The sequence below is a fragment of the Macaca nemestrina genome, chromosome 7 (assembly GCF_043159975.1).
Source record: "Macaca nemestrina isolate mMacNem1 chromosome 7, mMacNem.hap1, whole genome shotgun sequence".
NCBI lineage: Eukaryota > Metazoa > Chordata > Mammalia > Primates > Cercopithecidae > Macaca > Macaca nemestrina.
Genome location: NC_092131.1, coordinates 57074604 through 58170390, shown reverse-complemented (window position 1 = coordinate 58170390; position 1095787 = coordinate 57074604). Strand labels below are relative to the sequence as shown.

General features: G+C 41.0%; 13 protein-coding genes, 4 long non-coding RNA genes, 1 other non-coding gene and 6 pseudogenes across 57 annotated transcripts; 7 read left to right on the top strand and 17 right to left on the bottom strand.

Moving 5' to 3' along the window:
- The first annotated feature begins 43864 nt into the window (after positions 1 to 43864).
- LOC105481853 (ARF GTPase 6) lies at positions 43865 to 47494 on the top strand. Its single transcript, XM_011741648.2, has one exon. It carries the CDS (start codon positions 44196 to 44198, stop codon positions 44721 to 44723), a length of 528 nt encoding a protein of 175 aa, XP_011739950.1. The 5' UTR covers positions 43865 to 44195; the 3' UTR covers positions 44724 to 47494.
- Positions 47495 to 52350: 4856 nt separating this feature from the next.
- Positions 52351 to 52449, bottom strand: LOC112426683 (U6 spliceosomal RNA; annotated as a pseudogene).
- Positions 52450 to 148055: 95606 nt separating this feature from the next.
- Positions 148056 to 155506, bottom strand: LOC105481851 (uncharacterized). Its single transcript, XR_011625365.1, has 4 exons — positions 155337 to 155506; positions 149177 to 149421; positions 148805 to 148873; positions 148056 to 148327 (listed from the first exon to the last, which is right to left on the bottom strand). It is a non-coding gene; the product is annotated as an uncharacterized lncRNA (long non-coding RNA).
- Positions 155507 to 158386: 2880 nt separating this feature from the next.
- On the bottom strand, positions 158387 to 162380 carry LOC105481850 (uncharacterized; annotated as a pseudogene).
- Positions 162381 to 187287: 24907 nt separating this feature from the next.
- On the bottom strand, positions 187288 to 256477 carry LOC105481848 (uncharacterized). Of its 9 annotated transcripts, none has more exons than XR_011625894.1 (8): positions 202695 to 204394; positions 201847 to 201991; positions 200474 to 200607; positions 197126 to 199827; positions 194226 to 196310; positions 189045 to 189215; positions 188575 to 188734; positions 187288 to 187743 (listed from the first exon to the last, which is right to left on the bottom strand). It is a non-coding gene; the product is annotated as an uncharacterized lncRNA (long non-coding RNA). The 9 variants fall into 9 exon arrangements; XR_011625889.1 differs by having other exon boundaries at positions 187289 to 187743; positions 196402 to 199827; XR_011625892.1 differs by having other exon boundaries at positions 187289 to 187743; positions 194226 to 197246; positions 197692 to 199827.
- Positions 207777 to 209473, top strand: LOC105481849 (PDZ and LIM domain protein 1 pseudogene; annotated as a pseudogene).
- On the bottom strand, positions 217490 to 229599 carry LOC139364294 (uncharacterized). The gene is made up of 3 exons (XR_011625896.1): positions 228720 to 229599; positions 221436 to 221542; positions 217490 to 221098 (listed from the first exon to the last, which is right to left on the bottom strand). It is a non-coding gene; the product is annotated as an uncharacterized lncRNA (long non-coding RNA).
- LOC105481936 (putative uncharacterized protein encoded by LINC01599) lies at positions 232524 to 244464 on the bottom strand. Its single transcript, XM_024792877.2, is given in 9 exon segments — positions 232524 to 234748; positions 235865 to 235961; positions 235963 to 236034; positions 239906 to 239980; positions 242230 to 242390; positions 242393 to 242470; positions 242473 to 242522; positions 243315 to 243382; positions 244447 to 244464. Coding segments are annotated over 9 exon segments (978 nt in total). The 3' UTR covers positions 232524 to 234389.
- Positions 256478 to 260057: 3580 nt separating the features above from the next.
- LOC105481846 (valosin containing protein lysine methyltransferase) lies at positions 260058 to 268779 on the bottom strand. Of its 3 annotated transcripts, XM_011741640.3 has the most exons (6): positions 268010 to 268779; positions 267792 to 267902; positions 267559 to 267631; positions 266031 to 266150; positions 264012 to 264116; positions 260058 to 261127 (listed from the first exon to the last, which is right to left on the bottom strand). In XM_011741640.3, the coding sequence occupies exons 1-6, from the start codon at positions 268273 to 268275 to the stop codon at positions 261113 to 261115; spliced, it is 690 nt and encodes a 229-aa protein (XP_011739942.2). In that variant the 5' UTR covers positions 268276 to 268779; the 3' UTR covers positions 260058 to 261112. The 3 variants fall into 3 exon arrangements, with proteins under 3 accessions (XP_011739942.2, XP_011739943.2, XP_011739945.2); XM_011741641.3 differs by lacking the exon at positions 264012 to 264116; XM_011741643.3 differs by lacking the exon at positions 266031 to 266150.
- A 79-nt stretch (positions 268780 to 268858) lies between these two features.
- Positions 268859 to 382285, bottom strand: LOC105481847 (SOS Ras/Rho guanine nucleotide exchange factor 2). Of its 5 annotated transcripts, XM_011741644.3 has the most exons (23): positions 381767 to 382285; positions 355178 to 355303; positions 349962 to 350093; positions 348696 to 348860; positions 336325 to 336528; positions 330741 to 330884; positions 328838 to 328948; positions 322430 to 322528; positions 313127 to 313254; positions 311053 to 311708; positions 310501 to 310582; positions 308302 to 308424; positions 304301 to 304404; positions 301249 to 301471; positions 296759 to 296878; positions 296452 to 296614; positions 291023 to 291140; positions 289740 to 289912; positions 285129 to 285245; positions 281624 to 281885; positions 281093 to 281134; positions 272010 to 272119; positions 268859 to 270580 (listed from the first exon to the last, which is right to left on the bottom strand). In XM_011741644.3, exons 1-23 carry the CDS (start codon positions 381851 to 381853, stop codon positions 270071 to 270073), a joined length of 3999 nt encoding a protein of 1332 aa, XP_011739946.3. In that variant the 5' UTR covers positions 381854 to 382285; the 3' UTR covers positions 268859 to 270070. The 5 variants fall into 5 exon arrangements, with proteins under 5 accessions (XP_011739946.3, XP_070956301.1, XP_070956300.1 ...); XM_071100200.1 differs by lacking the exon at positions 348696 to 348860 and having other exon boundaries at positions 381767 to 381923; XM_071100199.1 differs by lacking the exon at positions 355178 to 355303 and having other exon boundaries at positions 381767 to 381919.
- LOC105481842 (L-2-hydroxyglutarate dehydrogenase) lies at positions 355206 to 464761 on the bottom strand. 5 transcript variants are annotated; one of them, XM_011741631.3, is made up of 11 exons: positions 464557 to 464573; positions 463838 to 463983; positions 455689 to 455804; positions 454794 to 454945; positions 446895 to 447026; positions 434401 to 434563; positions 427575 to 427609; positions 417906 to 418073; positions 416502 to 416659; positions 414127 to 414258; positions 395610 to 396711 (listed from the first exon to the last, which is right to left on the bottom strand). In XM_011741631.3, exons 2-11 carry the CDS (start codon positions 463867 to 463869, stop codon positions 396516 to 396518), a joined length of 1284 nt encoding a protein of 427 aa, XP_011739933.1. In that variant the 5' UTR covers positions 463870 to 463983; positions 464557 to 464573; the 3' UTR covers positions 395610 to 396515. The 5 variants fall into 5 exon arrangements, with proteins under 5 accessions (XP_070956309.1, XP_070956308.1, XP_011739933.1 ...); XM_071100208.1 differs by lacking the exons at positions 463838 to 463983; positions 464557 to 464573 and adding an exon at positions 355206 to 355303 and having other exon boundaries at positions 396499 to 396711; XM_071100207.1 differs by lacking the exons at positions 463838 to 463983; positions 464557 to 464573 and adding an exon at positions 393696 to 395603 and having other exon boundaries at positions 396499 to 396711.
- On the bottom strand, positions 428411 to 429878 carry LOC105481841 (small ribosomal subunit protein uS5m pseudogene; annotated as a pseudogene).
- A 103-nt stretch (positions 464762 to 464864) lies between the features above and the next one.
- Positions 464865 to 489055, top strand: DMAC2L (distal membrane arm assembly component 2 like). Of its 4 annotated transcripts, XM_071100215.1 has the most exons (6): positions 465204 to 465413; positions 473567 to 473678; positions 474918 to 475126; positions 476364 to 476535; positions 484271 to 484356; positions 488352 to 489055. In XM_071100215.1, exons 2-6 carry the CDS (start codon positions 473572 to 473574, stop codon positions 488402 to 488404), a joined length of 627 nt encoding a protein of 208 aa, XP_070956316.1. In that variant the 5' UTR covers positions 465204 to 465413; positions 473567 to 473571; the 3' UTR covers positions 488405 to 489055. The 4 variants fall into 4 exon arrangements, with proteins under 4 accessions (XP_011739939.2, XP_070956316.1, XP_070956317.1 ...); XM_011741637.3 differs by lacking the exons at positions 484271 to 484356; positions 488352 to 489055 and adding an exon at positions 477721 to 479509 and having other exon boundaries at positions 464865 to 465582; XM_071100216.1 differs by lacking the exon at positions 484271 to 484356 and having other exon boundaries at positions 465205 to 465413.
- LOC105481844 (cyclin dependent kinase like 1) lies at positions 479178 to 548235 on the bottom strand. 4 transcript variants are annotated; one of them, XM_011741639.2, is made up of 10 exons: positions 548146 to 548235; positions 546653 to 547252; positions 511026 to 511147; positions 497098 to 497170; positions 494232 to 494322; positions 493132 to 493332; positions 491014 to 491096; positions 486662 to 486718; positions 484382 to 484552; positions 479178 to 482304 (listed from the first exon to the last, which is right to left on the bottom strand). In XM_011741639.2, exons 2-10 carry the CDS (start codon positions 546821 to 546823, stop codon positions 482197 to 482199), a joined length of 1077 nt encoding a protein of 358 aa, XP_011739941.2. In that variant the 5' UTR covers positions 546824 to 547252; positions 548146 to 548235; the 3' UTR covers positions 479178 to 482196. The 4 variants fall into 4 exon arrangements, with proteins under 4 accessions (XP_011739941.2, XP_070956312.1, XP_070956314.1 ...); XM_071100211.1 differs by lacking the exon at positions 548146 to 548235 and adding an exon at positions 548020 to 548142; XM_071100213.1 differs by lacking the exon at positions 548146 to 548235 and adding an exon at positions 547738 to 547882.
- Positions 548236 to 548571: 336 nt separating this feature from the next.
- Positions 548572 to 583685, top strand: LOC105481845 (uncharacterized). Of its 2 annotated transcripts, none has more exons than XR_011625895.1 (3): positions 548572 to 548659; positions 548803 to 548929; positions 583303 to 583685. It is a non-coding gene; the product is annotated as an uncharacterized lncRNA (long non-coding RNA). The 2 variants fall into 2 exon arrangements; XR_987218.3 differs by lacking the exon at positions 583303 to 583685 and adding an exon at positions 573286 to 574395.
- LOC105481838 (mitogen-activated protein kinase kinase kinase kinase 5) lies at positions 574517 to 681406 on the bottom strand. Of its 3 annotated transcripts, none has more exons than XM_071100203.1 (32): positions 681267 to 681406; positions 680730 to 680946; positions 654121 to 654178; positions 640010 to 640100; positions 639495 to 639559; positions 636286 to 636341; positions 630317 to 630364; positions 630185 to 630227; positions 629192 to 629264; positions 622666 to 622797; positions 620600 to 620662; positions 618093 to 618174; positions 616720 to 616836; positions 610302 to 610380; positions 602585 to 602643; positions 601205 to 601272; positions 599851 to 599893; positions 598820 to 598973; positions 597718 to 597815; positions 597508 to 597549; positions 596501 to 596585; positions 593610 to 593689; positions 593261 to 593321; positions 591131 to 591245; positions 590713 to 590771; positions 588356 to 588459; positions 587787 to 587964; positions 584220 to 584288; positions 583684 to 583776; positions 580917 to 580987; positions 578131 to 578186; positions 574517 to 575110 (listed from the first exon to the last, which is right to left on the bottom strand). In XM_071100203.1, the coding sequence occupies exons 2-32, from the start codon at positions 680835 to 680837 to the stop codon at positions 575023 to 575025; spliced, it is 2538 nt and encodes an 845-aa protein (XP_070956304.1). In that variant the 5' UTR covers positions 680838 to 680946; positions 681267 to 681406; the 3' UTR covers positions 574517 to 575022. The 3 variants fall into 3 exon arrangements, with proteins under 3 accessions (XP_070956304.1, XP_011739923.2, XP_070956305.1); XM_011741621.3 differs by having other exon boundaries at positions 681173 to 681319; XM_071100204.1 differs by lacking the exons at positions 654121 to 654178; positions 680730 to 680946; positions 681267 to 681406 and adding an exon at positions 653936 to 654006.
- Positions 681407 to 681500: 94 nt separating this feature from the next.
- On the top strand, positions 681501 to 788477 carry LOC105481840 (atlastin GTPase 1). 4 transcript variants are annotated; one of them, XM_011741624.3, is made up of 15 exons: positions 681506 to 681641; positions 708486 to 708658; positions 743729 to 743976; positions 746817 to 746951; positions 747414 to 747518; positions 749676 to 749726; positions 751372 to 751428; positions 769003 to 769095; positions 770108 to 770246; positions 776467 to 776594; positions 777698 to 777754; positions 779333 to 779404; positions 783881 to 784312; positions 785843 to 785857; positions 788033 to 788477. In XM_011741624.3, exons 2-15 carry the CDS (start codon positions 708625 to 708627, stop codon positions 788141 to 788143), a joined length of 1677 nt encoding a protein of 558 aa, XP_011739926.1. In that variant the 5' UTR covers positions 681506 to 681641; positions 708486 to 708624; the 3' UTR covers positions 788144 to 788477. The 4 variants fall into 4 exon arrangements, with proteins under 4 accessions (XP_070956306.1, XP_070956307.1, XP_011739926.1 ...); XM_071100205.1 differs by lacking the exon at positions 785843 to 785857 and having other exon boundaries at positions 681501 to 681641; XM_071100206.1 differs by lacking the exon at positions 783881 to 784312 and having other exon boundaries at positions 681505 to 681641.
- Positions 720560 to 720964, bottom strand: LOC139364293 (small nuclear ribonucleoprotein G pseudogene; annotated as a pseudogene).
- LOC139364292 (adenylate kinase 4, mitochondrial pseudogene) lies at positions 733553 to 737640 on the bottom strand (annotated as a pseudogene).
- A 963-nt stretch (positions 788478 to 789440) lies between the features above and the next one.
- On the bottom strand, positions 789441 to 825215 carry LOC105481837 (salvador family WW domain containing protein 1). Its single transcript, XM_011741618.3, has 5 exons — positions 824788 to 825215; positions 822111 to 822554; positions 801129 to 801399; positions 797096 to 797239; positions 789441 to 791174 (listed from the first exon to the last, which is right to left on the bottom strand). The coding sequence occupies exons 1-5, from the start codon at positions 824879 to 824881 to the stop codon at positions 790973 to 790975; spliced, it is 1155 nt and encodes a 384-aa protein (XP_011739920.1). The 5' UTR covers positions 824882 to 825215; the 3' UTR covers positions 789441 to 790972.
- A 45442-nt stretch (positions 825216 to 870657) lies between these two features.
- Positions 870658 to 979900, bottom strand: LOC105481836 (ninein). 8 transcript variants are annotated; one of them, XM_011741610.3, is made up of 32 exons: positions 979740 to 979817; positions 979205 to 979258; positions 970718 to 970921; positions 956394 to 956475; positions 945844 to 945933; positions 944070 to 944239; positions 930484 to 930523; positions 928415 to 928605; positions 924049 to 924195; positions 923400 to 923567; positions 922479 to 922615; positions 921999 to 922139; positions 921538 to 921712; positions 917992 to 918102; positions 917520 to 917609; positions 915242 to 915380; positions 913255 to 913376; positions 911325 to 911827; positions 907960 to 910101; positions 906252 to 906377; positions 906074 to 906143; positions 904044 to 904259; positions 899488 to 899601; positions 895673 to 895795; positions 894847 to 894960; positions 893006 to 893152; positions 890401 to 890580; positions 889235 to 889378; positions 886622 to 886723; positions 880661 to 880861; positions 877084 to 877197; positions 870658 to 874513 (listed from the first exon to the last, which is right to left on the bottom strand). In XM_011741610.3, exons 3-32 carry the CDS (start codon positions 970898 to 970900, stop codon positions 874304 to 874306), a joined length of 6492 nt encoding a protein of 2163 aa, XP_011739912.2. In that variant the 5' UTR covers positions 970901 to 970921; positions 979205 to 979258; positions 979740 to 979817; the 3' UTR covers positions 870658 to 874303. The 8 variants fall into 8 exon arrangements, with proteins under 8 accessions (XP_011739912.2, XP_011739906.2, XP_011739908.2 ...); XM_011741604.2 differs by lacking the exon at positions 945844 to 945933 and having other exon boundaries at positions 979740 to 979900; XM_011741606.2 differs by lacking the exon at positions 880661 to 880861.
- Positions 979901 to 993481: 13581 nt separating this feature from the next.
- On the top strand, positions 993482 to 993563 carry LOC112426686 (small nucleolar RNA U83B). The gene has a single exon (XR_003018070.2). It is a non-coding gene; the product is annotated as a small nucleolar RNA U83B (small nucleolar RNA).
- A 27356-nt stretch (positions 993564 to 1020919) lies between these two features.
- On the top strand, positions 1020920 to 1051503 carry LOC105481835 (abhydrolase domain containing 12B). 3 transcript variants are annotated; one of them, XM_011741600.3, is made up of 13 exons: positions 1020920 to 1021146; positions 1026840 to 1026967; positions 1027824 to 1027926; positions 1029525 to 1029644; positions 1032959 to 1032989; positions 1036605 to 1036650; positions 1036757 to 1036886; positions 1037631 to 1037668; positions 1039949 to 1040028; positions 1048299 to 1048381; positions 1049916 to 1049994; positions 1050604 to 1050722; positions 1050873 to 1051503. In XM_011741600.3, exons 1-13 carry the CDS (start codon positions 1021043 to 1021045, stop codon positions 1050898 to 1050900), a joined length of 1089 nt encoding a protein of 362 aa, XP_011739902.1. In that variant the 5' UTR covers positions 1020920 to 1021042; the 3' UTR covers positions 1050901 to 1051503. The 3 variants fall into 3 exon arrangements, with proteins under 3 accessions (XP_011739902.1, XP_011739903.1, XP_011739904.1); XM_011741601.3 differs by lacking the exon at positions 1026840 to 1026967; XM_011741602.3 differs by lacking the exons at positions 1026840 to 1026967; positions 1027824 to 1027926.
- Positions 1051504 to 1051751: 248 nt separating this feature from the next.
- Positions 1051752 to 1093558, bottom strand: LOC105481834 (glycogen phosphorylase L). Its single transcript, XM_011741599.3, has 20 exons — positions 1093249 to 1093558; positions 1085845 to 1085946; positions 1083190 to 1083268; positions 1079779 to 1079882; positions 1072582 to 1072713; positions 1069855 to 1069966; positions 1069439 to 1069521; positions 1063337 to 1063480; positions 1063013 to 1063105; positions 1062193 to 1062339; positions 1061702 to 1061865; positions 1061053 to 1061167; positions 1059519 to 1059620; positions 1058638 to 1058785; positions 1058460 to 1058518; positions 1058213 to 1058354; positions 1056411 to 1056618; positions 1055342 to 1055476; positions 1054785 to 1054851; positions 1051752 to 1052088 (listed from the first exon to the last, which is right to left on the bottom strand). Exons 1-20 carry the CDS (start codon positions 1093489 to 1093491, stop codon positions 1051924 to 1051926), a joined length of 2544 nt encoding a protein of 847 aa, XP_011739901.2. The 5' UTR covers positions 1093492 to 1093558; the 3' UTR covers positions 1051752 to 1051923.
- Between the last annotated feature and the right edge of the window lie 2229 nt (positions 1093559 to 1095787).

Here is a 1095787-nt window from a genome sequence, read left to right as displayed (position 1 = left end):
CTTCATAGTGACCCCTGCTGGTCGAAACAATTTTCGAGACAATTAACAGGAGTATTTCCCCACAGGCGGGCTGTAGGGCTCAGTGCAGAAGAGCAAGGACCCCTTGCTGCGCGCTTACTTTGACATAAGATTTTGAAATGTAACGAAACGGAACCGCTTCGGTCCTTCTAAGATTATCCTCAACTATCAAGGCGAACTCTCAAAACGGAGTTCCTATTTTGATGGGTCCTGCTCTCCGAAGGGGCATTCTGCAGTTGTTTACAGTATTCTCATCAAACCTCGGTCTTGGTACCCCTGAGACGCAGCGCAGTACCTGGTATACAACCGGTGCTCCATAAACACTTGGCAACATGAATATGCAAGTGTTTAGCTAGATAATGGTGAATACGATAAAAATAAAAATAAGATTCCCAACGGGAGTGGGGTGGGAGGGGGGATTCACAGTGTAGTGAGGAAAATAATCTTGTAAGAATGTAAATTTTGCATTTATTTTGTCTTAGGATAGATGTATGGGAAGAAAGGATACTTTATAAGGTGAGAACTCAAAAGAGGCAGGGTCTCACTATGTTACCCAGGCTGGAGTGCAGTGGCTATTCACAGGCGCGATCCCACTACTGATCAGCACGGGAGTTTTGACCTGCTCCGTTTCCGACCTGGGCCGGTTCACCCCTCCTTAGGCAACCTGGTGGTCCCCCGCTCCCGGGAGGTCACCATATTGATGCCGAACTTAGTGCGGACACCCGATCGGCATAGCACACTACAGCCCAGAACTCCTGAACTCAAGGGATCCTCAAGCCTCAGCCTCCCGAGTAGCTGGGACTACAGGCACGCGCCACCGCGCCCGGCGCTTGGCGTCGCTGCAAAGAGCTGCCCTCTAGAGGCTTGCAGGTTACACACGGTAGCAACCAGAATTCCTACCACCAGAAGGCGACTTTAAACAGAAAGGGCGCCGCTGCTATTTCAGAAGAACTGGTACCAGTGGATGCAAAAATGACTATAGCACATACTGCACAGCATTACTGTCAAACGGTACAGTAAACCATACAGAATGGCCCAAAATATGAAAGCATTGGCGAGAATGTGGAGAAAAGGGAACTTTTGTATGCTGCTGATGGGAATGTAAATTAGAAGAGCCATTGTGCAAAACAGTATGAAGGCTCCTCACAAAATTAGGAAAAGAATTACCATGTGATCTAGCAACAAAATCACTATCCTGAAGATACATGTTCATGTTCATTGCAGCTTTATTCACAATAGTCAGGATATAGGGATAATCTACTTTTCATCAATGGATGAACGGATAATGAGTGCAAATATATATGTACACACACACATACATACTGTGGAATATTATTCAGTTTTTTAAAAAGAAATAAATCTTGCTGTTTGCAACTGGCATGGATTTAACAACATGGATGAATCTGGATGACATTATGCTAAGTGAAATAAGCCGGACACAAAAAGACAAATACTGCATGATCTCACTTATACGTGGAATCTAGAAGTTTCTCATAGAAACAGAGAGTAGAAATGTGGTTTCCAGCACTTGGGAAGTGGGGGAAATGGGAAGATACTGGTCAAAATGCACAAACTTTCGGTTATAAGTGGAATAAGTTCTAGAGACTTAATGTACAACTTGCTGATTATAGTTCATAGTAATGTATTTTATGCTTGAAATTTGCACGGGATCAGAAAACCAACTACCGTATGTTCTCACTTATAAATGGGAGCTGAATGATGAGAACACATGGACCCATGGAAGGGGAACAGCACACACTGGGGCTTATCAGAGGGTGGAGAATGGGAGGAGGGAGAGGGTCAGCAAAAATAACTAATGGGTACTAGGTTTAATACCTGGTGATGAAATAACCTGTAAAACAAACCCCATGACACAAATTTACCTATATAACAAACCTGCACATATAACCCATGAACTTAAAATAAAAGTTACATTAAAATAAAAAACAGAGATTTGCTAAGAAAGTGGATCTCAAATACACACATGCAAATTGTGAGGTTATGGATGTGTTAATTGGCTTGATTGCAGTAATCATCTCACAGTGTATACATACATCAAAACATCACATGGCTGGGCTGGGTGGCTCACACCTATAATTCCAACACCTTGGGAGGCCAAGGCTGGCAGATGGCTTGAGCCCAGAAGACCAGCCCAGACAACAAAGTGAGGCCCCCTCATCGATCTCTACAAAAAAATAACAAAATTAGCCGGGCGTGATGACATGTACCTATGGTCCCAGCTACATGGGAGGCTGAGATAGGAGGATCCCTTCAGTCCAGGAGGTCAAGGCATGGTGGCCATAATTGTGCCACCACACTGCAGCAGGTGCCTCAGAGTAACACCCTGTCTTAAAAAAAAAAAAAAAAAAAAAAAAAAAAAGGCCAGGTGCAGTAGCTCACACCTGTAATCCCAGCACTTTGGGAGGCTGAGTTGGGTGTATCACCTGAGGTCAGGAGTTCGAGATCAACCTGGTCAACATGGTGAAACCCCATCTCTACTAAAAATACAAAAATTAGCCGGGTGTGGTGGCAGGCGTCTGTAATCCCAGCTACTTGGGAAGCCGAGGCAGGAGAATCACTTGAACCCAGGAGGTGGAGGCTGCAATGAGCTGAGACTGTGCCATTGTACTCTAGCCTGGGCAACAAGAGGGAAATCCTGTCTCAAAAAAAAAGTAATCAAATATGCACTTCAAATATATGGAAATTTTATTTGTTGCCATAATTCATTTTACACTGCTATAACAGAACACCACAAACTGAGTAATTTATAAAGAACATAAATTTATTGCCTCACAGTTCTGGAGACTAGGAAGTCCAAGATCAAAGGACTGGCATTTTGGAAGGGTTTTCTTGGTGTTACATCCCATGGTGGAAGGGCAACGAGAGAATGAGAGAGACAAGAGGACCAAACTCATCCTTTTATAAGGAAACCATTCCCATTTATTTTTTCAGTAGCCCTAAATTGAGCCCCAGGCACTGTTCCTTTTATAAGGAAACCATTCCCATTTATTTTTTCAGTACCCCTAAACTGAGCCCCAGGCACTGTCTTATATAAGATATTTTAGTCTCTCATAAGCTTAGCATTAATTGATTGTTTGACCTCATCAATAGACATCTGGGATCTAGAATGAGAGATGGGATTTTTCAGTCCTATGCTTATGTAGTAAATCAGAGATAGAATACTTTGTTGTGTACTGGTGAATCATATTTTCCCAGAAAGATATACAAATTGACCAAACAGAATAGTGAAATTCAATTGAAACCATGTAATGCAAGAAATAGTTGTGGTTCTTCTGGGTAAAAATAATGCTAAATTTATTGTTTATAAGCCTATGGGTTAAAGAAAGTACTAATGAGAACATTTTAGGGTAATGGATTAAATCTTCATATAAGGAAGAACTTTTTAGTAGTCAAGACTGTTCAAATACTATTTAGGGATATATTCAGGCATTAAAACCATTAAGAGTAATGAGCTAATGCCACGAAGTCAGAATAGTGGTTATTTCTAAGAGGGAAGGTATTGGGGTATGGGTTTCTGGGATGCAGGCAAAGTTCTATTTCTAGATGCCAATTATATAGTTTCTCACTTTATAAATTCCTTAAACTTACATTTTGTGTATGTCTTATGCACAGTTTCATATGTACGACACAGCTTACAAAGTTTAAAAAACAAAACAGCCAGGGGCAGTGGCTCACACCTGTAATCCCAGCCTTTTAGGAGACTGAGGCGGGTAGACCACTTGAGCCCAGGAGTTTGAAACCAGCCTATGCAACATGTTGAAATCCAATCTCTACAAAAAATATAAGAAACTAGCCAGACGTGGTGGCATGCACCTGTAGTCCCAGCTACCAGGGAGGCTGAGGTGAGAGGATCACCTGAGCCCAGGAGGTTGAGGCTGCAGTGAGCTGTGAGTATGCCATTGCACTCCAGCCTGGGTGACTGAGTGAGACCCTGTCTCAAACAAAACAAAACAAATTAAATTTTAAAAGGAAATTAAAGAGCCTGGGCATGGTGGCTCACACCTGTAATCCCAGCAATTTGGGAGGCTGAGGCAGGCGCAGATCACCTGAGATCAGGAGTTCGAGACTACCCTGGAAAACATGGTGAAACCCTGCCTCTACTAAAAATACAAAAATTAGCCAGGTGTGGTGGCGCATGCCTGTAATTCCAGCTACTGGGGAAGCTTAGGCAGGAGAATCGTTTGAACCTGGGAGGTGGAGGTTGCAGTGAGTCAAGATCACAACATGTGAATAAAGTTATCTTGGGCCCTACAAATTAGACCAGCCACCAGCTGAATACCACAATCAACTTCACCTGGAGCAGAAGAATTGTTCAGCGCTTCGCTCCAAATTCCTGACCCTCAAAGTCATGAAACCTAATAAAACCTAATTAAAAAAAAAAAAAAACTCCAGTTGGGTGACACAGCAAGTGAGACTGTCTCAAAAACAACAACAACAACAACAAAAACCAAGAAGTTAAAGAGTAGGTATGACAGAAATTAGAAATGGCCACACATTCTTTAACGCTCATGAAGTAGGTTCTGTTCTCTTCCCATCTTTGAATCTAGGCTGGCCTGTGATTCCTTTGACCAACAAAGCACAGCAAACGTAAGTGATACTACGCTATTTTTGGCTCTAGCCTTTAATAAGACTTGTAGCTTCCAGTTTGGCCCCTTGAAACTTGAGTCACTATGTTAGAAGTCTAATACCCGGCCGGGCGCGGTGGCTAACGCCTGTAATCCCAGCACTTTGGAAGGCCGAGGGGGGCGGATCACAAGGTCAGGAGATCGAGACCATGGTGAAACCCCGTCTCTACTAAAAATAGAAAAAATTAGCCGGGTGCAGTGGCGGGCGCCTGTAGTCCCAGCTATTCGGGAGGCTGAGGCCAGAGAATGGCGTGAACCCGGGAGGCGGAGCTTGCAGTGAGCCGAGATTGCGCCACTGCACTCCAGCCTGGGCGACAGAGCGAGACTCCGTCTCAAAAAAAAAAAAAAAAAAAAGAAGTCTAATACCCTACTGTAGAGAGGCCTTGAGACTACAGTGAAAGGAAGAGGAGCATGTCTTTACAGTCAAGACTGTCAAGGCAGAGGCATGTGAATGAAGTTATCTTGGGCCCTACAAATTAGACCAGCCACCAGCTGAATACCACAATCAACTTCACTTGGAGCATAAGAATTGTTCAGCAGAGCTTTGCTCCAAATTCCTGACCCTCAAAGTCATGAAACCTAATAAAACCTAGTTGTATTTTCAAACGACTAAATGTTGGAGTAGTTTGTTACATGCAATAAATTACACAAAAATAGGCAGATTTAGGCAAATACATTAAAAAAGAAAGTAAGGGCGGAGGCGAGGTGGCTCAAGCCTGTAATCCCAGCACTTTGGGAGGCCGAGGTGGGTGGATCACAAGGCCTAGAGTTCAAGACAAACCTGGCCAAGATGGTGAAACCCCGTCTCTGCTTATAAAAATACAAAAATTAGCCGGGCGTGGTGGCAGGTGCCTATAATCCATTACTCGGGAGGCTGAGGCAGGAGAATTGCTTGAACCCAGGAGGCGGAGGTTGTAGTGAGCCGAGATTGCTGCACTCTAGCCTGGGTGACACAGAAAGACCCCATCTCAAAAAAAAAAAAAAAAGAAAAGAAAAGAAGAGTTCTGCTAAATTAAATTTGGCCTAAGGCTGCTGCTGTACCTTGAGTCCCTCAAGACTGAACAACAATCCAATTTGGTACGTAAACAAATCGAAAGCTTACGAGTATATTCTTGTAACATATAGCTGTCTCAGCCATCACAGCTGCCCAGCTTCAGCTAATCATAGGCTGCTAATTGAGCCAACCATGTCCAAATAAGGCAAACACTGAGCTGTAACCAATCAAGCTGTTTCAGTATCTCACTTCCCTTCTCTATCTGTGAATATTCTCTGCCCACAATGTGGAACTCTCTGAATCTCTTCTGGTTCTGAGTGCTGTCCTGTTCATGAATCATTCTTTGCTCAGAAAAACTCTGAAAAATTTAATTTGTCTGAATTTTTTTTTTTTTTAACATTTCTCATATTACTAGTAAACAAATTTAAGCTGGGCATGGTGGTATGTGCGTATAGTTCTAATTGCTTGGAAGGCTGTGGCAAAAGGCTTGAGCCCAGGAGTGAGGCTGCAGTGAGCTATGATATATGATCACGCCACTGCAACGCAGCCTGGTGATGGAGCGAGACCCCATCTTTTAAAAAAAAAAAAAAAATTAGAGTTTTAGAATAAGAAAACATTGTTTTGGACAAAGAATGTTATTTTTATTGATTGACTGATTGATATATATTTTTGAGACAGAGTCTCACTCTGTCACCCAGACTGGAGTGCAATGGCACAATCTCGGCTCACTGCAACCTCCACCTCCCAGGTCTAAGTAATTCTCCTGCTTCAGCCTCCTGTGTAGCTGGGATTACAAGCGCACACCACCACGCCCAGCTAATTTTTGTATTTTTAGTAGGGACGGGATTTCGCCATGTTGGTCAGGCTGGTCTCAAACTCCTGACCTCGTGATCCGCCTGCCTCGGCTTCCCAAAGTGCTGGGATTACAGGTGTGAGCCACTGCGCCTGGCCTAGGAATGTTATTTTTAAATCAGTGAAGTATGTACTCTAAAAGATAAAAGTCGTAAACATTTATGTGAATATTTATATGCTCTTGCCATGGGTGAGACCCTTCAAAGCAAAACACTAAAAGCAGAAAACATAAATGATTAGATTAACAGATCTGAATACATTCAAGATGTGTGTGTGTGGTTTTTTTTTTGAGACCGAGTTTCACTCTTGTTGCCCAGGCTGAAGCACAATGGCTCACTCTTGGCTCACCTCAGCCTCTGCCTCCCGGGTTCAAGCAATTCTCCTGCCTCAGCCTCCCGAGTAGCTGGGATTATAGGCATGCACCACCACACCCGGCTAATTTTGTATTTTTGGTAGAGACGGGGGTTTCTCCATGTTGGTCAGTCTGGTCTTGAACTCCCGACCTCAGGTGATCTGCCCGCCTTGGCCTCCCAAATTGTTAGGATTACAGGCCTGAGCCACTGTGCCCAGCCCATAAAAGTTTAAAGTCATTGTATATCAAAATATTCCACCATAACCCTAATCTTAACCCTAAACATAATTAAAAACTTAAAAGTGTAGTATACACACACACACACACACACACACACACGGAAAAATATATCAATGTGAAAATGCGTTGAACTTAAAAGTTTTTATTTATTTATTTATTTTTTAAGTACAAGTACATTAAACAAGACAGTTACGGCCGGGCGCGGTGGCTCAAGCCTGTAATCCCAGCACTTTAGGAGGCCGAGATGGGCAGATCATGAGGTCAGGAGATCAAGACCATCCTGGCTAACACGGTGAAACCCTATCTCTACTAAAAAATACAAAAAACTGGCCAGGTGAGGTGGCGGGCGCCTGTATCCCAGCTACTCGGGAGGCTGAGGCAGGAAAATGGCCTAAACCTGGGAGGTGGAGCTTGCAGTGAGCTGAGATCCGGCCAGTGCACTCCAGCCTGGGCAACAGAGTGAGACTCCGTCTCAAAAAAGAAAAAAAAGAAAAAAGAAGACAGTTACTGGCTGGGCACAGGTTGAGGGGTTGAGGCAGGCGCATCACTTGAGCTCAGGAGTTCAAGAAGACAATTACTGAAAGGATACCTTTCTGACCTCTCAGAGTTTTGTCAGGCATAGACTGAGCTTGATTCCCCCCATGTATTACTGTCCTGTTCTGTGATAATTTGCTGTATCAAATTACCACAAATTTAGAGGCTTAAACAACATAAATGTATTACTATTATTTTTGAGATGGGGTCTCACTCTGTCCTCCTGGCTGGAATGCAGTGGGACACTAATGACTCACTGCAGTCTCAATCTCCTGCGCTCAGGCAATCCTCCCACCTCAGCCTCCCTGGTAGATGAGACTACAGGCACACACTTTCACACATGGTTAATTTTCATATTTTTTGTAGAGACAGGATTTCACCATGTTGTGCAGGCTGCTCTCCAACTCCTGAGCTCAAGCAATCCACCTGCCTTGGCCTCTCAAAGTGCTGGGAATTACAGGTGTGAGCCACTGCACCCAGCCAAATTTATTATTTAAGAGTTCTGGAGATCAGAAGTACCAAATGGGTGAGTAGGGCTGCATTCCTTCTGGAAGCTCTTGAAGAGAATCCCTTCCCTTGCCTTTTCCAGCTTCAGGGGGGCTGTCCACATTCCTTGGTTAGGTAGCACATAGATATCATTGGGGAGGGGGTCATTATGCTGCCTATCACACCTCAGTTCCACAAAGCTGAGTTATCCCAGAGGTCATAGAAGAAACTCAGGAAGTAGGAACCCCAGGACTAATAGAGGCAGCTACTCAAAAGCAGTTCTTACATCCATAGCTAAGTCATTCTGGGTCCAATTGAAGGATCCATTTAGTGAAAAACAAAAGAGATACAAAAATTAGCCGGGTGTGGTAGTGTGTGCCTGTAATCCCAGCCACTCGGGAGGCTTGAGGCAGGAGAATCGCTTAAACTCAGGAGGCAGAGGTTGCAGTGAGCGGAGATGGCTCCACAGAACTCCAGTCTGGGCGACAGAGCAAGACTCTGTCTCAAAAAAAAAAAAAAAAAATATATATATATATATATATATATATATATATATATGCCAAAATTATTTTGCTTCTTATTTTAAGGTTGGTGAGAAGGTAAAGTTGTTTTTTTTTTTTTTTAAAATAGCATCTCTAGCTATTTTCATTTAGTAAAAATGCATTCATTTGGAGGTGATTTTTTTAATTCTTGAAAAGTTGTCCTCTAGAACTGGAATAAGACTTATTCCACGTGGTTGCAGAGGGCAGACCCAGAAGCAGCCATGGGGGAGATATCTGCTCGATTCAAACAGGATCTTCTCTGACAGTTGTCCTTGTTCAAAATGCAGTGAACTACCTCAAAATAAATATATAAATAAAAATTTAAAAAAAGGAATACAATTAGCTTTATACACAATTGAGTACAATGTTTCTTTCCTCTTTCATTTTATAGATAGTGAGGAAAATCTGTGTTTAGTACTTAGAGTCTTTAAACTCCCAATAGATTATCAGATTAATGTTGAGAGTGATGTGAATGCTTAACCAATTTCCACTGGCCCTAAAACGCCTGAATTTAACAGTAAGTCCTCCAAAACTGTTATTTCATATAGATGAAATTTCTAATCACAGACCACCAAGAACTTTTGAAAAATTTAAAGGCTGTCTTCTTTCATAGCGTATTCACTTATTTCTTTTTTAAAAATGAAGCATGATTATGAGACATGCTCAACACAGCTCAGTGGAGGATGCAGAGGTTTTTGCTCTCTTTAACACTGGGTTCAAGACCCAGGCCGTCGGGCGCGTTCTTTAAACTCCCTTTGCTTCAATTACTTTTCGGAGTCTAGGTGCCGTTACCTTTTGGCAATCCGACGGAGAGCGAAGCGAGCAGGGAGACAAGGTGATGCATTCTGCCACGCTGGCCCCTTACCTCTGTCATCACAGGATGTTATGGGTTCCTCTGAGACGAGTTTTTCCCTTATAAGGAGGCAGTAGTGGGGTTCCTCGTCGGAAAGTTAGCCCTGCTTGTAGGAAAGTAGAACGAAAGATTTGTGTGAAAGACTGTAGATCAGCCCGTCTTTGGTCGATAGCATTCTAAAGCAAAAACCTTGACAGGACAGAGGTGAAAGAAGGTGACATCCGTGACAGGAGGTAGGGAGGGAAGCTCAGGTCAGCTCAGTGCAGGGGAATAGTGTTGGTAACTGCAAGCAGCATCCTGGACCGCCGTGGGAATATCTTGGAAATTCTTAAAGAGAACGTACTTTTTGCTCTTTGTGGTCCGGCGGCCATTTTTTCCGACTGGCTGTGGGTAAACGAGCAGCCCCTGTTGGCTCCGAGAGTAATAACAGCTTTTCGCAGAGACGTTTTGAAGATGCGCCGGTAGGGGGCAGCGATGAGGTGGTTGCAAGTCCCCGAGCATCCCGTCAACTGGTGGGTTTTAACGCTAAAGGAAAAGTAAAATAGTGGATAAATAGAAGCGTGGAGAGAGAAATCCGACTATGAACCTCAGTAATATCTCTCCGTATATTTTTGTCTTTAGAGGAAGACTGGGTTCGTCTTTAAATGCGCTCATTAGTATGCTTCTTAATACGTATGGAAGCAAACTTCTTGACACTATCCACTTACAAAGGTACCCTTAGTGAGCGAGGGGGGCAAAAGAGACAGGGTCTCGCTATGTTGCCCAGGCTGGAGTGCAGTGGCTATTCACAGGCGCGATCCCACTACTGATCAGCACGGGAGTTTTGACCTGCTCCGTTTCCGACCTGGGCCGGTTCACCCCTCCTTAGGCAACCTGGTGGTCCCCCGCTCCCGGGAGGTCACCATATTGATGCCGAACTTAGTGCGGACACCCGATCGGCATAGCGCACTACAGCCCAGAACTCCTGGGCTCAAGCGATCCTCCCACCTCAGCCTCCCTAGTAGCTGGGACTACAGGCACGCGCCACCGCGCCCGGCGGTTGGAAACGCTGCGAAAAGCTACTAGAAGCTGCACTGCGGTGACGTCATCGGGGGAGGGGTTGAAGGGGGCCCAAGCCCGGCGACGTAGCTTGGACACACCCACACTGGGCGGTCTGGAGGCTACGATAGTGTGGCGTCATCTGAGCTGGCGAGCCGTTAAGCCTTACAGGGTTGGGACCCCGGAAGCTACAGGCGCAGTTGCTGCCACGGCTCACGGTGTTTTGATCCGAATACCGCGTTCCTGCTTAAAAGAAATTGGTCAGTATGCGCTTAATGCTCATAGTGTGGCGTCCGGACACGCAGCGACAGAAAGAAAAACGCAATAACCTGGTCCCTCAGCGTTGCTTGCTTCAGCAGGCCTTAAATATATGCTTCATCTTTTGGGGGACGTTACTTAAGGGGCAACCATTTGGCTCGAAATCTTCCATTATTTTCAGCAAGCATTTAGGAGGTGACTGCATTATAAGGAGACTAACCCACAGTAGCAGAGGTTGGGAGTCTGCATGGTGCCGAGGCCAGCTCAGTCTTCACTATTTGAATGAAGGAAGCCTGGGGCAACTTTTGTTTTCTCTGCCCTGCATGTTAGTTGCCCGTTGTTTTTGGAGAAAAAACTAGTATCGGGTATATTGGTGGAAAAATTTGGATTTGGCAGCCCGAAGTCTTTTTTGAGACAAACTTAGGAAGGGATAGAGAGGAGGAAAGAAAAAATTTTCGACTATAGTAGATCTGCAAAAGCAGACCTTCTATTAGTCCTCTATCTATAGTCTTTCCCTCACCCCCTACCCCTTGTCTCCTAAAAACCAGTCTAGACTTTCCCCTCCACCTCCGTCCTTGTAGCAGATAACTTTGCTCCCTCCTTCATGGATAAATTGAAGGCCATCAGACAAAAATTTTTCAATTCCTTGCTACTCTCCCCGCTCTAAATTTACCTTTACAGCGTCAGAGAAGACCACCCTTCTGTTTTCCCCTCCTACCTCAAACCCAATAGGTCAAAATTCTTCCATCAATCATTTTCACCCATCCTATCTCTCTCTTTCACTTAATACAGATTCCAAGCCGCGTTTCTTCTTTAAAAAAACGCCTTTGACCTTGCCTGTCTTTCTAAATGAAATCTGTTTTCATGGCTGCACTTCTTCAAACCATGTTCAACAATAACTACATTCGCTTCTTAACCTTCTGTCGTCAGTCCATAGCCCACCAATACACTGAAACTATTCTAGCTAAGGCTGCAATACCCAAGCCTCCTAACTGGCAGGTCTAAGGAACCCTTTCTGACTTGGCTGACATAATTTACCACCAATCTCTGTCACTTGTGACTGCTATTTCCTCCCTGAACATTTCTTCTACCTGGTTCTTGTTCACAGCCCCTGATATTTCCTCCCAGGCTGTCTCTTCTGCCCACCCAGCAAATGTTTTTGTTCCCTACAGTTCCCTCATAAATGTTCTCTGTTCTCTATGTTCTTCATGAGTGATCTAATCAATTCTCAAGGCTTTCAAATCTATAGTTCCAATCTGATGCTGTTTCCAGAGCTTCAGATTCACATTTTTAGTTGCCTTCTGGATGTCACGAAATCATTCAAAACTTCAGTATTTGCAAACAAAACTGATCTTCTCTTCTTCCTCCAAACGTGTTCAATTTTCCTTTTTATCAATATGTTTGTTTATTTATTTATTTATTGAGACAGAGTCTTGCTCTGTTGCCCAGGCTGGAGTGCAGTGGTGCGATCTTGGCTCACTGCAACCTCCGCCTCCTGGGTTCAAGCGATTCCCCTGCCTCAGCCTCCTCAGCAGCTGGGATTACAGGTGCCCACCATCGCGCCCAGCTAATTTTTGTATTTTCAGTAAAGATGGGGTTTCGCCATGTTGGCCAGGCTGGTCTTGAACTTCTGACCTTGTGATCCATCTGCCTCAGCTTCCCAAAGTGCTGGGATTACAGGCGTGAGCCACCGTGCCTGGCCCATCAGTATGTTTAGTTGCTTACTTCAGAACTCTCAGAGTCATCCTTGACTACTGTTTCATTCATTTAATACCAAATATTTACTTTTTACTTATCCAATGACAGGCACTGTACTAGGTGATAGAGATGTGGTGGTGAAGAAAAGAGACACGGTGGAAGAAACAGACAAAAATTTAGCAAAAAAATTATAATTTCAAACTGTGATAAGTGCTGGTGAAGGAAGCACAGTACTGAGATATAAACAATGGTGGTAGGAAGCAGGTGGGGCACCAGGTTTCGAGAATGTAGTCAGGTAAGCCTCTTTTAGGAGGTATCATTTAAATTAGAGCCTGAAGAATGAGGCATCGGTTAAGGTACATTGATTGCAAACGAGGACTGTCTGTAAACTGAAGTAAACGAACCTCTCTTTAGGAAATTTCAGAAGAAAGTAAGTTATCTCAAGCAAGTTGGTCAGAAGAAAATGGGCTGATAATGAAATGTAAGTTGTCCCCCAAAGTCGGTTCTCCCCTTTTACAACGCTAATACATTGCTACTTGGGCACATGAAATGCCAGCTAGAGACCATATTGCCCGGATTTCCTTACAACCAAGTGTGGTCAAGTTCTCACCAATGGAATATGAATGAAAGTTGTATGTGCACTCTGCATCGCTTGCTTAAAAAGAAATCGGTTGCCCTCTACTTTCGCTCTTTTGCCCTTCTCCAGCGCTAGGTGGCGCCAGTGCAGATCCACTGCAGTGCCCTACCTTTAACCATGCAAATTAGGAAAAATACCAAGGGTCAAGAGGAAAGAAGGGGCAGGATTGGAAAACAAAACAAAACAAAAAACAAAACAAAAACCAACGAAACCAAACCAAAATAAAACCAAAACAGACAGAAAGCAGAGTCCATGGAAGAATTAATGAAGCGGATCCACTCTATAGCCTCCACCACTCCTACCTCTGGACTGTTAGATGAGAAATAAGTTTCCATCTCAAATCACTATATTTTGGGGTCTTTTTATTATTACAGCATACTCTGTACTCTAATAGAGGGAGGTTCACAGAAGAAAATCCTGGATAAGCAGAACTCAAAGAGCAGGAACCAAAAGAGCTCCAGGTATCTACAGGGCACCCCAATGGGATGAACCATCCTCAGTATCCTCTAAGAAGAGTCTGATTTTCTAGTTTGAGTTCTGTATTCTTCTACAATCTGTATTTATATGCATACCTATTGTTATTTTTATTGTTTATTTATTTATTTATTTTATGAGACGGAGTTTTGCTCGAGTTGCCCAAACTGGAGTGCAATGGTGTGATCTCGGCTGAAGGCAACCTCCGCCTCCAAGGTTCAAGTGATTCTCCTGCCTCAGCCTCCCAAGTAGCTGGGATTGCAGGCACGTGCCACCACAGTCGGCTAAGTTTTTGTATTTTTAGTAGTTTATTAGTGTCTTAGTTTAGTAGTTTAGTTTCACCGTGTTAGCCAGGCTGGTCTCCAATTCCTGATCTCAGGTGATCCACCCGCCTCGGCCTCCCAAAGTGCTGGGCTTATAGGCGTGAGCTACCACGCCCGGCCATGCATACCTATTTTTATAATTATGTTGTAAATAAAACATCTGTGTTTCGCTTTTCTTTCCCACATGTCACTATGCTTTTGGTGGCAGTATAATCTTTTATCGTTATTATTATTATTATTATTATTTGAGACAGAGTCTCGCTGTGTCTCCCAGGCTGGAGTGCAGTAGCGCGACCTCAGCTCACTGCAACCACCACCTTCCCGGTTCAAACGATTCTCCTGCCTCAGCCTACTGGGTAGCTGAGACTACAAGCAGGCGTCACCACACCCAGCTAATTTTTGTATTTTTAGTAGACACGGGGGTTTCACCATGTTGGCCAACCTGGTCTGGAACTCCTAGTCTCAGGTGATCCGCGCGCCTCGGCCTCCCAAAGTGCTGGGATTACAGGTGTGAGCCACCGCTCCCGGCCAGGTGGCCCTATAATCTTTTGACTTGATGCATCATAATTTGTGACTATTTAAATTGAACCACTATCAGTCACACTAATCACCACTTTACCATTCTATATTTTCACCTGTATTGTTTTATGAATTAGTGATTGGCATAATATCCAGTGCTAAGTCAGCTATGCACAACCTCGAATCAGTCGTTTGCTTTTTCTTGAGACATAGTCTCGCTCCGTCGCCCAAGCTGGAGTGCAGTGACACGATGTCAGCTCGCTGCAAGGTTCACCTCCTGGGTTCACGCCATTCTCCTGCCTCAGCCTCCCGAGTAGCTGGGACTACAGGCGCCCGCCACCACGCCTGGTTAATTTTTTTTGTATTTTTAGTAGAGACGGGGTTTCACCGTGTTAGCAGGATGTTCTCGATCTCCTGACCTCGTGATCCCCCAGCCTCAGCCTCCCAAAGTGCTGGGATTACAGGCGTGAGCCACCGCGCTCGGCCAGCCGTTTGCTTTTTAACAGTGGAAAGGACAAGGCCGTATCCGGCTGTATGGGGCTTTGCTTGTTCAAAATGTAACCTCTATACAGCTGCGCGCAGTGGCTCACGCCTGTAATCCCAGCACTTCGTGAGGCGCCGACAGGCGGGTCACTTGAGGGCAGGAGTTCGAGCCCAGCCTGGCCAAAATGGCAAAAACCCATCTCTACTAAAAACACAAAAATTAGCCTGGCGTGGTGGCGCTCGCCTGTAGTCCCAGTTATTCAGGAGGCTAAGGCAGGAGAATCGCTTAAACCCGGGAAGAGGAGGTTGCAGTAAGCCGAGACGTGTAACTGCACTCCAGTCTGGGCAACAGAGCAAGACTGTCTCAAAAAAAAAAAAAAAAAAAAAAAGTAACCTATATGAAAGTTAATTTTGTGGCACTGAACAAAGTAGGTAATAACCTCATCTCAAATGGGAAGTCTCTGTCTACAAAAAACTCCATGCCATGGAGCTCAAAAGTTTGTAAATTAGTCCTTTGGAGACGTTAAACAAAGAGCATGGAGTCATACGAAAAGGCTTTCTGCCCTGGTAAGGAAAGAAGGCTTGTGGGCAGGTTGAGTCTGGTCCTTCAGTTCTCAGCTTTCACCAGGGAAGGGGTACCAGACAAGGCTGAGGCTGAACCTGAGCTGCACATTCCCTAATTGCTGGGCCGTGAGAGAACACCCGAGGAGGGAGCCAAACGCAGCTGAAGAAAAGACGACGTGGAGGTCATAGACGACCAAGAGAAAGGGGCGCACCGCCGACACTATCGCCAGCCAGACCCCAGATCAAGAGAAATAGAAGAGGAGCCCCGGTCTCCAAACACAACAGGCTGGGGTCCCAGGGCAAGGTACTGGGCTGCCAGCGGAAGCGTGGGGGAGAAGCTGGGCTGCCGGCGGCGTGTGGGAGGGGCGGGGTCACCAGCAAGTGGACGGGTGGGAGGCGGGGCCACAGGCGGGGTATGGAAGAGGTGGGGCCGCCAGCAAGTGGGAGGGGAGGGAGGTGGGGCCGCCAGCAAGTGGGAGGGGAGGGAGGCGGGGCCGCCGGCGGGGCACGGTGAAGAGGCGGGGCCACCAGAGGGCCCGGCGGACAAATCACCCAGCGCGAGCTTGGTTATCTGGTTCCGCCCTGGTCTGCGTCCTCCCACGGCACCCGTAGTTCCCCCACCCTTACACTGCCTGTTCTTGGCAGCTCACTGCAGCGGAGTCGTCTGCTGCTGGCAGGGTTTTCTTTGCCACGGGTTGCTATGTGCATTTCAGGACATACCCCGTGGGGTGTCCCTGATTCCATTACATTTAATAAAGGAGCAGTGGATTAACCGGAATTACGGTTTGACAGAAAACACGTTTTCTTCTGGACAACACCCTGCGTGTAGGAAGAGCCTTTAATATGGTTGATACACACTATTTAATCGATCCAGAAACACATTTCTTGTGACAGGCTTTTAAATATCAGAATAAATCCTAAGAGTGAACAGTTGTTCTCGAGAACAGTTGAAGTTACTTATCCAGTGTTACACTGCTAGGCCTATAAATAAACTTGCGGGGTCTATTTTCTCCCATTTGAGTATGCTTTGATTTCCATATGACAGTTCTGCCGAAATGTTTTGACATCTTAGATCTTAATAGAACTCCATTACAGCACGACTATTTATTTATTTATTTATTTATTTATTTATTTTTATTTTTTTTTTTTTGAGACGGAGTCTTGCTCTGTCACCCAGGCTGGAGTGCAGTGGCCGGATCTCAGCTCACTGCAAGCTCCTCCTCTCGGGTTCACGCCATTCTCCTGCCTCAGCCTCCCGAGTAGCTGGGACTACAGGCACCCGCCACTTCGCCCGGCTAGTTTTTTTTTTTTTTGTATTTTTTAGTAGAGACGGGGTTTCACCGTATTAGCCAGGATGGTCTCGATCTCCTGACCTCATGATCCGCCCGTCTCGGCCTCCCAAAGTGCTGGGATTACAGGCTTGAGCCACCGCGCCCGGCCGGTACGACTATTTATTACATTGATTCTGATCTGACGTGTAATAAATCATGTCCCCAACCCAAAACTCCATACATTAATATCCTGATATTTAACGCACTTTATCCAACTATTGATTCTATCTCTTCACACCAATGTGGTAAAAGCTTTCTGTTGTATTTAATGTATTCATTTTGAAAATATTTTAAATACTTCTTTTTTAATTAGCTAACTTTGAAGAGTGCTTCCTTTGTTTGGGGACTCTGTAGATTTAGGCTAATGTCACACATTCAGAATAATTGGCAAATTGATTTGCCTTTCTTTGACTTTCTATTCTCCAAACTGATTATATGCTGGGGTTAATACATTTGAACTGGCCGACCAGGCGCGGTGGCTCACGCCGGTAATCCCAGCACTTTGGGAGGCGGAGGTGGGTGGATCACCTGAGGTCAGGAGTTCGAGACCAACATGGCCAATATGGTGAAACCCCGTCTCTACTAAAAATACAAAAAATTAGCCGGGAGTGGTGGCGGGCGCCTGTAATCCCAGCTACCCAGGAGGCGGAGGTTGCAGTGAGCCGAGGTCGCGCCATTGCACTCCAGCCTGGGCAATAAGAGCGAAACTCTGTCTCAAAAAAAAAAAAAAAAAATACATATATATGTGTGTGTGTGTGCGTGTGCATGTATATACACATATATATATTTGAACATGCCTAGGTTGTGGTAGGAAAACAAATACTTTAAATTGCATACAGTTTTCACTGATTAAGTTAAGAGAGGATCAGGATAACATTATTTGCCTGAACCACTCATTTACTCATTCAACAAATAAGTATTGAGATCTGCTATGTGCTAGGTGTCCCAATGTGTCAACTATTAGTTAATATGGGGGAAAAATAATAGTTTTGAGAATAAAAGTGTAAGAAAGAAACAATTTGCTTGACATGATGCAAGCATTCTAATCATATATAGGTTTATGTGTATTCATCTTGGACCTGGAAGAGAGGACATAATTTCTGAGTAGAAGAATGACTGGGTTAATGTCTAATTTTGCATGTCCTCTGGCCCCAGCCATGATTAGTATAAAAATCCTAGGGTTTCTCTAGATCTAGGGAAAGATATTACTCTCCTCACCACCTCCACATAGAGTAATATCTTCCCTAGACCTCCTCCCCTTATGAACAAACGGAAGAACATTGAGGCTGTAAATGGCCTTTTGAGGTTCAAATGACAGTCTACTTTCACTTCTTTTATTTTGGAGGCGGAAATTTTAAGCTTTCATGCGTGTGGTTTAGATAGTTTTTAAATATTACTTTGTTGAGAGTTTATGATGTGGTGGTTAAACAAATAGTACCACAGGTACTTGCTAGGGGATGCTTTACACATACAGTATGTCATCACAATTCATATTATTAATAATTAAAAATATATTCTGTTACACTATGGTTTATGTGTATGATTTGTTTTTTCCTGAGATGGAGTCTCACTCTGCTGCCCAGGCTGGAGTGTGGTGACGCAATCTCAGCCCACTGCAACCTCCGCCTCCTGGGTTCAAGCAATTCTCCTGCCTCAGCCTCCCAAATAGCTGGGATTACAGTCATGCACCACGACACCTGGCTATTTTTTTTTGTTTTTTCAGTAGAGACGAGGTTTCACTATGTTGGCCAGGCTGGTCTCAAACTCCCAACCTCAAGTGAACCACCTGCCTCAGCCTCCCAAAGTGCTGGGATTACAGGTGTGAGGCACCATGCCCAGGCAGTTTATGTGTATGATGCATTTCTTTTTTGAGATGGAGTTTCACTGTTGTTGCCCATGCTGGAGTGCAGCAGTGGGATCTGGGCTCAACGCAACCTCTGCCTCCTGGGTTCAAGCGATTCTCCTGCCTCAGCCTCCCGAGTAGCTTGGATTACAGGTATGTGCCATCATGCCCAGCTAATTTTTTTTTTGTATTTTTAGTAGAGATGGGGATTCTCCATGATGGTCAGGCTAGTCTCGAACTCCTGACCTCAGGTGATCCATCTGCCTAGGCCTTTCAAAGTGCTGGGATTACAGGCGTGAGCCACTGTGCCCGGCCTATGTGTATGATATTTTATGACCAAAGGAATTCACACTTCTCAGGGTTTGCTTTTAGGGCTAATGAACTGGAAAAGCAGTCCAATTTATACAGAGAATACTGAAGGCACAAGCTGCCTGTGCCTGTTCAACAGAAACCCCTTGCTGACAAGGCTCTAATTCATTTTGTGACACAGCTCATTTTCCAAGGGGGAGTATAGCCTGGGATGTGGCAAGAAATAAAGGCAAAACCACTACACATTAGTTAGAATATTGTTGAAAGAGACAGTCTATAGTCACGGCAATGTATGGATAAACAATATTGCATATTACAAGAGTATTTGTATAATCAAAACCATTATATACAAATGCTACTATGATTTATTATCATTATAAAAACAAATATTAATGTTCTTATATATTATAATAATAATATAAACTAGAAGAGTGATTTATCCCCTTTTGAGCATAAGATTTATTAAAATAGTAGGTCCCTTTGTGCATTCATTCATTCATTAACTCTACATCATTAGTCATTAGGGAAATGCAATCAAAACCACAAGAGATACAATTTCACACCTACTAGGATCACTAAAATAACAACAGTGAAACAGAAAATAACAAGTTGAATACAGGTGGTGCATGTCTGTAGTCCCAGCTACTCAGGAGGCTGAGATGGGAGGATCTGTTGAGCCGAGGAGTTCCAGGCTGGCCTGGGCAACATAGCAAGACCTCATCTGAAAACAAACAATCAAACAAACAAAAACAGCAAAGAAAAAAATAGGCCGGGCGCGGTGGCTCAAGCCTGTAATCCCAGCACTTTGGGAGGCCGAGGCGGGCGGATCACAAGGTCAGGAGATCGAGACCATCCTGGCTAACACGGTGAAACCCCGTCTCTACTAAAAAATACAAAAAACTAGCCGGGCGAGGTAGCGGGCGCCTGTAGTCCCAGCTACTCGGGAGGCTGAGGCAGGAGAATGGCGTGAACCCGGGAGGCGGAGGCTGCAGTGAGCTGAGATCCGGCCACTGCACTCCAGCCTGGGTGACAGAGCAAGACTCTGTCTCAAAAAAAAAAAAAAAAAAAGAAAAAAAAAAATAACAAGTGTTGGCAAGGATGTGGAGAAACTGGAACTCTCATACATCGCTGGTGGGAATGTAAAATAGTGCAGCTGCTATGAAAAACAGTTTGATGGTTCCTCAAAAAGTTAAACATACAATCACCATATGATTGAGTGATTCCACTCCTAGGTATAGACCCCCCAAAGAAGCAAAAGCAGGTACTCAAACAGATACTTGTGCATCAATATTTGTCACAGCATTATTCACAATAGTCAAAAGGTGGAAACAACTCAACTGTCCATCAACAGAAATAAGTAAACAAAATGTGATATTATAGAATATAATCAGCCATAAAAAGGATAAAGTTCTGACGCATGCTGCAACATAAATGAGCCTTGAAAACATGTAAAGTGAAATAAGCCAGACACTAAAGGACAAATAAATCCATTTATGTGGAATCTGTAGAACAGGCAAATATGTAGAGATAGAAAGTAGACAGAGGTTGGGAATTAGGGTAGGGAGTTAGGAATTTTAATCTTATCTTATTTTTCATTTTTTTGAGACAAGGTCCTACTCTGCCACCCAGGCTGGAGGGAAGTGGGACTGACTATCTTGGCTCATTCAGCATTGAAATCTCTGACTCAGGTGATCCTCCCACCTCCATCCTCCCAAGTAGCTGGGGTTACAGGTGTGTGCCACCACACCAGGCTACCTTTTGCATTTTTTTATAGAGATGGTGTTTCACCATGTTTCCCAGGCTGGAGTTACCACTTAATGGGTATAGAATTTCTGTCTGAGGTGTTGAAAAAGTTTTGGAAATAGTAGTGATGGATGTACAATATTGTAAGTGTAATTGATGCTCCTGAATTATACACTTGAAAATGGTTAAAATGGGTCGGGTGCGGTGGATCACTCCTGTAATGCCAGCACTTTGGGAAGCCGAAGCGAGCGGATCATATGAGATCAGGAGTTTGAGACCAGCCTGGCCAACATGGTGAAACCCCATCTCTACTAAAAATGAAAAAATTAGTTGGGCGAGGTGGCAGGCACCTATAATCCCAGCTACTTGGAAGCTGAGACAGGAGAATTGCTTGAACCCAGGAGGCGAAGGTGGCAGTGAGCTGAGATTACGCCACTGCACTCTAGCCTGGGTGACAGAGCAAGACTGTCTCAAAAAAAAAGAAAAAGAAAAAAAAAAAAGGAAAGAAAAGAAAGAAAAAGAAAAAAGAAAAAAAGAAATTGGTTAAAATGGCAAATATTATGTTTACATACATTTTAACAGTTAGGCATGTTTGTGTGGGTCCATTTCTGGGTTCTCCATTGTGTATCACTGATCTGCTTATCCCTCCATCAAGATGACACAGTCTTGATTACTAGCTATGTAATAAATCTTAAAATTGGGTAGACTGATTCCTTCCATTTTTATTTTAGAAAATTGTTCTAGCTATTTTAGTTCCTTTGCATTTCCATGTAAATTTTAGAATAATCTTGTCTATATCTACAAAATCTTGCTAGAATTCTGATAGGAATTGCACTAAACCTGGAGGAAATTGACATTTTTGCTATGCTGAATCTTCCAATCCATGAACATAATGTATCTTTCCATATGTTTAGATATTATTTTATTTCTTTTGTTTTGTAGTTTTTGATATATAGATATATACATTCTGTATATTTCTTTTTTTTTTTTTTTTTTTTTTTGAGACGGAGTCTCGCTCTGTCACCCAGGCTGGAGTACAGTGGCGCGATCTCCGCTCACTGCAAGCTCCGCCTCCCGGGTTCACGCCATTCTCCTGCCTCAGCCTCCCGAGTAGCTGGGACTACAGGCGCCGCCACCTCGTCCGGCTAATTTTTTTTTGTATTTTAAGTAGAGACGGGGTTTCACCGTGTTAGCCAGGATGGTCTCGATCTCCTGACCTCGTGATCCGCCCGTCTCAGCCTCCCAAAGTGCTGGGATTACAGGCTTGAGCCACCGCGCCCGGCCATATTTCAATTTTTTGAGTGAATACAAATACTGTATTTAAAATTTTAGTGTCCATGTGTTTATTACCAGTATATAAAATACAGTTGATTATTATTATTATTATTATTCTTATTGAGATGTAGTTTCACTCTGTCCCCCAGGCTGGAGTGCAGTGGCACAATCTCGGCTCACTGCAACCTCTGCCTCCCAGGCTCAAGTGATTCTCCTCCCTCAGCCTCCTGAGTAGCTGAGATTACAAGTGCCTGCCACCACACCCGGCTAATTTTTTGTATTTTTAGTAGAGACAGGGTTTCACTATGTTGGCCAGGCTGGTTTTGAATGCCTGACCTCATGATCCACCCACCTCGGCCTCACAAAGTGCTGGGATTATAGGCATGAGCCACTGTGCCTGACCGAAATACAGTTGATTATTGTGGGAGGTTGTGTTTTCAGATTTCTTGGGATTTTCTAGGTAGGAAATAACATCTTCTATAAGTAGCAACAGTTTTATTTTTTCCTTCCAAATCTATATGCCTTTTATTAATATTTCACTTTCTAGCCCTAATGCATGGCCAGAACTTTCAGCACCACGTTGAACGAGACCAGTGAGGTTGAACATCTTCCCTTGTTCTGATCTTAGTGGGAGAGCATTCAGTTTTTTACCATTAAGTATGTTAGCTGTAGGGATATTCTTTTCTTTTCTTTCTTTCTTTGGAGATTAAAAAAAATCAAATTGCGGAAGTTATTCTGTATTCCTGTTTTTCATAAAATTTTATAACGTGAGTAGGTGCTAAATTTTGTCAAATACTTTTTCTGCCTTAATATAAATGATCAAGTGAACTAACTTCCCTCCTTCCTTCCTTCCTTCCTTCCTTCCTTCCTTCCTTCCTTCCTTCCTTCCTTCCTTCCTTCCTTCCTTCCTTCCTTCCCTTCTTTCTCTCTATCTCTCTCTTTCTCTCTCTCTCTTTTTTTTTTTGACAGTCTCACTCTGTCGCCCAGGCTGGAGCATGGCAGTGGTGTGATCTCGGCTCACTGCAACATCTGCCTCCCAGGTTCAAGCAATTCTAGTGCCTCAGCCTCTGGAGTAGCTGGGACTACAGGCGCACACCACCAAGTCCAGCTATTTTTCATATTTTTAGTAGAGACAGGGTTTCGCAATGTTGGCCAGGCTGGTCTTGAACTACTGACCTCAAGTGATCTGTCCACCTCAGCCTCCCAAAGTGCTGGGATTACAGGCAAATTTTCTTCTTTATCCCATTGATTGATTGGATTACATGATTTCCAAATATTCAAACATTCTTGCATCCCTGAAATAAACTCCATTTCATGGTGGTATATGATTATATTCATATATTGCTAAATTTTATTTGCTAAGATTTTAAGATTTTTGTATCTGTATGAATTATTAATATAGATGGCTCACACTTGTAATCCCAGCACTTTGGGAGGTCATTTGAGGTCGGAGTTCGAAACCAGCCTGGCCAACATGGTGAAACCCCATCTCTACTAAAAATACGAAAATTAGTTGGGAGTGTTGGGGGGTGCCGATAATCCCAGCTACTCAGGAGGCAAAAGAATTGCTTGAGCCCAGGAGGCAGGGGTTGCAGGGAGCAGAGATTGTGCCACTGTATTTCAGCCTGGGTGACAGAGCAAGATTCCATCTCAATAAATAAATAATAATAATAAGAAGAATACAATATAAATACAAAAATTAAACAGGCATGATGGCACACACCTGTAGTCCCAGGTCCTCGGGAGGCTAAGGTAGGAGAATCGCTTGAACCTGGGAGGTGGAGGTTGCAGTGAGCAGGATCGTGACAGAGGGAGACTCTGTCTCAAAAAAAAAAAAAGAAAAAAGAAATATAGGTCCAGCCGGGTGGGGTGGCTCAAGCCTGTAATCCCAGCACTTTGGGAGGCCGAGGCAGGCAGATCATGAGGTCAGGAGTTTGAGACCAGCCTGGCCAACATAGTGAAACCCCGTCTCTACTAAAAATACAAAAATTAGCTGGGCATGGTGGTGCACGTATGTAGTCCCAGCTACTCGGGAGGCTGAGGCAGGAGAATTGCTTGAACCTGGGAGGCAGAGGTTGCAGTGAGCCGAGATCCCACCACTGCACTGCATTCTGGGCAACAGAGTGAGACTCTGTCTCAAAAAAGAAAAGAAAAGAAATATAGGTCTGTAGTTTTATTTTCTTTGTGTGTGTGTGTGCACTTATTTGTACTGAATTATCTGGTTTTAGTATCAACTTCACAAAATAACCGAGAAGTATTCCCTCCTCTTCTATATCCTGAAACTATTAAAGTGTTGGGTAGCAATCTCCTGGAACATAAAGGTGCATCCCATAACCATCTGGGTCATGAGATTTCTTTTTTGGCAATTTTAAAATTATAAATTCAGTTTCCTTAATAATTAAAGGCTACTAGGTTGGGCGCAGTGGCTCACACCTGTAATGCCTGTAAATCCCAGCAATTTGGGAGGCCAAGGCAGGAGGATCACCTGACGTCAAGAGTTTGAGACCAGCCTGGCTAATATGACAAAACCCCGTCTCTACTAAAAATACAAAAATTAGCCAGGTGTGGTGACAGGTGACTGTAATCTCAGCTATTTGGGAGGGTGACGCATGAGAATCACTTGAACTCAGGAGGCGAAGGTTGCAGTGAGCCGAGATCGCGTCCTTGCACTCCAGCTTGGGCCACAGAGTGAGACTATGTCTCAAAAAAAGAAAAATAATAATAATAATAATAGGCTACTAAAATTATCTGCTTTATATTGGGTGAGTTGGGATACTTTGCGCTTCTGAGAAATTGGTCTTTTCATGTGCGTTGTCAAGTGTATGTGTATACAGTTGTTTGTAGCATTCTGTTATTATTTTGATATCTGCAGGGTCTATAGTGATATCTCATGTTTCACTTCTGTTATTGGTAATTTATGTCTTCCTTTTTTTCTTTGTTAGTCGTGATAGCAGTTGTTGCTTTAATTGATATTTCCAAAGAACAAGCTCTTTGTCCCGTTGATTTTCTCTATTGCTTTTCTCTTCTCAATTTTATTGATTTCTGCTCTTATTATTATTATTTCTTTCTTTTTAATGCTTTGGATTTATTTTTCTCTTTTTAAAGTAGGTTCTTGAGATGGGAGCTTAGAATATTAGTTTGTGAGTTTTCCTCTTCTAATATATGCATTTAGTGCTAAAAATTTCTCTCTAAGCAGTATGTTAGCTGTGTCCCTATAATTATGATATGTTGTGTTTTCTTTTTCTTTTCCTTTTTTCTTTTTTTTTTTCATAGAGGTAGGGTCTCACCTTGTCACCCAGGTTGGTCCCAAACTCCTAGCTTCAAGCAATCCTCCTGCCTCAGCCTGATATGTTGTATTTTCATCTTTTTCTTTCTTGCTTTTTTCTTTTTCTATTTTTTGAGACAGGGTCTTGACCTGTTGACCAGGCTAGAGTTCAGTGACGTGATCATCGCTAGCTGCCACCTGTCACCCCCAGGGCTGAAGTGACCCTCCTGCCTCAGCCTCCTAAGTAGCTGGGACTATAGGCAAGCACCACCAAGCCTGGCTTTTTTTTTTTTTTTTTTTTTTAAGAGATGGAGTCTCACTATGTTGCCCAGGCTGGTCTTGAACTCCTGGGCTCAACAGATCCTCCCGCCTTGGCCTCCCAAAGTGCTGGGATTACAGGCATGAGCCACAGCGCCTGGCCTGGTATTTTCATTTTCATTTATTTCAATGTATTTTCATTTCCCTAAGATTTACTTTTTGGCCCATGGATTATTCAGAGGTATGTTGTTTATTTTCCAAGTGTGTAGAGATTTCCCTGCAACCTTTCTGTTATTGATTTATAGTAGCTGGAGAACATACTCTGTATCATTTCAATTTTTTTTTTTTGTTTTTGAGATGGAGTTTCGCTCTTGTTGCCCAGACCGGAGTGCAATGGCGCGATCTTGGCTCACTGCAACATCCACCTCCTGGGGTCAAGCGATTCTCCTGCCTCAGCCTCCCTAGTAGCTGGGATTACAGGCAGGCACCTGCCACCACGCCCAGCAAATTTCTTGTATTTTTAGTAGAGACAGGGATTCACTATGTTGGCCAGGCTGGTCTCGAATTCCTGACCTCAGGCAATCCACCTGCCTCAACCTCCCAAAGTGCTGAGATTACAGGCATGAGCCACAGTGCCTGGCTCCACGTCAATTCTTAATGTATTTGTTGAGGTTTGTTTTACGGCCCAGGGTATGGTCTATTTTGGTGTATGTTCCATGGGCACTTGATAATAAGGTGTGTGATATGTTGTCTTTCAGTCCTCAGTTTTTGCTGATATTTATGTTCTTTTATTCTTCTCTGCTTATAATTTTCCTTCTCTCTCTCTCTCTTTCTTTCTTTCTTTTTTTGACAGAGTTTCGCTCTTGTTGCCCAGGCTGGAGTGCAATGGTGCAATCTCGGCTCACCGCAACCTCCGCCTCCTGGGTTCAAGTGATTCTCCTGCCTCAGCCTCCCGAGTAGCTGGGATTACAGGCATGCGCCACCATGTCTGGCTAATTTTGTATTTTTAGTAGAGACAGGGTTTCTCCACGTTGGTCAGGCTGGTCTCGAAATCACGACCTCAGGTGATCCACCCGCCTCGGCCTCCCAAAGTGCTGGGATTACAGGCGTGAGCCACCGCACCTAGCCCTTTTCTTTTTTCTTTACAAGCAAGGACTTGAGCAATAATTGGCTTTACTATGCCAACTACATACATTTAGAACTATGTCAGAGAGTTATAACTTTTGCTTCAATCATCAAACATAATTTAGAAAACTCAAGAGGAGAAGAAAAATCGATTGCATTTACCCATATTTTTGCTTACCATGTTCTTTCTTGCTTCCTGATGTACCAACATTCCTTTAAAAAAAAAAAAATCCTTTCCTTTCTGTTTAGAGAAATTCCAACTTCTTTTAGCTATTTTTTAAATAATTGTAGAGATGGAGCCAGGTGTAGTGGCTAACGCCTGTAATCCCAGGACTTTGGGAGGCCAAGATGGGTGGATCACCTGAGGTCGGGAGTTCAAGACCAGCCTGGCCAACATGGTGAAACCCCATCTCTACTAAAAATACAAAAATTAGTCAGGTCTGGTGGCGCATGCCTGTAATCCCAGTTACTCAGGAGGCTAAAGCAGGAGAATCGCTTGAACCCAGGAGGTGAAGGCTGCAGTGAGCCAAGATTATGCCACTACACTCCAGCCTGGGCAACAGAGTAAGACTCTGTTTCAAGAAGAATTTAAAAATTAAAAAAAAAAAATTGTGGAGATGAGGTCTCACTATGTTGTCCAGGCTGGTCTCAAACTTCTTGCCTCAAATGATCCTCCTGCCTCAGCCTCCCAAAGTGCTGGGATTACAGGTGTGAGTCACTGTGCACAGCCCTTCTTTATATCTTCTATATCTCTGCTGAGACTTTCTATTTACCTGCTGAGACTATTTTTTTAATTGTTTCAAGTGTGTTCATAATTGCTAATTAAACCATTTTTATGCTGGCTGCAGTAAAAACTTTGTCTTATTATTCTAACATCTTTTTCATCTTGATGTTGACATTTATTATCTTTTTTTCATTCAATCTGTGATATTGTTATGATGAGTGATTTTTGGTGGTGACCTGAATATTTTCAGTATTATAAGACTCTGGATCTTATTTTTAATTTAATTTAATTATTTGTTTATTTACTTATTTTGAGATGGAGTCTCCCTCTGTTACCCAGGCTGGAGTGCAGTGGCAGGATCTCGGCTCACTACAACCTCTGCCTCCTGGGTTCAAGCTATTATCCTGCCTCAGCCTCCCAAGTAACTGGGATTACAGGTGCATGCCACTATGCCCAGCTAATTTTTATATTTTTAGTAGAGATAGGGTTTCACCATCTTGGCCATGCTGGTCTCGACCACCTGACCTCAAGTGATCCACCCGACTTGGCCTCCCAAACTGCTGGGATGATAGGGGTGAGCCACTGCACCCAGCCTAATTTTAATTTTTAATTAAGATTCCCCATCATTAAGCAATGAATCTTATTTATTTATTTATTGAGATGGAGTCTCACTGTGTCACCATCTCGGCTCACTTCAACCTCTGCCTCCTGGGGTCAAGTGATCCTCATGCCTCAGCCTCCCAAATAGCTGGGATCACAAACCTGTACCACCATACCCGACTTTTTTCTTTTTCTTTTTTTCTTTTTTTTTTTTTTTGGAGACAGAGTCTCGCTCTGTTGCCCAGGTTGGAGTGCAGTGGCATGATCTCGGCTCACTGCAACCTCTGCCTCCTGGATTCATGAGATTCTCCCACCTCAGCCTCCGAAGTAGCTGGGACTACAGGTGCACACCACCATGCCCGGCTAATTTTTTGTATTTTTTGTAGAGACGGGGTTTCAACATGCTGGCCAGGCTGGTCTTGAACTCCTGACCTCAGGTGATCTGCACTGCCTCAGCCTCCCAAAGTGCTGTGATTACAGGTGTGACCCACCCCACCTGGCCTCCGCACCCATCTGGATCTTATTTAAACTTCTGTTTTAGCTGGCCTCCTCTAACACCTCCCCAGCAAGGAAAGAGGAGCACTACCTTGTTACTGCCAGATGGGGGCAGATGTCCAGGTTCCTCATTTGGCCTCTGTTGACAACCTAGGAGTGCCTCCTTGTGACTACAAGGTGAGGGTGGGAGTACTGGCTCCCCACTAGGCCTCCAGTGATATCTCCCTGACTGGAAAGCGTAGGAGTACATTACTGCTCCCCACGGGGTTTTCACTGACTCTATACCACAAGGGAGGCTGGTATTGGGGGTGAGGGAGTAAGAGAAAAAAACCTGTTTTCCAGCGGGCCGCGGTGGCTCGCACCTGTAATACTAGCACTTTGGGAGGCCGAGGTGAGTGGATCCCTGAGGTCGGGAGTTTGAGACCAGCCTGCCAACGTGGAGAAACCTCCGTCTCTACTAAAAATACAAAAAATTAGCTGGGCATGGTGGCAGTCGCCTATAATCCCAGCTACTCGGGAGAGTGAGGCAGGAGAATCGCTTGAACCCGGGGTGGGGCAGCGGAGGTTGCAGTAGGCCTAGGTAGCACCACTTCACTCCAGCCTGGGCAAAAGAGTAAAACTCTGTCTCAAAAAAAAGAAAAGAAGAAGAAGAAGAAAAAAACCTGTTTTCCTGTACACTCATGACGCTTCTGACACCAAATGTGTGGAGTTTTCCCTCACAGTAAGCAATTCTCCAGCTCTCTAGATCCCAGTCGGGTGTACTACAATTATGACAGTAACTACCCAGAATTAGCACAGACCACACAGGTTAAGGGTTCAGTCTAACAAGACTATCCCAGTTCAGAAGTCAGTCTCAAATTCCAAGTTGTGACTTGTACTTCTGACCCACTGGCTATAAATCAGGGGCTCCTATGACTCCCTCCTGGGGTTTGATAATTTGCTGGATGGCTCGAGGAACTCAGGAAAGCACTTTACTTGCAATTACTGGTTTATTATAAAGAATACAATTCAGGAATAGCAAAATGAAAGAGATGAATTGGGGCCGGGCACAGTGGCTCATGTTTGTAATCCCAGCACTTTGAGAAGTGGAGGTGGGTAGATTGCTTGAGTCCAGGAGTTTGAGACCAGCCTGGGCAACACGGTGAGACTGTCTCAAAACAAAAACAAAAACAAAAAAAACAAAGAGATGCATTGGGCAAGGTACAGGGATGGGTTGTGTGAGGGTTCCATGCCCTTGCTAGAGGTGCCACCCTTCTAGCACCTCAGTGTGTTCACCAACCCAGAACCTCTCCAAACCTTGTTGGTTAGGGATTTTATGGAGGTTCTATTATGTAGGCATGATTAATTAAATCAGTAGCCATTGGTGACTAGCTGAATCCCCAGATCCTCTCCCTTCCCTGGAGTTCAAGGTGTGGGACTGAACATTCCATCCAGGGTTGGTTCCTCTGGCAAGTAACCCCCATCCTCTAAGAGTCACCTCATTAGCATAAATTCAGGAATGGTTAAATGGGGTTATTACTGTTAACTTAAAAAAAAAAATCACAAGATCTATAAATTTAGAAATGGAGACTTTATTTCTTGTAAAGCGTTATAGCCTGCAAGGTGGCTATCCCGGAGGCTGGGAAGCGCAGCCTCCAGTAGAGACCTGGAAACAGCCATTTCAAAGGAGGAGGGGCTGGGGTAGGAGCTTTATGCTGAAGGAGTTGGCTAAACATACATATTTAACAGGCTAGAGGAGGAGCTATGAATATTCATGAAGGTGGTTCTGGTGCATGCATGTTGAATAAACATGGATGTTACATATGAACTATGTTCACCTTGGGGTAGAGACTTAACATTTAAACGTATTACGGTTAGGTCCTATTCATCAAAGGTCTTTTCAGGACACAAAAGGACTTTTAAGTGTGCAGTCTCCGTGAACTGGCCAGACCCAGTCCTTGGTCAGTAGTCTCCTTATCAGGAGAAAGTTACTGAAATCAGTCTCTTGTTCAATCAGAGCTGTAGTTATGGCTTATGGAACAGAGTCAGTTGGTCAGCATCTGGTGGTTGTAAACTGCAACTGCTTCAACATTGTTTATCTCAAGGCCAGTGCTTATTTAGCTGCTAGAGAAAAAGACAAACCTTGTGGTGGTTAGGACATAGGTTTTTCTTTAAGTGTAGGAGTGCATGGCTTCATGCTTGCCTGGCATGGCCTTAGGTCCTGTTTATAATTTGTATCTTATTACCATAAAGATAATCCATTCTGTCAGTCTTTTTTGTTTTTGAGATGGAGTTTTGCTCTTTTGCCTAGGCTGGAGTGCAATGGCAAGATCTCGGCTCATTGCAACCTCTGCCTCCCGGGTTCAAGTGATACTCCTGCCTCAGCCTCCTGTGTAGCTAGGATTACAGGCATGCGCCACCACGCCCGGCTAATTTTATATTTTTAGTAGAGACGGGGTTTCTCCATGTTGGTCAGGCTGGTCTTAAAACTCCTGACCTCAGGTGATCTGCCCGCCTCGGCCTCCCAAAGTGTTGGGATTACAGCCATCAGCTACTGCGCCCTTCTGTCAGTCTTTCTGAGACAGCGTCTTGCTCTGTCACCCAAGCTGGAGTGCCAGGGCACAATCACGGCTCACTGCAGCCTCGAACTCCAGGCTCAAGCAATCCTCACCCTTCCAAGTAGCTGGTACCACAGGTGTGCACCACCATAACCAGCTAACTTTATTTTGTTTTACTTTTGTAGATGCGGAGGGTGGGAGGGTGGTCTCCCTATGGTGTTCAGGTGAAACCGCCATTGCAAAATTGGAACTGACACAGTGAAAGAGATCTGAACCTAACCAACTCCAACTTGCTTCTAATCTCCAATCTGTCCTTGTTCATTCCTGGGCATAGGCCAAAGTAACTTTGGGAGGAACTTAGTTTTTAGTTTATGGTTTAAAACAAAGATGATAACAGCCCTTTCCAAAAACAAACCCCCTTCTTGCCTGGAGACTAGGCTGCCTTTGTGGGACTAATAAACTAGCCAAAATATTAGAAATTATGGTTTAGGAGTCATGTAGCTGGAGGCGACAAGATTCTGACCCTTCCCAAATTGCTCCTGGAGCTAACATCACCATTGTAAAGATGCAGAGCAGTGCTTGAGATATTTTGCAGACTCTGAACTTGATGGATCAACTGGCACCACCCAGACTGATAAACTGGCTCATATGATCTTGTTACCCCCACCCAGGAACTGACTCAGTGCAAGAGGAAAGCTTCAACTCCCTTCATTTCATCTCCTACCTGACCAGTCAGCACTTGTGACTCACTGGCTACCCCTCACCCACCAAATTGTCCTTAAAAACTCCGATCCTGGGCTCAGTGCGGTGGTTCATGCCTGTAATCCCAGCACTTTGGGAGGCAGAGTTGGGCGGATCACTTGAGGTCAGGAGTTTGAGACCAGCCTGACCAACATGGCAAAACCCCATCTCTACTAAAAATACAAAAATTAGTACGGCCTGATGGCGCGCCTGTAATCCCAGTTACTCGAGAGGCTGAAGCAGGAGAATCGCTTGCCTCCCTTGCTGGGAGGAGGAGGCTGCAGTGAGATCGCACCACTGCACTCCAGCCTGGGCAACAGAGTGAGACTACCTCTGGAAAGAAAAAAAAAAGAAAAAGAAAAACAACAACAAAAATCCTACTCTGATCCCTGAATGCTCCGGGAGACTGATTTGAATAACAATAAAACTCTGGTCTCCGGCACAGCTGGCTCTGCATGAATAACTCTTTCTCTATTGCCATTCCCCTGTCTTGATAAATTGGCTCTGTCTAAACAGTGGGCAAGGTGAATCCATTGGGCGATTACACAGGCTGATCTCTAACTCCTGAGCTCAAGCAATCCTTTGCCTCTGGCTCTCAAAGTGTAGGGATTACAGACGTGAGCCTCCGTGCCCAACCTGTTCTGTCAATCTTATGATCTCTATTTTAACATTAATGCTGGTCAGTTGTGTCTAAGCTGCAACAGGGAGGGGGTACAAAGAGGCAAGTATGGCCTCCCATCTTATTATAGCCGGGAACTCAGTTTTTAAGGTTTCTTTAGGGTCCTCTTGGCCAAGAGGTGGTTCATTCAGTCAGTTGCGGGGCTTAGGATTTCATTTTTAGTTAACGTGATGAATAACAAAAGATGTTCCCCTCACATCTATCAGTCAGGAAATTTCAAGGGTCTCAGAAGTTTTGTGGCCGGGTGCTCATGCCTGTAATCCCAGCACTTTGGGAGGCCAAGGCAGGCAGATCACGAAATCAGGAGATCAAGACCATCCTGGCCAACATGGTGAAACTCCGTCTCTACTAAAATACAAAAAATTAGCTGGGCGTGGCGGTGCATGCCTGTAGTCCCAGCTAGTTGGGAGGCTGAGGCAGTGGAATCGCTTGAACCCAGGAGGCAGAGGTTGCAGTGAGCCGAGATTATGCCACTGCACTCCTGCCTGGCGACAGAGCAAGATTCTGTCTCAAAAAAAAAAGTTTTGTGCAAGAAACTGGGCCCAGAGACTTGAGTATGGGCCTTCAGGCACCTCCCCACCCATGTCTGGGGGCATTTTTTTTTTTTTTTTTTGAGTCTCTGGAGAGCAGTGGCACAATCTCTGTTCACTGCAGCCTCAACTTCCTGGGCTCAAGCAATCCTCCCACTTTAGTCTCCTGAGTAGCTGGGACTACAGGCATGCACCACCACACCCAGCTAATTTTCGTATTTTGTAGAGACAGGGTTTCACCATGTTGCCCAAGTCTCAAACTCCTGAGTTCAAGTGAGCTACCACTCTTGGCTGGTGGCAATTGTTCCTGACTAGCATTTTGTTCCTAATTAGCTGCCTCACCCATTGTCTTCATGTTCCTGGAACTTGTGATACAAAGAACAATGTATAGCCAATCAATAGCTTAAGTTATTTTAATGTAAATTCTTGGTAAACAATCTAGGAACTGCCTCTTTTATTTCCTTTAGAAACACACTTGTGGCCAGGCACGGTAGTTCATGCCTGTAATCCCAGCACTTTGGCAGGCCAAGGTAGGTGGATCACTTGAGGTCAGGAGTTCGAGACCAGCCTGGCCAACATAGTGAAACCCCATCTCACCTAAAAACACACAAAAAAGTAGCTGGGTATGGTGGCACATGCCTGTAGTCTCAGCTACTTCGGAGGCTAAGGCTAAGGCAGGAGGCAGAGGTTGCAGGGAGCCGAGATGGAGCTACTGCACTCCAGCCTGAGTGACAGAGTGAGACTCCGTCTCAAAAAAAAAAAAAAAAAGAAAGAAAGAAAGAAAGAAAAAGAAACACACTTGTAATGACTGCTAATCGGAGTATATTCAGGGAAATCTGGATCTATACTCCTGATTTGCAGTTCTCAAACTTGACCCAAGTAAACTCTCTACTTACATTAAGATTGCCTCAGTTTTTTTCTCTTTAGGTTGATAGCTCTCCACCTGGCCTTTATTACCATTGGTGGAAGTGGGGCCACAGATTTTTCTTTAGTGTTTGGCTGACATAGTTATTTTCTAAAAGTTTTCTGCCTTTCTAGGCTGTCTTCTGGTCCTTTGGCTGTCTGTCTTCCTGCCCCTTTCCTCATCATTTGGCTAAAGAGAGAAGGCTTTTCTTGGAGCTTCTTTCATATTTAAAGGTTTCAACTTCTTAAGTTCCAGGTTTGGAAGATATGAAGACAAAAGAGCAGCAAGAAACTTACCACTAAGTCATTCCTTGGGTCTCCAGGTCGCTAGCCAGCCTGCCTCCTTCTCTCCAGCTGGCAAAGTCTTCTTATGCTTCTTTTCTTTGTAATGCCTCGGGTTTTTTAGTTGTACTTAGAAAAAGAATTGGAAAAAGTATGCCTACTCTATCTCCCTGGAAGTGAATTCTATTGTATTAATTTTATGCTTACCTTTTGTTTAGGGCAAATGATACTGGCTGAAAAACTCCAGTGACTCTGTGATTTTTTTTTCCTATTCCCACATTAAGACAACTATTGTTATAGTGTGAGGAATACATTAAGTTATTCTAAGAGCTCTATAAAGCAATTCAAGCATAGGTCAAAAGGCAAAGTCAGGCTGGGAGTGGTGGCTCACACCTGTAATCCTCCTGTAATCCTAGCAATTTGGGAGGCCAAGGTGGGTGGATTGCTTGAGCTCAGGAGTTCCAGACCAGACTAGGCAACATGGTGAAACCCCGTCTCTGCAAAAACCACAAAGATTAGCCAGATGTGGCAGCTCACTTCTGTAGTCCAAGCTACTTGGGCGGCTGAGGTGGGAGGATCTCTTGAGCCTTTGAGCCTGGGAGGCAGAGGCTGCAGTGAGCCGATTGTGCCACTGCACTACAGCCGGGTTGATAGAGCCAGACACTATCTCAAAAACAAACAAACAAACAAACAATCCAGGACTTCAGTGCTCTTTATAAACTGAATTAGATTTATCAATAGCCCACTCTACCCCTTTAATTCTAATGGTGGTCATATACATATAATTCTCTTGAAGCATTAACATCTATGACTTTGATTCATTTACTTTAAAATTTTGTTTTGCTTGCACATTACTTTTTCTTGACATGTTTTGTAAAACGATTGCCTTTGGTTATATGTAACAGAAGCCAATTAGAGCTTGCTTTAGCGAAAAGAAAAGTAATGTGGCTGGCTCGGTGGCCCATGCCCGTAATCCCAGTACTTTGGGAGGCAGAGGTTGATGGATCACTTGAGGGCAGGAATTCGAGACCAACTTGGCCAACATGACAAAAACCCATCTCTACTAAAAACACAAAAATTAACCGGGCGTGTTGGCACGCATCTGTAGTCCCAGCTACTCGGGAGGCTGAGGCATGAGAATCGCTTGAACCACGAGAATTGCTTGAACCACGGGAGGTGGAGGTTGCAGTGGAGCCGAGATCGCTGCACTGCACTCCAATTGGGCCACAAAGTGAGACTGTCTCAAAAAACAAAACAAAACAAAACAAAAAACCCCCCAAAACTGGGGTGTTTCATGAAACTCAGTGATTGGTATGCAGACAGACCCTAGTAAGGGCTTGGAGCGTCAGGAATAGTCTCTGCTTCATCTCTGCTTTCTCCACACATCTGCTTCTTTCTTTCTCCCTGAAAACTAACCTCTGTCTGCCTCCCAGTACTCAAAACAGGAATATGGCTGTGACACAGTCTCTAGTTAGTAAGATGCATCCATTAGGAAAAAAAGGACTTGTACAGTATTTCTTCAGATCTGATTTTAAATTCTTAGGAATAAAAATCCAGGCTGGGTATGGTGGCTCACACCTGTAATCCCAGCACTTTGGAAGGCCAACACAAGTGGATCATTGGAGGCCAGGAGTTCGAGACCATCCTGGCCAACATGGTGAAACCCCATCTCTACTAAAATTACAAAAATTAGCCAGGTGTGGTGGCATGTGCCTGTAATCCCAGCTACTTGGGAGGTTGAGGCATGAGAATCGCTCGAACCCAGGAGGTGGAGGCTGCAGTGAGCCGAGATTGTGCCATTACACTCCAGCCTGGGCAACACAGTAAGACCCAGTCTTAAAAAAAAAAAATCCAATTGGCCAATTAGGATAATGAGTCTACCTGTGGTCCAGTTGGTATGGCCAGAGATGTACATGCTGAGGAATCCCACAGAAAATCCACGACTGCTAGGAGTCTACTCTTGTATTCCTGTGGATGGGGGTGGCAGTTTCTAAAGACATCCTAAGAGTGTTAAACACATTGAATAACTCGCTCTACTCCTAGAATCTTTGATACACTGTTGAAGATTTATCCACATCAAAATTGTTATGATGTTCCAGGTCAACCTTCTAACATAACTATGTAAGTACATTGAATTCATGATTTGTTTTTCCTGTAATGCTAAAAATACATAATAAGCAGCAGAAAGACCCATTTTTACATTTGGAAATGAAACTGCTTCAAAGGCTCTAGAACTTTCCTTTTCTGGCATTAATTCAGTTAATTTGGAATGTCGGCACACAGTGTAGCTGACCTTCATCCCATAGTGTGACAGCAGAGGAACTCTTGCTCTAATTCACCAGAGAGGGGCATAGCCCCAATGACCCACGTTTAAGAAACTGTAATGTTACCTCTGAAGCCAGTCTTGTTTTTTTTCTTTTCGAGATGGAGTCTCACTCTGTCACCTAGGCTGGACTGGGGTGCAACAGCGTGATTTCAGCTCACTGCAAACTCCGCCTCCTGGGTTCAAGCGATTCTCCTGCCTCAGCCTCCTGTGTAGCTGGGATTACAGGCATGCACCACCACACCCAGCTAATTTTTGTATTTTTAGGAGAGATGGGGTTTCACCATGTTGGCCAGGCTGGAACTCCTGACCTCAGATGATCCACCTGCCGCAGCCTCCCAAAGTGCTAGGATTACAAGTGGGAGCCACCACACCTGGCCTGAAGCCAGTCTTTAACTCAGCAGGTTATACTATTTGACTATTATTTGTGGACATATAATCGATTTTATTTTTGAGACAGAGTCTGTTTCTAACTCTACTGGAAGATAAATCTTTCTTACTTGAAACTCATAAATTGTGTCCGGCTTAGTCCTTGTAAAACTGTTGTAACATTTACCTAGGATTTTACAACCATTTCCACACTCATAAATCTTGGTCATTGTGCTCAAAACTGTATCTTAAAGTAGGAGCTACTACAGACAATTAAATGCTGATGGTTCAAAGGTTCTGAATAGCATAGAAGCTGCTCCATTGTTTGTTCTTGGTATATATACTATGTGTGTTTATAAAGTAAAATTTAAAAAGAGGATATGGAGCAGGAAATTTCACATGAACCTACCTGTTTATAATTTTCTAAGGAATTTTACCTTTCCAACCTAAATCTGGGTTTTGGATTAAGATACCGTTTACAACACTGCCAAGCTCTAAGCTCTACTTTTCAATACAACTCTCTTCTTTTCCTTCCTTCCTTTTCTTCCTTTCTTCTTGTTTCTTTCTCTTCCCCATTCATTTTTTATTAATTCATTTATTCTCTCTCTTTGAAATAGCACTATGTAGCATCTAAAGTTATTATTATTATTGTTATTATTTTTCAGACGGAGTTGCGCTCTTGTTGCCCAGGGTGGAGTGCAGTGGCACGATCTTGTCTCAATGCAACCTCCGCCTCCTGGGCTCCATTGATTCTCCTGCCTCAGCCTCCCGAGTAGCTGGGATTACAGGCATGTGCCACCGCACCCAACTAATTTTGTATTTTTAGTAGAGATGGGGTTCCTCTATGTTGGTCAGGATGGTCTCGAACTCCCAATCTCAGGTGATCCACCTACCTTGGCCTCCCAAAGTGCTGGGATGAGAGGAGTGAGCCACCACACCCGGCCTGTTATTATTTTTTGAGATGGAGTCTTGCTCTGCTGTCCAGGCTGGAGTGCAGTGGCATGATCATGGCTTACTGCAACCTCCACCTCCTGGGTTCAAGCGATTCTCTTGCCTCAACTTCCCGAGCAGCTGAGATTATAGGTGCCTGCCACTATGCCCAGCTAATTTTTGTATTTTTAGTAGAGACAGGGTTTTACCATGTTGGCCAGCCTGGTCTCGATCTCCTGGGCCTCAAGTGATCTGCCAGGCTTGGCCTCCCCAAGTGCTAGGATTACAGGCATGAGCCACCGAGACTGGCCTAAAGTTATTTTATTTATTTAGTTTCTAATATACAAACAGTTGTAAATTTGCTGGCTTACCAACTTTTTCTTCAGATTTGGAAGATTCTTTCCTTTGGGTTCTGTAACATGGAAAGTTCTTCTACCTTGCTTTTGCCATCAAGCTAGCTATCTGAAGGATTCCCTTGAGAGGCAGAACCTCTAAACAGCAAGTTAGGAAGTAAGGCAGATACAGTGCAAAATACTGTGCTAGAAGCAAAAAGTAATGTAGACAGCTAATAATGCGTGATGGCTTAGATTAGTTAATGTGTTTAGTACCATTGTGATCCATTCACCAATTAGTCAGTGTTTTGTTTATATGCCATTTCCTTCATGTATCTATAGGGGAAAACAAGCAAAAACAGAAACCAATGACAAAACCTATAGATTAGAACATTTTAAGCTGGAATCATTATGAAGAGAGGATAAGGATTTTAGCCCTCAGATCTTTGGTGTCCCTTAAGTTTCTTCCTGAATATCATAACATTTATACCAAGACATCGCTATACGGTATGTTATTGTATAATAAAATCACAACTGGCTGAGCACAGTGGCTCACACTTGTAATCCCAGCATTCAGGAAGGTAAAGATGGAAGGATCGAATGAGGCTAGCAGTTCGAGACCAGCCTGGGTGACAAAGGGAGACTCTGTCGCCACACACACACACAAAATTAACCGGGCATAATGCCTCATACCTGTAGTCCCAGCTACTTGGGAGGCTGAGGTGGGAGGATCCCTTGGGCCCTGGAGGTTGAGGCTGCAGTGAGCCGTGATTGTGCCACTGCGCTCCAGGCCCAACCACTGTTACTGTAAACACTACATGCACTTTTACTAATTACAAGGTTTGGAGTAGTCAGTCAATTAAGAAGTCTGAATGACTTCGCCTCTCTGTTTTTATGTTTTATTTTTATTTTTTTTTTGAGACGGAGTCTCGCTCTGTTGCCCAGGCTGGGGTGCAGTGGCGCGATCTTGGCTCACTGCAAGCTCCACCATCCGGGTTCATGCCATTCTCCTGCCTCAGCCTCCAAAGTAGCTGGGACTACAGGCGCCTGCCACCTCGCCCGGCTAGTTTTTTGTATTTTTTAGTTGAGACGGAGTTTCACCATGTTAGCCAGAATGGTCTCAATCTCCTGACCTCGTGATCTGCCTGCCTCAGCCTCCGAAAGTGTTGGGATTACAGGTGTGAGCCACCACGCCTGGCTCTGTTTTTATTTATTTATTTATATTTTTGTATTTATTTTTGAGACCTAATTAAAAAAATTTTTTTGGTAGAGATTGGGTCTCGCTATGTTGCCCAGGCTGACCTTGAACTATTGGCCTCAAGGGATACTCCTGCCTCAGTCTCCTGCATAGCTGGGATTACAAACATGAATCACTATTCCTGGCAGGATTAGCAATTTTTCTAAAGATACACTTTCTTATAACTTTTTATTTATACTTTATAGCTACTGCTAATAGATTTCCCAGGATTTATTCCTTCTTTAAAATACTTTTTTTTTTTTTTTTTTTTGAGACAGAGTCTTGCTCTGTCACCCAGGCTGGAGTGCAGTGGCCGGATCTCAGCTCACTGCAGCCTCCGCCTCCCGGGTTCACGCCATTCTCCTGCCTCAGCCTCCCGAGTAGCTGGGACTACAGGCGCCCGCCACCTCGCCCGGCTAGTTTTTTGTATTTTTTAGTAGAGACGGGGTTTCACCGTGTTAGCCAGGATGGTCTCGATCTCCTGAACTTGTGATCCGCCCGCCTCGGCCTCCCAAAGTGCTGGGATTACAGGCTTGAGCCACCGCGCCCGGCCCTTCTTTAAAATACTGTTCAATTCTGGGTCACTCTGCCTAAGGGTTTGAAATGATAAATGGGATAAAGTCATCATCAAACAAGGACATGGTCAGACCACCTTTGTCATGTGGTCAGAGTCATCCTTGCTCCTTGATGGGATAAAAAGAAATACATGACAGGGTCTTATGGAATGAGTGATTTTTAAGAGCTATAAGAATTCAGAAATTAGGGTAAACAGTGTGTGGTACTATTGTTACAGAATACATTAATTTCAATTTAAAAGCAGAGGGCTGGGCACGGTGGCTCATGCCTGTGATCCCAGCACTTTGGGAGGCTAAGGTGGGTGGATCATGAGGTCAGGAGTTCGAGACCAGCACGGCCAGTATGGTGAAACCCCGTCTCTACTAAAAATACAAAAATTAGCTGGGCATGGTGGCACATGCCTGTAGTCCCAGCAGCTCAGAGGCTGAGGCAGGAGAATCACTTGAACCCAGGAGACGGAGGTTGTGGTGGGTCAAGATTACGCCACTCAACTCCAGCCTGGGCGATCAAGCAAGACTCCATCTGAAAGAAAAACAACAACAACAAAAAAACAAGGTCTAAGCCATTTTTTACAAGTAAGCATATTTCTTATGAGATAGAGTATTGGCTGGGTGCAGTGGCTCAGGCCTGTAATTCCAGCACTTTCGGAGGCTGAAGCAGGATTGCTTGAGTCTAGCAGTTTGAGACCAGCCTGGGTTATAGTGAGGTCCTGTGTCTACAAAAAAAAAAATGATAAATAAATGAATAAAAATTATGGCATTTTATTTATACTATTTTAGTCAGGAATATCATAAACATATGTGCTTGTTGAAGAGATTAAAAATTATGAAATGGCATTCTCTAGGGAAGGCTGGTTTGCATGTAAATTCCAGAAATCTCTTCATTTACAGGCTTTGAGTCAAAAAGTAGAGGTTTTTCTATACTTAGCTGTTGGAGCATTCATCTGTTTAAAATTTAAAACATAACCCAGGCCAGGCCTGGTGGCTCACACTTCTAATCTCAGCGCTGTGGGAGGCCGAGGCCTGCGGATCACTTGAGGCTTGAGGTTAAGAGTTTGAGACCAGCCTGGCCAATATGGTGAAACCCCGTCTCCATTAAAAATACAAAAATTGGCCGGGAGTGGTGGCGTATGTCTATAGTCCCAGCTACTTGGGAGGCTGAGGCAGGAGAGTTGCTTGAACCAGGAGGTGGAGGTTGCAGTGAGCTGAGATCGAGACTGAGCCACTGCACTCCAACCTGGGCAATACATCGACTCCGTCTCAAAAACAAAACAAAAACAAAAAAACAAAAACCCAAAACACAAAAACATAAACCAGGTGCCTGGATAAAAATAAAAATTAAAAAAGGGCTGGGTGCGGTGGCTCATGCCTGTAATCCTAGCACTTTGGGAGACCGAGGTGGGCAGATCACTTAAGAGTCAGGAGTTTGAGAGTGGCCTGGCCAAAGTGGCAACACCTGTTTCTAAAAAAAAATAGAGAAATCAGTCAGGTGTGGTGGTGCACGCCTTTAGTCCCAGATACTCGGGAGGCTGAGGTGGGAGAATCTCTTGAGCCTAGGAGGCTGAAGCTGCAGTGGGCTGACATTGCACCACTGCACTGCAGCCTTGGTGACGGAGCGAGACCCTGTCCCAAAAATAAAAAGAGAGGTGGGGTTGGGGATGATACTTGAACCCCAATCTTTAGACTCATAAGCTTTTCAGTTTTATGACAGTGCTTCATCTTAAGGTACATGGAAAGTAAATGAAATAATTGTTAGAATATTAATATTTAATAAGTTTATTTCCGGATGAAATGACGTTTATAAGGTTATCATATACCCTATCTACCATTATCTAATTTTCTTAATTTGTGAAATAAAAATAGTATGTTACCATATGCTGTTTATAGCATCTTCCTTTCTAAACAAAGATACCCATTTCCTCTTTTTCTCCTCTTGATATTTGAAGGTTTCACGTTACTTTACTCTAAGTCTAATTTTATCATTAACCATTTGATATAAAAATGTGTCCTGGGCAGGGCGCAGTGGCTCACGCCTGTAATTCCAGCACTTTCGGAGGCCGAGGTGGGTGGATCACCTGAGGTCAGGACTTCGACACGAGGCTGGCCAACACAGTGAAATCCTGTCTCTGCTACAAATACAAAAATTAGCCGGGCCTGGTGGTGGGCGCCCGTAATTCCAGCTGCTCCGGAAGCTAACGCAGAACTGCTTGAACCCGGGATGAGAAGGCTGCAGTGAGCCGAGATTGTGCCACTGGACTGCAACCTGGGCGACAGAAACAAAACAAAAACCAAAAAACCAAAAATGTGCCCTAAAGTCTTCCACATTGTATTATTTAAGCCTCACTGGGGGAGTTAGCAAGGTCAGTTTACACGAGATAAACTTAGTAAGGTTAAGTGCCAGATCCAGGCCATACAAGCGGTCGTTCTATATTCTAAATCCTATATTTTACCGCCTAGGCTTCTTAAAGAATGGGAGGCCAGGCGCGGTGGCTCACGCCTGTAATCCCAACACTTTGGGAGGCAGAGACGAGCGGATCAAGAGGTCAGGAGATCGGGACCATCCTGGCTAACACGGTGAAACCCCGTCTCTACTAAAACTACAAAAAATTAGCCAGGCGTGGTGGCGGGCGCCTGTACCCCCAGCTACTCCGGAAGCTGAGGGCTACCCAGGAGGCTGAGGCAGAATGGCCTGAACCCAGGAGGCGGAGCTTGCAGTGAGCCGAGATCGCGCCACTGCACTCCAGACTGGGCGACAAAGCGAGACTGTCTCAAAATAATAATAATAAAAAAAAAGAATGGGTAGGTGGGTGAGAAGCTACTACTAACCATATAAAATAAAGTGATATTTAAAGATGAACAGATGTCGCATTCTAAAAAGGTGAAAACGCGGCAAGGCACAGGAACTCTTGATAAATACTGCAGTTTTTAAGAAACATGGGCTGGTCTTGACGAGACCTATAGGCAGACAGGGCTCAAACATTCAAAAGAGCTACAGAGTAAACTCAACTCCCCGAAAGCGCTGCACTGACTGGCAGATTCCACACGAGACACTGGCCTCCCACGTGTCTTTCAGAAAACACACAAAATTCAAGGGATAAAGAAAGCCAAGAAGGGGATGAGAAAAAGGAAAAAAAAAAAAAAGCGAACAGAGCTTCTCTGGGAAGTTGAGGGTGCGCGGAGGGTGCGCGAAGGCTGGGGCGGGCGGAGGGAACTCGCAGAGCATCTGGCGGGCACCGAGGTCTGGGAACAGGCCTGGAGGCAGCTCTGTTCGTGGAGAGAGTGGGCTGCCCGTGGGCCCCACCCTGTGGAGCCCCCCCAGTAGATCTGTCCCTTGGTTCGGGTGGGCAGGGGAGGGCAGAGCGCAGAAGAGAAAAACAGGGAAGGAGAAGCTAGAAGAGCCACAGGTGGGCGCCGGTCAGAGTCCGAGGTTGCAGGTCTCTGGGCCAACCGCACCTGCGGGCCCTCCGAGACGCCGTAGCCCCGCCCCTCCGGCGCGTGGCGCCCATGACGCTAGGCGCGCGGGCCGCTCTCCTTACAGAGGTCGCTCTTGTCCGAACGGTCGGCGTCTGCTGCGCCTGCGTGGTTGGGAGGGGAAGTGAGGCGGTTTCCTCGGCGCCTTTTCCGGCAGCGGCGGCGGCAGAACTGGGAGGAGGAGTTGGAGGCCGGAGGGAGCCCGCGCTCGGGGCGGCGGCTGGAGGTAACCCCCTGCACCGAGCTGGAAAGGCGGGCCACCTCTGTCTTCACTCCTCTCTGGATCTCTGGCGGTAACTCCCCTCTCCCTCTCTGTTTCTCTGCAGGCAGCGTACCGAGTTCCCGCGAGGATCCATGACCTGACGGGGCCCCGGAGTCGTGCTGCCTCTCGGGTGTCCTGGGTCGGTGGTGAGCCCAGTGTTTGCAGGCCGGCGGGCGGGCCGGAGGGCCGCATTCTCCCTCGGGGTGAGAGGAAGGCGGAGGAGCGGGAACCGCGGCGGCGCTCGCGCGGCGCCTGCGGGGGGAAGGGCAGTTCCGGGCCGGGCCGCGCCTCAGCAGGGCGGCGGCTGCCGGCGCAGACTCAGGGCCCGGGTGGCAGCGGCGAGTGGAGGAATCAAGTTGTGCGGTCGGTGATGCCCGAGTGAGCGGCAGTCCTGGGCCTCTGCCCTTAGGAGGCACCTCCCACGCAGGCCGCAAAGGCGCCTTCGCGGCCGGGAGGCTTCGTTTCGGTTTCGCGGCGGCGGCGGCGTTGTTGGCTGACGGGACCCGGGACACCTGAATGCCCCCGGCCCCGGCTCCTCCGACGCGATGGGGAAGGTGCTATCCAAAATCTTCGGGAACAAGGAAATGCGGATCCTCATGTTGGGCCTGGACGCGGCCGGCAAGACAACAATCCTGTACAAGTTGAAGCTGGGCCAGTCGGTGACCACCATTCCCACTGTGGGTTTCAACGTGGAGACGGTGACTTACAAAAATGTCAAGTTCAACGTATGGGATGTGGGCGGCCAGGACAAGATCCGGCCGCTCTGGCGGCATTACTACACTGGGACCCAAGGTCTGATCTTCGTAGTGGACTGCGCCGACCGCGACCGCATCGATGAGGCTCGCCAGGAGCTGCACCGCATTATCAATGACCGGGAGATGAGGGACGCCATAATCCTCATCTTCGCCAACAAGCAGGACCTGCCTGATGCCATGAAACCCCACGAGATCCAGGAGAAACTGGGCCTGACCCGGATTCGGGACAGGAACTGGTATGTGCAGCCCTCCTGTGCCACCTCAGGGGACGGACTCTATGAGGGGCTCACATGGTTAACCTCTAACTACAAATCTTAATGAGCATTCTCCACCCATCCCCTGGAAGGAGAGAAATCAAAAACCCATTCATAGGATTATCGCCACCATCACCTCTTTCAATTGCCACTTTCTCTTCTTTTGAATTTGAACTCTGGAGTTACTGTTCTACAGTTTGGGGGGAGGGGGCTTGGGGGTTTTCTCTTTTGTTTGTTTCTCTTCTTCCTTTTTTTTTTTTTTTTTGGCTTTGCATTAGGATGCTCTGATCTGACATTTGACATGAACACAAAGTTGCTAGATGCTCTTATTGACTTCCAGCAGATGGGATGGGGGAAATACAGCAGTTCCTGGTAAAGTCCTTTGTAATAATAGTTTGATTTTTTTATTTCGAGAGAATCTTTCATTTTCCTATGTATGCTTTTTTCCTTTTTTGCCCAGTTTCCTTATCACTTGCTGTAGATGGCTTATTTTGCATTCATGCAGACTATGTTGCAAGTCTGTTTCATCTAGTAAACTGAAAATTATTGCTTAATCAAACTGCCGTTTGTCTTTTATACTTAAGGCCTTTCCCCCCTTCCTTATGAGTTCTAACTTAGTAATTTCAAATGTGACCTTTTATATCTAAGACCAGTATAGTAAACTTAGCCCACAGTGGCGAGTAATGAGTAATATCATTGTAATATGTTCCAGTTGCACCTCAGTATGTTAAACAGGTAATGTAAGAGGTTCTCTGAAATGTCAGCAAATAAGTTCTGAAACATACATCATGCATGAGTAGGAATAAAACCCAAGTTCCCCACAAGGTAGCTAACTTAACGCTGCATAAAAATATGAAAGTGTAACCCATGAAGGACACTTTTTTTTTCCACTGCAAAGTTAGTCACTTTGCTGTTTTCCCTCTTTTTTAAACTTTAAAAATAGACTCCAGGAATTGGAACAATAATGGTGTATACCACACACAGATTAAACATTTGTAGATATTTTAAGTGACTTTTGGGCAAAACTGGAATGTATACTTTGACCTTGTTTCAAACGCCTGAGACCAGTAACTTAAAAATTACTAAAAGGTTTACTTTGTTCATTAATAAAGCATTTAGCAATTCAAATTATATGCACCTTTTACCTAGTTGAAAAAAATACACATTCCTGTTTTCACATTATAGCAACTGATAAAGCTGAAGCTATAAGTCATTTTTATAGATGAGTGATCCACATCTCCATCAATTAGAACACTGGAAAAGATGTTTTATAAAAAAGGTATTTAATTTTGTTTGTAGGATTAACTCATGCAAATAATGAAGATATCCTGTTGGTTCAATAGTACACTGTCTCCTTTAAGGAAGGAAGCGTGATGAATGCATGATGTGTAGACTTGAGGGATGACTATTAAAGGGGACGTAGGATGAAGAGAAAGAACCTACAGATGACAATGAATGTAAACTTATTTTTCTTCATATGTAAGCAGTGTGCTCGCTGGTGATATCCAGATCCTAACAAGATTACTTGGTTAGCTGGTTAGGACCAGTAACTGGATTGCGACCACTATGATAATATTTTGAACCAAATGTTAATGCTTGATGCAGAATTGTAAAGCAGCATCTGGTTCCTATATAACCTTAAGGATTAATTTTAGTGATCCTCAAGGAATTAAATAGGGAATTTCAGAAATGTAGACTGCAAATGCAGTATACAGGAAAAGGTGGAGTGGGTTTTGTTTATGAGGGTGTCTGAAAACTAAAATTGAGCGGGATATCATGGTATAGTTGGACAGTATTGGTCCTTCACGCTTTGGCCATATTGTGTAATGGAGCTTTTACCAAAGATGTATGAGAAGTGTAAGACTATAAAAAAAAATGAACTATTCAAAGTAAAACTCTTGACAGACGTTTTACTTAAAGCAGATGCAAAAGGGTATTCTCATGTAGGCTCCTGTTGGTGCAGAGGGATTTTTGATTTCAAGATGCAACTAAAGTACGAAGTTCTCAGTTTCACTTTAGTAGAAATAGCTCTAGAAATGAGGCTGATAAACACATCTAAGAATACTGGTTGCTTTCTAAAATTCCCAAAGCTCCACCATAAATGTAATTCTTAATGTTTTAAATGATTGCATTTTAAGGTATATAAATATGGGTTATCCAATATCAATGCTATAGTAACATCCTGAAACAAAACAAGCACAAAGGTATAAATGCCTAAACTGGAGGAAACTTGAAACCCTCATGTTAAATCTTAAATGTAGTATTTCTAACTTGTGAAGACAGATTGGTAGGCAGCCATTTTTTTGTGTCTTAAAATAACTGGGGGCATAGTTAAAATTTTATACATCAAGTGATTGCTATTATTGAATGTTGCAGGTGAGATGTGGTTATTTTTAGTTTATTTGAAATGTTTGACTGGAAAGGGGGGAGGGGGAAGCAAATATTTGAAATTTGGAAAACCCTAAACCTTTTGGTAAGAAATTGTAATTTTCACTTAAAATTTTCTTTAAGAATATAAAAGGTTTATAATTGATGTAGTTAAATTGAACAATAACCACTGGTGACTGGAGCAGGTAATTACAGCCTGCAGAAAAAATTATAATCTAAGAATTGAAAAAATAAGATCCTGAAGTTGTTTAATTGCATCAGTTTCTGTATTTGTGAATTTATAAACTGCAGTAAGTTTTGAATGAGGTTAATCTTGTTTAATATAAGTAAATGAGTCTGTAGACTGTGATCTCCCCAAACTAAAAAGTACAGTACTTGGAATTGTGTTTATGGTTGTAGTGTTGGTAAAGCACTAATATGCAGAAAATAAAGGAATTACACAGTGCAGTTTCTCACGTTACGTTACTCGCTTGAACTAGATAAGTGGGACATGTGGTGTGTTGGGCCATGTTATTCTCCAGGGTTTATGGTAAAAGGTGACTTAATTTGGAAGTTACCTGACTTTTGTAAGAACAAAAAAGATCAATTTGGTTCTTGTAAATGCTGGCTATTTGAGGTAGTTTGCCCTGTTTTAGTTCCACCAACTTAATCTGATTGATAATTTAGGACACAACAGTTAAACAGTTTTTAAAATTTGAGGTCCGATAGCAGTCTTTATTCTGCTGTTTTTTCCAAATTACAACCTTAGCATTTTTAGAAGTACAGAATTGTGTCTAAAGAATTGGCCTTGAGTCTTAAATTCAGGTCTTAATTCTTTATAGACTTCTGAATTTTAAAGTTTCTTTTAGAGGTCAAATTGTCCTATAGAAATGGCAAAATTGTATTCATTTAAATGTAAAGTAGTATACAGGATAAGGTCGGAAGAAAGAAAACGATGAATAACTTGTTGGATAAAAGAGTTTGAAAGACATTCTTGTAAGCCTATCCTCCTATATCAGCAATTTTTATAGTTTGATTTTAGAATGTCTTCATGTGATCTCTAGTATGATTTAATTCCTATGTTAATATTTATTAATGTATTTAGTACTGTGGTTAAGATACTGTGACAAAGTATCAATTTGTCAGTACTAGCAGTAGAAAATATTTTCCCCATTAATGAGTTTTTATGCTTTAATATAAGCTTAGAAATACAGTAGCCATAATCTGAATGGTGATGGAGCTTATAAAATTCCAAAAGTTATTTTCTTAATACCTTGCCAAATATGTATCAGGATTACAAGTAAGGTAAGTCTTGTATCTTTCCTTATAGGTAAAAACTGTGTTTGTAAAACCACATACAGCAATTATAAGAAATTTTTAAGTGATTAGTCACTGAACATAATATATTTGGAGTATAATATTCAATAGTATCTAGCCTTTTGCTTTAATCAAATGGTAAGGATTAGTAAAGGTTTCAGTATTAGAGTTTACAAAAATGGAATGTTGGGAGATGGAGCCATAGAAGAGGCAAAGCAACTTCTTGCTTTGCCAAACCAAAGTTGCCAGACTAGATTAGTGAGTTGAACAGGCAGGGAACACACAGGTGAGATCAAAGAAGGCAGAACAAGTCTGGAGAGTTTGAGGTAGTTTGCCCTGTTTTAGTTCCACTAAAGGAGAGGGATTTAGGAATTAAAACAAATTTGCAATTAAATATAACTCAAGTAATGGTAAATTTCAAGAGAATTAGACTAGGAGCTAACCTCATTTTGTGGGAAAATAAAATTTTTTAACTTTTACCCCTTTATTTGAAACGTTTTATGACTACTTGAAAAAATTTAAAAATGAAAGTATTTGTTTTGTCCTTGAATATCTTTTTTTTTTTTTTTTTTTTTTTTTTTTTGAGACAGAATCTCACTCTTTCGCCTAGGCTGGAGTGCAGTGGCGGGGTCTTGGCTCACTGCTAGCTCCACCTCCCCGGTTCACGCCATTCTCCCGCCCCAGCCTCCCGAGTAGCTGGGACTTACAGGCGCCTGCCACCACGCCTGGCTAATTTTTTTTTTTGTATTTTTAGTAGAGAGGGGGTTTCACCATGTTAGCCAGGATGGTCTCGATCTCCTGACCTCGTGATCTGCCCACCTTGGCCTCCCAAAGTGCTGGGATTACAGGCGTGAGCCACCGCGCCCGGCGAGTATCTTTCATTTGTTGTAGAATACATATTTAGTCCATAGTATTTGTTTTATAAGTGTGAGGGTAGATTTTTTTTATTGAGAGCCCACTAATAATGCCTGGCACTGTTTAGGTGCAGGAGATTGATAGTGAAGAAAAACACAAAAAATCTGCATTCATGGAACTTAAGTGGAGGATTGGGGATAGAGAACAAAGATCAAATGATAAGTAAAAATCTGTTAGGTTATATGCTATATGTTATACAATATATAATGTATGTACACATATCAGGGAACAGGTAGGTGTGTTCGGAGAAGATCTCATTGAAGTGATGTTTGAGCAAATACTTGAAGGAAATGTCAATATTGGTATAATTGACATAGTCACAGAAAGATAATAGTATAGTGTAAAGCAGAGGTGGGAAAACTGACCAAGGGCAAATCTGGGTGCAGCCTGTTTTTTATAGGGACTGTGCTAGAATAGTTTTTACATTTTTAAAGGATTTGTAAAGTTTGTAAGAAAAAAACATGAATATGTGACAGACAGTAATGGCCTGAAAAGCCTAAAATATTTACAATCTGGCTCTTAGGAAAAACATTTAACCTCAAATGTAAAGCCAATTTTTAAAACATTATCAAAATATATAGGAAATCGAACAATTGAATGTGAAAGACCATTGTTAAATGAATCTAATAAAAATTTTAGGACACACAGGCCGGGCACTGTGGCTCATGCCTGTAATCCCAGCGCTTATTGGAGGCCGAGGTGGGCGGATCACGAGGTCAGGAGATGGAGACCATCCTGGCTAACACGGTGAAACCCCGTCTCTACTAAAAATACAAAAAATTAGCCGGGCGAGGTGTTGTGTGCCTGTAGTCCCAGCTACTCGGGAGGCTGAAGCAGGAGAATGGTGTGAACCCGGGAGATGGAACTTGCAGTGAGCCGAGATCCCACCACTGCCACTCCAGCCTGGGCGACGGAGCAAGACTCCGTCTCAAAAAAAAAAAAAAAAAAAAAAAAAAAAAAAAAGGCACAGTGACATAGAATTTCCACATTTTATACATTTAGTGAGCTAACACTTGTTATTGAGTAGTCTAACCTGGATTATTTTTTTTCTAAATGAATTTAAATGCGTGAAATCAGTAGTTTCTCAGTTTTGATTTTAACATAGTTCTTTAAAACTGTGTGAGTCACTTCATTTTAAATATTTCTTTTATTTTTGTGGTAGTTTTACTGGTCTTTGGATTTAAGTTAAATGTGATTCTTTGTTAAGTGTCCTTTCTTCCAGATAACCTAGATTAGTTGGTGTAGGTTCAGATAACATCGTTTAACTGTGGCTTTTTTATCCATTATTACCATAATTAAGTCATGAGTCTATTATTTTTACGAAGAAAGTTTGTAAGGGGAAGTGTTTTGTTGACTTGGAAACTATTATGGTGCATGATAATTTGGTTTCTTCCAGTATTATTCCTCTAACCAATATAAACTAGGAAAATTTGCTTTACACATGGATTATTTCTTGCCTAGAGAGTTATATATTAATACCAAATAATACTAAATAATTACTAGTAGGATGAGAAATCTATATTTTAAACTATTTAAACTATTACAAAGTTGTGAAACCTGTAACTGTTAGACTACTACAAAGTAATCTAGCAGAAGTTATGGAAGTAAATTTTATTGAGGACATTTACAAATGAGCTTTAAAAAAAAATGAAAACATTTGTAGTTCATGGAAAGACCTATGTGAAACTAGTTATTTGTGATTATAAAAGTTGTTTTCCATTACAGCTGAATAGCCTGAGAAGGTTATAGCATGAGAGGGGGAAAAAAACCATTGTGGTAGAAGCAGAAATTTGGATCTTTGAAGTTTGTTATAATAAGGCAAACCAAAGTGCTTTCTCTGCATGTCTTTATTTTTTATTTTATTTATTTTTGAGATGGAGTCTCGCTCTTGTCGCCCCAGCTGGAGTGCAGTGGCTCGATCTCAGCTCACTGCAACCTCCCCTCTCTGGTTCAAGTGATTCTCCTGCCTCAGCCTCCCAAGTAGCTGGGATTAGAGGCATGTGCCACCACGCCCGACTAATTTTGTATTTTTAGTAGAGATGGGGTTTCACCATGTTAGCTGTTCTCAAACTCCTGAGCTCAGGCAATCCACCCAACTCGGCCTCCCAAAGTGCTGGGATTATAGGTGTGAGCCAGTGTGCCCTGCCCACGTGTTTATTTATCTATTTATTTATTTGAGGAGTCTTGCTTGGTCACCCAGGCTGGAGTGCGGTGGCACGATCTCAGCTCACTGCAACCTCCACCTCCCAGGTTCAAGAGATTCTCCTGCTTCAGCCTCCCAAGCAGCTGGGACCACAGGCGCACCACCACGCCTGGTTAATTTTTTTTTTTTGTTTATTTTGTTTTGTATTTTTAATGGAAATGGAGTTTCACCATGTTGGCCAGGCTAGCCTTGAACTCCTGACCTCAGGTGATCCACCTACTTTGGCCTGCCAAAGTGCTGGGATTACAGGTGTGAGCCACCGCGCCTGGCCCATGTGTTTATTTTTAAAAGTTAGTTTTATGAATAAGTCCTAGGTTGGAGTTAGGCCTAAGGAAATCAAACAGAAATATTCTAATAGTAAGAGTTAGCATTTACTGAATGTTTGCCATGTGTCAGGCATTGCTCTAAGCACTGAATGAGTATTAATTCTCTAAATCCCCACAGCCACCTTGGGAGATAGGGCTCTCATTTTATAGTTGAAAAAACTGAGGCATACAGAAGTATATGATAATAAGTAGAAGAGCCTGAATTTGGATTCAGATAGTCTCTGCTGTACTATGAATGTGACGAAGGTGAACCAGTGCTTACTCATGTTCTTAGTATTTTTTTGGTGTGTGTTTTCTTATAAATACCTGGCTTTAAGTAAATTTCCCATAATTTTCTTATTTTATCTTCAATAAGTTGTGCGTCCCTGTATAATTTCACTCTGCTGTACAGTGGAGAACAGTATTAGGTGCTTAACGGACTTTTTTTTTTCTTCTGTAAAAATCAAATTTGATTGCTTGATAGTGAATTTTACAGATCATTGTGAAAAATAGGAAAAGTTAAAATTTTCACTGAGCTGATTATTTGTATACTTATATATAGATTTCTTTTGATTTAAGAAAAGTTTTATATGGAATGCTTCACGAATTTGTGTCATCCTTGCACAGGGGCCGTGTAATCTCTGTATTGCTCCAATTTTAGTATATGTGCTGCTGAAGTGAGCCTCCCAGTTAAATTTCAATTAGATAAACTGTTTTTTAGTACAAGTGTATCCCAAGCAATATACTAAAATTATGTATTAAATTATATATACTATATATAAAAAATTTATATACTAAAGCTTAAATTGAAATTTAACTGGCCATCCTGTATTTTACCTACAATCCTATATCTGACTCTGAATGGTAGGAAAGGAGGTAAGATTGAAAACGGAAATTTAAAAATATATTTAGAAACTCTCAAGAGCTCTACCAAGTAGTTTGGATATTGTTTTGTGTGTAATGGGAGCCATTGAATTTTTACATATGTAAATTTATATATATATCTCTATGCATATATATATAGCTCTTTCTATGCATATATATATATAAACAGGAGAGAGTCACAGTGTTTAGGTGTATCTAGTAGCTTTGTATAGAATCATGTATCAAGATTATAGATAGAAGTTCGAAGAAAGAAGTCCCTTCAGGAGACTTTGATGATAATTCGGCTGAGAAAATGAGGGCCAAGTATAGTGTAGAGAAAATGAGAAAGAAGTGAGATAATGAAATAAATTGGTGAAATATGTTACTTGTGGAGGAGGAAAGAGTTAACAATTTTGATCTGAATTCTTTTTCTTTTTTTGAGACAGAGTCTTACTCTGTCACCCAAGCTGGAGTGCAATGGCATGATCTCAGCTCACTGCAACCTCTGCCTCCTGGGTTCAAGTGATTCTCCTGCCTCAACCTCCCATGTAGCTGGGACTACAGGCGCCCACCACCATGCCCAGCTAATTTTTTTATTTTTAGTAGAAACGGGGTTTCACCATGTTGGCCAGGCTGGTCTCGAACTCCTGACCTTGGATGACGCGGTGGCCTCGGCCTCCCAAAGTGCTGAGATTACGGGTGTGAGCCACTGTGCCCAGCCTTGATATATATATATATATATATATTTTGAAATGGAGTTTCACTCTTGTCGCCCAGGCTGCTGTGCAATGGTGCTATCTCAGCTCACTGCAACCTCTGCCTCCCAGGTTCAAGCGATTCTCCTGCCTCAGACTCCCAAGTAGCGTAATTACAGGCGCCTGCCACCACACCCGGCTACTTTTTTTTTTCTTTTGTATTTTTAGTAGAGACGGGGGTTTCACTATGTTGGCCAGGCTAGTCTTGAGCTCCTGACCTCGTGATCCGCCCGCCTCAGCCTCCCAAAGTGCTGCAATTACCAGCATGAGCCACTGCGTCCTGCCTGGCCTTGATCTTTTTTTTTTTTTTTTTTTTTTTTTTTGAGACGGAGTCTTGCTCTGTCGCCCAGGCTGGAGTGCAGTGGCCGGATCTCAGCTCACTGCAAGCTCCGCCTCCCGGGTTCACGCCATTCTCCTGCCTCAGCCTCCCAAGTAGCTGGGACTACAGGCGCCCGCCACCTCGCCCGGCTAGTGTTTTGTATTTTTTTTTTTTTTTAGTAGAGACGGGGTTTCACCAGGTTAGCCAGGATGGTCTCGATCTCCTGACCTTGCGATCCGCCCATCTCGGCCTCCCAAAGTGCTGGGATTACAGGCTTGAGCCACCGCGCCCGGCCTGGCCTTGATCTTAATTCTTACATAAAAGATAATGATAACACCATTGGTAGAAATCAGGATGTATAGCATATTTCAATGGAGAGACATTGATAATTGGGTAAAGTACTTTGTCTGCAGTGCTGAAAAAGTTTGAATCTGTTAGGCATTCTCTCTTTTGTAACTATTCTCTTAGAGCAATGCTGCCCAATAGAAACATAATGCAAGCCACATATGCAATTTAAAATTTTTAGTGCTCACATTTAAAAAATAGAAGTGAATTTAATTTTAATAATGTTTTATTTAACCCAATATATCAAATATATTATTTCAATATGTCAGCAGACTGAAATATTTTTTTTTTTTTTTTTTTTTGAGACGGAGTCTCACACCTCTGCCTCCTGGGTTCAAATGATTCTCCTGCCTCAGCCTTCCGAGCAGCTGGGACTACAGACGCCTGCCACCACGCCCAGCTAGTTTTTTTTTTTTGTATTTTTATTAGAGACGGGGTTTTCACCATATTGGCCAGGCTAGTCTCAAACTCCTGACCTCATGATCCACCTGCCTCAGCCTCCCAAAGTGTGAAATAATGATATATTTTACACACTTTTTTTGTTTTTTGGAGACTGGGGTCTTGCTATGTTGCCGAGGCTGGCTTCAAGGGATCCTTCTTGCCTTAGCCTCCCTAGTATCTGGGACTACAGGTGTGTGCCATCATGCTCAGCTCTACATTCTTTATTTAACACAAAATCTTCACAATTCAAATGTGTATTTTATGTTTAAAGCACATCTCAATTCAGACTAGCCACATTTCAGTTCTTCATAGCCACATGTGGCTAGTGGCAGTCATATTGGACAGCTCATTCTTAGAGGGTGATTTTTTTTTTCCCCATACTGTCCCTGCAACTTAAGTAACTATAGTAGGGGGTACCAGTTGAGATGATTTAGATGTGATGAATTTTTCTAGGCCAGAGGTTGGCAAACCATGACCTATAAACAAAATTGGTCCTACTGTTCTGTTTTTGTAAATAAAGTTTTATAGGAACACAGCCACAAGCATTCATTTGTGTATTGTCTATGGCAGCTTTTACACAACAGCAGAGTTTGTGACAGAGGCCCTGTGGCCCACAAAGCCTAGAATATTTATTATTTGGCCCTTTACAGAAAGAATTTAGACCCTAAAGTCTCTGGTATAAAACATATATCTTATACTTTTTTTCTTTTTCTTTTTTTGAGATGGAATCTTGCTCTGTTGCTCAGGCTGGAGTGCAGTGGCGCGATCTCGGCTCACTGCAACCTCTCCCTCCCGGGTTCAAGCGATTCTTCTGCCTCAGCCTCCCGAGTAGCTGGGATTACAAGTGCATGACACCACACCTGGCTAATTTGTGTATTTTTAGTAGAGACAGGATTTCACCATGTTGGCCAGGCTGGTCTCTAACTTCTGACCTCAAGTGATCCACCAGCCTCACCCTCCCAAAGTGCTGGGACTACAGGCATGAGCCACTGCACCCAGCCTCCATATTTTACACATTTAAATTAGGTTCCCCAAAGAAATAATATTTGAAATGACTATAGTATATATATTGATTCATTTATTCACCAAGCATTTACTGAAAGCCTACTGAGTTCCAGGTGCCATACTAGGCTCTATTAGCAAGATAAATTGGATTAATGACAGATCTGTTGAATCACAGCCACCATGTCCTACTGGACTTAATGCTTAAAACACACCCCCCCCCACACACACACACACAGCAATTTGTTAGGAGTCTCTCTTCCTCAAGGGTATTGTTTTGAAGTCAACAAGACTTAGGCTTGAGTACACTTACTAGCTGTGTATCGTGGACAAATAACACATTTTTATGAATCAAGTTTCTTATGTGTGAAATGGAAGATAATACCGCCTATTGTGCTGATCTGTGGTGAGAATTACATCTAAAACCCATAGCACACTGACAGGCACACAATATTTATTCAATAATGTGTACTGTTATTTAACTCTATACTCCGTGTTCTTATCCTGTAGGTATTTTTTTCCTCTAACTCCTAAATTACTGTGGAAGAAAATATCCTACAATTCAGAACTGGTGCTGATAAAGTATTAAACCTAAGTTTGCAAATATTAAGGGAGGTTTCATAGTAAATGTAACTGTATTTTAGTTAAATAGGGATTAAGTTAACCAGCATGATGCCTCCATATTGGAAATTCTTTTAAATTTCAGTCCGTGGCTATTTGATAAATACAAATAAATTTTGAGTCTAGTTTCAGCTATATCACTAACTGTTATGATTTTACTGGACAAATATCAAGTTACAGCCACCGTAAGCTCACTTTCTACATTTTTGAGACAGGGGACACCATCATCTACATTTGTAATTATAATGTGACTACAATTACTTGGACATTGTCATTCCAAGGGGAGTCTCTTAACTATTAAAAAAAAAAAGAAAAAAAAGCTAAGGGCATTAAGATTACTCCCCTTTTTTTTTTTTTTTCTGAGGCAGAGTCTTGCTCTGTCACCCAGGTTGGAGTGCAGTGGTGCCATCTCAGCTCACTGTACGCTCCGCCTCCCAGGTTCAAGAAATTCTCCTGCCTCAGCCTCCCGAGTAGCTGCGACTACAGGCGTGAGCCACCATGCCAGGCTAATTTTTGTATTTTTAGTAGAGATGGGGTTTCACCATGTTGGCCAGGATGGTCTCCATCTCTTGACCTTGTGATCCCCACCCTTGGCCTCCCGAAGTGCTGCGATTACAGGCGTGAGCCACTGTGCCCCGCCAAGATTACTTCCTTTTCAAATGAATTCTTTCTGCAATTTTTCCTTACCTCTAGAAAACTGAGTAGCACGTATTCCTCATTTTGCACTCCACCCCCAACCATCGATACCTACAATACTCACCTGAACAATGTTTTGAAAATTAAGTGACTCTCTTAAAGTGTTTTTATAAACTTTAACACACATCTCCCTCTGGCTATCACACCCTTAACATTTATCGTCTTCTCCTTGTCACCAGCTTTCTGGAACACTCCTATTAGCAGCTTCTCTACTGCTTCCTGTCTCTACTGCAAACTAGTTTCTGGCCATTTCACTTAATCTTTCTAACTAAGGAAGGTCCCAATCACGGTTTGTTTTATTTTTTTTAAGACGGAGTCTCATTCGCTCTGTCGCCCAGGCTGGAGTGCAGTGGTGCCATCTCGGCCCATTGCAACCTCTGCCTCCTGGGTTCAAGCGATTCTCCTGCCTCAGCCTCCCGAGTAGCTGGGACTATAGGCATGCACCACAACACCAGCTAATTTTTGTATTTTTAGTGGAAATTTTAGCAGGGTTTCACCATGTTGGCCAGGCTTGTCTCGAATTCCTGATCTCAGGCTATCCGCCCGCCTCTGCATCCTAAAGTGCTGGGATTACAGGTGCCCGGCCAGGTCCCAATGACTTTTTAATGTCAATTCTAAAGAGTTATTTTTGAACTTCAACCTTCTCTCGATAGGGTATGTTCTCTAATTTTTTCCGTTTGTCAGGTGCTTATGCATGCTCCTGAAGACAAAGCAACATTTTGGAGGGGCGGGGTCTTATTTGAAGTATATGAGGAAGGTGCTTCCTTGCAATGAGTGAGGGAGTTGGCAATTTTTAATAACCCCCAATCATTCTTCTTTATTTATTCAATAGCACCTGAGGGCCTGGTTGAAGAGAAAGACTTTGAGGTAGGGGGTGGGGCACAAGGGGCAGGAAAGCAGAGAGCAAACTATTGCTGTCTCCCATCCTGTGGTGTTAGGTAGGGGTACATCATATTATTATAGTAGAGCTACACCTATCTATGTGTTCTTGATGAAGGCATTGTTTGCAAGTTGCTGTTTTTCAACAGCAACATCAGTACCATGTGATTACTGAACCCTTTACAGTTTGTCTTGCCTTTACTTGGAGAGGGGCTAGATGTATCCTGTTTCTGCTATGCATTTGGCCAGCAATCATGGGCATGTGAATACGTGCCTTTGGTGTGTTTGTGTTCAATTCTCTTCATTTATTTTTGTGCCTTGGACTTTGTATTAGGTAAACTTACGAACTTATTCATAAGGAACTCAACATTTATGGTGTATAAATATTTAAAGAATACATGAAAAAACAAGATGAAGGACAGGCTTATTTTCAGAGGTTTGTGCATGGTAACAGAAAACATACATTTTAATGAAATTATCTTTGTGCCAGTGACCATTTGACTATTCACCTTTTATTTTTTTTTTTTTTTCTGAGACGGAGTCTCACTCTATCGCCCAGGCTGGAGTGCAGTGGCACGATCTTTGCTCACTGCAAGCTCCTGGGTTCATGCCATTCTCCTGCCTCAGCCTCCCAAGTAGCTGGGACTACAGGCGCCCTCCACCACACCCCGCTAATTTTTTTTTTTTTTTTTTTTGTATTTTTAGTAGAGACGGGGTTTCACCATGTTAGCCAGGATGGTTTCGATCTCCTGACCTCATGATCCGCCCACCTCAGCCTCCCAAAGTGCTGGGATTATAGGCATGAGCCACTGCACCTGACCTGACTATTCACTTTTAAGAAGTGGAAAAAAAATTCCTGAATTTTTTCAATAACTTTTAGAAAAATCTGTGTAGCATGTTCTGAGTTTGATCCACTGTTCATTGAATTATATAATAGGACTTCAATTTTAAAAGTGTATAAAAGCTTGTAGAAAGATTTGGCTTATTAAAAAGATTATGATGTGAAAAGCTAGCTCTAAAGTATTAAAGCTTTATTTTCTCCCCGTTCTGAATTAAAATAGGAAGGGAGAGAGGAAGACAAGTCAGTGTTAAGGCCACGAGGTTGAATCATCTAAGGAAATGAGTCAGTGACTACAAACCATAACTTTCCTTTTTCTGGGGCTTTGACTTGGAGGGCTTAATGTTGAATCATTTGAAAAATCTTGCTTGATATCAGTGAATTTAAAATAAGGTTCTTTTTTGTTTTGAGAAATCTTGTAATATTACCTGGATTCATTTATTTTTTATTTTTATTTTTATTTTTTTGTGACACGGAGTCTCGCTCTGTCACCAGGCTGGAATGCAGTGGCGTGATCTCAGCTCACTGCAACCTCCACCTCCTGGGTTCAAGCGATTCTCCTGCCTCAGCCTTCTGAGTAGCTGGGACTACGGGCCCGCGCCGCCAGCTAATTTTTGTATTTTTAGTAAAGACAGGGTTTCACCATGTTGGCCAGGATGGTCTCTATCTCTTGACCTCGTGATCTGCCCGCCTCGGCCTCCCAAAATGCTGGGATTACAGGCGTGAGCCACCACACCCAGCTGGATTCATTTATTATTTCAACAAATACTCAGTAGAAAAAAGTAGTAGGTATATTCTTCAAACCAAAAGACATGCAGTGATTTGAAAATATGGGTAATGTATCAGTATCTTTGTATGTATATTTAGCTCTAGGTAATCAATAGTGATTCTTAATCTGTTTTTAAAACAAGTTTTTTGAGGTTGATAACTGATGACTCATTATTGGACTTAGGATAAACCTAGAATGCTGGTAGCTATTGACACATCGTATTTCTATTTAATATGCTGGAGTTTTTTTCCTAGTCATGAATTGTTTCTTAGGAACCCTGAGCCCATAACTGAAATAAATGCATTGCATTTTTTTTTTTTTTTTTTTTTTTTTTTTGAGACAGAGTCTCGCTTAGTCGCCCAGGCTGGAGTGCAGTGGCGCGATCTCGGCTCACTGCAAGCTCCGCCTCCCGGGTTCACGCCATTCTCCTGCCTCAGCCTCCCGAGTAGCTGGGACTACAGGCGCCCCCCGCCTCGCCCGGCTAATTTTTTGCATTTTTAGTAGAGACGGGGTTTCACAGTGTTAGCCAGGATGGTCTCGATCTCCTGACCTTGTGATCCGCCCGCCTCGGCCTCCCAAAGTGCTGGGATTACAGGCGTGAGCCACCGCGCCCGGCCAAATGCATTGCATTTTGGCTTATTTTTGAAACTTTAAAAATCTCAAATGGTGCTGGGCGTGGTGGCTCACGCCTGTAATCCCAGCACTTTGGGAGGCTGAGGTGGGCGGATCACGAGGTCAGGAGATGGAGACCATCCTGGCTAACACGGTGAAACCCTGTCTCTACTGGAAATACAAAAAAATTAGCCAGGCATGGTGGCAGGCACCTGTAGTCCCAGCTACTCTGGAGGTTGAGGCAGGAGAATGGCATGAACCTGGGAGGCGGAGCTTGCAGTGAACCGAGATCACACCACTGTGCTCCAGCCTGGGCAACACAGCAAGACTCCATCTCAAAAAAAAAATCTCAAATGTAATTAATGATCAAGTCTGTGGGTAAAGATAGATAGGTCCCTCAAAAGTAAACATTGGCATATTATATAAAAAATTCTTGACCTTTTATGATGGATTGCTTATCTTTATGACTTGGACTCTTTTTATAAGATTGGGTTACATTTTTAATTCTCTACAACACATGGGTAATCTTGATTTATGACAGTAAATGCATTTTACACAAGAACCTAATATTTAGAAACTTAAGTATCTTAAATCCTATTTTTGTCATCAAGACAAACTTGAATTAAAGACTAAAACATTACATTTTTATTCTTTTTTTTGCTTAGTATAATAATATGGTAGTGATATCTTAGGGGAAATGTTTTGAATAAATACTAATATATATTTTTCTTTTGTTATTTCTTGGGTATCTTGTTGAATACAGTATGGATTTTAGACCAGCATGACAAGATTTCTAAATTGCCTTCTGGTCAAGCGTGGTGGTTCACACCTATAATCTCAGTACTTTGGGAAATCAAGATGGAAGGATTACTTGAGGCCAAGAGTTTGAGACCCACCTGGGCAATACAGTGAGACCATGTCTGTTTTTTTTTTTGTTGTTTTGTTTTGTTTTTTTTCATTAGAGATGGGGTTTTGCCATGTTGGCCAGGCTGGTCTCGAACTCCTGAGGCTCAAGTGAACCACCCACCTCGGCCTCTCAAAGTGCTGGGATTACAGGTGTGAGCCCCCACACCCAGCTAGACCACATCTCTTTTTAAACAATCAATCAATATGGTTGGCAGGGCTATTGTTTCCATATGCTTAGACATCCTAGTCATGTTAATTTTCTCCTTTCAAACCTATGGTAATTTCTAGGTTCTTTTTTTTGCTGCATGTCCCAGTCTAATAAAACCTAAAGTGTTACCTACTAATACACCTCAGAGTCCATGCTGCTTTGCTGAGCATCAAAATAGTGATTTAGGAAATTGTGATTTCTGGATTCTGGATTACAGTGTTAGAAATACCCAAGAAATTAGGATCTGGAAACATCCTATGTATGATGCTATGAAGGCCATTCACTGAATGGAAAGAGGATTGAAGATGGAAGAGAACCTCCTTTCCTCATATAAGCCATATATGATACTTCTTATCTTTTTTTTTTTTTTTTTTTTTTTTAGACAGTGTTTCACTCTCTCCTCCAGGCTGGAGGGCAGTGGCAGGATCTTCTTGGCTCACTGCAATCTCCACCTCCTGGGTTCAAGGCATTCTCCTGCCTTAGCCTCCCAAGTACCTTGGATTACGGGTGTGTGCCACCACACCTAGCTAATTTTTGTATTTTTAGTAGAGACGGGGTCTTGCCATGTTGGCCAGGCTGGTCTCGAACTCCTGACCTCAAGTGATGCACCTGCCTCGGCCTTCCAAAGCGCTGGGATTACAGGCATGAACCATTGCGCTCAGCCCGTCTTACCTTTTTTTTTTTTTTTTTAAACAAGAATTTTTAGTTTCCTTTCTGACAGGATTGATTTGGGAAAACAGCATTGAGTTTTGAGTCAGGAGACTCAAATAGATAGAACTATGTTTGAATTCCAACCCTGACCTCAACAACAATGCAGTTGGAGGCCATTATCCTAAGTGAATTAACACAGAAACAGAAAACCTAATACCGCACATTGTCACTTTTAAGTGGGAGCTAAACATTGGGTACACACGGACACAAAGATGAGAACAATAGACATTGGGGATTCAAAAAGGCAGAAGACAGGAAGGCAGGCCAGGTTTAAAGAGCTACTTGTGTTCACTACTTGGGTGATGGGATCATTAGAGGCCTAAACCTCAGCATCACACAACATACCCATGTAACAAACCTATGCATGTACCATCTGAATCTTGGATGAAAAAAGCAGGCCAGTAGCAGTGGCTCATCCCTGTAATCCCAGCACTTTGGGAGGCCGAGGCAGGTGGATCACTTGAGGTCAGGAGTTTGAGACCAGCCTGGCCAACATGATGAAACCCAGTCTCTACTAAAAATACAAAAATTAGCTGGGCGCAGTGGCGGGTGCCTGTAGTCCCAGCTACTTGGGAGGCTAAGGCAGGAGAATAGCTTGAACCCAGGAGACTGATGTTGCAGTGAGCCGAGATTGCGCTGCTGCACTCCAACCTGGGCGACAGAGCAAGACTCCATCTCAAAAAAAAAAAAAAAAAAAAAAAAATATATATATATATATATACACACACACACACACACACACACACATTCAGTGAAAAAGATATTCTCGATATTCTCAAGGTGATAAGAAACCGACTATTTGTTGTACCTTTTAATAGATGACAATTGAGAGCAGGCATTATTGATTCAAGAATGGTGTTAGTTTTTTTCCTTTAACTACACAGAATGTGTAGTCATCAATTCTTTGACTAAGAGGAAGGAGTGTCAAGAGGGAAGCCTGAAAAAATCTCGAAGAGGTTTAAATGCTTTTGTCTAATTATCTGAGTCACTCCTCAGGGTGGAGTTTCTGTGGCATGGCTCCCTGCCAGCATAATTTTCAGCTGGAAAGAGAGAGCAGTTGGGCAAACAAACACCGTAACCAAAATGACCACTCTGACACTGGAACCAGCTTTACATATAAACATTTTCTCTATTATCTCAGAAATAATCATGGAAATATACAAGCATTTCCTCTTCTGAACCATATTAATTTTCTAAGAATGCATGTATATTCAGTTACAAACGTAATTGAAACAATTCCAGAGAACAAACAAGCGTGGGCCACTTACTCGTGGGGATGTGGCTGTTCTGCACAGCTTTGAGATGTAGGAGAAAAAAAGTATGACTTCCTTCTGTTTAATGATTGTTTTAGGGTGCTTTGATTACTGCAGAAAGCTAAACCTACTTTTTAAAATTCCATGCAAATCTCGTTGAAATGAATTCCAGTGACTATTTGAGAAACTTTCTTGGAAAAAAGAATTACCATTGATATATTTAAACAACTGGTATTCATAATATAGAAATATAATTAGACTAATGTGTTCAGTATTTCAATCAAGCTTGATGTTCTTGATCATTAAAGACTTATTTTTCAGCCGGGGGTGGTGGCTCACACCTGTAATCCCAGCACTTTGGGAGACCGAGGCGGGCGGATCACGAGGTCAGGAGATCGAGATCATCCTGACTAATACAGTGAAACCCCGTCTCTACTAAAAACACAAAAAAATTAGCCCAGCGTGGTGGTGGGTGCCTGTAGTCCCAGCTACTTGGGAGACTGACGCAGGAGAATGGCGTGAACCTGAGAGGTGGAGCTTGCAGTGAGCCGAGATCGCGCCACTGCACTCCAGCCTGGGCAACAGAGCGAGACTCCATCTCAAAAAAAAAAAAAAAAAGACTTATTTTTCTTTGGGATGCCGAGGCAGGTGGATTGCTTGAGCCCAGGAACTCAAGACCAGCTTGAGCAACATAGTGAAATCCCTTCTTTACAAAAAAATACAAAATTTTGCCGGATGTGGTGGTGCAAGCCTGTAGTCCCAGCTACTCAGGAGACTGAAACAGGAGGATCTCCTGAGCCAAGGTCAAGCCAAGATAGGGCCACTGCACTCCAGCTTGGGCAACAGAGTGAGACCGTATCTAAAAAAAAAAAAAAAAAAGAAATAGGCCGGGTGCAGTGACTCACACCTGTAATCCCAGCATTCTGGGAGGCTGAGGCAGGCAGATCACTTGAGGTCAGGAGTTTGAGACCAGCCTAGCCAACATGGAGAAACCACATCTCTACTAAAAATATAAAAATTAGCTGGGCATGGTGGCGGAGCTGTAATCCCAGCTACTCAGGAGCCTGAGGCACTAGAATTGCTTGAACCTGGGAGGCGGATGTTGCAGTGAACCGAGATCGCGCCACTGAACTCCAGTCTGGGCAACAGAGCAAGACTATGTCTCAAAAAAATAAAAATAAAAAATAAATAAAAACAAAAAATAGGCTGGGCGCAGTGGCTCACGTCTGTAGTCCCAGCACTTTGGGAGGCCGAGGCAGGCAGATCACCTGAGGTCAGGAATTCAAGATCAGCCTGGCCAACATGGCAAATCCCTGTCTCTAGCTAAAAATGCAAAAATTAGCCCGGTGCAGTGGTGTGCACCTGTAATCCCAGCTACTTGGGAGGCCGAGGCAGGCTAATTGCTTGAGCCGGGGAGGCGGAGGTTGCAGTGAGCCGAGAGCCTGGGCAACAGACCAACACTTTGTCTCAAATAAATAGATAAATAAATAAATAAGACTTAATTTTATTTATTTATTTTTGAGACTGAGTTTCACTCTTGTTGCCCAGGCTGGAGTGCAATGGCACGATCTTGGCTCACTGCAACCTCCGCCTCCCGGGTTCAAACGATTCTCCTGCGTCAGCCTCCTGAGTAGCTGCGATTACAGACCCATGCCATCAAGCCCGGCTAATTTTTTGTATTTTTAATAGAGATGGGGTTTCACCGTGTTAGCTAGGATGGTCTCGATCTCCTGACTTCGTGATCCGCCTGCCTTGGCCTCCTGAAGTGCTGGGATTACAGGAGTGAGCGAGCCACTGTGCCCAGCCTATTTATTTTTAAAATTTATTTTAATTTTTTACATCTGGGAAGCTGTGAAAAACTTTTATTTATTTATTTATTTTTCCCTGAGATGGAGTCTCACTCTGTCACCAGGCTGGAGTGCAGTGGCATGATCTCGGCTCACTGCAACCTCCACTTCCCGGGTTCAAGCAATTCTCCTGCCTCAACCTCCCAAGCAGCTGGGACTACAGGCGTGCGCCACCGTGCCCAGCTAATTTTTTTTTTTTTTTTTTTTTTTTTTTTGGTATTTTTAGTAGAGACAGGGTTTCACCATTTTGGCCAAGGTGGTCTCGATCTCTTGACCTTGTGATCCAACCTCCTCGTGATCCACCTGCATCGGCCTCCCAAAGAAAGACTTTTTTTTTTTTTTTTTTTTTTTTGAGACGGAGTCTCGCTCTGTCGCCCAAGCTGGAGTGCAGTGGCCGGATCTCAGCTCACTGCAGCTCCGCCTTCCGGGTTCCCGCCATTCTCCTGCCTCAGCCTCCCGAGTAGCTGGGACTACAGGCGCCCGCCACCTCGCCCGGCTAGTTTTTTGTATTTTTTAGTAGAGATTGGGTTTCACCGTGTTAGCCAGGATGGTCTCGATCTCCTGACCTCGTGATCCACCCATCTTGGCCTCCCAAAGTGCTGGGATTACAGGCTTGAGCCACCGCGCCCGGCCGACTTTTTTTTTTTTTTGAGACGGAGTTTTGCTCATGTTTCCTAGGTTGGAGTGCAATGGGGAAATCTCGGCTCACTGCAGCCTCCACCTCCCAGGTTCAAGTGATTCTCCTGCCTCAGTCTCCCAAGTAGCTGGAATTACAGGCATGGGCCACCATGCCCAGCTAATTTTGTATTTTTAGTAGAGACGGGGTTTCACCATGTTGGTCGGGCTGGTCTCAAACTCCTGATCTCAAGTGATCCACCCTCCTCGGCCTCCCAAAGTGCTGGGATTACAGGCATGAGCCACTGCGTCCAGCCAGAAAGATTTATTTTTAAACAACACAATTAGGCCGGTTCAGTGGCTCATGTCTGTAATCCTTTCGGGAGGCTGCGGCAGGTGGATCACTTGAGGCCAGGAGTTCGAGACCAGCCTTGCCAACATGGTGAAACCTCATCTCTACTAAAATAGTCCCAGCTACTCAGGAGGCTGAGGCATGAGAGTCGCTTGAACCCAGGAGGTAGGTGGAGGTTGCAGTGAGCCGAGATCCCGCCACTGCCCTCCAGCCTTGGTGAGAGAGTGAGGCTCCATTTAAAAAAAAAACAAAAACAAACAAACAAAACAAAACAAAACAAAAAAAACTTTGGGCAAAGATTGCATAGGATATAATTATACTAAAAGATTATTAGTTTTTAAACCTGAAATTTAAATGTAATGAACAGTCCTGTATTTTATTTGACAATTCTACCACATGGATTAAACGAGGAAAGTCTTCATAAGTACTTAGAACAGTGGTGGTACAAGTAAGTGCTCAATAAATGGTAGTCTTTATTTTTTCTTTTTCTTCTGCCCACATGATCTGCAGGAATTATTTTTGAAACTAAAAATGATAACTAATACTTTACAAATGATGGAAAACTCAGGTTAAATAATTTGCATTTGGTTCCATAGATAAAAAGTAGTTCATCTGGATTGTAAAATGCTGCGGCCACTTTAGAAAAATAGTTTGGCAGTTCTTCAGAATGGTAAACAAAGAGTTAACCATATGACCTGGCAATTAAGTCCACCCACACTTCAGGGTAGGGGATTAAATAGAGGAGTAGATACCAAGAGGTGGAGATTATGGAGGGCTACCTTAGAAGCTGCCTACCATAACATGGGATGGTTGTCTGTCCAAATTGGGACTGAAGATACTTCTGTATGCCACTCTGATGGTGTGCTTAGCTTTTTTTAGATGGGAAAGCAAAAGGTTAATATATGTCAGTAAAGTCCAGTCTCTCCATACCTTGGAGGATGGAGGCCATTTTTTTTTAAACCAGTGGAAGAAAAGGGATTTGAATATGAAAATGCTGTACGAGAGTGACTTTAAAATTGCTTTATCTTCCTTATTAAGGTAAGGGACTTGCCTTCCTTATTTCATTTTAACTTCAATTTTTTTTTCTTTTCTTTTTTTATACAAGTGTGGCACAGATTGTCTAGCAATTCACAGATTTCATTTCCTTTCCTTCTTTTGTGTACTAATAGACTACATTTCCCACCCTGCGTCGCAGTTAGATGCAGCCTCGCAACTGAGTTCTAGCCAGTAGAATGTGAATCAAAGTGATACATATTGATTCCTGGTTTCATCCATAAAATCCTCTCTCAAGGTCTCTTCCATGCTACTTTCCTTTCTTCTGACTTTAATACAGACTATCACAGCTTATTTGAGGATGGAAGAGTCCTAAGATATAAGGAATAGGTTTTCTAGACGGATCTTTGTAGGAGGGCTGACCAGGAACTCATTTTGGACTAACTATGGGCAAGAAATAAACTTTTCTGGTTAAAAAATTTAGAACTTGGCACTCCCTATTCTAGTTTCAGTAAAGGAGAATAACTTAACCATATAACTACTAAAGAATTGAAATTCTCCCTTTAACTAAGAGAAGTGCTTTGTTATTGTTTGTTTTCGAGACAGGGTCTTGCTCTGTCGCCCAGACTGGAGTGCGGTGGCATGATCATAGTTCACTGTAACCTTGAACTCCTGGGCTCAAACAATCCTCCCACCTTGGCCTCCCAAAGTGCTGGGATTATAAGCATGAGCCACCACACTTGGCCTATACTTTTTATTTTTCAATAAACTGTTGGCTACCCTAGACTCTGTAAACCTCAGAGAGAATTGCTGCTGCAAAAAGCCATAATTGGTGGAATATATGTGTGCCTACACATTCTAGCTCGCTTCGAAAAACAATTTGTCATTAGATACATGTTTGAACTATCAAGTGAGTTTTTTTTTTTTCTGAGACGGAGTCTCGTTTTGTCACCTAGGCTGGAGTGCAGTGGTGCGATCTCGGCTCACTGCAACCTCTGTCTCCCGGGTTCAAGTGATCCTCCTGCCTCAGCCTCCTGAGTGTAGCTGAGATTACAGACCCACACCACAACTCCCAGCTAATTTTTTTTGTGTGTGTATTTTTGGTAGAGATGGGGTTTTACCATGTTGGCCAGGCTGGTGTCAAACTCCTACCTCAGGCGATCTGTCTGCCTCGGACTCCCAAAGTACTGGGATTACAGGTGTGAGCTACCAGGCCTAGTTCTTTTTTTTTTTAAATAGAGACAGAGTCTCCCTATGTTGCCCAGGCTGGTCTTGAACTCCTGGGCTCAAGGGATCCTCCCGCTTCAGCCTCCCAAAGTGCTAGGATTATGGTGTGAGCTACCACGCCCGGCCACTATCAAGTGAATATTAATCTTTGTGTCATAAAGACTCTCATGAATTTGTTGGCTATAGGGTGTGCTATTGCTTGAAAAAAAAAATATATATATATATAATGTGAGCATGCTGTATTGTGTGTATATACACACACACACACACACACACACACACACACACACACACATTTGGTATGTTTTCTGCAGCAAAAACAAAGACAAAAAAAAAAAAAAGATAGGCAATTATAGCTTAAACAGTTAGGGACTTATTTCCTGACATGGTAAACCCAAGAAATAGGCAGTCCTGGCCTGGTGTGGCTCAGGGATTTGATCAAGAACCCCAAAATGTGTGTTTTAACAGTCTGTAATCCTTAGTGTGCTGGTTTGTGGATTTATGATTCCAAGATATCTGCTACAGCTCTAAGTACTTGTGCTTGTTTTCAAGGCAGGAAGGAAAAGGAGGCAGAACCATTGGCCAGAATTCATTGCATGGCCTTTCCTAACTACAAAGAAGTCTCAGAAAAGGAGCACTTACCTTCTATCCTCTCTAGTGGAAGGGGATAGGATGAAAGGGATTGATAATGGGTTTTGAGTTAGCTTTATCAAAGAGAATCATGGTCAAAAAACCTGGCTGGGCATGATGGCTCACGCCTGTAATCTCAACACGTTGGGAGGCCGAGATGGGGGCCAATCACGAGGTAACGAGACCATCCTGGCCAACATGGTGAAACCCAGTCTCTACTAAAAATACAAAAATTAGCTGGGTGTGGTGTAGCACGCCTATAGTCCCAGCTACTCTGGAGGCTGAGGCAGGAGAATTACTTGAACCTGGGAAGCAGAAGTTGCAGTGAGCGGAGATCATGCCATTGCACCACTCCAGCCCAGCACAGAACGAGACTCCGTCTCAAAAAAAAAAAAAAAAAAGAAAGAAAAGAAAAGCTGGGAGACACTGTTTTAAAAGTTCTTTTGGACCAGATTTAGATAAGCCAAGAGTAGGAAATTCCAGGTAATGGGTCAGCATGAGCTAAGAATGGAATGATCATTGTGGGTTGGTTCACAGGACATTGATGAGCCCAGCCCTATTAGGTGGAGAATAATGTTGAGAAGCAATGGAAAGTGAGGGTGGGGCTTAACTTGGCTGTAGTAATTAGAAGGGCACCTCTAAAGGGTTTTGAACAGGAGAGTAAGATATGAAGAAAGGGTTTGGAGAAACATTTGGCAATACGAATTATAAGAAGATGAGCTAGGAGGTAAGGAATCCAGGACACTGCTGTAATAATATAGCTATGAGATGCTAATTATTAATGTTGAAACATTGTATAATTCCAATATTCAACCATTTTTGACCTATAATAGCATTAGATTCATTCATATTTGAGGTGATGGTAGGATGTCCAAATGGAAAAGTCTGATAAGTAGGTAACAATACAGGACTCAGTTTTTGAGAGTAGAATGTTGGAGGAAATTTTGAATTTCTTTATGAAAGTAGATACTTTCCATCCTATTTTATCTGGATTTCATTTCTTTTCTACATTTGTAGCAGGACGAGCCACAGACAAAACTCCTCAGACACCAGATTAAAGAAGGAAGAGGTTTTTTATTTGGCCGGGAGCATCGGCAGACTCGCATCTTAAGAGCCGAGCTCCCCGAGAAAGAAATACTTGGCCTTTTTAAAGGCTTACAACTTTAAGGGGTCCACGTGAAAGGGTCGTGATAAATCGAGCAAGCGTGGGAAACGTGACTGGGGGCTACATGCGTCAGCTAACAGAACAAAAAGTTTTACAATGCTTTTTTCATACAGTGTCTGGAATTTACAGATAACACAAGTAGTTTAGGCCAGGGGTTGATGTTATTATTATTACTTTGTTTAACTCCTAGGGCTGGGTGGTGGTGCCAAGGTTGTCTGGCTATTTATCTTACTTTTGTTTCTTTCTGCTTTCCTCCTGTCTTGTGAACTAGGCAAGGTGGGGGGAGGAGGGCAGCAGGAGTAGAAGTGGTCTCCTTCCTTACATTGAAGCTGTCACTTTCACTTGGTGATGGCTTTAGCGCCCACACTTCTTTTCTTCTTCTTCTTTTTTTTTTTTTTTTTTGAGACGGAATCTTGCTCTGTTGCCAGGCTGGAATACAGTGACGTGATCTCGGCTCACTGCAATCTCTGCCTCCTGGGTTCAAGTGATTCTCGTGCCTCAGCCTCCTGAGTAGCTGGGATTACAGGCATGCGCCACCACTCCCAGCTAATTTTTGTATTTTTAGTAAAGACTGGGTTTCACCATGTTGACCAGGATGGTCTTGATCTCCTGACCTCGTGATCTATCCACCTCGGGCTCTCAAAGTGCCGGGATTACGGGTGTGAGCCACCGTGCCCAGCCTTGACCCACACTTATTTCTAAGCTCCATACTCTTATATTCAACTGCTCACAAGGCATCTGCTCTTGGATATGTCAATAGACTCTTCAAACTCAACATATCTGAAAAAGATATTTTCTTACTTCCCCTTGCCTCATCCCTCTCATTCTTTTCTCATATTCTTTTTTTTATTTAGTGGTATCAATGTCCAACTAGCCGACTATACTCAAAACTTTGGACTTTTCTTTGATTGTTCCCTCTCTTTACCTCCTACATTCTTTTGCTCTTAGATTTGATAAATTCTGCCTCTTGAATCTATCTTTCCTCTTCGTCTCCTACTGCCACTCTCTTAGTTTAGGCTCCCATCACCTCTCACCTGGATTATTGAAATGCATCTTACCTTCTTAAGTCTTAGTGGGGAAATATTCACACGGTTACCAAAGGGGTCGTTTTAAAATACAAATATGGGCCGGGCGCGGTGGCTTACGCCTGTAATCCCAGCACTTTGGGAGGCCAAGGTGGGTGGATCACGAGGTCAGGGGATCGAGACCATCCTGGCCAACATGGTGAAACCCCGTGTCTACTAAAAATACAAAAATTATCTGGGCATGATGGTGCATGCCTGTAATCCCAGCTATTAGGGAGCCTGAGGCAGGAGAATCCCTTCAACCAGGGAGTCGGAGGTTGCAGTGAGATTGTGCCATTGCACTCCAGCCTGGCCACAGAGTGAGACTCCACCTCAAAAAAAAAAAAAAAAGAAAAGAAAAACCATAAATAAAATACAAATATGATCATGTCTCTTTCTAGTTTAACCCCTTTCAATGGCTTTCAATGCATAGTGGATAAAGTTGAAACTCATTAGCAGGGCCTAGAAGACTTTCCACAGCACCCACTTTATCTCCAGCTGTGTATCTTTGCATCTCCTTGCACTCCCCTAATTGCTCCACACCAAACTTCTTGTCCTTTTCTAGACATGCTATGCTGTGTCGTCATTCCATGCCTTTGCATCATTTGTTCTCTTTGTCTGAGATTGTCATTTTCACCTTTGAACATTTTGGTCATCCTTTAGCAATATACTTTTATGAAGACTTCTCAGATGTGTCATTCCCTTCTTTCTGTTTTCCTGGTAATTCACATTAATCTTTAGTAGAACACTTACCACAATATATTGTTGTTATGCAAGTGTTTTTCTCTGCATCATGAACAATGTGTTCTTGGTGTGTCCTGGTGCCTGGTTCACAGTTGGTGCTCAATATATCTTTCTTCAGTACATTGCCATGAATGTGGATAAGTTGTCCCCTGAAGATAGAAAAGGACAGGGTGGCAAGGACTGCTCAAAGAATGCTTATAATTAGAGGATGGAGAAAAACCAACAACCAGAGGATCAGTCAGACAAGAATAATTCATTTCCCATGTTATGGAGCCCTATACTCGGTATAAGGAAGTATACTGGCATGCTAAGCTAATGTCAGGTTTGTTTTGGCTTTACTTTGTCTCCAGGCTACAATCAGTACAGATATCTAAAGCAGAACTTTTCTCTGTTACTTTGATTTGTAATTTCAAAAACAACTCTTATAAGTACTGTTTCGTTTCTTTTTTTTTTAAGACGGAGTCTCGCTCTGTCGCCCAGGCTGGAGTGCGGTGGTGCGATCTCGGCTCACTGGGAGCTCCGCCTCCCGGGTTCACGCCATTCTCCTGCCTCAGCCTCCTGAATAGCTGGGACTACAGGCGCTGGCCACCACGCCGGGTTAATTTTTTGTATTTTTAGTAGAGACGGGGTTTCACCGTGTTAGCCAGGATGGTCTCCATCTCCTGACCTCGTTATCCGCCCGCCTCGGCCTCCCAAAGTGTTGGGATTACAGGTGTGAGCCACCGCGCCAGGCCTCATTTCTTAAAGGTACTCAACCATTCCGTTTTTGTACTCAAATACAAACTAATTTTAATTTGGTGAGGAAACACATGGAGGGAAAATGTCTGAATCTAGAAAGTCCAGGGGAAGGAAGTTCCCTCCTGGAGCCTCAGCGAGTTGACACAGCCCCTTCGTTGTATTTTGAAATCATATATACTTGCTGGGGATGTTACCGGCCGAGCTCACTGTGGGTCTTCTGACTACTCACTCCCAGAAAGTGAAAGTGAGTGCCAGACATGGCCTTTAGTCCCCTCTTACTTATGCTTACTGACCACAGAAGTGACATCATATTAATTTTAACCAGAGGCAAAAACTAACGTTATGCTCCAATATTAATTTCCAATTATGTATAACCTAGTGCTTATATTCCATTCCATGTTTAAAAAAAAAAAAAAAAAACTCCTTGATTTTTTGTGGTTTTATGGTCTAGTGATTAATTCCAATGTGTAATGTGTGTTATCCAATGCCTATGTAGAGTATTTACACTAATCTTCCTATTCTAGCTGTTATTTAGGTGACCACTATGTTCATATATTCTGTTGAATGTTTTATTTTTTACTTCCCATTGTTCTTGATTTCTAGGACTCTATAAACTCATTCCTCTTGGGTTTGTGCCATATATGTTTGCTTATTTCCTAATCCAATTTTCCAAGTCATAGCCTCACCAACTGCCTCTTCTTTCACTAACCTATCTTACTGCCAACATCTTTTTCTGACCAACCCCCAAGATACCCTCAGTAGACCCTGGGCTTAATTAGCCTGCCTATAGTCATCCTCTTTAATTTTTTCCTTAATTTTTTTTTTATTCTCTTGAATTTTCCTGTCTGAATTTTAACTTCTCTAACTAACCTCACATTAAGGCTTTAAAATTAGAAAAGTGAGCCGTGGTCTTTATGAAAAATTGGAAAAATATAAAAACACTGGAGTGGAGAAGAAAACAATCTCTAGATTCACTACCCAACGAAAACTACTAGTATAGATATTTTTATTCTTTTTCATTTTCTCTTAGCATGAAAGTGTGTTTCCCTGTGTTATAAACTCTTTAGAAATATAACTTGTAATGATACTATATGTTCCACCTTTAAGATTACAATACCATTCTTTTCTATTATGATAATGACTTAAAAAAGACTGTTGACAGCCGGGTGCAGTGGCTGATTCCTTTAATCCCAGCACTTTGGGAAGCTGAGGCAGGAGGATCACTTGAGCTCAGGAGTTTCAGACCAGCCTGGGCCATATAGTGAGACCCCATCTCAAGAAAGCATCAAAGAATTATCCCGGCTGGGCACAGTGACTCACGCCTGTAACCCTAGCACTTTGGGAGGCCGAGGTGGGTGGATCACTTGAGGTCAGGAGTTCCAGACCAGCTTGACCAACATGGTGAAACCTCATCTCTACTAAAAATACAAAATTAGCCAGGCGTGGTGGCACACACCTGTAATCCCAGCTACTTGAGAGGCTGAGGCAGGAGAGTCGCTTGAACCCAGGAGGCAGAGGCTACAATGAGCTGAGATCATGCCATTGCACTCCAGCCTGGGCTACAAGAGCAAAACTCCATCTCAAAAAAAAAAAAAAATTATCTGGGTGTGGGGGGCACATGCCTGTGCCTGTAGTCTCAGCTGTCCAGGAGGCTGAGGTGGCAGGCTTGCTTGAGCCTGGGAGGTCAAGGCTGCAGTGAGCCATGATTGTGCCACTGCACCGCAGCATGGACAACAGAGTGAGACCCTGTATCAAAAAAAAAAAAAAAAAAAAAAAAAGAAATAATCTAGTCTACTTCTCTCATTATTCAAATGAAAAAAAAAAAAAGGATCTGCAGTAAGTTGATTTGCCAAGTGTCACAGGCAAATGATGATAGAGCTAAGGCTAGAAGTTTAAGTTTCATAAGATGTGGTTCATTTTTCCCCATTCTGCTTCCTAACTTAGAAATTAAACCTCATTTTATATTAGATATTGTGTTAGCTACAGTTTTTAGGATGGATCAAAAGACATATTTTTTTTTTTTACAGACCTCCTTTAGTCAGACATAAAATTTGTATAACTGTCTTTTTTTTTTTTTTTTTCAAATTTCCAGAGTAGTTTATATCAGTTAGGATTGTGTGGCTGCAAATACAAAATTACCCAACACTGGTATAAAACTCGTATAACAAAAATTCTGATATATGTATAATCTAATGCCCAAAAGGTCATGGCTTAAATGATAATAATTTCTTCTCTCTCATGTTTTCTGCAGTTCAAGAATTCAGAAGCATCTTGGCTAGGTAATTCTGTCTTGGGGTCTCTGCTGAGCTTGCTATCAGCTGTCAGGGCTGTAGTCATCCAAAGGCTTTACTGGGGCTGGAGGATCCACTTCCACAATGGCTGACCTCCCCTCCTCCCTCTCTTCCTCCCTTCCTCCCTTCCTTCCTTCCTTCCTTCCTTCCTTCCTTCCTTCCTTCCTTCCTTTTTCTTTCTTTTTTCTTTCTGTCATCTAAAGGCTTGACTGTGACTGGAGGATCCACTTCCACAGTGTGGCTTCTTTCCCTTCCTTCCCTTCCTACCTTCCTCCCTTCCTTCCTTCCTTTTTTTCTTTTCATTTCTTTCTTCTTTCTTTTCTTTCTCTCTCTCTCTTTTTTTGAGACAGGGTCTCACTCTGTAGCCCAGGCTGGAGTGCAGTGGTGCAATCATGGTTCACTGCAACCTCTACCTCCCAGGCTCAGGTGATCTGCCCATTTCAGCCTCCTGAGTAGCTGGGACTACAGGTGCGTAGCAGACAGTGGCTCACTTTCATGATTGGCAGGTTGCTGCTGACTGATGGCAGGATGCCTGTTTTTCTCCACATGGGCCTCTGTACAAAACTGCTTGACTGTCTTCACAGGATGGCTGCTGGCTTTCCTCAGAGTGAGCAAGCCAAGAGAGCACAGCAGAAGCTGCAATGCCTTTTATAATCCGGCATCACAAGTCACACACCCTTGGCCGAGCATGGTGGCTCATGCCTGCAATCTCAGCGCTTTGGAAGGCCGAGGCAGGAGGATTGCTTGCGCCCAGGAGTTCAAGACCTGGGCAACATAGGGAGACCCCATCTCTAGGGTTACTTAAGCCTGAGAGGTCAAGGCTGCAGTGAGCTGAGATCATGCCACTGCACTCCAGCCTGGTCAACAGAGAAGCACCCTGTCTCAAAAAAAAAAGTCACGCATCCTCATTTCTGCTCTATTCTGTTGATCATACAGATCAGCCCTGATTTATTGTGGGAGGGGACTACTGAAAGGTGTGAATATCAGCAGCTGAGGGTCACAAGGGACCATCTTAGATGCTGGCCACCATAGTAGGAAATCCACAGCTTATAATGACTCAGGTATGCTATCATGGACCCAGGCTCTTTCTAATCTTGCTATTCTCCCATCCCTAGTTATAAGCCTTTGTCCTACCTGTGGTTGCAATATGGCTGTGGCACTTTCAGTTTTTTTTTTTTTTTTACATACAGTCTTGCTCTGTCACCCAGAGTGGAGTGTAATGGTGTGATCACAGCTCACTGCAGCCTCAACCTCCAGGGCTCAAGCAATTCTCCTGAGCAGCTGGTACTACAGTTGTGTGCCAACATGTCCTGCTAATTTTTAAATATTTTTGTAGAGACAAGGTCTTGCAATGTTGCCCAGGCTGGTCTAGAACTCTTGAACTCAAGCGATCCTCCTACCTTGGTCTCCCAAAGTACTGGGATTGCAGGCATGAGCCACTGTGCCCAGCAGGTGTCTTGCATTTCGGTGTCAGGCTGAAAGATGGGGGAAGTGAAATAAGGGGTACTAGTAAACTTCCACTTGTGGCCATCGGCCAAGACTGTCAAGTGACCACCCTAAGCCATACAGGAATCTAGGAGATTGAGTTTCTAACTTTGATAACTTCTTCAGTAGAGTCAGGCAAGGGAGAAGGGTGTTAGAAATGTAGGCTGGTTAGCACACAGTGTCTGTGTGCACACAGTGTCTGCCACAACCGCAAGTAGCTTTTGTTACCCTAGTGAGGTACTGATAATATAATACTTAATAATGAATGGGTACCCATTCAATATTTTATATAGATATATTTTTTAGCAAGTCTCGCTCTGTCGCCCAGGCTGGAGTGCAGTGGCACCATCTTGGCTCACTGCAACCTCTGCCTCCCAGGTTCAAGAGATTCTCCTGCCTCAGCCTCCCGAGTAGCTGGATTACAGGCTGCTACCACCACACCCAGCTAATTTTTGTACTTTTAGTAGAGACAGGGTTTCACCATGTTGGCCAGGCTGGTCTTGAACTCCTGACCTCAGGCGATCTGCCCACATCGGCCTCGCAAAGTGCTAGGATTACAGGTGTGAGCCACCGTGGCTGACCTCAATATTATACATTCTTGTAAGTAATTATGAAATAATTTTTAGGCCGGGCGCGGTGGCTCAAGCCTGTAATCCCAGCACTTTGGGAGGCCGAGACGGGCGGATCACGAGGTCAGGAGATCGAGACCATCCTGGCTAAAGCGGTGAAACACTGTCTCTACTAAAAAAATACAAAAAAAACTAGCCAGGCGAGGTGGCTGGCGCCTGTAGTCCCAGCTACTCGGGAGGCTAAGGCAGAATGGCGTAAACCCGGGAGGTGGAGCTTGCAGTGAGCCGAGATCCCGCCACTGCACTCCAGCCTGGGTGACAGAGCGAGACTCCGTCTCAAAAAAAAAAAAAAAGAATTTTTAAAATAATAAAACAGACTTTCCCTCTTAGAATTTTTAAGAGAAAGAAGTGATTAAAGACCCAACTTAAGAAGAACCAAAAAGATAATTGGATATGCAAAATAATGACTTATAAATGGTTTTATGTGTTGGTGTCTGCTATAACAGATTTATGGTGTTCTACATGTATTTAAGTGGTATCCTGAGGCTGGTGTGGTGGTGCACACCTGCAGTACCAGCTACTGGGGAGGCTGAGGAGAGAAGATTGCTTGAGCCAAGGAGTTTAAGGCAGCAATGAGCTTTGATTGAGCCACTGTACTCCAGCCTGGGTGACAGAGTGAGACACTGCTCTCTTAAAGAAAAAAAAAAGTGGTACCTTAGCATCATAAAAATGTGAGTTCTATTTATTTATTTATTTATTTATTTTTGAGACGGAATCTTGCTCTGTTGCCCAAGCTGGAGTGCAGTGGCACGATCCCGGCTCACTGTAAGCTCCACCTCTGGGTTCACGCCATTCTCCTGCCTCAGCCTCCCGAGTAGCTGGAGCTATAGGTGCCCGCTGCCAAGCCTGGCTAATATTTTGTATTTTTTAGTAGAGATGGGGTTTCACCGTGTTAGTCAGGATGGTCTTGATTTCCTGACCTTGTGATCCGCCCACCTCGGTCTCCCAAAGTGCTGGGATTACGGGCGTGAGCCACCACGCCCGGCCCTGTTTTTCTATTTTAATGTGAATGTTATGCTACCCATGATAGTATCACAACGTTTATGTTTATGCCATATTTTCTTCCCTGCCATCACTTTCTTAGTTAACATTTATTGTTGACTGAAATATATAAATTGTCATTGCCCTTGAGGAGTTTATAGTTAGGAGGTAATATATACAGAAAGTTTGAGATCGCTTGTCAAAATACGTAACAAAGGAAATATTACACGATTTTGGGGGAGAAAGTAGAAAATAATAAGTTTCAATAAATATAGACAGTTTGAATTTAATACAACTCAATTCTCCAAATTAAAGGGATCAACTCGGATAAGGCAGAGACTGAGGCAGAGAAAACAAACTAGAAAAGGCGATTTGCATTCTCTTAGCTCCATTATGAGAGGTGATGTTTGTATTTTCTGCTGTACTTCATCCCTTGGGGTTGTTCTGGCATCATAAGCCCTTATATACCTTTGGATTATATTGAGGGATGTTATATTTAAAAAGGTAATTTAATACTCAGTGTTATATTTATCATGGTATTATGAGAGTTTGGGCTATAGTATTACTCATTGTCTTCTATAGGAGAACCAACAGTCCCAGTGTCAGGGTCCTTAACGTAAAAACTCATTAGCTGTTGTCCTGACACAGAGTATTGGTTCTCTTACAGAAGACACTGAGTAATACTTTAGCCCAACAACAGCTATGTTTTTACCTTAAGGACAGCATACATCCTGTAACTAGTCATGTTTCCCTCTTTGTTTAGGGCACTAAGAAGCTCAGAGTCTAATCAAGTTAAGCACCTTTAATAATCATGAACCCCTTGCATTCACTTCTCTGTACTAATGCTTCCTGGCTTCATCATACTTATGGGCCCTTGTTCTTTCTTCACTTTGATTTTCATGGTCTTTTTTTTTTTTTTTTTTTTCATCTTATGTGAATTTTTTTTTTTTTTTTTTGAGATGGAGTCTCACTCTGTCACCCAGGCTGGAATGCAATGGTGTGGTCTTGGCTTACTGCAACCTCCACCTCCCCAGTTCAAGCGATTCTCCTACCTCAGCCTCCCAAGTAGCTGGGACTACAGGTGCATGCCACCATGCCCGGCTAATTTTTATATTTTTAGTAGAGATGGGATTTCACTATGTTGGCCAGCTGGTCTCGAACTCCTGTCCTCATGATCCACCCACCTCGGCCTCCCAAAGTGCTGGGATTACAGGCGTGAGCCACCATGCCCAGCCATCTTATGTGAATTTTTATAATCTGCTAACACGTTTTAGAATAAGGAAAAAAAAATTTTTTTTTCTCTTTTTGGCTGAGGATAGCGGACTTTATTGATGGTAGACGACAAGGTGGGGCTCCCAAGGCCCCTCCCTTTTCAGGAGGTCTGCATGGAAACTGCGGGAAGGGGAGATTCTCAGTGTGGTGGGGAACTGAACCCATCAGGGACTCCCCAGCAGCTGAGGGCCTCTCTCTTCCTCTGTGTTCTTGTTGGGGCTGGTGGACCAGGGGTCTTATTCCTTAGAGGCCGTGTGGGCCATGAGGTTCACCACCCTGTTGCTGTAGCCGAGAATAAGGAAGGATATTTTAACTGAAAATTAAAACTGCTTATATACCCACCAAAGTGTTTAAAACTAAAAAGACAACACCAAACATTGGCGGTGAGCTAGGGCAATTGGAACCCTCAAATATTGTGGTGGGAATGTAAAATTTACGACTTTTTTGGGAAAAGGTCTGGCAGTTTCTTATAAAATTAAATATACCTACTTGTGACCCAGAAAAATGACAACATGTTAATAAAAAGACTTACACAAAATGTTCACAAGCTGCTTTATTCATAATAGCCCCAAACTGGAAATAGTCAATGTGTCCATCAGTATGAGAATGGTATATTTGTACATGTGGTATATTTATACAGCAGACCACAACTCAGCAGTGAAAAGTGACTACTGACACATAAAACAACATGAATCTCAAAAACATTACGCTGGGCAAAATAAACCATGCACAAAAGAGTATGTATTCTATGATTCCATTTATATGACATTCTTGAACAAACAAAGCTAATCTATGGTAGAAAAAAATCAGATGGTGACAGTGTGCATGTGAGGGCATGAAGTGTGGACTAACTGGGCAGAGGGATGGGGGAACTTTTGGGGTAACGATAATGTTCTATATTTTGCCAGTGGTTTGAGTTACACATGTGTATGCATTTGTCCAAACTCAGCAAATATACATTTAGAGTGTATATTTCATTGTATGTACATCTTACATAAAACTATAAACAAATATTAAATTCTGTTTAATAATATGCATCCCAGAGTACTTAGGGAAAAATGTAGTGATGTCTAATTTTCTTTGAAATGCATCAAAAAATAAGATGAATTAATGATGAATAGAGGGATGATAGAACGATACGGGAAGCAAAATAAAATGGTAATGCTTGAATCTTGGCAGTGGGTACATAGGTATTCACTATAAAATTATTTCAGCTGCTCTTTAAGATTTTTCATAATAAAATATTGGGGGAAAATGCCCTTAACCTTTCTTTAGTGTGTTCTGGCTGGATATAACTTTTTCTATTAGTATCTCATGTAAGTGTTGAAACCTTTCTCCTCAGGGGGAATTTATGTCACACTTTTCAGAATTTATGTAATACCTAATTTAAGCTGTTTTAATCAATTAATGGCCTTTAATCTAGATACAACTTTATTTATTTATTTTTTTGAGATGGAGTTTTGCTCTGTTGCCCAGGCTGGAGTACAGTGGCACGATCTCAGCTCAATGCAACCTCCGCCTCGTGGGTTCAAGTGATTCTCCTGCCTCAGCCTCCTGAGTGGCTAGGACTACAGGCATGCGCCACCACACCCGGCTAATTTTTGTACTTTTAGTAGAGTTTGGGTTTCACCATGTTGATCAGGCTGGTCTCGAACTCCTGGGCTCAAATGATCCTACCACTTTGGCCTCCCAAAGTGCTGGGATTATAGGCATGAGCCACTGTGCCCAGCTCTTTTTAACTTTTAGAATATTTAATTGACAAATAAATATTGTATATATTCAAAGTGTACAACATGGTGATTTGGTTTGCATATACATTGTGTAATGATTTTATTTTTTCTTTTTCATCCACTTCTTTCCTGAACTCCGGCAGCTTATGTTTTACCTTCTTTGGCCATCTCACCTTCTCTTCTTCAAGATATTACTTCTGTTTTATGCTTGTTTTGTGGAAACAATTGCTTCATTACATTTTTAAAAAAATTTACAGCAAGAGGCCGGGCGTGGTGGCTCACGCCTGTAATCCCAGCACTCTGGGAGGCCAAGGAGGGCAGATCACCTAAGGTCAGGAGTTTGAGACCAGCCTGACCAACATGATGAAACCCTGTAGCTACTAAAAATACAAAAATTAGCTGTGGCTCATGCCTGTAATCCCAGCTACTTGGGAGGCTGAGGCAGCAGAATTGCTTGGACCTGAGAGGCAGAGGTTGCAGTGAGCCAAGAGCGTGCCATTGCACTTCAGCCTGGGAACATGAGCGAAACTCCACCTCAAAAAAAAAAAAAAATTTACAGCAAAATGTTCAAAATTTTAATCTGCCCTGAGGTAATGTTTTCTTTTCTCTCTCTCTTTTTTTTTTTTGAGATGCAATCGCATTCTGTCACCCAGGCTGGTGTGCCGTGGTGTGATCTCAAGTTACTGCACCCTCTGCCTCCTGGGCTCAAGTGATTATTGTGCCTTAGCCTCCCAAGTAGCTGGGATTACAGGTGTGTGCCACCACACCGCCAATTTTTGCATTTTTAGTAGAGAGAGGGTTTCACCATGTTGCCCAGGCTGGTCTCAAAGTCCTAACCTCAGGTGATTCCCCGTCCTCAGCCTCCCAAAGTGCTGGGATTACAGGTGTGAGCCACTGCGCCTGGCCTGAGGTAATGTTTTCATGGTGATTATTCATCAGCATTTGTTTTTCTGTTTCTTTTTCATTTTCTTTTTTTTTTTTTTAAGTGGAGTCTCGCTCTGTCACCCAGGCTGGAGTGCAGTGGCGCCATCTCAGCTCACTGCAATCTCCACCTCCCAGGTTCAAGTGATTCTCCTGCCTCAGCCTTCCAAGTGGCTGGGATTACTGGCACGCACCACTGTGCCCAGCTACTTTTTGTATTTTCAGTAGAGACAGGGTTTTGCCATGTTGGTCAGGCTGGTCTTGAACTCCTGACCTCAGGTGATCTGCCCGCCTTGGCCTCTCAGTGCGCTGGGATTACAAGCGTGAGCCACCGCGCCCGGCCTAATTTTTGTTTTTTTAGTAGAGACAGGGTTTCACCATGTTGACCAGACTGGTCTCAAACTCCTGACCTCAAGTGATCTGCCTGCCTCAGCCTCCCAAAGTGCTGGGATTACAGGCATGAGCCACAGTGCCCAGCCTCTTTTTCATTTTCTTCTTTAAATCTTTGTTGGCTCTTTTTTGACTCATCATCTTTGAATGAAGTGAATTTTCTTAGCTCAACTATTTACAGGAGATTTGTGTTGTGAAGGGGTCAGGGACATTTTCTGTATCAGTGGGAATTTTCCTTTTGATCCAGGATTTTGCCTATGAGATACTTTAGCCTTTTCTTCTTCACAGGCAATGAAGACAGGCAGCTGAATAGCTGTGCACACTAGGATCTCTTCTCGCTTCTCATGAACATGTGCCTTCCTGTGAATATGACTTTTGTGTGGAGTTTAGTCCCAATTTCTCTGCTACTCAAAATCAAAATGGGTCCAGAGAAACTGATGCTACCAGCCTACCCACCTGTGTTAGTCAGTTGGAACTGCCATAACAAAATACAACAAACTCAGTGACTTAAAACATCAGACATGTATTTTCTCACAGTTCTGAAGGCTAGAAGTGTGAAATCAAGGGGTCCGAGGGTTGGTTCTTCTTGAGGCTCTGAGGGACAGTGTGCTCCATGCTGCTCTCCTTGCTTCTGGTGGTTGCCCTGGCATTCCTTGGTTTGTAGACACATCACTCCAATCTCTGTCTCCATCTTTGCATGCTGGTCTCCTTTCTATGTCTGTGTCCACATTTTCCTCTTTTTTTTTTTTTTTTTTTCTTGAGACAGGGTCTTACTCTGTCACCCAGGCTGGAGTGCAGTGGCACAATCTCGGCTCACTGCAACCTCCACCTCCTGGGTTCAAGTGATTCTCCAGCCTCCGCCTCCCAAGTAGCTGGGATTACAGGTGTGCACCACCACGCCCAGCTAATTTTTTTGTATTTTTAGTAGAGATGGAGTTTCACAATGTTGGCCAGGCTGGTCTTGAACTCCTGACCCCAAATGATCCGCCCGCCTCAGCCTCCCAAAGTGCTGGGATGACAGGTGTGAGTCACTGTGCCCTGCCATTTTCCTCTTCTTATAAGGACACCAATCACTGTATTAGGACCCATCCTAATTTAGTATAACCTCACCCTAAGGATTACATCTACAGAGACCCTATTTCCAAATATGGTCACATTCACAGGTACCAGGGGTTAGGACTTTCATATAACTTCTGGGGTGGGGGCGTCACAAATCCGTAACACTGCCTTCTTCCCATTGTTGCACAAATGGGGCTATTACTTTTTTTTTTTTTTTTTTTTTTTTTTAACCTCAGTGTACGCATCTCACTGGGTGAGCTATTAAGCTCTTACTGAGCTCTTCTGGTGCCCACTGTCAGCCTCCTGTTGTGCCTTTCCTCGAATGCCTTTGCTTTTGGTACCCCTTACATTTATTTTATAGTTATTTTGTTTTACTTGTCTTAATTTTTTTAAAATTGAGATAGGATTTTCATTCTGGTCTCTTGTGTCCTTTGTTTTGGGAGATGATTTCTGAGGGATGATGGAATTACCAACTTTATGTGACATCTTCAAGCAGGAAATGCCTTGGGTCTTTCTCATTCTTTAGGGGTCTCTAACACACTGAACTGAATAAGAAAAGAAGATACTACCCAGGGCGCGATGGCTCACGCCTATAATCCCAGCACTTTGGGAGGCTGAGGCAGGCGGATCACGAGGTCAGGAGTTCGAGAACAGCCTGGCCAACATGGTGAAACCCTGTCTCTACTAAAAATACAAAAATTAGCTGGTCATGGTGGCAGGCACCTGTAATCCCAGCTACTCAGGAGGCTGAGGCAGGAGAATCGGTTGAACCAGGAGGCAGAGGTTGTGATGAGCCGAGGTCGTGCCACTGCTCTCCAGGAGTCTGAGCAACAAAGACAAAACTCCATCTCAAAAAAATAAAAAATAAAGAAAAAAAAAGGAAGATACTATTTTTAGTGCTTATTTCAGTAAGATGGTCTTCTAGTTGCTTAGTCTCAGCCTACCATGCCAGTTCTACCAACTCTGTGTCATAGGTAGGAATTAATAGAATTTTCTTACATAGAGACTTAAAAAAAATCTTGCATAACGATTATATTGAGCTACAATGCAATTTGAATTATTTTAAACTTTTCTATTATGGTAACAAAAACATAAAATTTAGCTTCTTTTTTTTTTTTTTTTTTTTGAGACACAGTTTTACTCTGTTACCCAGGCTGAAGTGCAGTGGTGTGATCTCGGCTCACTGCAACCTCTGCCTCCCAGGTTCAAGTGATTCTCCTGCCTCAGCCTCCCAAGTAGCTGGGACTACAGGCATGCACCACCATGCCTGGCTCATTTTTTTGTATTTTTAGTAGAGACTGGGTTTCACCATGTTGGCCAGACTGGTCTCGAACTCCTGACCTCAAGTGATCCACCTGCCTCAGCCTCCCAAAGTGCTGGTATTACAGGTGTGAGCCACTGTGCCTGGCCAAAATTTACCATCTTAACTATTTTTAGGTTTATAGTTTATTAGTCTTAAGGTTATTTACATTGTTGCAAAACAAATCTCCAAACCTTTTCACCTTGCAAATATGGAATTTTACACCCATTAAACAGCAACTCCCCTTTAATCCCCTCTCATAGTCCCTGGTAACCACTATTCTATGTTTGTTTCTATGAATTTGATGACTTTAGACACTTCATATAAGTGGAACCATACAGTGTTTGTCTTTTGTGACTGGCTGATTTCACTTAGGATAATGTCCTCAAGGTTTGTTCATGTTGTAGCACGTGACAGAATGTCCTTCCTTTAAAGCTGTATAATATTCCATTGTATGCATATAACACATTTAAAACATTCATTCATCCATTGATGGACATTTGGGTTGCTTTCACCTCTTGGCTATTGTGAAAAGTATTGCTAAGAACATGGGTGCATTAGTTATGGTTCTCCAGAGAAATGGAACCAATAAAATATATAGAAAGAGATAGAAAAAGACATTTCCTATAAGGAATTGGCTCATGCATTTGTGGAGGCTGAGAAGTCCCATGATCTGCTGTCTGCAAGCTGAAGGCCCAGGAAAACTGGTGATGTCATCCTAGGCCTCAGAACCATGGGAGGCAATGGTATAAGTCCTAGTCCGAGTCTGAAGGCCTGAGAACCAGGAACTCTGATTGAGGGCAGGAGAAGATGGATGTCCCAGCTCAAACAGAGAGCAAATTCAGCCTTTCTCTATCTTTTTGTTTGCTTCAGGCCCTCAACAGATTGGATAATAATGTTTTATCAGCTATCTGGACATCCTTTAGCCCAGTCTTTTTTTTTTTTTTTGAGACAGAGTCTCACTGTCGCCCAGGCTAAAGTGCAGTGGTGTAATCTTGGCTCACTGCCTCCTCTACCTCCCAGACTCAAACAATCCTCCTGCCTCACCCTCCCAAGTAGCTAGGACTACAGGCGCCTGCCTGATTTTTGTATTTTTTTGTGGTGATGGGGTTTCACCATGTTCCTTGGACTGGTCTCAAACTCCTAGGCTCAAGTGATCCTCCTGCCTCAGCCTCCCAAAGTGCTGGGATTACAGGGGTGAGTCACTGCACCTGACCCTAGCCCGGTCATTTGACATATAAACTACTGGATCATATGGTAATTCTATTGTTAATTTTTTGAGGAATCTCCACACTGTTTTCCATAGCAGCTGTTCCATTTTGCATTCCTAGCAACAGAGCACAGGGGTTCCAGTTTCTCCACATCCTCGTCAACACTTGTGATTTTTCAGTTTTTGATAGTAGCCATCCTAATGGGTATGAGGCATATTCTTTACTTTTATGCAACAACCATTGTCATACTGCTTTAATGTATGATAATTATAAAGTTAATATTTATTTTTATCAGTACATAGCAAGTCTGTTCGGGTTGTGTCTTTATCACTATCATGTGTTGAAAAAAGTTTTTGGAAGTTTTAATTATTTTTGCTCAGATTACTTATCAGCCCTGGGTGTACATTTTAAAAAAATAGACATTAAAAAAACTTTAAACCTATTTTGTCAACTTAAGGGACTCATTTCCAGGCATAGCCATTACTTCTTATATAGAATACAGTATTTAACAAATTCTCAGTCCTAAAATGTTCCTGGAATCTGCTGATTTATTGAGATTTATTCTTGCAATACTTACTACTGTGGTCTACTAAATACTTTATTTCATTGAATGCTAGTAACAGGTCTGGCTTTTCAAGTCTCTCCAACCTTACGAATTTTCAATTACTACCACTTCAACTTCAATATGATTCTTCTGAACTGCAGAGTCAGCAGTTACATTCTTCTTAGTAATGAATGCAAACTGCTCAGAATTACAGAACACTTAAAGCATCTCATTTTAACTATTTTTTTTTTCGCTGAAGATTATGAGAGGTAAATGTAGCTACATAAATGATTTTTGGCAGGGTCGGCATTTAGAGGGAATCATTTGTTTGCCTTTTGAGCAATATTCCTGGGCCACTATTAACCTAAACATGTGAGAGCCAATATAGCACAGTGTTTAAGAACATGAGCTTTAGAGCCCAACTGCCTGTGTTCAATTCTTGACTCTAAAAGCAGTGCGAGGAACAGGTGGGTGGGGTGGCTCAGGCTTGTAATCCCAGCACTTCGGGAGGTCAAAGCAGGAGGATCACTTGAGGTCAGGAGTTCAAGACCAGCCTGGCCAACATGGTGAAACCCCCATCTCTACTAAAAATACAAAAATTAACCGGACGTGGTGGCAGGCATCTGTAGTCCCAGCTACTCGGGAGGCTGAAGCAGGAGAATCTCTTGAACCTGGGAGGTGGAGGTTGCAGTGAGCTGAGATCATGCCACTGCACTCCAGCTGGGTAAACAGCAAGACTCCATCTCACACACACAAAAAAAAACCAGTTTGAGGTTAGGCAAGTTTCTTAACTGCTCTGTGCCTCAGTTTCTCCATCTGTAAAATCAGGATGCTGTTAGATTTTTTTTTCTTATTTTTTTAGATAGAGATGGGATCTCACTCACTATGTTGCAGGCTGGTCTCAAATTTATGGCCTCAAGTGATCCTCCCACCTCAGCTTCCCAAAATTTTGGGATTACATGTGTGAGCCACTGTGCCCGGCTGGGCTGTTAGATTAAATGAGTGACTGTATGTAAAGCACTTTGAACTGTGTCTGGCCTACAATAAGCACTCTATGAGGTTAGCTATCATGACAAGCATTATTGATTACCTTCATTTATTTCCTGGACCTAGCCAGACCAGCAGAGTGGCTGTTGACCAACTGTACTGATAATTATTAGTCTAGTTGGTGTTCAAAACTACTGCTGTAGGCCAGGTGTGGTGGCAAACGCCTGTAATCCCAGCACTTTGGGAGACTGGGGTGGGTGGATCACCTGAGGTCAGGAGTTCATGACCAGCCTGATTAACATGGTGAAACACCTTCTCTACTAAAAAAAAAAAAAAAAAAAAAAAAAAAAAGGTCAGGCGTGGTGGTGCATGCCTGTAATCTGAGCTACTTGGGAGGCTGAGACAGGAGAATTGCTTGTACCTGGGAGGCAGAGGTTTCAGGGAGCCAAGGTGGCACCATTGTACTCCAGCCTGGGCAACAAAAGCAAATCTCCGTCTCAAAAAACAAAAAAAATCTCCGTCTCAAAAAACGTCTCAAAACAAAAAAAACCCAACTACTCCTGGGGCCAGGTACGATGGCTCGCACCTATAATCCCAGCACTTTGGGAGGCCTAGGTGGGCAGATCACTTGAGGTCAGGGGTTTGAGACCAGTCTGGCTAACATGGTGATCTGGTTTGGCTATGTCCCCACCCACATCTCATCTTTTTTTTTTTTTTTTTTTTGAGACGGAGTCTCGCTCTGTCGCCCAGGCTGGAGTGCAGTGGCGCGATCTCGGCTCACTGCAAGCTCCGCCTCCCGGGTTCACGCCATTCTCCTGCCTCAGCCTCCCGAGTAGCTGGGACTACAGGCGCCCACAACCGCGCCCGGCTAATTTTTTGTATTTTTAGTAGAGACGGGGTTTCACCGTGGTCTCGATCTCCTGACCTTGTGATCCGCCCGCCTCGGCCTCCCAAAGTGCTGGGATTACAGGCGTGAGCCACCGCGCCCGGCCACATCTCATCTTGAATTGCCACGTGTTGTAGGAGGGACCCGGTGGGAGATAATTGAATCATGGGGAAAGTCTTTCCTGTGCTGTTCTCATGATAGTGAATAAGTCTCATGAGATCTGATGGTTTTTTTTAAAAAGAGGAGTTCCCCTGCACAAGTTCTCTCTTTGCCTGCTGCCATCCATGTAAGATGTGACTTGCTCCTCCTTGCCTTCTGCCATGATTGTGAGGCTTTCCCAGTCGCATGGAACTGTGAGTACAATTAAACCTCTTTCTTTTGTAAATTGCACAGTCTCAGGTATGTCTTTATCAGCAGCATGAAAATGGACTAATATAGTAAATTGGTACCAGTAGAGTGGGGCACTGCTGAAAAGTTACCTGAAAATGTGGAAGCAACTTTGGAACTGGGTAATAGGCAGAGGCTGGAACTGTTTGGAGAACTCAGAAGAAGGCAGGAAAATGTGGGAAAGTTTGGAACTTCCTAGAGACTTGTTGAGTGGCTTTGACAAAAATGTTGATAGTGATATGAACTATAAGGTTCAGGCTGAGATGGTCTCAGATGGAGATGAGGAACTTGTTGGGAATTGGAGCAAAGGTGACTCTTGTTATGTTTTAGCAAAGAGACTGGCAGCATTTTGTCCCTGCCCTAGAGATTTGTGGAACTTTGAACTTAAGAAAGATGACTTAGGGTATCTGACGGAAGAAATTTCTAAGCAGCAAAGGATTCAAGAGGTGACTTGGGTGCTGTTAAAGGCATTCAGTTTTAGAAGGGAAGCAGAGCATAAAAGTTTGGAAAATTTGTGGCCTGACAATGCGATAGAAAAGAAAATCCCATTTTTCTGAGGAGAAATTCAATCCAGCTGCAGAACTTTGTGTAAGTAATAAGAAGTTTAACAATGTTAATCCCCAAGACAATGGGGAAAATGTCTCCAGGGCATGTCAGAGGACTTCACAGCAACCCTCCCATCACAGGCCTGGATACCTAAGAGGAAAAAGTGGTTTCGTGGGCCAGCCCCAGGGTCCCCATGCTGTGTGCAGCCTAGGCACTTGGTGCCCTACATCCCAGTCACTCCAGCCATGGCTGAAAGGGGCCAGTGTAGAGCTCTATCCATGGCTTCAGAGAGTGCAAGCCTCAAACCTAGGCAGCTTCCACTTGGTGCTGAAAATCAAGAACTGAGGTTTGGGAACCTCTGCCTAGATTTCAGAAGATATATGGAAGCACCTGGCTGTCCAGGCAGAAGTTTGCTGCAGGGGCAGGGCTCTCATGAAGAACCTCTGCTAGGGTAGTGCAGAAGGGAAATGTGGGGTCAGAGCCCCCACACAGAGTTCCTACTGGGGTACCATGTAGTGGAGCTGTGAAAAGAGGGCCACCGTCCTCCAAACACCAGAATGGTAGATGCACTGACAGCTTGCACTGTGCACCTGGAAAAAACCACGTATGCTCAATGCCAGTCCATGAAAGCAGCCAGGAGGGAGGCTGTACCCTGCAAAGCCACAGGGTTGGAACTTTCCAAGACCATGGAACTCACCTCTTGCATCAGCATGACCTGGATGTGAGACATGAAGTCAAAGGAGATCATTTTGGAACTTTAAGATTTGACTGCCCTGCTGGATTTTGAACTTGTATAGGGCCTGTAGCCCCTTTGTTTTGGACAATTTCTTCCATTTGGAATGGCTGTATTTACCTAATGCCTGTACCCCCATTGTATCTAGGAAGTAACTAACCTGGTTTTGATTTTACAGGCTCATAGGTGGAAGGGATTTGCCTTCTCTCAGATGAGACTTTGGACTGTGGACCTTTTTTTTTTTTTTTTTTTTTTTTTGAGACAGTCTTCCCTCTGTCACCCAGGCTGGAGTGCAGTGGTGTATTCTCAGCTCCCTGAACCCTCTGCCTCCTAGGTCTAAGCAGTTCTCCTGCCTCAGCCTCCTGAGTAGCTGGGATTACAGGCATGTGCCATCACGCCCAGCTAATTTTTGTATTTTTAGTAGAGATGGGGTTTCACCATGTTGGCAAGGCTGGTCTTGACCTCCTGACCTTGGGTGATCCACCTGCTTTGGCCTCCAAAAGTGCTGGGAGCCACCATGTGTGAGCCACCATGTCTGGCCTGGACTGTGGACTTTTGAGTCAATGCTGAAGTAAGACTTTGGGGGACCGCTGAAAATGCATGACTGGTTTTGAAATGTAAGGACATAAGATCTGGGAGTGGCCAGGGTGGAATGATATGGTTTGGCTGTGTCCCCACCCAAATGTCATCTTGAATTCCCATGTGTTGGCAAAGGGACCCGGTGGGAGTTAATTGAATCATGGGGCAAATCTTTCCAGTGCTGTTCTCATGATAGTGAGTAAGTCTCATGAGATCCGATAGGCTTTTTTTTTTTTTTTGAGGAGTCTCACTCTGTCACCCAGGCTGAAGTGCACTGGTGCCATCTTGGCTTGCTACAAGCTCTGCCTCCCGGGTTCATGCCATTCTCCTGCCTCAGCCTCCCAAATAGCTGGGACTACAGGCACCCGCCACCACACCTGGCTTTTTTTTTGTATTTTTTTAGTAGAGATGGGGTTTCACCGTGTTAGCCAGGGTGGTCTCCATCTCCTGACCTCGTGATTGGCCTGCCTCGGCCTCCCAAAGTGTTGGGATTACAGGCGTGAGCCACCATGCCCGGCTGAGATCTGATAGTTTTAAAAAGAGGGGTTCCATGACTGGGCATGGTAGCTCAGGCCTGTAATCTCAGCACTTTGGGAGGCCGAGGTGGGTGGATCGCTTGAGGTCAGGAGTTCAAGACCAGCTTGGCCAACATGGCGAAACCCTGTCTCTACTAAAAATACAAAAATTAGCCAGGAATAGTGGCAGGTGCCTGTAATCCCAGCTACTCAGGGGGCTGAGGCATGAGAATCACTTGAACCCAGGAGGTGGAGGTTGCAGTGAGCTGAGAGCACACCACTGCACTCCAGCTTGGGCGACAAGAGTAAAACTCTGTCTCAAAAAAAAAAAGAGGAATTCCCCTGTGCAAGTTTTCTCTCTTTGCCTGCTGCCATCCATGTAAGACATGACTTGCTCCTCCTTGCCTTCTGCCATGATTGTGAGGCTTCACCAGTCACGTGGAACTCTAAGTCCAATTAAACCTCTTTCTTTTGTAAATTGCCCAGTCTTGAGTATGTTTTTATCAGTAGTTTGAAAACAGACTAATTCATATGATGAAACCCCATCTCTACTAAAAATACAAAAACTAGCCAGGCATGGTGGTGTACTCCTGTAATCCCAGCTATTCAGGAGGCTGAAGCATGAGAATTGCTTGAACCTGGGAGGCAGAGGCTGCAGTGAGCTGAGATGGCACCACTGGACTCCAGCCTGGGCAACAGAGTGAGAGTCCATCTCAAAAAAATAAAAAATAAAAAATAAAGAGAAAAGAAAAAACCGTTAAAATAAATCACTGACTGGATAACTTGTGTGTAAAGGAGGAACTCTAAGCTTGAACTTCAGTATCTACCAGACAGGAGCTTCCATTCAAGAGATAAGGTACCTGAGGTCTCCATGCACTGTGTCTGATACATGGGTGCTCTGTGACTGCCAGTTGAATCTGAATAGCTAATGATACCCTTTCAGAGTAAGAATGTTTGACCTCCCATTCCAACTATGGAGAAGGAAGGGTAATGTATTGAGCACCAAGAAGCAGAAAGGTTTTGTTAGGAATAAAACGACTGGTGACTCTGTAAGTGAATAAAAATTACTGGCCCAGGAAATAAGCCTTCAGAAAGAAATGAACAAGATTAAATAAGAGGATAAAGTTACTCTGTCTGGTCTGGTGTGGTGTGTTCCATGAATATTTTAGCTCTTGTGAATGAGTAAAACTTTTCTCTAGGAGAAGATATGACTTCTAACAAAAGTTCTGGGCAAAGTGCTTGGTTTCCACCTCTGCCTGAGGTCCAGCAGCCATGTCGGTCATTCCCTTCATATTCCCAACCCCTTCCCACTCACCTCGGCCAGTCACCCTTGAAGAGATATTTCCATTTCCTGGTGAAAAAACAAAGATATATAAAGCTATTTTTGTGTGGGTAAGAGGAGGCCTGGGAAATCAAGTGGAAAGTAAGAGCCCTGTTTAGTAAATAGGATGGTGCTGTGAGAAGAAAAAAGGCTTTGGAGTTATAGACTGAGCTTCCGATGCAGATTCTAGGACTTAGGAGGTAGGTGATTGCAGAAAAGTGACTTAACCTTTCTGAACCTCATTTTCTCCATTTGTAAAATGGGGGTAATATTACCTTCAAGGCTGTTGTGAGGATTAAATATAATCTATGTAAAATCCTAGGTACAAAGTAGACCCTCAACTAATCATAGTTTTTCTCATGATTAGCTGAAAACAGGGATCTGACCTAATTCTATTTTAGCTAGCTTGGTATTTCCTGCTTCCAGCAATGAGGTGAAAACTAGAAATACTGAGATTTTAAAAAATGAATACAGATTCTGTTCAGGATCTCTAGGGATCATAGAATATTGGAGGATCTAAATTTTTAGAAAATCATCAATTATATCAAATTATTTAAAAAACGGCCACTTACGATAAAACAAATGAGTTTTGATGTTAGCTGAGTAGCAGTATAAAATATGATTTACATTTGAAGGGTGGAAACAATCTTCTTTAGGATTCCCGGAAACAGCTGCTCTGGTGTGGTGCACACAGGAAGTACTGAAAAATGCTTGTTAAGTAGTTTACAAAAGCTCACTTAATACATATTTACATGTACATGCATTTTTGTAGCTGTTGTTTCTGTATCTCTGAGAATGAATCTTTAACGAAAAAACGTAGTCAAGGAACTTTTGATAGGATTGCTAAGGCTAGGTTTGACCACTGATTCATTCTTCATCATTGTCAAGAACGCCTAGTACTTACAAAACAAGTGTTTTGAAAGGTTAATGGGAAGGAAGTAAATGACAATGTGAACTGAAGTTCTGTTAGTTTTTTGCCTTTTATAACTCATGCTTTTGAAAAAGAGTTTTATTTTATTTTCTTCTACTTGTGTTTTAATTTTCCTTAATAAACATATTAGCTTTATACTTTAAAACCCTAATCTCTTCCCTTCAGTACATGGATGTATACTTCAAGCATGTATGTATACTGTCAACACACATACAATCTTTACAAGATGCATTCTGGGCTAGGCTGAAGCAAACCTAAAACATTACATATAGGACTGACAGATTGAATGAGAAAGTCCTCATTTCATTGTCCTCTTTGGACTTAAGCTACTGTGTGTTAGAACAAGATCTGAAGAAGTTTGGTTCTTGCATCCTATGGTTATACAAACCAGCCTTATGACCTATCATCTTGTCCATAGTCTTGAATTTGGGTATTGGTTAAAGATTCCAGAAATGATGTGAAAATATTAACATATTTTATTTTATTTTTTTTGAGACAGGGTCTCACTCTGTCACCCAGGCTGAAGGGCAGTGGTGCTATCTCAGCGCACTGTAACCTCTACCTCCTGGGTTCAAGCGATTCTCTCACCTCAGCCTCCCAAGTAGCTGGTATTATAGGTTTGGCACCATACCTGGATAATTTTTTTTTTTTTTTGTATTTTTTGTAGAGAAAGGGTTTCACCATGTTGGCCAGGCTGGTTTCGAACTCCTGGCCTCAAGTGATTTGCCCACCTTGGCCTCCCAAAGTACTGGGATTGCAGGTGCAAGCCACCATGCCCAGCCAGTGATGAACATTTGTTATTGTGGGTCAAGAATTTGGGGCAATTTTAGGTGGTTTGGGGCTCCCTCAGGGTCTTTCATGAAGTTGCAGTCAAGATGTTGGCCAGGGTTACAGACATCTGAAGGCTTGACTGGAGCTGAAGGATCCGGTTCCTAAGTGGTTCACTCTCACTGTTGGGAAGTTGCTGCTGGATGTTGGCAGGAGGCCTCAGTTCCTCACCATGTGGGCCTCTTCATGGGGTTGCTTGTATGTCTTCATGACATGCCAACTGGCTTCCCTCAGATCAAATGATCCAAGACAGATCCAAGGACAGAAACTGCAATGTCTTTTATGAACTAGTCTTAGAAGTCACACTTCATCATTTCCACAATATCCTATCAGTTACACAGGTCAGGCCTATTTCCTGTGGGAGGAGTCTACACAAGAGCATGAAGGCCACCAGATAAGAGTCATCTTAGAGGCTGGCTGCCACGCTTCTACAAAAGTTTGATGCAAAAATATCACCCTTTCACTCCTGTGGAGTAGAGATGGAGGGGGGCAATATGGGGAGATTTCCTTCTCTTCTGAGACAAATGTTTTCAACTTTCAGCTGCTTCTTTTGGTATGCCTACTTTTGATATAGATTTTTCTCTCTCCTTCACTTTTTCTCACCTCTTGCCCAAGTCAGTGTGCCTGTTTCAAAAATGCTATCTCTAGTCTTATTCAAATTCTAACCAGCTTGTATTTGTGCATAAATAAAAGTATCAGATGCTGATGAAGAGACTGTGATACCCTTCTACAAATAAAACATTTTTGTTCCAGGGAATCATTTCTCTGGCGTAACACCTAAAGCAAAACGTTTACAAATGAGACAGTGTTTAAAATAAGGATATACAATTAGTTCATCACAGAAAGAGCTAAAATGTATTATTTATGTAATAAAAACATTTGAGCCGCAGCTGGATATATGGTTTGGCTGTGTCCCCACTGAAATCTCATCTTGAATTCCCATGTGTTCTGGAAGGGACCTGGTGGGAGATAACTGAAACATGGGGGCAAGCCTTTCCTGTGCTGTTCTCATGATAGTGATGAATAGGTCTCACGAGATCTGATAGTTTTATAAAGAGGAGTTCCCCCGCACAAGTTCTCTCTCTTTGCCTGCTGCCATCCATGTAAGATGTGACTTGCTCCTCCTTGCCTTCCTCAGGCCTCCCCAGCCATGTGGAACTGTAAGTCCAATAAACCTTTTTCTTTTGTAAATTTCCCAGTCTCAGGTATGTCTTTATCAGCAGTGTGAAAATAAACTAATACAGCTGGGCGCAGTGGCTAGTACCTGTAATCCCAGCTACTTGGGAGGCTGAGGTGGGAAGACCACTTGAGCCCAGGCATTCAAGGGTGCAGTGAGCCATGGTCGGCCCCTGCATTCCAGCTCAGCCTGGGTGACAGAGTGAAGACACTGTCTCTTAAAAACAACAACAACAACAAAACTCCAAAAAACCAGGACATTTGCATTTGAGCATCAAGTGCTATGTAACACATTATGAAGTCCTATTTATTAGACATGATTTACTAGTCAGATTTATTAGCTACCACCTAGGGAAGACCCAAAATAAATGTAGATATTTGTAAAGACAGTTTGATGATGGAATATTAATAAAAAGAATACCTACTAGATCTCTATGTCAATCTTCTAGTAGATTCACATTTGCCAACTCTATCAGGCTGCATGCTGCCCCCAGTACCCTGAAGGACCCGCCTGGTGATGATGCCATTCAGAATCCACAGAAACAGGGCTGCTTGCTCTGAGGCCTCTTTGTGTGAATCAGGCAGTGAAGGAAAGGTCATGAGAAGGGTGAACTTGGGCATGTCTCGAGTTCCCACATCTTGCTTTAACAGATTTTCAGGCTCCTTCTAATTCTACTAGTCATTTATCACTGTTTTCTAGGGACAGCACCTATCTCACAGTCATTTCTATGTTTTTATTCCCTTAGAATTGCTGTGAACCAGAAACAAAATAACCAAGCACATTTCATTTATGTCTAAAATGGATATTAGGCCGGGCACGGTGGCTCATGCCTGTAATCCCAGCACTTTGGGAGGTCAAGGTGAGTGGATCACCTGAGGTCAGGAGTTCGAGACAAGCCTGGCCAACATGGTGAAACCCTGTCTGTACTAAAAATACAAAAACTAGCCAGGCATGGTGGCGCCCAGCTGAAGCACAAGAATCGTTTGAATCTGGGAGGTGGAGGTTGCAGTGAGCCAAGTTCGAGCCATTGCACTCTAGCCTGGGCAACAAAGTGAGACTCTGTCTCAAAAAAAAAAAAAATTAATAAATAAAATGGATATTAATACTATTAATAAAATGGCTAATTTAATACTAGAAATGGCAGTGTTTAATAAACGCAGACACTGGGACCACCTGGGACCCGTCCAGCTGCTGGGTGGAGGGAGTCCTATGCTGGGTGGGTCATGGTAGAAGAGTGAGGAGTTAACCCAGTTAAAATGCTGACCTGCTAGTACTGAGTTTCATATGCAGGGTAACTCCCAGGAAAGCCTCACTGGGTGTTCTAAGAGGGCCACTGCCTGGTCTGTGGGCGGGAGTCGGGGATGGTAAGAGCGGCCTCTGGACTCAGTCCAGCTCCTGCATTTACCAGTTGTGTGACCTTGAGCAGATTCCATAATCTCTGAAAGCCTTAGTATGAATTTTTTAAAAAAAATTTAGAATAATGGTACCTAGCACAGAGGTTGGAAAGGTTAATGAAAAAATGTGGCTGGGTGCAGTGGCTCACGCCTGTAATCCCAGCACTTTGGGAGACTGAGGTGGGCAGATCACTTGAGGTCAGGAGTTCCAGGCCAGTCTGGCCAACATGGTGAAACCCATTTCTACTAAAATACAAAAATTAGCCGGGCGTTGTGGTGGGTGCCTGTAAGCCCAGCTACTTGAGAGCCTGAAGCAGAAGAATTGCTGGAACCCAGGAGGCAGAAATTGCAGTGAGCCAAGATCATGCCACTGCACTCCAGCCTGGGCAACAGAACAAGACTTGTCTCAAAAAAAAAAAAAAAAGAAAAAAGAAAAGAAAAGAAAAAAAAACGTGCACAAGGTGCTTAGCACACTGCCTGGCACACAATAGATGGCACACAATAAGCATCCAAATGCATACTGCCATTTGTTAAAAAACACATACACACATCTTGGATCTTTGCTGTATCTCACATTGAGTGGCCCCTTTTTCTTTTTTAAATCAGTAAGGCACTTTAAAATGAGAAATCTCACTTCTTTCAGCAAGTTTTTTTTTTTTTTTTTTTTTTGCCTTTTGGTTACAGAACAGCAGGAATGAGACTAGACTAAGGAATAGCACTTAGCATATGATTATGAGAAAGTATTCATATGTACACACATTGAAGACTCTAGGGCTTTGGAAACTGTGGGTTAATGTGAGAAGTGTCCCTTTAAGAGTTAAACTTTGACCTCAGTTCAAAGGGCTAGAGGGGTCAGGAATCACTGGGAGGACATGGAGAATTTTAGGCAAAAACCACACAAGGAAGGAAGATAATCATCTAAATAACTTGGATAACAACTACGGAGGGGATGAGGTTAGGTGTTTATTAGTGGGGGAAACTTTCAGAGAAAGAACCACATCCTCTGTAGCTTAAACAAAAATGGGACTTGCTTAGCTCACGTAAGTGAAATTCAGGTTAATCTTGGCTCTAGGTAGGGCTGGATTCAGGACTCAGATGGTGTGGTCAGGGAAGCCCTCCTTCCCCTGCCCCCTTTCTCCTGGTAGGTTCTCTCAAGTAGTGTGCAAGACTCAGTGACCCGGGAAAAAGCTTTTTCTGAGAACTCCAGTAGCTTTCAGAGAGGCGTCTGGTATAACCTGGGTCACAGGTCCAACCTTCTCCCAGTCACTGTGGCCTTGGTGGGATTGGGGTGCACTGGGCAGGATCAGCTAGCTCAACCACATGGGATTGGCTCACCACCACCCAGAGGAGTTCTGCTCCCAAAGACAGGGCAGAGGATGCTGAGCAGGAGCAAGGACATATCCACAGCAGGTAATGCTCTGCCTAACTTCCCAACCATCTGCCAACACCCCATGGGCAAAAGTACCTTCTGCTTGGGCTTGACACCAGCCCCCCTGAGCCAGCCAACAAGACCACCTGAAGTGACTGCAGAGTCTCATGATCACATGAGTTCCTGGAAACTCCATCTTATAATGGGTAGTTGTCAAGAGGACTAAACGTAGAGTTCCTTTGTACCAAGAGGTTTGCAACTAGGGCAGAATTCACAGAATACAGGGTCGGCAGAGTGAAGAGTGGAATGAGAGTATTGCTCAGGTTGTATGCAATGAATGCAGCCACTGGGACCACCTGGGATCTGGCTGCAGGTTGGTGAGAGCCTCGTGCTAGGTAGTTGGTGATAGGACAGTTGTGAATTAACCTAGTTAACATGCTGACCTACTAGTACTGAGTTATGTATGGAGCTTTATTTCCAGCATCCTTCCTCTGTATCATATGTGGTCTTCAGTGGAATATTATTCTTTTCCCTAGTAGAAAAATCTCATGAATATTTTTAGAGACTTGCTTGTTTACAGTAGGAAGAAGCACATATCCTGTGCTTGACATGCATCCTTCAAAGACTTCTGAGTGAGGAGGCCTGTGGGGCTGGGGCATGAACCAGTGGAGAGAAATAGCACAAATTACTAGAATGCTTTAGAAATCCTTTTCTGCTTCAGATAAGTGGCTAATTAAATTTGGGGTTGGTTATTGGAAAAGTGCCAATTATGGAAACGAGCATCTGTTGATCACACTTTGCTTCAGATGCTCGGCTCCTTGCTAGAGCCGTGTTACAAAGAAAGCAGGGAACTGCTGCTAGCACCAAGACAAGCAGGCATGGTGGGAAGAGTGATTCATTATGTTTACTTTCAGGTTTCCATCTTAAAAAAAGATTAATTCAGTAGAACTCAAATTCCAGAGAAAAATGGACCATTTATTGTGTTCGATTCAGGCTTAGGCACAGCAGGTGGATTTTCCAAATTGCCTCATCTGACATTTCCTAGAAATGTAAGCTAACATTATTCCAATTTTTGGCAACTGGAAAGTTATATTTGAATATTCTACAAGTCAGTTGGCAGGACTGGAGATTTCAAACATTCAGCCATCTCTCTTGAGCTTGATTTTGTCAAGTGATTTTTAACTGTGAGACAGTCCTTTTTTAGACCTGCAAATAGTCTTAGAAAACTTAAGTCATTTGCCAAAGATCAGTGAATAATACATACATTAGAGCCAGGAACTGCAGAATATTGATTATAATTGAGTTATCTTCTATCTTGGAGTCACTTGTAGAAAGTGACCATTATTTGTGATGTGTATAATTTTGTTTAGCACATGAAATGAGTGAAGGTTCTTTTTAAAAAAATAATTTGGCCGGGCGCGGTGGCTCAAGCCTGTAATCCCAGCACTTTGGGAGGCCGAGACGGGCGGATCACGAGGTCAGGAGATCGAGACCATCCTGGCTAACACCGTGAAACCCCGTCTCTACTGAAAATACAAAAAACTAGCCGGGCGAGGTGGCGGGCGCCTGTAGTCCCAGCTACTCCGGAGGCTGAGGCAGGAGAATGGCCTAAACCCGGGAGGCGGAGCTTGCAGTGAGCTGAGATCCGGCCACTGCACTCCAGCCCAGGCTACAGAGCAAGACTCCGTCTCAAAAAAAAAAATTAAAAAAAATAAAAAATAAAATAAAAAAATAATTTACTTTTTTTTTGGTAGAATAGAGATGAGATCTTGCTGTGTTGCCCACGCTGATCTCAAACTCCTGGGCTCAAACAATCCTCCTGCCTCGACCTCCCAAAGTGTTGGGATTACAGGTATGAGCCACTGTGCCTGGCCATGTGAAGCTTCTTAACAAACATCCTGTCCTCCTGGCTCTTTTTCCTGGTACCTCTAGCGCTTGCTCACTGTGGTGTCTGCCTTTGGTAAGGTCCTTGCCATAAATGAGCATAGAAAGCTGCAAATCACATGTTCTCTTCTGGATGTACACTTTCCTGCTGTGTTGGGCAGATCCAACAGGCAAATCCACTTTTGAACAACAATACCATATTCAAGGTAATGACATCCTTTGATGTTTTCAATTGGAAATGGTAAACCTAAGCAAATTAAATCCAAGCAAATACCATCAGTTAATTATTTCTTAATTGTTAGGCATGTCTGGTCTTCACCAGTTGTCTCTAAGATACCATTTCACTTCCCTATTATAACATGTTTTTCTTTACTCCTTTGGAGTTTCTCTAGTAAATAATCTTTAGGTTATTCTTGAGTGTTTTTGCTTGTTTTGTTTTATGGGTATCACAGATTTTCCCTGTACTACTCTGTATCTTTGGGGTTATATACTATAACTGCAGTCTTTTTGTGATTATAGAATTTCTGATATTTGAAAATAACTTTTAGGTAGTTAAAATGCAGGCATTTTCTGTGGGTGGGGAGTGAGGGGTTAGAGATGAGACAAGACAGTGGATGAGTTTGGATTTAGACTTCTTTATTTAAGGGGCCTCTGGGACACCCAGGTGGATATGGCCAAAATGCACTTGGAAATGGTCTGGGACTCAGAAGAGAGTTCGGGGCTAGAGATAGATATTTGGAATTACCAGCTTATAAGTAACATGTGAAACTGTGAGAATAGATGTAACATCCAGAGGAGGAAGCATAAGTTGAAAAACGTTAAGGGCTGGGTAGAGAAAGACAACGTGAGTGGTCATAGAAACAGGAGATTTGGGGAAGAGTGCTGTTTTGGAAGTCAAGGCCAAGGTTGAGATAAGAGTCTGGCCATCAAGCAGTCACTGGCTTCAAAAAGCAATTTTGCAAGGCTGGGTGTGGTGGCTCACGCCTGTAATTCCAGCGCTTTGGGAGTCTGAGGTGGGCAGATCACTTGAAGTCAGGAGTTCAAGACCAGCCCGGCCAACGTGGTGAAACACCATCTCTATTAAAAATACAAAACTTAGTGGGGCATGGTGATAGGCGCTTGTAATCCTAGCTACTCGGGAGGCTGAGGCAGGAGAATCGCTTGAACCTGGGAGGTGGAGGTTTCAGTGAGTCAAGATCGCACCACTGCATTCCAGCTTGGGTGACACAGCGAGATTCCATCTCAAAAAAAAAAAAAAAAAAAGGCAATTTTGTGGAGTGGAGCAACTGAAAGCCACACTCCAGTGGGTTGGGTTGAGGCACGAATAGCTGCTCAGGGAGATTGGCAGTGAGAAGGTGAGTAGTCTGAGCAGTTTTTCATGATGGAGTGTTGACCGTGTTTCTTAGGCAGAAAAGGAAGAGGGGGATTAGTAACAAGGGAAAGAGCGAAGAAAGAAGAGAGCGGGGCCTGTTGATGGCTTGAGGTTTCAGGGAGATGGGGATAGCATCAAGAGAGCAGTGGTGAGTCTAGGAGGAGGGCACACATTCCTTCAGCTGGAACAAAGAATGCAAGTGAAAATATAAGCTGGGCTGGATGCGGTGGCTCACGCCTGTAATCCCAGCACTTTGGGAGGCCAAAGCGGGTAGATCACCTGAGGTCAAGAGTTCGAAACCAGCCTGACCAAGATGGTGAAGCCCTGTCTCTACTAAAAATACAACAATTAGCTGTGCATGGTGACAGGCACCTGCAATCCCAGTTACTCGGGAGGCTGAAGCAGGAGAATTGCTTGATCCTGGGAGGTGGAGGTTTCAGTGAGCCGAGATCGCGCCACTGCACTCCAGCCCAGGTGACAGAGCAAGACTCCATCTCAAAAAAAAAAAAAAAAAAAAAATTAGCTGGGCATGGTGGTGTATGCCTGTAGTCCCAGCTACCTGGGAAGCTGACATGGTAGGTTCGCTTGAGCCCAGGAGGTTGAGGCTGCAGTGAGCCAGTGAGCCAAGACTGCGTCACTAAGCTCCAGAGTGGTGAGACTCTGTCTCATAAAAAAAAAAAAAAAAAAAGGAAAAAGAAAAAAATATAAGTTGGGAGGTAGAAAAAAGGTGAGAGACTTATCCTGATGCCCTCTTTTCTCTCAATGAAGCAGAAGGCTGGGTCACCGCCTGAGTGTGAAAGGAGTTTGGGAGCATCCTTATAAATTAAAATATATGATGCATCTAACTTTTGTGGACCCCATACATTACATTTCGTTTCTTTTCTTTTCTTTTTTTTTAGACAGAATCAACAGATTATACCAAAAGTCATGGAAGGGCTAAGGTCTCAGTCCTGCTTGGAAAACTCACGCTGGGAATTTCTGACCAGCTGAAGGTTTGCTTTCAGATGTGCCTCTTGGTCTAATATAGTAAATCTACGCCAACTTATGCAGGTTTTATTGATGTGAAGATTGATGGCTGAGTAATTTATACCTTGAGTAACCTGGTAAGTTGACTCACTCTTTGAGAATGTTGTATCTTCTATGGGAGAGAGAGTGAGAACTCCTTGGGGTAGGGAGGTCCCCTGAGAACTGTTAGTGTTCTTGATGTAATAATACGCCTGAAAGCCTTTTATTATGGAGTGAGTGTGACAGTTAAGAAACGGAAAGAAAAAAATGTGAGTCACACAAAATCCCCATTCCAAGTTCTGTAGCTGTTGTCAATCATATTCAGGAAAATGTTGTGAGGAACTTAAATATTATATACTTTATATTTTATATAATATTTACAAATGCTATATACTTTAGCTTCACCTCTGATGGAAAAAGAGACATGTGCGTAGTTTCACTTTCCTCTTCTATTTTAATATGCTTGCACTAAATGAGGCAGAAACACCTTAGCAGAGTGATTGGCCATGAGGGAGGGGACAGGGGAGGGGATGTCGGCTTCTGCAGTGCAGAGGAGCCCTCAGAATTTAAAATTTCACTCTATTTTCCTTTGGGATGTCTTACCTTTGCCCCAGGTTTCCCATTTCAGAGCATAACGTGGAACAGGCTTACCCCACACAAGCACAGAATTCTGCAGGAGCTTGCCTGTTCTTGTCTTGGCTCCACACCGCTCCTCAGGGTTGGGTACAAAGTAGCTTTCCAAACCTCAGGTATGACCAGCCAGAACCTGTTTATTGCTGGCCACTGGCCAACTTTGAGGGCACTGATACTGTGGTTCCCAAGATCCTGCTAATGGGCATGTTCAGTTACACACAGGCTGGGGATGGCCGACAGTGGTAGAACCTAGGAGGATTTTGTACTTCCTTTGGCTGAACTAACAACGTGAGACCCTTAAATACAGATGAAGCTAAGTGAAAAAGCTAAGGAAAGTTAAAACAAGAAGCATCGGAAGGATTTTGCCTTTACTTAAAATTCCCCAACATTTTCCTTTTAAAAGAAAATTAGCTAATCAGCTTTTAGTGGTCACTTATGGCTTATAAATACTTTCTTTTTTTTTTGAGACGGAGTCTCGCTCTGTCGCCCAGGCTGGAGTGCAGTGGCCGGATCTCAGCTCACTGCAAGCTCCGCCTCCCGGGTCCACGCCATTCTCCTGCCTCAGCCTCCCGAGTAGCTGGGACTACAGGCGCCCGCCACCTCGCCCGGCTAAGTTTTTTTGTATTTTTAGTAGAGACGGGGTTTCACTGTGTTAGCCAGGATGGTCTCGATCTCCTGACCTCGTGATCCGCCCGTCTCGGCCTCCCAAAGTGCTGGGATTACAGGCTTGAGCCACCGCGCCCGGCGGCTTATACTTTCTAAGACTTTGTGGCACTTCCTGTTGCACAAATGGCAGGTTTGAATGTGCCTTTAGCTCTCACCTAGTATTTCCCTTTCCAGAGCATTTGTCTCATCTAACATTCCTGGATCCTGATAAACCTCTAGAAAAAAGGAGATGCTTTTGTGAGGCACAGATCCTACTCCAGTGCTACCAGATGTAAGAGAAGACCCATTTCCTGCCTGGACCTATGCCACAGGCTGTATCTGTTCACCACACTCATCACCCAAAGCTGGAGAAGCAGCAAGGAGCAATCATAGATGTGGGGTGATGTGTCCCCACCATTGTCGTGATCCTTTGGATTTATCTTCCTCCTGTACAATTGAGCAGATTTGGAGACAGTCTATGAACATCTTTTTTTCCCCTGTTTTTATGAAGTGTTCTCTGTTTTCTACTGAATCTTCAAACACAGCTTGTGTCTTATTTTCTGTTGGATGTATCAAGAATAGTATTTTCCCACTTCTGAAGAGCTTAAAAAATAGGCCATACTTCTGTTTTTCTGAGACTGTAGTTCTGCCTATAAGTAGGGAGATGAAAATAGCCTTCTAAATCTGTGGTCCTTAAGTTTATCTTCCCTTTTAACTTCATCAGGAAGCCAACAGCACCCATGTGCCTCAGGGTGGAGGTAAGAGTGAAAGACGAAGTGCAAAAGGTTGTTCAAACTTAGGTGCCTGGCAAGTCTTTTGGTCCCTGAGCCTGAGGAATTGCTATAGAAATCTAATCAGAGAAAGCAATCCAGGGCCAATGGGCAGGGCCAAGTACTGGGCAGGAATCAGGGTCATGGGTTACAAACTCATTTGAGAGTGAAATTATGAGCTTGCATAAAACTTTTATAGGGCTCAATCCTGGGAAATAAGTGAGTACCTTTACAAGGTAGTTAACTGAAAGCTGGAGTTTTCAAGACTTTAATGCTCTTTTCTTCTCCTGAAGTGGTTGGGAATGTGGTGGACATTTGTTAAGTGTGTTTATTTTTTGTTCAGCTTCCCTTCCTCCAATCATAGTTTTGGGGTGACACAGTATTCTACATTGTGTTCATAGCCAACCCTCTCCCTCTATTCAGGGACATCCAGGGAATGGTGTAGGACTCAAACTCAGCCAGTCAGAGCCTCCTTTCTGGACCTTGAATATCAAGGGAGGAAGCAGAGGGAGAAAAATAGTTTAGAGGCCGCTAGTGGTGGCAGTGTCATCTGTGGGCAGCAGTGAGGTGCTGGCAGGGGTAGACTGTCCTGTGGAACGACCTGGGCCATGCTCCTCAGTGCCCATTCTCCCTTGGTGTCCAGCGCTTTTCCTGATCCTCGTTCTCTAGCCTTCCCATCCATCTTGTGAACTATTCAGTATCCTTCTAATACATTCCAGCTTAAATCAAATTAGCCAGGGCTAGCTTCTGCTGCTTGCAACCAATAAATATATTGGGCCATCTGATGTTCCTGTCCTCAAATCTAAAGAGGTGTTTCCGGTGTGGCTAGTTGGATTCCACTTAGAATGGTCTGGCAGCAAGCATGGTATGTCCCTCTATGTGAAAGCAGCTGTACTTGGAGATTTTAAGACTAATCTAGAGTCCAGGGTTTCCAGCATGTTTCCCAAGTGGACATAACTAATTTGATGTAGAGAGAAATTCCACTGAGTATGGACTCCAAATAGTCAGTGTTCACAGGTATGACGCCCAAGCCACAAACCTATGTGGCAAGAGATGGTGAATTTCTTCATGTATTTAAATCAACTTAATTTCAACTTTACCTTTTCCTACCTAGCAAGAAGGAAATATATTCACAGGCACACTTGACTTCCCCTAGTGCCTCCTCACCCCGAAAGTTGTTTGGAAACCCAATGTCTCTAGTGCCAGCACGTGGGGAGGCCCTCTGGGCATCAGTCACCAGACCGCATTGGTGGCTGCTGAAACATCCATTGTCTTGGCCAGTGTGGTCCCTTCAAACCTAGTGGCTCTGTTTCTCCCCCTGCAGTGTTTGAAGCATGGGAGTCTCTAGCAAGGCTGTTTCCTAGAGCTCTGCCTGCCTAGGTGTGCCACAAAACAAAGCCTTTGAAGATTTGATCACCTCCTTAAGGCACGATTAGTCCACTTAGTGGGAAGGGCTCTAGTCCCAGATACTTAAGGAATCTATAGATTTCTGTACCTCCTTGTTGTTTCCAGGAATCTTTTAGTCTGATGAACATCCCACTTTCTTCATAGTTTCCTTACAGGATTCCCTATAACTACCTAATAAATTAATTAATGGCTTACGCTTATGAAAACAAAATTCAAGAAGGAAAATGTCCTGCAGGCAGTTTTTGCTTTCTGCCTTGCTACAAACCTCCTTTGAGGTAAGGATGCACAGAGCCTGTTCCTTGTTCAAATGGGAGAAGGGAGACGGGTCACTACATAGGGTGGGAGGAAAATTTTTAAAAATTAACCAATTTTTTAAAAGTCTTGTCAACAACGGCTAAAATTAATGAGGGGAAAAATAAAACAGAAGTTCTGAAAGCCTATCCGCTGCCAAAGAGAAGGATTAGTAGAATTTGTATTTGGTGTCACCATTTTTTTTTTTTTGAGACGGAGTCTCATTCTGTCACCCAGGCTGGAGTGCAGTGGCGCAATCTTGGCTCACTGCAGCCTCCAGCTCCCAGGTTCAAGTGATTCTCTGCCTCAGTCTCCCGAGTAGTTGGGATTACAGGTGCCCACCACCACACATGGCTATTTTTTTTTTTTTTTTTTTTTTGAGACGGAGTCTTGCTCTGTCACCCAGGCTGGTGTGCAGTGGCGCGATCTTGGCTCACTACAAGCTCCGCCTCCTGGGTTCACGCCATTCTCCTGCCTCAGCCTCCCGAGTAGCTGGGACTACAGGCGCCCGGCACCTCACCTGGCTAGTATTTTTGTATTTTTAGTAGAGACGGGGTTTCACTGTGTTAGCCAGGATGGTCTTGATCTCCTGACCTTGTGATCCACCCGTCTCAGCCTCCCAAAGTGCTGGGATTACAGGCTTGAGCCACCGCGCCCGGCCACACCTGGCTAATTTTTGTATTTTTAGTAGAGATGGTGTTTTGCCATGTTGGCCAGGCTGGTCGTCTCCAACTCTTGGTCTCAAGTGATCCACCCGCCTCTGCCTGATGGGATTAGAGGTGTGAGCCACCGCGCCTAGCCTCCTTAAAGTTTCATAAGAGATGCAATCTCATTTCTAAGCTATTCTGGTATGAATGTCACTCCCTCTTTTCTCACCCTAACCTTTTCAAGTCAGGAATGAGGAGTATTTCTTGTTTGCATTCTGGAAATCAAGTCAGCAGTTCCATCTCTAATTAATATGGAACTACTCTACTGAAAACAAATATTTGTGTTACAAATGAAAGAGCATATCATCCACAATCCAGCTTCTTACTCAGTCCCATGTTCCAGCTGTTGCTTTAAATAGAATCTACTTGCTATAGACTTGGATAGCAAGACGGCTTTGGTGAGGTATCTCTGTTGGCATGTGAGCCTAATAAATCACTGATATATTTAAAATAAGCATATACTAAAATGTTTTGTTCATTATAAATGCTGATTCCAAGCAGCAAAGAATTCACATTTTGGGAATTTACAAGCCTAATTCATTCCATACATTTGAGGCCAGATCCCGGTAGAATTGATGTCTCACTAGAAGAGGCAGTTGGAAGGGAGAGTTGGGTCTGCACAAACTCATAACCATTGTTGATTGCGAATCACAGAAACCCTGGCTCAAATGGGCTTAGACGAGAGACGGCCTTATCGTCTCATTTAACAAGGGCAGAGGTAGGTTGGTTCCAGGATTAGCCAATTCAGGGGCTTAGTGACATCATGGAGGACCTCCCACGCCCACAGGTATTGCCCATCTTTCCTCTCTGCAACCTTCTCTGCGGCTTCTCGCGACCAAGACATTTCCAGGCATCAATCGTAGCAAGATTTTGAGCCAGAGGAAAGGAGAGATTTATTCTTACCAATCTCTTTTTTTTCTTTTTTGAGACGGAGTCTCACTCTGTCGCCCAGGCTGGAGTCCAGTGGCGCAATCTCGGCTCACTGCAAGCTCCGCCTCCTGGGTTCAAGCGGTTCTCCTGCCTCAGCCTCCCGAGTAGCTGGGACCACAGGTGCCTGCCACCACGCCCAGCTAATTTTTTGTATTTTTAGTAGAGACGGGGTTTCACCGTGTTAGCCAGGATGGTCTCGATCTCCTGACCTCGTGATCTGCCTGCCTCGGCCTCCCAAAGTGCTGGGATTACAGGCGTGAGCCACCGCGCCCGGCCACCTGTCTCTTCTTAATAGCAAGAGAATTTCTCCCAAACTATGCTCCCTACCCCAGCAAATTTCTTTTCATGCCTCGTTGGCCAGAATTGAATCAACACCATACACTCAGGGCTTGACTCAGGGTGGCCTTCAAGAGCACATGGCCTCACGGGGAGGAAGCTGGGCTTTTCCAAGGAAGGAAGGGAAATTCAGGCAGGTAGTCAGCAATGTATATAATGCCACCTTATCCCTCAGGAGCTTATAAACAACATGTAAATATTCTTTATACATTTGCTGCTCCTGTTTTACTCGAGCCCCTCTTCATATTCCCTGGGCTCCATAGCTTCAGCAGCCCCTATCCCTCCCCTAACAGCCTTAGGTATCTTCTCTTTCCAATCCATACCCCATCAAATACCCTGCCCCAACTGCATGTCCCTAGCAGCCCTCTTCTTCTTTTTTTAATTAATTAATTTATTTTTATTTATTTATTTTTTTGTTTCTTTTGTTTGTTGTTTCTTTGTTTTTTTTGTTTCTTTTGTTTGTTTGTTTATTTTGTTTGTTTGTTTAAGAGTCTTGCTCTGTCACCCAGGCTGGAGTGCAGTGGCGTGATCTTGGCTCACTGCAACCTCTGCCGCTCTGTTTCAAGCAATTCTCCTGCCTCAGGCTAGCCTCCTGAGTAGCTGGGATTACAGTTGCCTATGGCCACGCCTGACTAATTTTTGTATTTTTTTATTTTTAGTTTCACCATGTTGGCCAGGCTGGTCTCAAACTCCTGACCTCAGGTGATCTGCCCGCCTCAGCCTCCCAAAGTGCTGGGATTACAGGCATCAGCCACTGTGCTCTGTCTCCATTCATTCATTTATTCATTCACTTAATATGTATTTATTGAGTATCTACCATATGTCAGCTTGTCAGGTGCTGAGGATACAAAGGTAAATAAAGCACAGTTTTTTGTTGTTGTTTTGTGTGTATGTGTGTGTGTGTGTGTCTGTGTGTTTTGAGATGGAGTTTCGCTCTTGTTGCCCAGGCTGGAGTGCAATGGTGCAATCTTAGCTCATTGCAACCTCCACCTCCTGGGTTCAACCTGTTCTCTTGCCTCAGCCTCCCGAGTAGCTGGGATTACAGGCATGCACCACCACGCCCAACTAATTTTGTATTTTTAGTAGAGGTGGGGTTTCCCCATGTTGGTCAGGCTGGTCCTGATCTCCCGACCTCAGGCGATCCGCCCGCTTCGGCCTCTCAAAGTGTTGGGATTACAGGCGTGAGCCACTGCACTCAGCCTCCGTTCATTCATTCATTCACTTAATATATATTTATTGCATATCTACCATATGTCAGCTTGTCAGGTGCTGAGGATACAAAAGTAAATAAAGCACAGCTTTTGACTCCCAGGAGCTCATAGAAGAAACAAGTAAACAGGCAAACCATCTAATGTGATGGTTGTTATAGAAACCAAGTTATAAGTAGAGGAATAAAGAAGTATTGATAATGGTGTTCATTGGCACTGTGGGAAAGATAAGCATTTGCAAGGTAGACTGGGAACCAAGTCACATTTCTGATGTTTCCAAGTTACTGGCTTAAAACATTAATTGTTGAAGAATAATCAATGTATGAGTTAGGAGTGATGTGAAGTATTCCATATTAAAAGGAAGGCATGGGTAGGAGCTTGGATTCGCTATCTTTTCAAAGCAGTTGGTGACTTTGTCATTTATTAATCTTATTAGAAACATTTCTTTTCTGGAGTTTAATTAGAAGAAAATACATGATCTTAAAACATACTCTACTAATTGCTGAGGGCCGGGTGCGGTGGCTCACACCTATAATCCCAGCACTTTGTGAGGCTGAAGCAGGTGGATCACATGAGGTCAGGAGTTTGAAGCCAGCCTGGCTAACACGGTGAAACCCCATCTCTACTGAAAAATACAAAAAACTAGCCAGGCGAGGTGGTGGGCACCTGTGGTCCCAGCTACTCGGGAGGCTGAGGCAGGCGAATGATATAAACCTGGGAGGCGGAACTTGCAGTGAGCTGAGATCCAGCCACTGCACTCCAGCCTGGGAGACAGAGCGAGACTCTGTCTCAAAAAAAAAAAAAGAAAGAAAAAATTAGCTGGGTGTAGTGGCGTGCATCTGTAATCCCAGTTGCTTGGAAGGCTGAGGCAGGAGAATCATTTGAACCTGGGAGGCGGAGGTTGCAAAGAGACGAGATCATGCCACTGCACTCCAGCCTGGGCAACAGAATGAGACTCTCTCTCAAAATAAATAAATAAATAAATAAATAAATATTTAAAAAAATGTATATACACATACACACACACATACACACTAACTGCCGAATGTTTCATTTGAACCTTCATCAAGTTTCTTTTTTTTTTTTTTTTTTTTTTTTTGAGACGGAGTCTCGCTCTGCCGCCCAGGCTGGAATGCAGTGGCCAGATCTCGGCTCACTGCAAGCTCCACATCCCGGGTTCACGCCATTCTCCTGCCTCAGCCTCCCGAGTATCTGGGACTACAGGCGCCCGCCACCTCGCCCGGCTAGTTTTTTGTATTTTTTAGTAGAGACGGGGTTTCACCGTGTCAGCCAGGATGGTCTCGATCTCCTGACCTCATGATCCACCCGTCTCGGCCTCCCAAAGTGCTGGGATTACAGGCTTGAGCCACCGCGCCCGGCCCATCAAGTTTCAAAATAAAATATTTCAGGATGAACACGTGAATGCTCTGGGTCTCTCTTACTTGAGGTTGTTTTTACTTATTCAGAGAATTGTTTTAGGAGCCAGGAAGATGTTGCATGATTTGGAGACTCTGAATTCCTGAGGAGCCTCCTGAATTCCCAGATGTCTTCCCTAGTTCCTCTCCAGACTCATCCAGCCTTGCCCTTTGTTCTTTGCAATTCTCTGAGCACACCCTCTGCCTGGGAGAGGGCATCTGCCTATGTGATATTCCTATCACAAGCATGCAAATTATGCCCATGTTTACAATTCCATTCCATCTCTCTTCGAAGTGCTAATCTCACATTTTCAAATGACTGATGAATATCTCTATTAGGTGTGTTGCTGGGAACTCAAATATCCTCCCTCATCATACCCTTTCTGCCTTCCCAATTTTTTCCCTAATATTTATTAAAGGCCAACTCAAACGCCATCTTCTCCAGAAAGCACTTTCCAATTTTCTTTCATCCAAAAGATAAATATTTATTGAGTGCCAGTTAAGGGACTTGACCTATTAGAGACCAGAGTATACAGTGGTGAGCACGCGTCCCTGTGGGGTGAAATATCAGAGTAAGTGACAACAGCTAGGAAGGACCTCATCTTGGTTGAAAGTGATCTCTTGCATCTCTGATCTCCTAAAATTTCACTGTCTAGATAATAAAGACACAATAACATGGCTTAACTTGAAGAGGATTTGCTATGCACTGAGTGCTGTCCTAATACATAATAACTCAATCTCCACAACAATCCTGTGAGATAGCACTGTTCTTCCACCCCCACTACCTTTTTTACAGAAGGGGAAACCAAGGCACAGAGAGATTAAGAAACTCATCTAGGATTACAAAGCTAGTAAGTGATAAGTGCGCTTCCATTAAAGCCAAGAAAGTAAAATTAGTAACAAGTTCTGTTTGGGGTAAAAATATTTAAACTTAACATCACGAGTTTTAATATACCCACTTTTCAGTTTCAGTATTTTCTCAATAACATTAATGTCCTGGAGAAGTATTAATGATTAAAAAATATACTAAGACACACTTATAGGGGTGCACACCTTTCCTTTTGCCTCAGGCTCCAATATGGTTTGGCACAGCATTGCTGGAGCTTGTTTCTTTTTCTTTTTCTTTCTTTTTTTTTTTGAGACAGGATCTTGCTTTGTCACCCAGGCTGCTGGAGTGCAGTGGCATGATCTCAGTTTTCAGCAACCTCCGCCCACTGAGCTCAAGCGATCCTCCCTCCTCAGTAGGTCTCCCAAGTAGCTGAGACCACAGATATACACCACCATGCTTGACTAAGTTTTTGTGTTTTTAGTAGAAATGGGATTTTGCCATGTTGGCCAGGTTGGTCTCAAACTCCTGGCCTCAAATGCTCCACGCACCTTGGCCTCCCAAAGTGCAGGTGTGAGCCACTGCACTCAGGTGGAGCTTGTTTCATTTAAACTTTTGCTATTTTGTATATCATAGATTTTATGCATGAACTTTTATTTTTAAAAATAATGCAGGCCAGAGGCAGTGGCCCACGTCTTTAAATCCTAGCACTTTGGGAGGCTGAGGCAGGAGGATCCCTTGAGGCCAGGAGTTTGAGAACAACCTGAACAACATAGTAAGACTCCGTCTCTACAAAAAATTTAAAATTAGTTGGGCATGACGGTGCATGCCGGTAGTCCCAGCTGCTTGGGAGGCTGAGAATGGAGGAAGACTTGAGCCCGGGTGGTGGAGGCTGCAGTGAGCCTTGATTGTGCCACTACACTCCTGCCTGGGCAACAGAGTGAGACTCTATCTCAAATAATAAAGATAATAATAATAGTATATCTTATTTAATAATGTTAAAATATTATTTATCTTGATTGCTGAGTTTTTGGAACCCCCTTCAATTTTGGCCTTGAGTGGTGGAGGTAATTTGGTTCCAGGTCTGCACTTCTGTACTCGTATTGTTTATTTATTTATTTTTTTGAGATGGAGTTTCACTCTTGTTGCCCAGGGTGGAGTGCAATGGCATGATCTCAGCTCACCACAACCTCCACCTCCCATCTTGGCTCACCACAACCTCTGCTTCCCAGGTTCAAGCGATTCTCCTGCCTCAGCCTCCGAAGTAGCTGGGATTACAGGCATGCCCCACCACACCTGGCTAATTTTGTTATTTTTAGTAGAGACGGGGTTTCTCCATGTTGGTTAGGCTAGTCTCAAACTCCCAACCTCAGGTGATCTGCCCACCTCAGCCTCCCAAAGTGCTGGGATTACAGGCGTGAGCCACCAAGCCCGGCCTGTTGATTTTTATGTCTACATCTACTTATTACTGTTCTTTCCAATTAAACTATAAATGCTTTGAGGGCAAACACCGTTCATCACACGGCCTTCTTAGATTCCCAAAGACATCTAGCATTGTGTTTGGCACATAAGGGTGCTTGGTAAAGATGGTTGAAAGGGAATCAGAATAGCCTCTTTTAATGTACTGAAATTTACCATCCTCACCAGCTACTTTTACCACAATTTGTAGTTCTGCTTCATTGATGGCAGTTTCCCTTTTATATGCATGCTTCATTTTAATTTTATAAAAATTATTGGCCAGGTACCATGGCTCATGCCTGTAATCCTAGCACTTTGAGAGGCTGAGGCAGGAGGACTGCTTGAGGTGAGAAGTTTGAGACCAGCCTGGGTAATATAGTGAGACTCCATATCTAAATTTTTTTTTTTAAAGGCCGGGTATGGTGGCTCACACCTGTAATCCCAGCAATTTGGGAGGCTGAGGCAGGCTGATTGCCTGAGGTCAGGAGTTTGCAACCAGCCTGACCAACATGGTGAAACCCTGTCTCTATTCAAATTACAAAAATCAGTTGGCAGTAGTGGCGCGCACCTGTAATCCCAGCTACTCCAGAGGCTGAGGCAGGAGAATCACTTGCACCCGGGAGGCAGAGGTTGCAGTGAGCTGCGCCACTGCACTCCAGCCCAGATGACAGAGTGAGACTGTCTTGAAAAAACAAAAAATTAGCCGGGTGTGGTGGCTTTTCCCCCCAGTCCTAGCTACTCAGGAGGCTGAGGAAGGAGGATCACTTGAGCCCAGGAGTTGGAGGCTGCAGTGAGCTATGATAACACCACTGCACTCCAGCCTGGGTGACAGAGTAAGATACTGTCTTAAAAAAAAAAAAAAAAAGAAAGATTAATGAACATATATTAATAAAAGGCTGGGTGTGGTGGCTTACACCTGTAATCCCAGCATTTTGGGAGGCTGAGGCAGGAGGTCACTCAAGCCCAGGAGTTCAAGACCAGTCTGGGCAACATAGCAAGACCCTGTCTCATTAATTTAAAACTTTTAAAAAAATTAAAAGTAAAAACATTGTGAAAATAAAATGCTTTCTTAAACCCAGTATTTTCTTTTCTTTTCTTTTCTTTTCTTTTCTTTTCTTTAGACAGGGTCTTGCTCTGTCACCCAGGCTGGAACGCATTGGTGTGATTACAGCTCACTGCAGCCTCAACCTCTGGAGCACAAGTGATCCTCCTGCCTCAGCCTCAAGTAGTTGGGACGATAGGCTCATGCTGCCATGCCCGCCTAATTTTGTATTTTTTGTAGAGATGGGGTTTTGCCATGTTGCCTAGGCTGGTCTTAAATTCCTGAGCTAAGCCATCCTCCCACCGTGGCCTCCCAAAGTGCTGGAATTACAGGCATGAACAACTGCACCTGGCCCAGTGTTTTCTTTGTTTTTGTTTCATTCTGTTTTGTTTGAGACACAGTCTTGCTCTGCCGCCCAGGCTGGAGTGCAATGGAGTGATCTCGGCTCACTGCAACTTCCACCTCTTGGTTTCAAGCAATTCTCCTGCCTCGGCCTCCCAACTAGCTGGGATCACAGGCATGCACCACCACACCCGGCGAATTTTTGTATTTTGAGTAGAGATGGGGTTTCACCATGTTGGCTAGGCTGTTCTTGAACTCCTAACCTCAAGTGATCCGCCTGCCTCGGCCTCCTAAAATGCTGGGATTACAGGCATGAGCCACTGCGCCCGGCCGCCCAGTGTTTTCTTTTTAGTGAAACAGTTTTCAGAGATACATACCCTTTGGGAAGAAAACCTAGAAGTTTTAGTTCTGTAAGTGGACAGATCAGCGTAGTAAAGAGAAGGCAGAATGTTCATGGACATAATTATCAGGCCTTTGGTAACAACATGGGAGTTTTTGAAGCACAACGGTTCTGTGATTTATGCCTCCCTGCACCTGGAGCTCGGCTCCACTCCTCCCACACCCTGCTGCGAAATCCTCTTCACCTGTGGCTGTGCCGGCTCCGTGTAGTAACTTCACGCCTGGTTGATTATATTTTCTCCAGCACTGCTTCCGGGAATGACAGGAGGGGATGAGTATTTTCTCTCTCCTGTCACTGAACTACTAGAAATGTGGCTTTTTAGGAGGGGAGGATTCATGATGAATGCAGCCATTTCTTCGGGGTGCATTGAGTAAAACACTTTGAGAGCCCTCCTCAGAGTGGGAGCCTTTTTTTACTGGAGAGACACAGCCTGCGGTGCAAAATGAAGACACATTCTCTGGGTGGGGTCTTGAAGACAAAGTAAAAGAAATGCATAGCACCAGGAAACATCCATACCTGGTGACTTCTGGAGGGCTCCTCCTGCGACCATTGTCATTGGGTCAGGTCGTGCACCCTTCCTGCCAATCCACTCTTGGGTTAGATTGAAAAATACAGAAATCACTTTGGGTTGTTTGGTTGTATGTTGAAATCCTCTGAGCAGGTTTAGTTTCTTTTGAGTTTTATTTCTTCTTCTTCCTTTTTTTTTTGGGACAGAGTCTCGCTCTTTTGCCCAGTGATCTCAGCTCACTGCAACCTCTGCCTCCCCGGTTCAAGTGATTCTCCTGTCTCAGCCTCTTGAATAGCTGGGATTACAGGTGCATACCACCATGCCCAGTTAATTTTTGTAGAGATGGGGTTTCACCATGGACTACAGGCCAGACTCTTAAAAATGAGGTGGCAGAAAATTTAAAGTTTAACCAAGACTGAAGTCCATTTTAATTTCTATTTTAATAATCTGAGCAGAAAAAATAGATTAGTAGGTCATCTGAGATTAGAGTGAACTGGTGAGAGACTCAGTGTCCAAATATATGAAGGAGAGTAGCAAGAATTGGTAGAAAGTGAGAAAAGAAGTTGACAGTGGTAGACAGGGGCCAGGCCCAGTGCCCAGGTCCTGGTGCTGTATGTTCCCTTTCTGTATTTTCAGGGAAGGCAGGGACGTGTTCAACAGCTAGGACTCCGTTTGAGGTAAGCTGGACTCAGATGAGGGTAAAGCAGAAGTAAAAAATCATCTTTTCTATCCTTCTGTATCAAGACCAAGTATAACAGCAGGGAGCTTGAAATGTAGAGACATGAGAGTTAAAGTTGATACCTAGTCTTAGATTTAGATATCAAAAGGTTAAGACTGTAAAAACTGGGGTGACCTGGAAGGATATGATTCAAAAGTCAAAGCTGAGGGCCCATTGTGGGGCCAGGTGCTGGCCCTGGGTCTGGAGACACAGACATGACTAGACGTAGTTCTGCCCTCCGGGAACTGTGATCTGTCTGGTATCATATATCTCACACTCCAGCCCACTACAGGTTTCCAGGATTAAGTGGTGTTAGATAAATTGCAAGTACACTTTCAGAACTACATGATAATACGTATGGAAATTTTAATTAGAAATGTGAACAGTGACAGAACTCCCTCCCCCTGACTTTAGTGGGGTGGCCACACTTCAACATACCTTTGTATTACTCATCATCCATGCGGTGTTTCCCCAGTACCTGCCTTGACTTTTCTCTTGCTGAGCTCTATTCTACCACACACTTGCCTCCCCAGATAGCTAATTATAAGCCTCTATTTTAGTGCCTGCTTACAACAAAAGCTGTGTCAAAAGCAGCACATACCCATATAGAAATTTAAAAGAGTACAATTCCTGAATGGTGATGAAGCAGTGCTCTGAGATGTGCTTCATCATCCAAGCGATGGTTCAGGGAAGTGGAAACAGATCTGGTCAGGTCAGCGCAGGCCAAGCGGGTGCCTAATAAGTGTTTACCAACAGTGACCTAGAATACGTTTATTAGGAACATTTTCTATTTATATAAAGAAGCAGAGACAGCTCCAGTGGTCATCAGGATCAGAGCTTGGGCTACTGCAGCCTTGCACATAAGTTCACAGCTTTGCAGGCCCAGAAGCGTTTTCACTAGCCCTTCTCAATCTTGAGAAATAATGTTTCTGATGTCACAGTGGTGTAGGCTATTTGAGCACTAGGTTTATGTGTAGTAGTTTTAAGTTTTGGATTTTTAGTCACAGGCTTTCTTGCTAATGCAATCATCTCTTTTAGGCCTTTGGTATCTGAGCCAGTTCTGTTTTGCTGGGATGCTATTATTGCCTCTTCTTATCCATTCCAGGAGTAAAGGGTAGAAGGGAGGAAAAAAGTAGAAATAGGAACAGCATGAATGTTTATCTACATCTTGGGTTTTGAAGAGGAAACTCATCATCTCTTCCAAATGGTCATCTATTCAAGGCCTGGAGTGCTAAAGAAATGCCCATCCTCTTAATATAAAACAAACAAAAACTATGTGGTCGGAGCTTCCATGTGCATTTGTGTTTACAGACGAAAATACCTGTGAGACTAAAAATCTTCACGCCTTATTGCAGATCCCTGGTTTCTGTGGGATTATATAAAACCTGTATTTCTGAAACCCCGCCTCCTGTCTTCCTTCCATCTTAAAGCAGGATTGAACCTTGTATTAAATTGACAGCCAGGAAATGTTTTACCTGCTTGACTTGTTCTCACTATTTTATACAGGTTTCAGTCAAATGTTTCTACACCCTGCTGGGCGTGGGAGGCCGTGACTCACCAAGAGAGAAGATATTCGGTTTGCGTATCCAGGGTGTTGCAGGATGATTGAGGACTTCGCAATTCAGGCTTGGTGCCATTTTGTCCCTTCCCTTGTTCTCTCTTGGATATTTACTTGGCTACTTGCTCCCAAGGAGAACCAGTCGGCTGAGTATTCAAATATTAAATTAATTCCTCTTTCTACACAAGTGGCCAAGCAAGTTTTTACTAGAAACATAGACTGGTGCCTGAGGAAGACTGGGGGTAGGGAGAAGAGAGGCTGAGTTTATTTATTTATTTATTTTTAATTAAGTTTTTTTTTTTTTTTTTTTTTTTTTTTTAATAGAGACAGGGTCTTGCTGTGTTGCTCAGGCTGCTCTTGAACTCCTGGCTTCGAGGAATCTTTCTGCCTCGGCCTCCCAAAGTGGTGAGATTACAGGCATGAGCCACCATGCCTAGCTAGAGACTGAGTTTAAAGGGCAAAGGAAACTGGGAAATAGTTTCTCTAAATATAAGTTTCGTGATACTTTTCCATTGTCCAAGATCTTTGTGCCTTTGTGTATGAATAGGCCAAGAAAATGTTTTAGAATAATTTTGAATTAATTAATTTGTGTCAAGAAACCTCCTCTTTCCTGCTGCAGCAGGGTCTGCTGGGCCTGTGAAAGCTCAAGGAGGGGTCTTTTATGACTCAGAGACATTTCCTTAATTTAAAAAAAAAGTGGGGAGGCCGAGGCGGGCGGATCATGAGGTCAAGAGATCGATACCATCTTGGCCAACATGGTGAAACCCCATCTCTACTAAAAATACAAAAATTAGCTGGGCATGGTGGGAGGTGCCTGTAGTCCCAGCTACTTGGGAGGCTGAGGCAGGAAAATTGCTTGAACCTGGGAGGTGGAGGTTGCAGTGAGCCAAGATTGCCCCACTGCACTCCAGCCTGGTGATGCAGCGAGACTCTGTCCCCCCCAAAAAAAAAAAAAAAAAAAAGAGGGAAAGGGGCCTTTGACTCCTGGCCACTCTTGTGAATCACATTTTGCACACAACACTTTCTCCTGTCATCCTCTTTCAGACTAAGGACTTGCCCAGAGCTCTGGTGGTTATAGACCAAGTACTACGGTTGGAGGAGCTAGCCCACCAGAGGCAGCTGCCATCAGGTGAAGGGTGGCAGCAGCACACCAGGGCACCCGTGCTGCTACAAGGCTGTCAACGATCTTCTTCTCAGAGACCCGCTAGCCCCTGTGTCCTTTAATTCCTTCCTGCAGGCACTTCTGGAGCGGGGTAGCTTGCTGACATTTCTTACTCAAAATTTGCTACAAAGCTACAGTAGACCAAGTAATGTGGTACTAACATAAGAACAGACATACAGATCAGTGGAATAAAATAGAGAGCCTGGAACCAAACCCTTGCCTTCAACAAACAGTGCTGGGAAAACTGGATATCCACTTACAAAAGAATAAAGTTGGACCCTTACCTTATACCGTGTGCAAAAATTAACTCAAGATAGATCAAGGACCTAAACTAAATCTTCATAATATTGGATTTGGCAAGATTTCTTGGATGCAACACTAAAAGCACAGGCAGTCAAAGAAAAAATAGACAAATTTGGCTTCATCAAAATAAAAAACTTCAGTGTATCAAAGGTCACTATGAAGGGAATGAAAAGATAGCCTATGGAATGGGAGAAAATACTTGCAAATCACACATCTGATAAGGGACTACTATCCAGAACATGTTAAAAGCCCCTACAACTCAACTACAACAAACCAAACAACCTAATATTAAAATAGGCAAAGGAATTCAATAGACATTTCTCCAAAGAAGATATACAGATGGCCAATAGGCACAGGAAAAGATGTTTAAAATCATTAATCATTAGGGAAATATAAATCAAAACCACAATGAGATACCACTTCATGTCTATGAGGATGGCTGGTATAAAGACAAAAACAGAAACCAACACATGTTGGTGTGTGGCGAACTTGGGACACTTGCACATTGCTGGAGGGAGTGTAAAATGGTGCGGCCACTGTGGAAAACAGCCTGGTTGTTCCTTGGTAGTAATACAGAATTTCCATATGATCCAGCATATTCCACTCCTAGGTATATACTCAAAGTAATAGAAAGCAGGAACTCAAACAGATGCGTGTACAACAACCTCCATAGCAGCACCATTTATAATAGCCAAAAGGTAGAAACAACAGAACCGTCCACCAGCAGATGAATAGATAAACAAAATGTGGCAAATGCATACAACGGAGAAGGATTCAGCCACGAAAAGGAGTGGGATTCTGATACCTGCTATGACACGGATGAGCACCAAAGACATTATGCTAAGTGAAATAACCCAGACGCGAAAGGAAAAATATTGTGTGATTCTACTTCTTTGAGGGACCTAGAATAGGCAAATTAACAGAGACAGAAAGTAGAATAGAGGTTTGGCAGGAGCTGGGGGAAGGGGAAATGCGGAGTGATTGCTCAACAGGTACAGAGTTTCTGTTTGGGATGATGAAAAGTTACATACAACATTGTAAATGTCCCTAATGCCACTGAATTGTATACTTAAAATGGCTAAAGTGGTAAATTTTATATTGTGTATATTTCACCACGGTAAATTTTTTAAAAAGTTCTAAATACACATTCCAGGGCCCCACCCTTAGAAAGCCTCAGAGGCGGCTGGGCACGGTGGCTCACGCCTGTAATCACAGCACTTTGGGAGGCTGAGGCAGGCGGATCACCTGAGGTCAGGTTCAAGACCAGCCTGCCCAACATGGTAAAACCCCTTCTCTACAAAAATACAAAAATTAGCCTGGCATGATGGTAGGTGCCTGTAATCCCAGCTACTCTGGAGGCTGAGGCAGAAGAATTGCTTGAACCTGGGAGGCAGAGGTTGCAGTGAGCTGAGATTGTGCCATTGCACTCCAGCCTGGGCGACAGAGCAAAACTCCATCTCAAGAAATCCTCAGAAGGTGATACAGTAAATATGGATGGGGTGGGAATCCAGAATCTGTATACATGTATTTTTAAATGCCTTCCTATCTTTCTCAGGCATAGCCAGGTTTGGAAACTTATGATTTAGTCTCTGCCAGTTCTTTCCAAGGGGCTGGTGCTTCTGTAAGGAAATGTTCATTAGTCTACATGAAATACGTGTGTATTTTTCATGAATCTGAGTGTGTTAAATTTGAAGTGCTGTTTTAACATCTGACATTGTCACGATTACATTGTTTTGGGGTTAAGGGGTCCAATCATCACCCACCATAAAATGATGGTGATAATAGTTCAGGGTGTTTTTTAAGTGTCTGTGCTTGGCAAAATAAAAGTGAGCAGTCCTATGTTGGTCTCTCAAAAGGTTTTAAAAATTTTAATGGTTTGTTAAATTCCAAAGACTGGGAACCATTGCTCCAGACACCATCCATTTGAAAATATTGAAATAGAAACTGCTTCTGCTATTTATTTTATTTGTGCCGGAAAGAAAAAAAGGAAAGGACCTATGCATTTTTCTGTGGTTCATAGGACCTGGAGCAACAAAGAGCAGTGTTGAAACTGACAGCATTGAGATGTAATTTGTCCTGCTGCCTGTTGGAACGTTCTTTTTCTGATGGGGGAGGAGCATGACAGAGGAGAGGTGGAGGTAGGCGAGAGTAATATAACTTCTCCAGGAGAACATCTGAGAGGGGAAGTTGCTTTCCTGCCCTGGCCCTTTCATCCTCCTGAGTTTGGGGGCTGTGGCGGGGCAGGGATTGACCAACAGCCATTCCTAGGGGATGCCTTTGCATTGCAGAGGGCAGCTGGCTGAAGGGAGTGCTGAGTCTGTGGGAGCCATAGCCCGCCCCACCCTTTAGGCGGATTAGTTAATTATTGAAAAGTGCCTCAGAAGCACAAAGGTCTGGAGAGACTCCATGTGCTATTGCTCAGGCCTGTGTGGGAGCTGGCATTTCTGAGGAGCCACTGAGACTCTTCTAGGAGGCTGTGGAACAAGAAACAGTTCCTTCCCATTGTGGTGCACTCCTTTCAGGTTTGGTGTAGAGATACAGCTCCAGAGAATTCTTGTATAGTGCATAGAAGTTATCTTAGGATTTGTAAAGTATTAAGATAAATGAACCACATCAGATATTTTCCCTTGTTTTAATTTTTTTTTCGTGTGGTTTTAATGTTTTAAGGACATTCAGGTGTTTTTTTTTTTAATGGAGTCTTGCTCTGTCACCCAGGTTGGAGTGCAGTGGTGCAATCTCAGCTCACTGCAAACTCTGCCTCATGGGTTCAAGCAATTATCCTGCCTCAGCCTCCAGAGTAGCTGGGACTACAGGTGTGCACCACCACACTGAGTTAATTTTTGTGTTTTTAGTAGAGACGGGGTTTCACCATTTTGGCCAGGATGGACTTGATCTATTGACCTCGTGATCTGCTCGCCTCGGCCTCCCAAAGTGCTGGGATTACAGGTGTAAGCCACCATGCCCAGCCCACTCAGGTCATTTATACATAAACGATCACACGACATGTTCTGTTCTCTGACTTACTTTTTTCTTTTACTTAATAACATTTCCTGCAGCTCCTTCTGTGTTAGAGTATATAGGCATCCCCCATTTTAACTGCTGCATTCCTTCCAGATGCATCATAGTTTCTTTATCACTATTTTAGCAAAGGATCACATAGGTGGTTTTCCATTTTTCACCATTACATACAATGCCGCAACAAACGTTCTTGTATACAAATGGGTGTGTGTATGTATGAGTGTTTCTGAAGGATATCTTTCTAGAAGTGGAATTTCTGGATAAAAGGGCATGCACATTTAAAATTTTTGTAAATAATAGAGTTTCTCCTCCAAAATTCTGTTCTGGTTTTTATAGCCACCATTATACTCATCAGCCCTGTACATTATCATTTTTTTAAAACTGCCAGCATCATGTCCAGAAAAAACAGTGTCGTTTTAAATTGCATTTCCTGGATTTGCCAGTTAGATTGTCCATTTTATCATATGCCTATAGACCATTTCAATTTTTGGAACTTTTAAAAATAAAAATACAGAAAAGGTGTATAGGCTGGGTGTGGTGGCTCACACCTGTAATCCTAGTACTTTGGGAGACCAAAGCGGGTGGATCACCTGAGGTCAGGAGTTTGAGAGCAGTCTGGCCAACATGGCAAAACACTGTCTCTACTAAAAATACAAAAATTAGCTGGGCATGGTGACAGGTGCCTGTAATTCCAGCTGCTTGGGAGGCAGAGGCAGGAGAATCACTGGAACCTGGGAGGCAGAGGTTGCAGTGAGCTGAGATTGTGCCACTATACTCCAGCCTGGGCAAGAGAGCGAGACTCCATCTCAAAAAAAAAAAAAAAAAAGAAAGAAAGAAAGAAAGAAAAAGAAAAGGTGTATAAATTAAAGGTGTACTGATCAATGCATTAACACAAAGTGAACTCTTCCTTATAACCATGTCCCAAGTCAACAAATAGAATATTATAAGACCTTCTCCCGAAAAGAAGACTCTCCCCTGAAAAAGATCAATCTCCTCCAAAGTAATTCCTACCCTAACATCTAAGTCCTATAGATAAGTCGTGCCTGTTTCCTACTGTCATATAAACAGACTCATACAAGCATGCACTCTTCTGCGTCTGGCTTCCTTCATTCAACATTACGTTTATGAGTCTTTCACGTGTAGACTCATGTGTAGCTGTAGTATGCTCATTTACATTGCTTATTGTATTGCATTATGTGAATATATCACAATTTATTGATTGATGGACCTCTGGGTTATGTCTGTTGCCAACTTTTAGTTATTAATGAATAATGTTGCTGTGAGCATTCTTGTGCATGCTCTTTAGTATACCTGTACATCATTTCTGTTGGGTATATATCTAGGAATGAGATTTTGGGGTCATCAGCATTGTTCTGTTCAACTTGACCAATTGCATTTGTGAATTTCTTATGAATTTTTTTCACACTTATTATTGGGTGGTTTGTGTTTTATTATTGACTTGCATCTGTCCTGTTTACTCTGGATGTTAATTCTGTTGTAAATATTGTCTCTTAGTCTGTATGTAGACCCTTTTATTTTACAAAGTTTAAAGTTCTTACACAGTCAAATCTGTAATTCTTTTTCTTTATGGTTTCTGGTTTTGTATCTTGCTTAGAAAGTCCTTCTCTATCTCAAGATTGTAAAATACTCTCTTATGTCTTGTCTCCTTTTTTTTTAGACAGGATCTCACTCTGTTTCCAGGCTGGAGTACAGAATGTGATCATGGCTAACTGTAGCCTCAACCTCCTAGGCCCAAGCAATCCTCCCCGCTCAGCCTCCTGAGTAGCTGGGACTACAGGTATGCACCGCCACACCTGGCTAATTTTTTTTATTTTTTGTAGAGACAGGGTCTTGCTATGATGCCCTGTGCAAGATGGTCTCGAACTCCTGTGCTCAAGCGATCCTCCCACCTCAGCCGCCCAAAGTGCTGGGATTACAGGTGTGAGCCACTGCACAGGGCCATGTTTCCTTCTAACACTCATTTTGATTTTTTACTTTAGGCTTTTTAGTCAGTATGGAATTTATTTGTGAGGGTTAGAAATAGAGGCTAATTTATTATCTAAATTAGGGGATGAGTAAAATGATGCCATTTGCTGCCTAGGTTTTAAAAATATTTATTTTATTTTATTTTTATTTTTGAGATTGAATCTGGCTCTGTCACCCAGGCTAGAGTGCAGTGGCGCGATCTCGGCTCAATGCAACCTCCACCTCCCGGGCTCAAGGGATTTTCCTGCCTTAGCCTCCCGGATATCTGGGATTATAGGCGCCCACTACCACGCCTGGCTAATTTTCATATTTTTAGTAGAGACAGGGTTTCCCCATGTTGGCAAGGCTGGTCTGGAACTCCTGACCTCAGGTAATCCACCCGCCTCGGCCTCCCAAAGTGCTGGGATTACAGACGTGAGCCACCACCTCTGGCCTAAAATATTTATTTTTAAAATCTCAAAATAAATTCTAACATCAAAGAGCTAAAAAACTATCAGGAAAAAAAATTTTTACTTCAGAATAGTCTCCTCTAAGTTAAGCCTGAGTTAGCTTCTAAATAGGGCAAATGTTCTAAGTCAGCGGTTGCCACCCAAAAAGCTCTGCATATAAGTGGTCAGTGACTTATTTATTCACTTACTATGTATTTATGGAATTTGAAGTGCAGTTCCCTTGGACTTGAGTGTCTAACGAGGAAGAAGGGCTTCATTCTGGGACCTTCAGCATAGCCTGACTTGCACACTGGATCTAGGTTCACGGGTCATGAAAACTACAGTGACTTTCTTCCCTCCCAAGTCTCCAGCTCCTCCCAATCTGAGCAAATGGCCCCCAAATGGATTCTATGTCCTGTGTCCATCCCCAGGACAGAGCGAGGTCCAGTTTGAGCTTTATTACAAATCCTGTAGGTCAGCTTTTGGTTATAGACGTGGCTTCCTCAGGCAAGGCTGCCCACTTGAGGGAAACAATTTTGTTGGCTGGCTGGGTGGTTGGTGTAGGGCTCACATTTGGGAGTTCACTCCTTTCTCTCCCTTTGTCTGAAACGATCAGCACCTTGTTGTGCCTGTTCACTAGCAGTGCTCGGCACGCAATTGTTTGTTGTGCTGACTCTCCAGTTGCTGACAGTGTGAGGTGGTTTTGTTCTGCTTCTTCCTTGTGTATTGTTGGTGAAGGCCGAGAACTTGCTACTTAGTTAACCGACATGTTATAGGACTGGAGCCTGAGCTAGGGTCAGGAGAAGAAACATCCCACTTAGCTTGACAAAGAGCTCGGTTTAAGGCTGGAGAGCTGACTGTGCAATTGTCTGAGCTGCTTTTCTTGGAAATGGCTCTCTTGGCTGAGCTCCAGAAATATAATCAAAAGTGGCCTGAAATCACAAGTTTTGCTGCTTGCATTCTTGGTTTCACAATTTAAGGATTTGGCTGGTGCCTGTCCTGAAAGCATGGAATTGTCTACTGTTTGTTACACATGACGTTGAGTGTGCGTGTGTGTGTGTGTGCACAGACATGCATGTGCAGGACACAGGGATTGTCTGCGTGGGCATGTTTTATAGTCCAGCTGTTTGTACCTTCAGGGAGCCAGTGATTAAAGAGCAGTGTATGGCAGATTTTCTTTGATTTCAAGAATCACATTTTGGTTTTGTAGGTTAGTGTCTTTGGAGAAGAGTGATGGAGAATCTTGCATAGAAGTACAACTGATTGCTTAGGCACAGTGGTTTTTGCCTTTCTTAAGGACTCTCCCTCAAAAATATGGAGATAATTTACTTAGAAGAAGGCAACGTGCCACTTTTTTTAGGAGCAGGTGTACTTGACCATGCCGTGGGGGAAGTGAAGACCTGAGTTTGAGGAAGTCAAGCTTGAGGCTGTCAGAAGCAGTTATTTATATCTGAGTGATGTGTATGAAAGCCAAGGCCTTTCATTCCACCACCGTCACGGAACTAGTTTAGAGAAGAGGAAGGGCGTCGTTTTTGCCTTGTTAAATATCTACTGCACTAAGAACTTCTGGTGTGGTTCAGATTTCTGGTAATCTGTACCCAGGCTCTATTATCTAAAAAAGAATGCTTACACACTCTTCTTTCAACCTACTTTGTGGATAAAACAGCTCACTTCCAGTTGATTAATAGACTGTCAACTGATTGTTGTTTCCTTTCCCCAGATGCCCCTCGCGTGGGCAGCCTTGTGTGTGTGTGGCGGTGGGGGTTGTGGTAGGGACCTTGCGTTATCTCTAAGCTCAAAATAAGGACATTGGACTCTAACAACTACCAAAAACCATACATCGGAAACTCTTGGGTTCATTATGATCATAAATGAAGTCTCACATAACTAGCTTTCATTTTCATACCTCTTGAGTTCTCAAGTTTCCCCGCCCCCCTCAGGCTCTTTTGGTTATGGGAAATGAGTGTGTTTTGGGACAAACATGTCAGGATTATGAGGGAGAAACTTGGCAGGGGAGCAAACTGTGCAATAGGCTTGACAAGACTTGAGAAACAATACATCTCAGATTTTTTCAGATAGTCCTCAATTTCTGGTTCAGAAATATGGCCCAGAAGCTACAGAAAGGGAAGCACCACTGCAGCTCCGCGAAGGAGGGTCACTGTCACTTAGACTTTACTAAGGAGCCAACAGAGGCCGTTTCTGCCCAGAAAGCTGAGGTGTCTGCAGGAGGGGAACTTAGTCCTGCTTCTACCAGGAGTACATGGAAATTGAAAAGAGAGGATTTATGGTTTTTTGCCTTAAGTGAGAAGAACAGGAGGTGGATCTCCCAAGGCAGAATATCCATAATGATAGAGCAGTGAGGAATACGAGGAGGGAAACATAGGCATGTTTGCATCAACATTTAGATTTTTCTGGGCTTGCCCAATCCCAGTCATTTGGAGTTTGTCTTTTACAAGGTTCAACCATGGTTGAGCAAATATTAGTTAACGTAATTAAAACCTGTTGAATTGAACAGGAAACATTCACGGGAAATCTGCAGGTGTCTGCAAGCAAGAGTGACACTAGAAAGATCTTGGTATGCCGGCTCCCTCTTCCTCAAGGGGAGTGTCCCTGGAATGAAGCCACCAGCAACAGGAGAGGAAACAGATGGGGTTGTAGAAAGTAGGAGCAGCAAAAGGTTCTGAACTTAGAAATAAGCTGCTCGCCCCAGGGTGAGTGTAAAAGGCATCTGGGGTATTTGCTTTTTTGTTTGTTGGAGGAAGGAGGGTGTCTCACAACACTTTCTCTCTCTTCTTTCTCTCTCTCCCCTTCCTCTCTCTCTCAAATTCATTTAGGACATGGAATTTCTAAGACTACTGCCATCTTAGGGTTTGAATCTCTTCTTAGCTTCATTCATGCATATTAAAGAAAGACAGCTCCAGTATGACTTCAGAAAGAAAAGCCAGGCTGATTTCCCAGATGCAGTGTTGCGCCACGGCTGAGTTTTCTTCCTGGAGTGAGCTATTTGAGTTTCGTCTTCCTTACCATCTTGTATTATCTTCATTCCAAGGCTTGGACACTTGAGGCAGAGAAGCCCTCATCCTGGGTGTCGGGGTGGGGGGTGTTCTCATCATGAATGGGAGGCGTGCCCAGCTCCAGCTCTGCCTTTTTTTTTTTTTTTTTTAACCAAACCAGAGTAGAAACAAATGGGTGTGTGACTTACCATGATCGACATAGCAAGTATGATACATGCCAGGAGAGAAAAAGAAAGTGCTGATGGAAAAATTAATCTCATTAGGGAGATTTGTTTGTGGTGACTTTTTTTTTTTTTTTTTTTTTTTGAGACGGAGTATAACTCTGTCCCCCAGGCTGGAGTGCAGTAGTGCGATCTCAGCTCACTGCAACCTCCACCTCCAAGGTTCAAGTGATTCTCCAGCCTCTGCCTCCCAAGTAGCTGGGATTATAGGAGCCCACCAACACGCCCGGCCAATTTTTGTATTCTTAGTAGAGATGAGGGTCTCATCATGTTGGACAGGCTGGTCTCAAACTCCTGACCTCAAGCCATCTGCCTGCCTTGACCTCCCAAAGTGCTGGGATTACAGGGGTGAGCCACCACGCCTGGTCTGTGGTGACATTTGAAATGAATCTGAAAAATGTGTAGAACATTAACAGATGGAAAAGACCGTCACTGTATTATTATGGTATTAATGCTCAGCAATATCTGTATCTAATAATATCATGCAGCTTTTGCAGGGTCTGCTCTTAGAATATGCTTTTGCTGGCAGAAGCACCTCAGCTATACTTTGGAGAAGCACCTTACTCTTTGTTTTTTGTTTATTTTTTGTGTTTTTGTTTTGATTTGTTTTGAGATGAAGCCTCACTCTTGTTGCCCAGGCTGGAGTGCAATGGCGTGGTCTTGGCTCACTGCAACCTCCGCATCCCGGGTTCAAGTGATTCTCCTGCCTCAGCCTCCCAAGTAGTTGGGATTACAGGCGCCCACCATCATGCCCGGTTAATATTTTTTATTTTTAGTAGAGATGGGGTTTCACTATGTTGGCCAGGCTGGAACCTTACTCCTACTCTCCACCTAGGAAGTGTGAGTGAGGCTGGCTCCACCCCGGGCTCCTGGTAAGTCATGCGACCCAGACTGGCCAATAAAAGAACCACATGCCTTTGGCATAGTGAATTGACTCAGGGAGGGAGAGTGACCCAAGTTGGGCTAGTCCTGGAGCTTTTGCTGGAAAAATTAGGGAAAAGGATTCCTCTTTCTGCTGGGGTTCCTAAGCTGATGGGTTCCTGTTTGAGAGCTTTAAGGGGCCAGTTTTGTTACCAAGGAGGGAGAACCTGAGAGATGAAAGGGAGATTCCTGAATCCTTCATTTGAGCACCTGGAGACAGTTATGCCTGAAACTCTATGCCTGGACATTTTAGTCACTCAAACCAATAGTTTGCTTTTTTTTTTTTTTTTTTTTTTTTGAGAGACAGTATCTCACTCTGTTGCCCAGGCTGAAATGCAGTGGTACAATCATAGCCCACTGTTACCTTGAACTTCTGGGTTCAAGCAATCCTTTCGCCTGGCTTTTTTTTTTTTTTTTTTTTGGAGACAGTGTCTCCCTCTGTCACCAGGCTGGAGTGCAGTGGCACGATCTCGGCTCACTGCAATCTCCACCTCCCGGGTTCAAGCGATTCTTCTGCCTCAGCCTCCTGAGTAGCTGGGATTACAGGCGTGCGCCACCACACCCAGCTAATTTTTGTATTTTTAGTAGAGACTAGGTTTCACCATGTTGGCTAGGCTGGTCTTGAATTCCTGACCTCAGGTGATCCGCCTGCCTCGGCCTCCCAAAGTGCTGGGATTGCAGGTGTGAGCCATAGCGCCCGGCCTCACCTGGCTAATTTTTTAAGTTTTTGGTAGAGATTGGTTCTCACTATGTTGCCCAGGCTGGTCTTGAACTCCTGGCCTCAAGAACTCCTGCTGCCTTGGCCTCCCAAGGCATTGGGATTATATAAATTTACTTTTTAAATATGCCGTCTTGTGCTGTGTTTGTGCTTTTCCCCTTGCAAACAAATAAACAAAAATGTTCTAGTCAATACAGAAATCTTTAGTGATCTGCTTAAACAAAGCTGTGGGAGCAAGAGGGTAGCAGATTCACAGAGCAGGTTCCTAGCAAAAAAAAAGTCTTTCTGCTGCTAACATCTTCCAGGTCAGCTTCCTAGGCCCCAGTGACTAAGACATTGGGACTTTATTCTTAACCTCCCTGGTCCAAGGCCTTTCACAGATCTAGCTGACTTCTGTGTGCTGGATATTTTTCCATGAATGAGAAATGAAATATGCAACATTGTAGCCACAAAGCAATGAAAACAGCTCATTTGTCTTTTGTGTCCCTCCAAGCTTTGTTTTTTTCTGGGTCACACATTATAAGTGAAGAGTCATAATGCTAATCCAGTCTGGATTTATTAACAGTTGAATAGACTATTGAGAAAAAACTTGTTAATCATCAGAAACAAATTCACTGCAGAAGAATTACAGACAGAGTGGGACAAATGCCTTGAGCCAACTAATTTTCTGCCCCTTCAGGGAAAACTCTTGGATATTGGAATTAAGTGTCACATCTGGAAATGCAAGAACGTAATTGCTTTTATTGAGTGCTTACTATGTCCTTGATACTAAGGACAGTATTTGCCTACATTCTCTCTTAATTTCATCAACTCTGTGAAGTAGGTCCTAAACCCCGTTTTATAGGGGGTGAATGACGCAGACATTACCAGTTGCTACCCAATGTCCATTCTCTCCTTGTTCCTTACAGAGAGACAACCCCAATTAGTGACTGCTTCTAGCTCAAAGTTCAGGCTCTCTGGTGATTTCTGTGGCTGCTACTGCAGCTGTGGACAGCCATGTGATCTGGTTCTGGCCGGTGAGACCTGAGTGGAAGTCTTCTGCAGATTTCTGGAAAAATGTTGTCCCTGGGATATGGGCATTGCCCCCTCTTCCTTGTTCCTTCCTTCTCTCTTTCTGGAATGTGGGTGTGAGGCTGGTGGCAGAGTAGCCATGCTGTGACCTTGAGGCAACTATGAGGAGGAAATCCACATTCTGAGGGTGGACGGGAAGGAAGGTGGAAAGAACCTGGGATATTGCTGACATTGTAAAGTCACTATTCCTCCCTGGAAGGCCTACCTTCAGACTTGTTATATGAAAGAAATAAACCATTGTTTGGTTAACCTGGTGAGGTTGGGTTTCTGTTACAGACAACTGAATGCAATCCCTGACTGATACAGGGAAACTGAGCTGAAGGAGTTCAGGTGAAGGGACGTGCTTGCATTTCCATATAAAGCCAAGTCTCAAAACTGGGTAAGACATGATTCCTATGCTTAAGGAGTTTATAGCCTAGTTTGGGATTCCACTGCATAAAGAAACAATTATAATATAACATATTTAGTATAATGGTAGTGATTTGCATAGGGTATCATGGGTGCCTAGTAGAAAAAAAAGGAAACAAGACAAGAGCAAAATGAAAGTTAGCGAGGCAAAGAAGAGAGGTCAAAAAAGAGATCATAGCTTGAACAAAAGGATGGAAGTGAGAAACAGCATGGCATACACAGAGGGCCACAAGCTGGTCTGAGTTGTTGGAGCATAAAGTATAAAGCAGGCATTGGTGAGAAATGCAGCTGGAGAGGTGTTTCATTTAACTATTGCTAAATAGTAAGCCACTTCCAAAACGTAGTGACTTAGAACTATTTTTATCATTTCTCATAGTTCTGTAATCTGAGTTGAGCTCAGCTTAGTGGTTCTTGTGTTCATGGAGTATCTGTTGGGGTTGGAATACCCAAGAAAACTTCTTAAGTCCCACGTTTGATGCCTCCAGCAGGGATAGCTGAAATAGCTGGCTGGCTGGCATCTTTCTCTCTCTGTCTCTTTTCATATTGCCTCTACATATGCATAGCTTGGGCTTCTTCACAGCATGATGATCTCAGGGTAGCTGGACTTCTTACATGGTAGATGGCTTCCAATTGAAAAGAAAGGAAGTTACCAGTGCATTTAAGGTCTGGGCTGAGAACTATCAGAACATCACTCCCACTGCACTCTGTTGATCAAAGCAAGTCACAAAGTCTGCCCTGAGTCAAGGGAGAGGAAATAGCTTCTATTTCTCAATAGGAGGACCAATATGCACATATAGGGAGAGATGAATCAACAGTGGACATCTTTGGAGACTATCGACCACCGATTTTATAAGGGCGCAGATGAAGGAGACTCTCTTCTGCTTCAGGTAGGCTGATATGAACACCAGACCTAGGGCATCTACCTTGCTTCGTATTTCGAATCTGAAAGGAGAATGCCCCTCAGGCTGCCGTGACTCATCAGAGTAAAACAGTAGTGTGATTAGGCAGAGGTAGGGCTGCGGTGTGGCTTCTCTGCTGAACCCCCTCCAGTTTTCATGTGGCATGAACTGGACTCAGAGGCTCCCATATGTCACGAGAGATGGTTCAGATAAGAGTTAGAGAGGCTACCTGGGGCCCTCAGTGGTGAAGGGAAGGCAAGCTCATAGTAATGACTCGGGGGACCTCTCAGGCCAGATGCTGGATGGTATATTGGCAGAAACCCTTCAGAGCCAGGGCCAAGGGAAGCTGAGCTATGCCTGAGTCTACCTGGGGAAATTTCTGAACCCTGGCAAAGCTGAGAGATCAGACAAGAAGTTACCAGCCACCCTGCAGCAGAGATTAGTGAGGATCTAGAGAACATAGTATGAACTCCAGCGCCTCATGGCGGACTCCAGTGCACTGGCGGACTCTGGTGCTGCCTTTTGTCACCCATAAGGCGACAAAAGACAATACCCCTCCTACTCAAGGAATTACCCTGCCGCCATCTTGGAGCACAGCAAGAGGAAGATGCAACGCCCTGAGAGGCTGGGAATGCACCTGAAGTGATGGCTGCTTTTACTGTCTTCATAGCATTTCCTGGACTGCAGGAAAATTTACCCAGCAAGAGAGTCTCATAAGGAAGAATAGATACATTATAACGAAATAAAGAAGCCATGTTACATAAAATTACAAAGAAAGAATAGGAGTAATGACAAATTCAGGACTGCAGTTACTCTATGGGAAAGGAAAGGGATGGGGGAGTCCGCAGGGAGCTTCAACTGTTTTGCTAAGGCTTTATTTATAAAGTTAGGAAATGGGTACATGTATGTTGTTACATTCTGTATGCCTTTTTGTGAGTTTTAAATAGCTCAAAATGTAACTTTTTAAAGGGCTACACTTCTGAACAGATCTGTGAGCCCCAATGCCAAGTTGAGGTCTTGAACAGATTGTATGGGAGTGGGGACATAGAAAGAAGCTTGAAACAGGACTCAGACCTACTTGCTAGAAAAATCAACCTGGCTGGACTTGAGGAGGACAAAATAGAGTCAAGGGAGGCAGTGAGGGGGTTGTCACACCAATGCAGTGAGAGGGGACGGTAGCCTGATCTCCCCAGAGGTGGTTGAGGTGGCTTAGAAAGTCAAATTGGTGGACTTAGTGATTAACAAAATGTGGGGTGGTGTGGGCAAGGTTTGTGGTTGACTGGATGGATGAGTCCCCTACCCCAAATTAACTAAGGTAAGAGAATACACCCAAGTGGAGGGTATATTTTGGTGCAGACATGAAGAGTTCAGTTAGGACAGATTGGTTTGGAGGTATCTGTGGGACATGCTGGTAGAGATGCCTGGACAGAGGGTGGATGCATGGGTCTGAACTCCAGGGAAGAGATCTTGGAGATCCCAGCACTGATGCAAATTGAAGTTGTAGAAGTGGGTGAGATGCTCCAAGGGAGAGCAAGTAGGGGGCCAGAAATGAAGATTCAGGGAAGTCTGGGGCACAGCACCCCCGTTGGCCTGAGCAAGGGTAGCCTACAGCCATTCCGGCTCTGCAGACACCCCCTTGCCATCCTATCTGGAGCCCCAACCTTGGTAAGCAGAAGAACTACCACCCACCATCATTCCCTCTGGCCTGCCTCTGTGGGGAGCAATGCATTCTCTGGACTCCTCCCTCCCTGCCCTTGTGCATTTTGCTCTCTATTTGCTGTTCAGGTTTGCCTGCCTGGCTTGCTTTCCTTTCCCTTCAGAAACACTAAAAGGGGCAGAAAGACCACCTACCATTCCCCACCACCCACCATAGGAGCATGAAACGATGGGAGCTGCTGAGGTGCAGCCTGGAGACCCCTTGGGTGCCTTGGCGTCTGTCTGCTCCCTCAGCTGCTGGGTACTCAGCCCCCTGCTAGACCCAGGCCTTTCAGAGCTGATGGCCTTGTTCCGCTTGTTCTCCAGACATGGTTTAGGTAATGCACATTCTTGTGGGACCCTGCCACAGTGCCTTAGACTTGAACTTCTGAACACTGGGCTCTGTGGAAACCTCTCAGCCCTGAGTAGCTGGCACTTTATTGGTGTTTCTCTCTCCTCTTTTGAAGAAGGGATTTAATGCTTTTCTTTTTTCAGGATGGGTTTGTTGCCAATAACAGGAACATGCAGAAGCTGCTCAGAGCAGTTTTGGTTGGTAGTGAGGTTTGAGGATGTGGAGGTGAGGGGGCTGCAACCTGGCCAGCCCGTTTGCATGAGTCCTCACCTTCTTTTTGTTGTTATTGTTGTTGTAATAAATGCAAGACAGCCTTAGCCTTTGTTTGTCCCTGTTGACAACTTGGGTATCCTCTCTTCCACCCAGACTCTGTCTCCTTGAACTGGAAATCTCTCTTTTTCTTAAAATTTGGATTCTCATGTGAAGTTTAGAATCTGAATTAGACAGAGGCTGCTCTGAGCTCTAGGACAAAAAAAAGGGGGAGGTTTCCTGCCCTAATTTGTAATTAAGGGAATTTGGGAAAAGCCAAAGCAACAATGTTGTTTCAGAAATATCAATCTCTCAAGACATTTCTCCAGAATTGAAATAGATTTCAATTATGGAGTGAAAATGTATCCATGGGAATGACAGAGAGTTTGGTTTGCCTAAAAATAACTCTGTAGTCAAGGGTAATATAGCTATGTAATAAGTTAATCAAGAAAGGAAAGTTTTCATATAGAAAGCACTTTAAGGAATCACTCCAAATTGTCACAGCATCTACTCTGAGATCTTCCAGATGCTTTCAGGGTGATTTACTTACCAGGACTTTGGAACTTACTAGTATAAACTGTAGCCTTCTGGTATAAAATTTATACCAAAAAGAATAGGTGTATACAAAGAGGCAATCTGCATTCTCATGATGTATCATTCCACCTGATAACTGGGCTTTCATAAAACTGTGCAGGAGATACAAACAGGTCCACTGGTTCATTCCTCTGCCTCCAGCCCTTGAACTCGAGCCAACTCAGACAGCAGGGCAGCCATTCCCCTCCCAGGACTCCTCTGGAAACCTGCTCACTGCTTCAGTTTTGGTTGCCTTATCTTGAGCATCTGATATTTACTGATGTACCTTTAGCTCTGATAACCACTCCTATGGTCCCCCCATGGCCACCATGCGTACTCTGGGATTGCCCTTCTGGGATGGTAACCCTGCCCAAGGCCCTCCTTCTGTCCTTATTCTGGGCCAGATGTTAACAGCTAGCCAATGGGATCAATACACTGGGGAAGGAGAGTGTTTTGGGAGTCTGGGAGTTGCATTTTCTAGTTAACATATTTGCATTTTAGTAGGGGTCTCCTGGGGCAGGGAATGTTAATTTAAAGAAAATTCCAGGCATTGAAACAAGCTGGTGTGTGTGTGTGGTGTGATGGAAGAAGAACAGAATAAGAAGGAGGCCAACAAAGAGGAAGAGGAGGAGAAGGAAGAAGAGAAGGAGGATGGAGAAGGGGAAAGGGAAGAGGAAGAACACTGTGGCCACCATCTATCAATTCAGAAAAAGAGCATAGAGAACACCCATTGTTCCTTCCATTCAGAGATGACCACTGCTAATACCTTGTATATATCCTCCCAAGCACCTAGTGTCATAGATATAAATGAACTTTCTTATCTCTAGCAGTCAAATTGAGACAATTTTATAAACTTAAAAGAAAATTGTGCACAATTTCTGTATGTACCATTTAGTAACACGTACGTTCCTTGTTCCAGTAGCTCCACTTCCAGGAATCTATCCTAAGGAGAAATCTAGATTAATAAAAACAACCTTAGCCATCATGTACTGAAGGTTGATTGTGTACCAAGGGTCTTACACACATTGGCTCATTTAATTCTTACACCAACTCTACCAAGCAGATAACATCATCTCTCACCTGAGACTGGAGAAGTTAAGGACCTTGTCCAGGGACCTTAGCAGGGACCTCTGCTAGCAGGTTAGTCTGGAACTGGAACTCAGTGTGCAGCAGGTACTCCAGGATAAGGCACCATCCATCTGGACCCTCTTAGAAGTCAGTGAACCCCCTTGTCCCGTTTCCTGTCCTCTACATATGCTCCAAAGGCCCTGGGGTAGGGGAGGAATGTGACCCAAAGTCTTGCCCTCACATCCAGTGCTGAGCAGCAGCAGGTAGCAGTGCCTGCTGGGCCTCCCACCTGCTTAATTTCCCCTTCCATGAAGCCTTCCAACATCTGTTAGACCAAACTTGTCTTTCTTTTATTTGTATTTATTTATTTAGAGACAGAGTCTCACTCTATCATCCAGGCTGGAGGGCAGTGGTCAGATCTCGGCTCACTGCAACCTCTACCTCCCGGGTTCGGCGATTCTTCTGCCTCAGCCTCCAGAGTAGCCAGGATTACAGGTGTGCACCACCATGTCTAGCTAATTTTTATATTTTTAGTAGAGAGGAGGTTTCACCATGTTGGCCAAGCAGGTCTCGAACTCCTGTCCTCAAGTGATCCGTGGCCTCCCAAAGATTCCAGGCATGAGCCACCGTGCCTGGCCCAATCTCGTCTCTCTTTTCTTTTCTTTCTTTTTTTTTTTTTTTTTTTTTTGAGATGGAGTCTCGCTCTGCCGCCCAGGCTGGAGTGCATTGGCCGCATCTCGGCTCACTGCAAGCTCCGCCTCCCGGGTTTACGCCATTCTCCTGCCTCAGCCTCCCGAGTAGCTGGGAATACAGGCGCTCACCACCTCACCCGGCTAGTTTTTTGTATTTTTTAGTAGAGACGGGGTTTCACCGTGTTAGCCAGGATGGTCTCGATCTCCTGACCTTGTGATCCGCCCGTCTCCCAAAGCGCTGGGTTTACAGGCTTGAGCCACCGCGCCCGGCCTCGTCTCTCTTTTCCATGTGCTCGTGCAGTGCTTCAGGGCTGCCTCCCTCTAGCACAGAAAACACTCTACTGCCTCCCCACTAGTTACAAGCTTGACAGTCTTAATCACAGTTATCTGGGGAAGTGGGGAAAGTGCAGACCTACTGAATCAGATTCTCAGGTTCAGATTTTCTTGTAGCACACTCACACGGGAGAGAAACTTCGCTGGCACACATCTCCCAGAGCAGGGACCTGGTCTCATTGCTCTTCCTGTTTTCCATAGCTCTTAGCACCGTGACGCCCAGCAGCCAGTGTCTGGTGAGCGTCCAGAGATATTTCCTAGGAAGAAAATTAAAGTAAGGAGAGTGTAAAGGTGGGGTTAAGAGTGCGGAACAACTGAAGAGGATGTAATTTGAGAGAAGAGCGGTGAGATGGGAAACCTCAGGGCTGATCCACGGTGCCCACCCTTGGGGTTCCTTCGAGTGCTAGGATAGATACTCAGTCAATATCTCTTCTCCTCCTTTTCTCTATAGACACATACTTTAGTCCCAGAATTTTTTTTTGAAATCTAAACTTTTGGTGCCAAAATGAGTAATTGTGCATAAAGTGGGTCACAAGGAAGTGATAACGAATGCACAGACTATTTTAACTGCTGAATCAGAAATCGCTCTGCTACGTTATGAAATATGCAGGAAGGAAAATAAGCAGATGATAGAAGTGGAAGGAATCCTAAAATAATATTTTCACAAACAAATTCTGACCCAACACAGGCTTTGGCGGGGGCGGAGGGGTGGCCGGAGCTTCCATGCTACACATTCCTGAGAGTTGAAGAATAGGAATAAAATTGCCAAAGTAGAAATCTTTCCAAATGACGTAGGATCTCCTGAGGCACAGCGCCACCCAAACCCGCAGCCCGAAAGGCTTCTGCCATTTCATGGAGGGGTCTTAGTCACTCCGCTACACAGCATGGGCAGGTCGGGATTAAAGAAAGCAAAGACAAAACAAAACCCACAAACAAAACTTAAAAACCGTTCTATTTTTTTCTTCCTAACACAAACAAACAAAACCCACTTTTTCGGTTTCATTTGTTTCATGGATTTTTAAAAATTGTGCTAAAACATATGTAATATAAGTTACCATTTTAGCTTTTTTTTTTTTTTTTTGAGGCAGAGTCTCACTCTGTCGCTCAGGCTGGAGTGTAGTGGTGCGATCTCCGCTCACTGCAACCTCTGTCTCCGGGGTTCAAGAGATTCTTGTGCCTCAGCCTTCCAAGTAGCTGGGGTTGCAGGCACCCGCCACCACACCCAGCTAATTTTTGTATTTTCAGTAGAGATGGGGTTTCACCATGTTGGCCAGGCTGGTCTTGAACTCCCAACCTCAGGTGATCTGCCCGCCTCACTGCCACTGTGTCTGGCCCATTTTAGCTTTTTTTTTTTTTTTTGGAGACGAAGTCTTGCTCTGTAGCCCAGGCTGGAGTGCAGTGGCACAACCTCACCTCACTGCAACCCCTGCTTCCTGGGTTCAAGAGATTCTTCTGCCTCAGCCTCCTTAGCAGCTGGGACTACAGGCACCTGCCACCACAGCCAGCTAATTTTTGTATTTTTAGCAGAGACAGAGTTTCACCATATTGGCCAGGCTGGTCTCGAATTCCTGTCCTCGTGATCTGCCCGCCTTGGCCTCCCAAAGTACTGGGATTACAGGCATGAGCCACCATGCCCAGCCAGCCATTTTTAAGTGTACAATTCAGTGGCCTTAAGTACATTCACAATTCACTTAATATTGTGCAACTGTCACCATTATCTATTTCCAGGACTTTTTGCATCATCTCAAACAGAAACTCTGTACCCAATAAGCAATAATTCCATATTCTCTCATGCCCCAGCTCCTGGTAACCACCATTCTACTTTCTGCCTCTATGAATTTGTCTGCTCTAGATACCTCATATAAATTGAATTACACAATATTTGTCCTTTTGTACCAGCTCACTCCTTCCTTCCCTCGCTCCCGCCCTTCCTTCCTTCCCTTTTCCTCTCTTTCTCTTTTTCTTTCCTTCTTTTGATGGAGTCTCACTCTGTCGCCCAGGCTGGAGTGCAATGGCGCGATCTTGGCTCACTGCAATCTCTGCCTTCCAGGTTCAAGCAATTCTCCTGCCTCAGCCTCCTGCATAGCTGGGATTACAGGCACACGCCACCACACCAGGCTAATTTTATGTATTTTTAGTAGATATGGGGTTTCACTGTGTTAGCCAGGATGGTCTTGATCCCTGGACCTTGTGATCCGCCTGCCTCCACCTCCTGAAGTGTTGGGATTACAGGCGTGAGCCACCGCACCTGGGCTTTTTTTTTTTTTCCAGACCTATTTAGTATCCAAGTACCACACTTATTTCACTCAGCATGACGTTTTCAAGGTTCATTTATGTTGTAGCATGTATCAGAATTTATTCCTCTTTATGGTTGAATCATATCTCTCTGTATGTACATGCTACATTTTGTGTGTCCACTCATCTGTTGGTGGGTAAATTGTTTCCATCTTTGGCTATTGGGAATAATTCTGCTATGAACACCCGTGTGCCAGTATCTGCTTGAGTCCCTGTTTTCAATTCTTTTGAGTATACATTTAGGAGTGGAATTGCTGAATCATATGGTAACTTTATGTTTATGTTCTGAGAAGCCACAGGCTGTTTTCCATAGCGTCTGCACCATTTCACATTCCCACCATCAATGCACAAGTATTCCAATACTTCCACATCCTCACTCACACTTGCTATTTTTCTTAAAAAAAAAAAAAATAATAACAGACATCCTATTGAATGGGAAATGATATCTCATTGTGGTTTTGATAGACTTGTAAGCAGAAATCATACCAAGGATACATATTACAGGTAATTCACATAGCTTAGGTTTTTCAACAAAAACTAGGAATCAACATGTACTGAAGATATACTAAGGATGTTTATAATTTATCTTATTTTGCACACTATCTTCTTGTTTATCTTATTTTTGATGTGAAGATCTAAACTGACCTCTTATATTCTCATTTTATGTATTAATTTTTCTTCTAGATATATGTTACAGTTTATCCAATGTTCTAAAAATGGTGTATAAGACATTAAAAAAATTTTAATCTGTGATGACAATTATCATTACTTCTGTTATCCTATTGAAACAGCCTCTGGAGATGAGTCAGTTCTTTTAATTTCTTTTCTTTTCTTTTTTTTTTTTGAGACAGAGTCTCACTCTGTCACCCAGACTGGAGTACAGTGGCATGATCTTGGCTCACTACAATCTCTGCCTCCTGGGTTCAAGCGATTCTCCTGCCTTAGTCTCCCATGTTGCTGGGATTACAGGCGTGTGCCACTATGCCTGGCTAATTTTTTGTACATTTAGTAGAGATAGGGTTTCACCATGTTGGCCAGGCTTGTCTCGAATTCCTGACCTCAAGTGATCCACCTGCTTCGGTCTCCCAAAGTGCTGGGGTTACAGGCGTGAGCCACCGCGCCTGGTCCCTTTTAATTTCATTATTAAGTTATGTAGTATTTTCCAGTTAACAGAACAAAAATGAGAAGAGAAGTTATTTCCTTGAGGTTGAGCTGTGGTCTTTTCTTAAGACAATTATTATAGTCAAGTGACAGGCCTGATGTATTGAAATATTTTCTGTTAAATGTTACCTTTCTTTGAATGCAACCAACACATTTGAAAAGAGAGACCTTTTGTGAACACTTGGTCAACAAATACTTGAGGGCCAACTATGAGCCAGTTATTGTTCTGGGTACTGGACACACACTGGTGACTAAACAAGCCTCATGGCATGTGGTAGAAGTTTCCAGAAATGGGATAGTTCTATTCTTATTGCCTTTTTTACGAACATCCTAAGGGTTAACTTTGAAGAATTCTCAGATAAATTTTGCTCAAGATTAAATTATACTTATTGAACTGATTTTTACCCCCCACCACATTTTTCCCAAAAGGATGTGAATTAGCTTACAAGGCATACATATAGCAATGTTAATACACAGGTAAAATCAGGATCAAAAAGAAAGGAAGGTAGCAATATATTAGACCTAAGTTGTATACGTTTAACACAATTACTATTATGTAGTTACTATGATACCATTTGATACACACTCTAGGGATGCATTTGATTGGGGAAAAAAAAATTAACATTGATTTAAACAAGTAGGGGCTCATTTATATCCTATGACAAGAATCCTGAAATTGTGCAATTCAGGGCTGGTACAGTAACTCTCTATCAGGAACCCAGGTACTGTTTCCTTTTGCTCTGCCCTTCTTAGCAGGCAGGCAGGCCTTTGTCCTCATGCCGTCACCTCATGGTTCCACAATGGTTGCTGCACTTTGAGGCAGGAAGGAAGGAGAAGGGCAAAGCAGCGAAGGCTTTCTCCTGCCTTACCTTTTTTTTTTTTTTCAGACAGAGTCTCTGTCATTCATGCTGGAGTGCAGTGGTGGTATCATGTCTCATTGCCGCCTCAACCTCCCAGGCTCAAGTGAGCCTCCCACTTCAGCCTCCTGAGTAGCTGGAACTACAGGAGCATGCCACCATGCCTGACTAATTTTTAAGTATGTTGTGGAGATAGGGTCTCACTATGTTGCCCACATAGGTCTTGAACTTCTAGGCTCAAGCCATCCTCCCACCTCAGTCTCCTCAAGTACTGGGATTACAGGAGTGAGTCACCACACCTGGCCTTTACTTTTTTTTAATCTGGAAGAATATCCTGTCAAGAACTATGAAGGATCTGAGACTATTTTATTTTAATTCGACTGTTTGCATTGCTATAAAAAGCCCCTCCTCCCTTTTTTGTTATTTTTTTTGTAGAGATGGGGTTTCCTCATGTTGCCCAGGCTGGTCTCAAACTCCTGAGCTCAAGTGATCCCTACCTTGGCCTCCCCAAGTGCTAGGATTACAGGCGTGAGCCACTGAGCCTGGCCTGGGTCTGAGTTTTTTTTTTTTTGTTGTTTGTTTGTTTGATATGGAGTCTCGCTCTGTCGCCAGGCTGGAGTGCAGTGGCACGATCTTGGCTCACTGCAACCTCTGCCCCCTGGGTTCAAGCGATTTTCATGACTCAGCCTCCCGAATAGCTGGGATTACAGGCATGCGCCACCACACCCAGCTAATTTTTGTATTTTTAGTAGAGACGGGGTTTCACTATGTTGGCCAGGATGATCTTGATCTCCTGACCTCGTGATCCGCCTGCCTCAGCCTCCCAAAGAGCTGGGATTACAGGCTTGAGCCACTGTGCCTGGCCTAGGGTCTGAGATTTTATCCTACTTATAACTAAGTTAGCCTGTTATGATTTCACGGATGCGGGCAAAAGACATGAGACTCTGGGGTCAGACACAATGAACTTTATTATGCACAACACAGCAGGCAGTATAAGCAGTATAAGCATCAGCATAGTAGCAGTGTCCTCAAGTCCCCCAGGGGCAATACAGAAAGTCCCACGCGAATGCCAGCACATGCAGTGAGTTCTTTATATAGGAGTGGAACCCTGAGCTTAAGGACCCCAAATTTTATATAATGGGCAGTAGGCAGGCCTGCCCTTTGCTCTGGAGGGAAACATTATCTATGTTTTCTAAGGTTCTAAGCAAGCTCCCCTTTTCTCTGGAGAAACAGCTTCTCTATTTTCCAAGCATACATGCTATACCAACATCCTTGGAAAATATGATCAAATAAAAGGCAGCCAGTGTGTCTGCTTGCAAGATATACAGAAATGTGGCCAGGCGCAGTGGCTCAGGCCTGTAATTCCAGCACTTTGGGAGGCCGAGGTGGGTGGATCACGAGGTCAGAAGATCGATACCATCCTGGCTAACACGGTGAAACCCCGTCTCTACTAAAAATACAAAAAATTAGCCCGGTGTGGTGGCATGCGCCTGTAGTCCCAGCTACTCGGGAGGCTGAGGCAGGAGAATGGCGTGAACCCGGGAGGTGGAGCTTGCGGTGAGCTGAGATCACGCTACTGCATTCCAACCTGGGTGACAAAGTGAGACTCTGTCTCAAAAACAAAACAAAACAAAACAAATACAGAAATGTGTGAGAACATGGAGAAATGTCTCCCAACAATATCCTTCTCAGGGATTTCTGTCTATGTATTACTGGCTGGGACTATAGCATATGGCCACCTCTCACTGCAAGGGAGGTTATGAAATGGAGTATTTTTGCTTGGGCACATTGCTGCTCTAAATAAAACTGTGGTTCTCTTAGTAAGGAGGGACAAGCAAAGGATGGAGTTTCGCGAGAGCAAGGCAAAAACCTTTCCCAAGGGTTTTTGTCTAATGTGTGGCCAACATCTTTTTCTCATGGTACAATGAATATTATGGCACCTTATTTACTGAGCCTTATAGAAATAATCTGTACAACTTAGACAGAAGAAAATTGAGCTTTTAGTCCCAATCAAGTATTGTTTTACCAATTTCAAATAAGCGATTGGCAGTTTAGTGCAGAATTTTAACGTCATGGCTGCATAATATCTAAGTGTACAAGCCCATAATTCCTTAGAAACTATTTTCATTTTTAAAAAATTCATATCAGTTATTTTTACAGACCATATTTTGGGGGTGAAAAATTGTTACCAATTCTCTTAATTCAAGAAAAATTCTGTGTCATGAATTTCCCCCAGTCTTTGAGTATGTATAGCTTAAAGAACATGTTCTACTTTGTGAACAGATAGGTGTTTGGTAAGAGGTTTATAAATATACTTTTTCTGGTTTCATTTATTTTAAGAGAATTTTTTTTCACCTCATGACAGTCATTTGGGGCTGACAATGTTACCATGGTAACCATGTTCCAAAATCCTGGTTGCTAGTGAATATTGATCCTTAGCACTTCAACACCCTTCACTACAATGTTCACCTCTCCACGTGAAGGAGGCTCTGCTCAGAGAGCACACTGAGGTCAAGGAGTCCTGGCTAGGTACTCCAGAATAAATCTGCAGAATTTTCCTCCCAGGAACCCCACCATCTAAAGATCCCATTGAGAATCTGACTCAACCCACAACATTCTGGCTTACGTTTTCACTGAAACAGATAGGAGCAAAACTTCTTTGTTTCCTTTTCAGCTGCATCTCGAGAGCTCAGAAGCTCAGTCAATGCAACACAGAAGGCACTGAGGGAAAATTTCAGATGAGAATGGATGTATCCTCTCCAGAGGCAAAGAAGTTTGCAAATTACTTTTTGAAGGCCTCACTATATAATTTTGAGGTTAAAAATGCTTTCCTTCTGGGAAGGAGAGATTTTAATCTGGGTTGTATGCTGGAACTTAATGATTGATCCAAATCAGAGTCCAGAGGCCTCCTGGGAATGATGATTGTCAGGGCTACAGTGGGGCAACTGCAGATGGAGCTTGCCCCTCTTCTCCATAAATGGAGAAGAGCCTCTCACCTTCAGTGAGGTTTTGTGCATAAGAAAGGGGAGGCTTGTTAGAGATAGCAGCTTTGAAAACTTGATTCTCCTAGCCAAGAACTAATGGACTGTCTTCAATGTGCATGAAAATGCGTCTGCACAGTGACCAGAGAAGCCAAAATGAGGCCTCTACAGACCTCATTTGGCATCAATTTATCTCCATATGAGAAAGTCTGGATGTACTTATTTTACTCTCTGCTGTAACCAAGAAAAAAACAAACAAAAACTCGGCAAAGGTTCATTGAGACAACAGTCGGTCACAAAAAAGGAATTTGAACCAAGATAACGTAGTTACATTTTATCCACATGTTCCTGAACCCAGTGTGCTAACAGTTAACAAATGCTATTTAGCCTTCACCATTAGATTGACATTTAACCAAATCAGCATAGACTTTGTGTGACTAAAAGAATCTACACACACACACACACACACACACACACACACACACACACACCCCTTTTTTTTTTTTTTTTGAGACGGAATCTCCCTCTGTTGCTCAGGCTGCAGTGCAGTGGCACAATCTCGGCTCACTGCAACCTCCATCTCCCAGGTTCAAGTAATTCTACTGCCACAGCCTTCTGAGTAACTGGGATTACAGGTGTGTGCCACCATGCCCGGTTAATTTTTCTATTTTTAGTAGAGACAGGGTTTCACCAAGTTGGCCAGGCTGGTCTCAGAATTCCTGACCTCAAGTGATCTGCCCACCTAGGCCTCCCAAAGTTCTGGGATTACAGGCATAAGCCACCACACCAGGCCACAGATTTTGATATCTCAAGAACTATGGACAGAATTAAAGAATTCCAAGACCAATTAAAGAATTCCAAGTGAGACAATTCATTTTTAGGATCTTGGTCCTGTGTTTGGAGAGGCAAATGTATGTTTTAGTGAAATGTAAATCCAGGGAGAAAGTACAGTAGAAGAAACTGCTCACCTGTCCTTGTAGTCATAGCTAACTTTTATGCAGCTCTATCAGCTAGGCAGTATTTACTCATCAGTTCCGGGAGGTGAGTGCTGTTATAATCTCCATTTTCCAATTGTGACAACAGAGACACAGAGAAGTTAAGTGACTTGCCCAACATCACCCAGCTAGTTTTACAGGACCATGCTCTTTGTATAAGTTGTTACACATGGTCCCCCTAGCTTTGTGGCTCACGATTCTCTGTGCAGAATGCTATTGTGGAAAGCAGGGAGAAAATCAAACTGTGGCATACTGGCAGGGAAAAAACAAAGGAAAGCTCTTAAGGCAACAACAAGGACAATGTCTCCAAGGACAGTGAGGTACTAGTCAGGCTCCCCAGCCTCAGAGGCCCATCAAGGGTTTCTTCGCTGCCAGAGTCATGCTGTTCAACTGCTCGTAGGGGTGCTTCAGCCCTGGAAAGGAGCCCAGGCAGTAGGGCTGCCAGAGACCTGGCTGGTCTACCCAAAGACAAAGGAGGATGCCATTCCTCTGTAAGTTCTCTTTCAAATGACCTGTCTGAGACAGATCCTGTCTGCTTTAGGGTGTGCCCTCCTCAGTACATCCTCTCCAGCTCCAAAAAGACACATCCCTTGATATCCATCCAGTTCTCCCAATGGCCTTGGATGCTTGTGACTGTGCTTTCCAGGGGAATGGAGTCATTCCTAGTTTCTTGAAGGATCTTATCAGAGTGAATGTGGTGTGACATTTGGGTACAGATTGGCTTATCAGCAAAATGCACCTTTTAAAATTCATGCTACCTGTTTTCCCTGGAAAATCAGGCTCTGTTTAATCCAAATAATATATGGAGAATGTTCAGAACTATGATGTTACTGTCTGTTGTTGGAGATTGAAAAGCAGAGAGGAAATACGCTAATACCTCCCTTTGGAATTTCTTCACCTGCCCTCTCAATACAGTAAAGGTCTCTTAGGTCTCAAACCTTTGTACCATTTATCATTAGGCCATTAAGATAATGAATGCCTGTGACCCTAAAATGTGCATTATCACAATCATTTGGTTTAAAAATATATGAATATCTCTAATAAAAGGGATGATTATATCAATTTTTAAAAACTTTAAAAATCCAATGGCAAGCCCTCTTGGTTAAGCCCATAATATCAGGTCTCATAATTTTATGTTTTATTTATTTATTTATTTGAGATGGAGTCTTGCTCTGTCACCCAGGCTGAAGTGCAGTGGTGTGATTTCGGCTCACTGCTACCTCCACCTCCTGGGTTCAAGTGATTCTCCTGCCTCAGCCTCGTGATTAGCTGGGATTACAGGTGTGTGCCACCATACTGGGCTAATTTTTTGTATTTTAGTAGAGACAGCATTTCACCATGTTGGCCAGGCTGGCCTTGAACTCCTGACCTCAAGTGATCTGCCTGCCTTGGCCTCCCAAAATGCTGTGATTACAGGCATGAGCCCCTGTGCCTGGCGAGGTTTAGTTTTAAACCGGTGATTTAAAGTATAATTTAGTTGTTCCTCTGAAGATTATAACTTAAAAAAAAATAACATTTGGAGATAATTGTTCACATTTGCCTAAGGATGTTTCCATTTGAAAATGCATAATAGAATGTAAAATTATGATTTATAATAGCTCTCAGTTTATAATTAAAATAAAAATGGGAACATTCAAGTAAATGAAACAACTAGATATTTCTAAAAGGTATTCTTTATACGAAGAGTCGAGGTAACATGTTTTGTTAGCATTCTTCGACATTGATTTAATTTTTTTTTCTGCTTTTGTGCAAGTGAGGTGGGGAGGAGCAGATGTTTTGCCTCTAGTGACACAATAATTTGCTTCATTACTATTGTTTGATTTTGCCTTGTTTGTGCCTGTGAATTACTATTAGAGGCTTGCAGCACTCTCTATGGGGCCTGAAATGTACAATAAGGGGCCAGAAGGCCTTGAGAGAGCTGAAAAAGAAATCATCACCCTAGCCTCACCCAGTCACCTGTCTCCAGGCAAAATAATTCCCTGTCCTTCATGATTCAGAGAAGACCAGCCCCACTCAGCTGCTGTTGCCAACCAACCACAGTTCTTGTTACCCTGGGCCACAAGTGCCTTATCCACCAGATTGAGAAAGTTATTGCCAGAGGGAAGTGAGAAACTAACTATGGAAGAGTGGACCCATGTTGCACAAAACATAGTTTTAGGGAAAGACTTGTGAACAAAGATGGGTGAGTATGAATGGGGTCTGGCTGGAATATGGCAGAGAAGAAATTCAACTATGCAATAAGATAAATCAAAGCAAAGATGCTAATGAAAGACTGATGTGGTCATTAAAAAAACATAAAAACAAAAACAAACAAACAAAACAAAACAACAGGCTCTTAGTGAATACTTCTAACTGAAAAAAATCCGAAGATGCTGGTCAAAGGATCCTCAGGAGGGAAAAAATCCGGCTTTCCTTGTTAAGGGCCTGTGGAGAGAGTAATTGCAGCTTGAATCATGGGGTCTCCTTGGAGACACAGGCACCAAGCATCAGATCTGAACACAGAAGCTGGACCAGTTTGTTAAGTAGGGTGGGGCAGAGGCTGCTAGTTGCCTATCCAGTATCCAGTCTCCTCTTTTTCCTTAGTCACATAACCCAGATTTTAATCTGGGTGGCAGTATGCTCAGCTGAAAGACTACACTTGGAAGCCACATTTGCAGCCTGAAGGCCAGTGAGACATAAGCAGAAGTTGTTGGGTAGTCTTCTGTGGACTCCTAAAGAGGTATAGACTACTGACACACTCCTTTTTCTCCTTCTCCTTTCCTCCCATGCCTTTCTGGAACAAGGAGATTAACGTGATGATTGGAGCTCTAGCTGCCACATTGGACCATGAAGTTATCTGTTTTGTTTTTGTTTTTTTTTTTTAATTAATTTTTAGTTTTATTTCAATAGTTTTTGGGTATAGGTGGTTTTTGATTACATGGATAGGTTCTTTAGTGGTGATTTCTGAGATTTTAGTGCACCTGTCAACCGAGCAGTGTACACTGTACCCGATATGTAGTCTCTTATCCCTCACCCCCTCTCACCTTCCCCCACACCGAGTCCTCAAAGTTCATATGTCATTCTTATACCTTTGCATCCTCATAGCTTATGACATGATCTTGAAGATGAAAACCGTATACTAAGGATGGCAGGACGAAAAGATAGAACTTTGATGACGCTGTAGCTCCCATACCAGCCAGACTCCAGCCTTCTTTTATATGAGAGAGAAATAAGCTTCTATTTTGTTGAAAACTCTCTTACTTCTTCATTCACCCAGGACATCACAAGCTTAGGAATCTTGGAAAGGCTTTGACAGAGGAGTGAAAAACTGGCGTGTTTTGGTTTGTTTATTTGTTTCAGTTAAATAAACTGTAAGATAAAGGTGATTTAAAATGACAAAATACAGTCTCTGAGCTCAGTCATAAAAAGGAATCAAGGGATTATGTAATTGCATTATGTGTTTATTTGGTCTAAACAAAAAAGAGCTTTATTCTGTCATGTAAGTGAGAAGTGCAGAGGTCACGTGGGCTTCAGGTAAGGCCTCATGTGCAGCTGGTCGAGTCAATGAAGACCCAGTGACTCTCTGTGTCTTCTTAGTCTACCATGGTGGCGGCTTTATTCTTGGGCTGTCTTGCCAGATGATCACAAGATGGCTGCCAGACACCACCTGCGTTATGGATGTTCTCATTCACGTTTCCTCAGAGAAAGGAAACTTCTTTCCCAGAAGCCCCTGGCAAAGTCACCTTGCATTGGCCTGCTTTGGGTCACTATCCCTAAGCCAATCTCTGGGGCTAGGATGATGGGGGTCACTGGTTGGCTTAAACCTCCCAAGGTCTACCCAGAGAATTGTGACTATGTGAATCCCTGCCAACAGCATGGCTGGGAAGTATGGGACCCTGCTAGGAAAGAGAAAAGAAGAAAAATGCCTGTGGGGAGGCCGCCCTATGCCCTATGTTTTTCCTGGTCATCCTCACCAGGTAATGTTATTTAAAGGACTTTAATTTTTTAAAAGGCAAATTGCTCCCAAAAGGTCTATTGCTCTCAAATGTCATTTTCAGTAGCCTGAAACCCAGTATTAGGCTTACTGGTTTGCGGTAAGGCGCGGGATTTCCTGAAAAACCTTTGCTTCACTCATTCAACTTACCTCATTCATTAATTCCTCGGTAGACATTTCTTGGGTGCTGGTACGTGTCGCACACTCTGCAGGTCTTGCCTGAGAGGATAAACACATCATAAGCTATTAGGATCGATGGCACTAGCACATGCGGCACTCGTACTCTTCGTGAAGGTCAGGAAGCAAGTAGGAGGGCACGGGAAATAGGACAGGTAAGTTTTGATCGTGAGGAGGGAACAGGCCTAGGAGTTGGGCATAGGGTGACGCCCAGAGAGACTGCACCTGCATGAGTCCCTCAGTGAGGACCTGGGGTGGGTTCTTGGTTCTCTGAACCTCAGAAAGGGAGACTGCTGTGAGGGCTGCATTTGGGGACTTGAAGCGGTGCCTGTTTTGCCGTCTTACCAGGGCAGGCTTTGTAATTGGGGTTTCCGGTCCCCCAGTTAGGAAGTCTCTGGGGGAAAGATGACTAGAGTCTGTGGTTCTTGATTTGGGCTTTGAGAGGATTTGGGGGTCAGATGCTAGGAAATGAGAGTGACATCTCCGAAACTTCCAGGAAGAATCTTCCCCAGTCCAGCTTGTCTGCTGCTCTCCTGACGCTGGAACAGCTTCTCGGGAGTTTTCCATTTTTCATGGCACAATTCTTTCTCCTGCAAGCATAAGAGAATAAGAGCTTCATAACCCAAATAGTTCACAGCGTGGTATTCGCCTCTATTTAAAATCATCTCCCACTGGGTTCAATTAACAATGTACATGTCAAATTATGTCACACCCATTACTTGCTCTAATTTGGTCAGGCTGGGTCAGGCAGTCCCTGAACTGATGGAGCTGTTAACCTCCCAGCAGAGAGTCACGGCTGCTGTGCCTACACTGCCCTTGGCCTTGGCTGTGTCAGGGCAGAACACTGTACTGGGAAAGTACCAGGCAGTGCTGCAGGAAAGGTCAGGTTCGTGACGACGGTGACCAGTCATCAATCCCTTTACTGGAACTTTGCTTCTAGAGATGACTATGTGGGTTGAATCGTGGCTCTGTCATTTAGCAGCTGTGTGATCTTGGGCACGTTAACTTTTCTGAGCCTCATTTTCCACATCTGTAAAATGAGACTATTATAACACTTCACTTATATTTATACTTTTAATTATATTGATATTTATTTCACTAGGGTTGTGGTGAGGATTAAATGCCATAATGCATGTAAAGTGTTTCGCATAATGCCTGGCACTTAGCAATAACTCAATACCAGCTATTTAATAGTAGTATTTAATTTTTTAAAAATCTTGGCCAGGCACGGTGGCTCACGCCTGTAATCCCAGCACTTTGGGAGGCCAAAGTGGGCGAATCACAAGGTCAGGAGATCGAGACCGTCCTGGCTAACACGGTGAAAACCCATCTCTACTAAAAATAGAAAAATTAGCCAGGCGTGATGGCGGGCGCCTGTAGTCCCAGGTACTGGGGAGGCTGAGGCAGGAGAATGGCGTGAACCCAGGAGGCGGAGCTTGCAGTGAGCCGAGATCGCGCCACTGCATTCCAGCCTGGGCGACAGAGCCAGACTCCATCTCAAAAAAAAAAAAAAGGAAAAAAAAAAGAAGAAAAATCTTGTTTGGTCCCTCAAAACTGGGATTCCATCTGAGATCACATTCAGGAAATATTTCATCAGCCCTCAAGAAACTAGGAGAAGACAGGCAGTCTTTCCTGGAATGGGTAGAGGGGAGCCAAAGGATCTGCAATGGTACCTAGACATCAGGATTATTGATATGTGTGCCAAGAGCAACCCTGACTTTAAGAATACCTCTGTGGCCGGGCGCGGTGGCTCACGCCTGTAATCCCAGCACTTTGGGAGGCCAAGGCAGGTAGATCACGAGGTCAGGAGATCGAGACCATCCTGGTTAACACAGTGAAACCCCGTCTCTACTAAAAGTACAAAAAATTAGCTGGCCGTGTTGGTGGGGCGCCTGTAGTCCCAGCTACTCAAGAGGCTGAGGCAGGAGAATGGCGTCAACCCGGGAGGCGGAGCTTGCAGTGAGCCGAGACAGCGCCACTGCACTCCAGCCTGGGCAAAAGAGCGAGACTCCGTCTCAAAAAAAAAAAAAAAAGAACACCTGTGTGGGCACAGAAAGTTTCTTTTCCTGCCTTGGGGTTTCACAGGTCAATCAATCTGTGTGGTCAATCTCTTTGTGGTCAACCTGCAGAGCCCCAAGGAAGAAGGTAGAAGGGTGTTGGCCACTCTCTCCATTTTAGAGGTAAACTGAGGCACAGAGAAGTCTCCACACACATGTACAGTACTTTTCATCTCCTCTCAAAAAACAAGGGAAACTGCAGTAATTGTGGAGCTAGAGGCAGAATCTCTTGCCCAGAGAGACTTGAGACTGAGGCCAATATTGGGGAAAATTACCTTGGTTTACAAGCACAAAGACTATGCTTCTTACCCTCTCTCCACATCCAGAAATCCCTGGGGCACATCAGCAGCCTCCTTTATGATACATCCAGGAGACACATAGCATGTAGTAGAAAAAGCCCTGGGTTGTAGTCAAGAAACTTGTACTGTAATCCCAGTCCCACGAAACCAGCGATGTGGCCTTGGAAATGTCACTGAACCTAGTACTGTACTTGAGAAACTGAATGGAAAGGTTTGGACTATATCAGTGGTTCCCAAACCTGGATGCTCATGAGAATCCATGTGTGTGCATATGTGCATATGTGTGTGTGTGTTGGGGCAGGGGTAGCTGGAACCTAGGAATCTATATTTTGTTTTTTGTTTGTTTTTTGAGACAGAGTCTCACTCTGTCACCCAGGCTGGAGTGCAGCGGCACAATCTCGGCTCACTGCAACCTCCGCCTCCCAGGTTCAAGCGATTCTCCCACCTCAGCCTCCCAAGTAGCTGGGATTACAGGCGTGAGCCACCACGCCTGGCCGGAATCTGTACTTTGGAAGTGTTTAGAAGATTCTCAAGAGCAGTCACTGTTGGGGACCCTGGAACAGATGCTTTCTAGAGTGCCTTGCTGGGCTCTAACATTTTCTGACTCCAAAGCCTCTTTTAGCACATCCCATACAATTCAGTCCAAAGGCAATGTCAGCCCTCACAGTCAGCTCCCATGAGCGAATCAGTGTGTGATCCCACGTGCGTGGGGCTGTCTGTGTGTTCAGGCCCTGGGTCCTGTCTGTTTCTCGGCTAATTTGACACTGAAGCCTGCATCTTGGGCTCACCTGGGGCCAGTGGTGCCTGGACCCTGACTTGCTCCAGAGGGTCTCGGGCCTTCTTGCCATTGTGCTGTGGTCTAGAACACCAGCTGCACCTGCCCTGAGTCCAAGAGCACATTAGGAATCCTGACCAGCCTCCCCCGCACCCTTGAGGCCAGCGTCCTTCACAGGAGTTTTGAATTCACAAAAACGTGTCTCCAGCTGTCTCAGAGTTATGAAAAGTCTCTGTGTTAATAAGGAGCTGTGGAATGCCAGGGCTAAAGCTGTCTTTAACTCTTCTTTCAAAACATTCAATCCTGACATTCTTTGGCTTAGTAAATGGGGAGGAGGCTTTTGCGTTTGTGTAGGGGCGAAGGAAGGAATAAACTGTGGCTCCCAGGGCTAACTTCTGTCCAGGAAACATGGGTCTAGACGTCCTCTGAGTCGCAGAGAGAACAGGAGAGTGGGGCTCTGTGGTGGGAGTGACACAGTGGCCCCTCGCCTGCAGGACACTCCAAGCAAGTGGGGTGGGGCTGCATGGGTGAGTGTTGGGGTGCAGTGAGCAGAGGAGGGGGTGCTGTGTGCTCACCCACCGTGTGCTCTTACCCGCTGCTGTTGTGTAGGAACACAGTCTAGTGTTGCCAAACACGGTGAAACTTGTGATTCTTGGAAGAAATCAGGAATCTCAATTTTACCTGAATTTTCCTAATTTTAAAATGATGGCACTTAATTTTTACAATTCCTTAGGCCGGGCATGGTGGCTCATGCCTGTAATCCCAATACTGGGAGGCTGAGATGAGAGGATCACTTGAGACCAGGAGTTCAAGACCAGGCTGGGCAACATAGCAAAACCCCAACTCTATTTTTAAAAAACAAAAACATAAAAAAAAAAATTCCTTAGACCAAGCAAATTGAACCTTCAGGCTATAGTCTGGGTAGAGTCCTGGCCGCAGGACTGGTCTGGGTGTGCTCTAATATTCTGCCCCCAAATAGGAAGAACCCAAAGGAGGTCCTTATATCTTAAAAGCCTCAATCCACTTGGTGGATTTAGGATAAATTATACTTGGTGACGTCCGTTGTTGGAGGGAGAAGGAAGGCTCTGGCTCTCTAAAGCCTTAGAATCCACTTTCTCTGCCGCTGTGTAACAGCCTACTACAGCACCATGGATCGGCAGTCCTCACCTTCCTTCTCCCTCTGTCTGTCCACTGCTCCCAATAAGCCCTGATGACAGCGGGCTCAGATGGTGCCAGCAGAGCACTCTCCCTGGCTCTCCTCAGGAGTGTAGCCAGGCTACAAGCTCTCACACTGTCTCCTTTCCCATTCTAGAAACAAATTTAAACCCAAGTAACAGAGAGGTACCCTGTAACACCAATCACTTTGAGCTATAATTTAGTTTTTAAAGGTAAATAATTTTTTTGAGACATGGTCTTACTGTGTTGCCCAGGCTGGAGTGAAGTGGTGCGATCATGGCTCACCATAGTCTCTACCTCCCGGGTTCAAGGGATCTTCTCACCTCAGCCTCCAGAGCAGGTGGGACTATTGGCATGAGCCACCATGTCCAGTTAATTTTTGTATTTTTTGTAGAGACAGGGTTTTACTATGTTGCCCATGCTGCTCTTGAACTCCTGGGTTCAGACGATCCACCCTCCTTAGCCTCCCAAAGTGCTGAGATTATAGGCATGAGCCACTGTGCCTGCCAGGCCAAAGGTAAATAATGTATGTACTCTGATACTATATCAGAAACTATTTGTGACACGTGTCACAGCAGATGAGTGGTGACAATAGAATTTCTATATAGGAAACTCTTGCGAGTGGCATTTTGTTTGGGAGGCTAAAGGAAGGCTAAAGGAATGGCTAAAGGACTTTATGTAAAGCTACATCGGTATTTGTTGTATATTAAACTCTTTTGATTTAAATTGCACTTTTTTTTTTTTTTTTTGTGACACAGAGTCTCACTCTATCACCCAGGCTGGAGTTCAGTGGCGCAATCTCGGCTCACTGCAACCTCTGTCTCCTGGGTTCAATCAATTATCCTGCCTCAGCCTCCTGACTAGCTGGGACTATAGGCCTGCACCTCCACACCTGGCTAATTTTTGTATTTTTAGTAGAGATGGGTTTTCACCACGTTGGCCAAGCTGATCTCGAACCCCTGAGCTCAGGTGATCCGCCTGCTTCAGCCTCCCAAAGTGCTGGGATTATAGGTGTGAACACTAAGCCCAGCCTAAACTGCACTTCTGTTTTAAAAACAAAGTTGTGATGGTTAATTGTATGTGTCAACCTGACTGGCCTGAGGTGCCCAGGTAACACCTTGTTTCTGGGTGTGTCTTGGAGGATGTTTCCAGATGGAATCAGCATTTGTATGGGTGGACACAGTCAGGTTGCTTGCCTTCCCCAATGTGAGTGGGCATCACCCAATCCTTTGAGGGCCTAAATAAAACAAAAGGTAGAGGAAGGAGGAATTTACCCCTTTTTTCTGGCCTCACTGCTTGACCTGGGACATTTTATGTGGTGAGCCATGATCGCAGCACTGAACTCCAGTCCTCCACTGAGATCTCATCCATCCGCTCTCCTGGTTCCCAGGCTTTCCAACTTGGGTTGTATTATAATATCACTAGTTTTCCTGGGTCTCCAGCTGGCAGATGGCAGATCACAGGACTTCTCGACCTCTATGACCCCAGAAGCCAATTCCTCGTAATAAATTTCCTTTTATTTACATACACACCACACACACACAAACACACACACACACACACCTCCTACTAGTTCTGTTTCTCCGAAGAACCCCAATAAACAAAGAAAACCTCCAGGAGCCACGCCTTGACACTGCCCCTGTGACTGGTCAGGACACATGGAAGGATATGAAGGTATGTAGAGACCCGCTTTGTTCCAGATGGGGAGGAAAATGGTCAGAATGAAGTCCCAGAACAACCCAGGGAAAGTGTAGACCCTACTGCTAAGGCAAAAATTCAATGTTGAGGGTGAGAATTTTCAGTCTGGTTCCTGAAAGTGTCCTGGACCAGGAAGATGCATTCTCACCACCACGCTGGGCCATTCTGGATAAAACCAAACCTGCTTCTTGGCAAAGGTCGGTGGTAATGTCAGTAGCGTCTCAGACACCTGCCCGTGGATGCCTTCTGCCAGGCAGCCAGATGGCTCATTATGACCCACATGTAGCCCTCTAGGCCGGGTGCCCTGGCTTGGTGACAGCAGATGGCCTGGGGGGCAGGGCCTTGGTCTCATTGCTCAGAGTGTTCCCAGAGACCGTCTTGGGATTGGCAAACTAAGACACTAAGGAAGATTTCCTTAGACCTGGGTGGACCGAACTTAGAGTTTACTTCTAAGTAACTTCTAAACTTGAGAAAATTAGAATAAAATGAAGTATACTTACTACTTGCCAGGAAGTGGTTGAATTCTTGCCGTTACCATAATGCTGCTATTTGGTATTATTTCAAGTAAGTAATCAGAGGGTTTCAATATTCAAAAATAAATAAATAATGGCTAAGTGTGGTGGTTCATGCCTGTAATCCCAGCATTTTGGGAGGCCAAGGCGGGCGGATCATGAGGTCAGGAGATCGAGACTATCCTGGCTAACACAGTGAAACCCTGTCTCTATTAAAAATGCAAAAAACTAGCTGGGCGTGGTAGCACGTGCCTGTTATCACAGCTACTCAGGAGGCTGAGGCAGAAGAATCACTTGAACCCGGGAAGCAGAGGTTGCAGTGAGCTGAGATCACGCCACTGCACTCTAGCCTGGGCGACAGAGCAAGACTCTGTCTCAAAAATAAAATGAAATGAAATAAAATAAAATAAAAATAAATAAATATACAAGAAAACCACTGACCCTTCACTAAATTGGTAGTTGTCATCACACTTAATCACTGCCTTGCCGGCATAGCATTCCCTTCTGGAAAACCCATCAGCAGCAGCTGGCAGGAACTCACACCGTTCTTAAATTTATCTGTTAATAGATGGTTTGACTGCAACTTTTCTTAACTTTTAAGCAGCAGCAAAGGAATGTGATGTTTATTGCTGTTTTCCCCCAGGAACAAAGAAATCTGGTAGGACACACACAGGTACAGCATAGAGCTGCTTTCGGAGTTATGCATAATGATTTTTTAAGTTGGAGTGTGTTTGGATGAGGAGGGACAAGAAAGCTCCTTCTGCAGGGGAGGTGGTCGCCACTGCAGCTTCATCTGTCCCTAGGCCACCTCCCTGCAGCCACCCCAGGCGGTTGTGCTGGGCGTCATGTCCTGGCTGCTTTCCTCTGAGTCACAGGACTCACCACAGCACTTCTTCCTCCACCTCCTTCAGGTCTGGCCAGCCAGGAAGTCACAACCACAGATAAGAGGTTCTGTGCTGAGCATCTTCATTGGCCCCCAAGTGAGGCCAGAGGTAGATGGTGATGGGTCTGAGGCTTGGGGCCACTTCACAGGACAATCATCTTTATACTTTTCATTTTGGTTTTAGAACTCTGTGGGATTTCTTTATCTCAAATGCCCTTCTCAGTCTACAGACCTCCTGAAGGCTCATGTGGTTTGCTAGGTATTAGTCTGCTCAATACAGATGACAAGATAGTGGGCGAAACAAGTGGTCTGGTAACGTAAGTTCCTGATGACATGAGATGTACACGGTGTATGTGCAATTTCTCAACACATGTTTGACCTAAACACTTGCAAATACACCATTCTGAGCTGAGAGAGTGACTTTGTTTTTGTTTTTGTTATTTTTTTAAGCAATGACATTAATCCAACAATCATTGGAGAATGCCTACTATTTTCCAGGTATTTTCACAAGACCACAAGATTCAATGCGAGAGATCCCCTGCCCTCTAGAGTTTTACAGGTTAATGGAAAGGGGTTTTTACCAAGAAGCGCAAATCCAAATTACTCTTGCTTCTTATGTTAGCAACCTCACAGTCAGGAGTAAGCAGCAGGCCGGGCGCGGTGGCTCACGCCTGTAATCCTAGCACTTTGGGAGGCCGAGGCGGGCGGATCACAAGGTCAGGAGATCGAGACCATCCTGGCTAACACCGTGAAAACCCGTCTCTACTAAAAAAATACAAAAAACTAGCCGGGCGTGGTGGTGGGCGCTTGTAGTCCCAGCTACTTGGGAGGCTGAGGCAGGAGAATGGCGTGAACCCGGGGGGCAGAGCTTGCAGTGAGCCGAGATCGCGCCACTGCACTCCAGCCTGGGACACAGAGCAAGACTCCGTCTCAAAAAAAAAAAAAAAAAAAAAAAAAAGGAGTAAGCAGCAGCAGCCAAGGGGCACACAGAGCCACAGGCTAAACACAGTCCACAGCTTCCTGTAATCAAAGGGCTTCAAAGATTTGGAAGACACATTTCTTTTTATTTTTAAAGCAACCACACACCTATTCTGGAATAGTGTACAAAAATCACATAGACCATCCTGACTCCTAACCGAATCCCCTCGTCCACCATGAGAGGACGAGGGCACTTTTTGGCATGATGGAGAGAAGGGAGGGGGCAGGGGTGGCCAGAGAGGCGGCTGGAGTGGAGGCGGAGGCACCATGGGAATGTAAACTGCAGGATGCATCCTGAGGCAGTCAGGGTTCAGGGCATTCTTGTGGGTGGTCACTTGGGCCCTAGATTAAAGGCAGAAACACAGAAATGCCTTGGGGGATGTTGTAAACTTCAGCAGCTCTATCTGTTGTTCCAGAAATGAGGGAGAAACATTCACCAGAAGCTTCAGACTGGGAAGAGACAGTCTTTGAAGCAACCCAGGGGCTTCTTAGCTGCAGCGGTGTCTGCTTTGAAGTTCAGTCCACTCTCCCCAGGAAGCCGGGAGGCTCTCAAGTGCTTGCAGCAAAGAAGTTTCATAAAACAGATAGAGCAGAGAGAGGCATGCTGCGCCCTCCAGCATGGCTGCCTGGCAGGAAGCTTTGCTGAGTAACTTTGGTTTTAGTTGGAAACCTTCTGTCATGTTCCTGTCGGGGCAGGGTGGGGAGTGTGGGCTGCACTGTGGCCGGTGGGTTAGATTTCCTCCTTCCATGCAGTGGACAGGGATGCAGGGTGGGGGCATGAAGCCATGGACAAGTGGAGAACTGACCTTGAGAAGACGGAGAGGTCACCACAGAGGGTTTCCAACTCACAAAAGCATTTGTGCTATGGGGAGGACAACGGACGCTGGCCTATAGAACAGGCCACTGGAGATTCCAGGGCAGAGCCCTGCCCAGGCCTCCAGACTTGTGGCTTTAATTATCCAGTTAGTCATAGGTTTACTGTCATCCAAGTTTAAGAAGCTTGACTGTGACCCATGTGCAAAAAAAAGTTGTTCAGGCTTTTTTTTTTTTTTTTTCTTAAAGCCACTCTGGGCTGCTCAGCAGGCTAAGGCAGGATCCTCAGAGCCCGCCAGCCCTGGAGAAGTGGGGACTGCCTACTTGCACTTTTTTTTCCTTTCTTAGGCACTTTTATCTTGAACGCAGAGCCTCAGGCATTGGCCAGTCTGGTTAATCTGGAAAAACTTAAGAGCCAACAGTTTATTTCTGCTCAGAGGGCAGTTTCACTAGCACAGAGCACGTGGTGAGCAGAGCCCAAATTACAAGGCTGGGGGGTGCAGGTGAGGTGCTTCGACCCTGATGGGCGCTGGGCTGCTCACTCAGTTTTACACAGGAAGTGGTAGGGCCCTGTCTCCCCTGGCCCCTGCCCATGCCCCAGGAGAAATGGGTATGTTTGGGTGGTACCCTCCTGCATGGGCAGAGGCAGGTGATTGTATCGCCAGCCCTGGAGCTCAGTGTGCACAGCTTGGGCTTCCATTTGGAGGAACCTGATCCTTGGACTTGAACACTCTGCTCTTTGTGTTTTGCACAACAGGAGTCCTGCTCCTCGCTTAGCTCAGCACAGTGAGTCCCCTGGTTTCAGCTTCCCTCCTGAGCACCTGATGGTTGTTGGTTTACTGTGACTCACTGCCATTATATCTGCCTGGGCTTATGTTTCCAGCATCTCACCAGAGCTGCTGTGACCCATCTCCTGGGCAAAGCCTTCCACACAGAGGCTGCCAGGCCAGCAGGACAGGAGACCCAATCCATCCATCAGCATTTGAGTAATTCCATCCACACATACTTCTCTTCCAAACACCCGGGCTATTTTCCTTTCCCTGAGCCATGCAAGCCCAAGGCGCCAGCAGGGCTGCGTGCTCTCAGGAGCAGGACACGTCACATCACCTTGAGTGCGCCAGGGGCCCTGCCACAATGATTTCTTTGTGAGGTCATCTTTGCAGCGGTTTCCTGAAGCTCTGGCCTCCTTCCTGGTATCTTCACACATTCTAGGTGTTTCAATTCAGTAAAAACATAAGGGCCTTTTGACTGCTCACTCCTGCACTTCACACTGGGGAGGATACAGAAGTCCCCAGAGAGTGCCCTGGATGACAGAATGTAGTTCAGAGGTATCTAAGGTAGGCTGCACCTAAAAGGGTCCTACAAAGAAAGAATTCCGGGGCCAATTAAATTTGGGGATCCGCATAGTCCATCTCTCTCTTGGTGATTCAAAACATGTATTTATACATATTAAAGGTTCTGAGAAGTCCTGTAAGTAAATCCTGCTCCACTTTTTAACCCACCATTTCCCAAACTCAGCATGATACTGATATTAGCATGCTACTCTTTTCATGTAACACCTACTTATATCTTAAGGAACTAATTGATCTTTTGAGATATATTTTAGGAAATGATCTAACAGTGGTTTTCAACCTAAGGAAACACCTCATTAGAGAGTGCTTGGGCATAGGAGGTGGCATTTTGGGTTGTCACAACGATGGGGAGGTGCTACTTGCATTTCATACACAGGGGTTGTGAGGGCGGGGGCGGCTAGTGGTTACAGTGATGATGCAATGCAGCCCGGTCCCAAGCCGGGGGCGGGGCACTGTCCTGCCCTAAATGCCCACAACTCTCCCCACGCCACTCTCCCACCCCACTGAGAAGCAGTGGTTGGGCCCACGCTCAGCATTGTGTTCCAGGCCCTCTCTGCGGGTTCAAACGCCTCTTGATGTCCTCTTGGTCTCTGCCTCCTTGCTTCTTCTAGTTGGGATGCCTGCACGCTGGAGAGAGTTAGGTCTTTTGTGGCTCTGGTCCCAGTAGGAGATGACAGACACAACCAGAGGGCAGGGTTCCATGGTTCCACGGTTCCATCTACTCTAGAGGTGAAAAAGGAGTGTGTGAAGTGGCCCCTGGGAATAAAGAGAAAGCGCTCACCTTTCTGAAAAACTTTTCACCTCTCAGGGAAAGGGGACCTGAGACAAGCCAAAGAGAGAACTCTGGGTGCTCAGCCAACTCTTTGAGAAGGAAAGTGAGGATGGAGGCTAAAGCCCCTTCCATCCTTCCTGGTAACTCAGCGGAGACGCCAACACCCACGATCTGCAACTCAAAGTCAAGGGATTCCGAGTCCCTGCTTGTGTCAACACTGAAAACGCCCATGGCAACGGGCAAGTGCGGCCTGAAACGGCAAAGTGTGTGTTTCACAAAACAGGGGTGGCTCACGGCTGCAGCAGCCCGGGGAGGTGCTGGCCCTGCCTTCGAGGGGCTGGTCCTCAGGGGTGGGTGCAGCTTCGCGGGGCTGGCTCGGCGTCGCGCCGCGGCGGTTTGGGCGGGGGAGCAGCTCTGCAGGCAGGCGCCGCGGGGTGGGCTGCGGAGATAGCGGCAGGGCGGGGCCCCCGGGGGCGCGGGGACGCCCAGCGGCCGGATATCAGCCGCCACGCCCGCGTGGGCGGAGAAAAGAGCAATTTGACTTTGGACGCCGAGGAGGGATGCGGGTAGGGAATCCACCACCGGTCCTCCGGCGACTCCCGTCCTGCGCGCAGCAGAGGCAGCGCCGCCCGTGAACACCCCGGAGCCCGGTGCACGCCGAGCCCCGCAGCAGTTCTCCGCACCTCCGGTAAAGGTCTCTGCAGCAGTCCGAAGGCTCCTCTCCCAACCCAGAAACGTCTGCAATAAATTGCTTCCATGTGCTGGCTTCCCGCTTCCTCTTTGTCTCTCAGGGTTAATGTAGGAAAAGGGAAGTGGCATATATATATTTTTTTTATTTTGAAAATGACCTTTAGGGCAAAGTCCTGCCAAGTGTGTAGTTCAATAGCTCATTTTATAGATGAGGACACCGAGCTCCAGTGAAATCAGATTCCAGGTCACCCGCTGGTGTGCCGCCAAACCAGGTGGAGAACCCTGGTGCCTCCGCTCCTTGGGCATTTTGACTCTAGCATTCATGTCTGTTTTCCCTTCTTTAATACCCACTACAGCAAAAATTTTGTTGCTATTTCCCTCTGTTAAGAATTATTAAAACTAGGAGGAGGGGAAGCAAAAAGTTCTTTCAATATTAAATTAAAGCAATGTCTAACAAGCCCATTTGAGTCATTTGGCTATCTAGGGGAAGGTAACTTTGACTTTTTACTATAAAATAGAGTCCAAACATTTTTAACTCTTAGTTAGGCCAGGAGCCCCGGCTCAGGCCTGTAACCCTAGTACTTTGGGAGGCCAAGACAGAAGGATTGCTTAAGGCCAGGAGTTCAAGACTGGTGTCAGCAACATAGCAAGATTCCCATATCGATTTTAAAAAATAAACAAAATAAAATAACATGAGATAGTACTGTGTAGAAACTGTTAAAATGTAAGTGCTGTCTGGGTATGGTAGCTCACGCCTGTAATCCCAGCACTTTGGGAGGCTGAGGTGGGCTTGAGCTCAAGAGTTTGAGACCTGCCTGGGCAACATGGTGGTGTGTGCCTGTAGTCCCAGCTACTCTGGAGGCTGAGGTGGGAGGATGGTTTGAGCCTAGGCGGTGGAGGTTGCAGTAAACCAAGATCATGCTACTGCACTCCAGCCTGGGGGACAGAGCCAGATACTGTCTCAAAAAAAAAAAAAAAAAAAAAAAAAGGTAAATGTTTTTCTGTTCTGCAGAGATGCAAATGATTCCTATCTCGTCAGATAAATTACCCCAAAAGTTACAGTTTTGCTGCCCTGTAGCACGCACGTTAACCAGTTTTGTATCTAACTTTGTGATCTTTTTTTCTTTTTTTTTTTCTTTTTTTTTTTTGAGACGGAGTCTCGCTCTGTCGCCCAGGCTGGAGTGCAGTGGCCGGATCTCAGCTCACTGCAAGCTCCGCCTCCGAGGTTCACGCCATTTTCCTGCCTCAGCCTCCCAAGTAGCTGGGACTACAGGCGCCCGCCACTGCGCCCGGCTAGTTTTTTTGTATTTTTTAGTAGAGACGGGGTTTCACCGCGTTAGCCAGGGTGGTCTCGATCTCCTGACCTCGTGATCCGCCCGTCTCGGCCTCCCAAAGTGCTGGGATTACAGGCTTGCGTCAGCATTCCTTTTCGTTCTCTGAGTTCACAGAATCTTTATTCTCGTAATCTCTTTGAATCAGTGTTGCCACCTTGCAAAGTCCCTTATTAATGAGTTACCTACCTCACTGATACATACTCACCACATCTTGTCAAGGCTTCATATTCCTCTCCCTGTATAGTCCCCACAAATATACACTATCAGCTTTCAGTGCACACCAAGCGCCCTGTTGATTCTCTGTCCCAAGTGGCTCCTCTGGAGCGTATGCATGACATCAGGGGGACATAGGGCTTTTAATTGTCAAAAGTGTACAAACTCAGCACATTATTCCAAATAATCTCTGCCCCTGACCCCTCATATTTTGATCATGCTGTATCTGTGATCTGGGGCTGGGGACTCTGGCCCTCAAGATGCCTACAGTGCTCTCGGCCCCTGCTAAGAGCCTCTGCCCACACACGGGGTCACGTGCATAACCCTAGAACTCTGCGCATGGCTGGATGAACTGTGGCGTGCACCTGATCCAGGCAGCAGCCCACTTCCCGGTCGGTCAGCCAGTGAAGGAAGGCTCAGCCCCACAAGGCCAGTGAGATTCTCTGTCTTGGCAAATTGCTTAGAGTGAAGACTTGGTAGTAAAGGAGAAGGAGATAAAGCAGCCACTTGAGGCCCTGAAGCAGCAGACACTTAAGCAGCAGGAGGAAGATCCCGGCAGAGACAGAACACCTGAGTTTTCCACATGGCCCACGGAGCTTGGAGGCACAGAGGGATGGGCCCCTCTGCTAAGTGGCAAGAAGACGAAATGTCTGTGTTGTAGAACTGTGTGTGATCTTGGAAGGCCTCTCGGTTCCTGAACGGCATCTTGGGTTCTGTCAGGCTCCACGCAGGTTCTACTGCTCCTCTTCCTCCAACAGGCCAAGGTGTGTGGCTTTTCCAGGGTTGCCATCCAACCTGTCACTTGGTCTGTGGCCCTTAGTTTCTTCTCCACATGTGGCTGTAAAAGAAACTCCACAATCCCAGAGGGAACTCAGTGGGCCCCTTCTTCTTCCAATCCAAAAACCTTGATTCACTCTTTTACTTTTTCTACCAACTTAATACGTTAAATAATAATAAAAAAAAAATTGTTACCTTTGTTCAGCCAACTCTCTCCAGGCTCATCAATGATTTTCTAGGAAATAATAAGTTTCCTTGGTTAGGCCTGCCCTTCCTCTCTGTCTGTCTCCATTCATGTTTGAGCATTCATTCATTCTCTCCACAAGCACATCATGGATTCTAAAATGAAGAAGGCAATATTTGCACTTTGAAGATTCTCACAATCTTGCATGTGCAGTGTTACAAGAGTGGGGCTGGTGCAGGAGTGAAATGGGAGGACGTGTCCTGAGATTTGGGCACCAGAACCTTGAGTGACAAGGTGGGGGTGGGGAGAGGAGCTTTTCCTCCTGGCTTTTCCACAAACACTGACTTTCATGCCTCTGGCCTGGAACCACAGGTAACCAAAGCCATATGTTCAACTTGCATTAACTAAATGGTGGCCTCAGCAACATTTCTGGTGCTGCTTCTGTTGCTTTGGCATTACGATGTCTTCAATATTTGTTACTGTGTGTCATTTGTCATGTTTAACCCAGTGGCTCAGGTTCTATTCGTCTGTAAAACTTAAATGTTGAGAGACTTCTGTTCTTGGTTTATTCCATGGGAACATATCTTCTATAGGTTGAACCTCCAACGGTCTTCCTTCTTGATTTTTCTGGGAGATGACTGTAATTTTTTTTTTTTTTTTTTTTGAGACAGTGTTTCGTTCTTGTTGCCCAGGCTGCTGGAGTGCAATGGTACGATCTCGGCTCACTGCAACCTCCGCCTCCCAAGTTCACTTCTCCTGCTTTAGCCTACCCAGTAGCTGGGATTACAGACATGTGCCACCATGCCTGGCTAATTTTGTATTTTTAGTAGAGACGGGGTTTCTCCGTGTTGGTCAAGCTGGTCTTGAACTCCCAGGCTCAGGTGATCCACCCACCTCAGCCTCCCAAAGCGCTGAGATTACAGGCGTGGGCCACCGCGCCCAGTGTAGTCTTAATTGCTTTTAGGAAATGGCTGTGCTATAAACACAAAATCCTACTAATACCCAGTTCTCAGCCCCAAACGGAAGAAAGATTACATTTCCAGTCTAGTTTCTAATCCCAAGTATCCAGGCACCCAGGATGGCAGGAGAAGGGAAAAGGTGGTGCCTTAAATGAGGGAAGGACATCTCAGGCTTGGCCAGTTCTTACTCTTCCCAGGGGCCACCCTCCAGCCCCACCCTGAGCAGGTAAGTGAGGCAGGCAGGCAGTCTGGGAACATGCGTGGGAGGGAATCCAATGGTGTTCTTCGGGCTGGGAAGACACAATGGTGCTGCAGCCCTGGACTGTGTTTTTCTCTCCCACAAAGACCAACACTGGTGCTGCTGACATCATGACAGGTTTGATCATTTTTATTATGGGACGAGGGAGGTGTTATGGTGATGAAGAGTCCTGTGAGCTTGCGCAGGTCCCCTCAACTGCAGGCCATCCAGGCTTCCTTCTCTACAGTAAAGACAAGGAGAATGGCTGCTTCCTAAGGTGATGGCGAGGTAGGATGAGGAGTGCAGATGGCCCACCCTGCTCCCGGTGGTAACTATGTGTATGATTTCCTTTGGAGAGAAGACAGAGATTGCCCTTCTGATCCTCCCAGCTGTAAATGTGGGCTGGGGCAACTTTTAGACACAAACAGGGCACTCCTGGCTATGGGGCCTCAATGTTTTCCTTGAGGTGGAGCATCTAGGCATTTCCCTGAGGTTTCTGAGGCCTGAGCGGGGTGGGGTGGGATGTGGCTCGTGCTGACAGGTGTTCCCCACCCAACTTTGTGCCCTGGGGAGGGAGATCTACCTGCACCTCCCGCTGCACTGGATCTGCAGGGAACTGGGGCCGCCCTTGGACACCTCAGGCACAGGCCCTCATCCCCTGCCCAGCTGCTCTTTACACCCATCCCTGTGTCCAGGAAGATTTTGCCATGATTTCAAAAAAGAAATGATTATTCAGAAGGCATTCTATATATTTCCTTTTTTTTTTTTTTTTTCAGACGAAGTCTCGCTCTGTCACCAGGCTGGACTGCAGTGGTGCGATCGGCTCATTGCAACCTCCGCCTCTGGGTTCAAGCGATTCTCCTGCTTCAGCCTCCCGAGTAGCTGGGATTACAGGCACGTGCCACCACGCCCGGCTAATTTTTGCATTTTTAGTAGAGATGGGGTTTCACCATGTGGACCAGGATGGTCTTCATTTCTTGACCTCATGATCTGCCCACCTTGGCTTCCCAAAGTGCTGGGATTACAGGCGTGAGCCACTGCACCCGGCCAGCATTCTTCTATGTAGTTCTAGGGTCCCTGCTCCACTGTACAGCAAGTGGCCACACCCTTAGCATCTTCCTTGCCTATCCCAGACCCTTACAGCACTCAGCTTGGAAAAGACCCTTACAGCACTCAGCTGGGAGCCACGATTATGTTTGTAATCCCAGTACTTAGGGAGGCCAAGGCAGGTGGATCGCTTGAGCCTAGGAGTTTGAGACCAGACTTCGCACCATGGCAAAACGCTGTCTCTGTAAAAAAAAAAAAAAAAAAAAAAAAAAATACAGAAATTAGCCAGGCATGGGGATGTACCTGCAGTCCCGGCTACTGGGGAGGCTGCTGCAGTGGCAGGATTGCCTGAACCCAGGGAGGTTGAGGCTGCAGTGGGCTGTGATTGTGTCACTGCACTCTGTCTTGGGCGACAGAGTGAGACCCTGTCTCAAATGAAAACAAAATTTCAAAAAAAAAAAAAAATGCATTCTTGCCCTTAGAGGCTCCATCCTCCCCTCCCTCTTCTGATTTCCCTTCCTGCGTCTCTGCTATGTGTGTCTCTCTAATAAAGAACACTGAAATTAGTAAGCCAGGTTTGCCTCCTGGGCAGGAACTATGAAATCCAGGTGGCCTTGGTTGTAATAGGGGGAAAAAAAATACCTTTATTTTGTCTGCTTAGCGTTGTCCTGGTTTTTCTTTACATATTCCGTCCCCCTACCCCCAAACTCGCTGTGCTGTTCTGATGAGGCTGACCCCACCCAGATTCAGGACTGACCCAGGCCTGGCCAGTCAACAAGGCCTTCAGGCACTGGTCAGTTAAATGAGTCAGTCCCAGGACTCTTTGTATATATATGTATGTAATATTTGCAACTATTGGGAAAGTGTCTAGCTTTCCACAGGGACATCTAATCTATTCCAGCATGACCCTAAGGATGCCGGTAGCCATCTTGCCACTCTTGGGAGAGAGAGAGCCACAGAGACAAGGCAACTCTGAGAGCTGAGTCCTGATGACCGGTTGAAGCACCCAAATTCAGCAGTGTGTGAAGCCCCGAACTTCCAGTTACATGTGCTGATGAATTATCTTTTTTTGCTGAAGTCCATTTGAATTGGAGTTTATATCATTTGCAATTTAAAGAGAACTGATCACCAGCTGGCTCAAGTCTGATGTATAAACTGGTTTCTAGCAATCAAAAGCAATGTGTGGTAGGTACAGTGGCTCCAGCTTGTAATCCCAGCACTTTGAGAGGCTGAGGCAGGAGGATCACTTGCGGCCAGGAATTTGAGACCAACCTGGGCAACATAACTGGACCCCTCTAAAAATACATAAATTAAATTTTTTTTTTTTTTTTTTTTTTTTTTTGAGACGGAGTTTCACCCTTGTCGCCCAAGCTGGAGTGCAATAGCACGTTCTCGGCTCACTGCAACCTCCGCCTCTCAGGTTCAAGCGATTCTCCTGCCTCAGCCTCCCAAGTAGCTGGGATTACAGGCATGTGCCACCATGCCTGGCTAATTATTTTGTATTTTTAGTAGAGACAGAGTTTCACCATGTCGGCCAGGCTAGTCTTGAACTCCTGACCTCAGGTGATCCACCTGCCTTGGCCTCCCAAAGTGCTGGGATTACAAGCATGAGCCACCACCCCTGGCCTAAAAATAAAATTTTTAAAAAACAAGGTATTTCTTCAGGTAAAAGAGAAAAGTGAGGCAGGAAGAAAGAACAGAAAAACCTATGAGGGGAGGCTTAGTCTGTAAAACACTGCCTTCCGGCTGGGCACGGTGGCTCACGCCTGTAATCCCAGCACTTTGGGAGGCCAAGGCGGATGAATCACAAGGTCAGGAGATTGAGACCATCCAGGCTAACACAGTGAAACCCCGTCTCTACTAAAAATACAAAATAATTAGCCGAGCGTGGTGGCGGGTGCCTGTAGTCCCAGCTACTCGGGAGGCTGAGGCAGGAGAATGGCGTGAACCCAGGAGGTGGAGCTTGCAGTGAGTGGAGATTGCGCCACTGCACTCCAGCCTGGGCGACAAAGCGAGACACCGTCTCAAAAAAAAAAAAAAAAAGTAAGAAAAAAAAAGAAAAAACACAGCCTTCCACTTTTCCCCTCTTTATTAAAACCATTCCCCTCCCTTCATCATAGCCAGGTGATCTGTCTCCACTGTGCTTTTAGCAACATAGCCTTGAAAAAGAGACTCTGAGAGATTCACTCAAGTCATGCAGAATTTTGGGACAATGTGAGGTTTTCTCCCCAGGGATCCCTTCCGTGTTTGAATCCCCACACTCCAAGAGTCGTTCAGCAGTGGCCATGGGGACTGGCGTCCAGATCCCGACCCATACTTGGAGTAAGTTTTCCACTTTCAGAAGTCTCTCAGTCTTCAGGCTGAAGTTGACTCCAGTGGGGCGGGCAACCTCATGCCCTACCTAGGTGCCAGTGAGAATTGGATTCAGCTTTTAAAGGCCCCACTCTCTGCTTCCAAATGGTTTAAACGAAGACAGAAGTGTATTTCCTTCTCAGGTGAATGAAGTCTGGACTTAGTCTTCCTGAGGTTATCATGAACCAGGATCTCTTTATCCTGCTTTCTCCCCATCCTTGACATTTGGCATAAACTTTCCACGACTCCCTTGCCTCCCCTCTTCTCGCCCCATGCTGCACATGCCACTCTCACTTACTTCATTGGCTGGAACATGGAGACTCCGACAGCGAGGGAGGCTGGAAAAGGCATTCTTCATTCCGAGTGCTGTTTCATGTTGGGGGCCCATCACTAAGGAAGAAGAGCAGAATGGATATTTGGGGGATACTAGGAGTCTCTGACCTCTCATGCCACTCCATGATGTGCCACAGCAAAAAATCCTCACTGGAATAACTCCACTGCTGGCGATGCCAATGAAGGCCACTGCGGGAAAGAATAATTAATTCCAGACACATCAGTAAAGACACCCTCCTGTTATAAGTGCTGAGAGAATGGCTTGGGACCCCCTGGGGAAAGCTTCCCTATCATTCTCCATCCTGACCATTTAGAGATCACTACCCTCAGGGAGTAAGGTCTCAAATCCCATGTCAATGCCTCATGGACAGCTGGACTTACAAGGATTCAGGCCCGCAGACACAGTTTAGGAAACTTCCAGGGAGCCAGAGATCAGGCAAGGGAGCTGCGTCCCTACGTGACCCCATCTCAGCTGAGATGAGACAAGAGCAGCTTTCTTTGTGAAAAACTAAAGTGGGAAGTGTTTCTTGATGTTTCACTACAAGTCTGTATAGAGGGTCCGTTTATGAATAAGAGAATTGTGGAATTCCACACAAGGTTGTTGGATCTCAGAGAGCTCCTTCTGCAGCTCGGGAGCACTGTAACTGGATTCTCCAAATACCACTTTGGCAGGTCATTGACAACCATGTGACAAACTATCTTTAGAGAAGGAATCCAACCTCAACACCTCAACATTCACTAGTTAACACTTGCAGAGTGCTTAAAGTGCCGGTTGGAGCATGGTAGGGGCTCAGCAAATATTAGTGAAACATGTGCCTAGACATTCTGGATAAGAGAAGCCATTATTATTATTAGATATTTATGATGCATTTACTATGTATAAGGGATATAAGCACTCTGAAGGATCACAGAGATAAAAAAGACATTGTTCCTGCCCTCAAGGAGTTTACAATCTAATAAAGAAAATAAGAGGCTGGGCGCGGTGGCTCACACCTGTAATCCCAGCACTTTGGGAGGCCGAGGTGGGCGAATCACAAAGTCAGGAGATCAAGACCATCCCAGCTAACACGGTGAAACCCCGTCTCTGCTAAAAATGCAAAAAATTAGCCGGGTGTAGTGGCAGGCACCTGTAGTCCCAGCTACTCAGGAGGCTGAGGCAGGAGAATGGTGTGAACCTGGGAGGCAGAGCTTGCAATGAGCCGAGATCGCGCCACTGCACTCCAGCCTGGGCGACAGAGGGAGACTTCGTCTCAAAAAAAAAAAAAAAAAAAAAAAAAAAAAAAAAAAAAAAAGAAAGAAAGAAAGAAAGAAAATAAGAATTATTTCAAAAGGTTGTTTATTTCATGTCAGTTTCTAAAAACCAAAGCAAAAAATAATCAAGGTAAGAATCTGGGTTCCTGCCTCCCACATTTATAATTGTAAATGTCTTTTTTTTTTTAAAGCAAGTTTAAGAAAGTAAAGGCATAAAGAATGGCTACTTCATAGGCAGAGCGCCTATAATTGTGTCTTTGAAGAGGCTGGTTTTAATTTTTTTCTTTTATTTGTTTATTTTTAGAGATGGGGGTCTTGCTATGTTGCCCAGGCTGGTCTCAAACTCCTAGCCTCAATCAATCCTCCTGCCCTGGCCTTCTAAAGTGCTAGGATTACAGGCATGAGCCACTGCACTCAGTTAAGGCTGGTTTTAAAATCCTCTCATTTCTCCTAGAAGATGGAAAAGATGTGATGTGGGTCACATGGGCCAGGCTAGGGGGGTCATGGGCTGCACGCTGTCTTTGGAAACAACAGCAGTGGTGCCTCCTGTTCCTCTTGCTTCCTAGCTGAGCCTCTGCCTCAGTGTGCCCCTCTCCAAGATGAGACAACTGCACGTACGTCCTCCAGCTCCCTCCCTTCCTTGCACTCCTAGCTGCTGGAAGCCGTCATATCTGTGAATCACATAGAGCTTCCTGACAACTGGGCTTACATCAAATCTTTCTTGGCAATATAAGAATGAAACATCTGGTTTTTCAAACCGGCTGTTTTGAATTCATCTTCAGATGAGCTTTTCTCAGGAGAAATGAGGAGGGGAGGACAGAGAGCAGAATAAAATGCCCACAGGAGAGTAAAACAAGATGCCAGAAGACCAGGAGGAAGACCACAGATTTCCAGAGCCTGATCCTCTGCCACCGCACCCTGAGGGCAGCGCTTTGATTTCTGGGCACTCGTGTCCTCCATTCCATGCCTTCGGCAGCCACCACCCCAACCCTGGGGTCGTGCTCCTCCACACTGCACGACAAGTTTACTGCCTAGCAAAGTATGGCCCAGATCAACGGGGGCTTCAAAACCATCCACACTTACATTTCATTCATTCATTTGCTCATTTATTCATTCAACACTCATTGAGCACCAGTAGGTGTCATCTAGAAGTCTTGTCTCCATTTGCTATCAGCAAGGGTATCACCTTTTCTATACAATGAGTCTCATTTCCCAAGAGTGGTTTTGGATTTGAAAGCAGATGTTACTCAGAACCTTTTCTGAGGGCAGTGTCTCAGCTCCTCAGGGAGGCCCCCAGTTCTCCAAAGGATCCTTATACATCCTTGGCCCAGGTTAGCATCCATCTCCCTGCACATCCTCACAGATACTAAAAAGGATCAAAGCATCTTTGGACAGTCCTGGGTTGTCCCCAAGGAAATCAGAGGCACCTGGATGTAACTAACAAAGACTCTTTGTGTCAGTGGGGCTGAGTCACCTGACAGGTCTGAAATGTAACTTCTTCCTCTGGGGCCAGGAGGATGGAATCCGAAAGGCTAGAAGGATAGATCAAAATGAAGATAAAATTTTGAAGGAATGAAAGTCGAGTTTTGTACTTAGTGATTAAAAGAGGAAAAGAAATGATGAAGGAAAAAGGAATCTGATTTGACGGTGTTGTATGTGAAACTGACTTACAGACTTTGGTTGACTGCAAGCTCAAGGTGAACTAAGGCCTGATGTGGCAGCTGGAAACCTGAATGGACTTTGATTGTGTTCACAGAGTCAGGAGTGTCTAGTGAGGAGACAGTAGCCCCCTGGGTTTGTCACAGGTCAGGCCATTTGTAAAATATTAGGCTTAGTTCTGGGTCCATGTTTTAAGATACATTTTAACACATTGCAAGGACTCCCAGAGAAAGGTGGTATAAGTGTGGGAACCACACCACACAAGAAGCCACTGATGTTCATCTGTAAAAATGATTTATGGACATGACCACTTTCTTAAAATATCTGATTGTCGAGATGTAAAAGGGAGCCTGGAGAACTGAAGGCTGAGAAGGACTTCATTCTCAGATTGTGGGAGAGACCTTCTGATGTGGACTTCCACAACCTCTGGCCACTTTACCTCACAATTTGATCTGCATCTTCCTCTTTCCCTTCATGTCCTCCTGTCTTAGAGGAAGAATCATTCCTCTGCCTTCCAGAGGCTGACTTCATCCTCTCCCATCTCCTGCAGAACATGCCCTGCTAATTACTATCCCCTCTAGAATCCTTTATTTTTCTTTCTTCCCATAAGCCCACAAATACAAGGGAGATGATGAGTTGGGTACTTATTACATGGCAGGTGCATAGTAGTTAATCTGCCTTATCTTGATTAATCCTCAGACCAACCCAATGAAGTAGGTGATATCCTCTCCATTTACAGATGAAGAAACAGAGGTTAGCCGGGTGTGATGGCTCATGCCTATAATCCCAGCACTTTGAGAGGCCAAGGTGGACAGATCACTTGAGGCCAGGAGTTTAAGACCAGTCTGGCCAACATGGTGAAACCCCCTCGCTACAAAAAAATACAAAAATTAGCCAGGTGTGGTTGTGCACACCTGTAATTCCAGCTACTCAGTAGGCTGAGGCATGAGAAATGCTTGAACCTGGGAGTTGGAGGCTGCAGTGAATCGAGACCCACCACTGTATTCCAGCCTAGGCAACACAGAGAGACTCTGAAAAAGGGAAAGAAAGAGAGAAAGAGAAAGAAAGAAAGAAAGAAAGAAAGAAAGAAAGAAAGAAAGAAAGAAAGAAAGAAAGAAAGAAAGAAAGAAGAAAGAAAGAAAGAAAGAAAGAAAGAGAGAGAAAGAAAGAAAGAAAGAAAGAAAGAGAAAGAAAGAAAGAAAGAAAGAAGAAAGGAAAGGAAGACAAAAAGGGAGGAAGGAAGGAAGGAGAAAGAAAGAGAAAGAAGGAAAGAAAGAAAGAAAGAAGAAAGAAAGAAGGAAGAAAGAGGAAGGAAGGGAAAGAAAGGAAAGGAAGACAGAAAGGGAGGAAGGGAGAGAGGAAGGAAAGAGAAACAAAGAGAAAGAGAAGAAGGAAGAAAGAGGAAGGAAGGGAAGGAAAGGAAAGGAAAGGAGACAGAAAGGGAGGAAGGGAGGGAGGAAGGAAAGAGAAACAAAGAGAAAGAGAAGAAGGAAAGAAGAAAGAAAAGAACGAAAAAGAAAAGAAATAGAAAGAAAGAAAAAAAGAGAAAGAAGAAAGAAAAGAAAGAAAGAAAGAAAGAAAGAAAGAAAGAAAGAAAGAAAGAAAGAAAGAAAGAAAGAAAGAAAGAAAGAAAGAAAGAAAGAAAGAAAGAAAGAGAAAGAAGCCTCAAGGAATTCCGTGACATTTCCAAGCTCACCCAAGTGAGCTTGGCCAAGTATGGAACTTGCAGAGTGCTTAAAGTGCTGGATGGACTCGATTCCAGGTCCATCTACCATTAAAATCCCCAAGCTCACTTGCTTCCAGGCTTTAAGTGTGCTACTTCATTCCCAGCCAAGTGCCTTTAAAGAAGGCTTTCTCTGTGGATCTACTTTCTTACCTCTCATCCACTCAGCCTGCTGCAGCCTGCTTTCTGCCCTCACTCTCTGAAGAAACGGCCTGCAGAAGGTGACCTAGGTTAATCCCACCAGCCTCTCCACAGTTCTCACCCCACATGGCCCTTTGTGGCATTGACATTGCTAGCCATACTCACCTTCCCCTACCCTCCACCCTCTGCCACATCTGGCTGAGCCCCTTTCTCTCACCACTTCACCTCCCATCCTATAATCCCCACCTCAGGTCCCTTCTTCCAGGTGTCATTGGCCCTTTTAAAGGACCTGAGGACTCAGCTAAAGTTGGAAATCAGGAATCTGTGTGTGGGACTTCCCTGGTAGGTGTAGGGGTGCTATGGGTCTAAATGTGTCCCCCTGAAATTCTCATGTTGAAGCTTAAATGCCAATGGGATAGTATTAAGACGGGGGCCTTTTGAAGGTGATTAAATCATGATTCCTTATGAATGGGACTGATGACCTCATAAAAGAGGTCCAGTGGAGCCTCTTTTGCCCTTCCCTCTCTTCTACCATGTGAGGACACAGCAATCATCTCTGTCTTCCTCCTCTGCTATGTGATGACACAGCAAGAAGGTGCCATATGAGAGACAGGCCCTCACAGACACTGAATCAGCTAGTGCATTGACCTTGGACTTCCCAGCCTCTAGAGCTATGAAAAAATAACCCTCTGTTCTTTATAAATTACCTAGTCTATAGTATTTTGTTGTAACAGCCCAACAGACTAAGACAAGGAGTAAGATGTGGGGTGCAATTCCAATGACCCAACTGTCCTCACACCTATATTGGGTGGAGTTATAAAGGGTGGGGAAGAGTTATAGGTCAGAAACAAAGGGGCCAGAGATGGGGATTGGTATTGTCTCAAAAAGCAGAGACAGCTAGCTGGGCAGAAGGCAGAGATGGTGAAGTTCAAGGAGAAAGCAGGCTGAGGCCCTGGGAGAGGGTGCCCATGATACAGAAAAGGAATTACAGATGTCATTGGAATTACAGATGTCAAGGAATTAAGACTCTAGATTGTTGGCCAGTTCATTGACTTAGACTCTGAAATCCCCTAAAATCATGACAGCAGGTGGATTTCACTTCCCTGACTTGTGTCCACAACTCATGTGAAGCTGTGTTCTCAGAAGCGATAAGATTTTGCATTCCCTAGGGCTTATCTTCCATCTTCCAGTTTGCCCAGAGCTCAGCATCCCTACTCCAGTTAAGCAGAGCCACAGATGCAATGCTGTACTGAGTAGGGTAACTCCAGTGGTGCCCTTCCCACAGAATACCCATTGGGGATCCCGAGGCCACTCAGATAAGCACTTATTTAAAGAAGAGATGAATACATTTCCTGTGCGTGTGTGTGTGTGTGTGTGTGTGTTTTTGATGGAGTGTCACTGTGTCGCCCAGGCTGCAGTGCAGTGGCATGATCTCAGCTCACTGCAAGCTCCGCCTCCCGGGTTCATGCCATTCTCTTGCCTCAGCCTCCCGAGTAGCTGGGACTACAGGCACCCGCCACCACACCCGGCTAATTTTTTTTTTGTATTTTTAGTAGAGACAGGGTTTCACTGTGTTAGCCAGAATGGTCTCAATCTCCTGACCTCGTGATCTGCCCACCTCGGCCTCCCAAAGTGCTGGGATTACAGGCGTGAGCCACCACGCCCAGCCTCCTGTGTGTCTTATTCTAATTCAATTCAGCAGCATTCTTTGAACCCCTACTGATACCAGGCTCTGTGTGATGGATTAAGACAACTCACAATGAGAAAAGGGGCAAAGGGATAGCCTGCTGCCCAAGTGCTGATGTCCTCATTGATTCTCAGGACAAAACCTCAGAGGGTTCCATATGTAGCCCTGGGCTGTCTCTTCTGGTCTCAGCATTTGCAAACCCCAGCAACTCTTTAGCTTAATAAATGAGAGGAGGATTTTCTTGGTGAGACCGCTCAGGAATATTTGGCATCTCTCAGGTCCTGGCCCACACACCCCCGAGTCACCAGGTGAATGAAGCAGAAACGTGTCTATCTTGGGCAGAGCTGTGGCTGCTTTCCCTCTTCATGGTCTCCAAATTGAGGGAGAGGGGCATTTACTGCTTTTCCCCTTGGCGTCACTCCTACCTCATTTCCTTCTACAAGGAGTCTCAGGATCTCTTTTCAGTTTCACATAGATACAACCCCTGCCTCCAAACCCTTGGAGTATTTCTCAGAGAATTCCATCTTGGCTGTTTCCTTCAGCATCGACAAAAGCTGGACCATCACAAGGGGCTTCTCCTCCTTATTTTTGAAAGAAGAGCACAAGAAAAGAGCCTTCCAAAGCGAGCCCCAAATGCTGACTTTCTACTCCCCCATTAAAGTCGGTGTTTGCCCTCACTCCGTCTTATTTTAAGCAGCGGTGCTTCCGTAGAGCAGAGCTAAAAATTCAGCGAGACAGGATAGATCTTGAATGGCTGCCCCCAGGTCTGCCCTCAGAGACTTCCAGAAAAGCCTTCCTCTCTGTCACTTTGCCTGATTCGCCATTAACATTCCTGCAGCAGATCCTGGGTACCCAAGTTCTAGCTACATGAGCTATAAAATCCCAAGCAGAACTGGAGCATCAAATTGCTGTGGGTTCACTTTTGGCTGGCAGGCCTCTTCTATTAGCACCATAACCACCAACACCATCCGCCCAACACACACAGAGAAATACAGCCTGAGGATAAGAAGCCACATTGAGGAGCTGAGGGTGCTGGTGAGGAGGGGACTGGTCCACCAGTCCATGGGGAGCAGTCCCTTTAAAAAGGGGCAAGCTTTGATGTGAGAGTGGAGCAGGGAAATCTAGAAACCCTCCATCAGACCTGCAGTCCCAGGACTCTGGTTCTGTTTAGACTCTTAGGTTAGTCCCCCTCATGGGAAATCCTGGAACTGGACCAGCTACTGTGATAACCTGCAACCCTGGGGACACATTCGGTTTGCAGATGTATTGCACAATATTGAGCAAATGTTGATTCAACATTTATAAGCTGGAAGTCACAGATTCACGTCTTCTTTTGGAGAAACAGTAGGTATTAGTACCCCAGGCCCTCGTGGCCAAATAGACTGGGCCTTTTAGATAGAGTGAGTGAGTGACAAGTTCGCACTTTCCACTGCTCCCTGTGACAGCCCTCATAAGAGGCCAGGTGCTTCTGACCTTGCACGTGCACTGCTGTTTATTCTTATAGTGGAAAAACATTTCTGTATATACTCTTTGCCATCAAACTTGATTTCCCATACAGGACCTCCGTGACTTCTGAAAGTATTTCATTTTGCAACCCCTGATCTAAAGTACCTTGATTGGCCTGGATTGTTTCAATCACAAGGGATGGAAGATAAACCCACCCAATTTAAACAAAAATAAAAAGAGAGGCTGACAGGCTCCCGGAGCTGGGAAGGATTCCTGGGCAGTGACAGAATGGAAGGAGGGACTGCAGGAATCACAGAAAATGGCCACTGAACTCTGCCAGGACTCTCTCTCCAGCTCTCCTTCCTGCCTGTCTCTGTCTTTGGATGTTGGCCTCATTCTCTTTCAGCAGAGATGCCTTTGCCACGTGGTGAGGATCATGGCCACCAGAAGTCCCAATTTAGAAATCCCAGTAGAAAAAAGAGCTTCCTGTCTGCAGTTCTGAAAATCAATCCCAGGAAAGGATGCTGGCCTCACTTGGGTCATATGCCATCGAGCTGCAGACTATTTTCTTTTCAAATCAAACACTTATGTAGCTAGTCACTGTTCTAAGCAGGTCACGAATATTAACTTATTTAAACCATATTTTAAAGAGCCTATGAGTTAGGTGTCATTACTGTCTCCATTGCAAATGAATAAAGTGAGCCCCAGAGATGTTAAGTGGCTATCCCAAGGCCACACAGCTATTAATTAATGAAGTTGACATTTGAAGCCAGGCAGCCTGGCTCCAGAGGCTGTGCTTGCACCCCATTGTATGGTTGTGCAGGTTTGCACCACACAACTCCAGGAAAGCAACCACTGAACTTACACAGAGCATGACCTGCACAGGTGTTGTGAAGAGCCTGCACGTGCCTGAAATTTAATGACCAGTCCTAGAGGTTGACCTGTTTTGGATATTCTGGCTCAGTTTCTACATCTGTAAAGTGAGAGGATAAGGGTTATCTTCTGGGATTGTTAGGATTTGGGGAGATAAGTAACCATCTAGAATGGCTCTTGGCACAAAGAATGCTCTAGAAAAGGTCAGCCATTAAAGACTTAACTTTCTTCCTGGCTCTCATGGGCAGGCGTCATTCCCAGCCCTCTGCTCTCACTTATGACAACATCTAGTCTGTACCTCTGAGAATTACACAGGCCCTGCCACCTCTCCTAGTTTAGCCTTGGCTTTTTAGGATGAAACATAAGCCCTGCTTCCTGTTAAGGAGGGTTGCAAAGGGCAGGGAAAAGGTTGGGTGCTGAGTATGTAGGTGGATGGGTGGGTGGCAGCTGAGGGGAATCAGGGCAAGTAATTGAAGAACACCAGGTGCTTTTATGATGAACCGTGATGTGGGTGAATGAGATGAAATACAAAGGAAAAGGAGCAGAAAGAGAGGCAGGGAGAATGCAACTACCAAAACAAGTAAAATTCTATGACTGGTCATTGTGTTTTAGAGTAAAGCAAACTTAGAGATGATCCGATTGAGAGGCTATTGAACGTTTTTTTTTAAAAATAAGATCTTATGCAGGACCCAATTCTGCAAAATGGATAGAGGCAAGGTGCCCTGATGGGTGAGGGCAGGGGACTTGGGGAGCAGTTAGTTTGCCTTTCCTGTTGCCTTCCATGCAGGGCTCCTGTGAACAAAGTTTGAAAACCTGACCTGGGTCAATCTAAGATCCAACAACACCACAAATATTACCTACTTTGTTTGTACTCTACAAATAAATTAACTCATTATTCATGCCACAACTTAATATCTAAAGCAACGGTCATTTTATTTGCTCATGATTCTGTGGGGCAACCATTTGGGCTGGGCTCAGCAGGGTGGTTTTCTAAAGTTACTTCTGCAGCCACTGTCATCTAGAGGCTCGAATGGAGCTGGATCTTTTAAGATGACCTCATTCACATGTCTGGGAGTTGGTACTGGCTGTTGGCTGGGCTTCTTTCTATGTGTGGTCTCTCATCCTCAAGGAGGCTATTCTGGGATTCTTTATATGTAGTACCAAGTTCTAAGAGGGCAAGAATGGAAGCTGAAAGGCCTCTTGAGCTAGAAAGTCACATAGAATCACTTTTGTTACATTCTACTGGTTAATGCGAGTAACAAGTTGCTTTACCCAGAATCAAAGAGTGGAAAAATAGACTCTTGATGAGAAGAATGTCAAAGTCACATGGAAAAGAGTTGTTTATACAGGAATGGGAGAACTTGTGACTAATTTTTTTTTTTTTTCGCAACCTCCAGCATTGCCTTATTTTCCATAACCTTTTTTCAATAAATTTGGCATGTATCTGGGTACAGAAACTTATAGTATGTGTGGGAGAATGTGGCAAACTCTGCTAGTTCTCTACTCATTATTAATTCTCCATTTCTTTTCTTTTTTTTATCCTTCTCCATTTTTTTTCTTATTAACACAACCTCAGTTATTTTTTCTCAGAGTGGCAATGTGCCCAGTTACAAATATTCATATCCCCAGATTCTCTCACAGCTGGGGTCACTACATGACCCAGTTTTGGACAATGAATGTAACTAGAAGTTTCCTGGGCAGGGGCTCCAGGAAGGCTGTTAATTTCTGGATAAAAGGGAACAGACTCAGTGGCAATTGCCTTTTTTCTTTTTCTCTTTTTCCTTTCTGTCTTGTTCTTGTCACATACGCCACATTTAAGGGTAGAGCAGCCATACTGAAATCATGAGAATAATGAAAAAAATGGCAGAATGGAAGAACTGAAGAAACCTGATCTCTAATGGCATCACGGGACCCCTATTCTGGTCCTGGACTCCCTACCTCTGGGCTTCTTTTTGTCTAAGAAAAATAAACCCTAACTGGTTAAGTCACTAGAGTTGTGGTTTCTTCTACTAAAACTGGAAGTGATGAGGAGATGAGGCTGAGAAAGAAGTCAGGAGGCTGACCACAAAGATCCATGACTATTAAGAAGACACCATAGCTGCTATGAAAACTGAAATGAGTTTCTGCCTTTTATGTGCATAGGGGTTTGTGTGTATTTGGATGTGCATGAGTCTAGACAGATGTGAGTTTGGGTGTGGGGGTGAATGTGTGTATGTAAGGAAATGCTATAGCTAGCTGGTGTGAAATTTAAAATCAAATCAGAGTCCAGATTTTCAAAAACTGAAATAAAAAGTTAAAAATGAAAAGGTGGCCAGGCGTGGTGGCTCATGCCTGTAATCCCAGCACTTTGGGAGGCCGAGGCGGGCGGATCACGAGGTCAGGAGATCAAGACCATCCTGGTTAACATGGCGAAACCCCGTCTCTACTAAAAATGCAAAAAAATTAGCCAGGCGTGGTGGCAGGCAACTGTAGTCCTAGTTACTCAGGAGGCTGAGGCAGGAGAATGGCGTGAACCTGGGAGGCAGAGCTTACAGTGAGCCGAGATCACGCCATTGCACTCCAGCCTGGGCGACAGAGCAAGACTCCGTCTCAAAAATAAATAAATAAATAAATAAATAAATAAATAAATAAATATGAAAAGGTAAGTTTAGTGGTGATGACTATAAACCTTATACTTGGAATTTAAAAGTATATCAGGATGGGAGGGCCTAGTTTCACAGCCTGGGGGTTTGAGTTGTCTGCAGAGGCTCAGAATGAGCTCAGAGTGAGCTGTGTCTGCCAAAAGCTCTGGTTCGCCTTCCAACTGAAATGTTCATCTAGGATCCAGAGCACGGGGCAGAATTCCCTCAAGCTCTGCATGGTCAGAGCTCTGGGGGCAAGCATCATATTTATCCCAGGATTGGTGAATGGAGCCCATCCAGAGGAAGACCGAGATGCCATCCAGGGATCTGGGAAAGTTTAAGCTGGACAAGAAAAGACTTGGAGGGGCCTGATAATAACTGTAGTATGTGTTGATCATTATCTACAAACCACGCCTAAAACCTGGTTTCTTAAACCAACAATAACCATTCATTTGTTCACAGTTCTGCAGTCTGGGCCAGGGAGCTTTCCTCTGCCCCATGTGGTGTCATGGTGTTGGCTGGGCTCCTTGATAGATTTGGGGCCAGATGGTAGGTTGACTGGGGCTGGAGGAGCCCTGATCACTTCACTCACATGTCGACGACCTCAGCTGGAATGGGCACCTCCCTCCTCATGTTCTTTCACCGTCCTTCTCCACAGAGCCTCTCATATTCAGGGAGGCTATCCTAGACTTCATGGCTTCTCAAGGCAGCAAGACAGTGAAAGTGGCTGCTACAGGGCTCTAAATGCCCGGGCCCAGAATTTCTGTTGCTTTCTACTGGACTAGGAAAGTCACAAGAGCAGCCAAAGTAAGAATGTAAAAAATGACCACACAAAAGTACAAATTCAGGAGTGTGACTGATTGAGGACCACTTTGTGACAGTCTATCAAAATAACTAGTATTTATACTTTCTATGGTCTTTATAGTTCACAAAGGACATTTACTTGCACTAAGTTAATTTTATCCTTACCACTAAACTGATATATGGTTAGTGGTGTGCTAGTAAAACAACAAACAAGCAAAAAGCCCTCATTGGTAGTATTTGCCAATTTCCATGGTGTAAATATTCCTACAGTACCAAGTTCAAGAGACCAATATGAGACTACTCAATGCAGAGGTATAGATACACTGCCTGCAATGGGGGGTAGTATCTCTACTTGCAAATGAGGTTATGGGACTTTTTCAAATTCACACACAATCAATAGGGGCGAATCTGAGACTCACCCAAGATCCAAATTGTATGCTTTGGTCACATCACTTTGCCTCATAGCAATTTTCTTCAAACATCTGAAAGACTGCTATAGAGAAGGAGTAGCCATATGCTGGGTTACCCCAGAAGGTAAAGTAAGAGTTGTTTTGTTTTGTTTTGTTTGAGATGGAGTCTGGCTCTGTCACCCAGGCTGGAGTGCAGTGACACAATCTTGGCTCACTGCAACCTCTGCCTCCTGGGTTCAAGCAATTCTCCTGCCTCAGCCTCCTGAATAGCTGGGACTACAGGCATGCACCACCACACCTGGCATATATATATATATATTTTATATAGATATATATATATATATTTTATATATATATATAAATATATATATATTTTATATAGATATATAAATATATATATATTTTATATAGATATATAAATATATATATTTTTATATAGATATATAATATATATATTTTATATATATATAAATATATATATTTCATATATCTATATTTTATATATATATATTTATATATACATATATATATTTTTTTTAGTAGAGTCAGGGTTTGACAATGTTGGCCAGACGGGTCTTGAAATCCTGACCTCGTGATCCACCCGCCTTGGCCTCCCAAAGTGCTGGGATTACAGGCGTGAGCCACCGTGCCCGACCTGTAAAGTAAGAGTTGATACAAGTGAGTTTGAGAGAGGCCAACTTCAGTATAAGAAAGTCAATATGGGCCGGGCGCAGTGGCTCAAGCCTGTAATCCCAGCACTTTGGGAGGCCGAGGCGGGTGGATCACGAGGTCAGGAGATCGAGACTATCCTGGCTAACATGGTGAAACCCCGTCTCTACTAAAAATACAAAAAACTAGCCGGGCGTGGTGGCGGGCGCCTGTAGTCTCAGCTACTTGGGAGGCTGAGGCGGGAGAATGGCGTGAACCCGGGAGGCGGAGCTTGCAGTGAGCCGAGATCACGCCACTGCACTCCAGCCTGGGAGACACAGCAAGACTCCGTCTCAAAAAAAAAAAAAAAAAAGAAAGTCAATATGAAAATCATTTCTACAATAATAGAGTCATCCAAAGAGAATGAACTGCTTTGTGTCATCCTGGTCTTCCTATCATGAAGGTGTCTGTCAGAGGCCAGACCCTTGAAGATTTCAGAATTAACACAGAGGTTAAATTAGATGGCCTCTAAAGTTCCATTTATATCTTGGATTCTGGTTGTTTAAGAGTGTTTTGAAATCCAGATCTGGAATCACTTAATGTCCTTTTGAGACTGAAGAAGGCAAGTGAAGGGAAGAGACAGGAAGCGAAGAAAGAGGGAAGGTGAGTGTTAAATTTTGGGAGGAGCTTGGCCAGATGAGAAGTCCCAGTCCTGGAGAGCTAGCTGTCCTGAGTAATTCAGGGATGCAACATGGGTCTTCACGAGGATAACTATCTCTGCTCCAGCTCACAGAGCCATATGACTCATAATATGAAAGCACAACCTTTATTTTATCCCAAGCCAGTTCAAATGACAGCAGACAGCCCCGATCTTGTGTCTGAAATGTTAAGATGTTCTCAGTGTAGCAGGATGCAACCGCAGATCTTAGCTGGCTGTTTAGAAATCCTCTTTCTTTCCAATCAGGCTTCTTTATTTTTTCTCAGAAGGAAACCTTGCTGAGGATTTTGGCAGTTAACTCTCTTTGACTCAAACAGAATCCAACTCCTCCTACCCCACACTGCCCCAGCTCAGTTCTGCAGGGGTCTTAGGGATCTGCCTGGAGTCTGGCAATCTCAGACACTCCCCGCTTAGCGCTGGGGGCTTCCTGGGCAGTTACAGGTTATGGTTTTATAATGAGAACTGCAAAACTGGCAACTTTCCTGAAGGAGCAGCTCAAAACTTGAGGATGAAATCTCAGCATTTGAGAATAAACACCCAGGATGTTTCCTGGGATGACTCAGGCGTCACCAAACGTGCCAAGAAATTACACGGATAATTGTAAGACTTTGGCACTTCCACGGAATGCTCACGATGGTTACTGAAGTAGATAACTCATCTCTGAGAACAAGCCATTCTCCTTGAACACTGCAAAAGTCCATGCATCTCCAGTTCTGAGGAGCTGGTATTTCCCTGTGCCGAACTCAAAGAAAGGAAGGCAAGTTGGCTGAGTGAAGCCTGGCCCTTCTCTTTCAGCAGGCAGCTCCCAGAGCAGAAGCAGCCCCATCAAAGATTTTTTCCAGCCTTGTATGGTGGCTCCTGCCTGTAATCTCAGCACTTTGGGAGGCCAAGGTAGGAGGGTCACTTGAGCCCATCAGTACAAGGCCAGCCTAGGCCTTGTACAAGACCCTGTCTCTAAAAAAATTTTTTTTAAATTGGCCAAGCATAGTAGTGTACACACCTGTAGTCCCAGCTATTTGGGGGTGGAGGCTGAAGTGGGAGGATGGCTTGAGCCCAGGAGTTTGAGGCTGCAGTGAGCTATGATTGCACCGCTGCACTCCAGCCTGGGCAACACAGCAAGACCCTGTCTCAAAGAAAAAAAAATTATAAGAGCACTTTAACATCGAGGTTCCCTGGTGCCCATTGAATAATATGCTCCATGAGGTCCAGCAGATCCCAGTTACCAGTAGGTAGAAGGGTCTGCAAGGGTTGGGCAGGATGTGAAATAAGAAGCAATGATGGTCTCAAGAACTGCTCAGGTGCTAGCAGTTGCTAGGATGACTATACTCCACTCTGAAAAAACATTTAGGCAATTAGGAAGCCCCATCATTTTACACACAAACTGGTGCCAGCTCTGTATACCAGGAGTGCCCTCTCCCCAGGCTCGGTGTGCCCTCACTTATTTCTGTTGGCTTGTGCACAGAAATAGATCTGGAAACCTCAGGGAACAAGGCAGGAGCTATTAAATTAGAGCTCACTGTTCCCATTTCCTCCTTCAGCAAACGGCAGGACTTGGGCATCCAGCCTGGTCCTGGAGCTGTGGAATCCACTAGGTCTGGGGCTTGGAGCCTGGAGCAGGCTCAGGGTTCAGGGCTCAGGCTGCTTCATGGGGCTCAAGTTTCTCTCTCCCTATTCTCTTCCCCTTCTTTACCCCTCTCCTCAATAATCTCTAATTGCAAATACCCCAGACTTTAGAAAAGTTAGAGATCATACTCGTCCAAATACCTGACTTTACAGGGAAGGCCCACAGATGTTGACTTTTGAAAGACACTAATCCCATTAATAGAAGAGCTGTTCATTCATTAGCCAGGTCATATCACTAAACTTTTCATTGCATGATGCTCTCCCTCGTCTTCTCTCCTTTCTGAAACAAGCCTCCATGATGGCCCCCAAGGTCCCTGCCTCCTGGAATTCACATCCTTGCATAGCCTATGCCCATATCAGCATTTCCTCTGTCACCAAAAGAATGTAGCAGAAATGATGGAATGTCACTCCTGAGATTAGGTTTTAAAGGACTATGGCTTCTGTCATGGGCTCTCTCTCCTCTTCCTCTCTCTCTTGGTTCACTCTGGGAGAAACCAGTGGTCATGTCATGAGACACTCAGGCATGCTGTGAGAGGCTCAGGTTGTGAGGAACAGATGTCTCTGGCTAATAGCCAGCAGGGAGATAACACCTTCCAACAATCACATGACTGAGCTTGCAAGCAAATCCTTTCCCGATTGAGCCTTCAGATGATGCCAGCACCAGCCAGCAGCTTAACTGCAACTGTGTGAGAGACCATGAGGCAGAACTGCCAACTAAGCCCCAGATTCCTAACCCACAGAAACTGTGAGATCATAACCGTTTGTTGTTTTAAGTTGCTTAGTTTAAGAATAATTTGTGGCTGGGCATGGTGGCTCATGCCTGTAATTCCAGCACTTTGGGAGGCCTAGGTGGTGGGTAGATCACAAGGTCAGGAGTTCAAGACCAGCCTGGCCAAGATGGTGAAACCCCGTCTCTACTAAAAATACAAAAATTAGCCAGGTGTGGTGGCATATGCCTGTAGTCCCAGCTATTCAAGAGGTTGAGGCAGGAGAATCGCTTGAACCTGGGAGATGGAGGTCGCAGTAAGCTGATATCTCGCCACTACACTCCAGCCTGGGCGACAGAGTGAGACTCCGTCTCAAAAACAAAAGCGAAAAAAAGAAATGGAGTTCCTCGTTGATGGCTGTTCTGTAACTTAAGGGGTGTAAGTTGACTTCCCATGACTCTGGTTTTCCATTTGCAATGGAATTTCCATATGATGTTTTCAGAGGCTACAGTAACGGTAGAACCTGCACTCACTATGTCCTCCCCATCCCTGCCCGCCCCCCATATTGGTCCAACCCTGTCTGCCCCACACACACCTCCAAAGAGAAAGCTCTTTGAAAAGTGCCTGTGCAGAAAGCATCCTACAAATGCACACATTCCACAGAACACGGTCACACGTGCTCTTTCTGACACACTTAGTCATTGGAGGGTCCAGAGCTGCAGGGTCCTTAAGCAACATCCTCTATCCTGCTCATCTATGTGCCCTAAGTTGAGCTCTGTCTTGTTTTCTCTGCAGAAAACCTGTAGCTAGAAGCAAAATTTGGCCTTTCAGGTGCCCAGCATCTGCTTCCTAAAATACAGCTAAACTAGGTTAATGCTTTTTTTTCTTGACCTTGAAGTGTAGATTCAGAGCCTTTGGGAAACTTCACAGCTTCTTGTTTTAAATATCCAACAAGAATACAGCTTTACCATCCTTTCAGCAGGGGTATTTCAGTTGAGTATCCTGGAACCAGACACACCAGAGCGGTAGCACTTGCTGGACCTCTCAGGCCAGGTGGAGACAGTGAGAGCTGCTTAGGCGTTCACTCAGCGATGCCAGTATGTCTTACTATACAAAGCAATGCTGAGTTAATTTCACACAGCTTGGGGAGGACTGGAGGCGCTTTTGGGGCCTATTGTGTGTGAGCCAACAACCTCATCTCTCCAGCTGTTCCTTGGTAGAAGCAGAAGTAGAAGTAGAAAAAATGAAGAAGTTGGAGCCAGAAGTCAGTTTCTGCCAACCGGAACAATGGGCTCAATTGTGCGTCTCACATAGCAGCAAGGAGTATTAAACAGAATTATGTACACGCTTTTACTACCATGAGAACCTTGCCATGGGAACTTCCGGATGTGCTTTTTTGGAATCCAGAGGATCTGGGAAGACCATTCCAGAAAAAGAGATTCCATAGAAATGTCAGGGAGTGGCCAGTTCTTGGATGACCTCTCCAAGCAAGAGAAAACACAAATGTGTACTTTAGGAGTTTCAAAAGCAATGCAGATCTTTCTTAGTGCAAAAGCCCTGTTTTCCCCTTAATATTAAAGATAGTCTTGGTCTTGTTTCTGGGAAGCTTCCAAGGACAGAGGCTAAACTGTGACCAAACTCACAGGAAAGAGACCCTCAGAGCTGGGAAATGATCACTTCAAGTGGTTTCTTGCTCCTTGCCTTGAACTGTGTTTGAGCTAAAACCTGCAAAATCTCCACATGGGGGACTTCTCCAAGGGAAGATGCAGGTGGAATCCCAAAGGCAATGTGGTGGTTGTCAGGCCTCTGAGCCCAAGTTAAGCCATCATAACCCCTGTGACCTGCACGTATACATCCAGATGGCCTGGAGCAACTGAAGAACCACAAAAGGTGACATTCCACCATTGTGATTTGTTTCTGCCCCACCCCAACTAATCAATCGACCTTGTGACACTTCCCCGGCTGGCTGGACAATGAATCTCGTGATCTCCCCACCCTGGACCTTTTGACCCCCGCCTCTGCCCGCAAGAGATAACCACCTTTAACTGTAATTTTCCACTACCTACCCAAATCCCATCAAACTGACCCACCCCTATCTCCCTTTGCTGACTCCTTTTTCCTACTCAGTTTGCCTGCACCCAGGTGAAATAAACAGCCTTGTTGCTCACACAAAGCCTGTTGGTGGACTCTCTTCACACAGACGCTCGTGACAGTGGTAAGAGACCTGCCTCAGTCACTTGAGCTGTTCACCCCAGGAGAGTTCCCTTGCTTCTCCGATCTTCTGTTCTCTACAATGGAGATGACACCTACCTCATGGATTTTTTGTGTGAATTTTTTCTTCTTTTTTTTTTGAGACAGAGTCTCACTCTGTCACCAGGCTGGAGTGCAGTGGCGCGATCTCGGCTCACTGCAACCTCCGCTTCCCGGGTTCAAGCAATTCTCCTGCCTCAGCCTCCCAACTAACTGGGATTACAGGCACGTGCCACCACACCCAGCTAATTTCTGTATTTTTAGTAGAAACGGGGTTTCACCATGTTGATCAGGCTGCTCTCGATCTTGTGACCTCGTGATCCGCCTGCCTTGGCCTCCCAAAGTGCTGGGATTACAGGCGTGAGCCACCGCGCCCGGCCAAACTTTTTCTTCTTTTTTACTTAATTTTATTTTTCAAAACTAGAGATGGGGTCTATGTTACCCAGGCTGGTCTCAATCTCCTGGGCTTAAGTGATCTGCCCACTTCAGCCTCTCAAAGTGCTGGGATTACAGGCATGAGCCACACCACGCACTGCCTTTTTGAGTAAAATTTTAACAAGAGTATGAATAAGGTTTGAACACTGAAAAAATAAATAATCTCTGAGTTGCATTTAGTTGTGCTGGACCCACCACATTAACAACCTAAGGGAGCCTTGCCCTGTGCCCCATGCCACGCGAGCCCTTGTCCTGGGCCTGCCTGTCTGGCTGCTCTCCCAGATGATGGGGGCTCTGTCCAGCGATCTCAGGTGGCAGAGCAACTCATTCCAGGGTCTGCCCCAGGCAGTGGAGTGATGCCGTTGGAAGATCTTTGTTTTCATTCCCTCCTCTTCCTTCTGTCCATCTAGGATTGAGGGTCCTCTTCGTGGCCTCCCTCCTCAAGTGTGGTGCTTCTGCTCCATTTCTCACAACCTGTTTGGATATATTTACAAACCAAAACACAGTTTCCATAGTCTGCCTCACCCAGATCTCTTTCTCTAACCCTGAGCCCAATCCCTAGTGCCTGCGGGAAATCACAAGCTACACGACCACCCCACCACTGATTCCTTTGGTCTAAAAGCAAACCTTCCCCTCAGAGTGCTTCCAACTCCCAACTATGGCAAAGTAGTAAATTAGGAGCTTTTTTCATCCTTTACTCTCCTTTGTTCCCTATTTCAACCTTTTCTGGTCTGAATTGCCCCCACAAAATGCGTATATTGAAGCCCTTACCCTCAATGTGACTATATTTAGAGACAGGGCCTTTAAGGGAGGAAGTAAGGCTAAATGAGGTCATAAGGACTGTGTCCTAATCTGATAAGACTGGTGTCCCTTTTTTAAAAAAGGCTGATTTATTTATTTTGAGATAGGGCCTTTCTCTGTCATGCAGGCTGGAGTGCAGTGTCACTATCTCAGCTCACTGCAACCTTCACCTCCTGGGTTCAAGCAATTCTCCTGCCTCAGCCTCCCCAGTAGCTGAGACTACAGACATATGCCACCATGCCTGGCTAATTTTTATTTTTTGTAGAGACAGGGTCTCACTATGTTGCGCAGGCTGATCTCGAACTCCTGGCCTCCCACCTCAGCCTCCTAAGGTGCTAAGATTACAGGTGTGAACCATGGCGCCTGGCCAGGACTGGTTTCCTTATAAGATCAGAAAGAGATACCAAAAATCTGTCTCTCTCTTTCTTTATACACACAGAGGAAAGGCCATGTGAGGACACAGCAAGATGGTAGCTGTATTCAAGACGGGAAGAGAGAACTCACCAGAAACCCATTCTGCCAGCAGCATCTTGATCTCAGATATCCAGTTCTCAGGACTGTGAGAATATAAGTGTCGGTTGTCTAAGCCACCCAATCTAGAGCATTTTGTGATGGCAGCTTGTATTAGTCCATTTTCATACTGCTGGTAAAGACATAGCTGAGCCTGGGCAATTTACAAAAGAAAGAGGTTTATTGGACTCACAGTTCCATGTGGAAGGCCTCACAATCATGGCAGAAGGTGAAAGGCACATCTCACACGGTGGCAGAGAAGGAAAGAGGGCTTGTTCAGGGAAACTCCCCTTTTTAAAACATGAGATTTATTCACTATCACGAGAACAGCACGGGAAAGACCTGTCCCCATGATTCAATCACCCCCAACCAGGTCCCTCCCACAACATGTGGGAATTCAAGATGAGATTTGGGTGGGGACACAGCCAAACCATAATCACAGCTCAAGGAGAATAACACACAACCTGTTACCAAAACCAGCTACATCTTCCTTTACAATGGCTCTCAGAGTCTCCTCCTTCTTTCCAGATCTTCTCGTTGCCTGCTTCATGTCTTCCTTCCCTGACACCTGGATTCCTGGTCCCACTTCTCATTACCGCTTCACTGCCCTCCTTCTCTCCCATTTATCTGATATACTAAAAACACAACATATTCCTTGTCTCAGTCAGGATAGGCTAGGTTATGCTACGGTAACAAATGAGCCCAAAATCTCAGTGGCTTCACACAACAAAGATTGACTTATTCGCATCATGTATCCATCATGGACTGTCAAGATTGAGCTCTGATTCTGCCCCAGGTTGTTTCCATTCTGGGACCCGAGCAGATGGAGCAGTCCCTATGTGGGACTGTGTTGTTCTTGTGGCAGAGGGAAAGGAGAACATGGTGAACCATGCAATGGTTATCAAAGCTTTTGCCTAAAATGACATACATCCCTTCTACTCACATTTCATTGGTAAAAGTTTCACACTACCAAGTGTGATATTATCTGGGTAGGAATGTAGAATCCTTCCATGGGGAAGGGAAGCAAATAATTTTGAAAACTGCAACAGTCTACCACCACAGCCATTCCTGCCTGTCAGCTTCCTCTTCTCTCCTATGATGTAAATGCTGTGTGTTGAAGTCCTGGCCATCTCAGTGCCCTGTGAAGTCTACTCTCTCTGGCTCAGAGCGATTCTGTTTCCTATGACCTTTAGTTGAGATTGTCATCAGGGACCCCCATCCTGGAGTTGTTTTAGGTGTCTAGCTGCCCAGAGCCCTTTAGGTGATCTTGTGATTATTCCTGGCCACATCTGACTGGACTGTCAGGAGGGACAAGTGACCAAGGATTGCTAAAACACAGGCTTACAGAGGCCTAGGAGCTGAGCCAATCAGAGCCTCTCCTGGGAATTAGAACTACCAAATACCGAAAGAATGAAGTACTTAGGATAGTAGTTGAAGATGAAAGGATGTCTAGAGGTGGAGACAGAATCCCGGCTAGTGAAGTCACATGTAAGTTGAGATTAGGAGAGAACAGGAGCTGAATGAGCAGAGGAAGCATCATTAGAGACAGGAGCAGGGGACAGATGCACAGAGAGAGCAGGGATCCTGAGGGAGGGGTGAGGTGGAGAGGCCTCCCCAGGCCTCGGAGCTGTCTCCATGACAGCACCAACCACGTACACTCCTACGTTAAATCCCTCCTTCCTTGAGACAAGTGGAGGGATCTCTGTCCTTAAGATCAGCACATCCTCAGTAAAGCCACTTTCAGTTTAGAGAAAGCTCAGTTGTCCACTTGCTTCACATAGAGGTTGACCTTCCCATTCAGACTTTAGGCTCCTAAAAAGCAAGGCTCATGTTTGTATTGTCCATGAGTCTACCACAGCATAGGCCCCAGTAAATGATTTACCACCAATTTCACATCCTTTTTTTTTTTTTTTTTTTTTTGAGACAGGGTCTCACTCTGTTGCCAGGCTGGAGTGCAGTGGTGTGATCTCTGCTCACTGCAACCTCTGCCTCCCGGGTTCAAGCGATTCTCCTGCCTCAGCCTCCTGAGTATCTGGGGTTACAGGTGCACACCACCACCACACCCGGCTAATTTTTGTATTTTTTCAGTAGAGACGGGGTTTCACCATGTTGATCATGCTGGTCTCGAACTCCTGACCTCAAGTGATCCTCCCACCTTGGCCACCCAAAGTGTTGGGACTACAGGCATGAACTACCATGCCCAGCCCAATTTCACGTACTTTTGCATCATTATTGTCATCATCCTCTTTGTTACCAAGTCTAGAAAATCAACTCAAAGCATTTTCATTGTTGAAAAAACAAAAGAGAAAATGCAAATGTCCTTACCCAGAAAACAGTCTCCATGCTGACTTAGCACACATTTCTGGGGCCTCCGTAACTGACATGGCGGATCGTGGGCATGGAGTGGACTTTTCAGAATTGCTGTAGCCCAGGCTCCAAGCCTCTCATTCAAGTTCCCCAGAGTAAATTGCTAGGCCTCAAATGCAGCCTCTTAAAAATGGGGTTAACATCTGGTTATGGTAAGGAATAAAACAGTAAAAATGAAGAGCTGTCACAGAACAAGTGGCACAGATGCTTAGTAGCAACTGAGTCTTCATTTCTGTTTAACAAAATGCCCCATGTAGGCTGGGCATGGTGGCTCACATCTGTAATCCCAGCACTTTGGAGGCCAAGGTGGGATGACTGCTTGAACCCAGGAGTTCCAAACTAACCTGGGCTACATAGTGAAACCCCGTCTCCACGAAAAGTTTTTAAAGTTAGCCAGGTGCGGTGGTGCATACCTGTGGTCCTCGCTACTCAGGAGGCTTGGGTGAGAGGATCACTTGAGCCTGGGGTGAGGCTGCCATGAGCTGTGATTGTGCCACTGCACTCTAGTCTGGGAGACAGAGTGAGACATGGTCTCAAAGAAAAAAAAAAAAAGCCCCACCCATGCCCAAAGCAACCTTAGCTTAGCCCTTTGTGAGGTGACATGGGTAAAGTAGGCAGTGGGAGGAGCCGGATGGTGGCAGCTTGGCCCAGTGGCTGGCTTTTGCAGAGCCTGTGGACATGCTTTGACCTTCTTCCCCCATCCCTGCGGACTTCCAATTCCACAAGCAGAAACCAAGCAGCAGGTGAGGTGGACGGAATCCGGGCAGGAGAGATCACATACAAAGTTTTTTCACGTGTGCATTTGTGCACATGCAAGAATCATTCAACAAAGAAAGGGTTTAGTTGGGGTTTGCAAAGACTGTTCATAAGTTCAAGGATGCCTACCCATTTAGACATTTAGATTTTCTGCCAGGAAAAGGGAAAAAAAAAAGATTAGATGGATGGAGAGACAGATAGATAGATAGATAGATAGATAGATAGATAGATAGATAGATGGATGATAGACAGATGATAGATAGATAGATGATTGATAGATAGATGATAGATAGATGATAGATAGATAGATGATAGATAGATAGATAGATGATTGATAGATAGATGATAGATAGATAGATGATTGATAGATAGATGATAGATAGATGATAGATAGATAGATAGATAGATGATAGATAGATGATTGATAGATAGATAGATGATAGATAGATGATAGACAGATGATTGATAGATAGATAGATGATAGATAGATGATAGATAGATAGATGATAGATAGATAGATGATAGATAGATAGATAGATAGATAGATAGATAGATAGATAGATAGATAGATACTCAGACAGACCTTGCCAGTCAGTGTCAGTCATGCTTTCTGGGACGTAATCTTGTGTACCATGACACCCAGGAAGTGAGCAGAAAAGGCCTTTCTGAAGGATGTGGTCTCTGTCAGGATACCCTGGTTGCCTGCAGGTGGAGAGAGGACTCGTTGAGCTCCTCTACTGAGGGGAATATGCAGGGGATAGTTCTGGCCCAGCCAGGCCAGGTAAGAGTTCCAGAAAATGAGCATGAGAAGAGAGGGGAAGCTGCTGCTTTGGGGTGACTGCTGTTTCAAGGTAGCCCTGACTGGGGCAGCCACCAGCCACCAGCCACCAGTGATGGACACAAGGGGTTAAAACACACACACACACACACACACACACACACACACACGCACTGTGGCAAATGACATGGCTTGGAAATGGCTTTCACTCAGCACACCAATCTCAATCAGGAACTACTGTGTCCAACACAGGATCGGATGGACTCCAGCTCCTGCACTTAAAGATGTCGTGGTTAAATGTGTGGACTCTGGAGGGAGTCTGTTTGGGTTCAAACCCCACCTTTTCAGCTGGGTGCAGTCACACCTGCAATTCCAGCACTTTGGGAGGCTGAAATGGGAGGATTGCTTGAGGCCAGGAATTCAAGACCAGCCTGGGCAACATAGCGAGACCCCAGCTCTACACAAATAAACAAACAAAAACCCCCAAATTTCACCTTCTCTACATATTAGCTGCTAACCTTAAGTAACTCACTTAACCTCTCTGTGCCTCAGTTTCCTCCTCTGTCACAATAACAAAAGGAATTAGAATATTAAAGCACTTACAATAGTTCCTGGCAAATTAGCAAGCACTATTTACATAGTTGTTACCGGTGCAAAGAACCTTTCTGAAAGAGAAACACCTGATGCTTGAAGGGATGCAGCGTTTCGAGGCCATGAGGCTGTTTGTGCTTTTTTTTTTTTTTTTTTCACTTTCCATCAGCTACAGAAAAATAGAAGAGGCCAGCTGCTCCCCATGTCTTCACTTCCCGATGTGAGGCTGCAAGGAAATCGCCTGAGACCAGCGGCTGTCACCAAACTCCTCCATTCTTTGGTACTTGAAGGACCTTGCCTGAGTTTGCTAGGGCTACCCCCACAAGGTATCACAAACTAGGTGACATAACCAACAGAAATTTGTCTTCTCAGAGTTCTAGAGGCTAGAAGTGCAAGACCAAGGTGTCAGCGAGGTTGGCTTCCCTGAGGGCTGAGAGGCAGAATCTGTTGGATGCCTCTCCCATGCTTCTGGTGGTTTGCTGGCAATCTCTGGTATTCCTCGGCTTGCTGAAGCTTCACCCTGACCTCTGCCTGCATCTCACATGCTGTTCTCACTGTGGATGTGTCTGTCCCCACCTTTCCCCTTTTCTTTTTTTCTTTCTTTTTTTTTTTGAGACAGAGTCTCACCTGTCATCCAGGCTGGAGTGCAGTGGCGCGATCTCGGCTCACTGCTACCTCTGCCTCCCCGGTTCTTCTGCCTCGGCCTGCCAAGTAGCTGGGACTACAGGCGCGCACCACCACGCCTGGATAATTTTTGTATTTTTAGTAGAGATGGGGTTTCACCATATTGGCCAGGCTGGTCTCAAACTCCTGATCTTGTGATCCACCCCCCCTTGGCCTCCCAAAGTCATGGGATTACAGGCGTGAGCTGCCACCGCGCCCGGCCAAATTTCCCCTTTTCATAAGGACAGGAGTTAGATTAGATTAGGGCTGACCTTAATGACCACGGTTTAGCTTGATTACCTCTGTAAAGACTATCTCCAAATAAGGCCATGGTCTGAGGTACTGGGGTTTAAGCCTTCAAGTTTTTTTGAGGCAGGGGCAGGGGGAACAGAATTCTATGCAACCCCAGCCTCATCCCACCCAAAGCCAGCATGCTGAGGCCTGCAATCACCCCAGACAGCCCCAAAGGTTTGTAACTAAACATGCTGACCTTCGCCCCTTGACTCTTGATGTCTTGGATTTGGTTAGCCAGAGACTGGGGAAACAGATCCATTAAATTCTGCATAGATTGAAAACCCCAAGGCAGGGCAGTTCAATTAAAGCACCTCCAATCATTCTTGTGGTTTCTCTAAAAGGGTGCGCTTTTTTCAGCTCTGCCTGAGTATTCTAACTCTTCACACTTTCTTGGGAAGGATGAGAAGGGGCAGGAAAGACCAGTTGCTTTGCTGGACTTTGTGTGATTCCGTGCCGCAGGACCTTTGCCAGGGCAGCCACTGAGGGAAGGTAGCCGAGGCTTGGAGAACTTTCGGGCTGTGAATCTCGTTCATTCCTGGAGGCAAAAGCACAGAAGGCAGGCCTAGCTGTGGTGTGGGAGTCAGGAAAGAGAGGAGGTGCAGGGCCGAGGGGATGATAAGGGGATCAAGGAGGTGAAGAAGGAGGCTGGGAAAATAGATATTGTAATCACAGACTTTTCTATAAAATAGGTAATTTATGTGTAGTGCAGAACAATGATCTTTTCATTAAGCTGAAAATAAGCCATGTATAGTAGTTAGGATTCTATTTGGTTGTGTATGACAGAAAATGTCAAAATAATAGACGCTTTTTAAAAAATTGACCTTTATTTCTCCCTTTTACAAAAGAAGTCGGGAAATAGGCAATCCAGGGCTCGTATCACAGCCCATGGCCATCAGAGAAGGAGGCTCCATGTAATACGCTGACTCTCCAACCTTAGCATGTCTCTTCATGGTCCCTAATGGCTTTTCAGCCTCCAGCCAGTACCAGGTAGCAGAAAAGAGCCTTTTCAGAGGCCCGGCACATTACCTCTGCTGACATCTCATTGGCCGAAACATAGTAAGGTGGCCACATAATTTTTTCTCTGGGTAGCTATGTACCTAGCAAAAACTGGGGACTTGTTACTAAGAGAAGACAAGTAGTTGGAGATCCACAGTGGTCTCCACTACACTGTATATGAAGGCAAGACAGTTAATTTCTACCTACATTCCCAAATATATCCTCAGGAAGAGAATGTTTCTGCAGCATAAATTCTTTGTGCATTGGAGGATCTTCCCTTTCAACCTTCAATTGTACTGCATGCAAACCACCCCTCAGGTTCTCAGCTTCAACCTCACTTTCTCGAGGAACCCTCCTCAGGCCCCTTAGTCTGCATTAGGCTTCCCTGTTTTATGTTCCCATTGCACCTTATGCTTCTGCTTCAAAGCCTCTGCACCCCTGTCATTATTGACTCATCTGGAATTACGTGTGTAAGTGCTGTCTTGCCTGTAATCTAAACTGTAAGCTCCCTGAGGGCAGACTCTGCTTCACCCTCCACTGTCTTCCAATGTGTGGCACCTAGTAGGCCCTCAATAAATATTTGTTAAGTGATTGAGTGATTAGAATATTACAGAGACCCCAGATTTAAGGCCATTTCCAGCGAGATATTTTTTTTTTGAGACAGATTTTCGCTCTTGTTGCCCAGGTTGGAGTGCAGTGGTGGGACCTCAGCTCACTGCAACCTCTACCTTCCGGTTTCAAGCGATTCTCCTGCCTCAGCCTCCCGAGTAGCTGGCATTACAAGCATCCGCCACCATGCCCAGCTAATTTTTGTATTTTTAGTAGAGACAGGGTTTCACCATGTTGGCCAGGCTGGTCTCAAACTCCTGGCCTCATGATCTGCCCATCTCAGCCTCCCAAAGTGCTGAGATTACAGGTGTGAGCCACTGCACCCAGCTGACCTTTTCTTTCTTTAACTAGACTTCCCCAGCTGAGACCAGGACAAAACCAGATTCCCCTGTGCTGTGCACCTGCCAGGACTGGAGCAGCCCAAAAGCCCATGGGAGGGCTGTGGACTGGGGCTGTCAGACCAGGCTCTCTGAGGAGGACTCCCACACCCATGGCCAACTCCACTTTACAAAACCAGCTCCAGCCAGAAGTATGCCTGGGGGGCAGGAGAACAGAAACTGCAGCAGTGTGGGTGGATTTTAAATCTGCGAATGCAACTGACTGCCCAATGTTTGGGAGATAAAATAGGTCACCATTCTCCCCTCGGTTTGGCGTCACTCGGCGTCACTCCCAGGCCCTAAAGGGGAAGGAAGAGTTTTGTGATCTTTGCTGTCACAGGCTATGGACAAATTTGGTTACACTCAGCTTTACAAGAACTGCCTACCCACCTGACTCCTGTTCACAAGACCCCTAAAAATTAGAAAAAGGTCAGTCCAGGCTGTTCAGTCTTTGGTTGTTCGATGGGGAATCTTCCTGAGGCCAGTTTTTAAAGAGTTCATTTTGACACCAGCCAAGACAAAAGGCAGGACCCAGAGTCTAGACAGCCCCCAATCCCGCCGTTTGCAACTTGGCCCATTAGGCTGGAGCCTTCTGTTCTCTGGCAATGAATCACAGGCTTTTAAAGTAGAGAGTGAGAAAGAGCAAGCCCTGGAGAGAGCCCCGTGAGGCCTTGGGGTAAGGGCTTCCAGGACTGTTCATGAGAAGCTGTGCATGTCTCCCTCCAACTTCCCCAGATGAGACACCAAGATTGAGAAGTGAAGAGTCATCTCCAATTTGGCAGACATCCTGACCCTCCACACTCACCATTCTGATACTTAGTCATTACCATCCTGGTATATTTAACCACTTCTCCTTCTGACTGAGAAGCTGAAAGTGATATTCAGCCTGGGTGTGATGTGGGGATTTTCTGGGACAGGGCGGAGATGATGAGGTGCTGGAGTTGCATGAGCTGGTCATTACAGTCAAGACTTGTGAACCAGTTGTGAAACCCTTGGTAACCTGAAATCTGCCATGGTGGGAGTATTTACACTACAGAAATTGGCCAATGCTGCAAATCAGGATTTCTTTCTTTTTTCAGTGAGACACTTGACCAGCACACACTGCATTACTCACGCAGGAGGAGCTCTGGGAGGGCTGGAGAAAACCATAGGTGAGCAGAGTTGAGGATGTTTGGTGCCTCCCCTGATGGCTTCATCATGTCATCTTTCTCGGCTCTTCACAGCCAGCGTTTTCTCTGTGGAAACACCAAGAGATTCTACCTCTGCTGCATCAGCAAACAAGGAAGTCATTGATTTTCATGGCCCCTGTGCTAGAGGACTCCAAGAGTCCAACCTCTTAGAGCAGCAGGCCCATTTTCTGGTGGAGAAGAGAGAAGGCAAAGCCAGGGAAGGGCATTTAATAGTGACAACTCAGTGAAAAAGCAGACAGAGGCAGCCCGATGATCAAAAGTGTCTTCCTTCAAAGCCCCTGATTGAAAACAGCAATCCATGCTTGCCAATGAAGGCCACAGGTGATGTTTCTTATGTGAGTGCATAAGAAAATATGACCCTCTGCTTTAGGTCATATTTTCAGAGGTCATACAAGGTTGAAAGGAAGCAAATCATTTTCATGAGAAGGATAATAAATGAGACCGGGATTGGTATTGAGAAAAGTATTTAGACATTTCCGAGCTGACCAACCTGGAGAAGAAAGTGCTTCTAGACACACAGATTTCCAGGACTTTTCCTGAGAGGGTTAGATTCTGGAGGTCTGCAGAGGGGGCCAAGAACCCGTGTTTTTACCAGCCCCTTCCTCACCCCATGATTCTGCTGATGGCAGCCTGCAGACCGCACTTTGAGGAACTGGTCTAGTGAGGGTCCTCAGAGGGCGTTTTGCAGTGGGTGGAACTGGCCTCTGAGTGGGACCCTCCTTCAGTACCTAGGCCCTGCCCTGCCATGGCTACGGGTCTTCAGGACTCATCCTTGGGGATAGGTGCTGGGTGTTATGGGAACAGCATAAAAACACAAAACAAAAAATTCCATTTCTCACCACTGGGGGTGGTGAGAAATGGGGGTGGAGCCTGGAATTGTGGTCATGGGGCTCCAAGAGGAGCAGCCGGGATGCCATTGCACAACCAGCCACCTCTAAGAGAAGCAGGACCAGGCCCAGGACTGAGCCTCCACAAGCCCTGCCGCCAGCCGCCAGCCACCAGTCACCCTTCCTCCCTGGGAGAGCCAGAAAGGGAAGCATAGTGAAGCGCTGCATGGTGGTCTCCATCAACAGGGAGGACCCTCCCCTCCCTCTGCTGCAGCCATCTTACCTGCAGCCAGAATGTGCCAGGGCCAAGCTGAGGACAGGGCGGCCTCTCCAGAATCCCTGCCCTTAGAGGACCTGCCAGAGACTGGTTTTTCTTGTTGGAGGCACCTCTTCACAGTCTGCATGTATAAGGCCTGATGAAACTCATCCCAAGAACCCAAGCCCACTTGCAAAGATGGGATAGAGAAGGGGCATGGCATTCCACTGATGGGCTCACTCTGGAGAGGAGCTACTGACCCAGCAGCAGTTCCCCCTCCCTCACCCCTGTTCACCACCCCCAGGAAGACATCCGACTCCCCATCAAATGGTCCCTGCCAAGGGCATTGTGGTAACGCGGGGAAAGAGAGGATGCCAAGTTGCCCCTCTGCCCATTGGACCCCTTCTCACCTAAGGAGAATTCCATGGCAGCCCCTCCTGGGCTGTGCTCTTTATGTCTCTAAGCCACTTCCTGTTTCCTTTTCTAGGTCATAAGCCAGGCTTATAGTTCGTGTGAGTCACTTACCTAGGAAGCCCAGAGCACACGGCTGCCTCTCAGGGAGGGAGCAAAGGATACAGTTTAGAAGTGCGAGGCATCGGTTTGCTCCTAAAACACACAGATTGTCCTAGGCTTTTAGCAGTGCTGTGTGCCATGGCCCCCAAGCAATGCAAGCCTTGGAGATCCGTGATTTGCCCGGTTTGCGTTCCTCTGCTGATGCCAGGCTTTCAGTTCCCAGGAGGCACTGGACAAGCATAATTTTGCAAATAAAACATTGCTTTGCCAAGGGGCTAGGCCTATCAGACATTCATTAGGCAACAGCCAGCAGGACCTGTGAAAGTCATGGCAAAGAAGCCATTCAAAAGCATTGTCTTCTAGTAACTAAATTTCAAAACCAGGAGGAAACCACAGCTCAGACATCGGCCGATGTTCAGCAACCTGGATTCACAGGGAAACGGACAAGAATAGACTTTGCACAAGTCTATTGCTTTCCCTTCATGACATCTAGGCAGTTTACTCCTCCTGACTTCCACTACTCACTGCGCGAGGATTATTCTGTGGTCACCAGAGTGCTAAGGACGAGGCGCTGGGTGATTTGGTCGAAGTCAATGTGCCAAGTCAGCATCAAGCAGCTATTTTTGCCTTCCCATTCCATTCCCTGAATTTTTTTTCTGTGAAAGTGTCTTGTAAGCTAGAATACACCTGAGGTGGCAGAGGAAAAGCAGAGCTCTAATCTCTTCCCTAGGCCTCTGAGTGAGTTTTGCATTCAGGGATGATACTGGGGCAAGGGGTTTGAAAGGTCCTGATGTTGCTGACACCCACATAAAACACTTTCTGCAGCAGAGAAGGGAAGGGGAGAGGAAAGAACAAGCAGAGAAAGACCCAGAAACTCAGATCAGCCTAGGATGAGAGTAGCTGTCCTCAAAACAGTCAGAAATCCAGAGTCCTGACTCTCCAGCAGGTATGGTCTGGATCCTAGTGAGATTATCTTCAAAGACAAAACAAACTCCAGTCATGCAGAGAAGCCGCATTATTCCGTGCAGATCTATAAAAACAACGGAAAGAGTGTCATCCCCTTAATTAATGAGGAAGTAGGGAAATAGGAATCCTTGTACCCTGCTGGTGGGAATATAAACTGGAAAAACTGAGTTGGGGAATCAACTGAGGCCAGAAGTTCGAGACCAGCTTGGTTAACATGGTGAAACCCCGTCTCTACTAAAAATACAAAAATTAGCTGGGTGTGGTGGCGTGCACCTGTAATCCCAGCTACTCGGGAGGCTTAGAGTAGAGAATCACTTGAACCCGGAAGGCAGAGATTGCAGTGAGCCGAGATTACACCACTGCACTCCAGCCCGGGTAACAGAATGAGACTCTGTCTCTAAATACATACATACCTACCTACATACATACATACATACATATATACATACATAACTGGAAAAACATTGCTGATTGGTAAGTTGGTTATGTTTGAGGCAGAGACAAAGCTTGTTCTGGGTCCCTTACACTCTTGTTTTCCTCCTGGACACTCAGGAAGACTATACTTCCCAGCCTTCCTTGCAGTTAGGAGCAGTCATGTGACTGAGTTCTGGACAATTGGAAGGTGGGCAGAGGAAGTGATGTGAGTCACCATCAGGCCTGACCCTGAAACTACCTGTGCAATTCTCCATGCTCTCTCTCTCTCCCTTTACCTATCAAGTGAAATCAGAGCATGCAGTGGAGAAGTCCAAGGCCGGGGCAAATGGAGACCCATCAGGTGGGCAAACCCTGGTTCCAGACGACCATGCAGAGTGCCTTCTACTCCCAACCAATGACTTGTGTTGAACTGTGACATAAAAGAGAAATACATCTTTATTGTGTTAAGCCACTGAGATTTTGGCTATGTCTGTTACAACATTTAGCCTGTCTGACCGATACACTATTACAATCCTTTAAAAGGTCATAAGCTTTGACCTAGCAATTAAATTCTTTGGAACATATACTAAGGAAATAATTAAGAATAATCACTGAAAATTATAAACAGACCGGACATGGTAGCTCACACCTGTAATCCCAGTACTTTGGAAGGCAGAGATAAGAGGATTGCTTGAGGCCAGGAGTTTGAGAACAGCCTGGTCAACATAGCAAGACCCAATCTCTAATAAAATTAAAAAAAAATTATAAACAACATTAATCTCCAATAATAGGCAATTCATTAAATAAATAATAATACAACTCTGCAAAGGAATATTTAGGCACTTAATATCATTTAAGTGTATTTATTGACATGAAACTATTTCACGATTTAGTATTACATGAAACAGAGTAACAAAGCAACATGGATGGTATGAGCCCATAACTATTTATATATGTATATGCATGCAAAGAAGAAAATTCGGAAATATACCAAAAAACAGTGATTATTTCTGGTAGTAGGACTAAAGATGGCTTTTAAAAATTATCTCTTTCTTGCAGTTTTATGCTTTTTCTACAATTAGCATATCTTTTTTTCAGTTAAAAAAATTTTTTGGCCGGGCGTGGTGGCTCACACCTGTAATCCCAGCACTCTGGGAGGCCAACGCGGGTGGATCACAAGGTAAGGAGTTCGAGACCAGTCTGGTCAATATGGTGAAACCCCGTCTCTACTAAAAATACAAAAAAAATTAGCCAGGTGTGGTGGCACACGTCTGTAGTCCCAGCTACTCAGGAGGCTGAGGCAGAAGAATCACTTGAACCCGAGAGGTGGAGGTTGCAGTGAGCTGAGATCGCACCATTGTACTCCAGCCTGGGCGACAGAGTGAGACTCCGTCTCAAAAAAAAAAAAATTTTTTTTAAAGTAGCCTTTTGGAAATGGATGGGTCTCCTTTGAACTTTAGGGCTGGCCTTACTCTCTCTAAGTATTAAGTGCAATGGGTGCAAAGGAAACGCAGGTCCCCTCCACTCTTCTGGGCTAAAATGCCACCATTCATAAGGTTAAATACCTATTTTATCCTCACCATTGAGAGCAACTCTCAAGCCCTTCATTCACTTAGCTTCAGGGCTCAGTTCTATTGACATAGTGCTCTGTCTTTAAGGAAAGATGTACCTTTTTATCACAAGGTTTTTCAGGATTTTCTCAGAGTTGCTGGGCCTCAGAACTCTCTTCTTTTGAGTCCTAATTTGGATAATTCGGGAAACTGCAGCCACAGTTCCTCTCTCTCTTGAGACTGGCTGAGTGAGGCAGACCACACCTGTAATGCAAAAAGCAGGGCAGGAAATCACACTCTAACCACAGGTCTTTATTCAGAAACCCAGCAGCCTCACTACCAAATAAACTCAGGAGCCCTAAAGCCTCAGTGCCCTGACCTATAAGATCAAAGAATCTCATGTGAGCTCTCCAAGTGGACTTTTAATAAAAAGTCGTGCTGCCAGTTTCTGTTTTGACCTTCCAACCACAGGATCATGCCAACATTCAGTAGTAACTCCATTTATTTTTTTTTCCTGCCAAATCGACTCCTTGCTCTTTTCAACACATCCTCACACAGAGGGAACAAGCCACTGAGGTTTCCTGTTGAGGAGGGTTCTTTGGTGTTCTGGGAGGGAACCATATATTCACAGAAACCATGTATAAGTTTTCCGTGTAGTAGGACAGAACTACCTTAATTTAACTGGATGTCTTTTCGACAAACCATGTACCCCTAAAATGAGGAAATGGAAGGAAGGTGTTTATTTTCATCCCGGCCCTTATTCTGCTGCATTGTTCCTGTGTACATTTCTCTTACTCCACGGAGCAGGAGCTTCTTGAGGACCATGACTGTCATTTATTTCTCCCTCCCTGCTCCTGGCACTAGCAGGACCTCCCCTCCTCCCTCTTAACAAAGTTTTCAGTGAGTGAGTGAATGAATGAACTTTCCCCTGTTTCCTGATGGGTTTCAGCCAGCACAGACTACCTACTTTTGTTCAGATGCGTCCTGTGTGTCTTTGTCTCTACGGGCACTGTGTTTGATGGGTTTCTTGAAACCTTCCCATGCACACAGTAGTATAGTGGCAAGATCAGCTACATACATTGCAGAACCCACTGAAAAATGAAAATGCAGGGCCCTTGTTCAAAAATTGTTTACAATGTCAAATTATCCAAAATTAATACAATTAATTCTCAAACGTTAAATTAGATAGTAAATGATTAAGAATTTCAAAGCTTTACAGAGTAGAGCAGCGCAGGCAAGCCTGGTTCTCGTCCACCACATGGCTCAGCTGCCTGCTCCTCCCCTCTGCTCAGAGTCAAGGTCCCGAGGCCAGCAGGGTGTTTGCTGATGAGGGCCTACCCATACCCTGCCCTGCATCCTGTCACCAGAGTTTCATTTGGAATCCTGAGCAAAGGTCTCCGATTGCTGATTCTCCTGCCAACAGAAAACACTCTCCCTCTTCTGAATGTGTTGGCAGGAAAACCAGATTTTTATCTCTCCAGGTCAGCCAAAACCTTGAGGCCAGTTAACTTCCCCAGTGATCTCATTTGAATCATCCTTCACTTCTGCCCCCAGTGAAACTGAGTCTGCACTCTGCTCAACTCTCAGCCCAAGTGAGGTGCCACGCCCACACCTCACTTGTCTTCCACTGAGGTCTTTCCTGACAACCCGTTTCTCTGGGTTGTCCTCTCCTGCCCTTGAGACCCCTGTTCAGTTGTGAACAGTCTCTCCATTCTATGGCTGCAGACTCTTCACTGAAATCTGTTTGCCTCCATCAAAACTAGATCTTTCCAAGGAAACCACCTGCCCCTGTGTGGCTCTCACAGTTCCCAAGCGGAATCTTTCAGTGCCTCTCCCCACTGCCAGACCTGCCATCACCCTGGAAAAGCTGAATTTTCATGTGTGAATCAGCCAGTATCCTGGCCTCAAATTTGTTCACCTCCTTAACTTTGGTGACCATTGTCTCCTCTCCACCTCAGCCATCTCTATATCCTGTACATTCTCCAAACTCGGAACTGAAATGGTAAACTTCAATATCCCTAAACTTATTGAAAACACACAAACTCCAATATCCCACATTCTCATTTCCATTCCTTGGTTTCCAGCATTCATACTGTCAAACATCAGCATTTTTTACTCCTCCACATGGCCTGTCTCCATGTGGAGAGCTTGGGCTTCCTCACAGCATGGTGGTCTCAAGGTAGTCAGACTTGCTACATGGTAGCTGGTCTCCAAGAGTAAAAGCAGATAGATGTTGACAAGCCTTTTGAAAGTTAGGCCCAGAACTGGCACAGCATCCTCTCTGCCTTGTTCCGTCAGTCAAAGCAAGTGATAAGAAATCATGAGGCGAGTCCAGATTCAATGGAAGGAGAAATAAACTTGACCTCTTGAACAGTGGAGCAGCATGTGTATACAATGGGAGAAAGATTCGATGGTGGCCATTTTTGGACACTGTCTACTATAGAGGAGAGAGAAAATAAATATATATAACAAACAGGAGAATACCAGATAGTAATAAGAGCTGTTCAGAGAATCGAAATAGGGTGTTTTGATGGAGAATGACTGAGGAGCTCCTGGAGATTGAGGGGATTGTCAGGGAAAGTCTCTATGAGGAAGTGATGTTTAAATTACAACTTGTGGCCAGGTGTGGTGACTCACGCCTGTAATCCCAGCACTTTGGGAGGCCACGGTGGGTGGATCATCTGAGGCCAGGAGTTCGAGACCAGCCTGGCCAACATGGTGAAACCCCATCTCTATTAAAAATACAAAAATTAGCTGGACGCAGTGCTAGGCACCTGTAATCCCAGTTACTCAGGAGGCTGAGGTGGGAGAATTGCTTGAATCCAGGAAGCAGAGGTTGCAGTTAGCCAAGATCGTACCATTGCGCTCCAGTCTGGGTGACAAGAGTGAAACTCTGTCTCAAAAAATAAAAATAAAAATAAATTAAAACTTGAAAAGCAAGAATTTCCAGCTGTGTGAAGGTCCAGGCAGGAGGAAGAGCCAGCAGAATTGCTCTAACATGGGACTGAGCCAGGCATGTTTAAGGAATAGAAAGACCACACATTAGGAGTATAGACAAGGACAGGGAGCATGGGCTAGAAAACAGGTCAGACAAGTGGGAAGGGCCAGATCAAGTGAATCAGGGGAAGGAAGCTGGACTTTATTCCCAGAACCATTCATGGAAACTGATTGAAAGGTTTACAGCAGAGAGTGGATATAATATGACTTACATAGTGAAAGGTCACTCCAGCTGCCTTGCAGAGAACAGGAAGTGTAAGTGTGGAAGCAGCAAGAGCAGTCAGGAGGCTACTGTGAGACCCCAGGGGAGATGGTGGCTTGTTCTGGCTGCTGGCTGTGGGGAGGAGACAAAATAGAGATAGGTTTGGTGGCTGGACCACCTGTACTGTCTTGGTTCAATTCCTCTTCATGCCCAGGTGATCACTGCAGAAACCTGGTTGGTCCTCACCCACACCTGGCTGTCAGTTAGTGTCCCTCCTTAGAGTTTTGTGGGGGTTTTCTGTTTTGTTTTGTATTTTGTTTTGTTTTGTTTTGTTTTGTTGAGACAGGGTCTCATTCTGTTGCCCAGGCTGGAGTGCAGTGGTGTAATCATAGCTTACTATAACCTCGAACTCCTAGACTTCAAGCAATCCTCTTGCCTGGCCTCTGGAGTAGTTGGGACTACAGGCAATACTACCATGCCCAGCTAATTAAAAAAAAAAGAAAAAAAAAAGAAGAAAAACTTTTGTAGAGATGGAGTCTCACTATGTTGCCTAGGCTAGTCTCGAACTCCTGGACTCAAGTGATCCTCCCACCTTGGCCTCTCAAAGTGCTGGGATTATAGGTGTGAGGCATGGTGCCTGGACCTCCTTAGAGTTTTTAAGATTACTTTAAATTCCATATCGTTGCACACAATGAGACCCTTCATGGTAGGCTCTGCTCCTTCCCGCTTAGACTGGTTTCCCATCTCTGTCCCACATAGGCCTTTGCTCCAGCCAGATCTAAGTCTTCACTGTTCCCTGACCTGTCCTGGTTCATGACCCTGTGCCTGGCATGTGCTGTCTCCTCTGCCTAAAATATTTCTTCTCCCTCACCTCCATTACTTTGTCTACCCAACTTCTGTTCCTCCCTCAAAATCTAACAGGTGTCACCTCTTCCACTAAGCCTTCCCTGAAACCCCAGTTTTATTTAGATTTCTATGCACTGGACACATAACAGCATGAATGTCCAACTCCTTGTCTGTCTCTTCCAATTGGTTGGGGTTTCTTAGAGGCAGAGACCATCCCTAGAACCCGGCACAGGGCTCCATAAGCTGATGCTATCATGTTCAGCACAATTTACCCTTGGAGTGTGAAAATGTGTCTTACAAGGTCAAAGCACAGCAGAAAGATTTGATAGATCCCCATAACGAGGTCCTCCATTCTCCCAGGCTGATTCTGGGAGGCTGGACTCATTACTTAAGAAGCCTGCAAGTCTTCAGTGGGAGAACTGACACAAGATCCGGACATGCTCCAGGAAAGGTCTGGTCCCCGCACGCGATGATCAGCATCACCACTAGTAATAATATTGGTTCTTGGCAGAATTAGTACTCAGACCACCGTTCTCCCCTCGCTCCCACCCATAGTCTCTGGGAAGATCTGAAAAGCCTACTGCAGCCAACATGAAGTTCACCATAGTGCTTAAAGGTAAATACACTACAAGTGGCTGACTCTAAAATCTATACCCAAACCTGGTCCTCGTTTCTGAACTTCAGACTCTCATATTCAATTGCCTGATGGACTTCTGTACCTAGATATCCTCCAAACTTGGCAAAATTGAACTCATCATTTCTCTTGCCCCCATATACTCATGAGTGGCAGCCCACTCGGAATGACTGATGGATGTCACTTGAGTTCATCCTCTCCGTTGCCATTGCCAGGATCCTGTTGCAAGCCCTCAGCTTCTCTGGCCTGCATAACCACCTTAGCCCTTCCCCAGCCTCCCTGTTCCCAGCCTCATCTTCCTCAGGTACCCAGAGCATCTCTCCAAAATGCAAATCTAATCTTGTCCTTCCTCTCTCAGAAAACCTTTAATTGCCCAAAGCAGATTATTAAACTTTAGTTTGCATCTGAATTGCCTTGAAAGCTTCTTAAAAATGCAGATTCCTGAGCCACCTCCAGACCTCCAAAAATCCAAAGTTCTGTGGGTGGAGTGATGCACATTCTCAACCAGTGCCCAAGGGCTTCTGATAGAGCTGGGCTCCACCTTGAGAAACACTGTCATGCACAGACGACTCCAGACTCCATCATTCACTCCACCAGGCCCTTCTCAGGCCAGGGACCCCCCAAGCGAGGTCTGTCTCATCCACTCCCTCCTCACACACCCTGCTCTTCATGGTACTGCTTACCTTCCCCCTTTGCTCTATTTTGCCTGGTGCCAAGAATGTCTTCTTCGAAAGACCGAGCCCCGTTTTCATTCTGGTAACTCGATAATCCTTTGGAATGTTGCTACTCAAAGCATCAGCACCACCTGGGATCTTGTTAGAAATTCAGAATTGCAGACCCCACCCCAGCCCTACTGAATCAGAGCCTTGGTAATTCCTATGCACATAAGAGAAGAAGAAGCACAGCCTTATAACTTGGCTCAATAGTCGCCTCTTCCAAGAAGCCCTCCTAGACTGACACTGAACTCATCAAATACCCATTCCTCCCAACTGACACCGGGCATCACAATCACAGTGCTTGTTGTGGGGAAAAGAAAGAGATCAGACTGTTACTGTGTCTATATAGAAAGAAGTAGACATAAGAGACTCCATTTTGTTCTGTATTTGAGATGCTGTTAATCTGTGACCCTACCCCCAACCTTGTCCTTGCAAGAGGCATGGGCTGTGGTGACTCAAAGTTTAACAGATTTTGGGCTGTGCAGGGTGTGCTTTGTTAAACAAGTGCCTGAAGGTAGTATGCTTGTGAAAAGTCATCACCATTCTCTTAATCTCAAGTACTCAGGGACACGTACACTGCCAAAGGTCGCAGGGACCTCTGCCTAGGAAAGCTAGGTATTGTCCAAGGTTTCTCCCCATGTGATAGTCTGAAATATGGCCTCGTGGGAAGGGAAAGACCTGATCGTCCCCCAGCCTGACACCCGTGAACGGTCTGTGCTGAGGACTAGTACAAGAGGAAAGAAGGCCTCTTGGCAGTTGAGATAGAGAAAAGCATCTGTCTCCTGCCCATCCCTGGGCAATGGAACATCTCGATGTAAAACCCGATTGTATGTTCTGTTTACTGAGAAAGGAGAAAACCGCCTTAGGGCGAAAGGTGGGACTTGCTAGCGCAATGCTGCTCTTTATGCACTAAAAAGGTTTATGGAGATGTTTACATATGCATATCAAGGCACAGCACTTTTCCTTAAACTTATGTCACAGAGATCTTTATTCACATGTCTTACTGCTGACCTTCTCCCTACGATGATCCTATTATCCTGTCACTTCCCTTTTTCTAAGATGGTAAAGATAATGATCAATGAATACTGAGGGAACTCAGAGACTGGTGCCGGAGTGGGTCCTCTGTATGCTGAGCACCGGTCCCCTGGGCCCACTTTTTCTTTCTCTGTTTTGTCTCTGCGTCTCATTTCTTTTCTCAAGTCTCTTGTTCCACCTAACGAGAAACGCCCACAGGTGTGGAGGGGCAGGCCACCCCTTCAGCTTGTAACATTTAAAAGTTAGGAATCTCGAGCTGCCGGGGCAGCCCTGCACACCATGCCACGTCCTGCCTGTCTGTCTCCACGGGTCGTCACCCACCACAGCCGCGCCATGGCCACCCAGCAGATCGTCCTCTGGCCCGAGGCCGAGGGGCTTCTGCTTCGTGGGCGACAAGGACTTCGAGCAGCCTCTCGCCATTTCCCGGGTCACTCCTCGAAGCAAGGTGGCTCTAGCTAATGTATGTATCAGAGATACAATCACAACTATTGATGGGGAAAATTCTCGCAATATGACGCACTTGGAAGCTCAGAACAGAATCAAAGGCTGCACAGACAACATGACTTTCACTGTAGCCAGATCCAAACATAAAGTCTGGTCTCCTCTGGTGACGGAGGAAGGGAAGTGTCATCCATACAAGATGAATTTAGCCTCTGAACCCCGGGAGGTACTGCACATAGGAAGCGCCCACAACCGAAGTTCCATGCCCTTTACCGCCTCACCCGCCTGCAGCACTGCCGCCAGGGTCACCACAAACCAGTACAGCAACCCCGCTGGCCTCTAGTCTTCTGAAAATATCTCCAACCTCAACAACGCCCTAGAGTCAAAGACTGCTGCCAGCGGGGTGGAGGCGAACGGCAGACCCTCAGACCATGCTCAGCCTCCAAGCAGCCGTGTGTCATTGACACAGAATCTGAAGTTTACAAGATGCATCAGGAGAAACAGGAGTTGAATGAGCCCCCAAAACAGTCCATGTTTTTCCCGGTTTTGCAGGAAATCCTGGAGTCTGAAGAAAAAGGGATCCCAACAAGCCCTCAGGATTCGGAAGTGTTGAAGCTCCTGTCACTAAAGTGGCTGCGTTGATTGGAAATGCTCAGAAGTTGCCTATGTGTGACAAATGTGGCCCTGGAATTGTCGGTGTGAAGCTGCGGGACCATCACCGCCACCCTGAGTGTTACGTGGGCACTGACTGTGGCACCAGCCTGAAACAGAAGGGCCATTTCTTTGTGGAGGATCAAATCCACTGTGAGAAGCATGCCTGGGAGCGAGTCACACCACCCGAGGGCTACGAAGTGGTCACCCTGTTCCCCAAGTGACCCAGCGGATCCAGCCGCTGTTCTCCAGCCGGCCACTGCTGCAGCTTTTTCTCTCAGTGTTCTAGGCCCTCTCCTCTCTTGAAAATTCTCTGCTTACTTTGGTTTTCCCCCTGCTCGTAAAACATTGAATCCCCTGCCTTGGTTAATTGACTCACACCGGCTGTGTGATGCCCGTTTTTATAATGAAAGGAAGACTGTTCTGTTCAGTGTCCCCTTGCCAGCAACACCATGTCCTTTTCTCCCCTCTGTTCTTCTCTGCTGCATTTGGACATCAGTCAAATTTGAACCCAGTCAAATATAATGTATCTGACATTGATTTTGTTTTTACTCAATACATTTATAGACTCCAAAAATAAAAAATAAAAAAAATAAAAGTTAGGAATCTCATAGTCCAGTCCCGGAGAACTGTCAGATTTAAAGAGTGGCCCAAAGAATAATTCTAATCCCATTATCCCCAAAGCCTGGGGAACATCCCCCCTGCTTTTTTTTTTTTTTTTTTTTTGAGACGGAGTTTTGCTCTGTCACCCAGGATGGAGTGCAGTGCAGTGGCATGATCTCGGCTCACTGCAGCCTCTGCCTCCTGGGTTCAAGTGATTCTCCTGTCTCAGCCTCCTGAATAGCTAGGATTACAGGCGTGCATCACCATGCCCAGCTAATTTTTGTATTTTTAGTAGAGATGGGGTTTCACCATGTTGGTCAGGCTGGTCTCGAACTCCTGACCTCATGATCCACCCACCTCAGCCTCCCAAAGTGCTGGCATTACAGGCTTGAGCCACTGCGCCCGGCTGGAACATCCCTTTTGTGTGCTTGCAGTCCCATGCCCTATCTTGGCACCTTTGCCCCCTTTCTTCTCTGCTGGTGTTCAGCCCCACAGGAGGTGTTTCCAACATGCCCGGTCCCCCTGCCTCATCTGGCCTCTGTGGCATGGTTCTTCTTCAGCCCTGTCTGCTTTTCTCCTGAGAATCTTGCTAGGTGGCTGCGTCTCTTCTCCTTTCAGAGAGTGGGGCAGGCAGAAGGAGTGAAGTGGGCTCCTGACCCCAAGTGATCCACCTGTCTCAGCCTCCCAAATTTTTGGGATTACAGGCTTGAGCCAGTGTGCCCGGCCAACACCAGGTTCTTATTAGGCTGTGCTCCCATATCATTGTCCGGTTTTTAATTGTGATGATGAAGCTCAGTAACTTAGGAAAATTTGAAATCATTGTTGATCCTAGAACTGAGAAAATTGTTGTGACCCTCACAGGCAGGCTAAATAAATGTGCAGTGATCATCTCCAGATTTACTGTGCAACTCAGACCTAAAAAAAAATGGCAGATTAGTCTCCATCCCATCAGTTTGGTTTTGTTGAACTGATGACTGCAGCTGGCATCATGGACCATGAGAAAGCATGATAAAAGCACACAGGAAAGAAAACCCTGGGATTCTTTTTCTGGGGATGAAATATATAATTACAAATTAAATGCTTCCCTCAATAAACAAAACCGGGCCGGGCGCGGTGGCTCACGCCTGTAATCCCAGCACTTTGGGAGGCCGAGGCGGGCGGATCACAAGGTCAGGAGATCGAGACCATGGTGAAACCCCGTCTCTACTAAAAATACAAAAAATTAGCCGGGCGCGGTTGTGGGCGCCTGTAGTCCCAGCTACTCGGGAGGCTGAGGCAGGAGAATGGCGTGAACCCGGGAGGCGGAGCTTGCAGTGAGCCGAGATCGCGCCACTGCACTCCAGCCTGGGCGACAGAGCGAGACTCCGTCTCAAAAAAAAAAAAAATAAAATAAAATAAACAAAACCGAGAGAAACAGAAAGGAGAGAGGAGAGAGGACAGAGAGAGAGAGAGAGAGAAAGTGAGCAAAGCCCCTAGTCAGTTGTCTGTCGGCTGCTGCTCTGAGTCTCAGCCAGAGCTCTGGATGAGGAGGAACTCAATCTCCTTGGCATCCCCACGAGTGCCTAGAGTGAAGACGTCTCCTCTGCGGCAGACTGGGTCTCTGGTACATGTGGACGTTCTCACTGAAGAATGTTTCAGAGCCTGTAGCAGACACAGAAGTACTCTGGCCATCCAGGGAGTTGGTCTCAGCTCGCTCCAGCAGAAGAGCGGGGACTAGGGACCCAGGAGTTAACATGCTTGCCTAGGACATCTATGGAATCTTTATTTTCTCTTTCTTCCTGCTGAGTGAGGCAAGAGAGTTCTTTCTATAAATGGGTATGGGGTCAAGGAACACATATTATTTTTGGAATAGTTACAAAGATCTCCCGGGCATAAATGAGACTTGGAAACTGGACGACTCCTCTCCTCCCCACTTCCATTTGATGAATGACAGCTCTTTATGTGTGACACACCTACCACGCGCCATGCACAGTATTAGATGCTTGACTTCTGTTGTTTTAGTTGGCACATTCTTTTCAGAGAGTTGAAAATGAGGCCCAGATGCTCACGTGATTTTTAGAACCTAGGGTAGAGCCTGGAGCATCTGACCTTCACCTCCATCTTCCTCACTCTGTCAGCCTTTCCCAAGGCATTCTTAGTAGAGCCCTAGTCTGGGGGGACCTTCTGTGGTCAGATGAATTGGTTGGGCACTGTCTGTACTTTATGTGCCCCTTGGTTTCAGGGTGCTATGAGCTGAACATCACAGGATATCCTAAGACCTAAACTACAAAGTGACAAACTCAAAGGGCCATTCTGGGGTTGGTTAATGCACAACTTAACAGCATCAAAGATCAAGATCCATTTCTCTGAGATTTTCTTGACTTTTCCCTCATGATTTCAACAGGACTGAAGTAGCGCCAAGCCCATGTCTTCACATGACAATGTCCTAAGGCAGGAAGAGGCAAGTACTCATCCTGTGTCATGTTTTAAGAGTCAAGAAATCCTTCCTAGAGGTTCCCAGGGCTGATTGTCTTTACATTCATTACATGCAGGACTGCAGCACATGGCCAAACTAAAGCAGTCACCGAAGGAAAATGGCTCAGACCTGTGAACATTTCTTCCTGGGATCAGGGAGGAGCCCGTGAGACACACAGGTGCTATAAACCAACAAAATTGAGGGTCTCTCAACAAAGGCATGTGGCAGGGAATGTTAAGCAGGAAACCAACACGGTTTTCCATACCCTTCTTGAAGATTTGCATTGCACATTAATATGTTTAAGGCTTTATTGTAAGGAAAGGTATTTTACTTCTTTTTTTTTTTTTTTTGAAACAGAGTCTCACTGTGTCACCCAGGCTGGAGTGCAGTGGCGTGATCTCAGCTCACTGCAAGCTCCACCTCCCGGGTTCACGCTATTCTCCTGCCTCAGCCTCCCAAGTAGCTAGGACTACAGGCACCCACCACCACGCCCAGCTAATTTTTTGTATTTTTAGTAGAGACGGGGTTTCACTGTGTTAACCAGGATGGTCTCGATCTCCTGGCCTCATGATCCATCCGCCTCGGCCTCCCAAAGTGCTGGGATTAGAGGTGTGAGTCACTGCGCCCAGCTGGTATTTTACTTCTTTTAACCCAGTGCTTCCCAGGTTCCTTTTTTTTTTTTTTTTCGAGACAAGAGTCTCACTCTGGAGTGTAGGCTGGAGTGCAGTGGTGGGATCCTGGCTCACTACAACCTGTGCCTCCCAGGTTCAAGCAATTCTGCCTCAGCCTCCTGCGTAGCTGGGATTGTAGGCATGTACCACCATGCTCAGCTAATTTTTGTATTTTTAATAGATTCAGGGTTTCACCATGTTGTCCAGGCTGGTCTTGAACTCCTGACCTCAAATGATCCACCTGCCTCAACCTCCCAAAGTGCTGGGAATTCAGGCATGAGCCACGGTGCTCGGCCCAGGTTTATTTTTTCTTGGAGTTCTTATTAACTCCCTGCAGACACTGTGAGCAAAGCTGGATCTGCCACGCTGTTTGTCCTCAGTTAAACGACTGTCCTGAGAGCTCTTTGGCACAGCCGCGCAGCCAGATAGTGCCCTTTGCAAACACCAGAGAACAATGAGAGCTAGAAGAATGGCTCGGCTTAGCCATTTGAAGGAAAGAGTTTTCTTTGGCTCAATTAATGGGAAATAAAGGCAAGAGTTCTCTCCTGTGGGCTTCTTTTCCTTTTGGTCATTTTAAATTAATAGGTTTAAGACATTACTTTTAGTTTAACTTCTTTCCATTACACTTTCAGTAGTCCAGTGCCACCAGAGAGGGTAGTAATGACTGCTTTTAATAGTGATTAAAGACAGACCCATGGTTAGGTCAAACCAGGCCTGCACCTCCTCCCATGCTGCACATGCACCGACGTCAGCAAAGCTGGCAAGAATGCTCTTAAGTGATGACGTCCCCACGGCCACTTGTCTGCAGCAAGCAGCCTGCCAAAAGCCGGGACAGCTGGCAGCCCGTGCTCACCAAGCACTCAGCCCTCAAAACCTCTCCTTCTCTCTCCTTCTCAGTCATCCGGTCTCCCCACCCATAGTGTCTAGCAATACATCCATTAGCTGTTTCCCCACTGCTAGACATCTAGATTATTTAAACTGCTTTTGCTGTTGGAAGGAATGCCTTCCTGAGCATGCGTGTGCAAAGGTAGATCCCAGAACGAGGAATCTCTTGGGTCACCAGGTTTGCACATTTAAAAATGTGACAGATACATGCTTTTAAACTGCTCCGGGCCGGGCGCGGTGGCTCAAGCCTGTAATCCCAGCACTTTGGGAGGCTGAGATGGGTGGATCACGAGGTCAGGAGATCGAGACCATCCTGGCTAACACGTGAAACCCCGTCTCTACTAAAAAATACGAAAAACTAGCCGGGCGAGGTGGCGGGCGCCTGCAGTCCCAACTACTCGGGAGGCTGAGGCAGGAGAATGGCGTAAAACCCGGGAGGCGGAGCTTGCAGTGAGCTGAGATCGCGCCACTGCACCCCAGCCCGGGTGACAGAGCCAGACTCCGTCTCAAAAAAAAAAAAAAAAAACTGCTCCATCACCTTGGTGCAGAATGGAACTCCTGAGAGGTAAAGTCAGCGAGATGATGTGTGTGGCTCTGAGCTGGCCGGTGGAGCACGTGTTCCCATGCGGCACTCACACCATGCAGTGAGAAGATGTGTATGGCTCTAAGCTGACGGTGGCCCGTGTGTTCCTGTCCCAGCACTCACACCGTGCAGTAAGATGTGTGTGGCTCTGAGCTGGCCAGTGGACCATGTGTTCCCATCCCGGCACTCGCACTATGCAGTGAGATGTGTGTGGCTCTGAACTTGCTGGTGGCCCACGTGTCCGCATCCGGCACTCACATCGTGCAGTGAGAAGATGTGTGTGGCTCTGAGCTGACAGTGGCCCATGTGTTCCTGCCCCGGCACTCACACTGTGCAGTGAGAAGATGTGTGTGGCTATGAGCTGATGGTAGCCTGCGTGTTCCCGTCCCGGCACTCACACCTGTGCAGTGTTGCTTCTCCTGCACTTGCTGATCCTGTAACTGATATAGGGAAGGGCCTGGCAATGGCTCGTCTCAGGGGGATAAAATGATTTCCCTTCTATGTTTCCACTCAGTCATTTCCTCTTCCGCCGGGGTGGGATGAGATAGGAACAGGAAGGGTTTGAGGAAAGAAGCCCTTTGTTTAAAAATAGCAGAGAAGTGCTGCTTGGTAATTTCCCTGAGTTTTACTCACTGAAGAACCTGATTTCAGCTCTTCTTGAGTTTGGGATGGACAATGGAATGGCTTGGCGCCATCCTAGACTCTATCATGCGTTCAAGCAAGAAGTGTTGAACATGTCGGGGGCGTAGCATACTGACTGATCAGGGCATCACTGGCCTTCATGCAGAAGTGGGGTCCTGGGAGCCCCCTACTATTTGAGTCAAGGCGTGTTTCATTGTCCTTGAGTGAATGTTTGTGTTTCTCCCAAAATTCTTATGTTGAAGTCCTAATCCTCAGTGCGATGGTATTTGGAGATGGGGCTTTTTGGGAGGTAATGAGCTAGGTGAGATCAGAAGGATGGGGTCGTCAGCCTGATGGGATTAGTGTCCTTTAGAAGAAGGAACACCAGAGAGCATACACGCTCTGTCTCTCCCTCCCGATGTGAGCACTTAGCAGAAAGGCAGCTGCCTGCAAGCCAGGAAGAGAAACCTCACCAGGAACCAGATTGATTCGCATGCTGATCTAGGACCCGGAACTGTGAGAAAATACATTTCTGTTGTTGAAGCCACCCAGTCGATGGTATTTTATTATGGCAGCCCAAGAAGACTAAGACAGCTGGGTAGCTGGGAGGTGCCATGGGGAGCACACAGGGACTTGGGGCAGTGACCAGTCACCCACTGGTATAGAAGTTTTCAATATTTCAACAACAGATACAAATATGCTAGTACCAGCCCTGTTCATGGAGTTTACATTCTAATGAGGAGAGATAGACAATATGCAAAATAAGCAAAATAAATATTGTGTCAAATGGTGTTATCTGCTGTGGAAACCAACAAGGCAGAGAGAGAATTAGCAAGTGCCTTGGAGGAGGGAGTTTGCTACTTTATGTTGTACAAAGAAGGAAAGAGGAGAAAGGCGCGCTCCCTATCCTTTAAGGCACCCTATCATTTAAGGGCATTTTCCAGAAGTTGTGCACACTTACTTAGACTTAAAGCTTCTTGCCAAGAACTTAGTCACACGGCCACACCTTGCTGAGAGAGAAGATGGGAAACACAGACCGAATTCTGGAAAACCATGCTCACAGCTGTGGGTCAGGGGAGGTGGGGGTGTCCACTACTGAAGGTGCAGAGACTTGGGAGGCCACCAGCCACAACATTACATGACTGGATTGTGTTGTGCAAAGATAACTTTTCAGGATCTGTTGGGAGACTGTTCTCCATGGGTCTCTCAGATTTGTGGGTGTCTTATGAGCAGGAGCACTCACTGCCTCTGTTCTGGAATCTCTTTCCAAAGGCACTTGAATAGCAAATAGGCTTGGAAGACAAGACTCCCTCTGGAGCAAAGTACAGGCATGCTTAGTGCCTAGTGTAAGAAAGATAATGTCTTTTGCAGAAGAGGTCAGAGACTGTTGCCGATCATAAAAGATGCTGATTCTCTAAGCTCAGCATTCCTCCCCTCTAACGCAACCCACTGTGTGTGCAGGTGCAACTGGGCCTTCTTTATGTTGACCTGTGGAAATTGGAGCCAAGGGAACCAGCATAAGAACATATATTTATTTTTTATTTTTTATTTATTTATTTTTTTTGAGACGGAGTCTCGCTCTGTCACCCAGGCTGGAGTGCAGTGGCCGGATCTCAGCTCACTGCAAGCTCCGCCTCCCGGGTTCACGCCATTCTCCTGCCTCAGCCTCCCGAGTAGCTGGGACTACAGGCGCCTGCCACCTCGCCCGGCTAAGTTTTTGTATTTTTAGTAGAGACGGGGTTTCACTGTGTTACCCAGGATGGTCTCGATCTCCTGACCTCGTGATCCGCCCGTCTCGGCCTCCCAAAGTGCTGGGATTACAGGCTTGAGCCACCGCGCCCGGCCAAGAACATATATTTAATTTCCACTTTACAAGAACAGATATATATATATATATATATATAATTATTCCCATGTTTCAAGGGAAAATAGTACCTTTACAATGAAGAGATCTGGCATATACCACCTTAACAAGGTGATCAAACTTAATACCAGCAATAACTGACATCGTGTGTCTCTTAATGTGATACACTGAAAATAATCGAGTGTATCTCTTTAAAAATATATAGCATGACTCTAATCATGAGGAAAAAGCAAATCCAAATTGAAGGATACAAAAAATGCTAGTGTCATGAAATATAAAAAAGGACAGGAAAACAATTCTAGATTACAGGGGACTAAACCGATATGACAACTAAATTCAATTTGTTATCCATGATTGGCTCTTGAATTGAAAAGGGAAAAAAACAACTATAATAATATCTTATATCCATATATAAATTCCACTTGGCAAAATTGAATGTGGATATATATTAATATTAGATAATACTATTATATTATTGTTAATTTTTCTTTTATTTTTTTTTTTAGACAGAGTTTCACTCTTATTGACCAGGCTGGAGTGCAGTGGCGTGATCTTGGCTCACTGCAACCTCCACCTTCCAGTTTCAAGTGATTCTCCTGCCTCAGCCTCCCAAGTAGCTGGGATTACAGGTGCCTACCACCATGCCTGGCTGATTTTTTTGTATTTTTAGTAGAGATGGGGTTTCACATTGGCCAGGCTGGTCTTGAACTCCCAACCTTGTGATCCACCCACCTTGGCCTCCTAAAGTGCTGGGATTATAGGCATGAGCCACAGCACCCAGCCCTGTTAAATTTCTTGAATGTGATCACGGTATTGTAACTGTGTAGGAAAATGTTCGCATTCTAAGGCAATACATGCAGAAATATGTAGAGGAGAAGTGTCATGACATCAGCAACTTATTTTCAAATGGTTCAGAGAAAACACACATACATGAATATACAGGAAAAAAGGGAACATAACTGTCACTGAATGCTAATAACTGGTGAATGTAGGTGAAGGTATGTAGGTATTCACTGGATTATTCTGTCAGCTTCTTTGTAGCTGGATTTTTTTAAAACAAAAAGTTGGAGAAAATGGAAAAGAATCCTGGTGGCCTGTGGAGGATGGATGGGGGGCGGGGGTGGACCTGGTTTGGGGACAGCTGCACTGGGAGCTCTGTCCCCTCAGGAAGTCTCTCTCCGCGGCTCATCACAGCTTCTCTTTGCAGTACCATGTCCCCTTGCTGCTGCAGGCAGGCTTTGCCAGGCTGTGGATGCATGGCCACAGGTTTCTCTGGATTCCTACCCTTCCAGCAAGCATCTAGAGAGAAAAGAGCCTGCTGCAGCTAGAAAAATCCTGGGGAAGGGCCCTAATGAGCTCAGCTTGGGTCATGTGCCCCTCCCAACTCCCACTCCTACCCCTGCCAACCACCCACTGGGTCAGACCCATGCACTCCAGGCACTGAGGGGAAAGCTATGAGGGAGAATCAATCAGACTGGGGGGGGGGGCAAGGGCAGAGCAGCAGAGGGCTAAAGGATGAGCCTATCGTTTCTAACTAGGGGGACTAGGGAAGGCAGCCTTAACTGAAAGAGAATACAAGACAAGCCAGTTTGGATGTTCTGTTTTGAACACGATAAATTCAGAAGCTTTGCGAGGATCTAGGGGGAGAATCTCACAAATTGCTGGGAATACAATTCTGTAGCTCAAAAACGCATTGGCAGTGCCTGCTGCTTGATGAAGGCATGGGTGTGCCGGCTTCATCTGGAGAATGCGGAAGGTTCCACTGTGCCCGGCAGGCTAGCACGGAGCCCCCTCTCCTTGTAACCAGGCTCGTTGGTGACAGAGATCCTGGCAAATTATGAGGAAGTAGAAGCTGGGAGCCATTCAAAGGCATCACATCCACATTTCTCTTCAGGGACTCAGCCAGGGCTGCTCCTGCTGCTTGTTCCAAGGCACACTGGGAGTTGTTGGGCAAATATTTGCACAACATTTAGGCCCTAAGCCTGCAATGGCCTGAGCTCCTCCATGACAGAGCCTCCTACTCGGGTGCAAGCAGCTCTCTCAGCTTCTCCATCAAACCGAGCTACAGCAAGGGCTGTTGAGCCACTCCAAGTTCAAGTCTGGTTTTCCAGAACAGACGGCCTGCCAAGAAGTGTGTTACTGAAGAGGGAAAGGGAAATATAACCAAAGGCCAGGGTACTGGCACCTTTCTCCTGTCCTCCCCTGAAAACAGGGACCTCTGCTTTCTTTTGCCTTCTTGTTCTGTGTTCGGGAAAAGTTGTGTCTGTGGTTAATCTCTCGAGATCCAGAGGGAGTTGGACATGGGTTTGAATTCCAGTTTCCCCATCCCTATTACTTCCTTGGGAGTCAGTGAAAGTCACTGAGGTAACACAGCAGAGCGCTTGGCACATGGGAATGTGAGCCAGATGTGGGCTGTTCTCTCCCAGGAGCGTGTCTGAACGGAGCTGGAGATGGACGCCTCCTTTCCTCATTGCTCTCAGACCTCCTGGGGTGGTTTCCTGTCACACAGCAGAAGCAAGTGCCTCAAATCAGATACCCAAGGATGCTGTGGGGAGCAGAGGCTAGAAGAGGGCGGCTGGGGTTTCACTTGTGTAAGCTGCACACCTAAAATAAGCCCCGGCAGGAGACTCTGGGAATTTCCTGTAATGTTCACTGTAAATGTCCTATTTATAAAGCTGAGTCACTGCAAGCCGTTATTTCACAACCACCCAGCATGTGGAGACAGGCCGGCACAGGAAACAAGGAGCACACCCCGAAACGCAGGCCTCACTCATAGGCTTTGGGGGTTCCCTGGGGTCAGCCTGGGCCTGGCTGTTCAGCCCCTGGAAACACCGCCACAAACTCAAGATTTGGGTCATTGGGCCAGACTTACGCTATCATCCGCCATTAGCCCTTTTTCTGGATTCTTTGCTCCAAAATAGACTCTTTTTTTGTTGTTGTTGTTATACGTTTACAGGTAAAGTCTTCTTCCAGAGTTGCTTACAGACAGTGCCAGGCCTGTCTCCGTTGGAGACACAAAGGGTCTGGCCTGAAGTGGGATCCAGGGCAACTCTCTGCTTTCCCACATGAATAGACCTGCCTGGATGCCTCTGCTCATCGCCACCTCTATAAAACAAACAGATTCTCCCAGGACAGATTCCATACGTTCAAGGCTCGGGGTGCCTGAACCCAGAATTGATTAAAAGCAGTGAAAGGGCAAAAACAGGAGCAGACGTCAGAAAGCACAACTGCAGTTAGCACGCTCACCTTTCCATCAGAGCTCCTGCAGGAGGGGCCAGGAGGGAACACAAAAACCTCCTCACTTCCTGATTTTACAATCACTCAGCCAGTGGCTACCATCAGGGTCACTAATCACAGCTGTTGAACCAGGCGGCCACATCCTGCCTCCAACAGCCCCGGAAGACACTGCAGGGCAGAAGGCGGCCGGCCCTTCGCCACTGTTTCTCTGGTGTGCAGAGAAGTCTCCAAATCAAAGCAACCTTAATGCTTAGCGACAGCTTCTCCTTAAACAAGGTAAACAGTGGTCCAGTGAAAACATTCTCACTGTTGCTGAGAATGTTTCCCTCAACACACTTCTTTTTGGGAGCCAGCTTGGAGACCCATCTCTGTGTGCCTTGTGGGTTCAGCTCTGATTTCTGGGAGCCCTGGGAATGTAGGAAGTTTGGACCCTGAGAAGTCCCTTGGCCGGCAGCGTTGGGTGTCAGTGTCAAGGCAGCACAGTGACATGGGGCAAGGCCTGTGTGAACTAGTCAGCGTGGGTGGGGTGGGAGGGCACTGCCGGGTGCCCAAGTCTATCTCCAGTGCCAGAGCTCCTCCCTCCCTGTCCCCACATTACGTGACCAAAGGTCTTTGGGTGTTGCTGTCAGATGGTGCGTCTTCTGGTCCAGCTGCTCTCTGACACCTGATGCCCTTTTATCACCCTCTGTCTTTCATACCTGCCAGGCCCCAGCCTGACCTCCAACCCAGGCAAAGTCCCCCGAAGTCCCTATTCCTTTCCTTATTCTGTCTTCCTTTTCGTCGCCACATCCTTCTCTCTCTCACCCCCATTACCAGATAATTTAGGCCACCTTTTCTCCGTCAGCGTGGCCCGTGGCCCGACAGCAAATATCTGAATGTGTGTGGCAGCTGGCACTCAGCTTCTCACGAGCTCCACGATGTGAGCTCCATCTATGGAGGACACAGGTGTTATTGTCACAAAAACACAGGCATTTTCCACCCCTGTCTAGTGGGTCACCCTTCCCCTAAGTGCCAACCCCCACCTATCACAGAGATTAACTGCGACTGGGGGAGGGTGCTTCTTATTGTAGCAGTAAAAAAATAAAATAACCTGTCAATTTAGAAAAAAATAGATTCAGGCCCAGTGCAGTGGCTCACGCCTGTAATCCCAGCACTGTGGGAGGCTGATATGGGCAGATTGCTTTGAATTCAGGAGTTCAAGACTAGCCTGGGCAACATGGCAAAACCCTATCTCTACAAAAAATTATCCGGACATCATGGCACATGCCTGTAGTCCCAGCCACTCCAAAGGCTGAGTGGGAGGATCAGTTGAGCTCAGGAGGCAGAGGTTGCAGTGAGTCAAAATCGCGCCACTGCATCCAGCCTGACAAAGACCTGTCTCAAAAAAAAAGAAGAAAAGAAATTAGAACTCATAAGGTTCAGCAATTCACCAGACAGAAAATCTACCTGCAAAAATCAACAGCATCTCTGTCCACCCACAGTAACTGCTGGAAAATATTATTTAAAAGATACCATTTACAATAGCAGCAAGAATTATAAAATATGTCTAGGTAATAGCCAAGAATACACAAAATTTCTATAAACATGTTTTAAATTCTAATAAGGAAATATAAAATGATCTGAATAAATAGAATACATTCCACATTTTGGGTGGGATGACTTCATGGAAGATGACTTATTTTGGATGACATTTATAAAGACCTAATTATATCAACAATGAACCTATACATTTAATGCAATCCTAATCAAAATTCCAACTGGATTTCTTTTTGAGGAACTCAGTAGAAAAATAATTAACTTTTACAAAGAAGAGTAGAGGGGAGAATTGCCCAATTACATACACTACAAAATCAGAATAACAGTAGCAGTGCCAGCTCTGTGGCAGTCCAGTAGACTAGCAGAAAAGCACGGGTAGCTGGGCAACACACTCCAGTCCTTTAGGAACTACACAGAGAGAAAGTTAACCTGGCAAACACAGGTCCTCAGTGGGCTCAGCCACCGGTGGAGGTTTTGCTGGGAGATTTTGCTACACCACTATCATTGCAACAAGTATAGCTAAGGAATAACAAAACATGTGCCTCAAGGCCCCCATGTGACTTCAAATGCACTACATCAAACTGGCTCTGTGGAGAGAACAGGACTTAACTGTTCAGCAGGCCTAACTCTTTGGAGCTGCCCCTGAAGCCAGCAGCAGCTACACATCCTTCATGAGGCCAGATGTGAAAAGCTGGGCCCAGAGAGCTGAGGTAGGTCCCTGTGCAAGGCCACAGGGCTTCCATCTCTCTCCACAGAAAACACATCGTGGAGCTCATGAGAAGCTGGGTGCCAGCTACCAAGAGAGCTGGAGGGTGAGCTGGAGGGTGAGCTGGAGGGGGTGGCCTTAGGTGGAGAGAAAGGACAGGAGTCCACAAAGCAGGCCCATTCTGAGTGTTCAGCAATGCTAGGTAAAATTCACAGGTGGAAATCCTAGCCCCCAGGGTGATGGCATTTGGAGGTGGGGCTTTGGGAGGTGATTCGGTCTTGGGGGCAGAGCCCTGAAGAGCCCTTTAATGGAGATGATTAAAGCTCTTATGAAAGAAACTCCTTCCGCCACAAGAGGACTCTGGGAGAAGGTGCTCTCTATGAACCAGACAGCGGGCCCTCACCAGACACCGAATCTGCCAGCGCCTTGATCTCAGACCTTCCAGCCTCCAGAACTGTGGGAAATAAATGTCTATCCAGTCTGTGGATTCCTGTCCTAGCAACCCAAATGGACTAAGACAATCAACTTTGACTTCAGCTAATTCATGCAGATGTTCAGTTCTCCTGAATTAGTAAAAGCATACACGTTTTTAAAAATACAGCATAGAAATCAAATCTCAAGCATTTTGTGTCCGTTCTCTTTAGCTCCTTGTCACTCATCTCGTGTTTCTATAAAACCACATTCTTTCTTCTTGTTTTAGGGAGGTCTGTCTGGGTTGTGCTGTAGCAACAAAAAATTTCCAAATCGCAGAGGCTTTATGCATTGATCATTGACATTTGAGCACCGATCATTGTTGAAGCTGAGTAATGGGTATAATAGGTTTGATATTATATGTATGCATATATATTATATTGCATATATACATATATATTTGAAATTTTCCATAATAAAAGAGTTTTGTAAATCTCCGTGGCTTAAACTCACAGAGGCTCGTTTCTTGCTCATCTTCCATGTCCCTCATGGATCAGCAAGGTCTCTACTCTACTTCATCCTCATCCAGAGACACAGGCTAGCCAGCCTCCGCCCTCCAGAGTATTACTCAGTACTGTAGCACCAAAAAGGAACCATGGGGAGAGCATGTGATGGTTCTTCAGGCTTTTGCCTGAAAGCGAAACCCATGACTTCTGTTCACATTTCATCAGCAAAGCCAGCCACATAGCCACACCTAATTTTAGTGGCTCAAAGACAAATGGATCTACTATCTACTCAGTAGAAAGGGAACTGGAAATATCTGGTGAACAGCACTAATGATGACCACAGCCACGAAGAGATGTAAGTCTAGAGATTCATTCAAAAAGAAACCCTGATATGCCATAGAGTTGTTCCCAATGGATTTCACCTCCAACCAAAACCAAACACTCAGTTTTCTCAATTTTAATAAAACATTCAAATTTATACCAAGACTGGGAGTTCCACAATGTCAGGGACAGTTTATATACCTTCTTTACTTTTCCAGTACTTCACAAACACAGCCCGTTGAGAACTGTCCCCGACATTGTGAAACTCCAACCTTGGTCTAAGTTTGATTGTTTTATTAAATAATAAGAAATGTCTTCTTGTTGTCCTCCCTCTGTACTGTTTGTGTCCCATTTTCCTCTTCCTATAAGGATGACAGTCGTCTTGGATTAGGGCCCACCCTACTGACATCTTAATTTGATTACCTCTGTAAAGACCTCATTTCCCCACACAGTCACACTCTGAAGTGCCAGGGGTTAGAACTCAGCATTCTGTCTTTAGCAGGTGCTAGATTAAGATCTGCTCAACTGAAGAGACCAGCAGAATGAATTTCCAGGCGTCCTCTAGAGAAGCCATTTCTCATCTTTGTTCTTACTCTTACCAAACTCTGTCTTATGACATTTCCAGGAGGAGACAGGAGGGGGCTCATGCTTTTCTAGGAGGCCACTGAGTCATTGAGGCTGTCCCAGGCGGCCAGTCTTTCTCTGCTGCGAACTCACCAAATGTCAGTGGGTGGAGAAGGGAGCCTTGGGATCATCCTACTCAAAAGCATGCATCTTACAGGTGAGGAAACTGAAGCCCAGAGAAGGTAATGACTTCTACCTGCTTTAAGTCTACCGTCTCTTAAGTCCCTTTGTATTAGCAATCTCTGAAAGGCTTGTGACTTTGAAACCTGGGTATCCTGGACCGCAGTCCAGTCCTGTCTGTGTCTGCCATATTATATCCAGCCATGCTGTACACTGCCATATGTTTAGTAAGGCTGAACTGAGAGAGAGAGAGAGAGAACATTTAAATAGTGTAGGTAATTCTGCCCATTTCACTCAGTGAGGGGATATGAATCTGATTTTCCCGATAGATGTTGGTTCCTGCCTCATTCTCGTACGCGAGCTCTAGCAAGCCTTTGTATAATACTAACATGGCCCCTAGACACAGGCCAGTCCTGCCCTGGGGCTCTACTGAAGAGTCAACACTCTGCTTCCACACCGGAGAGAGAGCCCATCCTATGCTTAGTGAGAAATAGTGTCAGGGTCTCCGACATGGCAACTTCTGAAAGGATTTGCAGGGGTCATTTGAACTGTACTCTCTGTCTTTACACCTGAAGCCTGGTGCGATGTGCTCTGCTGTGACCATTGCCAGTGCAGGGGTTGGGCTGCCAAGAAAGGACACATCAAGAACAGTGCCATGTATTAAATGAGCCTTCGGTGGGCTCTTGCTGGAGCATCTTATGAGCAATGAAGTGTGTAGAGAATAATAACTTGAACAAACCTATGCATTGCTTGACCATAGAAATCATTAAAATATCAAGGGATTTAAAGATGTAATGGCCCAGCAAAGATGGAAAATATGTTTAAATGCAGATCTCAGTCATTAAAAATGCATTTGGCACGCCACATTTGCCTCCTCTGAAAATGGGGGAAAATACATTTAGGGAAAGATGGCCACAGCTCCCCAAGAGGAAGGGTTGAAAAGAGAGAGACAATCCTCATTGGGTGCCCAATGAGGCAAAAGCTCTGAGGTGGTCAGATTGCCTTTCTGTGAGGGCTGGTGATGCTATCACCATTGGAAGCTGCAGCCAATTCGCCACTCCAGAGGCTTGTGAACTATGCGAGATGCAGGAAGCATTTTCTGAAAGAGAGCCCCTCTTAGGGGAAGATACCAGTCTGCTTACCAGAAACATCAAGAGGGGAGGCAGTTGCAGAAATGAATGTGGACAGAAACACTGAACGCAGCAATTTATAAAAGAGGCTACCCTGGTCTCCTGGATACATGTTTCTTTTTTCTTACCAGATCTTAATTACTGTATTAGTTTGCTAGGGTGCCCATAGCAAAGCACCACTGACTGGGTGGCTTAAACAATGGAAATGTGTGTTTTAGTTTCAGAAGCTAGAAATCTGAGATCCAGGTGTTGGCCGGGTTTGTTTCTTCTGAGGGCTGTGAGGGAAGGACCTGTCCCTGGTTCTGCCAGGTTTGTAGATGACCGTCTTATTCCAGTGTCCTTTTATCATCTTCCTCCATACTGTTTGTGTCCCAGTGTCCTATTCCTATAGGGACAACATTCCTATTGGGTTAGGGCCCACCCTGGTGACCTCATTTTAATTTGGTTACCTCTGTAAAGACCCCACTTGCCCACAGTCACACTCTGAGGTACCGGGGCTTCGAACCTCAACGTATGAACTGGGGAAGGGGAGGCAGGACACGGCTCAGCCCACCACAGTCACTCAATGATTATAATGCATCCAAAGGGAGGCTTCGAAGGGGTGTGTTCTGTCACATGGAGAAAACAAAAAGCTCACAGTGTACGCTCCTGTTTTTCTAAGGTGTTTGGTCAATGAAAGTCCAACTCACCAAGGACAAACTGCATAAACAGTGAAGGGCGAAAGCTGGGGCTGTTGGCTGTGAACCAGTTCTGTGATCTTGAGCACATGAAACCCTCCCATGACTCAGTGTTCTCATTTGTAAAGGAAAGGAATGGAGTTGGTGAGCTGGACGTGGTGACTGGCACTCCCACCCGCTGTGGGCCTTCCTGTATGACAGAAACAAGAACACTCAAAACTGTGTTTGCAGATTCCTCTGCAGCCAGAGTTCTGCTCAGGCATTAGGTGCCCCCGACAAGATGCACTGGGATGAGATCTGGAGGACCACAGTGAGGTAGAGGCCACCTCGTTATTGCTGCCTCTGCGGGCAAAGCCTGGTCAACTGTGTGGAAAGAAGCTATGGAGGATAGGGTTAGCACTCGGTGTCTCTAACCAGCCGGAGGGGCTGGTCTGGCTGGCTAGGCAGGTGTCCCCTTCCTCCCTCACTGCTCTGTGTGCCTCCCTCCTGAAGCTGTGCTCTCGCTCTATCCCCAATAGAGGAGGACTGGTCTTCTTTGGTCAAAGGTATATGAGTAGCTGTGCTCCCCTGCCAGAACCTCCAAACGAGCTCTCAAGATCGGTGAAAAAGCCAGGCACGGTGGCTCACACCTGTAATCCCAACACTTTGGGGAACTGAAGCAGGCGGATCACTTGAGGTCAGGAGTTCAAGACCAGCCTGGCCAACACGGCGAAACCCCCTCTCTACTAAAAATACAAAAATTAGCCAGGCGTGGTGGCAGGCACCTGTAATCCCAGCTACTCAGGAGGCTGAGGCAGGAGAATCGCTTGAACCCAGGAGGTGGAGGTTGCAGTGAGCCAAGTTGTACCATTGCACTCTAGCCCAGGCAATAACAGCAAAACTCCATCTCAAAGAAAAATAAAAAAGATTCGTGAAAAAAAGCAAACTGGAGAAAGAGGTATAAAGTACACTTCCACTTACAAAGGAGGGATACACATGTGTATTTTAAAGGAATCTCGGAATAATAAACAAACCAAAAAAAGGTAGTCCTAATGATCGCTTTTAATAGGAAAAATAGCGAGACTAAGATGTCAGACCCCAGACTCTGGCTGTGAAACTAGAAGCAAAGGATGAGTGGGCCTGTGTCTCTTTCTCCTGCTCAGTTCAGAATGAAGGAGGAGGAAACACATGGAGGGCAGGTGAGAAAGGGAAATTAGCATTTGCCGAGCTCTCTCTTTTAAACCACCTGGGCAAGGTACTTTAAGTACATTGCTTTCTCTAATCTTTTACAGCTTTGCTTTGTGGTAGGCATTTTTATTATCCCCACTTTGTAGATAAGGAAAGGAGAGCAAAGAGGAGTGAAGCCACGGAAATCAGATTCATAAAGCCAGGAGAGTGGCAGAAGGGGGCTTTTTGCATCCAGGCCATTGGACCAAGCTCTAGCATCTCTCTCTTGCTGGGTCCCCAGATTGAGCCCACAGGCAGTGGCCACAGAAGGTGCTACCTCCTTGGAATCCTGGTTTCTGTCTTCTTTCCTCACTCCAAGGCTGGGCCCCAATCCTGGATTTGAGAGATGGGCCCCAAGCCTAGCCAGGGTAGCTCCCAGCCCTCCAGCTTCTCTGGGATTGGCTGAGAGGAGGAAGGGAGGGCCACTAAGCCACTGTTTTTTCTTTATTTGATCGGCTATTGAAATCATTTGATAGCCGGGCCCTGTGGCTCATGCCCGTCATCTCAACACTTTGGGAGACCGAGACCGGAGGACCACTTGAGCCCAGGAGTTTAAGACAAGCCTGGGCAGCATAGTGAGACCTCATGTCTACAAAAATAGAATAAAATAAAATTAGCTGGGTGTGGTAGTGCAAGCCTGTAATTCTAGCTACTGGGAGACTGAGGTGGGAGGATCACTTGAGCCCAGGAGGTCAAGGCTGCAGTGAGCCAAGACTGTGGCACTGCACTCCAGCCTGGGCAACAGAGTGAGCCCCTGTCCCCCTCCACCCAAAACAGAAAAAAACCAATCATCTGAGGAGTTTTAAAAATGACTGATGCCCAAGTTTCACCCTCAGAGATTCTGATTTAATAGGCATGGGGTGCAGCGTTGACATGGGATGTTTGGGAGTTCCCTATGCAATCCTAATGTGCCGTAAAGTTTGAGAGTCCTTCTGGTTTTGAGTGTAGCAGGGGCCAGTATCAATGACACCGCCCACCATGTGGGAGCTTGTTAGAAATGAGAAATCCGTGGCCTACTGAATCAGAAACAGGTGGGAGGACAGGGGTAGAGGGAAGGGAACCAGTATTTTAACAAGCCTTCTATATGATTCTGGTGTGCCCAGTTTGAGAATCACCATTCTAAGCAACAGCTAGAGACAGATCGTGTGCCATGGTTTGCTTTGTCAACTGTCACATAACTGCTATGTTGATTATAAAACAAGCGAAATTTAATGGCCCCAGGGAATGAGAGTGTTCAGGACTTTTCCCCAAGAAGAAAACCTTGAGGCAAGTGAGAAAGTGTTTAAATGTAACTTGGAATCAACTCGTACTCACTCTAGCTTCTGAGAGGAGAGCAGCATTATCAAAACACGAGGATGCTCCTGAGAAACTGTACCACGAGCTTCCAAAGCCAGCGTGGATGCCTCAGGGAGAACGCGGCCCCTGAGGACAGAGGGGCGCGGGTGAACAGCCGTGGTGACCCTGGACCGGCAACCCCTCTTGCCAAGGCTTCCCAGCTTGATGGTATGTTCATTTCCTAGGGCTTCTGTGACAAATTACCACAAACTCAGTGCCTTAAAACAACAGAAGTGTATCCTTTCCCGGCTCTAGAGGACAGAAGTCTGAAATCAAGGTGTCGGCTGGGTTGATTCCTTCTGAAGGCTCAGAGGGGGAGTCCCTGCCATGCCTCTCTCCAGCCTCCGGCGGCTGCTGGCAACCCTTGCGTTCCCCGGCTTATAGACCCATCACCCTAATCTCTGTCTCCATCATCACATGACCGTGTGTCTCAAATTTCCCTCTCCTTTCTCTTCTAAGGACACTCAATGGACTTAGGGCCCACCCTCTCCTAATTTTACAGGTGCAAAAACAGAGGCTCCGAATGAATGATTCGGGGCCTTGAGGTCACTCAACTGTGAGATAGAGGTCAGAATCCAGCCTGAGCTCTTTGCACTACATCTTACCTTCGTCCTGATTTAGCCTTCCTTTGGTGGCTCCCAAATTTGCTACTTATCTTTTTTGTTTTGAGATGGAGTCTCACTCACTCTGTTGCCCAGGCTGGAGTGCAGTGGGGCAGTCTTGGCTCACTGAAACCTCCGCCTCCCAGGTTCAAGTGATTCTCCTGCCTCTCAGCCTCTCGAGTAGCTGGGATTACAGGTGTGCACCACCATGCCCGACTACTTATTTTTTAATTTTTTTGTATTTTTAGTAGAGTCAGGGTTTCACCATGTTAGCCAGGCTGGTCTCGAACTCCTGACCTCAAGTGATCCACCTGCCTCAGCCTCCCAAAGTGCTGGGATTACAGGCGTGAGCCACCATGCCCGGCTCTTCAGATTGGCTACCTCCCTTCTGCTTTTGCTAGGACTACCTTAGTCTAGACATTCACCATCTTCTTCCTGAATTGCTATAACAGCTTGCCTGCTAGTCCCTTTGTCTACTCTTTTCTGCTCCAATTTGCCTGTGCCCCGCTGCTGTATGCTTTTTCATATTTCAGCACATTTTGTTAATAGAATGATCTGGGCCTAACTCAGCAGGAAATTTATTTTCTAGCATCTAAAAATGATTTTTTCATTAGGTTAGGTGTCACCTACTCGTCTGCGCCTTGTTAAGATGGGGAGCGTAAAGTCATACCAGATCCAGACTAGGTTTATAATATAGTTGACTTTTTACCATCCTTGGTAATGACGGATAAGGACAGAACTCACGAGTTCATAGCTAATCTACAAAGCTTACTGTGGCTAACAACTTTAAATGCTCAGGCTGATACGTTTGCAGCCAGTTGTGTTTCTCTACCACTGTACAACTTCAGGTGGGGCCCAAAAGTCTCAGGTGTTAATGATCTACACACTAAACCCTCCAGCTGAGGTGGGAATCTTTAAAAGCCACAAATGCAAAGGAATTACTGAATTCTCAGGTGGCTTTGATGAAGAAAGTCAAGTAAGTTTAGGTTAACCTGAGTCAGGAGCACACACCTTGAGATGTACATTTCAGAGGGGAAGGTGGATTTTATAGAGTTGAATTCTATATGCTTCTCTGATGTAGCATTCAGGGAGGTATGTAAGTTCATATCATATGCATTTTCTTTACCAACCTGGGTTTAGATCAAAACAGTATGACGTTAGGAGGTCCCAGTGAAATATGGTAAATATCTTGCACAAGTGACCATTTGCAAGTTACCAGACATGAAAGCCACACTCGATTCTTCTCTGCCACAAGAGTGTCATTGCCAGAGATACATCAGGCTCTCACACTCTTTCCCATTAAGCAATTCAAAACATTTTGACAAATGTGTCCATTTGTTTAATATATTTATCATCTGATTTACCTGTCATACCACACAGCAAAGCTGTATGTTAGGTATATAAAACTCTAGTCAGATGACAAGGATGGTTAGACTCAGCATTGAAAATTCCTTCTCACTGAGAGCAAATTGGTGCAACCTCTTTGTGGCAGGTGCAAATATCAATTAAAATTTAGAATACAAATATTCTTTGACCTAACAATTCCACTTCTAGGATTTTTTTCATAAATAACAACGAAATCAGTCCAAGACAAAAACACACATGTGTGTAAATATTCATTTCAGCATTATCTGTAAGATGAGACACAATAGAAATATTCTTTTTTTTTCTTTTGAGATGGAGTCTTGCTCTGTCGCCCAGGCTGGAGTACAGTGGTGTGATCTCTGCTCACTGCATCCTGGGTTCAAGCAATTCTTCTGCTGCAGCCTCTCGAATAGTTGGGATTATGGGCACCTGCCACCGCGCCTGGGTAATTTTTATATTTTTAATACAAACAGAGTTTCACCATGTTGGCCAGGCTGGTCTCGAACTCCTGACCTCAGGTGATCTGCCTGCCTTGGTCTCCCATAATGCTGGAATTACAGGTGTGAGCCACTGCACCTGGTCTGAAGTATTCTTCAATATATGACAAATTCATATACATCCAGACTAGGCGTGGTGGATCACCTGAGGCAGGTGGATCACCTGAAGTCAGGAGTTCAAGCCCAGCCTGGCCAACATGGGGAAACCCTGTCTCTACTAAAAATACAAAAAAAAAAAAAAAAAAAAAAAAAGCCCTGCATGGTGGCAGGTACTTGTAATCCCAGCTACTTGGGAGGCTAAGGCAGGAGAATTGCTCGAACCCAGGAGGCAGAGGTTGCAGTGAGCCAAGATGGCTCCATTGCACTCCAGCTCTGGGCGAAAGAGCAAGACTGTCTCAAAAAGAAAACAAACAACAACAACAAAAAACTATTAATACTAAGCCTGGTGCTGCCTCCTTATGCCATTTATGGACTAAAGAGCAGAGCTAGTTCCTGCTTTTCTTCCAGCAGCCATAAAGTAAGGGCTGAGCACTGGAGATTAGAAAATAAAAGATCCCACCCACGTTTCTGCAGAATTTCCAGACCAACAGTATGGTAGGGCAGACTAGGGTGTTAGGCACCAAGAGGATTCAGCTCCATACCCTTAACCTTGGGATAGTAATGTGATGAAATGTACAGGTGCACAGGAATGTTTAATAGTTCTTAGTCTCATAGGTTTGGTACTTGGACTTTTTTAAGAGAGTAGAGAATGGCTCTGAAGCCAGAATCAGAGATTTGGTCCTGATGCTGCCGTTTACTAGCTATTTGACCATGAATAAGCTACTCTCTGGTCTCAGTGTTCTTATCTGTAAATGGGATAATTCTAGCACCTATCTCCCAAGGTTGTTGTGAAGATTAAACAAATAAGTAAAATACATACCAAGCGCTTGACCAATGCTAGACATTGCTATATATCTAAAAGCTAATCTATTTCAGAAAGAGAAAACAGTCCTATTTCTGCACAGCTGTGGCTCACGCCTGTAATCCCAGCACTTTGGGAGGCTGAGGCGGGCAGATCACGAGGTCAGGAGATCAAGACCATCCTGGTCAACATGGTGAAACACTGTCTCTACTAAAAATACAAAAACTAGCTGGGTGTGGTGGCTCATACCTGTAGTCCCAGCTACTTAGGAGGTTGAGGCAGGAGAATCACTCGAACCTAGGAGGCAGAGGTTGCAGTGAGCTGAGATCGCACCATTGCATTCCAGCCTGGGTGACAGAGCGAGATTGTCTCAAAAAAAAAAAAAAAAACGAGCTTCAGAACTCTCACTCTTCCTCCTTTCTCCAAGCCCCCTGAGGCTATGAATTAAAATAACAGACATGATCTTTGTCTCTGAGATTCTACAGAGGAGTTTTCCTAAGCAATGCTGTCTACTGCAATGCAAATTTTCTTGAACTATTCATTTCATCTCAAAATCATTTCTGAATCCCACAGTCATTAATTTCAAATCCAGACTTGCCTTTGGATGTAATTCTATGTAGCACTTTCTTTGATTTACAAAAGTTCGGGGGCCCACCGTGACGGTGCTGGTGGTCTCTGAAAAGATCCAGCCAAGCACTCGGTCTGCGGTGCGGGAACTCCCCTCTGCTGCTGCCTAAATGACTCGCAGTGGAGTTTCTGGGCTAAAAGCACAGCAGTTTCCCTGCTGTGTAGGCATGATACAGGATTCCCGAACAGGAGGCTGTCGTGGGATCCTGAGCAAGCTCTCACTTGTCTGGAGCTCAGTTTCCTCAGCTCTAAAACAAAGGGACTGAATTAAATGTCCTATTTTGTGCTTTCCAATTAAAAAGACTCTAAATATATAAGAACCCTGTCTCAGGAAGCTGAGCTCTTTTTTGTACTGTGCTGAAACCGCTCCCCCCGCCCACCCCAACCTCACCACCACACACTCAAGCACACAGAACCCGTGAAATAACAGCTCCCACTTACTGAGTGCAAAGTGCCAAGGGCTTTATATACATCATTGCACTTAATCTTCACAATACATCTGTGAGGTTGCTACTAATTTTTCAGATGCCCAGAGAAGTCAAACTGAAGGCCAAAGTGGGAGCCTTGCTTCTTCTTCGTTAGACAGGAACCTGGTCTGGATTTCTTGTATTTGTTTGTTAGAGATAGGGTCTCGTTCTGTCACCCAGGCTGGAGTGCTCACTGCAGCCTCGATTTCCTGAGCTCAAGCGATCCTCCTGCCTCAGCTTCCTGAGTACTGTAACTACAGGCCTGCACCACCTGCCCTGCTAATTTTTACTTTTTGTAGAGACAGAGTCTTGCTATGTTGTCCAGGCTGGTCTTGAATTCCAGGGCTCAAGCAATCCTCCCACTTTGGTCCCTAAAAGTGCTAGGATTATAGGCAGAAGCCACAGCACTGGTCCCTAGCCTAGATTATTAAAGTATCTTCTGGCTCTATAACACCCTGTAAATGTAGCTTCACGGTCTTCTCCAGTCTTCCAAGTCAGCTACACCAGGGGTGGGGGTCCAGGAACATGGGATTCTTCCTGACGTACAAGATGTGCAGTGGCACCAGATTCTACTTTTTGAATATGTTTTCTTCAGCCATGCTGGTTTTATTAATATAAAGCAGCACCCAAAAAGTTCTCCTGGAGCCTTTCAGAGCCTCCAGGACAAACAGAGCTTCTGTACACTTGATTCTAAACCTCCTCCTTGCTCTCAAAATGTCAGACCCCTCCAGAGTTTCTCTCAGGAGAGAGACTGAGCGGAGTTCCCCTCCTGTGGGTTTTTGGCTTGCATCAGGCCACTGAGCAAGGCTGAACAAGAGCAGAGTGATGCGACCTCACTTTCAGGTCTGGTTTCAAAGTACATATTAAAGTTTCTGATTCTACCACAGCCACACATTTTCTCAGTCTTCATCTTCCATCCCTGCCTTAAGCATTTCAGTCTATCCAGCCAATCTCTCTCTCTGTCTTTCTCTCTCTCACTCATACACACACATACATACACTCATACTCTCATTCATCTTATATTTCGTAGTTCAAAATAAACATCAAAATTAAGGCTGTTCCTGTGACAAGAAAGTATATACAAAGAAGTGAGAGGCTGATTTTGTAAAACCGCCTGCATTCAGGGCTCTTTGGAACCCTCCTCCTCTTTACAGGGCTGAGGGCTGCAATAAATAGAGCTCATCAGAGACTCAGACATACTCGGAATAAGAAGTGCACACATTTAATAGAGCAGCTGTGTTGGTCTGCGTTCCTGGAGGGGTGTGGGAGGAGCCTGGCATTCATTCACTGCTCTGGAAAGGCTGTGCCAACAGCACCAAAAGGAGCAAGGAAGTTCCCAGTGTCATGGGCGGCACCCACCAGGCATGAGGTCCACTGACTGAACCAGTCTCCTTGCTCACCCACCGGCCACGGCCACCAATGTGCTGGCCACCAACACCGTGCCCACCTGTGGGGTCTCCAGCCTCTTGGAGGCGAGGTGGGGCTGTGTGGGGGATTCCTCAAAACGCTCCCACCAGAACATCCAGGAGTGACTCAATCTGGTGGGAGTCTTTGAAGTGGGAGGGGCAGGACCCATCCTGGGCAACCTGCAGCTCCTCAGGGAGAAGGACAGCAAGACTTCGAGGCCATTGGAGGCCATCTCCCCACAGGAAGGAAGAGCCCAGGCCTCCATGTCCTTAAGGAAAAAAATCCTGCCATCTGGGAAAGGGAGGCACCACTTTACTTCCCACTGGGCCTTCACTTCCTGTTGGGGCCTCTGGATGGTATTTAGCAAACAGAAATACAGAACACTCAGTTACATCTGAATTTCAGATAATCGGCAAATCCTGTTTCTATGTAAATATGTCCCACATACTGCCTGGGGTAGATTTAAGACTAAAACATTATTTGTTATTTATCTGAAATTTAAATACAACTGGGCATCTTATTTTTATCTAGCAATTCTCCCTTCCTTACGGTCTTTCCTCTGGCCAGGCCTTCCCAGGTGAGAGTTTATTCTGTGTGCTCTCAAGCAGAAATTTGTTCAGTTCAGATTCTCCTGGGATTCCTGGTGAAAAGGCAAAGATCTCAGGCCACATCTGTTGAATAGTATCTCTGGGGGTGCGGCCCAGAATACACATTTTATTAAGTTGTTATCTAAGTGGTTCTGATATACATTTGTATTAGTTATCTACTGCTTCTGAACAACTTACCCTAAAAAGGCTGAAAACCAGCAATATGTATCATCTTGTAGTTTATATGGGTGAGGACTTTGGGACTGACTTGGCCTGATGATCCTGGCTCGTGGTCTTTCATGGCGCTGCAGTCAAGATGTTTGTCATCTCAAGCCTTCGCTGGTGCTATGGGGTCTGCTTCCAAGCTCACCTAACTGGGCCTCAGCAGACCTCGGGGCCCGGAAACATCAGCTCCTCACCACAAGGACCTGTCTATATGTCTGCTCACAGCACAGCATCTGGCCTTTCCCAGGGTTAGAAATGAGATGGAGGCAGGGAGAAAGGGAAGGGGAGAGAGGGAGAGAAAGAGAGAAGTGAGGGGTGGAGGTGAAGCACAAACACAAAAGTGAGCCCTGAAGACAAATCTACTCAAGGGAAGAGGGAAGAGAATTACCCAAGAGCATGAATGGCAAGAGGTGGGAATCCTGGGGGCTGTCTTAGAGGCTCCCCACCACCATGTTCAGGTTTGGGAATTCCTGCTATAGATGGGTCCTCGACGCACCGGAGCCAAGACCACACCGTAAACAATGGGGTCCAGTGAATTTCTCTCCCTTGTTCTTCCTTGCTTCCACTCCTTCTCCCTGTCCCCTTTTTGGTGATCTGAGACAATAACAATGAGGAACTATAAAGAAGTGAAGAAGGAAAAGAAATCAAAATGGCAATCTTAGGAGACTAAGAGTAAATTTTAAAATGCTGGCAAATACTGTTTGGGTAGAATGAAACCACACGCAAATCCCATGCGTATATAGCTGTGTCCTAAAATGTCTTAGCATTCAGTGTGGTTCTTGTAGAATCTCCTATGAGTACTAATGAAAACACAGAAGTAGGGTGACCAATTGTCTTAGTTTGACCAGGACTCTCGCGTGTCTGGGCAGAACAATATGTTTGGTTACCTTCATAACAAGGAGCCAATAAGTCATTGCATCAGCCTCTCTGCCCCCATCTAGAGACTGAGTGGGTTGGCCTCGTGATGGAGTGGAGAGGACACGGGCTTTGAGCTAAAGGCCCAGTGTGTGCCTTTAGCTGTGGCCCTAAGCTATCTCATCTAGAAAACAGGAACCATGCATCTGCTTGGTAGAACGTAAATGATACACAGGGGAGTGACTTGTAAATGGAGAGGTGTCATCTCGATTTTAAAAAGAGCCCCTCCTGTCAAGGAAGGTGAGATCAAAAATATCATCCCTTTTCACTTTTGCGACCAAGTCTGACATTTTCTCTTTTACATAGTTTGACCATGCTGACCTCCTGGAGAGGTGAACACAGCCCACAAAAGCTATATTACACTCGTTTAATTTTCATCTTAATTTGCCACTTAATCCCAAATTGATTTAGACTATTCCCTCCAGAAAATGCTCATCTCCCCAAAAGAACAGTCATCTCTATTATATCCTCAGTGACAAGTTTCCCAGGAAATCTGTACCAAGTCCTGATGTAACAGATGTGATTCATCTTTCACAGCTCTGGCGGTGTGACTCGCTCCTCCGAGGCAGAAAACTGTCCCCAGCGGCACTCTTTCCCTTGCCCTCCTCCACTGCCATTCCTCAAGGTTGGGGAGTTTTTTGGTCGTTATTCGCGAAAAAGACAGTAATATTTAAATTCTGTTAAAGTGCTCCTCCCCTCTCTTTTTTTTTTTTTTTCTTCTGTGTTGTCTCATTCTGCGGAGTAAATGTGCAGGCCTGCACATTTATATGACCCGAAATGGCAATACCATTTTGGATGAACTTCTCTATTTTTCTTTGAGATGGGCCAATTGCAAGAATGGCCATAATTCTCTTCTATCATGATTCTGTCCATCATTCCTCTCCACCCACCCTTGGACTCTAAGGCACCCAACAAAGACCTTGGACTAATGATGCAGAGGAAAGATGATCTCAGTCTGTTCTGTTCCCTGCCACTTTGCAGCTGTATGACCTTGGACCCCTCTTGGTCTCAATGGGGAGAAAGAGATCTGGCTGTCTTATGGCAGTAGGTGGTTGTAAGAATGAAATAAACAAGATTAATATCAATGAAGGTCCTTTCAAAACCTTAGAGTGCCATATAAATAAAAGGTGGTTAGTTTATTCATTAGAGTCCAGAGTCCTTCCATTGCCACACTTCAGATATCTGGCCAGCTGAGTATTCCATTAGAATTATTACTTGCATTGGTTACTGGGTGAGAATTTCTGCTTACTAGCCTTGGCAGGTTTACCTAATAATTTAATTAAGTTATTTAAATTTAAATTACTGGAGGTAATTTTAAAACTTTCACAAATCTGCTGCCTCATGCTTTTTGTTTTATAGTTTTAACACTTAAGAGGCTAATTTTTGGCTGGTCTGAGTGCAGTGGTGTTTACAACTAATTGATCACAACCAGTTACAGATTTCTTTATTCCTTCTCCACTCCCACTGCTTCACTTGACTGGCCTTAAAAAAAAAAAAAAAAAAAAGGCTAAATTTTGCCCCTGCACTTTGAGCGCACCACCAAGACCAGTTTACAAAGTATGTCCTTTCCCTGACATTCAAGATGGTGCGATTTCAGTTTTCACGGAATTTAATTTTTAGTTTTATACCATTTCTATACAGATATGGAATGTTTTTAAAACCTACTTTTGCAATCAGCAGTTCTACCTCGATAAAATTGACTTTAAAAAAATGAGCTAGGCTTAGCTAATGTTAAACAAGTACCATAATTAAAGAGAAGATTATAAACACAGCTTCCCTCCCTGGTTCCTTTAGTTGCATGCAAGCTTGTAGTTAATATGAAAGTAAAACATTACCACCATATCAAAAGAAATGAGGAAAGAAAAAAAACAAAGCTTCACCTACCAGCCTGATATCACAAGTGGACTGACTGAAAATGAAACAAAGTGAATTGCTTCATTAACAGCATTCTTCTTCTGAAAGAAAAAGGATGGGAGGGTTGGGTTCAAAGACTCAACCTTATCCTACAGCACTTTTTCATCTTTCCAGGGCATGTGGTGAGTGGGAGTTAAGGTCAGTACCTTGCATAAGATCTCTCAGCCAGCTCTTGATGGAGCTGGGCAAAGATACTGTGATGGTTAATTTTACATGTCAATTTGACTGGGTCAGAGTGCCCAGATATTTGGTCAAACATGATTGTGGGTGTTCCAGGTGAGGGTGTTTTTAGATGACATTGACATTTAAATTGGTTGACTTTCAGTAAAGCAGATGGCCCTCCATAACGTCTGGTAAGCCTCACCAATCATCTGAAGGCCTGAATGGAACAGAAGCCTAGCCTCTCCTGAGCAAGGAGTCTGCTAGCAAACAGCCTTCAGACCCCAACTGCAACATTAGCTCTTTACTGGGTCTTCAGCTGCTGGCCCACCCTGTAAATTTTGGACTGACCAGCCTCCACCACATGAGCCAATTCCTTAAAATCAATTTCTCTCTCTCTATACACATCCTATTGTTTCGGTTTCTTTGGAGAACCCTGACTAGCAGAGATGTAAAGCAAGAAGAACTTTACACAACAGGATAAGAGTCTGAGCCATTTCCCTCCTCCACAGTAAATTCATACACACAGAGACATGACTTTTAATCTGAGATAGGAGTTTTGACTATTTCAAGGACATTGACTAGTGCAGTGGCTGTCAGAAGTTTGCAGCTCTGCCCCGCTGGGAGCCAAAAGGCTGGGTTGAGTCCCCTTCCCACCACTTACTGGCTGGGGGGCCCCAACTGAGTCACTTAACTTCTCTCAGCCTCGGTTTCCTCATCTGACAAAACAGAAAGCTCTTTGTAAATACTGCTATAGAGTGTCTGATATTACTTGTACTTACCGTATTTCTTAAAGCAATAGTAATAGCTAACATTAGAGGACTTTATATGTGCCAGGCTTTGTGCCAAGAAGATATATTATCTCATTTAATCTATTCAACAACCCCATGAGGTGCATAGTACCATGTCTCTGCTTTACAAATGAAGAAACTGAGGTAGAGAGAAGTTGAGCTGCCTGCCAAGGTCACACTGCCGGGATGCAGCAGAGCTGGGATCTACACCTGCTCTATCAGAACTAGGGAGCACTCTCCCTAATGATTAGTGCTGTAACTGCAGACCGTTATTTAACCACTTTAAGTTCTGATATTCTTGTATGTGCCATGGAATACCTACCTATCTCCTAGGCCTGTTGTGAGAATTCAGGGAATGACATTTGGGAGTGACGTCTAGCACACTGCATGGTGTGCACTCAAAGAGTGTGAGAGGAATTTCTATTATAGGCACTTGTTATGTACTGAATGTTTGTGGTCTCCCCAAATTCCATGTTGAAATCCTAATCTCCAATATGATGGTATTAGGAGGCAGGGCCTTTGGGAGGTGACTGGGTTATGACGGTGGCAGGTTTATGAGGATAGTATTAGAAGGCAGGGCCTTCGGGAGGTGACTGGATGATGAGGGTGGCAGGCTCATGAATGGTATTAGTGCCCTTATAAAAAGACACAAGAGTTTGCTCTCTCTTTTTTCTCTGCCAAGTGAGAACACAGCAAGAAGACACCCACCTGGAAACCAGGAATAGGGACCGCCCTAGATGCCAGATGCAGGCACCTTGATCTCGGACTTTCCAGCCTCGAGAACTGTGAAAAGTTAAATAACAAAATTTCTGTTGTCTAAGCCAGCAGTCCCCAATCTTTTTGACACCAAGGACTCGTTTTGTGGAGGACAATTTGTCCACGGGCCGGTGGTGGGAGGCATTAAAGTCTCATAAGGAGCGCACAACCTCGATCCCTCACATGACAGTTCACAGTAGGGTTTGCGCTCCTGTGAGAATCTGATGCCACGGCTGATCTGGCAGGAGGCGGGGCTCACTGGAGTGCTGCTCACCTCCTGCTCAGCACCCCAGGTCTTAACAGGCCATGGACCAGTAGCAGTTCACGGCCCAAGGACTGGGGACCCCTGGTCTAAGTCACCCAGTCTGCAGTATATGTGTTATAGTTGCCTGGGTTAAGACAATGTCCCATGTCCCAAAACACCAGTCCCTTCACAGGGGATAATTTAATCCCATGTGCTAACAGGGGAAGAAGCCAGGGTTGCTGGAAATTAATGACTACTCTGCCATAGTTAACAAAACCTTGTTTTAAGAAATATTTTTCATGAAAAGAGTAGATGAATTTTGAATAAATGTTTAATGTTGTCTTTTGTTAAGTAAATATCTTCTTCTTGAATTTATTTATGATTAGTTTATTTATAGGGTCTAAACTACTCTATAACCCAGTTTTTGACATATCAAACAATCCTTAAAATGCTGATGAAATATATTTCATACTTTAATTTTTATATTTTATTATTTATTTATTTATTTATTTGAGACAGAGTCTCTCTATGGCCCCAGCTGGAGTTCAGTGGTGTGATCTTGGCTCACTGTAACCTTTGCCTCCTGGGTTCAAGAGATTCTCATGCCTCAGCCTCCTGAGTAGTTGGGTTACAGGCATATGCCACCACACGCAGGTAATATCTCATACTTTTTAAAATGTAGCTGTAAGATTATTGTATTAGTTTGTTGGGGCTGCCATAACAAAGTGTCACAGACTATGCGAACCAAAATCTAACTGCGCCTCTCCCATCTTCTAAGAATATCACACTGGTACTTGAGAGAGGAAAGCACACAAAGCCAGGAGCACCTACTGAACCAGTAACAGCAAGTAGTCACGTAGCCGGCAAAGTACACCATGAGGGAAGGAGAGAGGACTTCAGAACTTGGGGAAGGCCCGATTCAGGCTCCTGATACATGGGGTGTGAGTGGGAGAGGAAAGAAAAGATGGCCCTAGAGATAATTCCTATTTCCCCAGCTTTGCTCTCCTTTCTCCTCCTTTTCCCTTGATCTCCCCCAGTCAGGCCACATGGCCATTTCTGAGTCACATATGCCACCCCCAATCATCCCAGCAATGGATCCTTGTCAACTCTGGCACGTTAATGTTGGGGCTTACGTCCCCTCCTTCATTCAACAGTGAAAACCTGAGGACATTACGGTGAGTCACTTTCTCTTTCACGTCTGTGTCCAAATGTAGCCACATCTCCTTCTGTTCTCCTTTCCCTCCCCACCTTCACTTCCCTCCCTCTTCCATTAGTCTTGCTGAAGAGGTGACTCTTTTTTTCTGGAATCAATCTGCCTGTGCTCAGGTTCCCATTTCTTCCCTCCAGGCTCTACCACCCTTCGCTCCATCAATTATCCACCCCCTAGTCACCTCCATTTATCTTCAACCACAACCTCCCCTCCCTGTGCTCAGCCTCTCTCCTCTTACCTACCAAACTTGATGAAATAAGCTATTACTCTTTCTCCACTCTTTTGCCCCACTCTCCATTCATGTCTACTCATTTTTGTATTCTCTGTAGAACCTAGAATTCACATTGTAGGTGCTCAAGGAAAGACAGATGGATTAATTATGGAACTGGATAATCAAATATTCCTGAGCAATAAGTGTGAGGATGGTGCAAGATGCAAAGAAGATGCCATTCTTGTCTTCAAGGAGGAGGCTGTGGAATTTGTGAGTTAAAATAGGCACACAACAAGTCAGTAGATCTACACTGTTAACAAACAGAACAAAGTCTTTAAAATGGAGGCATCTGGAGAGAGGGACTGGAGTAACAGCTTCTTGTCCCCCTAGTGCTTATGTGAGTGCAGATAAAGTCATAGGTAAATCTGAATAAGGTTCAAGGACCGACCCCTGGGCCACAATTGGGACTTATATAAAATGAATGCCCGTGGTGAGTATCTGGGATCCTCCCTTGTTGAAGATGGACAGCGTCCCTGGAGGGAGGAAGCATCAGTGGGCAAATGGTTCGATGCCATGGACAGCTCAGAGCAGTGTGAATCAGTGGGGGGTACCCAGGGATTCCTGAGTATCTGAGTGATGGAAGCCGGAACCTGTTCCTGGCTTTCCCTGGCTGTGCACCCCATCTCTCCAGCTATAAAATGAGAGGTGATGCTCTGAAGACATGAAGTGTGAGCAGCAATCTCTGGGTGATTTTCCACATTCTCTGCCCACATCTTCCGTAACCTTCAGGGCTGCGCCCCTCCAGGCAGCAGCAGCACTTCCCCCTCTGAGCAGCGCTGGCAGCTGAAACACTGGTGGCTGTGACTGCTGAGCCTTCCCCTGAGGTTCAGGCTTGGAGGGAGCCCTGTCCCAGGGGCCAGGCTTTGTGAGACTTTGGCACCCTGGAAGCCCAAGGTCCCAATGCTGCCTGATCCTCTACAGCAGAGCTTCTCACGGGCTGGGCTGCTTTCAATCAGGTCCTGGAGCTCCCACAGACCAAAATAGCATTTACAGCCAGCCTGGGAAGATCTACAACCCTAAATTCTTTTAGGAACAATGAAATCAGAGTTTTGAGCTGAGGAGTTGTTTCATTTGACAGGTTGAAGGAATGAAAGGAAACACATTTGCAAAACCAGGTCACTCCACTATACTCCAGTAAGAAGAGTAATAATAATTGGTATCAAATACTTGGCATGTCCCAGGTTCTGTCCTGTAGTAGCCACTCCCTTCGGGAACTTGCTCCTCTATATAACGATGGGCAGCTGGTACCCAGAGCACCTGCCGCATGGCCTGGCCGGCCACATGCAGATAAGGAGAGATGATGACTCCTTGTTTTGGGTCACCTTCTGTGAAGAGAAAGCAGGAGGGGAGAAGATTGATAAGATCTGGTCCAGGATCAGCTAGGGCCTGAAAGGAAGCCAGCCTGGGAGACCGAGGGGAGCGGATTCAGAGTCTATCTCCACCCCCTGCCATGCAGCGGGGGCTGAGAACCCTGCTCATGCAGAGATGCAGTAGATCTGCAGACAGCTGCTGGAAGCAAAGGTAGCTGAAAGTCCAGGAGCCCCATTTATTATTTTCAAATGTGGTACACTGCTGAGAAGGGGAAAGAAGAAATCAAGTCGTTTGTCAACTGTGAGAAATACCCACAGGAACTCACATTTCCATCCAGATTTCAAGTTGACATTTGGCTCTGACATCTATCTTACTGTTGGAGAACCCTAAGACCTCCACGGGTGAACATAACAAATTTCACCACCAGGCCAGGCGTGGTGGCTCATGTATGTAATCTCGGCACTTTGGGAGGCCGAGGCAGGTGAATCACTTAAGGTTAGGGGGTTTAGACCAGCCTGGCCAACATGGCAAAACCCCGACTGTATAAAAATACAAAAATCAGTCAGGTGTGGTGCCGTGCACCTGTAATCCCAGCTACTCGGGAGGCTGAGGCACAAGAAACGCTTGAATCCAGATGGCAGAGGTGGCAGTGAGCCGAGATCATGCCACTGCACTCCAGCCTGGGTGACAGAGGGGAAACTCTGTCTCAAAATAAATAAAATTTAAAAACCCAAATGTCACCACCACCACTATCATCATCCCTGTCTCACAGGTGAAAAAACAAACTCAGACTGAGGGACCTGCCTCAGAACTCACAGCCAGTCAGCAGCAGAGGCAGGAGCGCAGCCTTCTCCCTCTGGCTTCTGTTAGTCCAGAAAGTACCCCCCAAGTGATGCTGAGGCAAATCTTCAATCAGAAGAGGGACAGGGTGATCTGAGGGGGTCTGCGTGGCCACGCTCCTAATCATAATCAATGATTGGCATGGATTGTTTGGAAAGATGGTAGCAAAATACTCTGGGGACTCGTGGACGAATCAGGGTCAAGGGAAGTGTCCTGTGGTTGGAGAAGAGTTTCTGGGGAGATTCACACACAAGCTCCTGACCAGGGGCAGCTGAACAGGCAAAACCCAGGCGCTCTCTCTATAGAATCTCACGCTTCTTGCCAGGAACCTCAGGGGAGTGTGAAAAATGAGGAGTTTTGTTTTTTGTTTGTTTTTGTTTTTGTTTTTTGTTGCAGAATAACAGTCACATTTTTCAAGGCTATCTGGAAAGTTATATCTGTCCTTTGGAGACACTAGTAAAAAAATAAAGTAATAGATTCCCCTCCAGCCTTTTACCAAGAATTACAAACCTACTAACAACCTTCACCCTTTCTCTCTGTCTGTCTCTCTATCTGTCTCTTCCTCTCTCCCTCTCTCTCTCTCTCTCTCACACACACACACACACACACACCCCTACCTCTGCTCCTCTGCTCATATTTCACAGGGCTGGACAGAGATCTTTATCTAACTGCATAGCTCTGAATTGCTAAGTGGCAGAATTAGCTTGGATCCTATGTTATCCCTGATCACATTAACCAGATCAATGAAGCAGAACTTCTATCAGAATTTTTTTTTTTTTTTTTTTTTTTTTTTTTTTTAGACAGAGTGTCATTCTGTTGCCCAGGCTGGTGTGCAGCAGCAAGATCTCGTCTCACTGCAACTCCGCCTCCCAGGTTCAAGCAATTCTCCTGCTTTAACCTACCAAGTGCTGGGATTACAGGCGCACACTACCACACCTGGCTAATTTTTGTGTTTTTAGTGCAGACAGCGTTTCACCATGTTGGCCAGGCTGGTCTCGAACTCTTGACCTCAGGTGATCCACCTGCCTCTCGGTCTTTCAAAGTGCTGGGATTACATGCATGAGCATCATGCCCGGCCAGCACTTCCATCAATTTTTGAGTCTGAAGCCCTCCCATACGCAACCCCAATGTTTAACCTGGTAAGCTGGGTAATTCTCCTACAACTTAGGCCAATCATCTGTCAATCATCAAAGCTGCCTTTAAGATCAACCTAGGACTCTACCATGGGAACGATAAGTGAATGTGGGGCAGGTATGTGTCCTATACCGGCCTCTCCACTTTCTGCCACCACACATAGGCAGTATCCGAGTGTCAGATTTTCCTGAAACCTAGGTGACTAAAGGGAAATACAACAGAAAAGGAAAAAAAATTGAAACTCCACTCTGAAAGTGGCTTTCCCCATAATCCAAGAGAAAAGCAACAAGAAAGCACCTTCAGTTTTAAAACTTTTTTTTTTTTTTTTTTTTTTTTTTTTAAAGCTAAGTTCATGCTCTGTCACCCAGGTTGGAGTGCAGTGGCGAGATCACAGCTGACTGCTGGCTCATCTCCTGGGCTCAAGTACTCCCCTCATCTCAGCCTCTCCAGTAGCTGGAACTCCAGGTATGTGCCATCATGCCAGGTTAATTTTTTGAAATTTATTTTTAGTAAAGACAAGGTCCGACTACATTATCCAGGCTGGTCTCAAATGATCCTCCTGCCTCGGCCTCCCAGAGTACTGGGATTACAACAAGCATGAGTTATGACACCTGGCCAGTTTTAAAACTTGCTCTGCTGGCCAGGTACAGTGGCTCATGCCTGTAATCTCAGCACTTTGGGAGGCTGAGGCAGGAGAACTGCTTGAGCCCAGGAGTTCAAGACTAGCCTGGGCAAAATAGCAAGACCTTGTTGTTTGTTTGTTTGTTTTGATAAGTTTAAAAAAAGAAAAAAGACCAGGTGCGGTGGCTCACGCCTGTAATCCCAGCAATTTGGGAGGCTGAGGCAGGCGGATCACCTGAGGTCGGGAGTTCCAGACCAGCCTGACCGATATGGAGAAACCCCATCTCTACTAAAAATACAAAATTAGCCAGGCGTGGAGGCACATGCCTGTAATCCCAGCTACTCAGGAGGCCGAGGCAGGAGAATCATTTGAACCCAGGAGGCGGAGGTTGCGGTGAGCCGAGGTTGTTCCATTGCACTCCAACCTGGGCGACAAGAGCGAAAAAAACAAAAAACAAAACAAAACAAAAAACACTTGCTCTCCAGATGGCAAACCTCACTGCCCAAGTACCTCTCCTAATACACGTTGTTGCAACTCTCCCTCCACTTCTCAGGAACCCCCACATCATGGGGGTTAGAATCAAGCCCAGAATCTACCTCCTCATGTAAGCTACTCATTTTCTCATCTCTTGAGTTATTCTCACTAAATAATGATCCCTTGATGGGGGGATGGAGAGGTGCAGGCTTGAACACTTTCTGGGTACAAAGAAGTGGATTTCCTCTTTTGTTACATTTAAATCAAACTACTCCCACAACAGGTTTTTGTTTCCTCCCTTTTACTTTCTGGTGAGTTTCATAACGTTTACTTTTGTAGTTTGATAAGATCTCCACAGTATGATCAGCAACCAACACTATTCTAGAAAGCTTCTAAATCAACTGTTAAGATGATCTGGTGGGTATCATGGACAAAATGCAAACTTAAAAAGCAGATTACTTTCTGGGAAGGTAATGATTGAGAAGGATCTTAAGGGTAGGGTTTAATGGGCTGAAAGGTTTGAATGCTCTGCCAGTTAGGATCTGATCCACTGCAAGGGAGAGAAACCCAGCCCCAAACCAGCAGAACAGAGTTAACTAGGTGAGGTAACTGGGAAGTCCAGGGGCTACGGTGGCTTTAGCTGGCTTCAGAGATTCAAACAGAATCATCGGGAAAATGTTCTAATTTCTCTGTTTGCTTCTAGACTCTGCTTTCCTCTGTCTTGACCTTTACTCTTGCGCAGCTCAAAACTTACTTTACCCTTGGCACTAGCTACGCCAGAAAAGAAGGGCCTCTTATCCAGGGGGGATCCTGTGGGTTAGCCTGGGTCAGGAAACCCAAGTCTGTCCTGAACTTGGTGGGCTTTTGGGAGTAGCATGATGAAAAGTCCGGAACCCCAGGTTAGGAGTGCGCTTTGCCACCACCGCCTGCACAGATAAGTGTAGAGAGATATTGAAGGTGGGGAGACAGAGGAGTGAGGCCCAACCTGAGGCAATGGCAGTGAAGATGGAAAGTGGGGGAAGAGCGAGAGAATCCATCGCAGGTAGATCAGTATATGATACGCTGATTTCATGTGAGGCAGAAGAAATTAGAAATGTTAAAAGAATGGTGATGCCATTAGTGAAACAAGAATATGAGGCAAAAGAGTCTACTTTTGCAGACATTTTGCTAAGACATACTCTTGGTTGGGCAAGCAAAGGAAGACATCAGGCAAGCAGCTGAAGGGGAGAGGTCAGACTTAAGAGAGGGGTCAGAGCCAGAGGTCTAGAGAGGGGGCCTCTACAATAAGCTTGCAGTTGGAATCATGAAAATTGCAAGATCTATGTGTGTAGAGGTGAGCGGTCAAAAGACAGAGCCCCAGGGAATTGTGAGTTAAGCGACAGGGAAGGAAAAGGAACGAAGGCGGTAACTGAGAAGCAACCAGACTCTGTGCGGAGAAAGACCTACTTAAGTCAAATAGGAGGAAAGTTCCAGTATCAAAAAGAAAAAGAAATAGGCCAGGCGTTGTGGCTCACGCCTGTAATCCCAGCAGTTTAGGAGGCCGAGGCGGGTGGATCACAAGGTCAGGAGATCGAGACCATCCTGGCTAACACAGTGAAACCCCGTCTCTACTAAATATACAAAAACTTAGCTGGGTGTGGTGGCGGGCGCCTGTAGTTCCAGCTACTCAGGAGGCTGAGGCAGGAGAATGGCATGAACCTGGGAGGCAGAGCTTGCAGTGAGCCGAGATCGCGCCACTGCACTCCAGCCTGGGCGACAGAACAAGACTCCATCTCAAAAAAAAAAAAAAAGAAAAAAAAAGAAAGAAAGAAACAGATCCCCATGTTCAACAATATTTCCAATATTGGTTCTATACTCATATTTTCCTCATTCCTTTTCACAAGTGGACTCACAAACTAAGTTCAGTGAGCAGCTATTGAGGCTACAAGATTTATTGCTTTCTGAATATCAGTGGCTTCCCTCCTAAGTTGTATTAATTTGAGACCCGAGTTCCTCATCATTAGTAACAACATATTGATTTGGGGGTCTTCTCTCATTTTTTTAGAACAAGGACCAGGTATTAAAACAGCTGCCCAAATACCGCGGTGCAAAGACGGCACTGCTGCAGATAGCTAAGCTGCTAAGCAGGCAGCATCATTATGTTGACTTGGGGGCAGATGTATAAAATCTAATGCTGGCAGGTAAAAGGCAGGTTGGAAGTCTCAGTGTATGAAGTACAAAAATGGGAGCTATATGACCATCAACCTTTTTGAGAACTGACTGTCCCTGGAGTCAAGGCAGAAGACATTTCGAGATTTCACCTTTAAGTGTTCTGTTTTTTTCCAATTATTTCTTGAATTTTGGTACTTCCCAGGGCCTTAATCTGGGCTTTTCTCCAATCTATACATTTAGGGTGATCTATAAGACCTCATCTTGGCTGGGCGCAGAGGCTCACGTCTGTAATCCCAGCACGTTGAGAGGCCGAGGCAGGTGGATCGCCTGAGGTCAGGAGTTCCAGACCATCCTGGCCAACATGGCAAAACCCCATCTCTACTAAAAATACAAAAATTAGCCGGGTGTGGTGGCACACACCTGTAATCCCAGCTACTCAGGAGGGTGAGGCAGGAGAATCGCTTCAATCTGGGAGACAGAGGTTGCAGTGAGCCAAGATCGCACCACTGCACTCCAGCCTGGGCTATGGAATGAGACTGTCTCATCAAAAAATAAAAACAATAATAATAAAAAAGACCTCATCTTTCTCAATCCACCCTCTCTTCTGCCCCCAAACCTACATACAGTCATCCCTCAGTATCCATGGGGAATTGATTCCAGGACCCCCCACAGATATCAAAATCCAGAGATGTTCAAGTCCTTTATATAAAATAGTGTAGTATTTGCATATAATCTACACACATCCTCCCATATACCTTATTACTTTTTTATTGGACTGAATTTTTTTTATCTTCAGCTTTTAAGTTCAGGGCTACATGTGCAGGATGTGCAGGTTTATTGCACAGGTAAGCGTGTGCCATGGTGTTTTGCTGTACAAATCATCCCATCACCTAGGTATTAAGCCCAGCATCCATTAGCCATGCGTTTGCCCTCCGCACCCACCCCCTACTCCCATATAGTTTAAATCATCTCTAGATTACTTGTAATACCTCATGCAATGTAAATGTTAGGTAAATAGTTGTTATACTGTCTTGTGTAGGGAATAATGACAAGAAAAACTTCATCTGTACATGTTCAGTACAGACACAACCATCCATTTTTTTTTTCCTGAATATTTTCAATCTGCGTTTGGTTGAAACCCATGGAACCACATATACAGAGGGCCGCTTGTGTTTAGCTGCCTATTACACACATGAAACCAGGGTCGCAGTGTGTTCTCACTAAGGTTGGGTACAGCAAAGAGCAACATCGAAAGGGGACACCATTCACATTGTAGATATCATTATTGTTTTGAAGTTAAAACCAAAAATTAAAACTGTTGATTCCAAACTTACATGATTTATATACAGGAAAATTTTCTGGCAGATGACAGTAAAGTCTCTAGTTCTAATAAAATTAATGTTATTATGACTCTTTTCAAAATAAAAGTGTTTTAAAGAAAAGGGACTCTGACCTGCAGAAGGGCAGTATGAGGACCGTAGAGGCCTTGACCCCATCAGGATGCTCCGCGGGCACCTGCACAACTTACTGTGTCTGCCTTGGGGGTCTAGCTCCACAGAAGTTCTCAGATCCCTTCCTCTTCATTCCTACTGCTACCGCCAGAGTTCAGACCCCACTCCTCAACATCTCTTACCTGTTCATTCTTCCTTCCTGATCTCTTTGCCTCATGTCTTGCCCCTCTCCCGCCCACTCTCCAAATTTGCTGTCAGAATAATCTTTCTAAAATGATTTGGCCAAGTGGCTTCCCTGCTTAAAGTATTGAAATATCCTCTCATTGCCTCCAGAATCCATCTGCACTCCTGAATACGCCACACGGACTCTGCACGTCCTTGCCCTGCCCTCCTGCCTACCCATTAGTCACCTCCTACACACGCCCTATGCTCGAGCCACATCAAAACCACATTTGATGCTGTTGCATGTGTTTGCCTAGAACACCTGACAAGCTGTCCAGTGGATTTCCATTCATCCTTCAAAAATCAACTTAATGGTCCCTTCATGAAATCTTCCCTGACCAACTGAGTCAGAGGCGACCACACCCTCATTGCACTGCCACTGTAGCTAGCTTATGCCTTTATGATTGCATTTCTCTGAGTTGCAATTTTTTTTCATATGCCTCTCATTACAGATGTAAGAGCTGCTTATGGGTATGGAATGCATCTTATTATTTGTCCCTAATATCGAAAAGAGTACTGATAGGCATCCCTGATACCTAGCACAGTGCCTGTCCGCTGAATTGAAGGAGTAAATAAACGTGTTGAATGTTCAGAAAAGTCATTGAGGGTGGATTTCAAAATGAGAGAAGGGAAGATAATTAAAATGTCTTGAGGATTTTAAGTTCCGGGATACATGGTGCGGGATGTGCAGATTTGTTACGTAGGTAAACATGTGCCATGGTGGTGCTGCACCCATCAACCCATCGTCTAGGTATTAAGCCCAGCATGCATTAAGCTATTTATCCTGATGCTCTCCCTCCCCGCTGTTGAGGATCTTTTATGTCAGGCGTTGTTCCAGACTCTTTACACAGAGGTCCTCAGTTTTGAGTTAACTGTGGAGAAACGTTAACAGCAAAAAGCCATATTTCATTTGCTGTCCACTTGACAGTATTTTGAGGAGTCTCGGGGAACTTCTTTGCTAAGTTCTGTTCCTGCCCTCTGTGGCCTGCACTAGTCTGCTGCATTGGGACCTTCGTGTTTTCAAAAGGGGAATTATTTCTTTCGTTTTGCTTTTTGTATTGCATTCTGCTGGAAAGTATCAAACCAGTGATGCCCTATGCCTCATTAAAGCCTTACGGGGATTTATTTTTTATTTTTAATAAGAGCAATCTCTCAATTATTTTCCCCTGTGGCTTCTCTCTTCCTATGATGAAGGTAGGGTCTAAAAGACGTGGTGAAGATGTCTGGTTGGAACATAACAGTAAATAACAGGCACACACCTAAACTTGGAATCCTTCATAACAACTGAGGATTGTTTTTCCTGGACCACTTATGTGTCATTTACTTGGGATGGTTTCTTGTACACTTCTCTAGTTTGCAAGAGTTTACCAGTCTGGATTCTCAGAACAGTTTTGACTTAAGCTGAGGCGACTGCTTATCTAGTTTAACCATCACCACAATGTTAGCCAGTAGATATTTTCATTTTACAGAAAGAGAAAGTAACATGCAGGGTTTAACTTGCCCAAGGACATACAGGTAGATTAGGTGGTAACAAGTGAGCTGTTTTCTCATAAAGCTTGGGAGCATAAAGGGAAGGGGATCGGATTTAGAACTGAACTGGAGCTGTCTTCCAGGGCTAACTGGGAATATTGTTCCTACCAGCCAGACTATGCCTCTCCTGTTCTTTGGACTCTCAGGTTAACAAGCAGACATTTCACAGGGAACAAGAGTAACAGACGGACTGTGGGTGTCAGATACGTGCTTGAGAGTGAAGAGTTTTGAACAACAGAATTAAAAAAAAAAAATCCATCCACTGCAGTGGCTCGCACCTGTAATCCTGGCACTTTGAGAGGCCAAGGTAGGTTGACTGCTTGAGCCCAGGAGTTCAAAACCAGCCTGGGAAACACAGTGAGACCCTGTCTCTACAAAAAGAAATATTTTTGTAATTAGCCAGGCATAGTGGTATGTTGCCTGTAGTCCCAGCTACTGGGAGGCTGAGGTGGGAGGACCATTAAGCCCAGGAGGTCAAGACTGCAGTGAGCTATGATCATGCCACTGTGCTCTAGACTGGGCAACAGAGTGAAACACTGTCTCAAAAAAAAAAAAAAAAATCCTTGTAACAAGATTTAGAAAGAAAATAGCTATTTTAAAACCACATTACTGGCTGAGTAGGTAATCCCAGTACTTTGGGAGACCGAGGTGGGTGGATCACGAGGTCAGGAGATCGAGACCATCCTGGCTAACACAGTGAAATCCCATCTCTACTAAAAATGAAAAAAAATTAGCCGGGTGTGGTGGCGGGCACCTGTAGTCCCAGCTACTCGGGAGGCTAAGGCAAGAGAATGATGTGAACTTGGGAGGCGGAGTTTGCAGTGAGCCAAGATTGCGCCACTGCACTCCAGCCTGGGTGATAGAGTGAGACCCCATCTCAAAAAAGAATAAAAATTTTAAAAAAAAGCATATTATTGTACCTACAGTCATAATTGTCACTGAAATCCAAAGATATTCTCTCTGGTTAAACATTTATTATTTGTGGGAGTGTGAAACTTGTTTTTCCTGTTTTTAAGTTTGAAGAAGCCAGTCCTTTGTTCCACGTGAATTATATGCCATGAGATTATTTACACTCATTCTAAACACAAGTGTAAAGTTTCTCATCTAAGCTTTGTATAAAAAAATAGTAATTTGTATATGTAGCACCTCAGTACATTGCTGTACTGTGCATGCAGCACAAGCAGGTTATCAGGACACATTCCTTAAAAGAACAAGGTTGGGTACTGAATGTAGATACATGAGATTGTTTGTACCGTATACATAAAACTCGGGCAATGATTTATCAAACAATCATGAGCCAACACAAGCACCTGGAACTCACACCGTTAATGCCTGCACTTCAGCAGATTAACAAATCTGAGTTAAAGGTAACTTTTAAAAAATTACGGCCGGGCGCGGTGGCTCAAACCTGTAATCCCAGCACTTTGGGAAGCCGAGACGGGCGGATCACGAGGTCAGGAGATCGAGACCATCCTGGCTAACACGGTGAAACCCTGTCTCTACTAAAAAATACAAAAAACTAGCCGGGCGAGGGGGCGGGCGCCTGTAGTCCCAGCTACTCCGGAGGCTGAGGCAGGAGAATGGAGTGAACCCGGGAGGCGGAGCTTGCAGTGAGCTGAGATCCGGCCACTGCACTCCAGCCTGGGTGACAGAACGAGACTCCGTTTCAGGAAAAAAAAAAAAAAAAAAATACTCAAGGCCAGGTACAGTAGCTCATCCTTGTTATTCCTAGCAATCTGGGAGGCCAAAGCAGGCGGATTGCTCGAGCTCAGGAATTTGAGACCAGCCTAGGCAACATGGCCAAACCCCATCGCTACAAAAAATACAAAACTTAGCCGGGCATGGTGGCACGTGCCCATAATCCCAGCTACTCAGGAGGCTGAAGTGGGAAGATTGCTTAAGCCTGGGATGTGGAGGTTGCAGTGAGCCAAGATTGCACCACTACACTCCAGCCTGGGTGACAGAGGGAGACTCTGTCTCAAACAAACAACAACAAAAAACCCAAAAGTATTTAAAAGCACTGACCCATCAAAAGACTGTCAGTGGTACCTCATTAGAACTAATAACCTGACTGGCCAGGCACGGTGGCTCACACCTGTAATCCTGGCACTTTGGGAGGCCGACCTGGGCAGATTGCCGGAGCTCAGGAGTTCGAGGCCAGCCTGGGCAACATGGTGAAACACTGTCTCTACTAAAATACAAAAATCAGCCGGGCGTGGTGGCGTGCGCCTGTAATCCCAGCTACTAAGGAGGCTGAGACAGGAGAATTATTTGGACCCGGGAGGCGGAGGTGGCAGTGAGCCGAGATCACACCACTGCACTCTAGCCTGGGTGACACAGCAAGACTCCATCTCAAAAAAAAAAAATAAAAACAAAAACAAACTGATAACCTGAAAGGAATTTGTTAACTACTGAAACGTTTAAGCCTATAAGAACTGCATCTAGGCCAGCTCTTTTACAAACATTTTAATTTTGCTTTGCAAGGAAGAAGAAATATCACTGTTTTCAACCTATGAAAATTAAAAAATGTGAATTCACCAAAAATAAGTTACTGTATTATAGGTAATGTATAAAGCTTTCTAAAAGTTAAGACCACGTATTTAGCATTCACAACAATCTTTTCCATTAATTGCAAACAGAAAGGGCTTGCAAGTTTAATATAATGCAGAAAGCAACTTTGCCCAGCCCACTGCTCATGGGCCGCATATGGCCCAGGACATCTTTGAATGTGGACTAACACAAATTTGTAAACTTTCTTAAAACATTATGAGATTGTTTTTGCAATTTTTTTTTTAAGCTCATCAGCTATCACTAGTGTATTTTATGTGTGGCCCAAAGGCAATTCTTCTCCTTCCAATGTGGCCCAGGGAAACCAAAAGATTGGACACCCCTCTGAAGTAAAGCCTATGTGCCACTTTACACTGGCTGATGGAGAAACAGACGCAATCCAAGGTTCTCTCATTCTGGTCTGTTAGTAAAGACATGGTCAGGCAGCCTGAGGAATTAGTTAAGTCTTGCATCCCACATGCACACTCATTACACAGTGAAAGATTATTTAGGCAAGAAGCAACTGCTACAAACATATTTTAAAGTCACATTGCTCTTTTGGAGTTAATAAATCTAAACTCTGAAAATATTGTTATGCAGATAGATCAAGTCTCAGACTTCAGAAAAATGACTTTTTGCTGTACTTTAATGGCCTGCTACCTAACTGGTCTCAGGTTTAGCAAAGAACCGTGGAAGAACTGAGTAAGGGTCCAGGGCGGTGGAAGGTTAATCTTGGAGCTCCAGCCAGCAAATCCAGGCTCCTATAAATAGAAACGAGGATTTGCTCTGTGCCTATTGGCCCTTTGAATGCTCGTGGCAGTTGTTTTCAAACTGTAAAAATGAACAGCGAACAAAAATTTTCTTCCCTGTATCTTTATTTTTCTAAAATTGTTTGTTTAAATAACAGTACATGTTGTGTAACAATGTTCTCAACCTCCTCCCATCCCAGCTGCCATTCCCGCCGTGACTGGGGAGCTATGTTTACATGCATCCTATACTCTCAAAAATATACCTAGATTTCACACTGCAACAGATAAAATTGACTTGCATTATGCATATTTTCTAAGTCCTCACCTGTAATTCCACCCCAACTACAGTCACATTTATTGAACACTTACTATGTGCCAGGTACCTAAGTACATTACATGTATCTGACTAATTTAATATCCACAGCAACCTATTATGATCTTTACGTTGCATATGAGGAAACTGAGGCACACAGAATTTAAGTAACTTCAAGGTCACACAGCTAGTAAGTGGCAGCACTGGGATTCAAACCCAGAAAATCTGGTCTCAGAGCCTCTGTGCTGACACTGCAGAATGCACGTGAGCAAAATATTATCATGGAGATAATTTGCTCTACCATATTTTAGGTTTATCATTTGCAAATGATAGCATCTTGTTATTAATAATCAATGACTTAGAATGTATCTCACAGTTGATGGGGGCTCACTAGATATTCACAGAACTTCACCAATACATAAGAACTTCAATGTCTTGAACAACCCCAAATGTCTAATGGTTTAAACTTAACTGGTGAAAATGCCTTGAGAATTTATTGCTTCCCTACCCAATATTATGGAAAGTAAAAACTTAGCTTTTCCATTAATTTTCAGTAAGATATTGTTGCAACAGTTTTCTTTATCTGTATTTCTATTAGAGTGAAGGTTTTTATGGTATGAAAAGTGAATATTCTCCTCTAACAATGTTTGTTATCAATGAATCAAAACTCTTTCAAATCCTGATGTTTCCTGAGAAAAAAGAAAACCCAAAAGTCAAACACCTGGCCTGTGCCTACAGGACTGTGGGAACCAAAGACAAAGCTTCAGCCTTCGGAAGTAAGAACACCACTTACTCTACTGAAGAAAAAAAAAAAAAACTGCTTTGAAAAACTAATTAAAATGAGAAGTTTTAAGTGTCTCAGATGTAAAATCCTGATTATGTAAAAGGTACTTTCAAGGTGAATTTAATTTTCAGAACATCACTTGAATTAATTTAGCCTGTTAAATATATGTCTTCTTTTCACAGAAGATATCAATAGTGGAGAAAATGTTTTATGAATTGTAATAACGTAGCTTTATGAATGATATTCAAAAGGCGTATCAGAAACGGAAAGATAAACCAAATACAATTTTACAAGAAAAAAACTTGTTTTACTTACCCTGTGTTATCTTCTGAAAGTAACTCAGAAGGTAGGATTATTTTTTTAATCTAATTTCGTTCACCTTTAAAATGTGATTGCATTTCAAAGTAGATTCTATTTTAACAACTTCCTTTCTATAAAACATTTAAAGACAAAGTCAAACAATGCCATCTACAGGGAGCCTTTAGAACAACAGATGTTTCTATAACCCATACTCTTCTTTAAAATACCTATAATCTGACATATCATATTTCACATCATTTAACAAGGAAATTTTCAAAAAAGGTAAAAAAAAAAAATTAAAAGATATGCAGTATAAAAAAAATTCCCTGCCGGGCGCGGTGGCTTACGCCTGTAATCCCAGCACTTTGGGAGGCCGAGGCACACGGATCACAAGGTCACGAGATCGAGACCTGGCTAACACTATGAAACCCCGTCTCTACTAAAAATACAGAAAATTAGCCGGGCGTGGTGGCGGGCGCCTGTGTTCTCAGCTACTCAGGAGGCTGAGGCAGGAGAATGGAGTGAACCCGGGAGGCGGAGCTTGCAGTGAGCGGAGATCGCGCCACTGCACTCCAGCCTGGGCGACAGAGCAAGACTCCGTCTCAAAAACCAAACAAACAAAAAACAAAACAAAAAAATCCCACTATCATTCTAGATTAGTAGTTCTTACTTAAAAATAACCTAGGCCGGGTGCGGCATCTCACACACATAATCCCAACACTTTGGGAGGCTGAGGCGAGTGGATTGCTTGAGGTCAGGAGCTCAAGACCAGCTTGACCAACATGGTGAAACCCCATCTCTACTAAAAGTACAAAAATTAGCTGGGTGTGGTGGCAGGTGCCTGTAATCCCAGCTATTCCGGAGGCTGAGGCAGGAGAATCGCTTGAACCTGGGAGGCGGAGGTTGCAGTGAGCCAAGATCGCACCGTTGCACTCCAGCCTGGGTGACAACACAAACAACAAAGAAGTAATTTCATTTCCAACTTCACCAAACATATGATCCATGGACCCTTGGTTGTAAACTGTGGCAGATTAAAATGCAAAGCTATGCAAACTCAGAGAGGTTTAAAGTTATAACTGGTGTACAGAAGAGACTCAAGTCATTGGAGACTAGACCTGCAACAATTTTTAACTGTGGAATCCCCCTTCCTTCTTGATTAGCATCACCTTTGCCTTCTTGGCCAGATTCTCTAAATTTTCAGATTATATTTATAGTCTATTTCAGTTTTCAAAGCTCAGTTCTGTTTATTTTAAAACCTCCTATTTCATACAAGATTCCACATCGGATTCAAAGTGGTTTTTTTCCGTATGTACTATAGGCCCACTCTATTCACAGATGGTTTGCTTTTTATATATTTTCTTCTTTCTTTGTTCTCTTCTCCTTGGGAAGTAGATGCTAAAAGAGGTTTCCTTGTTGCAGTGGTTCTCAATTTAAGGCTAAACATTAAGACCATCTGGAACCCCTTAACAAAAATACTATGCCTCTGATTAAACTGGACTGGGAAAGGGTTTTGTGTGCTTTTAATTTTTCACGTGCAGCCTGGTTTGAGAAACACTGCCTTAACTGTGGGATTGCAACCCTTTCCCTAATTGGCTATAACTGCATTCTGGTAAGTGGTTTACGGGCTCCACTGTGCAGAGGCAAGCCATACTCGCCCAGAGGCCAAGGCATTGGCAGTCCCTTGGGATTTGGGAATTAGCTATGTCCTGGCTGAGCCCCAGCTGGTGGCATCACCTCATCTGTTGCACTTGCCTTTTAAATGTCATCCCCTCCTTCATATTGCAGAAGTCTTCTAACCCTCAACTCCTGCATCATTTCTCAGGCTGGCAGGGTGCATCTTCAATACCCCTCAGCCTTACAGTTCCCACATCACTCCTCCAATTCTATCTCCGTGCTTTGGAATCTGCTGCTGGTGCGTAAACACAAAGCCAACCAGTAAGAGAAATACTGGTCTCCCATACTTGCAAGCATCTTGAATCTCTAGTAACTTCCTCAGGCCTTCCTCCTGTGGTTTTGTTTTTTCGAGATAGGGTCTCACTGCCACCCAGGCTGGAGTGCAGTGGTGCAATCATGGCTCACTGCAGTCTCAACCTCCCTGGGCTCAGAACCTCCCACATCAGCCTCGCTAGTATGGATGGGACTACAGGCGTACACCACCACACCCAAGTAATTTTTTGTATGTTTTGTAGAAACAGGGTCTTGCTATGTTGCCCAGCCTGGTCTCAAGCTCCTTGGCTCGTCATTTGCCTGCCTTGGCCTCCCAAAGTGCTGGGATTACAGGCATGAGCCACCTCACTCAGCCTCCTCCTGTGGTTTGTGAGTGCAGGTACAATCTGTTACTTCTCCACATTTGAAAGCCCAAAAGACTAAATTACATTCCCTAACAATGGACTCCACCAAGAGGAGACCTCTTCCAGGGCTCCCCAGCTGTCTGTGGAATAGTGGTTGGTGATGGAGCATGTTCTCTGAACTGGCAGCCTTCAGCTAAACCCTGTAGCATTCACTGGGCCTAACCACCACTGGTCTAATCTTAGAATGTGAGGATTGGCACCTTATGACTTCAGTTTTGGCTTTATTCCAGAACAGGAAAGATATCCTATTTGACTTTTTTTTTTTTGAGACGGAGTCTGTCACCCAGGTTGGAGTGCAGTGGCTCCATCTCAGCTCACTGCAGCCTCCACTCTGGGGTTCAAGCAATTCTCCTGCCTTAGCCTCTGAAGTAGCTGGGATTACAGTGCACGCCACCATGCCCGGCTAATTTTTGTATTTTTAGTAGAGACAGAGTTTCACTATGTTGGCCAGGCTGGTATCCAACTCCTGACCTCAGGAGATCAGCCCGCCTCGGCCTCCCAAAGTACTAGGATTACAGGCGTGAGCCACCATGTGGGGCCTATTTGACTTTCAATTACAAATTTCCTCTACAGTCAGTACTTAGGTGAGTTCTCCAGAAGCAAACAGAGAGCAATGTACGCAAACATTTATCAAGATAAGGAATGGGAATAGCCGAACAGGAAGGGGGAGGAAGTCAAGCAAGAGTGTGATTTTGGCAAAGTTGCATAGAGGCTGACTTCAGGCTAATTCCTCCAGGAATGAGTGAAGTTTCATTTTTCTGAACTAAAAGAGCTGGGTTTTCATATAAGTGAAATCAAGGGCTAAACTAAAATAAAGTTCAGGCTGAAGACACACAGATAGTGTGTATTAAAAGAGGGCCAGGTACAGTGGCTCATGGCTAGTAATCCCAGCACTCTGGGGAGCTAAGGAGGGTGGATCACTTGGGTCCAGGAGTTTGAGACCAGCCTGGGCAATATGGTGAAACCCTGGCTCTACAAAAAATACAACAAAGCTAGCCAGGCGTGGTGGCACACCTGTATTTCCAGTTACTAAGGAGGCTGAGGTAGGAGGATCACCGGAGCCTGGGAGAAGGCTGCAGTAAGCAAGACTGTGCCACTACTGCACTCCAGCCTGGGCAACAGAACAAAACCGTCTCAAAAAAAAAGTAGAGAGAAAGCAGGAGGGCATAAAAATTGGAGGGTGAAAAGACATTTAACTAACCTGGGTGGACTACTATAGTCAAGGTCAAACTTATTTTTACAAATTTCATAATGTTATAAAACAAGCTAAAAAGTGGTCATTTGTCCTAAGACATCATTAATAACAGCTAGCACTATCTGTACCTCACAAAGCACCATACATTTAGATTATACTGCCTTGCAAACTGCTTAATGAAATGCTAAGGGTAGTATGAACAAAATATTTTGCGGGGGGGGAACCCCAAAAATCAGCAATGGAGACTTTTAAGATTGAAATAAACCTGAAAAGAATGAACTGATTTCTTGACTTGTATCCTTAATGTCTCTAAATAGGCCTGCTTTTGCTCTTTCTGGAAAGCAGTTAACTGCTTAGATGTTTACTTTCTTCAGAGGTATTTCTGAAATTCACAAAGTCACAAGGTCTCAAAAACAATGTTTATTTTAAGACGTAAAATGTACCATCTAGCACCAATGCCTGTAAATACCAAAATTCTATCCGGTTACTACTCTTTGGAACAAATATGATTAAAGTCCTTGACAGATTATTGTATATGAGCAAATGGCTTCATAACATAAAACAGAGACACAGAACAAAAATTCATTTGGTATATACATACAGAACTACATTTGTAGTTATTCAAAAACCTTTCACTGTTTCATATAAACAATACCAGTATTTTTAAGCCAGATTTTCCTGGAACATATACATAAAGAAAAGTACATGAGCCACGTAAGTGCATAAGCCTGAAACTGGTCTTTCTATTCTCACTCCATTATCAAATGAAAAATCTGTAAAGATATCTTTTGTTCCTCCAATCTTCTGATTTGTCTTCTTAGCAACTCATTACAATATAATTTACTGATTAAATCACACAGATATGTATGGTGGAGGAAAAGAAAACTTTGGCTAATATAAGTATACAAGACAGTATCTCAGTTCTTCTTAAAATAAAAAGAACATTTAAGTATTAATATTTTAAAAGAAATGAAGTGGAAAATACAAATGATAAATATTGTATAATTATGTACAAAATGAAAACCTGTTAAACTTTGGAGACAAACTAAAATTTACTAGTTTGAATTTAAAACATTATTACATAATAGTAGACAGTTCTCTTCAGAAATTTATCTCTAGTTTCCTGTAAAAGGTCAAGTCAATCATACTGGTTCACTGTTTTTGGCAGATTTTAGCCTCGCCTCAAAACCAATTTTTATTTGAATAACTGATTCCCAACATTTCTTTTAAGTAGAACTTGATGCTGAACTAAGTAACCTAAGCTAGATTCAGGGCCATTGGCAGGCAGGCAGGTAAGCAGACATTTTTCGTATTGCAGGCAGCCCATTGTGGTCGTCATTTATACATCGGCTCTCTAAGGATGTGCCAGAAAAAAATCTGTGAACACAATCTTCCCATGCTGTATTCACATCTTTAGTTCACCCAGGTTGTTAGAGGCTTGGGTAAAATGATTAAAGGCTTCACGATGTAAATTTCTATAAGAAAAAAAAAGGAAACTTAAAAGATTGATTTACCACAAACTATTTACAGGGTATTTAATAATGCCTAATAGGCCTCACAATGCCTAGTATGCCTAACAGTGGTTACGTGCAATTCAAGTGAACAACCATGCATGTTTATAGATGGTTCCTCGCTGACACCTAACAGGCAAGTGAAGAAAGAACAGATGCACTGGACATTATCAAAATTAAAATACTTGTGCTTCAAAAGACACACCATAGGCCGGGTGTGATGGCTCACACCTGTAATCCCAGCACTTTGGGAGGCTGAGGCAGCAAAGCACTTGAGGCCAGGAGTTCGACACAAGCCTGGCCAACATAGTGAAACCCAGTCTCTACTAAAAACACAAAAAAATTAGCCGGGCATCATGGCACATGCCTGTAGTCCCAGCTACTTGAGAGGCTCACACAGGAGAATCACTTGAACCTGGGAGGCAGAGGTTGCACTGAGCCAAGATCATGCCACTGCACTCCAGACTGGGTGACAGTGCAAGACTCTCTCAAAAGAAAAATAAGAAAATAATAAAGAAAATAAAAGACACACTATCAAGAAAATGAAAAGACAACCCACAGAATGGGAGAAAATATTCAGAAATCATGCATCTGTAAATGTCTAGTATTCAGAATATACAAAGAACTCTCACAACTCAAAAGCAAAAGGACAAATAAATCAATCTGAAAATGGGCCAAGCATTTCTTCTAAATACAGAAAAGATACCCAACATCATTAGTCATTAGAGAAATGAAAACCACAGTTTAGGGACTATCTCATATCCACTGAGATGGGTATAATTAACAAATGTTGGTAAAAATGTGGAGAAAACTGGAACCCTCATACACTGCTGGTAAGAATGTATAATGGTATGGTAGATTTGGAATACAGTTTGCAAGTCTTCAAAAAGTTAAACAGAGGTCCCATATAACCTTGCAATTCCTCTAAAAGATTCAAGAGGTCTGAAAACATGTTCACACAAAAATTCGTAGATGAATGTTCATAGCAGCATTATTCATCTCATCAATGGATGGATAAGGTGTGGTATAGCCATATAAGGGAATATTATTCAGCCACAAAAAGGAGTTAAGTGCTAATGCGTGCTACAATGTAGATAAGGCTTGAGAATACCATGCTGAGTGAAAGAAGACAGGCACAAGAGACCACATAGTATGTGACTCGTTACATATGATGAGCAGAATAGGCAAATCCATAGAGAGATTAGTGGTTGCCAGCAGCTGGGGACAAGGGTAACAGGGAGTGACTGCTAATGGGTAAGAGGCTTCTCTGTGGGGTGATGAAATCGTTAAAAATTAGAAAGTGGTGATTTACACAACTATTTGAATATACTAAAAACCACCAAATTGTACACCTTAAAAGCATGAATTTTATGGTGAATTACATCAACTAAAAAATAGGTGTTTTTTTTTTGCCAAAAGAAAAAAAAAGCCTTTATATTCAGGAAACACAAAATCTTTATGTCTCCAAAAAAATTCTATTTTAAAACTGCACAACAGCTTCAGTTAAAATGGATCTCTTAAAGCACCAAGTTTTAATTTTTTTGTATCTTTGGCACCATGCCACATAAATGTTAATCTGAATAATCCCACTGCTGCCTTTTTACTTAGATTTAGTCCTAACACCTACTTTTGTTCCCTAAAACTTTTATTTGCTTTTGACTAGAATTCATATAATCAGAAAACTTTATCACAAACATAATCAAAGATGATAGAAAAAAGTGTGGGCTTATTGAATCTAGCATCCTTAATTCATAAAAGTAATCATCTCCCTGCCTTACACTAGGTTACATATACCAAAGGTGCTGGGAATACAAAAATAGATGAAAGGGCCAGGTGCAGTGGCTCAGACCTGTAATCCCAACAATTTGGGAGGTCGAGGTGGGCAGATCACTCGAGTCCAGGAGTGCAAGACTAGCCTGGACAACATGGCGAAACTCCCACTCTACAGAAAAAAATACAAAAATTAGCTGGGCATGGTGGTGCATGCCTATGGTCCCAGGTACTCAGGAGGCTGAGGTGGGAGGATCATTTCTTGAGCCTGTGAGGCAGAGGTTGCAGCAAGCTGAGATTGCACAGCTGTACTCCAGCCTGGATGACGGAGTGAGACCCAGTTTCAAAATAAAAAGGAAGAAGTACAATTCTTCCCTCTTTCTACAGGTTCAAACCCTAGGTATCACTGAGGCAACCTGCATAAAATGTGATTATTATACCAGGTAAAACATGCACCAAGAAGGGGGAAGATACATAAATTCTACTTAATTGAGTACATTTATCTTTTATGGACTCATCTGCCTTGCTATATTTCATTTTCTGTAAAAAATTTTTAATAAGGAAAAGTTCACAAAGGTAAGAGCTAGCATTTTAAAATCTCACAGAGATAAAAGAAACTTATAAATAGCTAATCACTTGTTTGAGGTAATACCCAATTATAGAGCTATACAAATTACACCTATGGAAAAGCTGGAAAAGGCCTTTAAAAGACAAGCCTGGCCACATATGGTGGCTGATGCCTGTAATCCCAGAACTTTGGGAGGCCCAAGTGGGCGGATCACTTGAGCCCAGGAGTTCGACACCAGTCTAGGCAACACAGTGAAACATGTCTCTACTTAAAAAATACAAAAAAAGAAAAAAGAAAAAGGAAAAAAAAAAAAAAAACCTGGCTTTAGAGCAAAAACCCAAGGCAAGATAGATTAAATTATCTTGACACTAAAGTTAGTGCCTGAGTCCAGTGAATCATTATAGCTGTTTCTCCACATCAAAATCAACGCCCATACCACACATATGCCCTGAAATAGTGTCCAGCTGATGAAACCTCCTTGGAGAATGAAGAACTGAGAATGTTATTTACCGACTTTTTCTTTCTGATGTATATAATATGAATATCTTCACTTCGATACTCTTCATCATGTTTTTCCAAAGGAATTTCTTCAAAGTCAAAGTCTAGCTGAAGGAGCTATAAATTTAAGAGACATACTTCAAATTCAGTAATATGAACTGACCTGTGGGTGACAGAAGTCAGAATGGTGGTTATCTTTTTTTTTTTTTTTTTTGAGACAGTCTCACTCTGTCACCCAGGCTGGCGTGCAGTGGTGCGATCTTGGCTCACTGCAACCTCCGCCTCCCTGGGTTCAAGCAATTCTCCTGCCTCAGCCTCCTGAGTAGCTGGGATTACAGGAGTGTAACACCACACCCAGCTAATTTTTGTATTTTTTGTAAAGAAAGGGTTTCACCATATTGGCCAGGCTGGTCTCGAACTCCTGACCTCGTGATCCGCCCATCTCGGACTCCGAAAGCGCTGGGATTACAGGCATGAGCCACCGCGCCTAGCCAGTGGTTACCCTTTGAGGAGTACTGCCTGGGAAAGGGCAGTGTGCAAACCTTCCAAGATCCTGAAAATTTCCTTTATCTTTATGTTGGTAATAGTCACTTGGGTGTATACACATGAAAAATTAAGCTCAGCACTTGACTGATAGGTATGCATTTTACATATGCTTTATCAGTAAAAGCTGTTTAACAGTAAGAAATTTTCATTATGAATCATTTCAAAACATGAGCATTTTTCATATTCAAGAAAAACATGAAAACAAAAAAAACATTTTAGTATATGTTACCTGAGGCAGTCATATACCTGCTGTCTCATTAAACCAAAGTAGTCCTTTCAGCAGACAAAACTGCAGGCCTATATAGATGTACCCTCAAAAGCGTACTCACAATGTGACAGTAGATAGAAATCTACTCACAATGTGATAGATTTGTGTCCATAAAAAGGGTTTGGGCTATCACTAGGGGAAGAAGGGTGACAGATACATAAAACCCTATATACTATATTTGCAACTTTGTGTAAGTCTTTTCTAACTACTTCAGAACAAAAAGTTAAAGAAAAAAAAAAGACCCTAAAAATAGACAGTTATCTAGGTTGGAGGTTTCATAAATATGTAGACAAAAACACAGAAGTAAAAACTTATCACTTGGCAACATGGGAAAACCCCATCTCTACAAAAAAACAAAAAAGTGAGTCGGGTGTGGTAATACATGCCTTTTGTCCCAGTTACTTGTGGGGGCTGAGGCAGAAGGATCACTTGAGCCTAGGAGGTTGAGGATGCAGTGAGCCCTGACTATGCCACTGCACTCCGGCATGGGCTATAGGGTGAAACCCTGTCTCAAAACAAAAACAAAAACAAACAAACAAAGAAAAACAACTTATCACCTGCACATTTCTTTTTTTTTTTTTTTTGAGACAGAGTCTCGCTCTGTCGCCCAGGCTGGAGTGCAGTGGCCGGATCTCAGCTCACTGCAAGCTCCGCCTCCCGGGTTTACACCATTCTCCTGCCTCAGCCTCCCGAGTAGTTGGGACTACAGGCGCCCGCCACCTCGCCCGGCTAGTTTTTTTGTATTTTTTAGTAGAGACAGGGTTTCACCGTGTTAGCCAGGATGGTCTCGATCTCCTGACCTCGTGATCCACCCGTTTCGGCCTCCCAAAGTGCTAGGATTACAGGCTTGAGCCACCGCGCCCGGCCTCACCTGCACATTTCTATCACGCATTCTCCAAAGGTAATACATACATCATTAATATGTTCCCCAAAGGCAGCATCATGTGGAATAAACACTGAATACTGTTCTTAAAAAGGAGTGGCACCAGTATCATTTAACATTCTTCTGTAGCCATAGATCAACTAATTAGAAATGAAATAAAGGATCAGAAAAGATGAAAAAGGGGAGCTCTGCAGAATCATGGGCTGTGAAGATCCTTTTCTCAGCTTCACACAATGTTTTCCCCACCCAAAATTACCATAAAATACTTGAAGAGTCACATACAGACTCCCTGAAGGGAAATCACTACAAAGATAGTACAGCACTTAATACTTACCTCAAAATATTTTTTCTCAATTTCTGGATTTTTTCCCATTGTTCGTTGTTCGTAACAACATATAATACAAGTTTCAAATCCACTGATATCTTTTAGAGTTTTCAGCAATGGCTCCAAAGACTATTTAAAAAAGAATATACTTTTTGTTTATGATTTAAAAATTTTTTCTACTCTAAAAGTGGGTTGAGGAGGTAGAGGGATATTTATAGCTCCCCTACAATTTATCCATCTTTGAATCAATCCAACAAAGTACATGTAATTAAAGCTCTAGGCTAGGTGTGGTGGCTCACACCTCTAATATCAACACTTTGGAAGGCAGAGATGAAAGATTGCTTGAAACCAGGAGTTCAAGACCAGCCAGGAAAATACAGCGAGAGACACCCCACCTCCACACACACCTTACAAAAAGTTGAAAAATTAGCCAGCATGCTGGTGCATACCTATAGTCCTAGCTATTGAGGAGGCTGAATGGGAGGACTGAGTCTCAGGGGCTCAAGGTTACAGTGAGCTATGCTCACTCCACCACATTACAACATGTGTGACAGAGCAAGACCCCTACCTTAAAACAAACAAAAACCCCTCTGTAACTAACGATTGGGTAAGCTCCTCTTAACTAAACCATGTGCTGATTTCGGTTTCCAGAAAAAGGATTCAGACAACTGCATTTTGGAGTTCTCATGGAAAAACAAATGTAATCAACTTTACTCAAGAGTTTAATTTTATGTAATTTGAGATTTAAATAATCAACAATTTACCCTACAAAAGTTAAATCTGACCCTAACTTGGTTCAATGCTAATTATTTTTAAAATAACTGATGCCCACAACACTATACAAACTGATGCACCTTTTTTTTTTTTTTGAGACGGAGTTTCGCTCTTGTTGCCCAGGCTAGAATGCAACGGCACTATCTCAGCTCACTGCAACCTCCGCCTCCCGGGTTCAAGCGATCCTCCTGCCTCAGCCTCCCAAATAACTGGGATTACACGCATGCACCACCACGCCAGGCTAATTTTGTATTTTTAGTAGAGACAAGTTTTGTCATGTAGGTCAGGCTGGTCTCGAACTTCCGACCTCAGGTGACCCACCCGCCTTGGCCTCCCAAGTGCTGGGATTACAGGGGTGAACTACCGCGCCCAGTCCAAACTGATATTTAAAGCAAAGAACAGTGAATTATTTACAACTTAATTCTCAATGTCATGGTTAACATGTTCCCTGGGAACAACCAAGGGAAAAAGAGACGATTTTGGCTTTTCATAACATCCAATTGACAAAATCCTTTAAAATTTTTACAGAAGCTGTGAGTAAAATGCATGTAACACTTTTCTCAACATGCTTCACCAGGCCGGTATGTTAATGATGAGCATATATACAAATGGTCCATGGTGACTTTTATCTTTTCTTTACTGCATCAACTATAAGGCAAATCCCGGATTCAAAGATGTTAAAATGTGAAGAAACGTGTGCTTCAGAATCCATGAAATATGGTTCATCTTCTAAATGAAGGTATTTCACTCACTGAATACTTACCTCTTCATAGTATATGCAGTCGGCCATCAGTATATAGTCGGGTGGAGAAGGAAAGCCTTCTATTTCTTCCCCCCTTAAAAATGTCAAACAAATATTTCAATTGTTGTTTTAATAATTCAAAATACTCTTGTTTTATAAAGAACCGAAAAGTCCCCGTCCATCCTTTTAATGAAACGCAATTTAAAACAAACTACAAATCGATATCTTAAAACAAGCTGAAAGGCCATACAAACCATTTCAGTACCTTGGCTTGAACAGAACCAGTGACAAGATGCTTGTTCATATTAATATTCATCTTCAGCAAGTCTTGCAATTCCTCAAGATCGGTGACTACAACATCAGCCCTGTAAAATAACGTCGACTGAGGTGTAAGCACAGGCGGGAAAACCTGTAATCTGGATTTCTCCAGCAAGAAGGTGCCCCCACATCCCGCCCGCCCGTCAGCTCTTACCCAAGGGTAGCGGCCATGAGCCCCACGGCCCCGGTACCCGAACCCAGCTCCAGCACCGACCGCCGGCTCAGCGCGTGGGCCCCGTCACCAGAAAACTCGGGCGTTTCCAGGTATTTAGAAAGGACAATGGCAGCGTCCCAAACAACGCAACCCACGCCGCCGGAGCCATACTGCTGTAGTCGTAGCACCGTACCATCCCGCTTCTCCAAAACGCGCACAAAGCTCCGCAGTGGGTCCTCCAGCGAGGACTCCGGCGTAGCCGCCATCGCGGCCGGCAACAGAAAGCGGCGCGCGCAGGCACGTCACATCAGCGCGCACCGCCCCGCCCTGCGGCTCCGCCCCCTCCCCGCGGCTGAGTTGACGCAGCAGCGCGCGTGAGTTAACAAAGCCCGGAAGGCGGCGTTACCTGGGCGGGGCCGAATGTGGGGCTCCGCCTTTCCCGACGCGCTTGGCAGCCCCCGCTCTACTCTAAATCACACGTTTGGCTTAATGAAGAGGCCGTTTAAATCACTTTTCTTGACAAAACTACTATTATAATCTGCTCTTTAAAAAACAAAGCCAACCTCAGAGTTTACCTAGTTGGAGACTTGATTTACAGAGTAGTTACAAGGCTTAAATGCAAGCAGCTTCCAAGATCCTACGAAAGATGGCTATAATCTTACAATCTTCCTTTTCAAGTTCCTAGTATGCTCCTAGTTTTTTGTATGAATTCAAAAAAGTGGTTGCTAGAAGCCTGCAGCTCACATTTAACACTGAAGAAAAATGTGTGTGTGTGTGTGTGTCTCTCTCTACAGGACTCAACAATCTCCCCCTTTGTTCCTTATAATGAAAACACATATTTTAAAAGTCTTTTAAAATTAAGACTGGGGTGATTTATTAATCTTGTTAAGAACTCTGATACAAAGCACAGTAAAAGGCCACAGACCAGTAAATAAACAACGTGGCTTTTGGCTACTTTACAACTGCTGCTACAGCACTATCAGCAAAACACTCTTTATCACTTTGAACAAAGACATCCAAATGGCAAATAAAAGTTTTACTCACTTATCTGATTAAAACATTTAATAAAGCTTTAAGTATTTGCTGGTTTAAATATTACCAATCTAAAAAATATATTTAAAAAAAAATTTCAGTTAACACGAGATTTATAGAGAAAGTTACTAGGTGTTGAAGGCAAGGCAGTTGGTTCCTATGCCATAGAATTTTTTTTGAATTTATGAATTAGTAAAGTAGCAGATTGTATTATAGGCCTCAAGTCACTTAAATTTATATAGATTAGCAGTATCTTTAAATATACAATATAAACAAAACTGTACATACATGGCATATTAACTGTTTTCCATAACAATAGGCAATTCATTAGCTAAAGACATCATAGTCTGCAAAAACAAAAGGCACATCTGAATGAGATACATGCCCTTTTTACCTCCATCATTGGGTTATGTAGTCTTTGATTACATTTTGACAAAATAATAAACACTTACAGTGCCATTCTATTATTTTCATCCTACTTTTCATTTTTGTCTTCAGCAGCAAATACCGGCATTTAAGACATGGAATTAAAGAGTTTAAGAACAGTTGGTGTTATTCACAATTCTCCTAGATGTAAAAACTAGAAGTAAAAACTAGAAGATGGTCAAAGAGGTTTAAAAATCAGTAACACCATATACCCCTCCCATATTTGTGTAAATTCACTGCCTTAAAAAGGCATCTATTACTCAAATTTGAAAAATTTCACAAAAGCACTATCCCTTTTCAGTGCAATCATGTCACTTTAAACCATATTTTTGCAGAGTTTACAGTGCAAATATAAATTCTTTATACTGGCCTTTTGGCAGCACTGAGGATCCAAGACAAGGCAATGCTACTGATCACCTGAGGATAATGGTGAAGGACTTTTGTATTTTTATTTTTCCAATTCTTAAAAGCTTATTTGATCAGTAGCATTTTTGTAAGAGCATTATTTGTAAAAAGTACTAAAATACTATGTCTTTTTTTGAATAAATTAAAAAAAAACTTTACAAATACCATTCCAGTGTCAATGACTACATATGGCTAAGGTCATTGGGGAGTTTCTGCATTTTCTACCAAAGGCAGTCTGTACAATGGGGGGTGCGAAAGCTCCCGTTTGTAAGTCTTTGGTGGCAGTTTTGGCAGATGAGGGCTTGAATTCTGCCTTGGTGGAACAGGGGGAGCTGGAGGATGAGCAAGATTATTCTGACTAGAACTGAGCACATAGCATCGACGTGGTACCCTTGGAGAGGGTGTGCTAGGAGGAGTGCTTGGCGAATTTGGACACGTACTAATGTCTCTGAGCCAGTCTGAATCTCTGTGAAGATGCCCCAGTGGAGGTGGCTGAAGATTAAATGGACAGTTTATAAAGTGTTCTGGAGGCCGAAGGGGAACCGGTGGAGGGGTATCAGGAAGAGGATCTCTTGGTGGTGGTGGAGGTGGACTATGCAGAGGCCCATCAAATGCACCAGCAGGAACAGGAACTCTGGGTTTTACCTTGGGAGGAGGAGGCTGTCTCGGTGGAATAGCAGGAGGATCATCATCAGATTTCATATTTCCCTCAAAAAAAAAAAAAAAAGTAATTAAATTATACCTCTATTCTCCCGAAAAATTTTTAAAAATGTTAAGTCTGAAAAATTCTTATGTATCAAGTTAAATTCAGAGGCTCAAAATAAACTAATCTGGGTTAATTATCAGATTATGAGTGCTCCTAGTTTAATTCAGGGCTGAATTTAATATTTTTATATATGAGATGTTTTAATTTAAGTCTTAGAACATAACTCTTTATCTTGCTTTGTGCATACATTTCAGAAATTTATATATTTTAATTATAATAGGTAAGTGACAATTTATTGCTTTATAGACATGAAAGGACATGATGCCAAGAGGATTTTAATGTCTAGCTTCTGCTTACTGGGCATCTACTGCTGCTTTCTCCAATGAGGCTTAGAGCAGTAGATCTCAAAGTGTGATCCAGGGACCAACAGCATCAGTACCAGCAGAGAACTTGTTAGAAAAGCAAATTCTTGGGCCCCATCCTAGACCTACTGAATCAGAAACTCTGGAGGTGGGGCTCCACAATCTGATTTTACCAAGCCTTTTAGGTAATTCTGATGCACCCTTAAAATTTTGAGAAGCATTAGTTGAAAGTTTGAAGAATGCTTGGAATACTACTAAAGGTTTTTTCCACCTGTACCAGAAAGAAATTTTACTTCCAGCCTCTTTTTCATTTTTAGTTTTTGAAATGGAGTCTTGTTCTGTCGCCTAGGCTGGAGTGCTATGGTACAATCTTGGCTCACTGCAACCTACCTCCACCTCCCAGGTTCAAGTGATTCTCCTGCCTTAGCCTCCTGAGTAGCTGGGGTTACAGGTGCCCACCACCATGTCCGGCTAATTTTTGTATTTTTAGTAGAGACAGGGTTTCACCATATTGGCTAGGCTGGTCTTGAACTCCTGACTTCAGGTGATCTGCCTGCCTCAGCCTCCCAACCAGTGTTTTTTTTTTTTTTTTTTTTGGAGACAGAGTTTTGCAATTGTTGCCCAGGCTGGAGTGCAGTGGCACAATCCTGGCTCACTGCAACCTCAACCTCCCAGGTTCAAGCGCTTCTCCTGCCTCAGCCTCCCTAGTAGCTGGAATCAGAGGCACCTGCCACCACACCCAGCTAATTTTTTGTATTTTTAGTAGAGATGGGGTTTCATCATGTTGACCAGGCTGGTCTTGAACTCCTGATCTCAGGTTATCTACCCGCCTCGTCCTCCCAAAGTGCTGGGATTACAGGCATGAGACACCGTGCCTGGCCCAGCCTCTTATTTAGAAAAGGTTTTTATAAGGATTAAACAACTAAAAGTATTTTTCAAATATAACAACCCAAATGTTGAAAAACCATAAATGGTAGCCAAAGTATAATTCACAGACTCTTTATAACACTGGGTATTATTTTGAAGATTCACAACTTTGAATAAGTTGGAGTAAAGTCCTGTTGATTACCTTAGAATTTGAAGCATCATGATCAAACTTTTTTCGAGGAGGAAGAGGAGGAGGAATCAGGGGCTCTTCACTTAGTTTATGTAAACTACCACATGAACTAAAGAAAGACTCTGGGGGAGAAAAAGACTAGTTTAACCACAATTCACAGTATAATTATAAGATAAACCTTTATCACAGCTTCTGGTCGATACTTCTACTATGGCATTTGTCAGACTATCGACTATTGGTTTACCTATCTTCCCCATCAAATTGTAAGCTTTCTGAGGGCAGTGTGTATTTATTTCTGTATCTCTAGCACCACCACAGTGCCTGGGGCATGATGGGTACTTTAGCTAAATGAAGGTATACCATTTAATTATGATTAATGAGATTCTGCTCCCTGAAAAGTCTTTCACAAATCAAAACATGTCTAAATATACTGTAGTAACTTCCAAAGAAAGACCATCCTAATCAGAGACCATATATTTTTGAAGCAGCTACGATTGGGCCCATCACCACACAGGTAACAAAACCCTCCATATAGGAGCCCATAAGGTAGTGTTAATATCACATAACTCTTTGTCTTTGCAAGTCTCTCATTGATAATGTACACGTTATATAATCACATTAAAGGAAATTTACAAAATGATAAATGACAGGAAAATACCCCTAAACAGATCAACCAGACATATAATAATTACTATCTTCATTTTTACTTTTTCTATAGTTCAACTTCCCATTTGATCTCTCTATATTCACACTGTTGTTACAAAGGCAGTAACTATGTCGTATTTATCATTATACTGAGATCGGGAACACAGGAGCTAACTGGGAAAGAAGTTGATGAGTTTAACCTTAAACACTCTAACTGAACTGCTTATGAGACATCCAAGTAGATATGTCAAACTAATTATTCTGTGTCAAAAATTGCTATCCTGATCATGTGGCTCTGCAGTTACCTCTGGGCGGGGGGCGGGGAGTGGGGAGGAGGGCATCCTGTTGGCTCAGGAGGAAACAGCTGATACAAAAGGTATGCTTATGATGCTTATGAGGTTGGCAGATGGTGAGGGGAGGTTAGGCAGAGGATGTTCCTCAGACCTGCCAGCATTGTTTGTGCGGTCTTTGGGAGAACTCCTCTCGGTGGTGCTACATCTGTCCCATTTGGTTTAGTTGGCCAATCCTGCCCAGGGCACCCCAATTCAAGCCAAGGAGTAGGCATGGGACTCACTTTCTTAACATGATCAGATTTTTATCTACCTCTCTTTCATGCAAGTAGCCATTTTTTTAGGGAAAGCGAACCTGACCCCTTAGCTCCAGGGATGGGGCCTAATTAGTGTAAATCAATCAGAGTAATCCCATTCCTTTAGCCAGAGTGATGAGTTTAACTGTAGGCATGTGACCTAATTCAGACCAGTGAAATTTAAAAGGAGATTTTCTGGGGGCTAATGGAAAGGAAGTTCCTTGCTCTTTTTTGGAAAAGCGTTGTCATACTGTCTTGTCTGTACTTCTCTCTATATATAATTTGACTGAACAAATAAGCACACAACCTTTACTGCTCTTGCCAGTTATGATTTTGAGGAAAAACAGCTTTAGATCAAGCTGATAATCTGGACAAAACAATGAAGAGTCAAAAAGAACCCTGGTCTTTAATTACATCATCGAGTCACTGAATCAACCAGTCTTAAAGCAGCCTTCCCCTAGGCTTCCAAGTATGTCTGAGTGTTTTCTTATTGTTTAAGCCAGTCTTAGGTGGTAACAGACGCACACATTCATGGAAGCAGATGATATGTGAATGATGGGAAAGCTATGAGAGTTTTGAATCTGGGTCTGACTCTACAGTCACCACTTAACTAGTATATTTCTCCATAGTAGGCAATCAATAACCCTTACTGAAGTGTGAATGCAATTTAATTTTCTATCAAGTGCATTTCCCTACAAGACTACAGTTTTTATGAACTTTTTTAGTGCCTGCAGTTATTCCAAACTGGTGAATATAGTAGAATTTACTAAACAATTTCTATAATGTTAGTTATCTATCTAAGTTAATTCTAATGTTCTGCCATTCATTCATTCATTCATTCAACAGTTATTGGGCACCTGCTAATACTGTCATGCACTGTCTGAAGCACTAGCAATATAACCGTGAACAAAATGCAAAAAGTCATGTCCTTATGGAACTTCTAATCTAGGTTAGGGAAAGATAAGTACAAGTATAATGCCTATAAATTATGAGAAGAAATATTTGGTTGGAAAGGGGTATAGAAAGAGGTGTGAGGGGAGCAATATAAATAGGGTGATTAGGGAAGGCTTCACTAAGGTAACACAACCTGAAGGCGGTAAGGGAGCAGGCTGTGAGGCCAAATGGCTGAAGAGTATTATAAGTAGCAGGAATGGCAAGAGCAAAGCATTGATGCAATAATGTGTCTATTATGTTAAGGCAGACTGACTGAAGGGGGAAAATAAGTGATGAGGTCTGACAGATTAAACAAACCCAAACTGTGTAGGGCCTGTAGGTTCTTTAAAGGAACCGGCTTTCACTCTGAGTGAGATGGAGAGCCACCAGAGGGCTTTTTTTTTTTTTTGAGATGGAGTTTCACTCTTGTCGCCCAGGCTGGAGAGCAATGGTGTGATCTCGGCTCACTGCAACCTCTGCCTCCCGGGTTCAAGCAATTCTCCTGCTTCAGCCTCCCGAGTAGCTGGGATTACAGGCGCCTGCAACCAGGCCCAGCTAATTTTTGTATTGTTAGTAGAGACGGGGTTTCACCATGTTGGCCAGGCTGGTCTCGAACTCCCAATCTCAGGTGATCACCCACCTCAGCCTCCCAAAGTGCTGGGATTACAGGGGTGAGCCACCGCATGCTGTACTAAAAACATACTAAAGTGGAGAAGATAAGAAGTTAGGATGCTTACTGTAATAAACAAGGTAAAAGTTATGGTGGCTTGGACCAGGGTGGCAGCAGTGGAGATGGTGAAAAATTGTTAGATTCTGGATATATTTTGAGAGTAGTCAAGATTTGTTGATAGGTCACATTTGGGGTGTGAGAAAGGGAGAGAAATAAAAGATACTTCTATTATAGTATTTTTAGCCTAAGGAACTGGATGCTTGTAATTAGAATTGAGATGAGGATGCAGTGAGAGGAACAACTTTGGAGGGGATAAGAAGAAGCTCAGTTTCAGAGAGGTTAAGTTTGAGATTCCTATAAAGATATCCAACTGGAGCTGTTAAATGGGTCATTAAATATATGAGTCTAGAAGTCAGAAGAGAGGTTCTGGCTAGAGATAAAAACTTGGGAATTATCATCATGTAAATGATACAAGACTGAACAACCAAGTGAGTGAGAAGAGGTCCAGAAACTGAGTCCTAAGGCCTTCCGATGTCAACAGTTTGGGAAGGTAAGGAGGAACCAGCAAGAGAGACCAAGGAGCGACAAGTGAAGTGGAAGAAAAGACAAGGGAGTGGGATGAATCTTCATGCATGTGACTTTTTCCAAATATTTATTGGGTATTTTGTATAAATAAAGGCAGAAGCTTTGTCTTTCTTGTTTGCCACTGAATCTCTTGTGCTTAGCAGAGTAGCTGGTACAAACTAAGTATTCAATTATCTGCTGAATCAGTAACATCAGAGGGTGTAAACATCTTTATGGTTTGATACGTTGTATTCAGATTGCTTTCCAAAAGGGTTATACGAATATACCAGTTTACATGGGGATAAGTAATGTACCTTTTACCATAGGCTTGCTCACAAAACAAACAAACAAACAAAAACAAACAAAAAACAAATGAAAAAACACATTAATTCAAAAGACTAAAATGGCAACTCACTATTGTGTAAAATTCTTCGGATTTCTAATGATGCTGAACTATCTATAATTACCTATGTTCCTTACAAGATATACTTCCTTTGATGTGAAGTACCCATGTTCATTGTGAATGGAGTCTTGCCTTTTTTCTCATTTCATCTGAGTACTTTTCACACTTACTATAAATATTTTATTTCTTTCTTTGGGGATTTATTTTAGAATATCCAGAATTTATGCAGTTATTCTCAACTTTCTATTAAATTTCAAAATGTAAAATTTTCTTATATGGAAAACGTATTTTACTATCATTCCAAATAATGTCCAGAATTCTTACTTCTACAATGGCAGTGTTACGGGTTGAACTGTGTTCCCCCAAAAGATATGATGAAGTCCCATAACCTAGTACCTATAATTGTGACCTTATTTGGAATATAGTCTTTGCAGATGTAATGAAGTTAGGATGAGGTCATTAAAATGGGTCCAAATCCAGTATGACATGACCAGTGTCTTTTTAAGAAGAGGAGAAGAAATAAAGAAACATTTCGTGACAAGACAGCCATATGACAATGGAGGCAATGATTGAAGTGATGCATCTACAAATCAGGAGATGCCAAGGATTGCCAGCAAATGCCAGAAGCTAGAAGCAGCAAGGAAGGATTCTCTTCTCCAAGTTTCAGAGTCAACATGGCCCTGCCAACATCTTGATTTTGGATTTCTGGCCTTCAGAACTGTGGGACAATACATTTTTGCTCTTTTAAGCTACTCAGTTTGTGGTGCTTTGTTATGGCAGTATTAAGAAACTAATAGACAGTGTAATGACATCTCCACCACAGAACAACAAGAAAAATAAGAAATATCAATAAACTTCAATAAAGCCAGGAAATACATGAAGCTGAAGCTTTAATTCATGAAGGTAGATTATAATGTATATGGAGACAGATGGAGGAAGATGAAACCCAAATGTCTGCAGAGAGTAATACTGACAAACAGCAGCAAATCTGCCCCCACAGAACCAAATAAGGATTCAGGAGCTAAAGGCATTTGGTACAAAGGAAGGCACGGGCATGAAAACAGAAGACTTAAAGGTTAAGTCTGGATAAGGGGCAGTTAGAACCCCATTCTCCTCTCCCCTACCTAGTAAGGTCAGGCAATGACCTCATTCCCACCTCTGTAGGAGACTGGCAGTTTTATTCTCCGGAGAATCTAAACCCCAGACTTGGGATACTAGTCTGAGCTGAAAACACAGATATCCATACTACATGGCGAGACTGCCCCAGGCAGAAGATTCAAAGATCCTTCTTTAGAGAAACTAAACATTCCTAAAGAAAATGCCTATAGATTCTAACATTTGGGGATTTCCTAAGTAAAAAGTTATCATTCCATCACTCTACAGTGAAACCCACAAGTCAATAAGTGCCCATGGATATAGATATAGCACTTCCCATCAGTTTCCCCCTCATTCGAAAATATGAACAGAAATACTACCAGACAAGAAAGGAAAGCCTCCAATATGAAAGACAAGAGACTACAACTAATACAAGAAAGAAGGTCAGAAAAGAGACACCAGAAACAAAACAATTTTTTTTTTCAAAAATACTATAATTACCCATCATCTCAAATATTCATCATTTCTTTGTGGTGAGAACATTTAAAATCTTCTCTTTTATCTATTCAGAAATATATATTAGTATTAACTATAGTCACTGAAACTTTGCATCCATTGACCAAAGTCTCCCCCCTTTCCCGGTACAACCCTGTCCAGCCACTGGATATGAGACTTAGATGATTTGATCATTCCACAATGTACACATGTATCAAAACATCAGATTGTACCCTATAAACATATACAATTATCTGTCAATTAAAAATAAAATTTAAAAATACTATAATTATTATCCTAAGAGAGATAGGAGAAGACAGTGCATCCATGAAATTAGAATAGGATGTTATTAAAAAAAAGGCATGATCAGAGGGAACTGAGAATTCTTAGAAATTCAAAATTATGACAGATGAAAAAAATAAGTAGAAAAGCTCAAAGATAAAGTGAGGAAATCTTCCAGAAAACAGAACAAGAAGACAAAGAGATGGACAAGAGGTGATAAAAGACAAGAAAATTGGAGGACCAATCTAGGATGTATGAGAATAAGAAAAAGGAGCTCCACAAAAGGAGTCAGAGAATATGCTGGGGGAAAAATTATTACCGAAGCAATAGGAAACATTTTCTGGAAATCAAATACTCGAATCTCTAAATTTAAAGGGATCATTAAGTAGATGGCAAAATGAAAAAAAAAAAAAACCCACATCAAAGCAGTTCACTGTGAAGCTGTAGATTATTAAGAATAAAGAGAATGCCTTAAAAGTTTCTTCAACATATTGTGGCAGACCCTGCTGCTTCCCAGTACACTTTTCCCTTTTTCCTTTTAGTAATAGGATCCCACGAATTTTGGCAAGGCAAATGGCTTCTGAGTTAGAGACATTTCTTAGCCTCCTTTGTAGCTAAGAAGGTCTGCATGACTAAGTTTTAGGAAGACAGCAAAAGTGATATATGCAACTCCCAGATCTTGTCTTTTTTTCTTTTTTTGAGACGGAGTCTCTCTGTCGCCCCAGGCTGGAGTGCAATGACACGATCTTTGATCACTGAAACCTCCACCTCCCTGGTTCAAGCAATTATCCTGTCTCAGCCTCCTGAGTAGCTGGGACTACAGGTGCATGCCACTATGCCCAGCTAATTTTTGTATTTTTAGTAGAGATGGCATTTCACCATGTTGGTCAGGCTGGTCTCGAACTCCTGACCTCAGGTGATCTGTCCGCCTCGGCCTCCCAAAGTGCTGGGATTACAGGTGTGAGCCACTGCACCTGGCCCAGATCATGTTTTTATAACAAAGCTCCTTGCCCTCCATCGTCCTGCTAGCCAAAAAATGGTAACAACTATAGCAGGTACTCAAGACAGAGATAGAAGTCATATCTTGAGAATTCTGAATTGCCCTGCTTAGCTGGAAAACCCAGTGGAGCAGTTTCCTACTTGGTCTGGCTATTGTGAGGAATAAACTTCTATTTCATTTAAGGCTCTGTATATTTGGGTCCCTTTGCTACTGTAGGTATGCTCTAGGTATTAGAAAAAAAAAAAGATTGAAACTGTAGGGTCATTGAGAGAAAGATATTTGTCTATTTCATTCACTGCTATCACTCTCACACCTAGAATAGTGCCTGCACATATCAGGCGTTTAAAAATTACGTACTGAGTGAATAAATGAATAGTATTAGACTTTTCAGCAGGAATTATGAAAGGTAGAAGACCGTGGAGGAAAATGCCTTCAAGATTCTGAGTCAAATTGCTTTTTACATTCTATATCCAGCTAAACTATTAACAATTAAATGTATAATAGGCTTCCACAAAAGAAAACAAACAAAAAAAGGTGTACGGGTTTCCATATACACAATAACTTAAAAAGTTTAGGTCTTACGTATTATCTTTTCTCACATAGCTACTAAAGGAGCTACTCCTATCAAAATCAGGGAGCATATCAAGAAAGAAGATGAGGAATCAAAAAACAATGATCCAACACAGGAGGGAGGCAAAGGGAACTTCTACGATGACAATGAAAGAAAGTTCTAGGATGACAGCACGGTCAACACCTGAGTAGCAACCAGTCCAAACTGGAGCAGGGGGACAAAAAGGCACCAGGACGGAAGATTCCAGGAAAGAAAGAAGGGAAAGGGAAAAGGAAAGAAAAGAAAAGAAAAGGGAGAACCCTGTTAGGTTCCCTGATTGGCCTGACTTTATGGAAAACTGCTATGAAAGGGCATGGAAAGGTGCTAAACAAACATACAAACAAACCTAAACATTGAGGCAATTATTAACTCCAGGAAACAGAGCTATACAAGAAAGGAAGCATAGCAGTGAATACTTGCCCCAAATGTGGTAAGTATAGACAGGGTAGAGCATGAAATTCTCATCCACTATAACAGGAGATCAGTAAACATTGTCTAAAATTAATGACTCAAGAGAGAATATAAAAACATCATTTAGAAATGTGGAAGTGTCCTTGGAGAAAAGGAGTGGGGAGACTTGATGTAGAGAACCATTGTTAATTTCATTTTAAGTGTTTCCGCATTATTTCCCTTTTAAATTCTATTAATATGTCACTTTGATAAAAATTTTTTTTGGTAGGGAGGACAGGGTCTTGCTATGTTGCCCAGGCTAGTCTTGAATTGCTATGTTGCCCCGGCCTCAAGTGATCCTGCCTCAGCCTCCCAAAGTGCTGGGATTACAGGTATGAGCCACTACATGGCCAGATAAAAATTTTTTAAACTAAAATTAAATATAAAATTGAACATTTAAAAGACTAACCTTATTTTTCTCATAAGATAGGGAACTTTGCTACTATGTATTTTACTATGCTCGGAGCAGATGTTCTCCAGATTGGGAGAATTATACCCAAAGGTGCTGTGTTCATTTTTGGGTTTTGTTTTAAACAAATGACCACAGAGAGAAAGTTAACAGCATTAAAAGTTGTAAATTATGAAATAATTAGGAATGATAGACTAGTACTAAAAATACTGCTTTAATTAAATAAGATGATGTAAAAAAAAAAAGTGATTGAGGATATCCTGGGAACCTGATAAACATTTAGTATATTATTCCCAGGGAAAAATGATTTGAAAAGGTTAAGGAAGAAAGACAACTGACATGAAATTACTATTCCTTCTATGCCAAGCAGTATATTAGGTGTTCTTTTTTTTTTGAGATGGAGTCTCACTCCGTTGCCCAGGCTGGAGTGCAGTGGCCTGAGCTCGGCTCACCACAACCTCCGCCTCCTGGGTTCAAGCAATTCTCCTGCCTCAGCCTCCCAAGTAGCTGGGACTACAGGTGTGAGCCACCATACCCAGCTAATTTTTGTAATTTTTTAGTAGAGATGGGGTTTCACTATGTTGGCCAGGCTGGTCTTGAACTCCTGACCTCATGATCTGCCTGACTTGGCCTCCCAAAGTGCTGGGACTACAGACGTGAGCCACCGTGCCGGACTAGGTGTTCTATATAGTTATTTCATTTGATCCTTAACAAGTGTGGGGAAGGTAAGTAATTTCTTTAAGGCCATACAGCCCTTAGAACAGATCATAAAAAATGATGAAAATAAACTATAGTGAAGCTTAAGTAGTACACAGTTGTAAGCAAATAATTACATTTATTTATAACTTTTCTTATTCTTTAATATTGCCAAAACCCAAAAGAAATATAAATTTAATCAACCAGATTATTATCTTTACAGTCATTTCATTAGAATGAACTTAAATCTTACTTACTTGAATGTGGCAAAAGCACTGGAGCAAAGATGCTATTGCTGCCTATTGGAATAAGAAAAATTAATTTGAAAAGGAAGGTAACATGTATGGTATTATTTTTTAATTGTTTCCATAAATAATATGTAATACATAGTGCAGAATTTTATCATAATCTTTTGCCATGTTAGTTTTTAAAAAAATTAACCCAGAACCTTCTGTACCTAGAATGGTTTTTCTTCTTAGCAATAAGTGGTTCCCCCTCTATCTCTATTTGTTTTCTTACTCACCATCTATTGCTCCCTTTAGACTGGTATTGGGACCCAAAAGGTACTGAATAAATCTTTGTTGAATGAATAAATTAGAAGATAATATGCATCAACAATGCACAAATTATGCTTTACTTCTTGTATTAATCACTATTTTCACATTTAGATGTAGCTTTTCACACTAACATAGTTTGCAAAAGATTCTACAGTTCCCTAATTAAAATGATAAGAATTATCTGAGACACAGGATTCCTTTTTTACCAAATGGTTTACATCAAATACTTACCACAGGAGCTGCTGAGATCCACATCTAAAAATACACTAAGGTCTGAAGAAGCAGATACTGGTGGAGTAGATGGTGTATTTGGAGAAGTTGGTGCTGACACTGTTGATTCCAGCTCAGTTTCAGCAATCCGACTAAAGCTTATTTTACATGGTTCTCTTTCTAATGGTGTTGGGTGACCTCGTAAAGTACCTGAGGTAGAGCCATGTCGGCCTGTGTTAGGCCTTATTCCAGGAGATTTCAAGGAGAAAGTTGATTTTCTAGGCTGGGAAAAGCAAACATGATTAATGTCACAAATTTGCATAGACAGCACTTTGTTTCTGTGACTTAGAGCTACCTTATTAAGTCTTATTAGTTCTTAAGCATACAGTTCTTAAGCGTGCAGTCCTTCAGTCTGCAATGACAGCCTGTATCATTCTAGTAGAATCTTCTGGATTTGACTGGCTTAATTTTAAAATGAATTTGAATATAAGTAAGTCTCTTTTCAGCGCTGCAGAAAAAAAATTCTTGAAAATTTATGTGAAAATCACATTTTGCTCCTAAAACATACCAACCTAAACTTTTCCTTGAAAATATCTATATAAATTTTACAAACATTTACTGGGAACATAATTTATGAAACATGCTACATGCTTCAGAAAAAAAAAGATAATTTTTTTCCTCTTCCTATACTAAATGATCAACCTCTACATTGGTGCTTTAATAATCTTTGGAGAAAATTCCTATCATTGTCCCCCACCCTCACCTCTGTCCCATTTTTCAAGTTCTGGCAGGAGTAATCGAATAAAAAACACCGAACTCAGATCAGAAAACTTGAGTTAAGATCTCAACTGTGCCAATATCTAGCTTTGCAGCCTTGAAAAACTTATTTAACCCCTTGGAATCTCACCATTTTCCTTTGTAAAATGAGAGTAAGATCTACGACGGGTTTTCAAAAACTGCATGGCAAATGTCTATTATGAAATAACTATGTATGACTTTCATTTTTTTCCATCAAAAAATAAACTCATACTAACTTATTATAACATGTCTGAACAGTACCTAGTTTGAGATACTAAGAAGGATAACACATCAGTTTGTAAAGAATCCCTATCAGAGGAACATGAATTCTGCCAAAATTGAAGCAAGAACAAATATCAAATTTATGATGATGCTTGGGTGGAAGAATGGTGAAATCACTAATATTTTATGAAAAGTTTATGGGGACAATGCCCCAAAGAAATCAGCCGTTTACAAATTGATAACTTATTTTAACAAGGGATGAGATGATATGGAAGATAAAGCCAATGGTGGCAGATCATCGACATCAATTTCTGAGGAAAAAATTAATCTAATTCCTGCTCTAATTGAAGAGGACTGATGATGAACAACAGAAACAATAGCCAACACCACAGATATATCAACTGGTTCAGCTTACACAATTCTGACTGAAAAATTAAAGTTGAGCAAACTTTCCACTAGATGGATGGCAAAACCATTGCACCCAGATCAGCTGCAGACAAGAGCAGAGCTTTCAACAGAAATGTTAAATAAGTGGGATCAAGACCCTGAAGCATTTCTTTGAAAAACTGTTAACAGGAAATGAAACATGGCTTCCCAGTATCATCCTGAAGACAAAGCACAATCCAAGCAATGGCTACCAAGAGGTGGAAGTGGTCCAGTCAAAGCAAAACCAAATCAGTCAAGAGCAAAGGTTGGCCAAGCACCGTGGCTCATGCCTATAATCCTAGCACCTTGGGAGGCTGAGGCAGGAGGATCATTTAAGGCCAGGGGTTTGAGACCAGCCTGGGCAATACAGCAAGACTCTGTCTCCATTTTTTTTTTTTTTTTTTTAAAAAGGCCAGGCATGGTGGCTTACACCTCTAATCCCATCACTTTGGGAGGTCGAGGCAGGTGGATCACTTGAGGTCAGGAGTTCAAGACATGCCTGGCCAACATGGTGAAACCTCATCTCTACTAAAAATACAAAAATTAGCCACGCATGGTGGCACACACGTTATCCCAGTTACTTGGGAGGCCGAGGCAGTAGAATTGTTTGAACCTGGGAGGTGGAGGTGACAGTGAGTCGAGATTGCACCACTGTAGTCCAGCCTGGGCGACAGAGCGAGACTCTGTCTCAAGAAAACAAAACAAAAACAAGAACAAAAACAAAACAAAGGTCATGGCAACAGTTTTTTAGGACGCTCAAGGCATTTTTCTTGTTGACTTTGTAGAGGGTCAAAGAACAATAACATCTGCTTACTATGGGACTCTTTTGAGAAAGCTAGTCAAAGCTTTTGCAGAAAAACAACCAGGAGAGCTTCACCAAAGAGACCTTCTCCACCACAACAACGATCCTGCTCATCCCTTTCATTAAACCAGGGCAATTCTTTGAGAGTTTTGATGGGAGATCATTAGGCATCCACTTACAATCTTGACTTGGCTCCTTCTGACTTTTTTGTGTTTCCTAATTATAAAAAAAAATTAAAGGGCAACCGTTTTTCTTCAGTTAATAATGTAAAAGAGACTGCATTGACATGGTTAAATTCCCAGGATCTTTAGCTTTTTGGGGATGGACAAAATGGTTGGTATTAGCACTTACAAAAGTGTCCTGAACTTGATGAAGCTTATGTTGGAAAATAAACTTTATATTTTTATGCTTATTTTTTAATTCCATCAAAAAATTTATCTTTTCATTCCATGTTCCCATGAACTTTTTTTCATTCTTTTCTTTTTTTTTTTTTTATATGGGGTCTCACTCTGTCACCCAGGTTGGAGTGAAGTAGAGTGATCTTGGCTCACTGCAACCTCCGCCCCACAGGCATGCACCACCATGCCTGGCAAAATTTTTTTGTATTTTTGGTAGAGACAGGGATTACAGGTGTGAGCCACCACGCCCGGCCTCTATGAACTTTTTGAAGTCCCCTCATATATCACACAATTGTGAAGATGAGATATCATGAAACTACCTGACTTCTTGCTTCACTCAAAGTTGGTTTGTGTTTTTATTTCCTTCTATATCTTGCTTCACTTTTAGCTACTTAGAATTTGTCTTCTACTAATTCTGTTGCCACTGCAAACTCCTGCAATAACTGGAAACAGCATCAAATTCTAGTGACAGAGGTGGGTTCCAGAGGCAACTATGGACCATGGAGCCCAAATGGCAGAAGTCATATCAAGTCACAAGAACCAAAATATATTTGCTTACTCCTTCCCAGGTCTTTTCATGTTTTTTGTTCCATTCAGCTACCTATTAAGTTCTCACTTTCTCACACCTTTTTGTATTATTTTAGGAGAGATCAAAAGTAGACACATAAATAAGCAGTACTAAGATAAGGCATAAACCAGATTTTATCAAAAGGCTGACATTTCCCCCACAGTATATGTAATTTTAGAAATAGTATATTACTGCAAACAAAACACCTATGAACAGCCATTCAATTACATTTTTAAGATAACAGGTTGTTAAACATTGAAAATAATATTTTTAAAAACAGAACACTTGCTTCCAAAATTATAAAAGACTTACAAATCGAGGTGGCTGTTTGCAGTTTCGAGGTTCAATTTCTAGTGACTTGTTGAACAAATAATCTGTAAACTCTTTTTCAGACGCATTTCCCATGGGGTTAAGGTTTTCAAAGAATCTCTGAAATTAAAATATCACAAGTGCATATATAATAAGTATATATTTTAGATCTTATTAAAATAAGATCTCATTAAAATTTTTTGCTGAAAATTACTTCATTATTTAATGCTAAAAAATTAACACATTAAGAGATCACAATATCTGAAAAGTTCACAAGTGTTGCTTATTCCAATCTCCTTACTTCTGAATAAGATTATATAATTTCTGTGGAAGTTATATTCTAGTCTTAAAGTTCTATTAAGAATATGAGTTTTCATTTATTACCATTTTAATGGCTCAGTAGTAGCACTACTTATTCCTTAGGAAACTTTATTCCTACTCATTGTAACAAATGATCATCACCAGAAAGCTACCAAAAGTGTTTAGAACAAAATTATGGTTATAATACACAATGAAGTTTTGATCATCAGAAAAAAAAGTGGAGATAAATTAGATTAAGGTCTGTTACTCCAATTTATAGATCATTCTTGATCATTTATAATTATTCTGGAAATTTCTTTTACTTTAAAAGTAGTCATTTAAATTACTTTAAAAGTAATTTCAAGAATGATTATAGGCCGGGCACGGTGGCTCACGCCTGTAATCGCACCACTTTGGGAGGCCGAGGTGAGTGGATCACCTGAGGTCGGGAGTTCGAGACCAGCCTGACCAACAGGGAGAAACCCCATCTCTACTAAAAATACAAAATTAGCTGGGCATGGTAGCGCATGGCTGTAATCCCAGCTACTCAGGAGGCTGAGACAGGAAAATCGCTTGAACCCAGGAGGCGGAGGTTGAGGTGAGCCGAGATCATGCCATTGCACTCCAGCCTGGGCAACAAGAGTGAGACTCTATCTCAAAAACAAAAAAGAAAAAGAATGATTATAAACTTAAACCTATCTGTGCTAACTTCTAGTATAAAAAATGTTTTTATCTGAGCCAAGTCATGTGGCTTACACCTGTAATCCTAGCAGTTTGGGAGGCTGAGGCCGGGGGACTGCTTAAGCCCAGGAATTTGAGACCAGCCTGGGCAACATAGTGAGACCTCTCCTCTTAAAAAAAACCTAATAAATAAAATGTTAAAAATTCTGCCTTTATCAAAAAATATTTTAAGCTTAAATTTAAGTTTTAATGTAGAAAATTTAGGTGATTTAGCACTGCCAAAAAAGGAGAAAAAAAGAAAAAGAAACAGTAATCTTACAAACCAGAAATATCATTGTTTACATTTAAATATTAGACTATCTTCTAATGATTTTACTGTGCATGTATATGCATGTATATATGTATTTATAATTATTAATATATATAATTTATATATATTTTCCTGAAAAACTGGAATATCAATTTTAACCTTTCTGAAGTTTATATTCAATTAACTTTTTTCCATGTGGTTTGCTTTTTTTTTTTTGAGTCTCACTCAGCCTCCCGAGTAGCTGGGATTATAGGTGTGCGCCACTATGCCCAGCTACTTTTGTATTTTTAGTAGAGACAGGGTTTCACTATGTTAGCCAGGCTGCCCTTGAACTCCCGACCTCAGATGATCTGCCAGCCTTGGCCTCCCAAAGTGCTGGGATTACAGGTATGAGCCACCGCACCCAGCCAGTTTGCTTATTTTACAAAATACAAATTTTAACTCTATAGTATTTAATCAGATGGCTATTCCAGAATTTAATAATCTCCATATAACTAGTTATCCATACAGGTACTTTCTAATTTTTTGCTTTATAACAATTATTTTTATTAACTCCTGTATATAAATTTTTCTGTACATTTTTTATTATTTCCTTAGAAAAATTCCTTAGCAGAAAATTACTGGATTTAGCTTTATTTAATTTTGAAGTGGTTTAGAAGCATATATTAAAACGGTACTGGGTTTTAGCTTTAGCAGTAGGCGAAATGAGCTTTAAAATTTCTAGTATAAAATTATTCTCATTTTTCAGGCATTCTGCCAATTTCAAGAAAATTATATTACTCCTTTAACAATACTGAAACAATGTGTTCTTATGTTCAGGTTAGCTAAATTAAATCATATTAGCCAATAGTAATTAAAGGATTTCAGAAAGTCATAACAGCAGTATTCTTGATATTCTCATCCTTTGCTCTATTTTTAAATATTATTTATTTAAGTATGATTTGAAAAGTGAATAGCTACTTTGTCTACATTTCAAACTTATTTTGACTCAATCATATAGAAGACATTTCCTCCCAAAAATGCTTTAAATGGTGGCAGGAACCCTAGACCACACCACAAACACCAATTAGCAGGTATGTTTCTGAGATATGAATACTAAAAGTACTATTTCAAGTATACCGAATTAAAGTGTAACATTATTCCTGTGGGGGCCGTATTTCCTTAGCCCTCTGAAGCCCCACATCACAGAGGGTGGGTTCAATGGTGAGAGGGGATGAAATAGGTCACCATCAGTAGGTTCCCGCCTTTTTTTTTTTTTAAGAGCAAGTATCTTTTTTTTTTTTTTTTTGAGATGGAGTCTCACTCTGTTGTCTAGGCTGGAGTGCAGTGGCACTATCTCAGTTCTCTGCAACATTTGCCTCCTGGGTCCAAGCGATCCTTCCACCTCAGCCTCCCGAGTAGCTGGGATTACAAGCACGTGCCACTACACCCAGAAAATTTTTGTATTTTTAGTGGAGACAGAGTTTCACCATGTGGGCCAGGCTGGTCTCGAACTCCTGACCTCAGGTGATTCGCCCACCTCAGCCTCTCAAAGTGCTGGATTTATAGGCGCTAGCCACTGTGCCCAACCTATCATTTTTATAAATGGTATGCTTTAGGTGGTCTTTTTCTTAGGACTTTAGGGTACTTTGTTTTGAACTGGGAACAAAGAAGTTACTATCTCATAATCTAGGAGGATGGAAGTAATGGTGGATATTTTCACTCAATATGCCCAATCTGCATGCAGACTATGCCTAAAAAGTTTAGCACAATTTTAAATGTGACAGGTGAACTTATTCTGGTTAATAGTTATAATGTGCTCCCAATTTCAAGTAAGTATAATATAATAACATTCGTTTAACATAAACATAATATCATAGTTTAATTTACAAGGTTATTTCATATTTTGTAGTACTACAGAATCAATATTACACACTACTGCTCAAAATAGAACATCAATTGAAAGGATGTGAGAAAAATCATCTTCTGCTAGGCATACATATACCACTTTCCTGATCCTTTTCCTATTTAAACACAGTGTTCTTATGAAGAAATGAATTATATATTATTTTGCTACATGTAAAATATCTAAAATGGCTATCAATCAAATCTAGCAGTGATTTTTCTCTTTACTGCATGGACATCATTCTACTTTGTCATTCACTTTTTATGGTGTAGCTTGAACCAACTACAAAAAGAAGCAATACTTTCAAAAGAAAGTACTTAGTAATAATATTAACAACTGCAGATAGTATAGAATGTCTAATGTTTAACCTGCTATCTACCGATTTTTTTCTATTATTTTCATAGCAAGACAAACAGCGTAACATGTAACTATAATATTTCTTATAGGTGACACAAGATCTAAAATTTTTTTTAAATTTTAAAATTTTTAATTTTCATGGGCATATTGTAGGTGTATATATTTGTAGGGCGTATGCGATGTTTTGATACAGGCATGTAATGTAGAATAATCACATCATGGAGAATGAGGTATCCATTCCCTCAAGCATTTATCCTTTGTATTATGAACAATCCAATTATACTCTTATAGTTATTATTTTTTATTTTATTTATTTATTTTTTTTGAAACGGAGTCTCCCTCTGTCACCCAGGCTGGAGGCCAGTGGCATGATCTCGGCTCACTGCAGCCTCCACCTCCTGGGTTCAAATGATTCTCCTGCCTCAGTCTCCCAAGTAGCTGGGATTACAGGCACCCGCCACCATGCCTGGCTAATTTTTTGTATTTTTAGTAGAGACGGGGTTTCACCATGTTGGTCAGGCTGGTCTCAAACTCTTGACCTCAAGTGGTCCTCCCACCTCAGCCTCCCAAAGTGCTGGGATTAGAGGCGTGAGCCACCACGCCCAGCCGATACTCTTATAGTTATTACTATTATTATTTTGAGACAGAGTCTTACTCTGTCACCCAGGCTGTAGTGCAGTGGCGCTATATCGGCTCACTGCAACCTACCCCTCCCAGGCTCAACTGATTCTCCCACCCCAGACTCCTGAGTAGCTAGGACTGCAGGCACCCAGCACCATGCCCAGCCAATTTTTTTGGGTATTTTTAGTAGAGACGGGGTTTCACTATGCTGCCCAGGCTGGTCTCCAACTCCTGATCTCAAGCGATCTGCCCGACTCAGCCTCCCAATGTGCTGGGATTACAGGTGTGAGCCATGGTGCCTGGCCTCTTATAGTTACTTTTAAACCTGCAATTAAGTTATTATTGACTATAATCACTGTGTTGTGCGATCCAATAGTATGTCTTATCCATTCTATTTTTTTTTTTTTTTTGGTACCCATTAACATGTTCTCTTTTAAAGATAAGCAAAGAAAATATTTACCCTCATATCTGGTTCTATCCGTAAACAGTAAGGCTGATTCTGATACTGCTGAATTTCTCCAGTAATTTCAGCTACTTTCCTCCTCTTACTGAAATTGATTAAATCTTTCCCTTTCTTTTTTAAAAAATCATTGTTCCCTTCTTCAGTCTTCAGAATATTTGTTAAATATATTCCTAGTAAAAAAAAAAGAATTTAAAGAAAAGTTATTTTAAATTTTATTTAATCAATTATTTGGGAAAAAAAGTAAAGTTGAAAGACATCATATACTATTCAGCAACTCTACTACTAAAATGTTAAGTCTCTGATAAACAATCATTAACTCTCCATAAAGAATTTTTTAAAGAGAAATAATTTAAAATAAAAAGAAAACAAAAGCAACTGGCTTATACAAACAGAAAGGTTGCTAATCTAAGAAATGGCAAATTAAGATTTTCTAAACCCTAATTTCACCAAGCGCAAGTTATGTTAAATCTATTCTAACCAAATGTTTTAATATTTGATTATAAATATTTAATGCCAAGTATCTTAAGTGATTATTAATCAATAAATTAATTTTAAGTCAAATTTGGTTAATAAGTCTATAGGCTTATAAACTAATTATGTTTTTTTCAGAGCCTTAATTTAGACAGAAAAATAATTACTTCTCACTCATGAACAATAAAAAAGTTTTTAGTCCCTTTTTCATACATAATTGCTGATTCATTTAAATTGGTGGTTCTCAACCCGTCCCCCAGGGGATATTTAGGAATGTCTAGAGACATTTTTGGTTACAACTCTGGGGGCTATTGGAGTGTAGTGAATAGACGCCAGGATGCTGCTACAGATCCTACCATGCACAAAACAGCCCATCACAACAAATAATTATTTGGCCCAAAATACCAAAATTGTTGAAATTGACAAAATTTGATTTAAATTATTCAATTTCAATCATACACAACAATATTTTAAATTTAAAAATCACATAAAAGCTTTTAATAAATTAAAGAGAAAGTAAATGCTGTAGATGTGACATAGTTATGATAAAAATAAGTTACCATTTATTGTGTGTGTCCTATGTGCTAGACTTACTAGGTAGTACAGATAAAATATTTTTAATCCTTATTTATAACAACCCTATGAGATATTATAGTCTTCATTTTATAGATAATAGAGAGTTCTATTATTTATCAATACAGAGAGCTAATAAAAGTAGATGATCTCAGATATAGAATAATGTGCCTCTGAAGACTATCACACACTATCACATGCTAACCCTCAAAATATACCCATATTTAGTAACTTACCAAAAAAAGGCACACAAGGTGGATTGATTGACTTAAGTTTTACTAGGTATTTTTTAAAGTGATCTTGACTTAATTCCACAGCTTCATCCAAAATTTTCCTTTTTCTTTCCTGCAGTGCCTTAAAGTATATATAAATTGAGTATAAATTGTTTGCAATTCAATCGTATTTTATAAATGCAAACCTTTAAATTTTATAAAATTTTGCAAATTATCTGGAAAACAATTTTTTAAATTAAGAGATGAGTGGTATTCCTTTGTACACTTACCTGAAGTGATTTCTCCTCTCTTTATCTATAAATACAAAACTCATAATTTACTCATATAAATTAGAAGATTAAGCAATAAAAAAAATTCTACATCATGCCTTGTGAGTTATTTTGACTAGCCAGGGTTTCAAGTCATAGCTGTAGAAGAGGAAAATTATAACCCCTGAACATTCAAATATTTTTCCACTGAAATATCTTTTGGGGCTAAGGGTTGGGGTTTTGGTAAGGAGAAGACAACTATCGGAAGGCAAGAAGACTTGAACAAAAATTTAGTAAATGAAGTAAACTAGAATTTCTTTTATACTTCATTACTAGATCTTCTTATTGAAAATTAATTTTTACTTCAGAAAGAATATACACAAACACGTAAACCCCAAAGCAAACATTATGCTTGATGGAGAACCATTCAGTCAATTTCTTTTAAATCAAGGAAAAAGCCAAGGGGACAACATTGGAGCTTTTATTCAATACTATACAGAAGTCCTAGCTAGCATGGACAAGAAAAAGAAATAAAGAGCTAGGGATTGGAAAGAAAAAAATCTGTCACTATTCACAGAGGATATGACTTCCCATGAAGAAGCTCCAATGAATCTACATATAGAATGTTAATGAGAGAATCAGCAATGTTGCTACATATAAAACCAATAGACAAAAACCAACTGCATTTCTAGATATCATCAATAAAGAAATCGTGATTTAAAAAAATATTCTGGCCAAGTGCGGTGGCTCACACCTGTAATCCCAGCACTTTAGAGAGGCTGGGGTGGGAGAAACGTTTGAGGCCAGGAGTTCAAAACCAGTCTGTGCAACATAGCAATGCCCAATCTCCACCTAACATTTTAAAAATTAGCTGAGCAGGGTGGCACGTGCCTATAGTCCCAAATACTCAGGAGACTAAGTCCCAAATACTCAGGAGGATTGCTTGAGCCTGGGAATAGAAGGCTGCAGTAAGCTATGACCATGCCACTGTACTCCACACTGGGTGACAGAGCATGACCCTATCTCTAAGGTTACTAAAAACAAAGTAATTCTAATCTAAAACTAGCAAAAGAGGTGTGCTATTTCTATCAAAACAAAAAAATCCCCGCAAAACTTTATTAACTGAGTAAATAAATGAAGAGATAAACGATGTTCATAGTTGAAAAGACTTTTTACTATAACAATGTCAGTTCTTCACTAATCTTAATTGGATTTAGAGATCCAGTGCAACTCCTATCAAAATGCCAATTTTAAAAAATGAAGCTTAAATTGATTCTAAAATTTATATAGGAGAATAAAGGGCCAAGAATAGGTTCCTCCTGAAAAACAGTTAAGATTGGCGAGGATTTGCCCTACTCTTCTCTATCAAGGACTACTATAAAGTTACGATAGTTTAGACAAGTGGCACTGGCACAAGAGTAATCAAATAGATCAAAGGAACAGAATGGAGAGACCAACAAAATGCCCACATATACAGGCATTCAATTTATGACACATTTATTAAATGGATTAATATTTCTTTTTTTTTTTTTTGAGATGGAGTCTTGCTCTGCCGCACAGTCTGGAGTGCAGTGGTGCGATCTCAGCTCACTGGAACCTCTGCCTCCGGGTTCAAGCGATTCTCCTGCCTCAGCCTCCCAAGTAGCTGGGATTACAGGTGCATGCCACCACGCCTGGGTAATTTTTATATTTTTAGTAGAGTTGGGGTTTCATCATGTCGGCCAGGCTGGTCTCAAACTCCTGGCCTCATGTAATCCACCCACTTCAGCCTCCCAAAGTGTTGGGATTACAGGCATGAGCCACTGCACCCGGCCTATTTCATAATATTTGACTAAGTATTAATACCTTTAATCTATAAAGTTCATACAAATCAATAAAATGCAAACATCCAAACAGAAAAATATACATATAAAGCAGTTTTTCCTCTATTCCCCTCTAATCACAAGCCACTAAAAATAAATAAATAAATAAATAAATAAATAACGTTAAAAGAGGAGTATGTATCCTCCCACATTATTCTCAATACTTATCCAATTCCATTTAGAGGTTTGGGGTTTGCTCTGCTTTGTTATACTAAAATGGAATAATGTTATAGTCATTCTGAAGCTTTTCCCCCACTAAAATATCACAAATGTTCTTCCACAATACACATATATCCCATTCACTTTGTTCTACAGCTGAACAATATTCTACAATATAGGTATAACAGGATGTATTTAATCATTCTCTTATTGATAGACATTCAGGTTGTTTCCTGTTTCTGCTACTACAACTAATGCTGCAGTAACTGTATCTTTGTACACATAACTTTATATTCTGGTGCATTTATTTCTTTACAATTCTGGGTCCTAAGAGTATGCATATTTTTAATTTTAATATATATTGTTAGACTGCTTTCCAGAAAGACTGTAAAAACGCACATTCCCAAAGGCAGTATTTACATGGCTGAGTTTCTAACTTGGTATCCTTTAGTTAAAAAAAGTCTTTCCAGGTGCAAAAGCAAAGGAAGAAACCATAAATGAAGAGACTGATACATGCAACAAAATAAAAATGATAAAACTTCCTTATGTCAAAGCATTATACATTTTTTAAATTAAAAAAGCAGATAAAAGACAAACAGAAATGAGAAAATATGTACAGTCTAAGTTTTAATATCTTTAATATATGAAAAATTCAGATAAATGAATAAAATGCAGCTGAGCAATGCTTGTAATCCCAGCTACTCAAGAGGCTGGGACAGGACGATCCCTTGAGCCCAGGACTTCGAGACTGCAGTGGGCTATGATCATGCCACCGGCACTCCAGCCTGGGTGACAGAACAAGACCTTGTCTCTTTAGGGAAAAAAAAAATAAAAAATAAAAATAAATAAATAAATAAACAAAATGCAAACACCCTCCCACCAAAATGAGAGAGGAAATGAATATACAAATCATAAAGTACCCAATAAATACATATTCAACCTCACTAGTTATTAATTTATTTATTTTGAGAACAAGTTTCACTCTGTTGCCCAGGCTGGAGTGCAGTGGGGCAATCTCTGCTCACTGCAACCTCCACCTGCCAAGCTCAAGTGATACTCCTGCCTCAGCCTCCTGAGTAGCTGGGATTACAAACAAGCACATGCCACCATGCCTGGCTAATTTTTGTAGTTTTAGTAGAGACGGGATTTCATCATGTTAGCCAGGCTGGTATCGAATTCCTGACCTCAGGCGATCTGCCCACCTCGGACTCCCAAAAACGCTTGGATTACAGGCGTGGGCCACAGTGCCCAGCAGTGGCTTAAGACTAGGCTGGGTTGGCCAGGTACAGTGGCTCAGACCTGCAATCCCAACACTCTGGGAAGCCAAAGCAGGCAGATCACCTGAGCCCAGGAGTTCAAGACCAGCCTGACCTCAGGTGATCCACTTGCCTCGGCCTCCCAAAGTGCTAGGATTACAGGTAAGTCACTGCGCCGAGCCTCACTAGTTATTTTTTAAGACACAATTTAAAAATGCGATTTCTGCCCCCCACAGAGGCATGCGCTACCACGTCTGGCTAATTTTTTTTTTTTTTTGTAAAGATGGGGTCTCCCTATGTTGCCTAGACTGGTCTTAAACTCCTGGGCTCAAGTGATCTTCCTGTCTCTGCCTCCCAAAGTATTGGGATTACAAGTGAGAGCCCCCACACCTGGCCAGAAGCTTTTAATAAAGCACATAATACCAAGGGGCATTTATCGTATCCTGCTACAAAACACCTTGGCAAAAGTATTAAAAGTCTTAAAGTATACAAATACTCAGACCCAGGATTTCCACCCCTAGATTATTTCTTGAAATAATCAAGCTCTTACAAAGACTTCTATATGTGAATATTCCATGATAAATTATCACAGAAAAAAATCAGAAACAATTGTCCCACAATCTACCATTGGAATAAATTATGATTTATCCATGATAGAAAACCATGAAGCCATTAAAACCTTGTTTTTGAAGATAAGCTAATACAAAAATAGAAAGCTGTTTATGAGAAAAAGGCCATAAAAATCTATGTACAATATAATCTCAATTTTGTTATTAAAAATATATATGCAAAATATCTCCCTATTTTCTATATCTCCTGAATTTTCTTTTTTTTTTTTTTTTTCTTTGAGACAAGAGTCTGGCTCTGCCGCCCAGGCTGGAGTGCAGTGGCCGGATCTCAGCTCACTGCAAGCTCCGCCTCCCAGGTTCACGCCATCCTCCTGCCTCAGCCTCCCGAGTAGTTGGGACTACAGGCGCCCGCCACCGCACCCGGCTAGTTTTTTGTATTTTTTAGCAGAGACGGGGTTTCACCGTGTTAGCCAGGATGGTCTCGATCTCCTGACCTCATGATCCGCCCGTCTCGGCCTCCCAAAGTGCTGGGATTACAGGCTTGAGCCACCGCGCCCGGCCTGAATTTTCAATAGTACATGTTAAACACATATTTTATAGTTAAAAAAATAAAATACTGGGTTTTTTTTTGAGACAGAGTCTCACTCTGTAGCCCAGCCTGGAGTGTAATGGTGCAATCTCAGCTCACTGCAAATTCCGCCTCCTGAGTTCAAGCGATTCTCCTGTCTCAGCCTCCCGAGTAGCTGAGATAACAGGCGTGCACCACCATGCCCAGTTAATTTTTGTATTTTTAGTAGAGACGGGGTTTCACCGTGTTGTCCAGGTTGGTCTCGAACTCCTGAGCTCAGGTGATCCACCCGCCTCAGCCTCCTAAAGTGCTGGGATTACAGGTGTGAGCCACCACACCTGGCCAAATTTAAGTTTTTGAAAGAGTTCTTCCCATATTATTTTATTATGGACTATCTAAAGGTGATTAGGACATTATTTGTATTTTTATATTTAAAATCCATCATTTGAGACTATCAATCAATGTGTCATTGAATAAATCCACTTGGAACTTCATTACATTTAGGTAAGTACATTACACGGCAGTGTAAGTCTCATATTCTTTATAAAATACTGATATATTTTCTAATATAAGCCTAGGATTCACATATATCACACTCATATATTAACTAATATATCAACATATATGCTAATGTATTTATATCACTGTGTTTAAGAAGCAAGGATGAATTCATAAATAATTTAATAAAAATGATAGATGACAGATGAAATTTCTTTTATGCTAATTTTATCATCCCCAAGAAAAATGAAAATGTTAAGCCTAAAACTTACCTCAAAGGTATGGTCTAGTCTGTATACTGACACTGAATTTACTGCACTGACTATCTCCAATACGCCATTGAAATTATTCAAATCTTGAAAAACTTGCAGAATTTCTATAACTCTACTTAGTACTGCAACCCGTTCTTCAAAATTTTCTGCTTCCACAATGCATCTAACAACAACAAAAATTCATAGCTTAGAAAAGTTTCTTCACCTCATTTAGAAAACAAGATAATTATGTGTAGCCAGAATTTTAGCTTAAATATGACTTAATATTATGGCTATTAGGAAGTTGTAAGAGTAAATTAAAACTTACTTTTCAAACCAGAGGGTGAGATTTGTGGTATGGCGAATCATTTTTAATAAATTTGGAGAATTTATTTCTTTATCTTCTTTGGTCCACACACTTCCTACAAGTTCAGATGGTTGAACTTTCCTATGGAATTAAAAATCAGGGCAATTTAATCTAGAAAGGATTAGTATTACTTAAAGATCTTCTAAAACTTAACAAGAAAAAGACAATTAACCCAAAAGATAGATGAACACATATATGAACAAGTAATTCAGAGAGGAATAGACCCAAATAGCTACAAACACGAAAACATACTTCATCCCTTACTCTGGGAAAATAACATAAAACCACAATGAAATCCCATTTTACTCTTATTAGATGAACAAAAGTCTGATAATTCAAGGCCGGGTGCAGTGGCTCATGCCTGTAATCCCAGCTTTGCGAAGCCGAGGCAGGCGGATCACCTGAGGTGAGGAGATTGAGACCAGCCTGACCATCATGGAAAAACCCTGTCTCTGCTAAAATACAAAATTAGCCAGGCATGGTGGCGCATGCCTGTAATCCCAGCTACTTGGGAGGCTGAAGCAAGAGAATCGCTTGAACCCAGGACACGCAGGTTGCGGTGAGCTGAGATCGCACCATTGCACTCCAGCCTGGGCAACGAAAGCAAAGCTCTGTCTCAAAAAAAAAAAAAGAAAAGAAAAGAAAAAGGAAAAAAAAGTCCGATAATTCCAAATGAGTAAAAATATAATGAAACAGGAACACCAATACGGAAGTAAAAATTGATACAACCGCTTTGTAAAACAATTTGGCAAGATCTCATAGTACTGAAGAGATACATACTGGATGACTCAGCAATTCGACTCTTAAGTATGCATATATCCTAGATAAACTCCGACACAAATTTGTAAGAGCCAGGTGCAGCAGCTCATGCCTGTAATCCCAGCACTTTGGGAGGCTGAGGCGGATGCATCACTTGGGGTCAGGAGTTTAAGAACAGCCTGGCCAACAAGGCGAAACCCCGTCTCTACTGAAAATACAAAAAAATTAGCTGGGCGTAGTAGTGCGTGCCTGTAGTCCCAGCTACTTAGGAGGCTGAGGCAGGAGCATCGCTTGAACCTAGGAAGCAGAGGTTGCAGTGAGCCGAGATCATGCCACTGCACTCCAGCCTGGGCAATAGAGTGAGACTTGGTCTCAAAACAAACAAACAAAAAACAAAGTTATAAGAAAATGTTTACAAGAATGTTAGTGAAGCATTATTTGCAAGAGTGAATAGAGGCTCATCATCCAAAGACTGGATAAATTGTGGAGTATAAATATAATGGAACACTACACAGCATCTATTAAGCTAACTAGAACTATATTCATTCACTTGAACAAATGCCAAAAACAATTTAAGTAAACAGCATGTTGCAGAATGACATGTAAGTATATGCAGTTTAAAAAATGTGTGAAACAAGCTGAGGTGCAGTGGTGTGCACCTAACATCCCAGCTACTTGGGAGGATGAGGTGGGAGGATTGCTTGAGGCAAGGAGTTTGAGACTATCCTGGGCAACCATAATGAGATCCTATCTCAAAAAAATTAAATAAAAAAACCAGGCACAGTAGTTCCTCCCTGTAGTTTCTACTACTGAGAGACTGAGGTGGGAAGACTGCTTGAGCCTAGAGTTTGGGGCTGCAGTGAGCTATGATCATGCCACTGCACCCCAGCCTGTGTGACAGAGTGAGACCCCATCTTAAACAAACAACAACAATAAAAAACCAGTTGGGCACTATAGCTCACACCTGAAATCTTGGCATTTTGGGAGGTTGAGGTGGGAGGACAACTTAAGGCCAAGGTCAAGACCATCCTGGGCAACACAGCAAGACCTCATCTCTATGAAATTTTTTTAAAAAAATTAGCCAGGTATGGTGGTGCATGTCTGTAGTTACTAGCTACTTGAGAGGCTGAGGAAAATTGCTTGAGCCCAGGAGTTCAAGGCTACAGTGAGCTATGATTGTGCCCCTGCACTCCAGCCTGGGCAACAGAGTGAGACCCTGTTTCTTAAAAAAAAAAAAAAAGTATACAACAATGCTATATATTGTTTATGAATCTCTGTGTATGTATATAAATTATAAAAACATAAAGAGAAATAGTAAACATCAAATTCAGGGTGGTGGTGATTTCTTAGGGGAAAGAGAGCAATAAGATTGGGGAGAATTATACAAAGGATTTCAATTTTATCTAAAATGTTTTTGTTGTTCATGAATATTAATTATATTATTTCCTATATTTTTTGAATGCCTGAGTATTTAATTAAAATTCAGACAGAAGAGCAGATTAAATCATTGTATACAGTGAATCAGAATTACATAATTTAAAAATTGGCCAAGTACAGTGGCTCACGCCTATAATCCCAGCATCTGGGAGGCCAAGGCAGGAGGATTGCCTGAGGCCAGGAGTTTAAGGCCAGCCTGGGCAATACAGTGAGACCCTATCACTATTTTTTTTTTTAACTGACCGGTGGCATTGCCATCAATGGCCTACAGACTTGGTTACTCATTAAAAAAACATTTTTTCATCAGTAGATTTGTGTACAAATAAGTACTTGCTAACAGTTTCTGAAATGTTTTCTTAAAGTGGCTCTATTATTTCATCAGAAATTCAGTTTACAAGACTGGGTGCGGTGGCTCATGCCTGTAATCCCAGCACTTTGGGAGGCTGGGACAGGTGGATCACTGGAGGTCAGGAATTCATGACCACCCTGGCCAACATGGTGAAACCCCATCTCTACTAAAAATACAAAAAATTAGCCAGGCATGGTGGCACACACCTGTAATCCCAGCTACTCGGGAGGTTGAGGCAGGAGAATCACTTGAACTTGGGAGGCAGAGGTTGCAGTGAGCCGAGATTGCGCAACTGCACTCCAGCCTGGGTGACAGAGCAAGACTCCATCCCCCCCTCAAAAAAAAGGAATTTAGTTTACAAATGATGTCAATATTGGGTATTTTTCTATGTCCTGAAAGTAAGTCCACATAAAGTGATGTGCTTTTTTTCTGATGTCCATTCATGTAAAACAATTACATTGTGAGAAAAAACATAATGCAGTACTATTTGCTTTTTTTTTTTACCTCAAGTAATAAGTACCTTCATTTCTACCTACCACAAATCCCACAACATAAACAAAGCTACCTGGATTCCAAATTACTTAAAATATAACATAACATTTTGAGTCAAGTCTGGTTCTGAATGGCATAGCCAGTGCAAACTAAGCAAATTCTAAAGAACATAAAGTAAACATAATATAGTAAAGGTACCTTACTATATTACCTATTATCACTAAATTTTATATAGTCTTGCTTTTCCCTGTGTAATCTTTATTTAAAAATTGGCTGCTTAATTCCTTGAGAATATTTTTATTTTATTTTTGAGATAGGGTCTCACTCTGTCATTCAAGCTGGAGTGCGGTGGCACGATCTTGGCTCACTGCAGCCTCGACCTCAAGTGACCTTCCCACCTCAGGCTCCTGGGCAACTGGGACTACAGGCCCGAGCTGCCATGCCTGGCTATTTTTTGCAGTTTTTGTATGACGGAGTTTGCCATGTTGCTCAGGCTCGTCTTGAACTCCTGGTCTCAAGTGATCTGCCCACCTCAGCCCCTTAAAGTGCCGGGGTTATAGGCATGAGCCATCATGCCCAGCCAAGCATATTTATATTTTAAAAGGGGGCTCCTATACTACTCACAATTGTGATACGGAATCAACCTAAATGTCCAATAACAGATTAATGAATAAAGAAAATGTGGTATATATACACAATGGAACACTATTCGGCCATAAAAAAAGAATGAAAGCCCATCATTCAAGGCGACATGGATGAGCCTGGAGGACCTTATGTTAAGCAAAATAAATCAGGCACAGAAACAAAAATATAACATGTTCCCATTCATATATGAAAACTAAAAAAATTACGAACTTATGGAAGTAGAGAGTAGAACTGCAGGTATTAGTGGCTGGGAAGGATTTGGAGGAGGGGAAAACAGGTTGGTGTAGAAAAGTTTTTGATGGAATAATAGTAGTGACATTTTTTGACAGAGAGCTGTTACATGCAAGGCCTGTACCCTTCGCAAGAGCCTGAGATGTAAATGAGAAAAGAAAACCCATCTCACACAATATTCTATTCATTTAGCTGCTAAGGGCCTAGCATCCATACTAACTGACTTGACTGACTGACCTCAAACTAAACCAAGGTGAGAAAGTATTAGGAGCTGGAGACAGGTGGTAGACTTGAAAATCTTCTTCCTGCCATTCCTCTTGTGATGGATTGCTAGTCCCCAGTCTAGGCCTAAATAGTGATATAAGACTTTTACTTGCAGGGCAGACTAGTTAAAAACTGTGCTATGACCTTTCCTCTAAGCCCATGAGAGTAGATGAGGTATTTTTAAGCACTCATGAATAATGTGCAAAATGTTTTGAAAATACGTAATGTTCAAGGTTCTTAAAAATAAAGCAAGAAATTAACATTAATTGTCTACCTGTAGAGATCAGACTCCAAAAGTGTCAGCTGACGTGCAATTTCTATTGGATGAAGTGTCATGAGATCAAATGTTTCAAACTGTCCTGGTTTGCTGATATGCCATTCAATTGCTGGAGGTGGACTTTCAAAGGTAATATTATGGCTTATTCCGTTTGCCTGAGCTTGCTTCTTCCTCTTGATGATCTTAGCGATTGACTCTACCCATTTCTTCATAGCTTTCCCTGGAAAAAGAACACATAAACAAAAATGTCTTTTACTTGACACACATGACTACAAATCTTCATTTAATCCTTAACTTTCGCCCAGCCTCAACAATTACCAATACACGGCCAATTTTTATTTTATCTAACCCTAAATATGACAGAACATATGTTATTCTGAAACAAATCCAAGACATCATATTTCATTCATATTTAAGCATCTTTAAAACACTCTTTAAAGTAATAACCACAACACCATTATCACACATAAAACTGACAACTTCTTAATACATTGTTGTCTTCAAGAATTTTGTCACTGTTCACATTTCTCTGATTATTTTCCTTTTTCTTTTTTTTTTTGAGACAGGGCCTTGCTCTGTGGCCCAGGTTGGAGTGCAGTGGTGCAATCTCAGCTTACTGCAACTTCCATGTTGCAGGCTCAAGCGATCCTCCCACCTCAGCCTCCCGAGTAGCTGGGACTGCACATACCACCACACCTGGCCAATTTTTGGTTTTTTTTGGTTTGTTTTTTTTTTGAGATGGAGTCCCACTCTGTCACCCAGGCTGGAGTGCAAAGGCGTGATCTCAGCTCACTGCAACCTCTGCCTCCCGGGTTCCAGCAATTCTCTTGCCTCAGCCTCCTGAGTAGCTGGGATTACAGGCACACGCTACCACACTCAGCTAATTTTGTTGTATTTTTAGTACAGATGGGGTTTCACCATGTTGGCCAGGCTGGTCTCGAACTCCTGACCTTGTGATCCGCCCGCCTCGGCCTCCCAAAGTAATGGGATTACAGGCATGAGCCACCGCGCCCGGCCTAATTTTTGTATTTTTAGTAGAGACGGCGTTTTTCCATGTTGCCCAAGCTGGTTTTGAACTCCTGGACTCAAGTGATCTGCCTGCCTTGGCCTCCCAAAGTGTTGGGATTACAGGCATGAGCCACTGCACCCGGCCATATTTTCTTATAGTTAGTCTGAAAAGGGATCTGAACAAGAAGGCACGTATTGCATTGAGTCAATGTGTCTCAAGTCTCCTTTAATCTACAGGTTACTGCTTTATTGCATATTTTTGCTTGCACTTTGTGGAAGAAATTGTCATTTGCCATGTTTTTCTGTCCTCTATATTTTCTGTAAAGTGAGATATAGTGACTTGGTCTGATTCAGGATTAATTTTATGACACAAATACTTGCCAAGAATACTTCTAACAGGAGGCATATCTAGTTACCTTTTTGCGATGTCACCCATCCACTCATGACAATTCCCTGGGTTTATTATTTTACTAGGAACTGAGAAATGTGATATTCTACCATTCCTTCTTCACTTACTAGTTGAAATACTTCCACAAAAATAAACTTTTCCTCATGAACGATTTGGTTATTCTGAAGTCTAACTAGTATAGGAAACAACTTTGGACATTAACATAACCATTTACTTAATTTATTCTAGTGTGTGTGTGTATTTTAGAAGCTTCTTAGATTGTGTCTAATCCAGTGTTCTCACTTAGAATATAAATTTTCGTTTTTTGTTTGTTTTGAGACAGGGTCTGACTCTGCCCAGGCTTGTGTGCAGTGGCGCAATTTCAGGTCACTGCAGCCTCGAGCTCTGGGCTTAAGTGATCGCTTCACCTCAGCCTCCTGAGTAGCTGGGACTACAGGCGCATGCCACCATGCTTGGCTATTTTTTGTATTTTTTGTAGAGACTGGGTTTTGCCATTTTGCCCAGACTGGTCTCAAACTCCTGGGCTCAAGCAATCAGCCCACCTCTGCCTCCCAGAGTGCTGGGATATTCTAGGTGTGAGCCATTGCACTGGCCTAGAATACAATTTGAAAATGTAGTATTATGAAAATTTTAAGGCACACATTAAAATGTATCATAAACATCTCAAATTAGAAACAAAGGAATAACATTCTTAACCTTAAATAATATTCCCCTTAAAGAACAAGTAGAACACGAAATAAGTTACACTTGTTATAGTATTTGTAATGCCCTATAATGTCAAATAAAACATAAGTGTTCTTGATTCAGTAATATACATTTGATGACACATTTGTTTAAATGTTCATGGCCTAGGATTTCATTTCTTGGGCTATGATTCTGAAACTTAAAGTAGAAAACTCCTCTCTTTCAGATTTCAGAAATACACCAAAAACATTTCAGAAGACGTAAATATTATAAGAAAGCTGTTAATCATTAAAATTAAAGAAAAAGATTAAAGAAAGAAAACATAAAATTACACATATTTTATTCAGTTGAAGAAATGGCAACCTTGCAATGAGATAAAATTAAATAGCTTAAATTTATTAAAGAGGACTTTTGACTTCTTTAAAAGAAATATTCTCCTCAAAAACTTGAAAAGGCAAAGTTCTGAGACCTCAGATGATTCTAAACATATATGAGCTTCTTGCCATCTATAAAAAACATTCCAAATTTTATTTCAGCTTTTTCAAAATGAAAAATGCTGGCCAGGCATGGTGGCTCATGCCTGTAATCCCAGCGCTTTGGGTAGCTGAGGCAGGTGGATCACCTGAGGTCAGGAGATCGAGACCAGCCTGGCCAACATGGTGAAATACCATCTCTACTGAAAATACAAAAATTAGCCAGGCGTGATGGCATGTGCCTGTACTCCCAGCTACTTGGGAGGCTGAGGCAATAGGATCACTTGAATCTGGGAGGCGGAGGTTGCAGTGAGCTGAGATGGCACCGCTGCACTCCAGCCTGGACAACAAAGCAAAGTTGTTTCAAAAAAAAAAAAAAAAAAAAGGAGAAATGTTTTAGTTTCTTAAAGTCACACAGATTTGAACATAAACTCATGTGCAATATAAGATTCAATCAAACCTTTAAATAATATACCTCTTACACTTGAAATGAAGGATTCTAGTCTTTCAAGCAATTCCAAATCTCTTTCAAAGTCATAAAAATGATGTTCAACCCAATGCCGAAATACATTTAAGATCCTGATAAAATGGAAAGAAACACATTTTAGTGAAACATAAGTGTTCAATTACACTTCTTCCTTCTCTAATGCCATGATGATAGCTTTATATACAAGAGTCAACATAATACTCAAAGACTCTCTAATTTGTATTTAATTAATACCTTAAGTGCTTCAACGACAAGAGGAGAGTAGGTCTCCAAACTGTGTATTATTTATTAATAAAACGTATACTTTTAACATATTTATAAGCATAAAAATAGTGGTTTCTGTACTTCCCATTTATGTTAAAGTACCTTTTCTTTATTCATATGTAGAAAACTTATGCTTTATATTACAAAAGCTATTGTAAGTTCATAAAAAGCACCTTTAAGATTTAAATTTTGATATTTTTTCATATCAAATGGAAAACCAACTAAGATGCTTAAAATGGAAAACCAACAAACATGCACTATATCTGGTTTTAAATTCAAGTACTATCATCAAATTTCTTTCTTTTTTTTTGAGACGGAGTTTTGTTCTTATTGCCCAGGCTGGAGTGCAATGGTGCGATCTTGGCTCACCGCAACCTCCAACTTCCGGGGGTTCAAGTGATTCTCCTGCCTCAGCCTCCCAAGTAGCTGGGATTACAGGTGCCCGCCACCATGCTGAGCTAACTTTTGTATTCTTAGTAGAGATAAGGTTTCACCATGTTGACCAGGCTGGTCTCGAACTCCTGACCTCAGATGATCTGCCCATCTCGGCCTCCCAAAGTGCTGGGATTATAGGCATGAGCTACCATGCCCAGCCTATCATCAAATTTCTATGTAATCTACACATAAACCTACAGTCTCTTATTTCATTTCAAAAGAAAAAAATAGAAGAACTGTTTTGTTTTACAGTATCACAAATATGATTACCTATAACAAAGAGAGATTTAATCAACCTTGCCAATGGAAAGGAAAGGAAAGACAAGGGGAGAGGGAAGAGGAGGAAAATGGAGGAGGAAGAAGGGAAAGGGAAAGAGAAAGGGAAGGAAAAAAGGAAGAAAAGAAGGAAACTAGTAGGCAAGCCATGGAGAGAAAATATTTGTAAAATGTTTATCTGACAAAGGACTGGCGTTCAGTCCTACCCAATTTACTCCTACAACTCAGTAATAAAAAGACAAGTATCTCAATAAAAATTAGACAGAGGACTTGAACAGATTCTCCACAAAATAAGTATGAATGAAATACCGCTACACCCAACAGTATGGGTAAGGCACAAAGACTGACATTACTAAACATTGATGAGAATATGAAGCAACTAGAACATTGTTGGTGAGAATGTTTGGGAAGTTTTGGCAGTTTCTTTCAAACCTAAACACACACATATCTTATGACCCAGCCACTCCACTCTGAGTTATTTATCCAAGAAAAGTGAAAAATATTCACAGTAAGACTGGTAAGATAAAGTTCACAGCGGCTTTATTCATAATAATAAAAAACGAGAAAAAGCCCATGTATCTTTCAGTGGGAAAATTAATAAACTGGTATATTCATATAATAAAACACAACCTCGTAATAAAATAAACCATTGATATACAAGCAAAACCATGGATGAAACTCAAAAGCATATTAAGTGAAAGAAGACACAACATTGAGTTTGTAAGAATGCATTTATGTAAGACTCTAAAGCAGGTAAAACTAATCTATGGAGGGAGAAATTGGAACACTGCCTTTGGGCGTGGGAACAAAACTGATGAGACGGAACGTAAGGGAACTTTCTGGGGTGTAGTAACATTCAATATCGTGAAAGGTGTTTGGATTATAGAGATGCATGTGTTAAAACTCAACAGAAGTACACTTAAGATGTGTGTACCTTCTGTCTTCAGTGGAAGCAAGGAAAAATGTATTTCATTAAATGCACATTTTAGAACAAAAGAAAAACAAACACTGAACTGTTAATGACACACAAGTTGAAGTATTTAAGGAGTGTACTTCAAAATTCATATAAAAGTAATGAATGAACTGATAGATGAATGATAAATGAACAGATACATGAATAGCTATGAATAGATGAATACATATCTAGGTGGAGGGTTTAGGGTGTTCATTTTAAAATTCTCAATTTTGCTGTATGTTAAAATTTTTCATAATAAAATGTTAGAAAAATTACTACCATCCATTTTACTAGAAATCTTTCAATATTTATATAACAGGTTTAATAACTTGGCCTGGATTTCAGAGTTTTCAACTCCATCCAATTCCATATAGGTAATCTCATCTACTACTTCTTGCATTCAATGCTTACATTCCTCTCAGGTCAATGTCCTTACCTGTGTCCTCAGCACACCATTCTTATTTCTGCCTTCTTACCTTTCTTCATACTATTTCCCATGACCCTGAATACCTACAATCACCTTTCTACCTATCTAAAGCCTATACATCCTTTAGGGGCAATCTCAGATTTTACCTTCTCCAAGATGCCTTCCCTAGTTACTCTGGTCTAATCTTTGCTATTCCTGAAATTTTATAGGGTTGTATTTTTTCTAAGTCACTTAAACACTCAAAGTAGAACAATACATAACTGTTTCATGTGCCTTTTTCCCCCAGTAAAGTCCCCAATAAAGCCATAATATCATGACAGTCTGTGTTATTTTTGTACTTAGCATAGTTATAAGTACAGGACTGAGAATACAGCAAATGCTTAGAAATACATACTTAAAGAGCTTATATGACTGAGAATCAAATATCATACTCCCACCTCTACCCCACCCAATAGCAACCTCATAAATGTATGTCTCATATCAAGGGATTTCATGTGAGTGTAGATAAGTACAAATGCATCACAGCTAGCAGAAAAAACTAATTACTTATTTATTGCTGATACATAAATAATCTCATCTTCTTATACAAAGAATGACATGTTAAAAGTTTTAGTGAAAGACATATAGCTGGGAGCACTATCATTCTTCTAAAACTGCATTTATTTGTGGCAATTATCCTGGGAAATAAATAACTAATATACTCAGTTCCAAAATTACAATTTATTGGTCAACAGTAAACAAGGACACTTGAAATTTACAGAGAAAAAATTTAGATTATATATAATTAATAAGATAACTTGGTTTCCAATGGAAGGGGGTATATAATACTTTGGTTACTTGGACTGTAAAGAGGGCTAATCAAAGGATTAGTTCTAAGGATTAGCAATTTTCAATGCTTAGTGGTAAACACACACACACACACATACACACACACACACACAGACTAAGAAAATCAGACATGAGTCCTGCCACTCTCTTCATATAACTTAGCTCAAATTACTTCATCTTGCTAGGTTTCAATTTCCTTATATATAAAGTAGGAATAGTAATCATGTTGTAAGAATGAGATTAAAAAGATAAAACATTTAGGGTAATCCCTGGCACATAGTAGTATTTATTAACTGGAAGCTTCTATAATCAAATACATTTTTAGAAATTATTGCAATGGTTTCTTAAACAAATGTCTATATATTTTGTGAGAGAAAAGTGGGAAAACGGCTAGAACTTCCACACTTCCACAAATATTATAAATTGTAAAAAAGCCAGGATTACTATATGATCGCAAAGGGAAATGAAGGAAAAAAGTGTGAAAAAAGGTTGACAGCAGGCAAGCTCATATGAAATTTTATAATTTTTACTTACTATAACAAATAGGTATCCTGCTACGTAAGCATAACATATCACATGCCAGAGATATGTGATGCAAATACAGGATATTTCAATGGTTGAATTTCTTCAGGGTATTTAAGAATACCTTCACTGAGAAAGAACTTTTTTAGTTTTACTTAACTGTTGTGAAATTAAAAATATTACCTATATTTGAATTAAAAGCTGAGAACTTTTGTGTTAACTATATATTGAAAACTGACACATAAAATATGTATACATATATATAAAATATTCAAACCAAACCTAAGTTGTACTGGTTGGACGTATTCCTTGCGAAATCTTTTAAGGTCTGCACTGATTGGCTGCTCGCCTTTCTCTATTGCCAGTTTGTCTGCGTCAGTAGGTTCTGGCTCTGGGATTTCAAACCTAAGAAGAAAAGCAAAAGGAGAAAAATCTGTTCATACACAATAAAAATACAAGGAGGAAAACATTGTGACCAAGCAACCTTCTTTCCTACCACTTCCATGAAAAGTGGATTACTGTTAAACTTCCCTTAAGGTATGGTATACTACAAAAAACTGTCCTTTGGCTATACAAAACTAAGGTTTTGTATTCTTACTTTCATAAAAACTAAAGTTTTGCTTTTTAGCACTGATCAATACAGAAAAGGTCCAGTGGAAAGAGCCAAGGAAAGAATTCATAAGCAATTTAAAGAACATGATAGAAATGGCTTACTTAATCTGTCTTTAATATTTATATTATTAAAATGAAAGTAGGCTAATAAATTTTTTTTTTTTTTTTTTTTGAGATGGAGTCTCGCTCTGTCGCCCAGGCTGGAGTGCAATGGCACGATCTCGGCTCACTGGAAGCTCCGCCTCCCGGGGTCAAGCAATTCTCTGCCTCAGCCTCCTGAGTAGCAGGGATTACAGGCACGTGCCACCACGCCCGGCTAATTTTTGTATTTTTAGTAGAGACGGAGTTTCACCAACTTGGCCAGGCTGGTGTTGAACTCCTGACCTCGTGATCCACCCGCCTCGGCCTCCCAAAGTGCTGGGATTACAGGCGTGAGCCACCGCGCCCAGCCATAAATTTCTTTAAATGAGTACAAATTCAAAGAGAGGGCCAAAACTGAATATTTAACAATATTTAAATAATTTACCTAAGTGGATAAGATAAAAATTAAAAAAATTGCTCAAAACATAGGAAATACAGCTAAACTATAAGTCTAACAAGTGTGCTTTCTTTTTCTGGACATGGAAACAGAACTAAGTAGATCTTTATAGCACATTACACTGATTCAGTCTGGTAAATTTAGTTTCATAAAACAACATAGTGATAGAGATCTAGAATTATATCTTGATAATACAGTTGATAAGCTTTGGTATAAGTAATAAGTTTTAGTAAGTTTTAAAATGTAAAACAAAAAATCATTTTGGAGTTCAGATTCTACATTTTAAACTATAAAACATTTAAAAAAGTATACTATAAAACAAATAAAAAAAATTCAACCCAACACTGATTTTTAAAAGTTAATCATAATAAAGGAATTGCTGATTTTTTAGGTTTAATAATGATATCTGATTTAAAAAAAATAAGAGTCTATATTTTCTAGAGATACATAGAAAAATATTTATAGATGAATTATGTTGTCTAGGATCTACTTCAAAACAATCATGGGGTGGGGTGTTTAAATTTGTAGGGAAACCGATGAAACAATGAGTTGATAATTACTGAAGGTGGCTGATGGATAAATGGGTTTATTATATTCTTCTATCTGCTCTTGTATATGTTTTGAAAGTTTTCATAACAAGTTTGTTTTAAAAGTGGAAAGTATTTGGCAAAGTAGTCTACAGTAAAAAAAAAAAAAGTGGTAAGTAGAAAAGTCTCTTTTAAGAAAGTATCATTTTATTACACAGAACAATATTCATTAAAATCTAGTGCTTTCATCCTCCAAAGTAGTCTTTCTGATTACCACTTGAAATTTTTTTTTTTTTTTTTTTGGAGACGGAGTCTCGCTCTGTCACCCAGGCTGGAGTGCAGTGGCCGGATCTCAGCTCACTGCAAGCTCCGCCTCCTGGGTTTACGCCATTCTCCTGCCTCAGCCTCCTGAGTAGCTGGGACTACAGATGCCCCGCCACCTTGCCCGGCTAGTTTTTTTTGCATTTTTTAGTAGAGATGGGGTTTCACCGTGTTAGCCAGGATGGTCTCGATCTCCTGACCTCGTGATCCACCCGTCTCGGCCTCCCAAAGTGCTGGGATTACAGGCTTGAACCACCGCGCCCGGCCCACCACTTGAAATATTTCTAAGAGCTGAAAAGATCTGTGTTATAAACAGATTTTGGGGAGTACTCTTATTTGAAGAGAATAGTAATACTGCCGATTTAATGCCAAATAAAATATGTTCAATAATTACTTGAGTATTTATTAGGTACTAGGCACTTTACAAAATACAGTTAATTTTTCACAAAATGTCAATATAAGTGAAATACATATTTTTCTTACCGTTCAATCAGTAAGCTCAGCAATTCCTGTGGTTTACAAAATGAACGATATGTGGTAAGAAAAGTACGAACAAAATTGGGATCTGAAAAGGCAGAGCATAAAACAGGTTTCATGTTTAATGTATTCAGTTTAATTAACTCAAAGTACCATATTTGGAGGCCTTCCTCCCTTTTTCTTTTTACTTTGGCTCCTCAGATTGTGGCTCTTCCTGACAATCATGGTACTGGCAGGATACCATAGTATCCCTGCCATATACAGAGAAATACTGACATAGAGAATATACTATGGTATATTCTTAATAAACGAGAATTGTTTTCAAATTCGAAATTCATAAATACATATATTTTATGAATATTCAATAATTAATGAAGTTAACAATATTACATTTTTACACATTTAATTCCTTCTCTTATTTATTCTTTTTGTTTTTGCAGTATTTTTGTATTTTGGAGGCAATCCGTTTTTTCTCCAAGCCTCAAATATTTTTGAGCATCCTTAAAAAGCTTTTGGGTCCCAGGCCCTAGGTCAGCAGGTGTAATGAGTTTCACATACCTGCATACATATGATATGTTAACCTTTCAATTAACTTCACTACAGTTCCTCCTTTAATAATGGGGATGCCACTTCTACTTTGCAAGTTGTCTTCAAAAACAATGTTTTCCTCAGAGTCTTTTACTACAAAACGATATACTTCAGGACTTGGTAATCTCAGTGGTTGCTCATTTTCTTCTTTCAGTAATACTGAATCTAACATTCGATCTAGAGTACTACGATAATGAAGAGAAATAAGGGCTGCCATCCAGTTGTTTTTTTCTTCAGCAGACTTAGCAGCAAATACTACGCTGTTCTCATCTTTGGATACTAATTCAAAAGCATGCTTGCACTCACAAGTATCTTCTTTATCACAAATTTGTATTTTCCTCATGACAAATTTTTCTTTTAACCTGTATTCTGCACTACTGTAACCTGGAAGCCGAGTCTGGCCATGATTAGGTTTACAACTGATCATTAAGCCATCAAACAGAAAAATATGCCGTTCATGTTTGGCACCGATTCTTGTCAATGGTCCCTCCATAATGAATTCATTACAACACTGTCCAATATCTTTGCCTTCCCATCCATCGATATTTTTCTGAATTTCATTCATTTTTTTGATAGCCAGGTGTTTGCTTCTTAATTGGTGACTATAAAAAGGGCAAACAGGATCTCTAAAAAAAACAAACAAACAATAGAGCTTATTCAATAGCTAGGCAACCCAAATGGTTTCAAGCATAAACCATCTCAAATCATGTGAGAAAAATATTAAATAACCAATCAGTAGCTTTTACACACAGCATTTAGTTCTAACTTTGCCACTAAATAATACATCCCTCAATTTCATTATTATGAAAGAGAAGTACTACTGGCTCTATAAGAACTAAAATTACAAAAAATCCTAAATTTCTTTCATAGATTATACTTTTAAACATTTATTAAGTCTATCCTAATAATATAACAGTGCTAATCTTTTTATTTTTTATTTTTTTGAGACGAAGTCTTGCTCCTGTCCCCAGGCTGGAGTGCAATGGCATGATCTTGGCTCACTGCAACCTCTGCCTCCCGGGTTTAAGTGATTCTCCTGCCTCAGCCTCCTGAGTAGCTGGGATTACAGGTGCCTGCCACCATACCTGGCTAATTTTTGTGTTTTTAGTAGAGACGGGGTTTCACCATGTTGGCCAGGCTGGTCTCGAATTCCTGACCTCAGGCGATCTGACCACCTAGGACTCCCAAAAACGCTGGGATTACAGGCGTGAGCCACTGCGCCCAGCAGTGGCTTAAGACTAGGCTGGGTTGGCCAGGTGCAGTGGCTCAGACCTGCAATCCCAACACTTTGGGAGGCCAAAGCAGGCAGATCACCTGAGCCCAGGAGTTCAAGACCAGCCTGGGCAACATAGCAAAACCCTGTTTCAACAAAAAATACAAGAATTAGGCAGGTGTGGTGGCATGTGCCACCCAGCTATGTCAGTCCCAGCTACTCCAGAGGGTTGAGGCAGGAGGACCACTTGAGCCCAAGAGATTGAGGCTGCTGTGAGCTGAGATCACATCACTGCTCTCCAGCCTGGGCAACAGAGTGAGACCCTGTCTCTTAGAAACAAGAAAAAAAGGTTGGGCACGGTGGCTTACACCTGTAATCCCAGCACTTTGGGAGGCTGAGGTAGGTAGATCATTTGAGGTCAGGAGTTCAAGACCAGCCTGGCCAACATGGTAAAACCCCATCTCTACTAAAAATACAAAAATTAGCTGGGCATGGTGGCGGGCTCCTGTAGTCCCAGCTACTTGGGAGGTGGAGGCAGTAGAATCACTTGAACCCAGGAGGTGAAGGTTGCAGTGAGCTGAGATTATACCACTGAACTCCAGCCTGGGCAATAGAGACTCCTTCTCAAAAAAAAAAAAAAAAAAAAAAAAGGAAAGGAAAAGGAAAAAAGAGTAAAAAGAGTAAATGACCAAGATAAAAGTATATAAAAGCATGACAAGCACAACTTTCAAGAATGTAACTATCACAAAAAATCACACTTCTTTAGAAAACCAGGCATCAGAGACAGCGAAGTAAGCAGAGGCATTCACATTTTCAACACTTTGGAATTACCCAGGTCGGCGTCTAGGTGAATGCTGCTTGTAAATTCGGTCCATGCTACCTTGGAGATTCATGAGAGCAGTAATAGCTTGGTTCAAACATTCTCTGTCTTCTTGTTCTTCACTACATGCTTTCAATTGCTAAGAAAAAACAGAAAGAAAAATCAAAACTGCACTGTTTGATTCTTCTCCCAACTTTCTAGTAATAGAGAAAGCAGCAACGGATATTATCAACTCTAAATTAATTTTATATATACTTAATAAAAACAGCTATAATTTTATATATACCTACTGACCTCTCAAACCAACCCTCTTTCTTTTTTTTTGGAAACAGGGTCTCGCTCACTGTGGTCTTGAGCTCCTGGGTTCTAATGATCCTCCACTCTCAGCCTCTCAAGTAGCTGAGACCACAGGCGAATGCCACCACACCCAGCTAATTTTTAAAATTTCTGTAGAGACAGGGTCTTGCTATGTCTCCCAGGCTGGTCTTGAACACCTGCTCAAGCTATGCTTCTGCCTCTACCTCCCAAAGTGCTGGAATTACAGGTGTGAGCCACCAGGCCTGGCCCAACCCTCTTTCTATAAATATAAACACAATAACACAATACAGATATAAACTAACATGAGCATAGCAATCAGGAAAAAAACAAACAAAACAAAAAAAAAACAACTGTAAAAACCATTTGGACATTTTTATTTTCTATTTTTTTTGAGACAGGGTCTCACTCACTCTGTCACCCAGGCTGGAGTACAGTGGCAGGGCTAACTGCAGCCTCGACCTCCTGGGCATAAGGCCTCCTGAGTAGCTGGGATCACAGTAGCATGCCACCACATCCAGTTAATTTTTTTTTTTTTTTTTTTTTTGAGGAGTCTCATTCTGTCGCCAGGCTAGAGTGCTGTGGCGCCATCTTGGCTCACTGCAACCTCCAACTCCCTGGTTCAAGGGATTCTCCTGCCTCCGCCTCCTGAGTAGGTGGGACCACAGGCATGCGCCACCATGTCTGGCTACTTTCTGTATTTTTAGTAGAGATGGGGTTTCACTATGTTGGCCAGGATGGTCTCAATCTCCTGACCTCGTGATCCACCTGCCTTGGCCTCCCAAAGTGCTGGGATTACAGGCGTGAGCCACTGCGCCCAGCCCAGCTAATTTTTTTATTTTTATTTTTATTTTTTGTAGAGACAGGGTCTCAGTAGGCTGGTCCCAAACTCCTGGGCTCAAGCTATCCTCCCACCTCTGCCTCCCAAAGTGTTGAAATTACAGGCGTGAGCCATTGTGCCAGGCTATATTTTCCAAATATACTAAAAAAGTTTAAAACATCTAAAGCATGAAGCTTACAACTTACTTTTATTCATTAGTGACTATGAATAGAGAAAATAAGATAAATAACTATAAACTATTTCATATTCTCTAATGATTACTTTGTTTTAGCAATTTCAAAAAGTTTACAAATCTTTGTTATATAACATAATCAAGTGTACTAACTTTTAACATTTCAATCCATCATAAACTTTTCTGTAAACTGCATCTCTCAAAGGATTCCACTGCTGTTTTACAACATGAAATTCAACCATTCTAGTAAATGTCAAGAAACCATGAAAATTAACATTCTATCTCAACCTTTAAGAAGTAAGATTTAGAAACTGACTTATTAATCCCTACAACTCTGGCTCTATTTCATTTGCCCCAAAATTTTCTCTTGTATTTCACTGTCAGAAAGAAAGAAAATTTACTTACAGTAAATAATTCAGAGTGGATTGTATTGTGCTCCAATGTTTTGACTTTTTTTTTTTTTTTTTTTTTTGAGACAGGGTCTCACTCTGTCACCCAGACTAGAGTACAGTGAGGTGATCATGGCTCACTGCAGCCTTGCCTCAACTTCCTGGACTCAAGTGATCCTTCCATCTCAGCCTCCCAAGTAGCTGGAACTATAGATGTGTGCCACCATGCTTGGCTAATTTTTAAAAAATTTTTTCTGTAGAGGTGGAGTCTCGCTATGCTGCCCAGGCTGCTCTCAAACTGTTTTAATCTTTTTGAAAGAAGAATTCAAACTGGAGCATCATATAGATATTATATATATTATGTATTTATAAATATATATTTATGCAAGGATATGGGGAATTAGATCACTTCAGAAAATTTTTAAAAACTTAAATCTATTTTGTGATCTTAAACTAACTTATTAGAGATTTTGTGATAAATTAAAATTTTCCTTATATTCCAAGAGCAATCTCAAAAGCATTCAGCAATGGTTCCCTTTCCTCAGCAAATAACTAACTGGATATTGTTTGAGAACTTTGTCCATTACCTTTTATTTATATGTCTTAGAAATTATTCTCTACATGAAGCGCAGAGCCATTTGATTTTATTTCAAGATACATGTAGAGATCTTGTCATCAAGAGATTAGCAACATAAATAATGTAAATGACTATCATTAGAAGTAATACCTTAATCTCTAGAGTAAGCAATAGAAAGGATGGAAGCAAAGTCAAAATATCAGAAAGTTTGAAAAGGGATCTGTGCTTGGTTATTCTGACTTCTACAGGTGAAAGTTACTGGCAAAATCACTTATTTTGCTGCTTTAAAGATTTCTTACAGAGTCTTCTTTAAAGATTTCTTATAGAAAGAGTCTACTCAGCTCCACTCTAAAATATTTCTTTAATAAATATGAATGTTGATATCAAATGCTTAATTAGAACTGTTTTATTCTTATTGTTTTTGTTGATCCAAATATCTAAATTATCACCAGTAGTGAGATTCTACCAAAAAGGTATGAGGATACCAAACTTTCATTGTCTACTTGGTCTTAAGGCTGCTCAAACTCTTCCACGCGTCATTTTTAAATAATCATGTAATAATTATAAGCTGTAAAGGAGGACAAAATTGAGGATATTTAGAGTGGGATTTTCTGGTAATGGAGGTATATTAAACAATGGCTCTGTTTGGCAAAATAATCCAATAATTTGCTAAATATTTCTTGAATTTTCAGCAGTGAGGTTTGCTAAACATCATATTAATGAATATCCAACTAATATTCTACAAATACTTAAAAGAATGTATTCCAAACATCTCACACAGAAATTACTGGGCCAGGCAAGGTGGCTCACACTTGTAATCCCAACATATTGGGAGGCCAAGGCGGGAAGATCACTTAAGCCCAGGAGTTCAAGACCAGACTGAGCACATGGCGAAACCCTGTCTCTACAAAAAATACAAAAATTAGCCAGGCGTGGTGATGTGCACATGTAGTCCCAGCTATTTGGGAGGCTGAGGTAGGAGGATGACCTGATCATGCGAGGTAGAGAATACAGTGAGCCGAGATTGTGCCATTACACTCCAGTCTGGGTGATAGAGTGAGACTCCGTTTCCCCCCTCCGCAAAAAATGAAAATAAAAATAAAAAACACAAAAATAAAAATACAAAACAATTAGCTGCACATGGTGGTGCACGCCGGTAATCCCAGCTACTCGGGAGACTGAGGCATGAGAATCACTTGAACCTGGGAGGCGGAGCTTGCAGTGAGCCGAGATCGCACCACTGCACTCCAGCCTGGGTGACAGGGGAAGACTGTCTCAAAAAAAAAGAAAAAGAAAAAAAGAAAAAGAAAAATTACTGTACTGAACTATGTGCAAATAAGTAATGCACTTTCATGCCCCTGTTAGCTTTCTACATATCAGTCTTTAACCTCCTCATCCACCTGGTGAATTTAGCTGCTAGGACACAGTTGAAATGCTTCCTCTTGAAGATGCCTTCTGATTATGCCTTTTCCCTCTTAAATTTTTTCTTTTGAAATACCAAATTTATAGAACAGTTGTAGTAAAAGTAACACAAATAACTCCTGTAATACTCTGAATCACCAATTTTTAACATTCTGTCACATGCTTCATCATTCTGTGTGCCAGTGTGTGCAGACTGTTTTTTCAGTAGTTTGTGATACTATCCATTCAGTTCCTTGCACAGGAAGGGGGACTATCGCTGAATGGTTTTGCAGTAGTTTTTGAAATATAAAGAAATGTCAAATGTATCACAAATTACTCTCAACTAGTATCACTCTCCTTTACTCCTTTAATGTTTCTAATAGTTCATCTTACAACAAGGATTTTGTTTTACAGAATCACGGTATAGTGATCAACTTCAGGAAATTTAACACTGACTAATCTGTAATCTCATCTATAGTGTATATTCCAATTTTGCCAATTGTTCTAATAACATCCTTTAAGGTAATATTTTCCCCCAAAACAGGAACTGGTCCATGATGCACTAAAGTGTCATGTTTCTATTGTCTCTTTTACTCTGCAGAGTTCCTCAGCATTTGTCTTTCATGACTCCCCCAAATAAATAAGGACACACACACACACATACATACCCACACACGCACACACTCTTTGCTCTCTCTCAGTAGGACGAATCCCTATATACCCAAAACCAATGTTTTTTTTTTTTTTTACTTTACTAAACAAAGGAAAAATTAATATGATTTTTTTTCTGACTTTCCTAAGCAGAGCTAGTAACTCCTGCTTTATTGATCTCATAGTACTACTTCTATTAGGCTCTTATAATATTGTAATTATTTGTTTGACATATATTTTCTTCACTAAATTGTGAACACCTTAATGCCTAGGGACATGTTTTATTCCTTTTTAGTTTACCTGCACGTGGTAGGTGTACCCACTAGCTGGTTGTCAGTAGTAACTGGAATAAATGACTACTGTATGATTTTGTTAAGTATTTAGACCAATAATGAATGTTTTTTGAGCTCTACTCTGGGCACCCTCTTTTATGTATTAGCTTATTTAACTTTTAATTACAACTCTGTAAGACAAGGTACTATTATCGTATGTTACAGATGAAGGAAATGAGGCACAGAGAAATTAAGTAATTTGCCCAACATAAATAAGAGAGTTTGTATCCAAACCCAGGAGCTCTGACCCCAAAGTCTCTGCTTTTTTGCTACACTAACACCCTGTCGCTCTACAATGACACCAGACACAGCTACGCATAACACTGGTCTGTGTCTAAATCTGATGACCACTGAGTTGAAATGGATTCTTTCTATGTTGAAAACAAACTGGATAACTACTGAGTTTAAGAAATAAAATGAAATGAGTGTACTTTGGAAAAGAGGTCAAAGAGAAAAGATACCCTTGCTATGTATGCTTAAAATTAAAAATAAAAGTGATTGTTTATTAATGGGTAATATCTTTCCTTTTTCTTTGAGACAAAGTTTCACTTTGTTAACTAGGCTGGAATGCAGTGGCACGATCTTGGCTTACTGCAGCTTCAATGTCCCGGGTTCAAGCGATCCTCCTGCTTTAACCCTCCGACCCCCTAGTAGCTTGGACTACAGGCATGTGCCACCACACCCAGATAATTTTTTGTAGAGATGGGGTTTGGCCATGTTACCTAGGCTGGTCTCAAATTCCTGAGCTCCAGCAATCCACCTTCCTTGGCCTCCTAAAGTGCTAGGATCACAAGCGTGACCTGCTGTGCCTGGCTTTAATGGGTAATATCTTATGAACCTAGCTGAAGAATATATTCCTTGCTACCTGATACTCATCATTATCCCTAGTTGTCTATAAGTGTATCCTGTCCAAGATTTTATATTTCATGTAAGTTTTTTCTTAATTATGTATGAGACTTCACTGAAATATTTACCCTGCTTTTGTTGAAACTCCTACCAAATGCTACATCTACTATGGACATGTGTGCCCATAGAAAAGGGAAATTCCAATAAATTATCAATTTATCTCTAATTCACTGTACTAGGGTCGTTTGAGCCCAGGAGATCAAGGCTGCAGTAAGCCATGACTGTATCACTGCACTCCAGCCTGGGTAACAGAGCAAGACCCTGTCCCAAAAACACCACAATAAAATAGATGATATACAAATAGTTAAGAAGCACATAAAAGATACTCAAGATCACTAGTCATTAAGAAAATTAAAATCAAAACCACAATGAGATACCACCTCATATCCATTAGGATGACTACTATTAAAAAACAAACAAACAAACAAACAAACAGACCAGGCATGGTGGCTTATGCCCATAATCCCAGCACTTGGGGAGGACAAAGCAGGTGGACTGCCTCAGGTCAGGAGTTCGAGACCAGCCTGGCCAACATAGTGAAACCCTGTCTCTACTAAAAATACAAAAAATTAGCTGGGCGTGGTGGCGGGCGCCTATAATCCCAGCTACTCGGGAGGCTTGAGGCAGGAGAATCGCTTGAACCTGGGAGGCGGAGGTTGCAGTGAGCCAAGATCGTGCCATTGCACTCCAGCCTGGGTGACAAGAGTGGAGCTCCATCTCAAAAAAAGAAAGAAAGAAAGAAAGAAATTAACAAGGTTTGGTAAAGATGTGGAGAAATCAGAACCTTGTGCACGGTTGGTAGGAATGTAAAATAGTGCAGTTACCATGGAAAACAGTATGGTAGTTCCTCAAAAAATTAAAGATAAAATTACCATATGATCCACCCATTCCACTCCCAGGTATACACATAAAAGAATTCAAAACAAGGTCTGAAAGGCGTATTTGTACACCCACATTCACAGAAGCATTATTTATAGTAAACAAAAGGTAAAAAAAAAATCCAACAGTCGGCCAGGCGCGGTGGCTCATGCCTGTAATCCCAGCATTTTGGAGGCTGAGATGGGCAGATCACGAGGTCAAGAGATTGAGTCTATCCTGGTCAACATGGTGAAACCCCGTCTCTACTAAAAATACAAAAATTAGCCGGGCGTGGCGACGTGCACCTGTAGTCCCAGCTACTCAGGAGGCTGAGGCAGGAGAATTGCTTGAATCCGGGGGCAGAGGTTGCAGTGAGCTGAGATCGCACCACTGCACTCCAGCCTGGCAACGGAGCAAGACTCCATCTCAAAAAAAAAAAAAAATTCAATGGTCTATCAACAAATGAATGGATAAATAAATATGGTATAACACACCAATGAAATATTATCTCTCAAAGTTTATTTGTAAGTGTCATTGATGTGTGTTGTTCTAGTGTAATTTTCTTTCATTACCTGAATGAACCACAATTTATTTACGCTTTTCTGGTTGGCAAACAGGGTTTGCTATTACTGACACCTGGTATAGACTTTCTTGTACATTTCTCTTGGTATACATGTGCATGCATTTTGTTTCTTTAGAGTATATATTCAAGGATGGAACTGCCTAGTCACACAGTATGCATATTTTTTAATTTAAAAGGTAATGCCAAACAGTTTTCCAAAGTGGGTTATACAGTTTCATTCCTAGCTGAATGCAAATAGTTCATGCTGCTGTTTATGGATATTTTCAGACTTTCAAATTTCTGTAATCTGGTGTGTATGTAATGGTATCCTGTGGCTTTAACTGCATTTCCTTGATTTTTAATGAGTTTGAATACACGTTTACTGCCATTTTGGATATCCTGTTTTGTGAAGTGATTCAAATCTTTTGCCATTTCTAATCTCTTCTAAGGCCTGTCTTTCCATTCCACATTTCCATTTGTTCTTGTTGTTGCTGTGCATTAATTAAAACTGAGTATACTCCATATTTATTCTAAGGGTTACAGTTTCATTGATCAGACATGGGTAGTTTCTCTTTATTCATTCCTTTTTTCTTTTCTTTTTTTTTTTTCTTGAGATGGAGTCTCGTTCTGTTGCCCCCTGAGTAGCTGGGATTACAGGCATGTGCCACTACGCCTGGCTAATTTTTGTATTTTTAACAGAGACTAAAAACATGATTTCACCATGTTGGCCAGACTGGTCTCGAACTCCTAGCCTCAAGTGATTTGCTCCCCCTTGAACTCCCAAAGTGCTGGGATTACAGGCATGAGCCACCACACCTGGCTCTCTTTATTCATTCTTTGAAGCCCAAAATTACTACTACCTAGTAATAAGAATATCTGCTGCCTTTGGACAAGCATGAGAACTCATCAATGAGTGTTTCTTTTCCCATTTCTAATTCCTTACACAATTTCCCTTGATCTTTTAAAGGTAGGAGTGATTACCAAAGTGAGCATATGAGAGATGGAGATTTTCTGGTAACAATCCATTCATTTATCTCTATCACTGCTACTGATTTTCACTGACTCTAGCTAACATCTAAGAACTTCTGTCTACTTTCAGATTATGGCTCCTTCTCAACTGTAATTCCTACATATCTTGCTCAGTAAAATGTTGTTTCTCAACTTTTTTTTTCTTTGACAGAGTCTTACTATGTTGCTCAGGCTGGCCTTGAACTCCTGACCTCATGTGATCCTCTTATCTCAGCCTCCCAAGTAGGTGGGACTACAGGCTTGTGCCACCATGTCCAGCTTCCAACTTTTTTACTGCTCTTTAGAAGCAAAGTATCTTTCTGCTTGATTATTTTGTACCTCTCCTTTAGGATACCACATCGTTGGTTTAGATAGATAGTTAAAACTTTTTCCATCTAATCCACGGTAGTAACATTAACATAAAAGCCAGAATAATTCTATGTGTATCTTGTAGGCATCTAGGCAAGGAATATATATGATTACTTCTAATGAATACTTATCTCTTTTTTATGTTCTTTTTTATGGAGTGCTACTACCCACAGCATTTGATGCTGGAGGAAGCCAGCTTTTATCCACAAATAGATGAGCAACTTCATTGTGTAAGTCTCCATGGATACTAATGGATCCATAAAGAACCCATCAAAAGATATGCAGGCTTCATATGAATAATATATAAGCAGCCCCACATGTATATTTGGATGCCTAAATTTTTAAAAATATAGTTTATGTCTTATTAGAAGTCCTATCATTAGTCTTAGAGTTGCCCTCTAACATTGCCAACATTTAAAAATGCTGGTTTGACCACATAATTTAAAAAAAAACTTTTCCCTTACCTGGATGATTGCTTTTTTAAAATCCCTGCTACTAGGTCTGCATTTAAGATCAGGTCATTGACTATAATGGCCTGACTCATCCTAAACCACAGCTACTTTTGCCACCAATTAATCACTAGCCTCCCAAACCCTCTTAGCCAATGTGACCAGGACTAGTGGCTGGCTAGTTAATTAAAATAGAGCAGAGAATCTTTTTTTGTAAAGTTATACATATATTTTTAATGTGTTACTTGGGTCCCAGCTAAGAGAGGAAGAATACAACACTGCACAGAAAAAAATATTAACTTCAAAAGTTATTTCTTTTATAAGATAAACAAGATAGAAATTTAGAGCAATGTTATATATAAAAGTTATTAATTACATAAAATAAGAACTAAAAGACTGATAATGTGTGTCTCCAACATTAATTTTAAAAAGTAAACTTTTCTATTAGATAAGTACTTTGAGATTCTATGTTATAAAATCTTACCTTTAGTAACTCAAAATAGTGCCAACAGTGATACACTGGCACCAGCATAAGACGTGGAAGGACATAACGAACTGCCTCTTTAAAGCCATCAGCAATAGACTGCAAAGCAAAAAGATATCACAGTATGTCTCTGACATCAAGGACATGCAACAGCAGTGCCTAACAGAAACGGCCACTAAAAATTTGAGATACAGACTTATCAAAACTACAACAGAATGCATGTTCTATATTGAAACTGAAGTGCTGTATATCAAGTTGTTCTTTTCTTCCTTTCCTCCTTTAAGTTATTAGAGAAATATATACATTCGTTTTCTTTTATATGGCTAAAATAACTTTCACAATAATCCTCTACAGCTTATGTTTTGGCTTCCATATACCCTAAAGGAATTCTGAGAAGCTATGTACCCTCTTGCAGAATTTTAAAATGTTTTAAATTTACATAGTTACAAAAGATGCATTTCAGGGGATGCTGTATACTGTAAATGTGATCTATATGTATTTCACCAAACAATAATTGAATAAAATTTCAGATTTAGCTCATTTATGAAAAATGTCTATCATACGACTTAATTGACAAAGCCGATCTTCACTGTCAAAATAAACAGTAACACCAGTCTTTGTCAGAAGTCAAACTTTATTGTTAAATTCAAACGAACATATTAATGTCATGGTCTGAAGGATTAGAAGCCTCTGGATGAAACTACAACTGCTTCTAACATATTACATCAAGGTATGAGAACTTTACAAGTTTCTCCTCTTCTTTATCCTAAATGATGATAAAGTACTTACAATAAGGTTAATATAAACCCTTGTGATAAGCATATCACGTCTTAATTCTTAGGCAGATAGATACGACATAACATAGATAGATATGACATTTTGGCTACCAAGAATTTTTACTAGCATCCCCCTATAACCTTCTTTTGCAAACTCTTTTGCTTTGTACTCAGTGAACTCTCCCATAGAGGTAATACTTTTTTTTTTTTTTTCCTGTTTGGTGCCCTAGAGGTTTTCACATCTTGGATCAATGCATAATGGGAAATACATACAGCAAAAGTTAACAAGTAAGAGAATTTGGAAAAGACAATGCAAAAAACATAAACAACGGCTCCAAAGACTAGAAATAGATTCCTTTAAAGCTCTCTGTGCCTTTACATATCCTGAAAAATCTTAGTATATAGCTTGGGATAGGTATACCCCAGTTTTGGAAACTACTGCAGAATAAATGGTTTTCTAAAATTTATAATGGATTTAACTCATGTTAATTTTAAACGTCTATATAGTTGACTTACTGGTATTTCTTGCCATAAGAAAAATACCAACCACACCAATATATAATGTGAGAAAGAATCTGGTAGGTTGCCTTCAAAAAATCTTCAAAAATATTCCCATAATTTTCACATTTTGTTAAAGTTAAATTATAATCTGTTCAACAGACATATTACCCAGTAACCAAACTTCTTAGTAGGATACACAAAAAGTGCCACCAATTTTCTTAAAGATTAATTCATTTTGACATTTGTTATGATCTGCATGTTTGTGTTCCCTCAAAAGTCATATATTGAAACCTAATCCCCAATGCAACAGTATTAAGAGGTGGGGCCTTTAGGAGGTGATTAGGATATGAGGACAGAGCCCTTGTGAACAGGATTAGTGCCCTTATAAAAGGGGCCTAAGGGAGCTTGTTTGTGCCATCCACCATGTGAGGACACAATAAGAAAGCACCATCTATGAACCAGAAGAGCAAACCCTCACTAGACACCATATCTGTTAGCCTCTTGATATAGGACTTTCCAAACTCAAACTGTGAGAAATAAATTTCTATTGTTTATAAGCCATCCAGTTTATGATATTTTATTAGAGCAGCCTGAATAAGACAGCATTAATCTAATTAACATAGTGAATTACTCTGGATATTTTATATATAGTGCTTGAAATGAAACCAATATGAAACTTCAAAATTAGTCTACAAGATCAACTGTTTTGCTAATTTGTACTTCAATGGCTGACAGAGTGCATTATAAAATTTTTGTAGCATGTATTTACAGTGTAAGGAGTCCTCTGACAATAATAGGAGCTACATTTGAGTATTTAATACACATCAAACATTATGCTTATGCTTTATATATATTACCCTTTAATTTCCTAATAACTATAAGAGATATATATCATTATGATCACCATTTTACTAATGAGCAAACTGAGTCTCAGAGATTAAGTGAATTGCTCAAGGTAATACAATTATTAATTGGGGCTGGGCATGATGGCTTACACCTGTAATCCCAGCACTTTGGGAGGCTGAGGCAGGCAGATTACCTGATGTTAAGAGTTTGAGTACAGCCTGGCCAACATGGTGAAACCCTGTCTCTACTAAAAATACAAAAATTAACCAGGTGTGGTGGCATGCGTCTGTAGTCCCAGCTACTCAGGAAGCTGAGGCAGGAGGACTGCTTAAACCCAAGAGGCAGAGGTTGCAGTGAGCCAAGATGATGCCACTGCACTCCAGCCTGGGTGAAAGAGCGAGATCCCGTCTCAAACAAACAAACAAACAAACAAACAAAAACTATTAATTGACCCAAAGCCTTAAGTTCTAACTTCAAATCTTATTTTTTTAAGTGTGCTATACAGTCCAGGCACGGTGCCTCATGGTCAAAAGAACACCCTAGCCAATATGGTGCAACTCTGTCTCTACCAAAAAATACCAAAATTAGCCAGGCGTGGTGGTCCATACTTGTACTCTCAGCTACTCGAGAGACTAAGGCAGGAGAATTGCTTGAACCCGGGAGGTGGAGATTGCAATGCACTAAGATTGTGCCACTGTACTCCAGCCCGGGCAACAGAGTGAGACACTGTCTCTAAATAAATAAAGTATGCTACACAGCTTCTAAAGATGCTTTTTGTTTTTAGTTTTATTAAGGAAGCGTTATTTTATCTTACACGGAATTTTTTTTAAAGTTAAAACAAGTGGGTTTGGCCTGAAAAAGGATTTCATCTAACTCTTCCAATCTCACTGAATATCTAGGGTGACAGCTTTATTAATAATTGGGCCCTTTAACATTCAAATTCCACAGCAAAAATTTCTAATAAAATAGGACTGAAACAAGGAATGTGTTGCAAGTGCTTTTAATGAGTATCCAAAGTTCTTATAGACTGTGTATTTAATGCATACTTTATGGTTTATAGGAAAATGAGTTAACTTTAAAAATATTCCTCTCTTGAAGTAATTTTGAGAAATAAGTATAATTTTTATTCCATGATAACAAATTTTTGAGAGTAGAGAAGTGGAAGATAATAAATAATGGGAATTTACAGTAAAGAAGGCAGGGAGAAGATGGTAACTTCAGTTTTAAACATGTCATATTTGAAGTGCGTTTAGGGTATCCAAGTGCATCAATTCAAAGCAGCTGGTTATATGAAAGTGTATAGACACACACACATATATACAGAGTGCTTAAAAGAAAGTGATGGTCTGGAAATACAAATAAGAAGTCACCAGTATATAGATATGGATGAAGTCACCCAAGGAGAGTACAGAAGAACAGAAAAACAGGGGCTGATAACAGAAGTTGGATAATAGCTATAATTAAGAGACTGAGAAGAAGAAATCAGAGAAGATGAAAATTGGGAACATGTAGTATCATAGGAGCTGATATGGTTTGAATTTGTGTCCCCGTACAAATCTCATGTTCAACTGTAATCCCCAGTGTTGGAGGTGGGGCCTAGTGGAAGGTGACTGGATCATGGGGGCGGATTTCTTCCTTTAATGCTGTTCTTGTAATAGAGTTCTCAGGAGATCTGGTTGTTTAGAAGTGTGTGGCACCTCCCTGCTCCTTCCTCCTGCTTTGGCCATGTGAAGACGTGCCTACTTCCGTTTTGCCTTCCGTCATGACTGTAAATTTCCTGAGGCCTCCCCAGCCATGCTTCCTGTAGAGCCTGTGGAACTCTGAGCCAATTAGATCTCTTTTCTTTATAAATTAACCAGTCTCAGGTATTTCTTTCTCTTTCTTTTTTTTTTTTTTTTTTTTTTTGAGACAGAGTCTCACTCTGTAGCCCAGGCCTGAGCGCAGTGGTGCAATCTTGGCTCACTGCAACCCCCACCTCCTGGGTTCAAGCGATTCTCCTGCCTCCAAGTGATCCTCCTGCCTCAGCCTCTGTAGTAGCTGGAACTACAGGTGTGCACCACACACACTACAGGCTTGTGTGTGTGTGTGTGTATCTCTATCTATCTATATGTGTATATATATATATTTTTTGGGTGGGGGTACAGGGTCTTGCTCTGATACCTAGGCTGGAGTGTAGTGGCACGATCTCGGCTCTCTGCAACCTCCGCCTCCCAGATTCAAGCCTCCTGCCTCAGCCTCCTGAGTAGCTGGGATTACAGATGCCTGCCACCACACCCAGCTAATTTTTGCATTTTTTAGTAGAGACAGGGTTTCGCCATGTTGACCAGACTGGTCTTGAACTCCTGACCTCAGGTGATCCACCCACCTCAGCCTCCCAAAGTGCTGGGATTACAGGCATGAGCCATCACGGCCAGTCTTCAGGTATACAGGAACCCAGAGACAAGAGGAGTAACAAATACTACAGACATAAGTATGAAATAAAAATATCTACTGGATTTGGCAATTAAGTTACTTGTCAAAGGCAATTTATATCCTCATTAAAACATACATGGTAGTGTTTTCATAAAGAATGGTAAAAAATAACATAAAGACAATTGGCTGTAAAGAAAAAATGAGAGAGGAAATGAAAAAACTTTCTTCACTCTAGTTACTTATTCTACTAAAGAAAGGTTTGTTCATTTGTTAGCTTGCTTGTTTTAGGACAATAAAAATTTCACCATATTCAAATGTCAAGGGGTAAAAAAGTCAGTTTATTTTTAATTTTTATTTTTTTTGAGACTGGGTCGCACTCTGCACCCAAGGCTGGGGTGCAGAGGCATGATCATGACTCACTGCAGACTTGACCTCCCAGGATCAAGCAATTCTCTTTGCATGCCACAGGTGCATACCACCACGCTCGGCTAAGTTTTTATATTTTGTAGAGACGAGGTCTCCCTATGTTGCCCAGGCTGGTCTCAAAAACTTGGGTCCAAGCAATCCTCTGACCTTAGCCTCCCAAAGTGCTGTGATTACAGGCACAAGCCACCATGTCTGGCTGGAAAAGTCAGTTTAGATGTAGAAGTTTTATACATTTAGTCAAGTATCACCTATGCCAACATAACTTTTTTTGTTTTTGTTTTTTGAGATGGAGTCTTGCTCATTGCCCAGGCTGGAGTGCAGTGGCGTGATCTCGGCTCACTGCAAGTTCCGCCTCCCGGGTTCATGTCATTCTCCTGTCTCAGCCTCCCGAGTAGCTGGGACTACAGGCGCCCAGCCAATTTTTTGCATTTTTAGCAGAGACGGGGTTTCACCGTGTTAGCCAGGATGGTCTCGATCTTCTCACCTCGTGATCCACCCGCCTCGCCTCGGCCTCCCAAAGTGCTGGGATTACAGGCGTGAGCCACCACGCCCGGCTGGAAAAGTCGGTTTAGATGTAGAAGTTTTACACATTTAGTCAAGTATCACCTAGCCAACATAACTTTTGTTGTTAGTGTTGAGATAGTAAAAATAAAATTTTATTGTGTGTATCTCTCCACGTATTTTCATTTTATCTAAGTGTATTCCTGAACCAACTAACTTGCATACTCTCCCTCAATACCGTATTTATCTCCTTTAAATAGTAGGCCTCATAGAAAAATCAGTATGAGTATATAGCAGGTTGAGGTTATCTCAACTTTTTAAGATTTCTCCAATTCTTCCTCCTATAGGGAACATAATCCTCAAATCACACTCCATCTTTATTTTTTATTTTTTTTATTTTGAGACGGAGTCTCGCTATGCCACCCAAACTGGAGGGCAGTGGCGTGATCTCAGCTCACTGCAACCTCTGCCTTCCAGGTTCAAGTGATTCTCCTGCCTTAGCCTCCTGAGTAGCTGGGATTACAGGAGCCCGCCACCACGTCCAGCTAACTTTTGCAATTTTAGTCGAGACAGGGTTTCACCATGTTGGCCAGGCTGGTCTAAAACTCCTGACCTCAAGTGATCCACTTGCCTCGGCCTCCCAAAATGCTGGGGTTACAGGCACGAGCCACCGCACCCAGCCAGATTCATCTTTACATCCCATATCTAGTATGTGCCAAATTCTTCTGGTCATTCAGTATTCGTGATGTTGTACTATAAAAGATTTCTACAATAAGAACAGATAGAACTCCAGAGAGAAAACAGAAGATAAACTAAAATAGGTTTAGAATGAACAAGATTTGAAGGATTAAAAGTATTCTAGAATTAAATATTTGAAGGATAAAATAGTGAGATATATATTGATTTGCTTTATAAACAAAAAGAAAACCCTTCAATTTAAGTTTACCTGAAAGTGTAGAGCAACTGCAGGTCTGGCCATCAATTTATTGAAATGTTCATTAAACTCTGGTGAAAGAATGTCCTGTGATAATGTTTCATAAGGATCAAATGCTTGCTCCTATTTTTTAAAAAAAGAGAAAAAGCATTAGGTTTAAAAGAATATATTTTCTACTAATATGGTACAGATTATCACTTGATCCCAAGAGTTCGAGGTTATAGTGAGCTATGATTGTGCCACTATATTCCAGCTTGAGCAACAGAGTGAGACCCTATCTCAAAAGAAAAGAAAGAAATGAAAAGAAAAAAGAGAAGAGAAGGAGAAGAAAGAAAGATTTCTTTTCCCATTAGACTGGCAAAAATGAATGGTATATCTGCAGAACCAGATATGAAAACAAAACAAATTTCGAAAAAAAGAATTAAAAAGAGAAAGAATAAGGTAATACCCAGAGTTAGCGAAGGGAAAGGGTGAAGAAAGAAGGAAGCTTACATACACTGGAACTTATCTGGAAGTGAATGTGGCAAAACGTTTCAAAGTTCTAAAACTATACCTAGTCTTTAGCACTAAAATTCCACTTGCAGGAATATATCCTTAAAAATGATTAGAACATATGGCTGGGCGCAGCGGCTCACGTCCGTAATCCCAGCACTTTGGGAGGCCGAGGCGGGTGGATCATGAGTTCAGGAGTTCGAGGCCAGCCTGGCCAACATAGTGAAACACTTGTCTCTACCAAAAATACAAAAAATTAGCCAGGCATGGTGTCAGGCGCCTGTAATCCCAGCTACTGAGGAAGCTGAGGTAAGAGAATGGCTTGAACCCGGGAGGCGGAGGTTGCAGTGAGACAAGATTGTGCCATTGCACTCCAGCCTGGGTGACAGAGCGAGACTCCGTCTCAAAAAAAAAAAAAAAAAAGGTTTGGAATATCAAGGCATAGTGCAAGCATGTTTGTTGCAGTGTTGTTTACAATAACAAAAAAAAAAAAAAAAAAAAAAAGAAAGAAAAGAAAAAACTCTACAACCTATGGATAATAGTTAAAATATGTTATGGTGTCTCCATATAACATCACATTATTTATACTTAAAAATTGTGTTGAAGTATATACATTAACATGGACAATGTTTATGATGCACAGAGTAAAAATAGTAAGTTATAAAATAGTAGGATCCTATTTTTGCAAACACACATACGTTTGCATGTATGCACAGAAAAATATAAGGATAAGTTATCTATGGGTATCATAAAATAAAGTGACTTTCATCCAATTTATATATCTCTCTATTTTTCTGAATATTTTTACAATGAGCTACATTATTTTTATAGTCATTTAAAAGACAACAAAAAGATTTTTACTTTGGAAAACATTAAAATAATATAAACCTTCTTTCCAACTTTAAGTTTAAAATCCACAGAAGGTAAAGAGCTATGGTCAATAAAATCTATCTTCCTTCATCTTGAACATACTTACCACTTAAAAAAAAAATCCAAATATTAATACTCTAGTATATAAACTTTTACTATAAATATTGCCATAAATACACTATAAAGAAAGTGTCACTATATAGGCAATGTGATTTTACTTTGTTACCGGTTAAATCTTAAATATCTTTTTAAAATGGCCAGTGGTATCTTCTAATTTTCATAAAAATTTTTTTTTTTTGGAGACAGGGTCTCACTCTGTCACCCAGGATGGAGTTCAGTGACACATCATGGGCTTGATCTACCAGGCTCAAGTAATCCTCCTACCTCAGCCTCCTGAGTCACTGGGACCACAGATCGGCACTACCATGCCTGGCTAATTATTTTATTTTTTTATGGAAATGAGGTCTCACTATGTTGCCAAGACTTGTCTCTAAATTTCTTAGTACAGCATTTAGGACTTTAATGAGAATATAAAGTAGTTTTGTAAACTTACTTCTGCCAAATCTTCAAAACAGCTGCCAGCTAAGGGATGAGGACTGCTTTCATCAGTCATTTCAACTGTGTCTTCAATCAAACCTAAAAGTTTCACAGTCAATTCATGTATATCTGAAATATTACTAAAAATCTTTTCAATATCCTGAAAAAAACAGAAGGAAAGGTTAAGAAATGTGAGATTGAGAATTCTGCTTAAAAATTACTAAATATAAAAAGCAATACAGGCTACTCTAGGCACACTGCCTACGGAGTAGCCCTGCTCCACAAGAAACAGTACTTCTGCTGCTGTTGTACACTGCCGCTTCAGCAGAGGTTCCTACCATTGCCATGCCTTTGGCTTCTTTCCTGGACAAAGCCAAGAACTGTCCCAAGCTAAGCCCCAACTTTGGGGCTTGCCAGCCCTGCACCAAATACATCATTTAATTTATGGGTGGTAATTGTTTTCTACATGTTTTTAAATTTATGGAATAAACTGTAGAATTTATTTAGCAAATATTTTATTGGGAGCATGATTAAAGCTGCTATCACTTTTGAACAATTCGCATATTATATAAAGCAATATATTTGCATTAAATGTCAACAAGCTATAGCAGAATTTTTGCATTTTGTTCTTGCATTCTACAAAAACTCATTCTTTGTAAAAATAAAAGTTATTATATGTGAATGTATTATCATTACAAAAGATTCAAACGCAAGACAGAGAGAGCAAAATATGAATGTTTACTATCATGCCCCTCTTACCCCCACGTCCCTCAGAGGTAGAAACTATTAATAGTTTAGTATGCATTATTCCAGTATAAAATTCCAACCATTTTCAAACATGTACATCTTGATGTTAATATAAGATGGAATCATAGTGTGTATTCTTTTAACTTGGGTTGGAGAGGTCTTTGGAAATAAAGAGATTTGCTTGTACAAAAAAACCAAACAATATGAGTTAAGGGTATATCTTCATTCAATCTCAGACTAATATATTCCAAGACAGAGTAAAAATCAATCATGAACAGGAAGAGAATTTTAAAAATCTCTTGGATAACAGACAGTAAAAATACTGCAAAATATAGATTCCAGATAGTTTTGTTAAATCTAAAACCTCCTACTGTGGATGATTCTAAGCTACTTTTTACTTAAAGAATTCTGGCATTTTGAGTGTTTTAAAACTGGCTAAGTCGCTTAAAGACTTGATCAAGGTCTTACAGAGCCCTAGGTTTTACTTATAGCTTAGGCTATATAGTCTTATAGGTTAATGATAAGAGCTGGGATGAGAATGAAGATAACTCCTAATCCTGCTACAATCTGGTTTCACAATTTGGAAGCCATCTCCTGGATCTGAGAAGGAATTACAGATTTCATCCAAGCTCCCATCTGTGAATTACAGCCATGCACTGCTTAAACACAGGGGTATGTTCTGAGAAATGCACTGTTAGGCGATTTTGTCATTGTGCAAATATCATGGCGTGTACTTACACAAAACTAGATGATATACTACAACACTTAGGCCACATAGGTATAGCCTGTTGCTCCCAGGCTACAAGCCTGTACAACATGTTACTGTACGGAATACTGTAGGTAACTGTAACACAATAGTAAGTATTTATGTATCTAAACATCTCTACATACAGAAAAGGTACAGTAAAAATACAGTATAATCTTACAGGATTACCGTCATATATATGGGTATATATAGTCTATCACTGACTAAAACATCGTATGTGGCACATAGCTATTATCTAGGATAAGACAGGTTCAAGACCTCTGAACACAAACATATCATATGACTGACCATCCAGGTTATGGCCAACTATTATACATTCTGGCATCTTATAATGGAAACATCACGGGCTTTGGAACCTGACAGACCTGAGCTTGGATGCTGGCTCTACCACATGTGGTATAATATGAAACATATTTTTGGTCTTTGTCCCTGGTTCCTGTCTTAGAGCCCCTAAAATGCTAAGAATATCCTGAGTGATAATAATGTCTTTTGTTATTCATAATGAGTCCCTTTGATAAATATTGAGTTTATGTTAATGAGGTTACTTACGGTAGGGCCCCTAGATAACTTCATGATAGGGCCAGTCACCAAAAAGACCAGATGATTAGAGGATTGAAGGGTTACTTGAAACCAAACTGACTCATGAAAAAAAGAAAAAGGATCAGAGGGTTGCAACTTTCAGCCCCACCCACTGACCTATAAAAAGTTGGGGAAAGACCCTGGGAAACATGGCAAAACCCCGTCTCTACAAAAAATCAAAAATTAGTCAGGTGGGGTGGTGTGTGCCTGCAGTCCCAGCTACTCAGGAGGCTGAAGCTGGAGGATCGCTTGAGCCCAGGAAGCAGAAGTTATGGTAAGCCAAGATGGTGCCACTGCACTGAAGCCTGGGCAACACAGCCAGACCCTGTCTCAAAAAAAAAAAAAAAAAAAAGCAGGGGTAAGAAGCTAGAGATCAAGCTCCGTAAAAATTCTTGATGAGCTTCCTGGTTGCTGACCTTGTGGAGGTGCTAGGAGGGTGGCTTGCCCAGAGAGAGCTTGGAAACTCTGTGCCCCCATACCTTGTCCTGTCCATCTCTTCATGTGTATCCTTTTAAAATCCTTCATAATAAACTGGTAAATGTGTTCCCCTGATTTCTGTGAGCTGTTCCACCAAATTAATGGAACCCAAGGAGTGGGTCATGGGAACTCCAATTTATAAATGATCAGTCTGCAGCACGGTTCACAACCTGGAACTTTCAACTGGTGCCTGAAGTAGGAGACAGTCGTGTTGGGACTGAGTCCTTAATCTGTGAGATCTGACACTATTTCTAGGTAAATAATGTCAAAATTGAGCTGAATTACAGGACACCTAGTTGGTTACGCCTGTCCAGAACTGTAGGAGGCCAAGGGAGGCGGATCACCTGAAGTCAGGATTTTGAGACCAGCCTGGCCAACATGGTAAAACCCCATTTCTACCAAAAGTACAAAAATTAGCCAAGCATGGTGGCACACATCTGTAATCTCAGCTACTCGGGAGGCTAATCCAGGAGAATCGCTTGAACCCGGGAGGCAGAGGTTGCAGCGAGCCAGGATTGCACCACTGCACTCCAGCCTGGACAACAGAGCAAGACTCCATCTCAAAAAAAAAAAAAAAAAAAAAAAAGATTAGAGAAGAAAAACTGTTTTTCCCTTTTACAACATGCCAGATGAATGACCTTGGATTAGGAATGAAAAGGACAATAATGACAGCTAACATTTCTTGGGCACATTATACTCTAGGCACTCTTCTAAGCACTTGAAATATAATAACCTAATATCCTTATTAGATAGGTATTATCATCATCCTCATTTTACAAATGAGGAAACAGAGGCATAGAGCAGTTAAGTAATTTGCCCATTGTCACACATTTGGTCTGATGATACCCAGCTCGTAAGCTTCTTAGGGTTAAATTAGATGATTTCTGTTAAATGCTCCTGGCACATATTAGGCCTTCCAGAAATGCAAGCTTTTTGAAAACACAGGACGCGGGGCAAAAGGAGTCACTTAAGATCATTTTTAAGTCATTCACTCCTTTAACATTTGTAGAGTACTATGCTCTGATTTTAGATAGTCTTTACCTCAAAAGTTTATATTTTACTTAAAGCTAAAAAATTTATAATAGATACAGAGATAGAGAGAAAAGGGATTCTCTCTTCCATCTGACCCTTTAGTATTAAAACAGACATTTTCTGTCATATCAGCACTAATCCAGTGAAAAGAGATCCATAAAAATTAATTCCTGAGGAATGAAAATGGATGGGACACAGAAAAGACAAAGATAACAATAGCTGCCAGCATTTATTAGGTTTTTATTCTTCATACCACTAGAGACAAAATCCAATTATAATGTGGTAGAAAAGAAGCCACATTCAAGATCAAGCTCTATAACTAACTTGATTAAGATGTTAATTTCCAGCTGGGCACAGTGGCTCAAGCCTGTAATCTTAGCACTTTGCGGGGCTGAGGATGAAGATTGCTTAAGCCCAGGAGTTCAAGACCAGCCTGAACAACATAGCGAGACCTCTAACTATATTTAAAAAAATAGTAATAAGGTCAATCTTCTTACAAGTAAAGTAGATATGATAATATCTGCCCAATCTATCCCTCAGGATTGTTATAAGGATCAAATAAAATAGATCAGTACTTTGAAAAACATAATGTTCTGACTACTTACGATAGTACTCCCAGTGGGAATTATTATAAACATTGTTAAACTAAACATATATCCAAAAGAAAAAACCTAATGGCCAACTAAAACACTTCCAATTATCATTTAAACTCCTCCTTTTGGAAAAGAAAAAGAAAAGCTAAATCTGTTCCTAACTTTAAATACTCAGCCACCTGTGTCTGAGTTCACTGTTATTTACTCACATTATAGTTATTTTGTGGAGGAAGTTAGGAGGTAAAAGACAAATAAGACAAAGGTTAAGTATCTTTTTTTGAGCTGAGGTCTTACTCTGTTGCCCAGGCTGGAGTGCAGTGGCATGATCATGGCTCACTGAAGTCTCCAATTCCTGGCTCAAGCAAACCTCTCACTTCAGCCTCCCCAGCAGCTGGGACTACAGACATGTGCCACCATGCCCAGGTAAGTTTTAAATTTTTTTGTAGAGACTGGGTCTTGCTCTGTTACCCAGGCTGGTCTCAAATTCTTGGCCTCAAGCAATCCTCCTGCCTCAGGTTCCCAAAACAGCTGGGATTACAGGCACGAGCCACTGCACCTGGCCAAGACTAATTACTTTTAAAGTGTGGGCCAAACATACAGATATGGAAAAATAAATCATGTGATAAAGAAAGAAAAAAACCTTTTTTGTTTGTTAAACATGGCATTCTGCATAAACTTTTATTTTTAAAAGTTCCACTGTTAAAACTTTATTTTTTTTAACCCCATATATTCTGAGCTTCAAACTAAAACTTTAAACTACTGCCTTAAGGTACTTACCAAAAGACAGAAAAATGCAGAGGTCTTTCTTTCCTAGACCATACATCTTTTTCACCAACTCCAAATGAATGACTCTAAATATCAGATACCGCATAGAGGAAAATGATTTCACCCCAGTATAAATATCTTTCTAATTTTGTGCCTAATTTTCATTGTCACTGTACCTATTATATTACTATAACAATTCACATGTTTATAAAGCCCACAAATACATAAAAGTATTTTTTATGTACTCATAAAGTATTTAAAGTTACTATTTATGGGCTGGGTGCAGTGGCTCATGCCTGTAATCCCAGCACTTTGGGAGGCCAAGGCAGGTGGATCACTTGAGGTCAGCAGTTTGAGACCAACCTGGCCAACATGGAGAAACACCATCTCTACTAAAAATATTAAAAAATTAGCCAGGTGTGGTGATGCATGCCTCTAATCCCAGCTACTCAGGAGGCTAAGGCAGAAATCGCTTGAACCCGGGAGGTGGAGGCTGCAGTGGTGCGAGCTGAGATCACGCCACTGCACTCCAGCCTGGGCGACAGAACAAGACTCTGTCTCAAAAAAAAAAAGTGACTATTTATGATTTTAAGCTATTTTTTGGGGGGTACACAGAATTTCAAACCCAAAAAGGTACTTACAGAAGGTTTAAACAGCTTTCTATCAGAAAGAAAGGCTTCTCGAAACACTTTTATGATCATATTTAATTCCCGTAGATACTGTCTTTCTTCTGCGATTTCAGTTCTGACAAGATCATAGTAGTTTAATTCACCGGAAGAACTAGGTTCATCTTCACAGAGAGAAACCAAGCCTATATCATCCTGATCAAACATGTCCATCAAAACCTGAGAAACAGAAATCAATAATGTTGATTTGTTTTATTTTCCTTATTTTTATAAAAACTGCCTCAAAGTACTTGAAATCTATACGTTATTAAACAGGGCTGGGAGCTGTAATCCCAGCTCCCTGGGATTTTGGGAGGTTGAGGCAGGAGGATCACTTGAGGTCAGGAGTTCCAGGCCAGCCTAGCCGACATGGTGAAACCCTGTCTCGACCAAAAATATAAAAAATTAGCCAGGCGTCATGGTGGGCGCTTTAATCCCAGCTACTTGGGAGGCTGAGGCAGGAGGATTGCTTGAGCCTGGGAGGTCAAGGCTGCAGTGAGTCATGATCACGCCACTGCACTCCAGTCTGGGTGACAGAGCAAGACTCCATCTCACACACACATATACACACACACACACACACACACAACATTATGAAAAAACAAGAGTTGTGCGTATTATAAGTAAATTTATATGAGAAAACCTAGAATAAAAGGAAAACTGAAGGTGGGAAATGTTCAAATAAAATCAAATAAAATATGGCAAAATAAATATTTCTGGAGATATGAACTAATGGTGAAATATGTACTAATACATATGCATATGTATGTGTATATATGTGTGCTATAATACACACACACACACACAAAAGAGCAAAAAAAAAAAAAAAAAAAGCCTGTTTTTGGGGAACAATAATCTGAGCCAAAACTCCCAGTTCAGCCACTACTTCACTATGATTATGAACACATTAATTCTTTTGAAAGTCATATTCCTTATGTGTGAAATGTAACTGATAAGAATAATTCACTGTAGTAATGTATATAAAATGCATACTACTATGTCTAGCAAATAGTAGGAATTCAACATAGTAGTTCCTTGCCATAGTATAAGGATGATAGTATATATTTAAGTAGGGTTAAAAGGAGAAAAGTGAAATGCTACTATGGTAGAGGCACACGATAGATCAGTGCGATGCATTTCTGATGCACATTTACTACAATGACCACTGCTATTATGTTCATTTGCTAAACCCAAACATCCCACAGATGCTTAAATTGTTGTAGCGACCACTTCTTTCAGAAATAGTAAAGATGCTACCACAGACTCAGGTCAACCAACAGGCAAGAACTAGCTGTAAATCAACAGAAACAGAAAGATGACTATATATATATATATATATATATATATTTTTTTTTTTTTTTTTTTTTGTGAGACAGAGTCTCTGTCACCCAGGCTGGAGTGCAGTGGTGTGATCTCGGCTCACTGCAACCTCTGCCTCCCAAGTTCAAGCAATTCTCCTGCCTCAGCCTCCTGAGTAGCTGGGATTACTGGTGCATGCCACCATGCCTGGCTAATTTTTTTTTCTATTTTTAATAGAGACAGGGCTTCTTGGCCAGGCTGTCTTGAACTCCTGACTTCAAGTGATCCACCCACCTCAGCCTCCCAAAGTGCTGGGATTACAGGTGTGAGCCACCGTGCCTGGCTGTGACCATACATTTAAAAATTAATAATAGTTTTTTAAAAAAATGATTAGACCTAGTTAATTATATATTTATATATTTAAAACTGATTGAAAAGCACTCAGAGAGTTCAGCTAAAAGGTATACCCTGAAAAGGAAACTCCAAAAAGTAAAAAAACTTCAAAGGGATGAGAGGAAATTCTGACAACACTATAACAGATATTCATTCGTTCATTCTGAAAAACATCTATTGATCACCATAAACTGTATCACACGTTGGTAAAATACGCTAATAAAGTAAACAGGAACTCTGCCCTCCTAATCTTTTTGAATCTAACTCAGAAATATCTTATAAGCATCTTTTAAATCTGGTCAGCTCTCTCCATCTTACTGCAGGCTTTAGATTACTCTACTAAACAATCACCATCTCTTACAAGGATACACAAGTTTCATAATTTGATCTGCCTGCCACAAGTCTTCCCAACCCGAGTTCTAAAATCATGTTACTAAAAATAAATGATACATAAAAATGATACTGGATTTCATTGCCTTCTACATAAAATCCTAACTTCTTTAGGATAAAGGCCATTCATAATTTAACTCCAACCCACCTTCCTAATCTCATGTTCTGTGACACTCTCAAATCCCTCCCTTCCCCAATGCTTGCTTCATGCAATCCACCTTCCTGTCATTGAAGACCATCATCCCCCCTTCCCAGCCACTTTTAACTTTAAAGAAACCAGTATGGCTACACAGGGAATTTGGTGATGAAATCTGATTTCAAACAGACATGCAAAATAAAGGAAGGCATGAGACATAAAAACACATAGAAGAGCTACCACCCTCTTCACTTCCCCACCAGAGACCCTTTTAGAGTAGGCCATACTTGCTAGCTATAACTTCTTGCTCCCATTCACTTAGCAAGCCCGTTACTATATTGAAACTGCTCTCACTATTGATCTAGTGTCAAATCTAATGGCGTGTTTTAGTCTTCCTACTTGTTTTCTCTAGTTTTTGACACAGCTGACCATTCTCTAATTCTTAAAACTCTTAACTCTCAGGGTGAGGCATGGTGGCTCATGCTTACAATCTCAGCACTTTGGGAGGCTGAGGCAGGAGGATCACTTGAGGCCAGGCATTCAAGACCAGCCTGGCCAATACAGCAAGATCCTGCCTCTACCAAAAGTAAAAAAAAATAATAACCAGGCATGGTAGTAGACACCTGCGGTCCTAGCTACTCTGAAGGCTGAGGTGAAACACTTGAGCCCAGGAATTCGAAGCTGCAGTGAGCTAAGATCGTACCACTACATTCCAGCCTGAGTAACAGAATGAGATCCTATCTCTAAATAAGAAAAAACACATATAAACCCCCCCCAAACAATTTTTCTCTTCTTGGCTTCTGATATACCATTCTGTCAGTGGGGCCTCCTTCTCTATGACTTACCTTCTCTACCACCCATTCCACGGTTCCAGTCTTAAAACTCTTTTGGTCACATAATACCAAAGTTCCTGAATTTAAATGCTACAGGGGTCAGGCAAGTAACATTATAATATACAAGGAGCAGTGGTAATTATGGCAAACCGTAAGGTACACGCACCTAAAGAGGAAGTGTGCCGCTTAGTGCCAGCTATTTTCTGTTAGGCATTCTGATTTTCTTTTTTCATGAAAAGTCTGGGATTTACATTTTTATGTACAACTTTTAGATCTGTAAATATAAATAGATGGCAAATAATTCAAAAATTTAAAAAACAAACCTGGAGACCCTATTCACTAGAAGGTCACCAGTCTGAAATGTCTGCTACACTGACAGAATGGTATATCATTCCTTAGAGTGAGCTCATTCCCTTAAATGATTTCCAATTACTATCTAGATGATAATGACTCCTAAGTGTTTATCTGTAGCCTCAGCATCTCTCCAGATCCTAGACAAATGTTACCAAAGGCTGGCTAGATATCTGCCTGTCTTAAAAAACCTGTATGTGTACACTCTCAGAATCACTAATAAACAGCATCACCTACTTGGTCTTCATAACTAGAAAACTTGTCCATCACCTTAGACTTACCACTTTTCCAACTTCTCTCCTGTATCCAAACAGTTCCCAAATCCTGTTGACTCTAACTAAGAAATATCCCTTACATCTGGTCAGTTCCCTCTATTTCCCTCTGTCTAGAATGTCTTCTCTTACTTCCTCTTCCCTCCCAACTCTCATTTATTCACCTAACCAATCTCTACCCATTTTTTCACCACTTAGCTCAAATACAATTTTTTTGGATAGCTTTTCCAAACTCTCCCTGACTCCCTACCAGAATCTCTTCCACTAGCATTAGCCCTTGATTAGCAACTTTCTCTCTTTCCTGTAGAAGCACCTAATGTATAAAGTCATCCCTTGGTGTCTGTAGGGGATTGGTTCCAGTACCCACCCCATACCCCCACAATCCTCAGATACTCGAGTTCCTTATATAAAATCACATACTATTTGCATATAACCTACACACATCCTCTTGTCTACTTAAATCATCTCTAGATTACTTGTAATATCTAATACAATGCCCACATGTCACTTCATTCACATAGATTAAATGTAGCACTCAGTTCATAGCAAATTCAAGTTTTGCTTTTTTGGAATTTTGTAGAATTTCTTTTTCCTGAGTATTTTTTATCTGTGGCTGGTTGAATCCATGGATACAGAACTCATGAATACAGAGGGCCAACTGTATTAAAATTTCTGTTCTATCTTTTCTCCTACTAAATAGTAACCATCTAAAGATAAAACACAGTGCTTTCGTCTTAAAATCCAAAGCACCTGACACACGGTAAATACACAAAAGATAACTGTTTAAACAGCATACATGTAGTATATGTATTTATAAACTATTAGACATGTAAAGCATTTTTTGGTCATGTTTATAGCATGAACAATAAAGTAGAGTCAGGCTAGATGCAGTGGTTCACATCTGCAATCCCAATACTTTGGGAAGTTGAAGTGGAAGGACTAGTTGAGCCCAGGAGTTCAAGACCAGCCTGGGTAACAAAGAGAGACCCAGCCTCTACAAAAAAATTTTAAACATAGCCAGGCATGGTGTTGGTTCAAGCCTGTGGTCCCAGCTACAAAGGAAGCTAAGGCAGGAGGATCACTTGAGCCCTGGAGGTTGAGGCTGCAGTGAGCCATGTTCACACCACCACACTCCAGCTTAGGTGAGTCCTTGTCACCAAAAAAAAAAAAGAGAGAGAGCGAGCGAGCTAGCTCTTGAAACAGATGGAGTAATACTACCATGAAAGAGAAAATATATTCATACCCCACTCCTGGTAGCTTCAGATTTTTCTGGCCAGCCATGGGTGGCTCACGCCTCTAATCCCAGAACTTTAGAGGCCAAGGTGGATGGATCACCTGAGGTCAGGAGTTTGAGACCAGCCTGCCCAACATGGCGAAACCCTGTCTCTACTAAAAGTACAAAAAATTAGCCAGGCATGGTGGCATGTGCCTGTAATCCCAGCTACTCAGGAGGCTGAGGTGGGAGAATCACTTGAACACGGGAGGCAGAGGTTGCAGTGGGCAGAGATTGTACTACTACACTCCAGCCTGGGCAACAGAGCAAGACTCTGCCTTTAAAAAAAAAAAAAAAAAAAAAAAAAAGGCCAGGCGTGGCTCACGCCTGTAATCCCAGCACTTTGGGAGGCCAAGGCAGGCAGATCACTTGAGGTCAGGAGTTCGAGACCAGCCTGGCCAACACGGCAAAACCCTGTCTTTATTAAAAATACAAAAATTAGCCAGGCGTGTGGCAGGTGCCTGTAATCCCAGCTACTCAGGAGACTGAGGCAGGAGAACTGCTTGAACCCAGGAGGCAGAGGTTGCAGTGAGCCAGCATCACTCCATTATACTCCAGCCCGGTCGAGAGAGCAAGAGTTTGTTTCAGAAAAAAAAAAGTATAATTCAATAGGTTAAAAAGAAAATACAGAACTCAACTGCTAGTACATCTAGATCTGGTGAACTAAGTTTCTTCAGAGCAGCTTTGTGACCTCTTATTCTCTCATTTTTTTTTTTTTTGTCCTCTATTGCCCAATGGCACAATAGCTCACTACAGCCTCAATTTCTCAGGCTCAAGCAATCCTCCCACCTCAGCCTTCCAAGTAGTTGGATGCACCACCATGCCCAGCTAATATTTTTTTTTACTTTTAGTAGAGATGAGGTCTTGCTATATTCTCCAGGGTGTCTCACCTTTCTTTCTTTGTTTCTTTTTCTAAATTTTTTTGTAGAGATGAAGTCTTGCTGTGCTGCCCAGGCTGGTCTCAAACTCCTGGGCTCAATATATCCTCCTGCCTCAGCCTCCTAAAGTGCTGGGATTACAAGCGTGAAGCACTGTGCCTGGCCTTTACCTTTCCTACACATCAATTTCCTTCTTAAGCATTTATATGTTCAACTTTTCCAGTTTAAATACTATTTTCCTTAATAATGACATATATACTAGAACTTAAATTCTATGGTTCTTTCCTATGATCATCTAATTCTCAGCAATCTTTGATATGCTAGAATACCTCATATAGTCAAATGTTGCTTTTATTTTTAAATGTAAAGAAATAGGTCTGGTTTCAAGTTCTCTGTCTGGCAAATTAAAGATATCCCTAGAAACCATGTATTCAAATAATTATTAAACAGATGGTTTGTGAGCTCTTGAACTAGTGATCTCTAGAAATCAGTTTGGATATACTAAGATCACATCATGTCATACAATCTCATTACTTATCGTTACATAACTAGACCCACAAATCAAGTCATCTGGATTTTTTTTTTTTTTTTTGAGACATAGTTTCACTTTGTTACCCAGGCTGGAGAGCAGTGGCACTCAGCTCACTGCAACCTCCGCCTCCCAGGTTCAAGCAATTCTCGTGCCTCAGCCTCCTGAGTAGCTGGGATTACAGGCAACTGCCACCGTCGGCTGATTTTTTGTATTATAGTAGAGATGGGGTTTCACCATGTTGCCCAGGCCGGTCTCGAATTCCTGAGCTCAGACAATCTGCCAGTCTTGGCCTCCCAAAGTGCTAGGATTACAGGCGTGAGCCACCACGCCCGGCCAAGTCATCCGGATTTTAGCTAAGCATATGACAGTCTCTTGTGACAAATAGGGGATCATGACAGGAATGTCTGAAACAAGGACCAGCAAACTACCAGCCAAATCCAGCCCACAGACTGTTTTTGTAAACAAAGTTTTGCTGGAACATAGCCCACGCTAATTCATTTATGGCTGCTTTCATGCTACAAGGGCAGAGATGAGTAGATGCAAGAAAGATGTATGGCGCACAAAGCCTAAAATGTTTATCCCCTGGGCCTTTATAGGTAAAGTTTGTTGACCCATGAATTAAACAAAATGTGAAATAATAGCTAATAAAAGGTAATAATGAAGAAAAGTGGTAACTTTTAACCTAGAAGAATGCCACTAATAACATATGCTAGAAATCTCATTTTTTATATAATCCTTTTCTCTCTCTCTCTCTCTCTCTCTCTCTCTCTATATATATATATATATATATTTTTTTTTTTTTTTTTTTTCTTAAGATAGAGTATTGGCTGGATGCAGGGGCTTACACTTGTAATCCCAGCATTTTGGGAGACTGAAGTGGGTGGATCACCTGAGGTCAGAAGTTCAAGATCGGCCTGTCCAACATGGTAAAATCCCGTCTCTACTAAAAATACAAAAATATTAGCCAGGCATGGTGGCAGGCACCTGTTATCCCAGCTACTCGAGAGGCTGAGGCAGGAGAATCACTTGAAACTGGGAGGCGGAGGTTGCAGTGAGCCAAGATCATGCCACTGCACTCCATCCTCGGCGACAGAGCAAGACTCCGTCTCAACAAAAAATAAATAAATAAAATAATATGGAGTCTCGCTCTGTCACCCAGGTTGGAGTGCAGTGGCACGATCTCGGCTCACTGCAACTTCTGCCTCCCAGATTCAAAGGCACCTGGCCTTTTCAACATTTTTACTAAATAATTTTAATTCAAGGTTTATCAGATCTGTACACATTACAAAAACGTGGGAAGAGTACCTAAAATGCTGAATGAAAATTCAATTTTTAAAATATCTACATATGCTGGAACATAACCTCAATAACAGTATGAAATTTTCTAGGGATAAATTCACGTTCATTCTTACAATAACAACAAAAAATCAACAGCACAAGTTGGAGAAATCAAAGACTTAACAAAATGGTACTTCACGTGGAACAGTCCTCGGAGTTTAGAAATCTGCAGACTCAGTAAGTACACAGAGTAACATGGTGCCAAAACATTAATGCTGAAATTATTAAAGAATAGCATATAGAATAAAGGATACGTACGTGCATTTCAATATACTCTGTTGCTCAGACCAAATCTGGACTATTGTCTTCAGTTTTAGAAATCAGTCTAAAAGCAATATAACAAGGGGATCTGAAAATCCTGCCACATGATTTTTTAAAACTCTGAAAAGGTGGAGATTTAGGACACAGAAAAATGCTTCAAATAAAGGAATGACTTATTAAAAAAAAATAGTTTATGGCCTGGTGCAGTGGCCCACATCTGTAATCCCAGTGTCTTGGGAGGTTGAGGCAAGAAAATCACTTGAAGCCAGGAGTTCCAGACCGGCCTGGGCAACATAGCGAGACCCTATTCCTACAAAAATTTAGAAATTAGCTGGGCATGGTGGCAGATGCCTATAGCTCTAGCTACTTGTGAGGCTGAGGCAGGAGGATTGCCCGAGCCCAGGGGTTTGAAGCTGCAGTGAGCCTGGGTGACAGAAGGAGACTCAAGCTCTCAAAAGCAAACAAGCTGGTGGCTCACGCCTGTAATCCCAGGACTTTGGGAGGCCGAGGCGGGCAGATCACGAGGTCAGAAGTTCGAGACCAGCCTGACCAACATAGTGAAACCCCGTCTACTAAAAACACAAAAATTAGCCAGGCGTGGTGGCGGGCACCTGTACTCCCAGCTACTTGGGAGGCTGAGGCAGGAGAATCGCTTGAACCTGGGGGGCAGAGGTTGCAGTGAGCTGAGATCACGCCACTGCACTCCAACCTGGGCGACAGAGCGGGACTCCATCTCAAAAAAGAAAAACAAAAACAAAAAAACAAAAAACAAACAACAACAAAAAATGCACATGTGTTTTCACTTACATGTGGAATCTAGAACAAACTCATAGAAGCAGAATAGAATGTGGTAACCACAGGCTGCAGGGTAGGGGGACAAAACCTCAATTAGGAGGAATCGGGTCTTTTTTGTAAGATTTATTGCACAGTATGGTGAATATAGTAAATAATAATGTATTTACATTTCAAAATTGCAAAAAGTAAATTTTTTTGTCATTTCAATTTTCAAAAGAAAGTTTTGTGGGTACATAGTAAGTGTATATATTTAAGGAGTAAATGCAGGCATTTAATGCATACATCAGAATAAAATGGAGTCTCCATCACCTCAAGCATTTATCCTTTCTTTGTGCTACAAACAATCCAATTATACTCTTTTAATTGTTGTAAAGTATACAATAAATTATCGTTGACTGTAGTCACCCTATTGAGATATCAAATACTAGATCTCATTCATTCTAACAATATTTTTGTACCCATTAACCATCCCCATTTCCCCGACTCTATCTACCCTTCCTAGCCTTATAACCATCATTCTACTACCTAAGAGTAAATTTCAAATGTTCTCACCACAAAAAATAAGTACTTGAATAAATGTTAATTAACTTGATTTAATTATTCCACATTGTCTTCATAATCATAACCTTACCTTGTACTCCATAAATATATACAACTATAATTTGTCAATTTATAATTTAATAAATTAATAAATAGGAAGGAGAAAAGAAAAGAAAGTGCTCAAATAGACAGGAACAGAAAAACCAAGCTAGGGCTCCTAATAACCAAATCTGGAACAACTGAAACTTTTTTTTTTTTTTTTGAGACAGAGTGCAGTGGCATGATCTCAGCTTCATGTAGCCTCAATCTCCCGAGCTCCAGTGATTCTCCCACCTCAACCTCCCAAATAGCTGGGACTATAGTTATAAGCACACGCCTGGCTAATTTTTTTTCTTTGTAGAGACATGTTGCCCAGGCTGGTCTCAAACTCCTGAGCTCAAGCGATCCACCTGTCTCGGCCTCCCGAAGTGCTGGGATTATAGGCATGAGCTGTGGTGCCTGGCCTGCAACATCTAAATAATGAAGGAACAGATTACGACCCATAGAATAAAATAATAATTCATTAGTCTATATTAAGATAAACAAATTTGAGTGTGATGAAGAATAAGATATGCAGTTTCAAAATACTCCACAAAATGTTCATTTATTAATTACAAAAGGGAAAAGAGTAACTTCACAGATGAGAAGCCTGGCAGATAATTCCCTAATCAAGTAATCAGTCAACATCACCACTACTAATGAGACACAACGAAATCATGTGCCTGTGTGCCATCTGAGAAAATGCAATGAGAAGAACACAGCACAATTTCTATGATATTCCTGCCAAAGAAGACCATTACCTGATTCTAACCAAGAGAAAACAACAGAGAAAACCTAAATTGAGGGACGTTCTACACAATAACTGACCTGTAACCCTCAAAAGTGTAAAGGTTATAAAACTTAAGGGAGGAGAGTTGATTCTAATGTCTCTCTCCCCAACCATGGGATTACACTGCAGTGGTCCCTGTACCTATTGCCATGGCCTCCCTTGAATAAAGTCAACTTTACTATCTTTTTTTTTTTTGAAACAATGTCTTGCTTTGTTGCCCAGGCTGGAGTGCAGTGGCCTAATCTCAACTCACTGCAAACTCTGCCTCCTGGGTTCAAATGATTCTCGTGGCTCAGCCTCCTGAGTAAGTAGGATTACAGGCATGTGCCACCATGCCCAGCAACTTTTTTTGTATTTTTAGTAGAGACGGGGTTTTGCCACGTTGACTAGGCTGGTTTGAACTCGACCTTAAGTGACCTGCCTGCCTCAGCCTCCCAAAGTGCTGGGATTACGGGTGTGATCCACCATGCCTGGCCTGCTTTGCCATGTTTAAAAAAAAAAAAAAAAAAAAAAAGTTAAGGGAAGAATGAGGAATTATTCCAGACTGAAGAGGATAAACATACATGACACATAAACAATATATGCTTCTGGAATGAATGATTTTGGTAAAAACATCATTAGGATATGTGACAAGACATGAATGATGTTTGAAAGTTAGATGGTAAAATGTATTAAATGTATTCATTTTCTGGATTTTGACTGTCAGTCATACTGTGGTAATGTAGCAGAATGTTCTTGTTTATAAGACACACTATGTTGGCAACTTACTCTCATATGGTTCAAGTGGCAAGGGCGTACTTTTTGTTATACTTTCAACTTTTCTATAAGTCTAAGATATTTTCAAAGTTAAAAAAAAAAAAGTAGCCATAATTTTAGAAGTCAAAATAGAGATAACAAGGAATTGCAACCACAATGTAAGTGAAAAGTCATTTCTGAAATTATGGAATCGTACAATGGGTCTCAGTCATTATAACTGCACATCAGAATTACCTGGAATGCTTTCAAAGAACACTGAGGTTTGGAGATCCAATCCAAGCCAATTAAATATCTAGGGGTGATATGCAGGCATCAGCATTCTTTAAAAGCTTTCTATTAATTCTGATGTGCAGTCAAGGGTGAGAACCACCGACATGTGCTAGGTCCTGGAGGTTGTTCACGCTGAGAGAGCTTCATTTAGGCATTTTCTCTGTAGTCTTTCTGGCCTCACCCATGCTAGAGTTCATTACTTTCTCCACTGTACCTCGGACTTATTAGTATAATAGTTTTAATCATATTGTTCTGTAATTATCTGTTTCTTTTTATTTTGCAGTAAAATAAATACCTTCTAATACAAGGATTGCAATCTTATTCAGTGTTATAGCTTCAGTGTGTGCAGTGGCTCATGTGTATAATCCTAACACTTTGGGAGGCCGAGGCAGGCACTTGAACTCAGGAGTTCAAGACCAGCCTGGGCAACATGGTGAAACCCTATCTCTCCAAAAAAACCCACAAAAACAGCTGGATGTGGTGATGCATGCCTGTGGTCCTAACTACTCGAGAGGCTGAGATAAGAGGATCGCTTGAGCCAGGGAGGCAAAGGTTGCAGTGAGATGAGATTGTGCCACTGCACTCCAACCTGGGTGACAAAGTGAGACCTTGTCTCAAATAAATAAATAAATAGGAAGAAAAATAAGAAGGTGAGAAAAGGAGTACAGAATAACATGAAAGACTCAATTTCTTCCCGCAAGTAGCTTACAGCCAGGGAAGAAGACAGATATAAAAACAAAAAAATGATCAGAGGGGAGTAACTTCAGCATTCAGCCTAATTTTCTCTCTCCCTGTGCCTCACTAAGCTAAGCTGTGAAACTAAAGTAGCGTCTTCAAAATTACTTACACTTAAAAGTACCTGAGTAGAACTCTATATATTCTCTTTCTGAAAATATAAAACTCAAACTACTTAAATTGGTTTGAGGCCTTGGATGTTTTTTTCTTGTAATAAAAGATTCTTGACCAAAAAAAGAGATCCCCATCCTGCCATATGCTTAAAAACCTGGAAAATATCATGGTTACTCTGTAAAGGCAGGATTTTTCTCTCTTCCAGTACTAGCAATTATAAAAATTACTTATCTAATAATGTATACAAAAAGATTGAGGCAGAAATGAGTATAGTTGCTATTCAAGTTAAGTTTAAATACCTTGTAACACTTACCTTATCCGCACACATTGACACTTTAATGTCCTGCTGAGATATTTCATAATGCCGGATATTAAAAACATAATTACCAGCCAATTTTAAAATATCAGCTGAGATATATTCTAGTACAGCCACAATGTATAGGGACACATGGTAGTCCACTTTGTACCCTAACACTTCCTGTGAAAAGATAAATAATTTAATTACAAAATGTAGCACTGTCAAGTATTAAACACTTTAAAAATTCTTATTTAATATCCTTGCTTATAAAAAAACTTTCTATTAACTATATGTCTAAATGTAGTTTATAAAATGAATCTCTGGTCCCTGAATTGGGGGCTTTTCTTCTTTTAAGAGACATCGAATCTAACAACTCTGCCTTTTATCAATCTAACAACTCTGCCTTTTAGAGATCTTGGGTTGCGCTCCACTAAAAGCCTCCTAATACATTAACCAAAACTCATCTGACAAATATTAAAATATCTGCTATCTTCAAGGACCCTGTTTTAAAACCAGTATCCTCTAATTACAGTAGTTTCTACTGAGGGGAGGAGAGGAAGTGTGTGTGTGTGTGTGTGTGTGTGTGTGTGGTGGGGGAGTGCGCAGGGGGGCGGGGTGCTTGAATTTGCTGCAAAACTCTTAAAATCCATATACATCAAGCATATTTTGCCCTATGCACTAATATGCATCTAGTAGGCAAACTAGGTCCTAGCCCACTTTTCCAGTATATAAAAAATAATCTGTAATAATACAAATTAATTTTAAAAACAGTTCTGCTCTGAACTCATAGTAGCTTCTGACATTATACACTTTCTTAATCAACAAATGGCTGAGAATCATGGCCTACTACATAGGAATCAGTCAGAGTAACAGTCATTGGAAGATGCCACAATGGGCCAGGCATGATGGCTCATGACTCTTATCCTACCACTTTGGGAGGCCAAAGTAGGTGGATCGCCTGAGCCCAGGAGTTTGAGACCAGCCTTGGCAACACAGCAAGACCCTGTCTCTATTAAAAAAAAAAAAAAAAAAAAAAAGATGCCACAAAATAATACTGATGCATTATCACTATTAATTTTAATATTGTTTGAAAAGCAAATTTCACCAGACTATAATTATTTTGTATACATATTTATATGACACGTATGTACAAGTATATACATGCAAGCGCACATATACACACTAACACAGACCATGCTACATTAATGCTTTATAAATATAGAAATAAAATATTATTTGTTATAAAGAACACTCCCCAACTAATGTTTAATCTTTTGTTACCTTCAACGAAGGATGGATTTTGTCCACAGGCAGTAAAAGAGGATTTCTTCTTTTTCGTTTTTCTATAGCAGATTGTGCATCAGCAATGGCCCATTTATCAATTGGGTGAGGAAAGGTCTTCTGAACTCGCTCCTGCTCAATCATAGCAGAACCATTGTAGTATTAATAAAAGTGTTTGTAAATAGGAAATTCATACAAAATTCAACTTGATCACTATTCTTAATGCTAGCAGATAATAGTGACAATACATTCTGATTCCTGTAATAAATAAATTTTTTGGTTTAAAAAAAGGTCAGGCCGGGCACAGTGGCTCACGCCTGTAATCCCAACACTTTGGGAGGCTGAGGCAGGTGGATCACTTGAGCTCAGGAGTTTGAGACCAGCCACGCAACATGATGAAACCCCATCTCTATTAAAAATGACAAAAATTAGCCTGGCATGGTGGTGCATGCCTGTAGTCCCAGCTACTTGGGAAGCTGAGGTGGAAGGATCGCTTGAACCCAGGAGGTAAAGGTTGCAGCGAGCCGAGATCATGCGACTACACTCCAGCCTGGGTGAGAGGGAGACCCCAACTGGAAAAAAAAAAAAAAGGTCAACAGGACTATCAAAATTATTCCACATAATTTTCATGGATAAAACAAAAAGGCAAAATTCAAAAAGAAAGCTTTAAACATAATTAAGGTGAACTGGAAAAATGAAAAAACAATACATAGGATATATAAGAAAGATTAAGAAAACATGAAATAGTGTATTAGTGATTTTAAATTAGGTTTCTAGAGTTAAAACTATTTACCTAGCAGAGCAAAAATTGTTCATTCATTTTTAATCATTAGTATACAGCCACTCTAATCTTAGAGCTTCAAATAAAAGGGATCATGTATCTCTTGGAAGATGAAGTGGGTTAGAGAGCTCAGAATGGCTTATGAAAATACATACCTTGACAAAAACAATCCTAGCCTTTGTGGTTCATCTTGGTTTTTTTTTTTTTTTGGAGACAAGGTCTTATTTTGTCTCACTTCTGGCTGAAGCGCAAGTGCAGGGGCGGCTCAGCTCACTGCAACCTCCACCTCCCAGGCTCCAACGATCCTCCCACCTCAGCAACCCAAGTAGCTGGGACTACAAGCACATATCACTACTCTTTGCTAATTTTTCTATTTTTTGTAGAGACAGAGTTTTGCCATGTTGCCCAGGCTGGTCTCAAATTCCTGGGCTCAAGTGATTGTGTCCGCCTCAACTTTCCAAAGTGCTGGGATTACAGGTGTGAGCCACTGCACCTAGGCAGTTCATCTAAATTTAATTTAATTAGTGATTCATTGGCATGAAAAAGAACTACTGAGATCTGAATTAAACTCTAATTTAGCAGGGTCTCCTATATTTACAATTATAGTCTCAGATTTTAGCAAATTTAGCTATTGAAAAGTATGCTTTCAGTGTATTTATTTCATGTTCAAAACTAGTAGCAGAGGCTGGGCATGGTGGTCCATGCCTCTAAGTCTCAGCACTTTGGGAGGTCGAGGTGGGAGGATCCCTTGAGGCCAGGAGTATGAAACCAGCCTGTGCAAGTAGGGAGACCCTGTCTCTACAAAAAAATTTAAAAATTAGCCAGGCATGGTTGCACGCACTGAGGCAGGAGAACTGCTTGATCCCAGGAGTTCAAGGCTATAGTGAGCTATGATCCTGTCACTACACGCTAGTCTGGGTGATAAAGCAAGACCCTGTCTCTTAAAACAAAACACAAGAAAACCCAAACAACTGGCAGCAGAGAACACGGGGAAAAATGCTTTAATTCCAAGAATCCTGGAAAATCTTAACAGTTCAATTGCTACAAATTAAGATTTCCCTTTATACTGAAATTTGTTATAGCTGGGCATGGTGGCTAACACCTGTAATTCCAGCACTTTGGAAGGCTGAGGAGGGAGGATCACTGAAGACCAGGAGTTCAAGACCAGCCTGGGCAACACGGCAAGGCCCAGTCTTTACAAAAATAAAAATAAAAATTAGCTGGGCGCAGTGACACATGCCTGTAGTCCCAGCTACTGGGGAGGCTGAGGCAGGAGGATCACTTGGACCCAGGAGTTCAAGGCTACAGTGAGCTATGATCATGCCACTTCACAAAAAGAAAGAAAGTTGTTGCTTATAGAAAAAATTTTCCAAAAAAAAAAAAAAAGGAAATGTAAACAGTATAGTATAAAAGTAATTTTTGAAAATACAAAAATTAGCCTGGGGTACACGCTTGTAGTCCCAGCTACTTGGGAGGCTGAGGCAGGAGAATCGCCTGAACCTGGGTGGCTGAGGCAGCAGTGAGCCAAGATCACACCACTATACTCCAACCCGGGTGACAGAGTAAGACTCCATCTCAAAAAATAAAAACAAAAATAATTTTTGATAGCTGTACTGTTAGACATTTGTTTTGTTTTTAGCAGGAGAAAAAGAATACAAATTATATTAATATTAATTTTATGTGCACAGGGTGCTTTTATACAAAAGAAGTAAAACTCTCCCTAACAGATATTGCTAAAAATCCAAAAATACTTCCATGTAACCAAGGCAAAACAAGTATTTTAGCACTAATTTAAACATAGTTTTTCAGAGAGATGTGTATATATACACACACATACATATACATTTTTTTAAATCAATGAGCAAATGTCCTCAAAATTTACACTAATCTTTTACTGAGGTAATACTTATATGCAGTAAAATACACAGATCTTAAAATGTACAATTTGTTGAGTTTTAGAAATGCTTATGTCTGTGTAACCATTATCTCAACTGACACAGAGAACATTTTTTTTTTTCATCTTCTTTGAGACGGTCTCACTCTGTCACCCAGGTTAGAGTGCAGTGGCACCAAGACCTCAGCTCACTGCAGCCTCCAACTCCTGGGTTTGAGTGATTCTTGTGCCTCAGCCTCCGGAGTAGCTGGGACTACAGGTGTGCACCACCACATGGGCTAATTTTTGTAATATTGGTAGAGATGGGGTTTCACCATGTTGCCCAGGCTGGTCTCAAGCTCCTGACTTCAAGTGATCCACCCACCTTAGCCTCCCAAAGTGCTGGGATTACAGGCATGAACCACCATGCCTGGTCTCATTGAGAACATTTTTATAACCCGGATCTCCAGCCATCACAGGCAACTACCATTCTGATTTCTACCTCAATTGGCTTTAGCTGTTTCTAAATTTCATATATATATGAAATTATACATATGTACTCATTTGGGTCTGGCTTTTTTGCTCTATATAATGTTTATGAATGGCAGCTATATTATTGCTCATATCAATAGTTCATTTTTAAATTTTTACTACTGACTAGTATTCCATTTTATGAATCTGCCACATTTATTTATCCATTTTCTTGTTGACAGAAATTTGACTTGTTTCCAACTCTTGGTTATTATGAATTAAACCGCTTTAGCACTCATGTGTGGGTCTCTGTGAATATATTTTCGTTCTCTAGGGTCAAATAGGAACAGAACTACTGGGTCATATGCTAGATATATATTTAACTTATAAGAAACTGACAGTTTTCCAAAATGATTATACATTTCATATTCCCACTAGCAATGTTTAAGAGTTATAGTTAGGCCAGGTGCAGTGGCTCACGCCTGTAATTCCAGCACTTTGGGAGGCCAAGGCGGGCGGATCATGAGGTCAGGAGATCAAGACCACAGTGAAACCCTGTCTCTACTAAAAATACAAAAAAATTAGCCGGGCGCGGTGGCAGGCGCCTGTAGTCCCAGCTACTAGGGAGGCTGAGGGGGGAGAAGGGCATGAACCTGGGAGGCAGAGCTTGCAGTGAGCCGAGATCACGCCACTGCACTCCAGCCTGGGCGACAGAGCTGAGGCTGGGGTCAATGGTTCACACCTGTAATTCCAGTACTTTGGGAGGCCATGGTGGGAGGATCACTTGAGCCCGGGAGTTTGAGAACAGCGTACGCAACATAGGGAAACTCATCTCTACAAAAACATTTAAAAGTGGCTGGGCATGGTGGCCCACACCTGTAATCCCAGCCACTCAGAAGGCTGAGAAGGGAGGATCACCTAAGCCCAGGAGGTTGAGGCTGCAGTGAGCTGTGACGTAATTGTGCCACTGTACTCCAGCATGGGTGACAGAGCGAGATCCTGTCTCAAAAAAAAAAAAAAAAAAAAAAAGGAAAGGAAAGGAAAGGAAAGGAAGAAAAGAAAGAAAGAGCTAGCTGCTCTATATTCTCACCAACATTTGGTGTAATCAGTCTTTAATTTTATCCTTTTTAGTGGGTGGGAAACAGTATCTCATCGTGGTTTTAATTTCTATTTCCCTGATCACTTACGAGCTTCAGCGCCTTTTCATGTGCTTACTGAATATTAGTAAATCTTCTTTTACATGTTTCTGTTTAAGACTTTTGCCCCTTTAGGGGAGAAAAGTGTCTTTTTCATTATTGATTTGCAGTAGTTTTTAATATATTCTGGATTCAAGCTCTACGTTTTCCACTAGTCTATGACTACATCTTTTTAATTTCTCATCTATTTTCTTCTTTGTTTTGTTTTTTTGAGACCGAGTTTCCCTCTCTCACCCTAGCTAGAGTGCAGTGGTATGATCATGGCTCACTGCAACCTTGATTTCCTGGGCTCAAGCAATCCTCTGCCTCAGCCTCCGAGTAGCTGGAACTACGGACACATGCCATTAGGCCTGGCTAATTGTTAAACTTTTTGTAGAGACGGGGTCTCCCTATATTGCCCAGGCTGGTATCAAATTCCTGAGCTCGAGCAATTCTCCCGTCTCAGTCAGCCAAAGTACTGGGATTACAGGCGTGAGCCACCGCACCTGGCCTTATGATTAAATATAAAGTACTATGTTTTGAATCCTCTCTAAAAAACATGTGCCTAACCCCAGATTATGAAGATATTTTCCAGAATTTTCTTCTAGAAACCTTGTATTTAGCTGTTGTCTAAGGCCATGATCCATTTTGAATTAATTTTTGTCTACGGCATGAGATAGGTTTCAAGGTTTTTTCCCCTCATAAATGCACCCAGTTGTTCTAAGACTTTTTTTTCTGAAAAATTTGCCTTTCCTCAATGAACTGCCTTGATGTTTTTGTCAAAAACAAACTGACCATATATCTCATGCATAATTTCAATGGTTTTAGTTTCCACAACAATTTAGAATGATATAGATACAAAAATTAATTCATACAGTGGTTGAATGACTTCTTGAAATGACAACATAATTTTTACCTCTACATCTTGAACAGTCCTTGGCTGGGCCATGCATAATTTATTAAGCAGCTGAAAAATCAGCTCTTCAATATAATAGAGAGACTCTTCATTAGCTGAGAGAGTGGGATGCACTTGTTCCTGAACCTTTAAAAAAAGTTATCAGTTAAAGTAATGGCAAAATAATATAAATTGAACAAAAGTCAAAGAGAATCTTACACATAATTAATATTTTACTATAATGGTTACTCAAAACAGACATAAAACACAAAATGAAGAAAAAAACTATTTGTTGGTCTCTGTAAACTTTTCTTAACCCACAGAGCAGTGGTTCTTAAATATTTTTGGACCCTTTGAAAAATCTATGGAAAGTCATTGAACCCTCTCTTCTCTATCACCAAAAAGCATATACACATAAACTACTCGATACAATTTCAGAGGAATTGTGGATACCTTGAAGTCAGCAAACCTACTTGAAGTCCATGCAGGTCATGAATCCCAGTAATAAAGGTACCTCTGAAAAACCATACTCCTTTACAAATTACAGAGGTGCTCTGTGAAATACGCACTACTCAGCTTTCACAATAGCATTGTCACCACCAGCTATGCTGAGCCCCCTACCGTTTTTTCTTTTCTTTTTTTTTTTTTTCTTTTCTTTTTATTAAGCAGCTGTATCCTTCTAGGAATGAGCCGTTTTTGTTTCTAAATTTTTGTCCTAAAAAATAATCCTGTCTGACTGGATATAAGAAATATGGTAAATAATAGTACCTAGCATACAGTAGGTGTCCTATAAATATTTGTTGAAAGAAATAATAAAAAAGTATTGCTTTCTTTTTTCTTTTTTTGAGACGGGGTCTCACTCTGTCACCCAGGCTCACTGCAGTTCTGGGCTCAAGTGACCTTCCCACCTCAGCCTCCCAAGTAGCTGGCACTACAGGTGTGTGCCACCATAACCTGGCTAATTTTTAAAACTTTTTGTAGAGATGAAGTCTCACCATGTTGCCCAGACTGGTCTTGAACTCCTGGGCTCAAGTGATCCTCCCACCTTAGCCTCCCAAAGTACTGGGATTATATGCATGAGCCACCACACCCAGCCTGTTTTAAATTTTTATGCCATGAAATCAGAAGCACTAACACAATAATAGATAACCTGAATAGCCTCATAGTTAAGCAAAAGTAATTTAAAACCCTCCCCACAAAGAACACAGAATTGAAGTTAACCATTTCATTTGAAGTCTCAAAATTTACCATAGAATTCTTCCTAACATCAGATCACATGCTTACCACTAAACCGACCATTGCCAAAAAATGATTAGCCTATGATTTAGACTTTGCCATTTCCTAAGGGATCCATGCCTGAACAAAATGAGAGTTTAAAAAAATTAGCATAGACACAGTGGCTAACGCCTGTAATCCCAGTACATTGGGAGGCCGAGGTAGACGGATCACCTGAGGTCAGGAGTTTGAGACCAGCCTGGCCAACATGGTGAAACTAAAAATACAAAATTAGCTGGGTGTGGTGGCGCGTGCCTGTAATCCCAGTTACTCAGGAGGCTAAGGCAGGAGAATTGCTTGAACCTGGGAGGCAGAGGTTGCAGTGAGCAGTGATCGCACCACTGCACTCCAGCCTCGGTGACTCCATCTCAAAAAAAAATAGCATAAAATTGTGCATTATAGCCTCATATTTTGTAAGTCTATAGGATTTATAGTAAAATCCCTTCTTTCATTCCTAATACTAGTTTTTGTGTGTTCGTTCTTTTCTTGATCAGCATCTCAGAGGTTTATCAATGTTATTAATCTTTAAAAGAACCAACTCTTGGCTTTTATGATCCTATTTTATGTTTGCTTTATATTTCATTTATTTTTGCTTAATCTTCATTATTTCTTCCGCTTCTTAGGTTCTTTTGCCAACTTCTTGAGATGGACACTTTGCTCATTTTTGTCAACCTTTCTTTTCTAATATGTATGTTTTCTCTAAAACTACTTTTGTAAAAACCTGTATTTTCATATGGAATATTTTTGTAATCATCCAGTTCAAAATACAGTCATCCTTCAGTATCTGTGGGAAAGTACTTGCAGGACACCTGTGGATACCCAAATCCATGGATGCCCAAGTCCTTTATATATAATGGTGTAACATTTGTATACAACCTACCCACATCCTCCCATATACTTTAAATCATCTCTAAGTTACTTATAACACCTAATACAATGGGCTGGGTGTGGTGGCTCACACCTGTAATCCCAGCACTTTGGGAGGCCAAGGTGGGTGGATCATGAGGTCAGGAGATCAGGACCATCGTGACTAACTCGGTGAAACCCCATCTCTACTAAAAATACAAAAACAAAATTAGCCGGGCGTGGTGGTGGGCACCTGTAGTCCCAGCTACTCGGGAGGCTGAGGCAGGAGAATGGCGTGAACCCGGGAGGTGGAGTTGGTAGTGAGCTGAAGCTGGTAGTGAGCTGAGATCGTGCCATTGCACTCCAGCCTGGGTGACAGAGCGAAACTCCATCTCAAAAAGAAAAAACAAAAACAAAAAACACCTAATACAATGTAAATGCTATGTAATAGTGATTATATTGTATTGTTTAGGGAATAATGACAAAAGAAAAGTCTGTATGTGTTCAGTGCAAATGCAACCATCCATTATTTTCCCAAATATTGTTGATCTGAGGTTGGCTGAATCTGTAGATTAAGAACCCAAGGATAAGAATGGTGGACTATAGGCCAGGCGCAGTGGCTCAAGCCTGTAATCTCAGCACTTTGGGAGGCCGAGGCGGGCGGATCACAAGGTCAGGAGATCGAGACCACAGTGAAACCCCGTCTCTACTAAAAATACAAAAAATTAGCCGGGCGCGGTGGCGGGCGCCTGTAGTCCCAGCTACTCAGGAGGCTGAGGCAGGAGAATGGCGGGAACCCGGGAGGCGGAGCTTGCAGTGAGCCGAGATCGCGCCACTGCACTCCAGCCTGGGCAACAGGGTGAGACTCGGTCTCAAAAAAAAAAAAAAAAAAAGAATGGTGGACTATAGTTTCTAATTTCCATTATGGTTTCTTCTTTCACCTTAAGAATCTAGAAGCAAATATTTTTAAAGGTTTTTAAAATTGATTTCTATAATAATCATGTGGTCAGAAAACATACTTTCTTTTTAATTTTATTTACTTAATTTTTTTGAGACAGAGTCGCATTCTGCCACCCACATTGGAATGCAGTAGCGCAATCATGGCTCACTATAGGCTTGACCTCAAGCTGGTCTTGAACTTGTGAGCTCAAGCTATCCATCCACCTCTGCTTCCAAAATGCTGGGATTATAGGCATAAGCCACCATGCCTGGCCAGAAAACAAATTTTCTATGATTTCAATCTTTTGAAATTTGTTGAGACTTGCATTATAGCCCATCATATGGGTCTACCTGGCTTCACTGACAAACTCATCAAACATAAAGGAAGTAATACAACAATCTTAAGCGAAAATTTAGAAATTTTTTTTTTAAAAAAGATAAACTCTCCAATTTATTTTGGGACTAGCCTTTATATAAAAACTCAAAAAGATGAAAATTATAGGCCATTTTCAGCTGGGCAGTGGTTCATGCCTGTAATCCCAGCACTTTGGGAGGCCAAGGTCAGAGGATCGCTTGAAGCCAGGAGTTCCAGACCAGCCTGAGCAACATAGCAAGACCCCATCTCTCCAAAATAAAAAATTAGTTGGGCATGGTGGCATGTGCCTGTAGTCCCAGCTACTCAGGAGGCTAAGGCAAGAGGATTACTTGAGCCCAGAAGGTCAAGGCTACAGTGAGCCATGATGGTGCCACTGAGCTCCAGCCTGGGGCAATGAGCAAGACCTCATCCCTAAAAGAAAAGAAAATTATAGGCCATTTTCACTTATGAATCCAGAAAAACAAAAAAGCCTAAGTATCACCTAACTAAATTCCATAATGTATACAAATAAGGTTATACTATCACAGCCGGGCATAGTGGCTCACACCTGTAATCCCAGCACTTCGGGAGGCCGGAAGTGGGTGGATCATCTGAGGTCAGGAGTTCGAGACCAGCCTGGACAACATGGTGAAACCCCATCTCTACTAAAAATATAAAAATTAGCTAGGTTGGTGGCACAGGCCTGTAATCCTAGCTACTTGGGTGGCTAAGGCCAAGCAGGAGAACTGCTTGAACCCAGTAGACAGATGCTGCCGTGAGCCGAGATCACTGCACTCCAGCCTAGCTGACTGAGACTCCATCTCAAAAAAAAAGAGAGAGAGAAAAAAAGAAAAATATGACCATCCCAATATATATGTAGAAAAGTCGTTTGAAAAAAATTCAACACTCATTCATGATAAAATATCTTTGTGGGCCCAGCACGGTGGCTCACACATATAATCCCAGCACTTCTGAGGCCGAGGCAGGTGGATCACTTGAGGTCAGGAGTTCAAGGCCAGCCTGGCCAACACGGAGAAACCCCGTCTCTACCAAAACTACAAAAAATTAGCCAGACGTGGTAGCAGGTGCGTGTAGTCCCAGCTACTCGGGAGGCTGAGGCAGGAGAATCACTTGAACCTGGGAGGTGGAGGTTGCAGTGAGCCGAGATCACGTGCCACTGCACTCCAGCCTGGGTGACAGTGAGACTCTGTCTCAAACAAACAAACAAACAAACAATCTCTTTGTAAACTTCTTTCATTTGATAAAGGATATACACTAAAAATCCACAATAGGCCAGGTGTGGTGGCTCCCACCTGTAATCCTAGCACTTTGGGAGGCTGAGACGGGGGGATCACAAGGTCAGAGTTTGAGACCACCTGGCCAATAAGGTGAAACCCCGTCTCTACTAAAAATACAAAAATTAGACGGTGTGGTGGCAGATGCTTGTAGTTCCAGCTACTCAGGAGGCTGAGGCAGGAGAATCGATTGAACCGGGAAGCAGAGGCTGCAGTGAGCTGAGATCACGCCACTGCACTCCAGCCTGAGCGACTGAGCAAGATTCCATCTCAAAAAAAAAAAAAAAAAAAAAAAAAACCTAATATAAAATCATAGTTAATGGTAAGACAAGACACTGACAACCTTCCTTTTGAGATCAAGAAAAAGGATATTTTCTATTACCATTTCTATTCCACATTGTATTTGGAGGTCCTGGCTAGTACAGTAAACCAAGAAAAAGAAAATTTAAGAATTGGTAAAGAAGAAACAAATTTGCAGATCATCTGACTGCCCATTGTGATGGTTAATTTTGGGGTGCCCGTATAACTGGTTACACACTATTTCTGGGTATGTCTGTCAGGGTATTTCTGGAGGAAATTAACATTTGAGTTGGTAGACTGAGAAAAGCAGACTCCCATCCCCAATGTGGCCTTATCCACTTGACTGAAGGCCTGAATAGAACAAAAGGCTAAGAAAGAATTCTTTCTCTCTGCCTAACTGTATTTGAGCTGGGACATCAGTCTTCTGCCTGCAGACTCAGACTCAGACTGGAATTTATACCATCAGCTCTTCTGGTTCTCAGGCCTTCAGACTAGGACTAGATTTATACTATTGGCTTTTCTGGGTCTGCAACTTGACAAATGCAGATCTTGGACTTCTCAGCCACCATAATCTCATGAGCCAATTTCCTCTGTGTGTGTGTGTGTGTGTGTGTGTGTGTGTGTGTGTGTGTGTGTGTGTTTCCTATTGATTCTGTTTCTCTGAAGAATCCATGCACCCATGGAGGACAAAATAACGCACCCATGCAGGACAAAAATATTGTACAGATAAATTATCTGAATTCATAAAAAATAAACTTTTCTATGTACCAGCAACAAAGCTACCAAACCTCTACAAAAAATTAGCCAGACATTGTGGCACACACCTGTAGTCCCAGCTATACAGGAGGCTGATGTGGAGGATCACCTGAGCCCAGGAAGTCAAGGCTGCAGTGAGCCATGATTATGCTACTGCACTCCGGCTTGGGTGAGAGTGAGACCTTGTCTCAAAAAAAAAAAAAAAAATTAAATAGCATTTACAATAGAATTTAAAATACTGTGCACCTTGAGTACATGATAAGGTACACATGACCCCTAGGGAGAAAACTAGACTTTAAGAAAAATAAAAGAGCTAAATAAATGAAAGATGATACCATGTACCATGTTGGTGAACTGTCAGACTTAATATTAATGTTGTATACCTCTGAGTTCTCTCAAAATTGATCCATGCAGTTATAAAATCACAATCAAAACCAAGCAGGTTGTTTTGCCAAAAATGTCAAGATAATTTCAAAATGTACATAAAAGTGCAAAAGGCTAAGAAAATCAGTCATATATTCTTTTTTTTTATTGACAGGAAAGTCATACGTTTGTAAGGAAGTACAAGGATTTGCTCCAATGGTTGTCAGGATTTATTACAAAGTTACAGTAATAAAGAATGTGACAATAGCATAAGGATAGAGAAAGAAATCAATGGGACATACAGAGTCCACAAACAAGCCCACATATATATAGACCCTTATTTCCAAAGATGGCACTGTGGAGTATGAGGTGGGCAGAGAGTTGTGAGGGAGGCAGGGAAGTGTATGAATAGTGTTGAACCACTGCAGAAAAATAAAATCAACGACTACTACTTCATCCTTTAACCAAAAATCAATCCTAGCTGCATGTTAGGCCTAACAAATAAATATACTCAATAAAGCTCTGACAGTGTAAAACTAGGTAATACCTTCATGATTTTAGGAATTGAAAAGGATTTCTTATATAGGACACAAAAAATTACTAGCTATGAAGGAAAGAACTGATAAACTTTATATTAAACTTTAAAATTTAGGTTTATGAAAAGACATCTTTAAGAAGGTAAAAAGGCAAGTTACGGAGTTGGAGAAGATATATGTGGTACGTATAACAAAAGGCTTATGTCCAGAATATATAGAGAACTCCTAGAAGTTCAGTAAGAAAAAAATGATAAAAATCCCAAGAGAAAAAAATGGGCAAAAAGCCCTTAAACTAGCACTTCACAAAAGAAGAAATTCAAATAGCCCATATATATATTTAAAAGTGCTCTAGCTCTTAAGTAATCAGAAAAATGCAAATTAAACCACCATGAAAACTATCCGCTTACCAGGCAGCAATACTAAAAATTCTGGTAATATCAAACGTTGGTAACTGTGTGGAGCAATGGGAACTATCACACACTGCTACTAGAATGTAAAATGGTTCAACCACTTTCAAACACTTTGCCATTAAAGTACTAAAGTTCAAGATATGTATACTCTATGACTGAGCAATTGCACTATAGGATATATATATTCAGGATAGATCTACATATATTTCTTTAGAACTATACCGTCCAATATAATAGACACTAGCCTCATGTGGGTACTGAACACCTCAAACGTACCTCCACTGAGTGGAAATGGGATGTTGGTGTAAAATACAAACCAGATTCAAGGATTTAGTATTAAAATAAGAAGTCAAATTCTCAATTTTTATGACACATGCTGAAATGATTAGATTTATTGGGTTAAATATGTTATTAAAATCAACTTCATCTGTTTCTTCTTACTTTTCAACTGTGGCTATGATAATTTTCTTTTTTAACTTTTATTTTAGATTAAGGGGGCACATGTGCAGATTTTGTTACCTAGGTATATTGTGTCATGCTGAGGTCTGGGGTACAAACGATCCCATCACCCAGGTACTGAGCATAGTACTCCCTGTCCATTAGTCCCCGGTGTCTATTGTTAACACCTTTATGTCCATGGGTACCCATGTTTAGCTCTCACCTGTAAATGAGAACATGTAGTATTTGTTTTTTTTGTTCCTGCATTAATTAATTCACTTAGGGAGGAAAATTTTTATTTATTTTTTAATTTTTGAGACAGGTTCTTGCTATATTGCCCAGGCTGGCCTTGAACTCCTGGGATCAAGCAATCCTCCTGCCTTGGCCTCCCAAAATGCTGGGATTATAGGCATGAGCCACCATGCCCAGCCTAGGAGGGAAAATTTAAAATTACATGTGTGGCTCACATTATATCTCTTCTAGACAGCACTGCTCTAGAGAAATGAGCACACATGTTTATCAGAAGACATATGCTAGGAGGCTCATAAATAACATTATTAATAATACCTTCCAAAACTAGAAAAGAATTCAAATATTCATCCAGAATGGGACAGATATATTGTGGCTTATTAATACAATGGAATATACACAGTCAAAAAAATGCAGTAGTAATGACAGCTAGATAAAATGTGGATGCACCCTGAAAAAATGTTGGCAGAAAGAAGCCAGATAAAAATACAGACAATGGGATTTCATTCACAAAGTCAGACAAAATTAAATACAAAAATAAAAAATAAACAAAGTCAGAAAAAAAAAATAAACAACGGTGTTAAGGGACACATGCTGAGATGGAAAAACTAAAGAAAAATCAAAACAGGCCAGGTGCAGTGGTTCGCACCTGTAATCTCAGCACTTTGGGAGGCCAAGGCAGGCGGATCGCGAGGTCAAGAGATCGAGACCATCCTGGCCAACATGGTGAAACCCCATCTTTACTAAAAATACAAAAATTAGCTGGGCGTGGTGGTGCACACCTGTAGTCCCAGCTACTCGGGAGGCTGAGGCAGGAGAATCATTTGAAACCAGGAGGTGGAGGTTGCAGTGAGCTGAGATCATGCCACTGTACTCCAGCCTGGCAACAGAGCGAGACTCTGTCTCAAAAAGAAAGAAAATCAAAACAGTGAATACCATAAAAGTGGTTACCTTTTGAAGAGTTATTCTGAGAAAAGTGCTGACAATGTTCTGTCTTCTAACCTGAGTGTTACATAGGTGTTTCTTAAAATGTGTATTTATCCTTTAAACATTTTCTGATTATATGTTACACTTCACCATAAATAAGGTTTTCAAAAGTTTGAGAATCATCTAGCAAACAGAGGAAATTGAGTGGGGAAATTATCAATAAAATAAGTCTAAAAGGCTTTTCTATTGCCCACGTCACTGAACAAAATTTAAATGTCAGGACACTGGAGACAAAAAGAATATCCTACAAGACTGGGAGGACAGGGAAGTGAGGAGGAGCAGATTATATACAAGAAGCAGACATTAGCTTTCAACAGTAATACTAGAAGCTAGATGGCAATGATGTTCAGCCTGGAATCCAAGACACCAACAATATCAAATGCCATGCTAAAATGACATTCTTAGATAGAATAAGGTCAAAAACTTTATCTCTCATGTAGCCTTTATCATTAAGCTTCTGTCATTTGTACTACACTAAAACAAGGGTATGAATCAAGAAAGAAAAAAATGGGATAAAGGAAATAAAGGAATCAATAGGGAAGAAAGGTCAAAGGAATGACCATCATAAAATGAAAGGAAATTATAGGATGAGAGCTGTACAACAGGAATAAAAGTGACCAGTCCACACTGGTGCAGGTCAGAAGGCTCTGGGAGAGACTATCTCAAGAAAATGAACTTGACAGAGTATATAATGGATGAAAATCTTGATAGGATATTTAGAAAACTGGTAAGAAGTTTCAATTTGGTAACAAGTATACTACATAGAAAAACACACAAACAAGAAAACAAGATAATTAATAACTCCAGTAAAAGCAGTGAGTTAGAAAAGAAAAAGCAGATTAAATAGCATTTACAGGCCGGGTGCGGTGGTTCACGCCTATGATCTCAGCACTTTGGGAGGCCAAGGTGGGGGTGGATCACTTGGGGCCAGGAACTCAAGACCAGCCTGGCCTACACAGTGAAACCCCATCTCTACTAAAAATACAAAAATTAGCTGGGCTTGGTGGCACGTGCCTGTAATCTCAGCTGGAACCCGGGAGGTGGAGGTTGCAGTGAATGGAGATTGTGCCACTGCACTCCAACCTGGGCGACAGAGTGAGACCCTGTTCCCCCTCCCTTCCTCTGCCCACAAAAAAACCCCCAAAAATAGCATTTACAGTCATAATAATGTAAACTTTGAATATTAATCCAACTCAAATTAAGATATAACTTGAAGTGGGGGAAGAGAAAATGCAAAGTGTGTGTGGTTGGAGGGGAATGTATGTGCATATTAAAGAATATTAAATACTTTGTGCCACTGCACTCCAGCCTGGACAACAGAGTGGGTCCCTGCCTTAAAAAAAAAAAGAGAGAGAGAGAGAGAAAAGAATATTAAATCCTTACCCTCCATGGTAGGAACTCAACAGAAAACATCCAAAACAGCAAAAAACAAACAAACAAACAAACAAAAAAACAAGAAATAACAATATAAGCACATTTTCTTTCTTAGAAATATAGAAGTAAATAAATCACTTTGAAAAGTTAAAGTGGTTTTCTTTAGGAAACAGAAAATTTTGTGTTTAAGGGGGAAGTAAGAGCTAATTATCTTTTTATTTATATAAATAATTTTGACAAAATACAAACTAATTGATAAAAATAATTTTGAATTGGGGAATGGGGAAATGGAAGGCCATGGTAAGAAAAGACTACTCTTTGAAGAAGTCTGGTCCAAAAAGTCTAACAGTAAGGCAGTTAGAAATTCACATAGGACCGATATCCAAAAAATCAGGCTTTCTAATATGTTTCTATGTTAGAAATATGTTTCTAACATATTTTCTAATAAATTCAAATTAGGTTTTGGGAAAATAAATATTTCCTCTTATACCCTGCACTTCTTTAACACAGCCAGAGATAACTTAATTACATTTTAACCATACATTTCTAATAGATCAATTGATTTTAAAATGACATTTTTGGAAAAATAGACATTTAACTGGGCATAGTGGGATACCTGTAGTCCCAGCTACTCTTAGTGGCTAAGGTGGGAGGATTCCTTGGGCCTAGGAGTTTCAGGCTTCCAAACATAATGAGACTCCATCTCTAAATAAATAAACATTTATATTGCAAGTGTGGCAGTGGACTTCATAAGGCCATTTCTTTTTTTTTCCTTTAAAAGATGAGGCCTACCTAAATTGCTCAGGCTGGTCACCAACTCCGTGGCTCAAACAATCCTCCTGCCTCCTCAGGACCCCCTCCCTGGGGCAAGGTTGTTTCTTACATCTTTCCATAAAAAGCCAGGGGCCCCACTCAGTGAAAATGATGAACATGAGAATTAAGATAATGTCTAACTGGGATGGATTCTTTTTCTGTGATTATGATTTTGTTAAATAAGCTACAAAGCAATTTGAACATCAAGCATCAAAGTTTCTTATGCCAAACTTCTTAATTTCAAATACAAAAACAGTCATAAAAATAAATATGCAATATTAAAATCTCACCCATAAATACTGTAATAGGACATCAAGTAGACGATGGAAGAGAACCATGCTTTACACTTCCACAGAGACAGTAAACATAAAATTACCACAACAGAACCAATTTGCCTATCATATTTTTTTGAAAGACTAGTCAGAAAAAGAGCAATTAAAATAATTTCCAGTCTTTAACAGTAGATTAACAAGTCAGACCTGTATTTTAGTTACACCATATTTTCAAATTGCCAGAAGGCATTTCCTTACATATAACACTATAAATAGAATAGTCTCATACTATAAATCCATGTGTAGACACACACAAAAGCACTTTAACTTTTTAACCTGATAAACCACTACACTTAACAAGTTATAGAAATGTTATTTCCTAATTTATATTTTTCAGTTTTTCATCTTCACATTTAAATTAAAAATCTTGCTAATACACTTGTTCATTAATTAACATTTGAGCTTCAGGTACAATGTGGAAATAAATCCTTTTGGATACACAGTCTGACTGATATTTATTTTTGCCAAATTCTTCATTCCATTGCCAAGATTTCCACAAGGATGCAAATATCTCAAATATCGATTAAGAATACTGGCAATGTTTTCATTATAAAATGTTTTGGGGTTTTGGTTTTTTTTTTTTTTTTTTTGAGATGGAGTCTTGCTCTATTGCCCAGGCTGGAGTGTAGGGCAGTGATCTTGGCTCACTGCAACTTCCGCCTCCCGGATTCAAGAGATTCGCCTGCCTCAGCCTCCCAAGTAGCTGGGACTACAGGTGCGCACCACCACGCCCAGCTGATTTTTGTATTTTTCAGTAGAGAAAGGGTTTCACCATGTTGGCCAGGCTAGTCTCGAACTCCTGAGCTCAGGTAATCTGCCTGCCTCAGCCTCCCAAAGTGCTGGGATTACAGGCGTGAGCCACCATACCCAGCCCATTATGAAATATTAAAATTCAATTTAAAAAGAAAATAATAAATTTAGTTGAAGGATATACACTAAAACTACAAAATACTGGCAGAGCACGGTGGCTCACACCTGTAATCCCAGCACTTTGGGAGGCCAAGGCAGGAAGATCACCTGAGTTCAGGAGTTCAAGACCAGCCTGGCCAACATGGTGAAACCCCATCTCTACCAAAAGTACAAACATTAGCCGGGCAGCTACTCTGGAGGCTGAGGTGGGAGAATCGCTGGAATCCAGGAGACGCAGGTTACAGTGAGCTGAGATTGTGCCATCACACTCCAGCCTGGGTCATAGACTGAGACTCAATCTCAAAAAATAAAAATAAAATACAATAAAAATGAATAAATAAATAAAAATAAAAATACAATATGCTGCTGATAGGAATTAAAGAAATAAATGAAGAGATAAGCTATGAGTTGGAAGACTCAACACTGTTATAATGTCAATTTCTCCCAAATGATCTGTAGATGCAAGACAATCTCAATCAAAATTCCAGCAAGCTTTTTTGTAGAAACTGGTATGTCAATTTAAAAATTCTTATGGAAATACAAAGGTCCTAGAATAACTAAAACAACTCTAAAGAAGAATAAAGTTGAAGGGCTAACACTACCTGATTTCAAAGATTTCTATAAAGCTATGGTAACCAAAACAGTATGGCACTGACATAAAGATAAGTGAAACGATCAACAGAACAGAATAGAGAATCCAGAAATAAAACCACACATATGTGGGCAACTGATTTTTTAAATAAAAGCATGAAGACCTTTAGCAAAGGAAAAAGAATAGCCTTTTCAATAAATGGTCACAGAAAAAACAGATAATCCACATGCAAAAAAACAAACATACCATATGCAGAATTATCACACCATATATAAAATGATTCGACCAGCATCATAAGACAGGGTGAGATATTTAAAAAAAAAAAAAAAGAAAGAAAAAGTGATTCAAATAGGTCATAGATATAAAAATAAAATTTAACCACAAAATTTCTAGAACAGGCCAGGTATGGTGGATCACACCTATAATCGCAAAACTTTGGGAGGCCGAGGCTGAAGGATCACTTTAGGCCAAGAGTTCGAGACCAGCCTGGGCAACACAGTGAGACCTTATCTCAATTTCTGAAAATTAAAATAAATAAATAAAAAATTTCTAGAAGGGAAAATTTTTGTAACCCTGGGTTAGGCAAAGATTTCCTAAATATGACACTAACGGCACAGTCCCTAAAAAAACAAACTGATAAAAATTTAAAACTTTTGTTCTCCAAAAGATAGTATAAACCAGGTGCAGTGGCTTATGCCTATAGTCCCAGTACTTTGGAAGGCTGAGGTAGGAAGATCACTTGAGGCCAGGAGCTTAAGACCAGCCTAGGCAACAGAGCAAGACCCTACCTCTTAAAAAGAAAAAAGAAAGAAAGAAAGAAAAAGATAAAAAGATAGTATTAAGAGAATGGTATATAATGAAACCTCCATAAAAAGAAAAAAAAAAATAGGGGGCCAAGTGAGATGGTTTATGCCTGTAATTCCAGCACTTTGGGAGGCCAAGGTGGGTGGATTCCTTGAGGCCAAGAGTTTGAGACCAACCTGGGCAACACAGCAAAACCCTGTCTCTACTAAAAATACAAAAATTAGCAGGGCATGGTGGTGGGTGCCTGTAATCCCAGCTACTTGGGAGGCTGAGGGGAAAGAATCACTTGAACTCAGAAGGCGGAGGTTGCAGTGAGCTGAGACTGTGCCACTGCTCTCCAGCCTGGGTGACAGAGCAAGACTCCACCCCCCGCCAAAAAAAACCAAAAAACAAAACAACTCAACAAAAATGGGCGAAAGATCTGAACAAACACTTCACCAAAGATATATGGAAGGTAAATAAAAACATGAAAGATGTTCAACATCATTAATCACTGGGGAAATGCAAACTAAAACCACAAAATACCATTACACTGCTATTAGAATGGCTAAAATTAAATTACCAAGTGTTGGCAGGAGGAGCAGGATCTCTTATATTGCTGGTGGGAACGTAAAACTACAACCACTTTAGAAAACAGTTTGATAGTTTCTTAAAAAGTTAAGCAGCCAGGCGTGGTGGTTCACGCCTATAATCCCAGCACTCTGGGAGGCCAAGACTAGTTTTATTTGAATAGCCAAGATCTGAAAAACGAAATGTACATAAATAAGTGAATGAATAAACAAGCCACAGTATATCTACACAATGGAATACACTACTGGGCAATAAAAAGGAATGAACTACTGATACATGCAACATAAATGAATCTCAAAATAATCATGCTGAAAGAAGCCAGATTGAAAAAAAAGAGTATTTACAGTATGATTCTATTAGTATTAATATAAAACTCTAGAAAATGCAATCGATAATGAAAGCAAACTGATTAGTGATGGCTTGGGATGTCTCCTGAGAGTGGGGAGAAATAGGAGGGAGTTTACAGTCAAGAGGAAATTTATGGGGCTGAAGGGTATGTCTACTAGCTTTATTGGGATGGTTTTACTGTGTATATACAACTTATCACATTGTTGAAAACATCAAATTGTACATTGTAATTGTATGCACTGTAAATACTTTATATCAATTATATCCCAATAAAGTTTTTAAAAATAATTCTAAAATGTAATATTCTAAGGCAACATTTTTCTAATCAAAGTGTATAAGCAAGAATTGAAACCACAGTTGTATACTCTAAACTCATTAAGATCAGGAATCACTTCTTCTTTGTTTTTTGGGGGGCAGGGGAGAGGTGTGGAGACAGAATCTTGCTCTGTCACCCAGGCTGGAGTGCAGTGGTGTCTCAAACTCCTGGGCTCAAGGGATCCTTCCACCTCAGCCTCCCTTGTGGCTGGGACTACAGGTGGGCACTACCACATCAGCTCCCATTTCTTGTTTTTGGTCTCCTCCTATTTCCCTACACCTGTATTCTTAGCATACAGGTAATCTAGTATGTCATTAAAAGAACAGACCCTGCATTGGGTCAGGCGCAGTGGCTCACGCCTGTAATCCCAGCACTTTGGGAGGCTGAGGCGGGCGGATCACGAGGTCAGGAGACTGAGACCATCCTGGCTAACATGAAACCCCGTCTCTACTAAAAACACACACAAAAAATTAGCTAGGCGTGGTGGCCTGTAGTCCCAGCTACTAGGAAGGCTGAGGCAGGAGAATGGTGTGAACCCGGGAGGTGGAGCTTGCAGTGAGCTGAGACTGCATCACTGCACTTCCAGCCTGGGCGACAGAGAGAGACTCCATCTCAAAAAAAAAAACAAAACAAAACAGACCCTGCATAAAGAAAGCACTCGGTAAATACTTGTTAAACAGATTCACAGCAGCAAACAGATCTCTTGGCCTCACTGAAATTATCTGGATACTGAAAAAGCTTTTAAACTCCATAAAATTTGTTTTCGTTTCACTGGATATGTATCTGGAGACCTGGTTCTCATACAACTTTATAAATGAGGGAATTCCCTCTCTTATGTTTCTCTATTCCTCCCACTGTCTACTAATACTTCTCAGAGTCCATGCTCTTAATTAGGTACTTTCAGCAGGCTTTCACAATGTAAGTTTATTTAAAATGCAAATAAGTACAGGCCAAGGAGCTATTTCTACTTAATATTAGGTGAGAACTTACCAAAATATAATCAAATATGCAAAAAAGATTAGCTGAAGCAAAACTTTTTGTCATCAAAGTTTTCTGTGAATGGCACATGACCTAGAAGCACCTTCCCATAAAGGCAGGCCATTTGCCTGTAAACCCAGGATAGTACAGGCTAGACAAATGGTTCCCAACTTGTTCCAGTGGCAGATCATTTGGAAATCAGTGTTCTTTGCAGAACATGAAATATTAAGACATATATTCTATCACAGCAGGGACAATGCTAGTAATGACTTTAAAACTTAAAATCAAACTACAGGAACATGTTTGTAAGACAAAAACCAAAAAGTATTAAAAGCCATTTTCCCTTTAAAACCTCCATTATCACTCGTTCACTTATTTTACAATCTTTCACTACTCACTAGCAAGTAAACTGCAGCAGACAACAAAGATTGTTTTTTCTAATTTATAGAAGAAAAATAAAATTGAAAAAAAATAGCTTTTTTCCCCCTGTGAACTGGGAAAAGATCACTATTAAATTTGTTTCATTCACTTATGTTTAATCAGTCCCGGGGCCAAACACCCACGTCTGTCAGGATACTTTCTAAACAGCCATATGTACTCTTTCCTAAAGAAGATCTGTCTGACAAGGTGTCTGCACACAGTGAGTAAAGCAGGGTCTCCTTTTACACCTCTCCTTTCACAGCTGCCCTTCCATTTTACTAAGAAAGGCGGATCTCTCACTTATCTTGAAATTCTCTATAGTATACACATGTTGCTCTGAAGTGCAATACATAAATCCTAGGACACTAAACAAAGAGACAATTACAAATATTTTCATTTAAGTATCTTGCCTCTTCCATCCTCTAGCCTACTGTCGAAAAACACATCTTCCTGAGGGGACAGGCCCATGAAAATAAAAAGAAAGCATCTCTAAGATTTTTTAAAAATTAGCCAAGTGTGGTGGCATGTGCCTGCAGTCCTAGCTATTCAGGAGGCTGAAGTGGGAGGATCGCTTGAGCCTGGAAGGTTGAAGCTGCAGTGAGCCATGATCATGCCACTGTACTCCAGCCTGGGTGAGTGACAGAATGAGACTTTAATAATAATAATAATAATTCAGTTCAAAAGACAGGTTTTAAAGCTTTACGGTCATAGGGAAAATCTTTTTAAACTCCGTATGTAGACTTTTTTGTGGTTGTAAAGAAGTATAAATTAAAAAGAGGGATTAAAGACTCAAGTCTAAAAATATTATATTAGAATTATGTAGGGGAAATATAATGAAAAAAGTTCACAGAGAAAAAAGGACAGTGTAAAATTTCCAACTTTTAAAGACACACTTTTCATGTGTATTTTTAAAAGATGATGGTGGATATCAAATTATTTTCGTATTTAAATTCCATTCAGCACATTTAAAAGACTGATGGAACTGTTTTTCCTTAAAACATGAGTATTTACAACACATATAAAATTACATCTACTGCAACTATTTAAATGTAAAATGGAAATTTCCAGATGTCAGCATAAAAATGTGCAAGTTTTTCAAAATTCTTTTGGGATACACAGCAAAAAAAGTTAGAAAACTCCTAATTTAGGAGAAAGAATCAAGTAGATTCAGTGATGAATAGATGTTAGAAAGAGGGGAAGAATGATGACTAGGTTTCTGGATTGAGAACTGGATATACCATTTATATTGGAGATACAGGTTTATGAGAGAAAACACTGTGAACATTGATGTGGGACTGTCTGGGAAGCAGGAGGATGTAGCAGTTTTAGATCGGCTGTAAGAGAAAATCTCTCCAAGAAAATGATGCTTGACTATAAAGACCTAAAGGAGGTAAAAGGGCCAGCCAGGTGATTATCTAAGGGAAGAGTGTTTCAGGTAGAAAATTCAGCAAGTACAAAAGTCCTAAGACTAAAACATGTCTATGTTATAGAAACAAGAAAGCTAGTATGGGGCAGAAGCAGAACAAACAAGGGACAATATTAAAGAGGTCAGAGAGGTAAAAGCAGGAGGTGGAGCAGTCCCAGAATGCAGAGGACCTAGTAAACCTTTGGGAAGACTAACTTTTATTCTGAGAAGCACTGAAAGGGTTTTGAACAAAGGAGTGAAATGATCTCACTTATCTCTATTGTGTTTGGGGGAAAAAAACCCAAAAACTAAATAGGGCAAGAGTAGATGAGCAGAGACCAGTTGAAAAGATATTTCAATATTCCAGGAGACTGGTGATGATGACTTGGTTCCAGGTGGTAAAAGTCAAAAAGTATAAAACGGTAACTATAGTTATAGTTTGAAGTAGAGCTAAAAGGATGTGCTGACAAATTAGATGTGTGGTATAAAAAAAGACAATATTCAAGAATAACTTAAGATTTTTAGTTTGAGCAACCAGAAGGATGGAGTAGCCGTTTATTGATATGTGAACCACTACAAAAGGAACAAGTTTGCGGGGGAAGAAAAGGATTCAGTGTTGGCTGAGATGCCTATGTGGAAATATCAAGTAAAAAGTTGGCCGGGCGTGGTGGTTCATGCCTGTAACTCAAACACTTTGGAGGCTGAGGAAGTAGGAATGCTTGGGCCCAAGAGTTGGAGACCAGTTTGTGCAAAGTTTTTTTTTTTTTTTTTTTTTGAGACGGAGTCTCGCTCTGTCACCCAGGCTGGAGTACAGTGGCCGGATCTCAGCTCACTGCAAGCTCCGTCTCCCAGGTTTATGCCATTCTCCTGCCTCAGCCTCCCGAGCAGCTGGGACTACAGGCGCCCGCCACCTCGACCGGCTAGTTTTTTTGTATTTTTAGTAGAGACGGGGTTTCACCGTGTTAGCCAGGATGGTCTCGATCTCCCGACCTCGTGATCCGCCCGTCTCGGCCTCCCAAAGTGCTGGGATTACAGGCTTGAGCCACCGCGCCCGGCTGTGCAAAGTTTTTAAAAAATTGGGCCTGGGTGCAGTGGCTCACTCCTGTAATTCCAGTACTTTAGGAGGCCAAGGCAGGCAGATGACAAGGTCAAGAGATTGAGACCTTCCTGGCCAATTGGTGAAACCCGGTCTCTACTTAAAATACAAAGAAATTAGTTGAGCGTGGTGGCGCATGCCTATAGTACCAGCTACTTGGGAGGCAGGAGAATCGCTTGAACCTGAGAGGTGGAGGTTGCAGTGAGCCGAGATTGCACCACTGCACTACAGTCTGGCGAAAAAGCGAGACTCCATCTAAAAAAAAAAAAAGAAAAAGAAAAAAAAAATTAGCTGGGGTGTGGTGGCACACACCTGTAGTCCAGCTATATAGAGGTGGCGGTGGATGAGGTGGGAGGACCACTTGAGTCCAGGAGGTTAAGGCTGTAGTGAGCTGTGATCTTGCCACTACACTCCATCCTAGGTGATAAGAGTGCAACCTTGTCTCAAAAAAAGAGTTGAGCATCCATGTTTAAGAAAGAGGTCTGGCCGGGTGCGGTGGCTCACGCCTGTAATCCCAGCACTTTGGGAGGCCGAGGCGGGCGGATCACGAGGTCAGGTGATCAAGACCATTCTGGCTAACACGGTGAAACCCCATCTCTACTAAAAATACAAAAATCTAGCCGGGCGAGGTGGCGGGCGCCTGTAGTCCCAGCTACTCGGGAGGCTGAGGCAGGAGAATGGCGTGAACCCAGGAAGCGGAGCTTGCAGTGAGCCGAGATCGCGCCACTGCACTCCAGCCTGGGCAACAGAGCGAGACTCCGTCTCAAAAAAAAAAAAAAAAAAAGAAAAAAAAAAAAAGAAAGAGGTCTGAGCCAGAAATGTAAATTTGGTAATTATCAGATATAGATTATATGTAAAGCAATGAGGTAGGATGGCATCTCCAAGGCAGTATGTGTAAATAGAAATAGAAGTCTGAAAAATGGCCAGGCGCAGTGGCTCACGCCTGTAATCCCAACACTTGGGAGGCCGAGGCGGGCAGATCACGAGATCAGGAGTTCGAGGCCAGCCTGGCCAATATGGTGAAACCCCGTTTCTACTAAAAATACAAAAATAAAATTAATGACATGGTGGTGCGTACCTGTAATCCCAGCTACTTGGGAGGCTGAGGCAGGAGAAGTGCTTGAACCTGGGAGGCAGAGGTTGCAGTGAGCCAAGATCGCACCACTGCACTCCAGCCTGGGTGACAGAGCAAGACTCTGTCTCGAAAAGAAAAAAAAAAAAAATATATATATATATATATATACACACACACACACACATATATATATGTGTGGTCTGGGGGAGGTCAGAAGGATTTGGTCAGGAAGATGAGGAAGAATCAAGGAAAGGGGAACTAGAAGGAATATTCAGGGAAAAAAAAACCCTGAAAGCTTGATGTTCTTCTGGAGTCAAATGAAGAAAGGATTTCAAAAGGAGAAAGAGATCAACTGTAAAATGCTGCTGATAGGTCAATTACGAAAGAACTATAATATACTTTGCATGTAAGAAGTAGTGTTTGGCAGGCAGGTGGCTCACTCCTATAATCCCAGAACTTTGGGAGGCCAAGGCTGGAGGATCACCTGAGTCCAAGAATTTGAGACCAGCCGGGGGACATAGCAAGACCTTGTCTCCACAGAAAAATAAGAAAATTAGCTGGGTGTAGTGGCACATGCCTGTAGTCCCAGCTACTCAGGAGGCTGTAGTGGGAGGATCGTTTGAGCCTAGGAGTTGGAGGCTACAGAGAACTATGATCATGCCACTGTACTCCAGCTTGGGTAGCAGAGCAAAACCCTGTCAAAAAAAAAAAAAAAAAAAAAAAAGAGAGAGAGAAAGAGAGAAATAGTGTTTGAGTTTACAAAATGACCTAATGAAGAAGAAAATTGGACTACAGAAAACTTTACTTAGAAGAGCTAATACTAGTCCTTATATCTAGATCTTGATATTATTTTCATCTTGTTGCTTCACTTCTACATGTTAAAATGTGAAGTGTGTAATACTTTATCCATTTGAAAAAACTTTGTACTAGCATAATTTTTATGTAAAAGAAGAAAATAATGTTTTTATGGACATGGGGGTCTCACTATATTGGCCAGGTTGGTCTTGAACTCCTGGCCTCAAGCAATCCTCCCATCTCAGCCTCCCAAAGTACTAGGATTACAGGCATGAGCTACCGCACCTGGCCCATGGAAGAAAAGAATTTTTGATTGTTAATTGTTAACATGAGATAATGCTAAATCCACTAGTTACATTAAAATTCCTTTTGATTCAAATATGCAGGATATAATCAAACTACTGTTCCCTTGAAAGAGAGTCCATGGTTAATATAAAAGACATATACTTGATTTATGTCAAGTAGTAACACAGGTAATGCTTTGAATACTCAGCATAAAACACTTTAATGGAATATTATTGCTCCAAATATACCATACCAAAATTAAACCGAAAATAGAAGGCTACTTAATCACGGCTGACAGGGAGCCAAGTACAGCAAGTTAAAGTACATTCCTACTGCTCATCTAGTTCTGGCTGAACTCTTCGGGTCAGTTTGGGTCATTATTAGTTTGGAATAATTCCAAATGACTCCCTCGAGTTCTACTGTTATATTCAGCGGCTTTAGGAATTCCACAACAGGCCTCATGTCACAAAAATCACAGGATCTCTTATTAGTTTTTGGCTTTGACTTGAAGTAATCTTTTCAAAACGCAGTTCTGATCGAGTTAATCTAATTACTTTGCCATGTAAATGCGAACCCAACAGGACTTCCTATTCTCAGGTGAAGACCTTAACTCAGTGTACCTACAGTCTACCATACATCTACTTATTCTTCTTGTTTTTTAAAATAAGTCATTAAATTCAGAATCTGAGACCTATTCAAAACAAACAAATCATGTTCTTACTTTCCCCTCAGCCTCAAATCCTTTCCCCCTGCCCCTTTTTTTTTTGTGAATTCTACTGATCTTTCAGATAATTGTTGACTTCCTTAGTGTCTGTCTCTCTGCCACAGCCATTTAGAACACAAGCTTTATGACAGCAGGGGCTCTGCTAAATCTTCCGTATCAGACACTGCAGAACAGTGTCTGCAGCCAGGCGAGGTAGCTCACACCTGTAATCCCAGCATTTTTGGAGGCCAAGGTGGGAGGATCGCTTGAGCCCAGGAGTTCAAGACCAGCCTGGGGACAGTAATATCAATATATCTGAATATATCATCCAGAAAGAAGCACAAATCTTGCTTTCTTAAAGTCTTCTTTGACTCTCATATATCAATGACACCAGTTATATTTTCTCAGATCACCCTGTACTTTCCTTGTGGGCCTCAGGAAAGATCCAGTGCTATCTTCTAAAACAAACTTCCAAGAGACATTTGTACAAACGCAGAAATACTAGGATCTCAGTAGAATTTCACAAAATCATTTTTAAATCAAAGCCCTTACCATTCTTTTTCCTTGCCCTAGACTGCTATTAATGAACCCAGACATTCTCTCACACCTCTTGCCTTTTAGATATCTAAGAGCAAATTGTCACAGGGTGGGGAGGTCGATATTTAACCTGAATCTAATTGGACTCAGGAACAAAGTAATTCAACCAATTCTTTCTACCTTTCTCTGACATTTATAACTACAGCTGGCAAGAAAACAGCCATATTTTTTTCTATGGCTAGCCTGGTGAAAAACACCTTACTGAAAAGACATCTACAAAAGAAATATCAGGGACTGTAAAATCTGACAAAATGATTTTGAGGTATATTTCCCATATGAAGAATGCTGATTTATCTCAACATACAATCAAATAACACATGCATATAGTACCAGGGCATTTCAAAGACACAGGTAATAAACTGCATTTACAAATATATACCATGCTCTTTTTTCCCCCAAGTAACACGATAGCTTCAATGATCTTGGGGAGTAGAGGTGAAGGCAATTATGTTCTTGGCTCTTTTATGGAAGATACATAATTTAGCAGTAATGTTAACAATCCATGCATTATCCATTAGTAGTGTCATTTCACTCTGCTTTGCAGCCCTCTATGTTTTTAAATGCTCTAGGTGAGGTTCTGTTTTAAAAGTTAAAGAACAAGCAAAAAGCTAAAGAACACTACATTTCTATTTCCAAAATTATTTTTCCATAAATCTATTTGTTTATCTCTGTGTTTTTCTTTCTTTCTTTCTTTTATTGAGACAGAGCCTCGCTCTGTCGCCCAGGCTGGAGTGCAGTGGTGTGATCTCGGCCCACTGTAACCTCTGCCTCCTAGGTTTAAGTGATTCTCCTGCCTCAGCCTCCCGAATAGCTGGGATCACAGGCATGCACCACCATACTTGGCTAATTTTTGTATTTTTAGTAGAGACGGGCTTTCGCCATGTTGACCGGGCTGGTCTCAAACTCCTGACCTCAGGTGATCCACCACCTTGACCTCCCAAAGTGCTAGGATTACAAGCATGAGCCACTGCACTCAGGCCATCTCTGTGTTTCCCTGTAATGCAATGAATACTTGAGGTTGATTTTTTAAAAATCCCTTGCATTTTCAATGTTGACAATGGTGACTGTCAAATACATATATACGGATATATATATGGATATATACATGGATATAGATATAGATATCCAGTTTTCATAAAAATTAGCCAAAACTGGAAAATAAGCAAAAGAGAATACTGGGTGTGTTTCAGTACAGTGCTATGCTTGAATCTTTTATTAATTTCTATTGATTGAGCTATTTTACACATCTATAAGATTAGGTTACAGATTTTTGGCACATAGAGATGCAAGTAATTTTTTTTTTTTTTTTTTTGAGATGGAGTCTCGCTCTGTTGCCCAGGCTAGAGTGCAGTGGTGCAAACTCGGCTCACTGCAACCTTCACCTAGCAGGTTCAAGTGATTCTCCTGCCTCAGCCTCCCGAGTAGCTGGGATTACAGGCACACACCACCACGCCTGGCTAATTTTTGGTATTTTTTTAGTAGATACAGGGTTTCACCATGTTGGCCAGGCTGGTCACGAACTCCTAACCTCAGGTGATCCACCAGCCTCGGCCTCTCAGAGTGCTGGGATTACAGGCGTGAGCCACCACGCCGGCTGAGATGCAAGTAATGTTTAGCCAGAGGAAAAGATAACCCAAAGCCTCTTCTTTTATGTTTCTTGTAGGATATTAACTAATTCTGTATGTAACCCAACAGTCTTAATATTCCCTTATTAAATTGCCTATAAATACCTACCTCCTCAAATTTTCATATTAAATGACTTTAACATCTTACTAGTTCCCTCATTAAGTAATGGGCTGAATCAAAATCATTGATACATGCTCATTTACATTTGCCTGGAAGTCATGACTTTACCTTTCTGAAAATTACATTCTAACAGTTTTAGACGTTCTACCAAGATGTCCAAGTTGACTAAACTGACACAGTCAAGTACATTGCTCCTTTCATAGACACACAAATATCCCTTATTGAACTCTGAGCTCAGAATCGCTATCTCATTTACATAAACCAAAACCTTAAATTTTAGAATTTCTGGTTTAGATGGTATACACCTTTGGAGGGGCCTTTATTTTATCTTTGTATTCTTAGGATCCAGCATCATGTCAAGTACCTAAAATGTGTTCAATAATGGTTAGGTGAATTAATGAAGCTAGAATACACCACATGTACAATGGCAACACCAACTGAAGGAGAGAGATATTCCAATCAAATCCTAGTTGTCTTTGTAACTATCTGGTCAGCTAGAGGAAGGATGCCAAGTTCTAGACACTCTCAATGTGAAGACAGAGACTCCCCCAAAATGGTAGAAATTCTCGTTTTACAAAGACAAGGTGGCTGATACATAACAGAATTTAAAACTTTCTGCAAAGAAAAGAGTGAACCTTTAGCTCCCTAAGAGCTACAGCTCTTACTTAGCAGGCACTATAGACCTACAAGTTGCAATGTCCTAAATACCACAAAAGTGGACATAATCTTAATTACTTTTAACAAAATTTTTCAAAAATATTTTTTAAAATTTCCATACAAATGTACTTCAATTCCATCATAACAGTAAGTTAACAGAAAATGTTTTCTGAATTCACCTCAAAAGACCAAATTTTCTTAGATGTATTTACTTTATAAAGAACATACTAGAACTGTGGAATATGACATAGTATCTACAAGGCACCTGAGTTCCAGGAAAGCAAGCACAATGTATAAATGCAAAGTAATAGCATCAAAGCAATGGACTAGGATTGGATGCTAATCTTGGCTTTGTCTCTAGCCTAACTTGAAAAAAAAAAAAAAAATCTGGGTCTGGTGCGAGGTGGCTCAGGCCTGCAATCCCAGCAGTTTGGAAGGCAGAGGTGGGAGGACTGCTTGAGGCCATAAGTTCAAGACCAGCCTGGGCAACATAGTATAACCCTTTCTCTATTTAAAGAAAAAGAAAACATAAATCTGTTTCGGGACATGAAAGATTATTAGAATCAAAGTTACCTATTGAACAAGTTATGCAACACACACTCAAATACTATTTGCTACCAGAAAACTATAAACGGGTACACACCTGCATCACACTGCCAACAATATAGGCCTACCTGATAACTACACTCACACTTCCCTGTGGTCAAAGGGCTAATTACTATCTACACATTTCCCCCTTTGCTTTTAATTCAGGCCAGAGTTCATTATCACCACTCAGCACACTTTTCATTTCTTCCCCTTTCCTTACAGAATTGGGCTGCACATGGAAGTAAGGTCAATTTAATACTTTAGCACTTAGTATACCAATGGAATAACTGTCTAGCTGCCACTAGTCATCTCTGCCAGGTTCTTTAAAAAGATACGACTTGGTGTTTGCCCTGAGGAAAGCAATACTTCCTTGTAAGAATTATGAAAATAATGGAAAATCTGCAACTCTCAACGCATGAGGAAAATGTCCTTAACTTTAAAATACACTACTTCCTTTCATTTATAGAAATTCAATGTATGAGGATATATTTTCCAAGTATAGTCTCTTAAATTAATCTTTATTTTTTCTTTATTATTTTAGAATGTATTCTTGGTTATTTTGCACAAAAGGCAGAAAGGACTAAGTTTGCATTAATGGCAAAGAAAGCCCCTGCTCAGCAGGCATGATAGCTGATCCCGCACCTATTCAGTCTTTAAATGTCTTGATCCTACAAAAGGATTTATTATAAAAATGATCATATGGTTAGTACCTAAATTCAGAAGAAGACCACCACCATCTACAGGAAAGATGCACCCTAGCAATGCACCCAAACGTGAAAGACTGATTTGCAGGAGTTGCCCCCTTTTTGTTCCTTAAAATGATTTCAAGTCCTAAATCGCAATTTGGTCGTGAAGACACCAAATTTTCTAAGGGTAATCTCTTGTAAACAGGTAAGACACCGTCTGCAGGAAGTGGGAAGGCGCTTTAAATTTACCTTTAGAACTGTAAAATGAATAAGAATATCATGACTCACTGACATTTCACACATGTGAAACATCCATATTACAAAAAACCATTGCCTCATAAGTGGATACCCTTGACAAGCAAACCGCCTAGGGGAAACACTCCCAAAGAACTTAATTAAAAGTAATTACCCGGCCTGAAAATGTGCTTTTGTTTTAGAAACTGTCTAAATACCAGCGGGACTTTCTCTTGCCCGATTCCAGCCTGAGGACAACAAATTGGTCAACGGCGGAAGTAGCCTGACGAAATGACTGCAACATGAAATCCAGTTTTATGATCATAACAAAACCTTCCTTCCGGGACCAGGCAAAAAAACTTAAGAAACGTCCTTCAGAATGCAACAGGCATTTGTGAGCCCCCATTGCCAGCCAACGAGAAACTGCTCGGCCCCGGGACTCGAGCCCTGTGGGAGGAACAAGCTGCTCCCCGTTAGAAGCCCAGGGGACCACGGGCCCGGCCCCCAACCCGCCGGCCGCCCCGGCCCCAACACTGACCTTCCGCAGGGCCGAGACCAACAGTCCCCGCCATTTCGGACTATTCTCCTCACTGAAGAACTCGTAAGGCTGCGGCGCCTGCTGCATGGCCCCGGCGACAGCGCCTCCGCATCGGGGGCAGCCCGCGGGCCGGGCCGGTGGCCTGACAGGCAGGGCGCGGGCCGCCTCGCCTCGCCGGCGGCCGCCGCCTCCCGCCCGGACCGAGGCTACGGCCGAGGCGGCTGGGAGGCGGCGCCGGCGGGCAGGCGGAGACCCCGGGGTCGACTTCCTCCGCAGGGGCGGCCCTCGCCTCCTGCAGTGCCCGCAGAGGAAGCGCGGCGATCCGCGAGTCCGGGCGACCCCCGGCGGTGACCTCCTTTCCCGGCGGCGCTGGCCCGCTTCTGGGGCGGCTCCTCCTCCTTTGTCTGGGTTCGCGGCCCGGCAGGGGTACAGCTGGCCCAGCCCCGCCCCGACTCCCGCTACGGCCGCGGCGGGCGGTGAGCAGCGGCGGCGGCTGCTTGTCTCCTCATCGCCTCCTCCCTGCCCTCCCAGCCGACAGCGCCGCCCGGCCCGGCCCACTCGAGTCACCTCCACAAAGCTCTGGGGACCGACCCGGAGTGCGCGTCGGGCGAGCGAGCCTCACTATGGCGCGCACAGCGCCGGCCGCCGCTGCCGCCCGTTTAGCAGCCGCACAGAGTGCCTCGGTGTCGCCGCCGAGCCCCGGGCCCCAGCAGCCGAGGCTCGGCCCGCCCCCTCGGCCCGGCGCTCATAATCCCGAGTAGCCCGAGAGGCCTAACACGGAGCATGCGCGCCGCGGAGCAGGCAGAGGCGCCTTCCCGGCGCTGGGGTGCGGGGCCTGGGGGCCCGGGGGAGTCCGCTTTTCCTGGGACTGTACCGGGGGCCGCTCCAGACTCTCCAGTTTGACTGCTTTTTCCCCATATGCCCCCTCCTTTCGACCTGCTCAAGACAATCCGAACTTGGTGCCACTCTTGTGGCGCCTCGAGCCCCAGGACTACCGTCTTGGGAGGCTGTACAGGGACGTGGAGGGAAAGGGTCATTCGGGCTGGACGGGATATTTAACGTATTTGTGCTCTATGTGGCTTGTTTTCATGAGTACTGTATGCTTATACAAATTATATACTATATATAGTATATCGTTAGGAGATATAGTAACTGTTTCTTAGGGTGATGGTGTGGGAACCGAGAGATGAGGCGTGGAAAGCCCTTGCCTGGTGGTAGGGCCAGAAGGGGCAGATGACAGTGACGTTGATCAAGCTTGAATTGAAAGGTCCGTCACTTGCACGGGCCCTTGTGCGTTCACAAAATCATATCGTTTTTACAAAACTTTCAAAAGATATTTTCGAATTGTTTTCTTAATCGTGTCTTCCAAATTGTGTAGGCTTCAGGTCCTACAAAACCTGGATTGGCCTCTGGGACACACTCATTAGCAACCCAGAAAAGATCTGACAAGCTTTTCAGTTCAAAGAGGCATAGGCTCTGGTAACTTTATCATTACCACGAATTTCATCCCACTAGAGGCTGAGCATATTACTTTTAACAGGTTGTAAAGAAGATATCTTACTCCCTGTCTCTAGCCACCAGCAGTGAGAAAGGGAAAAGATGAACAGGGTACAAAAAATAAGTCAGTACTACAGTTCGGTTCCGGCATCAGTAGCTGAGCAATTCTTCTCCCCAAAACATGCACCACTTTTTCATTTGGGTAAAATCAGAATGGCAGAGTTGGAAAATAAGATTATTTTTCTAATCCAAGTATCCACTTAATCAAGAATATCCTCTAATAAATGGCCATATCTATTCACATGTACTTAGGATAAAAGGTGGGATGGTGAAATGCTTGTATTTCTCCCATTAATGTTTCAGTCTGTGAGAGCAAAGACTTTGGCTTATATAGAGGGTCCTTAGTTTTCTCTCCTGTTCCCAGACTCCAGCTATAAACTACTATTCTGTCAAACTACTAGACCATGTATGTTCTCTTTACTCATAGGAGAGTAAAGTTGTTAGAAATCTCATTCTTGGCCAGAAATATCAGAAGGCTTTTCTGGGCCAAGTCAGGCCTGAAGACATATTTTGTTTAGCTAAGGCTGTATTTAAATTTAATTGTTAACATTTTAAAATCAAGGGGCTTCATATAAAAATCTGTATTTTCAGCTTCTCTTGACAAAGATCTGGCAACACTGGGGCCTACTGCATTCGTGCAAGAGAGTAATCAGCAGGCACTGGGTAGTGGCTGCCCTCTTTACAAAAGTATGCCATCCATTTCCAGTTGGCTATACTTCCCACCTGGCACTCTTCACCCTTTTATGTAACTTGCCTAGTCTGTACAGGCATCTGAGTTGTGATCTCTGGGCTGAGCAAACAGAAATGTGATCCACGTGCATGTGGAGGATAGTCCAAGAATGACAGCAGTAAAAAGTTTCGCATTCAGGACCGGGCAAGGTGGCTCACACCCGTAATTCCAGCACTTTGGGAGGCCGAGGCGGGCGGATCACCTGAGGTCCGGAGTTTGAGACCAGCCTGACCAACATGGAAAAACCCCATCTCTACTAAAAATACAAAACTAGCTGGGCAAGGTGGCGCACACCTGTAATCCTTAGCTACATGGGAGGCTGAGGCAGGAGAATCGCTTGAACCCGGGAGGTGGAGGCTGTGGTGAGCTGAGATCGCGCCATTGCACTCTAGCCTGGGCAACAAGAGCAAGCCTCCATCTCAAAAAAAAAAAAAAAAAAAAAAAGTTTCCCATTCAGACAAATGGGCCATCTAGAAAAAATGTTGGATCCATACCCTATACACTATACTAGCACAAACTCCAGATATGTCAAATATTTAAATATAAACAATAAAACCATACAATGATTCATTTATAACCTGAGCAGAAAAAAGACACTTTCACTATGACACAAGATCTAAAAGACTGATGAATTCAATTTTTATAAATGTATGAGCCAGGCATGGTGGTTCATGTCTGTAATCCCAACAACTCCAGTGGCCGAAGTAGAAGCATAGCTTGAGGCCAGGAGCTAGAGACCAGCCTGAGCAACACAGTGAGACCCTGTCTCTTTAAAAAAAAAAAAAAAAAAAAACAAAAAGGCAAAAAAATCACCAGATAAGCCAAAAAGAAAATGACAAACTGGAAAAAATACCTGCAACTCATTTTTGTGGGTTTTTTGTTTGTTTGTTTGAGATGGGGTCTCACTCTCTCGCTCAGGCTGGATTGCAGTGGCATGATCCTGGGTCACTACTACCTCCGCCTCCTGGGCTCAAGTGATCCTCGCACTTCAGCCTCCCAGGTAGCTGGAATCATAGGCATGTGTCACCATGCCCGGCTAATTTTTTGTATTTTTGGTAGAGACAGGGTCTCACCATGTTGCCCAAGCTGGTGCAATTCATTTTTGTAGTTATTTTCAGTAAAATATAAAAGAGCTCCTACAAATTAAAAGACTAAAATTCAATAAGAAAAACAAAGGGGCGAGGCACAGTGGGTCAACACCTGTAATCCCAGCACTTTGGGAGGCTGAGGCAGGAGGATCCCTTGAGCCCAGGAATTGAAGACCAGCCTGGGCAACATAATGAGACCCCATCTCTATTTTAGAAAAAAAAAAAAAAACTTGTAAAAAAATGTAAAACACACAGAAAAAAGAAGACATAAATATGGCAAATGAGACAAGGTGCTCAACATCATTGATCATTAGAGAAATGCAGATCAAAACTACAATAAAATATCATCTCCCCCAGTTAAAATGGCCTATATCCAAAAGACAGGTAATAACAAATGCTGTTGAGGATGTGGAGAAAAAGATAATCCTCTTTTGGGGGTTATACTGTTATCATTTTTCACCTATTAGAATAGCACAGATGAAAAAGTTTGATTACACACTATGATGGTAAAGATATGAGGAAACAAGCATTCTAATATGTTATAAGTATATTAGGACTGTAAATTGTAAGTATATTAGGACTTCTGTCTAGGGGAACGAGATAACATCAAAGTTTCCCTTTGACCTAGCAAATTCTAGGAATATGTCCTGTAGATATACTTGCTTTTATATGAAGTCACTTAGAGACAAGGTTATTCATTGCAGTGTTGTTTATTATACCAGAAGTAAAACAAAACAAAAAATGTCCTAGAAATAAACAGTTTAAATAATCAGTAGGAATAGGGGACTAGTTCAATAAATAATAGTAAATCCGTACAGTGGAACCCATAAAGTTATTTTAAAATAACCAGGCCTCTGTGGAACATTATCCAAGATATGCTGCAAAGTGAAAAGTGCAGGATGTATAGTACTGAAAGTATGGCTCCTCATACACTTTAAGCAAATGTTTATAGTTAGACTGGAAATTTTTCATTAAAAATACCTCTTAATTAGTGTTTTGAATAAGTACCATTTTCATGTGGTTGCAAATTCAAGTCACAATAAGGGGTCTGGACAAAGTTGGCTCACACCTATAATCTTATACTTTGGCAGGCCAAGGAGGGAGGCTCCTTGGCAGTATTTTATTATATAAAATACTATATTTTACATAATTTTATTATATAAGCATTTGACTCAATTTCTCTGCATTTATTGTATTGGTCTGTTCTCGCGCTGCTAATAAAGACATACCCAAGACTGGGTAATTTATAAAGGAAAGAGGTTTCAACAACTCACAATTCCACAGGGCTGGGGATGCCTCAGGAAACTTACAATCATGGCAGAAGGGGAAGCAAACAAGTCCTTCTTCACATAGTGGCAGCAAGGAGTAGTGCTGAGCAAAAGCCGGAAATGCCCCTTATAAAACCTTCATATTTTGTGAGAACTCACTATCATGAGAACTGCAGCATGGGCATAATCGCCCCCATGATTCAATCTCATCCTCCCAGGTCCCTCCCACAAACGTGGGGATTATAGGAACTACAATTCAAGATGAGATTTGGGTGGGGACACAGCCAAACCATATCAGCAAGGCTACAAAGATTTTTGTTGCCACAGGGATGAAAACTGGGTGGCTGGAGATGAAAGGGAGATTTTTCACTGTGTACCTTTTTGTGACTTTTGTTGTTGTTGAGACAGGGGTCTTGCTATGTTGCCCAGGCTGGTCTAAAAACACCTGGGCTCCAGAGAGCCTCCCTCCTTGGCCTACCAAAGTAGTAAGATTATAGGTGTGAGCCAACTTTGTCCAGACCCCTTATTATGACTTTTGAATTTGCAACCACATGAAAATGGTACTTATTCAAAACACTAATTAAGAGGTATTTTTAATGAAAAATTTCCAGTCTAACTATTAAACATTTGCTTCAAGTGTTAAAAAATAAAAAATTAGGCTGGGCGTGGTGGCTTACGCCTGTAATCCCAGCACTTGGGAGGCTGAGGCTGGCAGATCACCTGAGGTCAGGAGTTTGAGACCAGCCTGGCCAAAATGGTGAAACCCCCATCTCTACTAAAAATACAAAAATTAGCCAGGAATATTGGTGGGTGCCTGTAATCCCAGCTACTAGGGAGGCTGAGGCAGGAGAATCGCTTGAACCTGGGAGGTGGAGGAGGTTGCAGTGAGCCGAGATCACGCCACTGCACTCCAGCTGGGGCAAAAAAGTGAGACTCCATCTCAAAAAAAAAAAAAAAAAAATGCAAGTATTAAACACACTGATACTATAAGAGGAAGGGCATATGTATACATAACAAAAAGCTTAATCACAAATTTGTACTGAAATATGCTAATTATCATGTTAGTAATTTTTTTTTTTTTTTTTGAGACGGAGTCCTGCTCTGACACTCAGGCTAGAGTGCAGTGGCGCGATCTCGGCTCACTGCAACCTCTGCCTCTGGATTCACGTGATTCTCCTGCCTCAGCCTCCCGAGTAGCTGGGATTACAGGCAATCACCACCAAACCTGGCTAATTTTTTGTATTTTTAGTAGAGACGGGGTTTAGCCATGTTGGCCAGGCTGGTCTCGAACTCCTGACCTCAGGTGATCTGCCTGCCTCAGCCTCCCAAAGTGCTGGGATTACAGGCGAAAGCGACCGTGCCCAGCCAATAATTTGATGGATTGGAATTTTGCTTCCCTTTTAAAATTTTTTTTTTTTAAGAGATAGGGTCTCACTCTGTCACCCAGGCTGGAGTGTGGTGGCGTGATCATACTAGCTCCCTGCAGCCTTGAACTCCTAGGCTCAGGGGGTCCTCCTGCCTCTGCCTCCCAGGTAGCTAGGATTGCACCACCATGCCCAGCTAATTTATTTTGTAATTTGTAATTTTTTTTTTTTTTTTAAGAGATGTGGTCTTGCTCTGTTGCCCCGGCTCGTCTTGAACTCCTGGTCTTAAGCAATCCTCCTGCCTCAGTCTTCCAATGTGCTGGGACTACAGGCATGAACCACTGCAACTGGCTTTACCTTTTTTTAAATTTAGATAGGATTTGAGGGAAAATATGAATGATCTAAGCACAATTAAAATGTTAAAAGACAGTAATTTACCACTAATATTCTCCCACTTAAAAACATTTTCAAGAAGGACTTACTCAACATTTCTCCCATTTGCTCTCTCATACTTCCTCAATTTATTTAAAGCTACAAGTGCTACCAGTCAATTACGCAAAGCAAAGCAATGCCACAGGAAACAATCAATGTCGTTATCACTCACTTTCATGGGTTGCTGCCATAGCTAGCTCGGTCCTCTCACAGCCACCTGCCTGAAAGAAGTTGAAGCAGGCCCTCAGACAGGCCTTTGTCCTCTGACCCTCATGGGAGGCTTATGCCCAACCCCCTGTAAGAGACAGCATACCTAAAAGGTCTTCCCAAGAGGAACTGTAATTTTGTATGAAATTCCAAAAGATTGATTTAATATGCCTCCCCACGCCCCACAAAAAAGGCATTGTATGTTTATATGTTACATACAACCTGCTATTGAACAAATAAGAGTGTTTTCTGGTTCTCCAGAAAACCAAATGAAGATGCCACTGAGGTCATCCAAATATTGCCACCACCACCAGGTGGAAAGTCATTGTAAGTGGGGGAAGTAGCTGTTCCAAACACCATCTCCTATAATAAAGGTGAAAGGGCAAATTATTGCTGGGCGTGGTGGCTCATGCCTGTAATCCCAGCACTTTGGGAGGCCGAGGCAGGCAGATCACGAAGTCAGAGACCATCCTGGCTACAGTGAAATTGTCTCTACTAAAAACACAAAAAATTAGCCTGGCATGGTGGCGGGCGCATGTAGTCCCAGTTACTTGGGAGGCTGAGGCAAGAGAATGGTGTGAACCCGGGAGGCAGGGCTTGCAGTGAGCCGAGATCGTGCCACTGTACTCCAGCCTGGGAGACAGAGTGAGACTCCGTCTCAAAAAAAAAAAAAAGAGAGAGGGCAAAGCATCATTCAAATTTTTGTTATTTATGTTATCGCAATAGAATCCTTCAAATTCCTGACAGTTATAAAGTTGAGCTGTCAACAACAAATGTATTCATAATCTCTTCAGTACAGCTCCCAGCCTATCAGATACACTGGAGTGAGATATAGAAGGCAGAAATAAGCCCGGGTGCGGTGGCTCACGCCCGTAATCCCAGTGCCTTGGGAGGCCAAGGTGGATGGATGACCTGAGGTCAGGAGTTCGAGACCAGCCTGGCCAACATGCCGAAACCCCGCCCACTAAAAATACAAAATTAGCCAGGCGTGGTGGTGGTCGCCTGTAATCCCAGAGACTCAGGAGGCTGAGGCAGAAGAATAGCTTGAACCCGGGAAGCAGAGGTTGCAGTGAGCCAAGATCACACCACTGCACCACTCCAGCATGGGTGACAAAAGCAAGACTCCGTCTCAAAAAAATAAAAAATAAATAAGGCAGAAGTGAATTAGCAAGCACCATTCAGTCACTAGTTTTATGTGGCAGCAGCAATGGCCAGACTCATGCATGGTGTGGCAGTTCTCTGTGGATCATAATTGTTTTGAAATTACTCTCTTAGTGTCCTGGTTCTGTGATGTGGCTTTGGAACTTGTTCCTGAAAGCTCAACCAGAATCTACTTCATTAGCCTTCCAATGATTCTGTATTCTCTGAATGAACGTATTATTATTATTATTGTTATTATTACTTTTAGACAGAGTCTCACTCTGTTACCCAGGCTGGAGTGCAGTGGTACAATCATAGATCCCTGCAGCCTTGAACTCTTGGGCTCAAGGGATCCCCATCTCAACCTTTCAGATAGCTAGGACTGGTTGGGCGAGGTGGCTCACCACATCTGTAATCCCAGCACTTTGGGAGGCCAAGGCGGGTGGATCACTTGAGGTCAGGAATTCGAGACCAGCCTGGCCAACATGGCAAAACCGTATCTCTACTAAAAATACAGAATAAATTAACCGGGTGTGGTGACACATGCCTGTAATCCCAGCTACTCAGGACGCTGAGGTAGGAGAATAGTTTGAGCCTGGGAAGCTGAGGTTGCAGTGAGCCAAGATTGCGCCACCACACTCCAGCCTGGGCAACAGAGCAAGACTATGTCTCAAAAAAAAAAAAAAAAAAAAAAGATAGCTAGGACTCTCGCCATGCTGTCCAGGCTGGTCTCGAACTCCTGGCCTTAAGCAGTCCTCCTGCGTCAGCCTCTCAAAGTGCTGGGATTACAGGCATGAGTCACCACACCTGGCCCAAAATAAATTTATTTTTGTTTAGCTAGAATGGATTCTATTCTCTACCAACTGAACCCAAAATAATAAACCAAACAGGGCAAACCCCCTCCCTCTTGGGTAGGTTTATACTACTGTGTTAGTTTATATTACTAACTCATAACAAAGTGTTGTTTTGTTCTGTGATTACTATATTCACTGATAACCAAACTTCAGTTTTTTGACCCAAATATATAATCATTTACTCTCTACTTGGAAAAACAGTGTGATTCTTTGGTGTTATCCATTGATGTGATTTCTGGAAGCTAAGTAGCCTGGAATGACCCTCCAGATTCCCTTCAACTCTGTAGTTCTCACCTACCATATCCACTCTTAGAATAAATGCCATTACTATATGACTTTCATAGGAAGTTTCCTTCCAGAGGAAACTACCATTCTCTCAATTAGAAATGGTGGTAGAACCTTGAAATCCTCAATGTTGCATCAACCCTTTTAAAATAACATTTAACATTAGGCTTTTTCTTTAATTGCAGAAAACTTACCAAGTAATTCTGGAGACAATTCAAAAATAAAAGTATATTCAAAAATTCACCACCAACCACAAAATTCTAACATGCAAAGCAGAAGCAAAAACATCTTTATATCCCTAAATTCCAAAGCACAAAGTTGGATGTCAGAAGACAACATTTTCCTATTGGCCTGTAACATAACCAACATGCTTGTTTCTGAGTATTTAGAAGGATCCAGGAGGTCCCAGCTGGAATGATTGATCAAGAATCTAAGAAAGGCTGGGCGCAGTGGCTCATGCCTATAATCCCAGCATGCTGGGAGGCCAAAGCAAGTGGATCCCCTGAGGTCAGGAGTTCGAGACCAGCCTGGCCAAACATGGTGAAGCCCCATCTCTACTAAAAATACTAAAATTAGCCAGGCATGGTGGTGTGTCACTGTAGTTCCAACTACTTGGGAGGCTGAGGCAGAAGAATCGCTTGAACCCGGGAGGCAGAGGCTGTAGTGAACTGAGATCATGCCACTGCACTCCAGCCTGGGCAACAGAGTGAGATTCCGTCTCAAAAAGAAAAAAAAAAGGAAAAAAAAAGCGTCTAAGAAAAACATAGGCAAAGGTTAAGGATCTAGGCATTCTGGGAAAGAGCAATTAGTACGTGGCGCACGTGACTTGGGAAGCTACTCAGAGACCAAAACAACAACAAAAACCCATACAAACAAAAGAATCTGCTATTATTATAAACTGGTATCACAGCCAGGTGTGGCAACCCATGCCTGTAATCTCAGCACGTTGGGAGGTCAAGGCAAGAAGACTGCTTGAGGCCAGGAGTCCCAGACCATCCTGGGCAAAATAGTGAAACCTGTCTCTCAAAAAAAAAAAAAATTACCTGGCCTGGAGATGCACACCTATAGTCTCAGCTATTCAGGAGACTAAAGCAGGAAGATTACCTGAGCCCACGATGTTAAGGCTACAGTGAGCTATGATCGTGCCACTACACTCCAGCCTGGGTCCTGGGTGACAGAGTGAGACTCTGTCTTAAAAAATAAAAAATAAAAAGGCCGGGCGTGGTGGCTCACGTTTGTAATCCCAACTTTGGGAGGCCAAGGCGGGTGGATCACTTGAGGTCAGGAGTTCGAGACCAGCCTGGCCAACATGGTGAAACCCCATCTCTACCAAAAATATAAAAAATTAGCTGGGTGTGGTGGCATGTGCCTGTAATCCTAGCTACTCAGGAGGCTGAGGCAGGAGAATCGCTTCAACCTAGGAGGCGGAGGTTGTAGTGAGCCAAGATAGTGCCAATGCACTCCAGCCTGGGCAACAAAGCAAGACCCTGTCGAGGGAAAGGAGAGGGAAAGGAGGGGGAAAGGAGGGGGAAAGGAGGGGGAAAGGGAGGGGGAAAGGAGGGGGAAAGGAGAGGGAAGGGGAGACAAAAATTAAAAAATAAACTGATACCCCTAAAAGACATCTCTTATATTCCCAGTGGACAAATTTAAGGAAAATTAAATCTGAAAGGTGTTAAAAAAAAAAAAAAAAAAAAAACCACTGCTGTAGCCATTTCATTCTGCTTCACAGCAACCAAGTTGAAAGAGGTTTTTCTAAATATACAGTTTTAAGCAGAAGTTGGCTAAAATTCAAGGTTCTCTAGTGAGAGAGGTCCCTCTGTTACCACTGTCCCTCAGGTCTTTCCTAATATTCAAAGTTGGGCTTCCTGAGCAACCCAAGACCTGCCATCTCTTGCCATATCTAAAAGGTAAATTTTCTCATTTTATCCCAGGGACAAAAGAAACTTAAGATAACTTTAATGTGAGACCCTTCCCATAAGCAGAAAATAAAAGCAATTAACAACAACAACAACAAAGACCTACAATATTTTCTAGGATTTGAGGCCAGAAAAGTAGAGTTGGTTGGTATCAACACAGTTCTTCCCTTCAGGGCTTCAGGGTTTATTTCCATTCTTAAACTCTTTAATGAGTACAAACTATTCGAAAACATCTCGAGGCAGATTTTGCTTTCCCAACCATTTCATCCTGTCCTTCTACCTTAAGCCCTGATGAAGAGATTTCAAAAACTCCCTTTGAGTGTATTAGAAAAGCTTAGTAACTGACTTTACGACTACAACTCAAAAATGTTTACAAGATCTTTAGATAACAGTGTATGTGCAGAAAGATGAGGAAACCTCTGACCAAGAAGTCTAGACACAGATCAAGTGCCCAGGAGGGCAGAGCCAGTCCTTAAATATAGACACCATGCCTCCTGTGTTTACAGGGATAGCTCATAGTTACAGCCATCAGGGTTGGATTGCCTCCGAAAGCAGGTCCTACAAACTCCCAAAGGACAGGGCCTAGCAGTATACCCCACTCTCACCACCATCCTATGAAGAAAGTTTAAGAGTTAAGGTTATCCCACAGGTTACCAGGTAGATTTCCAAATGGCCTCAGGGAAAGTGGAATTCTGCCAACAGTAAAGGCAACTCCCCAAACAGTGCCAATGCTAAGAGGATCAAGGGAAGGACTTTGATATGCACATATATGCATGGATAAAAGAGTTAAGCTATGTAACATGAAACACCAAAAATATACTTGCTGGTACATCAAGAGTTTCTCACAAACACTCTGAAGTTAAAATCTAAAATGCTCCATTTTTTACCCAAAATATAAACTACTCAACCTCATTTTGTGTTATATACTAACACAGAAATGAGTTTTTTAAAAAGGTTGGCTGCTATCCTAAAGCAAACAGTTTATGTTTTACACATAAAAAATGTATTTGCATAAAAGTCTTTATGGAACTAAAAAATATGTTCTCTACAACACCAAGGATCATTACAATATTTTAAATATTAATATACATTTCTTCTGTCAGAAATAATAAAACTTTATTATATCAGTATTAAACAACAAAACCCTGTTGACATACATATAAAATGTTTTACAAACAGAATAACCTACATATTCAAAACACTTTCAACAAATTTTTCACTTTTATTTTTTGGGGTATTGTACAGACTCAAATGGATTGAGGATTGCTTCAATTAGGACAATCATTTTTTGTAATTCCAGTCTTTACAACTTAGTATGTATGCAATCGTACTGTTGATGAAATAGAAAATGATAATATTTTCCATCTCTTAGTAATCTTGTAACGGAACAGAAAACTATGGTGTGTTTGCATTTCTTGCAGGAATAGCTGTTATAAAGAAACATTAGGGCTTGCTTCTTCTGTCACTGATATCTGAATGCTTTTAATATGCTCATCTCAAGTGTTGAATAATGGCCTACTCTGTTTACCTGGGATGTGCTACTTCTTGAACACGAGCTGATGATGTGTAGCCTTTCACATTAATGGATGAGGTAGCTCAACCAATGTAATCATCAATGCTTGAAGTGAGGGGGAAAAGGAAGAAAACAGAAGCATTTTTCCTATCAACCAAAATGCACATCCTTCTCACCCATCCATCATACAGCTTTGGAGAGCTAAGAGGAAAGAAGACATACAGACTAGAATATGATTCCTGAGAGAGCAAATGAGAGACAATGGATGAAAACGCCTCACTTAAATGTGGTTCAGTACTCAAAATTCTGCAGTCAGGTCGTCACATTTTCATTTACATTTCTATTTTCTAACTTTCTAAATTACAAGAATCATTTCAACAGATACCACACAACACATATATACAGGATATAGTACAGCACTGGGCATCAACTTAAAATACTCATGAGGTACACATGAATGTAAGGCACTTTCGCGGTTTACAAAAGTGAATGCCTCAAAGTTAGATATTTATCAAAAATGGAAAAATATCCCTACACAACTTTATAGGAGCCCTGAAAAATCAAGTAGGTATGAATCATTAGCAATCTTGGCCAACATTTTGAGAGTCTTAGTGTGACTAAAGATCAGAGATATAATATATAAATAAACTTAAAATTAGAGTTCTATACATCAGTGTCAGGATTCTAAAACTGCTCTCATAAAAATCTATCTCTTCTAAGTTATTTCAGTTCTCAGCCACAGAGACTGAAGAGCAAGACAACTACTCAGTGTACCACTGTTTACATTTCATGATGATACCATACCACATCAGTTATAAAGAGACTGAAAATAATAAAGGTTTTGAGTTTGTTTTGTTATTTCTGACAAATATTATAACTAAGATAGAAACTTATTCAAACTACTCAAAAATGTAAATTTTATGTATTTTCTTGAAATCATGAATTTTTAATTTCTAAATACAAATATTGTTGCTCTAAATAATGTGAGTTTTGTGACTCTTCGAAATTAAAAGAATGCAACCTACAATATGATGTATTTCCTTGTCTGTGAGAGACCAAACGAGCTTAGGTAGTATAATGCTAAAAAACTGATTTAAGGAAATAACCCATTTTTATGCCATCGTTCTCCAAAATTCTTGAAAAGCTAAATCTTCTCTAGGTCATAGTTGGTAAGGACAGGTCATTAACAAAGTCAGGGATTCAGGGCTGGGTGCAGCGGCTCACACCTGTAATCCCAGCACTTTGAGGCTGAGGCGGGTGGATCACCTGAGGTCGGAATTCAAGTCCACCCTGGCCAACATGGCAAAACCCCATCTTTACTAAAAATACAAAAAAATTAGCCAGGCATGGTGGTGGGCACCTGTAATCCCAGCTACTCGGGAGGCTGAGGTAGGAGAATCGCTTGAACCTGGGAGGCAGTGGTTGCAGTGAGCCAAGATTTCACCATTGCACTCAAGCCTGGGCAACAAGAGTGAAACTCCATCTAAAAAAAAAAAAAAAAAGTCAGGGATTCAGGACAGATAAAACTGTATCTTGCCTCTTTATTCACAAAGTAAATAAGCATGGAATTTATATTTTGTTGTTGTTTTTATTTTTTGAGTCAGGGACTGACTTTGTTGCCCAGGCTGAGGTATAGTGGCATGAACACACCTCACGGTAGCCTTGACCTCCCGGGCTCAAGTGATCCTCCTGCCTCAGCCCCTCAGGTAGCTGGGACTACAGGCACACACCATCATGCCCAGCTAATTTTTGTATTTTTTGTAGAGATGGGGTTTCATTCACCATGTTGCTTAGGCTGGATTTATTTATTTATTTATTTTTTGAGACAAGATCTCGCTCTATCATCCAGCCTGGAACGCAGTGTCATGAACATAGCTCACTGGAGCCTGGACCTCCTGGGTTCAAGTGATCCTCTCACCTCAGCCTACTATGTAGCTGGAACTACAGAGGCACCACACCCAGCTATTTTGTAGAAACAGCGTTTTGCCATGTTGCCAAGGCTGGTCTCAAACTCCTAGGCTACAATCTACCTGCCTTGGCCTCTCAAAGTGCTGGCCACGGTCCCCAGCCTAACATTTTGAAAATTATTATTATGTTTTCTCTTGCTCTGTCACCCAGGCTGGAGAGCCAGCTCACTGCAACCTCTGCCTCCTCGGTTCAAGTGATTCTCCTGCCTCAGCCTCTCGAGTAGCTGGGATTACAGGCATGTGCCACCATGCCCAGCTAATTTTTGTAGAAAATTATTATTTCTATGTTATATCATTTTAACAATTCAGTGGTTATCTTTGACCTAAAAATGAAATTTTAAAAACCATTTTTTAGATTAAAGAATGCAATTAGTACACTCTTGTTGCTGACATGGAGATTACAGTGCATACCTAGCTCCTTTCATTATTTACAATTCAAATCTTTGTTGTACTTCATCTGCAATCATTCCAGAAATTGCAAGGGAAGAAGTAGCAGCAGGGGAAGGTGCATTTCTCACATGAAGAACACGATTTCCAATATTCCCAACTCCTGCATCAAATACAAAATCTTCTACCAGATTTCCATCTCTATCCAGGGCTTGGGCTCTTACTCCAGCTGGGCCCCTGCAAAAGTGAAAGATGGGAGTCAGCTGACTCAAAGACATAGGATACTTTACACGTCAGTGTTTCCAAAGAGTCTTAAAGCAATATTCTTCTAAATGCACAATTACATGGAAACCTAATGAGCTTATGTTTAACCAAAGGCTGTCAGTTGTAGCCTGTCAAACCTATATTGTTAACTTAGAGCCTAAAACCTATTATATAACAATAGTATAATAAATGCTTATCAAAGAAATACATAAAAACAAGTAAGTTACTTATCAATGTCTCCTCTTTCCAAAGGTAGTAGGTAAATCCACACTTAACTAGAACAGGTATATTTTTATTTAAATTTATAGAATGAATTTATTATAAAAATCAATCAATGGCTACAACGAGCCTCATCTGAGTAATACAAATCAATGAAAGCAGAGGTTATGTGTCAGTTGCATTCCTGTATCCTGTTCTACTTATTTTTGTATTTTTAAAATTCACACGGTTAAAATTTATGGACAGAAATATTTGCAAATGGCAACAAGTTCTTGTTTTGCAGTTTGTTTTTAACAGTTTACTCTTCAATATCAGGATCATCTTCAATTTAAAAAGATGATAGGAAAAGCATAAAAATGAAGTAATTTAGCAGCATATTAATAAAATGAGAATTTTTTTTTTTTTAATTGAGATAGAGTGTTGATCTGTTGCTCAGGTTGTGTACACAACCTCGCCTGGCTAATTAAAATTTTTTTTTTTTTTGTAGAGACGAGGTCTCACTATGTCACCCAGGCTGGTCTCAAACTCCTGGCCTCAAGTGATCCTCCCACCTTAGCCTCCCAAAATGCCAGGATTATAGGTGTGAACAACTGTAAAGACACTGATAGTCTTTATTACTTAAAATTCTATTTTATAACATTTGAGCTCACTGATTTTTGTTGTTTTTTAAAACAGTTAAAATTTACAGATGAAATTTGAATCCAATGTTTTTGAACTACAAAAAAGCACCTCTTATGAAACTTGTCCAAGGAAGCCCAGTGTGAAAAATTCTATCTTATACACACCAGCAAGTACTTGCAGAAGATGCAAAGAACACTATGAGGGCACTGCCCTCTAAGACTTCAGCTGGCTGAAGAGAGATAATAGTAATAGCTATTATTAAGTGCTTACTCTGTGCTAGGAATTACCTCATTTAATCCTCAAAACAACTGACACAGTTTATATTTAACAGCAAAGAAACAAAGAGAGATTAAGTAACTTGCCTGAAATCACAGAGCTATACTACTCATTCTTAGAGAGGTAAATAAGAATTATAACAATAAGAGTGAAAGGTTGTATGATAAATATAAGTGATCTTCCCTATAGAATCCTGCAGGGAATCTGGACAGGAGATTTTTCAGCTGTAAGAATTTCCGAGTAAGAATCAGATATGGGAGCAGGCGGAGCAAGATGGTGGAACAGAAGCCTACAAACATTGGTTCCCCTGTTAGAACACCAAATTTTTAACTATCTGCACACAGAAAAGCACCATCACAAGAACCAAAAACCAGGTAAGCAATCACAGTGGCTAGTTTTGACTTCATATCATTGAAAGAGGCATTGAGGAGGGCACAAAAGATGGTCTTGCATCACCAATGCCACCCCTTCCTCACCCCCTAGCAGCGGCCATGCGGTGTGGAGACAGAACCTATGCACTTGGGAAAGGGAGGGCACAGTGGCTGGGAGCCTGTACATTGAATTTAGTGCTGCCCTGTCACAGTGGAGAATAAAGCCGTGCTGGGCTCAGCCAGCGCCAGCACATGGAGGGAGCACTTGGACCCGCCCTAGCTAGACAGAAAGCATCCATCCCAGTGGCCAGAACTTCAGTTTCCCTGCAAGCCTCACCACCGTGGGCTGAAATACTCTGGGGTCCTAATCTTGAAAGACAGTCTAGGGCACAAGGACTCCAATTCCTAGGCTACTAGCACTAGGCTGGGCTTATAGTAATTAGACTAGGGTAGCATGTGATCTAGGGAGATACCAGCTGACATAGCTAAAGGAGTGCTTGCATCACCCATGCCCCAAACCAAGGCAGCTGCAATAGAAGTGACTCCTTTCTTCTGCTTAAGGAGCAAAGAGCAAAGAGTAAAAAGGACTGTCTTACATCTTGGATTCCAGCTCAGCCACAGTAGGATACGGCACTGGGCAGAGTTGTCAGGCCCGCATTATAGGCCCTAGGTCCTGAACAACATTTCTTTTTTTTTTCGAGACAGCATCTCGCTCTGTCGCCCAGGCTGGAGTGCAGTGGGTTCACCTCCTGGGTTCACGCCATTCTCCTGCCTCAGCCTCCTGAGTAGCTGGGACTACAAGCGCCTGCTATCACGCCCGGCTAATTTTTTTTTTGTATTTTTAGTAGAGACGGGTTTCGCCGTGTTAGCCAGGATGGTCTCGATCTCCTGACCTCGTGATCCACCCGCCTTGGCCTCCCAAAGTGCTGGGATTACAGGCGTGAGCCACTGCGCCCAGCTGCTCCTGAACAGCATTTCTATACCCACCCTGGGCCAAAAGGGAACCTACTGCTTTGGAGGGAAAAACCCATTCCTCGCAGGATACATCACCTGCTGACTAAAGAGCCCTTGGGCCCTGAATAACCAGCAGTGATAACCAAGGAGTGTGTCATGGGCCTTGGATGAGACTCTGAGATGTGCTGGTTTCAGGTGTGACCCAGCACATTCCCAGCTGTGGTGGCTACAGTGAAAGACTCCTTCTATTTGAGAAAAGCAGAGAGAAAAGTAAAGGGGACTTTGTCTTACACCTTAGGTACCAGATCAGCCACAGTGAGGTAGAGCAACAAGCAGGTTCTTGGGGTCCCCAAGTCAAGGCTTACACTCTTTTTTTGTTTGTTTGTTTTTGTTGTTGTTTTTTGAGATGGAGTCTCACTCGGTCGCCCAGGCTGGAGTGAAGTGGTGTGACCTCAGTTCGCAACCTCTACCTCCTGGGTTCAAGCGATTCTCCTGCTTCAGCCTTCCAAGTAGCTGGGATTACAAGCACACTCCACCACACCCAGCTAATTTTTGTATTTTTAGTAGAGATAGGGTTTCACCATGTTGGCCAGGCTGGTCTCGAACTCTTGACCTCAGGTGATCTGCCCATCTTGGCCTTCCAAAGTGTTGGGATTACAGGCGTGAGCCACCGCGTCCGGCCCAGGCCTACACTCTTGAACAGCATTTCTAGAACTACCCTGGGCCAGAGGGAGCCCACTGCCCTGAAGGGTAAGTCCCAGGCCAGGCAGCTTTCACCACAAGCTCATGGAAGAGCCCTTGGGCTTTAAGTGAATATTGGTGGTGGCCTGGCAGAAACCCTGTGGACCAAAGGTGGTGGCAGCCACAGGGAGTGGCCCCTCTGCCTGTGGAAAGGGGAGGGAAGAGTGAGAAGAACTTTGTATTGTGGTGTGAGTGGTAGTTATCCATAGTAGAACAGAACATCAGGTAAACTACTAAGATATTTGACCCTAATCTCTGGCTTCCCGACAGCATCTCTGGACATACCTGGGGCCTGAGGAAGCTTACTGCCCTGAAGGGAAGGGCCCTGGGCAAGAGCCAGTGCTGGGCTGGCTTCAGGTCTGACCCAGTGCACTCCCAGTGGTGGTGGCCACAGGAGTGCTTGCATCACCATAACCCCAGTTCCAGGGGGTTTAGCACAGAGAGAAAGAGACTCCATTTATTTGGTAGGAAGTAAGGGAAAAGAACAAGAGTCTCTGCATGGTGATCCAGAGAATTCTTCTGGATCTTATCCAAGACCACTAGTGGTACCTCTACATGTCTACAAAAATAACAGTGTTATTGGGCTTGTGACCCAAGTTCCTTTGACTACCTGGAAAGCATTCCCAAGAAGGACAGGCATAAACAAGCTCAGACTGTGAAGACTACAACGAGTACCCAACTCTTCAATGCCCAGACACCAAAGAACATCTACTAGCATCAACACCATCCAGGAATGTATAACCTCCTCAGATAAACTAAATAAAGCACCAGAGACCAATCCTGGAGAAACAGAGATATATGACCTTTCTGACAGAGAATTCAAAATAGCTGTTTTGAAGAAACTCAAAGAAATTCAAGACAATACAAAAGGAATTCATAATTCTTTCAGATGAATTTAACAAAGGGATTGAAATAATTTAAAAGAAACAAATTCTAGAAATGAAAAATGCAACTGACATGCTGACGAATGTATCAGAGTCTCAATAGCAGAACTGATCAGGCAGAAGAATTTGTGAGCTGAAAGACAGGCTATCTGAAAATACATAGTCAGATGAGACAAAAGAAAAAAGAATAAAAAACAATGAAGCATGCCCACAAGATCTAGAAACCATTCTCAAAAGGGTAAATCTAAGAGTTATTGGCCTAAAAGAGGAAGTACAGAAACATATAGCGGTAAAAAGTTTATTCAAAGGGATTATAACAGAGAACTTCCCAAACCTAGAAAAAGATATCAACATTTGAGTACAAGAAGATTATAGAACCCCAAGTGCATTTAATCCAGAGAAGACTACCTCAAGCCATTTAATAATCAAACTCCCAAAGGTCAAGGATAAAGAAAGAATTCTAAAAGCAGCAAGAAAAAAGAAACAAATAATATACAATGGCACTCCAATACGTCTGGCGGCAGACTTTTCAGTGGAAACCTTACAGATCAAGAGAGAGTGGCATGACATGTTTACAGTGCTGAAGGAAAAAATGCTTTTACTCTAAAATAGTATATCCAGTGAAAATATCTTTGAAGCGTGAAGGAGAAATACTTTCCCAAACAATAGCTGAGGGATTTCATCAACACTAGATATGTCCTACAAGAAATACTAAAAAGAGTTCTTCAATCTGAAAGAAAAGGATGTTAATGAGCAAGAAGAAATCATATAAAGGTACAAAACTTCCTGGTAACAGCAAGCACACAAAAAAACAAAGGATAGTATAACACTGTAGTTGTGGTGTGTAAACTTCTCATCTTACATAGAAAGACTAAATGATGAATCAATCAAATAAAATAACTACAACAACTTTTCAAGACACGGACAGTGAAACAACAAAAAATTTAAAAGCTAAGGAACAAAGTTAAAGTGTAGAGTTTTTATTAGTTTTCTTTCTGTGTGTTTGTTTGCATATGCAATCAGTATTAAGTTGTCATCAGTTTAAAATAGTGGGTTATAAGATAGTATTTGCAAGCCTCATGGTAACCTCAAATAGAAAAACAGACAATGGATACCAAAAAATTAAATAAATAGAAAGAAATTAAAACATACCATCAGAGAAAAATCACCTTCATTAAAAGGAAGATAGGAAGAAAGCAAAGGAGGAATTGAAGACTGTAAAGCCACCAGAAAACAAATAACAAAATGGCAGGAGTAAGTCCTTACTTATCAATAATAACACTGAAAGTAAATAGACTAAACTCTGCACTCAAAAGACATAGAGTAGCTGAATGAATGAAAAAACAAGACCCAATGATCTGTTGCCTAAAAGAAACACACCTCACCTATAAAGATATACACAGATTAAAAATAAAGGGATAGAAAAAGATACTTCATAACAATGGAAATGAAAAAAGAGCAGGAATAGCTAGAATAGCTATACTGATATCAGACAAAACAGATTGCAAGACAAAAACTGTAAGAAGAGACAAAGAAGATTATAATATAATGATAAAGGAGTCAATTCAGCAAGAGGACATAACGATTGCAAATATATATGCACCCAACACTGGAGTACCCAGCTATATAAAGCAAATATTATTACAGCTAAAGAGATAGACCCCAATATAGTAATTGCTGGAGATTTCAACACCCCACTTTCAGTGTTGGACAGATCTCCCAGACAGAACTTCGACAAAGAAATGTCAGACTTAATCTACACTACAGAACAAATAGACCTAATAGATATTTACAGAACATTTCATCCAATGGCTGCAGAATACACATTTTTCTCCTCAGCACATGGATCACTCTCAGGGATAGACCATATGTTAGGTCATAAAACAAGTCTTAAAACATTCAAAAAATTTGGAATAATATCAAGCATCTTCTCTGACCACAATGGAATAAAACTACAAATCAATCACAAGAGGAATTTTGGAAACTATATAAACACATAGAAATTAAACAATATGGTCCTGAATGGGATCACATCAAGTTAAAAAGCTTTTCCACAGCAAAGGAAACAATCAACAAAGTGAACCGACAACCCACAGAATGGGAGAAAATATTTGCAAACTACTCATCTGACAAGGGATTAATAACTAGAATATATAAGAAGCTCAAACAACTCTATAGGAAAAAAATTTAATAATCCAATTTTAAAATGGGCAAAATATCTGAATAGACATTTCTCAAAAGAAGACATACCAATGGCAAACAGGCATATGAAAAGGTGCTCAACATCACTGATCATCAGAGAAATGCAAATCAAAACTACAATGAGATATCATCTCACCTCAGTTAAAATGGCTTTTATTCAAAAGACAGGCAATAACTAATGCTGGTGAAGATACAGAGAAATGGGAACCCTCATACACTGTTGATGGGGATGTAAATTAGTACAACCACTATGGCGAATAGTTTGGAGGTTCCTCAAAAAGCTGAAAATAGAGTTATATGATCCAGCAATCCTACTGCTGGATATATACCCAAAAGAAAGAAAATGAGTATATCAAAGAGATATCTGAATTTCCATGTTTACTACAGCAGTATTCACAATAGCCAAGGTTTCCTTGGAAGCAACCTAGGTGTCCATCAACAGATGAATGAATACATAAAATGTGGTACCTATACACAATGGAGTACTATTCAGCCACAAAAGAGAATGAGATCCTGCCATTTGCATTAACATGGAGGTCATTATGTTAAGTGAAATAAGCCAGGCACAGAAAGACAAATATCATCTTTTCATGCTTATTAGTGGGATCCAAAAATCAAAACAATTGAACACATAGAGCATAAGACAGCAAGATTGTTACCAGAGGCTGCAAAAGGTAGTGTGGAGTGGGGTTTTACAGGGGAGGTGGGGATGGTTAATGGATACCTCCCCCCAAAAATAGAAACAATGAAATGAATAAGACCTAGTATTTGATAGCACAACAGGGAGACTATAGTCAATAATTTAGTTGTACATTTAAAAATAACTAAGAGTGTAATTGAATTGTTTGTAAGACAAAGGATAAATGCTTGAAGGAATGAACAACCAATTTTCCATGATGTGATTTACATGCCTGTACCAAAATATCTCATGTACCCCATAAATATATATACCTACTAGGCACCCATTAAAAACAACAACAACAACAACAACACTTAAAGAATCAGATATACCACATAGAACACAAAAAGAAGGGACAGGACTGAAAGCTGAAACTTTTTGGGGTAGAGATGCATATGTGTATCAGCTGGTATGTGGCCTATTTTATATACTATTTATACTTTATCTGAAGTCATCGAAGTAGCATTTCTCCCCTCAACATCAGGACCAGCCACTGATGTTGAGTGTCCAATGTAAAACTCTGCTGTATAGTTAGTTAGTCAGTGCATTCCCTTTGCTCCTTCTAAGCACATAGAGGTTACAAGTGATTAACCACAGTTAAAAATGTCTACACTTATTTTTCTTACAAACAAAAATTATGTTCTCAATGTCCCCTATACTCTTGTCCACATATTCAAAATCTGACAATCCAAATTTTAAAATAATAATAATAATAATGTTTTTCTGGCTAGGCACGGTGGCTCATGTTTGTAATCCTAGAACTTTGGGAGGCCAAAGCAGGCGGATACTTGAACTCAGGAGTTTGAGACCAGCCTGGGCAACATGGTGAAACCCCGTATTTACGAGTTAAAAAAAAAAAAAAAATCAGTCAGGCGTGGTGGTGAGTGTCTGAGTGTCTGTAGTCCCAGCTACTGGGCAGGCAGAGGTGGGAGGATCCCTTGAGCTCACAGTGGTAGAGGCTACAGTTGAGCGGTGATCACACCACTGCACTCCAGTCTGGGGGACAGAGTGAGACCCTCTCAAATAAATAAATAAATACATGATAATGATGTTTTTCTTAGGATCTCATTTTAGTTCAAACAAGTATTAACATGAAATGTTTAAACTTCCAAATTTTTCACGTTCCCTTTTCAGCACTTAAGGCAACTTCAGGGTTTTTCTTTGTAGAATTACATATGCTTTCCCCGCAGAATACTTCAAATTGAAATAAGTATTATTATTTGAAATCTCGGCCGGGCACAGTGGCTCCCGCCTGTAATCCCAGAACTTTGGAAGGCTAAAGCGGGTGGATCACCTGAGGTCAGGAGTTCCAGACCAGCCTGGCCAATATGGCAAAACCTTGTCTCTATTAAAAATACAAAAATTAGCTGCGCGTGGCGGCAGGCACCTGTAATCCCAGTTACTCAGGAGGCTGAGGCAGGAAAATCGCTTGAACCCAGCAGGTGGAGGTTGCAGTGAGTCGAGATTGCACCATTGCACTCCAGCCTGGGCGACAAGAGCGAAACTCCATCTCCAAAAAAAAAAAAAAAAAAAAAAGAAAAAGAAAAAGTAAAGAAAAAAAATCTCAGGTAACATAAACCATAAATGTCTTGAGGGCAAGTATGGCGTCAACATCCCTACATCGCCCACATGTGTAGATTTGTGTCTTGCACATAGTAGGTATTTAATAAGGCTAGAAACTTTTGGCTTTAAGTTAAAATTTAAAATTTCTATTTTTTTTAATTTTTATTTTTAAAGAGATAGAGTCTCACTTTGTCACCCAGACTGGCTGGAGTGCAGTGGCATGAGCACAGCTCATCTCAGCCTTGAAATGCTGGGCTCCAGTGATCCTCCCACTTCAGCCCACGTAGGAGCTGGGACTATGGGCACACACCATTGTGACAAGCTAACTTCTAATTCTTTTAACTTTTAATTGTTTTAACAACTGAAAGAGCCAGTGACTCAATAAGTTAATATCAGCAAATTCTCTTTCTAAAAATTTGTATAAATTTAGGGGATACAAGTGCTTTTTTTTTTTGAAACGGAGTCTCGCTCAGTCACCCAGGCTGGAGTGTAGTGCAGTGGTGTGATCTCAGCTCAATGCAACGTCTGCCTCCCGGGTTCACATGATTCTCCTGCCTCAGCTTCCCGGTTTCATGCGATTCTCCTGCCTCAGCCTCCCGAGTAGCTGGGATTACAGGCACGCAGCACCACCCCTGGCTAATTTTTGTATTTTCAGTAAAGACGTGGTTTTGCCATGTTGGCCAGGCTGGTCTTGAACTCCTGACCTCAGGTGATCCACCTGTCTCAGCCTCCCAAAGTGCTATGATTACAGGTGTGAGCCACCGTGCCCAGTCTGAGTACAGTTTTGATACAGGAATATATTACTTAGAGGTGAAGTCTGGGCTTTTAGTGTAACCATCATCCAAATAGTGTACATTGTACGTAATAAGTAATTTCCCATCCCTCACCCTACTGCCACTCAATTCAGCTACATTTAACATATCATTAATTTAGCTACAAATATAGCTAATGTGTTACATATTAGCCATGTATTTTGCTATGTTTGTAGCTAAACTTAATGGGAATGTACATCCTAGATGCTTAAATATATCCTGGGCAGGGTGGCTCAAGCCCAATCCCACACTTTGGGAGGCCTGAGGGGTGGATCGCTTGAGGTCAGGAGTTCGAGACCAGCCTGGCCAACATAGTGAAGCCTCCTCTCTAACTAAAAATATAAAATTAGCCAGCCATCGTGGTGCATGCTTGTAATACCAGCTACTTGGGAGGCTGAGGCAGGAGAATCACTTGAACCTGGGAGGCAGAAGTTACAGTGAGCCAAGATTGCGCCACTGCACTCCAGCCTGGGTGATAGAGTGATACTCCGTCTCAAAAAAAGAAAAAAAAAAATATGTCCAGAAACAAGAACAGGTGAATGTGTAATTAAATACACACATTCATGAGAAGTCTTGTATTACATTATTGTCATATGTCAAGCATTACACTACGGGTTGGGAAAACAGCTATGAAAGCTGTAACAGGCATCTTCAGCCAGTTCCAAATATGATGGAACAATCTAGTATTTTATAAAACTCTACTGCTAATCTAAAAATATAAGTCCAGACCAGGCAGAGTGGCTCATGCCTATAATCCCAATGCTTTTGGAGGATGAGGCTGGAGAATCACTTGAGCCCAGGAGTTCCAGACCAGCCTGGACAATATAGGGAGACTCTGTCTCTAGGAAAATAGTAATAACTAGGCAGGTGTGGTGGTGCACACCTGTTGTCCTAGCTATTTGGGAGGCTGAGGCAGGAGGATGGCTTGAACCCAGGAGTTGAAAGTTGCAGTGAGCTATGATCACATTACTGCACTCCACTCCAGCCTGGGTGACAGGGCGAGATCCTATCTTAAAAAAATAATAGTAATAAAAGCATTTTTCTAGCACATAGATTTTTAAAAACCCAACCTGATAATCTGTCTTAACTATTAAATACATTTACATTTACTGTAATTACTGATATGCTTGATTTCTACCATATTATTTTATGCTATCTAACCTGATTTTCTAAGGTTTCTATCTCCTCTTTCTTCACTTATTGAGTTTTCTATGTTCTTTTTTCTCTTCTCTACTGAATTGGAAGTCTATTTCCATCTTGTATTTAGTTTTATTTACTCAGATGGGATGCACTGTACATCTTGAATTTGATGTCTTTTTGTCAATTCTCGAAAATTTTTAAGTACTCTCTCCTCAAAGGATTGCCTCTTCTCAATTTCTTTGTAACAGCTATGAGAGATAGGCTGGAATCTTCTCAGTTTTCTTTTCCATGTCTTATTTTATTTTATTTTTGAGATGGAGTCTCACTCTGTCACCCAGGCTGGGGTACAATTGTGTGATCTCGGCTCACTGCAACCTCTGCCTCCCAGGTTCAAGCGATTCTTCTGCCAGGCTGATCTCACTATGTTGCCCAGGCTGCCCAAGCAACATAGTGACCAACATGTTGCTCACTATGTTGCCCAGGGCCCAGCAATCCACCCACCTTGGCCTCGCAAAGTGCTGAGATTATAGGCATGAGCCACCCTGCCCAGCCTCAATGTGTATTTATTTTTAAAAGATTCTTAAAAATTTTCCAGGTGCGGTGGCTCACACCTGTAATCCCAGCACTTTGGGAGGGCAAGGCGGGTAGATCACTTGAGGTCAGCAGTCCAAGACCAGCATCGCCAACATGGTAAAATCCCATCTCTACTAAAAATAGGAAAAAAGAAAATCAGCCAGCCATGGTGGCACATGCCTGTAATCCCAGCTACTTGGGAGGCTGAGGCAGGAGAGCCACCTAAACCCAGGAGGCGGAAGTTGTAGTGAGCTGAGATTGCACCACTGCACTCCAGCCTGGGAGACAGCGAGACTCTTAAAAAAAAATTTTTTTTTAAATAATTATAAACCAATAATTGCTTAGTGTCAGTAGTCACTTTGTGGCCAAATTACCTGATTTTTAGTCTTGCTAATTTATTTGAATTAGAGAGGGTGGGGAGGGAAGGAAGGGAGAGAGAAGGAGAGAGAAGAAGATAGACAGACAGAGAGAGAGAGAGAGGGAGAGAGATTGAAGCAGGATCCAGAAATGTCTGGCTCCACTTTTTCAGTTAATTTGTTAGCTTACAGCTCCTAAACCAAGCTGGTGGTATACATTCAAAATCTAAGCACTTCGAGGGATTCCAGATTTTTGGGAAGATTCCTCCTACTCCCCACCACCAAAATAGACAAAGTTCCTTAATACTTCCCAGTGCCAAGGGGAATTTTTTTTCCAGACTTCCTTTCTTCTGAGGGTATAGCCTTTCAAGAGTCTCTAGGGGGCCTTACTTAAGAGTCTCAGTTCCAACTTTCTACCTTGTATACACCCAAGATTTCTTTTTCAGCACTTGAGTGGCAATTAAAATACAAGTCCCTAATGTCCTATATCTTGTTTTGTGTGGTGGATATGGTTTGTACAATTACCAAAATTTACTAAGCAATTAAGATCTATATATTTTATATGTGAGTCACACATAAATTAAAAATATAACTCAAGCCTCTCAGTTATTAAAATTAGCAAACCATCCCCACCTCTCCAAGTCAGCATCAGCACCAACTCCTTTTAGTATGAATTTTAATTTTGTTTTTGTTTTTTGCTCTGGGATGCCCCTTACTTTCCCTTACTCTCAGCTATATGTACTTCAAGGATGTTTATCATATTTCCTCCAGACTCTTATTAGTATTTTGTAGTGTGAAGGTTACCAAATTTTCTACACTAGTGGTTCTCAACCAAGGGAGATTTCGCCCCCCAAGGACATCTGGCAATGTCGACACATTTTTGGTTGTCACAATTAGGAGAATGAGTCGAGGCTAGGGATACTGTTAAACATTCTACAACAGCCAGGCATGGTGGCTCACGCCTGTAATCCTAGCACTTTGGGAGGCCAAGGCAGGTGGATTACCTGAGGTCAGGGGTTTGAGACCAGCCAGGCCAACATGGTGAAACCCCATCTCTACTAAAAATACAAAAAATTAGCCAGGCGTGGTGGCAGGTGCCTGTAATCCCAGCTACTCAGGTGGCTAAGTCAGGAGAATCGTTTGAACCCGGGAGGCGGAGGTTGCAGTGAGTCGAGATGGCGCCACTGCACTACAGCCCAGGTAACAATGTGAGACTCCGTCTAAAAAAAAAATACAAAAAATTATACAATGAACTGGACAGTCCTCCACAATAAATATTATTTGGCTCAATATGTCAATAGCATCAAGACTGAGAAACCCTAATCTAGACCACCATAAGCCATTACAACTTTATTGTAGAAATGTTTGAGTTTTGCACCTTTGTGTTTCACACAGTCTAGTTATCACTTGCTATGAAAATATCTTGCCTGAAAGTTTACTCTAGAATTCCCCATAGGAGACATTTTCCAAATTGAAAAAGGGGAAATTGTAACATATATGTCTTCGTCTTTTACATCTATACGGTGCTAACAGATACAAACTGCTGTTAAGATTAACATGTCAAAATTAATTACAGAACAAATTTTTAAAGTTTAGAGCTATATATATACACACACACACATTTTTTTTTTTCGAGACAGGGTCTTGTTCTCTCCCCTAGGCTGGAGGACAGTGGTGCAATATGGCTAACTGTAACTTCAGCCTCCTGGGCTCAAGGGATCTTCCCACTTAAGCCTCTCTAGCAGCTACAACTAAAGGCGTGCACCACCCGCCCGGCTAATTAAAAAAAAAAAATGGTAGAGATGGCGTCTCACTATATTGCCCAGGCTAGTCTCAAACTCCTAGGCTCAAGTGATCCTCCCACCTCAGCCTCCCAAAGCACTAGGATTACAGGCACGAGCCACTGTGCCTGGCCTAGAGCTAACATTAAAAGTCTCAGAGACTCTTTTAAAAATGAGAAGTTTATCTAATGCAAATATTTAACAGATCATAACTTTATATTCCAATCTAATGTTCACCAGTAAATTATTGCCCAAAATGCTCTGGCTAAGCAATGAGAAGTCAACCTGGGTGCCCTTTAGTAGTTACTGAAATTTAAGGACACCATCCTGGGAAACACACCCCACTGAAAGTGTTGCTTCAACTATCTTTTACTATCTACTACTGCCTGATGTGCTTTCACTGCAATACTAAGGGCATTTATGGTTTAATATACTGGTTGCAAGACAAATGAGACAAGGCAAGACTTAGGCTTCAAGCTGTGGAAAAGTCTTGATCTTGGCCAGGCGCATTGGCTCACTGCTGTAATCCCAGCACTTTGGGAGGCCGAGGCAGGAGGATCACGAGGTCAGGAGATTGAGACCATCCTGGCTCTTGATGAAACCATCTCTATTAAAAATACAAAAATTATCCCAGCACCTGGGGAGGCCGAGGCAGGAGGATGATGAGGTCAGGAGATCAAGACCATCCTGTCTCTCGATGAAACCGTCTCTACTAAAAATACAAAAATTATCCCAGCACTTGGGGAGGCCGAGGCAGGAGGATCACGAGGTCAGGAGATCAAGACCTTCCTGGCTCTCGATGAAACCGTCTCTACTAAAAATACAAAAATTATCCCAGCACTTTGGGAGGCCGAGGCGGGCATATCACGAGGTCAGGAGATCGAGACCATCCTGGCTAACACGATGAAACCCCGTCTCTACTAAAAATACAAAAAATTATCCGGGCGTAGTGGTGGGTGCCTGTAGTCCCAGCTACTCGGGAGGCTGAGGCAGGAGAATGGGGTGAACCCGGGAGGCCGAGCTTGCAGTGAGCCGAGATTGCGCCACTGCACTCCAGCCTGGGTGACAGAGCAAGACTCCATCTGAAAAATCAAAAAACAAACAAACAAACAAAACCACAAAAATTAGTTGGGCGTCATGCCGCGTGCCTGTAATCCCAGCTACTCAGGAGGCTGAGGCAGGAGAATAGCTTGAACCAGGGAGTCGGAGGTTGCACTAAGCTGAGATCACACCTCTGCACTCTAGCCTAGCAACAGAGCGAGACTCTGTGTCAAAAAAAAAAAAAAAAAAAAGTCTATTGATCTTATTTTTATTATTTAATATTTCAGGTTATAATAAGGAACAGAGAATAACACAATGAATATCCAGTTTCTTCTCAAACAGCTTAAGAAATAAAGCATTACCAATATGATAGAAGCCTCTGTAGAACTCTCAAAATCCCATTCTCTTCCCTCCCCAGAGGTAATCACTCTCCTGAATTAGGTGTTTATCACTCCTCTGCTCGTTTTTATTTTCATACTACATGTGTAATCTGTAAGTAATATATGGTTTTGCTATACTTGTTTTAAAACTTATACAAATGGTATCAAACATATCTTCCCCCGAGAAACCCAAAAACGTATCTTCTACAACTTCCTATTTGTTATTAATAATTTCCTGCACTTAATAACTATAGGAATCAAGAGACGAAGCGAAAGTAAGTGCTGAATTAGTCAGTTTTTCTCTCTTTAAAGAGAGAAATCTGTGATTGGGTTGAATTTGTCCCCAAATGCACCTGCCTACAGTGCTGTGCCCGTTTCCACAACATGCCAAAGAAACTGGTAACTGAAATTCACACCCGTACAGCCAAAGACAGGAGAGTTCACTAATATCCACAAGCCCAAAGTCCAGTTCTACCATATGAAATCCAGTGGTCTAAAAAGTTTTCCTCAGGCTTCTATGAAAGGGTGGTAACTGAATACAGGCAGTGAATTCACTGCAACTATTTTTACACAGAATTCACTATGCTCACTTCATTTGCTTTCCAAGGAATATTAATAGCAGTAATAGAAACCAGATTTGACCAGTCTATTTTCAGATATAAAACATCACAAGTTTGCTAAAGCAGATCACCGAAAACATAAAAGCCCTTATTTATAAGTGAGTGAAAGAAAATAATGGCTACATATTTTTATTCCTTCTATTTCAGAAGGTAAGTAGAGGAGTGAAAGAGATAAGAGTAAAAACATTAACTGAGTTTTAATAGTTCTTCTAAGGATTCAAACATGCTGGTCTCAGAATGGTACATTAGAGTCAGATTTAAACCAGGACGCTCCCCCAAGGGAGACAGCTGACATGATTATTGCTCTCTTCACAGATACACAGTCAAGTCTGCTGACATTTTTTACCAGGCTAGTTCAGCAGCTGTTACAGAGAAAGCAGATATCTAGTGCTCAGAAGATTCATGGAGGGATGGACTGTAAATGCAGGGTGAGAGTACCTCAAAGTACACTGCTGATTAGGCCTAACAAATGGCTTGCTCAGGAAAAAAGGTGAACACTAAACGCATTACCAAAGAAGGAAAAAAAATAGGTTTGTGTAGAATTAAGAATAATCTACAGATCAAGTCTAGAAAATTTTTTATCTTTGTGTGTGTGTGTGTGTGTGTGTGTGTGTGTGTGTGTGTGTGTGAGACGGAGTTTTGCTCTTGTTGTCCAGGTTGGAGTGCAATGGCGTGATCTCAGCTCACTGCAACCTCCACCTCCCAGGTTCAAGCGATTCTCCTGCCTCAGCCTCCCAAATAGCTGTGATTACAGGCATGTGCCACCATGCCTGGCTAATTTTGTATTTTTAGTAGAGACGAGGTTTCTCCATTTTGGCCAGGCTGGTCTCAAACTCCTGACCTCAGGTGATCCACCCACCTCACAGGTGTGAGCCACCATGCGAAAAGTCTTTTATCTTTAAGAATAAAAGATGTGGCCGGGTGTGGTGGCCCACGCCTGTAATCCCAGCATTTTGGGAGACTGAAGCATGTGGATCACCTGAGGTCCGGAGTTCAAGACCAGCCTGGCTAACAGGAGAAACCCTGTCTCTACTAAAAATACAAAATTAGCCGGGCATGGTGGCGCATGCCTGTAATCCCAGGTACTCAGGGGGCTGAGGTAGGGGAATCGCTTTAACCCAGGAAGCAGAGGTTGCAGTGAGCTGAGATGGTGCCATTGCACTCCAGCCTGGACAACAAGAGCGAAACTCCATTTCAAAAAAAAAAAAAAAAAAGATGTAAGTTGTTCTTACTTTGCCCCATACCCTTGTAGCAAGGACTCTGATTGTTACCATGCTGCTTTCCACTTCTATCCTCAAAGTAGAGTCCCTGAGTACAATAAGGCCCAAGAAAGAACAAAAGAAGTAGAGAAGAAGCAAGGTGAGATGCCAGGTCTAGGAGTGTGTTTCTAACAGGTTTTAATGGTGTTGGAGGCTATTATCCTTAGCAAATTAACACAGGAACAGAAAACCAAATACCACGTGTTCTCACTCACAAGTAGGAGCTAAATGATGAGAACACATGAACACAAAGAAGGAAACAACAGACACTGCAGTCTACTTAAGTGGGGAGGGAGGGAGGAGGGAGAGAAGCAGAAAAGATAACTATTGGGTACGGGGCTTAATATTTGGGTGATAAAATAATATGTACAATAAGCCCCATGACATGTGTTTACCTATGTAGAAACCTTCACATGTACCCCCAAACCTAAAAGTTTTTTTTTTTTTAAGTTTTAAGAATCAATCAAAATACAATGTTTTAATGTGCTTATTACCTAATTAGTTAACACACTGATCAATAATCTTATATAAAATTAAAGCCAAAAGACTTTGGAATCACAAGAGTAACTGGCCAGAGAGATTTTTAAAAATTCAGGCAAGTTGTTTTTGTCATAAGTGATAGCTAGACAAAAAGGCTAAGGTAGCATCACAATAAAGCTGTCATGGAGATTTCAGATTAGAGTTGTAAGGGAGTCTAGATAATTATAAATGGACCGGCACTAAGGGCCATGATGTAGCAATGACCAATAAATGCACTGCAAAGGGAATTCAACAACATGTTGGGAAAGAGAGCAAACGAAAATTCAGTGCAATGCAGACTGGCTCTGAAATGGTGCTTACTAATCACCAAGTCAGACCCACCCCCAAGTTCACACAGGTCAGGACTGTATTTACACTCCTTATCACTTTTCCTTACCTAAGTATATCACTGACAGTAATTTCAGGGATGAATTTTTGAAGATACTTCACTGTTGCACCAAGAAAACACGCTTTATACATTTCAGTAACTCCATAGGAAAAATTCTGGGATGCCAGTTTAATCAAGCCACTGAAAACAAAGCAAAACAAATCTTTATGAGACAAAGGAATTCTTTATTACTCTAAAATACCTTTACAATTATTAGATTCTTTTTTTTTATGTCATCACAAAAATCTAGGCAAAGTCAGAAAAACTACAGATTAAAAGAAAATCAAGGCAAGGAGTGGTGGCTCACGCCTGTAATCCCGACACTTTGGGAGGTCAAGGCAGGCAGATCACTTGAGGTCATGAGTTCGAAACCAGCCTGGCCAACATGGCAAAACCCTGTCTCTACCAAAAATACAAAAATTAGCCAGGCATGGTGGTGCACGCCTGTAATCCCAGCTAATCAAGAGGCTGAGGCAGGAGAATTGCTTGAACCTGGGAGGAAGAGGTTGCAGTGAGCTGAGATTGTGCCACTGCACTCCAGCCTGGGCAACACAGAGAGACCCTCTCTCAATCAATCGATCGATCAATGAAAATCAACTTTTGGCCAATATAAGAAGCAAACCTCATCAGCTCAGGAGGTAAACAGAGCTGGGCATGGTGGTGTGTGCTTGTAGTTCCAGCTACTAGGGAGGCTGACATGGGAGGCTCGTTTAAGCCCAGGAGTTTGAGGCTGCAGTAGCCAATGATTGTGCCACTGCACTTCAGCCTGGGCAACAGTGAGACTTTGACTCAAAAAAAAAAAAAAATACAGAGGTAAACACCTTCTAAACTCAAATTCCCAAGGAGGGGTTTCAAACTAGAACTCTATAAAGCCTGCCAATATCAAGGCTCTCTAATGCAAATATTACATGCCTTCAACACACCTAAAAGGCAGTGTATGAAAGAAATGGGACATCTATCCTTGTTTTCCTTAGTCAGCCAGAGGTAAAATACTTTAGTTGTTGAGGCAGGGTGTGGTGGCTCATGTCTATAATCCCAGCACTTTGGGAGGCCAAGGCAGGTGGATTGCTTGAACCCAGGAGTTCAAGATCAGCCTGTGTAACGTGGCAAACCCTGTCTCTACAGAAAACACAAAAATTATCTGGGCATGGTAGCATCTGCCTGTAGTTCCAGCTACTTGGATGGTGAAGTGGGAGAACTGATCGATCCCAGGAGGTTGAGGCTGCAGCGAGTGACAAAGTAAGACCCTGTCTCAAAATTACAAAACAAAAAAACCTTTAGTTATGATTTTCAAGTGAGACTCTGCAAAGCCTAGATGCATATATGTATATATTTTTACAAGTACACGTGCCAGGAAGCTCCATCCTAAACTTTCTGTTTCAGAATCCATGGAGGGTGAAACTCAAGTATAGCTTTAAATCTAGTGATTTAAACATGAAAATCTAGTAATTTTCATGTGAAACCCTTTAGAGAGAAACATTGCTAAAAGGACCAAACAAAATACCTAATTCAAACTAAACACCTAATTCAGTTATTTCTTACAATAGTAAAGAATCTGTATCTTAGGTCAACACAATTGTATTGTTCGTTTCCTACACAAGGAAATTACTTTGGTCATCAGTAATTTCTCCAGTGGCTTACAAAATGATGGAGACTGGCTCAAAATGATTTTATTAAAATAGCCGTCTACTGATTTTGAGAGAATCTATTTTCCACCCCCAAATAAAACTGGAAAGTTAGCAATACAAGATTTAGATTGCCAGATATATGAATGACTCTTGGCCTTATCTTCTTTTCATTTTTTAATTTTTTATTGATTGATTGATTGATTGAGACAGAGTCTTGCTCTGTCGCCCAAGCTGGAGTGCAGAGGCAGTGATTTCAGCTCATTGCAAGCTCTGTCCCCTGGGTTCATGCCATTCTCCTGTCTCAGCATCCCAAGAAGCTAGGACTACAGGCGCCTGCCACCATGCCTGGCTAATTTTTTGTATTTTTAGTAGAGACAGGGTTTCACCGTGTTAGCCAGGATGGTCTTGGTCTCCTAACCTCGTGATCCACCTGCCTTGGCCTCCCAAAGTGCTGGGATTACAGGTGTGAGCCACCATGCCTGGCCGGTCTTATCTTCTTTTTAACCAAGACATTACCCTGGCTCATCAGAATTTTCTTGAAATAGTTAAAATGTTATGCTTATTCCACAAAGCTCTTTTTTTTTTTTTTTGGTGACTCCATCCACTCTAAAACTTTTAATTTGAATTAATACAAAATTCAATATACCAATCACAAAAATGGGGATTTACCCAATAAGTAGAATATCAAGAAAGACAAAACTTCCCACATTGAAAATATAGGCACATAAAATCATTTTTAAGAATAAATAACATTACCTATTAATAATTATATCCATAACATCTGTGGCACTGAAGTCAAAGGGTCTGTAACCCTCTCGTTTAAAGGCAAGAACTGCATTAGGACCTAGCCAAATACTGCCATCCATCCTTGGTGTGAAGTGAACTCCTAGGAAAGGAAACCGGCTATCTGGGACCTATAAATTTAACATAGTAAATAACAGCCTCATTTCACATTCCATGTTATCAGAGATGCAAACATTCAATTGGTAACATAAAACACTTTCTTCCCATGCATTTAATTTGTATTGTGAGCTGTACTCAGATATACTTTTCCATTAACATGCTTCTGCTTAGAAATGCACACAAGAAACCCTGATGCTGGCCAGGCACAGTGGCTCACGCCTGTAATCCCAACACTTTGGGAGGCCAAGGCGGGAGGATCACTTGAGATCTGGAGTTCAAAACCAACCTGGCCAACATTGTAAAACCCTGTCTCTACTAAAAATACAAAAACTAGCCTGGCATGGTGGTGTGCACCTGTGATCCCAGCTACTTGGGAGGCTGAGGCATGAGAATTGCTTAAATCCAGGAGGTGGAGGTTGCAATGAACCAACATCGCGCCACTGCACTCTAGCCTGGGTGACAGAGTAAGACTCTGTCTCAAAAAAAAAAAAAAAAAGAAACTCTGATGTTATTAACACTAATACATTGTTCCATCTATGCATCTTTCTGGATAAAGGGGAAAAAAAAGATGAACTGTCCTACTTCAGGTTATTCTCTGTCTTTCACAAGGGATGTCTATGACTGGAAAGTAAAATCAGAGCCGCCAGAAAAAAAATACACGTTCATAGCGCAGGCTTCTGCAAAGTACAAATACATGAGGTTGAAACAGATGAAATTCATGTTTTGGCAAGGTCAAAAATATCAAATAGCCAAATACTGACTATTTCATCTGGTTCAACCTAATATATTTTAAGAGATTCATCATTTCCAGGGTAGTTCCAGACAGAAAAATGAACTCTTCATTTAAATACCTCTGTCTTCTAGTCCCTGAAACTACAGAGTGGCCACATCCCTTTTCTGTACCTATAGATAGTGAACTGAGGAAAAGGGTTGGGTATCAGGGACTTCCATAAGGGAAAGTTTTCCCTTTCCCTCCACCAGAGAGAAGGAAGAATTCAGTTCCTTCCTGATAGCACTTCCCATAGTGCACTCATGCTTTCTGGAGACATGTACCTGCAGGCAATTAATTACAATTTAATAACCATGATACCAGGATAAAGATTTAGGGATTTAACCGCAAGAGAAACTGATGAAATGCTTACACAAATGGTCCTTCAAAATCGCTCTTATTTCTGACCCAAGTGAAAGTTGTTTTCATCTCCTTTATGACCACCACCTGCTTGAAAAAAATTAGAAGTAGGAAGCATCGTTACCTACCGGATAAATATTTCCTTTTACAAGATAACATTTTTCCGGCTTCAAGAGCAGGTAATCTCCCCGGAATGGTACAATTCGAGGATCAGGAGTGCAGCCACTCAACTCTGAAATACGGTCTGAGTAAAGTCCTGCACATGTCACAACATACTGACATCGAATTTCCTCTCCCTAGTGCAAAATAAAATAATAGTTATTTGTATAGAGTGGAGTAGACTAGGTCAAGAGGGGAAAAACAGGTGATAGAAAAGAAAACAAGGTACAGAAATAGAATTTTTTCTAAAAGAGGATATTCAATACAGGTATCAGCAAAATATGTTCTTTAGCATTTAGGTGGCAGCTAGAAACTGAGGACAGTGGCATGTAAGAGGATGTCACCTTAAATTTTGTCCTTTAAAGATAATAATGGTCAACCCAGCAAGGATACGTAGTAAGGTATACATGCATGCACACAAATACATACAAATCTGTTTATTAGGACCTAGTGGGGAGCTTCTTAACTATTTGTTGCATGAAGAAGCAAATGTCATTTAGATAGCCTCCACCAATTTTTTTTTGCTCCCCCACCCACCCCACAGCTTTTAATTTGGATTAATTAAAAATTCAATATACCAATCACAAACACGAGGATTTACCCAATTAGTAGAATATCAAGAAAGACAAAACTTCCTACATTAAAAATGTAAGCATACAAAAGAATTTTTAAAAATAAAGTTGTTACCTATTGATAATTATATCCATAACATCTCTGGCACTGAAGTCACAGGGCCTGTAACCCTCTCATTTAAAGGCAACCTCTGTATAGCAACCAGCTTCTCCTGTATCTGAGCAATTACTGTGTTACTCTTCAGTTGCCTCACACTCAATAATCCTGCCCAGTTGCAACTGTAATCTACCCACCAAGCAATTTCTCCTTCCTAATCAATATCTACTTTGCAAACTGAGGACACTTTAGAAATCTCATTCATTCAATGCACATTTACTGAGAGCACACACTACATTCAAGGTTTGCTTTAGTGCCTAGGAGACTGCTAATGTTAGGCTGTTATGATTTCCTATAAATTTTATTTTGTGATTATCATCTGCTCATTTTTAACTTTACTCACCAAGTTTGGCCAATTTGCCACCCTATATCCTAAATGACTTCATATTCACCACCACACTTGAATTCCCATCTCTTTACTTCTAACAGAGTAAACACCTAGCAATTCTGTTCTTACTCTTAGATCTTCTTCCCAGATGACCTATTTTTGAAGCCTCAGAATTCTCACCTGTCTCAACATTTTCTTTCTTTCCAGGCCTTACTGTTTAGCCTTACTCTATTGAGCTAAATTTCCACCTCTGTATGTATCCTATTTTTGCCCTTGCTAGAAAGTTAAGCCTCTTTTCAGGAGTTATACATGTCATCGTTTTTAGAAAAATTAGATGAAACTTCTCCACAAAGAATTCAAATTAGCTAGACTAAGCCATGATTGTTTTAAGACCTTTGAAGTCCAAAGGGCTGTCAAGGTCTTGCTGTCACCCAGGCTGGAGTGCGATGGCGCAGTCCTGGCTCACTACAGCCTCAACCTCCTGTGTTCAAGTGATTCTCTTGCCTAAGCAAACAGCTGGGACTACAGGTGTGAGCCACCACACCCAGCCAAAAATACCTTTTTCTAAATAGGTTAATATCTTTCCTGTTCATCTAGAGTTATATTCTAGAAATACGAGAGGTATTTTTGTGACATAAATCATCAGCTCCTACATAAAAGATTGGCAGTTCTTTTGTTCTTAGAACAAAAAAATGCAGATAAGTCTTATGATAGATGTAAAGATAGTAACAGAATTTATAAAATGGTACCAGCATGCAATAACCTAATAATTCTCTTTAAAAACTCAAGCAACAGTTCCCAAGAAAATTATCAAAAACTATCACAGATTTCTGAAATCATTTTATGCTATATGTTAAACAATAATTAAACTCAGTAACATATTAATTTTACTTCCAAATTAAAATTTAGGTAACCATTAAATGATACATCTGTTCAACATAAATTTCTTTTAGGCTGGGCACAGTGGCTCATGCCTGTAGTCCCAACATTTTGGGAGGCCAAAGTGGGAGGATCATTTGAGCCCAGGAGTTCAAGACCAGCCTGGGCAACACAGGGAGACTTTGTCTCCCTATGTTTTATTAGAGATAAAAGTCTCTAATCAAAAAAAAAAAGGAAATTAAAAAGAAGAAGAAATAAACCATGTATGTCTATTGCTCTTTCATAAGTGAAGCAGATTTCTCCACACCCCCACAATATCCAATGTATAAATCTTTAATTAGCAAATCCTACCTGCAAAAATTTATTTTAAAAATCCCTGGCCAGGCGCAGTGGCTCACACCTGTAATTCCAGCACTCTGGGAGGCTGAGGTGGGTGAATCACTTGGGGCCAGGAGTTCAAGACCAGCCTGGTCAACATGGTGAAACCCTGTCTCTACTAAAAATACAAAAATTAACCAGGCATGGTGAGACACACCTGTAATCCCAGCTACTCATGTGGCTGAGGCACAACAATCACTTGAATCTGGGAGGCGGAGGTTACAGTGAGCCAAGAGCATGCCTCTGCACTCCAGCCTGGGCAACAGAGTGAGATTGTCTCAAAAAGACAAAATTTCTTTTAACTTTTCATAAAACTATTTCAACCTGGTAAGTGGACCGCTCAATCTGAATTTGAACCCCAAAATTATACTTACTGAAAATGCCAAAATAAAGAGCGGCAACTCTGGGTAAAGTATATATCCACTGGTATGCCATAGGCCCCTGTGTATATTCTATCATACGATGCTATACTCTAGTGAAAATGTCCCTTAGATGAGGGCAGGCACAGAAACAGATTTTCAATTCTTCTTTGAATGGAAAGCCTGCCACTTGGGTCACATGACCCAGAAACTCTGATGGTAATCGAACTGTCTGCAGCAGATAGTCATACTTTATGGAGCCTTTGGAAGGCATATGTGGGCAAATCACAGCACAGAACTTCACGGTTTTTGGAGGAAAGTTATACCACCCTCTGCACATAACTAACCTCCTTTTGAGAAAGTGCTTCTGGCTTTGACTGAACACTTGACCACAGGTCACTAAGTTACCATATGAACTACCCATTATTAACTGGGTGGTGGTGTCTGACTCATCAAGCCACAACATTGGGTGTATATAGCAGCATTCCATCATCAAGGAAAATTGTAAGATAGGGTTGTACAGGTCCTGCTGGCACACATAAGTTGCAGAGGCAAGTGGTTCAAATTCCCATGGCCCCTATGCCTGCTAAATTGCCTCCTTCCTATCAACCTGCCTCTATAGCCCCACAGGGAGTTCTCTATGACCAGTTGACCTAAGAAGAAAAAATATAGGCCAGGTTTAGAAATGGTTCTGCACAACATGCTGGTACCACACACAACTGAACAGCCACAGCACCAGAGCCCCACTCATGAGTGGCCCTGAAGGACTGTGGTGAAGAAAATATTCTCAGTGGGCAGATCTCTGAACACCACACCTAGTTGTTCATCTTATTTTAGAAGGACAGATGGCCAAAGGTATGGATCTACACTGTTTCATGTGCAACAACTAATGGTTTGGCTAGATGGACAGGGAAACGACCTGTGGAGAAAGGTGTATGAATGGACCACTTCAAGACAGTTTCAGAGAGTAAAGATATTCAAGTTCCATATGAATGCTCACTGAAGAGAAATCTTGGCCAAGGACAATTTTAATAATCAGTAGAAAAAAATGACCTGCTCTGTGGATGTTAGTTAGCCTCTTTCTCCAGGCACCCATCTCATGAACTACATGATTAGGTGTAAAGATAGTCTCCATAAATGGTGCTGGGAAAACTGGATAGCCCCATGCAAAAGAATGAAATTGGACTCCTATTTTACACCATTCACAAAAATTAACTTGAACTAGATTAAATATTTAGATTAAAAGATTAAAGATTTTAGATTAAAAACTAAGACTCCCGGAAGAAAACATAGGGAAGACATTGGTATTAGGAATGATTTTTTTTTTTTTTAATAAGGCACCAAAAGCACAGGCACAAAAGCAAAACTAAACAAATGTGACTATATCAAACTAAAAAGCTTCTGCACAGTAAAAGAAATGAAGAGACAACCTACAGAACTGGAGAAAATATATCTGATAATAGGTTAATATCCAAAAAAATGTAAGAAATTCATATAATTCAAGAGCAAAATAACAAATGAGCTGATTAAAAAATTAGCAAAGAAAGGCCAGGCACGGGGGCTCACGCCTGTAATCCCAGCACTTTGGGATGCCAAGGCGGGTGGATCACCTGAGGTCAGGAGTTCGAGACCAGCCTGACCAACATGGAGAAACCCCATTTCTACTAAAAATACAAAATTAGCCAGGTGTGGTGGCGCATGCCTGTAATCCCAGCTACTCAGGAGGCTGAGACAAGAGAATCACTTGAACACGGGAGGCAGAGGTTGAGGTGAGCCAAGATCGTGCCACTGCACTCCAGCCTGGGCAACAAGAGCGAAACTCCATCTCAAAAAATAATAATAATAATAGATACAATAAAATAAATAAAAATGGGCAAAGAGGGCCGGGCGCGGTGGCTCACGCCTGTAATCCCAGCACTTTGGGAGGCCGAGGCGGGCGGATCACAAGGTCAGGAGATCGAGACCACGGTGAAACCCCGTCTCTACTAAAAATACAAAAAATTAGCCGGGCGCGGTTGTGGGCGCCTGTAGTCCCAGCTACTCGGGAGGCTGAGGCAGGAGAATGGTGTGAACCCGGGAGGCGGAGCTTGCAGTGAGCCGAGATCGCGCCACTGCACTCCAGCCTGGGCGACAGAGCGAGACTCCGTCTCAAAGAAAAAAAAAAAAAAAAATGGGCAAAGAAGCCCGGCATGGCAGCATGTGCCTATAATACCAGCTACTTTGGAGGTTGAGGCAGGACAGCTTGAGCCCAGGAGTTTGAGGCTGCAGTGAGCCATGGTCATGCCACTGGACTTCAGCCTGGGTGACAGAGACCCTGTCTCAAAAAAAAAAAAAAAAAAAAATGGCCAGAGGTGGGGAGGGCAAAGGACCTGAATATGTATTTTTATGTATTTTTTTCAAAGATATACAGATAGCCAACAGATACATGTAAAGGCATCCAAATCACTAATCATCAGGAAAATCAAAACCACAATAAGATATAATCTCACATCTGTTAGGATGGCTATTATCAAAAAGACAAAAGAAAACAAACATTGGTGAGGATGTAGGGTGCCCTATCGATGGGAATGTAGATTGGACAGCCATCACAGGAAACGGTATGCACATTCCTCAAAAAATTAAAAATAGAACTACCATAAGATCCAAATTAAAAATAGAACTACCATATGATTTCCTCTGGGTATATACCCAAATAAAACAAAATCAGTACCTCAAGGAGATATCTGCATTCTCATGTTCATTGCAGCATTATTCACAACAGCCAAGACATGAGAACAACCTTAAGTGTCCATTGACAGATGAATGGATAAAGAAAATGTGATATATATATGTGTGTGTGTGTGTGTGTATATATATGTGTGTGTGTATATATATGTGTGTGTGTATATACATACAATGCAATACTATTCAGCCATAAAAAAGGAGGAAATTCTGCCATTTGTGACAACATGGGTGGGCCTGGAAGATACTGTGCTAAGTGAAATAAGCCAGAGAGTGAAAGACAAATACTGTACAATCTCATTTACATATGGGATCTAAAATAGTTGTATTCATAGAAAAAGAGAGGACAATGATGGTTGCTACACACTGGGAGGAGGTGGGCAGGAATGGGATGATATTAGTCAAAGGGTACAAACTTTCAATTATAGGATGAATAAATTCTAGAAATCTAATATACAGCATGGTGACTATAGGTAATAATACTGTATGGTATACTTGAAATTTGCTAAGATAGCAAATCTAAGTGTTCTCATCACATACACATAAATGGTAACTATGTGAGGTGGCAGATGTGATATCAAATAACTTGATTGTGATAATCATTTCACAATGTAAACATAAAGCTGGAAAACATAGTTATGGTAGCAAGGTTGGAGGTGATCGGCAACATGGACTTATTCACCACTGCTGATCTGTCTACAGCTAATGCTGAGTGCTCAATCGGCCATAGTAGAGACCAAAAGAGCCACTGATATGGTCCCTGGACCACTTCCATCATAGAAAATGCAGCACTTATTTCTCACTTGCATAGACACTTGCTCGGAATATAAATTTGTCTTCCCTGCCTATAATGCTTCTGTCAAAGCCACCATGTGTGAACTTACGAGATGTCTTATTCACCATCATGGTATTTTACAGAGAATCATTACTTCTTTTTTTTTTTTTTTTTTTTTTTTGTTTGTTTGTTTTTTGAGACGGAGTCTCGCTCTGTCGCCCAGGCTGGAGTGCAGTGGCGTGATCTCGGCTCACTGCAAGCTCCGCCTCCTGGGTTTACGCCATTCTCCTGCCTCAGCCTCCCGAGTAGCTGGGACTACAGGCGCCCGCCACCGCGCCCGGCTAATTTTTTGTATTTTTAGTAGAGACGGGGTTTCACCATGGTCTCGATCTCCTGACCTTGTGATCCGCCCGCCTCGGCCTCCCAAAGTGCTGGGATTACAGGCGTGAGCCACCGCGCCCGGCGAGAATCATTACTTCTGATCCGTGAACTTACTCTGCAGCAAATGAAATGCAGCTATAGGCTCAGGATCATGGAATTCACTGATTTTACCATTTTCCCCATCACCCTGAAGCCACTGGGTGACAGAAACTGGAATGGGCTTTAGACGTAATAGCACTAGCTGGCTGGCAACTCCTTGAAGGGCTGGGGTAATTTCCTCCAGGATGCTCTACGTGCTCTAAATCAGTGACTAATATATGGTATTGTTTGTCCCACAGCCAGAATTCACAGGTCTGGAAATTGAGGTAGAAATGAGGGTGGTTCCTTACTATTACCCCAATCATCCACTACATGAAATGTTTGCATTCTGTCCTCACAACTTTGGTCTTATGATCTAGAGGTCTTAGTTCCCAAGGGAGAAGTACTTCTACTAGAGAATGACAGTGGTTCCATTAAACTGGAGGTTGATACTGCAACACCTGGCCACTTTGGGTTCCCTTGCCAGTAAATCAAAGAGGGGATTGCTGTATTGAATTGGATAACTAATCTTGACTCTCAAGAAAATGAGTTGCTACCACAACTAGTCTTGGGGATGATAAAAAGGAATATGTCTGGAATACATATCTCCTGAAGCTTCTCTTAGTAGTCCCATATACTGTTATAAAAGTTATTGGAAACTACCTCAACCCAAAACAGCCAGGGCTGCTAATGGCATAGACTTCAGGAATGAAAGCGTGAGCTACACCACCAAACTAGAAATCATGACCAGCTAAGATGCTTGCCAAAGGCAAAGAGAATATGAAATGCATAGTAGGGGAAGGATATCATAAATATTGGCTCTGGCCACATGACTAGTTACAGAAATGAGGGATGTTATAATCTGAGTATATCTTACTTTAAAATAATAAATACATTTCTCCATACATTACCTAATTCTTTATTTATTCCCATTGCTATAGACTGAATTGTGCCCCCCCACACACCCCAATTCATACATTGAAGTCCCAACCCTTAATGTGAATTTTATGTGGAGACAGGGCCTTTAGGGAGGTAACTAAGGTTAAATTAGATCATAAGGGTAGGGGCTAATCCAATAGCACTGGTGTCCTTACAAGAGGAAGAGATACCCAAGATCATGCTCTCTCTTTCTGGGCGCACACAGAGAAGAGGCCATGTGAGGACATAGTAAGAAGGCAGCCATTTAAGCCAAAAATCAACCCTACCAGCACCTTAATCTTGAACTTTTAGCCTCCAGAACTGTGGGCTTTTTAGGCCACCCAGTTTGTGCTATTTTGTTATGGAAGTCTGAGAAGACTAATATACTCATCTCTACCATTTCCACATTATCTAACACAGGGTTTCTCAACCTCAGTACTACTGACTTTGGGGGATAGACATTTCTTTGTTTTGGGGGCCTATTCCCCACACTGAAGGATGTTTAGCAACATTCCTGGTATCTACCTACCAAATCCCAGTTGCTGTGCCCCTCCCTCCCCTCTCCCAGTTGTGACAATCAAAAATGTCTCCAAACATTGCCAAATGTTCCCTGAGAAGTAAAACTGCCTCTAGTTGAGAACTACTTATCTAATACAAAATGCTTAAATAGTGGTTAACCTTATATCTTGGTATTTAAGTTATAGGATCTCAAAGCGGGAGGGTAACTCAGCTAGTAAAAATTAAACATAACCCAGGAGGGATAAAGTAGACTTTGTTTTTTTTGTTTTTGTTTGTTTGTTTTTTTGAGAGTTAGTTAGCATGTCTTCAGTCCTATGAAAGATAGTTACACCTTGTTAGGTGGAAGCATACTTTTACTTCTGTCTTTATTTGGAAGCTAAATATCATTATAAGGTTATAAGGGGCGTGGACAGATGTCAGGTTGACAAAGGGTAGACTGTAGGGGTTTGTACTGTGTCCATTTGGTTAAGCTAGGAACTATGCTTGACAGAATCCCCTCCTCTTCATGGTTCCAACTTAAAGTTGGTCAAAACAGGAGCTGCATATAATCTGGTGGCAGAGGGTCGGGCGCGGTGGCTCACACCCGTAATCCCAGCACTTTGGGAGGCCGAGGTGGGCGGATCACAAGGTCAGGAAATCGAGACCATCCTGGTTAACATGGTGAATGCCTGTCTCTACTAAAAATACAAAAAATTAGCTGGGCGTGGAGGCGGGTGCCTGTAGTCCCAGCTACTTGGGAGGCTGAGGCAGGAGAATGGTGTGAACCCGGGAGGCGGAGCTAGCAGTGAGCCGAGATTGCGCCACTGGACTCCAGTTGGGGTGACAGAGTGAGACTCCATCTCAAAAAAAAAAAATTATAATAATAATAATAATCTGGCAGCAGAAATAAATCAGCAGGTATTATTCTCTGAAGGTCATCCTAGTCCAAAGAGGTGACAGACAGATACCCACTGTCCAGTGAATTCCAGCTCCATATTCAGCTCTGTTTCCCAATTACTGATCCATCAACTCTCTTCTGAATCTACACTTTCCCAGAAACTTCCACAATTGTGTAAGGTCTTATTCTATAATAAATCCTAGAGCACTCATTAATGACTCTGCTCCCTTGACTACAACCTGATGCAGTGAACCTACAGGGAATCCACTGCTTCTATGCCATTCAGTGGTTCTTGCTTTAGGTCTATGTGAAGATGAAAAAAAGCAGTCCATCTCCCTCTGGAAAACCTGTGTACTCCCTCTACCGAAGTCTTCTAATTTATAGAGAGTTAATAAGTTAGTGGAGATCAGTAGGCAGAGTGATAAAATATCTATCAGTTTTGCCTTAAAATTAAACACTCCATATGCTTATAATCCTGTTCTTTGCCAGCACAGTCACTTAATTAGGACATTCCCAAGTTGAAACTCTCCTTAGAATAAAAACTGTTAAACCTCCCTAAAAGAAATTCTCTCAGAATTACTTTTACATTAGATAAATGCCATTCAACAACTTAAAATACAGCCCTGTGGGTTAATTTAATTTTTAATAAAGGAGAGGGAAATAAAGTAGCCAGCAGTTTTGCTTAAGAATCTTTACCTTTGTATTCTTTATAACAATCGGATATTGCATTCCTGAAAAAAAAAAGTAAAAAATTTATTTTTCAAAAGGCCAATATTATTTGAAATATTACACTAGCAACAAACTTAAATAACTTTTTTTCTGTCATTACTATGATTGTACCCTACAGTTCATTCTGAAACTTTTTACCAAATCACAATGAAACTAGTTCATACTTAACAACATATAAAACTCCAGCATGTTTTTAGCTTGGTTTTAACTCATCTAATCTATGCTTATAAACCATACCCCACCTGACCTCCAACATAGACATAGCTATTATAATCCTGGAAACCACACTGTATAATGGATCATCATAAACCAGTATGTATTTTCCCACAGAACTAAAGCTATGATATGAGAAACCTTGCCATCCACGTGTTGGTTACTGGATTCTTTGCAGGTTCTACATTGTTTAGAGAAGCAAGAGTTCTCCCAACACAAAAACTTCCAATAAAAAACTGACCATTTTTAAAATTAGTTCCCACTCAGATACACGGGATCTCAAAGTTCTATAAAGCATACATAGAGCAGATAAATATAATCTACTTGTACCATGAATTTGGTTTATTATGCTACCTACCTAAAAAAACTTTAATTATTTAACAATTTTGCTCATCATTTTAGAATTCAGAAAGACAGAATGATTCAGATGGCTTAGGTCTCCTTAAAAACCTGTCAAGGAAGAAAGAACAGAACACTACTTTTTTTCTCCTTCAAATTTCTCAACAGCAAATAGAAGCCTCAAAAATCTATCATTTGGACAAAAAAAATATTAATGCCCTCAAAGCAAAACAAGACAAACTCTTAATTGCACTTTTTTTTTTTTTAAAGCTGTTAATTATTTATTTCTGAAGAGTTTACAGATTAAACTTTCCTCAAAACAAACAAAAACCAAGGCCACGCCCCAAGCTGTGAGGGGCTGAGTCTCTCCTGGTCTCTCCGAGGTACAGGAACTGGCTGCACAAGGCCAGAGAGCTTACGTGGCGGCTCTCTTCAAATTAGCCCACACAGAGCGCTTCATCCCCTGCGCGGCCTTCACGTCTTGCCAGTCCAGTTTGATGTCTGGAACATCCTCTTCTGGCTCCGGATCCTTCCTCAGGGCCCCCCGGGGGGGGGGCCACCACAATGGGCAGAGGGCCACACTCCTCCCGGATTTCCACAACATGGAGACCCTTCTTATCAGCCAGCTGCTGATGGGTTTCCTGTCTGGAGAGCCCATGGAAGAGGCCCCGGGTGAGGCTGATCATATTAACAGACCCAGAGACCTTGGCATACATGTCTTTGATGCCAATGAGCCGGCAGATGGTGATGATGGCTCTGTGGCAGTGGAGGCCGTAACCTTTGGGTTGTTTCTTCATCCTGATACGCGTCCTTTTAAATCTTAATGAAATATCATGGAATATTGTATGGTCTTCATATCGTTCTATATAATGCAAACAGTGAACTGCTCTGTTCTTTGCTTTCCTGAAAGCGTCCATCCGATCAGTGGCTTTCCCAATAGCAAAACCTGCAGCTCCTTTTCCGTTCCCCACAGCCACCAGGACACGGACCGATTTCTTTCTTCCCTCTTTCGCTGTCATATTGAAAACATTTCTTACCTCCATTGGGGCCAGGGTCAGGGGGGCCAAGACTGACGCCTCCCCAGGAGTTTCCACTCCATCCTCGCTCGCGTTTAACCTTTATCTTCCTCTTTCGGTCCCACTCTTCTCTCTGCTGGATCATGTCGGCCTCCATCTTCTTCTGCTCTTCCTTGCTTCTTTGGGCGATGGTCTGCACTGCTCCATTTTTCATAAGAGGGACATTCAGACCAGGCCACAGAAAACCGTAATGCCCTTCACCAATGATCTGACCCCTATTCAGATCCTTTCTTTTCCTCTTTTTAGTTCTTTTGCTTCTTCCTTTTCTTGATCCGGCACCACTCTCCGCTAAAGCGCCTTTCCACAGCTCATCTGCAGTCAATTTAGTGAAGAAACTATATGGTCTATACTGCTGGCCCATCAGGTGACTGGGAGAAGAAACACAGCATTGTGTCTGCAGCACGTGGCTCAAGCTGGCGTAGGGATGGGTGTCTCTGGTTCCCAGTGATGACAAACAGCCATTGCTCAGAGCACTCTTCCACACCAAAATGGAAGCTGCTGGTAAGGTGCTTAGGGAACGCTGCCTCCCCAATAAATGACCTGCCGTCCCGCTACACAGCGCGGGCAGCCGGCCCACAACACGCGCCGCGGTCGCCATGCTGGAGCCCGAGCCTAATTGCACTCTTAAACTGTGTGGGGGCTGGGCATGAGGTGGGGGGAGTTCCAAATGACCAGGTCATTTTATGACCTTAGGCTGTCATTCTGACATTCTGAAACTTGGGTGTGTCTAAAAATCACTAAAAGCTTATTACTAGGTGCTATTTCCACACAGTCTGATTCAGTAAGTCTGGGTGATGCTAACATTTACATTTTGGGCCAGGCACGGTGGCTCATGCCTGGAATCCCAGTATTTTGGGAGGCCAAGGTGGGCAGGTCGTTTGAGCTTAGGGGTTCAAGACAAGCATGGACAACATAGTGAGACCTTGTCTCTTTTTATAATTAAAAAAAAAAAAGAAGAAGAAGAAGGAAGGAAGAAAAGAAGAAAAAGGATATTTAAAAAGATAGCTTGGATCCCTTTCATGGTTCTCGAAATACACAAGCAGGCTGAGCACAGTGGCTCACTCCTGTAACCCTGGAACTTTGGGAGGCTGAGGTGGGTGGATCACCTGAGGTCAGGAGTTTGAGACCAGCCTGACCAACATGATGAAACCCCATCTCTACTAAAAACACAAAATTAGCTGGGCATGGTGATGCATGCCTGTATTTCCAGCTACTCAGGAGGCTGAGGCAGGAGAATCACTTGAACCTGAGAGGCGAAGGTTGGAGTGAGCCAAGATCGCGCCATTGCACTCCAGCCTAGGCAATAGCGTGAGACGCCGTCTTGAAAGAAGAAAAAAAACAAAAGAAATATACAAGCAAAAGAGTTCTTTTGAAATTACTCCTTGGTGGTACTGACACCTCTCTAAGACTGAGCCACGTCGGTCACTGCTTTTTTTTTTTTTTTTTTGAGACAGAGTCTCACTCTGTTGCACAGACTGTAGTGCAGTGCACTGGTGCAATCTCAGCTCACTGCAGCCTCTACCTACCAGATTCCAGCAATTCTCCTGCCTCAGCCTCCGGAGTAGCTGGGTTACAGGCACGCATCACTACACCCAGTTAATTTTTGTATTTTTAGTAGAGACGGGCTTTTACCATGTTGACCAAGCTGGTCTGGAACTCCTGACCTCAGGTGATCCACCCACCTCGGCCTCCCAAACTGTGGGATTACAGGCATGAGCCACCATGCCTCCCAGGTCACTGCTTTATACAGACATATTTACAGCTGTCAACAAAAGGATCAATTCAGTCCTGTACTCTTCACAGAGACACAAGGTTTGCCAATTTTCCTACTGACTACATTTGCCATTTAGAGATACAGAACCTGAATAGTTATACCGGTAAACTGGACATCTGAGTCCCATAGGATTTTGCGAATTAAAAAAAAATTATTTTATTTAATTAAAACAAATTTTTTTATGTTTAGTAAAGATGGGGTCTCACCACGTTGCCCAGGTTGGTCTTGAACTCCTGAGCTCAAGCGATCCACCCACTTTGGCCTGCCAAAGTGCTCGGATTACAGGCGTGAGCCACTGCCCTCAGTCCTAAAAAAAAAAATTTTTTTTTTTGAGACAAGGTCTCACTGTGTTGCCCTGGCTGCAGTGCAGTGATGCGATTATAGCTCGCTGCAGCCTCAAACTCCTGTGCTCAAGCAATCCTCCTGCCTCAGCCTCCTAAGTAGCTGGAAGTACAGGTGTGTGCTACCATGCCCAGGGAATTTTTTAAAATTTTTTGTAGAGACAGGTCTCGCTATGTTGCCCAGGCTGGTCTTAAACTCCTGGCCTCAAGTGATCCTCCTTCCTTGGCCTCTCAAAGTACTTCTGAAAATTTTAACTTCACAATTAGATTTGCTGTCCAGACTTCTAAGGGAGAAAAAAAGGAAAAAAAAAAATTCTCCAGAATGGTATATGTTCCTTAGGAGTGGTAAAGTCTAGCACACTGGAAGACTAATTTACATGTTGATATATATAGACAAGCCAAAAAGGAAATGTCACGTCATATGAAAATTTTTTCTCTCCTTTCCAGGAGTATAACAAATTATCATTCAAGCTGGGTGTGGTGGCTCACACCTGTAATCCCAGCACTTTGGGAGGCTGAGGCAGGAAGATCACCTGAGGTCAAGAGTTTAAGACCAGCCTGGCCAACATGGTGAAACCATGTCTTTACTAAAAATACAAAATTAGCCGGATGGGGTGGCACATATTTGTAATCCCAGTTACTTAGGAGGCTGAGGCAGGAGAATCGCCTGAACCCAGGAGGCAGAGTTTGCAGTGAGCCAAGATTATCCCATTGCACTCCAGCCTGGGTGACAAGAGTGAAATTCTGCCTCAAAAAAAAAAATCAATAAAATAAATAAAATAAAATAAAAATAAATTATCATTCATAGTTATAAAATTCTGGTTTTATAGGAACTTTCAAAATTCTTCAGTTTATGGTTCTTTGTCCTTTTTTTAGTCTACTGGTTTATTTCTATTCCTGGTTGTTCAAACTAGTCTAACTGTAAGTCTAGAGCAATGGTTCTCAACCAGGAGTGACTCCTTCACCCCTAACTCTGAGGGAACATTTGCCAACGTTTAGAGACACCTTTTTTTTTTTTTTTTTTTTTTTTTTTTTTTGTCACAGAGTCTCCCTCTGTCGCCCAGGCTGGAGTGCAGTGGCGTGATCTTGGCTCACCGTAACCTCCGCCTCCCGGGTTAAAGTGATTCTCCTGCCTCAGCCTCCTGAGTAGCTGGGACTACAGGCGTAAGCCACCACACCCAGCTAATTTTTTGTATTTTTAGTAGAGATGGGGTTTCACCATGTTGGCTAGGATGGCCTCGATCTCTTGACCTCATGATCTGCCCACCTCGGCCTCCCAAAGTGCTGGGATTACAGGCGTGAGCCACTGTGCCTGGCCTAGAGACATTTTTAATTGTAATCACTTGGGGGCGTGATGGTACTGGCATCCAGTGGACAGAAGCCAGGGATACTGCAAAACATCCTACAGTGCACCGATAGCCCCCTACAACAAAGAATGATCTGGCCCCAATATCAATAGCGTCAGAATTAAGAAACCCTTTCCTAGACCTCCCCTCTACAATTACCTTGGTATCCTACTTTCCTAGTCCAGCCTCTTAGCTTCCACCTTCCTGTTGTGCTTCACAGCCAGTCTTTTTCCTTCATTCTAACCACCAATTTCTCAAACTCTTCTGTCTTCATTTAAACCAGTGAAGCTTTCCACCTGACATCTTTGTTAATCTGAAATTCTTGCTCATTATTCAGCTTGTGGGGAACATGGTGTGGGTCCAATATAGTTCAGTAATTAACTATGTGGGCTTTAGGTACAGACTGTCTGAGTTGAAATCCAGACTCCACCACTTACTACTTGTACAACCATGGCCAAGTTTCTTACTCTCTCTGTGCCTCAGTTTTCTCACCCTAAAAAAATGTGAGTAATAATGGTAGCCTGCCACAGAAAATTTTAAGAGTCAAATGAGTTAATACTTGGAAAGCACTAAGTGCTTAATAAATGTTAGCTATTGGCCAGGCACAGTGGCTCACACCTGTAATCCTAGCACTTTGGGAGGTCAAGTGGATGGATCACTTGAGTCCAGGAGTTTAAGAGCAGCATAGGGAACGTGGTGGAACCCTGTCTCTACAAAAAATACAAAAATTGGGATGGGCACGATGGCTCACACTTGTAATCCTAGCACTTTGGGAGGCCGAGAAGGGAAAATCACTTGAGCTCGGGAGTTCGATACCAGCCCGGGCAACACAGTGAGACCTCATCTCTATAAAAATTAAAATTTTAAAAAAAAGGAAAAATACAAAAATTAGCCAGGTGTGGTGGTGGCAAGCACCTGTAGTTTCAGCTATTCGGACAGCTCAGGTGGGAGGATCACTTGAGCCTGGGAGGCGAAGGTTACAGTGCGCGGGGATCACGCCACCGCACTCCAGCCTAGGCGACAGAGCAAGACTCTGCCCCAAGGAGAAAAAAATGCATTTTTAACAAGCATTGTCAAGAGATGCTGACTCTAACCTACAGGGTAGGGAAGTGTTTGGAGACGAATTTTCCATAAACAGCCTTGGCAGTTCAGATTTTAGCACCAGTCAGAAGTGTTGGACCAGGGTCTGGTTCTACCAGCACAAGACCCTCCAGGAGTCCCAGTTCTCTCACATTCAGTCTCATCCTTGTCCCTTCTGCCCCTACCTCTGGTTCTGCACCGTACTCTAGCCTAGCTCCTTGTGGCTCTCCCACCAGTACTAACCCCAAAAATATCCCAATTAAAAAAAAAATCACTGTAAGTACAGCTATTCCTTAGTATCCAAGGAGGATTGGTGGCAGGAACCCCACAAATACTACAATTCAAGGATACTTAAGTCCCTTATATAAAATGCATATAACATTTGCATATAACCTGTGCACAGACTCTGGATATTTTAGATAATTTCTAGATTACTTACAATACCTAATGCAATGTAAAGGCTATTTTTTGTTATACTACATTTTTTATTTGTATTATGTATTGTTCTACTGTTATTTTTTTTTTCCCAAATATTTTTCATCCTCGGTTGGTTAAAACCACAGACGCAGAACCCATGGATATGGAGGGCTGATCTTTTCAATAGAAAAGACAAGGATAGCTTACCATCTATACTTCTTGAAGGACTTTCTTTAGCCATTTCAATATCTTTTACTTCAAAATTAGTCAAGACAGAGCCACCTGCTTCTTGGAAATCCTGGGCAAATGACAAAGCCACCTGCCGATAGTCCACAATGCCAGTATGTGGACAATCAATCGCCATTAGACCCTGAAACAGAATTATGAAAAGATAACAGATAAGAGAAATAATACTTGCTAAATAACAAAATCTCTATAATCAAGAAACAATTTTGTCCTTTAGAGGAGTTGATTTTGCCAAGCTTTTCTTGCTGCTACAATGAGTTTTTCCATTTATTTATCCCTCACCATACCTGATTCTGATTTGATTCATATCTGATTCTGAGTTGAATTCCGTATCATCAAACAATTATGTTTTAAATAAGCTCTAGTGAGATTTTTCCCAGTAGCACATACTACGTTGTGCATACTTGGTAAGAACTCAAGAGTTGTTCTAGCTACTCACAATGTTTCCAGAGCATTGCTTTGACTTACTGCCCAGACCCTATCTTTGAGACTACAAATATGGAATGGAGATTTTATGTGGTTAACTCAAACTTTTTCTTCAGGTAATACAAGAAATTAATAGACTGGTTTTTGTTTGTTTGTTTCTGTTTTTGTCCCTAAAGACATGTCCAAATCAATGTTCATCAATCTGTAGGTGAATGACCTATATAACACATGCTTATTTTATTTTTTTAGAATAAATGTTGAACATGTCATTGACCTTTTCTAATTCTAAAGAAAAGGATAAGAGGAGAATTTCACACACTAAGTACTGACTACATTTTGGTGATCATTGTTAACAGCACCATTTTCTGTTGCCCTTTTTTGCATAACAGTATATCAGTTCTCCCAATCAATTTTCCCAAGAGGGTAGCCTGCTATCCAGGATAACATCCAGAAGGTGAGTGCTATTGATAAATTCTGCCATCCTCTCATTTGGCCAGCACAGCACTATCGTTGTTGTGGTTTTAAAATAATATCAGATATAATACTATTGTAAAGATCTCACTCTTGTATTCACCACCTGACCATTACCCCAACACATTCACCTGCTTGGCCCTTAGAAGATTTTCACTTTGCGGCTAGGTGCGGTGGCTCACGCCTATAATCCTAGCACTTTGGGAGGCCAAGGCAGGTGGATCACAAGGTCAGGAGTTCGAGACCAGACTGGCCAATTATGGTGAAACCCCATCCCTACTAAAAATACAAAAATTAGCCAGACGTGGTGGCAGGCGCCTATAGACCCAGCTACTCAGGAGGCTGAGGCAGGAGAATCGCTTGAACCCCGGAGGCGGAGGTTGCAGTGAGCCAAGATCACGCCACTGCACTCCAGCCTGGACAACAGAGACTCCGTCTTTAAAAAAAGATTTTCTCTTTGCTATCCAACTGTGACCAATGTTTCCTAATGACCAGGTCACACTGAGAGTAAAGACTCCCAAAACATCAACAGTCTCTTTTTTAACAAACTAAAAGCAATGTTTGGCAAACTTCATCATTTTCCTGACAGTCTCAATTCTAGAATACGAGAGTATTGGCCAAGCATACGAAATCATTCCTTCTGTTTTGATACAGTCAATAAACATAAGACTTAGTCATTGACTAAATTCATATGTCAGTAACTATAACTCAACTTCAACCTATAAACAATATTTTGGGTACAATAACCTTAGAAGCTCACTTAGGATAATACCAAGAGATTAGTCCATGAAAACTTCCTTACCTAGCATAAAATTATGTGACAAGTATAACAGAGGGATAAAAACATTCTGTAAAAGCGCTTCATTCTCGATCAATTGTTTTTTACAATTTCAAATAGCTTCCTTATTCATCTTATGCTCCCATTACCCAGCACAATGTCTGACACACTGAAGACACTCAAACATTTACTGAAGGATTGAATTTGAGGGCTGTGTTTAAACACATAAGATCCCCCTTACTCCATTCCAGACCTTCCCTAGAAGGCGTCCCTTCTTTTCTTTCTCTTTCTAGTCTTGGCTTTCCCCCTCCTCATGAGATGTTGGTGTTCCCCACCTATACATGTGTGTTGTAGAAAGGTGAAAAAAGTCATCATCACCAAGTGATCCAATGCTCTGGCCTGAGACTAGCTGCAAGGTAGAGGCTGCCAAGTTGGGGTAGTATTGGTGGACAGGCTGGCTGTGTCTGTCACCCAGGAGGTTGGGCATGAACTGTCCAGGTCAGCAGGTCAGAGATTGAAATCTGAGGCCTTGGCAGATCAGAACCAGGCAAGAACCAGGCAAGCAGGACAGGGAAAGTTGAGAGCAGATCTCAGTCAGGATACAGAGGAACAGATGAACATGTGATTGACCAATAGTATTAATAAAATGGCAAAAGCAGACCAGAGGTCAGAGTAGCAGTGAGGATTCGCTCAGAGAGGGAGCAGTCAAGAGTTATCTTCAGCTACTCTGGACATACTGCTTATGGGGTAGCCATGCTCTGCAAGAAGTACTTAAAAAAAAATAAAAAGAGCTATCCTCCCAAGTCAAAGTTTACAGTGGCAGTTTAAAATTTTCCAAGGGCCTCTCCCTGATGATACTTGGTTTTCTTAAAGGGACCTGGTCTAAAAAACCCTTTAGAGCTGCCCTGGTAAACTTCTTTCTAGGGGGCCTGGAAAACAAAGAAGTGACCCTGTACCATGGACATTTTATCCACTATTTTATCATATAGCAGTGGTGACATTTTATCATATAGCAGTGGTGAGGTTGGTGAGGAAGGAAGGACTTTATTCAAAACATCTTTAGAAAATAATCAAACTACATGTTCTACTACATATTGCCATCCCTAAACACATGTAAACACTAATGATTACAACTTAGAATCATATAAAGTATATCGTGGAGGCCTCAAAGAGAAGCAGAATATGCCTCTTTTATAAGTTATTTTACTCATTCATCTTTCAAGTGGGGGTTTGTCTCTGAGGGTTTCTTAAACAATTGTACTACGCTAAAAGCATTCCCTTAACATTGGTACAGGAGAGTACCAGCTCTATCAGAATACTTATCACTATATTAAGTTATATCTTCTTTTACACTGTAACCTCCTTCAGGTTGACAGCCATGCCTTATTCATCTTCTTATCTATCTACAGTGCCTAACACAGTATTTGGCACATAGTACTCAAAGAACCTTTGGTTGAACCAAACAGAAAAAAATACCAGTTCTGAGTCAGATCTTGGGGTGGGAACTCTTTGGGAGCTGTTTGACCCTGGGAAAATAACAAACAGTTTCTTCATTTATAAGACACAAAAGTATGTGTAATACATATAATTTCATTACCTATGCACACATATCTCACTGACCTCATTCCAAGGACCTGTGATGGTCACATCATCAGGTACAGAAAACAATATCCAGACTCATCCATAACCTTTACAACATCTGAAAAGTTTTTTTTTTCAGTAACGCATAATATAAAAAATCATGGGTTCCTGTTCCAATTTTTTCTATCTCTAAAGCCTTAACAAGTATACACAACGGACAACAATCAGATAGACCAATTCTCCACATTTCAGTATCACTAGGATACCAGTAATCCTGTTTTTCAAACTCTACAATTAAATTATTTTCATGACCAAATCTATCATGGGGCCAGCAGCTCAGATGTACGTTTTTTCTTTTTGATACCAATCTTAACATTTGAAAGACTTTTCAAAGGAAATAAAAATTAAAAGGTGTTAAAAATTGGCACGTCCTTTTGAAGGAGGTTATCAATTCTTTCATCCTTCAAGGCAATACTTGATAGGAGCACATCAATGAAAGTGTTTTTAAAAATTTTTTGAAACTTATTTTTAGTTGACACATAATAATTGTTTATTTATTTATTTTTGAGACAGAGTCTGGCTCGCTCTGTTGCCCAGGCTGGAGTGCAGTGGTGCAATCTCGCCTCACTGCAACCTCTGCCTCCCAGGTTCAAGCGATTCTCCTGCCTCAGCCTCCCAAGTAGCTGGGACTACAGGCACCCACCATCACGCCTGGCTATTTTTTTTATTTTTAGTAGAGACGGGGTTTAATCATGTTTGCCATCGAACTCCTGACCTCAAATGATCCAATCACCGCAGCCTCCCAAGGTACTGGGATTACAGGCATGAGCCACCACGCCCAGCCAATAGTTGTATATATTTATGGAACACAATGATATTTCAGTATGTGTATACAATGTGTAACGATCAAATCAGGGTAATTAGTATATCAATCACCTCAAACATTTATCATTTCTTTGTGATGTAAAAATTCAAAATCCTTTTTTCTAGCTTTTTGAAAATATGTGAAATTCTTATATTAGTTCACAATCAAATTCCATCAAAATCATATAAAGCTATGAAACAGCAATAGATTTAGTCTATTTTCAGGAAGGACATGTTTAATAACATATATAGGAAGCCGTTGTTTTGCATTGAGCTTCTGTATTAGGCCTCTACAGACCAAACCAAAAGGGAGTCACTCACACTAAAATTCCTCCTCACCAGATGGAAACCAAGTTGTTTATATGACCTAAGAAATCAGAAGAGATAACTAACAGCCAAGTTCCCAAACAGGCTGGTTTTAGCCAGCTTGATAAGGAAGTCTTCTCTGTTTTTTCTGGAGTCCAACGGCGCGATCTCAGCTCACCGCAACCTCCGCCTCCCTGGTTCAAGCGATTCTCCTGCCTCAGCCCCCGAGTAGCTGGGATTACAGACATGCGCCACCACACCCGGGTAATTCTTGTATTTTTAGTAGACATGGGGTTTCACCACATTGGTCAGGCTGATCTCAAACTCCCGACCTCAGATGATCTGCCCGCCTTGGCCCCCCAGAGTGCTGGGATTACAGGTGTGAGCCACTGCGCCTGGCCTCTGTTTTAACCTTATAAGGAAAGTAACTTTGAAACAACCAATCTGCTTTTCTTTAGGTAATACATAATATAAAAAATCATGGGTTCCTGTTCCGATTTTTTCTGTCTCTAAAGCCTTAACAACAACAACACAACAGACAACAATCAAATAGACCAATTCTCCAAATTTCAGTACCACTAGGATACCAGTAATCCTGTTTTTCAAACTCGACAATTAAATTATTTGGAGTGCAGTGGTTCTCTGTTTCTGCTTTCTTCAGCTCTTTTCTGCCTATAAAGGCCAACCTCCTCTGGTCAGCTCATCAGAGTGCCTTTTCTAAATCTTTGAATGAGATGCTCCTTGATTCATGAATCACTAAAAAAAGCTAATTTGGTCTTTAAATCTGTTGTAATTTTGTCTTTTAACACACTCAACAGTTTTGTAATGCACTGACTGCATAGCTAAGAAACAGGAAGTGGGTTTAATCTAAATTTTTTAAGTAGACTCTTTTTTAAGAGCAGTTTTAAGTTCATAAAAAAATTGAGCAAAAGTACAGAGATTTCCCATATACTCTCTGCTCCCACATACGTAACAGCCTCCTAATTTCTTAATTTTAATACTAGCATTTTTTTTTCCTTGAAGCATAACATCAGTCTAAACAACCAGCCCTTATATCAATTATTCACAACCCTAGTTTTATAATATGCCAGGATCTCTCTCCATTGTTTTAAAATAGGCTATCTCACTCTAAAAAAGACTGATATGCCTTAAAGAAAATAAAAAGAATAAAATAATAAATGTAACACATCAGGAAAAGGGGAAATACAAACTGGGGGAAGAATACACATAATTAAATATTCTTAATTATCTTAACAGGAAAATCTATTATCCTGTTTCTTATCTACACAGTGCATTACAAAACTATTGAGTGTGTTAAAAGACAAAATTACAACAAATTTAGTTTAAAGATCTAATTAGCTTTACTAACAATTCATGATTCAGGGAGCATCTCATTCAAAGGTTTAGAAAGAGCACTCTAATGAGCTGACCAGAGGAGGCTGGCTTTATGGCTTTAGAGGAGGCTGGCAGAAAAAAAGCTGAAGAAAGCAGAAGTGAAAACATCCCCAAATATTTCAAACAAAACCAATTTGAATTTACTAGGATTGTTTAAATAAGCATATAATAATATCTACCATTTCTTAAGGGATTAACATAAGCCGAATGCCTTATACATAGTATTTCATTTAATTCTCAAAACAATCTCCATTTTACAAAGGAGGAGTCTGAGGATTAGAAAGATTATAACCCACTCAATGTTAACAGCCATTAAAGAGGCAGATGTGAAAGTGGAGCTTATGTCTGTTTGACTTTTCAACAGCTACATTATAGTGCTTACCTTATGCTAGATCCAAGTTAATTTTAAAAAATGGAAGGATGCAACAAGATAAACTAAAGGATAACATGTCAAAACTCCCTTAAGTCTGAGAATTACTGGAATCAGATAATTCAAAAATAACAATAAGTGGCTTTGGTTCTCCTCTTCCCATGTCCAGTTCCATCTTACATATTCAAATTTGATAAACTTTGCTAAATTAGTACATTTTGACTGTCAGTGTTCTGTTCAAGTCCTTCAGTAGCTACCTGCTATTTAGATCAAGGGTAGGCAACCTTTTTTATAAGAGACAGATAGTAAATATTTTTGACTATCTAGGCTTATGATCTCTGTTGCAACTACTCAATGAGGCTGTTCAGCACAAAAACAGCTACAGACAATACATAAATGAATATTTGTGGTTGTATTTCAATAAAACTTTATGGACACTGAAATTTGAATTTCATATAATTTTTTTTTTTTTTTAAGATGGAATCTCGCTCTGTTGCCCAGGCTTGAGTGCAGTGGCCCAATCTCCACTCACTGCAACCTCTGCCTCCTGGGTTCAAGCGATTCTCCTGCCTCGGCCTCCCAAGTGGCTGGGATTACAGGCACACGCCACCATGCCTGGACGAATTTCATACAATTTTAATTCATCACAAAATAATGTTCTTCTTTTAATTTTTTTTAACACACTTAAAATGTAAAAAACACTTTTAGTATGGCCAGGCACAGTGGCTCACGCCTATAATCCCAGCACTTTGGGAGGCTGAGGCAGGCGATCACAAGGTCAGGAGTTCAAGAATAGCCTGGCCAATATGGTGAAACCCTGTTTCTACTAAAAATACAAAAATTAGCCAGGCATAGTGACATGTGTCTGTAATCCCAGCCACACGGGAGGCTGAGGCAGGAGAACTGCTGAACTCAGGGAGGCAGAGGTTGCAGTGAGCAGAAATCATGCCACGGCACTCCAGCCTGGGTGACAGAGTGAGACTCCGTCTCAAAAAAAAAAAAAAAAAAAAAAAAAATTTTTAGCTTTCAGGCCATACAAAAACAGGTGGCAAGAAGAATTTGGCCCACAGGACAGAATTTGCCAACCTTGACTTTGACCATTTAGAATTTGCTCAGAGTGTGAAATAAGCAGGTGGCCAAAATAAGATGGTCAATGAAAATATTCTACTTAAAAAAATCAGTCACTAATTCACTATCTCAGAGAAATAAGGAATATTTGAGGAGAGAAAAGGGAAGTAACAAGACCTAGTGTATCCCACAAGCAAAAGAGTTTGATTATCCTGACTGGGTGCCAGGAAAGGAATAGTGGCTTGCTGGAGACCAAGATGCTATAACCTTCTCTGCAGGAAGAACTCATTCAACATTATTTAGACTCCTGGGTACTATCAGCGTCTTAGGAGTTTTACATGAATTCAGAAAATCTTGCATATTTTGACCCAACTTTAACTTTACAACCAGAGATAAAGAGAAAAAATACATTTTTTTTTTCCTTTAAGCTTTTATTTGTCCTGAACTTGAAAAATACATTTCTATCTTATCTTTTTGCAGAAAAGATGAAGCAGTTTGTAAAAATAAAAAAAACACATATAAAACTATACAAACTAGGATTAACCATTGGATCAACCAAGTATATGAATTAGAAAAGAAGAAATAAAATAGTTATTTGAGATAAAATGTTTGGGTATAAAAAATCCAAAAGAATTTCTAGACAAATTATTTAGAACCAATAAGTAAATTTAACTAGAAAGTTGAATACAAGGTCAGAAATCAATTATATTTCCACATATACCTGCAACAAACAAATAAAAAATGAACTTTAAATAACAATACTATTAATGAGTATCAGAAAACATCAAATACAAATTATTTGTAGACATAAATGTAAGAGACATGCCATGCAAGACTTATATCCTGAAAATCATAATACATTATATAATAAATCAAAACAGATCCAGACAAAAGGAGGGATATATGAAGTTCAAGGATTGGAAGACTCCATACTACAAAGATGTAAATTGTCTCCACATAGACATACAGATTCAGTGCAACCTTAATCAAAATCATAACAGGTTATATTGTGGAGTTTAGCAAATTAACTCCAAAATTCATGTAGAAATGTAAAGATCCAAGAAAAGCCAAGACAACGTTGAAGAAAAAAACTGAAGGGCTTACTCTACCAGATATTCAGGCCCATTAAAAAGCTACTATAGGGCCAGGTGCTCATGCCTGTAATCCCAGAACTTTGGGAGGCCAAGGCTGGAGGATCATCTGAGGTCGGGAGTTTTCGAGACCAGCCTGACCAACACGGAGAAACTCCATCTATACTAAAAATACAAAATTAGCTGGGCCTGGTGGTGCATGTCTGTAATCCCAGCTACTCTGGAGGCTGAAGCAGGAGAATCACTTGAACCCAGGAGGCAGAGGTTGCGGTGAGCTGAGATTGCGCCATTGCACTCCATCCTGGGCAACAAGAGTGAAACTCCGTCTCAAAATAAATAAATAAATAAATAAATAAATAAATAAATAAAAATACAAAAGTTAGCCAGGCATGTTGGCGGGTGCTTGTAATCCCAGCTACTGGAGAGGCTGAGACAGGAGAATTGCTTGAACCCAGGAGATGGAGGTTGCAGTAAGCCGAGATGGTGGCACTGCACTCCAGCCTGGGTGACAAAGAGAGACTCCATCTCAAAAAAAAAAAAAAAAGCTACTATAGGCCAAGCTACTATAGCTCATGCTTGTATTCCTAGCAGTTTGGGAGGCCGAGGCAGGTGGATCACTTGAGCCCAGGAGTTCGAGACCAGCCTAGGAAATATGGTGAGACTCTGTCTCTACAAAACATTTTAAAATTAGCTGGCCATGGTGAGCTGTGATCACATCACTGCACTCCAGCCTGGGTGACAGAGTGAAACCCCATTTAAAAAAAATGGCTATTATAATTAAACATTATGGTAGTAGCACAGAAGAGGCAATGGAACAGAATGGAGTCCAGACATAGACCCGCCACATATCTGATATCATAAAGGCAATACTGCAGCACAGTGGGAAAATAATGGTTTTTTGATAAGGGATGCTGACTCAACTGGGTATCCGTTTGGGGAAAAAATATACCTTGACCCCTAACTTATACCATATATAAAAATCAATTCCAAATGGACTGCAGATCTAAATGTGAAACGTAAAACAATAAAACTTTTAGAGAAACACATAGAATATCTTCTAGACCTTGGGCTAGGCAAATATTTCTCTTTTTTTCTATTTTATTTTATTTCTCTTACAAAGTCTTTGAATGCATCCAGAAAATTTAACTAAAACGCAAAAAACACTAACCATAAAAAACAAACATAGGCATAAATTGGTAACATTAAGATTAAGAATTTCTATTAATCTGAAGACAATATTAGGAAAGTGAAACACTGCAATCCCAGCACTGTGGGAGGTCAAGGCAGGAGGATCACCTGAGCCCTAGAGTTTGAGACCAGCCTAGGCAACATAGCAAGACCCCATCTCTGCAAAAATACAAAAATACAAAATTAGCTGGGTGTGGTGGCACACACCTGTAGTCCTAACTGCTCAGGAGGCTGAGGCAGGAAGATTGCTTGAGCCCAGGAGTTCAAGATTGCAGTGAGCTCTGATCACACCACTGCACTCCAGCCTGGATGACAGAGTGACCCCCTGTTTCTCCAAAAAAATAAAATAAAATAAAATGACATGCTACAGAGTAGTAGGAGATATTTGTGATATGCAGTTTGTGTGTGTGTGTGTGTGTGTATATGCATATATATATCCAACAAAAGACTCATATCCAGACTACATATGTCCTAAAATGAATAATTAATAATTATAAGAAAGATGGTCAACCCAATAGAAAAGTGGGTAAAAGACTCAAACAGGTACTTCACAAAATAAAATATCCAAATGGTCAATAAATACATATAAAGGTGCATAAATGTGTGAATCCACAGGGAAATATAAATTAAAATCATAATATGATACTACTACATACCCACCAGAATGGCTAAAATAAAATCAATAAGCAATACCAAGTGTTGGTTGAGGACATGGAGCACTGGAATGGTCATGAGAGTATAAATTGGGACAAACACTTTGGAAAACTCTGGAATACCTGCCAAAGCTAAACATATCCATAAACTGCAAACTAGCAAGTTCCTTCATAGGTATATACCCAATAAAAACGTGTACGTGTGCTCACTAAAACATATGTACTAGAATTTTCATAGCAGCAATTTTTGGAAGAGTCCCAAATTGGAAACTGTCCAAATGCCCATCAACAGTAGAATGAACCATGCTACATTCATAGCGGTATACAGCAAGGACAACAAACAAACTACAAATATATGTAACAATATGGATGAATTTAATAAACAATATTGAACTTAAGAAGCCCAGACACAGCTGGGCATGATGGCTGACAACTGTAATCCTAGCACTTTGGGAGGCCAAGATGGGTAGATCACTTGAGCCCAGGAATTCAAGACCAGCCTGGGTTAACAAAAAATTTAATTAAAAAGTTTTTTTAAAAAAAAATTAGCTGGATGTGGTAGCACACACCTGTTGTCCCAGTTACTCGGGAGGCTGAAGTGGGAGGATTATTTGAGCTCAGGAGTTCAAAGTTACCGTGAGCTATAATAATGCTGTGCCACTGCATTCCAGCCCGGGCAACACAGCAAAACCCTGTCTTAAAAAAAAAAAAAGTTCAGATACAAAAGAACACATATTATATCATTCTACTTACCTAAAATTCAACCACCTATGATGTAAGAAGTCAGGACAGTGTTTACTCTTAGGGGAAACGTCCTAGTGGAAGGACATGAGGGGAGTACTGGGAGGTTGGTAACATTTGTTTGTTGTCCTGGGTGCTGGTCACACTTTGTGAAAATTCACTAAGCTATCCATTTATAATTTCCATTGTATGTTATGGTTCCAAGAAATTAGGGTAGACAGAAAAGGAGGGTGGAAAGGTAAGATGAAATGAAGAGGGAAGTTAGTATACAAAAATAAAAATGTATGTTTAAGGCCCTAGATATCTGGCAGGAGTAGGGCACAAATGTGTCTCTGAGCTTCCTTGCAGCCAAAGTACACAGGGCAATGCAATCAGTTAAATCACTCAATGTCCATAAGATAAAAACAAGCCAACTGTGGTCAGGAAGAATAAAATTATTCTCAGAACTAAGATCTGAGAGAAATGTCTCCTGCAGGTTCTCAGAGCAAGATGTTGTGTAACAGAGTGAATAACTTATGTCCTCAATCACATCCTCACAATGGAGGTCACAGTGATTGACACAATGACCTTCTCCATAGGCTGATGCCATAAAACCAAAGCACAATTCAAAGACAGTAATTGGGGTCAAGGGGTAGAATGGGAAAGACAAAACACTGCAGTGTAGACATGCCACTCTGAGAGATGTAGATGAACAAATAAATGGTCTAATAGTCTACACATTTTCCAGCCTATTTCCCATAGTGTTTCTCTAAACCAAGTTAAAAAGCATTGCCTGATAGCGAGTTCAAGGTCACATTCTCTGAGACACGTTCCGGAAGTCCAGCTATTGGAACAGTTAAATTTCTACCCACAGGAGAAAATTAGCCATTCATTGGAACAGTCAGTGAAACTGCGAAGTTGGACTAATAGTCTCTGAAAGGTTATCAGTGAAAGTTAACATGCAGAATAACTGTTATATTACTATTCCTGTCTCTTTCATGACTAAAGATCTGTTTTTTTCCCTATGGCAAGTTTAAGGAAGATAGTCTACAAGCTACTCTTCAAACTCATGCCAGCCTTATCCACCTGTGATATAGATCAGACACTACAGCTGCCCTCCTCCAAAAATGTTCAATGGCTCCCCATGCCTACTGGATAAACTTCAATGTTATTAGCATGAATGCCAAGCCCTTTATGTGGGCCTAACCCTGCCTTTTCAGTCTCATCTCTTATCTTTCCCTATATACCCAATGCTCCCAATCACACCTCACTGCTCAGTGTTTTCCAAACATGCCATGTGGTCTCAGGCCTCCTCCTGTCTTTGTTCATGTTGCTCACACCTGGTATTTTCTCACAGAGAAAGAAATCAGGTGTCCAGAGTTTGTGGCAATGCCCTCTTGTGTCTGTCACTTCACTACTTCTGTGACAGGATTATCTGACTGATTTTACATTATTCCTGCCTCCTATAAACTCACCCTCAGCCTCCATGTCACAGGACTAAGCCCTAAATAAAAACTTCCCTTTGAAGCTAGTTAATCACTTACCCTACAATATGGCTCCTTCTTTTTTATATCCTCCTGCTGGATCAGCCTCAGGCCCTGGATACCATTCTGGAGGCCTCTCTCATACAGGGCCTGAAGTCTGGGAATTTCTTCTTGTTCAACAGCTACTATAAGCTTCAAAAAAAAAAAAAGGTAAGGAGCATTGATAGAGGTCAATGGTCAATGTATCATCAGTGATGAAAGATAAAGTCAGTGGAAAATCATCAACTATCGTATGACCCAAACGAGGTTAATTTTTTTAAATTATTTTTTCTTCACATATCTAATTCTTCCTTTCTTCATGACTATTTTTTTCCTCCACCAAGAAAAGTTGTCTTAAGAAAATGGCATAAAAACACATTTTCCCTAAAAGTGCAATGTAGCCTCAATTTCCACTTCTGTTACCACAGTCTCTATGTGCATCTTGGTCATAAGCAACTCATCACTACCACACTCTCAATCCCAGAAGGGAGAGAAGCATAAGTTGCTTGGACTTCACTTCCCCACCACCGCCCCCCCAAAACAGAATGGCCTCCTTATTTCTTCAGGAAAATGTAAAATATCAGCACATCAGAAAGACAACTGGTATTGAATGTAATGGAATATAACTGACAAGACAATCCCTTTTATTTTTGGAATACATTATAAAGTATTTACTAATACATTCTGTTGCAAGGGGAAAAACAGTAAATTCATCAACTTATTTTCTATTTATTTATGGGAAAAATACCTGTTTGAGGTACAGTTTCTTCTTTACTTAAGGAAAGGGGCAAAGGAAAACACAGGTGCATATTTGAAGGTATTTTAGAATTCACAAGTCATTATTTCATACCAAAGAGGCAACCGAATTTCATGAGGTGACACTTTTAATCAAGGTATAAAGGCTTAAATCAATAAATAATTAACCTTAAAAACAGAAGTGGAATCAAAGGACTCTATCAAGTAATTGAAAAGATAACCCACACAATGAGAAAAAATATTTGCAAATCACGTAGCTGATAAAGATCTTGTATTTAGAATATGTAAAGAATTCTTACAACTCAATAAGAAAAACTGAAACTAGACTTTTATACCTTGCCTTTTTCACTTATGTCAGGCCCATTTTACTGAATTATTTTTTAAAATGTGGCCATGCACAGGGGCTCATGTCTATAATCCAAGCTACTTCAAAGGCTGAGGCAAGAAGACCACTTGAGCCCAGGAGTTCAAGGCTGCAGTGAGCTGTGATTGTGCCACTGCACTCCAGCCTGGGCAACAGGGCAAGACTCTGTCTCTTCAAAAAATTTGTTTCTATTTTTTAAATTTCTATTTTTTTTTTTTTTTTTTTTGAGACAGGGTCTCACTCCCATTGCCCAGGCTGTAGTGAAGTGGCCCATTCATGACTCCCTGCAGCCTCGACTTCCCAAGCTCAAGTGATTCTCCCACCTCAGCCTCCCTAGAAGCTGGGACTACAGGCATGTGCCACCACACTCAGCTAATTTTTGGTATTTTTAGTAGAGACAGCGTTTTACCACATTGCCCAGACTGGTCTCAAACTCCTGGGCTCAAGTAATCTGCCAATCTCAGCCTCTCAAAGTGCTAGGATTACAGGCATAAGCCACTGAGTCCAGCCCTACAATTTTTTTTTTTTTCTCAAAGCATCTTTTTTTTAGTATCACTCTTGTCACCCAGGCTGGAGTGCAATGGCAGGATCTCAGCTCACTGCAACTTCTGTGTCCCAGGTTCAAATGATTCTCCTGCCTCAGCCTCCCAAGTAGCTGAGATTACAGGTGCCCACCACCATGCCCAGCTAATTTTTATATTTTCCGTAGAAATGGGGTTTTACCATGTTGGCCAGGCTGGTCTGGAACTCCTGACCTCAGGTGGTCCACTCACTTCAGCCTCCCAAAGTGCTGGGATTACAGGCGTGAACCACCACACCCAGCATCTTTAATGGTGACAATAAGTTTTTATTCTTAAAAATTATAAGGGCCAGGCATGGTGACTCATTCCATCTAGATTTAGATGGAATCTAGACACACACACACAAAAAAAATACAAAAAAATTAGCTGAGTGTGGTGGTGTGCACTTGTAGTCCCAGCTACTAGCAGGCTGAGGTGGGAGGATCACTTGAGCTCCGAAGGTCAAGGCTACAAAGAGCCAAGATTGTGCCACTGCACTCCATCCTGGGTGACAAAGTGGGATCCTGTCTCCAAAAAAAAAAACTTACATGAAGAAGGGACATGACTACCAACATTGCAGAAATAAAAGGACTTATAAAAGAACACTATGAACAATTGTATGGCAACAAATTAGAAAATCTAGATGGAATGAACAAATTATTACAAAAACACAAAGTTCTGAAACTGATTCGACAAGAAAAACTTAATAAACCTATAACACATGAAGTGACTGAAAACTTCCCACATTAAAAAAAAAAAAAAAAGCCCAGGCTGAGAGGCTTTATTCACAAATGCTACCAGATGTTAAAAAAAAAAAAACTAATTCTTCATAAACTCTTCCAAAAAACAGAAGACTAAGAATCACTTCCCAACTAATTCTGTGAGGCCAATATTAGTTTGATACTACAACCAGTGCTCTGGTTTCTCTTCAGAAAGAAAAAGTATTTTGCCTTTTACCAAAACCAAATATCGTAAGAAATTGCAAACCAATATCCCTTAAAAATATTAATGCAAAACCCTGAACAAAATACTAATAAACTGAATGCAGCAACATATAGAGAGGATTTTACACCATGACCAAGAGGGATTTATCACAGGAATGTAAAATCAATTTAACATCCAAAAATGTATTAATACACTACATTAACAGAATAAAGGATAAAAACCACATGATCACCTCAATAGAAGCAGAAAAGGCATTTGAGAAAATTCAACACCTTTTCATGATAGAAAACACTCAACAAACTAGGAACAGAAAGGAACTTTCTTAATCTGATAAAGGGAATCCACAACTAACATCAAACTTAAGGGTAAAAGATTGAATGCTTCTCCATTAGATCAAGAACAATTCAAGAAGGTCCACTTTTACTACTTCTGTTCAACACAGTATTGGAGCTTCCACTCGTGGAAATCAGGTAAGCAGAATAAGTAGGTAAAAGACATCTAAATTGGAAAAGAAACTTATTTGCAGATGACATGATCCTGCATATAGTAAAGCCTAAGGAATTCATAGACAGACAGACAGACACACACACAATTAGAACAAAATGAGTTCAGAAAGGTCACTGGATTAAAAAAAAAAATCAACATACAGAAATCAATCATATTCCATGCATTAGCAATGAATTACAAAAAATTAAATTAGGAGAACAATTCTCACAAAAGCATCACAAAGAATAAACTACTGAGCACTACAGACCAAATGGACCTAATAGATATTTACAGACAGTTTCATCCAAAAGCCACAGAATATATATTCTTCTCTCCAGCACGTGGATCATTCTCAAGGATAGACCAATATGTTGGGCCACAAAACAGGTCTTTAAAAATTTTTTTTAATGAAATTATATCAAGTATATTCTCTGACCACAATGGAATAAAACTAGAAATCAATAACAAGAGAAATTTTGGAAACTATACAAACACATGTAAATTAAACAATATGCTGCTGGCCAGGCACGGTGGTTCACACCTGTAATCTCAACACTTTAGGTGGCCAAGGTGAGAAATCACTTGAGCACCTGAGCCCAGGAGTTTGAGACCAATTTGAGCAATGGAGGGAGATCCTAACTTAAAAAAAAAAAAAAAAGAACAACAACAACAAAATGATTGGGCATGGTGGCTCACACCTGTAATCCCAGCACTTTGGGAGGCTGAGGCGGGTAGATCACTTGAGGTTAGGAGTTTGAGACCAGCCTAGTTAACAAGGTGAAACCACATCTCTACTAAAAATACAAAAATTAGCCAGGCGTGGTGGTGTGCACCTGTAGTCGCAGCTACTTGGGAGGCTGAGGCTGGAGAATTGCTTGAACCCAGGAGGTGGAGGATGCAGTGAGCTGAGATGGCATCATTGCACTCCAGGCTGGGTGGCAGCAAGACTCCATCTCAAAAAAAAAAAAAAAATTAGCCAGGCATGGTGGTGCACCTGTGATCCCCATTACTCCAGAGGTTGAGGTAGAAGGACTTTTTTTTTTTTTTTTTTTTTTTTTTTTTTTTTGAGACAGAGTTTCACTCTTGTTGCCCAGGTTGGAGTGCAATGGCACGATCTCAGCTCACTGTAACCTCTGCCTCCCAGGTTCTAGCAATTAATTATCCTGCCTCAGCCTCCCAAGTAGCTGGGATTACAGGCATGCACCAAAACACCCAGCTAATTTTGTATTTTTAGTAGAGACGGGGTTTCTCCATCTTGGTCAGGCTGGTCTCGAACTCCCAACCTCAGGTGATCCCCCCTGCCTCGGCCTCCCAAAGTGCTGGGATTATGGGCATGAGCCACCACGCCCGGCTGGTGGGATGACTGTTTGAGCCTGGGAGGTCAAGGCTCCAGTGATCTGTGATAGTGCCACTATATTCCAGCCTGGGTGACAGAGTGAGACTCTATCTAAAAAAAATAAACAAGCAAACAAAACCAATATGCTCCTAAATGAAACAAATGAAAACAGAAACACAACATACCAAAACCTATGGGAAACAGCAAAAGCCGTACTAACAGGAAAGTTTATAGCTATAAGCACCTATATCAAAAAAGTAGAACTTCATATAATCTAACAATGCATCTTAAAAAACTAGAAAAGCAAGAGCATACCAAATGCAAAATTAGTAGAAGGAAAGAAATAATGAAGATCAGAGCAGAAATAAATGAAATCGAAACAAAGAAAACAATACAAAAGATTAATGAAAGGTTGGTTTTTTTGAAAAGATAAATAGAATTGACAAATTTTTAGTCAGATTAAGAAAAAGAGAAGACCCAGATACATAAAATCAGAGATGAAAAAGGAGATATTACAATCAATACCACAGTAATTCAAAAAATTGTTAAAGGCTACTATGACCAAATATATATGCCAATAAATTAGAAAACTTAGAAGAAATGAATAAATTCCTGGACACATACAACCTACCAAGATTGAACCATGAAGAAATCCAAAACCTGAACAAACCAATAACAAGCAATAAGAGCGAAGCCATAATAAAAAGTCTCCCAGTAAAGAAAAGCCCAGAACCTGATGGCTTCACTGCTAAATTTTACCAAACATTTAAAGAAGAACTAATACCAAACCCTACTCAAACTATTCCATAAAATAGAGGAGGAAATATTTCCAAACACATTCCATGAGGCTGGTAGTACCAATACCAAAACCAGACAAAGACACATCAAAAAAATGAAAACTATAGGCCAATATCCCTGATGAACACTATACAAAAATCCTTAACAAAATATTAGCAAGCCAAATTCAACAACACATTAAAAAGATCATTCATCATGACCAAGTGGGATTTAACCCAGGGATGCAAAGGATGGTTCAACATATGTAAATGAATCAATGTGACACATCGTATCAACAAGATGAAGGACAAAAACCATATGATCAGGCCAGGCGTGGTGGCTCACGCCTGTAATCCCAATACTGTGGGAGGCTGGGTTGGGCGGATACACAACAAAATACCAGTCATCCTTAAAAAAGGAGAAAATCTTTAAGATAATGAGAAATACTTAAGATAATATCCTCCATGTTCATCTCTATTGTCACAAATGGTCCATGCCACAAATGACAACAGAGATGAACCTGCAGGACATTATCTTAGGTGAAATAAACCAAGCACAGAAAGATAAATGCTGCATGATCTCATTTATATGTAGAATCTCAAAAAGTTGAACTCACAGAGGTAGAGAGTGGAACGGTGGTTACCAGGGGCTGGGGGTGGCAGGGAGGCAGGGGTGGTATGGAAAGATACTTGTTAAAGGACACAACATTTCAGTTAAGTAAGAGAAGTAAGTTCAGGATATCTTTTACGCAAAATGTTGACTGTAGTTAATAACGTATTATATTCTTGAAGACTGCTCAGAGAGTAGATTTAAGTCTTTGCATCATAAAAAAAAATAAGTATGAAAGGTAATGCATATGTTGGTGAGCTTGATTTAGCCATTCCACAATGTACACATACTTATTGAGACAGAGTCTCACTCTGTTGCCCAGGCTGGAATTCAGTGGTGAGGTCTCGGCTCACTGCAACCTCTGCCTCCCAGGGTCAAGCAATTCTCGTGCTTCGGCCTCCCAAGTAGCTGGCATCGCAGGTGTGTGCTACCACAGCTGGCTAATTTTTATATTTTTAGTAGAGATGGGGTTTCACCATGTTGGCCAGGCTGGTCGCAAACTCCTGACCTCACGTGATCCACCTGCCTCAGCCTCCCAAAGTGCTGGGATTGCAGGCAGGCGTGAGCTATCGTGCCCGGCCCACAACGTATACATACTTCAAAACAACATGTTGTACATGATAAATATATACAGTTTTTGTCAATTAAAAAATAATTTTAGGCCAGGCACAGTGGCTCACACCTGTAATCCCAGCACTTTAGGAGGCCAAGGCAGGAGGAGTGCTTGAAGCCAGGAGTTTGAGACCAGCCTGGGGAACAAAGAAAGATCCCGTCTCAACTTTTAAGTTAAAAGTAATAAAGTTAAAAAGTAATAATTTTAATTTTTTTTTTTTTTTGAGACAAGGCCTCGCTCTGTCCCCCAGGCTGAAATACAGTGGCATGATCATGGATCATTGCAGCCTCGATCTCCCAGGCTCAAGCAGTCCTCCCACCTCAGCCTCCCAAGTAGCTGGGACTATAGGTGTGCACCATCGCACCTGGCTAACTTTTTAAATTTTTTGTAGAGATGGGGTCTCACTATGTTGCCTGAGCTGGTCTCGAACCCTTGGGCTCAAGTGATCCTCCAGCCTTGGCCTTCCAAAGTGCCGGGATTACAGGCATTAGCCACAGTATCTGGCTAATATTTAGAAAATAGAACTATTTTCTAAAAAGGAAGAAATAAAAGACACTCAACATCATTATCCCTAGGGAACTGCAAATCAAAACTTCCACTAGGATGGCTAAAATAAAAAAGACAAATCAAAATAGATGTTGGCAAGGACATGGAAAATTGGAATCCTAATTAATTACTGGTGGGAATGTAAAATAGTACAGCGCTTTGGAAAACCATTTGGCAGTTCCTCAAAATGTTAAACATGGAGTTACCCTGACAACCAGCAATTCCACTCCCAGGTATATACCCAAAATAAATGAAAACATATGTTCACACAAAAACTTGTACATGAATGTTCATAGCAGCAGTATCCATAGCAGCCAAAAGGTGGAAACAATCCACATGTCTATCAACTGATGAACAAATAAACAAAATGTGGTATATTCATACAATGGAATATTGTTCAGCCACAAAAGCCATGAAGTACTGATTCATGCTATAACATGGATGAACTTTGACAACATTATGCTAAGTGAAAGAAGTCAGCACAAAAGACCACACAGCATATGAAGGTATTTATATGAAAAGTGCAGAATAGGCAAATCCACAAAGACAGAAAGTGGTTGCTAGAGCATCAGGGAAGGTGGAAATGGGGAGTGACTGTTAATGGATATGGGGTTTCTTTTTGGGGTGATGAAAAAGCCTAAAATTAGATAGTGGTGATGATTGCTCAGCTCTGTGAGTATACTAAAAACTGATCTGTGCACTTTAAAAGGGCAAAATGTATGGTGCATAAATTATATGTCAATAAAACTTTTATTTAGAAAATTACATAAAGTCACACCATCTTTTTTTAGTTCTTCCCTAAGATTAGATTTCAAAAATTACATAGATACAAAGAAACAAAATACCATATTTTTTAAAAATGTAATACTAAACATCACTAAGAAAACGCTAGTTGGAAATCAGTCAAGGCTCTGGTAAAATGCCATACCTTGCCACACTGCTTGTAGGAAATTCCCTTTTGCTGACAGTATTCATAGAGAAGGGCTGCACCTTGTACACATAATTTGGCTTTCAGAGACTCAGGTTTATAATAAATTCCACTATGTATGACACCACTGTTATGTCCAGTCTGGTGAACAGCTACAGAACAAGACAAACAGGGTATAAGAGTAAGTACATGATTCATACAAAACATAAGAGGTAAGAGAACAAACTAATAGTTGAAGCTATTAGAGACCACATCATGTAAAATTCTGCCTGAATTCGTTCAGATAACTGGTAGCTTCTTCTCACAGCCATCCCTGGTATCCATGTTGCATCCCTCCAGTCCGTCTCTTGATTTAAACTACAACTTTGGTGCACAAACTTACCTCTCATTACCAGCACACCACTTCAGGGGCCCACTATGTCTCTTTGCACTCTGCCTTGGGGCCTCTGCTAACTTTTTTAGAGAAAGGCACAGGGTGCTCAACATCACCAGCAGCAATCCTCAACCAGTAGGGACAGGAGCTGACGGATACGTGAGCACAATCCTGGGAGACATTATACTGCTCCTCAGAGGTTCCGGTGGAATCGAGCTCACCACAGCAATCTTGATGTGTTCTCATGTCTTTTCCTCCCTCCCTGTCTTACTTTCCTCACCCCCTCACTCCTGTTTCCTCAGATAACATCTCAAATAAATAACCTATAAACATGTCCTCTGTGTCCCACACTGCGCTTTAACCTCTCAAATAAATAACCTATAGCCATGTCCTTGTCCCACACTCTGCTTTTAGAACACAAACTAAGATACTAACATTGACATTCAGCATGAAAGATTCAGAACAGACAAAATAAGCAGATGCCCAAGTAAGCCCAAAGAACAACTTTGATTATATACATACCTAAATCTTTCTCCTTTTCCAGAACACCAATAGAAAGTGATGGATGTCGCAGGATGAGTGCTCTGGCAGAGGCAAGCCCCACAATTCCGCCACCAACAATGACTATATCAAACGAGCTTCAAAAGAAAGTCATCTTTAAAGTAATGCATATTTACAGTAGACCTCACCAAACTTCACATGCATAATTTTCATCATCAATGGACAATTAAACTATTAATTTGTAATCATTAAAATGTACTGGGCAGCCAGGCGTGGTGGCTCATGCCTGTAATCCCAGCATTTTGGGAGGCCAAGGCGGGCGGATCACGAGGTCAAGAGCTCGAGACCATCCTGGCCAACATAGTGAAACCCCAACTTTACTAAACATACAAAAATTAGCTGGGCGTGGTGGCACACACCTGTAGTCCCAGTTACTCGGGAGGCTGAGGCAGGAGAATCACTTGAACCTGGGAAGCGGAGGGTGTAGTGAGCCGAGATTGCACCACTGCACTCCAGCCTGGTGACAGAGCAAGTCACCATCTCAAAAAAAAAAAAAAAAGAAAAAAAAAAAAGTATTGGGCCGTGTGCTATTTGGTTTCACATGTATTTAAAAAAAAAAAAAAAAAAAAACAACCCTTAAAAGTTATACAAATCAAAGCTGGGTGTGATGGCTCATGCCTGTAATCCCAGCACTTTGGGAGGCCAAGGCAGGTGGATCACTTGAGGTTAGGAGTTCAAGACCAGCTTGGCCAACATGGTAGAACCCCATCTTTACTAAAAATACAAAAATTAGCTGGGTGTGGCGGCAGGCACCTGTAATCCCAACTACTCGGGAGGCTAAGGCTGGAGAATCGCATGAACCTGGGAGGCGGAGGTTGCAATGAGTCGAGGTCATGCCACTGCACTCCAGCCTGAAAGACAGAGCCAGACCCTGTTTCAAAAAAAAAAAAAAAAAAGTTATACGCATTAAAAAAAAAACCCTCAAAAGTTATACACATCGCTGGTCAGCAGGGTAATCAACTACAGCTTACTGGCAGGCAGGATAGCTGGTTGCCCAATCTGCTCTATATTTCCATAGCACAGCAGCCGGGCTGGTTACATAAGTGACTGCAGTCATGCATTGCTTAACCATAGAGATAGGTTCTAAGAAATGCATTGCTAGGTGATTTCATTGTGCAACATCACAGAATGTACTTACACAAACCTAGATGATATAGCTTACTGTACACCTAGGCTATATGGTATAGCCTATTGCTCCTAGACTACAAGCCTGTACAGCAGGTTACTATATTGAATATTGCAGGCAACTGTAACACAATGGTAAGTATCTGTGCATCTAAAAATGTGTAAATATAAAAAAAGGTACAGAAAAAAACAGGTATTATAATCTTTGGTATCACCATTGTACATGCAGTCTGTGGTTGACCAAAACGTTGTTATGCAGTGCATGAGTATACTTTGTGTTAAGCATAGTCATGCTTCTACTACTTATCCTTTTAAAATTCCAATGTAGTATTCTTGACAATGCGTTAGCACATTAAAGCTTTAACACTTTAGTGTGCAAGAATTTTTACATGTTTTTCTTTGAGAAGGAAACAACTCTGAGAAAATAAACCTTGGGGCAATAATTGGTCCAGAAATGGGCTTAGGAACCACAATCTTTGCCATGGCAAACCCTGATTATACAACCATTTACAAAATTTAGAACAGGCATGTATAATTTATATAACTCTGCAATTAGAAGCTTAAAAGATTACCTTTAACACTAACCTGATGGTCGACAAATATGGATCTTCTAGGAACAGTAGACAGAGGGAAATTTCAGAGATTAGGGCCTTTCTTTGAAAAGTGACCTAAGTTTCAATTTCAAAATCCTTAGCAAAGCACATAAATTTGATTAGAATTGTTACCACATCTATGGCTATATCTGGAACCAGAAACAGATACCTGGACAACTAGGAACTAACATGTAAGCTTGATAAATCAAATCCTACATCTTAAATTAATTTGGGGGTCATAAGTGGATAAAGTTCCCTTGGTCAGAGCATAAGCCTCATAACTTAAACAGGGAGAACCTCCAGGTGATGCTCAGCAGGTGGTTCTCCTGCAGCAGCTTTAGATTGGATAAAATGGTTGTCAAGGATAGTGAATGACACCTCATTTAAAAAGAGAGGGTATAAAAAGAGCAGCACAAGCAAAATGGGATTCTGGGTCCACTACATTAATACTAGTTATTGGCAAATGCTTACAGTGGTCAACTAAAAAATTACTAATATGATCAGAGTGTATTTGGAAGTCCAAGCCTTTAAACAGGTTTTTAAAAACATAAGTTCAGTAGATAAAAGGTATCTTTTATCTACTACATTCACATTCCACTGGAGTTACTTCACTGATTTACAGCCATTGACCCTTTACACAACTGTCACAATAAACAGATGTTTTATGGATTCTAAAATATCCTGGTTTTGAAGAATTCCAGAAGAATAACTATTGTTAAGATAGGCTTTTTAGTTTTCAAAACCTCTATAATCTTCCACTAACGTAGGTGTTCAAAACATTTACAAATACTTAAGATATTTGTATGTGTATTACTTGATCGTATTTTATACATAGTCATCCCTCAATACCCACAAGGGATTGGTTTCAGGACTCCCATGGATACCATGGGAAATCCGCATATGTTCAAGTCTTTTCTATGAAATGGCACAGTATTTGCATATAATCTACACACATTCTCCCATATACTTTAAGTCATCTCTGGATTACTTACAGTACATAGTACCATGTAAATGCTATGTGAATAGTTGTTATACTGTATTTTAAATTGTGTTATTTTTTATAGTTTTTTCCAAATATTTTGATCCATAGTTGGTTGAATCTGCAGATGCAGAACCCACAAAAACAAGGACCGACTGTTTTGACCGACTGTTTTTTTTTGTTTTGTTTTGTTTTTTGATGAGACGGAGTCTGGCTCTGTCACCAGGTTGGAGTGCAGTGGCATAATCTCGGCTCATTGCAACCTCCAGCTCCTGGGTTCAAGTGATTCTCCTGCCTCAGCCTCCTGAGTAGCTGGGACTACAGGTGTGCGCCACCAGGCCCAGCTAATTTTTGTATGTTTAGTAGAGACGGGTTTCACCATGTTGGCCAGGATGGTCTTGATCTCTTGACCTCGTGATCCACCCGCCTTGGCCTCCCAAAATGCTGGGATTACAGGCATAAGCCACCGTACCTGGCTGTATTTTTTTAATTTATCAAGTTGATATCTACATCAATTACATGGCTGTGTGTGTATAAGAGAGACAACTTTCACACTGTTTTTGTTTCTTACTTTCAAGTTCAACTATGATACTTTGCTTTGCCTTCAAGCCTCACTTTTCTGTAAAAGGTAGCATAACCTTGGCACTTACACAGGTGGTTTTGACTTCCATAATAATGTTCTCATCCTTGCTGCCTTTTGTTTTTTGGGTTTTTTGTTTTTGTTTTTTTGTTTGTTTGTTTGTTTGTTTGTTTTTTAGACGGAGGCTAGTGATTGAATGTTGATGTTCTAAAAGTTGACTCTGGCTGCTGTGTGTTGGTGGATGGGGGTAGTAGAGTGGGAGACCAGTAATAGTGATTGTAATTTCTTGTGAGTCATGTAGACAGTTCTTTTGGGAAGCTTTTCTTAAGGTAAGAAAAAGCAGGGCTAGTGTAAGTTTTGTTTATACTGAAAATGTTTAAAAAAATTTTGGAGTCAGGGTCTCACTCTGTTGCCCACACTGGAGTGGAGCGGCATGATCTCGGCTCACTGCAACTTCCCACTCCCAGGTTCAAGCGGTTCTCCTGCCTCAGCCTCCCTAGTAGCTGAGATTATAGGTGAACACCACCATGCTGGGGTAGTTTTTGTATTTTTAGTAGAGACGAGGTTTCACCATGTTGGTCAGGCTGGTCTCAAACTCCTGACCTCAGGTGATCCAATTGCCTCAGCCTCCCCAAATGCTGGGAATACAGGCATGAGCCACTGCACATGGCCCCTTGCTGCCTTTTGATAATTATAACACAAAAGCTTTTGGGGAGGTAGACCTTCCACTTAGAATTATTACCTTGGTACAGATTCCCAGCCAATATATTGTTTTTGCAGATTATATTACAACCATCAATAAACTCTTCTTATTTTCAAACATAAAACTATCATACTGAATATGCTTTTTCCAACTACATGTGCCACCCTTCACTCCCCCTCCTCAAATCTGAAGAATCACTGTTTTATCCAGTGACACAAAATCATTGAAATATGTTTCACAAACTAAAGCACAAATCTCCAAGCATCCACTACGGAGAAAGATGAACAGAACAACAGTCATAGATGAACACTGGAGGACAGTTGCAGGCTAAGCTAACCATGGAGGCTGAAAGGGACATCTTTCTCTACAACTCACTTAATCTCAAGTTAACCCCAATGAATGGTTTAACAGATAATTTTCTTAATCTTTTTATGGAAAAGTTCATACCTACACAAAGTTAGACAAAATAGTTCAATGAAGCCCCATATATACATCACCCAGCTTCACTAATTATCAACTCACAGCAAATCTTGCTTCTTCTAAACTCTATTTCATCCTCTCCTGTAGTATACTATTTTGGTGCAAATATTAAACATCACATTATTTCATCTGTAAATATTTCAATGTTATTTCTAAAAGGCATCTCTAAAAACACACACTACCATTATAGTTAAAAACATTAACACGAAATTTTTTATATCACCAAATATTCACTTTAAAATTTTCAGGAAAAAATAGGACAAAATCTTGGAACTTAGAGTTGACATCAAAAACATGATCCATAAAAGAAAAAAATAGATAAAATGGACTTTATTAAAACGTAAAACTTTTGCTCTGCAAAGGACTCTGTTAAGAGGATAAAAAACTAAGAGATTGGGAAAAAAAATACTAGGAACTGCATATCTCCCAAAGGACTCATACATAAAAGAACTCTCGAAACAAGCCATTTAGAAAATAGGCAGGCCAGGCACGATGGCTCACACCTTTAATCCCAGTACTTTGGGAGACCACAGCGGGCAGATCACCTGAGGTCGGGAGTTTGAGACCAGCCATGACAACATGGAGAAACCCCATTTCTGCCAAAAATACAAAATTAGCCAGGAATGGTGGCGCATGCCTGTAATCCCAGCTGCTCGGGAGGCTGAGGCAGGAAGATCGCTTGAATCCAGCAGGCAGAGGTTGTGGTGAGCCGAGATCACGCCACTGCACTCCAGCCTGGGCAACAAGAGCAGAACTCCTTCTCCAAAAAAAAAAAAAAAACAAAAAGTGGGCAAAAGATATTAACAAACATTTCATCAAACAAGACAGATACACAGATGGCAAAGAAGCACATGAAAAGATGTTCAATACCATTAGTCACTGCATTGTTCAAACACCATTGCATCAGAGAAATGTAAATAAAAACCACAATATCACTACATCTCTATCAGAATGGCTAAAATTTAAAAAGTGATAACCCCAAATGCTGGTGAGAATGAAGGGAAACTGGATTACTCACACATAGCTGGTGGGAATGTAAAATAATACAGCCACTCTGAAAGAGTATGGCAGTTTCTTAAAAAAAAAAAAAAACTAAACATGGACTTACTACATGACTCAGCAACTGCATTCTTGGGCATTTATTCTAGAGAAATGAAAACTTTTGTTCATACAAACGCCTGAATATGAATGTTCATAGTAGCTTTATTCATAATAGCCAAAAACTGGAAGCAGCTCAGATGTTTTTCAACTAACGTTAAATGGTTAAACTGTGATGTATCTATACCATGGAATTCTATTCAACAATTTTGAAAAACCCGCTATCAATACAGGCGACACCTTGGATGGATCTTAAGGACATTATGCTGTGCGAAAAAAGCCGGTCTCCAAAGGCTTGTTTTGAGAGTTCTTTATGTATTTTATGTAATAGTCCTTTGGGAGATATGCAGTTGCTGGTATTTTTTTCCCAATCTCTTGGTAGTTTTTTCATCCTCTTAACAGTCTTTTGCAGAGCAAAAGTTTTTCATTTTGATGAAGTCCATTTTGTCCATTTTTTTCTTTTAGAGATCACGCTTTTGATGTCATCTCAAGGTCCAAAGATTTTGTCCTTTTTCTAAAAGTTTTATAGTAAATATTTGGTGATATAAAAAATTTCAGGCAGGGTGCAGTGGCTCATGCCTATAACCCTAACACTTTGGGAGGCTGAGGCGGATGGATCACCTGAGGTGAGTTTTGAGACCAGCCTGGCCAACATGGTGAAACCCCATCTCTACTCAAAATACAAAATTAGCCGGGCGTGGTGGCACATGCCTGTAATCCCAGCTACTCGGGAGGCTGAGGCAGGAGAATCACTTCAACCCAGGAGACAGAGGTTGCAAAGAGGCGTGATCATGCCATTGCACTCTAGCCTGGGTGACAGAGCGAGACTCTGTGTAAAAAAAAAAAAAAAAAAAAAAAAATTTAGATTCACAGTTGCCAAGAGTTAGGAATAATGGAGAGGAAGGTGTGAATATAAAGAGATAGGTAACACAACAGATAACCTTGTGGCAACAGAATTTTTTTATATCACCTTTTTTTTTTTTTTTTTTTTTTTTTTTAAGAGAGTCTTGCTCTGTTGTCCACGCTTCAGTGCAGTGGTGTAACCAAAGGTCACCACACCTTCAACCTCCTGGGCTCAGGTGATCCTCCTGCCTCAGCTCCACAAGGACTACAGGAGCAAGCCACCACACCTGGCTAATTATTTTTTAATTTTTGTGTAGAGCAGGGGTTTTGCTGTCTCCCTTTGTTGCCCAGGCTAGTCTCCAACTCAGGCTCAACCGATCCTCCCAACTCGGCCTCCTAAAGTGCTGGGATTATAGGCCTGAGCCACCATGCCTGGCCACATTTTCATATCTTAATTGAGGTGGTAGTTACACAAATTAATACATATGATTAAACTGCATAGAACTACACACACACACACACACGAATACATGTAAAACTGATGAAAGCTGAACAATGTCCATGGATTTTGCCAATATCAATTTCCTGGTTTTGATACTGTACTACAGTTATATAAGACGTTTTCATTAGGGTAAATGGGGTGAAGGGTACATGGGATCTCTTTGTACTGTTTATTTAATTTTATTTTTTATTTTGTAGAGATGGGATCTCATATTTTGCCCAGGCTGGTCTCAAACTCCTGGGCTCAAGTCATCCTCCTGCCTCAGCCTCCCAAAGCACTGGGATTACAGGCCTGAGTCACCATGCTTGGCCTGTACTATTTTTGCAACTTCCAATGGATCTATAATTATTTCAAAATAAAAGTATAGGTCAGGCACAGTGGCTTACACCTGTACTGTCAGCCCTTTGGGGGGCTGAAGAGGGAGGTTCACTTGAGGTCAGGGGTTCGAGACCAGCCTGGGCGACGTCTCTACAAAAAATAGGAAAATAATTAGCTGCCTGTGGTCCCAGCTTCTGGAGGGCAGGAAGAGTTGGGGAGGGGGGCTGAGGCGGGAGGATCACTTGAGCCCAAGAGGGTGGAGGCTGCGTTATGATTGTGCCACTGCAAACCAGCCTTGGCAACAGAGTGAGACCCTGACTCCAAAAATTGTTTTAAAAAACATTTTAAGTATAAACAAAACTTTCACTAGCCCTACTTTTCTTTCCTTAAGAAAAGCTTCCCAAAAGAACTGTCTACATGCCCCACAAAAAATCACAATCACTATTACTGGTCTCCCACTTTACTCCCCTCATCCACCAACACGCAGCAGCCAGTCAACTTTTACAACATCAACATTTAATCGCTAGTCTCTTCTTTCTTTCTTTCTTTTTTTGCGGGACAGAGTCTCGCTCTGTTGCCCAGGCTAGAGTGCAATGGCGCGATCTCGACTCACTGCAACCTCCGCCTCCCACGTTCGAGCGATTCTCCTGCCTAAGGCTCCCGAGTAACTGGGATTACAGGGGCTCACCAACACGCCAGGCTAATTTTTAAAATATTTTTAGTAGAGACGGGGTTTTGCCATGTTGGTTAGGCTGGTCTCCAACTTCTGACCTCAGGCGATCCGCCCGCCTCGGCCTCCCAAAGTGTAGCCTCTTCTTAAAACCCTTTTAAATAGTTTCCCGTGGCTCTTAGAATAAAAGTTAACGTGTGGTTAAAATAAAATAAAAACCTTGCTGTGATGTAGTCCTTCTCCCGGGTCATTCCACACCATCTGTCTTCCACTAAGCTTCAGTCACACTCATATGGCCCACCTTCTAGTCCTCAAAATAGCCAAAACCTCTCCAAGCCTTACAGCCTTCACACAAACTGTTTCTTCTACAGAGGGCAGAGAAAGACAGTGGTTTCGAAAGTCACGTCCAAACTATAAATCACAGGACACTGAATTCTGCGGGCTTTGATTAGCATAAGAGCTGCTTCCGATGGGGGAAACTCTATGCGGGGTGTGCCAGGAACTGATTTAAGACTGTATTCAGATCTTCCAAGCAACGCCAAAGACGCCAGCTAATAAACAGCATATTTGATTGCTTACACTGTGTGCTAGGTCCTTTTATCCTTCAAACGACCACCTACAGGAGAGGCTAAGGTCCCATTCACAACTGAGCTCTTAAGGAGGTTAAGTAGCCCAGAGTTCAACAGCAAGTGAACGGGTTGCTCAAAGCCAGAGCTACTCTTGACCTCTACTCTATACACTGCCTTTCCTCCAGCCCGTAAATACAACGAATGAACCTGCAGGTTGGTAGCTCCTGGGATCCGAGGTTGGAGCGCCACAAGACCCCAACCTGCTCTCACCCCGGGACAGGGAAATAGGAACAGGGGCACAGGTCCACCACCAGGTGCCACTGCGAGAGGCAGCAGTGCAGGCGGCGGGGAGGACCAGCTGTCACTCACCTGGTGCTGGCGCTGCGGCCACCTCCACACAGCGGTCGGGGCCTCCCAGACGCCGACCCGCACGCCCCAAGGAAGCCCCCGGCGAAACCCCCGCGGGCCCGTCCGCAGGCACCAACCAAATAACGCAGCGCCGGCACCATCCCCTACGCTCCCCTGCCTTAGCGTTCAGAAGCCGCCACTTGACCCTCCACGGCCGGAGACCGGCGTCCTCTAGCCCCGCCCCTCATGCGGGGGCCAATGAAGTGCGCGCCTTCGCCCCATGTGGGAGAGGCTGCGGTGGCCAATGGGCGCGCGCGGCGGAGGGCGAAGGGCAGGCCAGTGCGCCGCAGACGCGCGGACGCGGGCTGGCTCCCTCCTTCCAACGCTGTGAGTAGAGGAGCTAGGCCCCTAACCGGGCGGTACTAGGCTGGTCGTTGTGTTCCGCCCTCGCTCTTCGCCCACGCTGGGCTGAACGAAAACCTGGCCCTTTAGGTCGCGCATCTTCGACCTTCACCGCCATGCGGATATGGGCCGCGGGAGAAACTTTGAGGGCGGGATTACGGTGAAAATGCTTGTTTGGGTGGGCCCAGCGGCTTCTTTCTCCCGGCTCGGCTTCGGCCCCGCCCCCGCCTCGCCCCGCCCCCGCTCCCGCTCGGCCCTGCACGCGGCCCGCGGGAGGGAGAGGGCCCGGGCACCCACCGTCTCCGTCCCGGCCCTAGCCGAGTCGAGCGTCCACTGGAAGGGCGCTCCCTGTCCGTCCCTAGTCCTCGGTCCTCACGGAGGCTCTTTGTCACAGCGAAGACTGACAGCCCGTAGTCTTCTGGACTTCTTTTATGGGGCTCCTGGCGGTGCTATTCATTCAGTCATTGATTCGTCTTGTAAATATCGAGCGCCTGCTCTGTACTGGACCCGGCGTTGGGTACCGGATGAACCAGACAGCTCGGTCTTTGCCACCATTTATCAGTCTGTGCCCTTTTCTCGAGTACTGAACCGAAATACAGTTTTAAATGTGCTGTGCGGGCTCTGAGCAGCGACTCACCTGTACAGGTCACTTCACCTGATTCCCATTCTGTAAAAATGAGGGCAGTGGGCTGCGTAATGTCTAAAGGACCTTCTAACTCCTTAAAATTATGTGATTCACTATCACCGTGCTAACACGGGTGTTACTAACGCCCATTCTGTATGCTTGATGGCAGTTTTTAATTTTTAGGGTTAGCACAGCTGAACATAACAAATAGAATGACACAAATTTATTACCAGAAGGACTTCGTGTGCCTCTTAGAATCTTGGTTCCAGTCTTTGGTCAGGTGGCTCCAGGAAATCACTTCACCTCTTTGCGTCCGACCCTCCTCTGTGAACTAGGAATGATAGCAGTGTCTCCCTAATCTTAGGGCCGTTGAGCAGATTACACGAGATAAGGTGTTTAGCACAGCGAAGCATTTGCTACGTGATGGCATTTATTATGATTAAAGGGTTTTACTACCAGAACAGTGGTACATAGTTTGCTTTATTTGTTAAAACAATGTAGAATATTGCCTGCTTGTTCCATCACAGATGAAAAAAAGAGATGGTTATTCAACTTTGTGAGGTAATTGTGGATTCCCATGCAACTGTAAGAATAGAGATTCTGTGTACCCTGTACCCAGTCTTCCTAGTGGTAGCATCTTGCAAAACTAGTACGATATCACAGCCAGGTAATTGACATTCACACAATCCATTGATCTCATTCAGATTCCTCATTTTGTATTAGTGTTCTCTGTGTATATTTAGTTATATATTGTTATCAGGTGTGTGGATTCTTGTATCCACCGCTACAGTCAAGGTACAGCCCAGGTCTATCATCACAAGGGTCCCTCCAGTTGCCCTTTTATAACCACAACTTCCCTTTGTAGCCCCACCCAATCTACTCTCTGTTTCCAAAATTTTGTTATATCAAGAACGTTACATAAATGTAATTATTGTAATTATACAGTATGTAACTTTTGGAGATTGACTCTTTCATTCAGCATAATCCCTTGAGATACATCCAAACTGTTACTTGTATCAGTAGTTCCTTTTTATTACTGAGTGGCATTCCATAATGTAGATGTACTACAATATTAATATGGTTTGGCTGTGTCCCCACCCAAATCTCATCTTGTCATCTTGAATTGTAACTCACAATTCCCATGTGTTGTGGGAGGAACCGGGTGGGAGGTGATTGAATTATGGATGTGGGTTCTTCCTGTGCTGTTCTCCAGATAGTGAATGAGCCTCACAAGATATGATAATTTTAAAAAGTTTCCCTGCACAAGTTCTTTCTTTGCCTGCTGCCATCCATGTAAAATGTGACTTGCTCCTCCTTGCCTTCCACCATGATTGTGAGGCCTCCCCAGCCATGTGGAACTGTAAGTCCATTAAACCTCTTTTTCTTCGCAGTCTCGGGTATGTCTTTATCAGCAGTGTGAAAATGGACTAATACAGGTAGTCCACCCTCTTCAGCCTCCCAAAGTGTTGGGATTACAGGTGTGAGCCAACACATCCAGCTTATTGTGTCATTCTTTTTTATTTGCTTATTTTTTTTTTGAGACAGAGTCTTGCTGTGTCACTCAGGCTGGAGTGCAGTGGCTCGATCTCTGCTCACTTTAAGCTCTGCCTCCCGGGTTCACACCATTCTCCTGCCTCAGCCTCCCGAGTAGCTGGGACTACAGGCACCCGCCATCACGCCCAGCTAATTTTTTGTATTTTTAGTAGAGACAGAGTTTCACTGTATTAGCCACGGCACCCGGCCTATTATGTCATTCTTATTCCTTTGCGTCCTCACAGCTTAGCTCCCACTTTTGAGTGAGAACATACGATGTTTGGTTTTCCATTCCTGGGTTACTTCACTTAGAATAGTAAACTCCAGGCCAGGTGCGGTGGCTTACGCCTATAATCCCAGCACTTTGGGCAGCCAAGGCAGGCGGATCACAAGGTCAGGAGATTGAGACCATCTTGGTCAACATGGTGAAACCCCATCTCTACTAAAATACAAAAAATTAACCAGGCGTGGTGGCATGTGCCTGTAATCCCAGCTACTTGGGAGGCTGAGGCAGGGGAATCACTTCAACCTGGGAGGCGGAGGTTGCAGTGAGCTGAGATGGCGCCACTGCACTTCAGCCTCGTGATAGAGCGCAAGACTATGTCTCACAAAAAAAAAAAAAAAAAAAAAAAGAATAATCCTATTCAGGTTGCTGTGAATGCCATTAATTCATTCCTTTTTATGGCTAAGTAGTATTCCATCATATATATATACCACAGCTTCTTTATCCGCTCATTGATTGATGGGCGTTTGGGTTGGTTCCACATTTTTGCAATTGCAGATTGTGCTGCTATAAACGTGTGTGCAAGTATCTTTTTTTATATAATGACTTCCTTTCCTCTGGATAGCCACCTAGTAGTGGAATTGCTGGATCAAATGGTAGTTCTAATTTTAGTTATTTAAGGAATCTCCGCAATGTTTTCCATAGTGGTTGTACTAGTTTACGTTCCCATCAGCAGTGTAGAAGTGTTCCCTTTTCACCATATCTACGCTAACATCTATTTTTTTAAATTTTTTGATTATGGCCATTCTTGTAGGAGTAAGGTGATATCACGTTGTGGTTTTGATTTGCATTTTCCTGATCATTAGTGATGTTGAGCATTTTTTCATATGTTTGTTGGCCATTCATATATCTTCTTTTGAGACCTGTCTTCATGTCCTTAGCCCACTTTTTGATGGGATTGTTTGGTTTTTTCTTGCTAATTTGTTTGAGTTCATTGTAGATTCTAGATGTTAGTCTTCTGTCAGATGTATAGATTGTGAAGATTTTCTCCCACTCTGTGAGTTGTCTGTTTACTCTGCTGACTGTTCCTTTTGCCATGCAAAAGCTCTTTAGTTTAATTAAGTACCAACTACTTATCTTTGTTTTTATTGCATTTGCTTTTGGGTTCTTGGTCATGAAACCCTTGCCTAAGCCAATGTCAAGAAGGGTTTTTCTGATGTTATCTTCTAGAACTTTTATAGTTTCATGTCTTAGATTTAAGTCCTTGATTCATCTTGAGTTGATTTTTGTATAAGGTGAGAGATAAGGATCCAGTTTCATTCTCCTACATGTGGCTTGCCAATTATCCCAGTACCATGTGTTGAATAGGGTGTCCTTTCCCCACTTTATGTTTTTGTTTGTTTGGTTAAAGGTAAGTTGGCTATAAGTATTTGGTTTTCTTTCTGGGTTCTCTGTTCCATTGGTGTATGTGCCTGTTTTTATACTAGTACCATGCTGTTTTGGTGACTACGGCCTTATGGTATAGCTTGAAATCAGGTAATGTCATGCCTCCAGATTTATCTTTTTGCTTAGTCTTGCTTTGGCTATGTGGGCTGTTTTTTGGTTCCATATGAATTTTAGGATTATTTTTTCTAGTTCTCTGAAGAATGATGGTATTTTTATGGGGATTGTATTGATGGGAAGACCAATATCCAGAATCTGCAGTGAACTCGAAGCAATTTGTAGATTGCTTTTGGCAGTATGATCATTTTCACAATATTAACTCTACCCATCCATGAGCATGGGATGTGTTTCCATTTGTTTGTGTCGTGATTTCTTTCAGCAGTGTTTTGTAGTTTTCCTTTTAGAGGTCTTTCACCTCCTTGGTTAGGCATATTCCTAAGCATTTATTTATTTATTTTTGCAGCTATTATAAAAGGGGTTGAGTTTCTTGATTTGATTCTCAGCTTGGTCACTGTTGGTATATAGGAAAGGTACTAGTTTTGTACATTAATTTTGTATCCTGAAACTTTGCTGAATTCATTTATTGGTTCTAGGAGCTTTCTGGAGGAGTCTTTAGGGTTGTCTAGGTATACAGTCATATCATTAGCAGACAGCAACAATTTGACTTCCTCTTTACCGATTTAGATGCCTTTTCTTTCTTCTCTTGTCTGATTGCTCTGTCTAGGACTTCCAGTATTATGTTGAATAGAAGTGATGAGAATGAGGCTGGGTGTGGTGGCTCACACCTGTAATCCCAGCACTTTGGGAGGCCAAGGGGAGTGGATCACCTCAGGTCAGGAGTTCAAGACCAGCCTGGCCAACATGGTGAAACTCCATCTCTACTAAAAATACAAAAAATTAGCCGGATGTGGTGGTGGGTGTCTGTAATCCCAGCTACTTGGAAGGCTGAGGCACAACAATCACTTGAAGCCAGGAGGCAGAGGTTGCAGTCAGCTGAGGTCGTGCCATTGCACTCCAGTCTGGGCAACAAGAGTGAAACACCATCTCAAAAAAACAAAAAGAAAGGGGGCTGGTGAGAGTCGGCATCTTTATCTTGTTCCAGTTCTTGAAGGGAGTGCTTTAAACTTTCCCTGTTCATATTATGTTGGCTGTGGGTTTGTCATATATGGCTTTTATTACTTTGGCATACCCTTGTATGCCAGTTTTGCTGAGGATTTTAATCACAAAGGGATGCTGGATTTTGTGAAATGCTTTTTCTGCATCTATTAAGATGATCATGTGATTTTTGTTTTTAATTGCGTTTATGTGGCATATAACGTTTATTGACTTGTGTATGTTAAGCCATTTGCGCATCCCTGGTACGAAACCCACTTAATCATGGTGGATTATCTATGGCAGCAGTAATTTAGTAGTGGTTATTTTCTAATTTGCATTTAACTGGGTACTTTTAATTTATTAGAGCTAGATTCACTAACTTACCACTAGAGGTCTCCTCTTTCCCTTTAGAAAGTGTTCCCAAAGGCAACTGCTTGGACTCAAGTAGGAATAATTTGCAAAATCATTAGCAAAGTTGCAGTTGAGAATGTAAAAACCTACCAATTTTTGTTAACTCTATTGCCAAATATAAATTTAATTTTTATGTTTAAAACATTTTAAATCTAGTATCTTGTGTTTTTAGAGATTACAGCTGAAGTAAATTTGGCCTTTCGTTTAAGCTAAATTATAAGATGGGTCAAAATGAATCAAGCAAAAGTAGTCAGTTTTCAAAGATCACTCTAATTCACCTGCTTAATAACAGTTTAACTGGTTTTACCTTTCTCCATGGAAACATGTCAACCATTTAAGACTATTAATAAACAAATATTTATTAAACTTTTGCATTATGCTGAGAAAAATTGAAATGAATGAGATGCCATCCTTGCTCTTTCTTTTACTTTGCATACTCTGTTTTCGTTCTAACTGGATTTTTTTTTTTTTTTTTTGCATATTCTGCTTTTAGACTAACTGAAAACTCTTAATCATCAAGACCCATTTCAAAAGACACCTCTGGTGTGAAGCCTTCTTCTCACTCCCTTCTCTAGGTTCTCATGGCATTTGTTCACACCTCTACTAGCCAACCACGTTGGGTGTTATTTATCTCTTTATGTCATCTGTCTGTATTAAATTATACATTCTATGAGGTCAGGAACCTTGTCTTTCTGTGTGTCTCTTTCTCCTTTGTTCTTATTTTTGTTTGTTTTGTCTTACCATTGTTGCCTTTGCACTAATATAGCTAAGTATAGCAGACATTTGCACTAAGTATAGCAGACATTCAGTAAACATTTTTTGAGTGAGTGAATGAATGAATGAATGAATGGACATGGCATTTGAGTAAGGTCTTGAAATTGGGTGAGATTTCCACAGATTGATGGTGATGGGGGAGGGAGGCTTAAGAGAAAACAGCCTGAGTAGAAACTGGGAAAGCCCTTATTTGTAAATAAGATTGACAACTAATAGAGTTATTCGAGGTGGGCACAGACAGAGAGAGCTTTAACAAAAAGCTGGAAAGGGTTGAGAACATGATAAGAGGTAGTGGAGCAGAGGTTTGCAGTAATGAAGACGGCTATGGTGGAAAAGAGATGAAAAGGGTAGTTGGTTCTGTCTTCAGTTCACATCTCTCACTGTTCCACAGCCTCAGCATCCTCAATCACTTCCTCAGCTCTAAGGTGTTTCCCACTCAGGCATCTTTCTAGCCCTCTTCTTTCTCTTGAATTCTAGCACCTTGTAATGATTGAGGAAAGGACCCTGGGCTGGTAGAGAACTGGGTTCAAGTTTCAACACTACCACCAATTAGTCATGAAACATTGAGCAAGTCCCTTTAAACACAGCATTTATTAATACCCCACCTTGTTCAAGAAAGGATTTAGGGTGTCAGGAAGTTACTTAACATCAGGGCTTCAGTTTCCTCACCTCTAAATGAGAGATTTCATCCAGGTGATCTAAATTCCTTATAGCGCTAACATTTTGTGACCTCTGATTCCAATGATTTTTCGTCATCTGCACTTAGAAATCCTGCTAACACTTAATATGTAGATTATGAAAAACTAGAAGAAAAAAATCTGAACCTATAACCCTGTCCTCCTGATGTGATTTCTTTTAATGGCATCACCATCCTACTACTAGTGACTCAGGGCCAAAACCTGGTGTCATTTTCAACTCCTGCAGCCCATGCCCCTACATCTCTCTTAACTAAGTCATACGGAACCAACTCTGTAATGTCATTCCCATCCTTCCCCAACTAGGCCCTTTCCTATGGCCTCATGTGATTGAAGCCCTTGCTGGCTGGCTATCCCATTCTGTTGACCCTTCATCTTGATGCTGCTGTCTGAGTAAATTTCTTGAAGCACAACTGTAACAATGCCAATGCTTTGTTCTATTTATTTATTTATTTATTTTTGAGACGGAGTCTCGCTCTGTTGCCCAAACTGGAGTGCGGTGTGGTGCAGTCTCAGCTCACTGCAACCTCCACCTCCCGGGTTCAAGCGATTCTCCTGCCTCAACCTCCGAGTAGCTGGGACTACAGGTGCATGCCACCGTGCCCGGCTAATTTTTTTTTTTTTTTTTTTTGGATTTTAGTAGACACAGGGTTTCACCGTGTTAGCCAGGATGGTCTCGATATCCTGGCCTCGTGATCAGCCTGCCTCAGCCTCCCAAAGGCCAGTGCTTTGTTCAAAAACCTTGGTGACTCTCCGCTGCCTACAGAATACAGTCCAAATTCCCTGGCTGAGCATGCAAAACCCTTCATGACCTGACTGCAAGTTGCCTGCCTCTTCTCATGACTCACATGTGCTAGTGAAACTGAAAATAACATGCCTTAAATGTTCCTGCTTCAGCTAATCTGGCATAATTTTTCCTGGCACCTTTGTTTGTTGAAATCCTTTCTTTCCTTATTTTAACTATTTTTCAGGCATTTATCAAGTTCTGTCACTCTTAACTACTTGGTAACATGTCTTAGCCCACTCCATCCTGCATTACACTGTCAGATGCTCAAAGCAAACACCATGTTTCATTTATCTTTGTCTCCCCATCCCCCCACTCCCCGCCGCACCCAGTCCCCTGCACACACCTAGCACACTACTAAGGAAACTTGAATTAAGGTAAATCAAATCGAAACCTACTCCAGGAATCACGTTCTCAAATTATGGTTATAGATTTTCACAGCTGGAAATTATCTAAGCAAATCATCTCATTTTACAAATGAGAAAACCAGAGGTCAGAGAGGTGAAGTTATTTGCCCAGTCTTTCCCAGCTGCCCTTAGTTTTTTTGTTTACACTGCTCTGGTGACAGCACTTGCAGCCTTGTCATAGGTAGATCTATTTTCATGTCTCCTCTTCTTTCCTGGATGCAAGCATCTCAACCTCGACACGTTGCTCTTTCGGTGATTTTAGTGTGTCATTTTGATACTGGAAATATAGATGGGGAGTAGAGCCAGCTTCAGCAAATTCATAGCTACAGCGCCTGAATGGACACTAGATGGCAGTACGACAGACAGACTCCAATTGAGGTTTCAACAGTGGAACTTAATGTTCAAGCCGGAAGGAACCTTAGACACCATCCAGTCCAACCCCTCATTTTTTTTTGCAGCAAACAAATAAAAAAACCCCAAGAACAAGAAACAGGAGTGACTTGCACAATAATTGTTGAGTGGCAAGTGAGTCATCAGCTTTATCAGTACAAGAGCATTGACTCTGAGGTTGTGAAGTAAGTTGCTATATGTATGGGACTCTGATGATGATCTAATGTAAGTACTATTTTGTGTGTCTAGATCAAATGATGCTGTTTGGAAAAGTTTCCCAGCAGTTGTGTGGCATAAAGAAACTCCCATGGTCATGTGATTCCAGATACTTCTGGGGCTGGTTGAATGCAGTGTTTAATAAGTAAGTGACTCTAAATAAAGTGAAGAAATGTGGAGATGGTTATGGCAAAATAAGTTCCCAGTAGCTCGTTTGGCTATTTCTCGTATTTCAAATATTATTTTAACAATTTGTGCAGTGTGATCCTAATTTTGTTTACAAACAAAACCCACACAAACATGGAAAAAACACCAGAAAAATGGATTACGAAATATTAACTGTGGCTGTTTGGGTTGCAGGATTTCAGTGATTTTTCTTACTTATCTGTCCTTTTGATACATTTCAAGTTTTCTAAAATAAACATTTATTTTATAATCAGAAAAACATAATTTTAAAATATTTTATTTTTATGGCTTTTTAAAGGAATGTAGTTAACCTTTTGAATTCTATCAAAGTAACTCAGGTTTTCACAAAATTAGTGGGTGGCACACTTAGAAATAACATTTTGAGCAAGGCACGGTGGCTCACGCCTGTAATCCCAGCACTTTGGGAGGCCGAGGCAGGCGGATCACGAGGTCAGGAGATCGAGACCATCCTGGCTAACACCGTGAAACCCTGTATCCACTAAAAATACAAAAAATTAGCCGGGTGTGGTGGTGGGCACCTGTAGTCCCAGCTACTCGGGAGCCTGAGGCAGGAGAGTGAGTGAACCCGGGAGGTGGAGCTTGCAGTGAGCTGAGAGTGCGCCACTGCACTCCAACCTGGGTGAGAGTATGAGAGTCCATCTAAAAAAAAAAGAGAAAAAAATAGCATTTTGAAGCTGATGAAACTAACCTCCTTCTGATTACTTAATACAGCATTATGATCCCTAGCTTGTGAAAAAAGCATATGTAGAAGTTAATAAATATCACTTAATGAGATTAATTTGAATACAGATTCAGAATTATTTTCTCTTTAATCTTTTGTTATTAATACAAATTTTAACCAAGTATAGTCATTCGTAGAATAGTTACTAAATATCTCTGGTATCAAGCACTCTACTATATGTGAATCAATGAAAAGTTGTGTCTGATAAATTCATATAAAAATAATACGCATTGACAGTGTTCACTTGGAAACAAAAACTAAACTAAAAAAGCAGATAGACTACAGGGTTTTTTTTTGTTTTTGTTTTTGGTTTTTGCATGGATCTCACTAATACATTTATCTTCCTCCTCAGTCACTTGAAAATTTGTTGCGTTCTGTATTATTTATGTCAGTTAATATAGTTAACAAGCTAGTTATTATTGTAAAAGCAAACTGTTTTTTTTCACTTGCCAACAGGGTGGATTATGATCGCATCAGGGATGTTGGCCCTGACAGGGCGGCATCCGAGTGGTTGCTGCGCTGTGGGGCCATGGTGCGCTACCATGGCCAGGAGAGGTGGCAGATGGATTACAACCACCTTCCAACAGGCCCTCTGGACAAATACAAGATTCAGGCGATTGACGCCACCAACTCTTGTATCATGAGCATTGGATTTGATCACATGGGTAACTACCCTGTCATTTTGCTAATAGGAAATGCAGATGATTTTGCAGTGACCATTTTGTTGCAGTTGACTCACAATTATAGTCATAGGTATGTCCTTTTTGCCCATTTCAGTATAGTCAAGTTTATTTCTTCCTGGGTTTGATATTTATTTTCAAATTAAATTGAGGTTACAGACACCTTCCTCTCCTTCCTCCTCTCACTAAGCTTGTTTCTATATGTCTCTAGTCTTTGGTTTATTGACTTAAAATTCAGGGCCTTGTTTATCAAACTATCTTTGTCAAACTTCTGTCATTGAGAAGCCCTCAGTAATGCAGGAATAATTATATCCACACAGCTTCTGCCTACGTGGGCATTTTTTTTCTTTCTTTCTTTTTTTTTTTGAGATAGAGTCTTGCTCTGTCAGCCAGGCTGGAGTGCAGTGGCACAATCTCGGCTCACTGCAAGCTCCGCCTCCCAGGTTCGTGCCATTCTCCCACCTCAGCCTCCTGAGTAGCTGGGACTACAGGCGCCCGCCACCATGCCCGGCTAATTTTGTTTTTGTATTTTTAGAAGAGAATGGGGTTTCACCATGTTAGCCAGGATGGTTTCCATCTCTTGACCTCGTGATCCGCCCGCCTTGGCCTCCCAAAGTACTGGGACTACAGGTGTGAGCCACTGCACCTGGCCTCCTTTTTTTTTCTTTTTTTTTTTGAGACAGAGTCTCACTCTGTCACCAAGGCTAGTCGCCAAGGCTAGAGTGCAGTGGCGCGATCTTGGCTCACTGCAACCTCTACCTCCTGGGTTCAGGTGATTTTCCTGCCTCAGCCTCCCAAGTAGCTGGGACTACAGGTGTGCACTACCACGCCAGGCCGATTTTTCTATTTTTAGTAGAGACGGGGTTTTGCCATGTTGGCCAGGCTGGTCTTGAATTCGTGACCTCAGGTGATTCACCCGCCTCAGACTCCCAAAGTGCTGGGATTACAGGTATGAGCCACCGGGCCTGGCCCTATGTGGGCATTTCTTTCCTCCAGTGTGTGGGCATCTGACTGTAGAATGGCCCCGTCCATCAGCACAAGCTCTGTAGTGAATTCCTTATATGGCTAATAGGGTGAGCAATCATTCCAGTTTTCATGGGATTCAGAGGTTTCCCAGGACACAGGACTTTCAATCCTAAAACCAAGTCAGTCCTGGGCAAACCAGGACAGTTTGTTATCTTAGTGGTAAAGCAGATTCTTAATCTGTACTTTTTCTCCCCAGTGGGCCTACAGCATGTTGAAAAAATAAGGCTGTGCAAGTGTCATTATATCGAGGATGACTGTTTGCTGAGACTTGGTCAACTTGAAAATTTACAAAAAAGCATATTGGAAATGGAAATAATATCCTGTGGGAGTATCACAGACAAAGGCATCATTGCTTTGCGTCATTTAAGGTAGATGATCAAAGCCAAAGTGGAAACTTGATAATGCTGTTAAGGTGAATAGGTAGAATTTAACTGACTGTGAGGGCTGGTGTCTATTTTTAGTTCTGAAAAAGATAATTTTAAAAAATGACTTCACTTCCATCTGTAATACTTTAAAAGAGCTAAAATGATCAATCTTAATACATTAATATTTTATTGAATTTTTTATAGGATATGTTTTTAAAAATTAAATCTACATTAAGCACCTAGCATGGTGCCTGTCACAGTAAGCCCTCAGTAAGCTTCAACGATTATGCTTTCTCTCCTTTTTTTTTTTTAAAGCAATTTCCCCTATGTTTTTGATATTTTCAGGACATTTGGTATATACCTATTAGCATTTTACCCTGTAATTATGTTGGTTGAGGGGAAAAAACCTTGAAGTATTCACCTTTCTGTGTTTAGAGCCTAGAACACTGCCTGACACTATAATAATCATCAAAAGCACGCATTCACTGGTTAGGAAAGCTTTTCTACATCCTCTTGTGCCACCAACCAGACCCATGCCATGGCCTGGAGCAACTCACCTAATTCCAAATGCAAAAACAGATAATACTAGCAAGGAATGTTTAACTCTAAAATTGTAAGGTTCTGAGTCTTATCAGCGTGATGAAAAAAGAATAGAAGTTTGTTTAATCAAATCTCTGTGTTAGAGATCCCAACATTCAAATTATAAATCTAATTAGTGTAGTTCTGCTTTAATATAAAATGGATCTACCAGTAACCTCAGTATCACAGGAAGTTTGAGAAATTTTAAACATTAGGACCACAAGTAGTAGATTGTCCATCTCTTACATTACTTGAGGCTTCAGAGCTTCATCTTTTAGTAGAAACTCGAGTATCTTTAAGAATTTTCCCAGTTTTTGCCCTTTTGGGGTTGAGATTCACATTTCATGTTTCACATGCAAAGGATATCTACATCATTATAAATATATATTTTATTTAGAATGATTCAGCTAGAAATATTGACATAACCTAAGGTCTGTGTTACTTCCTGGCATGAATTTCATCTCTAAGGCTACTGCTCTAAAAGTCATTTTGAAAGCATAGGGTGATATAGATTAATTTTCTATGTAATTTTCTTTCTTTAAGCCAGTGAATTGAGTTTATTTTTAATGCTCTTGGCTAAATTGAAGTGACTTTTTTCTTTATTTGCAGAAACCTCAAATATTTGTTGTTAAGTGATCTTCCCGGAGTAAGAGAAAAAGAAAATCTTATCCAAGTCTTTGAGACAGCACTGCCCTCTCTGGAACTAAAATTACAATTGAAGTAAAATAATGTGTCTTATTTCAGTATAAAGGATCATTTGAAACTGTTGATTCTAAACATCAACTAATATTATATAGTCATCAGTAGAATTATAAGGATGCCATATCATGACATTTACAAGTGGAGAGTGCATCATATTTAGAAAATGAATATTCAGATGTGACTCACTAATGTTACTAAGTTGGAAGTGAGAATTTATGTACATTAATTCATTTTAAGAAAAGTGCAGCCGGGCGCGGTGGCTCATGCCCATAATCCCAGCACTTTGAGAGGCCAAAGTGGGCAGATCACCTGAGGTCAGGAGTTCGAGACCAACCATGGCCAACATGGTGAAACCCCGTCTTTACTAAAAATACAAAATTAGCTGGGTGTGGTGGTCCACGCCTGTAATCCCAGCTACTCTGGAGGCTGAGGCAGGATAATTACTTGACTTGGCAGGTGGAGGTTGCAGTGACCCGCAATTGCGCCACTGCACTCCATCCTGGGCGACAGAGCGAGACTCTGTCTCAAAAAAAAAAAAAAAAGAAGAAAAAGAAAAATGCAAACTAGGTAACATTTTAATACATTCATTTAATATGTAAATCTATAGATATCTCTTGATGTAGATATTTATTTAGAATCCTTTAAAGTTATTTGTACAACAGATGTTTTTATTAGTAATTTACATTAAATTTAACTTTAAAGTTAGTGAAGCATACTACCATAAATGCACAATTATGAAAAATTAGAAGCTAAATTACAGATTCATTGATGGCGTCAATTATGCATAGTGGTCAATGGTGGTTGAAGCATGCATTTCATATTGCTTCCCAGGATTTGCATGCATTTCCCATGATCCTGCATTCTTGTGTTCTTGATAGCATACAGACTTTCTCAGAATCAACAGTTGCTGCTTAATTTGTCTATTTTGTAAGCTTAGGCTACTATTTTGTTAAAACTGGACAGATACTTGGCTGAATACAAATAGTTTTGCAGATTGCAATATAATAAAGGAAACAATAATAAAAACCAGTAGGCTATGCTTAGGTTTCTCTTAAAACTTAAAACTGCTTTAGGCTGGGTGCCGTGGCTCATGCCTGTAATCCCAGTGCTTTGGGAGGCTGAGGTGGGAGGATCACTTGAGACCAGGAGTTTGAGACCAATTTGGGCAACACAGAGAGACCCCATCTCTATAAAAAATTTTAAAAATTAGCCAGGCGTGGTGGTGTACACCTGTACTCTCAGATACTTGGGAGGTTGAGGTGGTAGGATCGCTTGAGCTCAGGAGTTTGAGGCTGCAGTAAGCTATGATCACGGCCACTGAACACCAGCGTGGTAGCCTGGGTGAAAGACAGAGACCCTGTCTCTTTAAAAAAAAAAAAAAAAAAGGGCTGGCCTGTAATCCCAGCACTTTTGAAGGCCAAGACAGGCAGATCATTTGAGTCCAGGAGTTCAGGACGAGCCTGGGCAACGTGGCAAAACCCTGTCTCTACCAAAAAATTAAAAAATAAATAGCCGGGTATAGTGGCACATTCCTGTAGTCTCAACTACTCAGGAGTCTGAGGTAGGAGGATCATTTGAGCCTGGGAAGTGAAGGCTGCAGTGAGCCATGTTGGCACCACTGCACTCCAGCACTCCAGCCTGGGCAACAGATTAAAACCCTATCTCAAAAAAAAAAAAAAAAAAAAAAAGTCAAAAATAGATAAAACAGGTCTTTATTGTTACCTGTGTGAAATGGCCCTGATTCTATTACTGTTATATGCCAGTTTGTTTATAGATTTCTGTGTGTTTGATTTGAACTTTTTTTTTTTTTGAGACAGACTCTCACTCTATTGCCCAGGCTGGAGTGCAGTGGTGTGATCTCGGCTCACTGCAACCTCTGCCTCCCAGGTTCAAGCAATTATCTGCCTTAGCCTCCCAGGTAGCTGGGATTACAGGCACCCGCCACCACACCAGCTAATTTTTGTATTTTTAGTAGAGACAGGGTTTCACCATCTTGGCCAGACTGGTCTTGAACTCCTAACCTCAGGATCCACCCGCCTCAGCCTCTCAAAGTGCTGGGATTATAAGCGTGAGCCACCGTGCCCAGCCTGGTTTGAACATTATTGAGCTGTTGAATATAAACTTGAAAATAATTTTCAAATAAACACTTTCTATGATACAGTTTTCAGGTAGAAAAATGAATTTTTGTTGTGTTTAAAAACCAGCTTATACAAATAGCACATAGTATAAATGGTAATTGCCGCTGTCATTTTAAAAATCAGAAAATAGTAAATAAAAGGATGTGGAAGAGTGTCATGTGATACAGTGGAGATTTCATGCTGAATAAAAGGATTATAAATATGGTTAAATTGAACATAAGCATAAATGTAATGGAACTCATTAGAGAAAAATAAGCCTTTTTTCTCAGGTTTGTTTCATTACTGTATGGTGAGACAACTGATTCACCACGATTTAGTCGAGAACTACTTTTCTATTCTGAATGGTTTTTGGTAAAACTATTTGCTGAATTATTAGGCAGTTATAGTAATCTGCCTCCGTCAAGTGCATTTTCTTGGGTTAAGGAAAAAAGAAATTTTAACTATTCATGGAAGCTGGATGTTCTTCCTTGTCATTTGAATCAAGGCTGTCTAACAGGAATTGAATAATTCAGGGACTAGCATTTAACCCATATCAGGTCTAGGCAAGAAATGACATACATTAGGAAGCCTTAGGATATCATTAAACTGCCTAGAGTCAAAATTATTGAACACACACCAGACCTCAGTGGATTACTTAAGTAAATGGGGTCAGATGTCATCGTGAAGAAAATTAACGGGAAGAAAATGAGAGTACAGAATTGTTTTGAAAATAGAGTGAAATTCAACTTTGAAGACCATGGCTGAGAAGTGCTAGGAATAGTGGCAGCACATCAACCAGAAATGGTGTTGAGCTGTAAGAAACAGACGTCAGGCTTCATATTGCCCTTGTGTCGGGGGAACAAGGATGAAAAAGCTTTTTGATTAAGAGCAGTAGACCAAATCAAAGCTAATTATGTCATTTTGGCCAGGCGCAGTGGCTCATGCCTGTAATGCCAGCACTTTGGAAGGCCGAGGCGCTCAGATCATGTGAGCCCAGGAGTTCAAGACCAGCCTGGGGAACATGGCAAAACCCTGCCTCTACCAAAAAATACAAAAAAATTAGCCAGGTATAGTGGCACATGCCTGTAGTCCCAGCTACTTGGGAGGCTGAGGTGGGAGGATCGACATATATATATGTCATCATTTTAAGTCTCACTGTGCAAGGCTATGAGTCCTCAATAATACTTTGGACTACTTAGTGTAATACATTAGTTGTTAGAATAGCATATACACACACACACACACACACATACACATATACATACATAAACATACAAAACATACAAACAGTGCAAAAAGATGTTTCAGGGAAAACATCAGTTTACAACATAATGTCTTTCATGGCTCAAGGAAAAGCTCACAAGCAATTTCTTCTGAAACCCAGATCACTTACAGGTTTGCCTATAGATGTACCAGGTCAAAGGCTGTGCCAGAGAGAATGATGTACTAATTATTTTCAGGCTGACAGGTTCAGTTCCTGCAAAGCCTGTAGATCTTGCTCTACCCTTTGACTGCCTTAATCAGCTGCCAGGCTTCATGCCATGGTTTGCAAGGGGAATTGGGTGAATAAATGTAGACAGATTACAGTAAATTCATCTTGCCTGCAAAAGTGACTAAGGTGCATCCTTTACTGATAAAGTAAGGATGAAATGTATAAACATATAATTAAATATATAAATTACCAAGTCTTTGTGATAATTCGTATGCTTTTAAATATTGCGAACCTGTTACCCTCAAAATGTTTTAAAATATAAAAATCAAGAAATAGAGTGCAGGAAATGGGATTTTAAACATTTTGATTTCAAGAAGTAGAACTTCCTTAAATATGATGCTGAAACAATCTGAGAGGCAGGAGATAGGACTCAAGGCAACAGATCCAAGGAAATATATATGGGCATTTTGTAGTCCGTTTTTCTTGTGTGGCATGTGGTACAACTGAAGCATAAATCTTTTTGGTATCATCTAATTTTGCCAGAGGTATGGGACAGTTCATATTCAGTCCATAAGCTCGGCTGCTTACATGAACTGAAATACAAGTGCAACTCCAAACAGGTTTTTTCTTTCTTTTCTGGACACCATCATCAAGCATGGAAGACTGGATCTGGAATTTCCCTTCATATCTTGCCAATTGGCCTCCCAGTTTCTTGCTTATGTTTTCTCCTGGTGTGTTTTCAACATTGTAATTGTTTTTGATCAACTGTATAAGTTTTATTTTCTTCAAAGTATTTATTGATTCCTTTTTAAAAAATCATGTCTCCTAGCTCCTTTAAATGTCTGGAAAACGGTAGTTAAGTTTCTTGGTATTACAGTAGTACTTCTTATTGTCCAAAGCTGGAAGGATGCTGCTGCCAGTTAGCTGGGGTAGGTATTGCAACTGAAAATGCAAAACACAGAATTAGGTTCAAAACTGTGCCATGCATTTTTTGTTTTCATTATTTAGAATATATCACAAAAGAGGTAATTAAGCTTTTTAGTATAGAAACACTTTTTTTGGCACAGAATCCAGGACTTGAGAGAGGATTAAATGTTTCAATTTGGTCTTTGCTTTTCCTTTTAAATGTTTATTTTATATTAAAAAGGAAAACGTGCACATTAAAGAAGATTTAAAGAATATGAAAAGGGGAGAATCTACATGTTAACATTATTGGGGAAAAAACAGATTTACAGGAGTTGAGAGCTTGCTGAGATCTTAGGGATCATTTAAGCCAATGCCTTGTCTTATGGCAGAGAAAACTGATAACCAGAGCACCTAGGCAATTTGCCTACTTACTCTCTTTCCTTAGTTAAAAAGGCAAATCAAGCATGGCACAGTGCACACTTGTAGTTCCAGCTACGAGGGAGGCTGAGGTGGGAGGATCCCTTGAGCCCAGGAGACCAGCCTGAGCAACATAACAAGACCCCCATCTCTAAAGAAAAAAGACAAAACTGCTTCCTGAAAATGTTTGAATTTATTGTCAATGTCAAATGAAAGTCAGAACACACCTGTATTTTTTGTATTGCACTATATGTCCTTAGGTATCCCTAAAAAGGAACTTTTTAGTACTTTTACTTTTTAGAAAAAATTTTTTCAGGCATTCTCCTCAGAAAAGGACTTTTTAGTACTTTTAAATCAGTTGATTCTTTCAGGATTTAAAAGCAGTACACCAGGCCAGGTGTGGTGGCTCATGCCTGTAATCCCAGCACTTTGGAAGGCCAAGGCGGATGGATCACCTGAGGTCAGGAGTCGAGACCAGCCTGCCAACATGGCAAAACCCCGTCTCTACTAAAAATATAGACATTAGTTGGGCATACTGGCGCGTGCCTGTAATCCCAGATACTGGGGAGGCTGAGGCAGGAGAAACGCTTGAACCCGGGAGGCAGAGGTTGCGGTGAGCCAAGATCACACCACTGCGCTCTAGCCTGGGCGACAGAGTGAGACTCGGTCTCAAAAAAAAAAAGCAATACACTAAATAGTGGAGTTTCCCTATTTTTTCAAGTAGAAATATTTCCATCAAAACCTTTTGCTCTTGAATACAAAGTAATGCTGAGATAAGGAATAATTCGGGGGTGGGGGTGGAGGAGTCTGTTTCTGGCCTGTTTTGCCACCTGGATCATACATGATGGAGAATAAAATTAAAACATTATTAATTTTGTAACTGTGATCTACATTAGGGCCCTGGAGTTCATGTTGTACTTGTTCCTCATGGACTCTTCACCCTTTTCCCTCCTCCCAGCCTCACACACAACACCCTGGTACCATTCAGCATGCTGGGCAGTGGAAGCTGCAAAGGGAAAGACAAAGGCAAGATAATGTATAGCTTAAGGAGTACCTAGGTAGATCCAGAGGTTACCCAGGATCAGTTGTGGTTCCAACAACAGTTCATTCTAAATTATTACAGCTTTTGGCTTATCACAAGATGCTTAATATGAGGCTATTTTATACCAATCAGGATTCTTCACAGACTCCCAGTGTGCAGTTTGGATGCTGGTCTCTGGTTAAATGTTTTCAGCTGATATCACCAAAAGCATTCATCACTGTATTTGCCCTAGCCAACTATGACAAAGGATCAGGGAGGAAAACGCTCCTTTTTTGGACAAACCTGGAGTGTTAGTTAATACTGAAGGTGTACATGACACAGAACTGCCTGGGAAAATCTGATTTCATTTTCCAAAGCACAAGAAGTGTGTTCAGCTGGACTCATACTCATGTATCTTGTTGAGACCTGTGCTCATGCAGGCCGGAAACCCTGGTCCCTATGTGACAGCAGGACAAGAGCACCTTTAGGATTCAGGGAGAGGGGACTTCAGGAGACAGATATCCCTGGGGCCCTGGCTGATAGACCCTGTGACCTGTCTCCTAGTGCTGGAATGAGGATGCTGGAGCTGAAAGCCACAACTGCCATCCTCAAGTCTAGCTGGAGTCATACCACTGTGTACCGGGTGGCAGGTAGGAGATCATTTGAAATTACAACCTTGGATGTTTCTGTAAAGCAGTGGTGCTTTCGGCTCTTTCTTAGGGTCTTTCTTGTTGGTTTGTCATGTTCTTTTGCCACATCCTCTATTTCTCTGATGTTTTCAAAATATGGGTGATGCAACAGCTGTTCACATGTCAGTCTCTCAGTAGGGTCCATGTGGAGACAGCCCTAAAAGAACAGAAAATTCCTTCTTCTTTAAAATTGTATTAACTTATTAATGTCATTTTTTTTTCTTCTTTGAAAGATGAAACTCTTCAGTTGCAATAATAAGGGGGGAAAGCCAGAAAAACACACCAGTCATGATTTTAGTTCCTTCCAGTCATTCCTAAATGGGCACTCACATATTAAATAAACAATTTCTAGAAGTAGTAATGAAAAATCATTTTCTCCACCTTATTCTGTTCTTGAGGCAATTGATACTCTGCCCTGGGAGAGTAAGATTTAGAGTTTGCCTCAGTGGCCAAATGGGGTAATCCATTTAGCTAGTTTGGTCCCCTGCATGTACTTTGTAAAAACTAGTGTTTTTATGTTAAAAATGATATTTACACATGATAACAAATACAATTCATACAGCAAAGTCTCCACCACTCTAGGTGTTCCATTCACCCCTCTAAAATCAGCTACTCTTTTTTTTTTTTTTTTTTTTGGTGTATCCCTCCAGAAATAGTTTATCCATTATAAGTGTATATGAGCATGTATATAAGGAGAAGCATAATGTACATGCCTTTATATTACATCATTGTTAACTATTTTTGTTGCCACTGAGTAGGCCATGGAGCTCATTCTTGAATAGATTAAATTTCACAACTACATACCCCAAAGAATTGACTCAATTTTTATTGGTTATGTCAGAGGTGTTGAAACCAGAGCAACTCCATCTTGAATAGGGGCTGGATAAAATAAGGCTGAGACCTACTGGGCTGCATTCCCAGGAGGTTTGGCATTCTTACAGGATGAGATAGCAGGTCGGCACAAAATACAGGTCACAATGACCCTGATGATAACACAGGATGCAGTAAAGAAGCTGGCCAAAACCAAGATGGCGATGAAAGTGATGTCTGGTTGTCCTCACTGCTCATTATACACTAATTATAATGTGTTAGCATGCTAAAAGACACTTTCACCAGCACCATTGACAGTCACCAGACAATACCATAGCAATGCCCAGAAGTTACCCTAAATAGTCTAAAAAGGGGAGGAACCCTCAGTTCCAGAAAATCCCTGCCCCTCTCCTGGAAAACTCATGAATAATCCACCTCTTGTTTAGCCTATAATCAAGAAATAACTAAGTATACTCAGTTGAGCAGGACATAGCACTGCTCTGCCTATAGAGTAGCCATTCTTTTATTCCTTTACTTTGTTAATAAATTTGCTTCCACTTTGCTGTGTGGACACGCCCTGAATTCTTTCTTGTGCGAGGTCCAAGAACCCTCTCTTGGGGTCTGGATTGGGACCCTTTCAGGTAACAGTTATCATTTATATTAACTCATTATTTAATACATTAGTAAATAAATAAGTTTTAAACCATGTGGGACATTGACTGTAACTTGCAAACAGTTGATACCATAACTCATTTTACATAAAAGCTATATTTTTAAATATATATATATAAATCAAGTTTTTAAATGTACTTCAAATGTACCAGGGAGTTAGCTATTTAAAAGGATCCTACAGCTAAGCATTTTCTGAAGAAAAGGTTCCCTTTGTAAAACTATCACCACCCCTCTGAAATTTCTGTTTTGTGTAAATTTAGACTTCAAATATAATGTTAGGTTTAAAGTGAAAAATACTTGCAAATGTTTTCACTTAATAGAATGTGATCCATTTTAAAACTTGAAAATATACTTTTCCAAGGATAATTTTTTTGTTTTTTTTTTTTTGAGACAGAGTCTTGCTCTGTTGCCCAGGCTGGAGTGCAGTTGTGCAGTCTCGACTCACTGCAACCTCTGCTTCCCCGGGCTCAAGCGATTCTCCTGCCTCAGCCTCCCGAGTAGCTGACATTACAGGCGAGTGCCACCATGCCCAACTAATTTTTTTTATTTTTGGTAGAGACGGGGTTTCACCATGTTGACCAGGCTGGTTTTGAACTCCTGACCTCAAGTGATCCGCCTGCCTCAGCCTCCCAAAGTGCTAGGATTACAGGTGTGAGCCACCGGACAGCCAGGAGAATTCTAAAAGGAACACTTTTCATTGCATGGATTGACATAAATAATTCAGATTCCCCAATTGATGACAACTGCTGTGTGCTTCCTGGTCTGTTGGAAGCCACGATTTTACCTTTAGGAGCCCCAGAGCAGGATAAGAGATGTTTGGGAATTTCAATTCAAGTGGTTCCTGTTGAAAAGAAAAGAGATTTTTAATTTACAGCATGTATTCAAATTAAGGTTACCTCAAATTAAATCTTTCAATAGAAACATTTTCCCGGCACCTTCCTCACCTCCTCCACCCTTTGCCCACTCCACCTGCTGCCTAAAACAATCTCCCTTTGCCTTTCACAAGCTTTCTCTCCCCATCTCCAAAATGCTTTTTCAAATTTGCTTCCTAACCACTCCCTTCACTTAGCAAATTATAAATAAAAATACTAATGAAAAACAAAAAACTTTCTGAGCAGCTTTTTCCTTTTTTTTTTTTTTTTTTTTTTGGCCTCAATTTATATAACTTGCCTTTCCTGAGAATAATTTTTGGCATTTATAGTGGCGTTTATAAAAAGGCAGCCGGCTGGGTACAGTGGCTCATGCCTATAATCCACTCAGGGAGGCCAAGTCTGATGGCTTGAGCCCAGGAATTTGAGACCAGCCTGGGCAACATGAAACCCTGTCTCTATAAAAAAAAAAAATGTACCAACAAACTAGCCAGGGGTGGTGGTGTGCTCCTGTAGTCCCAGCTACTTGAGAGGCTGAGGTGGGAGGATGGCGTGAGTTTGGGAGATTGAGGCTGCAGTAAGCCATAAATGTGCCACAGCACTCCAGCATGGGCGACAGAGCAAGACCCTGCCTTAAAAAAAAAAAAAAAAAGGCAGCTCTAATTATATAAAGGGAGCTGTAAAATAGATGTTTTTCCCCTACCCAGGTGAACAGATGCTTCTTGATTTTCTGGTATAAACACCGTCGTCTCCCACTAGAGCCTGCTGCTTCCCTTATCAGCCTACTGTTTAAAGAGTCTCCTGTGGGGCATTCATCAATCTCCTTTTGGCCATGTAAGGCTATTTTGCTCCAGTCATGTGCTGGAGACAATCAGGAATAACACTATAAATGGGAGGAATGCCGAATGTCAGGCAGACAAACAGGCCAGTTAAAGAGAGGTACCGCTGACAAAGGCTAATTGAGCAGAGAGGCTGAGAAAATAAGAGCCAGCCAAGCTGAGCAAAATAAATGACTGCAGTGCATTGTGTGTATAAAAGTGGCAGTGTGTGAACTGCCGGCTGGAGTGACTGGCCAGGCTCATCTAATCAAACACAGTCCTGGTGCCGTGGCCAGCCTTCACAGTACAGTATTATTTTGGACAAGGAACCAGCTCCCAATAACCAATTCTGGATTGTACACATTGATAAGAGTAGGAGAGAAGAGCCTCTGTTTTAGAGTTCCCTATGTTCAACAGGAGAAAAAAAAATTCTAAAGTAGATTTGTATTAGCCCTTGACAGTATTCCCTGTTGCACCTCCATACTCCCACTCATGCTCCATAGCTTAAATTCTCTTGTTCTTTCTGTCGGTTGAATCTGAGCATCACTGGGGATTGACGTGCTATTGCTATATCATCGAGCTCTGCTGTCCCAGCAACAATGTCTGAATGAGGCTGACTGGTTGCCTGTGATACGCTGGAGCCCATCCTGCCGGCTGAGCTAGTTTCCCAGCCCCAGAAGCAGGCAGGCCTCCCTCTGTCAGGGTTACTGACAGGCAGAGGGACTGGGGCACAGATGTTCAACCAGTGCAGCCCCCGCACTGCTTCTTCCTGTATTTCTGTCAACAGGAAATCTGCAGGACAATCTCTGGGAAACCATGGGAAGCTTTCTACATTTATGAAACCTGGGTTACTTCTGAGGCTTCACCAACAGACAAGAGAACAGGAAATCACTAAGGATATTTAGTACAGAACTGGGAATGTCCAGACCACAAGGAAGCCAGATGGGTCACCTCCCATATGTCAGGTGTCATTCCTGCCCCTCCGTCCCAGCAAGACCCACTTTGAATGCTAGTGCTGCAGGAGGAAGAGGCAATGGAGATGCAGAAACCTTCACTGTGGGACAAGCCAAGAGGTTAGGGAACAAATAAAACACAAGTGGTAGAGACAGAATTTACATCTGGAAACTGAAGGGTTTAGTGAGCAACTGGAGAGTTAGTTTCATTTTTAAGATACCTTCCTCAGACAGTGGAAACTCAAGATTTCACAAACCTTAATTATGCTCTGAAATGTTTTTGATTGCAATACAGACTCGTTAGAAGACACTCAAAAATATAAGAAATCATAAAGTTACCCCAAAATCCCACCCAAAAGAGATACCTGCTGTTAGTATTTTGATATATATCCTTGCAGCCATTTATTTCACAAATGTCAAAAAAGAGCTTGTGATTTCCCAGATGATGTCATATTATTGTGTATTTATATATGTAAATAAATATATATATATGCATTGTGTACATATTACATATTTATTAAAACTTGGTCAAATTACACATACTGTTTTTTTTTGTTTGTTTTGTTTTTGTTTTTGTTTTGAGACAGAATCTGGCCCTGTTGCCCAGGCTGGAGTATAGTGACATGATCTCGGCTCACTGCAACCTCCACCTCCCAAGGTCAAGCCATCTTCCCACCTCAGCCTCCCAAGTAGCTGGGACTACAGATGTGTGCCACTGTGCCTGGCTAATTTTTGTATTTTTAGTAGAGATGGGGTTTCATCATGTTGCCCAGGCTGGTCTCGAACTCCTGGGCTCAAGCGATCCACCTGTCTTGGCCTCGCAAAGTGCTGGGATTACAGGCATGAGCCACCATGCCCAGCCTACACTGTTTTCTAACCGTCTTTTTTTTTTTTTTTTTTTCACTGCATGATATTACTTACTTTTACAGACAGAATTTTGCTCTGTCACCCAGGTTGGAGTGCAGTGGCATGATCATAGTTTACGGTAACCTCAAACTTCTGGGCTCAAGTGATTCTCCTGCCTCAGCCTCCCAAGTAGCTGGAGCTATAGGCATGTGCCACCAACCCCAGTTAGTTTTTAAAATATTTTGTAGAGACAGGGTCTTGCTATGTTGTCCAGGCTGGTCTTGACCTCCTGCACTCAAGCATCTTTCACCTCAGTTGTCTCCTGGGTTGCTAGAACTATAGGTGTGGGACACCGCACCTGACTCTATATGGTATTTTTTTTTTCTTTTTTCTTTTTTCTTTTTTTCTTTTTTTTTTTTTCTGGAGACAGGGTCTTACTCCTGTCACCCAGGCTAGAGTGGAGCAGTCTCAGGTCACTGCAGCCTCAACTTCCTGAGCTCAGGTGATCCTCTCACCTCAGCCTCCTGAGTAACTGAGACTACAGGTGCATGCCACCATGCTGGGCCAACTTTTTGTATTTTTAGTAGAGACAGTTTTGCTGTGTTGCCCATGCTGGTCTTGAGCCCCTGATCCACCTGCCTCAGGCTCCCAAAATTCTGGGATTACAGGCATGAGCACACCTGGCCTGATGAGGTATTTCTATTGTAAGGATGTACCATACTTAATCCCCTACTGATAGCATACCGAAGGAAATAATTTCTATTAAATAATGCCACATCTTTATGCTCTTGGATAATGGTTTCACAGGAATAAATTTTTGGAAGTGGATTAGGGATATACACATTTCAAATTTTTCTGTTCTTAAAAAATGGACTTCCCCCATTTGGGTTGGCCATAGAGGGCAAGCACCAGAGTAAGACTGGCTAAGGAAGTTGTTGGTTTTTTTTTTTTTTTTTTTTTGGACAGAGTCTTGCTGTGTCACCCAGGATGGAGTACAGTGGTGTGGTATCGGCTCACTGCAACCTCCATCTCCTGGGCTCAAGCAGTTCTGCCTCAGCCTCCTGAGTAGCTGGGATTACAGGCATGTACCACCATGCCCGGCTAATTTTTGTAATTTTAGTAGAGACAGGGTTTCACCATGTTGGCCAGGCTGGTCTGGAACTCCTGACCTCAGGTGATCTGCCCATCTCGGCCTCCACAAAGTGCCGGGATTACAGGCCTGAACCATTTTGCCCAACCCAAGTAAGTTCATTATGATTTTTCCCATGGTCTGGAGACCATAGGCATAGTAGAGTAGGGAATTTGGACAATGCTGGGGAAAAACTAGTTAATTTTATCTGGATAGGTCTAGGTCTAAAAGTTGGTTGGCTCTGAGCTACCTAGGTTCAACTGCTAAAAAATGATAAAGGACAGGTGTGGCTCTGGCAGGCAGCTCTGCATTCCTGTGCAACAGGCTGGCTGGACTCTGTTATCAACAGCCTCTAAATTAGCATTGAGGCTAAAGTCTCACTAGCCAATTTGCTCCAATTTTCTTTTTCTCTCTTAGTCTGACCTCCAATGCAGGGTGAGCCATGGGGCTCAGGGAGGTGAATAACGACCAAAGCCTAGCTAGCCTGGCCTACAGAGCTGTCTCCAAAATGGGTCACTCACCATATCTTCAGGGTCTGGAATTTTCACTCCACTGAAGTACTGATTCGTGCTAAACACTTGCTGGTGCCTAGGAATGAGATCCCCTTTGGACAAGAAAAAAAAAAAGGTAAGTGAAATTGGTTAGCAAACACTGATCTATGGTTTTCTTCCATCAATGCTGTATTGGTCTTGCCCATGTCTATGGACACTGCAGTGTTCTCGGGCAATCAGAAGGAGAGCCATTCAGGCAACCCACAGCAACCTGTATCAATCCCTACAGTGGACAGCACACTGTGTTAGGCACAGAGGAGGCAAGCAACAGAAACTGAGGGCTACAGCTTCTTGCTCTCAGGTTCTTGTTCTCAGAGCCTACAGTGTACTGAAGGAACCCAAACCAAACAACTCAGAAGCACATACACACAAATAAAATAATGCCTTTTAAAAAACAGCAAAAGGGCAACAACCACAAATCAAAATCCTATTAACTGAATCCTGATAGGTCAAGATAAAATGTTATTGCCCTAGCACTTATAACAGTGTCTAACATACAGCAAGCACTCAATAAATATTTGAAGAAGGAAGAGAGGGAAGAAAGGAAGGTAGGAAGGAAGGGAGGGAGGGAGGCAGGGAAGGGGAAGGAAAGGAGGGAAGAAATCATGGATTTTCTAGCTAGAAGAAATACATTTCCACATTTGGGACCATCTTTTCTTATTTCACCAATTAGCGATCACTTGGAAGTGCCATTTCATCTACTGTTTAGAAGCGCTTACAATGTGACACCATGAAACAAAAAGAGTATTTCTATATTTCAGGGGACTCTAGGAAGCTCCTCCTGCCCACATTTCCGTCACATCAGCTAAAATCGCCTTTATGTAAAATTCTATATTACACTTGAAGAGGGATTTTGTTCAGAGAATATAGAGAGATACTCAAAGTGTTCTCCTGGGGCACAACCAGGCCCATTTCCCAGGGCACTGTGGGAGTTCCTACTCCGGGGTATCAAATTATCTAATTACTGATGCATCCTAGAAATTGACCTCGCACTCAAATGCAAAAACTGCTGCCTCACCTCATTTTGGGTGAGCAACCAAAAAGCACACCCTCTAATGCCTTGCCTCAGATCTCAGTGAGCTGCATCATGAGCACAATTCCTTGTACCTTAATAACCTTCTTCCTCCAGTGCCAGAGGGGTGACATGGGAAGGCTGTCCTACAATCACTAGAGGAAACACAGCCAAGAAAGGCTGAGTGCCCCTGGAAGGTCTACAAAGCACCTTCCATGTCACTCGACAAAGTCAAGCTATCAACAAACATTTATTGCCTACAATGTGCAGACACTGGTGGAGGGTAAGTAGAAATATAAGACATGATCTCACCATCAGGAAGTTTACAGTATCTTTGCGAAGATAAGATTACAAGGGAAGGCATGGCGATGGCAGTTGCTACAAGAGTTTAGAGGAGGAAAAGTTTACTTTAAACTGGGACACTCAGGGGAGTCAGGGGAGTTTATGTCTAAACTCCCTGACTTTGGAAGAGGGCAATCAATACTGATGGTTTTTTTTTTTTTTCTCTCACCTTCCCTCCCTTCTCCTCCCCTGCCCTTCCCCTCCGCCTCCGAGGTTAGAGAGAAATGAAAGGGCACTGGGGCGGGAAAGCAAGACAGGCTGCGTGACATTAGCACTAGCCTTCCTCCTGACACTTAGAAGGCTGGGAATCATCCTCCGTAGAGTCTGAATAATCCAAACTAGTCAGGCAGGCTGGGGTTAAGGACATTCAAATGAATGACACAAATCGTCATAAATGAGGTAAACCATGAAAGCATTCTGTAAACTGCTAAGCCCTTACAGAAATGTGAGTTTTTATTGTTGTTATTGTCATTAACATTTTAACTTGATCCAAACTGCTCAAGAATCTTGGGTTTTTTTGGACAATGAGTAAGTACTCAATAATTGTTAACTATTTTTAATTAAAACAAATATGGCCACCTTTAATGAAGTCATTTAAATGAGGCTTTGAGTTTTCCTCTTTCCTAACTAATGCCTTAAAGGGCATTAGGTGAGACAGGGAACTTGGCTCTGCCCTGCCCCAACCTGGGGAAAATACCCAGTTTTCCAAAAGGCAGGACGAAAACACCACTTACCCAAGGTCTTCCTAATCAGATAGAGTTGATCCACATCCGATTTTCCCGGCCACAGAGGCACTCCTGACAGCAGCTCAGCAAAGACACAGCCAATTGCCCAAACATCCACTGGGGGGCCGTACTGCGTGTCCCCCACCAGCAGCTCAGGGGAGCGGTACCACCTGGTAGCCACGTAGTCTGTATAGTAGTCACTCGGTCCAGCTGGCCAGTGATGGAACATGGAAAACAAAGAGCAGCAGAAGGCTGGAATCAAAACTGGGAGAGGGCGATCTCAGAAGTCAAGCCTGCGCCCAATCTTGTGGCCTTATTCTGTATCGCTGGTTCTCAAATCTAGCTGCACATTCAAATCACTTATATATATTTTTAAATTACTGATGCTCAAGCCACACTTCAGTCCAGTTAAAACAGAATCCATGGGGGAGGGTCTGGGGGTGTTATTGGGCGTAGAATTTAAAGTTCCCTGGGCACGGCAGCTCACACTTGTAATCCCAGCACTTTGGGAGGCCGAGGTAGGTGGATTGCTTGGGCCCAGGAGTTTGAGACCAGCCTGGGCAACATGGTGAAACCCTGTCTCTACAAAAAAAATTCAAAACTTAGCCAGGTGTGGTGGCTCATGCCTGTAGTCCCAGCTACTCAGGAGGCTGAGGTGGGAGGATCACCTGAACTGGGGAGGTCGAGGCTGTGGTGGGCTGTGAACTGTGCCACTGTACTCCAGCCTGGGCAACAGAGTGAGACCCTGTCTCAAAAAAAAAAAAAAAAAAGTTCCCCCAGGTGATTCTAATCTGCCTCCAAGGTTGAAAGCCACTATTCTAAAGTAGCACTTCTGAAAAGTATTATTTTAGCAAGAAATGGTAAAAATCAGGGAGGTAAGAAACTTTTTAATAACCGCTTTACTGTGGTATAATTTATGGATAGCACACATATGTAAACCACTGTATGTATCTACACGTTTTCAGGAATTACAAAATTATAATTTATGGCATGCTTATGCCCTAAATATACAAGTACTGGCTTGTATACTTCTAGAGCATTTAAATCCTTTATTGTATCAATAACTTTTCCATCTTTTATACTTAACAAAAGAAAATGTCAATACTCACTCAAAAGCCGAGCAAATCCAAAGTCACAAAGCTTAATCACGGAATGTTTTGTGATGAGGATATTCTCTGGCTTCACATCTCTATGTATGCACTAGTGTAACAAATCAAAACAAAAACAATATTAAGGCTGAACTATATATGAGATAAATGAAACACTTGACTATTTAGCAAATATTGGATAAATCATCTAAATCTCTCCTTGGCCTATTGGACAACAGCAAAAGAGCAGCCTAAAATAAATCTAGTACCAAGCCTGTCAGAGCCTGAATCATCCCAAATTCCTAAAAGGCCCAAAAGAACCAAGAAGGGTGAAAGGAAAATGAAAGTAGGGTAGCCAGTCTTAGCAAAGAAAAATACAGGACACCCAGTTACATTTGAATTTCAGATAAACAAATAATTTTTAATATAATACATACCATCAAGCACTTGGGATGTACTTATGCTAAAAAGTTATGCTTGTTTATCTGAAATTCAAATGTAACTGGGTGTCCTGTGTTTAAACTAACAGTACTAGGTGAAAGGGAAAATGTTGAAAGGTCCGGGTGAGGCTGCATCACGGTTGCAGGAGCTGCACATTGGTGCATAAGCAGAATTCACAATTCAGTTGTTTAACTGTGAACAGAATACAGTTGGCCTCGTAAACAGGACAAGCCCTGAGCCTGCTGAGATAAGCTGGAAGCGAAGGGCGGCAACCACAGCTTGCCAAGAGATCTCCCTTCCAGCTCTGACATTCATCCCAACAAGATAAACAAGAGTAGGCAGCAGCCCTCACCCTCTGGGGAGAGTCGCTAGATGTCAGCTCTGTCCCACACACAAGTGCTCTGAGAGCTGCAGCCATCCCTCAGGATATGGCCCCCCCTCCAGAATTTAGACTCAAGTCACCTGTGGTTTCCAGCCCACAGCCAACATTCTTTAACCGGGTGATATTAGAGAGAAGAACGTTTGAGAATCTTCACATGATTTTCTCATTACACGACAATTTCTTTGGTAAAGAACAAATCAACAACCTAATTAACAATTACATTTTTTTTTTTTAAAAGTTGGGTCAAAATACTGCTCAGGGTCCCTAATAATCTTCCTCTTTCCCAAGTGTTTTCCTCTCAGGAGGAGAATGCTAGATCGTTCTGCAACCTGAGAGACCCTCTTTGGCCTGCAGCCTGAAACCCTGGGGTTATCCTTAAGAACCTGGAGAGGACTCGGGTTCTTCTTGGACATGACCAGTTCTCACTCCAAACGACCTTCAGGATGAGAGATCAGTGTCAATGTTTGCCCATAGGTATTTATTATTCTGGAAAATTTGGGTTGAAATAAAACAACTTTGGGATTTTATTACAATCTATCTGGTTCTTAGCAATTAACATCCCTGAGATCTCTATTCTTTTACCAGTGGTTTCACATATTGCTATAAATGGGTACACCATGAATATCATGATGACATATGGTCAGAAGTACTTGTAAGCAAGTATGTGCTCCTATTCTGTTCTGGGAATTCTTTACAAGTTTCTGCACCCACCCCCATCAGCACATGGAGCCAAACAGGGCGTCTGGGGCTCTCCAGGGAACTGTGGTATGTATTATATTTGTTTTTAGCATCCCAGATCTGCCCTACCAGGGTCTTAGTGCAGTCTCTCTTGCTCCCCAATCCTAAAACCTGCTCTCGAGAGAGTGCTAAGTCACAGTAACTAACAATATGGGTGTCCACTCTCCCCTGTGTATGACAAGGATTATAGCTTTAGCTAGTTGGAGGCCCCTCAGGGAGAAGTGCTGTCTACTCTCATACTTCCTCCTTCCAAGAATGCAGCATCAGGAAAAATCATTTGGAACAATATAAAGAAGGAGATTTAGCCCTACCACCTAAATTGACCCTGGCAGTTGAGTAGGATAAAATATTGCAGTGAAATTGCACTCATGGTCAAAATGAAGCTCTAACTTTGAAATCTGGTTTCTATGCACAGGCAGTGAGCAGTGTTGTATTGGATGGAGCAGCAGGCTTCCCAGCCTCTGTGAAGTCACGTCACCTGGGCAATAGTCTACTATGCCTCTACCAGCCACCTGTGGCCAGAAGTGTCACAGGCTTTCAATGGGTTGCTTGGTTCCAGACTCGACACTCTTATCTCACCAAAGCAGGCACTAGCACTTTGCACTGGGTTTGGGGTTCCACCTACTGCAACGGGCATACTGCAACCAAGCAGGCATGAATCACCTGGGGTTTCCCCCAATTTCACAGCCTTTTGGGAGTACAAGATCACATAGACTCCAAGTGAATAGGGTTCTACCTTAAATCTGAGTAGTTTTTAAGCAGTATAAATATATGAATAATTTTTTGGGGTGTGTGTGTGTGTGTGTGTGTGTGTGTGTGTGTGTGTTTTGAGACAGGGTCTCATTCTGTCATCCAGGCTGGAGTGCAGTTGTGTGATCTTGACTCACTGCAGCCTCCACCTCCCCAGCTCAAGCAATCCTCCCACCTCAGCCTCCTGAGTAACTGGGACCACAGGCACACACCACCGCACCCAGTTAATTTTTTTTATTTTTTGTAGAGACAGGGTTTTGCCATGTTGTCCAGGTTGGTCTCGAACTCCTGGGCTCAAGTGATCTGCCTACCTTGGCCTCCCAAAGTGCTGGGATTACATGCAGGAGCCACCATGCCTGGCACTAGTTTCTTAAAATCATAAAAATGCATATTTTGTATAACCTGAGCAAGAAGGAATAGCTAAGTTGGCATTTTTAGCCTCTACTTACCCAATCAGGCTTATGAAGATTTGGGTAAAAAATTTTACCCACAAAAGTGTGATATAAACTTTGTACAAGGCTCCACCTCAGCTTAAGGGGAGCCTTCTCACTTTTCAAAAGAGATCATGAGACTTACATTGTGTTTATGGCAAAAATTTACAGCTTGCAGTGTCTGCCAAGTTATGCTCTTCACGAGATGTTCTGGTACCCTAATAAAAATAAAGCAGCACAAACACATTCTTTAGTGTAGCCATGGAATTCAGCTCAAGAAAAGAAAAAATAAACCAAGATAGGCTTTAGTAGTGAAAAACCCTAGGTGACACATAGTCATCTTACTCATCAAACAGTCATTCCGTGAATCCAAAATGTAAAAATATGTGACCAGCACACCGCTGAATTCTAGGGACAACAGGTTAACAAAAATGCAAACATCTACTTCTATAGGTAAGGATAAGAAAACCTACAGGGATTTCAACAAGTATTTATAACCACCTATCTCAAACATCTGTGACACTACTGGGAGACTGCCTAGTAACTTGAGCTCCATTTTTACAAGGAATTTTTTGTTGATGTAAAGTTAGTTACTATTCAGCACAAAAGATGCTGTTTATTTTCTCAAGTTGCCCCAAACCGATGGCCTTGAAGCAGGACTCATCTTCCATGTGTGGGCACATGGTCTCTCAGAGCAGCACTGCTGTTGTTTGTTTGTTTGTTTAGATAATGAAGACTTTACTGATTATAGCGAAGAGCTTTACATTGCAAACCATGTAACAAATGTTAATAATAATCTAATAACCCGAGGCACCCTGGTTCTTTCCCCATGCTGCCATGGCAGCCAGCTGCACCCCACTTACATCTTTCTACTCTCTTCTCCATCATAGCAGCTAAACTCCAAGCCACTGTTCCCAGTACTTCTTCCCTGACTCACATCTTATATTACCAGGGCAACCAGTAGTCCCAGCAGGTACTTCTTGTGAATTAGAAAGAGGCACATCGCCTGGAAGCATTTAAAACAACAACAACAAACCAAGGCAGGGAGTGTAAGAAATGAACCACAGAGAGAGTGCATTTATACCCACTGGCTGGACTTACTGTTTTGATAAATCAAACATTCCACAGTGTTGCTGTGGTCCTCAGCCAAAACGAATAAGTAAATCACGGAGGAAATTCTTGAGTAACTGTGTTAAGGGGACCACAAAAAGTCACTTCCAGCCTCTGAGAGAAGCTACAAGGCCACTGTTGTCACAGGCCAGAAGTTCAGGAAATCCTTTCAGGCAGATCGGGGGGTATTTGAGCAGAGAGTGGGATCACATGAAGGAAAGGAAGAGGCCATTTCCAGGAAGGCTAGTTGGGACATTATTGGACCAGGGCTGTGTCCCTGGGCTTGAAGTTGCTTCTCTCTAAATTCTCTTTTCCTTGTTTGAGCGGCATATACGCATAGACACTAGAAAAAGTCACTGTCAAGAAAAAAGGCTTAGAAAAATGCAACTAAGATGAGACATTAGCCTCCACTTTTTACTTCTTTTTAAGAGACAGCTCTGCTGCCCAGGCTGGAGGCAGTGGTGCTGTCATAGCTCACTGAACTTTGGACTTCTGGACTTAAGGGATCCTCTCGCCTCAGCCTTCCAAGTAGCCTCTACATTTTGTCCAGAAAAATGGAATATATCTTGATTATTCAATAAATTAGGTTTTTGGGTGTTTGTTTTGTTTTGTTCTGTTTTTTTGAGACAGAGTCTTGCTCTGTCGCCCAGGCTAAAGTGCAGTGGTACAATCTCAGCTCACTGCAAACTCTACCTTCCAGGTTCAAGCAAATCTCCTGTCTCAGCCTCCAAGTAGCTGGGATTACAGGCGTGTGCTACCACGCCTGGCTAATTTTTGTATTTTTAATAAAGACAGAGTTTCACCATGTTGGCCAGGCTGGTTTCAAACCCCTGACCTCAAGTGATCCACCCGCCTCAGCCTCCCAAAGTTCTGGAATTACAAGCGTAAGCCACCATGCCCCTCCTGCAAATTAAGTATTAATATAGAGTTACCAGTACCAGGCAACTTTAGTTCCTACAAATATTTCCCCAGATAAATTACATAAAAGGAGCATATAAAAGTAAGTTATAGTTGCATATCATTATTGCTCCTCTAATCCCCAGCACATTTAATCCCCAGAATTACAAAATTCTCAAATGTAAAAGCTCTGTACAAATTACTTAGCATCATCTTGAATTGGCTACTCACTTGACTCTTTATTCAGTTTCTTTTCTGGAATGCAGAGGCCTCAGCCTCTGAGATCCCTTTTAGCTGAAACACTCAGATAATAAGAGGGGCCAGGTCTTCACTGTTGGAGAAGAGAGTTACAACTATAAAAAGGCAAAAAAATAGAATATGTTCTGTGGTGTTGGATTGAGAGACAGAAAGAGAGAGAGAGACAGCGTGAGAGTGCTGTGCTAGAAGGGGTGGACCACCTTATATAGGGTGGCCCAGAAAGCTTCTCTGGTTAAGGGAACATCTAAAATAGTGGTTAAGGTGATGAGAAGTGGCCAGATTGCGGCTATATTTTTAAAATAGAGCTTCCAGGATTTTCTGAGGGATTGGATGTGGGAGAAAGAGAAGAATCAAGGAATGACATCAGGTTTTTAGCTTGAGTAACCGGTACACGGTGGTGCCTTCTACTCAGGAGAACACTGGAGGATAAACTGGTTTGGGGGAGGGGAACGCTTACTGGACACCCAAGGGAAGACTCTGAGTCAGCGATTCTACATTCAGAAGGAAGGTCAGGCTGGAAATATGAGTTTGAGAAGCATAGCATATGGGTGGTATTTGGGGCCTAGGACTGAATGAAGCCAATTAAGGGTAAATTCAGCTAAAGAAGAGGAGCTCGGAAGGAAGCTGTGACCCTTCACCACAGAGAGGGCAGAAAGAGGAAGGGGACCCCACAAGGGCACCTGAGTTGAGAGCATCAAGTGAGTAAGACAACACTCAGGAGAATACAGTGTCACAGAACCAACTGAAGAAAGTGTGTCAAAGGACTTCTGAATTAAGGTGATGGACTGAGCAAGCCCAGTTAATTTCGTTCCGTCGCGAAACCAGACTAGAACTACGCTGAAGACTTTTAAAGACAAAACCTCACAAGGTCAGAGATGACAGGGGAAGAGATAACAGCAACACAATGTGGAATCCAGAAAGCAACTGAATGAAAGATAATTAACTTAACAATCCTAGAAAGCGAAAATCTAAGCCAGGAGAGGGAAGGTGGAGAACCAACCAATTTATCCGGAAAGAATCCTCAAAAGGCTCAGGAAGCAGCAGCCAAGGTCTCTCTGGAACGAGGAGCTAAGGAGTATGGAAAAAACTGTTTAGGAAATAATTAAATCCCTAGATCCCCTCTCCCATTATTTGCCCACAGGGAAACACTCTCCACTACCAGGCAGAAGGCTGGAGCTTTGTTTCCGGAAAGGATAAAGCAGAGGCCATTTGGCATAGGTGAGATTGTGGATACTGTTCTGAAAATGTGGATACTGTTCTGAAAATGGGATTAAAGGACTGTACACATACGAAATGCTGAATGCTGAGATTCCCCATCCCTCTTCCCTTGCTGGACTCTGAGAAATCCAGCAGGCAGACTTCACTCTCTCCAGGCACAATATTCAAAGACTTCTTTGGGAGAAGCTCGGAGGGAAAGATCTGAAGATTCCAACACTGGAGTTCCGCCAGCAAATGGCCTAGCTAGAAAACCATAGTGAAGCTCAAAGCTTCCAATAGTTCCTTATTCTAAACTCTGAGCATACAACCAGAGATTATATGATGCCCAAGAAAAGCCTCTAGTAAGAAAGTGGAAGACTAGAACAAACAAAAAAAGCAACTTAAAAGAAACAGAAATTATGGAGGGTGAAGAGAACTTTTTAAAATACCATTAATATCCTCAGACAGAAAATGAAAGCTGTTGTATCCATGAAATAAGAACATGATACTACGAGAAAATGAGAGGACCAGCTCAAGAGTCCACACCCAAATAATAGAGGGTTGAGAAAAAGAAAATAGGTAAAACAATGAACAGGAAGTCAATAATAAAACAATTCAAAAAACTTTTTCTGAGGCAGAAAAGGCCCAGCAAGTGCCAGGATAATGGATGAAAATGAAGACCCACTCATGAGTTTCATAATCAAGAACACTGAGCACAAAGAGCTCCTACAAGTTTCTGGAAAAAGAAACAGGACTTCAAAAGAGAGCAGAAAATAGAATGGCATCAGGCTTCTTGGCACTAGAAGATAGAAGACACTAAAATAATGACTTCAAAATTTTGAAGGAACATTATCTTCAACCAAAAACCAACAAACAAGCCTATACCCAAACAAAATACCAATCCAGTGTGAGGATGGAATAAAGCATGCAAGGGCAAGGTCTCAACTTCTTATTTCTTCCTGTACCTCTCATCTACTGTTTCTCAAGAAGCCCCTCATGGATGCAGTCCCCCAAAAAGGAGCAGTCCATTACAAAGAAGATTATATGGGATGGAGACCCAACGCAGGAAGGAAGCAGCAGGAGTCTCTGGGAGGATGGCAGAGGGAGATGACAGGATAACTGCACTCCACGTGGCAAAAGCAACCCATTTGGACAGGACAGTGTGACACAAGAGTCAGGCACAGTGAGGGATGTCATTGCCATGCCCTCTGCCTCATGCCACCTCAAATAAATATGAATATATTCAACAAACTTAACAGTTCTGGAAGAGTCTGGGTGACTAGCTGGACCCTTCAGGCTTAGGCAGATGTTTTGATGTCCTTTGTTCTTCTCTCTTGTCTTTTTGTTGTTGTTGTTTTGTTTTGTTTTGTTGTTTTTTTTTTTGAGACACTGTCTCCATCTGTCACCCAGGCTGGAGTGCAGTGATGCTGTCTTGGCTCACTGCAACTCTTGCCTCCTGAGTTCAAGCAATTCTCCTGTCTCAGCCACCCGAGTAGCTCAGATTACAGGCATATGTCCACATACCCAGCTAATTTTTGTATTTTTAGTAGAGATGGGGTTTCACCATGTTGGCCACGGTTGGCCAGGTTGGTCTCAAACCTCAGGTGATCTGCCCATCTCAGCCTCCCAAAGTGCTGGGATTTCAGGCGTGAGCCACTGCACTTGGCCAATACTTTTTAAATTTTTGTAGAGATGGGGGTCTTACTGTATTGCCCAGGCTGGTCTTGAACTCCTGGGCTCAAGTGATTCTCCTGCCTTGGCCTCCCAAAACACTGGGATTATAGACATGAGCCACTACGCCTGGCCTAAGGAAGATGTTCTTAAAATTGTAGCTTGTGCTAGCCAGGCTAGGGAACTCATTCCACCTTAAGGTATTTGTTTCCACATTGGTGGTAAATAGTGGTTGTGGCTGAGCTCTAGGGCAGAGTGGGGAAGGGCTAGAACAGGCATGAAGAGAAGGGGCTCAATCCCCTCTCATTCTTTACTCCCTTTAATAGCTCTTCTAGCTCAAAAGCAAGCTCTCCTTTCAGAGCAATCATATATAAGCTCAACCTTAACTTATGAGAGAAGAAGGGGCATGAGCTATTCTCCTGGACCTGGTTCTTCTCTGCCATGGGATTAGGTGATTGAACTTTAGATGAGCCATATATATGCCCAGCTTTCCTTCCTAGTAAATAGTGCTCCAAGGCAGCGGGACAGGATCCAGCTCGGGCCTTTTGGACTCCCAGCCAGCTGGGCCTGGTCTGGTGGGCTTTAAACTCCTGAAGATGTCAGCTCGCCGGACCTAGATATGAGAGTCTGGGCAAGGTATGAGAAAATCAAGCAAGGATCCCCCTTTTCCTTTCTGTCCCACACCAAGACAGAAGGGGCTCAAGAAGGCACTTCTATAGGTAGTCAGGTGGTCTTCCTTGAGGTCTTCAGTTCAGTTGCGTTGTTGAGAGCTCCAGTTGCCCCTCCAGAGGCCACTGGGCTGTTGCCCAGCTACCCAGAGGCACTCCTTCTGGGGAGGGGGGAATGGAATCCATCTTTCGCTAGTCGGAAGATGTGGAGAACAGACACACTGCTGAGATCTCCACTGGTGTGACCTCGTGGCATTCTTCCTGCCTGCTTTGGGCATTTTATTTCACCCCTCAGGAACATAAAGGGCTCCCAACTGCTTGATTCTAAGGAAGGGTGTGGGCCAGGGGGAGGGGGGTGGTGTCATTTGAATTCCCTGGAGTCTAGATTTCTGTGTGATTATATCATTTTTTAACCAGTTAGAGATGGATGTACTTGGTCAAAATAAGCAAGTAAACCCAGAAACAGGAAGACAAGAAATCCAGGAAGTAATGAATCTGACCACAGAGAAATGCAGCAGGAATTACAAGGACGATGGCAAAGGGAAATCCAAGGGACACAGCTGGACAGCAGGTCTTGAGTACAACAAGCCAGACAGAAGGAGAAGGAGGCTTAAAGGTCAGACATTACCAAGAAAAAAATGGAACTGACAGATTACCTGATGCAACTATCCTGTGAAAATGTACATTGAGAGGCTATTAAAATGAGTGGGGGTGGGGCACAGTGAGTGGCTCATGCCTGTAATCCCAGCACTTTGGGAGGCTGAGGTGGGCAGATTGCTTGAGCCCAGGAGTTTGAGACCAGCCTGGGCAACATGGTGATACCCCATCTCTACAAAAAATACAAAAAATTAGCCAAACATGGTGGCAGGCACCTATAGTCCCAGCTACTTAGAAGGCTGAGGTGGGAGGATTTCTTGAGTCTGGGAGGTGGAGGTTGCAGTGAGCTATGATTGGGCCACTGCACTCCAGCCTGGGTGACAGAGTGAGGCCTTGTCTCAAAAAAAAAAAAAAGAAAAAAAAAAAAACCCAAAAATGGTGAGGGGAGGGAATTAGCAACAGGATTAAAGAATGTTAAGCACATTTTAAAATAAGACAAGTGTTAATTTGAGGAAAAAGTAGAAAAGGAAGCCATAGTATGGTACAATGCTCAGCTATAAGTAATATTTACATAGGTACAATAATGGGAACAGTGAACATTAATGTAACTATTTTGGAGGATTAGAATAGGAAGTAGAGGGGATAGTGATTTCAGGGAGCTAAATTTTCATCTGTCATAATAGAAAGCCTTTGATGTCTAAAAATTGATATTTTGAGATATATTAATCACTCTTTTATATTACATTATACTGCTGGATTTGATTTGCTAATAATTTTGCTAAGGGTTTTTTACCTAAATTCTTGAGTAATATTCATCTGTCATTTTCTTTTCTAGAAATGTCTGTCTGGTTTTGGCATCAGCATATAGTGGCCTCATAAAATCATTTGGGAAATGTTCCTTCTCATATTTTCTGAAAGAGTTTGGGTAGGGTTACTGTTGTTTCTTCCTTACATATTGATAAAATTCATCTATCAAATATTTTAATAATAGAACCTAAGGTAGCACGACTATAAGGAAAAAATTTATATATAAATCCATATCTTTGGTGAGAAAGTAAATTGGTTCCATTTGGCAAAATTTACAACTCAAGAGTACCACTTTGAGAACTTTTAAAGGAAAATTACAAAAGAAGAAAAATCTATTTTAGGAAAATTTTATACCAGAATCATTATCAAACCAAACACTGAAAATGACCTCAGTATCCAACCAGAGAGGAATGGTGAGACATAACAAACTTAATGTAATATTTTATAGTCATTGACAATAGAGCTAAAGATTATAATGCAACATATATAGAAAATACATAGAAAAGAATATTAAGCGAAGAATAGAATTGAGGGGAAAAACAGCCATCTCATCACAGAACACAGAGAATGTGGTGCTTCGTTTGGAAAAGCTTGGCTGCCTTCACCGTCTTCAGGCTTGCAGACACAGACACTCAATTTTGTCAGCACACCAAGACAGTATCCATTTCAAAGGGGCAAGTGAACATTAAACAAATTAACTAGCCTGACATATAAAACTTGAGTGCCATCATATTCACCCGTGCCCAAATTCTGAGTACTAGCTTATGCTTTCTTTGTAGACAATTTCATAAAGTCAAGTTATAATCAGAATGATGAGCAAAGAATTTGGATGAGGGAAAGTTGGCAATTTGACAGGTTATTGCTGTTAAACTGAGAGCACTTAACTACATCCATCTGCACATCAGGAAGAATTTATCATTAGATAAAACATAGAGTCAGTCAAATCTAACAAGCCTAGCAGTCATTCTGTCTCTTTAAGGTTGCTTTACATATCTCTGCCCTGATGCATTATGTGTTCGTTTCACAAAATAACTTTCAGAGAGCAATCTCTGTCTCTCCAAGTTTTTAGGGGAGGCTGTATTGTGACCCTAATGGTCCTAATAACAAAATTGGACAGAGAGAAATGTCTATATGAAAGTGAAGACATCAAACTGATTTTTAAAAATTCTTCAGAAATGTGAAATTCTTCCGAGAGGATGAAGAAATAACATATATCTCTGTCTAGCATTCTCAATTACAGAAGTCATTCTTTCCACTGCTGCTTGTCTAATATTTGTGACACAGATCATCAAACAGTTGGCATTCATCAAGACTTCATTTCTACACAAGGCTATCACAAAAATGGGAAGGGCTGGGGGTCTGGCCAAACTCTTGTAAAAAAAGAATATATTACTAGGAATTTATCCTAAAAAAATATTTACGAAAATGGTTGTTCACTGTAGCATGGTTAGTAATAGAAAATAACTGGAAACAATCTAAGTATTTATCAACAGGAGATTGAACTAAGAAATCATGGTATATTCATACAATGGAATTCTATACAGCCATTTTTAAAATATAAAGGTAGATATGTACAGATAGGGAGAAAGCTTCAGAGTACATTTTTTAAAAATGCAGCCTGATGTGGTGGCAGACACCTGTAGTCCCAGCTACTCAGGAGGCTGGAACAGGAGGATCTCTTGAGCCGGGAGGTAAGGTTTAGCCTGAGCAGCATAGCAACAAGACCCCGTTTCTAAAATTAACTAATTTATTTAACTAAATAAAAAACAAAATAAATGCAGAACAGTATGTAAAGCTATTGATTTTATTCATTTCAATTTTTTGTTTGTTTGTTTGAGATGGAGTTTTGCTCTTGTCACCCAGGCTGGAATGCAGTGGCGCTATCTCAGTTTACTGCCACCTCCGCCTCCCAGATGCAAGCAGTTCTCCTGCCTCAGCCTCCCGAGTAGCTAGGATTGCAGGTGCCCACCACAACGCCGAGCTAATTTTTGTATTTTTAGTAGAGACAGGGTTTCACCATGTTGACCAGGCTGGTCTTAAACTCCTGACCTTAAGTAATCCGCCTACCTTGGCCTCCCAAAGTGCTGGGATTACAGGTGTGAGCCACCGCCCCCAGCCCTTCATTTCAATGTCTGTGTTGCTTTAAAAATTTGCAACAAACAACGTATCATTTTTAATCTATAAAAGATAACATTTCTGGAATTTCACTGTCAGAAACTGAAAACTTGCGGTAATGTACATTACCCAGGAGATGTTCCTTGAACAAACTATGTTATTCAGAGGAGGAACTGGTGGTAATTAAATCTGTGCAGGAAAGAATCAATGAAGTCTTATGTCTGGCTGAACATACAGGTAGGCAGAAAAATAAGGAGAAAACATCCAAACCAGTTATTTGTAAAACTTTGACACAGGGAGATCAATCATTTATAGAATAATAGATTCAAAGCTTTTTAAGTTCTATATAAGACAAGAAATGGTTGTGATTGGGGACAATTATAAAAACATAAACCTAAGCACTGGGAATTATAATTGACATGTATTCATGTTACTGTAACAGGATACATATCTTGTGGTGTAAACTTGCTTGGGTTAGTAGCAACATGAAGTTGGATCTTCTCCAAAAGCTTTCCAAGGGAGTACCAGAAGTTACAAGCATGTTAATAAGAAGATGAATTAGTGTCCATTTCAGGTTCAAATGAGAAGTCTTTGAGTCTGATTTGGCAAGAATTATTTTTAATAACTAAACATTAAAACATTACTATAGTAATAAATTAAACATGAAAAATATAAAAGCACAAATAAAATGAAAAATATCAATAACAATCATAACTAATCACTAGTAATGTTCAGATTTACTTTTTTCCCATCTACATATAAATTCTATGAAAATGAAATGATATGTATTTTTATTACAGTATAATTTTTTTCATTTGACAAGCACTCATGAACTTTTTCCTATGTCAATATATGTTTTATCTATTAATATAAGCATTATTCTTAATGGGTCCACTGTATTCTATCATAAAACTTTATCATAATTTACTTAACTAATTCTCTATTGTTAAATATTTCAGTTGATGGCAATTTTTTCTTTATAAACAATACTTAAAAATATCCCATAACAATATATACTTTTGTAACTAAGTTTTTGCACATATATTCAAATATTTTCTTATGGTAAATCATTCAAAGTAGACTTGCTGGGTTTAAGATAATGCCTCTAAGACTTTTAATACCATACATTGATTGCCAAATTGCCTTCTGGACAGGTTGCTCCAGCAGTATACTTTATAATCTTTTTTGACAATAATAGGCTTTAGAAATTTTAAATCAAAGTAATTTTTAAAATGAAAATCCAAACCTTGTTATGATTATTCTTCTTCAAAATCATTTTGTAACTATCAATTTATTGGTTTGCTAATTCAGTCATTCTACAAGTACTGAGTGTACCAAGTGCCAAATATGCAGCTAGAAGACACTGAGAATACACAGGTGAGGAAGGCCCAGCTCTTGCCCTTGAGGATTGTATAGTTTACTGGGCAAATGGGATATGTAAATAAATAATCCCAGAAGATGTTATAGAGGCCAGTGTGCTGGCAGGCATCATAAGAGAGTCATATGTGAGCTGTAAGGACAGCAGGAGTTTTCCAGGCAGAGTAGAGGAAGTAGGGAAACCCATGCTTGCTAAGCAAACAGCATGTCCTGAACCCTAGAATGCAAGCAATTTGGTAGGACGGGCCATGTATTATGGGCAAACTGGTGGGGAGTGGGGTGGTAGAGTAAGATCTTGTATCTCATGCTGGGGGCATTTCCCCATACCAGTAAGCTTTGGGGAGCTATTAAAGGATTCTATGTAGAGGGTGGCATGCTCAACTTTGTATTTTAGAAATCTGTACTTAGAAATATAAGAAGTGATCACAGGGCATTCTGAGGGTGAGTATACTAACCTAAGGGGACCCCACCTGGCACCAAGCAGGCTGGTAACCCAACCTGGCAACACCAGCATCAGTAGCTTATCCTTTGTTGATATTGTCTAATAGATCAAATATGAAACTGAAAGATAACCGAAGTCTTCTGACCCCTAGCGTACTTGATCACCAATTCATAGCATTATACATCTAGAAGTCCCCTTAAACTTTCCCTAGTCCTAAACTCTCATTTTTACAGGTGAAGACACCTGTCAGCAATTTGCCCAAGGTCACACAGATAATGCTAACTCACCTTTACTGTCAATGTGCTTACAAAATTTTATTTTATAGTATGATGTCTCTAAATTAAAAAGTTTTCATATGATGGTAGACTGGATAAAGAAAATGTGGTACATACATACCATGGAATACTGTGCAGCCAGAAAAAGGAATGAGATCATGTCCTTTGCAGGGACATGGATGGAGCTGGAAGCTGTTATCCTCAGCAAACTAATACAGGAACAGAAAACCAAACACCACATGTTCTCACTTATAAGTGGGAGCTGAACAATGAGAACATATGGACACTTGGAGGGGAACAATGCACACTGAGGCCTGTCGGGGGCTGATTTCCTTAAGGAAATCTTATATTTGATTTCCTTAAGTAAATCTTATATTTGGCAAACCATAGCATTTTACCATTTGGAAATGAGGTTGCTTCTAATTAACCACACATTTACCTATAGGTCTTTCTGTTTTCTCCCACTCCCATATTAAAGCATTTTCTGTTTCCTGGAACATATATAACATCTTTTAGCCAGTGGAGTTTTTAAAAATCTGCTTTCAAACTGTAATCACCCTTTTTATTCTGCTCAAACTATATGCCAAAAAAAAGAGCTGACTTCCATTGCTTTTGACTCCCACAAATCAGTGTTCCCAAGTCATTCGACATGATTAATCAAATTCCCTGGAACATCCCTCTGCTACCACATAGCCATGAGTAACTTATATTAATAAGTTTAATTGAAGTGTCACTTGCAAGCCGTCAAAAGATCAAATATCAACATACGAAATGTTTTCTCCTTTGAAAACATAATTTCTCTGTATCGATGACTTTCTGAAGGGAGGTGTCTGTCCTCTTGGCTCTCTCTGGCTATGTAAATTAACATTCTGAAACATGAAAAGTCTGTGCTATGGTCACTATCAAACCACAAGCCACTTCCATTCTGTTTGCCTGAAGGTCATGGCAGATCATATATAACCATCACCACGTGGCAGAGCAAGCCCCTGGCAAAGACTTGAAAGAGTTGTTGGAGAAGCCTCAGCCTCCAGCCACTGAAGTGTGAATGGGAGCCATTCACATTCCATGGGATGGGACACCATTCTGTGGCTCTAATCTATAATCCACTCTTCATATTGTCCCCAGCCAAAGTTGGACTCCCAGGAACACAGCCAAAAAAGGAAAGGATGGGATATTTTTCATCCCTGGTTACCTTATCTAAAGTCTCCTCCCCTTTCAACTCCAAGGCCACCTTCACCATGAAACCCTCTTTGAATAGTATCTCCCAGGACCTGCTAATCATTCCGTCCTCTTCCTCTAGCCACAGTAACTGGCCCCACGGACAGTTGCGTCACCTGAGCTTAGCCAATCGGAGTTCCACTGGACTTAATGTGCAGATGCTACCTTCTTCTAGAACTTCCTTTCTTCTAGAACAGCTATATTGATTGATGTAAGCCTGTGGCCATTTTGTACTTTTCCCTTCCAAACTCCTTCCATCCCATGCCACCCACATGCCCTCCCAAATCCATCACATAAGGGAAGCTTATTTGCAAGGCACAATGAAAAAGAATTAGGGCTGGGAGAGAGTGAGAGAAAGAACAGGCACTACCTATGCTGCCCTGCCTGAAAACACCCAGCTGAGGAGTGGGTGGGAGCTGGAATCCAGTCTTCTCACCCTGCAAGAGGCTGCCCTCAACTGCAGGAAGGGACCCCCTCCTCCTTTTTTCTTTTTCTCGGACAAAGCCTCTGTCTGTTGGCCAAGTATTCTTCCAATGCATGCAAAGATGTTGCATATGCTAGAGAGAGATGTGTGGTAAGATCAGCTGAGCCCCCAGAGTCACTCCCACCCTTCCCAGTTACAGTCACAACACAATTGCTTTTCACCTATGCTTGCTTCAGTTGGGTTTTTGTCACTTGAAACCAAAGAAATCCTGAGTAATACAGCAGACTAGACACCCAGATTGTTTCTGATGAAATACTATGTTTGTTTTAGTCTCAAACTTCCTAGTAGCCATTGCTTTTGGAATCTTCCTTTCAATCTCCAAGCCCTTCTACCTCCCTGGTCAGGCACAGACTAACTAATATCCTTCCTTTTCTTAGAGACTGAGATCACTTCTATGCAGAGATAAAGTACCAAAGAAATCAAGTTCAATCTAATGATGCTTCTGCTGGTTTCTTCATTAAAATGACTATTTATTATCTCTTTTGTTAACATTTTTGGTAATTTTTCTACTGTCCACTTCAGCAGCAGAGTATATTGTCCAAACACTGGCTGTTTTTACCTAGTCTTTTTTTTTTTTTTTTTTTTTTTTGATGGAGTCTCGCTCTGTCGCCCAGGCTAGAGTGCAATGGCGCAATCTTGGCTCACTGCAACCTCTGCCTCCCGGGTTCAAGCGATTCTCATGCCTCAGCCTCCCGACTAGCTGAGATTACAGGCACCCACCACCACACCCAGCTAATTTTTGTGTTTTTAGTAGAGATGGGGTTTCACTATGTTGGCCAGGCTGGTCTTGAGCTCCTGACCTCAGATGATCCACCGATCTCAGCCACCCAAAGTGCTGGGATTACAGGCATGAGCCACCGCCCCTGGCCTTACCTAGTCTTAAAAAGAATCATTGCCACTTTTCACTGACAAATCCCAGTGTGTCTCTGTTTTGTTTGTAAGGGATGGATCACTCACCCTCTTTGGTATCTGTCCAACTCATGGAGAACTGTGTGGTCACAATATTCAAACACCAGGTGAAGCCTCCGTTTCCTCCTGAAGACTTCCAGGAGGTTGACAAGGTTGGGATGCTTGAGTTGCTGAAAACACAAAAAAACAAGGTACTAAATTTGACTTGTGAAAGACAGCTTTCTCTAATCTTGATCCAATAAAAAGTAAGTTGTTTGTCCTTTAAGAGTTTCATTCTTGGATTGAAGGAGGCTGTCAACAGTATCATCTTACCACTCTTCACAAGCTATATCTCAGTAGCTTGTAAGTGAAAGATGATTATAACCCAGGTGGTTGGTGAGGGCAAAGAGAGGTATAAGAAGGCTAGAAAATAAAAAAGAATGAAGACAGATGGGAGATGGTAATACAAACTCAGCTTTCAAGGTTCAGATCAAATGTCCCTTCCTAGGGTCTCCATTAATCTCCTCAAACTAGTTCAGTGCCTTGTATGTCTAAAAGCCCCCCTGAAGTATGACTCTTTCAGAATTACTAAGTAATTAACAAATAATATGTAATCCTTAGTAATTATTGTTCGGTTAATTGTTTAATGTCCTCTGGTATCAATAGCTACGATAGATAAATTCAATAGAATATACGAACGACGGCATCAGGGTCTACGTTCTTCTGTTTATCAAAATTGTGGTGGTGTACTTCCAGCGCCAGGCCCTGTACATAACAGGCATTCCATCATTATTTACTCTCCAATTAGATGTGCCTGAAAATGTGTGTCTAGGGGGGGAAAAAAAAAAAAAACCCAGGAGTGAATGTGAGCTTTGGCAGAGATAAATCTTGTACCTAGCTTCCTGGCCCTTTCTGGACATAATCCTATCAGAAACACTACAACTAGGCACTGGTCTCTTTTTTTCTGCAGATGAAAATAAGAGACTTACACTAAGAAAGACCAAAAAAATCACAGGAAAACGTATCAATCATGGAGTCCCTTCTGCAGTGCCCATTCACTATCAGATCACAATTACAGTCAATTTTACCTACTGTTGTACAGTTTAACAGTTGGTGGATTGCTCCTCTTTTTCCAAATATTCTTTGATAGTGCCACCAGATAATTTTCCATAAGAATTTTACAGTCAAGTGCTGCTTTATCACATTAAGTTTCCCCCGTTAACTCCCCATTCCTTCCTCCCCCTAGTGCCTGCCAAACACCATTCCACTTCCTTTTTATTTATTTATTTATTTATTTAATTTTATTTATTATATATATTTTTTGAGACGGAGTCTCACTCTATTGCCCAGGCTGGAGTGCAGTGGCAAGATCTCAGCTCACTGCAAACTCCGCCTCCCGGGTTCAAGAGATTCTCTTGCCTCAGCTTCCTGAATAGCTGCGACTACAGGTGCACACCACCACGTCCAGCTAATTTTGTACTTTGAGTAGAGACAGGATTTCGCCATGTTGGCCAGGCTGGTCGCGAACTCCTGACCTCAGGTGACCCCCCTGCCTCAGCTTCCCAAAGTGCTGGAATTACAGACTTGAGCCATCGCACCCGGCCATGAGACACCACGCCCAGCCTCCACTTTCTGATTTTTGACAAGGTACCTCCTACAGGTGGAATGATAGAGTAGTGTGTGTATGTGTGTGTGTGTGTGTGTGTGTGTGTGTGTGTGATTGGCTTATTTCACTTAACGTTATGTCCTCAAGGCTCACCCAGGTGGTAGCAAGGTTGAGCATGAATAATATCCCATTGTATGAATATACCACATTTTGCTTATCCATCCATCTTTTGATCTATGGCCATGGCTTGCTTCCACCTTTGAGCTATTGTGAATAATGCTGCTGTGAGCATGAATGTACAAATATGTTTTTGAGACTCTACTTTCAATTCTTTGGTTGCAGGAATGAGCCAGGCATATGTTTTGTTTTGTTTTGTTTCACCTACATTCCCCAGGTGATTCAATGTGTATTCAGAGGTATTAATCACAGACAAGCAGGCACTCCATAAGTAATAAAAGGTATAAGGAGGAAAATGGAAGTTCTTGAACTGCATGCTGTAGCACATTTGTGTGGGCAGTGACAGTAAAAGCAGCCCGCAAGGAGATACTAAAGAAGACAGTTCTTTTTTTTCTCATTTTCTCTGTAAAATCCCTCTGTATTTTCAAGATGTGAAATTCCTGCTTCAGATATTACACTTGATGAACAAGTATAAAACATTCAAGACATTTCTAAAGCCCATGTCTTAGTCCATTTGTGCTGCTATAACAAAATACCTGAGACCGGGTAATTTATAAAGAACAGAATGTTTTTTCTTATAGTTCCACATGCTGGGAAATCCAAGTTTCAGGTGCTGGCATCGGTGTCTGCTGAGGGTTGCTCTCTGCTTCCAAAATGGCACCTTGTTGCTGTGTCCTCACATGGCAGAAGGCAGAAGGGCAAGAGAGCACCCCCCTCAACCTTGAGTTCTTTATAGGGGTGCTAATCCCATTCATAAGGGCTCTGCCTCCCAACGGCCACACCTCTTAATACAGTTGCACTGGGGGTGAAGTTTCAACATGAAGTTTGGAGGGGGTACCACCACCATTGAAACAGAGCAGCCCATTAATCACCTTTGGATCTTAGAACTGAGGGCGCTCCAAGTTATAAAATGCCACATTTGTTATCATACCTGAAAAACCCTTAGCCTGAACTAACATTCTGCAAACACAGTAGAATATAACTGATTACTGTCTTAAACCTCCGAACTGGATTGATTAAGACGTCTCAAACAGAGAGCAAACAACCAGGTTAAAAGGGGCTAAATGCTAACTTTATGACAGAATTCGCAGAAAGCAGAGGTTTTTCTTTCAGACTGAAAAATAATCATCCTTAGGCTTTACTTTCATTTTCACACTATTTGCTCCCTTGACAGGATGTGATATTGAGGCCAAGACTTTGAATCTTAGAATTCTCTTTCCATTTTCCACATTCCATATTTAGTCCTCATGTCTCCAGCCGGCTCTTCTAACAAAAGTAGAAATGCATCAATTCTACCCAAACAAATCCCTCGATCTTCTCTGGATGAAAAGGCTGGTGCCTCCCACTTGCCACGTCCAATCCTGCAGTGATCACAGCAGGACACTGCTGCCCCAGGACAAGGCCCAAAGGTCCTCTCCATTTGGCCTCTGCTTACCTCTCCAGCCTCATCGCTTATAACTTCCTTCTGGACCCACTGAATTTCTCTCACTTCCTAGAAGGCTCACACTCCCTCTCATTTCAGGACGTGTTCAGTTTCCTGTCTCTAAAGCACTCCCTACCTCCAGATGTTACTTTCTCTGTTCAGCTTCCTCTGCCCCACCCTGACACAGCTGGTATGCACTGCAAGAGCTATGACCTTGGCACCCAAGCAAGGAGTAGCACTGTGCCAGTAAAGGACACTGTCACAGCCATATCCATTTGTCTGAATGGGACCAGTAACTATTATATTGCACCCATCTTGCTATGCTACTATACATCTTTTGAAAACCAAAGTTCTTAGCCAGGCGTGGTGACTCACACCTGTAATCCCAGCACTTCGGGGGCCAAGGCAGGTGGATGCCTGAGCTTAGAAGTTCAAGACCAGCCTGGGCAACGTGGTGAAACTCTGTCTCTACTAAAACTACAAAAATTAGCTGGTTGTGGCGGCACACACCTGTAATCCCAGCTACTCAGGAGACTGAGGCATGAGAATCACTTGAACCCAGGAGGCAGAGGTTGCAGCGAGCCCAGATTGTGCCACTGTACTCCAGCCTGGGCAACAGAGCAAAACTCTGACTCGAAAAAATAAAATAAAATAAAATAAAAAATAAAAAATAAATAAATCTGTCTATTTAAAAAAGGAAGGAAAACTGAGTTTCTGATAACTGCATGTATTAAATATTCAAATAACACGTAGGTTCTTTCCAATTTTTTGCTATCATAAATAAGGTTTTGATAAACAATTTACTAGCTGGTTGCCTCACTTGGACCAAGTTAGTTAAGCTCCCTAGGCCTCAGTTTTCCATCTGTAAGAGAAAGTGCAAGGGCTGTAGTGCCCATTTCACACAGGCACATACAACAGGGTCAGGTAAATATTAACCTCTCTATAAACATTAATTATTGATATTGTTACCTTTGGGTTAAATTTATTTTTATTTAGAATTATTTTTCTCTATTCATTTTATTCAACAATTATTTATAGATCTTAAGGTGCATATGGCACTGTGTTAGCCCTAAGGACATAAAGACAAATAAAGCATGTACTGCCCCTACCCGCCTGGGGATTAGAACCTAGGAAAGGAGACAGATGTTGGAGAAGTCATTACAGATATGATAAATGTTATAAAAATGAGGTAAAGAGTACCTGGTTTGAGGGTGAGGTGTGGTTCAGGGAAAATCTCTTTGAGGAAGTGGCCATTAAGTTAATGACTCATTAACTGAAAATGACCTGAAGTTAACTGGACACCATCTAGAGCCCCAGAAATATAGCTTTATGGCTCTAACTAGATACAGTCAAATTGCTTTCCAAAAGGATTGTGCATATTTACCCCTTGGCCAGGAGAAAGTAGTTTTACCATATTATAGGCAGCTTTAAGGAGCATATAGACAATTTAAGGCTTGTGATACATATTGCCAAATTGCTTCCTTTGAGGGATTACAGTGCCTCTGGCAACACAGGAAGGTGTAACTTGTCTCTCTCATCTTCCTCCATGAGATTATCTTCAAATAATTGCAAACAGCTGATAACTTATCTCTCAACCTGTTTTTAGAATAATTTTAATATAGAAAAATGATCATTAATACTAAATCCTAACTAGGGGTTATACATATTAAATTATAAATATTTTTAAATAAATTATTAACTTCCACTGGGTTGCCAGGATTCCAGGCAACCTGAAAATACTCCAGAGCAGCAGATATGAGGTCTGGCATAGCACCCTTATGAAGCCAGTACCCGTCCGTCTGGCTGTGTTCATACATTCAACAAATATCCCTAGAGCACTGTGATGGTTAACATTGAGTGCCAACTTGATTGGATTGAAGGATGCAAAGTACTGTTTCTGGGTGTGTCTGTGAGGGTGTTGCCAAAGGAGATTAACATTTGAGTCAGAGGACTAGGAGAGACAGACCCACCCTCAATCTGGGTGGGCACCATCTAATCAGCTGCCAGCACAGCTAGAATAATGCAGGCAGAAGCTGGAAGGACTTGACTTGCTGAGTCTCTGGCCTTTATCCTTCTACCGTGCTGGATGCTTCCTGCCCTCGAACACTAGACTCCAAGTTCTTCAGCTTTTGGACTCTTGGACTTATACAGTGGTTTGCCATGGGCTCTCCGGTCTTTGGCCACAGACAGAAGGCTACACTGATGGCTTCCCTACTTTTGAGGTTTTGGGACTCGGACTGGCTTCCCCGCTCCTCAGCTTGCAGACGGCCCGTTGTGGGACTTCATCTTGTGATCGTGTGAGCCAATTCTTCTAATAAGCTCCCCTTCATATATACATTTATCCTATTAGTTCTGTCCCTCTAGAGAACCCTGACTAATATAAGCACGTATTCTGCATCAGGCATTGGTGAATGAGACAGAGGACTCAGGCATTAAGCAAAGACATGCCATAAATAATCTATGAAATTAGGCTGTCTCAGAGAAACTGGCCCTGAGGAAGTGACCTTGAGCTGAGTCTAGAGGGTAAAGGTCTGACCAGACCAAGGGCAGGGGTGGTGGTAAAGGCACGGATGGCAGCTTTCCAGGCAGTGACTGGCCCTGAGCCAGGAGAGAACTTGGGTCACTTCAGCAACTGAAAGACATTGTGGCTGGTGGGTGAAGCTCGTGGAATCAAGGCCAGCCAGAGTGTCAGAAGGCAGATCCTACAGGGCCTTGCAGGCCCTGCCAAGCAATTCACACTCTATCCTAGTGTGACGTGAAGCCACTAGAAGGAATTTCAGCAAGACATGATATGATACCATGGGGCTCTTAAAAGCTCCCTACGGCAGCAGGATATAGAATGGCTTGGAGGAGGCGAAATGGATGAAGTGGCTGTTGACAGCTGAGATTGTGGTGACTTGGAGCAGAGCAGAGGCAGGGGAGTTGGTGAGAACCTTTGTCTTGAGATGTATTTTGTTATCAGAATAATCAGGATGTGGTGATCGGCTGGAGGTGAGGGACAGGGGAGAAGGAAGTGTCAAAAATGACACAAAGGTTTACATACTGGGGTAGATAGTGATGCCATCCCAGAGAGGGGGAGTGAGACTGGGGGAAAGAAGTCACTAGCTTTGTCTCATTGAATTGGTGGGGATCTGAGACACCAAAGTGGAGTTGTTATGTCAGCCAGAGTCTGAGCGAAGATAAAAGCCAGGGAGTCCGCATGTGTGTAAGCGAAGCCATAGGCAGAGGGAGGAGATTGCCCCGGAGGAGCGAGAGTGAGATGAGAAAGCCGTCTAAAGAACCCTCCCACCTAGATGTGTGGTTGATGAGGAGGAAACACAAAAGGGGAAAGGGAAGAAGGCCCCTTAAGATAAGAGAGAAGACAGCAGAGCAGGCTCTATGGGGGCATCATGGGAGGAGGAAGTGGTCAGTGTTGACAGAAGCTGCTGAAAGTTCAGATGGATACAGAGGGCTGAGAGGTACCTGGTGGGCTTCCCTGGGTTGGGGTCGAGTGACCTTATTGGAAACAGTATCAGTGCAGTGGTGAGACCAGAAGCCAGATTATGTGGACTTAACATCTCAAACTTCCTTACTTCTCTCTCTCTATTGACCCCACTGACCTCAGGGGTAGAACTCAAAGGGACACCTCCGATCCTCAAACCAGTCTGCAGCGAATAGCTGGAGGTGTCCATCATAGCCCCAGCATTGTGAATGTTTGCATTCACAAGGGTTTGGATATTTCTGCTTCAATGCTGAATGGAGTTCTTTAGGGACATACAAAGGAATTAGATGAGAAGAACCAAGCAACACAATGGACAAACTGTTTACAGGCTTACCCAACATGTTCACAGTACATACAAGTAAACTTAATAGACAGAACAGATTACATTACCATATATACCACAAAGATGTTTGGGGCTCATTTAATGGCAATTCCTTCCTATGTTCAAGCCTGTGAAGCCAAAGCCTCAGGTCCGGGGTGTCTGTGCTGGGCTAATCTTGAAGCTCTTGGTGCTCCTTACCAGGCCAGTATCACTTCAGCTATGCTCTATCTAGAAGCACGGGCTTTCTCGGACTCAGATTTACTTTCTCATGGACAAAAGTTTCCACTTTTGCTGCTGCTATTTTATTTTAGTCTTCCTTTTATTTTCTCTTTGTGTTTTTTAAAAATTTTTAAATTATTATTACTTTTTTGAAACAGGGTCTCACTCTGTCACCCAGGTGGGAATGCAATCACAGCTCATGGCAGCCTCCAACTCCCAGGCTCAAGGGATCCTCCTGCCTCAGCCTCCCAAGTAGCTGGGACTACAGATGAGTACAACCATGCCCAGCTAGTTTTTAAAATGTTGTGTAGTGACAGGGTTTTGCTATGTTGCCCTGGCTGATCTCAAAATCCTGGGCTCAAGCCAACTGCCCATCTCGTCCTCCCAAAATGCTGGGATTACAGGTGTCAGCCACTGCGCCCAGTCTATTTATTATTTTCTGAGACAGGGTCTTTCTCCATTACCCAGGCTGGAGTGCAGTGGCGTGATCGTGGCTCCCTGAAGCCTCAAACTCCAGTATCAAGTGATCCTCTTCCCTCAGCCTCCTGAGGAGCTGGGACTACAGGTGCACATCATCATAACAAGCTAGTTTTTTTTTTGTTGTTTTTAATTTTTTTTGAGACAGTGTCTCACTATGTTGCCCAGGCTGACCTCAAACTCCTGGGCTCAAGCGATCCTCTCACCCTAGCCTCCCAAAGTGCTGGGATTGTGGGTGTAAGCCACTGTACCCAGCCTTCTCTCTTGTGTTTCAAATACTGATGTTCCACATTATGTTGCCAAGTCAAGTATTTTCTGTGACACTAAAAAAAAAGACTTCATTTTTCTGAGGTTGAATTTAGCCAGAGCCCTACCTGGTTTCCCTGCAGAGCTGAGAATGCTACATACATATCCTACTTGGGCAGCTGTCTCTATCATCAGCCCTGTGTCTTCACTGGACACCCATCTGTTCTGATAAGTTCAGACCCTCCATCTTCTAAGGTTAATTGCTTGGCCTGTTTAGCCCACAAGATTTTGAAGAGTTTTGTGCTAGTTGCCAACATTTTTTAAATTTTTTTATTTTTTAGATGGAGTCTCACTCTGTCACCCAGGCTGGAGTGCAGTGGCGCAATCTCGGCTCACTACAACCTCCACCTCCCGGGCTCAAGCAATGCTCGTGCCTCAGCCTCCCAAGCAGCTGGGATTACAGATGTGCACCACCATGCCCGGGTAATTTTTGTAGTAGAGACAGGGTTTCACCATGTTGGCCAGGCTGGTCCCAAACTCTTGACCTCAAGTTATCTGCCCACCTTGGCCTCCCAAAGTGCTGAGATTATAGGTGTGAGCCACTGCACTCGGCCACTATTCTTAACCAGGAAATGTTACTTTAAAATCCTAGTTACCAGGAGTCTGTTGCAAATGCTGGAGATAAGCAGGTCTAGGCCTGTAGACTCTGTGGCACTAATGAGTTAGGGCTGAGAGCGGCTGTTCACTTTAGACAAGGCTTGTATGCTTTAGTTCACCGCAGTCCCCACCACTCCCTATTGCTCCCTGATCATGAAGCCAAGTGAGAGTTGCTCTTTATCATCACTTTTGCCTTATTGACTTTCTTATACTAGAGTTAAAAGTGAAATATTTGTGATATTTATTGTGATGAATATTAAAAGTGAAATAAAACGAGTTAAAAGTGAAATATTTAATATGTCCAATTTCTATCAAAAGTGGAAAAATGTACAAGCAATAGAGGCATATTTAATTTTTTGTTGTTCTTTTAAAACTATATTGTAAATCGTAAACTTATTGTAAATATACAATTTATAATTATATATAATACACACACACACACACACACACACACACACACACACACACATACACACATATAGTTGCTCTGTTGCCCAGGCTGGCGTGCAGTGGCATGATCTCGGCTCACTGCAACCTCAGCCTCCTGGGTTCAAGGAATTCTCCTGCCTCAGCCTCCTGAGTAGCTGGGATTACAGGCACCAGCCACCACCCCCAACTAATTTCTGTATTTTTTGTAGAGACAGGGTTTCACCATGTTGGCCAGGCTAGTCTCAAACTTCTGACCTCAAGTGATCCGCCCACCCCAGCCTCCCAAAGTGCTGGGATTACAGGCGTGAGCCACCATGCCTGGCTAATTATATATGTTTATGGGGTTCAAATTAATGTTATGATTTATGACTATAATGTGGAATAATTAAACCTAGCTAATTAACATATATCCATCACTTCAAATACTTACCATTTTTTTTTGTGGTGAGAACATTTGAAATCTAGTCTTTTAGCAATTTTTTTTTTCTTTGAGACAGAGTCTTGCTCTGTCACCCAGGCTGGAGTGCAGTGGCATGACCTTGGCTCACTCCAACCTCTGCCTCCTGGGTTCAAATGATTTTCCTGCCTCAGCCTCCCAAGAAGTTGGGATTACAGGTGCCTGTCACCACGCCTGACTAGTTTTTGCATTTTTAGTAGAGATGGAGTTTCACTATGTTGGCCAGGTTGACCTCAAGCTCCTGACCTCAGGTGAGCCACCTGCCTCAGCTTCCCACAGTGCTAGGATTATAGGCGTGAGCCCCTGCACTCGGCCTCTCTCAGCAATTTTGAAGTGTACAATACATAATTAATAACTATGTTCACCATGTTGTGCAACAGATCTTGGAAATGAAACTTACTCCTCTTGTCTAAGATTTTGTACCCTTCGACCATCATCTCTCCATTCTCCTCCTCCCCAGCCTCTGTAACCACCATTCTACTCTCTGCTTCTAAGAATGTATTAGGCTGTTCTCACATTGCTATAAATACCTGAGACTGGGTAATTTATAGGGAAAGAGGTTTAATTAGCTTATGGTTCTGCAGGCTTTACAGGAAGCATGGGGCTGGCATCTGCTTAGCTTCTAGGGAGTCCTCAGGAAGCTTATAATCATGGCAGAAGGTGAAACGGGGGCAGGAATGTCACATGGCAAAACCAAGAACAAGGGAGAGAGAGGGAATTGGTGGTGAGGCACACCTATTTAAATGACCAGATCTCACAAGAACTCACTGTCACAAAGACAACACCAAGTAATGAGGGATCTGCTCCCATGACCTAAACACCTTCCACTGGGCCCCATCCCCAGCACTGGGGATTATAATTCAACATGAGATTTAGGTGGAGACAAATATCCAAACTATATCAATGAGTTCACTTGTTTCAGATTTCCACATATAAGTGAGAACATGCGCATTTATCTTTCTGTGCCTGGCTTGCTTCACTTAACAGCATAATGTTCCCCAATTTCATCCATATTGTCACAAATGTCAGAATTTTCTCCTTTTTAAAGGCTGAATAGTACTCTATTGTGTATATATACTACATTTTATATATTCATCCACTGATGGCCACTTAGGTTAATTTTATGACTTGACTATTGTTAACAGTGTGGCAATGAACATGGGAGTGCAGACATTTCAAATTTCAATCTTTTGGGTAAATACTCAGAAGTGGGATTGCTGGACCATATGGTAATTCTATTTTTAGTTTTGTGAGGAATCTCCATACAGTTTTCCATAATTTACATTCCCATCAACAACTTTAAAGGTTTCCTTTTATCCACATCCTCACCAACACTTACCTTACATCTTTTTTATCACAGCCATTCTGACAGGTGTGTGATGATATATCATTGTGATTTACAGTTGCATTTCCCTAATGATTAGAAATGTTGAGCATTTTTCCATATATCTCTTTCCATATATCTCTGTTGGCCATTTGTATGTCCTCTTTTGAGAAATGTCCACTCAGATCCCAGGCTCATTTTTCCCCCCTCTTTTAGAGACAGTGATGGCACCAGTGGCCCATCTGGAGCAGCTGCTGCCATGATGTCGGCTGCAGTGGGGGAGACGCAGCCATGGCTGTGTGCTCCCTGGAGCTGGCAGGAGCTGGGAACAGATGGGAGCCTCAGGTTGGAGGAGCAGGAGCCCCACCCTCCCAGGCGCAGCTGCAGCCACCCAGCCATGGCAGCAGACCTGGGCATCTCTGCACACTTGGGGTCTGGGAGGCACCCCTGCCCCTGCAGGCTCAGAAGTGCCATGACTGATCCGACTCCCTGACCTCTCCCCACTCCTGGTGCCCGCTCCAATTTCAGAGCAAAGTTATGGCCAAGCCCAGGGACTGTCATGACCCGGTCAGGTGTGAGCATGCTGAGGGACATGCTGACACGCCAGCCCCCTGTAGCCTCAGACCCCTCTGGACTTTGGGCACCACTGAGCACATGAGGGAGACCAAGGGAGGGGAACATCTAGTTTTTGAGCTGTTTGAGTATATTATATGTTTTGGGTATTTTGGGTTTGTTTTGTTTTTTTTGAGATGGAATCTCACTCTGTTGCTCAGGCTGGAGTGCAGTGGAGAGATCTCGGCTCACTGCAACCCTTGCCTCCTGGCTGGGTTCAAACAGTTCTTGTGCCTCAGCCTCCTGAATATTTGGGATTACAGGTGTGTGCCACCACACCTGGCTAATTTATCTATTTTTAGTAGAGACAGAGTTTTGCCATGTTGGCCAGGCTAGTCTCAAACTCCTGACCTCAGGTGATCTGCCTGCCTCAGCCTCCCAAAGCGCCGGGATTACGGGCGTGAGCCACCACACCCAGCCTGAGTTCATTATATATTTTGGATACATATAACCCCTTATCAGGAGTAGGGCTTGCAAATAGTTTCTCCTAATCCATAGGTTGTCTCTTCACAGTGTTGTTTTCTTTACTGTGCAGAAACTTTTTAGTTTCATGTAATCCCAATTGTCCGTTTTTGCTTTTGTTGCCTATGCTTTTGGGGTCAAATTTTTAAAAATCACTGCCCAGACCAATGTTGTGTAATTTTCCCCCTATGTTTTCTTCTAGAAGTTTTACAGTTTAAGTCTTTAATCAATTGGGTTGATTTTTGTATATGGTGTGAGACAATGGTCCATTTTCATTGTTCTGCATGTGGACATCCAGTTTTCCCAACATCGTTTATTGAAGAAACTATGCTTTTCCCATTGTGTATTCTTGATGCTTCTGTCAAAGATCAATTGAGCATTCAGGTGTGGGTTCATTTCTGGGCTCTCCATTCTGTTCCACTGGTCAATGTGTCTACTTTTTTTTTTTTTTTTTGGCCAGTACCATACTGTTCTAATTACTACATTTTTATAAAATAGTTTGAAATCAGGTAGTGTGATGGCTCCAGCTTTGTTCATTTTTCTCATGATAGCTTTAGCTATATGGGACATTTTGTGGTTACGTATGAATATTAGCATTGTTTTTTCTATTTCAATGGAAAATAACATTGGAATTTTGATCAAGATTGTATTGAAACTGTAGATTGCTTTGGGTAGTATGGACATTTTAATAATATTAATTCACTATGTTTAAAAAAAACACTATAAACAATGCCAAAAGACAAATAATTGTCTGGGAAATATTCGTTAAAGTTACAACAAAGGGTTATATTCCTAATATTACAAAGAAGTCTTATTTATGTATTGTTAAGAAAAAGACAGCCAGGCATGGTGGCTCATGCCTGTAATCCTAGCACTTCGGGAGGCCGAGGTGGGCAGATCATGAGGTCAGGAGATCGAGACCATCCTGGCTAACGAGACAGTGAAACCCCATCTCTACTAAAAAATACAAAAAATTAGCTGGGCGTGGTGGTGGGCACCTGTAGTCCCAGCTATTCGGGAGGCTGAGGCAGGAGAATGGCGTGAACCCAGGAGGCAGAGCTTGCAGTGAGCCAAGATCGCACCACTGCACTCCAGCCTGAGCGACAGAGCAAGACCCCATCTAAAAAGAAAAGAAAAGAAAAGAAAAGAAAAGAAAGAAAGAAAGAAAGAAAGAAAGAAAGAAAGAAAGAAAGAAAGAAAGAAAGAAAGAAAGAAAGAAAGAAAGAAAGGAAAAGACAACTCAGTGGGAAAATGGGCAAAATAGTAATAGGTAATACAAAGAAGAGGAAATATAAATGATAAAGGGACATATGAAAAGATGCTCAGTCTCACTGGTTGTAAGAGAAGTCAAATTAGAGAAACAGCGGATGCCACTTATTTCCCAACCAGCAGGCAAACACGTAAGATTGGCAGCATCCAGTGCTGACAAGGGCATAGGGAAAGGGGTGTCCTCACACATGGCCAATTAGAGTGCAAACTGCTATAACTTTTTGGGAAAGGTACCAGCAATATTTATTATATGAAAACCAAATGCACCAAAAAAATGAGCAAAAGATCTGAGCAGATACCTCATTGAAGAAGATATAATACAAGTGGGAAATTTTAATCATATGAAAAGATGATCAACATCTTTCGTCATTAGGAAATTCCAAATTACAACCACAATGAGATACCATTACACACCTATTAGAATGGCTAAAATCCCCAAAAAAGCTGATAATACCAAATGCTGGTGAGGATACTGAGCAACAGGGACTCTCATTCACTGCTGGTGGTTGTGCTAAATCAGACAGCCACTTTCGAAACAGTTTGGCAGTTTCTTACAAAGCTAAACATAGCCATACCATACGAGCCAGTAATCACACTCCTAGGTATTTACCCAAATGGTTGAAAACTATGTCCATATGAAAACCTACATGCAAATGTTTTTAACAGCTTTATTCATAATCACCAAAACCTAGAAACAACCAAGTTGTCTTCCTAAAAGGATGAAAAAATTGTGCTACATTCATATAATGAAATATCATTCAGCGATAAAATAAGCTAGCAAGCCATAAAAGACATGTATAAAGTTTAAATGCATATTGTTAAGTGAGAGAAGCCAGTCTGAAAAGGCTACATATTGTACTATTCCAATTCTATGACATTCTGGAAAGGTAAAACTACACAGACAGTAAAGAGAATAAGAGGTGCCAGGGGTTCAGAGGATGTGGGGAGGGTTGAATAGGTGAAACACACAGGATTTATTAGGGCAGTGAAACTATTCTGTATGATGCTGTAATGGTGAATATGTGACATTATGCATTGGGCAAAATCCATAGAACTTTACAACACAATGTGTGAACCTTAAGGTATGCAAAGTGTTAAAAAATCATTTAGAAGGTTGGGGAATCCTAGGATAGAATGAAGACTGTGACAAAAAGAATCTAACTATATTACAAATGTATGAAACAACCTCACCAAAGAGGGTAGAGGAAAAGCTGATACGAGTTTCCAGATAAGCAAGGAGATGAGGCTAGAATAACCCATGAGATTCATGAGCTAAACCCATCTCATCTGTCCACAGATTATAGTTGAAGACATCAGTATGAACTCTTGTTTAGCTTAATAAAGATACAGATGATTACATATAGAAATAACTCTAGATATGTGTATGTACACAGGTTGGTATACACACATATCTTACCTTGCTCTGTCAGCTGAAAGGGCCTAGAACAAACCACACCCCAGTAGCAATATGTATATCAAGTGATTAGATCTTGTTTTTTGATACTATTCTCTAATAAAAGGAACCAGGGATCCATGGAGAAATACTCAACTTGAACAATGAGAACACATGGACACAGGGAGGGGAACATCACACACTGGGGCCTGTTGGGGGTTGGGGGACAAGGGAGGGAGAGCATTAGGACAAATACCTAATGCATGCAGGGCTTAAAACCTAGATGATGGGTTGACAGGTGCAGCAAACCACTGTGGCACATGTGCACCTATGGAACAAACCCACACATTCTGCACATGTATCCTGGAACTTAAAGTAAAAATTTTAAAAAATTTTAAAAAAGAAATACCCAATTCTAGAACTTGGGCAGGAAATATACAAGATGAACATGGAGAATCTTGTAGTGCCAGAAAATAATAAAGTGCTAAAACCCAAACCAAAGCAAACGCTACACTGATGGAGATATATCAAAGGGATGCAATATCCACAAATCCATACTACTATAAACAAATGATTGATTGGATGAATGAATAAACAAATAAACAAAAAGATAAGTAAATGGAAGAGAATAGATACATCTCCTATGTTGGAGAATTCCGAATAATTTATGTTGACACTCCACCTTCAATGATGGGAGCCTAACTTCTCCCTCTGTTAGGAGTGGGCTGCACATAGTGACTTCCTTCCAAACAGTGTAGAATAGAATGGTAGAAGAAAAGTCACTTTACAGTGGAGAAACCTGACAGTACTACCTCAGCCAGGTGATCAAGGTCAACATCAATAGCAGTAAGTCACTGAGGCGGGCAGATCACGAGGTCAGGTGTTTGAGACCAGCCTGGCCAACATGGTGAAACCACATCTCTACTAAAAATACAAACATTAGCCGGGCATGGTGGCAGGCGCCTGTAATCTCAGCTACTTGGGAGGCTGAGGCAGGAGAATCGCTTGAACACGGGAGGCGGAGGTTGTAGTGAGCCGAGATCATGCCATGCCACTGCACTCCAGTCTGGGCGACAGAGCAAGACTCCGTCTCAAAAAAACAAAGAAAAAAAAATAGCGGTAAATCATGTTGATAGTATGTACACTTGATGGGATGGGACATGGTCTTCTAGCCCATAACCCTGGTCTAATCATGAAAAAAACAACAGACAAATTCCAATAGAGGCACATTCTACAAAATATGTGAGCAGTACTCCTGAAAACTGCCAGAGTTATCAGAACATGTAAAGTCCAAGAAACTGTCACAGCCAAGAGGAGCCTGCAGACACACGATTACTAAATGTACTGTAGTTTCCTAGAAGGGATTCTGGAACAGAAACAGGAAATTCCACAAAAAATTAAAGATGTGAATAAAGTATGGATGGACTTCAGTCAATGATAATGCATCAGCATTGGTTCATTAATTATATAGTAAGTACACTGTGCTAATATAAGATGTTACTAATAGGTAAAACTGAGAGCAGGGTATATGGGAACTCTGTACTATCTTCTAGTTTTTCTGTAATTCTAAAACCATTCTAAAAATAAAATTTATTGAAAACACACACAGACATGTCCTCTTACTAACACTCCACTTCTGAGAATATACTGTCTATAAATAAAAGCATCACTGTATAAAAATGTCCATACCAGGATTCCAGCACTGCTTGTGGAGGCAAAAACTATGAAACAACATGAACATCCTGTAACAGAGGAGGACGGCTAAATACACTGTGCTATATTCAGACCAGGAAATAATAAATATTATGCAGGTATTAAAAGAGTGCAATTAAGAGAGGCCTATCTATTGACTGATGACCATGATGTATTGGTGTTGAGTGAAGAAGGCAAGCTACTGAGTAATTTTATTAAAAACATATGAAAATAAATTTTATTTAAAATACATGAAAATCGGAAGTATATGAAAAAATATTTTAAAATCTTTCCATTTTTGTATCTTCACTTGTCATATATTATTGTTAAGAACAGTATACTGAGCCCTCTGCTCTGCTGGACATTACTGTAAGATCTGGGATTATCTACTTAACAAGACTGACAAAAATCCCTGCTCTCGTGAGCTTATATTCAAGCACCTAGGTGTTGATCAGTCTTATGGAAAGAAACAAGGTGGGTAGGGGCATAGCGTGGTGGAGCGGTGAAATTTAAATGAGGGAAGCCCTCACTGACAAGGTGATAAATTAAAAAAGATCTGAAGAAGGTAAAGGTCGTAAGGATGTTTGGGAAAACGTTCCAAGCAGTAGGAACAATCATTCCAAAGGGTTTTATGTGGGATTCCGCCTGGAGTGTTGCTAGAACAGCAAGGAGGTCAGTGTTTTAGTCGCCTCTTGTTTCTTGTTTCCCATTCTCAGTCCATCTTTTAATTGAAGATTTGCTGAAACTGCTGCAGCAGCCAGCTTTGTGTGCCTGTAGCCTGACAGAGCCTCATCCCAGCTGCCCTCGGTTTTTGCTTTCTGCCCAGGCCTTGTGTGATGCTGAGGTGTGGGATGCTGCTGGGATTCTGTACTTGCGGGAGTTAACACTCCACTACGGAGCCTTGGACCTATGGGGAACAGGGTGCTTCAATGTCCTCTCTTCCGTTCCTTGGGCTCCTTAATGCGGCCTGGCAGGATGAGTCCCCGTTCCTGGTTACACTGGCTTTCCTCCTTCCTTGTTTTCTCTCCTGTCTCCTACTCCTGCTCTCTGGTATCACTTCCCAAAATAAACTCCGAATACACAGTTCCTGTCTCAGATTTTACTTTCTCGGAGGTGCACGGGTTAAGACGGTTGGTATCAGAAGTGGCCTTAGTTAGCAGACCTTCAGAATGGAATTCTGGAACTGAATCAATCATGGGATAGATGACAACAAGGACCCCACTGCTGGTGGTAAGTGGGGTGGGAAGAAGCCTGGGGAGCTGTAGCAACACAGTCACTAAGTCTTTTGTCAGGGCTGGTTTTGAATGGGGTGTAGGTTTGCTTAGGCACTGCAGTGGCACATGAGTGGTATGTGGCAATGGTCATTATGGGGAGTATTGAATAAGCTGGCTCTTGTTAACACCTTTAAATCATTGAAAAAAGAGAAAATGACAGGGTCAGGTTAGCCACCAACAGTCAACTGTGGGAGTCAGAAGGCCTTGCTGGCAGTATTCAGACATTTATCTCCTACAGACAGGACAGACTGTGCCAAAAAACCAATCTCAGGACTTAAAGAGCAGCAGAGCTACAAAGGGGATAATACCCAACCTCAACAGGTCTCTCATGTCTAAGTCAGGGCTATGGTGAGAAAAGAGAAGAATCCTGAGATCTAGGATAGGGACATCTACAAGAAAGAGCCTGAGAATCTGAAATTCTCAAATTTCCCTGAACCTTCAGGGCTAGGAAAAGCGACTCAGTTGCATTGCTGTAGGTGAGCTGCTTCCTTTACCTGCAGACACTAAAAATCCCTTAGATGATGCAGGTGCCTCCTTGGGCTGGTGGGGGGATGCCTGTCCTCCTTAGATTCTACCCCACCTCCTTCTAGGGCCCACGGACCTGTAATAGGATGAGGTTGTAGCAGTGTCTGTGTAGGGGAATAAGGTTCTTGCTCTGCGAGGAAATAACTGCACTCAAGAATGACAAGACCTACCTCATAGGTACCAGCAGCAGTCACGAAGGGGCTGGGCCATGACAGTAGTAAAATGTAAGGCTGGAGAAGGGGAAATTCATTGATACGGGAGCACTACACCGTCCCATAACTTGGGACTTAATTCTTGACAAGGATACCTGCAGACAGTTCTTTTTTAAATTTTACTTTTATTTTTTATAGAGACAGGGTGATACTCTGTCATCCAGGCTGGAGCGCAGTGGCATGATCATAGCTCCCTGCAGCCTTGAACTCCTAGGCTCAAGTGATCCTCCTGCCTCAGCCTCCCCAGTGGCTGGGACCACAGGCATACATGACTGGATAATTTAAAAAAATTTTTTTTTGTAGAGACAGGGTCTCATCATCTTGCCCAGTTGGTCTCAAACTCCTGGCCTCATGCAATTCTGCCACCTCGGCATCCCAAATTGTTGGGTTTACAGATGTGAGATACTGTGAGACACTGTGCCTGTCAAGAAAATCTTTTGTTTTTTTTTTTTTTTTTTTTTGAGACAAGGTCTTACTCTGTCACCCAGGCTGGAGTGCAGTGGTGTGATCTCGGCTCACTGCAACCTCTGCCTCCTGGGTTCAAGAGATTCTGTCATCTCAGCCTCCCCAGTAGCTGGGACTACAGGTGCACGCCATCACATCCAGCTAATTTTTGTATTTTTGGTAGAGACAGGGTTTCGCCATATTGGCCAGGCTGGTAACAAACTCCTGACCTCAAGTGATCTGCCTGCCTCAGTCTCTAAAAGTGCTGGGATTACAGGTGTGAGTCACAGCGCACAGAAGACAGTTTTAAATGTGCTGCTGGCATAGCTCTTTGAAGTTGGGCTTTTAGTAGATAAGGGAGACATGCTGGAACTGCCTTGGCAGAGTATTGAGGAAGGGGCCTGGGGACTCAAGGAGGTGGAAATGTTAGAAACGATGTGTGATGTGGGACTGCAGGACCCACTGCCTGATTATGTTTCCTTGGAAGGCCCAGAGGATACTCTCTCCACTAAAGCAGAAAGGAGCAGAAAGGAGCCCGGTGGCATCTTCAAGAGCTCATCGTCGGCTGTCCTCTGTGGGTGGGGTAGACGGGCTCGTCCTCAGTAGGCTGGAGATGCTACCACAGAACTAGGCTTTCTGGTTCTGATGAAAGTGGTAAGATTCCAGAGTGGCAGAGACCAGGTGCTAACAGTGGCAAGGTACATAAAATTACCATAATGGGAAGCACAGCCAGAACACCTTATTTCACAGAAGTCTGTGCTAATAATGCACAGATGGGATCTCATCATGGAGTTCCTATAGGTGAGACAGAAGGGCAGCTGGCTCATGTGTCACCTGACTTGCATTGCCAGAAGAAACCGAGCAAGCAGAAGGTTGGTGTCAACTGCTAGAGTGGAAAACTGCAGCTCCTTGCCCAGTTTCTAGATCTAAGTCAGTTCCAGTCCAAAGTGTTGCTGACTGAGTCACCTTGAAGGAGGATCCTGCAATGCCACTGTGAGTATTCTTCACTTTTCAAAGGGATCTGTGGCCATTTACCAGAGTAACTGGGAAAGGAAAATACTCAGACCTTTCAAGGGTTATGGCTACAAGGTCTGAGCTGGCACTGATATGTGGGGACCCCAAATGCTACCATGGCCTCAGGTTAGAGCACCGTTTCACAGTGGGCTTAACAGGTCCATGAATCCATTCTTGAGATCGTTTCCTCCACCTGAGAAGTGCAAAATTGGGATAGGTATGCTTAGCAGTCGGCAAACCCTCACATTGGTTCTATGACCTGTGCAGTAAGAGCCAATATGGCAGAAAGGGCCAAATACCAGCCCCTGAAACTGCTCTTCCTCCCTGCAACACAACCCTGGTCAAAATAGTAAATCCAAGGCAAAACTGCATCCCAGGAGAAAATGGCAGCGATGAGTACCACCATCAAAGACTTAGGAATGCCGAGGTAGTGATCCCCATGCTAACTCCCTCAACTCACCTGGTAGACTCCTATAAACTCAACCCAACTGTAGTTCCAATTGCAGCAGCTGGGCCAGATATGGTATCTTTCCTGGAACTGATATACACAGGCTCTGGCACTTGACATGCAACTACTGACTTGAATGTATTCCTTCCAATTCCAATCGGTAAGTTAGATCAAAAGCCGTTCGTCTTGTGTGGGATGGACAGCAGTTCACACTGTCTTGCCTGAAGCCTAAGTTAACTCTCCTGCGCTCTGTCATCATATAATCCACAAGGACCTTAATTGTCTTGACGTTCCACTGAATATCATGCTGCTCCACTGTATTGATGACATCATGTGAACTGGATCTCCTGGTGAACAGAAATGGCAAGTACTCTGGATGTCCAGTTAAGCTATGTATATACCGGAGCGTGGAAGAAAACCGTCTGGGGAATGGCATAGAAGTGATATTCTAGGAGTCCAATGGCCTGGGGCATGCTGTGACTTCCTTTTTTTTTTCTTTTTTTTTTTTTTTTTTGAGACAGGGCCTTGTTCTGTCTCAAGGCTAGAGTGCAGTGGCATGATCATAGCTCCCTGTAGCCTTCAACTCCTGAGTTCAAGTGATCCTCCCACCTCAGCCTCCCAAATAACTGTGACTACAGGTGGGCACCACCATGCCCAGCTGCATCCTCTTTAAAGGACAAATTGTTGCACCTTGTATCCCCTACCATTTAAAAAGGGGCATTGCTCCTGGTGGGTCTCTGGATTTTGGAGGCAGCTATACAGCTCTTGGGCACTGCTCTACCTAATTTACCAAGTGATATGGAAGGCTGCTAACACTGAGTAGGACAAGAGGGAACTTGCCACAGCAGGTCAAAACTGCCCTACTGTTCAGGCCATATGACTCGGCATTCCCAGTTGTGTAGAGGTGTCCAGCTCCTGGCATGTCGTTGGGACTTGGTAGAGCGAGCACCCAAATGTAGGACACCAAGTGACTGAGTAACCCGAAGCCGCCCACTGTGGGCTGGATAATAGAGATCTACTGTCCACCGTCCTAAGAAAACATCTGGAATCAGCCTCGAGCAATTCTGGAGGGAACAAGCAAGTGAAAAAAAGAGGTAGCCCCTTTTCCCAAGTCATCTGTGTTGCTGCCCTGTCACCTCTCCTTCAGTTTACATGTATGAAGAACAAAGCCTCATGCCTGGCTCTAGGTCTCTCCTGGATTCCTCTCCAGACTCAGCACAGGCCAGTGATGTGCACCATGGATGCTTGACCTGTTTTACTGACTAACACAGTATGTGGAAAGGACTATGAGAGAAGGAATAGTGCAATTGTGATGAAAATGAAAAATGGCACCGACACAGCCAAGAATTAATGCAGAAACCTTGTGATAGTTATAAAGTCAATTATTTCATTAGTTTTTATGTGTGGCTGATAACATCTGTTGATTTAGAAATTCTGTGTGGTTTTGTTGTTGTTGTTGTTGTTTGTTTGTTTGTTTAGAGAAAGGGTCTCAGTCTGTCACCCTGGCTGAAGTGTAGTGGTGCGATCATAGCTCACTGCAGCCTGGAACTCCTGGGCTCAAGCTATCCTTCTGCTTCAGCCTCCCAACGCGCTGGAATCACAGGAGTGAGTCACTGTGCCTGGCCAGCTTAGAAATGCTTAACCTTTCATTATTCCAACAACAACAAAAAAATAGATGGAGTTCAAAGATTTTCAACCAGGCAATTTTACCCAAGAGTATTTTTACTAGAGGGACTTTAAGGTTAATAAGCAATAAAGAAAGTTAATAATTAGCAAGAAAATATGCTTGTTGAAAGGAAATTTGTGGCCTAAATCATCAATTCTGCCAAGTAAAAAGGTGGATTAAAACATTTTTCAAAAATTTAAAGTGAAAGACACAAGCCTTGCCCCTTTAAGAATGTTTCCATTCATTCCATACAAAAATTACTCCTTCCTTCCCTCCCTCCCTCCCTCCCTTTCTTCCTTCTTTCCTTCTTTCCTCTCTTCCTTTCTTCCTCTGTTTCTCTCTCTCCCTCTCTCTCTTTCTTTCTTTTCTTTTTGGCCAGGGTCTCACTCTGTCACCCAGGTGCGAGTGCAGTGACTCAATCACACTCACTGCAGCCTTGACCTCCCAGGCTTAAGTGATCTTCTCATCTCAGCCTCCTGAGTAGCTGGGACCACTGGTGCACACCACCACAACTGGGAAATTTTTATACTTTTTATACAGACAAAGTTTCACCTTGTTGCCCAGGCTGGTCTTGAACTCCTGAGCTCAAGTGATTTGCCTGCTTTGGCCTCCCAAAGTGTTAGGATTACAGGCGTAAGCCACCATGCCCGGCCAATAATTACTACCTTTTAGTGTGGTTTACAGTCATTATTATTATTATTATTATTATTTTGAGACAGAGTCTTGCTCTGTCACCCAGGCTGGAGTGCAGTGGCGCGATCTCCACTCACTGTAAGTTCCGCCTCCTGGGTTCACACCATTCTCCTGCCTCAGCCTCTGGAGTAGCTGGAACTACAGGTGCGTGCCACCATGCCCGGCTAATGTTTTGTATTTTTTAGTAGAGATGGGGTTTCACCATGTTAGCCAGTATGGTCTCGATCTCCTGACCTTGTGATCCACCCACCTTGGCCTCCCAGAGTGCTGGAATTACAGGTGTGAGTCACCACGTCTGGCCAGTTTGGAGTCTTATAATAGCGATATGTAATACACACTGTCGGCTGGGCACGGTGGCTCACGCCTATAATCTCAGCACTTTGGGAGGCCAAGGCGGGAGGATCACTTGAGGTCAGGAGTTCGAGACCAGCCTGGCCAATATGGTGAAACCCTACCTCCACTAAAAATACAAAAATTAGCTGGACATGGTGATGTGGGCCTGTAATCCCAGCTACTCAGGAGGCTGAGGCAGGAGAATTGCTTGGACCTGGGGGGAGGAGGAGGTTGCAGTGAGCTGAGATTGTGCCACTGCACTCCAGCCTGAGCAACACAGTGAGGCTGTCTCAAAAAAAAAACAAACAAACAACGACAACAACAACAACAACAAAAATGCTGGCTGGGCGCGGTGGCTCACGCTTGTAATCCCAGCACTTTGGGAGGCCGAGGCGGGCGGATCACAAGGTCAGGAGATCGAGACCATCCTGGCTAACATGGTGAAACCCCGTCTCTACTAAAAATACAAAAAAAATTAGCCGGGCGCGGTGGCGGGCGCCTGTAGTCCCAGCTACTCGGGAGGCTGAGGCAGGAGAATGGCATGATCCCGGGAGGCGGAGCTTGCAGTGAGCCGAGATAGTGCCACTGCACTCCAGCCAGGGGGACAGAGCAAGACTCCGTCTCAAAAAAAAAAAAAAAAAAAAAATGCTGTCCACCTAGAAATTTTACAGGTTAGAAATAAAAATAATTTAAGTCGCAAAAAAGCAATAGCATAAATTATGTCTTTTATCAATGTAAATTATAAAGATCACTTATCCTGCCTCCTCCTGCTCTGTGATATTTTGTTTTCTAGTCTATGGTGTGTGGCAGGGTGTGTGTAGTGGCAGCAGGACACTGACAGATGGTGGTATGTGCTTAATCTCCTTGCAAACCAGGAGTCTTTAAGAAGGTAATGAGCCAGCTTGTTGATTTCTGCTTCTGTTGTTGTGAAAGTATTTGTGTGGCAGCTTTATCACTTAGGAGTTCACTACACAGCAGGAATATAATCTTTCTAGATAAACACGTCAAGAGCTAAGCCAAAAAATCTTCTAATAAGCAAACAAAGCAGCTTGTTACTATTTGCAGTTAGTATATTATCGTGTAAAAATAAAATTAAACAGGTCTCCACTTGTTGAACAAATAGGGAGAGATAATGATAAGAGGATTGTTTGGTTTCTATCATTGTGGGCAAGGGAATGCTCTGTTTTGTCTCCTAGGCTATTGACAACCAGTTTACATAAACTCCCAGCATCTATCTATACATTAGTAATGAACATCAATGGACCAGATCTCTGCGAGTCTCTAATGAGAACACCTGCAGAGAATGAAAACTGTCCAATCCCTAAGGCCCCAGACTGGCAGCTTATATGGCAAACATTATCTGCAGATGCGTTTTACTTGGCCTAAATGATGTTTAAAATTTTTAAAAATTATTTGTCAACATTTTAAGGTCAAGAGAGTTCATTCTGACTAAAAGGAACCAGGGGACTCTGGAGAAATGGCGGATACAGGTCTGGGGCAGGAGTTAGATGGAAGGAGCCGCAAATGCTAAATGTGTGACAATTCAGAGTCAAAAAGAATACTGACAGTGATGGTGTGTCACATATTGAATTTTTAAAAATCCATGAATCCACAGTGATACGAAAAGGAGGGGTTGGGGGAGAGGGGAAGAATATCTTTCTTTTTTTAACAGAAAAATGATAACTAATGAGTATAGAAAGAAGTATAGAAAAATAACTATTTTACAATCACTTTTTTACATCACCATTGGTTGATGCCGGGCATGGTGGCTCACATCTATAATCCCAGCACTTTAGGAGGCCGAGGTAGGTGGATCACTTGAGGCCATGAGTTTGAAACCAGTTTGGCCACCGTGATGAAACCCCATCTCTACTAAAAATGCAAACATTAGCCAGGCATGGTGGCGGGCACCTGTAATTCCAGCCACTCAGGAGACTGACGCAGGAGAATTGCTTCAACCCCAGAGGTGGAGGTTGCAGTGAGCCAAGATCACATGACTGCACTTGAGCCTGGGCAACAGAGCGAGACTCTGTCTCAAAAAAAAAAAAAAAAAAAAAAAAAAAAAGAACCATTGGGTGAAAGTTGTTGGGGAACAAGGTCGTCACAGTTTCAAAATATCACCCCACAGATTATTAAGTATAAAGGAGAAATCATTTTTACAATTGAGAAATATGGTAGACCCATCTTAACTAAGGAATTAAAACTGATAGAACCAATTAGGGGACAAAAATGACATCATATCCTTCCTGATGGGAGCTAGTGTGAAGAACATAGCTTCACCCATGCAGTGTTCTTACTGAAAACATTTAACCTGTATCAAATAATTTGGAAACAGCCAATTAGTCTAAGTCAAAGCACATTCCGCAAAACAGATGGCCTGGACTTTTCAAAAATGTCAGCATCATGAAAGATGAAATAAGAGAATAAAGAAGGTGGAAAACTTTCAGATGAAAGGAGACTAAAGAGGTATGGCAATGGGCCGGGCGTGGTGGCTTACACCTGTAATCCCAGCAGTTTGGGAGGCTAAGGCAGGTGGATCACAAGGTCAGGAGTTCGAGACTAGCCCGTCCAAGGTAGTGAAACCCCGTCTCTAATGAAAATACAAAAATTAACCGGGCACGGTGGCAGGTGTCTGTAATCCCAGCTACTCGGAAGCCTGAAGCAGGAGAATCACTTGAGCCCAAGGGGCGGAGGCTGCAGTGAGTCGAGATTGCACCAGTGCACTCCAGCCTGGGCAACAGAGCAAGACTCCGTCTCAAAAAAAAAAAAAAAAAAAAAGAGTCATGGCAATGTACAGTCACTGAATAGATCCTGGATTAAAAAATAACTATACACACACACATATATATAGTTATTTCATTATATATATAGTTATATAACCATTATTAGGATAATATGAGAAATTTGAACATAGAGTATATATTAGATAATAGTATTGAGTCAGTGATAAATTTATTGAGTATGGAAATCATAATGTGATTATATAGAAGAACATCTTTGCTTCAGGAGATCATGCTAAATATTTAGGTAGATGGCTCAGCCAAAAAAGTGTGTGTGAGAGTGGAAGAAAAAGAGATAGAGGCAGAAATAGAAATAAAGGAAGTGCAGGCACAATGGCTCATACATGTAATCCCAGGGCTTTGGCAGGCTGAGGTGGGAGGATTGCTTGAGGCTGGGAGTTGGAGACCAGCCTGGGCAACATAGTAAAATCTTATCTCTACAAAAAACAAATAAATTAGCCAGGCACTAGGGCTCACATGTCTGTAATATCAGCAACTTAGGAGGCTGAGGCAGAAGGATCACTTGAGCCCAGGGTTTCAAGAATACAGTGAGTCATGATTGTGCCACTGCACTCCAGCTTGGGCAACAGAGTGAGACTGTCTCTAAAAAGAAAGAATGAAAAAAAGACAGAAAGGAAATGCAGCAAAATTCTAACAAGTTGATGAACTAATCTAGCTAAGGGTATGCAGGTATTTATTGCACTATTCTCTGTACTTCTGTACATCTTGTGTTTTTTCTCAGAATAAAAGTTTGTAGGAAAACCCCCAGGACACTTTACATAAAATTCTGATTTCTGGATTTTTTAAAAAAGACTCTGGCTGGACATGGGGGGGGGGTCATGCCTGTAAACCCAGCACATTGGGAGACCGAGGCAGGAGGATTGCTTGAGCACAGGAGTTTGAGACCAGCCTGGGCAACAAGGAGAAACCCCATCTCTACAAAGAATACAAAGAATTGGCTGGGTGCGGTGGCTCACACCTGTAATCCCAGCACTTTGGGAGGCTGAGGTGGGTGGATGACCTGAGGTCAGGAGTTTGAGACCAGCCTGGCCAACATGGTGAAACCCCATCTCTACTAAAACCACAAAAATCAGCCAGGTGTGGTGGGCACCTGTAATCCCAGCTACTCAGGAGGCTGAGGCAGGAGAATCACTTGAATCTGGGAGGTGGAGGTTGCAGTGAGCCAAGATCGCATCACTGTACTCCAGCCTAGAAGACAGAGCAAGACTCCATCTCAAAAAAAAAAAAAAAAAAAAAAAGAATACAAAGAATTAGCCTGGTGTGGTGATGCATGCCTGTAGTCCCAACTGTTCAGGAGGCTGAAGTGGGAGGATCACCTGAGCCCTGGAAATTGAGGCTGCAGTGAGGCCATCATTGTGCCACTGCACTCCAGCCTGGGCAACAGAGTGAGATCCTGTCTTACAAAAACAAAATGGAGGGGGGTGGTGGGCCTGGTGCGGTGGCTCATGCCTGTAATCCCAGCACTTTGGGAGGCCGAGGCAAGTGGATCACCTGAAGTCAGGAGTTCACAACTAGCCTGTCCAACATGGTGAAATCCCACCTCTACTAAAAATACAAGAAATTAGTTGGGCGTGGTAGTGGGTGCCTGTAATCCCAGTTACTCAGGAGACTGAGGCAGGAGAATCGCTTGAGCCTGGGAGGCAGAGGTTGCAGTGAGCCCAGATCACATCATTACACTCCAGCCTGGGTGACAAGACCAAGACTCTGTCTCAAAAAAAAAAAAAAGACTGAAAACCCAGCACCCTAGGCTTGCAGTCTGTGGTGCTGAGCAGTGGCTGTCCACTTTAGATGAGACATGAGGACTCCAGTTTGCCCCAGTCTCCACCTCTCCATCTTGCCCTATATTCAGGCTGCTTCCCTCATTTATGTTAACAGTGTGATTCCACAGACATTTGGGTTTGTTAATCTATAATCCATAATAGAAAATGCTGACCTCAGCTAAAACAATAGACATATGTTATTAATCCACCTCAACAAGCCAATTAAACAATTTAAAGAGAGGGAGCCTAGAAATGACTCCTATTAGCAACAGCAGGACTAAATTCTTAAAGATGTTACAGGATTTTCCACAAGATTTTTTTGGTTGTTTTTGTTTTTTGTTTTTTTGAGACTGAGTCTCGCCCTGTTGCCCAGGCTGGAGTGCAATGGCTCTATCTTGGCTCACTGCAACCTCCACCTCCCGGGTTCAAGCGATTCTCCTGCCTCAGCCTCCCGAGTAGCTGGGGTTACAGGCACATGCCACCAAACTTGGCTAATTTTTTGTATCTTTAGTAGAGATGGGGTTTCACCATGTTGGCCAGGCTGGTCTCAAACTCCTGACCTCATGATCCACCTGCCTCAGCCTCCCAAAGTGCTGGGATCACAGGCATGAGCCACTGTGGCTGGCCAAGGTTTTTACTGAGTTAGGAAACACTCCTTCAGCTAATATTTGAGGAGCAGAAGCCCTTCCAACTGTGAAAGTTCTAATTAGATTCTAAAGCTAGCGAGCATTTACATGGTACTCTGTTAGCATTTAGTGGATGTGGCCCTGGCACAGAGCATATTCAATTAAGCACTTAATAAATGCTTTGGATAACAGGCAACTTTGACAGTCCTGCTTCTTAGAGCATGTGCCTGTCACCATGATGGTAATGTGCCCAGCAGGATTTCTGGTCTGCTCTTTGAAGACAGTGAGCCTCTTGGGGGTACTGTGTGAAGAGCTTTGTCTCTAGCGCCTCCATTGGCCACAGCACCACGTTAAAATCTCACCTTCTGCCTTTCCGTCTGTGCTTTCCTCTTCTATACTATTACTCCCTTTGACTCTCTACTTTCCTGCCCTTGCATCCTTGAGGCTGCTTGACTGCTGTTAGATGTTTGACCCAAGAGCCCTCTGCTCTCCTCAGCAAAAATTCAGCAAAGCAATGCCAAACAGGGACATAAATCATAGCAATAAGGTGGGCCAGGCTCCAGGAAGCACTAGAGCTTGCCCAAGGTCGCTCCACAGCTTCAAGCATGATCAGAAACTGAAGTCCCATGGCCGGATGTGATGGCTCATCCCTGTAATCCCAGCACTTTGGGAGGCCAAGGGAGGCGGATGACGAGATCAGGAGTTTGAGACCAGCCAGGACAACACAGTGAAACCCTGTCTCTACTAAAAATACAAAAATTAGCTGGGTGTGGTGGCGTGCCCCTGTAATCCTATCTACTGGGGAGGCTAAGGCAGGAGAATCACTTGAACCCAGGAGGCGGAGGTTGCAGTGAGCCAAGATTGCAGCACTGCACTCCAGCCTGGGCAGCAGAGTGAGACTGTCTCCAAAAAAAAAAAAAAAAAAAAAAGAGAGAAGGGAGGGGGAGGGGAGGAGAGGGGACCAGACTGCTGAAGTCCCTGACTGCAGCTCCTGTCCCCATTCAGTCACACAGCCCCTGTCCCTTCTAGAAGGCTACTGATGAAAGCGGACAGCAGGGAAAAAAGGGATGTTCTGGACATTCAGCAGGTTACTACTATTCATGATGAATTAAAATCAAATGAGAGCATACTTCTGGCATCTAGGATACACTCAGCAGTCCCACTCACCCACACCCCATGCACCTTTTTTCATTTCTTTCCCCCAAAGAGTCATTTTACACATTTTTTCTAATCACTTACCAATGAAATTTTAATATCACAAATATACTATATATCTGTATATGAACCATATGTATATCTGTGCTTTAAACAATAAAAAAGTTAGACTTTTTTGTCACCTGCCAAGAACCAATTTTCCCCCTTTAGGAGTGACCTTGTTCTCATTATTAATCTCTGCATTACGTTGTGATATTTATAATTAATTTTCAAATGGACATTTCCCCTCATGCTTATTCTCATCTTTGTAGGTGGCAAACCATAACTTTTAGCCTTCTAAAATAGTCCATAGGGTTATGGAATGAGAGATGGAAAGAACTGCTGCTCCAGCTAGAATCTGTACTCAGGCCTCCACAGAAGCCACGAATCTCACAGCTAAGGCCTTGCTGGAGAATGGGCAGTATAAATTCTGAGGACCAGTCATGGGGAGACTTCAGAGTATGGTGTTTGGTATAAAGTGATGGATGGTTCTGGTACGGGCAAACCACATGGCATGAACCTGGGGACAGAGAGAACTGTTTCTGCATTCCAGCCTACTGACCGGGACGCCTTGGCAAATCATTAACCACACTGAATCCATTGGTAAAACGGGATAACAATATCTACCTTCTAAGGTTGTTAGCAGTGTAATTTGTGCATCCCAGGTAACAACGACACTTGGCAGTTTGTCCAGATTTACTAGGTCCCTTGCCCCTACCTGCCACAGAGCAGTAGATGATTCCTTCTCTTTGTCTCTCTTGTTTTTCTTGTTTTCTGGAGGGAGACCTGTCACGGACAATGTCCCAGCTGCTGCTCTCAGCCCTCTACCAATGCTGGTCTAATATATTTTAACGCCCCCATACCACCTGCCATAGGTAGAACATCTGCCCAGAGATCCCACAGTGACACTGTCCTGTCCTTAACCTCCAACTCCGCTAGGAGCATCTACTTTTTCTGCCACTGCTGGCTGAAATTCTTTCTTTCCTCTTCCTACCATTTTCATTCCACAGAGAGAAGATTCAGCAGCATAGGGGCTTGGGGCCTTAGAAACTCAATTATTCTGTTGTATTACATTGTATTTGTATGGTTTGTATTTGTTTTGTATTGGTTTGTATTACTTTGTATTTGTATGGTTTGTATTTGTTTTGAAACACATAGCCCTTTCCTTGCTCCTTTCCGGACACACAGATATTCCCCTAAGGGGCTGTGTGGAGTTCAAGTGCATCCGCCTGCTTTATGCAGAACCACTGCCCACTTTCCACCACAGGGCCTGTGATGCTCCAGCCCATCATGCCTGACTTCTTGATTTTTTTTTTTTTTTTGGATACAGTGTCTTAATCTGTTGCCCAGGCTGGAGTGTAGCCACACAAATCACGGCTCACTGCAGCCTTGACTCCCAGAACTCAGGTGATCCTCCCACCTCAGCTTCCTGAGTAGCTGGGACTACAGGTGCATGCCACCACACCCAGCTAATTTTTCTATTTTTTGTAGAGATGGGGTTTCACCACATTGCCCCCTCTGGTCTTGAACTCCTGGGCTGAAGAGATCCGCACATCGGCCTCCCAAAATACTGGAATTACTGGCGTGAGCCACCACACCCAGCTCCTGACTTCTTGATTTAAGGTGATTTTCTTTCAGTTACATTGTCTCTCTCTGCAATCTGACTTCTGTTATGACCACCCTACCTCTCATCCAATAAATCCTTAATATATTTAAACCTGAGTTATGGAAAGGAGTTGAATTCACGTAGAGTCCGTGTATCATACGCAAATCAGAAGACGGTGAATACCCTGGTGGAAGAAGTTCCACCCCATAGCTTGGAGCCCGCTGTGGATCCTGTTACAGAAAGATTAAGGAGAGTGTATGTAAAGAATCTAGCAGTCTCACTCAGTCACCCAGGCTGGAGCACAAGGGCACGATCTCGGTTCACTGGAGCCTCTGCCTCCCAGGTTCAAGCGATTCTCCTGTCTCAGACAGGAGTAGCTGGGATTACAGGCGCCTGGCACCACGCCTGGCTAGTTTTTGTGTTTTTGTGTTTTTAATACAGATGGGGTCTCACCATGTTGGCCTCAAGCTCCTGACCTCAGGTGATCCGCCCGTCTTGGCCTCCCAAAGTGCTAGGATTACAAGCGTGAACCACCGTGCCCGGCCTAAATTGTCTTTTTTTATGCAATGATATTGAAGTTTGGTATGGTTCAGGTTAGTAACTCAAGGTCATGGGTCCAGTAATTCTCTCCCTCCTCCAACATCAAGTTTTTTCTCTACTGGATTTATTTACAACTTTAGCATACAAATGTACTTCTCACTTGTAGTTAAAAACAGCAACCACAAAAAAACCTCTCTTCAGCCCACATCTTTACAAACACCTCTGCCCCATTTTTGTCTTCCTTTTATAATAAAACTCTTCAAAACAGTTGCCCATATCACTATCTCCACTTCGTTCTTCTCGTCTCTCTTAAACCTCTGCTGATGAAGGTTTCATTCCTCTCCACTCACACAGCTCTTGTCAAGGTCACCAAAGACCCTCACATGATCAAAGCCAATGGCTAATCCTAAATCTACTAATGGAGACCTCTGACACCACAGAGCATCCCCTCACTCTTGAGCTATCTTCTTCACTAAGCTTTTAAGAACACTGTGGTCAGGCGCAGTGGTTCACACCCATAATCCTAGCACTTTGGGAGGCCAAGGCAGGCGGATCGTTTGAGGTCAGGAGTTCGAGACCAGCCTGACCAACATGGTGAAACCCCATCTCTACTAAAAATACAAAAAGTGGCCAGGTGTAGTGGCAGGCACCTCTTATCCCAGCTACTTGGGAGGCTGAGGCAGAAGAATCTCTTGAACCTGGGAGGTGGAGTTTGCAGTGAGCTGAGATTGTGCCACTGGTGGCAGAGCGAGACTGTCTCCAAAAAATAAATAATAATGATAATAAAGAAAGAACATTGTTCTATGGGGTTTCCTACCATGCAGATCACCTCTTCTTGCCTCCCTTGCTGGTTCCTTGTCATCTTCCTGACCCCCAAGGGCTGGGTACACTAAGCTTCCACCTTCAGTACCTGTCCCTCCATCCCACATGGTGACCACCTCCGGTCCCACAGCTTTAAATACCATCGATAAGCTTATGTACCCCAACTTTATCTGTCTCCAACCCGGACTTCTTCTGAATGCCAGACTTGTGTAGTCAACTGCCTACTTTACAAGTCTCTTTGGGTTCACAATTCAAACTTAACCTGTCCAAAACAGAGCTCTTTATTTCCTTTCCACCAACTTTGCACCTGGGTCTCTATCACAGTGAACGATCTCTTCATTCTTCCAGTCACTCAGTCAACAACCTTGAAATTGTTCTTGATTTCTCATCTAATCATTAGATTCCTATGTGCTCTTCTTTCAGAAGAAATCTAGAATATGACCTGATCCTGCTGGACCCTGGCTTCCCCCTTCCTTCTCTCCCTGGCCTGTTAGCACCCACTGGGCATCTTGGCCAAGACACTGGGGTTATTACCTGTGTTCCCTCAATATACTGTGCTTTCCACTTATGCACCTTTTCCTAGGATAGAGTGTCTGCCTGGAATGCCTTATCTCTCATTCCACGTTTCCCTAAACATTTCAAAGTTCAGCTCAAACATGCCCCCAGTCACTTTATTTTCACCATTCAACAAGCACCTAAAGAGTTCTTACCAGACAAGGGTACACATGCCCTGCTCACTGGAACCAGTCTATAAGGAGTGAGAGCCAAAGGACAACTCATCTTACCTCCCTTCCAAGAGCCGAGCTGCTGAAAGACAGGGTGTACAACTTTGCATAAACATCATTGTAGGCACAAATGGGACTCTATGAGTATTTACTGAATCCATAAATGGAGAAAATAAAATGTTCATTCACCATACCCTCAATTTACCTACTCAGCAAATATTTATTAAGTATCTTTATTTTATAACAGAGAGGGTCTCACTCTGTCACCCAGGCTAGAGTACAGTGGCCTAATCATAGCTCACCACAGCCTTGAACTGCTGGGCTTAAGCCATCCTCTTGCCTTGGCCTCCTTCCTAAGTAGCTAGGACCACAGGCATGCACCACCATGCCCAGTCTAGTACATATTATGTTAGGAATAGCATACAACTCTGAAAAGTTACAGCTTTAAAGAACAGACTCTACCTCTAATCTAGTCCCACCACTTCATAGAGATCGGGGGTGTCTACTTCTGTGCACTTAATCTGGAGAGTGGGGTGCTGCATGCTTTGAAATCAGGATCATGTGCACACAACCCCATCCTTTGGAGGATATCAATATTCAGTTCAGAGAACACATTTGACTTCCCAATTTATTGGCAACATCCACCTTTTTTTTTTTTTTTTTTTTTTTTTTTTTTTTTTGAGAGGGAGTCTCGCGCTGTCGCCCAGGCTGGAGTGCAGTGGCCGGATCTCAGCTCACTGCAAGCTCCGCCTCCCGGGTTTGCGCCATTCTCCTGCCTCAGCCTCCCGAGTAGCTGGGACTACAGGCGCCCGCCACCTCGCCCGGCTAGTTTTTTGTATTTTTTAGTAGAGACGGGGTTTCACTGTGTTAGCCAGGATGGTCTCGATCTCCTGACCTCATGATCCGCCCGTCTCGGCCTCCCAAAGTGGTGGGATTACAGGCTTGAGCCACCGCGCCCGGCCAACATCCACCTTTTTTAAGAGCTTATTTTGTTAACTTTTTTTTTTCAATCCAACAATAACATTTTTGGGAGGCCTAGATGTGCCAACTAGTGTGCTTTGGGGATACAGAGCTACAGAGGCAAGGTCTCCATCCTGGAAGAACTCAATTAATTTGGGGAGCTATCACTGTTAATGTAGTATTGATAAAGTGTGGTGAGAGATTTGAAAGGAGCATTCACAAAAGTAATCTTCAGAATCAGAAAAAGTATCTTTCTGCAAGAAACAGATTTTCTTTCAGGTCAATGAACCCTTTGAAATGTAATGATCACCTCCTCCCCTAGGAAAGCCTGAGGAAGAGAAAATGCCTAACAGCCTCTCCCTGTGTACAGAGAGGGTAAGGGTAGAGTGACCCGGGCAGGGGGATGGTCATACACTGCAGGTCTCACCCCTGCCTATGGGAGCACTCCCCTGGGGGACTTTGGAAGCATCTCCTCTCAATACATAATATCCTGTTGGCTAAGAACATTCCAAACCTAAATAGAGAAGTTGCCCTGTTATCCACCCATTTCAATTTGTCCAAAGCTTGCTGCTTTCCATTTAGGTTCCTTATCTAGAAGTGACCCCACACACTTATCCATGGGTAAAAGATTTGTAGAATGATCTGGAGAAACTGCAGAAGCAAGAATAATAGTAAATCCCCTGGAAGTTTCATTCATCTGTCTCTCACCATGTTGCTCTTCCCTTGTCATGTAGTTAGTTATACAGGTCAGAACACAGAGGCCATAACTGAAACAAAGTTGACCTCCACGGTATTCATTACATGTCACCTTTCACATTGGGATTTGGATTTCACCTTCACAGAAGTTCTGTAAAGAAGTCTCTCCATTAGAGGCAAACACACTTTTAGCTTGTAATAAATACCTTTCCCCCCTCCGATATCATGGTATTTTTAGGGTTAACTAATAAACATTTGAAAAGTGATCAGACCAGGCTCGTTGGATCATGCCTGTAATCCCAGCACTTTAGGAGGCCAAGGTGGGAGGATCGCTTGAGGCCAGGAGGTCCAGACCAGCCTGGCCAACATAGCGAGATCCCATTTCTACAAAACATTAAAAAAAAATAGAAAGTGATCATTTCACTTCTTTAAGAAGAACACTTCTTTTTAGAAATGAGACATGATGATGCTCAGCAGTAAATATATATGAGGTGTAATGAGACCTGTGAGCTTCCTGGCAGTGTGAAAACAGGTAAATGGTTAATTCTCTTAAAAGACTGAGTATACCAATAGAAAATACCTTAGAAGTTTAAAAATCAACAATGCTAGGCAAAATTGAATTGTCTTACATTCCTATACTATCAAATTGTGATGGTCCTTGAAAACCCAGGTCTACAGGTGGGAAACTATTGAGAAGAAAAATAAAATATACCATAGCATCTCTAAAAGTGAATGCCACCTTACCTGGCACTTTTGTTTCTGCTTTCTAGTTCATTATATAATTAGTGACTTGTGCACAGATATCCCATTTGTGTCACTGAAGTCAAAAGGCTATGAAGTAAGATGTAACCATGTCCCATGACATTCTTTTAACATAACATGACTCACTTTATTTCTTTCATCCCTAAAAATTCACTTTAAAGAAAAAGTGGAGCCTGGAGCAGTGGCTAGAACCTGTAATCCCAGCTACTCAGGAGGCTGAGGCAGAAGGATGGCTTGAGCCCAGGAGTTCCAGGCTGCAGTGAGGTATGACCACATCGCTGCACTCCAGCCTGGGTGACAGAGTGAGATCCTGTCTGGAAAAAGAAAAAAGGAAAAGTGAATCAATTACCTTGAGCATTCGGATTTCCCGAAGGGCGATTTTCTTTATGACAGGGTCGTCTTCTGATTCCAGAAACTTCTTGATGGCCACAATCTGGCCCGTGTCCCTATTTCTACATTTGAAAACAACTCCATAGGATCCTTCTCCAATTTTCCCAATTTTTTCATACTTCTCCATCATAGAGGAATAAATCTTCTTAAAATGGATCTTCAGCTGGGAGTGGTGGCTCACGCCTGTAATCCCAGCACTTTGGGAGGCTAAGGCAGGCAGATCACCTGAGGTCAGGAGTTCGAGACGAGTCTGGCCAACATAGTGAAACCCCGTCTCTACTAAAGATACAAAAAATTAGCCGGGTGTAGCGATGGGCGCCTGTAATCCCAGCTACTCAGGAGGCTGAGGCAGGAGAATCGCGAGAACCCAGGAGGCGGAGGTTGCAGTGAGCCGAGACAGCACCACTGCACTCCAGCCCGGGCGACAGGGCTAGACTCCGTCAAACAAACAAACAAACAAAAAACAGATCTTCACATAGTTTGAAAACGTCGCTTATAAAATATTGGCACGAACGGACTGCACTAGAGCCCCACCCAACGATGAGTGCTCGTCACGGGCCTAGAACAGAACAGGACATGTTAAGGAACGAAGCGTGGACCCGTGTCGGCAATGGCAACGCGATCAGGAGTAACAGCCTAGAGTTAGCTGCCTCCAATAACCCAATTTTAATCGCCCGTTAAATACCCTGTAAGTTAAAATGTAACTTGCCATCCTAAAACGAGCCGAGCTGTAAGATAATCTATCTTTTTAACGTTATCGTTCATCCGATCTAAGACACCTGAGCTGGCTGGAGCACGGAGAGAGCTAAGGGCTTCCCCGGTTCTAATTTCGGGTCTCATTTCCCTGCGGCAAGAAGACACCTCCCGGCTCTCCCCGGGGCGGCGGCGAGGCTGGGCCGCAGGGGACCACCACGCGCCCCTAGTCCGCGGGACCGGGAAAACCCTCCCGCGCCCGGACGTGCCCCCCAGCCGCGCCGCGCAGCGTGCAGCGGTGCCACGTGTTGGCCCGGCACGGCCCGCGCTCCTAGCCCGCCCGGGACTCACCGCGCCGCGGCAGTCTGGGCCGGGCCTGGCTCCCGCCTCGCCTTCTTTCGCCCGGCTCGGCTCGGTTCGGCGTGCCTCGGCCCGAGATCCCTATGGGAACCGGCCCCCGCCCCGGGTCGGCCTGGGCGGGGCCGCAGCGCCCCCGCTTCCCACCCCCTGCCCGGCCCAGCCCGGCCGCCGTCCCGGCTGCAGGGAAGGGCCCCGGGGGGCCGCCCTTAGTCCACGGGAGCTGTCCTGACCGCGGGCCGAGTCCCTGCACGTCCTGCTGCCGGGAGAGCAGACCTGCTAGATTTGCAAACTTCCGCAAGCCGTGCAAAGCGCAACTGTAACCGCGTCTGCGGGGAAGACGCCTGCGCTAGGAGCCCCTCCTGAGCGGTCCACATTTCCCTGGAACAGCCGTCCCCACACCTCAGAACCGCGGTTATTCCCTTTGGTCCCTTGGAGGCAGCTTCTGTGTCTGTGCTGATCAGTGCTGCGGCGTCAGTGAATGAATGAGAGGGAGAAAGGAAAGAAGAGGAAGGCGTGACCGCAGAAATTGGTTAAAGTCAGCACTTTCCTCCTACAGCAGGGAAGGTTCCACTGTAGTCTTCTGCTGTGGGACCCTTCTGGTGTGGGAGGTGGAAGCTTACAGAGCCTGCCTTAATTGTTTTCGGTTCCTTTCCCCCTTCCTTCTCCCGACGGACTCCTGCTGCTCTGATCTGACACACTGGCAGGAAGCGGATGGACCTGTGGAAATCATGAAATCATGTCAGTTGCCACTGGGCAGACTGCCTCACACTTTGTCATCCGCCCCGTTCCCGGTGCCAGCATCAATGCGGGTATTTGCCCCGGAAGCAGTACCCGAGGAGAGAAAATTAACACAGTGTCTATGAAACGGGAGTCAATCCCGTGTCAAGCAGCATGCTACTAAATGTAAACCCAGGTAGGGTTCAGAAAGGAGCCTGGAGCTGAGGAGGGAGGGCTGGTGGTTGCCCTGGAAACCCAGTACAGGGATGGCCTAGAGGTGGTCTGTCAACAGAAATTGTTTGCAAATGGCAACCACTGATCTGTTTTCTGTCTCTATAGTTTTGCCTTTTCCAGAATGTCATGAAAATGGAATCAGACCGTATGTAGCCTTTTGAGGATAGTGGATCTCCCCCGCCACCCCAACTCTAGTGAGCTTTCAGATGAGATTGTAGCCGCAGATGACAATGTAAGTTCAATCTTGTGAGAGACCTTGAGCCAGGAGCACCCAGCTAAGCCATACCTGGGTTCCTGACCTCTAGAAACTGAAATATGTTTGCTGTTATGTTTTGGGGTAATTTGTTATGCAGCCATATATATCTAACACAGAAGCCCTTTTATTAATAGGAGGCTGAGAAAGTTCACTTTCATTCCTAGTTTGCTTAGTTGTGTTTTTGTTTGCTTTTTAAAATTATGAATGGACATTGAATTTTATCAAATGCATTTCTTCATCTATTGAGATGATCATTTGCTTTTTCTTTCTTTTCTTTTCTTTTCTTTTCAACTGAGAGGGGGTCTCGCTCTGTCACCCAGGCTGGAGTGCGGTAGTGTTATCACTGCTCACTGTACCCTTGAACTCCTGGGCCTAAGCAATCCTCCTACTTCTGCCAGGCCTGAGTAGCTGGAATTATAGGTGTTCACCACCTAATTGTTTTTATGTAGTCTGTTGATACAGTGAATTACATTGATTTTTAGATGTTAAACCAACCTTTTGTTCCTGGGATAAACCCAACTTATTTATGATTTTATCATTTTAATATATTGCCGGGCACGGTGGCTCACGCCTGTAATCCCAACACTTTGGGAGACCGAGGCGGCGGATGACGAGGTCAGGAGATGAGACCATCCTGGCTAACACGGTGAAACCCCGTCTCTACTAAAAAAATACAAAAAATTAGCCGGGCTTGGTGGTGGGTGCCCGTAGTCCCAGCTACTCAGGAGGCTGAGGCGGGAGAATGGCGTGAACCCGGGAGGCGGAGCTTGCAGTGAGCCGAGATTGTGCCACTGCACTCCAGCCTAGGCAACGGAGCGAGAGTCCGTCTCAAAAAAGAAAAAGAAGAAATATATATATATATATATATTTTTTATTTGCTGGATTTGATCATTAATATTTTATTGGAAATTTTTACATTCATGTTTTGAGAGATATTGATGTATAGTTTTCTTGTAATGTCTGCTAATTTTGGCATCAGGATAATACTGATCTCAAAAAATGAGTTGGGAAGTGTTTCTCTTCCCTTTTATTTTCTAGAGATGTTTATATTAAATTGGTATTATTAATTCCTTAAATGTTTGGAAGAATTTTTTTTTTTTTTTTTTTGAGACAGAGTCTTGCTCTTTCATCCAGGCTGGAGTGCAGTGGTGCGATCTTGGCTCACTGCAACCTCCGCCTCCTGGGTTCAATCAGTTCTCCTGCCTTGGCCACCCAGGTAGCTGGGATTACAGGCATATGCCATCACTCTCGTTTTTTGTTTTTTTTTTTTTTTGTATTTTTTGTAGAGATGAGGTTTCACCACGTTGGCCAGGCTGGTCTTGAACTCCTGACCTCAGATTATCTGCCCGCCTTGGCCTCCCAAAGTGCTGGGATTATAGGTGTGAGCCACTGTGCCTGGCATTTGGAAGAATTTGCCAGTAAAGTCACTTAGGTCTAGAGTTTTCTTTGTTGAAATTGTTTTAATTACAAATTCTATTTTTAAAATAAAATATTCAGGATGTCTAATTCTTCTTCAGAAAGCTTTGGTAGTTTGTGTCTTTCAAGGTGTCTGTTTCACCTAAAGAATTAAATTTCTAGGCATTAAGTTGTTCAATATAATAATATTACATTATTACTATTTTAATGTCTGTAAGATCTATAGTAGTGTTCTAGATTTTATTCTCAATATTGGTAAATTTTGTCTCCTTTAAGGCCTATCAATTTTATTGATCTTTTAAGAAAACACCAGCTTTTGATTTAATTGATTTCCTCTATTGTTTATCTGTTTTTCAATTTTATTAATTTCATCTCTTTATTATTTTCTTCCTTTGCTTGCTTGGTTTTAGCTTTTCTTTTCTTTTTCTTTTTTTTTTTTTTGAGATGGAGTCTCGTTCTATTGCCCAGGCTAGAGTGCAGTGCTGAGATCTTGGCTCACTGCAGCCTCCGCCTCCAGGGTTCTAGCAATTCTCCCGCCCTAGCCTCTCGGGTAGCTGGGATTACAGGCGTGCGCCACCACACCCGGCTAATTTTTGTATTTTTTAGTAGAGAAGGGGTTTCGCCATGTTGGCCAGGCTGGTCTCAAACTCCTGACCTCAGGTGATCCACCCACCTCGGCCTCCCAAAGTGCCAGGATTACAGGTGTGAGCCACTGCACCTGGCCTAGATACTTTTTCTAGGTTGTTTTGTTTATTTGTTTGTTTTTAAGATGTAAGCTTAAAACATTAATTTTAGATCTTCGTGTGTGTGTGTGTGTGTGTGTGTGTGTGTGTGTGTGTAGAGGTCTCACTCTGTTGCCCAGGCTGGAGTGCAGTGGCCTAATCACAGCAACCTTAAACTCTTGGGTTCAGGCTCTCCTGTAGCTAGAACTACAGGCTCACACCACCCCACTTAGCTAATTTTTTTACTTTTTTGTAGAGATTGGGGTATCTCTATGTTGCCCAGGCTGGTCTCAAATTCCTGCCTCAAGCAATCTTTCCATCTCAGCCTCCCAGAGTGCTGAGATTATAGGCATGAACCACCATGACTGACCTGTTTCCTTTTCTAATGTAAGCTTCTTTTTCTTTCTAAGACAGTCTTGCTCTGCCACCCAGGCTGGAGTTCAGTGGTACAATCTCGGCTCACTGCAATCTCTGCCTCCCAGGCTCAGGCGATCCTCTTGCCTCACCCTCCCAAGTAGGTGTGCCACCACGCCTGGCTAATTTTTGCATTTTTTATAGAGACAGGGTTTCACCATATTGCCTAGGCTGGTCTCCAACTACTGAGCTCAGGTAATCTGCCTGCCTCAGCCTCCCAAATTGCTGGGATTACAGGCATGAGCCACTGCACCCCGCCTTCTAATATAAGCCTTTAATGCCATATTTTTTCCTGTAAGCACCACTTTAAATACATCACAGAGATCTTGATATGTTGTATTATCATTTTCATTCAGTTCAAAATATTTTCTTTCTTTTTTTTTTTTTTTTTTGAGATGGAGTCTCACTCTGTCACCCAGGCTAGAGTGCAATAGCATGATCTCAGCTCACTGCAACCTCCGCCTCCCGGGTTCAAGCTATTCTCCCACCTCATCCTCCCAAGTAGCTGGAACTACAGGCACGCACCACCACACCCAGCTAATTTTTGTATTTTTAGTACAGACAGGGTTTCATCATGTTGGCCAGGCTGGTCTCAAACTCCTGACCTTGAATGATCCTCCTGCCTTGGCCTCCCAAAGTGCTGGGATTACGGACCTGAGCCACCATGCCTGGCCCAAAAATATTTTCCTTGTGTCTTCCTTTTTGACTCATGGGTTATTTTTGTAGTGTGTTAATTTCTAACTATTTGGGGATTTTTAAAGATATCTTTCTGTTATTGATTTCAGTTTAATTCCATTATTTTCAGAGAACTCACTTTATATGACTTAAATTCTTTGAAATGTTTTATTTTGTTTTATGACCCAGAAAGAATATGGTCTATGTTCATGAATGTTTCTTTTTGACAATTTAAAAAAATATTTTGAAATGAAGTGAGAATGTCAGTGTGAATTTCCCCAGAGCTGCATCGTCTGAAGTTCATACCAGGTTAAATCAAGTTTGTGTGGAAAATTAACTTTATGGACTCCACAAGGTTCAGTACCCAAAGAGCCTGGAACTGTGCCAGGCCTAGTGGTAGTTAAAGTGGGAGCCAGTGTACTGGTTATTTATGCCCAAGTAGGCAGTGAACCAGAAAGCTAGCATGAGTTGCAGCTGCAAATTGTTTTGTTTGGAGGAATTTGAAACAAAATATTAGAGAACAACTTTAAAAAGGAGATAAACAGTCGCTGTCACCACTTAGCACGAAAGAGAGAAGGTAACATGGCCTCTAGACTAGTCAAACTGACAGTCCTTTCTGTTGGCAGGTGCGACACTGGTTTTGATATCAAAGAAGTATATCCTGGAAAGTATAGCTCTTGGGAATCTCAGAAATGGTCTGTTCTGTGGGGGCTTTTTCTCAAGCCAGTGCAAAGTGAAACAGCATTATATTCTGCTAACAGTGATCTTTTCTTTGCAGTTCTGTATAATTAGCAAGAACACTTCAGTGTTCTTAGAACAGTACAAACCGTACTATGGTATTTTAATCGTTTAAAGAAAAATAAACATTCAGTAGAGTAACACATAGTCATAGAAAAAGCCTGGAATTTGGAGTCAGAAGACCAGGATTTCTAGCTTCTTCCTGGTGTTTGATCTTGTGCAAGATAATTACTATTGCCTATACAATAACAATATTATTTAATGAGTGCTTACTTTGTGGCAGGCATTATGCTAAGAATATTTGACCCATGAGCCTCACAGTAACCCCAGGAGATAGGCAGTAATATTATCCTGAGCTTTCAGATGACTCTCATTGAGTCAGAGAGGAAAAGTAACTAGCCTAAGGACACCCAGCTAGTGAACTGTGAAGTCAGTATTGGAATGCAGGCAGTTTGACTCCAGAATCTTTTCTCCCAACCATTTTGCTAATACTACCTAATGCATTGGGGTGGTTGTCAGGATTATTGAGTTAATGTGTAGGACATTGAGAGCTGGTGCAAAGCACTTAAAATGATGCACAGTGTGGCACCTTCCTTCTTTGTTTTTAGGCTACTGGGAAGATGAGTCTTGTCTATATGCTTCCTTCTCATGGTAGCTCAGCAACTTCATGTGTGTGCAGCTCCAGCACCAGGAGAATGAACTTCCATGAGATTGGGCAGAATACTGAAGCCTCATCTGAGTGCAGAACCCAGGGCCAATGCTTGAAGCGTGTTTTTTTTTTTTTTTTTTTTTTGAGATGGAGTCTCGCTTTGCTGTCCAGGCTGGAGTGCAGTGGTGCGATCTTGGCTCAGTGCAACCTCTTTATCCCGGGTTCAAGCCATTCTCCTGCCTCAGCCTCCTGAGTAACTGGGATTACAGGCATCTGCCACCACGCCTAGCTGATTTTTTGTATTTTTAGTAGAGACGGGGTTTCACTATGTTGGCCAGGCTGGTCTCGAACTCCTGACCTCATGATCTGCCTGTCTTGGCTTCCCAAAGTGCTGGGATTACAGGCATGAGCCACCATGCCTGGCCAGCCTTTTTTTCCCCCAGTTATGTTGTAAGGAAAGGGGAGTTGAGTCAATGTCATCTTAAAATGACACTCTACAGCAGCTTGAGGAAATACTTGAATTTACTGTCTCTGTTTTAAGTGGAATTGGGAAAGAAATTGATTCTAGAGTCCATACAGACAAAAGCTAATAAGTACCATTTAGGGACACATTTCAGTCTCAGTATCCACATTATCTCTGATCTTTATGACAATTTTACATGGATTTGTTAACTCACTGGGATTATTAACTGGCCTATTTTATGAAAGAAGAAGCTGAGGCTCTGAGAGATTGATCAATAGAGACAAAGTCACCCTGTTATCAAGGGCTGAACACAGGTTTCAAGCCCAACTCTGCCTATTTCCAAAGCCCGTGTTCTTGCGGTGGTGAATAGAGTTAGAACAACTAAGAATGCCTTGAGAAGGATCCTCTGTCCTTGGATGCCCTAGAGAGCTAACAGCGGGGCAGACCTGCCGGTCCAATCCAAATTTACAACATCCTGAAGAGAAGCCAGGTGTCAGCTGCATTCTTCTTGACCAGTCACTGCTAGAATGTTACAAAGCCAGGCATGCAAATAACTTTCCCCTTACCTGGAGATAGAAAAGAATGCTGAATTGGCCAGGCACGGTGGCTCATGCCTGTAATCCCAGCACTTTGGGAGGCCAAACAGGCAGATCACATGAGGTCAGGAGTTCGAGACCAGCCTGGCCAACACGGTGAAACCCCGTCTGTATTAAAAATACAAAATTAGCTAGTCATGATGGTACATGCCTGTAGTCCTAGCTACCTGGGAGGCTGAGGCAGGAGAATCACTGGAACCCAGGGGGCAGAGGTTGCAGTGAGCCGAGATTGCACCACTGTACTCCAGCCTGGGTGACAGAGCGAGACTCCATCTCAAAAAAAAAAAAAAAAAGACTGCTGAATCAATGTAAATCTGGGAAAATCAATTATAAAAGGAGCCTATCATCTCTGATTTTATAAACAGGCTCAGCCAATAGTAAAGTAAAATGTCTCCATTCTCTGATTAACCTTAGTTATTCTGTATGTATTTTTTCCTTTTAAATATTTATTGTATTTATTTATTTATTTTGAGATGGAGTCTTGCTCTGTCACCCAGGCTGGAGTACAGTGGCACAATCTCAGTTTACTGCAAGCTCCACCTCCCAGAGTAGCTGGGATTACAGGCATGCACCACCATGCCTGGCTAATTTTTGTATTTTTAATAGAGATGGGGTTTTACCATGTTGGCCAGGATGGTCTCAAACTCCTGACCACACCGCCTCAGCTTTCCACAGTGTTGGGATTACAGGCGTGAGCCACTGCGCCTGGCCTTTATTGTACTTTATATATGGTGAGCTAGTCCTTTTAAAGCACCTTTTTTCCTAAAATCTTTTGTTTCTGAGTCTTTCTTTCTTTCTTTCTTTCTTTCTTTCTTTTTTTTTTTTTTTTTCGAGACAGGGTCTCACTCTGTCACCCAGGGTGGAGTACAGTGGTACAAGTAGCTGAGACTACAGGTGTGCGCCACCACACCCAGCTAGTTTTTGTGTTTTTTGTAGAGACAGGGTTTCACCATGTTGGCCAGACTGGTCTCGAACTCCTGACCTCAAGTGATCTGCCTGCCTCGACCTCCCAACAGTGCTGGGATTACAGATGTGAGCCACCACACCTGGCCTCTTTTCTGAGTCTTATTAACACTGTTTTTGCATTTCCAGGTTTTCAAAGAACCACCCAGTACTTTCATCAACAAACCCACATGCCAGGAGAGCTCAGCAATATTAACACTAAAGCCCTGGAAGGCTTATGTGGCTAGCCCTGGGCTCCCAGTGAGTGAGTCAATGAATATGATCCTCTCCAGGAAATAAGTCTCAAAACCTCAAGTTGCACATCTATTTGCCACTTTGGACAGTTGGTTGCTAACCATACTTAATCATAAGGCTATCTATGAACATTTCTGCACTATCATGACCTTGGCATCATTATATTCTAGGGAAAAGCCCTGCAAAAGGTAACTTTTCGAGATTGAATAAATAGGAAAGAACATTAATTACTCTCTGAGTTTAGCTTAAAACTGTAACACAGAATCAGCAGTTTGGAAAGCCAACTTTTCCTGCTGACATGTGTCAGACACCATGCTGGGCACTGGAGACTCAGAAGCCACTTTGTCGAGATGAAACACTGTGTTTCTTTGCAGAGCAAACCCTCCTGCCTCCCCCTTAGAGGGGTTCCTCCATGGAGGAAACTAGATAGGAGGACTTAGAGGGCTGGTGTTTACATTGTACTTTTTGTTTTGAAAAACACTTCACAAGAGTCTGTGAAGGAGAGAGGGCACATCTGGCATTTGAGGAAGCAGATACAGAAAATTTAAATGACTCATTCAGAGTCCAAAAGCAAATTTATGACAACAAACAGGCCTAGAACCTGGGTCTTAATTTCAAGTTGCATTCTTCTCACACTACTGTGCAGTTGACTTCAAATTAGGTAGCTCTAATTTTGGTTAAAGAAATATAAATCTACCTTAAAGGAACCCAATATTAAAATAGAAACATCCTTAATATTGTATGACAAAATGGGGAGGAGGGGAGGAAAGGGCAGGAAGTATGAATTATTTGCATTTAAAAATATTTCTCGCTTTACATAAAATACACTTAGATTTCTTTTCATACAGATTATCTTAGAAATTTATCCATTCCTTTTTTTTTCTTTGAAATGCTTTCATTATATTTTCTTGTGGTGAAAAACACGTAACATTAAATTTACTACCTTTTTTTTTTAGACATGAAGTCTTGCTATGTTGCCCAGGCTGAGGTGCAGTGGCTATTCACAGGCAAGATCATAGTTCACTACAGTCTTTTTTTGGCGGGGGGAGGGGGACAGGGACGGGGACGGAGTCTCACTCTGTCGCCCAGGTTGGAGTGCAGTAGCGTGATCTCGGCTCATTGCAACCTTTACCCCCAGGGTTCAAGCGATTCTCCTGCCTCAGCCTCATCAGTAGCTGGGATTACAGGTGCCCTCAACCACTGCCTGGCTAATTTTTTGTATTTTTAGTAGACACAGGGTTTCACCATGTTGGCCAGGATGGTCTCAAACTCCTGACCTCTGGTGATCCACCTGCCTCAGACTACCAAAGTGCTGGGATTACAGGTGTGAGCCACTGCGCCCAGCCTACAGTCTTGAACTCCTAGAATCAAGTGATCCTCCCATCTCAGTCCCCTGAATAGTTGGGACTATAGGTACATGCCACTGCACCAGGCTCAAAATTTACCATCTTAACCATTTGAAGTGTATAGTTTCATAGTTTAAGTACACTCACATTGTCGTACACAGATCCATAGAACTTTTTCATCTTGCAAGAGTGGAACTCTATACCGACTAAACAGGAATTCCCTCTCCCCTTAGCTCTTGGTTACTCTAACCCAAATCTTCATACTTTCTGTTTCTATGATTTTCATCACTTTAGGTACTTCGTGTGAATGGAATTATATGGTACTTGTCCTTTAGTGACTGGCTTAATTCTCTTAACATAATGTCCTTAAGGTTCATTCATGTTGCAGCATATGACAAGATTTCCTTCTTTTTAAGACTGCTTAATATTCCATTGTGTGTATACACCACATTTTCTTTTCTTTTTTCTTTCTTTCTTTTTTTATTTTTTGAGACAGAGTCTCCCTCTGTCGCCCAGGCTGAAGTGGAGTTGTACGATCTCAGCTCACTGCAAGCTCCGCCTCCCAGGTTCACACCGTTCTCCTGCCTCAGCCTCCTGAGTAGCTGGGACTACAGGTGCCCGCTACCACGCCCAGCTATTTTTTTTTTTTGTATATTTTAGTTGAGACAGGGTTTCACCATGTTAGTCAGGATGGTCTCGATCTCCTGACCTCATGATCTGCCCGCCTCGGCCTCCCAAAGTGCTGGGATTACAGGCATGAGCTGCCGCGCCCGGCCACATTTTCTTTATTCATTCATTTGTGGATGGATATTTGGGTTGCTTCCACCTCTGCAAGGTTTGGCTTTGAATTCTTCTGGGTATATGCCCAGAAGTGGACTTGTTGGATGATATGGTGCATTTTAAATTTTCTTTTTTCTTTTTTTTTTTTTTTGAGACGGAGTCTCGCTCTGTCGCCCAGGCTGGAGTGCAGTGGCACAATCTCGGCTCACTGCAAGCTCCGCCTCCCGGGTTCACGCCATTCTCCTGCCTCAGCCTCCCGAGTAGCTGGGACTACAGGCGCCTGCCACCTCGCCCAGCTTGTTTTTTTGTATATTTTTAGTAAAGACGGGGTTTCACTGTGTTAGCCAGGATGGTCTCAATCTCCTGACCTCGTGATCCGCCTGTCTCGGCCTCCCAAAGTGCTGGGATTACAGGCTTGAGCCACCGCGCCCGGCCTCATATTTTACATTTTCTAAAGAACTGCCTTACTGTTTTCCACTGTGGCTGCACCATTTCACGTTCCCACCAATGGTATACAAGCGTTCTAACTTTGCATCCTTGCCATCACTTGTTATTTTTGGTTCTCTTGATAGTGGTCATCCTGATGGATGTGAGGTGATATTCTATTGAGGTTTTGATTTGCATTTTCCCAAAGATTGGTAATGTTGAGCATTTTTTCATGTGCTTACTGGCCATTCGTTTATCTTTGGAGAAATGTATATTCAAGTTTGTTGCCCATTTCTTAACTGGGTTATTTGGTTTTGTTTTTGTTGTTGTTATTGAGTTGTGGAAATTCCTAATATACCCTGCACATTAATCTCTTATCAGATATATAGCTTACAATTACTTGCCCCTGTAGGCTGCCTTTTCATTCTGCTGACTGATTCCTTGGACTCAGTTTGTTTAAGTTCGATGTCCCATTTGTCTAGTTTTTCTTTCATTGCCTATGCCTTTGGTACCATATCCAAGAAATCATGGCCAAATCCAATGTCCTGAAGCTTTTCTCCTATGTTTTCTTCTGGAATTTTAATAATTGAAGATCTTACATTAGGTCTTTGTTTGATAATTGAAGATCTGCATTTAGGTCTTTAGATCTTACATGAAGGGCTTACATGTTGGCCATCTTGGCTTACTTTTTGTATATTGTGTACGATAATGTTCCAACCTTATTCTTTTGCTTGTGGATATCCAGTTTTCTTAACACCAGTTGTTGAAGAGAATGTTCTTTCCCCATTTTGTAGTCTTGGCATTATTGTCAAAAATTATTTGTCCAGATATGCAAGGGTTTGTTTCTGGCTCTCTCTTCTGCTCGCTTGGTCTATGGATGTCTATTGATACGGTTTGGCTCTGTGTCTCCACCCAAATCTCATCTTGAATTGTAATCCCCACATGCCGAGGGAGGAACCCGTAAACTCCACGTGTCAAGGGAGGGAGGTGATTGGATCATGGAGGTGGTTCCCCCATGCTGTTCCTCTGATAGTGAGTGAGTTCTCACAAAATCTGATGGTTTTATAAGGGACTCTTTCCCCTTCACTTTCTTCTCTCTCCTGCCACCTTGTGAAGAAGGTCCCTGCTTCCCCTTTGCCTTCCACCATGATTGTGAGTTTCCTGAGGCCTCGCCAGCCATGTGGAACTGTAAGTCAATTAAACGTCCTTTGTTTATAAAGAAAGCCTATACTCAGTCTCTGGTAGTTTTGTTTTTGTTTGTTTTTGTTTTTTTTTGAGACGGAGTCTTACTCTGTCGACAGGCTGGAGTGCAGTGGCGCGATCTCGGCTCACTGTAACCTCCGCCTCCTGGGTTCAAGCGATTCTCCTGCCTCAGCCTCTTGAGTAGCTGGGATTACAGGTGCCCGCCACCATGGCCAGCTAATTTTTGTGTTTTTAATAGAGAAGGGGTTTCACCATGTTGGCCAGGCTGGTCTCGAACTCCTGACCTCAGGTGATCCGCCCACCTCAGCCTCCCAAAGTTCTGGGATTACAGGTATGAGCCACTGCGCCCAGCCTCGGGTAGTTTATACTCAGTCTCAGGTAGTATTTTTATAGCAGTGTCAGAACGAACTAATCCATCCATCTTTATGTCAGTACCACACCTTTTATTGTTTTTAATTACTGTTGCTTTGTAGTTATAAAATTAAGAAGTGTGGGGCTTCCAACTTTGTTCTTCTTTTTCAAGATTGTTTTGGCTATTTAGGGCCCCTTGAGACTCCCTGGGAATTTTAGGATGATTTCTTTTTCTAAGAAATGCATCTATTTTCCAAATGGAGTTAATACTGTAAGTCCTATCACCTTTCTCCTCCCTTTCAGAAACTCTGTGATACTTATTCATTAGTGTCTATATAACTAGTTGTACAAACAAAAACCTCTGGTGCCCAAGATACATTTTCCATGACAGCCATTGAATTTTTAGGCATGTATTGATCAAAAAAGTCTACGTAGTTCCATAAGATTATCTCTAAACTGCATGCATGCCAAGGATTCTGTGAAGATCATAGTTAAAACCACATGTGAAAGTTCTATTACTGTAAATAGCTTTCATAAGAATGGCTCATTGTCAAATATTAGTAGTGAGATATTTATTGTGAGGCATCTAAAGTGAATCCACATGTAGGTCCTTGTAAAAAATATACATTTAAACAGTATTCCTCCAAAATAATAACATAAATCCTTCACCTTAAACAACAGCCTATTAATTTTTCTACAATATTGTCTGACCTGATTTCCCCCAATGAGAATGTGAACTCTGGAGCCAGACTGTCTGGGTTCAAATCCAGCTCTGCTAGTAACTGTGAGGACTTGGGCAAGTTCCTTAACTCCTGATGTTTCATATGTGTCGTCTGCAACATTGAAATGAGCTACCTCTTCACGTTCTTGTGAGGATTCAGTGCTAGATCCAGGTTAGCTTTTTTTTTTGAGATGGAGTCTTGCTCTGTTGCCCAGGCTGGAATGCAGTGGTGCCATCTTGGCTCACTGCAACCTCCGCCTCCTGGGTTCAAGCGATTCTCCTGCCTCAGCCTCCCGAGTAGCTGGGATTACAGGCACGTGCCACCACACCCAACTAATTTTTATATTTTTGGTAGAGACGGGGTTTCACCATGTTGGCCAGGATGGTCTCGATCTTCTGACCTTGTGATCCGCCCACCTTGGCCTCCCAAAATGCTGGGATTACAGGAATGAGCCACCGCGCCCGGCCCCATGTTAGCTTTTATGATCATGACGATGATAATCCCTGTGTATTATTTTCTGTTCTGATGAGAAATTTATTTACTACTAAAATGTATTCCCTGCTCCACTGAAAACAATTTAAATTTTAAGTTTAGGGATTCATTTCAGGCTTAGCAATCAAGGGAAAACTTTTATTTAGTCATTCAGAGTCCTAATCCACACTCCCAGGGTTTCTGCTGGAGAAACCCAATGTTTCCCACTGCCAGAGCAGTACTCTTGCCACCACATCGTGCATCTGCTCAAGGGGGAATCTCTAGAAAGGAGACAGCACATGGTGGAGGAGCAAGGGCCGGAGAGCCCACCAGACCCGGGCTCATATCTGGGTTCTACCCTTCCTTGGCTGAGTGAAATCAGGAAAGTTACTTTGTGTGTTGGTCAAGAATATGTCTAAAATTTTGTTGTTTTTTTAGAGATAGGATCTTGCTTTGGTTGCCCAGGCTGGAGTACAATGACGCGATCACAGCTCACTGCAGCCTTGAATTCCCTGGGCTCAAATAATCCTCCTGCCTCAGCCTCCCAAGTAGCTAGTACTATAGGTGTGTGCTGCCACACCTGGCTTTTAAGGTGTTTTTTTTTTTTTTAAATTAAACTTTTATTTTGAGATAATTGTAAACATCCAGGTGTAAGAAATCCCACATAGAGGGCCAGGCATGGTGGCTCACACCTATAATCCCAGCACTTTGGGAGGCTGAGGCAGGCAGATCATCTGAGGTCAGGAATTTGAGACCAGCTTGGCCAACATGGTGAATGGTGAAACCTTGTCTCTACTAAAGATACAAAAATTAGTTAGGTATGGTGGCGGGCACCTGTATCCCAGCTACTCGGGAGGCTGAGGCAGGAGAATCGCTTGAACCTGGGAGGCAGGGGTTGCTGTGTGCTGAGATTGCGCCACTGCACTCCAGCCTAGTGGGGAGTGAGAGACTCTGTTTCACAAAACAAAAAACAACAACAACAAAAAATAAATCACACATAGAGATCTTGTATACTATTTACCCAGTTTCCCCTAGTAATAACATCTTACAAGACTGGAGTACGGCATTATAACTGGATATTCGCATTGATAAAGTCAAGATGTGGAACCATTCCCTCACAAGCATACCACATATTGTCCTGTCCCCCACCCCTGACCCCTGGCTATTGAAGAAGTCTTTCAGTAGGCCTATGTGTTTTTTCTCTTGGGTAAATACCAAGAATTGAAATGGCTGGATTGAATGGTGAATAGATATTTAACTTTCTAAGGTATTGCTATATGCTTTTTCAAAATTGCTGTGTCACTTTGCATTCCCATCAACAACATATGAAACACCGTCTCTACTAAAAATACAAAAAATTAGCCAGGTGAGGTAGCGGGTGCCTGTAGTCCCAGTTACTCGGGAGGCTAAGGCAGGAGAATGGCGAGAACCTGGGAGGCAGAGCTCGCGGTGAGCTGAGATCGCGCCACTGCACTCCAGCCTGGGAGACAGTGAGGCTGCATCTCAAAAAAAAAAAAAAACATGGTAAATACACATAATACGAAATTTGCCATTTTTACCATTTTTAAGTGTACGGTTCAGTGGTATTAAATGCTTTCACATTGTTGTGCAACCAATGCCGTCATTCATCTCCAGATCTCTTATCATCTTGCAAAACTAAGTCTCTGTACCCATTAAAGAAAAGTCTCCATCCTCCTGACCCCTGAGAACCAGCATTCTATTTTCTGTCTCTATGAATTTGACTACTATAGGTACCTCTTGTAAGTGGCATCATACAGTACTTGTCCTCTTGTCACTGGCTTATTTCATTTTGCCTAATGTCCTTAAGATCAACTGTGTTTGTCCAAGGTATACGCAGGTAGCATATGATTTCCTTATTTTCTAAGAGTGCATAACATTCCATTGCACGTACATACAACGTTTTCTTTATCCATTCAGTTTCCAGTGGACACGTGGGTTGCTTCCGCCCAAGCTTCCACCCATGTTGATGAATGCTGCTATAAACACGTGTACGAATGTCTTTGCGACCCTGCTTTCAATGCTTTTGGGTATATATCTGAAGTCGAATTGCTGCATTTTATGGTAATTCCGTTTTTAATTTTTAAAGGAACTCCTGCTATTTTATGCAGCAGCTGCACCATTTTGCGTTCCCACCGAAAGTGTATACAAGGATTCTAATTCCTGCACATCTTCACCAACATTTGTTTTGATAGTAGCCATCCTAGTGGGTGTGAGTTGGTATCTCAATGTGGCTTTCATTTGTATTCTGGGATCTTAGTTGACAACTGCAGAAGTCTCTTCAACTTGTTTAAGCAGAAAGGGATTTATTCAAGGATATTAAATAGCTTGAGGAATCTCCAGAAGGGTCAGAAAGCCAGATGTGGAGCCTACACAGTTAGAAACAATCACAAAACTGTTCTGCAGGACTGCCTCAGCCAGACTTTAGAGCTGCCACTGCTGCTGCTGGCACTACACTTGGCTCTGCTAACGATGGATGCCATACACATGACTCTGCATCATTCCTACCCACAAAGGCCAGACTCCTCTCCACCATCCATGCTAGAAAAATGGTTCAGGACAGCACCTGCTTCCTTGTGCTGCTCTGTTTCAGACTGAGACTTGTGTGAGTAAGTCTGGTTGGAGGAGCCTGCACCCTAGCTGCTAGGTGCTGGGAAAGGGAGTTGAGCTTCTTTGGAGACACGAGAGTCACAAGGTGGGAAATTACTCTAGTATTGGAAGGGTTTTCAAAGACAAACACAAAGCATGAGAAGTATCTGCTGTATTTTTCTATTCTACTTATAAATAGGGATAATTATAGTTGCCTCCCTGACTCAGTTTGAAGATGAGATGAGATTTCTCATGCAAAATGTTTAACACAGTGCCTGGCCCAGAGCAGGTGCCAAAAATGTTGTTTTTCTCTTTTCTCTCAATAAAATGTAAGCATCACTTCCTGATGTGACATAAGGCTATTAGTGTAGGCAGCTGTATAATACAATTTTAGGAACCTCAAGGAAGCTCTATGACCCGCCTAATACTCTAACATAAAATTCCATGTCATTATTGTAGCTTAAGTTCTGGTCTGTAGAAATTGCAAGGCCACAATTCACAATTCAAGATGAAATTTGGTTGGGGATACAGCCAAACCATATCAAGGTTGTGAAATACTGGAGGAGATTTGCGAACTGGACTTTAAGGAATTTAAATGGACATTGTTATTCACTGTGGGTTTTCAGAAACCATGAACTGAGAAGTAATTATGGACTTGAAAGCTTGACACAGAGTCAGTGCTTTATGTAGATCACTTACATGTCAAATGGCCAGGATGCCCTGGCACCCTGACAGGTGCTCCATGATCAACAGACATCTCTGGATTCTCTTGTGCCTTTTAGTTATTGTAAGATAATCATGGTGAGGTAACTAGTCCAGGCAGACTTAGCTTTAAGAAACATGACCAGGATAAAGTCATATACCCAAAATCAAATGTCACATTTACAGTGTGCTAAATCTTACACTTAGCAAAATTACTGAGGAAAGAATATGTGGTTGAATATCATGATGATTTAATGAACCATTTCACTCAAATGCGGTGAGTGGTTTTGCTTTTTTTAAGCTTCACCGAGTGGTTGTTTATAGTACACAGGACATCTGGTGCTTATAGCAGTCCAGCATCCATTTGAAGGGAGCATTTGTCTGATAACCAATTAAGTTGAATACATTTTCACATATTTATTGATACTTGGATGCTGTCTTTTGTGGAATGCCTGCTCGAAATCTTTGGCTCCTTTTTCTACTGGGTTGTCTGCCTTTTTCTTATTGATTGTAGTTCTTTATGTCTTCTGGGAGATCTTTTGTGGCTATATGTAATACAAGTCTCTTTTTCCATTCTGTGGCTTGTCTTCATTTTTATAAAATGAAGATTTTCTCTACTCATCTTGAGTAGAGAATCTTAATTTTAATGATGTCTGTTCTACCAACTTTTTTTTTTCAAGATACAGTCTCACTCTTGTTGCCCAGGCTGGAATGCAGTGGCGTGATCTTGGCTCACTGCAACCTCCGCCTCCCAGGTTCAAGCAATTCTCCTGCCTCAGCCTTCTGCGTAGCTGGGATTATGGGTGCCCACCACCACGCCTGCCTAATTTTTGTAGTTTTAGTAGAGATGGGGTTTCACCATGTTGGCCAGGCTGGTCTCGAACTCCTGACCTCAAGTGATCCGCCCACCTCAGCCTCCTACAAGTGTTGGGATTACAGGTGTGAGCCGCCATACCAACATTTTTATAGTCAAAACTTAATGTTTTGTTCAAAAAAATCTTTGCAGATATCAAGTTCATGAAGATACTTTCTTTTAAAAATGCTGTAGTTGGTATCTCAATGTGGTTTTCATTTGCATTTCTCTAATGACCAGTGATGAGCTTTTTTTTTTATGTCTGTTGGCTGCATAAATGTCTTCTTTTGAGAACTGTCTCTTCCTATCCTTTGCCCACTTTTTGATGGGGTTGTTTTTTTCTTGTAAATTTAAGTTATTTGCAGATTCTGGATATTAGCGCTTTGTCAAATGGATAGACTGCAAAAATTTTCTCCCATTCTGTAGGTTACCTGTTCACTCTGATGATAGTTTCTTTTGATGTGCAGAAGCTCTTTAATTAGATCCCATTTGTCAGTTTTGGCTTTTGTTGCCATTGCCCTTGGTGTTCCAGTCATGAAGTCCTTGCCTATGCCTATGTCCTGAATGGTATTGCCTAGGTTTTCTTCTAGGGTTTTTATGGTTTTAGGTCTTACGTTTAAGTCTTTAATCCATCTTCAGTTAATTTTTGTATAAGGTGTAAGGAAGGGATCCACTTTCAGCTTTCTGCATATGGCTAGCCAGTTTTCCCAATACCATTTATTAAATAGGGAATTCTTTCCCCATCTCACACCAGTTAGAATGGCGATTATTAAAAAGTCAGGAAACAACAGATGCTGGAGAGGATATGGAAAAATAGGAACACTTTTACACTGTTGGTGGGAGTGTAAATTAGTTCAATCATTGTGGAAGTCAGTGTGGCAATTCCTCAAGGATCTAGAACCAGAAATACCATTTGACCCAGCAATCCCATTACTGAATATATACCCAAAGGATTATAAATCATTCTACTATAAAGACTTATGAATGTGACACTATTCACAATAGCAGTGACTTGGAACCAACCCAAATGCCCATCAATGATAGACCGGATAAAGAAAATGTGGCAGATATACACCGTGGAATACTATGCAGCCATAAAAAAGGATAAGTTCATGTCCTTTGCAGGACATGGATGAAGCTGGAGACCATCATTCTCAGCAAACTAACACAAAAACAGAAAACCAAACACCACATGTTCTCACTCATAAGAGGGAGTTGAACAATGAGAACACATAGACACAGGGAGGGGAACATCACACACGAGGGCCTGTCAGGGGGAAGGTGGGGTAGGGGAGGGATAGCATTAGGAAAATATCTAATGTAGATGATGGTTTGATGGGTGCAGCAAACCACCATGGCACATGTATACCTATGTAACAATCCTGCACTTGTTCTGCACAAGTACCCTAGAACTTAAAGTATAATAAAAAAGAAGTGCTTTAGTTTTATATTTGAGATTATTTCCGATCCATCTGGTATTTACTTTTGTGTGAGGGGGCAGTCAAAATTCATTTGATTTTTCCATTATTGTTTTCAATAAATTTTCAGTATAATTTACTGAAAAGGCTATCTTTTCTTTCACTCCACTGCGGTGTACCTTAGTCATCCATGAAGTAATGAAATGTGGGTCTGTTTCTGGACTCTTGACTGTATTGCATTTGTCTTGTGCCAATGTCATACTCTCTTAACTGTTATAGTAGCTTTATAATAACTCCTGAAATCTGGTAGCCTAAGACTTCTAAGTTTGTTTTTCTTCTTCAAGATTGTCTTGACTACTCCTGGTCCTTTGCATTTTATATAATTTTAGAATCAACTTGTCAACTTCCACAAAATATCTGTTGGGACTGCACAGACATCGTTACAATACCAAAGCTTCTAATTCATTAATATGGCATAATCTGCCATTTATTTTGGTCTACTTTCTTTCAGTATGTTTTGCAGTTTTCAGTGTAGAGATCTTGCATCTTTCATTTTATTGTTATTTGATAGGTTTCTATACTGTAAATGGTATTCTTTTAAAGTTGCATTTTGTTTATTACTGGTATATATGGTTTTAAATTTTGATGGTGCATCCAGCTGCTTTTCCAAATTTACTTAATTGCTAACAGTTTATTTGCAAATAATGGCATTTTTATTCCTTTCCAAACCTTTGATCTTTTATCTTTTTCTTAAGTTTTTGTTTCTTTGTTTGTTTATTGAACTGACTAGGACTTTTAGCATGATGACTAATCAGTGGTCAGAATGAGAATATTTGACTTGTTCTCAATGTCAACATAATAAATCCTTAACAAATATTTCTTGCTTTTCTCCTAAATGAGATCCATTTGGAACAGTTTGAAATTCTCAGTAAAACCTAGAATGATCCCTTCTGCTAGTGGTGGTATAGGAGTGTTTCTTGAACATTTGACACAGATATTGGTTATTTCCACAACAAAAAGGCATATAAGGAATTAGAAAAAAAATTTAAAAGCTCCATGCTAAGTCCACCAATATGTGACATACTGAAAGGAACAATTAAAGAATGAAAATATACCCTATGCCCTTAGTGAACTTCTTGGTGAAAAATAAATAAGCCAACTTTTTTTTTTTCCCTTGAGTTACTGCTATGAGCAGGAAACTAATCTACATTATGTCCTTTAATCCTCCTAACAACCAATGAAGTGGCCATTATTTCCAACAACAGAAAAAAAGATGGAGGCCTAGACAGGTCTGAATAAGTTGTCTAAGGTAAGTGCTAAGTGCTGAGTGGTTTGGCTAGTAATTAACAATTGAATGTTACACTGAAGTGTACAATCCATATGTGCTGTAGAAATTCTGAGAAAGAGAAAACGGTTTGGATTAAGTGGTCAGAGCTGTCATAGAAAAGTTATGGCTTGAACTGAGTATCATTAAGGTAAAGGATTTAAGTTTTGATAAAATAAATCAGAACTGCAGAATGAAAGAGCCATTATGAGCCCAGCAATGAAGCTGGAGTGATCATGGCCTCTATGTGCCAGTATCCTAGGGTGCTTGGCAGAATAGTGGGAGAGAAGGCTGGAGAGGAGGCTTAGCTAAAGAAAAGAAGTTTGATGAAAATACTTTTTCTCACAAGACCTTATGGGATTTACTTCACCTAGCTTTTTGTCCCCAGCTACTTTTGCCTCCTTCCACATGATGCATACATTAGCTACACTCAATTGATATTTATTGAATGCCTACTGTGTGTAAAGTACAGTGTAAGAAGCTGGCTTTGTCACACTGTTTTGGTCATGCAGGGGTTCATGCTTTTATTTAAAGTTACATTTTTCTTTAACATGAAAAAAATCAAATGTATGCATGCACATAGAGAATCAAATAGACCCGTAAAAGTTTGTTACTACAAAGCTTGCCCTTCCATCTCTCTCCTCAAAAACAACTTTTCATTATTTTTGCAGATTATATTATCCCCCTGCCACTAAATAATCTTCTTGATTAAAAAAACCCTCCTGGCCGGGCGTGGTGGCTCAAGCCTGTAATTCCAGCACTTTGGGAGGCCAAGACGGGCGGATCACGAGGTCAGTAGATTGAGACCATCCTGGCTAACGTGCTGAAACCCCATCTCTACTAAAAATACAAAAAAATTAGCCGGGTGTGGTGGCGGGTGGCTGTAGTCCCAGCTACTGGGGAGGCTGAGGCAGGAGAATGGCGTGAACCAGGAGGTGGAGCTTGCAGTGAGCTGAGATCAAGCCACTGCACTCCAGCCTGGGCAACAGAGTGAGACTCCGTCTCAAAAAAGAAAAGAAAAACAAACAACAAAAAACCCTCCTGAGTGAAAATTTGTATCCTTTAACCAACATCTCCCCATCCCCAAACTAAGATCCCCCAGCACAGCTCCGGGCCCTGGTAACACACTTCTATTCTCCACTTCCACGAGTTCTGCTTTTTCGGATTCCACATGTAAGTGAAACCACGTGGTATTTGTTGGTCAGTGCCTTATTTCACTTAACATAATGTCCTCTAGGTTTATCCATGTAGTCACAAATCACAGGCTGAATGGTATTCCACTGTGTATATATACCACATTTTTTTTTATACATTCATCCACTGATGGACACTTAGGTTGATTCCACATTTGGTTACTGTGAATAATGCTGTGATGAACTTGGGATCACAGGTAATTCTTCAACATACTCATTTCATTTCCTTTGGACACATATCCAGTAGTGGGATTGCTAGATGATACAATAATTCTATTTTTAATGTTTTTGAGGAACCTCCATACTGTTTTCCTTAATTGCTGCACTAATTTATATTCCTGCCAACAGTGTGCAAGGGTTTCCTGATCTCTCAGCACTTATTTTTTTAGACAGTCTTCGTCTGGTATCTAGGCAGGAGTGCAGTGGTGCAGTCATAGCTCACTGCAGCCTCAAACTCCCAGGCTCAAAGGATCCTCCCACTTCAGCCCCCCAAGTAGCTGGGAGTGCAGGCATGCCCACCACACCCAGCTAATTTTTATTTTTTTTAAAATAGAGACAGGGTCTTGCTGTTTGCTCAGGCTGGTCTCGAATTCCTAGCCTCAAGCAATCCTCCCACCTCAGCCCCACAAAGTGCTGGGATTACAGGCATGTGCCACCACAGACAGCCTCTTTCATCTTTTTGATAATAACAGTGTGAGGTGATATCTCATTGTAGTTTTAATTTGCATTTCCCTGATTAGTGACATTGACTATTTTTTCATGTATCTGTTGGCAATTTTTTTTTTTTTTTTTTTTTTTTAAGACGGAGTCTTGCTCTGTTGCCAGGCTGGAGTGCAGTGGCACAATCTTGGCTTACTGTAACCTCTGCCTCCCAGGTTCAGGTGATCCTCCTGCCTCAGCCTCCCGAGTAGCTGGGACTACAGGCGTGTGCCCAGCATGCCCAGCTAATTTTTTTGTAGTTTTAGTAGATACGGGGTTTCACCATGTTGGCCAGGATGGTCTCAATCTCTTGACCTTGTGATCCACTCGCCTTGGCCTCCCAAAGTGCTGGGATTACAGGTGTGAGCCACAGCACCTGGCCCTGTTGGCCATCTGTATGTCTTCTTTTGAGAAATGTCTATTCAGGTCCTTTGCTTTTTCTTTTGGAGACGGGGTCTTCATGCTCTGTTGCCCAGGCTTCAGTTGCAGTGTCACAATCACAGCTCACTGAACCTCAAACTCCTGGGCTCAAGTGATTCTCCTGCCTCAGACTCCTGGGTAGCTAGGACTGCATGCACCACCACACCCAACTCATTAAAAAATTTTTTGTAGAGATGGGGTCTCGCTATGTTGCCCAGGCTGGTCTCAACAGATCCTTCTGCCTTGGCCTCCCAAAGTGTTGTGATTACATGTGTGGGCCACCCAACCTGGCCTTGCCATTTTAAAATTGGGATGTTTCCTTGCCATGAGTATACTTCACTATGTATTTTGGATGTTAACCCCTTTTGAGATGTATGATTTGCAAATATTTTCTCCCACTCTGTTGACTGTTTCCTTTGCTGTGCAGATTTTTAGATTGATGTAATCCTTTGATTTTCAATTTTTACGTATTATCCACTGATTTCCTACTGTGGAAAATGAGAATTTGATAACTTTTCTTACCTTCACAATACCATGTCCTCTCCCAATACAGTTGTTGTCATTTTGATTAGATGAATATTTTGTTAACATCATTATGCCATTCAACCACTGGTCATAATTTTTCTTTTCTGCCCATTTTGCTTTCCTGGAGTTAACTGCCAGTTTTTTGTTTGGTTTGGTTAGTTTTTCTTCAGAATCACTGTCATCTCTGATTGAACCCTGGAGCCTTGAAAATCATCTCCTCCACCCACCTTCTGATTCCAGCCAGTATCAGTGGACAGTTCCGTGGGAACTGAAGACCCCTTTCTTCTCTTTCAGCTTTCTGTCTCACGGTCTTCTTTGACACGGAGCCTACTATGCCCATGTGCAAACTGCCCCATGTGCAAGGAGATAATGCCCCTGGCAGCAACTTGATGAGTGAAAAATGACAGTGTATAGATAAATGCTCTAGCCACTTGTCTTTCAGGAGGCAATTCGGGGAGCTATCACATAGCTTGAGGACCTGGTGGAATCAAGTTCCCACTGTTTACACAGAAATGACCTCAAAAATACACCATGTTTTATATTGACTTTTCCCCTTTCTCCTTCGCAGTACCACAAGTCCCTCACTCCTAGTTTCTGGGATCTCTAAAATAAACTAACCAATGTTCTTGACTCAGGCTTTGTTTCAGGAGGAACCTCTTACTTTGCTGGTTGCCTCACTCTTAAGATCTAAGATATGGCCGGGCGCGGTGGCTCAAGCCTGTAATCCCAGCACTTTGGGAGGCCGAGACGGGCGGATCACGACGTCAGGAGATCGAGACCATCCTGGCTAACACGGTGAAACCCCGTCTCTACTAAAAAATACAAAAAAAAAAAAAAAAAAACAACTAGCCGGGCGAGGTTGCGGGCGCCTGTAGTCCCAGCTACTCGGGAGGCTGAGGCAGGAGAATGGCGTAAACCCGGGAGGCGGAGCTTGCAGTGAGCTGAGATCCGGCCACTGCAGTCCAGCCTGGGCGACAGAGCGAGACTCCGTCTCAAAAAAAAAAAAAAAAAAAAGATCTAAGATACATCGGATATTTTATTAATCTTTCTAAAAACGTGTCACCAGGATCTTCTGATGTGCTTCAATGTACTCTCTGAGCCTGGTGTAGTGGTCATCTTTGGATATTCCATCCTCGGATATTCCATCCTCATCATCTGGGGATTTCTTTCATTTCTCTCCTGTTCTAAATCCCATTTCCTGCATCCTGTGTCATTTTGTTTGGTTTATGCCTTTTTATGAAGCACATCCTTTCGTAGCTTCCTGAGAAAAGATATATAGGAGGAACTTTTTTTATACTCTTCATTTGACCTTTATGTTACATTTAGTCAGATACAGAATGTTAGGTTGGACATTTCTTTCAGAAGTTTGAAGGCATTGCTTCTGTTGAAATTTAAAGCTATTCAGGGCTGGATGCAGTGGCTCACACGTGCAATCCCAGCACTTTGGGAGACTGAGGTGGGCGGACTGCTTCAGCTCAGGAGTTTGAGACCAGCCTGGGCAACATGGTGAAACTCTGTCTCCATAACAAATACAAAAAAATTTAGCTGGGCATGGTGGTGGGCGCGTGTAGTCCCAGCTACTCGGGAGGTTGAGGCAGGAGGATGGCTTGAGCCTGGGAGGTGGAGGTTGCAGTGAGTCGAGACTGTGCCACTGCACTCCAGCTTCGGTGACAGAGCAAGACCCTGCCTCAAAAAATAAAAATAAAGGTCTCCTGAGTCTTATTCCTTGGTATCTGACCTGACCTTTTCCTCTGGAAATGCAGATCTTCTTTTTGACTCCAGTGTCCTTGAAAGTTCATAATGATGTGCTTTGGTAAAGGTCTTTTTCATCCACTGTGTTCTTTCAATCTAGAATCTGATATTATTTAATACTGAAAAAATTATCGAAACACTCCAATGATTTCTTTTTGGAACTCTGGAAGATTACATATTAGGCCTCCTGGGCTGTCAATTTTCTTAACTTTTTTCTTTGACATTTCCAAATTTTTTTTTGAGAAATTTTAACTTTATATTCTAAGTCTTCTAATTGAATTATTCAGCTATGCTATCATAGGATTTTCTAAGAGTTCTTTTTGTTTTTTTGAAACCCAACTTTTTAAAAGTCCCCTGCCCTTGACTCATGGTTGCAACATCCTTCTGAAAATACTTTTTCTTTTGATGTTCTCCTTACCCTTCATAGTCTGTTTCCTCTAAGTGTCTTCCCTAGACTGTTTTTTCTCTTTCATTTATTTGTAATCCTTGGTTGTTTGCTCATTTTTAAGAGCACAGGACTCAAAGACTAACTGCAAGGTCTAGACACAATGCGTGGGCTAGTGGGCATGCCAACTATGATTTTCACTGCAGTGTTATGTAGCTGGGCAGTTTAGCTGGGACATGGCTGACATCAAGATCTTAATTAGGCCTTTTCACTTGCATTGGTCAGATTTCACAGAGAAGACTCTTCAGTATTCCGTCATGGAATGGTAAAGATCTGGCTGCCAGGATTCAGTAAGAAAAGGAGGATGCTGGCCTTCTTATCCATCATGTAAATGTCCTCTGTTTTGAGGATGGTCCCTCTGTCATCTACCGTATCCAGTATTCTTAACATATCCAAAATAAACAGCCACACACTTAGTGAAATCATATGTGCATTTTTAAAGAATAAATACCTTTATATTTCATTTGTATAACATTTTATTGTTTGCATATTGCATAGTGAAAAGAACAGAGTCAGAAGACTCATGGTCAGGCTCAACTGCTAACTTGCTGTGTAAATTGGGTAGATCTCTTAACCCTGCTAAACTCTTATTTCCTCATCTGAAAAATGGAGATAATACTTATTTTACAGAATTGCTAAATACTGAATGAGATACTTATACTGTTTTCCTCTTAGGTAATTAGTCAAAATAACTCTATAGTTTGCTACTGCTAACCCCTTGTTCATCATCTCAATGCTGTTCTCAATAAATGCATTAAGACAACAGGTACCAATGTAACACTTTAATTTTGAATATTAACAATAGCAAAGAAAAACAAACTCAAAAATGACCCTACCCTTTATTATTTTTAGAATACTGGCTTTTAAATACTTAATGATACTATCCCATCAGAAATTCAATTCATTTAAAGATCTTTTTTCTTCTTAAACCTACTCAAAATGAATACCTACGTATGTGAAAAACCCAAGATTACATGTGTAATTACTTTACAGTTTCCTCTCTGGCATAGTATAAGTAAAATACATATCATGGGCAGTTAAATACTTCCCCCCTCTACATTAGGGATGATAATATATATGAAGATTAATTCCTTATGCATTATCCCTAATGTAAAGAAAAATCACAGGTATTTTATACTGCTTGTCAAGAATACATACACATGGTAGACACGCCTAGACATACACACCCCTTCTAAGAATATTTCAACTATCATCAATATCTTCTGTATGATCCCTTACAACTATCTGTAGTTGAAAACATAAAACTCACTTTTAAGGTAATTCTGTATGAAACTGTATTATAAAATACTTATGTTAAGCAAAATTGCATGTGTGTGTTGAACCCCAAACACTCAAAGTACTTTACTACTCTTAAAAGATAAACAAAATTCTTATACATTATAAAAAAATTTAAGCTGCTCTGCAACCCTCCTTTGCCAAAAGTTAGATACATTACACCACTCCAGCAAGAGATTAATAAATAAGGATTAAATATTCTATTTTACAAAAACATACAGAATGGCCAATATAAAAGTGAAAACCTTGCTTGAGAATTTATCAAATTATGTTCATTAAGAAGGAATAAGACATGGTATAAAATGATCACTAAATTTATCTCTCTTAAGATAATCATGAGTTATCTAAAAATGCCATGACACCCTTGTTACAAACATTATTATTTTTTTTTTTTTTAAAAAAAGACTGTGTTTCCTGGAACTAGAGGACTATTTGTCTCTTAGCTTTTATTAAGCAAACTTGATATAACCACCACACAGTGGCAAGAGATAGACTAGCTGTTTCCAGCTGCAGAAAATACTGAATTCTACCCTAACGTACAGATCATTTGCAATATAACCCATAACAGTTAAAGCAAATCATAGTGCAGTTTGTATTGAGTTTCCTTATTTTTCCTTTCAGTGGAGTATATTCATTTTCCTGTCATTTGAGATCAGTTTCTGTTGCTTAGTAACTATTTTCATGTCCAGCCAAGATGTAGAGATTGCTGTGTGCAGTAGGATTTTCTGTTGGCCTACTTTCCAAAACGACAACCCTGTAATTAAACCAAAACAAAGGGCTTGTTTAAGAGTAACTACAGATTTCATACATCAAATACTAACATCAAACTAGGAAAGAATATCATTGTTCACATTTCAGTAAGATTACATAAGGATCACAGATGCACAATCAAATTCGGCTTTACATTTTACAGCTTTAAAACACAATAAGAATTGATTAATATAAAATATTGAAGACATTTTGGGGTAGTCTCATTATCTTATTCCAACTAAAATATCTGGGCTGGGTGTGGTGGCTCACACTTGTAATCCCAGGACTTTGGGAGGCTGAGGCAGGGGGATCGCTTGAGCCCAGGAGTTTGAGACCAGCCTGAGCAAGATGGCAAGACCCCATCTCTACAAAAAAATAAAATAATTAGCTGAGTGTGGAAGCCTGCGCCTGTAGTCCCAGCTACTCAGGACACTGAGGCAGGAGGATCCCTGGAGCTGAGGAGTTTGAGGATGTAGTAAACTGTGATTGTGCCACTGCGCCTCAGCCTGGGTGGAGAGAGTGAGACCCCTTCTCAAACAAAAAACAACAAACAAAATCTGCTTACTCATTTATGCCAACAAAAGGTATAATATAATAATTTAGGAATTTACACTAACAGGAAGAGGATGGAAGAAGAGCCAAGAGAATAAAATAGGACTCTTAAGAGACACTCGTCCAAACTGTTCTTCAAGGTATTTGAAATAGCTTTTTAAAAAAAGTATGAAATGGGGCCCCTCTCCCTAGTTGCGGAACAAAAGTGGAGAAAGAGTCCAATCAAAGGACTGATAGGAAAAAAAAAAATCAAGTGCTATTCCAAACATTTTAATTGTGGGGAAGAGAGTTTGAGAACAAAATAAAAAATAATATACCCACACAGAGAAAAAAGTTTCTAGAGGAGGAATGGGAGAAAAAATTTGCATATAACACTTATTTTTCTAGTGTATGAATTTTCTATAATTAGCATGTTATTACTTTAATAATGAAAACATTTTTAAAAAGTCATAGATACTTTATATTAGGCATTACAGAAAAGTAGAAAGGGAAAATATAATTACCTATAATCCAACTGCCCAGAGTTAACCGCTATTAAAATTTTGACATGCTTAGTTTTTTTTCCTAGACACAAATATCTATACTTAAGCAACAAAATAATTTTTATTTTTATTATTTTTATTTTTAGATGGAGTTTCACTCTTGTTGCCCAGGCTGGAGTGCAACGGCGTGATCTCAGCTCACTGCAACCTCTACATCCTGGGTTCAAGCGATCCTCCTGCCTCAGCCTCCTGAGTAGCTGGAATTACAGGCATGCACCACCAACCCCGGCTAATTTTTTTGTATTTTTAGCAGCGATGGGTTTCTCCATGTTGGTCAGGCTGGTCTCGAACTCCTGACCTCAGGTGATCTACCTGCCTCAGCCTCCCAAACTGCTGGGATTACAGGCATGAGCCACTGTGCCCAGCAACAAAATAAATTTTTAACCACTTTTAAAGATAAAACAAAACAAAAACTCTGTTTAGATATATATCTTAAAATCAAGGAGATGCCCATGTAAGAAGACAAGCAGAGCAAGGCAACAGTCTGAAGGAAAGTTTTTTGGAGCAAATAGTGATAGAGTGGACAGAGAATATGAACGGGGAAGGGAAAAGTGATAGAGAAAGCTCTGGGTGGAGAAGGTAGAAGGAAACAAGGAACCGAGAGAAACGGCCTCTGATGCCAACCCTCTACCAAGCTGAATTCTCTCATGCTTGGTCTCATTAAAGGATTATCTACACCAGGATCAATGGATGATCCACAATTTTTTTTTTTTTTTTTTTTTTGAGACAGTCTTGCTCTGCCGCCCAGGCTGAAGTGCAGTGGTGTGATCTTGGCTCACTGCAACTTCTGCCTCCTGGGTTCAAGCAATTCTGCTTCAACCTTCCGAGTAGCTGGGATTACAGGTACACGCCACCACACCTGGCTACTTTTTGTATTTTTAGTAGAGACAGGTGATCCACCTGCTTTGGCCTCCCAAAGTGGTGGAATTACAGGCGTGAGCCACTGCGCTCAGCCCACAATTCTTTTCTCAGCCCTTCCTGGAAAAGCAAAGAGCCTCTCATTCTAGTTCTAGAGTCATTTACCAGATGATTCTCAAATTCTCTTTCTGTTGGCTGGACTACTCACTAAGTTGCCATGCTTTGTGGGCTTACCTTTTCTATTCACTGAGGGTAGTCATCATTTTTTGAAAAATTTCTGTTCTCCTATAAAACTCTCTTCACAATTTTTTTGGAGTTATGACTCCATTTCCCTCTCCTTCCTCAAGTATCTAAAACTGAAGCAATGTGAACCTGAAGACCAGAGGTTCCCAATCCTTGTCTCAGGACTAATGCATACCACTATAGCCAATTTTGCTTTAGTAACAACTTTTGGTGGGAAAAGAGGAAGGAATGGGTATTTTATTAGTTATAGAAGTAGGCAGCTGGGCGACGGAGTGAAACCGTCTTAAAAAAAAAAGAAAAAAAAGAAGTAGGCAGTAGATTTTGGATATCAAAAGCTACAGCTCCTACCTTTTTTTCATAAGATGACAGTTTTGCAACTTGTCTTTTATTTGGGGTATAAAGAGACCACATAATTCTTTTTAACTTAGATTAACTTTAGAAACTGAATCAGGCATTTTCCAATATAAAAGCAAGTATCATCAGGAGGTACATATTCCTAATAGTTGACGGAAGGTAGCACACCAGGAAGAAATGAAAACATACGGGCCCAGAATAGCTCTCATGGTACTAGGGACATCAACATTTATACCAACACATTTTGTCTCAGCTGAATATAACTGTCTCTAGAATGACAATCCTCATGCTGACAAAAGATTGCTGGTCAACTTATTAAAATATTACTAATTCTCTCAGTAAAGACACAGAGAAATTTATCTAAGTCAATGAGCTTCTAAGAGTTTTGTTTGAAACAATTACAGACTGACAGTATAATTAAGAGTATGATCTTTGAACCTCTTTGGTAATTAAATTAATACAACCAAACTATTACCTGTCTGATCCTAATAAGCGGAAAACTCTTGTTTCATCTGAAATCTCCTGGGTAACCTAGGAAAGAAAAATACCTATCAGTAACATCTTACTCTTCAAATTGCCTTAATAATAATTTAAAATTAATTTAGACAGAGCAATTATTAACACAATAAATACTTTTTGGTAGACTTAAACCCTCAAATAAAAGAAATTTCAGTAAGTTTTTTTGACTGCATATTATCAGAAATGACCCACATTTATGTAACATCTAGTATGGGTCAGGCACTCTACTTAGAAGAACTCTGTGATATGCATTATAATTCTCATATCATTGAAGAAGAAACTAAGACTCCAAGAGGTTAAATAAGTTGTTCAAGGTCATATAATGGGTAGACTCAAGACTTGAATACAGGTATTGTTGGACTGCAGAGCTCCTTTGGGGGCCAACGCTTGAGGTCAGGATTTGAGAACAGTCTGGGCAACACAGTGAGACCCTGTCTCTACAAAAATATTTAAAAATTTTAGCTGGGCATAGTGGTGCATGCCTGTAGTCCTAGCTGCTCAGGAGGCTGAAGTAGGAGGATCGCTTGAGTTCAGGAGTTCAAGGATACAGTGAACTATGATTGCATCATGGCATTCCAGCTTGGGCAACAGAGCAAGACCCTCTATAGTCTGTTTTCTGCAAAGCTGCAGAGCGTGCTCAGCCATGTGCAGGTGCTATCCCAAAGTGCCCGCAGTTTGCATACCAGGGGGCAGGCCTTAACCAACATGGAGTAGCAGTTGCTGCATAAATGCTCCAGCCTCCTCACCTACAAATGAGTCAATTCTGAGGTGTATTTTGCCCCATTCTTCAGTGGTCCCTACTGGATTAAGCCCCAGTTGCTCTTTGTGGGAACTAGCTTATTAATGTGTTCTTTACTGGCTTTTTGCCCCTTTTTATTCTCCATTCCTCATTCCATCACTTGTTTTCTGGAATCTATTCCCAAATAAACTATCTGCATTTGAGTCCTTGTCTTAGGGTCTACTTTTAGAGGAACCCACACTAAGACAGTGTAGATATAAAATAAGTAAAAAAAAAAAAAAAAATGTCTGATATCAAGGAATCTGCAGTCTACCTGGGAAAATAGAATTAATAAGCTTGAATCAGAAAGTAAATTAGGTGTTATAATAGTTGGAGCTGATTTTTCAGAGTATTAAGTTCAGAGATGTTCTAATCATTGTGGACTGGAACAACTGAGTATGACTTTATGAAAGAGGTCAAGACTTCAGCTAGACCCAAGTTGAAGGATGAGAATATAAGCTGAAAAAAGGGTAAACAAGATGAGTTAAAAATAGGCCAGGTGTGGGGCTTGTGCCTGTAATCCCGGCACGTTGGGAGGCCAAGTCAGGTGGATCACCTGAGGTCAGGAGTTTGTGACCAGCCTGGCCAACATGGTGAAACCCCGTCTCTACTAAAAATACAAAAATTAGCTAGGTGTGGTGGTGCATGCCTGTAATCCCAGTTACTCAAGAGGCTGAGGCAGGAGAATTGCTTGAACCCAGGAGGCGGAGGTTGCAGTGAGCTAAGATCGTGCCACTACACTCCAGCCTGGGCGACAAAGTTAGACTCCATCTCCAAAAAAAAAAAAAAAAAAAAAAAGATAAGTTAAAAATAGATATTTAGGAAATGGAATCAATATTTGATATAGTAAGAAACAAGGACCTTCTGTAGATTTCTAACCACAGGAGTGACAAAATGAAAACAGCATTTAAGAATAATTAACTGTATGATAATAAGTAGGACTGTAGGTTTCATCAAGTGCAGAGACTTGGTGACATTTAGTGACATGTATCAGTAACAAGATAAACCTATATATTCAAAGACAGCTGATTTATATCATTTCTTCCTGGAAGCATTCTAATTTTGCATTCATATAAGAGGTAGGAATATTCATTTATATATAAGTAAGAGTGTGGATAAAACTAAAGGTAAAAGCAAACAGAAGAAGTTTTTGAGCTTTAAGTAAGTTCACAAATTTGTTAGGCCATGGTTAGAAGAACACACAAGTACTCACATAAATGGGAAATGTCTCTGTTAGTATTATCTTAGCTAGTAGGACTCATCCCTCAAGTTGGAGGCCCAAATCCCATCTCCCGCATGAAATGTATCCTAATTATCTCAGGTAGAAGTGATTAAAAGAGACCCGTCAAATCCAGACTCTTCCACTTCACTAGTTATGTAACTCTGGGCAAGTTACTTAACCACTCTGTACCTGTAAAAATGGCAATATGAATAGTATCTACCTCTACTGGGTTATTTTGAGCCTGAAATAAGCAAATATTTGTAAAGTACCTGGAACACAGTTGGTTTTATTTGATATTTACAATAAGTGTCTTGAACATAGCTGGTACTCAATAGTTACTAAATGAGTCAATTTTCTTAGATTTCCCTTAGTCCTATGCTTCAGTAAGTAGATTTTAAAATATATTTTAAAAGAAGCTACATATTTATACATTATGGAAAACACATATTAAATTTACAAAAGTTTTACAAACTTAGCAATCACATTTACAAATTACAAATTAGATAAATGAAATTGTGCGAACTTATATTTTGCAATTCCTGGTGGCCACTGAGAATTCTGAATTATGACACAAAAATGAACACATTTGAAGGGAAAATACTGGCTCTTTTGTTCTACCAGTTCATAGCATTAAAAGCACTAAACACAGTAATGTAGGTTGAGAGAGGAAATGCATAAAATGAGTGCTTCAACATTTAAAATTGTTAGTGGGAGTCAGTGGAGGTAATCTGAGAAGGCTTACCTCATCTGACTTGAAGCTTTTACCCTGCATCCCATGTTTCCAGAAAGCCAACACACTGTCTTGAAGGCATACTAAAAATGATAAGGGAGAAATGAAACTAATATAAAGCACAGAGCATTTCACTATAAATTTTCTCTATTTTTAATAAATGATAATATAAGCCTATTTGAGTGTCTAGTGCAAAATTCCACTGTCTGGACCATTATTTCTCAACATTTTTGTGGCTAAGACAGGCCTAAGCTCAAGTAATTTACTGAGGTAGGGTTATGCAAGTCTTCGAAGATACATACAAAAGCCATTCATGTAAACATGAACTAACTTCAGATAAGGTAGATGTTGGCATATTCGTTTCTTTCATACATCTTTCATACATCTTTCATGCATCTTTTGTCTTAAATGAATGAAATCATAAAAACATATATAACTGGGTTTTTGCATTAAAAACATTGTTGTTTAAATACTATTACATATTCAGAAGTAGCTTTAAACAAGCATTTTTAATTTATGTTCACATTTTCCCTGTAACAAAATAAATTTTAAAAAATAAACCTGGTCGGGCACGGTGGCTGATCCCTGTAATCTCAGCACTTTGGGAGGCTGAGGTGGGTGGATCACCTGAGGTCAGGATATTGTGACCAGCCTGACCAATATGGTGAAACCCTGTCTCTACTAAAAATACAAAAATTAGCCGGGCATGGTGGCCTGCGTCTGTAGTCCCAGCTACTCAGGAGGCTGAAACAGGAGAACTGCTTGAACACCAGAGGTGGAGGCTGCAGTAAGCCTAGATCATGCCACTTCACTCCAGCCTGGGTGAAAGAGCGAGACTCCGTCTCAAACAAAATAAATAAATAAAAAATAAACCTGCCCCACAATCCAACATTTTACCACACATTGAATATTTAGGATCTGTGAGTCAATTCTTACATAATATTCTTAGTATTTAACCATTATAAGTATTACAGATTTAGAAAAGCACGATTAAAGGTGATTGAAGAAAGTAATTGAAAATTAATTATTTTTTAGACTATTGACTTTTTGTAAAAAGTTAATGTATGAATGTTCTGGGAACATAATTAATCTCAATAAAAATGAAAGTATTTGACAATGACAAATCACATGTGTTTCACTAACTGCGACAAATAAAAAACCCAGTTACTGATTTTATTTTTAAGAGGTGTTGTAAAGGCATTTTTTTTTCCCCAGGAAGATGCTTGTAATTATTCCAAGGTTTACTGGCAAGAAAAGATGGTAGCCTAGGAGGAACAAACTTTTGTGTAACAATTAAAATTATGAAGATAATTTGGCACATCTGAAAAAGTTGAGGTATCAGTGTGTTTCAAAGTGAAGAGGAATTAAGGATTCCTATGTCAGAATGTCTCTCAAAAATCTCTCTCAAAAAAATTTATACTACAAAAATGTAATACAAGGAGTAAAAGAACAAACTAGTTTCCAAAATTCCTTTTGTCTGGACATTTACAGAAAGTTTAGGTTTTTTGCTTTAATGAATTAAATTTCCCAATCATAAGTAAACTATTTTTCATGTAAAATCTCACACAGAGGCACAAACTGACTTTGCGATAAGGTAAAACTCCAATTGAGAAATACATATTAAAATGCTTTTTAAAAATAAAAAACTTTCTAAGTAATGAAAATCGTGTTTTTAAAAGTACATAATTATAAAGTACATGTTATTGTTTATGGCCCAAATAAAAATTGCCAACTTCATTTTAGTGCCTTTGATATATGGCAGACTCATGTCATAAAATGTTTAAAAATGTTTCCACTCATGATTTTTTTCACAAGTTCTGTCACTGCTGGGGAAAATACTGACATATGATCAATGAGCATGCAAACAATAATAAACAGTAATAACTTTCATCATAAAACCAATGAGTATTAGAGAGTAAAACATTCATTGACAAGGAAGCAAATTAAATGGCATAAAAGTTTACAAGTCCTGTGAGAACTAGCTATTTACATAAAAATAGATCCAAAAGCAGTAATATCAACACCCACCACCCAGAATCTTACATGGCAAAGAATTATGGCACAGTTATCACATCACACAAATACCTTCCTGATTGGGAAAGAATCGGGGGAAGTATAATTCACTTAATGCAGCAAAGGGAATAATGAACAGAAATTTTAAAAGTGATTACAAGTTTTAAATATTCAGGAAACAATAAAAGATTTATGATGGTCTGAACCTGCACTGTGCAATATGAGAGCAACCAGCCATATGTTGTTATTTACATTAAAATTTGAATCAAAATCTAAAAAATGAAAATGTAGCACTAATCATGTTTCAGGTGCTTAACAGCCATATGTGTTTAATCACTACTGTATTTAAGAGCACAGATACAGAACATTTCTATCTTTTTTTTAGATGGAGTCTTGCTCTTGTCGCCCAGACTGGAGAGCAATGGCATGATCTCGGCTCACTGCAATGTCCGCCTCCTGGGTTCAAGTGATTCTCCTGCCTTGGCCTCCCAAGTAGTTGGGATTACAGGCGCCCGCCACCACACCCAGCTAATTTTAGTATTTTTAGTAGAGACGGGGTTTCTCCATGTTGGCCAGGCTGGTCTTGAGCTCCTGACCTTGTGATCCGACCACCTTGGCCTCCCAAAGTGCTGGGATTACAGGCGTAGAACATTTTTATCTTTACAGAAATTTCTGAGACAGTGCTGGTCTAGACAACACTAAGTACAGAATGAATTTTAATAATTATAAGTATCGCAAACTGCTTTATGAAAAAAAGGAGACTTACCTACAGATTCAATGCGAAAATCAAAACTCAACTCAGAGGCCAGTTTCTTACTTGATTTTAATTTTCCTTGTAGATTTACAATTTTTACAAATTCTTAAAAAAAAAATAAACAAGTCAAGACTGGACATGCAAATCTGCTAAAATAAATGCACCTTGATATATGTGGATTTTACATGGATATCAAATAATATTCTTAAATAACGTTCAACTATTTATCTTGAGTCAAGTATGCCAAATGGCAAAAAATACTGTAAGAGTGCCTTCATTGGTAAATGGCAATTCTGCTATTATTTTCTTTTTTTTACAGTATATATTGAATATTAACACTCTCATTTTTAAAAATGTACACTTCTTTAAAAATGGCTACCTTGGTGCTCAAATATTTAGCCATAAGAGGTGATTTTTTTCCTTTACAAATTACACATAAGTAACACTTTTAGTAAAACAAAGTGAAAATCTTGAATTATGGTTTAACAGAATAAAAAAATTGCTTTATCAAGTACTATACTCAAAATAAAATTAAAAATAGTACTTACTGTCTAAACACACTAAAACGGTATCTCTTTCCAACTGTGTTACATGAATGGAATCTAACTGCTGGCTGCCTTAGGGAGTAAAAAACAAGGTTACAATTATACTTTTAAAACCTAGAGCCTAGAAAAAACAAATTCTGACTTTTGCTGTGACTTAAAATTGATCTTTGAAATTTAACACAATTTATATTTTGTGATGTTATCTTTCAAAAAATGCACGTAAATCAATTTAAGACAAATATGTCCTAAGCATGGCTAACTCAGCTGAAAAAAACATCAGTATTACCTTTAATTAATACCTCAGCTAGGTCTAGAAAGGTGAGTTACAAAAATAAAACGAAGCAAAGGTAAAATATGAGGACGAAAAGTAAGATGCATGCTATATAATGGCTAGGTTTTGCTCTGCACTTTATATAGCCAATGGGAGATACAAACAAGATCAGCTGGGTGAATCACAGCAAACCTAAATTAAAAATAAGCCAGTGATTCAAAAGGGCACAGGATTAATGAATCTATAATAACAGAGAAATTTTCCCGGTATAGGTATGTGTTTATAGGTGGCTGGGAGGTCTTTTACATAGAGGATACTGAGTAACATGATGAACAATATTGTCAAGAACATCTTTGCAGCATACAACTCTCATTATTTTGCTGATATTTAATGGGCTGCTTCTAACATCTGCTTATAGATGTAATAACATTAAAAAAAATTTCTGATAAAACAATGCATTTTAAGCACTCAGATTGTTTGAATGGTCTACATGAATCTAAGAAAAGATTTTAGATTATTTAGAGCAGTCCTTCTTAACTATACTTCTTTGGGAAGCCTATGCATTGTCTCCCTTGGAAACTGCACATTCAAACATAAACACAGAATTTCATATATTTTGAGGTGTTTGTGGCCCTTCTAAAGCTTATACATGGTGAAGAATTCAGATCTACAGAATCGATAAACTGTCCCTCATGTAACACTTCAAAAATAGTTTTTCTTAGCTACTCTATGTTCAGGCATCCATTCAACAAATATTTACTGAGTGCTGACCATAAGCTAAGCACCATCCTTAGAGATGAGGATACAGCAATGATAAATCAGACTGAGCCTGAAAGAGTCTTGAATAGGAGTTTATTTTAATGTTAAAACTTGCCAGTTCAAGGCATAGCCTCTTTGTTCAACAATGAACACAGCTGGGAGTTGGATTAACAAATCACTTAGAAAAATGGGGAAACCTAAGGAGGACAAAGTGCTGGACTAGAAAGGTTGCCTCACCTCTGCCTGAAGGTGACCTCAATGATTACCCTCAGGCAGAGTCCTGTCCCTCCCTCAGGAAGTAATTTGGGTCTTTAAAGAGCCTTGATCCCAGGTAGACAGTAGTTGGGGGTCTGCTTTAATTTTAGCCAAGACAATGTTAAAAGTAGGTAGAATAGTATGCCTCAGGCATTAAAAAACAAAGCAAACAACAAAACTCTCAAAAAACCCCCCCCAAACTCAAACATACCCCAAAACTCAAAAAGAGGACTCACTGAACTCTTGCCTTGAACAATGTAACCTTCAAATATATCATCCAGAAGAAAGTGGTCGCAAATATACATTACATAGTTGTATTAAATGACCTGCTCTATACCATGCTAATGAGCAAAAAAAAGAAGTTGGGCTGTCAGCCAAAACTTGTCTTTAAATAAATTGACCCATAACCTTTCCTTTGAGCAATAAGAACAGGGAAATATTTCTTTTTCTTTTTTGTGAGATGGAGTTTCGCTCTTGTTGCCCAGGCTGGAGTGCAATGGTGCGATCTCAGCTCACTGCAACCTCTGCCTTCCAGGTTCATGCGATTCTCCTGCCTCAGCCTCCCAAGTAGCTGGGATTACAGATACGCACCACCACGCCCGGCTAACTTTGTATTTTTAGTAGAGATGGGGTTTTACCATGTTGGTCAGGCTGGTCTCGAACTCCTGACCTCAGGTGATCCACCCACTTTGGCCTCCCAAAGTGCTGGCATTATAGGTGTGAGCCACTGTGCCCAGCCTGGGGAAATATTTCTATTTGGGCAGTTTATAGCTCATGATAATAAAGCAATACATTTGTACCTTTCTGTTAGCTATAACAGCAGGGCATACATCCAACTCAACCTAAAGCATTGATCAACATACTTAAAAGGCAGAGTGCAGGTAGAGGTAGAAGGGTGCAGACTGTTACCTGGTCCATAAAGAATATGTTTATAGACCAGTGCATGCTGGAGCTGGCTTGTACTGAGTTAAATTTTCAGGAATTTGGTGAGCCAAATGACATCAGGTTGGCTGTTTGAAATTGGCCATGGGTGGAGTATTTGTACCACAAAAATAGGCAACTCTAATAAATGGTTGTACCTCAAGAGCCTGTTGTTAGATATTTGCCAGGATATCACTGGTTCTCACTGATTCTTTTTTTTTTTTTTTTTTGAGACGGAGTATCGCTCTGTCGCCCAGACTGGAGTGCAGTGGCCGGATCTCAGCTCACTGCAAGCTCCGTCTCCCCGGTTCACGCCATTCTCCTGCCTCAGCCTCCCGAGTAGCTGGGACTACAGGCACCCGCCACCTCGCCCGGCTAGTTTTTTGTATTTTTTTTTTTTAGTAGAGACGGGGTTTCACCGTGTTAGCCAGGATGGTCTCGATCTCCTGACCTCGTGATCCACCCGTCTCGGCCTCCCAAAGTGCTGGGATTACAGGCTTGAGCCACCGCGCCCGGCTGGTTCTCACTGATTCTTATTTTGAAAGTGAATTTAGTGTAGGTTCTATATTATAATGAGGTCTTGTAACTTAGCTTATAAATTATCAAAAGCCAAAGGTTATTTAATAAGAAGCATTAAGCATCAAACTTATAATACATGTAAGAGACTTCTTCAAAAGGCGGTAAAGAATACAACAGTGGTGAGTAATGAAACAGCCATAACTAAAGCTTGCTTGGCACGTGTAAAAATAGCCTAATAAACCTGGATTATAAATGACCAAATACACCAGCACAACAAACAGGAAACCAGCAAAATGGAGACCCCTCCCCACCCACTTCACATATTATGCAGATTTAAAAAATGATTTATTGAATGATTTGTTCTAATTTTAAAGTCTAGGAATAAACTTCCCATTTTTTTTCAGATCTTTCACTGAGATATGTCTGATTTAAATGGAAAGGCTCAGAAGCAACACCTAAGAAGCTTCTATTCAAGTCTGAAAGCCACACTCACTGATTCTAAGAAGTGAGGGGGGAAGACAGGATAAAACAGGATAAGTGAAGCTCTTTGCTTGAGAAGTTGATAAAATTTTAAGAACTGCTTAGAAAATGTATTTACTTAGCAAGTCCAAAGATTCACTGGTAACAACTAAGACTTTCCACTGTCAGAAATCATTAAAAATTTCCTTTGTCTAAATAATTTGTATCAAACTACCTCTGGCAAATAGAGATCATAAATATATGTACACGATTCTATGGGCTTACTTGGGAAACTGTTTTGAATATTTAAAAGAGCCCACACTGGTGTTTTGCTTCTTTTATACACAAAAGTATCAATATTCTAACATAAGGTAAAAAATACTTACCTGCACCAATTTCTGTAAACCATGAGGATGCAGAGTTCAAATTGATTGTCTCAAACTGAACTACCTGATTCGATTCAGTGCCTTTGCTAATTGCTACACAGACCATAGGGTATTCCTGTTCTGGTATCACCAGCATTTCAAAAACATTCAAAGGACTTGGCAAAGGAAAATCAAAGTGCTGCAAAAAAATAAACAAGAGAGCCATAATTCAGAAACAATCTCCCCATTCATACCATTGTTGAATAAACTCAACAGAAAGACTCCCATCTTCTTCATTTATCTAGTTCTAAAAAGGATTACCTCTAAGATGATAAGAAGGATAAATGGTCTATAAAAATGTGTCTTCGAGAATTGGCCATATTAATCTTTATGACTGATGGTTCTGGAAGTTATTAATATCAGTTAAAGATTAAATCCTAAGAACACAAAAAGCCCTAAATCAACTAAACAACTACAAATAACTATAAATGTTCTGACCCTAGATAGTAGTATTGGGATCTTTTAATTTTAGCTTCAGTTATATGCTAGTGTTTTCTAAAGGAGAAAAATGTGAACAAAATAATATATACCTTTATCAACATGAATTTCTGCATTGGCTCATACCACTGAAGTAAAACAATTCCAGACTGTAAAGCTCCACAGAGGTATTTATGTCCCGTGTAAGGGTTTCTGACTGGAAAGAAATAAACAAAAAACCCAGACACACTCAAAATACTGAATACTTTTACTGTATCTGTTAACTAGGATGACAAGAGTGGGTGGAAAATAAAAAAAGATTGTGTCTTTTCTTTTGGCTTCGTCGCCTTTTCCATTTTACTTTCTTATCTAGATTTTAAATTATATATGTTTACTTCTAAACAACTTTCATATACTAGGTTCTTAAACATAAGAACTTTTTACAAGCACAATAACAACCTAATATGCAACCTAAAAAGCTGTTTTTTTCCCTTCCTCACTCCTTCCCGTCCTCCTTCTTTCTTTTTCTTTTTAAAGAGACAGGGTCTTGCTCTGTCACCCAGGCTAGAATGCAGTGGCACAATAACAGCTAACTGCAACCTCATCCTCCCAGGCTCAACCAATCCTCCTACATCAGCTTCCTGAGTAGCAGAGACTATAGGTGTATGCGACCATGCCCAGCTAATTTTTCAATTTTTTTTTAAGAGATGGGGTCTCACTATGTTGCCCAGGCTGGTCTTGAACTCCTGGGCTCAACCAATCCTCCCATCTTGGCCTCCCCAAAAAGCTGTTTCTTAGTAAATTCAAATTGAATTTACTAAGAAAATTTACAAGAATGAGTTCTGACAAGGTCTAGGAGGCAACTGAAAAGCACCTCGTTTTGGTATAGTAGGGTACAGATGTCTACTTAAGATGGAAATAATTCATCTTGTATATATTAATTCATCTTGATATAACATCCTTGACTCAAATCTATAAAAATTCATATTGCTCTTTCCTTCTCCCAAATTTGATTTCCATTAATAATTATAATCATTTATTATAAGAATAGTTATTTGCATTAAACTCTAAAGTATTATTTATGAGTTTATATCTTAGATTGTAAGCTTCTAGGCCTTTTGTGCATCACAGATCTTGGGAATCTGATAATAGATATTGACATGATTCTCCCCAGAAAAATAATCATACCATGTGCTTATATTTATAGCACATTTGTGGTTAAACATTTTTGTTTTACAGTATGGACTATGCTGTGAAACTATTATGTGGCACAAAGATCAATGTGCAAGTTCATTGATCAAACAAAAGAATAAATAGGAAGTTAGGAACTCAAGATCTGAAGTCACTGAACCTGAATCTGATTCCTACATTCTGTTACTTACTAGTGACATAATTAGTATTATGGAGTTGTTTAATGGTTAAATGAGGTAATTATGTAGTAAAGAATTTAACCTCACACAAAAAGAGGTCTGGTCTCTGTCCTGCTTCTGGGAGGTAATTGCTAAGCCTTTGGAATGTCAGGCTTGACAGGACTGTCTTTGTCTGGGGGACTCTGGTCACTGGATAATATAACAATAATGATTTCGGGTGGGGACTGGCCACACTGGATAGTCTTAATGTGAGGGCTGGTCATGCCAGAAATACCAAAAATGTGATTTTGGGTGAGGGCTTTGGGTCATGCAACATCAGATGACCTCTAGTGGGGCTGCATACTGAGATCAGCAAGGTGGTCAATCAATCACGCCTTTGTAATGAAGCCCCAGTAAAAACTCTGGACACTGAGGTTCAAATAAGCTTGTGGTTGGCAATGGTTGTGTGTACTGTCACATACCAATGCTGGAAAAGTAGTGCTATCCATTAACCACAGGGAGAGGACAACAGAAGCTCCATGTTTGGTACTTCTACTGGACTCTGCCTTATGTACTTCTTCCCTTGGCTGATTTTAATCTGTATTCTTTCCCTGTTCTAAATTGTAATCGTAACTATGAGTATAACTGCTTCCAGTTCTGTGATACCTTCTAGTGAATTTTTTTATTCTGGGGGTAGTTTTGGGAATCCCCCAATTTGCAATTGGTATCATAAGTGAGGCTGTTTTTGTGTGAACTGTTCCTTCTAACTGCATAGTTGGCTCAACTCCTGTAAACATGTTCATAAAACATGGGTAGTAACTGGTGGATGGCAAATATTAAATAAATGAAAGTTAGAATATTAACAAAGAAACAGTCTCAGGAACTATGGTTACAAAACTCTAGGAACACTATGCTCTGAGAAAACACTAAGGTTTTTATCTCTAAGCATTTCTATGCCATGTCTGTCTATATTCTTGTACTTCAATGGCAGCTTAACTTCTTATTAAAAACAAATTTTAAAAACCTACCCTCCTTCCTATTTGTTTCCATAAGACTCTTCAGATAATTTTAAAGATCTTAAAAGTTCTAACCATTCAGTTTGAGAAATACCATTTACTCACCAATGCAACATTTGTGGCAGCCTTTTGTATCAGGAATCTTTGTTGTTAAAGCGAATTTTCTGAAAACATAAGACAATATAAATGTACTCTACAGTAGTGGTTACAATAAAGTGATTTGTAAATCAGTTGCATCAGAATCAGACAGAAAGGAGCTTAAAAAACTGTCTTGGATCCTAACTCCACACTATCTGACCTTACAGGACTGAGGAAGGGCCTGATAGTCTGTATTATAAAACTTCCACAGTTGATTCTCATGGTCAAGTTCAGAAAACATTCAGCTTTTCCAGATATAATACACTTTAGTGTAAACTACTTTTGAAAATTAAGACGAAGTTTTTTACTGGGCAAGAAATACCGGCTATTTTAAAAATAAACACTAATTCCCCTCATTCAGTAGAATCAAAATGATATTTTATACCTTGGTAGTATGCGGTCTGGAAACCTGTGAGTTTGAATATGGGCAGCTAATCCTGGTTTTTTGGCATGTTCAAACAAAGCTATAAGATTGTGAGAGTAGAGCTGAAAGGTTTTTCCTATAAAAGAAAAACATGTTACCTTTTTAAGGATCATTTACAACAAAGAAATACAATTTTCGAGAAAAAGAAAACATAATTACCTTCTAAAATGAGGAGTCCAGTAATGTTCAAAAAGCCAAGCAAAATAGAAAAACACATACAAAAAAACCCTCAGTTAATACTATTTTGAAAGACGATAAAATGTTTTTTAAATTAATAATCTTAATTCATAATATATAAATGAGATACTAATAGGTGATCTGGGCAGACTAAATCTTAATGATGCCAGCACATAAAAAGAAACTGTTGTACAAAATCTTATGTTATGGATTGAGTTATAATGATGTACATGTGATTATTTTAATACAATATGGAAAATTCTATAAAGCTATATTATCATTATTTCTCTGGGACAGACCTATTTGTCAAGAACTTAGCAAATTACCCTGGATTAAAAATCATTGTGAATGAAGTCTTAAATATAACAGATTGAAATACTTAAGTAAAACCAATCAATATTATAAGCCATGATACAAGGATAACAGGGCTACAATTCCATATAATAAAAAATATGGCTGTATTAAGAGGGATGGATATGGTAAACATCTTCTGATTTTTCGTTATATATGGTATAACAATACAAAACAATATTTATCTTTTTATTATTAGAATACATATATACACACACATATACAGTTTTATCCTCAACAAAATTATCTGTATTTTCTCAGAACAGAAATATTCTGCCTCAACATTAAACACCCTTCCTTTCTCCATTTCCCCAATCTACATAGTTTGCTACCCAGCTAGCCAGGCAGCTAAACACACATGTACATGCCTCCTATTGAGCATTGCTACCTAAGATGTACCCTGTGTAATTTTTAAGCTTATTTCCAAAGACAAGTATGAGTAGGGATAAAAGCAGTAAGAGAGTTAGAGAAAAGTAAGTTTATATGTATAAAATTCATAACTGTTAACTCAAACAGAATTGGCTTTAGTTTCATAATAGTAATATAAAATATTAACATATTAATATTTTACCAAACAAAAGTAAAAAAGGTTCGGGGGAAGCATAATTAAAAGATATTAAATATTCTTTTGAGGACCCCAGCTTTTTAGAAGCCATTTAACACACAACTAAATAATATGCTCTCCATAAACAGTGTCATTATCTCAAATACACAGACACTTAAAAAATCTCTACTAGAGAGAAATAATAATTAACTATTTTGTACTCTACTACCAAAATGAAAGCAATCAGCAAACTTCTTGGTAGTCATTTAAATCTAAAATATAAGAAAATATTCTTTTCATAGGTAAGAATTAAAAAAAAAAAAAGCCTAAAACACCACCTACCTACCCATTCACCCCTAATAATAACCAAGAAAGAACAAAATTAGGTTACTCTGGAACCTTGTTCAGAAGACCTTAAAGAATCAGTCCAAGACAGTTAACAGGTGTACAGAACAACATGAATTTCACCAGCAAACACCTGTATAAGACTATACAGTTTACTAAGCACTCTGGATATTATCTCATTTAACTCTCACAACCTCATGAGGCTGTACTGTTACCCCATCATCCTCATTTCATAATTAAGATAAATGAGGCTGAGAGAGAGTGACTTGCTCAAGATCGCAGAGAAAGAAAATAGTGTGATCCTCTGCTTCTTTCCTGTTAATTCCCAAAGGAGGCCAGGAGTGGTGATAGTGATTGTGGAGGAGGCTGAGTGGAAGGGAACAGCCTCTAGTGATAAGCACTGTGATATCCTTCAGGTATTTAGATGCTGGGTGGGTTTGGAAAGTGCAGCCCTAACTGAAGACAGGACCCCTTCCCAAAGTTTCTTCCCATTCTAGGTGGGTAACAAATATCCACAAGTCCCAGAGTTACTATATTAGATTATAGTCATCCAGAATTACAAATAACATTTAAAAATGGTATATACTAAAATTACATTTCTCTGCTTATCTATGGTTTATTTTTAACCATGTGTATGTGTATGTGCATGTGTATGTGTATCATCACATACATACCTGATAATGACATTAAAGTATTATTGATAACGTACAGCCAAGTACACTTCCGTGGAAATAACTAAGAAAAAGAAGATAATTAAGATTCTCTCATTGTCATTATTTTAATCTCTTAAAGCTCCAAATTCCAACATTCTGAAATGGTATAAAAATAACTATTTTCTAACTTTTAGGTAATTACTAAACCCTTAGGGAGAAAAATCTTTCAACATGAACATGTAAAGAGTACAATTTTATCCCTTTAAATATTTAAATCATAAAAATTAAAATTAGGGCCTACACAGATTGATTTAAAATTAATACACTTTATTCAATTTGCTTGATTTCTTGAGTTAAAAAGTCTAATTACCTGTTCCATTGTTGCTTCATGTAGCTCATTGAGATTCAGTGTGTAAATGCCATCTTCAGTTCCAAAAATAATGTACTGATCTAAAAGAGTTGAGATGAATTACCAGAATTTACTATCATCTTCTGAAATCATTCACTAAAATAATGACTTTGCATTTTAATGGCATTAAGAATTAGTCACCTATCCATCCAAAATAAAATTACTTTCTTAAATTAGTATCACCTTCTTTACCTCTTTCCCCAACTCTTTTCTTATTTTTTAAAAGCAGATACATTCTATGTTAGACTAACTCACTCTGATTTTATCTTACTATATAACCCTGCCTTTCAACATAATTTTTGTATTTTAAGATTTTTAAATTATAGTTACACGTTTTTGTAAGACACCTCAAATATTTTGACCAAGGAAACAAAAAATTAAATTATAAATCACGACACACCAGAAACAATGAGCACCTCTAGTATCCAGATCTTGGTTTCTAAATATTACTTTCCATTAAAAGGAACCAGGGCTTCTTAGAGAAAGACTGCTTCCAATTCTGGGGCAATAAAATTAGATGCTGAGCCTAGAAATCTTGCTGTGGCAGAAAGTAAAGAAGTGCTAAAAAATGATGAGGACATTTCAAACAAAAGAACACAGGCATTCCCACTGCTCAAAAATTCTGGGACAATTTAAGTGTGAAAATAAATAATAGAGATAGATCATATCTCACAGAATAAAATAAGAATTCGTAAGTTTAAACTGAAACAAACAAATGAATAAGTGGGAAAGAAGAGGAACTGTCAATGGATATCAACGGATTGTCAATGGATGCTAAACTGAGTGAGTGAAAGTCTGATGAGCAAGAGGTATTTATAAACAAAATCTCAGTGCATCTCCATATTAATTACCTATAAACCAGAAAGGAAAAAAATAGTAATCTGAGAACGGAGAAGGCTAGTGAACATGAACACTGCCTTAACCAACAGATCAATATTAATATCACTAGTATTTGCACAAGCTGGTATCATGTATCTCCTGATATGATGTACTGAGAAGATGCACAGTAACATTTCTGTGTCATTCCCATAACAAATGCATAACCTGATTCAAGCATGAGGACTCATTATACAAACCCCAATTAAGGGACATTCTACAAAATAAGTGGCCTCAAAAATGTTGAGATCAGAAGTTGAGGGACTGTTTTACACTAAAAGAGACTAAAGAGCTATGGAAGCTAAACGCAACATACGATCTTGAATTGGATGTTAGACTGGAAAAATACAAACAGGATGGAGACTATAAAAAATATTATTGGGACAATTAATAAAATCCAACTATGGACTTTGGATTAGAAAGCAGTAGTGTATCAATGATAAATTTCCTGATATTTATAATTGTACTGCAGTTATATGATTCTTGATCCTAGGAAGTACACATTGAAGTATAAAGAAGAGAGGAACATATTTCCAACTTATTCTCAAGTATTAAAAAAAAAGTATATACAGACAGAAAGTGGCAAAACAAATGGGGCAAAATTTGATGATTTTTGCCTGATGACTGAATATACAGGAGTTTCTTATGCTATTTTTATAATTTTTCTGTATGTTTGAAATCATATCAATTAAAAGGTTACGAACAACAACAAATTCCTTAATGAAAATATTTTTTTCAGGCTAGGCACAGGCTCATGCCTGTAGTCCCAGCACTTTGGGGGGCCAAGGCAGGAGGATTGCTTGAGTCCAGCACAGCCTGGGTAACATAATGAGACGTTGTCTCTACAAAAATAAATAAATAAATAAATAAAATAAAAAATCAGTTGGGAGAGGTGGTATACACCTGTGGTCGCAGCTATTTGGGAGGCTGAGGCAGGAGCATTGCCCAAGCCCAGGAGTTTGAGCTGCAGTGAACTATGACCGCACTGCTGCTCTCCAGCCTGGGCAACAGAACAAGACTCTGTCTCTAATAAAAATTATTTTTTATATATATATATTCCCCCTGTCATACTTTTTAATAGTGGCATGTAAAGCCAATCATTATAACCTGTTTTTACTATTGTGTTTAAGTAGAAACACACATTTCCTGAAATCCTCTACTGCCTAATAGCTAATTGCCAGACACTGGGGTAGGCTTGTTCCTTCCTTCCAACAAAGTAAATACGGGGAGTGATTCGTGTTTCAAACCATCACACCGAAAAGCAGAGGTGTTATGTTTGTTTTCAAAGTCACATGGTAATGACAGAGTGGGAATCCAAACCCAGATCTATTTGATTCCAAATTTTTGCCTCTAAAAATGTTTCCTTACTTCAGAAACATAGTCTAAATTTTCAGTTATTTTAATATCATTTCAGACTCACAGAAAAGTTGTAATAGTACAAATAATTCCTAAATACCTGTAACACAAATTCCACAAATGTTGAACATTTACTACTTCTGCTTGATCCTTCTTTCTCCTTATGTAAATGTTTGTTTTCTGAGCTGTTTAAGATAACTTATGAGCATGATGCCTCTTTACTTTGAAATATTTGTGTACATTAAGGGAAAAAAGTCATATAACCACAAGACATTAATACTTAAACAATAAACAATGTTATCTATCTATAATCCTTACTAATTGAGATTATAAATTGTCCCAATAATGTCCTTTTATAGTAAAAGAAAATTCTAAATTAAGGATGCAATCAGTTGTGATTTCTCTTTAGTCCTTTGACTAAGGATAGTTCCTATACACTCCTAAATTTTAATGCCTTTAAACCAAAACCCTATCAACCTATTTAGGTTGCTGCAGGTTCCTATACCATTAGGTCTCTAAAGTCGTATTTTTAAAATAAACAACTTCGAGTCACTGATCATAAAGATCTTTCCCATAATAAATATTTTATTGGAGATGTATATAAAATTCAAACATTTTACCTTTTGTATCAGGATGTATCCAGGATGTTGCACAATTAATTTTCAAAGGACAGCCATCAAAAACTTTTGAAAAGCATGCTCCCATCTGATTTATAAAGAAAGAAATGTTGACTTACTTGATTAGAAAATTTCATATATTCTTGGAAAATAGCTAACATCACTGAAATACCAAATTTACTCTTATTTGCCTATGCTTGTTGTTTCATTCCAAAACAAAATTAATATTTTGACATCATTAAACCCCTACTAACAAGAGAGTCTCATATTCTTTCCTTTTGTAATCCACTATTTTATGGCAAAAATATCAAACTTACCAAAAGATCTATATACATGAATGATATAGTCTAGGAATTTTAAGTTAATACTATTTTTTAGGACTGACAATTATTAATGTGACACAATGGATAATTTTATTCAGTAACATTATAGTGATTACAATTGCAGCATAACTCTTTAATAGTCATAAGGGACAAAAAGGTCGATATTTATATTATACATTAGACCTTCACTGAATAAAAAAGGACAACGTATAAAGCATCCCATTCACATGATTGGTTCCCATCCTATTCATGGGATCATGGGGTTCCCATTCACAGATAACTTCCCCTGACTGGCCAGGAAGAAAGCATTAATGTAAGCTTCCCTGCTTCCTTTTCATTGTATATAGTCCAATGTGAAAATCACTTTAGAGGTACAAAGATATTTAATCCACATCAAGAAGAGGACACAGTACTATTAATATCATCACATTAAAATTAAATAGGCCTGTGTAGGCTAATCTGATGACTCAACTGCCAGTATTCACAAAAAGTGAAACACTGCCAATTCAAATTCATGCACTCAAATTAGAATGCATGATATGATTTATAAGATATCCAAATGCATCCAATATCTTTGTATTTTATGATATCTTAACTTTCAAAGGCTCAAGTATATTGATAGCCAATATACTGCTGCTTCTAAAGAGAGAAAAAATGGCAAATAGTTCACATAAAAATATTCCTTACCAGAACTTTTGGGGTGGGTGGAAGGCCATTGATGGCTGGTTTCTATGGGAAAAATAAAATTTAATAGTGTAAGACCTCCTAAGTCTTAAAGAAAAACTTGAGACATTTAGAACTTTGGTTACTTGAATTACTGAATTAAACAGACCATGATCCTTGCATGATAAATATAGTATTATTTACAACTAATTGCTAAATGCCTGTTATACCTACAGGGAAGTCTCGTTTGTCCTTTTTTCGTGGTAACTGTGGTGCTTGTGCTGATCCTTCTGTATTTTCATTCATCAGTTTTGAAATACCATCACCATTTCCTAAAGAGAATCATGTTAAAAGTTGAATGACCACACAAATAAGTACTTTCTTTGAAAAATTACTTCCCCTTTCTCCCACTATTTGTCTCCCACTTGGATGATGCTTTATTGGAGAATATTCTCTACTCTCAGGTAAGTTAATTTATCTTTGATGCCTTTCTTTAGATTCTATAGAGGCAGCATTGCATCTTTAGCAGTGGTCTTCATCCATGTTTTTCCGTATCATGAAGAAAAAAAATCTGACCTACTGGCACTGATATGCAAGGCTTTTCATAATTGAACTTCAATCCACCTTTTGAGTTGTATCTTCCAGTATACACCCTTTAAAACTATTATAATAGACTGCATAATTCAGATTTCCCAGCTTCAGTGCATTTGATCTACCTACTGAAGGCTCATCAAGCCCTTTAACATCCTGCAGGAAGGACCAGGTGCGGTCACTCATGCCTGTAATCCCAGCACTTTGGGAGGCTGGGGCAGGCGGATCACTTGAGCTCAGGGGTTCGAGATCAGCCTGGGCAACATGGCGAAACCCCGTCTCTATAGAAAAAAAAAAAAAATTCCTGCAAGAGCTTACTTTCTTTATTCCCCATCTTTATCTCCCTCAGAAATCTCTAGTCTTCTGTTATATCCAGGTAATTATTTCAGAAGACACTTGTATAAGCTGTCTTTCCTAATGTTATGTTTCTGTGGGTATACCTTCTGCTATAGACCCTGAAGTTCTGGAGGGCAGAAACATGCATTCACCCTTCTACATCCTATAATAAACATTTAGTAAGGATTCCAATTAGGATTGAAGTGAACTGAATCTATTTATAGCCCATCCATGCGGAATTAAAGAGCCTTTACAAAGCTTTAAGCTGTAATAGGATTGACTAAACAAAAAAGTTATTTTTTGAAATAGGAACAAATGACTCTCATTTCAGTTTTCACTTTGATTTATTCACCCAGATAACAATATCTAGCCATATGTACTCCATGGCTGCTGATACTGCTAGCCATACCAATAGAGGAAGTCTCTGCCACAGGCCCACAACTTGGGCTACTCTGTCTTCTCAGAATTTGGGGAGCTCTGTTCTCTGAATCAGGACAATGTTTTATGGTTGATGTTTTTTCTTCATCCGGGAAGTTGTCTTCAGGGTAACTGCTTATCCTTGGCTAGTGGTACAAAGACAAAAAAGTACTTTAATAGTTATCACTACACATCAGAGTTTTTAGGGAAAGGGAAATGCACCGTTTTTCTTTCTTCTATACAGTTCAATTCACTGGGCTAAGTGAGCAAAGTAAGAGGTGAGTTACTGCTCCAACACAATTATCGACTTGCCGTGTGATTTTTAATCAGCCCTAACTCAAAACTCATAAAATTTTTATAACTAATTATATAAAAATCCACAAAACAACTAGAAACAATCAAGAAAAATGACTCCACTAACACATCAAATTGTAGTCATAAGAATGATAAATGAACTCTTGTTTCCCCTCCATGTAGTCAAGTATTTTCTTCAATAAGCAATAACCTATTTTTGTCTTTTTCTTTCTTTCTTTTTTTACTGAGATGGAGTCTCGTTCTGTCGCCCAGGCTGGAGTGCACTGGCGCAATCTCAGCTCACTGTAACCTCCGTCTCCTGGGTTCAAGGGATTCTCATGCCTCAGCTTCCTGAGTAGCTGGGATTACAGGCACGCGCCACCATGCCCAGCTAATTTCTGTATTTTTAGTAGAGACAGGGTTTCACCATGTTGGCCAGGCTGGTCTCGAACTCCTGATCTGAAGTGATCCACTTGTCTCAGCCTCCCAAAATGCTGGGATTATATGGGTAAGCCACCACGCCTGACTGCCTTTTTAAAATAGCTATTACAAATACTGTATTCCTCATGAAATCTTCTTTACTATATATTTTACACCATCATACATTCCTTTTGAAGAAAACTGTATTCATCTAAAATACATTTAAGAAAATTCTAAAAAACTCAAAATTATTTTAAAAATTTATTATTTAAATAAGGATTTAGTGTTCAAAATCATTAAGTAGCTCACCTTAGGAGGTAGGGGAGGTGGTACTGCACGTTTTGAGGTTGATCTAATACAAAGAAGAAATGCAATTTAGATGATAAATGACCATAACCGAAAACATAGATACTATTAAATATGTATTAAAATCAGTTCCTATACAGAGGATATAAAAGACAGATCACAATGCAGAGTATAAAATCTTTAGGAAGGCCTAAGACCTCACTCGTATTGTCAAATTGTATTAGTATGTCTACAAAGATTTAAAAAAGTGGACACAAAGTCTTATTTTACTTTATGGTTATGCTTTGCTATATTTCATAGGTAAGAAAAACTAAATTAACTTCTTGGTTAAAAAATTGATTCAGAATTTTAGAGTTGGGACCCATAGATTCAAGTGGGTATACCATCAAACATTTTGCTACTCAAAGTAGGTCATCAAACCAGCAGAACTGGCATTATATGGGAACTTTTCTAAATGTACCCTTCAGACCTACTAAGGCAGAATCTTCCTTTTAATAAGTTCTCCAGGTCAAGAAGTTTGAGAAGCACTTATCTAGTCCACTGGTCCCACACAGTTATCCACAGTCATTGAAATCAATCATGTGGCTTTCAGGATTCTTAGATCCAGTCCCAAAGACTGTATCTATTCCAGAGGTTGGCAAACTTTTTCTATGAAGGGTCAGAGAGTAAATATTGCAGGTTTTGCGAGGCATAGAGTGGTTTTAACTATGGAATTCTGCTGTTACAGTGTGAAAGCAGCCATGTACGATACATAAACTAATGAGCATAGTTATATTCTAACAAACTTATTTATGGACACTGAAGTTTGAATTTCATGTAATTTCCATGTGTAATAAAATATTATTATTCTTTTGATTTCTCTTCAACCATTAAAAATGTAATTACTATTCTTAGTTTGTGGGCTGCCATAGTTTGTTAACCCCAAACGTATAGGCCTAATATGGGAACCTAGGAATCTGCATTTCTAAAGAGCTCTGTAGGTAACTGCAGTGCACAGAGAGGTTAGGAACAACTCATGAAGGCCAGCCCCCTCACTTAATTGTTGAGGTAACTATACTGGAGAGATGAAACTGGGGCTTTTTAACTCTGTTACAGTATTTTTTCCCATGACATTATGTGACTCACCTTTCAGTATATCATCATTACATAATATATTCTGACTAAAAACAAAAACAAATAAAAAACCTTAATGATCAATATATGAGATGCTTTTTGGTAAAAGTCAAAAGCTTTACCTTCATTAAAGGCAAAACTTTTTCAAGAATGTAAATTAAAACTTATTAGAATAAATCACACGCCCCATACTGTTCTTATGTAATCAAATAAAATATAGTTATTAAATTAGAAAACAACTTACTTGCCAGTATTTGCACCATCAACAAAAGGATTCCACTGTAACATGAAATTTGGGTCTGATGACAATCCCTGTAAAGATAAAAATATAGTTTAAAATGTTACTTTGTAACAGGTATTTGATTTTATTTGATTCAAGAAAACATTCCAGTATCATGATTATTAATCATCTTGGCATTCAATCAATTTTTTAATCTCTAGCTGGATTTGCTTTGTCATTTGACATATTTAGGTCAATGACTCATTATCAGTTGACCTGAACTTAAGAAATTCCATAAACATACTAAATATAGCTTCAAATGTGACAAACCTTCTCTATCAATATGTGAGTATATTCCAAAGCAAACAATAAACAACTGAATTATCTACATCATCACTCTATTAGCATGGAAAACTAAATATCGTATTACTAAACTGTCATCAATTTATTGGTGCTACTACTTTTTCCTACTAGCATGGAAATTGGGGTTTTATCATACAGCAACATTTATAGTAAGAAGAGCACTACTTCCAAACGTTAAGGATGAACTCAATAGGCTATAGGTTAGGCTAACTCTAATAATATCTTGCTTCATTACTTTTTCCCTTACTTACTTACTTATTTATTTATTTATTTATTTATTTATTTATTTATTTATTTATTTTTGAGACAGAGTTTTGCTCTGTCGCCCAGGCTGGAGTGCAGTGCCCTGATCTTGGCTAACTGTAACCTCCGCCTCCTGGGTTCAAGCAGTTCTCCCTGCCTCAGCCTCCTAAGTAGCTGGGATTACAGGCACATGCCACCATGTCTGGCTAATTTTTGAATTTTTAGTAGAGATGGGTTTTTGCCATGTTGGCCAGGCTGGCCTGGAACTCCTGACCTCGGGCGATCCACCTGCCTCAGCCTCCCATAGTGTTGAGATTACAGGCGTTAGCCACTGCGCCCGACCACTTTTTTCATTTTAGATAAGGAAAGAGGTAACTAAACAGTAAATTCAAAATAGGAGCAATGGTTAAAAAAGAAACTATATTAACAAATAAAATACATTTAAAAAACAGTAAGGCAATACAGAATGTAGAATTTACTATAAACTAAACAGAATCATTTAAAAAAAAAAAAAAAAAAAAGGTCCTGAGAGCTTAACTGAGAATCAAATTCTGTGTATTTAATGACATCAAGTAAAACCTTCAAAAAACTAACGAGGTTAAAATGAATGATTGAAAGAGTGTATTACATTGTACTCTAGTAAAAATACAACTATAAACTTTTAAAAACTTTAATATGGGAAAAATCAAAATTAATGCTTAAAAGAGTATATTACTTTGTTTTCTAAAGTACTACTAACTCAAAAAAATTTTTCTCAAATCTTAATGTGAAAATAATGCTTTAAAAATTAATTCTTACCATTTCATCTCGTGCTTCTGTTTCTTTTCTCAGAGGAGGTTCAAATTGTAATTTGTCAACTGCAAAATATATAACAGGTATGTCCAAACTCAGCATCTCAGGGTTGATCTCAGAAATGTAATGGCAAGTTTGTATATGGTGTGGGGGAGGGAGAAAGAAGAGGGGAAAGAAGAGAAGACAAAAAAATCTTGTTTCTTGACTACAAGAGTATCCCTTTGTGATGCTTACCAAAAGTAAGTAACAAACTGGGATCTTCCTAACATCTCTACTTAATTCTTGGTTGGAATAAGGAAATTAAACAAACAGTTCTTTTTGTATAAAAGAGATTTTCAAAGATTCATCAAAAGTAAATGACTAAGTAAAAACTTTAAAGATTTTCTCTACGCTGTAGACTCTGTTTTGAGACAGTTTAAGCTATAGCTTCATGATAGAGATGAACTAAGAAAAACTACCTATGAATTACCTAAAAAGAACAAATGACTTCTATGAAATTAAATGTCACAAGGAATCTGATATATTTTGCTAAATATGTATTTTATTTGACCTAGTCATACTGACTTCAGAATTATTCAAAATATTCAAAGAGTAACTTTTGTATAAAATATTCTAAAACAGAGAAAAGGAGGGTTTATCACTTCCTCATAAAGTATTTAAAATTAAAAAATTCTAAAATCTAATGTGACTAAAAGCCCTCCAAATTTTTTTAAACACTCATACTTGATTCATAGAGATGCAAAATTCCTAAATACAATCTTAGCAAACGAAATACTTTTAAAAAGCACTTTCAAATAGGATCCAGTTGTCCTTATTTCTAAAAACAAGATTTATAAAAAGCAAATACAAAGTACTGACATAACTCATCACATTAAACAAAAACAGTATGTCATAAATTTTTCAATAAAAGTTTGGAAGACATTCCATAAAATATAGTATCTACTTTAAAAAATAAAAAGTCCTTGGTCATTAATGACTTATTTAACATAATTAAAAACATCTGAATTCAAGAACTACTATTATAATTCATAAAGAACCTCTTTAGTCTTTTGAAACAGAGATGAACTAAGGTTTATTTTTGTGACAACCAGAAACACTGGCAAGCAGGTCTAGAGCTGCATTATAAAAAGCACAAATGTGAAAATAATATATTACTTTTTTTTTTTTTTTTTTAAGATGGAGTCTCACACTCTTGTCGCCCAGGCTGGAGTGCAGTGGTGCAATCTCAGCTCACTACAACCTCCGCCTCCCGAGTTCAAGCTATTCTCTTGCCTCAGCCTCCCGAGTAGCTGGGACTACAGGTGTGTGCCACCATGCTTGCTAGTTTTTGTATTTTCAGTAGAGATGGGGTTTTACCATCTCATGAGGTTTCCTGACCTCAGGAGTTCCTGACCCCAGTTGATCTGCCTGCCTAAATCTCCCAAGGTGCCGGGATTACAGGTGTGAGCCACTACACCTGGCCATTTTTAAATAACAGAAATTGGACTTACCCTTCTGTATAAACAACTATCTACATGTAATACATATATATGTCTGCATGTTTGTGTGTGTACAAACTAAAGCAACTGTTTGAAGGCAATGCACCACAGACACCATAAGGCTGTGATTCTCAAAAGAAGGAAAATACATGGTGATAAGAGCCATATTTACCCTGACTTTCTGCCTGGGGGCACTTTCCAAACGAGGATACAAGAAAATGGAGCCCAAAGAGAAAGTAACAGTCTCAACAGGTGAAGGGACAAGGATTTTAATTTGGCGCTGCTAAGGTAGAGGGCACAGTCCCAAAAATAAGAAAGCTGTATAAAGGAGGAACTCCAAAAATATGCAAAGAGGTTTTCTTAAGTCTTTGGCTGAATACCAAGAGCAAAGCCAGAGTATGCAAGGTATCTCAGAAAACGGCTAACAGAGAGCTGTGAGTTTCTGGAGATCCCACTGTACCAGGAAAAATTTGGCTTTCTACCAGAGGAAAGACCTTGCTGAATACTCTAAAACCTGACACAAGCCTTGAAAGGATTAAGTAGACATACCAGGTAATTAACTCTTTAAAGAAAGAGGATAAAATCCAGACTCTCAACATTGTATTACATTGTCCAATATACAATAACAAAAACAACTGAAGAAGCCAGGAAATAGGAACCCATAACCAGTTAAAAACACATTACTAAAAACAGACCCAGAGGTGACACAGATGTTAAAATCAGCAGACAAGAATTTCAAAACAGCAATTATAAATACGTTCCAGGATTTAAGAGAAAAGATAAACACAGTAAGTGAGCAGATGGAATAGCTCAGTAGAAAAACAGAAATTATATATATGGATGTATGTGTATATACAGGTATATTACATATATTACTGAAAGTCTAGATCCAAAAAACGCTTGCCTGAAATAAAATTCACTGAATGGGCTTACCAGTAGACTCAATAACTATAAAAAAGATCAATGAGTTTCAAGTCAGGGCAAGAAAAACAAAACTGAAGTACAGTGAAGGAAAAAGAAAAAACTTATGTGTGGATACAGGGAGAAGAGTGGAGTGGGAGTACAAAGCCTCCATGACCTGTGGACAACATTCAGTGTTCTTACATACATAACTGGAGTCCCAGAAGCAGAGGAGACAGACTGGGGCAGAAATTTTGAATAAATAGTGGCCAAGCATTTTCCAAATTTGATAAAAAATATTAACCTACAAATCTAAGAGGCTCAATGAGCCCAAGACAGAACATAAAGAAAAAAATGTAGTTAGACACAACACAAATTGCTTAAAAAAAACCAAAACCCACAAAAATTTCATATTGCAGTACCTCATATCTTTTTTTAAAAAAACTGAGTTGATGTCATGAATTGGGTTGTAGTTCGCAGCTTTAAAAAATACTCATGTAGAAGAACATACAGATATGCTACAGTTCAGGTTTTTTTTTTTTTCCCAAAAATAGTTATTCTGTCAATATAGGTTTTTATTTGGTAGTTATATGTCTATTTTTAGGATGAATATAGCTTGTCAAAAAGCCTCAACTATACCAATGGTTAAAAAAAAAAAGTGTCTTGAGTTTGTGCTTCCTACTTGGGAAATCTGTGATTACTTCTCTGGAGACAGAAACACTTACCTCCCTAGAACTGTTACTAAACAGATTTGTAAGACAATATAGATGCTTCCTAACTGACAAAGGCTTGACTTACAATTTTTCTGACTTTCTGGTGGTACAAAAGTGATATGCATTCAGTAGAAACTGTACTTTGAATTTTGATCTTTTCCCAGACTAGCGATATATGGTATGATACTCTCTTGAGAGATGCTGGACAGCGACAGCAAGCCGCAGCTCCCAGTCAGCTACCCTAACATTAAATATTCTGAGCATGTTTAAGCTGGCTGGGCTAAGTTATAGTGTTTGGTAGGTTAGGTGTGTTAAATGTTTTTTTTTTTTGCCTTATGATATTTTCAACTTAAATGGGTTTATTAGGATGTAACCCTACCGTAAATCAGGGAGCATCTGTACATCTTACTCAAAATCTCTATTGCCTTTATCACTCTTAGCCTTCAGGTAAGATAAACAGGACAAACAGAAATCTCAAACTGAAGTTGGTTAAACTTTCAGAAATCCTGAGACTTCCTTAGCCTAAAGGGTTTTTTGTTGTTGTTGTTTTTCTCCTTTGCCTGAATGTCAAGTGACAGCAGTTCCCCTTGGAGTTCATTAACTCTATGAACCAAAAAATCTGGGCATCCTATACATCTGGGAATACTGCCATTAACTCAAGTTACTACGTTTATTACATTTCCAGTTATTAACTGGAACTCAGAGTACACACAGTTTTCCATTCAAACAGGTCCAGGAAGCATTTCCTCTGAAACAACATTTACATTAAAATTCAGAGACTGTCTTCTGGAAAACTGCCCTCTAAACTCAATACATAGAATTTTGCCAAGTATTGTTAATAACTAATGCAATGGTAAAATAGGGTGTTGATCCCTGTATTCATGTCTCTCTAATATAGAGACATATGCCAATCTTAAATTGCTGGAAGACTGTCCCAGCAGGGCACCTCAAAAAGAGGTGACATGGAATCCTTCTGAAGCAGATGACTACAAAAAGAAGAGAGCCACCACCCAAGTCAGTTGTACCAAAACTGATAACTACATGAAGTGGAAAGTCTGCCCAAGACCCATGGAAAGATAACTGGAGCTGCTGGTTACTTTAACCTGCAACAACAGTACTTTATTTTCTTAGTCACACTTCCCCCGGCTTTTTGCTAGCTGGAGGTTTTGGACTATTGACAGATACTTGTTACTTCTTTATTATGATACCTGTAGAGTCCCTATTCTTACTATTGCCCTTTGCAGCCTTAGTCAGCCTGGAGTATGAGTCTAACACCTGGCTGAAATTTGCTCGTGAGTCAGCTAAAATTATACAACTAAACTAACTGTTAGGCTTATACTCTTTGTGAATAACTCCTATCTTCCCTTGGTGCCAATTCCTTGTAATCAGTTGGTTTCCTAGGTAACTGGGCTCAACCACTAATACGCTCTTCAGATGACAAACAAACAAAAAAAAAAAATTAGGTAATTTAGCTAATACACTCATATCTGAATCAGACTGAGAAAGTAAGAAATCTTTCTTGCCATTAATGAGGCTGAAAGGACAGACATAAATCCAAATGCAAAGTCAACAAGAAACAATGTTTCTCCCAAGGATATTTTGTACATGTAAAGTTTCATATAATGACCCCCTCTGAGTTATTCTGCTTTCTGAGAAATCTCTCTCTCTAAAATCACTGACTGCCAGAAACATTGCTATATGAAATCACATTAAGAATGAATCATCCTATTCTTGCCTGGACTAAATCACTGACACAGAGAAACAGACTCAATTTCCAATCCAGATGCAGAGCTTCAAATAAAGGCATATTTGAACACAACATTTCAAAAAGTTTCCAAGGAAACATACTCCTGGGTTTACTTTAACAGCAGAGACCCTTTCATACACATCCCTACTTTGCATTAAGTCATCACTTAAAATTCACCTGAACTCCACTCTTCCCCAAATCATGTATTCCTTTTCCCTTGTTTGATGAAATGTTGAATGGTTTGGTTCCTCTGGTGTGTGTTCTCTCTCATTGCAAGGCGTCAGTAAACCTGACTGTGTTGGACTACACGTTTGTCCCTGGTGGTCTTAGACTGATTGGGTATGATTCCTAATAATAATTTATGTCCACTAAAAATACATGGTAAGAATGCTTACAGTAGTCATAATAGCCCAAAACCAGAAATAAATCAAATGCTCATCAACAGAAGAATGGATAAATTATGGTATGGTCATACAATGGAGTATTACCGTATAGTGAAAACTGAACTATTTCTACACATGACTCTAACAGACATAATGTTGAGTAAAAGAAGCCAGGAGCAAAAGGGTGCTTTTTGTATGATTCTATTTACCTGAAGGTCAAGATCAGGTAAAAGCCAGTTTATGTGACAGAGATCGGAATAGTAATTCGCCTGGGGAGAGGGGAGGGCAGGCGAGTATAGAATTTAAGAATACTGATTGTGAAGGCTCTCATGAGGGAAACTTCTGAGATTCTGATAATGTTCTATATTCGTATTTTTAGCTGGGTGGTAGCTATATGAGTGTATATATTTAAAAATTTATCCTGGAGTATTCTTAAGATTTGAGCATTTTACTATATATAAGTTATCACTTCAATTTAAAACACTAAAACAAAAACAAAGTAGAAATAAATAGCATAAAATCTATCGAACAAACAAAAGCAAAGTGGTAAAACACTCCTGATAAATACAAAGAAGTTTTAAAGACAAGTCATTAATAAAGTGACCTTCTACTCTACCACTTTCTGTCTGGTGCTTTAAGCACATGGAGCTCGCTCTATGAGGATATTAGTATTTTGGGCTAATATCATGGAATATAAAAGAACTAAATCTTGATCTTATCTCTGAAAAAGCCTATTTTGGTTAAGAAGACTGAATATCATAAATATGTCAACTCTCCCAAAGTATTAAGATCTCTGTAAAAACAGTTTTTTTTTTTTAAATCACAAAAGCTGATTCTTAAGTTTATGTGGGGAAGGCACAATAGCCAAATGTCATAATGAAAAATAAGTGTGACAAGGTACATATGTGTGTGTGGTGGGGAGGGGCAGAGAGTAGGAGTAGGATTAGTTCTAACAGATATTATCAAGACATAATAATCAAAAGTATGCTACTGGCACAAAAACAGACATTTATGCAACAGAATAGAATTTCCAGAAACAACCCTAAAATATGTATGGCAATTCAGTATATAATAAAGATGGCATGTCAAATCCATGAGTAGAAAGACTGCATTTTCAATAAATAATGAAACTGAGTTGTCATCTAGAAAGAAACTCAAGTTGCAATCCATACTCATACCTTCTACCAAGTAATTTACATCAGATTTTTAAATATTAAAAAAGAAACTAAAAACACAAGAAACAATACGAAAATTATTTTATAACTTTGGAATCGAGAAAGCCTTCTAAATATGACACAAAACCCCAAAACTATACGAGACAAGACAGATAAAATAGACTACATTAATGGAATACTACAGAACTACATAAAATAAAGAATATGTTACAATGGAATATCAACTTTGCTACTTTTCTCTTTAGTATTTGAGGCCCACAGACTTCATCTCAGACTATAAAAGGAGAGAACAGCATAAGAAGATATCATCGATCTAGGCACTAACAAAGATACTAAATCTTGAATTACTGGCTTAATTATGAAAAGGCCTGATTGAAACAACTGAGAAGGGAAGGATACTCTCCAGTGACTAAGAGTTTTAAAGCTGCACCCATAAAGCTAGAGATGTTTGGGTTTATGAAAACTCAGACTTAAACAAAATGCACACTGCCAATAATTCTAATTAGTTCAAATATTTAATGAATTATCTTCCTCTAGTATGGTTTACAATTTTATTGATTTTGTTAGTCATAAACCTTATTTTACTGTAAACTACTTTAAATCTCTCAGAACAAGTATTCATTTAAGGCAATAAACCAGAGAAGAACTAAAATTTCTTTACGAATCGGTTGTTCTAAATTAATTTGGCTAAGGTGACAAATACTGATAGGAAATTTTCACCGGTCAATGATTAATTTATTAAATTAAAAACCAATCTCTCTTTTGAAATATTTCCTTTAGAAAAGATTCATCTTAGTGCTAATCTGATTTTTAAAACCTGAAACCAACCCAAACATGCAGTGAGAGTAAACTGGCTAACTACAATAAATCAATTAATGAAACAGAATGCAATCGCTAAACAGAATGGTTATAAAGTCTACGCTAATATATGGAAATTAGTTTTATTATTAAGTGAAATTTTATGCATAGCATAAATTCATCCATGTAAAAATACACATGAAAATGAAAGAAGTGTAGCAAAATATTAACTATGGGTTGGCTCTGGGTGATGTGATTGTATGCAATGTTAATTTTCTATTTTTTTTCTTTTAGATTTTCAGCAATGGGCATGATAATGTCCATAATTGGAAAATAAAAATTATTCAAAAATTATAAACCAAGGGAATTCCATTGAAACCAGAAAAGCAACCCCTATTTTAGAAGTATTCTGATATGTTGAAGTATGTAGTCTTAATTAGTCTGAAATTTTATTATTCTACAAAACATACAAGAACACCCAGCACAACCCTCCAAAACCACCAATGGAAAATGTAAACCAAACACATACAATTTATTTCTGAAGCTGTCCGTTCAGCTCTGGCATTCCTGTTTGTAGATCTAATGGTATGACGAATGATTGCATGGGGCTGTGAATATAAGCATAATATATATACTTTAACAAATTTCAATGATAAAGTTAAAAGGTCAAACTCTCATCATTTATTGATAAATATGAATATCTACTAGTAAATTATAGGATAAACATAAAACAAATACAATGTATGCTAAAATACTTTGGAAGGTTTTTCACTTGTTCCATGTTTATACTGTATAAAATACTGAAGAGATTCAAAGACACACACAAATCTTGTCCTCAAAGAGCTTATAGTCTAGGGAGGTAAGACACACAAATACTCACAGATAAGAAAATGGCTAGCACTTTTCATTAAGAGGATAAATGGACTACTAGTAAAGCCCAGTGGAGGGAGAAATGACTTTGACCTGAAGGGGTATAGTTCTTCATGAAAGCTGTAATCTCATCTGGGGCCCTGAAGTACCAGTAGGCACTGAATATGCGGCAATGTGGGAAAAGCATTCTAGATAGCAGAAAGAATATGAACAAAGTGAGATAAGAAGTAACAGGAAATTGCGGAGTGTTTGTAGGGAGTGGGGGTTGGTTATTATTTGGTTGCAGTGAAGATTAGGTGATGAGATGACAAAGATGGAAAGACAGACTGTGAGGGTGAGCCCGATCATCAAAGGCTCTGAATGTCAGTCTGGGTATTTTCACCTCAGTTTCTTGGCAAAAGGAATTTTTTGGAGACTTTACAGCAAGGAAATGGCATTGCCAGTGTCAGCTTTAAGAGTTATCTATTAAGTATGTATGAGACTACGGAGGAGAGAAATACTGGATACAGGGAGATTGAGTAAGAATATTGTAAGCCAAGTGAGAAGCATGCTACTTCTACCCACTGTGCAGAACCTCCTGCTCTTTTGAAGTTAGGCCTTCAGCTCAACCCCTATTTACCAAATTTCTGATGACTCACTCTCATTCACTGATGGCTCTGAAAGTGGCTCATCTGTTCACCTCTTACTTCAATACCCACCAACACACCAAATAAATTCAAAGCCCCAAGAGGATCCATTGTTCTAGACTTATTTTCTGACCCCATCTTCAAAGACACTCTCATATATTTCAATGTACTCTCAACTCCTAAAAATCACAGCTTGGACCCTGTCATCAACTCTGATGCATGAATTTCCTCTATATTACAAATCTCCGATGTTTTGAGTTTACTCTCTCACTTACTCCCATTACACTTGTTCAACGTTCCCAATGGAATATCAAGTGCACTGATCCATTACTTTCTCACTCTCCATCAACATCTCTCCTTATCTGGTCTATGTCTGGTAGCACATAATTTCAAGTGATTTCTTGCAAAAATCCTAAATTCCCTTTGCCCCACTATCTTTTAGTAGACTGGGACAGCAAAATGCCAATCCTGGATAAACTCAACTGGTCACCTTTGCGTTTACACATCTGGGGTATCAATCATGCTGGAGGAAAATTATACAGTAGAACACACTGAAAATTTATCTAATCTGAGCTCTGACTCTAGTCATTTAACCCTCCATTCCCCTCAATTACTATTCCGTACCTTCTTCACATTCTTCAAACCTACCCATTTTCCTTCACCCATACAGATCACCTCACCACTTACTTCACAGAGAAAAGAGAAATCACCAGCTACACTGCATTACCAACCATCCCTTTCTCTAATGGAAGAGCAGTGTTGCGTCTCCCTGCTTTCTTCTCATGGACTCTGCCTTTCCATCTTGCTTCCCTTGACTCTTCTGTCTATTGGACAGTATTATAAGCATTTAACGAAAGAAAAAGCATGAAAAAAAAATCCTTCTCCAGCTTATTCTCTTCCAGCTACCGCTCTACCCTATCCCTCCCTTCACAGCTCAATTTCATAAATGAATTGCAATACATATCTTTCAAACCAATCAATCTAGCTCCCCTTCCTCTATTAGAAAATTATCCCTGTTAAACTCATCAAACACTAACCACCTAAAGCCAAAAACTAGTTTAACTTAATTTCTATGTTCTCATTGAAACTCTCCTTTCTTCTTTCAATGTTCCTTATCAATCTCCTCTGCTATTGCCCTTTGCCTACTTGATCCTTAAATTTTGGGAGAAATCTCAGGTTCTGTGCTAGGCTCTCTTCTCATTCTATATGCTTCCCTTGGGTGATCACATTTACTCTTTTTTTTTTTTTTTTTTTGAGACGGAGTCTCGCTCTGTCGCCCAGGCTGGAGTGCAGTGGCCAGATCTCAGCTCACTACAAGCTCCGCCTCCCGGGTTTACGCCATTCTCCTGCCTCAGCCTCCCGAGTAGCTGGGACTACAGGCGCCCGCCACCTCGCCCGGCTGGTTTTTTGTACTTTTTAGTAGAGACGGGGTTTCACCGGGTTAGCCAGGATGGTCTCGATCTCCTGACCTTGTGATTCACCCGTCTCGGCCTCCCAAAGTGCTGGGATTACAGCCTCGAGCCACTGCGCCCGGCCCACATTTACTCTTAAGGCATCAACTACATGTGTATCTAATGACTCTCAAATTTATATTTTTATTATTTTATTTACTTTTATTTTTTTGAGACAGGGTCTTGCTCTGTCACCCAGGCTGGAGTACAGTGGCACAATCATGGCTCACTGCAGCCTCGACCTCCTGCACTAAAGTGATCTTCCTACGTTGGTCTCCCAGGTAGTTGGGACTACAGGTACCCGCCACCAAGCCTTGCTAATTTTTAAAATTTTTTTGTAGAGACAGGGTCTCACTGTGTTGCCCAGGTGGGTCTCCAACTCCTTGGCTCAAGTGATCCTCCCACCTTAGGCCCTCCTAAACTGCTGGGATTACAGGCATTAGCCATCATACCCAGCTTCAAACCTGTACTTTTAATCCAAACTTTTCTCTCCAAGCTACAATGACGTATTTAGCGCCTTACTAGACATTTCCATTTGGAAGTTCTATGCAACATCTTCTTCAGTATAAAACGTAACTCATCTTTCTTCCCAAGCCTGATTTTACCATAGTGTTCCTATCTTAGTAAATGGTTATATCTATCCAACTGCTCAAGTCAAAATCTGGTAGTAATTCTTTTCTTATTCTTTACCTTCACGTCTTCATCCAATCATTAACTCTCTCATATAATTCTTAAATTACTCCACTTTTCTCCATCCTTGCTCTACCATCCTAGTTTACCATTATTTTTATCTCGTATAATTTCAACAGTCTTTTAACAGGTTTTCAGTAATGAACTCACCATTCTGAAGTCACTGAGATCTTTAAAAAATGCACATTTTGATTACGTCACTCCCTTACCCTTTAATGGCTTTCTACTACCCTTAGACTAAAGCCCAACATTTTAAACACAGTTTGATAGACGGTATTTACTTCTGTATCGTTATCTTCTATCACTTCCTTCTTCCCTATTTTCTGCTCTAGTCAGACTGACTTTTCTTTCTCTCTCATTCTCTCTCTTTTATTCTTCCCCTGAGACAGGGTCTCATCCTGTCACCCAGGTTGGAGTGCAGAGATGTGATCTCGGCTCACTGCAACCTTTGCTTCCCAGACTCAAGCGATTTTCCAGACTCAGCCTCCTGAGTAGCTGGGACTACAGGCGTGTGCCACCATGCCCTGCTAATTTTTTTGGTATTTTCTGTAGAAATGGGGTTTCGCTATGTTGCCCAGGGTGGTCTTGAACTCCTGAGGTCAAAGTGATCTAGCTGCCTCAGCCTCCCACAGTGCTGAGATTACAGATGTGAGCCACCGCGTCCAACCCAGACTGTCTTTTCTTTAGTTCCTTATGTACAGTGCCTTCTCCCTTATCACCAGGCTTTCAAATATGTTATTAACACCTCTGCTCAGGCCACTTACATTTATTCTCTTCCTCGAATTCTGACTTATCTTTCAGGTTTTCAGCTTAAATGTCACTTCTACAATAGTGAGTTTTTTCCTGCCCCTATAATATCCCTCCATAGCACCTTTTACCTCCCATTCCATCACATGTGTAAATTAGTCATCATTATTTCTGAATTTCCTTTGAGACTATACTATGAGCACTATAAAAGCAGGGATAATGTTAGTCTCATACACCATTGTGCCCCCAACTGCCTGGCACATGGTTTTGCATTTCAAGAATTGAAAAGTATGGTGACATCATTAAACAGAAATAGAGAATTCAGAAAGTAGAGTAGATTTGGGAAGCCCAGCAAAATGTGGTAAAAAATAGGTGTTAGGTTATTTACATAACCAGTGAAAGGCAAACTGGAGAATTGAGTAATATCTAACTCTACATTTATGCAAGAATAACTTTACTTTCTTTAAACAATAGATCTTTAAACAATTAAAATACTTATTAATCCCAAGTTGCAAACAGTGGTTCAAGTAGAAAACATTTTATGTATGGCTGGTTTATTTAATATTTCCACTTCAAGTTCATTTAACATTCCACTAAATATTCACTGGGTACTCACGACATGACAGGATTATGCTATACACCAGGCAATGGGGAAATAAAGACTGGAGTTTAAAGACTGTTTAATGACTATTTCTATTAAATACATACATAGATATGATGGTGTATTAACTAAGAGAGGAGGCTCTGGAGTTTGCCTGGATCTAAATCCTGGTTCCATTTCCTATTTGCCATATGATGCTGGGCAAATTACTTCCATTTTTTGTCCCTCGTTTCCTCATTTATAAAACAGGGATATTAATGGTACCTACTACAAAGGACTGTTTTGATATTAGATGAGTTAACACAGAAATTATTTGGCGTAACACGTGGCACACACTGAGTACCCAATGAGTGCTAGTAGTTACTATAATATTTATTTATTTAAAGACAAAAGTCTCACTCAGTTGCCCGGGCTGGCGTGCAATGGAACAATTTCAGCTCACTGCAATCTCTGCCTCCTGGGTTGAAGAGCTCCTCCTGCCTCAGACTCCCAAGTAGCTGGGACTACAGGTGCCTGCCACCACACCCAGCTAATTTTTGTATTTTTTTCAAGTAGAGATAGGGTTTTACCACGTTGGCCAGCTGGTCTTGAACTCCTAACCTCAAGTGACCTGTCCATCTTGGCCTCCCAAAGTGCTGGGATTACAGGAGTGTCTGGCCCATAGTATGATATTTATAGGAAATAATTTAAAACTGAAGAACAGGAAATAGAAAATTCCCTTTAGTGAAGGTAGAGATATAAGGGAAATAAAGGCTAAAAAGGACATGAAGAGACAGATTCAGAAAAACTTAGGAAAAAAATAGAATCATAAAAGGAGAAGAAGGAACACAAGGAGAGAAAGAGACTGGTGAAAAAATATAGTTGTGCTATATACAGTCATAAGTAGATACCTGTTAATGAAGAGGAAGTCTCTCATTCCTGATTTCCTGACAAGTTGTGTTGTTATAGAAAATACATTACGTGCCAGGCACGGTGGCTCACGCCTGTAATCCCAACACTTTGGGAGGCTGAGGTGGGTGGATCATGATGTCAAGAGATCAAGAACATCCTGGCCAACATGGTGAAACCCTGTCTCTAGTAAAAATACAAAACTTAGCCGAGTGTGGTGGCAGGAGCCTGTAGTCCCAGCCACTCAGGAGGCTGAGGCAGAAGAATCAATTGAACCCAGGAGGCGGAGGCTGCAGTGAGCCGAAATTGTGCTACTGCACTCCAACCTGGTAACAGAGTGAGACTCCCTCTCAAAAAAAAGAAAAAAGAAAATACATTAAAAATAATTCTATAATGTTTTCAGAGAAGGCAAGCATAGTTATGAATAGCCCTACAACTAATTATATAAGAAATAATAGTTTTGAAATACTGAAAAGGATAACATTTTCCAACAGGAACTTCAGCTTCATTCTTGAAAATTATTTGTATTCTGTTAATACAAATTCAACTACAAAAATGAGCAGCTGGATTTCTAAGAAGTCTTTTTCAGAAAAAATAATACGCATATGTGTTGTGGCTATGCTTTTTTTTCCCTTAGTTGAAAGCAAGGCTCTTAAAACTTTTATTTCCTTGGAAACAGATGTTCTTTATATATATATCCCATAGAAAGATCAAACTCACTACAGAAGCTGAGGTCCAGAGAAAAGGGCAATCACCAAAAGGGAAAGCACCTCTGCATTGCTGCAGAGGGACACCTAATTTCAATCTCAGCTACCAAAACTTCAGGCTAACCAAACTAAGAACATAAAAAGAGACTGTGTTAAGAACTAATCCTAGTTCTGAGGAGAACTAGGATAAAAAAAGTATCAACTGATAATTATGTGCAGGAAAGGTGTAGTTTACACTATTAATCTCTGTAGCTAAGCCTGTTTTAACTAAGCGAAAAGATGGACTCAGAAAACAAAGAAAAAAAAGCAAACTTTAGGCCTTATAAAACATTTGTTTTCAACTATGAGACTGCAAACACTTCCTTACCTCAAAGTCATCATCATCTGCTTCAGTGTAATGTGCATGATTATCTGGATTGTTCACTCTGTCTAACAGTTCAACCGCTAGGGCTCTAGAGAGACCTGGCTGCGCAACAAAAGTGTGCTAAAAGAAAACAAAATGAAATTTCATGAGCATGCCTTTATGTCTATGGTTTAAAGAAAATGCTATCTTCATTTTTTCATTCGGTAACTAGCAGAGACAAGTATATGGGAGTCTACTAATATAAATAAACTGTCTTAGTAAAAATATTCATCAGAGAATCCATAATTACATATTATATAAAACTGAAGAGCCTTTGTAAATTTAGAAAGTAATTTCTTTTTGTAAAGTTATCTAATCTATATTAAGTTCTAAAATTATATAGATTAGATATGGCTATATCAATGACATTCATTACTCATAGTCACTATACTGATGCAAATGAATACTGTGGTATGGTCCATAACCACATTAAGAAAAAAGCATGTATATCCTATATTTGCATACATTTAATTCTGTAAAATTATGTTAATGTACAAAGACGTATATAATTGAATACTGGCATTTCAGTAAAGCTTTCTTAGGTTGTTGTAATCATTGACTATTTCTAATATAAAAGTGTTTTATACACACACATATGCAGAGTATTCTATACATTCATATTAGAAGCCAAGAAATGTAATTCATTTTAGCTAAGGGCAACATTTTAAAGTTTTCTCTAAGGCAGGGGTGAGCAAACTACAGCCCATGGGGAAAATCTAGTGCACTGACCGCCTCTTTTTGTAAATAGTTTTATTGAGTATTAAAATTATACCCACATGTGTACAACTGTTTATGGCTGCTTCTGGGCTATAATGGCAGAACTCAGTAGTTGTGGCAGACGCTGTATGGCCCACAAAGTTTAAAATATTTACTATGTGAACTGCCTATAGAAAATTTGCTGGCTGGGCATGGTGGCTCATGCCTGTAATCCCAGCACTTTGGGAGGCTGAGGCGGGTGGATCACGTGAGGTCAGGAGTTCAAGACCAGCTTGGCCAACATGGTGAAACCCTGTCTCTACTAAAAATACAAAAATAAGCCAGGTGGTAGTGGCATGCGCCTGTAATCTCAGCTACTCGGGAGGCTGAGGCAGGAGAATGGTTTGATCCTGGGGAGCTGGGGCGGAGGTTGCAGTGAGCTGAGATCGTGTCACTGCACTCCAGCCTGGGCAACAGAGTGAGACCCTGTTTCCAAAAAAAAAAAAAAAAAACAGAAAGTTTGCTGACCCCTGCTGTAAGAGATCGCTAACATTTTTATATTAAAAACCTAAATACTTTTGTTCTACTGATATGTCTAATTTACAACTACAGGAAATCCCCTTGTAATTTCAATGACTTACAGTCAGAAGTCTTTCAGCAGTTGGTCTTTTTTTTGGGTTTTTGGTTAGTGCTATTTTGACAAAATTATGGAATGTTGATGACCTTCAAATAAAAAGAGATGTACAAAAATATTTCACTACTATATTTTGGTGTTAGTAAATAACATTAACTTAGGAACAGTCAGTAAGTCTAAAACACCATGATTTTTTTATTGGGCCACTTAGTTAAAGTACAATATATTCCTTGGAAACAACTGTGTCAGTTTTGTCTTTTAAATAAAATACAATTAAGTAACAGAACAGTAATATACAACCATAAAAATTACACTAACAATCAGAAATGGATAGGCTGTATCATTTATATATGACCTACTTTTCTAGGTACTACTTAGGAGTCTAAATGTCCTTTTCTCATTGCATAATTTACCTAGTATGTAAATGTTGTGCTATACCAAAAGAGTTGGATGGCACAAAAGGCAGGCACGGGATAATATAAGAGACTATTTAAATCCCAAAGAGACTAATTAATTTCTTAGAAAAAAAGGCAAAGAGGAGGGAGCAATTTTAGCAACCAGAAGGGTTTTCTGCCACCTTCACTGATGAAGTGGGGAAAGGGAGAAGACATAAATTAAAGGTATCACATTTTGATTATTGATAAATGACACAAAAAGGTATTTCTACCATTGCCAAGATTCCACTGGAGAGAATGGACAAGAACTAAAGGGATGAAATAACCATATTTATCAGCAATGACAACAACCACACACCAGTTCTGTGCAGAGAAATCAAATCACTATATCGCATTTGATGGCTCGTGACAGAGATAACATGGAGTCAGACAGTATCGGGACTGGCAAAGATTCTCCAATGGTAACAACTGCTCTGAAATCTGACTGTGAATTTAGCATTTATAGCGAACATTCATTCATTCCTGAATGAGTATCAGTCATTTCTGCCATAAAACCATTCAGTTCCAGATGTCTAGGAACTTAGGGCAACAGGAAATAGGAAGGACCCAGTGTCAATACTGTTAGCAGCAGAATATAAACTCCTTTCTCTACACAGTGTGATTTGCTGTTCTTTCCTGTCATCATCCCCAGAATGGCTGGAGTCCTAAATAAAATAAGACAGACTACTGAAACATAAAGCAGTGGTTGAGAACCTGTTTGTGGGGAGGGGCCTCTTAGAATCTGAAATAAGCTATAGACTGTCTTCTCAGAAAAATGGATATACATACAGAATTTTGGGGGCTCACAAATCCTCAAAGATCCATGTAATCTAGATAAAGAATTCCAGAATTTAAGAATTCGGAAACTTACTCACACGGCTTCTTTTATTAAATGCATGGGGAAGATATTACCAGAAAAATAATCTTTAATTTGTATTAACCAATTGATGACATCTTTTTGGACTATAAAGATAGGTAAACTGCTTTACTTTGTAAGAGAAGAGATCAAGATGAAAATATGTAATAAACATTTTGAGTATTACAGAAGGAAGAGAGGGAAAAACCAACAGAGACTGATTTTAAGTGTCATGGTATCTGGGAACCCTTTTCATATCACCTTCCATGAAAGTCAATGTGAAATTAATGGAAGTAAAGGAATACAGGGCAAAAATAGATGATTCTTCAAAATCTTCATGTATTCACTTCTAATTCTTTCCTCACCACATTTCTTACCCAATCTGCCAAAGAGCTAAGAAAGTATTGAATTTTATGAGAATATTGGATTATAAAGAACACTGGGCCGGGTGAGGTGGCCCACGCCTGTAATCCCAGCACTTTGGGAGGCCGAGGTGGGTGAATTATGGGGTCAAGAGACTGAGACCATTCTGGCCAACATGGTGAAAACCCATCTCTACTAAAAATACAAAAATTAGCTGGGTGTGGTGGCACGTGCCTATAGTCCCAGCTACTTGGGAGGCCGAGACAGGAGAATCGCTTGAACCCGGGAGGCAGAGGTTGCATTGAGCCAAGATTGTGCCACTGTACTACAGCCTGGCGATAGAGAGAGACACTGTCTCCAAAAAAAAGAAAGAAACACTGGGCTGGGCACAGTAGCTCACATCTGTAATCCTAGTACTTTTGGAGACTGAAGTGGGAGGATCTCTTGAGGCCAGGAGTTTGAGACCAGCCTGGGCAACATAGTGAGACCCTGTTTCTACAACAAACAAAACTTAGCCAGGTGTGGTGGCACATCCTATAGTCCCAGCTACTCAGGAGGCAAAGGAGGGAGGATCTCTTGAGCCCAAGATTTTGAGGTTGCAGTGAGCTATGATCATGACACTGCACTACAGCCTGGATAACACAGCAAAATCCTGTCTCAAAGAAAAAAAAAAAAAAAAAAAGAAATATCAGAAAATAAATCTAGATCCTTGCCATAGGTCTGCAAGCAAATCAGCTGTGTAGCTTTGACAAAACTGCTTAATGTCTATGAACTTCTGTTTAATTATCTATAAAATATGGGAACTGAATCTACACCCCTTTCGATTGTAAAATTCTATAAAACATATATTCTTTAACTCACCATTTTGTTTTGTCCTTTAGTTTGGGAGGTTGAAAATTACTTTTTGACATTAAGAAGAGAGCCCTGAAATAAAAATTATAGTTAAAGAACAATATCAAAATTACTACATCTAACAATTAGAATGAATACTCTGTAATGAATTTATACAAGACTACCACATAAGTGGGCAATGATAAAAACTACTATGGGATATAGAAATTAAATTTTTAATACTTTATAAGCCTACAAAAAATTTCTCGACTACAGAGGAGATTTTTAAATTTCCAACAAGCCCTTATTCACAAAGCAAACCTACCAAACACTGGAAAAGAGTTTTCCTACTATACTGTTACATATGTAACCCATATTATATCTTAAGCACATGTCTATATAATTGTATATAACTCTCTAATACATAGAGATGACATGTTCCCCTAACATTAGGTTGCATATTTAACCAAAGACTGGCTCCATATTTCTTTTGGGTGTACAGGCAAATTATATCCATTTCCTGATTGTTTTCCTTTTTTGGACAATGGTTTCCCATATTCTCTTGGTATATTAAATACACAAACCAATCTACAAGAGAACTTTGTCTATAAACTCACGTGTGACCCATTTTCTTTTGGGCTATGGGGGTAGTATGATAGAGGATTTAAGAAGTTCTAAAATGCTCTATTTCAGCATTTCCTACAGAAATCCCAGGTTTCTAAGCAAATTCCTTATTCTTTTTTAGCATAACAAATACATTTTTCCTTTTTAAAAATTAAATGATTCAAAGGAAAAATTTTAAAAAATCTATATTCCCACCATTCTATTATTTAACATTTTCTAAACTTCAAAAAGTTTCTAATGTTTTTAGTCTTTATCTAAATGCTTACCAATTACATTATATTTACATTAGTATTTATAATTTTTTTCATTAATAATCAATTTTCCATTTTGCTTTGGTTCATATATATGTAACCGCTCCCCTTAACTGCTAAATAATTAGATTAGCAATTGATCAACTACTACATATTTAGATTTTTTCCCTTGTTATCCTGAAATGCATAATTCTTAGCATTTTCTTAGATTATTTCTGAAGTATAATCCCCTAAACAGTGGAATCACTGAAACATTTGTATTGTCCTTAATAAATAACATCAAAGTGTTTTCCAAAAGGTCTGTACTTATCAGCATTCTAGCTAAAAGTAGGTATCTTTTAATATATATTATCTTTAGCTGCTTATGAGGTCAAATAGATTCCCATATCTGGTACTTGCTCATAAACCTTAATCTATCTTTTTCTTGTAGTCTTTGAATGATTTCCTTATATAGTATATATTAATCAGTTGCCGATTATGTTAGTAAAACACTTTTACCATTCTGTTAATTTTTTTTTAGCTTCATATCATTTATTTTTAAAGTGTCAATTTTAGCCTAATCTTTTCCTTCAAAGTATCAAAAAACTTTTCAGAAGCCCTCAAATATTTTTTTCTGAGACAATACATCCTAGAATGTAAATGATAATTATATTCAGCACAGACACCTCTTCGTTATTCCTCGACAAAATAAAAAGAAACAAAATCAAATATAACTAGAAAAGTTTCATCTGCATTCTATCATTTACTTATAATTCCACATAGGACAAAAAAAAAAAAAAAAAGATGAATTGATAAAAGAATGAACAGGAAGACTCAAAGAGTCTTAAAAGAATGTTAACTGTCATATCCTAGTGCGATTATTAAGGGAAATTTGTTTTATGGAAAAGCTTCAAACAGTGTGGACAATTTACTCTTATGCTGTTTTAGGAGCAGCAATACAAGACAGGTTTTTTTTTTTTTATTTTAAAGACTAATCAAGTACAGTAGTGAGAAGGAGAAGAAGAGCAGAACAAGGAGCTTGATCTGTAATTGTGAAAAATGAATTGAGATAACTATCTTCGGACTAGCTCACAATAGGTTTTGGATGAGATTATCCCTAAATCCCTTACAACACCTTTACTATTTTTCATTCTTAAAAATGAGCTTGATGCTGAGTTATCAGCATTTCACTTTCCCCATAGACTTGATCAATAACTGGATAATTATAAATAATGAGAACACCTCATTGGGTGGAGATCAAACATAGGTGGTTGAAGTTCTCCAAGTTCAATTGCTGTTATTCCTACTGCCCAGATATCACAGAGTTGGTTGTAGCCACCATTCTTCTCTACTGCTGCAACTTCTGGGGCCATCCTAGAAGGAATCAATGAATACAACATTTTTGTTGTTAAATATTGATCTGAATCTGTTACTTCCTGTTATAATCACTGGCTTGTTGAAGGGAAGGAGGCTGAGACATGTTTACCAGAAAAGAAGAAACATTACTAAGTAAAGGCTTAAATCTCTATTTCACACACATACACACTTTTAAAACTAATTAAGAATCTTGAATGCCCTCCTCTGAATGTTTATGTTCTAAGGAAAAATCTTGTTTTAGTTTAGTTTCTGTTTTTGTGAATCTTGTTATATAATATGCAAAAAGAAAAAGAATACTTAAATCCCTGTGAAGGTCAAAGAAAAGTTCCCAAAGGAGGTGAGACTTCTAAGTAAGGTGGGGAGCCTGGACATTTCAGTGAGAGGAAACGAGTACAGATTTAGGGAGACCAGGAAACCTGACACGACAGTGCTCAATGTATCACCTGCAAACTGATAAGGGGCCATACATTGCTGGCTACCAGTCTGTAGTAAATACAGAAATGGAGAGTAAGCATTTATGCTTGTCCAAATGCATATATTCATTTTTATCTTATTTTACAAATAAGTCTGTAATGGACAGGAAGTAACACATGGTTTGAGAAAGTCTAGAAAGTATTTGGACAAGAAATCTCAGAAGTAGAGGCTAGATTATAAATCATCTACTGATTAAACAAAAAAGGTTAGACTTTATCATGAAAATGATGGGGACCCAATGAAAGATTTAATTACGAGGGCAAACAATCTAAAACTTCATGGCAAGATGAAGGATAGTGTGAAATCAGGTGAAGCCAGTCAGGCAGACATGTTAGAGGTCTGTTTCAAAAATACAAGGGGAAAAAAACCCCCAAGAACTTTTCAAAGACAGTAGCAGAGGGAACAGAATGAAAGGGGTTAACTTAAGATATAGATCTGAGGAGGAAATGCTTGTGGATATTGAAATAGAGCTATTATTGAACAACTGTTGAATATGCAGAAGACTGAAGGGGGAGTTATATGTTTGGGAATCAGTACTGTAGAAGGCATCTGAAGTTATAAAGTGTAGATGATACTGTTCAGGGGAAATATTCTTTTATCTTTTCAAACATTTACTAACTTAACTTCAATTAATTTGAATTGAATATCCACAAGGGACAAGTTGCTTTTATATGTACTTAGGCTACAAAAAGTTATATTAACACACTGTCTCTCAAATTAAGTGTGGTTAGGATATAAAGTATGTATACTAAAAATGTGAACAGGTAGATGTGTACTATATGCAAGTGCTACAAACATAATAATGGATATAGGAGTAAGGAGAAGTAAACAATCACCATGGAGCAAGATAACTGAAGGCAAGTTTCACAGAGGAAAGAGGCTGAGGTGCAGCCCAGAGAAAGCAAACAGGATTCATCTCCTCTACCCACTGGAATCAGTTAGTGGTGGTGGCTAACCAGAATGTCAAGTTGACTATGACTGTTGCACTTCCTGGCTCAGGGGGAAACTGTATTCATTCAGTTGGCCATAGCTATAGAATGGTAGAGAGCGTGGCCCTCTTAAGAATGGGGATGGCTTAAGATAACACAGAAAAATGGCAACTTAGGGAAGCAGTAAAGAAAGCTAAAGTAGTAGTATTTCACCTGATACAGTCAGGGTACAAAAAATAGACAATTTAGACTAGAAGAGTATTCACAAAAAGGACAGTCATAGAGAGTGAGGGACTCTGATGTGACTAAGGAAATCCTATAGGTTATCTAACTCACCTATATCTTCATTTAACTTTTATTTAACTGATACTTATTGAGGCTTTTTCCCCGTTAAAGTGATATGTGTTGACTGAAAAGAATTTGGAATATGTGAAAAAATATGGAAGAAAACAAGTTAAGCATGATCCCACTCAAAGAGAGCTCCTGTTTCACATATTTTCATCCATGATTTTTACACACACACACCTTTTATAAAATGTTATCATATTGCATATACTACTTGGAGTCTTGCTTTTTAAAATTAACAGCATATCATGAACAGTAGCATATTATTCCACTGAACTGAATAAATGTAATTCCCTTAACTAATTCCTGTTGTATATTATTTTCCCTCAATTTTTATCATTAAAACAGTGTGATAAAGCTTATCATATATAAATCTGTATGCCTCTCTAATAAATTACTAGATGTGGAATTACTGAGAATAAAGAAGATAAACATTGCTTAAAGTTACTGATAAACATTACCATCAAATTATGCTTCAAAATTGTTCTACCAATTTCTTTTTTTTTTTTCCTTCAACTTTTAAGTTCCAGGGTACATGTGCAAGACGTGCAGGTTTTTTACACAGGTAAATGTGTGCCATGGTGGTTTGCTGCACAGATTAACCCATCATGTTGGTATCACTATTAAGCCAGCATCCATTAGCTATTCTTCCTGATGGTCGTCCTCCCTAACCCCTATTCTACCAATTTCTACTCTCACTGCCAAATATTTAGTAATAGCAAGTATGCCCATAATTCCAAACATTTTCCAATTTGATAGAAAAAATCATTTAATTTGTTCATCAAGGGAAACATTATTCAGAATATATATATTTTTAGGTTAGTCAAGTGAAGCACTGAGAGCAAAGAAGGAACAAAGAAGTCTGTAGGGGCTGCATGCCCCTAGCCATGACCTGCAGGCCATTACTTAATGTAAGAAACATGAGAAAACATTTACATTTGCCTATTTACTTCAAAGACATGAAGTAATTCACATTGGAGAAAAACCCCATGAATGGAAGAAATTTGGTAAAGCCTTGAGATTCTGCAGTTCTTTTCAAAAACATAAAAGAGGCCGGGCGCGGTGGCTCACGCCTGTAATCCCAGCACTTTGGGAGGCCGAGGCGGGCGGATCACAAGGTCAGGAGATCGAGACCACGGTGAAACCCCGTCTCTACTAAAAATACAAAAAATTAGCCGGGCGCGGTTGTGGGTGCCTGTAGTCCCAGCTACTCGGGAGGCTGAGGCAGGAGAATGGCGTGAACCCGGGAGGCGGAGCTTGCAGTGAGCCGAGATCGCGCCACTGCACTCCAGCCTGGGCTGGGCGACAGAGCGAGACTCCGTCTCAAAAAAAAAATAAATAAATAAAAAAAATAAAAGAACTCATAGTAGAGAAAAATCTCATAAATGTGATAAAGCCTTTGGATATTCCAGTTACCTTCATAACCACAAAAGTGCTCATACTGGAGAGAGACCCTATGAATGTATGGAATATGTGAAATAATTAAGTTGTCTTAGTTGCTTTCAAAGGGCTCATACTGGTGAAAAATCTTTTACATGTAAGAAATATGGTAAGGGAGTTTTTCTTTCTAGTTCCCTTCAGAAACATGAAAGAAATACTACTAGACAGAAACCCTATACATGTAAGAAATGTGGTAAAGTCTTAGTCATTTCTGCCCCATGTGAAGACATGAAAGAACACATACTAGAGAGAAATCCTGTGACTATAAAAAATGTGGTAAAGCCTTCAATCAATACAGTTCCCTCAGAAGACATGAAAGAGCTCATACTGGAGAGAAACCCTATGAATGTCAAAAATGTGGTAAATCCTCCAGTTGTTTCAGTTGCCTTCAGACATATGAGAGAACTCATACTGGTGATAAACTTTATGAATATGAAAAATGTGGTAAAACCTTCAGACATTTCAGTTCCCTTCGAACACATGAAAAAACTCATACTGGAGAGAAACTCTATGAAGGTAAAAAAAAAAAAAAAAATGTGGTAAAGCCTTTAGTCGTTTCAACTACCTTGAAACCATGACAGAATTCATACTGGAGAGAAACCCTATGATTGTAAGACATGCAATAAAGCCTTCAGATATTCCAGTTCTGTATGTAAAACATGAAATAAATTATACTTCACAGAAATCCTGGGAATGTAAGGAATGTGAGAAAACATTCAATTATCTGAGTTATGTTTGAAAACATGAAAAAAATTATACTGGAGAAAAACCATATGTATATGAGAAATGTTGTAAAGCCTTTGCATGTTCCAGTTCCCTTTGAACACATTAAAAAACTCATACTGAAGAAAAACCTATGAATGTAAGGAATATGGGAAGGCATGTATTTTTGCCACTTCCCTTTGAAAATACAAAAAACTCATATTGGGGGGAAAATATGCATGTAAACAATGTGGTAATGTCCTCAGTGTTTCCAGTTCTAGATGAAGACATGAAAGAGGTCATTTCTGAAAAACCCTGTAAACATACGGAATGTGGGGATGCCTTTGTTTCTCCCAGGTACATTCAAAGACACATGATATGTGCACACTGGAGATGAATCTTATAAGAATGTATTCTTCATCTAAATCCTAGTACTTGGCAAAATAGGTAAGTTTCCATTTTAATAATTATTTCAAAAGTCATCTGAGAATGCCTATTGAAAAGAAATCTTATAAATTTAATTTGGAAAGCCTGATGCAAATTAAACATTGACTAATGCTCAAAACATGCACATGAATGAAATGTTATACAAATTAAAAACATATTGTGTTTATCAGTGGCTCATTCTTAATGAGGATCTCTGGACTATTGATTTCCACTTATTTTCCATGAAAATATTGAGGTGAGAATTCTGTAGACACCCTTTCAGTGACAGTTAAGTGAATTCAATATGTAGTGTTTTTTTGTCAGTTAATAAAAATTTTTCTTTATATTTCTAAAAGGTTGTTGGATCTATGTATGGATGAATTAAAAATGTATTTCTAATATGTAGGTAAGATTTTTATGTAGCTTTTTAATTGGTCTGTGATTAATGTGTCATTGAAAACTGAGTCTTTGTTAATTTTGGGGATTTTCTTACTGGCCTCATGTGAAAAGTGTCGGTTACGCCTCACCAATTAGATACATTCTACCTTTCTTTTTTATGGAAAAAATACTCTCTTTTGACACAAATAAGTCTATGCCACTTTTTTGGCTAATGGAGTTGGTATTAGAAAAAAAAAGAAATCTGTAACTTCTTGTGATCCATTATCATACTTTATGATACCTAATATGTATTATTTTACTAATTGCTTCTAATGAGACATTCTTTTTATCGACTTAAAAGAACTTACATATTAAAAATATTAAACCTAGTTTGGCATATTTTATACAATATTTCCTGTGTTTTTACTTGCCTTTTAATTTTGCTTAAGCTGGTGGACATACATAAGTTTTAAATTTTCATGCAGTTAAATCTATCAGCATTTCCTTTTAAGGTTTTATGCTTTATGGCCAGAAAGGCTTCCTCAGCTCTTAAAGCAGATAGTTACTGATGGCTCTTTTGGTTTCATTTTTATACTTAACTATTTCCACATACCATTTTTTGACATCAGGTATGAGGTACAGAGCTACTTAAATTTATTTTCAAATAATAAATTATCCAAACACTGCCCATTAAAGAATCCAAATTGGCCAAGCACGGTGGCTCAAGCCTGTAATCTCAGCACTTTGGGAGGTGGATCACTTAAGTTTTAGACCAGGAGTTTTAGACCAGCCGAGGAGTTTTAGATGAAACCCTGTCTCTACAAAAAAAATTACAAAAAATTAGCTGGCTGTGATGTTGCATGCCTGTAGTCTCAGCTATTTCGGGGGCTGAAATGGGAGGATCATCTGGCTCCGGGAGATCAATGATGCAGTGAGCTGTGATTGTGCCACCACACTCTAGCCAGGGCAACAGAATGAAACCCCGTCTCAGAAAAAAAAGAAGAAGATAAAAAAAAGAAAAGAATCCAACCTTTCACACAAACTGTAAATGTCACCTTTATAACATTCACTATTTTAAATATTAAGGCTTTGTTATGAGGCTTTTTATTTCTATCATCTGTCAATAATGAAAGCAGTGTTTTAGAAAGATTATTTTGTCAGTAATCAGTGGAATGCACTAAGAGTGGGGTGGCTGGTAAGACTAATAGTAGGTAGGATGTAGGAGTTTTAACAACCAGGAAGAAGAATCCTAGATTAAACTTAGGTGATGGGTCAATAGGTGCAGCAAACCCATCATGGCACATGTTTACCTATGTAACAAACCTGGACATCCTACACATGTACCCCAGAACTTAAAATAAAATAAAGTAGAAAAGTCCTAGATTAAAATAGAATAAATGCCAGAAGAAAGGGTAAGAAAATTACAGGAGGCAAATCTTTTGAAAATTTCATACCTAAGAGTCCTCTCAATATAAAATCATATAGATAGTGAAAACTATTAACACTTCAACAGAGGGAAGGCTGCACCATGAATATAAGCATCAAAGTTCCCTAACCCAACCAGAACTTATGATAATATCAATGAGCACGCAAATCTCCCTATTTTTAATAATCACTTCTATTATCAAGTATCGAGGATGATCATTAAACCATGAAGAAATGAAAATGGATCAAATTCAATCACAGTAATGTCTTACCAATAAGGGGTGCCAATGAAAGATTTTCGTTTTGCAATGGTAGCTGTTATTTTTGCAGCCACACCAAAGTCAGCTGGTGAGGAAAAAACCAGAAAATTTTAGTTCTTTACAGTACATCAAACAACATTTTTACTTTCACCCTTAGGCATGGCAGTATTAATAATTCAAATATTAATGTTAGAAAAATGTACATAAATTGAATACCGAAATCTCTTCTTGCTTAGTTCACAACACACTTATTAAAATAAATTTATTGGCACTTTACTAGAATGAAAATGTACTTTATTAAGAATGAAGTTAACAAAAAATATTTTTATTATATACACAAGTTAATTTGGGAAAAAGAGAAAAAAAGCATAAAAAATAAAACACATGGGAAAAACACACACCTATATTCCTTTTATCCTAATAAGGATAGCATTCTGGTACTATTTTTTTTACAGTCATTTTTTCTATGTATAAACTTTTTAAGTGTTGTAGTTAAACATCATTGTATTGTAATCCCTGCTACTTGGGAGGATTAGGTGGGAGGATCGCCTGAGGCCAGGAGTCCAAGTATACAGTGAGCTATGACTGAGTCACTGTACTCCAGCCTGGACGACAGAGTGAGACCATCTCTTTCAAAACAAACAAAATAACACATAGAAATACGTGGTTGTAAAATACTAAATAAATATACAGTCCATTTTTGTCATTTAACACACCAGATTTTACTCTTACAAATTCATAGATATCAATGATTGAATAGATTTATCACAGTTTAACAGTTTTTCTATTGCTAGACTTATGTTTGCATTTTTTCTACCATAAGTAATATTATCGTTCATGCTTCAGTGAATATGGATTTTCCAACTTTAGGTTTAATTTCCTTAAAATGAGTTTTGGGAGTAAAATTACTGGATCAAAAGTTAAACATTATTGCGACTCTTGATATGAAAATGAAATGTGTATAATGTTAATTCTCATTTAAAATTTTATAAAAATTTAACATACCTAATTTTACATCGCCATGGTCTGTCAATAAAATATTAGCACCCTAGAACAAAAAATACAAATACTATTAAATTAGCATCATAAAATTTCTTCCAATAGAATTGGCAATTTAAATGTATTAAATGAACTTACTTTGATATCTCTATGCATTTTGCCTTTAGTATGCAAATAGGCAAGACCCTAAAAGTTAAAAAAAAAAAAAAAAGTATCAGCAAAACTGTAAATGTGACTCCTAAATTTTCTACTTTAATTCTTATCGAATAACTAGACTGTCTATTTTGGGGAGAAAAAACCCAGGTAAGTAAATCAATGTTTACTATATTTTAAAGATTTGTTTTCGTTTTTGAGACAGAGTCTCACACTCTTGCCCAGGCTGGAGTGCAGTGGCAGCGATTTTGGCTCACTGCAGCCTCCATCTCCTGGGTTCAAGCAATTCTCTTGCCTCAGCCTCCCAAGAGACTGAGATTACAGGCATGCACCACTATGCCTGGCTAATTTTTGTATTTTTTAGTAGAGGTGGGGTTTCACAACTCCTGACCTCAAGTGATCCACCCTCCTCGGCCTCCCAAAGTGCTGGGATTACAGGCGTGAGCCACCACACCCGGCCTGAAGATTTCTAATTTATTTTCTGATAAACATCAGAAATATTTCACTAAACACAATCAAGATACCGAACATATTCATTACCCCTAAAAGTTTCCTTATGTGATGCTCCTTTATAATTTTCCCATTCTTCCCCACAACCCTCACAAACACTGATCTGCTTTCTGGCACTATAGATCAGGGTTTCAAAGTTGTTTGACTATTCTAGGTGTTTTGCATTTCCACAGCAATTTCAGAATCAGCATGCCAACTTCTTTAATAAAAAGCCTTCTCAAATTGTGATTGGAGTTGCACTGAATCTACAGATCAATTTGTAAAGAATTATCATCTTAACAGTATTGAGTCTTCTGGTCTGTGAACATGGTATAGTTCTCCATTTATTTGGGTTTTTAATTTCTCTTGGCAGTTTTGTAGTTTTCTGTATGCAGGAGTTTATGCATCTTTTATCATATTTACCCCTAAGAATGTATAACATATTCTTTATGTTATTATATGTTGTATTATTTCAATTTCTGATTGTCCGTTGCTAGTATATAGAAATCTGATTGATTTTTGTTTATTGGTAGTGAATATTACAATCTTTCTAGCCTCACTTATTAGTTCTAGTAGCTACTTTGTAGATTTTATTCCATTTTCTATTTAGATGATGATGTGGTCTGTGAATAAAGACAGTTATACGTCCTACTTTCTAATCCAGATACCTTTTATTTCATTATTTTCTCTTTTTGCACTGGCTGAAACCTCTAGGACAATGTTGAAAAGTAAGTAGTAAAGGCAGACTTCATCACTCTGTTTGAGTGAGCTTGGAGGAAAAAACATCCCGTCTTTTACCATTAAGTATGATTTTATCATAGATTTTTCACACGTACCCTTTATCAGGTTGACCAAGTTCCTTTCTATTCCTAGCGTGTTCAGAATTTTTTATCAGGAATGACTGCTGGATTTTGCTAAATGCCCTTTCTGTGTGTATTTAGATGATAATGTGGTTTTTCTTTTTTAGCTGTTAAGATGAAATGATTTTTGGATATTAAACCAACACTGCATTCTGGAATAAATTCCACTTGTTTATGATGTATTAACTTTTAAAATATATTACTGGATTACCTTTGCTAAACCTTTTATATTTAATGTTTACACCCAGGTTTATGAAGAACATTAGTCTGTAGTTTTGTTCTCTTGTAAGATTGTTGTCTAATTTTGGTGTCAGAATAATGCTGACTCAAAATGATTCGGGAGTTATTCCTCACTCTTCAATTTTCTAGAAAGGTATATATAGGATTGGCATTATTTCTTTCTTGTATGTTTGGTAGAATTGACTGTATGGCACCATCTGGCTTGGAGTTTTCTTTGTGAGAATACATATAGGATTATTCAGGTTACTTATAATTGAGTGAGTTTGGTAGTTTTTATCTCTTGTTGAAACTGCCCATTTTATCTAAGTTGTAGGCTTTATTGGCATAATACTGTTCATAATACTGTCTTGTTATTTAATATCTGTAAATTCTGTCTTGACATCCATCATTCATTTCTGATGCTGACCACTTGTTTCTTCTCTTTTTACTTTTTTCCCTGATCAATCTGTCTAGATGTTTATCATTTTTATTGCTTGTCTCAAAGAATCAGATTTTTATTTCATCAATATTCTCTATTACTATTTTTCTCCTTTCCATTTCTTTTATTTCTAATCTAATCTTTTTTTTTTCCTTTCTCTGCTTACTTTGCATTATATTTGCTCATCTTTTTCTAGCTTCTTAGGTGGAAGCTGAGGGTATTAATTTGAGAGTTTCTATTTATTGCTATAAACTTCCCTGTAAGTACAGACTGAATATCCCTTATCCAAAATGCTTGGGACCAGAAATATTCCAGATTTCACGTTTTTTAGTACTTGCAGAATATATACTGGTTAAGCATCCCTAATCAGAAAATAGAAAATACAAAATGCTCCAATGAGCATTTTCTTTGAGCATAATGTTGGACTTTCTTAAACATTTCTTGTAGGATGGGTCTGCTGGTGATTTGTTCTTTCAGTGTTTGTAAGTCTGAAAAACTCTACTTTGTCTTTGTTTTTGAAAGAGATTTTCTCTAGGAATAGAATTTTAGGTTGACAATTTCTTTCCAGTACTTTAAAGATTTTCCACTGTCTTTTCACTCATTTCTAACAATAAATCTTCCTTGTCTTTGTTCTTCTGTATATCACGAGTCCTGTTCTTAACTCTTCTAAGATGTTCTAACCAAATAAGCAATTTGATTCATGTGTCTTAGTGTAGTTTTTTTTCATGTTTTTTTTTTTTCTTTTTTTTGTGCTCAGGGTTTGTTGAGCACTTTGGATCTGTGGGTTCATATTAATAGTTATCATCAAATATGGACAATTTTCAGCCATCTCCCCTTTTCAGTTTGTCTCCCTTTTCTCTTTCGTTTTCCTTTTTTCTCTTTGTCCCTCTGTTCTTTTTTTTTTTTTCCCTTCATTTTTGTCCCTTTTTTTCTGTTGTCCCTTCAAGGACATCAATTATATCCATATTAGGCCATTTGAAATCGTCCTACAGTTTAATGATACTCTACATTTAGAAAAAATTATTTTTTCTTTCCATGTTTCATTCTGAATATTTTCCATCTCTATGCCCTCAAATTCAAACTAATATACATTTTTTGCAATATTTAATCATCTATTAATTTCGTCCTTTGCTAACTCCATCAGACACTGTGGTTTTCATCTCTAGAAGTTTGACTTGGGCCTTTTTTATACCTTCCATATCTCAACTCGTTAAGCATCTTAAACAGTTATTATAACTGTTTTAAAGTTTTTGTCTGCTAATTCTAGCATCTCTGTCAGTGCGGGTTGGTTTTACTGATTTTCATTTTATTATGCTTCTTTGCTTGTCTGGTAATCTTTGAGAAGACACCCAACATTGTGCATTTTACTTTGTTAGGGCTGTATATTTTTGAATTTTCAAAAATACTCCAATACTCTGAAGTACTCTCCAATACTCTACCTTAAATACTCTAACTGGCTTGGGACCCCACCTGGGTTCCTTCTCCCTATACCATGGCCTGAAAACTTTCCAAAGGCCATAAGCTGGGGCAATTATATGGCTTCCTTGATTTGTTTCCTATTTTTCAGGCCTCACTGTCCTTCATTACCTGACGTTCAGTTTCTTGAAAATCACTGTTTCATATATTTTGCCTACTTTATTTGATTGTTTTGGGTGGCATGGTAAATCTACTTCTTGTTACTCAATTTTGACCAGATATGGAAGTTTATCTGCATAACAGAATTTTAAAACTGGAAATAATCTTGGAGGTATTCCCTTCCTAAGCTTCATATTAGGTTTTTTTTAAAAAAAATTTTCTGATTTTTTGTGGGTAAATAGTAGGTATATATTTATGGGGTATTTATTTGGTACAGGCAGGCAATGTGAAATAAGCACATCATGGAGAAAGGGGTATCCATCCCCTCAAACATTTATCCTTTGAGTTACAAGCAACTCAATGACACTCTTCGTTATATTAAAATATAAAATTCAGTTATTATTGACTATAGTCACCCTGTTGTGTTATCAAACACTAGGACTTATTCATTCATTCTTTTTTTTGGTACCCATTAATCATCCCCACTTCCCCCGCCACCATATCAAATCCCTTCTCAGCCTCTGGTAACCATCCTTCTACTTTCTATGTCTATGAGTTAATTGTTTTGATTTTTAGATCCCACAAATAAGAAAGAACACGTGATATTTGTCTTTCTGTCCCTGGCTTATTTCACTTAACATAAGGATCTCTAGTTCCATCCATGTTCTTGCAAATAAGCCTCATTTTATATACTCACGCATTACATAATGGGGATGCATACATTCTGAGAAATGCATTGTTAGGCAATTTTGTTGTGCAAGTATCATAGAGGGCACTTGCATAAACATGGATGGTATATACATATAGCCTACTAAACACCTAGGGTATATGTATAGCCCTACTGCTCCTAAGCTACAAATCTGTGCAGCACGTTACTGTACTGATATTGTAGGAACTGTAACACAATGGCAATTACTGTGTATCTAAACATATCCAAACATAGAAAAGGTACACTAAAAATATAGTGTTAAAACCTTATGGGACCACTGTTGTATATGTAGCCCACTGTTGACCGAAATGTTATGCAGTGCAGCATTGTATTTTGGGAACTAGAACTATATAAATGGTTAAGGTCATAAACCAGCGCCAGAGTACAAATCGAACTTTGTTTGTTTTTTTTTTTTAATTTTTCACCTCCACTCAGTACTTTGTTTAATACTTAGGGAAACAATGAACTCTGGAAATTAAAATACAAAGAAAATGAATTTGTCAATAATTCCCTGCTACGAGTGTATGATTAAGTTTGTATTTTATGTAGACACAATAAAGTAGGTTTCTATGTTATGCAAATGTTACAGGAATATACACACACATATATACATATATATTATACATCTCTCTACATATAAATATATATATGTCAGATAAATTAATCTGATTTATCTCTAAGATTTGGCAGTGGTTATGTCTTTTAAGGCATGTGGGAACCAACTCTTCAAAACTGACTAGAACTTTTTCCTAGATCAGCCCACTCTCCCATTTTGAAAAAGATGAAAGAACAACGCATAGACTATCAATTTCATTTCTAAACAAACTACACAATCTAGGAAATGTAGGGATAGAAGAATTAATTAACAATTATCAGTTGTAAATTACAAAAATACAAACCACAATCACTACTACTTATTCCCTCCTCCTAATTTAAATGCCTTAAAGTATATAAACAAAATTGTTAATTACTAATTTTCTCAGTGAGTAGTCTTTCAGGGCACTGAAAAAAATAAACAAATTGGGAGAAATACCACATACTCTATATCTTTATTGAATATTCATAACCTATTTTAGCATACTTAAAGTTCTCACAGGCCCTGAAGTAAAGAAATCTGTTTAATGCAATGTTAACCAAACTTACAAAAAAAGATTCTGCTATCATTAACACCTGTTAATATCACATAGAACTAGGGTTTTCAGATAATGCCTTGGGTTCATGCTGTGCTAATTTATTTTATTTCAAGAGAAATAGTAAAAGCCCCTATGTCTCATGGAAGAGATTCCTTTTACTGCCATAAACTTGAAGAGAACACTTAGACAACTTGTTACAATTGAGAGGTTTGGTGATTCATTCTTGAAAACCAATTTACACAACTGAGGGCCAAGTGCTATAAAGCAGAATACCTCACATGACCATGGTGTGCATCAGCATCAAAGTGGAAGTCCACATATGATCACTGTATATGTCAGCATCAGCTTAAATGAATTCATGTGATTCATTCATGAAAGAAAAATAACTAGTTTTACAGAATTATAAGAGATTAACAGAAAAATCATTTTGTTTTACCCTTTCCCTTTCTCTTTAAGACAGACTATCATTTTATAGTTATCAATTGTCAACTTAGAATTGCCTTTCTAACTACATTAAGAAAATACAGTACCTGTAAAGTTTCTCTGCATACATAGGCTATTTGCAATTCTGATAATGGTCCAGTAACTAGAAAGAAAAAGAGAACACAATGTTATACAATTAAACCTAACAGATTAAAAACAGTCTACTTAAAAAATGACAAACTAGGCCAGGCGCAGTGGCTCACACCTGTAATCCCAGCACTTTGGGAGGCCAAGGCGGGTGGATCACGAGGTCAAGAGATGGAGACCATCCTGGCCAACACAGTGAAACCCCGTCTCTACTAAAAATACAAACATTGGCTGGGCATGGTGGTGCGCACCTGTAGTCCCAGCTACTTGGGAGGCTGAGGCAGAAGAATTGCTTGAACCAGGGAGGCAGGAGTTGCAGTGAGCTGAGATCGCACCACTACACTCCAGCCTGGCAACAGAACGAGACACAGTCTCGGAAAAAAAAAAAAAAACAAAAAAACAGACAAACTATTATAAAACAACTTCTATTTATATAGTTGGATGATTTCTCTTCTGATTGTGAGGATGTATTATTTTTGTCATCAAGAGACAAAAACGAAAGGTAACACTGAGAATTTTTTCAAATGTACTTTAAAAATAAAAGATTTAACTCCATATAACTTTGGTCCGTGAAAATATTAAGCACGCATGTGCAAAGCATAGTGGTATGCATCATAGGAAGGTCTATAGAAAGCAAACCTGAATAATTTTTCAAAAATGAAGAAATACATAACTAATTAGTGTTACAGAGAAATAGAGAACCATAAAGAGATTGACTGTTCCAATATATAAAAAGGCATCATATACTTTTTTAAAGATCAAGATGCTATTTCTTCAGCATAATTCTTTACCACACCTATCAAAACAGAGAGGCTTGATCTAGTACCTTATCTAAGAATTTAAAAAATAACCATGTCACTTTTGGCAACCAGATCTCTCCCTAATATGAAATATAAAATTCTTCTTATTTCAAGAACTCAACCAGAGGTTTTGTGACTATGCCTTTCAATACCATGAGAGTAATTCTGGGGTGGTATCTGCTGACAGTGAAACCAAATCAGGTAATCATGGGTATTCTTCACCTACAGAAGTATTCTACTGCATATTTTAACCACTGGCTCTCTTTACCTATTCAGGAAAATAAACTTCTGATTCTTAGTAACATGATAAATAGTAGTAAAAGAAGAAAAGTCACTTTATTAGCAACATCTGATTATAACTGTAGATTTTCTTGATTATTATGCTATCTAGTATACTAACTACCAGGATGGGTACTACTTAGGTTCAATTTAATTCAACAAATATCAGGTTTAGTAAGAGAAAGTCAAAATTTTGTGAAAAAATAAAATTAATGTTTCAAAGCTATTCTTTAAACTTAGAAGTTGCAAAAAAAAAAAAGAGCCAGCTATATAGCTTGATTTTATCCATATAGTCATAAGAGTGCTCTCATTTTATAAAAATGTAAATGGATAAAAATTACAATTACTGAATAAAAACTTTTCATAGAAAAGACAGCTATTTATTTATTTATGTGAGTCTTGCTCTCTCGCCCAGGCTGGAGTGCAGTGTCATGATCTTGGCTCACTGCAACCACCGCCTCCGGGTGCAAGTGATTTCTCCTGCCTCAGCCTCCCAAGTAGCTGGGATTACAGGTGCCTGCCACCACGCCCAGCTAATTTTTGTATTTTTAGTAGAGATGGGGTTTTACCATGTTGGCAAGGCTGGTCTGAAACTCCTGACCTCGGCCTCCCAAAGTGCTGGGATTATAGGCATGCATGAGAAGATAGCAATTCTTTATAAAAATCATAGAAAAAAATTAAATCCAGTGGCACAGAGAATTTTAAATCCATATGCATAAGAGATAGCCTGAATCATCATAATTTGTGTATTTGTAACAGTTATGTGATGTTAAACATTTTTGTTAATAAAGACGTAGTGATCAGTGTTTAGACATCAGTCAGAATTTTTGTTGTTATGGATTATTTGTTGTGACAAAATTAGATAATTATGACATTTTAAAATTGATAATTAAGTACTACATTGATAAGCTTTTATTATAATTTAAAAATTTACTTCTGAGCTCTGCTTTCCCTCTCCTGTGGTAATGACTTAATCAACTGGTAGGTATTCTTTCATTTTGCTATACATTTACATTGTATATTTATACTTATAAGAACATAATTTTTAAAAGCCTAAGTATGACCAAGTATGTTATACATACTCTTTCATGATTCAATTTTTCCATTTAAAAACAAGCCTTAGGGATATATACCCAGATCAATAATTACGAAGTAACTTCATCTTTTTAAGTGCCACACAGTATTCCATATTACAAGTTGAAGAGTAGTTTATTTAACCACTGCTCTATTGATTGACATTTTAAAACTAAGCTCTGTAGTTACAACCTATTATTTGAAGTGAAATAGCACTTCTGTTTTTATATCTACTGTGGCTGCATTTGTAAACTGCATAACTAAAATTTGATAAGGTTTCCAATATAAAGATTTCAGCATAGAAACTTTAAAAATATTTCACATAATTCTTCAAAATGAATTATAAAATGAGTAGCTGCAATGGGAGTTTTACTATCCCATATCCATGTTAAACAAGGAGAAGAAAAATTATAAGGATCTACATTTAGTCTCATAAATTCTAGAAATTCAAGAAATTGCCAGCAGCAACAAAACAAATTAAAAGCTAAACAGTAGAGCCAAAACTAAAACTTTCTAAATAGTATTAGAATGTAATGTCAAATTCAGCTCAGAAAACTGCCTAAATTAAAGGAATACTACATAAAATACTCGAAACTTTAAAACATACATATTAATACAAAAATATTACAGTAACAAATTATTTTTCTGGTTAGCAGATTAAGTTATTAAGACAGACATGTAACTTCCTTTCTGTGAGTTACCCCTTGCATTTCAATTTTTTTTAACAAGGAAATTTAGGAAGTTTCATTTGTAGATAAAACACTTCCCTAGAGATTATATTTAAAGAGTAAAATTTGGATTATATAAATACTTTTGCATTTCTCAGTTCAGGCTCAGGCAAGTTTAATTGACTAACCAATAAAAAATAAGTATCAATTTCTGTTATGCAGTGCTCCGGGAACAGAAGAATGCAAAATAGTAAGTCTACCTGTTAATATCCGTGGTTAACTGGAAATACCAAACAACAATCATTAAAACCAAAGTCTGTTTAAAATGTAAAGTCAAATTAACAGTACCATGGTAAATATCTTGAAGTGATCCGCCACCACAGTATTCCATACAAATCCATAGTTTTTCCCGACTAATATGAAAAAGAAAGAAAATTGTATTAGCTAGTAATCCTCAATCACTGAAATACTCTGAGGCTCTCACTCTTTAGCACACCAAGGTTCAGGATGGACTGCAAAGTGCAACAGGAAACTGCCATGCAATCTTGCTATAATATACAGAAAAGCACATTAATTTCAGCTTTGTTCCCAACTTAAGTGGTTTAGAATATGATCAGTTTTATAAGTTAAAACACTTACTTGTAATCACTTATAATGTTTCATTAAAATAACTGTAAAAATGGGAGTACCATTATTAATATATAATAGGGGAAAACCCTAGAAATAGGAAGACTCTAAAAAATTTAGAACTTTGCAGTGTTTAAAAACATACATATACAGTAGCACTTGCATGGAAGGGAGAGAGTGTAGTAGCAAAGAGTATATACAATACAGAGAGAGATGATGCTTTTTTTCCCTCTTACCTAAGGTAACTCCCAAAGTAGGCAACGATGTTACAATGTTTACATTCTTTAACCATAAATATTTCTTGTTGAATCAAAGAAAAATCATCTCCTGGAAAACAAAATAAATTGTTTATCATGTTACTCAAAATCTCTACATATGAAAAGAAGGAAGGAAAACTTTACAATAAATATTAGAGATGAGGAATTAGGCATTCTTAACACTTCAGTGAAAATGCAAACTGGTAGAATCTTTCCATAAAGTCAGAAGTCTTTAAAATATACAGAATCTTTGAACCCACAATTTCACTTACAAATTTTTTTTTCTTAAGGAGACATGTACAAAGACAGATGTTTACTACAGTATGGTTTAATAATGCAAGAATGGTTACATAAATTACATTACAGTGTGTTGTGACATGAAAATAGGTTTATATTATGTGAAAAAGGAGATTATGCATTATTTTAGTATATAGAAAAAGTATTTCAAAAGTAACTTTGCTTTTTCCTTTTTGGTCTGTATTTTACAATTAGTCTATCACAGACCCATATAAGTTAATTAGAAAAAGCTACATTAGGCCTGGCACAGTGGCTCACGCCTGTAATTCTAGCACTTTGGGAGGCCAAGGTGGGCGGATCACTTGAGGTCAGGAGTTCGAGACCAGCCTGGCCAACATGGTGAAACCGTGTCTCTACTAAAAACACAAAAATTAGATGGGTGTGGTGGTGGGCACCTGTAATCTTCAAACTTGAAAAGCAACTTCCAGTTTAAAATCAGTGGGCAACACAGTAAGCCTCTCTTCCCCCCACTAAAAAAAAGTTCAGTGGTGTCCAGACAGACTCTGGCTCTAACTCAAAGTCATCTTAGAAAAACATACAAGGCCAACAATGAAAAACTCAGCAATTAGGTCTTAGATAAAAAAACAAAATCTTCACACAAGTCAGAGATATTTTCTCCCTTTATACTTTCAACTTTTCCAGTTCAAAACCAAAATAGAGCTTTAAATATTCTTGCCATGCCATTAAAAGCTTTTAAAGAACCTATCACTACTGATGTGGTTTAAACATATATTTAGCTTCATACAAAAATTAGCTGGGTGTAGTGGCAGGTGCCTGTGGTCTCAGCTACTCGGGAGGCTAAGGCAGGAGAATTGCTTGAACCTGGGAAGTGGAGGTCGCAGTGAGCAGAGAGCTACCACTGCACTCCAGTCTGGCCACAGAGCGAGGCTCTGCCTCAAAAACAAAACAAAACAAAAATTCACACATATATTTAGTTTAACTATTAATATGCCACATTTATTTGTAATCATTAGAGCATTTTTTTAAACAGTCAATTCATGTAAACATTAACTGATAGTTCAGTTACAGAATTTCATGTTAACAATTTTAAAGGGTTAGGGAAGCCAAACAAGGGTACAATCTTCTAACTGAATGAATGTCTAACAGAAAACCTTTAAAGATAATCTAGCTTTTATTTGTAAACTGGGAAACTGTGTATTACATAAATGGTCACATATACCCTAAACATAAGTGCACAAATGGCAACTTGTTACAACTGAAAATGTACTTCTTAATGGTTTGACAATAAAAGAGGATCAAAGGAGATAATCCAAAATAGAAGATGATCTCCTGTTACTCATTATCAGTTTAGGCAGAAGCTGTGAGTAAGCCCTGGAGGTAACAGTAGAAAGTCTGCCTACCTAGGTGCAGACGAAAGGCCCTGCTTTCTGTGTTCACTCACGGGAACCAGAACGCTTTGTTCTTTTATATCACTCCTCCATCTGAGCCTTTTCCATCATAGCATTAAAACAACTTCTTTATGCATGCTGATTTCCCTCAAATGGGCTAAATTCTAGCCCATCTTTCATGTTTGAAAAAATATGAATTATAAAGGAAAGAAGAGTAAAGCAGCACATAATTTTGTTAATATATGTGTATTAGTCCTTTCTCACACTGCTATACAGAACTACCCAAGACTGGGTAATTTATAAAGAAAAGAGGTTTAATTGACTTACACTTCCGCATGGCTCAGGAGGCCTTACAATCATGGCAGAAGGGGAAGCAGGCAAGTCTTACATTGTGGCAGGCGAGAGAGTGTGTGTGTTACAGGAACTGTCAGACACTTACAAAACCATCAGATCTCATGAGAACTCACTATCATGAGAACAGCATGGGGGAAACCACTCCCATGATCCAATCACCTCCCACCAGGTCTCTCCTTCGCCACCTGAGAATTACAATTCAAGATGAGATTTGGGTGGGGACACAAAGCCTAACCATATCAATATGTTATTCTTTGGATTCCCACCTACTCACTTTTAAATGTGCACAGAAGCTTTATATCTGAGCTGTGCTGAAAAATTCTTCAGTTAAGTCTGGGATTTAGAACAGATTTTTCTCACACAAGTAGCTTCACATATGGTGCCTAACTTCTCAATCGTGTGTATATTCTTAAACTGACCTGTAAAAGTCAACAATATGGCTGAATTAATACTACTAGTAACAAACTACTACCTCTTGGTAGTAGTTTTGAGTTCTGAGTTCCACCCGCAACTGTGTTCCCAGCAGCAGGTATGTGAGGTTTCTACCACGGAAGGTGAGATCTTGGTGAGAGTGAATGACAACTTTTCACAGCTGTAGCTGGAAGCAAGAATTCCCAAGCACAGGTTATTAATAACTCAGATGTTTGAACTCCAGCTTCAGATATATTCTTCATATATCTGCTTCACTATTATATTATTTGAAACTTTAATGCAAAGAGAGTAAAATCTTCTGTGAACTGAAATTATACCACGGAAGAGACTTACATAAAGGTAATATTTTTGTAGCTTATCCTGAGAGGTAGGTAAGCTAAATATGGTTATCATAGATGTAGCTATTCTTTGATGGCCTACATCAGCCTCATAAAAATAATCTGAAATTTGGATAGTTGGTTTTATTCTTTTAATTGGGTGATATGCCAAAATAATATTACTTTCCACTGAGATGTGGCATAAAATCCACTAGGTTCAGAGAACTTAGGCTTGTAGGTTCCAGCCCTGTTGCTCACCAGCCTGGACAACATAGAGAGACTTCGTCTTCACAAAGTAATAAGCTAGGCATGGTGGCACGCACCTGTAGTCCCAGCTACTCAGGAGGCTGAGGTGGCAGGACTGCTTGAGCCCAAGAGTTTGAGGTTGCAGTGAGCTATAATCACACCACTGCACTTCAGACTGGGGAACAGAGTGAGGGCCTGTCTCCAAAAAAAAGGTACTTGCTTAAAGAAGAGAAATTTTATTCTTCACACCCTGGCAATGTAAGGATGAGACTAGTTGAGAACCACAGAGCCCCTTATCTTATCTTCAGTTTTGACTATATACCTATTATTTCCATCTGAATGTCTTGCTAGTACCTTACATTTAATATGTCCTAAAGTACCAATATCTTTTCTTAAAAACCAATATTATTATTATTATTATATTATTATTTGAGATACAGTCTCGCTTTGTCACCCAGGCTGGAGTGCAGTGGCGTGATCTTGGCTCACTGCAACCTCCGTCTCCAGGGGTTCAAGTGATTCTTCTGCCTCAGCCTCCCGAGTAGGACTACGGGCACGCACCACCACACTGGGCTAATTTTTGTATTTTTAGTAGAGACGGGTTTCACCATATTGGCCAGGGCTGGTCTCAAACTCCTGACCTCGTGATCTGCCTGCCTCAGCCTCCCAAAGTGCTGGGATTACAAGCGTAAGCCACTGCACCCAACCCAATTTAATATTACTAAGACGTCAATACTACCCAAAGTGATATAAATAGCTACACAATCCCTGTGAAAAATTCTGGTAACTTTTTTTTTTTTGCAGAAATAGAAAATAATTATTCTAAAATTTGTATAAAATTTAAAAGACTCTCCATAGCCAAAACAATTTTGAAAAAGAAGAACAAAGTTGGAAGACTCATGCTTCCTGATTTCAAAACTTACTAAAAGCTATCCTAATAGAAACAGTAGGGTACTGGCATAAAGACAGACATATTTAAAACCAATGGAATAGAACAGAGAGCCCAGAAACAAACCCTCACGTAGTACATGGTCAAATGATCTTCAACAAGGGTATCAGGACTACTTGATGGGGAGAGGGCAGTCTCTTCAACAAATGGTGTTGGGGAAACTGGGTATCCACATGCAAAAGAATGAAGTTGGACCCCTGCCTTAAACCATACACAAAACTTAAAATGATTTAAAGATATAATTGTAAGACCCCGAACTATCAAACTCCTAGAAGAAATCACAGAAGAAAAGCCTCATGACATTGGATTTGGCAGTTATTTCTTGTATATGACACCAAAAGCACAGGTAACAAAAAACAGATGAGACTACACATGAAATTAAAAAATTTTTGTTCACCAAAGGACAAAATCAACAGAGTTGAAATGGCAACCTATGGAATAGGAGAAAATATTTTCAAATCCTGTATCTAAGAAGGGTTTAACACCCAGAATATATAAAGAACTCCTACGACTCACAACAAAAAATCAAATAATCTGATTTTAAAAATGGGAAAGGACTTGAATATACATTTATCCAAAGATGACCTGCAACAGCCAATAAGCACATGAAAACATGCTCAACATCATTAATCAGAGAAAAATAAAACCACAATGAGATATCACTCCACAGCCATTAGGATGGCTACAATTAAAAAAAAAAAAGCAGAAAATAAAACTGGTTAGAGGTGATGTGGAGAAGCTAGAACCCTTGTACATTGGTGTTGATACTGCAAACCAGTGAGACTGCTACAGAAAACAGTGTAATAGTTTCTCAACAAGTTAAAGGTGGAACTATCACATGACCCCAATAATCATGGTTTTAGGTTTATATCCAAAAGAACTGAAAATAGGATCTCAAAGAGAGATTTGTACACCCATGTTCATAGCAGCACTATTTCCAATAGCCAAGAGGTAGAGGCAACCCAGTTTGACAGAATGTCTATTGACAGAAGAATGAATAAAACTGTAGTATATGAAAAATATCCAGACTTAAAAAGGAAATCCTGCCACATGCTGTGACATAGATGAACCTTGAGAACATTACACTAAGTGAAATAGGCTACTCAGAAAAGGACAAATACTGTATGATTCCACTTATACGAAGTATCTAAAGGAGCCAAATTCATAGATACCAACAGAATGGTAGTTACCAGTGGCTGTGGGGGGGCAGCAAAGAGGAGTTGTTGTTTAGTGAATATAGAGTTTTAGTTTTGCAAGATGAAAAATTCTAGAGAACTGTTTCACAACAATGTAAATATACTTAAAACTCCTAAATGATGCACTTAAAAATGATAAAGACAGCTGCGCATGGTGGCTCACATCTGTAATCCCAGCACTTTTGGAGGCCGAGGCAGGTGGATCACCTGAGGTCAGGAGTTCAAGACCAGCTTGGCCAACATGGTGAAACCTTGTCTCTACTAAAAATATAAAAACTTAGTCGGGTGTGGTGGTGGGAGCCTGTAATCCCAGGTACTCGGGAGGCTGAGGCAGGGGAATGGCTTGATCCCGGGAGGTGGAGGTTGCAGTGAGCCGAGATTATACCACTGCATTCCAGCTTGGGTACCAAGAACAAGACTCTTGTCTCAAAAAAATACAAAACAAAAACCAAAAAACCAAAAATGGTTAAGATGGTAAAGTTTATGTGTTTTTTACTGAAATTTAAAAAATATTAAAATGTGAGCATAGCCTAATTTAATCATTTCACTACAGCTGGATGTTTAAATGAATATATATATATATATATATATTTTTTTTAAATTTCTTTCTTTTTTGAGACAGGATTTCATTCTATTGCCCACGGTGCAATGCAGTGATGTGAACATGGTTCACTGAAGCCTCGACATCCTGGGCTCAAGTAATCCTCCTGCCTCAGTGTCCTGAGTAGCTGGGACTACAGAAGGAGGCTGCCATGGTCTGCTAATTTTTAAAAATTTTTGTAGAGACGGGGTCTTACCATGTTGCCCAGGCTGGTCTTAAATTCCTGGGCTCAAAAGATCCTCCCACCTTAGCCTCCCAAAGTGCTGAGACAACAACAGATGTGAACCACCACTCCCAGACCAAAAATAAATAAATAAATAAATAAATAAATAAATAAATAAATAAATAAATAAATAACTTTTAAAACAAGTATTTAAAATAAATATGCAGTAACCTAAAAATTTGTATATCATTTACAGCAAAATTACAAGGTAAAAATTAGATCTCTTAATATGTGCAATGGAAGTTTTCTGTACTAGTAAGTACTAGATACATTTCTGAAGTTTATGAAATAATGTAAAAGTATCAAAACGAAAACTAATTTTAGTGGTAGTTCATTGTACAGTGAATAAATTAGTAGTACTTTTTCAGAAAATCAATTAATCCAATGCTAAATATTCAATCAGCTAATTTTTAAACAACCATGAAAAATATAGTGACACAATGGTGGCAATCTGGTGAATATGGTTGTTTTGGTTCATAATAATACTTTTTTTTTTTTTTCCATTGAGTGTAATGAATGTAGAATGTTAAACAGAAGACACTAGTAAACAACACTAACCTTTATTCATTTTCTGTATCTATTATTTAAAACAAATAAAATGACTTTTGGGGCATGTATTTGTGCCTTCAAATTAACATTTCCCATTAATTCAGACTTGAACTGTCCAAACAGTGAAGATAGGGTACAAATATTTTACTTTACAGAATATTTTTAAAAATCAAGGTTGTTAGATTTTTGAACAGAAATTCTGAAAAGAACACACCACCTAACCAGAATAGATGACACTTGTCCTATTTGGCCAAACAACCTACCTTGGGATTTCTTTCAAGAACTTTCACAAGGCAAACAAATGGCTGGTTTAAACCTCCGTATACTTCTTGACTTTTTAAGATTTACACTACTTTCTCTGCTTATACTTTCAGGAAACAGGATAAAGTATCCCCTGAAAGTCCAAGGAAAGCTTTAAACATCTATTGAAAGATATTTAAAGATTCCTATTTATTTCGAAAACTGTCTACAGAAATACATTTATTAAAAAATACTAAACTATTTTATAAATATTTCTAATTTGCCATTTTAAAAGACAAGCAAGGGAACAAACCAAAAGGGTATTGCATTAATCATCCTGGGTAGTGATGCATTAAATTCTATCCCTGTAAGCAAGGCTGACAATATTTAACAAACTGTAATTTTCATAAGCTTAAAATATTATTTTGTAGTTTCACCATACAAGAAGGGTAATGGAAGAAGGAGAGAGGGAAGGGAAAGTAGGATTCTGATGGTAAAAGTTTTCCCACAAACTTTGTTCCTGTTCTGGCTGTTGGCCACCACTAGCTACAGACTTGTTGAGCAAACTGAGCATCTGTAAAATGAGTTAGATGGTAGGCTGAAATTCAGACAAAAGACAGGAAAACATAGTGGCATGAACCATCATATTATCTGCCTGGTCTTATAGGGCACTCCGGATGTCTAAGCAAAGAGATGAAAAACGCAACTAAAACTCACAATGGTATCACTGGCGGTATTATTTTCAATGCTAATCACTGGTAAGTCAAACTCTATTTAATGTTACCATTTGTAAGGTGGTGACTTTATTTAGTAAGTTATCTACTATAAAAAAAAATGTAAAAGAAATGGTTAAATCATTCTTGAAAATAATCATTTTGCCTGTATCTACAAAGAGCAACAAGAACATACAGACATAGGAAGGAATGCTGACTTCATTTTCTTTTACAAATATTTTTGTGGCTAATTAATAAAAGCAATTTTCTCTGCTAACCTATTTTCAACTCTAAGGCTTACTGTAGCATTTTTTGACTGTTAGGAAGACCTTCAAAAGCAATCCGTTTCAGTAAAATTTTGAATACAGCATTATGAAATTAAATTGCCAGGGGCAAGTCAGTAAATACAATCTAGGACTCTAAAATTACCATAAACTTTAATATCCTATTTTTCACCACAGGGAAAAGCACGTTAAGTTTACAGCTGGAATTTCATTTACTTAAAAAAATTTTTGTTTATGTTTTACTAGACATGTTTTTTCTAAGTCATACTGGCAAATAATTATCTTTTCATGTCTAAATACAATTTTAAACCAGTTCATCTGTTAAATCAATACAAGAAAGCACTTTTGTATTATGCTGGCTTTAGTGCAAGTTTTTGAAAGCTGCTGAATACAGTTGAGAATTCATTTTTGAAATACAGCAGTCTCCAAAATTATTTGAAGTATCTGAACTGAGTGTTGGGAAAATTCATTAGCATACCATCATATTTTTAACCTAAAGATTCCCTTAAGTCTGTTCCAAAAATGTGAAAAATACCATCTACTTTGGCTTTACCAACAATGCTAAAAGTCCACTGATTTTCCACAAAAATTCCACGGCAAAAAAAAGACAAATACAGGATGCCGAAGATATGAAGAATTTGTTTTGAAAGAAAATTTAAGACAGTAAGTCCTTCAAACTCTCAGGGATATGAAAGGGGAAAAAAGATTACAGGTAAATTAAGGCAACAAAATGAAACAGAATGCTGGTAGAGTTAAGGGGGGAAAAGCTGTGTAGACATAATACTTGCATAGAACTAATAAAAGCACTGGAACCAACAAGGAATAGAAGCAGTATTGGGGGCCAGGCGTGGTGGTTCATGCCTGTAATCCCAGCACTTTGGGAGGCCTAGACGGGCAGATCACTTGAGGCCAGGAGTCCGAGACCAGCCTGGACAACATGGCGAAACTCTGTCTCTACTAAAAATATAAAAATTAGCTGGGTGTGGTGGCATGCGCCTGTAATTCCAGCTACTCAGGAGGCTGAGGCACGAGAATCACCTGAACCCAGTTGGCGGAGGTTGCAGTGAGCTCAGATCATGCCACTGTAGTCCTGCCCGGGGCAACAGAGAGAGACCCTGTTTCCAAAAAAAAAAAAAAAAAAAGTAACTGATATGGCAGACTTTAAAAATTCATTACTTTCCAAAGTAATTAAATAAAAAAATTCAAGAATCTTAAAGTTTGTTGAAATAGAGAAAAAATCAAAACTGCAGATGAAAAAAAGCAGCTCATTTTGTCTCAGGGAGAAAAATCTGTAGAAAATTTTGAGACCAAGTTATATTCTGTTGAGATTACTAATTTTGAAGACAAAGAAAGAAATGCCAGCTTTTGCTACAATCAAGTAGTAACAGCAAGTTACCTACTAGGGGAAAAATATCAGGTAGGCCTTACAGTTCTTTCCAACAATATTCAAGGGAAAAAAATGTCTATAGAGTTTTTTTGAGGGTAGAGGGAGAAGAACATGTGATGCAATCATTTTATACCTAGTCAAATTGTCATTCTCATTCAAAGGCAACAGAAAGACTTCTGCAATATTCTTTTGTAGGAAGAATATTTATTGCAGTGTCCGTTATGTGCTTACACTGTCCCAAGTGGTGAAATATAGCAGTGAGGATAATCACTATTCTCATGGCTCTTACATTCTAGGAGAGAGGAGAGAGACAAACACAATATATACATATAAACAAACAAGAAAAGTATCAGGCACTCATGTGTCCCATGCGACGAACTAAAATAACAAGTTCGCTGCATAGGACACAAGAGGACTGGCCTCTCTGGGGATATGATATTTATTTAAGCTGAGGTCTGAATGACCAGGAGCCTTCAGAGCAAAGGTCTTGAAAAAGTTACCTCAGGCAAAAGAGAAGAATTGTTTTAATCTTGGACTGTTTAAATAAAAAGAAAACAGAGGCATAGTAGAGTAGGGAGAAACATGCACGATGAGCTCAGAGAAGTGGGGAGAGCAGATCATGTAGGGTTTTATAAAAAAGGCTAAAAATCTGAGTATTTTTCTAAGTTGATATGAAGGCTTCAGAGAAGTGTTAAGCAGAAAAGTGCGATGATATATGATTTATGTTTTAAAAAGTTCACTCCAGAGGCTTTCTTGAAAATAGATGGTGGGGAATGGGAAGTGTAGGTGAGGAAACAGGCACTAGAAGGGTGGAGATGGGTAATAAAGACAAGTAGATGGATTCAGGATGTGTTTTGGAGGTAGAGCTGAGGGAACTTGCTGACAGACTGATTCTTGAGCACAAATAAAAGACAGAAATTGAGGTTAATGCCTACATTTTTGGATGGGTTAACTGCTTAGGAAAATGGGGAAGAAAAGCAGGTTTGAGAAGAATAATCAATTTATGGATTTAAATTACAATATTCCTAATACTGGAGAATCTTTTTGACAATATGATTTAGCCTATTGATAGCTGATACTAAGTAGGTGAGAATGCAAAGGAAATGGCATAAAAAGACCAACGGTGGGTAGTAAATCTATTAAATAAAAACCTAAATCTAAATAATTGGTCGTGGCATTTATAAATTATAAATATTACATTTCTTAAAAGAAGGTACACATACTAATACATACTCATACCCTAGTACAATCAGAAAGTTTCTGGGCTAAAATCCCCAAATAAACCAACAAACAGTTGAAAATTGGGGGGATGATGAGGCAGGAAGAGTATAAATATGCAAATTTCAAAATCTGTAAACCCAAGAATTCAATAGATGACTGTTTTATTTCTTAAACTGATAAACTAAAACAGCCACAAATGTAAGTATATTATTCAAGGTCTTACAAGTCATTCTCTGACAAAACTACAGAATTGTATCTTACAAATTATCAGCGGTAAAAATAAAAGAAACCCCTAGCCATAATTTTTTTTAAAAATTTAAGAAAATATTAAAAACAAAAACAACAGAAGTAAAATTAAACATCTCTCTAAACAATATAATAGTGGACAGATTCACATATTAAAAAAAAAGAAAGATTCAGATTGGGTTGTAAAACAAAAGTCAAATATAATTTTTTACAAGAGAAACATCAATGACCCAGCAAGGATTAAAGTATAATGATAGGCCCAGGTACACCAGGTCTATCCATTTGTTGTATGCCACATAAATATAAACAAAAAGAAAGGAGGGTTGGCAATATCAATGTTGGATAAAGTTATATTCAAGGTAAAAAGGGTATCGAAGATCATTAAGGGAGTGAATGATTAAAGATGAAACATACAAGTCACAATAGTAAGGGAAAGACTGAAGCCATTGACCAATATGAGTGACTAATGCATTATACATTTATTCCATTATTCTATCTCCCCAACTGAAATTCAAGTTCCATGAGAACAAGGTCTTTGCCTTTTTGTTCTCTTCTACATTCCTACCCTCTAGAACAGAGCTTGGCATATATTAGGTATTCAATAAATATTTATTAAGAAATGAAAATATAAGGTAAACATGAATTTTATGGGTCAACTGATACACATATAATACATTAAGCAGATGTGCCACAAATGGAAGGAGAAATGGACAAAATCACTCTAGTGGAAGATGATCAACACTTCTGTCAGAACCCATTTATGCCCAGTGTTCCATTATTGGAACGCTAAGCATGTGAGAGTTATTTACATCCTATGGCTCAAGTTCATCGCCAAGGTCTGATTTTTCACACGTCTGCAATTCAAAAAACTGCAAACTCCAGCATAAATGGGTTAACGTTTAATGAGTAAACAACATTGGAAGCACTATCCTACAATGTGAAAGTCCAGGCCAAAATAACATTCTATATGATATATCTGTACAGTTGCAAAAAGAATGAAAAACATTTGAAAACTGCCAGAAAAATATGAATTCTGTAAGACTGCCAGAGACAAAATATAACCAATAAAATCAATGTCTGAAGTAAATATCTATAATAACCAGTTAGACAGTGTAAGAGGGAAAAAGGAAGCCTCTCCCAGTAGCGATAAATACCATAAATATGAAGATGTGGCAAAAACTTTCCTAAAGACCTGAATAAGAAAAAACCTTTATTATTGCCAAAATGCCAAATATCCTACATCAATCTATGTGCCTTTTTTCTCCTCGATAAAAATGATTTTGAAGTTCTCCTGAAGAAAAAAATTTTACAAACAGAAAGGAAATATCTGAAAAATAAAAGGAATGAAGACTATAATATGCAACAAAAGTTATAGTAATCAAGACCAGGATAGTATTAAAGTAGGAAGAGAAAAAAGAAAATCACTGGAACAGAACACAAAATCTATGCTTACATGGAAATTTAGTTTATGACAACCAAGGCACTTCAAATCTGTGGATAAGAGACTGAATCTATAGTAATGGCATTGGGAAACTTAGCCATTTGAAAAAATATATAGAGAGAGTTCTCCTTCATCCCTTAGAACAAACTCATTCCTGGTTGAGCAAATATTTAAATTTTGGAAGAAAAAAAGGAAAAACTGGAAGAAATTACAGTTTAAAATTGTTACAGTTATATAGGAGAAAAGGCCTACGTACAGGGAAATGGGGAATAGAGAAAGGAGGACTGACAAATTTGTCTGAGAGAAAAAAGAAGACTTCCACATGGGAAAAAAAAGTATAAGCAGAGTGAAAGACAGAAGACAAATTGTGGGAAGTGTAAAATACATGATAAAGAGTCACTATCCTCAAAGTGCAAACAGCATCTAAAATTCAAAAATAAAATACAAATAACCTGATAGGACTGGGGCAAGGCATAAGAATAGGCAACCAACAAAATTTTTAAATAGCCAAATACTAAGATCACTTCATCAATATTTACTGAACTTCCATGTTATTCTTTTTTGGGGGACAAGTTGAAATATTACTCAATCTTAATACATGGGTTATGTCTAACATAAAATAATCAGTAGCTTTTACAAAACAAGGCAGTGAGAAATTCCAGCCTTTCAAAGGAGTCTTAACTTACGATCCTTGCATTTAATCCTCACATTTTAAGTAATCATACACATATTTTTCTTTTTTTACTGAATTGCCTTCTTATGTTAGTTCTAATATATGGTTTATTGAGAATTCAGAATTGCAGGATGTAAAAAATATACTCATTAATTCATTATAATGAACTATATTAGGTTGGCAAAAACTGCAATTACTTATGCATCAACCTAATAAAAAATAAGCCATTCCCTCAAGTCAAATAAGTGAAACCGTGCTGTAACAAGCCCACTGCACTCGCTTAAGACGGAAAAGGGATAAATATCTTCGTTTTCTCCGAGAGCACAGGCCAGTACTTGGACATAACTTGAATAACCATCCTTGAACATAATTTGAATATTTGCTGTAGTGACTTTTCCAGGAGTGGCAAATGCTTGTATAGTTCTGTTATATTCCCTATTTGTGTTAGTGACATTTTGGAGATCATTTTAAACTTACTAGGTGGCATTTAATAAAAGGATCCTAAAAGAGTGTTATTATAACAATTTCTATTTGCCAGGAAAAAAAAGATATTGGGACACATCTGAAAGCTTATTTTTAGTGTTCCAGCATATGCTGCCTCAGTACTATTATGTCTTTAATGAGTCACATGTATAATGATTCAAATACTGTGTTTCAAAAGCAAAGTCATTTTAACTGCTCAAACTAAGAAACTGGCATAATTATGGTCGTAAACTTACCCTACATGCCTAAGTTTATGAACCAGCAAACGAATATATTACCAAAGATTCACTTACCTGGTCAAAAAGTACTACTGCACTCATTAGAAACTTTTAGGATACCAAAATCATAAAACCGTTTCAAGATTACAGTTTTATTTTCAAAGCCAATTATTCAGTGTGTTTTGAAACAAGCAGTCTTCTGACACACAGAAGTGTTAATAAAATAAGCACTAAGCTAAAACCAGAATTAACAAACCTAAATCAATCAAAGGGAATAGCTGACAAACAAATGTCATTATACCAAATATTCACCCCCAAAAAAATCACTGAATACTTTCCTAACCAAATTCTCATAAAAGCTAAACCTGAAGTTCAAATATTTCACTATCATCTTAAAAGCAAATTAACAATGTCAATGTGTCTTCCAATTTTGAATGTGGACATGTCAAATTTTATTTGGCAACAAAACTGTCATGTCAAACTCACCTTTAACTAACCACCTCCAGGGGAATTTAATTGAAGATATTCTACTGACATGATAGAACATACAAAGACTTCTTTTGGGAAGAAGGGAAACAAGGAAAGAAATACGGAAAATAGTTTTAAGACCTATATTTATGAACTGCACAAGAAAATTGTTCAAAAATTGTCTTGAGGGTTTTAATACATACCAGGCTCCAATTTAATGATTTTTACTGCAGCCAACTCTCCTGTGTGTACATTTCTGGCCTAAAAATAACATGAAAACAAAAATCTTGTTAATTAAAAAGCTTGTTAATTACATTAAAATTACTTGGTACTATGTTAATTGCTTATCAACCATACTTTTATCAAAACTAAAAAACAAAATATTTCCAATAAAATGAGCGTACTCATTTTCCCATTAAAGAAAAATATAGATATGACACAAAAGTGTTTTAAAAATTACCATTAGGCCGGGCGCGGTGGCTCAAGCCTGTAATCCCAGCACTTTGGGAGGCCGAGACGGGTGGATCACGAGGTCAGGAGATCGAGACCATCCTGGCTAACACAGTGAAACCCCGTCTCTACTAAAAAATACAAAAAACTAGCCGGGTGAGTTGGCGGGCGCCTGTAGTCCCAGCTACTCGGGAGGCTGAAGCAGGAGAATGGCGTAAACCCGGGAGGCGGAGCTTGTAGTGAGCTGAGATCCGGCCACTGCACTCCAGCCCGGGTGACAGAGCGAGACTCCATCTCAAAAAAAAAAAAAATAAAATAAATAAATAAATAAATAAATAAATAAAAATTACCATTAGTCCCACCACTCAAAAACAGCTACTGTTTAAAATTTGGTCTACTTCCTCCAAGGCTTTTCTTCAGCCTTGGGTTAATATTTTTAATTTTAAAAATCTCATGGCTTTTATTTATATCAGAAAACATAATCATAGGTCATTAAACTTTTTTTTAAATCATCTGTATCTAACTACCTAGAGAAAAACAGTGAACATTTCAGTGTATATGCATCTCTTTCCTGGTACACATATGTATACGCATGTGCATTATGGAAGATGACCCCATCAGTCTTCAATGACATGATTGCGAATGCTGCCTGATTTTCCACTGATAGGATATATAATTTAACCAACCCTCTATTGTTGGACATTTACAATTTTAATATAATTTGCAAGTTATAAAAATAGGGATAAATATATCTTAGCTTTGTTATCTATCCACAGCCTTATTTCCTTCAGTTAAATGCCTAGAAGAGAAACTATTTACTATTTAACAAAAAGTCAACAAACTTACTATAATTAGCACTACAATGAATATCACTACAAATATTTTACCATAGATCAGCTTATAGGCAACCTAGACATACAATTGTGAGATCTAAAGGTATGTGGACTTATAATGGGTATGTTGCCATATTGCTCTAAACACTGTGTAAATTTATATTGTCATCGACTTCGGATGTCAAATCCACGTCTGCCAAGACTTACTGTAGGTAAAAATTAAATGATTATAACATAGTCCATATAATAATCGTCCTTTATTGCTGGACATGAAGGATGTTATATATAGTCTTTTCATTATTTAAGACATATTTGTTTTAAATGGATTCTAAGATATGATATTACTAGGTCAAAGGTTGTGAATATGAACACATACCATCAAATAGTCTAAAAGCATTTTATCACTATATTCTCTTTGTTAATATGAGTGCTCATTTTCATCGTACTCAGTGGTATATCATATGTGGAAATGGAATTTACTAATTTATGACCTTTTTCATTTATTATATTAGATTTGAATATCAACTTTCAAATGGCAGAAAAAACAAGAAAAAGATAAAATAGAAAAGTATAGTTACACTAATTTGCCAAATTAAATAAGTCAAATTACCAGAGGAAAGAAGAGAAAAAGGGAAAGGAATAGAAGAATGATAAAGTAGGGAAGAGTGCCTTCAAAGAGATCCTTTTAAAAATGACACACAGAGGGTGAGATAAAGAATAGAATGGGGGAGAGATATACAGAGGAAAGGACACAAACAGAAAGAAAAATAAAAGAATCTATTTTTTGTTTATTTGTTTTTTGTTGTTTTGAGACAGGGCCTCACTTCTATCACCAAGGATGGAGTGCAGCAGCAGGATCTCGGCTCACTGCAACCTCTGCCTCCTGGGCTCAAGTGATCCTCCCACCTCAGCCTCCCAAGTGGCTGAGACTACAGACACCTGCCACTACACTCAGCTAATTGTTGTATTTTTTGTAGAGATGGGTTTTGCCATGTTGCCCAAGCCGGTCTCAAACTCCTGGGTTCAAGTAATTCGCCCACCTTAGCCTCCTGCAGTGCTGGGATTACAGTGAACCACCAGGCCTGGCAAGAAAAGAATTTTCAACAGCAGAAGTTGCAACTACTTTGTGATAAGTTCACATTTTCCTCATTAAATCTAGTGAACAGGGTAAGAAGGGGTTTCATGAAAGAAGAGCAGGCATTTTAACTCTTCTCTTTCATAGTTATAGTTACTTCTCTCCTAACCATGAACACATTTACAAAAAGGGGAGCAATCGTCAGCCAGAAGCCTCACACCCTTCCTACCCTCTCCCCTTTCTGCCATTGGACATAAGAATTGTCTGTTAGCCTCAGGTCTTCTTCTAGTTGCTAAAATCTCCCTTGGGTCATAAAAGGATATGTGCACATAGATTTAGCCTGTCCACCTCTCGGCCAATTCACGTGCCAGTGAGACTCAGGTATAAAAAAAATATGGCCAGAACAAGCAATGATAATTGACTTCCTGGGAATCTTGTTCAGTAAATCATAAAATGTATGTTAGAAGACAAATTCCATAATAATGATGACAATTATGTTTGTAATGCTTTACAGTTTGCAGGAACTTTCATATACTTTACTTAATTCTATTTATTTAAATACAAAAAGACTTAGTTTAGTAAAGTTGACTTGCTCAAGGCCATCCTGCTGGCAGGGGTGAGTCAAGAGTTGGAATCCAATTTTGTTGATATTTTCAAAAAACCAGCTCCTAGATTCACTGATTTTTTGAAGGGTTTTTTTGTGTCTCTACCTGCTTTAGTTCTGCTCTGATCTTAGTTATTTCTTGCCTTCTGCTAGCTTTTGAATGTGTTTGCTCTTGCTTCTCTAGTTCTTTTAATTGTGATGTTAGGGTGCCAATTTTAGACCTTTCCTGCCTTCTCTTGTGGGCATTTAGTGCTGTAAATTTCCCTCTACACAATGCTTTAAATGTGTCCCAGAGATTCTGGTATGTTGTGTCTTTGTTCTCATTGGTTTCCAAGAACATCTTTATTTCTGTCTTCTGTTCGTCATGTACCCAGTAGTCATTCCGGAGGAGGTTGTTCAGTTTCCATGTAGTTGAGCGGTTTTGAGTGTTTCTTAATCCTGAGTTCTAGTTAGATTGCACTGTGGTCTGAGAGACAGTTTGTTATAATTTCTGTTCTTTTACATTTGCTGAGGAGTGCTTTACTTGCAACTATGTGGTCAATTTTGGAGTAAGTGCCATGTGGTGCTGAGAAGAATGTATACTCTGTTGATTTGGGGTGGAGAGTTCTGTAGATGTCTATTAGGTCCGCTTGGATGCAGAGCTGAGTTCAGTTCCTGGATATCCTTGTTAACTTTCTGTCTCGATCTGTCTAATGTTGATGGTGGGCTGTTAAAGTCTCCCATTATTATTGTGTGGGAGTATAAGTCTCTCTGTAGGTCTCTAAGGACTTGCTTTATGAATCTGGGTGCTCCTGTATTGGGTGCATATATATTTAGGATAGTTAGCTCTTCTTGTTGAATTGATCCCTTTACCATTATGTAATGGCCTTCTTTGTCTCTTTTGATCTTTGTCGGTTTAAAGTCTGTTTTATCAGAGACTAGGATTGCAACCCTGGCTTTTTTTTGTTTTCCATTTCCTTGGTAGATCTTCCTCCATACCTCCATCTCAAAGGATTATAAATCATGCTGCTATAAAGACACATGCACATGTATGTTTATTGTGGCACTATTCACAACAGCAAAGACTTGGAACCAACCCAAATGTCCATCAATGATAGACTGGATCAAGAAAATGTGGCACATATACACCATGGAATACTATGCAGCCATAAAAAAGGATGAGTTCACGTCCTTTGTAGGGACATGGATGAAGCTGAAAACCATCATTCGGAGCAAACTATCGTAAGGACAGAAAACCAAACACTGCATGTTCTCACTCATAGGTGGGAACTGAACAACAACAACACTTGGACACAGGATGGGGAACATCACACACAGGGGCCTATCGTGGGGTGGGGGGAGGGGAGAGGGATAGCATTAGGAGATATACCTAATGTAAATGAGTTAATGGGTGTAGCACACCAACATGGCACATGTATACATATGTAACAAATCTGTACATTGTGCACATGTACCCTAGAACTTAAAGTATATATATATATAAAAAAAAGCCAGGCAAGAACAGACGCTGGAGAGGATGTGGAGAAATAGAAACACTTTTACACTGTTGGTGGGAGCGTAAACTAGTTCAACCATTGTGGAAGACAGTGTGGCGATTCCTCAAGGATCCAGCACTAGAAATACCATTTGACCCAGTGATCCCATTACTGGGTATATACCCAAAGGATTATAAGTCATGCTACTATAAAGACACATGCACACGTATGTTTATTGCGGCACTATTCACAATAGCAAAGACTTGGAACCAACCCAAATGTCCATCAATGATAGACTGGATTAAGAAAATGTGGCACATATACACCATGGAATACTATGCAGCCATAAAAAAGGATGAGTTCATGTCCTTTGCAGGGACATGGATGAAGCTGAAAACCATCATTCTGAGCAAATTATCACAAGAACAGAAAACCAAACCCCGCATGTTCTCACTCACAAGTGGGAATTGAACAATGAGAACACTCGGACACAGGGCAGGGAACATCATACACGGGGGCCTGTCGTGGGGTGGGGGACAGGGGGAGGGATAGCATTAGGAGAAATACCTAATGTAAATGATGAGTTAACGGGTGCAGCAAACCAACATGGCACATGTATACCTATGTATCAAACCTCCACGCTGTGCACATGTACCCTAGAACTTAAAGTATAAAAAAAAAAAAGAGTTAGAATCCAAGTGTATTCTGATGACAATATTTCACCGCTCCTTTTCAGAATTCGAGAATTCTCTATTTCATTTTTAAATGCAACAGATACTAGAGAAAAGTATTAATTGTGTAATATTTAACAGATCAGCAACAGTGGTAACTTTTGTTGAAATAGACTAAGAAAATATTGAAAACAGATTAACAAAGCAATATGCTAGTCCTCTTTCACATTAAATTTCTCTGTGATAATTTTCAATGTAACAGAAGGTGAACTATTACACATTTAATTCTTAAAGAAATAATCTGAGAGTTAGAATTTGATCCAAGGAAAACAGTATTCTAAACATTCTGAAAAAAATCACCAAATAAAAGAGCAGCCTTCTAATATGCTTAAAATTCATCGTAAAGAATTGGAATTTAAAAAAAAAAAAAAGAACAAATTCAATGAACTCTTCTTTTAACTCACTGATGTCATAATCTAGCAAACATGATAGCCACTCCTATGCCTAAATGTCAGCACCCTGGTTTTCCCTCTTTCCCTATCCACCTAAGTGATCATTTATATTGTTTTTTTCATTTAAAATTTTCACTGGAATCCTATTGAAAACAGAAAAACATCTTTGGACATATAGTATAAGTTTACAAATTGAGGAGAAAGATTTAAGTATAAGTACCATAAAGGAACAAGAAAGTTATGAAAGTACACTCGCAAATTGTGACGGTTGAAAAACTCAAGATTATACATTTCAGGTAAGGAATACAATGTTCAACTCATATGACATGACTGATGCTAACATTTCCAACAACAAAATATCTTCAGGCAATTCATTATTCCAAGCAAAAAACGGGCATTTGGGCAATGCATTCTGCCATTCACTGCCACTTACTTTCAGAAACCATAAGAAAATGACTCCATTCTTCTCAGTTGCCAATTATTAAACAAGAGTCAACAACATGAAAAGATCTAATATGCTTCTCTGAGAGTTTGGAACAATTAATTCTGATTTTAGTCAGATTAATCAGAAGTGAATAGCTCAGTCTCAGGTCTGAAAACAGTCCTCATTCTGCTACGTTCTCCTTTCCCCGCCTCCCTCCCCGTTTAGCCTGGTTAACTCTGACTTGTCCTTCAGGATTCAGTTTAGTTATCACCTCCTCTAGGAAGTCTCCCTGGTATCCTAAGGCTGGATTAAGTGTGTTGTCATCTTAGCTCTAGGTATGATCCTTTGAAAGCTGTGCCACATGATAGATGCTCTACAAATTTGTTGAATAGACAATCATGGTTGTAGGAAGGGTACTGCTCTCTTAAAAAAAATCAAAATCTTCAACTAGAAAATGCTATGAAATTGACAATATACTGTTTGACTCTTACTTTTTTCACTTATGTTGAGTTATATTATGAATTATTCTGAAGAAAATTATTTGTAAAAAATTACTACAAAAGTAAGATTTTGTGGTAGAAAAATTAATATATAACAAATCAGTGAAAGATGACAGTACCCCTCCATCCCAATCTCATCTCCCAAAATAACTATTGTTAATGGTTTAGAGCATATCCTTCCAAACTGTTAATTAGGTTGAGTCTTAAGAACACATATGGACAGAACACAAACCTTGATAGTTTGGCAGTTTCTCACAAAGCTAAACATAGTCTTACCTTATGAGCCAGCCAGAAACCCCACTCCTTGGCATGTACTCAACTGAGCTGAAAAGTTATGTCCACACAAAAACCTATACATAAGTGTTTAAAGCAGTCTTTATTCACAGTCATTCAAAACTGGAAGCAATCAAGATGTCCTTCAATAGGTGAATGCATAAACGAACTGTGGTAAATCCATACAGTGGAATGTTTATTGGAGCACTATTCATGACAGCCAAGACACAGAATGAACCTGGATGTCCAACAACAATGAATAAAGAAAATGTGATTATATATATATCCACAAAATGGAATACTATTTAGCCATAAAAAAGAATGAAATGCTGTCATTTGAGAAAACACGGATGGAACTGGGGGATATTATGTTAAGTGAAATTAGCCAGGAACAGAAAGTTAACCATCACATGTTCTCACTCACATGTGAAAGCTAAAAAATGTTAATCTCATAAAAGTAAAAAGTAGAACAGAGAATACTAGAGGCTGAGAAGGGTAGGGGAAAGGGAGAGATAGGGAGAAATTTGTTAAAGGATACAAAACGATAGCTAGATAGGAAGAATACATTTTAGTCCTCTATACCACTACTACAGGATAGCTATAGTTAACAATAATATATTACACATAGTTTCAAATAGCTAGAAAAATACCAAATGTTCTCAACACAAAGAAAGGAGAAATGTTTGAGATTATAGATTTGCTAATTTCTCTGATCATTACAAATTTTACGTATCAAAACGTCACTATGAGTCACTATGAATCACCCATAAATATGTACATTTGTCAATTTTTAAAAATTAAATTTAATAATAAAAAAATGGAAACCACAAAAATATATGGAAGAATCCTAACTGCATACTGTTAAGTGAAAGAAGCCAGTCTAAGGAGGCTTACAAAGTGTATTATTCCAACTATATGACATTCCGAAAAAGGCAAAACTACAGAGACAGTAAAAAGCAATGGTTGTCAGGGGTTTAGTGGAGGCAGGAAAGAAACAAATAGGTGACGCGCAGGGGATTTTTAGGAGAGTGAAAATATTCTGTATGAAATGGTAATGATAGACACATGTCATTATGTATTTGTCAAAACCCATAAAACTATACAACACAAAATGTGAATCTTTATGTAAACTATGAACTATGAACTATAGTTAATAAAATATCAATATTGGTTCAATAATTATAACAAATGTACCACACTAATGCCAGATATTAACAAAAGACAAAACTGTATGCAGGAATTCAGGGGTTGGCTAAATGTAATTCTATGTACTATGTGTTCTATTACTCTGTAAATCTGAAACTGCAGTAAAAAATGAAGCCTATTAATTTAAAGATAAATTATTTTTTAAAACAATACATTTTCAGACACAATTATAAGCCAATTTTTATTATTAGAATCAACCCATTTATATCACGTTTCAATTTAACAGAGCCAAAAAGAAGAGGCAAGGATACCTGGATTTTTTTAGAGACTCTGAGGGGCTCAGAAAGAAACAGATCATTGGAGGATTTGAACAACAATCACAAAATGACATAAGATAAAGATGGTGTTTTACAGTTACACTACGCAGAAGCCAAGTTATATTATATGTAGTTACAGAAGTAAAAAGCAAAAAATACAAACTACAGCTCCCACTGATAGGAATAAATACTTAAATGTCAGCCTCCATTTTGAAGACACATTTCTGTTTTCTCCAAGTGAAGAACTGATGGGCAAATGTTTGTACTCTGTAATCTTCCAGCTGGATTTTTAAAACAGAAAGCAGTACCAGGCTCTTTTATAATGAAAGGCAAAGAGGCTTTCAGAAAAAGAGATCTTCTAAACAGAGACCTTACAGATTCAATTTACTAAAGAGAGCTTTCAGAAATTTAACTATACAAATTCACGCTATAATCCAAAAGAGTTTTGGAGTACCAGTTTTTGAAATCCAACATTTCTTTCCAACAAGTTAAACATGATACTCTCAATTATTTTTGTTTTTAACTTTAACACACAAGAATTGAAAGATCTTGCATTATATTTACAAAAGGAACTAACTGGAGTCCCACGGCAACTACACAAAAAAGATCTGACTGTATTTTTGATTCCTATTCATGTTAGTAGGGTTTTGGTATACACTAATACTCAGACTTGAGATATACTAAACACCTAGAAATCTAGTAAAACATAGTACAGTTACAGGTCTTATTTAACTCTTATTAATCAGGAACTGAAATTATTAGGTAGAAAAGATAAACTCACAATAAATAGGATCAGTATCACTATAAAATCCACAATAGAATCATTCCAATTAAATTAATTTTCTATTCACATTGCTAATGCATTTCATTTTCAACTCTTAATTCGTATTTCCAAGTCAATTTACTACTAAAGAAGTATTTCAACTCAAGCCCTCCAGTCTTCAGTCTTACTAGTAGTTAAAAGTTACCTACGGATTTCCACTTTGTTTAAACAAACAAAAAAAAAAATTGAAAGATGTTAATTAAGCCATTTCTACTTCATTAATATTATGCAATTGCCAGTTTTGTAAACTATGAACTTTTCTACATGCTGTAAAATTTTTAATGAAAACTAAAAATTAATGAGGAAAAGTCTAAACATTTTACCTACAAGGTTTCAACATAGAATTGGAAGATATGACTCAATACATAGTAATACATCCTAGTATTCATGAAGTTGAAAGGTAATTTTTTATAAACTGGGGCTAAAAAAAAAAAAAAAAAAAAAAAAACCTGGCAAGTAAAGACAGCCATCTAAAAGCTATGGCAATCAAGACCAACATTATGAAGAAAAATGAAAAAGCTCCTGCATTCTACTTCACTGTTCTTCTCATCCTACCCCATATAACTTTCTTCCATCATATTCTTAGGGTCACAAAACTTTTCCATTAAGCCAACTGTGGGCTTCAGTTTTAAATATGCCCCTTTTTTCTATAACATAACATCAGAAAATCCAGACATCTCAATATTTTTAACAAGCTATCTCCAGTGGCCAGTGACTGCTTCTCAGAGTCATAATTATGTATTCCAGATTCAAGAACATGATCTACAATACAAAAGAAGGAACACACAAGGTTTGAAAAATACAAAGCTGATTCATTCACAATAAAAGTGAAAAGTCAATTATGTCATAGGGTGTAAAACCTCCATACCCAATACTTTATGGAACATTGCTTTTTCTGTTATTGTTTTGTTTCGTTTTTCTTTTTTTTTGAGGCCGAGTCTTGCTCTGTCATCCAGGCTGGAGCGCACTGGTGTGATCTCAGCTCACTGCAGCCTCCACCTCCCAGGCTCAAGCAATTCTTGTGCCTCAGCCTCCTGAGTAGCCAGGACTAAGGCACCAGGTCTGGCTAATTATTTTTGTGTTTTTAGTAGAGACAGGGTATCATCACATTGGCCAAGATGGTCTCGAATTCCTGACCTCAAGTGATCTACCCACCTCATCCTCCCAAAGTGCCGGGATTACAGGCGTGAGCCACTAGTCTCGGCCGAAACACTGTTTTTAACTGGTTCATTTATTCAACAAACATTACTTAATACTTAACTATGTGCCAGGTACTATGTTAATACTAGGAATGTAATGAAACAAAAACAGTTCCTGTCTTCCGAAAGCTTTTATCAGTTAGAAAGACAGAGAAGGGAAGAGTAAATACCATATAGTGTGAAAAATGCTCTCAAAGATGATACAAGTCAACCTTGGAGGATTCTGAGCCCAGTCAAACTAGACTGAAGAAAAAGTTTCCAGGAGAAAGCAAATTTAAACTGAGACCTAATGGAAGACTTTCCTGGGAGGAATGGTGGGTAAGAGATTATGGATGGCAAAATTCCAGGCAAAGGTGTAAAGAGAAAACATGGGCAGTTTAAAGGAGCAAAACTATCCTGTATTAAGGGAATATAAAGGTATAAAGAGGGAATGGTGAAAGTTAAGATTCCTTTGATGCTCAGGACAGAACATATCACTCCCTACCTTCCTGTAGCTATCATATACTTTTTTTTTTTTTTTTTTTTGAGATGGAGTCTCACTCTGTTGCCCAGGCTGGAGTACAGTGGTGCAATCTTGGCTCACTGCAGCCTCTGCCTCCCAGGTTCAAGCAATTCTCTTGCTTCAGCCTCCCAAGTAGCTGGGACTACAGGCACATGCTACCGTCTGTGCCAGGCTAATTTTTGTATTTTTAGTAGAGACGAGGTTTCGCCATGTTGGCCAGGATAGTCTCAATCTCCTGACCTCGTGATCTGCCCACCTCGGCCTCCCAAAGTGCTGGGATTACAGGCTTGGGCCATTGTGCCTAGCCAGTCATCCTTATTCCTTTAAGATTTTATGACCCCTGGTTCACAGTTTCCTCTCTATCCCTTCTCTTGCCTCTACCACTCTTAGTGACTTCAGTATCTGGAACTACTCTGACTTTTCATTCTCTGACCTAACAAACATTATACTTCCTTCCTAATCACTACCTCCTATCCTTTCAGCTCACTTATTCTAGTCCTCCCATTCCAGCCATTCTCCCACCTCATCAATTTGCCAATGCCTTTCTCCAGGACCATCAATTATTTCTCTCAACTCCATACATCCTCCCTTACCTATAAGGAGTAAACTTCCTCTTCCCTCTATCGTACTAGCCTGGCAAAATCCTAATCCCGATTAATCCCAATTATCCACTAATTCCACACTGGCATCAAATAGCTATGAGTTACCAGAAAAAAAACACAAAATCATGCTAACTGGTCTTATTTTCAAATCAACACAAATCTCAAACTACAACTTCTCTGACAGGTTTTATTTTCCACTCTTCATAAGAACTATTCCTTTCCTCTGGCTTTGAACTTTCAATAGTCCCTCAGCCTCTTTGTTACCCCCTCTTCTCTCACCTACCAGAACTGATCATGGAACTGCAGCTTTTCTTTATCTAACATTCACCTATGTAGCTGACCATCTATCTCCTGGGCACATCTCTCCTCACTTTGCTCCAGATTCCTACATCCATGGAAACCTGACAGGCATCTTAACATTAATGTGTCTAACACAGAACGCTCGATTATCCCTCTCCACAAACTTTTTCATTCCCACATATTCCCAATCTAAATCAAATTTACTGCCTCCACCCACACTCACTTAAGCCCAAAACCCAGGTCATTTTTTCTTTCCTTCACACTCGTCATGTCTGACACATCAGCAAATCCTGACAGCTTAAACATATAAGCCAAATCCATGCACTTCCTTCTATTTCCAGTGCCATACTGTAGTCCAAGCTTGTCTCCACTAGGAACTGGTAAACTATCTGTGAAACATAAAGAAATAGCAAGTCAAGAATAATTCCTGTTCTGGATTGCACAATTGGGTAGAGAGTGGTCCCATTTACTGAGATGACAAACATAGGAGGAAGCACACATTCTGTGGAGGGGAGAGGGATATAGATGGGGGCTCAGTTTTGGACATATTTAAATTTTAACTTGCTATGGAAAACCAATCTAGTGATATCCTAGAAGCCGCTTAACAAGAGCTAAACTGGACTGAAAACAGGGTTGGGCATCATCAACATTACTGAATGCAGGCAGGTGGATGAGATTACTTACAATAAGTAGTCAGAAGAGAAGAGGATCAAGAACAGAATCCTAAAAAATTAGCCACACTTAAGGAATAGTGAAAATAGACAAAGTTAAAATGAAACTATTACGGAATACTATTCTCTGGAATCTCAGTTTGCAGGAATTTTTTAAAGTCATCCAATCCAATCTCTTTTAAAGAGCAAATCTCTTCTACTTAATCTATGGTGGTCATTTGGTCAACCTAACACATTCATTTTTAGGATAACTGTAGTTGTAAAGTCTTTTCCATGATAAGCAAATACATTCTCGAATAATTTCTCTTCAGTGGTCTCAGTTTTGGTTTGTAAGGTAACACTGACTTAACCTGCTCCTTCTACTATATGACAAATTCAGATCTCTAAATTCATTACTTTATTCAATAAGTATTGAGTCCCTATGAAAGTCAGGAGTCCTAAGCTCTAACTCTGCTCAGATAAAATATAAAAGTTTGCTTCTACCTACAGACAAAACACGAATTTTTCAATATGCCATGCCATATAAATTCTAGACCCTTCCCACCAGTCTAGTTACTATTTACTTTGACTATGTGCTCAAAGTTTGATATCCAACAAAAAATGATAGTAGTTAACAACATTAGATTCATGACAACAAAGGCAACATTTCTTTTTTTCAGGTTTCTACAAAATTACAATACTTTTTCTTTTTTCTTTTAAAGACAAAGTCTCACTCTGTCACCCAGGTTGCAGTGCAGTGGCACGATCTCGGCCCACTGCAACTTCTGCCTCCTGGGTTGAAGCAATTCTCCTGCCTCAGCCCCCCGAAAAGCTGGGATTACAGACACGTGCCACCATGCCTAAGTTTTGTATTTTTAGTGGAGACGGGGTTTCACCATGTTGGCCAGGCTGGTCTCGAACTCCTGACCTCAGGTGATTTGCCCACCTTGGCCTCCCAAAGTGCTGGGATTACAGGCATGAGCCACCACACCCAGCCTACAATACTTTTTTTAAGTTTTAAAAATAAATGTTGAGGCCGGGCGTGGTGGCTCACACTTGTAATCTTAGCACTTTGGGAGGCCGAGGTGGGTGGATCACTTGAGGTCGAGAGTTCAAGACCATCCTGGCCGACATGGTGAAATCCCATCTCTACTGAAAATACAAAAAGTAGCAGGGCATGGTGGCAGGCACCTATAGTTCCAGCTATACAGGAGGCTGTGGCAGGAGAATTGCTTCGACCCGGGAGGCAGAGGTTGCAGTGGCTGCAGTGAGCCGAGGTAGCACCACTGCACTCCAGGCTGGGCGACAGTGAAACTCTGTCTCAAAAAAATAAAACAAAAAATAAATGTTGAAAGTGTTCTATCCAAAACAGAATGCTATATTTTATCTTCTAGCAAGAGTAAAGAAAGTGCTTCATTTTACTTTTTTTATAAATCATTTTGGGAAAAAGAAACGCTTTAGTCACTACATATATTAGTCATCCATCAATTTAACATTGATTCACTGAGCACCTCTGAAGCATCAGGTACCTCAGGTACAAGGATAATATTAGCAGAGTGACAGCAAGGAATTACTAAGATGAATAAAAATATCTGTACCTGCCCTGAGATTCAATAGGGCAGATTTTAGATCCATATAAGGAAGTTTTCTTTAGCAATCGAAACTGTCCAAAAAAAGACCACTACTTCCCAACACAGTATATCCTTATTATTTAAATAAGAAGTTATAAATGACCATTTGTAAAGGACAAGATAGGGGTTATATGCACTATGTGCCAGCCACAGGTTCCCTGCTAGCTCCCAAACTCCTTTTTATTTTATTTAAGTTCCAGGATACATGTGCAGAACGTGCAGGTTTATTACATAGGTACATGTGTGCCATGGTGGTTTGCTGCACCTATTGACCTGTCCACTAAGTTCCTTCTCCTTGCCCCCCACCACCAACAGGCCCTGGTGTGTACTGCTCCCCTCCCTGCGTCCCTGTGTTCTCACTGTTTAACTCCCACTTACGAGTGAGAACATGCGGTTTAAAACTCCTTAATTTTTGTGGAGCAAGTTACTTCCAAGCTGGCTTCCACACAGTTATACAGGTCTGGACAGATGCTTCCTATCCCATGGAAGGAGGCTATAACTGCACAATTTCCCCACTCCCAGGCAGACAGTAAGCCTTCCTTTAGAATGACTCAAAATCTGTTCACATGACTTCGATCTCAGGTCTTCCGCCCAATCTATTAGGATACTCATCTGTCTCTGAAAAGGCTTCTCCCAACTCTTTTCTAACACAGACTGATTTTATTAAAAAGAGAATTACTTACAGAGGATTACTTAAATTGAACTAATTATCTGGAGGTCTTAGTGGCAAAGGAAAGAGAGGAAAGGGCTTGAGTTTCAAGGTAGGGAAGACATGAACTCCCAATCACTGTAGATGGGTGCAAATTTTTTTGGAGAATAATTGGTCAAAATTCACCAAAACCTTTAAGACAATTTAGGAAATTTGGCTCCAGAAATTTATTTAAAGAAATAATTAAGACTGTGTGAAAAAAATTTGTTCAAGGATACCGATCCCAGCATTATTTACAAAAAAGAAATATTGGAGACAATTGCTTGTATGTTTGCATACAATGAATTAAAAATTATATAACTATACAAGAAAATAATACACAAGTATTAAATACGTATATTTACTGACAAAAAGTTGCTATATATTGTTAAATTTGAAAGCACATTATCAAATATACATCTATATAATATATACTGCATATTATTATACATATCTATTCTATGATTTACACGTATGTCCTTAATATGAATTTTTAAAAGTTGGGAATGTTTATCTCTTGGTAAAGGAGACACAAGTAATTTTTCATTCCTATATAGTTTTAAAAATGAACATGTATCACCAGGTACGACTCACGACTATAATCCCAGCACTCTGTGAGGCCGAGAGGGGCAGATCACCTGAGGTCAGGGGTTCGAGACCAGCCTGGCCAACATGGTGAAACCCTGTCTCTACAAAAATACAAAAATTAGTCGGGCGTGGTGGCACGCACCTGTAGTACCAGCTAGTCGGGAGACTGAAGCAGGAGAATGGCTTGAACCTGGGGGGTGGAGGTTGTAACGAGTCGAGATTGTGCCACTGCACTCCAGCCTGGGCGACAGAGCAAGACTCCATCTCAAAAAATAAATAACTAAAAATGAAACAAAAATAAAAAATGAACATGTATCACTTAAAATGTATTTTGAAAATAAAAAGGTAGGTAAGGCCGGGCGCAGTGGCTCAAGCCTGTAATCCCAGCACTTTGGGAGGCCGAGGCAGGCGGATCACGAGGTCAGGAGATCGAGACCATCCTGGCTAACACGGTGAAACCCCGTCTCTACTAAAAATACAAAAAGAAATTAGCCGGGCGTGGTGGCGGGCGCCTGTAGTCCCAGCTACTCTGGAGGCTGAGGCAGGAGAATGGCGTGAACCTGGGAGGCGGAGCTTGCAGTGAGCCGAGATCGCGCCACTGCACTCCAGTCTGGGCGACAGAGCGAGACTCCGTCTCAAAAAAAAAAAAAAAAAAAAAAAGGTAGGTAAAAGGAGGCTATCTGTGCTGAGGCAAGAAAGGGAGAGACAAACATATAGGAAGGTGAGTCCTACCTGTAGATCTTTACTACTACAGAAAGAATAACAGAAAACAATTCCTGGAAAAAACTGGTAAAGGACCCAAACATCTCCAGCATGTATTACAATGACGAGCCAAAAGCTGAAAATGCAAAAGTTGTTCATCAAAAGATGTCTTTAAAAATATATTGAGTTACATATGATTCTTTCCGATTTGGATACATGAAGGGTTAATAAGAGGGTCAAGAAGGCACCTACAAAGGGGATGCATGTAGGTGAGAAATAACACATTGATTCATAAGACAAAGCTGGGGCTGGGCATGGTGGCTCACACCTGTAATCCTAGGACTTTGGGAGGCCAAGGAGGGTGGATCACGAGCTCAGGAGTTCAAGACCAGCTTGACCAACATAGTGAAATCCCGTCTCTATCAAAAACACAAAAATTCGGCCGGGTGCGGTGGCTCACGCTATAATCCTAGCACTTTGGGAGGCCAAGGCAGGCAGATCACCTGAGGTCGGTAGTTCAAGACCAGCCTGGGCAATACGGTGAAACTCCATTTCTACTAAAATAAAAAAGAAATCAGTCAGGCATGGGGGCATGCGCCTGTAGTCCCAGCTACTCAGGAGGCTGTGGCAGGAGAATTGCTTGAACCCAGGAGGCAAAGGCTGCAGTGAGGTGAGATCGTGCCACTGTACTCCAGCCTGGGCGACAGAGCAAGACTCCGTCTCAAAAAAAAAAAAAAAAAAAAAGACAAAGCTGGAAGTCACAATCCTTTTCAGGTAGTCCTAATTATCCTAAATCAGAGAGAAGCAAACAAAACTAGCTAGTGCTACTTAACGCAGGTTATTCCATCTGCGGGAAATAATTCACATTTTGTAATTTATAGCAGCATTACAGAGCCTAGTTTACAGGACTCAGTTAATTAACAATAAACATGACTCTAAAGTTCCAATAAAATGAGGACAAGAGAAGGCACAGCAGGAAGAGTATGCAGCAACCAAAAACGGGACCATTTCTATTTTTAGCTATTTGTATTGTAAGGTGGCTATCGGCAAAGTCATCTTTCTTTCTTTTTTTTTTTTTTTTGAGATGGAGTTTCACACTTGTTGCCCAGGCTGGAGTGCAGTGGCTCACTCTTTGCCCACCACAACCTCCACCTCTTGGTTCAAGTGATTCTCCCGATTCCAGCCTCCCGAGTAGCTGGGATTATAGGCGTCCACCACCACGCCCAGCTAATTTTTGTATTTTTAGTAGACGGGGTTTCAACATGTTGGTCAGGCTGGTCTCAAACTCCTGACCTCAGGTGATCCACCCACCTTGGCCTTCCAAAGTGCTGGGACTACAGGTGTGAGCCACCACACCCGGCCAAAGTCATCTTGATAGCAAAGGTAAATCAAGCCTAGGCTCTGAATGGAAACAAGAGCGTCAGAGTAATGACCAAGTGATAACCAGGACGAAGTGCATCTGAAAACTGGTGCTGAGACCTTAAGTTTTATGTATTCAAATCAGTCCATAAATCCCTCATTTCTCAGCACAGGGGTGAGGCTGCTAAGCCTCATCTGACCATAATATGTATAGTGCCTATAGCGTGGTAGACAATGTGTTAAGGACTATGTGTAGAGTAGTGAATTTAAAGATGCAGTCCTAAGGTGGCTTGGAATAATGGAAAGAGCAGAGACACTGGAATCAGAAGATCTGGATTCAAGTCCTTACAGTGCCATCTACTAACAGTAAGATTGAGGGTAACAGTAAGTTTCTTCGTGAGTAAAATAGGGATGATAGCACATCTGTTCCACCTACCTCACTAGATTATGGTGTGAAACAAATCACACACTGATCATGAGAGGGTTATACAAACATTAGTCATTCTTAGTCATGTTAATCCTATTTCATTTTCATAAAAATGTTGGAAGGTGGGGGCCAATATGACTCACTAGCCCAAACACCTCTAAGGTCCCACATCATCGTCTCAAAATCTCCATGAGAGATTACATTTAACAGAAATAAAATTATATTAGGCCTAAATTCATCTTGTACTTCTCAGAGAGTCATCTACCCTCTCGAACTTGACCAATACTTCACGTCACTGGAAAGTAATAGCCTTCTAGTAACACTCTCCATATGCAAATACTCAAAATAGTCCAATATCACCAAGTGATTTATCTTAGTCAAAGTTCTCAAATTGACAACAAAGCCCTGAAAACACAAGTATCACTTGTTAACAGAGTTTGTGTTTCTCTTTCTGTGTTCTTGGTCTGAAACCACAATGTTAGTTCACAAGTGAAACCCTTTTAAATGTTGAAAGCAAAACTAAAAAAAGAAATCTAAGTCAATCTGTATTCTATCCCATTTGTCTTCATAAAATACACTGGAAATGATGATCAAAGTGAAAATGCTAAAGCTATGTAAACAACTAGAATACTAGATGAATAAGCCCAAGGTTGCAGCTGTATCCACAAGTCAATTTGGGGACTACGCTAGTAATGCATCACTATACTTGCACTAGAGACGGCACTGTTTTATGTCTATCTTCACCAAGTTGAAAGTACTTTAAAGACTTCTGTTACAGTTTTCAGAACATGTATTTTGCTCCCAGGTATGGTTCAGAGCTTCACATTCACCATCAGAACCATATTCTCTCTTTAGGCAGTCACAAAATAAGCCTACCTCTGAACAGTGAGAAAAATAAATAATAAGATTTTACCCAGATGACTTATAAAATAGTAAATATCCACAACAGTAACACATCATCCCAATAAAACATGTTTTATTTTTGCAGTGACCTTATACAACATTTAACATAACATTTATTTAATAAGAAATATAATTTAAAATAAAGCTTTTGAAGGACAATCTTTCATCTCTTATTTTCTACTGTTAAGCTATTTTTCCAAGTTATTCACTCTCTCACTCAAATATGAAAACCAGGAGTCTCTCATAATGTCAGACACAGGACACAAAAAGGACAGTATATTCACATAGTTCAACTGTGTTACTATTAAAAAATAAGAAAGTGGGTGATGTTTTAATATCAAATGTCAGAGAAATAACAACACATACATCCATTTTCTATTACCTTCAGATTTTTAGGCATCGCACTAGACTCTTAATATTTAAAGATCAGAGTATACTGGTGGAGAGAAGACATAGGAAACAGCTATATTTTCTTTGCTTACAAATTCATGCTTAAAAACATAAGACTTGGTAACCTATAACCAACTGCTGAACTTCATTAAAAATCACAATGGGCCGGGTGCGGTGGCTCACACCTGTAATCCCAGCACTTTGGGAGGCTGAGGCGGGCGGATCACCTGAGGTCGGGAATTTGAGACCAGCCTGACCAACATGGAGAAACCCTGTCTCTGCTAAAAATACAAAATTAGGCAGGCATGGTGGCACATGCCTGTAATCCCAACTCCTTACTTACATGACCACTATGTTGCTTACTCCTTCAAGGCATATTTATTGAGCACATACTATATCCTAGGCAATATCCTACTATAGGTGTGTCAACAGTAGACATTAGATCTCTGAGTCTACCAGGAAGACAAGCAAAAATGATGAGTAATAAATGATGAGTATCATGATAAAAATGTACATAGAGCTTTGAAAACATACAGCTGCTAGATGTGACATACTCTAAGGGACAGAAAAGCCCCCTCCTCCCCTCCGCCAAGAAATGTACTGTTTAAACAGAAACCCAAAGAGCAGGCAATAAGATGGAAGAGAAAGAGTGTTCTAAAGGAATACCTGCAAAAATCTGAAAGACAGAGAGTAGAGTGCATATAAACAACTGAAAGTTCAGTATGAATACGGTATTGGGATAAGCAGGGCCTTAATAGGCATATTATTCTAAGACTTTATTCTACGGACAAGGGAAATAAAGGAGATATGACACAAAACTTCAGATTTATATTTTTTGGAGAATGAATTCATTTTCCTCATTGTAGTTAGAGCAGACAGGAACAAGAATGGAGGCAGGAGATGATAGAGATGATCTCTTGAAACTTTTGGTTCTTATGAAAAGAACTTCCTCATACCGCTCTGTTTCTTCTCAGACACCTTCAATGTATTATTTTCTCTGCCACCCCTCTAAGGTTACAGCCTTTCCTCAGCTCTCCTACAAACTCTCCTGGGTGACCTCACCTATATTTCACACGTACCACCCATAAAGTGATGATGACTCCCAAACCTGTATCCCCAGTCCAGAACTCTCAAGGCCAGAGTTGCATTTCCTACCACCTACCAGACATATTCACCTATGCAATGCCTTATGTTCAAAACCAAACACAAAATCCAGACTCCACAAATTTGGTATTTCCTAACTCTGTTGATAGCATCAATGTAGTCTCACTCAAGCCAGAAATTCTAAATGCCATCAATTACCCTTCTCCTCCTCCCCGTCCACCTCCCCTGCCCCCCCATTACCAGGTGTTTTTGATCCTCTTCTAAATATGACTCAAATCCATCCCTTCCTTTCATCTTCTATACCACCGCCTAAATTTCGTCTTGCATAAGCTCTCATCTGGATTATTCAGGAACTGGTCTCTACATTTCTGGCCACTTTGTAAAATCTATACACTACACTGTAAGATATCTCCTCCTAAAAAGTGTTTCCCTAGGCAGGGCACGGTGTACTCACACCTATAATCCCAGCACTTTGGGAGGCAGAGGTGGGTCAATTGCTTGAGCCCCAGAGTTTGAGACCAGCCTGGGCAACATGGCAAAATTCCATCTTTAAAAAAAATAATAATAATAATACAAAAATTAGCTGGGCATGGCAGTGTGTGCCAGTCCCAGCTACTCAGGAGGCTGAAGTGGGAGGATCACTTGGGCCTGGGAGGCAGAGGGTCTAGTGAGCCGAGATCATGCCACTACACTACAGCCTAAGTGAGAGAGTAAGACCATCTCAAAAAAATAAAAATAAATAATGGAAAAGGTCCAAATTCTTTGATATGACACACAGGGTCCATAAGCTGGTGTTTCCTGCCAGAAAATAGCCTCTATTCTCCATCTATAAAAAAATAAAAATAAATAATTGAAATGACATCTCTGCCAGATGTCACACTGAACCTGGAATGAATACAAATGCAGACCTCTCAAAACTCATCACAGTTTCTTAAGCCTCCAGGTGTTTGCACATACCATTCCCAAAGTCTGGAATATCTTTTCCTATCTTCTCTACCTAGAAACCACTGGTCTTCTTTTAAAAATCCAGTTAATGCCCCTTCCTCTGTTAATCTTCCTTGGTTCACACTCCCCTCTCTCCCTTCTTTCATCCCCAATACAGACAGAGTTGGGCATTTCTTCCACTTCTCTTCTATGGCACGTAATTTTCTAACAAATTATGACTGCTTACATGCCTGTTTTCTTTTTTGTTTTTTTGAGATGGAGTTTTGCTTTTGTTGCCCAGGTTGGAGTGAAGTGGCGCAATCTCAGCTCACTGCAACCTCTGTCCTCCAGGTTCAAGCAATTCTCTTGCCTCAGCGTTCCAAGTAGCTGGGATTACAGACACCTGCCACCACGCCCGGCTAATTTTTGCATTTTTAAAGAAGACAGGGTTTTGCCATGTTGGCCAGGCTCAAACTCCTGACCTCAGGTGATCCACCAGCCTTGGCCTCCTAAAGTGCTAGGATTACAGGTGTGAGCCACTGTGCCTGGCCACATCTGTTTTCTTGACTAAACTATATGTTCCTTATTGATAGTGTACTTTCTTTATCTCATGTTTGCATCCCCATACCCTAACACATTGTCAGCACCTAATAAATACTTCTTTAATGAATGAATGCTTATTATAGAAGTGTGATGATACATTAAGCTTTGTCTCTATAAAATGGGATCTTGGGATATGTTTCAAAGTGCCTAAAGCCATTCCAGAATGGTGACTCTTGGATGGAGGAAAGCAAAGTGAAGGCATACATAAAGGAGATTCCCCATAGCAGACCTACCTCATCTAGCATCCAAAGGAACCCATGTTAGTGACAAGACTACATGACAAAGACTTCTACACAAATTATAATATCATTTATAATTGCAAAAAAAGTTTGAAAACTAGAAATAACAAATATGCAGCTTAGAATGATTAAATGAAGGTTCATTTAATGGATCCTTTAAAAATAGTACTTCAGACAGGGCGCGGTGGCTCACATCTGTAATTCCAGCACTTTGGGAGGCCGAGGTGGGCAGATCACAAGGTCAGGAGATCAAGACCATCCTGGCCAACATAGTGAAACCCCCATCTCTACTAAAAATACAAAAATTAGCTGGCTGTGGTGTCACATGCCTGTAATCCCAGCTACTTGGGAGGCTGAGGCAGGAGAATTGCCTGAACCAGGGAGTCAGAGGTTGCAGTGAGCTGAGATCGCACCACTGCACTCCAGCCTGGTGACACTGCGAGATTCCGTCTCAAAAAAAAAAAAAAAAAAAATTCTTTTGTGTGATTACACCACTGCACTCTAGCCTGGGGAACAGAGCAAGACCCTGTCATCAAAAAAAAAAAAAAAAAATTAGTACGTTTGTAGAATATTTAACGACTAGGGAAAATGCTGGTCATTTCAATCAATCAGAAAAAAGAGTTATATCATAATCCCAATCATAAATTAAATATAAAAAACATTTTGGAAATACTGGCTTAAAAACATTTAGGAAAAAAGCCTGAAATAAACTGTATGAAATTATTAGCAGTACTTATCTCTCATTAATTTTCTACAACTAATTTGTTCAACAAATATTTATTGAGCATTTGTTTGTTACATTACAGAGATGTGCAAGAGACATCTGTTTCTGTCCTCTGGGAACTAAACACGTTATTCTTCTATAATCAATCAGATAAAGCAATAAAGGTTAGAAAAAAATTCATGGGACTGCCCAGTCTAAATTTATATTCTATGAAAGGTAAAAATAATAATAAATAAAAATAAAAAGCCAGATTCCCAGAACTTCTCTGAAATCTAGGCTGGAAACAATTTTGATACAAATATTTGGATAAGGACTGCCCAAATGGCTTGTACTACTGATTACGAACTGTATCATGATGCTGTAGTTGTTCTAGATCCTTGTGGTCAGAAGGTAGTTGAGAATCTAAATCTCCAGATTTATCTTTCCTGTTGGCAAATCTAAATTTTTACAGTAATTACAAATAAAAGCTGCTTAGTTGAAATTTAATCCTTCATCCACCATCCACCAAATTTCTTTTGTCTTCTGTGTTTCTTTCCCCTCTACCATTTCTTGCTCTTGCCCTCAATGATTCACTCCATTTATCTAAAAGAATCCTTATGTTCCTCCTCTTCTTTCAACCAAGGAACAGCCAATATAAGATTGAACTCTCCCTCTTGGGGATTCTCAGGAAAGATGGAAGCTTCAGAGGGGATGTGTGGTATTGATGAACATAACATCACGAAGAATCTGAAAGCCATAGTCCTTTTAAAGCTCCTGCTTCAAAAGATACCTAAGGTGTAAAAAAAAAAAAAAGTGGGGATAAGTCCAGGCTTGGTAGCTCACACCCATTAACCCCAGCCCTTCGGGAGACTGAGGCAGAAGGATCACACGAGGTCAAGAATTTGAGACCAGCTTGGACAACATAAGAAGACCCTGTCTTTACATAAAAAAAAAAAAAAAAAAAATTAGCCAGGAATGTTGCCACACACACTTGTAGTCCCAGCTACTGAGGAGCCTGAGGAGGGAGAATCCCTTAAGCCCAGGAGTTCAAGGTTGCAGTGAGCTGATCGTGCCACTGGACTCCAGCCTAAAGAGCAAGACCCTGTCTCAAAAAAAAAAAAAAGGGGGATATTATCTGAGTAGAACAGTGGCTAATTTACCTTTATTATTCTTTACTGTAGTTATTTCACTAGTTTATATCCTACATTGAAAATACTTCCAAAACTTCCTAGGATTTTCAGCTCATCAGAAACACAGTGATAAATAGTAAAATTACTCTAATTGCCCAGAGCTTAAAAAAATGCAGCACTATAGTTTCAGGTTTCATGTTTTTAGGCATACTAAGGAGTAAATTTAAACTGACAAAATTCTATAGGACTTAGATCACTGATAGTGGATATACTATAAAATAGTTTTTCAGAAATATTTCCCCAGAGAACTCAAATAGTTGAAATGTGTAATAAAAATACACATGCAGGGTATCATTAGAAAGCATCATAGGGCCGGATGTGGTGGCTCATGCCTGTAGTTTCAATACTTTAGGAGGCTGAGGCAGGCAGATCTCAGGAGTTCAAGACCAGCCTGGGAAACATGGCAAGATCCCCTCTCTACTAAAAAAAATACAAAGATTAGCCAGACATGGTGGCGCTTGCCTGTAGTGCCAGCTACCTGGGAGGCTGAGGTGGGAGGATCACTTCAGCCAGGGGGATTGAGGTTTCAATGAACCAAGATCGCCACTGCCCTCTAGCCTGGGGGACAGAGCGAGACCCTGTAACCAAACAGACAAACAAGAAGGCATTACAGGAATACATAGAGTACTAAATGCTAACTTAGTGTTATGTCAAAAGCATATGCTCAGAGAACTAGGTGACAGAGTCTGATATTCATTCATTCATTTATTCATCAAATTTTTAGGAAGTACTCTGTGGTAGGCATAATCAGAGACAGAGTAGTGAAGAGATTAAAATCCCTGCCATCATGGAGTATTTTAGTAAATCAAGATAAATAAAAAACAAGAAAAAAAAATAAGTAAAACATTTTGTTGGTGGTAAGTAAAAGCAAAATTTAAGTAGAAAAAAAGATTTGAGAGGGTGTGAAAACAAGGAGGAAGGGAGCAAGCCATACAGTAGGGGGTGGGGGGAAGGGGGAGACATTACTAAGAGAGGAAATAGCAAGAACAAGGACCCAAAGATGGGGAGATGCTTATTATGTTTAAGGAGCAGCAAGCAGGCCGGTGTGACTAGAGCAGAATGACTAAGGAGAGTGGTAGATGAGGCTGAAAAACAAGGGGGAAGGGCTAGGTCTTGTCCAGGAGCATTTGGGTAAGGTTTTCATGGACAGGTATTATAGCAACAGGTGGAAATGGAGGGGTGGAAGGTGATTCCAAGTAATTAGAACAAAGGAAAACAAAAGACAAGGAGCTACGAATGCCTTAAGGATGTTTAGAATCAGAGGCTGGCCTAGTGTGCAACGAATATACATGTAAGTGTGAGGAAGCAATATTGTGAGAGTAGGGGACCATGTGTTAAGGGGTGAAGGTAGAGGGTGATGAATATTCAGTTTTTGATCCTCTGTTTGGGAACTGCAGAAGAGAGACTAGGGCAGGAAGGCACCAGGGTAAAAGGCAGGCATTAGCTGTCCCTTAAATATAATCTTTGCTTTTTCCCTGGCATGAATAAAATCCTGCTCCAGATAGTTGCTTTAGTTACCATATCTATGAAGAAAAAGGGTGCACGTCTTAAGATCTTTGTGGGGAAAACACTCCTGAAACTTTATTGTAGTAGGGAGAAGAGACTATATACAACAAGTAGAATTTATACTATTGTAAATTAACATGAACTAAACTGAACTGGTCTAATACACAGTGAATCATAAGACAAAGATGACTAAAAAATGAGACTGAGAAAGGAAACAGGAATTTCAATTTTCTAAAGAGCATTCCACAAAATGGCTAATCCTTGGATAAACAACTAAGTTAACTACCTCTAATTTTACATAAAGAAGAGGAGGATTGTTACAATCATACACGTTGAGTTCAAAGGTATTCAAAAGGTAAGAGCCAGAGCCTTGCTCAGAATTCATCACCTCAGTACCTCTAGCAGTGACTGGTACAGAAGACTCGAATGCTTGTTTAAGGAATAAAAAGCCTATCCATTACAGTTTATCTCAGTAGAATCGAACAGTGCTAGGGCTGTAATACCACCACCTTGAAATGGTAATATTAATAGGGAGGAAATTAAAAGTAAGTAGAAAGAGGGGAACCACCTGTGCAAAACAACAACATAACTCCAGAGGAATCTACTGGTTAATTACCCAAATGACACAAAACCATCTCAGCGGATATGTAGAAGTGTTGTTTGGCACAATGGGATATGTATTATGATCAAATCCAATAAACAACGCTATTCTCTTTTTGGAACACACAACAAAAAGCATAAGGCAATCTCAATCTCTTTCCTCTGAACCATTCAATAACACAGCGGATTTGGGGAATTGGGTTTGCTTCTCTACAATGCTTTTTAAAATCCTAAATTAGGAGTAACTCACCCTCATCGTTTGTCTTAAGTATTACAAAAGAGTACAATACAAAGACATCAGCTCATATCCACTCATGGTTATGGGATGTTAGAAATCCCTGAAAGGAACCGCTAAAGTAAAACAAAACCCAGCAAGTTAATATCACATTTTTATCGTCAACCAAAAACAAACGATCAAACTTCCACCAGGAAAAGCATCTTTTTATATGGGATAATGTTTGCATACATGTCACCAATATTAGTTTGTTTACAGTTAAAGCTCAGAGACAGGGTTTTATATGACTTTTTAAGCCAAACTCATCCATTAAAACAAATTTTTTTTAAAAAAATGCAAATGTCTGAATGTCAATATTTTTTCCTGTCTATCTTCCATGAAGCATTTTTCCATGCTAACACTAGGGCATCCTTCGGTGTAATTCCACAAGCAGATTCAAATTCCCTTCAATACCATAAACAAGCCCTATTAAAAAGCCTTTAAACCACAAAAAAGTGCAACAGCGGTTTGCAACTGTGTGGTTAGTTCTGCTTATTGGTAGAGATTAGCATAAGCTACGAGTCGAGGTTGCTCAGAACCGAGTAAAAGGGACCTCGGCCGCTTTCCCCCCTAGAGGCAACAATAAAAGCATCCTCCTCTCGCCCCAATACTTCGCCCCAATACTCGTCCCATTCCCGGGACCCAGTCGACCGCAGGAAAAAAAAGCAGGGCCAGCCTCACTTACCTTGTAGACGTCCCCGTAGGTGCCGCTGCCGACCCTCTGGACAAGCTCGTAGTCCTGCTGCGGGTTCCGCCTCAGGATGTCCGCGGCAGGCCGCAGCGGGGCCTCCATCTTCGCTTAGGGCCCGGCCCCCGCCGGCTCAGCCGGCGGCTCCCCGATTCCCGCTAACGAGCACGAACGACGCCGCTTCCCAACATGGAGCCTTCGCCGGCAGCTCCGCCTGCACGAGGGACGAGCAAAGACGGGTCGGCGTCGCGGGCTACGACCCCTCGCGGCCCGGCCCCTTCCCTTCCGTTCCGCCAGCGGCCGTGGAAGAGAAATGGGCCTGGAAGGGCCCCTGGCGCCCAGTATCCCTGTTCGGGCTGCAGCCCTTCCCCCTCCCCGGCCGCCCGCGAACTGCCCGACGGGGCCTCCCCGCCCGCCGGGGCCCAGGGCCGGCTCGGTACCTGATGGGGGCGGCCCCGCTCTTTGTTGAGCGCGGAGCCCGGAACCTATTTCCTAGACCGCACCCGCGTCCTCCTCCCCCGCGCCGACCCGCACCTCCGGGCTTGCTGCCACCACCGCCGCCGCCACTCAGCCGCTGCACCGCGCGTCCTCTCGGGGGCGGCGGAGGCGCGTACGGTCGCCGCCGCCGCACCACGTTCCCCACCCGGGGCTGCGTCACCGGGAGACACGTTCCCAGCCAGCATGGGTCGGCGCCCAGCGGCCCGCCCGAGCGCTCCGGCCGCGGAACCAGAGTGCCGCCCTGAGGCCTGCTGAAGACACGACACCCTCCCGACCGCGCCACCGCGCCCCCCTACCCGGGCGCGTCATTGCAGGGCCTGGGCTGTCTCCCTCCCACTCTCAGAAATAAGGGACACCCCTGGGCATTCGTGGGCCAACGGGCCTTGGCTAAACCGTCCCCACATTTGTCAGGTAGGCCTGTAGGGTAACGGGTAGAGGAAGAAGGGCGATGGGAACGTAGCCCTCAAGTTAAACACGGAAAAGATACGTTAAGGGCACCGGGCCAGAAGTAACCTGGCAGCGGGGCGCCAGGGAAGGAGGTGGGGGAGTGCCAGGTTAACTAAGTCCCGGCACACCCTACTGCACCTTCCTGTTTTGCAAACCATTCCCGGTGGTACCAGTTTGAGACTGCACTGGACACCTGCACAACCTGTCTTCTACTTAGTTCTTCTGAGACATTTCTGAAAGTCTGAATTCCTAGGACTGCTCAGTGGCCTTTGTCCCTGTTGGCCACACGCAGTGTCTTATCGCTGGTATTGCACCTTTAACAGATCAGGAGTTCCGAAAAAGTAAAACAAAGTCGGGGGTCCCAGACTGGTTCTGGTTCTACCACTTCCTCAGTATGTGCTCTGGGACAAAACAGCGTATTTGGCAACATCTCAATGTCCTTATCTGCAGCTTGAAGAGGGTAAGATTTTGCATCTGACACACAGGAAAGTGTTTATAAAGCGTTTTACAGGATTGTAAAGGGGGTTATCGAATATAAGAGGTCTTAAAATACTTAAAATACTTAATGCACAGCATATATGGAACAGGAGTTCGGGGAAGTAATTTGGCTGATATTTCACAAGCTGTTTGCAGTTTCAGTTCCAGTCTTGTTCTGAAGGTAGAAAATTAAGTTGCCAGTGTTACATTATACTGGCTAAGTTATTTCTAGAGCCTCACAGAGAATTTGAACAGAAAAGCCAGATAACACTCAGCCACTGCATTTAGTGACCGAAACATCACAAAAGAGCAAGTTGGAGATGTTGGCATGTGACTTTGAACATCCAATTTTTAATTCTGTTCTTGAGAAATATACTCCTGATTGTTGATAATTGTGTAATGTAGAAATTAAATTCGCACCTTAACAGGACAGGGCATATATGTATTTTCTTGTGCTCCACACACAAAGGACACTTATTTGGGGAACATAAGTAAGCCCAGACTTACATGCTCCATGGACAAAGCCTATGTGTTTGCTGCATTGAAAAAATTGTTGAAGAACAGTTCCTTCTTTCAAAGATTCTTGGCACTTGTTTTGGTGGGCACATACTTTTGGCTTCGATGACTCAAAATCTCTTCAAATGTTCTATTGGTATCTTAGTACTTGTTTACTGTCATAGATTCATTTGGGACTTTTTTCCTCTGGCCCTATAAGCATTGATCCTTTATCTAGTCTGAAGTATGTTTATTCTTACATATTTATAGTTGCATTACTCCAGGGAATTTCAGGCAGCGTACAGAAAACACATACTCTAAAACAAGATAAAAATAAGTGGGCAAACTAGGATGAAGTTAAAGAGAAGGAAAATACGAACCCAGAACAGTGCAACAAATCAGCCAACCAGAGGATTTTGTAGTGTTTTTGAGATGAAGACTAACCAATCGATCAAGAAAGAGGCACATATTTTCCTGATGCGAAGATTTCAAAAAATTTTATTTAATGAGCTTTATTCATAAAGTAGAAACTGAATGCCCAGTTTGAGACAAGGATAAATATCCTGACAATCCTTTAAGCATGTTATTCTTGAAATACAGCATTTAAAATGAATTAGGCAATAAAATGTTTGAGGTCATAGGCTTCAACAAGACCCTGGAGTGCAGATATTTTATGTTGCCAGTAATGGCAGATCCATATGCTTTGACCATTAACCTAGAGGCAGACAGCATGGAAAAAGTTAAGACTCTATGTGGTAGTTAAAAAATGTGTCTGCTATAATCATTATTTTACTTGTACTGCAATTCATGCAAAGAGGAAAACATTTGTTTTATACTAACTCCAAAAGAATCTTAAGGATTTTTAAAATACTGGTTGAGTTAATTTTAACAAGATCAGTGAAGTGGGTTGCTTTGTAAAGAAATTCAAATTCAATTTACTTAAATATACACTGAGTAAATTTAATTTTACATCCTGGACAATTAAGCAAATAATTTCAAAGTTGAAGTTTATGTAATAATATGTTAGTTATGTCATGGAAACTGACTAGAGAGTTTCTTACAAACCACCCAATTTCATATGACAAGGTATGGAATAAGAATAAATATGGCTTGATAGGTCCTTCATTCCAGCCTAATTGTCATGCATTCTTAGTGTCTTCATGCTGACACATAAATATTTTTCAGCTTTTACCCTTATCAGTATAATATACGATAATGGTTTGTCACATACTTTGTAATGTACTTCCCTTCCTTCAAAGTTCTTCGGTAAGATGCTAACTGTAGTCTGTGGGCTCTAGTTTCAGCTCTAACTTTAGCCAAGGCTGAATAAAAAAGAATTGGGGGACATAAAATGCATTATCTTATATAAAGCTAAGTTTCACAATTTATTATTCACGACAAAATGGCTAATTAAACCTTCAAGTGTGATAGGACAGAGCATAAGGACAATAACTTTAGTCTATTGAACATACAGATTTAAGCAATATGGTAATCTCCTGATTAATCTGCCAACATAAACTAATTTCAACATGTAACTCTATGTGATTCAGTTGACTGCTCTATAGATCTGTTACACAGAAATCAATTAAATGTTGGAAGACAATGCTACAACTATGATTTGGATTTTTAAATAATTATTATTAAACTATTGTTTTACTAATTAGGGCCACTTGTCTTTTGAGGCATAAACCATGTTTTCCAAATATAGGGCAATTCTTATATATTTTGTTCTGGATGGCAATAGAACATGTATCTCATTCAGGATGAGTATCAGGTCATTAGGATGAGAGTTTTAAAAAGAAGAGGTGAGGAAGGCAGTCGATATCCCTTTCATCCAGTTTGAATTGATCATCAGATATGTTACTGATATGGTTTGTCTGTGTCCCCACCCAAATCTCATCTTGAATTCCCACGTGTTGTAGAAGGGACCCAGTAGGAGGTAATGAATCATGAGGGCAAGTCTTTCCCATGCTGTTTTCATGATAGTGAGTAAGTCTCACAAGATCTGATGGTTTTAAAAAGACGAGTTCCCCTGCACAAGCTCCCTCTTTTTGCCTGCTGCCATCCATGTAAGACATGACTTGCTCTTCCTTGCCTTCTGCCATGATTGTGAGGCTTCCCAGCCACATGAAACTGTAAGTCCAATTAAACCTCTTTCTTTTATAAATTGGCCAGTCTCAGGTTTGTTTTATCAGCAGCATGAAAACAGACTAATAAATTAAATTGAGGTCTGGCACAGTGACCCATGCCTGTAATCCCAGCACTTTGGGAGGCCAAGGTAGGCAGATCACCTGAGGTCAGGGGTTCAAGACCAGCCTGACCAACATGGAGAAACCCCATCTCTACTAAAAATATAAAATTAGCCAGGTGTGGTGGTGCATGCCTGTAATCCCAGCTACTCGGAAGGCTGAGGCAGGAGAATCGCTTGAACCTGGGAAGCGGAGGTTGCAGTGAGCCAAGACTGCACCATTGCACTCCAGCCTGGGCAACAAGAGTGAAACTCTGTCTAAAAAAAAAAAAAAAAAAAAAAGTGGTACCAGTAGAGTGAGATGTTGCTGAAAAGTTACCTGAAAATGTGGACTCAACTTTGGAACTGGGTAACAGGCAGAGGTTGGAACAGTTTGGAGAGCTCAGGAGAAGACAGGAAAATTTGGGAAAGTTTGGAACTTCCTAGGGACTTGTTGGATGGTTTTGACAAAAATGCCAATAGTAATATAACAATAAGGGCCAGGCTGAGGTAGTCTCAGATGGAGATGAGGAACTTGTTGGAACTGGAGCAAAGGTGACTCTTGTTATATTTTAGCAAAGACACTGGTGGCATTTTGCCCCTGCCCTAGGGGTTTGTGGAACTTTGAACTTGAGAGAGATGATTTAGGGTATCTGGCAGAAGAAATTTCTAAGCAGCAAAACATTCAAGAGGTGACTAGGGTGCTGTTAAAAGCATTCAGTCTTATAAGGGAAGCAGAGCATAAAAGTTTGGAAAATTTGCAGCCTGATACAATGGAAAAGAAAAATCCTATTTTCTGAGGAAAAATTCAAGTGGTCTGCAGAAATCTGTGTAAATAACGAAGAGTTGAATATTAATTCCCAAGACAATGGGGAAAATGCCTCCAGGGCATGTCAGAGGTCTTCCTGGCAGACCTTCCCATCACAGGTCTGGAGACCTAGGAGGAAAAAGTGGTTTTGTTTGTTTGACCCAGGGTCCCTGTGCTGTGTGCAGCCTAGAGATTTGGTGCCCTGCATTCCAGCTGCTCCAGCCACAGCTGAAAGGGGCCAACATAGAGCTGGGCCATGGCTTCAGAGGGTGCAAGCCTCAAGCCTTGGCAGCTTCCACGTGGTGTTGAGCCTGCTAGTACACAGAAGTCAAGAATTGAGGTTTGGGAACCTTTGCCTAGATTTCAGACGATGTATGGAAATGCCTGGATGTCAAGGCAGAAGTTTTTTGCAGGGGTAGGGCTCTCATGAAGAACCTCTGCTAGGGCAGTGCGAAAGGGAAATGTGGGGTCAGAGCCCCCACACAGAGTTCCTACTGGGGCACTGTCTAGTGGAGCTGTGAGAAGAGGGTCACTGTCCTCCAGACCCCAGAATGGTAGATCCACTGACAGCTTGCACTGTGCACCTGGAAAAGCTGCAGACACTCAACACCATCTCATGAAAGCAGCCAGAGGGAGGCTGTACCCTGCAAAGCCACAGGGCAGAGCTGCCCAAGACCGTGGGAACCAACCTCTTGCATCAGCATGACCTAGATGTGAGACATGAAGTCAAAGGAGATCATTTTGGAGCTCTAAGATTTGACTGCCCCCCTGGATTTCAGACTTGCATGGGGCCTGTAATCCCTTTGTTTTGGCCCATTTCTCCCATTTCAAATGGCTGTATTTACCCAATGCCTGTACTCCCACTGTATCTAGGAAGTAACTAACCTGCTTTTGATTTTACAGGCTCACTGGTGGAAGGGACTTGCCTTGTCTCAGATGAGATGTTGGACTGCAGACTTTTGAGTTAACGCTGAAATGATTTAACACTTTGGGGGACTGTTGGGAAGGCATGATTGATTTTGAAATGTGAGGGCATGAGATTTGGGAGGGGCCAGGGGCAGAATGATACGGTTTGGCTGTGTGCCCACCCGCATCTCATCTTGAATTCCCATCTGAGAGAGGGACCCGGTGGGAGGTAATTGAATCTTGGGGGCAAATCTTTCCCGTCATGTTCTCATGACAGTGAATAAGTCTCATGAGATCTGATGGCTTTAAAATGGAGTATTCTCCTGCACGAGCCCTCCCTTTGCCTGCTGCTATCCATGTAGGACGTGACTTGCTCCACCTTGCCTTCTGCCATGATTGTGAGGCTTCCCCTGCCACATGGAACTGTACATCCAATTAAACCTCTTTCTTTTGTAAATTGCCCAGTCTTGGGTATGTCTTTATCAGCAGTGTGAAAACAGACTAATAGAGTTAAAAAGCTGTTTCTATTAACCTTTATTGTCAGAGTGGTTTTAAGGTTTATGTGAAAATTGGTAGAAGGATTTCTGTATTCAACTCACAAATTGATTTTGTCTGCAAATTCAATAGCTAAGAAAAGATAGCAGACTACAAATAATCTTATGCTGTTCCTTATTGGTTTCCTCACACAATAACAAGTATGTTCAAAAGGGTGCCCAAAGTTTGCCTGCACCTCATGTAGACTAGTGTTATGAGCAGAAAAAGCCACAACGCTTCACTGGGATCCTATCCTACAGCTGAATAGATCTTGCAGGATTCCAATAAGCTCTCCTTTTCTTTGTCTCTGCAGAGCAAGGTAATAATGGCTTTCCACTGTTGCTAATCTCAGGATTCCTTGCTATCTATTGGTGATTCGCTTAACCCTGTCCTCATTTGTTATCATTTATTTATTTATTAGAGATGGTGCTTGCTCTGTTGCCCAGGCTAGAATGCAGTGGCTATTGACACGTGCTATCATACTGTATCACAGCCTCAAACTCCTGGCCTCAAGGAATCCGCCTACCTCAACCTCCCAAGTAGCTGTGACTATGGGTGTGCACCACTGTGCCCAGCTTTGATTTTTATAAATGGTCCTTTTTTTATATTCTTTTTCTGTGCTTTTTCTTCCGAGGAACCCGATTGATAAAGTTATAGGGATTAGAATTAGTCTCTGAAAAGAGACTCTCAAAATGGCTTTCTAGGATGGTATTACTCGCCTATCTGATGATTACTTATATAAACTACTTGCCAAGGAAAATGAAACGGTGGTATTCTATAGCATGGAGTGGCAACACAATTACTCAGACTATCAGTAGTGGCATGAAATGGAGTGTCAGTGTAGGGCACAACATTGAAAGATCAGTCTCTAGCACTTAGCTGCTATGACAGTGAGGTTTACTAAAATTGTGTCATTTGGCTCTTCTGACTGCTTCTATGAGAGTAATGAAGAAAAGACAAATAGCCTTGGGTTCCAAATATCAGGCATGAATAGAAATTCAGAAAACTTCCTTGACAGCTTTGAAGAAATCTATTATCTCTTATAGCTAAGGGGAAGATATGGCTGAGGATCAAGTCCAGGGCCTGACTATAAAGCCTTTGGAGTTGCAATATTAATTAAATGTGAGGACTAGTTCTGTTATGCTAAGGTAAGGGCACTGGTAAAGATGGCCTAGGACCTATGACATGGGATGGGGGCATTTGAGCAGATATGAATGAGGCTTAGAACTTTAAACATGAGTTGGAAGAAAGAGTTTCAGTATAGCCCTAATGGGGAAGTACACAGAATGCTCTTGGAGGAGAGCTTATACAATGAAGAAGCTGTAGGATCTTGCTAAATACTTACCTGGGATTCAGATTTGCTGTGTTGACTTGAGCATCTGGAAGTCCTTCTAAGTGGGTTACTAGAAGCTTGTTCTCAATAATAGCTTACAATCTGTATGCTGAGATGCCAGAATTTCCCTGGCATACTGTAGAAGAAAGAATCTCAAGGTTTAGGGAGATGGGATGTTGGATTTGCTCTATTATAGTCATTCTGCTTAGTCATACTCTATTCACACCATGCCCAGGAGGGCCCGTAGAATTTACTCTTTTCAAGGCATTGAATGAGGGAGAACAGATACCCTTGAAAAATTCTTCTGTAGCTGCCCTCAGTAGATTAGAGATGTTGATCACGAGCCCACATTGAAACTGGGATCCATGATTTTATATCCTGGTAGAGGCCAGGTGGCTGAACTGTCAAAGCCATGTTTAGCACAGTTGCTATAACAACCTTCAGGAACAGGTGACAATCAGGATGTTTTGACTGCAAGGATAGGTGGTGGTATCCTATTGATCCCTGAGTCTCTAGGAATGAATAAAACCATCAGCCTACTTAAGTGCTATTTGACATATGTAGGTGGAAAAATCCTGGGACTGATAGGTAGAAACCTAACTGAAATCACTGTAATAGAGATTCAAGACATATTACCTGAATCTTAGACATAAACCAGTTCACAAACCTGGAGTCCCTTAATTAAGGGTGAGGCCAGATGTCTTTGAGGAAGAGTCCCATAGTGCAGCCAGGTATAAACGGTGACTTTTCCCTAAGGCCATTTCCAGAGGCACTTGTATCCTTTTACTAGGGTGATTGTGAACTAAGGAATGGGAGATTCTCATATGTTCTGGAGGTTAATTGATATTAGCTCTGAATACTAATCTCTGCAGTCTCAAAATACCACCAAAATTCCAGTGATTAAAGTAGAGATTTAAGAAAGTCAAGTGGGACTAAAGATCCACTCCAGAGTTATTTTTTCCAGTCTCAAAATATATGTGAATATAGATATATTGAGTAGCAGAACTCCTACATTAGGTTTATAGGGAGCTATTATGATTGGTAGGAACAAGTGTAACCTCCCTAGCTAACTTCTTACCCACGCCAAAGTTGAATACCAAATTTAAACTTGATCACTGGGGAAATTACAGAGATTAGTGCCACCATTAAAGATATGAAAGATACAAGTCTTTTCCTTTTAACTCATCTTGGCTCATGCAATAGCCAAATTAGTTTTGGAGAATGTCTGTGGATTATTAAAAATTTAATCAAATGTTGATGCCAATCATAGTTGTGGTTCCACATGTGGGGGATCTTTACTAGAGCAAATCAGAACAGTTCTTGGCACCTAGAGGGTAGCTATTGACTTGAAAACTAGAAAGTAGCTTTCTTTTCAATTCCCATCAGCAAAAATAATCAGAAGCACTTTGCTTTCACATGATTGCAACAGCACTGTCATTGTATTACCTCAGGGATATTTAAAGACTTCTGTTCTATGATAGAGTATCATTCCAGAGGGACCTTTGTTTCCTTGATATCCAATAGAATATCATGGTAGTCTTTTATCTTGATAACATTATGGAAGTTGCACCTTGTGAGCAGGAAGTAGCAACCACCCTACATACTTTTAAAAATACCACTAATATCAGAGAACTAGCGATAAACCCAGTTTAGGAACCTGACACATTCGTGAAATTTCTAACAACGAAGTAGTGCTCTACCTTGTATCATCCACCTTAAAGATGCACAGTGTTTGTTTGGCCTGTTTTTATTTTGAGACAATGTACTGCATTTGCTACTTTTTGACCCATGTAACCTGTATGACTGCCACCTTGTTCATATCACTTGGAACAACATAATGTACTACAGAAGGTCCAGGCTATGATGCAACCTGCCCTGACACTTAGGCTTTAGGATTCAGCAGTCCCAGTGGTAAATAGGATACTGTATGGAGTCTCTTGCAAGCCCAGTAAGAGAATCCCAATGCAGACCCCTAGGATTTTGGGATAAGAATATGCCTTTATCTGCTGACAGCTATTGTCTGTTTGAAAGGCAACTCTTGATTTACTTCTAGGCCTTAGTAGATGCTAGACTCCTGACCATAGGATACTAAGTAACTATGTGACATGAACTGCTCTTTAGAAATTGGGTGTTACCCTGCATGTTCTCACTCATAAGTGGGAGTTGAACAATGGGAACACGTGGACACAAGGAGGGCAACATCACACAAGGGGCCTGGCCTGTCAAGGGGGGAGGGGTTGGGGGCAAGGGGAGGGAGAGCACTAGGACAAATACCTAATGCATGTGGGGCTTAAAACCTAGATGACGGGTTGATAGGTGCAGCAAACTACCATGGCATGTGTATACCTATGTAATAAACTGCACATTCTGTACAGGTATCCCAGAACTTAAAGTAAAATAAAAAAAATAAAAAAGGAAATTGGGTGTTACCTAATTTACTGGGTCATAAGTTGAACATAGGCAGCAGAATTCCATTGTCAAATGGAAGAGTATACACTGAGGTGGCCTGAGATTATCTGGAAGACACAAGTAAATCACATGGAACAAATGTCCATTGGACCTGCCATTACTTCTTTGCTATGTGTTTTTTTGTTTTGTTTTGTTTTTTTGTTTTTTTTTTTTCAACCCGTTATCTATAGGCTCATAGCCATTTAGCAGAGGAAGAAAAAGTTTAGGCCTGGTTTATTAATGGTCTGCATGATATGCTAGCACCAACTTGAAGCAGACAGCCACAGAATTCTGTGTCCACACCATAATGGGGTGGCCCTGAAAGATAGGGAGGAGGAGAAATTCTCCCAGTGGATGTAACTTTGAATAGTACATCTGGTTGTCCTCTTTTTTAGGAAGAAGAGTTGATCTGAGGTATGGATCTGTACTGATTTATGCACAGTAGCTAATAGGTTGGTCAGTTACTTGGAAGGAAGAAGATTTGAGATAAGGAAGTCAGTGGGAGAAGTATTATGGATGGATTCTTAAAATTGCCCAGAATGTGAAAATATCTGTGAACTACAATACTGTCCAGCAGAGGGCATCCATCTCGATAGTTATACAAGAAGATCTGTCCTACAGGTGTCAATCAGTCTCTTTACCCAGTCACCCTAGTGCTTGCTAACGGGGCCTACGTGACAATAGGAACGTAGGCTAAGAGTAGATTCAACAATGTGGACTTCTACTTGCCAAGGATAATTCTGTTACTGCCACTATGGAGTGATTAATCTGCTTATAGCAGAGGCCATTGCGGAGACCCCAGTATGATACTGTTCCCTTGACAGATTAGTCAACCATCTGGTGGCAGTTTAACTACACTAGATTCCTTTCATTATAGAGGGAAGAGTGATCTGTCATCATGGGAATAGATACATATTCCAGGTAGAAGTTTACCTTCCCTGCTTGGAAAGTTTCTGTTAGTGCCACAATTCATGGGCTTATGGAATGCCTTGTTTTATCACCATGTATCACAAATATCTTTGAGCAAGAAAGTAATTTTATTATGGGGGAAGTATGGCAGCAGAGTCATGCCCATGGAATTAACTGATCTTACCCATCACTCAGGAAGAGCTAGTTTGATAGGATGGAGGAAAGTATGCAGAAGGATCAATCGTGGTGCTGGCTGAGAGAAAACCCCTGTAAGGATGTAGTATAGGACTCAACCCAGTCACCATTATATGTTGCCATCTACTCAATATTCAGAATGCATGGTTCTGTGAACCAAGAGGCAGAGGTAGGAGTGGCTCTTCTATTATTCCTAATTTCTCTCCTGTATTTTTTTTTTCTCTACAACTTTGTCTTTATCATATTGTCCCTATAGCATTGGACTTGGTGAGTTTGGAGGCCCCAGTGCCCAAGGGATTGATACTTTCCCCAGATGACATGGTCACAATTCTATTTAATGGGAAGCTGAAACTACCACCTGGCTATTTTGGAGTCTTCAGATCACTAAATCAACAGTTAGAGAAGGGGGTCATTGTACTGGTTGGGGTGATTGATTCTAACGACCATGGAGAAATTGGTTACTGCTCCACAAAGGGAACAAGGAAGACTGTGTCTGGAATCTCAGGTATTCACTATGGTGTCTCTTAGTATTCACATCTCTAATATTACTGGACAGTGGGAAACTGAAACAACACAATGAAGATGAGAGCACTAAGGACTTGGATCCTCTGAGACTAAGGTTGGGTGACCCCACCAGATGAGGTATGAGTCAAGGGTTATGGGAAAATGAAAGCCATGATGATCACTTTGGCCCTTAGGCCTAATAACTACCCTCTTTTCTCTGTCCTTACTATCAGAACCACAGTCTTGTTGACCTTTTCCAAGTGGCTATGTCCATCAGGGGAGACTGAGACACTCCCCCATCTTAGGGAATAAATCTTGATTGGTCTAGCCTCATTTTTCTTGTTAAAGAAATGGTTTAGGCTTGGATAATTCTGGACAATGACACGGGAGGAAAAGTCTGCTGGAGTGCTTCTAGGAAGGTTTTCCTTGCTATTAACAGGGTACACAAGCCACAGACATGACTTTTTCTGTCTCTAGGCATGGATGTCTGCTTCTGATGTGACTAGAATGGCAACTGCCATTTTGAAAACATAAGACGAGCCAGCATTAGAAAATAAGTTGGCTGGGCGGTGGTGGCTCACACCTGTAATTTCAGCACTTTGGGAGGCTGAGGTGGGAGAATTGCTTGAGCTCAGGAGTTTGAGACCAGCCTGGGGAACATAATGAGACCTCATCTCTACTAAAAGTTGGGAAAAAATTAGCCAGGCATGGTGGCATGAGGCTATAAATGCAGCTACTCAGAAGGCTGAAGCAGGAGGATTGTATAAGCCCAGGAGATGGATGCTGCAGTGAGCTGTGATTGTACCACTGCACTCCAGCCTGAGTGACAGAGTGAGACCCACTCTCAAAAAACAGGCAGCCAACTATAATGTGACAGGTCCCTCATCAGATTACTGAAGGGTGTGTGTCCACTGCTTGAACTTGGAAGGCCGGACTCTGAGCCAAGGCCATGAGGCCCAGCCAAGGAACAGGTGTTTCTGAGAACCTAAACATCATGGAGAGTATCTCAGAACCTGCCAAGAAAAACAGTCTCATTGCTCAAACACAGTAGGCAAAGAGCCAGAAAATTAAAGGCAGTTTGGAGATGGAAAGTAGCACATATCTCTAGAGCTGTCCTGCTGCTGCTCAGGAGCACCCTGTATGTAAGTCCTAATAAATTCATCTACTTGCCAATCGGCACTGTCTGAGTCACTTTTTGGTCTCTCAGCTCCCTCCCAGTTTGGGAGACCATTTTTCTATACAATCCTGGGCTTTTCTTGTAACAGTTGGTATCACAAACAGGATCTAAAAGACCAAAGGAAGATTTAGGAAGGGGTGTCTGCAGTGGGAATCCCAGGGTGGTCGACAGCATCCATGTGGGGTGAAATTGTCCAACTGCTCGACCTTTGTGGGCTATTGCTTGAGTACAGGGATGCTTAGAAAATTCCAGTGGGGAATAAACATGTAGTGCAAGGACCTAAGATGTTAAAGTACAATAAGGATAGCAAATGTGCTGTTGCTGTGGTTAGACTGGCTACTGAGAAATTGTTAAAGCAGGAAAAATAGATACAAAAGTTAAGGGAGGAGCTACAGTTAGAAAGGGACATGCGAGTATGCATGTCAGCCCTGGTTGGGGATTTGGTGGAGAAGGTAGATAAAAGGGAGGAAGGGTTGGAACTCCTGTGGCTTATGTTTCCAAAAGCATGGGAAAGTTCAAAGGCATGCCAGGTTTTCTAGGACTCCAGCTGGTTACATATTATGACTCACCCTTGTGGACCTTTTTAAACTGATGGCCAAATTACAGCAAGAAAAATCCAGAGCTCAAATGTTTCACCTTCAATTACAGTTAATCAGATCTTCTGAAGCTCTCTATTTCTCTTTTCTTTTCTGCCTGCTTTGAATCTGTTGTTATTAAACTCCTGGTGTTGAAATAAAACTCACTGTTTATGGTACTGCTAATTCAAAGCCACTTGGGGATTTTGTTTTTCTTACACAGTTCAGACAAATCTAACTAAAATGTAAATGTTGGAAACTCATTTGAAACTGAAGAAAAAAAGGAGGTAAAAGAAGTTTTTTTTAAAAATCAAACTGCTATGAAAACTACTTTACCTAAAATTTTTGTCCACAGCCTTCATTGGATTACCTGTTAGGGCAAATAAAATTTAGCCATGTGAAGGGGTCCTAATTTTGTCAAAAATAATTTGGATCCAGTTATCTTTTATAGGCTGATGAGTTTATAATACTGTCTCATGGCTAAAGTTCTGAAGTAAAAGGTATTGGGTGTGTGCGTGTGTGTGCATATGTGTGCATGTATGAGTGTGTGAGAACATACATGTTTAAATATGTTTATATGTATGTACATGTGTTATATGTTATGTCTGACATGCTACCAACTTAGCTTATAAGTAAATGAATACTCATACATTAAGGTAAAGTCAAGTACCTTTTAAGGTTTTGTAAATTTAGTAATCTTTAATAAACAAGCTGGATTTAAAATTATTCGTAAAATAAAATAGAAATGTCTTCAGAATTGTCAGCATACATTTTTGTCTGGGTTTACTGATTAGGTAAGTTTTATGTTTGCCTCTGCTAGATATTTTAAGATGTCAGAATTTGACATGAAAGTTATAAGACTGTAAACCCAGCCAAAACCAGAATGATCGTTGTGTGGGTTTTTTTGACAAATTTAATATAGTTGGTTCAGTGAAAGTAGCAAAATCTTCTAAATTATCAGCAAAATGCCCATGTGTTTAAGGTGTTTTTTTTTTTTTAATTATTATACTTTAAGTTCCGGGGTACATGTGCAGAACATGCAGGTTTATTACATAGGTATACACGTGCCATAGTGGTTTGCTGTACCCATTAACCCGTCATCTACATTAGGTATTTCGCCTAATGCTATCCCTCCCCGACAGGCCCCGGTGTTTCTCACTTATAAGTGGGGGTTGAACAAAGAGAACACATGGACACAGGAGGAGGGGGGAGGGGGGAACTTTAAGGTTTTTACTTAGGTGAACATCTTATATTTACAGGCTATAAAAATGGCTAAGGAAAATAAGTTACAATAGTGGTGAGGTTTGTCTAATAATCTGAGTTCTCGTGAGTCATCCAGATAAACTGCTAAAAATGAATGAATTGAATAAATGTGAATGAGATAAATGCTTATAGGTGAACTCTTGTGTAATTTAAAATCTTAAAATGATTTTAGTTACTCAGTGAATGTCTGAGGGATTTCCAGTTGAAAAAAAAATGTTATATAGAGGGCGTTGGTTGTACTTCTGTACCCACTAATGGGAAATAAAATCTGTTATGTGGGAGAAGCATTGGTGGACCTCTGTGAGTTGAATAAAAATAAGGACGGAGTCTGAAAAGAAATCAAGGAACAAAAAGGGGATGGGCCAGATGGGTCCCTGTACACTTGCCTTAGCCCAGGCAGGCAATGAAGATGAAATAATACTGCCTACCAGGAGAATATTCTGAGATCACCCAAACAATCCAGAAGTTATATAAGGTACGGATAGGCTAGAACCCCTATAACAGCCCTGTGTGGCCTCTGAAAAAGCCAAATGGCATCTGGAGAATGATGGTAGACTACCATGAGCTAAATGAGGTGGTGCCGCTTGTATCTGCTGCTATACCCAATATTGCTCAACTGCTACAGCAAGTAGTCCTTAAGCTGGGAAGTGTCCATGCTATGATTAACTTGCATTATGCCTTTTCCAGTATTCTTTTAGCAGAAGATTTACAAGACCAGTTTGCCTTCACTTGGGAGGGCCAATAATGGACTTTCCAGGTACTACCAAAAAGATACCTGCACAACCCCACCATCTGTCACAGTATAGTTGCATAGTACCTATATAGACTCACTTTGCCTGCCTCAGTCTGTGTTTCACTGTATTAATGATATCATGCTAACCTCAGAGTCTCTTGCAGATCTGGAGACTACCCTACAAACCACCTCGGATGGCCTAAAGGACAGGGGATGGGAAGCCAACCCCAAAAAGATACAGAGGCCCAGGATAGCCATCAAATTCCTGGGAGTTACCTGGTCAACTAAGATGTGAAACATACCTGGAGCTGTCATTGATAAGATAGTACAGCAGCTTGTTCCCCAGACAGTAAAGCAACTGTAGGTTTTCCTAGGTTTACTGGGCTACTGGAGGATATTCATTCCTCATTTGGCACAAACCCTCAGCTCATTATATACCCTAATAAAGAAGGGTAAAAAATGGGACTGAACACACATAGAGCAAGAGCCATTTGACAAAGCAAAAATATTGGTGAAACAAGCCCAAGCACTAGAGGTCCCACTGCCACAGGATCCTTTTGTATTAGAAGTCACTAGAGATGCCACAAGGATGACTTAGGGTTTGTGGAAAAAGCAGCCAATGGGAATGGTAACTGTAGGGTTTTGGTCTCAATTATGTTTCTTTGTTTGTTTGTTTGTTTTGAGACGGAGTCTTGCTCTGTCACCCAGGCTGGAGTGCAGTGGCACACTCCCGGCTCACTGCAAGCTCCACCTCCCAGGTTCACGCCATTCTCCTGCCTCAGCCTCCCCAGAAGCTGGGACTACAGGCTCACGCTGCCACACCCAGCTAATTTTTTTTTGTATTTTTAGTAGAGACAGGGCTTCGCTGTGTTAGACAGGATGTGGTCTCCATCTCCTGACCTTGTGATCCGCCTGCCTCGGCCTCCCAAAATGCTGGGATTACAGGCGTGAGCCACCACCCGGCCTGGTCTCAATTATGAAAGGGGGCAGAATCCTACTATACAGTCCTAGAGCAACAGCTATTAGCCGTGTATAGAGCATTGCAACAAGCAGAGGCCATCACCACCAGAAAGAAGACCACACAATAAAAACTGCCTACCCCATAAAAGATGGGTGGAAGGCTTTCTAACCAAGCCCACCTCTGGGGTGGCACAATTACATACCCTGCAGAAACGGCATGCCTGTCTACAACAAAGGGGTGTCCTGTCTCCTAATCCTTTAAGTCAGCTTCTACAGGAGGTGCCTGGACCCATCCACTTTGAACAAGTGGAGGGAGCCAAGATGGCAATAGAACCACCTACTGGGCCAACCATTGTATATAAGGGGACCCCACCAATACCCCCTAGGGCCTGGTACATTGATGAGTCTAGCAAAGGCACCTAACACCAATGGTCAGTGGTCATGGCACAAATGGATACTGACACCATATAACTGTATAGGTACATCATAAGAGCAGCCACAGGGTGGGCCACAGCAAAGGCAGCAGGAATCTCCATCCTCTTTGTAAATATTCTAGCAGCTGTTCAGAACTGTGAGACCTACTCACAGCTGAGACCTAGAAGGGTTCCTTCTGCACTAAGTCACATACCTAAAGCCATACAACCTCCATAGGACTGACAAGTCAATTTTATTGGTCCTCTGCCCTGGAATGGTGGGGAAAGGCATACCTTAACCTCTGTGGACACAATAGTGGGGCTACTACAGGCCTTCCCAATAAAACATGCCACCCAGCTGGAGACCGTTAAGTGTCTCACTGCTCTTAGTGTCATATATGGCATGCTATGAAGAATATATAATGATCAGGGCTCCCATTCGTGGGCCACAATATCCAACACTGGGCATCAGAGCAAAACATAGACTGGAGGTTCCACTACCATATATCCCAATAGGGGCAGGACTCAGAAAAAAAAAATGGCCTGTTAAAAACCCAATTACATGCACTGTCCCAGAATGGCTAAGTTTCTGGACTAAGAATCTCCCTGAAGCCATACAAATTTTAAATGAGTTACCCACTAACACACTTGGCATCACTCCCTATGAATGGGCCTGTAAAGTATGCCCCGCAAACTCTCAGCGTTACCTCTGAGACACTGAGTCATGCTTCTGAAGCAGAAGCCATGCTGTGCTTCTAAGAACACCAGTGGATCTGCCAACTGGCGATGGCTACATGGACCTGAAGTTGAGCTGGAAAATGCCCCTATACTGGACTGGTTTTATGATGCTGGAGGGTGAATGAAGACTGCCGGAGGATAGGTGATCCCAGCTGTATGTACTCTTAGAGGGAGGTCTGAGAGCCTTATGGTATCAACATCAGCAGCACTGATACCTGCTGGAGTGGTCATAGTGCAGAGTGCATAGGCAAGGCTGGAAGCTTACCAATTGGCTAATATGCCCACTCTTAGAGAGGGAAGCCATGTGTGGTACTGTAAGCCCGAACTGAAGCCTGTGGCAGCCTCACTAATAGGGCCAATGGGAGAAAATATAGCAGTAATAATGTTACAAGGAGTGGCTATACCCTTGAGGGTCTCTGTTGAAGACCTGTGTTTGCCTTGTTTCTGCTACCCATGGCAGCTGGTAATGTCTTCTGAACTAGGCTGTGACTACAACAGCAGCCAGCAACCAGTCCTATTGTGGGGTATGTGGATACCTCCCCCTGTTAAGTGGTAATAGTATGCCTTGGGATATTCTGCCTTTTGCCTGACAGAACTGGAGTGACTGGTTCAACAGCACCAATAAGGCAACCCAGGCTCACTAAGGATTGTCTCTGCATGGAGGCCTGATTGCCAATGCAATGGAGACTCAAAGATATGTGCCATTAGGCCACAAAACAAGTCTCAATAAATTTAAGAAAATAAAAATCATATCAAGTACCTTCTCAGACTACAGTGAAATAAAACTGGAAAATAACTCCAAAAGGAACCCTCAAAATTATACAAATACGTAGAAATTAAATAATCTGCTCTTGAATGATCTTTGGGTTAACAATGAAATCAAGATGGAAATTTAAAAATTCTTTGAACTGAATGACAGTGACACAACTTATCAAAACCTCTGGGATACAGCAAAAATGGTGCTAAGAGGAAAGTCATAGCATTAAATGCTTACATCAAAAAGTCTGAAAGAGCACAAATAGACAACCTAACATCATACCTCAAGAACTAGAGAAACAAGAAGCAAACCCAAACCCAGCAGAAAAAAAATTAACAAAGATCACAGCAGAAACTAAATGAAATTGAAACAAAAAAATACAAAAGACAGATGAAACAAAAAGCTATTTATTTGAAAAGATAAAATTGATAGACCATTAGTGAGATTAACTAAGAAAAGAAGAAAAAAGATCCAATAAGCTCAATTAGAAACAAAACAGAAGATATTACAACCAATACTACAGAAATACGAAAGATCATTCAAGGCTACTATGAACACCTTTATGTACACAAACTAGAAAGTCTAAAGGAGATGGATAAATTCCTGGAAATGTACAACCCTCCTGATTAAATCAGGAAGAAATAGAAACTGAACAGACCAATAACAAGCTGTGAGTTTGAATCAGTGATTTTAAAATTGCCAAAAACTCCTTTCAGGACCAGATGGATTCATAGCCGAATTGTATCAGACATTCAAAGAAGAATTTGTACCAGTTCTATTGAAACTATTTCAAAAGATAGAGAAAGATGGAATCCTCCCCAAATCATTCTATGAAGGCAGTGTTACCCCAATACCAAAACCAGGAAAGGCCATAACAAAAAAAGAAAACTACAGACCATTATCCCTGAGGAGTTACTGGGATTATCCCTGAGGATAATGGTCTGCATTATCATCAAAGATGCAAAAAATCATAACAAAATACTAGCTCTCCAAATCTAACAGCTTATCAAAAAGATAATATATCATGATGAAGTGGATTTCATACCAGGGATTCAGGGATGGTTTAACATATGCAAATCAATAAATGTAATATGACACATAAACAAAAATCATATGATCATCTCAGTAGGCACAGGAAAAGCACTTGATAAAATCCAGCATTCTTTTATGATAAAAACCCTAAAAAAATTGTCATAGATGGGACATACCTCAAAGTAATAAAAGCCATCTATGACACATCAACAGACAACATAATATCAAACAAGGAAAAGTTGAAAGCATTCCCCCAGAGAACTGGAACAAGACAAGAATACCCACTTTCGCCACTTCTACTCAACATAGTACTGGAAATCCTAGCCAGAGCAGTCAGACAAAAGAAAAATAAAGAGTATTCAAATTGGAAAAGAGGAAGTCAAAATGTTGCTGTTCACCGTTAATATGATCATGTACCTAGAAAACCCTAAAGGCTCATCCAAAAATCTCCTAGACCTGATAAATGAATTCAGTAAAGTTTCAGGATACAAAATCAATGTACACAAATCAGTAGCGCTGCTCTACACCAATAATGACGAAAGTGAGAATCAAATCAAGTACTCAATCACTTTTACAACAGCTGCAAAAAAATTAATTAAATAAAATACTTATGAACATACTTAACCAAGGAAGTGAAAGATCTCTACAAGAAAAACTACAAAACACTGCTGAAAGAAATCATAGATGACACAAACAAATGGAAACACATCCCATGCTCATGAATAGGTAGGATCAATATTGTGAACTTGACCATACGTCCAAAAGCAATCTACACATTCAATGCAATTCCCATCAAAATACCATCATCATTCTTCAAAGAACTAGAAAAATATCCTAAAATTCATATGGAATCAAAAAAGAGCCCATATAGCCAAAGCAGTACTAAGAAAAAGAACGTATCTGGAAGCATCATAGTACCTGACTTCAAATTTTACTGTGAGGCTATAGTTACCAAAACAACGTGGTACTGCTATAAAAATAGGCATGTAGACCAATGGAACAGAATAGAGAACCCAGAAATAAAGCCAAATACTTATGACTAACTGGTCTTCGACAAAGCAAACAAAAACATAAAGTGGGGAAAGGATACCCTATTCAATAAATGGTGCTGGGATAACTGGCAAGCCACATTTAGAAGAATGAAACTGGATCCTCATCTCTCACCTTATATCAAAATCAACTCAAGATGGATCAAAGACATAAAGAACTGAAACCATAAAGATTGTAGAAGATAACATCAGAAAAATTCTTCTAGACATTGGCTTAGGCAAAGAATTCATGACTAAGAATCTGAAAGCAAATGCAACGAAAACAAAAATAAATAAATGGGACCAGGCATGGTGGCTCATGCCTATAATCTCAGCACTTTGAGAGGCTGAGGCGGGTAGATTACTGGAGGTCAGGAGTTCAAGACCAGCCTGGCCAACATGGCGAAACCCTGTCTCTACTAAAAATACAGAAAATTAGCTGGGCATGGTGGCGTGTGCCTGTAGTCACTGAATAGACAATTAGATAATTCTTGAAAAAATATATACAGACAGCCAACAAACATAGGAAAAAATGCTCAAAATCACTATAAGGGAAACACAAATCAAAACCACAGTGAGATACAACCTCATTCCTGCAAGAATGGTCATAATTTAAAATTAAAAAAAAAATAGATGTTGGCTTGGATGTGGTAAAAAGGGAGCTCTTTCACGCTGCTGGTGGGAATGTAAACTAGTACAACCACTATGGAAAACAGTATGAATACCCCTTAAAGAACTAAAAGTAGAACTACCATTTGACCCAGCTATCCCACTACTGGGTGTTTACCCAAAGGAAAATAAGTCATTATATGAAAAAGACAAATGCACACGCATGTTTATAGCAGCACAATACACAATTACAAAGATATGGAACCAAGCTAAATGCCCATCAATCAATGAGTGGATAAAGGAAATGTGGTATATATACACCATGGAATATTACTTGGCCATAAAACAGAACAAAATAATGGCCTTTGCAGCAACTTGGATGGAGTTGGAGGCCATTATTCCAAGTGAAGTAACTCAGCAATGGAAAACCAAATATTGTTATGTTCTCCCTTAAAAGTGAGAGTTAAGCAATGAGGATGCAAAGGCGTAAGAATGATATAATGGCCTTTGGGGACTCGGAGCAAATGGTCGGAAGGGTGAGCAATGAAAGGCTGCATGTTTGGTACAGTGTACTCTGCTCCAGTGACAGGTGCAGCAGAATCTCAGACATCACCACTAAAGAACTTATTCATGTAACAAAAAACCATCTGGTCCCCAAAAACTATTGAAATTTTTTAAAAGTTTTTTTTAAGCCACAAAAGCCAATATGTACCCTTACAGACACTACCTGTTGTGCCTATATGCCTGATGAAGAGAACAGTGTCACAAATGTTTTAAATCATTTGTCAACTCAAATCCATTATATAACCTAATTAGGCTTCTTTGACTCATTCTCAAATTGGTTACACACCTTACCTACTCATTGAAGTTACATTTTGCTAACAGGCATCATAATTGTAGTTAGTTTCTGCTTTTTATGATGTTTTGTATACTGTAGATGTGGCTTGTACACACAAGCCATGGCTGTACATTATAGGTCTGTATAGTTCTTCCCCTCATACCCCACTCAAGAACTTTCATGCAAGATTGGTGGGAAGAATTTGAGAGCTGGGGAATGGGGTGGATTGTAGTGTGATGTGTCCCCACCAGGTTACTTAGAGTGTACGTCCACTGCTTGAACGGGGAAGGCTGGGCAGTGAGCCAAGACCATGATGCCCACTGGAGGAGCAGGTGTCTTACCAAGAAAAACAGTCTCATTGCTCAAACGCAGTAGGCAAAGAAGTTACAGAAAAATTGTTTAAAAGCAGTTTAGAGATGGGAGGTGGCATGGATCTCTAGAGCTGTCCTGCTGCTGCCCAGAAGTGTCCTGTATAAGTCTCACAAACTCATCCACTCGCCAGGCTGGACTTATCTGAGTCATTCTTCGGTCTCTTGGTTCCCTCCCAGCTTGGGAGAACATTTTTCTATATAATCCTGGATTTTTTTCTTAACATCAACACACTGAAGATGGTAGAGTGCACCTTTGTCTTTTTGGCAAAGTCTTCTGGTTATTTTCCAATGTGTATTTCCCTTCTTTGTTTAGTATTAGACCCCAAAATTTTTGTTGCATACATGGTATGCAACAAATTTTTCATTGATAAAAATATTTATCAATGAGGTGGGACATGGTAAGTCAATGGTATTTGAGTGGAGATGATATGTGCACCTTCTGGATTGTACTCTTAGAGAGAATGGATATATTCACTTCTTCCCTTTTACCCTTCTGTATGGCTAGAATGAAAATGTGAATGCCCACGCTAGAGCAGCCATCATGGAACATATGATGGAAGCCCCGAGTGAAAGATGGAAGAAGGCATGAAGAACTTCCGTTCCTTCATTTTGTTGTTGTTGTTGTTTTGTTTTGTTTTGTTTGAGATGGAGTCTCGCTCAGGCTGAAGTGCAGTGGTGTGATCTCGGCTCACTGTAACCTCCGCCTCCTGGGTTCAAGCAGTTCTCCTGCCTCAGTCTCCTGAATAGCTGGGACTACAGGTGCACGCCGCCCAGCCCGGCTAATTTTTTTTGTATTTTTTAGTAGAGACGGGGTTTCACCGTGTTGCCCAGGCTGGTCTCAAACTCCTGAGCTCAGGCAATCTGCCCACCTTGGCCTCCCAAAGTGGTGGGATTACAGGTGTGAGCCACCATGGCCGGCCAGTTCCTTCATATTTTAAAGCCACAGTATTATCCCTGGATGACTTATGCTCAGGTTATTTTCATAAGACCAAAATTAATATTTGTCTTATTTTAGCCATTGTAATTTTTATAGCAGCCAAAGCTATATCCTAACTAGTATAGTCCATGATACCACTGAGCTGATGAATTGACCACCATAGAACCAATCTATCTTTAAACAAATTGTTGTGTGAATGTAAATGTCATTTTTTGGTTAAGCCATTTTGAGTTACCACCAAAAGTATTCTAATTGACATAAATATTTTTCTAAGATTGCTATTTATAGAGGGAAGGAGCAAATTGAACCATCGACTATTGAGAAACTTCTGATTGAGGGACCCCTTTACTTATGATGGAGGAAAATGAGCATGGTGAAAGAACCAATGGAAGAAAAAAGAATTGAGGTTACAGGGGGAAGAGAATAGTTTGTGGAGTAACATCCCAGAAGAGTCAAGAAGAGAGAGGATTTAAAGTACTAAAGTTCAAATGGAGTAATACCTTTTCTTCTTTTATTCTGATTTAAAATGAACTTGACCTTTGACTTTTAAAAAACATTTGTATTGAGACATAATTCACATACCATACAATTCACCAGCTTAGATTTTACAATTCAGTGGAGTTTTTTGTTTTGTTTCATTTTTTTGAGACAGAGTCTTGCTCTGTCATCTAGGCTAAAGTGCAGTGGCCTGAATCCTTGAACTCCTAGGCTCGAGGGATCCTCCCACCTCAGCCTCTTGAGTAGCTGGGACTACAGGTGCACATCACTGCACCTGGCTAGTTTTTCTATTTTTTTTTAAATAGAGATGGGGTCTTTCTATGTTATACAGGCTGGTCTCGAACTCCTGGCCTCAAGTGATCTTCCCACCTCAGCTTCCCAACGTGCTGGGATTACAGGCATGAGCCACTGCACTCAGCCTAATCCAGTGGCTTTTAGTATACCCAAAGAGTTGTGCAAAGTTGATTTCATGATGAATTCTAAAACATTTTCATTGCCCCCCAAAGAAACCTCATACTCATTAGCAGTCACTCTCCAATTTCTCCCCAACCTCCCACTCCTTTCTTCCATCCCTAAGAAACAATTAATGTACTTTCTGCCTCTTTAGATTTACCTATTCTATAAATTTCATGTAAATGGAATCATATAATATGTAGTCTTTGTGGCTGGCTACTTTCATTTACTATAATGTTTTCAAGGTCCATCCATGTTGTAGCATATATTGGTACTCAGTAACTTTTTATGACCAAATAATGTTCTAGTATATGGACATACTACTTTTTGTTTATTCATTCACTAGTTATTTGGCACTGGGATTGTTTCCACCTTTTGGCTATTATGAATAATGCTGTTATGGATATTCCTGTACAAGTTTTTCTGTGAACATATATTGTAATTTCTTTAGAGTATATATCTGGGAGTGCTAATGTATATGGTAATTCTATGTTTAACTTTTTGAGGAACTGCCAGACTTTTTCCCAAAGTGGCTGCACCATCAGCAGTTTATGAGGGTGCCAATTTCTCCACATCCTCACCAACACTTGTTATTATCTTTTTGATTATAGTCATCATAGTAAGCATTTTTAAACATATTCTGGAGAAAGTGAAACATTACTGTTCTAAGACTCAGAGTTATATAAAAGCATTACACTTAGAGAAATATCAGTCCCCCTAGTCCCTACTAACCTCTTACCATTCTTCCATTATTTCTACCCTATTCCCACCCATCTCCCACAGGTGACCAATCTCATTGGTTTCTGGTTTATTCTTGCTGTAGTTATTTTTCACAGATGAATGGATACTTTGTTTCATATCCTTTTCTCTTTCCAGGACTGGTGTACTATTTGCACTTTTTCCTTCTCATTTAACATTGCAATCTGGAAATCACTCTGTATTAGCTTATAAAGATCTTCTATATTCTTTCTCACACCTATGTAACATTTTATTGCATATATATATTATAATGTATTCAACCACTCATCCATAGATGGGCATTTAGGTTGTTTCCAGCATTTTACAATAACAAAAAGTACTGTAATAAATAACCACATATGTTTATATTTTCATAGTATTGAAGGTATTTCTTCAGAGTAGATTAAACTTATGATTTAAAAAATGTGTTCTAGCAATGTCCACTGAAATGGTCTAGAAACAGTGATATTTCAGCCAGCAATGAGCACAACTAGCACCCACGTCTTGGTTTCTAAACACCTTTGGGAGTCAGAGCATCTTGGAGAAATGGCTATTTTAGTTCTAAGGGAAAATACAAAGGACTCCTGAAACATTTTCTTGTACCAGAATACAGGGAACTGCTCAAAGACAAAAAGGGACAATGTTAAAAGGACTCACGAGCTGACCCTCGGCTAAATTTAGGGCAATTTAGGCATTAAAAAGAATGGTGATGCATAACACAATTTTTAAAAAAAGTTTCCACTAATTTATAGTGGGACTCAACAGAGAAAGGTTGGAGAGGGAATGCCAGCTACTTAATTTAAAAGACATGACATCGAGAGGCTGAGGTGGGCAGATCGCTTGAGCTCATGAGTTTGAGACCAGCCTGGGCAATGTGGAGAAACTCCGTCTCTACATACAAAAACAGCCAGGCGTGCTGGCAACAGCCAGTAATCCCAGCTACTTGAGAGGCTGAGGCATGAGAGTCGCTTGAACCTGGGAGGCGGAGGTTATAGTGAGCTGAGGTCACGCCACTGCACTCCAGCCTGGGCGACAGAGGGAGACTCTGTCTGGAAAACAAACAAACTAACAAACAAACAAAATACAATTATTTTAAAGTCTCCATTTAAAAATCACTAATATGAAATTGATTCAGGCAAGGATCAATGAATGCTAAAATCAATGGATGAAAAGTTATTGGCCAACAGTACAAAAAGTCTTACACAGAGAGCTATTTATTTAAGCTTTTTTTTTTTTTTTTTTTTTTTTTTGGTGATTCACACAGTCTCGAAGTATTCACCTGCAGATTACTTACTAATTATAAAGGCAACAGTTTCTTAAAAAATTAATTTCTTTTTCAATTAGGCATAGGTGTTGCATTGTATAAATTTTTCCTTTTTGTGTGTGTAATCTATTGTACTCTTAAAAATGGGATTCATATGAAAGGGATTTTCAGGCTGGAATATAAGCTGAGAATGATAGTAAAGGAATATAAGAAGAAAAGCAGACCACACTCACACTTCTTTTTTGTTCTATGAACTTGGTTTATAGGTACAGGGATGAGATAATGTCTTCCCATGTTGTTTCATTATTGTCATTTCAACTCTGTTGAGCACAGACCTCTTTAAAACCATGGTGTAAACTCGATTACGGTGTTCACAGCTCTGCGGTCACTAGAACCAGTAACTGAAATATAATGCATAAGATTTGGCAGTGATGGGGGAGTTTATTTTCAGAAATGTTGATGTTGAAATGTCCGGAGGAAAACAATGTGAGGATAACCTTAGGCAGTTATAAACACACCTCTGGTATGATGTCCTCTCTTCTAGAGGGCAGAAGACTAGAAGTATAGATTTGGGAATCATCCGCATGGAGGTCCTGTCTGAAGCCATCAAAGTAAATTACATTGAGAGAGTGTAGCGTGAGGAGTTGCTTACGATTAGGAATTAGCAGAGATCGTGGATCTGGTAATTACGAGGCTGGCAGTGATCTCCTAAGAACCGATCAGTAGAGAGTGTGGGTAACAACAAAATGGCAGGAGGAAACTGTAAGGGACGGGATGATGGTATCTTACGGTTGAGGTAGTATAAAGGGAGAGTGTCTCCAGGTTACTGAAAACAACTAAGTTTGTAGCAGAGAGAAAGAAAGCAGTGAAAAGGGAAAGATTGAAAATATTTTTTATTTTTTTTCTTTTCCCTTCAAAATTGTCTGCAACCTTTATGGCTGCCAGGGCCCACCCAGACTATGTAGTATGATTTCAGCTCAAATAATTGCTACTGGACTATCAGTCTGGACCTTATCTTTGCAAATCTAGTGGGAAATTTTACCCAGTGGATATTGAGTTACAGATTACAATGAATCTACAGCTTTCATTTATCTTGATCTTCTTGATATAAATTTTGCTATTCTAATTTTAAGACAAACTACTCAGGATACATATACAAAAATGCATGATACCCTCTTTACTAACATGACCTTGCTTTTAAAATGGAAAAAAAAATGGGTGCCTGGTAGATAAATGCACATTATTTTAGCTACTTTGGCTATACGAATGTTGCCAGCTTGTTTGTGCTAATGTATAACCGTGCTTGAAACAGGTATTTGAACATCCAGAATCATGCAGTATATCGGTTTGTGTATTTCAGATAATGCTGTTAAATTCTTTGAGAGTGGGTGCGAGGGGGGTGCTGTTTATTTGTGTGCGTTTTCCGTTGAAAATGTTGCAGTACATGGTCTATCACTGTCTTCACGCTCTGGGGGTGGGCTGAGGTAGGGAGGGTGTGACGCTGGTATTTGTGTGAACTCGGGCTTGTGATGCTGAGCTTGGTTCATCTGCTTTCTCCTCCCTTTTCCTCCCCACTCCTTCCCACCAGCGCCACAGCAACATCCTCAGAGTCTGAGCGAACTGCGCCCAGCGCGGGCACGGAGCCTCCCACCGCCAGCAACCTGCGGCCCCGGAGAAGGCAGCGAGCGCAGTGACAGCGCCTCACCGCCACCAGGTTCTGGACCACCATGGCCAAGAACCGCAGGGACAGAAACAGTTGGGGTGAGTAGCAAATGAGAACTTCTGCAGCCAGCACGGGGTCTGGCCCTCCGCTTTCTGCTTCTGGAGACAGGGAGGGCCAAGGACTGCTCGGTGCCTGCGTCCACGGCTGGGAGACGGGCCGTAGCCGAGCTGCTCCCTGTTTGGGCGGAGGAACCATGGCCGAGCGGTACCCGCGTCACCGAATCGCGCTGTCGGGGCGAGGGCTGCAGCTTCGCGCAGGCCAGGCCTCCAGCTCCTTCTTCCCCACCCCCCTGCCGCCTCCTCCCAGCATTTGGACAGCACCCACCAGGCGCCTCCGGGGACTTGTGGTTCCGCCTTAGAGATCAGTTGGGAGGAAGGCTATGGGGGTGGGCAGGGGGCTGTTGTTACTCGGCCCCAGAGGGGCGATGGGTCGGGGATCTAGAGCAGGCCAAGCCCCAACCCCCTCCCCGGGAGCCGCCAACTCGCTGGCCCTGCAGGGCGCGGGCTCCCGGCGGCGGGCGGCGCGCTGGAACAATGAGGCGGAGCGCGCGGGGTTCCCGACGGACCGTAGCAGACCCGAGCAACGGGGAGAAGGGCCACCCTCTTGAGAATTCCTGAGCACTGCAGTACTCCTCTTAATTTGGGGGGTAGGTGGGGAAATTGGGGAAGAAGGGGAGCAAAGTTGTGGTTTCCAGCCTTCTGCCCCACCCCGACGCGGTACCCCATTCAGACCAGCCCCAAGGGTGGCTTTGTTCTTTGATTTTACCTTTTGGAGACATTGGGCTCATGATTCAGCACCAGGCCGAGGGGAGGGGAAAGGAGAGGCGAGACCCAGTATGTTCACACCGCGAGTGGGTGGGCGGTGCTCACGCAGGCGGAGAAGAACGGGCGCAGCGATGCGGGAGAAATCGCGGCCCCGCCCGCTTTGCTGGTCCAGACCTAGTTCTGGACGGTTAGTGTGGGCAGGCTGGGCGTCTTTTTGTCGTAGGTTCCCGATTTCTTGCAGTCACAGTGCTAAACTCACCAGCATCTTAGGAACGAAAGCTCTCTAAGGCATTTATTTTATTATCTGAACCAGAGAGTGTCTCAGGCTACTGTGGCTTGGTGGGTAAAGAAATATTTTGTTCATCAGCTTGTTATTTGGAAATTGTTATTTGGAAATAACAGTTGTTATTATTTGAAAAGTTCAGAGCTGCTTGATTCTCTTCCACATCTCCGTGAGAGCTCTTCTATAACTGTTTATTTGACCAAGAGGAACAAATGTATATTTTAATTAGTTATTTCAGTTTACTTTAATGAAAAGACCGTGTATCTCCTTGCCTCTGATTGTTCTAATGGTCACAGGATCCGGTAGGCAAGGTTTACATTTGGGAGATTATCCAAGGTTTGTGGTAGGCATGGAGAGTTGGAGCGGAGAGGTCTGTCATGACTTGGCTGAGTTTAAGAGAAAGTGGTTCCATTTTCTGAGATCATGAAACTTCAGGTTTAACAGATCTGACTATTGCGATACGTTTTATTTGCTTCTTCTGAAATTTAAGTAAACATTTGCAGTGTATCCCCGTTTCCACCCGTTCTCTTGGCCTCTAGAGTAGGAATTTATTGAACACACAGAGTTAGGGTGCATATATTCAAGTCACTTTTGTTCTCAATCTCCATGAGTTGTTGTCTCCACCCTATTAACAGAGGCGTGTGAAAATGTATTCTGAGGATTAAAATTTTTCTCCTTCATGAAGTTTTGGATCATTATTGCGCAGAATTTCCTTTGGTTATAAACTTTTCTTTTTTTTTTTTTTTTCTGAGACGGAGTCTCGCTCTGTCGCCCAGGCTGGAGTGCAGTGATGCCATCTCAGCTCACTGCAAGCTCCACCTCCTGGGTTCACACCATTCTCCTGCCTCAGCCTCCGGAGTAGCTGGGACTACAGGTGCCCACCACCACGCCCGGCTAATGTTTTTGTATTTTTAGTAGAGAAGGGGTTTCACCATGTAAGCCAGGATGGTCTCGATCTTCTGACCTCGTGATCGGCCCGCCTCAGCCTCCCAAAGTGCTGGGATTACAGGCGTGAGCCACCACGCCCGGTCTTATAAACTTCTTATGTAGTGGAAGTTTTTTCCTCTTGGGAACATGGTTCTCACATCGGGTTTTCATAAAAATCACACAGAGACTTATTAGAAATGCAGACTCTCCCATCTTCTAGCCAGAGCTTTGGAATCAACAGATCTGAAAGAGGGCCTAGGAATCTGCCTTTTAATTAGCATTTTAGGTGATTGGGAAGCAGATGGTCTTTAGGTGTTATTTTGAGAAATACTACCTTGGATTATTTACATTTGATAGAAACATCCCAGATAGTTTACCCAGAAATCATCAGGAAAGTTTCAACTGAAGGGATGGATTAAGAAAAGAAATACTAGAATCACTATAGTGTTCACTGGAAATTATTATAGAAAAGAAATTGTGGAATTCTGGACTCTTACCTTGATGTTCTGTGGAAATGCTTTACTACTCAGATTTTTCTTTGCTGTAAAGAATATATGACATAAATGACTTAGAAAATGTAGTAGATGGAGTAGGAGATAGAGGTTTTGGCAAAGATGTTAGCCCTGTCAGTCTTAATTCCATTTTATTACCAGTATCTAGTAGAATGACTAACACATAGTAGGCATTTAGTAACAGCAATAGTAGCCAACATCATTAAGCTAATATCATATGAAATAGATGCTGTAATCCTCATTTTACATGTTAAAAGGTATAGCTAGTAGATGATTGACCCAGGATTCCTGCTCTTCAGTTTGAATTCAGATTCCCTTATCTTCTATTCTATCTCTTTGTTGAATGGTTAATACCTTCTGTATTATATTATAGAACTACAGTTTCAGTGCATATTCATCTGCATTATTGCATTTGATCTTCAACCTCTTAAGTAATTATGTGTCTTAGGGCATATCACTATTTTGCAGATAAAAAAAACTAACTCAGAGGTGAGTCAAATGATTTAGTGAAAGTCACATATTTGGTAAGTAAAAGGACTGAAATTAGAACCTGGGGTTTTTTCCTAATTTATTTTCTATAACATGATATTGTGGAATGTTTTTATGGAGAGAATGGGGTGGGGTGTGAAGATAATACAGAAAACAGATCCTCGTAGTAGACAGAGGTCTCTCATGAGAAAAATCTTATGAGAGCTTAAAAAATAAGCCAGTCGGCCGGGTATGGTGGCTCACGCTTGTAATCCCAGCACTTTGGGAGGCCAAGGCGGGTGGATCACAAGGTCAGGAGATCAAGACCATCCTGGCTAACACGGTGAAACCCCATCTCTACTAAAAAAAAAAAAAAAAAAAATACAAAAAATCAGCCAGGCGTGGTGGCAGGCGCCTGTAGTCCCAGCTACTCAGGAGGCTGAGGCAGGAGAATGGCGTGATCCCGGGAGGCAGAGCTTGCAGTAAGCCGAGATCGTGCCACTGCACTCCAGCCTGGGCGACAACGAGACTCTGTCTCAAAAAAACAAAAAACAAAAAACAAAAAAACACAGCGAATTGGCCTTATCTAGCTAAGTAAGTATTTTTCAGACAAGTTGGAAAGAAAAAGGCATCAAGGTAGACAATCCAGAATGGGAAAATACGGTGATTTCCAAGAAAAGGGCAAGAAAGATATTTGCAAAATCAACCTGAGAGCTAAAATTTAGATAAGGAACCTAAGGACCATATAACAGGTGTTTTTATCTTAGTAGCTACAGACCTGTAGGTCTTACAGGGACCATGAAAGCTAGACAGCAGAAAAGCATGTCTGCTGACTACTAGAATTGAGGGTGATGTTTGAAGACCATACTCAGAGATAAAACTGGGAAGCAAGTCTGAGTAGAACTGAGCATCCTACCACCTGTACCTAAATCTACCCTTAAGATGTTTGAATAAATTTAAGCATATGCAAGTCAATTCTTCCAAAATAGGCATTAGTATTATTATGAATCATTTGAATGTATAAGGGATCTGAGATTCAGAGAGCGTAAGTGACTTGCCAGAGGTACCATAGTTTCTAGGTTATAAATCTAGTATTCAAATTCAGGGTTGTTTGCTTCTACAGTCCATGTGATGAGGGCAAGGACTAGTATGCCAAAAGGTACCACAACAAGCTTATCTAGGATTAAGCTGATATAAGAAATCGATGCTCTATAAATGTGATCACTTGGACTAGAGAAGTAGGCAAAGAATGTGCTAGTGTGGAAAATAAAGGGGACAGGTAAGTGTCAGAAACAGTAGCCCAGAAAGCAGTCTTTCACTGCTGGGTTAGAGCTTGAGTACTACCAGAAACAAAACAGAAATGCATACTTTGTTTGTTTGTTTTTGTCAAAGTTGCTTAAAAACTTGGGATACCACCTGGGAATTTGAGTTTTCTACAATGTGACAGAAACAGATAGTGCGAAATTGCTTTAGAAAAATAGTATTTGCGCTAGGCGGGGCGCGGTGGCTCACGCCTGTAATCCCAGCACTTTGGGAGACTGAGGCGGGCAGATCAGGAGGTCAGGAGATGGAGACCATCCTGGTGAAACCCCATCTCTACTAAAAATACAAAAAATTAGCCAGGTGTGGTGGCATACACTTGTAATCCCAGCTACTTGGGAGGCTGAGGCAGGAGAATCACCTGAACCCTGGAGGCAGAGGTTGCAGCAGGAGAATCACCTGAACCCTGGAGGCAGAGGTTGCAGTGAGCCAAGATCGCATCACTGCACGGGCGACAGAGCGAGATTCTGTCTCAAAAAAAAAAAAAAAAAAAAAAAAAAAAAAGAAGAAGAAGAAGAAGAAGAAGAAAAATAGTATTTGCACTAAAGTGCAGCTTTGACTGCCTTTAAAAATCACTATCTTGGCTTCATAGTAAGTGTAGGAAATGCCCAGTTGTTGAAAAGGCGTTTGTGGAAAATTAATTTTTAGGTTTCTGGTTTTGAGGAAAGATTTAAAACAATCTTGAGTGTGCTATAGTTACCTCATGATATTCTTTCTTTTCCAGTTGGCTACATTCTATTTTTCTTGAAATGAGACTGTTTGTCCCTTTTTACCTACCTCATCTTCTATATACCTAATTCTCTTAAAACAATATAAAATTTCTACTGGGTCTTGGCTGGACACAGTGGCTCATGCCTATAATCCCAGTACTTTGGGAGGCCGAGGTGGATGGATCACCTGAGGTCAGGAGTTTGAGACCAGCCTGGCTAACACGGTAAAACTCTGTCTTTACTAAAAATATTTAAAAATCGGCTGGGTGTGGTGGCGGGTGCCTGTAGTCCCAGCTACTCAAGAGGCTGAGGCAGGAGAATGGCGTGAACCCAGGAGACGGAGGTTGCAGTGAGCCGAGACTGCACTACTGCACTCCGGCCTGGGTCACAGAGTGAGACTCCGTCTCAAAATAAATAAATAAATCAAACAAAACCACCCCAAAATAGCTGGGCATGGTGGTGCACACCTGTAATCCCAGCTACTAGGGAGGCTGAGGCAGGAGGATCACTTGAACCCGGGAGGCGGAGGTTGCAGTGAACTGAGATTGCACCGCTGTACTCCAGCCTGGGTGACAGAACGAGACTTCATCTCAAAAAGAAAAAAATAATTTTCTACTGGGTCATACATGTACTGTGTGATGTGTACTGTATATAAGACATGTATTGTACATTTTCCTTCCCTACATTTTTTAACTTAAGTTGCCTTCCCTGCATCTTTTAAATTTACTTTTCCTATAGATATATATTTTTTATACTTAACATCTGCTTACCTTGTCTTGATGACTCATGGGTTACACCTTTGTTCCATTTCAGACTCTGCAGCCTTTATTATCTTTACAATCAGTGACTACACTGTAGGCAGAACCTATGATCACCAGGGAAATAATCCACCGTGTGGTACTTCCAGTAATAAAAAAAAGATTTTAGATTTAGAGGGTCTTCCTCTTTTACATAAAAATTCTTATGAAACATATGTATACAAAAGAACATATAAAACATATGTGTTCAGTTTTTTAAAAAGAATGAGCACCTGTGACCCCCAGCCAAAGAAATGGAACATTATCAATATTTTGTCACACCTTGTATGCCTCTCCTTAAGGATAACCTGTTTTGTTTTGGTTTTGAGACAGAGTCTCGCTCTGTCGCCCAGGCTGGAGTGCAATGGTGCAATGTCAGCTCACTGCAATCTCTGCCTCCCAGGTTCAAGCAATTCTCCTGCCTCAGCCTCCCGAGTAGCTGGGATTACAGGTGCCCACCACCATGCCCGGCTAATTTTTGTATTTTTAGTAGAGATGGGGTTTTCCCAGGTTGGTCAGGCTGGTCTCAAACTCCTGACCTCAGGTGATCCACCCACCTCAGCCCCAAAAAGTGCTGGGATTACAGGTGTGAGCCACTGCACCCGGCCAGCACAACTTGTTCTTATCCCTCTCCAAAAGTAAACACTTTCATTAATTTGAAGTTTCTAATTCGCTTGATAATTTTTACAGTTTAGCTAAAAATAAATATATATCCCTAAAAAATACACTATTTAGTTTTACATTTGAAGTGCCTAAAATAAAGAGAATCTGGAGTGTGCAATTTTCCACAAGATATTTTGTTTACTCCACATCCTTACCCATAGTTGGTATTGATAGATCTGAAATGATATCTCATTGTAGTTTCAGTCTGCATTTTACTGATTACCAGTGAGGCGTGAGCATATATTTATTGTCCATTCATATTCCCTCCTCAGTGTCTGTTTGCCCTTTGCCCATTTTAAAATTAGGTTATCTTTTCTTCTTGCTTTGTAGGAGTTGTATACATATTTTTCATGTAAGTCCTTTGCTGATTGTCTTATAGATATCTTTTACCATTTTGTGCATGACTTTGATCTCTACAGTGTATTTTAACAAATAGATATTATGTGTTTAAGTGTAGTCCATTTAAATATTTTCCTTTATGGCTTGTACTTTTTATATTTTTAAAAATATCTTCTCTTACCTCAAAGTTGTAAAATAGTCTTTTATATTATCTGGTTTAAAAATTTTACACTTCATTTTTTATCAGGTTTTAAAATTTGTGGTAAAGTACATATAACATAAATTTTACCATCATAACCATTTTTAAATGTACAGTTCCATGATACTAGTACACAAATAAAATATTGTTGTGTAGCTATCACCACTGTCTATTTCCCGAACTCTTCATCTTGCAAAACTGAAACTCTGTGCCCATTAAACAGTAACTCCTCATCCCTCCTTCTCATGGCTACTAGCAGCCACCATTCTACTTCCTTTAACTATGATTTTGACTACTCTGTGTAACTCACGTTAGTGGAATGATACAGTTTTCATTTTGTGACTGGCTTATTTCACATAGCAAAATGTCCTCAAGTTTCATCCATATTATAGAATATATCACAACTTCCTTCTTTTTTAAGACTGAATAGCATTCCATTGTAAGTATATACCACATTTTTTAATCCATTCATCTGTTGACAGACACTGGGTTGCTTTCACATTTTAGCTATTGTGAATAATACTTCCATGAACATGGTGTACAAGTATCCCTTTGAGACCCTGCTGTCAATACTTTTGGGTATATACCCAGAAGTGGAATTGCTGGATCTTATTATGGTAATTCTATTTTTAATATTTTGAGGAACTGCCATACTGTTTTCCACAGCGGCTGTACTATTTTGTGTTCTTATCAACAGTGCACACATGTTTAAATTTTTTCACATCTTCGCCAACACTTGTTATGTTCTGTTTTTTAAAAAAATAGTTGTCATTCTAATGGATGTGATGTGATATCTCATTGTAGTTTTGATTTGCAATTAATATTATGATTTCTCTTGTGATTTTTTTCTTTGATCCTTTGTTGTTTAAGAGTGTGTTGTTTAATTGTCACAAATTTGTGAATTTTCCAATTTTCATTCTGTTGCTAATTTCCAACTTCATCTCATTGTGATTGAAGAAAATATCTAGTATTATATCTATCTTTTAAAAATGTATTGAGATTTAATATGTGACCTCCCTTATAGTCTATCTGGAGAATGTTCCAGGTACACATGAGAAAAATGTGTATTCTATTGTTGTTGGCTAGAGTGTCTGTATTTGTCTGTTAGGTCTAGTTGGCATATTGTGTGGTTCAAGTTCTCTATTTCTTTGCACGTCTTTATTTCCTTTTTGTTTGTTTGTTTTATCCATTGTTGAGAATAGGATATTGAAGCCTCCAACTATTAGTATAGAACCATTTCTTCTTTCAATTCTGTCAACTTTGCTTCACATATTTTGATACAGTGTTCCTAGGTACATAGATTTTTGTTATTGCTATATATTCAAATGCTGTATTAAAACTTTTATTAGTATATGACTTCCTAGCCAGGTATGGTGGTATGCGCCTGTAGTCCCAGCTATTCCAGAGGCTGAGGCAGGAGGATTGCTTGAGCCCAGGAGTTTGAGGCTGTAATGTGCTATGATTTTGCCTGTGACTAGCCACTATACTCCAGCCTGGACAACATAACAAGATACTGTCTCTAAAGAAAAACCAGTTCTTGTTTTTTGTTAACTTTTTTGATTTTTTAAAGGCTATCTTTTCCGATATTAGTATTACCACCTCTACTCTCTTTTGGTTTATATTTACATGGAATATCTTTTTCCACCCTACCACTTTCAATCTGCTTGTGTCTTTGGATCTAAAGCAAAGCTCTTATAGACAGCATATAGTTGGATCATGTTTTTAAATTCATTATGCCAATCTCTATCTTTTGATTGGAGGGTTTATATCTGTTTACATTTAAAGTAATTACTAATAAGGTGTGACTTCTTTTGTTTGTTTTGCTGTTTGTTTTCTGTGTGTCTTACAGCTTTTTTGTCTCTCATTTCCTGCATTACTGCACATTACCCTCTGTTGTGTTCAGTTGATTTTTATAGTGTAATGTTTTAATTCCCTTATCATTTCCCTTCTAGCTTTTTTTATGGTTACCATGGAGATTATATTTAACATTCTAAAGTTGTAACACTCTAATTTGAATGTATATTAGTTTAATTTTAATAACATACAAAAATTCTTCTCCTTTACATGTCCATCCTCACCCCTTTCAGTTTTTGGTATCATAAAATTATACATATTAAGTGTCCAAAAAACATAAACTAGTAACTGTTTTTTAAAATGCACTAGTTTCTCAACTGGACATGGTGACTCATGGCTATAATCCCAGCAGTTTGTGAGGATGAAGTGGGAGGACCGCTTGAGCCCTGGAGTTCAAGACCAGGAGTTCGGGTCAACATGGCAAAACCCTGTCTCCACAAAAAAAAAAAAAAAAAAAAAAGCAAAAATTATCGAGGCGTGGTGGTGCATGCCTGTAGCCCCAGCTGTTCAGGAGGCTGAAGCAGGAGAATCACTTGGGCCCAGGAAGTTGAGGCTGCATTGAGCCATGATCATGCCACTGCATTCTAGCTTGGGAAACAGAGAAAGACTCTGTCGGAAAAAAAAAAAAAAAGAATACATTAGTTTCTTAAATTATATAGAAAAGAAAATGTGGAATTACAGACCAAAATTACAATTATTATTATAGTAGCTTTTAGACTTATAATTATTTTTTAAAAGTATTAGTCTCTTAAATCATATGGAATACCAAAGATGAAGCTACAAACTATTATTAAAATAATACTACCTTTAATAATTGCCCATATATTTACCTTTACTGAGATTTTTATTTTGTCATATGGCTTTAAGTTACTGTGTAGTGTCCTTTCATTTCAACATGCAGAACTCACTACCTTTAGCATTTCTTGAAGGGCAGGTCTAGTGGTAACAAACTCCAGCTTTTGTTTATCTGGGGACGTCTTAATTTCTTCCTCATTTTTGAGGGACAGAGCTGCTGGATATAGGATTTTTAGTTCACAGGTTTTTTTTCTTTCCGTGCTTAGACTATGTCTGCCCACTGCTCTTTTGCTTCCAAAGTTTCTGATGCGAAATTTGCTGACAAATCTTGTTAATAATCCCTTCTATGTGATGTGTCACTTCTCTCTTGTTGTTTTCAAATTTTTCTTTGTCTTTGGCTTTTGACAGTTTGATTATAATGGGTCTCAATGTGGGTCTCTGAGTTCATCCTACTTGGAATTTGTTGAACTTCTCAGATGTCTATCTTTCATCGAACTTGGGAAGTTTTCAGCTGTTATTCTACAAATAATCTCTCTGCCACTTTCTCTTTCTTTTCTTCTTCTGAAACTATTACAGTGTGTGTGTGTTGGTTCATTTGATGGTGTCCCACAGGTTCCTTAAGCTGTTTTCAGTTTTCTTCAATCTTTTTTCTTTCTATTCTTCAATGACTTGATAATTTCTATTTTCCTAATCTTCAAGTTTGCTGATTTTTTTTATCTGCTCAAATCTGTCTTTGACTCCCTCTAGTGAATTTTTCATTTCAATTATTATATTTTTAAGCTTCTTTTTTTCTTCTTTTAAAGATAGGGTCTCACTCTGTTGCCCAGGCTGGAGTATAGTGGTATGATCAAAACTCACTGCAGTTTGAAAATCCTGGCCACAAATGATCCTCTCACTTCACCTTCCCAAAGTGCTTAAGTTACAGGCATGAACCATCTTGCTCAGTGTGGAATTTATTTTTGGTTTACTTTTAGGTTTCCTATCTTTTTACTGAAATTTCTATTTTGTTTGTATGTCATTTTTCTTGACTTTCTGCATGTCTTCTGCTGGTTCTTTGAGTATTTATAAGACAGTGGTTTTAAAGTAATTATTGAGTAGGGCTGCCATGTTGTCTTTCTCTAGGACAGTTTCTGTTTTATTTTTTCCCCCTTAAATGGCTAGCACTTTCTTATTTCTTTGTATACTTTGTGATTTGTTGAAAACTAGACATTTGAAACTAATAATGTGGTAACTCTGGAAGTCAGAATTTCTCTCTTTCCCAGGGTTTGCTATTTTTTCTTTTTGTTTTAATTGTTGTAGGATGTCTCCATGTCAAGGATCAGCCTGACATGTAAACTTAAGATCTTCATGGTCTTTTCTGAGCCTATGCCTTTCCCTGGGCATATGCGGTAACTAATTTCCCCTGTGTAAGCAGTTGCTTTTGAATGTCCTAGTCTTTAGTGTCTGGTTTCCAAAAGAGGGGAGAAAGAAAAATGAAGGGGTAGTTAAAGGAACCTGCCCTTTAAGTCCCCTGAAAGTCACTTGAGCTAGAGTGGGTGGGGCTTCCAACAATGAGAGGTGGGGTGTGCAACAAGGACAACTCACCTGTATCTGCACCTCCATGATCAGAAGCAGCAAATTATCAATCAGAATACAGATCTCCAAATTTTGGAAGACAGGGTTCTTTTTCCCACCTTGGGTCCCACAACCTGCATTCAAGCTGCTCCAGGAACACATGTATGGCTGCATATGCCATGAGACTGGGAGATATGGGATGTGTAGCTCCTGCTGAACTAAGAGCTAAAATTGACTGAAATTAACTGCAATTTATGTCCAAGCTTATCCCTGGAAGTTTCAAGTCTTCAATGGATTCCAGAGTTCTTCTCAGAACTCTTCCCAGTCTCACTTCATCAGATTAAGACTTCATCAGATTTCTCCTTTATTCATAATTATTAGTTTTTAAAAATCATCACTGGATATTGAATTTTAACAAATGCCTTTCCTGCATTCATTCAAATAATTATATGGTTTTTTTCTAGTTTGTTAATATGTTTAATTAGATTAATAGATCTTTTATGTTGAAGTGATCTTGCATTTCTAGAAATCCAGGATAGTCATGCTGTATTTCCTTTTTCAATACATTACTGGGTTTGCTAATCTTTAGATGACGATATTTGCAAGCATGTTTACAACTAAATTTCTTTTTTTGACTATTACAAAAGTTTATTTAACAAAAAGTCTAATATGAAAATGTATATGACCTAATTTTTACATCATAGTAAAATAGGCCCTTTGGAGAGGCAACATGGATTTCTCTTCTGAACGGTCATTATTTATACTCATTTCAAGGCTTCTAACATGATGGTACTATTTCCTTGTATTACCACCATTCCAATATTGTTCTGCTGTCCACTAGTTGCCATCTCCACACATTTATCTATCACAAGATTCATAAAGGGATCAAATCCCCACAATATTCCTTGGACATGTCTGCCACCATTTAATTTCAGTTATAACTTCTTGTTCATACATTTTTTCAACTCCAGAGGGTGAGCTTTGCTCATGGTGTCTTTTCCATGGGCTTACAGGTCACTGAATTTCCTTTCTTGCACTTTCTTTGTCTAACTTTGATATCAAGGTATCAAGGCTATACTAATTTTATAAAATGAGTATGGACATTTCCTTTTTAAAAAAATTCTCTGTAAGAATTCATGTAAGATTAGGACGATCTAGTTTGAGAAAACTAGTCTATTAAACCTCCTGGACCTGACATATAAGATTTTGAACTATTCATTCAATTTCTGTTTTGGTTATAGAATAATTAAAGTTTTCTATTTCTTCTTAAGTCAGTTTTAGTAATTTACATTTTTCTTGAAATCTATCCATTTCATCAAGCTGGCATAAGGTTGTTCTAAGTTTTCTGTTATTTTCTCTGCTTAATTTTGTTTACGTGTACCTTCCTTAGTATATCTTTTATCATGTGATTTCTCCTTTTTTCTTTTCTATTTGTTTAATTTCTGTGCATCTGTATTATTATACTTTCTTTTGGTTTATTCTATATTTTATTCTTTGTAACTTAAGAAGTTGGATTCTGAGCTCATATATTTTCAGCTTTTCTTCTTTTTCTGATCTATGCATTTAAGGCTATAAGTTTTTTCTACATAACAATTTTGCTGTATCCTATATATGTTGATATGTAGTAGATTTATTATTGTTCAGTTTTAAGTATTTTAATATGTAATTTTAGTCCATTCTCATCCTGTAATAAGGACATACCCTAGACTAGGTAATTTATAAAGGAATTATAGAGGTTTAATTATAGAGGTTTAATTGACTCACAGTTCTGCATGACTGGGGAGGCCTCAGAAAACTTAAAATCATGGCATACGGGGAAGCAAACACATCCTTCTTCACGTAGCGGCAGGAGAGAGAAGCGCAGAGCTAATGGGGTAAAAGTGCCTTACAAAACCATTAGATCTCATGAGAACTCACTCACTATCATGAGAACAACATGGGGGAACCACCCCCATGATCTAATTACCTCCCACGAGGCCCCTCCCCTAACACATGGGAATTACAATTCGGATTACAATTCAAGGTGACATTTGGGTGGGGACACAGAGCCAGACCATATCATTGTTCATAATATATTTTTTTACTCATGAATGTGGTAAAAGTATGGTTTTTTCTAAATTAATGTTTTGTTATCAATTTCATACTTTATTTTATTATAGTCAGAATATATGTTGTATTGCACCACTTTCTATGGTGATGGAAATGTTTTTTGTCTGCACTGTCCAGTATGGTAGTCACTAATCATATGTGGCTATTGAGCACTTGAAATGTGGCTAGTTAGAATGAGGACCAAATACACTTAATTTTTGATTGATTTAAATAGTCACATATGGCTACTGGCTACAATATTGAGCAGTTCATGTTTATAGAACACCCATGCTTTGAACTTGGTTGAAATTTGATTTATGTACTAATGCATTTTTAATTTTTATGAATATCCCATGTGCATTTGAAAAGCATTTCATGTTTTCTGATTTTTGATGCAGTATGCAACATATGTCCATTAGCTCAAACCTACTAAATGTATTGTTCATATCTTCTATACTCTGATTTTGAACTGCTTGATCTACCAAATACTGCTATCTGATAGATACTTTAAAGTTCTCAGATAAGTTTTTAAAAAAAACATGAAGTGCATTTGTCAATTTCCCCTTCTGTTCTGTTATTTTGCTCATAGACCTTTGAGCTATGTTAAGTGCACACAAATGTAGAATTGTTATATCTTCCTAATGAGTTTAACCTTTTATTTTTTATGCCACAAACCTCTTTATCTCTCATGATGCTTTTTGCCCCAAAGTCTATTTTATCTGATATTAATGTAGGTGCTTTATATTTCTTTTGCTGGGTTAGTTTCTGGTACTACTGAGCTGGGATAGCTAGGGAAGGAGATTGACTGATATCCATAAAATGAGTCACCTTGTGTACCTAATTACCTTGAGGGTCCTCAGCAGTGAATGCCCTTTGGAGGACATTCACCTGGGACTGAATATCCTTATACTCCATGCCTCTTCCAAAGCTCTATCACATACTTTTTCCAAGTGCCTGACTATCTGGTGGACGTGTTAGCTACTGTCCACAAATTGGTGTAGTTCTGTGCCTTTGCCATGTGCTGCAAGTCTCATGGCTGCTGTCAGTTCACATATCTATTCTTTCTGTTAGAAGGCAATAATGGCTTTTCCTTCACCCTGTCTTCCAAATGTCATTAATGCTTTTCATTGGCAAAATCTAAACAAGAGCTCTCCAAGAATGGATTGTAAGAATTGTAGTGCCGTAGTTTCACAGTCTCTGCAGTATATTTCCAATCTTTGCAATGTAGAGAACAGCTTAGAATGATGGAGATAGAATTGAGCATGACACAGACAAAATTCAGCAAAAGAGTAATCATCCATTTTCAATATAGCTGACTCAAAGATGATTAAAGGACTAGGTATTTCTTTAGAAAACAACTGTGTCTAAAACTGACTTTTTTTCAGTGACTACAAAGGTATATGTATTTGTTTTTCTTAGTGGGAATTATGCCTTCCATCTGTTTTTCTTAAAACATGTGAACATATTTTCTTATGATGAGATTTTTTTCTATACCATGATTTTGAATGGCTCCATATCTTGTATAATAGAACTGTGACATAATTTATTTACAGTATCCTACAGTTAGACATTTAGACTGTTTCCAATTTGTCACTATGTAAATAATGTTATGAACCTCTATGTAAATAAATATACATGGAATTGTTTTATTAAAAGGTATGTGTATTTTTAAGTGTTTTTCATTGTTTTCAATACTGAGTGTGTGTGTGTGTGTGTGTGTGTATATATATATATATATTTTTTTTTTTTACTAGTTATGATAGCCAAAAAGGCTATCTCTTTTTTCCCCTCTGTCTAGTCCTTGATTTAGGAAGGCTGTTTTAATTAGTTTGTCTTTAATTACTAGAAAGACTTAACTTTCCCCTCATGTCTATTATCCATTTCTATTTCTATTTTTATTAGTGACTTACTTTTCTACACACACACATACACACACACACACACGCACACGCACACTCACAGTGCCCTCATCATCATGTCATTGTTGTTCTAGAGACATCCATTGAATGGTTTATGGAATTCGTTTGTGTCCGATATAAATAAATAGCTTGTTATATAAATGACTGACTTAACCTCTTCCAAGGCCTTCATATTGCAGGATCTGCATTAATCCTTTTAACCCTCTTCTTCAAAGGCTATCATTAACAGCAGAACTACCTGAGAGTCTGTACGGAAGTGTTTTGAGATCTATTACATATAATCCCATATCTCTATTGTTGCTCTAACATTCTTAAGATTCACATTTATGAGTTAGTATTTTGTTTTTGTTTCCTTATCTCTGTTTGTCTCTGTATAAACTCTTTTGCTGTTACTTTGGAAGTCATTCTCAGTTTTTCATTCACACAATGTTTTTTATGTCATTCTCTTTGAGTTCTACTGCAAGGAAGAGATATAAATAGTTTAAGAAAAAGTAATAGTTCTTTTTAATTTTAGTTGCCAAGAGATAGTTTCCTTGGTGGTATGTTTTTTTTCTGTATAATGACTGTAATATGCCCAGAGTGTGTCATCTTACTTAGTTTATGCTGGAAAGATAGAATTGTTTTTTACAAAGTTTACAATTGAGAAAATTAGAAATATACTTCCACAGCATTTCTAGTATATAAATATGATTATTCTCCACATTTGACATTTTTGAAGATTCCCCTTCTACATGGCTAAATTCAGTAGTGAGTGCCAGCTTCCAGTAACTCAGAACAGCACACAGAATGAAAAAGTCCCCAAAGTCCCTATAGTGATTGACTATAACACCAAGTATATAAAAAGGTGAAATGATATACAGACTGTCTCAACTTATGATGGTTTGACCTATGGGTTTTCAATTTTACAATGGTATGAAAGCGATACCTATTCAGTAGAAATCATACTTCAAGTACCCATATAACCATTCTTTTTTCACTTTCAATATAGTATTCAATAAACTACATAAGATATTCAACACTTTATTATAATATAGGCTTTGTGTTAGATGATCTCACCCAATTGTAGGCTAATGTAAGTGTTTTGAGGATGTTTAAGGTAGGGTAGATTAAGCTGTAATGTTCAGTAGGTCAGGTGTATCAAATGCATTTTCAAAATATATTTTCAACTTACGATGGTTTTATCAGGATGTAACCCTATTGTAAGTTGAGGAGCATCTGCATAGTTGGTTCTTTCCTTCCTTGTGAGCTGTACATTTGTATTATTCATAGTAAAGTGCTAGTCTCCATCTGGTTTACTTCTGACCTGTTTCCTGCCCCGTCTCTTTTTAGGATTTGCATAGTATTCTGGGAATTGAAACTGAGTTTAATTTAGCAAAACATGTTTAAGAAAAAAGAAATCTGGTGCTGAGGAAACTTGTTATGCATTCCAAAGGATTTTTGAATTAAAAAAAATTTAGAGACAGGGTCTCATTCTGTTTCCCAGGTTGAAGTACAGTTGCATGATCATAGATCACTATAATCTGATATTTCTGGACCCAAATGATCCTTCTGCCTCAGCCTCCCGAGTAACTAGGACTACAGGCATGTGCCACCATGCTTGGCTAATATTTTAATTTTTTTGTGAAGATGGCAGCTTGCTATGTTGCCTAGGCTTGTCTCGAACTCCTGAGCTTAACCGATCCTCCTGCCTCACCTTCCCAAAGTGCTGGGATTACAGATATGAGCCACCATGCCCAGCCTATTTTAGATTAACAAGGATAATATTTATTGTGTAGATAATATATAGTTACGAATAACGAGTCAACTGCATAACATTTGTTCTTAGTAATACCCTGCAGTCCAATATTTTTCAGTTATTTGTATTAAATATATGTAAATAAATATTTATTGAGCACCTACTGTGTGTGAACTTCTGTTACAAGTTTTCATTTGTTTGTTTTTGTTTTTGAGACGGAGTCTTGCTCTGTCGCCCAGGCTGGAGTGCAGTAGCGCAATCTCAGCTCACTGCAACCTCTGCCTCCCAGGTTCAAGCGATTCTCCTGCTTCAGCCTCCCAAGTAACTGGGACTACAGACCCGTGCCACCATGCCTGGCTAATTTTTTGTATTTTTAGTAGAGAGAGTTTCACCGTGTTAGCCAGGATGGTCTTGATCTCCTGACCTCGTGAACCACCCCGACTTGGCCTCCCAAAGTGCTAGGATTACAGGCCTGAGCCACTGTGCCCAGGCTGTAAGTTTTTAAGAAATACAAAGATGAATAAGACGGTCTCTGCTCTCTAAATATTTTTAGTCTAGTTTTTTGGTTTTGTTATTTTACAGAAACAAGTTTTTCTAAATAGTTTTTTAACAGCTTTATTGAAATATATATTCCACATAATTCACCCATTTAAAGTGTACAATTCACTGGTTTTAGTATATTCAGAGTATATTTAGTATATATAATTCTGAAATTATTATAATTTTAAAACATTTTCATTAGCTCCCAAAAGAAACCTTATACCTGTTATACCCTCCATACCCTTCCTACTCCCCAGCTCTGGGTAACCACCAATCTACTTTCTGTTTCTATAAATTTGCCTAATTCTATACGTTTCTATGTAAATGGAATTACACAACATGTGGTCTTTTGTTACTGACTTTTTAACATAGTGTTTTCAGGATTCATCCTATTATAGTATATATTGGTACTGCATTTCTTTTTATTGCTGAATAATATTTCATTGTATGGATATACCACATTTTATCTGTCCATTTATTTGTTGATACACATTTAGATTGTAGCTTTTCTAAATACTTTTATATGTAAATATTGATTACCATAATTATATGTATGGGCTGATGTTAATGATAGGTTTCTTTCTTAACTTTAAGTTACATACAAACTAATGGCTATATATTTATAAATATTCCACAAATTCATTCTATTCTATTATTTATTTTCTCATTTAATAACAAATTATTTCTGTATTTTTATAAGTCTCTACACCAAGAAGGAATATTTAATATGGTGTTTTGCTTACATTCACAGAATGAGACTTCTTTGTATAAAGCATCTCAGTATTTGATACTGAGTGATAAAGAACTATCACAACTCAGGTATTTGTTTTATTTTATAGCCTGTGTAAGTCATGATTAATAGACAATATCCCTCCTTTTCATTAATTCCATGTGTAACTCTTCAAGAGCCTTGAACATATAAACGTAAAGTTCAGTTATCTACCTAACCCACACCTAGTATACAAAGGCAGAGAAGGAAAGGATAATCAGATACCAATATCCACTGAAGTCTTTTCCATTACTCTCACCCATAATATCTACTCTCTTCCAAATCCTTTCAGATTTGTGCTCTGTCTTATCTTCCTGACCTGGCCCCTTATAACCTTTTCAACCTGCTCCATGCATACTGTACTACTTGCTATTCTTAAACATGCCAAACAGACTCTCCCACATACTTTTTTTGAGTTATGCCATACTGTACACACTGTATTATACCTTGAGTTATTTCTTATGATATATATTGGGCAATTGTTCCAAATGAACTTCCTCATTCTTTACAATTATATTTAACAAGAGGATGAACCATAATTTATTAATCAGTCCCTCATTGATGGACATTTACATTGTTTCTGGTGTTTTGCATATGTATGAGTATATCTGCGAATGAATTCTTTGAAATAGCATTGCTGGGTCAAGAATACATGTATTTGTGCTTTTCATAGTTATCTGCCAAATTGCAGCCCAAAGATGCTGTATCCATTTTAATTCCCACCTGTAGTATCTGTGAGTACAAGTTTACATCTGAACTAATGAAAAGAATTATTACACTTTTGATCTTTGTAAATCCAATATGTGAAAAAGTTATCAATGTATTTTTTCATTTTTATTTGCATGACGGTAAATATCTTTTTATATTTATGGGGTCATTTAATATTGTGGGTTTTGTCAATTGCTTATTTGTATCTTTTGTCCACTTCTCCTCCTCCAGGCATAGGTCTATGATTTATTTGGAACTGGTTTTTGTGTATGCTGAGAGCTAAGGGTGATGGCTCATTTTCCCCACACATGAATATTCAATTGATTTAGCATCATTTATTGAAAAGATCTCCTTTTCTCATTTATTGCAGTGGCACCTTTGTTGTAAATCAGATGATTGTATATGTATGGATCTGTAGTCTTTTCTATCGGTCTGTTTGTTTATACTTGTGATATCACTCTGTCTTAATTACTGTAGATTTTAATTATCTATTGGTGTCTGTTAGTGTAAGTCCCCCAATTTTGTTCCTTTTCAAGGTTTTCTTTGTTATTCTTGGCTTTCTGCCTTTCCATATAAGCTTATTAATTTGCATAATAAATATTTATGCAGCAGAGAAATAAGCTTGTTAATCTGTACAAGAAAGATTGCTGAGAATTTGATTTTGGTTATAATCAATCTATTGATCAATGGGGAGCATTGACACATTTACAATACAGAGTTTTCTAATCTGAGAACATGTATATCCCTCTTTCAGTAACGTTTTATATTTTTCTGCAGAAGTCTTCAGTGTCTTTCATTAGATTTCAGTGGTATGTTGGAGCCAGCTCCTACTAGTTCATGAGAGCCGATCGGGTACCTCTCTTCCTGGCTCCACATTCAGTAAATCACATTGTGAGATTGAAGTGGGCCATGGTGGTAGTATTTATATCACAGAAATTGGCAAATGTCACAAATCAGGACTTTTCCCCACCTACCCACTGCTAAGAACTGGTTGTTAAACATGTGCCAACACATCACTTAGACTGATTACTAGATGATCAGGTTTTATAATGCTACATAAATATTTTTTCTCACTAAAAATAATTAAGTTATAATCTGCATACAGCAAAATTCACTTTTTAAATCTACTGCTCTGTGACTTGTGAGAAATGTGTATAATCACATTATGACTACCACAATCAATATTTAAAACTGTTCCATTACCCCAGATAATTTTCTCTATCTCTTTAGAGTCAGCTCTAAAATTGAATGTATCACAGTTATTTATCCATTTGCTAGTTAAAGGAAATTTGGGTTGTTCACAGTTTTTAGCAAATATGAATAAAACAGATATAAACATATTTGTGCAGGTTTGTGTCTGAACATGGGTTTTCACTGACTTTGGGAGAAAGCCTTCAGTATTTTAACAATAAATGTAACATTAGCTCTATTTGTAGATACCATTTATTGAATTAAGGAATTTTTCTTCTATTCCTACTTTTTGAGAGGTGTTTTTGGTTTTGTTTTCTTTCTTTAATCAGGAATGACTATTACATTTTCATACCTACTTTTATGCATCTACTGAAATAATCATATATCTGTCTCTGTTATGCAATGTGGTGAATTACATTCATTGTCTCTGAATGTTAAATTAACCTTGAATTCCTATAATAGATACCATGTGTTTGTGATACTTTAAAAATTTATGTCTAGATTTTATTTGCTATATTTTGTTTAGAGCTTTTGAGTTTATGTTGATGAGAGATAATGGCTTATGACTTTCCTTTTTTATAATGTTCTTGTCAGTTATTGGTATCAGAGATAGTCTGACATTATAAAATAAGTTGAGAATGATCTCTTATTTTCTGTTTCTTAGAAGTTTAAGATTGCTCTTCGCTGTTTTCTAAATGTTTAGAAGAGATCACCAGGGAAGCTGAGCCTGGAGTTTCCTTTGCATGAAGGTTTTAAATTATGAATTAAGTTGTTTTCTAGGTATAACAGTATTCATAGTTATTTGTCTTATGTAGTTTTTTTGTTTGTTTGTTTTTTGTTTTTTGTTTTTTGAGACGGAGTCTCGCTCTGTCGCCCAAGCTGGAGTGCAGAGATGCGATCTTGGCTCACTGCAAGCTCCGCCTCCTGGGCTCACGCCATTCTCCTGCCTCAGCCTCCCCAGCAGCTGGGACTGCGGGCGCACGCTGCCTCGCCCGGCTAATTTTTTTGTATTTTTAGTAGAGAAGGGGTTTCACCGTGTTAGCCAGAATGGTCTCGATCTCCTGACCTCGTGATCCACCCGCCTCGGCCTCCCAAAGTGTTGGGACTAGGGGCGTCAACCACCGCACCCGGCTGGTTTTTTTATAAGTGATACTTTTAATTTGTTCATTTCATCAGTTATCAAATTTATTGTCATAAAATTACTCATATCTCCATATTATTTTTAAAATATCTGTAGGATCTATAGTATTTTTTTTATATCTAATATGGGTAATTTGTGGGTTTTTTCTCTTATTTTCTTTGATCAGTCTTATAAGTTAATCTCACTGATCTCGATTTCTAGTTCATTTATTTTTGACCATTATTTCCTATCATTTCTTGTCTTTGAATCTAATTTGATATTCTTTTTATTGTTTCTTGACATAGATATTAGCTTATGATTTTTTTCAAACATCTTTACTACTTTATGCATTTCAAAGTGTAAGTTTCCTCTAAGCAAGTTTTGTATATGTCATCTTTTTAATATTTCAGTATAAATAAGATACTACAACCTAACATATTGATTCAATATTTATATGAAAAGGGTCAAAATAGCCAAGATTGATAGTAATTAGAAGATAAGAGGGCTTGTCCCATTAATATATAATGACTTTTCATAAAGCTATTTTGATGAATATAGTATTGTATTGGTGCTGTCAAAGACAAATTGACAAATAGATCAGAACATTCATCAGGTCATTTAGTTTACAATATTTTCTAGTTTTCAGTATACTTTCTTCTTTATTCCATAGGTTATTTAGATTTATTGCTTAATTTCCAAACACTTAGAGATTTTCTTAATATCTTTTTGTTACTGATTTCTAGTTTAATTCCTTTATGATGAGATAACATATTCTTTATTATTATAATTCTTTGAAGTTTGTTGAGATCTGATTTATAAACCAGTACATAGGCTATTTGGTAAATGTTCCATATGAACTTAAAAAGAATGTGTGGTCTAAATAATTACTAGATGTTAGATAGGTAAGGCTGGCTAATGATACTGTTCAAATCTGCATATTTACTGATTTTTGTCTGAATTTTATTTTTTTTTAAATTTTTTTATTTTTTTTTAAGCAGAAAAAAACTTTATTTCTATCAAATTCAAAAGTATGAACCTTCAAGCAAGATAATCAAAATAATCAGTACAATTAACAGGATAGCATATACAGATCAGACTGGAGGTTTAGATACTTTGAAGCACATACACCAAAATTAAGAGAGCCAGCAACTGTCCCACCGAGGAAAAGCACTCTGACTCATCATAAACACACAACTTCTGGGAATCTTGAGCTGACATTTCACAGGACAGTAAACCGAAGAGACAGGTCGTCATTAGGTTACAGAACTGATGTGAGCTTGAGAGGGATCACAGTGAAATGCCATTGTAACTCAACAATTTCCCCAGAAATCTGTTCATCTCAAAAACAAGAATATATAAAAATCAGTAGTACAAATTCTCATAAAACTAGAAAAGCCCTCTAAGCCCTAATATCCTTGGAGCTTACATAAAGACTGAGTTTTCATTTTTCTTCCCTTTACTCTTCTCTAAATTAAATACAAAATAGTTTGTTATTTAGGACATTTCTGACTATAGCCAAAGCTTTAAAATGAAGACAAGAAGGATTTTATAAAATGAATTAGATACATATCAACGCTAGGGGAAATCTTCAAGATGGTCTGCTCCTTTGAAAAGCTTTAAACAGGAAAGCTTTTATTTAAAGAATGACACTGTGCTTCCGGGAATAACCTAATTATTACCAGAGGAAGGTATCTATGCCATACAAGAGCTTTCACCCTTTAGAAGTGTTTTACTGCAGCTCTCTCTCTCTCACACACACATGCGCGCGCGCACACACACACACACAGATCAAATTGGGAAATTCCCTGAAGCATACAGATAATGGCATTTATTCTGGCAAAAACTGTGCATATTGTTACAAGAAAGATAAGGGATGGCAAGTATGAACAATTATATTTCAACAGATGCAGGAAGCAGATTTTTTTCACAGTTGAAATACGGCGTCTCAACATCTGGGGCTTGCACACTTCTCATCTGGAAACCAGACTGGGTCAGTTACATGTGGAAAGGAGTAACTTACTACCAGACCACATTTCCATATTAAAAGAAGTCTCCATTACCAGGTTATTTTTTTTTTAAAGACACCAAATAGACCAGGGAGTTACTAAAAATTGAAGGGGATAGTGAGAAAGCAAGTCTACCATGAACAGGACTTCACCTTATGAATTGCCTCTCTAGCAAAACCAACTGCAGAAAGGAAAGACACTGTTCAATGAAAGGCAATAAACGGAATTTTCAGGTGGACACAAATACCTCCTGAAATCCTGTAACCCAGCAGAGTACAGATGAGACACGCCCTCTGTAGATACAGTGTGCAACTACCAGTGTGACTCTGAGTGCCCATTTCCTGTCTCTGCACCAAAGCACCAAAAACAAAGAATCCAGGCTGAAGCAAATATGTTGTTTTATCCATTAAAGAGAACAGGGAGCTCAAACTAGGAAAAGGGATAAAAAAGGCCCTTTGAATTTCCTGACTAATCCCTATAGGTACATGAAAACCCATTTAAAATAAACAGGATTATTTCCATTTATAATACGAGGAGGCAAATTGAGATTATTACATAGGTAATTGATGAGGATTTGATTAGCCAATGCATGTAATGTACCTAACATGGAGTAAACAGACAGTACCTAGTGCCTATACCTGAACACATTTGGAAATATGCAGTATTTATTATTTGAGCAAAGACCTCCAGCAGGCTTCAATTCTTTGGACAAAAAGCTAATGTCAAATACTGAACTTAGGTTTTATAAAGTTTTATAAACTTTATAAAAGCACTATTTATGGGTTTGTGCAGGCATTTTTCTAAAGTTATCCGGTCTCAACATCTTAAATAGCAGGAAAAACCACAGCGGCCCCTCCCTCCAAGGATCCTTCCTCATTCGTGGCTATTCTTACCTTTCTCCTTCCCCACCAAAGAGATGGGCACACCTAGAGTAACAATGGAGCTCATCTGAGCTTGGCTGCTAGAGTGCAGCAGGGGAGTGATCCCTGGGGAAGGACAAGACAGGAAGTGAATCTCCCCTGGTTACTGCCTCAACTGTTGCACAACAAGCAGATGGTGGGCAAGGTTTGGATGTGGCACTCAGAGTCATGTTAATGTGTAATGGAACACAGAGACATTGGTACAAAAGTCAGGAGCTAACCTGTGTTCGATGCTTCATCATCACTTGTTTATCTACCAGCATTTTAAGGATTACTTTATCATCAAGACCTTGTTTGGAGTGGAAGGGGGTGATTTGTTCTAATCTCAGGAAGGAAAAGTGAACAGGGTCTGGATAACTCCAAGGAGCTCAAAAGCCTATGTGTGGGCACCATGGGCTGGGGATGGCTCAAGGGCAAAGGTCACTTCCGGGGCACAACCCAATGGACACCGAAAGGGTAGTTAAGGGATATGAGCTTTCTTCCTTCATAGTTTAGCCTGGGCCCAAGCCCAGCCTACTCTGACAGTCGTTTATTCTATTCATAAAGGAGGTCTTATGCAGGAAAACTAAGACTCTCTTCTAGCAGCTTTCTTTGCTTAAGCAAAGGAAAAAGAAAAAAAAAAAAGGAACGTCATAAAAAGGTGAACATCACTTTGGTGAGCTCTGCAATTTTTTATTTTTTTAAGAAACAGGGTCTCGCTGTGTTGCCCAGACTTGGGTGCAGAGGTGCAATCATAGCTCACTGCAGCCTCGAACTCCTAGGATCAAGCAATCCTCCTGCCTCAGTCTCCTGAGTAACTAGGACCACAAGTGTACACCACCATGGCTGGCTAATTTTTTATTTTTCTGTAGAGATGGAGTCTTGTGATATTGCCCAGCCTGGTCTTGAACTTTTGGCCTCTGACAATCTTCCCATCAAGGATTCCCAAAGCACTGGGACTACAGGCATGGACCAGCTCCACCATACCTAGACTAGCTCTATTATTCTTGATGTGAGGCCATAAGCAGAACCAAGTAGACTCAAGGCCCTTGGTTGCTTGGACACAAGTAGCTATTAATAACATCGAGGAACAAGCTCAGTCTTCTGAGTCAGGAAAACCTGAGCTGGAGTTCCAGCTACACTGGTCACCAGCAGCAGAAGCCTGGGCAAAATGCTTCACATCCCTGGGACCCCTGTCTTCTTTGTTTATCAACATGAAATCATGGCTGTTTCACAGGATGCTAGAAAGATTAAATGAGATGTTTATAAAGGTCCTAAAACCGCACATTTCACTCAGTAGATTTTCAATAAACAGTATCTATCTTAAGTCTGCGTTAGTGTTGGAGAGTATTAAATATAGCAGCCTTTCCAAGTTCTAAGTCAGTAAGAAGCCTGTTAGGATAATGGAAGCAAACTGAACTAAGAGCTGGGTAGAATGACAGAATGCAAGGTCAGGTTGGCATCTTAGAAACCAGCTGAACCACTCTCTTTGCTTAAAGGTGAAGGAACAGCCATGTGTGGCAACAGAAAAAAAAAAAAAAAAAGATGTCCCTTTAATTTTACTTTTGCCAAAACATTTTCAGGATAACTTTAAATTTTACAAAATCATTTAAGGGAAAACTAGTGAGTTTGTTGAAGAAAACCAGAAATAGATTTTTTAAAAGCCACTGACCACGAAATAAGCATTATGTTTCTAAGACCATGAAAAAGGTATTTGTCTCTTTTTGGTCTCAGCTAGCGAGGGAGGTGAGACCAAACTGCTCAACTGCTGGACAATCTCAGCAAACACACCCACTGCTGAGACTTAAGAGTGACTCAGTGTTGGCTAGAATTGTCCATTTAGCTGGAGGGGAAGGATGGATGGATGGAGGAGTGAAGTATGGAAGCAGGGATCAGGCCACTTCCCATACCTCTCCCAAACTCTAAAAGCAATGATCACATTGGAGGGTCAGCTAAACACAAAGGGAAGTGAAGAAAGAAGTTTGAAGATTTTCCTGTTTCCAAAAAGCAGTCTTTACTCTTTCTAGTATTCTATAGAATAACTCTCTACATTTCCTATTTTGTGGAAATTTTATCTATAGCAGAACTACTCTAAGTTGTGCAATTTTCCTTGTATCAGACTTATTTTTCTCTATACCTGGTTCCCCAGCAAACCTGAGTTTTATCTACATATCTGATATGCACCCCATCTCCACAGCTGGCATTCAATTGCAACTCTACATTCTAAAGTGCTCAGAGTCAATATAATGCACTGACGATTCATAGACCTGACTGGGCATTTTCACTGCATACATCTAAAAAATAAACAATCTCATTATGTTTGAGAGGATGGATGGGGAGAAGACTGGTCTATATTTCCACTAAGGTAGCCAAAAAATAATCACATGAAGGGACAATGGGAGAGGAGCTGGCAAGAGTTTGGGCAGTACTTAGAAGGAAGATGCATTCGTTATCATATAGATGACATACGGCAGCGAATTGACAGAGCATTCACTGGGACATCTTCACAAAGTAAGTAATGTGTTTCAACATCACTAAAGTGTTACAATAGGCTTCTTTTCTTCTCACCAGTATGAAAAGTCAGACAGGAGTCACTCCCAGGAATAGTAAAGGATACTCGCTGGGGACAGTCATGATGCATGAAGAAGGGATACATATTTTTAAGGCAGCAGGAATAAATTTCATCATCCTTCCCAGAGGATAGGAAGAATTATTCAAGGTGGCCACCAAGTCTGGAAACCAGGCAAATCTTTTAACAAATGGTTTATTGATACTATGTTATAACGAATGACAAAATATTAGTATCTAATTCTAGACTTTATGGCCACCCCACAGGATGAATCTTTGGAACAGAAAAAAAAAATAAAGATTTTGTTTTCCCATAATCATAAAGCTGTTATACTTAGTCCAAGCACAGTTAGTACAACATTCTGCTCAACCCCACAGGCTCCACTCCCTTTACCACCTATTTATAATATGTTTGGGTCACTCATAGGAGTGAAACACTGTCAGCATCAATAGTTAGCAGCACTTTCAAAATACATTTTATTGTACTGAATAGAAACCGTAACTATTCAATTAGTCTAGTAATTCCAAACGGTCTTATTACTTCTATACATAAGATATGATCTTACAACATTTAAGTAGCTAAATACTTATATTTCCCATGCTTTTTGAGGATTCCCAAAAGACTTTAGGGGGTCCCCAAGACTTTTAGGGTTTTTTTTTTTTAACAATAAAAGAAAGGAACAGTGTCAATCCATGAGTCAGACCAGCAGTTTAATAAGATCCTCTTCATAGCTCAGTTCCCGGTGCATACAGAAATTCAATACAATCCCATCACTCTCAGCTCTTAGAAGAATTTGAGAGGGATAAGAGCAATAACTATCAGTTTTGTTTAATGGCCAAAGAGTGAAAACAGATGTAAAAAAAAAAAGCCAAATTCTTTCATCCCAGGATGTCTGAAAAGGAGAGACTCCATGGAGTGCGGATACAGAAAAGGAGTTATTCCTACCGGAAGAAAATGATATGTGGACACAGTCACTCAAGACCAGAGAAACAACCACTGTGAGGAAGCAGCTTCAATTTCACTGTTACCAGGGGGGCACACACCAGAAAGCCTGGGACGAAGTCTGGGCTGGAGCCCTTAGGATTCATTCTCAGGCTTCCTGGTGCTGTAGTTCAACAGCCTTTGTGGGGATGGGGAGAACCAGAAACTATCACCATCATGTGTAAAAAAGAATACCACAGCAACAGCTGTCAAAAACCAGCTGGAGCTGAAGTTACACACCACTTGAAATCCACACTGTACTTGCTTTCTTGTGAAGGGCTTGAGACATGTGCAGAGACACCTTAAACATGTGTAGGTGACCTTCCTTTTCAAAGGCAGAGGAGAGCCTCTTGTGAACTCTTTCTACTCATTTGTTTTCCTATCAGTTCCCCATTTCAACTAGAAAAGATGCTGCAAGCTACCTCAGCTAGCTTCTAATTTGGACACAGCACCAATACTACACACACAATTGAATGAATGACCACATCTTCCTGGTTCTTCCATTGGGCAGGGTCAATATGCTTCTTTGGACTGAATAGGTGTGATCTTGTTCGAGAAAAGTGTGTAAACGTAGGGCCAGATTTTGTTCGTCTCCGTCCCGGAAAATTGATGGAGCACTCCTCGGCTCTTGTATAATTCAATGACTGGCTTTGCCACGTCTTTGTACTGTCTTAGCCTGGCAGCAACTGCTTCAGGTTTATCATCCTCCTGCTGGACTAATGGCTCACCAGTGACGTCATCAATACCATGTACATGAGGTGGATTGAAGTCCAGGTTATATACCCTTCCGCTAGGAGGGTGAATCCAACGGCGGCTGAGACAATCTTTAAGTGTTTCAAATGGAATGTTCAAACTGATCACTAGATCCACTTCACAGATTTTGTCCAGGGCTTCGGCTTGTCCTAATGTCCTAGGAAAACCATCAAGGAGCCAGTGCTGGCCACGCCTATTCTCCAACTCAGACATCATTAGGCGTGTGATCACATGGTCTGGAACCAAAAGACTTCTCTCTATATACTGCTTTGCCAACTCACCAACTTCTGTAATCCCAGCTACTCGGGAGGCTGAGGCAGGAGAATCACTTGAACCCGGGAGGTGGAGGTTGCGGTAAGCCGAGATCGCGCCACTGCACTCCAGCCTGGGCAGCAACTCGGTGTTGGCCTTGATGTTCTCCCGCAAGAAGTGGCCGCTGGAGAGATGCTGGAGGCCAAAGTTCTGGGCGATCCTCTGGCACACGGTGCCCTTCCCGAGCCGGGCGGCCCGAGGATGACCGCGCGCAGGAGTTTGGGAGCCATTGCCTTCGCGAGGAGCGGGGCGGCCAAACGCGCAGCCCCGACCGCGGCCCCGGAGGGAGCCCCGGGAACTTTGTTTCTCGGCCCCCTACCTCTGGCACCCTCAGCTCGCACTGGGACTCGCCGACCGCCTGTCTGAATTTTAAGACAGTGGAAAGAAAATTCCTAGAAAGATAAAACAAACCAGAAGTATCTCAATAACTATCGAGCTTTATTGGTACTAATATAACAATAGCAATCATAACTATTAAAGAAATTGAAGAGGGCAGGCACGGTGGCTCACGACTGTAATCCCAGCACTTTGGGAGGCCGAGGCAGGCAGATCGCTTGAGGTCAGGAGTTCGAGACCAGTATGGCCAACATGGTGAAACACCATCTCTACTAAAAATACAAAAAATTAGCTGGGCTTGGTGGCAAGTGCCTGTAGTCCCAGCTACTCGGGAGGCTGAGGCAGGAGAATTGCTTGAACCTGGGAGGCAGAGGTTGCAGTGAGCCGAGATCGCGCCACTGCACTCCAGCCTGGATGACAGAGCGAGACTCCGTCTCAAAAAAAAAAAAAAAAAAATTGAAGTGACAGTTAAAAATCATCTCACAAATAAAACACCAGGTTCACAAAGTTTTACATGTGAGTTTTATCAAACTTTCAAAGAACTGTTCACTCCAATCTTTTATTACAAACTTTCTTTTCTTTCTTTTTTTTTTTGTAAGACGGAGTCTCACTCTGTCACCCAAGCTGGAGTGCAATGGTGTGATCTCAGCTCCCTGCAGCATCCACCTCCTGGGTTCGAGTGATTCTCCTGCCTCAGCCCCCCAAGTAGTTGGGACTACAAGCATGCACCACCATGCCCAGATAATTTTTGTTTTCTTTCTTCTTTTTTTTTTTTTTTAGTAGAGACGGAGTTTTACCATCCTGGCCAGGTTGGTCTCAAACTCTTGACCTCAAATGATCTGCCCACCTTGGCCTCCCAAAGTGCTGGGATTACAGGCGTGAGCCATCATGCCCAGCTGCTAATTCATTTTATAAAGCTTGCAAAACTTTTATAATAAAACCACCCAAGGACAAAATAAGAAAGTAAAGTTATAGGCAACTCATTTATGAATATATATGCACAGTTCCTAAACAAAATCTTAGCAAACTGAATCCAGCATTATACTATACCCTGAGACTATTAGGTTTATATAAAAAATGCAAATATATATTATTTGCTACATTGATATGTTGGATGTAAAAAGCTATATGATGACCTCAATAGATGCAGAAGAGATTATTTGATAAAATCCATTATTTGTTTGTGATTTTTAGAAACTCTTAGTAAACTATACATAGAATTTCCTTCATTTGATATGATAAAATGTATCTATCAAACCAAGCCCAATAAAACTGTAACAAAAGTAACCCCAATAGGAAAATATTGGAGACATTCCCTTTAAAATCATGAAGTTATGCCTACTGAAATCAAAAGTTATGCCCATTATGACCCTTTCTATTCAACATGGCATTGAATGTCTAATAATTTAAGAAAAAAAAAACATACATAAAGATTAAAAAGTTGGAAACTGTCATTACTTGAAAATTGTATTTCTGTTTCTATATTTTAAAAAAAAACCCAAAAGTATCTACATAAATTTTACAGGAAATAATAAAGTTTAACAAATGCTTCAATGTGAGACCAATGCATTAAAGCTAATTACAGTTTGTTATCCAAGCAACAACTAGAAAATATAATTAAAACAACAAATAAATCAGTCATAGCAACAAAAACTACAGTGCACCTGGGACTAAATGTAATAAACCTCTTCCTACTCCCCCAAATTATAAAAACATTACTGAAGGAGTTTAAAGACCAAAAATAGATGGAGAGATAGATCATGTTAATGTATTGGAAGACTTAATACCATGAAGGTATTGATTCATTTCAAATTGATCTATAAATTTAATGTAACTTCAGTAAAGAGTTCAACTAACAGATTGATTTTAATATTTATATGGAAAGGGTTAAAATAGCCAAGACCAATAATAATTAGAAGGATAAGAGGTGCTTGCCATACTATATACGATAACTTTTTATAAAGCTATTTTGATTAGGATAGTGTAATATTGGTGCTGATATAGACAAATTGATGAATGGATCAGAATTGAGAGCTCAGAAATGAGTCCGTGTGTGTGTGTGTGTGTGTGTGTGTGTGTGTGTAAAACTCTTACTTATGACAGAGATCTCATGGCAGACCACTTGAAGAAAGAAGGGGCTTTGACAGAGCTCTGAAAAAATTTGTTTCTCATGTTTAAAAAAATGGCTTTCTGTCTTCCACCCTACAAATAACAACTTCTGATGGACTAGGAATTTAAATATCAAAAGCAAACTTTAAAATTTAGAAAAGGCTGGGCACAGTGGTTCATTTCTGTAATGCCAGCACTTTGGGAGGCCAAGGCAGGTGGATCACTTGAGTCCAGGAGTTTGAGACCAGCCTGAGCAACATGGTGAGACCCCATCTCTACAAAAAATACAGAAATTAGTGGGACTTGGTGGTGGCGTGTGCCTGTAGTCCCATCTGCTCGGGAGGTTGAGGCAGGAGGATCGATAGAGCTCAGGAGGTGGAGGTTGCAGTGAGCTGAGATCACACCACTGCACTCCAGCCTGGGTAACAGAGTGAGACCCTGTCTCAAAAACAAAAACAAATACACTTAGAAGAATATATGTGACTATTGGCTGGGCGCGGTGGCTCATGCCTGTAATCCCAGCACTTTAGGAGGCCGAGGCCGGTGGATCACGAGGTCAGGAGATCGAGACCATCCTGGCTGACACGGTGAAACCCTGTCTCTACTAAAAACACACAAAAAAATTAGCCGGGCATGGTGGCGGGCTCCTGTAGTCCCAGCTATTCAGGAGTCTGAGGCAGGAGAATGGCGTGAACCCAGGAGGCGGAGCTTGCAGTGAGCCGAGATCAGCTACTGCACTCCAGCCTGGGCGGCAGAGCAAGACTCTGTCTCAAAATAAAAAATAAAAAATAAAAATAAAATATATGTGACTATCTTTCAGATCTTGTATATGGAATCATTTCTTAAACATGGCATACAAAATGTTAACCATGAAAGAAAATATTAATAAAATCTATTACATTAAAATTAAGAATGCCTTTTCATCAATTATAGCTTAAGGAAAGAAAATGAAAAGGCAAGCTCTTAGAAACTAGAAGACTTTTGCTACGCATATAACTAACAAAGGGCTAGCATTCAAAATACATAAAGAACTACAAATCAATGAGAAGGACAAACTACCTAATAGAAAAATGGATAAAAGGAGATGCTTACCTTATTAGCAATTAGAGAAATGTATATCAAGACCACAGTGAGATACCAATTTATACCTCTGCAATTGACAAAAACAAAGTCAGATAAAACCAAGTGTTAGAAAGGATATGGATCAATAGGATGTTAAACTGATGGTGGAAGCAAAGCATTTATATAGCCACTTAGAAAAAGACAATTTTGCATCATGTGTTAAAGTTGAATATTTGAAAAACTTGCAACCCAGAAATTCCATTTCTATGTGCATTCTCAAGTACCTTTTGCATATGTGTAGTTTGTTACAAACAATTATTTCAGTCTATAGAAAGTTATGATCTAGTTTTCTGCACCAAAGATGTTTGTCTATCCAAAATATTATGTCTAGCTTGGGTCCGTGATTCACATTTGTGTGCTCAGGTCATAATTAAATCATAGGCAAGGAGCATCATCAAATAAAATGTGTATTTGCTATTCTCAAAAAGGGCCTTTGTACTGAGGCTGAAATTAGATGGTAGGTAGGACTGTAATCAAACATGAATAGATAATAGCATTAATAACCGTCACCATTAATTAAGCATGTACTGTTTGTCAGATTCTTCAATTTTTATTGAATGGAAATTACTTTGTTTAGTCTTCACAAAGGCTTTCTGATATGGGTACCATTATTAATCTTTTTAAAATGGAGCATACTGAGCCATTGGGAAGCTAAATAATTTCCACAACTTTATGTTGTAAATTGTAAGGCTGGGGTTTAAACAAAGGCTCTCTGACTCCGGCACCTGTGATACGGCAATAGAGAAGCTATTATCTTTCAGATAAAAAGTCAACTTTTCTTAACTTTGCAGAGAGAACAACTCTGATTCGTGGCTATAGGCAAAGGTCTGTTGTCTCTAGATGCTTTGTACGATTGTTCAGAAAGTAGTGGTGTATGTTTATCTCTACTCATGCAAAACTAAAATTATATATTTTCAGTATTTCAATAGCATTATTTTATAGATGAACAGCAATAAAGTTATCAATGTGATATATATGTCAATGTGATCTGAAGACTTATTTAAAAGTATGCCAAGAGATATGATTGCCTTGCTTTTATCTAGTTATAAAACTTCTTATTAAATAGACATCATGAAGAATGTCTACCTAAAGATATTTTCAAAAATTTAGATAAAAGATTATTTAAGAGTCCAGTTTGTTTCAAAATTAGTATTATTGTCTTAGTCACCTTGGGCTGCTGTAACAGAAAATCATAGACTGGGTGGCTTAAACAACAAACATTTATTTCTCACAGTTCTGGCAACTGGATGAGATCAGAATGCCAGCAGAGCTGGATTTTTTGTAAGGGTCTTCCTCCTGGTTCATAGACTGCTTTCTTCATGTATCCTCACAATTCAGAGAAAACAGGCTCTGGTTCCTTAGTTGCCTTATAAGGGAACTAACTCTATGATGGGAGACCCTCATTACTTAATCTAAGCCTAATCTAAGGCCTCCCAAAGGCCTCATCTCTAAATACTGTCACATTGTGGATTAAGGTTTCTACAATAGCAATTATTGAGGGTTTCTTTGAGGCTAGATCATATATCTGATCTGAGGAATTAATTGGTGTATGTATAGACTTTCTGTTCTTATGATACAAAGCAAACGAGCCTATGTATGTATTGTCCAAAAGTTATTGGATTGCTACCAAAGAGGCAGAATTTTATTTTTATTTTTATTTTTTATCGTAGTAGGAAGATCTGGGATGAAAGTTTTGACTCTTGCAATCTAATCCCAGGTTGGCAGTTACTGTCCATGTGAACTTGGACCTGTAATCTGTCACTTTCTAATAGTTGTGCTCCTGGGAAATTTAACTAGATTCTTAATTTTCTCATGTGTCAAAAATACAGATAATAATAAATACCTTACTGGAACATTACAAGGATTAAATAAATAACATGAGAAAGATATAGAAATCCTATATGAGGAAGTCTACCATTTCCTTCCTTCTAAATTCCATTTCCATCTCTTGGGCAAGGTCAGTCACGTCTTTGGCTTTAATTTCCTCATCTATAATAATGCCAATAGTATGCTTGAGAATCTGTGATTCCGAGCCCTTCTATGTATTTCTTCCTATGTATGTTCAGCTTTAAAAAGTATTGCAAGGATCCTTTATGTAAATAAGCTATTTCTGGGGGATAAAGAAAGTGTGAACTAAAATCATTTTATTCCTCTGCTCCAAAAGTAGAGTGCTTTGCTTTGATTTTCTTTCTGACTCAGCAAACAGAGACATCTGCACTGACTTAGAGTTTTCTTGAAAGTTTTTTTTGTTTCAGTCATATGATCAGAAAGAACAAATGTAAGTCCTTCTGGAATATAGTGTGAATGACATTAAAATATGTCACTAAAACAAACATTTCTTTTCTTTCTTTCTTTTTTCTTTTTTGAGACAGGGTCTCCCTCTGTTGCCCAGACTGGAGTGCAGTGGCACGATCACATCTCACTGTAGCCTTGACCTCCTGGGCTCAAGTGATCCTCCCACTCCTGCCTCCTGAGAGCTGGGACCACAGGCACGCACTACCACACCTGGCGAATTTTTAAATTTTTTATATAGACAGGATCTTGCTATGTTGCCCAGGGTGCTCTTGACTCCTGGGCTCAAGCGATCTTCCCACCTCAGCCTCCCAAGGTGCTAGGATTACAGGCATGAGCCATGGCACACAGCATAAAGTGAGCATTTCTAATTCCAGTATGCTCCTGTGTCAGATGTTTGAGAGTTGAGAGATACATATACATTTCTTGGCACTTTGAATGATTAGCTGAACCAGTCACTGCTCTGTTCAACAGGTGGATTTTCGGAAAAGACATATGAATGGAGCTCAGAAGAGGAGGAGCCAGTGAAAAAGGCAGGACCAGTCCAAGTGCTCATTGTCAAAGATGACCATTCCTTTGAGTTAGATGAAACTGCATTAAATCGGATCCTTCTTTCGGAGGCTGTCAGAGACAAGGAGGTTGTTGCTGTATCTGTTGCTGGAGCATTTAGAAAAGGAAAATCATTCCTGATGGACTTCATGTTGAGATACATGTACAACCAGGTATGCAGGAAGTACTTCAAAAAGTTTTCTTTCTTCTGTGCTTCTGTCACTTCGTGTTTTTGTTTAATGGTGTTCAAAATGTTCATTTCTATTATTATGTACCCTATATATGAACCAGCTAAAGAAATGCTGTGGTGTAACCATTCCAACCTCAGTGCTTTGGGGGCCAAACTACACAGACCAATTTTCTCTGAAGCTGCTTTGTTGCATTTCCCTTAGAATATGACTTATATTTTTATTCTTTAAAAAATAGACACAGAATATCCTGATTATACTTAAATGTTATAGTGTTTAAAATGTCACATAACTTTTGTATTGTAATCACTTTTTTCCGACATTTAGTATGACATATTTCAAGCATATAGCGAAGTTAAAAGAGTTTTATACTAAACATCTTGGTATCCACCACCCAGATTCTACCGTTAACATTAGTATTCCTGTGTTATCACTTATGACTCCATCTATTCATCCCTCTTTCCAGCCATCACTCCAAGTTATTCTTTGATGCATTTGAAAATAAATTGCTGGCCGGGCACTGTGGCTCACACCTGTAATCCTCAGCACTGTGGGAGGCCGAGGCGGGTGGATCATGAGGTCAAGAAATCAGTACCATCCTGGCCAACATGGTGAAACCCCATCTCTACTAAAAACAAAAACAAAAACAAAAATTAGCTGGGCATGTTTTCCTTGTCCTTCAAGGTTATTTTTCAGGCTTATGGTTTTTATGAATATCTCAATGTAGATCATTGACTCAGAGTGAATGTTATAGAAATGTTATTATGCTAATTAATAATAATCACAATTTATTCATTGAAGTATGCATCCCAAGACATTTTTCCAGGTAATACCTTATTGGAAAAATTTCAATTTCCACCTCAATAGTAATTATTTATTGACTACCTGCTAAATGTCCTAGATTGTGCTAGGGACTATGGTGGATACCAAAGAAAACACACCATAGATTTTGCATTTAGGCATCTCACGGTTTGGCCAAGGAGACAGAATAACGATAGGTGAAATATTTAGAGTATCATTACATGGTGATATGGTGATTGATATATTTCTTTCTTTCTTTCTTTTTTTTTGAGATGGAGTTTCACTCTTGTCACCTAGGCTGGAGTGCAGTGGCACAATCTTGGTTCACTGCAACCTCTGCCTCCCAGGTTCAAGGATTCTCCTGCCTCAACCTCCCAAGTAGCTGGGATTACAAGCATGCGCCACCACACCTCGCTAATCTTTTGTAGTTTTAGTAGAGACAGGGTTTCGCCATGTGGGCCAGGCTGGTCTTGAACTCCTGGCCTCAAGTGATCTGCCCGCCTCAGCCTCCCAAAGTGCTGGGATTATAGGCATGAGCCACCATGCCCGGCCTGATCGATATATTTCTAAGTGTAGTTCAGGGAAGGGCATATAGTGGGCAAAAGTAACTGGAGAAAACTTTATAGAGATATTGGGAGTTAGAATAGATTTTGAAGATGTGTGGATCTGGATCAGAAAAGGAAAAATGGACATTCTGGACTATGAGGAAAAAGTATGATATATGTATTAAACAGTGTACACCTTCTTCCCTCGAGTGGAAATTAAGTATTGGAGATGAAGAAGAAATAAGATTGAATAGGTTATTGAGGCAGATAATAGAACAAATTCATAGAAGAACCAAAGCACTTGGTAAGGGTTTAAAATGCCTTTTAGAACAAGATAAGATATAATTAAATAAGTTTTTCTTTAAATTAGTTTATGTAGATTTTTTATCAGTCCAAGTAGTCCTCTCCAAAATTCCTCTGCATTCGTTAATGTAAGGTTTTAGATTGGAGAATTATCTAATGAGATCTTCCAAAAAACTAATAACTTATTCTCTGTAACAAATATCAAAATGGGGGTAACTACTATCAACCAAGGTCACCAATTACTGACTTACTAAATCTATGGGATATTTTCCATTCCTTATCCAACTTGATCTTCAGCCTTTATACAATTGATAGTTTTTCCTATTCTCTCTTCCTTTGGCTTCTCAAACCCCACTTGTAGCAGTACTTGTCTACTCCTTCCTGCTGTCCCGGCCCTGGTCAGGCCCTCAATCATATTTTTGACCTTTATTATAGCACCCACCCCTTATCCCTTCTAGCTATCATTTCCCTTCCCTACTAACTACCCCTACCTACTTCTAGAATAGTATCTCTCTACCACAACTATGATGATAATTCATCTCTGCTTCTTCATAACTTTCCATTGCCTGCAGGATAAAATCTGACTCCCTTAAGCACCTTACAAGGCCTTTCAGAATCTGGCCATCTGTCCAGCCTTTTCCTGCTACTTGCTTCCTCCTCCCCCAAAACCAAAGCATAATATGCTCTCTACTTCCTTCCTTTCTGCCTGCCTGCCTTCCTTTCTGGAATGCCTTCTCCAAATTTGCTCCCCTGGAAAATTCCTAAATATTTTTCAAGTCTTAGCTCAAACATCCTATGTGGTCTTGCCTGACCAAGGGTTATTTCTTTTTTATGCTACCATTTATGCATTATATATACTTCCATTTTGGCATGCATTTATTGCATCATAATGGTTTGTTTGCATGTCTGTCTCACTGTTAGGCTGTGAATTTCCTCTGGTCTGCAATGATATCTTTTCATTTTTATATCCCCAGGACATATAAAAAATGTGGCAGATGGTTGCTCTTCTGTAATTATTTTTTGGATGAATAAAGTGATTGTATTGATGCATTAGATGTGCATATGTTGTTTCCTTTTAACTAGAATTGGAGAGGGATAAGAATCAGAATGGATGAATGGAAAAAAAAACTATACACACATATCAAGTTCCATATCACAGACTTTATTATTTTATAGGAATCAGTTGATTGGGTTGGAGATTACAATGAACCATTGACTGGTTTCTCATGGAGAGGTGGATCTGAACGAGAGACCACAGGAATTCAGATATGGAGTGAAGTCTTCCTTATCAATAAACCTGATGGTAAAAAGGTATGATGCTAACTTCCTAAATAAAATTGAGTTTTCACTTATAACAGTTACTACTTTTTAGAATCCTTGAAGATGCGCTTTTGAAAATTAATTTTGATCATTTGATATGAAGCTTAAAGTGGGGTAGCATCCTATAGCATGATCTTTGTTTCCCTTTCTTGTGATCAGGGTGGGCAAAATTATAAGGATGATAGAATAGCAGATCAGCAAGTAACATCTGTATTTTGTTTCACTGCTACATAAAGTTTCTGTAATGTTGGATTACTAGTAAAAATTACTTATAATAGTAATCAGCAGTTAATATTTTTATTTTCTGTGGCATTCATGGTATGTGTAAGAAATTATCTAAAATAGTATTCATTAATAATGGTTTGCTTTAGTTCTTATGATATTAATATTATGGTAACCCTAATGACCTAGATGTTCTATAAAATATCAGTAATGTACTCTTCTTGCCTGTAGGTTGCAGTGTTATTGATGGATACTCAGGGAACCTTTGATAGTCAGTCAACTTTGAGAGATTCAGCCACAGTATTTGCCCTTAGCACAATGATCAGCTCAATACAGGTATGAAATAAAATAAACCCATTTTGATGATGTTTCTTTAACTAAAAATTATGAATATATGTGTTTCTATATACATGTGATAATGAGATAAACAACAGAAATTGGGAATCATATATATTATTTGACTCAATTAGCATGCCAGTTCTTATGATTTCTGTAAGAGTAGAATTGTTTTTGTTATTGTAGTCTAATTACTGACAAACTTTCAAATTGACTGCTTTGGTTAGAAAAGGTCATATTATCTTATTGGGATTTTTGTTGTTGTTGTTTAAAGCCTACAATAAACTCAGTAACATAAATTTTATATGAGTGTACATTGAGACCATCTATTATAAGTTACGTTTAATGAAACAGGATTTATAAATATAAATTTTGTTCTACATAGCCAGTAGAACTAAATGTAAAAACATTTACATGTGTTCATAGCTTTTAAAAACACCTTAATGTACATTTAGGAAAGCAAATATCTTGTATATAAAATTTATCTTTCTTTCCTTTCCTTTTTTCTTTCACTTTTTAAAAAGTTTTATTTTTGAGGTTATTGTGGGCTTTCTAAATTGTCCTGAAAATCCTTGTAGAGTTTTATTAGAACCATAGAACCCATAGCATAAAAGATTTTAAGACTATTTTTAGATATTTTCAATCCACTGGCAAAAGCAAAAAGAGAGAGTGGCCAAGGAACAGGGCAGATCAATAAAAAAAAGTAAGAGAGCTTAAAAATGCAGAAAAGGCAAAGTAATTAGGATGAGTGAGTCAAGGATGAAATTATAAGCAAGCATAGAGAATGGAACTAGTAAAGCAGCAACAAGGGCATCATATATGGTTAGGACAAACAAGACAGGGTAAACAGAAGGAGGAAGGAAAGACTGAATTTATTAAATAAAGGACTTTAAAGTAAAAGTCATAAAAAATGTTATGGTTATAACCTATTTAATCAACTTTTAAAAATTAACTTTTCTTTCAATTGACAAAAATTATATATATTTATCATGTACAATATGATGTTTTGAATACATACATTGTATAAGCCTTTAAAATACCGACTTAATCTAATTTATTCATAATTCACAGTGTAAGCCATATTTATACAAGCCTATTTAAACCAGATTGAGTTTGCCTTTTCAGTATTACTCATTATTTATATTTGACCTGAATACATTGAATATTTTCATAGAAAAATCTGCTAACTCCTTATAATGACTATTTTTTATTATGTGAGAAATGATGTTATTTAAATAAGTATACAAAGTATTCTTTTTATATCACCATATAAACATATAAGCCTCCTTAACTTTTCTTTGAAGTTAGTGATATTTATTCCCCTCAAAAAATGTCATCTTAATGCTGTGATCTGTTCATGAAGCAGCAATGCATATGTATAAGGCTGTGAGCATGATATTCAGAACCTAACTTCCATGTGATGAAACTCTGTTCAGACATAAATAAAATGATTAATTGTGAAGAAGTCAACATGATTTTTCTTTTCTTTTCTTTTCTTTTCTTTTTTTGAGATGAGTCTCGCTCCATCGCCCAGGCTGGAGTGCAGTGGCGCGGTCTCTGCTCACCGCAAGCTCGGCCTCCCAGGTTCATGCCATTCTCCTGCCTCAGCCTGCCGAGTAGCTGGGACTACAGGCGCCTGCCACCACACCCAGCTAATTTTTTGTATTTTTAGTAGAGACGGGGTTTCACCATGTTAGCCAGGATGGTCTCGATCTGCTGACCTTGTGATCCGCCTGCCTCGGCCTCCCAAAGTGCTGGGATTACAGGCATGAGCCACTGCGCCCAGCCAACATGATTTTTCAAAACAAAATTTTCCATATGGCTTGCTGAGATTTAGATTGCTATTATTTTGTCTTGCTTGGAAGAATGAGTTTTTTTGACTCATTCTTTAGGTTCATAAAATAATTTAAATATTCTGTCTCCAGAGCAGATGGCTACTGTATTTGTAGAACCATTTTATAATCATTGTACATTCCTTATTGTCTCTCAACCTTCTTTTACTTCTCTGTCAAGGTCTTACAAATATCATCATGTAAGCAAGTATATAAGAAAGTTCATTTTTGTGATAACTGATATTTTTAAAAGTAGGGAATGATGAAGTAAGTGCTTAGGATGATGCCAATTATCTTATCATTGTGATTTTATTTCTTTATCAAGGTATATAACTTATCCCAAAATGTCCAGGAGGATGATCTTCAGCACCTCCAGGTAACAATATTTTCTTTTTTGTGTACCTGGTAGTCTTTGAAATATATATAGCAGAATTTTGGGGAATGATTTCAAAACATAATCAGATTGATTCTGCTGTTTACACAGGAACTACTGGCCCAATTAGGTGCCTGGTAATTACTGCCCCAGACTGGTTAATTTATAAAGGAAAGAAGTTTAATTGACTCACAGTTCAGCATGACTGGAAAGGCCTCAGGAAATTTACAATCATGGCCGAAGGCAAAGGGGAAGCAAGGCACTTTCTTCACAAGGCAGCAGGAAGAAGTGCTAAGCGAAGTGGGAGGAGCCCCTTATAAAACCATCAGATCTGTGAGAACTCATTCACTATCACAAGAACAGCCTCCATGTTTCACTTACCTTCACCTGGTCTCGCCCTTGACACGTGGGGATTATGGAGATTAAAATTTAAGATGAGATTTGGGTGGGGACACAAAGCCTAACCATATCAATAAGTAACTACCTTTCTCCCTAGTTTGACATCAAATTTCATATATTTTTTAGAAAAAGAGTCACACTGCAAGTCACAGACATTTAAAAAAAAACACAGCTGAGGTGATAAGGCTCAATCTAGCCTCAGGAAAACTACAGAGCAATCACTGCTCCAAAAGGAGCAGAAACAAAGAAGCAGAGATTCGGTTTACAAATAGTGACAGTACTGAGAAAGTTCCCAGGATTAGCACTAAGGAGCACAACTCTTCAGGTTTTATTATGCTCTGGGCACAGTGTATATGTTTCTTCTCCTCTTTCGAATTCATTTCAAGATTCTCCAGGGCCGGATGCAGTGGCTCACACCTGTAATCCCAGCAGTTTAGGAGGCTGAGGCAGGCAGATTGCTTGGGCCCAGGAGTTTGAGACCAGCCTGGGCCACATGGTGAAACCCTATCTCTACCAAAAATGCAAAAATTAGCCAGGCAGGCGTGGTGGCACATGCCTGTAGTCCCAGCTACTCAGTAGGCTGAAGTAGGAGGATCACTTGAGCCGGGGATGTCAAGGCTGCAGTGAGCAGAGATCATGCCACTGCACTCCAGCCTGGGTGACAGAGTGAGACCCTGTCTCCAAAAAAAAAAAAAAAAAAAAAGAAAAAAAGAAAAAAGACAAAGAAAAGGACTTTCCATTCTTAAGCTAAATGCCTAATGTTTTTGTAGTAATCCAAGCCATTGTGCCATTAAATTTCCTCAGTCAACAGCTTTTGTAAATATATCCTACATACTTTACATCTCTCTGGTCTAATTTATATACGTTCTGCTTCTAAAGGTCATTTAGCATGTTTCCTTCTTCCCTTTTGTCTCCCACAAAAAATTAACCCACACTTTAGATATAAAAGGTGTTCATTTTAAAACATAAAAGGTGTTAATTTTAAAAGTAAAATGTAAATTTTATTTTTAAATGTACTTTATGTCTTTTATTCTTAAATATCTAATTACCATGGCTCTGCTTTACCTATTCAATGCTTATTTCCTGAAAATGATTATTATAATCTTCTTAATATAATATTCTGTTATAGCTAGGGGAAAAAGTAAATGAAAGAAAGCCAAGAATTAAAACTTTGCAGATGCTAAAGTTCTCTCTCTCTCCTCTCTCTCTGTGTGTGTGTGTGTGTGTGTGTGTGTAATTTTTTTTCTAGCTTTTCACTGAGTATGGCAGACTGGCAATGGAGGAAACATTCCTGAAGCCATTTCAGGTGAGTGAGGGTTAAATGATGGTAAATTCTTACTAGATTTTCCTGAAGACTGTAACCAGGTATATTAATTAGGGTCATGTTTCCTTTTCTTTTTATTTCATTGAGAAAACATTTTTGACCTATTTTATGCTATTTGATGCAAGATAGAATGAGATAGAAATGAGGAAATAGAATTTTAAAGAATGCTTTTTTATAAAAGAAATGTGGAAATGAAAGATGAATTAGGCATTCTGGTTCCCAGCAAAATGTCAGCTTTTTTTTCCTGAACTCAAAGTGACTGTCAAAGTGCTGGGATTAGAGATTTGAGCCCCTGGGCACAGCCTCATTTATGTACAAAAATTAAACATCCAGCCATATCTTATGAGATGTATTAAAACATAAGAACGTGTTAATTTGAAAATAAAAGGATGGAAAAAGATATGTCAGGCACATACTAAGTAAAGGAAAACAAGTGTCTATATTTTGTCAGTAAGAATTATTTAGAATAGAGAAGTTCATAATAGTAAAAGGTTATTTCACCAGGAAAACACAAGAATTCTAGTCAGGCATGGTAGCACATTCCTGTAATCCCAGCTACTCAGAAGGCAGTGGTGGGAGGACCACTTGACCCCAGGAGTTCGAATCCAACCTGGGCAACATAGTGAGAGACTCTGTCTCTTGAAAAAAAAAAATTCTAAATTTTTGTGACAAATAGCCTCAAAATATATAAAAATCAATAGAACCATAAGAAGAAATGAGTAAATCCACTGAAACACCGCTCTCCTAAGTATTGATAAGTCAAGTAAGCAGAAAATTAGTAACAGTAGAGAAGATGTGAAACCTAGGGCTAACAAGCTTGCTTTATGGTGCATGTATAGAATAGTGTAAGTAACAAAGAAAACACATTACTCTTAAGCATGCAAGGTGTATGTACAAAAATTTACCACGTATTAAGCCACAAAGCAGGTCTCCACAAATTTCGAAGCATTGAATTCATACTGACCTCATTTTGTCATCACAGGACAATTTAGTTAAAAGTTAATAAGAAAGTGCTAATTTTAAAAAGCATATTTTGGAAATTTAAGCACACAATTCAAAAATAATTCATGGGTTAAGTTAAACTCGTAATAGATATAGGAAAATACTGCAAATTGAGTGCTTGAAAGAAAACATACATATTGAACATTAAATGCTATCATGAAAATGGTACTTAGAGGGAAAAAAATATAGCCATAAAAGTTTTATATTAGAAAAAAAGAAAGGCAGAAAATTAGTGATAAGTACAAATTAAGAAGAAAAAATAGGCCAGGCGCACTGGCTCACACCTGTAATCCCAGCACCTTTGGAGGCTGAGGCGGGTGGATCGCTTGAGGTCACGAGTTCAAGACAAGCCTGACCAACATGGTGAAACCCCATCTCTACTAAAAATACAAAAATTAGCTGGGCGTGGTGGCGGGCACCTGTAATTACAGCTACTCCGGAGGCTGAGGCAGGAGAATCACTTGAACCTGGGAGGCGGAGGTTACAGTGAGCCGAGATCGTGCCATTGCGCTCCAGCCTGGATGACAGAGCGAGACTGTCTCAAAAAAAAAAAATAAATAAAAATAAAAAAATAAAAAATAAAAAATAACAGACAAAAACTAATGAAAATAAGAAAGAACATTTATAAAAGCTATATGTCTCAAGATGGATCAATTTTAAAAACATAATGTGGATTGGAAAAAAGCTAGTTGCCAAAGACTATTTACAGTAGGATAACATTTTTTATAAAGGTCCAAAATGAGCAAAACTAAACAATATGTTAAGAATATAAAGACGTGTGATAAAACTATTAAAAAAAAGCAAAAGTAAAGTAGTATTTACTACTGGAGAGGAGAAATGGGGATGTATCAGGAAGGGACACACAGGAAGCTTCAATATTATTGGTATTTTCAATTATTTAAGCAGGTTTGTGGGTTCACGAGTATTTATTAATCTGCTTAATAGCATACATATATGTTACATGCATTCTTTTGTAGGTATCATATTATGTAATAACATTTTTCAGTCTAAAAAATCAATAGCATTTCTTAAAACCAGCGATTACAACTAGCAAATATAAGTTTTAAAATATATATACCATTCATAATAGCAAAACAAAACAAAAATCTTTAGTAATTAGCCACCAAAATATAAAGACCTTTCTGGAGAAAAATTCAAAGGTCTGTTAAAGACCATAAAGAAAAAATTGTATAAACCAAAGAGATATAATATGATCACAGATGGTATGATTTAATGTTGTAGAAAATTTAATTCTCAACAAATTAGTCAAACTCAGTGCAATTATAATTGAAATTAAAACAGGATTTTTTTTGTATATCTTCTACAACTCATATGGAAGAATTAAGCCTTGTTTTGATTTGTCAGGTTTTCTTTTTTTTTTTTTCTTTTCTTTTCTTTTTTTTTTTCTTGAGACGGAGTCTTGCTCTTGTTGCCCAGGCTGGAATGCATGCAATGGTGTGATCTCATCTCACTGCAACCTCCGCCTCCCAGGTTCAAGCCATTCTCCTGCCTCAGCCTCCCAAGTAGCTGAGATTACAGGCGCCTGCCTCCATGCCTGGCTAATTTTTCTGTGTGTTTTTAGTAGAGATGGGGTTTCACCACATTGGCCAGGATGGTCTCAAACTCCTGACCTCAGGTTATCTGTCTGCCTCGGCCTCCCAAAGTACTGGGATTACAGGTGTGAGCCACTGCACCTGGCCTTAAGTCAGTTTTTAAGAAGGAGATCTAAATTAGGGGGCTCAATACACACTGCAAAGCCATAGCAATGAAAATGGTGAGGTCCTACACAGATACAAGAGCAAAGCTCAACGGAACTAAACAGTTTAAATACACTCATATATATATGGCAGCCTGGTAGTCAATAGAGGTGGCAGGATAAACTGGTGGGAAATAAATGGGTTAATAGTTGGGTTTGGAAAAACGAGTTGACTATTTGGAGAAAGAGCTGGATTTTTACTAAATACCATAATAGAAGTAATCTCCAGATAGATCAAAGAAATAAATATGAAAGTTAAAACTATAAAGCTAATAGAAGAAAGTGCTGGAGAATATTTTTCTGAACTGAGGTGAAGAAACATTTATTAAACCCTCCAAAATAAACCATGTAGTAAAAAATTGATGCATATTACTACATCAAAATTAAGTATTTCTATTTATCAAACGACTTTATAATCAAAGTGAACAGATTTGTAGAAGATATTGACAATGTCAAAGTCAACAGAAGATTACTAGACAGAACATACAGGAAACCTGCAAGTAACCAAAACCTGGTTCCCAGTCAGAAAACAGGCAAAGAATATTAATAGCCAACTCACAGAAAGGAAACCTGAATGGCTAATACATTTTTGAAGGGATGTCAAGTCTCACTGATAATGAGATAAATATTAAAACAACGATGAAATACCACTTTATACTCATTAAACAGGCAAAAAGTGGAATATGGAGATGATACCAAATGAAAGCTAGGATTTGGGCAAATGGGAACATCCAGGCCGTATCGTTGGAAGTGCAGATTGGAGCAGCCATTCCGTGGAGCAGAGGAAATATGTAAGGATATTTACTGATAGAGTAATAGTAGCAGGAATTTGGAGACAATTTAGGTGTCCATCACTAGAAGAACGGATACATTAAAATTTGGGGAAAACATGCTCTGGAATACTTTGCAACATCTGAAGGCAGTGAACCAAAAGTACGTAGAGTAGCATGAATAGAGCGTTAAAATTTGTACTGAAGTAAGCAGGAAAAAGTATGAGATTTATAACATGATACTATTTATGAATATTTAAAATGCTATACATATACAAAATAATATATATTAAAGTGAGTGTGGATGGGAATGAATAGTTGAGGAATGGGAGTGAGGATCTGGGAAAAATATGGTGAAGTGAAGTAGCACGGAGAGACGATGTATGCTGTGATGAAGGAGTATGAATTCTCCCCTGAGGGCTCGGGAACCTGGTGCAGGGAGGAGGTGAGGTAGAATAAAACCAGTCTTGCTTGCAGTCTTCTATATGTTTTACAATATCTACTAGACTCTGTTGTCTTTTTTATTTTTAATCATTTGTTAGGTTGATAGTCTAAGTGTTGTAAGGCTATTGTTTTGATTTTCTTCTTCTCTAACTTGTTACTGAGAACCACTGGCAAACCAGAGTAGGGAACTCCATTGTAAATTACCGAAAGGGACTGTAGGTCTAACCAGCAGATGTCACTGCTCCTTACATTTTGCCAGACACACGAATACTGGAAAAGACCAATCAATGCTGTGATAAAACAGATGACAGATAGGTAAATATTGATAGAGTTACTGCTTTTGGTTAAAAAAAAATGAGTTGAAAACAAACAATGGAAAAAAACTTTAAGAGATTACCCTAGTTAGTAAACTGTTGGCATTATGAAATATCAGTGAAAAGAAAAAGATTTTGCTAACTGAGTCAACAATGACTCCTAAACATGTTTGGACTTGTAACTCTAACCATCTGAAATTGAAATGAGAAGCTCATTAAGTAGTAAAGGTGGCATCCAAAGCCATTTTATAATATTTTAGATTAAAGCAACCAAATCCAAAACAAAAAATACTATACATTATAAAATCAAAAGATAAAATGCAAATATATTCAAATCTCAAAACATACATGAGTTAAATAATTCACATTTCAATTAGAAAAAGCGTAGAGAAAAACTGCAAAGTAAAATAACTTTTAAATGAAATTTCAATTAGGCAATCTTTTTCAGCAGGTCACCACCTCCACCCTCTTCTCTTTGAGAAGTTAACAGCTTTATTCATTTGGGTAAAGGTGTGGGGAAATTTTAAACATTGCCCGAGACACTAAGGTGAGGGGTAATGAAATTTTAAAAATAATTTTGTATTAAAATTAAACTAAGGCCAGGTGCAGTGGCTCATGCCTGCAATTCCAACACTTTGGGAGGTGGAGGCAGGAAAATTGCTTGGAGCCCAGAAGTTTGAGATGAGCCTGAGCGACATAGTGAGACTGTATCTCTACAAAAAGGGAAAAAAGAAGAAAAAAAAACCTCCACAAAGAACTACAGCGCCTGTAGTCCCAGCTCTTTGGGGGTGGGGGCTGAAGTGGGAGGATGACTTGAGCCCAGGGGTTTGAGGCTGCAGTGAGCTATGATTGCACCGCTGCACTCCAGCCTGGGCAACAGAGTGAGAACGTGTCTCAAAAAATAAATAAAATTAATTTAAACGAATTTAAAATAGAAGAATTCTTAACTCTGAAACAGAGTACAATTATAAATAATAAACAAGACCTATAATAAACAACAAACATGAAGGCAATTAGCTGGGGAAATGAATAGCTAAATTAACAGATTAACTTTATTCTTTAAAATACCAATTTATATCAAGCTGTAATCACACACACAAAAATATGTTAGTGTATTTAAAAAACCATGGTTTAAAAGAGAGAATTAAAAGCTAAGCGATTCAGTTTAAAAGCAATATTGAAGTGCAAGTTTAACCAGTGGTGTGCTGGTAAAATGTTTAAAAGTGGCTGGGGAGAAGGGAAGAGGTGAGCCTGATATATATTATTTGCTAATTTTTATGGTGTAAATACTTTTACCATGGCCAATTTCAAGCTACCATGACATCAACCAACTTGCAAAAATTCCTCAAAATTTAACAAATGCTTTTTGCAAGCTCTAATGAACCAGTTCTAAACTATGTAGCATACCCTGGAAGTATAATTCATATTAACACACAGTATAGAGTTATCTAAGTGACATTAGTTATTTTCTCATCTGTTTTGCTCACTGTGAGTGTTTGAATTTAAAGTATAAAATCGGGCAGGAGCTACTTTATCAACATATCTATCTATAAAATAACTAGGTTCTTTATATTAGCTTCTCTACCTTAAGAATTCCAGTTTTTGTTGAGAATGACAATATTTTTTCATTAATTTAGACATGGCTGTATATAATAACTGTGCAAGTTTTATTTGAGTAATAACACCCAGTTTGCTGTAAGAACCTAGAGAAAATATCTTGTCATATGCAATAGATTTGTGTCTATATTGGTATGTTATGAGTGTTTTTTTCTTGGTCATTTAGACTTGCATAAGCCACACCTGGCCCCACGTTGCTCTGTACTGGGATGGTCACATCCTTGGGTCAGGATCCCTATGACTATTTCTGGATGTTTTTCATGTTGTCAGACATTATTTGAAGTTCATTCTAAATACAGGCTGCTTATCAACACCAAGCAAGGCTGCCTTCCTCTAATGCTTTGTTAAATGATCAGCCACCAGTTACTTGTTTCCCCAGGAAAGGCTCTTTTTCCACTTGTATGGCTCTGTGGCTCTCTCTGTGTGTGCTTGTCACTCTTGTCCTCTCAGTTCTGCTGGGCTGTGGTGGTGGAGAGGGTTTTCACTCTGTCATGTGGTAATACAGTAAGCTTGTTATAGGGCCTAGGCTAAAAACAGACCCCCCTTACTAAGAAGACCCTGCATTATCCCTTTGGCAATAGCAGCCCAGGAGTTTATGATTTAATCATTTCATGCCTTCTAATTATGTAGGCTATAAAGAAATAGAAACATTCCTTATTTGCTAAAGTGTATTATAGTCTCAAGATTCGCTTGAGTCAATGTTTTAGATGTCAATACATTTCTCAGTGGCATTTCTACATTGTGGGTCTGTTTCTAGTAGGCTAGTCTTCTAAAGCCCGTTTAATCTACAGCAGATTTAAATAGTGACCACGATGTTCCTGAGCCTTGGTTCCTTTAAGCCAGTCCTGAATATATCTGATGATTCCTGGATCTCTTTGAGGCCCAGAGCCCTGAGGTAGTTGGGAATTTTAGCAGGATTTAGGCTGCATGGCTCACAGAGAAGAGATGGGGCTGCAGCATATCTGTAGCCTTGGTGATTGATTCCTAATTAGGTGTTTTAGACACCTGGGTTAGAACCATTTCTGAGCCATACCACAGTTCTACTGAATTGGAATCCCTGTGTTTAGACCAGGGAATCTGCACTCTGTATGTCATTCTTGAGCACATATTTGAGGACAGATTTAGCCACTGGGCACACTCCAGCAGACAGCATCTATGGCAGAAGGTTCTGGTAGCAGAGAGATAGGGCACCATTTCTATGTACATTTCTGTGTACAGGTAGTTAGTAGATTAAGGTTGGCCTATAATAAGAAAGTAGGAAGCATAATCCCTAAAAAACTTTCCTTCACACAAACTTGACTTCTCTTAGAAGCCTTATTTCTTTCTTGAGCATATACTTTAGGACTATTTACATTTATTCTCTTTTCTTCCATCTCCTCAGTGTCAAGTACTTCACTTTCTGGAATTAATTCAGCCCAGTTTTGACCCATAGCATGTTTATTAACCATTTTCGTACACTTAAAAGCCCAGCAAGACCTTAAACTTTAGAAAGAGATTCAAATTCTCTTTGTGAGATAAAAGTAAAAACTCAATTCTTCACATTCCTTTCAGTGGAGATGTAATTATTAGTGAGCACATCAGTCTGTGCCAGTTTTAAGTTAAACTGAAGTTTGCTGAAAAATAATAGAAGGGGAAGCATATAATAATATTCTGTTACATTAAGACAGGTACTCTGTTTCTCACAATTTCTCATTCAAATGGGGCCTACACAGGGCAATTAGGAATTATTTTACTCTAGTTTGCTTAATTATGTTTGAGGACCATTTATTCCCATTATTTGAGAATATCCATTTGCACAAAATTATTTGATAGTGATTTAAGCTACTTTGAAACAAAACATGTTTGGTCAAATATCTGTGATGATTATAATTGACAAGTCATACCTGATAAATGCATGACCTCACTGAGAAAATGAAAGGCTGATGTCTGTCAGCTTGGGCTGAAAATGAAAGGAAATGATGTGGAAAAAGACAGCTGAGGAAGTTATCTACCCTATCCCATGTTCTCTCGAGAGAGCAATTTAGGTGATCTGAGAGCTGTATGGATTAGAAGAAATACTTACCTGGCTACACAGAACTAGGTCAGTGGTGTAGACTAGGATTCTCCCAATTTCTACATTTAGGTACCTGAAATGTCTAGAAGAGCAATAACAGCAGTTTATTGCATGCTTATTCTGTGCCATGCACTGTGCTAAGCATTTTTCTTACGTTGTTCAAATTAGTGATCATTACAGTTCTATAAAACAAGTAATGTTACCACTCCTTCTTTATTCTCATCTTTAATTTTTCTGTTCAATGAGAAGTACTGAGGCTGACAGTAGTTGAGAAACTTACTCCTGGTCACATGTATCTTTAAATTGTAGAATTGACCTCAACCTAGGCCACAACTCAGAGTGCTTGCACTTAATTACCATCTTTTAGTGCTTCTCTTTGCTATCTTAATCTGAGTCACTTACTGAGCTATATTTTATTATCTTACATTTTAATGTGCCTATCCCCTCTCACTAATTAAATTATAAATGCCTTATTAGCAAGAACTTTGTCGTTTACTTTTTGAAGTCTAGAGCATCTACCATGCTGTTAATAAAGCATGTGTTCAATAAATGTTCACTAAGGTGGTGGTATTTACATATTTGGGATTATAAATAGTCTGCATATACAACTCAAAATTGAAAGACCTGGATTCAAGATCTGGAGCAACTATTACATATCCAGCCCAGTATTGTCTCTTTATACTTTTAAGGTAAGAACTATAACCAAACAATATTAAGTCATAAATATTTGTACTGGGCATGGTCCCTTCTTGAACTGGAAAAACACAATCATGAAATTCTCCTTCAATGGGTAAGGGTAGTAGAGTTGCTGCATTGAAAGTGTCACACTGATGGGTGGTAATACAAAAAGAAAATACCATATTTTGTTAGTTAAGACTAACAGAAAAATGTTGGGTGTTTTCAGTTAGCAATAGTGATTGTACTGTATGTGGTACCATCAAATTTAAAGGTGATCCTACAACATGGTCTGCAGATACTTCAAGTAATTAGATGAAGCCGTAACTGCTCTGAGGCAAGAAAGATAAGCCTTGGTTACTGGATCAAGCAATGGGCCACAAAAGGCACTGAATCTTCACTGTTGTTGATTTAATACTTAGCATGGCTTTTCTTTTTAATAAATAGGAAAGAGTTATGATAATTTGGAAGGATTGATCTGCCCTCCTATTAGCTTGTCTCTAATTTTTCTGCCCATATCCTTGGAGAGTTTGTGCAAAGATTCTTCATTTTTTTTTTTTAATTATACATGTTATAGGTATTCTTAGCTGCCTTGGGATACCAGTTCTTCCAGTGGATTTTCTGCCTGCAATATCCATAGACTTCCCTATCTATAGGTTCCTGATTCATAGAGAACAGAGGATATTTTGGTCTTGTTTTTATCTGAAGGGCCACAAATTTATTTTGATTTCTATTTTGCTAAATACCCAAGCCCTATGAAAAGTCAGTGATACACTGGAGATCTCCAAATTGGCAATTTCTCATTCAACCATTTTTTTTCTGAGTCTGTATTTTATATCTGAGCCTCATATGTTTTTTCTTCCATATTCATATTTGATGTCTGAAAGTTTCCTGAAGTCAATTTTTAAAGTTTCCTGTTGATTCATCTTTATTTTATTTATAATTTAGAATCTTTATCCAATTGATATTTAAGAGGAAGTCTTCCAAAATAGCCTTCTGTAATTTTTTTTATTTTTCTTGCCCCCTAAGGGCCACTTAATTGTTAAAATGTATTATCATTATGTTTTAATGAACAGCTGGATTACTTAAATATTCTCCTGGTCTTTCTTATCCTACTGTTTTTAACCATTTTTTTTCCCACCTGAAGGTCTAACAATTAAGTGAACTAGTTGGAACAGAACTGATAGTTTAGGACAGTAAATATTTAACAAGACTGCAACAAATTTTTATCTTTCTGGGTTAAAAGAAATTCCTTAACACTTAGCTCAAGACCAGGGTTTAAATTCAACTTCCATAGAATAGCCTTGTGATCTAGCAGTTTTAAGTAGATTTGGGCAGTGTGCCCATTCCTTTCCTGTGAAAATTCCTGAGGAAAAAGTAGCTTGTTTAGAAGGTCAGGGGAAGGAGCAGAAGGAACTGAAGGGATGTACTGAGTGGTAAAAATAAAACTGAGTGAAAAGAAATGCAAGGAAGGCAGGTTTCAGAAGGTTACAGTGTCAAATGTAGAGACTGCATTTTGGAGTCAGCATTTTATTTTGAGGCCTCAGTTTATTATGTAAAAAAGCTAACTAATGAGTGTTGGTATTTGTCCCAATATTTAAAGAGCTCCTCTTAACTGTGTTGTTTATTTTTACATGTCCAAAGTTCACCATAATGGCTACAGTTATTCTCATTTTTTAAAAGTTTATTTACTATTATTGATACAAAAATTAGGGTTGTCATTTAATAGAAATAGGAAGCAGAAATTCTTCTAGGAGGAGGTTGTAGTTTTGATATAGAGAAACCTGTAACATAAAAGTTAATCAATAGTATGTGCTCATGAGAAGTGTTTTGGGTTCATTAAGCAAGCAGAGGCTAGGACAGAGTTGTATGATTAATAATCTGACAATTACTGATTTCGTATTATGTACTATACAAAGTGACTCATGCATGTATTGACAAGACAGAGAGTGTCCTCTTGAAGGTTTTGTAGGGAATCTAAGGCAAAATTTGGTTAATTACTTTTGCATAAATTGGTTGCCAGCCTACCAGACTTCCAACCGTTAGTCTTTGGGGCAATGTGAATAGGACTGAAGACTTCTTAGGCCTATGCTTCCATCTGTTCTTTATAGAGCACTTTTGTATTCATTCAGTGATACAAAACAATTCAAGACAAAACAAAAACACATGAGACAAGACTCTGTACAAATTGTCAAATAAAAGAAAGCAAAGCAAGCAGCCAAAGAACAAGCAGGCTAATGGCAAAAATATTCATTGAATGGTGTGCCCCCAAACCAAAAGTTCTAAGAACTTTATACAAAAATTAGGTCTTATTATTGATCAGGTGAATGTACTTCCAAAACTAAAACTTGAGTTACTCTATGCAAAGACTTAGGACTAATGACCTTATGTAAAGACCTGTACGGTTACAAAATCCTAGGATAACAAATTAATTTAGCAACAAGAGCTCAATGAAGCAAATCAGAACTCAGATTGTTGTTGAGACAGACTCACCTGGAAGCAAACTGAAGGACAAATGGAATTTGGGAACAAGGCAGAAAGAGAATGCGCCTACTAGTCTAAGAATCACAGAGAATGCTGCCAAGTGAGGGCGTTCAAAAATGGTACAATGAGACTTCCAGAATTGGCAAAGGATAAGACCATCGCTCAAAATATGACTTAAAAAAACAAAGCTAAATTTATTGCTTAATGAAGTAGAGCTCTGCTGGTGAGGCATAGTCTCATTGAGCAAAGCAAACTGAAGACCACATGTAGGCGTCAGAGGCTTGTTTTGGAGTTTTGTGTGTTGTGGAAGCAAGATGGGTTGACATCAATCTGTCTTTTGTTCAATGTGTTGGATATAGAGGTGAAAACAGTAAGTTTTCTGGAGTGAGTCTTTGTCCACTTGACTGACTTTTAAAGCAATGAGGCTCTCTGTTGGCTTTTGGTATGGGTTGTTGATTGAAGTAATTGTTACTTACTTTGGGTTTAAAACCAGTTCTGGTGTTTACTTTTATCTGAAACTGAAATTAGAAACTGATTAAATGTATTAAAAACCAGTTCAGGTATTTACTGGCAGTTTTAGAAGATGTAGTCTTTTTCCGTGACTGTAGGAATAATTTCATGTATTTATAATGGATGTGCACATAAATTTACTGTTATTTTTCAAATAACATTTATTTCATATAAGCTTTTTATACTGACATGATCAACTCATGTATTGATATATTCCACATACTTATTAGTAGCTGTGTGTTATCATATTAATGTACCATAGTTTGTATAGCTATTTCTCAATTGTTGAGCATTTGGATTTATTTCAGTTTTTCATGGTTACCAAGTCATGCTGTAATACTCCTTTTGAATAATTTCCTGAAAGATATAGTCTCCAGAGGGAAGCTAATAAAATTAATCATGATTTTAAAAAGTTAGATGATTATTTCATTTGTAAGCTAAGTATAGTATAGGTCCATCACTTGACCCAGTTGCCTGACTGACTTTAATTTTAAAAAGTATTTGTGGTTTCATATGTTTTTATCTGAGCAAATTAGGCTAATTTGTATTCTTGGTTTTTATCTCTACTTATATGCATACATGAGCAAATCAAGATTCTACAGTGTAGAAAAAACTGATAGATTTTGACATAAAGACTGAATTTCATAGAAATCCATACATGATGAATGGAAAGCATATAAATTATCTAGGGAGGGATGGGGGATAGTAGGCATGCTCCTCCCTATTCATGAGAACCAATTATTAAATATACAGGAATTATATAAACCAGTTATTAAACTTTTAATAGCTTGGAATCAGCTATGATGGGTATATTTACACCACAGAAACTGGCAAATGCTACAAATCAAGGCTTTCGTTTTTCTTTTTGTCAGAGAGCCAGTTTATCAGCACATCACTGGATGAGAACATCAGGCAGGAAACCTAGGAGTTGGAACATTGCCATTAATTTCATGATTACTTTATATATTGGTAATTTTAAAAAATGAAACTATATTTGCTTCTATACCACACATGGTCCTCATTATTTTGAATTGGGAAGATGCCAAGTGAAAAAGAAAGATTAAAAGCTCCCAAGAAATATGCAAAATACAGCCAAATCCACATACTTGGTTTCATTTATCCTGGTTCATGAAACTCTGTTTTGCAAAAGTTACTTCCCAGCTAAATCTATTTCCAAAATACATGTTTTAGGAAGAAATGTTCAAAATACAAATTATTATATTTTGACAAAAATTGTGGCAAAAAATGGACGTCTATTTAAAGTTAGCAGGCTACTTAAAGAGGGTGGATGTGGGTATTTTTAATTCTTTTCTCTACAAGAATCCTTCCTCTCTCCCACAAGAATCTACAAAACAAAATAAGAGGGAGGAGAGGCTCCATCTTATGGAAACAAGAAAGATCCATAATCACACACCACTTAGAAGTGACCCTGTTTAAGGAAAAAAGATGTGATTCAAGGATTTTATGTCCAGCAAAATTGACTTTCAGGTATAAAGGGCCACAACTATTATCAACATGTAAAATTCCAAGGAATATTGTTCCCATGACCCTTAATGCAAAATCTACTAAAGAATGAATTTCAGATCAGCAAAGATGACATAAGGACTAGGAATGATCATTAAATGTGTATTCGTTTGTGGAACTTAGACTAAACGAGGGACAAAAGGGAGAGAACATCATATGTAATGTCTATTTTCTTCAAATAAATAAATGAATAGATAAACTAAAAAGTAGGAGAATGAGGAGAGCATGTGCCAAATTAAAAAAAAAAGAACTTTCATTAAGTATTCCTAGTAGTTGATGGTGGTATTGGTACTGCTACTCTGCGACTGTTGGGTATGTATTATAGCATTGAAAAAATGAGTAATTATGGGATATCATAATTCAGCCATCCCTGATGCATTAACAATCAAGACTCTTGATTCAAGATTATTGGATAAGGAGATCTGGATATAATATAGACATTCAGTGGAAATTCTATAGTCCTGAATTTGAATTGGGAGTGTCAGTATGAATTTATGAGATATTTTTTCACAGACACACACACAATTTTATCCTAGCTCTGCCCACTGAAAAGGTCTAGAAACACTGACCAATGCGGCAGCACTTTGAGCATTATAATCTTGAAGTACCATATTTCACTAAAAGAAACCAGTGCTACTTAGAGAAATGCCCAATTCTAGGTCTAAGGCAGGAAATGAACTTGGAACAACTTTGGGGAAAATAAAACTGTTATAAAGTTATGTTAGTTTTTTTTTTGTTTGTGATACTTACCAGTTTTTTGAATTTGTAATTTGTATTCCTCATTCTAAATAAATATTCACTTTCAAGCCTAATTCTGCATTCTTTTTCTCACAGAGGCTTTCCTCTGCCCCACACTACCCCACAGATTATGTAAGCTTCAGGCCCCATAAAACCTAGATTCCCACCTGCCTCTCTACCACATATGCATAATGAGAGCCCCTGAAGAAGAAAATGAAGCAAATGAGGAAACAATAAATGTAATAGAGGAAAAATATTTAAAGAGATGATAGAGGAAAACTTTTCTCGAATGAAACTTGAATCGTCATACTGTTTCCCTAGGGAAAACTGATACATTACAGTCAATATGAGAATATACTTAGTAAAGTTATTGAACTTTTAAGAACAAAGGATCCACACAGAGTTTTCCATAGCAATATTCATGGAAAAAGATGAATGATAATTGACAAAGTTTTGAAAGAGTCACCCCAATAATTTTTATATCCTGCCAATTGTTCATTAACTATGAAAGCAACAGAAGATATTCTCAAAAATGTGAGTACTCAGGAAATACAGCAATCCTAATACTGCTTCTTGGAAAGCCACATGGCAAAATTTGGCCCACTTTTATTAAAAATAAGAGCTCAGATATGGAGAAGTTGACAGTGAAAGGATTTTTGATGCAGTGAATCCAATTAAATATAACACTAAAGCCAAACAACTTTGAATATTGTGAGTATAGAGCAGATTGTAAACATTTTAAACCCTGACATTCTGAAATTGATAATTAAAAAATGAGAAAATCATTTATTCAACAAATCTGTATTGAGCACTGATTCTGTGCCAAGCACTGTACTAGGTGTTAAGGATACTATAATGAGCAAGAAAGAGATTCAATGTTTGCCTCCAGAAGGCTTACAGTCTATAAATAATGCACCATAACATTATGGTTTGGAGTTATCTATTTCTTTTTCTGTCTAGTTCCCCTTCTAGCAATAGAACTCCTCTTTCCAATTCCCTTTGGTTCAGGTGAACCTGATGACATTCACCCCTTACATAGAGGTGACAATTCAGACCATCCCATCCCTCTGACCATAGTGATTATTTCTGGACTGGGATTATATGATCAAGTTGGGCCCATTCCTGGAAATTTCCTGAGATTGCTGTCATGAAAAACTGACTTGCACTGGTGTTGCTAAGCTAGCAGGGTGTGAATCTGGATCTCAGTGGTCATCTTGGCCATTATGTAGAGAGGACTGTTCAGAGAGAGAAAGAGCCTTGATGTCATTTAAGTGTCCCAAATCCTTCTGAAATCACCTACACCACTGACCTTTCCAGTTGCAGAACCAATTATCTACTTTTTTGCTTAAACTTGTTGGAATTGGATTTCATTACTTACAATTGAAAGAAGTCCACCAGATTCTAGTAGAAGTGTTATAATAGGGGAAGTTCAGGATGATATGGGAACACATAGCAATAGTACGTATATAAATTGTCTTATAATTTCCATATGCATTTTGTAGTATCTTTCAATGTTTATTATATTTTAAACATTTTTACTCAAACTGCTTTTGGTTTTATTTCGAAGTTATGACATGTTAAAAGTAGAAGGAAGGGAGGAATGGTAATAGGAAATCTGAGAATGCTGATTTTCTCATGGCAGGGAGTTAAAGGTGAAACATATATTTAAAAAGCATGACTCCAAACAAATCAGTAAAGACAAAAGACCTGATCAGCCTCTTCACAAAAGAGAATAAACACAAAGGGCCAACAAACATAGGACAATGTGCTTAATTTCATTAATCATCAGGGAAATGCATATTGAACACAATGGGCTAGGCTACTAAACCACACCCTCCAGAATGTTTAAAATTAAAAAGACAGAGAATATCAAGCATTGGTGAGGACAACGTGTAGCATCAGGAACCCTCTAAGACTACTGGTAAGGTTATAAATTGGTACTTTGGAAAACGGACAATGTCAGCCAATCCTGAACATGTGCACACTCTCTACCCAGTAATTCTGCTTTAGTTATAAATGCAAAAGAAAGAAGACAGAAAGAAGACCAGAAGACACATGAATGTTTGTAGCAACACTATTCATACCAGTCAAGAACTAGAGACACTGAAATGCCCATCTACAGAATGAATTAATAATTATTCACATAATGGGAAATTGTGCAGTAATGACTATGAATGATAAACAATTATGCAATAATATAATCTCACAAATATAATGTTGAGTGACAGAAACTAGACCAAAAGAATATGTCATGTATCATGTATGATTCCACTTAATGCAAATTATAAAAACAGGCAAAACGAACCGATGCTGTTAAAAGTCAGGCCCGTGGTTACCCTTGAGCAAGGGGTCATGACTGGAGGGTGGCAGGAGCAGGGGCTTGTGGAGTGCTGGACATTCTCTGTTTCTTGATCTAGGTACTAGTTACACAATGTGTTCAGTTTGTGAAAATTCATTAAGTTATATACGTAATGTGCAGTTTTCTGTATGTGGACTATATTCCAATCAAAGGTATAAAAAGTTAAACACATGACTCCCAGCTCAATGTTTTCCAAAATCTTTGTTCTTAACTTCAAGTGAATTTATTAGAACTTCTAATGGTAAAAAATCATTTACTTGAAATTCAGCAGTATTTTAAATGTCGTCTTATCTTCCTTTTAGTCAGTTAATTTCAAGTGCATTTTAATACTTTTTATTTAAAATGCCACATACAAAACCGTTCCACATTTTATAAAACTGTTTTTCTCCTTTTTCTTCCTTTTAGCCCTCCTCCATTTGTGTATGTACCTAGGGAGATGACTGGATGATGTTCACCAAATGTTAATTATCATTAAATCCAGGAGATGGGATTTGGGGTGCATTTTTTTTTTTTTTTTTTTTTTTTTATGAGACAGAGTCTCACTCTGTCGCCCAGGGTGGAGTGCAGTGGCACGATCTCGGCTCACTGCAAGCTCTGCCTCCCAGGTTCACGCCATTCTCCTGCCTCAGCCTCCCCAGTAGCTGGGACTACAGGCGCCCGCCACCACGCCCAGCTAATTTTTTGTATTTTTAGTAGAGACGGGGTTTCACAGTGTTAGCCAGGATGGTCTGGATCTTCTGACCTCGTGATCCGCCCGCCTCGGCCTCCCAAAGTGCTGGGGTTACAGGCGTGAGCCACCGTGCCCTGCCTGGGGTGCATTTTTAAATTTTCTCTCTGGACTTTGCTATCTAGTTTGAACTTTTTATGATGAGCATACATACATATCATTTCTATAAAAACATTAAAACAATTTCTTTATAAAAGAAAAGCTGATCTTATATCTTATGCCTGTATTCAGCCATAGCCATCAGAAAGGAAGATTCCTAGGAACGTATTCTACACAAAATCTGATTATAGTGACATAGCTCCATTCAGGCAGTTTGGGAGTCATCTCTGTCATCTCTCAGTGGGGTGCTTTCATGCTGGCATTTTGTAGGCAGCTTTCTGTTCACACTTAATGGAAATAGGTAGGATGATCTCATAGGGGAGAGACTGCCCAGACACTTTCAAAGGTTTTATGTTTGATTTTTAATTCAGCAATGTGGGAAAGAATGATATTCAAATGACAATGATATTATAATTGGTTTCTGTAAAAAGCAAAGGGAGGCACCTTAAAGTCCTCATATCTATCCTTTCTTATCATTTTTTAGAGTCTGATATTTCTTGTTCGAGACTGGAGTTTCCCATACGAATTTTCATATGGAGCTGATGGTGGTGCCAAATTCTTGGAAAAACGCCTCAAGGTTTGTTAGATATTTAGGTGCATGAAATTTCACTGACAATAATCTAGAATTATTTTTGTTGGATCATTTGGTGAATAGATACTTAGTAGCCACAATCTCACTTGTTATGATATTAATGACACAGGTAAAGAATTCTTTGTATATACCTATAAAACAAGAATTTACTCCTAAAGATAAAACTTTTACTTTGAAGAACTAAGTCACTTCAAGACTGATAGTGCAAATATCAAGATTCAGGTTTTAGTAGAAGTTTCAAAGCCAATGTAACATATATCTAATTTTGAAATCCCTGGAGTCAATCTTAGAACACAGAATGTAAAATTAGAAGGCCTTCCACTTTCTGCGTCATGCTAGTTCAATACTGTACAAATTGTTACACTGAGCAGATATCACCAAAAGTGCCTACTGGGAAATCAGGGAGAAAGATCAAAATTTACAAAAATGTTCCTTGAAAATTGAGATCTCTGAACCTATTAGGTTTACAGTCATAATAGTTTGTCTATATTAAAAACTATCAAATATGTATCTACATAAGGTGGGAGGTGAGGGTGATTTGGCTTGTAAGTAAACACCCAACTATTCAGATTCCATTCTAGAATTTAAATATACACTTACCAGGTGATAGGAGGCTGTCTTGAATATCTACTAAAAAGAAAGTAGAAATATCTTACTTTCTCTTTGTGGCTCCTATGAGTACTTTGAATTAAAATTTGAATTTGTAGAAACTAGCCAGAGTAAAGCCCTATTAATTTGTATTAAAAATGGGAAGGCCCATTTGAGTTAGTATAAGGGTAGACACTTGCTAATTATAACTATGCCATGTGTTTTCTATACTTAGACATGACTGTGTGTGGCAAACCACCCAAAACTTTCTTCTTTCTTTAGTAGCAGCCCTGTCGTGTCATTTTTATCATTGTGGGACCAAAAAGACATAGCAAATATAAGATGCCACAGAATTCCTTTGCAAAATTTATGACGAAAGTAGTTCAAACTTCAGAATGATTTATTGCAGGTCTCAGGGAACCAGCATGAAGAACTACAGAATGTCAGAAAACACATCCATTCCTGTTTCACCAACATTTCCTGTTTTCTGCTACCTCATCCTGGCTTAAAAGTAGCTACCAATCCAAACTTTGATGGAAAATTGAAAGGTTTGTGTCTTTTAGTGAATATGTTTGCATCACTTAGTCTGATTATAAAAATGTCATTTTATCTACTGGGCTTATGGCTGATAGTTTAGTTTATCTACTGATAGGAGGCTGATGATTAGAAATTGTCAGGAGAATGGGGCATCCTGGGCTGGTGCTCCTCCTTGGCGAACTGTGGGATTCTGTGGGCGCTGAATATATACGCTGCCTGCAAAAATAGGCCAGATCCTGAGTTCACCTAGAAGGCAGTAACCGCCACCTTCTCATCTCTGTGCACTGAGAAGTGCTCCTTCATGTTTTTATGCTTCATTTTCCTTATCTACATGAAAAAGGAAAACAGATGTCTATAGTATTGGAATTCTGTATTAAGTTATATAATTAGAGATTGAGAGAAATGCTCTTTAAAACTGCTCCTAAATAATTTAATTATAAATTATAAAAACTTCACTAAAAATGGAATCTTGTGTGGAAGAGGACCAGTTTCTTTAAAAAAAAAAAAAAAAAACCACTAGAGTGTTTTTCAAATAGTGTATACTTATAGGATGTAATTATGTCTTTAATAGAGGACTGATTGTTACATGATTCCAAAGCAGCTGGACTTGTTAAACAAACAAACAAACAAGAGCGGGAGGGGAGGTAGGAGTCTGGGAAAATGGAAGTTAATCTTTCCCAAAAGATATCCATCAGGGCTGTAGACATATGCTTTGTAGTTAATATGACATAGTTCAAAGACATGACTTTTTAACTTGAAAGCATGGTGTGGAATATACCACTGAATTCAGACATTTGTTTAATTTACTGTGGCCTTTGTGCGTCGTGCCAGGAGTGAGACAGTGACATTACAAGCTTTTCAGCACAATTGTTGTCAGAGGGATTTAAAATTACTTTAAAGAAAGGACAATACTGGCAGATTTGAAAAGCAAATGAATTATTTTTGTCCTTGCACCCATGACATTGACTCTCAGATACCTTATATTTACCTTTAGTAGTTAGTACCATAAATACAATACCAAATTTCTCAATCATTCATCAGCATGGTGCTTATACACATTTTGTCTTACTTTTATACAACAGACTAGATAGCAGTAAGCATATGGTACATATGGATGACAGGCTTCTATAATTTCACTGTCACATTTATGAATTCCAACCCACTAGTGGATGCACAGATCTCAGTATTGTGCAATTACCTAATGGCTTTAATGTGTTTTGAATAAATTACATAAAGAAAGGCTTCTTACATAAAGAGAAAGCTTCTCTTTCTCCTCTGGAGTTGGGAGACATAAACAGGCAGAGGAGGGGTGCGCCTTCAACAACAGTCCTTTATTGGAACTAAAAATTACCGTGGCTTGTTCCATTACTGCAGTATACAGCTACAGATCTTGGAATAACTGATACTTTTTGCAATGAAAGAGCTCAGGGAGAGAGTTTAAGACAAATTATGCAAATGCAGAATCCTACTTATTATTTGTATTTTTTATTTTTAGAGACAGGGTCTCACTCTGTGGCCCAGGCTGGAGTGCAGTGGTGCAATCCTAGCTCACTGCAACCTTGAACTCCTGGCCTCCAGCCATCGTTTTGCCTCAGCCTCCCAAGTAGCTAGGACTAAAGGCACACACCACCATGTGCAGCTAATTTTTTTTAAAATTTTTTGTAGAGATGAGGTCTTGCTGTGCTTCCAGGGCTGGTCTCAAACTTCTGGGTTCAATCAATCCTCCTATCTTGACCTCCCAAAGTATTGGGATTACAGGCGTGAGCCATTGCACCCAGCCACTTATTTTATTTTAGAGACAGGGTCTCACTCTGTCTCTCAGGCTGGAGTGCAGTGGTGCGATCATAACTCACTGCAGCCTTGAACTATTGAGCTCACGCAATCCTCCTGCTTCAGCCTCCCAAATAGGACTACAGGAGTGTGCCAGCATGCCCGGTTATTTATTTATTTATTTATTTTGCAGAGATGGGGGTTTCACTATGTTGCCCAGGCTGGTCTTGAACTCCTGGCCTCAAGTGATGAATTACAGGAGCCACCATGCTTGGCCAGAATCCCACTTTTTAAGACATTTGTTCTCCATCAAATTTTATTCACTTCTATGCATATATTGACCTACACAATTGGTTTACAGCTAACTATGAGTTTACCAAAGTGGCTCACCTAGGAAAAAGAGAAGTGAAAAGTAGCTTCAATTTCCATAAAAGTTCCATTTTAATGAGACTTTTGTATCTTACAAGACTGCTGCTATAAGCCCTCTTGTGGGCAGAAAGGTTGTACTTTGCCTCCGTGTTTCTTTGGGCAGTTTTGAAAGTCTGCTATCTACATTATTTTTCTGTCCCACCCTGAATCTTACAGTTTGGTGTGATTTCTATCCAGGGTGTCTTGTCAGCTGACCATGATGTTCTCCAGAGGGCTGGCATCTCAGTGGTTGCCTCTGGTGAAGAAAAGTCTCTGAATAAACAATTATGCAAAAGTTGTTCTTGCCGGGCGCGGTGGCTCAAGCCTGTAATCCCAGCACTTTGGGAGGCCGAGGCGGGTGGATCACGAGGTCAGGAGATGGAGACCATCCTGGCTAACATGGTGAAACCCCTTCTCTACTAAAAATACAAAAAACTAGCCGGGCGTGGTGGCGGGCGCCTGTAATCCCAGCTACTCCGAGGCTGAGGCAGGAGAATGGCGTAAACCCGGGAGGCGGAGCTTGCAGTGAGCCGAGATCCGGCCACTGCACTCCAGCCTGGGTGACACAGCGAGACTCCGTCTCAAAAAAAAAAAAAAAAAAAAAAAAAAAAAAAAAGTTGTTCTTTGATAATAGTTTCTCATATACTCTTTCACACACAGAAATAACTTTTAGCTCATTATCAATAGTAATCATTGTTATAATAACTATTTGTTCATGGTCGCTCAAAGTATTGCAATTATTATTATTTTACCTATGTCTAGTGTTATTAAAAACTGATAATACTATGATTAAATTTAACTACTATTAATTTAAGAGCTTCCCAAAAGGAAATGAAGAAGATTAAAGGCACTTAATCACATTCATTTATGCAACATTCAACCAGCTCTTATTGGGTGCTTACTGAATACCTACCCTAGCATTGCAAATACAATTTTTTAAATAACAAGGAGTTATCCTTTTTTTTTTTTGAGGTTGCTCTGCATTATAGTACCATATGTAGAATGGGCAGATAGCCACATGATAAGATGTGGAGCTGCTTCCTTAGCAGCTGCGGTTAGACTTGAGAATGCATAGTCAAATGCGTGTTTCGAATCACTTATCAGAATCAGGAAATCCCGAGAAAATATCTTCCTTTGTTAATTTATACAGCAATACTATACTAGTGCATCTGCCCTGTGGAGTTCTTACAAAGCATGCATCATATTCTCAACTATTGTGGCGGATAACCACCACTTTGACCAAGCCACTAAAGTCCTTGGAAGATTTTACCATTGTGGAAGAAATAACCAAAGAAACTTACTGAACATAATTCTGAATCAGCTATTCATATATATTAATTGAACACTTGCAATGCCAAAGCTTATTAATACACCTCTGCAAATCAATTTGAACTGGTTTGCAGATTTTCTGGGTCATCTATTTACGGTGTTCAACTAACATTAGCAAGAGCTCACTACCTATGTATGTTATGAATGTATTGTTCTTATTTTCTGAATCCAAAATTGGAATATGTAGCATTGGTTCCAGTGAGAACAAAGATGGCTACTGCCATCTTCAGACACATTTTTTAATCCAAATGTGTGGTTAGATGCTGGTTACTTTAATGATAATTAATTACCACACTTGCTGGTGCGTTAACACACAGTCATATCTTATTCCATTCCAATTGTATAAGGAATGTTTGGGGACAGAAATTTATATACATGTTTTGAAAGTGATTTTATAAGAAGAAAACTTTGTTTTATTCAGAAACTCAAGAATTGGTACATTCTAGATGTATAGTAATACTCTACTAAAGATGAAAAAACATAAGATCATATAGCAAAAAAGAAACCTATTAGTATCAGTGAATACAGATACATGGCAGGCAATAAAACAAAACAGGAATGTGGTAACATAAATACAAATATCAGTATTGTATTCCAATGAATACTGGTAACTAAAAAGCAAACCGCAATAATAAATCTATATATAGTATAAAGCAAAATTATCAGTGAAGATTGGTACAATGCAAACAACAAAGTAAGTTTGAATAAACTCCACTACAAGTACCCATAAATCATGGTCACTAGAATTTCAAAGTGGCACAAAACATGAAACAAAATAACTTTGAAAGATATCCAGCATCATGCTTGTGTGTGTCATAACAGAAGTAAAGAAAACAAATTCTAACATAAAATAGTATTTCAGTGTAGCCACAATGTTATAACTGGGGTTATAACAACAGGAAAAATGCAAACACAGTCTTAAGGTTTGAATCTTTAAGGCCTTCAAAATCACCAGCCCCAGAGCCTGAAAACTCAGTAACTCTGCTAAAATTTAGATTTTTTAAAATTACAGGCAGTTACTGAATTTACTTAGGAACCAAGCAAGTCACTGGACAGATCATGCTTTTTTACATAGTATGTGTATTTTTCCATATATATATGTGTGTGTGTGTATGTGTATATATATATGTATGTATGTATGTATGTATTTTTTTTTCTTTTTTTGGAGACAGGGTCTTGTTCTGTCACACAGGCTGGAGTGTGGTGGCACAATCTCAGCTCACTACAACCTCCATCTCCGGGTTCAAGTGATTCTCTTGCCTCAGCCTCCAGAGTAGCTGGGACTATAGGCATGTGCCCCCATGCCTGGCTAAGTTTTTTTTTTTTGTTTGTTTTTTGTTTTGTATTTTTAGTAGAGGTGGGGTTTCACCATGTTAGCCAGGATGGTCTCGATCTCCTGACCTCATGATCCACCTGCCTCAGCCTTCCAAAGTGCTGGGATTATAGGCGCGAGCCACTGCGCCCAGCCATGTACAGCTAATTTTTATATTTTAATAGAGACAGGATTTCACCACGTTGGCCAGGCTGGTCTCGAACTCCTGACCTCAAATGATCCACCTGCCTCGGCCTCCCAAAGTGCTGGGATTACAGGCGGGAGCCACTCCACCCGGCCCCAATTTTTCCATATATTTGAAATAACAACTTAAGAAATTATCCCTGTGTTCAGAAGACTTCTCTGGTGATGATTTTCTATATTACTTTGCTAAGTCTGTAATGTTAAGCTTTAACCTACTGCTACAGCTTGGGTTATGTGTAATCAATTATATCAAACATGACAGCTACATAACGCATACTACCTCTCATCTGCTTAAGTGGCCTTTTCTTGCTATTTTATTTTGTGTTGCTGAGTTCCACCACTAGAGGTAGCATCATTATCACTATCTTTTTGAACTCTGCAGTCCAGTTACCACAGCTTACCCAGTTTTGTACAATTCTTAGAAGATGGGCTCGCTATCTATGCATGGAGCAATTTTTGGATGCATTTTCTGGAGGGAATGCATTATAATAAGCCAGTAAAAATCTGGTCTCTTCCCCATTTATGAGCCTATGTATATAAAACCATAAATAAGACTTAAAACACGAACTGGTTATGGCTGGGCGTGGTGGCTCATGCCTGTAATCCCAGCACTTTGGGAGGCCGAGGCGGGCGGATCATGAGGTCAAGAGATCAAGACCATCATAGCCAACATGGTGAAACCCCACCTCTACTAAAAATACAAAAATTAGCTGGGCATAGTGGTGTGCACCTGTAGTCCCAGCTACTCAGGAGGCTAAGGCAGGAGAATCGCTTGAACCCAGGAGGTGGAGGTTGCAGTGAGCCAAGATGGCACCACTGCACTCCAGCCTGGGCGACAGAGCAAGATTCCATTTCAAAAACAAAACAAAACAAAAAAGCAAAACAAAACAAAAAAAACCTTCAACTGGTTATATGAATGGGCTACATACAAAGCATACATGTAAAACCAAGCAAGCTAACTTATAATATCAAGAAAGCTAATTTATAGGTGGAAGACAAGATACATATGAAACAGGAATGGAAATTTGGGCAAGGAGAATCATTAACTGTGAGAAGAGCAGGTTTCAGGAGTTGCTTAAGTGATAGGGAAGTGCATGATGGCATTATCACTGGGGAGGAAATGGGGGAGATCAAAGGATGTTTTATTCTGTGGCATGGAAGACTGGGAAGGATTCCAAAAATAATAATGGATTTGCTTTTATTTGTAGAAATAGACGATGAATTCATCAAAAACTTGAAAATACTGATTCCTTGGCTACTTAGTCCTGAGAGCCTAGATATTAAAGAGATCAATGGGAATAAAATCACCTGTCGGGGTCTGGTGGAGTACTTCAAGGTATCACTCTCATTTCTAGAGCCTTTGTGAGTACTTAGATTTGACATATATTGGATCGCAATTCCTATAAACAAAAATTACGGACCCTATAATATGAGAGCAAAGGTACGAGGAATCTATAAAAAGGATTTTTAAAATCCCTTTAAAAAGCTTTTTCAAATCCTTTCAGAAAGCTTACTTTCTGAAATTATTCTTTTGAGGAAACCACATAAAGGTAACTTTATTGTCCCCTTTTATACTGAGGGAACTGTATTTTGAAATATGAATGTAAGAGCTGGAAAAGTCTTTTGGGGGAATGGGGTGTTTCCCAGGGCCCATGATCTATTCTGAATTTTACCTTCATAATTCTGAAGATTTTCCCCAAGGGGATGGGGATACCTTCCTACTGAAGAAAATACTTCCGCATTTCTTACTCTCTGCACCAAGAGCCAATATGAAGTGGAATTATTTTAAATTTGCATTTACCTGTTTGCCTTAGATAGCACTGAATACTTTTTAACAACCCATATATATCCTGGAGAATTTCAGTTAGCAACCCAATTGTGGACTGACACTCCAAGGACTAAAATATCAATTTTTAAAATTCATGCTTTGTCATTTAATATGCTGTCATATAAGTTCTGTACGATTTATTTACCTTCATGATTGTCAGCAATAAATGTCATGTTATTTATCTAAAATATGAATTTTTACTGCGTGTAACACTGTGGAGGTGCTTATAATTTGGTAGGAGATTCAGAACCCTCACAAGGGTCTGTTCCATAAAGCTTATGACATCAGCAGGGTACAGATTCCTGTGGGTAACTGAAAAAGGGCGGTTACTCCCGGCAGAGGGGTCTAAGAACATTTTAAAGGGAGTAGCATTCAGTTGAGCCCTTAAGAAGGGCCAGATTGGCAGACAGAGATGTTTGAAAAAGGCATTTCGGGAAAGGGAAACAACATGAACTAAGAAAAAAGGGAATTTAAGTATGAGAAAGATAAAATAGTTATAAGTTCCTGAAAATATTTTTGAAATGTCAAGAGCTTAGAATGCAATTTCATAGAATTAGAGGAAATATTGAATGGAATTGCTTGAACATGAATCTTTCTCTTTTTTTTTTTAGGCTTATATAAAGATCTATCAAGGTGAAGAATTACCACATCCCAAATCCATGTTACAGGTATTTATTAATGAGGAGGCATGTTTTAAGACACGTGACTAAGGCTAAGATTTCTGGCTGTCGGAAATTACCAGATAATAATATTAGACAGAATGACTTATTGGAAGATTATTTGCCTAATAACTTTACCTATTTATGTTTTCATCTAAACATTTTTCACATAAACGTATTGCAGCCTCACTTGTGTTGAGACACACACACTTTATACCAAAGGGTTTTCATTCTCTTCGCACTAAATTTGTTTAGAAAACAGTCTTATATTATGATTTAGATTCATACATGTAACACACAGTAGAAAAGCAGGTCCAAGTTTTAAACAACTGTTTCTCCACAAACTTTTTCTTTTTTTTTTAGACGGAGTCTCGCTCTCTCCCCCAGGCTGGAGTGCAGTGGCCGGATCTCAGCTCACTGCAAGCTCCGCCTCCCGGGTTCACGCCATTCTCCTGCCTCAGCCTCCCGAGTAGCTGGGACTACAGGTGCCCACCACCATGCCTGGCTAATTTTTTTGTATTTTTAGTAGAGACGGGGTTTCACCGTGTTAGCCAGGATGGTCTGAGTCTCCTGACCTCGTGATCCGCCTGCCTTGGCCTCCCAAAGTGCTGGGCTTACAGGCGTGAGCCACCGTGCCCGGCCTCCACAAACATTTTTGTTTTAAAAGGAGCCAGGCACGGTGGCATGTGCCTGTAGGCTCAGCTAGTCAGGAGGCTGAGGCAGGGGGATCACTTGAGCCCAGGAGTTTGAGTCCAGTCTGGGCAACATAGTGAGACCTCACGTATAAAAAATAAGTTAACATACTTTGGCTGGGAGTGGTGGTTTATGCCTGCAATCCCAGCACTTTGGGAGGCCGAGGTGGGCAGATCACGAGGTCAACAGATCGAGACCAGCCTGGCTAACATGGTGAAACCCCATCTCTACTAAAAATACAAAAATTAGCTGGGCGTGGTGGCGCGAGCCTGTAGTCCCAGCTACTCGGGAGGCTGAGGCAGCAGAATTGCTTGAGCCCGGGAGGTGGAGGTTGCAGTGAGCTGAGATCATGCCACTGCACTCCAGCCTGGGCAACAGAGCAAGGCTCAGTCTCAAAAAAAAATAAGAATAAAAAAAATAAATTTTAAAAAGGGAGAAACTAGTTTCCTTATATATTTTTAAAATGTAAGTTCTTAATAGTTCCTTTTTGTTATCAGTGATACACTCTTCTATCAGCAGCAGTCCTTAGACATATTTGTGTATATTAGTATTTATAAAATGTACTGTGTATTATTCCCCATGAGTTTGGGTTTATAGATATTTTTACTTCCCAGCATTTAATGACAGGTTAAAAAATATTTTTTGAGAGGAAAACTTTTCCAAATGAAAATTCATTTTAGAACTATTGTGTATTGAGTAAAAATCTGTTTATGCATTTTTGAAACTTTTTTACTAATTTTTAAAATGTAGAAATATTGTAACCGTTTTAAATTACGTTGAGGACTTTGGTTTCTTGCACATTTCTTGCACATGATGCTCTGAAATGTGAACTGCCTGTGGAAGTTTAATCAATATGAACTGCATTTTACATCATATTTTGTACTTTGTCCAAAGGCCACAGCAGAAGCTAACAATTTAGCAGCCGTGGCAACTGCCAAGGACACATACAACAAAAAAATGGAAGAGGTAAGAATTAAATGTTTTAAATGCTGTCTTAAACCAGTATTCTTCGTGCAACTCATTCTCTTTTTTCTTCCATGTTACACTGTACACACATGCAATGAGGTGGCTTTGACTTTTTCCTCAGCCTGTATCATGTGTCTATTTATTATATTCCTGAAATATTTTTTAAAACATTACATGTGCAATTTTAAAGGCATTTTAAATGAATTGTCTCTCTCTGTAATATATTCCTATTCACATATTTGGGGGTGTGTCAGATCTTTCCACTATTTATAAAATCTAGTAGCTAAAATAGCATGTGATACCCTCACCACTACGCCTCCTTATATTCCACAATTTTGGTATTTCTCTTAAAGATGAAACCTTTTAGGAAAAAAAAAAAAACCTTAAGGGCCAATATTTCTATTTATTACATTTCCTCATTTTAACACTCCAAATTAGGATGGATCTAATAATTATTGTGTATATGTACTACTGTGATAGATATTTTCTCTTGAAAATGTTATGAAATTAGGTTGGGTGCGGTGGCTCACGCCTGTAATCCCAACACTTTGGGAGGCCGAGGTACATGGATTGCCTGAGGTCAGGAGTTCGAGACCAGTCTGGCCAACATGGTGAAACCCTGTCTCTACTAAAAATACAAAAAAAATTAGCCAGGCATGGTGGCGTGTGCCTGTAATCCCAGCTACTTGGGAGGTTGAGGCAGGGTAATTGCTTGAACAAGGGAAGTAGAGGTTGCAGTGAGCCGAGATTGTGCCACTGCACTCCAGCCTGGGCAACAGAGCAAGACTCTGTCTCAAAAAACGTTATGAAATTAAAATTGCATCCAAAATTGAAGTCTTAGAATCAATGAAAATGTAGTATATGGAGTGGCATTGTTTATGACATAAGGACAATCAGAATGAAAGAATTCTCCGTAATAGTTAAATCTCAAATGCAGGTATACCTCATTTTATTGAGCTTCACTTTCTTGCACTTTTTACAAATTGGATGTTGCCAGCACTCCTATGTGGAACAAGTCTGTTGACACCCTTTCTCCAACAGCATGTGTATGTCTGTGTCACATTTTGGTAACTCTCACAATTTTTCAAACTTTTTCATGATTACTATATCTGTTACGGCAACCTGTGATCAGCGATTGCTGATGTTACTATTGTAATTGTAATTGTTTCGGAGTGCCATTAACTGTGCTGTTATAAGATGCTGAACTTAATCGATAAATGTGTTTTCTGACTGCTCTATCAACCAGCAGTTCCTCCATCCCTCCCTCTCTGCAGTCCTCTTTTACCTGAAGCACAATAATATTGAAATTAGGCCAATTAATAACCCTACAATGGCCTCTAAGTGTTGAAGTTCAAAGAGACACATCTCACTTTAAATCAAAAGCTAGAAATGACTAAGCTTAGTGAAGAAAGCATATGAAAAGCTGACATAGGCCAAAAGCTAGGCCTTTGCACCAAATAGTTAGCCAGGCTGTGGATGCAAAGGAGAAGTTCTTAAAGGAAATTAAAAATGCTACTCCAGGCTGGGTACAGTGACTTATACCTGTAATCCCAGCAATTTGGGAGGGTTTTACACCTGTAATCCCAGCACTTTGGGAGGCTGAGGCAGGTGGATCACTTGAGGTCAGGAGTTTGAGACCAGCCTGGCCAACATGGTGAAACCCTGTCTCTACTAAAAATACAAAAATCAGCCAGGCATGGTGGCACACGCCCGTAGTCCCAGTTACTCGGGAGGCTGAGGCAGGAGAATCGCTTGAACTCAGGAGGCAGAGGTTGCAGTGAGCCAAGATTACGCCACTGTACTCCAGCCTGGGTGACTAAGACTCTGTCTAAAAAAAAAAAAAAAGCTACTCCAGTGAACACACAGATTATAAAAAAGTGAAACAGCTTTTTTTGCTGACACAGAGAAAGCTTTAGTTTGGATAGAAAATCAAACCAGCCACAACATGCCCTTAAGCCAAAGCCTAATCCAGAGCAAGGCCCCTAACTCTGTTCAATTCTATGAATGCTGAAAGAGTTGGTAAAGATGCAGAATAAAGTTGGAAGCTAGCAGAGGTTTTTGGTTCATGAGATTTAAGAAGCCATCTCCGTAACATAAAGTGCAAGGTGAAGTAGCAAATCTTGATGTAGAAGCTACAGCAAGTTATCCAGAAGATCTACCTGAAATCATTGATGACGGTGGCCACACCAAACAGAGATTTTCAATGTAGATGAAATAGTCTTCTATTGGAAGATGCCTTCCAGGACTTTCCCAGCTAGAGAGGAGAAGTCAATGCCTGGCTGCAAAGCTTGGAAGAACAGGCTGCTTTTCTTGTAGCTGGTGACTTTAAGTTGAACACAGTGTTCATTTACCATTCCCCAAATTCTAGGGCTCTTAAGGATCATGCTAAATCTACTCTTGCTTGTGCTCTATTAATGGAACAACAAAGCCTACGTAACAGTACAGCTGTTTACACCATGGATTACTGAATATTTTAAGCCCACTATTGAGACCTACTAAGAAAAAGATTCCTTTCAAAATATTACTGCTCATTGGCATGAACTTGTTCACCAAAGAGCGCTGATGGAGATGTATTTAAGGAAATTGAGGTTTTCAATGCCTGCTAACATAATATCCATTCTGCAGCCCAGGGATCAAGGAGTAATTTTGATTTTTCAAATGTTAATAAGAAATACATTTTGTAAGGCTATAGCTGTCATAGATAGTGATTCTTCTGATAGATCTGGGCTTTGTACATTGAAAACCTTCCAGGAAAGATTCACCATTCTAGATGCCATGAAGAGAATCTGTGGTTTATAGGAGGCAAAAGTATCAGCATCAACAAGAATGTGGAAAAAGTTGATACCAACTCTTCTGGATGACTTTGAGGGGGTTCAAGACTTCAGTGGAGGAAGGAAGTGCAGGTGTGGTGGAAACAGCAAGAGAACTTAAAAGTGGAGCCTGAAGATGTGACTCAATTGTGTAATCTCATTTCACGGATAAGGAGTTGCTTCCTATGGATAAGCAAAGACAGTGGTTTCTGGAGATGGAATCTACTCCTAGTGAAGATGCTGTGAACAGTGTTGAAATGACAACAAAGGGTTTAGAATATTTTTTATTGATACACAATAGATGTACATATTTTTGGAATACATATGATAAATTGATACATCCATATGTAAAGATCAAATCAGGGTAAGTGGGATATTTATCACCTTAAACATTTCTTTATGCTAGGAACATTTGAATTATTCTCTTCTGGCTATTTTGAATGTACAATATTGTTATTTACAGTCACCCTACTGAGCTATTGAACACTGTCTTACTTCTTCTAACTGTATATTTGTACCCATTAATCAACCTCTCTTCATTCCCTTCCCCCTGCCTTTTCCAGGGCTTTAAAATATTAAATAAAGTTAGTTGATAAAGCATTGACAGGGTTTGAGAGGATTGACTCCAATTTTTAAAGAAGTTCTGCTGTGAGTAATATGCTGTCAAACAGCATTCCAGGCTACAGAGAAATCTTTCATGAAAGGAAGTCTATCAATATGGCAAACTTTACTGTTGTCGTATTTTAAGAAATTGCCACAGCCACCTCAACCTTCAGCAACACCACCCTGATCAGTCAGCAGCCATCGACATCCAGGCGAGAGCCTCCACCAGCAGATTGATGTGCTGAAGCCTCAGATGATCCTTAGCATTTTTTTGCAATTAAGTGTTTTAAATTATGTACATGGTTTTTAGACATGCTATTGCACACTTTAATAGACTGCTATATAATTATAAACATAACTTTTATATGCATCAGGAAATAAAAAAATCATGTGATTCACTTTATTACAGTGGTCTGGAACCAAACACGTATTATCTCTGAGGCATGGCTATAACCAAAGTGAAGAATGGTATGGTTAACTGAGATCACCCTTGTAACTTTTCAAAAACTTGAAAATGTGATTCAAGAACATTTAATATACTCCTACTTAGTTTCTGGAAGAAAATACTCAATGGGCTCCATTCAAACAAAAATCAGTAAAACTGCTAAAGAATGTATTTCGCAGTTTACTTTGAGAGCTTTATAGCATTGATCATTGTTTATTAAACTTCATTGGTTAAAATGACTTTGGTGAAGATTTCCTAGAATTTGGATATATGTAGTTTTCTTAGATTTGGATTCATTCTGTGAATGAACTCAATTTTGTACTTCATGTTGTGTCACACATGTCTTTTCATCTTGAAGGACTTGAAGTGATGAATATTATTTTCCACAGCAAAGAGAGAAAAATGTAAAATGACTTTAAGCCACCTATAGAATACCAGTCCCATTTACAGTCATGCCTCATGGATAGAGGGTGGAAAGATGTGGGCTGAAAAAACATATATGCAGGCTCCTGATTATTCATGTATTCTAACAAACTCAACTAGCTAAGTGAAAAATTTTGATACAGTTGCCAATTTTACTCTACATTGCATAAACGAATACTTCTCTGCCTGATACAGATTTGTGGTGGTGACAAACCATTTCTGGCCCCAAATGACTTGCAGAGCAAACACCTGCAACTTAAGGAAGAATCTGTGAAGCTATTCCGAGGGGTGAAGAAGATGGGTGGGGAAGAATTTAGCCGGCGTTACCTGCAGCAGTTGGAGAGTGAAATAGATGAACTTTACATCCAATATATCAAGCACAATGATAGCAAAAATATCTTCCATGCAGCTCGTACCCCAGCCACACTGTTTGTAGTCATCTTTATCACGTATGTGATTGCTGGTGTGACTGGATTCATCGGTTTGGACATCATAGCTAGCCTATGCAATATGATAATGGGACTGACCCTTATCACCCTGTGCACCTGGGCATATATCCGGTACTCTGGAGAATACCGAGAGCTAGGAGCTGTAATAGACCAGGTGGCTGCGGCTCTGTGGGACCAGGTAAGAACACTTTTAATTCACAACTAACTTCAGCACACATTTGAATGTCATCCGTGTGCCAGCCACTGCATTAGATGTTGGAAATAACACAGATCAACATGAATTGGGCCCCAGTCATCAAGAATGTTATGACCTGCCCAGATACGAACAACTAGCTATATAATACTGTGTAAAATGTGAAGTCCTATTTTCCAGTTAACACTTCAGCATTTAAAAAAATACATCAATTTAGTAGTATATACATATTTTTTTCTTTTTCTGGGGGGTGGGGACAGTCTTGCTCTGTTGTCTAGGCTGGAGTGCAGTAGCATGATCTCAGCTCACTGCAACCTCCACCTCCCCAGCTCAAGCAATTCTTGTGCCTCAGCCTCTGGAGTAGATGGGACTACAGGTGCACACCACCATTCCCGGTTAGGTTTTTGTATTTTTTGTAGAAACGGGGTTTCACCATGTTGGCCAGCCTGGTCTCAAACTCCTGACCTCAAGCAATCTGCCCGTCTCAGCCTCCCAAAGTGTTTGGATTACAGGCGTGAGCCACCCAGCCTACTTTTTATTATTCTAAAAATGTTAAATCTATTATAAGTTGTAAGAGAAAACAGCTTTTATTTAGCTAATTATGACTTGCATTAACATTATCTCATATTCACAACCTATGATTTGATTAGCATTAGCTTTTTTAGGAGCTATATGAACCACTATCGTAAGTTGTCATCTCATTCTCTTTAGTTAAAAACTTCTGAAAGCAGTATCAGATTACTTCCGATTGTCTCTGTACCTGTAGGCAGCAGGTAATAGCTACAGTTCTTCCAGCATTAAGAACATACTTATGGCTGGGTGCGGTGGCTCATGCCTGTAATCTCAGCACTTTGGGAGGCCAAGTTGGGTGGATCACCTGAGGTCGGGAGTTCAAGACCAGCCTGGCCAACATGGAGAAACCCCGTCTCTACTACAAATACAAAACTAGCCAGTCATAGTGGCGCATGCCTGTAATCCCAGCTACTAGGGAGGCTGAGGCAGGAGAATCGCTTGAACCCAGGAGGCGGAGGTTGCGTTGAGCCAAGATCTTGCCATAGCACTCTAGCCTGGGCAAGAGGGAAACTCTGTCTCAAAAACAAAACAAAACAAAACAAAACATACTTATATATACTTTATAACATAATTGTAACATGCCCTTTGAAGGATCTAGTTGAGATAAACGAATGGTAGCACAATGGGAAATGAATTAAAAACTGGATCCTCTGAGCCACTGTCTCAAATAGTGTCTCAACTGTAAGATTTAAGAGGGGTTACTTGAGGTCAATGTCAAAACCCTCCTAGATATGTTATGCTAAAACCTATGAGGAATACAGAATTGAGTTCTTCAAAGATTCTGATAAAATATGTAATCTAAACTGAAAAATCTGCAGGAGTATCTCTTCTGTTCTTAAATGCTCACAAATTAATACTGTAAGCAAAGTTGAATATTATAATGCTGTTAATAAAGCAGGATATATACTTTTCTTTTTTCTTTTTAATCTGCCTTTGCCGCAGGGAAGTACAAATGAGGTAAGTTAAATTTTTTAAAATTCAGAGTTATATATTTGTAAACATTATGATATTCTTATTTTATAAACTGACCAGCCATTAAAGGATGTCTTTGTGTAGATTAGAACAATCTTTGGTGACTTCTAACATTTAAATTTGTAATTGTGAATTTTTAACATGGTCTTAAAATATTTAACTTATTCTAGACATCATGTATGATTTGATCTACACACACACAAAATTGAATATCATGAGTATTTGTTCCATGAATGTGTAGACAATTTCAAAATTCTTAAGCTCTGAAAAGGTGGACTCTGCTCTACTGCAGAGTAAAGCAAGCAGTTATGAAACTTGAGGAAATGTAACTACTGGAGGGTATTTAAATGTAGCTACAACCTTTAGAAGTTGTTTTTAACTTTAGCTTTTGACTGACAGTAATACATACCACTTTAAGCAGGGCCCAAGCCAGTATGTATGCTAACTCTCTTGGCAGACCTCAGGCCTGACCTGTACAGTAAGTGTTCATTTCTCTTATTGCACATGTGCAGCAACACTACATATCTCAGAAAAGACTCTAGGCATCCAGGAAGGAATCAGCTGTTACATTAAGAAAAAGTATCACTCTGGAATCATTTAAGTCATTATCTTCAGGAAGCAAAGCTGATCTTGAATAACTAGAAATAATTCTTTCCTCAGTTTCTACTGTGGCATATAAGTGGATTATGTCCTCAAATCAAATACCCCTTAATATTTACAAGTCAATAAGAAGTTATTTCATGCAAAATTCAGTAAGCAAGCTCATTAAAAAAGCAAAAGCAAATTTCAACTTTGGAAATCAAAGCTTAAGAAAAAAATAAGAGAATTAGAATTGAATGCCTTAGAATCAGAATATAATGGAAGACAGTACTATGCTGCACAAATATACATTCATAGATCTGAAGATGGTACCATTCAGACTTAATGCCGTAAGAAAATCAAGGCCAGGCGCGGTGGCTCACGCCTGTAATTCCAGCACTTGGGGAGACTGAGGTGGGCAGATCACTTTAGGTCAGGAGTTCGAGACCAGCCTAGCCAACATGGTGAAGCCCTATCTCTACTAAAAATACAAAAAATTAGCCAGGTATGGTGGCGGGCACCTGTAGTCCCAGCCACTAGGGAGGCCGAGGCAAGAGAATAGCTTGAACCTGGGAGGCAGAGGTTGCAGTGAGGCAAGATCGCGCCACTGCACTCCAGCCTGAGCGACAAGAGTGAGACTCCAACTCAAAAAGAAAACAAGAAAATCAAAAGAAAGGTATACAGACTCACAAATGATAAAAATTAATGGAATTTCCTGGGAACATATTACTATTTAAAGGATCTCAAGCTTTTATGCAGCTTTTTAAAATATTCAAAGACTCTTTACAAACTCCAGAACTAAATCAGACAAGTCATTTGTAACTGACTGTCAAGTATGTGAAAGTCAGAGCAGGGGATGAACTCTTAGACACTAGCTGAGGGAGCCAGGAAACAAAGATATTTATGAACACTTACATAAAGCAATATACAATACACAGAAATTCCTATGATTCAAACATCATTAAAAGCCCACAGAGAACAATAAGAGGTAGTTTTAAATGAGGAAAGCTTGCTGAGGTAATGTTTTTGAATAGGGTTTGTAAGATATTAGCTAAGTCATGGAAACAAGGCAAGAGCATGTAAAGTGAAGGATCCTACTGTGCTGGGGGAAGGACACCATATGTGCTGAGCTGCATGGCTGTATCAGTAAATGATGGAGAATAAAATTGGTCCCACTCAGGAAAGCAAGTAGCCTAGCTATGCATAATAGTTACTGCCAATCAGAAGTTATGAGGTCTTACAATTCATCTAAAACTGCTAATAGTCACAATTTAAATTTTCAGCACACCCCTGGGGCAGAGTAGCAGCTCTCTGCTCCAAGAGGCATGCAAGGTAAAAGGAAACACAGTTTGAGAATAAAACATTTACCACAAAGGTCAACGCACGAAAGGATTAAGTTAATGCACACATTGAGGAGTTGAAAATACTTTTGAATTTTAAGGTATTAATTTATATATTGATAAAAAAAGATTTCAAATTCAACATGCTAAATTTTATACAGTATGATAAACTAAAAAGGAAAAAAATTTTACATCTGTGTGTTTAATAAAATATTTTATAATCTTGATGCTTTTATTCTAGGCTTTGTACAAGCTTTACAGTGCAGCAGCAACCCACAGACATCTGTATCATCAAGCTTTTCCTACACCAAAGTCGGAATCTACTGAACAATCAGAAAAGAAAAAAATGTAATCCAAATTTTAAGAAATACAGGTGCATGACCAATTGTCAATTAAATATTCAGTTTTATGTCTCCATGCAAACATTCAAAGTGCTTCCATCAGAACAGAGTAAAATACTAAACACCTCTGAAGACTGCAAACTGGATTAGTTCTTTTACTTCAGTGTTTAATAAGCAGATGTATGTATGCATGGTTATACTATTTTGTTAACATGTACAATTTCCTGATTTTTCTTCAAAAATGCTGTTATAAAGTATTTGTCTATTTATGATAACAGTACCTGTGTTCTGCTTGAATTTACTAAATTCTACTACTGGGTTATCATTAAACCATGTGATATTCCACGTTTGGATATGCTCATTTAATTTCTACAGAAAAAATGTTAAAATTATTTCACATAGCCATTTGTTAAAGCACAGCATCATAACTCAGCAGGCTTGATTTAATCTGTATCATCTTATATATATCACAATCTTATTTTTAAGCACATTTAAGAGTCCTTCAGTTGCTTTATCAAAAACTATCTATTGCTTTTACATGATTTAATAGAATATAAACCTCTTGATAAAAAATGCACAAAAAAATCACTTTGTATATGTGAGTTTCACTGCATTGTATATTTTTTCATTTGGTACACAAAGAATGTATTCTTCATAGGTTTATTCTTTTAATATGTGAACTATTATTAAAGTTTACTCTGGTTCCTAAGATTAAAAAAAAATGCTTACTGAATTTGAAAATGAGAGGTGCTGATATAGAATGATGAAGGTTTATCTCTTTTTTTAGACTCAAGATGCATTTTATTTAATGTTGACATCAGTACAAACTTAAGTTTCTATTTTACAAAACATGCTAATTCCTTTAGGTAACTTCTAGTTCTTAATGACTAAAATCTCTAGTGGAGTTTCACTGAACAGACTTAGAGGAAGAAGGAAAGTGTGTTAATGAAAAAAGTAATATTTATCTAGGAGGTCCAAAACAGAGTAACTTCTAAAGACTGTCACAGAAATGGGTACAACTTAATTAAGTAGCAATATAAAGTAAGAAGTGACAGGAAAGAACAATTAAGTTAGAGGAGTGTGGGAGTTCATAAGATATATAAACTTACATCTTAGAAAAATCTGACCACAAGTTCAGCAAATTATCTTTTCCCAGTGATAAAATTCCACTAGCCATACTTTCATTTTTCAATACCCCTTTTCATTACCCCTTTGAATTAAATTGATTCCTTTGTCTATGGCCTTTTGAACAGAAAAATGAAATACCGCACTATGTCTAAAACATGGACTCAAAAACCACACGCTTAGTTTCCACAAAAATATATTTAATAAGCTTGTTATATAAAATCAAACACTCAACTTTGTCAACATTTCTTCAATAATTCAAACTCACTGATATGTAACTGGGAGCAGTTTGTATTCTGGAAGACTTCCTAAGCTAAAAGTATATTTACATATTTACAACACATGTAAATATAACGGAAGAACACTTCAAATAATGTTGAAATTCACAGAATTCTAGAGATTTACAGTTATAGTTTAGAAGTATCACCAAATTGTTTGCAATCAAATGTACAGCACTAATTATGAAAAATGTTTTAACTATCAAACCAAAAGGGGAGAAAAACTGGCAGGGAAATATATGGTGTTAAAGTCCTGTGATAAATACTTAGAAGATTAAAAAGTTATAATATACAATCGATTTAATGACCAAAAATTCTTTTTGAATCCCTGATTGTCATTTTTGGTAGCTTAACCCAGTCTTTCAGAAGGCAGTATACTATGCTGTCAGGAACTCTCCACTGTCTCATCAGAGCCATGCTAAATGCAGTAACAGCCCTGGCTGAAAATAAGGAAGATGATGTTAGCAACTTGGGAGTTTCACACACCTTCACCATACAGGCTAAGTACTTATGCTTGTATGTATTCCTGAAAGATTAAAAGGCCCGTCACCCATTCATACCAAAAAATACTTTCTCAACATGCTTTAAAAGGATTCCTTACTTTGTTTTCATTTTTTTATTTTTTGAGACAAGGTCTGGTTCTGTCTCCCAGGCTGCAGTGCAAATGGTGTGATCTTGACCCTGCAACCTCTGTGTCTCGGGTTCAAGCCATCCTCTGACCTCAGCCTCCCAAGTAGCTGGGACTAGAGGCACACATCATCATACCTGGCTCATTTTCTTGTATTTTTTGTAGAGATGGGGGTTCACCATGTTGCCCAGGCTGGTCTTAAACTCGTGAGCTCAAGTGATCCACCCACCTCAGCCTCCCAAAGTGCTGGGATTACAGGCATGAGCCACCACGCCCAGCTGGGTTCCTTACTTTGGAGGGGGAGACAAACATACATCATATATAAATATTTATCACAATAAGGTTCCAAATCCTATTTTATATTTAAACGGCATCATGGTAATATTTAAACCATCCCTTTCCAGACAATATTTCACACTAGAGCAGTAAACATTTTTTTTTAAATACTGCAGATTCTTTTTTTTTTTAAAGAAGGTACTACTGCTATTAAGAAGTTAACAAGTGATAATTTCCTATTTAACATCTGTTCATAATGACATTTCCGCTGCATTCTTCCATCAGGAATACCAAAGCAGTTCCTAATATACAGCATCTGAAAGTGTTTGTCATATTGGCTCTTAAAATGATACACTCATTTTTCTTGTTCAATAAAAGAAAATTTCTAATAAAAAATACATGTAAAGTTAGAATTTTATAATCTCCACAAAGGAAGCTGCATTTATTAACCTAAGTACTTGTTTGTAATTTTTTATCTGTGAAAATATTTTAAAGCTCTTATAAAACTTAAATTTTATTTTTCAAAAATCAGCTCAAAAATTTTTCCCATGTTGTTGGGCATACCACTGCTGTCTCTGCTTTCGGTTTTCCAACTCTGTAAGGAGGGCTTGTCTGTATGCTTCATACATTTTAACAATCTGCTCCAATTCTTTCATGAAGAGCAACTTCAGCATTCCCTGGTACGTATCCAGGTCAGCCAGCTGAAAGAGTTCCCACTTCAGAATGTGGTCGTATCTGTTTTAAAACACAATCATATATATGTTCACAACACATACATAAACATGTATTTCTAGCAAGAAACTAGTCTGTTTTTTAAAATGTCAACCTTATTGATAACTAAACAAACCATAAGTTTTAATTAAAAAGAACTGAGTAGCTGGGCACAGTGGTGGCACCTATAGTCCCAGCTACTTGGGAGGCTGAGGTGGGAGGACTGCTTGTGCCCAAGAGTTTGAGACCAGCTTGGGCAACATAGCAAGACCCTGTTTCTAAAAATAAATAAAACAGTTCTTTAAATATCTGAGTTATTAAATGCTGTTTACACATAATTCTCTTTATTTTTTATTTTTATTTATTTTTTTGAAACGGAGTCTCGCTGTGTCACCAGGCTGGAGTGCAGTGGCGTGATCTCGGCTCACTGCAATCTCCGCTTTCTGGGTTCAAGCAAATTCTCCTGCCTCTGCCTCCCGGGTAGCTGGGATTACAGGCACGTGCCACCACACCCAGCTAATGTTTGTATTTTGAGTAGAGATGGAGTTTCACCATGTTGGCCAGGATGGTCTCAATCTCCTGACCTTGTCATCCGCTGGCCTCAGCCTCCAACGTGCTGGGATTACAGGCTTAAGCCCACCACGCCTGTCCTACATATAATTCTTCTAGGGAAAGGAGAAAACTGCTAATATTACTTCATTTCAATGTAAGTTAAAGAATACCTATTTCTTTACCCATTATTCTAATATTAACAGCGGATAGCCATGAACACAGATTTCAAACTACAGTGGTTCTATAATTTCTGAAGAACATATTTTGTGCTATTGTAAGTTCATCAAAAGTTAATTGTCAGGAACTTAAGAATATTTTAGACCATATTGTGCTTGCAAATGATAATGCACAAAAATGGATGGTCATTTGCATCATTCATGTTGATGGATCTTTTTGAGGAATGCTATTCACCACAGCCAACAAGGAACCAAACAGAAGGAGAAATGAAGAGGAACCCTCATTCGTGGATCTAAGTATTCCTGAGGCTGAGTACATAGCATCTAAAAAAACAAACAGGAAAACTAAAGAAGGAAAGAACTGTTTTTAAAATGAAAGAGTAAGTAGACCGTAGAAGGCTTCAGTGTGGTGAAGGATTCACAAAAGATTCTGTTTACACATATCATGGAAGACTGTTAGTAGTCTTTCAGTGGTAAGTAGATCCCTGCTTAGCAGTAGTACCTTTAGTAGTTGGCTACATAGTTCCATTTCAGTATCTGATGAAGACAGCACTCTAATATTCTCATTTTAAAGATGAAAAACACTAAAACCTAAAGAGGCTCTTTACCTCTTGCAAAAGTGTTTAGTGACTAGAAGTTCAGAAAGGAAGAGAACTATGGACCAAGATGCTTCAAAGTAATGGTTTTGAATGTTAATATCCACTAAGACTAGATAAAGAACTTGAATTAGGGAAAGGCATCTTATACCTAAAATTATGCCTCTCAAATCATACTGCTGAGCAGACATAATAGGAAGCTCTGATTGCAAACTCTAGTATTATTTTTAATGATCGTTTATAGTTCTTCCTACCCAGTGGTTCTTTGATATTATACCATATTCTTTCAAAAGGACTAATATTTTAAAATGAGATTTTAAAAAAGGGAGACAGAAAACATACTGAGCAGTTGTGTGAGCTACTATACTTAGCATTTTGACACGTTTCTGTCCAACTTAAGCATGTGTAACAGAAATGTAACACAACATGCAAAAACTGGAAGGTATATATATTTCATTGGACTCCCAATTTTACTCAGTTACTTGAGAGTTGCAAATTGATTTTTTATTTTATTTTATTTTTTGTTTGAGATGGAGTCTTGCTCTTTTGCCCAGGCTGGAGTGCAGTGGCGCGATCTTGGCTCACTGCAAGCTCCGCCTCCTGGGTTCACACCATTCTCCTGCCTCAGCCTCCCGAGTAGCTGGGACTACAGGCGCCCGCCACCACGCCTGGCTAATTTTTTGTATTTTTTAGTAGAGACGGGTTTCACCATGTTAGCCAGGATGGTCTCGATCTCCTGACCTAGTGATCCACCTGCCTCAGCCTCCCAAAGTGCTGGGATTACAGGCGTGAGCCACTGCACCAGGCAAGAGCTGCAAATTTATTAATAGATGCAGATTTCTTTGGTAGGAAGCTTTGTTCTTTTTAGTGGGAAACTCCAACTACTTGTGAACATAAATTAGAGTGATACTGTAAGAAATACTCAATAAGCCTCCATGAAGAAACAATTATAAGGTCCTTAGAACGTCCACCTTAGAATGTCCACCTTAGAACGTCTTAGAACGTCCACCATTCACGTAACCATTCCCATAACTTAAGATTTTATGTGTTTCTTGGAAACAAATTCATAATTCCTAACAAAAAATCTTAATCTCCCAGAGTTAGCTAAGAGGCAATTCAGCAATGTCTACTAATTCAAGATGGTTACATTTATACCAGGTGAACTACAACAATGTTAAACTAAACTAGCATCTGTGTACTTTCTAGCAAGGGAAACGAAGAACAAGAATAAACGTAAATATTATACTTATTTTTAAGACACGAATATTCTGTATAAGTATTTGAGTTATGTCTAAAGGAAGAACACAACCCTTCAAACAATTTTGTGGCCTTTTTTTTTTTCTTTTTTTTTTTTAGAGATAAAGATCTACTGTTTCCCAGGCTGAAGTGCAGTGGCTAATCACAGGCACAATACCACTACTGATGAGCACAGTAGTATTAACCTGCTCCATTTCCAACCTGGGCCAGTTGGCCCCTCCTTAGGCAACCTGGTGGTCCCTGCTCCTGGGAGGTCACCATATTGATGCCAAAGAGTACAGACATCCGACTGGCATAGTGCACCACAGCCCAGAACCCCTAGGCTCAAGCAATCCTGACTTAGCCTCTCAAGTAGCTCGGATTACAGGCGCACCACCATGCCTGGCCAAGTTTCTGACTTGCCAATCAGCATTCAGCATCAAGAGTACGATCATGGGTAGAAGCAAAAAAATGAGATTAGAGAAAATCCTTTTGGGGGAAGAAAGTGCACTCCAAGAAGGGCACAGATGTGAAAAAAACTGCAAAGCATGGAATGGAAATCCTATTCCAAATTATTTCTTCTGTAGCTTCTATATAGTTACTACCCTTCTGCCTATAATCACCTAAGTGTGCCTGTTTTTCTGAAAAGTATAAACTCCCATTCTTTCCTTTTTAATTAGCCATGAAATCTGCTTCCACAAGTTTAACTTTTAGTCATTTATACTGTATATACACAGGTAAATCATTCAGAAAATTGGGTGTAAACCACTCCAGTAGTCTATGCTTTTAGCATCTCTTTTGCTCTGTTTTTCCTAGGGCAGTATTCTATTCAAACACTACTTATAAATAACCCATATATACAAAAGCCAGTTGCTATAATGCTACCAAAAACAACCTGTCCACATTGCATGCTGACTTCAAGATCAACAGTGCTGCCATCCTCAGCTCCAGGTATCGCCATGTAGCCTAAGTCTCCTGCACCCACCCGCCTAACACTGTGCCCACTCCTCCCTTTTTCACCTGTATCCAGAGCAGAGTCAATGGTGATACTGCAGGATTGCCAAGCCACTGGAATAAAAAATACCCCTGCCACACACTGCTGAGAACTAGTGTTTTGGTGTGCGTGTCAGAAATAACAGAAAGTATGTATGTTCTTGACAATGTTTTTGCTGTCAAATATTAAATTTTATTTTATTTTATTTTGAGGTGGAGTCTCACTCTGTTACCCAGGCTGGAGTGCAAAGGCGTGATCCTGGCTCACTGCAACCTCTGCCTCCCGGGTTCAAACAATTCTCCTGCCTCAGCCTCCCGTGTAGCTGGAACTACATACAGGCGCGTGCCATCATACCTGGCTAATTTTTTGTATTGTTAGTAGAGATAGGGTTTCACTGTGTTATCCAGGATGGTCTCAATCTCCTGCCTTTGTCATCCACCCGCCTTGGCCTCCCAAAGTGCTGGGATTACAGGCGTGAGCCACCACACCCGGCCTAAATTTAAAAATTTTATCCTATAGTTTAGCTTGAGTACAGTTATACTAACGATTATAGACTTTTGTGAGCAGACACAGGAACACAATTTTACAAAAATTAAAAAAAAATTGAAAACACAATCTGTTTCTAAATCAGGTTTTAGAAGTATATGCAAAAACTGTGTTGGTAAATTACTGCAAGAGATAGGATTAAAGAATTTCAGATTCTCAATTGTCTGAAAAAAGAGACAGGCACTTTTTTTTTTTTTTTTGCAAAAAATGTCTCTTTTTGTTGTGATAATTGATTCTTCATTATCTAATTCATAGATAACCACTCACCCTTTGTTGACAGAATGTTAACCATTTCTCAAAAAATAAAATAAAATAAAATGAATAAAATTAGCCAGGTGTGGTGGCAGGCGCCTGTAGTCCCAGCTACTCAGGAGGCTGAGGCAGGAGAATGGTGTGAACACAGGAGGCGGAGCTTGCAGTGAGCCGAGATCGTGCCACTGCACTCCAGCCTGGGCAACAGAGCGAGACTCCATCTCAAAAACAAACAAACAAACAAAACACAGAATATTAACCATTTCCATCCTCTTCAGAAACATTAATTAGAAGTAACTAGAAAGCAGCAGGCTTCTGGACCTCTTGTTTAAGTTTTTAAGCAGTAAAGACGTATAGTACTTGCTCTCTTGTTGTCAGTCTGGCCCATTTTGGAAGAGTTACAACCTATTTGCTAGTTTTCTTGAGTTTTATAGTTAGCTTATAGAACCACAGAACTGAAAAAGACTATAATCTTCAGGAATCTGTTTCTTTCTGTAAGAAACCAGGAATTCCATTTAAGTACCATCTCTTCCACCCAAAAGGAAAGCTTATTATGCTATTTCTTATTAAACATGACGACAGAGTAGAAATAACATACAATAGAAAGAATAACTCTTCTCAACCATATCCACCCCCAAAAATACCAAGGCTAACAGCTGGGCACATATTCTTCCAGATTTAAGGAAAATAAAAACGCATGCAGATATTTCGTATGCTTTAGAATCAGCACACAAACATACAGTAGTAAGTCAGGTGGTATCAAGGGAGAAAAAAAAAAGACGAAAATAGGAAAGAAAATGCCATCTGCTATCATTCCTCTTTTCGGCAGTAGTGGGGGGGCAGTCAGGGTCTCGCTCTCTGTCACCCAGGCTGGAATGCAGTGGCACAAGCATTGTTCATGGCAGCCTCAAACTCCTGGGCTCAAGCGGTCCTCCCACCTTAGCCTCCCAAGTAGCTGAGATCACAGGCATACACCACAGCATGCTGCTAATTTTTAAATTTTTTTGTAGAGACAGAGTCCTGCCATGTTGCTCAGGCTGAACTTGAACTCCTCAGATCAAGCTATCCTCCCACCTCAGCCTCCCAAGTACTTGGGACTACAGATCCATGCCAAAAAGCCTGGCTAATTTTTAAAAGTTTTTTGTGGAAATGGGGCTCTTGATACGTTGCCTAGGCTGGTCTCGAACTCCTGGACTTAAGAGATCCTCCTGCCTCAGCCTCCCATAGTGCTGGGATCACAGGTGTGAGCCACTGTGCCAAGCCCGGGTCCTTACTTTTATCACAAGTACTGTATCACTTATTTACAAATTAATCTTCCCCTATGAGAATGTAAGTTTCTTACTTGTATCCCTTATAGCAGACGTCTGCACACAAAGAAATGAAGATTCTATAAATGTTTGAAGAACTAATATTTCTAATTAATGATTTTCACACATTATAAACTATGATATCCTTTATTCAAGTGAAGTATTACTTAGAAGCCCAATATTATTAAGAGTAAAATATGGCACACTACTTGGATTAAGCAGCCCAGAGACTCCATTCAGCCCTTCACTCACTCCTCAAACAAATTTGTGCTGTAAATGTACTTACTTCACAGGGGCTCGAGCGTAAACCTGAAGCCAGTCAGGAATTTCTGCAGTATGATATGGATTTGCAGGTACCAGAAGGGACTGATTTCTTTCAGTTTGCTGTGGCTGGTATGTGACAGGAGGTGGTTGATCATACCGAGGTACACTAAGAAGAGAGGAGTGACATTCTTTAGGATAAACGTCCTAAAATCTAAACAAGAAATTATAAAGAACAAATAATACTTAGGCATTTTTCAGTGTACCTTCTGCCCAAACTGACTTATACCACCTAAAAGATAAAGTATTTTAAAGACATTTCTTCTGGCTGGTATTTAGTCTTTTCAAAAACAGGTTCAAAGGAGGATATGAAAAAGCTGGAACTAAGTTTTAACCTTTACACAAAGACTTAAAACTAGAATAGCAAATCCCCACAAGAAATAGTTATCAGCTGTAAATTCATATCAGAAAGGTTGACAGTTTCTAAGAAAGGATGTTTCCTTCCTCCTGTAGGCTGAAAATGGGGGTTGGGATATGTAGTGAGGCAGCAGTGAGTATTGTGTTGGAAATATCTCTATCCAATGTAGATAACTTTTCAACTTTTGCCAAATCAAGAGAACATATGGGAGTCAGAGTTGATTAGAACCTATTTTAAGTCACAGAGATAAAAAATAAATAAATGCTTTAGTTCTAACAGCCTGTGTATGCTGTGGGAAGTGGACATATTATATGGGAAAGTGTAAGGAAAGCACTGAACCACCTGAAGGTTAATAACTGAACTCGACGAGGCCAAAAGGGTCTATTTCAGACTGAAAGGGGTCTTCGCCTTCAAACACAAAGATTTATGTGTATATGTGGCCAACAAGCATATTAAAAAATGCTCATCATCACTGATTATTAGAGAAATGCAAATCAAAACCACAATGAAATAAATACAATTCCACATCAGTCAGAATGGCTATTATTAAAAAGTCAGAAAATAATAGATGCTGGTATGGTTGCAAAGAAAAGTGAATGCTTATACACTGCTGGTGGGAATATAAATTAGTTCAGTCACAGTGGAAAGCAATTGGGAGATTTTTCAAAGAACTTAGAACTACCATTCAGTCCAGCAGTCCCATTACTGGGACTATTTCTATAAAGGGACAGAAATCATTCTACCATAAAGAAATATGCACGCACATGTTAACTGCAGCACTATTCACAATAACAAAGATATGGTATCAACCTAAATGCCAATCAATGGTGGGCTGGATAAAGAAAATGTGGTACACAGACACCACGGAATACTACCCAGCCATAAAAAAGAACAAGAGCATGTCCTTTACAGCAACATTGATGGAACTGGAGGCCATTATCCTAAGTGCATTAATGCAGGAAAACTAAATACCACATGTTGATAGGTAGGAGCTAAACACTGAGTACACATGGACACAAAGAAGGGAACAATAGACATTGAGGTCTACTTGTGGGAAGAGGATCGGAGAAGCATGAGGACTGAAAAACTACCTATCAGGGACTGGGTGTGGTGGCTCACGCCTGTAATCCCAGCACTTTGGGAGGTCGAGGTGGGAGGAGCACCTCAGGTCGGGAGTTCGAGACCAGCCTGGCCGACATGGAGAAACCCCATCTCTACTAAAAATACAAAACTGAGCCAGGTGTGGTGATGCATGCCTGTAATCCCAGCTACTCAGAAGGCTGAAGCAGGAGAATTGCTTGAACCTGGGAGGCGGAGGTTGTGGTGAGCTGAGATTGCGCCATTGCACTCCAGCCTGGGCAAAAAGAGCAAAACTCCATCTCAGGAAAAAAAAAAAAAAAAAGAAAGAAAAGAAAAACTACTTATCAGGTACTATGCTTATTACCTGAATGATAAAATAATCTGTACCAAATCCCCAAGCCATGCAGTTTACCCATGTTAACCTGCACATGTACCCCTGAACCTAAAATAAAAGTTAGGGAGAAAAAAAAGAAAATGTGGTATATATAACAGTGGGGAGAAAAAAATGCACGTGTATATTAGAAAAGGTCACTGTTTATAAACTGGGATTAAAATAAGGTTAGATTATGCTGTGGTTAACGATTTTAAAAGATCAATGTGCAAATGGCACTGAATTCTATCTTCAACTCTTCTTTCCTAAATAGGTTCAAAGGAAAATATTCTTTGATAGTACAATTGGGGTGGGGAAGAATTGGGACTTTGAAGTCAGGTATACCTGGATTTGAACCTCAGTTTTAACACTTACAAACTATGCAAATATAGGCAAAACTCCTCCACTCTCTAAGCCTCAGCCTCCATACTTTTAAAGTGGAATAATAAATTCATACCACAGGTAGTTGTTCTCAGGATTAAATGACCTAACGTAAGTCAAGAATTCTGTATAAGGATTGGCCTAAGATAGACAACCAGACAGTTATTAATACTACATATGTGAGCTTAAGGGCAGCGTTTATTCTCTCATGTTCAACTTCTACCAAGTTGCTGAGAGAAGTAAATTAATTAATTATGAAATTGCTTTAAAAAAACTATTAAAGTTATGTAATAACATAAGGTTAATGATGATTGTATCAGTCTATTTTCACACTGCTATAAATAATTACCTCAAACTGGGTAATTTATAAAGAAAAGAGGTTTAATCGACCCACAGTTCCATAACTGGGAGGCCTCAGGAAACTTACAATTATGGCAGAAGGTGAAAGGGAAGCAAGGGACATCTTACATGGCAGCAGGAGACAGAAGGGGGAACTGCCACATGCTTTTAAACCATCAGATCTCGTGAGAACTCACTACCAGAACAATATGGGGGAAACGGCCCCCATGATTCAATCACCTCCCACCAGGTCCCTCCCTCAACACATGCGGATTACAATTTGAGATGAGATTTGGGAGACAACACAGAGCCAAACCATGTCAGTGATGAACAGAAAAATAAACTCTCAAATCTGGTTATCTGGACTGCAACCATCATTGCCACCCGATGACCACACCACAAGTTTGATTCTTTCAAAGGACAACAACCTCAGTAGTTGAATAAACACTGATTGGGTGCCACTACATGGAATCATGGGAAAAAACAGATTTTCAAAGTTGAATTAATAAATCCAAATATGTAAAATAATTAAAACAACACAATAATGACAAAGCTTAGCTTTCCACTTGGTAATACTAAAACATATATTCATAACTATTTTAATGGTTCTAAGAAAATACAAATGTCCACTATAACCAAAAAACTGTATTATGCCAGATGACACTAAGCAACATTTATCAAAATGCAGATGATATTTTACTCATTCTTAATCTTGTGGCTCAGCTTTTGAAGCTCACATGTGGTTAATTTGAAATATTTGCAACTTCATTACTAAACTAATACTAGTTTTTATGTACTTTGAAATCCAGTGTGTATTTACACTTACAGCACATCTCAATTTATATTAATCACATTCAAGTGCTCAACAGCCACATATGACAACTGGCTACAGTATCAGGCAGCAAAGAGCTAAAAGTCTGGCAACAAAGCAGATCTACCCGGCCCAGTATCAATCAAAACAGCACAAAGAATTACTGGCTATATTTATTAAACAGATATGGGATGTTTTGTTCAGTCCCAATTTTCACTTTCTTGTCTAGTAATAGCAAGAAACAGAACATACAATCATGTCTGAAATTGAATAAAAACAGCAAAATGTTGTAATTCAATTGTGCATTGTGACTTAGGGGGTAGGTCTGTATTATTTGTAAAAATTTAAGTGTAAGAAGGCAGAAGCCTTAATTATTTCATTTTCTGGACACCTAGAACAAAAACATTCTGGCATTATTATAGCAGAATCTGATCATAAGAACAATGACCCTGATTTTGAGGTAGTTTAAAAAGTACTTTTTTAACTTATTAAAGTCATTTATTGCTAAACATATGTTCAGAGAAAAGTGTAAATTTTGAAATGTAAGGCTTTCAGGTCTCAAGCTTTAGGATGCTTTTCTCTTGGATGAAAATACCAGTCCAAAATCTAACATTAGACAATCCCGAAACTAAAAGTGGAAAATAAAGTTGATACTCTACCTAGGAGCACAGGGATGCCTGTACTGAGCCTTCTTATTTGTGTGATCTACATAATACGTTCCAAATTCTGATGACTCAACTCGTTCCCATCCAGGAGGAAGCCCTTCTCGCTCAAGAGGATGGCTCCAGTGAGTTGTATTTGTGTTATGATCTATATAGTATTTTCTCCCTCTCATTGTCCAGTCCACAGACCAGCCAGGAGGAAGGGGTAAATCTTCAGAACCATGGTTAGTCAAATTTCCTAAAGATGTAGCAGCAACTCTCCCAATACCTATGGGAAAAGAGAAAATGATAGAGAAGAAACAGAACAATTATTCAATGTAAAAAATGTGTCAGCTAGCAAAGTCATGACATTAACTATTCTGATTGTACTCTTCTATTTAAATTCATGATTATGTCCATTATGATGGTTTTCATAAAACTAGTCAGTATTACTACTAATTAATTATAAAAATGGGGAGGAACTAGACTTTGAAATTGTGGAGGGTTTCTGGCTGATGCTTCCATCAACAGGCCATATAAACATTTAACTACAGGTTGAGCATCCCTAATCCAAAAATCTGAAATTTGAAATGCTCCAAAATCCAAAACTTTTTGAGAGCTGACATGTTGCCCCAAGTAGAAAATTCCACACCTGACTTTATGTGATGAGTCATAGTCAAAATTCAGTCCAAACTTTTAGGCACAAAATTATTTAAAATATTATATAAAATTACCTTCAGGCTATGTGTAGAAGGTATATACGAAACATAAATGAATTTCATGTTCAGACTTGGGATTTCTTCCCATGATATCTCATTATGTATATACAAATATTCCAAAATAAAAAAAAAAATCCCAAATCTCAAACACTGCTGGTCTTAAGCATTTTGGGGTAAGGGATAATCAGCCTGTAGTAGTAAAGCTACTTAAGTATGTATTCTGCCAAAAGAAAAGTGGGAAAAGGAAAATTTCCCGATTAAAGATTTGACATTTCATCTTAAAAAAAAAAATGCAAAAATGAACTTGTAAAACCAGTTTCAGTTATAAATTCTTAAAAGTAATCTGGCTGTGCCCTAGAATTCTTAAGTAAGCTTAAGGTAGCAGGGTGTAAGGTCAACATACAAAAATTAATTAAATATTTATATATTAACAAGCAACTGGAAACAAGTTATTGAGATAATATCATTTATAATAGCTCCAAAAAATTGTGCAGGATCCATATGCTAAAAACTATAAAACACTGATGAAAGAAATAAAAAACCTATCACATTAATAGACTGAAAAATTCAACATAAAGTTAAGATGTCAATTCTCCTGAAATCATCTTTACAGTAGTCCCCCCTTATCCATGGGGGGATCCATTCCAAGACTCCCCGTAGATGCCTGAAACTGCAGATAGTACATAACCCTGTGTATGCTATGTTTTTTCCTATACACACATATCTATGATGAAGTTTAACCTATAAATTAGGCACAGTAAGGGATTAACAACAACAAAATCGAACAATTACTACATTATAATAAAAATTGGGTGAATGTGATCTCTCTCCCTCTCTCGAAAGATCTTATTGTACCATATTCATCTATTTTCAGACTGCAGTTGCAGAGGTAACTGAAACTGTGGAAAGCAAAACCATGGATAAAGGGAGACTACTGTCATTCCAATAAAAATTCCGGCTGGGCATGGTGGCTCACACCTGTAATCCCAGCACTTTGGGAGCCTGAGGTGAGCGGATCACCAGAGGTCCAGAGTTTGAGACCAGGCTGACCAACATGGTGAAACCCTGTCTCTACTAAAAACACAAAAATTAGCCAGACGTGGTGGGGGGCACCTGTAATCCCAGCTACTCAGGAGGCTGGGGCAGGAGAATCGCTTGAACTCGGAAACAGAGGTTGCAGTGAGCCGAGGACGCGCCATTGCACTCCATCCTGGGCAATAAGAGTGAAACTCCATCTCAAAAAAAAATAAAATAAAAAAATAAAAAATAAAAAAAATTCCATGGAGTTTTTGTAGATACAGATAGTTATTAGACAGATTTTAAAATGTATACTGAAAGGCAAAAGAACTAGAGAAGCCAAAACAATTTTTTTGAAAAAGGGATAAAGTTGAAGGACTCACACTACCTGATTTTTAAGGCTTACTATAAAGCTACAGTAGTCAAGACAGTGTGGTACTGTCAGAAGAACAGACAAATAGATAAATGGAACCGAACAGAGAATCCAGAAGCACACCCACACAGACATGGTCAACTGATTTTTGATAAAGGTGAAAGGGCAATAGTGGGGAATGACGTTGCAACAAATGACGTTGCAATAACTGGACATCCATATGCAAAAAAACCTCATCACAACCTATACCTCCCACCTTATATACAAATTAACTCATAATAGATCATATATCTAAATGTAAAACTATAACGCTTTTACAAGAAAAAACCAGAATAAAATTTCATGAGTTTAGTTTAGACAAAGAGTACTTTTTTTTACCATGATGCTGAAAGTTCAACTCATAAAGAAAAAATACTGATTAAATTGAACTCCGTCAAGATTAAAAACACTTGTGAAAGACACTATGAGAAAGAAAATCAAGCTGTAAACTGGGAGAAAACATTTGCAAATCACATTATTAGCCAAAGAACTTTGACATAGAATATACAAAGAACTCCCAAAACTCAACAGTAAGAAAACAACCCTGAGCCTGGTGCAGTGACGCGCACCTGTAGTTCAACCTACTCAGGAAGCTGAGTAGGAGGGTTACTTGAGCCCAAGACTTCAGGTCTGTAGCACACTATCATCATGCCTGTGAACAGCTACTACTCTCCGGTCTGTGCAACAGAGTGAAACCCCTTCTCTCAAAACAAAAACAGAAGAAGAAAAGAAAATGACCCAGTTAAAAAAAAAAGGGGGGGGGGGTAAGAACTTTTAACAGGCACTTCACCGAAGACAACATATTGACAGTAAATAGCATATGAAAAAATGCTCAGGATCATAATTAGCCATAAGAGAAATGCAAATTAAAACCATAATGAAATGACAATACACATCTATGAAAATGGCCAAAAAACAAAACAAAACAAAACAAAAAAAAACCCTGACAATACAAGTTGGATACAGAACAACTGCAGTGCCCATACACTGCTGGTGCGGACGCAAAATGCTACAGTCACTCTTAGTAATTTCTTATAATTTCTTAGTCAAGTTTAGTAATTTCTTATAAAGTTAAATATATGCTTTTCATATGCTACAGCAATCCCATTCTCAAATATTTACCTAGAGAAATGAGAAGTCATATTCACACAAAATCCTATTTGTGGATATTTACAATGATTGCATTCATATTTGCCCCAAAGTGGAAACGATACACGTCCTTCAACAGAATGGATAAACAAACTTTGGTGCAACTGTACAGTGAAATCTACTCAGGAGTAAAATGGAACTAATTATTGGTACATGCAAGAATCTCAAAGATGAATCTCAGAAGTATCATGCTGAGGGAAAGCATCCAGTCTCAAGTGGCTACAAACTGTATGATTCCATTTTTATGACATTCTTGCAAAGGCAAAACTACTAGGACAGAAAACAGTGATTGCTAGGAACTGGGGGTGAGGGACAGGAGTTGACTATAAGAGGACAACATAAGGGAATTTTGGAGGGTGTTTGAAATGTTCTATATTCTCATTACACAGGCATTACATGAAATCTATACATATGTTAATACTAAGAACTGTGTAACTTGAAAAAAGTTAAATTTACTATACTTTTTAAAAGAATAATCTGGCTGCATAATTTTATTCTCACACAAGAATACTAATAGCATATGCATAAAACATCACCCCAAACTCAGTGGCTTAAAACAATAAGTATTTATTTGGTTCACTACGGTTGGTGATACTGGCTGAGCTCAGTAAGTTTTTCCTTGACATTTGGTACAAGTTATCTTTACTGTCTCATTACTTGATGAAAGTTATCTCCTGTATAACTTTCAATATGAAGCCTTACTGATGATCAGACCTCCATTTCTTCTCTGACTTAAGCTGCTATTTTTTTTTAACCCCTAGATCACTCTGTTCCAGCCACACTCACCTCCTGGATGCTATTCTCAAACATGGCAGGCACTGGCTGTTTATTCTCCCTAGAATATTCTTCCTTCAGATATTCTCTTGGCTCACTCTCACCCTCTTCAAGCCTCTTCTCAAATGTCTCAATGAAGCTTATTCTTACTATGGCAATCTACATCTGCCGAGCTTCTACTTACCGTTTTACATTTTTTATAATTTTAGTTTATTAACCTACAAGAATCCCACAAAGAAGATTCTTAGGACAGGAATCTTTGTTTTGTTCACAGATATATCTCCTGTCTCTATAACAGTGTCTACAGAATAAAGCACATAGTAAGTGTTAAATAAATAAGCTGCAGTAATAAAGACAGCGTGGTATTAGTGGAGGAGATACACACATCAATGAGACAGAAACTGCATAAATATTTTCCTTGATTTTTGGACTTATTTTGCCTCTTTCACTCCCACATTTTACTAGTTCTGAAACGAAGGTGTTTATCACAAGAGAGTAAATTTGTTAGCCACTAGGCAGCAAATATAGATATATTATCATTGCTGGATATGTTCTAACACAGTCTTAGGAAGACAGTATATGGTTCATGCTATTATTAATCCTCATTATTTGTAATGGTTGCACCCCAGACAAAATTTTAATGTAAATTTGAATCCCTGTCCCTTAAAGGTACAAGGATACAGCATTTAAGTGAAAAGTCAGTGTGTTAACAGAAGACTGCCAGTCAACCCAAGGCCCTAACTGCCAAATTTAGAATATCTCAGAATGGTCAAAATAAGAAAGACTGGGTGACCATTGAGGTGCGAAGGAGTACCATGCCAGAGCAAAACATCTACTAGTCAAAAGTTCTCAGCCGACTTTGAAGAGCTTTTAAAATTACAGTTGGCTGGAAACTAAGGCAAAATGAAAACATCAAGTTTACCTTTAAGGAAAGGCAAATGAAACAGACCCCAGTGACAAAAGGTAATTTAGAAGAAACTTTAAAATTAAGGTAAATGCTTCAATTCAAACTCAGATTCTAAAGAAGAATATGTAAGTGTATGGATAAATACAGGTTATTGGCATGTGGTTTAAGAAACAGTTTTTATTTAAATACAACATACAATGCATATGCATAAGGCTAGTCACCGCAGCAACATCTGTAGTAGCAAAAGGCTAGAAATCAACCAAATGTCCAATAGCAAACTGGATGATTACACTATTACACGCACAGAACAGAGTACTAGATTATATAGCTGTAAACATGAATGAAGATGATTTCTCTTTATTGCCCTGGAATAATATTCAGGATGTATTAACTGAAAAAAGAATCTGGACAGTACACCACTATATATATACATATATATACACACACACACACATATATATACACACACACACACATATATATATGTAGTAGCCAGCCAGTAAGGTGGCCCTGGGCCCCAATTATCCCTGTCCTCCTGGTATTCACACCCTTGTCTGTGTGACCAATAGTTCATGGCAGAAAGGATGGTGTGTGACTTCTGAGATGAGGATATAAACGACCCTGCAGCTTCTGCCCTGGTCAAGTGTACTTGCTCTCTCATCACTCACTCTGGGGGAAACCAGATACCATATCATGAGAAGCCCATGAGTGAGGAATTGAGGCCTCCAGCCAGAACTGAAGCCTCCTGCTAACAGCCTTGTGAGTGTACTTAGAAGTGGATCTTTTGGCCGGGTGCAATGGCTCACACCTGTAATACCAGCACTTTGGGAGGTCAAGGTGGGTGGACCACCTGATGTCAGAAGTTTGAGACCAGCCTGGCAAAGATGGCAAAACCCTATCTTTACTAAAATTACAAATAATTAGCGGGTGTGGTGGCACATGCCTGTAGTCCCAGCTACTCAGGAGGCTGAGGCAGGAGAACGCTTGAACCTGGGAGATGGAGGTTGAAGTGAGCCGAGAGCGCGTCACTGCACTCAAGCGTGAGTGACAGGGAGAGATTCCGTCTCCAAAAAAAGAAAGAAATGGATCTTTCAGCCTGAGCAAAGCCTTCAGATAACTGCAGCCTCAGCTGATATGTGTGTGGACTGCAACTTCATGAGAGATCCTGAAGGTCAGAATGACCTGGCTAAGCCACTTCCAAAATCCTGACCCACAGAAACTATGATAATAAATGTTTATTGTTTTATGCCAATGAGTTTGGGAGTAATGTGTTTTACAGCTACAGAAACCTAACACAATATACATGAAAGAGAAGAATATGAATACATATTATATATATTTATATTTATTTTCATAAAATGTTGCAATGAAGTACGTAATAAAAATTAATAAAATTGGGTATTGGCCGGGCGCGGTGGCTCAAGCCTGTAATCCCAGCACTTTGGGAGGCCGAGACGGGCGGATCACGAGGTCAGGAGATCGAGACCATCCTGGCTAATACAGTGAAACCCTGTCTCTACTAAAAAATACAAAAAAATAGCCGGGCGAGGTGGCGGGCGCCTGTAGTCCCAGCTACTCGGGAGGCTGAGGCAGGAGAATGGCGTAAACCTGGGAGGCGGAGCTTGCAGTGAGCTGAGATCCGGCCACTGCACTCCAGCCTGGGCGACAGCACGAGACTCCATCTCAAAAAATAAAAATAAAAAAAATAAAATAAAATTGGGTATTTACAGGGGGAGGAAGGAAATGGGGTGGAAGAGGATAGGGATAGAATTAATTTTCTTTTCTTTTTTTTTTTTTTTTTAGACGGAGTCTCGCTGTGTCGCCCAGGCTGGAGTGCAGTGGCGCGATCTCGGCTCACTGCAAGCTCCGCCTCCCGGGTTCACGCCATTCTCCTGCCTCAGCCTCCGAGTAGCTGGGACTACAGGCGCCCGCCACCACGCCCGGCTAGTTTTTTGTATTTTTAGTAGAGACGGGGTTTCACCGTGTTAGCCAGGATGGTCTCGATCTCCTGACCTCGTGATCCACCCGCCTCGGCCTCCCAAAGTGCTGGGATTATAGGCTTAAGCCACCGCGCCCGGCTTAGAATTAATTTTCTAAATGTACTCTGTTTTATTGTTTTGATTTTGCAACCTTTTAAGTATCCTATGTAACTTCCAAACAAAATTAAATCAAAATTTAGAAAAAGCAATCCCTAAAAGTGAAAACAAAATGAAGCAAATGAATCTAAGAGTGCATGAAGCAGCTAAAGCATACTTCAGAAAAATTATTCAAAGTGAATTTTATATATTTATTGTTATTTATTTTTGAGACAGGGTCTCACTCTGTCACCCAGGCTGGAATGCAGTGGCATAATTATGGCTCACTGCAGCCTCAACCTCCTGGGCTCAAGCAATCCTCCCACCTCAACCTCCCAAGTAGGTGTGACTATGGGCATGCACCACCAAACCTGGCTAACTTTTTTTTATTATTTTTTGTAAAGACAGGGTCTCGCTATGTCACCCAGACTGGTCTCAAAACCCTTAGACTCAAGCATTCCTCCCATCATGGTCTCCTAGTGTGCTGGGATTACAGGCATGCGCCCCTGTGCCCGGCCCAAAGAGAATTTTCAACACAATAAATTGTACTTCCTCATCAGGAAATATCCTAAATTTAAAAAATAAACTACAAAGAAATCTTCTGTTTTATTCAGTAATCACATTGTCGATGACAGTATTTTTAAAGCTAGTTATGCTACAGATAAAGCAAATGAATAGTTATATAATTGTCAACAGGAACCAAGATTTTCAGTATGAGAAAAAAATAAAAACCTAAGGCAAAAAGAAGGTAGCTCAATGTGAATGTACTCACTGCCACCAAACTGTACACTTAAAAATAGTTAAGATGGTAAATTTTGTTATGTGTATTTTATCACAATTAAACTTTTTAAAAAGCAGAAAGTAAAAACTTGGAAATCTTAAACTGCAAACAGTATGAACTCATAATGAATTTCTATTTCCAGAAAACAACAAAACATATTTCCTAGATATGTCCACTGAAAAGGTCTACAAGCATGAATCCATCAAATAGCAACGAGCACAAGAGTGCAATCCCTGAATACTACTTCCCCACTGAAAGGAACCAGGGATCCTTAGATAAATGGTTGAGTACAGGACTGAGGCAGAAAATGCACAAGATGAGCCTGGAATATCTAGTCACATTAGAAAGCAAAGAGAAATAAAAAGGAACCAACATTGAAGGGGCTCCTGCCATCAAAGAAACAGCAATTTAAACATCAAAAGGAATACCACACCAATAATTAAAACTAAGTCTTAAAAATCTTAAAATCCACCAGTTCATCTTGGAGAAATGGCTTCTGGGTCAGAGGAAATACACAATAATATGGAACATGAGAAAAACATCAGACTTTTGAAATTGAAAAAAAAGGTGGGGCACAGTGGCTCACGCCTATAATCCCAACACTTTGGGAGGCCAAGGCGGGTGGATCACCTGAGGTCAAGAGTTCAAGACCAGCCTGGCAACATGGCGAAACCCCATCTCTACTCAATATACAAAAATTAGCCAGGTGTGGTGGCACGTGGCGGTGATCCCAGCTATTCAGGAGGAGAACTGCTTGAACCTGGGAGGTGGAAGTTGCAGTGAGCCAAGATTGCGTCACTGCACTCCAGCCTGGGTGACAGAGGCAGACAATGTCTAAAAGAAAGAAATTGAAAAAAAAAAAAAAGAATTGAAATTGAGGTACAATCTACAAAACATTTTGTACTCCTCAAAACTGTCAAAGTCATAAAAAACAAAAGACTGAGAAACTAGCATAGATTAAAGACTAAAGACATACGACAATTAAATGCAATGCAGTACATCTGGAATGAATCCTAGAACAGAAAATGAACATTAATTAAAAAATGATAAAATCCAAATAAAGCTTGGCGTTAAAAATCCATGAGTTCATGGTTACTTCTGTACGTGGCCAGGGTATCAACTCATTATTTTGAAATAGCAAACAAAGGAAAAGATCTAACATTTAACCCTTCTTTCCTATATGAACAGCAACCAAATAATTGATAAAGTCCTTAACTATAATATTCCAACTAATAAAGAAGAAATGACAGAATTCAAGTGTCACAATTTGCAACACTTAATGAAATACAGACATACTTTGGAGACATTTCAGGTTTGGTTCCAGATTACTGCAATAAAGTGAATATAGCAATAAAGTGAGCTATACGAATTTTTTTGTTTCCCAGTGAATGTAAGTTATCTTTACAGCTGGGCGCGGTCGCTCACACCTGTAATCCCAGCAGTCTGGGAGGCCAAGGCAGGTGGATCACGAGGTCAAGAGATCGAGACCATCCTGGCCAACATGGTGAAACCCTGTCTCTACTAAAAATACAAAAATTAGCTGGGCCTGGTGGCGCACACCTGTAGTCCCAGCTACTCGGGAGGCGGGGGCAGGAGAATCGCTTGAACCTGGGAAGTGGGGGTGGCAGTGAGCCGAGATTGCACCACTGCACTCCAACCTGGCAACAGAGCGAAACTCTGTCTCAAAAAAATAAAAAGTTATCTTTTACAATATACTGTAGTCTATTAAGGGTGCAATAGCATTATATCATTAAAAAAAGTACAGGTCTTAATAAAAAAATTTTATTGCTAAAAAAATGCAAATGATTGTCTGAGCCTTTAGTGAGTTCACAGCATCTTTTTGCCAGTGGAGGGTCTCGTCTCCATACTGATGGCTGCTGACAGATTAGGCTGGTGGTGTTTGAAGGCTGGGGTAGCTCTGGCAATTTCTTAAAGTAAGACAACAATGAAATTTGCTCCATCAATGGACTTTTCCTTTCGTGAAAGATTTTTCTGTAGCATGTGATGCTGTCTGATAGCATTTTACCCACAGTAGCATTTCTTTCAAATTGGCATAAATTCTCTCAAATTCCACTGCTACTTTATCAACTAAACTTATTTAATATCCTAAATCATTAGTCATTTCAACAATATTTACAGCTTCTTCACCAAGAGTATATTCTATTTCAAGAAACCACTTTCTTAGAAAGCTCATCCATAAGAAGCAACTCATCTGTTCAAGTTTTATCATGAGACCAGAACAATTTAGTCACATCATCAGGCTCCACTTATTTTAGTTTAGTTTGCACATGAGTGCAATTCCTTGTGATGCCCCAAAACAATTACAATCGTAACATCAGCAATCACTGATCACAGATCACCAAAACAGGCAGAAATGAAAAAGTCTGAAATATTGTGAGAATCACCAAGATGTGACAAAGACATGAAATGAGCATGTGCTGTTGGACTGCCACAAACCTTCAATTTGTAAAAAACACAGTTATCTGCAAAACACAATAGAGCAAAGCATAATAAAATGAAGTATGCCTGTAATAGTGCTAGCCACTTATCATTAATGGCTGCCAAAAACCAATAATAGATAAAAGGCTTATGGAGAACTCCATGATGGATGAATTAAGCTGACATCTGTACCCATGGCTGCATCTTAACATCACAGACAAATCCATCATTATACGTCACTGGAACCTATGCGATAGAAAGTACACAACATTATCTATGAAGTATTCTGGCAAAAAGGATGCAAGAACAAAAACAGACTAAAGATCACCCTTGTCCAGTACCCTATGAAAAAGAAAGCTAATATGTAATTTTTAAAAAGATGGTGACAATAAAACAGAACAAAACAAGCCTTTTGGTGAAACTGACCTTAGGCTTCTATTAAACTGCAACTGACGGTTTAATATATATAGTTTAAGCAACTTCAGTACTTAAAGAGAAAATAAACAGAAAAGCCAATGTATGAAACACATGTACACAGCAAATGACTAATATCACATCGTAGAAACACACAATTACTTTACACTCTAATATGTTCATTATGTTAAAAATGTTTTACAGCCAAAACCAAGCATAGCAATGTAACAATTTTTTTAATGCATAGTCAATTTAGTGTATTTATATTTATTTATAAAAGCCATAATATTTTAGCTAACAGAGCTTCCCTCAGGAACCACATAATAGAAATAAATTTCTAAATACTGCATTATTAAAAACAAAAGCTGCCTTTTTTTTTTTTTTTTTTTTTTTTTTTTTGAGACGGAGTCTAGCCTCGTCGCCCAGGCTAAAGTGCAATGGTGCAATATCGGCTCACTGCAACCTCTACCTCCCAGGTTCAAGCAATTCTCCTGCCTCAGCCTCCCGAGTAGCTGGGATTACAGGCACCTGCCACCATGCCTGGCTACTTTTTGTATTTTTAGTAGAGACAGGGTTTCACCGTGTTGGTTAGGATTACAGGCGCTGCGCCCGGACTAAAAACAAAAGCTTTTATAGTAATTAAAAACAATACAGGGCCCGGGTGCGGTAGCTCACATCTGTAATCCCAGCAGTGGGAGGCCGAGGTGGGCGGATCACCTGAGGTCAGGAGTTTGAGATCAGCCTGACCAACATGGAGAAACTCGGTCTCTACTAAAAATACAAAATTAGCCAGGCATGGTGGCGCATGCTTGTAATTCCACCTACTCGGGAGGCTGAGGCAGGAGAATCACTTGAACCTGGGAGGCGGAGGTTGCGGTGAGCCGAGATCGTGCCATTGCACTCCAGCCTGGGCAACAAGAGTGAAACTCCATCTCAAAAAGAAAAACAAAAACAAAAACTATACAGGTTTAGAGAGTATTAAAAGTTTGTGGCAACTTCATCTATTAAGAAAACCCATATTTCCACATACGTACTGAACTTGCCTAAATCTAGAACCACATGTACTTTTACATTTAAACAACATTAGGTACCAAAAGCCATATCTGAACCATAAATTTGTAATTCATATTTAGAGGAAGCACAAAGACCTCTCTGTAAAAACTCTCATTTTTAAAGCCTGACAATTTGATAAAGGAGCCATGAAGTACCCAGAAAGTTGCAAATAGGCACATCAGCTTTACCAACGCTATTAAAAAACCCCAATGCCCTGTAAAGCCATGATTCCTAAACTTCTTTAGAGATATTAATAATTTCAAAACATACCCCAGCTGTACTTTTTGTTTTTCAGATAGTCTCGCTCTGTCGCCCAGACTGGAGTGCAGTGGTGTGATCTCCACTCACCGCAAGTTCCACCTCCCGGGTTCACGCCATTCTCCTGCCTCAGCTCCGGAGTAGCTGGGACTACAGGCGCTGCCACCATGCCCGGCTAATTTTTTGTATTTTTAGTAGAGATGGGGTTTCACTGTGTTAGCCAGGATGGTCTCGATCTCCTGACCTCATGATCCGCCCATCTCAGCCTCCCAAAGTGCTGGGATTACAGGCGTGAGCCACTGCGCCTGGCCCCAGCTGTACTTTCTGAAAGCGCAATGTGTGATATATTTTTTTCAAATTATTATTTGGGATAATTTTATAAAATCTATTGAGATAAATGTATAGTACAAAATAATGCAAACCACTGTTCTAAAGCATAAAGCATTACTAGCAATAAAACAGATCTAGCAGACTAAAAAATAAAAAATAAAAATAAAAAAGCTATGTCAAGCTCTAACACATCATTCCTCCAGTATGAGTTACACCAGAAAGCTCAAACTTCAATAACCAACATACCAAGTATGTGAGAAAAGAACAGAACACAAAACACTCACTTTTTTCTTTTTTTTTTTGAGATGGAGTCTCGCTCTGTTGCCCAGGCTGGAGTGCAGTGGCGCGATCTTGGCTCACTGCACCCTCCACTCTGCGGGTTCCCGGGTTCAAGCGATTCTCCTGCCTCAACCTCCCGAGTAGCTGGGATTACAGGCACATGCCACCATGACCGGATAACTTGTATTTTTAGTAGAGACGTAGTTTCACCATATTGGTCAGACTGGTCTTGAACTCCTGACCTCGTGATCTGCCCGTGTCAGCCTCCCGAAGTGCTGGGAAACACTCACTCTTACAAAGGATATGTGCAAACAGTTATGGATGTGTATTCTATCCCCAGCCCTTTCCATATGTCTTATTTCATAGCCAAAACTGCCTTAGGAGGTAGTACTATTACCACCAATTTACAGATGAGAAAACAGGTTCAAGTGAATTATTTTAGCAGTGGTCACACAAGTGGTGTAAGGTCAAATGACAAACCTATTACTAACCATGTAATCTTAGCAACAAAAGATCAACTGTTATTTATTCTTTAAAGAAAAATAGGACTGCCACAAAAGAAAAAGCAAGCCACCAATTTCGAACCAAATCAGTGAGAAAAAATGAGAACTTCAGTTTTTGAGTGACAAAAACAAAATTAGCTTTCCGTAATTTCAAGTAGTCCTTCAAAGTAATAAACTGGATTTATAATTAATCCTCAAAACAGCTTCTATTTGCAGGAATTAACTGCACAAACACCTTCTATTAATATAAAGTAAAACATTCATATACTCAACATATGACTTAGTCGAAGACACAGATAAAGTATTATTTTCTCTCTCTACCAAGCTCTCAGTAGATGTGCCAAAAAACTTAATCTCATACAACCAGGCAGATATTTATGAGAGCCACCATTATGAATAAAACTCAAATAGGCCGGTTTCCAAATGTTGTAGTGGCTACAGAGAATAAAATGGATCTAGAGGTCTAATACAGTTCCACAGGGTCCCTAGTAATGGATACTATACATTATTAGCGTGTTATAATCAAGATGTTGATAAAGAGATCTAAGTATTAAACCCAACCAAATGCTTTCTCTCTTCCTCTGCAAAATAAATGCAGAAAAGGTGGTGTCTCTAAAGATTATCAACCGCTCCTCAAAGGTTTCTGGTTACACAAATATTTACAACATTACCCGAGTAATTGCAAATCCAGTACTTCTTGATAAAGCCCACACTTTTCAGTTTGATGTTTGTATCCTGATTTCTTCAGTCATCTTTAAATGTTTAAAAATGTTTTCAAAACAGAACTAAAATTTAAGCGCAAAACAAAGGAATTCAATCTGCCTTTAGTATTCCAACTAAAGACTTCCTGTTAACAGCAGGATTCCTTCCTTTGGCACATACAGTAAGTGCGTGACTGGTATGTGGCCAAGAACATAAAAGGTCAAATTTTCTAATCTGAAAGTTCTAAAGCTAAACGTAGAACTTTCTAGGCTCTAAAACTTTCTGAGATTACACAACTTGTTTTTGTGCTTCTACTAAATACAATAAGCTGAATTTAACCCTTGACATAAGGTGTTTCCTGAAAATCTAATAACTAATTGACAGCAATTACTATTGCCATTAAGTCATTACAAAACAAATTTTCCAATCTTTTTATGCTTATGACAATCAAAATTGAATGTTTGTGAAAATAAATCTATCACACATCCCTATTCTATCCTCCTATAAAGTTACTTTCTCCTTTCTATTCATTCAAATTCCTTGAACCCTATTCAGCATAAATCCTAAAAGTATGTTTTAAGTCTTCGCAAGGTGAATTCAAGAAACTTTCAGCTACTGTCTCATATTCAGATTTTTGCCTTCTGGAAAAGGAAGCTTATTAGGCTTTTCTGTTTGGCATGTAATTAGTTATTCATCTTTCCCTGCAACTTAAGTGATTCCTTCAAAAAAAGTATTTTTTTCTACAAGGTAAAATATTAAATCTATATTGCCCTGATAAAAATTAATGTTATCAAATGAAGTATCTCAAGCAATGTATCAACTGCTGTAAAGAATTTTTTTTTTTCTTGGTTGGGGGAGATACCTTATTACCAGAGAGATTCTTCAACTACCTGCAACCTGCTTTAAGCCTAACGCAATCTGATATAAAAGAGCCAGGAAGGAGATTTCGAATGCAGAAGTCTACTGTCTCATTAAAACAAGGTCTTGGCTATTCCACGAAATAAAATCTTATTTCACTGTATGTACGTTCCAATAAAACTTCATTTTATTGCAGGAGGCAAGTCTATTTGGCCTATGGGTGTAGCTTGCTGACTCCTGCTGAAACCTCCCTCATAAAATTAAAAACACCCTCAAGATTAAAATTACAGTAGGGGCCTGAATTTTAATAAAATATTTTCCTTCTTTTTCCACCTCCATGTATGACTGCTTGCAAATAGTCATTTCAACAAATGGCAGTCACTAATAATTATCTTCCTGTAGTAGCCCCAGGGCAGGCTGCCCATAAGATTAACAAACTTGCTTCTTTTAAAGAACAATAATCCAGACTGGGTGCTATGGCACATGCCTGTAATCCCAGCACTTTGGGAGGCCAAGGCAGGCAGATTGCTTGAGCTGGGGAGTTTGACCAGCCTGGGTAACATGGTGAAATTCAGTCTCTACTAAAAACACAAAAATTTAGCCAGGTGTGGTGGTGCATGCCTGTAGTCCCAGCTACTCAGGAGGCTGAGGTGGGAGGATCGCTTGAGCCCGAGAGGTCGAGGCTGCAGTGAGCTGTGATCACACTACTGCACTACAGCCTGGGCAAGAGAGCAAGATTCTGCCTCAAAAAAGAAAAGAGAAGAGAAGAACAAGAAAACACTGATCCTAGATCACACAGACTCCCTTGATGGTTTCCAGAAGTTGGACTGGCCAAAGAGGCCAGGCCACTTTCATCACTGGTGATCTTACCTCCTGCAAACTTTTCTGCTAAGCTATAGGTTTAAACAGTAACCTGCCATTTTTTCCCCAGCTTTCTTTCCATAGTAACTGGCAGTCACAAACACTACTGTAAAACCTAAGACTGGTCCTTGAGATATTTTTCAGACTTTGCTTACAAGTGGACCAACTGACACCAACTGGACCAGTGTTCCATGAACTCAACCATGGAACTGACTTGGTCTTGCAACTCCCCAACTTACCAGCAATATCCCAGACCAGTCAACAGCCCCCATCCCCTAGCCCCCTGCTTACCAAATCGTGTTTAAAACCCTAGCTTCTGAAGTCTTGCAGTGATGACTCCGAGAAACATTTCCCATCCTCCTTACTCAGCTGCCTTGCAAAAATTAAACTGTTTCTCCTTTACATTATCTGCTGTCTCAGTGTTCAGCTCTATCTGGATAGCAGACAAGAGCCCAGTCAGGTGGTAATACTGTTTTATAGCATTTTTTGGATATATAATATTTGCACATGTTTATGGGGTACATGTGATATTCTGTTACATGTAAAGAGTATGAAATGATCAAATCAGGGTATTTAGGGTATCCATCACCTTGAGTATTTATCATTTCTATGTGTTGGGAACATTTCAAGTCCTTTCTTCTAGCTATTTCAAAATGTTAACTGTAGTCACCCTACTCTGCTATCAAACCTTGGAACTTATTCCATCTAACTGTATGTTTGGACCCATTAATCTACCTCTCTTTACCTCCCCTCCCATTCTTCCCAGCCTCTGCTATCATTCTACTTTCTATCTCATGAAATCAATGTGTTTCGCTTCCACATGTGAGTAAGAACATGAGACACCTGTCTTTCTGTGCCTGATTTCCCTTAACATAATGACCTCCAGTTCCATTCAAGTTGCTGCAAATGACATGATAAACATGGGAGTACAGGTATTCCTTTGATATACTGATTTCTTTTCCTTTAGATAGATACCTAGTAGTGGAATTGCTGGATCATATGGTAGTTCTGTTTTTAGTTTTCTCAGAAATTTCCAAACTGCTTTCCATAGTGCCTGTCCTAATTACAACATTCCCACCAACAGTCTGTAACAGTTGCCTTTTCTTCACACTCTAACCAGTAGTATATTTTTTGTCTTTTTAACAATAGCCATTCTGACTGGGGTAAGATACCTCACTGTGGTTTTGACTTACATTTCCTTGATGATTAGTGATGTTGCACATTTTTTCACATACCTTTTGGCCATTTGTATGTCTTCTTTTGAGAAACGTCTATTCACGTCCTTTGCCCACTTTTTAATGGGATTGTTTTTCTGTTGGCTTCCTTGCATATTCTGGATATTAGTCCCTTGCTGGATGAATCTTTTGCAAACACTTTGTCCTATTCAATACGTTGTCTCTTCATTCTGTTGTTTCCTTTACTGTGCAGAGGTCTTTTGGTTTAACATAGTCCCCTATGTTTATTTCTCTTTTTGCTGCCTGTGCTTTTGAGGTCTTAGCCATAAAATCTTTGCTAGATTGATGTCCTGAAGTGTTTCCCCTACATTTCCTTCTAGCAGTTTTACAATTTCAGGTCTTAAGTCTTTAATCTATCTTGAGTTAAATTTGCATATGGTGAGACCAGGGTCAGATTTCCTTCTTCTGCATGTGGATATCCAATTTTCCCTGCACTGTTTATTGAAGAGTGTCCTTTTCCCAATGTACATTCTTGGTGCTTTTGTAAAAAATCAGTTGGCTGCAAATATGTGGATTTATTTCTGCATTATCTATTTTGTTCCATGGGTCTATATGTCTCTTTCTATACCAATACCATGCTATTGTGGTTACTACAGCCTTATAATAGATTTTGAAGACAGGTAGTGTGATGTTTCTAGCTGTTCCATTTGCTCAGGACTACTTTGGGTATTTGGGCTCCTTGCTGATTCTGTGGCAATTTTAGGATTGTTTTCTTTTATTTCTGTGAAAAATGACTGGTACTTTAATAGGGATTGCACTGAATCTGCAGATTACTTTGAGCAATATGGTCATTTTAATGATGTTAATTCTTCTGATCCATGAGCACAGGATGTCTTTCCATTTGTTTTTGTGCTCTTCAATTTCTTTCATCAGTGTTTTGAAATCTTATTTATTTTTTTAAAATAGATTTATTAATATTTTTTTTGAAATGGAGTCTCACTCTGTCACCCAGGCTGGAGTGCAGTGGCGCTATCCCGGCTCACTGCAAGCTCGGCCTCCTGGGTTCACACCATTCTCCTGCCTCAGCCTCCCGAGTAGCTGGGACTACAGGCGCCTGCCACCATGCCCAGCTAATTTTTTGTATTTTTTTTTTCAGTTGAGAGGGGGTTTCACCGGTTAGCCAGGATGGTCTTGATCTCCTGACCTCGTGATCCACCCACCTAGGCCTCCCAAAGAGCTGGGATTACAGGCGTGAGTCACCGTGCCCGGCCTGAAATCTTATTTTTTTAATGACATACTTGAATTTGAAAACGTATCCAATTAACTTGTACTTTACTTTGAAGTTGTGACTGGAAAGTTGTTTTAAAGTCTGTCTTTAAACTTACAAAAATTATGTCAAATTGTTCCTAAGAGAGGATCAGTAGAGATTTAGTTCTCATAGTATTTCCTCAATTATATTTTGCAAATCAGATTTTCAAAACAAGAGTTTAACTTGTTATCAATTCTTCATATTTACATACTTAAACCTCAGGTAGAAAAGTATTACAAGCTATGAGTGACATCTGCAATATAGATGGGAAAGGTGAATGCAAAGAATAACACATATTCTATATTAACAGTAAAAATAGCTATTTCTATTCTCCCTCAGCTACCAAAAACTGTCTTAAGTCTCCAGATTTATAACCGCTGGGTTCATTCACTCATTCAGCCATTTATTTTTGTGAGCATCTCTTAGGCAGTCATGTGCTGTGCTAATCCTATCTGACTCTCCCCTCTCCTTTGTCCTTCAAACCCCATTAGTGGCCAAGTCCCATTAATCTGGGCATGTCCCACTTCTTCCTCTTTCCAAATTTCTTAAGTATAGGTCAAGTCCTCATTAACCACTGAATATGCACCAAATGGAAGATTATGCAGTCATTAAAACCACTCGTAAAAAGTATACAACATGAAGAAAATCATTCAAGTAAAAAGAACAGAAAACTGTACAAAATATTGTATAATCACATCCATGTAAAAAAAGAATTTGGCATGGAAAAAGATGAAGAAAATAACATACTAAGAGGATCTCTGGTGGAGAGGTACTTTGCCTTTATGTTTCTGCATTTTGCAAATTTCCTATAATAAGCAGTTATTATTCTAGAAGAAAATATAAATGAAAAACTCACTATTAAACTTACTATTTTAGTTAGATAACAAATTATTCCTGAGGTTCAGAACTGTGTATCAGAAATAACCAAAATAAACACTCAAGCATGCAGCTAATTCTTTAACCTAATTTTTTAAAAACTAAAAGGTGCTTACCCATGCCTCTTACTGCATTTCCACATGCCTAGAAAACCTCTCCTCTTCAATGTTCCAGTGAGACTCTGATGTCAGCTTTCATAAAATAAGTTGTTCTGGCCGGGCGCGGTGGCTCAAGCCTGTAATCCCAGCACTTTGGGAGGCCGAGACAGGCGGATCACTAGGTCAGGAGATCGAGACCATCCTGGCTAACACGGTGAAACCCCGTCTCTACTAAAAAATACAAAAAACTAGCCGGGCGAGGTGGCGGGCGCCTGTAGTCCCAGCTACTCAGGAGGCTGAGACAGGAGAATGGCGGGAACCCGGGAGGCGGAGCTTGCAGTGAGCTGAGATCCGGCCACTGCACTCCAGCCTGGGCAACAGAGCAAGACTCCGTCTCAAAAATAAATAAATAAATAAAATAAAATAAAATAAAATAAAATAAAATAAGTTGTTCTTACCAACTATTCCACATTATTTTTAAAACTTCAGCGATTTGCTTTCTCCTAAACTCTACTTCTCATTTTTCCTTCAAGAGAGTCCTAGATTTGCCTTTTCCTATTACCACTGGTATCCACTGGTACCTGCAATCCTCTTTTCTCTAGGAATCTACCCTTAATTCTAGTACAAAACTAATCTTTAAACACTGCTTTCATAAAATCACTTGTCTTTCAAAATGTGCAAGAGCTTCCGTTTGACTCAAATCTAAGCCTACTGTTGAACCACAAATCTCCACTCGACCTTACATCTTATTTCTTCAAACCAGGCAGAACTATACTGTTCCTTAGATTTAAACCACGCCTACTCTGTTTTCATTGTGCTCTTCCCAATTTTCCACGTAAAATGTCCTTCTTCTCGCCCATGTTAATCTAAAGGCCAAGCTCAAGGCCCAGTCCAAGTCCTACCTCTTCCATGAATCATCTCTTTAAGTATTCCAGCCTATACCGATCTCTCTTCTGATTCCCTGTTGCACTTACAGTTAGCATCACAAAGTATAACAATTGTTCTGTGACCATTGTGTATAAATTGGTTTTGTTTCTCCAAATAAGGTACCAGACAAATAAGGTACCAGAAAGCAGAGACCAACAGACCCAAGGAAAACGCTAGGCACATAAACAGTTAATACTAAATGAATAAATTTTTTCTACAGTCAAAATACTAATGCTCCAAACCATTTTCAAGTCGCCTTATTTGAAGTTATGTGAGCCAAAAAGTAAATCTGTCTCGCATTTTATTTTTATCCTGCCAAAATTTAAAGTCTATAACTTGGTAGAAAAAAACAATCGGACAAAAAAGTTTAATTTTCATCTCGCTTCATTTTATCTAGTAAAACCAGGACTTTAGGAATAAAGTAGAACTGTACATTTCTCCAATCTCTTCTGCTCCTTTCAGAAGTATTTCCAAGTCAGGAGATACGGAAAGCACCTTCTTTTCCTAAATTAAATGGTAATATTTTTTGTCTGTTACAAAAAGAATAAAGACGTGCTCAACACACAATTAACCATGTGACAAGTCTTTCTGATCAACTCAGGAAATAATTCTTAAACTACTTTTTGTTCAGAGAAAAAGTGCAGGATCTAGTGAAGTAATGCGGTTGCTCAGGGTCTCACTGAGCATGCCCAGTTGTTCCTATTCTGCTTTCCTTTCCCAAGTTTGTCAAGTGTCTCTGAAGACTCACCCTTCCCATTATTCTACCAAACCTAAACCTAAATTCAGACCAACTGGAGACATTAAATTCTCTAGGTTTTCAAGGGTCACACACAGGATTAAGAGTCTAGACAGCCTTGAGATAAGTACCAGGTTTATATAACAGGAGTTAATAAAATAAATGGACACAAGGACTCTTCCATTCAGTGTAGATTAACAACTATTTGCACACAGGCTTAAGCAGAACTAGCAAAGTGGAAAAAATTTCGCTAGTAGTATTTGTTCGCGTCCCAAGAAAATCTAGAAAAGAACATCTTTTTAATTGACATGTCAATAAACTACTATATTATTTATAATGTTAAGCTACCTGAAGCATGCCTCCCCTGATTCTGTGGCATTCTTTGGAAGAGATCATGGTTGTATTCATAATATCTGTACTCTTCATGTGCACGATCTCCAAGTGGCCGCTTTCTCTGACCATCAAAAAAATTGTCTGAATAATAATATCGGGAACCAGAGTCTCCATTTTCAACAGCAAAACTAACTTCCGTTACAAACGACTGAGAAGAACCATACTCCCTAGGGACATCTGCTAGACTTCTGGCAAGATAAGAAGGTGCAGATAATCTGTTGCTTTCTCTTCTCATTATTTCATGAGGTGTTCTCTGAATTGGAGTTCTAAGGAAACTCTGGTTTCTTGAAACTACTCCATCTCCAGAAGTTGAAAAGGCATTAGGGCTTGAATCTGGAAGACAGATATCAGTTCGTCTTGGAATTGTTGGACCATGCCGGATGAAAGAAGGCATAAGATCTATAATAAAACAAAGGATAAAATTACCCTTTCATCAGTAAGTAACAAAAGTTTTCGAAAGTTGTTCATTTACATCTACCACCCCAAAATCAAATGTCAACTTAAAACACAATTTTAAATTTTGGTTTAGGATGGTACTTGGGCATTTTAAACTGAAGAAGGTTAATATTTTCCCAATCAAATGAATTTATATAACTTGCATTAATATGCTATGTGTAAAAGCTCAGCTAGAATGAAATGTATTCTGCATACTACCATACATAATATGATAAAATGCCAATAATCTTATCTGTGAACTACACATTAATGACATGGTCATGAATTAATGAATAATAGGAAACAATCTAACAAACTGATAGTTTCTAGTTAATTAAGCTAGTAGTTTATTTTGTTGTTCTCACTTCATTTTAGAAACTGCCAAAAATCCTTCTTGAAGCAAACACAATTTCAAAAATAAAATAGAACTTAATGCTACTCCCAAGTATGTAAAAGTGGATTCCTTTAAAGATTAAAAAATTAGTAGCTCTTTCTTCTCTTGGAATTACCTAGCACTAGCACAGTAATCAAAAGCTAGAAAGCCAAAAATTTACGTATGAAAATTGAAAATAAAAAGCTCTCATTTCAAAGAGGCACACAAATGTTGAATTGGCTCAAAAAAACCAAGCCTGAAACTATGTAATTATAATTCAAAATAGTAGATAATAGAACAATGGCTTTTAGGATACTGTACTTTTAAACACGAAACTTGAAAACAGCTTAAGACATTTCTAGTTAGAAAGCAAATACCTTTAAAACAAGAAAAAACCTGAATATGGAGACCCTCTTATTATTCATTAAGTAAACAATATTGGAGACACTCATATTAATAAGCTTCAGAAACTAACACTGGACAGAAACAAATATCCGAATAAATAAGGCTCAACACTTGATGTAACGACAACAACACAAAGTATATCAAAAGTTATTTGCTTAATTGTGACAAACATGAATAAAACTGCATGTTCTGCATATGTACCCCAGAACTTAAAGTATAATAATAAAAAAAGTGTGACAAACATGATTCACGATTTCAAGTAATGTTTGATAAACTTTATTTGTAGCAAACAGCAAGCTATCACTTAAAAACAGCCAAAAACCTAACAGCATGTGTAACTGAAAATCAAGTTTAAAAAAAAACTTAAAAATCAAGTTTCCAATTACTGACATGCTCAACTGACATATATTTTGTTGAAAGTATTGCAAGTACTACTATAAATCTGGAAGGCTGACAATGTGGTTATAATGGAGAACATGCTCTCCCATCTGTGTGATCTTGGGCAAATACTAGAAACCTAGCATTCCCAATTACAGTATGAGGTAATACTTAAGTCACAAGGTTACTACCAGCTTCCAAGAAGGAAACTTACGCAAAGGGCCCGGGGCGCAAAATACCAGCTCCATGCCTCACAAATGTCCTGAACACACAATAATTAAAAATCCAGGAGATTCAACTCAAAAATCAAATACTTAAATTAAGAAGAAAAGTAGCGGGGGATCGGAGGTGGGGGTTGAGGGTGGGATATACCCTATCAAAAAAAAAAACACTTTTCCGGGGGTGGGGCGGGGGACGGTGGAATTTCTCTGACACGATAGAAATAATTTTGAGTTGCCTTTTTGGAATCTCACGAATATAGCCAAATACAAAGGCTTTTGGCTCTCTGCTCTGGGATGTGCTTTGGGTGGCAGCCACAAGAACTATGGTGTGCTTTTCACCTTCTCAAGTCTGCATCCGGCAGCAGGACTAAGGAATTCTGCCCCAGAGTTTGCACAACTTGCAGCACGGTCGAGACACACCAACAATGTTTGCAAACATGAGGCACATCTCGACGCACCCAGAAGAGTAAAAAGTGTCCCTGTCTAATTACTCATTAGGTTATAAACAATTTAAGTGTTTTCTAGTCTCTCTTCCAGTACTCAAAACCAACAACTCTCTGCCAGGCGGGGTGAGGAAGTCTGTTATTTTTAGGGGGTGCTCTTGGCGCGGTTAGGCGCGGGGGGACTAACCCAAGTTTCTTAGTCTTACGGGCTTTCAATCAACGAATACCACTTCAGGCACAAGAAAATCTCAAAACCAGTATTTCACAGCGACCAGCGACGAAGGAGAAGCCCTGGGGACCCGCCGGCGCCCCCGCCCAGGTCCCCGCAGCCCCCGGCCGCCTGGGCCAGGTGTGGGCGCGCCCCGCCTGACACTCACTCCGAAGCAGAGGCGACGTCTCCTTCTTCACGTACTTCCCCTGCACCTCGGCCGGCTTGGACACTTCGTTTTTGGTTTTCTTTCGGGACAGCATCCTTCTCGACGAGGCCCGAGGCCGCGCTGAGCTGCCTCCCTAGGGCTCCGCGCCGGGCGCCGGCCGTCTCCGCCGCCACCTCCGCCGGCGCCGGCGCCTCCTTCCCTCCTGAGCCGCCGCCTCCGCCGCCGCCTGTCCGGAGCCCGGGGTTGCCTGCAGGGACTGCCGCATGTTCAGGGCGCTAAGCGCGCCGGCCGCCGCTCAGTCGCTGGTCAGTTCCTTCCCGGAAGTCGGCCCGCTCTGCGACGCTGCTCGGGGACGCCGTGAGAAAAGCCCAGCGACGCCAGGCCAGGGCCATGGTTCGCCGCGGGCCGCCGGGCAACCGCTACCACTACCGCCGCCGCCGCCTACATCCCGTAAACTTTCCCCGCGGCCGCTGGGAATTCTGGGAAGCTCGACGCAGCGCGGGCCACCGCCGCCCCTCCCCCACCACACTCCCGGCGCGGCTCCGGGGCGGGACTCGGGTGCGGGGGCTCTCGGCTAACGGGCGGGTCCCACCGAGCCGCGGCTGTCCTCGCTCATCCTCAGCGAGAAGCAGGTCCTGCCGACTGAGAAGATGAAGGACGAACCCTGCCTCGCTGAGAGTGGGAGCTCGTTGCATGCGCAAGTCGTGAAGCCATTCTCCACGACAGTTTTTTTTGTTGTTTTTGTGTTCTCCCGAGATTTCTAATGGAGGCAGTGACTCTCTTCTCCCAAGACGGGTGTTCTTTTGAGTGTTCCCAAGGCTGGTGAATTCAGTTCCGTAAAAAATGTGGAATGCTAACCGTGACCCCCAGGGTAGTGCTATATCATACCATCTATTCTGCTGGAAGCGTTCATGCTGGTTAACTAGAAATTAGTTGATCCTCTACTGAGTATCAGGGAGTGCGTTTTTCTAATAACAGGAAAAAACGGAAGAATGCAAGATGGAATTTCCAGTACCTCTTTTTAAGATACATTTGGTGTTAGCATATTACAATTATTTTATTGCATCATTATCATTAGTATGATTAATAGCCACGTATTTCCTCCTGACGTTATGTGTTACGATCTTAGAATTTTGAGGACTTTGACCACTGCAAGTCGGGACCGGGAATTTTCTATCTAAAATAATAGACTCTACTTCCTTCTATATAACTTAGCAAGACTGCCATATGTACAGGATAACATTTGGAAAATAAGATTGGATTCATCCCCTAGTGACCAAATTCAGGCTTTAATAATGAAGAATGCTTTCCCTGAGATCTAAAACATCTCACAAGAGATCTAAGACATGTCACAACAAAAGACATGGAATTTTTTTTACCACATAACATTAAAAAGATGGTCAAATTTTGTTTTACCATGAGCAAACAAATGAGACATTTAATCTAGGGTCTGTCTCCATATGTTCCCTTGATGCAGATCTCCCACAATTCATTCATTTAGCAATAAATACTCATCACCCACTGTGCTAGGCACTGTGCTAGGTGTTTGTGATATAGCCATAAGCAAAACAGACAAAAATTCCTACTGTCATGGGAAAGAAAAAAATGACGAAAAATAAGCAAAACATACTATGTTAGATAGTGGTAAGTGATGAAGTGAAAATAAGAGAGTACTCGCAATTTTAGAGAGGGTGATAGAGGGACCAGAGAAGGCTCAGGAGAAGGTGACATTGGAGTTAAGTGACAGAATGAGGAAACTGGCCATGCAGCTATCTGGAGGAACAGTATTCCAGGCAGAAAGAACAGCAAGTGCAAAGTCACTGCAAGTGGCCATGTTCCTGGCAGATTGGAGGAACAGTAAGAGGGTTTACTACTGGAAAAGAGGGGGAGACGAATGGGGAATGCAGTTAGAGAGTAACAATAGCCACTGCACCTTGGGCTTTGTAGGCCATTGTAAGGAGTGTTACTTTGAGCAGAAGAGTGACATGATCTGAGTTAATGTTTTCATAGGACTGCTTTGGGTGCTGGGTGGAGAGTAGACAATGGAGATAAGGGCAAAAGCAGGGAGATCAGTCAGAAGTTATTGCTGGCTTGGACCCAGGTAATAATAGGTGGAGATAAGTGGACACATTTTAGACATATTTTAAAGAAAGCCCGCCAAATTTGCTGACATTGAATATGGAGTGTGAGACTATCAGTCACTCCCATGGGTACGAAAATCTTAAGAAACAGAATTGGAACTCACTAGAAGCAGAGTGTACTCTGAGAGAAACATTAGAAAAACAGTTACTTGTTCCTGTGGTTCAGAAATAAGGACAAGTCCTAAAGCATTGATAGTGTGCAGGGAGAAGAAAGAGTGATGAAACTTAAGTGAAAACACAATGGGGTTTTTTTTACACATCAGAGTGTGAAGGCAGGAGCTGAAGGGGGAAGGGGGAGCCAAAGAAGTGCCAGGTTTCTGCCCAAGGCTTACCCCAGAGAAGGGCAAAAGGATATTAGTACCTTGTTAATAAAGGCAACTCTTCTCACTGCGAGTTTTCCCAGAGCCTGAAATACAGGACACCTTTCACGTGTGGAGGAAAGAATCCTAGAATTTTATAGTTGAAAAAGAATTCTGAGATTACCTGGGCTCACCTCATCAACATCAAAAAGGAACGAGAAAAATTAAGTGTTTTGCCTCAGATTATATTCCTGGTTAATGACAGAATAACATCAGAACTGGAGTTTTCGATTTCCTTTTTTTTTTTTTTTCTGAGGTAGAGTCTCTCTCTATCCCTCAGGCAGGAGTGCAGTGGCACTACCTCAGCTGACTGCAACCGCTGCCTCTCAGGTTCAAGCAATCCTCTCACCTTGGCCTCCTGAGTAGCTGGGATTACAGGCGCCGGCCACCACACCCAACTACGTTTTGTATATTTAGTAGAGACCGGATTTCATCATGTTGGCCAGGCTGGTCCCGAACTCCTGGCCTCAAGTGATCCGCCGGCCTCGGCCTCCCAAAATGCTGCAGTTATAGGCGTGAGCCACTATGCCAGCCTCAATTTCCATTTGGGGCTCTTTTCTGCTACAGAACATTCAGAATCCCACTAATGTGAGTCCAGACTGTTTCTAACACAGTTGTTTGGAAAGCCATCTATGTTCCTTACAAAGTACTCCCTTGTACAATGCTATTTCATTTCTTTGAATTATAGCAGAGAGAAAGCCTTAATCAGATGCTCTATTTAAGACACCTAATTTGCCTTTTTATCAAGGAGGGTACATTCCAGAATCAACAATCTGCAGGCAGCATTAGCTATAGCAATGCACAACAAATACGTGAACTTTGAATTTGAATCCTTAAATCTAAAAGCTTTCAATTAACATCTGTTTTCTAGAAATTCCTTGACTTCTGAGAATTTTTATTAAGGAATTCAGATTTGCTATAGTTCCACAGAGCTGTAATTCTCCAGACATTGCCTTCAGTAATGCTAATACGGCATTCCATAGTAGAGATTTTTTTTTCCCCTTACAGTTACATTCTCAGTGGAGAAAACTGGCAATTAGGAAGCTTCTCGTGTTTTTAACAACTTTTTAAAAACATTAATTTAGCATCAACATTTATTTTAGTGGAGCCTGTGGGGTATGACCCTGGGCTCACCTCATAGCATTCTGAGTTCTTGGTTGTCTCATCTGAAAATGAAGAAAGTGAACCATTTGATTTCTTTTCTTTCTTTCTTTCTTTCTTTCTTTTTTTTTTTTTTTTTTTGAGACAGAGTCTCGCTCTGTCGCCCAGGCTGGAGTGCAGTGGCAGGATCTCAGCTCACTGCAAGCTCCGCCTCCTGGGTTCACGCTCTTCTCCTGCTTCAGCCTCCTGAGTAGCTGGGACTACAGGCACCCGCCGCCGCACCCAGCTAATTTTCTGTATTTTTAGTGGAGACGGGGTTTCACCTTGTTAGCCAGGATGGGCTCGATCTCCTCCTGACCTCGTGATCTGCCTGCCTTGGCCTCCCAAAGTGCTGGGATTACCGGCATGAGCCACCGCGCCCGGCTGAACTATTTGATTTCTGAAGTGTCTTGCAGTCCTGGAGTTTTCCACCATGTAGGCAGAAGGGAATAGGCAAAAATAAAAACTTACCTTCATAGGATAAGAGAAATGTTGGTGATTTTCTTTCTTTAAAAAGTTTGTTTTTTATTCAACTATTAAAATATTAAATTATCAGCATTATATAAAATCATCATTAGTATAAAAATAAAATTTCATGCCAGATTGTTACTTTCAAAGACAGCTAAGGGCTTTATGCTATGTTGATGTCCTCTTGTTAGAAGCATGTAAATTTTTAAAGGGTGAACTATTCAGTGAAAGATTATCCAAGAAAGACAACCAAAATGGAAATAAGGCCTACATATGGAGCCTCAAAAAAAAAAAAAGAAGAAAAAGTAAAAAAGAAGAGGAACTTCTAGTCTACTCTCCAACTCACTCTTCTTGTTCACATAACAAGATAAACTTAATCTGTCTCAGGAAGAAGTAATAATTATGCCAATCATAGCTCTTCGAGTCTCTAAAATTTTGCTATTAAAATATGGGAGGGGGCTGGGCGCGATGGCTCACGTCTATAATCCCACCACTTTGGGAGGCCGAGGCGGGTGGATCACCTGAGGTCAGGAGTTTGAGACCAGCCTAGCCAACATGGTGAAACCCTGTCTCTACTAAAAATACAAAAATTAGCAGGACGTGGTGATATGTGCCTGTAATCCCATCTACTCTGGAGGCTGAGGCAGGAGATCCGTTTGAACTAGGGAGGTAGAGGTTGCAGTGAGCCAAGATTGCACCACTGTACTCCAGCTTGAGCAACAGAGACTCTGTCTCTAAAAGAAAAAAAAAGGGAGGGTAAATTCCTAAGTGTCCATTAGGCAGAAACTTTGGTTGTTTTCTATGAAGGATAAGGGTGTGTAATGTCTACACAGCTCTGAAGATATTATATAACTGCTTAATATTAGCAACTTAGTTGGGTTTCTAAACTCCTGTTATGTAAGACGAATCATCCCCCCAATAACATAAAGAATTAGTAACACAATTCTAATAAAAAGGAGTCAAACTGGGAGATTCGGTGTCTCTGAGCTTAGCTTTTGTTCTTATGTACTGTGATTGCTTAGACTTAGAGGTTCTCTGAAAACTTGATAGAAAGCCAAAATGAGTCTTTTATTCTTGGCAACACTGGCCTTGGACTTCTGTTGTCTGTCCTTCTGGTTCTTTCTGTATCTTGACTTCTCTGACCCTAGAAACTTTTATCTTCCTTCCAGAATTGGGCCGTTATCTTCAGCCACTTTCAACTTTATTTTTAAACTATTCTTTGCAATTATCAGTTTTTACTTGGCTTCATGATATTGTGAAATATATATTTGGTCTTCATCTCTGTTTCCTGACAAAGAATTCTTAAACCCTCGTAATCTCCAGAAGAGTGTCTTCTGTATGCTAATGAGATGACTGGTGGCTGGATAGCTTCAGAATAAGGGCTGGTCAACTGAGAAAGACCAAGGTAGAATTAAAGGGTGGGGACTTCCAGCCCCACCACCAACCTTCTGGGATGGGAGAGGGGCTGAAGGTTAAGTTGCCTGTGAGATACTAAGTCATTTCTACATAACGGAGCTTCCATAAAACCACAAAGGACTGGGTTTTGAGTTTCTGGATGGCTAAACACACTGAGGTTCCTGGAGGCCGCCGTTCCTAGGGAGGGCATGGAAGCCCTCCTTTATTCTATTATTTTTACTAAACTGGTAAACACAGTGTTTCCCTGAGTTCTGTGAGCTGCTCTAGCAAATTAATAAAACCCAAGAAGGGAGTTGCGGGAACCCCAACTTGTAGCTAATGGTTAGAAACACAGGTCACAGTGTGGGGCTTGCGATTGGCATCTGAAGTGGGGCAATCTTGTGGGACTAAGCCCTCAACTTATGGGATCCTATGAGGTAGATTGTGTTAAAATTGAATTTAAAGGACACCTGGCTGGTGTCCACTGTAGAATTGATTGCTTAGTGTGCGAAGAAACATCCCTACACATCAGGTGTCAGAAATTGTGTTGTGTGAGAGTACAAAAAAGCACTTTTGGTTTTTTTCCCGTAACAGGCTAAAGTAAAAACTTTTTTTTTTAACTCAGTAAAAAGTGACTAAGGCTGTCATTATGGGTGTCTACTCCATCCATTCCGCACAACATAGGAGCCAGGCAATACTGCACCCCCTAAATAACCTGTACCACAATTTCTCATGTGCTGTGGCCACATCGTGCTGATGCACAGGCCCTCTGCAAAGATGATCTCCAAGAGACCCAAATGGAAATCGATACAAAACACATCCTTCTGTCTTCAGCAGCCGTTGGGTATTTCACTTGCCTTCTTTTTTTTTTGAGATGGGGGTCTTGCTCTGTCACCCAGGCTGGAGTGCATTGGTGCGATCTTGACTCACTGCAACCTCTGTCTCCCAGGTTCAAGCGATTCTCCTGCCTTAGCCTCCTGAGTAGCCGGTATTACAGGTGCCCACCACCACACCTGGCTAAATTTTTGTATTTTTAGTAAAGACAGGGTTTCACCATGTTGGCTAGGCTGGTCTCAAACTCCTGACCTCAGGTGATCCACCCCCCTCAGCCTCCCAAAGTGCTGGGATTACAGGCGTGAGCCACCAGGCCTGGCTATTTATTTATTTATTTAAGAGGTAGATATCTCACTATGTTGCCCAGGATGGCTTCGAACTCCTGGGCTTAAGTGATCCTCCTACCTCAGCCTCCCAATAGTTGGGACTACAAGCACAAGCTACTGTACCCAGCTTTCACGAACCTTTTAACATGACCATCTCTTATTCCAGCCTGCCGCCTGTTCTCTTTTCTCAGTCTTTCTTCTCCCTGCCAAAAGTGCTCTACTTCCATTTCATGTCTTGTAGAAAATTTCTCTGTATCATCTCTGCCCTATCTTGTGGGCTGCTTTGTTGAAGGGTCTAATGACCCTTTTTCGGGGGCAGTAAATTTAATCTTAGGGTGCAAAGCAAACATGATTTGGGAGAAAGGGGGGAGTGAAAAATACATCTGTTTGAAATAGTTTCAAGAAAGAAGTTTAAACAGAACTTCAGTAGAGCCAGAAGGTAAAAAATTAAGAAAAAAATGGAAATGTCCCATTCCATGTGGAGACTGGCCACATAAATATATCTCCTCTCCTTCCTGGAACCCCAGTTAACTGACAGTGAAAGAATATAAAGGGAATAAACTTATAATTATTACAAGAACACAAAATAGGCCATCAGATCAGTAAATGTGACATTAATAAATGTCTAGAAGATGAAGAGCGATAGGGTTGCAAGAGGTGGGGAGGAGAGCGAGAGACAACGAAGCAGGATGAAGTATTTTAGTTCACAGCCTAAGATACTTATGGAAGCACATACTACCAGAGGCCGAGGCGAGGGTTGGGATCACATGCTCCTGATTTAATTAAGGAAGATAGGAAACTAATGTGGAGCTGAGAAGACGCACTAATTGAAAGTTAGACGTCTACCCCCATAGAATTTCAGGTGTCATGCACCTATTTCCTTGAAAAGGGATCTTCACATTCTGTTTTTGGATAAATTAAATGGCCCTATAATAAAGATTTTAGCATTCTGACCTTTGTATATCCTAACAATGAAAGAACTGAATCTCATAGAGCAGTCTTCCGGGTAGTGGGCCCTGATCCTCAAATAGCACAAGTGTTTGCTTTTTTGTTTTGTTTTTGTTTTTGTTTTTGAGACAGGGTCTTACTCTGTCACCCATGCTGGAGTGCAGTGGCACAATCACGGCTCACTGCAATCTCGACTTCAACTTCCTGGGCTCAATCCATCGTCCTACCTCAGCCTCCCAAATAGCTGGGACTACAGGTGCATGCCACCACACCTGGGTAATCTTTCCGTTTTTGTAGAGACCAGATTTCACCATGTTGCCCAGGCTGGTCCCAAACTGCTGGGCTCAAGCGATCCTCCCACTTCAACTTCCGAAAGTGCTGGAATTATTATAGGCATGGGCCACCGTGCCTGTCTGTGTTTGCTTTTTTAATGTATCATTTTAAAATACAAGTACGCAATCAAGGATCACCAGAAATGTTAGGAAAACTTGCAACATGAGTGATAACACTATAAACAAACAGAAAAATAAACTACAAATAAAACAGGTAATTCAGAGTATAAATGAGTAAGCAACAATGCTTTTTACTATCAACAGGAAGATTTGCAAGAAGATATTGCACTCATAAAACAACAGGAAGCTATGAAAAAGAAATCAGAACAATAAAGAGCTCTTGGAAATTAAAGATAGGGGTTGCCAAAGTAAAATTTTCAGAACAAAGTTAGGAAGATAAAGTTGAGCAAATCTTCCAGAAAACAGAACAAAAAGACTGAGATGAGAAATCTCAGAGAACAGAAAAGAGAAATAGGCTTTATACAAAAGGCCCAATATCCTGAAAAGGTAAGTTCCAGAAGGTTAACAGAGAAAATGGAGAGGTGTATGGCAGACTCACCTGACAGCAATAACTTAAACTTACCCTGAGAATGACCCTATGATCTCAGAAGAGTGTGTGTTCGAAATTCCAAGCTAAAGAATTTGGGAGTAGCCAACCCACAGATTCATTCCTTGTCTATGAGGAACATCTGAATCCCCAGCCCATCCCACAGAAGGCAGGCCTTCCAGGGGGATTGAGGTCCTTTGTTCTGGGTTAAATGAAGGTTGCCAGGTGGAGGTTGTTAGGAGGAGGGTGCTAAGTGAAAATGCAACATAAACTGCATGCTTTTTACAAACGGCAGTGTTTCTCCAGTCCAGCCCACTGCCACTGGACTACCCTGTACGTGAGTCCCCTCAATAAGTCCTATGTCTTGTTCGCTGGCTCTGGTTTCTTCTTCGGCCTCTCAAACATGGTGCCATTCCTACTGAAGTCAGTAGGGGTCTGGTAACAAGATGCCATCATCAAAAATGAATACAAGATATTTTTTCAGAGAGGGAGGAATTTCCCAATTGATAGGGTATCCCAAGTGCCCTTCGAAATAAATGAAAAAAGATCCATGTCTCAATGTGTTATGAAATTTCAGAACATTAAGGATAAAAGGAAGACCCTGAAAGGTTCCAGTGAAAAGATCTTAGCATTCTGACATTTGTATATACTGCAAACAAAAGACAGAAGTATCAATTATGAAGGAATGAGAATCACACTAATGTCAGATTTTTCATCAGCAACAAGGATTTCTGTAAGACTATGGAACAATGCCCTCAAATAAATACGGGGAAATTAGTTTACAATTTTATATCCATCAAAATAGGTGAATCAAAATCCAAATGTCAATCAAAAACGAAAGAATAAAGACATTTTTGGAAATAAAGGGACTCAGAAAGTGTACTTCTCATATATCCTATTCTAGTAAGTTGCTTTAGAAGATAAGTTCTTAAAAAATGAGCGAATAAACTCACACAAAGGACAAAACAAAAACAGAAAAATAGGGATTCGAGAACTAGTGACTCTAACTCAGGAAAGTAATTTTAGTCTCAGTATCATGGTTGTATAGCAAGCCTGGAAGCCAATCAATCCAGAGTGAAATTGGACTTTAGAGGACTCCAAAAGGAAGCTACCTAGGAAAAGATGAGATTTAAGAAATCTGTGCAATTTAGAACAAATTACAAAGGTGATAAAGGCGGAAGATTCAGTGAAAAAAGAAAAGCAATGAGACATGAAAATTCAGGCAAATACAGCATTTTGGGCCCTTCTGAAAAGACCTACTTGAGTACAAAGAGATTAGATTTGATTTTGACAAACCAAGAGATTAGTCAAAATTTGAAACTCAGGATTGGAAAAGTAGCTGTAAGTGAACAGGTGGTAATCATTGAATACATTTAAACATAGAAAAGCCTAAACAATGATGAGAAATAGGGTTTTTAAAGAAACCAGGCCAGGCATGGTGGCTCATGCCAGTAATCCCAGCACTTTGGGAAGCTGAGGCAGGAGGCTTCCTTGAGCCCAGGAGTTTGAGGCCAGCCTGGCCAACATAATGAAAACTTCCGTTTCTACAAAAAAAAAAAAAAAAAAAATTGCAAAAATTAACCAAGTGTGGTGGAACATGCCTGTAGTCCCAGCTACTCAGGAGGCTGAGGTAGGAGTATCAATTGAGCCCAGGAGGTTGAGGCTGTGATGAGCTGTGATCATGTCACTACATTCCAGGCTGGGTGACAGAGTGAGCCCCTGTTTCAAAAATAGAAAATAAGGAAACCAGACTTTGTCGTGCATTTTCCCATGTTACTGTATCTTAAAAAATTTAAGTTTAAAGAGCTCAGTATCTTTAAAAACCAAAATTATACATTCAGTCAAGACAGGTCTAAACAGGACATTGAATATCAAGATCCTGTGCCTTTGGCTGGCAATGCTGTTTATTTCATGCTGATCAGAATCGAGGAACTAGAAATAACAATGTAGACAAAGAGCAGATTCAGTGGAGTGAGGAAATGGGAGGGGATGAACAGGAGGTTGTGGTCAGTGGGGAATTTCAGAGTTTTAAATAGCTATCAGGTGTGACCAAATTAACCAGTAGTTGGAGTAGAGGTGGAAGAAATGAAATTGAGAAAGTTACGGAATGTAAAGGTCGCATGTTAGAAAACATGGAATATGGTAAAACAAACAACAAACTGAGCCATTGAAACAGGATGAAGGGACTGTCCTGCAAGTAGTAGAGAAGGAAGAGGAAAGGCAGCAGAAATAAAAGGCATAAAAATAGATTTCTTTCTTATGATTCATGTATTACTCAGAGGCTTCCGAATTCCTGGAACTTCTATTGAGATTTCCAAATCAGTTAGTAATAATATTCAAATATTGTATTTCATTGATGTGCTTTACTGTTAATTTCACAGTGCTATTAGAAGCCTAATGTCTTCAGATACATTGATGTTCAGAGCTTTCACAATAGTCTCCTGAGAATTTAGAGCATGGGTAGCCTTGCATGTTAGGGCCAAATGATCTCAGATGTAATTAGTTAATAGAACTGTGGGTGATCAGAAGTTAAGGATCTTGAGATGGAGAGAATGAGCTTGAAGTATCCAGGTGGGCCCAATGCCCAAAGTAATCACAAGAGTCCTTATAAAAGGGAGTCGGGAAACTAGTGACGGGAGAATTGAGGATGGAAACAGGAGGTTGATGAGGTGAGCCAAGCAGGCAGCCAGCCTCTAGAGGCTGAAGAAGTCAGGCAGAGTCAGCAGATTCTGCCCTCAGAGCCCCCAGAGGCAGCCACCCTGCCAACAACACCTGGGCTTTAGCCTCCTGAGACTGATTTTGTACTTCTCACCTCCAGAATGGTAAGTTAATGAATTGGTGTTGTTTTATGCCAGTAAGTGTGTGGTAACTTGTTACAGTAGCAACAGCAAACTGATACAAAAAGTTTGCAAATGGTTTTAGGGTTTGCCAAATTTTATCAGCAGTGTATGCATGCCTGTCTTCTTAAATTTTTAATTGGCACATGCATATTATGGAGTACAGAGTGATATTTTGATGCATGTGTACAATGTGTAATCAAATCAGGGTAATTAGAATTATCTGTAACCTCAGATATTTATAATTGCTTTGTGGTGGGAGCATACAAAGTCTTCTCTTCTAGCTTATGAAAATATACAATGAATTACTAACTATAGTCACCCTACGGTGTCATAGAACATTACAATTTATTTTTCCTAACTGTAGTTTTGCATCCATTAACCAGCCTCTCCCTATCTTCCCCTCTCCCCTACCCTTCCCACCCTCTAGTAATCACTATACTTTTTTAGTGTCTGCATATGAGAACATTCATTACTTAATTTTCTATGCCTAGCTTGTTTCACTTAATATAATGTCCTCTAATTCCATCCATGTTGTTGTAAATAACATGATTTAATTCTTTTTATGGCCAAATAATATTCCATTGTGTATGTATACCACATTTTCCTTAGCCATTCATCTGTTAGTGGACACTTATGTTGATGCCATATTTTGGCTATTGTGACTGGCACTGCAATAAACTTGGGGGTGCAGATATCTCTTTGATACACTGATTTCCTTTTCTTTGGATAAATACCCAGTAGTAAGATTGCTGGATCATAGAACAGTTCTATATTTGGTTTTTGAGGAAACTCCATACTGTTTACCATAATGGCTATATTAATTTACATTCCCACCCACAGAGTGCAAGAGTTCCCTTTCCTCCACATCCTCACCAGCATTTGTCATGTTTGTTTTTGATAATAACCCTTCTAACTGGAGTGGTATGATATCTCATTGTGGGTTTTATTTGCATTTCCCTGATGATTGAATGTCTCTTTAATCTTCACCTTTTTTTAATGGGTATATTCTCTTTTAAATAACTTGTAAACTTTTCTAGGGTATGAAACATGTCTGGTACTTCTTTTTCTTCTCATACAGGTATCCTAAACCTGATAGATCCACAAAAGTATTAACGATGTTGATACATTTCAGTAGTGTTGATAAATTTCAAAAGAAACTTGACCTGAGTTTTTGAAAAGGAATTGCATGAGTTCTACTTTGAGCCTTCTGAGTTAGGTTGAGTATGATATTGCATGTTTTAGAGTTAAAAAAAAAAAAAAGTTCCTTCAATAGGATAGGATGTCAAAAAACAAAGTTTTTGAAAGTAAGCTTAGCAGTGCCATTTTGTTACCAAAATGAGAGACACAATTTGAAAACAATAGGAAAGAAATAGAAATACACAATACAGATTAATATGTAGAAATCGAACATAGATCATGCTTAACCTTTTACAATTGTACATTTTTCCTCATTCTTTTTCCACCTTTGTTGTTCTAACACATTATCAGATCTAAGAGTTTTTGAAGGTATTTTTAGTTTTTAAAAATATGATTATGTCATCTGCAAAGAAGAATAAGTTGATTTCCTCTTTCCCAACTTGGATGCCTTTTATTTATTTCTCTTGCCTGGTTGCTCTGGCTAGGATTTCCTGTACCATGTTTAATAGGAGTGGTGAAAGTGGACATCCTTGTTCCAGTTTTTAGAGTGAAGGCTTCCAGCTTTTCTTAGTTCAGTATGATTTTGGCTATGGGTAGTCATATATGACCTTTATTATGTTGAAATATGTTTTTTATACCTAGTTTGTTGAGAATTCTTATTAAGGTATGTGGAATTTTATGAAATGCTCTTTCTGCATCTATTAAGATGATCAGATAGTTTTTTTCCTTATTCTCTTGATGTGATGTACCATGTTTGATTTGTGTATGTTGAACCACACTTGCATTCCTGGGATAAATCCTACTTGATCATGGTGTTTGATGTGCTGGGGTTTTGTTTGCTAGTATTTTGTTGAGGATCATTGAATCTATGTTCCTCAAGGATACTAGCCTACAGTTTTCTTTTTTGTTGTTGTATCATTGTCTGTTTTTTTTGTACTGGGGCAATGTTGGGCTTGTAAAATGAGTTGGGGAGAATTCCCTCTTCAATCTTTTAGAATAGTTTGAGAAGAATTAGTATTGGTTTTTTGTAAGTTTGGTAGAATTTGGTAGTGAAGACATCTGGTCCTAGACTTTTCTCTGTTGAGAGACTTTTTATTACTGTTCCAATCTTGGTTGGTTGTATGTCCAGGAATTCATTTCTTGTAGGTTTTCCAGTTTGTTGGTATATAGCTGTTCATCATAGTGTCTGATCTTTTTTATATCTGTGGTATCAGTTGTTGTTTTTATTTTCTACAAGTATGTTTAAGACATCTGGCCGGGCGCGGTGGCTCATGCCTGCACTACCAGCACTTTGGGAGGCCAAGGCGGGCAGATCACGAGGTGAGGATATCGAGACCATCCTGACCAACATGGTGAAAACCCGTCTCTACTAAAAAATACAAAAAAAAAAAAAAAAAAAGCCAGGCTTGCCCGCGGGCACCTGTAGTCCCAGTTACCCAGGAGGCTGAGGCAGGAGAATGGCGTGAACCCAGGAGGCGGAGCTTGCAGTGAGCTGAGACTGTGCCACTGCACTCCATCCTGGGCAACACAGCGAGACTCCATCTAAAAAAAAAAGAGGAACAAGATGACCCAACTTCAAATTGTATTACAGAGATACAGTAACTAAAATGGCATGGTACTAGCATAAAAACAGATACACAGACCAGCCAGGCATAGTGGCTCAGGCCTGTAATCCCCACACTTTGAGAGGTGGAGACAGGGAGATCACAAGGTCAGGAGATTGAGACCACCCTGGCTAACACAGTGAAACCCCATCTCTACTAAAAATACAAAAAATTAGCTGGGTGTGGTGGCGGGCGCCTTGTTTGTTGTTATTATCAAAAGAAACATGATAAATGCCCATGAGGATGTGGAGGAAAGGGACCAGAACAAGACTCCATCTCAAAAAAAGAAAAAAAAAGACAGCTTTATTCTAGTTTTAGGATGAAACTTGAAACAAGCATTTCTGTTAGAAAGGATAAATTGTGCAATATTCAGATGAGTGAATAACCATTACAATGAGTAAACAGTGTCTTAATGCAAACAATATGGATTAATCTTATAAGCATCATGTTACATAAAAGAAGCAATGAAAAATAATGCATTTCACAGTTGCTAACATGAAAAGTAAAGGAATTATAAAAACTAGGCTAATTACTTTCATTTTTAAAAATCTATTTTTGTGGGCACATAGATATATTTATGGGGTACATAAGATATTTTGATACAGGCATGCAATGTGAAATAAGTATATCATGGAGAATGGGGTATCGATCCCCTCAAGCATTTATCTTTTGAGCAATCCAACTACACTCTTTAAGTTTTCTTAAAATGTACAATTAAGTTATTATTGGCTATAGTCACCCCATTGTGCTATCAAATAGTAGGTCTTATTCATTCTTTCAATGTTTTTGTACCTATTAACCATCCCTACCTTCCCCCAACCCCCACTTCCCTCCTAGCCTCTGGTAACCATCCTTCTCCTCTCTATCTCCATGAGTTCTATTGTTTTGTTTGTTGGATCCCACAAATAAGTGAGTATATGCAATGTTTGTCTTTCTGTGCCAGGTTTATTTTATTCAACATAATGATTTCCAGTTCCATCCAGGTTGTGGCAAATGACAGGGTCTCATTCTTTTTAAGACGTATATATTGTGTATATGTACTACATTTTCTTTATCTGTTTATCTGTTGATGGACACTGAGGTTGCTTCTAAATCTTGGCTATTGTAAACAGTGCTGCAACAAACATGGGAGTGCAGATATCTATTCGATATACTGATCTCCTTTCTTTTGGGTGTATATCAAAGAGTAAGATTGCTGGATCGTATGGCAGGTATATTATTAGTTTTTTTGAGGAACCTCCAAACTGTTCTCCATAGTGACCGTATTAATTTACATTCCTACCAACAGTGTACGCGGGTTTCCTTTTCTTTACATCCCCGTTAACATTTGTTATTGCCTCTCTTTTGGATATAAGCCATTTTAACTGGGGTGAGATGATATCACATAATAGTTTTGATTTGCATTTCTCTGATCAGTGATGTTGAGCACCTTTTTTATGCCTGTTTCCCATTTGCATATCTTTTTTTTTTTTTTTTTTTAGATGGAGTTTTGCTCTTGTCTCCCAGGCTGGAGTGCAATGACGCGATCTCAGCTCGCTGCAACCTCTGCCTCCCGGGTTCAAGCAATCCTCCTGCCTCAGCCTCTCGAGTAGCTGGGGTTACAGGCATCCACCACAACACCCAGTTATTTTTTCTTTTCTGTTTTTTGGCAGAGACAGGGTTTCACCATGTTGGCCAGGCTGGTCTCGAACTCCTGACCTCAGGTGGTCCACCTGCCTTGGCCAAGTGCTGGGATTATGGTGAGCCACTGCCTTGGCACCATTTGTAATCTTTTGAGAAATGTCTATCCAAATCTTTTGCCCATCTTCTGATTGGATTATTAGATTTTTTTTCACCTATGGAGTTGTTTGAGCTTCTTAAATATTCTGGTTATTAATAGCTTGTCAGCTAGGTAGTTTGCAAATATTTTCTCCCATTCTGTGGGTTATCTCTTCACTTTGATTGTATCCTTTGCCGTGCAGAAGCTTTTCAACTTGATGTGATCCCATTTGTCTATTTTTGCTTTGGTTGCCTGTACCTGTGGGGTATTGTTCAATAAATTTTTGCCCAGATCAATGTCCTAGAGATTTTCCCCAATGTTTTCTTGTAGGAGTTTCATAGTTTGAGATCTTAGATTTAAGTCTTTGATCCATTTTGACTTTTTGTATATGGTGAGATATAGGGGTCTAGTTTCATTATTCTGCATATGGATAATCAGTTTTTCTAGCACCATTTATTGAAGAGGCTGCCTTTTCCCTAATGTATGTTCTTAGCATGTTTTTAAAAAACAAGTTCACTGTATGTGTATGGATCTGTTTCTGGTTTCTCTATGCTGTTCCATTGGTCTATGTCTCTCTCCTTTTTTTTTTTTTTTTTTTTTTTTTGCTATGGAGTCTGGCTCTGTTGCCCAGGATGGAGTGGAGTGGCACAATCTGAGTTCACTGCAACCTCTACCTCCTGGGTTCAAGCAATTCTCCTGCCTCAGCCTCCCTAGTTGCTGGGACTACAGGCGCCTGCCACCATGCCTGGCTAATTTTTTGTATTTTCACCGTGTTAGCCAGGGTGGTCTCAATCTCCTGACCTCGTGATCCGCCTGCCTCCGCCTCCCAAAGTGCGGGGATTACAGGCATGAGCCACCATGCCCGGCTGGTCTATGTATCTGTTTTTATGCCAGTACCATGCCGTTTTAGTTACCATATCTCTGTAATACAATTTGAAGATGGGTAATGTTGTTCCTCCAGTTCCTCACCCCTCCTCCATCTTAGGATAGGTATTGCATTAAATCTGTAGCTTTCTTTGGGTAGTATGGACATTTTAACAATATTGATTATTCCAATCCATCAACACAAAATATTTTTTCATTTTTTTGGTGTCCTCTTCAATTTTTTTCATGAGTGTTTTATAGTTTTCATTAGAGATTTTTCACTTCTTTTGGTTAATTCCTAGGTATTTACTTTTATGTGTAGCTATTGTAGATAGTTTCTTTCTTGATTTCTTTTTCCACATTGTTTGCTGTTGTCACATAGAAATGCTACTGACTTTTGTATCCTATAACTTTACTGAATTTATCAGTTCTAGTAGTTTTCTTGTTTCTACTAGTTTTTTCCAAATATAAGATCATATCTGCAAACAAGGATAGTTTGATTTCTTTTCAATTTGGATGCACTTTATATGGTTCTCTTGTCTGATTGCTCTAGCTATGATTTTCAGTACTATGTTAAATAACAGTGGTGACAATGGGCATCATGTCATGTTCCAGATATTAAAGGAAAGTCTTTCAGTCTTTCTCCATTCAGTATGATTCTAGCTGTAGATCTATCATATATGGCTTTTATTATGTTGAGCTATGTTCTTTCCTCAGCTTTTTGGGGGTTCTTATGAAGGGATGTTGAATTTTATCAAATGCTCTTTCAGCATCAATGAAATGATCATATATGGTTTTTATCTTTCATTCTGTTATGATGTTTCACATCGATTTGCATATGTTGAGCCATCCTTGCATCCCAGGGATAAATCCCTGAGCCATGATGAATAATCTAATATATCATTGATTTCAGTTTGCTAGTATTTTGTTGAAGATTTTTGCATCAATATTCAGAGATTTTGGTCTGTAGTTTTCTCTTTTTGATGTGTCTTCATCTGGTTTTGGCATCAGGTTAATACTGGCCGTGTAGTACTCCCTGTATTTTTTGGAATTGAGTAGGACTGGTCTTTAAATGTTTGATAGAATGCAGCAGTGAAGCTGTCGGTTCCCAGGTTTTCTTTGCTGGGAGACTTTATTATAGCTTCAAACTTGTTACTGGTCTGTTCAGGTTTTGGAGTTCTTCATGATTCAATCTTGGAAGGTTGTATGTGTCTAGGAATTTGTCTGTTGTAGATTTGCCAATTTATTGGCATATAGTTGCTCACAGTAGCCACTAATGATCCTTTGGATTTCTGCAGTATCAGTCTTAATGTCTCCATTTTCATTTCTGACTTTGTGTCTTCTCTTTTTTTTTTTTTTTTTTCTCCAGTCTGGCTAAGGTTTGTTTTTGTTTTACTTTAAAAAAAAAAAAAACAACTTTTGTTGCATTTATCTTTTGTATTGTTTCGTTTCAATTTTATTTCTGCTTGATCTTTATTTTTCAAATTTTGGGTTTGGTTTGCTCTTGCTTTTCTGTTTCTTTAAGATACATTGTTAGATCGTCTGTTTGAAGTTTTCCCTCTTTTTTGATGTAGAACTTACAGCTATAAACTTCCCTCTTAGTACTGCTTTTGCTGTATCCCATAGGTTTTGGTATGTTGTTTCCATTATCATTTGTTTCAAGATTTTTTTCAATTTCCTTCTTAATTTCTTCATTGACCCACTGGTCATTTAGGATGATACTGTTTAATTTCCATATATTTGTATACTTTGCAAAATTCTTCTTGTTCTAGTCTTATTCCATTGCGGTCAGAGAAGATGTTTGATATTTCAATTTTTTGAATGTTTTCAGACTTGTGACCTAATAAATATATGGTCTATCCATGAGAATGATCCATATGCTGAGGAAAAGCATGTATATTCTGCAGCCATTGGATGGCATGTTCTGTAAAGTTCTATTAGATCTATTTAGTCTATAGTGCAGATTAAGACTGTTTCTCTGATTTTTTTTTTTTTTTTTTTTCTGTCTGGATGATCTGTCCAAGGCTGAAAGGGGGGTGTTGATCTCCAACTATTATTATATTGGGCCCTATCTTCTCTAGCTTTAATGTTTGCTTTATATATCTGGGTGCTCCAGTGTTGGGTGTCTATATATTTAAAATTATTATATCCTCTAGTTGAATTCACCCCTCTATCATTATACAGTGACCTTCTTTATCTCTTCTTGTAGTTTTGGTCTCTCTCTCTCTCTCTATCTTTTTTTTTTTTCCTTTAAGACAGTCTCGCTCTGTGGCCCAGGCTGGAGTGCAGTGGCGCAGTCTCGGCTCACTGTAAGCTCCGCCTTCTGAATTCACGCCATTCTTCTGCCTCAGCCTCCCGAGTAGCTGGAACTACAGGCACCCGTCACCACGCCCGGCTAATTTTTTTTGTATTTTTATTAGAGACACGGTTACACTGTGTTAACCAGGATGGTCTTGATCTCCTGACCGCTTGATCCACCCACCTTGGCCTCCCAAAGTGCTGGGATTACAGGCGTGATGCACTGCGCTCGGCCCTAGTTTTGGTCTTAAAATCTACTTTGTCTGATAAGTATGGCAACTCCTGCTCTTTTTAAGGTTCCATTAACATGGAATATCTTTCTCCATCCCTTTATTTTTCAGTTTTTGTGTATCTTTATAGGTGAAGTGTTTCCTGTAGGCAACAGATTTGTTTTTTCATCCATTCAGCCATTCTACATATTTTGATTGGAGAGTTTAATCCAATTGCATTCAATGCTACTATTGATAAGTAAACACTTACTCCTGCCATTTTATTTGTTTTCTGGTTATTTTGTGATCTTATTTTCCTTCCTCTTTCCTTCCTTTCTTCCTTTAGTGAAGGTGATTTTCTCTGGTGATATGGTTTAGTTTCTTGCTTTATTTTTATTTTTTTTAAATTTATTTAAAAATATATATAGCTTATTGCTTTCTGCTCCTGTCAGACATAACTTACCTGAAGTTTCTTGCTTTTTATATTTTGTGTATCCATTATATATTTTTTGGTTTGAGATTACCATGAGGCTTGCAAATAGTATCTTATAACCCATTATTTTAACCTGATAACAACAACACTGCACAAACAAGCATGCAAAAATAAAACTAATAGAAATTCTACACCTTAACTCCATTCCCTGCTTTTTAACTTTTTGTTTCTATGTATCTTATTGTACTGACTATGTCTTGAAGAGTTGTTCTACTTATTTTCAATTGGTTCATTGTTTAATCTTCCTACTTAGGATAAGAGTAGTTTACACACCAGTTACAGTATATAATCTGTGTTTTTTTTTTCTGTCTACTTACTATTATGAGTGAGTTTTATGCCTTCAGGTGATTACTTATTGCTCATTAATATCTTTTACTTTCTGGTTGAAGTACTCCCTTTAGTATTTCTTGTAGGGCAGATCTGGTGTTGAGGAAATCCCTCAGCTTTTGTTTGTCTGTGAAAGTCTTTTTTCCTTCATGTTTGAAAGATGTTTTCACTGGATATAGTATTCCAGGGTAAAAGTTTTTTTCCTTCAGCACTTTAGCTGTCATGCCACACTCTCCTGGCCTGTAATGTTTCCACTGAAGACTCTGCTGCCAGATGTACTGGAGCTCCATTGTATATTATTTGTTTCTTTTCTCCCACTGCTTTTAGGATCCTTTCTTTATCCTTGACCTTTGGGAGTTTGATTATTACATACCTTGAGGTAGTTGTCTTTAGACACTAAGTCTGCTTGGTGTTCTATAACCTTCTTGTACTTGGATATTGATATTTTTAGGTTTGGGAAGTTCTGTTATTATCACGTCGAATCAATTTTCTACCCATATATTTTTCTCTACATCTTTAAAGTCAATAACTAGATTTGCCCTTTTTAAGGCTGTTTTCTAGATCCTGTAGGCATGCTTCATTGTTTTTTATTCTTTCTTTTGTCTCCTGTATATTTTCAAATAGGCTGTATTCAAGCTCATTAATTCTTTCTTCTGCTTAATCAATTCTGCTATTAAAAGGACTCTAGGCTGGGTGCGGTGGCTCATGCCTGTAATCCCAGCACTTTGGGAGTCCAAGGCAGGTGGATCACATGAGGGCAAGAGTTCGAGACCAGCCTGGCCATCATGGTGAAACCCTGTCTCTACTAAAAATACTAAAGTTAGCTGGGTGTGGTAGTGCACGCCTATAGTCCTAGCTACTTGGGAGGCTGAGGAGGGAGAATCGCTTGAACCTCGAAGCAGAGGTTGCATTGAGCCAAGATCATACCACAGCATTTTAGCCTGGGCAACAGAGCAAGACTCTGTCTTAAAAAAAAAAAATCTAAAGTATTCTTCAGTATGTCAATTGCATTTTTCAGCTCCAGAATTTCTGCTTTTCTTTTTAATTGTTTCAATCTCTTTATTAAATTTATCTGAGAATTCTGAATTCCTTCTATGTTGCCTTGAATTTGTTTCCTCAACACAGCTATTTTGAATTCTATTTGAAAGGTCACATATCCCCTTCTCCAGGATTGGTTCCTGGTGCCTTATTTAGCTCATTTGGTAAGGTGATGTTTTCCTGGATGGTATTGCTACCTATTAGATGTTCTTTGGTGGCCAGGCATTGAAGAGTTCAGTGTTTATTGTAGTCTTCATTGGTCTGGGCTTATTTGTACCTGCCCTTCTTGGGAAGGCTTTCCAGATATTTGAAAGGACTTGGGTGTTGGGATCTAAGCTGTGTCTGCTTTAAAGGGCATCCCAAGCCCAGTAACACTGATTCTTGAAGACTTATAGAAATATCACCTTTATGGTCTTGGACAAGATCCAGGAGAATTCTCTGGATTACCAGGCAGAGGCTCTTGTTCTCTTCCTTTACTTTTTCCCAAACGGAGTCTCTGTCTGTTCTGAGCCACCTTAATCTGAAGGTGGAATGGCACAAGCATTCCTGTGGCCACCACCACTTTGACTGTGCCAGGTCAGACCCAAAGCCAGGATAGCACTGGGTCTTGCCCAAGGCCTGCTGTAACCCACTCCCTGGCTACTGCCTATGTTTGCTCAAGGCCCTGGGGCTCTATAATCAGCCAGTGGTAAAGCCAGCCAGGCCTGTGTCCTTCCCTTCAGGGAAACAATGTTGCCTGGGCCCTGAGTGGGTCCAGTGATACCATCTGGGAGTTGGGGACTAGAGTCACAACTTATTCTACCTGGTGTTCTATTGCACTGCGCTTAGCTGGATAATAGTCTTTCCCACTCTTTCCTCCCCTTTCAAACATAGAAGAGCCTCTCCCCATGGCCCCCACCACAGGTCCATGAGGAATACTGCCAGACTATAGCTGGGACTCTTCAGTTAGCTTGTGGTGAGTGCTGCCTGGCCTGGGACCCACCCGTCAGGGCAATGGACTCCCTTCTGGCCCAGGGCAGGACCAGAAATGCTGTCCAAGAGTCAAGTTCTAGAATCGGGGACCCCAAGAGCCTACTTGGTGCTCTGCCCCTCTGTGGCCGTGCTGGTATTTAAGGTACAAAACCAAGTTCCTCTTACTTTTCCCTCTCCTTTTCTCAAGCAGAAGTTTTGTCCCATAGCCACCACAGCCGGGAATGTGCTGAGTTTCATCTCAAGCCAGAGAGTTTTAGGGGTTCACCCAAGGCCTCATCATAGTACCTGGGTAGTACTGCTGGTTATTCAGGCCCAAGGGCTCTTCAGTTAGCAGGTGATGAATGCTGTCAGGACTGGGTCCTTTCCTTCAAGGCAGTATGTTCCCTTCTTGCCTGGGTTGTGTCTAGAAATGTCCTCTAGGAGCTAGAGCCTAGAACGGGGGCCTCACAACTCTGCCTAGTGCCTTGTCCTGCCGTGGCTGAGATGGTATCCAAGATGCAAGACAAAATTCTCCCCTACTTTTCCCTCTCCTGTCCTTAAGTGGAAGGAAGGAGCCTCTTTTGGAGCCACAAGCTGTGTAGCCTGGGGATGAGAGGGGGTGATACCAGCATTCCATTAGCCATCCTAGCTGGTCTTCTAATATGTCACATGTCCCCCCAGTTCACTGTCCCTGGGCCTAGTTCATCACTAGGACTCACCTAAGAGTTGCAGTCCTTATGTCCTCAACTGCCTTTCAAGTTCGCCTGGAGACAGAACACTATAGGCCTCGTGGCAAGGTTTGCAGGAACTCAAGTTCCTACCACTGGGATCAGTGATTCCCTCCCCTGGCTAGGGGTATTTAAATGCTCCCTCTGTGGGCAGGTGTCAGCTGAGTTTGATCCAATTTTCCTTTCTGCTCTAACAGGACAGCACTGAGTTCAATGCCTCACAATTGCTGTGTTCTCCTTCCCGACTTGCCCAGAAGTGCTCTCTGCACCACACCAGCTGCCAGGGTTGGAGGGAAGGGTGGCATCGGCTATTTGGGACTGCTTTTTCTGTCTCTTCAGAGCCTCTTGCAGTGATGAAGTTAGAACTAGGTATTATGAGGGCTAACCTGATTTTTGGTTCTTATGAAGGTGGTTTTTTTTTTTGTTTTTTGTTTTTTGTTTTTTTTTTTCTGTGTAGATGTTAAATTGGTGTCTTTGTTGTGGAATGATTGGAGCCTTCTATTCTGCCATCTTGCTCTGCCTTTCTGTGATCTAGGCTAATACTTTTAGCAGGAAAAGAGTTTTGAATCAAGAGAAGTGAGATGGAACCTGGTAGTACTCCTACCTCCTTAAAAAAAACTGGGGTGATTAATTTTATACTATTTGTTAAATCTTATGCTTAAGTTTTATGTACTTTTTCTGTGTGAATATTACATTTTACAAAGAAAAATTAAAGGAAAACATCTATCTGCTGCATTATTTAGCCCGTCAGAGTTAACCGTTAAGTCTCATTGTGATGCTCTCAAGGGAAGAAACTATATCCCTCATTATCCCTTTTCTCTCTCTCCCTTTCTCCCTCTCTCCTTGAACATATTTTATTTACAGAACATATTTTATTTTATTTAAATACAGAACATATTTTATTACTGTACAGTTAATGTACAGATTAAACTCTATACACTGTCCTGTAATCTAATTCCCACTTGTAGGTCTCTTGAGGCACATTCCATATCAGTACATACAAATCTACTTTTTGAAAATTATTACTATATTAAATTTTTACATAGAGATAGCATGATTTAACCACTTCTGCATATGGGCATTTTAGTTGTACTGGGTATTTTTATATCAAATAATGTTGCCATTAATATAGTTTTAAATAAAGTTTGATGCTTTACCAATGTATTTAAAGGGTTTGCACACAAAGTGTACTAATTTTATATTGTGACAAATGTCAATTTGGTGTCTGAAAAGGTGGTACCAATACACTTTCCTGACAAGAAAGGATAAAACCTATGAGATTTTTCAGAAAATTTCCTTGAAACTTTTCATGTTTATAAATACCAAACATTTTAGATTTTCAAACTGATTTATAAAAATATTTTGATTTTAAAATGGATTTATTAAACACTTTTTGCATTAACTATGAAAGCAATACAAAAACATTTCTTAAAATACAGTAAGACAGTTATCTCACAATATCCAATTACAGAGAACCATTGTAAAGCTTAGGAGAATACCACAGGCAGAATCTCTCTGAGAGTAAATAAATAAATATAATAGCGCCTAAGGAGAGACAGCTAGGTAAGAATATTATAGTGAAATGGGATGGTGTGCTGTTTTTAATGATTAAATCTAGACTGTTGTCTTTGAACCCAATAGAAGATAAAAATTTGAGTAGAAATTAAAGGATTTAAGGTACAGATGAAGGTGTTATTTTTCTCACCTAAGATACACTAGTTCCTAAAAGATGCTCAGATTTACAATATTATTAAAATATTAAGGTAATTAAGTAATATTTAACTAGTTTTCAATACTCAACAAGATCTATGATTCCTTTAGGTGAAAGATGAGAATAATGGTATTCTAATGCTTTTCCTAGATCTCTGCTATCCATAACCTATGTTCTTATTAGGAATTGACAAGGTTCAAACCATTTTTGTTATACTTTTTTTTTTGTTTTTGAGACAGAGTTTTGCTCTTGTCGCCCAAGCTGGAATGCAGTGGCGCGATCTCGGCTCACTGCAACTTCCACCTCCCGGGTTCAAGTGATTCTCCTACCTCAGCCTCCTGAGTAGCTGGGATTACAGCCAAGTGCCACCACACCCAGCTAGTTTTTGTATTTTTAGTAGAGATAGGGTTTCACAATGTTGGCCAGGATGATTTCAATCTCTTGACCTCATGATATGCCTGCCTCGGCCTCCCAAAGTGCTGGGGTTACAGGCATAGGCCACTGTGCCTGGCCCCTACTTTATACTTATGATAAAGACTTTGAGGGGACTTAACTATCTGATTAAATAATTTTGTACATACCACTAATCTTTTTTGCCATGGTGTCTTCATTCTTTAGGCCCTTGTTTGAATTCATCTTTTGGATGCTTGTATTTTATTGTTAAGCGGTGTTTTGCAATATTTTACTGTAAATAATCCTACTTGTATTTAAGGGAATATTAAAAGCTGCAGCACATATGGGCCAACAGAATCTAACATTATAGTTGTAAATTTCTCAATAGCAAGAGAAAACTGCAACGAAAATAACTTGGGCTGGGCACAGTGGCTCACACCTGGAATCCCAGCACTCTGGGAGGCCAAGACAAGCAGATCATGAGGTCAGGAGATTGAGACCATTCTGGCTAACAAGGTGAAACCCTGTCTCTACTAAAAATACAAAAAACTAGCCAGGCGTGGTGGCAGGTGCCTATAGTCGCAGCTACTCGGGAGGCTGAGGCAGGAGAATTGCCTGAACCTGGGAGGCAGAGGTTACAGTGAGCGGAGATTGTGCCACTGCATTCCGGCCTGGGAGACAGAGCAAGACTTGAAACGTTAAAGGTTGATCATTCTATCTATATTTGCAAGAGTTAAAAATATCTTTTTAATAGGCAGAATATTCACTTTTACACATATTTGGGTTCCTGGCTTGTCCATTAAAAGAAATAAAACCAAAATTATATGTATTGAAGCATAACATAAAACTGTCATACTATTTGTTGACATTATTATGTATACAGAATATCCAAAAGCATCTGTGGGTAATTATTTTAGAACAAATCAGTGTTGTAAGTTTTGTTGGGGACAACTGTAGTATCAGTTTTAATGTCTCCGTTTTCATTTCTGATTTTGTGTCTTCTGTTTCTTTCTTGGTTGATTTAGTTAACAGCTTGGTTGACTTTATCTTTTCAAAAAAACCAAGTTTTCATTTTGTCCTTTTTGTATTGGTTTTTAAGTTTTTTCATTTCGTTCTCCTCTGACCTTGTTTCTTTTCTAATTTGGGGTTTGGTTTTTCCTGCTTTTCTAGTTCTATGGGGTATATATTGTTTATTTGAAATCATCTTTCTACTTTTTTGACGTAGGGGTTTACTGCTATAATCTTTCCTCTTAACACTGCTTTTGGTGTACCCTATAGGTTATGGTATATTGTGTTTCAACTTTCACTTGATTCAATAAGCTTTATTTCCTACTTAATTTCTTTCTTGACCCAATGGTCATTCAGGAGCATGTTTTAATTTTCATGTGTGTGTATAGTTTCCAAAGTTTCCCTTGTATTTTTTTTCTCATAGAGACAAGGTCTCACTCTATCACCCAGGCTAGAGTACAGAAGCACTATCGTAGCTCACTCTAGCTTCAAACTCCTAGACTCAAGCAATCCTCCCACCGCAGCCTCCCAAAATGCTGGAATTGTAGGAGTGAACCACTGTGTCTGGCTTGATGACAACTTTTTTTTTTTTTAATTAGTTGACTTGTTTCATGTTGTAACATATGACCTATCCTGGAGAATGTACTACATGCTGATATATTCTATATCTGTTAGATGAAATGTTTTGTAATTGTTAGTTTGGGCTAATGTGCAGTTTAAATGTAATGTTTCTCTGTTAATCTTCTGTCTAGAACTAATACTGAGAGTGGGGCATTGAAGTCCCCAACTACTGAGTCAGAGTCTCTCTCTCCCTTTAGACTTAATATATTTACAAATCTGGGTGCTCCAGTGCTGGGTGCATATATGGTTAGAATTGTATCTTCTTGTTGACTTGATCCCTTTATCATATAATGGTCTCCTTTATCTTTTTTTACTGTTTTTAATTTAGTCTGTTTTACTTAAGTATACTGGTCCTACCCACTTTGGGTTTCTATTTGCACGGAATACTTTTTTCCATTCCTTCACTTTCAGTGTACATTTGTCTTTATATGTGAGATGTATCTCTTGTGGGCAGCATATAATTGGGTCATTTAAAGTCCATTTATCCCATCTTTATCTTTTTTGTTGTGTTGTTTCTGAGACAGTGTTTTGCTCTGTCACCCAGGCTGGAGTGTAGTGCCATGATCTCAGCTCACTGCAGCCTTGACCTCCTGGACTCAAGGAATCCTCACACCTCAGTCTCCCAAGTAACTGGGATTACAGGTGCATGCCACTATACCCAGCTAACTTATTAAATAATTTTTATTTTTTGTAGAGACAAAGTCTCACTATGTTGCCCAGGTTGGTCTTGAACTCCTGAGCTGAAGGGATCCTCCCACATTGGCCTCCCAAAGTACTAGGATAATGGGTGTGAGGTCCTGCAGCTGGCCTCCCTCTATATTTAAGTAGAAAGTTTAATTTGTTTACCTTCAAGGTCGTTATTTATACATGAAGATTATTCCTATCATTTTCTTTATTTTTTTGCATAGCTTTTGTTCCTTTCTTTCTCTTATTTATCATTGTGGTTTGGTGGCTGTGTATAGTGGCAACATTTGAGTCCTCACTTTTCCTTACTTATGTGTTTGTTCTACTAGCGGGTTTTCTACTTTTGTGTCTTAATGATAGTAGATACTGTCCTTTTGCTTCCAGGTGTTAGGACGACCTTAAGTACTTCCTCTAGGACTACTCTAGGGGTGATGAATTCACTTAGCTTTTGCTTGTCTGAGAAATACTTTATTTCTCCAACTATGAAGGATAACTCTTCTGGGTATATTATCTTTGGCTGGCAATTTTCTTTCAGCACCTCGAATATCTTATCCCATTCTCTCATGACCTGTAAGGTTTCTGTTGAGAAATCTGCTGTTAGTCTGATTGGAGTTCTAAGTCACTAGATGCTTTTTTCCCCCTTTCTAAGAATTATCTTTTTATTTGGCTTTCTTTAGACAGTTTGACTAAAATGTGCCATGAGGACAACTGTTTTGAATTCTATTTGCAGATCTCTGAGCTTCTTATATCTGGATATCTAAATCTTTTACTAACCTTGGAAGCTTTCAGCTGTTATTTCATTAAATAGGCTTTCTATCTCCACCTTCTGAAATACCAACAATTTGAATATTTGGTTGCTTTATGGTGTCACATATATCATGTAGGCTTTGTTTTACTTTGCCTGCCTGGATTATCTTAAGATATCTGTCTGCAAGTTTTGAAATTCTTTCATCTGCTTGATCTAGTCTATTGTTGGAGCTTTCAAATTTTTTTTTATTTCATTCAATGAATTCTTCTGTTCCATAATTTGTTTGGTTCTTCTTAATGATATCTCTCTTCAGTAGATTTCTCACTCATATCCTGAATTGTTTTCCTTATTCCTTTGCATTGTTTAATCTGTGTTCTCTTGTATCTCACTGAACTTTTAATTCTTTTAAAATTTTTGTCTGGTATTCATAAATATCTTTCTCACTAGAATCTGTTACTGGATGTATTAGTTGATTTTCCTGCTATTGATGAAGACATACCTGGTACTGTGTAATTTATACAGGAAAAAGGGTTTAATGGTCTTAGAGTTCCACGTGGCTGGGGAAGCCTCACAATCATGGCAAAAGGCAAGGAAGAACAAGTCACTTCTTACATGCATGGCAACAGGTAAAGAGAGAGGTTGTACGGGGAAACTTTGCCTTATAAAGCTATCAGATCTCGTGAGATTTATTCACTATCACAAGAACAGCACGGGAAAGACCTGTTCCCACCATTCAGTTACCTCCCACTGGGTCCTTCCCATAACATGTGAGAATTCAGGATGAGATTTGGGTGGGGACTCGGCCAAACCATATCATTCCACCCCTGGCCCCTCCCAAATCTAATGTCCTCACATTCAAAACCAATCATACCTTCCCAACAGCCTCCCAAAGTCTTAACTTATTTCAGCATTAACTCAGAAGTCCACAGTTGAAAGTCCCATCCAAGACAAGGCAAGTCTCTTCTGCCTATGACTCTCTAAAATCAAAATCAAATTAGTTACTTCCTATACACAATGGGGGTACAGGCATTGGGTAAATACAGTCATTCCAAATGGGAAAAATTGGCCAAAGCAAAGGGGCAACAGGCCCCATGCAAGTCTGAAATCCAGTGGGGCAGTAAAGTTTTAAAGCTCCAAAATGACCTTTTTTGATTCCATGTCTCACGTCCAGGTCATGCTGATGCAAGAGGTAGATTCCCATAGTCTTGGGCAGCTCCCTTCTGGCTACTTTCATTGGCGGCATTGAATGTCTGCACTTTTCCAGGCACATGGTGCAAGCTGTCAGTGGATCTACCATTCTGGGGTCTGGAGGATGGTGGCCCTCTTTTCACAGCTCCACTTGATGGTACCCTAGTAGGGACTCTGTGTGGGGACTCTGACCCCATGTAGCCATTCCATACCTCCCTAGTGGTAGCAGAGATTCTCCATGAGAGCCCTGCCCCTGCAGCAAACTTCTGCCTGGACATCCAGGCATTTCCATACATCCTCTGAAATCTAGGCAAAGGTTCCCCTACCCCAATTCTTGACTTTTGTGCACTTGCAGCCTCAACACCATGTGGCAGCTGCCAAGGCTTGAGGCTTGCACCCTCTGAAGCCATATCCCAAGCTCTACATTGGCCCCTTTCAGCCACAGCAGGAGCAGCTGGATGCAGGGCGCCAAGTCCCTAGGCTGCATATAGCATGGGGACCCTGGGCCTGGGCCACTAAACCACTTTTTCTTCCTAGGCCTCCAGGCCTGTGATGGGAGGGGCTGCCATGAAGTCCTCTGACATGCCCTGGAGACATTTTCCCCATTGTCTTGGGGATTAACATCCAGCTCCTCGTTATGCAAATTTCTACAGCCAGCTTGGATTTCTCCTCAGAAAATTAAATTTTCTTTTCTATTGCATTGTCAGACTGAAATTTTCCAAACTTTTATGCTCTGCTTCCCTTCTAAAACTGATTGCCTTTAACAGCACCCAAGTCACCTCTTGAATGCCTTGCTGCTTAGAAATTTATTTTGCCAGATACCCTAAATTATCTCAATTCAAAGCTCCACAAATCTCTAGGGCAGGGGCAAAATGCCACCAGTCTCTTTGCTAAAACATAGCAAGAGTCACCGGCCGGGCACGGTAGCTCATAACTGTAATCCCAGCACTTTGGGAGGCCGAGGAAGGCAGGTCATATGAGGTTGGGAGTTCAAGACCAGCCTGACCAACATGGAGAAACCCTGTCTCTACTAAAGGAAAAAAAAAAAATACAAAATTAGCCAGGCGTGGTGGTGCATGCCTGTAATCCCAGCTACTTGGGAGGCTGAGGTAGGAGAATCTCTTGAACCCAGGAGGCAGAGATTGCGGTGAGCCAAGATCACGCCATTGCGTTCCAGCCTGGGCAACAAGAGTGAAACTCCATCTCAAAAAAAAAAAAAAAAAAGGTCACTTTTGCTCCGGTTCCCAGCAAGTTCCTCATTTCCATCTGAGACCACTTCAGCCTGGAACTTATTGTTCATATTGCTGTCAGCATTTTTGTCAAAGTCATTCAACAAGTCTCTAGGAAGTTTGAAATTTTCCCACTTCTTCCTGTCTTCTTCTTGAGCCCTCTAAACTGTTCCAACCTCTGCCTGTTGCCCAGTTCCAAAGTTGCTTCCACATTTTTGGATATCTTTTCAGCAGTCCTCCACTCTACTGGTACCAATTTACTGTATTAGTTCATTTTCATGCTGCTGATAAAGACATACCCGACACTGGGTAATCTATACAGGAGAAAGGGTGTAATGGACTTACAGTTCCACGTGGCTGGGGAAGCCTCACAATCATGGGGAAAGGCAAGGAGGAACAAGTCACATCTTACATGGATGGCAGCAGGCAAAGAGCTTGTACAGGGAAACTCCACCTTATAGAGCCATCAGATCTTGTGAGACTTATTCACTATCACAAGAACAGCATGAGAAAGACCTGCCCTCAGGATTCAGTTACCTCCCACAGGGTCCCTCCCACAACATGTAGGAATTCAGGATGAGATTTGAGTGGGGACACAGCCTAAACCATAACACTGGAGAATTTTTTTTTTTTAATTTTCTTAAAAATTTAGGTTCAGGGGTTACATGTGCAAGAATTATTGTGTTGCTTTGGAGGTATCATATTTCCTTTTTCATATTTTTTGTCTTTATGTTGATATCTGTGCATCTTATACAATGGTCACATCTTCCAATTTTTTGAATTTGTTTTTGGAGGAGAGAACTTTCTTCTGAAGATGTATCTATGGTGTTGGTGGGATAAAGCACTTTGGTTTTGATTCTAGGTGCATGCGGTAGCGTGGTCTCTGTATGAGTTCTTCAGCTGTAAATAGCAATGGTTTCCAATTTCCTCAGTGGAGGTTATGGTGATTTTTGCTAGGAATAGGAATGCCAGGTAGGCCAGTCCACAGGCCTCGATGGTGGCAGTGGTGGACTGAACATGCCTGTTTTTGGGCCTCAGGGTCCAAACATTGGCATTGGTATTAGTGGATACAGGTAAGTTGATTCTTGGGTCTCCATGTGGCCTGCTCAGGTGCCACTAGTGGTAGTGGTAGGCTGGGCAGGTAGGTAGGTAGACAGATTCCTGGGTAACAGGTGTGACATGGGCAATGACAGTAACAGTAGTGGGATTACCTCTCTGGTTCCCAAGTGGTTCGTGCTGGTGTTGGTGATGGCTAGGTGGGCTAGTTTCCAGGCCTGCACGTGGCATGTGTGTGTGAGTACCAGCTGTGGTGGTAACAGAAGATTGGATGGGCCAAGTCTGTGGCCCCTGGGAAGAGTACTTATTTGCCAATGGTGATGGATAGGGCTGGGTGATGCCCTAGACTTCTGCACAGAGTGTTTGGTCCTGGGGATATGGAGCAGAGCCAGTCTAAGCAGACCTGCCCTCTGGCTTCTGTGTGGTATGTGTGAGCACTGGCTGTGGTAGGCAGATGTGGGGTGATCCCCAGGTTCCTAGCAGAATGCCTGAGTTGGGGCAGCAGCAGATGTACTGCAGCCCTGTTACAGGGGAAGGGGAGGGCAGGGTTGCTTTCAAGGGCAGCAGCTGTAGGCAGGTGGCTGAGGAGTGTTTCCACCCCAAGTGGCAGTCTCAGGTGAGGTATCCTATATACAGAGTGCTTGTAAATGTGTTGCAGCTCTGCTGCTCAGGGAAATGAGGTCACTACCAGTAGCTTGCACTTCATGCTTCACCCCACAGTGGCAGGCAGAAGCTGTGGGTAGTGGGGAGACTATCCTTAGGATGTATGAATATGCTGTATCCCCACTGATGGGGGCCATGGGGTCACTGCCAGTGGCTCATTTTTAGTCCCGGCAGCAGCAGCCAGCTACAGTGGGGTGGCAACTGCAGGTGGGGGGATATAGGTGGGGCTCCAGGGATGTGGAGATGCAGGGGCTGTTAGACCTTAAGGCAGAATGCAGTCTGGGGTCTGGGCTCCCAAAATGGCACTGTGCTGTAGCTACTTAGGACTGCAGGGTGGGTGGTGTGTGGAACCCAGCATTAGCTCCCTCGCTGCAGCAATGCCATCTCAGTCTCCAGGCAGCTTTCTACATTAGTCCTTGGTTCCATGCAGAGTTAGAAGAGGCTCTCCCATGGTCAGGAATGCAGGAGTCTGAAGTAGGAATGTGGACTGCTGAGGGTCCCTCATTTTCCCTTTCCCTGCACTGAGGAGTCTTTGCAGGCTCCCAGCCATCCTGGCTGAGCAGGCTGTCTTGCTTTATCTCTCTCTCTCTCTCTCTTTTTTTTTTTTTTTTTTTTGATGGAGTCTGGCTCTGTCGCCCAGGCTGGAGTGCAGTGGCGCGATCTCGGCTCACTGCAACTTCCGCCTCCCGGGTTCACACCATTCTCTTGCCTCAGCCTCCCGAGTAGCTGGGACTACAGGCGCCTGCCGCCACACCCGGCTAATTTTTTGTATTTAGTGGAGACGGGGTTTCACTGTGTTAGCCAGGATGATCTCGATCTGACCTTGTGATCCACCCGCCTTGGCCTCCGAAAGTGCTGCGATTACAGGTGTGAGCCACCGCGCCTGGCCTTCTTTTTCTCCTTTCTTAAGGTAAAGCCTGTGGTTATTGGTTTGAGACCTTTCTTCTTTTCTAATATAGATGCTTAGTGGTATAAATTGTTCTATAAGTAATACTTTAAAAGCATATTGATTTTGAAATGCTTTTGATTCAGTTCAACATAGTTTAGTTTCCCTTTAGGGTTTTTTTTTTTCCTGAACCAATGAGATTTGAAATGTCTTCATTAGTTTTTAAATCCTTGTGGGTATTTTCTTTTTTTTTTTTTTTTTTTTTTTTTTTTTTTTTTTTTGTTGAGACGGAGTCTCGCTCTGTCGCCCGGGCTGGAGTGCAGTGGCCGGATCTCAGCTCACTGCAAGCTCCGCCTCCCGGGTTCATGCCATTCTCCTGCCTCAGCCTCCCGTGTAGCTGGGACTACAGGCGCCCGCCACCTCGCCCGGCTAATTTTTTGTATTTTTAGTAGAGACGGGGTTTCACCGTGTTAGCCAGGATGGTCTCGATCTCCTGACCTCGTGATCCGCCCGTCTCGGCCTCCCAAAGTGCTAGGATTACAGGCTTGAGCCACCGCGCCCGGCCCCTTGTGGGTATTTTCTAGCAATATTCTTGTTCATGAATTTTAATTTGATTTAATAGTGGTCAGAGAATGTACTTTGTATGACTTGAATCCTTCTATTTTTAACTTTAGTTTTGGCGGTACATATGAAGGTTTTTTGCTGTTGCTGTTTTTTTTTTTTGAGATGGAGTCTCACTCTGTCACCCAGTATAGAGTGCAGTGGCACAATCATCTCAGCTCCATATGAAGGTTTTTTACACAAGTAAACTCATGTCACACGGGTTTGTTGTACAGATTATTTCATCACCCAGGAATTAAGCCCAGTACCCAATAATTATCTTTTCTGTTCCTCTCCCTCTTCCCACCTTCCACTCTCAAGGAGACCCCAGTGTCTGTTTTCTTCTTTCTGTCCGTGTGTTCTCATCATTTAGCTCCCACTTATAAGGGAAGAAATGTGGGATTTTGTTTTCTGTTCCTGAGTTAGTTTGCTGAGGATAATGGTCTGCAGCTCCATCCATGTTCCCATAAAAGACATGATCTTGTTCTTTTATGGTTGCATAGTATTCCATAGTATGTATATATACTGCATTTTCTTTTTTGTTGTTGTTTTGTTTTGAGATGGAATTATGCTCTTGTTGCCCAGGCTGGGGTGCAGTGGTATGATATCGGCTCACTGCAACCTCTGCCTCCTGGGTTCAAGCAATTCTCCTGCCTCAGCCTCCTGAGTAGCTGGGATTATAGGTGCCTGCCACCATCCTGGCTAATTTTTGTATTTTTAATAGAGATGGGGTTTCACCATGCTGGCCAGGCTGGTCTTGAACTCCTGACCTCAGGTGATTCACCTGCCTCGGCCTCCCAAAGTGCTGGGATTACACATATGAGCCACCATGCCAGGCCTGTACTACATTTTCTTTATCCAATCTGACATTGATAGGCATTTAGGTTGTGTATTAGTCTGCTCTCATTCTGCTATATAGAACATATCCGAAATTGGGTGATTTTTAAAGGAAAGAAGTTTAATTGACTCGGTTCCACATGGCTGTGGAGGCCTCAGGAAACTTATAATCATTGCAGAAGGGGAAGCAAGCACATCCTCCTTCACATGGTGGCAGGACAGAAGTGCAGCACGAAGAGGGGAAAACTCCTCATAAAACCATCAGATCTCATGAGAACTCATTATCACGAGAGCAGCATGGGGTAACTGCCCCTATGGTTCAATTACCTCTCACCGGGTCCCTCCCACGACATGTGGGGATTTTGGGAACTAAAACCCAAAATGAGATTTGGGTGGGAACACAGCCAAACCATACCAGATTGATTCCATGTCTTTGCTATTGTGAGTAGTGCTGCAGTGAACATTTGCGTGCACATGTCTTTATGGTAGAATGATTTATATTCCTCTGGGTATATACCCAGGAATGGGTCTGCTGGGTCAAATGGTAGTTCCACTTTTAGCTCTTTGAGGAACCACCATACTGCTTTACACAATGGGTGAACTAATTTGCCCTCCCACCAACAGTGTATAAGTGTTGCCTTTTCTCTGTAACTTTGCCAGCATCTTATATTTTTTGACTTTTAATAATAGCCATTCTGACTGATGTAAGATGGTATCTCATTGTGGTTTTGATTTGCATTTCTCTAATGATCAGTGATAGTGAGCTTTCTTTCATATGCATGTTGGCCACATGTATGTCCTCTTTTGAAGAGCATCTGTTCATATTCTTTGCCCACTTTTTAATGAAGTTATTTCTCTTGTAATTTAAGTTCTTTATAGAGGCTGGATATTTAGACCTTTGTCAGATGCACAGTTTGCAAATGCCTTCTCCTATTCTGTAAGTTAGCTGTTTGTTCTGTTTATTCTGCTGGGCAGAAGCTCTTAAGTTTAATTAATCCCACTTGACAACTTTTGCTTTTGTTGCAATTGCTTTTGTTTTTGTCATAAAATCTTTGCCCATTCCTGTGTCTGGGATGGCATTGCCTAGGTTGCCTTCCAGGTTTTTTTTTTTTTTAAATAGTTTTGAGTTTTACATTAAAGTCTTTAGTTCATCTTGAGTTAATATTTGTATATGGTGTAAGGAAGGGGTGCAGCTTTGGTCTTCTGCATATGGCCAGCCAGTTATCCCAGCACCATTTATTGAATAGGGAGTCTTTTCCCTCATTGCTTGCTTTTGTCAGCTTTGTCAAAAATCAGGTGGTTGTAGGTGTGCGACCTTGCTTCTGGGCTTTCTATTCTGTTCCATTGATCTATGTGCCTTTTTTTTTTTTTTTTTTTTTTTTTTGGTACCAGCACCATGTTGTTTTGGTTACTGTAGCCGTTTATTATAGTTTGAAGTTAGTGATGTGATTCCTCCAGGTTTGTTCTTTTTCCTTAGGATTGCCTTGGTTATTTGGGCTCTCTTTTGGTTTCATATGAATTTTAAAATGGTTTTTCCTAGTTCTGTGAAGAATGTTATTGGTAGTTTGATAGGAATAGCATTGAATCTGTAAGTTGCTTTGAGCAATATGGCCATTTACATGATATTCTTCCTATCTATGAGCATGGGATGTTTTTACATTCACCTGACTTCTATGAGCAGTGTTTTATAATTCTCATTGTAGAGACCTTTCAAACCTCCCTGGTTAGCTGCATTCCTAGGTATTTTATCTTTTGTGGCAATTGTGAGTGGAATTGCCTTTCTGGTTTGGTTCTTGGCTTGGCTTTTGTTGGTGTATAGGAATGCTAGTGATTTTTATACATTGATTTTTTTTTTTCTTTTGTATCCTGAAACTTTGAAGTCATTTATCAGCTAAAGGAGCTTTTGGGCTGAGATGATGCAGTTCTGTAGTTATTGAATCATGTTGTCTGCAACAGAGATAGTTTGACTTCCTCTCTTCCTATTTGGATGCCCTCTATTACTTTCTCTAGCCTGATTGCTCTGACTAGGACTTCCAATACTATGTTGAATAGGAGGGGTGAAGGAGGGCATCCTTGTCTTGTGCAGGTTAAGAGGAATGCTTCCAGCTTTTGTCTATTCAGTACAATGTTGGCTGTGGGTTTTTCATAGATGGCTCTTATTATGTTGAGGTATGCTCCTTGAATACCTGGTTTATTGAGAGTTTTTAATATGAAGAGGTGTCGAATTTTATCAAAAGCCTTTTACGTGTCTATTGAGATGATCATGTGGGTTTTGTCGTTAGTTCTATTTATGTGATGAGTCACATTCATTGATTTGTGCATTTTGAACCAAACTTGCATCCTGAGGATGAAGCCTATGTGATCATGATGTATTTGCTTTTTGATGTGCTGCTGGATTTGGTTTGCCAGTATTTCATTGAGGATTTTTGCATCAATGTTCATCAAGGATATTGGCCTGAAGTTTTCTTTCTTTGTTGTTGTTGTGTCTGTGCCTGTTTTTGTATCAGGATGATGCTGGCCTCATAGAATGAGCTGGGGAAGAGAACCCCCTCCTGAATTTTTTGAAATCGTTTTCTGTAGGAATGCTACCAGCTCTTTCTACATCTGGTAGAATTCAGTTATGAGTCTATCAGGTCCTGGGCTTTGGTTGGTAGGCTATTTATTGCTGATGCCATTTCAGAGCTCATGATTGGTCTGTTCAGGAAATCGGTTTCTTCCTGGTTCAGTCTTAGAGGCTGTATGTGTCCAGGAATGTATCCATCTCTTCCAGGTTTTCTAGTTTGTGTGTATAGAGGTGTTTATAGTAGTTTCTGATGGTTATTTCTATTTCTGTGAGGTCAGTGGTAACATTCCCTTCATCATTTCTAATTGCATTTATTCAGATCTTCTCTCTTTTCTTTATTAATATAGCAAGTGGTCTATCCGTCTTACTAACTTGTTAAAAAACCACCTCCTGGATTCATTAATTGATCTTTTGGATTTTTTTTGTTTTGTTTTTGTATCTTGATTTCCTACAGTTCAGCTCTGATTTTGGTTATTCCTTGTCTCCTGCTAGCTTTGGGGTTGATTTCTTCTTCTCTTAGTCTGTCAGTTGTAATGTTAGATTGTTAATTTGAGATGTTTCTAACTTTTTTTTTTTTTTTTTTTTTTGAGACGGTTTCGTTCTTGTTGCCCAGGCTGGAGTGCAAACAGCATGATCTCGGCTCACTGCAACCTCTGCTTCCGGGGTTCAAGTGATTCTCCTACCTCAGCCTCCCAAGTAGCTAGGATTACAGGCATGCCCCACCACACCCAGCTAATTTTGTATTTTTAGTAGAGACAGGGTTTCTCCATGTTGCTCAGGCTGGTCTGGAACTCCTGACCTTAGGTGATCTGCCTGCCTCAGCCTCCCAAAGTGCTGGGATTACAGGCATGAGCCACTGCGCCCAGTCATGTATATGTATTTCAAAATACATTGTACAGGATATATATGCACAATTTTTATTTGTCAATTTAAAAAAGAATGGAGACTTGAGGACACGGGGTGTTCTTAAAGAGGGGTGTGACATTCAGTGTTGTTTTAGAAGAATCCTGTTTGGAGGCTGTGTGGAGAGCAGGTTGGAGTGGGGCAACTTTAAGAGGTTCATGGTGACCTTGGCAAGTGCAGATTTGATGAAATGATGGGGCAGGGGCAGGGAAAGGCAATCCCAAATCTTGAACTTTCAGGTCATTGACTTTTTTTTCTAATGTCTTGTGATCTTTTTCCTTTACCCACTTCACCATTATGTGAACTACCTCAGAATTGCTTATTTTAAATATCCTACTTTTTGACCATCATTTAAGAAAAAATATTTCCAACAAACCTACTTTAGCATCTCCACTTCAAAAAATCTTTACTCCCAAACACTGACCCTACCACTTTTCATACACGTCAAGCACCTGCCCACATCCAACTCTGGTTCTTGCTGCCTTCTTTGTTGAGCTTAATCTGTGCTCTTCCCCTAAACCTCTACCCAATGTACCCCCAATCCTCTTGCCATTTTCTCCTTTTATTGTGAATATTGTATATGTCATTCCCCCTTTCCATTGGTACCTTCTCACAGCATTTAAACTAAAGTCTCTCCTATCTTCAACAATAGTCAGCCGGGTGTGGTGGTTCATGCCTGTAATCCTAGTGCTTTGGGAGGCTGACGCGGGAGGATTACTTGAGGCCAGGAGTTTGAGACCAGGCTGGGCAACATAGCAAGACCCTGCTTCTACAAAAGTGCTTAACTTATTTATATATTTTTGAGACAGTCTCACTCTGTTGCCCAGGCTGGAGTGCAGTGGTGCAGTCTTTGCTCTTTGCAGCCTCTGCCTCCCAGGTTCTGGTGATTATCTTGCCTCAGCCTCCTGAGTAGCTGGGACTACAGGCACACGCCACCATGACTGGCTAATTTATTTTTGTATTTTTACTAGAGATGGGGTTTTGCCATGTTGGTCAGGCTGGTCTCGAAATCCTAACCTCAAATGATCCTCCTGCCTCAGCCTCCCAACTTGCTGGAATTACAGGTGTGAGCCACTGCTCCTGGCTCAAAAACTTATTTGGATGTTGTAGTGGGTGCCTATAGTTACAGATACTTGGGAGGCTGAGGTGGCAGACTCATTTGAGCCTGGGAGTTTGAGCCTGCAGTGAGCTGTGATTATGCCACTATACTCCAGCCTGGGTAACAGAGTGAGACTCCATCTCTAAAACAAAACACAACCATTACATAACCCCAGTCTTCCTTTCAGGCCATACTCCCCCTATCTCCCACCCTTCCTCCTTCCTTTCACAGCCCTGCTTCTCAAAAGAATTGTCAACCTTTGCTGCCTCAACTCTTTTTTTTTTTTTTTTTTTTTTTTGAGACAGAGTCTTGCTCTGTTGCCTAGGCTGGAGTACAGTGGTGCGATCTCCACTCACTGCAACCCTGCCTCCTGGGTTCAAGAGATTCTCCTGCTTCAGCCTCCCGTGTAGCTGGGACTATAGGCACCTGCCACCATGCCCTGCTAATTTTTGTATTTTTAGTAGAGACGGGGTTTCACCGTATTGGCCAGGCTGGTCTTGAACTCCTGACCTAATGATTCACCCGCCTTGGCCTCCCAAAGTGCTGGGATTACAGGCATGAGCCTCTGCGCCTCGTCTGCTGCCTCAACTCTTTACCTCCTCTGGACTCTTGTTTATGTAGAGACTGAAGTCGCCGATTATAATGACAAATAGTTGTTGAAGATGATTTAGGTGCTAAACTCTTCAACAAATAGGGTAAAATGTGGCAGTAGCTAAAAGGTCAGTAGTTGGGGACACTTTACAATCTTTAAGAGGAGGACCGTTCAATCATGATGAGTATTGGACAGCTCATTGACACCAGCGTGAAGATCTCAAAGCCAGATTTATATTGATTTAAGAAAACTAATGTGGGCCAGGCGCAGTGGCTCACGCCTGTAATCCCAGCACTTTGGGAAGGCAAGGCGTGTGGATCATGAGGTCAGGAGATCGAGACTACCCTGGCCAACATGGTGAAACCCCGTCTCTACTAAAAATACAAAAATTAGCTGTGTATGGTGGCATGCACCTGTAGTCCCAGCTACTCAGGAGGCTGAGGCAGAAGAGTCACTTGAATCCAGGAGGCAGAGGTTACAGTGAGCCAAGATCATGCCACTGCACTCCAGCCTGGTGACAGAGCAAGACTCCATCTCCAAAACAAAACCCCAAACTAGTGTGATATTTCTTCTACGAGAGTTGTGGAGCAAACCATATGTATGTGTGCATATATGTGCATACTATCACTTCTATAACATTGTGTGTATATGTTGTAAGCATAAAACTATGTCTAGAAAGGAGTTCGCAAGTGTTAACAGTGATTACCACTAGGGCCTAGGATTTGAGTAATCTTTACTTTTTTTTTTTTTTTTAGAAAAAAGCTTCAATATTCTTTGAAAATGTATATCATTCTTGAATTCAGGAAGATGTAAAATGATTTTACATTTTTGGGGAAGCTTTTAATGGATTGTTTTAAAGTGACCCTAGTTCTTACCTTGCCTCCATTTTAAACTGCATGTCTAGTAAGAGGGAGAATAGAAATAAAGAAGGGTCAGTGGCTCATGCCTGTAATCCCAGCACTTTGGGAGGCTGAAGTGGGTGGATCATGGGGTCAAGAGATTGAGACCATCCTGGCCAACATTGTGAAGCTGTCTCTACTAAAAAATTAAAAAATTAGCCAGGCATGGTGGCGCGCGCCTGTAGTACCAGCTACTCAGAAGGCTGAGGCAGGAGAATCGCGTGAACCCAGGAGGAGGAGGTTGTAGTGAGCCGAGATTGCACCACTGCACTCCTGCCTGGGTGACAGTGCGAGACTGTTTCAAAAAAAAAAAAAAAAAAAAAGGGTGATGGGAAGTGACTTAATCTTCACGTATGGTTGGATCCTTAGGTTCAAGCAGGTAGCTGAAAATCAATTGTAGGAAGACACATCACAGCTAGGCACAAACCCAAGTGCAGAGACCCCTCCTACTGCATGCAGTCAGAACATGAACCTGCTTTTAAGTTTTTGCTTCTCCTAGAAAAAGTGAGAATATTGCAATTTGTTGAATAGCAAAAATTAAACAATTGTAGCAATATGTCAGATAACTTAAGCTTCTCCAGCAAAAAAAAAAAAAAAAAAAAAAAAAAATTGTAAAAGCAATGTCTAATTTGTTAAATTGTCTTTACAAACCATTCATTAGTTTATGTCATGAGCTTGCATCTGTTATGGTCAGAGTTTAGTTAGATTGTGAATTATAGGCTTGAAATAGAGATGTATTCTTTTAATTGCTGGAATCCAGCACTTGACTTTTCTCATGCTGAAAGATGATTTTTCCTTATTTAGAAAACTTCCTCAGGCCTTTGCTAAAATATTTTTAAAGCTTTGGTCCTTTAATAAAGAATAAAGAAAAGAGGCCAGGTGCAGTGGCTCATGCCTGTAATCTTGGTGCTTTGGGAGGCCAAGGCAGGAGGATTGCTTGAGGCTAGGAGTTTGAGACCAGCCTGGGTAACATAGTGAGAGTCTGTCTCTACAAAAATTTTAAAAATTAGCTGGGCATGGTGGTGCATGCTACTGGAGGCTTAGTGGGAGAATTGCTCAAGTCTGGGAGTTTGAGGCTGAAGTTAGCTGCAATTGTACCACTGTACCCCAGCCTGGGTGACAGAGTGAGACACTGTCTCAAAAAAAAAAAAAAAAAAAAAGACTGAGAAGAACACTATTAAATCATATACAGAAAACAATTAGCATACATATTCTCCTATGAGTGTTACTTCAGGAAGACAAACTTAAAATAGAAATGTACAGTCTTCCATTCACATAATGAATATTTGAGCACCAATTTTGTTTCCAGCATCAAGTTGGGAACTGGGAATAATACCATGCTGAATAAGACATCAGTTCTCATCTTGAGAAAATCTTAGTCTAGTGGAGGTCAGAATGGTCAGTAGGCAGTTACTTATAGAGTAGTACCTGTTTCAACTGGGAATTCACAGGGTGCTTCCATGAGCACAGAGGGGCCGCCACACCAGTATTTGAGGGTAAGGAAGACAACTTGGAAAAGTTCCATAGAACTTTTTTTTTTTTTTTTTTTTTTTTTGAGACGGAGTCTCGCTCTGTCACCCAGGCTGGAGTGCAGTGGCCGGATCTCAGCTCACTGCAAGCTCCGCCTCCCGGGTTCCTGCCATTCTCCTGCCTCAGCCTCCTGAGTAGCTGGGACTACAGGCGCCCGCCACCTCGCCCGGCTAGTTTTTTGTATTTTTTTAGTAGAGACGGGGTTTCACCGTGTTAGCCAGGATGGTCTCGATCTCCTGACCTCGTGATCCGCCCGCCTCAGCCTCCCAAAGTGCTGGGATTACAGGCTTGAGCCACCGCGCCCGGCTAGAACTTCTTTAATTTATGCATAACCTTAGTATAAAATTTAAATCCTTACTTTGACCTTCACTGGCAATATTTTAAGTAAGTTGCTACCAGGTTGTGCCACTTAAGTAAGATATGGTGGGTGGCATTTATTATACCTACTGTGACTTGCATGGACACTGTTGAACCTTTACATGTGGTATCTGGAGAATACATAGGAATCAGGACGAAGGGGTGGGGAGAGAGCAAGGACAAAAGAAGGAATGATATGAGAAATAGTGCTGAGTGACCACACTTACCACTAGACAGCACTGAATATGGTGCTTATTTTCTTTTTCTTTTCTTTTTTTTTTTGCAGATGAAGTCTCATTCTGTCACCCAGGCTGGAGTGCAATGGTGCGATCTTGGCTCACTGCAACTTCCGCCTCCCGGGTTCAAGCGATTCTCCTGACTCAGCCTCCTGAGTAGCTGGGATTACAGGCACGTGCCACCATGCCTGGCTAATTTTTGTATTTTTAGTAGAGATGGGGTTTCACTGTGTTAGTCAGGATGGTCTCAAATCTCCTAACCTTGTCATCCACCTGCCTTGGCCTCCCAAAGTGCTGGGATTACAGGCATGAGCCACTGTACCCGGCCAGTGCTGAACTTTTCATAATAAACTATAGGTGTATGGTTAGGCTAGCATAAATGGTTTCTAGTGAGTTTTTGCTCGGAATACCATCTATTCTTCAGAGTAGCTACGAGGGCAAGGAAGGTGCTTGATACCACACAGTATATTTTTTTATCCATAACACTTCAAACATTTTAATTGGAAATCATTTCAAACTTACAAATAGGGTTACAATGATAATAAAAATAATCTTTGCTTCATTGTCTTATTTCTCTCACATTCTCCCTCACACATATGTGCACATGCCTGGGCAATTTTGTTTCTGAATCATTTAAGAATAATTTGCGTACATCGGCCGGGCACAGTGGCTCACGCCTGTAATCCTAGCACTTTGGGAGGCTGAGATGGGTGGATCACGAGGTCAGGAGATCGAGACCATTCTGGCTAACAGGGTGAAATCCCGTCTCTACTAAAAATACAAAAAAAATAGCCGGGCGTGGTGGCGGGCACCTGTAGTCCCAGCTACTCAGGAGGCTGAGGCAGGAGAATGGCGTGAACCCAGGAGGCAGAGCTTGCAGTGAGCCCAGATCATGCCACTGCCCTCCAGCCTGGGGGACAGAGCGAGACTCCTCTCAAAAAAGAATAAGTTGCATATATCGTAGTCTCTATTCCTAAATACACCAGTGTATACTTTTGTAGAAGATACTTTTACATAAACGCAGTAACTAACTTCAGTAATTTAATATTGATATAATATTCTTTTCTAAGCTACTATCCATACTCCAATTTTGTCAGTTAATTCAATGTCCTTTAGAGCAGTGGTCCCCAACCTCTTTGGCACCAGGGACTGGTTCTGTGGAAGACAATTTCCCACGGACCAGGGTTGAAAGGGGATGGATGGTTTTGGGGTGATTCAAATGCATTATGTTTATTGTGCACCTTATTTCTATTATTACATTGTAATATATAATGAAATAATTATATAATTCACCATAACGTAGACTTAGAGGGAGCTCTGAGCTTGTTTTCCTGCAACTAGATGGTCCCATCTGGGGGTTATGGGAGACAGTGACAGATCATCAGGCATTAATTAGATTCTCCTAAGGAGTGCGCAACCTAGATCCCTTGCATGTGCAGTTCACAATAAGGTTTGCATTCCTATGAGAATCTAATGCCACGGCTGATCTGACAGGAGGCAGAGCTCAGGCGGTAATGGGAGATATGGGGAATGGCTGTAAATACAGATGAAGTTTTGCTTGGTCACCGGCTGCTCACCTCCTGCTGTGTGGCCTGGTTCCTAATGCCCAGGAGGCTGGGGACCACCTGCTTTACATTTTCTTCTCTGACACAGAATCTAGTCTAAGATTAGGTACTACATTTAGTTATCGTGTCTACTTAGACTCCTTTAATTTGGAACATTGCCACATTTTTTTTTTTTGACATTGACAGTTTTAAAGAGTCCCTTTTATTATTCATAGTACTTTAATACTAGATAACCTCTTAGTACCTGGCACAGGGTCAGTACTTACTTATTGCTTGATCTTGAAGACAGATATGCCTTCAAACAGGAAAGAAAAAGGATTGGTAAATGTTCATCTGGGCTGTAAGCACTGTTAAGAGCTGCCTACTTTGCCTTAACTAGTAAAGCATATCTCATGTAATCATTTTTCAGAATTAAATATTATTTTAACGTAAGGATATTCTGCTCTATTTTACATTGTTGCCTACTCACTACAACATTTCACTGATTTAGTTATACAGTTCTCTGCTTTGGAATTTTAACTTTATTTGGAATTTTAAAAAGTCTTTGTCAAAACTAGCCATGTCTCCTGTTTTGCAAGTGAAGCAACCAAACAAAGAATAGAAAGCTCTTCTGGGTGAAATTTAACCTTTTGATCAGGAGATTATATAATAGACATTTCAAAATTTAGGTGAGAATTCCAGTCTTATGGCCAAAACATAACATTATGGGGAAAATGGGTATCAAGTACATATTAGAAAATTACTGTTTGTGATTTTGCACAGTCAATAAGACTACAAAACACACAGACTGCACAAATCTCAGTGAAGTGCAGAATTATGTTGAATTCTAGGTTTAGGACCTTACACATTTGACACTAATCCTATCTCGGTGCTCATAGCACAGAGTCCGTCAACACTTGATTGTCTTCCATATGGATGCAGATTTTCTGATCTTCTTTTCTGTGTAAATCTTATCACTTTACCGCAAACAGATGGCAGGAATGTTTTACACAGTACCTTTCAGAGTGCAGTGTACATGGCTGCCATTGAACTAATACTGATAAAATGTTCTGCCAGAAGTAGGAATTGATACAAGTATTGCAACTCAGACAAACCTGAGCCCCTAGTCCCAAGTCCCCTACTTACCTGGCAGTGTGGCCTCGAGTGTGCTAAGCTCTATTTTTCTCATCCATAAAATGGGAATACTGGTAGTTTCTGCCACGAAAAGGCAGTGTGAGGTTGATATAAAAGCTTTGAAATTCAATACAACAGGGCTCACGAGATGGGTCTAGTTTGGGCAACATTTCCAATTCTACATTTCGGTGTTCAGCATATTAACATGCTTTTAAGTTGTTTATGAGTTTCCAACTATGTATATCTCATCATTCATGAGCTGCTCAATTAAAGTCTGGGCCATCCATAAAGATGGCAAGGTGAAATAAAGCCACCTTTGAAGCACCCAAAATCACAAATGGGGCCTTGCCAAGGTTAAGTCATGATTCTGCAGGTAAACTATGCACCGCCACAGTATACAGGGACCCCAAGCTGGCTGGTGTGAAAGTCATCCTTCTAGAATAGAAATGGAATCTCAGTGCTCTAAGTCCTACACAAATCACTTGAGGAATCTCTTTAAAATGAAGATTCTGATTTAGTAGGTCTGGAGTGCGGGCTGAGATTCTGCATTTGTAGAATGTGTTTGGTGAAATATTTTATCATTCTAAAGACCAATGAAAAATACACTGAAACTTCATTTAAAAAGTCAGGGTATATAGAAAACAAAAGGCATGTTTGCAAAATTATTTATTTACATTTTAAGCTCACATTAAAATCTTTCTAGGATAGAATGGCTAAGATGAAATATACAAAGCTGATATAAACACATAACTCATTAATCTTTATCTGAACAGAAATATAGAGATGGCTTTAGATAATCTGTTTTCTTCACAAAACCAATGTTCCCTTAAGTCATGCCATGATAATGTCTCCCCATTAAGAACTTGTATTGTCCAAAACAGCTGAGAAGCAAAAAGCTAACTTTGATTTGTTAAACAGCTATTCATATGCCACAAAACCAAAACTACTTCACAGTACTGACAGGTCCAAATAGGTCCAAACTGATGATTTTTAAATGAGTGCTTTGGTTAATTAGGCTTTGACTTGGTTTTTGGCATTACTTGTATAAGTATATCATTCCAATACATCATTACAGGTAATCCATTCAAAACATGACTTGCTTAATACTATCACAAAGTACTTAGCCTTGCCTTGATTGGAAATACCTTTAAGATGCTGACAATAGCAACAATTTCTCTTTTCCTTCACTCAGCAAAAAAAAGAAATCACATAAATCACAAAATAAAAAATTCATTTCTCACATGTTAAAAAAGCAAAGTCTGCCATAAACCCTTATTCTTGAGAGAAGAAATAGTTTCTCATATCTGCCCTGGGTATTAGTGCATTATTAAAATACTAGACCTGTAATATTGCTTCCTATGCCTTGAAAGTCTATGACTTCATGATCTACTTATGTAAAATATGCAATGCATTGAAGTTTCTGGGAAGAATTCACATTTAAAAGTTTCAAAACTCTGGATTTAGTAAGAATTTTAGAAAAATAAATAAAACACTGTGGTTCTACCTCTCCCCTTCTACTCTCCCTTCACAAATCTGAGCTTAAGTGCAGGCTTCTAAAGAACAGAGAGCAAGATAGGATGAGAAGTGGGTTTTACTATCCACATTTTCCTTTTCTTAGTGTAACGTGTTATCACAAAGGCAAACTTGATTCCCTTTCCTTGAAACGAAGATCCCATCTTCTAAGACGATCTTAAATAATTGTTCTTAAATAAAAAGGCTTAAAAATCAGTGCTTTTAATAAGCAACTAAATGCCTATAATACATATAACTTAATATTTTGAAGAGTGCTATTGTAAAGTTTGAAACAACATCTAAATGTAACTTTAAGTTTACATTTAATTCTTTAAAAGGTCTTTTAAAAGCTATAAGCTGTATTACAAATTGCCAACTAAATTATAAATTGCCACTCACCTTCTCAAAAATTGTTGCACAAATGTATACATTTAAGGTATCTGTATGGGAAAAACCTCAATATGAGAAATATCAATCTCATAAGTGGGGTAAAACGAGAAATTAAGCACCTAGATGTTGGTTAAATTCACTTTCATTTGAGCAGCATTTTGATTTTGAATAGAGATTCTAAATGTAGTCTAAACTTTCCAGAAAGTCATATTTACATTCATTGTACATTTTATATACACATAAATACAAATTTATAGGAAATACACAAATTAACCTACACCTCTCATCGTGTAAAAGACAAAAATTAAAAATACAACAACTGTGATCACATGCTAAGGCCAGCTATCTGGGAAATATTATTGTTCAGTTCCGACAGCAAAAACCTTGAGTAACTTGGCGCATATCACAAATACACTACAGATACTTAGTTTATGTCTGTCCTTAGCCTAGGCCAATCCATAGTTTTAAGTGAAACAATTTTCTGTGAAAGCTAATGCCATACAAGTAGTTAAACACCTACTAGAAATGTTTGCCCGGCAGAAGAAAGATCTAAAGAATGCATGATAGCAGATGTCAAATATTTTGAAGTATAATAATAGGGAAGGATTAAAATTAACTCTATATCCAGGGGGAAGTCAGGGCTTTCTGACAAGAGCTGTGCAAAAATTCAAAGGTCTGCTTCATCAGTGTGAACTCCCAGTCCCACAAAAAACAGTGCCTTGTCAAGGCTCTTGTAGTGAGGCCTCCTGGGTTGACTGGTGAGACTCATAAGCCCCAAGAAACCCTGAAATTCCCTGATGGAAATTATTTTGTTGAGATTGAGTTTCTGACACGATGACTTCTTGGGCAGTTTGCTGTCTCTTGTGTTCCTGCCCATAAAGCAATGCTTGATTTTGCTGTTACATCTTTTGTAAATAGATGGGCTTGGCCCTCCAGGAATATATCAAAGCGAACTTTTTGGATTATTGTCTCATGAAAACAAGCAGGTTGTTGTGATGAGCTTGGATAGTGCCCTGCACCTAGTAAGTATTCCACCAACTGCTGGCGGAAGTGGCTAGAAGCAGAGATTATAATTGGAAGAAAAAAAAGGTTACCGAATCTAAAATGTGTAACTGTTCTATAAAGTTTTGATCTTGAGCATGAGTGGAAAGTCCTATTTGGCACTCCTTGACCTCAGGTGGCATGCCAATGATTATCACAGTAAAATTCTTAGAATCTGATTTGAGGTATAGAAGGAATAAGAAACACGGAAAATTTTGACCTATATTAAATAAACTCTTCTGTAAGTCAGGTTTTATAACCCTAAAATCAAGGCCTTTTTTCCCCCAGAATATTAAATTTACTAAAAATGTAGAAATAAAAATTCTACTATGGCTGTAAATATATAAGACAAATAAATGAGGTCACATGGTTTATACATTTCAGATTCTTAGAGAGGCCCTACAGTAGTTCAGGAAGACAGTTTACAGTATTGTTCCCTGAGTTCTTGAGGCAACCTCAAGTAAGTTCATGAACTCCAAGACTTGAGAGACAGAAAACCTACATGGTCTGCTTATCCCTCTTTTCTAAGAGTAGCTATTTACTCCAAAGTGGTTTGTTCAGTGCTTTCCCTATAGTTCAACTGCTTTAATTATGTGGCTTTATCCATTTCTTAGAAGACCAGCTCCCCAAATGAAACCTCTAAGAGAAAGAAGAAAAGGCTGTTTAAAGCAAGTAAGCTTTAACATTAGTTAAGAGTGCAATTGAGTAAATCAGTTCTAAATCTATAATACAAAAAGAGTGGTAATACTGCCACAGGTGTTAGAAGGTTAGAATTCTACAGATTTGGGTTTGTCTGACCTCAGTGGTTAACAAGTCCTGCCTCCTAACCAAACAATGACACTCTACCAATTAATTGTCTACCAATTAAAAGAACCAAAACTATTACAATAACTTTCCAGTATTTAAATATGTAAGAACACCTACATTTGGTTTTAAAATACAGTTTATAACAACCATTCTCATCAGATCTCAAACTTCAAATATCTAGACTTTACACATAGATTCGTAGTAATGATTTAAAAAAAAAAAAAAACCCCAAACCACAAAAACTCATTCAAAACTGGTATTTTTTAGGTTCTTGAATTGTTTTCATACGTCCACATTCTTGGTGGCTATTAGAATTTTAAAATAAACTCAAATCTTGGGAATAATTTAAGTAGTGAAATATGTGAGTATTTATTTTCAAACTCCCGTAAGTGTCTATTTAGAAAAACTAATTATGATAAATGGAAACTCCAGTTCTGTTGCTTAATTTTAACTTTAAGCCAATAAAGGTTAAAAAAGTTGAGAACCTACTGAAATGTTCCATCTATTTCAGTAAAGTGCACAAATATGAGTGTACCCTTTGGTTTGGCTATGACCTCAAAGGAGGTGTAGAAGTCAGTGGCGCTGGTGTCAGATTCCTAACTATATTACTGAGGCTGGCAATCTTCTCCTCCAGGAGGTAATTTTTCTTCTCTGCTGTTTTCTGTCGCTGTTCAGTCATTTCCAGAGCTTTCAACAACTGGGCATTTTCAACATACAAGTCCTTCACCATTGCGTCTGCCTTAGTGTTCTTGCAGAGCTAGAAACAGAACCAGAAACATCTTGACTCCATTTCTGTAACTCTTCTTAAACCTTCAGTTTAAGGTCGGACATAAGGACTGTTGTTTTATAAAGGCAAATCACTTCTTCTAATTATTTTATTTTACAATATAGCTTCAACATCAGACTTGGCATCACGGATACCATTGGAGCAAATCCACTTTTTCCAAGCTATTTCTTTGCATAAGATGTTGATGTAGGTTACTAATAGAACAGATTGATATTAGAGGGCACCAAAACAAAAGGTTTTTTTCTACCTAAATAGGCATTATTTCTTTATTTATTCTTTAAAAACATAAAATACTTTTAAAACTTAAATTCCTGAGGTGTCAGCTGTGGACTGTTTAACTCTGCTTGTAACAGATGCTTGAACTTCCCATTCATAACTACAACTCACTGATTATCTAAAAATATAGCTCACGTATTATAACAGAGATAAGATTTGGGCAGTTACTTTTCCTGAAATGTCTTTGTTTTGTTTTGTTTTGCATGGGGCTTTGTCTAGTCTAATCTTTATAGTTAGAATATATGGTCTAGGTTGGGGTGGGAAAACTTGTTAGCAGCCTTGGGATACTTTCATTGTTGTTCTGGTTAATATTTTCCATACCCCCTTCCCATGTTACCTTTTAAGTGTTCATTTTACACCCAATTTCAAATAAGGCGTCTAAAAGCATAAAGGTTTATGAGAATAAAGAGTAGTTAAAGAGTAACTTAACCACCCATTAGGGCAGGGAGAAGGATGACAGCACTCTCAAGCTCAGAACCTAGATGTTTGGCAGGCATCACATAACATTTCAGAAACTATTCTCTGTTGAACTTCCCAAATACGACTTTTTTTTTTCCTTCCTCCCTCCCTTCCTTTCCTTAAAAAAACACTTCGATGTTTTTTTCTTCATCACCAATAGAATAAAAATCAAGCTCCGTGGCTCAGCACTGGAGGCCTACTGTCCTGTTCCCCCTTCCTCTCCAGTCTCTCCTCCTGCCTCTCCCAGGACAGTGTGAACTGGCAATGCTGAAGTGTTCATACGTGTCCACACCCCACATGTGGTCATAACTCCATGACGTTCCCACAGCCTAGGATGCCCTTCCCCACACTTTCTTAACTGGGTGAAATCTTAACTCTCAAGATGCAGATTACGAGGTCTTCAGGAAGCTTTCTTTAAACTCCCGGATTAGATCAAATATCTCTTCTCTTGTGTTCCCCTCTACTGAAAACAGGATGGATCCCACTTACTTCTGAACCTACCATTTGGCCAAATGTTTGGCACCTTGTAAGTGCATTCTATATGGGCAGCGACTGTTGTATCCATGTGCCCACGGCAGGACCTGGCCCACAGTAACTATGTGCTGAATGCTTGAATACGTAAAGAACTGAGTGGATAAATGCTTACTAAATGGGACTTTTTCTTCCCTGTGTATTAAGACACAGAGCAACAGAAAGTTCCTGTCTACAGCTGAATTCAGACCCTCTCTTGGGGTTATTCTTAGGTTTTAAGTATCTAAAGAACTAGGTTGGGCAATTTCTGCCCCCCATCCAACATGTTCATCTCAATTTCCAGAGAGGCTATAACACTGTCCCAGAGGGTAGTACTTTCTGCTTGTCTCTTCAGTGGAAGCACAACTAATTTCTTTTCTTTTTTTTTTTTTTTTTGAGACGGAGTCTCGCTCTGTCGCCCAGGCTGGAGTGCAGTGGCGCGATCTCAGCTCACTGCAAGCTCCACCTCCCGGGTTCACGCCATTCTGCTGCCTCAGCCTCCCGAGTAGCTGGGACTACAGGCGCCCACAACCGCGCCCGGCTAATTTTTTTGTATTTTTAGTAGAGACGGGGTTTCACTGTGGTCTCGATCTCCTGACCTTGTGATCCGCCCGCCTCGGCCTCCCAAAGTGCTGGGATTACAGGCGTGAGCCACCGCGCCCGGCCAGCACAACTAATTTCTAAACACCAAAGCCATATCTGCCACCAGCAGGTGAAAAGGAGCAGGCTGTTTAGTGGTCCTGGAATCTGGGGTCTAGACTCTAATTCAAACTACATCTTTTTGGAGTCACTGTAGCAATAAGATACTTTTTGAGGTTTTCATAAGCTGTTGGGAACAGGAAAGCTAAAGTTCCATTGATTACCCCCCTATTTTTTTTTTTTTAACCAATATCATTTTTCAATTTAAACAGGAGTATTTCCTGTCTCGGGCAGAGAAAAATCTATTGATTCACATGGACCTAAAGCATGTGAATGGATATGCTTTAGGTCCATGTGAATCAATATGTATTTTTTGATCTTTAAAATCTTAGGTCCATGTGAATCATGTTAGCAAAGATTTACACTTTTAAATTGTGGACAAACATGCCTTAAACAGAGCTTTGGGAAAAATACACAGTTCATATTTTTGGGGCGGTATGAGGGACAGGAAATCCTAAGTTCTTGTAGACATTTATAATAGAATTTGCCTTTATTAGACAACGTAAGTTAATGAGTTAATGGCAATAAAGGGATGTAAAACTGGCATTAAAGCTGGAATGTGAGGTGGGTGAACAGAGATGACCAGGGAGGCTCACTTGTTCCTTGAGCTGATTCACTTTCTCTTGAAGAAGCCTTTTCACTAGTTTCAGTTTCTGTTCAACTTCTATCATTCGTTCTTCCATGACAGTTACCAGTTGTTCCTGGTTTCCCTGAAGGGAAGAAAAGTATATTATTCGAAAATCATGTCACACTGAAAACAAAACATTGGTTTATTTTCCCCACAAGATGCCTAAAGAAAAGACAGCAGATGTTTTGCCTTTGTAACAGGAAGGATGGATTCTCATGAAATGAGAGTTTTGAGCCCTGCATGGATTGCACAGGTCAGAAAAGTAACTCTATCAGAGAAAGAATCAGATTTAAAATACAAAAGAATCTTACCTGTGTTACCATCATCCCCCTGATATAAAGCAAAATTCTTAAAACCCAGAATTTAATACCTGTGTGTACTTCTAGTAAAATGGAAATCCAAAGTAACTTAAAAGATAGTTATCAACTTCCCATCTGTGATTTGGGACTTTGCAATGTTGTGGGCCTCTCAATACCAAAACAAGCACGGAATAGATTCAGGGTTTCCCAACATTTCCAATAGCTTGCAATATGCATGTCTGTTTTTCCTTTGGTGTGGCTGATAACTGTGAGGGTGGTTTTCTTTCTTCATAATAATCAGCCTCTTCCTGCCAATTTTTCTAGTCATCTGTTTCCCACTTGTAAACATGAAGCACACACCTGGATTGGAGGATGAGTTTACTACCAGAGCAGACTGAAAATTAAAAATCTCCTCACACAACAGTGATGGGTTAAGGAGTAAGTGGGTTTTGGAGAGGAGAGAGGCCTAGAATGCAACCCCCATCCCTCTGCAGTCCACCCAAATGTCCCTATAAGGAATTGCAAATTTCATAAAGGTGTTAACAGCTGATGGTAGTTAAGAAATACTTTAAAAGACATGCAGAATGACCAAACATGAGTGAAAGGCTACCATCTGTTTGGATACTAAGTAATAACACTTAATCATAAAAGAAACCCTAAATCATTGTAGTAACTATCCTGAGGATAAAAACTGTAATAGGCAAAGGTCTAATGCAGGAAGTAAGTTACAAAAAATTGGGCCTGGAGGAAATCTAGCTTTTAAAAAGGCCTATATTTTAAAAAATAGCTTTTTAAAGTTCAAACATATAAATATAAAATGTCTGATGTCTATTTGCCCAACAACAAAGCAAAACAAAAAAACTTAAGAGATAATTCAAAGAAGAGTTGGCAAAAGAGTAGAAAAACAGGAAAAACAAAGGCAGTCATATACTTAAAATTTATTTTATTGTTTCATCAAAAATTTCCTGTCAAAAACATTTATACATCTTATATAAAACAGTATAAATACCCCTGATTTTCTTCAAATTCCATATATAAAAGTGTAGTACCTTTTGTTAAAAATAGTTACAACATATGGAATGAGAAAATATATAGACTACATCCTTTCAAGAATCTTAAATCCACACTCTTTAAAGGGTATAAATAAAATGATTTGTAACAAGTTGATGTTTGTGAATTTGATTCACAAGATCTGTCATTTCTACATAAATAAATAAGAGACATAATACTGCAAAGGTTTAACAGTAAAAATAATAATTTAAAAGAGCACTTAATTCCAACACAGCTTATGTCTCTGTGCGTGGTGTGTGTGCATGGGTGGGTGTGTGCATCTGTCTGCCATGGTAAGAAATGCCATCGATAGCAGCCCAGTTTTCACAGGTGCCCAATCCTTCTGTAGGAATCTGCATGCACTGCTCGCTGCTCCGGTAGCAAGGCCTAGAGAAAGAAGGCAAGTGGTACACTTCACCCTCATGTCAGGAGGAGTTTTTAGGGGGAGTCTAAATTCACACATTTCTAATGCAAACAATGGTTAAAAGCATACACATTAACACTACACAGGCAAGCAAAGCAACACAAAATGCAGAAGAGATCACATCACTCCACACACAGAAACGTGCAGATTTAACAATATTCTGTATTCTTAAAATTAGTGTCAGCTCAGCAGCGGGAAGTGAGCCTGCAGTAGCATTCTGGTGGGAGTAATAAGCAGTCCACCCTGTCATCTGGTTGGAGGATTTTTTTTCTTTCAAAAATCTTAGTGTTTGTCTAATCCTGAAGGAATTGGAGGAAAAGGATATTTTTTTTTAACATTGGTGGGTGGATTGGAAACAGCAGGCTTTGAAAATAGTGTGTACGAGAGCAATGAGTAGAATCCTGGAGGATCATTTGGTCAGAAGGTCCACTAAAAACCAAGATCAAAGTTTTGTAGTTCAATTATATACTGGAGAGTTAAAGCATCTAACACTCTACCATCACAATTTAAGAACTTTAATATTGGGAAGTTGAAGAAGTGTGTATAAAGCTTCCAAAAACAGATTTTAAAGCTCATAAGACAAAGACCTTCTGAAGTGTATTAGAAATACAGCATAGGTATGGATGTAGAGGGAAAAGTTTATTAGAACTGACAAGTGGTAGGAGTACTTAGTAATTAAGCATAGATGGATACTAGTAGAAGAAACAGAACTGTTCCTATGTAGAGTTCCAGGGCTAATGTGACTTTGCAAAGTCACGCTGAGGGGATTCAAATAAGAGATGGGAAATTCCTTATCAAGCAAGGTATCTGAGAGGCAAGGTATCTGAACACACAAGCACATGCAAACCAGGAAGCATTAACGTAGAATTCCACAAAGAAGGACTTTCTGTTTTATTGCTAATTCTGAATTAACTAAATGGGCAAGCCCCAAGAGTTAAGAAACTTCTGAGAAAGGATGACGAATGAGGCACTACAGAGAAATAACTATGAATACTTGAAAATCTAAGTAATATAAGATTGGATGTGGTGGTGAGCTGGGATCATGCTAATGCAAACAATGAGAAGACTTTTATTTTCTTAAATAGTTTTATGAACTATGTCAACTAGAAAGATGTCACTGACTACATACTCTATTTGTTGTGAAAAGTCCTCACTTGTGATTTTCATGGGATGCAGCAGGCTGCAGGGCTCCGGTACCGGGAAGCTCAGTATACTTTGTTAATAGGGCATATCCTAGCCACATTTAAATTTTGTAATATTTTTGGCATGGGATGGGAACCTTAGGCCAATTGCACACTATGTTTAAGTGATCCTGATACTTCATTGTCTATTACAAATGGGCAAAGGAGACCCAGAACACTAAATGACTCAGCTTAGAAGCTGAGAATTCAAAAGTAGCACTGCACAGCCCAAAAAACAGCACTGCAGTTCTGTGGATTTGTCATACAGGTGAAATATAACTCTCTGAAAGAAGATTTAGGGTTGTGATTTTGTTTTGTTTTTTAAATTTAAGAGATGGAGTCTTGCTATGATGCCCAGGCTGGAGGACAGTGGCTATTCACAGGCATGATCGTAGCTCACTGCAGCCTTAAACCTCTGGCCTCAAGTGATCCTCCCGTCTCAGCCTCCCAAGTAGCTGGGACTACAGGTGTGTGCCATCAGATTTAGGTTCTTTCTCTCCACCTTTGAACTGGTATAACTTTCAAATAAACAGGTAAAATTAACAGGTGATTAACAGGTGATCTACTACTAGAGAAGAGAGCGCTTCACACCTGTGGTGTGTTGGTTTCGGAGGTCCTGTTTTCAAGTTCCTCCTGCAGGTGCTGGTTTATCCTTTCTGCCTGCAGCAGCTGGTGTTGAAGCTGCAGAAACTGCTCCCTGGGTACCATCGGACAGGCTTGCTGCTGGAGCAGCTGCAAATCCCAAGCATGAGGGGACGGGCTAGGCATCGCAGTGAACCTCAGGTGCTGCATCTGAAGGACAAGGGCAAAATCCTGGTCAGTTGAGTCCCTTCAATCCCAGAGCTGCCCTTGATGGTGTCAGGCAGTGAGGAATGAAGACTATGAATTCATTAATAACCTCAGATCCACTGAAACTTGGAAACAGGACAGTATATGGGCCTGAGGAAATGAGAAAAGCTATTTCACTTAGCAGAGAATATGCTTAATAAGTAGCCTTTCTTAAAAGTTTTAGGCTTAAAAAAAAAGCCCTTCCCAACTCTGGAGTGATATTAAGGGCATGATGTACATAATGCATCTGAATTCTATTTCATTCTTTCTTACACTGGAAAAATTACCTCCCCCCTTTTAAAAACTGGGGTTGGAGAAAGTGGTTATGCTTTAGGGTTTTACCGCTTTACTTACCATTCATAAAGATTCTTAAATGTTCAATGACTACATTTTTTTCCAACCCCAAGTTAGCAATTTTTTTTGAAGAACCTCATCTTGCATCTAAAATTATTTTAACCTACCTTTAGTTTATCAATATGTAGTTATACCCTTAGATTAAACAGCACAAGACAGACAATTCTGGGGCATAAAGCAATAATATCCTAGAACATCTGGGAACTGGAGAACATGGAGTGGAAGAATTCAAGACAATGAGGAAATGTGTACCAACATGCCAGTCAAAGTGGGGGAGAGGAAAGGGAGGAGGATGCACGGCATTTTGGCCAGTGAGGCAGGCCACCTCACATCTATAAATATGCAGAGCATGCAACAAACATGACCAAGTACTAAATTCAAGAAGCGGCACCTCCAGGCTTGTGAGAAAGGTGGAAAAGAACCTCTAAGACTTGGCTATAACTAAATGTTACCATGAAATGTCAGAGCCACTATCCATTTCCTTATATCTAAATTTCTAGGTGGGGACAGGGGCACTGCCCACTTTGAGATACTTCTAGTTGTAGATTCAGAAAATCACTTTATTTTTATGATTAAAATTATGGAGAATTATCCCATAATTTTATATCAGTGGGATAATTTTCTTCATACATAATGCTTTAAATACTGAGGAAAAGTTTGATGTAAACAGACACACCATTAAAACAAAATGAATACTGGCTCTTAGCTTAAGTACTTATTAACTGTTATAATCAATAGAAATGATAACATGAGCAAGGGGTTTAATGAGATGGCTCCATGCTACGAAAGTTCATTGTAAGAGAATGTTCTACCTTCACACACTATCTCAGGCAGAGAACTGCACCCTTCTCTGCTACTTCCAACCACTGAGTTCTAGGTACAGGTTAGCCACAGACAAAACAAAAAGAAGAGAAAATTACAGGAGTTATAAAAAGAGAAAAGTATGAGTTATAAAAAGAGAAAGAACAGTACTAATTAGGTCTATTATACATGAATAAGAGCATATGAAAGACCAACATTTACATTTTTCTGTATATAAATTTTACAGACATTAAAATGTCCTACAATTCTAATTCTGCAAGTGCATCTTCACTTACTGTATCCTATTTGTGCCCCTCCCAATATAATGATGTAGAAGATTCCAGGTCCGGGCCAGGTGCAGTGGTCCACACCTGTAATCCCAACACTTTGGGAGGCCAAGGTGGGTGGATCACTTGAGGTCAGGAGTTCAAGACCAGCCTGGCCAACATGGTGAAACCCCATCTCTACTAAAAGTACGAAAATTAGCCAGGCGTGGTGGCACGTTGCCTTTGGTCCCAGCTACTCGGGAGGCTGAGACAGGAGAATTGCTTGAACCTGGGAAGCAGAGATTGCAGTGAGCCAAGATCACACGAATGTACTTCAGCCTAGGTGACAGAGTGAGATTCCGTCTCCAAAAAAAAAAAAAAAAAAAAAAAAATGCCGGGTGTGGTGGCTCACGCCTGTAATCCCAGCACTTTGTGGGGCCAAGGTGGGTGGATCATGAGGTCAGGAGATGGAGACCATCCTGGCAACTTGGTAAAACCCTGTCTCTACTAAAAATACAACCGGGAATGGTGGTGGGCGCCTATAATTCCAGCTACTTGGGAGGCTGAGGCAGGAAAATTGCTTGAATCTGGGAAGCGTAGGTTGCAATGAGCTGAAATCGTGCCACTGCATTCCCACCTGGTGACAGAGCCAGATTCTGTTTAAAAATAAATAAAAAAGATTATTCCAGGTCCAGTATGGAACGGATCTGACGTTAAAATCTCTTGCCACTTCGAGATGCAGAAAGAAGTATAAACTATAAACCATTTTTGTTAAGTGTCTGAAATGTTGGCTATCAGAGAGGTACACAACAGACTCGAGAACTGCTGATACAGTCTGTAACCCTTCTGTTGAATGTTCAAAACGAATTTATTGAACCGCTCACATTGAAAAAGTCCTGAAGTAGGAGTCAAATTCTAGCCCTAATTTTCCCTTTTCCTAGTCTAGTGACCTGTGATCTTTAATTACAGTGGGGGGATGTGTTATATTAGAACCGTGGCTGTTAAACTAGTATACAGAGATGAGGAGCGACTACTTCCCTCAAGGGAGTGAACATGTCAGATCAGAACCATGAAGACAGCTTTGCTCAAATCCCGATTCCAGAGATTCTGATGCAGAAACCTGTCCCTGCCCAGCCCAGCCCACCACGTGGTACATTGCTCCAATCAGGTGAGAATCCCTGCCAGAGTGAGAAGGAATGTACCTATCCCTCAGGTGAGCTGGGACACACTGTACACCCCCCAAATTAACCTGCTCTATAGATATCACACTATAAATAAAAATCCAATTTGTAGGGCTGGAGAGGGGGAATGGTTAATGCTTAATAGCTACAGCTTCTGTTTGGTGTGATGAACAGGTTTTGGAAGTAGTGGTAATGGTTGTAGGATGTTGTGAATTTAATGAATGCCACTGAATTGTACATTTTTAAATGGTTAAAATGGCAAATTCTATGTTAGTTATCACAGGTTAAAAATTAATATACTAAAAACCATTGAATTGTACACCTGAAATATGTGAACTACATAGTATGTGAATTATACCTAAATAACACTGTTTTTGTTTGTTTTGAGATGGAGTCTTGCTCTGTCACCCAGGCTGGAATGCAGTGGTGTGATCTCGGCTCACTGCAACCTCTACCTCCTGGGTTCAAGCGATTCTCCTACCTCAGCCTCCCGAGTAGATGGGACTACAGGTGCCCGCCACCGCACCCGGCCAATAACACTGTTTTTAAAAACTCCAATCTGGAGTAATATAGGAGAGATCAGGGAACTCCCAACACTTTGGGAGGCTGAGGTGGGAGGATTGCTTGAGCCCAAGAATTAAAGGCTGCAGTGAGCTGTGATCACACCACTGTACTCTAGCCTGGGTGACAGAATCTCAAAAAAATATCCCATTTGTATAAATCTATAGTGTTTTTTTGAGATGGAGTCTTGCTCTGTCACCCAGGCTGGAGTGCGGTGGCGTGATCTTGGCTCATTGCAACCTCTGCCTCCCAGGTTCAAGCAATTCTCCTGCCTCAGCCTGCTGAGTAGCTGGGACTACAGGCGCGTGCCCCCACACCCAGCTAATTTTTGTATTTTTAGTAGAGATGGGGTTTCACCATGTTAGCCAGGTTGGTCTCGAACTCCTGACCTTGTGATCCACCTGCCTCAGCCTCCCAAAGTGCTGGAATTACAGGCATGAACCACCGCACCCAGCCAATAATTTGGTTCCATTTCCTAATGAAAGCTTCATTTGAATAAACAGGTATGAGATGTTCTTTTCAGTGTTCAAATAGAAAAATCCATGCTTTTTCCTTAGCTATTTGGCTCCAGTGTCAAGACCACTTAATTTTCCTCCTCTGTTAGCAAATATTTACTACTAGGTCAGAAAAAAACATGGGAAAATTGCTTATGATGGCTAATACTGTCAACGGGTGCCTGGTAAGACAGGGGAACAGGCGGGAGAACTGGCCTCTTGGCAGAGCCTCTGGAAAGGCTCTCCGGTGACTAAGTACACACTGCTACTTTTCAGTTTGATACTAGACAATATGGGCTTAGTTTTAGACATCTTATTCCTCAGAGTATATAATTATATTTCATGAGAAAAGCACGTCCACATCTAAGTACAGCCCACAGCTCAGTTTTGAATGCATTCATTTTATTGCTGTTAAAAAAAAAGAAAAAATGGTTTAGATTTCACTAAAGTTTCATGAATTTCCCCTTTAGCTGACAGATCAGAGAACACAAAATTGACAAACTTCACCGGTGATTTAAATGTTAGTGCTATATGTATGCCCATATTTCACATTAAAAATCAGTGCTTGGTGCTTGGTTTTTAAAAGCTACCTTTGCATGTGGCCAGCTTCATAAAAGAAAAAAATAGCTCCATTTCTTCTTTTTCCTCTTTTTTTGAGATGGAGTCCGGCTTTGTTGCCCAGGCTGGAGTGCAGTGGCGTGATCTCGGCTCACTGCAACCTCTGCCTCCCCGGTTCAAGCAGTTCTCCTGCCTCAGCCTCCTGAGTAGCTAGGATCACAGGCGCCCACCACCATGCCCAGCTAATTTTTTTGTATTTTTAGTGGAGATGGGGTTTCACCATGTTGGCCAGGCTGGTCTCGAACTCCTGACCTCAGGTGATCCACCTGCCTCAGCCTCCCAAAGTGCTGGGATTATATGCGTGAGCCTCTGTGCCTGGCCCCATTTCTTCTTATAATTCTGGATTTAAAAATATGTGTATACATAGTACTTTTTAAGAGCACAAAAAGAATTTCTACATGTTCTTCTCTGCCTTACGTAAGTCTTATAGTTCACTAAATGTTAGATTGACTAATTTCATCTACCCAAGGCATATCAATGAAATCCTTAAGAAGGATTTATACATAAGTTTGTTTTCTGAATACTTAGTTTAATTATAGGATATAACAATCTAGAAGACTGGAACCCAAAGTCCAAGCTGACAAGTTAGTTTTACAAATCCAGTTTTTTCTTTCTCTTTCTTTTTGAAACAGGGTCTCTCTCTGTTGCTCAGGCTGGAGTGCAGTGGCGTGATCTCGGCTCACTGCTACCTCCAACTCCTGTGCTCAAGCAATCCTCCTGCCTCAGCCTCTCAAGTAGCTGGGACTACAGGTATATACCACCACACCTGGCTAATTTTTGTATTTTTGTATTTTTTTTTGTAGAGACAGGGTTTCGCCATGTTGCCCAGGCTGGTCTTGAACTTCTGGACTTAAGCCATTTGACTGCCTCAGCCTCCCAAAGTGCTGAGATTACAGGTGTGAGCTACCATGCCTGGCCACAAATACATTTTCATAGTTATTGGATGTACCTCTCACAAGGCACTGCTGAGTTCTAAATGTAGTAATGAAGAATAGCAGCACTTGAAATTAAAACTTCCAAATGTTAATGCTCTCAAATTTCCCGCATATATTTCCCAACTGAAGAGGGTGCTAGAGACCAATCATGTCTATAAAATACTGCAATATAGGAGGGATCAGGGGAACTGGCATAAACACGGTGATGGCAAGAGTGCTCAGGGCCCCGTGGCTAATCAGAGAGTCCCTGCAACCTGGATTTGCAGAGGTACAGGTCTTTGCATTTTAGGTCATCATTATTACTTCCTCTGAAAAGCAGTATGGCTTCCTATGACAGTATAATTAAGCAAAGTTGTCTATAAAACTTGGTAAGACAGACCAAAGAATTCAACTTGGCAGGGTACTTAGATTTTCACAACAGGAATTCAATGCCATGTCTAGTCTCTCCCAACAAATGGCTCATTCATGGATTAAAATATTCTTCATAGCTAAGGCCATCTGCTGAGAAACTTACCTCCATGAGCTGCTCATCCAGTTTTACTTGTTTCTTTTTCAGGCCTTCATTTTCTAAATGAATTGTTTCCAATTCTTGTTCAAGGGAATTCATCTGACTGACCTATTTAAAAAAACAAAATATTCCCTTTAAACAAAAACAAAAACACTTGAGTTGCTCTATTTTGACAAATCTGTGGTTGTCAGAAATCTCAACTCTTGGAAGAAATCCAAGTTAATTCAGTGACAGAAAACAAATAATACAATTCAGTGTACTGCTTACATTTAAGTGATCTAGTTTTAATCACCTGTCCTCACAGAGAATAGATTCCTTAAGGCAGCTGGCTTTTAAACTTGGATGCCACCCACTGTAAGAAATACATTTTATCTTACAGCACAGTACATACCCCCACACATATGCACAGTACATAGGTACATATCACTGAAATATCCTTACCATGGACCATGTACTCTGATATTTTGTATATTAATAAAAAATGCTGGTTTCCATTAAGTTGATTTCATAATCCTCTACTATGGATCTGCAGTGGGAAAAATACTGTCTTAAGGCAAAGTTAAAGGCTTAAAATTGAGAGTACATAAAACCTGATTTATATAACTTTTCAATTTTAAAGATTTCATGAGTGCTTTTTATTTTTATTTTTTTTGAGATGGAGTTCACTCTGTTACCCAGGCTGGAGTGCAGTGGCACAATCTCAGCTCACTGCAACCTTCGCTTCCCAGGTTCAAGCGATTCTCCTACCTCAGCCTCCCGAGTAGCTGGGACTGCAAGTGTGCACCACTGTGCGCAGCTAATTTTTGTGTTTTTTTTAAGAGATGGGGTTTCACCATGTTGGTGAGGCTGGTCTCGAACTCCTGACCTCATGATCCACCCACCTTGGCCTCCCAAAGTGCTGGGATAACAGGCGTGAACCACTGCATCCAGCCTCACTTTTATAACTCTTACTACAGGAAGAACCTAGTGAGCTACAGGACACTAAGTCAGAATATTGCTCAGTAAAAAACATACAACACTATCTTAGAAAGCTGATTTTGCTTCTATCAAAAGGAGCTGAAGAGAACAGCAAGAATTGTGAAGCAGAAGTGTAGTCTTCCAGGTCCGTTTTAAAATTCAATATAAATTAAAAGCCTATCACAGACTTTTTTCTCCCTAATGAGCAGCTAAATGAAACCCATTTTCTTTCTGCAAAGTTTCCTTGAATGTACCTGAAATTAAATGACATTTCGGCTTTAGAGCACAACCAGACCTTCTTACTGCAAATGGTCATAACTTTCACAAAAAACAAATTTTATGAATATTTTATAATGAAGTATTTTTCTCAGATTTCTAAACAAACCATATTTTTTTAATAAAGAGGTAATAGTGAAAACTGAGTTTCAGTTTAGAAAAAGAAAACAACTCTGAGAAGTCTGGTCTAGAACTCTAACTTCATGGGACAAATTACGGAAAGCAAACTGAGTGGCACTACAGAGGGTGTGACCATGGGGTAGCCAGCCTCCAAGAGCCCCAAAGAGCCCCACCTCCGGGTATTCACACCCTTATACAGTCCCCTCCCACACTATACTAGGGTTAGTCTGCGTGACAAATACAATGCAGCAGAAATGTTGGTATGTCACTTGCAGGCTTAGATCATACAAGGGACCACAGCTTCTGTCTTGGTCTTTTGGTCTCAGTGTCTGTTTCATCACTTCTTCTGGGGGAAGCCAGATGCTATGCCCTAAGAAAAGGCCCAGGTAGTGAAGAGCTGAGGTCTCAGACAAGCAACCAGCAAAGAACAGGAGCCTCTTGCTAACAGTTGCATGAATGAGCTTGGAAAGTAGATCCTCTAGCCCCAGTGAAGCCTTCAGGCAACTGCAGGCCTGGCCAACATCTAGACTGCATCCTCATGACAGCCTTGAGTTGGACCACCCAGCTAAGCTGCTTCTGAATTCTTAACTTGTAGATAAAGACAACAAACATTGTTTTAATTTGTTACATAACAATAAAATGTACAGCCCATATTAAGATGTTTCTAATATTCGGGTGATAAATATTTTGCCAACTTATAAAGCTTCTAATACTAATAAAGATGATTAACTGCCTTCTTTAAGAAAAGTTAAATTGTTTTTCTTTTCTTTTCTTTTTTTTTTTTTTTTTGAGACAGTCTCGCTCTGTCACCCAGGCTGGAGTGCACTGGTGCAATCTTGGCTCACTGCAACCTCTGCCTCCCCGGTTCCAGCAATTCTTCTGCCTCAGCCTCCCGAGTAGCTAGGACTACAGGCACGTGCCACCACGCCCGGCGAATTTTTGTATTTTTTAGTAGAGATGGGTTTTACCATGTTGGCCAGGCTGGTCTCAAACTTCTGACCTCGTGATCTGCCCACATCGGCCTCCCAAAGTGCTGAGATTACAGGTGTGAGCCACTGCACCCAGCCAAATTGTTGTTTTTTTCAACCATTATTCAATCAAAAAGAACTATGATGCTATTTTGACAAGAGAACATCAGCATAAAGGGATATATGCCAAAATATGCCATCATAGTCATTTCCTTAGAAGTACACCTGAGAAGAAACACACTTAGGAACATATTATAGTGAGAACACAGACGCACGCCATATATTCTCAAAAACTCACCTTCCTGTTAGTAGGAGATCGTTCTTTCTGAAACTGATCACACTCTCTCTTTAAGCTCAATTTTTCTTGCTCTGTGGGTTTCATGGTACCTGATGGGTTTAGATGTTTTTGGTGCTTGGGAAGATTGGATTCCAGTTGACGGACCTAAAAAGAACAAATGTAAGAGGAAGAAATGCTAATACAATCACCCAGCCAGCAAAAACAAACATAGGGAAAGTTTTAATTCAGTACGTGAGTCCTGTTATAACTTTCTTTTTCAGTCAAGCCTGTAAATACTCGAAGCTAGCTTTTCTGGATTTCAAAAGACCCTTTCTAGGTAAGTCTGCTTAGGTCTACAAACCCAACACTGTAGGAACAAGACAGGGAAGAGGAGACTTCTGGGTCTACTAACTCTCCAGGAGTCAACAGTGTATGTGATGTGGCTGCCAGGAAAGCAGGCACAGCAGTCCCAGGTCCGTTTTTTTCTGACATGAACACTACTTTTAGGAGAGAATGGGCTGACAGTCCCATCTGCTCTTATTGGACTGTTCACATCTAAAACAGTTCTGTGAGGACATGAACCATGTCTGTCCTGCTCACCACTGCAGTGTCAGTGATAGCAGTTTCTGGCATGGAGTAGATGTTCTAAATAAATATCTGCGACTCTTCAGAGTTCCTCCTCAAAAGAGGTGTTAAGCATAGGTTAAATATCATTGGGAGACTATGCACCAGAGGTAAGGAATTCCAGCACCAAGTTGGTGGTTGGAAAAGACCTTTAAAGATGATTTTAACCTTGAAATGCTGTCTTTTAAAGGAGGCACCTTTTTCTCTTGTGAGGAGTTATTTAGACCTGCAAGATCTGAGTCTGGTTTTACCATTTTTGTACACTAGTCTTGGTGGCTGGCCAATGTGAAGAATACATGGTTCACATAATTTCCATGAGTCTACATTTTGGATATGAAGATTAAAGTCAAATATATTTTAATATAAAACTGCTGTAATATTTTATAAACATCAGGATAAAATTATATGTGAGTAAATGATAAATTACACATTCTTAATAAGTCTGCTATAGCAAGATACTCAAATCCGTACCTTAGAACCATTCCAATCATATCCAACATTCATTTTCATATCAAACTAGTCATTTTCAAACATATGCCATGATGTGCAGCTTCTCAAGTTACCTTCTCCCGGGAGTGCGTAAGCTCTGCTTTGGTGTTCTGTACCACGGTCTGGAGCCTCTCATTCTCTTGCCAAAGCAGCTGCTGTTCCTCATTCATCAGATGATCCAACTTGTCCCAGGACAGCCTTTTCTGCTGGTTATGGAGCCCTGATGGATGAGTAGCTGTTTCTGGGGCCCAGCTCTTAAGAGAATTGTAGAGTGTAAGCCTTAAAAACAAGCTATTGGGTAATTTCTGTTTTGAGACAGGTGTCATATTTACCCAATGACAGTGACTCCTAGTAAGTACCTTTCAATTGTCCCCTCAGTCTTCTAATGAAAGTATGTGTATGTATATATAAATATGAATAAAACAATATTCTTGAAGTTTGATTTTAAAAAAAGGTTTGGAGAGTCTCTGTTTAAAATGGTCTTTGTCAAAACAGCCATGCCATTTCCAATAGTGAATATGACTGAAGGGCAAGGTCCAGTTCCATAAAGGACTCAAGTGTATCGAGATTGGTGGCTTAAAAGTTGCTTCATTCTGGCCGAGCGCGGTGGCTCACGCCTGTAATCCCAGCACTTTGGGAGGCTGAGGTGGGCAGATCACAAGGTCAGGAGATCGAGACCATCCTGGCTAATAGCGTGAAACCCCATCTCTACTAAAAATACAAAAAAATTAGCCGGGCATGGTGGCGGGCACCTATTGTCCCAGCTACTCGGGAGGCTGAGGCAGCAGAATGGCGTGAACCCGGGAGGCGGAGGTTGCAGTGAGCCGAGATCGCACCACTGCACTTCACCCTGGGCAACAGAGTGAGACTCTGTCTCAAAAAAATAAATAAATAAAAATAAAAAAAGTTGCTTCATTCTTATGAAGTTATCTTTGAGCCCAGAAGATATTCATTTGATTCACAGAGGACATAAAGAGAAAGCTGAGATGCACTGCTAACTCGAAAGCTTTCACAAGCTAAACTCTACTTTCATTTTCACATATGCAATCATATCCTTTTTTTAGAATTCAAAGCACATATTGTCCATGTAATTAACATCTGAATTCAGAAATGTGCTTTCAGCTACCAAAGTGATTTTTTGGATCTTGAAAATGATTTAAAAAATAAAAAAGATAACACAAATAGATAAGCCTCTTGCCTTTTAAACCAAACATGAAAAAAAAAAAAAGGGTACAATCTCATTTTGAGAAAGTCAACCCAGAAGTAATTTCAAAAATGGAAACTTTTTTGAGACAGAGTCTCACTCTGTCACCCAGGCTGGAGTGTAGTGGCGCAATCTCAGCTCACTGCAACCTCCACCTGCCGGGCTCAAGCAATTCTTATGACTCAGCCTTCCCAGCAGCTGGGATTGGGGGGGCGTGTACTACCACACCTGGCTAATTTTTTTTTTTTTTTGAGACAAAGTCTAGCTCTGTTGCTTAGGCTTGAGTGCACTGGCACGATCTTGGCTCACTGTAACCTCTGCCTTCCAGGTTCAAGCGATTCTCCTGCCTTAGCCTCCCAAGTAGCTGGGATTACAGGCACCTGCCACCATGCCCAGCTAATTTTTGTATTTTTAGTAGAGATGGGGTTTCACCGTGTTGGGCAGGCTGGTCTTGAACTCCTGACCTTGTGATCCGTCCGCCTAGGCCTCCCAAAGTGCTGGGATTACAAGCATGAGCCACCACGCCCCGGCCATTTTTGTATTTGTAGCAGAGACAGGATTTTGCCATGTTGGTCAGGCTGGTCTTGAACTCCTGGCCTCAAGTGGTCTGCCTGCCTCGGCCTCCCAAAGTGCTGGAATTACAGGCGTGAGCCACCACGCCCAGCCCAAAACAACTATCTTAATTTTTTACAAAATTTTCACCAAGAGAATTAGTGTCTACTTTTTTTGTGGGACAAAATCTTGACATCTACCCCAAAACTGATATCTATAACATTGTTCTTAATTTATTTGCACACAGATTAGGCAGCATTGTGACTTACTAAAATGAGACACTTTCTACCACACCACCATAATGTGTCAGCCAGCTAACGCTTTAATCAGTTCTTCCTGGACTTTCTCGTGCCACAGCAACCTATCTGTAGCAATGAATTATCTCCTGAAATAATTCTAATACTATTGTTTTATGCCTTTTTAGCAGAAGTTGTACTTTTTTGCAAGTCTGCGTATATGTTCCAGATTGATTTCTTTCAATGTTTTTCTTCACTTGATTTTTTTTAAGGTCACACAAATACTTTAATCTACCATTTAACAAAATGTTTTAGTTTTGTTATTACAAAACTCAATTCAGTCATGGTCTTCTGACTTGCTCAATACAAAAAAAGACCTGTTTTATATCATTATGGTTTCATCTATATGAAGTTTAGAAAAAAGCATCCCTAAACTACAGTGGCAGAGGGTACAAAAGTGGTTCCCTTGGGGTTACCAACTAGAGGGAATGAGAGAGAGCCTGTTGGGTGCTGGAAATGTTCTGCCTTTTTATCTAAGTGATGGTTATACAAACACATACATACAGATACATAAAATATGCATATTTATATATACATGCATATACATATAATAACCAAGTTGTAGACTTAAGATGTGTATGCTTTACTGTAAATAACTTATACCTAAATAAAAAAAGAACAAATCACCTTGCCACCAGCATTCTGAAGTTGCTTATGCAAAGACATCAGTTCTTGTTTTAAAGCCTCCTTTTCCCGCTGAGTCACTCGCAGGTCAGATTTCATCTGAGACATTTGCAGGTTTACATTCTGCAGGGTGTCTTCTAAATTCTGAACCTGTATCATGAGAATGATCTTTTACCACTACACAAACTTGTGGTTTCACCTCTAGCATGTTCAGGAATGAATAAGGACAAAAGAACTTTCAGGTCCCTTTGTTTCTCTTTACTAAATCGGTAGCTCAGGGGAAACCTAGGATAGTATGTATATTTACAGGATGTTAAATTATATTTAGGACAATGATGAACTATGTCTGGAGCAAGGTATTGCTGATAGTCATCTGGTAGATTACTAAATGGTATCTTACAGAACCAATGGGTACCAACCGGTATCACAAAAGATGGTTTCACTGAATTTTGTAGAAATTATGTTTTAGCCTGAGATGTTGGACTGTAAAGGGCCCTCTTAGTTGAAAATAAAAATGTATACTTGCAGACTCCTATTCTAGGCTAGGCATGGTGGCTCACACCTGGAATGCCAGCACTTTGGGAGGCCAAGGCAGGAGGATCGCTTGAGCCCAGGAGTTTGAAACTAGTCTAGGCAAGATGGCAAGATCCCCATCTCTACAAAAATAAATAAGCCGAGTGTGGTGGCGTGCGCCTGTAGTCCCAGCTACCTGGAAGGCTGAGGTGGGAGAATCCTTTGAGCCCAGGAGTTTGAGGTGGCAGTGAGCGGTGATCCGGCCTGGGATACAAAGGGAGACCTCATCTCTTTTTTTTTTTTTTTTTTTTTTTTTTTTGGAGACAAAGTCTTGCTCTGTTGCCCGGGCTGGATGGAGTGCAGTGGCATGATCTCGGCTCACTGCAACCTCCACCTCCCGGGAGCCATTCTCCTGCCTCAGCCTCCCAAGTAGCTGGGACTACAGGCGCCCACCACCACGCCTGGCTAATTCTGTGTATTTTTAGTAGAGACGGGGTTTCACTGTTAGCCAGGATGGTCTCGATCTCCTGACCTCATGATCCTCCCGCCTCAGCCTCCCAAAGTGCTGGGATGACAGGCATGAGCCACTGCGCCCAGCTGAGACATCACCTCTTAAAGAAGAATCCTATTTTACGCTAATATCGCATATAAATTCCAATTTGAAAAATTTAAATTCATAAAAGGAATGTTGATACAGATCTTTAAAATAGGGTATACACTGCCTTAGAAGTCCTATTTATAAATTAGGAACAAGCAGTCACTTTTACGCACTATTCTGAAGCCTTCATAATTAATAAACTTTGAGGGAAATATTATTTAAATTATTATGCCACAATATATTTGAAATATTTAAATCATTTTGTCACACTACATTTACTTTTTTTTTTTTTTTTGATGGAGTCTCGCTCTGTTGTCTAGGCTGAAGTGTACTAGTGTGATCTCAGCTCACTGCAGCCTCCGCCTCCTAGGTTGAAACAATTCTCCCGCCTCAGCCTTCAGAGTAGCTGGGACTACAGGCACGTGACACCACAACTGGCTTTTAAAAAAATTTTTTAGTAGAGATGAGGTTTCACCATGTTGGTCAGGCTAGTCTCAAACTCCTGACCTCAAGTGATCTCCCCACCTCGGCCTCCCAAAGTGCTGGGATAACAGGTGTGAGCCACCACGCCCAGCCTTGCCACACTATAAACACACATCAAACATTGGTCAAATTGAATCATTTGGAACCCTCTTACGCTACTTGCACCTGGAGCATTCTTTTTCCTGGGATTTTTGGTGGAAGATCTAGGAGAATACTAACTGTGAAGATGAAACAAGAATTGTCCACATACCTTTTCCTGAGAAGCCACCAGCTGTGACTTTAAGCTCGCACTCTCATGTTCCCAGGATTTCTGTTCCTGCTTCATCGTCTCAATTCTGTGCTCTAAAAGACTTGATTTTGCCAACTGTTTCAGGAAGGGGAAAAGAGGTAAGAGGGCATTTTTGCAAACATAGCTAGCCTTAATTTATATGCCTGCACTTACACTGTCAAGAATAAGCACCATCTATTTATGTGGGGGAGCAGGGCAAGGTCAAAGGAAATGGTCTTCCTGGCTCCAAATCAAGACAAACCAAAGACTGTTTTACACGTCTAATTTTGAGGAGTTGCTTCTTTTTGGAAATTTCCTATTTTTCTTTTCTATTGCTTCATGGTTTGAGGGTGGAAGATGGTAAGCTGGAAGGCTATTAAAAATCTCAAGAGCACACCACAGGAAGAAAACACAGAATATCTATTAAGGTAAGTGGGGGAAAAAGGTGGTGGTTTTGGATTTGCTAAGGAAGATACAAGAGAAAAAAAGTGTTTGTCTATAAAATTGACCTCAGATTATTAAACACATATTTATATTATAACAAAATAGTATAAAGTAGCACTGTGATATGATAATGAGACAAATTTTATATTATCGAGTTTAATAATATAATTAGTAAACAACTAATTTAGACTCCATCAGTCTTGGCTGCAGGAAGTCTAGGGTCACAGAATGCCAAAGAAATGTTGCTCCAGGACACTCGAACAACAGACTACCACAGAAGGCCCCTGTGCCACTGTTCACAGAGAAAGGTTCATTATGGTGTGTATTGTATACGATGATGGCAAAGTCTTATTATTTTTACTACCTTATCGATACAGCTATTTAATTCCTCACTCAGAGCTTCCTTTTCTTTCAGCAGTTTTTCATTGTAGCTTAGAACACTAGAGACTTTTTGCTGGAAGTCAGAGAGATCGGGACATCTGTGCAGCTGTAAGAGATAAACAAATGAGCCATCCCATCATATCTCATGGCTGTAAGTACAAAGGGGTGCTTCTCAATAAGGCATTTTCACAGCTGCTGCTATTTGCCTATCTGTAGATATTTCAGAGGACATAAACTCTAGCAGAGACTATAATAAACTTCAAGGATTCCCTTCTGGCTTCTCTCTGCTCCCCAGCTGACTGTTGAAATGTCTGCTTAGGTAGATTCAACCAGACAGACATTGTTAAATAATGATCCTAGCTCTCCATTTTACCTTCAGGGTAAAATAACATACTGCCATTCTGTCATCAATTTAACACATGTAGCATATTACATTTTCCTCATGCTTTTAACTAGAAAAATGTTTTTCAAAAAATCAGTCAAGACTATAGAATTGGGCTGTGGGGGTGGCTCACACCTGTAATCCCAGCACTTTGGGAAGCCAAGGTGGGGAGGATCACTTGACGTCAAGAGTTTGAGGTCAGCCTGGTGAACATGGTGAAACCTCGTCTTTATTAAAAATACAAAAATTAGCCAGACATGGTGGTGCACGCCTGTAATCCCAGCCACTTGGGAGGCTGAGGCAGGAGAATTGCTTGAACCTGGGAGGTGGAGGCTGCAGTGAGCCGAGATGACTGCACTCCAGGCTGCGCGACAGAGACCTGTCTCCAAAACAAAAGCACCCTAGAATTGGCATGGACCCCATACAGGGTATGTGGCAAAACCCAAAGGCAAGTTTAAAGATAAAACCGTGTTTTCAGCTTGTTCCCTGTACTCTTCCTTTCAGAAGATGCCTACGCTGACTGGCCAGTAAAATGTTGTTGGTGTGAACACACTGGCTTTTCCTCTCTACTTCATGAAATCAAGACAAACCAAATACTGTTTTTATTCCTTTTCAACATCAATGCTGGTACTAATCTCATTTTGGGCTGGATACTTCTTCGTCAGGAGTTGGGGGTCAGGGGACATTCCGGACATTGTAGGATGTTTCACAGCGTCTCTGGCTTTATTCACAAGATGCCAGCAACCCCCCCAGCTTCCAGTTGTGAAAATAAAAAATGTGCCCAGACGCTGATAAATGTTCTGGGGTGGGAGAGCAATCCTCACCCCCTCACCCTGTTGAGAACTCATGCTTTAAAGAGGCTGTTTCTTATACTTAACCCTTTCCCATAGTTCATAGGTTTTTAACTTTCCTCTATTTCACTTGGCTCTTCAATTCTTTATTATTATGATTTTACGACCATCTTTCTACTTCCTGAACCTGAAATTCTTTCACATTTAGCTGTAGGAATAGACCTTCAGGGATGAATCTTGTCTTCAACTGGCGACAAATCCAGCACAGCTTACAAATCTGAACAAGTCAGAAGGATATAGGAAAATGTATTCTGAAATGCCTGGGCACTGGTTTAATAAAGGACCTTCTACTTTATCCACTGCCTTGCCTCCCCACCCTCCAGACACCCATAAAGCTTGATACCACTTTGGATGTCTGTAGACTGGCATGTGACTTCTGCTAATGCTATTTGTTTCCTTTCAGTGCAACAAATAACACACATAGATGTGCTTTGTGAACTCTGAATCACAGTAGCATACACAGTGACACATGCCTTCTAGGTCCACGTTGTATAACAGCAATGATAGGCTGATACTACCCTATTCTTGGCATCCAAAAGGATCCAGGTGCCTGATAAAACAGCTTTCTACCAAAAGCAGACCAGGCTATTTCTTCATCTCACTATACCAATGCCTCTGTTTAAAAAAATAAAATAAATAAATGAAAAGATGCTGATGACGTCCTCATCATGTTATTTTTCTCCTAGCTCTGCTCCTTTCCTTCTGTTCTCCAGCTTAGCAAAGCCACAAAGCACACATTTCCCATACTATGAATTTGAAACCAATCATTATCATCTAAAGGCTGAACAACAGATAGGCTTTCAAAAAGTCAAGGAAAAAAGGATGCTCAAGTTAATTAGGATAAAGTTGGTAATAACAGCCTTGGAATACTTCACCCCACAGAAAGGCCCTGTGAGTTTTAACTTCTGTTATGTTTATCTGGACAGGCAACTTCTCTAGTCACAGCAGAACATGCATTTTGCATAGCAGTAGTTGACTTGAAAAGGTTCTTATAAAGCATTTATTGAGTACCAGTACTGTACTAGGCATTACGAAAGACACACATACCCCGAGGGTTTATAATGCTATTAAGAAAGCCAGACTCATAGGAGTCAATCAGATCCACATAAACATAACACCAGATGGTACAGATTCAATGTTTCCACATTCAGGAAAGGACAACTTTGTGCTTACAGGCTGAAGAGACAGATGTAAGACAGAAAATTTTATATGAGTGCCATCATCTGATGCTGAAGTAAACAAATGGAACAACTAAATTTTCCTACTATAAATCAGTATTGTTCCAATTGAAAGACTCCTGTAAATACTGAAAATTAGGACAATGTTTAGGACACAATTTTTTTTCCAACAATGCATTTCTCCATGGGAGGACATAATTTTTAAGTTGAGATCTCTTTCATATTTTCATATTTAAAAATAAGCCTTTTTTCTTATTTATTTATTTTTTTTGAGACAGAGTGTTCTGTCGCCCAGGCTGGAGTGCAGGGGCACAGCAGCGCAATCTCAGCTCACTGGAGGCTTGACTTCCTGACTTCAGGTGATCCTCCCATCTCAGCCTCCTGAGTAGCTGGGACTACAGGTGCATACCACTACGCCCAGCTAATTTTTTGTAGAGATGTGGTTTTGTCCTGTTGCCCAGACTGGTCTCAAATTCCTGGCCTCAAGTGATCTGCCCACCTTGGCCTCCCAAAGTATTGGGGTGACAGGCATGAGCCACTGTGCCTGGTCTAAAGTTAAGCCTTTGAAACTTTGAAATAGGCTTCTGAAAGCCAAATTCATAAGTGAGACTGCATGCCATCATGCTCTAGAACTGATGCCTCAGTTGCTACAGAAAAAGGCAGAAGGACCGGCTTCATCAGTGTCTCACAAATCAGTGTGAACAGAATTAGAAAAGTTATAAGCAAGATAGTCCCCCTCCTTTTAGACAAACATATGTTACTTTATCTATAACCTGACTGAGTGAAAGAACAACAATTTCTTAAACTGAAGTGGTTGGGATTCATTCATGATAATAGAATTTTAGAGTGGGCTGGATACAGTGGCTCACACCTGTAATCCCAGCACTTTAGGGGCTGACGTGGATGGATTGCTTGAGCCCAGGAGTTCGAGACCAGTCTGGCCAACATGGCAAAACCCCACCTCTACTAAAAACACAGAAATTATCTGGGTGTGGTGGCGGGCACCTGTAATCCCAGCTGCTCGGGAGGCTGAGGCACGAGAATTGCTTGAGCCTGGGAGCCAGAGGTTGCAGTGAGCTGAGATTGTACCACTGCACTCCACCCTAGGCAACAGAGGGAAGAAGGAAACTGTCTTAAAAAAAAGGGGGGGGGGATTTTAGAGTGTACAACATATATAAGTTAGATGCATGGATAATTAGCAATAGCCTTTACAAATCTGATTTTGCCCTTTAGGTCCTCAACTTTGCCAAGCAGCAAGTCCTCAGCTACCAAGCTAGTTGATAGGACTCGGTACAAAAGACAACTGGTGGCTAGAAATACCAGCCCACCAGGAGCCCACCAGGTACATATTGTTCTGTGAACCCCCCTAAGCTGCACACAGCCTTACCTGTTTCATTTTCTCCAGTTCATCTTTGAGAAGGAGGTTTTCCTGTTCCACAATATGGGTCTGTATTTTAATTTCAGAGAGTTCTGCCTCTAGAGAAGACACTAAAGTGGAGGACTAAGAGAAAAATAAAAAAGTCAAATAACAGACATACATATTTAGACTGGGGAAACTTACTAAGTTCATTAAAGGCCATAGGAAGGAAATAATAATATGAACTCAATGACACTGTTTTATGACCATTTTTTATCCTTATACGTAAAAGAGTTTCCACTTAAACGGCATGGAAAATTCAACACCACTTCATGCTAAAAACTCTCAATAAACTAGGTACTGATGGAACGTATCTCCAAATAATAAGAGCTATTTATGACAAACCCACAGCCAATATCATACTGAATGGGTAAAAGCTGGAAGCATTCCCTTTGAAAACTGGCACAAGACAAGGATGCCCTCTCTCACCACTCCTATTCAACACAGTGTTGGAAGTTCTGGCCAGGAATTTCTTTCTCAGTCAGGCAAGAGAAAGAAATGAAGGGTATTCAAATAGGAAGAGAGGAAGTCAAATTGTCTGTTTGCAGATGACATGATTGTATATCAAGAAAACCCCATTGTCTCAGCTCAAATCTCCTTAAGCTGATAAGCGACTTCAGCAAAGTCTCAGGATACAAAATCAATGTGCAAAAATCACAAGCATTCCTATATGCCAATAATAGTCAAATCATGAGTGAACTTCCATTCACAATTGCTACCAAGAGAATAAAAATACCTAGGAATCCAACTTACAAGGGACATGAAGGTCCTCTTCAATGAGAACTACAAACCACTGCTCAAGGAAATAAAAGAGGACACAAACAAATGGAAAAACATTCCATGCTCATGGATAGGAAGAAACAATATCATGAAAATGGTCATACTGCCCAAAGTAATTTATAGATTCAATGCTGTTTCTATCAAGCTACCATAGACTTTCTTCACAGAATTAGAAAAAACTACTTTAAATTTCATATGGAACCAAAAAGCCCATATAGCCACAACAATCCTAAGCAAAAAGAACAAAGCTGGGGGCATCACGCTACCTGACTTCAAACTCTACTACAAGGCTACAGTAACCAAAACAGCATGGTACTAGTACCAAAACAGATATATAGACCAATGGAACAGAATAGAGACCTCAGAAATAACGCCACACATCTACCACCATCTGATCTTTGACAAACCTGACAAAAGCAATGGGGAAAGGATTCCCTATTTAATAAATGGTGTTGGGAAAACTGGCTAGCCATATGCAGAAAACTGAAACTGGAACGCTTCTTTATACCTTATACAAAAATCAACTCAAGATGGATTAAAGACTTAAACAAAAGACCTAAAACCCTAACAACCCTAGAAGAAAACCTAGGCAATACCATTCAGGACATAGGTATGGACAAAGACTTCATGATTTCTAAGGTAAGTTTTGCATGTTTCTACACTGTAAAATTACTGTCTTTTTCTTGGAGGAGATACTTTGAGGCTATACAAATCCTGTTTCTCCTCAAACTTCTGCTTATTAATTCTAGCATCTATCAATGCATGTTGTCTACAACTTTTATTACTGGGGTGTTTGCCTAATGATGGTTTTCTATTTTCTTCATTTATTGGAATTAGAGCTGTTGTCTTCCCTCCCCGCTTAATTTTTTTATATCGATATGGACTCATATTTATTTATTCAATTTTTTTGGTGGCTATACAAGGTCTCACTCTGCTGCCCAGGCTGAAGTGCAGTGGTGCAGTCTTGGCTCACTGCAGCCTCAACCTCCCGGGCTCAAGCAATTCTCCCGCCTCAGCCTCCTGAATAGCTGGGACTATAGGGGCATGCCACCATGCCCCGCTAATTTTTTTTTTATTCTTTGTAGAGATGGGGTTTCACCATGTTGGCCAGGCTGGCTGCAAACTCCTGGGCTCAAGTGATCCACCTGCCTTGACCTCACAAAGTGCTGGGACTACAGGCATGAGCCACTATACCCTGGCTGGTATTTATTGTAGTCTATGTTTATTTCATAATTATTTTATTGTATACTATCATTTATTTTGGTGATCAAATTGTTCCAGCTTTGGCCATTAGGAGCCCCTTCAGCTAGGGGCCTGTGCCCTTTTGACATGTCCTGTCTTTTTTTCAAAGAAACACCTTTTTCCTTCTGGCCCCATGAGATGTTCCAGGCTTATCCTGTATTTTCTCTGCCCCAGCCCTAGAATCATTTTTCCAAGGAACCCTGGTTCCTTTTATAAGAGAATGGTGCTTACTTAGTAACCAAGATCTGGGCAATCCATGCATATGTACACATCTATGTTTCTGTATCTATCTAGATTTTTATATATGTTAGAAACCATGAATTTATACAAATAGATCTCAATCTAACATCAGAGGGCTCATCTTAGCATTCCCCATTGCCCCCCTTGCAACTTCTTCTCCAACGGTGAGAAATCTAGTTCTTATTGCTCACAACCTATTTACTTATTTGTTCAATTCTAGTAATACATATAGTTTCAGAATTACTAACCCATACCTCTCATGAGAATCCTGTTTACTGACTAGATTATCATAGCATGTAGGTACAGTTCATCTTGTCTTTAGCCCGGATAGTATCCAGTCAAGATACTAATTTCTGAATTACTTAAGATGATTGTTTTCTTCCCCAGTGTGGTTATATTATCCATTTATAATACAGTTAGGCTCATCTGTTCATGTATGTGCTCCCATTGGGTTTCTTCCTCCACCACTACCATATTGATTAGTTTTACTTGTGTACTTATTTTGGGGGTAAGTGAAGAGTATGTGAAACATCATTGTGGTTCTAAGTCAGAGCTATATGAAAAGATAAACTCAGAGAAGTGTCACTGGCCTTTCTTGTCCCTTCTAGCGCATTCTCATTCCTCTGTTCCATCCCTTTCCCATCCGTCCTTTTTAGTTTCTGGTTTATCATTCTTATGTTTCTTTTGCACAAATGAGCAGACATGTATTTTTAATATCCCTTTCTAATACACACAAAGGCATTCTATAGATAACTTTTTTGCACTTTTTTTTCACTTAACAGTATGTCTTGGAAATCATTTCATATAAATAGGGATTTCTTTTCTTCCTTTAACAGCTACACAGTATTACTTCATGGTATGGACATACCCCCCACATTTATTCACCTCTTCTCCTACATATCAGCATCTATGTTGTTTCCACAATTTTGCAATTGGAAACAGTGCTGCGGTGAGTAACCCTCTGCGTACGAGTTTTCATATTGTTGGGATAGATTCCTAGAAGTGAGATTTCCAGGGCAAAAGCTAGGTACATATGTAATTTTGTTAGGTATTGTCAAATTCACCTACAAAAAGGCAGATCAGTTTGCATTCTCCCAGCAAAGTATGAAAGAGTCTGTTTCCCCACAGCCTTGCCCACAGAGCATGCTGTCATATTTTAAAACTGATGCCGGTCTTACAGGTGAGAAATTTTACAACAGTGTTGTTTTAATTTGCGTTTCTCTACTTATGAGTGATTCTGAACATTTTTCCATAGATTTGAGGGCCATTTTAATCATTTTATTTTATTATTTAGAGATAGGGTCTCACCCAGGCTAGAGTGTAGTGGTGCAGCCTCAAGCTCCTGGGCTCAAGGGATCCTCCGGCCTCAGCTTCCTGAGTAGCTAGGACCACAGGTGTGCGCCACTGCACCTAGCCAATTTTTAAACTTTTTTTAGAGATGGAGTCTTGCTATGTTGTCAAGGCTGGTATTGAACTCCTAGGCTCAAGCTATTCTCCTGCCTTGGTCTCCCAAAGTGCTGGGATGACAGGTGTGAGCCACCACGCCTGGCCCATTTTTATCTTCTGTGTGTGATTTATTTGTTCGTATGTTTCTCCCATTTTGCTATCAAATTTTTGGTCCCATGTCCCTCTATTTTTAAGAGTTCTTTACTAATAGGGATATTAGGCCTTTTTACTGTGGTATATGTTGTGAATATTTTCTCCTAGTTTGTCAGTTGTCTTCTAACTTTGTTTATGGTATTTTATTGCCATGTAAATATTTTTTAACATATAAGCAATTTTTTCTTTTATTGCCTCTGGTTTTTGAGTTACAGTTAAATAGCCTTTCTTTACACCAGGGTTAAAGACAAATTCACCTATATTTTCTTCAAGTATTTGTATAGTTTAATTTTTTTATATTAAGTCTCCCAATCCAATTAAGTTTATCCTTGTGCATGGAATGAAATACAGGTCTAATTTTATCTGCTTCCAAATGTCTACTCAGTTGTTCGGGCACCATTAATGAAAAAGTCCATCTTTACCCCAGTGGGTTGAGAAGCGGCCTTGGCTATATACTATGTTTCCATTTGTATTTGGGTCTAATTCTAGCCTTTCTATTCTACTTATCTACTTGTCTGTTCATGTGCCAGGACCATACTGTTTTAATTACTAAGGCTTTATGTTTAAGGAAGTTTAATACAAACATTTCTTCTATTTCTTGGGATTTCCTCAAAAAAAAAAAAAAAAAAAAAAAAAAAAAGCTGCCGGATGGCTACAGACCATACCTGCACTTTACAACGTTCCAGTTCTTCTTTCAGATTAAACTTCTCTTGTTCCTGTTCCTCCAATGCACTGTTTCCTGGCTCTTTTTCCTTCTGGCATAGCATTTCTGTTAGACGTTGATTAAGTTCTTGCAGTTTTTCCTGGTTTTGAGAGTTCTTTTGGCTAAGTTCTGTATTTTCCAAATCCAACTGTTGGTTTTTGATTTCTAATTCTGAAATCTAATTAAAATTAAAATAAGTTTTTAAAACTTGTTACCCTACTTGTGCTAAAAAAAAAAAAACAGATCTAGAGACATAATTGTCTTTTCCCTCTCTATGTAAAGTTTAAAATATATATATATATATATTTCAAAACAGAAATAATACACACTCATTATTACAAATTCAATCCATTCAGAAGTGTATGAAGAAGTGAGACACTCAGTCTAACCCCACTCTACAGGGGAGCCCATTGTCCACAGCTGGATACGTGTCCCTCCAGATCATTTTCTATGCATATACAGAACCCATACACACATACAGATTCTTTTCTTCTCTTTAGCAAAAATTTGGAAATTTTATGTTTGGACAGCTTTCTTTTTCTACTTATAATATCTTAAAGACTCTTTCCAGGCCAGGCACGGTGGCTCACGCCTGTAATCCCAGCACTTCAGGACGCCGAGGCAGGCGGATCACCTGAGGTCAGGAGTTTAAGACCAGCCTGGACAATATGATGAAACCCCATCTCTACAAAAATACAAAAATTAGCCGGGCGTGGTGGCGTGTGCCTGTAATCCCAGCTACTCAGGAGGCTGAGACGAGAATCGCTTGAACCCAGGGGGCAGAAGTTGCAGTGGGCTGAGATCGCGCCATTGCACTCCAGCCTGGGCAACAAGAGTGAAACTCCGTCTCAAAAAAAAAGACTCTTTCCAAGTCAGTGTGTTCAGCAGCCACCACATACTCTACTTTTGATTGGCTATAGGATATTCCATGTAGTAAGATATTCCATAATGCATTTATCTGTTCCCACATTGATAAAGTTTTTAAAATCATTATTTCTTTTAAATGGATCTTTTAGAAAATCCATTTATACATGGTAGCATTTTGTATTTAGAATTATTTTTTAGAAGTAGGATTGCTAGGTTAGAAGATCTGTATACATACATATGTTCATTACTGTTTCAACAGATACCTCCAATATGTCTTCCTCACAGTGCTACCACCTTATAATCCTAACAACAATGCATGGGCACAGTCATTTCCTCACATCCTTTTAAATACTAGATAACTTTTTGCTAATTCAATAGGTTAAAAAAGAAACACACTGAATTTGCACTTCTCTAATCACTAATAAGGCTAACCATCTTTTGTATTCTTTTTTTTTTCCTGTGACTTGACCATTCACATAGACTGCCTATATTTCAACTGGATTTTCCCATTTATTTGTAAGAGTCCAAAATACATTTTGGATGTTAACACCTTGTCTATTTCAAGTGCTGAAAATACTCTTTCCCAATATGTCCTTGTCTTTTGACTGCTTCAGACAGATTCTTAAACGGCCTTCCCTTTTTATAACTGCATGTTGTAAGATTACACAAATTGAGCACTGAATGGCACCAGCTATCTAAATAAATTGTAATTCTGTGAAATGATATGCTGATTAGCTGGCATTCTGTATATGTGAAATTCTGTCCTTAACTTTCTGCTTTCAATCATGAAGAAAAAGGGAGGGCTAACATTAACTGAAACTGTACAAAGGCTAGAGCTAATATTTCGTAGGTATGGTTTTAGAGGTATCACCTCCCCAACTCTGCTGATTATAAAGCTTTATTAAGCACTTAGGGCCTAGAATAATATATACATTATTTAACATAAAACAGGAAACTAAGTTTAGAGTTAGTATGAGGTAAGTTTCCATTTTCAAATTCAGAATTTACAACCTTCCCATCATTAGCTATACGTTATTCATTACCGTGTGCTGTAAATTTATAAATTTCAAAAAAAGGGAAAATTTTGGAGTCAAAAAACATTGAGAAATATTAAGTATTCCTTACCTGTTTCTTTAAATTTTCAACTATCTTCTGAACTGCAGCATTTTCTTGTTTTACAGTTTCCGTCTTTTGCCTAAAGGAATGATGAAAATAAAATTTAACGGTTAGACTTTAAAAGTTGATGTAAAAGAATTTTAGTCTTTGCAAAAATGTCTTAGGAAAATGTAAGTATATGTCTTACCACATTTCTTCCTGAGATCCATTTAATTTCCCTAATTTCAGGTTAGAAATGCTATCTTCTTCATTTAAAGTAGTAATTTCATTTCTCAAAATAGAATTTTCCTGTTGAAGCTTTTCAGATTCATATCTGAAGCACAGAGATTGAAAAAAATAGTTACAAGGCAGTCATCTGGCATCTTTGGAAAATATTTTCTAGTAACTTCCAAAAGGATGAGTATTCAATGCCAGTTAAAGAGAAAAGTCTAAATTAGTAGTCTCTTAGTACTTGGAAATCAAGTTATGACATATTGACACATTTCTTTTGGGAAGTAAGAATTTCACTAAAAGATGTTAGAGAAGTGTAACTAAAAAAACCTTAAGCCTGGAGAAATGAATCGAGACTCAATGCTCATTCTGGTTGTTGATTTTTCTCAATGGCAAGCATACTGCTTTGAGCAAATGACTTCATTTATCTCAGTCTCAAGTCCTACCTGTTCTGAATACACATAAGCCACGTTACAAAGCTATATTAGCTTAGTTTTAGGCCCCTGGGTACCTAGGGAAAGAAAATTCTCTATGTAAATCAAAGGGCCATAATGAAATACGTACACTGTTTACTTCGTGATTTTATTCATCTCATTATATTCTGATTTTTAGGACTAAAAATGGTCTGAAGAAGAGGAAAAACTATATTCAGAATTAAATTATTCCAGAGACATTTCAAACATCCTTTAATAGTTTACAAGTTTTTTGTTTTTTTTTAAACAAATTTGCTGGAAGACTATGCAATTATATTTTACAATGTCAAGTGGACAGTGGTTCAAATTAGTTCTACCTTTATCTCTGCTTTTCAAGCATATTTATTAGAATCTGGAGGCTCCTCAAATTATATGTTCTAAGATAAATTTCCACTGTTTTGTTTTGTCTCTCTCTCTCTTTTTTTTTTTTTTTAAGAGACAGGGTCTTACTCTGTCACCCAGTCTGGAGTGCAATGGCATGATCATGGTTCACTGCAGCTTTGACCTCTCAAGCTCAAGCAACCCAACCCGCCCACCTCAGCCTCCCAAGTAGCCAGGACCACAGGTTTGCACCACCACACCCAGCAAACATTTTATTTTTCTGTGGAGGCAGTCTTGCTATGTTCCCTAGGCTCATCTGGAAACTCCTGGCCTCAAGAAATCCTCTTGCCTTGGCCTCCCAAAGAGTTGAGATTGCAGACGTAAGCCGTGGTGCCTGGCCATTTGCACTGTTTATGTGTTATCAGCATGTGCTTCAAGTGATATGAGCACAAAACTATAAAGACAGAACATTTTTTCTATATTAGCACAAGAAATGAGTTCTTATCTACTAAGTTAATAATACACAAAAAGTCATTCATTTGTATATAATGTGTTTCCTCAAAATGAGGAAAGTAACACTTAGCCAAATGAAGTAAGTGCTAGAAAAAAGTTAAAGAGGTACATTGAGGATGCATATGGTTAAATAGCAAACACTGGCCATTGTGAACTTTCACACCCCATATGAACATTTGTTTGCTACAGAGGAAGGGAATGCCTCCTAAACAAGGTTATTTTATTTGTTAATACAGCACAGAAGCAGAAGGAAGTCTAGAGAGTACTGCTCTCTTCTTGAAGACTAATAGGTTAGTTTCTCTAGACACAGCAAGCAACGGAAGTTAGATCTGGTGAGGCTCTGTGGGATTCGTGACGTCTAGAAGGTACATACATTACCTCAGAAGTTCAACTTTTTGCTGCATCTCACTGCAGGTGATCTGCAAGTCATGCATCATGGCCTTCAGCTCTTCCTCCTTTTCTCCTTGAGAAAGTACATCTTTTTGCTTAACTAAAATAGTGACTCTCTCCTTCAACTTCCTAGTCAGCTCCTGTAGCTTTGTTTTCTCCAGTTCTAACTCTGCTATTGTGGCCTGACGCTGAAAATGTTTGTCTTGAAAGCCTAGGAGAGTAGTGTTTTCCTCCAGTATAACTTGATTCTGTACTCTTGGCCTTTCTTGATGTGTCTGAATTGTTCCATGTAACCAGGCAATTTCATGTGCTTTTACTTTTTCCAAGAGCTGTGTATTCCCCTGCTCAAGGTACTGGTTTTCTTGCTTACATTCTTCTATGACATGATGTACACTCCTAACCCTGGGCACACACTCTTCCAGTGTCTGATTGAGCTGGAGTATATTTGCATCAGGTTCGACTTCCAGGTTCTCTAAACTGGCTTCCCATAAGCAGCAGTCACACCGCTGGACCATGCTTTCCTGCAGCTTCTCAATCTTTCCTTGAAGTCTCAAAACCAGAACATTCAGCTCCTCATTTTCTATTTTGACCTCATCGTAACTCTTTTCCAGGCTAAGGAATGTTTCAGTGACCTCCTCCATTTTCTTCAGCTCATCCTGCAACCTGAAAACCTCTGCAGTGAGTTCTTTGTTATTTTCTAGTGCCTCATCATAGTGTGTCTCCATCATTCTCAGCTCTTCCTGAAGGCAGTCATTTTCTTGGCTCACATCTTCATACAACAGCTTATATTTGGGAGAAGCCTCAGGGATTCTCTCAAGCATCTTTAGTTTCTTTTTTAGCACAGAAACATCAAAAAGTAGGTCCTGTTTCTTTTCAGAAGCTCGATCACAGTCCGCACATAACATCATTAGCTGTTCCTGAAGCTGACTAATCTGATTCTTCAGCTCCCAGGATTCAGTTCTCGTCTCTTCACTGTTTTCAAGCTCGGAAAAACCCTCTACTGAAGCTTCAGACTCCTCTATTTTGACTTCCTTCCTCTGAACAGAGCTCGTCCCTGTACTTCCCAGGTCCCGGACCTCATCATCTTCCAGGTCACTTAGGACATGCCGCCTGGTCACACCTTGTACTTGCTTCGTTCGATTTTGCTGCAAAAACGGCTCTGTTTGTTCCGCAGTATCTCCAAAAAACTCAGTAGCTGGTTCATCCAAACAAGAAGACATTACTAACCCTGGCTCTAACTTTTGTAGCCTCTGTTGCAATCTGGAAATTTCAGTAGCCATTTTCACATTTTCCTTTACTGCCTGTTCATGAGCTCTCTGTAGACTTAAGAGGACGTCCCCATTTTCTTCCAACAGCTGCTCCCCTTGCTGAAGCAGGGACAGGGCTCCATCTCCTTCCACCTCCTCCTCTCCTATCACCTGGGAACCACTCTGAAGCGTGGAGAGAGGAGATGCTGCCTGCTGCATTTCCTTTATTTTACTCTTAAGTCTGGAGATTTCTGTGCTCATCTCAGCTCTTTCTCGATCTGCTTTCTCACAGGTTGTTTTGTGAATGTTCTCCATGGCCAGAAGCTTAGACATCATTTCCTGCCTTTCCTGGTCATGTTCCATTTCTAGTCTTTCCAGCCGCTGGCTGGCCAACTGCTCCGAGGCCCCTGCCTGGCACAGGGCCTCCTCGCGCTCCCTCAGTTCTCGCTCGTGACTGCTCTTCAGCTCGAGAATCTGGTCGGACAGCAGGCTTTGCTGGGTTTCAGATACATTCCTTAGGTCTTCCAGGTCTTGGAGTAGCTGCTCTCTTTCGACAACCATGCTGTTCAAATGTTCTTCGTATGTTTTCTCCAGCATCTCTCTCTCCTGCGTTAGGACCAGAGAAGTTGCTTTCTCTCTCTTAAGAGTCTCTTTCAGCAGCTCCTGGGCTTCCGCACACTCCTGGGTGAGCTCGTCCTTCTCAAACTCCCACTGGGATTTCTCCTCGCGCTGCTGTTCCCGGAGGTCCTTCAGCTCTTGGCGGTAGCGCCCTTCCAGGCTTTGCAGAGCGCTTTCACACCTCTCAGTGACTTTCTGACAATCAGACTGAAACTGGGCTTCTATCTGAGAGGTTCTTCTATTACACTCTGTTTCCATTTTTTCCCTAAATATAGTCAACATACAGCATTATTGAAACTGCCGCCAACTCCAGAAGCAAACAAAAACCATTTTCCCATGCACTGAGAAAGCTGCTAAGCAAACAACTGACATACTCCCTAAAAATGGTCTTAACTTACTCCTGTGTGATTCATTTATACTGGAAAGGGATCTCATTTCTGAAAGCTAAGACTGGCAGCCATAATTCATTTAAAAGACTTACCTCTCTCTGGAGCTAGGGGGAAATCTTAGAAACTAATTTCTCTGGCATACTCCTGGATGTATTTGTTTATGGATTTTTAAACCAAAGACAAAAGACCAAATGCATATTAATCTAATCCGTAACTTGGGAAATATATACCATTCCTTCATGTTAATTAAGCATGCATTATAGGATATCAGTCACATAAATGACACATATTAACAAATTCATTCTGCTTTTGCTTCTTATTTAACAAAGTAGCACCAAGTCAATCAGGATGTGATGAAACAAAGTCCTCAAACAAACCTGGGACTTCACATGAGGAAGGTAAGCACGAAGTGCTGTTTCTTAACTCTGGTAGGAAATGTAATCTTGCCTGGGGTCCAGTTTAGCTTTTCTCAGAAAGCAACATGATTGAACTAGGAAGGAGCCACTTTAGGGATAATCTTATCCTCCTCTTGAGCCTTATAAGATACAATAAATCTGAATACAAGGAATACTTTCCTCTTTTACAAACATAACAAAATAAAAACAGTTCCAATCATCCCAAGGTAGGTTCACATCAAAACAATGGCAAAAGTAGTAAAAAATATTTAAAAGAATCTACTCAATCAATGGGCTACTATGCCTTCTGATTTCTCCAAGTCTCTTAAGCGACTGGCACTTTTTTTTTTTTGACACGGAGTCTCGCTTTGTCGCCCAGGCTGGAGTGTAGTGGCACGATCTCAGCTCACTGCAAGCTCCGCCTCCTGGGTTCATGCCATTCTCCTGCCTCAGCCTCCCAAGTAGGTAGGACTACAGGTGCCCGCCACCACGCCCAGCTAATTTTTTTTTGTATCTTTAGTAAAGACGGGGTTTCACCGTGCTAGCCAGGATGGTCTTGATCTCCTGACCTCATGATCCCCCCACCTCGGCCTCCCAAAGTGCTGGGATTACAGGCGTGAGCCACTGCGCCCAGCTGCAACTGGCACTTCTAATGCCCTGAGGGATGGCAGCACAGGTAGCTCCGTTTCCCTTCACTATCTTACCTTCCCTCCTGAAGCTCCTTTTCGTGCTTTTCCAAGAGCTCTTTTCTTAACTCCTCTTTCTCAAGAGTGTGCTTCTCTACCAGGCTCGTCAGCTGCTCCTGGTGAAACCGCTCTAGTTCCTGAGTCAAGCCTCTCACCTTCTCTTCTGTCCAGGCGCGACTCTGAAGGCCTTCCCTCTCCTGCTCAAAGCTTGCTTGAGCCTGCGCCAGTCTAGCCTTGAGCTCCATCTCATGTTCCAGCCTCAGCTTCTCCTGCAGGTGAGTCTTTTCCTCCTCAAGCTTCTCTTGCAGTTGTTTCTTCTCCTCCTCATGCCTGCAAGTGGCCTCATGATGTGCCTCCTTGAGTACTGCTGCTTGCCCCTGAAGTTCAGCAATTTCATTTTTAAGGTCACTTATTTGTTTTTCCAAGGTGTGCATTTCATTCTCGTGCCTTTGCTTCATGTTCTCCTGTGCCTTCTTGCAGCTGACAATGGTTTCATCCAGCTGCTTTTCATAATGGTGCACCTGAAGGCAGAGAGTGACAGCAACACAAGATTACTCAGCTCAAGGCCACTGAAAGCACAGTGATGGAGCAGCAAGTACTTTTTTTTTTTTTTCCTACAAGACATTTCTCATTTCCTGATCTTGTTTTAAAGTAACTGAATTCAACACTTTAAGTAAGATATTTAAGTCAGACATGGTTTACATATCTCTTTGAATTGGCTGAATTTTATTAGTCTCTGAACAGCTCTATTAAGAACTGAGCAGCCGTTACACATAGCTACCCTCTGTCTTCCCGTGCATCCTTTCCAACTGTAAACTTAAGTCTTGAAACACATATTTTTTGAGACAGGTTCTCACTGTGTCACCCAAGCTAGAGTACAATGGCATGATTATGGCTCACTGCAACCTTCCATCTCCTGGGCTCAAGCAATGCTCCCACCTCAGCCTCCTGAGTAGCTGGGACTACAGGCACACACCACCTTGACCTGCTAAATTTTTTTTTTTTTTTTTTGTAGAGATGGGGTCTCACCATGTTGCCCAGACTGGCCTTGAACTCCTAGGCTCAAGTGGTCTGCCCACCTCGACCTCCCAAAATGTTGGGATTACAGGCGTGAGCCACTGTATCCAGCTGTGTCTTAAAATATTTAATTAAATTCAAATATTTATTGAACACCTATCAGGTACTTGCAGGCCTCAGAACATAATACTCTGGGTAAGACATGGTCCCTGCTATCCAGGAGAAACCAGTCTAGACATGGATATGACAACTATAAGTATAGTAGGCGGCAGAAAATAAAAGGTATAGAAAAAACAGCTACCATGTAACCCAGGGATTCAGTGGAGGGAAAAATCACATTTTAGTTGGAGAAATTCAAGAATGGCTTCATGCAAGAGGCAGCATTAGATATAAATCCTGAAGGGTAAGTAGACTTTCAAGAGGCAGAAAGAAACTAATGTCAGCATAGTTTGTAACAGCACAAGAAAAAGAGGACAGAGTTTGATGGACAACTGGGAATTACCCAGTTCAGCTGGAGGATAAGGTAACTCAAAAGAATGGTGTAAGAGAAAACTGGAAACGTAAGTTGAAGCCTCATGGTAAAGAGTTTAGAGGCCAAGGTTCAGAACTTGTACCTAATTTAGTAGGCAATGCAACATCAAAGGGCTGTTTTTGGTTTCATTGAGATGTTTTTAAAAAATAAATTGAGAGATAATATAATGGGTTTCAAGCTTCAAGTTCCACGATTGCCAGGGCTGAAGATATTACATTTTGGAGAAACTCTCCAGAAAAAAAAGGGCCTGGCTATCACCCTACAAAACCATCCTGAGCATGTGGGTTCCCAACATAGAATGTGCTGCTCTATGAGAAAAAGGAATTGGAAATGCCCTACACACATAAGGCTGTCAGAGCCAAAAGAAATTAGAGAAGTGGATTGGTGGGAAGGACTTACTTTATCTTCGAGTTCCAGTCTGAGGCAGCATATGTCCCTGTGATGTTGTTCTTTCATCTGTTCAATGACCAGCTCTGCCTCAATGCTCATATTCAATGGATTGCATTCTTCAGAACCGAGCCCTGAAAACACATGGGACGCATAGATCCTGCAGCAGGTTCTTTCAATAACACAATGTGGCATCTGAGGAGGGACATCCAGTTTAACTAAGGAATTGTTTTCAGCCTGAACTGCCACAGATGTGAACTAATAGGAAATCAGGAAAGTAGGAAATTAACAGAGGCCAAGAGAAGTCTTTTCTCTTTTCAAGCATTAGGGCAAACAAGAAGAAATGAAGGTGAACAGATTCTTTCAGCTACAGGCAGTGGAAAAAACCTTAATAGAATCCATCTCTTAGAACAGTAGGTGGTGGTGGGGGTGGAAATTGTTGCTTAAAGGTGGCTACCTCCTAATGAAACTGCTGCAAATTGAGGTAATAGCATGAGGTAGTTTGATCAAACCAACCAGACTCCTACCCATCCAACAAATACTGAATGACGATGTGGCAGGAAAATGAATGGCCAGCATACTAGTTGTTATGCCCTGAGGAGTTAGCTTCATGGGTTACACTATCCACAACCTATCACCCAAAATTACAGAAGACTGGCTATTTCCTATGAATTTCCTGGAGTGTGGGTAGATCCCCATTTTAAATTATCAGCTAAATTTTTAAAAAATAGGGCATAGGTTAGGAACCAGGATACAGGCAGTTGTGGGTAGAAATTCTTAACTCACGCATAAGCTCATCTCTGCAACTGCCCATGATGATGACTAAGAATGACACTAAAAATGCGAAGCATAAGTTGGGGGCTGAGCTTGTATATAGAAGAAAAGATTATGACTAATCTCTTAAGGCAGTGGGACCCAAAATAGCTTTGCATGTGGGGATACACAGGCAGATGGGAGAAAGGAACTTTCTTGGGTATAGGTCTAGCAGCTGCAACTGGCAGTCTTGCTTTGGGTCTTCCCTTCATATTTGATGGCATATTCCCAACTGAGAAGTAACACTCAGGGTGAGCCACACCACGATGGTACAGCTTCTTGTCCCCATGAGGAACAACCCCAACACTTGGCCATCTATGGAAAAGTCCATAACAGCTGCTGAGATATATCATATTGTGAGATCCTCAGACTAGAATGAGCTAAGAATCAGAAGGGAGGTATTAAGGCCTCTTCGTCTCCTCCCTTCCCAATCTGTTAATTATTCTGCAGTAAGAGGAGGAAAAACAACGTGTGTAAGAATGACACTCCTATCCCAAGTAGCACTGGGGAAAGTTATTTATAACAGAATGACTGATTATGAGCTTTCTTTGAAATTTAAACTCAACATCCCCAAGAAAAGAGGCAGGCTATCGGGAGAGAGGAAAGGAACTCATTGTTAATGTGGGAGGCTCCCAAACTCTGCCTTCCAAACTTGCCACTCAAAATCTTCCTCAAAGGCTCAGGAGGCCAGTCTGTAATTTATCTTCTTCGTTCTGCTGAGGTAATACAGACATTCAACACAGGCAGTATAAGAAAACCAGCTTTGGATTCTGTAGTTTCTGGCTGGCCTGCTCTCCAAAGCCGTCTTCATACGAGTGAGGCACTCTCCTCGAAGGGGACAGCAATAGCTCAGTGTCTGAATTCTAATACTCCCAAGGCCTGGATTCCCAGATTTGCAGCCAGTTTTTTGTTTGTTTTGTTAAACAAAGCAAATACCCTTGTGGTTTGATTCTTCCATTCCTTTGTTGATGCATATCAAAATCAGATGGAAATGTTCTCATAAAAACTTCAAGGACAAATGAAAAACCAGACCACAAGTGAAACAGCTCAAGAAAAAGTATGGCCAAATTCTTTTTTTTTTTTTTCTTCTTTTTTCAAGTTGCCAAAGTTTTGCACTTTTATACTGAACCATGGTTCTAAAAACAAGGGTAAAGTCTTTATCTACAGCCTGTCTGAATGTGTTTACCCTGGTCGGGCTCAATGCCACCGCTGTTAGCATCAAGTTCTTCTGACAGTGAGTTCTTCAAGGGAAGCCTGAGCACTCTGCCTTGTGCACGATATTCTTCCAGCTCAGACTGGAGTTCGTCTACTTGGTCTTGTAATACCTAGGGTTTATAAACCAACACAGGTCTTAGATGTGACACCAAAAGCAAGCAACAACAACAACAAAAACGATAAATTGGATATCATCAAAACAAAATATTTTGTGCTTCAAAGGACACCATCAAGAAAGTAGAAATGTTTTGCAAATTACGTATCTGATAAGGGACTTGTAACTAGAATACACAAAAACTATTATAACTCAATAATAAGAGACAATTTTAAAAATGAGCAAATGATCTGAATTGATATTTCTCCAATGATGATATACAGATGACTAATAAATACATGTAAAAGATACTCAATATCATTACCTATCAGGGAAATACAAATCAAAGCCACAATAAGATAATATTTCACACTCACTAGGGTGGTGAGAATAAAAAAGACATACAATAATGACTGCTGGTGAAGAAGTGGAGAAACTGGAACTATCATACTAGTGGGAATATAAAATAGTGGAAGAAGAAGTTTAGCAGTTCCTCAAAAGGTTAAACATCGGGTTACCATATAACCTAGCAATTCTCCTCCTAGGTATATGCCCACACAAAAACTTGCACACAAATTTTCATAGCTGTGTTATTCCTAATAGCCAAAACCCACCAAATGTCCATTAACCAGTGAATGAATAAACAAAATGTGGTATATCTACACAATGGAATATTATTCAAGAAATGAAGAACTGATACATGCTACAACATGGATGAACTTTAAAAACATTATGTTAAATGAAGGAAGCGGTCACAAGGGCTAATATTGTAAGATTCCATTTATATGAAATGTATGGAATATGCAAATCTGTAGAGACAGAAAGTACACTAATAATTGCCTAGGGCTGGGGGACTTGGGAGAGATTATGGCTAAGTGGAGCAGGGGTTTCTTCCTGAGGAGATGAAAATGTTCTAAAATTGAATGTGGTGATGTTTGCACAATTCTGTCCATACAGTAAAAGACTGAATTTATACTTTCAATGGGTAAAACATATAGTGTACAAAGTTGTTAAGAAAACAAGTGGATGAGGCTGGGCACGGTGGCTCATGCCTGAATCCCAGCCCTTTGGGAGGCTGAAATGGGCGAATCATTTGAGGTCAGGAGTTCAAGACCAGCCTGGCCAACATGGTGAAACCCTGTCTCTACTAAAAAAAAAAAAAAAAAAAATTAGCCAGGTGTTGTGGCAGGCGCCTGTAATCCCAGCTACTTGGGAGGCTGAGGCAGGAGAATCGCTTGAACCCAGGAGGTGGAGGTTACAGTGAGACGAGATCACACCACTGTACTCCAGCCTGGGTGACAGAGCTAGATTCCGTCTTTAAAGAAAAAAGAAAGAAAGAAAACAAGTGGATGAACTGGGAGAATTTCTGAAGGTAGAGCTGACAGATTTTACTGATTAATTCATTATAGTTAAAGACATTTAGAAAATACCTCTATTTAATTAGAACCAAGAGCTAAAATTTAATTATAAAAGCAGCAGAAATGTTTCTTTCCTTAAACGTGTACATATATTTCCTGAAAAGGAGTAACTTCATAATATGATTGTTTTCCTCATCTCTGCATAATTAAACTTTTTATCTAAGTAGCCGGAACTCAGTTATATTTGTCTCATTAAAATAAACACGTATTGCTGGTTTAAGAAAAAAATTCAAATTTCTAACTTTAAGGGAATTTTTTTTAAGTCAGAGATTCTTGCTATTTGTAAAAATGTTTCCGTCCCTCCTGGCAGAAATTGGGAATGATTTACTAGCTAAGACTTGAGATGTTTCTGCTTCATTTGCATTTTATAAATAAATGGAGTAAAAAAATGTATTAAGGAAAAAAAAAACCCACAGGACAAAACCAAATCACATCAGATTAGGTCTGCAATGATCAATCAGGAAAGGCTAATTTTTGAATAATAATATTAATAGCTAACATATGTAAGTGCTTACTCTATCCTTGGCTCTGCTCTAAGCACTTTACATATACTCACTTATGGAATTTTTGCTACAACCTTTTGTGGTGGGTACTTTTATTTTTACCATTTTATGCATGAGGAATTGAAGTACCCACAGATTAAGTGACTTGCTTAGGGTGACAAAGCTAGGGAACGGTGAAGCTGGGGTCTGAACCCAGGCACTCCTGCACTTACTCGATTCTCTTTGTCTACCTACCCTGCACTGCTGCTCATATTCATTTCTCATCTGTGTCAGTCTCTCTTCTTGCAGGAAGAACTCAGCACTGCTGGGATCGAGGTCACCAAACTAGAAGGGGAAAAGGGCAGAGCTGTCATTTTTCCCGAGTGCCCTTCTTTGACCCAACACAGCAAAGGCCCAGTTTCTGGTATTCACCCAGTCTCTTGAGTATGATAGGAATGCGACATTTAAACACAAACACCACCAACTGGGTGATGGGGAGAACGCACTAGAGTGACGTGTTCAATGAACACAGGGATCATTTCTCAGTGCCAGGCATGTTCTCCTTCATAACCAACTTAGTAAATTATATCCTTGCAAAAGTTAGAGCATCCTTTAGCTATCCCAGTAATTCCCTAATAAAAATGTTCTGGTGGCATTGCTTCTGTTCTTTTGAGTAAACTACATAAAGTAGGCTGCCTATCAGGAAATAAGATTTGAACAGGTTTACCTTTTCTGCTAACACATTTTCCAAATTTCGCTGAAGTTTGTTCGTCAGATTCTCATATTCTCCCAACTTCTCTGCATTTTCCAGAAGCTCATTTTCCAGACGACTGTTTTCCTGAACAAGCATGGGGAAATTAAATGTGGCACAGATTAAGAAATTAGCAAACTGTGGTACCATTCTATATACAGCATAAATCAGCACTGTAGATTAAAGATGTTTATCCATCTTAAGAGTTGTAGTAGACTACAGGAGGCAAAAGTAAATATAAAAAGGTTGATATCTATTTTATAACAACAAAATAAGTTTGCCCTTTTGTTTTTGACCACATAGAACTGTGCTGTCCAAAACAGGTAGCTGCTAGCAGCCACACTGGGTACTGAGCCCTTGAAGTGTGTCTAGTACAAACTGTAAGTTTAAAATAGACACCAGACTTTGAATAGCCCCAAAATGTAAACTAGCTCAGTAATATTTTTTGTATACTGATTGTGTATCAAAATGATAATGTTTTAGAGATAACTGGATTAAACAAGATTATTTGAAATTAGTTTCACCTGTTTCTTTTCACCTTTCAATGTGGTTACTTGCAAACTGAAGTTATAATGTAAGCCACATATGTGTATCTATTGGACAGCATTGCAGTAGGATATGAAAATATTCTCAATATATAGTAATGACAAATGAAAGAAAATGATTACAAAATACCTTGTTCAGCTGCCAGCAAAAGAGAACTCAGAAAAAGTACAAAAAGTAGAGTAACTCTAGGCCAGGCATGGTGGCTCACGCCTGTAATCCCAGCACTTTGGGAGGCAGAGGCGGGCGGATCACGAGGTCAGGAGATCAAGACCATCCTGGTTAACACGGTTAAACCCCGTCTCTACTAAAAATACAAAAAATTAGCTGGGTGTAGTGGCGGGAGCCTGTAGTCCCAGCTACTTGGGAGGCTGTGGCAGAAGAATGGCGTGAACATGGGAGGCGGACCTTGCAGCGAGCGGAGATCACGCCACTGCACTCCAGCCTGGGTGACAGAGCGAGACTCCATCTCAAAAAAAAAAAAAAGAAAAAACAAAAAACAGTAGAGTAACTCTATAATCAATTTATTGATATTATGATTTGGTATATATTTAATGTATAAATTTATTTTGGTTTAAAGATGTAAAAACTGTACATATACATTGCTCATAATTTGTATATGTTTATATTATAATAAAATAACACATCGACTAAAACCCACAAAAGTTTTTTTTTTAAACTTAAAAGGATCTGTATATATAGTATTTTTAAGGAAGATTTCCAACCACATTTGCTAACACACACAGACAGACATGCCATTTGACATTTTTCTTTTCCCGTGTTAAAGGCTGATTGGAAGAACATCATTTTTTAAGTACATTTTGCCAAAAGAATACAGAGCCAGTATATTTTTAGTATATTCTAGTTCATACCCTCATACAGCAATATAAGTAAAAAATAATGTACTTGGAGCATTTAAAAAATACCACCTTCCCCTAAAATGCCAGTTCTATAACATTAATCTTTCAAAGTACGTCTAAATGGAGAGGCTAGAACAATATGGAGTAATCTCTGTGTATCAGGAAGTGCTGGTGCTCTGGAGATTGACAAATCAGATACTATTGCTATCTTGGGGAGGGAGGCAGATGTGGATACAACTCCGTATGACCCAACAGGAAATGTGCTATCTCTTGGCAAGAAACAAGTAAATGTAATGGGAATGAAAAGGTGATTTGGCCTGCAGTGTTGGGGAAAGCCATGAAGGAGCATAAATGTGCTCTGCCCTCTGGGGCACAGAGAAAACTGAGGTGGGGCAGTGGGGTGGAGGAGGGCATGGCACTGAGACTTGCTGGCAGCAGCTCAAGTTTGAAAGGTATGAGGACGAGCTGCCTTTCAGGAGCCTTGACTGTTAACACATTGTTTTTGTTGCTTTTTTGCAAAGGGTGGTAACAGCGTAATTGTAACTGATCTTTATTTGAGTAACTGGTAGCCATATGGAGGTGGAAGAAATGGAAGAAAGAACTGTTCAGGATACACATTAATTAGCTGAGACATCATGATGAATTCTGAACCTAATCAGAGGCTGGGGAAATGCAGAGGAAGGAGATAAATCTGAGAGTCACTTCAGAGCATCAATGTAACTTACAGACTGATGAGTAATGATGAGGGAAGATAACGAAGAATTTTAGCTTCTGAGACTTACACCTCATGGTGTTGATGTTGATTAGGGAGAAATTCACGAGATGAAATAGTTGGATGGCTAGGGAGTGATAATTAGCTCAGTTTTTGATGTATGGAGTTTCAAGAACCTTTCATGATAGCAGTAACAGCAAACATTTCGTACATACTTATTATTTCCCAGACACTGTATGTGCATCATCTCATTTAGTCCCCACATCAATGCGATAGGGTAGGTATTATTATGGTGCCCATCAGGCTGAGGAACCTGATCTAAGTTTTCAGTAAGTGGTGGTACCCAGATCTGAACCAGGCAGCCTGACTCCAGAGCCCTTGCACCTTATTATCTGGTGTAAGAGTCCAGTAAAGAGAAGGATCACTTCTTTCACTGAGGCACAGGAAAGAGGGGAGGATGTTTGAGCGACAAGGCACATTTGGAGGCCAAGGTGGGAGGATCACTTTAGGCCAGGGTTCGATACCAGCCTAGGCATCATAATGAGACCCCGTTTCTATAAATTTTTTTTTTTGGAGTCCAGTGGCACAATCTCCGCTCACTGCAACCTCTGCCACCCAGGTTCAAGCAATTCTCCTGCCTCAGCCTCCCGAGTAGCTGTGATTACAGGCATGCACCACCACGCCCTGCTAATTTTTTGTATTTTTAGTAGAGACAGGATTTCACAATGTTGGCCAGGCTGGTCTCGAATTCCTGACCTCAAGTGATCCACCCGCCTAGACCTCCCAAAGTGCTGGGGTTACAAAACACATTTTTAATTAGCTGAGCATAATAACATGAGCCTATAGTCCCAGCGACTTGGCAGGCTGAGGCTGGAGGATCACTTGGGGCCAGGAGTTTGAGGCTGTGGTAAGCTATAACTGCACCACCGCGCTCCAGTCTGGGTGACAGAGTGAGACCCCATCTCAAAACAGAGAGAAGAAAAGGCACATTTGGAGGCCGGGAGAAACAGGCATCCATGCAGCAGGAGGCAAGACCATCTGCTGAGAATGAGGGGGGCGGGCAGGCGAGGAGACAGGAATCTGAGGGTGAGGGCCAGGTTTGGAGTAGCAGCAGGAGGAACAAAGGGGTCAGCCAGGTGCCAAACAGCCCTGAAGACCTAGTGAACCCGCAGTGGGAGAGAAGAACAAGATATGCTAATCAATACCATGAGCAAAGCAGCAGCCTGGGTAGCCCTGCTGAAATCCAGATTTTAGCAGCGCCCTGCCAAGTCTGGGTGAAGACTCAGCTGGGCAAACTTAGAGGATTTTTGGACTGAACCCTGTGCAAACATGCCACTTCCAAAGCTGTAGTTTTCCACGTGGTGTTCCCAGCAGGGATGCAGACCACAGAACTAATAAGATGATTACCTTTAAAGAGAGGGCAAGGCGGTCCCGGATATAGTTCTCTTCTGTTTTTGCCTTTTCAATTTCCTGTTCAAGTTCTAAACGCTGCTTGCCTGCCTGCTGCAGGATTTGCTCTCTCTCTTTTCGGAGTTCATTTTTTAAGGCTGCTATTCGCTCCTTGTACTCTTCATCCAGTTTCCTGTAAGGAAGAAAAATGGACAAGCTGCCATCACGTCTTTCAGAGGTCCCAGTATCGATCTACCAAAAATGGAAACACAGAGGCACAGAGATGAAAAGCACCTGGATAAAATGTCTAGTGTACCCAGCTTTCCCTTAGGGCTTGACACATCTGAGTCACTCCAGCCAGGTGTGGCCAACAGGCTGGCCAGCAGAGTCCCCAGTGCACTGTTCTGCCCCTGCAGCTGCAGGCGCCACTGCGCTGGGCTAGGGTGGTGGGTGAGGAGGAGCCTCACTGCTGGCCTCACCTGAGGTTGTACTCATTCCGCCGCTCTATGGCCGCATGGTGATCATCCACCTCCGAGGCCATTAAAGACTTGAGCTTCTCGGCCTTGTCCAGATCTGATCGTAGCTTCTCTTTTTCTCTGACCACCTGATCAACTCGTTCCCTAGGATCATAAGTACACTGAGTTAATGGGAAACTGTTTCTAAGCAACAAGTAGACCCAGAAAAGCTCTCATCTGGCTTGCATCAATGCAGAAGCAAAACCAAGACAACCAAAACCCTCCCAAAGCAAAAAGGCATTCCACCTTTCCCTTCAAAAGCCCACACGTCAATCTAAGTTCTCCTTAATTTTTCTATAGTTTAAGGAAGATGTGTGCAGCAGTTGGATAGAAGATGAGCGCCATTTGCATACAGAATAGAAGGATGTCTATCCAAGGCATCTGAATGACATGCTGGACAAGTAGGAAAGGGAATGGGGCAGGCGAACCTTCTGCTCAACTCACAACAAATGCCGGATTTCAGCCTTAAAGCTGGCCAGAGCCGCCTGGTGAATGCTGTTCTTGGTGACCAAAAGTTCATTTTCAAGGGCCAGTGTTAATTCTGTCAAGTTGATGTTTCCATCGAGGCTGAAATCCAAGGCCTAGAAATCAGAGCAAGGCATAAATTCAAAAACGAATCACTTATTCCATCCTCTGAAAGCAGAAAACGTGAAGGCTATACAAACTCTGAGAGCTGACAATGATCCAGAAACTAGACAATTCCATTGCTTTAGTGATTGCTTAGGAACAGCCATCAGTCTAGAACATAGTTAAGTTTTCTCTAAGGAAAGCATAACATGGTTATTTGTGCTAAAAAGAAAATTATCTTGGCCAGGTGCAGTGGCTCACACCCATAATCCCAGCTCTTTGGGAGGCCGAGGCATGTGGATCATTTGAGGTCAGGAGTTCAAGAGCATCCTGGCCAACATGGTGAAACCCCGTTTCTACTAAAAATACAAAAATTAGCCAGGCTTGTAGTCCCAGCTACTTGGGAGGCTGAGGCAGGAGAATCGCTTGAACCCCAGGACGTAGAGGTTGCAGTGAGCTGAGATCACGCCATTACACTCCAGCCCAGGTGACAAAGCAAGACTCCATCTCAAAAAAACAAAACAAAACAAACAACAACAAAACCATCTGGCCCTGTAAATAAACGCAATTGTAAGAGTATTTCTCATGTCAATAATCTGGGGATTAAAAACATGGAAAATACTTAACAAAAGGCTCCTAGTTAAAAGGGCTAAAAAAAGTTACCTCTTATCTTTGAGACCTTGTGAACAGATGTACCATTAGGGAGAAATAAAATCAAATCACAGTTTTCAAAAAAAAAAATTGAAAATTTTCAACCCTTCTTCGGTTTGTCATTTTTCTCAATTTTAGCTGCCACACCTTCAGGATCTCCTGGCTGTTCTCAATGCCCTCTTCTTGCCAGGTGTCGAGTATTCTCTCCACAGATGCATGGCCCATCCCATCATCCAGGCAGGAGAAGACCCGAAAGCCAATGGTACTCGTCATTGCTGATGGGGTTGTGGTACGTCGTCCACTCTCATCAAAAGACTGGAAGGAGGAAGAGACTTAAGTAAGCCTGGCTTGATTCCAGGTATTTCAACAAGATATTGGTCAGTCCTGACCACGATGGGTAGAAGGCATGTTCCTCTAATTTACCGTGCCAGGAAAAAAGTCGTGCAGCGTCTCTGATCTCTGTTCCCAAGTGAGTCAAGCCTACAGAGCTTAGCAAGACCAACTGTTTTGGTAGAGAGTTCTATGACATAGACGAGATACATCCCTAATTAACACCAGGTTTCTTCTGACCCAGAGCTGACATGACAAGGCATAATTAGTGGTCTTCCCATTGTAATTTATGGTCATTTCTCAAACCCAACCTTCCCTTCCTAATGGTTAAGGCTTTCTAATTCTTCTTTTGCTTCCCTCTCTTTCTTTAGTATTTTGTTTCAGACAACAGATTAATTTATTAGACATTACTCAAATGGGTTCTAACTTTTATTCACAAAGAAAGCACTTTTGCTTATTTTTTTACCTGCATGGAAAGGTGCCTTTTTAGTTGTCTATATGGAGTAGATGCTGATGGTGTAAGGGATTTTCCATTTTTAAACAAACCATAGAAAAAATCTTCTACACTCATTGTACCGTCAGGATCCAGATTATGGAATACTTCCTCGAGCATCTAGAAAAGAGTCACCACATATTTTAAATACTTCGTTGAAAACAACACAAGACCCAAAGTATACTTCTGGCCAATAGTAATCAGCACCATGGTTGGTCCCAGGACTCCAGAAATATAATTATGCCCCTTTATCCTCATTTTACTGATTTCCATTTCGAGTAATGATATGCCCTCGTCCTTCACACAAACTAAATAAAAGTCAATTTCCAACATCTTCATAATCTTATGCAGTTTAGCAATGAACTATATTCTCTTTTACTCACACTCCTACAATAGGCAGTCTTTAATGTTGTTACACATTATTCTTACAAATTTAAAAAAATTACCTAAATAATACAAAGATACGGCTTTCTGGCTAGGCATGGTGGCTCATGCCTGTAATCCCAGCACTTTGGGAGGCCGAGGCAGGTGGATCACGAGGTCAGGAGATCGGCACCATCCTGGCTAACATGGTGAAACCCTGTCTCTACTAAAAATACAAAAATTAGCTGGGCGTGGTGGCGGGTGCCTATAGTCCCAGCTGCTTGGGAGGCTGAGGCAGGAGAATGGCGTGAACCCGTGAGGTGGAGTTTTCAATGAGCCGAGATCACGCCACTGCACTCCAGCCTGAGCAACAGAGCGAGACTGTCTTAAAAACAAAACAAAACAAAAAGATACAGCTTCCCAGTGTCATAACAGCAGAAAGTGGTTAGACATCTGTTACACCTTTACACTGTGGTGACCCTCGGTGGTATTTTCTTTATGTTGAATTTTTGAAACTGGTATGCTAACACAGCAGAATTTGGTCTGGGACAGATTACAATGATCTGATTACAATTCAGATTTGGGTTCTGAAATCCATAACCTGGAATTTAGAACCTTACTTGTAACCATACTGAGTGTGTTGGCTTTTTGCTTTAATGTTTTAGCGCAGGAGAAACAAAGATTTTATGTGTGTGCAATAGATGGGTTCCAAGAGATGTAAAGGCAAGGGAGTTTTGACTGGCTAGTCTGCACTCTCGAATGGTAATCAAATAGCCCCTATCCTGTAATAGGGAAGGGAAGATTGGGCTACCGCCCCATCTAGAAGTTTGCCTGGGAATGGCTGGTTCCCTAGCTCCACAGAGGAATGGGAAGGTGAACAGAGAAACGTGAATCATTGAAGGCACAGAACGAGGAGAAAAGGCAAAACCCTCCCACTAGCAGTCAGATTCTTCTTTATTCTGGGGGCTAAAATGTTTCTACAGGAACATGCCTCCAATGTACAAAACGGAAATCTCTTGGAGAGCTTGTTAAAATGAAGACTCTAATATAGTAAGTCTGGTGGTAGGGATTCAGATGCAGCATTTTTAACAAGCTTGCAGTTGAGGCCCACGCCACTGAGCAGTAAGGAGACAGAATAAGCAACAAATTGCTCTTGTTGCACTTGAGCCTATAACTGGACTCATTCTAACACAGACCTAAATTCTCTGCAACACATTCTCAAAATTTTAATATTCATTTTGTAAATCTGGACTACTGCTAGGATTTACACAATCTCATTATTGTTGATTTCATTCTTTGTGTAAGGGCTTGAGGCAATTCTTTTATCTCAAATGTTTTTTCCCCCCAATTCATATCCAATAGGAAACATCAGTTTCCATTCTTGCTTTCATACTACTTCCTCTGGAGGGAACTCTAAAACAAGAAAACCATTCTAAGGAGTGGAAACGTTTGCAAGAAGCAACAATCCTAAAAGAGGATCAAATCAATGGAGAGATATTTGGGGCAAGATTCTGAGGTTGCCAAGATCCCTTAACTTTTCTATCCTATTCTTATCAACCAAAATAATACTCTCCTAGAGGACAAGGCTTTCAGGACCATCATACCAGAAATTACAGTCAAGTCCAGGTGTGTTCACTGAAGTTAACAAGGTTAAAAGTTTGGCTCTAACCTTAGATCCACACTGCTTGACCTGTGACATTAGCCAAATCAGTGCACCACTTCCAGACTGCCTAAAGACCTTGCACCTGGGAAGTCCTTCCAGTTATTTTAGGTGGTGGAGTGGGCAAGTGATGAATAAAACAGTGTGGATTCAGAAGACTGGGGGGGCTAGGCAGAAAACAATGCTGGTTAAATGGGCAACTGGGGCACGCTCTACACGTCGAGCAGGAGCTGTCTCTGGAACTGTGAGGACATTCTAATTCCCCAGGATACATGGACCAGGTCTTTGGATGGTTGGTTTATGGAAGTGTAAGTTGGAAAATAATCACAAACCCACACACTCAAAGAGGGCCGGAAAATGATGTCAATGAATGAGGCGAGATGGGTTTAAGACATCAGAAAGTAGTGAGTGCTGGGAAACTGAACACAGGCGTGCATGTTCTCTCCAAAGGAGCTGGCTGCATCTTACTGTCCACAAAATGGAGCCAAATCTTTGGATTTTGAGAAAAATCTCCTGATTTTTTTTTTTCAATGTAGCAAAAAGTTCAATTTTAAGAATACTGGGCATGACAAATAAAATAGGATTGGGGCCAGATTTGGCATCAAGCATGCTAGTTTGCATCTCTGCCCCGTCACTGTTCTTGCTTTTGGAAAAGAGTGTGCTAGTTACAGGCATAAGACAGTGACTCTACTTCCCCTTCATCAAAGCAGGGAACAGCCATGATTTCACTCTCTCTACCTATAAAGTGAGAGGCGACTAAATCTAAAATGGCTTTCCGTTGTAAAATTTTAGGATTCCAAGTAAATGAGATCATCTTGAACTTCCAGCTCCTCTGTGGTTTAGAGCTAGTAATACTAAGTACTACAGTATTTCACTATTTTTCTTTAGCAGGAAAAACACTAAGCAAAAGCTGTATTCACACTGCTTGTCCTCAGGCCAGAGGAAAATAACTAAATGTGCTATTTCTTTTCCTGAGCTTTGGAAACTCCACCACAGAAGAAAATGCAGCTTTCCACAAATGGCTACAATTTATTCCAAGAATTGGTTTTAGATAAATAATCCAAGTTTGTGCAATATTTTTTGGCAAAAACAACCCAAGATTCTGCATACTGCACTGATTTACAATTCAGGAGAATAAATTTAATTTTATGACTCAATAGTCACCAATGAAAAATAAATGACCACTGAGCCATTAAAAAGGTAAACAAAGGGTATATAATGGTCAAATACACACGGAAGAAGGGGAAAACAACAACAAAAAATTTCTGTAAGTCAGGCTACTTGGAAGCTTTTGATAATAAAGCAAAAGCTATTATTTGTTTAGAAAAATACCACTAAACAAATATTTCTATTATTTGTTTAGAAAAATAATACCACTTACCTCCTGAGCAAGCAGAAAGCATGGTTTCAAATATCATCATAATCAAAGATTCCCAAAGCGACAACTGTAGCCCTAACCTAACTCTCTCCAGGCCTTATTTTCAGCTCGTTGAAAGGCACATCTTAGAATTATTTCTGTTCTTATGTTTCACGGCTATTCATGCACCCAGTCCTACCAGTTCCTCTCTTAATTTTTTAGAAAACATAAAGCTCAGAGTTTTCCCAAAGAAGAGTCTTTTGGGGGCTCCTTCAAAACTCTTCTTAGTACTTTCAAAACAACCAATCTACCCTTTACCATTTTCTCATTACTAGAATATTGTGATGGCTGCTGGCTGCTCTCACCCAAGGCTCTCTTCATGCCAATATGTAAAAGCAGTTTAGCTCCTCGTCAGCAAGCAAGATTTTTCTCTATATTGCTCAATCTGCTTAAGAACTCAGGGATGATATTGAGATGTTCTTTCCAAAAACTTAAATTTATCCTTCTGGCCTACAAAATACTCCCCCAACTCAAATCTACTGAAATCCTTGCTTAATTCTTCCTCCACATGTTTCCCACATTTTACTCTGCGAATGGCACCTCTACAAATACATGTGACATCATGGCTACACAGAGCTAGTGCCTGACAGTTTCACATGGGGTGACCTGCCTAGCACAGTGAGTTTGCAATAGCTGGGTAAGTGTCAGCCCTTGTCAGTTTTTCTTTTCCACAACACAACAAGAGCTCCTCAATGACAGAATCTGTATGAATGACTTCTTAGGAAAAATGACTTCTTAGGAAAAAAATCTTTATGAATGACTTCTTAGGAAAAAAATCTTTATGAATGACTTCATAGGAAAAAACAAGCTGCAGAGAGCCACACCACAGCTGTTCCTAGCCTGTGGCCAGCTACGCTTTTACCATCACTATTATTCCTGAATTACACTGCAAGGCTCACCTCTCCATCCACACTCTGTAAACCGTACTGCTCACAGATGGAGACCAGCTTCTTCCGGTTCAGGTGACCATCACGGGTAATCCCCAAATCTTCACAAACTTCTTGCAGTTTCTCTTCTATCCAGTCTTGGGGAGGCGAAGATCCACTCTGTGAAGCATTCAAGTCATCTGGGTTCCAAAACCTTAACTGGCCTGAGAGAGAAGCAAATGTTGCACGGTTTCCAAAGGAATTACAAAGAGAGAGTGCCTATTCTTAAAGAAAACTGTGCTTTCTGAAAATCAATATTATATGAAAAAGACAATAAATGTCAATTCCATTTTGATTTGGTCCTGAAGCTCCCATGAAACAGAATCAATGGTTCTAAGGCTGCAACTAGAGTAAATGGGTACTTTTTGGCTCCCTGACAGTCATTACTGTGTAATAAATATAATCTCCTGTGCACTATTGCAAAGTTCTAGGTTTGTTTTATTTCAATACTGAGCACATCACAAGCTTAGGCTACAGTGATCATAAGAGAAGGCTGGTTGAGGGCCATTATTGAGAACTCTATAAGCTTGATCTCAGCTATAGCTACCAGAATGTATTACCTCCACTTTCTTTCCAGTCTAAGTACTACAGCATCTTTTACTGAAAAGAAAATAATCTCATGATAAAAGTCTCAAGATGGCCTGGCGTGGTGGCTCACACCTGTAATCCCAGCACTTGGGAGGCCAAGGGGGGTGGATCATGAGGTCAGGAGATGGAGACCATCCTGGCTACGGTGAAACACCGTCTCTACTAAAAATACAAAAAAATTAGCCGGGCGTGGTGGCGGGTGCCTGTAGTCCCAGCTACTTGGGAGGCTGAGGCAGGAGAATGGCGTGAACCTGGGAGGCAGAGCTTGCAGTGAGCCGAGATCCGGCCACTGCACTCCACCTGGGCGACAGAGCGAGACTCCATCTCAAAAAAAAAAAAAAAAAAAAAAAAAGTGTCAAGATTAGCCTGTTCCCTGTTCCCAAATCTTTACATATGAATATTCTGACATACAGAAACCAACAGTTCAACTGAAAAAAAAAAAAAAAAAAATCAATGGTTGCAAGCTGTAAGTTCCCAGTTATCTATACATTAAGGCAAATTTCATTTGAAGACTTAAGGATCAAACTACTTATTTAAAAATCAAAACTGCTTATTTATTCTCTATTAAAAGCCCTCACTTGTAAATTTTGCTTTACACATTAGAGATTCTGTAAAGTCATTACTTAAACATGAGATAATTACTGGCACAATTTTGTGTGCTTGGAAGAACCTCAGAGGGTTGAAAGGCATATTTAGTGCTACTCCCACTCTTTACTGACAGGAATTAAGCCCATTACTGCTGTGGCGTTTCAACCTAGAGAACAGGTTGTAATTACACTTAAGTACAGTTAATCCACAGAGGGTTGTGAAGTGGGCTGAGGTTCTGTTAGCTGAACCACAGTGCCATCTTGTGGCCAGAGGATCAACATGTTCTGATGCTTCTGAAACACATTTGAAACTTGTCAAAGGATGCATTTTTAAATTAACTAATTAATTTACATTGTTATTTTTATTTTTTGAGACACAGTCTCTTCTACCTCAGCCTTCTGAGTAGCTGGGATGACAGGCACGTGCTAACCACACCTGGCTATTTTTAGTAGAGACGGGGTTCGCCATGTTGCCCAGGCTGGTCATGAACTCCTGGGCTCAAGTGATCCTCCTGTCTTAGCCTCCCAAAGTGCTAGGATTACAGGCGTGAGCCACTGTGCCTGGCCAAAGGATGCATTTTAATAGGTCACTATTTAGGACTGTTATAAAATTAATCTGAAAGTCTGTGTAACAGAGAAATTAGCCCGTAAGTGAAATTATGTATCTCAGTTACCATCTCTTGCACGATATTAAATGCTAGGATTTTAAAACTAAAAGCTATCAATTGTGAATACATTTTTTTGTTGCTGTTTTTCTTAATGTTAATTCCCAGCTGGCCTCCAACACAAGAGATCAGAAAGACAGGGTGTGGAGAGCACCTGGCAGCCCTTCCCTTCCAGGCACGTCCTGACACACTCGGCTCTTACCTTCCGCTTCATACTCCTCACTGCGTTGCGTCTTCCAGTGCTAGAGGAGGCAAGAGAAGATTAGTGTGCTTTATAACTTATTCAGAAAGAACTATCCTAGCTCTTCCTAGAGCAGATCACTCTCTGGCTCTGAAATAATCATCTAAGTGAGTCACATAATTTCAGGACTCTCTAGTGTATCCATCTAGATGAGTTCTCTTCAGTTAACCAGCCAGTCAGGATGAGACTCCTAAGAAACACCACACAGCCTTTTGCAGCATTTCACCAATGATTTGTCCTCATTTACTAGGTCACTTATTCAACAGCAAAACCTATCACAACCAATTAAACCCAGCCAAAGCAAATATCCAGTATCATCAACCAACAAGTATTTGTACACATGCATTTATGAATTTATTCTTCAATAAATGTGTACTGAGTGCTTCTTTTTGTGCTAGGTACTGTGCTAAGTCTTGGTAATACAACCACAAACAACCATGAACAGGACAAACATATTTCCTGCCTCAAGAAGTTTATATGCTAATGAAGACAAGCAGACAAGAAAACAGGAAATACAACAGGGTAGTATTTTAAGCGCTATGACAAGGAAGTTCAGGATGCTATGTGGCTACACAGATGGGATACTTTAGACTTGGTAGATCGGGAAGAAGCAATGTCTAAACTGAGACCTGAAGGATAAACTGCAGAGAGCCAAATGAAAAGAAGGGGACAGTTGTTATTTGCTGAAGCAAGAAGGCAAGAATGAGCCTGGTTTATCTGTGGCATAGTGAGGAGAGAGATGCAACTTAAAATAAGTAGGCTAGAGAAAGTGTAAGTAAAATGTACATTATCAGTAAATTACATTAAAGGCAGTTCAATTTATCTGAATTGGACCATTTTGCCACCTTATCATGCTTCATTACTCCTGCCTCTTCTCCAAAGTCACAGCATACAGTTGTAATTTGTGTACTGCACAAAAGTGATCTGCTAAGGGCACAGGTCAGGACCAAAATTCAGCCCTTGCTCCACTGGCTGGGGACGGTACAGGTCGTCTTTTGACCAGTTGCAACAAGTAGGTCCACGGTGGCTGTGGCTTCCAGCAAATGGCTTTATCCTCTCCAGCAAACTGCCTAAGACTCATCACTGTTACGGGGGGTTACTAGAACCATCAAAGAAAACCCTGCTAGAAAAGGTGAATCGCCCTTTCCAAATGCGGCTGCTGTCATAGCAGTGATCCAGCTTTATGAATGAAGCTGCCTTTGATAACAAATAACCAGCACATTTTCTGGGTAGCTGACCTGTACAAGATTACTTGATTTCTTAGCATCCGAAAATAAACTCGACAGGAAAGTCAGCCTAATTAATACCTGTCTCTAGAACTTGGATTCCTCATGACAGACGGTATGCCACGTAAAATTTTTAGATGAAATGTTGTTTTCCAGTAGTTCATTCAAGTTAATATGAGTCGAAATTCTTCTTTCAGGCAATCTACCCTCATCTACTTTATTCTCCACACTCAATAGTGGTAGTTCTCTCCTCTTAAATGAGGTCCAACCACCTATCATGGTTTCACAGGTCCATGCTTTACTTAGATACTTAAGATAGTACCAATTCAGAGAGTTCATTTAATTTGACCATACCAAACTGACAATGCTGAGATGGGTTACTGCTGACAAACGGAAGACACCAAAAGGCCATAACTGAAAATGCTGAAGTTCACTACAATTCATGCAGATTACAATGGAAAGTCACTAATAAACACAGTATCAATGAAAAATGAATTAGGAATTAGGACACGGTGTGATTTTTGCTTGTGATAACGATTTCATCAGCTCACTGAGCCTACATTTCTACATAAAGACGCCTCTCCAATCCAGTGGGTGTCTGAGGCATGGTGGGGATGGGGAGTGAATGGTAAAGTCAACAGTCCTTCATAAATTTTCTTATATTCTCATTTCTGGTCAGAATTAAATTATTTTTGCATAAGAAAATTTAAAAGAACAAAATCATCCTGCCTGTCTGTCCCTCCACATTTATTTCCCTGTTCAACACAGCAGACAATTTAAATGCTCATACTACTCTGGCATCCAAAATTATGAAAATTCATTATTTAGCATACCAGTTGGAAACACCCCAGAACTAAATCCACTAATTCCACCTATGACTAATAAAATAGGGTTTTATGGTCTCAGAACCATTGGTCAAAACCTACCAAATCTCAAACGGGATGATTTCTAACAGCAGAAACAAATGGGAGAAATGGCAGGCGAATGTTATCACTGGCCCCAAAACATAAAGAGAGTCCCCGTTGGAATATACAGCTGTAAAAATGCAACATACACACCTTCGAAAAATCCTTGTCATTACTAAAGCATTGGCTCATTTACTTCTCAGTTCATCTGAAAATAGTGAGCACAGAATTCAGAGATTCAGAGAAGATGCTCCAATATACTGTTTCCAACATCTTATGAGTCTATGGGCCTGGGTGCCTATGGCTGATTCACTCTCTGGGACAGCACTTCCCTGCTGCCTTCTTCCCTGGATTCTTACTCCTAACTAATAAGGGATCCAGTACAGGGGCCACTGCGTAGACTTAGGAGCCAGAGTGCCTGGTGCTGAATCATGGCTTCCCTATCAGGTTGGCCTTAGGCAAGCTTCTGACGACTTCTGCCTCAGGTTCTCTGTCTCTAAAATGGGAACAAAGTAGTATGTGTTTCATGGAGTTATGGTAAAGTGCTTAGAATTGTGCCTGGCACATAGTAAGCTCTATACAATTTTGTTATTTTTATTGGACGTATGTTTATATGATACATGCAGAATTTATTTTAATTTCCATTTTTAAACTTAACGTATTCAATTGGGTCGGCCTGGGGAGGTATCTGTCATTCATATACATTTGTAAGAAAAATGCTAAGTCTTCCCAGCAGAGAAGCAAGAAACACAGACAATTCACATAAGAGGCTACATAATTAAAAAAAAAAAAAAAACAAAAAAACGTGTGGGAAGGTTCATCTCAACAGCAATCAAAGAAAGATTAAGACCAAGAAGTCATTTTGTTCCCACAAAAAGGTCATTTTGTTCCCATTAAATTAGCAAAGTATTTAAGATATGACTTCTACTGTCATCAAGGTTATGATTTAAAATAGGTCTGTTTATATGTCATGGGTAGCACTGTAAATGGTTATTACTTTTAGTAACGTAATGGCTTTATGTATCAAAAGCAATAAAAATGTTCATACTTTTTGGTCCAATAATTTCACTTGGTATTCAAAGACAATAAAATCGAGGAAGAAAAGCCATATGTGTAAATATGTACATCACAGCACTTTTTGTAACAAGAAAGTGTTAAAAACAATTTAAATATTCAACAACAGCCTAAAGTGTAATGATACATTATAATGTAGCCATTAAAAGCATAATTAAAAAACCATATACGAACATGGAAAAGCATCTTATGAAACGTTAAATGAAAGACCATTACAAAAATGCTATCTATACAATGAAAAAATATTTATACAATTAGACAAAGGCTGGGAGGAAACGGAGATAATAAAAACAGATGCATCTTGGTTGAAGGATCATGGGAAACAATTTCCTTTTATTCTTTTACTGTTATAAATGTTGTTTATGCAACAGAAACAGGTACAACTCTCACTATTTATTTGCCCACTAAGTTTTCACTACATTCATTTCCTGTGACTTGGGGGTGGGATAAAGGGAAGCTCCCTCCTTTGGGTAAATATTGCTCTGCAGCATCTGCAACATCTCCCCATATTATGACAGATGAGGGGTTTGGTGGGAAGCCCAGGTGCTGCTCAGGCTGGTGAATGTTGGATGCCAAAGCCTCCTAAATTTAGCAGACTGCGGCAAGATCAGAGACACTCAACTGTGACCTGCCTTGTGCACTGAGACCATCCCAAAGAGACATTCTTGAGGAGGTCCAACCCAAAAGTGTCAGATATGGCACAGCCTTCAAAAGCCCAGACAGCATCCTCATCTTCAATGATTTCACACGAAATCTTAAGGCAAGTGGGGGTGGAGGTTGGGGGAAAAGGATAAACATGGTTTTTGTTTGGTTTTGTTTTTAAGACAGAGTCTCACTCTGTACTGCAGCTTCAACCTCCCAAGCTCAGGTGATCCTCTGGCCCTCCCCGCCGACCCACCTACAGGTGTCTGCTACCACACCAGGCTCATTTTTGTACTTTTTTTTGTAGAGATGGGGTTCTGCCATGTTGCCCAGGCTGGTCTTGAATTCCTGGACTCAAGTGATCCAGCCACCTCAGCCTCCCAAAGTGTTGGGATTACAAGTGTGAGTCACCGCACCGAGTCACTTTAAACATGTTTTAAAGTCTTCTGGGAGTAGCGGTATCCCAAGAATTCCTTTGTAAGAAACACAGATCCAGCCAGGACCACCCTGCTAAAAGGAGAAACAGGCTTATACTAATGGCTACATTTTCATTCCAAGACCACCTCAGTTGGAGATGGGGCTTACCACACAGATATGAGGAATTCTGTGCTTCTTCCTACCTAGTCTCCACCAAGGATCTGTTCCCTTAATCAGAGGGAGAAAAGCACAGGGTGGTTGAGCATTTGTTATTAAATTGCTATTTCAGGGGGGTGGGTGGGGGAAGATTCAATTCATTCACAGCTCATTTATTTTCATTCTCACTGCCTGGAGCCAGTAGTTCCAATTAAAACGCAGGGAGAGAAGGAGGTTAGAAGGCTGGGAGGTATTAAATCATTCGGTTACTGGAACACCACCAGTAAAGGGAAGCATCATTCTGGAAGAGGGTCCTTCAATTGCTGATGGCTTTCGCAGCACAGTGGAAGCCTGGCAGGTGGCCTGTAGACACAGATCTGCCATGAGCACTAGAAGGACGATTATCACAAAAATCTTTGGAAAAGTAGAGGGGAAAGCAAGGGACAATGGCTGAGATGTGTTCACAAGACTGAATTCATAAGATTTATTTATTCCCTTGAAATGTATGTAGCCTCTCACTGAAGAATGGCTATTAATACACATAAAAATCATCCTGTGGGACTTCAGTTTCTCCCTACTCTGGAGGCACAGTTGTGGACAAATAAGCAAAAGGGTTTGGCAGAGACACTGTCTGGGCTGTTTGGCTCTACCACTTTCCGTTACCCCTCAGTACCTTACAAAGGGAGGAGGACACTCCAGTGCATCCAAAGGGACATGCAGCCATATGCTTGGCACTTAGGAAGCCTTAGCTATTATTATTATTTCAGTCAGAAAAAATGATGTGTTTAGGGGTTTAGACTGCAGAGCCACACTTGAGTTCAATTTCAGCTCTACCACTTACTCGTGGTGTGACCTTGGCCAAGTTACTTAACCTCTGTATGCCTCAGTTTCCTCATGAGTACATGAATAACAACACGTACCTCTGACGGTGTGCTTCACATTTGGAAAGCACTTACAACAGTTCCCGGTAAGTGCCAAGCATTTGTTAATAAATATTACAATTACTATTCTTACTACTTGGATGTGTAAAACTAGGACAAGGGCAGAAGAAACAGCAGACAGACCAGTGCCAGCTTTAAAGAACAAACCCAGAAGAGACTCTCTTTAAAAGCTAGAGCCTTGATATGTTAATTGGTTTGATTTAGTTATTTCACAATATATCCATATATCAAAACATCATGTTGTACACTGTATACGTACATAACTTTTATAATCATCCTTTAATAAAGTTAAGGAAATCCCCCAGAACTACAGCTTTGAGCATGATTGTGATGAGGCGATGAATTTCCAATTCAACTTAGGATCAGGGTTTCCCCTGGGGCCCCTCCCTGCAGACAGTGTCCCCTAGGCAGCCACGGCTGGCAGGGGCTGCCTTGTCCTTCCTCATTACCATGCCAGTGTACTGGCCAACAGACCCATTGAGAGTAGGCAGAGGGGAGAAGGTCAGAGGTTGTCCAGCCCCAAAATGGCTGCTCACAAGACAGTCCCCACGCCCTCAGGCAGACAAAGGGAGTCCCCCCAAACCCACTCTGTGGGCCATGCATCTCAATGTCATGCTGGCCATTGTAGCCAGCTCTTGCGTTGTCCTACAGCTGGACAAGGGTGCTCTGCACACGGCGGCTGCACAGGCGGCACCGATTTTTGGAATGCTTTCTTTGGAGGGACATCTGCTTTGCTGGACTGCAGAGCAGATGGCCCGAGCCTCCTGGATCTCCAGCTTCCAGTCCCAAGGCCGGGCCAGCATCTGCAGCCTGTGGTCCTGGTGTGGCCCCTGCCCACAATAGCCCAGCCGCCACCCCCACCAGCCATCTGCTCCAGCGCAGACCTTTGCATCCCGCAGAATGTACGGCTAATTAAAACCATTACGGGGGCAGACGTGGGCCATTCTTTCCCAGCAGAGGTTGCCGAGCTGATCTCAGCAGCCTCAGAGCCTGGAGTAGAGTTTTTTTTTTCTTTGGAAAGGAGAAAGCCCTGTAAACCCGGACAGAAGAGGAAGGAAATGTACTAGAGTAACACAGCTCCCCAAACAAACTGAGCTGTAGTGTGCATTTAGAAGAGCAGCACATTTAGCTAAGCACAGGAAGTCTCTGAAAAAAACCAGAAATCAGTTTAAGAAGAGTGCTCATTAAAGAAACTTTAAGACTTTTAAAAAAATACAGCATCTATGGCGTATTTCACTGACAGTCCTAAGTATTTACAAAGCCTGTGCTCTGAGCTGGGTAGTGGAAGCTGAGTGTGCCTGGCAGGGCTGGCTATTGTTTCTGCAGGGACACACTTCCTGGGACTGTGGTTCATTTTCCACTATGCCACCTTTGAAGGCAAAGGCAATGGAGAGCCTGACAGCCCAGCTCCCAATCTCTCCATTCTGAACTCCGGGACAAGCTCCTAAGGCCAGGGTTGTCACGACTAGAATGCAAATCAGTGCCTTTATCTTTTAAGGCAATTAACTGCTACAAGTGCATGCAGGGGATAAGAGGAATTAATACGATTTTTAAATGCACATACATTTAGATGAGTCCTATTACAAATTCACACACATTTAGATAAGTCCTGCCACACTGAAGGCTAAAAGGCCTTTGGTACCGCTGGTTCAAGGAAATGCTGAATTTAAGAGTTTGGGCCTTAAGCCTCTTCTCCTACCAAACAAGGTTGGGGACTAGTTTTGGTTCACTGGATTTTAAAGTCCTTAAAGGAAAGAGATTAAAAAAAGACCTTTCCTGCTCCTCAGAGCTGCTCAGTAAGTAACGAATACTACTTTTCTGTTGGAAAATATTTAATGATATGTAGGACAGAAAATGTTACTGTCATCACGAAAATTAATTCCTGATTTCTTGCCTATTTTAGTTTCTAGTTAGAAAATAAATACTAGAAATTTTTGATTTGGAAGGAGGTGGGGCTGGGGTCTGGTCTCCAAGAGAATTGCGCTGGGATCAAGTCAGCAAGGCTTACCAGGACACCAAAGCCTAAAAGTGTGTGTCAGAAAAAAAGACATTTTATAAGCTTTGAAGGGGCTTCTATCACTTTCAAATGATCTACAATTGCATCTTGAATGAATGTTTCATCTCTGGGAATAGCCATATGATCTGATAAGACTTAAGACAATGAAGGAAAAGACTGGAATTCCATTAAAAAAAAAAAAAAAAGTCTATCCTGAAGACATCATAGCCTTTGGTAGAATAAATGGCATCAGCAATAAAACTGCTTGCTTTGTCAAAGACCGGAACAGAAAATTTAACAAGGGAGTAATAGGAAAATAGGTGCATTTCAGCTACAAAAGATCTTAGCAGAACTTCTCTTGGTTATTAAGTTTACTCCAGAATTAAATATTGACTCTGTACGATGTAAATGAATAATTCATAAACTGCAAAGTTATGCATACATGAAAATGAACATAAGGGAAAAGATAAGTCAGTTTCACACTTCTTGAAGAAGTTTCATTTTATGTAGGGTAGTAAAATCAGTTTGTCTTTTTTTAAGCTTTTTAACAACCACCTCCCCATCCTCCTACCCTCATAGTCCCAACACAAAGACTGGATTTGCTTGTAGTGCAGTAATCAGCTTTAACTTTTCTCTCAGGTCCTCACTTAAACCACACTGTGCAAGCCAATGGTTTTGGCTTACACTACTATTGTCTACAGTTGGAAAAATGACTGTATAACACCCCTTGCTGTTGATAAGAATCTTACTAGACCCGATTTATTCCCTGTGGAGGAAAACAGTTAACAAGGTGTACCCTGTTTTCAACCAGGGCAGAAAGCAAAGTGGCCCTGCCCCAATTGTATTAATTGCACAACCTTTTCTACCAGGTCTGAGTAATCGAGAACAGAACTGAGAATTAGTTTAGTTTAGTTTTGTTTTCCCTTCCACCTACCCTCAGAAGAAACATGAGCATAAAATTCAAGGACAGTTCAGTAGCTATTAATATACAAGGCAAAAAATGTACTCTTCTGACTCTCATTTGTTTCTTAACGAAGTAAAGCAAAAACAGTGACAACCAAAATCTTCTCATTAATCACACCGTAGGTTGGAATCAAGAAGGTACCCTTTGTTAGTCTGGATTAATTCAGAATAGAAATGGCCAACTGAATTGACTTGAGCGAAAATGATCCCATAAAAAAAGAAAAATCACCACTTTCTTTTCAATGTCACCCAAGATGAGAGGTCAGACTCCCAAGGGATCCATTTGCCAGATAAACACGTGAAATTGGAAGTCGAACCCTCATGGTAGCCTGATGGTGGGACCTACCTGTCACTTATGAATTAGCACATTCTGCTTCGGGATTTCCAAATGAAATTCTGAAATGCGTATTTTAGTGCTGAAAATCTGGCTATGTTACAGCAGCCTTTCCCTACAGAGTAGCTTTATTGCCTTGTAAACTAAACTTGGTAGAAGAGATATGCTTAATAGCTAGGTTATATATTTTCTGTTTCAGCAGGAAAGAATCAAAGTGCCCAATAGAAGCATGGGGTGGGGGAAGGGACGGAAACTACTAAAATGTTTACAATTTATGTTGGGGCTGTAACGTATACAAACTAAAACAAAAGTAAAACATTGATCAAAAGCAACTTGTAACAAGATGTATTTTCATACATTCTACTCAGGAGAGGAGGCCAAGGTGGCAGAACATTTGCTACCCCCTAGTGCCAACATGGGCTCTCCCACCCGTGCTACCACATCACAGTGGGCACTCTGAATAGGCACCAGATGAGCTCCAAGTCCCTGGTAAGTAATGAAGCCTGAAGCTTCACAGTGGACTTACATTAAATATAAACTTAGTTGCTTCAAAGCAATCTCTATAATAGCCTCCCTCTCACATGCCTGTATTTCTAGATGCTTTCTTGAGTGGGAGATGAAGGGTGGAGTTGTAAGTAGACTGCAGTGAATGATTCTCAGTAATCACTGAGGATGACCCGTAATTTGGATTATGCTTATGGGCAACAGGAGAAGGCCCTCCAAATAAGGACACAGAGAAAACATTGTGAACCACTAACCCAAGAGCCTAGGAAGGAATTCTGGCTGACCTGTAGCAACCTCCCCTACTATGAAATCACCTTAGAGGGCAAAAAAGGAGAAATTATTATTTTATCTTTTCAGATGACTGTCTGCTCACTAATTCCTATAGGATGAGTTCCTAGAAGGAAGCCAGCCCCTTTGGGGACAGTTTTCATAGGAATTGTGACACTGTTCCATTCCACTGCCCACCCCTCCACAATCCTCAGAAAAATAAAATTATTCTTTGATGCAACCTAGAGCTAAAATTAGTCTTCTCTTGAGTAGCAACAGTCAGATTTCCCTCTCTTTAACTTCGGATGATGGGTTTAGGCCCTTTTATTGTCTTCATCACAAACAGAAAAAGTCATTTTAGGAAAAATGAGGCATATCTGAGAGCAGGGGAAACTGAAGTCCAAAAGTGAGCTGAGAATCCCTCCTTTCCCTAAGCTGGGATCCCAAAGTCAAAGGAAAATTGCAATCAAAACAAAGAAGGCCTGGCTCCAACTCCCCATCTTATTACTCCTTATGAAATAGTCACATCAAAGGAGACTCGACCCCAGTCCCTCCTTCCACATTGCCTAGTAGCCCCAAGATTAAGTATGAGCCCAAGTTGGGAGCCCAAATTCCCAACAGCCTCAAAGAGGGGAGACAGAAGGGCTTTCAGCAACCAAAAGGGAGAAAAAAGCAGCCAGTAGTAAAATAAAGAACTGTCAGAGGCCGGGCGTGGTGGCTCACACCTATAATCCCAGCACTTTGGGAGGCGAGGCAGGTGGATCATGAGGTCACGAGTTCAAGACCAGCCTGGCCAAGATGGTGAAACCCCGTCTCTACTACAAATACAAAAATTAGCCAGGTGTGGTGGCACGTGCCTGTAACCCCAGCTACTAGGGAGGCTGAGGCGGAGAATTGCTTGAACCTGGGAGGCGGAGGTTGCAGTGAGCCGAGATTGTGCCACTGCACTCCAGCTTGGGCGACAGAGTGAGACTCCATCTCAAGAAAAAAACAAAACAAAACAAAAACAAGAACTGTCAGATTCAGAACTCATTATAAGAGGAGGAAATCGATTCCACACATCATTGAGAATATTTTTCCTCCCTACACTCTGCAGCTGGGGGCCACTCTAGAACAGGGAAGATCACTGGGTCTCCTAAGAGACCTGCACAGCTTCTGTAGAAGGAACAGAGGTTTCCAGAGCAATCTTGTGCTGCCCGTTGCATGAACTTCTGAAGGCCAACAGAATGGCCCTCAACTGCTAAGCCTAATATGGAAAGTGGCCAGAAACAGGAATGCTGTCTTGCCATAATAGTAAGTAGCAAGACTGACGCATTGACAAGGCCGTACCACAAGATTCCTGCACACACGGCAGTGAAGGCAGCGAGTGTGACCCATAACCATAGCTGCTGGGCAAAGCTGGGCTTTGCCCTTTTAACTGCCAACAGGAACATCGAAAATGTCTTGTGTGAAGCTATTAACTTTTTTTTTTTTTTTTGAGACAGGGTCTTGCTCTGTCACCCAGGCTGGAGTGCAGTGGCATGATCTCGGCTCACTGCAACCTCTGTCTCCTGGGTTCAAGCGATCCTTCCGCCTCAGCCTCCCCAGTAGCTGGGACCAAAGGGCATGCACCACCATGCTCAGCTAACTTTTTTAAGTTTCGTAGATACAAGGTTTCTTTATGTTGCCCAGGTTGGTCTTGAACGCCTGGGCTCAAGTGTTCCTCCTGCCTCAGCCTCCCAAAGTGCTGGTAGGCATGAGCCACCATGCCCAGCACTGAAACTTAATTTTTGAAAGAGATGAAGTGATTTGAAAACTGACAGGCACAATTCAGCTTACAAAACACTTTATTTTTAGGCAAGAAAGCAGCTGGATGGGCTTTGGTTTGAGTTTACTTTTGGTAACAAAAAAAGGTGTGATACAAAGGTATTATCTTGTATTCCTACAGGCATTGCTCTGGTGTGGGATATAACAGAATAGCAAAGTTGAGTCAGTTGGAGTCCTTGCTGAGAACAGAAATCCAGAGAAATGACCAGCTCTAGGCCTCTATTTGCAGTTCTGTTGATGGAGGGTGGTGAACGCTACAGCTACTGTGTATAGCATCAAGAGGTCATATCTAAGAGGTTTCTGGAGGAGTTAAGGGAAGTTGTAAGTACATCAAGGGTGACATGATTGTCCCAAAATACCCTTTAACTGAGACATAAGCCACAAGATTTTGCCCAGGCTCAGACCTCAACTCTTATCTTTATTTATACATGAAACCAAAGTCTCACTTTAAAAATAGTAAATCTCCCTGGGCACCAGTAGATAACATATAACAAGGATATAAGAAATATGTTGCCAGCAACAAAGCTCTGCCCAACAGCTTTCTGGGTATTCCTAGATGAGGACTAGAAACTCATGTCAAAAAATAAGTAAGCATTTACTTTCTTAGTACCAAATAATAATACCTTGGGGACTGAAATAGTTGGGGAAATGAGATATTAAACTTGAAAGTGATTTCCAAATAACAAAAATCTACCCCCTAAAGGACTGAGACATTTGAACCATTTTTTTCATAAAGATGTACATTCCACACCACTCAGGGTTATAGAACAGACTTTATGATACTTTTCCTGACAATAAGAAAATTATTACGAATGCTGTACTAACTGAAGTATATAAATTACTTGCATCCCTGAGATTATATATGTAAAATTTTTGTGCGTATGAGTATATGTGTTTTACTGGGGAAAGACCCCATCTCAATTCGCAAAGAGACCCAAGAAAGCAGAAGGACTCCTGAAACTGTTCTCAGCTTTTTCTGCTTTTGGCTTTTTCTATTTTCAGCTGTCACTTCTCATCCACACTACTCTTATACCACTTTTGTGGGGTTTTTTTCCCCTCTTCTCTCTTCTAGTTGCTTTTCTCCCTCTCTTCTCAATAACATTTCTGCCACTGCTGCTTCACTTACGGTGAAGGACAAGTGTCATTTGTTTTTTAAAAAAATGATGCAGACCTCTGATCAGCAGACTGGTCATGTGTCCTTACAAATATCCATATTTTTTGCCAACATTTTGGCTCAACACTTGGACTCTTTTTAGTTACTTTTGGATTTTGGGGTATTCTGGAAAGTTGAGGAGGACACCGGATGTCTGACTGCTGGGGCCATTGTGGGGAGCAAGCTTCCTGTAGATTTCAGTAAGCTGAACATAGATGTTAGACTGCAGTGAACACACAGGTGTGCGTGCACAAACACACACACACAGACACACACACACATACACACACAGAGTCCACTGACAATCTACAGACCACTTTCAGAAAGTTAAGGTGCTTTGTTTCTTTTCCAATTTATATTAGTATCTGAAATATCTGCAGCCCCAGTCTGAGCTGGGATTTGCAAGAAATATTTACAGCTTGCTCAGCATGGCATTTTCAATCATGTGCTATAAATGGGTTGCTGGTAAATGAGCCATAAAGAAAGAATAAAGAAAATGTTACTGAACCTCCTTTATTGGTAGATTATGGCAATATGCAAAATGAAAAGATGGAGAATGAGGGAGGCTGGCAACTCTCCGCATGCTGGAGAACGAGACAGGCCTGGGTGCAAGGAAACCAGCAGGAAGAACCATGGCAACTGCTGGGCACTGGAAAGCACCCCTGGCTCAGTATCTTGAGGCAGAAACCAAGTGTTCGAGCTGCTTTATCACACTACGAAAGATAAGATGCAGGCTCTCAAAATGCCTGAACACATTGCTTTCATTTCCTGCTATAGATGCTGTTTTATAGTTTGGGGCAAGGGTAGGGGAGGAGCTGGTTCACCTTTTAAATAGCTAAAAATGATCATGCTATAGAGGAGAGAGAGATTCAAGAACTAGAAGTGGGAGACCCCAGATGATGTGGACATACCTGAACTCTAAATGTATACATGACGCATGCACAGAAATGTCAGCTCTCCAAAAGCTGAAACGAGGTAAAAACATTCAAAAGATAGAAACATTATATGTGTCCAAAAGGCAAGTAATAAGATTAGCAAGGAGTTGGTAACTGAGAAAAGCCCACATCGAGCCATCAACCCCCTCAGCTCTCCTGTCTCTGTCCTGCACTGACGTGGGGCTCCACACTCGTGATCCAGATGAACGTGCACGCCCAGCTCCTTACCTCACTGCAGTCACTGGCTGGGATGTGTGAAGGCCGCGCTTCTTCATCCAGTGGCTCAATCACTGTCACTTCGGCAAACTCCTCCACGGACTCTTGGAACTCGGGCAAGGACCTTCGTCCATAGCGCTTCCCACCTCTAACATATTTGGGCTGAGCTTCTAGTGAGCAGTCTGAGTGAGGAGACAAGAGTTGAGGCCACATGACATCAGAATCTCAGTTCTTAGCTGCCACTCACAGCCATTGGACACAGCCTCTTATACCAGCCTCAAAATAGAGCACCACTGTTTGCCAGTTGTGGTGGCTGTGGGTGTATATGAACCATCAGGTCAGATGCAGAACACGCCTTCTAATTCTGAATGATTTATGGGACCATAAGTATATATCTGCACATGATGGGAGCCATCCAACAATGGCAGCAAGGGATCTGACTTAATAGTAGAGGATTAAGGTCAGGAAAAGGTGAGGGGTCACATTTGTTCTTCTGTTTATTAAGCTGGGTTTTCCAGCAGGGTGGGGAGACATCATATTAACAAAGAATCACCTTGGAGGAAGTCTTAGAAAATGGTAATACAACGGACACCAAATCAGCACTGTAAACTTAGTATCCACATCAATTAGTCTGAAACACCCTCCCTTACCTTAGTGATTCCGCTGTTAACCATTCCACTCTCTGATCTATTAGACAAGCAGGATAACAGAACAAAGAAACGGACACAGCACATTCTAAGTAATTAATGACAGCTAGTTACTTATATGATACCCGGCACCAAGATCTCATTGTAAAATTAAAAGCAGTGAAATAAAATAGCAAATGTGAAACCACGGTAAAAAAAAAAAAAAACCTGTATTGTTTTATCTCTTTGTAAGCATCGGTGTTGTACAAAATAAAAAGGAATGTGCATGAGGAGCGAGTCATCTCTTGACCTTAAAGAAGGACTTCAGCATTTTGACATCACAGGTCTCAGGTTCAACATTCACCACCTTCCCTGTCACCATCACCACCACTGCTGGATCACCACTGCTGCTGGATCACCACTGCTGGATCATCATTGCCATCACCACCACCACCACCACCACCACCACCTCCACCGCCACAACTACAAGCTAAGCTTTTTCCACAATTGGAGGTTTAAAGCAATAAAATAAATACTTCACTCTATTCAAATGCTATCTCGGATATAGATTTTTTAGCACCTTGTACAGCATTAGAATAAAATGTTTCATTAAAGTACAAAAGATGGCAATGCTTTGATTTCTGTTGTCTGATTGTCCACACAGACATACTCTCTTGAGAACAGATATGTATTCTGTTTGAACATGAGTCTTAGCAAGGTATGTCTGAACTCAGACATGTAGACTTTTAAATGAGATTATGTACACATATTATAAAAACGACAACAGTTGATTAGATAAGAACTAAAAGAATGACTGTTCCTTTACCACCATTGAAACCATGTTGGGGTTCAGCCATTACTTTACAGTTTCCCAGGGAGGACTGGTGACCTTCTTTGACTAACCACCTCCCCGCCATGTCCTTCCACTGGGACAAGCTCAGATTTCACTAACTTCACAAATGTGGCCAGACACATCCTGAAAATGCTAAGCAAAGCTCAGAGTGAAGTATTTATGCTAGCTGTATCATTTCCAGTGATATTTATATCCAGCTTTTAAAAAGTCCCAGTCAAGTCATTTTATTAGGTCGAGTGATTCTCTTACAGGAAGTGTTTAAGCATACAAAATTTATACTGAAAATTGCATGCATATTTGAAGGTACCTTTTATCAGAAGACAGTGTGTCAGCTTGTGACCATTCAGGAGCGGCCCAGACACCCGAGCTACTTGTTGGCAGCTGACACCCACAGATGCTAGTCAGATAAGAGGCAATGCAGAACCATCCTTAATTTATTACCTATTCTTAAATTTTGGTGGCAGACAACAAGATACACCATTAGTGACCATAGGGTTTGGCAAAGATTAAAAGAAACACTTAGAACCTTGGATAATGAACCACGGTATTTTCCCAGTGTAAGAACAAAGTCGTATCCTGGGGATGGAAGTGGTGAAGGAGCTCTTACTGCATGCTACACTTCATCAGCGGTAAAAAAAAAAAAAAAAAAAAAAAAAAAAAAAGCAGTGGGACAACACAACTATCTTTTAAAAATCCATCGTGATCTAATCCCAAACCTACCAGTGGATGAAATGGTTCCCTAGTTGTTTACTATTCACTACCCCATGTAGTGCATAGTGTAGATGCAGTGGCGGATTCAAAACAGCTCTTTTTCTAAGCAATAAAAGGTAATAGATTGTGAGCCAACAGGGACCCTGTGGAGTTTTGGTTTATTTACTCATTTATTTTTGCATTGCCAGGCATTAAAACGTTTATTTCATTATCTTATTTAATATAATAACCAATTTGAGCAAACTTTAAGTTAATATCCTTCATAGAATACACAAACATGATAAAGTCAATTTCTAGAGACATCTACTAAACTGTGTAACCTTTCTGGAATAAAGACATTAGCACACACAAAGAAAAATGGGTTAAAGTTTCTCATTACCACACATGTGACCAATAACGAAGTGGATTAATCACACCATTTAAAAAATAGTCACCTCGTAGAATGACACACTCACACATCCCTCTCCCATTTAGAGCATCCACCTCACTGCACTTAACATGATACGAAGGGAACAGAGATGGCAAAGGTAAGGATGTCCAGAGAGAACATTCATGGTCCCATGAATGTTCTTTCCCATTTTCCATTTCTCCTATTAGCCCTTCCTGGGTTAAGCATTGAAAACACTGTTTCTCCTTATCAGTCTCAACCAGAGATTTAGAACTGAAAAGCAACAGTTCACGGAACCATGCGGACTCTAAGACACACTTACCCACTCAAGTTAAAGAATGCCTTGAGCCTTTCTGACCATGCCTAATGGAAGAGATCCAAAACTGCAACCCTGGGGCTAAGTTTACTTACTTTATGAGCACATCCAGATGGAACCTTTATTTTTCAGGGTGTCATTCTGGAACAATCTTACCTATGTCAGATAACATGGAGGCTTTTGGTTTATTAAGAAATGAAATTATCGACATCACAGAGCTTCCTTTAACACAGGTGAGAGTAACTGCTCCAATCACCACCTCCAAGAAGGGACATGAAATGCCTGGCCAGTATGGCGAAACTCCGACTCTACTAAAAATACAAAAATTAGCCAGGTGTGGTGGCTTGTGCCTGTAGTCCCAGATATTTGGGAGGCTGAGGCAGGAGAATCGGTTGAACCTAGGAGGCAGAGGCTGCAGTGAGCTGAGATTGTGCCACTGCACTCCAGCCTGGGCAACAGGGCGAGACTCCATCTCAAAAACAGAAACAAAACAAAACAAAAAGAAATGCTACCAAAGCAAAGTATAAAGGACTGCCATGCTTTCAGTGTTTCAGTGTTTGAGTTCCTTGAAAGTAAATTTATGATTCTCCGTGGACTGTCAAAATTCTGAGCCATTTTTCCTTCTTTCCCATTTTCCATTTCTCCTATTTGACATCACTACAAAAATTAAAATGGGCTTCAAAGGAAAGCAGACAAGCCCGGCTTGCCTAGAGCTGTCTCAGACCCCATCCCTGGAAAGCTTATTATGAGACACACCAATCAGAAGAAGGTGGCTTTGAGGCAGTCCAACCTGACCTAGTTTAATGGTCTAGGTTTTATTCCACAAACCAAATGTTTGGTTATGAGCAGGGGACAACAGAGAAACCTTGTTTCAGTCCTCTGCTGGAGTAATGTGGAAGTGAGCGACGGTCTCTACAGAGCACGTAGGAAAAACATCTGATCCAGGAGTTAAAAAGATGAAGAAAATACTATTCCTTCTGCCCTTGGAAACGACAATTGGGATGCTCACATGCCACATTTGTTATCTCACATCTCATCTGTCCCGAGAAGGGAAACTCCAGAGCTGTGATAATGTTCCCCTTCCAAATCAGGATAAACCACCATGCACATGTATGATGCTTGAGCAGAGGTCTTGCACTCATAATAAAAAGAAAGTTAAAATGTGGTGTCAGGGAAAATGACCACTCTGAGTAGATAAGCCAGCTGAAGCCAGGGGAAATAACCAACAGCCGCCTCATTCCTCGCCCAATTCCTTTCCCACTAGCAGTGTGGAGGGGAGAAACACAGTCTCCCCTACTCCAGGTTTCAAGCAACACAGAGTACACTTTTTAAAGCTCTCCCCTAAAACTGACCACTGCATCAGATCACCACATCTGCATCAGATGTGATACAGGTCACTGCTTAAAATGCTCAGCTCTCCTGAAACCACTGCATGAACGGCCAAAGACAAAGCAATGAGGAGCTAAGAGAAGCTAAAATCATTATGCAAAACCTGAACACTAGATATCCAATTGAATGCTTTCTTTGCAAAAAACACAAGCTCAGGACCTGGAATGAAGCAGCCATAGCTGCTTCCTGGAAGTTAAAGGAGATTTTTCAAAGATGCTCCCCAGTGTTAGGCAGATTCGTTTAACGCATAAGCGTATTTACCAAACACCTGCCATAGGCAAAACATTATGTTGTCCCTGTTGAGGAATAAGATGGATATTTTATCACTTTTTTGGAATAAAAAAAATTCCCTGTTCCCAAAATGACCTGAGGCCATTTCCAAGGTTGAAGAAGAAAACCCTGTCCTTAGGGTGCTGGTATTCTCATTTTGGAATTGCTCGCATAGGACTTTGCTTTCTATGTCCCTTCCTGACCCATTTAGCGAGCCTGGGAAATCATTCCCAGAGACACCACCCCCATCCAAAGAACCTCAGCACAGGAGGCCCATGTTCATGTTACATTGCTGCTGAGCTCACAGGAGTGCTGAAATCGTTTGAAAAGGAAAGGTAAAAAATGAAGCATGCGCAAACCTCAAGGACAGCATCCCCAAGAAGCTTTCTCGGGAAAAGGCAGTCATGCAGCAAATGAGCCTCACCCAGCCCCATTCTGCATCCCACCTCCTTGCCTTTGCTGAATGCACCATCACACAGGGATTACACAGTGAAAACGCAAACCCACGCCTGATTCTAAATAAGAGAAGGGAAGAGAATCCAAGGCAAGACTAAGACCAAGAAAAATACAGACAGAGACCAATGGAGACTGACAGAGAGAGACAGACATGGAGAGAGAATGAGACAGAGACTGAGACCACGAGAGGGAAAGAAGTGGGTGGGGAAACAGGAGATAATAGGGACCTAGAGGCCTAAGGAGGGGTAGGGAAGGGGAGCGAGAGACATAGATGTGGGAGGACCACCAGGAAGGGAAAGGGTGGAGTAGGAGACTGAGGAGGAGGAGGGGAGAGGTGAGCTGGAGTGGAACAAGAGAAACAAGTAGAAACAAGGGAGTGGGGAGGGGAATGTCTCAAGGATGGGAAGGGAGAAGAGGAGGCCAAGAAAGGTTAAACATTAAAAAGCCATCAGCAAAAGCTTTCTGACATGATCTGCCATTCCTTTTGCTTCCCAGTGCACTCCCTGCCTCTAGGGCCATCACCAGTAAGCAGCCTCACCACACTTCTGTGTGCACTAAGCCCTTTCCAAGGTAGCTGCTTGGAAGGGCATTAGCACCTCCCTCCCCAACTACTCTCTCCTGGAAACTCCACACAAGATACACACACACACACACACACACATATATATCTCAGACACAACTCCCAAGTAAACTGTTTCATTATCAAAATTCTCACCAGTCCTATTTAATTTTAAATGATATGAGCATTTCTTGCACATATACAATATTTTTAAGTTGCCTTTTACCCTTAGTAAATTTACCACATAAATAAGTATTCTTTCATATCACAGTTTAATAGCTACTTAGTCACTGATTACATAGATTGATCATGATTTGCGTATGAATACACTGTCCAATTTCTTCACTCGCTTTATACAGGCTGAGTATCCACTATCTGAAAGGCTTGCGATCAGAAAGAAGTGTTTCAGATTTCAGACTTTTTCAGATTTTAGAAAATCTCAAGTGTATCAGTTGAACATCCCAAATCTCAAACTCTGAAATCTGAAATGCTCCAATGAGCATTTCTTTTGAGTATCACGTTGGTGCTTAAAGTTTTGGATTTTGGAGCATTTCATATTTTTGGATTAGGGATGCCCGACATATATATTTTGTCACTATTTTAAATGACTAACCTTATACACACATTTTTATGTACATCTATAATTATGTACATAGCATAAAATCTGAGAGTAGCATGGATTAGCCAAAAGCGTTATTACAGTTCTTGGTGCCTATTATCTTATGTAATCCTAGAAAGGTTCTATCATTTTACAAACATCAGTAGGCATAGGTGTTTCCAATTTCAGGATTATAAACACAATCCTAATATCCTCTTTTGTTGTTGTTGTTGGCACTGGTGGTGGTAATGGTTTGCTTTTGGTTTTTTTTGAAATGGAGTTTCGTTCTTGTTGCCTAAGCTGGAGTGCATTGGTGCAATCTCAGCTCACTGCAACCTCCGCCTCCTGGGTTCAAGCGATTCTCCTGCCTCAGCCTCCTGAGTAGCTGGGATTACAAGTGTGCACCACCACTCCCAGCTAATTTTTGTATTCTTTAGTGGAGACAGGGTTTCATCATGTTGGTCACACTGGTCTTGAACTTCTGACCTCGTGATCCGCCCGCCTCGACCTCCCAAAGTGCTGGGATTACAGGCGTCAGCCACTGCACCCGGTCTTTTTTTTTTTTTTTTTGAGACAGTCTCACTCTGTCACCCAGGCTGGAGTGCAGTGGCACCATCTCAGCTCACTGCAACCTCTGCCTTCCGGGTTCAAGTGATTCTCCTGCCTCAGCCTCCCGAGTAGCTGAGATTGCATGCCCCTGCCACCATGTCCAGCTAATTTTTGTATTTTTAGTAGAGACGGGGTTTCACCATGTTGGTCAGGCTGATTTCGAACTCCTGACCACAGGTGATCCACCTATCTCAGCCTCTCAAAGTGCTGGGATTATAGGTGTGAGCCAACGTGCCCAGCCTGTTTTGCTTTTAATTCTTGGAGAAAACTTCTGGTCCTCACTGTTAGCATTTCATTGACGCCAACAGAACAGGGACTAAGTTATTACTTATCTTACTTAACCAAGAGAGGACAACAGAACAAGCCTTTGGGCCATCTGTGTGTAATACCTCCTAAAATCAGGGACTTCAGCCCGACTTCAGTGCCTACCCCAAGGCCTCTGAACATAGTTATAAACACGACTCTTCAATCACCGAAATCAACAGCTAGCCCAGTGACAGGCTATAAGACCTGATTCAAGGCACAATTGCTGAGTAAGTGAAAAAATGTCTGTTAACTGTATGTATCACTTCTTCAAAATATAAAGAAAATAATTACAATTGTGGCAGTCCTTGAAATTAGGAAGGTCTGTTACAATAAAACAATCATCTGCACCAAAACAATGCCTGGTCCTATTTTTTAATGAGTTGGCTTTTTCAAACCTGAGTTTTTGCCACAAATAAACAAAGAGACGTTTCCAATGAATCACATCAAGGAAGAAAGGGCTTCCTGCATTATGCTAACATCTACTAAAGAACAGAAATCTAATGCAAGATGCATCAAACGAGGACAAAATCTCTGGAGACAGGATCCAGCTGGCATGTTGATGCCATGTAGCTTGGAGCTTCTGCCAGCATTTCCATTACAAAAATCCTATAATCCAAAGCCACGGCAAATTGAATAAAAAGCTAATAATTAAGTTGTTGCCCCTCTCCTATTCCAGAAAAACAATTTAAAAATTAAATTGTACACATAGATATGAGAGAATTATGCCACTGGCAATGCTAATCAGTTTGGAATTTACAAAAGACTCCCTACATCCCAATTCATTTTTCTGCCTTTATTTGAATTTCAATATTTTTCACTGTGTTGTTATTATAAAAATTGCTTTTTAGGGGAAAAACTCTAAGAGTCTTAGAATTATAAATATCTGAGTTAAAAAGATGCTGAAAATAATCTAGTCCATATCTCCTGATTCTAAAAATAAAGAACTGTACCTTGGAGGAGTTACAAATGGCAGAGCCCAAGACTATGGAAATAACAACTTCATTTCATCTCCTCTCAAATCCCATGGAGCTTTGTTTCCATAGAATTTGTATACAATTGCCTTTTATTAGGAGGCTATAAAAACATGAGATATACTATGCACTTGTCCTTAGGAAGAAGAACTTTATAGTTTCAATGAATGTTAAGTAAAATCTTACAGAAACACAAGGCTAGCATTTTTCACAGATATGGATAATGCCATTTAGATATTAGGAGGCGACACAATCAAATCTTGGAGCTGAAAGGGATTTTATGTATTTTTTCAGCACAACCACTTTCACATACGAGGTGACCAAAGACCACTAAGGTCATGATATATAAGATCATCTGATTAGAGGGACAGAACCAGCATTTCCTAACTCCTCACTCAAGGGTGGCTCTATTAAATCAAGCTGACTTTTCTATATTAGAGTCTGGTACAATATCTGATATTTATAAAAAGCTTTGGTGTTATAAAATATCAATTCATGACCCTCTTGGTTTCCAAGGCTGTGCACTATGACCCCCCTATTATTTTCAGTCTCCTTCTATAGTGTAAAGGTAACCTTTTATCTCAAAGACTACCATCTCCATTGATTTCAAAAAGGCAAGACAAAAATAACACAGACCTGCCCGGGCGCAGTGACTCACACCTGTAATCCCATCACTTTGGGAGGCCGAGGCGGGTAGATCACAAGGTCAGGAGTTCAAGACCAGCATGGCCAAAATGGTGAAACCCCATCTCTACTAAAAATACAAAAAAATTAGCCGGGCGTGGTGGTGGGCGCTTGTAATCCCAGCTACCCAGGAGGCTGAGGCACAGAATTGCTTGAACCCGGGAGGCGGAGGTTACAGTGAGCCAAGATCGCACCACTGCACTCCAGCCTGGGCGATAGAAAAACAAAAACACAGACCTGGTCCCTTCTAAGATGAGCTAAGCATGACCAGCCAAATAATGCAGAGGACACACGCATCCCTGTCATCCCTAACGATCAGGTGAAACTTGCTTTTTGTGCATTCCTCCTTGCTGCCTCTGGCCACTTGTCAGACCCTTTTGGCCAGGTTGCACTGACTGAGGACTGGCTCACCCATCTGAAAGCTAAAATCCTCAACCTAAAGCCTCCTTGAATCACATCCCTTGGTGATATAGTGTAAGCACCCTCCTCGCCACTAGCTGTAAGACTTCAATTAAGCTACGTACCTCTTTGGGCCTCTATTTGCTCATGGATGAAATGGCAGGGTTCTCTCCAGCCCTAAACATGCTATGATCTATGATTTAAGGGATAGTTACTTCCATAAAGGGAGAGGGAGACGTAAATGAAGGTGGCCTCTTGATGTACTGCATTCAAATCCCGACCCTACTTCCTCTGTCTCTGCCCAGCCAAACCAGTCTGCCTGCAGCAGGGCAGAGTCACATTTTTTTTTTTTTTTGAGATGGAGTCTCACTCTGTCACCCAGGATGAAGTGCAGAGGTATGATTTTGGTTCACTGCAACCTCTGCCTCCTGGGTTCACGCAATTCTCCTGCATCAGCCTTCTGAGTAGCTGGTACTACAGGTGCCTGCCACCACACCTGGCTAATTTTTTGTATTTTCAGTAGAGATGGGGTTTCATCATGTTGGCCAGGCTGGTCTCGAACTTCTGACCTCAAATGATCTGCCCGCCTCGGCTTCCTAAAGTGCTGGGATTAGAGGCGTGAGCCACCATGCCTGGCTAAGAGTCACATTTTAGAGTGGGTGGAAGAATGTCTGAGTGGAAAGAATTGCATGATCACCACGAACAACTGGAGGGGCCAAGGAGAAATTGGCAAAAGACAGAAAAAGCAGAGATGCTCAGGAACAAAGCAGGGAATGTGGGAGGAAAAGCTGACTCATGTCTCAAAGCGCAGGCTCAATCCTAGATTTTATCCTGCCAGGACAAATGTTAGGGAAGTCATAAATGCTACAAGAAATGCTATCAATAAGTACTTTTCTGCTGCATTACATTGACGTGGGGCAGTTTTGAGACGAAGACTTACTGCCTACTCAAAGGATGGAGCACACAGCAAAACTAGAAAAATCCCTTCCATGTGTCGTCCTGGAAGACTTGTCCAAATTATGATCTTTGCCTGCATAGCAGTGAGGCAGACACATAACTATGAAACCACCATCTGGAGCTAGATTTATCAATTTTACTTCCTGGCTGTGACCAAGCTCAACCAGCCATTGTCTAGCTCAAGGATGTCCAATCTTTTGGCTTCCCTGGGCCACACTGGAAGAATAATTGTCTTGGGCCACACATAAAATACACTAACACTAACGATAGCTGATAAGCTAGCAAAAAAAATAAAGGTCCATGCATAAATGTATAATGTTTTAAGAAAGTTTACAAATTTGTGTTGGGCCGCATTCAAAACTGTCCCGGGCCACATGCAGCCCGTGGGCCGTGGGTTGGACAAGCTTGGTCTAGCCTATCCTACTGCTTGGATCCCAGCAATGTACAACTCTGGGTGAGGACTCTTCACATCTGTAGTCACTATAAATCTGTATATTTATTATGATAAGTTTCTTGCAGGTGACAGCGACAGTACGGGTTTTGAAGAAATGGCAGCAGGAGGATCATGTGGATTAGCAGCAGGATGGCTGGTTCCAAATCCACATAAAAGCACATTATCAGGACACAGAATCCTGAATTTATGCTTATACGACCTATGCTCATGTTAGCTAATATCTACCCTGGTGGTGATATCACCATAGCTCTATTCAGGCCCCCCAGATGTCTCAGGCCCCCCAGATGTTGCACCATTGTTATCAACATGACAGACAACCTTAAAAAAGTGAAAACACTAATAAAATGAGACCACATGAAAAAACAAAAGTCCATGTTCTAGCAGTGGTCACCTGTGGAAACGCCAATGTTTGTCTGGAAAATTTCAAGAATGCAATAACCTCCCTCAGGCTCACTGGGGGCTTCTAAAGAGCTCTATCAAGGGTCAGAGTTAAGAATAACATTGCTAGGGGTGTCACCATTACCGAAAAAGGGGGACACTCAATCCAGAATCTAAAACATTGCTAAAGGTAGGGTCCATCCACACAACACAAATCTAGAGCACTTCAGAGGGCAGGATGAAGAACTAGATCACCCAGTAAGGGTGAGAAATGAGTTTCCATCTGTGCCTCACCTAAATAGGTCACACCGAATGACTCCTTGTAGTGACAAAATGTTAACGATTTATCCTCAGTTTCAAAACTGGACATATTTTTTATGTTCTCTTTTTTAAAGTAGGGTTTATTGAGGCATAATTTACACAGAGTAAATTTAATCCTTTTATTGCACAAGTCTCTGGGTTGGAAAAACTCACACAATCCTGTAACTACTAGCACCATCAAGATATAAAAGTTTCATTGTCCCCCAGATTCCTTCATGCCCCTTTGTAGTCAACTCCTATCCCTACCCCGGCAACCACTAATTTGATAAAACCAGACTGTACTGTAATACAAATTTCCACAATGTTTAGACTCCCCTTTATACATCTACCATATTTCATTGATTTGAAGACACCCCCCTACACACACACCAGAAACTCTGAAATGAAAATTTACCATTAATGTCATTTTACATTACAATTGGCAACAATTTTTGTTTTTAGATACAGGAAATAACAATGTGTCTTACAACCTATGGTGCTTAGAAGAAAATCAGTGAAATACAATATTAAGTCTTTTATTTTGAAACGTTCATTGAATACTTACTACATGCTAAGCATTCTTCTAGGCTCTGGGAATACAAAAATGAACAGCATGGTCCTCAAGGAATTATCACTTGAGAGGAGGAGACAGATAATTATAATGTAATATGATAATGTCTATAGTAGAGCATTATCCACTCACTACGACTAAGTAAAATTATCTCTACACTGGCCACTCTTCTACCTTCGGGAAAAAATTTCCCCAAATCATATCCTTCCACTTAAAAGGAAATAAGGATGAAAGCAGTTACCATTCAGCTTCACTCTACTCATTCCAAGAATGAGTTATTGCCACACCATCTGACATATTGCCTAGAAACAATCCAATTATTTTCTCCATAATACTATGCTGCTGTAGTAGAGAAGTCTCATTTTAGTGTTCAACAGCTGCAAAGCTTTTGATAATATTGAAGAGAAGTCACTGAAAATAACTGCTCAATCTGTGAAAGGCAGATGTCCCCAATCCTTCATAGACATGCTTCAAGGTCCCCAGATTCTTCCCTGGATAACTTTTAAAGGGGAATGCAGAGAAGAAGAGTGAGTGCCCTTACCTGGTTCTTGAAAGTGTTCTTCATTTGATAGAGTTCTGGACAAGATGAGTATTAACGCTTCTTTAAATTGGTCAAAATGTACCTAAAAAAATAAAAATAGATTTAAAGTAATTTCCACAGCTCTAAGCATGCAAACCTATCTACAAGGTACCAGAACTGTTTTCTTCCCATCCTGACAGCCTTGAAATGAGTCAGAACCCAATTTGTTGCCTTTTTCATTTATCTAAAGACAGAAGGGAAAATAGGCTGATCATTTTGACACCTAGTGCCATAAACACTCATATCAATATTTATTCACCCCCAAAGAAAAAAGTTATATAGCAAAATCCTCTTTATACACTCAGAAAAAGATACATTTTAAACTCTTAGTTCCTTTTATTTTTCTGAACAAGACCAGAAGAGAAAGATGTTAGGCTAGACATTAGAAAAGCCTTCCCAAGCAAATGATCCAATGTAATGGTGTCCCAAAGACGCGGCCATATCTTGAGATATTCTAGAAGGGAGTAAGCTGTCTTTTGAGGATGACTTGAATACAGTCTTCCTTGGGGGAAGGTATATAATATTTATTTCCCAAGACCCCTATGACTCCATAAATAAGCAAAAATCAATAGCAGATGCACAAAGGATAACAGAATCTTAAGAAGTATTTCCCTGAATTCTTAAAAAATAGAGTTATCTTGATTGAAGTTGGAAAGAACCTGAGTTTTATTTAAGTAAATAGTCAGAACTAGGATATGACTTTGTTGAAAAGGTAAAAGCATTTTCTTTGTGGCCAAGGATATTCTATAACTTAAATGTATGTAATCCCACCTTGGGTCTTCTCATCACAATTCTAGTTTGATAATGTGGCACCTATTGACACAGAACCCCCATGTAAATGCAAAATTGGTAAATTTGTAATTTGTACTGTTACAGGACGGGTCTCTTTGGATGTCATGACAAAACACTGCCCAGAGGTTTAATATAGGTGACAGATAAACTTCCAAATCAAATTTACAAAAGCAGCAAATTTCATTAGTTATTGAAACAGTGGACAAAAAATCATATCATGTCTTATCTGTGCAAATCAAAACAAGAGAGGAATCCATTGAGATTTATATGTCATGAAATTTTATCTGCTTGCAATTTACCACATTCTCCCCAAAATATATGTGATTTCTCTACTATGTTAGTTTTGATTGATTGGAATTACTGAAATCATTAGATTATATTGCATATATTTAAGGTGTACAACTTGATGGCATGATATATGTATACAATGTGAAATAATTACCACATTCAAGCTAATTAAAATATACATCACCTCACATAGTTACCTTTATACAGACTTTAAAAATCTACATAACCTAAGGAGCCAGAGCAGAAGCCTGTCAAGGAAAACCAGGCACCTGCTAAAGATCCAGGGAGGTACAATCCTTGAAAGGGTAAAAGATTGCGGAAAGGCAGGCTACATTAATTAGGTTTCACATTCAAACAGCCTGGGGGATGGAGGGGAGGTCAGGTCCTGCTACTGTCCCAGAGTCAAAAATAGGCTCCAGTTAACATGGGCAAGGCCAGCTTCCCAATCAGCCAGTTCACAAACATCACACACTCAAGAGCTCTGGCACTCAGGGCCACTTGACAGGCATCTATCAATTTCCACAGAATCATTCATTCTTCTCAGAGCAGCCAGAAGCAGGGTTAGGAGGACACACAAAGGCTCTACAGCCAGGTGGGTCCAGGCTCTAACCCTAGCTCTTCCTTCACTGCCTGATGTGAATTGGCGATGTTACAAAGCCTCTCCAAGCTTTAGTTTGTCTGTCTGGAAAACTGGGGACATCTAACAACTGATATTTATTATTCATTCAATAAATATTTATTGAGCAGCTGCTCTATGCCAGGCACTGTACTTGGCCCTGGTGACACAGTAGTGAATGAGAGTGACAAGTTCCTGTGCCACGATGCTCACAGTCTCAGGAAATGTCACAGAGAGTCCAGGCAGCTGCTAAGAGCACTGCACGTATTTTATGGTATTTATAATACTGCCTCCCTGTGTTAGGAAGATAAAATGAGAATTGGGTAAAGTATCAAGAATGTCCTGGGACTGTAAGATACCCAGCAAGTGGTAGTTAATAGTACCAATAGGTATAGTAATAAGGGTGATTGACTCTTCCCATCACTTTTATAAAGAATCAGGGCCATGGCCGGGCACAGTGGCTCACACCTGTAATCCCAGCATTTTGGGAGGCCAAGACAGGTGGATCACTTGAGGCCAGGAGTTTGAGACCCGCCTGGCCAACATGGTGAAACCCTGTCTCCACTAAAAATACAAAAATTAGCTGGGCATGGTGGCGCACACCTGTAATCTCAGCTACTTGTGAGGCTGAGGCAGGAGAATCGCTTGAACTCAGGAGGCGTAGGTTGCTGTGAGCCGAGGTCGAGCCACTGCACTCCAGTCTGGGTGACAAGAGCAAAACTATCTCAAAAGAAAAAAAAAAAAAAAAAAGAATCAGGGTCATATTTTCAAGCAAAGCTAATGGCTATGGGAGAGACCGAGATAGCCAAGGGTGAGTTGTTGGGGCAGCAGCAGGGAGGTCCGAGGGCCTGCCTTCTCCTCCGGGATCTGTGGAGTTGCCCAGCATCAGAGAAACTGATCCAGTTTGCTATATTTAGGGACCTGTAACTCTAGGTTTCTTCTCTCTTTTAAGGATATTAATGGAGGGGACTGAATGAAATGTAAGTCTCTCCTTGCTAGAGTTACAAGTTGAACATAAAGAAGGTTCTCTTTCAAAAGGAAGGTGTTTGGAGGATTTCAGATCCTTTACACTTGACTCTGTGGGTCTCCCCGGGTCTTCTAAAGGTGTAAGTTTTGATGGAGGCCGTTGGAAATCACCTTCCTGAATTTGGTCCTGACATAGTTCAACTCATTGTTCGAAGGTCACTCAGTAGTCCATGTACCTCAATTTTACTTTCCCTGACAAATGACAAAGACATCTATAATCTGGAATTGATTCTAATACACTTCCAGCTTTACATGAGGCCTAAGTACACCTTAAATATGGTATGACAAATACACAAGCTTTTGAGACAGTAAAACCTTCATTTATGTGGAGTTTATTTCACAGCCTCACCTTTCTAGAGTACAGCAGACAACCAGGAAAGAAACACAGGGGGTCAAAAGCTGAGGGAGGTGCCATAAAGCCCAGGCACTCTTCCCATAGAAAATGCCACAGGACCAGCTCAGTATTTCTACATTCCTACTCTACCTGATTATTATAAACTGCATAATCCTGCTTCCCAACTCACTAGATTGGAAGCAGCAAATAAAAGACAGGGGCACTCCAAGCTAAAAGTACAAGGAGTAATTATTAACATATTAGCCAGGTATGGTGGCGTGCACCTGTCATCCCAGCTACTTGGGAAGCTGAAATCAGAGAACTGCTTGAGGCCAGGAGTTTGAGACCAGCCTGATAACATAGCAAGACTCCATCTCAAAACATAAAAAATAAAAAGAAGCAATTATTGACATATTGAGATTGAAGAAAGACATTAACTATCCTCCTTCAAACAAAAATAAAGTATAATACTTCTTATACTTTACAAACATATTTTAAAAACTCTATTAAAAACTACATAAACTATAAAAAAACACAACATGTGTATTCAAAAACTTATTAGGGCTGGGGTTGTTTGGTGTTGGGGCATGTATCCATGCTTAGTGTTGAGGCAAGGATTCATTAAGTGAATCCTGAAGCTATTACTTTTTTTTTTTTTTTCAGATGGAGTCTTGCTCTTGTTGCTCAGGCTGGAGTGCAGTGGCGCAATCTTGGCTCACTGCAACCTCCGCCTCCTGGGTTCAAGCAATTCTCCTGCCTCAGCCTCCGGAGTAGCTGGGATTACAGGTGCCCGCCACTACACCTGGCTAATTTTTTGTATTTTCACTAGAGACAGGGTTTCACCATGTTATCCAGGCTGGTCTCGAACTCCTGACCTCAGATGACCCACCCGCCACGGCCTCCCACAGTGTTGGGATTACAGGCATGAGCCAACGCGCTCAGCCTTGAGGGTATTACTCTTATAACACAGAAGAAAAACTCATGGGTCAGGAGATTCGAAATGATCATGAACAATCTAATTGTGTTTAATACACTCTTGTATATGATAAAACTAAAATTTTGAATCCCCAGTGGTCAACCTTTTTTGTTTTTGGTCTACCATTAAATGGGGTAAAAGATCCAGCTATTAAACAATTTTATGGGCTTTTGCGGTGGTTCACACCTGTAATCCCAGCACTTTGGGAGGCTGAAGTGGGCAGGTTGCCTGAGCTCAGGAGTTTGAGACCAGCCTTAGCAACACGGTGAAATTCTCTCTCTACTAAAAAAAATTGAAAAAAAAAAAATAGCTGGGCGTGGTGGCAGGTGCCTGTAGTCCCAGCTACTCGGGAGGCTGAGGCAGGAGAATCGCTTAAACCCAGGAGGTGGAGATTGCAGTGAGCTGAGATAGCACCACTGCACTCCAGCTTGGGTGAAAGAGCAAGACTCTGTCTCTGAAAAAAAAAAAAGGTTTTTTTTTTTATGAATGTGGGTCATGGATAATGCTAGATGAATGACAGTATTATCATAGGTTCAGTCTTTCCTAGACATTTTGTCATTTGAATCTCACCATATCCATGTGACACAGTCAAGGCAGAGACCCTACCTCAAAATTGAAAGGTGAGAGGTAGAGAAGGCATGCACCAGGCCTCTGACCGGACTCATCAGAGCCCAGCAAGCCTGCCTGGCTCAGGCCCACTTCTCTCTTGGTCTGACCCCTCAGGGAAATCCCTTGCTGCTGGAAGTCAAATCCTCAACTTCATACGAAGCCACCAGGTGTAAAGCACACACCAGGTATAAGGCAGGATCAGGAGATACATGATCAAGAAGACATATAACCTCTGCCCTCAAGGAGTTTATCAGTTACCCCATAGATTCCAGAAAGTGGAAGGGTAGAATGGGGAAAAAGAGAGGAAGGTTTATTAGTAACTACAAGATAGAAGCTGGTATATGCCTGAGAGAGACAAAAGCTGGTAGTGGCCTCTGATAAACAAGCATGTCCTACTTGGCCAATACGGAGGAAAAGAGGGACAGTTTTGCAACGCTTGAATTCTCTAAAATCTTCACAGACAGAGATTAAAGGTTTCCAAAATTTACTTATGATGTAGTAAATCGGCCTCATTTTAGATGAAAAGGGGCTCTACAAAAGATTAAACAGGATTATTAACTCAGAGGCTCTTCATAGCCCAATAACGTCTACTTGGTTGAATTCCTCTTTTCCCAACAAAAAGTCCGAAAATTCACACACCACACAGCAGCTGGTCCAAACCATTAGAGCAGCTTAAGTCTTGCATTGATCTTTATTTTCCTTCTTGCAAGTGTAGACACTGGGCCCTTGGATTTAAATAGCAGTAAATGCCTCATCTTTCAAAGAGATAGTTCTGTTGTGGAGGAGGCTACTGCTATTTTCCATCAATGCTCATGAACACTGATGTGGTGGAAAAGCCCCTTAGGGCACAACCCAGAACTGAAATGTTGATGAACGCCCCCCACCGGTGGGCTAACTATGTTCAGTAACTGCAAAGTTTTAAGTACCATTTTTCTCCTCCAAGGCAGCTTTACTACTGCATTTTGTTAAAAATTAGAAATCTTCACACATATACAATACAATTAAGTCTCACAAGGTAACAAGTTTCCGAGTTGTGTATACACTGGTTGGTACCTCTTCATTTGAATAATAATTGCTGCCATTCATTTTGCAAGCATTCCTCTACCTTGTATGCCTCAAAGGGCAGTTTGCAGCAATGGGGAAACTACACGACTGATGAAAACCACACATGACATTTAAACTAAATTAAGAGGAAGACCGGTCAAGTCTGATATTTTCTGTCATGTGTCACCACCTCTTGGGAGAAATTTACCTCATCACTTTTCCTCTCCACATTTCACAGGAATGCTTTTTTTAGAAATGCAGTTTGCTTTTTTTAAAAAAAGAACTTAAGCATCACACAAGAAACAACTTCAAACCATACACACACACAAACCCTGTAACAGGAAGTGGAACAAGGAAACTAATGTTGCATAAACCCATCTCGTGCAATCGTGGAGATCAAATGCAGTTTCCTCATGTGTGCAGGCACTACTGGAAATAGACCCCAGGTGGGAGAACTCAAGCTAGCTCTAAACCAGGTGAGTTTATGAAACGACACAAAGGTCTATGTAACTAATACAAACTTAGTAGGTTTGTCTTTACTAATATAAAGAGAAATTAATGAAAGAAGATTCAAAACATTGTGTTAATTGAAATGGCTACAGAAATATGGACTTATCAGAAGTCAATGCACAGGAAAGTGCTTACAGTATTATGCAAAGAGAAATGACATAGACTAAAAAAGAGGCAGTTTCGTAATGAAAGATACACTTCTATTTTATTCTAAATCAAGTATTCAGGTTATTGTAACTTGAATTGTTAATTTAATTTTACTGTATTTAATATTCATCTATTAAATTGTAATATTATAACAATATTCATTTACTGCAGATAATGTAGAAAGAGGCAAAGGCTATTTTAAAAGGTAGGTTTATAAAACCTAAAGCAACTATATGAAGCTGTACTCCAAGACTGATCCAAGGAATCCTATTTACAGATGGAAATGAATTCAAACCACCACCATGCAAGAGGAACTTCTAGCAAATCTACTTTTCACTCTAACCATGTTTCCCGGTAAATCATTACTAGGGAGTCACTATTTATCAAAGAGTCATTCTAGGTGTGTAGAGGGTAGGAGAAAGGAGCATACAGCCAGATACAGCAAGTTAACTGTGTCCTTGGCTCTATGATAAGCCTTTGATACACACAAATCTCAGTCTACCTTCATCACATTCTTGTAAGAGAAATAGTCTTCCCATTATACTGATGAAAAAACTGAGGCTCAGAGTATTTAAGATAACATGTTCATATGGTTAAAAAGTGGCAAGAGCCAAATAGCCAAGACAATCCTAAGCAAAAAGAACAAACCTGGAGGCATCATGCTACCCACTTCAAACTGTACTACGAAGTTTCAGTAACCAAAACAGCATGGTTCTGATAGAAAAACAGACACATAGACCAATGGAACAGAATAGAAAACTCAGAAATAAGACTGCACACCTACAACCATCTGATTTTTGACAAACCTGACAAAAAAAGCAGTGGGGAAATGATTCCCTATTTAACAAATGGTGCTAGGAGAACTGGCTAGCTATATGCAAAAAATTGAAACTGGACCCCTTCCTTACACGTTATACAAAAATTAACTCAAGGTAGATTAAAGATTTAAATGTAAAACCCAAAACTATAAAAACCCTAGAAGAAAATCTAGGCAACACCATTCAGGACATAGGCATGGGCAAAGATTTCATGACAAAAACGCCAAAAGCAATTGCAACTAAGCAAAAATTGACAAATGAGATCTAATTAAACTAAAGAGCTTCTGCATAGCGAAATAATCTATCATCAGAGTGAACAGACAACCTACAGAATGGGAGAAAATTTTTGTAATCTATCCATCTGACAAAAGTCTAATATCCAGAGTTTACAAAGAACTTAAACACATTTACAAGAAAAAAACAAACAACCCCATTAAAAAGTGGGCAAAGGACATGAACAGGCACTTCTCAAATGTAGACATTCACACAGCCAACAAACATGAAAGAAAGCTCAACATCACTGATCATTAGAGAAATGCAATGAGATGCCATCTTACACCAGTCAGAATGGCGATCAATAAATAGTCCAGAAACAATAGATGCTGGTGAGGTTGTGGAGAAAAAGGAACACTTTTATGTTGCTGGTGGGAGCGTAAATTAGTTCAACCATTGTGGAAGATAGTGTGGTGATTCCTCAAAGATCTAGAGGCAGGAATACCATTAGACCCAGGAATCCCATTACTAAGTATATACCCAAAGGAATATAAGTCATTATGTTATAAAGATATATGCATGCATATGTTCATTGCAGCACTATTCACAGCAGTAAAGACATTGAATCAACCCAAATGCCCATCAGTGATAGACTGGATAAAGAAAATATGGTACATATATACCATGGAATACTATGCAGCCACAAAAAGGGACAAAATCGGCCTGGCATAGTGGCTGAGGCCTGTAATCCCAGCACTTTGGGAGGCCAAGGTGGGCGGATCATGAGGAGTTCGAGACCAGCCTGGCCAACATGGAGAAAGCCCATCTCTACTAAAGACACAAAAAATTAGCTGGGCGTGGTGGCACGCACCTGTAATCCCAGCTACTCAGGAGGATGAAGCAGAATCGCTGGAACCCAGGAGGTAGAGGCTGCAGTGAGCTGAGATCGCACTATTGCACTACAGTCTGGGGCGACAGGGCAAGACACCATGTCAAAAAAACAAAACAAAACAAAAACGCACAAAATCATGTCCTTTGCAAGACATGGATGGAGCTGGGAGCCGTTATCCTCAGCAAACTAAAGCAGGAACAGAAAACCAAACATCGCATATTCTCACTAATAAGTGGGAGGTGAACAATGAAAACACAGGGACTAATTGGTAGGGGTTGGGGGGCAGGCGGGGAACAGCACACACTGGACCTGTGAGGTGTGGGGGAGGGAGAGCATCAGGAAAAATTGCTAATGGATGCCAGGCTTAATACGTGGGCGATGGGTTGATCTGTGCAGCAAACCACCATGGCACACATTTACCTATGTAACAAACCTGCACATCCTGCACATGTACCCCAGAGCTTAAAAGTTAAAGGGAAAGCAAATGTGACAAGAAGGGGAACCTGAATCCAGGACTGACTTCAAAGCCTGTGCTCTAACTATATACTATCCTCATGTGGTGTTGGTAGTGTTTGGGAAGCAGGGTGAGGGAATGGAGATTCACTTTTGCAAATTTGGAGTTTGAGGAAATTGTGGAGATACATATTCAAATGCAGGGGCTGGGAAATCTAGGATCCTATCCTGGTACTGACTCAAATGAGTCATCTGACCTTGGAAAAGCCAAGGTTTCTCTGTCAGACAGATGAACTCTGAGGTCTAAAATCTGAGGCAGATACTGAAGAACTTTAAGTCCCCTCTGTCCAGACAGGAAGCTACTCATAAAAGTATCCATGAAATAATGATGAAATCTAATGAGCGTCCCTAATCGTAGAAATAAGACATTCTGAAACCAGGTCGGTAGAAGAGAATGGTCATTTAGCACTTGTTCCTGCCGTTCTGAGTCCAGGCCTTCCCAGCAGTTCTCCCTTTTGATCTCTGTCACACTAAACATCTCTGACAGACACAGCGACGTACTGTACACAAACACACACTTAATGCTGCAATGAGTTTGATGAGAAAGCATTAATACAGAGTCAAAGCAAGTTGAGCAGTCTCCTAATCAGGTCTTCTTGTCTATAAATGGGAAACCACAGACCCTTAGGAGTTCAAAGTTAGAGATTAGATCCAAGTCTACATATGCAAAAAACCTCCTCCTAGCTATCTTTTCTCTCCCACAGCATAGGCCATTTCCCTCCGCGGGTTTAAGTCTCCCTAGCCTCCCTTCCACAAGTCAGAGACAACCAGTCTGACTTTTGTTTGAGTTATATAATGACAACCCCATCAGCAGGACCACTATTACAAACTAATGGCAGTTAATATTGAATGTAATTTTGCATACAGAGAACAAGTCCAAAGAAGCACTACAAGAAAGTTCTTCTCCATTTTCGATTTACACTTCAAATGATTAAAATGTATATAAGAAAAAGAAATCTTAAAAAGCTTTCGAGTTGGAAACAAATCCACCACCTGAAATTAATCAAGAAATTTATCAAAGAACTTCAAACCCTTTCAGAAATGTAAGAGAATTGAGTTATATATATTTGTACAGCTATTAAATTTTAATACTAAAAATTTCAACACGTCTTTGATTACCAAAGTCGATATATCTATGGTACTCTAGAAACCAATGGTGATTTCTGCTGCCTGGAGGCTTATTCTCACTTTAAAGTGTGCCAGGGACATAACGTATTTCAGCATCCAAATTCATTTTAAGAATATAGCAATGAAACTCTTCAGAACTTCAGGGGGCTGTTTTGTCTCAAAGTTGGTATATTGTGTAAGGAAAGAATGTTTTTTTTGAAACGGAGTCTCGCTCTGTCGCCAGGCTGGAGAATAATGGCGCCATCTCGGTTCACTGCAACCTTCGCCTCCCAAGCAAGCGATTCTCCTGCCTCAGCCTCCCCAGTAGCTGGGATTACCGGCGCCCACTGCCACGCCGGCTAATTTTTTGTATTTTTAGTAGAGACGGGGCTTCACTGTGTTGCCCAGGCTGCTCTCGAACTCCTGAGCTCAGGCAATCCACCCGCCTCAGCCTTCCAAAGTGCTAGGATTACAGGCGTGAGTCACCGTGCCTGGCCAAGAATGCATTTTTAAAACTGGATATGGCCAGGCGCGGTGGCTCATGCCTGTAATCCCAGCACTTTGGGAGGCCGAGACGGGCGGATCACGAGGTCAGGAGATCGAGACCATCCTGGCTAACACGGTGAAACCCCGTCTCTACTAAAAATATTCGCCGGGTGTGGTGGCAGGTGCCTGTAGTCCCAGCTGTTCGGGAGGCTGAGGCAGGAGAATGACATGAACCCGGGAGGTGGAGCTGGCAGTGAGCCAAGATTGCGCCACTGCACGGTGGCCGGGGTGGCCTGGGTGACAGCGAGACTGTCTATAAAAAACAACAACAAAAAAAAAAAAAAAAAAAAAACCAAAGAAAAACACTGGATATAACTAAATATTTCAACAAAACCAAGGCAAATTAGCTTCATGTCCTGATTTCTAATAAAGGAGATAGAGAGGTATGCAGAAACACTTCATTTAAGCATCTACAACTAATATGATTGCTTGGATAAAACTTGGTTCATGGTTCCCTTAGATTTTCGTAGTATTTGCTCCCCATGCTACTCATTTGTCATATATATTACCCGACTAGATTGTAAGTTTTTCAGTGCCTTGAGGAGCCCCTTGGGATGAGGCCTCACCTAGCTGACAGGTGCTTAACTGATGACAGAGATATGATGGAACTCTTTTCATAATCTAGTGGTAAACACATATTGGCAATATCCCTTTTCCTTCAAATCAGGGATCCACAAGCTTTAAGCATTTCAAACACCTGTACAGTAACCACCTTGCTCAGGTGAATATGGTTTCAAGCTATAAAGCAAGACAAATGAATCGAAACATAATTTGGAGGGAAATGACCTATCAGTAAAAAACATAGAAATGGCAAGTTGATTTAAGAGTGAGACTTTCATTAACAACTGTTAAACATTAGGCCTTAAAAAAAACCAAGTTCTTGAAGATGGGTTGTAAAATGTAAAAATAAATACACAATGTTTGTATTCCTGGTTGAGCGAGACAATGCTTTTCATCGTACTTCTTTTTCAAGAAAAAAAGGAGTAATTTAGCCCAAGTCCAATAGAGGTAAGGTGGATTTGTATTTGATTTAAAAATTATATTCATTAAGATAATTCAGCCTAAGTCCCATAGAGGAAACTTGGAAGTTGTATTTGATTTAAAAATTATATTCATTAAGATTTAAAAGACAAAATTAAAGCCAGAAGCATCCAGGAAGTTGATGGATACTAATGCAGCCAAAAGCCAACTTAATGGAAAACTGTAGTTTACGGTAAATGTAAATATAAATAACTTAGACCCTGATATCGTTTGGCTGTGTCCCCACCCAAAGGTCATCTTGAATTATAGCTCCCGTAATTCCCATGTGTTGTGGGAGGGAGCTGGGGGGAGATCATTGAACCGTGGGGGTGGTCTCCCCCATGCTGTTCTTGGGGTAGTGAATAAGTCTCACGAGAGCTGATGGTTTTATAAGGGGTTTTCCCTTTTGCTCGGCTCTCATTCTCTCTTGCCTGCCACCACATTAGGTGTTTCTCTCCTCCTCTCATTCTCTCTCACCTTCCCCCATGATTGTGAGTCCTCCCCAGCCACATGGAACTGGAAATCCCTTAAACCTCTTTTTCTTTATAAATTACCCAGTCTCGGGTATGTCTTTATCAGCAGTGTGAAAATGGGCTAATACAGACCCCATGCCATAAGACAACAGGAATGCCTCACAGGCAGGACATACACAATACATATTTGTTGAATTAATGAATAGATTAATATATACAGATTTGTTATGCTACCATTTCTTTCTTTCTTTTTAATTAAACCAAGCTGCTAACCCTTATAAATTTTTCTAAAGAAATATCTTCTAAAGAGAAGAAAGATGACTGGCAGTAAAAACCACTTATAATTTTACAACTATAATCCCTACTGTATGCATCATGAAAATGATAATACTTGGATGACTCCAGTGAATCCTATGGTATTTTATCTTATAATTTAAAATTATAGACCATATAGAGTATCTTAATAGCATATGGCCAAGTTTGTGTGATCATCTGAGGAGAATAATTTGGTTTCATTAAAAAATGCAAATTTAACAGTAGTGCATTAACTCATGCCAACCCCCGACTCTCAAGACCATCACCAGGGACCTCCTGCATGAAATCAATATGCATCCATCTATTTAACTTTTATCACTGGCTCACTAAGTAAATATCACACTATAGGCCACTTAAGTTTTCATTATTCAGGCAAATAGCAAGCGTCAAAAGCAGGCTGGTAGTGTCAAGTTGTTAACAAATCAATCGATAACTATTCCCTGTTTGAGTCTACCAAATGAAGGTAAAGATGTGTAACATCTGGAGAGCAAACTGTTGACCTGCTGCCAAGGTGCAGTCTGTTTACGGCGTGGCATTCCATACTTATGCAGACTCTAAGAACACCACTCAAGGAAACCTTAGTTGTATCATGCCTTTTCAGGCTTCAATGAGCATTAAAACAGATCAGCCCATTGATACTATCCTTTAGACATCAAAAGTACTGAATCCCCAAGGACCATACCGGGAGATGCCAGTTTTTTTGCTCCCCACAGGGTCTAAGACTGAGGCAGAACTGGAAACTATGTGACTGCGTGACATGCGGAGGAGCAAATGGTTCAATCTTCAAAGCTTCATTTTAAGATTATTAAAGGAAGATTTTTAGCTTTTTATGGGGACCACATGTATTTATAGACAGCTAACCCTCCCTCCCCCATGAGAGGCCAAGAATGGCTCCAGTTTTTGCAAAGAATTCACATTTTTTTCCAAGTGTGAGTCCCATTTAACATCACATTCATGTGCCAAGTGCCTGAGAATATCATCTTTTGCACATTAATTTCAGGATGATGGCTACTCCTGTCTGTCTTAGGTTACAGAAAGCCAATATACGGTACTATATCTGAAGTCACTTACCTCCCTTGTCAGCTAAAAGACAGCGAAAATGAAATGAAGAAAAGGAAGTTCAGTCATTAGAATAAAGTTAAGCCTCACGACTGCTTCCTCAATTTATACGTGATAAAAACCAGAATGAAGCAACAGAGTGTAAAAAGTGTAGTCCATCTTTCTCTCTAATCATTCTAAAATCCAACAGCAAGAGATCTGACTCAAAAGCCATATAAACAAAGCTATTGATACTAAATAGCTATTAATTATAAACAAGGCAAAAAATAAAAGCTATTAGTTATAATTATGAGAATGGAAGGCAATCTCAGGTCATGGCAGATCAAATATCCACCACTGGCAAGAGGAAAAAAAAGACCCTCTCTCGCTCCTTACTCATATCTGTGACTTGATCTATGGTAATAACATGACTATTTGTCGTCAAACACAGAGGCTAACACTGGCATGCACACACACATCCCTGCTGGAAGCAAGTCATGCTGGGTTTTAAAGGAACCTGCACTGCATTTATTTACCCTGCTGTCTTATTTCCTGAGTAGAAGGTTTAATTAATGCTTCACCCAGAAATAATCCACAGAAGAAATAGCTTCATTGGGAGTAAAAGTCATAACAATAGCTTTCTTACTGCATTTTCTTTCTCTTCAATGGAAATCTCACCCTCCTCCTTTCTGTCCCAGTGATGAATGTGGAGTCAATAAAATAAACTACAAAGAACAAGACAAAAGTTGGAAAACATCCTTTCATTATCTCTTTTTCTTTATCTAAGATGCTCACTGTACACCATAACTCCAGAGCACAAATTAAAGCAGGCCCTTGTCACCCTAGCAAACTGGGCTGTGATGCCACATCCATTACATTCTTCTTTTTATCATGTAACAGCCAGGATGCTAGAAACAAGTTGCAACATGTGTGGTCTGCCCCACCCCCAGCACCCTGGCAGAAACCGCACCCCACTTCCCACAGCCCATGTTCTTCCCCAGACCTTACCCTTCCCAAGAGGTTGTCCTGAAGTAACGTCTGCTGCAGCACTGGGGCCACCTCCTCCAAGCTCAACATGTGGCAAAGGTCGGTGAGTTCTTCCTGCCCCAGGGACCCTGTGCCCGTCGTGTCAAAACTGTCAAACAGCTCCTTGAGTCGGGCCTCATGCTGGTCCTGCTCCACCTCATCCATCCCATAGCCCACAGCGCTCACCTGTGCAGGACAGAGACAAGGACAGGTTGTGGCAGCCTCTCCAGTCCTGCTGTGGTCACCCCCTGGCACATTCCCCTTCTCTGTACCCCACCAGTCCCCAGGGAATGCTCAGGAATACCCAGTTTCTGATGCACCCCACAGCAAGACCTCTGGTCTCTGCAGGACCAGCCCTAGCCAGTGACACTCCCACATGCACTCACACCAGGGCCACATACACAGGGCTAGATCGCACTGGGAGCAACATTACCAGAATGATGGGGTCATGTACGGTAGGAGACACCCTCCTCTCTTGCCTGGTTCTCAGGCGGACAGCCAGACTGCCAAACTCAAGGCTGAAGGTAGTTCTCTCCCAGCTCTTCTAGCCCAGGATTTTAAGAAGGTAAAAAGCCACTTAGACCACAAGACTATTCAAGTGAACTAACTGTTAGCAACAGCAGACTGTATGGTCAGAACTTCCATGCTAGCTGGCAAGCTTTAGATAACCTGCCCCAATGTTGCAACTGATCAGCGTGGCCAAGCTGATTTGTTCTACTTCATTCAGCGTAGATGGCCCCCATCATAGCTAGACTGGAGGGCTGCAGCAAGAGGCTATGCTACAAAACCACCTCCCTGTTTACATGAAACCAAATGCCTTTTACACGAGTTCCTCAAAAAGCAACTCAATTAACTTCACTGGTGCAATTACATGAGGTGTGACGGGAAGAATATTCCCTGAAGATTGCTTTAGTCCCAGCGAGTTTTAGGTAATGCTTAGTTGCCTAGAAAAAAGGGAAGACACTATTTCTCAACCTTTCAGACAGTGAGGTTTAAAGGAGCCACAGACTGGTTTATATGACTCATACAGCATCTCAGGGAACCTCCACTCACTAGAGCATCTCACCTCTTTATGCCTGGTTAACCTGTCTTCCGTCTCTCTCACCTACCCATACTCCAGGCTTTCCACTTTGCCACCTTCCTTAGGATCAGTAAAAAATTGGAGACATCAAAAACTGAGTCATTTTTGTTAAAAATATACATCATAAAATTCCAAGGAGCTCGTATTTTACAAATGAAATCTTTTTTTATTTTTCTTTGCATGACAATTCATTTTTAATATGCTGGATTTTCCGATGAAAGCCTGAAACCTGCACATCTGAAGGTGCCTTCACCATGACGCAATGGATGCCAAACACAAAACACACCCTTGGGACGGTGACCTCAGCCATCTGCAACAAGGCTCTCCGAACCAGTCCCTTGACTATAAAAAAGCAGCAGCTTTCACTAACCAAGCGTCTTTAATCCAAGTCAACTTAGAGAAAACTAACTTAGAGGTGATCATCCGTACAGCAGATCATTACAACACGAAAAACGTAAGCTAAGATGTTGAACACAGCCAGAACTGAAAATAAAAGAGCTTTCTAAAACAAATCAGCGTTGCTCTAGGTTGTATTTGCTTTCTTTCCATAGACAGCTGTTCAAAACTTGACAAGCTAGAACAGAGCCATGATCTTGCCAGGGGTTTCAGCAGAACTGGGTGGACACAGAAGATAAATGTGAACAGCTCTGCCACACAGCTCAGTTTTTACTGGGGCCACTCATTAAAGTAAAGCAACATGGCACAATTTTGGTCCAGGTTCCTGGTCTTGGACAGGTCTCTTCTAATTATCAGTTTTTCTGTTACTAAGGTGCTGCAAGCTCTGGCTGTCTTCCCAGGATTGGTCTGCTGGGTTAACTAATCACTATGTAAATGTTTTCAAAATAAGTTGAGAGTGTTATATAAACATCAAAGCCTCAGAAAAGAAATACCAAGTTGTTATGCAAAGCCACAGGAGTTAAGAATTTAGACAAGGCCAACACTTGGCTAACGAGATTCACTTAGAGTTCACCAGTTAATTGTCAACTAAGAGCTGCTGAGAATCCCCAAGGTGCTCCGGGATTTTCAGTGTTGGTAGCTCTCAGTCTCACTCTGAGTTTTACAGTCCCCTGGGCTGTTATCTGACCGATTTCATAAAAGCAAGACTCTTCTTTTGCTTGATTTTGCATATATGTTTAAAAACTCAAAAGTGAAAGAATTCTAACACTTCCCTTTTTAAAAATTACTTTTAAGGGGCGGGGATTTGTCCAATGAAAGAGAGGAATAAAACACTTATGTACTGAGAAGTCCTGATCTTATCCACGGTGTCGAATTTGATATACTATCATGACCGACTCTTTGGGAGGTCATTGGATTTTCACTAAATCAAACCTCTTTCATTTTATGGCAGCTTTCTTTTCTTTATCTCTTCATTTCATCTCCTTCCTTCTCAAAACACTGTGCTTGACTGAAGGGGAGAAAAGCACCACTCCTGTGGAACAAATGCTCACGCTGAAACATCCAGGAGATGTTACTCATGGTGAAAAGTTGTCAGTGGTACAGAAGGCATTTTTACTGGTTGATATTATTTCCCAAATGTTCATCAGTAATTTCATGTGCAAGAATTTTTTTTTCTCCCCACTTGGCAGAAAGTTCTTTAATGATAAGCTCCACGTTCCTATTTCTTTTACATCTTCCCCCAAATGCATAGTAAAGTCAGTCTGTTCTTCACGCCAGGGATTCAGCAAATATCATGGATTGACTTCCTGTATGGATCACTCCTTGAGAGGAAACGTACCCTTAATAAGGTCTACAGAAGTGGGCATATGAAAACTTTGGAATGTCTATTTCTTCCACCAACACACCTCCACTTCCTCCACCCTATCCTTTCTCAAAGGCATTTTCAGCCTTAGACATAAGCAAGAAGTAGAAAGCCAACACCAACTGCCAATCTGTACCGTGCAGCGCTGTCTGAAGTTTAATTCCATAGGCTAGTAATTAAGTAAATGGATTCACAAACTTTGGCTGCATTGTCTTGCTATGGGATGGAACTTTGGAGGAGAATCTATACTAAAACTTTTCTCAGGTCCCCTCGATTACAGCATGAGAATAACAATGTGCATCTGGAAGGTTTGTTCTGAGAGTTAAATGTGGCAAGCAAGCGAGAGTGGCTAATCCCAGAGAAAGCTGATACAAGAGGGAATTTAAGATAACCAAGAGAATATCTGCAGCTGCAAAGGAGTGGCAAACTGAAGAGGAGGTAACAAGTGAATCATCTACAGATCTACCTCCAAAGAAGCAAAGCAGGAGATGTGAAATGCTGTAGAACAGACTGAGAATGGGCAGGGAGTGTACTATGTACATAAACATCATTATATTACTAAATGATAACGGCAGCAGGTAATGTTCAGAGCTTCCTCTATCTTTAAAAGCAGGTTATTGATAAATTTAACATCAAATAAAAGCAGAAAGCTGCACTGTAATTCGGAATTACTTCTGAACATTTACTATGAGTCTGGCCTAAACTAAGTACTTTATGTATATTATCTCGTTTAATCCTCCCAATTCTTAGAAGTAGATATTCTCATTTTCTCCTGCAAGATGTAGAAATTGGGGCTTGACAAAATTAAGCAACTGTCCAAGGATACAGCACTAATCTCCTTGAACAAAATGGAGGTGGAGCCAAGATTTGAACTCTAGTGCGACGCTCAATTATATTATCCCTCAATCCTACACATGCACATAGAACACATGAATGAGACCTCTGAAATGATGCCATTGGCAAACCACTCATCTCCACCTTTATGTGTCAGCCGGTTGAACAGTACTAAGCAGCAGAAATCCCCACAGAACACTCCATGGCCACAAACTCTTCCAAATTGGAATTGAGAAGCAGAGTTCCTTCCTCCCCACCTCCCTCGATCCATTTATTGAATAATTATAGCCTACAAGGCACCAGGGATATACAAATAGAACACATATCCCCTTTTTTTCTAAAGCAGCTTTGGGATTTAGGGCATGAAAGAAATAAATTCTTATATAAAAATGATCATGAAGCGTCCCATATCTTCAATAATGGGCATTGTCTAGGAATTGATAATTTGTAAATTACTTCCCCTAAATAAATACTTAAGTATGTATAATCTGTGCAATCCAATGCTTTTCAGAGTCAAACCCTAACTGGTACCCACCAGAAGCAGGAATCTTACTCAGAGATTAAGAAAGTTACATTTTGAGTGAGAAATTCTCCAAATTGCAAAGAACTCCAGTGTTATGAAGCCTGCCATAATAAACCTGGGCCTCTCCTCAACATCTACCTTTCCAATCAAATTGTTAGAAGGCTTTATGACTCTTTTGGAATGAAAAAACCAGTATGGGCAATATTTTGGAGTTCTAACTGGGGATGGTTAAATACGAAGCAGATGCACAGAACCATTAATCAAAACATTTACCACTCAATAACCACCCATCATGACAATTATTCTGAGCATTTTCCTTCCAAATAACTCAAAATAAGGCTGCCAAAATGCTGCCGACTCTGACAGTAGTGTTCATTACCCCAGCTGATGAAATCACAGTGCCAAATAGGACTGCAAACGAAATAGGTGGAGGTGTGACCAGAATCATGAGTGGATATGTGGATTTATGAACTTTTCAGTGTTCAACCAAGCTCCTTCTCACAAGAAAGGAGCTTGTGAGAATGACACCCCAGCTAAAGGGGACGTCTGTTCTGGGCCAGAGGAAGTAAAAAGGGGACAAAGTCTTGCAAGTGAAAACCAAATAATAAATATGCACAATGCCAGAGCCCCTAGCCCAGGCCTTTTATTTCCCCTCCAGATGGTTCAGCAGCTGAAGAGCTCTGCGGAATGTCTGCATGTCCCCTCGGCTCAGCTGCTTTCCTTGAGAGGGCATCATAATAGATGCTTTTGGACCTGTGTGCAGACATAGCTGTTGGGGGTCCACAGACCAGGCAGTGACAACCAGCGACTCATTTACTTACTCTACAGCTGATGTGATGAACACCAACAAACCCCACTTGGGCAAAACTCTCCATTTATGCCTCTAGCTTTCACCATTTGGCAACTCGGAGCCTAATAACGCCAATGATCAAATTAAAGTGTTTCTTTTTATTCTCTCTTTTCCGCAAATACTTTAATTGGCTGCAAAGATTTTCAGGCTCACCATATTGGACTAATTTCAGTATAAAGGAAAGAGTGACAAGGATAAATTCAAGTTTAGTAAAAGCTCAATAGAAAAAGCAGTTGCAGCCATTTATGAGTTTATATAGGAGAATACTTCTGCCAAAAACTAGTGCTGCTTAGCAGCAAACTGATTACTGTCAGAATGCCTCCTCTCTGCTCAGACGGTGTCTCACTCCTAACTGGATACCAAAAGCACAACAATATCACTCTGAATGAAATCATGGTATAAAAATATAACACAAAAGCTTAAATGCACAGGAAAAAAGTCACATTAAATAAATTTGAAAAAATGCCCAGGAATGGTGGCTCACGCCTGTAATCCCAGCAATTTGGGAGGCTCAGGCGGGTGGATCACGAGGTCAGGAGATCGGGGCCATCCTGCCTAACATGGTGAAACCCCATCTCTACTAAAAATACAAAAAAAAAAAAAAAAAAAAAAAAAAAAAGCCAGGTGCGGTGGCACGTGCCTGTAATTCCAGCTACTCAGGAGGCTGAGGCGCAAGAGTCGCTTGAACCCAGGAGGCGGAGGTTACAGTGAGCTGAGATCCCACCATTGCACTCCAGCCCAGGAGACAGTGAGAGACTCCATGTCAAAAAAAAAAAGAAAAAGAAAAATAACAACCTTTGTCAACTACACTATAATATTTAACTAAGGGAATCCTACTAGCATTTATTCAAAAATGTAAGCAAGCTTTATTATTTTGCTATTCTGAAGCATGTAATAAACCCATGCTTTTGTTCAAGCTAATAACTGGTAGATTACCCCATCAAATAACTCAGGTTAGCTGCAGGAAAAAAAACCCATTAGCCTCGCACAATGTGCATTCAATAACCTGTAATCAACTACTAAGTAAATTACAGAAGCAGAAAACAGAGCTTTGTTACTTTAAAAATAAAGAGTTTGTTACTTAAAAAAAAAAAAAAGAGACAGCTTATAACAACTTCCACTTCTTGAGCCATATTGACTCCCGTTAATTTAGGATGCCTGAGGCTATGAGTATGGTACCCTGAGGTGTAACTGAAGGTGATCTCTTCTCACGTCTATGAACAATATTTTCCCAACTTTGTTTTTAAAGTGAGCATTAGGGTATAGATAGATGCTTTGTAATTTTTCCATCCAAAAGCTTGAATAAATGGTTAATTGCTGACTTAAATTGCAATAAACAAGGATGCTCACTTTCAGAATCTCATAATCTTTTCAAAATTCTATTTTATTCATAAATAGGATAAAAATCTTCTTGCAAGCTTCACTAAGTCTCTCCATAAGCCCCTGCCCAACAGATGCAAGTTCAATAGCCAGAATTCAACCCAGATAATTTATTGGCTTACAAATGAATTGGCATCTATAAAAATAAGCTTTCTAAAAAGGCTTTACGCTGTTTAAATCCTTCGAAAATGCTCTAAGCTTGCCCACCCTTTATCAATGTAAGACTGATAAAATGTATGTTCCTTATCATAAAATGGAAGCATCAAGATTGTTGAAATGTTAGTTTAGAAAGTCATTTGCAGTGACATTTAAAACAATTTATTTAAACATTTGACTCATGATAAGAATACTGCCTATTAAATTAAGATTGGCTGTTCAGAATTCACTGGAGCCCTATTCTCCCCCTCTGTGACAGTTAACATCTTTTGATATTAAGGGTCATTACACATCTAAAATTAAAAAGAAATAAGAAAAAAGAACCCCACGCCATTCTGAGCAAGTGCCTGTTAAAATGACTGATCCTCGACATTTTAATGCAAAGACTGTGAGTATGATGGCTTCCTCTCTGTTGCCCCCTGTGAAGCCTTTCTCTGTATTGGCAATAACTTTGCCAATGTCCAACCCTGTGGAACGTTCATATGACCTACCTTTTCCCCACTCTGCAGAATGCTTCCCTCTAAAGAATCACCAGAGAATAGGGAAAATAAACAAATCTGCAAACAAATTCCCAGGCAGTCCACATCACCTCCCAAAGGACACTGACAACAGCTGAAGAGACCACAACACACAAACTCGTTTTTCAGCCAGCCTGTAATGTTCCTCCTATACACACTCTGGAAATCCTCACAGCTCCCTTCAACTCCAGAGCAGCAGCCACCAATATTCCAGGTCAGCCACCTGTATAATATGCTCACCACGAGAGAAGACTCAAGGTAAAATTAAACTGACAGAAAAAAGCAATGTTCCTTGTTAGATCATCAAGCCTCCGGAAGCATGCAAACATATGTGTACGTTACGGTGTTTAAGGCGACCCAACTGAGAAACGTCGTGGTTCCAGGGGCTTCCCTCATGTGTCAGGATGGACTTTATCAGGATTCTCATCCTACAAAGCTACCACGTCAGTCACAAAAGACAACTACGCAATCCGTTTCGATGTAATAAATTCAGGAGTTGAGCTGTATGGCAAGCCCATCTTAGAAGTCCTCAATGCCAGGAGAGGATCTGTTCTAGTTAGGTGCAAAAAGCAGATCTCATAATATCCAAGTTGTCTGGAAACATGATATATGGCAGGGTAGTCTTTCCAGCTCCCATTTTGTTGGTGCCTTCACCTCGGGTTGTCAGGGCTGGGGTTAGGGAAAATGCCTCTTTCCGTCTCTATCTCTCAACTTCGCAGCGAGAGCTGCAAGCAGAGACTGTTCTCATCACCTAGTGTCCTGTCAGGGGCCGCTTCGGTAGCTGCAGAAGCCTAGCCGCTGGAAGCTTCCTTCCCGGACACTCCACACCTCCAGGCCACACCTTTTAGGCAATAACCAAACGTCATTTTGTTCTTTCCCCTTCTCCTAGGCATTACACCGGGAAACTGTTTACGCGCATCGACCCCACACACCTTCCAAAATCTCCACTTTCCGGGCTCCAAGCAGCTCTCTGCTACCCAGACAGCCCAGGCTAACACCTCGGGTTTCCCCACGCAGCTTCCTCTTCAGCGTCTCAATCACAAGACTGTGCGGGCGGCACATGCCAACGGAACCACCACCCCTTCTGCTCCCTCCGGGACTCAAGTCTGCTCTCGGACAGCGCACAGAAGCGGCTTTCAGCTCCGGGCAAGCGGCCGGGGCTTCAGGGGTACTGGGGGTGCCCAAACTCAGGGGTGCCGCCGGACGGGGAAGCGGAGGTGCGGCCACAGGACGGGCGCGCCTCCCAAGTCCCTAGCCACCTGCGATGCGTCCTCAACTCGCCTGCCCATCGCCACCACCAGAAACCTCAGACACCCTATTGTGTGGACAGGCAGCGCACTCCCCCCCGGCCCCGCCGCCCTCGCCTACCTTCTGTCGGTCTCTCCGGAGCGCCAGCACAGCCGGCCGCCCGCCTCCAGCGCTCTGCAAAGCGAAGGAGGACGCTTTGTTAGGGCTGGAGAAGCGGGACAATACTTCGCAGCCGGCGCCGCGGTTCCGGGCGGGTGTCCTTCAAAAGGACGCGAATGGGGACCCGCGCGAGCGTCATTTCCATATGTAAGGGGCCAGGGCTTACAAAAGCGCTGCTCTCGGGGGCCGCGGGCTGCAGCGCGCATCCTCCCCACCCCCGCCGGCCCGCCCCCCGCCCGCGCCTCCGGGACCGGCCCCTCCTCCCGCCTCCGGAGCCGCCCCGTCCCCGCCTCGTCCTCCCGCCTGGCCGCCGCTTCCTCCCGGCCCGCAGGGATTGCGCTCGCCCAGGCCCCGGACCCCAAATGGGAAGCCCCCGCGTGATCTGGTGCCCAGTTCGCTCCGGGCGCTCAGGGCCTCGCCGACGGCGCGGGGGCAGCGCGAGGCCTCCGTGCACCCCCAGGCCGTGGGTCCGGGTCCCCGGGGTTGCGCCACTTACTGCTTCCCGGTGCTCAGGCGCCCCGCGCCGCCGCGGGAACCATGGCCGCTGGCGCACTCCGGGCTCGGCGGCGGCGGCGGCGGGACGGCCGCGCCCAGCGCGCTCGGCTGCCGGCTCGGCCGCGGCCACCCGGAGCTCTGGACGCTGGGGAGGAAGGGCCCGGCCCGCGCGGGGAGGAGGAGTCAGGGCGACGCCGGTCCCGGCGCTGCTCCTCCTCTGCGGCCCGCGCGGCTCCGGCAGCTGAGGGAGGAGCAGGCGGCGCCGCCTGGGCCCTCGCGGACGCGCCCTCCCTCTCCGAGTGCCCGCCTCCGAGATCTGAAGTTAGAAACGCCGGGGCTCCTGGTGCGGGTGGAGGAGGCTGGCGCCCCGAGGTCGCCGCCGAGCTGGGGCTGGCGCTGCCACCCTCGCCTCCTGCCTGTCCGCCTCCCTTTCTTTCCCAACACGCCTGCACTCACCCGCACCGCTGACACTCGGGCAGCAACGTCTCAGCGCAGAGGAAGGGCCCCCGCCTTCAGCCAGCGGGACTTTAAGGGGGGGATCCCTGTGCCTCTTTTGCTCTCGGGCGGCCCTGGATTTCCCAGCCCTCGGGTGTCCACTGGCCGTCAACATTGGAAAGGGTGTTCAGGAGGCGGAAGGGCTCTAGAAGTGACTCGGTGTCCTGTAGAGCGAGCGCGACCCTCCTGCCGGGTCTACACTGGCTTCCGCACCTGCCCACCACGTCCTCACAGGCTGCCACCCCTGTGCAGACTTCTCCGGGTGAAGCTAACCCTCGGTCGCAAGCCACACAGGACGGAAACTCCTTAGAGTTGATGGTTCGCAGCCCAACAGTTGCTCGATATTTACCGCCTCCTACCCCTACCCCAGAGTCTCCGTTCTCACTCCCCCATCCCTACACTTCTGATCTCATTGCAGTCAAATAGGATCCCAAGTTCAGGCCATGGTTCTCTTTGAGTTGCAGTGTTAAATGTATTGCCCTTGAAGGATCCGCCTGATGGATTACAACCCTCAAGTGTGTTTATTTTAGCAAGAAACTGGTGATAGCTCCGAGAGAGCAAGCAATAGACAAGAGGAAACCAGCATTCCTTGAGAATCCAGTGTGCTAGAAACTCGACAGAAATTATCTTACCTAATTCTCACATCACCCTTAGGAGGCAGACATTATTTTGCAGATGAGGAAAATGGATCTCGCAGAAGTCAAAGAGCTTCCTCAGGATCACACAGCAGGAACTCCACAGAATTGAGATTCAAAACCAGATCACATATGTGGCAAAATTGCATAGAACTGGATATATACTCACAAATGAGAGCACGTGAAACTCTCATGAAATTTGAATAAGACATTTGTACTACACTAATGTCCATTTCCTGGTTGTAATATTGTTCTACAGTTATGCAAAATGATACCATTGAGAAAAATTGAGTGAAGCGTCTATAGGGGATCTCTATTATTTCTTACAACTTCATGCGAATTTACAGTTATCTCAAAAAAATTTTTTAAAATTTTAAACAGATCAATCTTATTCAAAAGACCAGGCTCACTTCTTTCTACACGGCATGTAAGTGTGCCTGCAGAATAAGAGAGAGTTATGCTCCTCTCTCCTTTTTAAACACTCTTGAATAAGTACACACACACACAAACACACACACTCATATACTGTATGCATGGTTGTTCAGTCATCTAGTAATAATTATACAACACACACACACACACACACACACACACGCACGCACGCAGTTCATTAAGAGGATAGCTAACCTGTTACCAGAATACTTACATAGAGATCATCTTGTAAGACAGACAATAATGCTCACTGGGCACTAAAAGAGCCAACAATCTTGGAAGGTAAGAATGAAGAGGTGTCTTTTTTGTTTCACCTAATCTCTGCCATGGAATCGTCATCCTACTGGTTACCTCTCCAAGCATCACTTTTTAACTGGCAAGAATCCTTAAGGATGATATTGCTCATTAGTTTAAAGCAGTGATTCTTGGGGGTCGGGGGATATTGGAAGTGGCATTCACTCCCTGTGCAGGAAGATCAGAATTGCTGGGGGTTGTGTAATTTGAAAAACACAAGATGCGCTTTCTTGAGAGGAGTAAGTGGGGTGGAGTTAGCGCTGGGACTGGGAACTGGGATCACCTCCAGCCTTGCTACAAAGGAGGGAAAGCATGGAGCATGGTTACTGCATGGTGTGGGTTGGCAAGAGCAACCCTACCAAGAAAGATCATTTATTCAACACAATGGGCCTGCAATTTGGTTTGCGTTGAGCAAATGGTTAGTCTTAGTCCAGACTGGAGTCACAGGGAAAAAAACCAGAAACTTCCTTTAGAGCCCATCACTTGATCTTTTCTCTATTAAACACAAAATGACAGCAGAAGTAGCAACCAGGCTCCAATTCTACATTATAACCAATATAAGATTTTAAAAAAGTAAATGTTTATTCAGAGTTATTACCCTTTACAAACAAAACTTCACTCTTATCTGTTGCAGCTTATCTGCCTCTGATTTTTACTCTCACTTTACAAAGAAACTTGTTCAAGGACCCAGGATCCTTGAAGTATTTGAACATGAAGTTTTTGAAGGGTTTTCTGCCATATTTCACAGGACTGAACTGGCTTTCTTAGATGGTTAAAGCTCTAAAACGTTAACTAAAGAATAATCCAGGGAAGAGAAAGTTACTCTTTGTCTCTTTTCTTTCTTTTTATTTATGTATTTTATTTATTTATTTATTTATTTGAGACAAAATCTCACTGTGTCGCCCAGGCTGGAGTGCAGTGGTGCAATCTTGTCTCACTGCAACCTCTACCTCCTGGGTTCAAGCGATTCTCCTGATTCATCCTCCCAAGTAGCTGGGATTACAGGTGTGCACAGTCACATCTGGCTAATTTTTGAATTTTTAGTAGAGACAAGGTTTCACTATGTTGGTCAAGCTGGTCTTGAACTCCTGACCTCAAGTGATCCTGCCTCGACCTCCCAAAGTGCTGGGATTACAGGCGTGAGCCACTGCGCCTGGCCTACTCTTTGTTTCTTCTTGAAGTAATTTTGAAATTAGCAGTTTAGAGTCAAGACGACAAATGAGAGAGAGAGAGAGAGAGAGAGAGAGTCAGGCTTTGTAAACTTACTGGAACCTGAAAAGTTATTTTTTTTTTCTTAGTCAAAAAAAGGCTCTAACCAAACATGGTCTACCCTCTTCCAAGTCACAGTTGGGTATAAACTATTTTTCATTCACAGAGTAGTCAAACAGCCTGTCACTCATGTAGCAGCTCCTGGCTCCTTTCAAACTTCTTTAATCGATATCTTTCTTATTTCTGTGACCATTTGAACTCAGCAGGACAGTTTTCAGGCAAGTTGCAGAGCTGTGTCAAGGACAGCCAAATTGTTAAAGTAGATGATCAGTTATAGTCTAGTCCAGGAACTCACTGTGTGAAAGAAAGGGACATCAGTGATCCCCCCAAGGCCCTAAGAAAGATGAATGAGGAAAGGAAAAAGGGAGAAATTTGAGTTCCAGACATACAAGTCAAGGACTAAGAGTTCCAGCAGCAAAATGTTGGTGGTTAAGAACCCAGGAAGAAAGAAGGAAAGTATAGAAAAGGGAAGGGAAGGTGACAGAAGGCAAACTGATTTACACTTTTGCCCCTGGGGGACACTTATTAGAAATTAGGATTATCTCTTCATTTTCCTTATGAAGAAAATGAAAGAAGGAAAGCAGGATTCCATACAATTTATTTTTTTAAAGTAAGCATTGATTGCCTACCCTGTGCCTAATACTGTCCTGAAAGTCACACGATGTTCAAAATAAACATCAGGTTGGGCATGACAGCTCACACCTGTAATCCCAACATTTCTGGAGGCTGAGGTGGGTGGATGCCTTGAGCCCAGGAGTTCAAGACCAGCCTGGGCAACACGGTGAGACCCCCCTTCTCTACTCTCCTTTTTTTTATTGGCCAGGCTGGGTACCACATGCCTCTGGTCCCAACTTCTCAAGAGGCTGATATAGGAGGATCAATTGAGCCCAGGAGGTCAAGGCTGCAGTGAACAATGATTATACCACTGCACTTTAGCCTGGTGACAGAGAGAGACCCTGTCTCAAACAAAACAAAATGAAGCAAAAATCAACCCTGGTTCTTGCCCTTGAGGAATGTATTCTCCTTTTGGAAGGTAAAAATATGCACTCATGAGACAGTAAGGGAATGATGTTAGGTGGCATTGGAGTCTAATTACGTTCTCCAGTTGGGGGACATACACACGCTACAGCAAGGCAGAGAAGAGAGCAATGATTTCCCTAAAACATGGCTTCTATTTGAGCATTCTGAACATTGCTTTTCACATCAGGTCCTAGATCTTTTTCCCGACATTGAAGGTCCTTCCTGATCAATGCATATGTATGTATCCTCAGTGTCTGCAGGAAACCTACCCTCCCTCCACTCTGCTCATGTGGACCTTCTAATCTTCCCTCTGCTGCTCTTTCAGCCCAGATCATCAGTCCTAATGTGTATTGAATGCCTTGTGTCTGTTCATTATTTGGCCCAGCAATTGAAGCATAGCAGGAAGTGGTTTTTGCACGTGTCTTTTGGATCCCATGGGCTGAGCACTTAGGTACTTTCCAAATACTTGGCATTCATGTAGAGAAGAGATGTTGCATATGTATACATGGGATGGGTGGGTGGGGGGTTAATCTTTACTTTTGGAATTATCCCTTTTCATGTAGCTGGCTGCAGGCAATGGTGTACTGTTCTGAAGACTGTAAGTGCCAAAGGACTGCCACTCTAGCTTCATTTGAAGGGGGGAGGAAATGAAATGTTAGTTTAAGAAGCATTCGCATTCCCTCCCTCTACACTCTTTTTTTAAAATTTTATTTTTATTTATTTTTGTTTTATTTTTGAGGATGGAGTCTTACTCTGTCACCCAGGCGGGAGGGCAGTGGTGGCATAATCTCAGCCCCTCCACTGCAACCTCTGCCTCCCGGGTTCAAGCAATTCTCCTGTCAGCCTACGGGATAGCTGGGACTACAAGCACGCGCCACCATGCCCAGGTAATTTTTGTGTTTTTAGTAGACATGAGGTTTCACCATGTTGGCTAGGTTGGTCTTGAACTCCTGACCTCAGCTGATTGGCCCACCTCGGCATCCCAAAGTGCTGAGATTACAGGAGTGAACCACCATGCCCGGCCCCTCCCTCATACACTCTCAAACACTAAACCAATATGACATAAAATCTTTACGTTTTTATTAGAAGAGTTTTGAATGGAAAATGAAACATTTTTCCCCAAGCAAGACTACTTTGAATCTCTAGAATTTGATGTGCACACAAAAGAAATGGCAACCCAGAAACATACATGTTAAAACATTTCTGTTCAGTAGAAATATAATGTGAGCCACAAATTGTAGTTCAAAATTTTCTAGTAGCCACATTTAAAAGAGTAAAAACATGTAAAATTAATTTTTAGATTTTTATTTAACCCAATATACCCCAAAAACACAATCACTTCAACATGTAATCAACAAAAAAGTAATAATGGGATATTTTACATTTGTTTTTGTTCTAAGCCTTTGAAACCTGGTGTGTGCCTGACACTTGCGGCACATCTCAGTTCAGACCAGCCACACGGGGCTAGTGGCTGCCACAAATGCAGTGTCAGAACAAGAAGAGGATTCAGAATCTGTCCAACCCAATTCCATTACTGTTAAAAGAAAGCTGTGTTCAGGAAGCTTTGGTGCCTTGCTCAGGATCACACCAGGGATCACACACCCCTAGGCCTGACCTGTCCACCTCAGCACTCGCCTCCTGAGAGGGCTTATGACTGACTCAGACAGCTGCCATGGAATGAAACCCAGTGTTTACTAACATTTTAAAACAATCACCATCCTCTAAGTCCATTGGGCCCTCAAAATATGCTTAGACATAAAATTTCTGAAGAAAATAGCCCAATTTATAATATTTTATTTTATTTATTTTTTCTTTTCTTTCTTTTTTTTTTTTTTTAGACGGAGTCTCATTCCGATGCCTAGTCTGGAGTGCAGTGGCGCAATCTTGGCTCTCTGCAACCTCTGCCTCCCAGGTTCAAGCGATTCTCCTGCCTCAGCCTCCCAAGTAGCTGGGACTACAGGAGCATGCCACCTTGCCCAGCTAATTTTTGTTGCTGTTGTTGTTGTAGTTGTTATGGAGTTTCGCTCTTGTTGTCCAGGCTGGAATGCAATGGTGCGATCTGGGCTCACCGCAACCTCCGCCTCCTGGGTTCAAGCGATTCTCCTGCCTCAGCCTCCTGTAATTTTTGTATTTTTAGGTAGAGACAGGGTTTCGCCATGTTGGCCAGACTGGTCTCAAACTCCTGACCTCAGGTGATCCACCCACCTCAGCATCCCAAAGTGCTGGGATTACAGGCATAAGCTACCACGCCTGGCCCCAATATATACTATTTTAATACTTAGAAATGACAACCCCGTAGGCCATTTGTTAAAGTGCACCCCACATGTTTTCGACTCAGCTGTATTGGTGTTTGAAGGGTACCCGGCAGAGAGAGGGTTGGAGGCCAAGGAGGCAGTAACTGCTGGGCCTTGCCTGTCCTCCAGGGATGCGTGGGAGGGGTGCTTCTCTGTCTTCCATCCTCCATCCCACCCACATTGGCTCCTGCCAGCATCCCAAGGACCCATGCTGTCTGCCATGATTAATCTCAAAGGCCTTAAAATAACTGAGTGACCTTTTTTTCTCCACTCTGCACACTTTGTAATGCCTTATATTCTGAATCAAGCCAAAGCCAAAATCCAAGAGAAGTGACCATTTCAAAAACAAAATGAGCCCGCTAGGAAGAGACCCTTACTTTCAATAATGAGAACACTGGGGAGTAAACCGAATAATGAGGACATTGTTGCACCTGCACCGATGAGAAAGCAATTAGATAGGGCATTACAAAAGGCAACATAAAGATCTTTGATTTGCATTTTGTCAGCTGTGAGAGAATGGGTGTAATTCTCTAAAGATGTAGTTTAGACCTCTGTACTAAAATACTGAGGTCAAAGTGATGATAAATCTTATGGCAGTGGGGTCTGTGAGTCATATCTCACTCTACATAAATTGTCTTAGAGGCTGAAGTGCTGGGGCTATGCTGATACCCAAATGCCATACTCAGACTTTAATAAAAATCTATTTTGTCACTTGATTTTTGATGTTCCCTTCTCACACATCATGCAGCCTATCTCTGGGTCCCTCAATATGCAAACAAATAATATAGAAGGAAACAAGGGCAGCAGAGAGAAAAGTGGTGTTTATTCAGGTGTATCTGGTCACAGGTCAAGATCAAGAACCAGCCAAACTGTGTGTGTGTGTGTGTGTGTGGTGTGTGTGTGTTTGGGGGTGTGTGTGTGGTGTGTGTGTGTTTGAGTGTGTGTGTGTTTGGGTGTGTGTGGTGTGTGTGTGTTTTGGTGTGTGTGTTTGAGTGTGTGTGTTCGAGTGTGAGTGTGTGTTTGGGTGTGTGTGTTTGGGTGTGTGTGTGGGTGGTGTGTGTGTGGGTGGTGTGTGTGTGGGTGGTGTGTATTTGGATGTGTGTATGTTTGGGTGTGTGTGGTGTGTGTGTTTGGGTGTGTGTGTTTGGGTGTGTGTGTGTGTTTGAGTGTGTGTGTGTGTTTGGGTGTGTGTGTGTGGTGTGTGTGTGGGTGGTGTGTGTGTGTTTGGATGTGTGTGTGTTTGTGTGTGTGTGTGTTTGGGTGTGTGTGTGTTTGGGTGTGTTTAGGGGTGTGTGTGTGTGTTGGGGGTGTGTGTGTAAGATAGGTAGGCAAGTGTGCTGGAAAGCTTGTTTGTCCCATCAGATCCTCTGCCTACTCTTCTCCACCTGCTGTATTCCCCAAGAGGCGAACCTAGATATACTACATTAGCAGGCTCCCTCAAGCCCTAGTTCCCATTATGTTCAGCTGATGGGGTAGCGCTGACAAAAGATTGGAGGCAAGATGGAGCATAAGGTTGGTGCTTACTCCCTGTTGGGTCTCTGCAGGCTGGCTGCAACCCATAAAGTCACAGCTCCTGTCTCACAGCCTCTCCACACATCTCTGTCACCAGCTTGCAAAGCCACACTCTCCTTTTGCCAGTGAGGCCTAAAGTTGGCAGTGGCACCTCCTGCTCCTAGCTTTCAGGTGGGCACTTATCCTTGTTTCTCTGAACCCAGTCCACACCTTTGTAAATAGTCCCTTTATTACTAACCTTTCTCCAAATACCTACTTTGACTTTATCCACTATTTCCTTCTGAGACTTTGATTGATAAAGTGGGTATGCATATGTTCCTTGTTCTAGAAAGAATTTCTGTTTTCTTTATTAGCAGGATATTCCTTGAACTTTTCCATTACCCAGAATCATCACAGGTCAGTTTCCCAGAAGCAGGTCCTGAGATGAGGATTTGTACATGAGTTATATGAAAGATGTGTTAGAGGAGAGACCTCCAAGGGGGTACATGGGAAGGCAGGAGCAACACAGGGAAAGAAGGAGGGAAAAAAACCAAGTGCAGGTATTATTCAGGCAGAGTCCCAGTCTCAGCCTATTGCTGACTGGAGCTCTGGAGCGTATACTACACCTCAGAGTTTTCCCACACTTGATTCGGGGGAGCTGGGCTTTCAGTTTCCTGTACCAGTAACTCATTGACTGTGGGCACCTCATGGCCACAGTAAGCTCCCAGGCACTTTCAGTTCTCTGTGCAAACAGGTGAAACTCCAGTAGTTCAAGGGCAACCCTCTGAAGATAGTTGCAGAAGCTCATCATTAGAAAGCAAAACACACTGAAGCTGGGGTGTGGGCACACAGAACCAGCAAAAGGTATTCCAGGGCATCCGGGCAGAGCAACATCAATTTATGCCTCACATATATCTCCTGGAATTCGAAAGTATTTAGGGAGGAGAGATACACTGAGTATCAGTTGACTATCAATTAATTATCAATTAACAATAGAATTATTGGTAGACAGGAAAGCCTTATCTCTGATGCTAAGGGAACACACCCTTTGAAAAAGCACTGCATATTAATCAAATGGTATTTGCTCCAATGGACTTAGTTAATATACTTTTAGTAAAAATCAAATCAGGGTCCATAGACTTTTTAAAAGACAGAGGCATCTTTGTTGGAATTTTAGCTACCAGATGCAGGTATGTTCCATGGTATGTGTGCATGTGGTTGGTGGTGGTGGCAGCAGGGAGGGAGGGTATCAACACTTGCCATTTTCCTCTGAATCTTCTAACGCTTGGAAATTTGTCATAGAAGATTTTCTCATCTGCAGTTCAAACACTTTTCAGCAGGAATTTAGCTGAAGTTGAAATCACCATCTGGCATCTCATATTGAACCAGGTTCTTTGTGTGCCAAGAGCTTCTTCTTTTGGCAATGACGTTGACTGTGATCTTTCAAAAATGTTTCTTGGGTTGGCATTCTTGACTGAACAGAACAAGCAGCCTGTCTTGGAATTTAGGAAGAGATGTGCTGAGCAAGTTTTTGCCCCAGGAATAAAAGTGCGAGGTGAAAAGTTGAAGATTTGAGGTTTTGAAACTCCAGAATTCACATGTTTTATTGTCGTTGACCTAAAATCAGCTAGGGAAAAAAATTTCTGTGAAACGATTAGTAGAAGCAAAATGTTGCACAAGGAATATTCCATTTGAATCAATAAATCCTATTTAAGCAATTTCCAGGTGCAAAGTGATATCCTACCTGCTGTAGGGACACAAGGATGACTAAAAGGCAGTGTTTGCTCCTAAGTGCTTCAGCATCCACTGGCTGGAGGAGGCAGCGGATGACAGTGCGTGATTAGGTGGATACAAGGCACACTATACCAAGAAGCATAGCTGACATCGTCAGCCTCCTCCCAGGTACTCTGGGATTTCTCTAACCATTTCTGTGTGTTCCTCCATCCACTTTGGAGTGCTTTTGCTGCCACTGGCCTGCACCTGTGACTCTGTTTTGGTGGCTGCCCTTGGGCTGCTGTGTACAAATGCATGCAGAGAGCAAGAAGTGCTTGGGAACTGAATCCCTAGCTAGTGACTGCTCAGTATGGGAGAAAGCAAGCTCAGCTCCCTTGTCTTAGAGAAGGACATCAATTAATGTCCAGAGTTCCCCTATGGAATTGAGCTGGGCTACTCGCCTTGGGACTTTCACCAAATTTCTCACCCTTGCTTGATCTCTTTCTCTTCTCTGTCTTACCTCCCTCATTCACTTGCCAGACTCTTTGGGGAGCATTTCCTTAACAAAACCCTTCCCTACAAATCCTCCTCTCATGAACTGCTTCTGGGAACCCAATAAGGGGCATAATAGGAATCTGAACAAAATGCTATGGGAGCACAGAAAGGAGGGATTAATTCTGCCTGGAGAACAAGGAAGTTTCCGTAAACGGAGAGAGTATTTGAGCAAGGCCTTGAAACATAATTTGGAATTTGCCAGACAGATAGAATGAAGAAATGTCATGATAAATCTGGGGGAAATACATTAATGAAGGAATAATCAAAGTAATGATGGGGAGTGATAGGAGATGAGGTTGCTAGAGTTGGTTGGGATGAACTGAGGAAGAGTCTTCAATGCCATTAAAGAGTTTGACTTTTAAAGTCTTAAAAAATGGCAATAGTGAGCCATTGTAGGTTTTTGGGCAGGGGAGAAATATGATAAATCTTTTGGGAAAACAGTTGAGCAAAAATACAAAAGATGGATTGGAGAATAAGAGACAAATAGTGGAAGCCAGTTTGAGGGTCATTGCAATATTCTAAGAGGGGATGATGAAGGCCTCACTTAGAGTCCTTGACATGAGAATGAAAAGAAAATGACAGCTCTAGAGATTGAACAATTGGACTTGGCAGCTAACTGGACATATGAGGCAATAACGTGAGAAGTCAAAAGTGGCTGAGGTGTTTGTCTGGATCACGGTGGATAATGGTGCCATTAACCAAGAAAGAAGCCAGGAGGAGAAAATCAGGCTGAAGAAAAGTCAATGAGTTCATTTTTGGAAAAAAAAAAAAAAACCAATGGCTCAAATACATTTGAATGGAATCAAAGTAATCTGAGAATGAAGAACAAACAAAAAAAGTCAGAATGTTTGGATACTCTTGACGTTCTTGTTCAATTTTAGAACAAAAGCCTGGGCACGGTGGCTCATGCCTGTAATCCCAGCACTTTGGGAGGCTGAGGCAGGAGGATTGCTTGAGCCAGGAGTTTGAGTTCACCCTGAGCAACATAGCGAGACCTCATCTCTATAGGAAAAAAACAAAATTAGCCAGGTGTGGTGGTGCATTGTGGTCCCAGCTACTTGGGAGGCTGAGGTGGGAGGATCCTGTGAGTCCATGAGGTTGAGGCTGCAGTGAGCAGAATTGTGCCACTGCACTCCAGCCTGGGTGACAGAATGAGATGCTGTCTCTTAAAAAAAAAAAAATTAGAACAAAAAGATACTTTTAAAAATTAGCTTTCTAGACAGGAATCAAAACGACAAAATTAACAACAGAAACTCAGACATCCTTTAGGAATAGGAACACTTAGAATTCTGAATGCAATGCTTCAGTTTCATCACGACTGTACTTTGCTTACTGAAACTAGAGTAAGGAGTCTGTATGGTCTAAAGATTGAATCTGAAATGTTAAGTCTGTATGGCTGTTTGAAGCAATCTTTGAAAGCAGAGCCCTATGACAATAGTGCTGAAATCAAGGAGAAAAAATAGTGCTTTTAGTGTGTACAGACTATTATCTGGGTAATGTAACCAGTTTTTTGTAGAGAGGCTTTGACAGTAGTCATTTCCTAACCTTTAATCATTGCTGTTCATTTGCTTATGGCTATGGTTCTAATTTTTCTTTTTTTCTTTTTGAGACAGTCTTTTTTTTTTTTTTTTTTTTTTTTTTTTTTTTTTTTTTTTTTTTTTTTGAGATAGAGTCTCTGTCACCCAGGCTGGAGAGCAGTGGCACAATCTCAGCTCACCGCAACCTCCACCTCCCAGGTTCAAGTGATTCTCCTGCCTCAGCCTCCTCAGTAGCTGGGATTACAGGCGTGCACCACCATGCCTGGTTAATTTTTGTATTTGTAGTAGAGACAGGGTTTCACCATGTTGGCCAGGCTGGCCTCGAACTCCTGACCTCAAGTGATCTGCCTGCCTTGGCCTCCCAAAGTGCCGAGATTACAGGCATGAGCCACCGCACCCAGCCTGCATTGATTTTTATAAAAATCAATATGCCCGTGTGGGAATTGGCATCCCTGCATTGCATTGACATTTTAAGCAGCACACAATTAGAAGAAAAAGCACAAGTCCAAATTGTTAAAAAATGTTTTAGTTTGAGGAAAAGTCTACTTCATACAAGACACATTGTTTCAAAAGCCAAATGAATTAGGGCCACAGAGAGGACTTGCTACTCTGTAACAATGTTACATTTAAATTCTCTTTGAGAACACTTAATACTTAGAGCCTCTACCACTTCCTCCTATCCTAGGCAAGAGGTAGATTTAAGAAGTAAAGCTGTGCATGAAAATAATGGAGGGAGAGAAGATAGGAAAAATAGAAAGCAAGATAAAGAGGTCATTGGTTGTGTTTATTCGTTCAGTCTCTTCCTTCCTTTCTTTCATCCTTCCCCCCGTCTCTCCCTTCCTCTGCCACTCCCAGGAATTATTGAATACATACTGTGTGCCAGGGACTGTACTAGAAGCTAGAGATACCGCACTAAACAAGTGAGACATACACACTCTCTACCCTCATGGAATATAAGTCTATCATACTTGATTTCAGATTCTATGTGTAAATAAAAGATTATCACTTTTTCTTCACCCTTGTTCTCTCTCTCCCCTTCCTATTATGTATTAAAGCATATTGGGTTCACCCATTTGTTGGGCAAATGTCCTAAACATAACCCAATTAGGCTGCCTTCATTTGAAACCCAACTCTCCCACTTAACAGTTATGTACCTTTGGTCAAGGACTTAACTTGTTGACTTTCCATCTCTTCCTTTATAAAACATACATAATAATAACACATGCCTCATAGGATGTTGTGAATATTAAAGAGTCAGTTCATTTAGAACTTAGAATGGGCTCTCGGACACAGTGAGTTATCAATTCATTTTAGCCACTACTGTTTCATATTATGCACAGGAATAAAAAGATGAAACAGATTATATTTTCAAGGAGCTTACAATCTTGCAGGTGGAGACAGACAGGTACACAGATAAAGGCAATAAAGCATGGTAAGTGTGGTGGGTGAAATGATGAAGAATGGAGACTCTAGTCAGGGGGCCACAGAGAAGGGAGTGGTGAATTCTTTTGGTCAACTCTTTTGAGACGGATGTAATATCAACCCAAAGTAGTTTCTTATTTCCCTGACCCTTTGGTAAATGATCCTTCCCTATTAAATGCCTGTTTTGACTGCTTTATTTGCCCATAGTTGTTCCACTGTAAATTAATTACGTAAGCACAAATGAAGGCTTTTCACTAATGGACATTGTGGTCCCTCTTTATTTACACTCTGCAAAAAGGACCTTCCCAAAATTGGTGAAATAAGGTTACATTTACCTGATTCTTATGCTCAGCGCTACATTTCTTACAGAAAACAGAGTTGCTCCTACAAAGGGAATATAGGTCTTTTCTTACCCCAGAAGGTAGTCAAGGTAGTCTTATTCCTTTTGCCAACGACTGGCTAAGTCATGAACATACGATTTCATTGTGGCTAATGGGACCCAAAAGGAAGTAAGCTGGGGTTCTGAGAAGGATTTTCTCAAAACTGCAGGAGTAGTTTTGTGATGAGCCACGTGATTAACTGTGATGAGTTTTGGGATGAGGCCGTGGAATAAGTGTTGGGCACAGTGCTTGAACCAGACTGTGGAAATACTAATTTATTTTACTTTTACTATTTATTTATTTATTTATTATTTTTTATTTATTTTAGAGACTGGGTCTTACTCTGTTGCCCAGACTGCAGTACAGTGGCCCTATCACAGCTCACTGCAGCCTGGAATCCTAGGCTCCAGCCGTCTTCTCACCTCCGTCTCCCAAAGTGCTGGAATTATGGGCATGAACCAATACTCCTGGCTAATTTTTAAATTAAAAACAAAAAACAAAACAATATGAGACTAATGCAGGAAACACTGCTACCCTTCTCTGGATATCACTGGTCTACCCATGATGCCCGGCACTGCTGCAGCCATCTTGTAACTATGAAGGGAGATACTGCTGCCATCTTAAGGATGGTAAAGTAGAAAGATGGAAGTAAAGTGCATCCCTGAAGGCATCTTTGAGATGCCAAATTTACCTCCTTGGGCCTTGATCCACCTCCAGACTTTTTGTTGTGTCAGAAAATAACCCCTCAATTATTTAAGCCACTTTTAGATGGTGTTTTTGCTTTCAGACAAATCTTTCCTACAGAAACCTGTATTATTGTCTCCAAATATTTGGGGCACTTCCTTGCAGGAAGATTGTACATGCTCTCCCTTTTAAGCCCAGGCTTGGCCATGTGACTTGTTCTGACCAATAAAACATGAGCAGTGTGATGGGATATTTCCAGGTAAAAGTTTCAAAAGTCAATGTGGTTTGACATGCTTCCTTTCCCCTGGCCCTGTGATCAGGGAAGCATGCTGAGGTGGAGCCTCCTTCAGCCTTGTTTCTCAATGACTATAATAAGCAGGGCCTTCTTGTCCCTCCCACAACGGACATGTGGAATAGACAAGAAATAAACTTGATCATTGTTGCTGCTTAAATCTGTTGTTCTCGTTATCACAGATAAACGCAGTCTATATTGACTAGTAGACATCCTGAAAGCTGTAGTACTAAAAACAATGAAGTGAAGGCAAGAGCTTGAGATGCAGGGCCTTAACCCTGAGTTGCCAGGAAACTGATTGGGAGCAGTATATGTCAATGACTAAACAGATATTGGAAAGGACAGACTCATCTCTACCCACCCCATACACTTCCTGGTTAGTGAAATGAGCCTTGGAACAGTAAGTAATTTAATCCAAATAATGCTTTGAAAATGTCTTCACTTCAATGCATTATTCAGAGTAAATTAATCACAACTTATTAAGTGTCTCTTTCGTATCTCTGACAGTCACCTCATCACTGTGCCCCATCAACTTTTTTTTTTTGTAATGACCTTTCTATGCATTACCTTAACAACCTACTCAACAGACACCTACCTAGGGGCTTTTGGTAATGGCTCGTGATCACGTAGCTGAAATTCTGTTGCACGAATATAAAATGAGGGTGATGCGTCAGTGGTTGGGACAGGGGAGTGATGATGATGAGATATGATAGCTAATATTTTATATAAATATTAGCTTGTTGTATACCAGGTTTTATTCTAAACACGTTGTATATAGTAATTCCCTTAGTCCTCACCTATAACGAGGCTGGCATTATGATTATCTCTCTTTTATGGATGAGGAAACAGAGGTGCAGAGATATTAAATACCTTGCCCAAGGTAATGCAACTAAAATGTAGTGACACTCGGATTCCATTCCAGGCAATTTGGCTCCAGAGTTGTGTTTTAACTCTGATGATTAACTAAGCAGGGAGAGAGTTGTTCCTGGGGCAGCAGTTCTTGGAGAAGCAGTTCTCAGAGGGGCCAGAAGTTAACAGTCACATTGAGCTCCACCTGACTTAAATCCTACCTGGGTGTTGTCTCACAATTTGCAAAACATGTCTATGAACTGTTTTCCTCAGCCATAGGCTCTGTTCTCTGAGAGTGGTGAAGAGTTAAGTAAATGAATCATGTAAAAGTCCTACTATTGAGCTGGGCCCTGATAACCATCGACTGCATGTCACTGGGGCTGCTGGAGGTTTATAGAGTAGACCCTCAGAGGTGCAGAAGTCTTGGGCATGCAAAGAGTCATGCACAAGTTTGAAAATAATTTCTCTAGGAGCCTGTAGGAGGGTATGAACCGTAAGGCCTGGGAACAGTTAGCTAGAGAGTTACTTCTGGGCTTTGCAGACACAGCAGTGACTGAGATGCACTTGGTGCCCTGGAATGGATGACTGGGTAAGCCATTTGGACCAATCATGATTTAAGAAGAGTAAGCCAGGTGCGGTGGCTCACGGCTGTAGTTCCAGCCCTTTGGGAGGCCAACGCAGTTGGATCACAAGGTCAGGAGTTCAAAACCAGCCTGGCCAACATGACGAAACCCCTTCTCTACTGAAAATACAAAAAATTGTCTGGGTGCCGTGGCTCATGCCTATAATCCCAGCACTTTGGGAGGCCGAGGCAAGCGGATCATGAGGTCAGGAGATTGAGACCATCCTGGCTAACATGGTGAAACCCCGTCTCTACTAAAAATACAAAAAAAAAAAGATTAGCCAGGCATGGTGGCGGGCACCTGTAGTCCCAGCTACTCAGGAGGCTGAGGCAGGAGAATGGCGTGAACCTGGAAGGCAGAGCTTGCAGTGAGCTGAGATCATGCCACTGCACTCCAGTCTGGGCAACAGAGCGAGATTCCGTCTCAAAAAAAAAAAAAAAAAAAAAAAAAAAATTAGCTGGCTGTCGTGTTGTACTCCTATAATCCCAGCTACTCAGGATGCTGAGGCAGGAGACTCGCTTGAACCCGGGAGGTTGCAGTGAGTCAAGATTGCGCCATTGCACTGTAGCCTGGGTGACAGGATGAGCCTCCATATCAAAAAAAAAAAAAAAAAAAAAAAAGCAAAAATTAGCTGGGCATGGTGAAATGCACCTGTAGTCCCAGCTACTCGGGAGTCTGAGGCAGGAGAATCGCTTGAATCCAGGAGATGGAGGTTGCAATGAGCCGAGATCGTGCCACTGCACTCCAGCCTGGGCGACAGAGTAAGACTCCTTGTCAAAAAAAAAAAAAAAAAAAAAAAGGGTGAGGGGAATTTTTCTGAGGCACAAGATGGGTATGTGGATGTACATATGAGTAGGGAAGTAAGGGCAAGGGGCTTGGATCTAAAGTTGTTTTGCAAAAGCTTTGAAAATGTAGCTCAAGAGGGATAATATTTAGGCAAAATGAAACGATCTACCAGCAAGTCATATAGGTTGTATCTCTAAAATATATTTTATATCTGAACACTTTTCACCATCTCCACGGTGAGCACTGCCAGCACCTTACCTAAGTGACTACCTTACAGTCACCATAGTGTCTCCTTAGACTCCTGTGTTAGTCTCCTAACTGGTCTCCCTGCTTCCATTCTTGTTCCTTCCTTTACGGCAAAAAGTCAAACTGTTTTTTCTCTACTCAAACTCAACACAGAACACTTCTGGTCACAATGATGTGTGAATTTTTCCCCACCAACAACCAATTCTCCAATAGCAGCTGAGTGTCCTACAATTCAGTTCAATTCTGCTGCTAACTGGAGTTAGCGCAGATCTCCAAGTTCATGGCACAAATCCACAAGACTGCCCCCACTTCAGATGCCAATTGCAAGTCATAGGTTGCCACGTTCCCCACAACTTCTGCCCAGCTTGGCTGCAAATCAGAGGCCCCTATGACCCCCTTCTTGGGTTCAATAATTTGTAAGAGCAGCTCATAGAACCCAGGAAAACAGCTTACTTACTATTGCCTATTTATTACAAAGGATATTTTAAAGGATAAAATGAGCAACCAGACGAAGACTTACATGGGCAAAGTTCAGAAGCGTCCTGGGTGCAGGAGCTTCTGTCCCTGTGGAGCTGGGGTGCGTTACCTTCTCAGCAAGCGGATGGGTTCACCCACCTGGAAACTTGCCCAACCTCCTAGTTCAAGGATTTTTATGGAGGATTCATCACGAAGGCATGATGGATTATTAACTCAATCTCCATCCCTTCTCCCTTTCCTAGAGTCTGAAGGGTAGGGCTGAAAGTTGCAAGCATCTAATCATGGCTTAGACCTTCCAGTGACCAGCCCTCATGCAGAGGCCAGCAAGAGTCACTTCATTAGAACAAAAGACTGTCCTGTTACCCAGGAAATTCCAAGGGATCCAAGGGATTAGGAACGCTGTGTCAGGAAATTACAAGGGTTTTAGAAGCTCTGTACCAGGAACTGAAAGCAGAAAGTGTGTGTGTGTGCATGTGTGTGTACATATATTATTATTTATTTTTTTTTTTTTGTAGAGCTGAGGTCTTGCTCTGTGACTCAGGCTGGACTTCTGGGCTCAAGTGATCCTCCCTCTCAGCCTCATGAGTAGCTGGGACTACGGGCATGTGCCACCATGCCTGGATCAAATATATGTATTTTTATTATGTACACTGTCTCTTCCATTTGCCTCATGGTAGACAGAGTGATCTTTTAAAAATGCACTCAGTTCTTGTGGCTTCTTCTCCTTAAAATAAAACCCTAATTCTTTGCTACATAATCTGGCCCTGCCTCACTCCTTGATCTCATCTCTCACTAGCCCCACTCCTGCCTTTTCCCTACACTGTAGTCCCAAGCTCCTTCCTGCTTTAGGGTCTCTGTGTTCTTTGGTCCTTCTTTTGCCTGGAATACTCTGTCCGCGCATCCCCCCACTACCACTCTCAGCTCTTTGCAAGGCTAGCTTCTTCCCCCACTCTGGTCTTGATCCAGATACCACCTTTTCCAATTTCCTGACCACCTTGTTCCCTTTCTCCCCACAACTCTCTCTCGGCCTCTATCCATCCCACTGGCAGATTTTGTTTTCTTCATAGCACTCATCACTATCTGAAATTGTCTTTGTTCATTTGCTTGTTTATGAGTTTGCTTACAGTCTTCTCTATTTGACTAAATAGCCTTTGTTTGCCTGATTCGTGGCTATACCCATCACCTAGAAAAGTTCCCAAATGCATAGATGCTTCATAAATTAAGAATAAGTAATTCAGGCCGGGTGTAGTGGTTCACACCTGTAATGCCAGCACTTTGGGAGGCCAAGGTGGGTGGATTACCTGAGGTCAGGAGTTCGAGACCAGCCTGGCCGACATGGTGAAACCCCATTTCTACTAAAAACAAAATACAAAAATTAACCAGGTGTGGTGGCACATGCCTGTAATCCTAGCTACTCAGGAGGCTGAGGCACAAGAATCACTTGAACCTGGGAGGTGGAGGTTGCAGTGAGCCGAGACTGCACCACTGCACTCCAGCCTGGCCAACAAAGCAAGAGTCTGTCTGGAGAAAAAAGAAAAAAAGGCCGGGTGTAGTGGCTCATGCTGTAATTCCAGCACTTTGGGAGGCCGAGGCGGGGGGATCACGAGGTCAAGAGACCGAGACCATCCTGGCTAACACAATGAAACCCTGTCTCTACTAAAAATACAAAAAATTAGCTGGGCGTGGTGGCAGGCACCTGTATTCCTAGCTACTCAGGAGGCTGAGGCAGAAGAATCGCTTGAACCCGGAAGGTGGAGGTTGCAGTGAGCCAAGATTGTGCGACCGCACTCCAGCCTGGGTAACAGGAAGATACTCCGTCTCGGAAAAAACAAACAAAAAAAGAAATAGCAATTTACATTTAATTTCCATCAGTAATAGATTTCAAGCAGGTTACTTACATGTCCCAGTGGAAAAGAGATAAAGGAGAAAAAATAATTTTATTTACATGTAATTGAATTTTGATGCATTCTTTGGATTGTGCGAATAGAATAGTGATATTTGAACATAATTTTGTGAGGTTAATCTACCCCTAGAAAACCTGAAATTACATATGGCTCAAAATAAATTAGTTTTTCATAGAAAATATAAAACCCAGGAGCCACTATGGATAGGTTCCTATGTTAAAATACTATGAAAATATAAAATTAAATATTATGAAAATGTAAACTACAATGTTTCTATAATAAAGAACTTATAGTTAGTAAGGGTAGAGAATACAATGTCAAAATCTAGCGCTCTCTCTATATATATACATCATCAAGTATGTATGTATACAATGATAATATACAATTGTATATATGGCATTGTATACATACACACTTACTAGTTTTTTTGAAAAACTTAATGGTACAGAGTGTTTATTTGGAGTCCAGTAATATATTAACAATATGTGAGCATTAGTTGCATTTGCTGATTTGTCTTATTTCTGTATTTAATTCAGCATTTTTATATTTTAAGATTCTTAATGGAGGTTCCTCTGGGATATACTCATTTTCTAGTTCACATATGACTAAATGTGGTCATATTTGCTGATTGTGTGAAGAAGTAAATATTAATTCTGACTGGTTTTGAAATAAGAGCCCTTGGGGCATCTCTTCTTCTTCCTTCCATTTTTAGATACCTCTGTTAGAGGCTTTAACACTTGGGTGGAAGTGTTTTTAAAGGAGCTTATGAAGATTTGGAAAAGATTTTATTTTTAATATCCCAGATTGCATCCTCTGCATTGGGTTGGTTTTGTTACATGTGCTCCATCTGTCTCAGAGATATGGAAAACTCAGTAGAGGAAAAATGGAAAGGGCAAAATTGTTTCCCTTGTTTCATAAAATTTCTGAAAATTATTTCATATGTAAGCTCTAGTGCATGGATTCCTTCACTTCCAACGTCCACAGCACTACCCAGGTGCCTGTCAACCTGCCAAACGAGATGCATTGGCTCCAGGCGCTTGTGCCTTCCAAAGCAGGGACAGGGGATATTGCTTAGTTGTTTCCTGGTCGGAAAGTCCACAGGATAGAAAGCCTTTTACCCAGCCACTACTTTGAAAGAGTTCAGTAAGGCTTCTTATCACTGCAGGTTAATTTAATGAAATGCACATATTGGTTCTTTTGTTACGAATTTCCTCAAAGGAGAATATAATCAATTTACTTGCAGTTGATTTGGGATTTATGATCTCTTTCTTCAATGTTTCAAGCTAAGTACTGGATTTTTTAAAATATGAAAAATAATTTCTCTCCCTATCCCAGCTATACTTGACAGTGAAAAAAATTGAAATTTTGCTTCTCACTACATATTGCATGTAATTTCAACCTCCTATTATGTTTTTTTTTTTAAGTGACCAGAGAACAAAAAACCACTGATGTTTTTTGTTTCTCTGAAAATCAGCTGGTTGTATCTAATTGGAGCTCAATGGATCAGGTGTCTGGGAGATTTAAGTGCTTTTTTCCACCCTACTGTTGTTTACCATTATGTTTATGTATTTATTGAGTGTCTTGTAGCCTTGCAATGTGAACTTCTGGAGACTAAAGATCTTCTATGATGTATGCAGCACTGAATAAGATATATGGATTCTTCAGTATTATCTCAAAAGGGACTTTAATCTGGAGCTATAAAATTCACACTTTTTTGGTATGTGTTGAATTTCAGATGATTCTTTGAAGAGAATCAACCTTTAACAAGCCTAACTCACAATCTCCAACTTTATGAACCTACCAAACTGAGGTGATGTTACTATCCTGGTTTGTTACTTTTAGGAGGATTACTATTTAGAATCTTTTCTTTTCTTTTCTCTTTTTTCACTCTGTCACTCAGGCTGGAGTCCGGTGGCACAATCTCAGCTCACTGCAACCTCCACCTCCCAGGTTCAAATGATTCTCCTGCCTCAGCCTCTTGAGTAGCTGGGATTACAGGTGACCACCACCAAGCGCAGCTAATTTTTGTATTTTTTAGTAGAGACGGGGTTTCACCATGTTGTCCAGGCTGGTCTCGAACTCCTGACCTCAAGTGATCCACCCGCCTTGGTCTCCCAAAGTGCTGTGATTACAGGTGTGAGCCACTATGTCCTGCCTAGAATTACTATAAACAGAGTATTTTCAATCAAAAGCAGATTGTTGGAGAAGGTGACATTTAAAGCTGGCGTTACGGTTTGTAGGTTTTACAAATCATGGCTCCAGCTCATAAATGTACACATTAGTGCCTATTCCACATAATATCAAATGTTCTCATGTCCTGTGACTCATCTTAGAGCTCTACTCACTTGTCATCAATATCTCCTATCCTGTTACAAGACCTGGTCATCACCTATAATTGCTTCTCCTCTGAAATCTTGAACTTTGAAATTCCACTCTGTCCTCAACCCCATAACCTTTCCCTCCCCTACACCTTCATCCTACCAACCTTCAGTATTTTTTTTTTTGAGACAGAGTCTCGCTCTGTTGCCCAGGCTGGAGTGCAGTGATGTGATCTCAGCTCACTGCAACTTCTGCCTCCTGGGTCCAAGCAATTCTCACGCCTCAGCCTCCCAAGTAGCTGGGATTGCAGGTGCCCGCTACCATGCTCAGCTAAATTTTGTATTTTTAGTAGAGACTGGGTTTCTCCACATTGGTCAGGCTGGTCTCGAACTCCTGATCTCAAGTGATCTACCTGCCTCGGCCTCCCAAAGTGCTGGGATTACAAGTGTGAGCTACTGTGCCCAACCAAGCTTCAGTCTTAACAAAGCATCTGACCTTCAGCCTTCCCATTGAATGACCTCCAGAGCTCTTGGCTTGAAGGACACTTGTTTGATTTGCTGGCACAGCCCACCAACAAATCCTCAATCTTGGATCCACCTACCCACCTGTTTTCCTTGGCTCTTTATATTACTGGAAAAAAAATCACCTACTTATACAGTCAGGTGCTCATATAGATTTTTAATTTCGAACCTCAACTGAACAGCCAAGATCATCTGAAAGTTTTTGATTATCCTTAGTTGGCTTTCTGTACAACTTGCCTGATCTGAAATACGTGGGACTATGAATCACTGACACTTAGGACTGAGCTAACTACCTTCTTAAAAAGTATTTTCTCCCTGGATTTCATGTGAACCAGACTGTTCACATTTTTTGGTGTGTGTTTTACCCCTCTTATTTTTATTTTCTTTTGCAGTTTTCAGGAAGTAAATAGGTTACTTTCTGGGAGGAGAAGTAAAGCATTTAAGGGAATCACAGCTGGGTGCGGTGGCTCATCCTTCTAATCCCAGCACTTTGGGAGGTTGAGGTGGGCGGATGGATTGAGCCCAGGAGTTTGAGACCAGCCCCCCACCCCCGCGCTCTCTCTCTCTATGTATATATAGCCAGACATGGTGGCGTGCCTCCTTGGGAGGCTGAGGTGGGAGGATCACCAGAGCCCAGGGAGGCAGAGGCTGCAGTGAGCCCTGATGGTACCACTGGACTCCAGTCTGGGTGACAGAGTGAGACCCTGTCTCAAAGAAGGAGGAGGAGGAGGAGGAGGAGAAGGAGGATGAAGAGGAGCGAGGAAGAGAGAATCACAAAAGATTTACTACATACCTATGATGTGCCAAGCACTGTTCAGGTGCTGGTGATTCAGCAGTGAGCAAAACAAACAGCTCTGTCCTCATAGTCTATATTTTAGTAACAAGGGGTCAATAATGGGCAAATCAGTAAGATGTGTGCTATGTTAGAAGGTGATAGGTGAGACTGTAGAGTCCTGGAACGGTGGTGGAGGCTGTGGGGCTGCTGTGGAAAGTGTATGAGATGCTAGCTTAAGCCAGGCTGCCTGGGTTCAAATTCCAGGTCCAACACTTACTACACGTGTGACCCTGGGCAAGTCAGCTGGCCTTCTCTATCTATAAAATGATGATTATCATAACACCAACATCTTAAGGTTGTTATAAGGATTAAATAACTTAATAACATACAAAGCATTTCCCTTGGTAGGTGCTATGTAACTGTCAGCTACCTTATTTTAAGCCGTGGTTTCACCGTGGCCAACACATCCATAACTGGTGTCCTAGAGGCAGAGGTGGACTCACTGTGAAGGTAGAGCCCCTCACGTGCCAGGCCCCTTCCAGGTCTCTGACAGGGGCCCTCACACTGTGTTCATGTGGTGCTTTAGTCAAGTTTGCAAAAGTAAGATATTTTAACCACAAATTGTTAAGATGCCATCTGTTTCCTTATGTTAGTGGCATTGAGGTGGCCATGGGCATTTGGGGATCCAGCTAAGAGGAAGTTGAGTTGGAGACACTTAGTTTGGGTTTAGTGTGGGAATGTCCGTGTGGTTTGTTCACTTCCCTGCCGATTTCGGCTACAGCTGGTCATGCTGGTGTTGAAACAGCCCCCAGGACTCCCGTGTCCACTGTGCTGCAAGGCAGGACATGGTGATGGTAACGTGTCCCACAGAGCCTCGCAGCAGAGGCATGTGGGTAGACAGGAAAACCAGGCTCCAAATGTGCAGAGCAAGAAGTTAGTCTTTGGAAAACTCTGATAATTCTCTGGCATACAAAATTGTAAGTGGGCTGGGCATGGTGGCTCACTCCTATAATCCTAGCATTTTGGGAGGCCAAGACAGGTGGATTGCTTGAGGTCAGGAATTCAAGAGCAGCCTGAGCAACATAGCAAGATCCTGTCTCTACAAAAACATTAAAAATTAGCCAGTCATGGTGGCCTGCACCTACAGTTTTAGCTACTCAGGAGGCTGACTTGAGCCCGAGAGTTTGAGGATGCAGCGAGCCATTATTGTGCCACTGCATTATAGGCTAGGTGACAGAGTGAGACGCTATAGCTAAAAAGAAAATTGAAAACAAAAAATAATCAATAGGAGGATTTGGCTCTCAGGTCACAGTCAAAGCAGAAGGTCTTTCCCTCTCAGGAACATATTAGAGAAAGCAGAATTTATGACTATAAATGCATGGTTATGGACTAAATGTTTTTGCTCTTCCCCCAACCCCCGCTTCGTATGTTGAAGCCCGAACCCCCAGCGTGATGGTGTTTGGAGACAAGGCTTTTGGGAGGTGACTCTGTTTAGATGAGGCCATGAGCGATGGGTCCTCATGTGGAAAGAAATCAGGGAGCCTACTCTCTCTCTCCCTTCCATGTGAAGATATAAGCAAGAAGGTGTCTGTCTACAAGCCAGGAATGGGGCCCTCACCAGAACTCCACCCTGATCTTTAACTTTCAAGTCTTTAAAACTGTGGGAAATAAACATCTGTTGCTTAAGCCACCCAGTGTATGGTATTTTGCTATAGCAGCCTAAGCTAAGACACACATACATTCTTTCTTCCTTTTCTTTTTCCTTTCTTTCTTTCTTTTTTCTTTTTTTTTTTTTTTTTTGAGATGGAGTCTTGCTCTTGTTGCCCAGGCTAGAGTGCAGTGGCATGATCTGAACTCACTACAACCTCCTCCGCCTCCCAGGTTCAAGTAATTCTCCTGCCTCAGCCTCATGAGTAGCTGGGATTACAGGTGCCTGCCACTACGCCCAGCTATTTTTTTGTAGTTTTGGTAGAGACCACGTTTCACCATGTTGGCCAGGCTGGTCTCGAACTCCTGATCTCAAGTGATCTGCCTGCCTCGGCCTCCCAAAGTGCTGGGATTATAGGCACGAGCCACCACGCCTGGCCCATTTTTTCTTTCTTAATGGGAATCATGTGAAATAGAATTATAGCATTTCTACAAGCAGCAAGAAGGTCTGTGTGTGAAGTTGCAAGCTGGGACTACAGGTATGTGCTACTATGCCTGGTTAATTTTTAAATTTTTTTGTAGAGGCATCATCTTGCTGTGTTGCCCAGGCTAGTCCTGAGTTCTTGGGCTCAAACAATCTCCTGCCTTGGCCTCCCAAAATGCTGGGATTACAGGTGTGAGCCGCCACACCTAGTAGTGATGAACATAAATGATACCTGAAAATATCTGCAACAACTGAAATGTGAGGTGAAAATATGATGTGAAAAATATGTGATTTCTATTGAAGACAAAGTCATAGATATTGCTAACATTACTATAGTCATGTCTTAACATTAGTAATTGAAGAAGATGATAAACTTTAGTAGGAAGGAAATGAAAATAAAGATACAATGCTTTTCCTACACAAGTGTACAGACCCCTGAGCTCTGGCCAGGTGAAGAACACCTGTTTTAAAGTGATCGCTGGCAATCACCTCCCCTTTTCCATTCCTCCTGCCACTGACCTAATTAGAGTCCCACCTCCATGTGGACTCACCACAGCCACCCAAACTGAGTCCTCCCCTTTCTCCTAAGCCTGCTGTTATTCCACTGTTCCCTGTATACCCGAGAGGAGCTGCCTCCACCCACTCATCTACACCAGAAACTGAGCATCAGGCTTCCCTCTTCACATCCTGTTTGGATGGAGCCCTGACTCCTCAATGGAGCTCAGGTTTGCCACCCTCTCCACCCACCTCCAGTGCCTGCCTTCTTCGTTATGACTACACCAGCCTCCACACTGCTATCCTCGCCCGGCCTCACCAATCCTTCTTGCAAAGGTACAGACCTATCTAGAACCCAGATTGGATCAGGTTGCATGGCTGTTTTCATCCTCCTGGCTGTCTTTGGGATGAAATTCAGGCTCCTTAGTGTGGCATGGCTTTCTGTCCACCTTTCCAACCCAGCTCCTGCAACTCCGTGTTCCAGCCATTCCTCCTTTCTTAAGTTATCCAAACTGCAGGATGATCGAGGGGTTAAAAGTGGGGGCTCGAGAGCCAGCGTGCCTCAGTTCAAATCCCAGCTCCATCAGTCACTTGATGGCCTTGGTAACGTCCCTCGGCTCCTCTGTGCCTCGGGGACCTCAGCTTCAGCATGGGAGTTATGAGAGCACTGGCCACACAGGGCTGTGGGGATTCAGTGACATACCACATGAGAACCGTGCAGGGCAGGGCCGTAATGTATAGAAAAGCTCAGCACAGGGGCCTTGCTATGAGTTCCTGTTTCCCTGGAGAAATAGCCTTTTCCTGGTCTCTGCTCACCTAATGAGTCCTTTAAGATGCAGGCATCTCCCCATCCTGAGAACCTTCTCTGACCTGGGCTGGGCTGAGCTGGGCTGGCTGCTCTGGACTTCATTGCTCACCTGCCCAACTCACTACAGACTCGTCACTTACCTGTGTCCCGAGTTGAACATGTCATCCTCCAGGCAGGGAATGTGGCACCCTCATTCATAACCCAGATGCCGCCTAGAGCCAGAAATTTACTTCTCACAGTTTTGGAGATTGGGAAGTCCAAGATCAAGGTTCTGGCAGATGTGCCTGGTGAGGGCCCGCTTTCTCATAGATGGAGCTTCTCTCTGTGTCCTCACGGGATGGAAGGGGCCAACGAGCTTCCTCCTGCCTCTTTTATAAGGGCATTAACCCCATTCATGAGGGACCTGATCACCTTCTAATACCATCACCTCTGGGGTTAGGCTTTCAGCATGTGAATTTTGGGGAGACACAAACACTCAGACTATAGCAGAGGCTGAATGGAAAGAAAGAATACAAATCAAAGGACAAAAGTGCTAACGAAAATAAAGAACAACTAGTTCTCTTCCCCTCTCTGGACAATTTGCTTTTCAGAGTATTGTAAATACATGGACTTATCTTACTGTTTCTCTGAGTGGTCCTGTCTGTAGTGAGTCCTTTCCTGGCCAATTCTTGGGCCTGATAGCATCAGCCTTCTGAAAAAGAGAGGGAAAAAAGTCATGGGGGAGGGGGGATGGGCAGAGGAAGGAAACTCTCAGCCTGCTCCTCAAAAGTAGGTCTTTAGGGACACTATAGCCCTTCAAACTCCTTTAGCTAAAGGGACCACAGCAGTGGGAGCAAGAACTTATACACACACACACACACACACACACACACACACACACACACATATATATATATTATTTTATTTTATTTTTTGAGACACAGTCTCACTCTGTTGCCCAGGCTGGAGTGCAGTGGCACGATCTCAGCTCACTGCAACCTCCGTCTCCTGGGTTCAAGCAATTCTCCTGCTTCAGCCTCCCCAGGAACTGGGACTACAGGCGTGTGCCACCATGCCCAGCTATTTTTTTGTATTTTTAGTAGAAATGGAGTTTCACAGTGTTAGCCAGGATGGTCTTGATCTCCTGACCTCCTGATCCATCCGCCTTGGCCTCCCAAAGTGCTGGGATTACAGGTCTGAGCCACCGTGCCCGGCCCAACTTAAGTATATTTTTAAGAACAGAGAAAACCCACTTGCTGTGTCGAGTCCTGGCTGAGGCATGTCCAACATAGCAATGGTCCTGACTTCAGTTAGAGCTGTTCTCTTTCCTTTATTTTTTACATTACAAAATAATTCATTTCTAGCCTGGCATGGTGGTTTACACCTGTAGTCCCAGCTACTGGGGAGGCCCAGGCAGAAGGATCAGTTGAGCCCAGGAATTCTTTTTTTTTTTTTTTTTTTTTTTTTTTTGAGACGGAGTCTTGCTCTGCCGCCCAGGCTGGAGTGCGGTGGCCGGATCTCAGCTCACTGCAAGCTCCGCCTCCTGGGTTTACGCCATTCTCCTGCCTCAGCCTCCCGAGTAGCTGGGACTACAGGCACCTGCCACCTCGCCCGGCTAAGTTTTTGTATTTTTAGTAGAGACAGGGTTTCACTGTGTTAGCCAGGATGGTCTCGATCTCCTGACCTCGTGATCCGCCCGTCTCGGCCTCCCAAAGTGCTGGGATTACAGGCTTGAGCCACCGCACCCGGCCGAGCCCAGGAATTCTAAGTGACAAAGAGCTATGACTGCACCACTGCACTTCAGCCTGGGCAACAGAGACCCCCATCTTAAAAAAAATAAAAGATACAAAATTAAAGAAATAAACACAATAAATTTATTTCTTGGGAAAAGATTAAACAATACAAAAGGGCCGAAAAGAAAAAGCAAAAATGCCTCATTTCCCTGATCCTAGTACCCAGTGATAGTCCCTGTCTCAGTGTGGATTTTAAATACACATATGGAGGGTCAAAGTTACATATCCAGTATGGCATCAGAAACGTAAAATTATGCCTAGATTTGTCTAGAGAGTCGAGCTGGATGGAAATGCTACAATAAATGCACATTTCTTTTGTAGTGGAAGAAATAAGCCATCTAGAATATAATACATACAAGTAACTCCTTTGATCAGGAAGGGGCTGAGGTTCAGGAGTGGCTGTGCAGTTTGACTCCTGGCTCTGAGCTTTCTCACTGGCTACTCAACAGGTCAGTGCCAGGTAAAGTGTCCCACACCCAGACAGAAGGGTAACCAACCACCCAATGCAATGGGGCCGCCCCTCCAGGGGGCCCTGGATTGTTTGGTTTTAAAATGCCTGAGTTGGAATTGCATGCTGGGATGGGTGGAAGCAAGCTGTCCCAGGGCTGAGCAGGAAGGGCCCAGAAGCCTGCCCGGGAGCTCACCCCTCCCCAGCCCTTCTCTTTAAAGCCACCATCATTCTTCCAACTTGTCAAGCCACACCAAGGCCAAGTGAAGCCCAGCACCTGTAGGCTAGGGCTTTGGAAAGCAGAGGCAACAGCTGTGCGAGGGAAAAGCTCCGGGCGGGAGGGCAGCCCTGGCTGAGTCTAAAAATAAAACCCGGCCTGACAGCCTGACAAAGGGCCTCTTGTCAGGCGCAGCAAGAGGGGCTGTCCTGGCCGCCCTTGTGAGGCTGTTCTGGGGCCACGTGGGGAGTCCCTCCCTTTCTGCCTCTGGGGTGTCATTCTCCAACAGCCTCTTCAGGTGGACCGGCCTGTCCTCAGTGAACAAGCCGCCTCAGCTGGGGTTTAAAGAGGGATCGGCCGCACCACTGAACTCCAGCCTCAGCGACATAGCGAGACGCCGTCTCAAAAAAAAAAAAAAAAAAAAAAAAAGGGTGGATCGGCTGAGGTACCTTTGTGTACGGACTGTCCTGTCTGCAGTGAAACTGAAACCGGGTACCGGCCCATCTTGCTCTTCCCAGATGGGCGATCCGCCTGTGCCATACTAGGACAGCAGCTCCAGATAGGCAGGGATGAAACACATCCGTCTTTGGGAAGGACGAAGGAGTGCCGCTCTGTTTCCCCGTTTTATAAAAAGGAGCCCTTAGAACCGATTTGCTCTCACAGTGTTGTCAGCTCCAGGCCAAAGTGGGCTACCCACAAAAGCAGTCCTTTTACCCTCCGCACCGCACAGAGCTCGTTTTCTGAGCCTGTGGGGTGGGAATATCCCGCCTGTGCCCCCCGGGTTTCAACTCGGGCTGGTCAGGAGAAAGTTTCTCAGCTTCAAAACGATCAAATTCCTCAACGGATTGAAAAAAAAAATTGTCAATAGAAAAACCAAAAACATCAGGGAAATTAGAACATGAAGCACTAATGAGGAGCAGGAAACATCTGCTAGAAGGAATTCCTCTAGTATTTAATTTTAAAGGTTTTAAAAATGTGTATCTTTTTGGTGTAAATGATTTTAAAGCAGAGCTAGCCGGCATCTCAATCTCTAGATTCAAACTTTCTGGCTCCAAGGTGTCACCATTGTTTGTGCTCCTCATCAGCTCACTGCTGCCCCCGCGTGTCTGATCTAAAAATCACAACACAGAGCTCGTTCTCAATTTTATGCTTTGCAAATAAATGGAGAAAAGTCCCATCTCCCCTCCCCGCCCCCAACCTATTAGCTCCCATGACAACAAACGGTATAGAATGAAAGCAATGTTTTGGCTTGTTAGTGACAGCTGCATAACCCAGGTGAATTTTCAACAAGTCTTTCATTCCAGAAGATATCATTAGATTACTCAATTTTTTTTCTTTCTTTTTTTTTTTTTTTTTTTTTTTCCCAATTCATTGAGCCTTTGGTGAAGGGATAAATTTAATTCTTAGAGGGAGTGGTTATGATTATATTAGTGACGTCTTATTAATGCTATGCTCTTCCTGAGAAACCACATGAGTTACTTATTGACCTGAATTAGAGTTTGTTTTATAACATTAAATAAAAACCCTGTATTTAGGATGAAAGTTTGCTTTCAATCACAAAGAGTCTGTGATGTGAGATAATTTCTGACACAAGGCTCAAACATTCACCAAAGGGCAGCCTCTTTGTGTTCACCTGGCACCTTTGTCTGTAGTGAGCAGATTGGATCACTGTTTTGATGTGAAACTAGGCTGCCTCTGTGATTTCTACTGAGCACCAATTTTTCCTATTTCTTGCTCATCTATGTAGTTTATCTGAGTCACTTTTTGCTTTATAAAAACTGGGACCACACAGAATATCATGCTGCTCTAGATGGAATTTGGAAAGTGCTTTCCATCCTGGATAGATCGGGGGGCCTGCTCCTTTATGCAGAGATGACACAGTCTCCTCTTCAACATTACCTGCATGGAAGAAATGGCCACTTGTTCCCAATACTCACACCAGAATCTTCCTATACTTTAGTGAGACTTCCCAAAGTCATCCACTAAAACCCAAGTGCCATTTATGGATCTTAATGATCTTTCACTGTTCAATCCAGAAATACCTCTGGAAGAGAGGGCTGAGGCTTTATCTCCTACCAAAGCAATCAAACAAGTCTGGTTAAAGTCAGTGCCCACATAGGACCTATGGGGGCAGATTCTCTTAGATCCAACCCCAAGTCTACTCCCAAAGGAAAGCTGTGAAGGGCATGGTCTGAATGGGCAGCCGATGTTACTGTAAGAACACCACTTGGTAGAATGTTCATCCTGTCTTGGAATTCTTTCAGTCACCTGTGTGAGGTTCCTGTGAACTAGGTTAAGACCAGCTTTATCACTCTGGAAGGTAAGGCAGAGACTATGGGTCACAGAATGAGATACAGTCCAGTATTTCTTGGCTATTGGCATTGCTCTGACAAAGTGTATTTCTAGTAACATTCCAGGTTCTGCACATCTACAGACATTTAACCCTAAGAGGCAAGGTGCCTATCAATGTCTGGAAAGGTAGCTGACAACCTTGGCAGCAGGGACTTGAGAATTTCTACATAGGAGGAGTGCTGAGGTGACTGATTGGATGACAGGGCTGGAGAGAATCCCTTGAGGTTGCATTTGCATTCAAGCACACTCTTTTCAATTGTGTATTTATTACGGGCTGCTCTGAGGGTCGCTATTGGAGCTGCTCATTGGAACTGTCATTGAAGAGAATTCAGTTGGTCATTCTTTCAGTTTTTCAATCAATAGACTCATTCTAAGCATAGAAACATGGTGTGAAGCATTTATTCAGCCTAGGTTGAAGTCTGTTCAACAGACCAGAGGATCCATGGTTGTGTAACAGTTTTAGAAATCTCAGAGTAGGGAGACGCCTGCAATGCCTGCAAGTTTTCAGGCTTGTCAGTTCAGCCTGGAGGGGCCCCCTTCCCTAAGTACTCTCAGGAGGGAAGAAGCAGAGGTCCTGGAGTCCAAGTCTGCCTTAACCTTATGTCTTTGCCTTTGCCACTGACCTCTGCCATGTCCATTCTCCTGACCACCATCCAGTCGGGACCATGCTACTAAATTGCTGTATGTGTGTCTGTAGAGGAGTAGAGGTGAATGAGGACCTAGTGGGAGTTATTGAAGCTATAGAATAAATATAGCACATCTTCTTGGATTGTTGGTTTTACTCAAAGCTTAGTAACATGTACACTTTTGTTAAAAGAAATGACAATATATCATAGAGTGTGAATTTGTTGGGATTAAATTCGGCTATAAGTAACAGAAAAATCCAAAGTAACAGTGGCTTAAGAAAATGGACATTTCTATTTTTTTCATACTGACAAGTTTGAGAGGGCTGGTGTGGTCATCCACAGGGTCAAAGACACAGCTCCTCTGTCTTATTGTTTTGCATTGAGTAGCTTCCATACCCAAAGATATCTCCCAGGACAAGATAACTTGCCAGAGAAGGAGGCTTTAAATTTGTGTTCCAGACTGCAGGAAGGAGGGAAGGATGTACCTTCAGGGAGACTTCTGAGAAGCCATATATATCACTTCCTTTATGTCACATGGCTACAACTATTTGCAAGAGAGAGTTGGAGAAGTGGCCTTTATTGGAGACAGGTGTTTGCCACCTGAAATTTGATAGTCCTATGGCTGTAAAAGAAGGGAAATGAATGTTGGGGTAATTTAAACAAAGTCTCAGGTGATGCTGATGCAGCTGATCCAAGGACCATACTTTGAGTAGCAAGGGACATGATCTTGCATGATCTGGCTCCTGGCTATATCTGCAACCTTGTCTCCTTTTGCTCCTCCTGTCAGTCCCAATGCTTCAGCCACACCAGCTTTCTTGATGGGTCTTGATTACTTCCAGCTTGTACCCTACCTGGGAGTCCTTGAACTTGCTATTACTTCTGGCTGGAACCCCATTCTTTTTTTCTTTTTCTTTTCTTTTTTTTTTTTTTGATGGAGTCTAGCTCTTTCGCCCAGGCTGGAGTGCGGTGGTTCAATCTTAGCCCACTGCAACCTCTGTTTCCCAGGTTCAAGCGATTCTCCTGCCTCAGCCTCCTGAGCAGCTGGGATTACAGGCACACCCCACCGTGCCCAGCTAATTTTTGTATTTTAGTAGAGACGGGGTTTCATCGTATTGGCCAGAATGGTTTTGATCTCCTGATCTCATGATCCGCCCACCTCGGCCTCCCAAAGTGCTGGGATTATAGGTGCGAGCCACCACATCTGGCTGGAACCTCACTCTTAAGTCTTGCCATTAAGATCTCAGATGAAGTAGTTTCTCTATTATATGATTTGGTTTTGGTAGCACTAATCTGAATTTCTATTATTTATTTATTTGCATCGTTGCTTTTTGTCTCCCCCTCTAAAACATCAGCATAATGAGAGGAGGAAAATTATTTGTCTTGGTCAACTTTGAATTTCCAACACTTAGAAGAGTATTTAGCACATGTGCTCAATATATGTTTGTAGAATAAATGAACAATAATAAATAGTCTTTCTAATGATAATATTAGTTCCTGAGATCAGGGGCCACGACTTTTCCCTTTCCTCTACAAGGCTTCATATGATGGAATATGGACAGCTGGCATTTGATGAATGCTTGCTGAGTGGGGATTGCACAAGAGAAGGACTACCTGTCTAATCTCTAGATGGGTCAGGGGTGGGGTGGGGTAGAATCGCACCTTTACACATGACATGATGACTATGCTAAGCACAGAACTTGCCTCTGGGTGGGGGAGGTGAGAACAGGGCAGCAGATCCCAGACCAGGCCAGCTTAGTGCACCTTTCAGCCCTTCCATTTGCCCTGCTTTCTTTCCTGGCATCCCGCAGTTCAGAATTGTATAGGTGCAGACTAGAGAATGCCAGAGTGGCCTATGGAGAATGTATGTGATGGAGTTTCGTGGACTGGCTGCAGTACAGATTGAAGTTTTTCAATTATTTACAAAATATGTATTGAGTACCTGCTTTGTACCACACATTATGCTCCGCGCTGGAGATACACACAGCCTGTATGTGTGAAATTTTGTTCCAAACTTAACAAGCAACACCAAAGACAAAAAGGATTCCTGATTTAGATAGTGCAAGACTATCGAATTGCATGTGAAACACTGTAGCCCTTCTGCTGAAAAATTGTTTAAGTGGTCACCTCGCAAAGCTACCTGACACTCACCTCCGGATTAATGAGCTGATATTTGCTAAGTAACTTGTGATTACCGGGTTGGGAGGACTCCTTTGGGAGTTCCCATCCTCTTTGACACTTAACAGGCAGGAGAAGGAAGAACATTATCCACCCCCACTCTCACACACTCCTTTGTCTCTTGCTCTGCAAGGAAGGGTATGAGTCTCCTCCTGGTATCAATTTTTAATTGCTTTTGGTAGGCGGTGAAGTAGAACAGGATAACTGCATGGACTCCTAGGTATATTTGTGTATCTATTCGTATTTATTAGTAATTAAACTTCTATATTGGTCTATAAGCCATAATGTTGATGAGTGTCTTTGTAAATGAATGCATGCAAATACACCCAGGAGCCTGACAAAGAGAGTATCAAATACATTCATTAATAAATAATACCAATACTGTGCATTTGTAGGCTGAAATTTTTTTTAACTTCAAAGAAGAGCTTTCATATCTATGATCTCATCTCACACTACATATGATTATTTTAAAACTCCTCTCTAGGGGCAGGTTGTTCCTTGCATGCTAAGTCAGGCCATGTAAAGATAATGAAGTCCCGCCTCGGGCTACCGGACACCATTCGTACCATCAGGCCAGCCTGTCCAAGTCTCCTGGGGTCTTTGCCTGCTTGTTTAAAAACTAAAGGCCAAGATGAAAAAGTACACTAATTTCAAGCTGTGCTGGGAGCACATATACACTCGGACTTGAGCAGGGGAACTGAGGAAATGAAGCTGCTTTCAGGACCATCTTCGGAGATTCTCTAAACGATGAGGAACAGATTAATTCAAACTGATGGCAGGGATTCAGAAAGCCCAGAATTACAGGCCCGTCATCTTTTAGGACTGAAAGCCAGTTCCTGTTTACTTTATCTACAGCTGTGACTTTTTTCCTGTCTTCACAATTTCTTCATGTGCGCTTCTATTAACAGGAAGATATTTTTACATCATCTTGCTGATCTTGTATAATAGCTTCTCCTGTCGAACTTCAATAGGCTAAAAATTCAGTGTCATTATTTATCCTAAGGCTGAAGAACTGCACATCTTGGAAACGCCCTTACTCTGAATTTATTAGAGGGGCATTTAAAAAAATAAGGAGAAGTCAAGAAAATAAATAATCCGTGATTGGGAGCCACTCTCTGCCTCTCTGTCTCCATAATCCTAAACCAGCTGCTGTGTTACCACATCACAAACATTCAGGCTTGTGTCCACTGTAAAGATTGCTTCAGAATTTTCTACCTGGATGTCTGTATATCCAGATATGAGGTGACTGGACACTGTAGGTGGTGGTAAATTCTTCCACCCTGATTACTCATGAAGCAGAAATAATTAGTGCCTACCTAACCTTTGAGTAACTATTTGAATTCTACTATTTTTAAGGGTAAGTGGAAGAACTAGTAACCCAGTTTATAACTACCAGTTGGCATGACCACCTTTGCCTCAAAGACCTGCCCCTTGGGATGCTGTGATAGTTTTAGTTTCTTGCCAAGTACCAGTGCTATTTGATAGTCTCACCTTGCCTGCTCTTTTGTATAAGTGTAGCCCATTCTGTGCATTGCACGCAGTTGGTACTCAATAAATACTGAATGAATGCAGCTTATCACTCATCATTTGGTCTGTTTCAGTCTCAGTTTCCTCTATGTAAAGTGAGATTATTAGCAAATGAAAGCTTATGTATCTTCTAGCTTTAACATTCTATGGGACTCTCTGGATAGCCATTTTTAATTACCTCCTATCTCCAAGGCTGTTTCTAAGCAACACAATAGTACTTCCCTGGAATCCTTGCCTGACCTCTTCAGCCCACACGGGTGTTTCTCACTGGGCCTTCTTATTATCTGGTGGTACCCCTCAGGTTGTTATTTAGCTTTTCATATATGTAGGTCCTTCCCTTGCAATTAGAGTGTAGGCTTCCAAAGCCAGATACTATATAAAATATACAAATAAAGACATATCACCCGAAGGCTTAATCTTAATGTTTTCTAGAGGGAATACTGGGCTTCAGAAAACAGAAGAATCAAGATAAATGTCAAGTTTGTGGTTAGGGAAATTTGGTGCATGATGATTCTGTTCTTCAAGATAGGAAATTCTGCAAGTGGTACAGGTCTGGAGAAAGAAGGAGAGCACAAGACTTTAGTGAAGTGCCACATTCTATACCTTTTTCTGGGAGACTCTCAAAGATCATTAAACAAGAAAAGATTTTGAGATATGAAATCTTGGCCAAATGAACATATTATTACTGTGTTTAGCCCAGAGCTTCCCAAATGATTAAACACAGTGTTGATCTAAAGAAAGAAACTGAGGCAAAATTAATATAGGTGGCGAGTTTATTTGGGCCAAGGTTGAGGAGTGCAGCCTGGGAAACAAAGGAAGTGCAAAGGACAAATAAGGAGAGGGGGCAGTTATAAAAGTTGTTTGCCGGCAATTCTCATTGATTTGTGATTAGCTATACATTGTTGAACTCTAGGGTAGGAGTTACGGTGTCCAGCATGTGGGATTGTTAGGTTAATTTATGGCTACTTGACATCACTCAGTGTAGAGCCCACATAGCAAAAAGAGATTACTTAGCTCAAGGGAGGAGTGAGAGGTGACTGCTGTCACATTTCAATGCCTCACTGGGCCTGATAATTCAAAGGGGCTCACACTTCTCAGATAAAAAGTTTCCTTTATTTCCCAATAGTTTTAAAATTTTTTATTTTTATTTTTTATTGAGACAGAGTCTTGCTCTGACACCCAGGCTAGAGTACAGTGGCATAATCTCGACTCACTGCAACCTCCGCCTCCTGGGTTCTGGCAATTCTCCCACCTCAGCCTCCTGAGTAGCTGGGATTACAGGCATGTGCCACCATGCCTGGCCAATTTTTTTATTTTTAGTAGAGATGGAGTTTTGCCATGTTGACCAGGCTGGTCTTGAACCCCTGACCTCAAGTGATCTGCCGCCTCAGCCTCTGGAAATGCTGGGATTACAGGTGTGAGCCACTGTGCCTGGCCTCTTTCCCAGTGGATTTTGGAAATGCTGGTGTATACAACACAAGAAGAGAAGCAGAGCTAGGAAGGAACCCTGAGAACAGCTAACTTTTGAGGAGTGGCTGGAGGAATTTGGAAAGGAATACCCAGAGAGGTAGGAGGGAGTTGTAACTGCTGGGGTGTAATCCCAGCTCAGTTATTCCATAGACGTTAGGAAAATCAAGTCTCATGTCTTACTGTAGAACCGCAAGGACACTATGAGCCATGTCTAGGAATGTGGAGACCTCTTTGGAAGAAATAGTGTACCCAATGTACTCAAGCACTTCCAGTTTCGACTGAAAGGGGCCCATGACATTATCACTTTCTCTTCTCAAAGAAACCACTCCTTTAGCTAAAAGGAAACCCATATTAACACTCTCAATTTTAAGCACATGAGAATAATCCAACAGCTTCTCTTGATGCTATAATGAATTGTTTTAAATTAGATCTAATATAGAGGAAGACAATCCAAAACTTTAACAACATAGAAAAATAAATATTCTGAGTGAGTGAGTTACATCATTCTTTCACTATCATCTGGGACTAGACTCAAACTTCCCTTTAATAGTTTATTTCAATCTCAACAATATTAGATTAAAAAAAATTCCTACCTGTGCTTGGAAAGCAAGAAAGGGTGAAAAAGGTATATGATGCTTATGCTGGTGGGATTGTATAATGGGGTAGCCACTTTGGAAAACAATTTGGCAGTTCCTCAAAAAATTAAACATAGAGTTACCTATATGACCTAGCAATTTCACTCCTAGCTGTACAATAAAGAGATATGAAAACATATGTCCACACAAAAACTTGTATGCAAATATTTATAACAGCATTATTTACAATAGACAAAAGGTTGAAACAACCCAAATGTCCATCAACTGATGAGTGGATAAGCACAATGTGGTATATCCATACAAAGGAATATTATTCAGCCACCAAAATGAAGTATCCATTGAGATAGCACATGGATGAACCTTGAAAACATTATACTGAGTTAAAGAAGCCAGACACAAAATGCAACATATTGTTTGATTCATTTATATGAAATGTCCAGAATAGGCAAATATATAGAGCCGGAAAGTACAGTAGTGATTGCTTAGGGCAGGTGTAGGGAAGAATGGTGATTGCTAATAGGTATAGGATTTCTTTTGGGGGGTGGTGATAAAAATGTTCTAAAGTTATTGTAAATAGTAGTGATAGATGCACAACTCTGTGAATATACTAAAATTACTGAGTTGTATACTTTAAAATGGTGAATTTATAGTGTGTGAATTATATGTCTCAATAACGCTTTATTTAAAATAAAAGAAAACACAAGGGCGATGCATACTTTCTTTTCAAGATATCTAGTTCTTCAACACCCAACTGCCTTATTACCAGCAGTTTACATTCACAGCTATGCAGCAGCTGAGAGGTGGTCAGTCTTATTCCCCATTCCCTGTTTTTCCAGAATAATTTTAGGTGGTCAAATTAATCTATCTCCAATCAAGACTTATTTTTCTGCTAGTGCAAATAACATTCAACTGTTGGTTTCTGATGTATTTGTACCATCAGCTTTGTCTTAACATGTATACAACATGACATAGGACATGTTCATTTATACAGTTTATCTGTACATTTCTTAGGTCACTTTTCTAAAAGTCAGGTTTGTTGAGGTTATTCAGTTAAATTCACCTGTGAGTTATATGCGTTTTGGTGGATATTTATAGTAACCACCACCACACTTGAGATGTTGACTATTCCCATCACTCTAAAATGTCTCTTCACACCCCTTTGTAGTCAACCTTCTCTCCCCATCTCCAGTCTCTGCCATCCCCTTATCTAATCTGTACCCTTAAGACACTTTTCATTTCCTGTTCTGTGTTCTCATGGTTCATCCTGAGATGAATCTCTACCAGCTGGGATCCTGGTTTGTATCCCTACAGTGCCCAATGTGGTACCTGGCACCTAAAAGGTGCTCAGTAAATGAGTGCTGGATAAATGAACGAATATTTTGTTTTTCAGGTTCTATCAAATCATATTGGAGACTTCGTTCTCTGATTTCCAGGATGTGTCATTTGAAAGGGGCTATTTATGTTGGGAAAGGCCTTCTTTTAAAGTCTTACGCAACCTTTCAAAAAATGGGCCATAGTGATTTCCGACTTCAGAGATTTTTGCTGAGCATTTCAAACACATCCTTAGACTTGGGGCTTACAACTTTCTTTGTTCGTCTAGCATGTAGATGGAAATATCCTCTCTCAACCTGAGCAAGTAGATGGAAATAGACCCTGGGACCATGTGCAGCTGTTCTTCTCTCCTCCTACCTCTCCTCCCCATCTTTGATCCCTCCATCTCCACATGGCATGGCCCCAGAGTCACATTCAGAGCTTCCCTGAACAAGTTCTGTGAGATTCCAGACCAAGCTTATGAAGAACTCCAGGGGTAGAATCGACATCTGCTTGAAGCTTTCTCATCATGCAGGGTGTGGCTCTGTGAAAACCCACCTGTTGCTGGCTCATCAGTCAGGCTTGGATCCTACCGGTCCTTCCTGAGCTAATTCCTCTTCTATCTTGATGTGTGTGAATCAGAAACTGAGCATTCCAGCCAGGTGTGGTGACACAGACCTGTAATCCCAGCACTTTGGGAGGCTGAAGTGGGGGAATTGTTTGAGGCCAGGAGTTTGATAGCCTGGGCAACATAGTGAGATCTCATCTCTATACACACATGTGCCTCCGCCCGTGCATGCACACACACACACATGCACACACACGTGCGTGCACGCCAGGCATTGTGGTGCATGCTTGTAGTCCCAGCTACTTGGGAGGCTGGAGTGGAAGGATTGTGTGAGCCCAGGAGTTGAAGCGAGTTCAAGTACAGTGAGCTATGATTGCACCACTGTACTCCAGCCTCAGTGACAGGGTACGACCCTGACAGAAAGAAAGAAAGAAAGAAAGAAAGAAAGAAAGAAAGAAAGAAAGAAAGAAAGAAAGAAAGAAAGAAAGAAAGAAAGAAAGAAAGGAAGGAAGGAAGGAAGGAAGGAAGGAAGGAAGGAAGGAAGGAAGGAAGGAAGGAGGAAGGAAGGAAGGAAGGAAGGAAGGAAGGAAGGAAGGAAGGAAGGAGAGAAAGAAAGAAAGAAAGAGAAAATAAACATTCCCAGAGCAAGTATAAGAGTATAACAGGCAGTGAACAAAATCCCTCTTTGCCCTGACAGTTCCATGAAATGAACTAGTCCTCAAAGAAAACTGCCCTTTCGTGAGAAGCGTGGGTATTTTCCCCCAGACCATCCTACTATCTTCAAGCAGATGGGTTTCCATGCACTCTCTGGCGCTGACAGCCCCCTGCTGTGCCCTCTGAACACAGGCACTACAAAAAACCCATTCCACCTCTTAAGATTTGCACCTTGCCTCCAAGATGAAGCCTTGATGCTGGCATCCGAATGTATCCAAATAAAACCTCATTCTCTTTCTTCCTCCTTTGTTTCCACACGTGCGTGCCGTGGCTTCCCTAGAGCAGCTGTGGTAGACAGTTCCTGCTCCCAGGAGACAGCTGCACATTGTAAACACGCACCAAGATGTAAACCTGTACCAAGGTCAAAGTTTCAAGGTGTGAACTCCTTGGTACAATGGTGAGGTTTTGTTACATGCTGGTACGTAAACAAAATACCAAAAAGGTCTTAATTTTTTGCTACATAGAATAATTGTGTTCATAACCCCACATGGACAGACACATCATTAGTTAAAGGGAGCCAAAGAAATTATTTCTATAGTAAGGGTGACAGGGTGGAGGCTGTGAGGATGTTGGGGGTGGATGGGGAATTGGAGACAGGGAGGCTTCAGAAAAAGAGAAAAACAAAAAAGTGGGATCTAAGTAGGGGAAAGCTTATAGTCTTCGTGAAAATCAAAAGCTGTGGCTGTCAAACTTTTGTGTTAGTACCATGGTGAAAACATATTTTACTGGGTTGTGCGCGCCTCCCGCCCGCGCGCACACACAGATGTATGATGGAAATCAATCTAAAATAAAATGTTGCATAGCTAGCTATAAGCGTAGGATCTCTCTCTCTCTCTCTCTCTCTCTTTCTGTGTGTGTGTGTGTGTGTGTGTGTGTGTGTGTGTGTGTGTGTGTGGACGCGAACAGCGGGCGGATCCGGGCGGAGCGCACCCTGGGGCTGAGTCTCTGGCGTCTCACCAGCCGGCCTGACCGCGCGTGGGAGGAGGGCGGGCGCGACGCCGCCGGGGCTGGAAGGTCGCGGGCGGCTGCTCCGGGCTGCAGCTCCCGCGGCGGTGGCGGCGGCTCTGGACACTGCACGGGATGGACGCGCAGGACTGCCAGGCTGCCGCGACGCTCGAGCCGCCCGGGCCCCCAGCCCATGGCTGCGTGGCCGCCTGGTGGGACATGGTCGACCGCAACCTGCGGTGAGTACGCGCCAGGTCCACCTCTGGCCGTGCCCCGACGGCTCGGGCTGCGCGGGAATGGGGCAGGGGGCGAGGGTGCGGCCGAGGCCTAATCCCCTCTGCCGGCCCGGGCCCAAGGCCCGGCACTGTGGCTCCCGGGGGACCTCGGCGGCCACCTGCGAACTCTAGGGCTCTTTGATTGCCCTCAGTATCCTCAGCCTCAGTCCCAACCTGGACCAGCGATACTCTCAGGTTTGGTATTTCAGGAAGTTATAACTTTTGGGGGCGTCTGAAATACAGATGTCAGGGAGATGGCTGGATTCCTATACCAATCTCTATTATCTGACCATTTAGCTAACATACAAGATGGATCTGAATGACACTAGTAATAGTGACAATAGTAATATATGTTGTAATCTTGGACGGGGTTCTCTTAGGTCAAGGGCCTATCTGTGTAGGTGGAAAAGGATGAGAAAATCCCTACCTAGTTCCCTGAGTGTGAACTCCCTGGCACGTATTTAAAGAACACACCTCCAGTATGCTAAAGACGTATACAGTGTGTTGAAACCATAACTTGGTATTACCTGTACCAAGTTCTTACGTTGTTTAAATCTGAAATGTATCAGTGGGTGTTTTGGTTTTTGTTTCCGTTTTGTTTCTCTCATGGATCCTCAGTTTAAACAGTAATCTTAAATTACCGGAATCCACCAGCAACATATTGCCAATCTTGTTCGCAATGAAGCCAAGTATTGGTTGGGGATCCTGGACCCAGGATATGTGGGTATTTCATTTAGTTTTGTTGGTGTGGGAAGGTATTGGCATTTTCACTTCCCTCTTTCTATTCCTTTTGTTTAATTTGTGCTGATTATAAAATATCCAAAAATAATATCCAGACACAGGAGACCTCACTTTGGAGTGCCCAGACAGAGTGATGAGGACAAACAGGGATCTTTTCTCTCTCTCTCTCTCTCTTTTTTTTTTTTTTTTTTTGAGGGTTTCACTCTGTTGCCCAGGCTGGAGTGCAGTGGCACAATCTTGGCTCATTCCCAGGGCTCAAGCGATCCTCCCAGGTCAGCCTCCCCAGTAGCTGGGACTACAGGTGCCTGCCACCACACCGAGCTAATTTTTGTATTTTTTGTAGATATGGGTTTTCACTGCATTGCCCAGGTTGGTCTCAAACTCCTGGAGCTCACAGGTTCCACCTGCCTTGGCACCCCAAAGTGTTGGGATTACAGGTGTGAACCACTGCACCTGGCCTCTTTTCTATTCTTTTTTATTCTTGTTGCAGACAGCAGAGTGCTGGCAGCTCTGCAGGGGCCCAGTCACCTAGAACTCATGCCTTCCAGCTCTGTGTTGGATCTGAACACCTGGCAGAATGTCCTGATTGCACTTGTCAACTGCATATTAACAGGACTTCTCTCCCAGAGGTGAGGATTCTGGGAAAGTTGACATCTAATGTTTCTCACTTTGACGATCTCTGTGGAATTGATGGCCGATTATTTAACATTTATTTGGCAGTAAATGGCATTTATTAGGCAGAGAATCAAAGTTGCACTTCACATTCATAGAGAGTAACCCACTTTGTTGATAATGGAGTGGGAGATGGGGAGTTGGGGACTATCTATTACTTGCCTTACTAACTGGTGAAAAAAGTCTCAAGAGACACTTCCTGAATAAAACACTAGCGCATGTCTTCATCTGAGCAGAAGATTATCGGTCTAATGTAAGATGTGCTGAGGCTGAGGCCCACACCCATTTCCACCATCCCAAGTCCTCTTTGATTCTTGGAGCCGGGTTCGTTTAGATGAGCAAACCTTCATGGAGGGCTTGTCATGCCCCTGGCCCTGATCATGGCCCGGGAACTAGTGGGATGTGTTGTGAGACCTAAGAAGAACATTTTTTCATATGATTTTTTCAATGGCCATTTTTTTAATGCCTTGGGAATCTAGTTATTTATATTATAAAATTTTTTATCAAATCCATTTGCTGCTTAAGGTGGATGGGCCAAGGAGAGTAAGTCTCCACCTTACAACTGGTTTTCTTTAAATTAGAAAAATGGGGCCAGGTGTGGTGGCTCATGCTTGTAATCCCAGAACTTTTGGAGGCCAACGTGGGCGGATCACGAGGTCAGGAGATCGAGACCATCCTGGCTAACACAGGGAAACCCCGTCTCTACTAAAAATACAAAAAATTAGCCAGGCGTGGTGGAACACACCTGTAGTCCCAGCTACTCTGGAGGCAGGAGAATTGCTTGAACCTGGGAGGCGGAGGTTGGAGTAAGCCAAGATCATACCACTGCACTCCAGCCTGGGTGACAGAGTGAGACTCCATCTCAAAAAAAAATAATAATAACAATAATAATAAAAACAAAAGTGGAAAAAGTGCTCCAGAAGGAAGCTGGGGGAAACCAAAGGTTTATTTTCCTCATTTCCCCCTATTCCACCCCAAGTCATTACAATCCTAGATAGTGCTCAGGAAATGTCCATGAGTAGGCTGATAAATGTATTCATTCTTTCCACAGGGTTGGTTCTTTATGATCTATTGGACACTATTCTAGTCTTGGTCACACAGCAGTAAATAAAACAGACAAAAGTCCTTGCTCTGTGGAGCTTACATTGATTCATTTGCAATTCTAAGTAAAAAAAAAAAAAGAAAATGAAGCCCTTGCTCTTTCCTCCAAAGCTACCAATAAATGTTGCCTCCATTTCCCTTACAAAATAAATGCACTTTCTTTCCATTTTCAACCTACGCGTCAACAAATATTTACTGAGCTCAGCCCTGGGCTGGACAGAGTGAAGTGTAAAGGAAGCATTCTATGCCATGTTGTTCTTGTTGTCTGTGGCCTGATAGAGTGGGGAAGATAGGGCTAATAATGGGAAAGCCATCAGAGAACAATTCAAGGCCAGCTGAGGCCCCGTTATTATTTGTGAGAGGAAAGACAAGAGAGGAGAGGTCACCATAGGATGATGTCTCCAGGAGACTTTGACAAGAAAGAGATACTTCCGTGGCCATGAAGGAAGAGGGTATTTGGTTGGGAGGGTGTCTCCTGGTGGTTGGTGACAAACAAATGTCGACTGAATGAATTGGCACATAGGTTGAAGGTACATGTCTTAATATTTGAAATAGTAAATGTAGTTAGATTTGGGCTTCCCAAAGTTGGTTTGCAGAAACCTCTGAGCATGAGTGATTCACCCTGTAGCAGCTCAGACTCCACCAGCTTCCACCAGTAAGAATCATACAGTGAGGTTCTGAGGCCCCTGCGGGATGCTGTGCAGTTACAGCTGCAGCTGATCAAAGGGCAAGCAAAAGAACACCAAAGCACCAAGGTGGCCGTTTGATGTGGCTGGCCGTTAGTGGGGATTGGGCTGAAACTGCATCCTCTGCTCAAATAAGGTCTATTAGCCACTGGTGACTTTTGATCCCCTACTGATCTAGGGGAAGTCAAATTGACAACCCCTTAGTTAAAAGAAGCTGCTTTGCATTATTGATGCTCGGAGGATCTGGTCACTCTGTTCTCTTCCTGCAGTGCATCTCAGAGAAGTGCCTCGAGCTATTTGAGAGAAGAATTCTGTATGAATTATTCCTTAAAAACAGACACACATTTCCCTCTACTGCCTCTGCTTCCCAAGCAGACTTTCAAAACATAACTTAGCGGGAGACTACCCTGCCTACCTTCAAAAGACAGCTTAGTGGGAGACTAACAGGCAGGGTGGAGGTGAGTGAGGGGAGCTTAGAGGGAAGCCAGCAGGAGCCAGCGGCTGGAAGGAGGCACAGTTCAGCCTCAGGTTCAATTCTGTCCATTTGGGCTTGATCTGTGGCTCAAAGTGGCTTCTCTGGGTTTTGATTTCTTATCTCTAAAATCAGAACAACAATGTCCTCTCCTTCCTGCCGCCTTCATGGCGGGGGTGGTGGGGTGCTATTTTAAGGTATTATGAAACAATCATTTTCATTTCTTTCTTTCTGATTTTATGAGTAGGCAATTGCCTGTGTATGATGTACTTGAAAAATCTATCCATTACCCTTAGCCCACATATCTTTTCCACTTCTTGCAGAACTGCTGGAAATTCATCAGAGATTCATTATCTTCTCTCTTTGTGTCTCTTCCAAACACATATAAGTGCTCTGATTTTTAATTCATTAACACTTTGGGGGAGTTAAGTTTTTTAGAGGTCTTTCTTTGATGACTTTGTTATCAGAGGGCTCCTGAGAATACAGGAGCAGGAAGGAGGAAAGAAGAAAGGACCGGACCCTGGGAGGGCTAAGGGGCAGAAAGAGATCTTAAAACAAGATTGTCTACCAGCAGAATTTTGCCAGAGGTCAGCCTTGTTCCTGGGGTTCATTTCTGCTTACATGGATGTCACCAGGACTGTGACATCCTGGAGATCCTTACAGGACTATGGGATCAGACAGACTTGGGTATGTGCGGCTCTGCCATTCATTGGCTTGCGACCTTGGAAAGATTAGTTAACTTTCCAGTCTCATTTGCAAAGCAAAGGTAATAATTATCTTCCAAAAATACCTCTGGTCTGGCAGAGAAATCAGGGCAGGGGGAGACAATTTATCAAAAAGGCTTTCTAACCTCTCGACCTTACCATTTGATTATGTTAAACAGTCTTAACAATGACCTCTCACGACATGGAAAGGGACTTATTTAATGGCTAATGTGGGCAAAAACTGGAAGCAGGAGGTGATGACATTGACCTCCTGTATCCCTCATTTCTCTAAGACCCTCACAAGAGAAGTGGCTTGAGACAGAGGTGTCCTTAGTCACCCCTCATGGACAAATCGTCACTTGTGTGCTGACAGCTCCTGATTGGGTGGTTTGTGTCACAGGGAACAATAGCGTAGGCAAGATGTGCACGCGCCCATCCCACTCCCTGACCAAGCTCCAGCCCTGTGCCTCATGGGTCCCTCTCTTCCAGGGATCTCATCTCAGAAGTGGGGTCTTCTAACACTGGTTCATTTCTCCTAAGATGCAGCCAGAATATAGAGGATCTAAGGATTATTCCCTCACTGCCTGAGACTAATGATAAGAATAGCTAACACGTATAGTGCAGAATTGTGATATAATTAAAAACTGTGGCAGCTGTTAAACTGTCTGAATCCTGTTTACTGGTGACTTTGGGGTCCAGTCTCAGCCTTCTATGGGGCTACAGTAAGGGACCAAACCTGGCTGTGGTGCAAACATTTCCCTTCCCCTCCTGTCCCTGCCGTGTCCTGGCTTTTTCAGCTGCTGGTTGGGGCCCTGCCTTATTGCTCTTCTTACCTGGTTTCCCCTTAGTCCCAGTCTTGACATGCCGTATAGATAATTCCATGTCATTGTGTAAAAAGATTTTGCTTAAATACCAACTGACCTGGAATTCCCACTGTTAGTCTCTGAAATTTGGGGGCAGATCACCTGAGGTCAGGAGTTCGAGACCAGCCTGGCCACCATGGTGATACCCTGTCTCTACTACAACAATTAGCCAGGCCTGATGGCGGGTGCCTGTAATGCCAGCTACTCGGGAGGCTCAGGCAGGAGAATTGCTTGAACCCAGGAGGCAGAGGTTGCAGTGAGCTGAGATCATGCCATTGCACTCCAGCCTGGGCAACAAGAGCAAAACTCTGTCCAAAAAAAGAAAAAAAAAAAAAAAAAAAAAAAGAGAAAGCAAAAGAAAAAACCAAGACAAATGGATTAATTTCGAAAACCTTGTGTGTTTCCCAATATCTTGCAGATCTTTTCCACACTCCTGTTCAACGCTCGGACGAAAAATTGCTGCTCTGTATGACAGTTTTACTAGTAAATCCTTAAAAGAACATGTTTTCCCTCCTCTGATAGACATGTTAATTTATTTTAATTTTTGTAAGTATGGACCTTCCATAAATTTGCCTATATATATTTTTTTCCCCAAATAAAGACCTCACTATCCTTAAAGTTGTGACGTAGTGAAAAGACATGTCAGCTGTAAAATTGTGGCTAGACTGAAATGGTCTGAAACTTATTTAATATTGACTTTGAAGTCTAGCAGGAATCCCTGCAAACTGTTGGAAGTAAAGAGAGATGCATGGCCTTGTGGGTGAGGGTTCCATTCAAGAGCTGACTTCAAATTAATTCATTGTTAATATGGATACCTAACTGCTTACTGTATTCTCTGCCTTTCCCCTTCCTCTTCTTATCTGCATCCCTTAAAGATGAGAGAGAGAGAGAATAGTGCTGATGTAAGGAATCTATTTTTCCTCTGTTTTTTTTTTTTTCCTGCTGAGCTATGTGTTAGTCAATTTAACACAGTCCTTCTAGTTCTTACCTGCTTGCCTCCTGGTGTGTGTGAATTCTGGACATTTCTTGCCTGTTGACTGATGACTAGGTTTCACTGAAGTATCAGAATACTTATTATTTTCTTCTAGGCCTTTTTACCTTCTTAGGAGAATGGTCTCCTCTGCTTTTAGCCAGAGACAAGGATAAGGATTGAATCACTCTGTTTCTGTATTATGAGCTACCACACTGATGCTATTTTAAAATCTAGCTTTTGGGTTTTTGTTTTTTCCCCTCTTCTGCAGGCTAGTCCTAGTTGATAAAGTAAAATACTCTGCTAGGAGTTTAGTGTAGTAGCTTGCAACTTAGAAGCCTGTTAACCTATGTAGGCTAATTCCTTTCTTTGATTGTGATTAAAAGGCATGGAATTTGATTCTTGGAGTTGATAATGATTTTTACTTTCCAGTCAAAGCCCCATTTCTTGTGGATTTAAAGAAACCAGAGTTAAAGATTCCTCACACAGTGAACTTCTACCTGAGAGTTGAACCTGGGGTGATGCTAGGGATCTGGTGAGTGCACGGATGGGACACTGGGTTGCTTGATGGGACAGGTTTTCCTGTTAGGACGCAGAGGAGCAGTGCTGTGTTCCCCGCCCATGGAGAGGTCAGTGCTCCTGGAGGTACCTGGAGGCTGTTTTCTATACCTTCCTCTTCTGTTGATTTGCTTGATTTTGCTTTCTAAGAATTTTGCTTTGGAGTATAGACTTTTAAGTGTTGCCTTGGCTTCTGGCCTCACCCACCCCTTCTGCCTTATTCCATACCACCTTTGCCTTCATGCCTTCAAGTCCAGACACACTGCCTTCCCAGGACACGCTCTGCCCTCAAGGCTTCCTTCTATTTCTCAGCTCCCTGCCTTCCCTCTTCTTGCCTTGCTGTCTACTCATCTATTGGATCTTACTTCAGTTGGTAATTTTCAGGAAAGCCTTTCCTCACTGCCCATTTTAGGTATGTGCTGCCATGGCCACCCATGCTTGTCCCTTTTGACAATTATTCCCATTGTCATGAAATAAATGTTTGTGTGATGATTTGGTTAATATTTGTCTTCCTTACAAGACTATAACTTCAGCAGGTGATAGACTTTGTTGGTGGGTTTTCATTGCTTAGCACAGTGCTTGGCACATAAAGGACATTCAGTAAATATGTCAGATGAGGTCATGAACATTCTATTGTCTTACAATGCTAACCTTAACATTTCTTCTGTTTAGTTGTAATACTCATTCTTGGCTGCCAAGTTTCCAGTGATCTGTTTTCTATTTCATCTCCCTGAGTTCAAACCTTTGATCATAAAATGTTTAGGAACCAACACGTAACTTCTTCCTATTCTGCAGGGTACAGTTCATCCAATAGTGCTGGAATTTAGAAATCTTTTTATTCTTTGCTTTTGCCCCACTGGTCCTTGGTTTGGTGAGTCAGCTACCTCGTCAAGATCAGCTCATCCAGCAGGCAGCAGTGCCTGTATTCTGAGTACAGAGGCCCTGGGGATGATGGCAGACTTTCTGCCCTTAAATGATGGAGAGGACAGAAAATTTGTCACCCTTAGCCAGTTCCCCACATCCCATGGTGACATGTCATATGGCAGTGTTCACATTTGCAGCATTTGTTGGTTTAACAAAGTGGAGAAAATGGAACTCACGCAGACATTTAAAATCACAAGGTTACTTGGTTTCTGGAGCAAAATGGTTTAGTGTTTTAGTTCTTTTCTCTTACATAAACGGGTTTCTTTTTAAATTATTTCCTACTTGTCTCTTCAGCCAAATTCACGGCAGATGGTAAATATCTATTATCTTTTACTTGTTTCCCTTTTTTAAAAAACAATTTCAATGTACCTAAGAACAGCAGTCTTGGAAAATTAGCAGGTGCAGAAGTCAGAAGAACTAAAACAGTAAGTCATTAAAAGGCGTCTCTGTGCATGGGGACATGGGGTAGGGCCGTAGTGGTTCTCATCATAAGACATTTTGTGGTGTTAGATTTTTATTTTTACCATGTGCATATATTACTCAGATAAAAAATTAAAATATATGTATATATATCATAAGGATAGCTTCAGCCTTTGGCAAGGATAGATAATTCCTCTTTCTACATTTGTTTAAACCTCCCTTGCTCTTCAGGCACACAGTCCCCAGCTGCTGGGAGGAGGAAGCCAAAGGGAAGGACCGTTGCTGGTACGAAGCAGCCCTTCGCGATGGGAACCCAATCGTTGTTTATCTTCATGGCAGTGCAGAACACAGGTCAGTGGCTCTGCTTACGTGTTTTTTTTTTCAAGAGATTGAGCGCATTTCAGCCCCACGGGGGAATGAAGAAGGACAGGGCTCTGTTTTTAACTCTGTAGGCATGCCTTCACATATTTCTTTTCCTTTGTTGAAATCTGAGGGTGTTCTGGCAATAAGCTTCGCTTGAAAAGATTATTCTATATATAGAATAATGTGGATCCCTAATTAAGAAGGAGAAAAGAATAACTCTTCCAAAAGTTGGATGTTGATTTTAAAGAAAGTGATGATTCTTTCGCTCCCTAAGAGTGTCTGAAATGATGGATTTAACCCATGAATGACGGGAAAGGGAATAGGCACGCATTATGGGGGAGAGGAAGAGCCATTTCCAGATGAGAGATTTTTCAGAACACTACAGGGGAGAGTCCTTTATTTAACTTTAATGTTACTAGCTGAAAATATGACTCCTCAAGAGAGGTCACATGGAATTCTGACCACAGGTACTGGGGACCGTCTGACTAATTCTAATCTAGAATAGCCATACCTCAGCCCATTCTCTGTAGTCCCAACCTCGCTTTGTAATAAAGAACATCTCCCAGGAGTCTGGCTCCCCTTTGATGTGCTGTCAGAGCCCTTCTGGGCCTGTGTAATTATGCTGGGTGATGATCACCTGCTGTGACTGTGCCCCTTCAGCTTGGGGCAGGTGCGATGTGCCTCGGAAACCCACAGATCTCCTCCACGTGGGGAGGAGCACCTGCTTGTGACTCCCTTCCTCCTCGTCTTTTTCTGGCAGGTGACTCGCCTTTCTCAAGACTCGCCTTTTCTCAAGAGACTTTCTTGATGTGTACATTTTAGAGCCACATTTACTGAAATTTCCTGTGAAACCCAGCATTTTTTTTTTTTTTTTTTTTTTTTTGAGACAGAGTCTCACTCTGTCACCCAGGCTGGAGTGCAGTGGCGCAACCTTGGCTCATAGCAAGCTCCGCTTCCCGGGTTCACACCATTCTCCTACCTCAGCCTCCTAAGTGGCTGAGACTACGCTGGAGGTGCCTGCCACCATGCTGGGCTAATTTTTTTGTATTTTTAGTAGAGATGGGGTTTCACTGTGTTAGCCAGGATGGTCTCGATCTCCTGACCTCGTGATCCGCCCGCCTCGGCCTCCCAAAGTGCTGGGATTACAGGTGTGAGTCACCGTGCCAGGCCCGAAACCCAGCATTTTTACATAGTTTAACTTTGTATTGATTTTGTAAACTTGGGCATGATGTTACAATGTATTTATTTAAAGGACCTTGTGGATCACACAGCATGTCTGCCCCTCTGTGTAAATCCACAAGTGCCCTCAATGAGCCCAGATTTCCTGGCTCTGGGATCAGACGCAGCTTGCTTTTGTTCTCTGTCCAGAAGTTCAGCTTTCTATCAGCAGTCCTGAGCTGCAAGTAATGAGTACCAGACAGTACTCTCCTCAAATGGGAGATTACAGGGAACCTGTCGAGGCATCAAAAGCAGTGGCTCTAGACTTGAGATCTGTGGAAGCCCCAGAAGGCCCATGAACTCCTCTCCACAATTGTACATAAAATTTGAAGTATGGGTACATTTTTTCCTGGGAAATGGGTTCATAGCCTTAACTAGAAGTTCAAAAGGCTCCATTACATATACATACATATACATACATACATTACATATACATACATATACACACATACATTACATATACATACATATACACACATACATTACATATACATACATATACATACATTCTATCTTAGCCAATGTAATGGCTCTAAGATAGAACTCAAATAAATGACTTTTAAGAATTCTCTGCCTTTTGATGAGTAGTTGCCAGGGCTTGGCGGGTTAGGGAGGAAGGAATAGGCAGAGCACAGAGGATTTCTAGGGCAGTGGAAATCTTCTGGATGACACTACAATGGTGGATACATGTCGTTATACATTGGTCAAAATCCATAGAATATCCAACACCAAGAGTGAACCCCAATGTAAACTAGGTAATTTGGATGATAATAATGTATCCATGTAGGTTAATTGATTGGAACAAGTGTACCACTGTGGTGCTTCGGATGTTTATAGGGAGAGAAGGTTGTGTGTGAGTGAGGACAGGGGTTATATGGGAACTCTGCATTTTGTGTTCAATTTTGTGGTGAACCTAAAACTGTTTTAAAAATAAATTTTATTAATTTCTAAAAAAAATAAACAGGTCACAAAGACCATCAGGCTTCTTCCTGAAAATACAGGTCCAATCTTATTCTGACAAATGTTACACAGAAATCTCAGTCACAATAAAGATTACAACTACTAACTTCTTATTCACAAACTTAAAATAACATCTACAATACAATTAAATTTAAAAATTCTGGAAAGAACCTTGTACTTCATCATAATAAAATTGAATTTGTGAGCCGGGCATGGTGGCTGATGCCTGTAATCCCAGCACTTTGGGAGGCCGAGGTGAATGGATTACGAGGTCAGCAGTTCAAGACCAACCTGGCCAAGATGGTGAAACCCCATCTCTACTAAAAATACAGAAATTAGCCGGGCATGGTGGCAGGCACCTGTAATCTCAGCTACTCGGGAGGCTGAGGCAGGAGAATCGCTTGAACCTGGGAGGCAGAGGTTGCAGTGAGTCGAGATCATGCCACTGCACTCCAGCCTGGGTGACAGTGAGACTCTGTCTCAAGAAAATAAAATAAAATAAAATAAATAAAATCGAATTTGTGGTTGCATTAGTATGGCGACATAATAAAAGTCTCTGTCTTTTGAATGATCTTTGACGCTTGCTTATTAATGTGGTTAACATAAAGCAGACTATTTTTGGGGAAAAATAATTTTGGTGCCTACAGGGCTGTGAGCCTCTCCCCTTCACTTCGTCTTGCACTTAAATGGCAGAGTGGACAGGGTATAGGCAAATCTTAGTCTAGTGCAGCCTGACGACATCATCCCTTGTTCTGAAAGTCACTTTCTGGAAACTATTTTCCTTTAGCTTCTAAGAGTATTCTTAGAAATAAGTTTTACTGTGTAGAAGTGAAAAAAGGTGGATTATCAGCGCTTCATCAAATGCTTGTATTGAGAAGCGCTACAAAGATCTGGCCAGACCTCACCGAGAGGAACGCCGGCCCAGTGGGGAGCCATTGATCATTCACCCTGACACATCTGAGCTGGCTCTGACACCAGAAAGCATTCCCCCTTCTCCTAGTTATTTATTCCTCCAACCTGAAAGAGAAAGGCGTGAGCTCAGATACCAGCAGCAGACAGTGATTGTTATTGAACTTGTCAACATCATTCCTAATTCTCGCTTTTTTTTTAAACTTCCTTCACAGGGCAGCTTCTCACAGACTGAAGCTAGTAAAGGTATGTCTGAAGCGGCCTCAAAGCACCCATTTCATAAGTCCTCATGAATGCTGTTCGATAGTCATAAGATTGTCCTCAGGCCCTCCGTGTGGTTGTCTTTTGAGAGGTCTCCAGGGTACTGGTCAGGGTGGGTTGTGGTGTCTGGGGCTCAGAGTCCCACCGGTGGACTTCTGCTCCTACACTGATCAAAACAGAACTGAGCTTCTCTAGGTCCCTAAGTACCTTCGTGAACTTAATAATCTCATTGCCAAATGGAGGCAAAGGCATTTTTATTTGCTTTCTCTGAGGGCTGGGGGATGGGTTGAGAGAGCTTTGTTGTTGTTGCTGTTGTTTTTGAGATTCTGTTGCCCAGGCTGGAGTACAGTGGCGCAATCTCCACTTACTGCAACCTCCGCCTCCCAGGCTCAAGTGATTCTCCTGCCTCAGCCTCCAGAGTAGCTGGGATTACAGGCGCCAACCACCACGTCCGGCTAATTTTGTATTTTTTAGTAGAGACAGGGTTTCACCATGTTGGCCAGGCTGGGCTCGAACTCATGACCTCAGGTGATCCACCCACCTCGGCCTCCCAAAGTGCTGGGATTATAGGCGTGAGCCACCTCACCCGGCTGACATTTTTATTTGCTTTCTCTGAGGGCTGGGGGTTGGGTTGAGAGAGTATTATTAAGGTGCACAATGGTCACTCCTTTTAAAAGAAGCAACCTTTTTAGTTTCTAGTGGTTATAGGCTAAAGACACAGAATGTCTGCTCTTAAAAGTCATTAAAGGCTGGGTGCAGTGGTTCACGCCTATAATCCCAACACTTTGGGAGGCTGAGACCGGGAGTTCAAGACCAAGGTCTCAACTTCATGAGACCCTGTCTCTACAAAAAAATTTAAAATTCACCGGATGTGGTGGTACTTGCCTGCAATTCCAGCTACTCAGGAGGCTGAGGCGAGAGTATTACTCGAGACTGGGAGTTTGAGCCTGCAATAAGCTAGGATTGTGCCACCACGCTGCAACCTGAACGACAGAGTGAGGAGACCCTGACTCAAAAAAGAAGTCATTGAAACCCTGGCTTCAGCCCATGTAAGGCTTTGTAGAGTAGCATGGTGGCCACACTTGCTCTCCTCACTCCCTGCTGCATGACTCTGGCTTGTTGGGACAGCCCCTGTGTTTCCAGGCATGCAGAAGATGGCAGGCTTTCCATTAGCCATATCTGCCTCAGAACTGGTTGAGCAAGCTGCCTGTTTATCCTCTTCCACCCTCTGGTTAGGTCATCTCCGCTGCAGGTGACCGGCTGTTGACCACAGGGACTTGGTCTCTCCTCCCACATGCTGGCTCCCATCTCGGAGTTCTTTCCTGGTCAAACGATATTAGTGGGGCCCAGAATCCTGGCAGTACCAGTATCTCCAGTGCTTTCTTCATCCTCCCTCCCCTGTGCAGACAGGAAGCTCCTCTCCTGTCCCCTCCCCTCATCCCCTTGTGGAGCAGCAGGGGTCTGGGTGCAGCGTTACCCAGGAGGACCATGTTTATTCATTTTTAGTTTTGCTTTCCCCTCTGCACCTTGCCCTTTGCATTCCCCACATGGAACGCGGTAAAGCTGATGCACATGAGAATGTGCGTGCTTTTCCCCTCCCACTCAGAGCTGTCTCAATGTTCCCAGAAAGGAGAAGAGCTGTGGGTGTGAAATGCAGACCGGTGATCCTTGTGGTAGTTAGGATGGGTGGGGGAGGAGAACGGCTGGTACGGCAGGACTTTGCCCTCAGGCAGATTGTGGGTAGCAAATGCCACTGTCATCATTCCCCAACAGGACCAAACTTCCTTAGCCCTTCCTTCCCTCCTCTGGAGAGGAGATTTAAAAAAAAAATAAATTTTCATTATTAAATTTTCATTCATTCATGTATTCATCATGGCAACAGACTAATACAGCTGTTTTCATTTATTTGCATTCCCACCTAGTTTTTATGTCTCTTTATAAAAAGCTTTTGTTACTATGATTGTATCTATATGCACTTTTATGTTGTGCTCTTTTACTTCAAACTATTTTGTAGACATTCTTCCGTGTTTTCACAGTCATGATAGTTATCCAGTTTAAAGGCTATATCATTCTCAGTTATATTTATAAGCAATTGTTTACTTAACTATTCCACTGCTGTTGTATATAAGATTTTTTTTCTTCCTAACTAGTATTGTTTCAGAAAACTCTAAGCACCTAGCTTTTTCTTCTTTCGCGTCTTTTTCTAGAGATGAATTCTTAGGAGTAGGGTGTGCTGCTGGTATTGTTCTTGGGTTGTGTTGCCTAGTGGTCCTTCAACACGTGCTGCAACACACATGGATATTCCCATTTTCCTGGATGCTTAGCCGCCATGTGCCTTGGCTAACTTTTTTGGAGGGAATGTAACAGATATGTAAAAGCTACATTTAGCTCCTCATTATTAGTTCAATTTGTGTTTACAAGTTCCTAATGAGGTTTTGCCACCGGATCTAAGATGCAGTAGGAGAAGCACAGTATTTGGACAGAGGAAGACCCAGGAGTGAATCTTGGTTTTAATTCTAGCGAATTGGACGATGTTAAATAAGTTACTTAAACTCCACAAGACGCAGTTTATCTGTAAAATGGGGATAATGTCTACTTTACAGTACAGTTGTGAAGATTAAATAAAGTTTCAAAAGTGTCGGCACAGTAAAATTTTGTCCTTTTTTATCTCTCTTTTCTTTATCATTGTATTTCTTCTTATTTATTTATTTATTGTTTTTTGAGACGGAGTCTCTGTCGCCCAGGCTGGCATGCAGTAGTGCAATCTTGGTTGCTCACTGCAACCTTAGCCTCCTAGGTTCAAGTGATTCTCCTGCCTCAGCCTCCCTGGTATCTGGGATTACAGGCCTGCACCACCATACCCAACAATCATTGTATTTCATTTCATGACAAATTATGTTTTCATAGTATCTCCTTCTTTACCTACTAAAAGCTTGGCAGTGGTCTCATATATTAGAGTGATCTCTTTATTTTTTTATTGAAATTAACTCTTTTTTCATATTTAATATAAATAGCTTCCACTTTTTGATTGCCTCTACTACAACTCTGTGTAGAGTTCTTATTCTCAAGGAATTTTTAAAAAAAGACATTCATAGACCTAAAGGCAACTATTATTGTTTCTCAGTTTTCAGAACAATATTTACATATGTAAATGTTAAATAACTTGGCCAAGGTCACACAGCAGGTAAGCGGCAGAGCCAGCGTGAGACCCTGCGTGTCTGACCCTGCTCAGCCTTCCTGCTCTCCATCTCTCCCACTGAGCCTTGGCTTCTCAAGTTGGAAGTTAAACACCAGACTTCAAAAATACATCTTTCCCCACCTGTTAAACTAGTGTATATGCTTTGAATGTACAGATACCTAGAGCATCCTAACTTTAGAGAGTTTCTGACAGTGCAACAAACTTTCTTTTTAATCTTCATCTAATATAAAATACTAGCTGTTTCTCTAGGTTCTGCAGTTAAAAAATAAATACTAATGAACAAGTTAAAATTACCTTTGAAAGAGCCCTCCTTGTGATGTGATATGGATGGATATAGGGAGGAGAAACCTTTTCTGTTTACATCTTCTAATTAAAGTGATAACAGCTCCTTTGTTACCTAGGTGCTGAGTGATGGTGGCTTTCATGTCTTGTCTGTTGACTACAGAGGTATGTGTTAAGAACAGTGTACAAAGATTTTTCAATAAGTGGGGGGCCTCTGATGACCCCTCATTTTGAAGGCAGTGATACTGTGTTTGCCTTTTCTTGCTGCCAGGATTTGGGGACTCTACGGGTAAGCCCACAGAGGAGGGACTGACTACGGATGCCATTCGTGTCTATGAGTGGACCAAGGCAAGAAGTGGCATCACTCCCGTGTGTCTCTGGGGCCACTCTCTGGGTACAGGGTAAGTGCGATCTGCAAATGTGTCCTGAGGCAGGTCCTGGAGGCTTTAGTGTCCTATCAAAGGCAGCAGCCAGTAGTGGAAGGAGCACTGAGCCAGAAGACAGGGACTCTTTGCTGATCACTTTCACACTCTAGAAGTGGCTGAAGATCTTGCCACCTCACCACGCTGTTTGTAAAACAACAGAAGGTCCCTTCAGCTGTATGGTTATCTATTACATTGAAGTCCAAGTCTTTCTGAGGGTTTTAAAGAAAAGGATCCTTGGCCAGACGGGGTGGCTCACACCTGTAATTCTAGCACTTTGGGAGGCTGAGGTGGGCCGATCACTTGAGGCCAGGAGTTCAAGACCAGCCTGGCCAACATGGCTAAACCCCGTCTCTACTAAAAGTACCAAGAATTAGCTGGGCTTGATGGTACATGCCTGTAATCCCAGCTACTCAGGAAGCTGAGGCAGGAGAATCACTTGAGCCCAGGGAGGTGGAGGTTGCAGTGAGCTGAGATTATACCACTTCACTCCAGCCGGGGTGACAGAGTGAGACTGTCTCCCCCCCCAAAAAAAAGAAAGAAAGAAAATGACCTTTAATATAGGGCCTGTGGAACCCTTTGACATAGTGTGCAAATTTTGTATCTATATGCATTTTTCTAACCAGAGAGCCCAGAGCTTTTATCAGATGCTCATACCGGAAGTTGCATTTGTACTGTTAAGTTATTGCTTAACATAATGTCCTAATTCTCATTGCTTTACAGAGTTGCAACAAATGCTGCAAAAGTGTTAGAAGAAAAAGGTAATATAAAATGCTTAAGTGGTATAATTTCCTATCTGAAGATGGGAAAGTAAAAACAGTCAAGAGACTATTGTGTACACTTTGAACATACAGACACCAAAAGCATCCCAACTTTAGATGGTTTCTGGCAGTGCAATGGACTTTCTTTTTTATCTCCATTTAATATAAAATAATAGCTGTGTTTTCAGGTTCTGCAGTTAAAAATAAATATGAAGGAACAAGTTAAAATCACCTTTGAAAGAGTCCTCCTTGGCCAGTGTGGTGGCTCATGCCTGTAATCCCAGAACTTTGGGAGACTGAGGCGGACGGATCACGAGGTCAGGAGATCGAGCCCAGCCTGGCCAAGATGGTGAAACCCTGTCTCTACTAAAAATACAAAAATTTGCTGGGCACAGTGGTGGGTGCCTGTTATCCCAGCTACTCGGGAGGTTGAGGCAGGAGAATTGCTTGAACCCAGGAGGCAGAAGTTGCAGTGAGCCGAGATTGCCACTGCATTCTAGCAAGAATCTGTCTCAAAAAAAAAAAAAAAAAAAAAGAGTCCTCCTGGTGATATGATATTAATTTAAATTACAGGATAAAAAATACTGTATCATTAAATGATACACAGAACTGGCTTTCTGCAGTCCTTCCTAGTAATATTTATGTCAGGGTTTCTCAAAGTGATCTAACTGTTTGTATCAGAATCTTCGACCATAGCTGATTTGAAGAATTAGAATCTCTGTGAACAGAGTCAAGTCATTTTTAAAAAATTAAAATTAGAATTTACTCCATATATAGAGATGCTATATAAATGCAAATATTCATTACCCTAATGCCATACAGTTTAAATATTTACATTACAATTATCTGCTTTTGTGTGTGTGTGTTTTCCTCATCTTTGTATGGCTATTTTTGATTAAGTGCTACACATGGTTTATGGAAAATCGTAGAAATGATTTGAGGCTTGAAGTGATATTATCTTCTTCCAGATATAATTTACTCTTCCCCTGAAAGGCAGTTATGGTAGGGACAGATCACCTCAATCTAATTAGAGATTGAGCTGATCTGAAGCTGGTCTTCAATCTTTATGATGGCAGGTCTATTTCTAGTTCACATTACTCCTAGAGTGTAGTTCTTTGAGATCATAACCAAAAACCTGAGAAATGTACTGAGGTCCTCCTTCTTGTCAGATCCTGAACTCTAATTTCTGTCGTTTGGATTTTGTGAGAATGCTGAAAGTTTTGTCTTGTTTCTGATCCTCTCAGCCACAATTATTACTTTCAACTGAGTTGAGGGAAAAGGCAGCTGAAACTCTCTGGACTTCTCTCTTTTAGTATTGGTTCTGTAGTTTCTCACTGATCAGTAACTCTAATATCCATTCAAACATATATGTATACATACCTTAACCAACCATACCTTTTCTAATTGTTCTCAGAGGCAGTGTTGACCAAAACAACCCAGTCAACCTCTGGCACATTCTTAGCAATGGACTGCAGAACACTGTCTTCCTGTAGTACTTTTCTTTCTTTCTTTCTTTTCTCTTTCTTTCTTTTCTTTCTTTCCCTCCCTCCCTCCCTCCCTCCCTCCCTCCCTCCCTCCCTCCCTCCCTCCCTCCTTCCTTCCTTCCTTCCTTCCTTCCTTCCTTCCTTCCTTCCTTCCTTCCTTCCTTCCTTCCTTTTTTTTTTTTCTTCCTTTGACGGAGTCTTGCTCTGTTGCCAGGCTAGAATGCAGTGACGCAATCTCGGCTCACTGCAACCTCCGCCTCCCGGGTTCAAGCAACTCTCCTGCCTCAGCCTCCTGAGTAGCTGGGACTACAGGTGTGCGCCACCACGTCCAACTAATTTTTGTATTTTTAGTAGAGATGGGGTTTCATCATGTTGTCCAGGATGGTCTCAATCTCTTGACCTCGTGATCTGCTCGCCTCGGCCTCCCAAAGTGCTGGAATTACAAGCGTTAGCCACTGCGCCCGGCCTTTCTTTCATTAGTTATGCAAGCCACGATGACCTGGTTGTGTTCATAGAAGAAGGTAGTGGTTTTCAATTATCATCATGTGCACAGAAACCTGTTGGGGAGGGGAGGGTGGAAGCGTGTTAAAATGCACATTCTCAGCCCTCATCCTGGAGAATCTGACTCATAAATATGAGGTGGGGTCCAGGAATTTGCATTGTTAATAACCTTCACAAATAATTTTGGTGCACGTAGCTCATGTACAAGATCTTGAAGACCCCTTATCTAGGAAAGATGGTATTTGAATAGGGGAGGTACTGATTCCTTTCTTTCTTTCTTTCTTTAATTTTCAAGGATGCCCAGTTGATGCTATTGTCTTGGAAGCTCCATTTACCAACATGTGGGTTGCAAGTATCAATTATCCTTTGTTAAAGGTGAGACTCTGGTTCATCTTTACAAGGGATCAAAGCAGGCTATTTTGATACAGTGTAGGCTATTTCTACATGTCTATGTTTATTGACAGTCTTCCTTTTCTTAAGTAGTTTTATATGTTTTTAAGTCATTCTAATCTGAGACAGTTTATTAACCAGTTACCACAGAAGGGAACCCATGGCTTTCGGGTTTGATATTTCTTTTATTTTCTTCTAACGATATCTCTTTTATAATTTTGTAGTAGATAGACTTGCCTTAAGTTTATTCTTTATTTTTATTTTCTTCTTAAAAGTGAAAGCAAACATTTCATGCATCATTTTTGAGCCCTATGAATGTCACTTATATATCTCTCATAACTTTATCGTAAGAAACTTTCTAGAGAATTTAAGGAAGCTGCCAAATACTTTTACACAGTATCCCAGATAAAGAGAACAAACTTTCTAAGAAAATAAGTACAAAGGCTGGGCATGGTGGCTCCCGCCTGTAATCCCAGCAATTTGGGAGGCTGAGGCGGGCAGATCACAAGGTCAAGAGATCGAGACCATCCTGGCCAACATGGTGAAACCCTATCTCTACTAAAAATACAAGAATTAGCTGGGCATGGTGGCGTGTGCCTGTAGTCCCAGCTGCTCGAGAGGCTGAGGCAGGAGAATCACTTGAACCCGGGAGGCGGAGGTTGCAGTGAGCCCAGATGATGCCATTGCACTCCAGCCTGGCCACAGAGTGAGACTCCATCTTAAAAAAAAAAAAAAAAAAAAAGTACAAAGAATTGGGCCACAAGACACAAGATGCAGTTTAAAAATATCTATTGTTGGCTGGGTGAGGTGGCTCACGCCTGTAATCCCAGCACTTTGGGAGGCCGAGGCGGGCAGATCATGAGGTCAAGAGATTGAGACCATCCTGGACAACATGGTGAAACCCTGTCTCTGCTAAAAATACAAAAATTAGCTGGGCATGGTGGCACACACCTGTAGTCCCAGCTACTCAGGAGGCTGAGGCAGGAGAGTCGCTTGAACCTGGGAGGTGGAGGCTGCAGTGAGCTGAGATCACACCACTACACTCCAGCCTGGTGACAGAGCGAGACTTTGTTTCAAAGAAAAAAAAATCTGTTTTGTAGACTACCCTAACTTTATAATCTTATTCTATATCTAATGCTCAATTGTTTATAGTTGTACATCCATATAAATGTTAGCAAATGAGAGAGGGGGAGAGAGAGAGAGAGAAAGTCTTATAATATGTCTTGATATCTGGTTGTATAAGTTCCTCAGCTTGGTCTTCTTATTCAAGATTGTCTTGGCTATTCTCAACCCTTTCCATTTCTGTATACATTTTGAAATACACTTATGTTCTACAGAAAACTTGCTGGGACTTTGGGATTGCATTGGATCTATTTGGGGGACTTGAGATCAATTTGGTGGACTTGGTATCCTTCTAATATTGAGTCTTCAAATTCATGAGTATTGTATTTTATTTATTATTTATTTATTTAATTTTACATTTATTTCTCATCTAGGTTTTGTTTAGTTTCAGTTTTAGGTCATATTCTCCTAGAAGCAAAGCCTGAGACAGAGATTTGGTGTGTTTGATTTATTGAGGAAATGTTCTTCAGGAAAAGAATCCCAAAGGGAATGAGGGTAGTAGCACTGGAAAGGGGAAGAGCAGAACAAGGACGTGACCTCAAGCAAAGTCTAGCTTTGGCCTGATTCAGGCGGGGTGCTAAGCTTTGAGGTGAAGGGCCTGCTGTTTCTGCTATCCCCTAGGGTAGGCAGTGGAGGAGGGGCGGGAGGATGGCGTAACCTTTTAGGAGTGATGGCTTCTGTTATCTAAGAATAAGGAGAAGCAGGCAACACTCACAGCAGAAGTTTATTAATTTTGTCAGTCTTTTCAAAGAACCAACTTTGACTTTGTTCATCTTCTGTGTTATGTGGTTTCTATATTTTTAATTTCTGGTTTTACCTGTATTATTCCCTTTCTCATATGTTCTTTGGATTTAATTTGTTATTATTTAAAAATTTCTTCAGATAGTACTTAATACCATCTAATAATTTATTTTTACTATTTTTTTCTAATTTATGCACTAAGGCATACTTCACCTAAACCACACTTCAGCTGCATCCAAATTTTGAAGTGTGTTCTAATTATCATTAAGTTCCAAATACTTTATAATATTATTGTGATTTCCTCCTTGACTATATGGATTATTTAGAAGTATGATTTATAACTTCTATGCATTTGGGTATTTGATTATTTTTTTAGTGATTTTTACCTTAATTATCTCAAGATCCAAGAATATTCTGTGAATGATTTTAGTCTTTTGAAATTTGTTGAGACTCGCTTTATGTACTAATGTACGGTCAATTTTGGCAAATTTTCCATATGCTTGAAAAGAATGTGTTCTGCTGTTTTTCATGCAGTGTTTTATGTATGTCAATTAAATTGGGATTATTAATCGTGTTCAAATTTTGTCTATTGTTACTGATTTTTTGGACTGCTTGTTTTTTCAGTTACTCAAAGAGGATTATTAAAATACCTCATCTTGATTGTGGAATTGTTTATTCCTATTTTAGTACTGTCAATTTTTGTTTTAGTTTTTTTGAGGTTATGTCGTTAGGTAAATATGCCTAATAATATTATGATTTAGTTTAGTTTTTTTTTTTGAAATGGAGTTTCACTCTTGTCGCCCAGACTGGAGTGCAGGGATGTGATCTCAGCTCACAGCAACCTCTGCCTCCTGAGTTCAAGCTACTCTCCTGCCCCAGCCTCCCAAGTAGCTGAGATTACAGGCATGTGCCACCACACCTGGTTAATTTTTTGTATTTTTAGTAGAGACAGGATTTCACCATGTTGGTCAGGCTAGTCTTAAACTCTTGACTCAGGTGATACACCTGCCTCAGCTTCCCAAAGTGCTGGGATTACAGGCAATAGCCACCATGCCCAGCCTATGATTTAGTTTTCATATCTTCCAGGTGGATTCTCATTTTCATCATAAAATGTTCACTCTTTTTGTGATCGATATTGCTTCTTGACTTAAAGTCAACTTTGTCGAGATATATTTGTATATCTTTGTTTTGATTAGTGTTTGCATGATATATGTTTTTCTATTACTTGATCTCAACTTTTCTAAATTCTTGCATTTAATATATATCTCTTGTAAGTGCCATATAGTAGGGTTTTGATTTCTGACATAATAAACTTTATTAATTGTAGTATTTAGTCTATTTATATTTTATGTAACCATTATATATTGAGGTTCAAATATACTTTCTTATTATGTTCTTTTTTGTGTCATCTGTTCTGTGTTCTTTTGCCTCTAGTTTCTTGCTTTCCTTTGACTTGGCAGCTCTGTCTCAAAGAGAAATATGGTATCAGGCTCACCTCTCTGATCACCCCTTCTCTCTAGGATCTAAATGTTTCCAGGTCTCACTGCCTTGGTAGCTCTCTGACACCTTCAAGAAGAGTTTTAAAGAAATATTTTGTCCAATTTTTCTAGTTGTCTTTGGTGAAAGGTTTAGTCTGTAACAATTCTTCTATTACTAGAAGAGGTAAATTTCCCCATTCTTTCAAATTTGAGATTTAATTTAAAATGTCATAAACTTTAGTTTAATAGGTACTCTAAGGTCTAGAAGTTTAATAGGTACTCTAAGGTCTAGAAGTATAACAGTCCTGTGTATTTCAGTCTTAAAGAATGATGGCTCTAGTGTCAGACTTGCCAGGTTTGATTTCCAGGATTGTTGTTTAATAGCTGTGTAAACTTACTTTTAATGCTTTGACTACCTCATCTGTAAAATGGGGTAATTATAGTCTATTCAAGATTGCTGTGATAATTAAGTGAATTAATATATGAAACACATCTACAGTTGTGCCTGGCAGAGAGTGAGCCCTCAGTGGATGTCAGCTTTTTTTTTTTTTTTTAATGCTCAGTAGAATGCCGTAACTGATCATTAGTGAATAAGAAGGTGTAAATGGAGTGAGACATACAGATGTAGTAAAAGGCATGTGTTCTCAACCTCAAGAGGCTTTCTGTTTAGTTGGGTAGACAGGACACAAATAGGAGGTATAAAGTAACAGCAGGGATTTCTATGGGTCTCTTTGGAATCAGTTTTGTTACTCAGAATCGAAAGGCAGCATGATGTTGTGGAAAAGAGCATGGGTTGTGGAGCCACTCAGACTTGGGTTCAAATCTTTATACCACATACCCTTTATAACCTTGGTAAGTTGTTTCTCGCTCTCTAAGTTTTCCCATTTTTTTACTAAGGGGTTGACGACGCCTACTGCACAGGGTCGTTGTGAAGATTGAATTAAGGAAGATAATGTATGTGAAGTTCCCAGCTGCTAGTAAGCACTAGACAAATACTTGTTCCTTTCTGTCCCCTTCCTGTTACAAATTAGGCTAAGGTGTTATGTATGGCAGGAAAAGACAGGGAGAATTCAAGATAGGGAGAATTACAGGCTTTGCTCACAGGTGTGGCCGGTGAAGACTTCACAGCATATTGGACCTAAGCTGCTTTCTTGAAGGTGAGGGAAAGCAGTTAGGAAACAGCGCAAGGAACAGGTGCATGTGAACGCAGACCCCTGGCAGGAATGGGGCAGTTCTATGTCATAAACGGCCTGAGAGTTAATAGAGGGCTTCCACACAAGCCTTTCACACTCGTTACTCTTTTAAATCCTCACGGCAACTCTGTGAGTTTGTCATCACTGCTTCCACTTAGAGATGAGACAAATGGAGACTTAGAGGCTTGCCTAATTGTCACGTCTTATAAGAAGAAGAAATGAGACTCAAACCTACATCTTCTAATTACAAGCAGTTAGACTGGAAGTGAGCAGGGTTTGGAATGAAAGACTGTGACCAGATGTGGATGGGCTTGCAGGTTAGCTGGGAGTTGTTGTTTTCAGTAGATAGTGTGACATGCCCAAAGCTTTGTAACAGAAGATTTAATATAACTGGTAATTTAAGGATGTTTATCTGGTGGTATTACAGAAGAGAGAGGAAGGTAGGAAGACCAATTAGGAGAGCCCATTGCCATGATCTAGGCTGGAGGGGAAGGTATAACCTGTGAGTCTCAAAGGGCACTCCAGGGTGGGAGGGAATGAGGAATAATGAGAGTAGATTGACCTGGGTTTGCTTTCTTCCTACTCTTTCAGAATTTAAGATGAATTGCTGAAGGACTTCTCTTATTGAATTATCCTCAGGGGATTCTTAGTTCAGGGGGTGAGAGTACCAGAAGACAAAAGAGAAAACAAAACAAGAAATCTTGCCCTTGGCATGGAAGAGGAGGGAGAAGAAAGAGAAGGAAAGGCAGTGTCAGGAAGTCCAGAGCACACCTGAATGCAGTTCAGTTGCTGTGAGACCAGGCCAAAAAGTTCAGGCCAGACAAATCCCACAGAACCAAGGAGATTCCAGCCGGGCGCGGTGGCTCATGCCTATAATCCCAGCACTTTGGGAGGTCGAGGCGGATGGATCACCTGAGGTCAGGAGTTCAAGACCAGCCTGGCCAACATGGCGAGACCGTGTCTGTACTAAAAATACAAAAATTAGCTGGGCATGGTGGCAGGTGCCTGTAATCCCAGCTACTTGGGAGACTGAGGCAGGAGAATCGCTTGAACCCAGGAGGTGAAGGTTGTGGTAAGCCGAGATCGTGCCATTGCACTCTGGCCTGGGCAACAAGAGTGAAACTCCGTCTCAAAAGAACAAAACAAAACTATACAAAACACCAAGGAGATTTCTGGGGAATAGCAGGCCTAAGTCAAAACTATGAAGCAGAAATTTGTGTTTAGTGGTACTGGCTCACCTATTTTATACCCATTTCCTTACCACAGTCCCTAAAATGACGTGAATTACTTCCTAAAATCAGAAAAATTGTAAGTTTATTCTATTTAGAAAGTCTCTATTCAATTATTACAGTTCATAGTAGGAGACTATTAACAAATGACATTATAGCCATGGGGCAAGTTTTAATTTCTTTTTCTTTTTAAAAAATTGTGAAGCAGAAGTTTGTATTTATTGGGGTCAACCTCCCTATTCTGTGTGTATTTCCTTCCCTTGGCCATGTCCCATTTACTACCCAGTCTACCCCTCCTCTCTCAGGCACAACATGAAAATGTATAATACTTTGCTTATTTTTCCCCTTTGCAAATTTATTGCAAATGTAATCCCAGCACTTTGGGAGGCCGAGGCAGGCAGATCATTTGAGGTCAGGAGTTTGAGACCAGCCTAGCCAATATGGAGAAACACCGTCTCTACTAAAAATATAAAAATTACCTGGGCGTGGTGGTGCATGCCCGTAGTCCCAGCTACTTGGGTGGCTGAGGCAGGAGAATTGCTTGAACCCAGGAGGCAGAGGTTGCAGGGAGCCAAGATTGCGCCACTGCACTCCAGCCTTGGTGACAGAGTGAGACTCTATCTTAAAAAAAAAAAAAAAAAAAAAAAAAAGATTTAAAATCTGGGCCAGGCATGGTGGCTCATGTCTGTAATCCCAGCACTTTGGATGGTCAAGACCAGAAGATGGTTTTGAGCCCAGGAGTTCAAGATTAGTCTAGGCAACATGGCAAAACCCCTTCTCTACAAAAAATTAGTCAGCTGTGGTGGCACATCCCTGTAGTCCCAGCTACTATGGAGGCTGAGGTGGGAGGATTGCTTGAACCTAGGAGTTCAAGGGCTGCAGTGAGCCATGATTGTGCCACTGCACCCACTCCAGTCTAGGCAGCAGAGTGAGACCCTGTCTCAAAATAAAGAAACAAATAAATAAAATAAATAATACCTGAAGTTCAATCATTCTAACATGAAAATGACAGATAATAACAAAGTGTACACCAGGGATATTTGCATAATAGACTCATTTTGTCTTTAGCAAATATTTATCAAGTATCTATTATGTACCAGGAACTTTTCTAGTTTCTGAGGATACCACAGGGAATAAGAGAGTTGTGGTCCATTTGCCTATGAAGTTCATATTGTTGGTGGAGAAATAGATAGAAGATAAATACATTTTTAAAAACCCAATAGTGAGAAGTGCTGTGACAGCACCAAAATAATGTGATGGAGAATGACTGGGTGGTGGGGGCAAGGTTTGATAGCTGGTTATGGAAAACAGCTCTAAAGAAATAGCATCTGAGCTGAGACCTGCCTGAGATGAAGCCAGCTGATAGGAAAATCTAGAGATCTCAGGCTGGGGTAAAAGTAAAGACAAGGGCCTTGAGGTGGGATCAGGCCTGACATGTTCCAGAAGCAGAAGCCAGGAGGTAGACAGGAAGGGCCTTAGTGATAGGAGATGAGGCTGGAGAGGGAGGCAGGCAGCTGCCGGATTCTGCAAGGCTTTGGAGGCCAAGGTGATATGTTCAGGTTTAATCCAATTGCCTTTGGAGGGTGTTGAGCAAAAGAGGACTATGATCTGATTTGCACGTTAAAATAGTCATTCTAGCTTTCCTGTGGGAACTGGATTGTGGTAGGGTGATTGCAGCTTAGTATAAGCAAGAGATGAAGGGTGGCTTAGGCTAAGTGATAGTGGGGATGGGGAGAAATGAATGGGTTTGGGATACAGTTTTGGAGGTAGGATTCAAAGTTTGTGAGAAAGGTGCAATATTGCTCAGGGTTTCTATCCTTTACTCCTTCTTTCCAGATGAAATGGATGTTTCTGGGGCATATAAACTAACTTACATGTTGACTATGTGAGTCAAAACATTGTAAAAGTGGTTTTAGCTAGTATTCTATTTCTTGGATTTTGCTATTAAACAACAAATTTAGTATGTCTAGAATAAGCGTTGTTGTATCTGGAATCCTGCAGTCATTGTTAAAACCTAGAATGTCTTTTAAGGCATTGGCAAATTAAATCATATTTAAAAGTTTATAGTGTTCAAATTCTCTCAAATCAATTTGCCATGTATTGTGTATTTTCATCAGAATTTTTGACTAATCAGAATATTCTGTCCACCAACTAAACCAGTTACGTTCACAGTAGAAGCAATTTTTAGGTTTTGCATACCACTGCTTCTATATAGAAAAGTAAGAGTTAGTGATGCCATTTGTAGGAAGTGAAAACAAAATGTTGACGATGATGATCTATGATGGCAGGATTATGTGTTTCTTCTACGTTCCTTTCTTTTTTTCCAAATTCCCGACGTGCATTACTTTTTGAATCGTAGAAGTTTTTTGTTAAGTTTATCATATTTAGAGAGTCACTACTCTCTGTGTTACTCTGGTTCATAGCGAAAGACTATATAACAAATGGCATAGCTATGGGGCAAATATTAATTTTTTTTTCTTTTTTAAAAATAGATTTACCGGAACGTTCCAGGATTTTTACGTACATTTATGGATGCCATGAGAAAAGACAAAATAGTCTTTCCTAACGATGAAAAGTAAGTTAATGATGAAAAGATGTGCATTATTACTGTATCTAAAGGATTCTAGGGGAAGCTATCATGTGACTTACTGGATGGTGACATGAGACATCCTGAATATCATTCTTATTCTTAGAATATTGTTCTGTGCTTCTTAGATGGGCACTAAGATTTGGGTAAAGTATCTATGAATTTTTAGTATTTGCTATTTTCCTCATGTCTAGTTCAATGATTTCACCAATTCAGTACTATCTCTAAATTCATACAGGAAGTTGTATATCTATGGCCTATCAAGCCCTTTTAAAGGGCTGAGAGTATTAGCGTATGCCTATAATTCCAGCACTCTGGGAGGCTGAGGTGAGAGGATAGCTTGAGCCCAGAAGTTTGAAACCAGCCTGGGCAACATAGGGAGACACCATCTCTACCAAAAAGTTAAAAATTAGCCAGGTGTGGGGGCACATGCCTGTCATCCCAACTACATGTGGGGCTGAAGCAGAAGGATCACTTGAACCTGGGAGGTTGAGGTTGCAGTCAGCTGTGATTGTGCCACTGTACTCCAGCCTGTGTGACAGAGTGACATCCTGTAAACAAACCAACATACAACTCCCCCCCAAAACAAAACAAAATGAAACAAAACAAAACAAAACAAAACCTTTTAAAGGTCCTCTAGGATCTAGCCTAACATTTCTTGAGGCATCTCTGACTTCTAGGCCCTTTTCCCCATATAACGAAAACTCATCTACCATCTACCTTACTAACGTGACAGCAAATCCAATGACTAGAATTTATCAAGTTAGCCTGTCACAGTTAGAGAATTTAAGAAAGGTTCCAAATAGACAGTTGTTGTCAATACTTTTTTCTATGTCAACACACTTGAGAAAATCCAACATTCTCAGGGGTGTCAGTGAGTCACTGTGGCAGAGATGGATGGGTATCAGGATTTTGGGGGGACAGGGAAGCATTGTTTGAGAAAGTAGCTGGAGCGGGAGACAAGACATTCTTCATGCCATAGCCCTTTTGAATTAGCAAACTAGGGGGTTGACCAGGAAGCTAATCAGACCTGTTAACTGCGTGTCCATTCTCTACATTTATGGAGAAAAGTAAACAAGTTGCTACAAAGAGGTCTCTGAATCTGTCATAATTTTTGTTTTATTGAGGTTTTGAGTTTCGTTTTCTTTTTTAGTCTTTTAATAAAATATTTCAGATGTTACAAAATAAGATGGAGTAAAGAAGAATATAAGGTTCTTCTTACACTGTACAAAATCAATCTTTCAGTGTTTTTTTTTTAGTATTTCTAAAAATCATGCAGAAGTAAATTAATTAAACAGCCAATTAAATTGCATGAGTAAATGAGAGAGAGGGAAACTTACATGGAGAAAAAAAGCTACTATGTGAAATTTTAAATGTATGATATTGTTATTCTTTGGAAGGAAGGAAAGATATTTCTTGTAATTTAGACAGACCTTGTGTTTTGCTAAAGCTTTAACTTAGAAGAGGAAAAATCTCGATGTATAATTCTTTAACTGAATGCTTTTCTTCTACTTGTCCCTAGTGTTAAATTCCTTTCTTCTCCTCTTCTCATCTTACATGGAGAGGATGACAGGACAGTGCCTTTGGAATATGGGAAAAAGGTAAACTAAGAGCTCAATGCTGACTGAAATATACTATACTTATTTCGTCATTTTTTTCATTCAGCCAAATTTTGATTAGAGCTGAAAGGAGGGTCTCTGACATTACAGGAGATTCTCTACCCCACTAAATAGCCTCCATAGGTTTATACAATGGGCATCAGTGTCCTTGGCTCCTTAGCTCGAAGGAGTGTTTGTGGCAGAGCCTGGCTCCTCATCTGGGTTGTGTGGAGCTGCAGGTGTAGGGTATCCCAGGCTGCTATGGGAACCTCCGTGTTGTCTATTGCAATGGCTCTAAAATGGAAGATGCAGACTTTTTCCTTTTAAACAAACTTCTACTAGAGTGGGTCCATAGGAATTGCTTGTCATTTTGCAGTGGGGTTCAAGCAGGGAAGGATGAGGTTTTATCAGTAGTCTATATTAGCTGAGCAGCATTCAGATCTTTAGCTGTAGAGACAGCCAACTGGGGATACGGAGAGTTCTTGCGTCTCTGACTTAATGGGACAAACTCCCCAAGTTGGCTGTTTCTGTACACTTTTAGGAAAATTGGACTAGAAAATCTACAGCTTTGAATGGCAAGCTTTTGAGTCTCTGTCTTTCTGTTCCTGGCAGCTCTATGAAATTGCACACAATGCATACAGGAACAAAGAGAGGGTCAAGATGGTTATCTTTCCTCCTGGCTTCCAACACAACCTGCTTTGTAAAAGCCCCACACTGTTAATAACCGTGAGGTAAGAGTTGCTTTGCTAAATGTGAGTATGTTGCCCTTCAAGGCAATTAGGGCTGCTCTGGCTTACTTAGGCCACAACACGAAAATGTATAATATTTTGCTTATTTAGGTAGGGAAAGTGTGTGAGCTGATCTGGGTCCTTTTTCTACAGAGATTTCCTGAGCAAGCAGTGGTCATGAGTCTGGGAGGAGTGGAAATCTTCAATGAAGACTTCGTCCAAACACCACCTGTGATGCGTATTGTTTTAAGTAAAATTGTACTGGGCTGGTCGGATGAGCTGAAGACATTGACTTCTCTACAAATCACTTGCCATTTTAACAACAGAAATCACGAATGTTAGGCAGTATGGAATGTTCTTGTTTAGTTTATCATAATCTACTTTGTAAAACATGCTGAAATCTCACTGTGGAGAACCAAAATTTGGTAAAATCTAGATCCTATCTAAAAATATGTAGTTATCAAACATCCTATGGATATTTGTGAATAAGGTAGTTGCAATGGTCCGAATGTCTGGGCTTGTCCCCTAAATTATGTTAAAACCTAATCACCAATGTGATGGTTAATAGGAGGTGGGGCTGAGCTCTCATGAATGAGATTAGTGCCCTTATAAATTATGACCAAAAGAGCTCTTCACTCCTCCTACCGTTTGAAGATACAGTGAGAAGGCTTCATCTGTGAACCATAAAGTAGCCCTCATCAGACACTGAATTGGCCAGTGCCTTGCTCTTGGATTTTCCAGCCCCCAGAACTGTGAGAAATAAATTTCTATTGTTTATAAGCTACCCAGTTTATGCCATTTTGTTGTAGCAGCCCACAGGGACTAAGACATTGGTGTTTGGTTTGGACTCAGATAGCAGTGTAAGAAAGTTGCTTCTATGTAGTTACGTTTTTTGTATTTTAGTTTAGTTCATTTAAATGGTATTTGAAAGTTCTAAGGAGTTTTATAATTTTATGGCTAGTTTTGGGGTAAATCCTAGCAGTAGCAAAGCATCACTAGATTTGCTATAAAATAAGTTTTGGCACTCACGTATCCCTTGGAAATTGATACTTTATTTTTAAACTCTATTACATATAATTTCCCTCCCCATTCCCAGAGATACTCAACTATTATAGATTATTAGCTAACAAAACAAAAACCAGTGAATGTTGTAAAAATGTTCAAGTTCAGTAAGAAGCTATGTTTTCTAGAGACATTTTAGAATTCAATTTCCATTGACTTTGTTAGATTCATTGGATAGTGAAATCTTTAGATCTGAAGGTTCCACGTTCCAGATGTTCTGGGCATATTCTTTAATTGTTCGATCACTGGAGAATTTCCCAGAGGCAGCTATATTTTTGAGTACCATCGTGTTCCAGGCCTTTGGATTCTGTAAACAACATATGCATGTACAGCTCAGAGTCCCAGTGCCAAGCGAGCTTTATAACAAACATCAGCCAAGCACATCTAAACACATTTCATGAGGAAAAATGACAGGAATAAATTATAGTAAATTATAAATATTCTTGTTGAGAGGTAGAATAGAATGCACTTTTCTCATATTTAGAGTATTTTTCTCTTAGGAGTGAAAAAAAAGTATTTTTCACTCTAAGAGAAACCGTGGATGTACATTGCCTAGTTGGCAATTCCTGCTATGGTTACAATGTTTTGGCATGTAAGCCGTATTCCCCATGCTTTCTTATGAATGAAGATACTTCCCTTTAAACTATAGGGAAGGAATTCGTTGTTTGCTAAATGCCATGTCAAGAGACTTACCCTGTGGCTCACAGAGTTTGAAAAACACTACTCTAAAATGTTAGCTACAATGCAGGCAAACAATTCAATGAGAGGCTTTATTGACCTACTTAGCTTTTCTTGTTCTTTCGGAAGGTATGCACCCTAGTAGGCTTACAATGAGTCCCAAACACTCCACTGGGGCTTCAAAACAGGGTCAATTGAGGCTTTATCCTTATAAAAATATATCAACATCTCATAAATTTTATATAAAAGAATATTATAAGGAGGAATTTATTTTATAGCCTCTTAATTTTGTAAAGAACTCTAAAAGTGTATTGGAAGTGAACAGAACATTATTCAAAATTGTTATCAATGCATTATAGATGCTTATGAGAAATACTAAAACTACCATCATTCCTTAAGGTACAGCAAAACAGCATCTGAGATTTGTTTATTCAGAGTTTGGAAACTTCCTATAATAAGAGGAGGATAAAAGCTTTCTCTCTTCATTTTCTTTAACTATTTAAATGGATAATGAATAGACTTCCCAGCCATACGGGTCATGTTTACTAAGTCTCAACAATACAATAATTGTTAAGAGTAAAAAGCTGCAATTTGTACTAATGAACAAGAAAGACTGAATCAAATGCTGGGCTTCTAGATGAGCATCCTTTGGATTTGGGCCATAATTTTAACAGAGGAGACATTCACATTTGTCCTTGCCCTTGTTCACATTTTTCTTTCCTCCACTGTTTTATTGCTCTATTTTGAGGTGGCCATTCTCTTCCCTGTGTCTTTGCATTGTTGGGGCCTGTATGTGGCTTTTCTCTCCAATGTACAGGAGGCAGGTAGTGAACCCCTGAGTTTAGCTCTAGCACTGCCCTGCTTTTTTGTAGCCATTAACTTGAACTTATTCTGGTCTATATGCCATTGGGGGACTGGCCATTATTCTATTAAAAGATAAGGGCCATAAAGCAACACAGGCCTTGAATGATCCTTTTAAAAACCCCAATGGGACATTTAGGATGACTGTAGGAACTACCCTGTTATCTGCCTTGGGAAAGGAATAGAAAGAAATGTTAGTGAAACCCACCCTGGAGTCTTGGCACAGAGCTAGCGCTCTCCTGTATCCATTCCTCTGGGGTATCTGAAATTCACTAAAAGTCTCTCCTATCAGAGATGATCAACCTTTTTACATATTTACAAAACATAGCTAGAGAGGTGTTTGATAAAGCATATAACTTTGCATGGAGGCTTATTCACATGGCTGTACCCATCCCTTTTTACTTTCCTCAGTATAGTATTGTCTTCCTTATTTTTCTCCTTTCTTTTTTTAAAAATTCAAATATGAACCCCTTTCTCTTTCTACTCATTTATATTTTGTTGATGCAGCCCCCTCCACGAGAAATCTAGAAGAGGTACTTATTTTACAACTTTCAAAGAATAGGGGTCAGTGCTTACCTTAATAAACCATGGTTTAGCCTTAGAATCATCATGGCAGGTTTTTCAAATATGGATGGTGACCCCACCCACTACTGGGAAAGAATCTCTCAGGGCGGGGGCTGGCATCTGTACTATGATGAAGCTACCTTGGTGATTCTGATGTGTACCTCTGGTTAAGAACCTCGATGTTCAAACAGGCTCCTTGAGTGAGGGGAGGGAGGGAGAGACCTCGACTTTGCTCATGCTATGTTCTCAGTGCCAGCACAGTGCCTGGCATAAAAAAGACGCCTAATGCCCCTCTGAGGACTTATTTCCTTAGCTTCCAGAACATGCCTGCTACAGAGTGGGTGCTCAATAAATATTGAATTATTTGTGACTTTTAAAAAACTTGGATATTAAAAAATTTACAACTGGCTGGGCATGGTGGCTCACGCCTGTAATCCCAGCACTTTGGGAGGCAGAGATGGGTGAATCACCTGAGGTCAGGAGTTCTAGACCAGCCCAGCCAACAAGGTGAAACCCCATCTCCACTAAAAATACAAAAATTAGCTGAGTGTGGTGGCATGTGCCTGTAATCCCAGCTACTTGGGAGGCTGAGAGGTAAAGGTTGCAGTGAGTCAAGATCACGCCACTGCACTCCCGTCTGGGTGACAGAGCGAGATCTGTCTCAAAAAAAAAAAAAAAAAAAAATTACAACTGCTGCTGAAATGTCAAATCTTAACCTTGGCCTGAACTTGGGAAAAGTCAAGGTTTGTTGTTGTTGTTGTTGTTTTATTATATTTTATTTTATTGTTGTTGTGTTTGATTGCTTAATGGGGACCTGCTATTTAGATTTAATTTAAAAACACACATTTTAATGAATCATAGTAAATTGGTTTTCTTTATAAATCTTGGCAATTTACTCACCATGTACAGCTGACTCACTTTATCTTGACACTTGACATAGGCTTCATAGTCTGCAAAGACTTTAAACCTTTTATATTGTGATTGGAAAGGAAAAAAAAAAAACAGTCAAAAGCTTCATTAACAGATATTCGCTAAGATTCCATGTAAAATCATCTTTTGCTTGATATCAGCCATGGCTGGTTTACCAAATTCATATTTCTGTTTGTAAGAATTTTAACCAGCCCTCAACCTTCTTATGGTTCTTCTCACATGTGAGAATGTCATCACTTGGATGCATTTGCAAGTTGGGAATATCAGTGGAAGGAGAAAAACAGAACCGGATTTGTGTGTGTTATTCTTAAACCTTACTGGCATCGTTGGTGGGGAATATCTAACTTTTTTCCCAAGCCTAGATTACCTGAGCAGATCATGCTAATCTATGCTAATCTACATGAGTGGGTTTAAGTTGGTTTAAGATTGGTTTAAGATTTTCTTGTTGGTTTTAGTGTTGGTTGGCTTAAGATTTTCTTGTCCCCCTTTCATGATCCAAATAGCACCATCTTCTTATGGGAACTCACCTGTCATGATAAAATAGCATGTTGATGATATCTTTGAAGAGGTCAGGCTGCTTGGGAGAAAAAAAGCCATTGTCAATTTGATCGATGACCAGCTTCAGCTCTGGAAGTGCCTCATAATATTCTTTTGCCTCATACCTGTGGGGTAGGGGTGGGTGGGTGATAAGAAAAAGGCTCTGTTATTGTGTATGATTAACAACACACTAGACACTGCATTCACTGTGAAAAAATGCATTCAGAAATACTAGCATTCAAATAAGTCATTATAGATTTCACCATGAGTATATATAACTTTTAACTAGATCTGTAAGTTTTTCTCTTTGTAAATTTGATTCCTTATAACCAAAGACACTAAGAACAATAGATAATGAAAACTCTAGTCAAAGAGCAAGAGTCTAATGTGGTAGAATACAGCAAGGTCCATTTCAAAGCAGACTTTATGGCTCTAAATGAACATTGTATTAAGTGGATCAGTTGCTTTTCGGATCCACAGATTCTCAAAAGTTATTGCTACTGAGTGAAACTGACTTCCAAGGGTCAGGAATTATATTCAACATCCTCCAAATGTTGATTCTTTGGGCAGTACTCTTTATTTTGTGCTTGAACTCAGGTTAATAAACCCATCCAGATATTAAATGAAAATAAATGTTTCCAAGTACTTCCGTACACCCATATCTATTCTCTATCACATTTTAGTCCATTTCTTTGATATCTTAAAGGAGCACTAGATCGTGATTTAAATTATAGGTCACCCTTCCAACTAGAAACTAGTTCATCTTTTGAGCAAAGTGAAAATCATACATATGGAGGAAAGAATAGCTCTTTGAGGCCAGCTCTGCAATGGCCAATAACAAATAGCAACTCCTCCGTGTGTCTGTCCTTTTACTTGCTGGGTTTAATAATATGAATCTGTGGCCAGGAGGCTCTCCTGCCTCATCGTGGGAGATGTTCTGCTGCCACCTCGTATGTGATCCAACCTCAATGGGATACCTGTGTGGGCAGGAAGCCCTCTGAGGTCACATACCTTCTTGGGCCGGGGGAGGTGACCAGCAAAGAGAAGCTATTCTCTCACCCTTTCTTGTCCAAAGCAGCCACATCATCTACCCTCATGCCAAAGATGAACAGGTTCTCTTCCCCGGCTTCCTCTGCCATTTCCACGTTGGCCCCATCCATGGTCCCGATGGTTAGGGCCCCATTTAGCATGAACTTCATATTGCCTGTCCCCGAGGCTTCGGTGCCTGCAGTGGAAATCTGCTCTGACAGATCTGTGGCTGGAATGACTGCAAGAAAGGCAAGTTAATATTAGTAATTTTGTCTCTCTAGATCCGCTTATATTGTATTGAAGCATTTATTAAGTTGGGCTGTTTTGATAATTAAAGTAATACATGCACATCAAGATAAACATTCAAATGGTCTAGAAGGCAGATCACACTCTTTCCCTTTGACTCGGGCAACCACTTTTGTCCATTTTATATGTTGATATTTCTTTCTCAAGCTATAAACTTTGAAGAGTATCTACTGACTGCTACAAACATTGATACTACATTCCTCTTCTTTTATTCCTTCCAATTTTTGTTATGGTTTTATTTCTTCTACTTTATAAAATACATCGAAATTTTTCTTTTTTTCTTTCTTTTTTTTTTGGTACAGGGTCTCACTCTGTCACCCAGGCTGGAGTGCAGTGGTGTGATTATAGCTCACTGCAGCCTTGACCTCCTAGGCTCAAGCAATCTTCCTGCCCTAGCCTCCCGAGTAGTTGCAACTACAGGCAAGCGCCACCATGTCCAGCTAATTTTTAAAATTTTTTGTAGGTATGGGGTCTCCCTATGTTGCCCAGACTGAACGTCTCTTTCTTGATTCAGAGTGTCTCTCCAGGACTCCTCTTTGGCAACTTGAGGAGATTGGATTGTCTGCATTCCTTCTACTTCTCACTTCCTTCCTTCCACTTTCACTGCGGGGAAATAAGCCACACATAATTGAGGTATGCCTGGGGCTAGACATCAAGCCTCCGACCTTTCAGACTGATTTGAGCTGCCTGAAGCACTTCCTTTGACTACAAAGGTCAGGACCACTTTTCTGCTTTACTCTGAGAGCTTATTTGTGGATTAGATGTATCTTCTTTTGCATCCCTAGGAACCTGGCTCTTTTCTCTTCACGCAGACTGTTCTTAAACAGTAACATCAGAGGACCTAAAAACACCACGAAAAGAAAAAGCTCCCTTCCTACCTTTTCAGTTTGGGAAGTGGGTGAATACACAGTTGGGCATTTGCATGTGGATGGTGCTCTGTGAGCTTGTGACCCAAATAACCAAAGGTCCCAGTGGAAGAGAAAGGGACACTGGCTTCTTGCCCATCTGGCTGTCCCCATGTGGGAGCATCATGCTTGATGCTGGAGTGCCCATGTGAGGCACATCTAAGCCTTGTGCTTTGGCAGCCTGACGTCTGCCCTCATTATTGCTACAAGAGCAAGTGACAGCCCTTCTTCTCACAGGGTGACCAAAGGAATATCTGAGGACTGGGGAATTGGTGTTCTCTTGCAAAACTGGGGCTGGGAACTGAAGACCTTTCCCCTATTTTATAGAGTGGGTTCTGAATGACATGAAAACCTCAGGGCTGCCTCCCCCAGCACCTAGCTCTCGCTGGCTTGGAAGAAAATGTACTTGCAAGTATAATCCTGTGATATTGACTCCAGGACATCAATTTCATTGTGACTTGGGTCACTTTAAAACCTCTTACCTTAGGCCGTTATTCTGCACAAGAGTGACACCTTTTATCCTAAGTTACTAGTTCCTGGAGGTTGGCTGCCCCATCTTTGATACCATGTAATCTCTAGAGTTTGCCCTGGTCCCTGCATGTTTTGCAATGAGGGTAGTACCTTTTTCAGCAAGAGATACTCTGTAGTTCTCTAAGAAGATGACTTTCAACTTGCTTCCAACCATGGGGTCATTGTTCACCACATCTGCCACTGAAGTGATCAGCTTTATGATCATTTTGGCCATGTGATATCCTGGGGCAGCCTTGGGGAAGAAGGTCAAACGCGTTGACAGAAGGCAGCCATGATGAAGTAGAAGAATGGCAAGAGATTAGAGCCCTCAAGTCCCCACTGAATAGAATGAACTTACTTTACCACCAATGATAACTGTCCTTGGCACGAATAACTTCTTAGGGTCTTTCTTAATGCCTGAAAAAGATGGAGAAGTGGATGGAATGGAAGACAGCTGATGGTCAGGGCAGTGAGACCTACGCTGAGGCTGCTGCTTCCACCTGCAAGAGGGCTTGTTGGCTACAGGACTGACTCACGGTTGTACATCGTAATCACGTGCAGACAGTTCAAGAGCTGTCGCTTGTACTCATGTATCCTCTTCACCTGGACGTCAAACATGGAGGATGGGTTGATCTTCACTTTGTACTCCTTCTCCAGGAACTGAGAAAACTTCAGCTTATTCTCCTGTTGAGACAGTGCATGGTGCCAGAGAGCTCTTTTGGTTTAGAAGCATTGGGTCGTCCGGTGTTTCTTTTTTTTTTGAGATGGAGTCTCACTCTTATGCCCAGGCTGGAGTACAGTGGCATGATCTCAGATCACCGCAGCCTCTACCTCCCACATTCAAGCGACTATCCTGTCAGGGATTACAGGTATACGCCCCTACTGCCTGGCTAATTTTTGTACTTTTAGTAGAGATGGGGTTTCACCATGTTGGCCAGAGTGGTCTTGAACGCCTGACCTCAGGTGATTTACCCTCTTTGGCCTCCCAAGTGCTAGGGTTACAGGGATGAGCCACTGCATCTGGCTGGGTAGTCTGTTTTTAAAAACTACAGGATAGGCCGGACATGGTGGCTCATGGCTGTAATCTCAGCACTTTAAGAGGCCGAGACGGGCGGATCATTTGAGGTCAGGAGTTCGAGACCAGCCTAGCCAACATAGTGAAACCCCGTCTCTACTAAAAATACAAAAATTAGCCAGGCGTGGTGGTGGGCGCCTGTCATCCCACCTGCTCAGGAGGCTGAGGCAGGAGAATGGCTTGAACCCGGGAGGCGGAGGTTGCAGTGAGCCGAGGTCGTACCACTGCACTCCAGCCTGGGCGACAGAGTGAGACTCTGTCTCAAAAAATCAACAAACAAAAACTACAGGATAAACTCTCCAAGTGAGCACCTGGGAGGGGACCCACACCTGGAAGGCTCACCTGCTTCACTTTGGCGAGTTCCCGGAGGAAGATATCATCACCCAGGAAGCTGTGGAGCTTCGTCAGCTGGCTCAGGTCTTTCACATAGTCTTCTCCAATTTTCTTTCAATTCAAAGGAAAAGGTGACTTCAATTTGGGGATGGTAATCAAGTCCACATGGGCAGTTTCTGTCAGTATTTCTCTCCGTCACCTACCACAGTGTGGTTCACGTATCACACAGAACATGGGATAGTTTGACTCAAAGAAGAGGCTATAAAGTCTATGTGGGAAGAACACTTTTGATAGTATCTTAAATGTAGTTTCAGTGGTTTTTAAAAATTATTTTTATTTTTATTTCTTTTTTTTGGAGACAGGATCTCACCGTGTCACCCAGACTGGAGTGCAATGTCATGATAATAGCTCACTGTAGCCTTGACCTCCTGGGCTCAAGCAATCCTCTTGCCTCAGCTTCCGAGTAGCTAGGATTACAGGTGCATGCCACCACAACTGGCTAATTTTTTTATTTTTGTAGAGATGGGTGGTGGTGGGAGGGGGGTCTCATGTTGCCCAGGCTAGTTTCAAACTCCTGGTCTCAAGTGAGTCTCCTGCCTAGGCCTCCCAAAGCACTGGGATTACATGCATGAGCCATCACATCCGGCCAGCTTCACTGGTATTAAAGTGTTAAAAACAGGAAATCTACTTAAAAGAGTGACCAGGAACCCAGGTTCTGTTAGTTATTTATATGAGCTTTATTATCCTCTTTTACTAGAGAAAACCATCTTCTTTGGGGGTGTCCTATGAATACTGTTAGCTGCAACTAGCTACATAATTTGCAGTACCTTTTGTTCCAAAATTAAGAATTTCAAGATGACGGCTGGGCGTGATGGCTCATGCCTGTATTCCCAGCACTTTGGGAGGTCAAGGAAGAGCGGATCACCTGAGGTCAGGAGTTCGAGACCAGTCTGGCCAACATGGTAAAACCCCGTCTCTACTAAAAATACAAAAATTAGCTGGGCATGGTGATGTGTGCCTGTAATCCCAGCTACCTGGGAGGCTGAGGCAGGAGAATCGCTTGAACTCGGGAGGTGGAGGTTGCCATGAGCAGAGATTGCACCACTGTACTCCAGCCTGGGCGACAGAGTGAAACTCTGTCTCAATAATAATATTAATAATAATAATAAATAAATAAATAATAACTTTGGCTGGGCGGTGAAACTTCGTCTCTACTAAAAATACAAAAAATTAGCCAGGCGTGGTGGTGGACGCCTGTAGTCCCAGCTACTTGGGAGGCTGAGGCAGGAGAATGGTGTGAACCCAGGAGGCGGAGATTGCAGTGAGCCGAGATGGCGCCACTGCACTCCAGCCTGGGTAATAATAATAATTTCAAGATGACTACAGCAGATAATTAAACCCAGCATGGAGCCCTGTATGACTACACAAGCCACATGCTGAAGAAGCCGGCCCTGCTGCAGACTGGATTTACAAGTTACAAGTATAGTCATATGCCTCTTGCATTTGAGTCAGGCCTCCTTTCCCCTCAGCACTTCCCAGTTACCTCTGCTATGAGCTCTGCAAGTCCTGGGTTGCAGAGTAGGAGCCAGCGCCTCGGAGTGATCCCATTGGTTTTATTCTGAAACTTGTCAGGTTCTAGTTCACTAAAGTCCTTGAATCTGGAGACAGAGTAGACACATCACTGAATTTGGCTGAAACGGCAAAGGGTCCTGCACACTGGATAAAGTTTGGAATTATATTCAAGAAGCCAAGTGCAGGCTTAGAAAGGTTAAATAAAGGTGGAGGGACAGGCTGACAGTAGCTATGGCTGTCATTTAAATAGAAATTCATTTGCAACTCAAAAGAATTACCAGAAAAATTCCAAATCTAGTCACTTCCATCTGACTTCTTTACACTGACATATATACCACACTTTCAGTAGAATAGTTTTTTGGTATTTTTTTGTTTTTGTTTGTTTATTTGTTTTGGCTCCTATGTCTAGAATTAAGATGACTCTGAGAGGAAAGCATTTTTTTCTTTCCTTTTCTTTTTTTTTAGAGAAGAGTTTTTTTTTTTTTTTTTTGTATAGAAGAAAATACTTTTAAACATTTGAACAAGGCCTTTCCTCATCCCTAAGTGCAACCCTGCATTTAGTAGCATCATTCCATTAATAGATCAGTGTCAGACCCACTGTCAGAGTAATGGAGGCTCACACTTTAGTCTTCACGATGTCTGAGTGGATTTTAGCCACGCCATTCACAGTGTGGGAACCCACAATGCAGAGATGGGCCATGTTGATCCTTTTGCTTCCTTCCTCTTCTATCAGAGACATCCTTCTCAGACGGTCCACATCTTTAGGAAACAAGGCCACAATTTTCTAGCCAAAGGAAGAGAAAGCCCTTGCTGGTCACTCAGGTTTAAAGCAACATTGGGATAACGTTGTTCATGTCTTAAGCAACATCTTTGGTGTACTCAATATAAATTTCACTTCCACGGGGAGGGGGTGAGTTAGTTCTACGGAGGTGCCATCTCTCCATTTCAGCACTTTCAAAAAGCTGCCTTTGCCGGAGCCCCACTGGGACTCAAGTACTTTTGCTGTATCAATGATCGAAAGATGTTTGGTAAGAGGGAACACTGTAGCCATCTGTAACACCTTAAGACCTTAGGCTCATGAAAAGAAAAAAAATCTCTCAAAATGACTTACATCTAAATGCTTCTGATTTATCTCATAAATGATTTCCAAATGTCGAGGGAGCAGCTTCTCCACCAGCTCCACGGGCCAGCGCTCCAGGGCTTCTGGGAGCACTGTGTGGTTGGTGTAGGCGAAGGTCTTCTGGGTGAGCTCCCAAGCCTGGGGGAAAGGAAGGAGTCAGCTGCTTGCCCTGAAGGTGGGCACCCCACTGCACAGGCCAAACCCTTCTTCAACCCTGCCCTGCCTGCAACAGGACAATTCCAAGTGTGCATAGTCAGACACACTCAATTCCACTAAGTTCCCGAATAGTCCAGATAATGGAAACATGTTCTGGGTGTGAGGGGGAAGTCATTTGTAAAGCTACCTGATGAAACTTAAGACAGCATTCCGATCAATCTATCTACTATCCTTACATGTCTTTCATTTATTAAATACACAAAAACTGAGGGATAAAACCATAAGCAGTGCTCTTAGCAAGTACAAAGTATGTAAAATGCTGACTTCTAAAACATTAGGGACACTCAATTAGCTGTCTTCTGAGGTTAGAGAACTTAATTTTTAATCTTTTTCCACACAAAAATGGTAAACAATATAAGCCTTAATACAGCTACTGATTTGTGTCCCATTAGGAATGTACTCATTTATTTTATAGTCTTACTCCCTGTAAAACTCTAAGGATGGAGAAATGTCAGCATCAGGGAAAATATACCTTTAACTGTTGAAAGTTAGCAACAATAACTTACTTTGAAAAACTAAAAAGGGAGTTTTTGGCAGTCTTTCACCTGCAGCCATTCTGGTTAATTAAAGGAAAAAGAAGCCAAACTATCCAGACCTTGGACCAGGGCAGTTTTTCAATATCCACAAAAATCCTCATCAGCTCAGGGATGGCGAGTGCAGGGTGAGTGTCATTCAGCTGGATGGCCACCTGGGTGGGGAAAGACATCAATGTGAAGGCAACGGATGGCTCAGGGTCTGGCTTCCTTGTCCTAACACATCTAGAGAAAGCACTGGATGATATGCCCACCTTCTATGAAATGCTTGATGCACACTATTCCTGCTCAACGTTTTTAGCACTGAGAGAGAGGAATTAATCTGATAGGAAATCCCAGTCAGTCCCTCAGTGGACCCCACTTGCATCCACAGACTAAATACTTGCCTGATCCGGGAAGGCATCAAACACAGTTCCTGTACCACAGGTGGAGCCAAACTTGGAAGCTTTGAAACGGCGGATGATATCTTGCAAGGTTGCAGCCACCACAAAGTATTCCTGCTTCAATCTTAGCTCCTTCCCTTCAAAAAACTTCAAGCCAGAGAGATAGAATGAAAGTGGTTCATATTATAGGTGTGGCCAAAATGTGACTGGTGTCTCTTGCCCTGGGAACTTTAGGACTAAGGCCCACTGGACATCTGCTGAGGGGTGGTGGTTTGAATGCCAAACTGTGAGCCTTTGCTCTTTCCTGAGACCCCATGAAAATGGCACTAAAAGGATTCTCTAAAGGCGTACAGATAAAAGATAAAGAGGTTGGGATAAAGACAATAGCAACAACCTTTTAGAGGCTGAAAACCAGATGCATGAATGGTAAGTGATTCAGAAGACCTAAGACAGCCACATCCTGACCTGGTAGTGGGGAAAAGCCAAAAGGCAACTCAGTGTGTACATTGGAGCCCCTCAAGGCTCAGGAATTGGTAGTACCAAGTACTTTCGGAAGTAGGGAAGAAGATGAAGGAAAAGGTTAATGACAGCCTAAGGACACTTGGCCTCCGACCTTATATCCAGTTCCTGCAGCTGAACACAACCAGCACAATGTCCATGACCGCCTTCCTCACTGCAGTCACATTCCTGGCAGGCAATGTATCAGGAAGCACTGGCAGCCGTGGACCGTGTGGAGAACCACGACTGGCTGAGAATGCCCTACACGACTGCGAGACAGGATTGCAGCCAGGCCATGGTGTGCAGGGTGGAGGCCTTAGAGGCCACGATGGTGGCCACCTTCCAAGTTCCTCCCACATAAATTTGCTGTCAGTCAGCAAAACCGTGTAAATGTCACCAATAAACGGTCCTAACCCTGAGCCATTACCCTTCAATTTTTATAGATCATGGAGCTGCCCTGTCTTTACCTGGTCGCAGAATTAAAAACTGTAGCTTCTATTAAAAATGTAAGCCTTCACTAATATCCAAAATCTACAAGGAATTCAAACAAATCAGCAAGAAAAAAAAATAATCCCATGAAAAAGTGGCAAAGGACATGAATAGACAATTCTCAAAAGAAGATATACAAACAGCCAAGAGGCATATGAAAAAATGCTCAATATCACTAATTATCAGGGAGATGCAAATTAAAATCACAATGAGATACCACCTTACTCCTGCAAGAACGGCCATAATTAAAAAGTCAAAAAACAATAGGTGTTGGTGTGGATGTGGTGAAAAGGGAACACTTTCTACACTGCTGGTGGGAATGTAAATTACTACAGCTACTATGTTAAACAGTATGGAGATTCCTCAAAGAACTAAAAGTAGAACTACCATTTGATCCAGCAATCCCACTACTGGACATCTAGCCAAAGGAAAAGAAGTCATTATATGAAAAAGACACACGCACGCACACACGTTTATGGCAGCACAATTCGCAGTTACAAAGATATGGAATCAGTCTAGGTGCCCATCAACCAATGGATAAAGAATATGTGATATATATATATATACACACACACACACACACATATATATACACACACACACACATATACCATGGAATACTACTCAGCCACAAAAAGGAACAAAATAATGTCTTTTGCAGCAACTTTGATGAAGCTGGAAGCTATTATTCTAAGTGAAAGTAACTTAGGAATGGAAACCCGAATATTGCATGTTCTCACTTGTAAGTGGGAGCTTAAGCTATGAGGATGCAAAGGTAAGAGAATGATGTAATGGACTTTGGGGACTTGAGGGATAAAAGGCAATTTATTGGGTGTATACTGCTCAGGTAACAGGTGTGTAAAATCTCAGAAATTATCACTAAATAACTTATCCATGTAACCAAAACTACATGTACCCCTAAAACTATTAAAATTAAAATTTTTTAAATGATGAGCACCCCACCCCCCAAATGTAAGCCTTGGACTAAAGTCTTATTAAAACAAATGAATATGAGCATAGAGGTCTGCATATAGAATATCTGGGGCTCTAAACTCCCTAATACTTAAAAGTATAATCACTGACCTAGGCCAGTGATTCTATGTCACTGACCTATGTCACAGTTTCCTTTTTTTAGTCTGATAGGAATATATCAGTGATTTCCTTGATCACAGATAATATAAAACAAATATATGTGTATATATAATAAAAATATTATATTAAAATATATTAAACATATATATTAATATAATATTTATATTTATATTTATATTTTTGAGACAGGGTCTGGCTCTGTTGCCCAAGCTAGAGTGCAGTGACGTGATGTTGGCTCACTGCAACCTCTGCCTCCCAGTCTCCAGCAATCCTCTTACTTCAGCTTCCTGAGTAGCTGGGACTACAGGCATGCACCACCATGCCTGGCTTTTTTTTTTTTTTTTTTTTTTTTTTGAGATGGAGTCTCACTCTGTCGCACAGGCTGGAGTGCAGTGGCGTGATCTGATTCCAGCTCACGGCACCCTCTGCCTCTCGGGTTCAAGCGATTCTCCTGCCTCAGCCTCCCAAGTAGCTGGGATTACAGGCATGCGCTACCATGCCTGGCTAATTTTTGTACTTTTTGTAGAGACGGGGTTTCACCATATTGCCCAGACTGGCCTCGAACTCCTGAGTTCAAGCAATCTGCCCATGTCAGCCTCCTAAAGTGTTGGGATTACAGGCATGAGCCACTGCACCAGGCCATAAAGCATATTTTGAATGAAGGCTGCAATAAGCTACAAACTATGATTTGAGGTCTTTGCTTAAGTATGAGATACTTGATGGAGGCTTTATTGCAACATTAGTTAGTGTACCTCCTGTCAATAATAATTGCCTAAACTTAAATGGAAATATGAGTCTTTTTCAGTTAAACACATTCCTAGAATTAGCATTTTCCTCTGGGATTTAGCTATTAAAAGGGGATATTTAAATGAACTAAAAAGTATTTATCAGAAAAAAAGACTAAGTTAATAGAATAAGTAAAGTGAACATATTGAGAGGAAATGTATATAACTGGGCATAGTATGGGCTAAATTAGGGAAAATTCATCAGAAAACCAAGCAAGCAAAGAAATTAAAATTATTAATTCCAGGATAAGTTAAACATTTTAAGAAAAGGAAAAGTAATCATTATATGAGGACATACATATGCACAGATCAGCTGTCTGTAGCATTACATAGTCATAATAATGAAAATGCTGATTAAGGAGTTAGTGGAAATTATGATGCAAGCATGTTGAGAGAATTGGGGATGGGAAGTATGTGTTCATGTGGTGAGGGTGGGAGTACATGTGAGGATGTGAGCTAGATTCTCATCTTCAATGGTGGGGAGTCAACAAACAATTGTAAAAAAGAAAAAAATCAACAAGTAGCAATAACTGCATGTTATTCAGAAATACGGAAGTAAGTACCCAGAAAATCAATTATGTGTATATACAACTTTGATAAAAATTAGAAGTCTGGATTAAAAATTAAAAGTCATTAATAGAAAACTGTCTGGATTGATAGTACAGGTTGAGCATCTCTAATCTGGAAATCCAAAATCTGAAACTTTTTAGTACTCATGTGACACAGCCAAGTGGAAAATTCTACCCCTGACCTCATGTGACAGGTCATAATCAACACAGAGTCAAAACTTTGTTTCATGCACAAAATTACTAAAAATATTGTACAAAATTGCTTCAGACTGTGTGCATAATGTGTATAATGTGTATATGAAACATAAATGGATTTTGTGTTTATCCTTGGGTCTCATCCTCAAGATATCTCATTATATATGCAAATATTCCAAAATCTGAAAACATCTGAATTCTGAAACACTACTGGTCCCAAGCATTTTGGATAAGGCATACTCAACCTGTACCAACGGAAATTTATAGGTGGTAGAATTAGGAACCAGCTTTTATTTTATTCTTGGTACTTTTTATGTTACTCGTATATTTTTTCTAATGACATGTATCATTGTAAAAGTTATGAAGTCATTATTCTAAAACATAATAAATAGCACTATGGAATCCACCTCTAATAAACTGTAACATTTATTGAGCCAGGAAAGTTTTAAGGTCCTAGAAATAAAATGATTAATTATGCACAGTCCTTGACTTGAAGAAGTTCAAATTAGTAGGCAAAGGGGGGGTATAAACAAGGCTATAAATACAATGTGATGATTTTTAAAAAAAAATTAACTTAAGCTAAATATACAGTATTTTGAGAACCTGGGTGATCAGGTAATTCTTAACCTAAGCCCTAAAAGATGAGTAGGAATGTGTCAGAATTGACACACAGGGTCAGAATATTCCCTGCAAGCAACGGATGCCGTGCAAGGCATGGAGGTGGGAAGGAACAGGGTCAATAGTCCTGCACAGCTGGGGCCTATTGTTGGGGCAAAATCATGGAAGATGCATCAGGGGACTGGTAACCACATCAATGAAGAACTTAGGTAACATGACTAAGATTCTGTCCTTCTCTTATAGGTGATCCAAAGTCTTTCAAGAGTTTTAAGCAGGGAACAGATATCTCAAAGCTGCAGAGTGAAGAAAGGTGCAGGCTTCCTGGAAGAGAAACTAATGTTTGGACTAGGGCTATGGCCAAGTTGAGAAGAATGAATTTGTTATTGTAATTACAATACAAAAGGATTTATCAGCTCACTCTTAAAAACAAACAAACAAAAACATGATCCTGAGAGCTCCCTTTTACCCAACAAATCTAGTCAACTTTTTGCCCCGTGCTAACTGCGTATATATTGTCAGTTACTGCAGATGATTATTTCCCAGTAAAATTAGCTTTGGTCCTTACTGAAGACAGGAAGATGAATTTCAAGCCCCTGCAGCCTGGGTTTAGGTTGGCAGTATGGTCCCAGACTTGGAAGAATTCTTACTTTGACCCTGACATAGAATAACTTTTTGCTTTTGGGTTAGAGATTTCTCTGAAATGTACTGAGGCCACAATGTTTTCCACAAAGGAATAATAACATATACCATTAGGTTCCTAAAAATGCTTCAGCAAAATCCATGTAATCATCTTCCTTTCTGAGGGATTATGATTTAACAGCAGGTGGACATCTGGTATTAAGGACTATTCATGTCCTAGTCCCCCCAAGATCCTTGTTTTCTGCCATCTTTGTAAAGCAGAGTGCTAATTTTATTGCTTCTGAGAAAACTTTAAAAAAATCATTACAGCTTCATGAAAAGGATTTTACCCATAGAGAAGTTTAGAGTTACGTATATTTTAAACAACTAAGAATCAATAGCAGTTACCTGAGATCCAGTTCCAAGTTGTGTGTGTGTGTGTGTGTGTGTGTGTGTGTGTGTGTGTGTGTGTTGAAACGGAGTTTCACTGTCACCCAGGCCGGAGTGCAGTGGTGCAGTCTTGGCTCACTACAATCTCTGTCTCCTAGGCTCAAGCGATTTTCCTGCATGTTGGCCAGGCTGGTCTTGAACTTCTGACCTCAAATGATCTGCCCGCCTCAGTCTCCCAAAGTGCTGGGATTACAGGCATGAGTCATTGCACCCAGCCCCAAGTGTTTTTTCTTAACCAAGCTATATTTATAATAAAATTAGAATAATTGAATTGACGACAAGAAAAAGATACAAAAGAAAAAGATACAAGTCAGTGGCAGGAGAAACAGGTGTTTGTTCATGGGACTACCCCAGGGTATCTGACTCCATCCAGCATCAGGGCAGAGGACCAGAAAGGGCCTAGTCAGTGAGAGAAGAGGCGAGGCAGGAAATCTTCACTGTCTTCTGACTTTGCAGATAAACTTTCTATCTGGAAAGGAAGTAGTGCTTCACCAGTGATTTACTTCATCTCTTATATCCAGGTTTTGTTTCAAAATACATCTCTAGAACTTCCCCGTTAGTGATAGGGTCACTAATCAAGGGCAAAATATAAATTCTGATTTCATGAACTATACAGATTTGCTTTCCTTACTTGGTTGGGAGGGGAAATCTAGACAATTCAGGAAGAAATATGGAGCTTCTTCTGCACATGGAAAAACATTGATATTAAATGTGTTTTATAGGTTACTGAACAGGCTCTTGTGAAATAAGCTGCTCCTGTTGCCACTAAGAAAGCAACCTTGATCACTCACATTGTCATTGGGATAGAGGACCCGGGAGATGTTCTCGGCCAGGTTTCGGTCCAGCACAGCCTGAATGTAGTCTCCAACATTAACTAGGGGAAAGTTAGAGAAACAATAAATAGAGAAACCAGCCATTGTTGGAAACCTCTTGATCTCACTGGCTCTGTGCTGTGTGTCATGTGGGATTCCTAAAATTCCTAAAAATCCCAAAGGATTTCAACACACCATCATGCTGGACTTCACATGAGAATTGCTTGAAAAATGCCCTCCCTACTTCCTCCATACAACACCTGCTTAGTCACTGAAGTTCAGATCAGAAACTCAAGGCTTTTTTGTTTGTTTGTTTCAAGCTCAATTTGGTTCTAACTAGCAATCAAAAAGATTAAGCACACGCATAAAGAAACCAAGATCTGTGCTGTACTCACAGTCTCTGAGGTTAAAGTCATTCGGTGCCCGAGCAGACCAGAGGCGCATGGTGTTGACAGTGTTGTTCATGTAGCCGGGCACTGGGGTGTCATATGGCAGAGCCAGGACCACCTGTAGGATTAAACAGAAACAGCTGCTCATTGTTTCCCAAGTGTGATGACATAGGTTGAACATGGGGCTGAGAGACTGCAATGGAATTCTATTCCTGGCTCCATCACCAACTCAAATTGTGTGAGGCCTAAATGGAGAAGAGGGTCCCAGGGCTGCAAAGGGTATTAGAGGAACATGTGGTTCCTCCCCCACCTGGTACAATCTAGTGACTGGAACTATCCACACTGATGGTCCTTTATAATGTTTCTATGTTGACTCTCCATGTGTCCTTGCCCTGATATAAATGCAGTGGAATGGAATGATATGGTATTGGTATTCAAAAAAGTTTATCTTTCATGTTTCATATCAAGCCATTGCTCTAATAATAATAAAATATGATATGCAAACAAAGTGACAATGTGAATCTGTACCCACCAAAAAATAGCACTTAGAATACATTTTGCATAGGTTTTTCAGTGATCTGATTTCAAATATGATGAAAATCAATGGAATAGGAAATTTATGAAGCTATAACATCTCATATAATATTTAAAATGCTGTGCTAGATTTTTAAAGTTGCATAAGGAGTTATTTTAGTGATTCCTATAGTGATCTGCCAAATCAACTGATAATTAGCTGAGTTGAGTCTAAGAGGCAAGTTTTGGAAAATCTAGCTTGATCTTTGTGACAGTCACCGAAATAGAGAAGAGGAAGATGAAGTATGTTTCACAGTGCATCGAAAATTCATGTGAGAAATGATTCATTTTTATTCCCTGCCTCATCAGAGTCAAGCTTGAAGGAAGGAGAATGACAGAATAATTGAACTGGAGGATGCTGGATCTTATTTAGTGCAACCCACTTATTTTGGACATGAGGGAGCTGAAGCTGAGAGAGAAGTGACTTGTCCAAGGTCACAGTCATGGCAGCATTGAAACCTAAACACGCATCTCTTTAATTTGGTCTGCCAAATTGTGAATGAATGAAGCATTCTAGTCCATATCAATCACATATATTCAGTCATGCTTTCATGATCACCGTGACCTCAAAGTAATAAATTATCCCCATTTAAATATCTTTCATTAATATATAAAGTCTCTGGACTTTTAAAGCAAGTTGTAATCAATCAGGGAAAGTCATTTGCAGGCTGAGATTGAGTCTTGGTTCAAACAAGAGTTTGACCCTTCTGACCCTTGAAGCATAATTAAGGCAGCCCAGGAAGTGCACAGCTTAGATCTTCTTTCAGAGAACCTCAAAGAGAACTTGCTCCCTCAGAGCTCACACCAAGGCTGTGCTCTCTGGGATGCTCCATGTGGCTGGGACACTAGGGCCGGGACTTCTCTAATGGGCAATCTTTAGTCTCAGGCTCCATCAGCCTGGCCACTTGCTCAGAGTGGCACTGTGGTCTGAGGCTCTCCATGAGAATCCTCTTTCTTTGCACTTCACTTTTCACAGGTGGCACACCCGTGTCACAGTCTGAAGACTTCCTCGTCCTGCTCCGTCTCCTCTTTATCTTTCATAGCCTTCCCCCCAGTATGTCACTTGCACTTCTTCTCTCTGGTGTCTGTTTCCTAGAGGACCTAAACTGACACATGACTGTGTCATTTGACTTTATTGGAAGCCATCCCATGCATGCACAGAGCACATGTGGCCTCATGCTCTGAGCTCACTGGGTACCAGTTTGGGATTAATTCATGTGATTACTTCAATCTATGAAGCTAAGTTGCATGACTTGGGCCAGCTCACTTATATTACCTCTGCCCCCTAACCTTGCCTCTGTGGGCCCAGAAACACACACTCTCTCTAATTGAATTTCTCGATACTTTATGAAAATATCTAGAGGTGCTTTGTAAATACACGTTAGCTCAGCAGTGGGACCCACAGTGTAAATAAAATGCTTCCAGGATTGATTGTGTAAACTGCATACTTTTATTTTTATTTTATTTTATTTTATTTTTTTGAGATGGAGTCTCATTTTGTCGCCCAGGCTGGAGTGCAGTGACATGATCTTGGTTCACTGCAACCTCCGCCTCCTGGGTTCAAGCGATTCTCCTGCCTCAGCCTCCCAAGTAGCTGGGACTACAGGCATAGGCCACCACGCCTGGCTAATTTTTGTATTTTTAGTAGAGATAGGGTTTCACCATGTTGGCCAGGCTGGTCTTGAACTCCTGACCTCAGGTGACCTGCCCGCCTCGGCCTCCCAAAGTGCTGGGATTACAGGTGTGATCCACTGCGCCCAGCCAGGAATGACATTTAAAATTATTCAATTTTGCTATCAACACCTTAATATAAAACCAAAGAGGTAAGCACGTTGGTTACTATAGAACTGACAATTTTCTGGTGCCAAAAAAAAAACCACCAAAAAACAAAAAACAAACAAACAAACAATGATTTTCTGACAAAGTTGATTGCAAAATGACCCTTGTAAAAGTCACTCCTCTCTTGGTCTCAGCTCCCTTGTCTCGAAAATGAGTGGGTTGCACTAAGAGAAGTAGAAGATTTATTTACAAAAACATATTCTATTACTCAATACACAACATGCCCTATACTCAATATCACACTGTATGCTACATAGTCAATGTATTATCTGCTGAACTAAATACTATACAAAATGCTGGCTATGCGAGCACTCTGAATACCTGAGTGTCAATCCACTTGGTCCCAGTATTGGTGTGTTCTACTTTTCCATAGAAGTGCACAGGCAGCATGAATTCTGGGCGGGACTTCTCCCAAGGGTTTCCATATCTGAGCCAATCATCTGCTTCTTCTACCTGCAAAAGGATACAGTATTGCTTAGAATTTATTTGTGAGGAAATGTGAACCTAGCCCTTCAATTATATTAAGTTTAAAACATCTTTAACTGAAACAACTTATGAATACTGAGTACTCTTTTATAATTGTTTTATAGCCTACAATTAACAATAATAATACTTGTTAATACAGCTCTAAATATTTTATATGTATGACTGCATTTAATCCTCACATTATATCAACATATAGGAGGGAACTATGATTCCTCTTTTAAAGATGAGGAATTGTAACTGCTCAAGGTCAAACAGTAAACGGTACAGATAAGTTCTCAAGGTCAAACAGTAAATGACAGAGATAAGATCTGCGCTTAGGTCTCTGTGTTCCACAGCCTGTGTCTTAACATCTGTGAATCCAATTGTCCAGCTTCAGCTAAAGACAGAGGCCTTCCGGGGATGTTTACCATTGGATACCTGGGCCTGTCGAGTCCTACACAATGGGTTCAGTCAAGATTCTTGTGGCTCGAATATACAGAATCAGTTAGAAAATGCTACTTACAGAACACTCTTTTAATCAAGCTTATTGATACAGGTACAGAACATTATTGCATTACGTAGTCTTTGCTTATATTAATCCTTATGTAATTTTGATTTGATAATGAACTATAGATTATAGTTTATTTTGAAAATAACATATTCTAAGAAGTAATGAACTTATTTTATTGACAATTTCAATATTTTCCTAGGTATTTATGTCAATGTATAACAAAATATCTCTTATATACAATTTTAAACTATGGTTTCTATTTAGGATATCCTGGATATCAAATACATTTTCATTTGCAACAAACAAACAAACACATCAAAATAAGAACACCACCACCACCAAACACATTGGAGGGGGATGTATTTTTAAAGTAAATTATTAACCTTTAAAATATTACACATACAGTTGTGGATTGCTTAACGACAGGGATACATTCTGAAAAATGTGTTGTTAGGCAATGTTGTCATTGTGCAAACATCACAGAGTGCACTTATACAAACGCAGATGGTGTTGCCTACTACACACCTGAGCTATATGGTATGGCCTCCTGCTCCTAGACTACAAACCTGTACAGCACGTTACTGTACTGAATACTGTAGGCAATGGTAACACGATGGTAAGTGTTTGTGTATCTAAACACATCCAAACATAGAAATGGTACAGTAAAAATTCAGTATAAGACATAAGAAATGGTACACCTGTAGGAGGCAGCTCCATTACCATCTTACGGGACCACCATTGCATATGTGCTCTATTGTTGACTGAAATGTCGTTATGTGGTGCATGACTATACGTTAAAAAATGCAATTGTGTTCTGGCCAGAAGGGGGTTAAAAAAAAGCAGCTTTGTCAATGAGATCATCTCCAAGATGGTTATTTTACCTATTTGATTCCTCATATCCACCTCTTAGAAAACTCAGCTGTAGTTTTAAAAGATATTGCTTAAGAATTAAACACAATGTTGGACATCTCATGATCACCTAAACACGAGTGTAATGCCTGTTTCAGGAACAGTGTGAAGAGACAAAAATAAACACTAAAGATTATTGTCAACAGCTAGACAAATGAATACACGTTCACTTATTCAAACTTTGATAATGACTTTTTATCAAGAAAGCTGGTAAGCTTCCCACTAATATTAACTACCAGCGTCATGATGAATGGAAATGGGACTCATAGCAACAACATCTTTAGTTAGGAGAGCTAGGAGTTAGCCACTGGAGGAAGGAGGAGGTATCAGATGCAAGATGAAGCCTAGGGAAGGCTGGAGAGAGACCTGAGCTCATCAGAAAGTCACATCTTCTTAAAATTTTAATAAAGAAACAATTGAGGTTTGCCAATTGACAAGAAGCTTGTTAAAGAGTCCATTAACTTGGCCAGGTGTGGTGGCAACTCCTGTAATCGCAGCACTTTGGGAGGCCAAGGTGGGCGCATCATGAGGTCAGGAGTTTGAGACCAGCTTGGCCAACATGGTGAAACCCTGTCTCTACTAAAAATACAAAAATTAGCTGGACATGGTGGCAGGCACCTGTAATCCTAGCTACTCAGGAGGCTGAGGCAGGAGAATCACTTGAACCCGGGAGGCAGAGGTTGCAGTGAGCAGAGATTGTGCCACCGCACTCCAGCCTGGGCTACAGAGCGAGATTCCATCTCAAAAAAAAAAAAAAAAAAAAAAAAAAAAAGTCCATTAGCACAAGCTTCATAACTAGAAACGCTATAATAAGTAAAATGATAACATCAACAAAGAATCAAAACACCCTGACTTACAAAATACTTTGTGCTGCACTTAGGCAAGGGCCAATTTTGGGTTTTAAAATACTGAGCAATGTGAACACTGCTTCCTGTAACAGGAAAGAACCATAGGCCTGTGTGCCTTGTTTCAGCACACAGGGCTGTTGTAAAACCCATCTGAAAGCATTATATGAAATAGGAGGACGATGAGGCAGAAACAGTTTTCCTCTGAAAACTCATGACCAAGGGAGAACTGATGACATTTTTTTTTTTTTTTGCTGAGAAATGCAGCAGGATCATATACTCTCCTGCCCCCAAGAAGCCTGAAGTGCTCAGATAAGAGAGGATGGGCTCTGAACTTCCTCCTGTGGGTTCACTCCTTGACTCCTGTGGAAGTCAGAGGTTGCATTTACTCTTTCTATTTTTATTTTTATTTTTTTGAGACACAGTTTTGCTCTGTCACCCAGGCTGGAGTCCAGTGGCACAATCTTGGCTCGCTGCAACCTCTGCCTCCCAGATTCAAGTGATTCTCCTGCCTCATCCTCCCAAGTAGCTGGGATTACAGGTGCCCACCACCACACACAGCTAATTTTTGTATTTTTAGTAGAGATGGGGTTTCACCATGTTGGCCAGGCTGATCTTGAACTCCTGACCTCAAGTGATCCGCCTGCCTCAGCCTCCCAAAGTGCTGGGATTACAGGCGTGAGACACTGCGCCCGGCCACATGACATTCTTAATGCCATCAAATATTGGTTGAATTATTTTCCTGCCAAATAATGATTGGTTTTAGCTTTATGGGGCTAACAACTTGGAGACTTTTTTTTCTTGCTGTTCTTTATTGTGAATCTCTCACTGATTCAGTAAAGAATCGGTGAATAATTATATCAATTTTATAAGATTTGTATATAAGGTAGATTGAGAAACAAATGTTTCATAACAATAAGTTGATCTGAGGAGATCTGAGGAGAAGGAGAGAACTATCCCTTGCTGCCTCCACTAAATCCACAGAAGCTGCCATATGGTGATAAACCTTCTCTCTACCTTGCTTTCTTCCAATGAATTGACAAATTGATCTGTAAATTTAGGTTTCCATGTAGCCAGTGATCCCCAAAATGCACTAACATGCTAATCATATGAAGGGGTAGAGGTGGGGGGCCAAGATGGGAGAACTTTCATCTACATCCAAGTGAGCTGTCAGAGCTGTTTCATCCCAGAGGCTGCACAGGGCTGAAGAAAGCAAGTGCCGATCTGTGGAGTAAAAGAGCCAACCTGGGTGCAGGTGGCAGATGGACTAGGCATTTTTTTAGAAGAATGACTCAATGGAACCTGTCCCAGCCAGCAGGGATGGAGAGGTCAGCCCAGGAGACTCTGTTGACCGAATTCTAAGAAATGCTCTTCACCTGTGGGATATAGAGTCCACAAAGAACCAGTGAACAGACATCAGGAAAGCCCATGAACTTGGCTTTCTGATGTTATAAATAGCTGATAAATGTTTCTGTGGCACACCAAGAATTCCACAATGATAATTAGAAGCTTTGCTGAGTAACGTGAATCGTGCATGACTGGCTATCACGAACTAGGTGTGGGTTCTAAGAGGCAAGAGAAGGGCTGCAGAAGCCACCTGGATCCAGCTCCGAGATACATACTGTGAGCGCCTTTCCACCTAGGGCTTTGGTGTGATTGTGAAACTTCTGTGAGGTTGTTACAATCGTCTTTCTCCCCACTTCCTCCTCAGGGCCAGCAATTTTCATAGAGGACTATTACTGCACTCCCCATGAGAGTAGATGGTAAATATAGAATTTTAGCAATACAATTATTTTCCTCAGGGGGTTCATGATGAACACTCTACGACTGCAAATCTTCCTTGAAGAGACTCAAAAATTAAAAGCCCATCAACCTTTAAAAATCTTCCCAGCATGTGGAATTTTCATTAGTCTTCTTCAAATCTGCCTTTGTAAGAACAGTGTTACGTATGAGTGGGGGCATGACTGTACTCTGAAGAGGCCTGCTGCTTTCTTGACAGATGCTTTTTGTTTTTTATGGAAATAATTTCTTTTTTATGGTATGATATATTTTATGTTTGACAGTTAAAATCCCATTCCAGTAAACAATGGAGGTGCTAAGTAAAATCACATACTCTCCTGATTCAATTTCAAGTCATAATGAAAGAAGAAATGATGGTTGATAAGATTAGCTTTGGATTTTATTTTATGTTATTTTATTTGTTTATTTTTTTGAGACAGGGTCTCACTCACTCGCCCAGACAGGAGTGCAGTGGCACTATCTCAGCTCACTGCAACCTCCGCCTCCCAGGCTCAAGCGATTCTCCTGCCTCAGCCCCCAAGTAGCTGGGATTACAGGCGTGCGCCACTATCTCATGGCTAATTTTTGTATTTTTAGTAGAGACGGGAGTTTCACCATGTTGACCAGGCTGGTCTTGAACTCCTGACTTCAAATGATCCACCCACCTCGGCCTCCCAAAATGTTGGGATTACAGGCGTGAGCCACTGCACCTGGCCAGCTTTGCAATATTTTGAATGAGCAAAACCTATTTGGTCTTTCTTTATTTTTCTTTTTAAAGAACACTGGAATACACGCTTTCTTGGTCTGATAGGAGAGAAAGATAGTTTCCTGGAATAAAGATCATTTAAAAAGAGCAAAGGTAGGTGTGATAATAGTGGTCCTTCATAAAATGTAAGGGGAAAATATACCTGAGACAAAAAAATATTGAGATTTCTTTCCTGAGCTTCTTTTAAATCTTCCATCGGACAGTAGTTAAGAGATAAGAAATGAGATCCTTGGAGATTCTGGAGTATAGTGAGTAGCACACAGTATCCTTTTCAAAGGCTAAAATTAGATACCATGTGTTGTTTGGTTAGATTGTGTCAAAGTTTTGGTTGTCCTGGAAATGCCTGCTAAACTAGGCTCTCAGCATGGAACTCTAGGTTACTCCATTGGGGAGAGGAACAACTTGTTTCATTTTTATAACTTTTAATGATTACAAAATACACATTACTTATAGAATATAAAACATGTAGAAGAGTAAATAGAAGATAGTACATATATTTCTTACAGAAAATGGATATGTAGAAGAGTACATAGAAGACAGTAGAAGTTGCCCGTCTTCCAGAGATAACTTCTGTTGAAGCTTTGATGTATTTTTTTCTAGCACTTTTCCTTTATCTTTCTGGCCTCTTCTGGATAGCTGAGGTTATATCACCCTTACAACTCTATATCCTCTACTTATAGCTAACACAAATGATTTCCTATTTTGTTAAAATTAATCAAAACTATAATATGAATGGCTTCACTAATATTTTATTATAGAATACCACAATTTATTAAAGTGTCCTCCTTTTCTTAGGCAAAATTAGCATTTTATTGTGTGCTTACTAATATTAGCATTTTATTGTGTGCCAGATATTTTACATGTTTTTATAATAATTCTGTAGAGTTTGTATCTCCATTTTGTCATTGAGAAAACTGAGGTTCAGGGAAGTTTGGTAACCTAATTGAGGCAGCATACCTTATAAAAGTAATCAGGTCTTCTAAGTTGATATTAGGTCTCAAATGAGAAATTGGGACCCAGGCTTCTCTTCTATAAGATGCTGCCTCTCAGCTTTTATTTGTTTGCGGGTAGCTAAAGATAAACAGCAATGGTCCTTAGCAAAATGTGGAAGTTTGTCTTCTACTCTATCCCCAGTATTCTCCTGAGCCTTTTTCCTTGGCATATTCTCTCATCAAACCAAATTTTTTAGTTCTTCCCTTCCTTGGCTCACAAAGAATCCAAATACTGAGGGAGGGAAAGAGGGCAGTGGTGACACTAAACTCATCCTCATTGGGCCATCTTCCTTTCTCCTGGCATCAGCCTAGGTCTCTGCATCCAGTCCCTGAGCGTTCTCTTGTTGGACTCATCTCATAAGTGTGGGAAAGGCTCAGAGAGCTCAGGGTTTTTGGAAACTGAAGATATATATTTCTGTCAATGGTGTATATATGAGACAAAAATAGGGAGAGAGAAAGCCTAAATTACACTTAGTATCAGCAAAAACTGTCCACACTAGGGCAATTGTAGACTCAAACAATTACTAGAGATTAAAAAAAAAAAAGTACCTAACAATCTGGTTTTCTTATATAAAGTAAAAGTAGTGTCATTTGGATAGATTTGTACAAATTTCTATGGAGCAATGTAATTATACATCTTAAATGCGTGCCAGATTTATTTGCTATAACAGTTAACAACACTGTCTGATTTCATCTTATAAAAAAATCAGGACACTTGGCTTGTATCTTGTAACCTTGGCATGTTAAGGAAGGCAAGACTCTGAGTGTAGAAGAGAATACTGAATGTGGTCCTGGGAATCTGGGGATATGGACATGTATCTGCCAGCAGTGTGATCTGAGTAACTTTACTTCCTCAGAGACTCAGTGTTGTCACCTACAAAATGGCATCGTGCTTCCTACCATCAAGGGTTCTTGGCTGAGATCATGAGTCAAAGATGTGCCCTCCATAAGTTCACACGTTTTAGTGGTCCACATTCAGGCAGTCAGTGATAAATATTTCAGAGCACCCTGTGAGTCAGCCACTGCACTCAGTGCCATGGATCTGGTGATGAGTGATACTGGAAGGTTCTCTGTTCTTGGGAAACTTACATCCTGAAGCAGGAAGATGGATAGATAGAACTCACTGATACCAACCAAATGCCAGAGAAATTAGTACAGCTCTATGTTAAAGGTCCATATATTATAAATCATCCAGAACACCATGAAAGAGAAGTACCTTAATAACAAAATTTAAAAAGATAGCTCACACACCTGCCATCCATCTCGGATCTTCTGATTGAAAATCCCGTATTCATACCGAATGCCATATCCATAGGCTGCAAGTCCCAGGGTTGCCATGGAATCCAAGAAGCAGGCTACATTCAACAGAGCACAGGCAAAAGATAGAGTCACTAAGCTGAGTCAAAATTTCCAGTCTTTCCCTAAAACACATGGTAGCCACAAAACATTGCTATATGAAGAACCACATTTGTATTCTAAAGCAGAGATACTACTGCACAATGGGTATTGATTTTTTAAAAAATAACTCATTTCTAATTATAAAATTAATACCATACAAAAGTTAGAAAATGTAAAAAATGTATAAAGAAGAAAATGTCATCTATAACCTCACCATCTAGAAATAACTACTGTGTACATTTTGTTTGAGAACAGATAAGGAAGCCAGCCTGCACGAGATAATGTCGATTATTGTTCCCACACTGCCTTTTCTAAGGGAAGCTCTCTCTATCCTCCCCTAAGACTCACCCCATTGGAAAAGACAGTCCCAGGAGAGTATAACTTACATATGTCCCATTCCCTTCCAGCACCTGACTGACAAGATATTCTGTGGCCAGCTCTGTTTCTTCCGGGCTTATGGAATTCTACTGTTGTTCAGATATTAGGTGATCATATGCTTCAGGGAGGCTGAACCAGGAAGTGAATCTTGCTTGATTGTTCTAATCTACTAAGCCAATCATAGCAATTGTATTTCCTTCTCCATGAGCATACAATGACATTCAATCAGATGAGAGGTGCTAGAAAGTCTGTTGGGTATAGAATTCTGGGAAATATTTTCCCTGCTGCCATTATCTTTTTTCCATGAGGGGAAAGACAAAAGGACCAGAGATGTGGAGTCCTGCCGTACTCCTGCTGCTGAACAAACCAGTCTTGGCATGGCCTAACCTCTGGAGTTCTTGTTATGTGATAACACATGTCCTTGTTTACTGAACCATTTTTGCTGGATTTTTTGTTATTTGATGACAGGGCATCTGATCCAGAACAGTGAACCAACAGGCTGGGTAAGGATCTGTCTTGTGGTTGGGTGAGAACTAAGGCGTTACACTAATCAGATTGTCCCTCCCAGGAATTTAAGCTGAGAAATGTACAGAGAATGAGGAAGTGTACAGTAGGAATTAAAACTGACAAGAATATTGAAAGCTGTAGATCAAACAGAAAGGGACTGAATGAGGTTGGTGGTACAGCCCTTAAAACAGAGATCCACAAACACAAATGGTCTAGGCTTTCAAGTTTTTCTAACATTGCCAGTCCCTATGCTCACATACGGCCTGGCTCTGCTCCCATTCCTGTTCTCTTTGAGCTGTGGCTCTTCAGCTTTTCCTGAGTCGTGATCAGATTATCCTTAGAGGGGGTCCCAACTTAGATGAGATCATCTAATGAGAATTCTCAGCTTCATCAGCCTCTTCACTCTGACTTTATCAGTCAACTTAAGGAGCGATGCCATGAATGTTGGGCACAGAGTTAACCTAGCCAACGAAGACTGAGGGCTCGGGCTTCACATAAAAGGTAGGCAGGCTGGTTCTTATTCTTAGATGTGCATTTCATCAGCACTGCTGGCCTTCCTGCAGCCCCATAGAAAGCCTACTAAATTGTCAGATAATTCACTTCACGGGAAGGTGGCAAGTATCCCACAGGCATTGTTTCATTTTGTTTTGCACATTATTAATGGCAATATTAAAGCACACTGTGACTAATGTACTAAGGATGAAAAAAAATGAAACAGATGCAAATGGATTTCTAGTAATTTGAGTGTATGCAAAATCAGAAGATTTTTGAACAATTTCTAAAAGAGAGGAGATAATTATTTTTCATAGAATACAATCTGATACATGTGTGGTAGTACATTTTTATTATTAAATTTAAATTTCACAGATAATACATTAATGCATCTTCTTAAAAATATTAAGTTACAGACAAAAAAATTTATTATGCCAGCATCCCCTTTGATCCCTATCCCAGTTCTGCACTCCTCCCTACAGGAGGTCATAGGGAACAGTTTAGTATTTAGAATTCCAGACCTTTTATTCTACATATTCACATTATATACCTATGTGCACACACACATATACACACCCATGCACACACATATATGTCTGGAATATATATCTTCCAGATATTTTTCCTACATATTTACACACACACACACACACACATTCACAGAAAATATTTAATTTTTAAAAAACATAAATGGTATCACACTGTATGGCTTTAATGCAATTTGATTTCTCTTTTAATTTGGATATCTATCTAGGAAAGTACATCTAGGTCAATTTTGTTCTTCAACAATCGGTGTAGTACTTTTATAAACTATACTGTAACAATTATTTTCCCCACATGTCTTCTTACGTGTGTTCTTCTTTAGGGTAGATATCAAGTAGAAGTACTAGGTTATAGAGATGGGTATTTTCTAAATTAATGGAGCTGGTATTATATTTTTAGTGCTTTCCTATATATTTGCTGAAAAATTATTCCCTGAAAAAAGCAAAGAACTCAAATTGTATCTATACTCAAAAAGGACATTAATTAAAAACCATACCAATAATATTAGTGTATCATTGCCCACTAGTCAATCAAGCAGTCAAGTGCACAAGGCAAGACAATGGTTGACCAACCGGGGTCATGCCTCTGACCTGGAGTCTACCACTGAAAAAATAAAATAAAATAAAACAACGGCAACTTAACTCAGGTCATGCCACACAAGGATGTGAGTTGAGAATCTTTGAACAAATAACAGTGAAGTAAAAGGTGCTACTTTTGACCTAGATGTACTTTCCTGGATAGATCTCCAAATTAAAAAAGAAATCACATTGTATTAAAGCCATACAGTGTGATTATGTTTCTTAAAAATTAAATGTTTTCTGTGAATATATATATATGTGTGTGTGTGTGTGTGTGTGTGTAAATATGTAGAAAAAAGGTCTGGAAGATATATATTCCAGACGTTTATGCTTGTGTGTGTGTGTGTGTGTACAAATGTATATAATGTGCATGAATATGTAGAAAAAAAGGTCTGGAATTCTAAATACTAAACTGTTCCCTAGGACCCCCTATAGGGAGGAGTGCAGAACTGGGGTAGTGATCAAAGTGGACGCTAGCATAATAAATTTTTTAGTCTGTCAACATTTAACATACCCTTAAGTGCATAGGAAGGATCTGGTTAACTGAGTTTTAAGCAGTGTCTCTTTTGTTCAAGTTCCCGTCTCTACTATTTGTGTAGAATTGATCAAACCAAAGTGCGAACTCAAGAACAAATACATCTACAACCAGGTCATACCTTGCACTTCTTCTAGGAAGCCTGTCTGGTTCTTCCAGGCATGGTGATGCATGGCATCTTAGATGTCTTCAATCGGCCAGACAATATAACACACTCACAATGTCACTTACCAGCAAGTCTCCCAAGACCACCATTGCCAAGTCCAGCATCTTCTTCAATTTCTTCTAACTCTTCTATATCCAGTCCAAGCTGGTAATGCAGGGAAAACAGTATTGGAAGCAGATACAAATTCAGGCCATTCAGAGGGACAGCCATTTCCTACAGCTCTGGGTAAAGGTTTTCAGGTTTAGCTGTGTACTTAAACTAGCGTCAGCTCCCTTGAAGGTTGTTCTGGCATCAGATACTGACTGCAGAGGCAAACTGTATGAGACGGTGCAGCTGCAGCATGGAGGAGAGTGTAGGCTCTAAAAGTCCATTATTGACTCTGTTACTTCCTATATGACCCCGGGCAAGCTACTAACTCTATGCCTCAATTTTCCTATTTAAAAAAAGTGGAGGCTAACAGTACCTACCTCATTGATGATTGCTGTGAATTAAATAACATTATACAAACAAAGCATTTGGAACTATTCTGGGGCAGATATCCCTCAATAAATGTTAGCTATTATCATTGAAAACATTTTTTTTCTGTGTGTGTACAGTAGGGTTAAAACCTCAGAAACAGTCCAGTACCAAGCTGATATTAGTTGGACTGAGGGGTTTTGAAAATGACCAAAAGGCCTGAGGTCAGACGTTCCTGAATGGACTAAAGTTCATCTTTTCATGACCACAGCATATTTACTCAGTAGGGTCAAAAGTTGTTAACTCAAAACCAGCTATTGAGTCACTGCCCTGGAGACCTGGGGCCTGACAGCAGGCAGGGAAACTGCAGTCCTGCAATCCAGCTGGATGGGGTAAAATCCTTTACTTTTCCCTGGGGTAGATAACAGGCTGTGGGAAGTCAAGCAGCATCTGTGAATTTGGACATGGATGGGACTGATTGCCAGCCAGCTCCCTGCCCCAAAGTGCTGGGGATCACACAGCAGAGTCCACAGCGCCACTGTGCACTCGGGACAGCGCTCTGCAGCCCTGGAGATCACACTGCATTGCTCATTTTACAATGAAAGAATTGTTGGTCAGGCAAATGACTTGTTCTATGCTTACTAGATGCAAATCTAGCCCAGGCATGGCTAAAGGTGGTCTGTTGTGAAACAACTGGGTTCTTATCTGAAAGTTAGGCAACCCATGAAACCGGCTATTTTTTTAAATGGAAAAATAATTTGCACATTTAAAAACATATGTGGAAGACGTACCAATGCTTGAAGTTGTGCCCCAGTTTCCATGGAGCCACCTATTTGGATCCCTACCTTTATACCAAAAGTTACTTTCTCACATAGGTCTTGACAACTGTATCTTACGAGTTCAACCATGGTTATGCTTCTGTTCAGTGTTAAAGGGGCTTTCAAATTTGCTCTCTGCAGATTAGAGCTTACTAGGTTCCTCATGTAAGCCAACTGCTGGTGCTAACACTCAGCATTTTTAAATTCTAAAAATGTAAGTCTACAGTGTGATACAGGCCGGCACGGTGGCTCACGCTTGTAATTCCAGCATTTTGGGAGGCCAAGGCAGGTGGATCACCTGAGGTCAGGAGTTCGAGACCAGCTTGGCCAAAATGGCGAAACCCCATCTTTACTAAAAATACAAAAATGAGCTGGGCATGGTTGTGCATGCCTGTAATCCCAGCTACTCAGGAGGCTGAGGCTGGGAGGTGGAGGTTGCAGGAAGCCGAGATTGTGCCACTGCATTCCAGCCTGCGTAACAGAATGAGACTCTGTCTCAAAAAAAAAAAAAAAGTATGATACAAATTTTGAGCAAGTAGACATGGATCACGTCACCCCGCCTGGCTATAGGCTACTCCAAGGGAGGGATGTTATTTTCAGCTGATATTAGGGGAAGGAGAGGGAAGGGACATGGAGAGGACCTGCAGGGGTTCCTTCCCAGGAAATACTCCACCTAACCACATACGTGTGGGTTAGGTATGACCTGGTTGTAGATGTGTTTGTTCTTGAGCGAAGGACACATGAGGGGACAATCCTATGGCAAAGGAAAGGAACAGGTTGAACAGTCTCTCATTTAGAATTTGTCTTTGCAAATACACATTTCTCCTTTCAACCACATTAAAAAAGTTAAGGACTACCTGTTTTGGGTGTGACGGTGCCTGAAGCTCAGGAAAGAAAAAGTTAAATATATTCATGAAAACAACTTAGTACATTAGGGTTAATACTTCAAGCTCCTCCTTTAAGGAGGAAGTGTGTTTTACCTCTCATTAAGCAACAGAGAAAGTATGACAACAGAATTTTTAAAGCTGATCATTTTCACAAATTGCCTTGATACATGAATAACAAAGTTTGATCATTTCTTAAAAATGAGATAGAAGCCCAAAGTAAAGCTTGTGATTCTGATAGCAGAAGACTCAAGTACTTTTAAAAGGCTTGTTCAGACATTAATTTCTGAAATGTAATTTGTGGTGAATGCTGTCAAAGACTTTGATTGCAAAAGAAAATTCTCATGAGTCATAATGAGTTCTCTAACTTCTTTTTCTGGTTGTTCCTCTTAAATGAGAGATGACCAGTGATGTATATTTCTAAAAGTTTGTAATAGCCACATCTATAGAGGTGATTTTTCACTCTTATTTCACTTTATTTTTCTGTTTAATGTCCCCAAGTTTCCTGAAGTGCACATGAAATTTAAAGAGACAGGATGAGAGAAATCTAGGAACAATGTACCTGGTAAATGGCTTCATCACAGGCATTTTGCAGACCGAGGTTGATCATGGTGTTCTGTAATGTTCGGCCCATGTAAAATTCCAGAGAGAGGTAATAAACCCTCTGAAATAAAGAAAAGAAAGATAATGTTTCTTCTAAGAGATCAACCTTACTTAACATAAAAACACAAGGTCATGTGTTAGGTCACCAATAATAAACAAATAGGCAGGACTATGTCACCACAGGTTCAAATGAGACTCCTGTCAGAGGTGTTTGAGCCAAAGCGACTCCATTTTGAATAGGAGCTGGGTAAAATAAGGCTGAGACCTACTGGGCTGCATTCTCAGAAGGTCTGACATTCTAAGTCACAGGATGAAATAGGAGGTCCGCACAAGATACAGATCACAAAAACCTTGCTGATAAAAGGTTTTCTTTGCCTCCTTTTTAATGATTCAAAATTAGCATGGACTTAAGATATTTAAAAATATTTCAAAATCTTTTCTTTTCTTTTTTAAAGACAAAGTCTTGCTCTGTCACCAGGCTAAAGTTCAATGGTCCAATATCGGCTCACTGCAATGTCCACCTCCTGGGTTCAAGCGATTCTCCTGCCTCAGCCTCCGGAGGAGCTGGGACTACAGGCATGCGCCACCATGCCCGGCTAATTTTTGTATTTTTAGTAGAGATGGAATTTCTACTAAGGCCAGGATGGTCTCCATCTTTGACCTCGTGATCTGCCCGCCTTGGCCTCCCAAAGTGCTGGGATTACAGGCGTGAGCCACAGCACTCGGCCTCAAAGTCTTTCTTAAAGACTTCTTTCTTGGTAAAGAAGACAGCCAAAACCCACCAAAACCAAGATGGCAACGATAGTGACCTCTGATTATCCTCACTACTCATTATACACTAATTATAATGCATTAGCATGCTTAAAAAAACACTCCTACCAGTGCCATGACAGTTTACAAATGCCAAGGCAATGTCAGGAAGTTACCCCACGCAATCTAAAAGGGGGAGAAACCCTCAGTTCCGGGAATTGCCCACCCTTTTCCCAGAAAATTTATGACTAATCCACCCCTTGTTTAGCATATAAACAATAAATAACCATAAAAATAGCCAATCAGCAGCCCTCAGGGCTACCCTGCCTAAGGAAGAGGCATTCTTTATTCCTTTCCTTAATTTTTTTTTTTTTTTTTGAGATAGGGTTTCACTCTTGTCACCCAGGCTGGAGTGCAATGGCACTATCTCAGCTCACTGCAACCTCTGCCTCCCGGGTTCAAGTGATTCTCCTGCCTCAGCCTCCCAAATAGCCAGGATTACAGGCATGTGCCGCCACGCCCGGCTAATGTTTTATATTTTTAGTAGAGATGGGGGTTTCTCCCTGTTGGTCAGGCTGGTCTCGAACTCGTTACCTCAGGTGATCCGCCCACCTCAGCCTCCCTAAGTGCTGGGATTACAGGCGTGAGCCACTGTGCCTGGCCCCTTTACTTTCTTAATAAACTTGCTTTCAGTTTACTCTATGGATTTGCCTCAAATTCTTGTGTGAGATACAAGAACCCTCTCTTGGGGTCTGGGATGGTGACTCCTTTCCGGTAACACTCCTATAAAGATATATGAAGGTCTAAATAAAAGTGTTACTGACACCAGGTTTTGACAAAGCACTATTTTTGGCAAAGTAATTCAGTATCTTTTACCCTCAGGGAGAAAAAAAGCAAACTCATCTAACTAACTAGATTCAACGTTTTGTGTTTTCCCCCTCCTGTTCATGAGCCTCATGAATAAAGCATAGGTTTTGGACAAACAGAAGTCAGACTGCCATAGCTCACCATTCATTAATAAAATATTTATTGGGCACCTCAGTGGGTTCTGGTAAGGTGGGTTGGCCATGACTACCTCAAGTCATCCAAGAAACACAAAGATTAACTCCCACACACCCCATGGCTAGAAAATATTCCTCCTTGACTGATTACTGCAAGAAATTTTACAATTTATTTATTTATTTATTTATTTATTTATTTATTTAGACAGAGTCTCCCTCTGTTGCCCAGGCTGGAGTGCAGTGGCATGATCTTGGCTCACTGCAACCTCTCTCTCCCAGGTTCAAGCAATTCTCCCTGCCTCAGCCTCCTGAGTAGCTGGGACTACAGGCAGCTGCCACCATGCCCAGCTAATTTTTGTATTTTTAGTAGAAATGGGATTTTGTCATGCTGGCCAGGCTGGTCTTGAACTCCCGACCTCAGGTAATCTGCCTGCCTCGGCCTCCCAAAGTGCTGGGATTACAGGCGAAAGTCAAGCGCCCGGCCTACAATTAATTTTAGAATCAAATTTTTCTATAAGATCTATTTACTGGCAAATTCCTTATGTACAAGAAGATACCTAAGGTTTACTGGTGTTTGTTCTTATTGAAATTGGAAATTTCTCTATTGACTTAGACATTATTTGCTTTTGACATGGTAAAAGTCAGGCAAATACCATCAGATTTGAAGGTGAGAGGTACAACGGTCAGACCTGCTGAAAACTTTCTTTATATACAAGCACAGTTTACTAATTAAAAAAATAAAATAGAACCAGTGAGTAACTTCATGGTCTCCTTTTACAATATCTTACTCTCCATATCATTTATCCTCTGCTTCTCTACTAGACACAAAACAAAACGGCAAAAATCTGTAAATGCACCAATATAGTTACCTCAAATTTTAGGGATTGCCCCATTTCTGTAAGATAAGAAGTAAAAAAAGAAAAAAACAGAATTTGACCCATTAAAAAAAATTGTGAACAGAATTCAGTATAATAAAGGCCTATTATCATATTTAACACACTAGTTACACATAAATATTTAAAACAAAATATTATTTGAAAATGTCAACTTGGAAATTTCATTCTTTCCCATTTTCCTTTTATGAACAATTGAATTCTAAATTTCACAACAAATAGTCAATATCCATGTCCTAACGGGCCATCTAACACTGCTTTTCAGAACACATCATCTTCGTTTTCATCCAAGCTGTTTGAATGTCTATAATGCTGTTACTAGAACCCTCACCAGCTATTAGATGCCTTCAAATGATTGGATGAAAGTACATTTCTGGGGCAGACATAGGCAATGGCTGGTGCTCTAGTACATGATGACTGCTGTCACAGGAAATAGTATTTTAAGCCACAAATACCCATTTGCATAATATTACCCAGTTAAAAAAAATCCTTCCCTGTGTGTATTTTCATTATCTCTATAACCATGATGTTTTGCCTTTTTCTTTTAAATAATCTATAAAAAGCTTGTTTATATAGTATATGTTCCACACTTGCAACTGTGAGGTCATACCCCCAGGAATAAGGACTACATCTGTATTAAGTTTCTTTGCCTCCCTTTTAATGATTCCACATTAGTACCAAGTTATCTTAAAAATACTTCAAAGTCTTTCTTGAGAAATATGTGGTTGCTCAAAATAAGGCAAATGAGAAAATACTTCCTTGCATGACAGGCTTTATAAGGAAGGAATGTACGGTGATTCCCTGTTTTCTCATAAATAACTTTTTGGAGGTAATCTCTCCTTATATTTGGGAATACATAAGACCTTAAAAAATAGATCTTTGCCATCCTCTTAATTAATGGTCTCTAAACATTTGTTACATATGCCTAATAGTAAAATATATGAGCATCTCCAATATACCTTATAAATTACAAGCATGTACTATGATTACTAGTATTTTATGTAAAAGTGGGTATTTTCAAAAGCCTTGTAAAATAAAATAAAGAAGATATAACAAATATTTTTAAAATATGTTTTATTTTTATCCCCAGCATTAGTCAGAGGGCCTGGGTACTTCTGGGAAGACCTCTGGAACACCGGTCAATAAACTTGAGACTTGCAGGTCAGGCAAGAGTTGACATAGAAATGTGGTAGGAAAGACACTGCAAGTGAGTTGGGGGCCCCGCAGTGGGGATTGGTTTGTTGCGAGAGCAAGGTGGGTACAGAGGGTAATGGAAGATAACAAGGGAAGAACAGGCCCACCTGGACGGAGAAGGGCTTTTGAATACTTGCTTAAGGACTATGGCAGGCAAGAGGAGCCAATGAGAACTGAGCAGGGGGCAAGATGTGTTGCTTCAGGAAGCTTAAGCAAACTACAACGCACAAAATGAGATGGGATGGTATACTCCAATGCCTTCAGGAACTAGGCAGAGAAAATAAATGTGTAACTGAGGTCACATAAAGCAAAGAAGAGTACCGGGCTAAGAAAAGGAGTGTGCAAGTCCTACCCATAGGTGCTAAAAATTAAACTCCTGAAAAACGTCTTGGCCAACAAAATATGTCTGCTATCCTTATTCAGCCTCAGGCTGCCAGTTTTACCTCTTCTAGAAAGGAAAATAACCACGTAGAAGTCTGCTACAACAAATGGGTAGCTAGAGCCTCACCAAGGCAGGAAGAGAGAAGGGAGGAGAGCAGGTCATTCAGGGGAACCTACAGAAATCAACAGAAATTGGCAAACAGTTGAACGCCAAAAAGTGAGACTAAAGTTCGTGTCTGGATTGTCAAGATGGCAATGGCATTAAAATAAAAAACACAGAGGCCAGGCGTGGTGGCTCACGCCTGTAATCCCAGCACTTTGGGAGGTCGAGGTGGCCAGATCACGAGGTCAGGAATTCGAGACCAGCCTGGCCAACATGCTGGAATCCTGTCTCTACTAAAAATACAAAAATTAGCTGGGCATGGTGGCGCACACCTGTAATCCCAGCTACTCGGAGGCTGAGGCCGGAGAATCGCTCGAACCCGAGAGGCGGAGGTTGCAGTGAGCTGAGATTGCACCATTGCACTCCAGCCTCGGTGACAGAGAGAGACTCCACCTGAAAACAAAACAAAACAAAACAAAACACAGAAGATGGGGCAGGATTGGGAGAAATAATGGTTTGAGTTTTTAACATGCTGAGTTTGAGGAAATAGGAAGATATCTAAGTATGTTCACTAAACACTTAGAAATGTACGCATAGAGTTTGAAAAGGAATTCAAACTTGGGATCCATATTTGGGATTCATCTGCACAGTTATTAGAGAGCAAGGGAGGTGGGAAAGGAGCACACACCTACTGGCTCTAATTTATGAGGGGAGGAACCATCCTGTTTAGACAGACGACTGTGATGGAGTAGATATTTGATGAACACGTGTGGAATGAAACATGTTCATTGTTGTATCCCCAGTGTACCACTATCAGAATACCTGGTTTATACACATCAGAATTCCTGGCTTATATCTGCACTCACGTAGAAAAGGAGAGCCCAGTGAAGAAACTAGCCAGAGAACCAGGAAAACCATAAAGCACAGCATAAGCCAGTGAAGGAAAAACATACAAGACTCTCTGGTGCTCTACGATGCTAAATGCTACAGAGGCGTGAGTGTGTGTTTCTAATATATGCTCAGTGTCCCACCCTTCCGCTTAAAATTGTTAAAAATAATTTTTAATGAGAGGCGCAGTATAGTGTACTTAGTAGCATTCCCTTTGTGTAAATAATTTTTTTTTTTTTTTGAGACGGAATCTCGCTCTGTCGCCAGGGCTGGAGTGCAGTGGCCGGATCTCAGCTCACTGCAAGCTCCGCCTGCCGGGTTTACGCCACTCTCCTGCCTCAGCCTCCCGAGTAGCTGGGACTACAGGCGCCCGCCACCACGCCTGGCTAGTTTTTTGTATATTTTAGTAGAGACGGAGTTTCACCGTGTTAGCCAGGATGGTCTCAATCTCCTGACCTCGTGATCCGCCCGTCTCGGCCTCCCAAAGTGCTGGGATTACAGGCTTGAGCCACCGCGCCCGGCCTGTGTAAATAAATTTTTAAAAGATAGTGGCTGGGTGCGGTGGCTCACACCTGTAATCCCAGCACTTTGGGAGGCCAAGGCTGGAGGATCACTTGAAGCCAGGAGTTTGAGAGCAGCTTGGCCAACATGGTGAAACCTCCTCTCTACTAAAAATACAAACTTAGCCAGGTGTAGTGGCAGGGGCCTGTAATCCCATCTACTCAAGAGGCTGAGGCAGGAGAATCACTTCAACCCTGGAGGCTAAGGATGCAGTGAGCCAAGATGGCGTCACTGCCCTCCAGCCTGAGCGACAGAGCGAGACTCTGTCTCAAACAAGACAAAACAAAACAACAAAACAGTAAATATATGTATACATAAAGTGTTTTCTAAGGTGCATTTAAATTTTTAAGGATACATTTTAGCAGTTGCTACCTTGGTGGAGGCCTAGGTCTTTGGGGTGAAGAAGAGTTACTTTCCATTTGAAAGCTGTTACAGCTGCGATTTCTTACTATGAGAATTTACATTCATTTCCTTTCTTAAAAATTCTTACGGGGTTTCTTGGGCATTGGGATTATAGTCCATTTTTTTTTCACACCTTTACATATTTAAAAAGTTCTAATAAACGTTTATATATATTTCTCACTGCCCCTGGGATGTATCCCAATATTTTATTCTTTCCAATATGTCTCCACCTGGCTTCTCCAGTTTCCTCTCCCAATACAGACTCACACCCGCCCTCACTCCAGCCTGCACACAATCCCTTTCCCTGCCATGTCCTCCCCAGCCCTTCCCAACTGCCTCTCGCCCTCTTCGCAAACTGTCAGGCAGAGAGTTTGTCCTTCTGTAGGTCCAAAATCACCCTAGGGAGGTCTCTGCTCCCGTCCCCACGCCGTGGATGGAAGTGGTCCCTGACCAGCCTTCCTCAGCAGCTCTGGGGGCAGGCCTCGGGGGTGGAGGGGCTAAGGGTGGGGGGAGTGTGTGTCTTCGGGGAGTACGAGTCCAGGGCACTGCCTGGCCCTGGGCCTTCTTCGCGCAGTACTCACGGAAGTGCGGGAGCTCGGAACCCGACTCACAAGAATGGGTGGGCGGAGCTCTGCGCTTGGAGCGGGACCCTGCCCCTCCTCTGCCCCACACTTAAGCAGCCACTCCGAGAGGCCTGAAACTTACGACCTTTTCCCAGTTCGGTATTTGTCTCCCCTCCCTAAACACCAAGCTCCAGCAAGGCAGGACTTTTGTCCCTTTTGTTTAGGGCTGAGTGTGCAGGGCAGAGAACAGTGTCCCGCACACAGGACAAGAGGCGCCCGTCACCTCTTGATTAAATGCTGAGAGTCAAACTTCCAAAAGTTTGTGAAGGGACAGGCAAGAGGGGCCTGGGCTTCTGCCCACCTGGCGGTTTCTAGGGGCGGACCGCACAGTGTTTGGGCGGGGCGCTGGCGGTGGCACCTCGGGGACATGAGTGCGGCGTCGGTGGGGAGGCCGAATCTGTCCCCCAGGCTGCCCGCCCACAGCCTAGACACGTCTCCTCTGGACTTTCGGGCAAGGACCGGGTGCAAGGGACCGCTCTGAGGGGTCCTCCACCTCGTCGCTCCCGACCGCGACCGCAGACTCCGAGTCCGGGCTGGATCCCGGCCCGTCCGCCCGCCCCCGGGTACCTTGGGACACTTGTCGTAGTAGTGCTGCTGCGTGCGGATCCAGCGCCCCACCAGGTGGTCGCGCACAGTGTGCGCCAGCGCGAAGTAGTAGTCGCGGGGGGTGGCCACGTTGCGGTCCTTGACCAGCGTGAAGTGCAGGTGCCGGTTGAAGCCCTTCTTCAGCTCTGCCACGTTCTCCACGCCCACGATGCCGCGGATGCTGATCTGCCGCCGCTTCTCCTGGTCAGTCAGGGGCTTCGCCATGGCTGGGGCGGCGGGCAGCGCAGAAAGCTGGATGTGCGGCCGGAGGCGCGCGGCTGCCGGGCAGGGGTGGAGTCGGCCCTGCAGCGCCTGCAGCTTTCAAGGCGCACGAAAGTTTGGGGCCCGCCCCCTCGGGCGGTGCTGCACTCCCTTGGCGTCCTGGCTCCCGATCCAGGCCGGAGGGCAGAGGAAGTGCCCGGCCCCTCCTGGGGCTTTGGCGCCGCGGGTGGGCTCGGGGGTGGGAGCCGAGGTCCAAGCGCCGGCGAGACCCCTGCCAGCCCGGGACCTGGGTTCGGGGGCTCCCTTCTGGATCTCCAAAATCTGCGGAGGCAGCGTTTGTCCCGCCTCTCCCTTCTAGAGTGTGGAGACACAGGAAGACGTCTGTGTAGGAAAGCACGTCGTTGGCAGACTGCTGTTTTGCAGATGTTTATTTGTTATGCCATTATGACTGTTAGGATTTCTCACCTGGAGTGGCTTCCGCCATAAGCGCCGGGATCTAGAAGGACGGCACGTTTGACTTCTGTTGTCCCAACCTCCCTTGCCAGCCCTTGGCACCGCCCCAGCTTGGATCCTCAGGGCGCCTCTGTTGTTTTCATTCATTTTTTTGAGGACTCCAGGGTTCAGGTTTCTTGACTCCTGGACCCAAGTTCACCCTGCGGGTAGGCACCCTGTCGCTCTTCCTTAGAGGTAGGTTAGTAAGAATCAGAGCAGGTGAGATGAAGCTCTAGGCTCATTATGCGGCAGGGGCTTTTACCTTAGGCTTCTTCTAATCATCTTTTAACCGCAGTGGAGGGTGTGGGGAGGAAAACAGAAGGGTATGTGTGTGGAAAATGAAGGGATTACTCACTGGACTAGTTGCCTTGTTTACAAAAAACAACCCAGTCTGTGTTACTGTGCTGTACAGGCTGATCTTTGCACCTCCAGTTTGGGTGGTATTTGTTTGAATATGCATGTTTATGTATGTTTAAACCTTGGCAAAGGCAAACACTTGGCATTTTAGGATGTCAGAGGTTTTTTCTTCCTCATTAAGTAGTATTAATATATTATTTTAGAAAGAGTCCATTGCCAGAATGAAGTTTTCTTTTTTCTTTTCCTTTTCTTTTCTTCTTCTTCTTTTTTTTTTTTTTTTTTTTTTTTTTTTTTTTTTTTTTTTTTTTTTTTTTTGAGATGGAGTCTCGCTCTCTCTCCCAGTCTGGAGTGCTGTGGCGCGATCGATCTCGGCTCACTGCAAGCTCCGCCTCCCGGGTTCACGCCATTCTCCTGCCTCAGCCTCTCGAGTAGTTGGGACCACAGGCGCCCGCCCCCTCGCCCAGCTAATTTTTTGTATTTTTAGTACAAACGGGGTTTCACCGTGTTAGCCAGGATGGTCTCGATCTCCTGACCTCGTGATCCGCCCGTCTCGGTCTCCCAAAGCGCTGGGATTACAGGCGTGAGCCACCGCGCCCGGCCAAGTTTTCTAGAAAAATCTTAGTATACCGATATTAATATGTTTTGCTTTTTATATTGAACCAAAGTTGATTATTTTGAATTCATACATGGTGGTGGGGAGGGGGTGATGGATTAATTGATTCAGACCAAATGTGACCCTCACCATACAAGTGAAAGTTCAAATCTCATAGGTCTGACAAAATTTCCTGAATCCTTGTCTTCCCAGATTCTGAAGTTTGGACTTGAGCCTTTGGGGCAGAGACTGAATTGGGCCTTGCGCAACTCTTGCAATACCGATGACCTGCAAAGGAAAGTATTTATAGAAGAGATGAGCATGAGAGTTTGGATCTGGATGGGGCCAGAAATACCCTGAATTAAGAGTGGGAAGGGGGGCCCATCAAAATCATTGATCTTAAAAATAAGTAAGGCCTGTGGGGTAAAATTTGAAATAAAGCAGAAAGATAAGTTTTTTTTGATAATTATATAACTTTAAAAAGTGTTTATCAGCTTTGAATACCCCCAAGAAGGTCACAGCATTAAGCCAGTTATGGGTCATTCGGACATAGCTGTGAAATTAGTCACTCAGCTTTAACAGCTGGATGAAAAAATAGGGTAGCGCCTGGGATGAGAGAATGCCAGGTCTGAGTAGGTCTTCCTCCCAAAAAGGTCTCTGAGCAGGAGAAGGCATCATAATGTCTGCGCACTGGGGAGTGAATAATTAGGGGGCTCACAAGAAGAGATGAAAGACACCAAAAGCAAGCTCACTCGGTTTCATAGTTTTGCTTAAGACAGTTTCAAATAGATGGCTCCCAGCTCCACTGCCTACTTTCCTGTACTAAATTCTTGTTGGAAACTCAGGGTAATGATGAAC

What these genes read in the sequence shown, in the direction of transcription:
- LOC105481840 (XM_011741624.3), top strand. Translation starts at nt 708,625, where the DNA reads ATGGCCAAGAACCGCAGGGACAGAAACAGTTGGG. An exon ending in ATAAACCTGATGGTAAAAAG is followed by an intron (nt 746,952 to 747,413) that starts GTATGATGCTAA and finishes TCTTGCCTGTAG; the next exon opens with GTTGCAGTGTTATTGATGGA. An exon ending in TCTTGGAAAAACGCCTCAAG is followed by an intron (nt 769,096 to 770,107) that starts GTTTGTTAGATA and finishes GATTTATTGCAG; the next exon opens with GTCTCAGGGAACCAGCATGA.
- DMAC2L (XM_011741637.3), top strand. Translation starts at nt 465,543, where the DNA reads ATGTGCTGTGCGGGCTCTGAGCAGCGACTCACCTGTACAG. An exon ending in CATTGGATTTGATCACATGG is followed by an intron (nt 475,127 to 476,363) that starts GTAACTACCCTG and finishes TTTTCTCCCCAG; the next exon opens with TGGGCCTACAGCATGTTGAA. An exon ending in ATTGCTTTGCGTCATTTAAG is followed by an intron (nt 476,536 to 477,720) that starts GTAGATGATCAA and finishes CTTTATTTGCAG; the next exon opens with AAACCTCAAATATTTGTTGT.
- LOC105481835 (XM_011741600.3), top strand. Translation starts at nt 1,021,043, where the DNA reads ATGGACGCGCAGGACTGCCAGGCTGCCGCGACGCTCGAGCCGCCCGGG. An exon ending in ATGGTCGACCGCAACCTGCG is followed by an intron (nt 1,021,147 to 1,026,839) that starts GTGAGTACGCGC and finishes AATATCTTGCAG; the next exon opens with ATCTTTTCCACACTCCTGTT. An exon ending in CATGGCAGTGCAGAACACAG is followed by an intron (nt 1,029,645 to 1,032,958) that starts GTCAGTGGCTCT and finishes CTTCCTTCACAG; the next exon opens with GGCAGCTTCTCACAGACTGA.
- LOC105481846 (XM_011741640.3), bottom strand. Translation starts at nt 268,275, where the DNA reads ATGGCGGCTACGCCGGAGTCCTCGCTGGAGGACCCACTGCGGAGCTTT. An exon ending in ACTGCATATACTATGAAGAG is followed by an intron (nt 266,151 to 267,558) that starts GTAAGTATTCAG and finishes TTTTTTAAATAG; the next exon opens with TCTTTGGAGCCATTGCTGAA. An exon ending in TTGAGAAAAAATATTTTGAG is followed by an intron (nt 264,117 to 266,030) that starts GTAAGTATTAAG and finishes TTAAATTTATAG; the next exon opens with CTCCTTCAGCTAGACTTTGA.
- LOC105481844 (XM_011741639.2), bottom strand. Translation starts at nt 546,823, where the DNA reads ATGATGGAGAAGTATGAAAAAATTGGGAAAATTGGAGAAGGATCCTAT. An exon ending in GGGAAATCCGAATGCTCAAG is followed by an intron (nt 511,148 to 546,652) that starts GTAATTGATTCA and finishes TTGTGTTTTCAG; the next exon opens with CAACTCAAGCATCCCAACCT. An exon ending in CTGCTCTGGGGCTCCTAAAG is followed by an intron (nt 484,553 to 486,661) that starts GTAAAATCGTGG and finishes CTGTTCTTTTAG; the next exon opens with GGCTGTCTCCACATGGACCC.
- LOC105481834 (XM_011741599.3), bottom strand. Translation starts at nt 1,093,491, where the DNA reads ATGGCGAAGCCCCTGACTGACCAGGAGAAGCGGCGGCAGATCAGCATC. An exon ending in TCCTCTATCCCAATGACAAT is followed by an intron (nt 1,063,481 to 1,069,438) that starts GTGAGTGATCAA and finishes TCTGGCTTGAAG; the next exon opens with TTTTTTGAAGGGAAGGAGCT. An exon ending in TTGATGCCTTCCCGGATCAG is followed by an intron (nt 1,063,106 to 1,063,336) that starts GCAAGTATTTAG and finishes TTCCCCACCCAG; the next exon opens with GTGGCCATCCAGCTGAATGA.
- LOC105481836 (XM_011741610.3), bottom strand. Translation starts at nt 970,900, where the DNA reads ATGGATGAGGTGGAGCAGGACCAGCATGAGGCCCGACTCAAGGAGCTG. An exon ending in GCTGAAATCCGGCATTTGTT is followed by an intron (nt 922,140 to 922,478) that starts GTGAGTTGAGCA and finishes TTATGATCCTAG; the next exon opens with GGAACGAGTTGATCAGGTGG. An exon ending in TTCAGAATGCTGGTGGCAAG is followed by an intron (nt 890,581 to 893,005) that starts GTGATTTGTTCT and finishes AATTCTCTTAAG; the next exon opens with AGCTGGGCCCCAGAAACAGC.
- LOC105481838 (XM_071100203.1), bottom strand. Translation starts at nt 680,837, where the DNA reads ATGGAGGCCCCGCTGCGGCCTGCCGCGGACATCCTGAGGCGGAACCCG. An exon ending in CAGATGATGATGACTTTGAG is followed by an intron (nt 610,381 to 616,719) that starts GTAAGGAAGTGT and finishes TTATATTCACAG; the next exon opens with CCCCATGCAATCATTCGTCA. An exon ending in CCAGACCGCATACTACCAAG is followed by an intron (nt 590,772 to 591,130) that starts GTATAAAATATC and finishes TTATGTTTTCAG; the next exon opens with AAAATTCGCTTTAACAACAA.
- LOC105481837 (XM_011741618.3), bottom strand. Translation starts at nt 824,881, where the DNA reads ATGCTGTCCCGAAAGAAAACCAAAAACGAAGTGTCCAAGCCGGCCGAG. An exon ending in TCAGGGGAGGCATGCTTCAG is followed by an intron (nt 801,400 to 822,110) that starts GTAGCTTAACAT and finishes CTTTTCCCATAG; the next exon opens with GTATTGGGAGAGTTGCTGCT. An exon ending in TACGCTCGAGCCCCTGTGAA is followed by an intron (nt 791,175 to 797,095) that starts GTAAGTACATTT and finishes GTTTTAAAACAG; the next exon opens with ATACGACCACATTCTGAAGT.
- LOC105481842 (XM_011741630.3), bottom strand. Translation starts at nt 464,696, where the DNA reads ATGGTGCCGGCGCTGCGTTATTTGGTTGGTGCCTGCGGACGGGCCCGC. An exon ending in TCCTTCAAGAAGTATAGATG is followed by an intron (nt 427,610 to 434,400) that starts GTAAGCTATCCT and finishes TTTTTTTTTCAG; the next exon opens with GAATGCAATATCCGATTGTT. An exon ending in TTGTTATAAAGAATACAAAG is followed by an intron (nt 418,074 to 427,574) that starts GTAAAGATTCTT and finishes ATTTTGCACTAG; the next exon opens with GGAGAGGAAATTCGATGTCA.
- LOC105481853 (XM_011741648.2), top strand. Translation starts at nt 44,196, where the DNA reads ATGGGGAAGGTGCTATCCAAAATCTTCGGGAACAAGGAAATGCGGATC.
- LOC105481847 (XM_011741644.3), bottom strand. Translation starts at nt 381,853, where the DNA reads ATGCAGCAGGCGCCGCAGCCTTACGAGTTCTTCAGTGAGGAGAATAGT. An exon ending in AAATCCATCCTTCGTTGAAG is followed by an intron (nt 348,861 to 349,961) that starts GTAACAAAAGAT and finishes ATCTTTTCACAG; the next exon opens with GAAGTGTTAGGGTACAAAGT. An exon ending in TTGGAGTCTGATCTCTACAG is followed by an intron (nt 296,879 to 301,248) that starts GTAGACAATTAA and finishes TTAATTCCATAG; the next exon opens with GAAAGTTCAACCATCTGAAC.